Source organism: Lissotriton helveticus, chromosome 5_1 (assembly GCF_964261635.1).
Source record: "Lissotriton helveticus chromosome 5_1, aLisHel1.1, whole genome shotgun sequence".
Classification (NCBI taxonomy): domain Eukaryota; kingdom Metazoa; phylum Chordata; class Amphibia; order Caudata; family Salamandridae; genus Lissotriton; species Lissotriton helveticus.
In genome coordinates this window covers 1984630219-1985717656 of record NC_136065.1, presented here as the reverse complement: position 1 = coordinate 1985717656, position 1087438 = coordinate 1984630219, and the positions used below count along the sequence as shown (strand labels likewise).

The 1087438-nt window shown below is 46.6% G+C and overlaps 5 protein-coding genes across 14 annotated transcripts in view; 1 reads left to right on the top strand and 4 right to left on the bottom strand.

Annotated features, from left to right (window-relative positions):
• Positions 1 to 21553, bottom strand: part of CASC3 (CASC3 exon junction complex subunit) — a 458504-nt gene extending 436951 nt beyond the window's left edge. For 3 of the 4 annotated variants that reach the window (XM_078645688.1, XM_078645689.1, XM_078645690.1), the window contains exon 1: positions 21331 to 21553. In XM_078645688.1, coding sequence (XP_078501814.1) covers positions 21331 to 21516 — 186 coding nt within the window. In that variant the 5' untranslated portion in view covers positions 21517 to 21553. The remainder of the gene's footprint in view (positions 1 to 21330) is intronic. The other variant, XM_078645691.1, reaches the window with a different exon arrangement.
• Positions 21554 to 115477: 93924 nt separating this feature from the next.
• MSL1 (MSL complex subunit 1) lies at positions 115478 to 711073 on the bottom strand. 4 transcript variants are annotated; one of them, XM_078645683.1, is made up of 10 exons: positions 710908 to 711073; positions 707954 to 708031; positions 386175 to 386336; positions 199497 to 199708; positions 193374 to 193750; positions 172747 to 172811; positions 168797 to 168864; positions 155529 to 155653; positions 132757 to 132829; positions 115478 to 117346 (listed from the first exon to the last, which is right to left on the bottom strand). In XM_078645683.1, the coding sequence occupies exons 4-10, from the start codon at positions 199685 to 199687 to the stop codon at positions 117256 to 117258; spliced, it is 990 nt and encodes a 329-aa protein (XP_078501809.1). In that variant the 5' UTR covers positions 199688 to 199708; positions 386175 to 386336; positions 707954 to 708031; positions 710908 to 711073; the 3' UTR covers positions 115478 to 117255. The 4 variants fall into 4 exon arrangements, 3 of the variants coding, with proteins under 3 accessions (XP_078501809.1, XP_078501808.1, XP_078501807.1); XM_078645682.1 differs by lacking the exons at positions 386175 to 386336; positions 707954 to 708031; positions 710908 to 711073 and adding exons at positions 202402 to 203330; positions 203390 to 203973; XR_013595080.1 differs by lacking the exons at positions 386175 to 386336; positions 707954 to 708031; positions 710908 to 711073 and adding an exon at positions 202402 to 204228 and having other exon boundaries at positions 192232 to 193750.
• On the bottom strand, positions 125978 to 129766 carry LOC144752346 (uncharacterized). The gene is made up of 2 exons (XM_078640288.1): positions 129712 to 129766; positions 125978 to 126915 (listed from the first exon to the last, which is right to left on the bottom strand). The coding sequence occupies exons 1-2, from the start codon at positions 129764 to 129766 to the stop codon at positions 125978 to 125980; spliced, it is 993 nt and encodes a 330-aa protein (XP_078496414.1).
• NR1D1 (nuclear receptor subfamily 1 group D member 1) lies at positions 707739 to 734022 on the top strand. 2 transcript variants are annotated; one of them, XM_078645679.1, is made up of 8 exons: positions 707739 to 708515; positions 722762 to 723079; positions 726536 to 726624; positions 727491 to 727635; positions 727790 to 728430; positions 729500 to 729685; positions 731690 to 731900; positions 733573 to 734022. In XM_078645679.1, the coding sequence occupies exons 1-8, from the start codon at positions 708488 to 708490 to the stop codon at positions 733770 to 733772; spliced, it is 1818 nt and encodes a 605-aa protein (XP_078501805.1). In that variant the 5' UTR covers positions 707739 to 708487; the 3' UTR covers positions 733773 to 734022. The 2 variants fall into 2 exon arrangements, with proteins under 2 accessions (XP_078501805.1, XP_078501806.1); XM_078645680.1 differs by lacking the exon at positions 707739 to 708515 and adding an exon at positions 711544 to 711694.
• Positions 734023 to 873739: 139717 nt separating this feature from the next.
• THRA (thyroid hormone receptor alpha) overlaps positions 873740 to 1087438 on the bottom strand; it is an 869330-nt gene continuing 655631 nt past the window's right edge. For 2 of the 3 annotated variants that reach the window (XM_078645685.1, XM_078645686.1), the window contains exons 5-11: positions 1034772 to 1034833; positions 976777 to 976877; positions 963699 to 963846; positions 904661 to 904866; positions 892076 to 892219; positions 886951 to 887209; positions 873740 to 885746 (exon numbers count right to left, since the gene is read on the bottom strand). In XM_078645685.1, coding sequence (XP_078501811.1) covers positions 885496 to 885746; positions 886951 to 887209; positions 892076 to 892219; positions 904661 to 904866; positions 963699 to 963846; positions 976777 to 976877; positions 1034772 to 1034833 — 1171 coding nt within the window. In that variant the 3' untranslated portion in view covers positions 873740 to 885495. Of the gene's footprint in view, positions 885747 to 886950; positions 887210 to 892075; positions 892220 to 904660; positions 904867 to 963698; positions 963847 to 964126; positions 966288 to 976776; positions 976878 to 1034771; positions 1034834 to 1087438 lie in introns of those variants that run through there. The other variant, XM_078645687.1, reaches the window with a different exon arrangement.

Genomic DNA, 1087438 nt, shown 5'->3' with positions numbered 1-1087438 from the left:
CACACACACACAACCACACACACACAACCACACACACAACCACACACACACACACAACCACACACACACACACAACCACACACACACACACAACCACACACACACACAACCACACACACACACACAACCACACACACACACAACCACACACACACACAACCACACACACACACACAACCACACACACACAACCCCACACACACACACACAACCACACACACACACACAACCCCACACACACAACCACACACACAACCACACACACAACCACACACACAACCACACACACAACCACACACACAACCACACACACAACCACACACACACAACCACACACACACAACCACACACACACAACCACACACAACCACACACACACACACACAACCACACACACAACCACACACACAACCACACACAACCACACACAACCACACACAACCACACACAACCACACACAACCACACACAACCACACACAACCACACACACAACCACACACACAACCACACACACAACCACACACACACACACAACCACACACACACACACAACCACACACACACACAACCACACACACACACAACCACACACACACACAACCACACACACACACACAACCACACACACACACACAACCACACACACACACAACCACACACACACAACCACACACACACACACAACCACACACACACAACCACACACCCCCAACCACACACACACACAACCACACACACACACAACCACACACACACACAACCACACACACACACACAACCACACACACACACAACCACACACACACACAAACACACACAACCACACACACAACCACACACACAACCACACACACAACCACACACACACACACACAACCACACACACACACACACACACACACAACCACACACACACACAACCACACACACACACAACCACACACACACACAACCACACAACCACACACACACACACACACACACACACACAACCACACACACACACACACACAACCACACACACACACAACCACACACACACACAACCACACACACACACAACCACACACACACACAACCACACACACACACAACCACACACACACACAACCACACACACACACAACCACACACACACACAACCACACACACACAACCACACACACACACAACCACACACACACAACCACACACACACAACCACACACACACACACAACCACACACAACCACACACACAACCACACACACAACCACACACACACACACACAACCACACACACAACCACACACACAACCACACACACACACACAACCACACACACACAACCACACACACACAACCACACACACACACAACCACACACACACACAACCACACACACACACAACCACACACACACACACAACCACACACACACAACCACACACACACAACCACACACACACAACCACACACACACAACCACACACACACAACCACACACACACAACCACACACACACAACCACACACACACACAACCACACACACACACAACCACACACACACAACCACAACCACACACAACCACAACCACACACAACCACAACCACACACAACCACAACCACACACAACCACAACCACACACACACACACACAACCACACACACACACACAACCACACACACACACAACCACACACACTCCCGGCACTTGCAAAAGTGTGTGAAAAGGTCGTTTTCAGGCAACTTAATAATTTTATTGAGTCCTCCTATGTCCTGCGCCCGGCACAATCGGGGTTCAGGGCTACTTTTAGCACTGAGACGGCCCTGGTGGAGGTTTCAGAGGCCATTAGGGAGTGTCTGGATGGAGGCTGCAGAGCGGTCCTGGTTTTGCTGGACCTATCTGCCGCCTTCGATACGGTGCCCCATACTCAGCTGCTGGCGAGGCTGGCAGAGGTGGGCCTATCGGGTACGGTCCTCGCCTGGGTGTCATCGTTTCTGTCGGATCGGAGGCAGCAAGTATGGATGCCACCACACGCCTCGCTACCCAAGAAGCTCTCCACTGGGGTGCCGCAGGGCTCGACTTTAAGTCCCCTGCTGTTCAACGTCTATATGACCCCGTTGATCTATTTGGCTGAGCAGTGGGGAGCAAAAATAATGGCGTATGCTGATGACACGCAGCTGCTGTTCACTTGGCCAAAGGACTGTCTGGATGCCCGAGTGGTCTGTACTTGTCTATCCCACGTCTTTCGGTGGCTTGCCTCAGCTCAGCTTAAATGTAACTAGGACAAGTCAGAGATGTTATTTTATGGTAATTTTCCGGCCAATTTCAGGGATCTCATTTGGCCGACTGATTTTCCATGTCCTAGCTCCTGCGGAGGCCCGGCCAAAAACTTGGGGGTATGGTTCGGACAGGACTTCAAGTTCGAAGTCCATTTAAAAAAACTTACTGCGACTTGCTTCGCGACCCTCAAGTCACTTAAGAGGTTTTTTCCGCTTCTCCATAGGGAGGCGAAAGAGACTGTTCTGCGAGCTTTGATCCTGACAAGGCTTGACTATGCCAATGCATTGTTTATTGGCCTCCCCACATACCTTATAAAAAGATTGCAGATCATTCAGAATGCGGCAGTGCGACTTCTGTTCCATCTTCCGAGAAGAACCAGTGTACAGGCTTATCTTAGAAAGCTTCACTGGCTCCCAGTGGCCCACCGCATTTTGTTTAAATCGTTGGTCCTTGCTTACCGTGCCCTGCACCAACTTGGGCCACAGTACCTGCACAAAAGGTTTACTCTGTATACCCCTCGCCGTGCTCTCCGTTCGGCCAATCTGCATCTGATGACTATGCCTAAAGTCAGATATGCTAGACTGGGCGGTCAGTCCATCTCTGTTCAAACAGCTCGCTCATGGAATTCCCTGCCGCTTTCTCCGAGAACAGCATCCACACTGGTGGGATTCAAAAAAGGCCTAAAAACCCATCTATTTAATCTCAGTACTTAATTTTCCCTTAGATTGGTTTTGGTTAATCTTACATATCGCGCCAGGATACTTTGCAGTAGCAGAGCGCGTTACAAAATATTTTATAACATAACATAACACAACCACACACACACACACACAACCACACAACCTCAAACACACACACAACCACACAACCTCAAACACACACACACAACCCCACACACCCAACCACACACACACACAACCACACACACAACCACACCCACAACCACACAAACACAACCACACAAACACAACCACACACCCACAACCACACACCCACACAACCACACACCCACACAACCACACACACACACACAACCACACACACAACCACACACACAACCACACACACACAACCACACACACACACAACCACACACACACAACCACACACACACAACCACACACACACAACCACACACACACAACCACACACACACAACCACACACACACAACCACACACAACCACACACACAACCACACACACAACCACACACACACACACAACCACACACACACACACACACAACCACACACACACACACAACCACACACACACACACACAACCACACACACACACACAACCACACACACACAACCACACACACACACAACCACACACACACACAACCACACACACACAACCACACACACACAACCACACACACACACACAACCACACACACACACACAACCACACACACACACACAACCACACACACAACCACACACACACACACAACCACACACACACAACCACACCCACACAACCACACACACACAACCACACCCACACACACAACCACACACACACACAACCACACACACACACAACCACACACACACACAACCACACACACACACAACCACACACACACACAACCACACACACACACACAACCACACACACACACAACCACACACACACAACCACACACACACAACCACACACACACAACCACACACACACAACCACACACACACAACCACACACACACAACCACACACACACAACCACACACACACAACCACACACACACAACCACACACACACAACCACACACACAACCACACACACACACACAACCACACACACACACAACCACACACACACACAACCACACACACACACAACCACACACACACACAACCACACACACACACAACCACACACACAACCACACACACACACAACCACACACACACACAACCACACACACAACCACACACACAACCACACACACACACACACACAACCACACACACACACAACCACACACACACACAACCACACACACACACACACAACCACACACACACACACACAACCACACACACACACACACAACCACACACACACACACACAACCACACACACACACAACCACACACACACACACACACACACAACCACACACACACACAACCACACACACACACACAACCACACACACACACAACCACACACACACACACACAACCACACACAACCACACACACAACCACACACACACACACACAACCACACACACACACACAACCACACACACACACACACAACCACACACACACACACACAACCACACACACACACCCACACAACCACACACAACCACACACAACCACACACACAACCACACACAACCACACACAACCACACACAACCACACACAACCACAACCACACAACCACACACACACACCCACCCACACCCACCCACACCCACCCACACCCACCCACACCCACCCACACCCACCCACACCCACCCACACCCACCCACACCCACCCACACCCACCCACACCCACACCCACACCCACCCACACCCACACACAACCACACCCACACACAACCACACCCACACACAACCACACCCACAACCACACAACCACACACACACACAACCACACACACACACACACAACCACACACACACAACCACACACACACACACACAACCACACACACACAACCACACACACACACACACAACCACACACACACAACCACACACACACAACCACACACACACACAACCACACACACAACCACACACACAACCACACACACAACCACACACACAACCCCACACACAACCCCACACACAACCCCACACACACACACACAACCCCACACACACACAACCACACACACACAACCACACACAACCACACACACACAACCACACACACACACAACCACACACACACACACACACAACCACACACACACACAACCACACACACACACAACCACACACACACACACAACCACACACACACACACAACCACACACACAACCACACACACAACCACACACACAACCACACACACAACCACACACACAACCACACACACAACCACACACACAACCACACACACAACCACACACACAACCACACACACAACCACACACACAACCACACACACAACCACACACACAACCACACACACAACCACACACACAACCACACACACAACCACACACACAACCACACCATCAGTGTACGCTTTCACCAGGCACAAACACCACCAGCTGTCAGTGCACGCTTTCACCGGGCACAAACACCACCAGCCGTCAGTGCACGCTTCCACCAGGCACACACCACCAGCCGTCAGAGCACGCTTCCACCAGGCACACACACACCACCAGCCGTCAGTGTAAGCATTCACCAGGCACACACACACCACCAGCCGTCAGTGCACGCTTTCACCAGGCACACACACCACCGGCCAGCAGTGCACACCTCCACCAGGCACATACACCACCAGCCATCATTGCACAATTTCTACAGGCACACACACCACCAGCCATCAGTGCACACATCAATTGTTAACGCATCCACAATTAACTATTGTAGCAATCGCAGTATGGCGCACTTTACTTTTAAACATATTCATCTAAAGCGCAGCATGCCACCATTGCTACAAATATAAATAAAACTATTTTTGGCCTACAATTTGGAATTTTGTTGCAATTGGTGTTGCAATATTTGGCAAATCAAATAGCTCAAACTTAATTAATGCGAGACCTACTGTATTGCAAATGCTTGTTATTCAAGGGTGGAGCGGGGTAGAGGTTGAGCAATTCTCTACATTCTCACATGGCTGGGAGTGACAAATTCTACTCGAGTCACCGGGGCAACCAGAGTCTTTCACCCAGAGTAGTGTTAATTTACAGACAGCTTTTTAAAGACCTGTCGTCACAGAGCACAAGAGAGCATCAAAAATAATTGTATGTTCTGTCGCTGGAACATCTTAAACATGAGGAGAAATTGTAGAAATGGTTTCTTTGTTTTTTTGTGATTGGCAAGGCCAAACATCATGGAAAAACAAACGTAAGGCTCCGTGGCCTAATAAGTGCTGTTAGTTAATAGGATAAACAGAAAAATAGGTACAGAGGAATCAAGATCTTATTTTTATTTAATCATAGGGAACATTTAATTATCCTATCTGTAGTAACAAATTCAATAGTGTTGGACCCGGCCTCGTGGCGTGGTCCCACTCCTCCCGCATGGCGGGCCCGGGACGACATCGGCCTCCGTCGACCCGCCGTCGACCCCCCTGGACACGAACCATCGACGAGAGCAGCCTCCCTGGCAACCCACGGCTCGCCCCCCCTGGGACCCCAGCGGACCCTGCTCGCCAACACTGCCGGTCTGGGGACCATGCCAGGCCACCCTTTCCGGCCCGACTCCATCTTGGGCCCATCAAGTCCCGAGCACGTGGCCGCAGCCATCCCTGGCCCCAGCCCCAGCGAAGCCCCGACATCGAGGCACCAAGATCCTCCCAGGTGGTAGAGTGGCCACTTGGCGGATGCCGGAGGAGGGGAGTTTCGATGGGCCTTCAGCCATCCCCGGACGCCTGGTGTCGATCGCCCTCCAGCCTCCCTGGGCCCTGGCTCCACCCCCCTGCTGGGTGTCTGGACACCTTCATCCCGGCCCCTCGGACCCCCAGGCGCGAGGACTCCAGTCCTATATCTGGGCCAGCCCTGGATTAGGACTCCAGTTGTATCTTGGAGTCGAAGCCCTGCTGACCTTGTCGCGGCTGATCCTGATCCGAACTCGTGCACCTGAACCATCTTCGAGGCCCTGCTGACGCTGTCGCGGCCTGACCGAGCGGAACCATCTTCGAGGCCCTGCTGACGCTGTCGCGGCCTGACCAAGCTGAACCACCTTCGAGGCCCTGCTGACGCTGTCGCGGCCTGACCGAGCGGAACCATCTTCGAGGCCCTGCTGACGCTGTCGCGGCCTGACCAAGCTGAACCACCTTCGAGGCCCTGCTGACGCTGTCGCGGCCTGACCAAGCTGAACCACCTTCGAGGCCCTGCTGACGCTGTCGCGGCCTGACCCCTTGAACTATCCACACACTAGTTGGTGCCAAGACTGTCCCGCTACCCCATTATTCCCGAAACCACGACTTTAGTGATCCCCCGATCCCTACCTGCTAACCTGCTAAGAAGGTGCCTTCATTTCTTATATAAAGATACTTGTGAATACTCCGTAGTGTGGTGTCCGTCTGTAGTAGTGTGATTGCTCAGCGGGTACGATTGTAGGAGAAGAGCCTCGCCAAGGAGGCCTCCCTACGGCGCTCGGCCTATTCCATAGAGAGGGGTGAATCTCGGGGCGGGCAGTCAGACATCTTCTGTCTCCCCTGGGGTCGCCTTTCCAACATTGGTGGCAAGCGACGGGATCCGAGCCCGCGCAAATCGTACAGCGAGTAATTCGCCACTACTAACAGAGACCCACAACCACGATGACTACTAAGGAAACCGGAACGACCACAGAATTCCAGAAGGAACGATTAGAGGAGTACACCCATAAAGAACTCAAACAATTCTGCAAAGCCCTGGGTATCGCTACCACCGGACTAAGCACAAAAGACGATTTCAAAGACGCGCTGCAAACGTGGGTGGAGACCGGAGCGACCCCACCCCAGGCTAACGATGACATTATCCTAGAAGTACCCCTGAGTACGGTCATAGCCCCAGTGGAAGAGAGAACCGCCAACAGAGAACCGGGCCTCTCCCACGAAGACGCCCGGGAGCTAGAGAGGAGTCGGCTCCGTGAACTAGAGCTCGCCCGACTCCGGCTGGATGGAGAACTTCAATTAGCAGAAAAGAAAATGGCCATTGAGCAACTACGATTAGAAGGAGATCTGGAAGAGAGGCGGAGGCAAAGGGAATTGAAAGAAAAAAAGCTCACGTACGAACACGAGCGTGGCCTCAAAGAACTAGAGATCAAGTCCAAGACCGAAGAGGCTGGCGCCGCGATAACCCGGGACCCTCCACCTCCGGCCGACCCGAAGGTCCACATTCCCAAAGATATCGTCAAGGAATACTACAAGAATGACGATATCCAGCAATGGTTCAAGTCGTATGAAGTTGCCATGACCGCGCACCGCATCCCGCGAAAAGATTGGGGTGCCGGCTTATGGGGGAGATTTGTCAGCGAACGGAGGGACACCCTGCTCGAGCTGGCCGAGGAAGTGATGTCCTCCTGACCACATGAAGGACGCCCTGCTCACCCGGTATGGCCTCACCCCCGAGATGTACCGACAGAGGTTCAGAGACTGCAAAAAGATCCCCGGTACCACGTGGGTGGAATACGTAAACTTTTATAGCCGGGCCCTGGAAGGATGGATAAAGGGCAGCAAAGTGTCCACCTACGAGCAGCTGTTCGACCTCATCGTTTGGGAGCACCTCTCCAACAACTGCTTTGTCGAGCTCAGACAGCATCTCCTCGACAGCAAGCTGACCGAGCCCCGAAAACTCGCCGTCGAGGCTGATCGATGGGTGAGCACCCGGGTTCCCCGGACCCAGATAGGAGAAATGGGACGGAACGGCCAGGGGCACCCCCGCCAGCGTGGCGGCGGAGGAGGCCAGAACAGGAGCCGAGACTTCCCGGCGGCCCCGGGCCGGAGCCCGCCGCGGGGGTCCCCACCAGAATAAACATTCACCAACCCTGACCAGAAGAGGACCCCCTCCAGCACGGCCGGGGCCCCGCCCGAACATTACTTGCCACAGATGCCAGCGGCCCGGTCATTATGCCAGTGACCCCCTCTGCCCCATGAACCAGCGCCCCGGCACCACCGGGCCTCCGACCCGCCAGTTCGCTGCTGCAGCCCTGGGGGAAGGGGAAGAAGGCGAAGAGGTCTACAATGAAGATTAGAACGAGTATGAACCGGCCGCCATGGCCCTAGCCTGCCTGGGCGAAAGAGGCATGGTCCCCCAAGCCCCTCTACCGAGCAACACTCAAAAATACCGTCAGTGGGTCCACATCAATGGACGACGGACCAAAGCCCTCCGAGACACGGGAGCCAGTGTGACGGCCGTCCGCTGCCACTTGGTGACCCCTGAACAGATCATACCCAACGTGCGATGCCCCGTGAGGGCCGCTGACAACTCCGAGACTCTGTGTCAGATGGCCCGAATCCCCTTCGAGTGGGGGGATGGGGGGGTGTCGGGCACCCTCAAGGTGACCGTCCGGGACGACGCCCCCGTGGACTGCCTCCTCGGAAACGACCTCGAGAGCTCTCCCTGGGCCCAAGTCGAGCGGAGAGAACATCTAAGAATGATGGGACTACCAGAGTGGGTCTGCGCTACGACCCGATCTATGACTGCCCGGGCCCCGGCGGCAACCGAGGCCACCCCGACTGAAGAGCCGGAGTGGCCCGCGCCACCACCGCCCGCAGTCAATGAAGAATCCGAGCCCGAGCCATCAGAGCATGACCGAGAAGGCAGCGCCGAACTCAGCGACATACCCGAACTAGCCCAATGGCGCCAGGAGGGGGGTCCCACCCGAGAACAATTCCGGCAGGAACAGAAGGCCTGCCCCTCCCTCGAGGGGACCCGGCAGCAAGCCACAGCCCAAGCTGTCGGGGACACCTCGGGGTCACACTGGATATACTGGGACAACGGCCTCCTATACAGTGAACAGAAAATTGCCGAGCTGGGGGCCAGCCGAGTGTTGGTGGTCCCCCTACGATTCAGAGACTTTCTCTTGAACCTGGCACACGATGTGCCCCTCGCCGGGCACCTGGGGCAGGACAAAACTTACAGCCGCCTGGTGACCCATTTCTACTGGCCGAAAATGCGCAACGATCTGCATAACCACTGCCGCACCTGCCCGACATGCCAAGCCAGCGGAAAGAGCGGGGGGAAGATGAAGGCCCCGCTCCAACCCTTTCCAGTGGTGACCACTCCCTTCGAGCGAGTGGGGATCGACATCGTGGGGCCCCTGGACCCCCGAACCTCTCAAGGGCATCGCTTCATCCTCGTCCTGGTGGACCATGCCACCCGCTATCCCGAAGCCATCCCCCTACGAACCATAACGGCTCCCGTGGTGGGCCGAGCACTGATGGGGATCTTCTCCAGAGTAGGGTTCCCCCGAGAAGTCGTGAGCGATCGGGGCACAAACTTTATATCGAAGTATATGCGGTCCCTGTGGCAACAGTGCGGGGTCACATATAAGTTCACCACCCCGTATCACCCCCAAGGGAATGGACTTGTGGAGCGGTTTAACCGAACACTCAAGGGGATGATCCAGGGCCTAGAAGAACCCCTCCGCCGCAAATGGGACGTCCTGCTGCCCTGCCTCCTGTTCGCCTATCGGGAGGTACCACAGAAATCCCTGGGGTTCAGCCCCTTCGAACTCTTGTACGGGCACCCTGTCCGAGGTCCCCTCAGCCTGGTCAAAGAAGGCTGGGAAACTACAGTCCAAGACGCCCCGCCGGATGTCTACCGGTACCTCCTGACCCTACAAAGCCAGACTCGGAAGTTCCAGGCCCTTGCCGAGGCCAACCTTGAGGCCAGTCAGGAAGACATGAAACGCTGGTATGACCAGAACACTTCATCCATCGAGTTCGAGCCCGGCCTGCAGGTCTGGGTCATGACCCCGGTCGAACCTTGTGCCCTCCAGGACAAATGGTCGGGCCCCTTCAAAGTGATCGAGCGCAAGAGCCCCGTCACCTATCTCGTGGACATGGAGTCACCCCGAAACCCCCTCCGGGTTCTGCACGCCAACCGGCTCAAACCTCATTTTGCCCGCACAGAACTGAGCCTGCTGCTAGCTACCGATGATGGGGCCGAAGACGACTCCGAGCCCCTGCCCGACCTCCTAAGGTGCGCTGAGAAAGACGGCTCCGTCAAAGGAATCTCTCTCTCCTCCGACCTGACCCCTGCACAGCGCCGAGACTGCCAAGAGCTGTTGGAGCAGTTTACGGACCTGTTCTCCCTCACCCCCGGGGTTACCCAGTGGTGTGTCCACGATGTCGACACCGAGGACAGCCAGCCAGTGCGACACCGGGCCTACCGAGTTCCCGACCGAGTTCGGGCCTGCATCCAGACAGAAGTTACCAAAATGCTGGCCCTGGGGGTGGTCGAACCCTCCGACAGTCCCTGGGCCAGCCCAGTTGTCCTGGTCCCCAAAGCCGCCGCACCTGGCACCCCTCCAGAACTCAGGTTTTGTGTCGACTACCGGGGACTAAATGCCGTTACCAGAACCAACGCACATCCCATCCCCCGGGCAGATGAACTAATCGACCGCCTGGGAGCCGCCAAGTACCATAGTACTTTCGACCTCACAGCAGGGTACTGGCAGATCGGCCTCACCCCTGGCGCCCAGGAGCGATCGGCCTTCTCCACACCCGATGGCCACTTCCAATTCAAGGTGATGCCCTTCGGCATGAAAAACGCCCCAGCCACTTTCCAGAGACTGGTGAACAAAGTGCTGGCGGGGCTAGAAGAATTCAGCGCCCCCTATCTAGACGACATTGCAGTGTACAGCCTCCACTGGGCCAAGCACCTGAAGCACCTCTGGGAGGTCCTGACGGCCCTCCGACGGGCCGGACTAACAATAAAGGCCAGCAAGGGCCAAATAGGTCAAGGGTCCGTGACCAACCTGGGACACCAAGTGGGGAGCGGCCACGTGGCTCCCCTTCAACCCAAGATTGACGCCATCATGGCCTGGGAGCCCCCGGTCAGCCAGACAGCCGTCCGAGCCTTCCTGGGGCTCACTGGATATTATCGGCGCTTCATAAAGAACTATGGGAGCATTGTGGGTCCCCTCACTGAACTGACCTCAAAGAACCGGCCCCAGAAAGTACCATGGACACCCGCGTGTCAGGTGGCCTTCGAGACTTTGAAAACAGCCATGTGCACCGCCCCTGTGCTCCAAGCCCCTGACTACAGCCGGGAGTTCGTAGTCCAGACCGACGCCTCGGAGCACGGCATTGGGGCGGTCCTATCTCAGATTGACCCCGAGGGGATTGACCATCCTGTGGCCTTCATCAGCCGGCGGCTGCTGGCCAGGGAACAGCTACGGAGCACCATTGAGAGAGAGGCCTTCGCCGTCGTGTGGGCCCTCAAGAAACTCAGGCCCTACCTCTTCGGCACCCACTTCCGGGTACAGACTGACCACCGGCCCCTGCGGTGGCTGATGCAGATGCGTGGCGAAAACCCAAAGCTGCTGCGATGGTCCATCTCCCTTGGTGGACTTCACTGTGGAGCATCGCCCTGGCAACGACCACGCCAACGCTGACGGCCTGTCCCGCTTCTTCCGCCTCGACGAGGAGAATACCCAGGAAGATGGGTGACTCTCCCCGCCTTCAGCTGGAGGGGACGTGTGTCTCGTGGCGTGGTGCCACCCCTCCCGCATGGCGGGCCCGGGACGACATCGGCCTCCGTCGACCCGCTGTCGACCCCCCTGGACACGAACCATCGACGAGAGCAGCCCCCCTGACAACCCACAGCTCGCCCCCCCTGGGACCCTGCTTGCCAACACTGCTGGTCTGGTGACCATGCCAGGCCACCCTTTCCGGCCCGACTCCATCTTGGGCCCATCACGTCCCGAGCACGTGGCCGCAGCCATCCCTGGCCCCGGCCCCAGCGAAGCCCCGACATCGAGGCACCAAGATCCTCCCAGGTGGTAGAGTGGCCACTTGGCGGATCCCGGAGGAGGGGAGTTTCGATGGGCCTCCAGCCATCCCCGGACGCCTGGTGTCGATCGCCCTCCAGCCTCCCTGGGCCCTGGCTCCACCCCCCTGCTGGGTGTCTGGACACCTTCATCCCGGCCCCTCGGACCCCCAGGCGCGAGGGTCCGGACATCAAAGGACTCCAGTCCTATATCTGGGCCAGCCCTGGATTAGGACTCCAGTTGTATCTTGGAGTCGAAGCCCTGCTGACCTTGTCGCGGCTGATCCTGATCCGAACTCGTGCACCTGAACCATCTTCGAGGCCCTGCTGACGCTGTTGCGGCCTGACCAAGCTGAACCACCTTCGAGGCCCTGCTGACGCTGTCGCGGCCTGACCAAGCTGAACCACCTTCGAGGCCCTGCTGACGCTGTCGCGGCCTGACCGAGCGGAACCATCTTCGAGGCCCTGCTGACGCTGTCGCGGCCTGACCAAGCTGAACCACCTTCGAGGCCCTGCTGACGCTGTCGCGGCCTGACCAAGCTGAACCACCTTCGAGGCCCTGCTGACGCTGTCGCGGCCTGACCGAGCGGAACCACCTTCGAGGCCCTGCTGACGCTGTCGCGGCCTGACCGAGCGGAACCACCTTCGAGGCCCTGCTGTCGCGGCCTGACCAAGCTGAACCACCTTCGAGGCCCTGCTGACGCTGTCGCGGCCTGACCAAGCTGAACCACCTTCGAGGCCCTGCTGACGCTGTCGCGGCCTGACCCCTTGAACTATCCACGCACTAGTTGGTGCCAAGACTGTCCCGCTACCCCATTATTCCCGAAACCACGACTTTAGGGATCCCCCGATCCCTACCTGCTAACCTGCTAAGAACGTGCCTTCATTTCTTATATAAAGATACTTGTGAATACTCCGTAGTGTGCTGTCCGTCTGTATTAGTGTGATTGCTCAGCGGGTACGATTGTAGGAGAAGAGCCTCGCCAAGGAGGCCTCCCTACGGCGCTCTGCCTATTCCATAGAGAGAGGTGAATCTCGGGGCGGGCAGTCAGACATCTTCTGTCTCCCCTGGGGTCGCCTTTCCAACAAATAGGAATATAGAAAAAAAACAATTCAAAACATACATGCAATGGGGCCGATATTTGAAAATTAATCATTATTTTGGTGACACGTCATGAGGAGGATCGATGGAATTAGTTTGGCAACAGGAAACCTTGTAGTAAGCGAAAGTGTCCGGACGAGGCATACGAGGGCCGGTTGGGATCAGATATCCTCTACAAGTGAGAGAGGTGATTGTACCTCGGGTTGAGGCTCAACTCGATTAAGGGAGTGTCCTTTTATGGAATATGGTTGCGTAAACTACTATCAACATACGACATTTGACACGCTGGTTCCATTGCTCTTGTCCAGAGGAGGCCAAAAAGAAATTAAAGGCTGAAACGTGTCCGCGTCGACAGTTTCTTATAAGAGGAGTCTTTATAAAAACGAAAATCGTAACTTAGTTAAGGCACACTAGAGCAATGGGTATAGAGGGGTTATACCTCATGTGCTTAGAAGACTACCTCAGAGTGTATCACTCAGTTTAAGTGCGTGAACACTTACCATTTGCAAAAATGTGGGTATTGGCAAGGTAGATTTGTTATAGTTAGATTCCAGTTTACAATTGTTAGTGCTGTATATGTGTGTATATATATATATATATATATATATATATATATATATATATATATACACACACTTTTGTTTGTTTTCTTTTTGGGTTTACAATTTTCATAATGATTTATTTTCAAAGATTGGTCCCATGGCACGTGTGTTTTGAATTGATTTTTTCAATGTATTCCTATAGAATTTTGCACTACAGATAGGGTAATTGAATGTTCCCTATGATTAAATAAAGATAAGACATTGAATCTTCCGTACCTATTTTTCTTTTTATGATGTTGTTCTATACCCAGATATAGGAGGGTAATTTGGGTAAGCCCCTTGATTTTGCTATATATGTCAAAGCTAATAGGTCAGGCTTTTCAAAAGCGGAAGTTCTTCTTCATTGATTGGCCAGTTTGGCATAGGTGAATACGTGGATGCCAGATTAAGTCAATTGTTTGTAGAGTGGATGAATCAATGCACGGAGTAGGGACATCTTAAGGATTTTGGGGTATCTGGGCCAAAACTTATTTGCGGAATATTACTTTCATACACTCTTTGGCCAGGTCACTGACGATGTAAATTCTACATGTGTTTACATCTAACATACAGGTGTACTGATGTATGTTTTCAGTATTGTACGTTAGGCACTCCTTTCGCGAAAATATTTTTAGTGGGAGAGCTTAAGCTTGCAAAGAACTGATTTTCTTTTCATTCAGAAAACGAACGAGTAATCAAGATGTATTTATTTTATTTTGAAAGTTTTATAGAGGGCAAACAAGACCCTTGCGGGTATCAGAGCGCTTTACAATCAGTGAAGAAAATTATACACAAAATAGAAACAGGCAGATCATGTATACATAACATATTGTGCAAAGTAAAGCAAAACGGTGCAAAACAGAAAAGTCAAGCTCGGACATGGGAGTGGCAACTGTGGTGCCTAGATTTTCTGGTTGGAACTGTGTCATAAAAGTAATACTGGAGGAGGTACTGGTGAAAACATAGTTTCTTTAGATATCAATCACGTGAATCTTTCCATGAGTATCGCATTTACTTCATTTTTTTAAAATGCCGTAGAGGTGATACGTCTGGTTTCTGGGGGTAGAGCGTTCCAAATCCTGGGTGCCATCCCTGAGAAGGAACGTTTATAAGTTTTCATCTTGTTGAATCGGTGTGGTTTCAATAGTAGGTTTTCAGCACTTCTTGTGGATCTAATACCGCCAGAGATAGTCAATTTCTGAGTGCGATAGCGGAGTGCATTGTGGTGTATAGCCTTATGAGTCATGCAGGCAATTTTCAGGTGAATTCTGGCTTCAAATGGTAGCCAATTAAAGGATCTTAAGTCAGAGGAGATGTGGGACCTTCTTTTCGAGCCCGTGATGAGTCTCGCTGCAGCATTGATGGAGGCTCTAAGTGGTGCTGTTGTCGCTTTGGGGAGGCCACACAGAGTGACATTTCCATAATCCACCCTAGGGCTAACTAGCACTTGAACTGCCGTCTTGAAATCATTGATCGGTAAGAAGGGTTTCAGCTTCCTCAATGTATTTATCTGGAAGTTTGCCCCCTTTGTTGCGTTGCTAATGTGTTAATGCATGTTGAGGTTGCAGTCTAGGGTTATACCCAATGATTTAGCTGAGTCCACAATGGTTGGTTGAACGCTGAATGCCGTAAGATGTTTGAACCAGTCATGTAAGAGGGGTATTTTGGCGGAGGAGCTATTAGGAGGAATTCAGTTTTTAGTGTGTTTAGTTTGAGATGGTTCTCAGCTAGCCATGACTGGCTGTTCAAAAGTGTTGTGTTAAGCAATTTGATGTCTTCTGGTGTGTGAATCTTAGGGTATAGTTGTGTATCATCTGCATACATATGAAATTGCACGTTGGATGCTTGCAGCAGAACAGTAAGTTGTTCCATGAATAAATTAAACAATGTCGGGGATAGTGTGGACCCTTGTGGGACTCCCAAAGTTACTGGCAAGGATTTGGACAGGGAGTTGTAGACCTTGAATTTTTGAGTCTGGTTTTGAAGAAACGGGTTAACCAGTTAATCACTGACCCTGATAGTCCCACCCTGTGATTGAGCAGATCTATCAGGTTCTCGTATTTGACCATATCAAAGGCTGAGGAGAGGTCTAATAGGATGAGTAGGCAAGAACCATTCTGATCAAGTATTTGTAAAGCATCGTCAATTGTATGTGTCATAGCTGATTCCATGCTATGCCCTGCTCTGAAGCCTGATTGGTGTTTGTCAAGAAGGTCAAAGTGATCAATGTGTTTTGTCAATTGGTGGAGTACACATTTTTCCAAAAGCTTGGCCAGGGTAGGGCTATTGGAGATAGGGCGATAGTTGTTTAGGTATGTGAGATCAGCTGTGGGTTTCTTTAGGATGGGTGAAACCTGTCCTACTTTGAGGGTGTCCGGGACACAACCTTGATGGAGTGAGCAGATGATGATTTTGATCCAGAGTGGCAAAATCAGTGGGGTTAAGTCTTTAACAGCGTTAGCGGGGAGAGGATCGGTGGTGTGTTTGGCCGACTTCAGGGTTCTGAGAATCTTGCCTATTGCTTCTTCCGTGTAGGTATCAAAGGAAGACCAAGCAGCTTTGTTTTTTAGTTCATGTTTTGAAGTGGTTTGTAGTGACGATATTTGGAAGAGTAGGGGGTGTTTTGGTGTGAGCACTTGAATGTAAGATTAGGTCATTGAGGAGATCTTTCTTGATGTTATCCGACTTTAGAATAAAGAAGGTAGAGAATTCTTCACAAGTGGGTTGTGTGTGAACGATATCTTGTAGTCCATCCTTAGATTGGGGTTTGATTAATTCAAAAGTTTTTAGGGACTTTTTTTGCTTGGTCTAGTTGGTGGCTGAAAAAGTCTGCTTTAGTGCGCTTGATCTTTCTATAGTAAATTCTGTTTTCCCTCAACTGTTACCTAGTCTGGAGAAAGGTATCGACTGCTGTCATTCCCTCTACTCTTCAGGACCTCCAGAGGCAGGGAGTACCTAAGCAGCACCAGTCCCATTCATTTGAGGAGGCCAGTCCAAGATCTCAGTGAACCTGCAAAATCTACAACTACTTAGGCCATGCTGGAGACACATGAATTTAACAAAGTAGAATCCACTCAAAGTGGTGGTGATCCCAACAGGTGGGGAACACACAGTGTTGTATAAATGCCCCTCACACACCAACAGGCCCCTTGGTGTCATGCTTCATCATCGGGGCCTTCGCACCCCTCTACGGGATGCGGCGTGCTACGACTCGCGAATACGCAGGAGCACTTGAAAGTGAACTATGTGAGGGGGTGTGTGTGTCTACAGAAGTGTGAGTGAGGTGAGGTGAAAAAATGGTTAAAAAATACCTGGCACGTGGGTAAAACAAATTTATTAAATCCCCGGCTGGTATTATTAAAAAAGTGCAAAGCGTGGTTGAAGAAATACAAATTAAGGTATTACAACCACTGTGAAAGGTGTCAACATGTTTCGGAACTCAGAGGTTCCTTCTTCAGGACAAGGATAGCACTTACCCTCCCCTTACTCACATGGAGCCGCGTTGAGGGAAGGCAGACAACTAGTCATTGCAGTAACCGTCTTTTTCTGAACAGAAAGGAAGGATCCCCCAATAACACGCACAGGCTCATGAGGTCTTTATTTTGAAAACTTTAAGTTTTCATCGCCAATTGGGCGCAACAACATCAACCAACATATATAACATTGTTAGGTATATTACACATTGATGTAATCTATTTTACACTTTTACATTTACATGTGAGTAAGGGGAGGGTAAGTGCTATCCTTGTCCTGAAGAAGGAACCTCTGAGTTCCGAAACATGTTGACACCTTTCACAGTGGTTGTAATACCTTAATTTGTATTTCTTCAACCACGCTTTGCACTTTTTTAATAATACCAGCCGGGGATTTAATAAATTTGTTTTACCCACGTGCCAGGTATTTTTTAACCATTTTTTCACCTCACCTCACTCACACTTCTGTAGACACACACACCCCCTCACATAGTTCACTTTCAAGTGCTCCTGCGTATTCGCGAGTCGTAGCACGCCGCATCCCGTAGAGGGGTGCGAAGGCCCCGATGATGAAGCATGACACCAAGGGGCCTGTTGGTGTGTGAGGGGCATTTATACAACACTGTGTGTTCCCCACCTGTTGGGATCACCACCACTTTGAGTGGATTCTACTTTGTTTATTCATGTAACTAGGGAGGCCGAATCCACTGACTCTCTCTCTCCCCCCTCTTGTTAAATTTGTGACACATGAATTTAAGCCACAACCTGAAGGAAATCTATGTCTTATACCAGCTGTTGTGTAAAATTACAGGAGTTGTTTGCTGGACTTGAATGCTTTAAATCAAAGTCAGTAAACCCACACATCAACAAACCCATAAAACAGGTCACACTCTTGGTGGTTGTGATGAAGCTCATACAACTTGACAACATGTGCCTCTGCTCAGGAGTTTGACAAATGTGGCTATAAAACGAGAAAGTGGCATATCACTCCAACAACAAACATAGTGGCTGACACAAATTATGCAAAAAGGTTTTCTAAATTGCATCTGAATACTGGATACCAACAAATACTGCTCGGCGATGACTTGAGATACATCACCACACTTGCAACACAAGTGGGACTCAAAAAGTACAAATGATTAAACTTTGGAATACTGTTGGGGTAGATGTATAGTAAAATGCTGTAAGATACGCGGTCAGGACTCATTGACATCATCAAGCTGGTGATAAACTACTCATAAATGCTCAAAATTTGCAATATACTCCCCTCTACACCTTCCGAATGAATAAGCGGCCCTTGCCTAAAGACGGCGAGTAGTTTGGTTATGGATGAGGTATTCTGATCATCCAAAGAAGATAATTGCCTACAATTTACAAATGCCACACAAAGCAATGACCAGCGGGATACATTCTTGGCAGGCCACCAAGAAAGGGGCGACGACAACATGGGGATTCCCTTCAAACTGTGGTAAGGGAGACATGAGGTGAGCCTCCCAGAAACATCAGTTCTGAAAGGTGACAAGTTGGTGATCCCCAAGATCCTTCACTAGAGAGAGATTCAGTTCACCTATCAAGGGCATCAAGGCATGGCCACGACTAAAGCACAAATCAAAGAATCAATCTGCTTTCTAAGCACACACTCCATACAAAGCACATCATACTATTCAGTAATGTGTGCCAAGTAGACATAAACGTCCAACCTGTACCCATCACAACTTAAGAAGCTTGCATGAGACTTTGGTCCAGGGTGAGGAAAGGGATATACATCCTGTCAGACAATACATTGATTCTGGTCCTTATGAATGCATGCTCGAAATATCCAGTGGTAAAAAGTGCAGCTTCCACATCATTTAAACAGGTCAAACGCAAACTGCAGAAAATAATCTTGCCCTATTCAAGCTTCTCTGACAGCCGTAAAACTTTCTACAGGCACCCACCCCTCCCCCTTCAATGGTAGTAAGTTTCAAGAATACCACAATTTCCTCCAAATCCATCCTCACACTGTAACACCACTCTGTCCCAAAGCCAAAGGGGGAAGTAGTGCGGTTCACAAGCACTCCCAATAAAACAATACTCAGGAGTGGATCAAAACTAAGCTATTGGGTACACAGTAAAAGATTCAATCCATGCATACAGAATACACTTCACTGCATAACTCAATGTTATACTGCAGCGATCATGTTTCCTGTGCTTCACGAGACACAATTGCTAATACTTCCGGGTGGATACTATGCAAGGGCAGCGGGAAGAGTGAACACTTACAAAGTCAGCAAAAAGAGAGGAGCCAAAGACCCAGACATAAGAGTTGATGACAGTTTTAGTCAAAGACCACCACCCAGGAAGCAAATTTGAGATGTCAAACTAGTTGGACTCCTTGACTGCAACACAAATTAAAACTGTGGCTTCCGCAACAATTAACTGACAACGGGTCAACAGAGCCAAGACTTGAACAGCTCTACAGAAGCCAAATTCCCTGTAAGAGACAACTAGAGACACTGAACACTACGACATGTTGAGGGTAATATTAAGAAGGGGGGATGGCATCACACATGTGAACAAAAGAAAAAGGGGTTTCCTGGAGCTGCTAAGAGAAGTACTGTGTCATCCATCAGTATGTACATGCATGGAGATAACGGACGTGTGCGTTATCACTGTTGTGACTGACTGGCACACACGAGCGCATCCTGGGTTACTATCATATCAATAGCCTCAGTATTCACTCACCGTTAACCTTCGCCGGCCCAAAAAATAACACTAGGCTGGTGACCACACACCAAGTCCAGAAGATACCAAGGCACAGCAACAGCCAACATGCCACCCAGATGGTTCAATGTAGTGTATCGACAACCATTACATTTACATCAGCACCACTACGTTCCAGTGTCACCACTTGCCAGAGACCCCACACCCTAGATAACTGTCCCAAATCACATAGGCCACTTCACGTCAGATCCCGTGCCCTCAAGTGCCTCATTTATCCACCCCGCGTATTGTGCCCTAGAGACCACGGATTCCCTCTCGTTAAAAACCTAGACTACTCATCTGCCAGCATCACGACCCTCCAGAGCGCAATGACTCCACAACTACCACTGCACACACCATAGTGTTCTGCACAAACTAGTAACCCCAAGCACCTTGCCACCATCAGTGATTCAGACAACCTTTAGTGCAAAGTACCACGCCCCCCAAGTACCCCCGGTTTCCCATATTCACTGTCAAGTACCACACCGGCATAGCCCCGCCCCTAGCCCAACATCATATGCCCCTACTACTCACACACTCAGACTCTCCCTCTCCTGGTGGGATGCTACAAGGGATGGTCTCCGGTACTACGGGGACGCTGGCAGCAGCCGGTCGAGATTTTCCCGCTTCCCTTTCGGGCCCGGAGCCAGTGCTGTCAGAACCGGACTCTTCCTCGCTATCCTGGGAAGCGCGCGTCCGTCTCCTACGCCTGTCCGCCATCTTGGAAACACCTCACATCGGCGACACGCGGTCGCGCGCCTAGACGAGAGTCAAAGGGGGCGGGGCTTGGAGAAGTGAAAAAGAGGGCGAGGCTTGCAGAGGAGGCAGAGCTGGAGGGGCGGGGCCTGGAAGAGCACGAGCAAGTGTACGCGGTTAGGCGTAGCGGCTGAAGGATTAATACATGAGAGTCCTGGCTTTGGGGAGAGACGTAGATGGAGGTGAGGGGAAATTCCAGTGGTTTTGATGTGTTTTTTTTTATTTATGCATATTTATATACCGCGCACTTTATCAAAAGGTGCTAGCTAGAGCGCTTTACAGGAGAAATATTTTTTTACACGGAAGATACAGAACAAAATAGCTATAAATAATTAGAAAGGCTGAAAATACAACCTAGTAGATCATTGCATAAAACAGAATGTTTGAATGTATGGAGGTATAATGCAATGTAATGTAATGTAACTTTATAGTTTAGTTAATTACAATTGGTAAGATCTGCAGTGCATAAAACAGTTATCTTTTATGTGTACTGTACCTTACTATGCTCTTGTACTGATGTAACTTTTAAAACAACGATCCTAAATGTAAAGCACTCTAATACTCTCTTTGATCAAGTTCGCGCTATATAAAACTTTATAAATAAATAATAAATTAAAGAGTTATTTATTTATAGCGTTTTATATAGCGCGGACTAGACCCGATTAGAGTATCAGAGCGCTTTGCAAAAGTTACATCAAAAGAAAAGTTGAGCGCTAGTCACATAGAAATGAGTAGCTAACATGAGATCATATATGCTGTAGGTTCTCATTGAAGGCAGGCCCGGCTCCAGGAATATTTATTTGGGTGGGCCAAAGGTTCATTCGGGTGGGCCACTGCTGGCCCGATTTATTGCTTATATATCTAGCCTGGCCTCCTTCTGGGCACTCCTTTCTCTCCTTAGTCTTACAAGGCCCAGTAAAACGTACCATTTTCCAAGACTCTTTCTAAATGTTATTACTCTTAAAAAGTGCGTTTCTTCCATCTAATGTCCCTTTGATGAGAAGAGGAGGTTTCTAAGGTGGGAGTATCAAGCAAGTGACACTACTCGGGCTCGCTCTGTGTGCGCCTTCAGGGAGAAACCCTCTTCATTACTACCTCCACCTGACCCCTGACTCTGCAGCTCACTCCCTTGATTATCCACTTTTCTACCACCCCTCTCCATTACACCTTATCTCACAGCTGACCTTGGGCCCCAGCCCCATATCAGCCACCATTCAGTTCCACTTTCATTATTCCCAGTAAAAAACAATAGTAAAATCACCTTGAAACATTGAATATAGCAGTAAATGTAATTAGCATGCATGTTAAAGTATGCTCCACAGTTCTCCTAATCGGCCTGCTTTAGTGCTGGCGCAAAAGTCTTTTTGACCTCTTTTTTTTTTTACCTCTTTCTCAGTAGGTAACTCAACTATCACCCTCCAACAGTGCCCTTCATCTCTCTGTAGCCACTCCCCCTCATGGCCTCCTCCTCAGACTCCCTAACTACCACCCTCCACCAGTGCCCCTCATCGCTCCAAAGCTCCCTCACACCCCATGACCTCCTCCTCCTCAGATTCCCTCACTACCACCCTCCACCAGTGCTCCTCATCTCTCCGTAGCTCCCCCACACCCCATGACCACCTCCTCGGATTTCCTCACTGCCACCCTCTACCAGTGCCCCTCATCTCTCTGTAGTTCCCTCCCACCCCGTGACCTCCTCCTCGGATTCCCTCACTGCCAACCTCCAACAGTGCACCTCATTTCTCCATATCCCCCCACCCCATAACCTCCTCCTCAGATTCCTTAACTGCCACCCTCCACCAGTGCCCCTCATCTCTCTGTAGTTCCCTCCCACCCCATGACCTCCTCCTCGGATACCCTCACTGCCACCCTCCACCAGTGCCCCTGATCTCTCTGTAGTTCCCTCCCACCCCATGACCTCCTCCTCGGATTCCGTCACTGCCAACCTCCAACAGTGCCCCTCACTTCTCCATAGCCCCCCACCCCATAACCTCCTCCTCAGATTCCCTAACTGCCACCCTCCACCTGTTGCCCCTCTCTCATATCCATTCCATTTGTTGTACAGTGCTACTCATATGAGTGTAGGGTGTCACAGTACTTTACATAACAGCACACATTTTACAGAGACAATAAATCAGTCTACGGGGAATGTCACGTAAGCCAATGAGGATTACAAGGTGTAGAAATCACATCATCCACACTGGTGGGCAGTATATTTTATGAAGGTTTGGTCTGGAGAAGCACAAACTGAGGAGTTAAAGAGCACTCCAGTGGTTGGGGGATGACTTTACTGATAGAAAGGTATAACTGCCCAAACAAACTCTTTTTTAGTAACATTAAAATGTTGAAAGAATGGAGAAGTTCTAACTATATCACAACACAAAAAAGCGAAGTTTGTATGTAGCTCTTTGTTGGCAGTTCATAGGTCACTGTCCTATGTTAGGATAGTAACTTCTGAACTGCAAGTAACACAAGGATATCTGTGACAGGGGTAGTAACCCACTGAGCTATTGCCATAAAATTCAGTTTATCTGCATTTAAACACTACCAACAGACAAATTGTTGCTCTGCAGCAGGATCGTAAATCACCAGTTGTCTTAACAGTTTTTATTGTTGTTGTACATCAGTAGCAGATTTCCTGCGAGGGCCAAGACTCATGTTTGGGTGGGCCAGGCTCCTATTTGGGTGGGCCGGGCCCACCCGGCCCACCCGCTAGAACCGGGCCTGATTGAAGGTCAGAAGTGTGTTAGTCATTCTCGGTTAGAGTTCATCATACATCCTGGTAGGTGAGCAGCTTCTGGTTGGTATCAACTCGCAACAGTGCTGGAATCAGGAGAGAGATTTATTCATTAGAAGAAGTTGTACTTCTTTTTTGAAGGAGGTGGTGTATAAAATGCATGTGGAGTTAGAATATACAGAATACATTTGCTAGCTTGTAAAACTGAGACTCGGTGCATTACCGGGCAAATAGATCAATAGATTAGTAATTCAAGAGTTTTGTACAAAAAGCACAGCCCTGTCAAGTACCATGTATCAGGCGTTAGGCTAACGCATTTTAGTGTAGTGCTCCGCCTCACCGCACTAAAATGTAAAGTTAAGCATTTATAGCGCCTCCTGAAGCTGTCAAGCCGGAACGCTATAATTAGCACTGAGCAAAGAAGTGTGTGCTGTTGGCGCTGTTCTGGCAGAAGGAGAGTGTGACTGACAGTGACTCCGACTGCTGCCGGGCTATGGGCTGGCTCAGCTACACTCACAGCTTCCATTCGGCATTATGTGTCCTCATGGCATTATAGAGACTGCAACAATGTGTTCCATGTTTACCCAATGCCGAGACATAGCTTATTATATAGGGCTGGCTGCCTGCGACGCAAGTGGCCGGCAATTATCAGAGAGTTTCTTAAAACTTGGCTGGAGTGAAGCAGGCTGCTCACACCATTGGCCAGTATGGTGCCTGCAGTCTTTCATCATGGTGCTACTCGAGTCCTGACAAGAGTTGGACCTAGGCCGCTGTGGTGCCAGAGAGAGGGCCTGCAGCCTCTCATCATGATGCTTTGCGAGTCCAGACAACGACCGCCGAAGTCAAGTTTGGTACCTGCAGCCTCTCATGACGCTGGGCAGCAGTACCGTATGTTGCTCTGCCAGACTGCAACTATCTAGTCTCAGGTAATGTAAATCCTTATTATATTTAATGTAACAGCGTCATGATCATCACTACTGGGAGCTCAGTTCTGCTCACTGCTTGGCTTTCTCTTTTATTGGATGCACCTGACTAGTCCCCACCCCACTGTGTACAGTAATGCAGTTATTTACCCATTCTTCACTGACTTATGTAGTGATCTATGGGAGCAGAGTTTGAACCACCAAGACCGACTCATCCTTCCACAGGCCTCGAAAAATCTACAAGCCCACTCGCAATTGCGAGTAAAATTTTATCAGGTCGAGCTATTTTCTGGTGTTCTGTTCATTCAAAAAGTGAATGAGCTGTAAAGATGCCATTACATCTTGTTTTTATCTTGACACATTTGCTGTCTGTTCAAGGAGAGAGGCCAAATGTCGGGTTGTCTTTTAACTAATTGCTGCTTGGAACATGAGGTTTTTTTTTGCTCTCTCTTACTAGAGTTAAGGTTTTTATCAAGTGAGCTGTCTGGAGATGTCCGTTATTTTAATCTAACAGATAACATTTAAATAAATAGCCTGTAAATTAATATTATAATTATTTCAAAATATAACCGGAATTACAAAAGCAAATTTTTTGTAATTGAGACGTGTGATGCAAACAGAGTTAAATAGGAGCAAAACAAACCAGAACACTGGGAAATTATGTGGCCATTTCAATGTAAAATCTGATGATTACAAATGACAGTGTGCTACCAACCTAGACTTTAGTTATGTATTTAATAAAAGTGATAGCTTTTAAACCTGATTTGAGAAACAATCCTGCCCCCGCACTGATGAAAATGCTTTTAATGAACTGAGAGGCAACTCAGGGTCATGTGCATCGTATATGTGGCTAGATTTGTATTATATATAGAAAGGAAGTTTATTAAATTAAATCAAACAAAAGAGTTTCTTTGTACAGCGGACATTATGAGCTCACACATTTGAAGTTGCTCTCATGTGTGATAATGAAGAAAATGGCTGCTCAATGAATTATATTATTTGGCCTCTGTTAGACTTGGTACCATTGGCATGAGTGTCCCTTCCATTTTTTCGCTGTTGTCTCCTCTGTTTTTAATATGTTTTGCTGGTTAGATGCTTTGGGCACTGTGCCACTGCTATTCAGTGCCACAGTGCAAGTGCTCCCTACTGTAAATTATTGTAATGGATTAGTGACTCCATGATTGGCTTATTTGATTTACTTGTCAGATCCTAGTACAGTGCACCATGTGTGCCCAGGGCCTGTAGATCAAATGCTGCTAGTGGGCTTGCAGTAGTGATTGTGCCACCAACAAAAGCAGCTTGTAAAGTGTATCTCAGGCCTGTCATTGCAGAGCATGTGTGCCTAGTACTGCCATGTGGACTTGGTAAGTGCACCCACTTACCAGTCTCTAAACCTTCCCTTTTCTACATGTTAGCCACCCCTAAGGTAGGCCCTATAGCAGGGTGCATTGTATGTGACAGGTAAGACATACACTGAAGTGTGTAGCAATGATGCCTGCTTATTATTATTATTATTATTTTTATGCATCTAGGATGGTATCGCCCTCATTTTCCTTGGTGTGCGATTTAAGCACATATTCAGAGACGTGTTATAACCAACAGTATATAAGCACCGCAGGGCACTAATATATTTGACTTGAGCCCTAGCACGTGTGTTCACATCCCTGACTAGATTTTAACTGTTCTTCCTTTTGGTGGGGCACATTATTTGTGATTGTGTTAATATTTATTCACTGCACCTAGGACACTGCACTTTGCCTTTCACATATCTTTTATTGACTCTGTTTCAGGTTCCTCATGGAGAGCAAGGGGCTCTACCACTTTTTAACCTGAGCAGTTACTCAGAAAGGTGGCTTACCCTTACACCTGGATCATAAGGAGGTAGGGTCAGCACTCCAGGGATCATCTTTTTGTTGTGAGTCCTGATAAAAGCTGTGGTATTGTTTTGTGCCGGCTGAAACATATCGACGGTTCTACAGAGTGGAGGGGTTGGTGCCTCATTATAAGCTCCTCATACCACCATCCACTGGTCCTCACGTGACCATTCTTTTACTGTTGGTCAGGGTACCCAATATTAAATTTATGATAGGGACTTCCTGATACTAATTTTAATCACTGTTTCTGCACTTGTTCACACATGTGATCCCATAGTATTGTCATTTATGTCGTATTGTCTTCCCCCTCTCTATTGCTCCACCTCCTGCGTTGGTCTGCACGGAGGTGTGTTAGCAGCCCTATGATGAAGCATGACACAGCTTGCTGTGTGTGAAGGCAGTTTTAACACTTGTGTGCTCCCTCCGACTTCATTATCGTATATTTTGTCAAAGTCCTGCTTCTATTTTGTGTTTGTGAAAGGCAAGACATGCCCTGATGTGTGTAGCATGTCCCGATAGTGAATTACAGCCAATTTCGTTTTTCACTATTGCAAGGCTACCTGTCCCCGTAGGCCAGAATGGGCAGGGAACATGGTAGAAAAACAAATTTAGTATGCCTGAACTCCGAATGATAAAATACATCTTTTAGTTAAGTTGATTTTAACATTCTGTGTTTGATAATACCACTTTTAGAAAGTAGGTATTTTCTTGCCTAAACCATCCAGCCTGCCTCTGCTAGGTTGTGTATTGCATGTCTGGTTTGTGAGTGTCAGGGGCTGAGGGGGCTCCAGAAGGCAGGGTGAGACAGCACTAGGCTGAATAGACCTATCTGCATTGGGAGTGGTGGGAGGAGTAGCACCTGGGCCTGAATAGGCCTATGCCTGCCTTCCACAACGCTGGCTCCACCTCCTGTGGTGCGTCTGATGACCCGGGGCCACACTGACAAAGGAAGAAGTTGTACACTGGCAGAATGCACCTAGAACTGTTTTGGACTAGGTACAGACACTCACTGCCTTCAGAGACAAAGGATTTGTGTGTATAAAAAGGGGGACCCAGACCCCAGAACTTTAGATCACTTCTGGACATCAAGACAGACCCTTTGCCAAGGAGGAGAACCAGAGAACCTGCAGTACTTTTTGACTTCCCCTGAGCCAGTGTGTTGCTTTGTGGGGTTGGCCTGCAGTGGTTTCTTTATTGACAAGGAAAGTAGAAAGACTTTCATTTGCAATGTTCATCATCTTGAAGAAGAATCTCCAAGGGCTTGAACTGTGCTTGCCTCCTGCTGAAATCTCAGGGATACAAGACTTCACCACCAGCTCCCCCCTGAATTTCCATGCTGGGAATTTTGTCTGCAGAAGCCTGCGTGTTGTTGGAAGCTGGAAGTGTGACTCAACGAGAAGAAGCATGTCGCATCCGAAGCTGTCGCATCATTGGAGAAGCGTGGTGCCACCACAAGTGTCGCCGTCACATCACCGGAGAAGCGTGTCTCCGTCGCAGCTGTGTGTCGTCGCATCATCGGAGAAGCGCGTCACAACCGCAAGGGTGCTGTCGCATCACCGGAGAATCGTGTCGCAGGGCCCCTCCCGGCTCCAACGTTACTGAGTCGCCGCACTGCAGCCGGCGTGCACGCATCGTCTTCACATCATCGCACCGGATCGGCGCATCGCATTGAGGCGACATCTTGCCGCATCACAACTGGGACGCACCACGAGATCGTCGCATCAAATCCTCTCTGGTAAGGAACAGACGCATAGCCTACTTTGCGCAAGCACTGCGGGACAGACGCATCGCCTCCCCCGAAGCAAGGAACCGACGCCTTGTTCGCCCTGCGAACCTTTTGTTTATCTTGTGTGACGCATCCAAAGGTACTTTGTGAGAAACGTGTCGCAAATACCATCTAAAGTGAGCAGAGTTATTTCTACCATCTTAAAGTCATTTTCTTACTACTGTATTGTGGATTTTTGTCATTTGGGTCTCGTGTTAAGTCTATATAAAGAATACTTATTTTTATACAATACTGTGCTGTGTCCATCTGTAGTGTTTTCACTGTATTACTGTATGTGTTCACAAATGCTTTCCATACTGCCTCTGAGATAAGCCTTCCTGCTCGTGCAGAGCTACCACAGTGTTGAGTAGGGGTTATTTTAGGCATGTAGCCCCCTTACTCTGACTAGAAGTACCTAGGACTACCTTCCAAAAGGCAGTGCTGTCCCTAAATTTCGCTGGCTTCTCCAACTCCTCCCAAGCTTTTTTCTCAGCTCAGATTTCCTGGTTTCAAGAGTTTCTTTGTACGCCCTTCTAGCACATATTGGGGCATATTTTCAAGAACATGTGATAACCATTGCAAAAGTAACTTAACGCAACTCTCAACATCGCAGTGTATCGCAGGAAAATTACGCCCTGTTAGCTAAGTATTCACAACACGGCGGTACCATGCGATAGTTTCCAGATAACGCGTCAAATGACCGCGTTAAAATCAACGCCACGCCGCAAAAATGAGAAACACGAATGCAAAAAAGTTGCAATGAGGTCAATCGCGATACAAAAAGCAGCGAAAACCAGCGGCAGGCCTGCAAATCCCACATGTCTGGCGGGAAAATGCACTATAAAAGCTACAAAAACAACACACCAGAAACAATCCAAAGTGGATAGCAACATGGATGTACTCTGACCGAGCGCAGAGGCCAGCACAAACCCCACAAGCCCGACAGACCACCAGCAAGGAACAACGGGGTCGGGGAAGGCCAAGGAGAAGAGGGAGAGGAAGACTGAGTGCAGTCCTCAGCAAAACCAGATCAGCGTCACGGAGGTGACAGAACACTACCATCAACTGACCCACAATTAGATTACCGTGAATGCAGTCGGAGTGTCAAGGAGGGCAATGGAGAAGGCCAAGAGGTGCTGGCGGATGTACGTTGTTACAACGCATGCTTTTGACACGCATGCTGTAACAACGCAAGTTTTAAAACGCATTCCATTACAACACATTACACTGTGGGGTGCTAGATAGTGAATAGTTTAATTTACTATTCCAACACCAGTCCCCGTGGACACTAGGGAAGGTGTTGGATAGTAAATTAAAACTATTCCCTATCCTAGAGCGCCCCCCAGTGTAATGCGTTGTAATGGTTTTCATTTTAAAGTCTGCGTTGTAATAGCACTGCGTGCTAAAAGTTGCGTAGTAAAGGTTGTTCCCCGGCGCTGGCATGATGTGAAAATCTAAACCAGGCACAAAGCCGATGCCAACAGGAAGGAAGCAATGACGACAGGAGGTGGGAGTCCTGCGCCACAGGAGGGGGCTGTAGGAAACGGCCGCTGTCAACAGGAAGGCAGCGACAGGAGGTGGGAGTCCTGCACCACAAGAGGAGCTGGAGGAAACGGAGGCCACAGTCATCAGTGTGGAGATGGTGCAAGGAGTCAGGAGTCCGGACACAGCTCGGGAGGAACGGACACAACATCAACAGGGTGTGTAATGACCAGGGACTGGGGAGACGGGGGAGATGGGCACAATGCCACACATGCACAACGATGTGTAGCACATTGCACATCCGCAATGACCCTGGATCATGTCCCTGATCCTGTGGCACACTCCAGCACACACACATAGCAAGAACAGCACATCCACATTGACAACAATGTGGTACAATGCGCAACCCCTTCACTGCAGAACAGAGGACACCACTCGCTCTGCACACGTGCAGAAACAGACCTACTACATCTGACAGAGCTGGAAACTGTGAAATGTAAATGTACGCGTACAACCTCACATCCATCATGTAGTCCAAATGTCCACTGTCCCTCATCTAAATCCAGCACCTCCAAAACAGTCACAATATACATTGTCATACAGTCTGCATGTAAACAAGAACAATGCGCCAACATACATGTCAACACATTATCAACAGGCATCTCCCCTTCACATTGCAGAGGGACACAAAAACACCTCCAGCAGAGTAGAGAAGGCCACTCATCAGTAATGTCGGAGAGGACCACCACACCTTCGAAACAGACGCCCTACATCAGCCCATGGACATCCCACGCAACACACCACCAGGGCCAGGGCAGCCAAGCTACATAGAGGAGAACACAGCCCCTGCAACAGACCACACAGTAGGAAGCGCCCGCAAGCACGGCTGGCTCCAAACACTTCACTGACCCACACATGGCACCCCAATGCCAGGTGTCAGAACTCCAAAAGGAGGTGGCCGAACAGGTGCGGGTGGGGTCTGAACCCAAGGAAGGCAAACTAGATCACATACGTGGGTGTCTAATACCCTTCAGGGACCACCTACACTCCAAAAAGGAGACCCACACTGCCTCAGAGGCATATGCAGATGCACATTCCCAGTTCAGAACCACGCCCAGGGGCACGGAAATATCAGTCACACACCCACGTTGGCTCTGCGTACGACGGCCCAGTCCACTCCTCTTATGTATTTGTCATGTATTCCTATAGGTTCTGAATCGATCCCCCTATTCCTGGCCCTATTCTGGTTAAACTAACTATCAAGTTAACTAACAGTCAGCCCATGAGGCAAGAAAAGCCCCCATGATGCAGATACCGTTATCTGACGCAGTCACACTACGGCACAGGAACGTGTTATCTGATTAGGTCATAACGCTTGAGATCTAATTAGACAAGCGACATTCCTCCAGCCCCTGATAAGGCATACGACGTTCTCATAACAAATCAAACCTATGACAACCTGGAAAACCCGTGCGGCCATTGTTTTGATTTCACAGAGAACTTCAGTAAAAGAATGTGCTAACGAGCAAGTCGTATGACATCTTTATTGACGTATCTATGTCCATCCTTACGTCAATCTCGGCACCTTTAAGGTATAAATATTGCCGATCTTGCCCTATGCAAACACACGCGTGGTGACGAGACGGAGCAGCCATACTTGCCGAAGCCAAGAGCAGAGCAGACCCCGCTGGCAGCAGCCCCGCCTTCCTGACGCGCTGAGAGACGCGCTGCTATCTCCTGCCGAGAGACCCAGCACCGGCGCTTTCGGGCAGCCCTCGCAGGCGGCCTGGAATATCGAGAGCAGAGAAAGAGATACCATTCCTCATTTCATCCTAACTTCCAGGTACAGAACTGAATAACCCCTCACAGAGAATTCTTTAGTTATTCACTTGGCAAAAACAAACTTAACTTAAACTGTAACTTTCTATTCCCGCCCACGCATTAGACTTAGGTCAGGTACACGGGGTAGGCGTATTTAGAAACACCAGTTGAGTACGTTTAGTCAAATGTATATGTGTATGTAATATATTTTAATCATTTTAAACATCATATGGCTCAGAAACCATATCAATGTTTTTACAGTATTATTTTATACTATTGCTTTTAATGTATGTACTTTACTTAACTATAAGTATTGCAATAATATCGATCCATTTCTCTTGTACGAGAAAAGAGACTGATCAATAAATAACACCTTTTTATTGAACACGCCCGTCTCTTCCTTTTCTCTACAATCTGATGAGACTAAGAATGCACGTACTGACTGAGTAAAATAATTGCCTTGTGCTCACACGACTCTGGAGATACACTCTTGATTAGGGGAGAGCAAAGTTGTCATGTTCTATGGTTGTCAGAAACTAAATCCCTTCTTGTCTAATCAGGGGAGTTAATTCTTTCCTGAACATTCGAGAAAGTTTCTAGCGAACTCTGAGCTACGCTGGCAAACCCAAAACTTAAGTCTAGTATCGACAGTAGTAGACCTAGTTAACGTCTGGCCTAGGCCTTTACTGCTGTAGGTATTATTCCAATGCGCAGAGCCTATTGGGAAGATAGGAACTACACTACATGGCGCCCAACGCGTTTGGAAAGGGCGATAAAACTAACGTAAGACATTTAGAGTAACTCAGTCGTGCTTTCTCACTCAGACCCCTTTTCCCAAATTCTCCAAAGACGTCTGGAGTGGGTGAAAGGTAATATCCTCCAAAACCTCGCAGGAGGGAACTCCTATGTATGGTTCTTGGTACAGTCAACGTTGAAGGATACACTGTTCCGAAATATTGTGCATCTAATCTTTGTTCCATTAGAAACCTGATCTGCAAACAAACATAATACCATCCTGTCGGTAAAATGGGAGACAGTGATGAAGAAAGAGAGGCAGTTAGATTAGCAGCTGAAATAGCAGCAGCAGATACTGCACTAAAGGATGCAGATGCGGATATAATACTCATTCCGGTCAGCAAAAGGAAATCTATAACCTTAAAACTTATAGAAAATGGACTGACACCTAGAGGTGGCACAGTCATATTCGTAATTGAGGCACACGAATATCGACAGACAGAGGTATACTATACATGGATACATTTTCCAGCAGCAAATGCTGTAACAAAGTACTTCCACTATTACAAAATAGAGGTACCACCTGACATTTACACTCCTTTCGAGGAGGTGGAAGTACCACTCAAATTCCAAGAGCATTTGCTCTTATTTGATGGCGCCCTAATACATAACAATCACATTACAAGGCTCGGTCCTTTAGGTAGACCAGGAGCAACGTGGCCGGTCTTAGCCGGATACACACCACACCCAGACATCGAAGGGATGTCTACTGGAGAGCTGTTAATACAGCTAAAACAATTACTAAAAATTCATAGACAATTAGTCCAGTATGTAATGCGGACTTCAACAATTCAGCCAGCGATTAAACTTCCACAGCTGACCCCTCACCAGGGGAACACAAATAAAATTACACCACAGAACATCCCATCCTGCCTAGGTAAAGTTCCGGCTAAACGGGAACAGATACCATTCTGGTTGGCACAGAAAATCACCCAAATAGAGGCGGTGTTTCCTGACACCACCCCGCTAGAAAAACACAGGATTCTGACTATATGTCTCCCAATGGGAATCGCACCACACATAGAGGACTGTGACACTTGGGGTACAGTCTTTGCTTCAATCTACACAAAAACGCACGGTGTTCCATCCATTTCGGTAATACCAGATGTGCTAAAACAAATTCAAGATGAATACGGTCCAGAACCAGCTTTAACTCTTGGTATGAAATTACTGAAAGACTTCAAGCAGGTCTCGGCTATATTATTAGCCAATATAAAAGGTGAAGCAGCAAACGTGGCGATCCGCCAAAGGTTAAAAGAGACAGATATAGCAGACCAACCAGCTGAAATTGCCAGAATCATAGAAAAATCCTATGAGGAACTAGGTAGAGATAGTTTAGGTGGAATACCAGTAAAACCGCAACTGACTGAAAGTCCAGAAAAAATATTTTTTAATAATAATTCACCAAAAAAGACCTGGGATGGAAACAAACAATCCAATTCAAAAGAAAAGAAATTCCAGTCCCGAGGAAGGTCTCCTAGGCGAAGGGAGAAATCTCCGAACCAGAGACACAGGTCACCCCAGAGTGACCCCTCTGGGAAAAGATATAACCTTAGAAATAGGGATAATATTAAAAAACCTGATAGATATCAAGACATTGATACACGTCCCTCTCAATCTTTTCAGAATTCCTCGCAGAAATCGGAAAGAAGAGGACGATCAGAACAAAGAGAAGAGCACGCCAAGTCCAAAGACAAGGAACCTGCTCAGCTAAAAAAGAAATTACAATTTCCAAAAAAGAAGGTAGCCAGTATCAAGGTAGTTAACAATGCCGAGAATACTGAGGACACAACTGAAAAACGGAGAGTGGGCTCAGACAATGCTAGACAGCGCAGCAGAAGTGAGCATAGCTCGCAAAGTCCTTATGAATCATCTGGAGACAGTGGACACGAATGAATATCTTCAAGTGGAAACTGCAGACACCAGAGTTAGCAAACCCCACAAGATATACGAGATAACATTACGTATAGAGGGAGATCAGACTAGGAAAATAAGGGGACTATTTTGGGATAATCTCTCCAAGGGCTATGATATCCTTCTAGCTGAAAAAGACTGGCCACCAGAGTTTGTCAGGGAGTGCCCGCATGGCGAAGAAGTAATTATGCCTGCCTTCTCAAATCAAATTCCAATTCATAAAAAATACACACTTGCTAGAAAGTGGGCAGTGGCTCTAGCTCCTGCTTTATATAAAAATCACATGCTAATTAAAACAAAATTAGAAACACGTGATAACACACGCAATCTTGTGATTCGAGTCATCCCAGGGAGATGCGGATTCACATACCTGACCTCTAATGAGGGAGAAAAGGTACCAATTGCATTCAAATCACACTTATACACAGAAGCTGAACAGAAATTCAGTAATACAGGAAAAATCATTCGTGCAGTTCAAACCGCAATAGCTAGAGAAAAAGACATAGCTGACGGTAGACATATCACAGTCAGAACAGCAGAATCAGCCTTTGAGGCACTAACAACACCGTGTAATTTACCAACAACAACATTGAATCCGGAATGGATACAATGGGTGAATTCAATCACAACGGACAAAGTATACTACTACTTTGATCCAGAACTAGAGGAAGTAAAAAATCTAAAGTATGAAAAGACGTATCCTCTGCCAATCGACATTCTGCCTCTACGACATTACGCCTGTGTAATCTATACAGACGGACATGCTCAACCCCCCGTTTGGGGAGAACAAGCATACAACCCCACATGTGAGATTACAAAAGAAGTGTGGCGCGGAGGTAAACTAAAACCTCTATTAACAAAATCACACTCAGTAGAAACTAATTCAGAACAACAAACTGAAATAATAGCATTGAAAATGGCGCTAGATAATGCGGATCGCGAATTCCCGACACTTATAGTGTCAGATTCATATTACTGCGTCAAATCATATAATAGCGATTTGCAGGCATGGATTCAAAACGGTTACAAAGATGACACAGATGCACCAATAAAGCAGAAACTGCTCTGGGAACAAGTAGCTCTTTTACAAAAAGAACTACCAAAGACTCACGTGACACACTCACTGAGTCATCAGCGTGATGGCGTTCACGTTGTAGGGAATTCATTGGCTGAAGCAGCCGCAGCGGCAGCCACTAAATCGGCTCCCGTAGTTCGAAAAAAGCGTACATTAAAATACATTGACGGTGAAACAGTGCTGGCGGTGAAAACGTCATCAAAAGGCGACTGCTCAGCGTTACCGATCAACTATCCACTCAATTATACATACATAATCGATGCAAACTCCGTCCCTTTTGCTCGAATCCCTGGAGTGGGGGATAGAGTGATTCCAAACATGGACAGGAGAAACTTGTTAATCGCAGACGCACATATGGGCGAGGGTCTTAGACACCTTAAATTAAAAGATTCTCTGGAAGATTTACAATCACGGTACTGGTGGCCAGGCATGAGCCTGCATCACACCATGTTTGTAAAAAACTGCCCAAACTGCAACAGAGATCGCAGTGGGGAGAGAAACAGTTTAATACCTCGTCGTATCAAGGCAGATAATATCACCAGTAAAAAGCAGGGCTTGCGATTAACATATACAGGCTAGTTTCCACTTATAATGTCGATCCTCAGCACTCGGCTGACGTCCGGACTGTTATACAAAGATTTGCAAGTCTAAATGGCATATACGCTAAGAGCATGTTACGTTTGACCATTGTCTTCACTCTAGCCCTCCGGCCGGGGGGGAAACATGGCCAAATGAGCACAGCCCAGCGGGAATCTTCTCACTTCCTTCCTGAGGGTACGGGATGGTGTAAAGAAAAAACCAAGGCAGAAAGCAATCTATAATGGAAAGGATATTAGGTTCGGGAGCTGGGTGGGTCAAACATCTAATAAGTGTCCAACGTAGTCTAAATAACTTGCCAAGAAATTCTCTGAAGGGATTCAGTCCGTACGAATTATTATTTGGAACTAGAATGATTATCTCTGACCTCGACAGTCAGACTTCAGTGGTTAAAGAAAAAAGCTTTGATGTCAAAGACCGTTTGGCTATTTTGCAGGACTTAAACAAAACAAGAAAAGACCTGAGCAACATACAGTTGAAACAACAGCCAAGAACCACTGAAGAATCACCACCTGTCCCAGCAAGACCTGTCTGGATTCCAAAAGTCGGGGATCTAGTCAGGGAGAAGATCGCGGTAAAGAAGGAATTTGGGCCTTCTTACAGAAAAGCAGTTCCTGTCTTGTCTGTCAACGGGACAAGATCAGTTGTACTACCGCCACTTGCTGGTAAAAAGGAGAACCGAGTTGTATCCATCGACCTGGTAAAACCATAACATGTGGCCGATAACAAACAGTAGGCCAAGTGGACTCCCAATAAGTAGCAGAACACCAAGGTTTGCTACCAGTACAGAGGTCCTAACGAAGAGGCTCATCACATTCGAAACGCCTACAGAAGAACAACAAGGACTATGCAAGAATGCAATAGAACTAAGACCTCTGAAAACCCAAATAAAAACATTTAGCAGAGACACACCAATCTATAATGAAGTACCAAGTGAAAATGCAAGAAACAAAAATCCTGAAGCAATTGGAACAATTGACAGAACTGCATCCGGCTACTTCATAAACTTCGATGATTCCTCTGAAAGCCTCAGTGAATCAAAGACACAGCCATCATCAAAAACCTTTAAAGAAAAAGCTAATGAACTTTTGAACCAACTGAAAGAAACATATCTGATTTCTCCATGGATTGAATTTTGGGTGGGTTTTGGTGCATTTATCCTCATACTTTGGCTCATCATGGTATTAACTTTGGGACGCTTCATTGAGGGAAAATATGCTAAAATGGACACAGCAAGTCAGAACATCAACTTGATCCTCAAACCACACACATCTTCACACGTCGAGAAAAGAGAACTTTCTTCAGCCAACTTCACAGCCAATCCGATACCTGGTGGGGTAGCCTGGGACAACACTGACTATGAAATTTATGGTCCGGTCGAAATCCTGAAATATCCACACCAAATTAAGATCTCCTTGAGTGACTTTGTAAAACCAAACTCATTTGCTGATGATTGGGACTTCGAAAGCATTAATAACATGATGTCTGATTTAGTAATGTCTGCTAAATTTACCAAACATGATTATTTGCAGGGTTCTACAAATTATGACAGTATGTATTGCTATAACCACTATGGTAATCACTTTTTACATAGATCTGCACAACCTAGAAATGTGTTAAATTATAATCAATGGGAACATTGTGCAACACCTCCAAAAGGGAGCTCAAGAACCGTTTACGACAAATATTCTTATTTTTCAGGTTTTAACACAAGTAATGCTGAAACATTTTATTTTAAATGATCAAACAAGACAGGGATGAAAACCATGATAACCAACACAAAATTGTTATATTCAGACTCATTTTTTGAACAAATGAATACTTTTGGATTTGATTATTGGGACAAAAATGTTGATTTGAAAAGTGTTTGGGGGTACAAAAGAATGGCAAGTACAGGGTTTAGAAGCTTTGTTTAGAGCTTGCATGATCCCAGAACAAATGATATTTTTAAATGACACTGTTCAACAAACCACCTGTCTTGGCCTAGCCAAAATCAAAGATTTAAATAAACCGTCTATTCCAAAGCCAACAATGTTTAGCAATGGCTCTGATACGGATGAAGAGATAGACGTAAACCATATATTAAACCAAAACAGAACACATCCTGATTGGAAACAATGGTTGATCTGGCCCACAGATACAAATAACTGTCAAGACAGATTCCTGAATAAAACACAGGGGTTCAAAATGACCAGGCCAGACCCTAGATATCCCCAAAGACATCACCCAGGGATAATAACAACCTACAGTGTGGGCAAATTATGCCTTCAATGGCTACAAACTTCCACACTGCCTGAAATTAAGCAACACCTAAATTTACTTACTGATGGTGCTGACTTGCGTGATTTCATTTTGGGACCACGCAAACAGCGTCAGAAGCGTTTCATAGCAGCCTCTGTATATGCAGCATACAATGAGGCCTGGAAGGTTAATCAAATTGAAACAGCAGAGAGAATACGGGAAATTGACCGTATTAATTTGGAAAAATCACTTTCTGTAGTGGACAATGGGTGAATGACTCTGTCCTCCAGATTTTTTTCATTGGACAGCATTGTGTCTTCAGCAATCGATATATTATCGCAAGACTTACTGTTATTACAACATGGTCAATCACAATTGCGTTCTATTGTACAGCTTGGCTGGACGTTACAAAATCTTCGTTCAGGCTATGTGCCTTGGCGTTTAATCAACACAACGTCACTATTCCAAATCTTTAACCTTACTGATAGACAAATCGGTATGGCGCAAAAGGGTGCTGATTATACAATCTTGAGCATTGAAAAACTAGAAAGATTACCAATGACAATGTCAGAACGACCTGTCAGTGAATGGATAATACACGGAATCATAAATATTCCAATCTCAACCTTCAGGTTTCAATACTGCCAAAAATATATACAGGCTGGCATGTACGAGAGATTGGGAAAGGGGTACCTTAAAACAACTTGGAACCTGCCCTATTCACATGCATGTGTCAGTAATAAAGGACAGAAAGTGTTTCTTAGTGGCAACAATTGTGCTATGTCACTAAGCGGCACGCTTCTGTGTAACGGAATTAGTTTGCATGGAGCCTGTGAAGGGAATTCATACAACCTTTCATGTCACCAGCAAGGCGCACCTGCAACTGAAATAGAACCATTCTTTCAAAGACTCTATAATGGGAGTTACATTCTTATTGTAGACCGCAGATGTTGTAGTCTTACGCCCGTGACTCCTTATCTAGTAACTACGACTGCGAAGGTCAAGTGCTGTGGACGTTCTTTGTTCCCCAGCTCCTTTCCAGACAGGGAGGCAAGGGCATGGCCCAATTTGAAAATTACTTCTATTCGAATAGATACTTTAAGCAGAATGAAAACAGTGCTTCTTCAGACGCCTACAAGGCTCACGTCATCAAAAGAAACGTATGATCTACAAGTCGCAAGGACGACTGCAGAGATACATACATTATTATCAACTAATTCACCCGTACATTTCGCGGAAATCCTGAGCGAAATCTTAAATATTTCTGATACCACTGGGGTCTCAAAGGTATTTAAGACAGTATTTTCGATGGCATTAACACCATTCAAAGCCATACTGGGTATTTTTCCAGATTTCATCCATTCGATTTTTGGCGGACTTCCCCTGATCCTGGGACTAATTGCAGGAATCCTATTTTTAGTCCTTATTTTTCGTTATGGCAACCCATGTCACAGATCAAACTCTCGCGACAATGGAAGATACAATCCTAGCCATTGGATACCGGGACCGGATATCAAAAATCCTGGGACTCTCCCGGCTTAGAGACCTGAACATGACTTGGTTTCTATCATTTCGACCAATGTGGCAAAGGTGTGTTTTACCTGTATTAAGGTGTCTGCTATGCGGAGAAGAATGCGTGTTAGACACCTGTCTGACGCTACAATCGGATGCGCCAGTGGATGCAGATACATTGTTGGTTCCTACCAAGGTTCACGCTTTGTGCTGCCCTCAAAGGCTGCCAATCCTGATGACGGCATTCGTGGAATCTTCACCACTACGATTGAAGAGTAGTGAAGTTCAAGATGAAAGCAGCATCGATCAGGTACGACCTTCTGTCAGCAATGCGAATCAGAATGTCAATGGAGGCAATCATGCGCACGAATGCATGGTTACACCTATTTCCGACTTAGTGGAACTTTCCTATGAAGCTGTTGACAGTTTTTTCGAAAGCCTTAATGATATGATGTTCTCTCCAGAACAGAAATAGAGACTTTTGAGCAAGCTCGCACACGGCGTTCCCTGAATTCGGCCTTCAACTTTGAAAATAAAGTCACATGAACAATTTTTCCCACCAGTTCACGGACAGCAAATTTTTTAGCAGCCCCAAATTAATTTTTACAAAAAATTTCGGGACACTTATCTTCTGCTTAAAGTAAGAAACTATTCCTAGAGAACTAAGATTTCTATTTTTAGATACTTTATAAACTTTAGTTGCCCGCTGGTATGTTCACAAATATTTTATTATGTGATGAAATGGTCTCGAACTTTCTTTCTGTATAGCCGTATTAAGAGCCATTTCATGTGTATTTCTCATATACCATATACCGTATAAGCAATAATGTATACAAATGCGTGTTTACTTTGGCATTTAATTCATAGCTTAAGTGCATACGATACATATGACTGCAATTTTTCAGTATATTTGAACGTTTCAAAATGCATTTCTGTATTTTGGGGTGGTAAAGTATACACTATACTCTATAGTATGTTGTACTATGTTATACTATGCATAGATTAGTAAATATGACCATAGTTAGCGTGGAGTGGGTGTCATGTATTCCTATAGGTTCTGAATCGATCCCCCTATTCCTGGCCCTATTCTGGTTAAACTAACTATCAAGTTAACTAACAGTCAGCCCATGAGGCAAGAAAAGCCCCCATGATGCAGATACCGTTATCTGACGCAGTCACACTACGGCACAGGAACGTGTTATCTGATTAGGTCATAACGCTTGAGATCTAATTAGACAAGCGACATTCCTCCAGCCCCTGATAAGGCATACGACGTTCTCATAACAAATCAAACCTATGACAACCTGGAAAATCCGTGGGGCCATTGTTTTGATTTCACAGAGAACTTCAGTAAAAGAATGTGCTAACGAGCAAGTCGTATGACATCTTTATTGACGTATCTATGTCCATCCTTACGTCAATCTCGGCACCTTTAAGGTATAAATATTGCCGATCTTGCCCTATGCAAACACACGCGTGGTGACGAGACGGAGCAGCCATACTTGCCGAAGCCAAGAGCAGAGCAGACCCCGCTGGCAGCAGCCCCGCCTTCCTGACGCGCTGAGAGACGCGCTGCTATCCCCTGCCGAGAGACCCAGCACCGGCGCTTTCGGGCAGCCCTCGCAGGCGGCCTGGAATATCGAGAGCAGAGAAAGAGATACCATTCCTCATTTCATCCTAACTTCCAGGTACAGAACTGAATAACCCCTCACAGAGAATTCTTTAGTTATTCACTTGGCAAAAACAAACTTAACTTAAACTGTAACTTTCTATTCCCACCCACGCATTAGACTTAGGTCAGGTACACGGGGTAGGCGTATTTAGAAACACCAGTTGAGTACGTTTAGTCAAATGTATATGTGTATGTAATATATTTTAATCATTTTAAACATCATATGGCTCAGAAACCATATCAATGTTTTTACAGTATTATTTTATACTATTGCTTTTAATGTATGTACTTTACTTAACTATAAGTATTGCAATAATATCGATCCATTTCTCTTGTACGAGAAAAGAGACTGATCAATAAATAACACCTTTTTATTGAACACGCCCGTCTCTTCCTTTTCTCTACAATCTGATGAGACTAAGAATGCACGTACTGACTGAGTAAAATAATTGCCTTGTGCTCACACGACTCTGGAGATACACTCTTGATTAGGGGAGAGCAAAGTTGTCATGTTCTATGGTTGTCAGAAACTAAATCCCTTCTTGTCTAATCAGGGGAGTTAATTCTTTCCTGAACATTCGAGAAAGTTTCTGGCGAACTCTGAGCTACGCTGGCAAACCCAAAACTTAAGTCTAGTATCGACAGTAGTAGACCTAGTTAACGTCTGGCCTAGGCCTTTACTGCTGTAGGTATTATTCCAATGCGCAGAGCCTATTGGGAAGATAGGAACTACACTACATATTAAGTGGGTGATGACAAAGCTACATGTCCAAGCTCTAACCCGTGGCCTGCGGTGACACGTCTGCGTCCGCTGTACACCGCACAATGTAATGTCGTAGGGCCCAGAGCCCTCATGCATACAACAAGACCACAGGGACACACGCAGATATCAAGTTGAACTGGCTACGGGCTACGGGCACGTGCACCCAAACCCTTAATTGTCAGGGACACATGAACAGTGATGCCTGTGCTGGATGTGTGTGGGGTGAGTGTAAGCCAGCCCGCACAAAGTGGCTGGTGCTGGCAACAACTTGAACAGTGGACACCATTGAAACAGAAACATAAAACACCAGCATTACAGAGGCAACTGCTGAGCAACATGGAGGGAGCCGGAGCAAGTACAGAGGTCACCCAATATTAAAAATGAAGTGCCCGTAAGTTGCAGTGCACTGAGGTTGGGGCACTAGAGCTGAGCGCGCTCAAGTGAAGGAAATGTCTAAGATTGTGTCCCTTCAGAATATTCCTGATGCAGAAACAGTGGGGTGTGTTAGACCTGCATCGTCTTCCTCATCAACGTCCCAGGTCTCCCACACTGCCTGAGGTGACATTTCTCCCCAACCTCTCCTCACCATAAAACTCAATCAGTAACAGTCCATGGGTTGCGGTGCACTGAGTCAGTGGCACCTGGAGTGCTGAGCAGGGTATCAGGCAGAAGATGGCATCTATGACAGGTGTGAACAACTCCGTCAGTCTGCCAGTACCGCTGTTTCGACTCTGGCAGATGGCGGTTGGAGGTGGTCCTGGCGATGGTGGCGTGTGCCTCCTGCGGTGATGCCACATCTGGGCCGGTCAGGACTCGATTGCATGTGTGAGCCCTGGTGGACAGCAGTTGAGGCCGGATGCAGCGGTCAGCGCAGGGCCACAGACACATGGCGTTGATGACCCCCAAGGCCATCGTCTCAGAGGCCATAAAAATATTGAATCAAACAGGGTCCCTGACTTGAGCTGCACAGAGTTAGTGGCCCCGGATGCACAACAGCCGGCACAGGCACACCACCACGGGACGATAACTTGCCGTCCACTGAGGTAGGGCCACGCAGACTGAGAGGGTCCTCAACCCACTACGCCGGACACACACTCGACCCCGTGTTCTCATCCAGCAAGGACATCGCCTTCAGCCACGCCTCCGGACTCCACTGGACGGACCACAGCTGCGTCCACTTCAGCTTCAGAAGGACCACGATCCACCACCACCAGCAACAGGTCGCACGCAAGAAGCTGGAACAAGATCACAGCCGACCAGCTCGCAACTTCCCTGAGCATGAACCCTCCCACCAGCGTAACGAACCCAAGCCAGGCGGCCTCCAACCTCGCGAAGTGGATCAGCAACTGCGCAGATGACCTCGCCCCTCTGAAGACCCCGCCTAGCAGACCCGGCAGCAAGAAAGCCCCATGGTTCACCGACGAACTCAAGAGCTCCAAGAAGAACTGCCGAGCCCTCGAGAAAGCCTGGCGCAGAGACCCAACACCGAACAACATGACTGCCCTCAAGCTCGCCACCCGAAAACACCACCAACTGATCCACGCCACCAAGAAAACTGCATTCAAGGAACGACTGGACAACAACGCCCACAACAGCAAGGAACTCTTCAACATCGTTAAAGAGCTCTCCAACCCCAACGCCGGCAACAACGACATCACCCCTTCACAAGACCTCTGCAACTCCCTCGCCTCCTACTTCCACAACAAGATCGCGGACATACACAACAGCTTCAGCACTCAACCGACGCACGCCACGACTGAACCACCGCCCCCCACCACCACCCTCCGCGCCTGGACCCCGATCAGCACCGAAGACACCATCCGCACGATGAACTCCATCCACTCCGGATCTCCGACCGACCCCTGCCCTCACCACATCTTCAACAAGGCCGACGCTGTCATCGCACCCCACCTGCGGGACATCATCAACACCTCCTTCAACACCGCGACCTTCCCGGAGAGCTGGAAGCACGCCGAACTCAGCGCTCTACTAAAGAAGCCATCAGCCGACCCCACCGACCTCAAGAACTACCACCCCATCTCGCTGCTCCCGTTTCCTGCAAAAGTCATCGAGAAGACCGTCAACAAGCAGCTGGCCGCCTTCCTCGAGACGAACGGATCCCTCGACCTCTCACAGTCTGGCTTCCGGGCCAACCACGGCACCGAGACCGCCCTGATCGCAGCCACCGATGACATCCGAGCCCTGCTCGACAACGGAGAAACAGCGGCCCTCGTCCTCCTAGACCTCTCCGCGGCCTTCGACACTGTCTGCCACCGTACCCTAGTGCAGCGCCTCAGCAGCATCGGAATCCAGGAGAAGGCACTGGAATGGATCATCTCGTTCCTCGCCGGAAGGACACAGAGGGTCCGCCTCCCCCCGTTCAGATCAGAAGCCACCAAAGTCATCTGCGGCGTTCCTCAAGGCTCCTCGCTCAGCCCAACCCTCTTCAACGTCTACATGAGCCCCCTCGCAGCCATCGCACGCCAACACAAACTCAACATCATCTCCTACGCCGACGACACCCAGCTGATCCTCTCCCTCACCAACGACCCCGCCACCGCCAGAGCCAATCTACACGAAGGGATGATAGACGTAGCCAAGTGGATGATGAACAGCCGCCTGAAACTGAACTCGGACAAGACGGAAGTCCTCATCCTGGGATCTTCACCCTTCGCCTGGGACGACTCCTGGTGGCCCCCCGCCCTGGGCAGCGCACCCAAACCAACAGACCACTCACGCAACCTGGGCTTCATCCTGGACTCTTCCCTCTCTATGACCAGACAAGTCAACGCCGTCTCCTCGTCGTGCTTCAACATCCTGCGCATGCTACGTAAGATCTTCCGGTGGATCCCCACCGAGACCAGGAAGACGGTCACCCAGGCCCTCGTCACCAGCCGTCTGGACTACGGCAACTCCCTCTACGCCGGAACCACCGCCAAACTCCAGAAGAGACTCCAGCGGATTCAGAACACCTCAGCACGACTCATCCTGGACATCCCCCGTCGCAGCCACATCTCCGGACACCTGAGAGATCTGCACTGGCTCCCGGTCAACAAGAGAATCACCTTCCGTCTCCTCACCCACGAACACAAAGCCCTACACAACCCATGCCCAGGATACCTCAACAGCCGCCTCAACTTCTACGCTCCCACACGCCAACTGCGATCGACCGGCCACGCCCTCGCCGCCGTCCCCCGCATCCGAAGAGCCACCACAGGAGGAAGGTCCTTCTCCTACCTGGCCGCCAAGACTTGGAACTCCCTCCCGACCCACCACCGCCTGACCCAGGACCACCTTGCCTTCAGGAAGCAGCTCAAGACCTGGCTGTTCGAGCAGTAGCGGACCCCCCCCCCCCACCAGCGCCTTGAGACCCTCCGGGTGAGTAGTGCGCTATATAAATGCTCTGATTGATTGATTGATTGATTGATTGATTGATTGATGATCAAGGGGACTGAGGCGAAGTGTCACAGGGGACAGTGGAAGGTGTCCTCCAGGGCATGATGCAGAGGGCAGTAGCGGGCCAGAAGCAGCAAATGCTACAACCCTCTGCTACAGCCTCGTTGCCACCACCTATTCGGTATCAGCTACATGAGGATGAAAACTACCCCCTAGTCCTTAGACTCAGACACTTCCAAAGTTCGACCAGAGAGTGTCCATGAATGTCCGGGAACAGACTTAGTGGCACCGGGGCTGAGCAGTACACTGATATGAACTCCACCATTGCTAAATCAAGACTCTGTTACCTACTGGACCTCAGTGTAGGTCAGAGCAGCGGTCAGCAGTGGCGCACAGCACGTGTCGTAGGCTCACGATGCACAGACTTAGTGACACCAGGGCAGTTGTCGGTAGTGTTCGATCACCTCCGTAACGATGATCCTTTTTCCCTCCAGCCTGCAACGCGTCATCCTCTTACTCCTCTCCTTGCGTGCAATGATATGTACTCTGCCTTTGAAAAATCGATGCTCAGTTCCAATTGTGTGACCTACTCAAGCGCAGCGTAGGTCGAGGGCAGTAGTCTGCGTGGGCCCACATTCATGTGTGGTTGTGATGCTTTGCACAGACTTGGTGTCACAACATTGAAGGGAGTATAGTGACATAAACTCAGCCATAATTAATGTTCTCTGCCATGGTGTAATAAAGACTCAGTTCCAAATGTATGACCTACTTGTCCGCTGAATACATCAACGAGTAAGGAGTACTGCGGGCCTGTGTTGCGTAGGCCGTGATGGTCTGAGGAGACTGCAAATTTCACGGCCCTTCGGCTTGGAGCTTGCACCGGCACGTGGTGAGCCCTCTTCGACACACGCCGGTGTTGGCAGGTGGGCATTGAGGCCTGGGTGTGCAGGGGCGGGCAGGACTGGTTCAGGGACCAGCGTCCCGGGGTGCAGCAGGAGCACAGGATTGCAGGCAACCCCGCTCACGGCGACGGCCTCGTGGCGGGGTGAGACACGCCACCCTGGCAGAGACATTGGGCATGCTGGAAGAGGGCCACACCCAGAGTTACGTGCCTTTTATTCACATCCCTACGCTGGCCTGGCTTACGCCGGGCTAGCCCACTCTGCTCACGCTTACAGGGGGGACATAACAGACTACATTTCAGCGTTCTTCACCACTGGCTGGGGTGACATGGTTGCGTCCACTCTCCACTACACTCCAAACACCAGCGGTGAGTGTCGACATGGATAAGTGTGTGGTCTGCATACTGCAGTCTGGCCCTCACATCCACGCCACACTTGGCATTGTGTACATTCTCATTCATGGGTCACTTGCCTCCTTTGCACATGCCTGGTTCCCACCTCTCCCCACAATCTGCTTTAGTGTACTGAGGTGCCATGCCGTTGATGACTGATGTACATGGCTGGCCCAGGTTCCCACAGTTAGTTGTGCTGTTGTGTCTGTTGGCTGTGCATGTTGTTCGGCATGTTGTACGTGAGCTTGTGACATGTGCATTTCCAGTGTTGTGAGTTGCATGATTGTGGAGTTGAGGTGTGTGGTGTGTTCATTTGGAATTTTCCAACGTGCAGTGCATTTCCGTAGGTGCCATCCTGGTAGCGCAGGTTGCTGATGGACTGTCGGTAGATGTAGGAATCATGCACACTGCCTGGGTGGTCGACGACTACGTTGGTGGAGATTCCCCTGTGGTCCAATATTGTTTGCACATTGGTGGGATATGTGCACTTTCTGTTGCGGTTATTGTGTGCAGTGTTGCCAGGGGGCACAAGTAGGACATGTCTGCAGTCAACTGCCCCCTGACACATGCGGGAAGCCAGCTGTGGCGTAGGCATCTTGCTTGGTCCCCGGATGTTCCTGCGCAGTATGTGGGAAGTATAGATAGTGTGGTACCAATCTGATGGGGTAATCCATGACCGTTGTGAGGGACTTGGATTGGAGTGGCTGTGTGACTCCTCTGTGGACAATGGTGGTCAGGATGCAGCGGATGGTTGTCCCTTTGGGCCTGTGGTAGGCAATGACATTCTCTGGTGTTGGGTCTGTGAGGTTGGTGCATTTTCTGAGGGTCGCTGTCTTTGTTAGCGCTGCCTTGGTGTTGGTCCTGGGGGGAGGGGTGATGGCCTGGGTATGGTGGCGGTTGGTGTTGTGGCCCTGTGGGGGCTCCGAACTGCATGGTCTGTTGCCCTTTAGGTGTGGCTCTGGGCTGGGCTCCCTTTTGTGGTGCAGGCTGTCGTCCGACTTTACACCTGGTCAGAGCAGGTGTTAGATTCCTGCTGCTAACGTGCCTTATCGCCTGTTTTGGGTTATTATCGGCGATCTGGCTGGTCGTTGAGAATGTTGCGGAGTGGTGTTGTCACGGCTTTTGGCACGGGAACGCCTACTCTGCATCTCATTAGCGGTAGTTGCGGGGGTCATCTGTGGTGATGTTTTTTGCGGCTGCTATCGCAGGTAAACTGTTAACACCAGCTTGTGAATGGGGCGATACATTTATCACCACTTTGGCTGTGATAAACTGCAGTTAACTCGGCGATGAGTCCTTGAGAAGATGCCCCATTATGTCTACTTTTAAACATGGTTGTTTTGATAGAGCAAACGTTAATCTCTTGTATGCGTGCACCTGTGCAGACATCAAACCAACCTTGTGGGGAATTATTTTTGGCGGATTTGCTTACGATCATCCCCTTAGATATAGAAATACATAGGGTATTAAAGGCCTCTAGTTTGGTCTCTGGGATTCATTAATGGAAGTCAGTGTTGTAAATGCATGAGTGTTATCCTTAATGAGCCTATGTGAACATTTTTCTTTATCTACTCTTTCCCAATTAAGTCTAAAACTTTTATTACTTGTGTGTGATAACAGATTTTCCTCAATCCAGGGAGTTTGTCTTTCCATAAGCACTTCTGTTGTTAGATCATTGGACCAACCAGTATATAATTTTAGCCAATGAATTGTCTTATTTTTTAAAGCGCAGTAGTCCTTATTCACTGTTGATGATAATATAGGTACCTCTTTTAATACTACTATGTACAGGATGCACTCTGGCGGTAGCCGAGGATGGGCATTTTTCCTATTTAAAGGAGCTCCAAGGCCTCCACATTTAATTGGGGTTTCATCACTATTACTTGTTAACCTCATCCTCGCTGAAAAATATTTGGTTTCAAGGCCAGAGTTAGGGGGTATGTCCTCTCAAATCACAGTTTTCCGAACAGGATAATAAGATTGACTTCCTTGTGATTTGTAATATCATTGGGCGGGTGCCTTAAGTTAATCAAGTTTGAAATTTAGCTCATTAAAGCGTACAACCACCTCTGAACAGAAATTCCTCAATCACAGACTCCACCTGTCCAAAGGGTCGGAAAGTGTGGAAGTTATGCGTTTTTCCAAGGCAGACATATCCTCATCAGATGTCGTCCTCACATTATTGGATTGCTTGTTTTAGGTGCCCCTAGACTCCACCTTTTTCATTCCTGATCCCAGAGTAGGAGCAACCTCAGACCCTCTTGAGAGCACTCAAACCCATTTCTTCCTCTTCAGAAGGGGGAGGAGGAGAAATAAAATGTGACGCCTCCAATGGGTCATTCCCCTGGATTGTATATCCAACCAAGCTTGCATGGAGAGCTGGGGATCAATTTACCATGTTTACCTTTTCTACACTATGTGATCTTTTGGAAGAACTCTTAGTCTCTGTGCCCCTTATAGTTGTGTGATTTTTATGGGCCATAGACACTGCCGTAATTCTTCCCTCTACAGAGCTGATTTCAGAATCATTGGCCCCCATAGCCGTTGTTAAATAATTTGTAGTGGACTTGATCACTGAGCCTTCTAACAGGCAGTATACTTCCCCTTGCTCATGATGCTAGAGATATGCAGTATTTGTATTTGTAGAGCGCAGCATTCATCCCAAAAGACATGGAAAAAAGACAGGTTTCCGCTAGGATAAGCGGAAACCTGTATAGGGAGGTTTGTGACAAATGACATGGAGCATTAGATCTAGAGCAATAATCCATGGGCATTAATACTAGAGTCCTGAGAAAAACCATGTCTTCAGCTTCTTTCTGAATCTCACATGATCCTCAGTGAGATGAAGCTCCAGTGGGAGTTTGTTCGTAAGAAAAGGAGCGACCCCCGCTCTACTTTTTTTAAGTGTATGGTGTATGGTTTTGGCTATAGTGTGGTTGCCTGACCTAAGGTCACGCGAGGGGACTTAAAATTCCAATTTATCCTGCTGAATTCTGGGACAAAGTGTATGTAACTCTCTTTGCATGTAGCATAGTAGTTTAAACTTGGCTCTTTGTCTCATAGGCAGCCAATGAAGTTCTTTCAAACAGGCCGAAGCTGAGCTATACTTGGTCTTGTTATGAACCAGTTTGGCTGCAGCATTCTGAATAACCTGTAGATGGGAAAAAATGTAGTCAGCCATGCTAACATGAAGCGCATTTCCATAGTCCAGGTCAGCAGGGCCCGAGTAATAGTTTTCCTCTGATTTAGGGGGATCCACATAAAGAGTCTCCTGAGTAGTTTTAGCATGGCAAAACATTTGCCACACAGAGCTCGGACTTGATTTTGCATATTTAGAGAATTGTCTACCAGGAATCCTAGATTTTGTACAACCCGTTTAGGCACAGAAGCAGTGCCAAATGGCTGGGGCCACCATGTTGTGTCCCAGACTGAATGTGTGTTACCGAAGAGCAGTATCTCTGATTTGTCAGCATCTAACTTCAAACAATGGGCTGACATCCATTCAGGAGTTTCTGAGAGGCAGTCGCTCAGGTTACATTTGTTGGTCTCATAATTCTCCTCAAACGCAATCAACAGCTGTGTATCGTCAGCATATGACCAGATGTTGAAGCCCCATTTCCTCGCAATCGTGGCCAGGGGCGAAACATAAGCGTTAAATAGGGTTGGGCTGAGGGAGCTCCTTAGGGTTGGAGGAAAAAGAGCCCATTTGCACTGTTTGGGTTCTGTTCAGCAAGAAAGAGTTAAACCATTGAAGAATTTTGGAGTAGAGCCCTTTTTCATGTAAAGTTCTCAGCAAGAGGTCATGTGAAACAGTATTGAATGCTGGCGACAGGTTCAGAAGGATCAGAGCGGAAGCTTTATCCTGGTCTAGCAAAAGTCTGATATTGTCTAGTATGGCTAGCAGAGTGGCCTTGGTGCTGTTGGAGGCCCTAAAGCCAGTCTGAGAGGGGTCCAAAAGCTCATTCATTTCAAAGTAATCAGTTAGTTGTCGATATATAAATCTCTCCAGAACTTTGTTCAGATAGGGAAGTTGGGAGATTGGTCTGTAGTGTTTTTAGATTGGTGAGCTCCATGCCGGCTTTTTTGCCAGAGGCGGATACAATTGCTTGTTTCCAGGACTCAGGCAACACAGCTGTATCTAGTGAGTGATTGAACATTTGTGTGACATAAGATCAGATAACTGATGTAAGACGGGAAAATATAACATGTGGACAGGGGTCAAGCAAAGATCCCGATTCGACCTCTAACAGTGCTTTGGCGACTTGTTCATCAGAGAACGGGATGAAATTACCTACATGTGATTGGGCACCAGGATGGGGTTCCAGGGTTTCCCAATCGGTCTCCTCTAGAGTGGGCTGTTTATTAAATGTAGAATAGATTTGATTTATTTTGTCAGAGAAAAAGTTACTAACTTTCTCGCAGTTATCTACTGACAGGGTCAGCGTTTGTGACAAGCCCGCCGGTCGGCACAGTTCCTTCACTATTTTAAATAATTCTTTGTTTGCATTATTGTTTGCTTCGACTCGTTTTAGGAAATAAGTCTTCTTAACATGTTTAAGGGCTGTATGATAATTTTTTTGTTCTGCTCTATAAGATAACTTGTCATTCATATCTTTAGTTATTCTCCATTTGTGTTCTAAAGATTTACATTTTCTTTTTTGGAGTCTGAGGTTGGACGAGCACCACCTTTCAGAAGGTTATTTCCTTGTAGATGTATTTACTATCCTACGAGCAAATAAGTGCAGTGTAAAAGTTATCGCAGAGTTTAAGGTGTCAACCATGAATATGCCTCTGTTTTCCACAGCCCGTCACCCCGCATGTTCTAACAACGCATACCATTACCCCGAAAGTCGTAACAACGACTTGTGGAGGGAGGCGCTGGATGTTCAAATAGTAAAATGTACTATTCCAACTCCAGTCTGTGCGGATAGTAGGGAAAGTGTTGGATTTTAAATCCAACACCTTCTCCTCCCTCCGCAAGTCGTTGTTACGACTTGCGCGAAAATGGTATGCATAGACGGGATCTTTTCTAATGATCATCGGAATAGGGTGGGAGAGCCCCTCCCATGAGCCTGGTCAGACCACTCTGCGATTCCATTTAAATTAAGGGTATCAGCAGCTGGGAACACTCATCCTGAAAATATGAAAGTGGCTGATAAACGAAATTGTAATCTGATTAGTAATGAGACCGTTGCCAATCTTCTTACAGATTTCCAGCTTCCAGAATGTCTAAGTGCTAACTCAGCCGCAGACAAGCTTTCAAAAAAGTTATTAGCAGTTATGGACACTCTAGCTCCCAAAAAATGTCACTATTCGTCTAGAAAAAGGCCTTCCCCACCTTGGTTCTCAGATAGACTGCGGAAGCTGAGACAGTAGTGTAGAAGGAAGGAGAGACTTTGGCGCAGGGATCTCGCACCTCCGGGTAGAGAATTGCATAAACAATGTTTGAAAGCATATAAAGCAGCTATTATGGAGGAAAAAGGAAAGTACTATTTAAAAATCTCCGAGTCCCTCAAAACGTCTAAGGAGCTTTTCAACATCGTTAATTCTCTTGTCTCACCTACGGCCACTGATCCAGTGGAGCCGTCACAGGAGCTCTGCGATAGACTCTCTACCTTTTTTTGCTCTAAGATATCTGATATATATGTTCAGTTGGAAACTTTAAATCAGAACAAGACATTTGATGCCCTGCAGGAAACTCATCTAATGGATAGTTTCAGTAAGGTGGCGCCTCCCAGATTACTTGCCTTTCCAAATTTACCACCAGAAACTGTAGAGCACCTATTAGAAGGAGTTAAGTCGGGATCATCCAGATCCTTGTCCCTTGAAGGTTCTTAAAAGTGCCAAAGCTGCGATTATTCCGCACCTTACCATGGTCCTAAATTTAGCTATTTCGGAGGGACAATATCGATTGGCTTGGAAGGCGGCAGTGGTTAGGCCACTTTAAAAAAAAAAACCTCATTGGACCCGACGGAACTTAAACATTTTCGTCCTATCTCCCTCTTGCCGGTTCCAGCGAAGATTTTAGAATCTCACCTGAACTCTCACTTAAGTGCCTATTTGAAGGACCACCAAATTCTGGATGGCTCTCAACATGGGTTCAGAAGCTGTCACAGCACAGAAACTGCTCTCACTGCGGTATTTGACAATATTAGGACACAGGTGGATGCAGGGCATACCACCTTACAAATTTTACTTGATCTTACCGCAGCGTTTGATACCCGGTCTCCCCTGAGACTTGAGGAGCGTCTCAGGGAGACAGGTGTTAGGGGCTCAGCCTTGGATCTTCTCACCTCCTTTCTTAGGGAGCGGTCTCAAACAGTAAAATTGGGAAGTTTCTATTCAGATTCTGCCTCCCTTGTTTGCGGAGTGCCTCAGGCCTCTTCCCTGAGCCCTACCTTGTTTAATATCTATGTGGCCCCGCTTGCAAGGGTGGTGAAATCGTTTGGGCTGGATGTGTTGTCTTATGCGGACGAGACTCAAATAATGGTGTCTATCACTCACAATGTCAGTGACACCGCTCGAAACTTCAAAAACTGCATGCAAACAGTCTCGTCATGGATAGTACAAAACTATCTAAAACTGAATGGCGAGAAGACAGATGTGCTGATCTTTGGGGACAAGCCAGATACCTGGTCAGGGGAGTGTTGGCCCAATTCCCTGGGCACTTGCCCAACTCCTGTTTCCCATGGTAAAAACTTGGGAGTTGTGGTTGACAATTCCCTTTCTTTGAATTTGCAGGTCTTCTGGACAGTAGCTACCTGTTTTGGGCTAATTAGGCTCATAAGAAAAATCTCACAGTTCCTCTCTTTTGCTGCACGCAAACAAGTTGTAGTTGCACTAATACTGTCCAGATTGGACTATTGTAATGCCCTTTATCTGGGCATTAACAAAGGACAGCTGCGTCGCCTGCAGCTGGTGCAGAACGCCGCTGCAATGCTGGTGATGGATCTGCCTAAACACCACTCAGTCTCAGCTTCCCTTCTTTCGCTGCATTGGTCGACCGCAACGCAACATCCATATGGAAAATAAGGCACTGGACGACGGACGACGCGATGTAATACACGCGGTCGACCTGAGGATTTCTTATCGCCAGTGATACTTTCTCAACTTATTTATTAAAGTTACCATCACCCGTGCATCTCAAAACGCGACGTACACGATATCTGTAATTACAGGTCGTCGCATTGGACTACATTGGATACACATGCTCTGGAACCAGGGCCTGGTGATACATCATTGCTCAGCCTACTCACAGTCTTCTTGAGTTTCTGGACAGAATTGGATATTACATGTTTCCAGGTGCACACGAAGACTGCAGACCGTATTAACTTTGCCCAGTCTACTATCAAAGTAACTACATCGTCGTATTGACTAACAGACTTGGGAACTGTGAATGTACCGACTGTTATCTATTTCGCCCTGAGGAAGCTCCCAATGTGGGAGCAAAACGCGTTGGCTGTTATCGTGATTTGAATGGTCTTAAAAGTAAAATATATGTCGCAATATCAGGGCGTTGGGAGGGATATGCTCTTTCCCTTGTGTCGATTTATGTCCCCCCGGGTCTACAAAACACGACCTATGCAGAGCTGGGTAAGCTTGTTCTGGATCTCCCAAGAGGGTTGCTGATTCTGGGTGGAGATTTCAATGCTGTAGTCTCTGGCACCATGGACAGATCCCCGCCCCGAGATACAGGACGGACACGTAGATGGCTTCCTGATTTTCTTGAGGCTTTGGGCTTAATAGATAGCTGGAGATTGTTCCATCTTACTCAGCAACAGTATACCTTCCACTCCGGCGCCCATGGGAGTCTCTCGCGCATTGATTATAGTTTAGTACCGGCTGCCCAGGCATCGTATATTGTTGAGGTGAAACATCTGACTAGAGGAATTTCGGATCACTCACCGCTTTGGATTAGATTTGAAATGACACCGGGTACTGGTGGTAGGATCGCCCCTATAAATCCCTGGTACTTGCGTAATCCTAAGGTTCGCAAGGAACTTTTGAAAGCGTTGGAAAATTATTTTTAGGACAATGAGGGTTCGGTCTCTTAGTCGGTCTCATTGTGGGAAGCCTTCAAAACAGTGATTCGAGGTCAAGCCCTGTCCCTGATCTCGGGGGTTAAAAAACAGACGGAGGAAGAGGTGGTTGGGATTGAATCAGACATAGCCAATATTGAATTGGAACTGGAGCAGGGGACTACCCGTGTGAAACTACATGCCTTGCAACTTAAACAGCTTGAATACAGGACGTTGGTTACTGATAGTGTGAAGGCTATGAGTCGAGAACAACAGGGGCGCTTGTATGATGTAGGTGATAAAGCGGGTAAATTGATTGCTTGGCTGGACAGGAGGAATGGTGCAGATCGGGTAGTTCCGGAGATTGAGAATGAGGAGGGTGACCGTATAACCGATCCACAAGGGATAGTTGATGGTTTTGCGGATTATTTCCGTAAGGTGTATACCTCTGTCTCGGATAGGCCGGAGGCAGACTCGTGCCACCTACTTAGGGATATCCAACTTCCCTGTTTGACTGAGGTGGACCGCGATTTTCTGGACAGTAAACTTACGGTGGATGAGATTGCTTTAGCGGTGCGCTCCCTGAATTCTGGGAAGGCAATGGGTCCCAATGGTCTGCCGAATGAGTTATATAAGCTTCGACCGGACAGGATTGCCCTGTATCTGAGAGATATGTTTTTGGAGGCTCTAGAACATGGGGTCCTACCCCACGATCAGAGAGTGGCCTCGATAGTAGTTATATCTAAGGATGGGAAGCCCAAATCTTGTTGTGCCTCGTATAGGCTGATATCGTTGCTGAATTCGGAACCTAAGATATTGGCTAAAGTGTTGTCCAATAGGTTGATTAAGGTTATTGGTGAGCTGGTACATCCCGATCAGTCTGGATTTATTCCCCATAGGAACACGTCATTGAATCTGCGCAGATTGCACGGAGTCCTTGCTAGGGCGCATACTTTAAGAGAACCGGCCGTATTGGCGTCACTTGATGCTACAATGGCTTTCGACACGTTGGAGTGGCCATATTTGTGGGCTGTCTTGGCTAAGTTTGGTTTTGGTACTGGGTTTGTTGGCTGGGTTCGACTCCTGTATACCGAGCCTTTGGCTCAAGTTGTTGTGAACAATCGGGCATCGGAGCCATTTTGTCTTGGGCGTGGCACTAGACAGGGATGTCTGCTCTCCCCCCTTCTGTTCTCGCTGGCTCTGGAGCCCCTGGCGGCTTGGATCCATTGGGAGCCCTCGATAAAGGGTATCTGTTGGTCCCCGCAGTTCGAAGATCGAATTTCTTTATATGCCGACGACATATTGCTTGATCTGACCTCGCCCAAGAAATCCCTTAATGTAGTGTCCACCTCCTTCATCAATTACCCCAGAAGTATGGGCATTTGAAGAGGTGGAACTCAACCCTAAGGGGAATACTTTCTATAATTTGACCAGGATGGAGAATGGCGCTCTGGAGATCCTGAGCAAGAAGAATCACTCAATAAATAAACTGGCAGACAAGGGGGGTGCCATCGTCCTACAAGGAAGATCAGCATATAGAGAGGCATACCAGAACCTCCTACGAGATGAGAGACACTATGTTCGATTACAAATAGATCACTCCGGACTTGCAAGACACCATAAAGAAACTAGTGGATGAAGCTGTAGAAAAGAAGTGGATCTCCAAGAAAGAGCAGGAGTTCCTAATCACTATGGAACCAAAGACTCTACACGATCCCTAAAATTCACAAAGGGAGATTGTCCACTCCAGGAAGACCAATCGTATCAATCATTGGATTAGTACTTAAACTGCTATCACAATATACGGACTAGTTCCACTGACCTCTTGTCACTGGCATCAAGTCTACATCAAAGACACCAAGCATCTGTTGAACCTTTTGAAAGAAATGGAATACAACCCCTCCACGGAAACACTGGTGTGCCTCAATATAGAAGCACTGTATACCAGCATTCCGCAGGAAGAGAGCCTGCCTGTGAGTACCAACCTACTGCTAAACGAAGAATGGCCTTGGGCCACTCCGGTAGATGGCTAAAGGAATTAGCGAGGCTGGTCCTGACAGAAAATGCCCTCATTTTTTAAGGCCAAATCTACTTACAATGCCATGGTACTTCAATAGGGAGTACTTTTGTTCCAAGCATAGCTTGTCTCTACATGAGCTGGTTCAAGGAGGAGAACATCTGAAACAACAATCCTTTCCAATACCAAATATAACTAAGGGGATGATACATAGATTATTTTCTGGTCATCTGGCATAGGGACAAGAGCACTACATAACCCTTCAGAATATGGCTGAACAAAAGGAATCCCTGCGGGACGCATTTGCCACCAGCTCTTCAGCCTACCTGTTGTTCCTGGCACCGCCGTGAGGGGAACGGCTCTGGGATTCATCTGGCCGTTACTGCCGCCACTGCCCGGTCTTTTGTCTCGGTCCCTGTACTCCCGCGCCCGCAGCCCCCGCAACTACATCTCCCAGGGGGCTGCGTGAGGCGCGCACTGCTGATGTCATCAGGAGGGCGCCGGAGGCCTTGAAATTTTGACGCATTTGCCACCAGCTCTTCAGCCTACCTGTTGTTCCTGGCACCGCCGTGAGGGGAATGGCTCTGGGATTCATCTGGCCATTACTGCCGCCACTGCCCGGACTTTTGTCTCGGTCCCTGTACTCCCGCGCCCGCAGCCCCCGCAACTACATGTCCCAGGGGGCTGCGTGAGTCGCGCGCTGATGATGTCATCAGGAGGGCGCCGGAGGCCTTGAAATTCGGTCCGGCCCTCCTGCAGCGCGGGACGTGCGCAGGCGTGCCCGGGCCAAGGGCAAGACCGGAAGAGGCAGGGCAGGGCCACCCCCCTGACATGTGGGTTGTATGGTCCTCAGCCTAAGGACAATAGGAACTAAAAGGTACTGTGGGGCAAAGAGGGGGGTTTCTGTAAATTAACAAAAGCCGTGTTATTGTGCCAACCTGTTTTGCAGAGACTTCCCCAACGCATAAACTCGATCGAGAGTGTCCATCACAATCCGGTTGGCTGTACAATGGCCAAAAGAAAGTCTATGGAGGGGGGAGCCCAATTGTCACAACCAAAAAAGGGGAAAAAGGCAAAAAAGGCTTTGTATGCAGGCTCCAACTGTACCCTGACAAGAATTGAAACCATTGTCAGTGAATGTGAGGAGGTTTTGGCAGGGAATTCACGTAACCATCGGGTGGAAAATCCTGATCCCCTTTCTGAAGTGTTAAAACAGCAGCGAGAGAAAGTGATCCCTGCAATTTTCAATAAAAAAAACATATATTGCCCCAATATGTGAAGTTCACAATCCATTAGAAGGCTCCTCTATGGTAGACCCAATAGAGGCTCCTAATTCTCCAAGTAATATATCTGAAATTACAGCCCATGGGATGACACAGGTGAATGCATGTGAGATAGGCATTAACTGTTCTAATAGATTCTCGGTATTAGAAGGGGAATCAGGGGACTTAATGGATGTAATAGCACAAGTTACCACCAGGGGCACTAGGGCTCCGGAGTTATCCAGAGAAGCTCATGGGGGTTGTTCGAATTGTTCATCTTTTAATAGGGCCCTCCTCAAGAAATTGCAGAACTTGGAGGGGGAAATGACCTCCATAAGAAAAATGCTGGAGGAGTTAGCCCAGAAAGGAAACATCTATAGGGCAATAACTCCCCAAGCCTTAACACCTGCCATAGCAGTGACACCATCCAACCCGATAGAACCTTTATCTCCTAGCTTACCGATAGAAGTGGGTTAAAAAGGAAAGGATCCTTGGATCAAAGATCACAGGGCAGGGACTTCCCCGTTGGTCAGCAGAGTACTAGGTCTTATGCAGAAATCACGAGAACACGGGGAACTGTATCTGGGGAAAAAGATTGCCCATTCGAGTAAACCATCTCTTAATGACATTTTAGAGGGCAAAAATGGAAAGTCCAATGTCGATCCAAATATCTTACCAAAAGGCATTGTTCCAAGAAACTCTACTGCAATAGTTTATATGACCGGGGTCCCGAAACCAAATATGAACTCCGGGCATGAAACTAGTGAATCCTTCCACAACAAAGCAATCCACTGGCTCCGCCATTTGAGGAGATGCAGATCCATCATCAGGAAGGATATGATTAGTGTTAGGAGATTGTCCCTGTATAGCTCCCAAACAGATTGCATTGAAATTCAACTCTGCAACGAAGCACTGGCAGAGAATTTAGTGGCTCTGGAGTTACGGACATGCCCTCCCAAACACTCCAATATCCAGATTAGACACCTGCCCCTTTGGTCCGTAGGGGGAGTTCATGATTACTCAGACCTAAATAGAATAGATTGACTATCTAAACATAATTGCAGCACTTACCCGGTAGCCACTTCCAATATGGGTGTCACAGGGAGCACGCTTTGTGTAACTAGTGTAACCTCTAGCCCCTCTGGTAGGGAATTGCTGGATCCGGAAAGAAGGGACCCATACAAGGGGGGGAAGGAAATCTAGGGGCGATCCGGTTTCTCTCCTGGAATATTGCAGGCCTCAAAAAGAAACTGGACATTCCAGAATGGAACGATTTTATCGATAACTACGAGGTGTGCATGTTCCAGGAGACCTGGAGCACGACTCCCCTGCATAAGGCAGGGTACTCTACCTTCTCTATCCCTGCGATAAGTCAAGGAAAGGGTCGCCCATCGGGGGGGCTCCACATATGGGTTAAGGTGGCCTTGAACTGGGATATTACTGTTCACAATCTAGGTTCAGAGGATATTTTACACCTATCTTTTAAAGGTCCTCTGAACGGTAATAGAGTAGAGATGTTCAATGTATATGCTAGAGGAACACCAGGTGCTCAAAACTCGGCCACAATATCTCTATTAGAAAAAGCCCTAGCAGGTATCCCCCCTCGATCTAATGTAATTGTGGGAGGAGACCTGAATTGTACGTATGAACCCTTAAGTGAGGAAGACCTCTTGGGGCATAATGAAGAAAACATGAGACAGTCCATTCCTGCCTGAGTCTGATACAGATACAGATTAACGCCTTAACGTTGGAATATAACCTAAATGGTAGGACGATTTCTGACCCGAATGGGGCCATGACTTTTAATAGAATTCATGGCCCCTCACGTATTGATTACATTCTCCTGGATACACGACTATGGGGGTTAAACAGATGCCGGATAGTGACCATAACCCCCTCTGTATGGAAATTAGATGGGAACATAACAGGAGGACACCAAGTGTGCCATTATTAATAACAAAAGAAGTAGCTCCATCTAATTCCAACCGCAGATTAAAATGGCATAAGGTGGCATGTCAAGAGAATGTCCTAACTAGCATAGGAGACTTGGTAGAATGAAAGAGTGCAGAACTCTCTATGTTCAATATTGACCGGGTTAAAGGGAATGGATTTGAACTTAGTGAATTTTATAGGAATTTTATAGTAAACCTGGGCTTTCATTTTATGGTTAAGGATGTTAGAGGGCATAAAAATAAATTGGTTAAAAGTGGCAATCTATGGTATACAGCTGAATGCAAAAAAAGAGAAAGGCCATCTCATTAGCTCTCCGCAAAAAAGACCCTGAAGCCGTAAGGATGGCCAGAAAAGAGTATAAGAAAACCGTAGTATTAGCAAAGTGGGATTGGGAGGAAGACCACTGCCAGGAACTCAAAAAGGCAGCCTTTTTAAAAGATTCAACCTTATTTTGGGATTTAATAAATAAACTTAATAGAAGGGGAGTAGAGCCCGTCCCGAATCATATAACTGAACAGCAATGGCACTCCCACTTTTCAAATCTATATTGCTGTGAGGTTGATTCGGAACAATCACAAGGTGCCCATTTAGAATTAGAATCAGATCGTGTGAATGTTGAACCAGTAGATTCCTTCACATTCCTAGAGGTTCAATTGGCTATTAAAAACATAGCCCCTGGAAGGGCTGCAGGTCCGGATGGCCTGCCAGGTGATCTACTACTACATGATCCCACGCTATGGGCTAATTTTATTGTCCTCCTGATGAACCTTCTGGCCCAGGGCCACTCAGTCCCTGAATCGTGGAAGGGAGCAGAAGTGGTGACAATATACAAGAAAGGCGCTAGAGAGGACCCTGCCATTTACAGGCCGATAAGTTTAATCGATGTGATACAGAAGGTAGTTGGCAGGGTCATCATTTCTAGAATAGGGTCCTGGCTGGAGGAGGGAAACATCCTGACGTACTTACAAGCGGGATTCAGGCAGAAGGTGGGCACGATGGACCAGGTTTTCAGATTCTCTGCGGCATACTGGAAAACTGTGTCCATCGCGAAAGGTTGTCTGTATCTAGCCTTCATAGACTTGAAAACTGGCTTCGACCTTGTGCCTCGCGCCAAACTCTGGCAGGTGCTTCAGGATATGGGTTTCCCACGATATCTCCTCGAGTTGGTAAAAAGATTACACGAGGGGACCTATGCAAGAATTAGATGGGGGAGTCAGGGCCAACTGACTAAGTGGATACCAGTGAACAGGGGGGTCCGCCAGGGCTGTGTGATGGCCCCGACTCTGTTCTCTCTCTTTGTAAATGGGGTGGCAGAGCATTTGAGAGAGGACCCAATAAATCTACTACCGATTTATCCAATCTACGACCAATTTCTCTCCTTCCAGTGCTGGGCAAAATAACTGAACAGATGGGTTACCAAGAGCTAAAAAATTATGTTGAAACATACAATATCCTTCATCCTCAGCAATCGGGTTTCCGCTCAAGGCACTCGACGGAAACATGGAGCTTACCGATTCTATAAAATTCTTACAGGATGAAGGTAAAAGCGCCGTTTTGATCCTGCTAGACTTAACAGCGGCGTTCGACACCATCTCCCACAAAACACTGATTAATAGGCTGAGAGATATTGACATCACAGATGTGGCCCTGGCTTGGATAATCTCTTTCTTGTCAGACAGATCTCAAACCACCGCCCTTGGCCCTTTCCTTTCCAAGGACAAAAAAGTTTCATCTGGGGTCCCGCAAGGCTCTATTCTGAGTCCTTTATTATTTAATGTTTATATGATCCCCCTCATCGCCTTAATTGAGTCATACGGCATACTTGTAACATCTTATGCCGATGATACTCAATTGATTGTACCCCTCCACAAAAACTCCACTGACGCCGAAAAGAACTTAAAGAACTGCCTGACGGATGTTTTTCAGTGGATGGAAAACAACCATTTAAAATGTAATGCTAATAAGACGGAGAGTTTGCCTATGGGGAAAAATGTCAACTTCTACCCTGATAAATGGTGGCCAGAGGACTCCCCCTCTCCGCCCCACTCAGTGGAAGCAGCTAGAAACTTAGGGGTCTTATTTGACTCTGCACTCTCCTTCGATCAGCACGTGAGGAATGTGGCAGGAAGCTGTTTCGGCATTATCAAATCTTTAAAGAAATGTTTTGATTTCTTTCCCACTGACTCAAGAAAGGCCGTGGTAGTGGCCCTTATACTTTCCCGTTTAGACTATTGTAACGGCCTGCTGGCCAGAGCAAAAAAGGCCACTTTAAGAAAATTGCAGAGCGTGCAACATGCAGCCGCCAGATTGGTATTGAAATTACCTAGGAAATCATCCGCTTCGGCTGCCCTAAAACAGCTGCACTGGCTACCTCTGCATAAGAGGATTTTGTTTAAGATCCTGCTAACCACTTTTCGAGCACTTAACAACATCGGACCGAGTTATCTATCTAAGCGATATACCCGCTATAATCCTTCCAGAAAGTTGAGATCATCTACTACCAACCACCAGGTGGGAAGAGGCTGAGCGTAGTAGTCAAGACGGGGTGTACCAGGAAAAGAGGTCCCGCAAAGGGGGCGGACCCTGCCCATGTAGGGCCCTGAACACCAGGCATAATGCTTTAAAGTCAATCCTCTGGGAGACTGGCAACCAGTGGAGGTCCCTAAGTGCCTTGGTAGAGGAGTCCAGGCGGCGGCGTGAAAGGGCCAGTTTTGCGGCAAAATTCTGCACCCGTTGTAATTTTCCGACTAAATTAGCCGGAGCTCCCAGGAGCAGTGCGTTGCAGTAGTCAATGCGACTTAGGATTATGCTCCGCACTACCTCTGGTCTTACCTGTGGCGGGAGCAGGGGCAGAATCTTACGCAGCGAGCAGAGCAGTGCCATACAGGTGGCCACTGTTCGATTCACTGATGCATCAAGCTGCAGGTTAGTGCTAAACACTACCCCCAAATTACGGACCGACTCTACGGGCGAGCTAGCGCCCTGAAAATCAGGAGGCCAGAAATCTGGCGGAAGTGGTCTGGGGATGCGGTCCAGGGAGCAGTGCAGCACCTCAGTTTTTGCACTGTTGAACTGCAGGGAGTTATTGGCCAGCCATTCAGCCGTGGTGTTCATATAGCGATGAAAGGCCTCCTGGGACACCCCATCCTTACCCTCAAGGGAAAAGATGAGCTGGGTGTCGTCAGCGTAATTGGTGACCGTGATGCCAAAAGATTTAATCAACATGATCAGGGGGCGGAGGTAGAGATTAAAAAGAATGGGGCTGATGGCTGACCCTTGAGGTACGCCCTGACCAACCCTTCTGATGTTTGATTTGAAGGGTGGGATTGCCACTTGCTGGTGTCTATGATCGAGGTATGACATCAGCCATTCAAGGGCCAGCCCAGATACTCCCGCCTCCGCCAATCTCCTGATCAATGTTGTATGGCTGACCGTGTCGAACGCGGCCGACATGTCGAGCAGCACTAAAAAGGCTGCCCGACCTTGGTCGGCCCGCGTTCGCAGGTCGTCAAGAACGGTCACCAAGGCCGCCTCAGTCCCATGCGCTGGTCTGAAGCCAAACTGGGCCACATCCAAGCAGTTGTTAACCTCAAGAAAGTTGGAAAGATGTTTTGTGGCCCATTTCTCAAGAATCTTAATAGGAAATGGCAGCAGAGAGATGGGTCTGTAGTTGGCTGGGCAGGCGGGGTCCAAATTTTCCTTCTTGAGTAATGGAAAGACAACCGCCAATTTCCAGCTGTCTGGGACCCGCACCGAGCTGAGGGACTGGCAGCAGATGGAATAAAGAGGTGGAAAAAGTTCTTCCCGGCACAGCTTCCAGAATTTTGGTGGAAGCGGGTCAGATGGTGAGCCCGACGATATGCCATCGGCCAATGCACAGAAATCTTCATACGATGGTAAGGGCAAGAAGTTCATTTCCGCTAGCTTAGCGCCCTCCTCCACCATCTTGGCACAGTTTGAATGATGCACAGTCTGACCAGATGGCATAGCAAGATTATTTAAGATGGTGACAATCTTATCCTCGAAGGCCTGTGCCAACGAGTCACAGAGAGCTTGGGAGGCGGGTATATTGTTTTTTGTACAAGCTGGATGGGCCAGATCTTTTACGACCATAAATAGGGTCTGAGACTTATTTGCCGCGTACCTTTGCCCTCTAATCCAACTCATCAGTTCCTTTGGTATCTCGGTATTTAATTATGCCGATGATACCCAACTGATTTTATCGCTGGAAGGTGGAGAGGCTATTTCTTTAGAGACCTTCCACCGCTGTATGTCAGCTACAGCGGACTGGCTGTGTTCCAACTCACTCCAGTTTAATAGGTCTAAAACGGAGGTGTTGTACTGCTCCAATGATCGTGTTCCACGCTCCTTGCCAGAGGAATTCTGGCCTTCTTCTTTTTCGGGGGCAGTGACAGCAGCAGACTCTGTTCGCAACTTGGGAGTTATGTTTGGTCCTAACCTCCAACTGGATGTTTTTGCCAACAAGACCATTGCTACTTGCATGGTATTGCTCCGTATGCTACGCAAAGTCCTTCCTATGCTCCCAGCTCCGGCTAGATCTGAAGCTGTGCGGGGGATTATACTAAGCAGGTTGGACTATTGCAACGCATTGCTTTTGGGTGCACCTAAGAACTTGGTTGGTAAGCTCCAACGGATACAAAACATGGCAGCCAAGTTGGCCTTGTCTCGCCCGCGCATTGCCTCATCCACCGCAGCGCTGCGTGATCTCCACTGGCTACCTGTCCAGCAACGGATTCTTTTCAAGGCCTCGTGTTTGGTCTTTAAGGCGCTGCATGGACAGGGGCCTGTTCTGTTGCAGAATCTTTTTTCCTGGTACACTGTTTCGCGAGCCTTGCGCTCTTCCTCGGCATGCCTGGTAACGGTTCCCAGGTTTCAGAGGTCAAGAATGGGTGGTCGATCTTTCAGCTTTGCCGCCGCCAGTCTTTGGAATTCTCTTCCGCTCCAATTGAGGAGCCAAAGTGAATTTCCTTCCTTTAAGAGAAATCTAAAAACGTATCTCTTTCCTAGAGTAGCGTGATCTTTGTGACCGTGTGCTAGTTTGTCTTTCAAAGCGCCAGGATACCCTTTGGGTGGCAGTGTTTTGCGCTACATAAGACTGGAATACATACAAATACATACATACATACATATAAGGCCTGGAATGCCATGCCCATAGACCTTAGACTCCTGGGACAGGAAAACTTCTCCAGTAAGCAATTAAAGACCTGGATCTTTAATTTACCAGATGCCTTTGTAATGGCGGCTATTTAGTTTCCGTAATTGTACTGTACACTTTCTCAGCGCCAGGATGCTTCTTCTGGAGCGACAGATGCGCTTTACAAATACCCAATAAATACATACATACATACATACATACATACATACCCAGCCGATGCCCCCGCCCTGGCGGGTGAGAAGACACCGACCCTCCTCTTCGCAGATGATACCCTCCTGATGTCCAAAACCCCCTCTGGTCTGCAGAAACTCCTAGATAGATTTAGCCTGTTCTGTGAAGAACGAGGTCTAATCATCAATACTACTAAAACCAAACTGATGGTATTGTCTCAGAGGAAAAAATCTAGGAAGTTTAATGTTGCCCTTAATGGGTCCTTGTTAGAGGAGGTGGATGCTTTCGATTACTTGGGAGTCAGGGTCAACCGTAAATTGAAATGGGACTCCCATGTGGCCAAAATGCTTTTAAACCACAAAAGAGTGTCGGGAGCCATTTTAAGAGACCACCGTGCCTCTATTAGTAGACCTATAGTTCCTGCTTTAGCTGTTTATGATGGGAAGGCACTGGCTGCCGCTGTCTATGGGTCAGAGTTATGGGGATTTGACAACACCAAGGAGCTAGTCAAAGCTGAGAATACGTTTTTGAGAGATCTAGTCGGACTCCCAATCTCAACCCCTATAAAACCTCTTCTTCATGACATGGGTCGATGCTCAATCAAAGACATAGTACGCCTCTGTCCATTACTATTTTGGGTGCGCCTGAGAAGGACACCAGAGCTGGCAAACTATGCAGCAGCGTTTGGCGAACTCATCAGTTTGAACAGCTCAAAGAAGATCGTATGGCTGAACAAATTGAGGCAGTTGGTCAACAATCTGGGATTGATTGAAATGTGGTTATCCCAGCCCCCCTCCCCCCCGAAACAAACGGTTAAGAAAATCTATTGGTAGTGGGTGCAGGCTGAGGAACTAAAAGACACTAAGTGGGGCATTTTAACTGACCAATTTTTAGAGCACAAACCGATCAGGAAGCTGGAACCTTTTTTAGATTTTATTAAAATACCCAGAGATAGAACTCTCTTTTTAAAACTGAGGCATGGGACACTTCCATTGAATGAATTTACCAAGTGCTGGAAACATTCTTTGTCCCATCAAGCCACCTGTTCGGGATGTGCAAGCCCCACCGAGTCCTTAGGACATTTCCTGTTTGCCTGTAGTGCTTACAGGGGGGCCAGGAAAAGGTGGCTAAAACCAGTATGCAGGGAACTGGGAGTTAGACAGTATATGATGGCCCTACGCATTCTGAGAACGGATACAACATCTATGGTGACTGTTTGCGGAGTTGCAAAGTATCTGGGGAAAGCCTGGCAGATACGTTCAAAGCTGATACAGTCAAGAATGAAGTAGAAAATTGCAGATTAATGAGATTGGCCGTATAAGATATGAATGCCACAGCACTTTATGCCCTATGGTCTTTTAATTGTATATTTGGTCATGTATCGTAATGTGTTTCTTTTTATCTGTCTCCTTGTATTATGATATATGAACTATATGAATTTTATTCTTCTTATGATGGGATTGTATCTACTTTTATGATAAATTGTTTATCGAATAAAGTATTACAACAACGAATCCCTGTATTTTACCATGACTACAAATAGGAACAATGTTTCTTTCCTTGATATTAACATCGCAGCAAGAGAAGGAAAACTAGTGAGCTCCTTATATACCAAAACAACAGACCGCAACAGTCTCCTTCCCTTTAACAGTGCCCATCCATGGGCCCGCAGAGAGAATTTACCTGTATGACAGTTCCTGAGAATCAGACGCAACTGTTCAGTCCTTTGTGATTTCAAGAAGGAGTCAGTCCGCCTCACAAAAAAACTCAAAGAAAAGAATACCTAGATAAAATCTCAAAAAAGGGCACCCAATATCCCTCAATAGGCTCTTCTGGAAACAAACTCAAAACAAGTTGCTATTCCCCTTGTCTGTGTTAGCACATACAATTCATCTTCTAATGAACTCAAAATAATATTAAATAAACATTGGCGCATCCTTACGTCCAATCGTCTGACATTTGGCAAACCGCTCTTTTTGTTCAAACAAAACAGGAGCATAAGGGACGGATTAGTGCACAGCAACACATGGCAACGTCCGACAGAAGGACAGACTACCCTTCGGGACCTCCCCCCAGAATTAAGGCACTTCCCTTGCGGTAAATGTGTAGTCTGCCCTCTTACCACACACACGAAGCAGATAGACCTGGGCCTCCCAACACCATGGAAACAGGTACAATGCTAATTGCAGTAGCAGTAATGTGGTATAAGTCATTACCCGCCTTTTGGTCTTTGCTATATCGGGATGACAACGGGAAAGAATAGGATCCGAATAAGCGAACACAGGAGTACAGTCAGGTGCGCAAAAGCATCAACAAAACTCACAGCACATACTGACAATAACATAATATGGTCCATTATTGAAAGACTTAACCCCCCCAAACTGGAATATCTATCAGACTGCTAAGAAAGGAACAAATATGGGTGTACAAATTGAAAACGAACAAGAAAGGGCTCAATTATGGCTTGCCGAGGAACCAGCTTAGCTTCCGGTAGTCCATTCCAGCTACACTGAATCTACTGTGTAGCACATTCAATAACACTGAAATCGCTATACTACACTCTTCCTTGTTCTCATAACTAGAGATGGTAAATGCTGTGCTATCATGAGTGGGGCAGAAAGATGCTAGGGTTAATGACTGTACCTACCCTGATGCCTTGGTATAACAAAAAGTATAAGACAACCCCATCTAAAAGGAACCTTGCTGTCATTTTGATATTGATATCACCCCATGTGAAGGTTTTTTTTTTAAAGAACGAAGGGTTTAAAATTGTTCTTATATGCGATATGGGATGCACCATTATGGCATCAATTATGGGACATCTGCAGTTGTGTGCATGAAATTGACACCGTCATGTTACACAATAGTTACTTGACAGCACACGTGCATGAAAACTGTGCATGTCACACTGAGAATTGTGCATGTCACACTATGAACAGCCATACAGTTGCTCACATTAATGGCAAGGCACTATGGGCCAGATGTACAACTGTTTTTTGGGGTCACAGAGGGGTTCCAGACCCCTTTGCGACCGCAAAAAATGAGTTGGCCATGTACTATTCCCATTTTGCGAGTCACAAATTATTTACGACTCGCAAAATAGGAATAGTAAGTCGCTATTAGGAAGGGGGCGTTCCAAAGGCGTCCCTTCCTAATAGCGAGTCCTCCAGGTATGCATCATTTTTCTGCGACCGCATTTGTGGTCGCAAAACAGTTGCAGTTTACCCCCTTCTCAGAAGGATGGTAAAGCACTCGCAAACGGCAAGGGGTTCCCAGGGGACCCCTTCCCCGTTGGAAATGCAGGGGAAAATATTTTTAAGGGCAGGCAATTGTCCCAGGGACCGCTCCCTGCCCTTGAAAAATGAAACAAAAACATTTCATTATTTCTTTTTTAAATGCAGCCCGTTCCTTATAGGAAAACGGGCTGCATTTTTTAAAAAACACTGCTTTATTGAAAAGCAGTCACAGACATGGTGGTCTGCTGACCCCAGCAGGCCACCATCCCTGTGAGGCTGGCCATTCCCAATGGGGTCGCAAATTGCAAGTGGCTCATGAATATTAATGAGCCTTGCATTTTTCGACCCCATTGGGAATCGCTAACAGTGTATCTGACACTGCTGTACATTGGATTTAGCACCTCGCTATTTGCGCCTGACAATTTTTCGCAAATTGCGTGGAGCTAAATTCAATGGTCGTACATCTGGCCCTATATGCGCAACCATTAAACAATATACGACCTAAAGTTACATTTTACAGTACACTTCGGACCAGAAGTGGCAAGTGTTACACTGCCAGGACATGCTGTGAGAAAATTGCATGCTACACAAAATAAATAAATCACACAAATAGCCACATCACTGGGGGAGTGATGCACAGATAATCCAACCCTGATGAAAGCCCTGGACATTTTAGGCCTGAGAGTAGTGCTGAAACATGTTGGTTGAGCAAGGGTCATAGGACCATAAAAATCCTGCAATCCCATTAAAATCCTGCAATCCCTTTTCATAGTTGAGATTTTATCGTTCCCATCCACTCCACAAATAAAGGGATACCTTTGAGTGAATGAGGGATTTTTATCTTTCAGTTATGCCCCCTAGTCTGTTGTCTTCTAAGAGCGTCCAGGAACACAGTCGACCCCACCCTGACCTTTGGGAGTCGGGGTCAACCCGATGATGAAGCATAACACTTATAGACTGTGTGTGAGTTACATTTAAAACAAGCATTTGCAATGCAATGCAATAGGTCTCGCATTAGGAAAGTTTGAGCTATTGGTCTTGTAAATGACATTTTTTTTAATTTATGTGTTGGTTTTGAAAATAGCTAAATTAATAGCTTTGTCATTTACAATGCCAATAGTTATAACTTTCGCAAATGTGACACCTATAGCATTTGTAATGCAACATGTTTTGTATTTACGTGACTTAGATGTATTGATATTACAAATTACAATGGCTTTTAATTTTTTTAAATAATTAATACTTAAATAAAAGTGATTGTAATTTATAATGGCAATAGCTTAAACTTTTGTGAAGATTATGTTCAGTGTATTTTATTGTGACGAAAATCCAGGAACAGAAGTGAAATATTAACATCTTTTTGTGACATTTGTAATAAAGCTTGAAACATTGAGAGAACATATTTGAACCAGTTGTTGAATGGTTGCGCAGATTGATGCTGGGGTGGCGCTGAGTGGTGCTGTGGTGGTGCTCTGGTGGTGCTGAGTGGTGCTGTGGTGATGCTGAATGGTGCTGAGTGATACTGGGGTGGTGCTGAGTGATACCTGGGTGGTGCTGAGTGATACCTGGGTGGTGCTGAGTGATACCTGGGTGGTGGTGAGTGATGCTGGGGTGGTGGTGAGTGATGCTGGGGTGGCGCTGAGTGGTGCTGTGGTGGTGCTTTGGTGGTGCTGAGTGATGCTGTGGTAGTGCTGAGTGATGCTGTGGTGCTGTGGTGGTGCTGAGTGGTGCTGGGGTGGTGCTGAGTGATGCTGTGGTGGTGCTGAGTGGTGCTGAGTGATAATGTGGTGGTGCTGAGTGATGCTGTGGTGGTGCTGAGTGATGCTGTGGTGGTGCTGAGTGATGCTGTGGTGGCGCTGAGTGGTGCTGTGGTGGTGCTGAGTGGTGCTGTGGTGGTGCTGAGTGGTTCTGTGGTGGTGCTGTGGTGGTGCTGAGTGGTGCTGAGTGGTGCTGAGTGATGCTGTGGTGGCGCTGAGTGGTGCAGAGTGATAATGTAGTGGTGCTGAGTGATACTGGGGTGGTACTGAGTGATGCTGTGGTGGTGCTGAGTGATGCTGAGTGATGCTGTGGTGGTGCTGAGTGATGCTGTGGTGGTGCTGAGTGATGCTGTGGTGGTGCTGAGTGATGCTGTGGTGGTGCTGAGTGATGCTGTGGTGGTGCTGAGTGATGCTGTGGTGGTGCTGAGTGATGCTGTGGTGCTGCTGAGTGGTGCTGCTGAGTGGTGCTGAGTGGTGCTGAGTGATGCTGTGGTGGTGCTGAGTGGTGCTGTGGTAGTGCTGAGTGGTGCTGTGGTGGTGCTGTGGTGGTGCTGTGGTGGTGCTGTGGTGGTGCCGAGTGATGCTGTGGTGGTGCCGAGTGATGCTGTGGTGGTGCCGAGTGATGCTGTGGTGGTGCCGAGTGATGCTGTGGTGGCGCTGAGTGGTGCTGAGTGATAATGTGGTGGTGCTGAGTGATGCTGGGGTGGTGCTGAGTGATGCTGGGGTGGTGCTGAGTGATGCTGGGGTGGTGCTGAGTGATGCTGTGGTGGTGCTGTGGTGGTGCTGAGTGGTGCTGTTGTGGTGCTGAGTGATGCTGTGGTGGTGCTGAGTGATGCTGTGGTGGTGCTGAGTGATGCTGTGGTGGTGCTGAGTGATGCTGTGGTGGTGCTGAGTGGTGCTGTTGTGGTGCTGAGTGATGCTGTGGTGGTGCTGAGTGATGCTGTGGTGGTGCTGAGTGATGCTGTGGTGGTGCTGAGTGATGCTGTGGTGGTGCCGAGTGATGCTGTGGTGGTGCTGAGTGATGCTGTGGTGGCGCTGAGTGGTGCTGAGTGATAATGTGGTGGTGCTGAGTGATACTGGGGTGGTGCTGAGTGATACTGGGGTGGTGCTGAGTGGTGCTGTGGTGGTGCTGAGTGGTGCTGTGGTGGTGCTGAGTGGTGCTGTGGTGGTGCTGTGGTGGTGCTGAGTGGTGCTGTGGTGGTGCTGAGTGATGCTGTGGTGGTGCCGAGTGATGCTGTGGTGGTGCCGAGTGATGCTGTGGTGGCGCTGAGTGGTGCTGAGTGATAATGTGGTGGTGCTGAGTGATAATGTGGTGGTGCTGAGTGATAATGTGGTGGTGCTGAGTGATACTGGGGTGGTGCTGAGTGATGCTGGGGTGGTGCTGAGTGATGCTGGGGTGGTGCTGAGTGATGCTGTGGTGGTGCTGAGTGATGCTGTGGTGGTGCTGTGGTGGTGCTGAGTGGTGCTGTTGTGGTGCTGAGTGATGCTGTGGTGGTGCTGAGTGATAATGTGGTGGTGCTGAGTGATAATGTGGTGGTGCTGAGTGATAATGTGGTGGTGCTGAGTGATGCTGTGGTGGTGCCGACTGATGCTGTGGTGGTGCTGAGTGATGCTGTGGTGGCGCTGAGTGGTGCTGAGTGATAATGTGGTGGTGCTGAGTGATACTGGGGTGGTGCTGAGTGATACTGGGGTGGTGCTGAGTGGTGCTGTGGTGGTGCTGAGTGATGCTGTGGTGGTGCTGAGTGATGCTGTGGTGGTGCTGAGTGATGCTGTGGTGGTGCTGAGTGGTGCTGTGGTGGTGCTGAGTGGTGCTGTGGTGGTGCTGAGTGATGCTGTGGTGGCGCTGAGTGGTGCTGTGGTGGTGCTGAGTGGTGCTGCTGAGTGGTGGTGTTGTGGTGGTGCTGAGTGATGCTGTGGTGGTGCTGAGTGGTGCTGAGTGATGCTGTGGTGGCGCTGAGTGGTGCAGAGTGATAATGTGGTGGTGCTGAGTGATGCTGTGGTGGTGCTGAGTGATAATGTGGTGGTGCTGAGTGATGCTGTGGTGGTGCTGAGTGGTGCTGTGGTGGTGCTGAGTGGTGCTGTGGTGGTGCTGAGTGGTGCTGTGGTGGTGCTGTGGTGGTGCTGTGGTGGTGCTGTGGTGGTGCTGAGTGATGCTGTGGTGGTGCTGAGTGATGCTGTGGTGGTGCTGAGTGGTGCTGAGTGATGCTGTGGTGGCGCTGAGTGGTGCAGAGTGATAATGTGGTGGTGCTGAGTGATCCTGGGGTGGTACTGAGTGATGCTGTGGTGGTGCTGAGTGATGCTGTGGTGGTGCTGAGTGATCCTGGGGTGGTACTGAGTGATGCTGTGGTGGTGCTGAGTGATGCTGTGGTGGTGCTGAGTGATGCTGTGGTGGTGCCGAGTGATGCTGTGGTGGTGCTGAGTGATGCTGTGGTGGCGCTGAGTGGTGCTGAGTGATGCTGTGGTGGCGCTGAGTGGTGCTGAGTGATGCTGTGGTGGTGCTGAGTGATGCTGTGGTGGTGCCGAGTGATGCTGTGGTGGTGCTGAGTGATGCTGTGGTGGCGCTGAGTGATGCTGTGGTGGCGCTGAGTGGTGCTGAGTGATAATGTGGTGGTGCTGAGTGATACTGGGGTGGTGCTGAGTGATACTGGGGTGGTGCTGAGTGATGCTGTGGTGGTGCTGAGTGGTGCTGTGGTGGTGCTGAGTGATAATGTGGTGGTGCTGAGTGATGCTGTGGTGGTGCTGAGTGATGCTGTGGTGGTGCTGAGTGGTGCTGTGGTGGTGCTGAGTGGTGCTGTGGTGGTGCTGAGTGGTGCTGTGGTGGTGCTGAGTGATGCTGTGGTGGTGCTGAGTGATGCTGTGGTGGCGCTGAGTGGTGCTGTGGTGGCGCTAAGTGGTGCTGTGGTGGTGCTGAGTGGTGCTGTGGTGGTGCTGAGTGATGCTGTGGTGGTGCTGAGTGATGCTGTGGTGGTGCTGAGTGGTGCTGAGGGATGCTGTGGTGGCGCTGAGTGGTGCAGAGTGATAATGTGGTGGTGCTGAGTGATCCTGGGGTGGTACTGAGTGATGCTGTGGTGGTGCTGAGTGGTGCTGAGTGATGCTGTGGTGGTGCTGAGTGATGCTGTGGTGGTGCTGAGTGGTGCTGCTGAGTGATGCTGTGGTGGTGCTGAGTGATGCTGTGGTGGTGCTGAGTGGTGCTGTGGTGGTGCTGAGTGGTGCTGTGGTGGTGCTGAGTGGTGCTGTGGTGGTGCTGAGTGGTGCTGTGGTGGTGCTGAGTGGTGCTGTGGTGGTGCTGAGTGGTGCTGTGGTGGTGCTGAGTGATGCTGTGGTGGTTCCGAGTGATGCTGTGGTGGTGCCGAGTGATGCTGTGGTGGTGCCGAGTGATGCTGTGGTGGCGCTGAGTGGTGCTGAGTGATAATGTGGTGGTGCTGAGTGATAATGTGGTGGTGCTGAGTGATAATGTGGTGGTGCTGAGTGATGCTGGGGTGGTGCTGAGTGATGCTGGGGTGGTGCTGAGTGATGCTGGGGTGGTGCTGAGTGGTGCTGTGGTGGTGCTCAGTGGTGCTGTGGTGGTGCTAAGTGATAATATGGTGGTGCTGAGTGATGCTGTGGTGGTGCTGAGTGATGCTGTGGTGGTGCCGAGTGATGCTGTGGTGGTGCCGAGTGATGCTGTGGTGGCGCTGAGTGGTGCTGAGTGATAATGTGGTGGTGCTGAGTGATACTGGGGTGGTGCTGAGTGATACTGGGGTGGTGCTGAGTGATGCTGTGGTGGTGCTGAGTGATGCTGTGGTGGTGCTGAGTGATGCTGTGGTGGTGCTGAGTGGTGCTGTGGTGGTGCTGAGTGGTGCTGTGGTGGTGCTGAGTGGTGCTGTGGTGGTGCTGAGTGATGCTGTGGTGGTGCCGAGTGATGCTGTGGTGATGCTGAATGGTGCTGAGTGATACTGGGGTGGTGCTGAGTGATACCTGGGTGGTGCTGAGTGATACCTGGGTGGTGGTGAGTGATAATGTGGTGGTGGTGAGTGATAATGTGGTGGTGCTGAGTGATACTGGGGTGGTGCTGAGTGATACTGGGGTGGTGCTGAGTGATGCTGGGGTGGTGCTGAGTGATGCTGTGGTGGTGCTGAGTGATGCTGTGGTGATGCTGTGGTGGTTCCGAGTGATGCTGTGGTGGTTCCGAGTGATGCTGTGGTGGTGCCGAGTGATGCTGTGGTGGTGCCGAGTGATGCTGTGGTGATGCTGTGGTGGCGCTGAGTGGTGCTGAGTGATAATGTGGTGGTGCTGAGTGATAATGTGGTGGTGCTGAGTGATACTGGGGTGGTGCTGAGTGATGCTGGGGTGGTGCTGAGTGATGCTGTGGTGGTGCTGAGTGATGCTGTGGTGCTGCTGAGTGATGCTGTGGTGCTGCTGAGTGGTGCTGTTGTGGTGCTGAGTGATGCTGTGGTGGTGCTAAGTGATAATGTGGTGGTGCTGAGTGATAATGTGGTGGTGCTGAGTGATGCTGGGGTAGCGCTGAGTGATGATGTGGTGATGCAGAGGGCAGAAAGGCACAAAAAGCGAGTCTAACAGAGAGCAGAAAAACAAGGGAAAAACGAGTCTAACAGAGGGCAGAAGGGCACAAAAAAGGAGTCTAACAGGGGGCAGAAAGACACCAAAAACGAGTCTAACAGAGGGCAGAAAGGCACAAAAACCGAGTCTAACAGAGGGCAGAAACGCACCAAAAAAAGCGACGTGCTAGACCTTGGAAAAGGTCGAGGGGAACTCACTGGAGCGGCCTCCATAAGTAGCCTTGGGAGGTTGGAGGGGCTGGGCCAGAGGGCGGGAAATGGCGCGGGAAAAACTGCGATAAAAACAAAATAGAAACACAACAGAATTGCAAAGTGGTGCCGAATACATTGGTAAAAAGAGTAGAAACATTGCGTATAAATGCAAGCACAGTAATGGCAGACAGCAATAACAGGGGATGCCCGAGACTGAAATACAGTATTACAACGGGAAACACAAAACTTGCAAATACAGGCATAATAATGGCAGACAACAAGTACAGGGGAGATCTGGGACCAAACAGCGGTTCGAGGCGAGCTCGAGGCTCTGGTGGTGCCGCTGTGGTTTGAGGAGCTGCAGCGAGGGTGTGGCATGCTAGACTTTGGAAAAGGTTGAGGACTATTCCATTACCATTAGATCAAAGTAACATTGTATCACAGAATAATCTCTTTATAACAGAAATCAGACTTGGAACATATCAGCCAACTGAAGGTCAAGTGGCAAATAAGCCGTAATTGCTCATAAGCAGCGTCCGCATTTTAAGATTAAACAAAAATGGCTAATGTCGCCAGCCCCGAAAAGTTAAAGAAACTAGGTGGTAAAGTAAGTTGGCCGTAAACAAATGTTGCCCACAGCAACAAATGAGCTGACAAGTCAGCTAATGTGTATGTAGTGCCCTCATCGTAAAGTTAAACGAAGTGGTGAGAAAAGCTGTGATCAAATGTAATAACAAGCATTTACAATGCAATAGGTTTCGCAGCATTAAAGTTTGAGTTATTGGCATTGTGTATGACAATGCGTTGCATACATTTTTTAGCAAACTTTGAATTGGTGAGCAGTGAGAGTGTGTGCAAGAGTATGCTGTTGCTCACAGCTGTTATTATTCACACAGCTCTGATGATGCAACTCACGCACGGGGCTGACGCAGTTATTATTCACACAGCTCTGATGATGCACCTCAGACACGGGCTCACAGCTGTTATTATTCACACAGCTCTGATGACGCACCTGAGCACAGGGCTGACGCAGTTATTATTCACACAGCTTTGATGATGCACCTGAGCACGGGGCTGACACAGTTATTGTTCACACAGCTCCGATGATGCACCTCAGCACTGGGCTGACGCAGTTATTATTCACACAGCTCTGATGATGCACCTCAGCACGGGGCCGCCGGCAGTTATTATTCACACAGCTCTGATGATGCATCTCAGGCACGAGGCTCACAGCTGTTATTATTCACACAGCTCTTATGATGCACCTCAGGCACGGGGCTGACGCAGTTATTATTCACACAGCTCTGATGATGCACCTCAGCACGGGGCTCACAGCTGTTATTATTCACACAGCTCTGATGATGCACCTTAGGCACGGGGCTGACAGTTATTATTCACACAGCTCTGACTATGCACCTCACGCACGGGTCTGACGCAGTTATTATTCACACATCTCTGATGATGCACCTCAGGCACGGGCTCACAGCTGTTAGGCCGACGAGTGCATGCGAGGTGGGCGAGTAGTACCACGGGTCTCGCACTATAGGAGGCACGGTTAGAGGGTAAAGAGGCTGGAAAAGACCGTGGCGTGGAATGAAAGTGGGAGGGCTCGGTAGGTGCGAAGAGAGGCTGTGGCTTGAGGGAGATGCGTTGTTGAAGTATGCGCACTGTGCACAAGGAGGCTGGCATAATGTGTGAGAGAGATGGGCTGTCGGTGCCAGTTATATTCGGGGGGTGGTGAATGGCTTGCGATGCATTTGCGGAGGGTGGAGCTCGTAGTGTGGGTGGAATAGCAGAGGGGCGGGCTATGCTGTGGCTTGGGGGCAGGCATTTTTAGGAATATGTGAAGCGCTGTGGTTAGAGGGGGGGCGGTTTGGTTTGTTGATGTGTGAGCGCTAAGGAGATGGGTGTCTTGTGTAAGGAGGTGAACAACGCAGAAAGCTTGCAGCTTCCGTGTGAGAATGCCTGTCACGCCATGGAAAGGGAGAGAGGGCGGGAAAAGACAAGGAGTGATGGAGTACTAGTAAGACGCCCCTAGAGGAGTCCTCTGGGAAGCTGTGAGAGTTTTGAGAAGGTAAACAGCCACTCCCCTTACAGTCCCATCGAAGCGTGCAGCCAGTGCCTGCTGGCGTTGTACATTTCCACTGTCCATCCTATGCAGCACCCGTACCGCGCCCCCTGGATCACCAACCATATTACCGGCGCAGCTGTAGCAGTGCACCCTTAACGCGAACGTATACGTTATGCCTGATTCACGTAACATAATTCTATCGAGAGGGGTAGTTCCCCGGTGTAGTGCTTTACTTTAACAAAAGTAACGTTTGGGGCGAGATGCGGAGGTATACCGGCATTAACCCCTCAGCAACACTTGCTAAAAAGTCCACTTTTAAAACCCAAGCATGGCGCATGCAGGCAGGAATGCTATTTTTTACGGGAAGGAGGAAACAAAGTGGCGACTATTATATAATATATCATTACTTTTTCAATAGCGCGGCGAACTCTTCATCCACTACCTTTCCGACAACTAGAGTCCCAAAGTGTCCAAGGATATTCTCAAAAAGCTAGGATAAATCGAAGTGCGCTCTCTGTCATCTTGCACAGGCACGCCCCTCTCCAGCGTTATGCTGCTCGGCATGGTTTTCTCTTTTGGGGAGGGGGCGTGAACCACTGCCCCGCCCCCCTCCCAAACACAGAGTCCCCCATGACACCCTGCATACTTTCAAAGTGCATGAACGGGCGACCACTAGCCTGAATGCCGCAATCATTAATGATGTCCCCCCAGCATACCTTGAATAAGTTGTTTACCTCCCCTGTCCCATCCCGCTGCAGCTGCCCCGGCCAACATACGCCATCCCTCAGCCTGCACGCCGCACTCTCCCCATTCACCAACACCCTGTGGGAACAATCCAAAGAGACGTAGACCCCCCCGAGCTCACGGCGGGGTTATTTGTGCCTTACCGTGCCGCCCTCACTAAAGGCTCGAGGAGCGACGATGTCCCAGAGTTCAATCAAAATGCCAGGGACACGATGCAACGGAAATGCAAAAACAATAAAACAAGTGCCGGTTGGCGGTAATACAGCCAATAGCAAGGTTAGGGCGCGAAACCGAAACCACGGTTGTAGCGCAGGAGACGCCGTCGTCGTGCGTGTGCACGTCGGCTGTCCCTGCGCAAGCTGCGATGAGAAGACACGCCGAGACTAGGTAAGGGATGTGTGTGTGTGTAAGCGCCGGGCTGTTCTGTATGTATGTGTGTGTGTGTGCATGCGTGTGTGTATGCGCGGCTGCGGGGGGGTTCTCTATGTGTGAGTGTGTATGCGTGGCGGCGGGGGGGTTCTCTATGTGTGTGTATGCGCGGCAGCGGGGGGGTCTGTATGTGTGTGTGCGTGCGTTTCTGCTTCCAAGGAGCCATGGGAGACAGGAAGCGCGTGTGACATGATCCGTTTACGCGCGCGTGCACTCTCCTGTTTTCTATTAAAGGGAGCGTCTTTGAAGAAGAAAAGTCGCCTCCAAGGTGGAGAAGAAAGTTGCCTCAACTAAAGAACAATCCAAGATGGAGAACCAGAATCAGACTCCAACTTGGTGTTTTTTTCCAGTAGTCTTGTAAAACAGATGAAGGTTTGCAAATATAACTCCCAGCAGTCTGAGTTTTGTGTAACTGTCACCTTTAGGCTGGTCTAGATTGTATTAGGGTCCTTTGAGGCACATTTCCATTTATCATTTATTATATCTAATATCATTACGTGGAAGTATCTGTTTTTTTCTACTCACTGTGAAATGTCAATAAAAGTGTCAAACAGGAGATACTAGAATGTTGCACCTAAGTTTACCAAGCACATAGAAATGTCAGAGATAAGGAAATTAGCAACTACTCCATTACCTGAAATTATCTCTGCATCCATTGTCATGTGTAGTTTTCAACGGTTTTTCAAGTAAATAAAGCATAAAAAACGTTTAAGATTATTTTTTTTTAAAAGTGATTCGTAGGTAGTACATACAATAACAATTTCTCACACACTATCAGCCTATCCCACCTCTACCGGCATTCTCCGGAAAAGGGTATCGAAAGAGAAAAGGGGCAAACATATCACTGTCGAGAACAGTTAAACGTAGTGGTCATGTTTGCATGATGATACCAATACCTGTTTACTTGAAGTCAAAGAGGGTAGGGAACTTAGTGGAATGAATTAAGTACTTTTGTTTTTAACCTTTTGATATTCATGCAATTTATTCCGGTTCAAACAAAAACCTAAATACCTGTAAAGTAAACTGTGGTCTTATAAGACAGTGTACTTGGCATAAATAAACGAAAAGAAGCAGATATTTACCCTGTCAGTTATCATTATTTACTTTTGTTTATATTAAAAGTAACATGCCTATGCCTAACTTATCACAGTATAGGGTACTCTTCACAATAGAAACATTGCATCAAAAGGAGATGAATGTTTGATAGTCAAGTCCATATTTTAAGAAGTTCTTAGACTATCTCTATTCTGCAACTAGACCGCTGTTTGTCCACTACAAATCGGGCGGACATCTTGCACATTTTGCCACTCTTGCTTAAACATATTGGAGAAGTGGCGTCTCAAAGTTGCGAGCTAATACATAGTAGTCACACACTTGATTACTTTTATCGAGATAACACCTGGTCTATGGAATTTATCGGTACCATGTGAAACAAAGACTGCAGAGATCTTGGTTGCAAAAATATAAGACATTCAAAATATATAGACTGCCAAAATCCCAAACTTTCAGAAGTATTTCTCTACCGAAGTTAGATTATGTATAGTGGATTACGTTTATGCTTATTCAAGATGGTGTTGCCTATAGTTTAGTTTTGGAAAATTCCACAAAAAGATTCGGTTTTAGCATGCATTGGTACCGGGTTAGTTAACCATTCTCCGTCCAGTCTTGTGTGGTTGTGGGACGTGCTTGATTATAGTTTATAGTATAAATGGATTATTTTCCAGGGAGATATTTATGCAAGGCTGAGAATTTGACAGTCTAAATCGGAGTCTGTTTATGCAAAAGAGATTCTTGCAGTCTAATTTTGCTTGCTAGGAATTAATCCTGGCCCTGAGAGTTTTGACAAAATCTCTTCGAGCATAGTTTATCTTTTTAAAAGGTTATTGAACACTCAGACTGGAAAAAATTGTATCGCTTCCATAGAGACAAAACATCTAATTTCCCTTCCTTTCTCATAGATTGTTATTTTCCATCCTCCTCCGTCCTTTCGTTAAACTCTTGGGGATGGTTCTGAGTGCGAGTCATTCAAGGGGAAAGCATTTCTTTAGCTACTTTAATGAGTATTTGTGCTTTAAATGTTTGCCAGATGTTTCTAGGGGGACTCTTTGTGATGGCGAAGTTCCTTCAAGGCTAAGACTTTACGCCAAAGGTGCAAAGCATTTTACCCTCATCGATTAGGTTCTTTGCTACAGTGTCCCTTTGCCTGGAATCAACATTGAGGAAAGGGTGGTGTTTAAATTGTTTGTAGAGTTATCCGATGCTTAATTTGTGCAGGTGGTTGCAGGTTGTGGGTAGGCTGGCACTTTGTTTTTTGAGGACCAGAAGTCATTCTTCATCATCAAACACTCACCCAAAGCAAGATGGAGAAAGGCTGACATTGGAGATAGAACGAGAAAGCAAGAACTATGATAAGTGACGGAGAGGGAAAGCGGGGACACAAAGGAACCAGCAAGCGGGAGATAAGGATGCAAAGTGTAGAGGGTGGGAGGTGTGCGATGAAATCAAGACTAGGCAAGCTCGGTATTGGGCAAAGCTGCTAGTGGACTCCGAAGAAAACTTTGGGCCCCACAATTACTTTTTGTTTTTATGTACCAGTTCAGCATTGGAAGTGGTTTCTCTGCTATTGGAAAAAGGCAAAACTAATAAACATTGTTTGGGTGTTGGTCATAAAATTATTGGTAAGTCAATGGCCATTCTAAGACTATCCAGATCGATTTTCTGTGGATTGTTCTTTATTGTGCTTTGGCTTAATCGATTCTGTCAGATTGACACATGAAATCTTTACAGTTACACCATGGTGAACATTTTGCATTTTCAGTATTTGAAACTGTGCAAGGACGTGGATGGCCGAACCGATCAGGAATGCCCTCTTCAAATTTGCATTACTCTAAAAATTCTAGGTTTAACAGATGCATCATGTAAGGTTAAGGGCTAAATATGTTCTTGGGCTTTTATGTATTCGTGTTATATTTGTCATCCATGTTGAGCACGTCGCACTGCTGTGGCTACTAAATATGCTGGAAACCAGGTGCAACAGAAAGCGGGGAGCCAACAATTACAGGTAAGTCGTTCTTCCTTTTTCACTGTTGTTTACACGCATGCTCTTGCAGTTGTTGCCAATGTGTCTCCATCTCACAGCATATAAAAAGAAAACATAACCGAGAATGGTAATTAAGGTATTGTTTTTAACAATCATATTTTTATTTGCATCACTGAAAATGGGTACCTCCGGTATTATAGCAACTCTTCATAGCTGCCAAGGTTTCAGATTGCCATGTGTGACATTTCCATAATTTCAATGTAATTATGAGTGACATTACTATGAGTGACACTTTATCACAAGCAAAAGCAAGCAATGAAGGTGAGAGAAACATATAAATTACACACATTTGAGCAACTATAAACCCAACGATTTTAAAACTGCCTCAAAGCAAGCGCCGGAAATGAAACGGCACAACCTGCACTTGTGTGTCGAGGGCAGGAAGTTGAACACAGGTGTCGACCTTCCTGGAATTTAACACAGCCAGCACTGGACGGCAGCAGAAATTCATCGAGACAATTCTGTCGATAAAGGTACCAGAAAGTTAAAAGCAACTATTTGCCATATATATTAATGGGGAACAGGTACCAGTGCTGGCACTGCACGCTAGTGCTACTGAGGGCCCTAATACACGGATCTTCTCTGCTGACTTAATTGATGACAGCTGCCTAAATATCACTAATTAATTCCTTGTAGGTTGTTTTTAATACAGATTAGATCATAAATGAGAGAGTCAGTAGTCGGAGGACTCGCAAGCCGCCGCAGACAACAAGGGCATTAGCAAGCCTCGGGAGAGTGAGTATGGCGCACTAGTGCAATCAGGACGCTGTAACTTTCTGAATACAGTTGCCTTCAGCAATGCACTGCTCAAGCCGAATACAAATCATTAGCGAGCCGTGAGTGGTGTCCGCCATGGTCAGCGCACCGCAACCTGCCCTGCCCAGCCCCAGATTACATTAACAGACTGTCACAAAGAAAATTAATACTTAACTGCGACGGTGGCCGCGCTGACAGTAATGTGTTGGATGGCACCAGTATTGTGATCCTGCGCTAGCGCCATTCAGTGAAAGCACATGTGTAGGCCAAGCAGAGTGAGAGAGAGACACTCCAGGCTGCATTCACTTTGTTTTGAGGCGAGCGGCAATTATTTGCACAGGCTGCCTCATCATGGCCTAAACACTCCGCAATGATTCTGAGGCTGAGCAGCTTCGTGAAGAGGCTGGTGTCCTCCTTTGTGCTCAGCAACTTCACAACACATGACTACACGTACGGCATTGGCAGCTGCCTGGCCATTTATTACTTACTTCTATCTCTGTGTCACAGTCACACTGCCGGCGGTGAGCCACACGGGGTCTCCAGACTCTCCCGCAACCATCTCTGGAGGATCACGATGCCTGAGGCGCGGCCCATTGCTGAGACTGTAGTGACAGCAGTCACCTGTGAGGGTCGCGCCCGGGTCTTCCCTCTGTATTGTCAGTGAAAGGAACTTTATGTAAATGACTCATTTAGCTAGTTCGGATGAATAACATCGTCAGAATTAGTCATTTTGGGCTTGGAACACCCCTGCACAGCTGGGATGCGGAAGATAGCAGGGCTCGTGACTGGAGAGGGCGTGTGGGAGGGATCATCACGAGCTGGTGCTCGCGCCACCTGCTATCCTCGGCCCAGTTTCGATCTTCAGACGCAAGAATCTATTAACGTCTACGAAACTATAAATTAATATTAGCCAAAAGCGTTATTGTGATCAGTCTTCAACAAACGACACAGAATCCTCCAGTAAGGAAGCCGTACATTGAAATAACACTTATTGTTTCAACTTTCGAATGCATATAATGGTACCAGATATTATGTAACGTCACCTAGCCAGCTTGTCTCGAGTTTGTCACATTTCTAGGTGAATCGGCTCCCGCACGCCGGTTACAACACGAGAGGTTTTAGGCGTCAGGTAAGTCCTAGCTCTACGTGCGTAAGCGCAGAACTTCCCTTTTCCCTGGACTACAGTTCCCATGGTGCCTGTGTCTGAGAAAGTGAAAATAAACGTTCCTGTTTGTGTTTCCCTGATCAGCGCGTGTCTCCTCCCAACCTCCGGCCTCACCTCGTTCTAGGCAGCTGCGGGCAGTGTCTGCGCTTCTGTGGGTTCATAAATCCCGGTTCCTGATGGTATTTCAGGATATGAGGCAAGGAGTGGCTCAGGACTGGGCGGCCTCGTTACCACCGGGGCACTCATGCAACTAATCACAGTGCGCAGACGGTGCGAGGCGGGGAGAACGGTGGACCATGGGAGGCTATATGCAGGTCTAATAGTGCGCGCGCCTCCGTCCGTCCATGCCAGCGGCAGTCTGTGAAACCGAGGGCGCAGATGGAGGTGACCGGCGGGTCTAGCCAGATCACTGGAGGGGGAAAGGAGCAGCTGACAGGGGAGGCAGTAAGTGCCGGGGTGTTCTGTATGTATGTGTGTGCATGCGTGTGTGTATGCGCGGCGGAGGGGGGGGAGGGCGTTCTCGTGTGTGTGTGTGCGTGCGCGGCGGGTGGGGGGGTTGGGGGGGTTCTCTATGTGTGTGTATGCGCGGCGGGGGGAGGGAGGGGTCTGTATGTGTGTGTGCATGCGTTTCTGCTTCCAAGGAGCCATGGGAGACAGGAAGCGCGCGCGACCTGATCCCAGTTCCAAGGTTGCGCGTGCACATCACTTGTCTCCTGTCTCCCTTCACTCCTTGAAAGCAGAAACGATTGCAAAAGGTTTCGCTGCGACGATCGCTTCGCGATCAGTTCGCAGGTGCGAAACCTAAAAAGGGCCCGCAGCGTGAGATTAGACAAAGCAGTACACTGGGAGGGGGGAGGATGTTGAAAGAGACACGGCCTGGCGGCTTTGAAAGTGAAAGTACGGCCGTGGGCAGCAACAGCAGGGGTGAATAATTAGGGGGGAGGAGAAATGCCTAAGGCCGAGCGCACGCTGGGGGAAGCTTCAGATGCCTCTGGGAGGGAGGCTGATGGCTTTGATGTGGACGCGCTTTCCGCACGAGTACACCACACAAACTGTCCGAAATCCGCGATGGTTTAAGACCTTGGTTTGCCCACTATACTCTCGTCTATTTATCCCTTGCGGGATATAATAGTCTCGACATAAAAAGGAATATTTTCCTTTCGCACCCCTATTGGGGTTGTGTCTAGGTGTGGCAGGCACATCTTGTCATCATAATAAGTGTTGTGCGATCAGGAGGGATACTCTTTTGGTAGTGGTAATTAATCTGGTAATGTCAGTTTTGCAAATAGCTTGTTCTTTGTGTCGATTAGCAAATGAGACAAATCGCTGACCTGATTAGCAGAACGGCTTGGTCCTCTCTATGTAGTGTATAATGCCCAGTCTGCCATTTAATCAGGCTGTGGGAAGGAGACCGTTCAATAGTTTGGTTGAGGTGGAAAGGTACTACTACCTTAGGAAGGAATTTAGAGTTTGTCCCGAAAAACTACCTAAGCTTTGTGGATCAGGGTAAAATCTTAAGGGAAGCACAAAAAACCCTGTCGGAGGGATGTGCGGAAACCAAATCTAGGAGGCCATATGTGGTGCTCAATTTTGATTGGTTTATTGCTTTTATGGCAGAGTCAAATAGAATTTCTCAATAAGTTATTTTCTTTGTCTTCTCTGGTTTCTCTATCTTCATGGCGTCTCTGGATTGTTCTGTTTCCTTTGGTGTCTTGACATAAACTTGGCCTTGGCGTTCACGTATTGGTTTTTCTTGTCTCTCTTTTTTTCTTTCCTAGGTTCTCATGCGTGAGAGGAACGTACCCCAGGAGGCTCGGAAGAAAGGAGAGAAGACGGTGAGTAACCAAATGTAATTTTGACCCTTTTAAGATAGGCCTCCACCACACTGAGTACGTGCACAAAAAAATCAAAAAGGAACCCTTTTTTGAGAGTGGAGGGGAAGGGAGAGGTTAGGGAGGTGACAAAGTGAAAGTGGACAAAAATAAACGTTGTGCACACTGTTGGCTCTCTTTATTTTTCTTCTCTTTTCTTTCATAGATGACAGCTATCTTCCATCTAGGGTCTGACTTGGCAACCGCTCTTCCCCACTAAAACAATATGATGGTAGAACTAATGCTAAAGGCCGGTTTGCATTAATAGAGGATCTACTTCCCCTTTTTTTTCTTCTCTTGCCCCCCCCCCCCTTTTTAGGGCTCGGCCTACGCCCCCCCAGCGTCAGCAGGGGGCGGAGCTCCGAGCTCCTTTTGTTAAGGGCTTTTGAATCTTGCAGGAAAAATTCCTCAGTGCGCAAGCTTTTTCAGTCCTTTTTTTTGCCATCTGCATAGTGATTCGTCTTCGCTGTGCTGTCTTTTTAGTAGCCTTCACGCAATAGGCCATGTGTAAATCATTTAGGGCACTTCCGCCATATTCTGTGTGGTTACACGCGCAGGGGAGTGTTATAAATTTCAATTAGGAGCTGTCAGGGTGCCGCCGTAATAGAATCCAGATGGTCGGGGCGCGTTCACCAGTCTGCAGTGAGTGGCGCGCGTTTGTGCTTGTTCTGTGTCTAGCGTTTCCTCTTTTCATGCAGATCTGGTTTTCTTTACTGACTACAGCTGTGTTTATATAGACGGTGGCTTCAGTTGTGCAGCAGGTGCAGTGGCACCAGTGTGGTGTAGCTATCATTAGTGGAGCAGGGGGCAGTGGCACCAGTGTGGTGTAGCTATTGTGAGTGCAGCAGGTGCAGTGGTACCAGTGTGTGGTAGCTACCATTGTGCAGCAGGTTCAGTGGCACCAGTGTGGTGTAGCTATCATTAGTGCAGCAGGTGCAGTGGTACCAGTGTGTGGTAGCTACCATAGGTGGAGCAGTTGCAGTGGTAGTGTTGCTTAGCTCAGGTGCAGTGGCACCAGTGTGTGGTAGATGGCGTTGTGTAGCTGGTGCAGTGGTAGTGTTGCTTAGCTATGATTGTGCAGCAGGTGCAGTGGCACCAGTGTGTGGCATAGTTATCATTCGTGGAGCAGGTGAGGTGTTATCAGTGTTACTTAGCTATGATTGCGCAGCAGGTGTAGTACCACCAGTGTGGCGTATCTACCATTGTGCAGTAGGTGCAGTGGCACCAGTGTGGCATAGCACCATAGGTGGAGCAGTTGCAGTGGTGGTGTTGCTTAGCTATGATTGTGCAGCAGGTGCAGTGGCACCAGTGTGTGGTAGATGGCGTTGTGTAGCAGCCTAGTGTTATCAGTGTTACTTAGCTATGATTGTGCAGCAGGTGCAGTGGCACCAGTGTGGCGTAGCTATCATTGGTGCAGCATGTGCAGTGGTACCGGTGAGTGGTAGCTACCATAGGTGGAGCAGGTGCAGTGGTATTGTTGCTTAGCTATGAATGTGCAGCAGGTGCAGTGGCACCAGTGTGTGGCGTAGTTACCATTCGTGGAGCAGGTGAGGTGTTATCGGTGTTACTTAGCTATTATTGCGCAGCAGGTGTAGTACCACCAGTGTGGCCTAGCTACCATTGTGCAGTAGGTGCAGTGGCACCAGTGTGGCATAACACCATAGGTGGAGCAGTTGCAGTGGTAGTGTTGCTTAGCTATGATTGTGCAGCAGGTGCAGTGGCACCAGTGTGTGGTAGATGGCGTTGTGTAGCAGGTGTAGTGTTATCAGTGTTACTTAGCTATGATTGTGCAGCTGGTGCAGTGGCACCAGTGTGGCATAGCTATCATTGGTGCTGCATGTGCAGTGGTACCGGTGAGTGGTAGCTACCATTGGTGGAGCAGGTGCAGTGGTAGTGTTGCTTAGCTATGATTGTGCAGCAGGTGCAGTGGCACCAGTGTGTGGTAGCTACCATAGGTGGAGCAGGTGCAGTGGTATTGTTGCTTAGCTATGAATGTGCAGCAGGTGCAGTGGCACCAGTGTGTGGCGTAGTTACCATTCGTGGAGCAGGTGAGGTGTTATCAGTGTTACTTAGCTATTATTGCGCAGCAGGTGTAGTACCACCAGTGTGGCCTAGCTACCATTGTGCAGTAGGTGCAGTGGCACCAGTGTGGCATAGCACCATAGGTGGAGCAGTTGCAGTGGTAGTGTTGCTTAGCTATGATTTTGCAGCAGGTGCAGTGGCACCAGTGTGTGGTAGATGGCGTTGTGTAGCAGGTGTAGTGTTATCAGTGTTACTTAGCTATGATTGTGCAGCTGGTGCAGTGGCACCAGTGTGGCATAGCTATCATTGGTGCTGCATGTGCAGTGGTACCGGTGAGTGGTAGCTACCATTGGTGGAGCAGGTGCAGTGGTAGTGTTGCTTAGCTATGATTGTGCAGCAGGTGCAGTGGCACCAGTGTGTGGTAGCTACCATAGGAGGAGCAGGTGCAGTGGTATTGTTGCTTAACTATGATTGTGCAGCAGGTGCAGTGGCACCAGTGTGTGGCGTAGTTACCATTCGTGGAGCAGGTGAGGTATTATCAGTGTTACTTAGCTATTATTGCGCAGCAGGTGTAGTACCACCAGTGTGGCCTAGCTACCATTGTGCAGTAGGTGCAGTGGCACCAGTGTGGCATAGCACCATAGGTGGAGCAGTTGCAGTGGTAGTGTTGCTTAGCTATGATTGTGCAGCAGGTGCAGTGGCACCAGTGTGTGGTAGATGGCGTTGTGTAGCAGGTGTAGTGTTATCAGTGTTACTTAGCTATGATTGTGCAGCAGGTGCAGTGGCACCAGTGTGGCATAGCTATCATTGGTGCTGCATGTGCAGTGGTACCGGTGAGTGGTAGCTACCATTGGTGGAGCAGGTGCAGTGGTAGTGTTGCTTAGCTATGATTGTGCAGCAGGTGCAGTGGCACCAGTGTAGCGTAGCTATCATTGGAGCAGCATGTGCAGTGGTACCGGTGAGTGGTAGCTACCATTGGTGGAGCAGGTGCAGTGGTAGTGTTGCTTAGCTAGGATTGTGCAGCAGGTGCAGTGGCACCAGTGTGTGGTAGATGGCGTTGTGTAGCAGGTGCAGTGTTATCAGTGTTACTTAGCTATGATTGTGCAGCAGGTGCAGTGGCACCAGTGTGGCGTAGCTATCATTGGTGCAGCATGTGCAGTGGTACCGGTGTGGTGTAAGTATATTTGGTGGAGCAGGTGCAGTGTTACCAGTGTGGCGTAGGCGTAGCTACCATTGGTGGAGCAGGCGCTGTGGTACCAGTTTAGTGCAGCAGGTGCAGTGGTACCAGTTTAGTGCAGCAGGTGCAGTGGTACCAGTGTGTGGTAGCTACCATAGGTGGAGCAGTTGCAGTGGTAGTGTTGCTTAGCTATTATTGTGCAGCAGGTGCAGTGGCACCAGTGTGTGGTAGATGGCGTTGTGTAGCAGGTGTAGTGTTATCAGTGTTACTTAGCTATGATTGTGCAGCAGGTGCAGTGGCACCAGTGTGGCATAGCTATCATTGGTGCAGCATGTGCAGTGGTACCGGTGAGTGGTAGCTACCATTGGTGGAGCAGGTGCAGTGGTAGTGTTGCTTAGCTATGATTGTGCAGCAGGTGCAGTGGCACCAGTGTGTGGCGTAGTTACCATTGTGCAGCAGGTGCAGTGGCACCAGTGTGTGGCGTAGTTACCATTGTGCAGCAGGTGCAGTGGCACCAGTGTGGTATAGCTACAATTGTGCAGCAGGTGCTGTGGCACCCGTGTGGTGTAAGTATATTTGGTGTAGCAGTTGCAGTGGTAGTGTTGCTTAGCTAGGCACCAGTGTGTGGTAGATGGCATTGTGTAGCAGGTGCAGTGTTATCAGTGTTACTTAGCTATGATTGTGCAGCAGGTGCAGTGGCACCAGTGTGGCGTAGCTATCATTGGTGCAGCATGTGCAGTGGTACCGGTGTGGTGTAAGTATATTTGGTGGAGCAGGTGCAGTGGTACCAGTGTGGCGTAGGCGTAGCTACCATTGGTGGAGCAGGTGCAGTGGCACCAGTGCGCCACATTGGTGTAACACACTCACTACCACACACTCACCCCACAGACTCACCCCCACAGACTCACCACTACACACACAACCACACACACAACAACACACCACCAGCCGTCAGTGCACGCTTTCACCAGGGCCAAACACCACCAGCCATCAATGCACGCTTTCACAAACCACAAACACCACCAGGCATACAACACCAGCCGTCAGTGCATTCTTTTACAAGGCGCACTCACCAGCAACCATCATGCACGCTTTCACCAAACACACACACCATCAGCCATCTGTGCACGCTTTTACCAACCACACACCCACCAGCCGTCAGTGCACCCTTCCACCAGGCACACACACCTCCAGGCGGCAGTGCAGTCTTTTACCAAGCACACACACCACCAGCCATCAGTGCACAATTCCTACAGGCAGTCACAAACACACCACCAGCCATCAGTGCATGCATCTATTGTTATTGCATCCACAATTAACTATTGTAGCAATGTCAGTATGGTACACTTTACTTTTAAACATATTCATGTAAAGCACAGCATGCCACCATTGCTACAATTCCAATCTAACTCGCATAATTCCACTACACACCACATGCACACACTCCATAACACATGGCGAAAACACATTGCCATTTACAATGCCATTAGCTCAAACTCAAATAAATCCGAGCCCGATTGCATTTCCAATGCTTGTTCCTTTTCCAATGTCGTTCTGAGGTAGAAGAAAAAACCATAAAAAGGAATGTACAAACAATGAAAGGCACCTACAAATCCTCTGTTATTGTTTGGTGCTTGTTTCTGATAACCTGTATCTCGTTGGGCACTCGGGGTAGGATAATGTCGGATAGCGGCGCACCCTCCTCCCTTCCATGGTCACTCACTGCATTAGACATAACTCTCCTGAGTTGCAGCGGTGCTGTATCGTCCCTCCTGAGGGGTCCACTACTTCTCTGACCAGCACTTCGTCGTCTTGTCTTCGGCGTCTTCTCCCGCCTGGACTTGATGTAGGGTCTCTGCTTCTTCCACGGTTCCCGGTGTCTTGCTCTCGTCTTGGCGTTTCTCTTCGACCTTCTGCCCGACTTCCTCCTTCCGCTAGGACCGCCCACCTTCTTCCTGGTGAAGACAACACTCCTCACCTGGGCCTCCCTCTTCTAGGCAGTCCAGGGTGACCGATTGATCCTCCGGAGGGGCCCACTGGAAGTCAACCTGTGCAGGGAAGGCCAAAGGGTTAATCCTTTGAACGCTTTCCCTGTTCCTTCCACACCAGCACTCTGCTGTACCGTCGGAGAAATTGCCATCGGGTAAGTCTTCCCACTCAGGTGGTATTTCTCTCCCACAAACCCTTAGTAGAGAAAATGTACATCTTGATTTATGTAGAAAGTTACTGTTTTGTAATGAGGTTTAGTCTGGCCGTCTTATTCATTCACTTTATCCCGTATTGCCCAATTTCTTCCAAACCTGTTCCTTTTGTTTCTTTCTAGGATCTTCCTTTCATGGGACCAGATGTCTTGGGCAATAGTACACGGAAACTAGAGGTAGTTGACTGGTGAACTTTGAAAGTGGTGGGGCGTAAATGCCTGCCTCTAATTGAAGAGAGTAAGCAAACCCTACTTCTAGGGTGTGACAGGTAACCCTACCCTCCTGAAGACTGCTTGCTTGTGGTTAACCATCACTAAGAACACTTTCAAGAAATGGTGGCAAAGCAATGTGTTTTTGCACAGTTTCTTCATGCATTATATTTTTTAAGCTTAGCAGTGTTAGAAATATTCATGCCATCTTTCTCCCCACTGATGATGCCAGTACGGAAGAGAGAGTGAACGAGCAAAGAGGAAAGTCAGTTGTCATGTGCATCTTAAATGTGCTTAAGTTGTTATTATACATGGGAGTAATTTTAAAGTTTATTAAAGACAAAAAAGGTTTTTACCGCACACATCCTGATCTCATGTTTGAAAAGGAAGAGGAGTTGGCCTACGGCTAGGGCGCTCGACCTCGGACCTGGGGATCTGGGTTCGAGTCTCGGTAACAACGCCAAAACCTCCTGTGATTCTGGGCAAATCACTTAATCTCCCCGTGCCTAAAATGAAAGTGTAAATGTAACGTAACTGGAAAATATGTAACGTAACTGGAAAATATGTAAAGCGCTCTGATACCTGATTCGGTTCGGGTCTAGTTCGCGCTACATAAAACTCTGCCAAAAAAAAAAAAAATGTTCTCCTTTGTGATAATGAAGAGAAAGGAGGCATGGCGAAATAAAATAACTGCTTTGGTGAAGCATGAGGCCAGGATTGATAATGGTTTTTGAGTTTTGACACTGCCATTCAGGCACTAGATTGTTATCTCGTTCTCTCCCTTATTACATTAAAGGTTCATGCTCTATCTTTAATTTTAGACATAGGGTGAGAGCGTAGGTGACATACCGCCCGCCATCATGATCTGGCGGGCGGTAATTGGCTGCACAATGGCTCTAAACCTGCTACCGGCAGGCTGCCAGTGGTGGGTTCACCGCCATCATAATCACCCCCATAGTTTTTGAATTATTGTTATGTATTTTAGTAAATATTTTAAATGTACATCATGTTCAGGTTTTGTATAATTATTGTTTGTATTTAAAGTATTTGTAACTTTCTTAGTAATTATTCAATTTTATTTAATACATATTTCTGATTTTAGTGCCGTAGCAGGTTGTTGTTTTATTGGGGTGTAGGGTGGGAAGTAATTTAAATATAATACATTAATGTTTATTTTTTATTTATTATTATTTATTTAGTTATGTTAATACCGCTATGAATCTATTTTAATGTAAAAATCTATGTGCGGGTTGTGGGGTTTATAGGGATAAAGGGTGGGAAGTAATTTATTTTTAATTAATTACTAATTAGTTGTTCATTAATAATTTTTTTGATAATTAAGGTAATTGTGTTTTTTTGTTGTGGGGTTAATAGGGTGGGAAGTAATTTATTTTGAATTAATAATTAGTTGTTAATTAATATTAATTAATGGATAATTATGTAAACTGTGTAAAAAAAATCGTTGTGGGGTTTATAGAGTTAAAGAGTGGGGAGTAAATTAATTAATAATTAGTTGTTAAATACTATTAATTATTTAATTGACAATTTATTTAATTGTATCATTTGTTTATTTAAAGTTTCAATTTAGGTGTGGGTTGTGGGGTTTACAGGGGTAAAGGGTGGGTAGTTAATTGTAATGAATTAATATTTAGTTTTTAATTAACAATATTTAATTGAGTGTTGTTAATTCAGCAATTACATTTCTTTTAAAAGATTTAAGTTGTGGGTTTTGGGGTGTAGTAAATTATTAGTAATACATTTGTAAGTTATTAATTATACATTGATGATTATGTTTAATTATTTTAATTGTGTAAATAATATTCTGTTAAATTTTATCTGAGTGTGGTGTGTGTTTTGTGGGGGTATATTCTAGGAAGTAAATTAATTATAGTTAATATTTAATGATAATTAGTTTGTGGATAAATATTTATATTAATAGTGTAAATTGTTTGCTTTTTAAAGTTAAGTTTTAGGTGCAGGTTGTGAGTTTTGTGGGGTTATAGGGAGGGAAGTAACTAAACTAAATTTATGTAATACATTTGTTTGTTCATAAATAATTTCTAAGTAAAAAGACTTATTTGTATGGAAATTATTTTGTATTTTATTTACAGTAATATTTGTAGTTATTTGTGATATTGTAATATGTTTCTATTTTTTTACATTTTTAAAATTAAATATATTTGTAGTTTTTTGTACATATTTTTCTTTTTCTTTATTTACTTTCTTTTTATCTGTCCATCTGTTTCCCCCGGACCTCCCCTTGAAAATTACATATGTCCAACCAATATTGCATGATTTTGGGGCATTCCAGAAATATATGCAGATGATCTGCTTCTCCATGCTTACCTTCGACAACTTCCACGGGGACCAATAAACTCTGTGAACAGTAAATAAGTGATTGCGCTTTAATGAGGCAGGTTTTACAACTACTCATAGCATATCGAAAGAGTCTGTCCACAGAGTCTTGGCTTCCTCCTCCCTAAGTTCTTCGCTCCATAGATTTCTAATATGAGTACCAAATGTGTCCTCTGCTTCTACGAAGGACCATTACCAAAAGGAAATTTCCTTCTTTCAATCATCTGTTCTTTTGAGCTGATCTAACTTCGGATCTTCCTCCTCCTGCATCCATTCTTGAGTTGCCCACCAAGAGCCTAATTGATAGTATTTATACCTTGTCAGTTTCCCCCTGGTCAAGTTGCTGAGTGTTTCTTAACTCACAAATCTGTTATCCTTCATAGGATTTGCCCAATAAAATATGCCCCCTGCTTTTAATGGTTGGCTTAATTGATCTTTCAAGCATTCGGGGATGCCCGGAGATTCCCAGATCGGTGCCCGTGCAGAATAGTATGTAAATCGCAGTTGTTTCCAGACATACATCCATGTTCTTAATGCGGTGCTTAAAACCTTCAATCTGACCTTTTTAAAAAACTTCGAGTCTCCATACTTAAAAAGAAAATAGTGTTGGCCTTGACTAACATCCCCAAGCATTGCAGAAAACAATGAGCCCAAAGATGACCTATGGGGCTTATTTGCTAACATACAGACGTTTTTTAAATGAAAGGCATAGCAATAAGCAAGCATGTCCGGTAATGCCAACCCCCTTGCCCCTAGTTTCTTCCTCAACTTCCACCATGCTAGCCTGGGGCCCTTTGACGCCCATATAAAACTCCCAATTTTTCCCTGTATCTTGGCTATATCTTCCTTCCTAAAAGTTAGAGGGATAGAATTAAAAAGGCTTAACCATTTTTATGAGATTTACCCTGCCATAGATGTTTATTGGTAAATCAGCCCATTTTAACAACAGACTCGATATCTCCTGGCTCACTTTCTTCCAATTCTTTTGTCCCTCCCACTCATACCAACACACTAGAATTGGAGATCAGTTTTTTTAAATTCATGAGAAAACTACGATTGAGGCATTTTTTTGACAATGTGATACCAAGACAAGATACACAAGAAGACGATGAACTAATGGGATTAAGACCGAAAAGTACGTACCAAGCTCCTATAAGTCACAAAACACTAGACTTATTTGAAAAGCAGGATTTGCATAAAATGAATTGCAACAAGAAATGCAAGAAAAATATCATAGAGAAAGACCGAGGAATTCTAAAAAAATTGGGAAACAATGATCAAATAACCTGCGTCAAAGCAGACAAAGAAGGTGGACTAGTTATCATGAACTCAAGCATGTACGAAGCCAAGGTGGAGGCACATATATCTGACCTCACGACCTACCTCAAACTTGATAAAAATCCTACCAATGATTACATGAAAATTCTCGAAAAGATTGTTCAGACAGCCTACGAGAATGGTGTCATAAAAGATAAGACAAACAGTTTCTGATAAAAAATCACCCCAAAAGTCTGAATTTCTACATGACACCTAAAGTGCATAAAAACTTGAGAGATCCACCGCTTAGACCCATTGTTTTAACAAAAGGGAGTCTACACGAACCTATAGGCCAATTTTTAGATAAATACATGCAACCAACGGGTAAGGAAACGTATACCTACATCAAGGATACAACAGACTTCCTCAACAAACTTCAAACTAGAACGGTGAACCCAGATGAACATCTAGTGTTGTGCACGGCTGATGTGACGTCGTTATACACATCAATTCCTCATGCCTCTGGCATTGAAGCAATGGAACAAGCTATACTTGCGACTAACTTGAACTGTCTGATGTAAATATTCTTGATGGAACTTATGATATTTACATTATATCAAAGCTACTTCAAGTACAAACAAGACTGGTACCAACAGCTCGTCGGGACCTCCATGGGCAATTAGTTAGCACCCATATATGCTAATATCTTTATGAAGGCATACGAGGAGGAGAACATTTTGAATAAACCCATCTGGCAACTAAATACTAAAATGATAGTGAGATACATTGACGACATTTTCATTATCTGGAGCAACACCAAAGAAAAACTAGAAGAAGAATTAATGGATTTGAACAGAATAGATGAACGTATCCAACTTACATGGGAGACTTCTGACCAAAAGATTAATTTCCTTGATGTGGAAATTACACGAACAGAGAAGGGTCTAGAGACTGATATATACAGGAAAAACACTGACAAAAATAATACACTGCATTACAACAGCTTTCATCAGCTAGCCCTCAAACAACATTTGCCAACATCTCAAATGATGCGAGTAAAGAGAATTACTTCAAACCCTGAGAAAGCAATATCAAGAATAGAAGAAATGGCAAAAAGGTTTGCTGAAAGAGAATATCCCCAAACTATAACAAATAAGGCAAAAGAACGAGTAAATCAGATGAAAAGAACAGATCTCTTGAACAAATCGAAGAAAAATGATGACACCAGGATGGTGGGACACCAGGATGGTTCGAGTATCTAAATTCTCTACCTCAAGTGCACAGTTCAAAAAGATTATACAAAGACATTGGTCGATCTTGAAACTTGAGTCAGATTTCAGAACATCATTTTATAGACCACCATTGTTTGCCTATACTAGAGGAAAAAATTTGGGTGAAATATTGAAAGCGAAGTCACATGAACTCATAACATACAAGGGCACTCGTCCTTGTATGCATTGTGGAAACTGTAACAATATCATAAAGGGTACCACAATAACACACCCAATGAAAGGACAGAACATTAAGCTGAGAGTAAATGCCACATGTGACTCTACCCATGTTATATATCTATTGAAATGCCCGTGTGGTAAAGTATATATTGGTAAAACTGAGAGGAAAATCAAAATACGACTGAATGAACATAAATCCAATATACGGACCCACAATCAGAAATCTACGGTGGCAGTACATTTCGCAGAAGAACACCATAATGTTTCACAATTGAAATTCACAATATTGGAAACTGCGACTAACAGAGAGGGTACTGACATGAACAAATACCGGCTCCAAAGAGAGAACTTTTGGATATTCAAAATGAACTCTATGAAGCCTCATGGTCTTAACGACCGGATTGAATTTGTGTGCTATCTGTAATTTGGTATTTGTATATATGTATAAACTTGATTGAAATATGAACACTTTGTTTTAACCCATTGATTCGGTAGAAAATGAGGTTAATCTACCTCTTCTTTAGATTGTAGATATTTACACTACATTACCACTTGTGCCCGAACATTTACATACATTTTTCACGCATAATATAATTTTTTTGGGGCGATTTTTATTTATTTCTTTTCCCTCCGTGAGCCCGTTTTTTTATATCTGTCGCCACTTTCCATACTCAGCCATATTAGATGCTACTACCGATCATCAGGTCAATACATAGTGTGTTTTGTAGTCCGTTTTTTAGCTTTAGCATCACGTGATCGGAGATAGACGTCCTATCAGGACCGTTCTTACACTAGTATACGGAAGCTACACACAGATCGGTGTAGACGCGGCAAACTTGAGAGCTACTAAGATTCTGAAAGCTGAAGAATTAAGAGACTCTCGTGTCTCGTATGTAAGTACTTATAGTTGACGAGATAAGACCTATGCCAGTACTTTATGTAGTTTGTAGTATTCATAACCGCCAATCTGAATATGCTGACTATTTTTTTCATTCCATAACCTCGTTTTTTGAATGCCTAGAACCACGAGTCTACCATGTTTGTTAACACCCTGATATTTATATTTTTGAGTTCGCGCTGGCACAAGCATGCATTACACTTCACTATTCACAATTTTGGGCACTAGGTTAATACTATACACAAAGTGAGTTTGTTGTGAATAATTACCACGAGTGTACCATAACGTTATGCACAAATAGAGTGAAGTTAGAGAATATAGATTTATTGTTATGTTATACATATATATTTTTCTTTAGTGATGCTCCCTGAAGAAGGGCTCTATGCCCGAAATGCATAGGAGGAGTTGAAGCCAGATGCATTCTAAACGTTGCAACTATGTGAAAACAACAAAATGATAGAAGTTTATTTTGACAAATGAAGAAAAGATTGAAGTAATACAACTTTATTTGAAAATTCATTTAAAGTCACCTGTACCAGCTGCAGCAGTCTGAAAAAGAGTTTTAAGGACAACCTGGCCTACAGCAGCTTGCTGCTTTGTTTGCACGTCTACACAATAGTGTTTAGTGAAAGTGTGTATGGTAGACCATGTAGCTGTCCTACATATGTCTTCAAGAGGAATATTCCCTAGGAAAGCCATGGATGCCCCCATTTTACGCGTAGTGTGTGCTTTTGGGGGAACTGTTAGAGTGCGTTTTAGTTTTTGATAGCATATTTGAATGCATTTAACGATCTATCTGGCTATTCCTGATTTTGAGATGGGATTACATTTATGTTGTGGGGGAAAAAGCAACAAACAGTTGCTTTGTTTTCCTAAATGATGTAGTCCTGTCAACATAATATAGCAGAGCTCTCCTTACATCTAGTGTGTGTAGGGCTCTTTCAGCAACTGACTGTGGGTTTTGAAAGAAAACTGGCAATTCTATGGATTGATTGATATGGAAAGTGGATATGCCTTTTGGCATGAACTTAGGGTTAGTCCGAAGTACTACTTATTTGCATGTATTTGCATGAAAGGTTCTTGAATGGTTATTTTATTTATTTATTTTATTTATTCAAAGTTTTATATAGCGCGAACAAGATCCTTACAGATATCAGAGCGCTTCACAGAGACAGGGGTTGGGGCAACAGGAATGAACAAGATAATGGGAGCAGTATAGTAATCAATAACATACTAGGATAACAATAATATACAGAAACATATCAATTTACAAACAGGTAAACAAGTAATATAAGACGGCACAAGTCATTGATCCCACTACAGAAGGGTTCAGGTAAAACCTTGGATGTGTGGATGGCTTATACCAATTTCTTAGGATAAGATAGCACTGGGTGGGGGCAACGGGAGGGTGATTCAATGAACCAGAGTGTATCATATATTGGGTAGTGTACCATCAAGTAGAAGTATAGTGCCAAAGAGCAAGGTGATCAGTGATACAAAGCGATGCAGAATCTCAGATCCAGTACCTATAAAGTTCAGGAGATCTTGGCCAGAAGGATTGTTTTCACCTCTTTCTTGAAGAGTGCAGTAGAGGAGATAAGCCTGATTTCCGGAGGGAGCGCATTCCAGATCCTGGGTGCCATTCCTGAGAAGGAGCGCTTGTATGTTTTCTCTTTCCGGAATCTACGAGGTTTCAGGAGTAGGTTTTTTGTACTTCTATTGGATCTCGACCCTCCTGATATAGTCAACTTTTGAGCGATGTAGTTGGGTGCATTGTGGTGCACGGCCGAGTGTGTCATAACTGCAATTTTTAGCTGTATTCTGGCTTCAAAAGGCAGCCATTTTAGAGATTTTAAGTCTGGGGATATATGCAAATGTTTTCTTGAGCCAGTAATGAGTCTCGCGGCAGCGTTCAGGGAGGCCCTTAGGGGTGCTGTTGTGGATAGCGGGAGTCCGCTGAGGGCCACAATTCCGTAGTCTATGCGAGGGATGACTAAAGCTTGTACAGCAGTTTGGAAGTCTTTGGCAGGGAGGAAGGGCTTAAGTTTCCTCAGTGTGTTGATTTGGAAATTAGCTCCTTTTGTGGCTTTGCTAATGTGCTGTTGCATGTTGAGCTTGGCGTCGAGTGTGATGCCTAGGGATTTCGCCGAGTCCACGATGGTAGGTTGGACATTGAATGCTGTTAGGTTATTGAGCCAAGTTTGGGTGGTGGAAATTTTCGCCGGGGGTGAGATGAGTAGGAACTCAGTTTTCAGCGCATTTAGTTTGAGGTGATTATCAGCCAACCAAGATTGAGTGTTACTAAGTGTGGAATTCAGAAGTTTGATGTCTTCCGGGGATTGTAGCTTTAGGTAAAGTTGTGTGTCATCGGCGTACATATGGAATTGAACATTGGATGCTTGGAGCAAGGTGGCGAGCGGTTCCATGACGAGGTTGAACAGTGTGGGGGAGAGGGAGGATCCTTGTGGAACACCAAGATCTGCAGGCACCGATGTAGATAGCACATTGTCGATCTTGAACTTCTGAGACCGGTTATGGAGGTTAGTGCCTGTAGCTCACTCTCTCGCCTGAGGGAGGTAATGGCAATCAAAAATGCCACCTTCCATGTTAGAAAATGTAATTTACATGAATGAAGTGGTTCGAAAGGAGGTCCCATAAGTCTGGTAAGTACTATATTTAAGTTCCAGACTGGTGAAGGTGGGTGCTTTGGAGGGATTATCCTTATAAGACCTTCCATAAAAGCTTTGATTGGGGGTACTCTAAACAGGGACAGGTGTTGTCTGTTCTGGAGATATGCTGCTATAGCAGCACGATGTAGCATTATGGAGGAGTATGCTAGATTGCATCTTTGGAGATGCAAGAGGTAACAGATAATGTTTTGGATGGAAGCATCTAATGGTTATTATTGCAATAAATTACAAATCTTATCCATTTAGCTGCATAGCATGCTCTAGTAGTTGGCCGTCTTGCCTCCTTGATAATGTTCATGCAATCAGGAGGCAAGTTAAGGTATCCGAACTCTAAGACTTCAGGAGCCAGATCACCAGGTTCATCTGATTGGGATCTGGGTGCCTGATTTCTCCATGGTTCGGAGTTAAACGATGGGGCGAGAGGCGCAGTCTTTGGTGGGGAACTACTGAAAGTTCTAGGAACGTTGTGTACCATGGCTGTCTTGCCCATGCGGGAGCAACCAGGATCATTGTGAGTGACTGCTGGCGTAGTTTGCGTACCACCAGCGGAATTAGTGGGGCTGGTGGAAAAGCGTACGCAAACCTGCCTGACCAGTTTATCCATATCGCATTGCCCTGTGACAACGGATGTGGGAACCTGGCGGCAAAGTACTGGCATTTTGAGTTTTCGTTTGTGGCAAACAGATCTATCTCTGAATGCCCCCATTATTGGAAGAATGGTTGGAGAACTTGAGGGTGAATCTCCCATTCGTGTAGCTGTTGGCTGTGTCTGCTTAACAGATCTGCTATTTGATTGCCTTTCCCTGGCAGGTGTTCTGCTAGGAGAAAAATGTTTTTTGGGAATTGCCCACCTCCATATGCTCTGTGCTAGGTGAGACAGCTGTGGAGAGTGTGTCCCTTCTTGTTTCTGGATGTAATACATGGCTGTCATGTTGTCCGTCCGGATCAACACGGCCTTGTTGTACAAGTATTTCTGGAATGCTTTCAGTGCCAGAAATATTGCTAGCAACTCCAAGTGGCTGATATGCAGTGTCTTTTGTTTGATTGTCCAGAGCCCTTGGACTGTGTATTGAAGTAAGTGGGCTCCCCAACCTGCCAGTGATGCGGCCGCTGTTAGTACTACTTGTGGAACCGGCTCTTGGAACAGTCGCCCCTTGGAACGGTTTTGTGGGTTCCAACACTGCAGAGAGTTGTAAGCGCGACTGTCTACCAACACTAGGTCTTTTAGTTGTCCTTGAGCTTGGTTCCACTGCCGTGCTAGGCATTCTTGCAATGGACGCATTTGAAGTCGGGAATGAGGGACAATGAATATGCAGGAGGCCATCATGCCTATGAGCTGCATGAACACTCGAGCTGGCAAAGAGTGTTGTGGCTGAAACTTTTGAATGAGAGTCTGCATGTTGGCTATCCTGGCTGGATTTGGATATGCCTTTGCTACTGAGGTATCTATTGTAGCTCCCAGATATTGCTGTATGCGGAAGGGCTGTAGATGTGATTTTGGATAATTTATGGAAAAACCCAGACTGTGCAGCAGCTGGAGTGTCTTAGACGTATGGCTTGCACACTGCGCGTACGTGTTGGCCTTTATGAGCCAATCGTCGAGGTATGGAAACACGTGGATGTGTTGCCTTCTGAAGTGTGCTGCTACTACCGCTAGACATTTTGTGAAAACCCTTGTGGCTGTAGTCACCCCAAAGGAGAGAACTTTGAATTGATAATGTTGACCTTCTATTGTGAACCTGAGGTATTTCCTGTGAGATGGATGTATAGGTTTGTGAAAATATGCATCTTTTGAGGTCTAATGTAGCAAGGAAGTCGCCTTGCTGGAGTAACGGGAGTACTTGTTGTAGAGTAATCATATGGAAATGCTCTGAGAGTATGTATTGATTTAGCGGTCTGAGGTCTGGTATGGGTCTGAGGAATCCATCCTTTTTGGGAATTAGGAAGTATAGAGAGTATACCCCTGTTCCCTGGTGTTGAAAAGGGACTGGTTCTATTGCTCCCTTTTGTAGCATGGACAAGACCTCTTGTTGTAAAAGTGCCACCACCCGCCTGCCTCGCTGACCCTGCCGCCTGACCGCGCCCCCTGCCACCGAGCAGCGTGGTCTCCTGCGGTCTAGTGCTGTGTTCACTGTTGTTGCCTTTAGGCTCCTGTGCCCCGTTTTCCTTGCTGTGTGCCCCTTTGTGCCCCTCTGTGCTGTGTTCACTGTTGTTGACTTTTAGGATCCTGTGCCCCGTTTTTCCTTGCTGTGTGCCCCTTGCTGTAACTGTGATTGTCTTTGTTAGGATTGTATTTTTCATCGCCTGCCCCCCTGTACTCGCTCCCCCGGTTCCTCCCGCCCCGCTCCCCGCCTCCGTTGTTAGCCACGCCCCCTTTCTTTCTGTGCCCTCCCCGCTCCCGCCTCCCAGCTGCTCCGCCCTCCCTCGCACTTGGCCATATATGGCGACCGTGCGACGCAGGTGAGTGTGACCTAGCTTAGGACACCCCCGCGCCGCACGGCCACCAGCTGCTGCGTGTGCCTGCCACCACCCGCCTGCCTCGCTGACCCTGCCGCCGCCGCCTGACCGCGCCCCCTGCCACCGAGCGGCGTGGTCTCCTGCGGTCTAGTGCTGTGTTCACTGTTGTTGCCTTTAGGCTCCTGTGCCCCGTTTTTTCCTTGCTGTGTCCCCCTTTGTGCCCCTCTGTGCTGAATCCTCTGTGCTGTGTTCACTGTTGTTGACTTTTAGGATCCTGTGCCCCGTTTTTCCTTGCTGTGTGCCCCTTGCTGTAACTGTGATTGTCTTTGTTAGGATTGAATTTTTCATCGCCTGCCCCCCTGTACTCGCTCCCCCGGTTCCTCCCGCCCCGCCTCCGTTGTTAGCCACGCCCCCTTTCTTTCTGTGCCCTCCCCGCTCCCGCCTCCCAGCTGCTCCGCCCTCCCTCGCACTTCGCCATATATGGCGACCGTGCGAACGCGCAGCGGTTACGTGCAGCGGGAGCGCCGATTGCGCGCCGAAGGCGCGCCAAAGGTAAGCCCATCTGCGCCCGTCCGCGCCTGGCCCGCGCCCAGTGCCAGGACCCCTGGCTCCCGCCGTCACCAGCCCTCCCGCCAGACCTACGCCGCCACCGACCTCTATGCACTCAACACCGGCCGAATCCCGGGATGCTACCGAGCCACCCCGAGACGCACCCACGGACCCTTCAGCTGCCACGCCTGCAAGTTCACCTGCATCCGGACCTACACCGCACCAGCACCCACCAAGCCGAACACCAGCAGCAACCACCTCAAGTGCATCCTGCTCAACACCCGCTCCGTCCACAGACACGCCATCGAACTCTGGAACCTCCTCGACACCACAGCCCCTGACGTTGCCTTCCTCACGGAAACCTGGATGAACGACTCCTCAGCGCCCGACATCGCCATCGCCATCCCAGAGGGCTACAAGATCACCCGGAAAGACCGCAACAACCAGACTGGAGGAGGCATCGCCATCATCCACAGGGACACCATCCGCATCACGACCAACAGCGACGACACCCTGACAATCGCCAAACACCTGCACTTCCAGATCCACACCGACCCCAAGACCACCCTCAGAGGCACCCTAATCTACCGACCCCCGGGACCACGCACACAATTCAGCGAAGACAGCGCCGACTTCATCAGCCCGCACGCCCTCCCCTCCGCCGACTACATCCTCCTGGGGGACATCAACTTCCACCTGGAGAACGACAACGACCGCAACACCACCACCCTGCTTGACAACCTCGCCACCCTCGGACTCAAGCAGCTGGTGACCACCCCCACCCACCTCGCCGGACACACACTCGACGCCGTCTTCTCATCCAGCAAAGACATCGCCTTCAGCCATGCCACCGGACTCCACTGGACGGACCACAGCTGCATCCACCTCACCTTCAGAAGAACCACGATCCACCACCACCAGCAACAGGTTGCACGAAGAAGCTGGAACAAGATCACAGCCGACCAGCTCGCCGCTTCCCTGAGCCAGCACCCTCCCGCCAGCTCAGCGAACCCAAGCCAGGCCGCCGACAACCTCACAAAGTGGATCAGCAACTGCGCGGACGAACTCGCCCCACTGAAGACCCCGCCCAGCAGACCCGGCAGCAAGAAGGCCCCATGGTTCACAGACGAACTCAAGAGCTCCAAGAAGAACTGCCGAGCCCTCGAGAAAGCCTGGAGAAGGGAGCCAACACCCGACAACATGACCACCCTCCAGATCGCCACCCGAAAGCACCATCAACTGATCCACGCCACCAAGAAAACAGCATTCAAGGACCGGCTGGACAACAACGCACACAACTGCAAGGAACTCTTCAACATCGTGAAAGAGCTCTCCAACCCCAACGCTGGATCCAACGACATCACCCCATCGCAAGACCTCTGCAACTCCCTCGCCTCCTACTTCCACAACAAGATCGCCGACATACACAACAGCTTCAGCACACAACCAACGCTCCCCACGACCGCACCAACGCCCCCCACCACCTCCCTCAGCGCCTGGACCTCGATCAACACAGAAGACACCATCCACACGATGAACTCTATCCACTCCGGATCTCCGATCGACCCCTGCCCTCACCACGTCTTCAACAAGGCCGACGCCGTCATCGCACCCCACCTGCGGGACATCATCAACATCTCCTTCAACACCGCCACCTTCCCTGAGAGCTGGAAGCACGCCGAACTCAGCGCTCTACTAAAGAAACCAACAGCGGACCCCACCGAACTCAAGAACTACCGCCCCATCTCGCTCCTCCCGTTTCCAGCCAAAGTCATCGAGAAGACCGTCAACAAGCAGCTGGCCGCCTTCCTCGAGACGAATGGATCCCTCGACCCCTCTCAGTCTGGCTTCCGAGCCAACCACAGCACCGAGACCGCCCTCATCGCCGCCACCGATGACATCCGAACCCTGCTGGACAACGGAGAAACAGCGGCCCTCATCCTCCTAGACCTCTCCGCAGCATTCGACACAGTCTGTCACCGCACCCTAGTGCAGCGCCTCAGCAACGTCGGAATCCAGGAGAAGGCACTGGAATGGATCATCTCCTTCCTCGACGGAAGGACACACAGAGTCCGCCTACCACCGTACAAGTCAGAGGCCACCAAAGTCATCTGCGGCGTCCCTCAAGGGTCCTCGCTCAGCCCCACCCTCTTCAACGTCTACATGAGCCCCCTTGCGGCCATCGCACGCCAACACAACCTCAACATCATCTCCTACGCCGACGACACCCAGCTGATCCTCTCCCTGACCAACGACCCCGACGCCGCCAGAACCAACCTACACGAAGGATGAAAGACGTAGCCGAGTGGATGACGACCAGCCGCCTGAAACTGAACTCAGACAAGACGGAAGTCCTCATCCTGGGCTCCTCGCCCTCCGCCTGGGACGACTCCTGGTGGCCCCCCGCCTTGGGTACCGCACCCAAACCCACAGACCACGCACACAACCTGGGCTTCATCTTGGACTCCTCCCTCTCCATGACCAGACAAGTCAACGCCGTCTCCTCGTCATGCTTCAACATCCTGCGCATGCTACGGAAGATCTTCCGGTGGATCCCCATCGAGACCAGGAAGACGGTCACCCAGGCCCTCGTCACCAGCCGACTGGACTACGGCAACGCCCTCTACGCCGGAACCACCGCCAAGCTCCAGAAGAGACTCCAGCGGAACCAGAACGCCTCAGCCAGACTCGTCCTCGACATCCCCCGACGCAGCCACATCTCCGGACACCTTAGAGACCTGCACTGGCTCCCCGTCAACAAGAGAATCACCTTCCGTCTCCTCACCCACGCGCACAAAGCCCTACACGACCAAGGCCCGAGTTACCTCAACAACCGCCTCAACTTCTACGCTCCCAAACGCCATCTCCGATCTACCAGTCACGCCCTCGCCGCCGTCCCCCGCATCCGAAGAGCGACAACAGGAGGAAGGTCCTTCTCCTACCTGGCCGCCAAGACCTGGCACTCCCTCCCGACCGCCCTGCGCCTGACCCAAGACCACCTCTCCTTCAGGAAGAAGCTCAAGACCTGGCTGTTCGAGCAGTAGCGGACCCCCTCTCCCCAAGCGCCTTGAGACCCTCCGGGTGAGTAGTGCGCTTTATAAATGTCTTTGATTGATTGATGTTAGGAGGAGTAGTAGTGAGTTCCAGGCAATAACCATACTGGATAATTTGTCTCACCCACTGGTCTGTGGTAATGGAGTTCCAGACTGGTAGGAATTGTTTGATTCTGCCTCCGACTGCTGTTGGATGGTCTGGAGGGAGTGTGATGAAGTCACTGTTTGGCGGCAGTGGAGGCTCTGGTGTTATTAACATAAGAATGGGACCCCCTCTATGTTTACTACAATGGTCAGGGAAAGAGAGGAGAAGCAAAAAAACACTAAGAAATATTCCCCCTCGACCTCTACAGTTCTAACGATACACCTCCAACACTTTTACTTTTATACTTTAGTACATAGTGGCAACATCAACATTTTTTTGATTTATAGTTTTATTATTTTTTTATAGTTATATTTTATAGTACAAAATTTATCATTTATCAATTTGTCATCTCAATTTATACATTTCCAAAAACACATTATATAAAACACATAGTACTACAATGAAGTCAGTAAAAAACCATTCCATGCAGAGAAAACAAGGTAAAAAAAGAAAACATTCTTACAATTACATACACCCTACTCTCATCATACATACTACATTCACTCCTAATTCTGCGTCTGAGGGATCGCAGGTTGAAGTGCGAATTTATACGCAAGGTCGACGCATTTCGGCGGTGTAAAACCACCTTCCTCAGGACCTTTCTTGCAGAATACTCAGATATTCAAAACGATATTTTATAACCCCTGCATGGTCGGGTATCTTCGGTTTGTCAATGGACTCGAACCCTGCTTCGATCGCAAATTCAGAGCTTTTTGAGATTATACTTTTAGGAGTTCCAGTTATGTCAGGCAGCGATCCTTCAGATAGTTACTGATACGAGAGTTTGTTGTCTTCCTTTAATTAAAAACGGTGTTTATCTTATTTTTGGGTTCTTTAAAGCCCTCCAGGAAAAGGACTTCTACCGTCGGATGTTTTACACGAAATGAATCGCAACCGCTTCCTTCAATATTTTAATTCAGAGAGATTTGATGTGATTTATCATAGGTTTTGCATCTTCACCGTAGTTTCGGTACAAATCCTGTCAGTGTATCTTCGTAACGCTCCGGTAGCCTGGTGTTATTGCCGCCACGCCCCCTGCCCTTGTTATTGTTGCCCCTATAACCTCCTCTGTTGGAGCCTTTATTAAAGGAACTTTGGGTGTTGCTTTTTTATGTAGAGGAAGTTTGTGATGTGTTGCCTCTTGCGGAGCCACTGTAGGAGGAGCGACGAAAGGAACCTCTATGTTGTTGAAACTGAAATGCGCACATAGACTTAGCAGTTTCGGTATCTTTTTTCATTTGGTCTAAGATGGTATCTACTGCAGGGCCAAACAGGAAGTCTTGGTTAACTGGTTGGTTTAGGATGGTGGATTGCACCTAGTTTTAAAAACCAGAGATGCGTAGCCACGCGTGTCTGCGTAGTAATACGCTAGTATTAATGGACCTGGCTGATGTGTCAGCTGCGTCAAGCACACATTTAATGGAAGTATTGGTTACAAATTTGCCTTCCTGTAGGAGGTAGTTAGCCTGAGATTTAAAAGGTTCTGGCAGGTGTTGCAGTAAACCTTCAAGTTGATCGTAATGTGCTCTATCATAGCGTGCTAGTAGAGCTTGTGTGTTCGCAATGCTCCATGAATTAGCAGGCCTGTGAGGCTACTCTTTTGCCTGAGGCTTCTAATATATAGCGTTTGCTACTACTAGTGAGTCTACAGGCAACTGGGATTTAATATAAGAAGGGTCTGTATGGGCCGCTTTATATTTCTTCTCAATCCTGGGATTGAGTACACGTGCTCTGGCTGGATCTTTGAATATGTCTGGTGCGTGTTTTAGTACCCCTTTTAACATAGGAAGTGTCCTGACATTTTTCTCAGCAGTAGGAAAAGTGTCAAATAGAAAATCTTCTTCTATTGGGTCAGTGTGCATGTCGACATTGAGGTATTTTACTGCCCTATCCAGCAGTTGGTTTAAAACAATGGTGTTGTCAGTAGGCTACAGCTTTGTAGGGTATGGGGAGGTGTCTGGGATGGGTTGTGGGTCATATGGATCATTCTGGTCATCCCAGGTGTCATCCTGTGCATCAGGATCCTCTGGTTCATTAAAATTATCCTGAGGATCTACCCCCATGTTATCTTCATCATTATAATCTGAATCTGTAGGATAGTAGGGCACAAAAGGCATTTTAGGAAAGAAAGGAGGAGGAGTAAAAGGCCTTGAGGGAGATGCCCCGAGTCTTTTTTTCTTTGGAGGAACAGGGGAAGGAGTTTTCGTGTCCAATGGTCTCTTTTTCCGGGTGTAAACTGTAACGTGTCCTGTTTCAGGGTCTATATACAATTTAGGTTGTTCCTCACTCACTGGATCAAGATGGAAGAGTTCTTCCTTAACTGTCCGTGGCTTTGGCGCCGATGTTTTTGGCTTAGTAACTTGTTTGTGAGTCTTTGGCTCGAGGGCCTTTGATTGTGGAGCTTTTTTCGGCTCGGCTGTTGCTTTCGGGTCAGTAACCTTTTTTGGCTCGACGACCTGTTTCGGATCGACCGGAGCTTTTGGTTCGATACATTTTTTATGCTAGACGGCCTTTTTCGGCTCAATGTTTTTAGTCGAGTCAATGGCTTTTTTCGGCTCGACTGGCTTTGTAGTGTGATCCTGTTTTTGTTGATCGACACTCTTTTTAGGATCGACGGCCTTCTTTGGGCAGGGCTCGAAAAATTCACTCGACCGCTCCCATTTGCGAGTCAGATTGATTAAGTTGAAGCCAGATGCATTCTAAACGTTGCAACTATGTGAAAACAACAAAATGATAGAAGTTTATTTTGACAAATGAAGAAAAGATTGAAGTAATACAACTTTATTTGAAAATTCATTGAAAGTCACCTGTACCAGCTGCAGCAGTATGAAAAAGAGTTTTAAGGACAGCCTGGCCTACAGCAGCTTGCTGCTTTGTTTGCACGTCTACACAATAGTGTTTAGTGAAAGTGTGTATGGTAGACCATGTAGCTGCCCTAAATATGTCTTCAAGAGGAATATTCCCTAGGAAAGCCATGGATGCCCCCATTTTACGCGTAGTGTGTGCTTTTGGGGGAACTGTTAGAGTGCGTTTAGCTTTTTGATAGCATATTTGAATGCATTTAACTATCTATCTGGCTATTCCTGATTTTGAGATGGGATTACATTTATGTTGTGGGGAAAAAGCAACAACCAGTTGCTTTGTTTTCCTAAATGATGTAGTCCTGTCAACATAATATAGCAGAGCTCTCCTTACATCTAGTGTGTGTAGGGCTCTTTCAGCAACTGACTGTGGGTTTTGAAAGAAAACTGGCAATTCTATAGATATATTGATATGGAAAGTGGATATGACTTTTGGCATGAACTTCGGGTTAGTCCGAAGTACTACTTATTTGCATGAAAGGTTCTTGAATGGTTAGTGCCTATAGCTCACTCTCTCACCTGAGGGAGGTAATGGCAATCAAAAATGCCACCTTCCATGTTAGAAAATGTAATTCACACGAATGAAGTGGTTCGAAAGGAGGTCCCATAAGTCTGGTAAGTACTATATTTAAGTTCCAGACTGGTGAAGGTGGGTGCTTTGGAGGGATTATCCTTATAAGACCTTCCATAAAAGCTTTGATTGGGGGTACTCTAAACAGGGACAGGTGTTGTCTGTTCTGGAGATATGCTGCTATAGCAGCAAGATGTAGCCTTATGGAGGAGTATGCTAGATTGCATCTTTGGAGATGCAAGAGGTAACAGATGTTTTGGATGGAAGCATCTAATGGTTATTATTGCAATAAAATTACAAATCTTATCCATTTAGCTGCATAGCATGCTCTAGTAGTTGGCCGTCTTGCCTCCTTGATAATGTTCATGCAATCAGGAGGCAAGTTAAGGTATCCAAACTCTAAGACTTCAGGAGCCAGATCACCAGGTTCATCTGATTGGGATCTGGGTGCCTGATTTCTCCATGGTTTGGAGTTAAACGATGGGGCGAGAGGCGCAGTCTTTGGTGAGGAATTACTGAAAGTTCTAGGAACGTTGTGTACCATGGCTGTCTTGCCCATGTGGGAGCAACCAGGATCATTGTGAGTGACTGCTGGCGTAGTTTGCGTGCCACCAGCGGAATTAGTGGGGCTGGTGGAAAAGCGTACGCAAACCTGCCTGACCAGTTCATCCATATCGCATTGCCCTGTGACAACGGATGTGGGAACCTGGCGGCAAAGTACTGGCATTTTGAGTTTTCGTTTGTGGCAAACAGATCTATCTCTGAATGCCCCCATTATTGGAAGAATGGTTGGAGAACTTGAGGGTGAATCTCCCATTCGTGTAGCTGCTGGCTGTGTCTGCTTAACAGATCTGCTATTTGATTGCCTTTCCCTGGCAGGTGTTCTGCTACGAGAAAAATGTTTTTTTGGAATTGCCCACCTCCATATGCTCTGTGCTAGGTGAGACAGCTGTGGAGAGTGTGTCCCTCCTTGTTTCTGGATGTAATACATGGCTGTCATGTTGTCCGTCCGGATCAACACAGCCTTGTTGTACAAGTATTTCTGGAATGCTTTCAGTGCCAGAAATATTGCTAGCAACTCCAAGTGGTTGATATGCAGTGTCTTTTGTTTGATTGTCCAGAGCCCTTGGACTGTGTATTGAAGTAAGTGGGCTCCCCAACCTGTCAGTGATGCGGCCGCTGTTAGTACTACTTGTGGAACCGGCTCTTGGAACAGTCGCCCCTTGGAACGGTTTTGTGGGTTCCACCACTGCAGAGAGTTGTAAGCGCGACTGTCTACCAACACTAGGTCTTTTAGTTGTCCTTGAGCTTGGTTCCACTGCCGTGCTAGGCATTCTTGCAATGGACGCATTTGAAGTCTGGAATGAGGGACAATGAATATGCAGGAGGCCATCATGCCTATGAGCTGCATGAACACTCGAGCTGGCAAAGAGTGTTGTGGCTGAAACTTTTGAATGAGAGTCTGCATGTTGGCTATCCTGGCTGGATTTGGATATGCCTTTGCTACTGAGGTATCTATTGTAGCTCCCAGATATTGCTGTATGCGGAAGGACTGTAGATGTGCTTTTGGATAATTTATGGAAAAACCCAGACTGTGCAGCAGCTGGAGTGTCTTAGACGTATGGCTTGCACACTGCGCGTACGAGTTGGCCTTTATGAGACAATCGTCGAGGTATGGAAACACGTGGATGTGTTGCCTTCTGAAGTGTGCTGCTACTACCGCTAGACATTTTGTGAAAACCCTTGTGGCTGTAGTCACCCCAAAGGAGAGAACTTTGAATTGATAATGTTGACCTTCTATTGTGAACCGGAGGTATTTCCTGTGAGATGGATGTATAGGTTTGTGAAAATATGCATCTTTTGAGGTCTAATGTAGCAAGGAAGTCGCCTTGCTGGAGTAACGGGAGTACTTGTTGTAGAGTAATCATATGGAAATGCTCTTAGAGTATGTATTGATTTAGCGGTCTGAGGTCTAGTATGGGTCTGAGGAATCCATCCTTTTTGGGAATTAGGAAGTATAGAGAGTATACCCCTGTTCCCTGGTGTTGAAAAGGGACTGGTTCTATTGCTCCCTTTTGTACCATGGACGAGACCTCTTGTTGTAAAAGTGTGATGTGTTCTTTGGACATAGGACGGTGTTTCGGTGGTATGTTAGGAGGAGTAGTCGTGAGTTCCAGGCAATAACCATACTGGATAATTTGTCTCACCCACCGGTCTGTGGTAATGTAGTTCCAGACTGGTAGGAATTGTTTAATTCTGCCTCCGACTGGTGTTGGATGGTCTGGAGGGAGTGTGATGAAGTCACTGTTTGGCGGCAGTGGAGGCTCTGGTGTTATTGCCGCCACGCCCCCTGCCCTTGTTATTGTTGCCCCTATAACCTCCTCTGTTGGAGCCTTTATTAAAGGAACTTTGGGTGTTGCTTTTTTATGTAGAGGAAGTTTGTGATGTGTTGCCTCTTGCAGAGCCACTGTAGGAGGAGCGACGAAAGGAACCTCTATGTTGTTGAAACTGAAATGCGCCCATAGACTTAGCAGTTTCGGTATCTTTTTTCATTTTGTCTAAGATGGAATCTACTGCAGGGCCAAACAGGAAGTCTTGGTTAACTGGTTGGTTGAGGATGGTGGATTGCACCTAGTTTTAAAAACCAGAGATGCGTAGCCACGCGTGTCTGCGTAGTAATACGCTAGTATTAATGGACCTGGCTGATGTGTCAGCTGCGTCAAGCGCACATTTAATGGAAGCATTGGTTACAAATTTGCCTTCCTGTAGGAGGTAGTTAGCCTGAGATTTAAAAGGTTCTGGCAAGTGTTGCAGTAAACCTTCAAGTTGATCGTAATGTGCTCTATCATAGCGTGCTAGTAGAGCTTGTGTGTTCGCAATGCTCCATGAATTAGTAGCCTGTGAGGCTACTCTTTTGCCTGAGGCTTCTAATATCTAGCGTTTGCTACTACTAGTGAGTCTAAAGGCAACTGGGATTTAATATAAGAAGGGTCTGTATGGGCCGCTTTATATTTCTTCTCAATCCTGGGATTGAGTACACGTGCTCTGGCTGGATCTTTGAATATGTCTGGCGCGTGTTTTAGTACCCCTTTTAACATAGGAAGTGTCCTGACATTTTCTCAGAAGTAGGAAAAGTGTCAAATAGAAAATCTTCTATTGGGTCAGTGTGCATGTCGACATTGAGGCATTTTGCTGCCCTATTCAGCAGTTGGTTTAAAACAATGGTGTTGTCAGTAGGCTACAGCTTTGTAGGGTATGGGGAGGTGTCTGGGATGGGTTGTGGGTCATATGGATCATTCTGGTCATCCCATGTGTCATCCTGTGCATCAGGATCCTCTGGTTCATTAAAATTATCCTGAGGATCTACCCCATGTTATCTTCATCATTATAATCTGAATCTGTAGGATAGTAGGGCACAAAAGGCATTTTAGGAAAGAAAGGAGGAGGAGTAAAAGGCCTTGAGGGAGATGTCCCGAGTCTTTTTTTCTTTGGAGGAACAGGGGAAGGAGTTTTCGTGTCCAATGGTCTCTTTTTCCGGGTGTAAACTGTAACGTGTCCTGTTTCAGGGTCTATATACAATTTAGGTTGTTCCTCACTCACTGGATCAGGATGGAAGAGTTCTTCCTTAACTGTCCGTGGCTTTGGCGCCGATGTTTTTGGCTTAGTAACTTGTTTGTGAGTCTTTGGCTCGAGGGCCTTTGATTGTGGAGCTTTTTTCGGCTCGGCTGTTGCTTTCGGGTCGGTAACCTTTTTTGGCTCGACGACCTGTTTCGGATCGACCGGAGCTTTTGGTTCGATACATTGTTTATGCTAGACGGCCTTTTTCGGCTCAATGTTTTTGGTCGAGTCAATGGCTTTTTTCGGCTCGACGGGCTTTGTAGTGTGATCCTGTTTTTGTTGATCAAGACTCTTTTTAGGATCGACGGCCTTCTTTGGGCAGGGCTCGAAAAATTCACTCGACCGCTCCCATTTGCGAGTCAGATTGATTAAGGTCGGTCTATTTTTAGGTCCTACTCGCCCTTTCTGGCGAGTAGGAATACAAACTGACTCTTGACCTCTGCCTCTGAAAGCAGAAGAAATGTGACAAGACAGCAAGATTTAAAGGCATCTTTATTGCTCACAAAGTAAATGAGCAATAAAAATGCTTTTAAATCTTGTTATCTTGTCACATTTGCTCAGTTTTCAGAGTTTGAGGTCAAGTACCTTTCAGGTAGGTCGAGGAGATTTTGTAATTTACTAGACCTGCAGGTCTTGTGCATTTTTAATGATTTTTCGAGCACTGTTGGTTCGGGTGTTCTTTTTGGATCGACGACCCGTTTTGGTTCGAGGCTCTTCTTTGGGCTCGATAGCTTTCGGCTCGAGAACCTTTTTGGGTTGGACGACTTTCTTTGGTTCGACCACCTTTGGTTCGACCACCTTCCTCGGTTCGACAACCTTCCTCGGTTCGACAACCTTTGGTTCGACGACCTTCTTCGGTTCGACAACCCTCTTGGGGTCGACAACCTTCTTGGGAGAGTGGTACTCGGTCCTGGGTTATCAGTAGGCCTGGTTTTGGGCTTCGGAGCTGAGCCGGAAGGCAGGGCTTCTGAAGGAACTTGTCGATCTCGGCTAAGGACTTTAGGCGATGCTTCGACCTGAGCCTTATTTTTTGTGATAAGCGGTGTTGGGGGCTGGGTAGTCACTTTTTGCCCCGGCTTGATCTGGTCATCGGAGTCCGACTGGTCCTCAACGGTGACGATTTCTAGATCAGAGTCCGCTGCTTCTGGGAGGTCGTGTTTATCATCGAAGATGTTCTCCGGTTCCGGTGCCGGCCGCTGCATCTCCTGCCTAGCGGCCCGTCGATTCCGGATGGTCTTCTTCGAATGGAATTGGGCACACGCTGGGCAATTTTCTTCGTTGTGCTCCGGTGATAAGCATGCGGGAATTTGGAGTGGCATTTTGGGCACCTTTTGAACGGGCTCCTTTTCATCGACAGCAGGCCCACGTGGCGTCGAAAGGCCCTACGACCCGCGTCGACGACCGGATCGAGAAGGAAAGTTTGGTAGAGTCAAGTACCACCGAACAAGAACAATACCGTCGAAGTAGAAGGCCTTAGAAAGTAGTTTAGTTTCGGTTCCGAAGTTGGAGTAGAGGAACAACATCCGAACCCAATGGCGGAAAAAAACAATCTAAGGATGGAGAAGATGCCCATGCGCACTGTAGTCCAGGGGAGGAGTCGCCTATTTCGTGATACTTCGAAGACTCTTCCAGGACAACAAGGTGCAATCATCAGGACCCAACACTAGGCGGAGATCTATGCTAAGATATGAAGTCAGCAGCCCACATGCCTCGAACAGTATTATTTACTTTAGCCTCTGCTATACCTCTGGTGATTCACTGGACTCTGTGGACACTATACCTCACTTTGGTATAGTTTATACAGAACCAGCTTCCTACATAGAGGAGATCTGAAAATTGCATTCCGATAGCTATTTGTGGGAAATAAATAAAAAAGAGCAGTTTTTAAACAGGCTGTAGGGTCCAACAGATAGATACATGCACCGTTTAAGAATACCACGGACACATACATTACGTAGCCACACACAAAACAGTCTCTGGCCAAAACCATCCTCCTGAAATAATGTGGTCTCATTGGTTTGATCATCAAATAGCTTGTTCAATACCATCATTAAGAGACAAACCACCAGGAAATTAGAACAAAAGTAACAGACAATATTTTATTTACAGTCAATTTACCTTTTTTTAGTGAATATTTACAGAACAACCAATTTTACACATTAGAAATGGTATCAAAATTATGTGTTATTAACACAACCATGTCTAAACGGCTTTAGTTTTCTTGTTCGGATTTATGGGGAAAACAAAGCACTGTTTTATAGCAAGATACTAAGAGGGCTAGTTGCATTAGGTGTAGATGAGAAGGGAGGTACACAGTGTTGCTGTGATCCTTGTGAGGGAGTCCCATAACTAATTTAGGCTGACTGAACTGGTTTACTTCACATCTTCAACTTGAGTGGGTACATCCTTTTGCATGGTTGCACAACCCCCACTAAACAAAACCCCAATTATAAACTGCTGCCTATAGGTTCAAGAAGTTAACAGCAAGCCAGGACAGGATGTTCACTTCGGAACAGTGATTTCTAGAAGACATACAAACTAAGGAACGTGCAGAATTGCCCTAGCACGTTGAAAGGAAAAGATAAAATGTCCGATGTATCCGAACTTATGAAACTGTACTATGTGGAAAGAAGATACCATATTGACTTAATGAAAATATGTGCCTACTCTCAAATATTAAAAGGAATTTTGTTCTAGTGTTTGTAGCAACAGCACGCGCTCGCTCAGGATACCGCACCTGCATGCATCACCATTGCATACCAAGTGCAGTAACACCTAGGAATGGGTCGATTACCTTAGCTACCCCATTACACTACGTGTTTAGTTCTTGGGGCTGATGTAGATAAACTGGTGGTTTACATGAGAAGACAGATATATGCAAGCGAACCATTTAGGTCATAAGAATTACATTTTTATGAACACTGAAAAGCAAGATTTTAAAAACGTTAAGAGAATAAGTTATTTTATTTATTTTTGTACTCGAACATACAGCTTCTCCAAAATAAAGGGCTGTGTAAGTACTGCAAGTGCAAAGTGTTTACACTGCCAAAGATCCTATGGAGACAGACAAAGCTCTGGTGCTCACATTCTACTGGAGCAAAAACCATTCATGGTAAACAGAGAATAAAAGTTCACCACAATATTCAGTCACTCTCACAGGAAGACTGCCTTGACAACATCACAGAATGTTATTCATGTCTCGCAGGAGGGTTGCTTGCCAATATTCAAGGTATCAGAACCACTTTGGTGGTTCTTCCTTTCTGAAATACAAGAGCATGCAAGGCAACAGTGTTAATCAAGAAGTGTTTTCCCCTTCCACAGTGCCCCAACGGATTCTTCATTTGGACAGCATTTAAATGTTCCCAAGACTATTCCTAGAATTTTAAAAAAGGTGAAATTCAGAGAACAGAGAAGGGTTTCTGTGGGAATGTCAGACGATATGCATGTCAATCTACAGATTCGTATGCAAACACCAAGGATATACTGCCTGTTTTTGTTGAACCTTACTCCATAGCACGCACAATAACAAAAGCAACACCCTTTACGATATCTCCTGGTGTGATATTATAAATGATGCATCTATGACATACTGAGTGGGGATGCTCCTTGCCATCCCTCATCCCACCATAAGCTTCAAGCCCTGCTTTCAGATGATAACTTCTCGGACACTGCAATGAACAATCTCTTGACAATGAAGAGATTGTTCTGCCAAAGGACATCAAAGGTGACACAGACGCAATGAAGCTGAGCTACGTATCAAATTCGATACAAAGGTACAGGATTCACGGACGATGTCCACAACAGTCCTTGTGAATGACATGCTACACCCATGTAAAAGAACACCCTGCCCACTACTTTCTGCAGGTCCGATGAGGTGTTTGTTTCTTCTGCATCTCTAGCCTACAACGACTTCGTTCATCCAGCCATGGCAGCTCAAAGTTCCTGCAGGAAATAACAACACTCAGTAAACAGACCTCCAAGTAACAGGGTATGTATCAGTTCCTTCACATATATCAGTATAATTCTGGTTATATTGCAACAAACACTTCACAGTGTTTACTGTCCATTAGAATGACATCAGACCACGTGAGCAGGCACAATCAATGCTAATGATCATCAATGGAGATTCCCTGAGAGTGAAAGGTAGATGCACCTAATGCCAAGCTCACACCTGCAGTCCAGACAAGCACAGCCCCAGAAAAACAAGTTACTTGCCTGCAAATTGTAGTTCTCCAGTATGGATCAGACATAAAATGTACATGCTTGAATCGTCTCATTCATTGAGGTGGGAGTCCCCCAGTAATAATAGTAAGCAGAATAAATGAAAATCCTAGCTTTAAAAAAGCTCAACATTAATGAACATTTCCCATCATTTGAGAAGAACTAAATTCCAACCAATCAGTAAATCAGCTCAGTGACCACTCTTCCCCCTCAGAACCAAACATACCACAGATTTCTCAGCACAAGTGTGAAGGTAAGATACTTGAGATATTTAAGCAGAGAGATACAATGGGGGAGGAGGGTTTGTCTTATGTGAATTAAATACATCGATACTGGAAAACTACTGTGTACAAGATAGGTTTTTTTCTCCACTATTGAATGTTTCATAGATTCACATCGCAACTGGAATAGCAAGCAGTACTCCTGAAATAAGAAAATTACATTTAAAGCAGCATAATGGCAGAACTTTTTTTTTTTTTTTTTTTTTTTTTTAAAGAACTGAGCTCACCTCAGCTGCAGAACTACCGGAGCCCACTATTACAACATTTCTTACTGTCAAATCCAGACAGAAATGTTGGGTAATTATGCAACCATTTAGCTGCTCTGCAAGCGTTTGCCATGGTTAACCCAGCAAACAGACCATATCTCTTGTGGAATGTGCTCTAACCTTGCCGTGCAGAAGATGTCCAGCTTTTTGATCGCAAAATACTATGGACGCAGAGACCCAGCGTACAACACTGTGCCTTGATAGGTAATGGTCCACTTAGGAAGGGTCACGCACTGTCAGATTGTGGTTGGTTTTTCTGAATGTTCAAGTTCTATCAATATAAAACTTGAAGCATTGTTTCAGTAGGATTCTGAAAAAAAGTCTCTATATCCATCTGTTCATTATGATGAGAGTCTGATGGTACCTTAGGAATAAACTAAGGATTCGTTCTTAGCATTACTGTCATCTCGGAATAGCATATAAAGTGTCTTAAAAGTTCAAGCTTAGATTTCAACAACATTTCTGGCAGATGTTAAGGCGAATAGTAAAGCAGTCTTCTAAGACAGGTATTTGAGGTTCGCTGTATGTATGGATTAGAATTGGCTCTCCGCCAGTTGAGGAATTATAGTGTTTAATTGCCATGACTTATCACCCTTTAAGGGTATCCAGGCGCTGGGGGGCCATCGAGGAGAATAAGTGAGCTATTGCCCAGAGTCACATGATGCTGAGCTGAACTGCCGCCTGGAATCGAACCATGAGCCCTGAGCTCCGGAGTCAGCAACTCTGGCCACTATGCCACACCTCTCCTTTATTGGTGTCATCTTCACTATGCCTTTGAGGAATTCTGTAACCAGTCTACAATACCAGAGTGACAACTGATCTGAAGATCTTCTAAAGCGTGAAATTGCAGCCAGGTGAAATTTGATAGAGCATGAGAAAGACCTTATAGTGCTAAGTGTAACAAGTTCAGAAGAACTAGCTCACGCAAAGAAGAAAGTTGAGTTGATGTTGGTTTCCAGAACACCACATGCAAAAACAAGTCCAATTAGCTTTGTAGGTTGTGTTACTTGTTTCAGCTCGGGCTTTGGCTAAAATCACTCTGTAGTCTTTTGAAATACTTAAGAGTTGGAACTGATTGTATTCAGGAGCCAAACCAATAAATTGAGAGTTTTCGGGTTGGGATGAAGAACCTGGCCGGTGGGTTATCGGTGAGCGTGGAATATGGTAATGTTCTGATAGGAGAAGTAGCCTTGTATTAAAAATGTCTGGGCCATTGTAGGAGAGTAGGGTCTGCAATCCTATGATCACCCAGATTTTTTTGCTTTTTGCTGCACTGGTTTACGACTTTCCCTGGCTGTGGGCCTGCTAATCAGACCCACAGCCTAGCTGTTCTCTCTATCCAAATTGTACTCAGGTACTGAATTGGCACTGGGCCCTCTCCAAGTCCCTGTACCCAGGGCTGAGGTGTACCCAGAAGTCTCCCAGGGGCTGAAGCATGTATTATGCCACCCCTGGGCTGACTAACTAAACTGACACAACTGGCTGCACGACAGCTGGGGCAAGGTGGTGTACTCACCCTTTGCTTTAGATATAGTATACCTATATCTAACCATAAAATGGACACACAGATCTCCTATCAGTCACTCCTATGGCAGGCCTTAACAATCCTGAAGGCAGAGTGCTTGGAATCGTGTGAGATGGTGCTCTGGCATGAGCTGAGCCTGTCTGCGGCTTTCGGGATCCATCCCTTAGCCGTTTCCATGATATCGCATACCATATACTGTTAAGTGCATTATAATCCTCGCGGTTATATGCCAACTCTGGTATCGCTTTATCAAAACATGTCGAGTAAGGTGTCATACGAATTGGAATACTAACCCCTCGCCAATTCTGGCGACGGGGTTAGCATTCCACCCTTCTAGAGGGACACGACATGCATGTAACCCCTAACCCCGGTTAAAGTCAAACAGAGCCTCAGCTCCACAAAATGGATGCTGCCACCGAGACACAAGTCTGCCCTCCTGCTGCTGGGAGTCCTCCCAGAGCAGGAGATAAGGACAAAGGGTTTCCTGCCAGGGGCGGTGCCAGCACCGTCCCAGACAGGGTTTTGTGTATTGTAGGTAGGCAGGGCTTTAGAGGAAGGTGACTGCACGTGGCACCCCGGTGCTCACTGTGCATAGGCTGGCTGGAACCAGTTCCAGGGTCACTCCAGACCCTGTGCTGGGGAAAAGCCCGCCAAGGAAGTGGGTGTAACCACCCCCCTCCTAGTCCCACCCCTAGGGCAGGACTTAGTCGCGTGCCAGCCCCTTTTTACAGGATAAAGGTAGGAACTGGCCCCCTTCCAAATCAGATCATCTTTGAATCCTGAAACTACTTTCCACGAAAGGAACTCAAGACTTCTTCCTAAGATTTCTCCCTTGTGACTAAGGAGTAGTCACCCTGCATCCGCAGGCACCATCTTAAGAACACTGCGGTCTGCTGCAAGTCTCTCCTCCGGATCAAGACTGCCCAGCTCGACGAGAACCGGCTTCCCTGGCACCTCTGACCTCTACCTGCATCATCAGTCACGCTGAGATTCGTGGGTGTGACGAGACCTCGAGGGACCGGCCATCTTCAAGACTGCACGACTTCTTTCCAGCAAGCCCGCAGAGTAATTTCCTGGTGAGTGCTTTGGGGTCCGAGAAGCCCCGACCCTGAGCAGCTCCAGCTCCGAAGTGCAGCCTCCCAGCATCTCCACGATCTGCGTGGGGCCCTTCTGCTTTTTGCTGCTCACCGCGTTGTTTGGCTACTAGCCCGCTGGCTTGTGGCCTTCTGAACGACGCCCGACGACATTTCTGCTGCTGGTCTGGTTGCTCCAGGCTGGCCCTTGCTCCCTTCCAAAAGAGGAGCACCCCGGACCCTCCTGGTCCACTCAAGACGCCATTTTGAGTCCACCGCGTGGGCTTGAATTAGCCAAGGCTTGTTGCCCAATCCTGGGTAACTTCGACGCCGACAGCTTCATCCATCGTGGGACAGCTCGCCTCTCCATCCTGGTCGCCGACAACGCCTCCTGGTCCGTGAGATCTGCAGAGCCAGCGTCGCCCACTCACCTAGTCGAGGTGACTTCGCCCGGTGCCATCCTGGTGCCCCCTTAATCACTGGCTAGTGATTCAAGAACTTGGTCCCCTCTGCTTTCAGGTTTCTTCTTCCTCGATCCAGGCTTGGATCCAACGAACTTTCCTTCACTGGTCGCCTGCCAGCAACTTCCTTCTTCCAGGCTCCTGGTCCGGCAACGAGATCCCCGACGTCTTTTCAGACCTATGCAGCTGCAGCCCCTGGGCTAGGTAACTTCGGCACTTCGGTGTCCCAGCATAGCCTCACTATCCTAGGGTCAGGATCCACTGTAGTTTTCTTCCTACCAGGTCGGGTTCGCCCGTGAACACTAACTTTGCCTTTACTAGCTCCCATAGACTTTGTCCCGCATCCCGCGTGAGAGTGCACACTCTGCACCCGAGTCCCCTAGGTCTCCTAGAAGTAATCTAACAATTCCCTAGTCAAGTCCTAGCGATTCCAAAGCCTATTAGTACTGTACTTACCTGCTAGTAATTTCGCATTCCACTTTTAAAGTATATGGTTTTTCGTGCCCCTCGGGCATTTGTGTATAACGTGCTAACTTAAGTATTTTCGTAAGAGTTTTGTTGTGTGCCTAGCACCCTGTCCTCATAAAGAGTACAGGGTTGTTGTGATTCTAATAAATACACTGTTTATTTTCATAACACTTGTGTGGTGTCCTTTCACTGGGTGTTCAAGGGGTAATGTGATGGTAAAACAGCTGGCTTAACACGCCCTCTAGAGTCTTAGCCTTAGACTGCTCGTATCCATGCTACTAGGATAGCTGGTCTATAAGGTTGACTTACAACCAATCATCAATAAGGGTTGTTTGGACTGATATATAGTGATCACTAGAATAGTGAACACTGCACATCAGGCCAACTTCTCACAGCCATAATGGGGATATAGGCTTGAGGCGATATGCCCTCCTTTTCATTTTGTTTTCCACTTCAAGGGAAGTGGAGGGAAAGCGCAAGTGAAGATTTCGGTCCATGCTATTTAAAAGACATTTTCTCACGACCCCTGGCAAGGGCAACTGCTGGCATAAAAGTGAAATTTGTGACTTATTTGTGGTGTAAAAAAATATATTTGGCTTCCTCCAACTTTGAAAGATGGATGTCATTCATCACTGGTCCAGTTCCCAGTTGTGACACTCCACTGATTAAGCCTTCAGTGTAATCGGATGACAAACAATCCATTACCAAATCTTTTGTGCTTCCTTTGGGAGCAGGGGGGTTATCTTGTTCCTCCTTGTTTGTTCAAATAGTACATGGTTGTTAGGTTGTCTGTAGGCAGCAGTATAGAAGAATCTTATTATGGGAAAACAAGATTGGAACTCTAAAGCCAATTTGAGTTTTTTTTGGGTAAGACCATCTCAGTCTTCCACATCCCGGAGGTGTGCTCTCCATCCTTCTAGAGATTCAAATGAGGTAATCACAAATTGGGGTGCTGTATTCATGAACGTAGACCCATCAATATATTATTTTCCAGCATTCACCAGGTTATTGCTGCCATCATCTTGGGGGCGATTTATAATGTGGAAGGATCCCTTGGCTGTGTGTCTATTGGTTGGCTAGTTCCTCCTTGAAAGGTTTATTGTGAAGGCAAAAATGAGTGAACAAGAAAAATGCATTAAAAAAATGCAAAACATTATCCCCAGATACGATTTGAAGAGACCTACTGAAACAAACTCTTTTTTGAAGCTTTCTGGCTAGGTTGAATGATTTCAGAGTTCTCTCCTTTGTTGGGAAGGTTTTGCATTTGTATCCATTGTATCTCCCGATGATGGTCTTCTGCTTAGTTTCAGACAAGATTTTCCCTAGTTCTATGTCAAACCTTGGTTGGTGAACTATTTCAGACAAGCCATAGTGCACTGCCCCAAGACTGTGGGTATCTGGAGGTGAAACGTATCTGTTCTCAATAGTGGCTAATAGATGCACTGTAGGAAAGTGCCCCTTTTTGCATGGCTGCCCCACACTTTTTGCTTGATGTTGATGCTCTTTGACTAAATGTGCCCTGGGTTCCTGCCAAACAGAAATCCAGGGCCTATGATCTTTCCCTAAATCTGTATTGTTGTACACCCAAATTGGCAACTCTCAGGCCACATGTAAGTCCCTTGTAAAAGGTACCAACGGTATCAAGGGCACTGTGACCAGGAAGTACTCTAAGAGTTCCCATACGTTCGAGGCATGTGGGCTGCTGAATTCATATCTATAGCATAGATCGCCGCCTAGTGTTGGGTCCGGATGATTGCACATTGTTGTCATGGAAGAGTCTTCGAAGTATCACGAGATAGGTGGCTCCTCCCCTGGACTACAGTGCGCATGGGCATCGACTCCATCCCAAGATTGTTTTTTTCCGCCATTGGGTTCGGATGCATATTTGATCACTCAAGTTCGGATTCGATAAAAACTTTCTTTTCGGCCCAAAGGCCTTTCCTATATAGTCGGTATTGTCTTGCGTTCGGTGCCCAGCTCTGTTCCGGCTCAGTTCCCGAGTCAGACATCCAGAGGAGTCGCGTGGCTCTTCGGTGCTCGAGGCCCAGTCAACGCAACAAGCCTTATTCGACGACACATCATGGAATGGAGCCCGTTCAAGAGGTGCCCCGTGTGTAACTCCAAGTATCCCCACATCGACGTCCACCCGGTGTGCAACAAGTGCCTGTCGCCGAAACACGATGAAGCAAACTGTATGGCTTGTTCTCGTTTTCGCTCCAAGAAGACGATTCGACTTCGGCGCGTGGCGCGCCAGGAGGCCCAGCAGACGGCACCGGAGAACATTTTCGATACTGAGGGAGAAGAAGCAGACGAGCAGGAAGTTCGAGAGCCGATTTCCATTCCAGCGGCAGAGATCGACTCCAACTACGACGCAGACGTAGAAATGCTCGATACAGAAGACGTCGTCGACGAGGTAGGCGACGACGATGAGGCCTATGGGGCCACGGAAGATAGCTCAGGCGAAGAGCTATGCCCCGTTCGGACATTAACTAAGGCTCAGGTCGAGGGATACCCATATGGCCTTACCCAAGATCTTACACCTAGATCCACGGTCTCGCCTCCGGGCCCGGCTACGGACACTTCTGCGGAGCCGCCATTAGTCAAATCGAAACCGAAAGAGAAAGCTGTGGTCTCGAAAGACGCTTCTACGGAGCCGCCATTGGTCAAATCGAAGCCAAAAGTACAAGCTTCGGTCTCGACAAAACCAAAAGTGATAGAGGCGCCGTCGAAACAGAAAACGCCTGTCGCCTTGGTCGGCTCCACGTCTTCGGACCTGTCGATGCAGACGAAGCTAAAGAAGGTTGTCGAACAGGTGAAGTCGCTCAAGGGCGTCGAGCCGAAGGCTGGGGCACCGAAAGCGCTTGTCAAGGCCGCCGACCCGAAGCAGTCGACGCCGAAGGCCGTGGACACTGTCAAAGGACTCGGAGCTCCAAAAGCTGTCGATCCTGCACGTCGGCCCGACAAGGCCAAGAGTACTGCTACCCTCGAGTCCGCACATGGTAGTGGCTCGAGAGCACCTGTTGAATCGACGAAACCGTCCGCATCCTTCACGAAGCAGGTGTCGGACTCGTTGCAGCGCATTAAGGACAAGGCTTCCGCGGTCGATCCGAAGGATACTTCCACCCCGAAGCCGGCCGCCAAACCGCAAAAGTCAATGGCACCGATTCAGTTCACGCTGCCGCCAAAAGTGGCGCCGAAGGCGTTCGCGCCCAGGAAGGTCGTCGAGGCGTCCATGACGGTATCCACGGGGCCGAAGCCTACCCCTGCAGTTGTAGGCACAAAACATCGACAACCCCTGCTGGAGGAGCAGTCGGAACAATTTATCGACGCAGACACCGGTAAACTTTCCATCTACAAGTGAAAGATCACACCGGCACAGCCTATGGAGTCATACACAATTCCTTTGAAGAAGAAAAGGGATTCCACAGATTCCCCAGTTCTTGTTGAACTGATTCATCCACGTGCTCAGGACACTGCTCCACTCTCGCCCATTTACTCGGATGTGGAGGCTGGGGAAGGTGCCTATGATGAATACTACCCTGCCGACACTGATCCTGAAGATCAGCATGACACATGGGCAGATGCTGCGCACCTAGGGGATCCACAAACTGCCCCGGACACTCAAGTGTATACTGTCAAAACCTCCCCTACGGAGGATTCTGCGGCATTTACTGCGCTTATTGGGAGGGCAGCCAAGAATCATAACGTCCAGCTTCATGCTGACCCTATTGAAGTAGACTTTCTGTTTGACAACTTTTCCACCTCTGAAAAGACCGTTAAGACTCTGCCAATGCTGAAGGGTGTCTTGAAACATGCTGCAGACATTTTTAAAGAACCCACACATGCCAGGGTTATAAACCCCAGAATTGAAAAAAAATACAAGCCGGCACCTGGCGACCCTACCTACATCAAGGGCCAGTTGCCGTTGGACTCGCTAGTTGTTTCTAATGCCCGGAAGAGGGCAAATTCACAAACTACTGGTGATGCTCCTCCCCCTGACAAGGAATCTAAGGTGCTAGAAGCATCGGGGAAGAGGGTGGCGGCTCAAGCGGCCAATATCTGGCGCATTTCTAACACGCAGGCACTCTTGGCCAGATATGACAGGGCACATTATGATACATTTGAAACTCTGTTACAACACTTGCCAGACGAATATAAGGAGGCAGCAGAGATGCTCATTCGGGAAGGGAAACTTATCTCAAATGCTTCTATTAAGTGTGCACTGGACGCTGCGGACACCGTGGCCAGGGCTATTAACACCAGTGTAATGTTGCGGCGTCAGGCCTGTGTTTGCTGGGACATCTGGCCTCTGGAAACACCTCTATTGCCTGAGCGACGAAAAGTACTGCCCTGAAACTGCTGGGACTGTAGAGCCCCCATGGACTTCGCAGTCTCGGTATCCTTTTTGATTTTCTCTAAGGTGGTATCCACCTCTGGACCAAATAACCTATCTGGGTTTACTGGCTGATTGAGGATGGTGGTTTGTATCTCCGGCTTGAAACCGGAGATCCGGAGCCAGGCCTGACATCTCAACCTGACACTGGTGTTAATGGCTCTGGCCGCGGTGTCTGCCACGTCCAGGGCACATTTAATAGAAGCGTTGGAGATAAGCTTCCCTTCCTGAATAAGCATCTCAGCTGCCTCCTTATACTGGTCTGGAAGATGTTGTAACAGGGTCTCTAGCGTGTCATAGTGCGCCCTGTCATATCTGGCTAGGAGTGCTTGAGTGTTAGAAATACGCCAGATATTGGCTGCTTGAGCCGCCACCCTCTTCCCTAATGCCTCCAGCACTTTAGATTCCTTGTCGGGGGGAGGAGCATCACCAGTGGTCTGGGAGTTCGCCCTCTTCCGGGCATTGGAAACTACCAGAGAGTCCAATGGCAACTGGCCCTTGATGTAGGTAGGGTCGCCAGGTGCCGGCTTATATTTTTTCTCAATCCTAGGGTTGATCACCCTGGCCCGTGTGGGTTCCTTAAAAATGTCTGCAGCATGTTTCAGAACCCCTTTCAGCATGGGGAGAGTTTTGACAGTCTTCTCTGCTGTTGAAAAGGTATCAAATAGGAAGTCCACTTCGATAGGGTCAGCGTGGAGCTCCACGTCGTGGTTCTTAGCCGCCCTCTCAATTAGAGCATTAAATGCAGCTGAATCCTCAGTAGGAGAGGGCTTGACATTGTAGACCTGAGGGTCTTGTGCAGTATGCTGATCCACTGGGTCACCTGCATCTGCCCATGAGTCTTGTTGATCCTCAGGATCAGTGTTGGCAGGAAAGTTATACTCCTCGTCCTCACCATCTCCACCCTCTACATCTGAATAGGTGGGTGAGGGTGTAGCCACTCGTGGAGTCCGTGGAGCAAGAGGCTCCACCAGAACAGGGGAGTCCACAGCAGGCCTTTTGCGCTTTAAAGGAATCGTGTAGGACGCCAAAGGCTGAGTTGCCGTGATCTTCCTTTTGTAGAGGGTTAGCTTCCCGGTGTCGGCGTCGATAAAATGTTCCGACTGCTCCTCTACCGAGGGTTGTCGAGGTTTTGAGCTCCCAAGCGGCTGAGAAGGCTTCGACGACGTAGACACGTGGACGGGCGCTTCGGTGACCGACCGTGGTGCGAAGGCCTTTGGTGCTACCTTCGGCGGCAACGTAAACAGGAGTGGCGTCGAAGACTTTGGCGTTGCAGCAGCCGGCTTCGGTGTGGAATCCTTTGGTGCGGCCGCGAAAGCCTTGCTCCTGATGCGCTGTAGAGAGTCCGACACCTGCCTCGTAAAGGAAGCGGACGGTTTCATCGACCCGACAGACGTCTTCGGTCCACCAGCGAGTGAAGACTCGAGCGTCGATGCCTTGTTCGTATCCGGCCGAGGCACAGGATCAGCCCTCTGCGGCACACTGCGCCCTCCCTCCGCGCCGACGGCCTTCGGCGCCGACGTTGACTTGAGAACCGGGTGCGGGGCCCCAGCCTTCGGATCGACGCTTTTGGCCGATTTTGGCTCGACGCTCTTGACCGACTTAGACTCGGCACCCTTGCCCGAATTTGGCTCGGCACCCTTGGTCGACTTCCCCGGGTCGACGGCCTTCTTCGGTTTCGGCTGCCCCGACGTGTCTGAAGACGAGGAGGCGACCGGAGGGACAGACGTCTTCTGTTTCTACGGCGTCTATTGGTTTCGATTTCGTCGACACCGAAGGTTTCGGTTTCAGTTTCGTTTTTACCAAGGTAGGCTCCGTAGAAGTATCCGTAGCTGGGCCCGTAGGCGAGGCCGTGGATTGGGGTGGAAGGTCTTGGGTAAGGCCGTGTGGCGATCCCTTGACCTGAGCCTTAGAAATTGTTTGTTCGGGGCTTAGCTCTTCACATTAACTATCTTCTGTGGCCCCGTAGGCCTCATTGTCGTCTCCTACCTAGTCGACGACTTCTTCTTCGACCACTTCGACGTCCGCGTCGTATTCGTAGTCGATCTCCTCCGCCGGAGGGGAAATCTGCATATGAACTTCCTGTTCGTCTGTTTCTTCTCTGTCGAAGATGTCCACTGGTGCCGGGGCCGACTGCCGGGCCTCCTGGCGCGCCACGCGCCGAAGTCGAATCGTCTTCTTCGATCGAAACCGGGAAGAAGCCATACAGTTGGCTTCGTCGTGGTCCGGCAACAGGCACTTGTTGCACACGGGGTGGACGTCGATGTGTGGGTACTTAGATCCGCACACGGGACATTTCTTGAACGGACTCTGTTCCATGATGTGTCGTCGAAAGTCTTGCTGCGTCGACCGGGCCTTGAGAACCGAAGAGTCACGCGACTCCTCTGGACGTCCGACTCGGGAACTGAGCCGGAACAGAGCTGGGCACCAAGCGCAAAACAATACCGACGCTATAGGAAAGGCCTCCGGGCCTTAGGAAAAGTCTATTTCGATTCCGAACTGGAGATGTCGAATATACATCCGAACCCAATCGCGGGAAAAAACAATCTGGGGATGGAGTCGATGCCCATGCGCACTGTAGTCCAGGGGAGGAGCCACCTATCTCGTGATACTTCGAAGACTCTTCCAGGACAACAATGTGCAATCATCCGGACCCAACACTAGGCGGCGATCTATGCTATAGATATGAATTCAGCAGCCCACATGCCTCGAACCTAAAAAACGGTTTACAAAAACTGACTTACTTACCTTTTATTTAGGAAATGTCCCAGGGTGATATCTAGGCATATTACACGGAGTAGAAAAATTAATCTCAAAAGTAATTTAAAAAGTAATCACAACGTAATTGCAAAGAAACTGAAAAGTAATTTCAACTGTTTCTGAACATTTGATCTACCTGTATCTACATTCAACTGTGTAGGAAGCTGGCTCCGTCTATACTATACCAAAATGAGGTATAATGTGCACAGAGTCCAGGGGAACCCCAAAGGTAGCAGAGATAAAAGTCGACTGCACCTTACTCTCTATTGTGGTAATGTGGCGAGCAGTAAGGCTTTATCAGAGGGTAGTGTTAAGCATGTGTTGTACACACACACACACTCAAAGACTGAACTCAGACCAATTTTGTTTCAATAAAAATATTGTTAAATTGTTTTATATCTAGAACGAAGCCAAGCCTGGCACAGGTAAGTGAAATAAATGCTTTGCAAAATATTATGCAGTGTTTCCAAGTGAATGCAAGTTCAAATGCAGTTGTTTGAAATACAGGTAAGTCAAGGTATTGAAATTACTGCACAGATAACTTTAGTTACTTTTTACCTTACTTTTTCTACTCCGTGTAATATGCCTAGATATCACACTGGGACATTTCCTAGAGAAAAGGTTAGTAAAATCAGTTTTGCACAATGGTTATTTTCAGGTTTCCATACAAATCAAATCCACACTTGGGGAAAAAAAGTCAATGGTTTCCTGTGGAGAGAAATGAAGTTCACGGTTACCAGGTAAGTACTCGGTCTTTGGGATTGAGTTACCAGACTAGCAGTGAGGAGTACACATGTAGGTGCAGACGTGGAGGACGCACCACGGATCACGTTCGACCAAAGGGGTCTTCTGCTCCCACCCTCATATGGGGAAACTTGTCCCAACTCTAGTGCTAAAGATACGAGCCGCGTCATAGTGGAGTGTGATCTTGATCACCCCACAGAGTGGAACCCTCTCACCACAGTCTGGTAACAGTGGATCCCACCATTATTTCTCAAGGTCCTGATGAATGCCACGGACCCTACTGGGCCAACTGGCAGAAACATGTCGACCACCCTAACCCTGGTGGGGGGAGAATAGAATCCCCAACACACTGATCTGTTATTTTAATTACCATATAGATGCCAGCCACATTAAAATTAATTTGACATCTATAATGGCCTTTTAACTCACTTTTCGTCTGCAAGGTCCCCCGTTAAGGGCATACACCTGTCGTCAGGTGTAAGCCCACATGCTACCGAACCAAGTTTCTAGAGAGCAAGGATTGGTCAATGATGAAGCATGACACCAGGTGGTGTGAGACCAGTCCTTCACTTTTTGTGAGATGCCTGTACTCACGAAATAAAAAACGGTAGCACCTAAGACAGTTAACTGGGAGCGGCCCTATTTGTGCTGAACATTTTATGTTGGAGGCTGCCGGCTCCCAGTACCCTGTGCCTCTGGTTCCCTCACCCCAGATCTCCTCTGGGCTTGTGGTTACACACAAAGATATGTGCCATGCCCACTCTTGACTTTGTTTTGCACCAAAACAAGCAGCCTGCAATGGCAGTATGTGTGTAAAGGTCTTTACGGCCTTTAAGGGTGGCACAATGAGTGCTGCATCCCTTAGCGACGTTCCCTGGCCACAGTGCTCTTGGTACCCATGGAACCTGTTACAAGGGACTGACATTTGGATAGAGAGGTGCCAATTGGGGGGACATGGTACAGTTTTGACATGGGATGGAACACAGGCCCTGGAAACATGATTGGCAGGGACCCAGGGCAAATCAAGTCAAAGTGCATCAGCAGTCTAGCAAAAAGTGTGTGTGTGGGGGTGGGGGGTGTTACCGCCACAGAAACCCAGCTTCCAACAAACTGTATTATCAGAAAAGTACTATTTTTAGTTATCTGCACCAAGTCTGGCTTGGTTCTAAAAATAAAATACGACAAAGAAGGAAAATGCTACTTAACAGTATGCATCTGTTCTTGGCATGTAGAGCTGCAGAGTTACACACTGTGCATAGATGGCCACCTAGTGTTGGCCCGGATGTTTGCAGTTTGTTTTTGTTGTAGAAAAGTCTTTGGAAGTCACAGGACAGGTGACTCCTCCTTTGGATCATACTGCGCATGGGCATCGAAGGTGTTATCTACTTTTACCTCTGTAAGCCTTTGGGGATCCACCAGACTGTGCACACTATACCTTACTTTGGTATGGTAGATACAGAGCCAGCTTATTACACTTATTTAAATATCAGCTGTAAATATGTTTTGGAAACTCAAACTTTATTTTCTCGGTTCTGAAAATACACATTTTCATCTTAAATACACACTTTTCAATTTTGGTATACATATATTAATTCAATCGAGAAAAATCTTCTAATTTAGAAGGCTGGGCTGGGCACTGGAGAGCTACTTACTGGTAGTTGGAGACTTACCAGTAGCTCACGAGATACTTGTTGAAGAATCCTATGGACTTAGCCCAGGCAAGGCTCTAATCGTCGCTGAACTTTGGCGAAACCCCTCAGGCTCCGTGTTGGCCTCTGGAATGAGAATGGGGATTTAGGAGTCGAGCATGAAAATGGGGAATGGTAGCACAGGGAGGGCCAGGGAAACTGGAGGTGGTGCAACTGGTACATCCGTGGATCAAAAGGGCCTAAACACAGCGCCGAGGGTGAACCCGGTAAAAATACAGCGCTGAGGGTGGACCCTCTGGGGAACTAGTAGGGGCCCCTACCGAATCAGTGGGGCACAAAGGCGCACCAACGGCAACTGGTTGCTCAAATATGAGGTACCTGGCCTCATAAAATGAACGAAGTTGGATTGGCGAGGGTAGGGCACTCGGGCTCCCAGAAACTCGGGGAAGTACAGACCCGGCCCAGGCTCAACTGCAGAGCCAAGCTTTGAATGACGACACTCCCTCATCTCACTGGAAGACTTCAACGGACAGGTTAAGTCGAAGCCCTCTTCGGCTTCTTACTTTTTTACTTCTTGAGCGACTTATCCGGACGTCTTCGACGAAGATTGATGACTCTGACTAATCCTGGGACATTCCTCTCGACCAGGATCGAAACAGTCGCTGCGTCGAGAGGCCACGGCCTTGAAGGGGCGCTTCCTCAAAGCCTTGGGGTGCATGGCACAGCAGTCGACTCGGGTCTTCTCGTTTTTGGTCAAGGCACCAAAGGGAAACAGGATGAGGGTCTGTCACTGACACTAGATGACAAGCCCTGCCGAGCTTGAAGCCAGCTTACCTAGTGGACATCTCTGCCACACCAGGAGAAAGATATCTAAAAAAACCTCTACAAAAAGGTCAGTCAAAAAATGACTGGGTGTAGCTCTCTCTAGATCTGCACTGACTGGCATGAAAAGAACTGACATCAGCGCGCTGGGGTGGCGCCTATACAGACTATGCACTACTCACTTCTGGCGCGGTAGAAGCTACATGGAGTCCAATGATACCACCTACCGGCACGTAGAGGTACTGTTCATGAAAAAAATACCGGATTCATTCTTATGTCTGGGGATAATTCTATGGTAATTAATTTGCAACTAGAAGTCTCTATCAGATTCAGTCCTGGAGCGATTCCTATAGTTTTATTAACAGTAAATATTTTTTTATTAGTGCATACCTTATGTCATAACCTTTCGCCACATACATCCCACTGATATCTGTGGGGTACAGATGAAGACTACCTATTAAATTTAACATAGATTCTCAATGATAGCCAAGACCTGCTTATAATCATTTCTAAAGGACATCGCTTGAACGCGAGGGGCTCCTGAGCAGCAAGCATAGAATGCAGAGGACCAGGAAGAGGACTTCAGCTCTGGAGCCCCTCCTTTTTCCTGAGGAAAGAATGAGTGCACCACAATCAACATCTCCTCCCCATCTACTTTCTATGAGACAAAAGAATAGGTTATAACTTACTGTGGAGTTAATTTTGGCAACGGCCGTCCAAATGCTACAACAGGCAGGAATGGGGTAATTATTAAAGATTCAACTGTAAGAGAAAAAGAGGGTGAACAAGTTTTAAAATACAGGAAATGGTTTCGGTTATAGAGCAACAACCATTGGTAATGCACTAACAGTGTATTACAACTTGCAGGATTCAAACTTACCGTTTCAACCCATGCTTGACCAACAGAGCAGCCTTCTTATTTCAACGACTGGTTTTATATACTATTTTTATTAGCATTTTCAAATAAAACAAAATAGGTCATGTATTTGTTTCTTAGACCTAAGAGAGCACAATGAATATGCTACTTACCAGTATGCATCTGTTCTTGGCATGTAGGGCTGCTAACATTCATATCTTAGCATTAGATCGCCGCCTAGTGTTGGGTCCGGATGATCGCACATTGTCCTGGAAGAGTCTTCGAAGTATCCTGAGATAGGTGGCTCCTCCCCTGGACTACAGTGCGCATGGGCATCGGCTCCATCCCCAGATTGTTTTTCGCCATTGTGGCAGAAGATGGAGTGAAAAGTGTAAAGGATGTCCATGCTAATGACTGAATACAATAGTATATCTGCAGCTGCGACAGGCACCGGGGAGGAGGGTGGGCGATATGAATGTTAGCAGCCCTACATGCCAAGAACAGATGCATACTGGTAAGTAGCATATTCAGTTCGAGGCATGTGGGCTGCTAAATTCATATCTTAGCATAGAATACATAGCAGTCCCTCCATCAGCGGCGGTTGCCCGTGCCAGCTGCAGAAACCTGAAAGAGTGTCTTGAGAACAGCCTGTCCTACAGCAGCTTGCTGCTTGGAATGTACATCAACACAGTAGTGTTTGGTAAAGGTATGTGGTGTAACCCACGTGGCTGCTCTGCAAATGTCCTCTAAAGGAATGTTCCCTAGGAAAGCCATGGATGCCCCCAATTTGCGTGTAGAGTGCGCCCTTGGGGGTATGGTTAGAGTGCGCTTGGCCTTTTGATAACATATTTGGATGCACTTAACAATCCACCTGGCTATTCCTGCTTTTGAAATGGGGTTGCCTTTGTGTTGTGGTGCGAAGGCAACAAAAAGTTGTTTTGTCTTTCTAAAGGGTTGTGTCCTGTCTATGTAGTACATCAACGCCCTCCGTACATCTAATGTATGGAGCATTCTTTCCGCTACCGTTTGTGGGTTTTGGAAGAATGCCGGCAAGTCAATAGTTTGGTTGAGATGAAACTGTGACACCACCTTCGGAAGGAATTTGGGGTTAGTGCGTAGCACTACCCTATTTGGATGAATCTGAATGAAAGGCTCTTGGATTGTGAGCGCTTGTAGCTCACTAACACGCCTTAGTGACGTAATAGCTATTAGGAAAGCTACTTTCCACGTTAGGAACTGGAGTTCACACGAGTGCAGTGGCTCAAAAGGTGGTCCCATCAGTCTGGTGAGGACCACATTGAGGTTCCACACCGGAGCTGGTGGTGTTCTTGGGGGAATGACTCGTTTCAGACCTTCAAGGAAAGCTTTAATGGCAGGCACTCTGAAGACAGAGAGATGCTGCCTGTTTTGAAGATAAGCCGCTATGGCGGATAGATGTATCCGAATGGAAGTGTACGCTAGATTGCACTTGTAAAGATGCAACAGATAACAAATGATGTTGGGGATAGATGCGTCTAGCGGGTTGATGTCATTAGCAGTACAGTAAATGACAAAACGCTTCCATTTTGCAGCATAGCATGCTCTGGTAGTTGGCTTTCTTGCCTCCTTGATGATGTTCATGCATTCTGGAGGCAGGTTAAGGTATCCGAACTCTAGGACTTCAGGAGCCAGATCGCCAGGTTGAGCTGTTGCGGATCTGGATGCTGAATTTCTCCATGGTTCTGCGTCAAAAGTCTGGGCGTGAGGCGCAGTCTTTGATGCGGCACCACTGAGAGTTCGAGGAACGTGGTGTACCATGCTTGGCGCGCCCACGTTGGAGCAACCAGGATGAGAGTCATCGCGTGCTGCCTTAGCTTTCTTGCCACCAGCGGTATCAGAGGGGCTGGCGGAAAAGCGTACGCAAATTTGCCTGACCAGTTCATCCATATCGCATTCCCCTGCGACTGTGGGTGAGGGAACCTGGCGGCAAAGTATTGGCATTTTGCGTTTTCTTTTGTTGCAAACAGGTCTATCTCCGGATGACCCCACTGCTGGAAGTACGGGTGGAGTACAGATGGGTGTAACTCCCACTCGTGCATTTGATGGCTGTATCTGCTGAGCAGATCCGCCATCTGATTGTCCGTGCCCGGGAGGTGTTCTGCCATGAGGAAAATGTTCCTTTGAATGGCCCACTTCCACATGCTCTGAGCCAGATGAGACAGCTGTGGCGAGTAGGTGCCTCCCTGCTTTTGAATGTAGTACATCGCGGTCATGTTGTCCGTCCGGACTAACACTACCTTGTTGCACAGATGTACAATGAAGGACTTGATCGCCATGAAGATTGCCATCAGTTCCAGATAGTTGATGTGCATCTTCTGTTGCTGCGTCGTCCATAGTCCCTGCACTGTGTAAGTGAGCAGATGAGCTCCCCAACCCTGGAGAGATGCGTCCGTCGTCAGGATAATCTGTGGCACTGGCTCCTGGAACAGTCGGCCCTTGCAAAGGTTGTGTGGAGTCCACCAATGCAGAGAGTCGTATGCCCGACTGGTAACCAACACTAGGTCTGTTAAATTTCCCTAAGCCTGTGTCCACTGATTTGCTAAGCACTCCTGGAGCGGGCGCATATGTAACCGTGCGTGAGGGACTATGAAGATGCAGGAGGCCATCATGCCTATCAACTGCATGAACACTCTCGCTGGAAGCGAGTGTTGTGGTCTGAACTTCTGGATTAGAGACTGCATGCTGTCTATCCTGACTTGGTTTGGTTGAGCCATGGCCGTCAGGGTATTGATCGTCGCACCTAGAAACTGCCGGACATGTGCCGGCTGAAGATGCGACTTTGGGTAGTTCAACGAGAAACCTAGATTGTGAAGGAGGTGAATGGTAGTCGACATATCCGCGGCGCACTGTAGTTCCGACTTGGCTTGAACGAGCCAGTCGTCCAGGTAGGGGTAGACATGGATGTTCTGCCTCCTGAGGTGCGCTGCTACTGTCGCCAGACACTTGGTAAACACCCTCGGGGCTGTGGTGACTCCGAAGGGTAGGACCTTGAACTGGTAATGCTTGCCTTGGATAGTGAACCTGAGGTATTTCCTGTGGGACGGGTGTAGTGGAATGTGGAAATAAGCATCCTTGAGATCTAAGGTTGCTAAGAAGTCCCCTTGGTTTAACAAGGGAAGAGCCTGTTGCAGTGTAAGCATATGGAAATGTTCCGACAGTATGTACAGGTTGAGGGGACGTAGATCTAGAATGGGCCTGAGAGATCCGTCCTTCTTTGGAATAAGGAAGTACAGGGAATATACCCCTGTTCCTTCCTCTCCCACTGGCACGAGCTCGATTGCGCCTTTTTGCAGCATCGCCACTACTTCCTGCTGCAATAAGTGCAAATGCTCTGCGGACATAGGCCGTTGCCTTGGTGGAATGTTGGGTGGAGTGGACTTTAACTCTAGACAATAACCGTACTGGACAAGTTGTAGCACCCACCTGTCTGTGGTGATGTTTCTCCAGACGGGCAGGAACTGCTGCAGTCTCCCCCCGACAGGTGTTAAGTGGTCGGGGGGTAGTGACAGAGAGTCACTGTTTGCTTGGGGTAGAGGAGCGGGAGTTGTTGTTTGCTCTGCCGCGACCTCTGTTGCTGTTATTTCTGTAACCTCCCTTGTTCTGTTTTGTGAACGAGGATTGGGCTCCACCTCTTGAGAATTGCGATTGCTGACCCATTTGTCCTCTGGTGACTCCACGTGCACCTGAGCGACGAAAATTATTGCCACGAAACTGTTGTGATTGTAGGGCCCCCATAGATTTAGCAGTTTCCGTGTCCTTCTTTATCTTTTCGAGGGTGGTGTCAACATCTGGACCAAACAGTCTATCAGGATTGACTGGCTGATTAAGAATGGTTGTCTGAATATCCGGTTTAAACCCTGATATGCGGAGCCAAGCTTGTCGTCTCAGCATGACGCTAGTGTTGATCGCCCTAGCTGCTGTGTCTGCGGCGTCAAGTGCACACTTGATGGCTGCGTTGGAGATCAGTTTCCCTTACTCAATAAGCAGTTTGGTGCCTTCTTGAAACTGTGGAGGCAGGTGTTGTACAATTTGCTCTAGGGTGTCGTAATGCGCCCTATCGTAACGTGCTAAGAGTGCTTGTGTATTTGCAATACGCCAAAAGTTGGCAGCTTGTGCCGCCACTCTTTTGCCCCCTGCCTCTAGCACTTTGGACTCCTTGTCTGGGGGAGGAGCTTCGCCCGTTGTCTGGGAGTTGGCCCGTTTCCTGGCATTTGCGACCACAAGAGAGTCTAGTGGCAACTGTCCCCGAATGTATGCAGGGTCTGCAGGTGCTGGTCTGTACTTTCTCGATACGTGGATTGACCACTCTCGCTCTGGTAGGTTCTTTAAAGATGTCAGCTGCATGCTTGAGGACTCCCTTGAGCATAGGCAGCGTTTTCACAGTTCTTTCAGAGACTGAAAAAGTGTCAAAAAGAAAATCCTCTTCTACTGGGTCAGCATGCATGTCCACATCATGATTAGCAGCTGCCCTCTCAATGAGTGCATGAAAACCTGCAGAATCCTCTGTTGGGGATGCACGTGCACTGAAAGGCTGTGGGTCTTGCCCCACACTTTGGGTGCCTTGGTCACCAATGTCATCATATGCATCTGGATGTGCATCTGGTTCATTGATGGGGAAGGTGTATTGGTCCTCCTCATGATATCCCTCACCCTCAGAGTGTTCTGGTGAGGGAGTAGGGCTTCTTCTTGGAGGAGGCTGGATAGGTTCTATGAGGCCAGAAGCGTCTAGAGGAACCCTTTTTTTCTTTAGTGGGATGACATATGAGTCCAGAGGCTCAGAAGTAATCCTCCTTTTGTATAGGGTTAATTTGCCAGTGTTGGCGTCGATGAAATGCTCAGAATCGTCCTCTGATTCGGGTTCTCGACCTGAAGGTACCCCCGCCGTAGAAGAATCCGACTTCTTTGGCGTCGATTTCGTCGAAAAGGCCTTCGGAGCCTCTTTCGGCGGCAGAAGGAAGAGAAGCTTACTCTTAGGCTTTGCCGGCGTGTCCTTTGGCGTCTGAGGCGACGGTAACGGAGCCGACGTAGCAGCGGCCTTGTCCCTGATTCTCTGCAGCGAAGCGGCGATGGGGGACACTTCACTCACAGTGGCTTTTGGCGCTGACGAGGATGTCTTGACCTTCCCCTCGGATCCGACGTCATGGTGGCTTTTCGGAGTCTTGGACGCCGATGCAGTTGACCCAGAGTCCTTGGATCGATGCGCAGATGTGCCAACCTCCGACTCCACTACGCGTCCGACGGACGGAGTCCCAGTCGGAACCGGAGCCGTGCCGCTGGCCTTGGCGTGCTTAGACGGTGTCGCAGCGGTTGATCCGTGCCGACCACCCTTCTTAGAGGATCCCTCCTCTGGCGCCGATTTTGACCCTGTGGAATCGACCGACTTCTTCGACTTCTGCGGGCCGGAGGTCGACGGAGCCGATGCGGCGGCGGGTGCAGTAGCTTTCTGTTGGCCGGCCGCCATTTTAGGGACGCTCGAGTCCTTAAGTTTCAGTTTCGTTTTCGGGTCGGCCATTTTAGGTGTAGTCGATACCGTCGGTTTAGGTTTCGGTTTCGATCCGGCCTGCCCAGCAAGTATGTCCGTGGCCGGGCCTGAAGGCGGGGCCGTGGCTTGCGGTACGGGGTCTTGGGTAAGGCCAACTGGCGATCCCGTGACCCGATCGTGATCTTCGAAACCTTCGGGGCATAGCTCGTCCCCTGAGCTATCTGCCGCGGCCCCATAAATCTCTTCGACGTCCCCTACCTCGTCGACGTATTCAAGGCCTTGATCCACGACTCCGTCGTCGTCTTCCGGATCCGCCTCGACCTCCGTTTCGGGTGGGGATATTTGGAGATGATGACCCTGTTCATCTTCTTCTTGGTCGCCGAAGATGTTTTCTGGATCCGGGGCCGCTTGTCTGGCCTCCAGGCGCACCGCGCGCCGAAGCTTGAGAGTCTTTTTCGACCTGAATTGAGCGCAAGCCTTACACTTGCCGTCGTCATGGTCCGGTGAAAGGCATTTGTTACAGACCGGGTGCAGGTCTATATGTGGGTACTTGGACCCACAGAGCGGACAGTACTTAAACGGACTCCGCTCCATGCTGGAAATTCGTGGTCGTGTCGCGATGAGAAGGCCTCGATGTCCGAAGAGTGAAAAAACTCCGCTGAATCAGACTTCAAGAGTTGGAAGAACTCGAGACCGTGCGCAAACAATACCGACGCTATAAATACAAGGCCTTTTGGCCTTAAAAAGTTAGTTTTACTCGGTTCCGACAGAGAGAAGTCGAGACCGCATCCGAACCCAATGGCGGAAAAAAACAATCTGGGGATGGAGCCGATCCCCATGCGCACTGTAGTCCAGGGGAGGAGCCACCTATCTCAGGATACTTCGAAGACTCTTCCAGGACAACAATGTGCGATCATCCGGACCCAACACTAGGCGGCGATCTAATGCTAAGATATGAATTTAGCAGCCCACATGCCTCGAACATGTAATTATGACAAATTATACTACTAGTTCTAATAGTTCCTGATCGTGGATATCATCCAAGACTAATGGAAGAACCATCTTTGCAGCATTTCAGAGAATACCAATATTCTGAGAAAACAATGCATCAGGCATAGGTCTTTTTTTTTGGTCTACCTTAGATCTGAGGACTCCATGCCATCTAAACCGATGTACAACAATATCTATTTAAAAGATTATTCATCTACTCAACAAAATACAAAGAGGATAATAAATAAATAAAAATGTATTTCTCTTTTTTAAAGTGCTCTGGGATACCATTTAGTGGTGTGATGGGCATTGAAGTTCACCAGAAGGTGAAACTGGTCATCTCAGAGTACTCCAAAGTGTTTATGTCTTACTAATAGAAACTTTTATCCTTCCAAAAAAAAAAGGGATGTTAAAATACGCTTCCTCTGTGAGTAGCCCAACAGTCTGGAACTCCATTCCCCCAGAACCCTAAATCAGGAATATACCATGCAATGAAGCATTCAAAAGAAAATTGAAATACTTACTGTTCAAATGCTAGTTCAACATCTGATACATTTGTTCTTAACTGGTCAAAGCACTGGGATTCGCTTGGTGGACCCCTCCTTATGACTTAAGAAGGAATACACTTCTGTCCAGCGCGTATATTGGTGCACTAGGCCAATGTGGACATTTTGGTTATGAGCACCTGCACCTCCTTGAGCAGTTGAAGATGATCTGGACTGAGGACTTAGGGGAAGGCAGAATGTTTGGGGTAGTAGTTAGCACTCTAGCTATTATCCTAGCTGTACTACAGAGGGTACCCATCTGTCAGAGGCAATCCTATCGGAATGGGTGACAAAAACATTAGTCTTCCCCTGCCACCTCTATGATTTGGGAAATGGAAAGAGTCACTGCTTTGAGGCTATGGGGCACTTGTCTCAGCCGCCTTGCACTCTTGCCTCATCCTTTCCCTTTATTACTACCTTATGAGAAGGCTTTGGAAGTCCGTATATCCTAAAAAGACTGCTGCTAATTGGGTAGATTGTATTGTATTGTAATTGCATTTATATAGTGCTTACTACCCCATATGAGGCGTCAAAGCACTTTTTTTAGCGAGTAGCACGCTGCTCCGGGAAAGATTAATGTTGAATTAGTATAGTGAAACATGCAAGTAAATTTTAAGTGGTGGATAGGTTAGTTACTTGGATTCGGAAAGATAGCAGAAGGATAGAAGAGGAAAAAAAAGGTTTTTATTTATATAGCGCTTGTTACCCCTGATGGGGTGTTGAAGCACGCTACTCCGGAAACCCATAAAGGATTAGTGCTGAAATATGAAAGTAATTTGAGTGGTGGATATTAGTCAGTTATATAAGTATATATAGATTAAAGATATTGATAGAGGTACAGGATGAGAAATAGGGTAGTGCATTGGATATGCCTTTTCAGGATAAAGGTACAGACACACAGATCCAAGTACATGGAAGGTACATAGATGCACAATGGAAGTAAGTACATGTAGAACAAAGATAATTTAGCCCTCCCCTGAATAGATGTCCTGATGTCCTCGGGGGGACACGACTGGAACAGCTGTAGCCTAGTAGTAGCCTGGAGTATATATACTTCTCTAAACCTCTGTCCAGCTCCCAAAAACACGGTACCAAACAAAACAAGAGGTCTCACAGACCGAAGGGGGTAATGGGATTAGCAAGTCTTTTCAACCCAAACTGTCAAATACCGGGGGCGTCTCTCTCGGTCACTAAAGGCGTTAAATAAGGACACAGGTGGTCTGTGAAAGGTGATTCTTATAGTGGAGAATTGAAGTCCTCTCACTCGGCTATGCCAGTGAACTTTTTGATGATTTCTAGCATCTCCTCAACAAGAACTGAAGCTATGCTCCAAGAAAGGCACAGTAAAAAGGTGCTGTTGCAAAGTGTAGAAAACTCGAAGACTGAAGCAAAGTGGAGCACCGTAGGAGGATGTGGATCTTAATGTCTATAGAGGCAGTGTCTGCAGCATCCATGGTGTTTTCAGTGCTTGCACTAGATATGATCTTCCCATTCCCAACTAGCTACTCTCTTCTTTTCCTGTGTACCATTAGGAGGGTGTCTGATGAGGCCTTCCATTTCCTCCTAGTGGTGGGGGAGGGTGCCTACAAATTTGCAATGTGCCTAGGTTTGGCAGCCCCTATTGCTACATGCTTGCCAGCAGCGTCAATCAGTTTATTTTCTTTGTAGGCCGGGAGTATAGCTCAAGCAGCTTTAAACTCCTCCGCCCTGGAGGTGACTATTTGAGCCTTCGCTAGCTCCTTTAAATGATCAGTTTCTGATTTCAATACACCCTTGCACATGGAGAGGTACCCATCTCTCGGATTTAGCAGTCTCTCTATAAAGAAATCATCCCCAGCTTGGACACCAATCACCTTCACCTTGTGATGGCAGGCAGCCATCTTGATTAGCGTAAGGTAAGAGGCAGTGTAATCAGGTGGGGAGGGGTTAGTAGGTTAAGGGTCTACATGCAGGTCAGTAAGTGGCATCCACAGTGAAGTTCTTTAATGGATCGTCCTCTTCCTTGCAAATGTATGGCTCCTTAGGTTGGTATGGACTACCAGTGTATGAATCTGTGTAAGGAGACTCCAGAGGGGATCGTAGAGAGTGAGGCTGTGGGTTATAGAGATGAAGGGGACGCCTAGGAGCAGGGAGAAGCAGTGGTGGGCTTGTAGGACTGTACCCAATCCTTTTGTGCTTCGAAGTTGTTGGAGCCTCAAGAGGTGACTCCTCCTCAAAGGCTAACCTCCATTTCTTGGAAATGTCTAAGAGTGTATGTGTAGGCTCAGAGGCAGAAGGCCTGGTGAGGATCTTTCACACAAAGGGGTCAATGTATATCTTCTTTTGTCTCCTGCTGAGGACCTCTGGCAGATGTAGCTGGACTGATCGTTTGGTGGTGTTGGAGCTTGGCATCAAGGGTTCTGTTGCCTTGAAGCTTGACTAGGTGGAAATTTAGATTTTAGTCCGAGGTGGGTGTTCAAAGCCTTAGTGCTAAACTGATGTTGTTGGAGACTTGCTCTGCATCAATGAAGGCTCTTTAAGGGAGAGCACGGTCTTCTGGCAGAGACGGACCCTTAGGTTAGTGCCTTTTTAGACGGGACTCCGGCTTGATTTCCAATTCCCTCATAGTGGTGTTCCCCTCAGCTTAAAGGAGCTTTAGATGTTGAGATAACTGTACTGTATCTGCAGCAGGAATGGTGCCCTAAGAGTGGACCTGATCTTTGATCCAAGGGCTCGCAGGCTAGAGCTCCTGATGGCTAATAGATGCTTTCTAGAACACCACCTCTGAGCTCTCACCCACTTGGAGGGAAGGGTGTTTGAAACCTGGACAGGCCTGGTATTTCACCTTACTACAAACAGATTTTCAGGGCCGAAGATGTTCGGGGTTCCAGGGGAATCTTGACATTGTTTCTGTAATGCACCCATTGCCTTTCTCTCCGGTGTTAGAGGCTTTCTTGTGGCAGAAGGCCTGTCAGGTGTCTCGAATCTAGCAAAAGAATGTCCGAAGAGTACAGCAGAAGAAAACAATCTGAGGTAGATACTATGTCCTGGTGCACTGAGGACTAGGGAAAAAGTCACCACAGGTCTTGTCGCACAAAATCACTCCCAAGAAAAGCAAGTTGCACACATCCATGCCCAACACTAGATAGCAGGAGTAGGTGCAGCATCTTTATCTATAGCCACACATGCTACACACATTGGATTTTTAAGTCAGTTGGGTAACAACTTTCTACACAGCATGGAGATAAACAATGGCTGCTTTCTTTCAGTTTCCATTTGTGCAATGAAACAATGAGTGAAAAGCTGGGTGTCCAGTATCGGCAGCAATGCTAAGCTAGACATTCAGACAAAGAATATCGAAAAAATGAGAAAAGAAAAAAAAAAAGGAGAATGTGACTCTAGGCAGAAACATTCATAAGACCCCATGGAAGGGGGGTTGGAAGTTATTTATTTGCTGGTGTGGAGGTGCCCTTGTTGGGGATACCTCTACAGTGGCCCATATTCTTTTATCCTCCTCGATAGTATTCACAACCTTGCTGGTGATATTGTGTTGCGTGGTATTTTCTGGGGTAGATGCTTTTGCTGCCCCTCGCCCCAATAACAAATTTGACTGTGTCGGTGTCCTTTATTAGGTCTCGCCTAGGAAGCCCTTGCGCGGTCTCTTCAAGACAGGTTGTATCTAGAATATGGGCTTGAAAAAACACCCATCTTTTTAATTGGTTCCTGTCCTTTAGAAATGCTGGCTTTTCATTGGTGAATTAAAGTAGAGAAAAATATTGAGACAATGTTTCATAGAAGCATTTTTCTTCACTTCAATTTCTCCCATTTAAAGAAAATCATTATTTTTCAGCTATAAAAATGGCACTCTGTCTTTCAGCCACTGGGAGCAAGATGCCTGCTGTTTGTAAATGCAACACTTTAAAAGGAAGAAAATTAATCATCGAGTTAATTTTTCATTTTAATTTTCTCAAATGTATTAGCATTCAGAAACATTATTTTGTTCTCATGCTCCAATATTGAGATGAGACCAACTTTTATTCAAGAGTTTATAAACCTAAGTGCTTCAGTTCTGAACCTCTCTGACTCCCCTGGGCCACAATCTCATTGAAGCACTGCTCATTATCAGTCTCTGCTATCTGCAGCCTGATAAAAACGTAAGGTAAACCCAGCCTTTCCTTAACTGCAATGGAAAATGCAACACCTATTTATTGCAGTTCTTAGTTAAACATGAAGGCTCGGAGCTACTCTGAAGGTTTCTGTGAGCTACTGGCAGCTCGCGATGGACTAGTTGAAGACAGCTGTTCTAAATGCTTTACACTTGTGCTTTTGATTAAGCATGACTGGTCTGTGCCACAGCTAACCGGGATTGACTATGGGTTATTATTAAAAGAAACCTAACCAGACCCGATGAAAGATTTTGACATTATTATAAGGTGGGGTCTCCAAACCACACCACATGATAATTCACTTTCCCACAAGATCTAATTAGGGTCCCACCCTCGGCTTCACAAATGGTTTGGGAGGAAACGTGTGCGAGACCTTTAAGAAAACGTACTAAAACAAGCAAGTTAAGCAAGGATAAACGCAGAAGGGCCAAATACAGAAAAGGATTCCCGCTACAAAAGATAATAGTGCCTCCAGCAAGGCCTTGTTGGGTCAAAGGCAAAATATCTGACAGTCTGGCATGCAAAGTGTCTATCTTGCGAAAATTGAGCGGTGTTGAAACCTACAGCACTACATGATAAGAACAGATACTTACAGGATAAGTGACATTTTCAATTGATAGCATGTGTTGCTGTAGATATGCGAGCTCTGCATAAACTAAGCAGTAAACTGCTATTAGCGGTTGCTAGCATGTGTGAATGATGAAGATATCTGGAATAAGGTCATCCGGTACGTCTGGACAACCATAGCGTGTCGTATCGGTGGACCATCTGCACAATAGTGTTTAGTAAATGTGTGTGGGGTTAACCATGGACCTGCCGTATATATGTCAGCGAACGGAATTTTGCCTTAGAGGCCATGGACGAAACCTTCTTATGGGGAGAAGGAATCCTAGGTGTAACAGGACAGAGGGTTAAACAGCACCTTGCAACCCCAGCATTGGTATTGTCTCTTGTGGGGCTTTGCAGAGGCCATGAGCAGTTATTCTACCTTGCTGATCGGTTTGGTTCGGTCTGTGTAGTACACAAGCGCACACTTTAGGTGTCACGTATGCAGTACGCTCTCTGCAACGGAGGCTGGTTGTGGGAGAAAGAAAGGAAGCTCTATAGTTTGGTTATGGTGGAATGGGAACCCACCTTAGGGTGGAAGGAGTAGTTTCTGTCCTGTAACTCCAGTTCTGTAGTAGGGGTATCTCTGTTATAGTCATAATCTAGTGAATAGTCCCGCCCATGTGCGTGGACCCCGGAGCAATCAAAAATAATCTCTTACAGTGTCAAAAAATGCAGAAAATGCATAGACACTTAAGAGAGAATTTAAAGACAGATAATGCAGCCAAAGGCTACACTGTCCAGTACTTCAACTAGAAATTTCCACCATAAAATCCACAAAACAGCAAAGCCTGTACAGATTTCCCTTGCTTAACAGCAAAATCCCTCAGGAATGATAGAGAGAAGAACCTGGACAGACAAGCCCCATAGGCTGCCATTATGTGGCTTAATTAGGATACTGTGCCTTTAAGAGAACCTTCCAGAACCTTCTCTCAGTATCCCAGAATGCATAGCAGGTCCAACTTAGCCTCAGTTCTTTTCGAGGGCGTAGGAAACGCCAGACCTGTAGCATTATGATCATGAACAACACTCCACCGGGGAGGCGGGAGGGCGCTTATGACTATAACAGAGATACCCCTACTACAGAACTGGAGTTACAGGACAGAAACTACTCCTTCTGTAGTAGGGGATCTCTGTGTATAGTCATAATCTAGTGAATAGAATGGCAAGCCCATCCCCACACCAAGCGGCGGTGGAGAATAAAATAACGCCACTACTGTGCGAACAGATTCCGCAGCGAAGCCTGCCCAACCTGAGCGTCTGCCCTGGCATCAGTGTCCAGGCAGTAATGCTTAGCAAAGGTATGGACCGACTTCCAAGTGGCCGCCTTGCAGATCTCTGCAATGGGAACATTACGGAGCATAGCTGTCGTAGCAGCTTTGCCCCTGGTGGAATGAGCCTTAGGCTTACCTCCTAAGGTCTTATTAGCTTTGTAGTAACACAACTGTATGCAGGACACAATCCACCTCGAGATGGACTGTTTAGAGGTAGCAAGACCTGTCCTGACTGAGCCATAATTGACGAACAATTGGTCTGACCTACGAATATCTTTAGTCTTATCAAGATAAAACTTCAGCACCCTCCGCACATCCAGGGAATGTAAAGACCTTTCCGCCGGAGATGAAGGATTCTGAAAGAACGTAGGCAAAGTGATAGTCTGATTGATATGAAAATCAGAAACAACCTTGGGAAGAAACTTAGGGTGAGTACGCATAACAACTTTAGCATTATGAAATACAGTATAAGGTTCTTGGCAACACAATGCCTGAATCTCACTCACCCTGCGGGCCGATGTAATGGCCACGAGGAACGCCGCCTTCCAGGACAGGTGCTGCAACGAAGCCTTATGAATGGGTTCAAAAGGCTCCTTCATCAATCTGGACAGCACCACATTCAAGTCCCATGAAGGCGAAGGAAGCCTGACAGGAGGGAACACTTTCTTCAAGCCTTCCAAAAAATCTTTGATCACAGGGATCTGGAAAAAGGAAGTCTGTGAAGGGCCTTTCCTGTAGGCAGTCAAAGCAGCCAGATGAACCTTAATGGAATGGACATTAAGGCCCGACTGCGCCAGATGAAGCAGATATGGAAGGATGACATCTTCCTTGCATGACGTAGGGTCATAGTTCTTAGACTTGCACCAGATGCAAAACCTCTTCCACTTGTAAGCATAGGAAGTCCTAGTGGAAGGTCGCTTAGCCTCCTTCAGTATGCCCATACAATCCTCTGGGAGATTCAGATGGCCATATTGCACTATTTCAGGAGCCATGCCGCCAAACTCAAAGACGAGAGGTTGGGGTGCACCATCCGCCCCCCGAACTTCGTGAGAAGGTCCGGCCTGCACGGCAGCTTCATGTGAGGAAGGAGAGATCGGTGAAGCAGGTCCGTGAACCACCACTGTCTGGGCCATTCCGGGGCAATCAGAATCATTCTCGCCCTGGATTGAGACAGCTTGATGAGAACCGCCGGAATCAGGGGAATTGGTGGAAAAGCGTACAGAAAGCTGTTCGACCAGTTGATCCATAACGCGTTCCCCAGCGTCCCTGGCTGGTAGTACCTGGAGGCGAAGCCTCGGCATTTGCTGTTTTCGGCGGTGGCAAACAGATCTACGTCTGGAGTTCCCCACCTTGCGAAGACTTCTCCTAGTACTTCGTCGTTTATGACCCATTCGTGGTTTTCCTGCACGATGCTGCTCAGCTCGTCTGCCTGAACATTCTGCACACCTGGCAGATGGGTGGCCGTTATCGACAGTCCTCGAGCCAGAAGCCAGTGCCAGATCGCCTGCGCCTCCTGCGACAGAGTGCGCGATCTCGAGCCCCCCTGCTTGTTGAGGTAATACATCGTAGTCGTGTTGTCCGTCTGAACAAGCAGAGAGTTGGTCTGAAAGGACGGATGAAAGGCCTTCAGTGCCAAGTGAACAGCTCTCAGTTCCAGGAAATTGATGTGGTACGTGGACTCCGTCGGGGACCACGTCCCTTGAATTTGCAGATCTCCGGAATGCGCCCCCCAACCTAGGAGAGACGCATCCGTCACGATGGTCTGTGTGGGAATGTCCTTGTGGAAGGGAACGCCTCTGAGGAGATTCTCCTTCGAGCACCACCACTTCAGAGACTGAAGAGCATGTAGAGACAGTCGTATCCTGTCGTCCCAAGAACCTCTCCTCTGGTCCCACTGATCCTCCAAGCACTCCTGCAGAGGACGCATCTGTAGCCGTGCGTGAGGAGTGAGAAAAATGCAAGAGGCCATCGATCCCAGTAGAGAAGACACGGTCCTCACCGTCGTAGACGGAGTTTTGATGAGAGCCTGAGCCTTCCGAACGAGTGATAAACGTCGCTCTTCCGAAGGAGACACGCTTGCTGACAGCGTATTGATGGAGGCCCCCAAGTACTGGATGCACTGCACCGGAATCGGGACCGACTTGGACATGTTGATGTGCAACCCCAGCCTGTTCAAGAGAACGCACGTCTTCTGGAAGTGTGCTCGAGCTTCCGAGAAGGAGGAGGCTTTGATCAACCAATCGTCCAGGTACGGGTAGACAAACACCTTGTTCTTCCTCAGGTGTGCCGCTACCACTGCCATACATTTTGAGAATGTCCTGGGTGCCGACTTCAGTCCGAAGGGTAGCACCGTGTACTGATAGTGATTGGTGCCGACTTGAAAGCGCAGAAATTTTCTGTGTTTGCATGCAATGGGCACGTGGAAGTATGCGTCCTGTAGATCTATGGCACACATCCAGTCTCCCCGTTGCAGCTGAGGGTAGATCTGATGCAACGACAGCATGCGAAACTTTTCTCTGCGAATCCACTTGTTTGCCTGCCGCAAATCCAGAATGGGCCTGAACTCGTTTTTGTCCTTCTTGCGGACAAGAAAGAACCGAGAGTACAGACCTCTTCCTCTTTGAGACAGAGGTACGTCTTCGATCGCCCTTTTCCTTAGCAGAACGTCCGCCTCCGTCTGAAGCTCGCGCAGTTGATACTGCGAGCTGACGGGAGGAATCGATGGAGGAGGGCTGGTGAAACGTAGACTGTATCCATTGCAAACAATATTCAGCACCCACTTGTCCTGAGTAATTTTTCTCCACTCTGCCAGAAAAAATTGAACGCTTCCCCCCACCGGAGCGGGTAACGGACGAGGGGGAAGTAACAGCTCAGGGACGGGACCCGGCCGGGCCCTTGGTCGCGGTAGAGGACTGTTGACGACCTCTACCACCCTGTCGCTTCTGGAAGGGCTGCCTGTACTGCTGCTGCTGCTGCCGCTGTTGATGTTGACCAGCAGACTGCCCCCTTCCACGACCCTGCGCCCCAAACCGACGCTGGTACTGTCGGAAGGGTTTCTTTTCCTTGGGCTTTTCCAGGCCCACTGCCGTCAGGGTCTCCGCTTCGGCCTTCATCCTGGCCATCTCATCATCCGCGTGCTTCCCGAAGAGGGTATCTCCGGAAAACGGGAGATTCGCCACGCGTTGCTGTGCCTCCGGTTTCAACGATGTCAACCTGAGCCAAGCATGGCGTCTCTGGTGAATCCCGTGGCAATATCCGTGCGCGGACAGCAACGATATGTCTGCTGCAGCGCCGATGGCCTGATTAGAGACCAACATCCCCTCCTTGACGATCTCCACAAAGTCCTCCTTGCGGTCTCGAGGGACGAGGTCTGCGAACTGCTCCATCGAGTCCCAAAGGGACCGGTCGTAACGTCCCAGCAAAGCCGAGTCACTGGCTGCCTTCATGGACGAGGCGGATGTCCCACACGCCTTGCGACCAGCAGAATCGATCCACCGGCTCTCCTTGTCCGGAGGCACCGTGGACGCAGGGGAGGTGGAATGAAGCTTCCGAGCAGCAGTCACGATGACTGAATCCGGTACCGGGTCTTTCCTCAAGAAGGCTGGGTCTGAGTCCGGAGCCCTGTACTTTTTCAGTATCCTGGAAGGGACAGATCTCACCGTCGCCGGCGTCAGGAATAGCTGTTCGGCGGGCTCAAGGAGCCCCGGCACCAGAGGTAACAGGGGGCGAGACAAGTGCCTCTTGTGTAAAGTCTCAAAGATTACCGAGGTAGAAGCCGTAGGCGCTTCAACCTCAATGCCCAACTTCGCCGCACCACGCAGGAGAACCTCCTGAAATGTGCTAATATCGTCTATCGGAGACACCCTAGTCTCCGGCGAATCGGACAGCGTGGGCGAGTAGGAACGGGCCCCAGAAGGAGAACGTGACCTGGACCGACGTCTCTTGTGATGATGCCTGGATCGTGATGAAGATCCGCGGCCACTCCTCGATCTGTCCCGTCTCCCCGAGCGAGACCTCGACCTCTTGGGCCTCGGACGCTCCTTCGGCCTCCCAGGGTCAGGAGCTCCAGGCTTCTTAGGAGTCTTCTTCGGAGGCGTCGGGAACTTAGGCATCGACACCTCCCTCGGTGGGATCGGGGGTGGAGGGGCAACCGGACGCGGGTCCCGCGGAGCCGGCTTCGGAGGCGGGGTAGGGGCCTTCGGAGGAGGACCCTTCGGCACAGCAGGCCGCGGAGGAGGCGTAGACGGCTTCATCGGAGTATCCACCCCGGAATGCGCCGGTCCCGGCGAGCCATCACCTCTACCAGAGAGTGGGGAGCCCCCCACAGTCCTGGGCCTGTCCTTAGGACCTACAGACGCTGAAGACCGGTGTCCAGACGACGACCGATGTCCCCTCGACGTCGAGCGGTCCTTCGGCGTCGACCAGATCGACGAGCCACGAAACCTCGACGACGGGCGATGGTGCCTCGACGGCGACCTCGACCTCTTCGCCGGTCTCGACGTCGACTTCCTGGATCGCTTCGACGGCGACCCTTTGGATCTCCTCGACGTCGACCTCTCCGACCTTCTCGACGTCGATCTTCTCGACCGTCTCGACGTCGGCCTTTTGGAATGCTTCGACGTCGACCTCTTCGGCGCCGGAGATGCCTTTTGTCTCGACGGCGACCTTGACGACGAGGATCCCCTCGACGACGATGTCCTCGACGGCGAACGGCGGTGTCGCCTCGACGGCGAGCGCCGACGCCGGGCCCTCCGATGTCGATCACTCGACGCCGACAGCGACGACGAGGATATCGACACCGGCTTCGACGGCGGCCGGAACACGTTCCTCGACGTCGACGGGCGACGTTTTCTCGACCCAGAGCCCTGGGGAGACCTGGAACTGGCCGTTGACCGTCCCCTCGACGTCGTGGTCAGCGCAACTGACCCAGACGGAGACCTTGGGCGCGGGCTGGTCTTCCTGCCCCTGGGGAGCCCCCCAGAGGCCTCAGCATGGGTAGAAGGAGCCCCTCCTGACCCACCTCGTGCCTTCAGCTTCCTCTCCTCAAGCCCCTGAAGCCTGATCTTCTTCCTCTCCTTCAGGGTCCTTCCAGAGAAGCTTCTGCAGATCCTACACTCCTCAGGGATGTGGGAAGAGGGAAGGCAGAGAATACAGACCTCATGGGAGTCTGTCTTGGCCTTCTTTCTTGAGCACTCAGGGCACTTGTCGAATAATGCAGGCATTATTGGACAAAAAAGAGTGCAGAAACACAGAAAGAAAGTCACCAGAGTACTTTAAAAGTACCAAAAATCGAAATCAGTGTAAAACACCAACAAAAACCCTTGAAAGGGAGAGCTCAATGCTCCAGGGTCCTGCTTGCAGGAGCCGGAAAAAAGAACTGAGGCTAAGTTGGACCTGCTATGCATTCTGGGATACTGAGAGAAGGTTCTGGAAGGTTCTCTTAAAGGCACAGTATCCTAATTAAGCCACATAATGGCAGCCTATGGGGCTTGTCTGTCCAGGTTCTTCTCTCTATCATTCCTGAGGGATTTTGCTGTTAAGCAAGGGAAATCTGTACAGGCTTTGCTGTTTTGTGGATTTTATGGTGGAAATTTCTAGTTGAAGTACTGGACAGTGTAGCCTTTGGCTGCATTATCTGTCTTTAAATTCTCTCTTAAGTGTCTATGCATTTTCTGCATTTTTTGACACTGTAAGAGATTATTTTTGATTGCTCCGGGGTCCACGCACATGGGCGGGACTATTCACTAGATTATGACTATACACAGAGATCCCCTACTACAGAACTTAGGGTTTCTCTTAAGCACTTCAGTGTTCTCATGTACTTGTATGAAGGGTTCCTGTAGTCCGATGGTCTCCACCTCACTAATGTAGAGTATGTATTCTCCAAATCTTTTTCGTGGTTTTCGTGTCTTTTTCCTCTGGAACCTCACTGTGACGATCCAGACCCAACGGTGGAAAAAAGAATCTGAACATGGCGCCCAAAGGTGGAAAAAAGACTATGATTCCGGACCCAACCACTAGACCGCTGAATAATGCACGGCATAGTGAATCCAGAAAGATTCACGCTGCAAAACTTAGGGTTTGTCTTAAGCACTTCAGTGTTCTCATGAACTTGTATGAAGGGTTCCTGTAGTCCGATGGCCTCCACCTAACTAATGCCGAGTTAAGAGGTTATCGCAATGAGTGTTTAAGAACCTAAGGGTTCAAATGGGGAACTCGTGAGTCTGGTAAAAGTATGATGTTATGGTTCGGCAATGGCACTGGTGGAATCCTGGGAGCAATGACTCTCGAGGCCTTACATGAACGCCTCAACTAAAGGGACGTGGAAAAGGGAGAAGTGTTCTCTGTTTCGAATGTATACAGCCACAGCTGCTACGTGAATGCATATAGAAGACCTGCTGTCCATCTTGTTAACAATGCAGTAGAGGACAAATTGTTTCCACTTTGAGGCACACCATGCTTGTGTGGTAGGTCTATGGGACTCATGCAGGATGTCCTGTGGGTGGCCCCAGGTAACCAAGTTCTAAGACCTAATATGCTAGATGGAGTGATTTGCAATCTGGGTGCCTGATCGGACCTTGGTACCTGGTGAGAAAGAATAGCCAATTAAGAAGCCTCCTGTGAGGACCAATGGACGTCGCTATTAAGGCTGAGTACCAGGGCTGCCTGGCTCAGGTGGTGACTACCAGGATGAGAAGATGCAATGTTTGCCACATCTTCCGCACCACCAGTAGAAACAGCAGGAAAGGTGGAAAATAGTAGGCAAATGTACCTGACTAAGTGATCCATAGTGCATCGCCCATGGATCAGGGTGTGGGTACCTCGAGACGACGTTTGGGCATATAGCATGGTCTGCGGTTACGAATATGTCGAATTTGGAAGTGCTCCAATGCTGGAAGTACTGGTGTAGGACCTGTGGGTGGTGTTCCCGTTCATGAACTCATTGATGCATCCTGCTTAACAGATACTCCAGGTCATTATTCCCCTGTGGGAAATATTCCGCATTAATTGAATGCAGTGGTGAATGCCCAAAAACAAATATTCTGAGTTATCTGGCAAAGGGAGAGCAAGTGAGTCCCCCATGCTTCTGAAGATAGTACGTGGTGGTCATGATGTCTGTTCTGACCAGAACTACCTTGCCTCGATAACAGTAGAGACGCTCAGACTACAAGGTGTTCCAGGTAATTGATGTGGTAGAGGTGAGCTCCCCACCTGGCTTGGGAAGTGTCCATTGTAGTGGGGAACTTGCGGAATGGGATCTAGGAAAGGCCTGCCCACAACATGCCTCCCACTTACCACGAACCGAAGGCAGCGCTAGTGGGGGGGGATTGATGAGGATGTGGAGGTAGGCATTCTTGAGGTCTAATACCACAATGTAGTTGCCATGCTGCAGAGTGGTATGACGTCCTACAACATGTGAAAATGGTATCCATTGTGCGGTTTGAGGTCCAGAATGGCCCTGAGAGAGGTCCTTTTTGCAGAAAAGGAAATAAAGTGAATAAACACCTGAGCCCCATTTATGGGCAGGCACTGTTTGGCAGCAGTGGCCCTTTTCCCAGAGCCTCCCTTGCCCCACCTCTGCTATTATTCTTGTACTCTCCTCTCTAGCAACCAATACACTGCACGTAACTGCAATGCATGGTAGTATCTTTCTAGGTTAGGAATCGCAAAACCCCTCTTCATATGGTAGCAAGAGTCTCCCAGTTGAACCTAGCGTCCCCCCTCCAACCCTCACCCTTTGGTCAGCCAGGATCTATCCTAATTTGCCAAAGAAATGTTTGCTATGGGGGAATGGGAAATTGTTAAACAGGTTTAACAATCTAGGCAACACCATATTTTTCTGAGGGCAACCTCTGCCCACCATTGACTGCGGTAGGGATAGCCATCTCTATCCACCCTATTAGTTTTCCCAACACCGGGCTATCAATATACCAGAGAACCAATTGTTTATCCCCATTTGCAAACGTGCCCAGATAGGACTCATTCCTCACACTAGTGGTCTGGGTACACAAATAACTGCCTGTTTGTCACATATCTTTGGAGGAACATTTCAGATTTCCCCCAGTTGACCTGTATGCTTGATAGGCCACAATGGCTTGTAACTGCTCTAATAATTGCTGGCAAATTGGCTTCCGGGTTCTTCGCAAAAAGCATGCATCATCTGCATATAATGATAGCAATCCTTCTTTAGTCGGAAATGTGATGCACTTTGAAGGCAACTCTCCCTCAACCAGGTTAGGTTGCCAACACCTCAATTGAAATAGACTTAAGGAGTACAGTCGTCAGTGGCGTAGCTACTAGGGAGGGAGGCGCAGAGGTGAGCAAGTCGTGTCTGCCGACTAACACCCCCCTCCCCCCTCCGAACAAGTCATCCGTTGTCTGCCATCCCCCCCTCTCCCTTACCAGCACCGAGCGGCAAACTTATGGTCTGCCCCCAGTGGCAGTAGGTTAAGCTACGCCACTGCCTGTCGTGAACTTGTATAGATTAGTAATGAACGGGAAGCGTACCCATTGACATGCACTTGAGCCACCTGCTCCCAGTTGAGCAGCTTAATTAATCCTACGATGTTAGGGTTAGTGCGCAACTCAAATTAAAAGGACCACTCCAAGCAAGTCAAAAGCTCTCTTTGAATCTAGAAACAGAGTGACTGCATTAATATCAAGTCAAATGCGGTTCATGAGGATGAATACGGTCCTTAGACGGTTTGAGGTTTGTTTGTGCAGGATAAAAACCAACTGCTCCAGGAAGACCAGATACTTTATCCACAACTTCAGCCAGTTAACAATGACTTGAGCAAGGATCCTATTGCCCAAGTCCGTTAAAGATAATGATGTATAGGATTTACATGGTTTTTCATCCTTCCCAGGCCTCTCAGGCTATATGATGAAGTTTTCAAATGTCTAGAGCTTCCTTGTATAAGGCAGTCAGGTGTGAGGCTACTATTGCTTTGTACTCCTTAGAAGATTCTGTGGGGAGCCCATTAGAGCCAGGGGGGTTTCTTCCCAGTATCCCCTCTATACCATTCACGGTTTCCTTCACAGAAATTGGCTGTTGCAGGTTGGCTCTAGTGTTGCCAAAGCTACCCCATCCAGGTTTTCCTCTATGTGGGAGATTTCTACTTTTTTTTTTGTGGGCAGATAGGTTTTTAAGTGTAAGTCTTAAACTCTTCTAATAGATAAATTCCCTCTAAAACATCTCTGGATGCCAACTTCAAGGAGTGTTCTGCATTTTACTGGTGCGCCGTCCACAACAGCCATGCGAGAGTTTTACTGTCTCTTGCCTTCATCAGATTCACATACCTGAGAGTTTTTCCTCTAGTATTTGCATCCTCTGCCTGCCATTTCCATAAATAAAAGAAAGGTCTTGTTTATCTTCAAGCATGTTGCGACTGGATTGGGGGAGTTGTGCAGCGTTTTAAAGACACAAATAACTCATGTACTATGTTCTACCAAACTATTAATTAGAACACAAGCCCACTTGAGAACAGAAAAAGGTGCTGAACTCCGCTGTTAAAGAAACTTACCATCATCCGGCTCAGGGAAAAATGAGGTAAGCTCCGGCTCAGATTCTTGAATCCCTTTCTTCTTGTACATTCGAAGCTGCAGTCTCTGCAAGATCCTCTGTTCCCGAATCCTTTGAATATCCCACCTGCAAAATTCACAGCATCCATATCGTAAGAAGCAAAGTAAAAACAAAACGGGTTCATTGCATAGTCAACCCTGCAGTTCCAGCCTGAATTCCTGACACCTATTCTACTTTTAGGGGTAGGATATGTTCCTACACACTTCTAAAATCAAAATTTGACAGCAGTATGCAGCACCGTAAGACTTTTTTCAGATCTTGTACTGTTAATACTACACAATTTCATAACAGAGGTTTTGCATTTTACGTTACGTAATAAGCAATCATCATTGCTTTCGAAATTACAAGTCGACTCCGTCAATAAGCCCTCTAAAACAGTAAAATACTCGTTTTAAAAAAAACTCTCCCATAAGTGTATACGCCACACTCAGAAAGTACATGCAGCTGGCGACTAGAAACGTGCAAGATTTACGTTACCATGATGAAGTTGTGCAAAACGGACAATTTCAATAAACTACATTTTTTTAAAGTGTAAAATTGTCAATTCGTTAAGCTGTGAACTTTGTCAACTCCCAAAAACTTCGTATGCAGAGGTAAGATCATCAAAAAGTAGGGTGGTTTTATTTATTTATTTATTCAAAGTTTTATATAGCGCGAACAAGATCTTTACAGATATCAGAGCGCTTCACAATGACAGGGTAGGGGCAGTAGGAATGAACAGAGGTAGTGGGAGCAATGTAGTAGTCACTAACATGAAAGGATAATAATAACATACATAAAACATATCAATATACAGTCAGGTAAACAAGTAATATGAGACGGCACAAGTCATTGATCCCACTACAGAGGTGTTCAGGTACACCTTGGGTGTGTGGAAGGCTTATACCAGTGTTTTAGTATAGTCATCAAGTAGAGGTATAGTGCCAAAGGACAAGGTGAGCATTGACACAAGGCAATGCAGAGTCTCTGATCCAGCACCTATAAGGTTCAGGAGATCTTGGCCAGAAGGATGGTTTTCACCTCTTTCTTGAAGAGGGCAGTGGAGGAGATACGCCTTGTTTCAGGAGGGAGCGCATTCCAGATCCTGGGTGCCATTCCTGAGAAGGAGCGCTTGTAGGTTTTCTCTTTCCGGAATCTACAGGGTTTCAGGAGTAGATTTTTTGAGCTTCTATTGGATCTCGAACCTCCTGATAATGACAATTTTTGAGCGAGGTAGTTGGGTGCATTGTGGTGCACGGCCGCGTGTGTCATAACTGCAATTTTTAGTTGTATTCTGGCTTCAAAAGGCAGCCATTTTAGGGACTTTAAGTCTGGGGAAATATGCGAATGTTTTCTTGAGCCAGTAATGAGTCTTGCGGCAGCGTTCAGGGAGGCTCTTAAGGGTGCTGTTGTGGATAGAGGGAGTCCACTGAGGGCCACAATTCCGTAGTCTATTCGAGGGATGACTAACGCTTGTACAGCAGTTTGGAAGTCTTCAGCAGGGAGGAAGGGTTTGATTTTCCTCAGTGTGTGTTGATTTGGAAATTAGCTGCTTTTGTGGCTTTGCTAACGTGCTGCTGCATGTTGAGCTTGGCGTCCAGTGTGATGCCCAGGGATTTCGCTGAGTCCACGATGGTGGTTGAAGGACAATGTTTCAAAGGTCAATCACTAGAAGCCGAATTTCTCTAATACAACAAATTTCAATATGTTTGTGACCCGCTTTTTTCATTTCGCCAAACTCTGAAACCCTTGCATCATAAACGCTGTGAATTAATTTAAATGATCAAATTACAAGTACTACCATTTCACAACACGAGGTATACCACTGCCAATCCTTTCAAAAAAGAAAAATCCAAAGGCACACTGTTTCATAAGAGTCAGTATAAACTTCTATGATAGGTCACAGGGGAACTAGACCTCGCAAGAGATCCTGCTAGTGACCAACCAATATCCTAAACTATCAACTCCTTGCTCTACGTTATCGAGTGACCCCTGCCAGAAAGCGCAGGTCCCGAACTGGAGTACCACTTCTCACCCAAACGCCCCCTCCAGACTCACCAGTTCCAAGAACCACCTATCTGAACAGGACATTCTCTCCCTCCGCCAAGCCTACAACTCCTCTCAATCCGTCAACCCTGTCTCTCCTGGAACCACACAAACTTCCCCACTAAACCCTCTTGGAGCTACAAGCAAGTTACATCGGAGACTATGCAAACCATTCCACCAAACCCGCATAGAACTCCCAGACACAACTCTAATGCCTTAAACATTGTTAACCTTATGCAAGTTCCCATTACACAGACTACAAATCACACCTGAAATGCATGTTGCATAACTGTACCTCAGCTGTGAAACATGCCACGGACCTCGCTGATCTCATCTTAGATCAGGAACTCGACCTCCTAATCCTCACTGAAACTTGGCTTAATGACGCCTCAGGTTCTATCCATTACATTTTAGTCCCTCCTAGCCACAACATTATCAGACTTGATCGAGTTAAGAGAATTGGAAGAGACATAACCTGTATTTACCGTAACAGTCTCTCAGCAATGCAGTCCTCCTCTGCAACTCTCTCAACCTGTAAATATATGTACATAGACATCACCAGCAAGCATAGACCCTTGTGCAACCTGCACACATCTTTTACCATCCTCCTGGAGACAACCTCCCTCTAATCGAACAAACTATGGAAACCATCTCATCCAACTTGGGTCTCCATTGCCCCCAGATCTTTCTTGGTGACTTTACTGGAATGACCCGAATGATCAGGCAGTGAACAGTCTCAAAAACTTCCTAGCTGACCTCAGCCTGACTCAATTATGTGACAGCCCAACACACAACTTAGGCTCAACCCTCGATCTAATCATCTCCAATCCAAACTCAACTGGAATCTATTGCCCCTTGTGACTGGTCGGATCAACACCTTCCGAATCCTAGAAAGTTGGAACACCAAAAGATTCCAACCATCAAAACAAAAACATTGGAAAAGAACGTTGCAAAATGTAAATGAGATCATATCTCGTTGCAATCTGTCCCTACCTCTTCCGGCGTGCAAGTCCAACGTACACAAACTCACTGAACACTACAACAACTCCATGTTGACAGCCCTGAATGCAATTGCTCCCTACAACGAAAAAGAAAGTCCAACAAAGACTCCAAACCATGGTTCAATGACAGCTTAAACTCAGACAGACGAAACCTGAGACTAGCAGAACGCTCTTGGAAGTCCTCTCCATCTATTGATTTCCTTAAGATTTTAAGACTGAGGAGTATGTTCAACAAACACATCAGATCGGCAACAGTGCCTTTCTTTGGAACCCAACTGGACAAAGCCAAAAATCACCCCAAAAGGCTGTTTGAGCTGACTAAGCTACAATTCAATAACTCTCCTATCCAATCACCTATCATCTCGTGCCCTCAACCAAACTGCAAGGACTTTGCCAACTTCTTCCTTGAAAAGGCGAGCAAGATTGAATCTGAACTAAGGTCTGCCCTGATCGATCTCTCTCTCTCTCTCTCCGGACTCCTCCTTACCATCACATCCTCTTATTGTGCTCGGTCTCTCCCCTAAAAACAATGCCCCTTGGAGTCAATTTGAACCCTTCAACAACACATCCATCATCAACATTCTTTCGACCCTGAAACCTTCAAATTACTTCAATGATTTCCTCCCCCCCCCCACCCCGCCCCCCCCAATTTCTTTAAAGAAATTATATGGTCACTAGTCCCACTCTGAACCAAGATTATCAATGCTTCTCTTCTTCAAGGTGAGATCCCTGACTGCCTCCTTTAGTCAGACTGGCTCCGCCTATTCTCAAAAAACCTACGGCTGACCCAGAAAATCTGAATAATCTTCGACCAATCACAAACATCCCTACTCTGGAAAAACTCCTTGAGAATTGCATTCATGTACAACTGTGTAACCACATTGAAGAATTCCAACTTCTTGATCAATTCCAATTGGGTTTCTGTCACGGACACAGCACAGAAATAGCCATCACTCACGTAGTCAAGACGCTCTCACAATGCTTGACCAGAACGAATCTTGCCTACTAATCCTACTCGACCTCATCTGCTTTTGACACCGTCAAACATGACAATCTTTTGACCTTCTGGAACGTAGGATGGGGCTCTCAAGCGCTGTACTAAAATGGTTTACCTCTTTTCTCAATAACAGAACTCTCAGTCAAATCCAATCAAACTCCATCCAATTCCAGTCCCTGCACTCTGGGGGTGCCCCAACGGTCCTCTCTCCCCCACGCTTTTCAACCTATTCATTGAGCCCTAAATCCTCAAAGCATCTAACATCCAGTATCACATGTATGCGGATGACACCCAATTGTACATGAACATTTCTTCCCCGGACGACATCACACCACTCAACGGAACCCTGCACTAAACCCAAAATTGGTTAACCTCCAACCACATCAAACTGAACGCCCTCAAAATGGAATTCCTCCTTATCTCACCGACCAAGCAAACCCCCATCGTGGAAAAATATTTGAAAAACCTCTCCGCTTTCAACTGCACATCACAGACTCTACGAAGTCGCTGGGAATAGTGCGGGATAAGAACATAAACATACAGTATCACATCAGCGCATCTCCCAAAGGAGCGAATTTCCAACTGAGCATCCCAAGGAAACTAAAACCCTTTCTCCCCCGGGATGACTTCAAATCTGCTGTGCAAGCGTTAGTCATCTCACAGTCGGAATACGGTAGTGCTACCCTCTGTGGCCTACCAAGATACAGATTAGCCCCCTCAGGGCATCTCTGAATGCAGCAGCTAGGCTCACCACTGGCTCCAAGAAAACCAACCCCATTTCTCTGAACCTGAAATCTCTTAACTGGCTTCCGTTTGAGGCAAGAATTCAATTAAAACTTGCATGTATGACACATAAACCTGCATTTCAACACCCCTCTTTACCTGGCAAATAAGCTTGAACTGTCGGGAGGTGCCCGTTCCTCAAGGAGCTACAGCACTCTGCAGCTCAAACCGAAGAAATTTACAACTATGAAAACGTACAATCGTACATTCTCAGGTAATGCCCAGAGAATCTGCAACTCCCGACCTGTGGAAATTAAATTGATTCCTTCAACATTTTCCTTCAAAAAGGAAGTGAAAGCATTACTGATGAGCACGTCGCTGAGTTAGAAGCTTTTGTCTTTTTAGGTTTTGCCTCGCCAAAAGATGCGCTCTGCGCATCTTTTTCGCGCAGGCGAAAACCTGATGAGAATTGTAGTGTGCTTTGGGTCGGCCCTCCTCATTCATTGGCTGGCTCCGTAAATGGAGCCTTGCCATTGGACGAGGGGCCTGTCCGTCAATGCCGGACCAGACACGGGGGCGTTCCCGACATTCTTTGGCTTTTGCCGACGTCACGCGACGTCAGCCGGGAACGCCCCTGAATCTGGTCCGGCATTGCCGGGACCTGCCTTGCCATTGCCTGCCTTGCCGGTCTCCCGTGTTGTGAGGGAGACCGGAGATGCTGCCCGCAGCGAGAAGCCGGCCTGAAGGAAGCAGCCGTGTGCCTCCAGCCAGGGCCGCGCTGGGATTGGCCCAGCCGGCCGAGCCTCCGCCACGTCCTCCGGAGGAGGAAGCAGCCTGCGTCTCCTCCTTCGCTCGTAGTTAGTTGATTGGTTGTAACTTAATGAACAGTGAAAATAGTGTTTTTGGAAACAGAAAAAACAACTGAAATAGGTGCTTGAGATAGTAAACGGGGAAACACATACAGGATAATAAATTGTATACTTATTTACAAGTGAATGGTCTGGTTAAACGGTTACACATTACCCACTGCGCAGCAGATTACATTTCAATATCGTTTTAAAATCCAGCTAAAAGTGGCACTGGCATGCGTGAAAGAGGCTTGGAGGCCAGGACTGGGGTATTCGCTATACCAGGACAACATGGAGCCCTGGATTAAATATTTTAGAGGGGCGAGTCAAAGTGGAGATACTAAGTGGGGGGCTTGAAAATAGGGCAGAGGTCACCCTGGGGTCACCGGGATGTCACCACTGGAAAGCCATGTCATGTCCATTGTGTGTAATGGGAGGTGACAGGAACGAGCTTGCCTAAGCCTTCCTGAGAGGCGGCAGAAACAAAACCCACCAGGAAGATGCGCAAACTTGGGAGGTTGTTTTGTCAGGGTGTTTCTGCCAAATAAACACCATTCAGCCAACCAGGTGAAGCGTGAAGGATTCTGGGGAGGTTGTTGTGTTCACGAAACTGCTGAAATCAAAGAAAACGTACTTTTTAAAAAGTTGTCTTGTTTGCACGAAGTGTTTTCAAAAAGTTGACTTCTTTGCTTAACGTTTGTATGATGCAATGTTAGGGGCCATAATCGACAAAAATATATTTTTCTATTTTTTATATATACGGAGTTGTGCCCCTAAAACGTGAGCGAGGCAGAATTTGTCAGATGTCAAGCGATAGTGGGTTTCTCTCAGATCGACGCCTCCTTTCGCAAGGCCGATCCAATCAGGGCAGAAATTGAATGATTCTCGGACAAACAGGTGTCTGACATGTCATGTGACTGACTTCCGCTGGGCCCCAGCTTGTCGACTAATGTCCCGATTTCCCAGGATATCAGTTCCTCTCAGACGCAGTCTCCCGCAGTGGGGGATACTTTCTTATAATCGTAATGTGTTATGTTCGTATTTATAAAGCGCTTCGCCCCCTGAAGAGTTACCGAAGCACATTTTGCAGACAGGTAGCACGCGACCCTGAGTCCTAGGATGGGAGTGAGTGTTTTTGCTGCGGCCTGTGGAAGTGCCTCGATGTAGCGCGTATATTTAATTGCACACAGCAGCATGGGGGAGAATTGTTACTTAAACGCGCGAAACGGGCGTAAACGTGGTACATGAGGAGCTGATGGTCGGCTGTGAGACAATGCCATCGGGCTGCATTGTCCTCTCACCGAGCCCTGCAGTCTGCCCACTCCAATCACACTAGTGAGAAATCAAAACCCGTCCCCTGTCCAGTCAGAGGGCCGCGCACAAAGGCGAGCAATTAGTCCGCGCGGCACCTCGTGGAGCAGTCGACGTGATGGATAATAGTTAATGACGTCCTCGGGCCCGGCCTCCTCCTCCCCGGGGATGGGGATGTTTGGCAGCAGTGACCCCGACAGGGCCGTCCCAGGGAAGGGCTGCTTGGGTGACAGGAGGACCGGCCTTCATTAGCCACAACAAGCCTTGCCCTGACACGGGAACCTCTAGAGATAAGTCATGACAGGAACAAGGACTTTTGAGAGTAGAAATATATTGTAACACAATGACAGCAGACAACCCCCACTACACTTGCATCCTGCACGGTCTTCTTCTTGCCATCCATCCAGTGCTTTGTTTTTGCTGGTGGTTTACTGGTGGTGGGCAATGGCGCTCACTTCTGGGCACCACAACTTGTTTTTTCATCATCAGACTTCAACCTACAGCAAGAGAGAAGCAGGCAGAACACGCATCTGCAATGCAATTGGTCTCGCATTTGTGAGAGTTAGAGCTGTTGGCGTTGTAAATGACGGTGTCTTTTACCCATGTGTGTTGGTTGGAGTGGATGTGTGTGGAGTGGAATTATGTGTGTTGGATTTTACTTTGTTAGCTGTGGAATTGTGTGGTGTGTAGTGTTTTTATATAGTGGCGTAGTGTTTTTATATAGTGGCATTATGTGGCATTGTAAATAGATAGGGGTGAGAGCTGCACAGAATAGTTTGAAAGTAAGATAGAGAGAGATAGCTAGTTTGTGCATGAAGTGGTGAATTAACTCCAGATAGAGGAGCAGAAAGAGTGGGTTAGAAAGAAAGAAAGAAGGGGAGAGCATAAGCGGTGTCAACACACGCCCTTCCTGAATCCGTCTGTTTCTGTGTTTTTATTATCTCCTGCGTGTGCGGTGTGACTAGGCCCCGGTGGCTGTGTGTACTTCAGGCTACCTGCGCCCTGGCACATCTGAGGTGCGCAAGTACAAGGTCTTGATTGAATTTAGGGCAACCCTTCATGAGCTTCACACCAATGACGGATCCATCAAAAAGAGCAGACAATGTTCTCGCAGTTGCGTGTATTCTGTTTTTCGGTTGGTCATCGTTTCTGCGTTTGTTAGGGGTTCACAATGCGTATTGTGTGCCAGCTGCAGTGCCGAGATGACACTTACAGCACGTGTGCAACCTCTTCTCTGTAAAGCGCAAATTGCAAACTCACACGGCTTTCTGGTGCAAAGGCGAAATGAAGTGAATTGTAAGAGTGTGTGTGTGTGTGTGTGTGTGGGGGGGGGGGGGGTTCATTCTTCAGATGGGTATGTAAAATGCCAAGGAAGGGAAGACTTTGGGCTCTGTACCCAGCCAATCAGCAGCAGCCAGGTCGGGGCGCATCGAGAAGGTCAGTGGCAGGGGCGCGCGATCCAGCAGCGATCCCAGCGAGGGGTGAAGTTTATTGCTGGAGGGCACAGCATCTTCCAGAGGAGACCGCCGACACTGCTTGTCAATTTTAAAAATCGTGGTCCAGCAAAGATCCCTGGTAACCTATTCATTGTCACCTATCACCGAACCGGCGTATTGAAGATTTGGAACAATGCTGTTGGGCTTTCCTGGGGGTACCCCCAGGCGCTTCTTTCCACCAAGTCTCATGCCAATCTGCTTATTCCTCCATCCACAGAGTATTCTTGCGCACTTAAAAATAAAGTGCAGCAGCCGTACCTGTAGCAGCAGCCCAGGACATACACCGTCTGCTCCTCGCCGTTCGGATCCACCTGCTCCAGGGACATCCCTGATTCAAGCCCCACTAGAATCCGGTCAGGGAAAGTCCCCCACCACCCTACACCAAGAATCAAGTCCTGCGGATTTTGCCTTCGGTTGCCATAGTGGGGAAATTGGACTGGTGCATGACCATGCTCGAACTCCGCATGAGTTTTCCGGAGATATCTCATGCCCGATCGTCAGCGAGGTTATGGGTTCCAAAATAAGATAGACGATACCTGTCTGCCAGTAATATATCCGGTCGCCATTTTGTCTTGGGATCTTTTGGCTCGCTGTCTCCGTGGTGCAAGGACTTTCAGGTAAGTGATTTTCGTGTCGGGTCTCCTTCACTGTCCCTTTGAATGCTCGGAATTTTGGACTTCATTTATTTCTCTTTCGTTGCAGGTATTTGACGGCAGGGTGGGGTAACTATTTCCGGTCACCATTTTGTCTTGGCATCTTTGGCACCCTTTCATCCATCCACCCATCATTCATCCCACCACCTTTTCACACATCCATACATCATTCATCCATGCAACCTTTTATCCATCCATACATCCACCTTTTCTTCCATCCGTCCTTCATCCGTCCACCCTTTCATCCTTCCACGCATCCTTTCATCCATTCATCCACACTTTCAACAATCCATCCTGCATCCATCCACCCTTTCATCCTTCCATCCATACATCCATCCTTTAGCCATCCACCTTTCTATCCATCCACCCATCATTCATCCACCCACCTTTTCACACATCCATCATTCATCCATGCAACCTTTTATACATCAATCTTCAGATTCTTCAGAAGTTATGGGGTTTTTCAATCTAGTAAAGTCACTGTGCAAGATTGTGCCTATGCATGGTTCTGTGTGTCATCCTCATGTGCCTTATTGATGTTTTACAACAATACGTGCACTCGCATTCTAGGACCTTGACCTCACTGTGTATGTTGTTTATGCCAGACAAGGGGAGGGCTCTCTGTGTGTGGGCGGGGGGCTCAGTGTGTGGGGGGGGGGGGCTTTCAGTGTGTGGGGGAGGGGCTTTCAGTGTGTGGGGGAGGCTCTCGGTGTGTGCGGGCTCTCTGTGTGGGGGGTGGCTCGCAGTGTGTGGGGGAGGCTCGCAGTGTGTGGAGGGAGCTCACAGTGTGTGTGGGGGGGCTCGCAGTGTGTGGGGGGGCTCTGTGTGGGGGTGTGTTGGGGGCTCTCTGTAGGTGTTTGTGGGTGTCATTTGCGAAAGATAAAGCTAGTGGCATTGCAAATAACAATGACATTTATTTATGTTAAAAAAAAAAATTGTCAAGAGCATTGCCAATAGCTCAAACTTTAACAAAGGCAAAACCATTGCATTGTAAATGCTTGTTCTCTTCTAGCATGTACCGCTCCTTACTTTGTTACTTGGCAATTGTATGGTCTCAATACCTGCCTACATTATGTAATTATGTTCTTGTTGTTATTTCTATAGATTGTTGCTTTTCTCCCACACTTGTCTACCTATGTGTTCTGCAACTTGTTTTTAAAGCGCTCTGATACCCTCTAGGATCATGTTTGCGGTATATTAAACTTTAAAAATAAAATAAACTCAAGGCAATCAACATGGGGTGCTCCTTCTCTGAATATGCTGGACAATCTGTAGTGGTGATTCTCTCTGAAAACACAAGGAAGTCTTGGATAGTGATTTCCTCATGCATCAAGGCTACTAGTGAAGTTATCAGACATCTGACGCCATCTGTATTTGGATTGTCCAAGCGGAAATGGATGCTGGACATTTACCTCCTTATAATGCTACTAGTGGAATCCTGAGACATTTGAAGTCCTCTCTATATTTGGCATTTTTTGTAAAGACAGAGCGCAATTTATGCTGCCAAATTACTTGATATAAATAAGTGACCATTTTATATTTGGCATGATCCTGCTGAAAAAGGTAGGCCATCTCCACTAGGTATACCAGGAGAACTCTGGTGCTCATCTCTGTTAAGCATTTTCTATGACACATGTAGCAGTTGATGCTCGGCACTCCTCTAAAAGGAGAGGCAATTTCTGAAACCATGCCTGTTGCGGCTTTTTTCCATAAAAACACCCGATGGAAAATGATCTTGGCACTCCTTCCGAAAATATATGGCAGCTAGTGCTAACTGTTCTCTATGTGAAGACACGGTCGTGCATATCTTCAAAGAATACAAGCAATAATCTTTTTCTCTCTGAACCCTTCTGAAACCAGGCTGATCTCCTCCACTGCACTCTTCAAGAAAGAGGTGAAAACCATCCTTCTGGCCAAGATCTCCTGATCGCTACAGATGTTGGTTCAGAGACTCTGCATTGCTTTGTACCACTGCTCACCCTATCCCCTGGCACTATACTCTACTTGTTGGGGGCACTACTATGATACTCTCTTACTACCGACCAAGATATGATACACGTTGGGTTACTGATCCACCTGTACACCGTTGTAGTGGGATCAATGACTTATGCTGGTCTATATTACTTCCTTACCTGTTTGTATATGGATTGGTTTTATGTATGTTTTTATTATCCATGTTATTACCATGTTATTGACTATTATACTGTTCCCATTATCTCTGTTTACTCCTACTGCCCCTTCCCTGTCTTTGTGAAGCGCTCTGATATCTGTAAGGATCATGTTCGCGCTATATAAAACTTTGAATAAATAAATAAATAAACCACTTGAGTAAAAAATGTTAACACTGTGATGGCTTCAGTGACACAAAGAGTATTGTACGACAAATGTGGCTATAGAGATGGTGCCACACACAGGTCTGAAACCTTAAAACCCAATATAGGACATTTCTTGATGTATTTAGTTCTTCTCCAGACACCTAACCCATACTAAACAGAGTGATAGCTACTGAGTTGTTTGGCTTAACAGCAGGTGGAAATAAAGGCAAAAGATGTAGGATAAATTAATGAAGGCAGAGTACAATGAAATAATGGCTCGCAACTAGTACACTTTGCTTCCCCATAAGGAAACCACATTTACTTCATTTGGAGCATCTACGATCCCTATGCTTTCTCAGATGATAGTAAAACAATGCTGCTACAGGCATTGGAATAAGCTACTGAAATAAATGCTCAGTAGAGAAAAGGGGCAGAAGGACTGTGGTAGTCGGCAGGTAAACATTATGACTTTAAATGAGCCAGAAATACTGTAGGACTCGTAAGAGAAACCGTAGTAGGCGCTTTTTGTAGAATAGTGGCAATTGCATCAGGAGAAGCTTTGGTGCTCACTACAGTGTGACATGAGCGTGGCACTCACCAGTGGAACATTATTTTTCACTTGAGGCCCTAAAAAGAAATAGTGTGCCACTATCTAGGGAAATAGGACACAGATTCTGGAACGAAAATGGGCCAATGGGGCGGCAGCAGCACAGAACATAACAGAAACAACCTGTCACTCACTAGGAAAACATAACATGCAGACTGTGATATTAATAGTGAACTTGAATTATTTTCCTTAGGTAAATTCAAGGTTAGTACATGTTCAATGAAACATCGGTACTACCTGTATTTAGTTTGTCTTGCAGCCTACACCATACCACAAAAAGACGTATGACCAAATGTTGACTTTGGTCTGCACGCTCATAAATAAAGAGATTCATCTAGGCAAGTTTTTCATTTTCGGTTACTTCAACAAGCCCCACAAACTGCACTAATATATTTTTGAAACGCCTTCACCCATACAGACAGCACAGTGTAATTTTGATAGCACTTATAAAGATCAACAAAATGGTGAAAGAACATGTTGCCCAAAGACAGTAAATGAGTCAGAAATCATTCAAAATAAAATGTGCAAGGAACGGGATGACAGGGGTCTAGATCAGCCGTCTTCAAACTTGAATACCCGCAACCCCCCTCCTTCGACCAAGTGGTGGTTTGGGGGGGAAGAGGGGTGGGAATCATCAGAATTTTCAAAATTATTTCTATTAAATTGCCAATGTTTAAATGTGTTTAGACTTATTTAAACATTGCAGTTAAGTTCTGTTACTGGTTTAAAAATACAATCACAAACGTGATTGCCAAACATACTATTCTGGTCAGGCAGGCCTCACTAACATGTAAATGTATCCACCATGTGATTAGAAATGGGGGTGGGGGGTTTTGAAGAATATTTGGAATCTCTTCCCTGTTGACACACACTCCCAGCTAGGATATAAATGACAAAAGATGTTCGTGAGGGCTTATTACAGAGCGGCTTAAGTTTCTGCTTAAAACAAAGCACTATTATAAGCATAAGGGTTCTTTTGGCCAAAGCCAGGCATCCCTATGGGGTAACTCGAGGCCCCCCCCTAGGAGGCACACCCACCCAGTTTGAAGACCCCTAGTCTAGATTATGTATTGCTTCATCCATATTAAAATCCCACCTATCGCATCAGAGATTATCACAGAAGCCTACTGGGACTGGTCATGAAAGGAGGAAAGGGTTAATGGCACTGTCAGATCACACAGCCTTCTAATTGGTCAGTAAACCCTATAACTATTAATACAAAGTTAAACTCACCTTTTGCGCCTCTTTTCATCCAGTTCCAGCTTTGCATGACGTTTGAAAAACACACTGTCATCTAAATTCTGAAAACATAGGAAAATGAATAAGGATGGTTTAAAAAAAGTTTTAAACTTACTGAAAAAAAAGTCTTTTTTTTATTCCTGCTGTATTATTTTTGGACCAAGGCTAAACCAAACATACGAGGGAGTCCTCAAGTTTTAATGGGGAGCAGTTTTTCTATGTATAACTGCCAGCAGCCACAAATGTTTACCCAAGAGTAAGCCTAACTTCTTGGTGTAACTTGGTCAGGAATATGGGGGGGGAGAGGGGTGGGGAGGAGGGTGTCTGCTGATTTTCCGATATTATTTCAAAATACATACGTAAGGTGTGAGGGACTTATGGAGCAGTGAAAAGGAAGTGGAATGCAGATTGGTAGGAGTACTAAGTGAGGGAAACACATCATTTTTGGGACTTTCAAAACAGAGATGACAGACAATGTATGTGTTTGCATGCAACAATCCCAGGTGAAATATGACGGACACCTCGCCATACTCGACTGAAAGCACCTGTACACAACTATTCAGAGAATACAATTATATGGGGTGGAGGTGTGGGGGCGGGGGGGAATAGCATAATACCCCCAAAACCCCTTGAAGCTATGCCACTGAATATACTCTTTTTCAAATAGTATCACATGCCCACAGAAAGTGTTAACAACTAGCACACCACTCATAGCATGGTTTTCCCCAAATCGCAAGCATGAACTCTAAAAGAACGGCCTGGTGGCCATTAATGAGCAAATATTAAAAATAAGTTAAACAGTATTCTAGTAAAGCTGTAGTGAAAATAAATGAGAAGTAAAAACACCTTTTTAAGAACACTGGAAACACATCATGATACACTTGCTTACAAAATAACCGCAACCGCCTGCCTCTCTTCTAACACGTAACATTTTGAACTTCTTTCGGGGTGCGAACATCTGTTCAAGATAAGATAATTCTGAAAGGTTTAACACCCTCATTTATCTACAATCGCACGAGAGAGTGCTGTTACAGTCTCTGGCTCTCCTCTCTTGTCACTTTTCAACCATGTTTTATGACGTTCTAAAACACAAGTTCGTCTTGCAATGCACTTAACAGGAAACAAGCATTGAAAATGCAATAGGTCTCGCAATAGAAGAGTTTTAGATTTTTCGTTTTGCAAATGGACGAGTGGCGTTGCGTGGATGAGTGGCGTTGCGTGGATGAGTGGCGTTGCGTGGATGAGTGGCGTTGCGTGTGTGAGTGGCGTTGCTGAGTGGCGTTGCGTGGCTGAGTGGCGTTGCGTGGCTGAGTGGCGTTGCGTGGCTGAGTGGCGTTGCGTGGGTGAGTGGCGTTGCGTGGGTGAGTGGCGTTGCGTGGGTGAGTGGCGTTGCGTGGGTGAGTGGCGTTGCGTGGGTGAGTGGCGTTGCGTGGGTGAGTGGCGTTGCGTGGGTGAGTGGCGTTGCGTGGGTGAGTGGCGTTGCGTGTGTGAGTGGCGTTGCGTGGTTGAGTGGCGTTGCGTGGTTGAGTGGCGTTGCGTGGTTGAGTGGCGTTGCGTGGTTGAGTGGCGTTGCGTGGTTGAGTGGCGTTGCGTGGTTGAGTGGCGTTGCGTGGTTGAGTGGCGTTGCGTGGTTGAGTGGTGTTGCGTGGTTGAGTGGCGTTGCGTTGTCAGAAATATCCATCAGATGCTATAAGTATAGGAATCCAAAGACAAACAATCATGGATACATATATGCTTGTAACTGACACATGGCAACTTGAGATCTATGCCCTAAGCAGATCTGAGTCATTTAAAATGGAAAAAAAGCCCTTGCACACAATTCAATCACGATTAGGCAGTGAGTACAAGTCACACTCCCAGAAATGAGCTCCTCATTTACAAACAGCTAACTTCTGATATTTTCCTTGAAGGATTGTGAAAAAAGACTGCAACTCCCAGAATACATTAGTTGTAGAAACTGACATCTGGTAAGCCAGATTTAAAATGTGAAATCACATATTGCAGAGATAACCTCTGCATTAGACGACCGATTCTATTTGTGTTGTACTTAGTCCCTACTGCGCTTAAAAAGACACAGAAACTGTCATGCGGAGCTAGAATGTAAGTATGGCCATACATGCGGCCACTGAAAAGTAACAAAAAACGGGTAAAAAACAACTACGAAAAAATGAACAATGATAGGTCGGAGGCTTAATGGTACCTTAACAGGAATACATGTTTTCCAAGTGAACTGGGAGCTGAATCCCACAGAGCAGCAAAGGGCAGCTGAGCAGTTTTCAATTAGTGGTGGCGGGAGATTTGCAGGGCGGGGCTCTGGATAAATGCCCCCTCTCGCAATTGCTTCAGAACGGTGGACAAACCTGGTGTCACAAAGGGATCTTTGACCTCTTACAGGACCTGTTGGTATTTCCAATTTCCTCATATAACAAGGCCCTAATGTTGCAAAGGAAGTCGGCAGATACTGCCGAATCAGAGGGAATAAAAACCACTAGACTCATAACCTCCCGAGGTCAAGAGGTTACAGCTCCAGGGCCTCAACATGTAAGGTGGAGCACTAAGAGGATGGTTTCAGGTGGCCTTAAATTACCAAAATGTGGCTAGTCGCTGGCAAGAGGAAAGGAAGATAGGATCAGCCTCAGAGTCGGATATAACATACATGAATGCAGCACGCAAATCACAGGAACACAGTCAAATTAAGCTGTCCCTTGCAGTCCATTGTTCAAAAATCCTTGCAACGAGTCGTGCGTGCCTCATCAAAAACACATGCTAAAACATATATGCTTTTGGCTTTTTCAGTGTGGTGGGGATAAAAAAAAATCCTGCACCAAACAATTGGTACTCTGCTACTTGAAAAAAAGATAAAAGTTATTTTACTTTAGCGTCGTGTAGATTTTTAGTCTTCAGGACGGCGGGGAGTTATGCCCGACAAATCTAGCCCCATTTATTAGACCAATAAAAAATACAAACGTTTAGGACACCCCTGTAAAATCTGCCAGCACTCGTACCTTCTTGATTGGATAAAGGCAGTGACGCCGTTGTATTTTTGAAGCTCCGTTAACTGGACATGCACTAACAAGTGAAAGCGGGATGTAATTAGGGGGGAGGAGAAGTCTGGGCAGGCAGGATGACTCAGGGGAGGGGGCGGAGCGGGGAGAGCGGCATGTGGATTGTACAACAGACGGAGGGCATTGCTGTGGGGAGGGGGTGTAGGAGAAATGCACAAGGCGGGCAGGGGAGGGGGCGGAGCGGGGAGAGCGAGAGCGGCATGTGGGTGTGAAGAAGCCGGGCCTTTGAAGTGAAGCTAAGCTTCACTTCAAAGGTGTCGGAGGAATGCGGGCGGCTGTGCACGCGCTTTTAAGCTCAATGCACATGCGCATTGAGCTTAAAAGTCACGGGCACTGCAAGGAATCGCCACGATTCCTTGCTTGTTAGTTAAAGCGTGGTTAGGCCGCAATAGGCTCGCAAGCTCGATGCGCATGCGCATCGACAGGCGAAACCTAAAAAGTAAGCTAGCAAAATGATCATGCGTGAGTTAAAAAAAAATCCATCTCAAGTCTGCATTTAAATAAGCAAGAACAAAACGAAGCTAAAGCAGGTATGTGAAGAACTTAACAGAATTTGGGATACTTCAGTAAGGATACGTGAAGCTCATAAAATATGTATTGTAGTTACTGTGATATCCATTTTCAACACTAATCAAAAGAACAGAATGAACATTAGTTGGCGGGTGGATGCGAATAAATGGGGAGGGGGCGAAGTTTCCTCTGAGGAACAATTATTGTTATGTTGTAGTGCTCGGGAAGAAAGTTACAGGGGGTTGGTTAGTGGTAAAGGGGTCACATTCTAGTAGTTGGAAAGCACTGGAAGAGGAAGGGCAAGTACGAAATGGGTTGGATATCTTCTTCTAAGGCTCAAAATTAACAGTTCCTCTCAGGTTTACATACCTCTGGTATCTCTGAAGGGCATACGTCTATCAGGGGTTCCACCGGATGTTCCCTCCAAGAAGGAACTGCAGAAAACAAAAGATTTACAGTTTATAAACAAGACAGGCACAACTCCTCAACGACAAAGAACTAGGAAGAGAGAACAACGTGAACAAACTACAAGCCAGATGCGTGAAAACAAAGTTAAGTAAATAGTAGTCTCCACAAGGAACCTGGCCTGTAGTTCATTTGCTCAGCAGGTTTCCCAAGAAACTAGCACCAATGTTTTTTCAATAAGAATCTATGCAAAGGGCAGTTTCCAAAATCCAATCTCCCAGCGAAGAAAGAAACCAGTCCATTTTCTCTGTAGTCTCAACGAACCACCTTCATCTGCAACTCATTTTCTCCAAAACCCACCTTCTCCTGTGTTTCTCTTCAGAATAATACTAAACCACAGGATCAACAATTCACCAAATTTTAAAGTCCAGCATGCCAGCTTATTCCCTCACGTACAAACAGTCCCCACTGATGTAAATTTCCACAGGAGAATCACCTAAGTAATGTTCTCAAGGGACCACCTATCTCAAAAGTAGTCAAACATGAAAACAAAGCTTAGCAAAGTACGGTGCTTGCATCACTGAAGGGCATTGATGTATCATTCCCATTCGTAAACCACAAATGTGCAATTTGCAAACTGACTGGTTTGTGAATTGGAATGAAATCTTCAATACTAGGAAAGATGTCCTCTTTGAAATCAGTTATTACCCGGATTTGGAGGTCGGAAACTCAATGGTTTGCGACCACAGTTGCAAACTATTGATACTCTCCTTTCCAAATTTTAAATAGGAAGGGGTCTTCCACCTCGCCGCCAAGACATGGAACATCCTCCCACTGAGCCTACGACAGACCTGCTGACCTTCAGGAGGATACTCAAGACCTGGCTGTTTGATCAGTAGCGCCCCCACTCCCCCCCGGCACCGTGAGACCCTCACGGGTATGTAGTGCACTTTACAAATGATTGATTGACTCCCCTTTCATGCTCCCCATTTAAGATTGAGAAAGAACGCAAAAGTGCGTTCAACAGCCTGAAAGAATTTTCTGACACGCAAAATGGATTTTGTACCTTAAAAAGGCCCTATCGCTGTCACAAATCCCTCTTTGTGACTCGACTGAAAACTTACAAGTAAAAAGCAGCTTCTAGAAGCAGGACAATCCTTTCTGGAGGAGAAATGTCCTTCTCCACTATGCTACGAGACTCTGCTTACTGGGTTCTCCTTGAACAAGGAAACACTTTGCTTATTTGACTGACAGATCTGGTGTGAACTTAGTGGTCCCCCAGATCACCAACTGACATAACCAAATTCGCTTATAATCTAAGAAAGGATTCTAGACTTTCTTCTACTAAGTGAGTGGTCACTACCACCATGACTGTCTTGTTGGTATCGTACTGGTGAGGGGGCAATCTTCAGCTATAACCTAAAGGACTGAAGACAAAATTCCTAAACCAGTGGTAAAATGTAAAAAGGAATTTTGTACGTTTGTGGAACAGAGGCTAAACTGGAGTGTGGTACCCTACTGTGAACTGCAAGCTGATGACTATTCGTCAGCCTCTTTTCTTTTCCAAGAACAGGAACACATTCCAAGCACAGCTCTGCAGCTGGGATAGGCCACACAGCACTAGGTGCTAAGATTTTCTTGACGTTGTGGAAACTGTCTGCAAGCGTGAGGTGGGGTTGGTAGGAGCATAAGGAGTTATAATCCCCACAGGTTTAAATGCAGAGGCTTTTTTGGGAATCTCCTGTAGGAGAAATAAAAAAATATTTTCTTACAATTAACCCAAGCAGTGTGTATGCTGTAGAGGACCAATATCGTCCATAAGAAGTAGCCATGACACTAGTCAACAAAATCTAGTTTGTCGCGAACAGGAAACTGGTATCAAAAACCATCAATCTAAAACCTGTTTGAACCAGAGCCAATCTTCAGCACGTATAGTTGTATTGTGACTGAAAATAATTAGTTTTATCTACACTCTTAAAATAGGGTGCAAGCAGGTCCACTGACTTTCACACTCCAAGACAGTGGTCTCCCATAGTATTAAGATCAAATATATTCAGTCTCTTCCAATTTTCCACAAACGATATGATGCAGTGCGAAAATCAATGGTTCTTTTAATGACGTTTGGGCCTACATTCTTTAGGAAAAGATCCAAATTCCTGCACTGTATACAGGTTCAACTCAAAGCCCGAGCACGCATATGCCAGTAAACATCAGTGATATACAGTATAGATGCACATAACAGTATTAGCATTCTTGTGCTTTTATTTTCTTCTTTACTGGTCCAGCCAACATGTGTTTCGTCGGTCGGGTGATGTACACCCACCACTTCCTCAGGGCTGGAAAAACAACTGAATGACAAGACACTTGCATTGTGTAGATAAAAGGATACATCATAGATGTACAGTATTGTGGTGACCCAAATTTCCATGTCTATGTCAACCAAAGTCTGTTTCAGTTCATGCTGCTACATCTCATGCCTAATGCAATCACAGGAGTTAATATACAGCGGGAATCTCCAAACGTAATGATGACTTGAAAAATGGGACGTGGTGCACATATCCATATCTTTGAAAGTGCAGAACTGTACACAAAGTGAAATGTATATAGGGGCAGTGGTAAATCAGTGCACCTATCGATAATCTCTCACTTTGAGACTGCGTGATTCACACAGTAGTCTTAACTTGGTAGGCGTAAAGATAAGCCTACCTGTCTTTAGGCAATGAGTCCCTTTGTAACCTGTGAAGCGAAATCGGTGAGTAATAGTAATATACAACCTATAAAAACGGTTGTGGAGAATGCCAGCCCAGTCAATGATAAGTAGGCCCAAGTGCAAAGCACCTACCTCCACGCCGGTTGTACTTCCGTCCCGGCCAGAAGGTAGTAGTAGTTAATTTCTAATCAGGTGACTTCTTGTAGGTAGTCACGTGGGGAGTGATGTACAAAATGTATGATCTACAGAAAACATGGAATGGAGGGGAAGGCTTTAAAACGGCAATTGTAACTCTAAAAGCAATGTCTCACATGTATACGGCAAATATCATCACTGAAAGTGCTGGTAGATAACTTCGGTTGAGAAATATCCATACCACACATATGCTTGTCCACATGGGATGGAGTGTGTAAGTCTGCAGATAATGCTTGACATAATTCCAGTCAAGTTCCATTTCAATATACATTAGCTATTAAATGTTATATCTAAATTGGTAGACTATTCAACAGCAATAGTTGCAGTGTTCATATCCCGGACTCCCCATTCAATGCAACACACCCTCTCATGCAGGCCCGGACGCAAGTACAACCGGCATGGAGGTAGGTGCTTTGCTCTTGGGCCTTCTTATTATTGACTAGGTCACGCAGTCTCACAGTGAGAGATTATCGATAAGTGCACCCTTTTCCCACTGCCCGATATACATTTCACTTTGTGCACATTTCTGCACTGATACTACAAGATATGTAGACCACGTCCCATATTTTCAGGTAATCTTTACATTTGGAGTTTCCCGCTGTATACTAACTCATGTATACAGCACCATAATAAAGAGGTAACAGTACCGTCAAGAGTGAGCGCCAACTTTATTTGGTACCATATCACCCAGCTTGTATTTCCTTCATATACAAGTTCAATTCAACATGAATGGCATATATTCGCTTTGCAGACAGAAAGTACAACTTCCCAGCTGAGATTCTTTACAATTGGCTCGATACCTTTTCTTTCCGGGGAGAGGCAGATACCATTGGGTCTTTGCCATTTGCAGGTCATTGCAACAGTCCATGAACCACCGCACCGCAATGGTATAATTGGCTACCTGATTGTCTAATGTCAAATAATACCATATTTTTCCTGATTGTGATCCTTTTTATCCTTCTTGGTTGTCATAATTCTATTATGATCAGTCGATCCTATTATGCTACTCACTAACCACCTATTATTAAACTATTCTCGTTAGTTTGCTGAAACTCGATGTCCCTACCCCTTATTCTTTGTAACTTTTAGATATTGTCATAAGCCATCCCTTTAGCCTAAGCTCTCCTGATTTCTATTGTAGTTGGATCAAAGACTCAGTATCGTCTTATATTACCGTTTACCTGATTGTTTATTGATATTTTATCAGCACATGACTGCTATCTGACCATGATATTGAACTTTATATTGCACCCAATATTATGTTGCGTCACCCTCCTGCTATCCTCACCCTTGTTCCTGTAAAGCGCTCTGATATCTGTAAAGATCTTGTGCGCGCTATATAAAACTCTGAATAAATAAACCAGATAGTAGAGAATTTCTCTCATTTTACATAATGCATAATTGGTTCAAGCTTTGCTAGAGTGTGGTCTACTCACGGTAAACAAACTACTGAACATGTACAACAAAAACTGAACATTACTTTTCGCACATCAATGCAGCTGGTAAAAGAGCAGAAGCTATGCAGCCTTCTGAAGGTCATGTTTTACTAACCACTCACTGCCAGGGAGAGGTTAGTTTCAAACAGGACAGCACCCGAATCTATTACACTCTTAAAAGCACGTCATTCACTGTTAGGTGAGCCTTAGTCTTGTGAATTCGTTTCATACAGGTAAACAGGTACCTTGAGCATGACCCGATGAAACTAGAATTGTTCTGGTAAATAATGCTTTGGCCTGCATAGGTATGAATACGCTCATGAACATTCCTAAGGCATCCTCAGACATTTCCACTAACCGTTTGGGACAGAGAAATACATTTAAGGAATTAAAATGTACGTTTAGCAAGGATGTCACAGTCTGGGGAATATGTTCAATTTCACAAAGCCAGATTTTTAAGTTGCTCACCTAGATTGATGGAGAATGCAATGAGTGAGATCACTACATCAGCGAATCTGTTGGGCCTCAATACATCTACTTACCCACTTTGTATGGCGAGTCAGATTTTATCTGGGTGTTCTATTTTTAGGGGCTACTGGCCCGGTCTGGGGCGAGAACTCGATCTGGCAAAGAAGAGATTGTGTTCACTTAGAAAGTGAGTGAGCAGTAAAGATGCCTTCAAATATCGTTTTTATTATTTTGTCACATTTGCTGTATGTTCAAATGGCAGCTTATGTGTTCTAATGAATTGCTGTTGATTTTATCCTGGCAATTGTGGTTCACTTTTCTTTATCGGACTGCAAAGGTAGAGGATTTTGTAAGGTGGACTGCCTGAGAATTGTGCTGGGAACTACTTGCCATTCTAAAGTGAAATGGAAATAAAGATTTTATTAGGATCAAAATAAATCAGAAAACTTTACTTGGTGATGTGCAAGTGATAAACATTTGCTGAAGCCAGAATTTCACCATTATTGCTTGCCATACAGTTGTCAGCACAACTGCATGAAACGTTTGTGGCTATTTCGATGGAAGATGTCTGTTTGTAAATAACAATGTGCTACCACATCAACCTTTAGTAATAGATTTATTAGCAGTAAGAGTTTTTAAATATGAACTAAAACAGTCCTGTCCCGCCCTGAAGACAATGATATTAGTTAACTAAGAGCAAAATCCGGCATCATGTGTCTCCTATATGCGGGCTAGGTTTTTATTATACATGGAGCAAAACTTTAGTCTATTAAATCAAACAAGGTTTTTTTTGGTTTTTTTTTTTACAACACAAATGCTGAACTCATATTTTAAAGTGCTCTTGTATGGGATAATGAAGAAAAAGAGGACTGTGAAATACAATACTTGCCTTGGATCACACAATATGAGACCAGTTTATGGGTCAAGAGCATTAGATCAGGCCGTTGGAAGCACGAATATTTGAACCCCTATATCGTCAACGTCCTTTTGATAAAAGGGGGAGGAGGCAAGGAGCATAATTAAAAAAAACACATTGGACAGAGCATCACAGCCAGCATTACGTAGGGATATTAACGGAGGTGTAATTTATTTAAATGGTGAAGGTTGTTGATGAGGAATGGCAATAAAAAACACGGAACAGGGCTCGAAAAATCAAAAGAATTGTTACTAGACCTGCAGGTCTAGTGACTTAAATAATCTACTCCACCCAATTATAATGCTCTGAACCCATAAACTGGTTTCAAATTATGTGATCCTGGGCAAATATTTTAATTCACTGAGACGCCATTTTCTTCTTTATCACATATGAGAGCGCCTTGAAATACGCAAGTTTAGCACGTCTGCTGTACAGAAAACGCTTTTGTCTGATTTAATAGACTACACATTAGCTCCATATAGAATGCAAATACACATACAAGATACCCTTGACTGCAGAATTGCCTCTAAAGTTCATTAAATGACTTGTCATCAGGGCTTAGCGAAGAATGTCTCTCACATCATGTTTAAAAACTATCACTGTTAATAAATACATAACTAAAGCATAAAGTATCCACCCACTGTTTTTTGCATTCAGCAGATTTTACATTGAAATGGCCACAGAATTTGTCACGGACATGTGGTTTTAAAACTATATAGTGTACAATGTTTGGAAATAACGTTTTTGCAAATATTTGCCATTAGCACATCACCAAGTAAAGTGTTCTGATTTGTTTTTCTCCAATTTCAATCTTTGTTTGCAGCACACTTCTGAATTACAAAAAAAGTTATTTCATAATTTCTGATCTACCTGTACTACTCATTTACAAGCTGCTCAAATGTTTTTGAGAAAAAGTACATTTTACTGCATTTTGTTTCACAATTGTCAAACAGCTCACTTGACAAAAAGCATTAACTGTAAAAGAGAAAGAAAAACCCCCACAATTTTCCAGGAACACATGAGCGGCAATTAGTAAAAAGACGAACTGACATTTGACCTCTGTCCTTCAACAGTTAGCAAATGTGTCAAGATAAAATGCGATTTAAAGTCGTTTTAATTGCTCATTTTCTTTCTGAAGGAACAGAACACCTGTTTCTTCCAGCTTAACTTTACCCACCAGCAGGGTCGAGTAAATGCTAAAAGTAGCTCGACCTGCTAAAAATTCACTCGCGATTGCCAGTAGATTTTGAGGCCTGAATATAGGTTTACATTACAGTACAAATGCTTTCTGGAATAAGAAACCAGTAGTCAGGGATAGGTAGACATCATCCCTCTGGACATTCATCTGGCTAGCTCCTGTAGATCGAAGAGGTCAAAGGGAAGAACTGTGGGCAGTAGTTTAGTAGGAAAAGTGGCCTAGTGATAATCACCCTAAAGTAGTGAACAGGAAGGAATTGAGTTTGATTTTAAGAACTGAAAGGAAGAGAGGTTTCAAGTGCTGCTTTACTGATCGGCACAAGGACTGTTTAGCTAACAGCCAGCTGAAAACGGGCAGGGTACCACTAGATCGAGCACCTAATAAGGCATAACCACCACTCAAGCGCTATACTGCTGATGCCGGAGGAAGAAATAGTCGTTGCATGGTGGAATTTAATATTGTCCAATGTTTCAGAAACTTTAAGCAAAGAAGAGGACAAAGAAAAGACGCTTACCATGGACTGATGTGATAAAGTTGGACGTCTACCAAGGGGAGTTTCACTTTGTTGAAGCTGAAAGAAATCTTATATAAACCATGTGTGTTTTGACAAATAAAATGTTAGGCATGCCAGTGTTTTAAAACACTCCACAAAGCTGATCACCATCCGGGTATTCTCCATGGTTAGGTAGGCCTCAAGGGCACCTTTTGAGTCTGGCTTTGCAATGCTGTAACAATATTTGTGTCTGCGCTGGTAGACTGTACAACATAATGTATCACCATCAAATTAAAAGAAGTCCTTTTTAGTCTGAAGAGCATTCTCAAAGGACTGAGCCTGAGGGGAAAAGATGCCAAACCAGCAAAATAAGCATCCCCAGATGATATCGTAGATGCCAAGCAAAGGTATTTCAAACAACGAGAAACACGGTTACCTTGCAAAGAGCAGTGACTTCATGCCGCCCATCTTTGGCTATGCTATATATATATTTTTTTTGTAGATTTTTATATAGCGCGAACTAGACCCGAACCGAATCGGGTATCAGAGCGCTTTACATAGCACGAGTTACGGTGTTTTTTTTACATGAGGACACTCACTTTTTTAGGCACGGGGAGATTAAGTGATTTGCCCAGAATCACAGGAGGTTTTGGCGTCGTTACCGAGACTCGAACCCAGATCCACAGGTCCGAGGTCGAGCGCCTTAGTCGTTAGGCCAACTCCTCTCCCAATTGCTGTGGTGTTGTCTGTACCCAGCAGGACTACCTTCCCTTTTCAAAATACATGTTGCCCAAAGTTGCTGCCACGTATTATGGAACCTGTGGTCTTCTTACTTAGATATTAACTGATTGATGAAGTTGACATATGTTCTAATTCACAAGTACAGAATTTTATGGGCAATTTAAATTGTTGTAAAAGGATTATGAAAGAGGTCCATTTTGTTCACAGACTGCTCAAAGTCCCGATCTACTGGTAACTTCTGGGCTCAAATAATTACTTAGATGAAGGTTCTCTACTTTTTTTCACTCAGTGTGATGTACTCTGGGTCTTGAAAAGGGTACCACTAGGCAATGTTCTGTTCACAATTATGCATTTTGTAACACAACACAAGCCAGTCTATGTAGACATTTCAACTGAAACCTTAAATTTCCCCTTTTTATTTTAAGAAAAACACCACACCCAGAGATAGGTGTTGAGTCCCTTTTGAGAGCTAAGTGACCACTACCATTACCTTGTTCAACATTCCTGAAAGACAAAATAAGCCTACCCGTAGCAGAGCACCTTAAAGTCACGATGGTGTTGAGCCTCAAAAAACTCCTGAGATCCTGTCCAAGTATATCCTGAAAATAAGTTCTCAAATGGCAGAAGAATGAAACGTAGCCTTTACAAAAGCCAATAATTACATAATTGTTGAATTTAGGATGCTAGGATTAAGCCATGGCTCAGTGAAGGAAGCTGCATAAAAATAAATCTGATTGGCGAGACATTGATCTCGTCTTCCCAATAAGCAGTTACAGGCCCCAATTAAAAGTGGGTTGGTGTTTTCGGACCTCTGCGTAAGCCCGTTTGTCAAGGGTAGGAAGTACAAGTTGGCTGGCTTTTAACACATTCAGTAATTATCGGGTGCAATAAAAATCTCACCGATCATTACATTTTTAGTAGGTGAAATTTGCTGAATTTAACGAAGGAAACATGTACATATTTACTGTAACATGCCAATTTTGATATGGTAAGCATTAAAAACCATATGTTGGCCCCAGAAACCCTTAATAGGTGCTAATTATCACACCCGATAAATGATATACCCCAGGTTATTGTTATTTATATTGAGTGATAAAAAGCACCTGGATTCTGACAAACTCTGAATCCGCTTCCATAACCTGTCAGCAATCTCCATTAAGTGTTGGCTAAACCAAGAACACTTGGCATTAACTACAACGGGCTTGGAAAACAAAAAACTGTAACTGCCTCCCACGCTCCTGTATTTAGCATGCCATCCAGGAAGTGGCCAAATGATTATGTCAAAAGACAGCTTTCTTTTTGTTGAGGAGGTAGGCATGTACCGTCGACAGTTGTAATGGTGTACGTATGTGCTGCATGAAAGGGTATCCCACCTACCCATAGCTCTCTTGTTATGGCCAGTTCTAACTTCACTGTCACGAGACCTTTCTGTACATTTGATTTCCAATATGCCTACCTGTGGGATGAGAGTCACCTGCAAGCACACGCTTCTCTCCCGACTACACTTTCTGTGGTTTACAATTACATCATCTCCTGGCAGTGAGATTCTTATGGCAGATGCACTATTAAAACTACTGGCAAAACTAACAACTAAAATAAATGCGAAAATTATTTAAGGTGACTGAAATGATTAGGTCGACTGCTTTGACAGACTTGGCAGCCAAAACTATTGTGCAACATTTTGTTAAAATGCATATTAAACATCTGATAGTAGGAGCAACTCAAACTAAAGGCAGACTTTGTAAGTTATATATGCAAACGAGATAAATAGTAAACTAGCCAGACCAATATTAAATAGTGTTTTGTTTTCTCAATACCAGTAATTTACCACATGGTCCATTCACTCCAAATCTGGAGCAGGGTGGCAGCCTTCAGCCTCTTTAACCGTGGTTAATTAACTTCAGCTTTAAATGAGGTAAAGTGATTTAGAGGCAAGGCAACGCATACCTTATTTGCAATTTATTATGCCACTGCAGTGCTTTCTGTAGAAAAAGGCTAGCTTACTAAAGGGTTTTAAGGCTTCCATCACAGACCAACCAGATTCAGTCCCCAAATATGCAATTTACTGGGCACTAGAACCCCCAATAGACCATTTTCCAGTGTCTGGTGAGCACTCATCTGACGGGAATGATAAGACATTGAAGTAACCTGGTGCAGCCCAATAATGGTGTCAGTCACATCCACAACTCAGAACGAGCCCTGCTTAAGAGGCACACTCCACCCCCTGCCTCCCCATAGCGAAAACACATAATTAGACAGATAAAACTGACATATGCTAGTGCTAATATTTAGACAAATACACTGAAAATAGTACTTTTTGTTGGACATTGAGTATTCAGAAAGCACAGCTCGCTTCAGAGGGCTGTCTGAGGGAAAGTGTGGTAACTGGGTTCAAGATGTAGGACTATCAGCTAAAGTGATAACGTTAGTAGCCGTAGGTCATTGTAGCAGGAACAGTAAGCTGTGCTGCAGCCTAAAAGCCCATTTGCGTAGGTCGTTTTTAAACTTCTTCCTGAACCTAAAAACTATCTTCATTGCAAATTGCAAAGAAGAAATCCCACAGGGAGGAGCTGAGAGCTAAAAGCAGAATTATGGAGGGTTTCTTTGTGAAGCATCTGTGCGTCTTACTCAAGGTTTGCGACTGGTGTAAATGGCGTTAGTGCAGGTCTCCTCCCCGGCAGTCCTCCATTTTTTACCAAAATCCTTCATAAAAATAAAGTGGCGACACAATCAATTTCACCACATTGGTTTACCTTCACTTGGCAATCCATGGCTTCGACCTCTAAATTCTGAGAAAGTCGGAAAATCACGTGTAATAGCACGAAACACGGGTCAGCTGTTTTAATCTTGTATGATACTACAGGATCAAATAAAACCAACCAATCAATTGAGGTGAAAGCAGATACAAGCCTACACCCATTTCATTTTATGACCCTTAAGAATGACGTTTTCTGCCCATGTGCAGTGGGAAACGGGTTCTAATGCTTTTTATGTACAATATAACAGTTACTTCTGGTGGCAAACATCCAAAAACGTGCATATTAAGTCAGGGCCGTAACAGAAGACAAAAATCGACCTTGGCAAAAAGATTAAAGCAGACCCACACTGCCAGAGGCAATGTGTTCGAATGGACTACTAGGGGCGTGGATGAGTCATGGAAGCCCATTCTGTTCTGAAAGCAATCCACTATTTAACTAAGGGGGAAAGGTCAGAGTGGCAAAAAGCGACAATCTGGCCCTGTGGAAAGAATATGGGATATTTTATATTTCACTTTATTTGGCTAAAAATGTTACACTGATGAAAAATTCCTTTTGACTCCCTGAAATGTGCTTCTCCCAATTCTCCTTCAAGAGCTGTAGACCAACTCTATTCCAAAGAATGGAACTTTCCAGGTGACAGGTGCTTCCATACAGTTGCTAGGTCTATTACGATCCACCACAAGAACTTATAGAATGCCAGTAAGTCCTCCTATATTGAGAGTGAGGAGAGGTTGTGTTTTCAAACAGATGGATCATAAAGCCCTACTGTTGCCAACGTATCAAGCAAGACATAAGCAGGAGTAGGGGGGTTGTGGCTCCAATATTCCCGTGTAACCGGAACCCAGAATAATACAATGAGTGGCATCGGAATTACACAATTCTGCAGCAAGTCAGTTTTTGTATGATAATGGATTTGGTGCATACGCATAATTCGATTTTACCAAAAAGGCATTTCTAGCTCAACCATATAGAAGTTTACTATAGAAAAAGAACAGGTGGTTCTGCATATTGGCGGACCCTTTAAAACGGTTGTATGGTCAACTTTTTGTTTTAGACTGCTATTAATATGCTACTAACAAGTTAAAACTTTGTCCGGAGTATTAATAGTTGTTAAAATGTGTATATAATTCTGTTAACAAAATTATGCCATTTTCTTTGATCTTTTCTTGATGCACAATTTTGTCATCCGGGACGCATAACTTGGTCTTGCCACCGCCACGTGATTTCAGTGCCCAGGTTATAAAACCCAGCTTCTTATCTAAAGACATCGCCCGATTGCGGGGTAGGTTGAAGGGGCGGGCAAAATCTATTTCCCTGTACATCAATACCCTTCTCTGGTGAATGTGATGGTGCTCGATAAAAAGATATGTACCAATACAAAGGGCAATGTAAAATACAGGAGATGTATAGAATAATATCGAATAATTGCCTATTTTTGCTTTCTTACCTAAAAAAAGTGAAAGAAATAGGGTGGGGGGGGAGGGAGGGTGGGGGGTATCCTGGGCCTCTTGACACTCCATAGGGACCGAGAACACGTCTTGGAGGAAATAGGGCAATGGGTAAGGTAAGAATTTTTTTTTTCTGAGCTCGAATACAGAGAAGCAGTCAACGGGAGTGTGACATTAAGTGGTTACTCACAGAGGGTAAACATTAGTATCAGGTCTTGTAAGACTGAATGCTTTTTGAGAAGTATTCCCTAGACAGGCCAATATGGCTGAGCTGTTTAGAGTGAAAATTGTTACAAGTGTATGCCCATCCCAACTATATTCACTTGGACCCTTAACGTAGGTTATCACCAGCGGAGTTATGGGGGGGGGGGGGGGAATCTAGAGTGTAAAACTAGTGTATTGATTTCCCGATGGCATGATAAATCAACACCAAAGCACAGATGCTCTTTTGATGCATCAAAGATGTGTGTGTGGGAAGGGGGGGCGTCTGCAGACAGCGGAGTATATAAGTTCTGGTCAATAAAATGTCCGCTTCAGATGGCAGAAACATTGCAGCATGGGATCTTAACGAGCAGCCATACATCTTGGACTCAGAATCCTTACCTTATAACCCTTTCTTCTTATTTCATGCTCTGCAGACGACAGAAAACAAAGTGGAAGTTTGTAATCCCTAGTTCAGCTGCTTTTTAGTCAGTTCCTACACCCGCTCGTGTGGGACATCTCTAAATTCAAGAGAAATTTGCTATGCTGGTACCTGTACGAGAATTTTCAGGCAGTGACATTTTCGAGGAGCTATTCTGCTGCAACCTTTGTATACACCTACAGAAACAGCGGTACATAAGTAGGGGAAGAAAGCCAGCCAAACCTTTAAAGTTGAAGGAAGCTCTGCAAAGTTGAACAAGTAGTACTTCTTGTCAGAGGTGAAGTCTTCCACTTTCAGAAAGTCTAGAAAAAACATGCCATTGCCAGGGAACGTAAATGAGTAAAACAAAAACAACATTAACTGGAGTTCACTTGGGGGGCGGCGATGAAACATTTTGCTAAAGTGCAATAACAATTAAGTATGGATCCCACCGAGTTTCTGCCAGGTTAAAATGAGGCATTATTAGCTCGTTTTGAATGCCTTTTAGCATTTGGCCCTCTGTCTTACTGCCTTGGAGTCGGTGGTAAAACCAACACTTAACATTTGGGTTCAATTCAAAAACTGTCCTCAATCTAATAACTGCCACAAAAATCAACTGCACATATTTTGAGGTAAAAACAATCCAACTGCTGTAGTACAATTCTACCAAAAAGAAGAAGGAAAAAAAAGGTGCCACACAGACGGTTTAAGTGGCCACATTGACTGCATAATGCAACAAGCATTAATACAATAGGTCTCGCATCACTGAAATTTAAAGCTGCTGGCGTTGCTAATATTAATGCAACACCAACAGCTCAAATTTTCAGTAATGCAAGAGCTATCGCATTGCAAATGGATCGTGGCACTCGTGCTTTAGCTTTACACATCTTATGCTAATGCTCGGGTGCTGTGATTGGTTCAAAAGTAAAGAAATAGAAAAAAACATTGTCTTTTTTTCTATTTCTTTACTTTTGATCCAATTGCGGCACTTGCGCTTTAGCTTAAGATGTTAAAAGCTAAAGCAAAAGTTAATAAGTAGACAAAATAAAAAACAATGCGGACACGTTTGGAAAAGTTAAATAGAAAAAAAACCTTTTTTACCTACCCTTCCCACTTATTATGTTTAATTTCACTCTCTTGTTGGTATTACCGGCTTTTTAAAGCGCTCTGATATCTGCAAAGATCTTGTTCGCGCTATATAAAACTTTCAAAATAAATAAATAAAAAATAAATAAAATTTAGCTGAGGAGTGCAGCGCTGCTGGTTACACGAACAAAAAAAAAGGCGTTGCAGGAGAGCGTGTCCTGTCTAGCAAGGAGAAAGACATTTAACAAAATAGTGCTCCTACACTGTAATTAAACCTTACTGATGTCCTCATGGGAGGTTACAAGAAGAGAAAAGGCGGTACCAAGGAGGGTCTACTAAGCATATTGACCAATGAAAAGCCTCTATTTACAAAGGACAGTGACAGAAACCTATTAAAAAGATGGGTGGAAAGTGTGTGTGTGTGTGTGTGGGGGGGGGGGGGGGGGGGGGGGAGTTTCAAGTACATACCTGAATACGGCATGTCTCAAAGACACAGCGCAAGTCCTGCCTAGGCAAGACCTAAAAATAATGCAAAAAAAACTGTGGTACAGTAATTGTGTGTTCCTTGTCATGGTTTGTTTTACTGTACTTTTCTGTTGAATGCGTTCTTACAAGCTCAAATGATTTTTGTTGTCATTGTAACACTAGTTTTGTACTGTTTGAGCCCCAAATTACAAAAAACCCTAAGCAAGTTCAATATGCACTATTTCCAAACAGCAGCAAGCACACAAAATAGATGCATAAATGGTGACCCCCGTTAGAATCTGGTCTTTCTCAAAGTGAATACCGTTTAAAACAAAGCAATTTAAACAGAGAGTGCTCTGCCAGAGGATACAGTAATGGCCAAATATTTAACCAGAGCAGAACTTAGTCTAATATTGATAAAATACCTATTTTTTTTTCTAAACTGTTATGGTCTATGGAAATATACAGACATTCAGTAGAGATGCTGTGCTTTTTCCTGAGTTGAAGGCTTTTATTCTTGCTTGGACTTCAATAGGATCAAAGGTTACCATCAGGGGAGCAAAGCTCACCAGGAGCAAGCGTACCATTCGCAGCCAAGAAAATAAATGGAGATGGGCCAAAGCCCTGGGTGATCTCAAACCAAACACTCTTTCCACAATATCCTCCTGGATAAATCCACAAACAGAAGAAAAGCCATCTTCATGCAAGTCAGGCACTGCACCAAGTACCTGCCAATTCCTGTAGTCACATTCAAATCAACACGTGTAGTACCAAGAATTACTTCTTCACCAAGATATCAGCCTGCACCAATGACACCAGCCAGACATCTGCCTTATCACCAACACCTCTCATCGACTGAAAATATCTTACAATCTCCCCATATATATCCTCTACAGACTCTCAAGGACACCACCACCTACCAAGAAAACATTAGCCCATGTGACATCCCTGTGACATGCTGGACCCCAGATTAACTGCCAGTGAATTAGTCAAATACAGCCACTTCACAAAACTCACCTGGACCGACCACTCCATCTTCTCTAGCCCACGTGCCACAACCACCACCACCCCCACCGTAGCTGGAACAAAGTTACACAGACCAAGTGGATCAACACCCTCAGCACATCCAACCTAGACACCACCACAAACCTGAACCAGAGTGTCAAAAATGTCAACACCTGGATAACTAACAGTGTCGCTTCATCAAGACCAACACACATCAGGTCCACCAAGCAAGCAAGATGTACACTGAAGAACTGAGAACGAGACTTAAAGTGACTAGAGACAAGATGGCGTGCAAGCAAGAACACCTCCGACAGAACCACCATCAAACCCTCTCTCACCAACTACCAAAAAATACTATGAGAGGAAAAGTGCCCTAGTCGGTCAGAAAAACTCCAGCTCTAACCACAGCAAAAAACTCTTCAAGTTCTACATGAAGTTCTCCAATCCCACTGCCCCAGTAAACAGCATAACCCCCTCTCAAGAAGTCAGCGACAACTTCATAAACTTCTTCCATGACCAGATCAACACCATTCTACAGAAACTTTGAACCCCAGCCCACGCAGACAGACTCCCTACACTCTCCCCCCCACCACCACCAGTTCCGACTAACTGCAGATCACATGGAACCCACTCAGCCCCCAGGACACCACCATCATGAGCACCGTCCATTCAGGAACTCACCCGGATTCTTGTACACACCACATTTTCAATATTGGAAGTCACAGGATCAGCCACAAACTCACCACTTAGTTCAACACCTCTTTAAGCACAGCCACTTTGCCCGAAGACTGGAAACAAGCAGTGGCCAAACCACTACTCAAAAAGTCATCAGCCAGCCGCAGCAAACTCAAACATGACCGATCCATCTCCATACTCCCCATCCCACCCAGGTCCCGGAGAAAGCCATCAACAGGCAACTCATGAAACCTATGGAACCAACTCCTCAACACCTCTAAGTCTGTATTCCGCAGCAAACACAGTACAGAGACTGCTCTGATAGCCATAAAAGATGACATCCGAGCCCTTCTCAACCAGAGAAATGGCCGTTCTGATCCTCCTCAACCTCTCGGCAGTCTTCAACACCATATCCCACCACATACTCCTTAAAAGACTACACTACATCGGAATTCAAGGAGACACACTCAAATGGATCACCTCCTTACTCACCAAAAGAATTTTAAAGAGGTCGACCTACCACCATTTCCCTCCAAACCCAATGACATCATTTGCAGCCCCCCCCCCCACAGATCGACCCTCAGCCCCACCCTCTTCCACATCTACATGACACCTCACCCTCCGGCAGACATCGTCCGATCCCACAGACTTATCATATCCTGTGCAGATGACACCAAACATCCTATTCCTCTCTGAAAACCCACCCCCCACTACCACCAGAACCAACAGGTACATGATGAGCATTGCAACATTTATGAACGACAACTGCATGAATCTGTACTCTAATAAGACGGAAGAACTCCTCTTCGGCAACGACGCCGAACTCATCTTCGGCAACGACGCCTGTTGGCCCCCAGTTTTAGGACCATCACCCACTTGTGCAGAACACACGAGAAACCTCAGCATCATCCTGGACAGCAAACTGACAATGAAGTCCCAGATTAGCGCAGTCTCAACCGCTTGCTTCCTCACTCTACGCATGTTAAGGAGAATCTGCTAGTGGCTCGCCAGGAAACCAGACACACTATCACACCTTATCACCAGCCGACTGGACTATGGCAATGCTCTCTACGCTGGGATCTCCATCCACCTCCTACAGAGACTTCAGACCATACAGAACACAGCAGCCAGACAAATCCTCAACCTCCCTCGTCGAACCCCATCACCTCCCACCTCAAAAAACTCCACTGGCTCCCCGTACAGAAAAGATGCCAATTCAAACTTCTGATCTTTCCATACAAGGTACTACTCAACCATGAATATGCCTATATTGCCAACTCGTTAGCTTTCACCATCTTTTCGGAGAGCTATGCTCCATGTCCCTTTCCCTCCCTCATCCACTGCAGCAGAAGTGGAGGATTCTCTTCCTCCTGCCTCACGTCATGAAAAACCTCTCCCTGCAGTTACGAACCTCCTACTTTCCTGGAATTCCAAGGGGTACTTAAGACCTGGCCATTTGACTGATCCCCATGTGCCCCCAGCACCACGGATTCCTGTGCTATATTTATATCCATTGACTGATTGAACCCTCCATAGAGATGCCAATACACAGCTCCTTGACACACCTCCTTCAAAGACAGATTTTGCCTTCCTTTAGCCTCTGAAAAAAACCACCTTTGTCCTTGCTAATTTCACCAACCTTCCCTTCACTCGCCTTCCACTGATCTAAAAAAAATTACAGAGCAACAGAGTCTATATACTTAAACGGGTTTCAGAGATTACCAATTTGGTCGTACCAGAATGCAGCACAAAGACTCCTACTATTCACTTACCGACAAGAATGATCCTGGTCTTCTTACCGTACTCGACCAGTCTGCAGATTTTTACACAGTTGACTAAGCAGTAATGATCCACAAACTATAAACAGTGATGGACTTTCATGACATGGTCCACCTACATCGCCAATAATTTATCCTTGAACTACTCTTTATCCTGCAGAGTATCGCAGGGCTCAAACCCTCCTAAAATGTTTACGGTCTAAATGGAACCCACTGGAACTCTAACGGCAGCATTGATGTGCGTGTGACAATTCTATTTGAAAATCATCACTGCTCACCACATTCAACAACTCAAACCGGCCTCAATCTCACTCAGAACCAGATTGCCAGTGCTTACCTACAACTCAACCCAACCAAAACTGAATTCCTCTTCTTCAAAAACCAAATCCTCCTACAAATTCAAGTTGGTCTCTGAAATAAACCTGGACAGTATCACCTCACAACTGGTATTCAATGCAGACACTCGGATTAAAAAACACAATCTTACACTGGAGTCGATGCCCATGCGCACTATCACCGAAAGGAGGAGTCACTTACCTCCTGACTGGAAAAGACTTCTTCAAAGAAAAACAAAGTGCAAACATCCGGACCCAACACTAGATGGCAGACTTATGCAAAGCATGTGATCTACAGCTGACATGCCTCAAACCTGCAGTTACTGCACATATCAGAATTGTGTCAAAAAGCCGTTCCAAGGTATCTGAAAATTGTAGATCTCAAAATGATAGGAACCATGCCCCAGTAAGACTTTACCACACATGGACATTTGAAGTGAGCACGAATCACACACATAGCTGGTGTTGTATAGAACTCTGCAGCGCTCTAGCCTCACAACTGTGCGTACATAAAAAGCAGATACCAATGAACAGGCAAATACCGAACAGCTTGTCCCTAGAACCGAGGGAGCAGTGCATACCTGGTATGTTTACCTTGTGAGCTGCTTTAGCAAAGAAATCATCGAATAGATTTCTGAAATGCAAATTTAAGCTTCAAATGTTACTGCTCCTCTAAAAGTCCTGCCCACGAAAGTGAACAAACTGCAGCAAACTTCCCGAACATATTTCACACATCTATCATCACAAACATATAAGGCGATTCCTACCACATAGTGGTGAAAAAGAATGGAGGTGGACTTGTGTTTTCTGCTGTAAGCACGAGTACTTTTTGGGGCGATTGGGGGGTTGGGGGGTCAGTGACTGCTCTTTTGGCAGCGTTTAATCAATTCAGATTTCCAGGATTCCTACATCAACACTTTTTAGTCATTCAAGCCAGGTGCTAACTCAGAGTTGGCATCTTCAAGGGGCTGACCTCAGACTCTGCTTGCTTTAGAGGTATTTAAAATTCTGGCCCATGAGATACTGGGAAGAATCAGCACCTGGTGTTGCCTCACATGCCCTGCGTGCCTGGCAGCAGCAAATCACTAACATATCACAATGCAGCAGATTCCTCATTACCTTTCACCGGCAGCAGACCTCGTTGATATGATCTAATTCAGCAGCTCGTTTCGTAGCCAGGGCCTGCTCAGGGCTATTGAAGCAGTCTTGCTTTTTCTCCAGGCTCGGGTTTCGTCTCACTCGCTCTCTGAGGCAGGGTGGCCACCCACCACAGTGGGCAGACTGCAGGCTCCCCTGGGGGGCTAACTCCCGCAGGTGATGCAGTTAGTGTGGTATCCAGCCGCTCTGTCCCCAGGTGACTTCGAGTTCCTTGCATTGCAGTGCTCGCAGCCGCAGATGGCATAGAGTGAAACCCCAAACAGACCTGAAATCACATTACCTGCAGGTTAGTGCACACTGCTACCACTGGGTGGGATGGCCAGCCCGGAGACAGACTGCCTAGCATACTGCAGGCCTTACACGATCAACGGAAAAGGGCTTCCAGCACGAATATGAACCAAAAAGCTGTTAGGTGCCCCCTAATCACACAGTAAGCAACGTTTCCTTTAAGACGGAATAAAGACTTGGTGCTTTCGAGAATGAAAAATCCTCAAATAGGATCTTCTTTTGAACCAGAATACTCTGATCAGGAACAAACCCTCGTTTGGCAACACTTTGGAGCCAAATAAAATAAAGCTCCTCAGATCCGGGTATGGTAAGGCTGCCCGCTTGTATGGTTTCTATGATATGAAACGGGTCTCATGCATTGAAGCATAACAAACAGCGATAGCACCCAGGATGTGAAGATGTTGAATGTGGCTACATGAACTCTACACTGCTGCTGGGCGAACACTAATGCTGCAGACAACCATGGAGGGAATAAAAGAAAAATCGCACCAGCATTCCTGTGAACTCAGGAAAATGGGAATAGTCAACATGAAATTGGTGCTCCAGGGAAGAAAGTGGCAAAAAAAATCCATAATTTGATCCGGCAGGACGATAAAGAAGGGTGTGTGAAAGAACAGCCAGCCACAAGCCCAGGGACATAGCAACTCGTGCAAGGGCCAGTATCAGATAATGGGCGGGTGGGCACACCCTGAAAGCATAACCTTGCACTGCACAGGAGAGCTCATTTACTGGGAGAAAGCTAGAAACCCCGCTCTTCCTACAAGTGTGGAGGTGTGGTAGATGTATGCCACAACTGCGAGCAGTTTCTCTCTTACTTGCGACACTCTCCTCCTTCTTTGGCGATGGCTCCCGTAAGGGGGACGGGGGAGGTTCATGCCACCGGCACAAGTACATTTCTGTGGTAGCGAGGTACGGCAGCTCTTCGCTGTCCCGGAGGAGGCCTCTGTCCACGAGCGGAGCATTGTGTCCCTTGCCAGAAGGGCACGTTTTCAGAGGGCTCTCGATCACGGGCTGCACTCTCTCGGGAGTCTCTTTGCTTCGCAGCTTTCGCTCAGCACAGGTTTCAGACAAAGAGTCGGACAGCTCGTCTTTCACTGGAGAGTTCTTCGGGGTTTTGGTTTTGAGTTTTGAAAATTCAGCTGCCAGCTTTTTCACAGGAGTTTTTCGTTCAGCATTTCCAAACATAGACTTCCTGTTGTAATAAGAAAAAGAACAAGATTTAGTATACTTGTTTTAGAACAAAGCGTGTATTTGAAGAAAGAAATTGCTCTTTAGTCTACATGCAGATAAATTGAAACATTGAAACTACATTATGCAACAACATCTGTCAGCTAGATCTCGGCCCAGACATAACCCAAATTGTCTTCACCATGAGACGAACGAGGAATCTATGTTGCCTGCCACTGGGCTGTAGAGCAGGCAACATAGATTCCTCGTTCGTCTCATGGTGAAGACAATTTGGGTTATGACTGGGCCGAGATCGAGCAGACAATAATGAAGGCTGGGTGTTTTGGAGAGGGCTGACAGGATATTCGGAGTGAGGCAAAAGGTTCAGCATTAGGACTCTCTTCTCCCAGGCCGTTATCCATGGCACTACCTACCAGGTCTTCTTGTGGTGGGTGCCACACATGCCATAGATTTCTGCCTCCACCCAGAAGGGGAATCCCTGCCTTATTTTTAGCCTACAGGATGACAAAGCAAGGCTAAAAATAAGGCAGGGATTCCCCTTCTGGGTGGAGGCAGAAAACTATGGCATGTGTGGCACCCACCACAAGAAGACATGGTGCGCCCTGTGCCATTTGGCAAAATACAGCATGCCAGGCAAGAACTCACCAGTAATTCTTGCCATAGATGGGACAGTCTGCTCATAAGTTTCCAGAAAACAAAAGGACGGCCACCTGCTCTATGGATGAATCCATTCTAATTGCAAAATTTTATAGGGAAATAAAGATATTAAACTTGGTGTCTATACAGTATGTAATGTGCAGGGTTTAGTATACACAGCAATCTGCATTTGCTCCCAAGAACAGTTTTCTCATCACAATAAATGAAACTTAAAAAGCAAGTTAAAGGCAGAATTAAAAAATAAAACGAAAGCCTACTTATCCTGAAACTCATTAGCGCCATATCGCCCTTGGGGCAGCCAGAAAAAGACAACTTCTCTGGAAATCGCAACACTGCTACCAGAAATTCCCACAACCTATCTCAAATAAAAACATACTCCCTGCTGCAACCACTGACTAAACCTCACTACTTAATGCCTAGTATGTCCCTTTCTCGAGACTGTATTGTCAGTATTTGGACAGCAGACGTCTAACGTCTGGTCTCGTAGCACTAGGGTCATCCAGAGTGCATGGCTGTTTTTTCAAGTCTGCCCGAGAGTGTATTGCTGCACTTCTGGCTGAAAAGATAAAAAGCATTTGCAATGCAATAGGTCTCGCATTACTGAAAGTTTGAGCTATTGGCATTGCTAAAAATAATGCAACGCCAACAGCTCAAACTTTCTGTAATGCGAGAGCTATTGCTTTTTTCTTTTATTTATTTTTTAAGCAATAGCGCCTGTAGCGCTTTAGTTTTAGAAGATTGTAAGAAAAGTAAATACATTAAAAACAAGGCGTGCAGCCACATAATTTTTCTATTCACTCTTGTTACAATGGCGGCACCCACGCTTTAAACATCTTAAACTAAAGCACGAGTGCAGCGATTGCTTCAAAAGTCGATAAATAGAAAAAAAATGCAGCTCCAAATAACAAAAGAAAGGCATGGCATGCAGCGTAGGCGTGCCAGACTGGTTAAGTTAAAAAAAGCATGGGGCGGGGGTGTGTCCTGCCAGGAACGGCAGGCAGAAGAAAGTGATTTAACAAAATAGTGCTCAGAGGCTGTGGTTAAAACATCTGGAGTAACAACACATATAACAGGAGCAGTCCTCACAGGAGGTGACAAAAAAAGGAAAGGCGGTACTAAGGAGGGACTACTAAGCCTTTCACCAATGAAAAGCCACCATTTACAAAGGACAGTAACAGAAGCCAATTAAAAAGATGAGCAGAAAGTGGGTTGGACTTCATGCCCATATCCTGAATACAGCATGTCTGGAGGAGCCAGCACAAACGCTGCCTAGGCGAGACCTAAAAATGTCACTGTGCCAAACCATGCAGCTACTGTTATATATACACACACCCCATCCTCCCTGCCTATCCAATTCAGTAAGATGCTGACATTAAGCTGGTTTACTCTGATGAAAGGGTATCCCTTTCTCACACACACTCAAACAGGGATGGCAATGAAAATTGAAGACACATGCAGAAAACTGAAAACATGAGAGTTGCTAACAAACGCTCTCATTTTCAGACTATGTGACATAGGGGTAGTAAAAACAGCAGTCTAACCTACAAACAAAACATGGTCTTGTGACATCAGCAGTTGACATGGAATTAATTTGGGGTACATACCAACAATACACCAATCGCTGAAGGGCTCCAATGGAGCCCACCTTGAACACTGGCATCCGTCCTTCTGTGGTGAGGAGCACCCTAACAAATGTGTGCAGGGATAGGTCGCCCGTTTAACTCAATAGTAGTAGCTCCCTGATTTAGCAGTCTACTTTTACTTGACGTTCCTGCCCACTGTGACAGGGATTCCTGCTGAACAGCCTACGATAAAAATCAGTTGGCGTAGATGCATGCAAGTGAGCACATACTATAGTCACTAGAGGTTATTAGAGGTTTGGAGAGTGTGGATTCTTGAGCATGGTTTAAAGTAATGCAATCTCAACGAGGGCTGAGGCTTTCGGAGTAGGTTTATTACAATTTAAAGACTGACGCTCATGACATCTGTATGGTCCTTGGCACTAAGCTGGTTGCATAAAAGTGTGGTGTAGTGAGATATGTTTTATTGCCAACAGAGATATTAGCTTGCTTGATTCAAATGTCTTAGATTTGGTAAGTTCGGTTATTGCTCTACCATATATTCAAGCATGGGCTCCTCGAGTGCATGAACAGATTAAACTTTAGACCACAAGTGCATTACAGTAGGAAGTGCTTTTAGTTAACTATCTTCCTCACTTAGGTAATCTTTTAATTGTTCCAGTGTATGGAGCAACTAGGTAGATAGAAGCTGTACAACAGTACAGGACTCCGTTCCACAGCACCTGCAAAGTGCTCACAGCAGCAAGTACCTTATACGATTTAACAAATAGAACCAGTCCCTTTACAGAATGTATGTACACTGCCTGTAACTTTAAACAGGTGCAATCTGGAACTGCCTATGAAGTTTACAATTCACAACTGCATACCTGCCAACCTGAACAAAAGTCTCACAGTGTGAGGAGGGGGGTGGGCCTTGAAGGGGGCAGCGCCCCGTGCGGAGAAGTACCTAGGAGGCCCTTTCCAACCCTACTCCGCTCCCAACCCCCATCCCCAATAAGCTTGCTGAGGCCAGTGCTTATGTCATGGAGTGTTTTCACACCCCTTAATGGATGTCGGCAGTTCAAAGCCTCGTGGTTTTCAGCTATTTTTCTCTGCCATTTGTAATTTTTTTTATTAAAGGTGGCTATTTTCGAGGGGATCCTCATCAAGTCCTAAGCACTAAATAGCCCTACCAACTCACGGGGATCCCTTAAGCACGTCTAAAAATATATATGTACATATTTCTAACTTTGTACAAAAGTACACTATGTTGCAACCTAAAGTAAAGTCAAAAATTGTCACATCTATTTAACTTTCATTTTTTTTTTAAAGATGTCAATTACACAAAAATGAGTCACTGATGAGGTTAGCCAATACGCTGCAAGGCAAAGTATATGAGAGAGAGAAAAAAGGCACTCTGCCTATACGAACTTCACAACACACCCTGCATCCCATCATGCCACACAGGTAATAGTTAGGGCAGGTCATTTTTATGGAATATCAGAGGATCCTTGGTGAAAGCTGTAATACTTCTTGTCCGGGGAGGTGGGAGGGTTGCTTATGAATGAGAATTTCCCTGGAAGCAGTGAATAATTTTAGCTGCGATATTTACTGAATGCAAGAGAGGGAAAAACACAGGTAGGAAAGACGGAGGAAGAGAAAGGTGATAAAACTGTCACAAGGAGAGAAAACAGGAAGCAGCAAGACTGAGATAAAGAGGTTAATTTAAGACTACAAGCCTTGGTATTTGGTGCACCAATGTTTAATTGCTCCGCCGCAGGCTTCTGAGCAGAGCTTCAAGCACTGGCACTCATTCTTTTAAAAATTAAGCATTGCCTGAAAGAGAACTAGGATTATAGGGAATTACGTTTCCCTTCTCGTCCAGGAGATTCTCATCATCAGTCATAAGCACTGAATAGAATAGCATGGATATTTTTATCCGAATAAAGATTGCTTGATTGAATAGCAAACCCATCCCATAAATAAGCTGACATGGAATTTAAAAAAAGTTCTAGCAATCACCAGAAAAGGTTCCTCAAGGATATCTACCTTGCTTGAGTTTCTGCTCTGGAGTCTGTCCAGACACCATAGTCTGGTGACCATATGAACAGATCTCCAAATATCAGCCTTACAAATTTCTGAAATGGGTACATTTCCAAGAAGGGCAATAGGGGCAGCTTTTCCTCGCATGAAATGTGCTTTCCGTCTACCAGAGGGGCTTCTCAGCTAGCTGGTATGAAAGAATTGTATAGGAAACTATTCATCAAGTAATAGACAGCTTTGATGAAGATAAGCCTGTTTGCAATGTACCGTAATTTATGAACAGATGATCTCATAGTCTTATATATTTAAGTTTTGTCTAGGTAGAATTTAAACACTTTTTACATCTGCTGGAGTTCACTGGTTAGGAAAAAACATAGGCAAGGAAATGGTTTTGTTAATTTGAAAACCTGAAACTACCTTAGGAAGAAAACTAGGGTGGGTCCTCATTACCACGTTATTACTATTGAATACTGTGTATGGTACAGTACCACATAAAGCTTGAATTTCATGTACTCTGCAAGCAGAAGTGAAACCAAATTTAAAAAAAAGCTGCATTTGATATTTTTTTCTTAAAATGTCATTAAATGAGGCACTTTTTAGCCTTTCTTTGGGCTGCAAACATATAGGTAGTGTACTTTTGTACAAAGTTAGACATACATACATGTATAATTTTAAAAGCACTCCAGGATCCCAGCGTGTGGGCGGGACGATTCAGTGCTTATGACTTTGATCGGGATTCCCCTGGAAGAGAATTAATGTGGTTATTGGCAACACTTGTACTCTGCAGTGCCGAGCAGCGGTAAATCGGTGACATTCAAAGTGGTGTAAAATGTTGTTTCAAAAAAATGGCAACTGTTAGAATGGACAGGGTGCAAACTAGAGGCAATTTCAACCACAAGGTTCTCACTAAATACACCAGGTAAATAATTATACAACTTTATCTAATGGGGTCGGTTACCACATACTTTGCAATGATCTGGTCTCGGAAAAAAAAAACACTGGTTTTCCTGTGTTTCTTCTTTCAGGTCACTGAAACACCATGTAAATTTGCATTTCACCTACGAAATTGTGATAGGAAAACTCACTAGTGCCAGAAAACAGATATTGGGTGCCAACAGGATCTGTGTTCGTTCACCCCCACCGCTCAGAATGAGAGCACATGTGTTTACGAATCATAAACCATATTAGGTGGAGACTCAAGTTACAGGTTATCCCTCTGAAAAGCCTTTGAGATGACGTGTCAATGCTAGAAAACTTTGTACTGAAAACTAATAAAGGCAGACTGCTCAGTCTCACAGGCCTTGAGGTCTTCACAAATTCCACATTTTTTAAGCAAAGATGCATCTATGTAACTAAACAGGAAATATACATTGTAAAGGCGGCGCGCATAGGTATCAGCATTTCAATGGTGCATGTTCATATTTATTTGCACTACTTAAATCTGTGAATTAGGGTAGCTGGCCGAATTCTGACCAGCTGTGAAGAGCTGACCTTTTGTGGCCCTTGGTGCCGCGGCCCAGGGAGAAAGGCTTGTGGGGCAGTGCCTGCAGAACGTGAATGGCCTCTGGCTGGAGCTCGCTGGGGACGACTGGAGCAGCCTCTCCCTTCACCTCCGTCTCATGAAACAACCGCTGCTTTTCCTTCTCACTGTCTTTCTTGACGAGCTGCATCCTTCTCTCCATGCGCTCAATTCGGGCGAGCAACTAATAAGAAAACAAGGCCAAGTGCCAAAAAACAATAGTCAATTACATTTCATTTAAAAGTGCATAAGCCCCTGGCTTAATGGGTCTCTATAATATGCTAGCAATCAAACTTATTTGTTATTGTAAATCTTTTGGACGTCCATCATGGTCCACGATTGTGGCACTTTTTCACAATAGCCACTAACGATGCCTACGAATGCCAGAGATGTTAAGCATGCAGTGTGTTGCGTGTGACTATCTTGTATGTATGCGATTTTTCTATGGCGCAAACTTAATCAGAAGGCTATGGCCGCTATAATCTTTCATTATTCTAGCAATCAGTTGCACTTAGAAGCATGGTTTAATGTACTACTAAGCTGTACCGGTGGCACAATTCCTTCAGAAACCGAATACTGGTAGAAATTGTTCACAACGAAGTTCTAAATTATAATCCTTCTTAAAGAAACTAAAAGACCCCAAACATCTGAAAAAATTGCTACAGATTCCACAGGAAAAACGCATTCCGGGACAAATAGAAAGCTGCCTTACAGCCCACACAAAATCATCTGCTTTAAACAAGCAATAGCAAAGCAAATTCATTCTGGGGTGGCTTAGTAGACACAGGGTGGCACCATGGTTTCATGCATGAGATATTCTGATGCCTTAAAAGATTCTAAGCATGATGATGTCACGTGACAATATTTTCAATAGCATAACGTATGGCATAACGTAAACATTATGGTATATTACTTTGTATATTCGCTTCTTTACTTTGTATTTTTACTTTGTATATTCTACTTTGTATTTTTTACTTGTAAAGCGCTCTGATATCTGCAAAGATCTTGTTCGCGCTGTATAAAACTCTCAAAATAAACTCTATGCCACCAACAACCACTGCAGTCTGTAGCCAGCCGCAAAAAAAAAAAAAAAGAAAGTTTCACAATCTACTTTGGGCATTAAAAGTCAATCATTAATTACCAGGAATGAAAATATACATATATATAATTGCGACAGGTAGAACCTTTTGGAATTTCAAGGGAGAGGCCCAGTAATTTCTAGTAGTCGTGGATTTAGAGTGGGTAGCAACAAAATTCGCATGTTAATCCGCAAGAAGTCGGAATAGGCGGAAAAACGCACCCTTCTCTCCCCCCCCCATTATATCGTGTGTGGCGAATATATATTCCAACACACATTTTGTTAAGTGAAGGGCCGGGCGCAGCAACCATTATGGGGCATGACTGCCATCTAGAGGAATTAGCAAATATTGCTTGGAGTGCAACATTTCCCGATATTTCGGGCCGTGACTTGCAGAAAATAAATTTCCTTTTTTATGCGTTATGCGGGTTTGCATCGTGATTATTCGAGAATTGCGAGGTGTCAGGTTTCTGGCGCAAAGCTTTCTAGAAGATTTGGATTTTCACACAACTGCGAAATGTTCAGCTCTATAGATAGACCCCAACAGGGCAGCTGGCGGACAAGCGAATTACTTCACCAGTAAATTGTGCAGTTTATAAAGAGGGACAGATCCACGTAACACCAGTAGATATGTTTGTAACTTTAGGCGTTTTTATGACTCTCCAACAAATGGTATTCTGGTGTTTCATAACTGTTTCAGTGTACTGAAGGTGAACGATATGCGTATTTTACTGTAGAATGTGATGCTTGCGAAACTGAATTGTCAACATATTTTGCAATCAGTTGGTTCCCAATTTTTTTTACGATTACTCAGCCATGTATATATATATACACACATTTGCATATTTATGTGGTGTGCAATTAAAGTCATAGCTGCATTTGGGAGTGAAAGCCCTTCGTCGGATATCTCACATAATTATGAACATCTCGCGTTTTAGGCACTGGGAGTAAAACTGGATCTAAACACTCAGTCCAGCGCACACTACCTTTGAGGAGGCTTTAACAGGTGGTTATATAACACATGGTCTGATGTTAAAACTGTGATTAAAAAGGAGGTGTTGACAAATGCCATGACGTGAGTAGTACAGCTCCGTATGTTTATTGTACGACCTGTACAGTTTACATTTATTCATGAGTAGTCCCCGGGTTGGGGGGGGTGCACCGCCTCACTACGGAGATGCACCGTGCTGTAACTATTTGAAATAAATGGGCGTGCTGGTAGCACCGTTTTGAATTTCAGGGACAGCCATAACTGGTTGGACTGCTTGCGTGTCTGGGCGAGCTCTGCACAACAAAGCCCGGTTCACAGCACAGTACCCAAGATGGTGGCGGGGAGAAAGATTACTTCTAAGCACTGTAAAGCCGGGAACGCGTGATTGGCGGTTACTCAACACCGCCCACCGCAATGAGCCACGCCTGCAGGCCACCCCAAGCACAGATGAGTAAAAGGAGGAGCAAATCAGGCGCTCGGATCCAATCCCGCCCCGTTACTGATAAAAGGCTGCTTAAGTCCCACCCACAGGATTTCGAGCACTTATCCTTTCTTGATTAGGGTCAGCTCTCTGGAACGATTTCCCTGGACTAGTGTACCAGTATCTCGCCACCCCGCCCACCCCAAAGAGTGTAAAGTTTTAAGCCCCTACACTGTTATGTATGTATATGATACTACAAGGCCCGCATGCTCACCCACCGGCACTCCCACCCACCAATACCTCTCAGGTGCAGTAGACACCGGCCCTCTAAACATGTACCCCCTCCCCAGTTTCAGCACACGTTACCGCAGTGGCCCCGGGTCTCACCGTGTCCCGCTCGCTCCGGAGCTGCCCGATCTCCCGCTCCCGGGCCTGCAGCTGTCGCTGCTGCTGTTCGATGAGGTCGAGCTGGAGCAGGAGGATCTGCTTGAGGCAGGCGGCCTGTGTGGGACCCCCGGCGGCGGCCGCCGGCCCGGGGCTACGGCGGGCTGGGCTCTTCCACAGGCGCTCCCCGCCCGGCTCCTCGCAGACCATGGCTGCCAGCCCCTCGGGGCTGCCCCCGGCCCTCAGACTCATGTCCAAGCCGGCGAGCTCAGTGGGCCGCTCGCATACCGGGTGAGCCCGGGCCCCCGTGTGCGTCAGAGTGGGGCCTGCAGGGAGTGCCTCGGGCGTCTCTCGTAGGGCCTCGGCTGGTCCGGGCTTCGTGGTCGCCTCTGTTTCCGCCTCTTCCGTGGGCTTCGGTCCCCAGTCGTCGACCTGCCTCAGCTCGCTCTTTTGTCTCGGCCTCCACAGTGAGCTCCGCTTCCTCCAGGCCGCCCTAGGGTTACTGAGGCCCGGTACAGGCCTCGCCTCCTTCCCTTGCTCGGCTCATCAACGCCTTCTCCCGCCTCGACTCTCCCCGGACTCTCCTGCCGCCTCTTTTCCTTTCTACCCTGGCCTTCGCCGGTTCGCCTCTCCTCCGCCCCTCAGTCTTCCCTCCAGAGACCCTCCTTTCCCTTCACATCAGGGTTGCTCCTTATGCCCCTTACCAGCCTGTGCCCCCCTGGCTTGACTTCCCCCTTAGACCTCTCCTGTTCAGCGTCTCTTCCCTCAGCTCCGCGGGACTGGCCCCTCCGTGTGCCCCTCTCTCCTCTCAGTTCCTAGGGCTCGGATGCCGCCTGTTCCCCCCCAGTCTGCCCGTGCTCCCTTTAGCCCCTCTTCCTGTCAGTCCCTCGGGCTTGGCTCCCCTCAGTTATCTTCTCTCCCAGGGCGGGACTCTCTCCCCTCGGTTCTCCCAGGGCCGGACTCTCTCCTCTCGGATCTCCCAGGGCGGGACTCTCTCCCCTCGGTTCTCCCAGGGCGGGACTCTCTCCCCTCGGTTCTCCCAGGGCCGGACTCTCTCCCCTCGGTGCTCCCAGGGCCGGCCTGTCGCCCCTCCGAGACTCTTCGTGTGCCCGGTGTTCTACTTTCTGTCCTTTTCCTCAGCTGCCTCCTCCTGGCGTCTTTCTGGGTCTCGCTTGGCCTCTCAGTGGCTTCTTCCCTTCAGCCCCTCTCCCTCCGGCTCTCCTCCGCACCCTCGGCCTGTTCTCTCAGCCTCTCCTGGCCCGGCACCGGTCCCCTTCCTGCGCTCTCCTCAGCTCCCTTCTGCCTATCCCGCCGCCGCCACCATCTTGTCTGCAGCCTTCGGCTAGGATGGTGCGCTGCGCACCGAGCGAGGACGGGCCGTTGGCGGGCTCAGTCCCTGGCTACCCCCGCGCTACAGCCACCCGTGCGGCCGCTGTTTATTAATAATAATATTTGTTTGCCCTCGGCCGACGCCGCGAGGCCTCCTCTCCCTCGAACCGGAGCTGCGCATGCGCACCAGGCTGCAGGAGGCGGGTGCTGGGCTATTGTCAGCGAACGCCGCCATGACAGGGAGGGGAGAGCAGGGGGCTGGGAGTGGGGGAGGAAGGGAGAGAGCGGGGGTGGGGTACAGGGCAAGGGGACTCGAGGGGTGCTCAAACATCACAGGGGAAGAAAGGGGTTGCCTAGCGAACCTGGAAGTCCCAGGAAATAAATGGCAACTCTTCATTTGCCAAAGAGATTAACATCATTCGTTTTCCTTTTCTCCCTCTTTAAAGCAGCCATCAACGCAACACATATATTTCTCCTTGCAGCAACATTTCCCTTTAAGGTGTTGTCCAGTGTATGTCGATGTATGGGAGTAGATACACTAGGCTTGACTGGGGGGATGGGCCAGGGCTTTAGACAGAAGAGAAGGGTCCTGGCATAATTTAAAAGGTGCCCTGGGAAGGAGGGGGTGCGTCGTTGTGGCAGAAGGGGAGAGGAGCCTGGGAGGGACATGAGAGGCGCAGAGCCTGGGAAAGGAGGAGGAAGAGGGAGTCTTGGAGAGGAATATGTCTGCAGATGTATGACGTAATTGAAGCAGCATACTCTCAGAACATATGCGCAGTCCAAGTAAACAATATTAAATGGACCCGGGGGACGGAAGAGCGTGTTGCCTGCCGCCTTCTCCTTAATGTGCACATAAATGAGCTGCGAGTTGTGTACGAACTGTCTTGGGTCCCAGATTTAATATATATATATATTGCATATTATTCGTCCGCATTTTCCACTGGAAACACATTTTTTCTTATGCATATAACGGTTTATCCCAGCCCCTCGAACATCTTTTCTAAGCCATGTCATTGCTCTACTACAGAAAGGCAAAGGGATAGATGGCAGGCAGCTAATGTGCTCCATCGCTTCTCTTTCTTCAAGAGAGAAGTACCCCATAAATAAACATATTTAACAAGCGAGAGAAAGTGGGTGCTAATTCATTTAGGGTACTCTACCCACCGCATCGTTCCAAAGCTTTGACAAACATTTTAAAACACAGAACCCTAGAAGGGCTGGCTCCCTGACAAGCTATCACGGTGGTCATTTGGATTACCTCACCACTGACCTCATATTCTTCTAGAACACTTCATCATGGCCTTTACAAGTATTGGCAAATACAATCTGTCTCGAATATGTGAGCCAGACCTCCTGGGATAGAGAGGAGGGAAATATATTAAAAAGCCTATTCGTACTGCCTAAATCTTCTATGGTACAGGCAGCAAGACTTGAGTTGGGAATTACCTCGTGGGCGATAACCCCCTGTATGGCCCTTGTACGATTCTGGCAGCGATTGGGAGCAGAGGAGCTCCTCAAAATCTCCCAGTGGGCCAAAGAGGAAATTGCCACGAGCGAGCTATCCTGGGCAAAAGAGACTAGAGCATCAATAAGGAATGCATATAGGGTGCTCGAACTGAAGGTTTGCCCGCTACAAGACCACATAATAATAGGTAAGAAAGAACTAAGGCTTCAAGGAACTGATATGTCCCGTACTTATGACCGGGAGTACCTCTCACAAAAAAGCTCGGTAGCCCACATGACATCGGCCTGGGAGTGTTGAAAATAAGGGGGGCAACTACCAACCAGAATATAAGATCCTTAAGTATTGCCCGGCGGTGTCGCCTCTTGAACCCACAAAGAAGTTAAACTATTGAAGAGGCAGGCGCTGGAGACTGGAAGGCAGGAAACAAGGTTTTTATTCTCTCCGGAGGAGAACACAACGAAACGGACAGAAGGTATCGTTCTGAGGTGCTCTCACTGCATCCCTGAGGCCTGGCCTCTTATACACAAGTTTATCTCTTTATTGCATGTAACACATTCTCGTCGATACTTTGATGTACGGAAAGACATCCTCAGAATCCCCCTTCCCAGCCCGTTCCCACGCAAGGTTACAGTGGAAGTCCCTGCCCCGTTCACAACAGGTGATGATCATCGCGCAGCTGGATATTCCGCCGATTCACGGAGTGTGTGGGGTTCGATCGGATCTCGTAGGGCGGGGGGCTTTGATCAACCCGGGGATCCCTTGCTGGGGGGAAACTTTCTATTGTACGGGGAGGGGCAAGGATTGGTATCGGCAGAGCTGGGTGTCGGCCTGGGAACGGGGAAGACAAACGGGCACACGGGGAAAAGGGGTTTGCATCAAAGGGCCGGGGATCATAAATGGGAAGAAGGGAGGTGTTGCGCTGGGAACAGGACGAGGGCCTGGGGCAGAGCAGCGCCGAAGAGGGGTTTTATGATTCGCGGCAGGTGCAGGCAGGGGGGTTGTCAGCGAAGCTAGGAGGGAGAGAGAGGCGCGCTGGCTCTCGGCGAGAGCAGGGAAGCCATGGTGCCCAAAATGGCGGCTGTTTTACGCGCACAAAAGGTTTAAGGAGAGCAAGAGGGCGCCGATAATGTTGACGGTTTCAGCCCAACTTTCAACAGTCCCCCCTTTTCAACATATCTAGCCACCTTGCTTTACTCAATGTCAATTTTCATCAAATTCCTAACTTCGGTATCATACAATGCTCTCATATGTTCGCTTCCAATGTCCACAGTTTTGGGAAAAATACAACTCGCACATAAAGAACACATAGGTGGCAGACATTGAATTCCTAAGCATAGGCCACATATTACAACTACGGGAATCAGGATAATGGTGAGCAGTCTCCAGCCCCAGCTTTTGACGGTGTCCCAGAACCAACCACCAAGCGACCATTCTTCTTGCTCTTGGTGAACTTCCGAAGAGAGTCTGTGAAGATGTTCGATGGCTTTGTACACTGAGGGTGAGTTGTCCGGTATGTATGTACAACAGCTGGACCCAATAATGCGGCATGCTCCTCCACGGTCCGCCAGAACCACATCTAGAACGAGGCGGTTCTGAAGAGCCACCAAACGGACCGCTTGGAGCTCGGCAGTGTTGTTGGCAAAGATGCCCGCTGTGATGTTCATGGTTGTCTCGACTGCCTGAGTCAAATGTCGGATGGCACGGCTGTTTGCCATCGGGCCCCAGAGGGGGACGAGTCCTTTCATAGCATCGAGGAACTGCGCCCCTGTTGAGTCGGCTTGCTCAACGTCTTTGGCTCGTTTTTGCCTGTGGTGATTCGCTGGGGCCACATAAGTTGGAGGAAGGACGAAGGAGATGTAGCAAGTGCCCCCCCAGCCTTTGGGGAGCCAGGTGTAGGCCTTCGTGCCGCAGATGAAATACATGTTTGGGGATGACACAAAGGAAGGTGGATCCGTGGAATCCAGAGTGCTGGTAAAGCGGCAAGCGCTGCGACCCACCAGCTGTGTCCCAAGTCCTTCTACACACATGTGGCCTGTGACGTTGATGACCGACAGGGCCACAGTCAGAGTGGCAGCCGTTCGTTTCCGCAGATAGGAGAAGGTGGGTCTGGTTGGATTGTTGAACACCTGCATTTCGATTCGTTCTTTAGCCGGGATGTCCATTTGGATCGAGTCGCTGGGGGTCAGCGGGCAGAAGTGTGTCTTTGTCTTGTTTCGCCCGGCCCCATGAGAAGAATGTGCTGCAGTTCTGCTGGAGGTGGCATTGCCCGTATAGCTCTCTTGCAGGAGGATCAGCCAGGCAAGGCAGGAGCCATGGACAGAGAAGGGTGAAGGGATGAATGGTATTGAATGTCCAGTGGCATGGGGTAGCAACCCACAGATCCAGCAGTTGGTGGTGTTGGTGGCAAGATTGTGCTGGTGAAGTAGCTGCACGAAAGAGTTGTTCCAAAACTCCTTTCGCCTCTCTCTTAGTTGAGGAGAGAGCGAAATTAGATAATGTTCCTTCATGGTGGTAGGCTGAGCAGTGGTTAGGAATGTTTCGTGAGCAGGTACGTGTTCTTCCATAATCCAGAGCGTAGTCATGAGGAGAAAACAGAGGAGGATTACGATGAAGAGTGCAATTGTCTTTGAGCTATGGAGTCTGTCTGTTCTCGGATTTCTGTAGTGGGTATTTCCTGCTGTCTCCGTCGGCTTCTTATTTGGCGCTTCCATCATCTTCTTATCTGGCGCTTCCATCATCTTCGTCTTCAAGGTGCTCGGTAGTGGGCAGGACCACAGACTTAGTTTTAGCTTCTCTCCAGGTAACCCTTGGTAGTTTGGGTCACCGTTCTGAGATCCTTTAACCTAGTCAGTGGCCTACTTAGCCGAAGCTCCCTCCTTTCGACGCAGGAAATACCCTTCTCGAGATGGCACAGTGGGGTCAGGATGTTTTGAAAGTTCAAGTGTCTCAGTATCAGGGTAGCAGTTCAACGATGGTCGGTCCTGGTTCAGGAGCTCTTCTTGGGTGTTGACGGTGTCTGTCGTGGCCAGGGCTGGAGAGACCTTTTTGCAGTGATGAGCGTGCAGCCAGTGTTTCTTCCCCTCCACTCGAAGTGCGGTCCGAGTGGTGATCAGCACTTGCCAGGGGCCCGTCCACCGGGGTTCAAAACTCTTTGATCGTTGAAAATTTCGGATCAGCACGAAGTCCCCCGGCTGGATGGCGTGACCCGGACCCCTGGAAGCATCGGGGATGGCCTGCTGCACCTGCTGATGAAGGACAGACAAAGTTTCAGTCAATTTGTACAGATAATCAGACATTAGGACGTCCGGAACGTCATGAATGGAAGTTGGTTTCGGGGCAGACCAGACGCTCATGGGTCGACCGAAGACAACTTCATAAGGGGTTAAGTGATGTCGGGTGGGGGTAGAGCGCATCGATAGCAATGCCAATGGGAGGGCGTCTGGCCATTTCAGGCCCGTCGTAGCCACTATTTTGGCCAGTTTAAGCTTTAGTGTGGCATTGTGTCGTTCGACAAGCCCAGCAGATTGAGGGTGGAAGACTGCGTGGAATTTCTGTTTAATACCCAGCCCATTTAGGATGAGCTGGATAACTTTGGCTACAAAGTGGGGGCCATTATCACTCCATAAAACACGACAGAGGCCATAACGGGGGAAAAACTCCTTTAACAGAACCTTTGCAGTGGCCATAGCGGTGTTGTCACGGGTTGGATATGCTTCCACCCACTTGCTAAATGCGCACACCACGACGAGTACATATTTCAGGCCTTGGCATCTGTCTAGCTGGATGTAGTCCATCTGCAGGACTTCAAATGGGTGGTTTGGGACCCCAAATCCCCCCCCGGGGTACTACAGTTCCTTTCCCGGGGTTGTGTTGCAGGCATATTAAGCATTGTTGGACCAGGCGTTTGGCGGAATCTGGGATCTTGTCATTGTGCCAAACCCTGGAGACAAGTTCGATCATGGGGGCTGATCCTATGTGGGCAGGGGAGTGTGCCATGGTTAATATGGGAATCAAGTACGAATCAGGTAGCAACCATCTGTTCGTGTCTTTTGTCCGCCAGCAGCCTTCATCGTCTTTCAATCCCACCCGTGTCCATTCAGTCAATTCGTGTTGTGTGCTAGCCGTTTGTATGTCTCTAATTGTGTCCTTGGCGTCAGTCCAGTTTTCTGCTTGTGACCTGGTCACGTACATATGTGTTGTCGTTCTATTTTCAGCTGTCGTTCGGGCGGTGATGTCGGCTAGTGCATTTCCCTGTCCAATAATGTCTGTCACTTTCTTGTGTGCCTGGCATTTGATAACGGCAAGTTTGTTGGGGAGGAGGACAGCTTCGATTAAGGCGGAGACTAAATCCCCGTGCAAAATGGGTGTGCCGTGTGAGGTCAAGTATCCTCTCTCCCTCCAGAGGAGCCCAAAATGGTGAACCACCCCGAAGGCATACTGGCTGTCGGTGTAAATGTTCGCTGTGGTTCCTGTTGCCAGGATGCAGGCTCGCGTCAAAGCAATCAGTTCCGCTGCCTGGGCAGATCGCTGGGTGATGCGGGCTGTTTCTACTACAGTTCGAGCCGTGGTGACTGCATAGGCAGCGGAAGTGGTACCATCGGAGAGTTTGATGCAAGAACCGTCCACCCACAACTCCCCGTCGGGGTCAGGGAAAGCTGTGTCTCTGAGATCGACCCTACTCCTGGTCTGTTCGTCCGTAAGAGTCACGCAGTCATGTACGGGGTGCACATTGGGATCGTTCTCTGGCAAGGGTAACAGAGTTGCTGGGTTCAGTGTGGTGCATCTTTTCAGGGTGATATGGGGGGCAAGCAAGGTCAGTTCGTATCCAGTCAGTCGTGCACTCGTCAGATGTTGCGTCTTGGTTTGGTTCAGGAGGGTGTCGACTGCATGGGGTACCAGTACCGTGAGGGAATTCGAGAGTACAATCCCCTCACTCTGTCGGATAGAGACTGCAGCAGCAGCTACAGCTCGAAGGCAGGCAGGCAAGGCTCTGGCGACAGGGTCAAGAGTGGCAGAGAAGTAAGCGCACGGTCGTTGCTTAGGGCCGATGGCCTGGGTCAGGACAGATAAAGCGCACCCCTCCCTTTCGTGAGTGTAAAGGGAGAAGGGCTTTTTGTAATCAGGGGTACCCAGGACAGGGGCTGAGCAAAGGGCATCTCGCAGTTCTGTGAAGGAAGTTTGACACTCAGGAGTCCAAGGGAGTGGGAAAGGGACGTCTTTGTTTAGCAGAGAAAGCAGTGGTTTTACAACGAGGCTGAAGTTTGGTAACCATTGTCGGCAGAAGGAGGTGAGGCCTAATAGGGAGCGAACCTGCTTCTGGGTCTTAGGGACAGGGGTATCTAGAATGGTTTGGATTCGATCAGGGGTGAGTTTTCTTCCATCTTTGGACAAAAGGTGGCCTAGGTAAGTGACCTGGGGTAGGCAGAATTGCAACTTCTTCTTGGAGACCTTGTGGCCATTTTCCGCAAGGAAGTGCAAGAGTTGAATGGTGGCGGTAACCGCTAGAGGGGTGGTGTCGGCTGCCAAAAGGATGTCATCGACATATTGTACCAACACCACTCCGTCGGGTAACTGGACTTGGTCTAGTTGTCTTTTGAGGGCCTGGCTGTAGATGCTAGGGCTTTCCGTGTAGCCTTGAGGCGCTCGGCAAAACCTATATGAGCGGGCTTTTAGGGTAAAGCCGAAGAGATATCGGCTGTCTGGGTGGATGGGGATGGAGAAGAATGCGTTCTTGAGGTCGATGACGGAAAAGGTGGTGGCAGTGGATGGAATCAAGGTCAGGATGGTGGTGATGTCTGAGACCACAGGGTACTGGGGTACCACCACTTTGTTGATCTCTCGGAGGTCGATGATGAAACGGTATGCTTTCTCATCTCCCTCTCCCTGCTTCTTGATAATGGGCAAGATAGGGCTGTTGCAAACGTTGCTAACCACTTCCTCTACCACTCCTGCGTCTATCAGTGACTGGATAATCATTACCAATGCCTTCTCGCCCTCTGGCGATATCCGATATTGTGGGAGTTTTGGGAGTGTTGCGTCTGGTCGGACAGTAATGTGCACTGGGTCAATTAACATACGCCCTACGTCCGAATCCGCTTTGGCCCACAGATACGGAGGTAGAGTGTCAAGCAGGGACGCGTCAACGTCGGTGATGGAAAACATGTGTCGGGGGGAGCAATGTCTAAGCAGAACGGGGTTGTCGTAAAGAAACACTCGAACTCCATCTTGAGAACACCTGATCGTCGCTCGGAAGTGTTTCAGTAAGTCAAGTCCCATAATGGCGTCAGGGCTATTGGAGGAAAGCAAGAACGTGGTGTCGGTGGTGTTGTTTTCTACGTCAAAGAGAATCGGGGCAGACAAAGGGTTGGTGGAGGGCGTTCCATCGAAACCTGTCGATGTTATGAGTGAGCCAGACAAGGGTGCCCTTGGAATCAGTCGTTTAGATAACGCACTACGTGTTGCGCCAGTGTCTACCAGAAATGGAGACTTGGTACCCAGGACCTTAGCAGTGACATAAGGGCCCTGCTGGTCAACATAGAGCTCGACTGGATCCCTCCCTCGCCCTTGGCTGTCCTATGCGAAGGTGTGAGTGTCGTCATAGTCAGATTGTTGATATTGGTTCTGCCTGGGTCGATCGAACGTATTTGGTCTGCTTGATCTGTCATTAGTCGCGTCATTTGGGGGCCCTCGTTGTTGTCCCTTAGGTCTCGGTCCGTTTGCTACATCCCTGGGGTCTTTGTTTCTGATTATTTCCAGAAGAACTGGGCACTGGGATTTCCAATGGCCAGTCCCTTTGCAGAAAGCGCACTGGTCTTCTCTAAGGTCTGTGCGTCCACTGTAGGAAGTCAGAGTGCGGTCCTGGGGAAATGTAGTCTTAGGGACGTTTGTCTGGTAGTTTCCCCGGTATTGGTCTCGTCCTATAGTCACCCCTTGCAGTTTGGCAATCATCACCCTCTCTTTTAAGTCCTTCTTCTTTTTCTCTGTCGCCCTATCGTTTTCATTTTTCTGATGCTCATAATATTGGGCCATTTGGAGAATCGCTGTAGGTTTGGAGGCTGCCCAACTACTCTCGCTGGCCTGTAGTTTCTGGGAGATTTCCGATGATAGGCCCTTAACATAATTCTGGACAAACAGATGGTGTCCGGTTGCAGTGGTCATGTCCTGGCCGCTGTAATCGGAGAACACCGTTTCAAACCGGGAGAAGTATTCCGATACATCCTCCTGGGGTTTTTGGCGACAGGCTGTTACTATCGACCAGTCCACTTTCTTTTCTGGGATTAGGGTTTTTAATTTCTCTACGATTTTATCTGGGAGGTCTAGAATGGATTTCAACGGCTTTTGTCCTGGTCCCCGTTGTTTGTCCAGGTCATCGAGTTGTGACCAGGTATGTCCAAACAGCTCAAGGTGGTCGACTTTCCGGATTTGCTTCCACACATCAGCTGGTAGACATAACCCGAAGAACAAGTCGATGTCAGCCAGGGTCATAATCGTTGAGCCCAGGGCTGTACCCAATTCAGTATAGAAGGCAGTGGGGTTTTTACGTAGGTCGGGTAGAGATTTCCGGAATGTCAGTATCTCTTGCCGGTCCCATGGCTGGTAGACCCAGTTGTACACTACCCTTCCCTTCGCATCTTGGTTGTTTGCATCATCGTGAGTCCCTGTACCCCGAGGAGGAACCCAGTAAGGGGCAGCCTCACGTATCGGCATCATGGTGTTAGATTGCTCGGTTGGTGGTTCGATCACTACGGAGGCTGCGGATTTAGCTCCCGGCTTTCGTTCAGTGAGGTGGCGGAAAACCTCAAGCGTACGCGTAAGGAGGTCCGACACATCACACTCGCCCTCATCCCCGATATCGACCTTCCGGTACAGAGTCCTTAGGCTCTCGGGACCTTTGTCTCGATATCGGTCCTCGTATGCATTCAAGACATGATAACACAGTCGTACGGTAAAGTGTCGTCTGTGACTCCCTGTATACGAGCTGAACATATCTGTGATGTACTCTTCATCATCCTTTCTTTCTACCAGTGTCCTTGCTATTTTGTCGATCCCCGCTCGCTCATCTTTGTCTAGTCTGTTTGTTCTTGCAGGGCCAGCCCCTCGAGTCTCATGGTCGTCTAACGTTGTTGTTGATGCGGGTTTTAATACCAGGGGTTCGGCTGGCACAGAGGCCATTGGGGCCGACGCTGTGGCGGTACCTTCGTTTGTACCTGGGGGTGGCGCGTGCTGCGCCAAGGGTTGAGAAGGGGCATATGGAGGGGGCATGTAGATGATAGGAGGACCTAACAGCAGGTCCTCATTGGCTCGTTGTTTCGAGGGTAAATCAGGGTAGAGCATGGAGGGGGTTCTAACCGGACACTGGCTTGGCGTTTCCATTTCTAGTTTCTGTTTAGCTTTCTCTCTTTCCCTTATCTCTTTTTCTAGTTTCTGAGCAGCTAGGTGGGCTGCTTTTCGCAGCTCTTTTTCCAACCTACTCTCAGTTTTCTTTTCGCCACATGCCGAAGCTGTCAAGCATAGTAGGTGTTGTCTTGTTTTTACCCAGGGCAGTTTCTAGCGTTTTTATTTTATCATCATCGAAGGATCCTATCAGGGGCCATTGACTTTCTTGACCCTTTTTTGTATATTTATGCCATAGTTTACTATAGGCTATAGCGGTCAATCCATGCTTCATGAACATGTCCTTATTAGGGGTGCCTTCCAGTGGGGCTGAATGGTCCATCTCTAATAGGCGGTCCGGGCTAAACAGGCTACTAATCAGTGGGGAGAAGACAGACATGACGGCTCGTAACGAGGGACTAAAAAGTCAGCACTGCCTATCTTATCACTAGGTGCAAAGACTGGACAGAATATTTCTATTCTACGTTGTTTGCAGGCAGTGAATACCTCATGGATCAAAATAACAAAAGACCAATAAATAACAATGGGGAGAATGAGTAGGTCCGCAAAGATCTGCGTTACCTACCCTTTTCACTGTCTGCAAAAAGGGTGGTCTCTTCCCTGTTTGCAGACAGGGAATCTCCAGGAAACAATAGTTTTGCGAACAACAGTTCAGTTTCAAGTGATTATTGAGTGGGGGAGAAAAAATAAGCACGGCTGCTGCCCTACCTATCCTCCACTGCTTGCAAAAGAGAGAGCCCGTTGTTTCTCCGTTTGCAGACAGTGAATCTCCAAATAAATAAAAGAGAGCAATACTAGTATTTTTAAACAAACAAGCAATCAAGCAATCATTTCGCAACTTGTCGTGATTACACGACCTTACCCGGACCGCATGGACAGTTTCTTGTCTTCCGAATCCAGCGCCCGATCGTCCTCTCTTCTCCGTTATCCTCGCGGCACTCCTGATGGTTCCCAGTCAGGACCGTAGATCACTCGAGAGAGGTCTGTTCGGAACCAGTGAAGTTCGGATGATCGGCTGTCAGACGAGGGTCTATCGGACAGACGCGTTCCCGATCGTTGCAGTCGTTCACTTTGTCGTCAGGACCTCTCCCACTGGATCCATGGGTCGCTGATGGGCCCCACGTTGGGCGCCAATTGTTGAAAATAAGGGGGGCAACTACCAACCAGAATATAAGATCCTTAAGTATTGCCCGGCGGTGTCGCCTCTTGAACCCACAAAGAAGTTAAACTATTGAAGAGGCAGGCGCTGGAGACTGGAAGGCAGGAAACAAGGTTTTTATTCTCTCCGGAGGAGAACACAACGAAACGGACAGAAGGTATCGTTCTGAGGTGCTCTCACTGCATCCCTGAGGCCTGGCCTCTTATACACAAGTTTATCTCTTTATTGCATGTAACACATTCTCGTCGATACTTTGATGTACGGAAAGACATCCTCAGAATCCCCCTTCCCAGCCCGTTCCCACGCAAGGTTACAGTGGAAGTCCCTGCCCCGTTCACAACAGGTGATGATCATCGCGCAGCTGGATATTCCGCCGATTCACGGAGTGTGTGGGGTTCGATCGGATCTCGTAGGGCGGGGGGCTTTGATCAACCCGGGGATCCCTTGCTGGGGGGAAACTTTCTATTGTACGGGGAGGGGCAAGGATTGGTATCGGCAGAGCTGGGTGTCGGCCTGGGAACGGGGAAGACAAACGGGCACACGGGGAAAAGGGGTTTGCATCAAAGGGCCGGGGATCATAAATGGGAAGAAGGGAGGTGTTGCGCTGGGAACAGGACGAGGGCCTGGGGCAGAGCAGCGCCGAAGAGGGGTTTTATGATTCGCGGCAGGTGCAGGCAGGGGGGTTGTCAGCGAAGCTAGGAGGGAGAGAGAGGCGCGCTGGCTCTCGGCGAGAGCAGGGAAGCCATGGTGCCCAAAATGGCGGCTGTTTTACGCGCACAAAAGGTTTAAGGAGAGCAAGAGGGCGCCGATAATGTTGACGGTTTCAGCCCAACTTTCAACAGGAGCTTGACCAACATTTTCCCTATGTGGACCGGCTACCAAGTCATATCTTAAGGCGGGAAGTCCTAAAAATGAGAATTGGAATAAACCCATGTTACACTAATAATGGAGCTCGAAATCAAATGATAGGATGTAATGGGAACTGCACTTGCATTTTAGGCACTACCTGCAATATTATACATATTTTACTAGATTGTATGTGGTTTTTAGATATACGAAAGGAGATTTTATGTCCGATTTTTCAAAATTATAATATTACGAACAGGATGCAAGCCGCTAATCTGTTAATGGAAATGGGGAACTTAGATATAGCCTGTGCCCTGGGGAAATACATGAATAAAGTTAAGGTGTTCCTCAACTGCACATAGTAAGATCTAATGATATAAGCCCCCAACATTAAATAAGGGTGAAACAATTAGTGCTTAATGCAGTAAGTGATGCATGATTAGGGAGGTGTTGTATAGGTATGAATTAAGTGATTTTATTAATTTAATTGTTATAATACTCCGATTTTAAAAATAATAGTCAAATTATATGTATATCAAGAAGTAATATGTTTATTGATACCGCCGTGCTATGTATTTGTTGTTGTTTTTATTTTTTCCTTTTTTAGTAGGATAAGAGGTAAATTGTACTTTTATGGTTGTAACAAACCAAATAAAGTTTGTTTTGACTGACTGACTGACAATATGTGAGCCATTTCTGTTATCAATGTTTTTAGCTGTGCTGCACAGCAGCATGACCGAAAGCAAAAAAAAAAAACTTTATGCTGCCAGTGATGGCCGTTCCATAGAATTTTTGTAAAAGTTGCTGGCAGGAGGGCAAGAGGCTTTAGATGACTCCCGACCTGCCCCCCTGCCAGCAATAAAAATAAATAAAAACACCATGACATGGCAAACCATTGAGTTGGGTAACAATATACATCTGTTATTCAGCGCCTTGCGACCCTTGGGTGATACGTGCGCTCGCTTTACAAATACACGTTAGTATGTTATGTAGCCATGTCGTGGTGCTTTGTATTGAAATGTTATTGTAAACTTTAAGTCATGCTGCACAGCAGCTCCGTTGCAGCCCGGGACAGGAACAGGAGGGTGGGAGGGGGCCGCAGCAGAGAGGCAAACAAAACAATGTAGGACGAGAGGGAGGAGACAAGTGCAACACAGCGGAAAGGTGGGAGGAGGAAGCAACACGGTACAAGAGGGTGGGAAAGGGCAAGCAATGCTGGATGGGGCAAGCAACAACACAGAGTGGGAGGGGGCAAGCAAAACAATGCAGGAAATGATGGGCCATGCAATGGGACGGGAGGGAGGGAGAATCAACACAGGCAAGCAGCAACACAGGATGGGGCAAACAACAATGCAGTTCAGAAAGGGACAAGCAATGTGGCAAATAAAATGCGGAATGGGGGCCTGTAAACACATTCACTCTTATGAAGTCCTGCAACTGAAAGAAAAAAGTAGCTCAGAAAGTGCGAGCAGTGGAGGGACCCTGAGCAAGGAACCAGAACTTCGGCCATGTTCTAGGTGAGGGGCAAACGCACAAAGAGGAAATAAAGCAGGCATGTACTGACCAAAGAGAAGCAAGGATATTCATTTTGATGAAGACAACCAATTGTAAACAATGGGAGGGCTATAAATAGCTCCGACCATGTATTTTGCTTGGGTCAAACACTATTTCCACATACGATAATGTGAGGATTATTATTCAATCCACTGATATTACTCCCACTATTGGACTGTATGTTTGCAACTCTTTAGTGTAGTGAAATGGATTCTCTCCACTAAACCTTCACATGTGCCGCAAGCCTCCATCACACATACCTCCATAATTAATTGCCCCTTTATTCTATATCTACCACTTACACATTGCAATAGATTCTTCAGCTAGCCTCCTGTGGCAAATCCAGAGCCTATGCAAACTTCTGAACAAGGATACATGCTCAAGACCATTTCCTAGCCTTTACTCTATATACTGACCTCCCTTTTCCTCACCAAATGGTCACCCGGAGACTGAGAGTTCTAGCACCAATGAGATGCCCCTCTTCAATTTGCCAGTCCACCTGCTAACTACCTTGGAGAGCTACGTCCCCCTCAGCCTACCTCGTACTGTCTCAGAACAAACCAAACATTCAACTAGCTTTCAATGGACTATCTTTGTCAACTCACAGCCACCATCTCCACTGTCTGATGACACTGAGTATCCTCTTTCAAGCGAGCAGCTCGACTCTGTGGCTCCCCCCCAAACCTTCGTCCCTACCCCTTTCATAATCACTGTGAGAAGTTGGCCTGGTATATGATGATCACTATTCTAGTGATCACCTTGCACCAGTCCAAACAACCCTTATGGTGATGGTTGTAAGTCAACCTTATAGACCAGCTATCCTAGTGGTAGCGTGGACAGAACAGTCTTAGGCTAAAAGACTCTTGAGGGCGTGTAAAGCCAGCTGTTTTACAATATGTAACCCCTTGAATATCAAATGAAAGGACACCACACAGGATATATGTATTTAATTACTAACACACTCCTCTGAACTCTTTATGAGATCAGAGGCCAAAGCACATAACAAGATACTTAGTCAGAATACGTTAAGCTGCAAAATTTACGGTTAGGCCCTAGGGGCGAAGCAAACCATATATTAAGAAAGTGGTATAAGTACCACGTCACAAGAAAAGGAAAGGCCTAGGGCCTAGGGAATCGCTGGGGCTACACCGTCTGAACAATAGTTTAAGAGTAGGAGGCCCACAGGCGGCGCGTGCAGTGTCTTTACACACACGCGTGAGTCAATGCAAAGTCAATGGGAACTTAGAAGTTAGATTTAGAAGGATTTAGGACACTTCCAGTTTATCTAGGAGGAAAGAACTAAAGACTTAGACACTTGGATAGTCAATACCCATGGGAACATCGAAGTACTCGCGTTACCTCACCCACGGACGGCGGGTGCATAGGTGTGAAGATGTGTCGGGTTTCGTCGTTGAATCTTATGGAGCCTTGAAGAAAGATGCTGCAGGCGACCAGGAGGAAGATGTCCGGGTGGATCCAAGGGTGGAGCGAGGATGAGGAGGACCTGAAAGCAGAGGGGACAGAGTCTGGGTCACTAGCTAGTGACCGGGTGGAACCAGGAAGGAACCAGACGACGTCGAGGAGCAATCAGGTGCTGTCTTGAAGCTTGTCTTGGCAGCCACGTGGACCAGGAGGCGTCGCTGAAAACCAGGTGCTGGAGACGGGTTGTCCTACGAAGGATCTCGCAGATGGAGGGGTCGACTTCCGGATTGGAGTCGACAAGCCTTGGCAAAGGCAACCCACGCAAGATACAACAAAGGCTTCTGGTGCAGACCAGCAAGGTCTGGGGTGCCTCACCTTTGCAGGCAAGCAAGGGCCAGTCTGGAGCAACCAGACCAGCGAGGTGATTCAAAGGGATTGTCATCACAGAGGCCACTAGCCAACGGGCCAGCAACCGGACAACGCGTCGAGCAGAACACAAGCAGAAGGGCCCCACGCAGAACTCGTGGAGTGTGGAGGGCTGATCTTCGGTGCAGGTCGAGCTTGGGTTCGTGGTTTCTCAATCCCCAGTGCACAGCTTCGAGGATGCCTCAGGAGCTGCACAGTTAGCAAGTTGCAGGCTTACCAAGATGTCCGGTCCCACGTGTCTCGTCGCCTCCACGGATCTCAGCTATGCTGCAGTCGTGAAGAGAGGGTCAGAGAGGTCTGGAAGTCTGTGCTCTGGTTCCGTCGGGAACGTCGACAAAGCAAGCCGTTGATTTGCTGGATGGTGCCTGGTTACCCAGGGTGGTCACTCCTTGGCCACAAGGGAGATTCTTCAGTCTTCAGCAGAATGTCGAAGGTCCAGAGTTTGGTTTCAAGTTTACAGTTCAGGATTAATCTGAAGTTTCAGGACTCAGCTCCTACCTTTATACAACTAAAAGGGGCTGGATTACTTTCTAGGTCCCTCCTATGGGTGGGACCAGGAAGGGGGGTGGTTACACCCCCATTCATTTGTCCAGTTTCGCGTCAGAGCTGGGGCTGGAGTGCCCCAGCAACCGGTTTGAACCAGGGTATGCATGGAGCACCTAGGGTGCTCCAGGCAGTGTCTCATTCTATTCAGCCCTCCCTGTCCCAATACACAAAGTCCTGTCTGGGGTGGTGCTCGCATCTCCACAGGCAGGAAACCTATTGTCCAAACCTCCGTGACTGGAAGGACTCCCAGCAGCAGGAGGTCAGACTTGTGTCCGTGGCAGCAGCGTCCATTTTGTGACGCTGGGGCTCTGGTTAACTTTAACCGGGATAGTCGGCAACAACATGTCTTCTCTCTCTAGAAGGGTGGAATGTTACCCCCGTCGCCAGAACTGACGAGGGGGTAGTATTCCAAAGCGTATGACACCTTACACAACATGTTTTGATAAAGCCAAACCAGAGTTAGCATTTAACCGCGAGGATTATAATGCACTTAAGCGTAAATGGTATGGCTATATCCTAGAACAGCTATAAGGAAATGGTTCTGATAGCTGCAGACAGGCTCAGCTCATGCTAGAGCCTCATCTCACATACAACCAAGCACTCTGCCTTCAGGATTGTTAAGACCTGCCATAGGAGTGACTTATAGGTGTATATGTCTCTAGATATAAGGTTAGATATAGGGATACTATATCTAAGCAAGGGGTGATTACACAACCTTGCCCCAGCTGAGTGATCAGCCAGTTGTGTCAGTTTGGATGGCCAGCCAGGGGTGGCATACCACATGCTGCAGCCCCTGGTAGGCCTTGGGTGCACCTATGCCCTGGGTATCTATGGTACACTATACAGGGACTCACAAGGGTGACCCAATATCCAATTGGAGATGTATCTAGAGTACATGGAGTCCATTTTACAGTGAGAGCAGATAGCCTGGGGCCCTGATTAGCAGGATCCCAGGCCAACTAAGTCGAAAACCAGCTAAACACAAGGCAAATAAATCTGGGGTAACCATAGTCAGGTATCCACCTTCCTACACAACCCCCCCAAACAAAAGGAGATAAGGCTATCCTTGACCAGGTAAGCCTATATTGCCCAAGTGGCCATATAAAGAAGTACCTGCACTAGCATGGTTACCCCCTGTCTCATGGTCCACTAAGCAATCCCTCACCCTAGGGGTATCAGAGGGCCTCCACCATAGGGAATCTCTACCTGTGGTGTGTTTTGGCAAAGTAAAAGGCTGGTGTTGAGATGGAGTACTGAAGTGAGGCTCCACTAATGTAGGGCTCAGCTTCCTCCAATCACTATCCAACATGTGTGCCTTTCTTTCCATGACTGAGTTGCACTGTGCTCTCAGGGTCAACCTCTGGCTGCCTACAGCTGGAGGCTGGGTCCCTTTTGTTTGATTACTGGAGGGACAAGTCAGGTCTGGGGCCATCAGGTCCCATGTTTGGCTGTGCCCAACAGAGTTCATCTGGGGGAGGTTCCTAACTAAGTGTAAGGGAGATCCCTCAGGAGTTTTTGAAATTTTCACCTTGCTAGGGCTGCTAGCTTTGGTGCCCCTAATCTGCTGATGGGGGTGTTCTAGTGGACAGGGGGCACTTTGGGGTCCACTGGCCTCCTTGACCTCTACAGCCCTGGGCTGACTGAGGCAGGGTAGAGAGGGGCTGGTTACCTGCTCCAGACTGGGTCCCACCTTGGAAGGGTCCACTGACATCAGGGGCTTCCCCAAAACTCTCTGTCTGAGTGGAGTGATCCATAGTTTCAGGCTTCACAACACTAATATCTGTTTGAGTTTGGGCTGTGACCATCACAGCCCTACCAACCTTTTCAGGAAGGAACTCTGTTTGGGTGTGGGCTGTGACCATCACAGCCCTGCCAACCTTTTCAGGGAAGTCTGCTTGAGCCTGGGCGGTGATCATCACAGCCCTTCCAACCTCTTTAGGAAGGAATTCTGCTGGGGCTGTAGCCATCACAGCCCCACTAACCTTTTCTGGAAGGCCTACCATTTTGGAATGGGTTTCTTGTTCTACCCCAGCCCAGGCTGAGATCTCTAGATCATTTCCCAGTAGACAATCTACAGGCAAGTTTGTAGACACTGCCACTCTCTTTGGGCCAGTGACACCTCCCCAGCTGAGATTTACTTCTGCCATGGGATGATCTTTCTGCACTCCATCAATGTTAGTCACCTGATAGGTGAACCCAGCTAAAAGTTGTCCTGAGGGGACTAGACTGTCAGTCACCATAGTGATGCTAGCCCCTGTCTCTGTAGGCTTCAACTTTCTGGCCATTGATGTAGGGCTCCTGTCTGTACTTGCCCAAAGTGTTGGGACAAGCAGTGAAGTTGGCAAACCCCATGCCATTTTCAAAGACAAGAGTAGCTGTTTTAGGGGACCCGGTTAGGCCAGAGTCCACATGAGTTCCCAAAGTAAACCCAGCCAAATTCTTGGTGGCACTCCCACCACCTAGGGGATTACTACTAACAGTAACAGGAGGTCTGGGAGTATTACTTGGGGGAATGTTTTCCTTATTGTTGGCCCTTGGGCAACTGCTGTCAGTCTTCCAGTGGCCAGGCTGTTTACAGACATGGCAATAAGGTTTCTTTTGGTTAGAGGAAGTGTTTTGGGACCCACCCCCACCATTGGAGTTTTGCGGCCCTGTGGAGGACTTGTCTTTTGATTTATCCCCACCTTTCTCTTGAGGCTTGGTAGAATCTTTCTTCTGGTCACCACCCTGATTTTTAGGCCTAATCCCGGTTCTGACCCATTTGTCTGCCCTCTTACCCAATTCTTGTGGAGAGGTCAGATCTGAGTCCACCAGGTGCTGGTGTAGAAGCTGGTTTTGACAATTACTAAGGATCTGCTCCCTCATAATCAAATAATACAATCCTGTAAAATCCTGTACTTTGCTGCCCAATAACCAGCCCTCCAGAGCCTTAGTAGCACAATCTACAAAATCAGTCCAGTCCTGAGTCTGTGTCTTCTGGGTATCCCTGAACATCAACCTATACTGTTCAGTGGTTAAGCCAAACCCATCAATCAGAGCACTCTTCAGGACAGTGTAATTGTTAGCATCCTCATAACTAACTGTGAGGAGCTTATCTCTACCTTTTTCTGAAAAGGAGAGCCATAAGATTGCTGCCCACTGACTTTGGGGTACCTGCTGTACTTTGCAGGCCCTCTCCAAAGCAGTTATTCATTTGTGGATGTCATCCCCTTCTTTGTAGGGGGGCACAATCTTGCTTAGGTTTCTATTATCATAGGACCTATCTTTATCCTTAGGGATATTGCTGCCACCAGTGGGTTCTAACCCACTCTCTTTGTGCTCTCTAGCACGAGCAAGCTTCTCTTTGGCCAAGGCAACTTCAAGTTCTTGCCTCTCAATCCTCAGAGCAGCTTCTCTCATTCTGGCCTCATGTTCTCTTTTCTGAGGAGAGGTCATCTCTCTCCGAGCAGGGCCATGAGAGCCATTTGAAGCTTGAGATTAGAGAGATTCCCTTGAGTGGGATCTTCCTCTCCTCTGCCTCTGGTTAAACCCACTTGGGGGTCTGCATGGGGGCTGCCCATACTGATTCCCATGTATGCTTAGGTTAGCCTGGATAAGTCTTCTGACTGGGACCTGGCTGTTTACCTCACCCTCAGAATCTTCCTCCACTACCCCCTCTCTTTCCTCTGGATCAATAGTATCAGGAGCATCATCTGTGGAGGGAAGGACTTCATCTGCACTACCTGAAGCACCTGCGTTAGGTGTCTGTTGAGCATCATACTCTTCTAAGAGCTCAACCAGGAATCTGAGGGTAGGGTTTGAACCCTGTTTTAGCCTTCTAGAACTCAATTCTTGGAAAGCTAAGGCTTCATATCTCGAAGCAGTCCTCAAGGGATCTGCCTCTGCAGGCAGGGAACCACTGGGGTTCACTGTCTGAGACATGGTTTCTAGTGAGGTGTGGTGTTGCACCTACCTACACTATTTGTTTTCCTACAGAACCTTTCTAGGAGTTGTAGTCAGGGTGTGCTAGGCCCTTTGCTCTACAACAGCTAAGTTCAGTAGAACTTAAGTATACTAAGGCTTGTTTTTATATGTACCTATAGGTACCTATGTGATCTTTCAAATGATATCTCAAGATTACAAGTGGTAAAACAGCAGCAAGCTCTAATCCCACCGCTGCCACCAATGTGAGAAGTTGGCCTGGTATATGATGATCACTATTCTTTTGATCACCTTGCACCAGTCCAAACAACCCTTATGGGGATGGTTGTAACTCAACCTTATAGACCAGCTATCTTAGTGGTAGCGTGGACAGAACAGTCTTAGGCTAAAAGACTCTTGAGGGCGTGTAAAGCCAGCTGTTTTACCATATGTAACCCCTTGAATATCCTATAAAAGGACACCACACAGGATATATATAAAATATATATGTATTTATTTACTAACACACTACTCTGAACTCTTTATGAGATCAGAGGCCAAAGCACATAACAAGATACTTAGTCAGAATATGTTAAGTTGCACAATTTACGGTTCGACCCTAGGGGCGAAGCAAACCATATATTAAGAAAGTGGTATAAGTACCACGTCACGAGAAAAGGAAAGGCCTAGGGCCTAAGGAATCGCTGGGGCTATACTATCTGAACAATAGTTTAGGAGTAGGAGGCCCACAGGCGGCACGTGCAGTGTCTTTACACACACGCGCGAGTCAATGCAAAGTCAATGGGAACTTAGAAGTTAGATTTAGAAGGATTTACGACACTTCCGGTTTAGATAGGAGGAAACAACTAAAGACTTAGACACTTGGATAGTCAATACCCTTGGGAGCATTGAAGTACTCGCGTTACCTTACCCACGGACGGCGGGTGCATAGGTGTGAAGATGTGTCAGGTTTCGTTGTTGAATCCTAAGGAGCCTTGAAGAAAGATGCTGCAGGCGACCAGGAGGAAGATGTCCGGGTGGATCCAAGGGTGGATCGAGGATGAGGAGGACCTGAAAGCAGAGGGGACAGAGTCTGGGTCACTATCCAGTGACCGGGTGGAACCAGGAAGGAACCAGACGACGTCGAGGAGCAATCAGGTGCTGTCTTGAAGGTTGTCTTGGCAGCCACGAGGACCAGGAGGCGTCGACGATGACCAGGTGCTGGAGACGGGCTGTCCCACGAAGGATCTCGCAGATGGAGGGGTCGACTTCCGTATTGGAGTCGACAAGCCTTGGCAAAGGCAACCCACGCAGGATACAACAAAGGCTTCTGGTGCAGACCAGCAAGGTCTGGGGTGCCTCACCTTTGCAGGGAAGAAAGGGCCAGTCTTGAGCAACCAGACCAGCGAGGTGATTCAAAAGGATTGTCGTCACAGAGGCTACTAGCCAAAGGGCCAGCAACCGGACAACGCGTCGAGCAGAACACAAGCTGAAGGGCCCCACGCAGAACTCTTGGAGTGTGGAGGGCTGATCTTCAGTGCAGGTGGAGCTCGGGTTCGGGGTTCTCAATCCCCAGTGCACAGCTTCGAGGATGCCTCAGGAGCTGCACAGTTAGCAAGTTGCAGGCTTTCCAAGATGTCCGGTCCCACGTGTCTCGTCGCCTCCACGGATCTCAGCTATGCTGCAGTCGTGAAGAGAGGGTCAGAGAGGTCTGGAAGTCTGTGCTCGGGTTCCGTCGGGAACGTCGACAAAGCAAGCCGTTGATTTGCTGGATGGTGCCTGGTTACCCAGGGTGGTCACTCCTTGGCCACAAGGGAGATTCTTCAGTCTTCAGCTTCAGCAGAATGTCGAAGGTCCAGAGTTTGGTTTCAAGTTTACAGTTCAGGATTAATCTGAAGTTTCAGGACTCAGCTCCTACCTTTATACAACTAAAAGGGGCTGGATTACTTTCTAGGTCCCTCCTATGGGTGGGACCAGGAAGGGGGGTGGTTACACCCCCATTCATTTGTACAGTTTCGCGCCAGAGCTGGGGCTGGAGTGCCCCAGCAACCGGTTTGAACGGGGGTATGCATGGAGCACCTAGGGTGCTCCAGGCAGTGTCTCATTCTATTCAGCCCTCCCTGTCCCAATACACAAAGTCCTGTCTGGGGTGGTGCTCGCATCTCCACAGGCAGGAAACCTATTGTCCAAACCTCCGTGACTGGAAGGACTCCCAGCAGCAGGAGGTCAGACTTGTGTCCGTGGCAGCAGCGTCCATTTTGTGACGCTGGGGCTCTGGTTAACTTTAACCGGGATAGTCGGCAACAACATGTCTTCTCCCTCTAGAAGGGTGGAATGTTACCCCCGTCGCCAGAACTGGCGAGGGGGTAGTATTCCAAAGCGTATGACACCTTACACAACATGTTTTGATAAAGCCAAACCAGAGTTAGCATTTAACCGCGAGGATTATAATGCACTTAAGCGTAAATGGTATGGCTATATCCTAGAACAGCTATAAGGAAATGGTTCCGATAGCTGCAGAAAGGCTCAGCTCATGCTAGAGCCTCATCTCACATACAACCAAGCACTCTGCCGTCAGGATTGTTAAGGCCTGCCATAGGAGTGACTTATAGGTGTATATGTCTCTAGATATAAGGTTAGATATAGGGATACTATATCTAAGCAAGGGGTGATTACACAACCTTGCCCCAGCTGAGTGATCAGCCAGTTGTGTCAGTTTGGATGGCCAGCCAGGGGTGGCATACCACATGCTGCAGCCCCTGGTAGGCCTTGGGTGCACCTATTCCCTGGCTATCTATGGTACACTATACAGGGACTCACAAGGGTGACCCAATATCCAATTGGAGATGTACCTAGAGTACATGGAGTCCATTTTACAGTGAGAGCAGATAGCCTGGGGCCCTGATTAGCAGGATCCCAGGCCAACTAAGTCGAAAACCAGCTAAACACAAGGCAAATAAATCTGGGGTATCCACCTTCCTACACAACCCCCCCAAACGAAAGGAGATAAGGCTATCCTTGACCAGGTAAGCCTATATTGCCCAAGTGGCCATATAAAGAAGTACCTGCACTAGCATGGTTACCCCCTGTCTCATGGTCCACTAAGCAATCCCTCACCCTAGGGGTATCAGAGGGTCTCCACCATAGGGAATCTCTACCTGTGGTGTGTTTTGGCAAAGTAAAAGGCTGGTGTTGAGATGGAGTACTGAAGTGAGGCTCCACTAATGTAGGGCTCAGCTTCCTCCAATCACTATCCAACATGTGTGCCTTTCTTTCCATGACTGAGTTGCACTGTGCTCTCAGGGTCAACCTCTGGCTGCCTACAGCTGGAGGCTGGGTCCCTTTTGTTTGATTACTGGAGGGACAAGTCAGGTCTGGGGCCATCAGGTCCCATGTTTGGCTGTGCCCAACAGAGTCCATCTGGGGGAGGTTCCTAACTAAGTGTAAGGGAGATCCCTCAGGAGTTTTTGAAATTTTCACCTTGCTAGGGCTGCTAGATTTGGTGACCCTAATCTGCTGATGGGGGTGTTCTAGTGGACAGGGGGCACTTTGGGGTCCACTGGCCTCCTTGACCTCTACAGCCCTGGGCTGACTGAGGCAGGGTAGAGAGGGGCTGGTTACCTGCTCCAGACTGGGTCCCACCTTGGAAGGGTCCACTGACATCAGGGGCTTCCCCAAAACTCTCTGTCTGAGTGGAGTGATCCATAGTTTCAGGCTTCACAACACTAATATCTGTTTGAGTTGTTTGGGCTGTGACCATCACAGCCCTACCAACCTTTTCAGGAAGGAACTCTGTTTGGGTGTGGGCTGTGACCATCACAGCCGTGCCAACCTTTTCAGGGAAGTCTGCTTGAGCCTGGGCGGTGATCATCACAGCCCTTCCAACCTCTTTAGGAAGGAATTCTGCTGGGGTTGTAGCCATCACAGCCCCACTAACCTTTTCTGGAAGGCCTACCATTTTGGAATGGGTTTCTTGTTCTACCCCAGCCCAGGCTGAGATCTCTAGATCATTTCCCAGTAGACAATCTACAGGCAAGTTTGTAGACACTGCCACTCTCTTTGGGCCAGTGACACCTCCCCAGCTGAGATTTACTTCTGCCATGGGATGATCTTTCTGCACTCCATCAATGTTAGTCACCTGATAGCTGAACCCAGCTAAAAGTTGTCCTGAGGGGACTAGACTGTCAGTCACCATAGTGATGCTAGCCCCTGTCTCTGTAGGCTTCAACTTTCTGGCCATTGATGTAGGGCTCCTGTCTGTACTTGCCCAAAGTGTTGGGACAAGCAGTGAAGTTGGCAAACCCCATGCCATTTTCAAAGACAAGAGTAGCTGTTTTAGGGGACCCGGTTAGGCCAGAGTCCACATGAGTTCCCAAAGTAAACCCAGCCAAATTCTTGGGGGCACTCCCACCACCTAGGGGATTACTACTAACAGTAACAGGAGGTCTGGGAGTATTACTTGGGGGAATGTTTTCCTTATTGTTGGCCCTTGGGCAACTGCTGTCAGTCTTCCAGTGGCCAGGCTGTTTACAGACATGGCAATAAGGTTTCTTTTGGTTAGAGGAAGTGTTTTGGGACCCACCCCCACCATTGGAGTTTTGCGGCCCTGTGGAGGACTTGTCTTTTGATTTATCCCCACCTTTCTCTTGAGGCTTGGTAGAATCTTTCTTCTGGTCACCACCCTGATTTTTAGGCCTAATCCCGGTTCTGACCCATTTGTCTGCCCTCTTACCCAATTCTTGTGGAGAGGTCAGATCTGAGTCCACCAGGTGCTGGTGTAGAAGCTGGTTTTGACAATTACTAAGGATCTGCTCCCTCATAATCAAATAATACAATCCTGTAAAATCCTGTACTTTGCTGCCCAATAACCAGCCCTCCAGAGCCTTAGTAGCACAATCTACAAAATCAGTCCAGTCCTGAGTCTGTGTCTTCTGGGTATCCCTGAACATCAACCTATACTGTTCAGTGGTTAAGCCAAACCCATCAATCAGAGCACTCTTCAGGACAGTGTAATTGTTAGCATCCTCATAACTAACTGTGAGGAGCTTATCTCTACCTTTTTCTGAAAAGGAGAGCCATAAGATTGCTGCCCACTGACTTTGGGGTACCTGCTGTACTTTGCAGGCCCTCTCCAAAGCAGTTATTCATTTGTGGATGTCATCCCCTTCTTTGTAGGGGGGCACAATCTTGCTTAGGTTTCTATTATCATAGGACCTATCTTTATCCTTAGGGATATTGCTGCCACCAGTGGGTTCTAACCCACTCTCTTTGTGCTCTCTAGCACGAGCAAGCTTCTCTTTGGCCAAGGCAACTTCAAGTTCTTGCCTCTCAATCCTCAGAGCAGCTTCTCTCATTCTGGCCTCATGTTCTCTTTTCTGAGGAGAGGTCATCTCTCTCCGAGCAGGGCCATGAGAGCCATTTGAAGCTTGAGATTAGAGAGATTCCCTTGAGTGGGATCTTCCTCTCCTCTGCCTCTGGTTAAACCCACTTGGGGGTCTGCATGGGGGCTGCCCATACTGATTCCCATGTATGCTTAGGTTAGCCTGGATAAGTCTTCTGACTGGGACCTGGCTGTTTACCTCACCCTCAGAATCTTCCTCCACTACCCCCTCTCTTTCCTCTGGATCAATAGTATCAGGAGCATCATCTGTGGAGGGAAGGACTTCATCTGCACTACCTGAAGCACCTGCGTTAGGTGTCTGTTGAGCATCATACTCTTCTAAGAGCTCAACCAGGAATCTGAGGGTAGGGTTTGAACCCTGTTTTAGCCTTCTAGAACTCAATTCTTGGAAAGCTAAGGCTTCATATCTCGAAGCAGTCCTCAAGGGATCTGCCTCTGCAGGCAGGGAACCACTGGGGTTCACTGTCTGAGACATGGTTTCTAGTGAGGTGTGGTGTTGCACCTACCTACACTATTTGTTTTCCTACAGAACCTTTCTAGGAGTTGTAGTCAGGGTGTGCTAGGCCCTTTGCTCTACAACAGCTAAGTTCAGTAGAACTTAAGTATACTAAGGCTTGTTTTTATATGTACCTATAGGTACCTATGTGATCTTTCAAATGATATCTCAAGATTACAAGTGGTAAAACAGCAGCAAGCTCTAATCCCACCGCTGCCACCAATGTGAGAAGTTGGCCTGGTATATGATGATCACTATTCTTTTGATCACCTTGCACCAGTCCAAACAACCCTTATGGGGATGGTTGTAACTCAACCTTATAGACCAGCTATCTTAGTGGTAGCGTGGACAGAACAGTCTTAGGCTAAAAGACTCTTGAGGGCGTGTAAAGCCAGCTGTTTTACCATATGTAACCCCTTGAATATCCTATAAAAGGACACCACACAGGATATATATAAAATATATATGTATTTATTTACTAACACACTACTCTGAACTCTTTATGAGATCAGAGGCCAAAGCACATAACAAGATACTTAGTCAGAATATGTTAAGTTGCACAATTTACGGTTCGGCCCTAGGGGCGAAGCAAACCATATATTAAGAAAGTGGTATAAGTACCACGTCACGAGAAAAGGAAAGGCCTAGGGCCTAAGGAATCGCTGGGGCTATACTATCTGAACAATAGTTTAGGAGTAGGAGGCCCACAGGCGGCACGTGCAGTGTCTTTACACACACGCGCGAGTCAATGCAAAGTCAATGGGAACTTAGAAGTTAGATTTAGAAGGATTTACGACACTTCCGGTTTAGATAGGAGGAAACAACTAAAGACTTAGACACTTGGATAGTCAATACCCTTGGGAGCATTGAAGTACTCGCGTTACCTTACCCACGGACGGCGGGTGCATAGGTGTGAAGATGTGTCAGGTTTCGTTGTTGAATCCTAAGGAGCCTTGAAGAAAGATGCTGCAGGCGACCAGGAGGAAGATGTCCGGGTGGATCCAAGGGTGGATCGAGGATGAGGAGGACCTGAAAGCAGAGGGGACAGAGTCTGGGTCACTATCCAGTGACCGGGTGGAACCAGGAAGGAACCAGACGACGTCGAGGAGCAATCAGGTGCTGTCTTGAAGGTTGTCTTGGCAGCCACGAGGACCAGGAGGCGTCGACGATGACCAGGTGCTGGAGACGGGCTGTCCCACGAAGGATCTCGCAGATGGAGGGGTCGACTTCCGTATTGGAGTCGACAAGCCTTGGCAAAGGCAACCCACGCAGGATACAACAAAGGCTTCTGGTGCAGACCAGCAAGGTCTGGGGTGCCTCACCTTTGCAGGGAAGAAAGGGCCAGTCTTGAGCAACCAGACCAGCGAGGTGATTCAAAAGGATTGTCGTCACAGAGGCTACTAGCCAAAGGGCCAGCAACCGGACAACGCGTCGAGCAGAACACAAGCTGAAGGGCCCCACGCAGAACTCTTGGAGTGTGGAGGGCTGATCTTCAGTGCAGGTGGAGCTCGGGTTCGGGGTTCTCAATCCCCAGTGCACAGCTTCGAGGATGCCTCAGGAGCTGCACAGTTAGCAAGTTGCAGGCTTTCCAAGATGTCCGGTCCCACGTGTCTTGTCGCCTCCACGGATCTCAGCTATGCTGCAGTCGTGAAGAGAGGGTCAGAGAGGTCTGGAAGTCTGTGCTCGGGTTCCGTCGGGAACGTCGACAAAGCAAGCCGTTGATTTGCTGGATGGTGCCTGGTTACCCAGGGTGGTCACTCCTTGGCCACAAGGGAGATTCTTCAGTCTTCAGCTTCAGCAGAATGTCGAAGGTCCAGAGTTTGGTTTCAAGTTTACAGTTCAGGATTAATCTGAAGTTTCAGGACTCAGCTCCTACCTTTATACAACTAAAAGGGGCTGGATTACTTTCTAGGTCCCTCCTATGGGTGGGACCAGGAAGGGGGGGTGGTTACACCCCCATTCATTTGTACAGTTTCGCGCCAGAGCTGGGGCTGGAGTGCCCCAGCAACCGGTTTGAACGGGGGTATGCATGGAGCACCTAGGGTGCTCCAGGCAGTGTCTCATTCTATTCAGCCCTCCCTGTCCCAATACACAAAGTCCTGTCTGGGGTGGTGCTCGCATCTCCACAGGCAGGAAACCTATTGTCCAAACCTCCGTGACTGGAAGGACTCCCAGCAGCAGGAGGTCAGACTTGTGTCCGTGGCAGCAGCGTCCATTTTGTGACGCTGGGGCTCTGGTTAACTTTAACCGGGATAGTCGGCAACAACATGTCTTCTCCCTCTAGAAGGGTGGAATGTTACCCCCGTCGCCAGAACTGGCGAGGGGGTAGTATTCCAAAGCGTATGACACCTTACACAACATGTTTTGATAAAGCCAAACCAGAGTTAGCATTTAACCGCGAGGATTATAATGCACTTAAGCGTAAATGGTATGGCTATATCCTAGAACAGCTATAAGGAAATGGTTCCGATAGCTGCAGACAGGCTCAGCTCATGCTAGAGCCTCATCTCACATACAACCAAGCACTCTGCCGTCAGGATTGTTAAGGCCTGCCATAGGAGTGACTTATAGGTGTATATGTCTCTAGATATAAGGTTAGATATAGGGATACTATATCTAAGCAAGGGGTGATTACACAACCTTGCCCCAGCTGAGTGATCAGCCAGTTGTGTCAGTTTGGATGGCCAGCCAGGGGTGGCATACCACATGCTGCAGCCCCTGGTAGGCCTTGGGTGCACCTATTCCCTGGCTATCTATGGTACACTATACAGGGACTCACAAGGGTGACCCAATATCCAATTGGAGATGTACCTAGAGTACATGGAGTCCATTTTACAGTGAGAGCAGATAGCCTGGGGCCCTGATTAGCAGGATCCCAGGCCAACTAAGTCGAAAACCAGCTAAACACAAGGCAAATAAATCTGGGGTATCCACCTTCCTACACAACCCCCCCAAACGAAAGGAGATAAGGCTATCCTTGACCAGGTAAGCCTATATTGCCCAAGTGGCCATATAAAGAAGTACCTGCACTAGCATGGTTACCCCCTGTCTCATGGTCCACTAAGCAATCCCTCACCCTAGGGGTATCAGAGGGTCTCCACCATAGGGAATCTCTACCTGTGGTGTGTTTTGGCAAAGTAAAAGGCTGGTGTTGAGATGGAGTACTGAAGTGAGGCTCCACTAATGTAGGGCTCAGCTTCCTCCAATCACTATCCAACATGTGTGCCTTTCTTTCCATGACTGAGTTGCACTGTGCTCTCAGGGTCAACCTCTGGCTGCCTACAGCTGGAGGCTGGGTCCCTTTTGTTTGATTACTGGAGGGACAAGTCAGGTCTGGGGCCATCAGGTCCCATGTTTGGCTGTGCCCAACAGAGTCCATCTGGGGGAGGTTCCTAACTAAGTGTAAGGGAGATCCCTCAGGAGTTTTTGAAATTTTCACCTTGCTAGGGCTGCTAGATTTGGTGACCCTAATCTGCTGATGGGGGTGTTCTAGTGGACAGGGGGCACTTTGGGGTCCACTGGCCTCCTTGACCTCTACAGCCCTGGGCTGACTGAGGCAGGGTAGAGAGGGGCTGGTTACCTGCTCCAGACTGGGTCCCACCTTGGAAGGGTCCACTGACATCAGGGGCTTCCCCAAAACTCTCTGTCTGAGTGGAGTGATCCATAGTTTCAGGCTTCACAACACTAATATCTGTTTGAGTTGTTTGGGCTGTGACCATCACAGCCCTACCAACCTTTTCAGGAAGGAACTCTGTTTGGGTGTGGGCTGTGACCATCACAGCCGTGCCAACCTTTTCAGGGAAGTCTGCTTGAGCCTGGGCGGTGATCATCACAGCCCTTCCAACCTCTTTAGGAAGGAATTCTGCTGGGGTTGTAGCCATCACAGCCCCACTAACCTTTTCTGGAAGGCCTACCATTTTGGAATGGGTTTCTTGTTCTACCCCAGCCCAGGCTGAGATCTCTAGATCATTTCCCAGTAGACAATCTACAGGCAAGTTTGTAGACACTGCCACTCTCTTTGGGCCAGTGACACCTCCCCAGCTGAGATTTACTTCTGCCATGGGATGATCTTTCTGCACTCCATCAATGTTAGTCACCTGATAGCTGAACCCAGCTAAAAGTTGTCCTGAGGGGACTAGACTGTCAGTCACCATAGTGATGCTAGCCCCTGTCTCTGTAGGCTTCAACTTTCTGGCCATTGATGTAGGGCTCCTGTCTGTACTTGCCCAAAGTGTTGGGACAAGCAGTGAAGTTGGCAAACCCCATGCCATTTTCAAAGACAAGAGTAGCTGTTTTAGGGGACCCGGTTAGGCCAGAGTCCACATGAGTTCCCAAAGTAAACCCAGCCAAATTCTTGGGGGCACTCCCACCACCTAGGGGATTACTACTAACAGTAACAGGAGGTCTGGGAGTATTACTTGGGGGAATGTTTTCCTTATTGTTGGCCCTTGGGCAACTGCTGTCAGTCTTCCAGTGGCCAGGCTGTTTACAGACATGGCAATAAGGTTTCTTTTGGTTAGAGGAAGTGTTTTGGGACCCACCCCCACCATTGGAGTTTTGCGGCCCTGTGGAGGACTTGTCTTTTGATTTATCCCCACCTTTCTCTTGAGGCTTGGTAGAATCTTTCTTCTGGTCACCACCCTGATTTTTAGGCCTAATCCCGGTTCTGACCCATTTGTCTGCCCTCTTACCCAATTCTTGTGGAGAGGTCAGATCTGAGTCCACCAGGTGCTGGTGTAGAAGCTGGTTTTGACAATTACTAAGGATCTGCTCCCTCATAATCAAATAATACAATCCTGTAAAATCCTGTACTTTGCTGCCCAATAACCAGCCCTCCAGAGCCTTAGTAGCACAATCTACAAAATCAGTCCAGTCCTGAGGTTGTGTCTTCTGGGTATCCCTGAACATCAACCTATACTGTTCAGTGGTTAAGCCAAACCCATCAATCAGAGCACTCTTCAGGACAGTGTAATTGTTAGCATCCTCATAACTAACTGTGAGGAGCTTATCTCTACCTTTTTCTGAAAAGGAGAGCCATAAGATTGCTGCCCACTGACTTTGGGGTACCTGCTGTACTTTGCAGGCCCTCTCCAAAGCAGTTATTCATTTGTGGATGTCATCCCCTTCTTTGTAGGGGGGCACAATCTTGCTTAGGTTTCTATTATCATAGGACCTATCTTTATCCTTAGGGATATTGCTGCCACCAGTGGGTTCTAACCCACTCTCTTTGTGCTCTCTAGCACGAGCAAGCTTCTCTTTGGCCAAGGCAACTTCAAGTTCTTGCCTCTCAATCCTCAGAGCAGCTTCTCTCATTCTGGCCTCATGTTCTCTTTTCTGAGGAGAGGTCATCTCTCTCTGAGCAGGGCCATGAGAGCCATTTGAAGCTTGAGATTAGAGAGATTCCCTTGAGTGGGATCTTCCTCTCCTCTGCCTCTGGTTAAACCCACTTGGGGGTCTGCATGGGGGCTGCCCATACTGATTCCCATGTATGCTTAGGTTAGCCTGGATAAGTCTTCTGACTGGGACCGGCTGTTTACCTCACCCTCAGAATCTTCCTCCACTACCCCCTCTCCTTCCTCTGGATCAATAGTATCAGGAGCATCATCTGTGGAGGGAAGGACTTCATCTGCACTACCTGAAGCACCTGCGTTAGGTGTCTGTTGAGCATCATACTCTTCTAAGAGCTCAACCAGGAATCTGAGGGTAGGGTTTGAACCCTGTTTTAGCCTTCTAGAAGTACACAGTTGTCTCAATTCTTGGAAAGCTAAGGCTTCATATCTCGAAGCAGTCCTCAAGGGATCTGCCTCTGCAGGCGGGGAACCACTGGGGTTCACTGTCTGAGACTTGGTTTCTAGTGAGGTGTGGTGTTGCACCTACCTACACTATTTGTTTTCCTACAGAACCTTTCTAGGAGTTGTAGTCAGGGTGTGCTAGGCCCTTTGCTCTACAACAGCTAAGTTCAGTAGAACTTAAGTATACTAAGACTTGTTTTTATATGTACCTATTAGGTACCTATGTGATCTTTCAAATGATATCTCAAGATTACAAGTGGTAAAACAGCAGCAAGCTCTAATCCCACCGCTGCCACCAATGTGAGAAGTTGGCCTGTTATATGATGATCACTATTCTAGTGATCACCTTGCACCAGTCCAAACAACCCTTATGGTGATGGTTGTAACTCAACCTTATAGACCAGCTATCCTAGTGGTAGCGTGGACAAAACAGTCTTAGGCTAAAAGACTCTTGAGGGCGTGTAAAGCCAGCTGTTTTACCATATGTAACCCCTTGAATATCCTATAAAAGGACACCACACAGGATATATATAAAATATATATGTATTTATTTACTAACACACTACTCTGAACTCTTTATGAGATCAGAGGCCAAAGCACATAACAAGATACTTAGTCAGAATACGTTAAGTTGCACAATTTACGGTTCGGCCCTAGGGGCGAAGCAAACCATATATTAAGAAAGTGGTATATGTACCACGTCACGAGAAAAGGAAAGGCCTAGGGCCTAAGGAATCGCTGGGGCTACACTATCTGAACAATAGTTTAGGAGTAGGAGGCCCACAGGCGGCGCGTGCAGTGTCTTTACACACACGCGTGAGTCAATGCAAAGTCAATGGGAACTTAGAAGTTAGATTTAGAAGGATTTACGACACTTCCGGTTTAGATAGGAGGAAACAACTAAAGACTTAGAAGGGTATTGGATAGTCAATACCCTTGGGAGCATTGAAGTACTCGCGTTACCTTACCCACGGACGGCGGGTGCATAGGTGTGAAGATGTGTCAGGTTTCGTTGTTGAATCCTAAGGAGCCTTGAAGAAAGATGCTGCAGGCGACCAGGAGGAAGATGTCCGGGTGGATCCAAGAGTGGATCGAGGATGAGGAGGACCTGAAAGCAGAGGGGACAGAGTCTGGGTCACTATCCAGTGACCGGGTGGAACCAGGAAGGAACCAGACGACGTCGAGGAGCAATCAGGTGCTGTCTTGAAGGTTGTCTTGGCAGCCACGAGGACCAGGAGGCGTCGACGATGACCAGGTGCTGGAGACGGGCTGTCCCACGAAGGATCTTGCAGATGGAGGGGTCGACTTCCGTATTGGAGTCGACAAGCCTTGGCAAAGGCAACCCACGCAGGATACAACAAAGGCTTCTGGTGCAGACCAGCAAGGTCTGGGGTGCCTCACCTTTGCAGGGAAGCAAGGGTCAGTCTGGAGCAACCAGACCAGCGAGGTGATTCAAAAGGATTGTCGTCACAGAGGCTACTAGCCAAAGGGCCAGCAACCGGACAACGCGTCGAGCAGAACACAAGCAGAAGGGCCCCACGCAGAACTCTTGGAGTGTGGAGGGCTGATCTTCAGTGCAGGTGGAGCTCGGGTTCTGGGTTTCTCAATCCCCAGTGCACAGCTTCGAGGATGCCTCAGGAGCTGCACAGTTAGCAAGTTGCAGGCTTTCCAAGATGTCTGGTCCCACGTGTCTCGTCGCCTCCACGGATCTCAGCTATGCTGCAGTCGTGAAGAGAGGGTCAGAGAGGTCTGGAAGTCTGTGCTCGGGTTCCGTCGGGAACGTCGACAAAGCAAGCCGTTGATTTGCTGGATGGTACCTGGTTACCCAGGGTGGTCACTCCTTGGCCACAAGGGAGATTCTTCAGTCTTCAGCTTCAGCAGAATGTCGAAGGTCCAGAGTTTGGTTTCAAGTTTACAGTTCAGGATTAATCTGAAGTCTCAGGACTCAGCTCTTACCTTAATACAACTAAAAGGGGCTGGATTACTTTCTAGGTTCCTCCTATGGGTGGGACCACGAAGGGGGGTGGTTACACCCCCTTTCCTTCGTCCAGTTTCGTGCCAGAGCTGGGGCTGGAGTGCCCCAGCAACCGGTTTGAACCGGGGTATGCATGGAGCACCAAGGGTGCTCCAGGCAGTGTCTCATTCTATTCAGCCCTCCCTGTCCCAATACACAAAGTCCTGTCTGGGGTGGTGCTCGCATCTCCACAGGCAGGAAACCTATTGTCCAAACCTCCGTGACTGGAAGGACTCCCAGCAGCAGGAGGTCAGACTTGTGTCCGTGGCAGCAGCGTCCATTTTGTGACGCTGGGGCTCTGGTTAACTTTAACCGGGATAGTCGGCAACAACATGTCTTCTCCCTCTAGAAGGGTGGAATGTTACCCCCGTCGCCAGAACTGGCGAGGGGGTAGTATTCCAAAGCGTATGACACCTTACACAACATGTTTTGATAAAGCCAAACCAGAGTTAGCATTTAACCGCGAGGATTATAATGCACTTAAGCGTAAATGGTATGGCTATATCCTAGAACAGCTATAAGGAAATGGTTCCGATAGCTGCAGACAGGCTCAGCTCATGCTAGAGCCTCATCTCACATACAACCAAGCACTCTGCCTTCAGGATTGTTAAGGCCTGCCATAGGAGTGACTTATAGGTGTATATGTCTCTAGATATAAGGTTAGATATAGGGATACTATATCTAAGCAAGGGGTGATTACACAACCTTGCCCCAGCTGAGTGATCAGCCAGTTGTGTCAGTTTGGATGGCCAGCCAGGGGTGGCATACCACATGCTGCAGCCCCTGGTAGGCCTTGGGTGCACCTATGCCCTGGGTATCTATGGTACACTATACAGGGACTCACAAGGGTGACACAATATCCAATTGGAGATGTACCTAGAGTACATGGAGTCCATTTTACAGTGAGAGCAGATAGCCTGGGGCCCTGATTAGCAGGATCCCAGGCCAACTAAGTCGAAAACCAGCTAAACACAAGGCAAATAAATCTGGGGTAACCATAGTCAGGTATCCACCTTCCTACACAACCCCCCCAAACGAAAGGAGATAAGGCTATCCTTGACCAGGTAAGCCTATATTGCCCAAGTGGCCATATAAAGAAGTACCTGCACTAGCATGGTTACCCCCTGTCTCATGGTCCACTAAGCAATCCCTCACCCTAGGGGTATCAGAGGGTCTCCACCATAGGGAATCTCTACCTGTGGTGTGTTTTGGCAAAGTAAAAGGCTAGTGTTGAGATGGAGTACTGAAGTGAGGCTCCACTAATGTAGGGCTCAGCTTCCTCCAATCACTATCCAACATGTGTGCCTTTCTTTCCATGACTGAGTTGCACTGTGCTCTCAGGGTCAACCTCTGGCTGCCTACAGCTGGAGGCTGGGTCCCTTTTGTTGGATTACTGGAGGGACAAGTCAGGTCTGGGGCCATCAGGTCCCATGTTTGGCTGTGCCCAACATAGTCCATCTGGGGGAGGTTCCTAACTAAGTGTAAGGGAGATCCCTCAGGAGTTTTTGAAATGTTCACCTTGCTAGGGCTGCTAGCTTTGGTGCCCCTAATCTGCTGATGGGGGTGTTCTAGTGGACAGGGGGCACTTTGGGGTCCACTGGCCTCCTTGACCTCTACAGCCCTGGGCTGACTGAGGCAGGGTAGAGAGGGGCTGGTTACCTGCTCCAGACTGGGTCCCACCTTGGAAGGGTCCACTGACATCAGGGGCTTCCCCAAAACTCTCTGTCTGAGTGGAGTGATCCATAGTTTCAGGCTTCACAACACTAATATCTGTTTGAGTTTGGGCTGTGACCATCACAGCCCTACCAACCTTTTCAGGAAGGAACTCTGTTTGGGTGTGGCCTGCCAACCTTTTCAGGGAAGTCTGCTTGAGCCTGGGCGGTGATCATCACAGCCCTTCCAACCTCTTTAGGAAGGAATTCTGCTGGGGCTGTAGCCATCACAGCCCCACTAACCTTTTCTGGAAGGCCTACCATTTTGGAATGGGTTTCTTGTTCTACCCCAGCCCAGGCTGAGATCTCTAGATCATTTCCCAGTAGACAATCTACAGGCAAGTTTGTAGACACTGCCACTCTCTTTGGGCCAGTGACACCTCCCCAGCTGAGATTTACTTCTGCCATGGGATGATCTTTCTGCACTCCATCAATGTTAGTCACCTGATAGCTGAACCCAGCTAAAAGTTGTCCTGAGGGGACTAGACTGTCAGTCACCATAGTGATGCTAGCCCCTGTCTCTGTAGGCTTCAACTTTCTGGCCATTGATGTAGGGCTCCTGTCTGTACTTGCCCAAAGTGTTGGGACAAGCAGTGAAGTTGGCAAACCCCATGCCATTTTCAAAGACAAGAGTAGCTGTTTTAGGGGACCCGGTTAGGCCAGAGTCCACATGAGTTCCCAAAGTAAACCCAGCCAAATTCTTGGGGGCACTCCCACCACCTAGAGGATTACTACTAACAGTAACAGGAGGTCTGGGAGTATCACTTGGGGGAATGTTTTCCTTATTGTTGGCCCTTGGGCAACTGCTGTCAGTCTTCCAGTGGCCAGGCTGTTTACAGACATGGCAATAAGGTTTCTTTTGGTTAGAGGAAGTGTTTTGGGACCCACCCCCACCATTGGAGTTTTGCGGCCCTGTGGAGGACTTGTCTTTTGATTTATCCCCACCTTTCTCTTGAGGCTTGGTAGAATCTTTCTTCTGGTCACCACCCTGATTTTTAGGCCTAATCCCGGTTCTGACCCATTTGTCTGCCCTCTTACCGAATTCTTGTGGAGAGGTCAGATCTGAGTCCACCAGGTGCTGGTGTAGAAGCTGGTTTTGACAATTACTAAGGATCTGCTCCCTCATAATCAAATAATACAATCCTGTAAAATCCTGTACTTTGCTGCCCAATAACCAGCCCTCCAGAGCCTTAGTAGCACAATCTACAAAATCAGTCCAGTCCTGAGTCTGTGTCTTCTGGGTATCCCTGAACATCAACCTATACTGTTCAGTGGTTAAGCCAAACCCATCAATCAGAGCACTCTTCAGGACAGTGTAATTGTTAGCATCCTCATAACTAACTGTGAGGAGCTTATCTCTACCTTTTTCTGAAAAGGAGAGCCATAAGATTGCTGCCCACTGACTTTGGGGTACCTGCTGTACTTTGCAGGCCCTCTCCAAAGCAGTTATTCATTTGTGGATGTCATCCCCTTCTTTGTAGGGGGGCATAATCTTGCTTAGGTTTCTATTATCATAGGACCTATCTTTATCCTTAGGGATATTGCTGCCACCAGTGGGTTCTAGCCCACTCTCTTTGTGCTCTCTAGCACGAGCAAAATTCTCTTTGGCCAAGGCAACTTCAAGTTCTTGCCTCTCAATCCTCAGAGCAGCTTCTCTCATTCTGGCCTCATGTTCTCTTTTCTGAGGAGAGGTCATCTCTCTCTGAGCAGGGCCATGAGAGACATTTGAAGCTTGAGATTAGAGAGATTCCCTTGAGTGGGATCTTCCTCTCCTCTGCCTCTGGTTAAGCCCACTTGGGGGTCTGCATGGGGGCTGCCCATACTGATTCCCATGTATGCTTAGGTTAGCCTGGATACGTCTTCTGACTGGGACCTGGCTGTTTACCTCACCCTCAGAATCTTCCTCCACTACCCCCTCTCCTTCCTCTGGATCAATAGTATCAGGAGCATCATCTGTGGAGGGAAGGACTTCATCTGCACTACCTGAAGCACCTGCGTTAGGTGTCTGTTGAGCATCATACTCTTCTAAGAGCTCAACCAGGAATCTGAGGGTAGGGGTTGAACCCTGTTTTAGCCTTCTAGAAGTACACAGTTGTCTCAATTATTGGAAAGCTAAGGCTTCATATCTCGAAGCAGTCCTCAAGGGATCTGCCTCTGCAGGCAGGGAACCACTGGGGTTCACTGTCTGAGACATTGTTTCTAGTGAGGTGTGGTGTTGCACCTACCTACACTATTTGTTTTCCTACAGAACCTTTCTAGGAGTTGTAGTCAGGGTGTGCTAGGCCCTTTGCTCTACAACAGCTAAGTTCAGTAGAACTTAAGTATACTAAGACTTGTTTCTATATGTACCTATAGGTACCTATGTGATCTTTCAAATGATATCTCAAGATTACAAGTGGTAAAACAGCAGCAAGCTCTAATCCCACCGCTGCCACCAATGTGAGAAGTTGGCCTGGTATATGATGATCACTATTCTAGTGATCACCTTGCACCAGTCCAAACAACCCTTATGGTGATGGTTGTAACTCAACCTTATAGACCAGCTATCCTAGTGGTAGCGTGGACAGAACAGTCTTAGGCTAAAAGACTCTTGAGGGCATGTAAAGCCAGCTGTTTTACCATATGTAACCCCTTGAATATCCTATAAAAGGACACCACACAGGATATATATAAAATATATATGTATTTATTTACTAACACACTACTCTGAACTCTTTATGAGATCAGAGGCCAAAGCACATAACAAGATACTTAGTCAGAATACGTTAAGTTGCACAATTTACGGTTCGGCCCTAGGGGCGAAGCAAACCATATATTAAGAAAGTGGTATAAGTACCACGTCACGAGAAAAGGAAAGGCCTAGGGCCTAAGGAATCGCTGGGGCTACACTATCTGAACAATAGTTTAGGAGTAGGAGGCCCACAGGCGGCACGTGCAGTGTCTTTACACACACGCGTGAGTCAATGCAAAGTCAATGGGAACTTAGAAGTTAGATTTAAAAGGATTTACGACACTTCCGGTTTAGATAGGAGGAAACAACTAAAGACTTAGACACTTGGATAGTCAATACCCTTGGGAGCATTGAAGTACTTGCGTTACCTTACCCACGGACGGTGGGTGCATAGGTGTGAAGATGTGTCAGGTTTCGTTGTTGAATCCTAAGGAGCCTTGAAGAAAGATGCTGCAGGCGACCAGGAGGAAGATGTCCGGGTGGATCCAAGGGTGGATCGAGGATGAGGAGGACCTGAAAGCAGAGGGGACAGAGTCTGGGTCACTATCCAGTGACCGGGTGGAACCAGGAAGGAACCAGACGACGTCGAGGAGCAATCAGGTGCTGTCTTGAAGGTTGTCTTGGCAGCCACGAGGACCAGGAGGCGTCGACGATGACCAGGTGCTGGAAACGGGCTGTCCCACGAAGGATCTCGCAGATGGAGGGGTCGACTTCCGTATTGGAGTCGACAAGCCTTGGCAAAGGCAACCCACGCAGGATACAACAAAGGCTTCTGGTGCAGACCAGCAGACCAGCAAGGTCTGGGGTGCCTCACCTTTGCAGGGAAGCATGGGCCAGTCTGGAGCAACCAGACCAGCGAGGTGATTCAAAAGGATTGTCGTCACAGAGGGTACTAGCCAAAGGGCCAGCAACCGGACAACGCGCCGAGCAGAACACAAGCAGAAGGTCCCCACGCAGAACTCTTGGAGTGTGGAGGGCTGATCTTCAGTTCAGGTGGAGCTCTGGTTCGGGGTTTTTCAATCCCCAGTGCACAGCTTCGAGGATGCCTCAGGAGCTGCACAGTTAGCAAGTTGCAGGCTTTCCAAGATGTCCGGTCCCACGTGTCTCGTCGCCTCCACGGATCTCAGCTATGCTGCAGTCGTGAAGAGAGGGTCAGAGACGTCTGGAAGTCTGGGTCTTGTCAGGCTCTGTGCTCGGGTTCCGGCGGGAATGTCGACAAAGCAAGCCATTGATTTGCTGGATGGTGCCTGGTTACCCAGGGTGGTTACTCCTTGGCCACAAGGGAGATTCTTCAGTCTTCAGCTTCAGCAGAATGTCGAAGGTCCAGAGTTTTGTTTCAAGTTTACAGTTCAGGATTAATCTGAAGTCTCAGGACTCAGCTCTTACCTTAATACAACTAAAAGGGGCTGGATTACTTTCTAGGTTCCTCCTATGGGTGGGACCACGAAGGGGGGTGGTTACACCCCCTTTCCTTCGTCCAGTTTCGTGCCAGAGCTGGGGCTGGAGTGCCCCAGCAACCGGTTTGAACCGGGGTATGCATGGAGCACCAAGGGTGCTCCAGGCAGTGTCTCATTCTATTCAGCCCTCCCTGTCCCAATACACAAAGTCCTGTCTGGGGTGGTGCTCGCACCTCCCCAAGCAGGAAACCTATTGTCCAAACCTCCGTGACTGGAAGAACTCCCAGCAGCAGGAGGTCAGACTTGTGTCGGTGGCAGCAGCGTCCATTTTGTGACGCTGGGGCTCTGGTTAACTTTAACCGGGATAGTCAGCAACAACATGTCTTCTCCCTCTAGAAGGGTGGAATGCTACCGCCGTCGCCAGAACTGGCGAGGGGGTAGTATTCCAAAGCGTATGACACCTTACTCGACTTGTTTTGATAAAGCCAAACCAGAGTTAGCATTTAACTGCAAGGATTATAATGCACTTAAGAGTATATGGTATGGCTATATCCTAGAACAGCTATAAGGACATGGTTCCCAAAGCTACAGACAGGCTCAGCTCATGCTAGAGCCTCATCTCACATACAACCAAGCACTCCGCCTTCAGGATTGTTAAGGCCTGCCATAGGAGTGACTTATTGGTGTATATGTGTCTAGATATAAGGTTAGATATAGGGATACTATATCTAAGCAAGGGGTGATTACACGACCTTGCCCCAGCATAGTGATCAGCCAGTTGTGTCAGTTTGGATGGCCAGCCAGGGGTGGCATAACACATGCTGCAGCCCCTGGTAGGCCATGGGTGCACCTATGCCCTGGGTACCTATGGTACACTATACAGGGACTCACAAGGGTGACCCAATATCCAATTGGAGATGTACCTAGAGTACATGGAGTCCATTTTACAGTGAGAGCAGATAGCCTGGGGCCCTGATTAGCAGGATCCCAGGCCAACTAAGTCGAAAACCAGCTAAACACAAGGCAAAACAATCTGGGGTAACCATAGTCAGGTATCCACCTTCCTACAATCACAAGAGTATTATCTCACGCTATCAAAGTCACGCTTAGAAAACTTTGCTCTTCCTGCACCCAAAATGTCCCTACACAGTGAACACCCTCCAAAATACCTGATGACTCACAGTTCACACAATCCCAACCACTCTGTCAATCAGTCATACCTCATTCACACATTTGAGACACAATCTCCAGCTTATGTTTTCCACAAGCCACCCAGTCTCACTCCTTTCCCTTTACCACTTCTCAGCCACAATGATCCTCAATGAGCCACACTCCTACTTTCTCTTCCCCACATTACCGCTTGATAATCCCAACATTTTGCAGGTCCACCCACCGATTACACTCAACCTATGTCACCTTCACCAACTTCATCTTTTCTTGACTTTTACACCAACAAGTGGCTGAGACACAACTCTTATCAACCCCCTGAGCCAAGTCCAGAATGAAGACTGAGTTAATCAGTCATAAACTGTGAACATCAATAGGGCCTCTGGCAGTGTTTTTTTTCCTCCATAGGGCTTGTCAACTCTGGTCTCGCCTGACATTGACAATCCTCACCTAGACATAATAACAAAGTCGTAAAATTGATATCAGCATTGCTCCAATTCACAGGCGAGAATGACCTTAAGCATAATCCCGATCTCCTCAATTCTAAGTTACCCCTGCTAGACACCAGAATGTCCCACATAAACTGTTTACTACTATTATAAAATCTCCACCCCCAACCTAATTAGTGAATTTACCATGTGCCCCCACCAAGGAGCAACCTTTTACTATGTCCAGATAAACTACAAGCCTGTCCCTCACAAGTAGACATTTTTATTCTGCTGGCAGAATATAGCAGTCATCTCCCTTTCCTGCCAGCGTCCTCAAAAGGACAGATCCCAGAGGCTAAAAACGGATTAATAATTTGATATGCAGTGGATTCTTGCTTCTCAAAACCAGCTGCTCTAACACAAGGGATACCTCAGGTATCTATCCTGGCCATGATGCTATATATCTGATACATTAAACAACTTTTGAGTTACACTTAAGAACTCTGGGGCCCTCTATCATGAACATGAGGATGATGTTCCACTATATCTAAAGGCCTTTTCTTCTAATGACATTTCCCACCCAGTGAAACACTGTTCAAGACTGACTGACTGCCCATTATTGAAAAATGAATCCATTTAAAACAGAGTTCCTCTTCATCTTCTATTTCAATTCTCCTCTGCCATTTAATTCATAGATGGGCTCAATCAATATCGTCAAGTACAAACCTATCTTTGTCAATTCCATGGGATTCATCTTTGACAAAGACATTTTGCAATAAAAATTAATAAAATGGCCAAAAATGCACACTTTCAAAAGCGTTTGTACTGGGAAATTCCTTCATTCATCCCAGAGCTGCCAAGATTCCAATATTGCAATTCTCTCATGCTGGATCTTCCCAAATTTCATCTTATTCCATTGAAAGCAGTTTCTACATACAGCTGCACGCACCATCTCTAAAAGGAATGACAACATCCAACCTGCACTTTTAACAATATGCTGGCTTCCCATTGAACAGAGCTATATACAAACTGGTCTGCATTTTCACACACAAAGCCCTTCACACTGCCTCTCTACGATAACCAGCAGTCAAACTAAAGGCATCTAGTGGGAATTGACCATCCGGGAATGTTAAAATTCTTCTAGAACCCATAATCTTTAAAAAGGAACAGATTATGGCACAACCCTCTCCAGGGAGTCCTGCAAGATACTGGAACGCCTTACCTCTGGGCTTATACACCACTACATTAAGGACAGTCTTTAAATATGAACTGACATCCCTCCTATTTGAAATGCATTTCAGTTGATTTCTCATCTGCCTCCAACCCTCTCTGACTTGACTTTGCACTGAGCTCTACCTTGCGCAACACCCCTCTACCTAAATACTCTACAATAATTTCCTCTGTTTCGTACCTACTCACACTTTGTACTCAATATTTGACTGATGCAACTTTGGTTTTCTATGTAATGTCTAATACTTTTGTAAAGCACTCTAACACATCTAGGTAATGACTATGCTGTATAAAAATGCATGAATTAATAAATAAATCTGGCAGTTACCTACATAGTAAACCACGGTCTAGCATGTTAATTTTCGTTCAGATCCATGAAGCAGAAGAAAGTTAACGGGACTGTGGATAAAGATGTGTTTTTACATTTTGGCATTTATAGGGTATTTTGCTTGTTCCTACAGCCAACACTGCTGAGCAGATCTTCACCAAACTTGGCCGAAAGTAGTACTTTATTCAGAAAGTGTGCTTTTGTTGGTTTAGTGTAAACACATTTAGTAGATTTGAGATATTAGCATTTTACAAAAGTTCCCAAGTGGGCTTTAAAGGGCTAGCAGATTTGTATATCTCTTCTGTTTTAAACCGAGAGGCATGGCTTGATTCTGGCAATCACATTTCGAATTTTTTAAAGAAATGTGACTGTCTAGATGAGCGCTCTGAATTTTTTTCCAGGGCCATTTTGAAACTCTTGAGTATACGCTCTGCAGTCCACCTCCCCTTCAGTCGTGCACAACGGGGGTTGTCTTCTGCAGCAGTTGAAGCAAAGTCCTTTGCCCACAATAAGGGATAGAAATTAAGTATATAAAAAACGTTGAAATTCACTGAAAAAACTCAGAAATGTATTTATTGCTGTGGCTCAAATGCTCAAAAACCACTGAAATTCCCCTGTTATGCTTAGAAACGCACACAACGCATGCCATAACTAATGCCACCAGCCATGAGAATACACTAATTTGCCAATGGCACAGAGACAAAAAACAGACTATCTAGAGAAAAACATGGTGGTATTATTTATAGTATGCATTTTGAGTGTTGCTGACCCTAAATGGTGAATCCCAGTGGTTTTACACAATTGATTCAGAAACATAACTCAGCCCAGGCACCTTTTTGGACACTCTGATACTGGTCATGTTCCTTCCCAAGCTCTCTGCGCACAGTGAGCGTGTAGTCTATCAGGTGCTGGTGCGAAGCAATTGTTCAAGATTTTCTCCTTCATAAACAAATTGTACCGTTCATCATAATCCTTTACTTTACTGCCCTTAATCCAACCATACCGTGCCTGACTAGTGAGTCTACAAAATCGATCCAAGACTGGCTATCCCTTAACTTTAGGTGATATTCCTCTGAGGTTTACATCAGCTAGGAACTACATAGCTCCCTCCATGTCTTTTAATAGGTCAGTCACTACTTCCATGTACAATAATGAGAGGATTATTATTTAATCCACTGATGTGCCTGCTATTATTTGACTGTATGTTTGCAACTCTCCTCAATGCTGAGAAATGGCTTTGCTCCACTATACCTTCATGTGCAATACGCCTCCGCAATTTAAGCCCCTTCACTCCTCCATCTTCCGACTACAACATACACATTGGAACACATTCTCCAGCTAACCTCACTACTGCAAACCTAGAACCCATGCAAACGTCTGACCCAGGCCACCCTATGTGCAATGCAATCCTGCAGAAGACCATTTCCCAGCCCATACCCTCTTCTCTGACTTCCTACAGCTGCTCCTACATTTTCTTCAACAAATACTCACTCCGAAACTGAAAGTTCTAGTACTAATAAGATGCCGCTCTTCAACTCGCCAACCAATCTGCTAACTACCATGGGGAGGTACCTCCCCCTCAGTCCACCTCATACTTATTCAGAGAACCCAATACTCAACTAGACCTCAATGGACCATTTTGACAACTCCCAAGCCACATTCTCACCTTCTGATGTCACTGAGTATCCTCTTTCAAATGAGCTGTTGGCCTCTGTCTTCCTCTACATCTCCCTCCCTCCCCGTTCACAATCACAAAAGAATTCTCCCTAGCTTTCAAAGCCACACTTGGATAATTCAGCTCTCCCTGCACCCAATATCTCCTTCCGCACACTCAACACCCTCCAATATACTTGATGACACACAGTTCCCAAAATGCTAATTTCTCTGTCAATCAGTCCTACCTTATTCCCACATGTCCAGCTATGTTTTCCCACATGCTTCCCAGTCTCACTCCCCCTTTTACACCTGTCACCCACACTGATCCTTGCTGAGCCCACTCCCTCTCCCCCAAATTCCCTCCTGGTAATCCCAACATTTCTCAGCCCCACCCTGATGATCCCAACATTTCTCAGGCTCACTCCCCAATTACACTAAATCCATGCCACCTTCACACCCCTGACCGTGCCTGACTTTTACGCCAACAGTGAAGCTGACACATTACTCTTTTCAAACCTCAGAGCCAAATTCAAGACAAAGACCAGTCCTAAACTGTGAACATCGACATAGCTTCTGATAGTGTGTTTTCTTTCCTGGCAGTTCTCAACTCTTGCCTCTTATTAAAGATAATCCTCACGTAGACTGAACAACGAAGGCACAAAATCAAACTGGTTCAACTCTACAGGTGAGAATGCCCCATTGCATTAGATTGATCTCCTCAATTCAAAGTTATCCCAGCTAGACACTACAATGTAGGGGACGGATTCTGAATAAGCAGTCAAGAACAGAGGATTATCACATTCCCTTCAGAGCCTAGGAGGAAGTCACTCTGCTACTGTGCACCTCAGAGGAGACTAAGGATGAGGTTGATGGGGGAAATGAGGAGGACCCTGAGGAAGCCACAGTACCAGGGGAGTGTACTCTCCAAGAAGCAGCATCACCTGCATTTTCCATGGCAGAGAGCAGTTTGTCGTCTCACAGCTTATTCCAACCAGAGGTGAAAAAACAGACAGTTGGAGAAAGCCTTAACATTGCAGCTGGCTGCCTATGCCCTTGGGGAGATGAACTTGGCTGCTGATGAGAAGGCCGCCATGGTTGCCGAAGAGAAAAAGGCAGCAGCAATCTTTGCACTTCAGATGAAAAAGTTGGTCATGGCCTTAGAGGAAAAGAAGGCCCTGCTGGCCTATGAGAGGAGCCAGTGCAGAACAGCTTTGAGGACCAAAAAGGGATCTGAGTCCAGTGATGATGGTGGCAGCGTTTCAGCGGTGCCTATGAGAGGTAAACAAAGACTCCTCATCCCAAAAGACCTTCTGCCTAGTTATGTGGTAGGGAATGACATAGATAAATGGTTTGCAGCATATTAGATTACCCTGTGTATGTATAGAGTCCCAGAGGAGGACTGGGTGGTTAGCCTGCAGAAATACATGCCCACCGTAGAGAGGGATACACTATTGGGACAAAAAGCATCTAACAAGGTTAGGTATGCCCCCATTAAAGAGGCCCTCATCAGTAAACTTGGTTTAACCCCAGAGAAATATTACCGGAAGTTCAGGGATAGCCAGGAAGAGTCACACCAGTCTTGGGTGGATTTTGTAGACTCATCTAATCAGGCATGGTAAGGTTGGGTTAAGAGCAGTAAGGTAAAGAATTATGATGGAAACTGATGTGGGAGCACACTGCTTCACCTCCCAGCAGAGTCGCCCCTAGGCATCATGGCAGATGCAGTTCAGTTCGACAAGCGAGTACACTTGGAAAGTCTTCAGCGTTTCACCAGGTGGGTGCAGATTAGTGCTGCCCATCTCTGACATGTGTTTCTGGATTATTATCCGTCATCAGCAGAGATTAGGCAAAATTATTTGGGGTTGCTGAGCAGGCTGCCGTATTCTTGGAACGCAGTATCTCTCCGGGTGCGCAGGTGCCTCTCCACGAGCTTGTCAGCTCAAAGCGGCTCAAGGGAGCCTTTAAGTAAGAAACTGGTGTGGGAGCACACTGCTTCACCTCCCAGCAGAGTCGCCCCTAGGCATCATGGTAGATGCAGTTCAGTTCGACAAGCGAGTACACTTGGAAAGTCTTGAGTGTTTCACCAGGTGGGTGCAGATTAGTGCTGGCCATCTCTGACACTTGTTTCTGGATTATTATCCGTCATCAGCAGAGATTAGGCAAAATTATTTGGGGTTGCTGAGCAGGGGACGTATTCATGGAACGCAGTATTTCTCCGGGCGCACAGGTGCCTCTCCACGAGCTCGTCAGCTCAAAGCGACTCGAGGGAGCAATTTCAAGGACATGCTAGCCGGCCCGCCACAGCGCATGGTAGTGAAGACCAACAGGTCTTGCAGAGTTCCACCACAGCCCCTGACACCGAAGAAAATGCGCATCTCACATGCTCCTTTATTGAAATCACTTTTCTCCTCTCTACAGGGGGATCTGCAAGCCCTCAAACAAGATCTATCCTGTGATATTCAAGAAGGGCACCTAGAAATGCAGGTAATAAGGGACATAGTATCTATGATAGACAACGCCACAGTCCAGAGTGAGGAACTGGCATATTTCCAGGAAGAGGCCCTCCACCTACGAGAGCAACAAACCATCCGTCAGGCCTGCACCGAAGAGCTCAAGAATCGTTCCTGTAAAAATAATATTTGCATAAGGGGGCACCCATTGGGGTGGAAGACGTGAATATAGCATGATACATACACTCACTCTTTCGCCACATCCTGGGTGCGGGCAAGAAGACAACCATACAACTGGACTACACCCGTGAATATTCTATATTGCATCCACAACTTCCAGCTCAAGGAGAACATGAAGCACGCTCCAAGAAACGATCATCTGTTGCTTTTCGTAGGACATAAACTGAGACTCTACTAGACCTCTCAGCAATGAAACTTCAGAAACGCAGAGGGTTCTGCCAGATCACAAAGTTCTTCAGGAACAGGGTGGTGACATAAAGCTTGGGCCACTCATTTTACATAATCTTTCATTGAGAGGATAAGCTTTACCAGATCAGGTCAATAGAGGATGCACTCCACCACCTGCATATTCCAGACGACAACCCAGAAATACGTCTAAGTAGTCCACAGGAACAGCGAACAGGAACACATACAGATGGCCCTGGGCACAGAGCGTCCAACTGGATATGCACCCGAATCCCACAACCAGGCCAAAGGGCTCCCATCCTTTGTTGCATCTCACACAGGGACGTCAGCCGTGGGGGGGAGGCTGGACTCTCCACCCACAATATTGACTATCTATGCCCCTAATGATAATGTGGAATGGTTCCTGAAATAAGAGACCCTAGACACATTGTAGACACCTGACGAAGCAGCCCCTCTATTACTTGCAAGATCTCAGGTAGGCAGATGGCCTAGAATAACTTCAAGGTGGGTACACATGGTTGAATACCTTGCAAGCTGAGGCATCCAATAAACCTGTCCGCATAGACAAAGTTATATCTGCCATTGCTCCCCTGAAGTCGTTAAAATGTTCCGGTCTGGACAGCTTCACCTCCTTATTTTATAAATCTTTCCACCAAGCTTTGGCACCAATACTCACCAGGCTGTTCAATTCCCTTGCTGACTCAGGGACTCTACTGCGGTCCATGCGAAGCACCTATAATGGTCCTCCCGGAACCGAGCAAGGATAATCAACTATGTACTGCCTCATTTCCTTGATAAACAAGAATCATAGCCACACACCTTAATCCCCTTATGTTCTCCCTAACAGACCCAGAACAAGCTAGTTTTATTTTCCACAAGCAATGTGAGGATAAGACTAAGAGGTGTAGGAAAGTGGGTTTCTGTTGCATTAACCCCGCCCACTTTTTGCCAGACTACTGATGCACTTTTGCTTGGTGTGCCCTGGGTCCTTGCCAATCAGGTACCCAGGGCCTGTGTTCTTTCCCAAAACTAAACCCAATTGGCATCTCTGGCCACAAGTCAACCCCTGTAAATGGTGTGAGATGTTAGCCTGGCATATGATGTCCACTAGTTCTAGTGGGCACCCTGTACCAGTCTAATCGACCCTTATTGATGGTGGTTGTAAAGTCAACCTTATAGTAAGCTATCCTAGTGGTAGCATGAACCAGCAGTCTTCAGGCTAAGACTTCAGTAGGCGAGTTAAGCAAGTTGTTTTACCACATATAATCCCTTGAATACCAAATGAAAGGACACCACACAAGGTATATATCAAATATATATGTATTTAATCTAAACACAACCCCTCTGCACTCTTTATGAGGCCAGAGGTCAAAATACAATACAAGTCACACAGTTAATATACGATAAGTTGCACAGTATACGTTATGCCCTAGGGGCCTCACAAACCATATACTAAGAAAGTGGTATAAGTACCACGTGAGAGTTAGAAAGCAGACCTATGGCTGTTGAATCGCTGGGGCTACACTAAACAACCAAAGGTTAGGAAGTAGGAGGCCCACGGGAGACGTGTGCAGTTTCTAAACACAGACGCGGGTAACCATTGACTTTCTATGGAAAACGAAGAAGTTACAAATATGCAATTTAAGGACACTTCCGGATGGACTAGGATGGAACCCTTTTAAACTAGGACACTTCGAGAGTCAAGACCCATGGGAGCACCGGAGTAATCGTGTTACCTCACCCAGGGAAGCCGGGTGCATAGGTGTCTTGTCGGGTTTCGTCGTCGTTTTCTATGGAGAGCTGCAAAGAAGTGCTGCAGGCGACCAGAGGAAAAGTGTCCGGGTGGATTCAAGGGTAGATCGGTGATGTGAAGAACCTGAAAGCAGAGGGGACAGAGTCTGGGTCACTAGCCAGTGACCAGGAAGGTACCAAGAAGGAACCAGGCGATGTCGGGTGCTTGAAGATGAAGAAGGTGAGTTTGTCTCTTCAGCCACGAGGTCCAGGAGGCATCGACGATGACCAGGCGCTGGATTCGAGCTCTCCCACAATGGATCTAGATGACTGCAGTGTCGGTATCCGGATTGGACCCAACAAACCTTGGCAACCGCAACCCATGCAGGATGTCAAGATTGGCTCTGTTGCAGACCAGCAAGGTCTGTGGCGCTTTTCCTTTTCAGGGAAGCTGGAGCAAGGCTTGAGCAACCAGGAAAGCAAAGTAAATTCAAGATGGCGTATTCAGTGGGCTCACTAGCCAACGGGCAAGGAACAGGGAAGACGCGTCGAGCTCAAATGCAAAGGCGGAGGCCCACGGGACACTCGCGGAGCAAATGGTGCTCGGGGCTGGGACTTCTCGTACCCCAATACACAACTTACTGAGGCTTCAGGAAAAGAGTGCAGGTAGCAAAATGCAGGATGTCCAAGATGTCCGGTCCCACGTTTCTCGTGTCCACCACGGGTCTCAGCTTTGCTGTGGATGTGGATCGGTGTCAGAGAAATCTGGAAGTCCAGTTCTTGAGTCGCAGAGTCTTTGGGTTCCGACGGGAGCCTTGAAACTGCAGACCGGCGAAGACCTGACTATTGAGAAGGGGGTGGTTACACCCCTTTCTCTTTGTCCAGTTTCGCACCAGAACTGGGGCTGGAGTGCCCCAGCAACTGGTTTGAACCGGGCTAAGCATGGAGCACCTTGTGTGCCCCAGGCAGTGTCTAGATGCATTCACTGAATGCAGCCCTCCCTGCTCCAATACACAAAACCCCTGTCTGAGGAGGTGCTGGCACCTCCCTGGATAGGAAACCTATTGTCCAGCCTCCCCTGCCAGAGTTTCCCCCAGCAACACGAGGTCAGACTCGTGTCTATGGCAGCAGCATCCATTTTGTGATGCTGGGGCTCTGTTTAACTTTAACCGGGTAAAGCAGTAACTTACATGTTTTTTCCTCTAGAAGGGTGGAATGCCTCCCCAGCCACCAGAATTGGCGGGGGAGGTAGTATTCCAAAGTGGTTGACACCTTACACGACATGTTTTGATAAAGCCAAAAGAAAGTTAGCATTAACCGCGAGGATTATAATGCACTTAAGAGTATATGGTATGGCTATATCATAGAACAGCTATAAGGAGATGGTTCCGAAAGCTGCAGAGGGGCTCAGCTCATGCTAGGGCACCCTCTCACATAAAACCAAGCACTCTGCCTCCAGGATTGTCGAGGCCTACCATAGGAGTGACTTATAGGTGTATATGTGTCTATATATAAAGGTAGATATAGGTATACTATATCTAAGTAAGGGGTGATTACACCACTTTACCCACGCTGTGTGAACAGACCTGTGGTGTCAGTTTGGAAGGCAAACCAGGGGTGGCACAATACATGCTGCAGCCCCTGGTAGGCCTAGGGTGCACCTATGCCCTCGGTACCTATGGTACACTATACAGGGGCTCACAAGGGTGACCCAGTAACCAGTCTGGTATGTACCTAAAGTACATGGAGTCCATTTTATAGAGAAAGCAGATAGACTGGGGCCCTGAATAGCAGGGTCCTAGGTCAACTAAGTTAAAAACCAGCAAAACACCAGGAAAAAAGTGGGGGTAACCATATAGTCAGATTCCACCTTCCTACAAATGGTACCACAGGTACTCAGGGCACTTTGACCAGAGAAGGCCTTTCAGGGCTGCAGCACTTATTGTGCCACCCTTAGAGGTCCTGTACCACTACATTCACACACAGCCTTTGCAGGCTGCGTGTTTTGGTGCAGAACAAAGTGAAGAGTTGACAGGGCACACATCCCTGTGTGCCATGCCTACCAACCACTGCCATGGCATAGATCAGTCGCCCTCTAGTTGGGTGCACTATACCAGTGGTGAGGGTACAGGTGTATGAGCCCTGTACGCCTAAAGCGTCTAAGTCCATTCTTAGACATTGTAAGTGCAGTGCTGCCATTAAGAGTATATGATGCTGGGAGTATGTCATTATGAACCCCACAGCACCATAATGGCTACACTGAAAACAGACAAGTTTGGTAGTTTGGTATCAAACTTCTCAGCACATTAAATCCACACTGATGCCAGTGAGGGATTTAATGAAAAATGCACACAGAGGGCATCTCAGAGATGCCCTCTGAAAACTAACCCTCATCTAGTGTCCCGACTGAGTGGCTGCTTAGGCTGCCATCTACAGACATGTTTCTGGACCCCTGGGTCGAGAGCCTGCTGCTCTCAGGGGCCTGAAACAATGCACATCCTGGGACGAGGTGCCAAGTCTCCTCCCCCAGGACGGGCAGGGTTCACAAAGGGGAAGCTTCAAAGGCATGCCGCCTTTGTGAGCTTCCCCAGGCTACTTGCTGCTTTCAGCAACTGGTCCCCACTGGTTCTACCCCCTACTTTGGGTGGGAGAACCAGCGGGAAACACAAGTGAGGGAGAGAGGTGTGCCCACATCTGCCAACTACACCCCTCAGGTAGGGGAGGCGAGGTGAAGCACAACTCCGAGTCCCCGCCATCTTGAGGATGGGGGACCCAACCAACCAGGGATAGGCTCCTGCCCCACTCCCACTGGAGGGTGGCACAATAGGGGGTGTACCCACCCCAGGGAAGGGACCCATTGGTCCATGCCTTCTACCTACCTGTAACGCCCCTAAATCTAGTTTTTATGGGGCACCCTGATCCTTGCTTCCTCAGATCCAGCTTGACAACAAGAAGAAAAGAAGAAGAAGGACCAAACAGAAATGTAGCCAGCTAACAAGAGGAAGACGCCCACTGACTTGGCCCCAGCCCTACCGGCCTGCATCCCCTCGAACCTGCTCCTGTGAAATCCATGTGTGCCCTGCAACCTCAGAAACCCCCGAGGACCTGCCTGCTTTCACTTTCAAATACTGCTTCTCCTGTGAACACAGGATTTGTTCAATTGCAACCTCTGGCAGCCTAAATCAAGAAGGCCCTACTTTTTAAGTTCAGAAAAGGTTTTATTGAAAAGAATAATATGATCATAAAAAAACAATACTTCGTATGTGCAGTTATTTGTTAATACTTGAATACATGAAGGTACAATAAATAATAATAATGATATATAATATCCACTAAAATGGTGAAAGGATAATATATAAGAGGATATGAGCACAGTCAAAGGTTCACAGAAATAGTAAATAACAATATAATACAAAAATACACAACTTTGAAGAAAAATATATATATATTATAGAGAATGATAAATCAAGCATAATTATAGACAAACAATAGGAGGTCAAGGAGGCTTGATAACTTCTTGTTGTGAGTCATCGGGTAAAGAAGTTTTCTTCACGTCATTGTCTAGAAATTGTGTGAGTGGGCATCAAAGGTGAAAGCGTTTAGTAGCAAGAGAGATAGGATGAACGAGTGCTGTATCGAGGCGATGATTGTGACATACAGCATACCACCAAGCTAAATAGGACAATTTAGAGGAATCCTTCCAGTTTTTTAATATTTGCTGAAAAGCTACAGCTATTAACAAATCAATAAGTGGTAGCTGGGATTTACTCGTTTTCCAGTCCGGTGCTAAACTACCAAGAAAAATGTGTGTAGGGGAGAGGGGAATTGTGGAGTGAAATATAGAGTTGATTTGGTGCCAGACCCGTTTCCAAAATATAAGAACATGTGAACAGCATATGATAGAGATCAGCATCAACCTGGGAACATGTCCAGCAAGTGTTGGGATTTGTGTTGTGTATTTTATGTAAGTATTTGGGGGTAAGAAACAATCTATTGTAAATAAAGAAGAGTGTTTGTGTTGTGCTGGCCGCTCTGGATGATTTCCTCAGTTTCGTCTAAATTCTGTTCCAGAAAGAGATAGGCCAATTCATTCCCAGATCGGATTCCCATAGGAGTTCCACTTTGGTTTTGTCTCGGGAGGTATCATTAACCCCTCCCATGCTGGTGACGGAACCGCTCCGTCACCAGCCTCGGTCACGCTGTGCTGGTGACGGAGCGGTTCCGTCACAGCCCGCTCGGCGCGCCTGCGCAGTGCTGATTTCGCGCCTGCGCGGCGCGTTCTATTGAGCGGACGGGGCCGTGACGGAACCGCTCCGTCACATGCACAGCGCACCCGAGGCTCGTGACGGAGCGGTTCCGTCACGAGCATGGGAGCGCCGCACGGCCCCCACTCCCCCCTAGCGCTGCGGCGGAATTACCGCCGCAGCGAAGGGGTTAAACGGGAGTAAATGGTGGACGCTTTGGGATTTATGTGCAAAAGGTTATGCTTATGCCATGGGAAAAGGGGATGGGAGGATGAGGAAGGTGAAGATTTGAGCTTAGTATAAATATCAAGTATTGCGTTCTGCAAGGTCAAAAATTTAGGTTTAAAGGAAGAACAAAAGGCCCTCCTAACCACGACCAGGAGCTGGTAAGAGGATCTGACCCCAAAAGGCACCCCTGCACCTGATGCCCCACGGCCTTGTGTGCCCAAACCGACGGTGCCTAACCAACCCTTAACTTCCCAACATACCTCTCCAAGTGGTGGTCGCACCAAGAAGTCCTTTGTCTCCATGCCTGCAGTGCTTTTGCAAACCGGATGTTCTCCATAGAAAATGACAAGGGGCCCGTCGTCGAAACAGCACTCTGCACCCGGCCGCCCCAGTGCCGCTGAGGGTGCATCTTTTGTGCTACTTAGTTTGCCCTGACCTTAACCCTAGGAGCTTTGCTCCCACAACCCAGTAGCCTGCTTGCCAGCAGCCACCAACCGGGGGCCACCTATCCCCCAGTGGATAACATTGGGCCTCAACACTCTGCACCCGGCCGCCCTAGTGCAGCTGAGGGTGTAACAAGAGTGCATCACTGACCCTGGGGGACCCCTGAATCTAACCCCAGAACCTTAACTCCCACAGTCGATTACTTACCTGTGAACCGCTAACCTGTTTTTCCTCCACAGGATAACATTGACAATTTTCTTCCAAAAAGTTTCTAAGTGTGGAGTTTTGAAATCTAAAAATATTCTTTAAAAAGCACACAAATAACCAAAACATATTTACTTACCTGTTTGCAGGAAATGTCCCCGTGCTGAATGTAGGTAACCAGCACTGAGTTAGAAAAATAACGTAAAAAGTAACTTACCTTTAAGTTACTGAAAAAGCCTATTCATTTCAATGTACTGTATTTGCTAAGTGTTGCAACCTACTGCATCCCCTGTAAATCAAACAAAGTACCATTTCTAATGCCTTTTCAAACTGTTCTACATTCAGCAACCTATTACAGAAAAGTATTTAATGCTTACCGGTGCCAGGCTTGCTTGGTTCTGAAAATAAAAAAGCAGTATATTTTTTATTCAAAAACAATTGGCCTAGAGTTCAGTTCTTGAGTGTGTGAATTCATTTGTTGAATGAGTGTGTACATCAACTGCTTAACACTGTCCTTGTATACTGCCTTACTGCTAGACCACTCTACCACAAATAGAGAGTAAGGTTCTATCTAACCTCTGCCTACCTCTGGGGTCACCTAGACACATTATACCTCATTTTGGTGTAGTATATATAGAGCCAGTTTCCTACAAGAGGGCACTGCACATCCTCAACAAAGCCAAATCCTCCAGGCAGAAGATAATGCTCTTGGTGGTCAATGCAGAGAAAGTCTTCGACCGGGTGCATTAGCCTTGTCTCCTCGCCACCCTATGACACTTTAGTTTTGGGTGATTTATACAAGAGGAACCAGGATCTATATTTCAACAGGTCCTGTACACGTGCTGCAGTGCAATACTATGAATGAAACAAGCCTGTGCAGAGAGCTGAATAACATGTACATTATTATAGGCAACCGTGAAATGCAAGCTCACACACTCATGCAAGTGACACATTCATTGTGGCAAGTTTTTCTACAGTGCAGGTGAGAATTGCTATACAAAAGCACTCTTACAAGGAACCAACACATCCATGCGGAGCGTGGTTGGTAATCAGGGCACGGGCGAAGGTGACTAGACGGGGGGGGTCGGTTGCCTATAACAATGTACATGTTATTCAACTCTCTGAGAAAGCTTGTTTCGTTCATAGTCTGATGCATGGAACATGAATATTTAATGATACCATGCTTCTTCACACGCCGGGAATGTAATTGGCCCACAATCCTCATAGATCCGTCCACGTTAACCTGGAATCATCACCTTCAGCACTGTACCACAGCATCTAAGGGTGGTTATTAGCTAATTTGTAATTCCAAGCTTCCATAGTATGATTAACCGTTCACTGTAACGCTATTTTAACATAACCTTGGTTCTCTTTCCCTATTGTATTTTTCCCATCACCTCGGGATCGACCAACACGTGGCTGCTCACTGTTTCTGGTTACTAGTCGCTAATACCACTGAACAAGACAAGCGGTGGTGCCAGTATCACCTAATTTATAATTTTCCTTGTTCCTGATGAAGTGCCACCATACCAGGGCCTACAGAGGCATGAAACATGTCGTCCCATCACACAACACTAGCCCTTTAGGAACATTACATCCAACTATGGCAGATCATTTTTAGGTCTCGTGACCTATCAATGCGCATGCGCATTGAGAGAAGCGAGACTATAGGGATTTAAACAAAGTTTAACTAACTGTGGCGATTTGGTGCTGTGCCCGTGCGCTTTTAGGTCAATGCGCAAGCGCATTGACCTAAAATGCGCGTGCACATCACCAAATCGCCATCTGTTCCCAAAGCCACACTCCTCCCACACCTTTGAAGTGAAGCCTAGCTTCACTTCAAAGGCCCCGGCTGCTTCACACCCTCATGCCGCTCTCCCCGCTCCGCCCCCTCCCCTGCCCGCCGTGTGTCTCCCCTTCGGTGTCTTAAGTTTTTGTGTGCAATCTCAACAATGACCTGGACCTATTGTCTGTTTTAGTTATGTTTTTGTGGGTAACAAAGTTGCTGTTTCATAGATGAGTCTGTAAACATATAGTCTGTTCATTAGACCAGTTTTCATTCTTGTGAGAATCAGTACCGCTTCATATGCATCTCCAGTCTGGCTGCAAAGAGCACTGCCAGGAACCAATCATAGCAGCGTTATTGTGATTTTAGTGCATCAAACTACTATATCACTTTATTGCGTAAAAATGTTTATTTCTAAAGGTTTTTTTTGTTAACAGTTTTACATCCTAATATTGCACGTCATCTAATAACCCTCTTCACATTCTATTATGAATCCAGAGCAGGAGAGTCTGGCCTGGATTCCCTCTTGCCTTAACTTCTTTCCCTGCATGCCTCCTCTCTCTGGCTATAGCCTACTCTGTTTAACGTAATCATTTAATGTATTTATCCAAATTGCCAACGCGTAATTTCATGAGCCTCATCCTTGCCGCCTTTGAACCCCTATCCGTATGATCATTATTCTTGTTTGTCGCCCTGCCCTTTGCTTAGTCACTATACCTGTCTTCTGTTTCATGCTCCCCCTCTGCCCTTTCTGTCCTGAGAGCAGTTTACTTGGCAGTGGAAGACGGTACTTGAAGGTAATCAGCAGAAGTCCTTCCCAAGCTGCCCTCGTGTCCTTGTCATTCCTCTCTCTACCTGTACTGGAGCTCGAAGCCATCTCCTCTGCGTTCGGCTCCGTTCTGATTACCTCTGAGTCCTCCACATCACCTGTTCTTTCACTTTCGCTTTCTCGTTATATGCCCATATACATCTCCCCTCACACTCACCCTCACTCACCCTCACCCTCACTCACCCTCACCCTCGCTCACCCTCACCTTCACTCACCCTCACCCTCACCCTCACTCACCCTCAACCCCTCACCCTCACTCACCCTCACCCTCACTCACCCTCAACCCCTCACCCTCACTCACCCTCACTCACCCTCACCCTCACTCACCCTCACCCTCACTCACCCTCAACCCCTCACCCTCACCCTCACTCACCCTCATTCACCCTCACCCTCACTCACCCTCACTCACCCTCACCCTCACTCACCCTCAACCCCTCACCCTCACTCACCCTCAACCCCTCACCCTCACTCACCCTCACTCACCCTCACCCTCACTCACCCTCACCCTCACCCTCACTCACCCTCACCCTCACTCACCCTCACTCACCCTCACCCTCACTCACCCTCACTCACCCTCAACCCCTCACCCTCACTCACCCTCAACCCCTCACCCTCACTCACCCTCACCCACCCTCACCCTCACTCACCCTCAACCCCTCACCCTCACTCACCCTCACCCTCACCCTCACTCACCCTCACCCCCTCACCCTCAACCCCTCACTCACCCTCACTCTCACTCACCCTCACTCACCCTCAACCCCTCACCCTCACCCTCACTCACCCTCAACCCCTCACCCTCACTCACCCTCACCCTCACCCTCACTCACCCTCAACCCCTCACCCTCACCCTCACTCACCCTCACCCTCACCCTCACTCACCCTCAACCCCTCACCCTCACTCACCCTCAACCCCTCACCCTCACTCACCCTCACCCTCACCCTCACTCACCCTCAACCCCTCACCCTCAACCCCTCACCCTCACTCACCCTCACCCTCACCCTCACTCACCCTCAACCCCTCACCCTCACTCACCCTCAACCCCTCACCCTCACTCACCCTCACCCTCACTCACCCTCAACCCCTCACCCTCACTCACCCTCACTCACCCTCACCCTCACCCTCACCCTCACTCACCCTCACCCTCATTCACCCTCACCCTCACTCACCCTCACACACCCTCACTCACCCTCACCCTCACTCACCCTCACCCTCACTCACCCTCACCCTCACCCTCAACCCCTCACCCTCACTCACCCTCAACCCCTCACCCTCACTCACCCTCACCCTCACTCACCCTCAACCCCTCACCCTCACTCACCCTCACCCTCACTCACCCTCACTCACCCTCACCCTCACCCTCACTCACCCTCAACCCCTCACCCTCACTCACCCTCACTCACCCTCAACCCCTCACCCTCACTCACCCTCACCCACCCTCACCCTCACTCACCCTCAACCCCTCACCCTCACTCACCCTCAACCCCTCACCCTCACTCACCCTCAACCCCTCACCCTCAACCCCTCACTCACCCTCACTCTCACTCACCCTCACTCACCCTCAACCCCTCACCCTCACCCTCACTCACCCTCACTCACCCTCACCCTCACTCACCCTCAACCCCTCACCCTCACTCACCCTCACCCTCACCCTCACTCACCCTCAACCCCTCACCCTCACTCACCCTCACCCTCACCCTCACTCACCCTCAACCCCTCACCCTCAACCCCTCACCCTCACCCTCACTCACCCTCAACCCCTCACCCTCACTCACCCTCACCCTCACCCTCACTCACCCTCAACTCCTCACCCTCACTCACCCTCAACCCCTCACCCTCACCCTCACTCACCCTCAACCCCTCACCCTCACTCACCCTCACTCACCCTCACCCTCACTCACCCTCACCCTCACCCTCACTCACCCTCACCCTCACTCACCCTCACCCTCATTCACCCTCACCCTCACTCACCCTCAACCCCTCACCCTCACTCACCCTCAACCCCTCACCCTCACTCACCCTCACCTTCAACCCCTCACCCTCACCCTCACTCACCCTCACCCTCACTCACCTTCACCCTCCCTCACCCTCACTCACCCTCACCCTCACCCTCACTCACCCTCACTCACCCTCACTCACCTTCACCCTCACTCACCCTCAACCCCTCACCCTCACTCACCCTCACCCTCACCCTCACTCACCCTCACCCTCACTCACCCTCAACCCCTCACCCTCACTCACCCTCAACTCCTCACCCTCACCCTCACTCACCCTCAACCCCTCACCCTCAACCCCTCACTCACCCTCACTCTCACTCACCCTCACTCACCCTCAACCCCTCACCCTCACCCTCACTCACCCTCACCCTCACTCACCCTCACCCTCACTCACCCTCAACCCCTCACCCTCACCCTCACTCACCCTCAACCCCTCACCCTCACTCACCCTCACCCTCACTCACCCTCAACCCCTCACCCTCACTCACCCTCAACCCCTCACCCTCACCCTCACTCACCCTCACCCTCACTCACCCTCAACCCCTCACCCTCAACCCCTCACCCTCAACCCCTCACCCTCACTCACCCTCACCCTCACTCACCCTCAACCCCTCACCCTCACTCACCCTCAACCCCTCACCCTCACTCACCCTCAACCCCTCACCCTCAACCCCTCACCCTCACTCACCCTCACAACACATATTGTGTTACAATAGGTGTCACATTTGCGAAAGATAAAACTATTGGCATTGTAAATAACAAAGCTATTAATTTCGCTATTTTCAAAACAAGCACATAAATAAAAAATGTGTCCTTTACAATACCAATAGCTCAAACTTTCCTAATGCGAGACCTATTGCATTGCTGTGCTTCTCTCCCCTGCTGCACTCTCCTGCTCTCTAGAGATGTGGCCTAACGACCAGAGCTGCCATCTAAGTCACGTAAATACAAAACATGTTGCATTCCAAATGCTATAGGTGTCACATTCGCAAAAGTTATAACTATTGGCATTGTAAATGACAAAGCCATCAATTTAGCAATTTTAAAAACCAACAAATAAATAAAATATGTCATTTACAAGACCAATAACTCCAACTTTTCTAATGCGAGACCTATTGCATTTCCAATGCTTGTTTAACTAGGCTAGTGCCCCTTGAGAGTAAAACATATTGACGGCCCTAGACCTGTTTTAGACTCACCCACTCATTCACTGTACTACCATAATTCACACACCCGCACTCACCCTACGGCTTCATCCCAAAGATCTCCGCCAAAGAGCCCCTTCGTGGGTGCCCGTTGGGCATTGCAGCGCCGGCCCGAGGAGGACCAAGGTTCAATGATGAAGCATGACATCCTACGGGGTGTGTGAGAGCACTTTTTAGATAAGACCTCCCTTTCCCTAGGAACTGTACACTCCTAGTATTCCATACTTTAGTTTTGGGAACAGACTGTGTAGCCGGATCTAAAGTGGCCATAGTGCACCACAGGCGTCGTGAGGGCCAACGGCGTTGCATTGGACCTCTTGATTATTCGCAGGGGGGGCATGTCAGGGGTGCCCACTGTTCCCACCATAGTTTGCATTGTACACTGAATAAGTAGAACAGAGAGTCTGCGATAACCCACAGATCAAGGGAGTTCCCCTTGGTACAGACACACACACTGATGATGTCTTGATCGCATTGTTCGACCCCACACACTCCATGCCGGCTTTCAAGAAATAACTGCAGCTCTTTGTGAGAGCGGCAGGTTTAAAATGGACCTCCAGAAAATGCAGGCACTCAACCTCTTGGTCCCACCAGCATTCTAATAGCAATTGGCTACCCAATACCCATTGGCTTGGTCTTAATCCTCCATATTTTATCTAGGCATGCAACTAGCCCCCTAAATTGCCAACACAGTCACGCTTAACTGCAGCACGCTACTCCACCAGGTCAAATCAGACCTATATCATTGGAAACATATCAACCTCTTGTGGCTAGGCTGCATCGCTTCCCTGAAGATGACAGCGTTCCGTAGGGCCCTTTAGCTAATCCAAGGGCACCTGCAAAACCATACAGGCAGAGAGAGCTCTTGAGCTTTGTATGGAATGGCCAGTGTCCTCACATGGACAGGTCCCTAGTTTCTCATCCCATAACGGTGGGTGGACTAGGAATCCCCAACCTGATTCAATACTATAAGGCCTTACAGTTCTGCTTTCTCATAGAATGGCACTGGAGCGAGACGGAGAAACAATAGTGTTTCATGTACCGTGCGATTACTAGGATACATATTTGGAAGACCCCCTGGTTGCCACTCAGACACAGGGCAGGGGGACTCTACTCCTCCCTAGTCACAAGGGCCACGTTTGAACGGGAGACTCCGTGATGACAAGGAGCAGAAAGACTACTTTTCCATCTCTAGGGACTCCCCTTTTGGACATTCCTGACTTCACCCCAGGCCTACACCTGACCGCCTTTGCTGTCTGCCAGCAAACTGGGTGCAAATCGATAGGACATCTCTTTTGCGAAGGCAGGATCCTTCCATGTGATGGCCTCAAAGGCAGGCTATGGTCTCCCAGAGTCTGAACGCCTTCATTACCGCCAGGTCCAACATTGGATTACACAGCCATCCGCGAGGAGTGGTGCGCAGAGGACACTCACCCCTTTTGAGAAATAGCTTGTGCTGAAAAAGGACGATAAATGCCTATTAATAGAACTCTACACCCTCGTCCAGAGAGCCCCCATGACTAAGAAGTACCCAGCCCAGCTGTGCCAAATGCAAAATCGGACCTCCCCTCACACATAAAGAATGATAGGAAACAAATGACTGAGTGCAACACACAACACACAGCATTGCGAGCACTGAAAAAGCCACCAAAAAGTCTCATATTGGTACCTCACCCCACGGGGCTCCATAAGATGAACCATGTTCACCTGTTGGCGGGGCTGTGGCACACTGGGCACACTACTACATCTGCTGTGGTCGTGTCCCAAACTAACCCAGTATTGGGAAGACTTTCTAGCGGACATAGACACATATATGGGCACACAACTAACCCAGTTTCAGTATACACAATCCTGGGGCTATCCAAACCCCTGACATACCCACTAAGATTCAAGAGGGGGCACAAGATAGGGTTAGCACTTAGAGCAACACTGCAGGCCCTTCTTGCATTTTGGGGCACCCTTACAATCCCCACATTTACTGCATGACTACATAGACTGTAGTGGACCTTAGACATGGAAAAACTCACCTTGACCGCGGCACACTACTCTGAGGCTTTTTAGGAACAGTTGAGGCCATTTATGTCACTGCTCTCCAAACAGTTTAAAAAAGTTACCTGTCCTAAATACCTGTGGGTTCTACTTCTTATTCCTGGCAAGCAGGCCCACAATCTGGAATAACCACCCCCGGGCATATGATAGCTGGATTAGAGGGATCACTGCTATACTTACTAGCATACCAGTGCATGGTCTAGGGCACACAACTTTTCTCCATAAGTGACATGTGAGTGTGAGAGGGAGGGGGGATGGAGGGGATGGTTTAGTGTTCCATGTTTTTTTTCTTATATCTTTTGCTAAATGTACTGCCGTGTAATACAGCTCGGGCTCTGCTGGCCCAAATATGACCTGAGCGGTTGGTATGTTTGTTTTGTGCTATTTTGTACCATAAATATTGAAACAGATTTGAACCACAAAAAGGTACTGGGGACTGACCACAAAGAGGGTGGGTCAGGTTACAGAGGGATGGGGAAGACCAGGATACTATAGAGCAGTTCCTCAAAGGGGAACATTTTTTAGTGGTGGGATTCCCAGAACACTTCTGAGCAAAAGGGGAGTTGTAGTGGGGAAAAGCCTCTAGTGCCATCCATACCACCAGGGCCAGTGTGATGAATTTCCATAGGAAGGGCACAAGAGGGGGGACACTATACACGGAAGCCACCCACATGTGGAAGCTGTACAGGAACAACAAGTGTAGCCCTAGGGATAGATTAATACTAAGAGGAGAAGGTAGAGCATGCCCTAGTATTCCCAACTGGGAGATGGGCCAAGAAGGTAAGCTGGAGATCTTTGATGGTGGTAGACATCACTTCTAGGAGGTCACAATGAATGTGGCCCTTGTCACTGCTCTGTGAGATACGTGTGCCAGGCAGGCCATGCTGGTAGCAAGGCTGCTTCCCCAGAACAGTATATGCCAGGACAGGTCTGAAGGGTAACACAGACCCATAGGCAGGGATATACCTGCTTTATGGCCATGGTATTCTTAGAATGGGTTGGGGTACTTGCCATGAGAAGGGTCAGCCATTGCCCAGATGTCTATTAACTGCATCCTTGGTGATGAGGTCCAACAAATGGGAAAATAGCAGAGAGGTGCAGCCACCCTTAGTGCCACAAAAACACAGATTTCTGGGGGTACTATTCCTAAGTGAAGGGCACAGAGGCCGAGATGAAGAGTAAGGGGTAGTAGGCGGATGCCATCCACAATGGGAGGACCTGAGGGTCAGGTGTTTCCTGTTTTAAGAGGAGACAACCCCAATACTGACCCATGTGAGGCCACATTTGACCTAGATTTGCTGCCTGTGCTGTCACACAGACTGAAGACAGGAACCTGGGCCAAGCAGACCCCCTGCATGACACAGACATAGTGTGTCACCCTTGAGGGAGAGTGTGTGCCCACCTAGAAGTTCCTGGACTGCAAGGCTACTGTTCAGTATCAATGTACAGATCCATCCTGAACTGAGAGGCCAGTCTCAGGATGTCCCCCTAAGATGGTGGAAGAAAGACTGTAAGGGGGCTGTCTATCATCTATGGGTACATCCCTCCCCACTCTGAGAAACCTAGTAGACCAAAGAGACCCCAGGAGCACGTGGCCACGTGAGGTCTATCGAAGGTCCCAGATTGGAATCTCAACCTGGCAGTGAGTGACTAGTAGCAGAGATAGACAAAGGGGCAGAGGTAGGTTCAGAGGGAAATATACCAGAAAATTGCCACTGCAGAAGCAGAAAATCATCCACATTCTATTGCATGAGCAGGAAAATCTTAGTTGGGAGTGACGTGTGTAGGGAAATCAACCATTTCTGCATGGTCATCCCAGATTTTTCAACTTTGTGGGACCCTATTTTTGCTTGCTGGCTTCAGAACTATGTGCACTTTAACCCTGCTAACCAATAGTAAAATGCATTTGCTCCCCATTAAACATGGTTGAATTGGCCTATTCCTACCTGTAGGTCACTGGAGTACATGGTGTAATAAGTGCACCCACAATCCAGAAGTTAAATGTGTCCTGTGAACTGTAGCACTTATTGTCCCACCCGTTAGTGTGACAATGAAAACATGGCTTCAACAGTGAAGTCGGATTTTAAGTAAATATTAAGGAAAAATTACTTTTTTTAAAAGGTATATTTTATTGGCAAGGTTTTGAACAATGCAGATTAGAACACAGCACACATTTGAGAAGTCATGTGACAAACATACATTGATTCAACATCATTATTACATTTTCATGTAATTCTCACTTGTGGCTATCGTCGTGCAAACCGCCAACCCAGGGTGTGCATATCTCTCAATTAGGCAGGGCAAAACTGAACAAATCTCCAGTCCTTTTGTCAAGGTCAGGCCTTTGCCCGAGCCCCACCCAATCTTCCTTATCTTGGTTGAGTGCAGCTGTAGGGAACACCCATTCATCAACCACCTCTGACTACAGTGGGGCAATGGCCTGACGACGGACCCCAAGGGCCTCCTCCCACAGCAGCGCCCACTCTTCAGCACAGGCCCACAATGTTACATCTTTAACCCAAGTTTCCACTTTGGGCCCTACAGCAGACTTCCAGGCCATGGCTATGTGTCTCTTGGCTAGGATCACTGCCAGGTCAATGAACCTGTTCCCAACCTTCTTGGATGTGGGTCTAGGGAAGGCATCCAAGAAGCATGTTTCGGGTGTAGTCTCAAGTGCCCGATCTAGGGTCACATTAATGTTCAACAGGACCTCTTCCCAAAAGCCCATGACAGCCCACGCCTGATGGCCGAAGTAAGTGTTCAATGATGCACAATAAGAGCACACCCTAGGGTTGTCTCTATAGATGGTCCTAATCTTATGTGGCGTCAGGTATGTCCTGGGTGTATAATTCAGGAAAATAACTTTTAGAAAATTACCCTTTACCTGCCTGAACTGTCGGAAGGCTAATTACCAGTAGTCTCTGTCAGCTCAGCCTTGAGTAGGTGTGAAAAAGTTGTGAAATGCCTCCTGGAGGCAAACAATAGCCTGACCTAAATGGGGGAGATAATTCCTCTGAACTCTACAGAATAGACAAAGTTGAGGTTGTGGCATCCTTTTTGACACTACAGTATCAAATCCTGCTTGACAGGTCTGTTGAGCGAGAACAGGTTGCCAAAACAATTCTTGTGGATCCCCTGTCTGGTTACTGATGGACCCTAGTTTTGTCCACCCAGATTTCTGTCTCTGGGATTTTTGTGGTTACAGTGCCTAACTCAAACTGTATTAGTGTTAGACACGAGTGGACATTTGTATTACCATAATATGTCCCTCTAACATCCAGCCGTCAGAGTCCAAGTTGAGTGTGGCAGAAGACTGTTTTGATCTTGGAGTTGGTTTGTGGTTTTTCGGCACTATTTCTACTTAGAAACATAAAACATCTTGGGCCAGATGTAGGTGGCCCAATACCGGTCGGTAACGGACGAAATTACAGAATTTCGGCAGTTACTGACCGGTATTGGGCATTTGGGATGTAGGTGGCCTAAATTGCAAATTCTGTAATTTACCGATTCGGTATTTTAAGGAATCGATAAATTACCGATTCCTTAAAATACCGAATCGGTAAATTACCGAATCTGCAATGTAGGGAGCACTCAAATGAGTGCTTTTCCCATTTTATGATTCGTTATTTACCACCAACTATAAGTTGGTGGTAAATAAGAAATACAGTTAAAAATGCAAATCAGTGCATTTTCAACTGTGGCATGTGTGCCACATCTGCACACAAGCACGATCCAGGGGTGCAACAGGGTGTCAAAGTGACACCCTGGCACCCTTGAATGTGTCCCCCATTTTACCGAATCAGTATTTACCGATTCGGTAATTGCCATTCATTCCTATGGGCCTCCAGGCCCATAGGAATGAATGGCAATTACCGAATCAGAATACCGAATCTTACCGATTCGGTAATTTTTACCGAATTTTTTGCTACATAGCATTTACCGATTCTAAAATACCGAATCGGTAAAATTCGGTATTTTATACTCGGTAAATACTATTTACCTACATCTGGCCCCTTCTCTGCAGTTCCCCATATTGATTTTTTGTCCTTTTGTTTATTACATTTCACTATATTTTCTAATTTGTTTTGGGGGATTTATATTGTTTTGCATTTTGATGTTATTAGTGGGTTGTATTGGACACATATTTTACTCAGAGTTAAGCTTGTCTGCTCTGTGCAATAGCTAACAGCGGGCAGAGTTCAGGTTAACTGAGTGACTTTGCGTGATGACTCTGATAAGGATTGTGATTATTGCTTGATGTGGGTATTCACCAACCCAAAATAATAATCCAGTTTCTTACAGTAAGCATGTGAGTGAGCGATACCCAGTGCAGGTATGTTAGGTTTCACGAAGATTGAATATGGAGGGTGGCAAAGTTAAATTAGTGGGGTGGGGGAGGTCCAAAATATTTTTAATGTCCTAATAACTTTGGAACCGTTTAATTGATCTGCATAAGATTCGGCAGGGACTTAGGATGCTTAACCTTCTTTTAGTATTTTTAAGTTTGTGCTGATCTACCACAGGCGCTGGGGGCAAGCTAAATTGGGGTGGGGGAAAGGTGTACATTTGCTAATAATACTGTATGAGGAATCTGCACAAATGCTAACAGAAGCTTGGAAGCTTTGGATTTTGATTAATATGTCACATTTTGCACTAATCCATCAATAAAAGGGCAACGTTAGAAGAGGGGGCGATAAAATGTTCAGTTGCTTATAACCTATGCAGTATATGATTAATCTGCTTCAAATGTGGCCGGCAGTGTGCAAATTACACCTAGGGTTTTCAGGTGTTATGTGGATCCAGTCAAAGGGGGGCGGGGTCAACATTTTTTTCATTTACTAATACCCATAGTGCTATCTGATGGAGCTGCTCAAAATTTGGCAGAGATCTAGGATGTTTAACCAACTCTTGTTTTTCTTAATTTCATGCAGGCCCAAAAACAGGGTGTGGGGGGAATGGGAAGTTCAAGAGTGTGGGATAGTGTGCATCTGCCAATAAATTTGGCACTGTGGGAAGGATCTCAGTGCTCTGCGAGGCTGGTTCTAGTAGAGCGGGACTGCCATCTTGGGGGTAGTGTGGGTTGGTGGGCTAGTCTTTTACCCCTGACACTACTTATCCACGCCAAAACGTGACTGCGCAGCCAAAGGCAAGCCCGTCAGCGACTGTCCGCTCCCGACTGAGCCCAGAGACCAGGAACACCGGTTCATTTGAGGAAATCAACCCTAAATCCACTCGTTTATCATACTTCCCTGACTTCCTTCGTATGATCATGGCCCGGGAAGATACAAAGCCTTCCTCTCAGGGAATGTGTTTTCATAACTTTCCTAACTCATTAGAAGGTCCGGTAGCCTGTAGAACCTGCCACTTCCAACATGACCTCTCATACCCTCAGAACTAGGAAGTAGCCAGAGCTTCAAAACACATGGTTTAAGCTGTATACTTTGCAATGTTAGATCCCTTGCAAAGCACCCTGTCGAAATATGGGATATGATCGCCGCACACTACCCTGATATCCGTTTTTTTTACAGAATCTTGGTTGTATCCTGCCAACCTCCCCTCGATTAATATAGCTATCCCGGACAGCTATAAAGTTATCCATCTTAACAGGGAAGGCAAAATGGGCGGTGGTATTGCAATAGCTTTTAAGAACTCCCTCAATGTGAACTACGTCTCGACCATAAGTAGCACCAGTATGGAAGTAGGGATTTTCAGAATAGATATATCCACGACAGACATCTGGAACGGAGCTCTGGTCTATCGCCCCCCCAGGACCAACTTTTGTGATCAACTGATAGAGAAAATAAGCCTGCATGTATTAGCATCAAATACATTTCTCTTGCTCAGTGATTTGAACTTCCATGGGGAAGAGCACTCTAACCCAGAAGTTAATAATCTTTTACTTAACCTTGAATCACTAGGACTTATCCAAGAAGTCAAAGGCCCTACGCAAGTGGCAGGCCACAAGCTGGACTTAATTTTTTCTAATACTGACCTTTTGGTCTGTAAATCACCCATCCCTTTAACGTGGACAGACCATTTCATGATCATGTTTACCATCCAGCTCACGTGTCCTATGGGCCTGGTAAGGAACAAAGGTAAACGACTAGAAGTACGTAGACCATGGCATAAACTCACTCTTGAGTCCTTTAGGGAGGTTTTTATCCCCAACCCCCATATGGTAACTCTGACATATCTAAGATGCTGGAAGGCTTTAACTATTAGACCCACTGAGCAAGATAAAGCGTCCCATAGTAACCTGAATTGTTTTCAGACAGTCACGTTAGAGGAGGTACTCAATTCGTTGGTCACGGCTAAATCCGGCTCTCCTCGGGATCTCTGCCCCCCTCAGACGATGACCTCTCTAGCCACTTGCTGTGCCCCCATGATTCAAGATATTTTTAACTGCTCTATACGTACTGGAGTTATTCTCTTGGCATGGAAGGAAGCATACGTTTGACCTATTCTGAAAAAAGCTACATCTGACTCACAAGTATTCGGTAACTACTGCCCAATGTCTCTACTACCTCTAGTAGGCAAGCTACTTGAAAATCTAATAATTAGGCAGTTGGGGTTGTATCTTGAAACTAATAAAATATTAGATCCTTCACAATCAGGGTTCCGATCTGGTTTTAAGCACAGAGACTGCGCTCCTGGCATTGACTGACTCGCTTAGACAAGTGATGGACGCAGGAGGTGAGATTGTATTAATACTATTTGACCTGTCTGAAGCCTTTGATACCATCTCACATACAAAGCTGTTGGAAAGATTGCAGACTTATGGTATCCAGGACACTGCTTTAAAGTGGCTGCATCATTTTCTAACAGACAGGCAACAGACGATTATACTGGGGCCTTACTGCTCAGACAAAATGCAGTTGGACAAGGGTGTACCCCAGGGGTCCTGTTTAAGTCCGACGCTCTTCAATATATATATGGTGCCAGTAGCAAAGATCGCTGAGCAGTTTGGCTTTGAGATAATTTCATACGCTGATGACACTCAGCTTATGTTCACTGTTGGCCCCAATCTAGAACTAGAGAAAATGCGCTACGCGGCAGGAATGGTGGCAATATCAAATCGGATGACTGAGAATTGCCTCCAGTTAAACCCGGGAAAGACGGAGATCATGCTAATGGGGAAAGCCCCTACCCTTTGGTCGGAGGAATGGAGGCCCCATCAAGTTGGTACAGCTCCTGTGCCCAAACAAAGTGTCAGAAACTTGGAGATAAAACTGGATAAGACCCTAACCATGAAAGATCATATTGCCGCCACTACCAGTTCATGCTACTATAATCTTCACCTTCTACGCAGAATATTTCCCTTTCTGCCCACGAATTCTCGCAGGACCCTTGTGCAGGCCATGGTGATTAGTAGACTGGACTACAGGAATGCCCTGCTATCTGAAGTGGGTGAGACATTGATCTCCAAGTTATAGGTGGTTCAGAACACCGCAGCCAGACTCACTCTGAACCGTCCCGCAGGTACTCCCTCTGCCCCATTGTTGAAGGAACTGCACTGGCTATCGGTGAAGAAACGGTCCTTTTTCAAAATCTGTTGCCTCTCATATAATGCACTGAGAGGCAAAGGTCCACTCGACCTTAAAAAAACGTACAGTTTACAGACCATCCCGAAATCTCAGATCCAACTCGCAAGCTCTTCTGTGTGTGCCTTGTATACGCCAAATACGCACTGGAGGCAAGGCTTTCTCCTGCCTGGCCCCAGGATACTGGAATAAAGTGAGATCCCTAACGGTAATATTTTTAGGAAACAACTGAAAGCTTATTTGTATTAATTACTTTGGTGATCCTCCTGCTCAGATATTCCTCTACAGCGCCGAGATGCCTCCGGGTGATTTGTGCGCTATAAAAGTAACAATAACATAACATAACATAACAGGAATCCACAAAAAACTGGCAGTTTGCTTAGTTTACAGTTTGTATGTAACATTTTGAGCTGATCTGTAGGTGGGGAGAGGGCAAAGGTGAACGGGAGGTCATTTTGAGATACATTCACAAATAACTTTTGGACTGTTAATTAATCTGCATGAAATTTGGCAACTACAAAGTAAGCCCGATACAAGGCCAAGCTTATATCTTTTGACCGGAGGATAGATTTGCAAGGGACTAGTCAATCAATCAACTCAAGCAGCTATGTTTTGGCATGCAAACTTTCATGGAGATCCATGAATGGAGAAGAAAGTTAAGGGGGTGGGAGGTCGGGATTAAAAAGTGTAATATTTTCGATTTTAGCTCCCATAGGAAAATTCGCCAAAAAACAGAGCAAAAAAACGCTGAACGGATTTTCATGAAACTTGGCATGAATGTAGATTGTAGAACTATACTCAGAAAGCATGCTTCATCCTAAACCAAGCCACACAACTGAAGAGCAAGCTAGTTTTACTGTTTTTTGGGGGAGGACATGTCTTTATTTAGGGAAAAGCATTTTCCCTTATTTTTCTTTGAAGATGTTTTTCTCCCCAGCTCGTCTCTTAAGTCAAGATGCCTACTGTGTTTGAGAGATGTCCATCCTGTGATGGAAAGACTGTCTAATAGGAACAGCCAGAACTTGTGAAGATTCTCACACACCATCAGTGGATGTGACATTTGTCAAGAGATGTCATACAGAAGGCTAAGGTACAGGGACACCTCAGAGCTGCTTGGCTGAGTTGAAAAAGAGACATTTCCTGTTTCTACAGGTCCCAGTTCTTCAGAAGTGCAATGAAGACACATTCATTCTCCTCTGCCTCAGTAGGGCCAGATCTCCCACCATCTGGGGTCACCTCTACAACACTGCTGCTCCCTCTGGCTGTTGAGGCATTCAACTCAGGTGCATACCCTTGTGAACAAGGCGTGTCAGACCTCTATAATCAGACGTGCCAGTTCTACAGCACTCCAAAGACTGCCTTCTTTGGGATTATGTGGCACAGTTCATCACATTTCTCTCCCTAGTGCTTTGGCGTTGGAAAATAGGGGTGCGGACGGTGCTGCAGCACCCCCTCGATTCTACTACACATTTGAAGTTTGTAGGTTAAATATAATAATTGTTTAAACAAGTCCCCCGTTCACATTCTTTTCAGATGCTTATTTTAAATTGATACTGAAAAAGTCTGGCACCGTGTTCCTCCTATGCAACAGAGCTAGGTTTGCTCCAATCTAATGAGGACAACAGTGGACGTTTGTCCATATTTTGAAATCCTGGGACAACCATGAAATGATACTTGAATAGAATGTTGTGTAAAATCTTGTAAACTGTTTTTAGCTGTCAAGTTTGCTTCTGTAGTCACTTATGATTGCTGTAACCATCTCCTAATTACTATTACAGTGATTGCTTTTTTGTATTCTATGCTTTAAGGTTAAATTTTAAATAGAAAAATACTCGCCTTTGCTGACTTTCTCATTATTTGAGTGGCCTTAATTTAGAAATAATGTCCATATTGCTAAAATATCAGCCAGGTGACGGAAGAGCGGCCTAGCTTGGCCTGCCCCTCCCTCTCATTGCCTCCCAGTAACTTGCTGCTTTCTTTCTCCACTCTTGCTCAGGGAGAGCCTAGGTGAAAAACCCACACAGCACAGTGGGGTTAGGGGTGGAAAGGTACAGAAAATGTACTTTAAAAGGTGTTACCATTACTACCCTTCACTTAATACAAGTTGTGCTTACAACACATTTTTTAAATCGCAAAATATTTGGATCGCATGCAGTTCAATGCTTTTTTGTCACTTTTTAAAAATGTTTTATGATCATTATTTTTAGTGTTTAAACATTCTTTTCGAAATGTTATGATTATAATAATGAGATTTTAATTTAGCTGCGGGTATTGTAAGTTATTCACATTATTCCTAATTAAAACGTTACTTATTTGCATTGTATTAAATAACGCTTTAAAATACAATTGTATCCTTTCACAGGAGATGGCAGTGTTGTGTTAGAATTTCGTACCCACAACGCAAGCATTTTATGTAATGTATTCTTAAAATGACGATCGTAATGTTTTATTTCAATAAAAAGGAACTATAAAACTAGTTATAGTAATGGTATCAATTTTTATTTGCATAGTTAATTAAAACCGTTGCAAAGCGGTAACATATTTGATGGAAATGGCCCTTCTTGCAGGGTCATCCCTAAACCTTTTGCCTGCCTCTTGTATTTTTAGGTCTCGTCCTTTACCATTCCGAAGGAATGGGAAATGGCGAGAATTCAAGTGCTCGAACTGATTGTCAAACCACCACATTTTTTCGTGGCGTTTTCTTCGAGTGCACGTGGCCACAGGCACGCGCTTTTGGCCCATACACTTTCATGGCCATCTGTTCCTCAATGTCCCTCCCACCCTTCGTTTGATCTTGCCCCGAGTTCAGGCTAATGGCCCTCCCCCCACCCCCAGCACAGAGCCCGCATCGCGGCCGCACAGCACATCAAAGGGCTTCTCCCAGCGTGTGCTGTGCGGCTTCTCCTCCCCTAATTATGTGGCCGGCCGTACTTGTGTTTCCCGGCCGCTTCCCGGCCGCTCTTGTATTTAATTAGCAGCAGCAGCATTTCTCCTGCGCCAGGCCACATCAAAGGCTCTGTGGCACTTTCACCCACACAGCAACACTTACAGACACGCAACGCCACTCACACCTATGCAAGCCCACTATCATCCACGCAACACCACACTCACCCACGCAACGCCACTCACCCAAGCAACACCACTCACCCAAGTAACACCACTCACACACGCAACGCAACTCATCCACGCAACCCCACTCATCCACGCAACCCCACTCATCCACGCAACGCCACTCACACACGCAACGCCACTCACACACGCAACGCCACTCACACACGCAACACCACTCACACACGCAACGCCACTCACACACGCAACACCACTCACACATGCAACGCCACTCACACACGCAACGCCACTCACACACGCAACGCCACTCACACACGCAACACCACTCACACACGCAACGCCACTCACTCACACACGCAACGCCACTCACTCACACACGCAACGCCACTCACTCACACACGCAACGCCACTCACACATTGTGGGTGCAGATTGTGGGTGCAGATTGTGGGTGCAGATTGTGGGTGCAGATTGTGGGTGCAGATTCAGATTGCAGATTGTGGGTGCAGATTCAGATTGCAGATTGTGGGTGCAGATTCAGATTGCAGATTGTGGGTGCAGATTCAGATTGCAGATTGTGGGTGCAGATTCAGATTGCAGATTCAGATTGCAGATTCAGATTGCAGATTGTGGGTGCAGATTGTGGGTGCAGATTGTGGGTGCAGATTGTGGGTGCAGATTCAGAGTGCAGATTGTGGGTGCTGATTCAGAGTGCAGATTGTGGGTGCAGATTGTGGGTGCAGATTCAGAGTGCAGATTGTGGGTGCAGATTCAGAGTGCAGATTGTGGGTGCAGATTGTGGGTGCAGATTCAGAGTGCAGATTCAGATTGCAGATTCAGAGAAAACTCAGCAGCACCTCCACCATTGCAATGCAATAGGTCTCGTTTTAACGCAAATTTAAGCTATAGGCCTTGTAAATGACAAAGCCTTTTATTTATGTTCCAAAAACCAGAACGCAAAAAAAAAGGGCATTATCATCTACAATGCTAATAGTTCAGACTCGCGTTATTGCGAGACCTATTGCATTTCCAATGCTTGTTTCTGACCTGTTGTTGTTGGTTTTATGACTCTGGGCACTTTACCACTGCTGATTAGTGCTAAAGTGCATATGCTCTCCCTTGGTAAATATGACTGTGAATTGGTATATCCCTGATTGGCCTATTTGGTTTACCTGTTAGTCCCTAGTAGTGTGGCCTGTGTGTGCCCAGGGTTGGTAACCCAAATGCTGCTGGTGGGCCTGCAGCGCTGGTTTGCGCCACCCACAGTAGCAGCTTGTAAAGTGTACCTCAGACCTGCCACTGCAGTGTCTGTGTACAGTCCAGAACTGCCATCTGGGCTGGGCATCATATCAGTCACCCCTATGGTAGGGTGCATTTTGTGTGTAAGGTAGGACATGGCTTGATATGTGTAGCATGCCCTGGTAGTGAATTACACCCCATTTAATTTTTCACTACTGCAAGGCTACCGGTTCTCCATAGGCTAGAATGGGCAGTTTGATTATTATTACATCTTATAACCCTAACTGACCCAAGGAACATGGTAGAAAAACGAATTTAGTATGCCTGAGCGCAGAATATTAAAATACATCTTTTAGTAAAGTTTATTTTTCTATTCTGTGTTTGAAAATACCATTTTTTAGAAAGTATGTATTTTCTTGCCTAAGCCTTCCAGTGTGCTCTGTTGTTATGTATTTCTGTGCACTTGCATCACATGTTACATATGTTACATATAGTAAAGCTTATTGCGACGGCATAGAGGTTAGATCGAGATACACGCCTTGATTCTCACAGTGTAACTTAGAATTTACCTCTTAACTTTTTCTGTTTCTCTGGTACTTGCATTTGTCGCAAATAAGCGTTACTATATGTAATATTTGATGCAAGTGCACAGAAATACGCTGCTTGTACTGTGCTTGTGAGGGCGCAATCTTAGAGACATGTTGATGCATGGTGACATCACAGAACCCTGCAACTCAGGCACACACAAGCTCAAAGGTTTTTATCCTTGCGCATGGCAAGGCATGCCCATATAGCCACAACGGTGAGAGAATTCAGTATACCAGACTGTGAGAAAAAGAGAACCATAACATAGTTCCTTACATGTAGTACCACGCATGTTGTCTATGGTCTAGAGTGCCAATGTACGAAAAGATATGTAGGAAGCACGACCTTGATGGCCAAAAAGAGGGTTCAAGAACATCTCAGGGCAATTACCATCGAAGATCCTTATTACCCCGTGGCATGACATTTTGCAGACTTCCATCTGTCCAACAGTTCACTCCTACACTACTCTGCCATAGAACAGGTACTGATGGGTTCTAGGGGTGGCAATAGAGAACTCAAACTGAGAAAAAGAGAATCCATGTGGATTCTGGATCTCGAGACCAGGCATCCTATGGGACACAACCAGGACGAAGAGCTAGCAAAACACTTAATTGAAGAATAGATTGTTGTTTTCTACACACATGAACTTTACCTGCTAGGCCCTCTTACTCTATGATGTTTAGAATCATTTTTGTAATAACTTATATTTTAATATGTATCATACATTGACTGATGCATCTGCAATTTTAAGCCTATGTTCTTTTGTTCTTTTTTCACAGTAGGAAATGAAGGTGCCCACCGGATATCCATGGTCACTTCACAGGCCACCTACCGTTTTCTTCCCCTCTCCAGGGAGTGCACCATCAAATTGATAGATACAAATTTTTCATTTTTTCACTTAATTTACTGTTACACATTATAGTTTTTATTGGTACTTGTGACCTCAACATTTCTTACGCCACTTGGCACTTGTATGGATTTGTGCACAACTTTATAACAATGCCACTTTGCTTAGAGACGTGCTAGTTATCTCCGTAGCATCACGAGTTGGCATATATGTATAAGTGGTAGGTCATCTTATACAGTAGCATCTGGCAGGTTATCCGCTTGCTAGAATTCATCGCCTCAAAAGCACAGTACTAGCAGCTTATTTCTGTGCACTTGCATCACATGTTATATATAGTAACGCTTATTTGTGTTTGGCCGGCATAGCGGTTAGATCGAGATACACGCCTTGACGCTCGCTGTGTAACTAAGAATTCTATGTCAGGACGGAGGCGAGGATTATGCAGTCCTTTCTTCTCTTTATTACAATAGCAAATTTAAAGTGGACCAATAAGAAAACTTTTCAGAAACTTCAACTCCCATGAGCACATGGGCTACAGTGTCCTTAACAACCGCCATCCAATCACAAGGGCTTCCACTGTATAACTGGTCCTGACGTCCCTTCCTCTTCCTCTTTCTTCTCTGCTTGTCAGATAAGTCAATTTCATTTTTCTCTGACGATTGACGATTTGTGCTTTGTGTTCTTTACTTGCCTGTGCATTATAACTGCTTCTGTTGTGGTCGCGCCCTAGAGCGCCATACTCGTAGTGTGCATTGGCACCTACGCGGCAGCCGACGAGCGACAGGCGCTGCTTGCGCCGTCTCTGCCGCGGTATCGCGGAACGGGTGGAGCGCGCTTGGCGCTTCCCATCTCTGTGGGGCGTCCGCCTCGGGCGGAGGGCTGCGCTCGCGGCTCTCGTCCTGTTAGTCGGAGGCGTTGTGGCAGGAGTGTTCTCCTGCCAACCCTCGCACTAGACACCGGCGGTGATTTCACTCGCGCTTGTGCGCAGCGCCACCTAGTGGCCGAAAACAGGCACCGCACCCGTTTTTTGGCGGATTTCGGCCTGAGCACCGGCGAGGGGGCTACCTCAATAAAATTCTCGAGGTGTACGGTGCTCACACCCTCCAATAATGCAATCCAGCCAGCCTAACACCTCCAGTCAGGAGACAGAAGAGATCTGTGTCTCTCAGCCCTTGCCACCGGCGGTTGGTCGCGCGCTCTCGCAGGCCCTGGACTCTGTCCTTGCGCCGTTGAGGGAGAGAGTGGACGCACTCGCCCAGAGCATCCCCGGGGTGTTTGGGGGCTCAGCGCCTGTTAACCGTGGCCCCAAAGGTGGGCAGGGCGGTGGCAAAGTCTCTGGCAAACGTCACGCGGGGCATCTGGAGGAGTTCGATCGGCTGAGAGACTCCTTCCGTAAGCGTGCGTGGACGTTGAAACACGTAACCTGACGGGAGGGTTTTTACGCCGGAGATGATGGCGACAAGGTCGCCCCGGAATCGGGCCAAGAGGATGGTTTCCCCATGGAGGGAGAGGGTGTTTCCGATGACGAGGCCTCCTCGGGGGAAGAGGATGAGTACACGGGTCGTCCTTGGCGCCCGGAATCTCACTCCTCAGAATCCCAGGAGGGAGAGGACAAACTCTCGGATATGTTTGACCCGACAAAGATTTACCACCCCAGGTCATCAGAATGGATCCCTGATCCCAAGGTGGCAAAGTACGTTGCTAGCAAGGTACACAAACCTCTCGAGAAGGAGGTACGGACCCGCATGCGGGGTGAATGCCCTCGCCCGAAACTGGAAGGCAGGGTGGCGGTCACTCCAGATATAGACAAAAAGCTTTGTGCATTCTTCTCGAAATTCATGAGGGATCCTAAGAAGGGCATCGACCGCTCCTGGGATAAGCTCCTGGACGCAGTGGGGCCCGTGACTCAAATCATTTAGTTGGCCGAGAGGGCCAAGGAGTCCGGGACCGCGATGTCCACGGAGATCGTGGCTGGTTGGGCCCAGCGTGCGCTGTGCTTCTTAGGCAATGCGAAGTCACGACTTTTTCGACCCTGGACAAGGCTCAAACATCGATTAAAAAGATTTTTCCCAGACGGGTTTTTGCTGGGGCCGGAAGAGGTAGGGGTCGCTCCTCCGGCCGGCAGTTCCAGCAGGGTCCCAACAACAAAAATCAGCAGCGCCGTAACAACGGCTGGAACGACGGACGACAGGGATCTTTCTATCCCGCTAGAGGCGCCGGGAAGGGGCGCGGCAGAGGCTACCGTGGCGGAGCCAACGCACCAGGAGGCCCTTCCGGTGAGTGTTACCCTTTTTTCCCCGTCCGTACTTGGGGGGAGGTTGCAATACCACCTTCACAACTGGGTCAAGATCACTTCAGACCCTTGGGTTTCTACAGACGGTACGGGGTTTCCGGATAGAATTCTACGGTACTCCCAGTCAGAGAACTCACCCTCGCCCCCTCGTTTTCTCCTCGGAAGACAGCCTCCTGATCGACAACGAGGTGGCGGATCTCCTCAAGAAGGGAGCGATCGGCAGGGCACATCTACACCCTGCGGGGTTCTTGAGCAACATCTTTCTGGTCCAGAAAAAGGACAAAGGTTTCCGCCCAGTGATAAACCTGCGGGAATTCAACGAGTGGTTGGTATACCGCCACTTCAAGATGGAGGGGATCCATCTGCTCCGCGATCTTCTTCTCCAGGGGGACTGGATGGTGCACCTGGACTTGAAGGACGCCTACCTCACGGTACCGATCTTCCCTCCGCACCGGAGGTTCCTTCAGTTTCTATGGCACGAAACTGTCTTCGAGTTTCTAGCCCTACCCTTCGGCCTCTCATCGGCCCCATGGTGCTTTACGAAACTCCTGCGCCCGGTGGTGGAGACCCTACGCGAGAGGGGGGTTCGCATGATCATATATCTCAACGATATATTGATTATGAATCAGTCGAAGGAACGACTTCGTCTGGATTTGAACATGACTATTGCGCTCCTTCAGGACTTGGGCTTTGTGATCAACGCCCAGAAGTCCGATCTCCGACCGTCGACTCAGATCACGTTTCTGGGATTCCTGATCGACTCGGTAACGGCCTCACTCAGTCTACCCCCTCAGAAGGTAACCAAAATCCGCAAGGAACTCTCCCATGTCCTCCGGAAGGACAGGATATCGCTTCGGCAGCTGGCTCGAATCGTAGGTCTTCTCTCCTCATCGATTCAAGCGATATTCCCGGGCCCACTGCATTACAGGGCCCTGCAGCGACTGAAGGCGCAACACCTCAGAAAGGGGCTCACATACTCCGAGCTCATCTCCCTCACGGAGGAGACGAGAACGGAACTGCGTTGGTGGATCGAGCACATGAGTGCGTGGAATGGGAGAGCGATATACGGTTCCAGCCCGGACCTCATCATCGAATCGGATGCCAGCAGGTCGGGCTGGGGTGCACGCTGCGGTGACATCACGATGGGAGGTCGATGGTCGGAGGAGGAGCTCCAGCTTCATATCAATTGTTTGGAGCTCCTGGCAGGCTCTTTCGCGGTGAGATCCCTGACGCAGGATCGGGTGTCCTGCTGCATTCTGCTGCGCATGGACAATGTGTCAGCGGTGCAGTATGTCAGTCGCCTGGGCGGCCCTCGGTCTCGGGCCTTGGCGAACCTGGCGAAGGACTTTTGGCACTAATGCCTAGAGAAACAGATTTCTGTATCGGCGGAGTATCTTCCCGGCAAGCAGAACTCGATTGCGGACTGGCACTCCAGGCATTTCCAGGACTTCAGCGACTGGCGACTGGACCTTTCGGTATTCCAGTCCCTAATGGCCAGGTGGGGTCCATGCTCGATAGACCTGTTTGCGTCTCGACTCAACCGTCAACTCCCGAGGTTCGTGAGTTGGAGACCGGACCCGGAGGCCTTGGCAGTCGACGCGTTCCTACAGGACTGGACTCGGGAACAAGCTTACGCATTTCCCCCGTTTCTCATGATTCCACGAGTAGCGGCTCAGGTTCGCCGGCAACGAGCTTCCAAAGTCCTGGTGACCCCCTTCTGGAGGGCCCAGGCGTGGTTTCCCTCTCTGTTGGAGCTGTCATGGGACTGTCCGATTCGACTGCCGTTGTTCCATTCGTTGCTGTCGGGCCCCCAGGGAGAACCTCACCCGTTGGTGGTTCAGGAAACCTTGTACCTCATGGCATGGAGGATTTCAGGGGACGCTGGCAGGACGGATGCCTTTCGGCAGACGCTGAGGACCTCATCCGCAGGGCCTGGGCTCCGGGTACTGTCAAGAGGTACCGCTTGGCTTGGCAGCGGTGGCGTCGTTGGTGTCTGGGAAGACACGCCGATCCCGTGGGGGCGGACGTTACCCACGTCTTGAATTTTCTGGCTGAATTGGCCCATTCAGGTTTGGCTTACCGGTCTATCAACTCTTTCAGATCTGCCATTTCGGCAGGGCATGCCCACGTGGATGGGAAGCCCGTGGGGGAGCACCCGTGGGTCTGCAAACTGATGAAAGGGGCTAGACTGTCTAGGCCCCAGGAACCCAGATATGACTGTCTCTGGGATGTCAACATCGTTCTCCGCCTACTCCGCTCCTGGGGGGATAATCAGTCCCTCACTAGGAAGGAGTTGTCCGCCAAGTTGGCGATCTTATTATGTCTGGTCTCGTGCAAACGCGTCTCGGACGTGAGAGCCCTGGACATCTCCGCTCGAGCGTACACCCCGGATGGCGTCACTTTTACGGTGGCTAGGAGAACCAAGACTAACATCAGGTCGGTATCGTACCCTACCTTTCCGGATCAACCCAAACTCTGTGTTGTGAGGTGTCTTAAGGCGTACGAGGACATGACGCTCGAATATCGCCCTCCGGGGGAACGTCAGCTCCTCATCGCTTTACAGAAACCGTTCAAAGCGGTTTCCTCTCCAACCATCGCCAGGTGGGTCCGTTGGATCATGACTGAGGCGGGGGTGGATGTGACCAGATTCGGAGCCCATTCCACGAGGGGAGCAATGGCTTCTAAAGCTATTCAGGTCGGCGGCAGGCTAGAGGATATTATGGCCGCGGCGGACTGGTCCTCCGAATCCACATTTAAGAAATGTTATTTCAAACCCATTTATGGTGCCGCAGAATTGGTGGTTGAAAGGCTTTAAACCTGCATAATCCTCGCCTCCGTCCTGACATAGAATGAAAAATTTCCTAGCTAACGTAACGGAAAGTTTAAATTCTATTCAGGACAAGGAGGCGAGGATTATCCCCCCCGAGACGCGGTGGTCTCTCCCTACCCAAATTTTCCGTAATTCCGGTAAGTAAATGTTTCAAGGGGGTTTGAATGTTTAAACGGCTATCTCTGTTTGGCAGTATTCGTGCTACTTATTGGGTTCAGGTCATGCCTGCTTGCTCATGTTTTGCCGTTGAAATGTCTATAATACTGTTATTCGAATGTTATCTCTCAATAAGTTATCAGGTATTGCGTTCCATGCTTCCGTACACGGATAGGGGAACACGATAACGGTTTGTCTTGTGTTGGTTTAGGACAAGACCAGAAGGAGTGATGAACGTCCTCGAGATCTTTCCTCGCTGAGAAGAAGAGGAAGAGGAAGGGACGTCAGGACCAGTTATACAGTGGAAGCCCTCGTGATTGGATGGCGGTTGTTATGGACACTGTAGCCCATGTGCTCATGGGAGTTGAAGTTTCTGAAAAGTTTTCTTATTGGTCCACTTTAAATTTGCTATTGTAATAAAGAGAAGAAAGGACTGCATAATCCTCGCCTCCTTGTCCTTAATAGAATTGAAACTTTCCGTTACGTTAGCTAGGAAATTTTTCATTTATGTCTTAACTTTTTCTGTTTCTCTGGTACTTGCATTTGCAAAGAATTATTGCATTATGTTATATAACATGGTTTCAATATATGCCTTATTTGTATATGTACGGTTGCACCATTAGACTATGTATATACAGACCTATTCCAAAATGGCCGCCCCGTTGCTGTGCAATGTAATGTGACTTACATCCTAAGTCCGTTCTTTATGTTCTGGCCCCAGTACAATGTAATGCACCACGTCACTTTTGCACAGTATGTGATCAAGAAAGTTTACCTTTCGAAACGTGTAACATTCTGAGAGAATAAACACTTTATTCTTCCAAACCTCTTCTGAGAGCGCGCTTTACTAGTTTGAAGTGTGGAGTACTATTGCCGGTTTTTGCTCCACCGGCTCAGCGTGCCACCAAATTACGGGCAGACTTCCCAGGAGGAGCTTCCAGTTCTGTGTGTATAAATATATATATATTCTCTCCTAGTTGCACCAGTAATTGAAGCCGCACTCACAGGTAGGTTAAAGAAACCTTCTTTATTTAGATTAGGCAGGCAATTTATCATCCCGTCTTGAGTCCTCCTGGCCGACGCGTTTCGGAGAATTCTCTCTCCTTCTTCCTGGGCCAAATGCGAGCATACGATAAGCTGCTTGCTGAACAGAAGACCCTTTGCGCTGTTTTAATTATTTCATTGGCCTCCGGTGTGCCGTTTTTTTTGTTTCCTTTACTTGCAAAGCACACTGGTCTCCGTAGTTCAAGTTTGTGCATATAATTATAACCCTCCAGTGGGCTCGAGTGTTCGTAAAAGTTCTGAGGACAGTTTATAACCCTCCAGTGGGTTTCCGGATGGTACCTTGCCTGTCTCTATTAAATCGCCCACCACGCCAAGTCCGATGTGATTTTCCATAGGAGAGGCCCCCTGTTCGCTCTGGGGCGGTGCGTAGCTTCTGCAGCCTGGGACACGCCGCAAACACATTCTCTCCTAGTTGTACCAGTAATTGAAGCCGCACTCACAAGTAGGTTAAAGAAACCTTCTTTATTTAGATTAGGCAGGCAATTTATCATCCCGTCTTGAGTCCTCCTGGCCGACGCGTTTCGGAGAATTCTCTCTCCTTCTTCCTGGGCCAAATGCGAGCATATGATAAGCTGCTTGCTGAACAGAAGACCCTTTGCGCTGTTTTAATTATTTCATTGGCCTCCGGTGTGCCGTTTTTTTTGTTTCCTTTACTTGCAAAGCACACTGGTCTCCGTAGTTCAAGTTTGTGCATATAATTATAACCCTCCAGTGGGCTCGAGTGTTCGTAAAAGTTCTGAGGACAGTTTATAACCCTCCAGTGGGTTTCCGGATGGTACCTTGCCTGTCTCTATTAAATCGCCCACCACGCCAAGTCCGATGTGATTTTCCATAGGAGAGGCCCCCTGTTCGCTCTGGGGCGGTGCGTAGCTTCTGCAGCCTGGGACACGCCGCAAACACATTCTCTCCTAGTTGTACCAGTAATTGAAGCCGCACTCACAGGTAGGTTAAAGAAACCTTCTTTATTTAGATTAGGCAGGCAATTTATCATCCCGTCTTGAGTCCTCCTGGCCGACGCGTTTCGGAGAATTCTCTCTCCTTCTTCCTGGGCCAAATGCGAGCATACGATAGGCTGCTTGCTGAACAGAAGACCCTTTGCGCTGTTTTAATTATTTCATTGGCCTCCGGTGTGCCGTTTTTTTTGTTTCCTTTACTTGCAAAGCACACTGGTCTCCGTAGTTCAAGTTTGTGCATATAATTATAACCCTCCAGTGGGCTCGAGTGTTCGTAAAAGTTCTGAGGACAGTTTATAACCCTCCAGTGGGTTTCCGGATGGTACCTTGCCTGTCTCTATTAAATCGCCCACCACGCTAAGTCCGATGTGATTTTCCATAGGAGAGGCCCACTGTTCGCTCTGGGGCGGTGCGTAGCTTCTGCAGCCTGGGACACGCCGCAAACACATTCTCTCCTAGTTGTACCAGTAATTGAAGCCGCACTCACAGGTAGGTTAAAGAAACCTTCTTTATTTAGATTAGGCAGGCAATTTATCATCCCGTCTTGAGTCCTCCTGGCCGACGCGTTTCGGAGAATTCTCTCTCCTTCTTCCTGGGCCAAATGCGAGCATACGATAAGCTGCTTGCTGAACAGAACACCCTTTGCGCTGTTTTAATTATTTCATTGGCCTCCGGTGTGCCGTTTTTTTTGTTTCCTTTACTTGCAAAGCACACTGGTCTCCGTAGTTCAAGTTTGTGCATATAATTATAACCCTCCAGTGGGCTCGAGTGTTCGTAAAAGTTCTGAGGACAGTTTATAACCCTCCAGTGGGTTTCCGGATGGTACCTTGCCTGTCTCTATTAAATCGCCCACCACGCCAAGTCCGATGTGATTTTCCATAGGAGAGGCCCCCTGTTCGCTCTGGGGCGGTGCGTAGCTTCTGCAGCCTGGGACACGCCGCAAACACATTCTCTCCTGCCTAATCTAAATAAAGAAGGTTTCTTTAACCTACCTGTGAGTGCGGCTTCAATTACTGGTACAACTAGGAGAGAATGTGTTTGCGGCGTGTCCCAGGCTGCAGAAGCTACGCACCGCCCCAGAGCGAACAGGGGGCCTCTCCTATGGAAAATCACATCGGACTTGGCGTGGTGGGCGATTTAATAGAGACAGGCAAGGTACCATCCGGAAACCCACTGGAGGGTTATAAACTGTCCTCAGAACTTTTACGAACACTCGAGCCCACTGGAGGGTTATAATTATATGCACAAACTTGAACTACGGAGACCAGTGTGCTTTGCAAGTAAAGGAAACAAAAAAAACGGCACACCGGAGGCCAATGAAATAATTAAAACAACGCAAAGGGTCTTCTGTTCAGCAAGCAGCTTATCGTATGCTCGCATTTGGCCCAGGAAGAAGGAGAGAGAATTCTCCGAAACGCGTCGGCCAGGAGGACTCAAGACGGGATGATAAATTGCCTGCCTAATCTAAATAAAGAAGGTTTCTTTAACCTACCTGTGAGTGCAGCTTCAATTACTGGTACAACTAGGAGAGAAAATATATATATATATATGTATATATATATTCCCGCTCCACAGTCAAAATAAATTGACAAACCAGCACTCGCAGTAGGTTAAACCTAGTTAGGTTTATTGCACAAAAAAGAATGAAACAAACGCGTTTCAGCACTTGCCTTCATCAGTGTCAGCTGGCGACGGCGAGGCGGAAGTTAATAAAGGCAAATGTACTCGAAATAAAAAACGGACTGGTGTCCAAATCATAAGCGCCATCTTGTAATGGTAAAACCAAATCATAATTACATCAATTCAATTGAAGCAATTCGGATTGTTGTTGGAAATAATGTATATGATGTTAGATATTACAGTACACAAACTAAAGTCCTCAGCCCTAAATGGGCAATCATTTTGAAACAATTAATTCAGTGTCATTTGAATCAATAATAAATCAAATTCCAGCATTCTCCAAAGTGCACCCGAATTCATTGTATCCTGTGGTACTGGGTTTGGGGAGAGTCTAAATATATTAAAACCCGTAACAACAATAAGGCCCTGAATGGGCAAACAGTGAAAATTAAGTTGTTCATAATTCATTCCAGATTCACTGTATCTTCTAAATAGAAGTATGCGTTATGAAGTCTATCAGATAATCCCCTGACTCCTTACCACCCTGGATTCTTTAATTCGTTGTAGAAATACTCTGGCATTGACACAGCTCATACTGACTTTCTTAAATCATTAATTACAGATGTGATATCAATTCTACCCCTGCATTAAGACCTCCAGGTGACTTTGTTTGGAGTTCAATGATGTACCTCGACTCCAATCGTCTTAGTTTCTGCTTGTAATCTCCACCTCTCAAATCTTGTGGGATACAGTCTAAGCTAAAAAAGCTAAGCAGAGTTCTATCGCTATTGTGGTGCATGGCAAAATGACGAGCCATCGGGTAGTTCTCATCCTTATTAGTGATGGCCCGCTGATGTTCTAATATCCTTAGTTTCACTGCTTTTGTAGTGCTCCCTACGTAACGATGTCCGCAGGGACATTTCAGGCAGTACACTACATATGTGGTGGAACATATTATGAATTTGGGGATTCTGATCTTGGTTTCCTTATGGGGTACCTGATATGAAAGCACCCTCTGACTCGTACTGCAGGCCTTGCATTTCCCACATGGGTATGACCCATGCATGGCGTGCATTTCCCCTTTAGATCTTTCTTTGGACAGGTGGCTTTGTACCAACTTGTCCTTCAGGGACCTAGTTTTTCTGAACGTTATCATTGGGTGATCTGGTAAATCCTTGCAGATAACGTCATCGGATTTAAGGATACCCCAATTCCTTGACATGATGGCTCTCACCCTATTCGCTGCCACCGAGTAGTTAGTGATTAATCTTATTATGCCATTACCTCCCTTTGTTACTCTGCTCTGTCTTTCAATCAAGAGTGTCCGCCTGTCAATAGCTGATGCTTTGCCTTTAGCTTGTTGGAGTACCGTCTGAGAATAGCCACGTGATTTGAAGCGTTTTATGCTTTTCTCAGCCGCCTCCTCAAAGTCCTTATCCAGGGAACTGTTGCGTTTTATTCTCAACAATTCCCCGTAGAGGATACTTTTTACAAGGGTTGCCGGGTGGCTACTCCCTCCGTGTAGAACAGTGTTCCCCGCTGTCTCTTTTCTGTAAAGCGCAGTCTGGATTGCGCCTGAGTCAACTAAGACCCTTAGATCCAGAAAACTGACCTCTTTCTTGCTCATATAATGGGTGAAGTGCAGATTAAGATCATTGATGTTTAGGGCTGCTATGTATTTTTCTGCTGAGGATTCCGATCCCCTCCAAATAAGGAACAGATCGTCGATGTATCTTATCCAGCAGATCACCCTGTCCACCCATTCTGCCTTGTCGTCCGCCCAGGCCACCTGCTTCTCCCACCAGCCCACGAATAAATTCGCATAACTGGGGGCGAAGCTGGTGCCCATAGCAGTCCCCCTGATCTGCCTGTATCGTTGGTCCTGGAAAATAAAAATGTTGTTATTTAAGCAGAATGATATAAAGTCCATGATAATCCTGCTGTGTTCCAGGTATCTGGCAGATCTCAGGTCCAGGAAAGTCTTCACCGCTTTCATCCCATCAGTGTGCCTGATACTTGTGTATAGGCTAGAAATGTCTAGAGTTATCATCACCAAGTCGCTTTCCCATTCCACATCCTGTATTTGTCTGAGGAAGTCCTTGGTATCTTTAGTGTATGAACTCAATTGAGTTACCCATGGGGTCAAAAACGAGTCAATGAACTTAGACATATTTTCCGTCAGTCCTCCAACGGATGATACGATAGGTCTCCCTCGTGGTTTAGTGGAGTCCTTATGCACTTTAGGTAAATGATAAAAACTAGGTAGTCTTTGTTGTCTATTCTGCAGGAATAGGTACTCTTAATATATATATATATATATATTAAAATCCAAAACACTCCTTTCGAGAAGCCTGGACCCGTGGGAGGTGGCGTGTAACGCTAGCGAAGAAACCAGCAATCAATCCCGGCCACGCAACAGTATACATGCACTCAGGACTCCTGCGTGCACGTATACTGTTGCGTTGTCAGGATATATATATATATATTTTTTTTTACGCTCAAACTCCACCTCCTACGAAGCACTCATGGGCGGGTGCGATATGCGGCTGTAGAGTCTGCAAATTATTATCGCTCTTGCTCCTTCGAATCCAGAAAGAATATCGCACTCTCTTTTATTCCATAGGCAGTAACAAACGCATTTCGGCCATAAGTATTCTTCTGTGTTAGTGAACACAACGGAAGAGGCCATTTTTAAGAGGCATACTGGTAGTGCATTGTAACCAAAAAGGGACTACAGTCCACACATCAAATTGTGCACCATCTTATTTGTTTTCTAGTCTGTTACAAGGTGTCCTACTATGTGTTCTATTTACATATGCAGCAAAGCAATACAATTCATTTCACAACGCACGAGGTTCAATATTTACATATTTACGTATATTACATTTCCTTCAAACCTTTTTTAAGCCGTATATCGGCACATGTTGATATGCAAGCAATATGTCATGCCATCACTTTGCACTCTATCAATTATTTGACCATACATTATTACATCTTTTGACATCTCTTTAAAATTTGTATATACAAATTATTTTGAGATCCTAACCATGTATTTATTTAGAGAGATGTACATAGCAATGATCCCTATGTTCCCTATGTTGTGGATCGTGTTGCTGCATCTCGCCGTGAATCAGCTTATTCGCTGAGCGCCATCTTTTAATGTCCTTTCTCAAGCTTGCATCAACATATACATCCTCGTACATCTGCGTGCTGTGTATCAACACTGGTTCTCCTTGCACACATTATTAAATACAGACACAATATTTGGCATTCCTTTCAGTATTGTACCTTACAATGACTAGTTTCCTATCTTGCCGTGGGTCAGCAAAAGTTCCTTTCAGGTGTTATTGCACTCTACTCATTCTAATTTGTTTACCATACTTAATTCTCATGGGGTATGAGTAATACACGTTTTGCATGGAAGGTCACAAACACTGATTCATTTAAAGACTATGATCCCATAATGTAGGTTTCTTGCTACAGATTTCAAGTTTATACTATGATTATAACTGACCTATTCTGGGTCAACCAGCATTTTACATTTTGCAGTTATTTTCAGGTTATGAAGGGTCTACGATCACTTGTTCATTTAAATCTTATACACTTATAGATATACACCATAATGATGATCCCATAAGGTATTTCTCATTTTCCCAATTAGGACCCAATATGTGACACCAATTTCTCTCCACTATTTAAACCCCTAGGGGATTTAGTGAGTAGATCTATAATATAGCGTGACTCGAGTCTTCTTAGTTTCCGTAACCTGTCCCACCTCGGACATTTCCTGGAATATAATCTAGGCCAAAGTATTGATTTCTATCACTTGCATGTTTCTCAAAGAAAGGACGTGCCACAGGATAGGCTGTGTCATTTTTATCTATGGCTCTTAGATGTTCTAATACTCTGATTTTTAATTGGTGTATTGTACTGCCAATATAGCGTAGCCCACATGGGCACGTTAGGCAGTATACTGCGTATGTTGTACAGCAGGTTAGGAATTTGGTTATTCGTTTGGTCACCCCTATCTCTGGTATCTCGTAAGAGAGGACTCTTTTACTATTCACACAGGCTTTACACCTACTGCATGGATAGAATCCTTTCATATCCAACAGAGTGCCAGCCTTTTGCGGCATCTTCTCCAAGTGACTTTTGACCAGCATATCCCGAAAAGATCTTGCCTTTTTAAAAGTAAAAAGGGGGTACGCTGGAATATCCTCAGGGATAATATTGTCTGTTTTTAAAATATACCAATTCTTCTTCAGCATTCGCTTTAGATAATTGGCTTCTGCTGAATAAGGGGTCACCATCCGGAATTTTCCCTCATTAACTTTTTGTTTTTTTTTTCTTTTTTTTTTAAAACAGTTTTTATTGGCTTTTTAGCATTGTAACAGTACATGTACAGGTTATTTCTTCTTTCAAGGAATACATTCAGTAAAGTTCGCTTTCCATTAGTGTTATTACTTTGTACAGTGATTCTTGCTCAGAACATACAATATAGCATATGTGTCCGTCTGAGATAGGAGGGCCATCGAACGCTCGTATATCTACGGTTAACCTTCTATGTACAACGTAGCCAAAAACAGTTCTTCAAAAACAGTTCCTCAATTAACAGTTACATCAATAAAGGACAGCCCTCTATACTTGTGTGGTTCCCCTCCCGCTCATCATATAGTGTTAGCATATATACAGTGCAACATGTGTCCCACCCTATGGGCTCGTTTCAGGTTCAGACAGTTCTTGCGGGGGTTCACAAATGTTTCCTCGGTACACATTCCATTTCTCCCATATTTTGGACCATTTTTTCGGGCATCCCCTATGTACATATACAGCCCTTTCTGCTACCATCGCCGCATCCATATCATTCCCCCATTGTGTTCTTGAAGGTATGAGGTTGGATCCCCATTTTCTAGCGATATTTCGTTTTGCAAGAGCCATGCCCAGTGTTGCCCATGTCTGTAGCCCTCGGTTGAAGTCTGTGGGTGACCAAATATTTAGTATGCAGCACTTAGGTTCCAGTTGTAGCTCTACCCCGCTTGCTTCTGAAATGTCCGACATAACATATGTCCAAAATGTTTGTATTTTAGGGCAGCCCCATAGTGTATGGTAGTACGTTCCCTGGAGTCCACAGCCTCTCAGGCATTCAGGCTCTGGCACATGTCCCAGTTTGGGCAATAGGGTGCGTGAATAGTATATTCTATGTAGTATTTTTAGTTGTACGAGTTTCAGCCGAGATGGTATGGAGGCGTCTGTTGCCGAAGCCAGTGCATACAACCAGTCTTCGTCATCTATGTCCCCTAGTTCTACCTCCCACTTGCTTCGAAGTACTACCATGGGATCTGGGAGATTATTTACTAGTTTACGGTATGTGAGCGAGATTGCTTTCTTTTCAAGATGTTCAGTGAGGAGTCTATCCTCCAGTGGGGAGGAGTCGGCCAGTGTGGTCCCTAGTGGGATGGCACCCTGTAAAGCATGTCTAATTTGCATATAGCGGTATAACTCGGTATCCGCCATTCCGTACTTTTCTTGGAGGGCTTCAAAGGTAATGATCGCTCCCCGGCTCCACAGGTCTCCTATCTTTGAAATACCGATTAGGTCCCATTGCCTAAATCCCTTAGTGTTAGCCAGGGTACCAAGACGTCGTGCGTCCCAGAGTGGGGTGGCAAGTGTGAATACTCCCTCCCATCCCAGGGCTCTTTGAGCTGTGTGCCAAATCCTGATAGTATGGGCCGTCGGACCCGTGAGCGTGTGCCGTCGTTTGTTTGTGTAAAGGGCTTTCATCAGTTTGTCAGTGGGGAGGACAGTTCTGTCCAGGCTATAGGCTGGATCATGCTGTGGGGCATGTAACCATTGGTTAATGACCGTTAGTTGTGCGGCCCAATAGTATAGTTTGACACTCGTCAGTGCAATCCCTCCATCGTACCAGCTACGGATAAGTTTGGAATGTGCTATACGAGCCGGTTTTCCGTCCCATAACAGTGAGGAGATTTCTGCGTCTATTGCTTTAAAGTAGGTGAGAGGGATCGGAAACGGGGTATTTTGTAGTGCGTAGAGGAATCCATTAACATTTTCTTGATTTTTTCGTTCAGCAGATTAATCCTGGGTATCCCTCTCACTTTTTGTAGGGTGTTTTCTAAGTTCTTCATACCATACCCTCTCTGTGTGAACTTTGTTATACATTCTTTTGCAGCTATCTCAAAATCCTCATCTCTGGTACTGTTCCTTTTCAGCCTAAGAAGTTCCCCGTATGGGATACTATGGACCATTTTTGATAGATGGCTGTTGATGGCAGAGAGTGTGGGATTCCCTGCTGTGGATTTACGATACAGGGATGTAAGTTCCTTGCCATTGTCCACAAACACCTTCAAGTCCAAGTAGTCCACTGCCACTGGACTAACTGTTCCTCAAAAGTGTAAATTAAAATGATTGGCATTTATTTAAAAATGTTTTATATAGTGCTGGCTAGACCCGGAGGTATCAGAGCGCTTTACATGGGTATCAGACAATAAATTGCAGGTTACAGCTTTACAAAGGTTTCACAATTATTAGAGCATGGCAATTTTAGTTACAAGTAAGGTTGAGACAAACAAAAAGGAACATATAGGTAGGGGAAAAAGCTGGCTAGGGGAGATATTCTGAAGAGTGGGGGGGTAAGAGCAGGGGAAATAGACAGAGAGTGGAGGAGGGAAAGAGGAGGGGAGGGTTAGAGACACAGCATGGCAAGAGGAGAGGGAGGGTGACAGGGACACAAACCGGTAGGCAAGTCAAAGCTGCGCCCAAAGTCCAGAAGCTGTGAACATAGGGGGAGTGGTATCATTTCCCCATCTCTGTTGCGAGAGGCTCCCTAAACGCAGTGGACTCTCTCAGAGGGGTCTCTGAGACTCCAAGGCCTACTTTACTGGATCCTTCCCCAAAAAGGGGAGAGGGAGTGCTTTGGCAAGGGGTGCCATACAATACTTCAATTGTGAGTGGCTCCCTTGGCGCTGTGGACTCTCTCAGTGGGTATGCTGAGACTCTGACATATATATCTTGGATCTTTCCCCAAAAAGGGGCAAAGGAGTGCTTAGTCAAAGGGCACAAAAGGACAGGGGGCTAGATGGTGAAGCGGGCAAGGGTAAAGATTCAGGTGAGAGGGGATAGGAGCAAGGAAGTAGACAAAAAATGAAAGAATGCTGAGTAGGAACAGATAGATAGGAGACAAGGATAAGCAGAGTCACAGAAATCTGATGGGGGGGTTGGGCAAGACAGGGAGATGGGGGCAAAACTGTGCCCAAAGTCCGGCTGAGTAGGTGACGGTCAGGGGATGAACCAAGGCCGATCTCCTCAATGGCTGAACAGAGCAGCTCCACCGGGCGTCTTACATAGTGCTCGGACTCCGCTGTCAGGATGGGAATCAGGAGTATGCTCAGAGATTGTCATTGTGTGTTGATTAGGTAGTGGTCACTACCACCCCTCGTTCACAATAGCTCAAGTGCTGCCTCATTTTACTCTTGTATTCATAGGCCAAGCCGAAGGGCAACGACCAGCGATAGCAGATGTATTCATCTCTTAGCTTGGCGGTGATGGGCCTCATGAGTTGTCGCCGTGTGAGGGTGGCAGGCGCCAAATCATTGGAATATGGAGCACTTGAAGTTCTGGAAGGAGATGTCCGCCTTCTTCCTTGCTGCACTCAGAATGGCCTCTTTCGTCTTGAAGGCATGCAGCTTGACCAGGATGGAGACCAAATATCCAGTTCTAAAAATTAGCAGGCACAAAATTACTTCTTCGCAGCACTGAAGAATATGCTGTGCTGCTTGAAGAATGGCCTCTTTCTCCTTAAAAAGTGTACCCTAGTCAATATATCAGGGACAAGCCTCGAGCGTCCAGAGGGAGTGGCAGCGCGATGTGCCCTATCGAGCGCTGGGGGGAGGCATTGTCATCTCCTCTAATCTCTAGGAGGAGCTCTGAAATGAAGGTCATTATCTCAGTACCCTCCGCCCCCGTGGCAAACCTCGGAGGCGAAGATTGTTACGCCTCTCCTGTTTTCCAAATCCTCCTGCCTCAGTGGCAGGTCGATATGCTGGTCTTTAAGATGGGCTGGGCACTGCCAGAGCTGTTCCTGGTCTTCGGTACGGGTGTCCACTGTTTTGTCAAGGTCATCTGCCCTCTCCTCAATGTCTATTACCTCCTTTCTGATTTCCCTAATAAAAGTCTGGCCGTCAGTTGTTTATTGTATGGCAAATTCAGTTGTTCCCTGCCATACAGTAAACAAATCGTCAATATGACGATACCACTTGATCACTCTTCCACTCAGATTTTCATTTTCATAGGACCTGGGCACCTGCTCCTCTCACCAGCCAACAAACAGGTTTGCAAAACTGGGTGTCGAAGCAGGTGCCCATGGCTGTACCAGAGATTTGTCTATAAAAACTGTCCCCAAACAGAAAAATATTATTGGTAAGACAGAACTCCATAAACTGTAATAATATTTGACTATGTTCACAAAACCGTAGCTGACATTTGTTCAAAAAGAATTGTATGGCCTTCATACCATCATTATGGTCTATACAAGTATACAGACTCGTTATGTCCAATACCATTAACTTGTATGTAGGGTCCCATATCAAATCCGTGATTTTATTCAAAACGTCTTTGGTGTCCTTTATGTAAGATTCCAGCTGTGCCAAAAAAGTAAACAGATAATGATCAATGAACATGGAAAGCTTTTCCGTCAAGCTATTCTGAGAGGAGACGATAGGCCATCCAGGCGGATGAACACTGTCTTTGTGCAATTTAGGAATATAATAAAAAGTTGGAACCACTGGGTTTTCACTACATACAAACAGATGTTCCTCATTTCCTAACATAGATTTTTTGTACTCTGTCCTGATTAAATCATCATAGTTTTTTATACTGCATTGATATGCTTCACTTGTAGTGCTTTCATAATACCTGTTGTCCATTAATTGCTGCAGTGCCTCCTTACAGTAGTCTTCTCTTGATTGACCCTTGTCGGAGGGTTTTATTATGATCGATGCATCCTGCATGAAGTTCTAATTGCCATTTTCTCATCCAATGTCACATTACTCCTCATAGAGCCTTTCGTTCCCTTACATCTGAATTTTAGCAAATCATTTGCCATTGCTTCTGAGAAAATGTCTATTGCATCTAACGGCATTTGGGGTTTAAAAAAGGATTTGGGTTTGAAGGTACTCTCTTCTCTTTCTTGTTCTATTTCAATGTTTCTTGTTCTTTCTGCCATGTTTTTATTGGTTGACGCATATTCGTCTGTTTTTAGTCGAAGACTCTCCAAAAGTTCAATGGCTGGTAGGTCTTTCCCTATGAGCACATCCGTAGCTGTGAGTCGCTGTGCTCCCAATTTTGCATCTTTAATGTCATCCGTAATTTACAATATTTATGTGATTTCAATTTCCTAACGAAGTTGAACAGGTCAATTCTTGTTTGAGTATACTCGAGATGACTACTTGGGCAGAATGTCAAACCCAGACTTAGTACTTTCGTTCCAATTTTCTTCAATGGTCTAGTTGTTAAGTTGACCACTGTCAAATCCGCACTCGTGGTTATCGTTTGTTAATTCTCTTGCTGCGATTCATCCAGATTGATTTATTTCCTCTTCCTGCCCCCTCCTGATCTTCGGGTCTTTCTGTGCCTTCTTTCGGGGGTTTGTTCTTCCCTCCTTAACCATGACTGGCGGATAATTTGAAATTCGTTGTGAAAAGGAGTTGTAAGCTTTCTCCTTTCCCCTGATCTGCTCAGTTGTTCATCTCCTGACTAATTTTCCGTGAAGTCTGACTCTGATGTTTCCACTCTTTGAGATGTTCCTTGAGTTGATCTTTGATTCAATTCCTTGCTGGGACAATCACATTTACGGGCAAAGATCAGTATTCTTCCTTGGGAGTAATCGTTTTCATCCCGGTTGAATTTCTCTTGTTTGTGTGTTTTGATTTTCTGTTCATACTTCAATAGCCTCATTTTCATTTGTCCTTTGAGGTCTTCGTTTTTTTCTTTTTCTTCCTTTTCCACTTCTTTATCCAATTCTACCTCCAAATCCTTTATTTCCTTAAGTGCTTTGTCGCGGTCGCTCCAGGCATATTTTACCAAAATTCCCAGAGTCCCTCAACAGTACTGTGCAGTATGTTCCACCCAATCGGTCAGTAATTGGGGATCCGGGTTCTCGTATGATGGTACAGTGTACACCCGCAATCCTCTTGGTACCATATTTTCATCGATATAGTTCTGAAGGCTTGTTGCCTCCCACCACTTGCGTGTCTCTCGTTAGATTTCATTTAGCTTGCTTGGTGGCTTTCTTCCAGCTGGTTCATTTGAGCGTGCTCTTCCCCCATGTTTTTTAAACAAATCCTTCTTTTTTTCTGAAAAAAGCAAAGGTAAACATTTTCGCAGTGGCGCGAATTCTGTCGTGGCGTGGGTGGGGCTAAGGGGTGGGCGTGACGCTCCCATACTTATGACGGCTCCACGCCGTCATGAGTCACGGGGGCGGCGTGTGCTCATGACGGCATGGAGCCGTCTTGACCCCGCCCATTCACTAATTCGCCTGCACAGGCGGGGAATTAGTGCAGCGTGGGTGGAGCGGCCGTTGCAGGACAGCTCCACGCCGTCATGAGCACACGCCGCCCGTGACTCATGAAGACGTCATGAGCATGAAAAGGGTTAATGTGCTATTGTAGTTAGATATAGTAATAAGATTTTACCATACATTAAAGAAGCCTTGAAAACCACTGAAAACACAAAGGTTAAAGTGACGATGCAGTTAGCTATAGTAATAAGACTTTAGCTTACATTTTTTTTTAAAACTGGAAACTCACTGAAAAAATAAAGGGTAAAGTAACATTATAGTTTGCTGTTGAAACAACACAAAAACAAATGTTTAAGAACCAAATAAACACTGAAACTCTCCTGTTATAGTTTACAGAGCTAACTGTAACGTGTCACCACCGTGCATTGCTTATGACCTCACATATTATATCACTCATGACATGTTAAACGACATCATTGATGACATTACTGATGACATCTCTAATGACACTCTAAAAAGAAAAACATTTAAAGGCTTATAACAGATTTTAGTCACAATATAAATCATTTGTCGGTACTATCATGCTAATTTTAGGAATTGTGGCATGTTCCAGGGCGATTTTCCAATTCTGATCCTCTGCTGCGATTTGAGAGACAACTGCTTTCTCTCTTCATTTTCTCATAGAGGTTTTGGAAAATGCAAAAGCAGATAAATTGTGATCACATTTCCTATAAATTCACACTGTCTTCCTTGGTCATTTGGGAAAAATGACTGACATCCTGAGTAACAGTGTTAGTCGATTCCAGTTGGGGACTCAACTGGCAGTAGCCTGTTATTTGATTCCCCTGAGTCTCTTATTTATGACAAAAGTGTGGCATACTTGAAGGTAACTTAATGGATTCAAATGTTGAAAATTCAAAGCATTTCCTTTAGACATGAACAAACTGAGGTGGTCGTTTTGATATAGAAGGAAGGGATAGTGCGGTAGCTTGCGGAAATCAAGCCACATTTTCTGAGTTGTCAAATGTATTTATCAACCAGTCAATAAATCATTATGATATGCAGACTGAAATGTACTTTCAACACCTGGAGCAGTCTAACAGTTAACTACTGCAGCTTCCAACAGTGCTCCAATAAACGATTAAAGTGGTAACATTTGCATTTATGTGACAAAACAATTGGTAGTGGTGGTCCCTGAAAGGGAGTAACCACACATTCAAATATATACAAGTGTCGAGAAACCTATTAGTAAGGGCACAAAATTATCACAATTACTGTGAGTACAGTCGGAGTGCTAGGAAGACCACCGTCGCTCACTACCTAGGGTGACTGGAGCAAATCAAAATGACAAGCCGATACAGAAATTTGAAAGGGTCAGTTCAGCACTATCCTGATTACAATATTCGTTTACAATCTTTATTTCGATCTATTTGGATCATAAAAGATTACAACAATTTAAAATAGTTGAAAATAGTGTCAAATATAGAAGTGTTAAAAAAACAATACAGGTAAACAAAGGCTAGGGACAATACAGAAAACATGTTTAAAAATCAGTTGCAATGCATTACATTTAGAAATCATCAAGCAATGCATTTGTCAATATTTAACTTAATGCAGCGGTTACGAATGTACCACATTGCTGTTATAAATGTTGCCACTGCAAACACAATTGGGGGAATAAATCTGTCTTTAATATTCTGTAGGTTGTGAGGTAGAGCCTAAAGCCAAGGTTTTTTAGGAGGAGGACAAGCCAGTATTTCCTGGGTCTTTGGTAAGCTTTACAAAAAAATATAATGTGCAGATCATTTTCTTGGGGGTATAGGCAAACTGGGCACTGATTGGAGGGTTGGGACTTAGCCCAACGATCCGTAAATGCCCTAAGAGGAAGAGTGCCGTATCGCCACTGCATGAATAGTTTTCTTGTCAGGACGGGACTAATTCCATCAAGGACAAGCTCTAGGAGGTATGAGTCTTTGGACTTGATAAACAGATTTGTTAGAGACCCCTCGCGTGTACTCTCAATCGAGACAAGTAACTTTTGCTCGTAAAACTCTCTCAAAAGAAGTTTGCGTGGGGTCCTGCAACAAGCATTTCCCGGATCAAGCCATAGTTCCGGCCTTCCTAGAGTCTCGCATGTTTGTTTAACATATCTCAGCCATGGGATTAGATTGGCATTTGGTAAGCGTAGGATCTCTTCGAGCTCAGCCCTATAGTTCGTTAATTATGGGGTGCTCCAGATTCTGCACCAAAAAGTTATAGGTTTTAGTCCCAACTCTTCAGTAATGGGTCTAAGACCCAGATCTAATCTCAGCGGGAGGAGGGGGGTACTAGGTGGTAGGGCTGCCAGCTGCCTTATAAAGTTGTTCTCACTAATCTGCAGGTTCTGGGCGATTGTGTGACCCCACAGTTCTCCGCCATAGGTAACAGCCCCTCTTGCCTGCATTTTATAGATATGAAGAAGGGGGCCAAAAGGCTTGTAGGTCGACCTACTTGCCCTCCTACAAATGCCACCCGTTAGCTGAACCAGTTTCATATTGGCCTTGGTGCAATGTGAGTCCCATGTCATGTTCTGGTTGATGGTTAGCCCCAGGTATTCGAAGGTGAAGACCCTCTCTAGTCTCAACGACCCTATGGTAGGATTTGGGCGAGTTAAGGAGGGAGGGTTAAAGATCATACATTTTGTTTTCAGGGCATTGATCTCTAGTCCACGCTCCACGCAAAAAGTCGAAAACCCGTCCAAAACCCGTTGTATACCCATGGGGGACTTAGATAGCAGCAGGGTGTCGTCCGCAAACATGATAGCGGGCACCCTGCTGCCATTGAGCTTGGGAGCGTCAATATCAACCAACCTATTCAAGTGGTCGATCACCCCGTTGACAAAGAGGCAAAACAGGGTCGGTGCTAGCACACAGCCCTGTCTTACCCCTCTGCCATCAGGGAAACTGCCCGAGAGTGCACCACTTCTGCCACACCTAACCCGAGCGAAGTTCCCCTGGTGTAATCTTATCAAGATTGACAAAATGTCCACCGGGATCCCTAGCTCCGCCAGGACGATCCATAGTATATCTCTTGGCACTAAGTCGAAGGCTGCTCGCAAGTCCACGAATACCGTGTACAAGCTGCCGCCCTCGATTGCCACAGTCTTCCAAAACAAAAGATTCAGACGGAAGATCTGGTCCGTGGTTGAGACCCCCCTTCTGAACTCAGCCTGGTAGGGACTCAAGATAGCAAGTTCCTCAATCCAATTTTGGAGGCGGTCAAGTATCAGCCTACCGAAAATTTTCTGAGTTACATCAATAAGGCTGATAGGCCTGTAGTTGGCTGGGAGCAGAGGCGACCCCTTCTTGTATATAGGGACAATCTCTGCGCCCAGCCAAGTACCAGGCACCTCCATACCCCTCAAAACAGCGTTGAATAGCGTCATCAGGTAAGGTGCCCATACATCGGGGTCCTGTTTGAATAGGTCTCCCGGTAGACCATCCAAACCAGGCGCCTTACCTGATATCAACCCTGCGATGGCTACTCGCACCTCCTTTTCGGTGAGGAGGTCCCCCTCTGGTACAATGCTGATGGTCGGTAAAGGATTATTAAGGGCGCCATCGTCAACCCCGTAGAGGGACTGGAAGTGATCTTGCCAGGCCTTGGCTGAGATGTTAGGTTCAATTGCCGAGCTAACTCCTCAGACCCCGTATTAACAATGCGCCAGAATTTGCGTGAATCCCTACATGATAGTGAAATGGTGAGGTTTTCCAATTTCTCCTGTTCCCATTCGCTTTTAGCATGGGAAATCAGGGACTTGTAGACCCTTCTCCTGGCCCTAATCACAGATCTGTCTCTGCCTTCCTTAATCGAAGTCAACAGGTCTGATTTAGCCTTACGGCATGCAACATTATACCAGGTGGGTCGGGTGTAACGACCACCACCACTCTTTCCTGTCGAGAAGAGAACTTCAGCCACAGACTTAATCAGGACCTCGTGCATCAACCGCAGCTGCTCGTTAGTACCCTGCGTGCTTGGTTGCTCCGTTATTGCACAAACCTTTTCAAGTGTGGGAATGACCCGGGCATAAAGCCCTGAGACCTCTGAATTTGAGGCAAGCTTCTCCCACCTAACTCTCCGTCTGTTATTCGTCAGTACTAGCCCATGAGCAGGGGGGCCTGCCACTACCCCTCTGTCGTCTAGGCCAGGAAGGGCATATTCCAATTCCAGTGCGTTGTGGTCGCTATCCTCCCTAGGTATCACCCGGAAGTCGCTAATGTAAGACCACAAGGAAAGTGGGACCAGAATGTAATCTAGTCTCGACTCCCTACCTACTCTATTGTAAGTACATTTAGGAGGGATATCAGAATTTGTGCGTCCATTGCAGGCCCACACACCATGTTTCAGGGTCATGGCAGTAATTTGGATGGCCAGAGGAGTCCAGGCTCTGGGTGCAGGCGCTGCCGTTGGGGGTACGGACCATATTGCGTCCTCCTCCTGGGAAAGTCCATCCACTAAACCTGAGAGGGGCTCAAAGTGGCAATTCAAATCCCCTCCAATCAGGAGGGAGGTGCCCTGAGAAATGTCACTAAGGGCGACCGAGAGTTCATCGATGGTGCGTGACTCTCGTGTGGTGCCAACCGGCCTAGAGTAGACATTTATCACCACAAGTCTGCTCGAATTCAGCCACTCCAACAAAAGGCCAAGAATATCCTCTGTGGCTAGGGGAAGTACGGTGACCGTACATCCCAAGTCAGCCGCCACCCAGGTCGCGAGACCACCTGAGGGGCGCCCCCTACCCCCCCACTTTGCAGGGATGGAATATGCTGCAAAACCTGTGCGAGGGACTTCCTCTCTTGCCCAGGTTTCTTGGAACAAACATATATCCCTACCCTCAATGAATGAGCTCCAATCCGGGGAGTTTAGTTTGTTCCCCAGGCCAGCCACATTCCAAGATAGTATGTTTAGGAGGGGCAGTCTGGGGTTCAGGGTCAGAAGGGGAGGGGTGCCTATGTTAGGTGGAGTCATTAATGGTGTGTTACTATAGGGTCTTTCCCCTTGTTCGATTATGGTTTCACTCAGACTGGGCAGGGGCCCGGCTATATTTGTATGAGCCTCTCTGATGGAATATTGCTCCTCGCGACGAGTTGACCCCCAAGAGTTGTCAAAGCAAAGTGTGGGGGGAGTGGCTTTACTTTCCTTAAAGCCCCTAGGTCACTCAACGGCCTCCCCCCTCTTGATCCCACTCTGTCAGTCGACTATATCCAAGGTGCTATACCTGTTAAAGGTTGGAAAGTAAACTGGATGGTGGGGTCCGGGACAAAGTGTGGCTCCTCTCTCTCTGTCGCCCCAGCTTCCCTCCCTCCTATGGATAGTCTCCCATCCCTCCTCATCTCGCACATGGGTCAATGGTGGATAAAAAAAAGATAGAGGTAGGGGCTGGATAGATGTCCCATAGTCAGGATAAGACCATCTGCAAATATGTGCGATGGTCGAGGGGTCCCTAAAATTAATTAGGACACAATCCCCATTAATCGATTTTCTTGTGTTGCCTAACCATGGGACTCTCCTCACCATGAGGACATCACTCGATATTCCTTGGGGGAGGGGCCTGTTGATAGAAAGCCAATTGACCACCTTGTTTTTGAGAGCAACAACAGGTTCTTTGGAGGATGATTTTAACTCTGGAACCCCCGCTAAGATAACTATGTATGGGCTCGCCTCCGGCGGTAAATTTACTACCCTATGTTTTTTGTTAGTGCCCTGGACTCCCTGTGTGGTTGCAGCTGTCCTTTCAAGGGGACGGGAAGTTATAACGCAATCAGTCAGCTGAGGGGAAAGGGTGTGAGGTGCGGGCTGTTGGGATTGTGAAGGATTAGAGGCCAGGGCCGCCTCCTTCGCTAGTGGCGTGGGTGTAGGCTTCTTGTTCCTATGTCCCCCCCACCTCTGGCAACGTTATTATCTTTTTTAGAGGTGTCTGCTAATTGTATTGTATTGTATTGTAAGGGGAACTTGTAAAGCGCGCTGACACCATGGGTTTCCTGGCGCTGGCTGAATACTGAGGGACCAGAAGGATTTAGCCGGATTGAGGGAAGAGCCATGTTTTTAAGGATTTACGGAAAAGGAAGAGAGAGTTAGAGGTTTTGAGAGAAAGGGGAAAGGAGTTCCAGAGTTTAGGGGCCCGGAATGCGAATCTCCGGCCGCCAGATCTGCAGAGTTTAACGGGGGGATGAGTAGGAGGTGAAGGTGGGAGGATCTCAGATTCCGTGAGGGACAGTAGGTCCTGATGAGGGATTTCAAAAAGACGGGACAGGAGCCAGATAAAGATTTGAAGGTGAGGCAGCCGATCTTAAAGGCTGCCCTCGAGATGACAGGGAGCCAGTGCAGTTTGGAAAGAAGGGGTTTGGCGGATTGCCATTTCGGAATCCTGTGATGTATTCCTATAGGTTCTGTATCGATCCCCCTATTCCAGACCCTATTCTGGTTAACAAATTAACTAGCAGCCATCCCACGATGCAGAAACCGTTATCTGATTAAGCCAGACCATGGCACAGGAGCGCGTTATCTGATTAGGTCATAACGCTTGCCATCTAATTAGGCAAGCAATATTCCTCCAGCCCCTGATAAGGCATACGGAGTTCTCAAAACAAATCAAACCTATGACAACCTGGGAAAATCCCTGCGGCCATTGTTTTGATTTCTCAAAGAACTTCAGTAAAAGAATGTGCTAACGACCAGCTCGTATGACATCCTTATTGACGTATCTATGTCCATCCTTACGTCAATCTCGGCACCTTACAGGTATAAATATTACCGACATTGCCTTAAGCAAACACACGCGGTGGTGACGAGATCGGAGCAGCGAGACTTGCCGAAGCCCAGCAGAGAGCGAAGCCCACTGGCGCTGCCCCGCCTTCCTGACGCGCTGAGAACGAGACGCTGCCTTTCTCCTGCCGAGAAATCCAGCTCCGGTGCTTCCGAGCAGCCCTTGCAGGCAGCTTGGAATATCGAGACCACAGACGAGAGATACCATCCCTCAACCATCCTAGATCTCAGGTACAGAACTGAATAACCCCTTGCAGAGAATTCTTGAGTCAGTCACTTGGCAAAACAAACTTAACTCAAACTGCTACTTTCTACTCCAGCCCACGTATTAGGCTTAGGTCAGGTACACCGGGGTAGGCGTGGTTAGAAGCACCAGTTGAGTACGATTAGTCGAATGTATATGTGTATGTATATATTTTATCCATTTTAAATAGCATATGGCTTAGAAACCATATCAATGCTTTTACAGTATTATTTCATAATTCTGCTTTTATTGTATGCACTTTACTTAACCATAAGTATTGCGATAATATCGATTCATTTCTCTTGTACGAGAAAAGAGACTGATCAATAAATAACATCTTTTATTAAACACGCCCGTCTCTTCCTTTTCTCTACAAACTGGTGAAACTAAGAATGCACGTACTGACTGAGTAAAATAAGTTGTCTTTTGTTTTCACACGACTCTAGAGATACACTCTTGATTAGGGGAGAGCAAAGTTGTCATGTTCTATGGTTGTCAGAAACTAAATCCCTTCTTGTCTATCCAGGGAGGTTCAACTCCTCCTTGCCTATTCGAGAAAGTTTCTAGTGAACTCTGAGCTAGCTGGCAAACCCAAAACTTTAAGTCTAATATCGACAGTAGAAGACCTAGTTAACGTCTGGTCTAGGTCTATACTATTGGAGGTATTATTCCAATGCGCAGAGCCTATTGGGATAATAGGAACTACACTACATGGCGCCCAACGTTTGGAAAGGCGATAAAACTAACGCAAGACTTTAGAGTAACTCAGTCGTGCTCTTTCACTCAGACCCTTTTTTCCCATAATACTCCAAAGACGTCTGGAGTGGGTGAGAGGTAAAATCCGCCAAACCTCGCAGGAGGGAACTCCTATGTATGGTTCTTGGTTCAATCAACGTTGAAGGATACACTGTTCCAAAATATTGTGCATCTAATCTTTGTTTCCATAAGAAACCTGATCTGCAAACAAACAGAATAACCTTCCTGACAGTAAAATGTCAGAAAGTGATGATGAAAGAGAGAGAGTTAGATTAGCAGCTGAACTAATAGAAGCTGATAATACTCTGCAGGAAAATGACCCGGATATAAAACTCATCCCGGTCAACATAAGAAGATCTATAACGCTAAAACTTATAGAAAATGGACTGACACCAAGAGGTGGTACAGTCATATTCGTAATAGAGGCACACGAATATCGGCAGACAGAGGTATTCTATTCATGGATAAACTTTCCAGCAGCAAATGCTGTAACAAAGGACTTCCACTATTATAAAATAGAGGAACCTCCTAATGAGTACACTCCTTTCGAGGAGGTGGAAGTACCACTAAAATTTCAAGAGCACCTGCTCTTGTTTAATGGCGCCCTAAAACACAACAAACACATCACCAGGCTCGGTCCACTAGGTAGACCAGGAGCAACGTGGCCGGTCCTAGCCGGATACACACCACATCCAGACATTGAAGAAATGCCTGCACCAGAACTTTTAGTACAACTAAAACAATTAATCAAAATATATAGACAATTAGTCCAATATGTAATGCGGACTTCAACAATCCAACCAGCAATTAAAATTCCACAGCTGACCCCTCATCAGGGGAACACAAATAAAATTACACCACAGAACATACAGTCCTGCCTAGGTAAAGTACCAGCTAAACGGGAACAAATACCATTCTGGTTAGCACAAAAAATCACCCAAATAGAGGCGGTATTTCCAGATACCACCCCGGTAGAAAAACACAGGATTCTGACTATCTGTCTTCCAATGGGAATCGCACCACACGTGGAGGACTGTGACACTTGGGGTACAGTCTTTGCTTCCATTTACACAAAAACACATGGAGTTCCATCCATGTCATTAATACCAGATGTGCTAAAAACAAATTCAAGACGAATACGGTCCAGAACCCGCTTTAACTCTCGGTATGAAATTACTAAAAGACTTCAAGCAGGTCTCGGCAATATTACTAGCCAACATAAAAGGAGAAGCAGCGAATGTGGCGATCCGCCAGAGGTTAAAAGAGACAGATATAGCAGACCAACCAGCTGAAATTGCCAGAATTATAGAAAAATCCTATGAAGAACTAGGTAGAGATAGTTTGGGTGGAATACCAGTGAAGCCCCAACTAATTGAAAGTCCTGAAAAAATATTTATTAAAAATAATCTAAACAGTCAAAAGAAGAACTGGGATGGAAACAAACAATCCAATCCAAAAGAAAAAAGATTCCAGTCCAGAGGAAGGTCTCCTCTGCGGAGAGAAAGATCTCCGGACCAAGGACCCAAGTCTCCCCAAAGGGAGCCCTCTGTGAAAAGATACAACCTTAGAAATAGGGATAACATAAAGAAATCTGATAGATATCAAGATTTTGATACACGTCCCTCTCAATCTTTTCAGACTTCCTCGCAGAAATCGGAAAGAAGAGGACGATCGGAACCCAGGGAAGGGCACGTCAAGTCCAAAGACAAGGAACCTGCTCATCCAAATAAAAAATTACAGTTTCCAAAGAAGAAGGTAGCCATTATTAAAGTATTCAACAATGCCGAGAATACTGAGGACACAGCTGAAAAACGGAGAGTGGGCTCAGACAATGCTAGACAGCGCAGCAGAAGTGAGCATAGCACGCAAAGTCCTTATGAATCATCTGGAGACAGTGGACACGAATGAATACATTCAAGTGGAAACTGCAGACACCAGAGTTAGCAAACCTCACAAAATATATGAAATAACTTTACGTATAGAAGGGGATAAGACTAGAAAAATAAGGGGCCTTTTTTGGGATAATCTCTCCAAGGGCTATGACATCCTTCTAGATGAAAAAGATTGGCCACCAGAGTTTGTCAGGGAGTGCCCACATGGCGAAGAAATAATTATGCCTGCCTTCTCAAATCATATTCCAATTCATAAAAAATATACACTTGCAAGAAAGTGGGCAGTAGCTCAAGCTCCTGCTTTATATAAAAATCATGTGGGATGGGATGAGGAATCTCCTCCACACAAAATCCAGTTAAAATCACAACCTACTGCACAAAGGCAGTATCCGATCAAGCAAGAAGCTAAAAAACAGGTAAAAGAAATTCTAGATCAACTAGAATACCAGGGGGTGATTGAAACTTGCACCTCACAAATGAACAACCCTTTGTTTCCTGTCTCCAAACCAGACAATTCATATCGTCTAGTTTTGGATTACAGACACCTTAACTCATGTTGCAAAACTTTTGCAGTGCAAAACTCGCATAGTGCTGCACTAATGAATAACATAGTGCGCAAAAAATATAAAACAACATTAGACATCTCTAATGGATTCTTTTGTCAAAATATAGCACCAGAGAGCAGATACTTGTCAGCGTTCTCAATAAATGGCGCTCAAAAGGAATTCTGTCGGTTACCCCAGGGGTACAAGAACAGCCCAGGATTATTCTCAGCGAGAGTAACAGAGTTACTACAAACATATGATGACGAAGCATTATCTTATGTCGATGACATATACCTAACAGATGATGACTTGGATACTCACTTGAAGAGAGTGAACACCATAATACTTGGGTTCGCAGCAGAGGGTTACAAATTCAACTTTAAAAAATCTAGAATTGCCCATCAAACAGTCCTGTTCTTAGGATATGAATTATCAAGTGAAGGCAAAAGCCTGGCTGACAATTTCCTAGAGAAATGTGCCGTACTCCAAGCACCTAAAACACTAAAAAACCTACAGTCAATTCTAGGCTTCCTAAATTTCGGAAGAACATACATTGCAAATTACGCAGAAAGGGTCAAACCCCTTTATGATCTAATAAAACCAGATTTTAAAAAAACCAATTGGACTCAAATACACACAGAAATTCTGAGATCCTTACAAACAGATATGTTAATTAAAACAAAATTAGAAACACGTGATAACACACGCAACCTTGTGTTTCGAGTCATCCCAGGAAGATGCGGATTCACTTACCTGACCTCTAACGAGGGAGAAAAGGTACCAATTGCATTCAAATCACACTTGTACACAGAAGCTGAAAAGAAATTCAGCATTAAAGAAAACAATGTTCATGCAGTTCAAACCACAATAGCTAGAGAAAAAGATAAAGCTGACGGTAGACACATCATAGTCAGAACAGCAGAATCAGCCTTTGAGGCATTAACAACCCCGTGTAATTTACCAACAACAGCATTGAATCCGGAATGGATACAATGGGTGAATTCCATTACAATGGACAAAGTAAAATACTACTTTGATCCGGAACTAAAGGAACTAAAATATCTAGAATATGAAAGAACATTCCCTCTGCCAATCGACATTCTGCCATTACGACAGTACGCTTGTGTAATCTATACAGACGGACATGCTCAACCCTCCGTTTGGGGAGAACAAGCATACAACCCCACATGTGAGATTACAAAAGAAATGTGGCGCGGAGGTATACTAAGACCTCTATTAACAAAGGCACACTCAGTAGAAACTAATTCAGAACAACAGACTGAAATAATAGCATTGAAAATGGCGCTAGATAATGCAGATCGCGAATTCCCGACACTTATAGTGTCCGATTCATATTACTGCGTCAAATCATATAACAGCGATTTGCAGAAATGGATTCAAAACGGTTACAAAGATGACACAGGTGCAACAATAAAGCAAAAACTGCTTTGGGAACAAATAGTTCTGTTAAAAAGAGAACTACCAAAGACTCACGTGATACACTCACTGAGTCATCAGCGTGATGGCGTTCACGTTGCAGGGAATTCATTGGCTGAGAAAGCCACAACGGTAGCAACTGAATCGGCTTCCGTAGCTAGAAAAAAGCGTGCAGTAAAATACATTGACGGTGAAACAATGCTGGCGGTGAAAACGTCATCAAAAGGCGACTGCTCAGCGTTACCGATCAGTTACCCACTCAAATATACATACATAATCGATGCAAACTCCGTTCCTTTTGCTCGAATCCCTGGAGTGGGGGATAGAGTAATTCCAAACATGGACAGGAGAGGCTTGTTAATAGCAGACGCACATATGGGCGAGGGTCTCAGACACCTCAAATTAAAAGATTCTCTGGAAGAATTACAATCAGTGTACTGGTGGCCAGGCATGGGCCTGCACCATACCATTTTTTGTAAAAAACTGCCCAAACTGTAACAGAAATCGCAGTGGTGAAAGAAACGGTATATTACCTTGGCGTTTCACACCAGAAAGGATCAACAATAAAAAATAATCCCAATATGAAAAATGCGTCGTATTAACATACAGAGACTAGTTTTCACTTATAATGTAGACACCAACTTTCGGCTGACGCGAGAACTGTTATATCAAGATTTGCAAGTCTATAATGGCATATACGCTAGAAGCATGCTACGTACTGACCAATATCTTTCCATTGCCTCTCGGGTTTGTGGGGAGTGCTTGGCCAGAATGAGCATTGCATTTGCGGGAATCTTCTCACTTCCTTCCTGAGGGATACGGGATGGTGTAAAGAAAAAACCAAAGGCAGAGAGCGATCTATAACAGCAAAGGTATTAGGTTCGGGAGCTGGGTGGGTCAAACATCTAATAAGTGTCCAACGTAGTCTAAACAACCTGCCAAGAAATTCTCTGAAGGGATTCAGTCCGTACGAATTATTGTTTGGGACTAGGATGTTAGTCTTAGATCTTGACAGTCAGACTTCAGTGGTGAAAGAAAAAAGCTTTGATATCAAAGATCGTTTGGCTATTTTGCAGGACTTAATCGAAACAAGAAAAGACCTGAGTAACATAAAGTTGAAACAACAGCCAACAACCACTGAAGAAACACCACCTGTCCCAGCAAGACCTGTCTGGATTCCAAAAATCGGGGATCTAGTCAGAGAAAAGATCGCGGTAAAGAAGGAATTTGGGCCTTCTTACAGAAAAGCAGTTCCTGTCTTGTCCATCAACGGGACAAGATCAGTTGTACTACCGCCGCTTGCTGGTAAAAAGGAGAACCGAGTTGTATCCATCGACCTGGTAAAACCACAATCATGTGGCCGATAACAAACAGTAGGCCAAGTGGACTCCCGATAAGTAGTAGAACACCGAGGTTTGCTACAAGTACAGAGGTGCTAACTAAAAGGCTAATCACATTCGAAACGCCTACAGAACAACAACAAGGACTATGCAACAATGCAATGGAACTCACACCTCTGAAAACCCAAATAAAAACGTTTAGTAGAGAAACACCAACCTACAATGAAGTAACAAATGAATATGCAAGAAACAGTAATCCTGAAACAATTGGAACAATTGATAGAACAGCATCCGGCTACTTCATAAACTTCAATGATTCCTCTGAAGACCTCAGTGAATTAAAGACACAGCCATCAACAAAAACCCTTAAAGACAAAGCTATGGAAATTTTGAAACAACTGAAAGAAACCTATCTGATTTCTCCATGGATTGAATTTTGGGTGTCCTTTGGTGTATTTATCCTCATACTTTGGCTCATCATGGTACTATGCTTGGGACGCTTCATTGAGGGAAAATATGCAAAAATGGACACAGCAAGCCAGAAAATCAACTTGATCCTCAAGCCACACACGTCTTCACACGTCGAGAAAAGAGAACTTTCTTCAGTCAACTTCACAGCCAATCCTATACCGGGTGGGGTAGCATGGGACAATACTGACTATGAAATTTATGGTCCGGTTGAAATCCTCAAATATCCACACCAAATCAAGATCTCGTTGAGTGACTTTGTAAAACCAAACTCATTTGCTGATGATTGGGACTTTGAAAGTATTAATGACATGATGTCTGACCTAGTGATGTCTGCTAAATTTACCGAACATGATTATTTGCAGGGTTCGTCTAATTATGATAATATGTACTGCTACAACCACTATGGTAACCATTTTCTACATAAATCTGCACAACCTAGAAATGTTTTAAATTATAATCAATGGGAACATTGTGCAACCCCTCCAAAAGGAAGCTCAAGAACCTTTTATGACAAATATTCATATTTTTCAGGGTTCAATACAAGTAAAGCTGAAACATTTTATTTTAAATTGTCAAATAAGACAGGAACAAAAACCATGCTTACAAACACAAAATTGATATATTCGGACTCATTTTTTGAACAAATGAATACATTTGGTTTTGATTATTGGGACAAAAATGTGGAAGTGAAAAGTGTTTGGGGTACAAGAGAATGGCAAGTTCAGGGTGTAGATGCATTGTTTAGAGCCTGCATGATCCCAGAACAAATTATATTCTTGAATGACACTATTCAACAAACTACCTGTCTTGGATTAGCCAAAATCAAAGACTTAAATAAACCGTCTATTCCAAAACCAACAATGAACAGCAATAGCTCTGCAGATGAAGAGATAGACGTAAACTATGTATTAAACCAAAACAGAACAAATCCTGTGGAAACAATGGTTAATCTGGCCCACAGATACTAATAACTGTCAAGACAGATTCCTGAACAAAACACAGGGGTTCACATTGACCAGGCCAGACCCTAGATATTCCCAAAGACAACACCCAGGGATAATCACCACCTACAGTGTGGGCAAACTCTGCCTTCAATGGCTACAAACTTCCACACTGACAGAAATTAAGCAACAACTAACTTCACTTACTGATGGTGCTGACTTGCGTGATTTCATTATGGGACCGCGCAAACAGCGTCAAAAACGCTTCATAGCAGCCTCTATATATGCAGCTTACAACGAGGCCTGGAAGATAACTCAAATTGAGACAGCAGAAAGTATACGGGAAATTGACCGTATTAATTTGGAAAAATCGCTTTCTGTAGTGGACAATGGGTTAATGACTCTGTCCTCCAGAATTTTTTCATTGGACAGCATTGTGTCTTCAGCAATCGACATAATATCGCAAGACTTACTGTTGTTACAACACGGCCAGTCGCAATTGCGTTCTATTGTACAGCTTGGATGGACGTTACAAAATCTGCGTTCAGGCTATGTGCCTTGGCGTTTAATCAACACAACGTCACTATTCAATATCTTTAACCTTACTGATAAACAAATCAGTATGGCACAAAAGGGTGCTGATTATACAATCCTGAGCATTGAGAAACTCGAGAGATTACCATTGACAATGTCAGAACGACCTGTCATTGAATGGATAATACATGGGATAATTAATATTCCGATATCTGCTTTCAGGTTTCAATACTGCCAAAAATATATACAGGCTGGCATGTACGAAAAATTAGGAAAAGGGTACATTAAGTCAACATGGAACTTGCCCTATTCACATGCATGTGTCAGTAATAAAGGACAGAAAGTGTTTCTTAGTGGCAATAATTGTGCAATGTCACTAAGCGGTACACTTCTGTGTAATGGAATTAGTTTGCATGGAGCCTGTGAAGGGAACTCAAATAACCTTTCATGTCACCAGCTAGGCACACCTGCATCACAGATAGAACCATTCTTTAAAAGACTCTATAACGGGAGTTACATCCTAATTGTGGATCGCAGATGTTGTAGTCTACAGCCCGGGGTTCCTTATCTCATAAGTACGACTGCGAAGGTCATGTGCTGTGGACGCTTATTGTTCCCCAGCTCCTTTCCAGACAGGGAGGCAAAGACATGGCCTAACTTGAAAATTACTTCTATTCGAGTAGATACTTTAAGCAGAATGAAAACAGTGCTTCTTCAGACGCCGACCAGGCTCACGTCATCAAAAGAAACATATGATCTCCTAGTCGCAAGGACGACTGCAGAGATTCACTCATTGTTATCAACTAATTCCCCCATACATTTCGCAGAAATCCTGATTGAAATCTTAAATATTTCTGATACCAGTGGAGTCTCAAATGTATTTAAGACATTGTTTTCAGGGGCATTAACACCATTCAAAGCCATACTGGGTATTTTTCCAGACCTCGTCCATTCGATTTTTGGAGGAGTTCCCCTCATTTTGGGACTAATTGCAGGAATCCTATTCTTGGTCCTTATATTTCGTTATGGCAAACCATGTCACAGACAAAACACCTGCGACAAGGGAAAAAAACAATCCGAGTCATTGGATACCGGGACAGGATATCAAAAATCCTGGGACTAACCCGGCTTAGAGACCTGAACATGACTTGGTTTCTTTCATTTCGACCGATATGGCAAAGATGTGTTTTACCTGTATTAAGGTGCATGCTGTGCGGAGAAGAATGCGTGTTGGACACCTGTCTGACGCTACAATCGGATGCGCCAATGGATGCAGAAACATTGTTGGGTCCGGTAACGGCTCATGCATTGTGCTGCCCTCAACGGCTGCCAATCCTGATGACGGCATTCGTGGAAACTTCACCACTACGATTAAGGGGTAGTGAAGTTCAAGATGAAAGCAGCATCGATCAGGTACGACCTTCTGTCAGCAATACTAATCAAAACGTCAATGGAGACAATCATGCACATGAATGCATGGTTACATCTTATTCCGAGTTAGTGGAACTCTCACAGGAAGCTGTTGACAGCTTTTTCAGCAGTCTCAATGATATGATGTTCTCACCAGAGCAGAAATAACGACTCTTGAGCAAGCTAGCACACGGCGTTCCCGACACCTTGAATTTGGCCTTCAACTTTAATAATAAAGTAGCAAGAACAATTTTTCCTCCAGTTCACGGACAGCAATTTTTTAGCAGCCCCAAAATATTTTTATAAATTTTTCGGGACACTTATCTTCTGCTTAAAGTAAGAACTATTCTTAGAGAACTAATTTCTATTTTTAGAAACTTCATAGACATTAGCTGCCCGCTGGTATGTTCATAAATATTTTTGAACTGTGATGAAGTGGTCTCGAACTTTTCTTCTGTATTAAGAGCCATTTCATGTGTAATTCTCATATTCAATTACTAATAATGTATACATATGCGTGATTATTTTTAGCATTATTCTACTGCTTGAGTGCATATAGTACATGTGACTATTTTTTTCCCGTATGTTACATAATTTCAAAATGCATTATGTGTATTTTGGGGTGGTAAGGTATACACGATACTCTACAGTATGTTTTACTATGCCTAGATTCGTAAATATGGCCATAGTTAGCGTGGAGTGGGTGTGATGTATTCCTATAGGTTCTGTATCGATCCCCCTATTCCTGACCCTATTCTGGTTAACAAATTAACTAGCAGCCATCCCATGATGCAGAAACCGTTATCTGATTAAGCCAGACCACGGCACAAGAGCGCGTTATCTGATTAGGTCATAACGCTTGCCATCTAATTAGGCAAGCAATATTCCTCCAGCCCCTGATAAGGCATACGGAGTTCTCAAAACAAATCAAACCTATGACAACCAGGGAAAATCCCTGCGGCCATTGTTTTGATTTCTCAAAGAACTTCAGTAAAAGAATGTGCTAACGACCAGCTCGTATGACATCCTTATTGACGTATCTATGTCCATCCTTACGTCAATCTCGGCACCTTACAGGTATAAATATTACCGACATTGCCTTAAGCAAACACACGCGGTGGTGACGAGATCGGAGCAGCGAGACTTGCCGAAGCCCAGCAGAGAGCGAAGCCCACTGGCGCTGCCCCGCCTTCCTGACGCGCTGAGAACGAGACGCTGCCTTTCTCCTGCCGAGAAATCCAGCTCCGGCGCTTCCGAGCAGCCCTTGCAGGCAGCTTGGAATATCGAGACCACAGACGAGAGATACCATCCCTCAACCATCCTAGATCTCAGGTACAGAACTGAATAATCCCTTGCAGAGAATTCTTGAGTCAGTCACTTGGCAAAACAAACTTAACTCAAACTGCTACTTTCTACTCCAGCCCACGTATTAGGCTTAGGTCAGGTACACCGGGGTAGGCGTGGTTAGAAGCACCAGTTGAGTACGATTAGTCGAATGTATATGTGTATGTATATATTTTATCCATTTTAAATAGCATATGGCTTAGAAACCATATCAATGCTTTTACAGTATTATTTCATAATTCTGCTTTTATTGTATGCACTTTACTTAACCATAAGTATTGCGATAATATCGATTCATTTCTCTTGTACGAGAAAAGAGACTGATCAATAAATAACATCTTTTATTGAACACGCCCGTCTCTTCCTTTTCTCTACAAACTGGTGAAACTAAGAATGCACGTACTGACTGAGTAAAATAAGTTGTCTTTTGTTTTCACACGACTCTAGAGATACACTCTTGATTAGGGGAGAGCAAAGTTGTCATGTTCTATGGTTGTCAGAAACTAAATCCCTTCTTGTCTATCCAGGGAGGTTAAACTCCTCCTTGCCTATTCGAGAAAGTTTCTAGTGAACTCTGAGCTAGCTGGCAAACCCAAAACTTTAAGTCTAATATCGACAGTAGAAGACCTAGTTAACGTCTGGTCTAGGTCTATACTATTGGAGGTATTATTCCAATGCGCAGACCCTATTGGGATAATAGGAACTACACTACAATCCCAAGAGCCAGTCTCGCCGCTTGATTTTGAACCGATTGTAGTCTGGAAAGAGATGTTTTAGGCAGACCGTGGTAAATAGCGTTCGAAAAATCTAAGCGGGAGAGGACAAGGGCCATGATTACTTGCAGCAGAGCTTCAGGAGTAAGGAGATAGGCCACCTTTCTAATCCTGCGCAGTTGGAACATGCAGGAGGAGACAACTGTCCCCACTTGGGGCCTGAGGGAGAGGCCGGAGTCGATAGTGACCCCGAGACTTTTTACCGAGGCCACAGGGGTGGGGGGAGGGCCAAGTTCTGCCGGCCAAAAGTGCGGGCCCCAGTAGGTGGAGCTCCTGCCAGGAAGAAGGAGCTCCGTCCTTCCGGGATTCAATTTGAGCTGGTTTTGACACATCCACTGTTGTAGTGTAGTTCCTATCATCCCAATAGGCTCTGCGCATTGGAATAATACCTACAGCAGTAAAGGCCTAGACCAGACGTTAACTAGGTCTACTACTGTCGATACTAGACTTAAAGTTTTGGGTTTGCCAGCTTAGCTCAGAGTTCACTAGAAACTTTCTCGAATGTTCAAGGAGGACTTAACTTCCCTGATTAGACAAGAAGGGATTTAGTTTCTGACAACCATAGAACATGACAACTTTGCTCTCCCCTAATCAAGAGTATATCTCGAGAGTCGTGTGAACAAAAGGCAATTTATTTTACTCAGTCAGTACGTGCATTCTTAGTCTCATCAGATTGTAGAGAAAAGGAAGAGACGGGCGTGTTCAATAAAAAGGTGTTATTTATTGATCAGTCTCTTTTCTCGTACAAGAGAAATGGATCGATATTATCGCAATACTTATAGTTAAGTAAAGTGCATACATTAAAAGCAATAGTATAAAATAATACTGTAAAAACATTGATATGGTTTCTAAGCCATAAGATGTTTAAAATGAATAAAATATATTACATACACATATACATTTGACTAAACGTACTCAACTGGTGTTTCTAAATACGCCTACCCCGTGTACCTGACCTAAGTCTAATATGTGGGCGGGAATAGAAAGTTACAGTTTAAGTTAAGTTTGTTTTTGCCAAGTGAATAACTAAAGAATTCTCTGTGAGGGGTTATTCAGTTCTGTACCTGGAATCTAGGTTGAATGAGGGATGGTATCTCTCGTCTCTGGTCTCGATATTCCAGGCTGCCTGCGAGGGCTACCCAGAAACGCCGGTGCTGGATTTCTCGGCAGGAGAAAGCAGCTTCTCTCAGCGCGTCAGAAAGGCGGGGCTGCGCCAGCGGGGTCTGCTCTGCTCTTCGCTTCGGCAAGTATGGCTGCTCCGTCTCGTCACCACGCGTGTGTTTGCATAGGGCAATATCGGTAATATTTATACCTTTAAGGTGCCGAGATTGACGTAAGGATGGACATAGATACGTCAATAAGGATGTCATACGACTTGCTCGTTAGCACATTCTTTTACTGAAGTTCTCGGTGAAATCAAAACAATGGCCGCAGGGTTTTGCCCAGGTTGTCATAGGTTTGATTTGTTATGAGAACTCCGTATGCCTTATCAGGGGCTGGAGGAATATCGCTTGTCTAATTAGATCGCAAGCGTTATGACCTAATCAGATAACACGTTCCTGTGCCGTAGTGTGACTGCGTCAGATAACGGTATCTGCATCATGGGGGTTTTCTGCCTCATGGGCTGACTACTTAGTTAACTTGTTAGTTTGTTAACCAGAATAGGGTCAGGAATAGGGGGATCGATTCAGAACCTATAGGAATACATCACACCCACTCCACGCTAACTATGGTCATATTTACTAATCTATGCATAGTATAACATAGTACAACATACTATAGAGTATAGTGTATACCTTACCACCCCAAAATACATAAAATGCATTTTGAAATTTTTCAAATATACGGAAAAATTGCAGTCATATGTATTGTATGCACTCAAGCTGTAGAATAATGCCAAAGTAATCGCATTTGTATACATTATTGCTATTTTGTATATGAGAATTACACATGAAATGGCTCTTAATACAGAAGAAAAGTTCGAGACCATTTCATCACAGAATATAATAACAAAGAACATACCAGCGGGCAGCTAATGTCTATAAGCTATCTAAAATTTAGAAACCTTAGTTCTCTAAGAATAGTTCTTACTTTAAGCAGAAGATAGTGTCCCGAAAAATATGCAAAAATATTCTGGGGCTGCTGAAAAATTGCTGTCCGTGAACTGGAGGGAAAATTGTTCATGTGACTTTATTTTTAAAGTTGAAGGCCGAATTCAGGGAACGCCGTGTGCGAGCTTGTTCAAAAGTCTCTATTTCTGTTCTGGCGAGAACATCATATCATTTAGGCTTTCGAAAAAACTGTCAACAGCTTCCTGGGAAAGTTCCACTAACTCGGATATAGGTGTAATCATGCATTCGTGCGCATGATTGTCTCCATTGACATTCTGATTCGCATTGCTGACAGAAGGTCGTACCTGATCGATGCTGCTTTCATCTTGAACTTCACTACCCATCAATCGTAGTGGTGAAGCTTCCACGAATGCCGTCATCAGGATTGGTAGCCTTTGAGGGCAGCACAAAGCATGAACCTTGATCGGGCTCAACAATGTTTCTGCATCCATTGGCGCATCCGATTGTAGCGTCAGACAGGTGTCTAACACGCATTCTTCTCCGCATAGCAGACACCTTAATACAGGTAAAACACATCTTTGCCACATTGGTCGAAATGATAGAAACCAAGTCATGTTCAGGTCTCTAAGCCGGGAGAGTCCCAGGATTTTTGATATCCGGTCCCGGTATCCAATGGCTAGGATTGTTTCTTCCCTTGTCGCAAGAGTTTTGTCTGTGACATGGGTTGCCATAACGAAAAATAAGGACTAAGAATAGGATTCCTGCAATTAGTCCCAAGATCAGGGGAAGTCCGCCAAAAATCGAATGGACGAAATCTGGAAAAATACCCAGTATGGCTTTGAATGGTGTTAATGCCATCGAAAATACTGTCTTAAATACTTTTGAGACCCCATTGGTATCAGAAATATTTAAGATTTCGTTTAGAATTTCTGCGAAATGTATGGGGGAATTAGTTGATAACAATGAATGTATCTCTGCAGTCGACTTGTAGATCATACGTTTCTTTTGATGACGTGAGCCTAGTAGGCGTCTGAAGCAGCACTGTTTTCATTCTGCTTAAAGTATCTATTCGAATAGAAGTAATTTTCAAATTGGGCCATGACCTTGCCTCCCTGTCTGGAAAGGAGCTGGGGAACAATGAGCGTCCACAGCACTTGACCTTCGCAGTCGTAGTTACTAGATAAGGAGTCCCGGGCATAAGACTACAACATCTGCGGTCTACAATTAGAATGTAACTCCCATTATAGAGTCTTTGAAAGAATGGTTCTATTTCTGTTGCAGGCGCGCCTTGCTGGTGACATGAAAGGTTGTATGAATTCCCTTCACAGGCTCCATGCAAACTAATTCCGTTACACAGAAGTGTGCCACTTAGTGACATCGCACAATTGTTGCCACTAAGAAACACTTTCTGTCCTTTATTACTGACACATGCATGTGAATAGGGCAGGTTCCATGTTGTTTTAAGGTACCCCTTTCCCAATTTCTCGTACATGCCAGCCTGTATATATTTTTGGCAGTATTGAAACCTGAAGGTTGAGATTGGAATATTTATTATCCCATGTATTATCCATTCACTGACAGGTCGTTCTGACATTGTCACTGGTAATCTTTCGAGTTTCTCAATGCTCAGGATTGTATAATCAGCACCCTTTTGTGCCATACTGATTTGTCTATCAGTAAGGTTAAAGATTTGGAATAGTGACGTTGTGTTGATTAAACGCCAAGGCACATAGCCTGAACGCAGATTTTGTAACGTCCAGCCAAGCTGTACAATAGAGCGCAATTGTGACTGACCGTGTTGTAATAACAGTAAGTCTTGCGACAATATGTCGATTGCTGAAGACACAATGCTGTCCAAAGAAAAAATTCTGGAGGACAGAGTCATTAACCCATTGTCCCCTACAGAAAGTGATTTTTCCAAATTAATACGGTCAATTTCCCGTATTCTCTCTGCTGTTTCAATTTGAGTAACCTTCCAGGCCCCATTGTATGCTGCATATACAGAGGCTGCTATGAAACGTTTTTGACGCTGTTTGCGTGGTCCCATTATGAAATCACGCAAGTCAGCACCATCAGTAAGTAAAGTTAGGTGTTGCTTAATTTCTGCCAGTGTGGAAGTTTGTAGCCATTGAAGGCATAATTTGCCCACACTGTAGGTGGTTATTATCCCTGGGTGATGTCTTTGGGGATATCTAGGGTCTGGCCTGGTCATTTTGAACCCCTGTGTTTTGTTCAGGAATCTGTCTTGACAGTTATTAGTATCTGTGGGCCAGATCAACCACTGTTTCCAATCAGGATGTGTTCTGTTTTGGTTTAATACATAATTTACGTCTATCTCTTCATCTGTAGAGCTATTGCTGAACATTGTTGGCTTTGGAATAGACGGTTTATTTAAGTCTTTGATTTTGGCTAGGCCAAGACAGGTAGTTTGTTGAACAGTGTCATTTAAAAATATCATTTGTTCTGGGATCATGCAGGCTCTAAACAAAGATTCTATACCCTGCACTTGCCACTCTTTTGTACCCCAAACACTTTTTAATTCAACATTTTTGTCCCAATAATCAAAACCAAAAGTATTCATTTGTTCAAAAAATGAGTCTGAATATATCAATTTTGTGTTGGTTATCATGGTCTTTGTCCCTGTCTTGTTTGACAATTTAAAATAGAATGCTTCAGCATTACTTGTGTTAAAACCTGAAAAGTATGAATATTTGTCATAGAAGGTCCTTGAGCTTCCTTTTGGAGGGGTTGCACAATGTTCCCATTGATTATAATTTAAAACATTTCTAGGTTGTGCAGATCTATGTAGAAAATGGTTACCATAGTGGTTATAACAGTACATACTATCATAATTTGTAGAACCCTGCAAATAATCATGTTTGGTAAATTTAGCAGACATTACTAAGTCAGACATCATATTATTAATGCTTTCGAAGTCCCAATCATCAGCAAATGAGCTTGGTTTTACAAAGTCACTCAATGAGATCTTAATTTGGTGTGGATATTTCAGGATTTCGACCGGACCATAAATTTCATAGTCAGTGTTGTCCCAGGCTACCCCACCCGGTATCGGATTGGCTGTGAAGTTGACTGAAGAAAGTTCTCTTTTCTCGATGTGTGAAGATGTATGTGGTTTGAGGATCAAGTTGATTTTCTGACTTGCTGTGTCCATATTTGCATATTTTCCCTCAATGAAGCGTCCCAAAGTTAGTATCATGAAGAGCCAAAGTATGAGGATAAATGCACCAAAACCCACCCAAAATTCAATCCATGGGGAAATCAGATATGTTTCTTTCAGTTGTTTCAAAAGTTTTTTAGCTTTATCTTTAAAGGTTTTTGATGATGGCTGTGTCTTTGATTCACTGAAGCCTTCAGAGGAATCATCGAAGTTTATGAAGTAGCCGGATGCTGTTCTGTCAATTGTTCCAATTGGTTCAGGACTTCTGTTTCTTGCATTTTCACTTGGTACTTCATTATAGATTGGTGTGTCTCTGCTAAATGTTTTTATTTGGGTTTTCAGAGGTCTGAGTTCTATTGCATTGTTGCATAGTCCTTGTTGTTCTTCTGTAGGCGTTTCGAATGTGATGAGCCTCTTCGTTAGGACCTCTGTACTGGTAGCAAACCTTGGTGTTCTGCTACTTATTGGGAGTCCACTTGGCCTACTGTTTGTTATCGGCCACATGTTGTGGTTTTACCAGGTCGATGGATACAACTCGGTTCTCCTTTTTTCCAGCAAGTGGCGGTAGTACAACTGATCTTGTCCCGTTGACAGACAAGACAGGAACTGCTTTTCTGTAAGAAGGCCCAAATTCCTTCTTTACCGCGATCTTTTCCCTGACTAGATCCCCGACTTTTGGAATCCAGACAGGTCTTGCTGGGACAGGTGGTGGTTCTTCAGTGGTTGTTGGCTGTTGTTTCAACTTTATGTTGCTCAGGTCTTTTCTTGTTTTGTTTAAGTCCTGCAAAATAGCCAAACGGTCTTTGATATCAAAGCTTTTTTCTTCTACCACTGAAGTCTGACTATCAATGTCAGAGATCAACATCCTAGTTCCAAATAATAATTCGTACGCACTGAATCCCTTCAGAGAATTTCTTGGCAAGTTATTTAGACTACGTTGGACACTTATTAGATGTTTGACCCACCCAGCTCCCGAACCTAATATCCTTTCCGCTATAGATTGCTTTATGCCTTGGTTTTTTCTTTACACCATCCCATACCCTCAGGAAGGAAGTGAGAAGATTCCCGCTGGGCTATGCTCATTTGGTCATGTTTCCCCTCAGGCTGTTGGGCTAGAGTGAAGACAATGGTCAAACGTAGCATGCTCTTAGCGTATATGCCATTTAGACTCGCAAATCTTTGTATAACAGTCCAGACGTCAGCCGAGTGCTGGTGATCTACATTATAAGTGGAACTAGCCTGTATATGTTAATCGCAACCCTTCCTTTTTACTCCTGATTTTTCCTGGAGTAAACCGACAAGGTATTAAACTGTTTCTCTCCCCACTGCGATCTCTGTTGCAGTTTGGGCAGTTTTTTACAAACATGGTGTGACGCAGGCTCATGCCTGGCCACCAGTACCGTGATTGTAATTCTTCCAGAGAATCTTTTATTTTTAGGTGTCTGAGACCCTCGCCCATATGTGCGTCTGCGATTAACAAGTTTCTCCTGTCCATGTTTGGAATCACCCTATCCCCCACTCCAGGGATTCGAGCAAAAGGGACGGAGTTTGCATCGATTATGTATGTATAATTGAGTGGATAGTTGATTGGTAACGCTGAGCAGTCGCCTTTTGATGACGTTTTCACTGCCAGCACTGTTTCACCGTCAATGTATTTTAATATACGCTTTTTTCGAACTACGGGAGCCGATTTAGTGGCTGCCGCTGTGGCTGTTTCAGCCAATGAATTCCCTGCAACGTGAACGCCATCACGCTGATGACTCAGTGAGTGTGTCACGTGAGTCTTTGGTAGTTCTTTTTGTAAAAGAGCTATTTGTTCCCAGAGCAGTTTCTGCTTTATTGGTGCATCTGTGTCATCTTTGTAACCGTTTCGAATCCATGTCTGCAAATCCTTGTTATATGATTTGACGCAGTAATATGAATCTGACACTATAAGTGTCGGGAATTCGCGATCCGCATTATCTAGCGCCATTTTCAAAGCTAATATTTCAGTTTGTTGTTCTGAATTAGTTTCTACTGAGTGTGTTTTTGTTAATAGAGGTTTTAGTTTACCTCTGCGCCACACTTCTTTTGTAATCCCACATGTGGGGTTGTATGCCTGTTCGCCCCAAACGGGGGGTTGAGCATGTCCGTCTGTATAAATTACACAGGCGTAATGTCGTAAAGGCAGAATATCGATTGGCAGAGGATATGTTTTTTCATATTCTAGATTTTTTAATTCTTCTAGTTCTAGAAGATTGTAAGCCAGGCTACACTTGATAATTCATATCCTACGAACAGGACTGTCAGATGGGCAATTCTGGATTTTTTAAAGTTGAATTTGTAACCCTCTGCAGCGAACCCAAGTATTATGGTGTTCACTCTTTTCAAGTGAGTCTCCAAGTCATCATCTGTTAAGTAAATGTCATCGACATAAGATAATGCTTCATCATCATATAGTTGTAGTAATTCTGTTACTCTCGCTGAGAATACTCCCGGGCTGTTCTTGTACCCCTGGGCTAACCGACAGAATTGTTTATGAGTGCCATTTATTGAGAATGCAGTTAAATATCTGCTCTCTGGTGCTATGTTTTGACAAAAGAATCCATTAGAGATGTCTAATGTTGTTTTGTATTTTTTGCGCACTATGTTATTCATTAGTGCAGCACTATGTGAATTTTGCACTGCAAAAGTTTTGCAACATGTGTTAAGGTGTCGGTAATCCAAAACTAGACGGTATGAATTGTCTGGTTTGGAGACCGGAAACAAAGGGTTGTTCATTTGTGAGGTGCAAGTTTCAATCACCCCCTGGTATTCTAGCTGATCTAGTATTTCATTTACCTGTTTTTTAGCTTCTTGCTTAATTGGGTACTGCCTTTGTGCAGTAGGTTGTGATTTTAACTGGATTTTGTGAGGAGGAGAGTCCTCATCCCATCCCACGTGATTTTTATATTAAGCAGGAGCTAGAGCCACTGCCCACTTTCTAGCAAGTGTGTATTTTTTATGAATAGGAATTTGATTTGAGATGGCAGGCATAATTACTTCTTCGCCATGAGGGCACTCCCTGACAAACTCTGGTGGCCAGTCTTTTTCAGCTAGAAGGATATCATAGCCCTTGGAGAGATTATCCCAAAATAGTCCCCTTATTTTCCTAGTCTTATCTCCCTCTATACGCAATGTTATTTCGTATATTTTGTGAGGTTTGCTAACTCTGGTGTCCGCAGTTTCCACTTGAAGATATTCATTCGTGTCCACTGTCTCCAGATGATTCATAAGGACTTTGCGAGCTATGCTCACTTCTGCTGCGCTGTCTAGCATTGTCTGAGCCCATTCTCCGTTTTTCAGTTGTGTCCTCAGTATTCTCGGCATTGTTAACTACCTTGATACTGGCTACCTTCTTTTTTGGAAATTGTAATTTCTTTTTTAGCTGAGCAGGTTCCTTGTCTTTGGACTTGGTGTGCTCTTCTCTTTGTTCTGATCGTCCTCTTCTTTCCGATTTCTGCGAGGAAGTCTGAAAAGATTGAGAGGGACGTGTATCAATGTCTTGATATCTATCAGGCTTTTTTATATTATCCCTATTTCTAAGGTTATATCTTTTCCCAGAGGGGTCACTCTGGGGTGACCTGTGTCTTTGGTTCGGAGATTTTTCTCTTCGCCTAGGAGACCTTCCTCGGGACTGGAATTTCTTTTCTTTAGGATTGGATTGTTTGTTTCCATCCCAGTTCTTTTTTGGTGATGTAGAATTATTATTAAAAAATATTTTTTCAGGACTTTCAATTAGTTGCGTTTTTACTGGTATTCCACCTAAACTATCTCTACCTAGTTCCTCATAGGATTTTTCTATGATTCTGGCAATTTCAGCTGGTTGGTCTGCTATATCTGTCTCTTTTAACCTCTGGCGGATCGCCACGTTTGCTGCTTCTCCTTTTATGTTGGCTAATAGTATAGCCGAGACCTGCTTGAAGTCTTTTAGTAATTTCATACCAAGAGTTAAAGCGGGTTCAGGACCATATTCATCTTGAATTTGTTTTAGCACATCTGGTATTACCGAAATGGATGGAACACCGTGCGTTTTTGTGTAGATGGAAGCAAAGACTGTACCCCAAGTGTCACAGTCCTCAATGTGTGGTGCGATTCCCATTGGAAGACAGATAGTCAGAATCCTGTGCTTTTCTAGCGGGGTGGTGTCTGGAAACACCGCCTCTATTTGGGTGATTTTCTGCGCTAGCCAGAATGGTATTTGTTCCCGTTTAGCCGGTACTTTACCTAGGCAGGACTGGATGTTCTGTGGTGTAATTTTATTTGTGTTCCCCTGGTGAGGGGTCAGCTGTGGGAGTTTAATCGCTGGCTGAATTGTTGAAGTCCGCATCACATATTGGACTAATTGTCTGTGTATTTTTATTAGCTGTTTTAGCTGTGTTAAAAGGTTTGGTGCAGACATCCCATCGATGTCTGGATGTGGTGTGTATCCGGCTAGGACCGGCCACGTTGCTCCTGGTCTACCTAAAGGACCGAGCCTGGTGATGTGATTATTGTGTTTTAGGGCGCCATCAAATAAGAGCAAATGCTCTTGAAATTTGAGTGGTACTTCCACCTCCTCGAAAGGAGTGTACGTTTCAGGAGGTTCCTCTATTTTGTAATAGTGGAAGTACTTTGTTACAGGATTTGCTGCTGGAAAATTTATCCATGAATAGTATACCTCTGTCTGCCGATATTCGTGTGCCTCAATTACGAATATGACTGTACCACCTCTAGGTGTCAGTCCATTTTCTATAAGTTTTATGGTTATAGATTTCCTTTTAATGACCGGGATGAGTATTATATCCTCGTCTGCTGCCTGCATGGTAGCATCAGCTGCTGCGAGTTCAGTTGCTAATCTAACTGCCTCTCTTTCATCCTCATTGTCTGACATTTTACTGTCCAAAAGGTTTTTTCTTTTGTTTGCAGATCAGGTTTCTTATGGAAACAAAGATTAGATGCACAATATTTTGGAACCGTGTATCCTTCAACGTTGACTTGTACCAAGAACCATACATAGGAGTTCCCTCCTGCGAGGTCTGGAGGATATAACCTTTCACCCACTCCAGACGTCTTTGGAGTATTTGGGAAAAGGGGTCTGAGTGAGAAAGCACGACTGAGTTACTCTAAATGTCTTACGTTAGTTTTATCGCCCTTTCCAAACGCGTTGGGCGCCATGTAGTGTAGTTCCTATCATCCCAATAGGCTCTGCGCATTGGAATAATACCTACAGCAGTAAAGGCCTAGACCAGACGTTAACTAGGTCTACTACTGTCGATACTAGACTTAAAGTTTTGGGTTTGCCAGCTTAGCTCAGAGTTCACTAGAAACTTTCTCGAATGTTCAAGGAGGACTTAACTTCCCTGATTAGACAAGAAGGGATTTAGTTTCTGACAACCATAGAACATGACAACTTTGCTCTCCCCTAATCAAGAGTATATCTCGAGAGTCGTGTGAACAAAAGGCAATTTATTTTACTCAGTCAGTACGTGCATTCTTAGTCTCATCAGATTGTAGAGAAAAGGAAGAGACGGGCGTGTTCAATAAAAAGGTGTTATTTATTGATCAGTCTCTTTTCTCGTACAAGAGAAATGGATCGATATTATCGCAATACTTATAGTTAAGTAAAGTGCATACATTAAAAGCAATAGTATAAAATAATACTGTAAAAACATTGATATGGTTTCTAAGCCATAAGATGTTTAAAATGAATAAAATATATTACATACACATATACATTTGACTAAACGTACTCAACTGGTGTTTCTAAATACGCCTACCCCGTGTACCTGACCTGAGTCTAATATGTGGGCGGGAATAGAAAGTTACAGTTTAAGTTAAGTTTGTTTTTGCCAAGTGAATAACTAAAGAATTCTCTGTGAGGGGTTATTCAGTTCTGTACCTGGAATCTACGTTGAATGAGGGATGGTATCTCTCGTCTCTGGTCTCGATATTCCAGGCTGCCTGCGAGGGCTACCCAGAAACGCCGGTGCTGGATTTCTCGGCAGGAGAAAGCAGCTTCTCTCAGCGCGTCAGAAAGGCGGGGCTGCGCCAGCGGGGTCTGCTCTGCTCTTCGCTTCGGCAAGTATGGCTGCTCCGTCTCGTCACCACGCGTGTGTTTGCATAGGGCAATATCGGTAATATTTATACCTTTAAGGTGCCGAGATTGACGTAAGGATGGACATAGATACGTCAATAAGGATGTCATACGACTTGCTCGTTAGCACATTCTTTTACTGAAGTTCTCGGTGAAATCAAAACAATGGCCGCAGGGTTTTGCCCAGGTTGTCATAGGTTTGATTTGTTATGAGAACTCCATATGCCTTATCAGGGGCTGGAGGAATATCGCTTGTCTAATTAGATCGCAAGCGTTATGACCTAATCAGATAACACGTTCCTGTGCCGTAGTGTGACTGCGTCAGATAACGGTATCTGCATCATGGGGGTTTTCTGCCTCATGGGCTGACTACTTAGTTAACTTGTTAGTTTGTTAACCAGAATAGGGTCAGGAATAGGGGGATCGATTCAGAACCTATAGGAATACATCACACTGTAGGATGTGGGACATGGCTGCCTGGAAGTTAGGAATAGCAGAGGGGGAGTCAAGGGGAAAGATGAGTTGCAGGTCGTCCGCGTAATTAAAAACGGTGACGTCCCACTGCCTCAAAGAAAGAAGAAGGGGTCGAAGATAGAGGTTGAAGAGAAGGGGTGATAGGGAGGAGCCCTGAGGGACCCCACAGGGCAAGTGTTCCCTAGGAGCTCTAAAAGTGCCCAGGCTGAGGGTCTGAGACCTCCCGGTCAGGAAGGATTTGACCCATGCCAGCGCCAGGCCCTGGATGCCAGCTTGCTCGACACGGTGGAGAAGGATGTTGTGGTCCACCGTGTCGAAGGCGGCCGACAGATCTAATAAAACCAAGGCCTGGGGGGTACCCTTGTCAGCGCCGTCTCTCAAGGCATCCAACACAGCCAAGATCACAATCTCCGTGGAGTGGCCGGGTCTGAAGCCGGCCTGATTGGCCTCAAGAAAGTTGGAGCTCTCGATGAACTGTGAGAGACAGGCGGTGGCTTGGGCTTCCAAGATTTTAGAGAAGAAAGGCAAGAGAGAGATGGGGCGGTAGTTCGCCGGGACGGCGGGATCAGCCCCGGGCTTCTTCAGTAGAGGCACCAGCACGGCCTCCTTGAAGGAGCAGGGTACCGTACCGGACGAGAGTGAAGAATTCAACAGGGGAAGGATACAGTTGGGTAAAGAATGGCAGATGTCTCGTAGTATGGTGGGGGGACAATAGTCGTCTGGGGATCCAGACTTAACGCGGGTGGCCAATGTGTCCAAGGCAGTGGGATCTAAGGGAGGAAACTGCGTAAAAGAAAAAGCATTGTGGGGGGGAGAGGCAGATTGGACCGTAGCTTTTTCGATGGTCACTAATCTGGCTTCGATCTTTGTTAGGCGAGCTTCTAAAGGGTTTAGTAGTGACTTCAAAAGAGCACCGATGTCAGAGAGGGTGATATCTTCGTCACCTGGGGTTACACTAGGACGAAGTGGTATCTGAACTGGTGTTTGTGAAGGGGGGTTCGACGGGGGTAATGGCATATTTTTCCTCGGGGATGTGTGTCCCTTACTACTTAATCCCAGTTTGGTTCCCTCTGCTACGGGATTGTGATTTACTACCTAAGCCTTGCGTCCCCCAGGGTTTTGTGCCCCTCTTTTCCTTTTTGGGATGGCTCCTTCCCTTTCCCCCTGAGTAGGACAGCTAACTATATTGGTGGTGTCATCCGTGTTAGCCAAGCTGGCGATGACAGTAAATGGGGGAGGAGGGGGCTGAGGTAGGGGTAATAGGCTTAACTCTACAGGGGCGCTAGTATCGATATCGTTGTTTAAAAAGGTAGAATTGGTTAGGTCAGGTGTGTCTAACGTACCACTAACCCCATTCTCCCCATTATCCGACACTATACGATCCGGTCTCTTTTCCGGGGCCCTAGCCTGCGCTATTGGACCCATAGAGGATCTCTTTACCCAATCTATTTCTTGAGATATTCGCCTTTCCAAAATCGTGATTTCATCCATGCGGAGAGACCCCGCTTTTCCAAAATAGGTGTCCAAAGTACCTTTTGCTGTCCCAGCAGCTAGCGTCCTCTTACTCCTTGTCTCTCTCGTGGCCATAGTTCAAAGGTTTGGAGAGAAGAAAGGGTGATAATAGGTACAGTCAAAAGTGCAAGAGGGGTGGCCCGGTCCCGGTCTCTGCCGTTCTCGAACATCCTCAGACGGCCCGCCCTTTGCACGGGCTTAGCCCGGCACCCGCCCACACGCGTCCCGCGTGCGCAGAGGAGGGCGTGAATATATGAGGCAGCTGGGGGTGGGAAGAGACACCAGGTGCGCTGTGTTGGTAAAGCGCTATGCACCCTGGGTCTCACAGTCCCGGCTCCGGCAGCGGCGGTGGATGCCCCAAAATGTTCTAGTCCTCCCAATCAGGCTCCGTGGCAGATATGGGCAATCCGGCAAGGCAGTGAAGGTGAGAGCCCAGTGTTCGCTGTCCAACGGCAACGGCTGCGAGCGGCTCCCGCGGACCGGGGGCCGCGAGCCGTTAAGAGCCGCGAGGGAGCTGGGTGCGGGAAGAGACACCAGGTGTGCTGTGTTGGTAAAGCGCTATGCACCCTGGGTCTCGGATTCCCGGCCCCGGCAGCGGCGGTGGATGCCCCAAAATGTTCTAGTCCTCCCAATCAGGCTCCGTGGCAGATATGGGCAATCCGGCAAGGCAGTGAAGGTGAGAGCCCAGTGTTCGCTTTCCAACGGCAACGGCTGCGAGCGGCTCCCGCGGAGCGGGGGGCCGCGAGCCGTTAAGAGCCGCGAGGGAGCTGGGGGCGGGAAGAGACACCAGGTGCGCTGTGTTGGTAAAGCGCTATGCACCCTGGGTCTCACAGTCCCGGCCCCGGCAGCGGCGGTGGATGCCCCAAAATGTTCTAGTCCTCCCAATCAGGCTCCGTGGCAGATATGGGCAATCCGGCAAGGCAGTGAAGGTGAGACTTATTGGTCTCAAAATACTTTCAACAATACAGTCATAATATATACGTAATACATCAAAACAATCTTCTTAGGACAGGCTGCTTTTGACGTTTGAATTCAAATATACGAATAAAAAGAAAAATCACATGCACAAAGTCTTCGATTTGATCATCTTGTCCTAAGAAGAACATTTGCATTTATGTCAAAGTGCAGCACACCTGAAGTCATCTTGATAATGGACATGGACATGGAGGATGGGGTAGAGACAGCAAGCTGACCATTCAGGACAGGCCATTCTGGGCAGGGGCAGCACAATGGCGCACAGAGGGAGAGCAAGGGAGGCAGGGGCACTCAAAAAAAGAATGGAGGGAGGGTGGAGAGGATAGAGACAGCAAGCTGAGCATGGAGGGCTGACCGGACGGAATAGGCAGGGGAAGCACAGAGTAGGGGGGGCACAGGCACATGGGGCAGGTAGAGGGCATGGTGATAGGCAGCAAACAGTCCACAGAGAGCAGGCTGCCAGAGGACGCACAACAGACCAAGGAGGGCAGAAGGTGGGGGCAATGACAGGGATATGCAGACTGAGAATGGAAGCAGGTGGCAGGGGTACAGAGGTTGGGCAGCAAGCTGAATACTCAGGGAAGGCAGGCATGGGCAGGGGCAACAATTTGACCACACAGGGCAGGAGGGAGGTGACAGGAGCATACAGACAGAGAACAGAGGGCAGGCAGGAAGAGGGCAGTGACAGCAAGGTGTCTTTGGAGGGCAGCCTGCTGTGGGTTAAACACCCACAAGGGTTTGCCTGGTCAACCACCCACTGCACATGGCCGAAGGCTGTGCGTAGTTGGAGTGTCAGCTGAATATGTTAAAAAAAACACCAAGTCACTTAAAAAGCAAATGTTAAAGAGACATTATAGTTAGGTATGGCAATATAATAGTCACTTTATTTAAACAAACAGAAACAGATACTCACTGACAAAACAAAGGTTAAAGTGAAGTTAGGTATTGAAATGGGTTAACAACTAATACTTGTAAATGCCCCCCAAAAAACACTGACATTTTGCCAGTTATAGTCCAGGGAACTAACTTTAACTTGTGCCCTTGCTATTCACTTCTTTCGTTCTCACACATTACATCACTCATGCAATGTTAAATAACATAACTGATGACATCACTTATGACATTTCAAAAGTGAACAATAATGGCATCACTGATGACATCATCCAATGAATGTGACAGTTTGCTATGCATTTTCATACTGTGTAGTGAAAGAGCCACTCTTGCGGTTGGGCACCCTATGATGACCTTCGACTATCACCATTTTAACTGACTTTAGTGTGTTATTTTACCCTAGCCTTAATGTAGGATGGTCCTGCATATGCCTGCTTCTCTTCTTTCTTGTAAACTTGTTGTCTTTCAGTGGGAGCTGTCACGGAGAAGAACAGTAGATTTATATTATGAGTTCTTAATTTTAGCTTTGACATGGCCTCATGTCATCTTATTTTCTGACTTGGCCTTGCTTCAAGCTTTTCTGCTTGCAAGTCGTTTGGGTTATGAAAATTCTAAGTGCTTACTATTGGCTTTGACATGGCCTCATGTCATCCATTTTCCCTTTCTTTGCCATTTTCTGTGTTCACACGTAGCTGCAAAGTGGGGAGGGCATGTTTCTGCTCCTCACTTGTTTTTCGCACCTCACCGACCAGAGTGAACTGGAATATGTTATGTGGGAAGCATACTCTGGAATGTACAGCTCTGTCTCAGAGTCAAAACATGAGAGCTTAGTCAGCCTCTGTCTTGGCCTTGATGCAGACCGTTAGAGCCAGCTTGTTTTTTTTCTAGTGATACGGGGCGAGGTTTTCTAGAAGCTTCGCCTCACACTGAGTAAAAGCTGTGAGCCTTCGGGGCAAGGCTTTGTTTTCTTACCTCGCCTGAAGAACAGGGAAAGAAGAGTATACTTTTAAACTCAGATGCTGGACAAATACAGATGCTTTTATGTTATTGGGCATTGAAAGACACTGAACAGAGGGCAATAGAACACAATGTAATTTATCCATGGAAGGAAGCTACTGTTATAAAGTCGCTTATACAGACAGAAACTGCAGTTTTGCATGAATAGTTTGTGCAGGTCCCAATAGAAAGTTCAGGGGTGGAGTTTGAGACACAGGATTCCCCAGTGAAGTGGCAGATTGTACTGCAAAGCACAGCTACTGTGCATGACAGAACATTTAATTCCTTTGCAGATGAGAAGGCTAAAATCTTGGAGACAGAGGTGGTGACACACGATTCAGATTTGGTGTGCATAACTAAATACGAGCACCTAGGAGATAAGGACCATACAAGCAGGTGGGCAGAAAATGAAGGAATGAAGATCCCCTAGATTTACTCAGAACTATGATTTCTATGTGTCAGGATGCACAAGTCAGACCAGTCCTACAGACGGTGAAGGGTGAAGAAAGGAAAATTACCAGTGCTGACAGAGCAGATGGATTGCCTTGGGCTTCTGCCAATTGATAAAGGGTGCACATAATGAGCAGGGAGTGGAAATATAGTCAGGAAGGAGACTGCCCCAGCCCTTTTTACTGTGCAGGGAAAAAGAGAGTTTCACTCTAATACCAAGAATTCAGAGGCTAAAGTGTGGGTAGAATTCTCAGACAATTCCCCAGAGCCAGCAGTGAACTGTGCAGACAAGAATGATAATATTGTACGTTCAGACTCAAAACAGGGACAGGAAAATGTGCGTTTTTTTGCAAGAAAGAGTGATGCTTGTTTCTTTTCCACATCATCATACTGCGACGTGTTGGTGTGCTTGATGCCCGTTTCCCCGTATGGATGGGACCCCCCTCTCCTCCCCACCCCTCCCGTCACCCCCCCCCCCCCCCCCCACCCCCCCCAGCCTGGAGTGAACACCGGACAGTGCAAGCTGATATCCTGTGGCTGAAAGGACCAGACGGACCTACTTTGCCAAGACCGATGAACTGATTTAGTGGAGATGAAGTTACATACAAGAAGGCTGTGTGTATTTCACACAGAAGGACTGTTTGTTTAAAAAGAAGGAGAACAACAGAAATGTTTTTTAAGTCTAAGATAAAAAAGAGAAACTGTTAATGTTGCTTTTATTTTTTAGCACTAAATATATAAGTTTGGCTGCTTCAGCAGTAGAAGTTCCAGTATTAGCCATTGGAGACATTAGGAGCATTACCAAGTTCAAAAGCTTGATGCATTTATTTTGGGTATCCATCAACCATTTATTCTTGCTGCGTATCCAGATACACACGAGCTATTTTTACATGCTTTGAAATGATTATTACATGCTTTTATGATTTCATAGTTTTATATTTGTGCTTTCAGTTGAGAAATGCAGTGCTTCAATCATTTGTTTTTGTCAAATCTGTTTTTATTGTTTTAAAGTTACACTTTACAGCACAAGCATCACTTATAAAAGCTCACAGTCATAGACAGGTCATTCGTCAATGCATTAGTGCATGGTCAAATTACGTTACATGCATTTGAGCGTTGCAATGAATAGAACAATAGATGCTCGCCCAGGGTTAACTTAACTACATTTCGCCAGTCCTGATGCAGACTCTAAGGCTACCCATGAGAACCGGTGTGCTAACCTCTCAATGGTCTGTGCGGTCCAGGGCTGACCCTCCATCTTGGGCATGCAAACAGATAGTGCGTGTATGAAACAAGAAACAATAACTATGGCAGCAGAAACCTCATGCGTATTCAACTCCCTCTTCCCCCCTCGACCCTCCGCCCCCCCCCCCCGACTACTGCGCACGCTCCTCATCTGTGGCCGCGCTGGCATGGTTGTCTTTATGCTCTAGTGGAGCAGGAGTAAAGCACACCAGATTATCCCGGCAGGAGAACAACCTGTGGCATGCACCCACCCGCATGTGCACTTCCCACACTCTCTGTGTGAATCGTGCGCCCCTCCCTGTCTGTCTGTTGTAATGCACCAAGCAACCGCTCCCAATGTGCCGCTATGGGTTCCTTTCGGAGTCCTAGTGTTTCCTCCCTGCGAATGGCGGTCCACTCTGCCCTGGCCCATGCCTGAAATGAGGAACTCCATGCCCGGGTACATGGCGGGTCTTGCGCCTTCCACCTCCTTGAAAGGAGACGTTTTGCTACCACTAGCCCCAGGTCCAGAAAACGGGATGACACCTTATCCTTGGGGGATCTCTTGAAATGGTGCAGGATGTACTAGGGCCAGTCAAAGGGTATGGTTCGACCTGTGCAGCTCCACAGCAGCTCGCTAATTGCGCGCCAGTAAGTGCCCAGCCCAGGACAGCTCCACAGCATATGCAGGAACACCGCCTCCTCATTACACCTGGGGCAGAGCGCATCGTCACAACAGAAATACTTATTAATCAACTCGGGTGTGAGGTAAGCCCTGTGGACAATAAAAAGCTGAATTTGGCGAAATCGCATGTTTCTAGGGATGCGCACCTTGCTTTTAAGTACCCTTTCCCATTCTTTGTCTGCTAGTGGTCGCCCCAAGTCCAGCTCCCATTTGCATCTAAGGGGGCCTAAACTAACTGCCACGTGTTTCCGTAATGATGCCGCAAACCAGCGAACCAGGTGCCAGCCCCTCCCCATAACGTGAAGATACTGCATGGTTAAATGCTGTCTGGGCTCCGTGGTTACGTCTCCCCACCTGGCGGTCAGCTTTGCTATCAATGAGCGGTGCATTAAGAACCTCCCGGGTGGAAGCCCCATCTCTGTTACCAGAGTCTTATAGGTCGTGAGCTCACCATCCCTGTATAGGTCTCCGAGTGTATGGATGTCGGCCTCCCGCCACTCCGTGAGCATACAAGCCGTGAGCACCCCTCCACCACCAGGCGTGCTCTCCAGGAGTATAGCTGGCGCATAAGGAACCGTATTGCGGGTGAGGTATAAAGCCCTCCGGTAGCACTTGTATGCCACTGCCAGGAGGAGCGGCGTTGGGCCCTCAATCACAGCTATGGGGTGAAAAAGTCTGGTTATACGCTCTAGTGAGTAAGGCGGCATTGCTGTGACTGTATCATCTCTGCCTCTATCCGCCAACCAGCGAGCGACCCACTATAGCTGCGCGGCTAGATAGTAGTGTTCAAAGCAAGGAGCAGCTAGGCCTCCCCGGTCCGTCGGCAGGTATAGCTTCGCTAGCGCCAGTCTATGCCTAGAAGTGCCCCAGATAAAGTCCTGCAGCACCTTATTGAGCATAGTAAAAAAGGAGGCCGGGATAAATAACGGTAAATTGACAAAGTAGTACAGGAGGCGGGGAAGCATGCCCATTTTAGCAAGCGCCACTCTGCCCGTAGTCGTCAGTGGGAGTGTGTTCCAGAAGCGTATCTGCGGCCTAAGCGCTGCAACCTCCCAAGATTTCCATCGAACAGGTCAGCTGGGCGGCAATATATCTGCATCCCCAGGTATCTGAAGGTATCCTCTTTCCACTAGACTCGTGTACCCCCGAGGTGATATCCCGGGTCCGCAGTCCCTTCACTGAAAGCGTAAAGGCAGGATTTACCAGCATTCACTCGAAGCCCCAAAATGGCAGCAAAGATATGCAGCAGCTGGACCAGCTGCTCGGGTATGTGTCCCACGTCCCTCACAAACACCAGCAGGTCATCAGCATAGAGTGATACCTGATGGACTGCATCTCCCATCGGAATACCATCACCGAGAGTCGCCCGTATAGCTACGGCCAGGGGCTCAATTGCTAGCGCAAACAGCAACGGGGACAGAGAGCACCCCTGTCGGGTGCCTCGGCCCATGGCCACCGCCTCCGAGATGTAGGAGCCCAGCCGCACCCGGACTATGGGGTCCTTGTATAATAGGTCAACCAGGCGGAGGAACCCGTAGCGTACCAACACTGCCGACATATAGCCTCATTCTAGGCAATCAAATGCCTTCTCCAGATCCAGGATCAGGCATCCCGCCCTGGGCCACTCCCGCGTGGCCTCAGCTGCCACCCTGAAGTACCTCCTGAGGTTCAATGATGTAGATCTCGGAGGGACAAAGCTGTTCTGGTCAGTGTGGATTAAGTGGGGGACCACCGGCGCCAACCTTTCTTCCAGAACCTTTGCAAAGATCTTATAATCCACGTTAAGCATCGCCAGAGGCCTGTTTGAGCCCAGAGCCATAGGGTCCCTGTACGGTTTAGGCAGGGAGACCAAGAACGCCTCCAGCATGAAAGGGGGCAGTGATCCTTCCTCCACTGCTACAGTATATACCTTATGAAGTAGTGGCACCAGGATTTCCCGATATGCTTTATAGTATTCAGCGGGCAAGCCGTCCAGCCCTGGGGTCTTTCCGGACGCCATTGACTGAATCGCCTCCCCAATTTCCTCCAACAAGAGAGGCGCATTAAGCGTCTCCTTCTGCTCCTCGGAGGTCGTGGGCAGTTGGATAGAGTCGAAGAACTCCTCTAAAATGTGCTTGGGGCCAATGCTCTGGGCCCTGTATAGCTGTGTATAGTGATCTGTTAGGGCACAGTGGATTTCACGTTGTGTGTACATCATCCCTCCACCCGCTGTACGGAGAGCTCCTATCGGGGCACCGCGCCCATCTTGCCTTATCAACCAGGCCAGTAGACGGCCCGCTCTATCTGCTTTGGCGTGCGTTCTGGCCGTGTGTGCCACGTAGTTGTGGCATCTCAACCGCTCCAAAAGCTCTGCATGCCGGGTAGAAGGTCCCCCAGCCTGTGTGAGTGCCTGCCCCCTCTCTCTCCTTCCCGCTCATAACGCAATAGCTCAGCCTCTAGGCGCGCAAGGGAGGGTGAGAGCATCCCACGTATGTTCCACATGCCCCCAAGCAATGCCCCCGGACGGCCACTTTGTCGGCGTCCCATTCTACCATGACGTTGCTCGCCGTCCCCTCGTTGATATAAAAATATGCGAGGATAGCCCTGCCCAGGGACGAGCGAAACTCTGTATCCTCTAGCGCACTGGGCTATAGCCACCACGTGCCTCCCAGCTGATCTGAAACCACAGGGGATTATGATCGGAGAGTATCCTCCCCAGGTACTCCGATTGTGCAATAAACGGTAGCAGAGACTGGGAACCCACTATCCTGTCCAACCAGACATGCAAACCATGGACTGCTGAATAGCAAGAATACATTCTGTCATCTGGGTGTAGTAGTCGCAGGTCCTGTAACGCCCAGTGTGAAAGCCAGTCCCAGGGGGAGGAAAAGACCTGTCCAACTGGACATCTAGTACCATATTAAAATCCCCGCCAAGTAGCCAAGGGAGCCCGACATAGGGGTGGAGGACCCTGGTCAGCTGCGCTAGGAAGGATGGTTGATCTACTTTCGGGGCATACAATGATCCTAATAATACGTCCTGACCATTCAATTTCCCCCGCACCAGTGTATACCGGCCCTCTCGATCTACCTTTGCTTCTTCACAGATAAAGGGAATGCCCGCCCTTACCCAAATCAGTGTTCCTCGCGCATGCCCCGAGAAGACCGTTCCATAAATTTGCCCCCTCCAACGCTTGTGAAGTTTGTCAAGTTCTGTCTGGGTCATGTGAGTTTCCTGTAGGAGGGCAACCCTCACAGAGTTTCGCTGCAGGTAGGAAAAGATGGAATAACGCTTCGACGGTGTGTGCATACCACGTATGTTCCAAGTCACAATGTTAGTGTGCGTCATGTATCCGGGTAAGTCATCGCGGCGCAAGACAAAGGGGCCACATCGGGGGGTCTGGGTCGTGATCCGAGGGGAGCGCATCGGTGTGCTGCAACTCAAACAAAATAACAACTGCAAACAACTCAACTAATGTGGCGAATCCCCGAAGGGCATACGTCAAAACCTCATAGGAAAACACAAGAAATGGTGAGCTGATACAGTGCAATGGCTGGTGGGGTGTGTGTGATGTCAGTAACTAATCTGCACTATTCCCCTTTCTCATGCCTCCTGTGCTTGCAAGAGGTCTGCAATGAGTAGTAAGCTCAACTTCATGGTAATTTGCAAAAACTTTGAAAAATGCACTTTTGTGCATTTTTCAAAGTTTCATGTTGCGCACACACATGCCCTAAGGGCATGTGTGTGCGCAACATATGTGCACAGATCAATTTCAGGGGTGCAACAGGGTGTCCTTTGGACACCCCTGCACCCTTGAAATTGCATTCTCAATTTGCGATTCACTAATTGCGAATCGCAAATTGAGAATGTCTTCCCATTCATTCCTATGGGCCTCTAGGCCCATACGAATGACTGGGGAGGTATTCCTTAATTGCGACTCGCAATTTGCGAGTCGCAATTAAGGAATATTTAGAAATCGTAATTTTTTTTAGTGATTTCTTCCTGCATAGCCTTTTGCTATTCCTTATTAGCGAATCCTTATTTTTCGCTAATAAGGAAACGCACATGGCATTGTTGATGCATGCGGCCCTTTGTGATATGTCCAGGACAGTGACTGAACTCAGTTGGCTCCTTTTTGAGAGGATTAAGGTCATTGGAAGCGTGTCTGAGGAGGAAAATCTGACATACAAATCCATGGGTTGAAGCCAACCCAATACTTACAGACGTTATCGACAAGCAAAAAGGCAGCCACCGTTGCATTTGAGAAGTTAATCCATTACATAGTGCTTGGTTGGACTGAGGAGATGAGATGGATGAGCAAAGAATGACATGCCCCCAAATCAGTAAATGATAACAGAGCGACTCAGGCAGTACATGTCCGACTTTATTGAAAATGACCCACAGACGCTTCTTGTGCTAGCTGACAAGTGGTTGGCTAACAGGGAGTAAAAAGGGCTGAAAGAGCACAGTTCCAGGCCAAAAAGAGAGAAGACCTCCCAGCAGAATGGTTTCAGTCTAGGGGGAAGGGCCTGAATGGTTCCCAAGGGACCAAGACAGACAGGACAGAAGCTCTAAGGAGAGCTAAATTCTTAGACGGAGAAGAGAGTGAAGGAGACCCCCTCCACACCCAAGAAAGTAAAGAGTAGATATTACATGTCCAATTATGGATCCTATGCCATCAGCTCCTCTAAGAATGCAGTATGTTGTCAGAAGGGATGGGTACCAGTGAAGGTCCAATGCAACTCAAATGATTCACAATGGACTTCTGGGAAAGGGATCCAGATGCTCTTAAGACTATTCATTCAAATACCTTGGGGTGTCAGAGATGTAGCAGGGGTGTGGAATTCTTATAGCCCGATGTCCAGGACATATTGCTTGGGGTCAAGGACAACACGTTTCAATGTGTATTTTGTCCTTAGTACAAGTAGGCCCAAACCTGGCAGCACAAACCCTTTGGCTGCCATTTTACAGTACCACATTATGGATCAGGGAAGGGCACTGTCTGCAGGAAAGGTACTTTTTGTGTACATATGTTAATGCTGTTCAAACTTGTATTTATGGTTAATTAAAACAAAGCCTTTGTTATTAGGGAGAGCGTTCTGAGGAAATGTTGTAAGCTCGGACTGCACTACTGATAGCGGTTCCAGTATAAATATGTGCTCACAAGTTTGCAAAATTAAGCAGTATGAGGCTATGCATAATTCTCCCAGAATGCTCTTTCATTAGATGCAAATATTTGCAGAAGATAAATGATTCTTTGCTTTAAAAATAAAATGTTTACAAAAAAATGCAATTCAGAATAAAACATTTAGCTAAACTACTGTAAAACTTTGGGTACCATTTCTTTGCAGCATTTATAAAATGTGTTGGTCCTTGCTAGTATTTCCCAAAAATATTCCTAATGGAAAAATCGGTGAAACCAGTTTCAACAAGATTATGAGAAACATACAAATAAACAAACATTGGCAAAGTCAGGAGGTCTGAAATTGGTGGTCAGCCTTTTGGTTTTGTCAATGCGTGTCTTGCTTTGGCATAGTTTTTGTAAAACCTTATTGGGATGGGAGCTGCTGAACCCTCACCGATAAAACAAGAATTGGCAAAAAGCAAAACACATTTTTGGTCTAAAAAATTACACATTGCCACATTAGTTTCTGACACTGAACAAAACTACATTGTGTGCCAATATGCTCCTTGTGAAAGAACAGAATCCTGTCACTCATAGTGAAGCCAGCCGATAGATAGACAAAGAGAGAGATAGAATTCTAATAAACACAAACGGTCTTGCTTAACGCTAGACCTAATTAGCGGCCCAATTATTAAAGAAATCTCAAAAGTGCACCTATTGTATATGTCCTTGCATTAGTGCAGATTTACGGCTTTCATGAATTCACAAGAATTTACTTAAGTAGGTCAAGAAATCGTAGTCCTAGAAAATGTTTGCGAAATGCATTTTAGCACGAGCAAACATGCATGTGTAGATTTGCTGATGTGAAAATCTGTTGAGCATTTGCAAGTTCACTTTCCCTCCAACCAATTTTCCCCCAACCCTGGAAGAAGTTTTATGTCTGCAATTGTCAGTAGTACATTTCCAACCTATCTCAGTATGGGAAAAGATTAGAGAAGAGCTGGTGAAAATCCTTAAAACATGCAAGTTATTAGGTTTGCACAGATTCCAATCCTGGAACTATTGCTACCACTACCTTCAGCCCCAGTATGTAGATCTGCTAGTATTCAAACCCTACTATGGTATGAGCCCCAGCATAATCAGAGAGGCTATATCAGAGCTCTTATATAATGAGAATGCTGCCATAATTTGTCACTACACTACATGGCACAAAAGGGGCAAATGGTTTTTGGTACAGGGCAAGTAGATGTATGAAGCAACCTGCCATATGGACAAGTAGATATTGTACTAAATTCCACATCCCTGGGTAGGTGTCAATGGAATTGACGTAAAGCCCCTAATGCCTGACTATATCTTTATGTAGGCCCAACTCCATCCTGGCTAGTAGAGGTCACCATCTTCTCACTCTTAAACAATGGAAATCGACATCTTTCCTGATTTATGCAGAATCATTGTCATCTGCCATTAGACTCAGATGTCTTCTGGCCATATCTTTCTAAGAACTGTGAAAGCATCAAGCCAGGGATGATGTAAAGCACCTACGGTCTGGCTCCATCTTATTTAGGTCCGACTCCATCTTGGCTAGTGAAAGCTGCCATCTTCTCACTCCTAAACACTGGAAATTTCTATCTTTCCCAATTTATGCAGAATCATTGTCATGTCTTGTATAAGACGCAGAAGTTGCCTGACCTTATCTTTCTAAGAAATGTGAATGTGTCAAGCCATCCGATTGATGATGCATATACATCTCATGAGGTGACATTCGTCTGGGTCAAATGTCTACTTTCCACCATGTCAAGGTTAAATAACAACACATACAGACATAATCAAAATAGTGTAGTCTGAATTGACGTTCTTTTACCTTATATCTTCATAAGGAAACGTCTGGGACATACACCTTGATGTTCATAATCTATGTCAGACATTCCTAACCTCATGTCAGAAATCACAATTTCTGACAAGATTTAGTATACAAGGACTACCACTGGACCACTTGTCAGGAGAGACCCGTGGCCCAGATTATCGCCCGAGATTCTGTCAGACACAGTCTCAGCTACTGCTAGCACACTAAGCACTTCGCAGATGCTACATCTTGCCTGAAGCTGATGAAAGCCGAGTCACAGAGGAAGCCTGCAGCGCATGTTTGCCCTTCACGTGGAACAGTGTCTTCACGCCTCCGCTGATAAAGACAACATTTGCTGTCAACAAGGTATGCAGTGCATCTCTTCTCCCTAAGAAACTCTGGACTGCAAGTTGCTATGCCTTTCATGCTCTTTTAGTGTTGAGCATAGACGTAGGCATTAGAGTGTTTTAGATGACATTTTAAAACATGCTTGAAATGTTCATTTTATTCTCTCAATTGATAGTGTGTCTTCTTGCTGTTTTTATAATATTTTATGTAGTTGTTTTAGAAGTACTAAGAAACAGATTGTTTTACTTAAAAGTGTTCATTTCTCTTGGCATACTATGTGTTTGATACTATCAATAAAGAAATAAGGTTTATTGTTTCCACTGTGCTCCTGATCCCTTTATGGGATTGTTAGTAACCCAAAAGCAATGCCTGTATCTCTATTACACATTGAATAGTGTTTTGTAGAGCTACAATAACCTGTCATTCACATTCATCACTGGTGCACTGAACCAGGTTCACTAGTGTCATCCCTGTGTTGGAAAGCACACCTTGTAGAGTTACGCCCAAGTCACAACTTACGCAACAGGATGAAGATTCCTGCCCTAGGGGATACTAGTGCCTACAATCTGTTTAAGAGAACGTATTTCAAACAAGAGGAGATTCTTCTTGATCCCATTGGCAACGGCCTGGTAGCCAGTGAAGATGACATAGTACATGCTTGTCAGGATTTAGATAAAGGTTAGGGGCAAGATGGCCAAGGTTGTACTAGGGGATGAGAGAGATTGGTTGTGCCCAGGCTAGCCTTGAGAATGTCAACTGTGCTAACCATGGCACAGGCTGCACATCAGTCTCAGTGGGAGCCTGTGGTCACTCCTAGAGTGGAAGGACCAAGAGAGAGTAAGGTTGTGCAGACAGAGAAGGCTCTAAGAAGACACCTGAGTGTGGTGACCATTGCCCCAGCTCCAGACAAGAAGATAAGGCAGAGAGGTGTTTTTTCATCGGAATCTGGGTCCCTGCCAGAGCTGCAGGAGTTACTAACTGCATGAGGAAAGTCGATGCTCAGAAAGAGTGTCCTACTCTGGTGCGCCTACACAAGGTGGCCCAGGAACAAGCTACCACCAGAATGGTTGGCAAATACATTATGGTCTGAGAGCAAAGGCTGCTTTATAGTGAGCCAATGGATCCAGAACTGGGAACAAACAAAAACACAGGAATTTTCTTAAGTCACTATCCCAAAAGGTACTATTGGCATAACACCTAGGCATCAAATGGAGCAAGGAAAGGTTAGAACCTTTGTTCTGCTGGCCAGGTACGGGACAAGATGTACAAAGTTGTGAATAACCTAGCCAACATATCAAGTGAGGATTAAGTCTGGAGGCCAAACCAAGGCCCCATTAGAATCTTTACTCATGGTTGGTGTGCCATTTGAAAGGACGGGTACAGACATAGTTGATCCATTGGATCCTCCCTCTACTTCCAGCAACAAATATATTTTGGTTGCAGTGCAGCCATTATTAACCTTTTGACATGTGTGGACCCCACTCAATCACTATTTAAAACCGGGTACTCCAGCCTAACTAATTTCTATTTATTTAACCTCAATAAAATATTACTTTTCCAGAAACAAGCATTAAACTGTTGCCCTAATTATGCAATATTTTATTTACTTTACAAACATAAATATATAGAAAAATCGAAATTTTGATGGGAAGATTGGAGTTTTTCAAAATTTTGATTTGTTTCTAAAAACAAGACGCTAGCATATCACTTTGTCTTTTTGTTCCTAATGCATGTTTTCTTTTTGGCAGCACATTAACAGTGCTGCAATTGAGGCCACCAGTTGTCTGTACTACAGTTTGCTGTACTTGCTCTGTTCCAGAATATCGAGCTAAAAATAGAAACTATGGGGCATATTTACAATATTTTGGCATAGGGCAGTGCCACAAGCCTTCTGGCTGCGCTGCCCTATGTCAAAAGAAAAGAGAAGGAATGTGCTGTATCTACAAGATACCTGCCTGTCCTTTCTGTCAGCACTTGTGCACAAACTGAAGCTCAGCACCAATGCAGGCACCCTTGCACCATAGTGCAAGGGTGTCTGTGTTGTTGGCTTGATTGTTTTTGTGCAGAAAGGAGGAAACACCGGGACACTTTCAGCAGTGCCTGCATGTTGTCTGCTTTCCATCTACAAAAAGCAACAGCGTGCAGGCAGGCGGGGACGGGGCTTTCTTATTTAAGACTCCTGCTGGGCCCATAACAAAGGCCGAATTTGAGTGGTCATCAAGCCTCCTTTTATGAGTCTCAAGCCTGGGAGCAGTCAAGAGCCTCACATCCAGATGCAACTGAAGCTGAGGGGAAACAAAGGTTAGCGCTTCACACATACTTCAGAAAGGCAGATTTTCACTTTGTTTTCACTTTGTTCAGTCCCTGTTTAGGAGATATGCATGCACTGTAAGAATGTCAGATGTGTTGGTCTTTCCCAGTATTTACACACAGCTAATTGCATTTATAGAGAGCTTACTACACCTGAGGAGGCGTTGAAATAATTTAAGTACCACTATTTTTTCTTGTATAGGCCTACTCATCCCAATGCAGGGTGTCAGAGCGCTTTACATCCACACGCGCATATTACATGTACAATAAATTATAATAAAAGTAACAGCAGCAGAGGTGCCCCGGCTTTACGCTGGCTTCTATAGCGTGGGGACACACCAGTATGGTGTAACCAGGTGCTTTATAAATTCAATTTATTATTATATACGTTTGTAAATGAATGTTGAGGATGTGTTATATAAAGCTGGGGGATTGCAAGGTGTAGAAGTCACATATCTTCTTCCATAGGTCACTGTGCTACTATCCTCACAATGCACTCAAACGTACACATGATAGACCTGCTAAACATATATGTGAAGGCTTTAGATCTGATGTCCCTTCTTGTGATTCCACTTCCTGTAAAGTCGTGGCTTGTGATGCCACTTTTTATGATGTCAATTTCTGTGATTTTGAGATGAGTACAAACAACTGTGTTTGTTTAGTCAATATGTACATTGAAAATGAATAATACCAGCCCCTCGCGCCATTGTTATATCTTTGTGTGTCCTGAAGTAGTCTGAATTGTCACCCTTGTACGAGCGCGATGGTTAGGTGATATGTTTGTACTGTTTGGAGGCGCTGGCAGGGGGCAAGAGGGGGTGCAGGCTGCAGTCGCCTTACAAGAAGGGCCCTGTTACTTAATTTTTCACCAATTAGGTACTGGGAGAGAGGGAAAGAGTCAGTCTTGTACCTTCAGATCGATCGGGAGGTCTTTGTTACAATGTCCTGGCTGCTATCGTTTGCCTAACACGCAAAATACAATGAATTCTTGTCGAGCACCATAACGAAAGTAGCTTCCCTGGTAAAGGTATTTACCTGATATTCGCCCACGAGTGTCAAGCCAGGAGGAGACCCCACTTGTCTCTGTGATTCACACACAACGGAATGAACTCTGATCACGAGGCTGCGCTGGCGCTTTTAGACAGATGCTACGTGAAGTGACCTCATAATGGTCTTTGTTCTTTTTGAAGGATTAATAGCACATTCATGTTAACATTCAAATAGAAAACCTAGGTCGTCATTCGAAGCACAACTTACGTTTTCTGTGTCTGTCAACTAACTTAAATGTTAATAACACTATCAAACCACAATTATTTCTCTGGTATTATTGTTTGAAACATTCTGTTGTCACAGGGGGCCAGATGCATGGCCATTCTGTTTTATGGGTCGCAAATTGCGTTTTTTTTGCGATTCACAAAACGGAATGTACTAATGTGTCTTAGACACATTTAGCGATTCCCAATGGGGGTTGCAAATGACTGTCTCATCAATATTTATGAGGCAGGCCGCAATTTGCGACCCATTGGGAATGGGCTACAATCACAGGGATGGTGGCCTGCTGGGGACAGCAGACCACCATGTCTGTATTTGCTTTTTAAATAAAGCAACGTATTTTCCCAAATGCAGCCCATTTTGCTTACAGGAAAGCAAGATATGTTTAAAAGAAAAACATGAAAAGTTTTTGTTTCATTTTTTAATGACAGGCAGTGATCCGTGGGACCACTGCCTGCTCTTAAAAAATATTTTTGCATACATTCACAGAGGGGAAGTGGTCCCCTAGGGACCCATTCTCGTTTGTGGCTGGCTTTACCACCTACTTAAATTAGGAGGTAACTGCAATTGTTTTCGTACATACTAGTGTGACTCGCTATTAGGAAGGGACGCCCTTGGCACGCCCCTTCCTAATAGCGACTCGCAAACCCTATTTTGCGAGTAGGTAATAAGTTACTAACTTGCAAAATAGGGTATGTACATGCTACAACCCTTTTTAGCAGCAGCAAACGGCCCGTTTTTCCGTTTGCGACTGCTACTAATGGTCGTACATCTGGCCCAGTGTTTGTAATTCTCTGATCTTTATTTCCTTTAGGAATTCCAAGCAATATGACTAATCCCAGGCAAGTCTCTAAAAACAAGACTAGTTTACTGAAATAATTCTCAGGTACGCTCACTAAATTAGTTCTATTTGTTGAAGTTCTTAAAATCATACCTTTTCTAAGTCTTGTTGCTAAGCTTTGGATTCTTGTTAATGTGGTGTTCTCTACGTCCCAGGAGAGATGCTTGAAAAAGATTAGACTGGTGTCCTATTTCCCTTTCTACACGTTGCAACGACATAACAGAGTCAAGACAAGAGACTGGACTGTGGTTCACAGGTAAGTACTGAGTGGCAGGTCCTCTCACCTCACTGATCTCCCAAGCACTGTATCCGGGTTTCCATGGGATCCCAGGAACTCCTGAGGGAATGTCAATTTTTATAGGAGCTCCCCAGGTTTAGTATGGACACTTCACTGCTGCCACCACCGCCTCCGAAGCCTGCTCAAAAAGTGTCCCCAGGTGATGGTCTGGGGGTACGTCTGATGTTCAGAGAACAGATTGGGGTGCAGGACACTGGGTCCAGCGGCCTACAGATTCACTAGACCTGGCAGCAATTGGGAGGCATGGAGAATCAAGACACATTCTTTGTAATTAGTCAGATTTTCAAGTGTTATGCAAATGTGGGCACAGTTGTAGCCACAGAGTTTTTCCCTGCCCTTTTTTGGCCCACTGGTGTCTGGTGGTTAAGTGAGGCATCCATCCTTTCCTTTGTGCCCTTGTGGTTTTCTCCTGAAAGGAGACCCCCAGCTCCACCCTCTGTCACACCTTGAAACAAAGTCTGTGGCTGGACCAGTTTGAGTGGAGTAAGCAAAATACAGAAGTGCCTAGAAAAAGTCAAGCAGCTAATTGGGGGACTATTCAACTACTGACTACAACTTTATTATAAAGTAGAGGCTTAAACTTTTAGCCAGAGTGCCAAGATTTCTCTACTAGAAGTTTTGGGTCCCGCACAAGTAGCGACAGACCGTCGGCATCTCAACTAAGACATTGAGAGGCATATTAATCAAAGGTTTGCGTCGCCCTTGCGCCATGCAAGGTAGTGCAAGAGCGATGCAAAACCTAGAATGATATTTACCACGCCACATAAGGCTACTTTGCAAGGCCCTGTGTGGCCTGGTAAACCTGGAGAAATGCAAGGCAGCCCAAGTCGCTGCCTTACATTACTCTGCCCCAGAGAGGTGTTTCATGGGTGGAGCGTGGTTGTTCCCATGCATCCACACATTGATTTTAGCGCATTACCAGATTTACCAAGTGTGGGAAACCTGGAACAGTGTAAAAATGGTACGCCTTGCTAAGGGAGGTGTGACGAGGAGAAATACCCTTATTTCTGCTAATTTGTTCCTCTTTCTACATGTGCTGCATTGTGCAGCAGGTGTAGTAAATGGAAAAAGCCTCAGAGGATTGTTTCTGTGCACGAAGGTGGTCCTTCCTGCATAAAAACAAACCTGTCTGCAACACAGGCAGCCTTGCCCCATGGTACAAGGGTGCCTGTGTTGGCACTAGATACCGTTTTTGCACCAGCACAGATAGAGAGCAGGAATGTGCCATATTTTCATAGATATGGTGCATTCCCGTCCTCTCCTTTTCATGCAGCATAGTCCAGCTAGGAGTCATGCAGCACAGTGTAGCAAATAGTGATAAATATGGCACCTATTGATAAATGATGGAAGAAGATTGTCTTAATAGCTGGTAGACTTGAGGGAGTTTGAGATGTTGGTGGGTCGACTTGATGGTGCAGACGAGGGATGTGAGGGTTTGTGGGTGTCTGTTTCATGTTGCGGGTGTACAATCTGAATGTGTTTACCTTCTCTTTGAAGAAGTGATTGACGGCATGATATATCTCAACTAATGGTGGAGTTGAAGTGTCTGGGAGTGGTCTGACAGTGTTTGACAGCATTTAAGAGAGTTTGGCTTCTGTTAATTGTTTTTTTATAGCGTTCTTGTAGATGGCTTTAGTTGTGATGATAAGAATTCTTCATGCAGAGCAGACTACCTTGAGTTGGGTGAGGTTATCTAGGAGATTTGTCCATCTTTTCCAATCCACAAATAGCACATTTCTTCGGCACCAGGTCGTAGGTGTACCATGGTGCGGAACGTTTAGGCATGGGGGATCTTGATCTCAGTCAAGCATTGACTTTTGAACCACTGACATTGTCATAGCTTTTCAGAGTCGCACTGTACACATCGAGGATTTGTGAGGAGATCCTTTCATTATCTTCTTCCTGGAGTTATCAGGCAGGTTGAAGTCTCAGAGGGATTTAAGGAATGTAGGGTGGATGTGTTCAATGGAGGAAGAGGTGATGAGATTATAGATTTCTTTTAAAGAGCTCTTGTTGGGCATTTGGGGACTGCAGACTATTTTGAAAAAGGCTGTCCGGGCTGTTGAGAGGCGGACGTCCCCCTCCTGCCTTGTGTATGTTATAAATGCATTGGATACTGTAGCCTGAATGGATAAGGGCATGAATGAATGATCAGAATGAACAGAATCTTATAGAGCGCAACTTAGCCCAAGGGCATCAAGGCGCTAAAGCAGGTCATCCAACACAGTCAGAGAGATCGGCTTTACAAGTACGCTTCAGAGAAAAGCCAGGTTTTTAAGGCCTTCCGGAACAGAGAAAGAGAGGGTTGCCCTATAAGCTCAGGGGGGAGAGAGTTCCACAATCTGGGCGCAACAGAGGAAAACGCTCTACCTCCCCATTTTGCTCTTACAAACCTGGGGACCTCAAGAAAGTTTTTATTAGAGGAGCGAAGGGATCTACTGGGGGTATAGAGATGTACAAGTGACTTGTTCCCCTCTTGACCAGTACCATAAAAAGCTCCATGAAATAGACACAGAATTTTAAAGTGATCCTACAGTGTATGGGAAGCCAGTGTAAATTCTCCCGAGCTGCCGAGGCTGAGGCCAGTCTAGGGAGGTTCAGAACCATATTCGCCGCAGCATTCCGGACCATTTGAAGACGATGGATAAGGCTCTTGTTAATGCTCAAATAAAGGGCATTACAATAGTCCAGTCTGGAGGAGACTAATGCCACCATAGCCTGTTTCCGAGCATCAGGGGAAAGATAATGGGCGATCTTTCTAAGAACCCTAATACTGCCACAACAGGTGGAGACAGTCCTATTGACCTGACGGTCAAAGGAAAGGGCAGTGTCCATTAGCACCCCTAAGTTCTTGCCATACTGGCGTGGGAGAGGGCAATCCCCAAGTGAGGGCGGCCACCAGTCCCTTGACCAGATATTTTCTCCCCGTTCAGTTTCAGGAAATTCTGCATTCTGCAACATCCACTGAGAGACAGCCTCCATACAGCTCCTGAAATTCTGAGCAGAATCCTTCACTGAATGAGTGAGAGAGACCATTATTTGGGTGTCGTCAGCGTAAGACAGCACCTCCAGCCCAAAAGATCTAACCGCCCTGGCAAGGGGGGCCACATAGATGTTAAACAATGTGGGGCTCAACGAAGAGCCCTGAGGGACCCCACAGTGCACAGGCTTTGGGGCAGACAGAAACTGGCCCAGTTTCACTCTCTGTTCCCTTTTGTTATGAAGGGAAGCAAGAAGACTCAGGGCAGTGCCACCGACCCCTATCTCCCTAAGACGTGACGCCAATATAGATGGCCCTTGTCAACCTGAGAGCGAATGTTATTAACAACAGCAGTGAGAGCAGTTTCAGTGCTGTGAGATCTCCTGAAACCGTGTTGGGAGACATCCAAAAGGGCAAAATCCCTAAGATAGGTACTAAGATGGAGATTAAGATGGGACTCCAACAACTTTGCGGGGGCGGGAAGTAGAGAAATGGGACGAAAAATTTTCAAGACCCCTGGGTCTAAAGCAGGCTTCTTCAAAAGAGGTTTTACAACCGCCGTCTTCCATAGGGAGGGAAAAACTCCCTCCCTATGGAAGGATGCTTGTGGAAGAGGGTGTGAGTTCTCTTTCTGTGATGAAGAGTACATCAGGTATCTGTTCATTGATTTCTCCCATGCCGTTAGCACAGATGACTGCCAAGCGTGCATTGATGAGCATGGACTGGAGAGATTGTGCAGGTGGTGGTGTAAACAAGCCAGTGTGTGGCATATGTTTGAAATTGCTAGTGTTTGATGCGTGGGGACAGCGTTTATATTTTCATGGTCTGGGAGGAGTTTGGGTGTAAGGTATCCTGAAATGTGTGTGTGGCACATGGTGATTATGGCTTACCTGAAGGGAAGGAATTCTGATCCTTGGACATTCCTGACCCAAAAACTTCTAAACTGGTGGTGCGGTTGTCTTCAGCTGAGCTTAACTGGGCGCACCCATTCAATGGAATGCTTTGGGTGCAGTTGGAAGAAAAGCCTGTGGTCTCCTGATCGGCTTGGGGCAAGGCTGGTCACATGTTTGGTATTGCCGTAGGGTGGTCTAGATTGAGTCTGAGTCCTGTTGACTTTGAAGTCGCTTTGTTTACTGGCCCAAACATATTAAACATAAATACACATTTGAGTGAATAGATATTTTTTTTACAACATGTATCATTCTAATTAAAGAAAAAAAGAGAAACTCCCACTCCCTTAATGCACACTTTATTTTAAAAACACATTCTCCAGGTTATAGGCAGCCAGACCCTAAAAACACTTAGCAATAGTCCCCCCATGGTACCTAAACCCTGTCTCGTCTGTCTAAAATTATGTTGATACCTGGTTCCCATAGTATAATGTCTTGTTTTCTTCATCGTTATACCCCAAAAGGGATGCACAATGAATTAAAAGAAAGGGTCCTTATTGGAGTAAGTCATGCAGTTCATAACTGCATAAGGTTACATTGTCATGATATAACTTTACTTTGAGTTGGAGGCCTTGAAATTTAAACCAAGAGAGTTTCGAAGCTGGCTTAGCTGATGGGCCAATGTTTATTTTGTTAGGATCAATACTAGCACCAAAGAAGACTTCTGCTGCATGCCCCTTGCAAATTTACAAAGCTCACAAGAACAAAAGCAGACAGGTGGGGACATAGGATTTAATGGTTGCAAACCCTCTGGAGTCATTTCCTTTTGGAATACTTTATTTTATATACTTTTTCCGGTTGTTGAAGCAGTACTTTCAAACAGGTCATATACACTTCCAGATTCGGTACATCTGAGGGTTTTTGAAAATACCTTTTCAAATATTTTAAACCTGATTAACGATTCGGAAAAGGTCTTCCGACTCATTACATGGGTTCTAGAAACAATTAGGAATTAGTATTTGGAAGGAGACTGTTTATGGCATCCCTTCCAAATACAGATTTCCTCTCAGATGTATTAATGCTTAGCAACCACAGCGGTTGAAATACATTAATATTTTATCACCAACTCAAAGGAGGTGGTAACCCATTCGCAAACCAGACAGTCTTCAAGGGACCCCTTCCTCTTTGTGAATGTTTACAAAAAAACGTTTTAAGACTAGGAAGTGGTCCGTGGAACTACTGCTTACTCCTAAAAAAGGTTTATGTAACTTTTCAAAAAACCGGTTGCATTAAAAAAAGATTGCTTTATTTAAAACAAACACAGACTTTATGGTCTACTGAACCCAGCAGGACACCAGCCCTGTGACTGTGGCAGTTCGAAGTGGGTCGTAATTTGCTACTTACCGTATGACCATTGTAAATGTAAATTGATACTTGTATAGCGCACTACTCACCCGCAAGGGTCTCAAGGCGCTTGTACGAATACCGCTGTGGAACACATCATGGCTTTCCCTGTGAGGTGTCCACTCCTGGGCACCCCCAAGGTGGAGGCCAGGCATCCTTAGCGTTGTGGGGATTAAGCAAGCTATTGCCCAGAGTTGCAGAGTGGGACTCCATGATTGGAATAGGCACCGAGGCGAGAATTATCAAGTCAGTGGAATTTTGAGCCCAAGACCCGCCGAGGCGGGGAATTAACCCTGGTCCCGGGCTAGACCTCTGCATCAGGGTCTGCCGCTCTAACCATTGAGCCACACTTCTCCACCCATTGAGCCACACTTCTCCACCATTGATGAGATAGTTTGAATTGTGACTCACAAGCCACAAGATAGATTGATGCCTGCATATGGAATGAGGATTCAGACACTACAAACTTATGACCCGGTTTGCGTTGCTCTTGCACCACATGGTGCAAGAGCGATGCAAACTATAAGTCAGATTTTTGCAGCCAAGCAAAGCCACTTTGGGACCGCTCTTCACCAGGAATAAAATCACGAAACACATTCAACAAAGGAACCTCCGCTCTAACGGGGCATCTCGCCTCAAAATCCCAAGGTACAAGAAAAAAACCATGGGTGGCACATCCTTCTCTCTTCAAGCAGACAAACTATGGAACTCTTTACCCCCCAACATAAGATTCACCGACAACCACCTTATCGTCAGAAAACTACTCAAGAATTGGCTCTTCCCCACATACACAAACACAAATTTACTGCATATCTCTCTGTATATAAGCATTTATTTTCATTATAGATATGTACCTATCTTTGTGTGTTGCTTTATATAAACATGTAGAATAATTATGTTGTTAAAAAATAATAATAAATAAATAAATAAATATTTCTTGTTTTGTAAAAATTCATCTTTGGTCTACATGTACTTGCTTCCATTGTGCATCTATGTATCTCCATCTGGATCTGTGTGTCTGTTACTTTTCTCCTGAAAAAGCATATCCAATGCGCTACCCTATTTCTTATCCTGTTCCTCTATCAATATCTTTAATCTACATATACTTACCTCCTTTAGGCATCTATATACTTTCAATGTACTTATGGATTTATAATTATAATTTCTTCTAATTTAGCATTTTCAATGCACTACCCTATCTCTCACCCTATACATCTATCAATATATCCTCGACATCCACTCTCTCATTTATCCCAAACCCCATACCACTACTATGATCCCCAAAATAACCCTTTCTAGACTCTCTCCTACTCTACCTCTCCTTGCATCATCTGATACCTCTTTTACTATACCGATCCCCCAAAACAAACCTTTCTAAACTCTTCCCCTTCAAAAACCTGCTTACTCATCCAAAAGCCTCCTCCTACTGCTATGACCTAAAAAAAGAAATAAAATAAAAATAAAAACAAATCCTTCGCTCTTCCCTCCACTATCCTTTTCAATTCAAATAACAGACTAACATATTCACTTCTCAAATTCCATACTCCACTACACTAATTCACCACTAATCCTTTATGGGTTCCAGAGTAGCGTGCTACTCGCCAGTAAAGAGTTTCAACACCCCATCAGGGTTACAAGCGCTATATAAATGCAAACTTTTTTCCCTTTTCTACCCCTCCCCAACCCTTCTCAATCCAAATAACTGACTAACATTTCCACCACTCAAATATTTTGATGTTCACCATACTAATTCAACACTAACCCTTATGGGTTCCAGAGTAGTGTGCTACTCGCCCAAAAAGTGCTTCAAAACCCCATCAGGGGTAGCAAGCGCTATATAAATACAATCCTATTTCCCTCTTCTATCCCGCCACCTACGCTGCTCTATCCAAATAACTGAATAACATATCCACCACTCAAATTACTTCATATTTCACTATACTAATTTTCAACACTAATCCTTTATGGGTTCCGTAGTAGCGTGCTACTCACCAGAGAAGCGCTTCAACACCCATCAGGGGTAATAGGTGCTATATGAATGCAAACCTTTCTTCCCCTTCTATCCCTCCGCTATCCTTTTCACTCGAAATAACTGACTAATAACCACCACTCAAATTACTTTCATATTTCACCATACTAATTCACCACTAATCCTTTATGGGTTTCCGGAATAGCGTGTATCAACACCCCATCAGGGGTAACAAGTGCTATATAAATACAAACCTTTTTTCTTCTTCTATCCTTCTGCTATCCTTCCGAATCCAAACAACTGACTAACCTATCCACCACTTTAAATTTACTTGCATGTTTCACTATACTAATTCAACACTAATCCTGTATGTGCCCCAGAGTAGCGTGCTACTCGCCGAAAAACCGCTTCAACGCCTCATCAGGGGTAGTAAGTGTTATACAAATGCAATTACAATACAATACTTTGTGTGGCTCTGAGTGCCTCCAAAGATCTGAAGTAACGCAACATAAAGGAAATCACTGCATTGCATTACTTTCCCCTGGGAAGGCGCTCCATGGGGGTTGTGTGGGTGTTTCCACACTCCCAGGGTTTTTCACGCATTCCTATATTTACCAGACCTACTAAGCCTGGGAATGTGCCAAAAAGACATGCCTCCCAGGTGAGGCATAACAAGGGGAAATATGTTTATTTCTCCTCGTTACTTCCTCTTTCTATGTGTGCTGAATTTACCATCATACCTAGAAGGAGAAATTTGCCTCTCAGGATTGTTTTTGTGCAGGAAGGGGTCCTTCGAGTACAAAAATAATTGTCTGCTGCGCAGGCCCCCTTGCATCAAGGTGCAAGAGTGCCTGTGTTGGTGCTAGGCTGCCAAAATGTTGCCAGTGCAGGGACAAGGACAGGAATATGTTATATTGTTTTAAATACGGTGCATTCCTGCCCTTTATTCAGTATTGGGGTATCTTTTATAGATTCACATGCCTGAATCATTCCCCGTCGCCGAGGCGGGAGTCCCACGGTAAATAAAATAGCAGTGCCAAAGGTAAATAACAGTAGTAGGCCCTAAGGAAAAGGCCTGAGGCCCAAATCCTAGTAGCCTATCTACATCATTATTCTAAAAAGACCAAAGTCTTTGTCCCAACCAATCAGCTAGCAGCACCGTCTGGAACCCTCTCTGCAGGGCCAGTTCTCCTCAGATTTTCACCGCACGTAGTGTGGAAGGGAGTCTCCCTGAGTGCTACTCAGTTTTTTCCTTCATGATGTCTGACAAGAAGGCCTTATTCAAACCTTGCAGGACATGCGACAAAAAGAGAGTCCATGTTGATGATCAACAAAAGGACTGTATCTATTGCCTCTACCCCAAGCATGAGGCTAAAGATTGTAAGATATGCCGAACCTTCCCTTCAAAAACTCTTAGGGATAGGGAGGCTAGAGTCCTGCTGTGGCTCAAGTCTTCTTCAACTGAAGAGGATGATAGAGCTTCTACCTCCAGCAAGAGAGCAAGATCTCAGGACAGTTCGTCAAGTGAGGGGAGGAAACATCTTAAATCCTCACACTCCACTTCTGGTCCTTCTCAGGAAGCTTCAGCTCTCAAGGACTCTAAGAAACAATCTATCAAAACTGTGAGTAAAAGCTGTTCGGTCTCTTCAGCTTTACCTTTGTCGTCTATCTCTGTCACATCTTCAGCTCCATCGTCGACGGCGACAATTTTTACCACTTCTAATACATCTCCTATCCTGTTGATGAGGATTTCCATAGTCTCTAGGAAAACCGTCGTCGATGATCCATCGACAAAAGCCTCATCGATTAAGCTGTCTAAGCACTCTTTGACGAAGTTACTGTCGACGAAGTTTCCGTCGTCGACGAAGACATCCACTGTGCCGTCTACGAGTGTCCCGTCGACGAAGAGGTCAAGTCTGTCGACGAGTGCCCCGCCGACGTCGAGCCCTTCTACGATGGTCCCGTCGAAGTCGAGCCCGTCGACAATGGTCGCGTTGACGTCGAGTCCGTCGACGATGGTCCCGTCGACGTTGACTCTGTCGACAATAGCCGCGTCGACGTCAAGTCCGTCCACGATGCATCCGTCGACGTCTGCCTCGTCGACGATGATCCCGTTGACGACGACTAAGATGAAGAGTCCATCGACGGTGAATGTATTTTCCTTACCCTCATCATCGACCATAGCATCTACAGGAGTAGAACCCGTTTCTGCTAAGTCTTTAGTGCCGGTGCACACTTTCTCAACGCCTATCTCTTCGAAAGATTTCCAACTTAAATCTTTCCAGAGACAAGACTGTTCGTATATCTCACCACTTACTCCATCTCACCTCCTCGACACATATGTCCAAGAGGAGGATGATGACTATGAGGACGATGACGATGAAGGACCTTTTGGAATAGCTCGTCATCCTTCAGAGCTGAACATTAAATGTCAAGAAGATGAGGAAGATGACGACTACACGGAACACTACTACCAGTAGGATATTGTTGTTCCTCACCGCACAGGATACCAGAGGCATTCTAGGTCTTCACTCAGAGACCCGCCATCTGCCTACTACCCTCATTCAGGACTTACGGGCCATGCTAGCTGATTATATATGAGTATATCTCGCAAATTAAAAATGGTCCGTCACTGTTGGGCTCAACAGTGACAGCACCTGTCGTAAATTAAGCACATGCATTGCTTGATGAATTGGAGCAATGTCGAAAGAAACATGTTCAAACGACATTACATGCTCTTATGATGACAGAATACCTTAAAAAAGACGTAATACCAGTGGGGTTGCAAGTTACAAATGTCCCTGTGATATTCACCAATGACCTGAAGTTTCGGAGAGGATTTAGCCATATCGGTGTTACAAGCTCTCGCCATTGACTTGTGCATGGCATCGATACGGCATTGGAGCACAGTAAAATAGAACTAGAAATCATAGCTGACCTTGAAAAACGATTATCTGAGGGTAATGTGGTTGCTGATGCCAAGGCAGCTCTGGCTAAGGTGACCAAAACAATTGCGGAATTCGAATTCATTGAGCGTAATAAAAAAACCAAATAAAATCCAGAAGGATATAGCTAACTTTGATCAGGTGCGCTTTCATCCATATTTGCAGGATGAATTTTTCTCTCAGCCCAGACAGCAGTATTCTGACAACTATCCAACTTGGGGGCGCTGTAAAAGAAACATTGGAGTGACTTTTTCTGACTCCTCGGCTAGTTCAGCCAACGAATCTGATCCTAGCACTAGTACTCGATTTGGTACTTCTAATGGGAATTATGCCCCTCCTCCTTTTTTAGAACAACGGGGAAGGGGGAGAGGGAAAACAAAAACTCAACCACCACATACCAACCTTCCACCACAACACTGGAACTTCCAAGCGGGAGAGAGACAGACCCGCAGGAAATTTTACCAGTGGGGACACCCCCAGTAGCTGAATTGAACTTTCATGCTACTGATATTATTCCCATCTTTAATTTATCTGAACATATGCTGTCTTCGGCTTAGATTTCGCTTTTAACAAAAGGACTGAATTTTGTACCCACTGAAAAAACTTGTTTATTCGAAACTCAGTTGGAACTTTTGCAATTCTTCCACAAATTGTGTTTGAAAGCCTTTTTCTTGGATGAAAACACAACAATGGTCAATAGCCATTCTGGTTTGCGACCCCCCTATGTTTTTAATCCCCCTACCAACAAAATGCCTATTGAATTGTTGGCTTTTGAGTCCATGGCCCTAAAAGAAGTCTCTGCTTTAAATAAAAACTTTGAATATATTCCTTATAACATCACTTTGACTGAACGACAGGCATTGGTTAAGCTGAAACAAAATCAGGAAGTTATAATTAAGCCTGCAGATAAGGGCGATTGTGCAATCCATGGCCAAGTACAAAGCGGAAGTAAAACGACAGCTCAATAATGACAACCATTATCAGATTTTAAGAACCAATCCTCTAACAGATATTAAAAATATGATCACTAGGATAACTACTATGGCTAAAACAGAGGGGTACTTGAGTGATAAGGAATTTACATTCCTGAATTCTAAAACTCCACGGACACCTGTCCTATATACCCTCCCAAAAGTGCATAAGAGTTTGCAGGATCCTCCAGGCCGACCCATAGTGTCCGGCTGTGGGTCGGTTCTGGAGCCTCTATGCAAGTAAATAGATGTGTTTATTAAGGACTTCGCCACTGCCACCCGCAGTTATGTGCGTGACAGTGGTGACATCATTTCACAGTTAGAGGTGATGGACTTCTGCCCTGAAACGGAGTTGTTGGTGTGTTTGGACCTTGAGTCCTTATACACCAACATTCCTCAACTCGAAGGCATAGACGTGATTAACCCCTTCGCTGCGGGGGTAATTACACCGTTGTGCTGAGGTGCAGGGGGGCGCGCACAGCTCCCGCATGCTCATGACGAGCTCAGCTCGTCATGAGGCACAGCGCTCCTGTGCTCATGACGAGCTGAGCTCGTCACAGGTGCACCGTTTCCCGTTGAACGCGCAGCACAGCAGGGGAATTCTCCCCGCACCTGAGCGTTCTACGGCTCATGACGAGCTGAGCTCGTCATGAGCACCGGAGCACCATGCCTGTTTCAGCTCGTCATGAGCATGGTAAAGGTTAAAAAGGTTTTGGACTCCCGGACAGCCCCTGTGTCAGTTCCTACAGATTTTATTGTTGAGTTGCTGAGGATATCACTGACACGCAATTATTTTGAGTTTGACGGACAATTTTATTTACAGATCAAGGGTACTTCAATGGGGGCTTCTTTTGCCCCCAATTTTGCCATTTTGTTCGTGGACGATTTTGAACAACGATTTATTTTTGACTGTATTAATAATCCTTATTTTGACAGCGTTCGCCAATGGCGACGCTATATTGATGACATTTTTTTCATTTGGACTGGAACTCATGACAATTTGGACTTATTTCTCAACCGGCTTAATTCTTGTTCTCCGGAGCTGAAGTTTACTGGCAATTCTTTTAAAGACCAGATTGATTTTCTCGATCTTACAATCTTCCCGAATGATGGAAAACTATCAACTAAATTGTTCACCAAGCCCACAGCACATAACACCTTATTGGAATATTCTAGTTATCATCCTAGAGGGCTCAGAGATGGCTTGCCTTTTAGACAGTTTCTACGGATACGTAGAAACTGTTTCTTCAAAGAGGATTATTTTTGTGAAGCAGAGATTTTGGCTAAAAAGCTTCAACAACGTGGTTATCCACGGATATTGATAAAAAGATCTATGAAACGAACGTGGTATAACCATCGCGAATTCCTGCTCACCCCTAAGACCAAGAAACAGACTACTCGTATACCTTGTGTAACCACATTTGGGACACGGAGTAACCAAATCTCCGGTAAGAAAACATTGGCCTTTGGTTGTCTTGACTGGTATCACGCAAGAACAGACTCTATTTTCTTATAAAAGGGGAAAGAATTTACACAATCACTTGGTTCGAGCAGCTCTACTTCGGACAGAGAGCCCCAACTTAAAATCTTTGTGGGGCCTTAATAAATTGACAGGACATTATAAATGTGGCGGATGCCTTATGTGTGGTACAAGTATGAACACAAAGCAGTTCATCAATAAAAACATTAAACATGATTTTCGTGATTTCTCGAATTGCAACACAACAAATGTTGTGTAAGCGATTTGGTGCCCATGTGATCTGATCTATATAGGTCAGACCACGCAAAAGATAAAGACAAGGCTCGGGCAACATAAGAGCCGAATTCGATGTCAAACTGAGAATGCTCCCCTGGTGGCTCACTATTTAGAGCTTAATCATGCACCAAATGACATGCGCTGGCAGGTGATTGAAGTGATACACATTTCGGCAAGGGGCGGAAGTATTGTAAATATTCTCAATAAAAGTGAATGCCGTTGGATATTGAGATGTGACTGTGTAAATACTGGGCTTAACTCGATGGAAGAGTGTCACTCTGTTATAACCAGCTAATATGTCATAACTTCTGGGTATCTGGTTTATATCTGATAGATACAAGGCCTTATACTTGTCAAAATACTGCCAATATTTTCAATTGACACGTGAAAATGCTCTGAAATTACTAATGCTGCTATTCCAACAAATGTTACTAACTCCAAGTTCTTGGTTTATGTACAACTGATATATGCAATAAGGCTTTACATCTATTCCATTTTGTGTTCAATTGAGAGGTGAAAATGTTGCATAACTGATAATGCTGTTAATTTCAGTAAGGTCTTCTGTGGTATGCCTTTTGATTCTTTGTAACTAGGCCTCTTCGATGGTAAATGCATTTTTCTATATGCAGCTCTCTCTTTGCTCTTCCCCCCCAAACAATTTCCAAAGAGAAAAAAAAAAAATTTGAAAGAAAAAAATGTGAAAGAATTTTTTTTTTAAAAGGGATTTTTTAAAAAGATTTTTTTTAAAATAGATGTAATTTTTTTTTTTTAAAGGTTTTTATTTTTATTTCTTTTGGGAGCGGACATATTATTTTGCCACTGTATGTTATCATACAGATGACGGATTAGGTCCCATTGAACGCGATGATATGTCAAGTTTTCAATGTTACCTTTTTGGGAATACCATAGATCTTTTTATGTATACCCTAATTTGCCCTTGTCAATTTGGCTTTGTGTTGAGATGGCGCTTTTCACACTTGTACTTGTTGTTGAACGTTTCATTTTGGTTACATTGGTGGGTATAATTATCTTCCCACATGATAATGGTCTATGCAAACAACAGTGAAAAAAATCTTTTCCTGCTGGTGAAGGTTTTTGACCGTAGCTGAATTTTTCTTTGTTTTAATGCAGAGTTTCTACTTTCTAGGCAAAGCATATAGCTTATTGATAAACCTTTGCCCATTCTAAGATGGCGCTTCATTGTGCCTTGCTCACCACAGTGTAATAGTCTCTTGTCGCTGTTGATGACTCGCGACACAACTTAATCCCGGCAACATGGCCGGCGGGAACGTAGCGGGTTGAATCTTTGCCCGCACGACTTTTGGCGGATATCTCAAACATGCAGTTCAGCCGTACTCTGCTTGATTATCAACCTGACTGGTTGTCCGCGTGTGAATATAGTTTAGCCGCACTCGGTTGGATTACAAACCCGACCGGCTGCTTGCATGTGCATGCACTGGTTTGCGTGTAAGATCAGCGTTGGCTCTCTTGATTTTTGTTATGTACAAAGTCTGTTACCGTCCGTATTTATACGTGACACATCTGGCTTGTGTGCCAGTGTCGATGGTTTATGATGGCCTGCCCCTACTTCTAGTGTGTATAGTTGTATGGTTTTTGCCGGTATTGGGCCCCTGATTAATTGATTTTATTTGGTCCAAGGTGTGTGGACATGTTTTTTTGTTCACACGTAGAAAGATACAAACATATATGGAAGACTGTATCTTTTGGAATATACAATAAGATAATCTGTGAGTGGGAGCCCCTAGTAGATTGTGCAGAGTCAGTGTAGATAGATATATGTACATTACCACTATGATGGAGGCCACAATTAGTCAAACTACAGTGGGTGCTTCACGGTTTTAGATAAATCGAATCGTGAAACATATGGTTTCTTCGTCTTTTTTTTCTAGCCGATTAAATGGGTGCAAAATATGGTAAACTGATCACACCACGGAGAATATACCACTATAACTCTAGGACACAGTGTGTCCCTTATCCGTCCTTGTGAGTAAGTTTTTATGCTCTTGACGGTTTGTAAATCAGTTTTCCACCTGACGCTTTGATGGCATTATACAAATGTTTTTCTTTTCTTTCAGTAAATTTTTTAGAACTTCAGGCTATGACGATCAATGAATGATCGGTCCTAACGCTTTTATGCAGGGGATTTTTACTTAGTAATTTTGCATTTAGGTGGTGGATTTGTATTTTATCTTTTTTAGTTTTACTTGGTTTGGTGATGGCTTACTTTATTTTTTCTTTGACTGAATTACCACGTGGTGCTTAGTTTCTTTTCTGGCTCTGAAGCCTTGTCTCTGAAGCCTTTTCCTTCGAAGAAGTCTACGCTAATATATGTATAAATATTAAATGAAATTCATTTTTTACTGTACAGCTATATAACGCTCAAGCAAAAATTTTGAGTCCTGAAGATGACCGCGCAATAATATAGTGGTCGAAACGCCGTCGACGCCTTTCTGTGGCCAAATTAAATAAGGACACATTATTTATGTTTATGTTGTTCCCTTATTGTGACATGTAATGTTTTTGTTTGCCACTTGTCTGGTTCGTGATATGTTTGTTTGTATACCAGCACTGTTTCTTGAGCGTAACTGTTTTTAGAAATAATTTTCTGCAATGTGTATAATAAATAATAACTTTTTTGATTCAAAAATATTGTTTTTCAATTTGAAGGGCTTCTCTATTTTTTTTCTCTCTGTCTTTAATGATTTATTGTTGTTGATTTTTTATTATTTGTAAACCCAAAATGAATGCACTGGATTGCATAATTTTAGGTAACCCTTCCCCTGAACCTCTTGTTAGGTGTATTAGCTGATTATAGGCAGTGCTTCCCACCACAGCAAGTCATTCCACCACCCGAGACTGTGGTAGTGCCAGATCCTATACCTCAATCGGAGGCCCCGACACCGATGTCTCCAGGTGCAGAACCTCCTCAACGGCCTCACCCTGTCCAGCCTGCTCGATCTCCGGACACTTCTTCAGATGAAGTTGAAGAGGGTGAGCTGCCGGAGAACGCTCACTTGGATTCGTGGGATTCTTATGTTATTCCCATGCCGTCTCCACCAACTCCACAACCATCGGAGTCACCTCCAGAAGATATAGGTAGATTTCATAACCTCATGCAGCGAGCTGCCAGTGACTGTGGAACAAACTGCTTGTTTCCTGCACGATTTCAAAGAGGAAGCCAGGAAAGTTACCAGGGTGGCAATTCCAATAATAGATTACATCTGGACTGAGGGCATCAAAATTATGAAGAATCCTGCTTCCGTGCCTGCAGTGCTGCCACAAATTGATAAAAAGTATCGTGCTCTGATTGACAGCCCATCCTGCCTCATTGGTCACCCCAGGCTGGATTCGGTCATCTCACAGGCCGCCCCAACAAAGGTCTAAAAATCTGGCCACACCTATCACTACACCGCCGGACAAAGAGGGACGTCGTCATGACCTCATTGGTAAAAAGTTCTCAACCATGGCTGCCGCCTCCATCAGGGCAGCGATTCCGTTGGCGATCATAGGACGTTATAATCGCCAAATGTGGTCGGACATGGCTGGTCTGATTGACCTTATCCCAGAGGACAAGCGGCAGGAGGCTAGAAAGATCTTGATGGAGGGAGCGCGCGCAGCCTCAGTAACCATCGACTGCGCTCTGGATATAGTCAATACAAATTTCAGGCAATTGGCTGGTGCTGCGGTTCTCAGGCGCCAAGGTTGGTTAAAGGCTACCACCTTCAGACCAGAAGTCCAAACCAAGATATTAGACATGGCCTACGACGGAGAATCTTTGTTTAACAAATATATTGATGAAGCCCTCCAAGCAATCAAGACAGATACTGATACTGCAAGATCTTTGGGTTCCTTACAGTATAAACGGGGAACATTCAGAGGTGCTAGAGGGCATGGATATTCCTCTAGAGGAGCTTACCATCAGCAAAACAGTCAATATCAGCCCCAATATCGGCAAAAGTAGTGGCTGGCGCCCATTATCAGTTCAAAGTGCTCCTGTTTGGGCTCAAATCGGCTCCAAGAATATTCACAAAGTGCCTTGCTCCAGTAGCGGCAACGTTGCGTTCTTGGGGAATCCAGGTCTTCCCGTACTTGGACGATTTTTCACATTGGGCTTTGAAGGTCCTTCAAAGCCCAATGTGAAGAATGCAATTTCAACATGTCGCAGAGTCTTTGCATCTCTGGGACTAACTGTGAACATAAGCAAATCCAAGTTACATCCAAAGCAGATCCTGCCGTTCCTGGGAGCACGTCCAGACACAATACAATGCAAGGCATTCTTGTCTCAAGAAAGACAGCTTTGCCTCCAGAAATTGGCAAGTCAGGTTTCAAGAAGAAAGTCACCTTCTGTTCGCCTGTTCGATTTGCTCCTGGGAATGTGTTCTTCGGCCATAAATCTCATCCTCTTGGCACGCCTGAAAATGAAACCTTTACAGGAGGAACTGCATCTTCAGTGGAAACAAGCGACAGGTTGTTTCGACGACGTCATCAAAGTCACTCCACGAATGGTGGATGCTCTTCAATGGTGGTCTCTGTTATCCAATATGACACTATGACTCATGTTCATACAGAAACCACCAGACTTCGTTCTGACAACAGATGCGTCAATGGAGGGATGGGGAGGTCATCTCCAAGATTTACAAGTCCAAGTCAAATGGTCTCAGAAGTACAAACAACGACACATCAACAGTCTGGAACTGCGGGCAATCTTCCTATCATTGCAAGCGTTCCTTCCAAGAATTGCAGGATCTTCGGTATTAGTTCGAACCGACACTACCACCAGCATGTTCTACGTGAACAAACAAGGAGGGGCAAGGTCAGCGACATTGTCAAAGGAAGCTCAGGAGTTATGGGAATGGCGAACACTTCACAACATAACTCTCAAAGCAGAACATGTCATAGGCCTCCACAACACAATAGTGGACAAACTCATCAGGTCCCTATCAGACTGCCACGAGTGGGAGTTAGAGCATGTTCAGGTGAACAGAGTTTACCAGGCTTGGGGCAAGCCGGCTTTGGATTTGTTCGCAACAAAGCAAAACAAGAAATGCCGGTATTACGCCAGCAGATACCCTCAACAGGGGTCACGAGGGAATGCCCTGTCCAAGCGATGGTCAGGGATCTGTGCTTACGCTTTTCCCCCGATCCCGTTGATTCCAAGGGTGCTGCGCAAGATGAAATTGGAGGGCTGCCGTCTCATGCTGATAGCTCCCCGGTGGCCGCGCCAGTACTGGTTCCAAGATCTTCTGTTGCTATCACCCAGACCCTCAATCTCTAAAATTGCACGCATAGCTCCTGATTTCTTAGAATTTCAAGACCTTCATATTCCTCAGGATTGCTGTGACACCTTGCAAAAATCAAGAGCACAAATGGAAGAGGTTTTGCTTTTGGTGTGACTCTAACGGTATACACCCGATAGAAGCTCCTTCAGAGAAAATTCTTCCTTATCTACTGCATCTGGCTCGCTCTGGTCTCTCTTTTTCATCCATAAAAGTCCATCTAGCGGCTCTATCCAGGTTCAGGAAAGTGGCCAACATTCCCTCACTATGTTCGTCCTCTCCGATCAAACAGTTCATGAGAGGTCTTTTCCGAGCTTATCCTACGGTTAGGCCTCCTCCACCGGAATGGGAACTCAATACGGTTCTCTCACAACTGATGAAACATCCATTCGAACCCATTCATAAAGCCGACATCAAGTATCTCACATAGAAGGTCGCCCTACTTCTAGCCTTAACGTCTGCCAGAAGAGTTAGTGAAATTCAGGCATTCACTATTAAAGAACCTTTCCTACATTTCTCTAAAGACTATGTCACTCTTCGAAGTAATCCAACATTCATACCTAAAGTACCATCACAGTTCCATTTAAATGAACCAGTGAAGTTGAGAACTTTCTTTCCAAATCCTACTACACCGGCGGAAAGAACACTGCATTCTTTGGACAAAAACCTTCAGGAAATCTGATCAATTATTTGTGGCCTACGGTCAAACCACACTTGGTGCAGCAATCAAAAAAGCCACAATTTCCAGGTGGATAGCTTCCGCAATCCATTTCTGCCATATCAAATCGAACAGACCACTACTGAGAAAGGTCAAGGCTCACTCCACAAGAGCTGTGGCAGCGTCTACAACATTGTTTGCAGGAGTGACACTAGAAAATATCTGCCGTACTGCGACATGGAAAAATGTCCACACGTGCACGAGACATTACTGCCTGCAATCAACAAGCCAAGAGGATGCAGCAGTTGGTCAGGCTGTCTTACGACACCTATTTATTTAAGAACGAATCCAAGTACCCTGTGTTCTTTAATTTGGTATTTATACAGAGGTTTCTATATATATATCTATATATATATATATTGATATACAGATATAATGTATTTTAAGGTATATATATATATATATATCAGCTCCAACGATCCCTCCCCGTCAATTTCAGGGAATCAGGTATCAGCACTCAGGGGTAAATACACGGTTAAGTTTTTATTCGTTCACAACGCGCTTCCGGCACTCGGCCTTCGTCAGTGTTCAAAACAACAAAGTGTCGCAAAGCCTCAATGCATTTTAAATCATCACGTGGTAATAGTGCATGACACAAAGATAGGACCATTGGAAGTAAACGCGGTCGCCATCTTTGAAAAGGTAGAGAATATTAAAAGTTGCAATCCGCTCTATAGATCAAGCAGTATACAACTGCGCATGCACAAATGAATTAATGGCAATACACATTATGGATCAAAATCGATCAGTCAAAAATTGGCCATTACCATAATGCCCACATATGGGCTATGTACATTTGATGCTTACTAATATTCTCGTTCACATACCACAATATCACGCCCTGAATGGGCCAAAGCAGATTCTAATGCAGATTGAATTACGTGATGATAAACATTACAAAAGGCAATACATTACAAAAAAGAAGAAAGAAAAACTAATTGAAGCAATTTCAAACAGAATAAGCAATATATACAATATTTACAACTGATCAATCAAGCCCTATTTGAATTTCATCAGATCAAATGGACTGCCAAGTCCTCATGTACATTTAATCCTCCTGGCATCTTGCTTTGTAGGTCAATTATATAACGCGACTCCAGTCGCCTAAGTTTGTGTAACCTGTCTCCTCCTCTTACATGGGCAGGGACGGAATCCAGACAAAAGTACGTTAACAGATCCCTGTTACGCTTGTGTTCCTTATCGAAATGTCTGGCTACAGGGTAGTTCACGTCTGCATTTTGAATTGCCCTTTGATGCTCCAAAATCCTTAGTTTGACAGGATTCGTTGTGCTGCCAACATACCTTCTGCCACAAGGACATGTTAGACAGTATACAACGTAAGGTGTGGAGCATGTGAGGAACTTCACTATTTTTTTAGGTTGTTTCACCCCAGGTACATTGTACTGTGTTATACGCCTACTGCCTTTGCAAGCCTTGCATTTCCCGCAAGGATAAAAACCTTTCAGAGGTTCGGACTTGGATCTAGATGTGGTACCATCATGATGACTATGCACTAAATAGTCTTTAAGTGCCCGTGCCTTCCTAAAGGTTACTAGAGGGTAAGATGGTAAGTCTTGCTTAATGACAGTGTCAGTAAGCAAGATGTTCCAATGCTTACGCATGATGCGTTTCAATTCAGAAGCATTGCGGGAAAACGTTGTAATCATTCTAAACGTCCCTCCGACAGACTTTTTGTTATCAGCATTCTCTGTTTTTTCTTTTTTGAGTAGTTCACTCCTATCCAAGTCGCAAACTTTCTTCATTGCCTGTTTAAGTACTCCCTCTTTGTAACCTCTAGTTTTGAATCTCTGGATGCTACTATTGGCTGCCTTTCGGAAATCCTGTTCCTTTGTGTTGTTCCTCTTTATCCTTAATAGTTCCCCATAGGGTATACTATTCACTAGGCTTGTAGGGTGACTACTGGTCGCAAATAAAGTCGAGTTACCAGCAGTCTCCTTACGAAACAGCTTAGTGTGTAACCTGCCATCATCTACAAAGACTGTCAAGTCTAAATAGTTGACCTCAATTTGGCTGAATGTCCCTGAGAACTGCAAGTTGTTACTATTCTCATTGAGTACCGCAACATATTCCTTAGCTAGATCAACTGACCCCTCTATAATAATAAAGAGGTCGTCGATGTAGCGGTACCAACATTTAACAAGTTCATTCCACTTTTTATTCGCTGGGGACCAGGCCACCTGCTCCTCCCACCACCCCACGAATAAATTCGCGAACCTGGGGGCGGAGCAGGTACCCATCGCCACGCCTGTGAGTTGTTTATATAGATCTTGGCCAAATAGGAAGATGTTATTATTCAGACAGAATCCTAGGAAGTCGAGCAACATTTTGTTGTGTTCAAAATATTTTACCGGTCTTGTTTCCAGAAACCAGGAAATAGCCAAAAGTCCCTCCTCATGCCCAATGCACGTATACAAACTGGTGATGTCTATCACCAGCATAGTGTAACCATCACTCCAAACCACATCTTCAATTACATTTAAGAAATGCTTAGTGTCCTTCAGATAGGATTTCAAACCAGTAACATGTGGGGAAAGAAAAGAGTCAACGTACATTGATAAATGTTCTGTGAGACTGCCCTGTGAGGCCACGATCGGCCTACCAGGAGGGTTCAATAGGTCCTTGTGTATTTTAGGTAAATGGTAAAATGTGGGGGTAACTGGATTTGGACATCTCAAAAATAGGTTCTCATCACAGCTCAACATATCACTGTTATACCACCTCAAGATCATATCATGATATTCTTTAATACTGGTGTTATATACAGATGTATTAACTTTAGTGTATGTGCTGGAATCATTCAACTGGCGTAAAGCCTCCTGTTCATATTGTGTCTTGGTGAGCAGAACGATGTTACCCCCCTTGTCTGAGGGTTTGCACACCAAAGACGAGTCCTCACACAACTTTTTGAGTGCCAAATGTTGTTTATTTGTAAAGTTTTGTTGTTCATATTTGAATTTCATATTGCCCCTTAATTTACGTAGATCCTGTAGCACAGCCTCAGAAAAAGTGTCTATGGCATCTGACCCCATCACGGGCATGAAGGTGGAAGTCGGTTTGAAAATAGTCGCACCCCCTTTCTGCTGTACTCCCATGTCCGTAATCAACGGAGTATTTCCCAGATTAGCAATTTCATCATTGTCCAAAGATTCAATCCTAAGTTCTTCTAGAACCCGACCACAATATCAGCTCCAACGATCCCTCCCCGTCAATTTCAGGGAATCAGGTAGCAGCACTCAGGGGTAAATACACGGTTAAGTTTTTATTCGTTCACAACGCGCTTCCGGCACTCGGCCTTCGTCAGTGTTCAAAACAACAAAGTGTCGCAAAGCCTCAATGCATTTTAAATCATCACGTGTTCAAGTTTACCCGTAAATTGAAACTTCACAAGTACTTCAAAACCAAACCGTCTAGAATTAAACCGACGGCTGTCGGCGACACGGAGGGTAATATTCTTTCCTGTAGAGATCTGGCTGGTATCAGGTCTCTAGAAGAACTTAGGATTGAATCTTTGGACAATGATGAAATTGCTAATCTGGGAAATACTCAGTTGATTACGGACATGGGAGTACAGCAGAAAGGGGTGCGACTATTTTCAAACCGACTTCCACCTTCATGCCCGTGATGGGGTCAGATGCCATAGACACTTTTTCTGAGGCTGTGCTACAGGATCTACGTAAATTGAGGGGCAATATGAAATTCAAATATGAACAACAAAACTTTACAAATAAACAACATTTGGCACTCAAAAAGTTGTGTGAGGACTCGTCTTTGGTGTGCAAACCCTCAGACAAGGGGGGTAACATCGTTCTGCTCACCAAGACACAATATGAACAGGAGGCTTTACGCCAGTTGAATGATTCCAGCACATACACTAAAGTTAATACATCTGGAGAAGTGTGGCTCACTGGTTAGAGGAGGCAGACCTGGAAGCAGAGGTCAGCCCGGGACCAGGGTTCAATTCCTGGCTCGGCGGGGTCTTGAGTCCTAAAATGTCCATGGACTCGACAATTCTCGCTCCAGTGCCTACTCGATTCACGGGTTCACACTCTGCGACTCTGGGCAATAGCTTGCTTAATCTCCACAACGGCCCCTCGCGGCGGGATGCCTGGCTTTCACCTTGCGGATACCCTGCCGGGGTTATCTCACAGGGGAATACCAGGACGGGTTCCCTAAGCAAGCGCTTAGAAACCGCTTGGTGATTTGCGCTATATAAATTCCTATACATTTACATTTACATCTGTATATAACACCAGTATTAAAGAATATCATGATATGATCTTGAGGTGGTATAACAGTGATATGTTGAGCTGTGATGAGAACCTATTTTTGAGATGTCCAAATCCAGTTACCCCCACATTTTACCATTTACCTAAAATACACAAGGACCTATTGAACCCTCCTGGTAGGCCGATCGTGGCCTCACAGGGCAGTCTCACAGAACATTTATCAATGTACGTTGACTCTTTTCTTTCCCCACATGTTACTGGTTTGAAATCCTATCTGAAGGACACTAAGCATTTCTTAAATGTAATTGAAGATGTGGTTTGGAGTGATGGTTACACTATGCTGGTGATAGACATCACCAGTTTGTATACGTGCATTGGGCATGAGGAGGGACTTTTGGCTATTTCCTGGTTTCTGGAAACAAGACCGGTAAAATATTTTGAACACAACAAAATGTTGCTCGACTTCCTAGGATTCTGTCTGAATAATAACATCTTCCTATTTGGCCAAGATCTATATAAACAACTCACAGGCGTGGCGATGGGTACCTGCTCCGCCCCCAGCTTCGCGAATTTATTCGTGGGGTGGTGGGAGGAGCAGGTGGCCTGGTCCCCAGCGAATAAAAAGTGGAATGAACTTGTTAAATGTTGGTACCGCTACATCGACTACCTCTTTATTATTATAGAGGGGTCAGTTGATCTAGCTAAGGAATATGTTGCGGTACTCAATGAGAATAGTAACAACTTGCAGTTCTCAGGGACATTCAGCCAAATTGAGGTCAACTATTTAGACTTGACAGTCTTTGTAGATGATGGCAGGTTACACACTAAGCTGTTTCGTAAGGAGACTGCTGGTAACTCGACTTTATTTGCGACCTGTAGTCACCCTACAAGTCTAGTGAATAGTATACCCTATGGGGAACTATTAAGGATAAAGAGGAACAACACAAAGGAACAGGATTTCCGAAAGGCAGCCAATAGTAGCATCCAGAGATTCAAAACTAGAGGTTACAAAGAGGGAGTACTTAAACAGGCAATGAAGAAAGTTTGCGACTTGGATAGGAGTGAACTACTCAAAAAAGAAAAAACAGAGAATGCTGATAACAAAAAGTCTGTCGGAGGGACGTTTAGAATGATTACAACGTTTTCCCGCAATGCTTCTGAATTGAAACGCATCATGCGTAAGCATTGGAACATCTTGCTTACTGACACTGTCATTAAGCAAGACTTACCATCTTACCCTCTAGTAACCTTTAGGAAGGCACGGGCACTTAAAGACTATTTAGTGCATAGTCATCATGATGGTACCACATCTAGATCCAAGTCCGAACCTCTGAAAGGTTTTTATCCTTGCGGGAAATGCAAGGCTTGCAAAGGCAGTAGGCGTATAACACAGTACAATGTACCTGGGGTGAAACAACCTAAAAAAATAGTGAAGTTCCTCACATGCTCCACACCTTACGTTGTATACTGTCTAACATGTCCTTGTGGCAGAAGGTATGTTGGCAGCACAACGAATCCTGTCAAACTAAGGATTTTGGAGCATCAAAGGGCAATTCAAAATGCAGACGTGAACTACCCTGTAGCCAGACATTTCGATAAGGAACACAAGCGTAACAGGGATCTGTTAACGTACTTTTGTCTGGATTCCGTCCCTGCCCATGTAAGAGGAGGAGACAGGTTACACAAACTTAGGCGACTGGAGTCGCGTTATATAATTGACCTACAAAGCAAGATGCCAGGAGGATTAAATGTACATGAGGACTTGGCAGTCCATTTGATCTGATGAAATTCAAATAGGGCTTGATTGATCAGTTGTAAATATTGTATATATTGCTTATTCTGTTTGAAATTGCTTCAATTAGTTTTTCTTTCTTCTTTTTTGTAATGTATTGCCTTTTGTAATGTTTATCATCACGTAATTCAATCTGCATTAGAATCTGCTTTGGCCCATTCAGGGCGTGATATTGTGGTATGTGAACGAGAATATTAGTAAGCATCAAATGTACATAGCCCATATGTGGGCATTATGGTAATGGCCAATTTTTGACTGATCGATTTTGATCCATAATGTGTATTGCCATTAATTCATTTGTGCATGCGCAGTTGTATACTGCTTGATCTATAGAGCGGATTGCAACTTTTAATATTCTCTACCTTTTCAAAGATGGCGACCGCGTTTACTTCCAATGGCCCTATCTTTGTGTCATGCACTATTACCACGTGATGATTTAAAATGCATTGAGGCTTTGCGACACTTTGTTGTTTTGAACACTGACGAAGGCCGAGTGCCGGAAGCGCGTTGTGAACGAATAAAAACTTAACCGTGTATTTACCCCTGAGTGCTGCTACCTGATTCCCTGAAATTGACGGGAAGGGATCGTTGGAGCTGATATTGTGGTCGGGTGCACCCCCGGCGAGCAGGCATCAGCCAAGGAGTGCGACAGTCAGGTGCAAGTGGAGCGTCTATATATATATATATATATACATTTGCAAGTTTCGATTTTAACATATGGATGTACGTGATGTTAGATATCCATGTTTTTTGCTACTCTATGAATGTTCTTTTAAATTTCTGATCATGTTTTAATCCTGTGAAGTTCAGTTGCCTTACTCTAGTTGGTTGTTAATAATACTGTATCTGGGAGTTTATCAGTACAAGTCTCCCACCATCCGCAACCGACTCCTACCTGGCATACTGCTCACTATTCTGATTCAGGCATGTGAATCGATGAAAGATACCCCAATACTGGATAAGAAAACAAGGGCCAGATGTAGGAAGGCTATTATCGGCCAGTAACGGCCAAAATCGGCCGTTACCGACCAGTAATAGGCTTTTGTTATGTAGGGGGCCAATTTACAGATTCGGTAAATACCAAATCGGTATTTACCGATTCGGTATTTACCGAATCATCATTTACCGTTTCGGTATTTACCGAATCGGTAAATGACATGTAGGAAGCACTTTAAACAGTGCTCATGTGCTTTAAGGATTCGTTATTTACCACCAACTAGTTGTAAATAAGGGATACCTTAGAAAAAGAAAATCAATGCATTTTCAACTGTGCCATGTGGCAGACATACATGCCCTTAGGGCATGTATGTGTGCCACATGTGCACACAAGCACTAATCAGGGGTGCAACAGGGCGTCAAAGTGACACCCTGCCACCCTTGACTCTTTCCCTATTTTACCGAATCGGTATTTACCGATTCAGTAATTGACATTCATTCCTATGGGCCTCCAGGCCCATAGGAATGAATGGCAATTACCGAATCGGTAATTACGAATCTTAACGATTCAGTAATTTTTACCGAATTTTTATCTACATAGCAATTACCGATTCGAAAATACCGAATCGGTAAAATTCGGTATTTTCGAATCGGTAATTTAGAAGTTCAGAATTTTTTTATTGATAACATAAATGAAAATTGTACAAAGTAAGGATAAACTAGCAAATAGAAAAACATACAATGAGATAAATGGAATAATCATTCAAAAGAAAAACTTGAAAACGATCTGCAAGCATAACCAGTATCATTAAAATACATGACATTTAAATATATATGATAGACAGAAGGATAAGAGAGCGTATGTTAACAAGAATAAATACATCAGCTAAGGGAACCTATGGAGGTTTGGCAACTTCCTGTTGGATAGGGGCTAGAGACAAAGAACGACCAGCACACATATCAAAAAATGATGTGACTGGGTCCCACAGTTGTTTCCTCTTTGGAGCCAGAGTAAGTGGATATACAAACGCTGTGTCTAGCCTATGGTTATAACATATGGCATACCACCACGCCTGATAGGAGAGTTTGGTAAGATCCATCCATGCCTTGGTGATTTGTTGAAAAGCTACTGCTAGAAGTAGGTCTGGAAGAAAAAATAGTATTAATTTGAGACCATACCTTGACCCAGAACGTGTGAACCGGGGCACATTCGAAGAGCAGGTGCATCAGGTCTGCATGAGGTGCGGAGCAGGTCCAACATATATCTGAAGTGTCAGAGTATCTTTTGCTAAGGGCAAGTGGTGTGAATAAGAGTCAATTATAAATAAAAAACAAAGTCTGAGTCGTGTTTGCAGCCCTGGAAGACTTCCGTAATTTTAGCCATATCTTGTCCCATAACATAGTAGGCCATGAAAGACCTAAATCTACTTCCCATGCTTCTTCAACCTTGGTTTGTGTACGTGACGGTGTTGGTGCATGGAGAAGAGCATAGATCTTGGATGCCTTGGTGCCCCTACGTAGTAAAGTGCGTAATTGAGATAAGATAGGAGGTTCTTGAGGTAACGTGGAAGGAGAAATAAAGTGAGAGTCGTGCGCTGATTGAAGTGCTTGTGTTAATACGAGATACTTAGCACGAAAAAAGGGAGGAAAATGAAAAGACGTAGCAGCAGCTGAAAAGGAAATAATGCGAGATTGATGAAATAATTGATGTACCCATATGAGGCCGCGACGTCTCCAGGATTTCCCAAAAATTGGTTTATTGTGTATTAAAATGGAAATATTATGCCATATAGGTTGTTCAAAAAAAGAGGAGATTAAAGGAGATGGTAGGATCTTTGAGGTGTATTTGAGAATAGGGGTAGATATAGACTGCGGTGGACGGGAGAACGAAAGGTACTCTTGGAAAGAGAAAGGAGAGATATATGCCAGTTCCAGGGTCAACCATAGAGGAGAAAGTGAGGAAGATTCCGCAATCCAACGCGATGCTTGGTTTAATAAAAAAGATTTGTGATAAAGAGAAAAGTTCGAAAAGTTCACCCCACCTTCCGCCTTTGGACAAGTTAATTTAGAAATAGACATGCAGGCTTTTTTATGCCCCCATAAGAAAGAAGATAAGATAGAATTAATTTTCTTGAAATGATATAGAGGGATAGAGAAAGGAATATTAGACATTGTGAATAAAACTAACGGGGAAAGCATAATTTTAATGGGTTCCATCCTGCCCCACCAAGATAAATATAGAGGGTGCCACTGTGTGGTAAGGGCCGTTAGTTTTTGTAAGCAATCATCCATACAGCGCGTTACTGTGTCTGAAAGAGTAGGAGTAAAGTGAAGACCCAGGTATTTAATGCATTTAGGATTCCACGTGAACCCCGAAGTGGCAAAATCAGACTTAAAAGTAGATTTAGTCAAGGGCAGAATTTCGCACTTATCCTTATTCAATTTATAACCAGAGACTGACGCAAAGGAGTCAACCTCATCCAAAAAGGCAGGTAAAGACGTTGTGGGTTTAGATAAGAATAGTAAAACATCATCGGCATAAGCCGACATTTTAATTGTGGTCTGTTGGAAGGTAAAACCATGTATGGCATTATTCTGGCGAATCCGCAATAAGAATGGTTCTAAGGCGAGATTGAACAAAAAAGGCGAAAGAGGACAGCCCTGACTAACCCCTCTTCCAAGGGAAAAATAAGAGGAAATACCGCCATTTGCTGCAATAGCTGCCCTTGGATGAGAATACTAGAGAGATTAGGGTAGAAATTTTTGGGCCAAAACCGAACCACTTCAAAGTATGGAAAAGATACGACCACTCGACTCTATCAAAGGCTTTTTCGGCGTCTAAAGCTATAGCAGCAAGAGAATGAGAAGAGTGTGAAGTCTTAGATAGAATATCAAAGAACAATCTGGTGTTATCTGAAAGCAATCTTCCCTTGACGAAACCAGACTGTTCCTTACCTAGTAGATCCGGTAAAAAGTGTTCTAATCGTGAAGCTAAATCCTTAGAATTTTTTTTATAGTCGATATTAACCAAGGAAATGGGTCTATAATTTTTACAATACTGTGGGTCTTTGGCTGGTTTGGGAAGAATACAGATGTGAGCATCGCAGAAGGAGCCAGAGGAAGAGCCTGATTCTAGAAAAGTGGAAAGAAGAGCGTGTAATTTGGGGATAAGTAACGTCGAAAAATGAAGAAAATATTCAACTGTAAAGCCATCAGGGCCTGGAGCCTTGTCTTTTTTGAGAGATTGCAGAGCACAAAGAAGTTCCTTCGGAGTTAGATCTTATTCTAATGAAGAGAGATCAAGAGGGGTATCGGAAGGAGATTCAATGCCAGAAAAGAATTGGCAAACGTCCTGAGCTGAGGAAGTCGTTTCGGATGAATATAGTGTTTTATAAAATTGAAGAAACTCCTGCAAAATTTCATCATCTTTGTGTCTCAATACACAATCTTGACCGTAAATAGTTTTATATTAGTCTTTGCTTAACTTTCAAATAATTTGCCAATAGTTTCCCAGCTTTATTTTGACCCCCGTAAAATGTAGCACTTGAACGCAGTAAAAAATTAGAGGCATTATTTGTGGTATCTTTGTAAAATTGTAATTTAGTAGCTATGAGTTCATGTAAACAATCTTTAGATTTAGAAGTAAAATAAGAATGCTCCAACTTCTTTATTTTAGAGAAAAGGTCTTTGTTAATTTGTTGTGTTTTCTTTCGTTTACGGGAAACATAACCAATGATAAAATCCCTAGCAGATGCCTTAAAAGCATCCCAGACAATATGAAAGGGCATATCAGTAGATTCATTTCGCATAAAGTAATCATGAAAAAAGGAGTTGAAGGAGAAAACATAGTCGGAATCAAGAAGAAGGGAATTATTGAAACGCCATTTCCTGGTGAGGGATGGCTTTTGCAAAATATCCAAATGTATAGAGACTGGTGCGTGGTCGGATATCAAAATAGAACCGATATCAGAAGCAATCAAGGATTGTGAAAGATGGTGCGAAATAAAAAAATAATCTAACATAGATTGGGTCTGATGGGGTGGTGAGAAGAAAGAGTATTCTCTTAGAGTGGGGTTACAAAGTCTCCAGGCATCAATGAGGTTAAATTGATGAATGAGTTGTGTGAAAGATTTATGCGACTTATGAGGAGTGTATGTGCTAGTAGAATGCCTATCTAAAAAAGGGTCAAAAACTTCGTTGCAGTCACCTGCCAGAATAAAATTGTCTTCATAATATTAGGTGATATGTGGAGATAAAGAGGACCAAAAAGAAACATCCCCTGAAGTTGGGGCATAGACGTTCAAAAGGGAAACTGGAGTATTATCGATAAGAAATTTGACCAAAACCCATCTACCTAGTGAATCTGAAAGGGATTTTCGAAATAAAATGAGAACTCCATTACGCTTGCCATCGCCCGGTTAAAAGAAAACTTCCCCAACCCAGCCCCTTTTTAGTTTAACAGATTCTTCAGGTGAGAGGTGTGATTCTTGTATGCAAGCAATATCCGCATTTAGCTTGGCTAGGTGTGTTAAGACTCTCTGCCTCTTTATGGGGGAGCGCAAACCTCTGACGTTCCAGGATATAATTTTTAAAGGCATACAAAAAGATAATAAAAGTATATAAAAAAACTGATTAAAGCAAATCATCAATAAATAAGAATCAAGAGTGTATATAAGATAATCAACACAATGTAATAACAGTGAATGACAAAAAATCCTTAAAGTGAATATATACCTAAAATACTTAAGAAAACATAATTTAGCAAGAAAAAAACTAGAGATAAACAAGAAATGGCAGTCGTAACAGTGGCTGATAAAATGAAAACTACAATCAATAACAAGCAAACTGTATGTCAAAACGAATAATTGATAATAAGGGAAAAAGCAGAAAACGAGGGGAAAAGAGAAAAAACAGGAAGGTGTCCAGTGAGAGATATGAAAAATAGGAAGACCAGAGAAAAAAGTAAGACCAAAAGGACGATGAAAGAGGATAAGCAAGAAAAGAAAGAGGCATAGAAAGAAAATACAAAAGGGGAAACATAACTTACGTAACATCCATGACATGTACAGGGAGGGAGGATGGAAGCCACATAGAACAATGACAGGTCCGAAACTCGTGGGGGAAGGCGGGAAGGAGAAGCGACTCAGCAGACTCCAAGGATGGAATAAGGGGAAATAGCACGAGGGATGAAAATCTATATAAATGGAAACAAGAACAACGAATGAAAAACAGTAAAAACCAGGAAATAAAATTGGTTATCATCATGAAACAATTGCTAGAGACTAACACTCAAAAACAGTAAATACAGGCTTAACATGACCATGTAACATCAATAATAAAAATCAAGTAGAGTGAGATGCTGAAGAAACATCCATCGCAGTTGTAGTATGAGAGTACAGAAAGCTCTTCAGCTTCAGTGGATCATCATAAGTGGTGGTTTTGTTGTTGAGAGTCACCTTGAAAAGGCAGGGATGGAATAAACCAAACCGTGCTCCCAGCGAACGAAGTTGAGGACGAAGGGATAAAAATTCCTTGCGTCGGTCAGCGGTAGATTTGGCATAATCCTGTGAAAAAAAGAGGATTGCCCGACCATGTAATTCGCTTCATGTCTCTAGCAGCTGATAAAACTTTAAGCAGATCAGTATATTCAAGGAAATAGATGATAACGCCTCTTGGTTTCCTAGCAGCAGAGGTGGACATCGCAGCAGGAGGAGGACCTAGTCGATGTGCCCTCTGTATGTTAAAAATGGTGCTGTCCGGCAATTGAAGACCTTTTGGAAGGAAAGATTTGAAAAATACAAGGGGGTCGGAGCCCTCTGTTCCTTCCGGAAGACCATAAACTCGAAGGTTATTTCTTCTATTCCTGTTTTCTAAATTTTCGATTTGTTTTTGCAGATCTGAGACCTTTGCACATAGTGGGTCAACCTTGGAGACAGAAGAGCTCAGAGAAGAAACATCTTGTTCCAATTGAGTGGCACGCCCATCTACGTTCAACAATTTCTCAGAGATCGATTGAAATGTGGATCTAGTCTCTTCAATAAAAGGGCGCTATGCCCTTATTTCTTCCAATAAGATATCCATGGTAACCGTGTTGGGCTGCTTAGGAGGAGAAGGAGGATCTTTTTTTAACCTTTTGGCGGTAGCTTTAGTAGCAGAAGACACTGATGGAACCGATGGTGTTGGTGAACTTTTAGGCAATGACTCAAGTGAATCCTCCATTGCAAGACACTGATATCTTGAGCTCGTATGGATTGGAAATTTGCGTGAGGAAGGCGAAGGTTTATGTAAGTCCTTAGATAACCTGCCCATCAATGAAGTAAACAATTCAAAGAAGTAGAAGTGAAAAGCACTAGAAAAACAGAGCACCACAGCACAAATGACAATATAAATAGGTAAAAGCTTAAGGAATTAAATATAGCTAAAAAAATATCCGAAACATACATGTGTGAAATATGGCAGTCAAGGCAATAAGTCTGAACTAAGTTACAAATGTCACTAGTGTAGAGATAGTGAATTCAAAAGCCTAATATGCTCATACTGTTAGTACAATTATACCACGGCAAGTTTCAGAAAAGAGACAAATTGCGAATGACCAATGCTTAAGCTAACACTTTAGGAGGAAAAAGGAAAAACCTGCGCATATTTGACTAAAAGACTTTATACATAACGCCCCAATTAAAGAAAATAATGCAGTGCGTTGCCTATGACAGAAATATAAGTAGTCAGCTTAATTGAAGGCCATTAAAGCAGGTAGTAATGATAAATCGCCATCCTTAATGAAGAAAATGCATGAAATGTCAGAGGTCGAAGGAAAAAAGTTAAGGATAAGCATCAAACGTAGACTGTTGGTAGGTAATACAGTAGAGTCAGGATTGAACTGTATATAACCAGCATAACACCTGCATAAGCCTGAGGCAACGCTTAGAAAATGAGGAAATGGTAATCAATCAATATCGTCAGAGTCATGTGAGGAGCCATGCTGTAAAACAAGCTGGTATGCTGACAATATGGAAAGTGGCGGCAACTGCCCACTGGAAAAGTTACATCATGAGGCGTTTTATTTGTAGCAGGTACATAGCAAGAATATACACCAAGTTGGAGCGCAGGAGGCAAGGAGAAGTGGCAATGTTGAAGCGCTCAGCACATAATAGTGAGATGCTGGAATACCGCTAGGAGCCGAGCTCCGTCAGTGGGTCCCAGAAAATGGCGGGCGCATCTCCTCAAAGTAAACCGTAGCGTGTGGCGCTTATAGACTACATGCATAAAAATAAGAGCAGTCAGCAAATTGAGGCACAGGAGCAAGGGGGAAGCGGCAATGGAGAAATTTCAGGCAGCGCGCTTGAAGTTACCGGACTACCGCTAGGAGCGGAGCTCCGTCAGCGGGATCCGAAAAATGGCGGCCGCGTCCTCACCAGGCTCCGCGCCACACTCGGGTCGAAGAGGCAATCAACCGCGGCTCCAGAGGTCTCTGCAAAGGAGTCTCGTCGTTTCTTTATGGCTTCCAACAGCCTTTTCCATCTACCAGCATCGTTGACAGAGGGAAGGAGTCTCGCCAAGCCCTCTGCCTCCGCCGCCTCCCGGGAGAGTCACGGGAACACCGCCATCTTCTGCGGGCACTAGCCACACCCATCGAATCGGTAATTTACAATTACCTACATCTAGCCCCAAGTTACTTACCTGTAACTTCAGTTATCCAGTATTAGTATCTTTCATGGATTTACATGCACCCACCCTCCTCCCCGGAGAGTCAGTTCTCTATTTGGGATACTCATTTCCCACTTGTGCTAAAGAAAATCTGAGGAGAACTGGCTCTGCAGAGAGGGTTCTAGAAGGTGCTGCTAGCTGATTGGTTGGGACAAAGACTTTGGTCTTTTTAGCATAATGATGTAGATAGGCTACTCGGATTTGGGCCTCAGGCCTTTTCCTTAGGGCCTACTACTGTTATTTACCTTTGGCACTGCTATTTTATTTACCGTGGGACTCCCGCCTCGGCGATGGGGAATGATTCAGGCATGTGAATCTATGAAAGATACCAATACTGGATAACTGAAGTTACAGGTAAGTAACTTGTTTTCTTTTATGTGGCGCAGTTCTGAAAGGGGACTTGCTGCGCTGCGCTGTGTTATTTTGCCATAAAAATGCCCTCAGAGACCCTTAGCTAGGCTGAGAACTTTAAAGTCACAACACAAATGCTTTGATAGTAACAACAACCGTGGAGTAAATCCTTCTAGACATACCCTGCCACACTGAGAAGGTTTTATGAATGACATCACTTTTACCACGTGTCATGGGCATGAGTCTGAGGATGTTCAAGTTCAAGTTCAAGTTCGGGCATTTATATAGCGCACTACTCACCCAGAGGGTCTCAAGGCGCTAGCGGGAGGGGTTCACTGTTTGTCGAATAGCCAGGTTTTCAGTTCTTTTCTGAAGGAGATGTGGTTCTGAGTAAGGCAGAGGTGGGTGGGGAGTGAGTTCCAGGTCTTGGCAGCCAGGAAGGAGAAGGATCTGCCACCCATGGTGGATTTTCGGATGCGCGGGACTGCGGCGAGGGCTTGGTTGGATGATCTTAGTTGGCGGGTGGGATTGTAGAAGGACAGTCGGGTGTTGAGGCACTCGGGTCCTAGATTATAAAGGGCCTTGTGTGCGTGGGTAAGAAGGCGGAAAGTAATTCTTTTGTTGACGGGAAGCCAGTGGAGGTTTTTTAGGTGTCCGGTGATGTGCTCTTGGCGCGGGATGTCTAATATGAGTCTCGCTGACGCGTTTTGGATGCGCTGGAGCTTTTTCTGTAATTTTGTTGTAATTCCGGCATAAAGTGTGTTGCCATAATCCAGTCGACTCGTGACCAGTGCATGGGTGACAGTCTTTCTTGTCTCGAGGGGGATCCAGCGGAAGATCTTTTTGAGAATGCGAAGGACGTTGAAGCAGGAGGACGAGATGGCATTGACTTGTCTGGACATTGAGAGAGAGGAGTCTAGAATGAAGCCAAGGTTACGTGCATGGTCTGTGGGTGTGGGTGCTGAGCCCAAAGCGGAAGGCCACCAAGAGTCGTCCCAAGCTGAGGGGGAGGATCCTAGGATGAGCACCTCCATTTTGTCTGAGTTGAGTTTTAGGCGGCTCTGTTTCATCCATTCGGCTACTTCTTTCATACCTTCGTGAAGATTGGTTTTGGCGGTGTTGGGGTCTTTGGTGAGGGAAAGGATTAGCTGGGTGTCGTCGGCGTAGGAGATGATGTTGAGGTTTTGTTGACGTGCGATGGAGGCGAGAGGACTCATGTAGACGTTGAAGAGGGTGGGACTGAGTGAGGAACCTTGAGGTACGCCGCAGATGACTTCGGTGGCCTCTGAGTAGAATGGGGGGAGTCGGACTCTCTGGGTTCTCCCAGCTAGGAACGAGATGATCCAATCCAAGGCTTTTCCTTGTATGCCGATGTTGTTGAGGCGTTGTATGAGGGTGCTGTGACAAACAGTGTCGAAGGCGGCGGAGAGGTCGAGTAGAATGAGGGCCACTGTTTCTCCGTTGTCCAGGAGTGCTCGGATGTCGTCGGTCGCCGCAATGAGGGCGGTTTCGGTGCTGTGTTTGGCTCGAAAGCCGTTCTGTGAGGGATCCAGGGAGTTGTTGGATTCAAGGAAGGCGGCGAGTTGGCTGTTGACGGCTTTCTCGATGACTTTGGCCGGGAAAGGGAGGAGGGATATGGGTCGGTAGTTTTTCAGTTCTGAGGGGTCTGCTGTGGGTTTTTTCAGAAGGGCGCTGAGTTCGGCGTGTTTCCAGATTTCTGGAAAGGTGGCAGAGTTGAAAGAGCAGTTGATGACATCGCGGAGTTGGGGTGCGATGATGGAGTCAGCTTTGTTGAAGATGTGGTGGGGACAGGGGTCGGAAGGCGAGCCACAGTGGATTGAGTTCATGAGGCGAATGGTGTCTTCAGTGGTGATTGGGTTCCAGGCGCTGAGGTTGTTAGTTGGAGGGGTGGGATCTGAAGGGGGTGGGGCGAGTTGATCACTGGGAGTATTCTTGAAGCTGTTGTGGATGTCGGCAATTTTGTTGTAGAAGAAGGAGGATAGCGCATCGCAGAGGTCTTGGGAGGGAGTGATGTCGTTGGATGCTGCGGTAGGGTTGGTGAATTCTTTGACGATATTGAAGAGTTCTTTGCTGTTATGAGAATTGTTGTTGAGACGGTCCTTGAATGCTGATTTCTTGGCGGATCGAATCAGCTGGTGGTGTTTGCGGGTGGCTGTCTTGAGGGAGGCCATGTTGTCTGAGGTTGGTTCTTTTCTCCAATTCTTCTCCAGGGTGCGGCATGTCTTCTTGGATTTTTTAAGGTCATCATTGAACCAGGGAGCCTTTTTGCTGGATGATTTCAACTGGTGTTTTTTCAGGGGTGCTAGTTCGTCCGCACTGTGGGTAATCCATTGCCTGAGGTTGGTGGCCGCTTGGTCTGGGTCCATTGCTAGGGTGGGAGGGTTTTGGTTGAGTGATGTGAGGAGTTGGTCGGTGGTGATTTTGTTCCATTTTCTCCGGGGAATGGGTTGTGGATGGTTGTGGGACAGGGTGGTTTTGTAGCTGAAGTGAACACAGCTGTGATCCGTCCAGTGGAGAGCTGTAGTGCGATCGAAGGAGATGTGCTTGCTGGAGGTGAAGATAGGGTCGAGCGTGTGTCCGGCTGTGTGAGTGGGGGTGTCAACAAGTTGTTTGAGTCCGAGATTGGACAGGTTGTCCAGAAGGGTGGTGGTGTTGTTGTCGAGTATGTTTTCAAGGTGGTAGTTGAGGTCTCCTAGAAGAATGTAGTTCTCGGAGGCGAGGGCGTGCAGGCTGACGAAGTCTGTGATGTCGTCGCTGAATTGAGTTCGGGTGCCTGGAGGCCTGTAGATGAGGGTGCCTCTAAGGGTGGTCCTGGGGTCGGTGTGGATCTGGAAGTGGAGGTGTTCGGCGGATGAGAGGTTGTCGTCGGAGCTGGTTGTGATTTTGATGGTGTTTCTGTGGACGATGGCGATGCCTCCACCAGTTTGATTGGTGGGGTCTTTTCGGATAATCTTGTAAGCATTCGGTATGGCTATGGCGATGTCAGGGGCAGAAGATGCGTTCATCCATGTTTCGGTAAGGAAGGCGATGTCAGGTGACGCAGTATCGATCAGGTCCCAAAGTTCCGTTGCATGTCTGTGGACCGAGCGGGTGTTCAGTAGGATGCATTTCAGATGGTTGGGTTCGGAGATGTGTGTGGGGGAAGTGGGTTTGTCGAGGGTCCTGAGGCAGTTGAATTTGCAGGAGAGGGAGGCGAATGGGCCGTGGGTACGTCCTGGGGTAGCATCGCAGCATAGTGCAGTGCGTCCGGTGTTGAGAGCGAGGAGAGTTGCGGCATCATATGTGAGTCTAGTGGGTTGGGGGCGGCCGGGACCAGGGGGTCTGGCGCTGGGCGCGGTCCAGGCGTAGACGGGCTTACCTTTGGCGCACCTTCGGCGCGACCGCTGCGCGTGGCCGCTGCCCGTAAAGCCATCTGACATATATAGATAGTGGAGGGAGAGGGGCGAGGGAGGAGCAGCTGGGAGGCGGGAGGCGAAGGGAGATCCGGGGAGGGAATGCAAAACAACAACAAGCAAAACAAGATGGCAGTCGGCCAAATTCAATGCAGGGTTGGGGCACAAACTGTGTAAATACGCTATGATACTTCTAGTGGGACCGGCACAGGACACAATTATTCAAAAACTTAAATGCAGCCAGCACAAACAGAGTAGAGCGTTGCAGCGCGCTATGGAAGGCTAGCGCTATGCTAATCAGCACAAATGGGACTAGCGCTACGCTCCTATGTTAATCTGCACAGAATGTAGATAATGAAGCGCTATGTGGCGATCTGGCTCACGGAGGAAATTAATTCAGCAAATCAAGCGCAGTTAAATGCAGGCAGGGTCTGGTGGTCACGATACCGGAATGAAGGTCGGGGAAGCATGTGAAGTGTGACACTGCCCAGATAACTTCCAATGCCACTTATCTAAAGTTAGGTTCATTCTTGAGGTTTGGTGCTGAGTCGATACCACCCTTTATTCATGAATGATACATCACCATATACTAAATGGGTCGGTAATAGGCAGGAGGTCACACCCTGGGGGACTGCCGGTTGATACAACAGTACTGGGCTTGGACCACATCAATAATGGCACAGGTCGAGGAGGTGGAGGGCCTGGTAGAACCTGGTTGGTTATTATTAGAAACAAAAGGGGACTGTGACTGGTCTAAGTCCAAAGAAATCTGGCTGAGACTGCCAGCAGGGGTTGCAAAGCAGAATGTTGCAAGGGCATGGGGAGCGGGGTCCGCCCCATCAATTAAGGATTGGGAGGCTGATTTAGATTGGTGCCAGAGAGCAGAACACATGATCTATACAGCCAGAGGATGCCCTAAGAAATGGGAGAGAATATGGGTGTTTGGAAAAATGACAGGAGTCAGTGGGGAGGGAGATGATCTGGGGCACGGTAGAAGGGTGGGGTACGCTGAGCGGGTCAAACGAGATGGCCGTAAAAGCACCTGAACAGTACATTTGGTTTGTGCACAATAAAGGGGCCCAGAGCAACAACAACAAAAAGTAATAGGCAGGGGCTGAACGTGCACCAGCAGGAGATGCAGTGGCAAGAAGGAGCTGTAAGATGAGGGGCCGTTAAGAGTTGATGTAACAGGTAGAAAGCGAGGAAGCAATTACAGGAGGTGAAACATGCAGAAGATAAAGTAGCAGTGGTGTGCAGAAGCTAAGGTAGCACAAGTAGGCAGCAACGAGTGATGAAGTAGCAATAACAGGAGCTGTAAAAGCAGTAGTAAGCATAGCAATAGCGGGCATCAGTTGTAGTAGGAACAGTAGGCAGAAGGTTTAATAGCAATGGCAGGCATCCGAAGGAGTAGTTATCTCTGCAAGGTGCTGAAAGCGACCCAATGCGACAAGCGCAGTTGATTTCGAGGCAACTCAACAGTGAAAAAATGTGTGATGGAGCAGCAACAAACATCGACAAAAGCAGCATTGCAGCAAGAGATTTAACAAAGCAGAATACACAGAGGTATCTGAAGCATGTGAAGCAGAAGCTAAAAAAACAGTGCCTGGAAGAACAATGATGAATGTTTTTACCTGGAGAGATATGTGCTCGTTAACATCTTCACCCACATGCAGGGACCATGTCTTTTGTTAAATCAGATCTTGCTGTTTACCTTGGGCCGCTTTCACAGAGATAAAATGAATCAAATGAGTGTAGAAATGACCAAAAGAACATCACCGGAACCTCAACACCACCTGTAACTCAAGCGGAAAAACAGGAGAAACCATCACTGGTGGATCATACAATTCAAAACAGAGGAAAAAAGAATCTGTGGAACTGAATAGTGTCATGATTTATAGAACACGCTGGATGGGCTTGACATTGGCCATTACTGGACCCAGGAAAAATGTAGCATGAAGCCAAGAAGGCATAAACAAACAGTGAAAGCAAAGAGGCTGAGTTAGGAGGTGAAACTGTCAGCGGGGGCATATACTGGCTACGGATATCACTTCTGACTGGCTCAGGTTAGTCATCACATGCCATCGCTGGCACACAACCTTTGCGGCTCGTCTTTGGATGGTACTCTTTCAGCCATGCTTTTAAGGATATATTGTCTGGAACCTTACAGGGTGGTTTGAACTAATTCAACCACTTCCTTTTCAAGGTAGGAGAGCCTATGAAACTCCATCACCTTGCCATACCCCAAATACGCCAAGCTTTGGTTTGGGCATATATCATGGGCGTGTGAGCAGCGGACATGTATCTGGAAAATTCCACCACCGTCCTCTTGTTTAAAGCAGCACTTGGCTGGCACTTCTCATCGCCATAGCAGAGATCTCGCTCAACAAGCCTTAATTCTCACTACTTAAAATTACACCATAGTATACACTATGACAGGGTTTTGGACAGGGGATCCCATCCAGGTATACAATTCGCCGTAGTGAATATTATATTTTAGTATTTAAGTTGCAGTGTAGGAACAGATTTGGGCTTATTGCATTAGCATCTGGGAAACCAGGTGTTGTATGGCCCTGCCCTGTGTCAATGTTCACTCTCTCATTACTCACCTGGGCTTCCTCCACTGCAGTTCCTTGTGGGCTACCTCAAGATAAAGCACTACATTAGGGCACGCAGCAAGGAAGACGGATGAGTGGTTCATATAAAGGAGAGGCAAGATGGCCAACTGTACATTGAAAATGAGTTGCAATCAGAACTCATTTAGAGTGTTGTGCTCATTCCATGTCTGCTCTTGTGGGACATCTCTATTGAAGTGGAAACATTACACAAGGACAGTTTTGGCATGAGGGCCACACCTTTCTAATTTAAACTCTTAATGAGTCACTCATCCATATGTTTTGGGAGGAAACAATCACAAAATTGGAAGCTAATGTTGCCCATTCCTGTAAAACACTGACTGTAGAAACATGATAGGATTCTAGAAGGTAATGTGATCTTTTAGATCTTACTATGTATTTTGAAAGCGATTGTAGCAACATGTCTTCCTTCTAGGAAGCCGCTTGGCCACAGTGCGCTTTAGCAAGTTTCTTTTTTCATTTCAATTCATTTCATTTCATTTCATTTCTATTTTTCAATTTTATTAAATATATTTCCCTCTGTCTTTGCCGTGTATGTTTCTGCATGTGCTGTAATTTCTTAGGCCTTAAATTAAGTCTTAAATAGACTCAGCATCTGGCAGAGAGACTTTGACGACCTTAGTTGGGTAGGTTTCCTCACTGACCATTTATCGAGCACACTTGTCATCCAGTGCCATAAGCAAACGCATTTTTATTGCTATTTTCTTACTTCAGTTCCTAGCTACCATTTTGATGATAAAGAATACTCCTCATTGATGGGACGAAATGGTGGCTAAAGCAGGCAGGGTATGTGTGCGGCAGGACTGTCTGCGCTGCTCACCTCAAGGAGAGGACCCTCTACCTCGGGTGCCACTTCAATGGCTGAGCAGGCACAGTAGCTACGAGTCAAGTCAAAATTAGCTTTATTCGATTGTTATTACATACAATCATAAAAGCATATAAAAAATCCCAAACAATTATAAAATACATTGCGAAGTTCAGGATAAAAATTTAGAATGATAATAACGATCCAGTGCTACTTTAAAATTCACTACTTAGATCACCATAGATTTCCTTTGCCAAAGATCCTTCTTTAAATACATTGAGATCCTCCATACATTATGTACATTGTCCAGAAACTGCAGATTGATGAACGCCGGACGGCACTGCCGAATCCCCATGGATTTTAAAATTGGAATTATCCAAATTGTCCTTAGTTCCATGTAAAATTTACAGAATAAAACTACGTGTATCGTATATTGTTCAGAGAGGTTATCGCAGGAGTGTACTTGTAATTCCCCGGCCCAATCATTCATTTTAGGGACACTAACAAGTCTATGAAAAATCCTCAGCCTGAATCTAGACAAGAAAAACCTATTGTATCCCCCCGGTACAAATTTTAAATACGGTTGGTCACTGAAGGTAGTTAAGATTAGCTGGTTATGCTGGACAGACGGTTTGACAATCTCGGCCGAAAATATCAGTGTGTCCAGCAACATAAGAGCTTCTTTTTTCAACTGTTTTCTCGAGATCGACTGGTTGCTGCTCGGGTCAGTAAAATACTCTAAGTGGCCCAAATCACGCATAAAATCTCTGACATATTTAATTCAAGGAATCTTTCAGGTCCCCTCCTGGTTCATACTGTACAATAGAATGTCCCTGTTTAACGTTGTCTCATCTTTGGACCAGATTCAATGCCACAATAGAATAGGCTCTAGGAAAACTAGGAGTTTGCCCCAAAGCTGATTCCCACTGGCTACCTGCGGCAACAGAGAGTTAGTGGTAGGAGCATGATTTGAGAGGTAAATGATCTGTAGGGGCTTAGGTTGGTTAGTATAATTGGGGGGGGGGGGAGCTTCAGATTTTCTGACAATCTGGCTGGCATATCATGTTTAAATACATTATATGACAAGCAGGGCGCACAAAAGGGTCATAAGGAGCAGTGGAAATGGAGAGGAATGCAGATAGGTAGCAGTACTAAGAGAGACAATGCAATATTTTTTATGATAACCAATATTTTTTAGCACTATCTTTAGAGAGAGGGACCTGGAGTGTGTGTGTTTTTGTCTCTGTGTATGTAAAAGTTCCTGGTGAAATCTGACAGACATCTCACCATTCCCGCCTCAAAGCACCTGTGCCCGACTATTTATCAGAAAATACATTTATTAGAGGGGTGTAACACCCCAAACACCACACCAGAAGCTACGCCCCTGATGATCTAACATTGAGAAGAGTAATTGTACTGTCATGGATCTTAAAGTGGTGATGTGGAAGGAGATCTGTATTGGTTCCTGCTCTTCCTTATTACTCCAGTGTGCGGCCCAGTGAGCAGCTGTGCCTGTTGTGTTTGTTGCACTTTAAGATGGGTGAGGTAGAGGGGGGGAAGAATGGTTTTTGTATTATGTCAGAGCCTACTAGCGAGAACCTACACAAGACGTTTTTCCAGAGTGGTTCTTGTGGTGAATAGCTATTGCTTATACACATAAGGCAGAGTATTTATATTAAAGTAATTTTTTTCATAGGTCTGGCTTGACAAAGCAGTTATCATTGACCTTATGTGATCAACAGAAAAAGAGCTTAAGAAACACTCAAGCGACAGGCTTTTGCTCTGCCCACATGCTGATCTTCCTTCTGTGAAATACAAATATTGTATTAAAGTAACCATAACTTGCTTCAGCAATGTTTCTTGCATACACCAAGGTAGGTCACAGGAGCTGTCCGTCTCTCACGTTGAGCTGTGCCATCTTTTGGCTCACAAGACGATAAAATTAATCCTAGCTTACATTTGAAGTTGTTTTCACTTGTTCTCATGATCCTAGCCTATGCACCTGCTTGTATTTTTTATGAAACGCATAAGCCTATGGTAGAGCGCCATGTTGTTTGAAAAATTGTAGGGGTGCATCATAATTGTTCATAGTCAGCACCGGCATATTTAGAGGACCCTATTAGTGTTTGGTTTTAGAAATGTAGGACTAATCGAAAGTGTTGTCACATATAGAATGATGCTCATATCATTTACTGATTAATGTAGTGCTTAATTTGGTGAATAATGTCTTAAGTAACTTATGATTAATTGTTCTGTGTATGAAATGTGCTTCGAGATTAGACGTGCCATATTAAGGTTGCACGTGTAGGCTGCTAAATGAGAAATGTGATGCTTTAACATAAAAATAATGTCTAATAACATAGAGTGTAATGTTAGGATTTATTTCTTTTTAAAAAAAACTTTTTATTGAAAAACATAAAACCAACAACAGGCCCCTTACATCACGAATCCAACAGCAATATACAATCATTATAACCGGATAGACGGTTGACCCCCGAGGAGACAAAGGCCACTATGTGTGCCGGCAAGCAATTCAAGAATGTACAGAAGATTACAGACAGTTCAACTGACACCTTCGTTAATCCCACCACCCACAAAAACAGGATATTAGGAAACAGGGCAATATCGAGTGGCAAGAGAGCGTAACATTATAGAGCAGTGAACTATCGACCATTATAACCAATACCCATTACAAAACCGGCAATTTAGGAAGATCAATATAAGCAATGCCACCCCCGGGCCCCGCCCACCCGACTCATAGGACTGTCCATCAAGAAGTCACCCAATAACAGAGGAGGAACAGGATAATGAACATGAAAACAAAAAAGAAAGACAATACGACAAACCCCAACCCCCCACCCTGCACCCCTGCAGCTTCCGCCCAACTAGCAGTGTGCCTGTCGCCCCAACGAACTGTGTACTAAAAGTAGAAAAGAAAAGTGGGGGAGGAAATCGACATACAGGCTCCCGGTTCCCCCCTCCCCCCGCCAGAGAAAAACGACCCCTGAACTATAACCAAAAACAATCAGGATATTTAATCAGAACAAACAGGGGAGGTTATAAGCACCGCCCAACCCTCCGCAAGAATAGTGGTAGCAAACCCATGTCCATTGAAGCCACGATACAAGCCCCTTTCAGTCAATCTCATCCTTGGCCCTTACTGTCTGCAATGCGCACTCCCACCAGTGGAACCACTCCCTCAACAGGAGAATCGAGATGGGAAAAGAGGGCAAGAAAGTTCAGTCCAGAGAAAGTCAATAGTGGTAGGCCATCAAAAACTCCAGTCGCACATAAGCATCGGCTCTCCGACAATAAGTCCCAATACTGTTTCCTCCGAGAACATGACGAAACTGCCAGGGGGGGGAGAAAATATTGTTACAGTTCGAAAGTTATTGAGAAGAGACTCCGGGAACGGAGAGCCGAATGGTTCCACCTTCATCGGGCATAATATGAGTTGTGGCAATGCACTCACGATTCCAAGGTTACAATCAGATATACTCTCACCAACCAAGGGCTCCAATACTGCATTCAGCACGAGGCCATCATCCACCGACAAGGCATGCACCGTGGGAGGCCCAGCTCGTATGAGATCTTGCAATGGAGCAGAGTCCGGTCTCAGGCGCTCAGTCCCAACTGCACAAGCGGACATCTTGTGGATCAAAACCTCCACATGCGAATGTAGAGCCCCGAGTCAAGACGGTCCTCAGCGACGGTTCGCACTCCGTCCGACCCATCTCCGTTCGTTTAATTGCAAGCAAGGTCTATGTCCCCAGAGCCACCGGCTATCCGAGGGAACAGGCAAGAACGGAGCGGACAGCCACGGAGGCCGGCTGATCGTGTACCGCACGGCAGTCTATCCTCCGCTACCGCGAGCGAGGACCCCAACCCTTCGAACTCGGGGAAATGGCGCACCCGGTCTCCGGGACAGGGGACTCCCGCCCACGGCCACAGTAGCGTCGCGGCACCACTTCTCCGGTGTTAACCAGACCGAGCGACCGCCATCAGAATCGGGCAAAATGACCTCCACAGCGAGAGACCGGACCCAACCTGGGTCCCACGGCAGATGTTGTTCAACTGTAACCCGGCCGGGCCAGTACTCGCGGCCCCGGCTCACCAGCCGGGCTAGGCCGAGAATATCAACACGGTGTAACTTCGTCAATCAAGTCCGTAAAATGATCGGGGTTGCACCACCGGGCTCAGCAACTATTCATCCACACGGAGGTCGGGCGTAAAATCAGGATATATGACAGGATCATCCGGCAGGAGACGGAGGTCGGCGGAGCCGGGAGCTTAAGCGGCCATCTTGTTTGCAAGCGTAGCTCCTCCCCCAATGTAAGGATTTAATAATGAAATGCGTATGTTGCCGTATTAGAAATGCATTTAAAAGAGTAAAGGCCTGAGAGAAGAGACGTTAGCAGAGGCCTACTTGTGGGTTTTTTAGCATGACTAGAGAAGCTGGGTTGGAAAATGAGCATTAGGGAAGAAGCTCGTGGTTGCAGTTGAATTTCGAGATGAAACTTAAAGCGTACAAGGGAGTCGTTCTCATGCATTTCTTTTGGAGGTGCAAGGCCACGGAACTCGTTAGGTAGAATGAGCCATTGTTTAGAGTAGGAGTGCGGACGAGAGGAGTCTACAGGAAAGTGTACTCGCAACATTAGGTGGAGAAGGTGCCTGGGATCCAAGGACATAGCAACGGTTTTTAGAAGAAGGTTCGACACTGGAAAAGTACTAGGGGATGTACCTGCTGAAGGGGGAGTGCCATAGGCGTACTCCTTGTTTTTGGGATTTTGTATTAGGGAAAGTGCCCCGAGGGTGGAGAGTCAGTTGCTATTGAAGCTGGGGTTAGGCCCAGTTGGGGTTTAGACTGAATCCTGTCTAAGGCAGTCCAGTTGGATGAGCAGTTAGACATGGGTCTTAGTTGGAACTAGGCAGGAGAAATTAAGAAGCATCTTAGAACGAGCTCGGTAGTTAGGGTTACTTATCTGGAAAAGTGAATGTGCTTCTTAGGGAGCCTTTATAGCTGACACCTTCTTCTCGTGCCTGGGAGGTATGTTAAGTAGGGATGCAACTTTAGAATTAGTGCAGGGACAGACTAATCTTTTTCCTTCCCATTGGAACCGATGCAGTCAAGTTTACCAGTGGGGACAGTGATCGCATGTCTAATGCTTCTTGAATTAACTCTGCTTTTTATTCTGAGTCGTCTGAGACTCTTGCGTAGGATTATGTTTGTATTAGTGCCAGTTTATTTTTTGGACCTCTTGCTGAGGTGCTTGTATGTTCAGTTATTTTTGGCTTGGTAATACATTTTCAAAATTTTCCTCGGAGTCAGTGGTCCTTTAGATTAAATGTATTCATTTTGATAATCTGTCAAGGTATATTGAATTTAAAGAACTTCCTTCACACTTCCAAGCAGACCAAAGCGACCCGTCGACCTGCAGATTCCTCGGAGTAGTAAGGTGAAAATCGAAGTGGGAATCCCAGCGTCACTAGTTGGTAGCCAGAGGATGATTGGTCTGGAAGTAAGGGGGTCCTAGATTAGGATAAATATTTCCCCAAGGCCCATAGAAGTTAGGTGATGACCGTTCAGTGGATTACCGGTGAAAGACGGCGTTTCATGGACACTGACTATGCGGCGGAAAGCAGCAGTTCGTAGGAGAGTGAGTATGAATAGGGTTTTGTGTTGTTAAATCGCAGTTTTGTTGTGATGTTTGTGGTGTTTGTGTTGTGATGTCTTGTGGAGTTGGAATGTCTGTTGTATGAAAGTAGATCAGGCTGTGAGCGCGCGCAGCCCGGGAAAAAATCTTAGGCTCAAGGAGTAGCTTAAGTGGGTTGGGTGTACCTTACACCTAAACATAATTGTCAACCATTGTTAAGGGAATCATGAGGTACCATCGATCTCCCGCTGGACCGAGATAGGGGGAATTAATGTGTGAGTGTGTGAGTAACTAACACGCTGATCGTGCGTTGCTGAGTGTCTGTAACCTATTCAGTTGAGGTGATTGTCTGGTCGCTTCGTGGACAGACAGTTGCCACTTCGGTAGACAATTGCACAACTGTGGACGTACAGTCAGACTGTGGACGTACAGTCAGCAAAGTGATTGCTTGGTCGTAAGTGGTCATTTCAGTGTATGCATGGGATGTATGCGTGAGTGAGAGGCGAAGTGAAAAGGAGGGGAACTGCTGCGAGCGGGGGAAAAGGTGACATCAAAAGGTGCCGCTCGCGCTGTGATAGGGCGGTTAGTGTGAAGCCGCGCTGTGATAGGGCGGTTGGTGTGGAGTCGCGCTATGATTGGTGAATTGTCGTTAAGAAGTAAACAAGTGTTGTAAACAGAGAAACACTGGTTTCATCATGAAATGCTTTAAAGTGTTGCGGGATTTGTTCAAAAAAGGAGAAAAGAAATTAGAGCCCCGGGCGGGGGGGGGGGGAGGCTCCGCCCGAGGACACCCCAGCTCATTACATGGCTACGAACGTGGGGTTGCATACCATATTGTGGCTCGAGAACTGGGTCAAAATGACTGCTGGAAATGAGGAATTGACCTTTCCCAGATATGGAACCTTCAGATTAGAGGTGCTGTATCAACTGAAATTGATTATGGCTGCTTCGTGACCTTTGCCTAGACCAACACAGTTTTGAGGCACTGAATGAGTGGATTAGGGTGGCACACGAGAGAAACAGGGACAGGAGACAGGAGCGAGTGAAGAGGTCAGTCAGGGAGTTTTAAGATGCGAGATGGGATGGATTGGAAAAGAGATGGATAGTTCAGACGATTGAGGGGGATAAGTTGTATCCATTGTTGGTAAAGACAGGGGATGCGCAGAAAAAGCAGGTCGAGGATGAAGACAGTGATACTGATGACAGCTTGTTAGAAAGGAAGTTGTCTGAGAGACCAACTCCGTATAATCCGGAGTCAGAGGGAGTTAGATCAGCTCCGTTGGAAGGAACTAGGGAACCACAAGCTCCACCAAGTTCTGAAGTAGTGGGATAACTCTTGATGGGGGAAATGCAGAATACAGAAAGTGTCACTTCTCACAGGTTACCGGATGCTCTTAGGGTGCCGGTTACTATTGGCTCCATAGTATCAGTGTACAACCCAGAGCAGGTGAGGAATGGAAGTACATCACAGATAGGGATGGAAGGAAGTGCTGGGTTTGGAGGGAACAGTGTAGTGAATGAGCTGGTTCCATCACCGAGGCCTGTAGAGTCGAGCATACCGTTGCCGGCTACAGCCGATTCATCAAAAGGGCCGATGGACCTGAGGGGACCAAGACCAAAATCCCTGGGAGAGCTGAGGTCGGACCTGAGAACATGGGAGTCAATAGAAGGGACTCAGGGTGATCGGTCAAGAGAGGACTGGGATCATGGGAGTGCCGAGCAAAGAATGGCTTTAAGGGACACCTTTGAAGTGAACAGGTGCACAGAGCAGGACAGTGACTGCAGAGAGTCGAGTGGTGCATCTAATTGAGGCATCCTTAGAACAGCAATAAGGGCAAAGAGGTTAGATGTGATGCAATTGAAGGCAGAAGTGGATGAGATTGTTGAAGGGAATTTGCCGATAGAGATAGTGGAACTCTATGAGCCAGATGAGCTGTTGTTTGTAGCAAAGGATGTGACTCGTAAAGGAAGGTTGGCACATTAGAAACTAACGGAATTAGCAAACAAATACAATGTGGATCTGTCTAAAATGAAAATGTTGCAGGGTGGTCACCGGTTACAGTATACTGATCAGGATCTAGATGAAAAGAGGGTGATTGGACTGAAGTCCCACATCAGAGAACTGATCATAGGGATACGAGCATGGAGTGGGCTTGACAAGTGGGAAGAAAGATGGTCCAAGAAAAAGAGCGTTAAGAGAAATGCAGCAGAACCGCCTCCTCCGGGAGGAGGAATATCAGGAATTGGGAACTACCCTTTGCGAGAGGTAGTGAGTGGGGGGTATGTGCATGTGCCTTGGAGTAGAGGATATTTGGCAGCATTCACAAACGAATTCCCAAAATTGAGAGAGATTCCAGTTGAATGGTATAAGCAAGTTGAGAGATTTGTTAAGATTTCGAAGGTGTTGTGGTTCGATTTGAATACACTGTTTGACATTGTAGTTCCGAGTGACTTGTGGGTAGCTCGTAAGGTTGCAGTTGAATGGTCCACATCTGAACCGGAGAGGGAGGCTTTCACGAATGGCCCATCACCTCTTGTTATGAAAAAATACTAGCAGGTGATCATGTGGTTGAAAGCTAAGGTACCGCAACAGGAAATTGATTGGGTGAAGATAGATCGAGCAGTTCAGGAGCCAAAGGAGACCGTGCATGAATATTATGAAAGATTGTTGCAAGTTTTCGAACAGTACAGTGGGTTGGATGTAATGGATCCTAGGGATATGGGACAGTTTGTGTCGAAGTTTGTTCTGGGATTGAGACCTGAGATTTGCCTCATGATCCAGCAGCATTTAATTTGTTGGCAGAACAAACCACTGGACGTAATATTGAGATATGCTAGATACTGTAGTGATGAGATTGATTCGAAGCATAAGAAACTCAAGAATAAACTGATGCTGGTCCAAATTCAAGCTGCTGATAAGGGAGGCCAAGTCCAGTCGGGGGGAGGCACCCTAGGAAGGAGACAGAACGGCCAGAATAAGCCAAAGGGAAGCATTAATGATTCAAAGCCAAAGGTGGATTTGGCAACTCTGAAAAAGACCACTGAGTGCCATCAGATTGGACACTGGAGATGCGAGTGTCCCTTCAATCCTGCGAATCAGATACAGCAGGAGGAGGAAGTAGTGCAGGTACCTGAGCCTGAAGTGACAAAACCAGTGTCAAGGCCAAAATTGACCAAAGGGAGGACTTCGGCTCCGCGAGCACAGGTCCCCCTGCCTCCGAACTCGGACATACCAGCAGATGCCTCTTTTAGCTGACAGTGACGACTGTTACCTATACCCATTGGCATGATGGTGCCTGAGTGGGGAGGAAAACTGCACACTTGGGGCAGTCTTGGAGGTAGACCAGAGGGGACCATTTGTGGAAGCGGATGTTGATGGTCACCCTATCACCTTGCTGCTTGATACTGGTGCTACCCGTTCTACTGTAAGATCTGCAGTAGTCCCCACCTACCGCTCTCTGGACAGAGTACCCAAGTTGTAGGCATTGCAAATAGGAGAATAACAAGCCCTTTGACGGAACCAATACCTGTGAAAATAGGAAAGTTTCGAGACTGACACCAGTTTGTGGGGTGCGACTCGAGCCCTGTGTGTTTACTAGGGAGGGATCTCCTATGTAAGTTCAATTGCACCATCTATTGTACCCCTAGAGGAGTGGAATTGCAAACTAATGATGATGATGCTGCTTTTAAGGTCACAAAACAGCAATTGTGTATTGAAATGTATCCTGTTGTGACAGTGCAAGATCTTCCACTAGATTTGAGAGACTCGGTCTCACAGGAAGTGTGGGACTTCACTGGTGAGGACATAGGTTTGATCAAAGGAGTTGAACCGGTCAAGATTCAGGTGAAGCAGAACGTTGACTTTCCGAGAACACCCCAGTGCAATCTGACCCCAGAGACAATTGCAGGGATAAAACCTGTGATAGAGTCTATGATAAAGCAGGGGATCTTGAAGGAGATAATGGGCAGTCCATGTAACTCGCCTATTATGGGATTGCAGAAACAGAGTGGGAAGTTCAGGATTGTGCAGGACCTGCGCCGGGTGAACAACATAGTTGTTCCCTGTTTTCCAGTGGTACCAAATCCATCTGTAATATTGTTTCAGATTCCGTGTCAAGCAGAATGGTTTACTGTGATTGATCTTTGTCAGGCTTTCTTCTCGATTCCATTGCATGAGGAGAGCCAATTTCTTTCCTCATTTAAGCTGGAAAAACGTGTTTTAACATGGTTTCGTATCCCACAGGGGTATACAGAGAGTCCATCGATCTTTAATCAGTTCTTGAAAAAGAACCTCGAGAGTCTTTTACTGCCGCAGAACTCTGTTCTCGTCCAGTACATAGACGACCTCCTTGTGGCGTCAGAGACTGAGGATGCATGTAGGATTGACACCATCGCTTTATTGAATCATTTGGCAGAGAATGGACACATGGTGTCACCAACACAATTGCAATACTGCTTGAATGAGGTGCAGTATTTGGGTCACCGGATGGAAAAAGGTGTCACCAGACAGAATAATGTAATGTAAATGTAAATGTATTGGACTTGTAAAGCGCACGGCTGCCCGTAAGCGTCCCGGCGCTTGCTTAGGGAACCCGTCCTGGTATTCCCCTGTGAGAAACCCCCGGCAGGGTGTCCACAAGGTGAAAGCCAGGCATCCCACCGCGAGGGGCCGTAGTGGAGATTAAGCAAGCTATTGCCCAGAGTTGCAGAGTGTGACCCCATGAGTTGAGTAGGCACCAGAGCGAGAATTGTCGAGTCCGTGGAATTTTTGAGCCCGAGACCTGCCGAGGCGGGGAATAGAGGCAATCATGAGAATGATGGTGCCTTCTACTGAGAGAGAAGTCAGGATGTTGTTGGGGATGGTGGGCTACTGTCGCCAGTGGATTGCCAACTTTTCATTGAAAGCAAAGCCCTTGCAGAAACTGACACACAAGGATGTAAGTGATACGGTACCATGGATTGATGACTGTATGAAGTCATTCTTAGAGTTGCGAGAGGACCTTTGTCGTGGTCCGGCATTGGGAATGCCTGATTACAACAAGCCCTTTTCACTATTTTGTTGTGAGCGAGAAGGATGTGCATTGGCAGTCTTAGTCCAGGATCATGGAGGTGTCCGTAGACCAGTTGCCTACTTTTCAGCAACTTTAGATGCAGAAGCTTCAGCGTTGCCCGGGTGTCTCAAATCCGTTGCTGCAACAGGTGTCAGCATTGAAAGGGGTGAGAGTATTGTCATGGGTCATCCTTTGATTGTACATGTTCCGCATTCAGTTGAATTGCTAATGACCAGGACCAAGGCGCAACACCTGACCAATTATAGGCTCACACGCTATGAGCAGGTTATACTTGCTGCAGAGAATGTGACCCTCAAGAGGTGTTCTGTTTTGAATCCTGCTACCTTCATTCCGTTGCCAAACACCCTTGATGAAGATTGTGCGGACCATGACTGTCTTGATGTGACTAAGCTTTGCACCAAACCGAGACCTGACATTGTTGATGAACCATTGCTTGACCCTGATGAGATTTTCTTTGTCGATGGTTCATGTTTAAGAGACAGTGTTGGTCGTTTGAGAGCAGCCTTTGCTGTATGTACCATTACAGGAGTAGTTGAAGCTGCATGACTGGAAGGAGTATACTCTGCTGAGGTGGCCGAGATCATTGCTTTGATTCGTGCTTCCATAGCAGTAGACCAAATTTGGATTACCATTTACACTGACAGCCAACACAGGTTTGGTGTGGTTCACGACTTCGGACAGCTCTGGTCCCAGAGAGGTTACATGACATCATCTGGATCGCCCATCCGAAATGGGGAGTTTGTGAGGTTGCTTCTAGAGGCCTTGCAGCTTCCCAGAGAAATTGCAGTTGTAAAGTGCACGGCTCATGGAAAGGGAGCAGACTTCGTGCCACTGGGAAACCGCTACACGGACGAAGTTGCACGATTCTGTGCCAAACAAGGTTGTTCATTCACTGAGAAACATGTAGATGGGAGTCAAGAAAGAACCGAGTTCAACACGATGTTGGCCATGGCAGATACTTGGGATGAGTTCAAGTGCCTGCAGGAACAGGTTTCTGATCAGGAAAAGAATTTGTGGATCAATGCAGGCTGCGTGAAAGGAGATGTGGAAATTTGGGTTTCAAGTGATGGAAGGGCAGTGTTGCCGGATGAGTTGCTGAGCTCAATGGCAAGACAGATTCATGGTGCAGTACACCTGGGAAGAGATGCTATGGTGCGAGTGTTCAGACAAACGTGGTACAATCCACGATTTTGTGCTGTGGCAGAGGCAGTTTGTCAGAGATGTGTTACTTGTCAAATGAATGCTGGAAAGAAAACTGTGGTCACAATGAGTCACATTGGGGGGTCTGGGGGACCTTTCAACAGGATGCAGTTGGATTTCATTGAGATGCCTAAGTGTAACGGACTGAGGTACATCCTGGTTGTGGTGTGTGTCTTCTCAAGGTGGGTGGAGGCGTACCCTACACGTAGATGTGATACACTCACTGTAGCAAAGCTGTTGTTGAGGGAACTTGTGCCTAGGTTTGGGATTCCGACCTCTTTGGAATTGGACAGAGGAACTCATTTTCATAGTGAAATTATGAAGATGCTTTGTGTCGCATTGCAAGTTGAGCAAAGACTCCATTGTAGCTATCGTCCAGAGGCTTCTGGGATAGTGGAGCAAGTCAATGGGACTCTGAAAGCTCGAATGAGAAAAGTGTGTTCATCAACATCTCTGAAGTGGCCTGATGCTTTGCCGTTGGTGTTGATGAGTATGCGCAGTAGACAGGAGAACAGTAGACAGGAGAACAGGTCTTTCCCCTCATGAGATACTGATGGGGAGGGCTATGAGGTTACCAGCGGTTCCATCGACAGCCTTGCTTAGCATCACCGATGATCTGATCCTTGATTATTGCAAGGGACTAGCTGATGTCATCCGTTCTGTGTCCCATCAGGTGCAGGCTGCTGTAATCCCGGCTGCAAAGAGAGCTCTGCCACGACCTGAGTCTTGGGGATTGGGTGCTGGTTCGGAAGCATGTAACAAAGAGCTGCAGGAGAGGCCCCTATCAAGTCATTTTGGTGACGAACACTGCAGTGAAGTGTGGTGGTCTGCCTAACTGGGTGCATGCTTCGCACACACGCCGAGTTTCAGCACCCTTAGAAGAAATAGCTCTCCTCCTTGATGAAAATCAAGCTGAAGTGGCCGAGCCGCAGGGGAGGACAAGCCAAACTCTGAGGGTATCTGAAGAAGCTGGTTGCTCACTCAACCAAGCTGAGGAGGGTTACAACAACAGCGACACTGAAACTGCCTCTGGAAGGGGAAGTTGCTGTGAAAGTGGTCCAGAGTCAGACTCAGCAGAGAGAAATTGGGAGCAAAGTGAGCAGAGAGAAAGCCAGACAACAAACAGAGCTGAGGAAGTGGCCAGAAAGGCAGAGGCGCTTGAACTTGAGACTGGTCTCCGAAAGGGATCTTGCCCCAGTGTCTGAATAGTCAGTCAGACGAAGGAGAGGAAGAGCAAGCCTGTGGAGGTCTAAGGAGATCAGGAAGGAAGAGCGTGCCTTGTCAAAAGTACGCAGCTCCAGACTGGACCTACAGTGTGACTGATGCCAGGATTGTTGAGATCGGGGAGGATAAGGGGAGTGACAGTAGTTGCTAACTGCCCTAATGTGAAGTTGGATGTGGTATTGTTAGTACCAGGAATGGAAATTGAAGGGGTACTGACTATCACCGTTCCGAATCCCCCGTATCTGAGCAAGATTCGCAATTTGATCTTGAATAGACTGATATTTCCTAGGTTCGGAGTCGAAATTTCATCTCATGAGTCAATTGTTCTTCGTCTTGAACTTTTGCAACATGTTCTAGAAGCTGTTGGAGGAAATTGTATCTTGGATTAAAAAGACTTTTGTAAATATATGCAATTAACCTAGGTCCGAGTGGAAGAAGAAGAAATTTAGGGACTTTCCACAGAGGACCGAGAAGGGTTAAGGTTGTCTTTTGCTTGCTGTAAATAAGGAACTGAAACAAAAAGGGGACTTGCAGCTTTCTGAGGTGTGGTTCGAGTTGATTTACAAGTGCCTGAAGAAGAGAGAGACTTTTGAGCGTTTCTGGTTAAACAAATAAGCTGAAAATATTTCTGAGACCATGGAGGCTGGAAACCTAAACAGTAGAGATAGTTGTATAATAGGCACACTTGTAGGAGGAGTGATACTCTTCATAATTTTGGTAGTTGTAGTCTCATATTTAGCACCACAGGAGAAGGCAGTCGAGTAGAAGGAACCCCTACACCTACTACTCCTAGCAAAGAAGAGGTCAAGGTAGGAAACAACAGAGTTTTGCTGCTAGAAGAGAGTCGTAGGTTACATGCAGATCTGTCCAAAGGTGATTTCAAGCTTAATGCATATGCCAAGTTGCTGTATGAGTATATTGATGCAATGGATGCGAAAGACTGTTATGTGTGTATGCAGTTGCCAGCTTCAGTGAATGAGGGCATTAGATACCGTCATCTTCCTTTGACATATGGTATTTCATGTAGTTTGCTGCTTAGCATTTTTTATGGACGTAATCACTTTGAGTATTTCTTTTCAAATTATGATGCTGTTCTTACTGAAGTACCAGCTTAGAAGCATTTAAACAAGTATGACTACTATGAGTCCGAAGTTCGACTTCGGACATATTTCATTCCGACCCAGGAGTTGGACACAGCTTATGCTCATCACCATAATCTGACGTGTTTGTTGTCAGATACAGAGAAGAAATTTGTAGACCAGGTAGAAGACAGATACAGGAAACAAAAGCAGTTGCGAGATTCAGGGCAAGGAAAGGTAGATTGGACAGATGAGGAGAAGTTACACAAGTCGAAAGGGAGTTATGGCCCGATAGCTTTGGATGAGGTGCAAAAGAGGAAGTTGTGTATAAGTCATCCACAGACATACTATGAGAATGTGTATGTGGGGCAGAACACATGTGAGCATACCTTTACGATGGAGTATTACTCAAAGGACTTTTTGCAAGGTGTAGTGCTAGTGATTCCAACTGTGTATTTTGTGTGTGAAAAGAATGCCTATGTGTGATAGCCTGATAATTGGTATGGTACGTACTATTTAGCTATAATCTTTCCTAAGATTTATCATACGGAAGATTTTGAGATCTTAGAAGGAGGACATCATACAAGAGAGAAACGAGGTGCAGCAGCTGTGGTTGGAGATGATTTTGGAGCAATGATACCAACTATGGGAGTGATTTTGAATGATGTGAAGATCAGAAGGTTGGTGCCTGTTGTAGATGAGCTGTCAATGAATATAGCTAAGTCATTGGTGTTGGTGGAAGGAGAGATGCTATAGCTAAGGACGATGGTTTTGCAAAATCGTCTTGCTTTAGACGTCCTTCTAGCAAAAGAGGGAGGAGTCTGTAAACTTTTGAAGGTCCAAGAGTGTTGTACTTATATACCAGACAATAGTAAGGATTTGGAGAAATATATAAGTAACATCACTGCCATTCATTATGAGGTTGAGGATTTGACTGAGGAAACTGTGTGGGAGAAGGTTGGAAAAGGATTTGGTAAAGTGGGGAGTTGGCTTGCAAACATTGGAAAGGGATTTTTTGTTTATGTGTTGAAGCCTCTTATCATAGTAGGGGCATGTGTGATTTAGTTGTGGGGTTTGATAAGAGATTTCAAGTGGTATAAGTCTGGAAGATTGGAAAGATCATTGAGAGCGCAAGAGAGACAAATGGAGAGTCTGCAGGACAGTCAATACCAGAATCTAAAAAACATGGAGTTGCTAAGGAGAGGTAGAATGGCAACAAGTTCTGTTTAAATCGGTTCTTTCCCTGAGGATGGTGTATTATGTGATGACACAGGTCATCAAAGGGGGAGACTGATAGAGCGCCATGTTGTTTGACAAATTGTAGGGGTGCATCATAATCGTTCATAGTCAGCACCCGCATATTTAGAGGACCCTATTAATGTTTGGTTTTAGAAATTTAGGACTAATCGAAAGTGTTGTCACATATAGAATGATGCTCATATCATTTACTGATTAATGTAGTGCTTAATTAGGTGAATAATGTCTTAAATAACTTAGGATTAATTGTTCTGTGTATGTAATGTGCTTTGAGATTAGACGTGTCATATTAAGGTTGTACGTGTAGGCTGCTAAATGAGAAATGTGATGCTTTAACATAAGAATAATGTTCAATAACGTAGAGTGTAATGTTGGGATTTGTTAATGAAATGCGTAAAGGCCTGAGAAAAGAAACGTTAGCAGACGCCCACTTGTAGGTTTCTTAGCATGACTAGAGATGCTGGGTTGGGAAATGTGCGTTGGGGAAGAAGCTCGTGGTTGCAGTTGAATTTCGAGATGAAACTTAAAGCGTACAAGGGAGTCGTTCTCATGCATTTCTTTTGCAGGTTCAAGGACACGGTACTCGTTAGGTAGAATGAGCCATTGTTTAGAGTAGGAGTGTGGACAAGAGGAGTCTACAGGAATATGTACTCGCAACATTAGGCGGAGAAGGTGCTTGGGATCCAAGGACACAGCAACGGTTTTTGGAAGAAGAAGGTTCGACACTGGAAAAGTACAAGGGGCTGTACAAGGGGAGTGCCATGTGCGTACCCCTTGTTTTGGGGATTTTGTATTAGGGAAAGTGCCCCGAGGGTGGAGAGTCAGTTGCTATTGAAGCTAGGGTTAGGGCCAGTTTGGGGTTTTAGACTGAATCCTGTCTATGGCAGTCCAGTTGGATGCCTTAGACAGGATCTTAGTTGGAACTAGGCAGGAGAAATTACGGAGCATCTTCGAACGAGCTCGGTAGTTAGGGTTACTTATCTGGAAAAGTGAATGTTCTTCTTAGGGAGCCTTCACAGCTGACACCTTTTTGTCGTGCCTGGGAGGTATGTTAAGTAGGGATGCCACTTTAGAATTAGTGTAGGGACAGACTAATCTTTTTCTTTCCCATTGGAACCGATGTAGTCAAGTTTACCAGTGGGGACAGTGATCGCATGTCTAATGCTTCTTGAATAACTCTGCTTTTTATTCTGAGTCGTCTGAGACTCTTGTGTAGGATTATATTTGTATTAGTGCCAGTTTATTTTTTGAACCTCTTGCTGAGGTACTTGTATGTTCAGTTATTTTTGGCTTGGTAATACATTTTCAAAATTTTCCTCGAAGTCAGTGGTCCTTTAGATTAAATGTATTGATTTTGATAATCTGTCAAGGTATATTGAATTTAAAGAACTTCCTTCACACTTCCAAGCAGACCAAAGAGACCCGTCGACCTGGGGATTCCTCGGAGTGGTAAGGTGAAAATCTAAGTGGGAATCCCAGCTTCACTACCTATTCAAAATTTATCAGTACTAATGTTTAAATATATACTTTGCCCTCACTCAATGAGCTCACTCCATTCATGTTCGTTGGATGAAATTCTGGCCACTGATTTTGTGAGTCACACACTATTTGTTTTTTTCTTATTCATAAACCCTTTCAGACTTCTATTAACATGTGAGAAGATTTTCCGTGACAGAACCTGGTGCGATGGTCAGGAACACAAGCATTTGGCTGAATGTGGTGAAAGCTTATGCTCTATACCACGGGTACTCATAGTACGGCCTGCGGGCCGCCTTCCCTGGCGGCCTGCGGACCTTGCAGACATGTACCCGTGTTTTAATTAAAAAAATGTTTTACAGTGTCAGCAAACACCCCTGCAGCAGCGCGACTCAGACTCTGCTGCTCTGTGGGGGCCAGGCGATTCCCGCCAAAGTCAGAGTGGAGCTGCAGGGGCGCTAAGAGGTGAACAAAGCCTCATTAACATGCAAATGGTCTTTTAAAGACCTGTGAAGTGCTCGGAAACGTCCCCGATAGTTGCAAGTCTATGTGTGATGATGAAGAGTGTGGTTAAGAATTATTTTGATAAGCGTTTTGATTTCGGGTTTTTTCCACTTTATTTTCGCTTATATAGGGTAGAAAGAGGAGTTGTGTATGTAAGTTAAGTTTTATATATTGATCATGTGATTAAAATAGGTTGTGAGACCGCTGCCTGACTCGGTTTACTGTTCTACATTAGAATGTTAACACCAGGATGGTTAAGCTTGTGGCAGTTGAACGATGCTGGCCGATCTATTGGGAGCGTTCTGTTTACCTCCTGCGTTCATGTAGCAATAAACTAAAAGTTACTCAACCTTTTAGTTTGTATTTACTCCACACATGGGTTGAAACCGAGGGTTGTACAGCTAAATATTCGATAGCAGCCCCCTCCTTTCTGGATCAACTCTCTTTGGAGTAGAGAAACGTCAGGCAGAATAAACGAGCAACTGCAGTCCTTCCCGCACTCCTGACCGCGGAGTGAAGGAGACCCTCTGTTCAAAGTACTTATACAAAGTAAAGGGAGTTGTCACAGTACAGGTTCTGCAGCTCTCCTCATGATAATGTTGATCTACTCAAGGAGGAAAAAGACAAATGCGTGAATATGTTGGAGAGGAGAGGACCTTAACCTGGGGAAAGGACTGCTAAATTCTTACTGCGTCGCTTAAACAACTGATGTCACTGACTTAGTACACGTGAGCTCTTTTCCACTCAACTTCATTAATTTTGCCATATTGAGAACGCTCTCTTCCGTCATCCCTAAAAACTAGAATATAATAATCCTAAAAAACGTAAATGATTGTGAGATGCCCCAGAAGACTACGAAGGTCGTCAGTATTAAAGATAAGATGGTGAGAGCAATGCAGGACTAATCTGTAACAATGGAACATCTGATGTGAATGGAGATGTTATGTTGTTATGTTATGTTATTTGTTTTATTAAGCGCGTCTGTTACCCTTGGGTGTCCTGGCGCTATCTGCTAACTGAGAAGGGGAAAGATTAAAACTATGAATCTAAAACAGCCAAGTTTTCAGCATTCTCCTAAATGGTAAGAAATCTGTGCAGTTCCTCAGGTAAAGCGGAAGCTGATTCCATAACTTTGCAGCGCCTACCACAAAGCTTTTCCCACCCCAGCGAGCTTTTTTCACTGGTGGGACTCTCACCAATTTCTGAGCTGATGAGCGTAAGGGCCTAGCTGGTTGGTACCATTGTAGTTGATCCTGTAAGTAGCGTGGTCCCTAATTCTGGAGTGACTTAAAGACGAGACACAGAGACTTAAAATATACTCGCTGCCTCACTGGCAGCCAATAAAGTCTGTAGATTTCACTGGAGGTGGGAGAAAATGTTGGTATGCCAGATATCAGTCTGGCAGCAGTGTTCTGCAGCATCTGGAGTCTATGCAACAGTCTCTCTTGAATGTTTAGATAGAGGCTGTTGCAATAGTCCAGTCGTGACATAATCAATGCCGTAACCACCGTCTGCCGACTCTCCTTAGGCAGGAAATGAAGGATTTTCTTAGTGGTCCTGAGGGTGAACATAGTTGATGACAAAATGGCATTGACCTGCCTTTTCATATCCAATCTATCATCCAGGTACACTCCCAGATTTTTCACTTGTGTAGAGGGTGAGGGCAGGGATCCCAGGGCATCAGGCCAACATTCAGGTGTCCACAGGTTAACATCATTCCCAAATAAAATGACCTCAGTCTTGCCTGAGTTCAATTTAAGAAGCAGTGTTTTTATTCACACAGCAACTAGTTCAACCTTTTTATGGTTATATCATTCATAAGAGAGTTTGTACTTCATCACAATACTTTGTGCCCACATAGCAAAAAAGGGGGGGGGGGAAGTGACGTGAGGAATTCAGTGAACAAGGAGTGAAATTTGAAAAAAGTAAGCATTTATATACACCATTGGTCAGTAATCACATACATATCCATAAATTGATCTCCCTAATACGGAGCCACATGAAATGCACTAGTCACTGTATAGTTACACAAAACCAAAAGTACTCCTAAATGGCTATGCAAATCCTGATTGATATTAGGAGTTGGTAAACGTAATGGAAAACAGTCAACGTTTCGACCCTGAGCAAATGTAGGGTGGTTTATCCCTTACGAGGCGGGTCTTCATCAGGACAGAGGGGCGGTGGGCATGCCTCCTAGGGTAAAGAAAATGTATAATAAATCAAAAAAGGTCTAAAAATCCCAAAATGTTGCCATAGCACAATTAAATGCTCGGCAAACTCATTTAAAAACCTACACTGAGCGAAGGCTACCATAGTTATTAGGCGCATTTACCTTAGTGGAGAAAAAGTGCTTGAACTGACATCAAGTCCATCAGGCATACATCATGTTGTTTCTGAATGAGTGGGAAAAAGGGGGCCCGATTAGGGTCAGACAAATACCAGTATCATCTATAAAAGATAACGCGGTAAGAGAGTATAGATTTACCTTGCTCCCAAAGATCTATGTCGAATTCGATTTTAACGTATCTAGAAGAAAAGGAGACGAAGGACTCATAATTATGGGATCCACTCCGTCGTGTTAAATTCATAGGCATAGGTTCATTGTTGAGATTAGCGGGGGAGCCTCGAACCAACCGAAAAGGCTTACCTTCCAATGACTTGGGTCTGCTATTGTTTGTGAAGACAGGCAAAGTACCGAGGCAAAGAGTGCCAGTGACTTGTGTACCAAAGAAGTCAGAGCGAGGGGTAAAAACGATCTATGTCAAATCCGATTTGGTCGTATCTAGGAGAAAGGGAGACGAAGGACGCATAATTATGTGAATCACTTCGTCGTGTTGAAATCATGTGCACAGGGTCATTTAATTGGAATAGCAGCGCCTGGAACAACCCAAAAAAAGGCTTACCTTCCAATAACTTGGGTCTACAAATATTTCCGAAGGCAGGCAAGGAGGCGAGACAGTGAATGCCAGCGACTCGAGTAACCAGGAAGTAGGAGCAAGGGGGAGTGGTTACGTCTCTTATGAGCGTGTAGACAACACTATAGACGGACTTCTAGACCAGTTGCAGGGTTGCCAAGGACTCACCCGGTGACGTCATGTAACCAGGGAAACGATTTTTGATTATTCCATACCCTGAGGGTGACCGGAGTACTATATCGTATGAAAGTTCACTTCCCTCAGGAGGAACATGGGGAGAGGTCAACCCGCCGAAAGAACTACAGGTGGTGAAAACATCTAAGATCCCTGTGATCAATATCTCTTCATACACTTTGAAGGATGAGGAGGTGAGAGACCTTAGCCGTGGTTTATCATTTGTACCGACTGCTCTACCGAATGTCTTCACAACGGTTGCGGAGTTGCACAATTTTTTCAGAAAAATAAGACTCCGTTACTTTTTCAAAGACAAACCCCCACTAACTGCTCTATCCACAACAGGCCTGCGAATACCATCGACCTTTGTCCCTCCAACTTATGCGATGACAAGTAGGATTTTGGCCTACGAGAGCCTAGTCTTACGGGATGTGAAGGAGATTCTACGTGAAAAGAAATACGTTAAGTACAACACCAGTAAAGCCGAGAAACTAGCCCTATCTTCTCTCAAGGCTAACAGGAGTGTCATAGTTAAGCCTGCTGATAAAGGTGGCGCGATCATTGTCCAGGATGTGACGAACTAAAAGGACGAGATCATGAGACAGTTAGGTGATGGTATCAGTTATAAAAAACTACCCGGCGATCCATCAAAAGAGCTTGCAGCTAAGATCCTGGGAGTCACTAAAGATGGTTTAGAACAAGGTTTCCTCTCTGAGCAAGAATACCAATACTTGAACCAAAAACATCCCGCATCCCTACCGGTGCACAGACATAATATCGACTCCAAAATATCGTTTGGACAGAATATCGAGTTTGAAATATCGTTTGGACAAAATATCGACAGGACAGAATATAGACAGCCAAAATATCGTTTTTAAGGTAAGTGAAGTAATATCGACTGTAAATAATATAGAAAGTGAAAATATCCAAGTATATAATCTAGATAGTACAAAATATCGTTTTTTAAATAATATTTAATTATTTATAGTGTTTTTTATGTTATAATATGTGTGAAAAGTGTCATTTTATGTTATAATTATTTTTAATTAATGATTTTTTTTTAATTATTGTGTAATTTTATTCTGTAGCGGGTTGTGGGTTTATAGGGGAATAGGGTGGGAAGTAATTTAATTATAATTAATTAAATATGTAAATGTATTAATTGGTAGTAATATTTAATTAATTGGTAATTAAATAATATTTGTTAATTATTTAAAATGTAATTGGTAATTAATTTAATTTAATTGATCAATTGCTAATTGTGTAAATTTAAATAATTTATTTCCTGTAGCGGGTTGTGGGTTTATAGGGGAATAGGGTGGGAAGTAATTTAATTATAATTAATTAAATATGTAAATTTAATAATTGGTAGTAATATTTAATTAATTGTTAATTAAAAAATATTTGTTAATTAATTAAAATGTAATTGGTAATTAATTTAATTTAATTGATTAATTGCTAATTATGTTAAATTAAAGGGGTATTTTTAGGGTTCAGGGTCAGTTTTTGGTTTTTGGGTAAAGGGGTATTTTTAGGGTTCAGGGTCAGTTTTTAGTTTTTGGGTAAAGGGGTATTTTTAGGGTTCAGGGTCAGTTTTTAGTTTATGGGTAAAGGGGTATTTTTAGGGTTCAGGGTCAGTTTTTAGTTTTTGGGTAAAGGGGTATTTTTAGGGTTCAGGGTCAGTTTTTAGTTTTTGGGTAAAGGGGTATTTTTAGGGTTCAGGGTCAGTTTTTAGTTTTTGGGTAAAGGGGTATTTTTAGGGTTCAGGGTCAGTTTTTAGTTTTTGGGTAAAGGGGTATTTTTAGGGCTCAGGGTCAGTTTTGGGTTTTTGGATAAAGCGTTTTTTTTAGGGTTCAGGGTCAGTTTTGGGTTTTTGGGGTACAGGGGTACAGTGTAAAAATAAAGTAAAATTAAATTTACATTAAATTAATTTAATGAAATTAAATTAAATTATATTAAATTAATTTTAAATAATTTAAATTAAAAAAATGATTATATACTTACCAATACTTACGTTGTAATAGTAGTGCGTTGTAAAAGTTGCGTTGTAACGTCATATACCCACTGTTGCACTCTTTGGAGTGGGAATAGTAATTTTAACCCCTACGCTATCCAACGCTTTCCCTACTGTTGCACCCACTGGAGTGGGAATAGTAATTTTTACTCTTTTGTATTTGTACGTTAATAATATTGGCTATTATTTAATTAGATTTTGTTACTATATATATATATATATGTTTTAAGAAATATGATTAAAAAAATATTATTTTTTTACTTTCATTAATTATTTAATTATTAAAAGTTATTTTAAGTATTGTTAAGTATATTTTAGTAATTAATTTTTTATATTAATGTAATTAAACATTGTTTTTATTAAAGTCGATATTTTTTACAACTATATTTTTGTAAACGATATTTTTAACTCGATATTTTTGTACTTACCTGTTTGTAGATAGAAACTCGATATTTTGTCTCTCGATATTTTGTCAACGATATTTTTGTTGGTCGATATTCTGTCCCTCGATATTATTTCAGTGATCCATCCCTACCATATATACGTTGCCCAAAGTACATAAAAACCTACAAAATCCACCTGGGCGACCCATTGTATCAGGGTGTGGCTCTATTTTGGAACCGCTGTGCCGGTATATTGATTTCTTTCTGAAGCCGTTAGCGGAACAAACCGAAACATACTTACGGGATACTACACATACAATTAATATAATGGACGGACGTCCTTTCAATTCCAACAACGAGCTTTTGGCTACCTGTGACATTGTGTCGCTCTATACCAGTATCCCACAGGAAGAGGCGCTGGTGGTAGCTACCATGGCACTGGACAGACGTGTGGCACCTGTGCGAGTTCCAACTGCATTCATCATCCGGTTGCTCAAAATCGCAATGATGAGAAATTTTTTCATCTTCCAGAACTGTTTCTACCTGCAAACGAAGGGAGTGGCAATGGGGGCAGCCTACGCGCCTGATTTAGCTATAATCTTCATGTCCACGTTTGAAAAAACGTTCATTCTCAATGATTCTAATCCATTCAGGTCCAATATTCAGCTATGGATGCGCTACATTGATGATATCCTTCTGGTCTGGGCTGGTACCGAGATGGAAATTACTAATTTCTTCACTTGGCTAAACAAAAAATCCCAGGATATCCAATTTACCATCCATTTTGACAAAACAAAAATAGACTTTCTGGATCTCTCTATAATCGCCGAAGATGAAACCATACACACAACCCTTTTTAGAAAACCAGCAGAACGCAACTCCTTACTCCAGTATTCAAGCCACCACCCTAGGGGTCTTAGGGACAATTTGCCCTTTGGACAATTTCTAAGGATCCGGCGTAATTGCAGCAAGAAGGAGGATTACATGGAACAGTCGGAGAACCTGATGGATCGCCTGATTGAATGTGGATATCCTAAACGCTTGACAAAAAGAGCCCGCAAGAGAGCATGGTTTAACCCAAGGGAGATATTGCTGCAACCTAATGAACGTATTAAAGATATGGACCAACGCCTGATATGTGTAACAACTTTCTCAACCAAGAGTAATGAAATTAAAAGAGCTATAAACAAACACTGGACAATAATTTCGGAGGATCTTGGGGACAACAGCTTACCCTTGCATTCTTTCAAGAAGGCTAAAAACATCCGTGACCATGTGGTCTGCTCATTTTTGGATTGCTCACCCCCAACAACCATCACTTCGCTGTGGAACCTTCCAGCTATCGTGGGCCCTTTCAAGTGTGGAAAGTGTAAGGCATGTCCTTCCACCATTCAGACAAAAGAATTTTCTTTTAAACACCATTGCATACAATTAAAAACCCACACTAATTGCAACACCTCAGACGTGATTTACTGTATAGTCTGCCCCTGTGACCTAATCTATGTAGGTCAGACACAACAACGTGTTAAAATGCGATTCCTACAACATTGCAGCCGTGTCAGGTGCAAAGTGACTGGAGCACCGCTAGTGGAACATTGCATAAAAGAAAACCATTTACCAGAGACTCTCAAGTGGATTGTACTAGAACAAGTCAAACTTGGCCCGAGAGGAGGCAACATTGCTCCCATCCTCAATGTCAGGGAATTGAAATGGATAGAATTTTTTGACTCTGTACACAATGGTCTCAACGAGACCGAGAGTAGCTTTATACAACTGGCTGCTCTATGAACTCTGGCCAATCCACTCTCTTGATGTTATGGGTATTTTTACTATCCTTTGACTTCTTTTCTAATGTCAATATATGACAGTAAAGTATTTGTGCCTTTTTACCACCTTGTAAGGTAGGTACAGGCGCATTATGAACGTTTTATCCCTGAACAGTATCCATGTTTTGATAATGATAACACTGACATGTTTGCGAGGTACGCTCCTGTGATATGTGTCTTTTTATTAATATTGAGCGATCTCATCTATGAAATATGATGCAGGTATAACAGGCGCGTCTTTCATACGATATAGTACTCCGGTCACCCTCAGGGTATGGAATAATCAAAAATCGTTTCCCTGGTTACATGACGTCACCGGGTGAGTCCTTGGCAACCCTGCAACTGGTCTAGAAGTCCGTCTATAGTGTTGTCTACACGCTCATAATAGACGTAACCACGCCCCCTTGCTCCTACTTCCTGGTTACTCGAGTCGCTGGCATTCACTGTCTCGCCTCCTTGCCTGCCTTCGGAAATATTTGTAGACCCAAGTTATTGGAAGGTAAGCCCTTTTTTGGGTTGTTCCAGGCGCTGCTATTCCAATTAAATGACCCTGTGCACATGATTTCAACACGACGAAGTGGATCACATAATTATGCGTCCTTCGTCTCCCTTTCTCCTAGATACGACCAAATCGGATTTGACATAGATCGTTTTTACCCCTCGCTCTGACTTCTTTGGTACACAAGTCACTGGCGCTCTTTGCCTCGGTACTTTGCCTGTCTTCACAAACAATAGCAGACCCAAGTCATTGGAAGGTAAGCCTTTTCGGTTGGTTCGAGGCTCCCCCGCTAATCTCAACAATGAACCTATGCCTATGAATTTAACACGACGGAGTGGATCCCATAATTATGAGTCCTTCGTCTCCTTTTCTTCTAGATACGTTAAAATCGGATTCGACATAGATCTTTGGGAGCAAGGTAAATCTATACTCTCTTACCGCGTTATCTTTTATAGATGATACTGGTATTTGTCTGACCCTAATCGGGCCCCCTTTTTCTCACTCATTCAGAAACAACATGATGTATGCCTGATGGACTTGATGTCAGTTCAAGCACTTTTTCTCCACTAAGGTAAATGCGCCTAATAACTATGGTAGCCTTCGCTCAGTGTAGGTTTTTAAATGAGTTTGCCGAGCATTTAATTGTGCTATGGCAACATTTTGGGATTTTTAGACCTTTTTTGATTTATTATACATTTTCTTTACCCTAGGAGGCATGCCCACCGCCCCTCTGTCCTGATGAAGACCCGCCTCGTAAGGGATAAACCACCCTACATTTGCTCAGGGTCGAAACGTTGACTGTTTTCCATTACGTTTACCAACTCCTAATATCAATCAGGATTTGCATAGCCATTTAGGAGTACTTTTGATTTTGTGTAACTATACAGTGACTAGTGCATTTCATGTGGCTCCGTATTAGGGAGATCAATTTATGGATATGTATATGATTACTGACCAATGGTGTATATAAATGCTTACTTTTTTCGAATTTCACTCCTTGTTCACTGAATTCCTCACGTCACTTTCCCCCCCCCCTTTTTTTGCTATGTGGGCACAAAGTATTGTGATGAAGTACAAACTCTCTTATGAATGATATAACCATAAAAAGGTTGAACTAGTTGCTGTGTGAATAAAAACACTGCTTCTTCAGTTGTTTTTCTTTTCTCATTTTCTCTAAATCCTTTTTCACTTTATTTAAATTGTTCCTTATTGTCCGGGACCCCTTTCTGTCCATAATAACTGTATACCCAGGTCCCTGTGACTTATTTTGGGTTTAACCCTGTTCTTTACAATATGAGTTCAATTTAAGGCAATTATTGGACATCCAGGATCCAACCGCTTCCATACAATCATGTAGCCTGCGGCTCACTGTCCCTTCAGATGCTGTTTTATATTCAAAACTATGTAACATATGCTATATATCAATCACAGAATGCAATGGCATCAATGGCAGAATCAAGATAAGCTGACTAGATGGGTTTCCAACCTCCATCAAATTAAAGCAGTTTCAGTGAATTCTAGTCTGGACGACGGTCCCGTGTAGCTATTCTTCAAGCAAGATAATCTAACAGAGTGTCCTCTATAGATGAATAACACTACTGATATATGGCTTTGTATCGAAGTGCCTGGCAGCTGCTAATAGGCAGCTCTGCAGCAAGGGCAACAAAGTGTTTAAGAACAATTGATGGAATAGTCATCCAGCTTTAGCATACAAAAGGTGTAGCAAACCCAAAGCAACCAGTTCTGTGGTTGCATAAGGTGTATGTCCATCTGGTAAGATAAAACAGCTTTCACCAACAGTTTGTGCATGCTTCATTATCGGCCCGTCTTCATCCCATCAATGATCATTTTGGGTTGAGCTCGATCAAGACGATATGGGAGCTCTTGATACTATATGTAGGAATCAGTGTGCCCGGAAGCTGTCTTAGCCCGGGCACACACAGGCAGGGTGAGATGACAGAGGGAGGGAGTGAAAGGGAGGGAGAGAAAGGGAGGGTGACAAAGACAGAGGGAGGGAGGGAGGGAAAGGTAGGGAGACAGATGGAGACGGAGGGAGGGAGAGGGAGGGAGGGAAAGGGAGACTGAGGGAGACAGAGGGAGGGAAAGGGAGGGAGAGGGAGGGAGGGAGAGGAAGAAAAGGAGACAGAGAAAGGGAGAGGGAGGGAGACAGAGTGAGGGAGACCTCAGAATGAGAGCGAGGGAAGGAGAGAGAGGGAGAACTCAGAGAGAGGGAGAGGGAAGGAGAGAGAGGGAGACCTCAGAGTGATCAAGACCTCAGAGTGAGGGAGAGGGAGGAGGGAGACCTCAGAGTGAGGGAGAGGGAAGGAGAGAGAGGGAGACCTCAAAGAGAGGGAGACCTCAGAGTAAGGGAGAGGGAGGAGGGAGACCTCAGAGTGAGGGAGACCTCGGAGTGAGGGAGAGGGAGGAGGGAGACCTCAGAGTGAGGGAGGGAGAGGAGGGAGACCTCAGAGTGAGGGAGAGGGAAGGAGAGAGAGGGAGACCTCAGAGTGAGGGAGACCTCGGAGTGAGGGAGACCTCAGTCCGGCTTCATCCAAAACTGCAGCACTGAAACTGCCCTGCTGCAAGTGATCGATGACGCGCTCCGAATACTAGACTCGGGGGGGTCTTGTCTTCTAATTCTCCTCGACCTTTCGGCAGCCTTTGACACTGTCAATCACAACACCCTCCTCAACACTCTTCAACGGAGAATGGGCATGGAGGGCACTGTGCTGAAATGGTTTGCTTCTTTCCTCTCTGATAGATCCCAAATGATCAAAATAGCGGCCAGTCTTTCATCTCCCTCGGCGGTGGGCCAAGGTGTTCCCCAAGGCTCTATTCTTGCACCCACATTGTTCAATCTCTACTTGGAACCTCTGGGAAATCTCCTAAGTAAATCTGGGGTCAACTATCATCTCTACGCAGACGACACTCAAATCTACCTCAAGGTTGCCTCCACTCACGATCTCTCCATCCTTAGCTCTACCCTCGACTCCATTCAAAACTGGATGTCAACACATCAACTGATTCTGAATCCCTCCAAAACTGAATTCCTCCTCCTCTCCTCCTCACTTTCTCCTCCCCCGGTTCAATCATGGATGGACCAGATGAATCTGCTGAACAATAAACCCATCATTGTGGACAGCGCAAAATCCCTTGGTGTCATACTCGACTCAAAACTCAATCTATTATCCCATTTTAATTCAATTGCAAAGTCTGCCCGATACCAACTGCGCCTTCTTTGGGGGATTCGTCGCTTCTTCCCGGAGCATGACCTTAAAACCCTGGTCCAATCGCTGGTCCTCTCCAGACTGGACTACTGCAATTCTCTTCTGACTGGCCTCCCCAAATCCCACCTGTCCCCCCTTAAGTCTGTTCTCCATTCAGCAGCTCGTTTCATTTTTGGGGCCAAAAGAAGCGACCACATCACTCCCATGCTATCCACCCTCCGCTGGCTTCCCATCGAGGCTAGAGCTATCTACAAGACTGCCTGCATCACCCACAAAGCCTTGCACTTCTCCTCCCCGCGCTACCTGGCGAATAAGCTGAAACTCTCTGGAGGCTCTAGACCATCACGAAATGCGGAAAATCTACTGCTTGAACCTCCCACTTTCAAGAAGGAAAGATCGATGGCCCAATCCTTTTCCGGCAGCGCAGTGAGAATCTGGAACTCACTTCCGCCTCAGCTCCGGACCACCACCTCCTCCCAGGCCTTCAAATCTGACCTCAAAGTTCTCCTCCTTCAAAGACACTTCCAAATGTAATCCTTGCCCTCTCTATTATCTGAAGAATACCCCTCCATTTAGTTAATCTACTAACTTGACTATGGAAGTGTGCTCCCAGTGTGTTCATGTGGTCTGAGAGTTCGCCATTTTTTGCAGTATTATCCTTCTACCCATGTTTTGTACTCGTGTGTAACATGCACCCGTCACTTTCTCTTGTAACACACTGTTTTCTACCTCTTACATTTTGTTGTTTTCGATACCTGCACAAGTGCCACCAGTGCCTACGTAACGTTTGTTCTTGTGCTTGAGTGTCCTCCTTATATTGCAGTATTATACCTTTATGTTTATCTTGTACGCTTTTGTAACCGGCACACGTCACTTTTTCCTCCTGTAATGCACCGTTTGCTACCTCTTGTATTTTGTTGGCTCACGATTGTCACTATTGTAATGCACCGTTTGCTACCTCGTGTATTTTTTTGGCTCACGATTGTCATTTACCTCTTGTATTTTGCTGGCTCACAATTGTCAATTTTGCTTCATTTAATGTAACGCTTGCTTTTGTATTTTGTTCACATGGAATTTTCTCATGTATCAGTTCTGTTTCTATTGTAAAGCGCTCTGACACCTTCGGGTAAAGTCCGTGCTATATAAAAATGCATAAATAAAATAAAATAAATAAATAAATAAAAAGGGAGACAGAGGTAAGGAGCGAGAGGGAGACCTCAGAGTGAGGGAGAGGGAAGGAGAGAGAAGGAGACCTCAGAATGAGGGAGACAATGGGAAGGAGAGTGAGAGAGACCTCAGAGTGAGGGAGACAGAGGGAAGGAGAGTGAGGGAGACCTCAGAGTGAGGGAGACCTCAGAGTGAGGGAGAGGGAAGGAGAGTGAGGGAGACCTCAGAGTGAGGGAGACGAAGGGAGACCTCACAGTGAGGGAGACAGAGGGAAGGAGATTGAGGGAGACCTCAGAGTGAGGGAGACAGAGGGGGACCTCAGAGTGAGGGAGACAGAGGGAAGGAGAGAGAGGGAGGCCGAGGGAAGGAGAGAGAGGGAGACAGAGGGAAGGAGAGAGAGGGAGACAGAGGGAAGGTGAGAGAGGGAGACAGAGGGTAGGAGACAGAGGGAGGGAGACCGAGGGAGGGAGACAGAGGGAGGGAGAAAGAGGGAGGGAGAAAGAGGGAGGGAGAAAGAGGGAGGGAGACAGAGGGAGGGAGACCTCAGAGTGAGGGAGAGGGAAGGAAAGAGAGGGAGGGAGAGGGAAGGAGGGAGAGGGAAGGAGAGAGAGAAGGAAACAGAGTGAGGGAGAGGGAAACAGAGTGAGGGAGAGGGAAACAGAGAGGGAGAGGGAAACAGAGGAGACAGAGAGAGAGAGAGTGAGACAGACAGAGGGAGGGAGTGAGACAGAGGGAGAGAGGGAGTGAGACAGTCAGGGTGAGCGAGACAGAGGGAAAGAGGGAGTGAGACAGTCAGTGTGAGTGAGAAAGATGGAGACAGAGAGAGAGAGGGAGGGAGAGGGAGGATGAGAGGGGGGGAGACAGAGAGAGAGAGAGAGAGAGAGAGAGAGAGAAAGAATGAGAGAGAGAGAGATGTGTGTATGCCAGGTCTGGTGGCTCAGTGGACGAAGGCGTTCGCTGAAGGGACCTATGATCAACCTCATGGTCACAGTTTTTTTTCTGTTGCTCTAGCCCCGCCCCTCCTCCACTGACCCCGCCCCCACCGGCGCAGCCCTCGGACACAAACCACACTGTAAATTTGGCCCCCCGAGAGAAAGTTTGTGAGTACCCATGCTTTATACACTAAATCTTAATTGGTTATGACGACAAGTAAGTTATGCCAAATGTCTAGTGTTAAAGGACTGATAGGTTTAATATAAAAAGTCACAACAAAGGCAGTAGCCTACCCTATTTATTAAGACAAAAAACATTTGTTAAACTCAATTACCCTTTTCATTTGATTGTAACTACATTTTGTTAAGGCCTCTAGGCAGCTATTTTGTCACTCAATACAGTAGTCCTGAGTCAGGTATGTTGACAAGCTAGTGATAGTCAACAGGCCAGATTTGTTTACTAAGAAACATTATGTTTTACACCATTGTTCTCAGCTGTTTACTATAAACGTTATGATAGCTGCATTAGGCTTGACTTATTTATAGGACTTTTGGGGAGGGGCTGTCCATGGTTTGCCATCTATAATTTGTATATATTTCACATTTTCTAGCAGTATGCCTGATGGCTATCTTGTGGGAAACCTTTTGCTCAATACAGTAGGCTTGAATTGGTTATGGTAACAATCCAAACATCAAGGATAGAGGCGCAATTGGTGCACTGAGAAATGTTATGTCAGATGTCACAGATTTGATCAATTTAGTACAAACATTTTCACCAAAGCCAGTGGAGCTGACTTACTTTTTATGAAAACCATGTTAAAGCAAATAGACTGTAAGGGAGGATTGTTTATACATTGTGCTATAGCCAATAGATAGGCATGTTATTAGTAACCCTGGGTGGAGTATGCGGTGCTCCGCATAGTTCCATGGAGTTAAAAAAAATTCAGTGGAACTCCGCTCCACCCCAGGCCCACAAAAAAATAAAAAAATAAGCACATACCATCTCTTCTACCTTTTGCAGGCCGCCTTCCTCCTCGCCGCGGTGTCGCCTTCTTGCCATCCTCCTCCTCGCGTCTCCCTATGTATTTTGTCTTGCATGAACTGTGAATTTTATTGTTTTGAAGGGGATGACTCGGGTTGAGGGGCGTACTCCGCTCCGCCACGGAGTCGGAGTTTTGCTGCAAATTCGCGTTCTCAGTGGAGCGTGGAGTTGGTAAAACTCGGCACACTCCACTGGTGGAGCGGAGTACTCGGCCCGGGCTTAGTTATTAGATCAACTGTCACAGATCACCATAGACGTCTTGGTACAGGTTACACCTCCCAGCCCTACAAACCATGGTGGTAAAAGATATGCACAGCGCTAACTCTTGCTAGACAGTTTTAGGAGGAGGTGTTTATTGTTTTATCAACTATAGTTTGTAACATATTGGTTAATTTATCAACCAGAAACCTTAAATGGGCATTTACCTCTATGTAGACGCCCCAACTGGAACAATGAAGTTTCTCCTTTACCCTTCTGGCACACACCAGAACCACCTGGATATCACAGTTACCCTGATTGTGTGCATTGGGGCAAAGGAGTTAGGGCTAGAGAGTGACAATCTGCTTGTTCACGTTATTCCGAAGTCAGTCAAATTGTTTTCTTCCATACTTCTTTTGACTCTCTAGCGGCACTTCCAAGTCTCGAGAACAGTAAGGAAAACAGAAGTATAATTTGCTTGCTGTATTATATACACTCTTAATAAGCACTAGAATTCAAGGTACTTATTTTAGATCTTGTCACGTTAATAAACTCCTTCAACTGATTAATCTTTTGTCTCTTCTTTTTGTATAGTTCCAATGTCTTAGTTCTGCTTTAAAATCGTATTTACTACACTAAACCGTTGTCTTAGCTCAATTAAATTCCAAGAATTAATTCTGCTCATTAAGGGGTGTTCTTATCAACCTTCCTCGCTCTGTGTTGCAACTGCAACGTCCAAGAACCACAATACCTCTGTTACATTATTGATATGTTTTCCCGTTTCTTTAATTCCCCTGTTCTTTTAAATTGCTATGTATATTTTCAAATGTGCACATGCCATGCTGTTAGTTGTGACTTCACAGGGAATCATTCTTAACCTCATTCTGCTTTGGATTTCTGAGCAAGCAGTACTGTGTCCAGTTTATCAAACTGCTTATTTTTTACTCTGGATTTATTGGATTCTTTTATGAGAGAATTTTACATTGGCGACGAGGGACCCTGTACCATCTACTACGGAGGGACACAGGAGCGGTACAATTACTTTGGGATTTTATTGAATTTCACCTGTAATTTACTATGAATCATCTTGCTGTGTGATTTGTGGAAGGCACTGTTTATACTCCATCATCTACTTTTTGCAAACTTTTTGTCACTTTCCTACATCAAGAAAACTAATTTGGGGTTTTTGTTTACGGACTCGCATTCTTTGAATCTTACCGTTATCTTCCTGTCCGTGCTCTTGCTGTGATGACGGAGTTGTAACTCGTGCTACAGTGCATGCTCTCTGCTGACCAGCGCTGCTACGTGGATTCCGTTGCGGATTCTGTTGTCGTGGAAACTGCATTTCTCGACGTGTATTCCCAGCGGATGTTGGAGTCAAGTGACGATGACACATTTTGACCTCAACGTATCATCATGTGCAACCTGACCTTTACGGGGCCACGTCACACATTTTGCCGCCATCTTGTGTTTGCCTGTTCTGCCTTCAATTCGTCAATGTGCACGACTGCGCATGTTTTTCACCATCGTTTATTATATTAATAACTAATCCACTTAGCATGCAGCTAAGTGGAAGCGAGTTGGAAAAAATGTTGGTAAGATTGGTGCATATTACTTGATTTTGCACATTATATGATATTCTTCAAGAAGAATTACTTACATTTGCAAGACTATATTTCTATGTTGAACAACACTACAAAGAAGCTATACTCGAGTGGAACTATTTTTTTTATTTTTTTTATTTTATGTCTTTTTCATACTTGATAGTTGTTATTATATATTATTGTGCAGGACTCTCATATTTTAGAAACAGGAAAATTGTGATTCTGTGGTTCCAGTATTGTTATACTAATATTTTACCATGCAATTTGAACCTCCTGCAAAATTTTTAAAATCCAAAGGTGATCCTCCTATCACTTGGTCTAGGTGGCAGGAGGAATTATTGAATGCATGAAAGCTATAGATGGGCAATGAGAGAAAGAAAAACATACTACTTCATTGTTTCGGGTTCGAGGGTCAAGCTGTTTTCAGGACTCTACCTGTAGTACCTGGGGAATTGGGTATTTCTGATGAAGCCTTGTTGCGTATGGAGACACGTTTCAAACCCACCACTAGTATAGCATTGAACAGATACAACTTTTACACTAGATCTCAAAGAGATTCTGAATTGTTTGATGATTTTTTAACTGCGCTTAGAACTCTTGTTGTTTCTTGTAATTTCGGTGTCATGGGTGATGAGATGATAAGAGTTCAAATAATTGAGAATGTTAAAAGTAAAAAAAAAACAGGAACAATTGTGGATTTTAGGGAATCCCAATTTATATGACACTATAGTCACTACTAAAGCATTTGATCAATCCGAGAAATGGATGAAAACTATTGAAGATGTTAATGCCAAAGGAGGTAGGACCAATAAGTCTGTTGATGAAGTTAGTGCTGTGAATAATTTTCCTAAGAATACTTATCAAGGTACCAAGAATGACAAGTCGATTTTGTGTTTTAGGTGTGGTAGTACCAACCATGTGCGTCATTTAAATGTTGTCCTGCCATAGGTAAGGAGTGCATTAAGTGTGACATTTTGCCAGGGCTTGCATGGATGACCACAAAAGGACAATTAATAGAAGGAAAAGTGTTTCCAATAGTTCCGGTGGGATATCCTCTATAAGAGATGTTCAGTCAATAGAAGATGTTTCTGTGAATGAAAGAGGAATTGTTGTTTCAGTAGCAGATGTTTGATCTCTCAGAGAAACTTTAAGTTCACCTAAATGTGTGGTTAACTTTCTTAATGTGGATTTGGAGTTGATGGCAGACTCTGGGTCTCCTTGGTCCATTATTACGGAAGAATACTTTTGTGAAAAGTTTTCTAACATTGTATCCGTGAAGGATCTATCTCCTACAGATATTATAGCTCAAAGTTTTGATGGTTCCGTCATTGAGATGTTAGGATACATTACGTCTGATGTTCAATTCAAAGGAAGGTCTGCATTTATCAAGGTGTATGTAGCAAAAAACGGTGTTAATGTTTTAGGTTGGAGGGACCAGTGGAGGTTAGAGATCATACTTAATCCGCATTGTAAGGAACCAGTGATGGTAGTGGAAGATGTTCAAAGTTGTAGCATTGAAAGAGAGTTCCCTGAGGTGTTTTCAGGTAACTTAGGAAAGCTTAAGGGATTTACACATGCTATTAAACTTAAACAAGGGGTGGTTCCTGTCAGACAGAAACTTAGAAATGTGCCGATCAATGTAAGAGAAGAACTGAAAGAAGTTTTAAAGGGAATGTTGAATGAGGGAGTAATTGAGGTAGTAGAGTCGTCTGAATGGGTATCTCCGGTTGTGTTGGCACGGAAACCTGACAAGTCTTTGAGGTTGTACATTGATCTTAGGGCTCTCAATGCTAATATTTTAATTGATTGCAATTCTTTGCCTAATATAAATGAAGTTGTGAGCATGTTAGGTGGTGCCACCACTGTTTTCTCCACCTTGGAACTTAGGTCGGCGTATCACCAGATTGAGTTAGCTGAAGAGTCACGTCACATGACTGCATTTATCACACCACAAGGTTTATTCCAATTCAAAAGGATGCCTTTTGGATTGGCTGCGGCAGCCTCTGTTTTACAGAGATCTATGTGCCATATGTTCGAGGACATACAGTTGTGTGTAAAATGTTTTCAGGATGATATCCTTATTTACTCTCCTGACTAAGGTAGTCATGCCAAACATTTAAGGGACCTTTGTTCCATACTAAAGGAGTATGGACTAAGTCTTAAGAAAAACAAGTGTAAACTCTTTCAAGATTCAGTTGATTATCTAGGACATACTCTTACCAAAGAGGGAGTTGTTCCCAAAAAATCCTTGGTTAATTCTATTCTAAAAGCTCCTGCTCCCGATTCTAAGGAAAAGTTAGTCATTCTCAGGTCTCTATGAATACTATAGCAAACTCATTGTGAATTTTGCTTCGAAGATGGAACCACCGTTGAGAGAGATGATGAGGAAAAGTGTTGAATTTGTCTGGGGTATAAAACAACAAGAAGCGTTTGATATAATCAAATCGGAGATGTTGGCAGCTCTGACTTTAAAACCAATTGGTATAGGAAAAACTTGTGTGCTCACAGTGGATGCCAGTCTATATGGTCTGGGATGTGTGTTGTCTCAGTATGCAGGAAAAGACGAATGGAATGTTGCGTTTGCCTCCCTACACTTAATTTAGCTGAAAGACTGTATGCTGTAATAGAGAGAGAGTTATTGGCATGAGTGTGGGGGGTGGAACATTTTAGAAACTATATAGGGGGAGCGAGATTTGTTTTAGGAATGGATCATTAGCCTTTAGTCTCAATATTATCTCCTGGAGGTGGTTTCAATGCCACTGCACGTATTGCTAGATAAATGTCACGTTTGCAAGAATATTCTTCCCTGGGACATACTGTTGAGTATGTCCCAGGGAAGTCCAATGTTACAGCAGACTGTCTGTCCAGACTTCCATGTGAAGCTGATGTGGTATGCGATGATGTGGAAGAATTTGTTGCTGACATTTCTGAAGTTATGTCAGAGAAGTTTAGTTCCATTTCTCAAGAAAAGTGGAAAAAAGATCCTTTTTAACTCAAGTTGTTAATTATACAAAAATTGGTTGGCCCTCTAAAAATGATATCTCTGCGGAACTATTTCCTTTTTGGAAAATTTCAAATGAACTAGTTATAGAAGGTGATTTTATATTCAGGAATGGTAAATATATTCCACCTTCATTAGTTCACAATCAAAGTTTGTCCATGAGTCATGAAAGCCAATTGGGAATGTCTTCCATGAAGAGACTCATAAGATCAACATTTTGGTGGCCGGGTTTAGATAAGTTTGTTGACAGAATAGTCAGAGAATGCCCTGAGTGTGTGAGTAGTGAGAAAATGCTCAGGTGTGATCCTGCCCCACTTATTCCTGTCAAATGGTCAGATTTTCCATGGCAGAAGGAGGGCCTAGACATTGCAGGGCCCTTTAATTTGTTACCTCAAGATTGCAGGTTTGCTACAGTAATGGTAGATTATCATTCTAAATGGCCTGAGGAAATGTGTTTTTTAATGACAATCCCTTTTTACTGGACTCCACCGATTTTTGCCTTGCCATCTTGTGGCAAAAACTTCCACAGGACCCACTTGGTTGTTTCCCCTTGAAACACGAAAGAAATCCCACCACCACGATAAAAACTCATTTTTGCAGGCCTGCATTTCTGCCCAGAGACTGTCGCCCACTCAACCCCCGTTCTCTGCAGCACGTCAAAGAGCAACATGGCCTTCACACCGAGTAAATGATCCATTCTTCCTGCTCCTGCTCCCAGCCTGACAAACATCCCTGACACCATGGTCGGGTTGTCTGGACAATGGTCTGATTGCCGCATTCTCATCCAGGACAATCGGAGAATGGCTCGTAAAGCCGGGGCTTTTGATCAAGGCGACTGGGCAATGAGACCTGAGGAAACCAAGCCCCGATCAAAGCAGAACCAACATTTGACTGTGTGCTTTACCTTGATCAGGTCACTAGCTGCAAACACTACCTGGATCCAGTTAATCAATAATAAACACTGCTATGATTTAACAATGGTCTTGCAGCCAAAAGGCTGGAGTATGAAATGTATAAAAGGCTTGTTAGCTACGGATTTAAGTAGCAGCCTCCTCTGTCGTGTCTTTGACTGGCTTTGGACTCTGTCCCATAGCCCGGGCTATTGAAATAAATCTGGGTTCCTCCTGCAGACGAAGGCTCCTGTGTCTCCTTTTACTACGTATGAAGGGTATCGGAGATTTGAGCGGTTCCCCCGTTGCCGAGACCCTGTAAGTGGGTTAATCCGGTTCTTCAAATGGCGCCCGAATAGGCACTCCACGAGTACGGAGGTCAGGCCGGGTTGATGTGAGGAGGTGCACGGAGAGACTTTGACGGAGGCGCCCTACCCAAGGATTCTCGTTATATTCCGGTAGACCCGACGACTCACCCGGTGTTCCTCCCCACCAGGTCTGGGCCACTTGACCGCCTTCTCGCTGGAGTCCCCTAGCAAATAATTTCTGGAACAGGACACAGCCCTACGTCTGCAGAAGAGAACTACCCCTGTAAGGTAAGGGTGGACTGATCATCCACCAAGTCTGTCTGTTATTGACTTTGGCAAAAGCCAATTTGTTATTGACTTTGCCAAAGCCAAGCAAGCGAGGTAAAGCTTTTAAAAACCCGCTGGTGTCCGTTCTGTATGAAAACTGTATGAATAATTGACTTTGCCAAAGCCAAGCAAGCGAGGTACATTTTTCAAAACCCGCTGGTGTCTGTTCTGTATGAAAACTGTATGAATAATTGTCCTTTGCAAAAGACAAGCAAGCGAGGTGAGTTCTAGGAACCCGCTGGTGTCTGATATCTGTTTTTAAGCATGCCGGTCAGTAGTAAGTTCAAGAGGTTCTGTTGTTGTATGTGTACCCAGGACTCCCAGCTGGAAGAAGCCTGCTCGCTTCCTCCAGAAGGAACTCCTGGCCATGCTATGTATATTAAATATGGCCCTGCTGCCATAATGTTTTCCTCGTTGTGGGTGAAATACACCAAGAAAAGTAGCGCGGAGTTACAGTGGCCATTTTTTTGGCTCTTTTGATTCCCAAGTCCTTGCAAACTTAGAGGAACAATTAATTATAAGAAAAACACGCCCGTCCATGTTTGAGTCTGTTCGATTTTGGAGAAAAGAGGTAGAGCAGAGAACTAGGAAACAAAAGGCGCAAGAAAGAAAACAAGAACGAATGTCTATGGCCGACCACGCCAGAGAAAATTTGCAAAATAGAATGACCAAATCGGCAGAAATAGCCGATAGGGAGCATGGGGCCCGGGTACAGAAATGTTATCCAGTCCGTGAGGAGAAAGTAAAGGTCCATGTAGAGGGGAGAGAAGAAAGCGATTCTTTGCTTGATACCATGCTAGAAAGCCCTCCCGCATATGCCCCAATGTATCCTTCCCTGACACCTCACACCCCGCATGTCCCCCTACAACCACCCGCTCAAGCCCCCACTGCCCCTCCTACCGTTTCCCCTGTCACACCAGCCCTCCCGAGTTTTCCCATGACTTCGACCACACCCATTAACTCTATCCTCGCCGAAGGAATGACAACCAGTCACCACCAGTCCAGACTTAGAGGCTTTACCCCTACCCATCCTTCTCCTGCTTCCCCGTGGCCTACAGTCAAGCAAGACTTATGTAAATTATTTAATTCCCCCCGATTAGCCTCCTTACGCTCAGCAATCAGCTTTTCGAGACCTACAGAGGCAACAATGTGAATGTTGGATGAATAACAAAAATATTTATTCCTTTAAAGAGATATGGTCCACCTTTTCACAATGGACAATTATGGAACAAACAACCTGGGCTGAATATATGTGTGTTTTGATAATGCAAAAATTTGAAAATGTGTCTGTTCAGATACCTACCGGATTGATGGACCTTAGGTCACAAGTTAAAAGGGGTGATGTTCAGGGAGAGGGGCTGTTTAGTGCTATATCTGTTGAAGTAGCTTACCGTGACATGACTACCTTTTCAAATGCCCCTTTAGAAACAGCTATGCCCATGAGAGAGGCAGCCCCTGTCTTTGTTAATGCACTTACCAACGCCCAAAATAATGGCAGAGGGGCTGTCGAAGCACACTGGCGCAGGCTTTGGGTTTATGTCCCTTGGAAGAGGTCAGAAGTAATGCAATTAAAAGGTCAGTTACCAGATCCCCGGAAGAATCCAGCTGCCTTTTACCGAGAGTTAGGCCAGATTAAATCCGCAGGTACTCTTGTTCTGGAGGATATAGACTTACTTTTTGGTACGGTTGTACCCACTGAAATTTGGGATAAGATTCGGCATACCGATCATGAAGTGGCATTGGGAGTTAAATGGGCCGACCTAGAGGCTATGGAAGAAGCAAGGATAGGAGGGGCTAAACCAGAAGCTGTCATCTTGACTCTGCCCGGTAAAATAATGACGTTTATTAACTGGGATAAAATTAACAGCTGTAGACAGCGAAAAGATGAAAATGTGGCTGACTTCTTTACCCGTTTTGAGACTGAATACAAGGGACATAGTGGTCTGGACCCCCTGACTCCAGGTTCTGGCCCAGTGTTTGTCGACCAATTTGTCAGTAACTTACTTCGCGAGATCTCTGCCAGGCTTAAGAAGGTTGAGAGTACGTGGTCTGCCCAAACTATGACCGGTATCTTGGCTATGGCTCAATATCATGAGAATAGGGAGAACGAAGATAAAGATAAGGAAAGTAAGAAGGTTAGGGATCTTAAGACTAAGGCACTTTTACAGCAAGCTTATCCTCCCCGAGGTCCCGATGCCCGCGGAAATTTTAGACCACAATCCCAACCCCCTCCAAGGGTTCGCCAGTCCACCCCCTCCAGTCCTCAAGGTACGGGAGCCCTCCAAACCGATCAGTGTGCTTATTGTAAAGGGTACGGCCATTGGATAGATGAGTGTCCTATATTAGCAGAAAACATTAGAACAGGGAGGACTCGGCCTCGCGCTCCCAGGGAAGCGAGGCCGACTCGGGATCATGGCCCATCCCACCCACAGGATAAAGAACATAGGCCCAGGGATGACGCCCCCATCCGGCAACGCCCGACCAACAGGTTTGATGGGAACGAAGCAACACGCACTTATTATAATGATGATTATGATGAAATTGATGAAACAGGATCCTACCAAGCATAGGACAGCCAGGAAAGGGGTATTACCAGAGTGCAAATTCCAGTGGATCAAAGGGGCCCGTATGTTAAAATGTCAGTTGTGGGGAATGATAAGACTTTTCTTTTGGATACTGGGGCCACCAGGTCTTCTATTGCACGTCTGTCAGTCCCCGAGGCACCCCTTTCGTGGCAATATGAAAATCTCCGTGGGTCAAAATATCTTTAGCCATGTTTTTGTGATTATAACATTCACCTTTGTATATATATTATCTTTTGTATTCACCCAAATTTATTTATGAAATGTATATTTACACTGAAATGTACTGTGATGCATAATAAGCATTAAATGCACACCATGATAATCAATGCTGGATCAGCAATGAATGTTTAAAACCAGATCCCTAATAAATATATTTTTGAATAAAATATCTTTTCGATTATATGTTCCTCTGCTTTGTCTATCCATAGTCAGTAACCCCTGTTGTCAGTTACATTTGTTGTCAGTCCATATCTATTTAAAACCCTTGTTCCTAAATAACGTCTTTCCAAACATTTAGTGATCCCAATTTAGGAACTCTAGTTGGGGATACCTACTATTCTTACACCCATTGTCTCCGTGGGTTTTGCAGGGACGCCCGTGACCAGTCCTGTCTCTGAACCCCTCCCTGTCGACATTGGCCCTGCACATGTTGACGCTCCCTTGGTCCTTACTACAGGTTGCAGTGAGAACTTGCTAGGTTTGAATTTACTAAAAGCCCTGTATGCGACCATATCATGTAGTCCCCAAGGTGTATCCCTAACAATCTCCCCAACTGCAGCTTCCTACATGTATCTGTCCGGTCCTCTCCCACCTGAGTTGCAGTCTTTACCTTCCTCCCTCTGGGCATCATCAGACACTCATGTGGTATGCATCCAGCCAGGCGCACTTCTCCCCCGCCTTCGGCAGTATTGACTGCCCGCGGAAGGAGAAATGGCCCTGTTGACAATAATATTCAAATTGATGGACAAAGGCGTAGTGGAAGAGACACGTGGCAATATCTGTAACAGTCCCATTATTCCCATTCTTAAAAAGACTAATGGGGATGCTCTCTCCCCTAAAATAGACAGATTTGTGATTGACCTAAGAGCCCTTAACAAAATAACAATATCCCAATATTCTGTAGTCCCCGACATCACTGCCCTCTTAGTCTTGACGATGGTTCCCTCTGACGCCACACACTTCTCTGTCATTGACCTGAAGAATGCCTTCTTCAGTATACTCATACATCCTGACAGCAGAACATTTTTTGGTTTCTCCCTTGGTGGGCGGAGTTTCAGATTCTGCCGCGACCCCAAGGATTTACCGAGAGCCCTAGTATCTACAGTCAAGCCCTAAACAGTCAACTAGATTCCTTGGAACTTCCTGAGAATTCTACACTATTGCAGTATGTAGACAACCTCCTCATTGTTGCAAACTCTCCCCCAACATGTAAAGAAGCCACTCTCTGTCTGTTACGCCACTTTGCCCTCCACAACCACAAAGTCTCTTTAAAAAAGTTTCAGTTTTGTCAAGAGAAGGTGACCTATTTAGGTCATCTCCTCTCGAAGGAGGGAAAGCAGCTCACCGCTGACCGTGTAGCCATTATCAATGCTATGACGGCCCCACAAACACAAAAGCAGGTACAAGCTTTCATAGGCCTAACCTCATACTGCAGACAATGGATTTCAAATCTTTCGGCCATGGTCAAACCCCTTCTTGCCCTCACCACCAAGGAAGTATCAGACAGTTCTTTCCCATGGACTACAGTGCATGCGCAGGCCTTTGAAGATTTGAAGAAGGCCCTGTGTACTGCTCCAGTCCTCGGTACCCCTGACTATGGCAAACATTTTTTTCTTTTTGGACATGAGACCGATGGCTGTGCATGCGCAGTCCTGACCCAGATGTTTGGAGGTCACCAACGGCCATGTGCCTAGTTTTCAGCCACCTTAGATCCTGTTGCGAGGGCTCTCCCAGGATGCTTACGGGCGACAGCTGCGGCCGCCCTCATGGTCCGTCAGAGTGCGGGAATTGTCATGAACTCCCCTCTGACCCTGATGGTCCCCCATTCTGTAGACACCCTCCTTAACAACACCAAGACACAGTACCTCACTAGCGCACGACTTACAGGGTATGAACTAACACTCTTTGCCAGCCACATTAACATCAAAAGATGCACTGTACTAAACCCCACCACATTACTTCCACTAGACACTCCAGATGCCCGCTCAGACCCACATGACTGCATTTTAAGGACAGAGGACGAGACAAAGGGACGGGTTGACTTACAGAATACCCCGATAGAGGACCCAGAAGGTACACTATATGTAGACGGATCATGTCTCAGGAGGCCAGATGTTAACACTTCAGCTGCCTATGCACTCACAACATTAGAAAAGGTAGTCGAAACAGCTCAAATCCCGCAGTGTTCTGCCCAGGCCGCAGAACTAGTGGCCCTCACCAGGGCCTGTAAGTTAAGCAAGGGTATAACGGTGAATATCTACACCGACAGCCAGTATGCCTTCGGGGTGGCCCACAACTTCGGGAGGTTATGGAAAGAAAGGAATTTCCTTACTTCCCATGGGACCAAGATCCAACATGGCCTCCTAATACACCGACTGTTAGACTCTCTGTCACTCCCCAAAAAGGTGGCCATTATGAAATGTCAAGCCCATAAGAAGGTGACAGACGATGTTGGGAAAGGCAATGCTCTGGCTGATCAGACGGCCAGACAAACAGCGCTGAGGAAGAGGGAAGGAATGTATGTAGGATGTCCCGCTAGGTGGGTGACAGAAGCGGGCATGGTTGAAAATACAGTGCAAAGTGTGCTTGACATTCAGTCCCATACTACTCCTGAAGAACTCGGAGTGTGGGAAGATCACTTAGCAAAGGAGGAAAATGATGGTTGCTGGGTCCGTACAACCACGGAGAGACAATGGATGTTGCCTGACAGTCACGTGCTGGCCGTAGTTACAATGGCCCATGGTCCCGCCCACATTAGCGCAAAAGGAATTTGTTAGCTATTGGAACCTACATGGTACAACTCCAAAATACCAGCATATGCTGAAAAGCTGGTTAAAACCTGTATGGTTTGCCTAATGTACAACCCCGGAAAAGGCACCGTTACTCCTAAGGGAGGATTCTCTCCTCCTACCTTCCCGTTTGAAGTCCTCCAAATGGACTATATCCAGATGGACAGGTGCGTGAACTTAAAATATGTCTTGGTAGTGGTCTGTGCATTCAGTTGATGGGTGGAAGCCTACCCCTTCAAAGACTGCACTGCTATCACTACCGCCAAAGTACTACTCAAGGAGTACTTCCCACCCTTTGGTTTGCCCCGCTTGGTCTGGAGCGACAACGGGACACACTTTACAGCTCAAATCATGGATCATGTCTGTACAGCACTGGGCATACAACAAAAATTTCCCGACGCTACCACCCCCAGTCAGCAGGTCTAGTGGAAGTAAACAATGGCATCCTAAAAACTAAAATGGCCAAAATAGTAGCTGATACAGGTGTCACTTGGGTTGATGCTCTGCCCTTGGCCCTACTGTCCACTAGAACAACGGCCCACACCAGGATAGGATTATCACCACATGAGATTGTATTCGGGGGGCCTGCCAATGTCTGGGGTGTCCCTCGACCTAAGAAACTGTCAGATGTTGAATACCCTGTATTGACCGATTACCTGTACAATCTAACTCACAACTTTCGTACTCTTTACCACCAGGTGCACGAAGCCATACCGGACAAAAGCGAGGGCCCAGGACACGTCATCCAACCTGGGGACTGGGTCCTGATCAGGAACTTTCAGCGGACCAAGAGCCTCGAGCCCCGCTGGACACAGCCACGCCAAGTCCTGCTGGCCACCCGCACCGCTGTGAAAGTGGCTGGTCGTAAGAACTGGGTACACTCTACCCACTGCCGGCGTGTCCCTCTGCCTCTCCCCTATGATCAGTGGGTGAGGGAAGGATTGGGAGACACAGAAACAGAGACAGTGCCAACCTTTATCCCGTTCAGCGACGCCAGGCTACATTCCACATCCACTGAAGCAGAAAGTGACAATATTCTAAGAGGAAGGGTGGAACCCTCCCTTAAAACTGCTCAAGAACTACTGTTTCCTGACCACACTATCCCTGCCTCCAACAGATACAATTTATATTCCAGAGGGAAGGCTTGCCCTTGACTTCGCCAGGTGCCAAAGGCTGTAGGGCTGTGATCCTCCCAGGCTGAGAGTAGTGCTGTTTGTAAGACTGAGGTAAACCACAAGGGCCCTCAGCCCTCTGCATTCAGGTGAAACAACCACCAATCACAGACAGCCACTAGGGGTCCCTGGCTTAGCACAATGGCCGCCTTCCCAAACACCCGTATCCAGAAACGAGATGCCAGTCTCCGGCATAGCAGATGCTTCCTGATCACCGTGGTGACACTGTTTGTCTCCCTCCTCCTATCTTTTCTTGGTTGGCTCTTACTGATCTCGCATCCTGCTACATCACCAACTCCTATCCCGACTCCTGCAGAGCATCAGTACTATTCTTTGCCAGCCCATGAATTACCCCGCCGTGCAGAATTTTTGAATAACACCTTCATCCAAATGCTACATCACCACCAACTCATCATGAATACTTCCAACTGCTGGGTGTGCGGACTGATACCACATTCCATGCTACATCCTGTCCCTTTCTTTCCTTATCCATTTTCCATCTGTGGGTCTTGCCTTGCCTGGTGGATGTTGATGCAGGAGGCCGTCACTATCAATGGCACTGCCCATCCTGTCCTTGGAACATTCCGTGACGACTTCTGGCAGAACAGATCTGGCAACACCAGTGCTCCTTTTTGCCCGACCAGCTCTTCCACCTTGCTACTACCACCAGATGAACTCGGTGAGATGGTAGTATTCAATTCCACCACTCGACAAACATTTTCAAAATTCCGCACAAGAAAGATACTGCCCAATGAAAGAGACACTTTGAACGTTATAAATGCACAAGGCCGTGCCTGCATCCATGGCCTAGGGACTAAGACAGTTGGCACCAGTATATGTGACATCACTAAGACACTAAACTTCACATCTCCTCCGAAGTTGGTGGCATCCCCCAACACCTACTTTATCTGTGGAACTGCCGCCTACACTTGGCTCCCTCGTAACTGGTCTGGTACCTGCTATCTGGCCTTCCTCCTTCCACCAACATATTCCACCCATGGAGATTACCATCTGACAATGAAGGGCACCCTGCGACGCTCACGTAGGGGTGTCATATCAGCCAAATATACAGCAGGCCAGGAAGCTGGGGATTTCTTCAAAGGTATACTTCCATTCTGGGGCCCCTTGGCAAACAGTCGAGCTATCCGAGGACTGACCAGGGTCCTTGAGGCCACCATCACAGTAACAGCTGGTGCCCTCTCCAACATCACTGCGGAGCTGCAGGCGGACCGCCTCATAATGCTCCAAAACCGCATGGTCCTGGACGTCATCCTGGCTGATCGTGGTGGCGTATGTAAATTGATTGGCTCCAGCTGCTGCGTGTACATCCCGGACAACGCACCTACAGTGTACGATGCCATCAAACGTCTACATCGTCTCTCTTCCGAGGTATATCTGGATGAAGGCAACTAACTGGTCCCTCACCGGCTGGATCTGGGGTCTTCTTTCCCAGTGGGGTTGGAAGGTCCTCATCTTCCTTGCATTGGGAGTAGCTGACCTTGTCTCCTGCTGTCTGTGTTTCGGATGTATGACATTACAACGCATGCTTTTAGATCGCATGCTTTTACAACGCGGTATTTACAACGAATACCTTTACAACGCATAGTGCTTTGGGGCGCTGGATAGTGAATAGTTTAATTTACTATTCCAACTCCAGTGCCCGTGGATAGTAGGGAAGGTGTTGGATAGTAAATTAAATCTATTCCCTATCCTAGAGCACCCCCCAGCGCAATGCGTTGTAATGGTTTGCGTTGTAAATACCGCATTGTAAAGGCACTACGTTGTAAAAGTTGCGTTGTAAGTGTTGTTCACCCTGTGTTTCCAATGCCTGCCAGTGCTCTGTGCTATGTGTGCCCAGACCATCAAGCCTCCACCATCAAGCATCCACAACACCAATATGATGGTAATGGTCCAGCAAGAAACAGATGGGCTTATGAACATTGACATTTCATAAAAGTATTTGCCACTCTATGGCAAAAGGAGGGTCTGATGAAATGTGTTTTTAATGACAATCCCTTTTTACTGGACTCCACCGATTTTTGCCTTGCCATCTTGTGGCAAAAACTTCCACAGGACACACTTGGTTGTTTCCCCTTGAAACAGGAAATAAATCCCACCACCACGATAAAAACTCATTTTTGCAGGCCTCCATTTCTGCCCAGAGACTGTCGCCCACTCAACCCCCGTTCTCTGCAGCATGTCAAAGAGCAACATAGCCTTCTCACCGAGTAAATGATCCATTCTTCCTGCTCCTGCTCCCAGCCTGACAAACATCCCTGACACCATGGTCGGGTTGTCTGGACAAAGGTCTGATTGCCGCATTCTCATCCAGGACAATCGGAGAATGGCTCGTAAAGCCGGGGCTTTTGATCAAGGCGACTGGGCAATGAGACCTGAGGAAACCAAGCCCCGATCAAAGCAGAACCAACATTTGACTGTGTGCTTTACCTTGATCAGGTCACTAGCTGCAAACACCACCTGGATCCAGTTAATCAATAATAAACACTGCTATGATTGAACAATGGTCTTGCAGCCAAAAGGCAGGAGTATGAAATGTATAAAAGGCGTGTTAGCTACGGTTTTAAGTGGCAGCCTCCTTTGTCGTGTCTTTGACTGGCTTTGGACTCTGTCCCATAGCCCGGGCTATTGAAATAAATCTGGGTTCCTCCTGCAGACGAAGGCTCCTGTGTCTCCTTTTACTCCGTATGAAGGGTATGGGAGATTTGAGCGGTTCACCCCGCTGCCGAGACCCTGTTAATCCGGTTCTTCAGGCCTGAGGTGAAATTGGTTCCACACGCCACCACCAAAAGTGTGATAACATTTTTAAAGGAAGTTTTTGCCAGAGAGGGATTCCCAGAAGTACTAATTTCGGATAATGGGGTACAATTGAAATCTCAGGAAATTACTGATTTTCTTAAGTTGTTTAATATTAAGCATGTAACCACAGCATTATATGAACTCCAAGGAAATGGTCAAGTTGAAAGGGCTCGGAATTTTGGTTCAACTTAAGAAGGATAAATTGAGAGAGAAATTATATTATGACTTACGCATGAAAGTAAGAGTACCTCAGTTTGAAGTTGGAGAGTGGGTGAGGATTAGGAGACCGGGTTTGCTCTCTAAAGGTGAGATGAAATTTGGAAAATCAATAAGGATTGTTAAGATAAATCACACCAGTGTGGTTACCCAAGATGGAAAAGTATGGAATGTAAAACAAGTTTCTAAATGTATTAATTTATCTAGGTACATTTTTCCATTCCAAAGGGAAGGATGTGTTACATTATTGATATGTTTTCCCCTGCTCTTTTAAATTGCTATATATATTTTCAAATGTGCACATGCCATGCTGTTAGTTGTGACTTCACATGGAATCATTCTTAACCTCATTCTGCTTTGGATTCCTGATCCAGTTTATTAGACTGCTTATTTTTTAATCTGGATTTATTGGATTCTTTTATGAGAGAATTTTACAACCTCCACGTCTCAGGAACTGATGCCTGCAGCTGCAGGCTGTGAGTTTCACTCACCTGGGACTGCCTTCTCTCCTGCGTTTCGGTGGTCGCTGCTGCTCCTTGCTTCTCCAGCTTCAAAATGGCAATCACCTACCTGAGGGTTTGCAGCTGCCTTTTCAAGCTGCTTTGTAGCTAGCGTGTTTCAGGTATTTGTTCCCGTTTCTGTTCCTTTTCCATCATGGCTGTTTCTTCTTTAATTTGATTATGGATTATCCAATACACAGTGGTCCCTGTCGTGTGATGTTTGATGTCATTTCCTTTTCCTATTTAAATGCCTCAGTCTGGTTGGAGGGGGTATCGCACAAAAGCTGTGTTGCTTCACTTGTTTTGTCGCTTCCTACACATACTGATCCTGCCTCCTTGATCCTTAAGAATTTCTCTATCAGATTCCAGACTCCTGGTTTTCTTGAACCCTCAGAAGTCTTCATCCAGCAAGAACGTTTTATTTGCATTTGGCTTTATCCTCCTGAGAAGGTAGCAGCTATTTGAGGGCACCCACCACCTATTCATGTGTGTGGGGGGACATTTTAGCCTTTGGAAACAGTTCCCCAGAACACTCTAGTTATTTTCCTCACAAAGTTGGTTCTTTACTCATTTAAATTCTAAGAGCCATGCACTCACAATATCAATTAGTCTTTCATATATCATCCACTCAAATATACTAGGATCTATGGTCAATCAAAACTTTATTGCACAATAGGTGAGTGTTGAATTTGTAACTAATTGCTAAGGTTACTTTTCACAATAACTTGTGCCTTGATTCCAAAATGGAGACTTCCGGCTGAATTCAGACCTCAAAGTGGCGCTATTAAGTTTGTGTGTTGGCCTCTCTATTCTTGATTGTTCTAGAAAGGCGTGGCTGATTTGTTAAAGGTATTTATAACTTTGCCATCCAAGATGGCGACAGAGATTTCCAAATCTTGCACAAACATCCTCCTACTTGGGTAATCGATCAGCCCACTTCAGCCTTCGGTTCAGTGTGATAGATGTTCGCTTGATCCCATGTACATATCCACCTGAAATTTAGCATGCCACATTACCATGGCTGGTGGGCCTGCTCTTTAGTTTTCAATTTTCTCCCTTTAATGGTCCAATCTAAATTATTCGATTCCTTTCTTCTAGGTTGTCTGGCAGCTCCCCAGAGAGTGCTACCAGGCCTCTCTCTTTCCTTTAATTTATTCTTAAGTACAACACATCCCATGTGGACATTACTTCTAAACTAGGCTGTCTTGGAATGGTATTGAAGACCATGTAAGTGTGGCTTCTCTCTCGCATAAGTCTTGGTGACTTATTTTTAATTGTGCCTAGTGGTGACTTTTCAAAATTATCTCTGTGTGGATTTCCTTTCGGGAGGCATAAGTCTAAGAGCTGCTATCTTTTGTTTAGTCTAGCAGCCACCTCACATCTTGGCGATCTTTTTACTTGCCTGTTGGTAACTGGTTTTCCTTCCGGCGTCTCGGCTCCTAGTCCCGGTTTTCTCATCTTCACCCCCCCAATCTGACGCAGGCTTGCCTGATTGAGCGGAGGGCGTGTGAGGAGGCTGAGGAACCATCTGATCCTGGGGGGCGGAGTGTCCGGCAACACTTTCTTCTCGCCTGCCTACATAGCCCACATGCCTTACATAGCACGCAGTGGACACGCGCAGCGGACGCGCCGCTGGCGCGCCGAAGGTAAGCCAAAGGTAAGCCCGTCTGCGCCCGTCCGCGACTGGCCGGGACAAGGGGCAAGACACCCTGCTCAATTTCACATGTTCTCTTCTCAAGAACTTTTTGATCTGCAGGGCAATTGGGCGATCCTGGACCATACCCTTTTAAGAATTCAAGAACTAGGTATTTCAAATCCCAATTTTTCTGTACCCTCGGTCCCATTGTTAGGTTCTTCATTATTTTCTTTGCCCCTTGCTGGACACTCTCTTCCTTTATCACTTTTTTTAAAGCAGCCTGCTTCGAAGACCCTGTCAGCCTATCTTCTCAACACTCGACCCCTGGTGAAGCATCAGCTTGAGCTTTTTTCTTTTTTGGACCTAGTTAGGCCTGACTTGCTGTTTTTACCCGAAACATGGCTGTCTCTTGATTCCTCTTCTGACATCCTCTCGGCCGTTCCAGACCCTTACTACGTTCTGCGCTCTGACCGGCCAGCAGGGAAATCTGGAGGTGGTGTTGCGATTATTATTCATTCGAAATACCATTTCCTGCCTATTCCTTCTTTAATTATTCCATCAGTAGATCAACTTCTACTACGGCTCCTTTAATTTGTGCCCTTTTTTACCGTCCCCCGCATACTATGCCCCTTTTCACCCATGCAGTTGGAGAACTGCTTGCTACTGTAGTTGTGAACAACTCTCGTCTCCTAGTGCTAGGTGACTTCAACTTCTGGCCTTCTGATCCCCGGGAGGATTCTTATTCTAAAGAGATTACTGACCTCCTTTGTAATTTGAATTTTGACCAGCATATACATTTTCCTACCCATATCCATGGCCATATCTTAGACCAGGTCTTGTCGGCCAACTTAGATATTTCTATTCCAACTATTAGTCCTTGCCTTTGGTCCGACCATAATCTCATCTCCTTTACTCTTGACCTTAAGGAGATGGGTAAATCCTTGCTTCCCCTCAACACCTGGATTCGTAACTGTGGACGTGTGGACAAGTCCCTTCTTGGTTCTTCTTTGTTGTCCTCTTGTCCTGATTTTGCTGGGCTTTCTCTCCATGACCAGGCCACGGCAGTTAACCATTGGCTTTTCTTGCCTGTGACCAGCTGGCGCCTCTTAAGTTGTTGAAAACTCAACGCCCTCATGAGTCTAACAGATGGTTCTCACCTGAGTTAAAACTAAAAAAACTGGCTCTTGGACGCGCGGAACGCCATTGGAGGCTGGAGGCTAAAGTATTGTCCTACTTTAAAACCTATTTATTGCACCTTGCTTAATGATTATAAAAAAATCTATCCTTTCTGCTAAATCGGACTATTTCACATCCAAAATTCTCTTTTCCTCTAATAAATCTAAGGATATTTTTTCCATTGTTCATGACCTTGCCACATCCACAAGGGCTACCCCTAAACCTTTCCCTTCACAAGCCCTTTGTAATTCTCTCAATGAGTATTTCATTGAGAAAATCATCACTATTAAAGCAAACATTCCCCTTCCCTCTCCCAAATTATGTTGTCCTGTTCCTCAGCCCAACACCCAATCTTTGGATCAGTTTCCTCTTATTTCCAGGGAAAAAATTTCTATTCTGCTTTCCAAAGTCAAATCGGGCTCCCCTACTGATAGTTGTCCAGCCTATTTACTGAAGGAGGCCTTCTCAGTCTGCCCTGACTCTCCCCTTTCTTTGCTTAATAACTCTCTGACTTTGGGGGTGGTCCCTGACCTTTTCAAATCTGCAAAAGTTATACCTATATTGAAGAAGACAGGGGCCGATCCCTTCCTTCCTACTAGTTTTCGTACTATTTCTCTACTCCCCTTTTTGGGGAAGCTTTTAGAGAGCCATGTCACCTCCTGTCTAAGCCAGTTCGTTGAGGCCTCTAATTTTTTGGATTCCGTCATTCTTACGGTTCTTGATGAACTTAGACGTGGCTCCGATATGAATTCTTTCTAGGCCTTGGTTCTCCTGGATCTCTTGGCCGCATTTGACACGGTCGACCATACTATCTTGGTCGACCGTGTCAAGTGCGCTAGCCTACGGGGACCCGCCTTGGCTTGGATTTCCTCTTTTCTGGAGAACCGTTATCAGGCGGTTCAGCTAGCTGACTTTTCAGCCATAGCCTGCCCTGTCACTTCTGGGGTTCCCCAGGGCTCTTCTCTTTCTCCTCTTCTTTTCAATCTCTATATTCTTCCCCTTATCTTGGCCCTTCACAAACTGGACATCACCGTCTTCAACTACGCTGACGATCTCCAGCTTATTTTTAATATCTCATCATCTTCTTCCGCTATTCTTAACTTTCAATCTGTTATGACCTTTATCAGCAACTGGATGAGGATGAACCATCTCAAGCTCAATCCAGATAAGACCAAGCTGGTCCTTACTGGTGGTGCCCCTAGTCCCTGGTCTTCTAGTTTCTGACCCCCTTCCGTTGGCTCTCCCCCTTCCCCTTCTCACACTGTTAAAAGTTTAGGCATCAAAGTCAGCAGTGATCTTTCTATGCATCACCAAGTCAGCGCGGTGGTGTCCTCATGTTTTCTTAATTTACGTATTATACGCAAGATATCTCGTTTTTTTCTATTGAGGCGCTTAAATTGATCTTGCTAGCTATGGTTATCTCGCGTCTTGATTATGCGAATGCTCTGTATATCGGTATACCCACCTACGACCTTCGCCGTCTTCAACTCATTCAAAATCAAGCCGCACGGCTAGTCTTTAAGCTTCCTAAATCCCATCACACCACTCCCCTTCTTAAATCCCTTCACTGGTTACCCCTCACTGAACGCTCTTTGTTTAAGCTTGGCTGTTTGACCTTTAAGGCATTAGCTGGATACGCCCCATCATTTGTGTCCACCAAACTTAAGCCTTACATTCCCACCCGTGATCTTCGCTCCTCCACTAAAAAACTACTACATGTCCCCCACTTCAAAAGGAAGAACATGGCGGTCGATGCTTTTCCTACCTGGCCTCTGCGTTTTGGAACTCCTTACCGCTTACTATTAGAACCACAGTTTATTACATGGAGTTCCGCAAACTGTTGAAAACCTGGCTGTTTTCACAAGCATTTGCTGAGTGAGTAGTTCTTCCCTTACATTTGTCCTTAGCGCCAAGAAACCGCTTGGTCATCGAGCGCTCAATAAATTCCTTTCAACTTCAACTTCAACTTCAACTTCAAGATAGTATATCATTGTTTTACCATTCTAAGAAGGAATTAACCTGTTGCTCATATTGGATCAGTAGTACAATGAGACACTGTGAGTTGGTGTATGACTGCAAAAATAAGTCAGTAGCAGAATAATGAATGCATGACTGCAAGGATGAGTGATAGCGCCTATGAGTTATTGAGTGCTTAGGCTCATTAGCAACTAAAGATTTCAGTTGCAAACCAAACGTATTAGAATTGTCAATGATTGTTAGAGTCTGTGGTTATTCAAAGCACTGGTTTTTGAACACCTTTGGAAGATATGATGCTATATATTGGGGTGGGTTGTCGATGAGCTATTGCTACCAGATTGTGTGGTAAAGTCAGTTGCAGCATAAGGTCAAACACAGTGGTTACTAGGGTTTATACTTACTCGGTATAGCTCAAATACTCTTGCTTTCTGCGTTGGGAGAATCCAAGCAAATCAATAAAGGGCTCTGGCCCTTAATCAGTAAGGCTGGACCAAACTATAAATGATACAACAGAAACATTGCCAGTACTGATAAATATTCACCGTCTAATTCCAAACAATCACACGTGGCACTCATAGGGATTGAAAATATTAATAAATATTCTATGTATTTATTTATTTTTCTTTAGTTAAACATTATGCATTCTGTCCATCAATTGTTCTTTTTGCATTTGTCACCCCGAGTGGGACGGGTATGCCCAGACGTGGATCCCGTGTTCTCCATGCCGCTGGAGTCAAGCTATCCTGGCTGATGAGGGCTGAAAGCCCGAAAACAGTCCTAAGATGCTTGTTTCCAGTCCAGGGAGGACATGGCCTGGCAGTTCAGGCTGGACCGTTCCCATTGGGCACAGGGTCACGACTGATTTGCATATGGCTAGGTCCAAACTGGAACGGCATGGTGAGCAAAAAAACGATGGATTTAGGCCCAGATCTCTGTACTGGGGTGAATGTATGACATTATTCTGCATTCTGTCCATTAATTGTTCTTTTTGCATTTGTCACCCCGAGTGGGAAGTGTATGCCCAGACGTGGGTCCGGTGCTCTCCATGCCGTTGGGAGTCAAGCTATCCTGGCTGATGAGGGTTGAAAGCCCGAAACCGGTCCTAGGATGCTTGTTTCCAGTCCAGGGAGGACCTGGCCTGGCAGTTCGGGCTGGACTGTTCCCATTGGGCACAGGGTTAAGACTGATTTGCATATGGCTGGGTCCAAACTGGAACGGCATTGAGAGCAAAAAACTATGAATTTAGGCCCAGATCTCTGTACTGGGGTGAATGTATGACATTCTTCTGCATTCTGTCCATCAATTGTTCTTTTTGCATACTTCTCTTTGTAAACAATTTATCCTAAAGGAATTATGCTTATGTTCATCAAAAGTGCCTGTCAGCGGCCACTGCAACTTGGCATTGTCCCTCGCATATTTGTGCCGTAATGTACTAAACATAATAGGGCCAAGGTTGTGCTTCACATACATCTCAAAGTTCGGCGTGCCTTCTGGAGGCGCAGGCTGACTCTTTTCCATTTGAGCATCAGCAGAACAACATACAAATGAAGAGTCAGTTAGACAGTAAAGAATACAAACCAAACTTATTTATTAGTCATACACTCGAGCGGAGTCCAATCTGACTAGCCTCCTAAGAATGCTGTGGAGGGACTGACCCCCGTCAACATGGTAACACAAGATATGCATTTCCAACACCCCTAAAGACCCGCCCAGACAGGAAATTTCCAGTCTGGGCGCTGATGAACAAAGGAGGTACAGAAAGACAAGCTACCATCCTGAGACCGGGTAAATGCTATCTTAGTTTCAAGGTTACACTGCCCGTGCCCGTCTCTCTGAGAGTGGAAGCAGATCTACCTACTGGGAAAGGCATGCAAAGATAGCATGATCTGTTAATTAGTGCAGTGAAGCTCAACCTTGAATAATAAAGAGAAACAATCAAGACTGCTTTCTGCTGAGGCAGACAGTAAGGGACAGAAGCTTACTTTCGATCATAGTACAAAATGGCGGCTGAATATAAAATGGTGTCGCAAATGCTAACTTAACTGGCACAATGCTAGGAGTCGGCCAGACGCATTCTAAGTCCAACAACTCTGGCCAAAATCAAGATCGCTTAATGTCAACACTGTTGCTCAATCGATGTAATGAGGCAGTCAGTCACGCTCGACCAACATGAATCAAGGCCATGACTTGTGTTAACTTGTGTGGGCTTCCCTTCATCTTCTTGTGTTTGTCCTTCCCCTGGAGCACAGGCTTACTGCGTGTGTCCTTCCACTGTTTACTTCTCAGGTACTACTTTTTATTTTTGGTTAAGCACTCCATGAAAGTGCATTTGATTTCGAGCTGCCTCCCTCATGTACTTCTCTTAGACACCCTTCACCACAATAAGTGCTGGTCTCTCAGTATGCTTCTCACTACCCCCCCATGTTGCTTCTCCACCCTAAGTAGCTTTCTTACTCATGTGCTTCACTGAGGTGTGGCGCCGCGGCCAGGGCGACTGACGCAGGAATCTGGGGATCAGGGTTCGATCCCCGGCTCCGGCGGCAGGTTAGCCCAGCACCATGTGACTCTGGGCAATAGCTTGCTTAATCTTCCCGACGGCCCCCAGCGCCTAGAGACCCTTACGGGTGATTGTGCGCTTTACAAATGTGGATTATTATTATTATTATCTCAAGTACTGTTTCACCCTTGAGTGCGGCTGATCTTGCCAATTCTGTACAGCATAGTTAAAAGGGATTGGTAAACTCAATAGGTTCCAAAGGAGAGACCTACTGGCCTTGCCAATGCTTGTCCTTTGTGCCACTCTTTTCCCGCCTGATCTTTCTGTGGAAGAGTGGTGCTCCTTTTTTCAATTCCTTGTCAGTAAAGTGGAAGGGATACGAAATGATCAGTTTCTGTGACACACATCCTTTGCCATTTTTCAATTATTATTTACAGCTTGAAAAGGGGCTGCTCCCAATCCCTTGCCTTTCTTTTTTTTTTACTGTGGGTAACGCTCCTTGCCTAACACTCTTCTCAGTGCAATGTCGTTGCCTATACCTGCTACACTGTACATTTCCATGGTGCAGTGTGGCTGGTGCAGTAGCTGGCACTGTGGGCGTATACAAAAAGAAGGCTGCATATCTTATGGGTTCTCCTTTAGCCATGCCAATAGCTATCCATGGGAAAGGTGATGTGCCAGACAATGCTGGGTTATATTAAGGAAGTAGGTCCCGATTCTGATGAAAGATTTCAGGGATACTACAGGCAATTTGCATGATTTGATAACTGGTATTGGAGTTCAAGAGGACACCCAGCTCTGTAAAAGGAGTGCATTTATGAGGAACATTAGCTTCAACAGTGTTGTAGTGGAGTGGATAGACTTACTGATGGAAAGGTAATCTGCAGCACTCCAAGGTATACCATTGGTACTTAAAACATGACATGGCTTGGTTTAAACTTACAAGAATGGTTTCTCAGATCCATTACCACAGGATCTGATAAAGATCAGTTACTTTATGGAGTGTGTGTTTACTAAGACGTTTATTGTATAGCTGAACATTGAGGCTCCAAAGATTTAACTTAGTGGCACTCATCTTTCTTCAGTGGCCCTCATCTTTCATCAGTGGCACTCATCCCTCATCAGTGGAACTCCTCTTTCATCGTGGCACTCATCTTTCATCAGTGGCCCTCATCTTTCATCAGTGGCCCTCATCTTTCATTAGTGGCCCTCATCTTTCATTCGTGCCATTCATTAGTGGTACTCATATTTCATTTGTGACACGAATCTTTCATAAGTGGTACTTATCTTTCACTAGTGGAACTCATCTTTCATTAGTGGCTGTGAGTGTGGGGACAGAAGGTTCTCAAAACCGTATCGACCTCCAGTAGAAACATTCTACTCACAAACATCTAGCTCCATCTTGGACTACACATTCGTCAGTCTGGCACTTTCCCCCCACATCTTGGAATTTAGAATGGGGGATAAAGGCGATGCGACCACCGCCCCCAAGAATGCTATCTGACAACACAGTCGCCTATTGCAATCAGGCCAGACAAAACGTTAGGGGCGATCTATTCCATCAATCAAAAAAGGATCAAATGCACGCCAACCAACCTAACAACTTTGGCTGATATTGCCCTCCAACGATATAACACACAAAAAACAAATGCAGCTGGGCATATTCCCCACTTGGAGCAATATACAGGATCTTTGCTAAAAGAACTGGCAACTAAGATCCCCCAAAAAACTAAGAAAACGAGTTACTTACCTGTAACTACGGTTATCCAGTATTGGTATCTTTCATAGATTCACATGCCTGAATCATTCCCCGTCGTCGAGGCGGGAGTCCCACGGTAAATAAAATATATAATAGCAGTGCCTAAAATTTCTTGTAGTAGGCTGGAAAAGCCTAAAGGCCTAACTAGGCCTCAAAACTTAGCAGCCTATCTACATCATTATGTAAAAAGACCTGAAATATTAGCCTCAGCCAATCAGCTGTCCTCACCCTCTAGAACCTTCCCTGCTCAGGCAGTTCTCCTCAGATTTTCCCAGCACAAGTGAGAAGTAGTATCCATAGCCAGAACTGCCCTACCGGGGAGGAGGGTGGGTGCATGTGAATCTATGAAAGATACCAATACTGGATAACCGTAGTTACAGGTAAGTAACTCGTTTTCTTATCCAGTATTAGGGTATCTTTCATAGATTCACATGCCTGAATCAGAATAGCAAGCAGTAACATCATGTCTGTCGATAGAGGAAGGTGGGAGACAAAGAAAATATAAATCAATCCCCACACAACCAGGAAGGTAATAGAGTACAAAACATGTCAACATAACATATGCATCAAAACCTTCGAATATAACAGATAGGACAGCATTATAAATATGTAAAGTTTAAAATATATAATCTTTCCAACCTTAGTGAAGAAGATGCTGCAGCACTGCATCACCAACAGCTGTGTCATCTTGAACTGCCGACTGCAGACAGTAATGTTCGGTAAAAGTGTGCACACTTTTCCAAGTAGCAGCTCGGCAAATGTTCTCTAGAGTCACTCCAGCGAAAAGGGCCGTAGAGGTCGACACTGTTCTCGTGGAATGAGCTTTGACCTTCCTTGATAAAGGTCTATTGGCCTTGTCGTGACAGAAGGTAATAGTGGAGGACAACCACCTGGCAATAGTTGCTTTTGTGACAGCTTGACCGAAGGTGGGTCTTCCATAGGCAACAAACAGTTGTGTAGATTTACGCATGTCTTTTGTCTTTTGCAGATAGAATTTAAGACATCTTTTGACATCTAGAGAATGTAAAACCCTTTCTGCAGGAGTTTTCGGATCCGGGAAAAAGGTTCTAAGTTTGACCGGTTGATTAATGTGGAATTGAGTTGGCACTTTAGGAATGAATTTAGGGTTGGTCCTAAGTGTAACAAAGTCCTTAGAGAACTGCAGAAAAGGGGGAGTAATAGTGAACGCCTGTATTTCACTAACTCTGCGAGCAGAAGTAAGAGCCAACAGAATTGCAACTTTCCAAGTCAGAAATTTCAGTTCCGCTTTATGGATTGGTTCAAAGGGCCTTTTAAGAAGTTGGGAAAGGACTACATTAAGCTCCCATTCCGGAGGAGGAGGACGAACTGGAGGAAAAACTCTGAAGAGACCTTTCAGGAATTGTTTGATCAAGGAGGAAGAACATAAGGATGGTTTGTTGGAGTGCTTCCTGAATCTGGAGATTGCTGCCAGATGTACTTTAATGGAAGAAAAAGCTAGACCTGATTTAGCCAGAGAAAGCAGGTATGGAAGTATGGCTTCAGGAGGAGCCTGCAGCGGATGAACATCATTATCTCCACACCATGAACAAAACCTCTTCCACTTGAAACGGCATGTTTTGATGGTACTTTGTGCACGTGCTTGCGACAAGATTTTCCTGCATTCCGAGGGAATGTTTAGGTCTTTGAACTCTAGGAAATCAGGAGCCAAGCGTGCAAGTGCAGCGATTGAGGATCTGGATGTTGAATCTGACCGTCCTCTCTTGTCAGCATCGATATAGTCTGTTTGAGCCGAAACGGAGGCTGTTGAGACAGCAGGAGAAGCTCTTGAAACCAATATTGTCTCGGCCAACGTGGAGCAATGAGAATGAGAGTGCAGTGTTCCCTCTTCATCTTTTGCAGAACTTTCGGAATGAGCGGAATCGGAGGATAAGCGTACGCAAACATTCCGGTCCATCTCATGAGGAGGGCGTTTCCTCTTGACCCCCGTCCTGGGAACCTGCTGGCATAAAACAGGCACTTGCTGTTTTGCTGCGTGGCAAACAAATCCAGCGTTGGTCTCCCCCAAAGGCGAAAGACTGTGTCTACTTGATGTTGTTCGAGTTCCCATTCGTGACAGTCCACAAAAGTTCTGCTGAGACTGTCTGCTAGAGAGTTCCGAATCCCTTGAACATGCTCTGCTTTGAGGGATATGTTGTGCTGTAAGGCCCATTCCCACATTTCCTGAGCTTGCAGTGACAGGGTAAGAGATTTCGTTCCTCCCTGTTTGTTTATGTAGAACATGCTGGTGGTATTGTCCGTGCGCACCAGGACGGACGAATTCACGATCCTTGGTAGGAAAGCTTGCAGGGAAAGAAAAATGGCCCTGAGTTCCAATATGTTGATGTGCATCTGTTGGTACTGATGAGACCATCTTCCCTGGATTTGAAGGTCCTGAAGGTGACCTCCCCAACCTTCCATGGACGCATCCGTAGTCAGAGTGTAGTCCGGAATCTCTTGGAGGAAGGTGAGGCCCTGCGACAAGTTGTGTGTCTTCGACCACCAGAGAAGAGCCTGTTTCATTTTGACAGTGACTTTGATGCGGTCGTCGAATGATCCTTCGACCTGCTTCCACTGACGAAGCAACTCTTCCTGCAACGGTCTCATTCTGAGTCTTGCCATAGGAATGAGATTGATCGCAGCTGAACACATCCCCAGAAGGGAAGCATACATCCGAACTGAAAGTGACTTTTTTGCGGATATTTGTTTTGCCAGTTTGACGAGCTTGTTTTGACGCTCCTGTGTCAAGTATGCCTTGCACTGGCATGTGTCCAAGACTGCACCCAGAAAAGTCAGTCGTTGATGAGGGTGGAGCTGAGATTTTTGAGAATTGAGGGTCAATCCTAGGTTCGAGAACAGTGAAAGTGTTTTGTTGACTGCCTCCATGGTCGAATGACTGGTGGGACCCTTTAACAGCCAGTCGTCGAGGTATGGGAACACCTGGAGTCCCAGGGACCTCAACATTGCAGCCACTGGAGCTAGGCATTTCGTGAAGATTCTGGGGGCCGATTTGAGGCCGAATGGGAGGACTTTGAATTGGAAATGGACGCCGGCCACTTGAAATCTTAGGAATTTGCGGTGGTTGGGGTGAATAGGGATGTGAAAATATGCGTCTTGCATATCCAGAGAAGCCAGAAAGTCTCCTTCGTTTAGACAATTCAGAATGTCCTTCAACGTTACCATGCGGAAACTCTGTTTCTTTAGATATTTGTTGAGTTTGCGCAGGTCCAATATTGGACGCCACTCTTCTGAATTTTTCTCCACAAGGAAGAAACGTGAATAAAAGCCCAGCCCTTTCTGAGAAGGATGGACTAGTTCTATTGCGTTCTTGTGTAGCATCTTTAAGGCTTCTTTGAAGAGTAAGCGCAGGCGAGGGGGAGGGGGACCCCTGGGCGGCGTTGTTGGAGGCTTCTGCAAAAACTCCAAAGTGTGTCCCTTGCTGACCAAATCCAGGACCCACTGATCTGAAGTTATCTTCCTCCATTGATGGTAAAAGGCGGAAATCTTGGCGCCCACGGGAAAGGAAAGAGGAGTGGCCGACATCCGGCAAAGCTCATTGGCGCTTGTTAGAATCTCTCCTTTGATTGCCTGAGCGCCGTTGTCCTCCTTGCCGAGAGAAAGAACCAGAAGCAGGCTGCCGGCTAGAAGATTGGTAGTATGGTTTGTTGTAGGAAGATTGATACTGTCGATTTTGTTGGTTTGAATAATTTCCTCTGGAGGAGTAACCACGACCTCTTGCACCTCTAAAGGACCCCCTCTTGTATTGCAGGGTTCCCAGAGATTTCGCTGTATCGGTATCGGTTTTAATAGCCAATAAAGCGTCATCAATGTGCTTTCCAAACAAGGACTCACCATCGAAAGACATGTCCAAGATCTTGGTTTGGACCTCAGGTCTAAAGGTGGTAGCCTTGAGCCAACCCTGACGTCTAAGGACAATTGCTCCAGCCAGTTGTCGAAAGTTGGTATTAGAAATGTCTAGGGCGCAATCAATAATTTCTGAGGCCGCCCTTTCACCTTCCTGCACAATTCTGCGTACATCCATCTGTTGATCCTCCGGGATCAGCTCAAGATATTCCGAGAGCTCAGACCACATTTGCCTGTCATATCGAGCCAAGATAGCTAAGGAATTAGCTGCTTTAATGGATGCTGCTGCGTTTGCAGAAAATTTCTTCCCAATGGCGTCAAGCCTTCTTCCCTCCTTGTCAGGTGGCGTTGAGATGGGAGCAGAAGGATTCTTGGACTTTTGCTGCGCCGCCTGAGAAATGACCGAATCCGGTCGAGGATGGCCGATCAAACAAGCAGGTGTATCGGATGGTGCTCGATACTTTTTATCAATCCTTTGTAAAACTGCTGGAATGGAGGCTGGTGTTTTCATTATATTGAGGCCTTCCTTCCATATATAGTCAATAATAGGTATGGCTCTGATCACTCTCCGATACCCTTCCTTAAAGTCATGTAAAAAGCAGTCCGACTGCTCAACTGTGACAACCAATTGAAATCTATTAGCAGCTCTCTGCATAATATTGTGAAAACCCCCAATATCTTCAGGCGGAGAGTCTGAAGGACGGGGAGGAGGCGGAGAAGGTGTAGGGATGACATAATCCTCCCAAGGGTCCACTGGAGTGTTATCCGGTAATTCTCCCTCCTCTCTACTTTCGTCACCATCAGAGGACGAACTGTCCACAACCTGAGGAATTGGTGAAGTACGTGGCTGTGGAGACAAAGGAGCTCTTGGCGACGGAGGTCGTGGCACAGTAGCCGGAGCAGATGACCCAGCGGGCGCACCCTCAGTGGGTGGAAATCTCTGTCGATAATCTGCCAACATAGCTTGTAAGTCCTGTATTAAGGAAGTAGGCAAATGTGTTGTGTCCTCAGACCGAGGAAGTCTAGAACGAGGTGACTGATATGGAGTGGAGTAGACGTCATGCGTATATTGCTCCTGAAACTCCTCTTCATCATCCTCTTGAAGTTTAATATGCAATTGAGAAGGGTGACAGGCAATCCCAAAGGGGTCATCATCCTCTTCTCCTTCTTCTGACTCTCCTTGCAGGTATGTCTCCAAAATGTGCGATGGCAAGAGCGGAGATATATGTGAATAATCCTGCCTTTTGTAAGTTTTCATTTGGAAATGAGTGAATTGTATCTTCGCTGGCGGGGAACCGTGCAGCCGATGAGCAGAAGCCCCAGTAAACGGATTCTCCGTCGACGGCGCTGTCAACGCTAAAGATTTTGCCGTCGACGAGGCCGTCAAAGGTATTGTCATAGACGAGTCCTTCGATGTTGAGAGTGTCGATAACGCCGTCATCGACGAGGCCGTCATCGGCGGGTCCCTCGTCGTTGAGACCGTCGCCGGCGTCTTCGTCGACGGGTCCCTCGTCGACGGGGCCGTCGATGGTATCTTCGTAGACGGGTCCCTCGTCGACGGGACCGTCGATGGTATCTTTGTCGACGGGTCCCTCGTCGACGGGGCCGTCGATGGTATCTTCGTCAACGAGTCCCTCGTCGACGGGCCCGTCGATGGTGTCTTCGTCGACGAGTCCCTCGTCGACGGGGCCGTCGATGGTGTCTTCGTCGACGATCCCTTCGTCGTCGGGGTCGTCGATGGTGCTCTCGTCGACGACGCCGTCGTCGTCGACGTGTCCGATGTTGGCGTCTTCGTCGAAGAGATCTTCGTCGACGAGGTCGTCGATGACGTCTTTGACGACGAATCTTTTGGAGACAATGTTTTCGTCGACGACGGCCGTGCGGTCGTCGACGGAGCAGACGTTTTAGACGATGGAGCCTTCGTAGAGAAGGATTTCAAAGACTGTGACTTGGTTTTCGATATCAAAGGTGTAACAGACATCAAAGGTGAAGTGATAGCTGAAGTGGTAACCACAGAAGTAGAAGAGGAGGTAGAAGTCCAAGTAGTGGTAGGTACAGACACCAGAGTTAAAGTTTTGGTCTGGGTAGTACTCACATGTGAAGAAGCCGATGCACTCTTAGAGGGTTCTGAAGCTTTCTGAGAGGATTTCAACATTTTCTTTCTCTCAGGAGAAGCATTGTCCGTGGATCTAGCTCTCTTGCTAGAAGTTGAGGCTTTGTCCTCCTCATCAGTGGATGAAGACTTCAGCCACAAAAGAACCCTTGCCTCCCTATCCCTGATGGTTTTCTGAGGGAAGGTACGGCAAATTCTACATTCCTTCACCACATGTGAAGGGTGTAGACAATAAATACAATCCGAGTGCTTGTCATCCACATGGACTCTCTTCTTGAAGCAGGTTCCACAGGGTTTGAAAAGAGCTTTCCTTTCAGACATTTTAAGCTTGAAAATCCAAAAAACTGAGTAGGCACTCAGGGAGACTCCCTTACACACGAAGTGCGGTGAAAATCTGAGGAGAACTGCCTGAGCAGGGAAGGTTCTAGAGGGTGAGGACAGCTGATTGGCTGAGGCTAATATTTCAGGTCTTTTTACATAATGATGTAGATAGGCTGCTAAGTTTTGAGGCCTAGTTAGGCCTTTAGGCTTTTCCAGCCTACTACAAGAAATTTTAGGCACTGCTATTATATATTTTATTTACCGTGGGACTCCCGCCTCGACGACGGGGAATGATTCAGGCATGTGAATCTATGAAAGATACCCTAATACTGGATAACTTGCATAAAGAAATGAGTGAAACCAACTTAAAACAAGCATTTACAATGCAATGGTTTCGCCTTTTGAAAAGTTTGAGCTATTGGCATTGTAAATGACAAAATTTTTATTTATGTGTTGGTTTTGAAAACAGATAAATAAATGGCTTTGTCATTTACAATGCCAATAGTTTAATCTCTGGCAAATGCCACACAAAAACACACAGACCCACACACACACACAGACCCACACACACCCACCCAAAGCAAGCACAGCAAAGGGGCAGGGAAGCAAGCACAGCCAGGGGGCAGGGAAGCAAGCACAGCCAGGGGGCAGGGAAGCAAGCACAGCCAGGGGGCAGGGAAGCAAGCACAGCCAGGGGGCAGGGAAGCAAGCACAGCCAGGGGGCAGGGAAGCAAGCACAGCCAGGAGGCAGGGAATCATGCACAGCCAGGGGGCAGGGAAGCATGCACAGCCAGGGGGCAGGGAAGCAAGCACAGCCAGGGAAGCAAGCACAGCCATGTTTTCAGTGCTTGGCTATTCTGAACAAACCATTGGTATCCGGCCTGCCACTCAAACGAAAACAACTCCCAGAATACCTTCTCTGAGCATTGGTACCCAGGAACCTGAACTAGCCTAACTGACAGGGTGGGTGTGTCTCAACGCTGTGGGGTTAGGGTTAGGTAAGACGTGTAGAGTAGGCCCTTTTTAAAGCACCCACCCCTCAGACAATATCCACAAATGTGTGAGATAATCAGTGTCTACCTGGTCATTCACAAATGCACTTTCTGGAGCTAAATTCAGCAAATACTGTTCCTATGAGTCAGCACTCAGAATGTACCCTCGCAAATAGTGTTTGAGCCCACAAATGTTAAACTTCGGTGTGAGATATGGTTTGTGAATGAAGCCATAGAACTCCCCCGCCCTACAAGTGACTAGTCTCCAACAAACAGAATCCTAGAAATAGCAGAGAGGCACAACTCATAGGCACAGCAATAAAACTCTTTAAAACATGGGTGGGAAACGGAATGGCAGGAAATGTGGCACAAAACTGCAGACCTATCATTTCACTTTTAGTCCTGACCCATTATTAGCAGGTGAGGTGTGTCTGCAGTAAGGAAACAACTTGCCAGCTCTGTAATACAGATAAACCCTAAACAGAAAGCAAAGATAACAGCACCATTGGGGAGGGTGCAAAGCCAAAACACACACAACAAAGAGAACGTCAAGACACAGCAACAACCAGTACAAGAAACACCAACATGTAAAGCAAAACCAACACAACTGTAAAAGCAGTAATATTAAAAACACGCTGGAAGCAAGACAAACAACAGACACGAAAAAGGCAATATAAAGAGTACACGCCAACTGCATATAAAATAAGATAGAATAAAAGGCAAAATAATTTCAACAAAAGAACAAGACCTGCATTAAAGAGACAACACATAAAATATGACACGCAAACGAAGTAAAGCGCCAACCACCTGTAAAATGAGGCTGCTCTTACAATGAGTGCCCACCTGAAGTGATGGGAGGTCGATAAAAGAGCCATCTCCTCACACTACATACACTCTATTGAACAGCCTTACTGTGAGGACCTCGAGTGGGAATAAAATAAGTACAATAGGGTTTGTCCACGTATGTAATAGCACCGTTCCCACTCAAGTAACGCAATGACCAGCATGAAGCAGTGTGACATCACCACGGCAGATCAAAGAGCACCAAAACCTTCTCGGTACAAACATGTCACTGGGTCACACTGTTGTAGCGGTTCCTCCTGCGAAGGTGAGGGGTGACCCACCGGGTCAGACACAGAGGACGTGGCAAGCCGGCTAGCCGGACAAATGTCCTGCACTGTGCAGCGAACAGAAGAAAAACGAAAGAAGCGACCTTTGAGAACTTGTGAAAGAGGCAGGGTTTCTGAAGAAAGCATTACTCACGTCTGTACCTGACTCCACCATCCGCTGGTGACTCAAGGGATGGCAAATATCTTCTAGGAACAACCTGAGAGGCTGCAAGAATGCGGATCTCTGGGGCCTATGCTGGGCGCTCCTACGCCAGGCCTTTAGAGACAGCTGGCACAGCCTCAAAAACAACTGCACCCGCCGTGTACTGCAGGAAGGACGCTGAAGAGGGGGCATATGGGGGGCTGCCCACAGGAAGGGGGTCTGCCCACAGGAAGCGGGGCTGCTGTGCCTTTTGCAGAAAAGAGAGGTTTAACCTCGACAACCACCAACTATTTCTGCCATTGCATTGTCTAAAAATCCATACCCCATACCCCAAAAATCCATAATCTCAAAATCCTTACCAAGAAAACCATGGGCTAGATGTTACCGATACCGGTCAGAATTTAGGCAGGCCAGGCATCACCAAGTGTTATCGTCAGCAGCTGCCCCGAGCTGGGTATCGAAGGAAAGAGCCCCTTGTGCACTGCGGGAGTTCTAACAGCTGGCATAGGAGCACCTGCCCGCTGCATGCAGTGGAGTGTGGTAAGGCGGGCAGCACACACCAGGCCACACTGACTTGTGAACAAGCCTTGTACCAAGGGCGGACAACATCTCTTTCAAAACTTGCAAGCCTCCTGCACACCGACTGAGGCTTGAAACGGGCACCAGTGCTACTCAGGAGTGGGTCAGTCTAAACCACCCACCTCTGGCCAGGCATCAGGCTGTCAGTTCGGTCTCCTCTAGCAGGACTGGGCCGAGCCGCCATCCTTTCAGGGTCGGCACCGTAGCGTGATCGGTGCTTGCAAAGTCAGAAAGGTGTATTCTTTGGGCCAGTTTAAAGCCAGACATACAACTTATGAAGGAGTAAGTTTACAAAGAAAGTTCCCCTCTTCCCCCCTCCAGTATGGGTGTAGGACTCAAAAGAATCGAGTCATTTTTAATACTGAAAGTAGATCGCATGAAATAAATACGTACAAATAATACATTTTGTATGCAGAGGTGCACTCTGTGTAAAAGATACAGAAAGTTTTATTTTGAATATTTTGTCCATCCATTATTAAACTAATGTATAAAATCGTTCTGTTAAAAATATATACTGCTGTCGTTTCTGAAGTGGCCAAGGTGTAACAGACACAACTCACTTCTTAAGAAGCAGAGGAGCAACACGCCTCCATGAACAGAAGGGGCAGGAAAGGCACGGACAGTGGGAGGGGGAGGGGGGGCGGGAAAGGCACGGACAGTGGGAGGGGGAGGGGGGCGGGAAAGGCACGGACAGTGGGAGGGGGAGGGGGGGCGGGAAAGGCACGGACAGCCGGGGGGGGCTCGTAAAAGCTCAAAGCGCACACCACCTCCTCCTGCGGTGCGGGCCCAGCTATTCGTGCACACCACCTCACAAGCCTAGCTCATCATTCACAGGCTCACCTCACACTCCTCACCGCCTGCATGGAGGCGAGGCCTAGGTCTTTGTGTACCGTTAACCTCAAACTTACTTGTGAACAAGCCTTGTGCCAAGGGCGGACAACATCTCTTTCAAAACTTGCAAGCCCCCTGCACGCCGACTGAGGCTTGAAACGGGCACCAGTGCTACACAGGAGTGGGTCAGTCTAAACCACGCACCTCTGGCCAGGCATCAGGCTGTCAGTTCGGTCTCCTCTAGCAGGACTGGGCCGAGCCGCCATCCTTTCAGGGTCGGCACCGCAGCGTGATCGGTGCTTGCAAAGTCAGAAAGGTGTATTCTTTGGGCCGGTTTAAAGCCAGACATACAACTTATGAAGGAGTAAGTTTACAAAGAAAGTTCCCCTCTTCCCCCCTCCAGTATGGGTGTAACGGACAGTGGGGGGGGGGGGGGGCGGGAAAGGCACGGACAGCGGGAGGGGGGGGCAGGAACGGGCACTCACCTTGACCTCTTCCGGCGGCGGTCGGCCGCGGAATGGGAAGAAAACAAACGGACGCCAAAAAAAAATAAACCCCGCCCACGGCCGCGATGACGACATCGCAGAGGCGGAGAGGGAAAAAATCTCGGGAACGCCCACGAATCTGGTCCGGCCATGACGGACAGATCTCTGTTCCAATGGCTAGCCTCCATTTATGGAGCTAGCCAATGGAAGCATAGGCGGGACTAAGCCCCACACTGTAGGAACATAAGATTTCTCCTGGTCAGAGCTAGGAGCTCCGGCCCCAGGCGAAACCTAAAAAGGACCAAAAGCAGAATTAAGGCAGCACAAAAGATTAGTAAATTCGACGCTACGACAGCTAAGATCAGCCCCCGATAACGTACAGCTTCGGACAGTGCTGAAGAAACAAAGAACTGAGCTCAAATGCATAAAATGGAACATAAAAAAAGATGCTGAAAATGAGACATGGGCAGAATTATTACATGACATTAAAAGTAGTAATAGCTCACGCTTCTGGCAATCAGTAAATAGGATCCTACGACCACAGCATAAAGATCTAGGCTTGCATATTGTGGAAGAGTTATGGATTAATTACCTCTCTACCCACTTCAACGACTTACCAGAATATGCAGGAGTGCAAATAATGAACAACACAGAGCCCAACTCCATAATGCTTACGCTGAAGACCTTGACCAAGAGAGAGCAAGGCCTACCCAAAAACATACCGGATATAACAGCCGGTCAGCAAATAGCATTAATAAAAAATCAGATTCGCAAGGGCAGGAAGGAAGGTGCTCCGGGACCGAATGGCATTCCGCCAGCCCTATTCATTGAAAAGATCACAGAATGGGCTATCAACATGCAACCGCTATTTTCGGAAGTCAGACTCTTAAATAAAATCCCAGAATCCTGGAGAGGGTCAACGATTGTCCCTATATTTAAAAAAGGTGACAAAATGGACCCTAACAACTACCGACTAGTAGCCCTCCTCGACAATGATACAAAATACTTTGCGGGAACCCTCTTAGAGGAGACCCTAACAACTACCGACTAGTAGCCCTCCTCGACAATGATGCAAAATACTTTGCGGGAACCCTCTTAGAGGAGATCGTGCTTTGGGCGGATTCAAATCAGATCATACCAAAAATAAAAAAACTGCCGCTGCACATGTGCTACATCGATTTTAGTGCAGCGTTTGATAACATTGAGAGAGGCAGACTTTGGGGGAAACTGGCTCAATGGGGATTACCGCAGCCGATTCTAAGCATGCTGAAGCTTCTACACTCTGATACCTGGGTGCAGGTGAAGCTAGGAGGCGGCACACATCTGTCATCTAAAATCCGCACCACCAAAGGCCTCAAGCAAGGGTGTGTGCTTGCCCCGATATTGTTCAATCTGTTTATGGCGGATCTATCAGGTTTACTCAACACATGCAACTCGCATTCCCCGAGGTTGGGAGGGAAAATCTTGAGCAACCTGTTGTATGCGGATGACGTCGTGTTACTCAGCCACACTTACATCGGCCTCCAGCATCTTCTGACCCAAATGAACAGCTACGCTATGGAAAATAAACTTAAAATAAATTTGAGCAAGACACGCACCATGTCGATCAACACCAAGAAGAAGATTCAGAAATCATGGGCCCTAGGAGGCCAAAAAATAGAGTCTGCACTCGTTTACAAATACCTGGGAGTCCTCTTTGACAGAGATGGCACTTTTGCACAGCAAAAGCAGGAAGCGAAAAGGAGAGGGGCGTGCATTGCAGTCACACTAAAAACATAGCCAATCAATTGATGGGGCCAATTCTAACCCCTTATCTGAGAGCTATTCAGGCTAAGCTACTCCCTTCTATCTGCTATGGCAGCGAGGCGCTTCGTGGGAGAGACTCCAAGAACCTGGACATAATCCAGACAAAAGCTTATAGAATAATGTTTTCGCACCCGCCCTATACATCGCCTGCCCAACTCAGGCTGGAATTTGGTTTGCAAAAGCAAGTTGCTGCCAGACAGGGAGCATACATCATCTGCTGCCACAAACTTCGCTCGGTACCACCAACACTCTAAACTCGCTGCTATGGCAAGATAGTCAAAACAGGGACACATCTCAGGCAAGATCCTACTTGCAGGAAGCCCTGGGGGCAACCAATCTAACTGCGATCTGGGACATGCAACTTGGGCATAACCAATTCAAAAAACTAGTCTGGAAAACGGTCAAAACTCTATCCTTACTAGAGGATAAGGCCACATTCGCCAAAAGAAAACACGCTTGGATGACATTAAATTCGTATAAATCGTTGTCATCAGAACCATACTTCAGTCAGGGTTATCCTAAGACCACGAAACTGAAGTTCTTGAAATACAGACTAGGGGTCTTACAAAGCAGCGAGCATCTACCACCATGGCTCAGGAGCAATGGCCACGAGGTTTGTTCGCTATGTAACATAGACAAGGGCGACATACTCCATCTGACCTGTCTTTGTGAAGAGTTACAGCCAGCCCGTCAACAGCTTTTAAAGGGCCAGTTCAAGCAACTAGCGATTCGCACGAGAAGGCAAGCAGTGCTAGCCTGCCTGAACCCTTTGAACACGAAACTGAATTGTAGATATGTTAAGTTCCTTGCAATGATCGAGCAAAAACCACCAAAAACAAAAACTTTCGATCATTGATATAGGCAACAAACAGGCGGCCTACAGGATGTAAGGGAACATGCTGCCCCACCATAAGATAAATAATTTGCTCAATCAGACTGGGTTTTTTAGTCGAAGCTCATTATTTAAGGGAACATACTGCCCCCCCATAAGACAAATACTTTCGGTCATTCAGACTGGGTTTAGTGCAAGCTCATTATTGATGATTACAATGTACAAATTTTATGATATTTTAAAGTCTTTTCCTACTGTTTTGTATAATGTTTTTGCACTGGTTTTAATTAACTATGCATAATAATAATAAACGAACGAGTATAGTGGTAAAGCGGGTTTTATTAAACAAAAGCATCTCCTCCTGATAGAAGCCAGTGATAAGGCTTGTGACAATACTCCTTGTCCAGGTCTTCTTCTCTTTGGCTCTCTTCGGTCCGTCTGGTCAGAATTTTGATCCGACGCCACTCGGTACATGCAAAAAGGAGGAGAAAGGCATCAGCGTCCTGCCTTGACATTTGTCTGGGGGAAAGGGGAGTGAAGGGATCACCCGTACGTGCTCGGTGCTATACAGATCAAGTGCTCAAGGAAATTGGGAAACGGAGTAGGAGGTCAGAGTGAGGCGAAACACCCTCTACAGGTTGGACCTCTCCCGTGTCCCGACTCACCCCGCATCCCTGCCCCGTACCTTGGAAAGCCACGCTGCTCCTGAAGCGTGGCGCTGCGCTGCATGGGGACGGTGGCCTCCTGGCTGCTTTGGCTCCCTTTTGCTCTGCGGGGGTCGTAGAGCCTGTCCTGCTAGCTTCAGCGTCAACCTCCGGTCTTCACCTCTCGCGTCGGTCTTCTCCTCTTCCTGGTTCACTCAAGAAGACTTCTCTCCAGTCTCGCCATCCTCTCCTTTTGTTGGCCAATGGGTGCTGACGTAGGTCTGAGAGGTGGTCTGTTCATAGCCTGGGGTTGATTTAAAGGGCCCCCACTCCCATTCACAAGTATCTGCTTTCTGCGTGGAAAACAAGTCTGCAGTCCACTCCTTCTGCTGAGGAATAAAAGGCATAGTGACAGGGGGAGCCGACCACCATTCTATATCGGGGTCTAGGGGTTCCTAGGGCACCCTGTGACACTTCTCCCCCCTAGGATTCTCCGTTCAGGGATCAGGAACACCCGGGAGAGGAAGTTTGCACTATCATTAGCAGAGCCTTTCTGGTGATTAACGGTAAACGAAACAAGCATTTGCAATGCAATAGGTCTCGCGTTAAGAAAGTTTGAGCTATTGGTATTTTAAATGTCAATTTTTTTATTTATGTGTTGGTTTTCAAAATTGCGAAATTAATAGCTTTGTCATTTACATTGGCACTAGTTATTACTTTTGCAAATGTGACACTTATAGCAGTTGTAATGTAATGTGTTGTATTTTCGTGACTTACATGTATTGATATAACAATTAACATTGGCTTTTATTTTTTTAAATAATTAATACTTAAATAACATTTATTGTAATTTATAATGGCAATAGCTTAAACTTTTGTAAATAACTTATGAAGATTATGTTCAGTGTATTTTATTGTGACGAAAATCCAAGAACAGAAGTGAAATATTAACCTCTTTTTGCGACATTTGTAATAAAGCTTGAAACATTGAGAGAACATATTTGAACCAGTTGTTGTTGAATGGTTGCACAGATTGATGCTGTGGTGGCGCAGAGTGATGTTGTAGTGGCGACGAGTGATGCTGTAGCGTTCAGTGATGCTGTGGTAGCGCATAGTGATGCTGTGGTGGTGACGAGTGATGCTGTGGCGTTCAGTGATGCTGTGATGGTGAATTTGTGCCCCGCTTGAGGGGCATATTATAATTGTAGTATGAGTTGTGCAGATTTATGCTGTATTAGTAATGCCTAATGCAGTGCTGGTGATCAAAGATGGTGTAGTGGTGGTGAATGATGCTGTGTTGATGCTGTTTAATGATTTGGTGTGCTGAGTGATGCTCTAGTGGTGTTGACTAATGCCGAAATGGTATAAATGATGCTGTGTTAGTGCTCATTGACAATTGTGTGTACCTTGAGGAGAGATGGGAGAGGGGAGGGGAGAGAAGAGAGAGTGAGGAAAGAGGGGAGAAAGAGGAGAGAGGGTAGAGGAGAGAGGAGAGAAGGGAGAGTGTGGAGAGAGATGGGAGATGGTAGAGGGGAGGGGAGAGTGAGGAGAGGGGGAGAGAGAGAGGAGAGAGAGAGGAGACAGGAGAGAGGAGAGTGGTGAGAGGGGAGAGTGGTGAGAGGAGAGAGAGTGGTGAGAGGGTGGAGAGTGGTGAGAGGGAGGAGAGTGGTGAGAGGGAGGGTAGAGTGGTGATAGAGGGGGAGGGGAAAGTGATGGGAGAGTGAGAAGAGAGGGGGAAAGAGAGGGGAGGGGAGAGTGATGGGGAGAGTGGTGAGAGTGCATACTGGTGAGGTGGGATGAGAGAAGACAGTTGTTATAGGGGAGAGTGGTGAGGGGAGAGGGGGGAGTTGTGAGAGGAGAGAGTGGTGAAAGGGTAGAGTGGTGAGAGGGGTGAGAGGGCAGAGTGGTGAGAGGGCTGAGTGGTGAGAGGGCAGAGTGGTGAGGAGAGGGGAGAGTGGAGAGGGGAGAGCGGTGGTGAGAGGGGAGTGTGGTGGTGAGAGGGGAGAGTGGTGAGGAGAGGGGAGAGTGGTGAGGAGAGTGGTGTTGAGAGGGGAGAGTGGTGGTGAGAGGGGAGAGTGGTGAGAGGGGAGGAGAGAGTCAGGCCTGGAGAGAGTGAGGAGATGGGTGAGTGAGGAGAGGGGAGAGAGGTGAGAGAGGGGTGAGTGAGGAGAGAGAGAGGGATTGGAGAGGGAGTGTAGTGGTGAGTGGTGAGAGGGGAGATGGGGAGAGGGGTGGGTGAGGAGAGAGGTGAGTGAGGAGAGGGGAGAGACGAGTTAGTGAGGAGAGAGTGGGATTTGAGAGAGGGAAGGGAGAGTGGTGAGAGGGGAGAGGGGAGAGGCGAGGGGAGAAAGAGGAGAGAATGAGGGGTGAGTGAGAAGAGAGGGGGGAGGGGCGGTTGAGGAGTTAGGGAAGAAAGGAGGAGGGAGAGTTATTTTTCACTTTTCAAAAAGCCTTATAAAAAAATCTCTCAACCTTTTTTATTTGCACCTTTCTAACCAGTCCTTGGTTCGAGGGCAGCTAAGGTATGCACTTCTTGGAGACAAGCATATGATTTATGAGGTATTTGTGCTGGACTTGATAGCCATGTTATTGCGTCTTTTATCAGTTGCTGGAAACTTCCCTGTTATGGAGCCCCCATGTTTGTCCGGCATGAAAGTGAGTTTTACCATCTTCCCAGCCCCTTGCCAAAGCCTTCCCGGTGTAAGCTCCACATAGGCAGCGTTGAATTTTCTTTGTGCCTACATATTTAATGCCCGTGAAACAAAAAACTTGCGCTGCAGACAGACTTATACCTACATGTTTGATGCCTGGGGGAAATACACCCCCACTGGGCTGAATATTGTTAAAGAGATCCCTAAAACTCTTATTAGCCAAAAAAACATCACAAGCATATTCTCTAGTCAATGTTAAAGATTGTGAAGGCTAGCGTGCATATTTAGACAAAGCCTTTAGTGATGTTTGAAAACTAAACAAGAAGAACTGTACAGCATGTATCTAGAACTCGCACATATCAAAATGGCAGCATTACCGTTGCTTCTTTCTGTTTCCGCCGCCTCCTCCGGTCCCTGCAGCAGCCGTGCAGCACAAAATAAGTAATAATTACAGCCACAGCGGCCTGGAAAAGCTGCCCCCTTCAGCCAGGGTCACAAAGCTCTCTGGCCACTTTCCGCGGAAAGCTGAATATGGCGCTCATAGCTGTGGAGCAAGTCCCGGCGTTAACCTTGCTAAAGAAAGACGAAAGCGGGCGCCGTGCAAATAAAATATATAGCGTGGTGCCATTGCCTAATAAAGTTATGCACATGGCAGCCCTTGAAGGGCCTTGCTGATAAAGAAAAAAATCTTAAGCAAGGAAATAAAAAACACAAGATGACTGAAGCTGTCGCCGTGCTACAACATATAGCGCGGCGCCCGTGGTTCTTAAAGTTATGCTCATGGCAGGTCAGGAAAGGGCACCATGCTGATAAAAAAACACAATAATGGACAAAACCGGGCTTGCTAAAACATACAGCGCGACGCCCGTGTCAAGGCAGGAAGCATCAATTAGAAAAAAAAAAAAAGGAGGAGTGGCGGGTGGCGGTGTGCGATACTGATGGTGGGTGGCAGTAGGGGTGATGAAGGTGGGGGCATGACACAGACGTGCATCAATATTCAGCGTAACATTAAAACCTAGTTAATTATACACAAGAAGAACTGTACAGCATGTATCTCGAACTCGCACATATCACGTGGAAGGAGGGAACAGGGAAAACAGGGGAATGAAGAGGATCTTACATAATGGCTGGAGTGGGAGACTGATGCGGGGAAACCGGGTTCGAGCCAGCACTGATACCTTTGGAGTGCGGGTACAAAAGTAAAAAAATTCAAAGTTAAAACAAGCAGTGCATGAATCAAGAAAGGAGCAGGCAATTACTGAAAACTACAAAACAAGATCTTGGCATTGCTGTGGGGTGGGGGAAGGAGAAAGGCGCGACATGGCCTGGCGGCCGTGAAAAGTGTGAAGCAGGGGAGGGGGGAAGGAGAAATGTGAGACACGGCCTGGCGGCCGTGAAGTGTGAAGCAGTGGGCGGGGAGCGGATCCCTTTGAAGTGAAGCTCTCGGAGGCAGGCGGCTGGGGGAGCAAATGGTAAAAAGCACGTGCATGTGCACATGCACTCGACGAAATCCGCAATGGTTTCAAAGCTTTTTTGGCCTCCTATACTCTCGTCCTATTATCGCTTGCGCGATTAATAGGACGAGACCTAAAAAGTTGTAAGGACAAAAACCACCGAAGCACTCTGGGGTTCTGGCCGATGTTGCGCGCCATCCACTGGAGTGGAGCATGGTCTGTGAATAGGGTAAAAGGGTGCCCCTCCAGGTAGTAACGTAGTTTATCAATTGCCCATTTGATGGCAAAGCACTCCTTTTCCACCGTAGAATACTTGGTCTCTCGAGGGAACAGCTTACGGCTAATGGGGAGGACGGGGAGCTCGGTACCGTCCGACCCCTCCTGTGATAAGACAGCCCCTATGCCTTGGTCTAAGGCATCAGTATGCAAGGTGAAAGGCTTGGAAAAGTCAGGGAAATGAGTACCGGGCTGGTGGTGATGACCCTTTTCAGTTCACGAAAGGCTTCGATAACCGTCTGGGAGGGATGGTGAAGTGCCGTATTCTTGTGTTCCTTACGTAGCAAGTTGGTCAGGGGCGTCGCAATTTCAGAATAATGTGGGATAAACCGCCGGTAATAACCCGAGAGCCCCAAAAAGGCCCTTAGGTCTCTTTTGGTTGTGGGAAAGGGAGTTTCTGAAATGGCTCTTACTTTCTCTGATTGTGGGGCGATCACGCCATGTCCCAAGACAAAGCCCAAATATTTGACCCTTTGAAAGGCTACCCGGGATTTCTTTGAGTTTATGTGAAGGCCCGCATCTTGTAAAGATGTCAGTATGGCCTGGAGGTGTTCCATATGGGTTTCCCAAGTTGGGCTAAACACCACAATATCGTCCAGATATGCTGATGCGAAAGAATGGTGTTTGTTCAGCACCAGGTTCATGAGGCGCTGGAAGGTAGCAGGTGCCCCGTGGAGTCCGAATGGGAGAAACGTAAACTTAAAAAGGCCATCTGGAGTGACAAAATCACTTTTCTTTCTATCGGATTCTCTGAGAGGCACCTGCCGATACCCCTTAGTGAGATCGAATGTGGTTATGTAGGAAACATTGCCTAGTTTCTCTATTAATTTGTCTATTCGTGGTATGGGGTGGGCATCAAAGGTTGAGATGGAATTCAGGGCCCTAAAGTCCATACAAAAACGTGTGGAGCCATCAGGTTTTGGCATCATGATTATGGGCGACGACCACTCACCTTTGGATGGGCTGATGACCCCTAATTCCAGCATTTGATTCACCTCTCTTTGTACTGCTTCTCTTTTTGCTCCTGCTATTCGGTAGGGCTTTTGTTTCACTACTTTCACAGGAACGGTCTCTATTGTGTGTTCTGTCAAAGGCATTTTCCCTGATCTGTCTGAAATTATTGGGGAGAAGGGTTTTAACACCTTTTCAAGGGTACGCCTTTGCCCCTCCGTTAAGTCAGTGTTTACCACTAGTTCCTCTAGTGTTTGTTGTGGCTGTTGTAAGGAATGCATGGTGAAGTGAGCTGCTGTAGGTAGGAGCCCCATTCACTTTTTCAATAGATTAATGTGGAAAGTTTGGATTATAGGGGGCTTTAGTTGGACTCTATAACTTGTTTTGCCAATCGTACCAACAATTCTATAGGGAACCAGCCATTCGGACCTGAACTTACAGGTCGATGAGGGCAACAGGATAAGGACCCAATCATTGATTTGCAATTTCTCCATTTTTTTCCTTTATCGTACTCGGGCCTTCTGCTTCCCAGTTTCTTTTCTAGCTGGGAATATGCCAAGTCTTGTAGCTTCCCTATCTTATTTTCCAGGTTTTGTGTATATTTGAGAAACCCCCGAGTTTCCTCTGCCTTTTCCTTTTCCCAGGCCTCCTTGGTGATCTCCAATAGTGACTTGGGTTGCCTCCCGTATAACATATCAAACGAGGACCATCCCAGTGAGCTTTGTATTTGGCTCCTGATCACATACAGAGCGAGTGGGATCAGTTGGTCCCACTGTTTCCCATTGTTCTGGAGCATCTTCCGTAGGACCGATTTTAGGGCCCTGTTGTACCTTTCCACTAGTCCATCTGTTTGTGGATGGTACAAGGAAGTTCTTAGGTGTCGGAAGATAAGGGTTTTTCATACCTCTTTCATGAGGTGTGACACAAAGGGGGTCCCCTGATCCATCAGAATCTCCTTAGGAAACCCAACTCTTGAGAACAGTTCTACAAGGCGCTCTGCTATGCTGGAAGACGTCTGTGCTTTCAGTGGAAAGGCTTCGGGATATCTTGTCGCATAGTTGACTATGACAAGTGCATATTGACTCTTTGTCCTTGGGAGGGGGCCGATAAGGTCCATGCCAACTCTTTCAAATGGAGATCTGATGATTAGGACTGGCTGCAAGGGACCAGGGGGAGGGCAGTGGGTGTTCTTTTTTTGGCAGATATCACACTCCTTGCAATATCTTTTTACCTCCCCATAAACCCCAGGCCAAAAAAAATACCTGAGCACATTCTGTGATGTCTTTTCTGCTCCGATATGCCCTGCAGTGAGGTGGGTGTGTGAAAAGAAAAGGATCTGATCCCTGAATGCCATAGGGACCAGGAGTTGTGGTTTATCGCCCTGGGAACCTATCCTGTATAACAGATCTTTGATAACGGTGAAGTGTGTAATGATTCCAGGCAGGTTCTGCAGGAGCGTCAGGAATCCGATGATAATTCCACAGCCTTCCCCTACGGCCTTCCGACTCTATCAAACACTAGAGTATCGAGAGGCTCGCCAGGGGAAAACAGGGAGACAAAACAAGGAAAGGTTGGTAAGAAACAAAAGAAAGCTTGACTGTATTCTTCTGTGTGATCGGGTAACACACTGTAAGGAATTCTGGTGGACGTAGGGCTGAAAGAAATATATATGTTATCCAACAACAGCTTCTATTACATAAATGTCTCTATGTTTCTCTATATCGACATTTCATACCACCAATGTTTTGTCTGAGCCTCAGGACAGGTGTATAGGAGGTGTGGGAATTCGTCTTGAGCTATACCTAGAGTGATGGAACAAAAATTAATGACAACTCTCCTATGACTATAAACATGTACTATAGCTTCTAAGCACAAAACTCTCACTTGGTTTGATGCACAAGCCTGTCCGAAGAATGTGGTACTCAACAATACCCTTGACAATACTCCAATGCCAACACCAATACTTTGCAATGGAAATCTATAAAACAAAACACATGTATGAGAAACCTATTTTGTCAAATGCTTTAAATAATCAAATAGGCAGCGCACAGCGCTGTTACCGTGATTCTTAGATGTGTAGGTTGAATCTTGCACCCCAACCAGAGTCCACGCAAGTGTTCCCAAATACAGATGGGTGCTGGCCCAGGAAATGGATGTTGAAGGGGCCAGCCGTAAGACAGTCAAGTAATGAAAGGAAGGGACAAACACTGGGACTAGCCGGATGGCGGAGATCAAGCCCAGCCTACAGGCGGTACACAATACAAAAACCTAAATACCTAAATAAGGGGAGACACACACACCACCCGGCCGGACGGCGGAGACTAAGCCCGGCCGTCGGGCGGAGCAGCTGACAAGAGGTGGAGGAGTACAAGGATGTACAGCCCGGCCGGACGGCGGAGTCCAAGCCCGGCCGTCGGGCGGAGCAGTATGGGAAGCGGAAGAGTGCAGGGAAGTACTTGCTCGGCCGGACGGCGGAGACCAAGCCCGGCCGTCGGGCGGAGCAGGAAACGGGAGTGGGTGCAGAGAAACAGTGCCCGGCCGGCCGTCGGAGACTAAGCCCAGCCGACGGGCGGAGCAGCAGAAGGGAGACGAGATACCGAGCTCCGGCAGAGAGTCTGCGAAAGAGCCGAGTATAACACGTCCAGAACACCAAGAACAGAGGACTTCCTTCCACGAACCCAGGCGGGATTCAAACAGGAAGTCAGGCACTAGGAACAAGACGGAACTGAACAGCGGAGCTAAACGCAAGAACGTAAAGCGTCGCTCCCAGGGCTCACTACAGATTAATAGGGGTTTGTCTTAAAGGGACAGTACGTTGAGAATCCCGGGGCATGACAAAGTGAGGGTATGTCTGTGGTGTAGTGGGGTTTTTATTCTGGGTGCTCTGCCACGCATTTTGCAAACTTGGGTCGTTTGGCTGAGTGAAGCAAAAGCTCCTATCCATGACCCAAGGGTCAGGAGATACCAAGGCAGATTTCGTTTCCCCCTCACCCGATGGGTTTTGCACAGATTTGAGAAACATGTCTAAAAACCCGGGATTATCTGTGCCTATTATAATATCTTCAGGTAAGGCCTCTAAAACCCCAACTCTTACAGTGTAGGGCTCTCTTCCCTCGGGGTGGTGGCGGATGTCAGGTACGGGGTATTGTTTGACGTCCCTATGTACGCACCTACTGTGTACTGTTGCATCCTGAAGGAACTGTGTAGGTCTCACTAGGGTCTCCTGAATCACCGACTGCCTACACCCCGAATCCAAAAGGGCTTTTACGGTTCTCCCATTCACCATCACGCTTACGTAAAAGTGCTTCCCAACTGGGCACTGTAGAGGACTGTCCTGGGGATGTATCCCACTTCCATCGGTTCCTCTGCTGTTTTTTTACGGGGGCATACACAAGCAATGTGGCCCCACTCTCCACATTCAAAACATGGTGGACCTTTGAAGGGGGGTCCTTCGGGTTTTGTGGGTTTAGGTCTGAAGACTTCTGGAGGAGGGTGGTATGCTTTCTTTTTAGGTTTCTGCAGAGAGGCCTTATGGGTTTTGTCGTATTCCCAACCCGCTGGTCGTGGTTGAGCACTTGCATAGGTAGTGGCCATTTCAATGGCTTGTGCCGTTATCAGTTTAGTGTGTTGTCGCAGCTACTTCTTGGTATTAAATGGCAAGGCTTCCAAGTATTGTTCCAAGTATATTCTGTCCTTTATCTCCTCTTTGGAGCTTTCGTTCGGCTTTAGCCATTTGTCTGCTGCCGCTTTCAACCGGAAAAAGAGAGTTTGGGGATTTTCGCTGGGTCCGCCTCTCTCCCTCCTAAACCGTAGCCCAAACGCCTACTCATCCAACCCTAAATGATCTAGGATGATTTCTTTAATGGCCGGGTATGCTGTATTCCCATCGGCATTGGCCACCTGGTAGGCGGCCTGAGCCTCAACGGTCAGTAGGGAAGAAGCGCCACTTGTCAACTGGCCATCCACAGGCCTGTGCTGCTCTCTTGAAGTTTAAGAGAAAAGCATCCGGGTCTTCCCCGGGCTGGAACATTTGCAGTGAAACCCCCGAAGGCCTATGGGGCTACCCCAGGGCCTGGGGATGTACAACATGGTCAGCCATCATCTTTTGTAGATTGTCCATCTGTGAAGACATCGAGTCCGAAAAGACCGTGCAGTCTGCTTGTGCTGACGACATCTGTCTCTCAACAGCCCATCCTAACTTCTCCTGGGCCTGGATAAGTTGCTGGATTAAATTTTCCATTAGTGGGGTACTACTGGCAGTTGTGCCCGCATTCTCCACCAGTTGTGGGCAAGGGAACAGAAGGTTCTCAAGACTGTGTTGTGGTAAAACAGGTTTTATTAAACAAAAGCGTCTCCTCCTCAGAGAAGCCAGTGTTAAGGCTTGTGACAATACTCCTTGTCCGGGTCTTCTTCTCTTTGGCTCTCTTCGGTACGTCTCGGGTCTGGTCAGTATTTTGATCCAACGCCACTCGGGTGCATGCGAAAAGGAGAAGAGAGGAATCATTGTCCTGTCTGGACGTTTGTCTAGGGGAAGAGGGAGTGAATTGATCACCCATACATGCTCGGTGCTACACAGATCAAGTGCAAGTGCTCAAGGGAATCGGGAAACGGAGTAGGAGGTCAGAGTGAGGAGAAACACCCTCCACGGGTCGGACCTCTCCCGTGTCCCAACCCACCCCGCAACCCTGCTCCGTACCTTGGAAAGCCATGCTTCTCCTGAAGCGTGGCACAGCTCTGCGTGGGGACGGTGGCCTCCTGGCTGCTTCGGCTCCCTTTCGCTCTCCGGGGGTCGTAGAACCGGTCTGCTAGCTCCAGCATCAACCTCCGGTCTTCACCTCTCGCGTCGGTCTTCTCCTCTTCCTGGTTCACTCCAGAAGCGTGCTTCTCTCGGTCTCGCTGTCCTCTCCTCTTGTTGGCCAATGGTTGCTGACGTAGGTCTGAGAGGCGGTCTGTCCATAGCCTGGGGTTGATTTAAATGGCCCGCACTCCCATTTACAAGAATCCGCTTTCTGCGTGGAAAATACGTCTGCAGTCCACTCCTTCTTCTGAGGAATAAAAGTCATAGTGACAGGGGGAGCCGACCACCATTCTGTATCGGGGTCTAGGGGTTCATAGGGCACCCTGAGACAGTGGCACTCATCTTTCATTAGTGGCATTCATTAGTGGCACTCATCTTTCATTAGTGGCACTCATTTTTCATAAGTGGCCATAATTTTTCATTAGTGGCACTCATATTTCATTTGTGATACTCATCTTTCATAAGTGGTACTCATCTTTCACTAGTGGCACTCATCTTTCATTAGTGGCACTCATCTTTCGTTAGTGGCATTCATTAGTGGCACTCATCTTTCATTAGTGGCACTCATCTTTCATAAGTGGAACTCATCTTTCACTAGTGGCACTCATCTTTCATTAGTGACAATCATTAGTGGCACTTATCTTTCCTCAGTGGCACTCATCTTTCATCAGTGGCACTCATCTTTCATCAGCGGTACTCATCTTCCATCAGTGGCACTCATTCATTAGTGGCACTAATCGTTCATTGTGGTACTCATCTTTCATTAGTGGCACTCATCTTTCATCAGTGGCACTCATCATTCATAAATGGTACTCATCTTTCATTAGTGGCACTCATCTTTCATAAGTGGTACTCATCTTTCATCAGTGGAACTCATCTTTCATCAGTGGCACTCATATTTTATAAGTCCTGCTCATCTTTCATTAGTGGCACTCATGTTTCATAATTGGGGCTAATCTTTCATTACTGGCATTCATTAGTGGCACTCATCTTTCATAAGTGGTACTCATCTTTCACTAGTGGCACTCATCTTTCATTAGTGGCACTCATCTTTCATCATTGGGGCTCATCTTTCAATACTGGCATTCATTAGTGGCACTCATATTTCATTAGTGGCACTCATATCTCATTAGTGGCACTCATCTTTCATAGGTGGTACTCATCTTTCATTAGTGACAATCATTAGTGGCACTTATCTTTCATCAGTGGCACTCATCTTTCATCAGTGGCACTCATTTCATTAGTGGCACTCATCTTTCATAAGTGGCACTCCTCTTTCATTAGTGACAATCATTAGTGGCACTTATCTTTCATCAGTGGCACTCATCTTTCATCAGTGGCACTCATCTTTCATTAGTGGCACTCATCATTTCATCAGTGGCGCTCATCTTTCATTAGTGGTACTCATCTTTCATCAGTGGCATTCATCAGTGGCACTCATCTTTCATCAGTGGCACTCATCTTTCATCAGTGGCACTCATCTCTCATTAGTGGCTGTTAGAACTGGGCAATTCCACTGCGGTAGCTTGGCGCGAGCAGGAAGGCACCCGAAGGCTAGGTGTAAAGTAGAAGTGCAGCACATACTCACATTGAGACAGGGAGGCACATGCAATAAAATGACACCACACCAGATAGTTGTTTGAAACAAGACTCTTTTTTCTAGACTTCTTCAAGGCAGGTAAGTAACTCACTGTCAGATACTAGGTATTACTTTGGGTATTGAACATTTCTCAAGCATCCGGCAAATAGCTCTGTAAATACCACACTATTATTTAGGGCAGGCTAGGTAATACAATTTCTCCTAAGCAGGCTCATGAAAAACAACATTCCATAGGACTAGTTTCATTATAAAACATTTATTTGGCATGTGGATCATTAAGATGTATAAACCTCTGCTTAAATGGCATAACAGAACAGGAACACAGTTCCCTGCTACAGGGCAGGTTGCAAAGGACACTCACCCAGCCAGGGGTTAATTTTAGGCATAAGTAAGTAAGTAAGTAAATTCTTTATTGCATGATTAATAAAAATCTTTGCAATTGACCTAAAAGTACATAGTTGAGCACTTTTGCAAAGCACGTAGAAAAAACAAATCATTTCATTATAATAACATTGGTGTGAAAGCCTTTACAAAATTTGCAATATTGTTATATATGAATATATAAATATATACATACAATTATTGAACATCTTATAATACTGCTTAGATAAACATTTAAAAACCCAGAATATCCTATAAGACAAACGTCCATTTGAACTTTTTATGCATATAGTACCGTGAAAGTTCACTAAAAAATTTGACTAGAGGAAGTCCTTTATAGGTAAAGAATGTTAGCCCGGTGTCTGATTTTTTCATAAAACGTACCAGTCTGCAGGCTAATTGAATGTCTCCCCCCATAAAGCATGCCAACAATGCCTGTCGGCGAGTTCGCTGACGTCTTTGGTTCCAAAGCTGTGTTAGTTGTAGCCTTCGTTCGTTCTCTAGGGCTTTACAACTACATAGTAAGTGCAAAACATCCTCTTTTGGGTCACCACAGAGTCTGCAGTTTGTATTGAATTCCGAACGTGTCCATGGGGGGAGATGTATTACATATATCACAACAAGGAGAGAGATAGGGTAGTGGGATACTCTCGCACCCCAGTGTCAATCTCATAAACAAAACAAGAGTATTCCAAGGAAAAATAGGAGACCATCAATATGGAGCAAGGAACGACTTCACTTAAGGCGTTTTTTTTGAAAGAAAGCCCTCACTCACCACCTAGGGATGACATGCTTCATCATCGGGCCCCACAGAGGGGATCTAGCATCCCCTCTGTGTGCTGCAACGCCAGATCTACTGCGGAGCGGGTAGTGGGTAAGGACAGTGATGTGCAAAGAATATTAAGTGAGTGATGTGAGGTTTAAAAAAGTCTGTAGTGTATCAAAACAATTTTATTAGGATCACTAAGGACTTATCGATAAAATGATGTGTCGGAAATGCGTCCACAATTATTCAAGTGGTAGTTTCCTTAAGTCAGTCGACATGTTTCAGCCACGAAACGGTGTGAGTTTACCTGGCATTCTTCAGGACTTAGTGTGAATAAACCCTGGCGGTATGGACTCGCTAAGGTCCACCCTTACCTAGGGACGTGAAAGTGAAAATTAAATAATGAAAAAGTGCAAAAAATTAGAAAGAAAACTGTCTTTCTAATAACTCCTGGTTTAGGAGGCTTCCGATTTTACGGTTTCTGCACCTATTAGGGAAAGAAAGGACAGAGACAAACAAAAAAACAGAACATACAATCAGTTGTCTTGTTGATTGCCTATTTACAGTCCATTGTGCTCCAGTTGGTGGTATCAGAGACATCATGTGGTCGAATAACAGTATAGTTAACACCACCTTGGTCCCCAGAGTATAGAGTATTATGGGTAGGTAGTGCTTAGTGCTATACGTGCTATGTACAACGCGTGATATTTACAAGGGTTGTGGGTTAAAAACGCTATCAACCTAAAATTGGGCGCGATCAGGAATCGTGCCGAGAAGTTAAAATCAGGGTAATTTCTCACTTTGATAGTGTGATAATTTCACACCATGGGTCACAGGAGGGGGGTGGAGGCGTAATCGGCACACCCTGTGGTCATCAGAGATAAAAAGAAATAAGGTAAGGCAGGTGCAACACTCAGATCGGTACTTAGCTCAGTAGGAGGTAGAGGATTTGTGGCTCGTCTGTACTCACGCCCTCAACGCTCGGCACCCTCGGTATACCTAAGACGACCCTCTGCTGGACCCCGAAGATGTCCGCTCGAGGTAGCGAGGACGCTTAAGTAAACACTCCGTTTCACCGCTTCCGGGTGGGCGCGGTCAGCCTGCGTCAGTGCGTGCACAGCGGGCCAATCAATGCGCTCTGGCGCCGGGAGTCTTCAGCCAATGGTTGCCGTAGCGTCGTTGTTAGTGGCAACCAATGTTATGCACCTACCCGAATTAATGCGGATCGGTTCCGCTGTTACTTAGTACACGGCAGTGGCGATTTTAAGAAAACGCGACGTCAGGGCATCAAATTAAAATACACCGGACGTTGACATGAGATGACTGGGTTTTGTTTTCTTAAAAAACGAAAGAATGCGGGGACATCTTAACCATTGATAAGATGAGTATTACTTGATTTCAAGAACCAAATGTCACAGGTACAGATCTAGTCCATATTGAGGGGAGGGAAAGGAAAGGAAATCCCTCAGGATCAGTTAAGGACAGAATTCCAAGGGATGTCATCGTTCATCCCCTGGAGGTGGGTCCCAAGTCTATAGACCCACCTTTGCTCTTTTTCAAACAGACGGCGATTAATGTTGTTACCAGTACCAATGTGTTCTATTATTGTCCACTTCAGATCGTTGGTAGTATGGTTGCGTTCCAGGAAATGTCTGCTCATTTTTGTCGTGGATTTTTTGCATCTAATGTTTGAGCGATGCTCGCAAATTCTCTGTTTCACTTTCCTCCCAGTCATACCCACGTATCGCAAGTTACAAGGACAAGTGATGAGATAGACCACATTATCAGTGTTACAATTTGTGTGAGCTCGTTGGGTCCAGGTTTTGCCTGTTTCCAATTCCAAGGTTTTAGTATGTGTGGTCAAATGGCAAACGCTACAATTGGAGCAAGGATAATGACCCACCACTTGGGGGAGACCCCAGGCATCAGTTATTGTCCTTGGTGTGTCAGTGATCGTTGGTAAAGGTCTAGTGTGGACCAAAGCGTCTTTGACGCTTCTACATTTCTTAAAGGAGAACAATGGTTTTTCCCAGGTTTTTTTGGTACTCGTTAGAATTCGCCAGTTCCTATTGATGGATTTTTTCATTAGGTTGGATAAGGTACTGTACGTTGTTACACACGTCAGGGGGATGTCTCTATCTACATGTGTCTTATCCTCCAAGAGTGCCTCCCTTGGCTGATTGCGAGCTCTCTTGTAGCCTTTGTTAAGGATTGCTGTTGGGTATCCTCTGGCCTTCAATTTGGTTGAGAGTTCAGTGGATTGTTCCTTGAAGTCATGTAACTCGGAACAATTGCGTCTCAGACGTAGGAATTGCCCGTAAGGTAGGTTTTCTTTTAACGGGCGGGGATGAAAGCTGGTGTATTCCAAGAGGTTATTTTTTGCAGTCGGTTTATGGTAGGTTTTGGTTGTCAGTTTGGTTCCTGCGATCTGAATAGTGACATCCAGGAATGTTGCCTCAGTCTTGCTGATTGTATGAGTAAATCTCAAATTGGGGTCAAGGTTATTGATCCAGAGTAGAAAGGTCTGGAGGTTTTCTTCGTCGCCTGTCCACAGGATCAAGACATCATCGATGTAACGGCGCCATATTTGAATTGACTGGGAGAAGGGGCTAGTCGGGGGTAGGATGTATTTAGCCTCGAAGTCTGCCACATAAAGTCCTGCCACGCTCGGGGCAAAGGTACTACCCATCGAGGTCCCGGTACATTGAAGGTACAGATTACCTTGATATGAGAAGAAATTTTCTTTGAGTGCCAGAGTCGCACACTGTAGAATGAAATTTTTTGAGGCTCGGTGGGTCCAGTTGGTAGAGTCTAGAGCTGCTCCCAGGACCTTGATTGTGTCGTCCTGGGGAATACTGGTGTACAGGCTCTCGATGTCGAGTGTTACAAGGGTAACAGTATTTTCGGCAAAGCTTAGACTCTCCAGTAGTTGGAGGAGACTCTTGGTGTCTTTGAGATAGGTCGGCGTACTCTGTACTAATGGTTTAAGATAGAAATCGCAAAAGCGAGAGAGAGGTTCGAGTAGGGAGCCAATTCCGGAGACGATTGGGCGTCCGGGCGGTGGCATCCGATTTTTATGAGTTTTAGGGAGGGTATAGAAATAAGGGACAGTACTCTCAGTGGTATTAAGGAAGTCTGCCTCATTCTTTGAGATAAGTCCATCATCCTCCGCTTGCCTTACTAGCGTTGTTATCCGTGACCTTAGATCTCCAGGTCACGGAGAGCACCTGGAGAGCACTGTCCCTTATTTCTATACCCTCCCTAAAACTCATAAAAATCGGATGCCACCGCCCGGACGCCCAATCGTCTCCGGAATTGGCTCCCTACTCGAACCTCTCTCTCGCTTTTGCGATTTCTATCTTAAACCATTAGTACAGAGTACGCCGACCTATCTCAAAGACACCAAGAGTCTCCTCCAACTACTGGAGAGTCTAAGCTTTGCCGAAAATACTGTTACCCTTGTAACACTCGACATCGAGAGCCTGTACACCAGTATTCCCCAGGACGACACAATCAAGGTCCTGGGAGCAGCTCTAGACTCTACCAACTGGACCCACCGAGCCTCAAAAAATTTCATTCTACAGTGTGCGACTCTGGCACTCAAAGAAAATTTCTTCTCATATCAAGGTAATCTGTACCTTCAATGTACCGGGACCTCGATGGGTAGTACCTTTGCCCCGAGCGTGGCAGGACTTTATGTGGCAGACTTCGAGGCTAAATACATCCTACCCCCGACTAGCCCCTTCTCCCAGTCAATTCAAATATGGCGCCGTTACATCGATGATGTCTTGATCCTGTGGACAGGCGACGAAGAAAACCTCCAGACCTTTCTACTCTGGATCAATAACCTTGACCCCAATTTGAGATTTACTCATACAATCAGCAAGACTGAGGCAACATTCCTGGATGTCACTATTCAGATCGCAGGAACCAAACTGACAACCAAAACCTACCATAAACCGACTGCAAAAAATAACCTCTTGGAATACACCAGCTTTCATCCCCGCCCGTTAAAAGAAAACCTACCTTACGGGCAATTCCTACGTCTGAGACGCAATTGTTCCGAGTTACATGACTTCAAGGAACAATCCACTGAACTCTCAACCAAATTGAAGGCCAGAGGATACCCAACAGCAATCCTTAACAAAGGCTACAAGAGAGCTCGCAATCAGCCAAGGGAGGCACTCTTGGAGGATAAGACACATGTAGATAGAGACATCCCCCTGACGTGTGTAACAACGTACAGTACCTTATCCAACCTAATGAAAAAATCCATCAATAGGAACTGGCGAATTCTAACGAGTACCAAAAAAACCTGGGAAAAACCATTGTTCTCCTTTAAGAAATGTAGAAGCGTCAAAGACGCTTTGGTCCACACTAGACCTTTACCAACGATCACTGACACACCAAGGACAATAACTGATGCCTGGGGTCTCCCCCAAGTGGTGGGTCATTATCCTTGCTCCAATTGTAGCGTTTGCCATTTGACCACACATACTAAAACCTTGGAATTGGAAACAGGCAAAACCTGGACCCAACGAGCTCACACAAATTGTAACACTGATAATGTGGTCTATCTCATCACTTGTCCTTGTAACTTGCGATACGTGGGTATGACTGGGAGGAAAGTGAAACAGAGAATTTGCGAGCATCGCTCAAACATTAGATGCAAAAAATCCACGACAAAAATGAGCAGACATTTCCTGGAACGCAACCATACTACCAACGATCTGAAGTGGACAATAATAGAACACATTGGTACTGGTAACAACATTAATCGCCGTCTGTTTGAAAAAGAGCAAAGGTGGGTCTATAGACTTGGGACCCACCTCCAGGGGATGAACGATGACATCCCTTGGAATTCTGTCCTTAACTGATCCTGAGGGATTTCCTTTCCTTTCCCTCCCCTCAATATGGACTAGATCTGTACCTGTGACATTTGGTTCTTGAAATCAAGTAATACTCATCTTATCAATGGTTAAGATGTCCCCGCATTCTTTCGTTTTTTAAGAAAACAAAACCCAGTCATCTCATGTCAACGTCCGGTGTATTTTAATTTGATGCCCTGACATCGCGTTTTCTTAAAATCGCCACTGCCGTGTACTAAGTAACAGCGGAACCGATCCGCATTAATTCGGGTAGGTGCATAACATTGGTTGCCACTAACAACGACGCTACGGCAACCATTGGCTGAAGACTCCCGGCGCCAGAGCGCATTGATTGGCCCGCTGTGCACGCACTGACGCAGGCTGACCGCGCCCACCCGGAAGCGGTGAAACGGAGTGTTTACTTAAGCGTCCTCGCTACCTCGAGCGGACATCTTCGGGGTCCAGCAGAGGGTCGTCTTAGGTATACCGAGGGTGCCGAGCGTTGAGGGCGTGAGTACAGACGAGCCACAAATCCTCTACCTCCTACTGAGCTAAGTACCGATCTGAGTGTTGCACCTGCCTTACCTTATTTCTTTTTATCTCTGATGACCACAGGGTGTGCCGATTACGCCTCCACCCCCCTCCTGTGACCCATGGTGTGAAATTATCACACTATCAAAGTGAGAAATTACCCTGATTTTAACTTCTCGGCACGATTCCTGATCGCGCCCAATTTTAGGTTGATAGCGTTTTTAACCCACAACCCTTGTAAATATCACGCGTTGTACATAGCACGTATAGCACTAAGCACTACCTACCCATAATACTCTATACTCTGGGGACCAAGGTGGTGTTAACTATACTGTTATTCGACCACATGATGTCTCTGATACCACCAACTGGAGCACAATGGACTGTAAATAGGCAATCAACAAGACAACTGATTGTATGTTCTGTTTTTTTGTTTGTCTCTGTCCTTTCTTTCCCTAATAGGTGCAGAAACCGTAAAATCGGAAGCCTCCTAAACCAGGAGTTATTAGAAAGACAGTTTTCTTTCTAATTTTTTGCACTTTTTCATTATTTAATTTTCACTTTCACGTCCCTAGGTAAGGGTGGACCTTAGCGAGTCCATACCGCCAGGGTTTATTCACACTAAGTCCTGAAGAATGCCAGGTAAACTCACACCGTTTCGTGGCTGAAACATGTCGACTGACTTAAGGAAACTACCACTTGAATAATTGTGGACGCATTTCCGACACATCATTTTATCGATAAGTCCTTAGTGATCCTAATAAAATTGTTTTGATACACTACAGACTTTTTTAAACCTCACATCACTCACTTAATATTCTTTGCACATCACTGTCCTTACCCACTACCCGCTCCGCAGTAGATCTGGCGTTGCAGCACACAGAGGGGATGCTAGATCCCCTCTGTGGGGCCCGATGATGAAGCATGTCATCACTAGGTGGTGAGTGAGGGCTTTCTTTCAAAAAAAACGCCTTAAGTGAAGTCGTTCCTTGCTCCATATTGATGGTCTCCTATTTTTCCTTGGAATACTCTTGTTTTGTTTATGAGGGAGATGTATTACCCCCATCCTCAACTGCAAAAAGGATTCCTTTGCTGCCTTTGAGAATTCTGTGCCTAAGTATGCCTGTGGTAGGGACCTGGTATAGCTCTGGATCACGAACCACCCATGGGCCTTCCTGGTAAGTGCAGATTTATCTTCTTCCAGGGATAGTATCTTCACTGTTTTATTTGCGAGCCGCTTGAAGCATTTGTGAGTCCCATTCGCTTCCCAGAGATCTTTTAGCACAAGAGAGTTTATTGCTGCTTGGAGATAGACCATTGCAGGGCTGTCCTTGTTCCTTTCCAGCTCTTTCCATAGGTATGGGTTCAAGGTACCTATCTCAGCTCTCTTTATTTTATGCCAGCATTTGGCGTAAGCACCCTTGCGTGCTATTTGTTGTTTCTGGAGGTCGAACTCAAGCCTTAATTGCGCTGGCGCAGTGTGCGATGGGAGGCTGAAAAGTATTCGCATTGCTTTGGACACTACTTTATCTAAGATGGACTCATCTCTCCCTCTCATGCTTTCGCTGCCGTAAGTTATCAATGGCAGTAGTCTTGATTGTAGCACATCTAGCAGAGGGATTAGGTTTGGGCCTCTTATTTTGTTCTTAATGCTCTTTAATGCAACGGCCAATGATATCCCTCTGTTTCTGATCGCCGTGTTTTGTTGTTCGAATGTCCCTTTCCATATCGAAGATTATGCCCAAGTATTTGTATTCTTTGACTATCTCCATCTTCTGGTCGCGTAGAAACCACTGTGGCTTTTGTTTTTTGAATTTTTGATTTCATATCATCACCTTCGATTTTTCTAGATTCATGCTTAGCCCGTTCCTTTCTGAGAAGTTACTCATTGTATTTATAAGGTGTTGGAGGCCAACAGGAGTTGGGCTTATTAATATTAAATTGTCCGCATACAGAAGGTTAGACAGAGTGTAGCCCCCTAAGATTGGGGCATGATAATTACAGTTATGAAGGTCTGCGGCGAGGTCGGACATAAAGAGATTGAACAGGGTCGGTGCGAGGACGCACCCCTGCTTCAGTCCTTTTGTAGTTGGTATTTCTCGTGATAAGCAATTGCCTGACTCGACTTTTATTTGAATCCAGGTTTCTGTGTGAAGTAAAATCAATAGATTCAAAAGTTTAGGGTTTCTACATCCCAGCCTGAGAGCTTGGCCCAAAGTTTTCCTATTTAGGCATAAGAGAAAAACAGCCAACAATTATTGCTAACACCCAGTTCAGGGGGCCTTAGTCCCTTTTCCCCTTGTTCCAGGCCGTTATCTGGTTAATTAGGGCCAACTGGGCCCAACTACAGACTCCTACGAGGGAGGGGCAGTCACAGGGCTGCCACTCCGATATGGCCAGGCTCCTTGGCAGCCCCGCTACTCCTGGATGGCTTTGCCCTACCCCGGGGGGTGTATCTTCAATCTGGGCCTCTGTGAGGCCTTCACTGCTCCCTCCGGGGCTGGTGCTGGCTGGGGGGGGCTCTCGCACTCCGGGGAGCCCCGCGCTGATGATGGACCGGTCCCGGGCCTCCCGATAACTCCTCTGGTCCTGGAACCGATCAGTGAGCCGAGGGGCAGAGGCGTGCCCGCAGCTGCCAATCGTAGTGCGGCGGGGATGCGGCCACCTTCACCAATGGCTGCTCGGCTGGCGGGGGCGCGGCCTATGACGCGGCCGGCGCCCCAGTCACGTGACGGTGGTTCTGGCCTCACAGGCCCAGCGCGGCCTCCAGGAATCCCGCATGCCCTCCCCAGGCTTCGGGGGCCGCAGCGGTAAACAGCAAGTCCGTTGCCTGGGCCGCGGCGGTGTTTTACGGGCCCCAGAGTACTTCCCAGCAGCGCCCCAGAACAGCGCAGGTAACTCCGGCTGCGGCGGTGATCGGAAACAGCGCTTTCAACAGCACAGCGCTTGGAAGGGCACAGCGCTTGGACCCAAAGGCAGTCTCTTAACAGCACAGAGCTTGGAAGGGCACAGATCTCTGAAGGCACAGCGTTTTCAAGGGCAGGAAAGCGCTTGGGAATGATAGCGCTTAGGAGTTCACAGCGCTATGGGGAGACAGCAATTCTGGCAGGATAGCGCCTCGAGTTCACAACGCTTTAGGGGCAGAGCCAGGTGTAGCCTGGAGGCATTCAACAGCAGCCCAGGAGCACAGGGAAGTGCTTAGATGGGGCAGCGCTTTTACCTGGTTGATCCCCCAGCAGTCCTCCCGGAAGGTAGGTGATTTCTTACAGCGCCTGATGGCTCCAGCGCCCTTCTTGTGTAGTATTTTTTGGGGGGAGGGAAGAAGGTGGTTGAGTTGGTGGCTTCAGAGGCAGGATGGTTCCCCTTGGCACACTGGAGGTGGTTCCCTGGGTTCCCCAACGCTGGGCCAGATCAGCAGGCTGGCAGAGTCCCTCACCTAACTTAGAAAAGCAGTGCCTAGGCCCAGTCAGTCCCAGTGGTAGGCCCAGTCAGTCCCAGTGGTGTAGGTTCCTCCCCTAGGCCCAACCACCTAAACTCCTGCTGAGGTTCCTCCAGGTCCAGTGGTGCCCTAACTGACAGGCAGGTTCCCCTCCTTTCCCCTTATACCCCTAGGCCAGGTGACCCTCCTCTAAAGGCGGCAAAGTGTGAACCCCTCCTATAGTCAGGAAGGTTCCAGGAGCTTCTACATTCTAGGCTATGGACTAAAAAGGGGGGGTGGCAGTGATACTGTATCCTGATGTCCCAGCCTGCTCCTGACTACTAGTGCGTGTCTACAAAGACAACTCCGCAGTAGCAGGGGCCTGTGGCAGCCATGTTGTTGGGAGAGAACACCTGCACCTCAGCACTGTTTGGCAGTGGTAAGGTGCCAGGAGACCTAGGTCCAACAAAAAGATGGTGGAAAAAACAAGGCAAAGGGCAAAAAACACGGGGTAAGACCACCCTAGGGCTGACAGGTCTAACAGTGGCACTCATCTTTCATCAGTGGAACTCATCTTTCATCAGTGGAACTCATCTTTCATCAGTGGAACTCATCTTTTATCAGTGGCACTCATCTTTTATCAGTGGCGCTCATCTTTCATCAGTGGCACTCATCGTTCATCAATGGTCTCATCTTTCATTAGTGGCACTCATCTTTCAATAGTGGCAAAGTAGACTGGTAAATCATTCCATATGTAAAAAGTTATTTCCTCAGAGTCAAAAATCTCTGAACATGGGTACGGTTCTCTCCTTTCTCTCTTGCCACCGCACACCAATAGCAGCTCTCCCATGCACTCTAAAAAGCCACTGAGATCTGGCAAACCCTAGTAAGAGCTTGTCAAAGCCAGATGGGGGCCACATTCAGCAGCCAGTCCGCCCATCTTCTTTAGATGGAATGAGGTCGAATATTCACCTGTGGCAGTCTTGAAGGTCCGGGTGTTTCCATAGTAGGTGTAGTCTGCAGGTCCGGCGATCGGCAGTCCTGGAGGGTGTCAGTCCTGACTAGACCGAATGTAGATGTCCCCATTTTTCCCAGCAAAAGGCAGTAGCAGCCCCCTCATCAAAGCCTATAGTGTTTGGCAGACGCAGCCCCAACTGGGCAGTGCTTAATTTGAGCCGGTGGCTTCCGGTGCTCAGCACCAGCACTTAAATTGTCACCACAGCACTTATGACAGCTGCCACATGGCGGTCCTGTTTGTGTAATTTAGGGATGAGTAGAACAGCAGCTGTTTATTAATTCAATATACATTAGAACCAACAAACATCTACCAGTAAAAAGTCATTTGAAGGTTTCACCTTCTTCACCAGGCCAGATCTCGCGCACGCTACAGTCAAAAGAAGGTGGAAACTAAAGCAGTTCATCGATCCCCTACAGAAGTTGGGGGCTATTGTGTACCTGCAGAGTCCAGCCAGACTGAAGGTCATCTTTAATGGGACCACTCGTAGCTTTGTCTCTGAGATACAAGCTAGGGCATATCTTGATGAAATTTCAGCTCAGGAAAATGGTTAATACTATTGTGTTCTAATAGGGGATTAAGGCAAATGAATTAGAATCTTTTATTCGCCTCTCCTTTTTTTCCTTCCTCTATCCTTCTTAGGTGCAGGGTCTTTGTCTCGGTTATAGGTATTCTGAAAGAAAATTGTTAATCTATATGTTCTTAAAAAAAACAACAACAAAAAACACATTTTTTTCTCTCATGTCCTGCTCTTAACTTACTCTATTCTCTTCTTAACTTTAGTAGAAATGGTATTAGGTTGTTCAAGCCATTAAACTAGAATTTGTTAATATGATTCATAGGATTATAGATTACTAGAACGGGCACAGCCTGGGGTTTATGTTTTGTCCTTAATTATTATTTTTGTTAATCTTCCACTCATGCGGGGAGGGCTCAGAGGAGGCATGGTGGGGCTTCCGGACGGACGCTACACCCCTGGTGACGCAGCCAGGTAACCTCCAAGGTTGGTGGGGGGTGGGGGCCGGGGGGGTGGGTGTTGTGGGGGGGGGAGAATGGGAGAATGGGAATGACGGACAGGCTATTAAAATCCATGTCAAAAAAGAGTAGGAAAACGCACGTAGGGTTCAGAGGAAATTTGAAAGAAGGGGTCAACAGCTTTGGCACTCTTACATCGGCAGTATGGCCAGGATAAAAATAATATCTTTAAATATATGTGGTCTAAACGATCTTAAAAAGAGACAAACAGTGGCAATTGGCCTACAAAACTGGGGAGCAAATATTGTATGCATGCAAGAGACTCATATCGAAGGAAAACAGAGCCATATTTTGAATACACTAGGGTATACATTGGTGTGTGCTACCTCACAAGGGGCTAAGACACGGGGGGTCGCCATCTTGGCTAAAGGGAGTGGGTATGCTTTTAGCAAATCCAAAACTGACAAATTTGGCCGCTGGGCTATCACCGAATGCAACTATCAAACAGGCCAAAAAATGACCATCTGTGCTATTTATGGGAGTAACTTAGATGATCCTGTGGTCATTGATGAGGTCTCCAACGAACTTTCACACTGGTCTCTTCCGCTCCTGGTTTGTGGGGATCTCAACATAAATCTCCCGTCCAACTGGTCTCTGAAGGACGATTGGGTTTATAAAGGGCGAAAACCAAAGGTTTTTCGTGCTATCAAGAATCTATGTTTAGCACATAGGCTTGTGGACAGTTGGCAGACTTCCAACACTAATAGTAGTGATTTAGGCTACACTTATTACTCTAATCCACACCATACACACGCCAGATTAGACTATATGTTTATATCAAACTCGCTTAGTCAGGACTGTCAAATTGTGAAATTGCCCCGCGTACTATCAGATCATAATCCCCTTTTTTTTACTTTAAATACTAGTTTGGCTAAATTAGAACAAACACCTTGGACATTTGAAAAAGCCCTATTGAATGACTCCCAATATTGTCTCCATATGAAAGATTGGATCCCCAAATTTCTAGCAGAGAATATTAACAGCACCTCAATAGAAATTGTATGGGACGCTCTAAAAGCCGGGATCCGGGGCGAGACCATGCTATTCTCACTCAGATCAAACAAGCAGGAGAAGGAGGAGATACGGAGGTTACAGGATAAGCTCATGATAGCAGAAGTAGATCTTGTTAGAGCCACCAGCGATAGTGATCCAACTGGGGATATCTCGCGTAGCTTAGCCCAAGTAGCAGTTGCTAAAGCAGCAATCACTAATATTTTTACAGACAAAGCAATTCGGAAAGCCACTGCACGAAAGGAACTAGTATATGAAGTAAATGAACAAGTGGGTCATCAATTGGCGGTTTGAATGCGGCAACAAACTACTGTTAACTTAATTAGGGAGATCAAAGACCCAGTGGCAGGACAACTAAAAGACCCAGAATTAATCAGGGATGCCTTTTATCGGTTTTTATACAGAATTATACTCTGAAAATAGCAGTGGGGACATAGCCGAAATAAAAAGGTACCTACAGAACTGTGAAAGCGGCAGCCTTGAGGAAAACACACAGCAGGCTCTAGAGGAAACTCCTAGTATAGAGGAGATGTTAACGGCTGTCAAGAGTCTCCCGAAAGGGAAGGCAACAGGACTTGACAGTATCCCCTCAGAGTTCTATGGTACATTTATAGATCAAATCAAGCATATATTGATTGACTTGATTATTCATATCTTCTCTGGGGGTCAACCACCTAGATCCTGGTCCAGGGCTAAAATTGTGATCTTTGCCAAAAAAGGGAAGCCCCCTGAACTCCTGGGGTCATATCGCCCCATAACTCTTATAAACGCCGACTCCAAAATATACTCAAAAATCTTGGCAAACCAGGTAGCAACAATTATACAAAAAGTAGTTGCCAGTAGCCAACATGGTTTTGTTCCCGGGAGGTCGACAATAAATCATATCCAGAGGGTTATCACGCTTTTTGATGGAACAGGAACTGCAGGAGACCCTATGGCCCTAATCCTTCTGGATGCAGAGAAGGCCTTTGATAGGGTCTCCTGGCAGGTTCTCTGGAAAGCAATGGCAAAGATGGGATTTCGAACTGGGTTTATCCAGGCTACACAAAAAATGTACGTTAATCCAAAGGCTGTAGTATCCGTTAATGGAAACTTAACTAAGGAACTCCTTATATCCAGAGGCACTCGCCAGGGCTGCCCTTGCTCACCATTGCTCTTTGCAATATACATAGACTCTTTTATTCGCTACCTGGAAAAAAATGACAGCATTGCACCTATCATATCACAGGGACACGCTACAAAAACGTTAGCATATGCTGACGATATTGCTATAGTCACCCCAGATCCTATAGGTGCAATGCTGAATATCGAGGCCGAGGCGGTGAAATTTGGACTTGTCTCCGGTTATGCACTCAATCAGGGGAAGACACAAATTGTTTTAAATCAAAAAACTGTGATGGACAACCCTAGAGTAGTAAAGGGAGCAACTTACCTGGGGGTTATCATCTCCTCAAACCTGGAGGAAGTTGTGGATATTAATGTCAAGCCAATGCTGAACTCAATGCATAAGGATTTACGACACCTAGATAACTTTCATCTTTCTATAATTGGGAGAGCAAACGCAATCAAAATGGTGTTTTTTCCAAAAATATTATATTTATTTAGGGAAATTTGCTTAGAATTCTCTAACCAGTGGCTTACCTCAATTGAACGTACATTCTCAAGATTTATATGGGCGTATGCACAACCCAGACGAGCATATAAATATCTCACTCTTCCTAAAGATAGAGGCGGGCTAGCCCTTCCTAATCTGAGAAGATACTATTGGTCATGTGTATTACTTTATAGTAAAGAACTACTACAAGAGGGGGATAACACAGAAGACCATACAGTATCGATCTTCCAACTGCTAGTTGGAAATTGTAGTAATGGCTATCTATGGAGGCATATTCATGACAGCTATCATAAAAAGGTCAAATTTAAGACTCTCTATAGCTGTTTTAAAGTATGGAAGGCCGTAAGAGAAGCATTTGGAATAGGACAAATCTCACACTACACACCAATATGGAATAACCCAATTCTTCCACCAATGGTTTTCAAGGACAATTGTGTAAGCAAATGGCATAGAATAGGAATTACACAATTAGGGGACATGTTTACAACACAGGGGATTAAATCTTTTGAAGCTTTGAAAAAAGAATACAGCTTAGACTGGCGGGATTTCTTTAAATACCTCCAAATTAGGGATTTTTTAACTCGCAAACCTGGAGCCAGGACATTGGGGGAAGAATCTACTCTAGTAGAGATGATCATACACTCTAACAAGCATTAGAAATGCAATCGGGCTCGGATTTATTTGAGTTTGAGCTAATGGCATTGTAAATGCCAATGTCTTTTTGCCATGTGTTATGGAGTGTGTGCATGTGGTGTCTAGTGGAAGTATGTTGGTTGAATTGTAATTTTACCAATGGTGGCATGCTGTGCTTTATATGAATATGTTTAAAAGTAAAGTGTACCATACTGCAATTGCTTGGTGGAAAAGTGCACTGCCGGCTGGAGGTGTGTGTGCCTGGTGGAAGGGTGCACTGACGGCTGGTGGGTGTGTGCTTGGTAAAAGCGTGCACAGATGGATGATGGTTGTTGGTGTTTGTGCATGGTGAAAGCATTCATTGACGGCTGGGGGTGTGTTGTTGTGTGTGTTGTTTTCTGTGTACTGGTGAGTGTGTGGTGGTGAGTCTGTGGGGGTGAGCCTGGGGAGTGAGTGTGGTGGTGAGTGTGTTGTGTTGAGTGGTGACAAGTGTGTGGTGTTGAGAGACTGAGGTGTGTGGTTTGTGTGTGCGTTATGTGTGTGTGGTGTATGTGTGTGTCTGCACCGCCAATCTGCACCGCCACTCTGCACCGCCAATCTGCACCGCCACTCTGCACCGCCGCACTGCCACTCTGCACCGCCACTCTGCACCGCCGCACTGCCACTCTGCACCGCCACTCTGCGCCGCCGCACTGCCACTCTGCACATCCTCTGGCAAACTAAAAAGGTGAATTGGAGCCTTCGGGTACGGGGGGGGGGCAAGTAATAGGACCTCGGTGGATTTTTGCAGTCATTCGTGGAGTAAACTGGCATTACCCCTTTTCCGGATATCTTAAATACCATGGAAATTGTAGGGTGGAACTCCCCCCCAAAAACGAAGGAACGATGGTCCACGTAAACAGGGTGGGAAACAAGGAAAAAAAACAGCAAAATGTAGATGATGGTGTGTACTTCAAGTGCTTCTCTGGAAGTAAGGAAAACAAGCTCGCTCTCGCCCCTGCAGACCAAGGCAAAGGCCAGACCCCTTCACCTTAGCAACTGAGCAGCATACACTTGAACTTGTTCATGGGGAGGAGCATAGACACCCCTACGGGGACGTGGGTAAAAAGATGGGTAGCTGTGCTGTCTGGGCCCGTGTCCAATCGCCACAGGCGAAGAGCACAACCCCTCGTGGTTTAGGGGCTTACTGTCAAACCAGCTGGCTCAAATGCAATCCCGAGGTGCCTACCTTGGGCACAAGGCTGTTCAAATCACTAGGCCCATGTGCCGCCATTCCTCGGGCAGACATGTGCAATGCTTTGAAACTGGCAACATGGCAATGCGAGTCACTACAATCAGCAGCAGTATTCTCAGGCTTGGTGCTAGATCGGGCACATTCTGCTGGGCTTCCACTCAGCTGAAGAGAAATCACGCTGACGCTTGCAGGGTCGGAGAATCGTCATAATCACGATAAGACTGTTCAAAACACTTCCATCAAATTTGACAGTTTATCATATTCAAAAATAGTGGTGAGGGGCGGGGTGAACGACACTAGTCACACTACCATACATTTGATGAGTTACTTATGCAGCTGTTTTTAGGCCCTCCTTCCCAATACATTGTCTAAGTAATGAACTGCCATATTGTAACCCACGCACCCCCCATCCACCCCAAGAGTCCTTATGGCACGTTGGTGTGTGGATATACCAATAATAAAGGCAAAGGCAAAGACACTTGAGGGAATATTTGAGAGTCCGATACACAAGCCGATCGGGTTGAACGGACATGAACTTCCATTGTATAGCAGCGTGCTCAGGCAGGTTGTACCTCGCTTCACAGTGCTTTGCTAAATAAAAGGCTTACACATTTAGTTGGACAGGCACTTATTACAATATAAGGGGGCATTTCAAAAATGGTTTCTACGGGGAAGCCGCGTGGGCAAATAGCCTAATGTTAATGGGTTGTGCACCCGCTAATCTAACTTTTGAAACAGGACGGATAAAGGAGCAGCATCAGATCTCCCGAGCGGCAGGATCCCCTCTGTACCCGGGATGGTTAGGGCTTCCCACGCAGACAATGTTTTAAGAAGCCCTGGAGGAGCCTCGAAGAGGAGGAGGGGGGGGGGGGCAGACCTCGAGGCTCATATCCCTCTATGGAGAGAGGGTCAGTGAAGTGCAAAGGTTCCTCATGAATACTTGCCGTGCATAAAAATAGACAAATCCATCTGCTAGAGGGTGGAGACCGCAACAGCCAATAAGCATAGGGGGAGGTTGCCAGGTGACCGACATTTTTTTTTTATCTCGCCGATTCAAGGTGATTTTACCAAGGATCCCAATCCCGTGGGCACAGAAGGGGGTTGTACTGGAACAATAGGGACGGGTATATTAATCCCCGAAACTCATTAGGGGGGCCGTGTCGAGAAGCGAAAGGTATCACTGGAGATTATGAAACATCGCCACTCATCATTTTACGAAGGGCAATTCACACCCCCTGCCAAAAATATTGACAAGTAAATATGCAGAGTTCGAATACAAAAATTACACAGGTTTCTCAACACTTGCAATACGGGACCGAGGGTGCAATGCGAACATGGACAAAACGTCGAGAAGCCGAGATTAGAACCCAGAGCAGACACTCGCCGGCGGTCCGACACCCACACAGACTTATTCCGTGAATAGGTGGTACAGCTTAACTGGCAGCACCCATGCGGCGACGGGCCTTTGAAGTCCAACCCGGATACAAGCGGACATTGCAAACTTGACGGAACTGACAAGATCTGTGTATGGCCTGACAAAAATAACGCAAAAAGTAACCTGGATTGTCGGATGTGAAATAAAAAAAATAAAAAGCATTCGGGCACTTCGATTAAATGAACGCAAGTCTCCAAGCACTCAAATATCACACCTTGGCTGCCGCATCCCTAGCTACCAACTGTGCGAAACCTTCCTTTGCACGTCACGGTGTGTTTACCATATTGTCACCAGGGTCTCCTCGGAAAATAAATAGCGTTCTACTTTGAGACACGTCCTTTCTGTTGCGGTGAGTGTACACGCGTACTTTGAGGATTTCATCGAATACTACATTCAACCGCAAATGCATGCGGGTTTATGCAAGCCGCTCCGAATGAATGGCAACCAAATCTGTAGGCTGGCGTACCTACGAGACACTCTTGTTCTTTAACTAATGAACCCCTTTCCCGGCCTGGCATGGAGCAGCTGCGCGCTGAGCGCTGCTGAATGGTGAACGCGCCCGGCCATCTGGATTCACTTAAGGAGGCACCCTGACAGCTCCTAATTATAATTAATGTACTTCTTTGCGCGAGCACGAACGAAATATGCCCAAAATGGCGGAACAAAACTACATTTACCCTATCACTTCAAGCCTATTAAAACGAAAACACAAGGAAGACGAATCACTGGCCAGATGACAGAAAACGCTAAGGAATGTGTGGAATTCCTCTCTCCAAGGCCCTAAGGATACTTCTTCTTTTTTTTCTTATAACATTAGGATCTCGAAACTCCTCCCCCACTTACAGTGGGGAGGAGTCCGAGCCCTAAAAATCATACTATAGGTGGAGTTTATGCGCTGCTGTTGACCATACTCCCGGACAATTTAGAGAAAACATCATTGAAGTGGCAAGGCAAACTTGAGATTTCAAACAAAGGCTTTCTACACACCTATCAGCTAGCTCAAACTATTCTGATCTCCACCAAACTTCAGGCACAATTCTACAAAACCTGCTTTTTTCTTTATTATACACCTGACAAGATTGCAAAATGGGGAACCGGCAAAGGGACCTGTTGCCCGAGATGCAACTTACCTATAGCCGATTCCATACATATTTTTGCTTCTTGCCCCGGATTAATCCCTTTAAAGCAAGACATAGAGAGGTTCTTATCTGCCGTTCTTCATAGAGAGGTGACTTTGTCAAACGAGGCAATGGTACTTGGGGCAGATGAACCAGATCGCATTGAAAGTGACCAAGAGTTCATATTTGTAGCGATGGCTGTCCTACGGTTATGCCTAGCCTCCGCTTGGCTCGACCCGTTAGCACCCTCTTTCCAGCAGTGGCTAGCTAGGCTACTGGCGGTACATAATATTGAGACAGCCATTTATCAACGGAAAGGTAATCAGCGGCGCAAAAGGGGTATGAAAATCTGGACCCCTCTTACACAATGGCGGGATTCACAAACATAATTTAATCTAATGTACCTACAAGGCTGTAATGTATATAGGATTTTGTTTTTTTTTAAAGCTTGGTTTATGTATTGATGGGTTAAACAAAAAGGAAAAAACAATGTAATGCTCATGATGCTAATGTGCGTATACTTACTGTCCGTCATACGGTGGATCGGGGGGGGGGGGGAATAAATGTAAAACCATGAATAAAAACATTTTTTTAAAAAAAGAAAAAAAAGAACCAACAAACATCTGCCGCCTAAGCCATTCTTATTGCTTTGGAGGCCTCAAATAGTCTGAATTGTCACACTCGTAGCAGTGTAATGTTAGTAGTTTTGTAGGTACTGTCACTTGCAGTGCTGGCACAGGCAATGAGTAGTGCAAAATGCAGTGGCCTCCAGACAAGTGCTCTGGCACATTTTTTTTTTTTTTACAAAGTAAGCCCTGCAAGTGGGCCTTCTGCAGGCCATTAATTTGGCCCCAATGCTCAAGGCTTCTCCCTCTTCATTTTGCTCTGTCTCTCTGGCTCTTTATTGCTTTTGCCCATTTTCACCACCTTGGCTCATTCTATACCTGCTTTTGCCTTTCTCTCACCTCTTTCTAAGTGTCATTCCATTTTCAATCATTTTTTCCTGGCTTTTGTCTGCTGCTACATCCTTGTTGTAAACTTTCTCTATTTCTGTGTCAGTGTTATGCTTTCCATTTCAACCATTCTTCTCTGCCTGATGTATGTTATTGTACTCTTGTTTTTTGCCTTTCACTCATTTCCTACCAGTGTTGTTTCTTGCCATTTCACTAGTTTTTTACTGCTTGCGCCTGCTGTTGCACCCTTGCTATAGCCTTTCTCCCTTTTGGCGTCAACGTCTTTGTTGTATTTCACCCTTTTTTCACTGCCTCTTGCCTGTTATTTTGACCTCGTTTTAGCCTTTCTCTCATCTTTGTGCATTTGTTTTTGTTGCATTCCACCCATGTTTCTCTATCTTTTGTACTCTTATTGTTCCCTTGTCTTTTGCCTCGCATTGCGCCTCTACTCACGCTCGTTCTGCAACCCCCTTCCTCCATCCCCAATTGCTCCACAGCTGCACCTTGCACCTTCCTCCTGTGTGCCTCTCAGCCCCCTCCAACCAAACATCCCCCTATGACTGACCTAATGGTGGCTATGCACAGTGGATATTTAGCTGGTACGCCAAAGGCAAGCCAGTCTGCACCGCTCCAGGCCTGGACTGCGCTCAGCACCAGAAACCCTGATCCTCCCCTGACCCACCGCTATTCTTCTGTGATCCTCCATCTCCTCAACCATGGCCGCCATTCGCTGCACTGCTGCTGCACTGCATCACTCAATACTGAGGGAGCCTTCACCTGCACCTGCACCTCCAAACTCACTGCAACCACTCCTCACTTTAATGTATGATCCACAACACTCAATCACTATGCAACCACACAATGGAGATATGGGTCCTACTGGATGACCCACTCCCTGGGTCTCCTTTTCCTACTGAAACATGGCTTTTACCTGCAGCATTAACACCAGACAACACCACAGCGATCCCGCCGGTTATGAGATCGCCAGCCAGGAACGCCAACACAGACCTGGAGGAGGAATCACCATTATCAAGGGCACCATCAGCTGCAACACCAATTCGAAACTCGAACCAACTATATGGAGCATCTCAACTTAAAACTATAAGTTGCAGAAAACTTCACCCTAAGCAGAGCTCTGATCTACCGACCCCCAGGACCCCGAGCAATTGCAGGGATTCTGCACATACACAGAACTATGTGCAGGAAACCAGGACCTCGGTGTGCAGTGGTGTACCAGAAAACCCTCCTTAGTGCCCAGAACCCCAATCTGACCAGCTATAGTGCCTCATTCGTTCTCCGTATTACAGCGATGCTACCAATGATTAGACATCCTAGAACACGTTACTTCGTCCCTCTCAGGAATGGCAAGAAGAAGAACACTCTTTTGTTTAAACACTCATACTTGTCCATAACGTGAGTAATCAGTGACACGATATAGTTTAAAATGTTTATTTTAACTAACATGCTCTACAATGCCGTATACTAGCCAACACAAGCAGTAAAATGCATAAGAACAAAATAGTTAGCATGGTTACAATTCCATAAAGCCCAAAAGGGGAAATAATATTATAATGACAGTGGAAACAGGACTACTGTGCCTTACCACCCTCCCTGTGCTATAATCAATTAATCAATCATTGACACTTATAAAGCGCGCTACCTACCCGTAGGGTCTCAAGGCGCTGGGGGGGGGGGGGGGGTGCCGCTACTGCTCGAACAGCCAGGTCTTCAGCTTCTTCCTGAAGGAGAGGTGGTCTTGGGTCAGGCGCAGGTCGGTCGGGAGGGAGTTCCAGGTCTTGGCGGCCAGGTAGGAGAAGGACCTTCCTCCTGTAGTCGCTCTTCGGATGCGGGGGACGGCGGCGAGGGCGTGGTTGGCTGATCGGAGGTGGCGTTTGGGAGCGTAGAAGTTGACTCGGCTGTTGAGGTAGCTCGGGCCTTGGTCGTGTAGGGCTTTGTGTGCGTGGGTGAGGAGGCGGAAGGTGATTCTTTTGTTGACGGGGAGCCAGTGAAGGTCTCTCAGGTGTCCGGAGATGTGGCTGGTACGTGGGACGTCGAGGATGAGTCTGGCCGAGGCGTTCTGGATCCGCTGGAGTCTCTTCTGGAGCTTGGCGGTGGTACCGGCGTAGAGGGCGTTGCCGTAGTCCAGTCGGCTGGTGACGAGGGCCTGGGTGACGGTCTTCCTGGTCTCGGTGGGGATCCACCAGAAGATCTTCCGTAGCATGCGTAGGATGTTGAAGCACGCCGAGGAGACGCTGTTGACTTGCCTGGTCATGGAGAGGGAGGCGTCCAGGATGAAGCCCAGGTTGCGTGCATGGTCTGTTGGTTTGGGTGCGGTGCCCAGGGCGGGGGGCCACCAGGAGTTGTCCCAGGCGGAGGGCGAGGAGCCCAGGATGAGGACCTCCGTCTTGTCTGAGTTCAGTTTCAGGCGGCTGGTCGTCATCCACTCGGCTACCTCTTTCATCCCTTCGTGCAGGTTGGTTCTGGCGGCGGTGGGGTCGTTGGTCAGGGAGAGGATCAGCTGGGTATCGTCGGCGTAGGAGATTATGCTGAGGTTGTGTTTGCGTACGATGGCCGCGAGGGGGCTCATGTAGACGTTGAAGAGGGTGGGGCTCAGAGATGATCCTTGGGGGACGCCGCAGATGACTTCGGAGGCCTCTGACTTGTACGGTGGTAGGCGAACTCTCTGTGTTCTTCCGTCGAGGAAGGAGATGATCCATTCCAGTGCCTTCCCCTGGATTCCGGCGTTGTTGAGACGCTGTACTAGGGTGCGGTGGCAGACCGTGTCGAAAGCCGCGGAGAGGTCTAGGAGGATGAGGGCCGCTGTTTCTCCCTTGTCCATCAGGGCTCGGATGTCATCGGTGGCGGCGATGAGGGCGGTCTCGGTGCTGTGATTGGCACGGAAGCCTGACTGTGAGGGGTCGAGGGATCCGTTCGTCTCGAGGAAGGCGGCCATCTGCTTGTTGACGGTCTTCTCGATGACCTTGGCTGGAAACGGGAGGAGCGAGATGGGTCGGTAATTCTTGAGGTCGGTGGGGTCCGCTGTTGGTTTCTTGAGTAGAGCGCTGAGTTCGGCGTGTTTCCAGCTCTCCGGGAAGATGGTGGTGTCGAAGGATGTGTTGATGATGTCTCGCAGGTGGGGTGCGATGACAGCGTCGGCCTTGTTGAAGACGTGGTGAGGGCAGGGGTCGGTCGGTGATCCGGAGTGGATGGAGTTCATCGTGCGGATGGTGTCTTCGGTGCTGATCGGGGTCCAGGCGTGGAGGGTGGTGGTGGGGGGTGGTTGTTCGGTCCTGGTGTGCGCAGGTTGGTTGTTGAAGCTGTTGTGTATGTCCGCGATCTTGTTGTGGAAGTATGAAGCGAGGGAGTTGCAGAGGTCTTGCGATGGGGTGATGTCGTTGTTACCTGCGCTGGGGTTGGAAAGCTCTTTCACGATGTTGAAGAGTTCCTTGCAGTTGTGTGCGTTGTTGTCCAACCGGTCCTTGAATGCTGTTTTCTTGGCGGCGCGGATCAGCTGGTGGTGTTTCCGGGTGGCAAGTTTGAAGGAGGTCCTGTTGTCTGGTGTCGGTTCCCTTCTCCAGACTTTCTCGAGGGCTCGGCAGTTCTTCTTGGAGCTCTTGAGTTCGTCGGTGAACCATGGGGCCTTCTTGCTGCCGGGTCTGCTAGGCGGGGTCCTCAGTGGGGCGAGTTCGTCGGCGCAGTTGCTGATCCACTTCGTGAGGTTGTCGGCGGCCTGGCTGGGGTTCGCTGAGCTGGCAGGAGGGTGCTGGCCCAGGGAGGTGGCGAGCTGGTCTGCCGTGATCTTGTTCCAGCTTCTGCGGGCGGCCTGTTGCTGGTGTTGGTGGGTCGTTGTTCTTTTGAAGGTGAAGTGGACGCAGCTGTGGTCCGTCCATTGAAGCTCTGTGGTGTGGCTGAAGGTGACGTCTTTGCTGGATGAGAAGACGGCGTCGAGTGTGTGTCCGGCGAGGTGGGTGGGGGTGGATACCAGCTGCTTGAGTCCAAGATTGGCGAGGTTGTCGAGCAGGGTGCTGGTGTTGCGGTCGTTGTTGTTCTCCAGATGGAAGTTGAGGTCTCCCAGGAGGATGTAGTCATCGGAGGGGAGGGCGTGCGGGCTGACGAAGTCGGCGATGTCCTCGCTGAATTGCGTGCGTGGTCCAGGGGGTCGGTAGATCAGGGTGCCTCTGAGGGTGGTGTTCGGGTTGGTGTGGATCTGGAAATGCAGGTGTTCGGCGCTGGTCGGAGTGTTGTCGGTGCTGGTCGTGAGCCGGATGGTGCTCCTGTGGATGATGGCGATGCCTCCTCCCATCTGGTTGGCGTTGCGGTCCCTCCGGACGATCTTGTAGCCCTCCGGGATGGCGATGGCGATGTCGGGGGCTGAGGAGGCGTTCATCCAGGTCTCCGTGAGGAAGGCAACGTCAGGGGCTGTGGCGTCTAGGAGGCTCCAGAGTTCGATGGCGTGTCTGTGGACGGAGCGGGTGTTGAGCAGGATGCACTTGAGGTGGGTGCTGCTGGTGTTCGACTTGGCGGGTGCTGGTGCGAGGCAGGTCCGGATGCAGGTGAACTTGCAGGCGTGGCAGCTGAAAGGTCCGTGGGTACGTCGTGGAGTGGCCTGGTGGCAGTCGGGAAGTCGGCCGGTGTTGAGTGCGATGAGGGTAGCGGCGGAGTACGTCAGGCGGGTCGGTCGCGGTCGGGCTCTTCGGGGGCCAGGGGTCCTGGCACTGGGCGCGGTCCAGGCGCAGACGGGCGCAGACGGGCTTACCTTTGGCGCGCCTTCGGCGCACAATCGGCGCACCCGCTGCGCGTGACCGCTGCGCGTTCGCACGGTCGCCATTTAAGGCGAAGTGCGCGGGTGGGCGGAGCAGCTGGGAGGCGGGAGCGGGGAGGGTTACAGAAGGCAGAAAGGGGCGGGGCCAAGCGGCGGTGGCGGGAAAGGGAGGGCGGGGGGCGTCGAGGTAGGCGGTAGGCGGGCAACAAGGAAGGAGGGCGACACGGAGGAAGTACAATGCAATAGAAATACAGGCACAAATGAACGCAACAGTGGGAAAAAAAAAAACAAGGTTAACACAGACAAGCACAAATATCCGTCAAAACAGGCACAGATGAACGCAACAGTAGGAAAAAACAAGGTTAACACAGACAAGCACAAATATCCGTCAAAACAATACAAAAACCACTCGCAGCGGCGGGAGCCGGCAACGAGGCAGCAGCGAGGCAGAGGGCGGCAGGGGGCACACGCAGGAGCTGGTGGCCGTGCGGCGCGGGGGTGTCCCACAAGTGGGTCACACTCACCTGTGTCGCACGGTCGCCATTTAAGGCCAAGTGCGCGGGTGGGCGGAGCAGCTGGGAGGCGGGAGCGGGGAGGGTTACAGAAGGCAGAAAGGGGCGGGGCCAAGCGGCGGTGGCGGGAAAGGGAGGCGTCGAGGTAGGCGGTAGGCGGGCAACAAGGAAGGAGGGCGACACGGAGGAAGTACAATGCAATAGAAATACATGCACAAATGAACGCAACAGTGGGAAAAAAAACAAGGTTAACACAGACAAGCACAAATATCCGTCAAAACAGGCACAGATGAACGCAACAGTAGGAAAAAACAAGGTTAACACAGACAAGCACAAATATCCGTCAAAACAATACAAAAACCACTCGCAGCGGCGGGAGCCGGCAACGAGGCAGCAGCGAGGCAGAGGGCGGCAGGGGGCACACGCAGGAGCTGGTGGCCGTGCGGCGCGGGGGTGTCCCACTATAAGCTAGTTTATTATAAGTATAGACGACCTCTAGGCTTTGTCAGGGGGACCCCCATACCTCCACGTTTAGATGCAAGGAATTACATCTCAGGACAAGCACAGCTCCTTTTCGTTAGAATGAATCTCTCCAAGTGCCTTTTCATGCATGCAATGCCATATTAAAAGCACTCGACTCTCAGTAGTGCAGCTGTGTTCGATGTTCTGTCTATGGGCGTGAGGCTGACCAAAGTGAATCAACAGCATACATTGTTTTTCGACGTTGAACACGCTGTGCAGACGAGGAGCACAGCGTACAGCTCAATGTGTGAAAGGCAGACATATCTCATGTGAAAATGCACCAGCAGCCTAGCCACGAGAATAAAGCCATGTAGTAACGTGCGCAAAAGCGGCAAGATGGCTGCCAAGCATATGCTAACTAATGCTAACATAGCAATGTCTGCAGTTAATTCTATGACCTCACTACAGAGCCAACCTCACCACAAACATATCAGACTCACTGAAGCCATTGAATCCATCCTTTTAGGAGACCTAAACTTTCACCTAGAAGACCTGTCTAACCCCAACTCAACCACACTCCTTGTAAGTCTCAGAAACCTTAACCTCACCAAACATGTGTGAGCCCCCACCCATGCCACCGGACACGGCCTGCACCCAGTATTCACCTCATTCAACAGCATCATGATCACCCTCTCCAGTCACCTTGACTGACACGCTATCTTCAGCTTCGCAATCAATATTCCCCACTACAGAAGACCCACCATGACTGGCCCTGATCACTGACACTGAAACAAGCTATCTGAGGTGGATTGAGCTTCCACCCTCCACAAAAGCAAACCAGAACTCACAGGCTACCTATCAAGCAACATTACTAACTTTAAGAACAGGATTACTGCCTCTGCCGACACATAATGTTCAAGCGGCCTACTATGCCAATGAAATTAAGCTTAGCCCTAACCCGGTCAAATGCATTTTCAAGATCGTTAAAGACCTTAGGGCTATGAAAAATTCGGCATCCGCTATTTCATCTGAACAGCAGTGTGAGGATCTGGCCACTTTCTTTGTTGATAAAGTTCGTACCATCTATCGGTCCTTCCTACAAGTGTCCTCTTCTCCTCCTACTGCTCTTCCTAGATTCTCGCCACTGCCTTTTCTAATAGCTATCCCAGTATTTCACAGGATGAGTTTATTCGGCTGAGCAGGAAAGTTAAATCCGGCTCTCCGGCCGACCCTTTAAAGCCTGTTCAGTTTAGGGAGTCACTCTCTCTTTTTCTGGCTCCGCTATGCCAGAAAGTCAACTCCTCCTTTTCCACAGCAACTGTCCCGGTGCCGTGGAAACAGGCATGGGTATCCCCCATTCTCAAAAAACCATTGCTTGACCCGGCTAAACTCGCATATTTCCGGCCTATATCTCTCCTCCCGTGGGTGGCTAAGATAGCAGAGGCGCATGTTAATAACACACTAACGAATTTCTTGAGTACCAACAACATTTTGGATTCATCTCAAAATGGTTTCCGCCCGGGCCACAGCACGGAGACTGCACTCCTGGCCATGACTGAACAACTGCGGACCATTCTTGATTCCGGTCAGATGGCGGCACTGATCTTGCTTGATCTTGATGCCGCCTTTGATACGGTGTCGCATGGCATTCTGCTACAGCGGATGGAGGCGGCGGGTGTGGCCGGCCTGGCTCTGGAATGGTTCGGATAATTTCTGACCGAAAGATCTTTCCGAGTGTCAGCCCCCCGTTTCTTTCTCAGGCTCATTCCATCGACCAGGGGGTGCCCCAGGGCTCGGCGCTAAGTCCCTCACTGTTTAAACCACTTGGATGCTAATGACAAGGGTAACTCGTCATGGAGTGCCCATTCATTTCAATGGAAATTAGAGTAAAAGCCTAAGAGTGCCTTAGCATCCAAGTTTAACCAATAAGATCTAAAAACTCTAAAACAATTGATTGGGCTCTCAGGGATCAGCTGCTGCTGTTCCCTCCTGACCAGCCTCTAAAATGCATTTCATCCATCGGCCAGTGGCATACGTATATGCCACCAATTCTGTTAATGGTCAGTCGGCTTCCCATTGAAGTCACAGCTATATACAAACTGGCACACATCACTCACAAGGACCTTCACGCCTCCACTATCCCTGGCTGCCAAGCTAAAGAAAGTTGGTGGCAGTAGACCATCATGGAATGCTGAAGCACTGCTTCTAGAACCCCAAACCTTTAAAAGGAATGACTTGTGGCTTTTCAGGAAGGGCCGCCATAATATAGAACTGTTATCTCTGCGTTGGAGCACCACTACCTCTCTATCTTTAACAATTAACTGAAAGCCCTTCTATTTCAACGACATTTCAGTTAACCTCTCTTCTTAGCGACCTATGTCGTACTCAGATTTCATACGGGGTCTTCTTGCTTTAAGCCTTACCCTTCTACCTCGATATTTTATTATACTTTATTTATGCTCTTAATTGTTTACATTGTTACTCCGTACTTAAAGTTCTACTTCTATGGTAAAGCTCGCTAACACCCCTTGGGTAATTCCGCGCTACATAAAAATGCTTCCACGGGCCCTGCTCAGCTGGGAGGGGCCTGGCGAATATATGATTTTTCCACGAAGACAAGTTCCACGCATGGCATTACCACGCGAACTTTAGTTCGCATGTGTCTTCACCACGCAGCATTTGACAACGCATGTTTTTACTCCGCAAAATGAACGTTACGAAACATCTCACGTCTCATTTAAATTTACATAACGATGCTGATAGGCTACATGCAGTACGAAGGAAAAGATGGATGTTTTAAACAATTAAAAACAACAGATTCCCTTACATTTTATTTTTATTTTTTTCATAATGCGCTTAAATAATACCTTAATTAATAAAGTTTAGATTCTTATCTGACCCCTGTACGTCTTTCCCCATCAGCCCTTTCTTCCACCGACCACGGAAACAAGCGTCAAAACACGTCTATCAAAACTGTGAAAGGACTTCAATTATGACGTACACGTCTCCTTGTTGGTGAGGCTATTTCCTTGTTCGTTTTTTAAGTTTTCTTATTTATTTATTGTTATCCGCTTGTTTTTTTTTGGGGGGGGAGACCCCCCCAACCCCCCCTAGCCCCCCCCCCCAACTCCCCCTAGCCCCCCCAGCCCCCCCCCCCCCCAAGCCCACGCAGATCGTACAGGCAGAACGACACGAAGGAATACCACTCGCGTGGTAAAGACGGACGTTGAAAGCATACGCGTGGAAAAGACCTTTTCGTGGTGAGTGACGCGTGGTAAACGTTATGCGGGGTAATTCCTTCGTAGTAAATGATGTTTCCCCAGAGCGCCTCGGGGCTCTCTGTACCTCCCCCTTGCACAGCAGCACCAGTGGTGCAAGAACAGGAAATACTATTTATAGGACAGAGGGAGAGGTACGCTGAGGACAGATGAGTCCAAGAACAGGAACCATAGCATTACAGACGACAGGCAGTTTTCAGGAGACAGACAGGGATGAGAGCCTGGCAGTGTACAAGAGACTGCTGTTCAAGGGAGGGCAGGACTCAATGAGGAGCGCCTGGCGGTGTAAAAGAGAGCAGCTACTAAGGGGAGCAGGCGGCTACCCGGCAATCTAGGAGGCAGGCAGAGACCAGAGCCTGGCGGTATAAAAGAGACTGCCTGTATTTATGTGGAATGGCAGTGTAGAAGAGACCGTCTGTGAACCGGAGACTGTTAATATACAGGCTCCTTCCACAATAGAGCACAATGAAGACACTGTCGGCCTATACGAGACTGTCGCCGGAGAGTAGGAAGGCAGGCTGTACAGTAGACAGACAACCTATGCAAGAGACAGCCAGTATCGGTGTACCAAAGACAGGCGGAGTACTGAAGACAGAGTCTAGGAGGCACGGGGTGTACTGAAGACAATGTGCAAACAGGCAGGCTGTGTACAAGAGACAGGAGGTGTACTGAAAACAGGGGCTAGATGCAGGGTTGTACTGAAGACAGGATATAAATAGGCAGGCAATGTACTGGAGACAGGCGGTGTAATGAAGGCAAAGTATAGATGGCTGAAGACAAGGTCTGGATGAAGGGTCGTACTGAAGACGGAATAGACAGGCAGCGTTTAGGAGAAATGCAGTGTACTGAAGACAGGGACTAGCAGGCATGTGGTGTGCTGAAGAAAGGGTTTATACATGCAGTGTACAGGAGACAGGCTGTGTACTGACGACGGGATCTATGAGGCTTGGGTGTACTGAAGTCAAGCTATAAAGAGACAGACAGTGTACAGGAGATAGACGGTACACTGAAGATGCAGGCGCTGCACTGAAGGCAGAGTATAAATAGACAGGCAGTGTACAGGAGACAGGCGATGTACTGAAGACAAGGTATAAATAGACAGGCAATGTACAGGAGACAGGTGGTGTACTGAAGACAGGGTCTAGGGTGCAGGGGGTGTACTAAAGATAAAGTATAAATAGGCAGGCAGTGTACAGGAGACAGGTGGTGTACTGAAGCAAAGTATAGAAGGCATTCAGTGTACTGAAGACAGGGTATAGAGAGGTAGTTTACAGGAGACAAGCAGTGTAGCGAAGACAGGGGCTAGGAGGCCCGTTGTGCACTGAAGACAGGGTACAAAAGACCAGCGGTGTACTGAAGAGAGGGTCAGGGAGGCAGGTGGTGTACTGAAGACAGGGACGAGGAGGCAAGCAGTACATTTAAGACAGGGTATAAATAGGCAGACGACAAGTGGTGTACTGAAGAGAGGGTCAAGGACGCAGGAAGTGTACTGAAGTCAGGGTCTAGGAGGCATTGAGTGTACTGAAGACAGGGTATAAATAGACAAAAGACAGGTGGTGTGCTGAAGACAGGGTATAAATAGGCATGCGATGTGCTAAAGACAGAGTTTAGGAGGCACGCAGTGCACTGAAGGGCACAAACCAGCAGTGTACTGGAGAGAGGGTCAGTTGGCAGGCGTGTACTGAAGACAGGGGTTAGGAGGCAGGTGCAGTAACGAAGACACAGTATAAGTAGACAAGTGGTGTACTGAAGACAGGGTCTATGAGGCATGTGGAGCACTGAAGATCAGGTACAATTAGACAGGCGATGTACTAAAGACAGAGTCTAGAAGGCATGTGGTGCACTGAAGACAGGGCACGAACCAGCAGTGTACTGAAGAGAGGGTCAAGGAGGCAGGGGGTGTACTGAAGACAGGGTGTAGGGGGCATGTGGAGCACTGAAGACAGGAAATAGACAGAAAACAGGTGGTGTACTGAAGACAAGGTCTTGGGGGCAGGAGGTGTACTGAAGACAGGGTATAAATAGGTGGTGGACTGAAGGCAGGGTGTAGGAGGTACGTAGTGTACTGAAGATAGAGTATAAATAGGCAGTATACAGGAGAAAGGAGAAGTACTGAAGACAGGGTCTAAGAGGCGCTTTGGAACTCCTGCACACTACGAGTGGGATTATACCTGAGAAAATAGACAGCATTTCCAGCAACCCATAAATATTCTCTTCTGAAAAGGGAGGAATCCCGAAACACTGGTGTCTAGAGATACAATTTCGAAACATGGCGTTAGCTGAAAATAATATGAACTTTGAGTGGAAAACTAAACTGCAACTACCAAGACGCTATGGGGTAATGGCGCTGTTACATGCAAGCAGTGCGTTCCCTACCCACCTTCACTAATAAAAGGCTCTTGTGAGCTGCCCCAAGCTGTCGAACTTTGGAACGCCTGCACGCTCCGAGTGGGATTATAAATGAGAAAATTGGCAGCATGTCTAGCAACCAGTAAATATTCTCTACTGATGAGGGAGGAATCCCGAAACGCTGGTGTCTAGAGATAGAATTTCGAAAGACGGCATTAGCGGAAAATAATGTGAACTTTGGGTGAAAAACCGAACTACAACTACCAAGACGCTATGGGGTAATGGCGCTGTTACATGCAAGCAGTGCATTCCTAACCACTTTCACTAATAAAAGGCTCTTGTGAGCCACCCCACGCTGATGAGCTTTGGAATGCCAGCACGCTAAAGTGGGATTATATATGAGAACATTTACAGCATGTCCAGCAACCCGTAAATATTCTCTACTGATGAGGGAGGAATCCCGAAACACTGGTGTCTAGAGATATGATTTCGAAAGACGGCATTAGCTGAAAATAATGTGAACTTTGTGTGAAAAACTGAACCACAACTAGCAGGACGCTATGGGGTAATGGCGCTGTTGCATGCAAGCAGTGCATTCCTACCCACTTTCACAGGGTCTAAGAGGCCACAGTGTACTGAAGACAGGGTATAAATAAGCAGTGTACAGGATACATGTGGTGTACCGAAGACAGGGTCTAGGAGGCAGGCAGTGTACAGGAGGCAGAAGAGGCAGTTTGCAAGAGCCTCCCGCTGTAGAGGAGACTGCTAGAGTTCAAGAGACCGCTGGTGTGGAAGAGAATGTCTACGTAGAGGAGAGTGGCAGTATGCAGCAGACATTCTGGGGCAGATTTATCAATCTTTCACGCAGTGCAACACAGCAAGCCACCTTGCTGCACTGCGTGAAAGGGCAGGAATGCGCCCTATTTAATATTATACAGCTCATTCCTGTCCTTTCCTAGCGCAGGCGCACTTTTGGCTGCCTAGAGCCAACGCAAGCACACCTGTGTCATGTTGCAAGGATGTCTGTGTTGTAGGCAGCATTGTTTTTGTGCACAAAGGGACACCTTCTTCCACAAAAACAAACCTGAGAGGCATTTGATGAAAATTTAGGGGAAATAAAGATATTTCTTCTCTTTACTCCTCACCTGGGTAGGCGTAGCATTTTGACACATTCCCAGGTCTACTACTAATGGTAAAACACAAATGCGCCAAAATCCATGGGTGGACGCGTAGGAACACCTACGCTCCACCCACGGAATGCCTCCCTGGGGCAGAGAAATGCATGCAGCAATTTTCCCTGCCTTGCGCTACTCTATAGGTTTATCAAGCCATGCAAGGTGGCCTTAAGTGGCTTGATAAATCTCCCTTAGGTTTTGTGTCACCCTTGCGCCCCCTTGTGTGGTCCAAGGGCAAAGCAAAACTTTGATAAATATGTGTCTATATGTGGAAGAGACATGCAGCAGTTAGGAGGGGGGCAATGAGTATTCTGCATCATTCAGAAACTCTGTCCATCACCACCCCCCTTTTCCAAAATCGGTTTTATCCACACTATGTGTGGGAGGGTATACTCAGACGTGAGTCCCTTGCTCATTGCACCATCAGGATTCAAGCAAGCCGGGCCGAAGAAGGCTGTGATGCCAGAAACCGGTCCCCGGAAGCTTGTTTCCTTCCCAGTATAAGAATTGGCTTGGTAGTTTGGTTTGCCCTGTTCCCATCATGCACTGGGACAGGAACAGACTAATTTGCATATAGCCAGGTTCTGAGCTGGGATGGTGCAGTGAGCTAAAAAACGGTGATGGATTAAAACCATGATCTATTGACTTGGTAAGAGTATTCTGCGTCATTCAGAAACTCTGTCCATCACCACCCCCCTTTTCCAAAATAGGAGGGGGGCAATGTACAGGATGTAGACAATCTCTATGAAACTGCCAGACAGGACGGAGAGACGCATTTGTGCTCAGGAGGAGGCCGGAGACGCGTTGACGCTCAGGAGGAGGCAGAGCGAGGCCATGCAAGACGGCGATCGGTGGACCAGAGAGTGAAGAGTCGTGCAAGGGGGCTTGCAGTCTCCTGTGGTTCCCCCCCCTCCACGGAGACACCCCCACTGTCGCCCACATCAGCTGCAGGCATCTTGGAGAGAAACCACTGCGGCTGCCGATTTCTAGTGAGCGGCATCGTTGCAGAACGGGAAGGGCCGACGTGACCCCGGAGCCATCAAAAGGAGGGTTAGTTAAGGTGATCATGGAGTCTGCGATGCTCCAGGTGCAGTGCGCAGTGCACTCCGTCTCACCTCCCACATCCCTACAAGGACTCTCTTCAACTCTTAAAGCCTGTGTTGGTGGTGGAGGTGTGGGGGCGTGGTAGGTGCTACAGCTCTGGTAGCATGTGGTGCAGAGGCGGCCTCTCTAGAGAGCAGGTGCGGCTTGTGCTGGTGGGACACTGTATTCCCTCCTCCCAGCTACTTTGGTTTTACTACCCCAGTGATTGCTGGGTCTAGCATTCTTGCTGTTATCTACCAGTGCTGTTTCCCCGAATGATTTCACTTCTACCAGGGCTGTATCAGCATATTGACTGGAGGTGCTACAATCTAAGGCAACAGTAAAGTAACAGCAAAGTAACTTTTGCAAGTTGGAACCATTGGAATTATTGGAATTGTCAGAAAAACAGTGAGTGTGGAAAGATGTTGACCCTGGCAGAATCTGTAGTTTGTGATTTTTGACCATTATTGTGACTATGGCAGAGCGCATACTGAGACCAAGAGGAAAGGAAAATGGAAATGAGGCTGATTGCTCTGGTCAGCATGGAGGGGATAAGTGGTTTGTCAGTGAGCGCCCAGGAACTGTCAGAGTGGTGTCAGGACCAACTGAGCTGGTCCACCTTACCCCAGACATCTCCGCGACCCACACCATTATTCAAGAGCAAGGAGGGAGCGTCATTTCAAATCCAAGTTCTCAAACCTCCTTCACCGGTAGTGGAGGGGGGTTATCTATAAGAACCATTACAAGTCAGCAAGAGGGGGAGGTGGAGTGCCATGAGGGTACAGGTGGGTACCCAAGGGAGGCCTAGCGATAGTTCTCTGCCTACATCAGGTAGAGGCCACCCATAGAGTTAACCAATACCGGGGATGGACCTGGAGTTGCAAATGGCCTTAGATCGGCCAGTAAGTAATCATTTGCCTGAGCCTGCTATGTCTCTTAATATCTCTGGTACTTCCCTCACAGAAGCAAAGAAGACCTAGGCTTTGAGTTGAAGGCAGAAGGCAGTCAGGACAGTTGCGGGTTTACCCTGTCCCAATGCAAGATTTTTTTGGAAAACATTTGAAAGTTAGAAGCTCAAGTTCAAGACCTGGCCCAAATGAAACTGTGGAGGCAATCATCTTTGTCAGAAGTCAAAGTGAAATGGATGTTGAAAATAAAACTGGAATTATTACAGCAAAAAGAATAGAAGAACCTTACTCCATAGGAGGGAAAGAAGGTGGTGTCAGGGGGAGTGGTTCCCCCTTTTCTGAATCTCCACTCCTACGTGTTTCAAAGAAAAATCCATTGGTGGGAGATGTTTATCCATTTGATGAACTCGATGTTGCCACGCCATGAAGGAATAAGGTGATAGATGAGGATTATATAACTTCTCGATCTGAAGGTTTTGGCCAAGATTTAGAGGGGACTGACTTGACAAGAATGTCAAAGCTGAAGGAGACTCAAAGGGGGGTTTCTGGGGCAAGACCCCCTATATGTTCATCATTCCCATTACCGACAAGGGGAGTTGGGGTGGGTGCAATGTTGATTGAAGTAGTAGGCAATCTACAGAGTGAATGTCTCTCTGTTGCTGAAAGCGAAGAGTTTGAAGAATCCACAGTTGGTCATATGAAGGGGACTGATACAAACAAACAAGCCAACCATGAACATGAGCATGAGGTTAACAACCTTAGAAATGTTTTTAACTTTGCCCAAGATTTATCAATTTTTAATCTTCTGTCCCCAATGCAAGTAGCTTTCCAGGGTATGCTAAAAGCTTTAGTCTTAAAGAACACTCAGAATGTTAAGATTATAATTCTGCTTGAAGCTATTGGCAAATCATTAAAGGAAGAAGTTCAAGAGGTTCCTGTAGGAGAATGGATAAAGGGGGCTATTTTGAAAGCCGGAGTCTTGTCCATTCCCCAAGATGAGGTATGCCCCCATAAGGAGGTCATAAGTGGTGGGATTTTTGTCTCAGACGCCCCCTACTTAACTTTGAGAAGGGGGGTGTTTTTTGAAAAAACAATTGTTTTATCTAGGTATAGTATCATTTTTTGTGGCCAGGGGGAGGAAGAGATACCAGGAAAGTAGGGGGTGGTAGAAATCGTACAAATTGGCTGAAGATATGTGGTATAGCCCCACTTAGCCAACCTTTTAGTGAGCCAGCCAACTCCCCAAGCCTAGGGGTTCCCCACAATAGGGAAAACACAGAATAATTTGAAGAAAATCCATTTCTAAGGGGCAATTGAGTAAGAAAGATGTAGAGCCCAAAGTAAAGTGTATGAGAAAGAGAGAAGGAAGGAACCCATAATAGTGAAAAACAAGCATTTGCAATGCAATAGGTCTCGCATTAGGAAAGTTTGAGCTATTGGTATTGTAAATGACAATTTTTGTACTTATGTGTTGGTTTTGAAAATAGCTAAATTAATAGCTTTGTCATTTACAATGCCAATAGTTGTAACTTTTGCAAATCTGACATCTATAGCATTTGTAATGCAATATGTCTTGTATTTACGTGACTTAGATGTATTGATATTACAAATAACAATGGCTTTTTTTAAAATAATTGATACTTAAATAAAAGTTATTGTAATTTATAATGGCAATAGCTTAAACTTTTGTAAATAACTTTTGTTAAGATTATGTTCAGTGTATTTTATTGTGGCGAAAATCCAAGAACAGAAGTGAAATATTAACATCTTTTTGACTTTTGTAATAAAGCTTGAAACATTGAGAGAACATATTTGAACCAGTTGTTGTTGAATGATTGCACAGATTGATGCTGTGGTGGCGCTGAGTGATGTGGTGGCGATAAGTGATGCTGTGGCGTTCAGTGATGATGTGGTAGCGCATCGTGATGTTGTGGTGCCCCTGAGTGATGCTGTGGTGGTGCTGAGTGATGCTATGGTGGTGCTGAGTGATGCTATGGTGGTGCTGAGTGATGCTGTGGTGGTGCTGAGTGATGCTGTGGTGGTGCTGAGTGATGCTGTGATGCAGCTGAGTGATGCTGTGGTGCCGCTGCAATAGAGGGAGTGCGATAGATAGAGGGAGGGCGATAGATAGAGGGAGGGCGTGGGATAGAGGGAGGGCGTGGGATAGAGGGAGGGCGTGGGATAGAGGGAGTGCGTGGGATAGAGGGAGGGTGAGAGATAGGAGAGAGGGGTGTAGAGAGAGAGGGGTGTAGAGAGAGAGGTGTGTAGAGAGAGAGAGGGGGGTAGGTTTTTAAGTCTCGCGTTATCTCAGCGAGACCTAAAAACCACTGAGGAGGAATCTGAGCCACTAAAGATAAGTCACGGAGAACTGTCCTAGCTCAAAGCAAGAACATGCACGCTGAGGCTCAACAAAAACCATCGTCCTGTGGAGACTACACAACTAACATGGGTCATCCTGTGACGGGAGGACGCAAGTCCCTGAATGATTTAACAAGCAAAGCCAACCAATAGGTCTCAACTTGTGCTTGGCCGGTCCTTTTTGTGGACGATATAAGTCCCATAATACTACGGCGCCCCAGTGTAAACACGGTGTACATATTGGTACTGTCCACATTAGGTCTGTGGGCAAGACCTAAAAACGCATTAGGAGGTAACTACATGGGATAGAACTGGTTTTGTGGACTTCGATGTTGAGCCCGTCAGAGAAGAGACATCCAAAATATATACACAAAATAAAAAGCAAGCACTGGCAGAGGGGAAGCTGGTGCCATGTCAATTTTTTTTTATTGCAAGCATACACTACCAGAAACAAAAATGTGAACTATATGCTTGCAATAAACATGTTAATTTAAAAATAAAGCAAGCTCTGCATAGGAGTTTAGCATAACACCACGGGTGCTTCCTAGCAGACACGGTACTCGGAAAAGATAACCCCTTTCTAGTTTTAATTTGCAGAGGAAAATATGATACTTATTGGCACGGATAAAAAAGGTACTTATTGTAACCCGAAGAGATTGTTTAAATACCCCAAAAATATTTAAAAATTGAAGAAACGATATTGTCCCTGCAGTACTGGAAGTGAAGCACACTTGAGGCAGATGACTGAGGAGACAAAATGCTATCAGACAATAAGAGCCGATTTGCTCAAGTACGGTGACTCATTGCCACATTTTGTATGATGTGGTGAGATTGACAGGGGAGCGAGGAGCGGATCAGCGGACTCCTGCGGGCGGACTTGCCCCTGAAGCCCTGTCCTTTGGAGCTTGTCCTGTCCTGTCCCGCCAGCGCCTTGCAGCACCCGCTTCGCGGGTGCCGCTTCGTGGGACCGGGACATCCCTGGTGGCGTTTGGGGCGGAAAAACAAACTCAGCAAGTGCAGCAGGGGTGGAGCGCCGCAGGGACTCGCTAGTCCAGGAGTCCCTGCGAGGCCTGTCTGACCCGGCCTGCGCACCCTGCTAGCCACGCCCCTGCCTGGAAAACCTGCAGAAAACATCACCTCACCTGCATTTCATCGGGAGCGAGGAGCGGATCACGAGCGGACTCCTGCGGGCGGACTTGCCCCTGAAGCCCTGTCCTTTGGAGCTTATCCTGTCCTGTCCCGCCAGCGCCTTGCAGCACCCGCTTCGCGGGTGCCGCTTCGTGGGACCGGGACATCCCAGGTGGCGTTTGGGGCGGAAAAACAAACTCAGCAAGTGCAGCAGAGGTGGAGCGCCGCAGGGACTCGCTAGTCCAGAAGTCCCTGCGAGGCCTGTCTGACCCGGCCTGCGCACCCTGCTAGCCACGCCCCTGCCCGTCACACGGTTTATAAATTTGGATTTTCTGCCCGCTGCGCGGGAGCGCGCCGGGTGAAGGCCGGGTCAAGGGCGGGACAGTCTACGACAGTCCACGACTGGACGAGGCTGGGCTGGGCCCCAACCCCTGTCCCTTCGCCCCCAGCATCTTAGACTCTGCCTTTTGCCTGAATATTGGACTATTCCCGGTAATAAACAACATCTCTAAACCTAGTACCCATTCTAGGGGTCAGATATTGGTTTTATCGTTTATTTTATAACTGTGTTTTTATGTAATTTCATATTAAGTGCTATCCGGATTTATCACCTATCTTATTTCCATTCGGTAATATCTGTGCTGGTTATTTTGTACCTTTCTCCAAGGCAATATGCCCAAGTCAGTCGGCGGGAATTCCTGCCCCATTGTCTCTACACTTGACAACTACTTAGTTAAAGTAGTAGACAAGATTAATAAGGAACGAAGACTGTCCCTGGGTTTAGGAAGTGTCCCAGACCCCACGATCCCACTGGTCTCTGCTGAGACCCCTGTCCCTTTGCCCACCCCCTTGTTGATCCCCACCATTGATGACAGTTGTGTAACGGGCTCTCCGGATTGTCCAACTAGGGAGGGTATCAACGAAATAGAGCCATCACAGGATATCCTTGACGTTGAGGACTCTCACAAGGAACCCGATGCTAAGGAATCCGATGCAAACGAGTCCCATAATGACTCTGACACCCCGGGTTCCGTGGCCCCCAAAACTCATAGAGTGTTGAGGTCAGGGAGACATCTAAATAGACCTGTACTGTCTAAAAAGGGGGGGAGGTCGTAAAAGTAAAAAGAACACTGTCTCTGTATCAAATGGGGGCCCCATTGAGCTAAACTGTCTTCATAATGACATTAATTCCACCCACCTGAAACTAGCTCCGGATCAGCTTGAGCTGCTTATTGGTATGATTGATGCCAAGTTAGACAAAAATGTTCTTCCACTCTTGGATAAACTCGAGGCCGTTTCTAGGGAAGTGATTAGATTGGGTGTGTTGGTGCAATCCGGATTGAAGCAAAATAACAGTCCGCAACCAGCTGCTGTGGCTGCTGTGGCCGGGGGCAGGACTAGCAAGCCCGTGCAATCCAACAAAGGCCCATCCAGTGTTGGAGTGGCCTGTGCAGGTTCTAGCATTCCTGCACAGCCAAACAGAAGTCCCTTAACAGTTATCGAGCAGCAGGGCGTAACTGGCAAACCAAAACTACCGTCTACAGGGGACACTATTATTGTCACTGCAGTAACACCTATATGCTCTAACGATGTCCCTCTGAACCCCCCCACTACCCGTGCCCCGGGGAATCAGTTGAAGATTACCGAAAGGGGGAAGTCTAACAATTGCGGCCTCTCTCATCCAAACCTCCCACCGGACTGCGCACCCTACGTAGCAGTCCTGACAAATGTTACACCAATCAGGGTGGATGGGCTTCATCGCTCTATGGAATCACATGAATCCCTCAAATACAAAACTGTGGCATGGCTCAATCAGGAGTGTGGCTTTCCAGTGGCTCTGGCTGACCAAATCTTGACCACCACCAGAACCAACTGGATTGGTACGTCCCCGAAGAACATCTCTGGGGATTGTGTTATTATTAATTTCAGTAACCCACACCTTGCTACAACAGCTCTGATTAGAGCCACTTCCCGCCCCTGTAACGAGCTGGGCATTTCACTCCGTCCTTTGGGCTTTTTCTATAGACAACACACTAGCCATTTATTTATTTATTTACTTATTAAGCGCTGCTGCCACCCCAAGGGTATCCTGGCGCTGAGACTGCGTCTATCCTGCTGGCAAACTATCACTACCTAGGTTTAGGAAACAGAAAAGTTTTAAGATTCTTTTTTAATGGAATAAAATCTTGTGTGCACCTCAGCGCCAGCGGGAGGGTGTTCCAGAGTGTGGCAGCCGCGAAGCTAAACGAACGGCCACCCATCCTCACTCTATTGACCTTAGGAACTGTGACTAGGAACGCAGAGGAGGATCTTAGGGGTCTGGCAGCACAATACCAAGAGAAGAGGTTTTGAAGCGAAGTCGGCCCCTGTTCATGCAAAGCCTTAAAGACAAGACAGAGAGCCTTAAAACAAATTCTCTCTTGGATGGGCAGCCAGTGAAGGTCTGCTAGAGCACCCGAAGAAGAGGCAGAGCGAGTGCGAGATAAGGCCAATTTAGCCGCCATATTTTGGATATTCTGCAGCTTTAGGATCAGTGTTTTTGGGGCTCCCAAAAGTAGTGCGTTGCAGTAATCTAATCGACTAAGAATAGAACTGCGCACTACTTCTGCCCTTGCCTCCTCAGGAAGAAGTGGCAAGATCTTACGTAGGGCACGAAGTAAGCCCATACAGCCCGCTATAGTTCTATTCACCAAGGCATCAAGTTGCAGATTGGGTTCAAATAGAACTCCCAAATTGCGGGCCGATTTGGCTGCCTCCACCGTACCTGGAATAGATGTCGGCCAGAAATCGTCCGGAAGCGGACGGGGAGTTCGGTCTAGGGAGCAATGAAGGACCTCCGTTTTGGAACCGTTAAATTGGAGCGAGTTGGCTCGTAGCCATTCCGCAGTAGCCGACATGCACCGGTGGAAAGTGTCTCTCGATATTGCCCTGGTACCCTCAAATGAAAAAATCAATTGGGTGTCATCGGCATAATTGATGACGGATATGCCGAATGACTTTACCAGGGCAACCAGGGGGCGCAAATACAGATTAAACAAGATCGGACTGATCGCCGACCCCTGGGGGACACCCTGAACCACTTGCTGCACGGCGGAGCGGAAAGGTGGTAATGCCACTGCCTGCTGTCTGTCACTGAGATAAGATGTTATCCATCTCAAGGCCAAACCGGTAACTCCTACGCTCCTGAGGCGATCCAGTAGTACTGCATGGTTTACCGTGTCGAATGCTGCCGACATGTCAAGCAGCACTAAAAATGCTGACTTTCCCATGTCGACCCGCGTTCGAAAATCGTCCAACACGGTAACCAACGCAGTCTCCGTGCCGTGAGCCGGCCTAAAGCCGAACTGTGATGTATCCAGGCCGGAGTAGCTTTCAAGAAAGTTGGACAGTATTTTTGTGACCCACTTCTCTACCACCTTTATTATAAAAGGAAGGAGCGAAATAGGCCTATAATTGGCCGGGCTTAAAGGGTCCAGGGAGGCCTTTTTAAGCAGTGGTGTAACAATTGCCGTCTTCCAACTATCTGGCACTGTTGCTGTGTTCAGTGACTGGCAGCAAATGGCGTGGAGCGGAGGAAACAGCTCAGTTTGAAATGCCTTCCAGATCTTATGAGGCATAGGATCAAGTGGCGATCCTGAGGACACACCATTTGCCAGGACACAGAATTCCTCCAAGGAAGGACTAGAAAAGCAGGACAGCTGAGTCTCCATAAGAGGGGGTTCTGCAGAAGGTGGCAAAGTAGATGCAGGCTGGCCAACAGTCTGCAGTCCACTCAAGATTTTCTTAATCTTGTCCTCAAACGCAGAGGCCACAGCATCACACAATTCCTGGGAGACAGGAATAGCCGGCGCAGTACAAGGCGGGTTAGCTAGATTATCAACCGCCTTGAACAGGGCCTGCAATTTGTTAGGGGCCTTGGCCAGCATGTCTACCAGAAATTGAGCCTTGGCCTTCTTCAGCTGGGTCTTATATTCCTGCAGGGCAGCTTTATAAGTTACCTTATAAGCCTCCCTATAGTCTCTTCTCCAGAGGCGTTCCGCCCGTTTACAACGGAGCTTATGCTGTCCAAGCTCATCAGTGAACCAGGCATTGGTTCTTCTAGGTCTATCCCTCACTTTCCTGAAGGGGGCCAAGACGTTCAGAGATGTCTCAATCTGCTGGCGAAGAACCTGATAGCTTTTTTCCACACTATCTCTCACCATGAATGGTCCGGGCAGCAAATTCGGTCTAATCGGATGTTTCAGTAGACGAGTCCATTGCCTACTAAGCTTAGTGGCACCTGGATCACATGTCCTTAGTGAACCGGGCAGGGAGATAGAGAGTGGGACCAATGTATGATCCGTCCAACATTGATTCATGACCTCCCCTACTGCAACCAGGTCTTTATCGGCAAATACAAGATCTAAAGTGTGCCCTTTGTTGTGCGTAGGTGCTAAAACCAGCTGTGCAAGTTGTATATTGCTACATGCTTGGCAAAGTTCTCTATATGCCAGGTTTTGAGGGCCGGAAGGCCAGAGATTAAAATCACCTAACACTAATAACCTAGTATGGGAGTTTGAGAGGTCATAAATAAGATCAATCAGTGGCTGAATGGCCGTGGTGGTTGGGGCGGGTGGCCTATAACACAGAAGTCCAGTTATCAAAGTACCACTCTGGGCTGTGATGGAAAAGCCCATGATCTCAAACCCTGGTACATCCTTTACCTCCAGCTGAAAGAAGGAGATTGAATCCCTGATATATAGCCTATACCGCCCCCCCCTCCCCGTTGTTCGAGGGGAGTGTTTTATGAGATAACCCGAAGTACAAGCCCACCCGAGTTCCACTGGTCCACGTTTCTGTAACGAAAAGGACATCTAGCTGTAAAGACTCAATCAGAAGAACAATTTCCGCATGATGTTTAACAAGCGACCGGACATTCAACAGGCCACAAGATAGTACTGACAGAGGAGAAGGAGTCCTAAAACAGCCACCCCCTGCGCTAGTATCAGTTTGAGAATCCTGTGAGTCTACAGAGGAGATAGGCAACCGAAGATTGGCCGAGGTAAACACACCGGACGCGCCCGGGACGCGAACGGGCGCAAACGGGCTTACTTCTGGCGCACCTCCGGCGCGCACCCACTGCGCGTCATCGCTGCGCTCTGATCGTCTGCCCATTATTTATAACCCTACACGTGGGAGGAGTGTGAGGGGAGGAACTATTCCCCTATCAAAGATGGCGCCCCTAACTCGGCTGCCACGAATGCCCTCTCAAAAATGGCGGCCGCAAAGGCACCCAATGTCGGTCCCTAGCTGCCCTGATTCCTGCAAATGCAGGGTGAACCACTCATTTAACGTGCGTGTCAGAACTAACGCAGCGCTAGGAGTCCAGGGTACACAGCGCGAAAATAGGTAGGTAAACAGGCGACGCAACTAAAATATCCAAAAACGGCGAGATAATAAGTTTTTTTTAAAAAGTAACAGCAGCCAGCGCGCTACAGCAGCAAATCTACCTGTGCGTGGATCTTCTGGCGGTTAAATACGCTCCTGCGCGCTCTTCAGGACGTGGGAGGAGTGTGAGGGGAGGAACTATTCCCCTATCAAAAATGGCGCCCCTAACTCGGCTGCCACGAATGCCCTCTCAAAAATGGCGGCCGCAAAGGCACCCAATGTCGGTCCCTAGCTGCCCTGATTCCTGCAAATGCAGCCATCATCCTAGTAACCACGGGGGGGGGGGAGAACGAGGGGAGAAGCTTCGCATAGCTTTCCAAATAGTTTCCAGGTGAACACCGTTAATCGTTTCCAATGCTTTAGTGGGCTGGATCAAAACGATTGACTGGAGTTGTGTACGGTACTCCCAGAAACCTTGGAGAGACAGGCTCTGTCTGGTATGGGACAAAGTGTTTGTATATCAGGGCCTAGGGTTAACATTTCTGGGACAACTGTAGATTGTACGCCTATGGGCAAGGAGGATGATCCAGTAGGTTGCCCGGAGTCATTACGGGAGCTGTGTACGGTACCCCCAGAAATTTTGGAGAGACAGGTCTCGTCAGGTATGGGACAAAGTGTTTGTATTTCAGGGCCTATGGTTAACATTTCTGGGACAATTGTAGATTGTACGCCTATGGGCAAGGAGGGTGATCCAGTAGGTTGCCGGAGTTATTACTGGATACTACTAACATCGCTATTTTCCAGCAGGGTAGTAACTGTTCTCTTTTGGGGTCAGGGGTCTCCGGTTTTTCCAGCTGCTATATTGCCAGTTGGAATATTGCGGGTATCAGGTCCAAATCGGATTGTCTGGGTTGGACTGAATTTTTAGCTCTCTTTGATATTATCTGTTTACAGGAAACCTGGTGTAGGGACTTTAAAGGATATAATGGTTTTGTCTCTTACCAGTTACCTGCTACCGGTTCCCTATCTGGTAGAGCTAAGGGGGGCCTTTTGATTTTGATTTCTGTCCAAACTCCTCTGCTGGTCAAAAAATACGTACAAGTTGGGGTTCACTCCCAGATTTTATGGCTGCACAAAACAGGAGGTAGGAATATTCTCTTAATAAATTTTTATAACAACGTTTTTGATGATACTAGGGATCAGGTGGTTAGAGCACTATCTAGTGCATTGGATGACATCCTCAAGGATTCCAATGTAGTTTTTGATCTGTTCATGGCAGGGGACTTTAACGCCACTACCTGCCCATTCTCAGATGGCAATGTATGTGGGGCGGTGGACTGTCATGGAGATGGAGTCCCCCATTTTCAACATAACTATTATGGAGATGCCTTAAACAGTCTCCTTGACTCACATAATATGTATATTATGGTTAACGAGATAAATGAACAGGAGGAGATTTGCCCCACTTTCACAGGCCGGGGAGCGAATTCTGTTATTGATTTTATTTGTATCTCCTCAAGCCTTGAGGCCTGGACTATGGCACCTAAAGTTATAGACATCCAGCTTAGTGACCACAATTGCCTGATAGTAGAGGCCATGCTATGGGAAAACAAAGGGACCCCCATTCCGGGGTGTATTATTAACAACATTGAGGCCGTGCGACCTAATGGCACTAGACTCAGATGGAAGGGGGATAAGGCTGAAATCATGTCCGATTCGATCATTACTAGTTGCCTGGCAGGAATTACAGGGATTTTAGAAGACAATCAAGGTACCACCGGCTCTATTGAGTATTTTATTGGTATTAATGCGGTCATCGACTCTAAGCTTACTAGTACACTCAAGCACAAGGAGGAACGCCTGCGGGGGTGGTTCAATCCAGCTTGTACCCTGGCCCTAAAGGAACTAAAGTCAGCTTTATCAGTTACGCCTAGATATAAGGGTTTGGTTGTAGATCTTAGAGCCAGATACAAAGAAACCCTAAAACGGAGGAAATTGGAACTCCAACAGGAGGCATGGGACAACTTGACCCTGGCTGCTGAATTGAATAATTGTACCCTGTTCTGGAAAACAGTTAATTCCCCATTCCTCAAAGATGATAAGATCCCTGAATTAACTTCCAAAGTTATGAAGGAAGAGTGGGTTTCCCATTTTTCTAAAATCTTTGATTCGTACAGTGCATCCAGGGATATAGGGGATGGGTGGCCGCATACGCCACTCAATATCACCGTTCAAGAGGTTTTAGATAGCATAAGGGTCAGCAAAGGAGGAAAAGCACAGGGTCCAGACGGGGTACCAATCGATGTTTATAAATTGGTCCCTGAAGTATGGGGGCTTCTGTTAACTAATATCTTCAACGCAGCAGTCCGTAATGAGGTACCCCCTACCTGGGAAGAATCCATCCTAATCCCAATACTTAAGAAAGGAAATCGAGGGGACGTTAGGAACTCTCGTCCAATCTCCTTGTTGGATTCTTTCGTAAAAGTAATGAGTAGAGTGCTTCTAGTAAGGTTGGAAGAATGGGTGGAGGACAATGGCATTCTAGCAGAGAGCCAGTTTGGGTTCGGGAAGGGTCGTGGTACGATTGAGCAGTGTCTAAATTTAGACCTGCTCATCGGTAAATATACCTTGGCAAAGACCGGCACTATTTATCTCTGCTTTGCGGATTTAAGTAGTGCCTTCGACCTGGTGGACCATGGCATTCTCTGGGCAAAGCTAATTGAAATTGGGGCACCCGAGGGCATTGTGTTCTTCCTAGCACGTCTTTATGCCAAACTACGTGCTTGTGTCCGTTACGGTTCTAACGGGGAATGTACTACTAAGTTTAAAATCGGGCGTGGAATCAGACAGGGATGTGTGTTGGCCCCACTGCTTTTTACCGTTTTCATCAATGATATTGATTCTTTTCTCAAATCTCTGGCAGTGGATGCTCCCAAAATTAATGAGGACAACGTCCCTGTGTTACTTTACGCGGATGACGCGGTCCTAATCTCACGCACCCCCATCGGCCTTCAACGGCTGATGGACAGCTTTTCGCAATTTATGAAAAGCAGAAAGTTAGTGTTAAATAAATCTAAAACTTATGTTATGGAATGCGGGCGAAGGAATAGAAAGAAACAGTTTTCATTTTTTATAGAGGGACAGAAGGTCCAGGCTGTTGACAATTTTCGTACTTGGGGGTCACCTTCTCAAACAATAACATTTGGGCTAATGAACATAAGAATGTCCGGGCTAAGATGGCGAGGAGTGCTCATGGAATATTCACAATGGCTAAGAAACTGGGAGACAGGCGGGTCCATGATATGCTTAAAATTTTTCAGTCCAATTGTGTCTCGATTGCCTTGTACGGAGCGGGCATTTGGGGCCACGCCCCGGCAGGGTCTCTTCAGGTTGAGGAGAATGCATTCTTGAAGAGACTTTTGTGCCTGCCAAGCTCTGTCTCTAATGCTTTAGTGCACAATGAACTGGGTATTCACCATCTTGCCGACTTTATCCTCCTTAGGCCACTGATGCTATGGCGTTCCATTTGGATAAAAGAAGAGACCTCATTGTGCAGAGCCATTATTTCTGATTGTCTCTCTTTGGACCATCATTTAAAGATCCCATGGTTAAAGTATATTGTGGATAATTTTCGTGAGATCTTTAACATTAACAACATTGCGGATCGATGTGGGGCTACTGAGCTGTCCAAAATTGAACTTAAGTACTGTTTTTTACAACAGCTTTATTTATTTATTTATTTATTTATAAAGTCTTATATAGCGCGAACGTGACCCACGAGGGTATCAGAGCGCTTTACAACAGAAGAATAAGCCATGGAAAAGGTAGTCAATACAAACAACATGTCAAATTGTCATAGTAGAGCAATAGCATCTGCAGAACAAATTACATTAGACATTGTGCTATCAGCCGCATCAAAATAGCTCTGAACTCTCATCCTGTGTTCTTTATCATGATTTAAATGAATTTGTGGGTTTCCAACCGTATTTGTCACAAGTGACCTGGAAGGCACATCGGTTTGTGTTGACTAGACTGAGAACCGGAGTAGTCCACAACCTTGTTGCTTTCCCCTCTCAGCATTCGCATCCTGCTGGCCCTTGTCCGTGTGACAATACCACCCCTCAAAGCACTGTGCACTTTCTTTTGTTCTGTCAGTTGTACAAATACCTGCGGATCACTTATTTGAAACCCCTGTTTGCTAAGTTTGGAGTCAGGACAATACGAGACTGCATGAGCCTGCTTTTTAACCTACATCACCCCGACGTGTGTTTTTATACGGCTACCTTTCTCCTTAAATCAATTAATGCAAGGAAAAGTATGCTTTTTTAACCTTTTTAAATTGCTGTATCTCCTGTTTTTGACTGTTGCTTTATACCGTTGTCTTTTTATGCTGTGCTTTTATGGACTTGTCTTTTGCTCCGAATAAAGCCTTATGAAATGGATGATAGTTAAAAGGATCAATGGACGACAATTACTGACTCAGAGCCCCTCTAAGTATGCGCACAGGCATGCATTATTTTGATTACAAGCGAAGATGAGGAATGATTGCTTTAAGTGGCCGCTGCCAGCCACAACAACTAATCTTAAAGCAGAAAGCTATACACGACCCCCTCCCCCTCCTAGCCACGTAAGAATCTTGCCTTTAACGTCCCCACTAAATCACACTCGGCATCTGAAGAGACCAAACCCCCATCATACAATAGACTTCAATATCGGATCAGTGACCCTAACACCAACCACGCTCCCCCTAAATACATCCAGTTTAGGGCAGGTAAAATAAGTAGCACCCGTTTTAAAAGTAAAAAAAAAACATGTACTTCGGGGATAGCGACTAATAACCACATACAAGTTGTCTCATGTAAGAAAACAGCTGTCTTACTTATAATAAAAAATCCATAACATCAAGTTGAAGGAGAAAGAGCCTTAGCAACTGCAGAGAGGGCAACCTCCCCTCTCTGTGCTTACCCCCTCCCATAACAGCCCTGCTTTCTCCCATATAAGTCATATCAAATAAATACATTTAACAAATGGCCGGATTTCCATCTTTTGCGCTCAACCCTATGCAGCGCCCATCACCTGGGAATGATCATCTTCAGATTGTCCAAAAAACACCTTAGCATTTGATTTTAAATTATATTATACAGTAAGGAGGGCGCATGCGAGGGGCTTAAGGAACTGCGGAAAGGGAAAGGAATGTAGATCGGTAGGGTTACTAAGTAAGAGAAAGCCAACATTTTAATCAAGTTAAGTATTGAAAAAAACTCACCGCCACAGCCCGGCTTGAACAGGAAGCCAGGCAACCTGTGTTGGGACAGGGGCGGGGCCGCAAAAATACAGGAGGCAGACGGGAGCCTACCCCGCGCTCCTGTGCCTGTGAAGCCACATATGATAGGTCGGAGTACAAAAAGAGGATCTGTTACAAGAAAATCTTTAGCAGATCCTAGTAGTGTTGATGCAGTTCAGGCTGGAAAAGACTGTGAGCAGACGAGACCTCCAGTGTTATTCCTAAAGGTGCAACCTAAAAAGACTAGGAGACAGGCAGCTAAACAGCCCCTAAATGGGTCAGAACTGTTAAAAGTATTTGCAAATATTAAAAGATTGAGGATTGTCTCTACAAAGGATTTGCACTGACTGGCCTTAGGGAGGTTGCAGGAGAAGAGATATCCAGAGTTATGCTCACCTAAATGAAATGAAGAATTTAGTGGAAACATCTAGATCAGTCCTGGTGTCAACTGGCATCTGTCTTTGTGAAGAAAATGATGAAACGCAGTTAGTCCCTTTTCTAAGCGAACATGGTGGGCTAACACAGTACCAGGTTTATCTTGCCAGGTCTACTGAGCAGCAGCAGAGACCAGGGGCTGGGGGAGGTGGTGGGGATATGATGGCTCTCAAGAATGGATAGTCACTAAATATAGAGCGCAGGATTTGAGGAGTCAGAATAGGTTCCGCTGCAGGTAGATCGATGAGCGACAGAGGGAAAATGATTATAGTACTTGGGGTTTGGTCCCATCGAGGAGAGAGAGAGCTGTTCTTTCAAAAATGCTCAGGAGGGCTACTTTCCTCCATGGATAAGTGGAGGGGTAGACAAGATTGATTGGTATCCCCAGCCAGTTCAAGTCCTCATTTGGAACATTCATGGATTTAAAACATTTATAGATATGGAAAATTGTAGAGAGATTTTGAACAACCACTTTATCTTGTTCCTTCAGGAAACCTGGCTGTTGGAGTGTGCTGTAGTGGAGTTGTTTGTTGCCATAGTCTAAAATGCAAAGGACTCTTCAAGAGGAAGATCACTGGGTGGATTACTCTTCTTGGTTTCAGTTTGCTGTGGGAGAACAGCAACAAAACTCCAAACCGCTTGCTCATGGGTTCTTGCTTGATTAATTGACCCGTATATCAATATGGAGGGGTTAAAGCAAACGACATGTTTAAATGTGTATGTGCCACCAATTCGCCCTCTCTCTGAGTGTAAGCGGCTAAATCTGGTTAATGAAGTAAAGACATTGTTTGGGGATTTTCCTGATGACCTGTTAGTGGTAGATGTGATTTTAACAAAAAAATCAGCTTTTAAAGATCTTGATGAGGTTACGTAAAAATTGTGTTTAAGCGTTAAATATTCCGGTGTGTATTTTTTCTTTAAGCCCCAGGAAAGGAGACGCAACGGTTTTGCATTCTTTAGTGTAACTGATTTTGGTCAATGGAAATCATTTAAGTATGGTAATAGTAAACTATTTTGTTTGAGGCTCAAATAAGTGAAGAAGAATGCTTCACATTTATCTCTTCTTTATATACGGGTGGAAACACGTAGTATAGATAACTGATTCAGGCTAGCTCTGAAGTCGATATCGAAATGATAGCTAATGCACAGATGGCAGTAATTCTGTCAGAGATAATCTGTATTATGAAAGCCTCTAAGGCAGAAGGTCCAGATGACATTTAAAAAAGATCCAAGGAAGTGGGGATCCATCCTGAGCTGATTTTTCCAATAGGTAACGTTGACAGGCTCTCTTCTGGAGTCTTGGAAGTGTGCAATAGTGAAGCCCATTCAGCCAGCTAACTACCGTCTGAGCCTGTTCAAATGATATGTCCAAACTTTGTTAAAGTACTTAGTGGCCTGGGCTTTTGATACTGATTTGATTCCAATTGAACAAGGAGCTTTAGGCTGAAGCATTCTACAATGGATCACTGTTTCAGGAAGTTAATGGAGTCGGTAGGTGGCCTTTGTTGCTGCTCCGTTGACTTCCAAGGGACTTTCGACAAGGTGGATAGGCATACGCTTTGACCCAAATTACAGCAGTCGAAGATATCTGGGGCCTATAGTGGAAATGAGGTTCAGATTGATTTTGATCGGCTTAGGAATCTGACAAGGAAAATCCCAGTGGAGAGCGGCTTGTGACAGGGGTGCTTTTTAGCACCCCTGCTATGTAGTGTTTATTGCAGACCTTCCCCAGATAATACCTGCTACACAGTTTTTCACCAAAGGTTGGAGGCAGGCACATTAGTTGCCTCATTTACACAAACAATCTGGTGGTGATGTATCTTACACCCATCGGGCTGCAACTGAAACTAAATGCCCTAAATGCATACGCCTTGAATATAAACTTACAATAAATGTTGATGAGAGAAAAACAATGTTTTCGCTAGGAGGAAAAGGAAATGTGTGTGGTTCCTTGGTTATGTAAGATTAGGGCAGGTTAGAGAGTATAAAAATCTCGGGCTAAATTTTTCAGATGATCTCAGGTGGTATAAATAAATGGCTTCTTGGAGGCTTGTCCTGTCTGCAGTACTGAATGGGGTGAAAAGGTTTGATTGTAAATTTGGCAGTTACACCCTGGAGCCACTAAGCGAAGTTATTCAGGGTAAGCTTATTCTGCAGGCCTTATATGGAGCAGAGGTGTTGGCTTTGGACAGGCAAGTCATATGGGAAGGGACAGATGGCTATTCCCTAAAATTGCTTCTTGATCTCCCTAAAAATGCTATGATCCAGGCTGTTAGGAGGGAATTGAGAACTTTAGCCTGGAGTGTGCTTGCTGATGCCAGAGCATTGTGCTTTTATTTATCTCTTAAAGATGGGCCCCTATGCGCCAAATTGACGGGGCAAATCGCACTGGAGATAATGACAACCTTCTACGGGAAAAAAAACCAGTGACAATACTGAAAACGTGCTTGAATGTTCTAGAGAGGTGTATAGAAGGAGGCGAATTGGTTTCAATTAACGAGACAAAGAGTACACTCAGGCAAAGTGCCATAAAAACTAGTTGGGCAGAGGATTTGTATTATCTCAAAATTAAGAGCTCAGCCATTCCTTTCTAAATTTCACAGGAGAGCATGGACTTCTTTCCTTGCCTATATAATATTCAAGACAAGTGCTCGCAGAATGAGGCCTTGAGCTTGAGGGTGGGAATTGACCCTGGGTGGTGTATCAAGGGATTAAAAACAGAGGTTGTTAAGAACAATAGCCAAGGTGACAGAGGTTGGAAATATTGGATGTATGATGTTACCATGCGATCATTTTGAAAGCGGTACATTACATCGCTGTTTTTACATCGCTGTTTTTACAACGCAAGTCGTTGCAACCACTTGCGCTGTAGGGTGCTGGACTTAGGAATAGTATGATTTACTATTCCAACTCCAGCCTACGTAGAGTAGGGAAGGTGTTGGAATAATAAATCACACTATTCCTTAGTCTAGAGCGCCCTCCAGTGCAAGTCATAGTAACGACTTGCGTTGTGAAAACAGCAATGTGAATGTATTGCAGTGTTTTGACCGTGTTGTTAAGGTCGTTTCCCGAAATATTCAGTGAGCCATTTATAGTTGGATTGTGTATTCTTCACTGAGGCAAGCAAAAGGTACTTTGGCCTGAGTTTAAAAAATATGGGATTCAAACTGTAGAAATAGTTTATAGTCTTAGATTCCGAGATGTAGAGATCGCCGTTGGTCAATGTTTGTGTAAAATTACAAAGACTAAGCTGGCATTCTCTTACCAAGAGGGTTTAAGATCCAGGTCTGTATGGGTGTAATTATATTCAGTAAGGTGCCATCAAGTAAAATAGTGGATCCCCTAATAGGGAGGTTGTGGAAAGCTGCTATGCATATTGCACTTTAGAATCCTGATTGGGGTAAAATGTACTGTTTGCTATTAGTTAAACGCACATTGCACTGTAAAATGCTATTAGGGTTTAATGAATTGTTCTTATATTGATACATTTTCTACTATTTTTAGTGAAAGGTTTTAAATATATGTGAGACTTTGGGCTGTAGAATGGATTGGATCCGGATAGGGTACATTTTAATGTATGTATAGTTGAAATGATATAATATACAAGTAGTCGTAGTGAAAGGATATAATCGTGCATTGTTGTTTTAGGCTACTAAAATTGTCTGTTCTTATTTTCACTCTTTCTTTTATTAACTAGAAATGTGTGTAATATTTCAATAGGAATATATTTCTTGGAAATATAGTACTTTCAAACTACAAAAATGCCAGTGACAAGACACAGGAAAAAGACAGGGTATGTGAACTTGGCGTTGTACTGGTGACAGGCAGTGTACCATTGTACGTGAAGCTTCTGTGTTCCCATCAGAGGGCAGTCTGTGGAGATAAGTGGTACATAAAGAACAGTGCACAGAAAGCAATGAAGCGGAGAGTGCCTGTACGTGTGCAGGAGGCAGGAAAGATGTATGACAGGCAAGAGACAGGGCAGTGCAGTCAGGCAGTGTAACAGTTGCCTGTGTGTGCATGAAAAAGGTAAAGGCATGGATTATGGAAGAGGTAAATGTGTTTGTGTGTTTTTTCTAAACACTCTGCATGTTCTGGGGACAAGTAGGAACTGAAGAATAGCAATGAAAGTGATCCCTGTGTGGGTACGCAAAAGACACTGTGTAAAAGAGTTAGTTATAGGTATTGGAGTGCACTCCTATATGAACAGTTTTATCCTTCAGCAGTTGGAATTTGAGGAAGACCAGAGTTTCATCTGAAGTACCATCGATGTTACTGCTTTGTATACATCCATAGCTCATCACGCTGGTTTGGAAGCAGTTGAGTGGGCGCTACTGCAGAGGGAGGACATTGGTATGAATAAGATGTTTCTACTACAACTGTTACAATTCAGTCTCCACCACAGTTACTTCTTGTGACAAGATAAATTCTACGCTCAATTGACAGGGACTTCGATGGGATTTTCTAGAGCCCCAGCATACACTAATACCTTTATGGCACAATTTGAACATCAACACATCATGTCAAAAGCATCCTGGTGGATACACATTGAAATATACTGCATGTTTATTGACGATATTTTTATCATTTGGACAGATTCCAAACAGTCTCTAGAAGAGATGTTGCAAGAATCGAACACGTTTAACCCACGCATTCAATTTACCTATACAGTTGGAACAGACAGCATTCACTACCTGGATGTACTTGTCACTAATTCACCCGGAGGTAGGGGACTTGAAACTCAAATCTATTCCAAACCTACAGATCGGAACAACATGAAGGCATTTTCCAGCTTTCATCCTAGGAGTTTAATTCACAACCTACCATATTCTCAAATTACGCGCATAAAACACATTTGTTCTGATTCTCAAACATGCTCAGCAAAAATGTAGATATACAAACAGCGATACAAGGATAGAGGATATCCAGAAGCAATTTTGCAGGACTGTATAGACAGGATAAACCAAAAAGACAGAAGACAGTTACTCCTTCCACAAGGCAAATAAAGTCAGGACAGAATGGTTTTTGTGTCCAAGTACACAACAAGTTCACAGTCCTTCAAGAAGCTCATCAATAAGAGATGGGAACTATTGAGTAATAAACCTGACTGTAACGGGATATTTCAGCAGTCACCGCTACATGCCTACACCAGGGGAAGAAATCTACGTTTACTATTATCACCAACCAAAATGGATGTGAATCTCGAATATCAGGGCACCAAACCCTGTCACAATTGTATACATTGTCACAAGGTGTTTAAAGGGAATGAATTCACACACCCCTGTACAGGATGCAAAATAGCACTGAAACACACCTGTCACTGCAACACCAGTAATGTAATTTATTTAATCAAATGTCCATGCAGAAAGGCTTATGTTGGATAAACGCAACACAAACTCAAGATCAGAATAACAGATTACAAAAGTAAAATACGAACTAACAACATCACTTCGAGCCTGGCTAAACATTGGAATTAAACTAGACATACTATGTCTCAATTGAGATTTTTGATAATTGAAAGGGTGGCTACCAGACAAGGATGCAACAACAATAGTTGATTTACTGGATAAAAAAATTCGAAACCATGATTTCCAAAGGGCTCAATGACCGTCTGGACATGAGTTGTTTCCTATAAACTTTCTACAGTACGTTCAACACGATTACAGTCGTCAGTAAATGATAGGTTCCATCATTTTATGTTTGATCCGTTCATCTATATTTACACTTTTTTCGTGGAGGGTTTTCATGGATTTACTAGGGGTTGGGATCACTACTTCGGTAGGAATGCATGAGCTTCATCACCTTTTCAGTTCAGCATCTTTCAAGTTTTACCTCATGCGTTTTCAATGACAGACAGCACTGGGTACATCCCAAAGTAGAATCAACTTACTTATGAGGTACAACATTCTCCGAGTGTGGAGACACATATATTGGAGCTCACACCGGCTTTAGCGCATTGATGAGCATCTCTAGGAGCAGTAGGATGTATTTGGAATTCAGTTCCACGTTAGAACAGTGGTTATCGTGGCCGCTTACAGCAACATGCAGCATTAGCACCACGACATCAGTGATACACCAAGCTTGATTGCGTACATTCAAGGAGTTATGCTCGTATAGTAATTAGGTGGCACTTTCCAGTTTCACATATGCGGTTCAGCATTTAACTGAATGGAGTGTTGAGTCTGGCTTCCGGATTCGTCATTCGGTAGGAATAGTGTAATACCGTGTCGCATGCGGGGATTTGCATCACTATACGATCTACTACCAGGGAGTTAATGTGTGGCTAACCACCTTTTTTGGTGTAATTTGTAATTTTGGAGGAAGGCTTCCCCCTTTTAAGATAGCGGCTAAGTATACATCCTTTCCCCGAGTTGTTTTTGTTTAAGTACGTTTTCCATGTTTGGAATGAATAGTATTTAGAAAGTCAGATGGGCACGGAGATACGACATGGCGTCCTACGAGGAGGAGAAGAGTGATTTCTGAGACAGCGATAGGTAAGTTGAGGGATTAGCGGCTTAAACCTCGAAGCGTTACGTTTTTGTAAACGAGGGTAATCCTGTTTTAACAGATTACATGGTTGCCTCATATATTTTTGGAAACATTGCTTACCAGTTATTGATTTTGGAGAAGCCCAAGACTGTGAAGTTCACCGGCATCTCCTGGGTGAGCATCGCTATATTAAGTTGATCAGGTCATTTGTGTTTTTATCGTTGCAGTAGGGTTACATTGGTCTTTTGTATGTTGTTATTTTTTCCATAATTTTTTACCAGATTTTCAAGCTGTGCAGGATTTCAGGACTCACACGAGGTACCATGCGTTTGCCGCGATATGCGGGATACACAAATTTTTTACACTGGGTGAGGTGGAGGTCGCTCATGCCTGTGCTTGGAACTATCATACAGAGTGTCTAATTTAACAATTTGGGATGCTGGTTTTACATGTATTACCAACAGTTATTGAACTTTCAGAGAGGATTCCGCACACTGACATATATATATATATATTTCTCTTATTGTTTTAGATTTGCCCCTGACGAAGAGACTGGCAAAGTCCTGAAATGCATTGGGCCCCATCATTAACATATTGTTGAAATTTTGAACATTTGTTAACTTTTACGTATTGAATATCAAGATGTATTGCGTTATATATATATATTTGTGAAAAAAAGTAATTGTTTCTGTACATCTTGAAAAAAAAATGGTATGTATAGATGCTTATCTTAATGTTCTTTACTGAAAAAGCAAATTGAAAACTATAATTTACAATTCTATAAAGAGTGTTTAAAACAAGGAAGATTGTCTCCAGTGAATTGTGCGGAGCGTACCTTGGTACTAGTACTTGGTTTAACTCACTGTGTAAAAGAGGCCACATACCCACAGAAGGCAGTTTGTGTACAGAAGGTGTTACCAAAGGTAAGTAACTTGTCTAAACAGCAGAGGATGGGAGCACACTGCCTCGAATCACAGCACAGTTGTCCTCTTAGCATTATGGTAAATGAAGTACAATGTTTGTGTTTACTTGAATATTAGTTGTAGTTTATCACCAGAGTTGGTACAGATAGTGCTGTCCATCTGATAGAGACATCTAGCCACAGATTCCTTATCTTAGAATCAGATATCCAAGCAATACCATCCTTGGAGGAGGGCTGCGAACTGACCTCACCAAAGATGCCGAAAGATCCCCAAAGAGGAGAAGCCGGTCCAAAAGATAGAAAGGGATCAGACTATTCAAAAAGGATAGGTGAAGCAAGATGCTCACCGAGAGGACTGATCTTCAAGAAGGACTATAAGAAGCCCATAGGGAGTAGAAAGATATAAGATCACAAGAGCACAATATAGAATCAGTGAAGAGCCAGCCCCTAAGGGAATGCAAACTAAGATCGGGGAATGAGAAGGGACCAGGGACAATAGTCTATAGAGTCCAGGCTCAAAACCAAAAGAAAGGAGCATACATAGCGTGCTCAGCAGTAGCAACACATACAATGAATAAAAAGCACCCACCGATCGTCAAGGAAACTATCCTGAAAAAAGGATTACAAAAAATAAATAAACCTCCAATGATAGAATGATGGAGATAAGAGAAACATGAATGCTGAAGAGAGTCACTAGGAAGCAACACGAATGGTAAAGATACCTTGAAGTTATAGAAAGCATCCTCCAAAATAATGCAATGAAGACGCTCACTGAAGAGAAGGAAGGAAACAGAGAAGTACTGTGGAAAAGTAAATTTTGCCATGTTCTGTGTCCCTACGCCTCATCCATCATATGTTATGTGTGCATGACCAATATGCATATGTTATTCCCCATGTCCGATTAAAGACGCAATTACAGTTGTGTCCACCTCTGGTATGTCATTTTCCAGTCCTCGTGAATACTACGAATATCAGGCCTATGTAAAGTAATGTTGCCACGTTTCCCAGTGTGCACGTTATTCCATTGTAAAGTCCCCGTTTCCAGGCCTCAAAAGGGCCCGGACCACAGATTCAGCTCCTGTCTCCTGAAAGCCTCGCTGAGGAGCGATACAGCCCCCACCTGTATCCTCGACCCTTCACTTACTTCCTGCCTTGCAGTGCCCGGTGCAGCTTGGCTCTGCCTCTGAGTCTGCCAAAAGTATGTTATAGTTCCAGTTATCAGTTCAGTCCTCCTCTTCTGCATTCCTAAGCTACTGAACTGTATCAATAGTTTCCGTCATTGTCTAGCCTTCTCGTCTCCATGTTAGAGAAATACTGTATTTAATGGTCATTTAGTATTCTTCATCACGCACTACATGTAGAATAATGCATGGTCCAGTCTTAGAGTCAAGTTAGCCTCTCCCCTCATGACTTCTAGTTCATATCAACATGTTCCCTAAACATTAGATACCAGATAGGGTTTAGGTACATGTCGCTCCGACCCTCCAGACTCTAGTCTCTGCTCCTAACACAGAGTTCATAGCCCCCAGCTTCTCCTAGTAACACGTCATTGCTAGTTTTCGCGCACCATTAGGTTAGAGGTCCCGGCTCCTTAGGTAGCCCCCTCCTATGTTTCCGCCCATTCATGACATATTCTGTTACGTTTGCACCACATGTCTACGTATACGCCCAGTTACACCTCTTTTTACTGTTATCTTTCGCGACTGCTACGCGTCACGCCTTCTGCTCCACCCACTGCTACGCCTACTGCAATGTAATGCTATGTGTTCGCGCTATGTATATATGCCTGTGTTTTGTTATTGAATGTTAGCGCGCTCATCCCAGACCCGGCCCCAGCAGCTGCTGGGTCATCCTATGCAGGTTGTCCTGATCCTGTCCTTATGCTGTAATAAACCTGCAGAAACTCCTACTACCTCGAATCTTGACTCTTATTTTATTGAGCTATCTGTTATTCATTCATTCATCCAAAAATAGATCCGGTATTATTTATTTATATACCACATAATGGCGCCCGAATAGGGACTTGCCCTTTCCCCACGCGTCGGTGAAGCCACGCCGACCCCCTGACCCTCTGCAGTCGTGACGGAACTCTTCTGCGCAGTGGCAGATATTTCTGCTCAAGTATCCCTCAGGCCCACGGAGGAGACGGAGGAGGCGGTCCAGCATCCGAACGAGACGGTGGAAGAACGCGGCGAGTCCCGACCAGAGCCCAAGCCGAGAGTCCAAGGTCCGAGGTATCCGGAGGCCCACCTGTAACTGAAGTCCGAAGTCCGAAGTTCGTCGTCCGTCGTCCAGTCCAGTCCGAGGCCTTCCGTTCCGTGCTGCCCGGTGAGTACCATTGCTGGGGTAGTATCTAGACAGGACCAATCTAAATTGACTCCTGGTCCGTGGGTTGGTGGTGCCCAGACTCACAAACGAAGTGTTCACCTAGGTGGATACGGGTCCTGATGTGTCCCTTTATGGGACCGGTATGTTCCGTACTGTTACAGCAGTGCATCCAGTAACTCTAGTCTGTTCCGTTCTCGAGAAAATCTGTTCTATTTCTGTTCTCAGTATTCCAGGTAAAATTCTGTTCGAACTGTTATTTATAATGTTCTTCATGTATTTTACTGTTGTGGTATGAGTGCGATGTGATTTCGTGTTTTTATTGTGTATTGTATTGTGTCCAGATTACAGTTCAGTCATGCCTATATTTTCCAAGTTACGTCAGTTAAAAACTAGAAAGGGTCTGTTAGAGGAAGCAGTTCCTGTCCCGCCTAGGGACAGTCCAGGTCATTTTATGTATCAGAAACATGGCATAAGCGCCATAATGTATCTAGATTTATGGGTAGAGTATACCAAACAGTTAGAAGAAAAGTATAGATGGCCCGTATCGGGTACATGGGATGCTGAATGTATCATGCGAGTAGAAGAAGCATTATGGAAAAAGAAAGCCAGACAGTCACAGAAAGATGCCATCGAGTTATGGCGTAAGGAAGCGCATAGAAGAACGGAAAAGGAAGTCAGAAAGTCAGAATTAAGTAGAGAATCCCAGGAACGAGCCCAAGAAAGAGAATTAATCGAGATAGGTGAACAAGTCAAAGCCGAACAGTCAGACAGACAGAGGCATGCCCTTATTAAGGGTATGTATCCTCTTCTTGCCGAAGGTGTACCAAAAGCGACCCCAGAGGCATCCAGTAATTTCCCGCCACCATTAGTTCCGACCAAGCTACGTCACAAACCGACCGCAGCTGATATTTTTATTTCGTCCTATTTGGACGACACAGTCCCCGAATATGCCAATCCTGTTCGCGCTCCGCCAGTCCCTGTAAACCAGGTAATTCATGCTCCTCCGGACACCGGAGTACCTGTTACGGTACCCCCGGTCCAGCCTACAGTTCCATTTCCCACTCTGCCAGGACGTAGAGCCTCAGTAGACGACTCCAGTTTAGGGGCCGCAGGAGGAGCTACTCCTCAAACCCCGCCGCCACACAAGCGTTTATCGGCACTCGAATTACATGCTCAAGCATCACAGCGTACTCCTAAAAGTAATAAGTCTGTCACAGAAGTCAGGCAAGCCCTTAACGAATGTGTCTATGATCCAGTTCCAGGCGAATATACTATGGTTTTATATTCCTTACGTGTAAGGAGAGTGACCGAGTATCTAGTCACCTTGCCGAATATGAAAGAAGATCTAGACAGAATATATCGTTTCATCCGTACAGGGGATGATCCAGAAAGTATTGGCGAGATTATGTCTCAAAGGAAAGCCGAGATTCAGCTCATGATATTAAAGTTCCTGATCAATTGTCTAATAAGAGAACAAGATTACCCGTCTAAAGATCCCGCCGAAATGAGAATCCTGACAAGGTGGAGTGATAATATAGCCGAGGGTAAGCACAAGACCGTCAGTGCCATGGAGAGTATGTACAAGAAAATTCGTAAAGAAATAATAAGGTTACACGACCAGCGTAAAGCAGCACAAGTAAGTGAGAAAGAAAGTATCTCTGATCCTGAAGAGGAAGACGAGAATCCCGCCAGAATAGCGTATGTAGGAAAATCTAGATTTCCAGATCGCCATTTACGCCTAGAACCCAAGTCTGTTTTTCATCATCCAGCACCAGAACAAGGTTCTCTAGAACAAGTATTTCAAGCTACCGATCACATTCTGAAATCACGAGTCGGTTATAGTGAGTTAAGTACCATGCATGAACAAGAACTAGCCCGATCAGCAGTCCGATGGATTACTGATTCTACCACTTTTCCAGACGAAATAGTGGCACAAATGTTTCTGAAACTGCCCCCAGCCGAGCAACGACTGGTGGGAATGTATATGATCCAGCACCTCATTACTCTGTATGAGGGTCAACATTCTGATCCAGGTCCGTTGCATGATATTCTGAACGAGTTACTCCAGTATAGATGGAGAGGTTTAGGTACTGATTTAATTAGTGTCATTCTAGAACAGCGCCACAAGTATAGAACGTTCCTGAACCCGCATTTTGTTCATGTCTCACCTCCAGAAAGTAAATCGTTTTACATAGACAGACAGAATCCGTTACGAGAAGTCCACCCAGTCCAAGGGGCGGGTGGCGTAATGCAACGAGTGTTTGTATACACTCCGATTTCAAAGATGGAACTTCTTGAAATGAAGAAATTAATTCCCTGTCATGACAAAGATCCAGCAGGGTTCCATAGAGAATTAAAAGACATGCTCCGTATGGGAGAATACACTTACCCAGACATCATTAAAATGTTGAAGGTCCTGTTACCCGCAGGGGTGTATGAAAAGTTAAAGGAAAAAGAATGGGAGGTGGGAGAGAAAAAGATCGATTGGGCCGCTCTAGAAGCTGAAGACAAGGCACGAGTACCAGGTACCGGTCTTGGAGATAAATGTACAGAATTACCAGAATTATTGATTCAAGTTTTACCCAGATTATTGACAACTAGGAAAGAAGACTGGGATGCAATCTCAGCCTGTAAACAGAAACAAGATGAAGATATTAGTGATTTTTATTCTAGATTTGAGAAATGTTTTAGTATTAATAGTGGTCTCAAGACAAGTAGTGAGTCATACCCTCATCTTTTTGTTACCAAATTAGTCGAGAATTCAAGTCCGCAAATTAAAAATCGAGTTTTGAAAGTCGAAAGCACCTGGCAAGCGAATACCCCGTCCCAGATGCTCCAGATGCTTCAGTACCACCAGAATAGAATCAGAGAAGAGCAAGAACACGAGAGAAAACGTATGAAAGACACGAAAATGAAAGTGCTAGTTGCACAATCTGTTCCTCAAGACAGTCAGAAGAGGGGTCTGAATCAAGCCAGTCATCCTGCAGCTCCCGTTAAAGGGAACTGCAATTATTGTAAACAGCCAGGTCATTTTATAAACGAGTGTGCAGTTCTGAAACACAACATAGCTACTGGTAAGACTAAAGAAAGACCACGTCCGCCTAGACAAGAACAAGTTTCACAGATTCCTCAGCCACAGAATGCACAACAGACAGTTACAGTACCACAGCCTATTGCTGCAACACAGTATGTTACATCGCAGATGTACCAGTATGCGCAGTCTGAGTATCCAGAGTACCAGCCATATTCATGAAACAGCCTAGAGAGGGAGGTAGGCTTGCCTCTCATCGAGATACCTGTAGATCAAGAAGGTCCCTATGTTCACAGTCAAGTATTAGGGAAAGACAGAAAGTTTTTGATCGATACAGGGGCAAGTAGGACCACAATTAGTCACGCCGAAGTTCCAGGGGCTCCGCTCTCAGGCTCAAGAAATGTTTCCCTTGGATTTTCAGGAAAACCAATAGTTAACGAGATATCAAAGCCAGTCACTCTAGAGGTAGGTCCATTGTCCCGTACTACTGACCTGTTACTTACTAAGTCATGTCCAGAAAATCTATTAGGCATTAAGACACTGAAAGAATTAGGTGCAGTTATTTGCTGTTCCCCAGAGGGAATACGTCTGTTCCTACGTGACTTTAAGGGTCACTATGTATTACGAGATTTTGATTCAAGATTGTCTAAAGTACCGCAGCATTTATGGGCGCAAGGTCCAACTGATGTAGGTTATATGCAAATCACACCCCATCGTGTGACTCTTAAACCAGGTGTAGTGTTACCCCGAATCAGACAGTACAGATTGCCACCTGAGGCTGTAGCAGCCTTATCCAAAATTATTGACGAGCTCATGGCTCAAGGAGTAGTTGTAGAAACTGACTCCAATGTATGTAATTCTCCGATTATTCCAGTCATGAAACGTACTGATCCAAATGCACCCCCAGTATATCGATTAGTGATTGATTTACGAGAGCTTAATAAATGTATTATTCCTCAGTACCCAGTTGTCCCAGATATTTCTTCCCTGTTAACAGCCATTGATTCCGAAGCCATGTTTTTCACTGTCATAGACCTCAAGAATGCATTTTTTAGTGTTCCAATTCATCCAGACAGCCAGTTTCTTTTCGGATTTTGTTTAAATGGAAGGAGCTATATGTTTACACGCGCTCCTCAAGGTTTCACAGAAAGCCCTAGTATTTACAGTCAAGCACTCAAGAGACAGCTAGACAACATTCACATGCCAACTGACACTGCCCTGCTCCAGTATGTCGATGATCTACTGATCACAGCCCGTTCTGAACGTGACTGCGAGCGAGCATCCCTTACAGTTCTGTATTTCCTTGCCGAGATGGGGCACAAGGTGTCACCTTCGAAGCTTCAATTCTGTGTCCAGCAAGTGGTATACTTAGGACACTTGCTGTCCAAGAGGGGTAGGCAGTTGACACCAGACCGTATCCAGTTAATAGCGAGTCTTCCCCAGCCCAGAACCCAGAAGGAGGTACGTGCCTTTATCGGCCTTACTTCTTATTGTAGACAATGGATTCCCCAGTATGCATTTCTAGCCAAGCCACTGATACAGTTAACGACACAGGAGGCAGCCGTATCGACTGTCCTCCCTTGGACATCTGAACATACACTTAGTTTCAATGAGTTAAAGAAAGCCCTATGTCAAGCTCCAGTTCTAGCCACACCGAACTATAGTAAGCCTTTTACACTTTTTGTTACTGAACGCGAAGGTACAGCATTGTCTGTTCTCACACAAGATCAAGCAGGACAATACAAGCCCTGTGCTTATTTTTCGAGCACATTAGATCCAGTCGCCCAGGCGTTGCCTGCGTGCCTCAAGTCAGTTGCAGCCACAGCACTAGCTATCAGACAAAGTGATTCCATAGTTTTAGGACATTCCCTGACCGTACAAGTTCCACATTCAGTAGAAGTTCTTTTAAACCGAACACAAACTCAGCACTTGACAATTGCACGTTTAACAGGTTATGAATTGACACTGTTTCAGCCACACATAGAAATTAGACGCTGCAACGTTCTGAATCCTGCTACACTGTTACCATCAGTTAATTCAAATCCAGACCCACATGATTGTGTGGAAGTAGTTAACATTACGACAAAGCCAAGACAAGACCTGACAGACATTCCGTTACCAGATCCTGACCTGACACTTTATGTGGATGGTTCATGTATGAGAACTAGTACAGGAGAACTAGTCGCCGCGTATGCAGTGACTACTGACACTGAAGTTATTGAAACACACCGTATTGACACCCTGTCCGCTCAAGCAGCAGAGCTAGTCGCTCTGACACAAGCCTGTATACATGCCAAGAACCTGAAGGTTAATGTTTACACAGATTCACGTTACGCATTCGGAGTTGTACACGACTTCGGAGTGCTCTGGCAGGAGAGAGGTTTCATGACTTCTCATGGAACCAAGATTCAGCATGGTCTCCTTATTCAAGCCCTGTTAGATGCCATACATTTACCGACATCTATTGCTATCATGAAGTGTAAAGCACATACGAAAGTTACTGACATTATTTCCCAAGGTAATGATTTAGCAGACCGCACAGCCAAGCTTACAGCACAGACTCCAGACATTCCAGTTAACATGATACATACTCCAGATCCGATTACATGCATGACAGTTAAGGACCCTACACAAGATGTCATAGATATACAGTTACATGCTACTCCCGATGAAATCAAGAAATGGTCTGAACAAGGAGGGGTCCAGACAGATCAAGGATGGTTAACGAAGGGTAGAGCCACATGGTTTCTCCCCGATTCTATGGTTCAAGTCATTATCAATACCGCACATAGTCCAGCACATTTAGGAGAAAAAGCTATGTTAGATAGTATCCAGAACATTTGGTTCAACAAGCATTTACGAGCTGCAGCCAAGCAGAAAGTCCGTACCTGTATGATATGTTGTCAGTTTAATCCAGGTAAAAGTGTCCCGGTGGAACAAGGTGGTTTCCAGCCCCCTGACCACCCTTTTGAGGTCCTCCAGATGGATTATATTCAGATGGAGCGATGTCGAGGTTTCAAGTATGTCCTTGTAGTAGTATGCGCTTTGTCCAGGTGGACAGAAGCATATCCAGTCCCAGATTACACAGCCGCGACCACTGCCAAGCAGTTGGTTCGTGAATTTTTCCCTAGATACGGACTCCCTAGAGTCGTATATTCTGATAACGGTCAGCCATTCTCCTCAGAGTTAATGAAGCACGTTTCCCTTTTGTTAGGGTACCAGTGGAAGTTCCATTGTGTACGCCATCCTGAAGCAGCCGGTCTCGTAGAGAGACATAATCAGACTCTGAAAATCCGCATTGCAAAAGTCTGTAAGGACAAAGGTGTGGACTGGTTAGTAGCTCTGCCAGTCGCTTTGTTTTATATGCGCATGGTCGCACATTCCAGATCAGGTCTGTCCCCGTACGAGGTCGTATTCGGCCGCCCCCCTAACATGTGGGGCACTCCTAGACCCCGAAGTATTACCGATGTTTCATGTAATATGCTGACAGATTACCTAGCTTCCTTGATGTCTGCCCTCAACTCATGTCGTTCACAGGTTGCCGCCGCATTTCCAGACAATACCGAGGTGGCACCGCACGAGATCGTTCCAGGCTCCCTTGTGATGGTCCGAAATTTTGACAGATCAAGTCCGCTGGAACCACGTTGGAAGGAGCCACGTCAGGTCCTCTTGACCACCCGAACTGCCGTCAAGTTGGAAGGCAGGAAGGGGTGGGTCCACCTCTCTCATGTAAAACTTTTCAATGGATTGAAATCAGTCTCCAAGAACATTTCCAAGGATTTCCAGGATTCGAAAGACTGCCAGAACATTGTTTTAAAGGACTGTCCCGCACAAGACATTATTACAACCCCTCCCTTGTTAGAGAAAACTCCGCAACAGGAGTATAAGCTCAAATTAAGGTCTAGTAAAATAAGTCAGTCAGTTTGATTGTATAAGTCCTCCCCTAGGTGAAACGGTTAGATTGTTTCTGACATGTATAAAATAGACCCCCATAGTGAGAGAGTCAGTCGAAGTTCACTTCAATGTATCGTTTTTCTAAGTTTCATATTGTTTCTCAGCATAATGATTTCCTGCACCAGCTATGCATTTTTCCTGTATTTACCAGTTCCTCATGTAAATATGTCTACTAATGCTACAGTAGAGCACACGTTTAGTGATCTGCCTCCTCACGAATATTCTTACCGCCTCGCTATGCGTAACAACACATTCATCCGTATGTTACATTATTCACACCAGACCAGCAATGCCACTAATTGTTGGGTGTGTGGTCGACTCCCCCCTTTTCAGACACCGAAGGGAGTTCTGCCACTTTTCCCTTATCCATTCTCACATAATGGTTCGTGTGGAGCATGGTCCACGTTAACGTCATCCTCAACAGATATGTCTTTCCTTAACAGTACATGTTTTTCAGACAAGCAAGGTTTCCCCCACAGAACAGGTTTAGATCTAGAAAATGAAGTATATAATTTAGGTAATTATTCGTCGAATTTCATGGTCCTGAATGTTCAGTCTGATACTACTCCAGACTTACCTGCTATTTCAGTACTACCTGTCAAAGGCGAATTATGTGTCCGTAGTTATGGTTCCGTACATATAGGTCATAGTGAATGTACTACTGTTATCCAGTATAGTGACAGTGGGAAATCTATTTTCAAAGCTTCACGTCATTCTTATTTTATTTGTGGTCAAACTGCATATGTCCGTCTGCCCCTCGATTGGGAGGGAACCTGTTACATTGCTTTCCTACTGCCACCTGTTTTTCTAGCCCCATCTGATTATCACAGAAACACACATCTAGTACACATTAGACATAGAAGGGAGTCCCCAATTGTCGATTATACTGAAACTACTCTAGAACAGTATACAGATTTCAATAAAGGTTTCTTCTTCTTTGTAGGACCTGTCCAGAATAGTAAACTGATCCGTAGGTTAACAAGAACCCTTGAAGCTGTAGTAAATGAGACTGCCTCTGCTCTAGGTAACCTAACCGAAGAACAATCTGCTATGAGATTTGTTGTTTTGCAAAATCGTCTCGTCCTTGACGTCATACTGGCCGATAGGGGCGGGGCCTGTAGAGTCATCGGATCTAGTTGCTGCATTTTCATTCCAAATAACGCGCCGTCCGTTTATTCAGCTATAACCAGACTCCATAAAATTGCCCATCTGTTACATCAAGATCCAGGCACCTGGACATGGTCTGGTTGGTTCTGGAATATGATTTCCGCATGGGGATGGAAAGTCCTGTCCTTTCTAGGTATAGCAGTAGCGATCATATTTAGCTGCTGCCTCTGTATACAATGTGGCCCTGCGATTTGCAGCATGTGTGCTACCTCTTGTATTCCTAGTCCCAAGCCCCGTTCTAAATCCCGTTCCAAGACAATTCGAGACGAGCAAATGGTACTGTATGAAATGATAGATGGTATCATGAAAATTGATGTTTCCTGATGGAAACGTAGTGACAAGGAGGGAATGTGGAAAAGTAAATTTTGCCATGTTCTGTGTCCCTACGCCTCATCCATCATATGTTATGTGTGCATGACCAATATGCATATGTTATTCCCCATGTCCGATTAAAGACGCAATTACAGTTGTGTCCACCTCTGGTATGTCATTTTCCAGTCCTCGTGAATACTACGAATATCAGGCCTATGTAAAGTAATGTTGCCACGTTTCCCAGTGTGCACGTTATTCCATTGTAAAGTCCCCGTTTCCAGGCCTCAAAAGGGCCCGGACCACAGATTCAGCTCCTGTCTCCTGAAAGCCTCGCTGAGGAGCGATACAGCCCCCACCTGTATCCTCGACCCTTCACTTACTTCCTGCCTTGCAGTGCCCGGTGCAGCTTGGCTCTGCCTCTGAGTCTGCCAAAAGTATGTTATAGTTCCAGTTATCAGTTCAGTCCTCCTCTTCTGCATTCCTAAGCTACTGAACTGTATCAATAGTTTCCGTCATTGTCTAGCCTTCTCGTCTCCATGTTAGAGAAATACTGTATTTAATGGTCATTTAGTATTCTTCATCACGCACTACATGTAGAATAATGCATGGTCCAGTCTTAGAGTCAAGTTAGCCTCTCCCCTCATGACTTCTAGTTCATATCAACATGTTCCCTAAACATTAGATACCAGATAGGGTTTAGGTACATGTCGCTCCGACCCTCCAGACTCTAGTCTCTGCTCCTAACACAGAGTTCATAGCCCCCAGCTTCTCCTAGTAACACGTCATTGCTAGTTTTCGCGCACCATTAGGTTAGAGGTCCCGGCTCCTTAGGTAGCCCCCTCCTATGTTTCCGCCCATTCATGACATATTCTGTTACGTTTGCACCACATGTCTACGTATACGCCCAGTTACACCTCTTTTTACTGTTATCTTTCGCGACTGCTACGCGTCACGCCTTCTGCTCCACCCACTGCTACGCCTACTGCAATGTAATGCTATGTGTTCGCGCTATGTATATATGCCTGTGTTTTGTTATTGAATGTTAGCGCGCTCATCCCAGACCCGGCCCCAGCAGCTGCTGGGTCATCCTATGCAGGTTGTCCTGATCCTGTCCTTATGCTGTAATAAACCTGCAGAAACTCCTACTACCTCGAATCTTGACTCTTATTTTATTGAGCTATCTGTTATTCATTCATTCATCCAAAAATAGATCCGGTATTATTTATTTATATACCACAGTACAACCAGGTCACCAAGAAGGGTGCAGGTAAAATGCAGCATCGTACAACGTATAGAAGGCCCGACGACCATATGTGCACAACTCACAGATATATATACCAGAAGTAAAAGACATCTACAAGAGATCCATTCAAGAGATAGGTATATACACACAGAGACATATACATCTAAATATAAAAGTATATGAGGATAAATATGCATAGAAAAAAACTCCCATAGACACACACCTATCGTACAGGGTGAGCAAAAGTATATCCACTCCACCGAAGGTAACCCACATCCTCCACCAGTGAGCGGCAGGATGAGGAATGGAGTAATGAAGGGTACTACAAGAAAACAGGTAATCAAGGGAGAACAGAGATAATACATCCTACCGTCTTAAAGAAGAAGTTACAACAATAACTCAAGTGAAGACAGAAAGACACGGCTCAAAAACAGCAACACAATGCCACCTAAGAGTAGGAAGTGAAGGGTATTTCCCACTACAGGAAAACAAGGGCAACACTCCAAGAACAAATGGCACCGACTAAGGAAGGGTGTCAGCAGGTGGTAACAGCTGAAACAAAAAATAAACAGCAGGTGGGAGTCCACCATAAAGAAGAAGAAGACCGCCAGGGTGAACCAAAAGGGCTGATGTAGACTAAGGGCAACACACAGTTGATGTAGACAATCACACATTGTCCAACCCATCGAGGCTTGAGAAATAGGTGAGAAACTTGGCCAACGCTCCATGGAAACCAGATCCTGGAACAATGCTGCTTTTTACTTTTCTTGTAATGCACTAGTGTGCAGTTGTGGGAGGTGCCTGGCTCCCAAACACCATATAGCAATGGTGGATTGTTCATGTTTTAAAATTGCTTTTATGTGTTTCTTAGTGTTTCTCACCTTTCATTTTGAATTACTTTACTCTACCAGTAGCTGACTCTCCTCAGGGGAACCTGAGCAGGGCAGCAGAGGTTGTTGGACCCTCGTTAATTTTTTTATGGGCCTCATCTGTTTCTTTGCTACTCGGTCACGCTGAGCAGCGCTTCTTGGACATGCCCCTAACACACCCGTGGATGGAAGGAGACAAATCCGGATCTACAGTGCATCCGCGCAGATCCTGGTAGGGAGTTTCCTCCTCATGCTGCTTTTTACTTTCCTTGTAATGCACAAGCGTTCAGTTGTGGGAGGTGACTGGCTCCCGAGCACCACACAGAAATGGTGCATTACTCAAGGTTTTTTTGGAATAATCAATTTTATTGACATTTTCAAAACCTAGGACATATGAAGACAGCCATGGAATATACATAGGCTTTCCTGTTTTCAGTTTCTATTTTTGGTAAATTCTGGTGGTGTTTTTTCAGTGTTTTCCAGTGATTTCCACACCTAAAAAACAGTGCTTTTCAGTGTTTACTCATTTTCACGCCATAAAAAACAACTGAAACAGTGTTTTGCCGGTGTTTATGGAACGATTTGCTTTTATGATTGCTTTTTCAATTTTTCCTCAGAAACTGTATACTGCTCTACATTTCAGAAGCTTAATAAAGTCATGAAATACTTTCCATTGTCCTTTGATTCTGCAGCTCAGATTTAACAAGCATTTGCAATGCAATAGGTCTTGCATTTATGTGAGTTTAAGCTATTGGCATTGTAAATGACAAAGCCTTTTATGTTTTAAAAACGAAAACAAAAAAAGGCATTATTTTCAATGTGAATAGCTCAAACTTGTGTAAATGCAAGACCTATTACATTGTAAATGTTTGTTTAAAATGAAAGCGTGCATTGGTCACTCAACAAGTGTTTGTCAAATATACGTAGAGAACTTTTTTAAATGCTATTATGAAATTGCAATGTGGCCGAAGGGGCACATGCAAGTAAAAAAAATGGGGTTAAGAAAAAGACTTCCTCTAGCAAAAAAAAATAATAAGTATTTGGAGCTTTGTTGTTGCACTTGATTTTTTTTTGTCCAACAGTGATGGTAGCTTTTGCTCTTTTGACTGCTCTCCAAAAGGATTGTGTAGCAACTGCTGAAATGGAACAAGGTACTGTTAGGTGCACCATGTGCTGGGCTGCGTGCGTTGTGGACTCCAGGAACATGTGGGCGGCTTGGGAAGGGATCAGTATGCTGGGGAGGAAGAGGCAGTGTATTACCATATTTGTTTACAGTTAATGCAGAGTTGCCATCACGCACACTTCGCTCCACCACCTAGGCTAAATTCATAGTGCCCAGGACTAGGCTGTCCCGTATGGGTGGTTGCTCCTTTGCTTACCTGGGCCCCCCTCTGTGGAATGCTCTTCCACTACCACTCCGGAATGAAACCAGTTATACGCACTTTCGTAAGTTACTCAAAACCTGGTTGTTTAATCAGTAATTCCTTTCCTGCTCCTTCTCTGGCTTGCCTTTTTGGGTAGCTGTTGTGCCCGATATAAATTTAAATAACATAACATACTGCACCATACTTTAGTAATATAATTGCGACAGTGTGCCCAAAAAATGCATCACCACCAGTTACATACTACGCCCTTACCCCCCTCCTGAACAATTGTAACTCATTTGTGACACAGGTGCTTTGTGCTACCTTTTGATTTTTGTGCTACCTTTTGATTTTTTATATTCCTTATGATTTTAGTTATGCAACATTGATGGCAGCACCCGCACCCTGACAATTGTTCCAGCACACTACGTACGGCGTGTAAATATGGCACAGTAATCATGTCTTGTGCGTGCGCTGATTAGAGTCCTGTCAACAATCGGGTTGATTCCAGCTAATACCAGACTTCTGTGAACTGAAACAATATAGACAGACTAGCAAACAGGCCACTAGCATCAAACCCGCTCAACACTCACCTCTCACAGGGTAATTCTAGAACTTTCTAGAGTTGTCTGGAAGTTGGCACAGGAGCAGAAAGAGCATGGCATCGCTCTAATCTCCACTGGAATAAGCGTGTAACTATTCCTTGCACTGATGGGTACAGGGACAACGATGCCAACCATTTGGAGTATGTGTAAATGATCTTTCCCGGCCAAATGAAATATTCAAAGCTTGCAGCAGACCAGGAGTAGCAGCCAGTGAGGCCCTCGGAATGCCAGGTAATTACCTCCAGATATGTTCGTGGAAGCAACCACATTAAGGAGGAAAACCGGCAAGGGGAAGAGATGGGGAAAAGAGAGCGGAGTGCGCGCCTCACTGAGTACAGATGGAAAGTCTCCGGAACTCTTCTGTAGAAAAGGAGGAAGAAAGGAAAGCGAGGTGGTGGTGGAGGAGGAAATTAGGTGATACTGGGAGAGGAAAGGGGGGAGGAAATAAGGAGAATGCAAAAATAACTACGCAAAAGAGAAGAAGAAGGGAAGGAAAGACGCAAAGGGGTCGTTAGAAATGAACTAGATTAAAAATGATCAATAGCAAGGAAAGTGACGAGGGATGGAAAGAAGAAAGAGTAGACTATGAAGCAGATTAGAGTGGCTCTGAAGCCAAAGGAAATTAAAGAATTAAACAAAGTTGTAAAAAGTAGATGAAAATTAATGATTCAGGGGAGGTGGCAAGCAGCCCGAGGTGACAGAATGGAATGAAAAATATTCATACTTTGTGTTGGCGTAGTTCTTCGTGTAGTAATAATAGAAGATAATAATGTGCAAGCCTGTAATGTTTTACTGGTCCTGCTCAGATGGATGAAGGCCTGAGCCCGTCTTGTCAGATTTGAGCCCGAAGTGACTGAAGAGGGTACAAGGGTCTCTCACACAGCGCCGAGCGGTTAACTCGCTGAGCTATTTTACTGACTGAATGAATGTAAATAGGGAGTAAAGATAGAAGGGGGAGGAAAGCATGGCGGCTGGTGAAAGAACGCAGCAAACCCAGGAAGAGTAACGAGACGTGCATCCCAGTGAAGGGTCCTGCAGGCCTTAGTTCGCTCTGCACGACACCCCCTCAGCTTTGACTGGTGTCAGGTCTGTATGCTGCAGGCTCCAGCCGAGACCCTGTGGTGGTTTCGTAGTAATAGTCGGGCCATCTATTGCGGGGAAACAGAGAGCAAGAGCAGAACCCTGTAAATTGCCCTCATCACTTCCTGTTCAAGGGGAGTGAAAACTCTGTCACACAGCATCTCCCGTGGTGAGGCCCCACTGTCATACCCTAAGGCCAGGGCGGGAGCTCCCACCACATGCTGTGACTGCTGGGGTTGGCCCATTGTCATTCTATTTGTGGCAATGGGCCGCGATATTCTGTGCTGGGCTGCGTAGAGGCTGCAGCAGCCTCTTGAATTCAGATCAGGAGAGCCAGTCTGAACACCGATGGGGGGAAATAACGGCTCACATCAAGCCTCGGGCACTGGGCCTCAGGTTCCGGCCGAATGCCTACCTTGCCAATACGACGACCAAGGCTCATGTTTCACCCGCTAGAACCGGGCCTGCCCTTGATACCAATGTGCGGTGCCCGACCCCACCCCCACCCCCCCACACCCCCACCCCGTCGCCCACTCCTCTATTAACAGAGTGGTTAATTAAATGGTCTTTTGAAAGACCTGTGAAGTAGTGACGCTGCATTAAAACAGCAGACCACAACAGCTCCTCTTCCCCCACGTGAGCCAGGCAGGCGGCCTGGTGTTACTCTGGCCCTTGGGCCATTCACACCTCGGCTTTCCATTTGCAAAGGCAGTGTTTTTTACCCTGACGCCTCCGTGCCAGACGCCCCAGGCAGGCCAATGGTTTGTATTACTGTGGCTCCATCAAGTGGACAAGAGACGCAACAACAATGAAAATCAGTCAGACTTGGTTTAAACCGGGTCAGCTGATTTTTATTCGGTAGTGTATTGTCCAGCATAGTCGGTTTAAACCGAATTCCGGACAGCCTACGATCATCACCATCAGACAATAGGAGGCGTAAGCCAAGGAAAACGTACATAAGCACAATGTGTCCTGTAGAGGGAAAAGGCAGTCATGTAAAGGAGAAGCTGACACAAATTTCAAAACAGTAAATTTAACCACTTGCCCCATATCTTCTCCAACTTTTCACAGCATCCCCTGGTATCAAAGAGGGGTTTCTCCTGGGCTGCGCACCAGTCTACCCCTCTGCGCCATTTACGAACAGTAGGAGGCTTAGCTTGGGACCAAGCATCGGCGATAGGTCGCTTGGCGACCGCCACCGCCGTACGCAAGAAACGCTTGTAAGCTCAAGAGCCCTCCAAGCCATCAAAGACTCCAAGGAGGAGGCGCAGGGGGTCGTGGGGGACCTGCCAACCCAGTGTTTGTGAAAGTTCAGATTGTATACCTGCCCAGAAGGAGGCAAGACCAGGACATTGCCAGACAATATGATAAAAATCGGCTGGGACATTGCCACAACGGGTACAGTCAGGTAGGGGACGCAAGCTCACCTTATGTAGACGTACCGGCGTCAAATATGCTGTGTGGAGGTAGTAGAGTTGAATAAGGCGCAGTTTGGAGGAGGTAGATAGAGTTTTGGGTGCCATTAGGGCGTCTCGCCAATCTGCTTCCTCTAGGGGGCCCACCCATCCCTCCTAGCAGGTTCACAGCACATCCAAGGTGGTTGGGCCGTTGTTCACCAGCGAACGATAGATCCGTGACACTCCCTCTTTTCCCAAGTCGCCCATAATGACCTGCGCTTCAATCGGGCTAAATTCGGGGAGTGAGGTTCCGGGGGGAACGTGTGCAATGAGGGTGTGGCGAAGTTGCAGATATTTATAAAACTGTGTCTGGTAGAGGGAGTGATGTTGCTGCAAATCTGAGAAGGCCCGGATGCGGTCACCAACCCAGATATCCCCAAGAAGTGTAATCCCAATCCAGTGGTAGCTGGTGACATTTGAAAGAGGCGTAAAGTTATCGTGGTACTGGACTAAGGCGAGCGAGCCTAGCGAGCGAGCCGGAACAACCTATGGGGGTTCAGGGGGTTCTCCCCCGAGAAAATTTTGAAAATAGGGTGGATAAATGGAGCATTTTCAAGCAAATTTGAGAAAGCAGGAAGGTTGATAAAGCACTTGCAAAAGTGTTATGACAGGATCTGTAACAACATCCTCATATCCAACAACTTCACCTCAACACTTCTTCGAAGAATAGTAAATCACAATGCAGTAACAAATCACTGGAGGAGCCACCGATTCATGATGCAAGTAACAGAGGAGAAAATGTGTCAGAATGATAGAACACATTTTAATAGACTGAACAAAGTGAATTTACTTAATCAGCAAAAGATGCTAAGCTACAAAAGCTTATTTCTAATGCAGTCTGTTACACCAGCCTTGGCACCAAAGCACTTTATGCTCCTTCTACAGATATTAAACAGAAGAGAGGCGCCCTCTGCGGAACTTGATCGAAACAGGCTGTGCTCAGGTGCAAACCGATTTATTACATTTTAGGCAAGATACTCTTTGCAGTCCAAGGAGACTCGACTGTGGCATGTACTCAAGTTGACCGTGTGTACTGAGACAGAAATAAAATCTCAAAGTGCATCTTTTGTGACATCTTTGTGCACCTACCCCAAGACAGACATAACTTAAGTCAACCCAGTTTTCAAGATTTTACTAGACAACTCTTCATACACAAGCATCACACTTGCATGCTCTTTAGAATGGCCATACCACTGAACCACGCTTTTTCACTTTTAGAGCCCAGTCAAGGCAGAGATATTTTGCCAGATCACAGTTATTACATGGTGGATGAAATACTTTCCACAGGTGGCTAGAGTAGACAAAGAAGCCCATGCTATGCACCCACAGTCCCAAAAATAGCAGGCATTTTGTTTTATTCTTGAGACAGGGGGCAAAAACCACAGCAATGTGCAAAAAATTGATTGCCAAATGACTGTCGATGTTCTTGCTTTATTCCTGGTACCGAGTTAGCTAGCCCTGTTAGCTAGCCCCCATCATAATGTTCTTGCTGCACTGAGCTAGTGACTCGGGACTAGTCACTGTGTAATGTGTGTTGCATAGGAGTAGACATGAGTTATTGTTGCTAGTACCAGTATTTCCATACATGTTTTCCCAAAGCACACTGTTTTCCACTAATCTCCCTCTTAAATTGCACCCGAGAGATCTGGGAATGGAATTACAAGTATTTGCAACAGAACAAGGCCTTTAAACACCCAAAGATGAATCATTAATGTCGGAAGTGTATTTAAAATTCCACAGTGCATATAATATTTATCTGCTGCATGTAAAATTCATGACTGTAACTTTATTGAGTCTATTGGTGCTCAGCATAACATTCAATGGCATAATTAGATGCAAGAAATTCCTTCATTCTCGAGCTTACATCCCCATACAATTGGCACACATGCGCTTTGAAACCCCTGAACCTCAAAGGGAGTAAAAACTATTGGTTGTTTCAAAACAACAACCAAAAACACTTCTCCAGAGTTGCTGGTATCCAATGGGCAACAGACCCTGATGTAATCGGGAAATCACACAAAGGTTAAAACCAGCCATAGTCACACTAAGCAAAGCTAAACACTTCAGGCATTAACATTAGTATTCAATATTCACATAATGGCAATCGTCTGTGCAACAGCCAAATCAATTCTGGACAACACCAAACTGCTCCTTTTTGGAAATTGTACGAAACTGATCACCTAACAAAAAATCCTGATACATCACAGAAACCAAGTCAGAGAGCCCATGTGACCCCAGAGCTGAGATGTATTCGCTATGTATGGCTTTACCAATTTCTTTTAAACACCTGCTAATGTAACACCTCAAAAGTTCTTAAAACTCTGGCAATTAGGAAGGCTGGAGAGAAAATGTAAAAATTGTGAGAGGTCAGAAAAGGAAAAACATGAGAGCATTGAGAGATGTACAAAAGCTGAAGAGATGGCTCAGCGAATTACTGCTTGACACAGACATATGCTGCGAGCTGCAGGCCATGAATATGAATCCTGGCAAAGTCAGTTTACAGTACAGCATTAAACTGGGTAATATTAAAAGTGTTTTTTGGCAGTGCTAAGGAAAAGCAGATATGAAAAATACTGAGCAAGCAGCACCTGCACCATGGCAGGCCCTCCTCCCCATTTGATGGTAAAGAACGTGGGGAGGAGTGTACAGCAGGAAATCTGTGGAAGCGTGGTTGGTTAAGCCATCGTCTGCCCTATACCTAGAGGTTTGTGGAAACTCAAAATAACACAGGCAACCCATGGTCAGGCTCATCCTTAGTAAACCGTGCATATACATATAATGCTGTAACATGACTCAAGAACATCAGAGCGTTTAACACAGTGAAGCTTTTGCAACTTAGAAAGTGAGAGTGCAGCATGCATATTGAACAACACCACATGTGCCCAGTCCGCAAAGGCTTTGCAGTGCATACTGGAGCAATAAGGCCTGGTCTGCAGCGCTCTGCATGCAAAAAATACGCCGCCACCTCGCAAATGGCTGTTTGTTGTGCAGGGGCTCAGGATGAAGGATCTTCCACCAGCAGAGCGAGGGGGTAGCCTGTAAAGCTATGTGAGGTTAGTACCCTTTATCCTTCCAGAGCTGTTTTTTGCTTCCAAAGCTGGATACGTCCTTGAGGAGAAGGGGAAGCTTAGCACGCAGCCTCTTTCAGAAAACACAGAGATCTGTGTGTGACATTATGTGAAACTGTGCATTCATCTAAACAAACACAGCAGTGGCGGCGGCCAGCAACAAACGGTGGAGGGAGCTTGGGGGGAGAGTGAGTGCGGGGGAGGGGATTAATAATAATTTTAAAACGTACCTCGACGATAGCAATACTCACAGGGGGTCGCGCGGGAATGTGGGCCAGGGGGTTTAAAAATAAAGTAAAAAAAACAAACTTAAACTTACCTGACCGGGCGGGTCCACGCCGCCTATGCTGTCTGCTCCTGGGCCGGGGTCCGGTGCGTTGGCGCCTTCAACATCTTCTGGGTGAGTAGCTAGCAAGCAACCCTTCTCAGCCAATCCAGAGAGATTGGCTGAGGGCAGGGATACTCCCTCCCCATTAGGGGACCAGGGGCTGCGCATGAAGCAACCCTCGGTCTTTTAAGGGGAAGACTATTGAGCATATTTGGGCTGATCATAAAAATGATCAGCACAAAAACGAACATGCGCACTTTTGCGCGCCGTTGTCACTCAACCCTGAGAGTGCTGCTGCAGCCCCACCCCCTTCAGCGTCCGTGGGGTGTTCTACTTCTGACGCTAATTCCAATCAGGAGTCCTGATTGCTGCAATTAGCATCAGAAGTAGAACTTTTAAATTCTAAATGGGACCGGGGCATTAGTGGGACAATGCCCCGACGCCCCCAATCGACGCACTGCCAATCCGGTCCCACTGGCGAAACCCACTGAGGGCCGTTACCTCCGGCAGCCACATCCCGTGCCACATGGGAGTATGTTGGGTGAGTTTATTGTCTCAATGTGTGTAGCGCAGGGCCGAGCGCCATGCCGTTAGGACCGCCCTAGTGAGGTGTGGAATGGTCTGAGGGATAGGGAATCCGTACAGGTAGGCCTGCAGCTGAGGGAAGTCCACGGTCCCTAGCTCGGTCAGGTAAGCCGGGTCAGACCAGCCCCCCGCAAACCAATCGTGAATGACAATAAGCCGGGTAGCGAGTTAGTAGAGATGGTGGTTGGCCATTTCCATACCTCCATCAAAGGGAGGTATCCGACAGCGGGATAGGGCCATACGTGGTCTGCCATTCCCCCACAGGAACTTGGTAATGACCCATTAAACTCACAAAACCAACTACCTGGGAGATGAAAAGTAATGTGCTGTAAAATATATAAGAAGTGGGGAAGGATCATCATTTTAAAAAGTGCTCCTCTACCAAGAGGGTTAAGCGGGAGGGACTGCCAACGTTTGAGATCGGATTTAGCTTTTGTGACCAGGGGGCTAAGATTGAGAGTCCATTCCAGTTCGGGGAGCAGGGTTATCCTAATCCCCAAGTATTTTAAATGACTGCCTCCGCAGAGGGATTGTAGACTGCCAGTCAAATCAGGATCGCAAGGGGTGAAGGGGGACCAAAGTGGACTTCGCACGGTTGAGTCACAGGCCCGAGACTTCTGCGAAGGACCGGAGCACCTCCAGACAGCACAGGCTGGAATTCTCCAGATCGGCCAAGAAAAGCAGAACGTCATCTGCGTACAGGGCAATTTTGTCGGTCTTTTGGGACACTCAAGACCACCCTCGAATCCGGGGATCAGAGAATATGAGGCATGCCAACGGCTCCATCGCCAGTGCAAATAAAAGTGGTGAAAGAGGGCAGCCTTGGCGAGTGCCCCTTTGGATTGTGAACGCCTCAGAAAAGGCACCATTAGTCAGGACCCTTGCATGAGGGTTGGAGTACAAGACCTGAATGAAGCTCAGAAAGTGGGGGACGAAGCCCATCTCTGTCAGAACACCTCCTAAGTAGGACCAGTCGACAGTATCGAAGGCTTTTTCAAAGTCTATTAGAAGCAGGGGTAAGTATGGGGTGAATCGGTGGCGATGGACTAGGGCCAAATGAAAGCCGGGAATGCAGTGTCGGGAGCCACGTGCAGGCATAAAGCTGCATTGATCCAGATGGATCAAGTCGTGTAGCAAGGGCCGGAGATGTTGGGCTAGGGCTGTAGCAAAAATGTTCATTTCAGTGTTAATAAGGGAGATTGGGCGGTTATCCGTACAAGAAAGGGAGGGTGGCTGAGTCTTTGGAATAACCATGATGGTGGCCACATCAGTCTCTGGAGGGAAGGACCCCGCCTTGACCATGTGTTGGAAGAGATCAGTGAGGTGAGAAACCAGTAGATCCTGATACGCCACAAAGTATTCCTTTGGGAAATCATCAGGCCCCGGCGTCTTCCCAGAGTGTAACAAGGAAATGGACCCTGGATCTCCTCTGGAGTAAAGGGGCGGTCAAGGTCTGCCGAGTCAGACTGGGAAAGGCAGGGGGGTCGGACTTCCACACGGTCCAGTACCTCGGCCAAAGATGTCGTGGGGGGTTGAGCAGAGTAAAGCTGGGCGTAATACCCCCGAACGTTTGGGCTATGGCTGCAGAGGTACAATGGTCGGTCATTCGGCAGCCCGGAACTCTAGGACGATTCGGTTAGCTCTAGGGAAGGAAACCAGGTTATGAAGCAGTTTACAGTTTTTGTCTCCCCAACCATAGACACGGGCCACAGAAGAGCGCCACAACGTCTAGGCAGGGTCGAGGAAGATTTGGCGGATGTCCTCACGAAGAGTTGCCTGTTAGAGTGGGCATCCTCCGCAGCGCCAGAGGCAGCCTCCAGTCAGGCGGCCTGCGCCTCGAGCTGAGTCAAGAGGGAGGTCCGCTCCGCCCATTTCGAATGGAATTGACCTCTGGCCACCCCGTTTATGGTGGCTTTGTTAGCCTCCCACAGCGTGCCGACTGATGAAAAGCAGCGAGTCTCCCAAGACTTTCGATGCCGCTTGGTGCAAACCACCTCTAATTCACCTTAAGATTTAGCGATCAAATAATGAGGCAGGCGCTGAAAATTGGAAGGCGAAGAACAGGTTTATTTCTCTAGAGGAGAACACATCGCTTCGGACACCGGAGCTATCATCAGGAGGTGCTCTAACTGCATCTCTGAGGCCCGGCTTTTTATATGTTTCCTACGTTATTTTATTGCATGGTCATACATTCCTGGCATCAGTTTATTACTTGAAACATCCTTGGAATCCCCACCTTAAGCTAGTTCCCACACATATCCAGCAGCATATGTCCCCCCCCCACCCGGATCTTACAGATTATTGATATCTCGCAGCTGGACATTCCGACAGGACCTAAAACACGTGGGATCGGTCAGATCAAAGGGGTTGGGTCACTGATTAAATTCCGGCCCCTTTGTTGGTGAAGCAAGTTCGGTCGCTACGTGGGCAATAAACTAGGTCCGCAGGGGTTGGTTAGCGCCTGGGACCGGATTGAGTAGCCAGGTGCAGTGGAGGAGGTTATCAGAGGGGCCTGATCGCGCGCAGAGGATGAAGGGACAGTCAGTCAGTTTACGTCAATGTCCATAATGTCCTGTACCTCTCGGTCATACATTGTTTTCATGTTTTTGCATCGAGTGTCCAAAGTCTTAGAGCGCAGAGAATGCAAACAAAGAGAACACAGGGCCGGTATACAATGTATCCCCAGACAACAGCCACATATTACTAAGATCGGAACCAAGAGGACCATCAATAACTTCCAACCCCATTCTTTTAATGTGCCCCAAAACAAGGTTCCCAGTGTCCAAGTCTCTGGTTCTTGGTGGATCTCTGATGCCAGCCTGTGGAGATGTTCAATTGCTTTGTAGACTGTCAGGGATGAAAGTGCAGCAGCAGGCCCCGATGATGCGGCATGCTCCTCCATGGTCTGCTAGTACCACGTCTAGAACAAGACGGTTCTGCAAAGCTACCAAGCGGACCGCCTGAAGCTCAGCTATGTTGTTGGTGAGGATGCCAGCTGTGACGTTCAAGGTTATTTCTACTGCTAGTGATAGATGTCGGATGGCTCGGCTGTATACCATCGGGCCCCAGAGTGGGACGAGTCCTTTTGCTGCATCAAGGAACTGTGATGCGGCAGAGTCTGCTTGTTCTGTGTCTTTAACCGCCTTTCTCTGTGATGGATTGCAGATGCTGTGTAGGTTGGCAGCAGAACAAAGGCAATGTAGCAAGTTCCCCCCCAGCCTTTTGGGAGCCAGGTGTAGGCTTTGGTACCACAGATAAAGTACATGTTGGGTGATGCAACAAATGAAGGGGGGTCGCCAGTGTTCAGAGTCTTCGTTATCTGGCAAGAGCTGTGAACTACGATCTTAGTCCCGTGGCCTTGGTTGCAGACAAGGCCTGAGACGTTCACCACAGATAGGGTCACTGTCAGTGTTGTGGCAGTTCGTTTCTTCAGATAGGAAAAGGTAGGTCTGGCTGGGTTATGGTACACCTGCATTTCAATTCTTTCTTTGGCGGGAATGTTCATAGGAAAGGTTGCTTTCAAAGTCAGAGGGCAGAAGGGAGCAGAGGTTCTCCCTGTTTTATTCAACCAGAACTCATTGTAAAACTGTTTGATGGTCCCATCGGACATGGCATTGTCTTTGTAGCTCTCTTGCAGGAGCATTAACCAGGCAAGGCAGGATCCATGAACAGAGAAGGGTGAAGGGATGAAAGGAATAGAATGTTCAATGGCATGAGGTAGCAACCCACAGATCCAACAGTTCGTGGCATTTGTGGCAAGATTGTGCTGGTGCAATAATTGTACAAAGGAATTGTTCCAGAATTCTTTACGCCGTTCTCGGATGCGCGGCGACAGTGACACCAGATAGTGTTCTTTCTTGGTGGTGGGTTGCATGGTGGGTGACATTGTCCTGTAAGTGGGAGAAATTTCTTCAAGGCACCAGATGGCAACGATCAGCAAGAGGCAGGTGAGAGATGCTGCCACATGAGTTATTGTCTTTGCACTGTGCAGTTTGGCAAGTTTGGAGTTGTCGCGGTGGTTCTTCGGTCGTCTAAAATCTTCCATCACCTTCAAGAGACTCGACGACTGGCAAGACCACAGGTCCCAGTAGCCTTGTAGTGTTAGCTACCGATCTGAGACTTTTGACTCAGTTAGTAGTCTGCTTGTCGGAGCACTCTCCTTTCGTCGAGCTCAAATTGTACCCCTCCTTGGATGGTACAGTGGGGTCAGGAGACTCTGCCAATTCAAGTGTCTTTGTTTGTGGATAGTGTAGGAGAGTAGGGTCTGCAATCCTATGATCACCCAGATTTTTGCTTTTTGCTTCACTGGTTTCCGACTTTCCCTGGCTGTGGGCCTGCTAATCAGACCCACAGCCTAGCTGTTCTCTCTACTCCAAATTGTACCCAGGTACTGAATTGGCACTGGGCCCTCTCTTGTGTCCCTGTAACCAGGGCAGAGGTGTACCCAGAAGTCTCCCAGGGGCTGCAGCATGTATTATGCCACCCCTGGGTTGACTAACTAAACCAGACACAACTGGCTGCTTGACAGCTGGGGCAAGGTGGTGTAATCACCCTTTGCTTTAGATATAGTATTCCTATATCTAAACCTAAAATGGACACATATATTCCTATCAGTCACTCCTATGGCAGGCCTTAACAATCCTGAAGGCAGAGTGCGTGGAATAATGTGAAATGGTGCTCTGGCATGAGCTGAGCCCGCTTGCAGCTTGCGGAACCATGTCCTAATAGCTGTTTCATGATAACGCTATACCATATACTCTTAAGTGCATTATGTATCTCGCGGTCATATGCTAACTTTGGTATAACATTATCAAAACATGTCGAGTAAGGTGTCATACGAATTGGAATACTAACCCCTCGCCAATTCTGGCGACGGGGTTAGCATTCCACCCTTATAGAGGGACACGACATGTTGGTAACCTGTAACCCCGGTTAAAGTCAGACATAGCCTCAGCTCCACAAGATGGATGCTGCCACCGAGACACAAGTCTGCCCTCCTGCTGCTGGGAGTCCTCCCAGCGCGGGAGGCAAGAACAAAGGGTTTCCTGCCAGGGGCGGTGCCAGCACCGTCCCAGACAGGATTTTGTGTATCCTAGGTAGGCAGGGCTTTAGAGGAAGGTGACTGCAAGTGGCACCCTGGTGCTCACTGTGCATAGGCCGGCTTGAACTAGTTCCAGGGGCACTCCAGCCCCTGATCTGGGGAAAAGCCCGGCAAAGGAGAGGGGTGTAACCACCCCCCTCCTAGTCCCACCCATAGGGCAGGACTTAGTTGCGTGCCAGCCCCCTTTTGCAGGATAAAGGTAGGAGCAGTCCCCCTTCCAAATTAGATCATCTTTGAATCCTGAACCGACTTTCCACAAAAGGAACTGAAGACTCTTCTCAAGATTTCTCCCTTGTGACTAAGGAGTAGTCACCCTGCAGCAGCAGGCAGCATCCAAGCATCACGGTCTGCTGTAAGTCTCTCCTCCGGATCAAGACTGCCCAGCTCGACGAGAACCGGCTTCCCTGGCACCTCTGACCTCTACCTGCATCTTCAGCCCAGCTGAGACCCGTGGGTGTGACGAGACCTCGAGGGACCGGCCATCTTCAAGACTGCATGACGCTTGCCCAGCACGACTCCCGAGTGACCCTCGACCGAGTGCTTTGGGGTAAGAGAAGCCCCAACCCTGAGCAGCTCCAGCACCGAAGTTCAGCCCCCTTGCATCCACGAGATCTGCGTGGGGCCCTTCTGCTCTTTGCTGCTCACCGCGTTGTCCAGGTCGCTTGCCCGTTGGCTAGTGGCCCTCTGACGACGAACTTCGACGACAAACACCGCTGGTCTGGTTGCTCCAGACTGGCCCTTGCTCCCCTCCAACAGAGGAGCACCCCGGACCCTCCTGGTCCACTCCAGATGCCATTTTAAGTCCACCGCGTGGGCTTGCATTTGCCAAGACTTGTTGCCCCAATCCTGGGTCCAGCGACGTCGACAGCAGATATCTTCGTGGGACAGCTCGCACCTCCATCCTGGTCGCCGACAACGCCTCCTGGTCCGAGAGACTGCAGAGCCCAGCAGCGCCCACTCACCTGGTCGAGGTGACTTCGTCCGGTGCCACTCTGGTGCCCACCTAAATCACTGGCTAGTGATTCAGAACTTGGTCCCCTCTGCTTACAGGTCTTCCTCTTCCCCGATCCAGGCTTGGATCCCCACGAACTTCTTCACTGGTCGCCTGCCAGCAACTTCTTCCTTCAGGCTCCTGGTTCATCAACGAAGAAACCCGACGACATTTGAACCCTATGCAGCCGCAGCCCCTGGGCTAGGTAAACCGAGTACTCCGGTGCTCCAGCGTAGACCAACTCTCTAAGTGTCTAGATCCACTTTCGTTTTTGACCTACCTAGTCGGGTTCGCCCGAAAACACTAACTTTGCTTTTACTAGCCTCCATAGACTTTTTCCCGCCTTACGCGTGAGAGTTCCCACTCTGCACACGACGTCCTTAGGCCTCCTGCTTGTAATCTAAAGGTTCAGTAGTCCAGTCCTAGCGATCCTAAAGCCTATGAGAATAGTTACTTACCTGCTAGTATTTCGCATTCCACTTGTATAGTATATGGTTTTTCGTGCCCCTCGGGCATTTGTGTAAATTGTGCGACTTTAAGTATTTCTTTAAGAGTTTTGTTGTGTGCTTAGCTCCCTGTCTCATAAAGAGCCAGGGTAGTCTTGTTATAAATAAATATACTTTATTTTTCATAACAACTTGTGTGGTGTCCTTTCACTTGGTGTTCAAGGGGTAAATGTGATGGTAAAACAGCTGGCTTAACACGCCCTCTAGAGTTTAGCCTAAAGACTGCACGTGTCCATGCTACTAGGATAGCTGGTCTATCAGGTTGACTTACAACCAAACATCAATAAGGGTTGTTTGGACTGATACAAAGTGTTCACTAGAATAGTGAACATTATATATCAGGCCAACTTCTCACATTGGTGAGCAGTGGTTGGGATTTGAGCTTGCTGTTGTTTTACCACACGTATCCTAAGAATATCATTTGAAAGATCACATAAGTACTAAGGTACATATAACTTAGCTTAGAATACTCTGAGTTCTACTGAACCAGCTGTTGTAGCTCCTAGGGCTTAGCACACCCTAAACTACAACTCTTAGCAAGGGATCAGTAGGCAAACAAATAGTGTAGGTAAGTGCACCACTTACACCTCACTAGAAAAGCATGTCTACCCATGGAGAGTCTTCAGAGACTCCCCTAGTGGCTAGTGACCCTCCACAGGTCAACTCAAGATATGCAGCTCTCAATTTCCAGGAGTTGAGACACTTGTGTACCTCCAGGAAATTGAAACAGGGGTCTAACCCCACCACTCCCTTTCTGTTAGGTCTCTTAGAGACATATGATGCTAGGAAAGCCTCTCATACAGATGGGAGTATGCCAGCCTTAGAGGGTGCCCTTGGTGATCCAGACCTCCTTGACACTGAAATTGCAGTAGAGGAGGCGGAAGAAGAGGACCTCTCTGGGGATGAGGCAGACAAGAGGTCTGAGTTAGTCAGCAGACTTACTAGGGCCAACTTAGACCTATTTAGGGAAGGAGCTGGGGGACCCCCAGTGCTGACCCTAATGAGGCCTAACCTTGGAGTTAGAAGAGATAGATCTCATTCTAGGGACTCCAATAGATCTCTGCACTCTAATGCCTCTTCTCAGAGGAGAAGGAATTCTCCCCAGAGGAGATTGACTTCCCCTCAGAGAAGAGAGCATGAAGCAAGGATGAAACAGGCTAATCTGAGGATTGAAAGGGAAGAACTTGCCCTGGCCAAAGAGAAGCTTGCCTTTGCTAGAGAGCAGCAGATGAGTGGGGTAGTCCCCACTGGTGGCAGCAATCTCCCAAGAGATAAAGAAAGGGGTTTAGATACTAAGCACCTGAGTAAGATAGTGCCCCCCTTTAAACAAGGGGATGACATCCACAAGTGGATGGCTGCTTTGGAGAGGGCCTGCACTGTCCAGTGCATACCCCAAAGTCAGTGGGCAGCTATACTGTGGCTCTCCTTTGAAGGCAAAGGTAGAGATAAGCTCCTCACTACTAGAGTTGAGGATGCTAACAATTACCAAGTCCTGAAAAATACACTGGTTGATGGGTTTGGCTTAACCAATGAGCAGTACAGGTTGCTGTTCAGGGATACCCAGAAAATTCAGTCTCAGGATTGGTCTGACTTTGTGGATTGTGCCACTAAGGCTTTGGAAGGCTGGTTGCTGGGCAGTAAGGTTACTGATTATACAGGGTTGTACAATCTGATCATGAGAGAGCAGATTTTAAATAACTGTCAGAACCAGTTGTTGCATCAGCACCTTGTGGACTCAGATCTGACCTCTCCCCAAGAATTGGGAAAGAAGGCAGACAGATGGGTCAGAACAAGGGTCAAGCAGAACCAGACTCAGAACCAGGGTGGTCAGAAGAAAGCAGACCAAAAGGGTAGTAACAAGAGTGAACAAAATGACCAGAAGTCTTCAACAGGTCCCCAACAAACCAAAGAGGGTGGGGGTCAGGCTTCACAGCAGAAAAAGAAGACTCAAGAAGGCCAGTCAAAAAGGTGGTGCCAGTACTGTAAAAGTAAGTCTCACTGGTTTAGTGAGTGCACCAAAAGAGGAGGGCAAACTCCTACCACTACAGCCCCTAAGGCAACTGCACCCCCTAGTACAGTCAGTAGTGGTAGTGCACCTCCTAAGGGAATAGTTGGGTTAACCTTGGGAACTGAGGGGTCTGACAACTTAGTTGGCACACTCACTCAGGCTGTCCTTGTCTGTACAGGGGATATGGATATGTCCCCTGATGTCAGTCCCAATACTTTGGGCAAATACAGGCAGACACCTTTAATAAATGGCAAGATGGCTCAGGCCTATAGGGACACTTGTGCCAGTGTCACCATGGTGACACCTAAATTTGTGGACCCTGGACAGATCATGCCAGGTACAGATTTCCTGGTGACCAATGCCAGCAACGTCACTACCAGTCATAGTATGGCGATTGTTGCTTTCTCCTGGGGAGGGGTAAGTGGCCAAAAGAAAGTTGTGGTTAGTTCAGACCTCCCAGTGGATTGTTTGTTGGGCAATGATTTGGAGTCATCACTATGGTCAGAAGTGGAGCAGAGGACTCACATGGAAATGTTAGGCTTGCCAGCACATGTGCTTGCTGTGACTAGGTCACAGGCCAGAAGATGCCCCACTGAACAGGTGCTGGATCCTGGAACAATGGACCAGACACCTTCCAAGAAGAAGAGCAGTAGGGTTAAGGCATTGCCTTCCCCCTTTCCCCAGGTTGAGGATCAAGTCTCTGAGGAGGCTGACCTGAAAGAGCTGAGGGAAACTGAGCCTAAAGAGCTTGAACTTGATCAAGTTGAGTTTCTGGGCTCAGGGGGACCCTCCAGAGAAGACCTGGGGAAGGCACAGTTAGACTGCCCTTCCCTTGAACCTCTCAGACAGCAGGCTGCTGCTGAGGCTGCAGGGAACGCCACAGGTGCCCACAAGGTATACTGGGAAGATGGACTCCAATACTCTGAGTCAAGAGACCCCAAGCCTGGTGCAACCAGGAGGCTGGTCATCCCCTTGTCTCAGAGGGGTTTCCTTCTCACCTTGGCCCATGAGATTCCCCTTGCAGGTCACTTAGGCCAGACAAAGACTTGGGACAGACTTGTCTCACACTTTCACTGGCCTCACATGAATGAGAATACCAAGGAGTTTTGTCGCTCCTGCGTCACTTGCCAAGCCAGTGGTAAGTCAGGTGGCACAACAAAGGCCCCCCTCATACCACTACCTGTGGTGGGGGTTCCCTTTGAAAGAGTGGGGATTGACATTGTTGGTCCAATGGAACCCCAGACAGCATCAGGGCACAAGTTTATACTGGTGGTGGTGGACCATGCCACCAGGTATCCTGAAGCTATTCCACTTAGGACCAGTACAGCACCTGTAGTGGCAAGAGCCCTAGTTGGAGTGTTCTCCAGAGTGGGCTTCCCTAAGGAGGTTGTTTCTGACAGAGGTGCAAACTTCATGTCAGGATATCTGACTGCAATGTGGAAGGAATGTGGTGTCAACTACAAGTTCACCACACCCTATCATCCACAGTGCAATGGGCTTGTTGAAAGATTCAACAGGACCCTCAAAGGGATGATTCATGGACTACCTGAAAAGCTCAGGCGTAGATGGGATGTCCTGATACCCTGCCTCTTGTTTGCTTACAGAGAGGTCCCACAGAAGGGGGTTGGCTACAGCCCTTTTGAACTTCTGTATGGGCATCCTGTAAGAGGACCCCTGTGTTTGGTGAAGGAAGGATGGGAGAGACCTCTCAAAAAGCCTGCTACCAACATAGTGGACTATGTACTTGGTCTCCGCTCCAGGATGGCTGAATACATGGAGAAGGCATCTAAAAACCTTGAGGCCAGCCAAGAACTCCAAAAAGCTTGGCATGACCAGAAGGCTGTCCTGACTGTGTACAAGCCTGGACAGAAAGTGTGGGTGCTGGAGCCAGTGCCCCCAGCAGCACTCAAAGACAAATGGTCTGGGCCCCACACCATCATTGAGCAAAAGGGAGAGGTCACCTACCTGGTGGACCTTGGAACTCCCAGGAGCCCCCTCAGGGTGCTCCATGTGAACAGGCTCAAGGCATATGTCGACAGGAAGGACATGAGCTTGCTCATGGCCACAGATGAGGGACAGGAGGAAGAGAGTGACCCTCTCCCAGACCTGCTCACTCAGAATCCTGATGATGGATCAGTAGATGGTCTTGTCTTTTGTGGCAGCCTCTCTGAACCTCAGCAACAGGAATGTAGACACGTTCTGCAATCCTTTAGACATATGTTCTCTCTGACACCCAGCCAAACTGATTGGTGTACCCATGAAGTTGACACTGGAGACAGTCTGCCTGTTAAGAGTAAAATCTACAGACAGCCTGATCATGTCAGAGACTGCATCAAGACAGGAGTGCAGAAAATGTTGGAGCTGGGAGTCATTGATCCCTCAGATAGCCCTTGGGCTAGCCCAGTAGTTCTAGTGTCAAAGCCTCACACCCAGGGTGGTAAGAAAGAGATGAGGTTTTGCGTAGACTACAGAGGCCTCAATGCAGTCACTAAGACTGATGCCCACCCAATACCAAGAGCAGATGAACTTATAGATAGATTGGCTTCTGCCAACTACTTAAGTACATTTGACCTGAGAGCTGGGTATTGGCAAATCAGGTTAGCTGAGGAGGCCAAGCCCAAGACAGCATTTTCTACCCCTGGTGGGCATTATCAATTTGTGGTAATGCCCTTTGGTTTGAAAAATGCACCTGCCACCTTCCAAAGGCTGGTGAATCAAGTCCTCACTGGGTTGGATAACTTCTGTGCAGCATATCTTGATGATATAGCTGTCTTTAGTTCCACCTGGGAGGATCACCTGGTCCACCTGAGGAAAGTGTTAGAGGCACTGCAAAAGGCAGGTCTCACTATCAAGGCCACTAAGTGCCAGATAGGGCAGCACAGGTTGTATACCTGGGCCACCTTGTAGGTGGAGGCCAGGTTCAACCCTTGGAGAGCAAGATACAGGCCATCAAGGACTGGGCTCCTCCAACCACCCAGACTCAGGTTTGAGCTTTCTTGGGCCTGACTGATTACTATAGGAAATTTGTCAAGAATTATGGGTCCATTGTGACTCCACTTAATGACCTGACAAGTAAAAAAATGCCAAAGAAAGTTCAGTGGACAGCAAGCTGTCAGAAAGCATTTGATGACCTAAAGCAGGCCATGTGCACAGCACCTATCCTAAAGAGTCCAGACTACTCCAAGACCTTCATTGTCCAAAAAGATGCTTCTGAGTTGGGTGTGGGAGCTGTTCTATCTCAGCTGAATTTTGATGGTAACGACCAGCCCATTGCTTTTATTAGCAGAAGGCTGACCCCCAGAGAGAAAAATTGGTCAGCTATTGAGAGGGAGGCCTTTGCTGTGGTGTGGGCCCTGAAAAAGTTGAGGTCATACTTGTTTGGCACTCCCTTTAAAATTCAGACCGACCATAAGCCCCTCTTATGGCTAAATCAGATGAAGGGTGAAAACCCCAAACTACTTAGGTGGTCCATTTCCCTACAGGGGATGGATTTTACAGTGGAGCATAGACCTGGTACTGATCATGGCAATGCTGATGGGCTCTCCAGGTATTTCCACTTAGAGCAAGAAGACTCACCTGGTCAAGGTTAGCTTATTGTCCCAAAGTTTGGGGGGGGTCATGTAGGAGAGTAGGGTCTGCAATCCTATGATCACCCAGATTTTTGCTTTTTGCTTCACTGGTTTCCGACTTTCCCTGGCTGTGGGCCTGCTAATCAGACCCACAGCCTAGCTGTTCTCTCTACTCCAAATTGTACCCAGGTACTGAATTGGCACTGGGCCCTCTCTTGTGTCCCTGTAACCAGGGCAGAGGTGTACCCAGAAGTCTCCCAGGGGCTTCAGCATGTATTATGCCACCCCTGGGTTGACTAACTAAATCAGTCACTCCTATGGCAGGCCTTAACAATCCTGAAGGCAGAGTGCGTGGAATAATGTGAAATGGTGCTCTGGCATGAGCTGAGCCCGTTTGCAGCTTGCGGAACCATGTCCTAATAGCTGTTTCATGATAACGCTATACCATATACTCTTAAGTGCATTATGTACCTCGCGGTCATATGCTAACTTTGGTATAACATTATCAAAACATGTCGAGGAAGGTGTCATACGAATTGGAATACTAACCCCTCGCCAATTCTGGTGACGGGGTTAGCATTCCACCCTTCTAGAGGGACACGACATGTTGGTAACCTGTAACCCCGGTTAAAGTCAGACATAGCCTCAGCTCCACAAGATGGATGCTGCCACCGAGACACAAGTGTGCCCTCCTGCTGCTGGGAGTCCTCCCAGCGCGGGAGGCAAGGACAAAGGGTTTCCTGCCAGGGGCGGTGCCAGCACCGTCCCAGACAGAATTTTGTGTATCCTAGGTAGGCAGGGCTTTAGAGGAAGGTGACTGCAAGTGGCACCCCGGTGCTCACTGTGCATAGGCCGGCTTGAACCAGTTCCAGGGGCACTCCAGCCCCTGATCTGGGGAAAAGCCCGGCAAAGGAGAGGGGTGTAACCACCCCCCTCCTAGTCCCACCCATAGGGCAGGACTTAGTCGCGTGCCAGCCCCCTTTTGCAGGATAAAGGTAGGAGCAGGCCCCCTTCCAAATTAGATCATCTTTGAATCCTGAACCGACTTTCCACGAAAGGAACTCAAGACTCTTCTCAAGATTTCTCCCTTGTGACTAAGGAGTAGTCACCCTGCAGCAGCAGGCACCATCCAAGCATCACGGTCTGCTGTAAGTCTCTCCTCCGGATCAAGACTGCCCAGCTCGACGAGAACCGGCTTCCCTGGCACCTCTGACCTCTACCTGCATCTTCAGCCCAGCTGAGACCCGTGGGTGTGACGAGACCTCGAGGGACCGGCCATCTTCAAGACTGCACGACGCTTGCCCAGCACGACTCCCGAGTGACCCTCGACCGAGTGCTTTGGGGTAAGAGAAGCCCCAACCCTGAGCAGCTCCAGCACCGAAGTTCAGCCCCTTTGCATCCACGAGATCTGCGTGGGGCCCTTCTGCTCTTTGCTGCTCACCGCGTTGTCCAGGTCGCTTGCCCGTTGGCTAGTGGCCCTCTGACGATGAACTTTGACGACAAACACCGCTGGTCTGGTTGCTCCAGACTGGCCCTTGCTCCCCTCCAACAGAGGAGCACCCCGGACCCTCCTGGTCCACTCCAGACGCCATTTTAAGTCCACCGCGTGGGCTTGCATTTGCCAAGACTTGTTGCCCCAATCCTGGGTCCAGCGACGTCGACAGCAGATATCTTCGTGGGACAGCTCGCACCTCCATCCTGGTCGCCGACAACGCCTCCTGGTCCGAGAGACTGCAGAGCCCAGCAGCGCCCACTCACCTGGTCGAGGTGACTTCGTCCGGTGCCACTCTGGTGCCCACCTAAATCACTGGCTAGTGATTAAGAACTTGGTCCCCTCTGCTTACAGGTCTTCCTCTTCCCCGATCCAGGCTTGGATCCCCACGAACTTCTTCACTGGTCGCCTGCCAGCAACTTCTTCCTTCAGGCTCCTGGTTCATCAACGAAGAAACCCGACGACATTTGAACCCTATGCAGCCGCAGCCCCTGGGCTAGGTAAACCGAGTACTCCGGTGCTCCAGCGTAGACCAACTCTCTAAGTGTCTAGATCCACTTTCGTTTTTGACCTACCTAGTCGGGTTCGCCCGAAAACACTAACTTTGCTTTTACTAGCCTCCATAGACTTTTTCCCGCCTTACGCGTGAGAGTTCCCACTCTGCACATGACGTCCTTAGGCCTCCTGCTTGTAATCTAAAGGTTCAGTAGTCCAGTCCTAGCAATCCTAAAGCCTATGAGAATAGTTACTTACCTGCTAGTATTTCGCATTCCACTTGTATAGTATATGGTTTTTCGTGCCCCTCGGGCATTTGTGTAAATTGTGCGACTTTAAGTATTTCTTTAAGAGTTTTGTTGTGTGCTTAGCTCCCTGTCTCATAAAGAGCCAGGGTAGTCTTGTTATAAATAAATATACTTTATTTTTCATAACAACTTGTGTGGTGTCCTTTCACTTGGTGTTCAAGGGGTAAATGTGATGGTAAAACAGCTGGCTTAACACGCCCTCTAGAGTTTAGCCTAAAGACTGCACGTGTCCATGCTACTAGGATAGCTGGTCTATCAGGTTGACTTACAACCAAACATCAATAAGGGTTGTTTGGACTGATACAAAGTGTTCACTAGAATAGTGAACATTATATATCAGGCCAACTTCTCACAGATAGCAACTCAGGGCTGGTCGGTCTTTGGTCAGGAGCTCCTCTTGGCTGTTCACTTCTCTGGGGGCCGTCAGTGTTGGAGGTATCTTCTTGCAGTGGTGCGCATGCACCCAGTTCTTCTTTCCTTCCACTCGAAGGGCAGTTCGGGTGGTAATTAGGACCTGCCAGGGGCCCGTTCACCTGGGTTCTAGACTCTTCGACCACTGGAAGTTTCGAATCAGCACGAAGTCCCCAGGCTGGATATCATGTCCTGGGCCCCTGGATACGTCTGGAATGGCATGCAGCACCTGTTGGTGGATAAGAATTAGTTCGCTCGTTAACTTGTACAGGTAATCAGACATTAGTATGTCCGGGACATCGTGGATGGAAGTTGGCTTTGGTGCCGCCCAAATGTTCATGGGTCTGCCAAAGACCACTTCATAGGGGTTCAGTCGGTGTTTTTGTTGGGGTGGAGCGCATTGATAGTAATGCCAGTGGGAGAGCGTCTGGCCATTTCAACCCAGTCGTGGCGACTATTTTTGCTAGCTTCAGTTTTAGTGTAGCTTTGTGTCTCTCTACCAGGCCCGCTGATTGGGGGTGGAAAAAGGAGTGGAACTTTTGCTTCATCCCCAACCCCTTCAATAAGTTTTGTATAACTTCTGCTACGAAGTGGGGGCCATTGTCCCTCCATAAAATTCTACAAAGGCCATATCGAGGGAAGAATTATTTTAGTAACACCTTTGCTGTGGCTAAGGCGGTGTTGTCGCTGGTGGGGTAAGCCTCCACCCATTTACTAAAAGCGCACAAGATCACCAGTACGTATTTAAGACCGCAGCACCTTTCTTGCTGGATGTAGTCCATTTGGAGGACTTCAAAGGGATGGTCGGGGACTCCAAACCCTCCCTGTGGCACTACGGTCCCTTTCCCTGGGTTGTGTTGCAGGCAAACTATGCATTGCTGTACTAGTCGTTTTGCTGAATCTGCTATCTTACTGTTATGCCATACTCTGGTGATCAGTTCGGTCATGGGGGCAGATCCTATGTGTGCGGGTAAATGTGCCAAGGTCAATATAGGGATCAGATATGCATTTGGTAGCAGCCATTTGTCCCCGTCTTTTGTCCACCAGCAGCCTTCCTCGTCATTTAGTCCCACCCGAGCCCATTCAGTCAGTTCGTCCTGTGTGCCTGTCGTTTGTATGTCCCTTACAGTCGTTCTAGCATCAGTCCATTGTTCTGCTTGTGACCTAGTCACGTGCATCCGTGTCGTGGTTCTGTCCTGGGCTGTGGTTTGGGCAGTAATGTCAGCTAGTGCGTTTCCCTGGCCAATGAGATCGGTCACTTTCTTGTGAGCCTAGCACTTAATTACTGCCAACTGCTTGGGGAGGAAGACTGCTTCTGATAATGCTGAGACTAGATCTCCATGTAGGATGGGCGTGCCATGTGAGGTCAGGAACCCTCTTTCCCTCCAAAGGAGCCCAAAATGATGAATCACCCCAAAGGCATACTGGCTATCAGTGTATATGTTGACTGTCGTGCCAGCTGCTAAAATACACGCTTGTGTAAGGGCAATGAGCTCTGCTGCTTGTGCGGATCGTTGAGCAATGCGAGCTGTCTCTAGGATGGTTCGGGCTGTGGTTACGGCATATGCTGCTGAGGTGGTGCCATCGGGAAGTTTGAGGCACGAGCCGTCTACCCATAGTTCCCCATCTGGCTCTGGAAAGGCAGTGTCTCGGAGGATCTACTCTACTCTTTGTCTGTTCGTCAGTGAGGGTCACGCAATCGTGCAGTGGAGTCACACCAGGGTCATTTTAAGGTAGAGGTAACAATGTGGCTGGATTGAGAGTGGTACATCACTTCAGGGTGATGTATGGTGCTAGCAGGGTCAACTCGTAACTTGTCAGTCGTGCGCTAGTCAGATGTTGGGTCTTGGGCTGGTTCAGTAGTGTGTCGACTGCATGGGGTACTAACACAGTGATTGGGTTGGAGAGCACTATTCCTTCGCTCTGGCATATGGATACTGCTGCAGCTGCCACAGCGCGCAAGCATGCTGGCAACGCTCTAGCTACTGGGTCGAGGGTGGCAGAGGGTGCACAGACATAATATCGACTACAGAATATCGAATGGAGAAAATATCGAGGAAAAAATATCGACAATATAAAAATATTGACAAAAAAAATATCGTCATTAAAAATATCGTCAAAAATAATGATAAAAAATATCGAGTACAAAAATATCGACTCAAATAAATCGACTTGACAAAATATCGATATATAGTGGAAGTTAAAAATATCGAAAATATGTAGAAAAAAAGTTTAAATAACTAATTTTAATTAATAGTAATATAAATTGTAGTTTATGTTTAGGAGCGGGATGTTGGGTTAATAGGGGATAAGGGTGGGGAGTAATTTAAAATAATTAATAAATTAATATATGTGTGTAAATTATTTATATAATTAATTAATTGCTAATTAGTTATCAATTATTATTTGAATAATGTTTAATAAAAAAATTAATAGGAAATAATTAGTAATTAATTAATATTAATTAGTTAATTAATTAAGTAATTAGTTATTATTAATTAATAAATGCAATTCTAGTTTATGTTTAGGAGCGGGAAGTTGGGTTAATAGGGGATAAGGGTGGGGAGTAATTGAAAATAATTAATTAATTCATATATGTTTGTACATTTATTATATTATTAATTAATTGGTGAACAATTAACATTAATTATTTAATTAATTAACTTATTAATTAGTTAATTAATTATTACAATGTGTAATATTTTTTAATTAGTAATTAATTGTTAATTTATTAATGTCTATTAGTTAATTAATTAAGTAAATAGTTATTATTAGTTTGTTAATTAAATTGTAATTTATGTTTAGGAGCGGGATGTTGGTTTAATAGGGGATAAGTGTGGTGAGTAATTACAAATAATTATGTAATTAATATATGTTTGTCATTTTTGATTTACATAAATTAGTAAATAATAATATACATTATTTAATTAATTAATAATAATTAATTTAATTATTAATTAGTAATTAATACGTAATTAATTATTATAAAAATTGTAAATATATTAATGAGATTTTTTTGGCCTATTATTTCGAAGTTATTGTTAATTAATTATTTAGGGACTATAATTATTAATCATAACAATTTTTTTATTACAGCTATTTTTATTTAATATTATAATTTTTTTATTATTAAATAATTAGTTATACAATATTAATACTTTTATTTTTGGTAAAGGAGTATTTGTAGGGTTCAGGGTCAGTTTAGGCTTTGTGGGTAAAGGAGTTATTATTTTTTGAGGGTAATTGATCAGTTCTGGGGTAATTGTTTTTTTTTATTGTGGGACAGTTTTCATGTGTTGTATAAAGGGATATGATTTGGCTTTAGTGTCAGTTGTGGTTTATTGGGGGAAGGATTATTTTCTGTGTTGTGGGTTAGTTTTTAGTCTTTAGATACAGGTTTTTGTAAAGGCTTCAGGGTTAGTTTTCTGTTCTTGGGTAAAGGGGTATTTTTAGGGTTCAGGGTCAGTTTTCTGTTCTTGCGTAAAGGGATATGTTTAGGCTTCTGGGTCAGTTTTCAGTTCTTGGGTTAAGGGTATTTTTTGGGTTCAGGGTCAGTTTTCAGTTTTTGGGTGAAGGGGTTTTTTTTGTGTTCAGGGTCAGTTTTGAGTTCTTTGGTAAAGGGATATTTTTGGGGTTCAGGGTTAGTTTTCAGTTTTTGGATAAAGGGTATTATTTTGAGTTCAGGGTCAGTTTTCAGTTTTTGGATAAAGGGCTTTTTTTAGGGTTTAGGGTCAGTTTTCAGTTTTTCCGTAAAGCGTTTTTTTTAGGGTTCAGGGTCAGTTTTCAGTTCTTCGGTAAAGGGATTTTTTTTGGGTTCAGGGTCAGTTTTCAGTTTTTGGAAAAAGGTTTTTTTTAAGGGTTCTGGGTCAGTTTTCAGTTTTTGGATAAAGGGGTTTGTTTAGGGTTCAGGGTCAGTTTTCAGTTCTAGGGTAAAGGAATATTTTTGGGGTTCAGGGTCAGTTTTCAGTTTTTGGGTGAAGGAGTTTTTTTTGTGTTCAGGGTCAGTTTTGAGTGCTTCGTTAAAGGGATATTTTTGGTGTTCAGGGTCAGTTTTCAGTTTTTGGATAAAGGGTATTATTTTGAGTTCAGGGTCAGTTTTCAGTTTTTGGATAAAGGGCTTTTTTTAGGGTTCAGGGTCAGTTTTCAGTTTTTCCGTAAAGGGTTTTTTTTAGGGTTCAGGGTCAGTTTTCAGTTCTTCGGTAAAGGGATTTTTTTTGGGTTCAGGGTCAGTTTTCAGTTTTTGGAAAAAGGTTTTTTTTAAGGGTTCTGGGTCAGTTTTCAGTTTTTGGATAAAGGGGTTTGTTTAGGGTTCAGGGTCAGTTTTCAGTTCTAGGGTAAAGGAATATTTTAGGGGTTCAGGGTCAGTTTTCAGTTTTTGGAGAAAGGGTATTTTTTTGAGTTCAGGGTCAGTTTTCAGTTTTTGGATAAAGGGCTTTTTTTTGGGTTCAGGGTCAGTTTTCAGTTTTTGTGTAAAGGGTTTTTTTTAGGGTTCAGGGTCAGTTTTTCAGTTCTTCGGTAAAGGGATATTTTTTCGGTTCAGGGTCAGTTTTCAGTTTTTGGAAATTGGGTTTTTTAAAGGGTTCTGGGTCAGTTTTCAGTTTTTGGATAAAGGTTTTTTTTTAGGGTTCTGGGTCAGTTTTCAGTTCTAGGGTAAAGGAATATATTTTTGGGTTCAGGGTCAGTTTTCAGTATTTGAGTAAAGGGGTATTTTTAGGGTTCTGGGTCAGTTTTGGGTTTTTGGATAAAGGGGTCTTTTTAAAGGGTTCAGGGACAGTTTTCAGTTCTTGGGTTAAGGATTTATTTTTGGGTTCAGGGTCAGTTTTCAGTTTTTGGGTAAAGGGGTATTTTTTGGGTTAAGGGTTCCTTTGGTGTATATAAAGTGTGCTACAAAAATATTATACTAATAATTAGTAGGAAAAAGTTACACATTTTTGTTCTATTTATATATTTTTGGACTACTCAGCTACAAATATTATCCAAATATATGTAAATAACATTATTTAACTATTGTACCTTTTTAATAAATTTACAATTAACTGTAACATTATACTAAAGTAGCAATTCACATTTATACATGGTCAGTGTCCAGCAGATTACCTGATATTAGCTACACTGGAGTTGAATTGAAAGTAATCATTGGTCACTATCCAGCACCTTCCCTGATATTAGCTTGACTGGAGTAGGATTTGTAATTCATTATTGGTTAATGTCTAACACTATACATTATATTAGCTTGACTACAGTATCAATAGTAAATATTAATTGATCAGTGTACAGCACATTTCCATATAATTGTAAATTATCATGTTATTATATTACAAAAAAATGCACAATGGGTGTTTTCACAAAACTTTATTACCATTTTAATATTTTTTTATGTGAACTATAATACAATCACAATCAAAAAGAAAATAACTGTTTTTGGAAATGTAGTATTTGCAGATTAACACATTAATATTTATGTACATGTTCTAATTTTTCACATACATTTCTTTAACAACATTTTTTATGAACTTAAATATTTTTATCAACATTAACATTGAGTAACAAGTTTTTATATAAAAATAAATAAAGAATTAGTGTTCATTCTGCTTATTCATGTTATATTTAATAATGTTAATATTATATATTAATATTATTAAATATTTTTCTTTACACTTATATTTTTATAAAGTAACATGACAATTATTATATTTGCTGAAGATATGGAAAAACAATTTATGACATTTTTGCCTACATATTTCAGACAATGTTTGTATATCACACATAAAAATATATAATGTTGTTCAGTTTGTCACTGTAAAGGGGAATAATATGTTTATTAATAATTTCTGGTATTGGAAAAATATTAATTATGCAAGTATATACTTTTATAATACTTAGAAATTATTATTAACATTTTTAAATAATTAATAAAAAAAATGTATATTATTATTATTATTTATTAATAAACTTAAACATTTATTTTTTCTTTTCAGAAATATATATATTCAGAGAAATACATATATATTATTTCAGGGTATTATTTTTATTATAAATGGTTACAAATGTTTTATTAATAACAATAAATAAGTTATATTATTTATTATTATTAATTATTCACATTAACAATTATAATGTTTAGTTATAAACAAACACAACATTATTCCTATAAATTTACACAATTACAAATTAGTTAGATATATCATTTCAAGTGTTACATTATTTTTTAATATTATTAATATATAATAATTATTATATATTATTTAATATTAAAAATATGTTTTATTTTTTTACTGTTTAATTTTTAATGAGTCTAGTTTATTAATTTGTTAAAATAACAATGTTTATGTATTACTTTTTTATACTATAACATTGTATTTTCTATAATACCTTTTCCAAAATGGTTTAAGGGGACTACTTTTTTACCGCGTAACGTTATTGTGCTTCATTCCGGACTGGAGAAGCTCGCGGTTGGGAGTTGCTTCGTGTGGAGGGAGGTAAGGTTGATTTTACATACAATTTATAACAGAGTGGTAATGTTTGATGGTATATTCTAACTGTGGAGGGTTTGTGTGTGTATGTATGAATTGTTTAGGTAGCGTTTAGGTTAAATGTCGTAGTTAGACATGCGTCGTGTATGTTTTAGTTCTAATGTTATTTTAAGTGTTAGGAAAGGTCTTCTTACATGGTTAATGTTAATTGTGAATGTATTTACTAATGTTATGGGCTATTTGTGGGTGGGTTTCGTTATGTATGTTTTTTGTAGAGGTTCCGGTTCCTCGCATGAAAACTACATGGAAGGAAGCGTGTTTTTTTGATGAGATACTAATGTATGACTTTTCTAGTTATATTTTGACGTGTATCTCCTATATTTCGTGTTTGCCAGGAGCGGTTTTTTATATTTTATAACAGTTTTTCGTGTTTTTGGAGGGTTTCGTATTGAATTGATACATTGATATGTGTGACCGTTTTTTTTAGAAGTTGTGTGTATATCACTTTAAATGCTAAAGTGTCCACACTACTGTTTTCGGATTTTCATGGAGCGTTTATTTCATTTTAACATTATTTTCGGGTTTTTGATGGTTTCTTATACTGGAATTATTATACATTGCAATGGACTGTATTTTGCTTCATTACGTTTTTTTCATCAACAGAAATTGTAAGTATTTTAAGTAATTATTTTGTTGGGTGGGAAATGTTGAACTTAATGTAATGTGTATGTGTGATGTAATTATAAATATTGCATATTTGTTCACAAATATGGTACGAACTTTTGATCCGTTTCTTAAACAAATATGTATTATTTATAATTTTAACAGACATTTTTCTATTGTTATATGTATAATTATTGTAATAAGAGATTAGTATCTATTGTAGACATTTTTATAGTAGGCTTTTTGCAATTATTGACAGGTATTCTAATCCTCTAGTTGTCGGATATAGTGTGACTTGACTTTGCAGTAGTCGGAACATTTGTTTAGTTTGTTTCGTTAGTTTTGGACCAATTTGGGTCACAGATTGTTCCATTCTTAGCTCTTGATAGCTTTGTTCTTTTTTCAAAGCTTCTACTAGGTTATGGAATGTGGGTCTGGCTCTGCTTGTGGTAGCTTGGAAAGCATTATGCCACCCTTCTACACTGTTGTTTGTTTTAGCCTCTTGGTTTAAAGTGCTAAGATAGACATTCCACCAAGGGATATGGAATTTGGGTTGGCGTCGATGTCCAGATCTGTGCAACCTTCCCACCCAAGTATCTTCGAAATAGTCCAGTAATGGGGTTAGTTTATCTTCATTCCTCTTGTAATATGTGCTGTCAATTAATAAATTGTAGTGTTCTGCTACATCGGTAACAGGAACGTAGGCCAGTGCAATCAATTTTTTTATTTGATAGGCAAATGTGCTATCTGTTGAGTATAGAATACTTAAAGTGGATTTCTGGAGATGTCTCCATATGCTCTGGTTGAAATGATAGTAGCAACCCTGGATTGCTGTGTGGGGAAATGTTCTCAAAATGCTATTAATCATAGCTAATTCGAAATCAATAATTATTTTTTCTGGAAAATAATTATTGATTTCATTTTTGAGAACATTTAATATTTCTGCATAAGTGTTTTGCTGTTTGTTTGGTAGCAAACAGTAAATGAAAGGGATGTTATAGTTATGGTATAAACCGTGGATGGAATATAGTTGATAAAAAGGTTTTGGGCATGGTTTAAATGTTCCATCCATCATCCATTGGGGACACTGTTGGATTTTTCGTAAATTACTTGCAGTTGCAAACATTATGATTCTGTTTGTACTGCTTTCATTGTCAAAAAGGATAAATTTGTCTTTATTGTGTGTGATGGACATTTCTGGTGAAATAATAATTTCCTCAAAAGTAGTAGGGTTGGGTGGGGTTGTGCAAGTGCGTCTTTTAGTGTATGCAATTGTGCGTTTTAGGGATTCAATAGAGGGTAGTTGACCGGAAGCATGGGCTGGGACTTTTAACAGTTCTTCCTTAAGGATTTGTGTTGTTGGTTTATCACTTTGTGTGCTAGCAGTTTTTATACTTTCTAAAGCATCTCTTATTTCAATTTCTGTGACATTGGGGGGATGATTGTGTTCCCTGGTAAATAACACACTAGTTTCCTCAGTTGTAGCCCTTCCATAACATTTGTTAGAGTAATATTTTGTACATTTCCAGAAAACTTTTCTACCACTTTGTCTTTCCTGATTATAAACATAACCCATATAACATAACAGTAATTTATTTTTCTGTGACATCACAAATTCTGCACCTTCTGTCATTTAGCTTAACTTGTTCTAGGAAAGAGTAGAAAGAAACAAAATTATAAAAAATATCTTTCACTTTGTGGTGCTAACATAATTAATTATGTATTTATACTTACAGTTACTAACAGTAGTAATCAGAAATCCAGAACTGTATTTTGAAGGGTTTTCTTGTATGTATTTCTTGATTTACTGTTGGTATGAGAATATAGAAATGCTAAGTTAATGTTTACACATAACAAACGATTTTTCTAGGAAAAAGCAGTTTTTATTTTAGTTTACTACTACATTTGATGTGAACGTTACATATACTTACTTGATAAAATAGTTGAATTGTAGAATTGGGTGCAGTAGATCAAGGTTATAAAGTTCTGATCTGTAGAGAAGATAGAATAAATAATTGTACAATATTATTAACAATTTTTGGAACTGTTGGTAAATGGCAAATATTTAAAAGTATACTCACTTGAAAAAAAGTAGTTTTGTTTGCTGTAGGTAGAATAGATGTATGATGTATTCAGAATATCTATTGAGAAAATATAAAAAACATAACATGGTGTTAAGAACATATATTTTGTTTGATTTCTGAGGTTTTAGGCCAATTACAATTATACTTACATTTTTTACAAGGGTCGTTTTGTCTTTTGGTATAGTTGATGTTGGATGTTATAATTGGATCTGTAGGGAAGATGTAATATGCAAGATATGTTGTTTAGAAAATATGATTTATTATATTGGGGGTTTACTAACAAAAACATATATACTTACATGTTTAATGAGTCTAGTTTTATACATTTGTAGTATAGAGATAGGAAATTCTCTGATTATCTGTGAATAAAATGTTTAAAATAGAGAATGAATCTGGTGAAATAGTGTTTAAAAAAAGCAGTTGGTGTATAACACAACATTAATGTATACTTACTATCTGATTTTCCAGGTGAAGAAATAGGAACATGTATTATGTATTTATTTGTAGTACTTTCTATCAGAAATGTAGAAGGAGATAAAAAGTAAATAAGTGCAAGAGTTAGGAGATATAAGTACATTATCACACTACTAATTTAGATTTCTACATAATGCACTGTTACTTACTTGAATAATTAGCTAGTGAGCTGGATCTTTAAAGATGTTTGGTCAGGAAGAAATCTTCAGAGTTTTGGCATCTTCTTTCTAAGAGTTAGCAGCACCAAATGGTAGAATGTATGTATCCCTTTTATAGTATGTGTATTTTGTGTGCTTTCATTTAATTGGTTGCAGGGTGAAAGGAAGGATTGTATAGGCTAGTTTGAATTTTTTTGGGTTAATTGGTATGTTTGTCGATGTGAGAATGGTGGTATGTGGTGATTTCTGCATTAAAGCCAGTTAGTTGTTAAATAAAATAGATATGTAAGTGGTTAAAAATAATGAAAATGTTAGTTAAATGTGCAGAATATTTTCCAAAAGATAGAACGCATTTTATAGAATGTATAGGAAATGTAGTTAAATAGGAAGGTGATAAAAGTAACAGGTATTATATGTAAAATGTTTTTTCTATAGAGCACTGACTTTTATAGACGATTAATATGGTATTTTAGACATGAAATGTAGAGAAAGCAACTCGATATTTTTTTTTTTCGATATTTTTGTAGTCTATATTTTAGTAGTCGATATTTTTGTAGTGTTTGTGGTAATTTCATGAACAACGATATATTTGTAGTCGATATTTACTAAGGCGATATTTATGTATTCGAGATTGTTAATACTCGATATTTTGTAGTCGATATTTTAGTAGTTTGTGTAATAAGTATAGAAAGTCGATATTTTAGTACTCGATAAATTTGCTACGATATTTTAGTAAGTCGATAATGTGACCGTCGATAATATTTCAGTGATCCGTGGCAGAGAAGTATGCACAAGGCGATGTTTGTGACCAATTGATTGCGCTAAGACACACAATGCGCATCCCTCCCTTTCATGTGTGTAGAGGAAGAATGGTTTGGAGTAGTCCGGGGTTCCTAGAACAGGTGCTGAACAAAGGGCATCTCGCAATTCTTTGAATGCTGACTGGCATTCGGGTGTCCAGGGGAAAGGTGAGGGAGTGTCTTTGGCTAGAAGGGAGAGAAGGGGTTTGACAATGAGGCTAAAGTTTGGTAACCACTGTCGGCAGAAGGAGGTGAGGCCTATCAGAGAGCGGACTTGCTTCTGATTCTTGGGAACGGGAGTGTCTAGAATTGCCTGAATCCTGTCGGGTGTGAGCTTCCTCCCTTCTTTCGATAAGAGGTGACCTAAATATATTACCTGTGGTTTGCAGAACTGCAATTTCTTTCGAGAAACTTTGTGGCCATTTTCTGCAAGGAAGCGTAGGAGTTGGATGGTGGCTGTGACGGCTAGTGGAGTGGTATCTGCTGCTAGGAGGATATTGTCTACATACTGTATCAATGCCACTCTGTCTGGTAATTGAACGGCATCTAACTGTCTCTTGAGCGCCTGGCTATAGATGCTCGGGCTCTCTGTGTACCCCTGGGGTGCTCGACAAAATCTATATGAGCGGGATCTTATAGTGAATCCGAAAAGATACCGACTGTCTGGGTGAATGGGTATGGAGAAGAAGGCATTTTTGAGATCAATAATGGTGAAAGTGGTAGCAGTTGACGGAATCAGGGTCAGGATGGTGGTGATGTCAGAAACTACTGGGTACTGAGGTACAACTATTTTGTTTATCTCCCGCAGGTCGATGATGAAAAGGTAGGCTTTTCCATCTCCCTCTCCCTGTCTCTTTATGATCGGTAAAATAGGACTATTACAAACATTGCTCACTACCTCTTCTACCACTCCTGCCTCTACTAGTGACTGTATGATTTCGGTCAAGGCTTTCTCGCCCTCTGGCGATATCTTATACTGGGGTATTTTCGGTACGGTTGCGTCTGGTCGTATTGTCACATGTACTGGGTCAATCATCATTCGTCCTACGTCAGAATCAGCCCTAGCCCACAGATGTGAGGGTAAAGTGTCTGTAGGGATGTCTGCCTCAGAAATGGGATACATGTGTTGGGATGGATTATCTCTCGGGTGTTGGTGATTGTCATATAAGATGACTCGTACTCCGTCTGGCGAACATCTGATAGTCGCACGGAAATGTTTCAGTAAATCGAGACCCATAATGGCGTATGGAGTGTTGGAGGACAGAAGGAACGTCGTGTTGATAACATCGTTCTCAAGTTTGAAGGGGATCGGTCTGGACAAAGGGTTGGTGGAGGGCGCACCGTCAAATCCTATTGAGGTTATGTGTGAGCCAGACAAGGGTGCCCTTGGAATCAGTCGTTTGGATAGCGCACTACGTGTTGCTCCTGATTCTACCAAAAATGGCGACTCTGTGCCTGGACCTTTGCGGTGACATAAGGGCCTTGCTGGTCAACATAGAGCTCGACTGGATCCCTCCCTTGCCCCTGGCAAGGTCATACATATTGTCGTAATCTGTCTGTTGGTACTGGTTCTGTCTAGGTCGGTCAAACGTGTTCACTCTGCCTGGCCTTCCTTCGCTAGCTTCGTTCGCATACCCTCTTCCACGTCCTCTTCCTCCCTGTTCATGTGGTATTTCTCTCATCCCTCTGCCTCTACTAGCCCCTAATAAGGCTGGGCACTGAGATTTCCAGTGTCCGTATTCCTTGCAGAATACACATTGGTCTTGTCCTAAGTCCTGGCGTCGTACATATGGTGTCACTGAGTCATTTCTAGGCAGTTGTACTCTAGGGACATTCTGTTGGTATCCTCCTTTGTATGGTTCCCGTCCTGTATTCACCCCTTGGAGTTGGGCTATCATTACTCTTTCCTTCAAGTCTTTCTTTTTCTTTTCTGTGTCTCTGTCATTCTCGTTCTTCTGATGCTCATAATACTGGGCCATTTGGAGAATAGCCGCTGACTTAGAGGCTGCCCAAATACTTTCGCTAGTCAGTAATTTCTGTGATACCTCCGGTAGTAATCCTTTAACGTAATTCTGCACGAATAAGTGGTGTCCAGTCGCAGTGGACCTGTCCGGTCCACTGTAGTCGGGGAACACTGTTTCGAATCTCGAGAAATACTCTGAAACATCCTCTTGTGGTTTCTGGCGGCACGCTGTCACTATGGACCAGTCTATCTTTTTCTCTGGTATCAATGTTTTTACTTTCTGCACTATTTTATCGGGGAGGTCCAATATAGCTTTAACTGGTTTTTGGCCAGGATTCCGCTGCTTGTCTAATGTGTCGAGTTGTTCCCAGGTATGACCGAACAATTCTGTGTGGCTTATCTTTCTGATCTGCTTCCACACATCGGCCAGCAAACATAACCCGAAGAACAAGTAAATGTCGGCAAGTGTCATTATCGCGGACCCCAAAGCGGTACTTAGTTCAGTGCAAAAGGCAGTGGGATTCTTCCGTAAATCTGGAAGAGATTTACGGAATATCAGGATGTCCTGCCTGTCCCAAGGCTGATACACCCAATTGTACACCACCCTCCCTTTAGCGTCCTGGTGATTTAGGTTGTCATGAGTCCCTTGTCCTCTAGGGGGGACCCAATACGGGGCAGCCTCCTTTATCAGCAAAATGTTATCTGGCTTCTCTATTGGGGGAGTTACTGGCTTCGATGCTCTGTCTGCATCTATCCGCCCTTGTTCTACGAGGTGGCGGAATACTTCTAACGTGGACAAGAAGAGTTCTTCTACCTCGCTGTCTTTCTCGTCTCCTATGTCCACTTTTCTATAAAGAGCCATTAGCCTCCTTGGTCCTACATCCTGGTATTTCTCTTCATAGGCAGTAAGTGCGTAGTAGCAGAAGCGCACAATGAAGAATCGCTTGTGGCTCGCGTCATAAGAATTGCATATGTCTGTCACATACTCTTCTGTTTCTCTCCTATTCACAAAGGTTTTGACTATCTTGTCAATGTTTGCCCGCTCATGCGTACTTAATCGTGGAACCCTGGGTAACCCTTTTTCTATTGGTCCTATTACCACTAATGTGTTCGTTGATGAGGCACTTGGTGCAAGTGGCTCGATTGGAGCGGAAACGATCGTAGCGTCTCCGCTGGTACCTTGCGGTTCTTGTTTCTGTACTACGGAATGAATAGGGGCATAAGGAGGTGGCATGTAGATAATCGGGGGACCCAATAGGAGGTCATCGTTTATTCTTTGCTTAGCACTGGCCCGATATTTTCGCTTCTTGTTCTCTTTTATCATTCTCTCTTTCTTTCATATCATCTTCTATCTTTTTACAGTTCTGGTAAGCAGACTTTCGTGTTTCCTTATCCTGTCTGGCTTCATCTCTTTTCTTTCTTTGTATTGCTTCTTTTTGCCAGAGGCCGAAGTTGTCGAGCATGGCTGGCATAGTTTTTAAAGAGCGCTATTTCTAATATTTCTATTTTAGCGAGATCGAAAGATCCCGTCAGTGGCCACTGATTTACCCGGTCCTTTCTAGTATATTTGTGCCATAGTTTGCTGTAAGCAATGATGGCTACTCCATATTTGACATACATGTCCTTGTTAGGGGTGCCTTCCGGCGGTGCTGGATGACTGACCTCTAACAAACGGTCCAGTCCAAAACAATCAAACAATTTTGAGAAGACAGGCATGACGTACAAGCGGTCAAAATAAATATCTCAATAGGTCGTGGACAAAGGTCCGCACTACCTGTCCTTCGCTGCCTGCAAAGAGGGAATATTCCTATTCTACGCTTGTTTGCAAGCAGGGAATACCTCAATTACTACCAATAACTTCAAAGAACGGCATAGTAGTATTCGAGCAAACAATTTCAATACAATCAGACAATCAGTTTTGTCGTATATCACGACCTTACCCGGACCGTTATGGACAGTTTCTTCGTCGTCCCCTTCCAGCGCCCGTTTGTACTCTCACTCCAAAAATGCAGTGTTCCTGAAAGGTCCCAGTCAGGACCGCAGGTCACTCGAGAAAGGTCCGTACGGAACCGGTGAAGTTCGGATGATCGGCCGCCAGATGAGGGTCTCTTTCAGGCAGGTGCACTTTCCCGATTGTTGCAGATGTTCACTCCGTCGTTAAGACCTCTCTCACCGGACCCACGTGTCGCTGATGGGCCCCACCGTTGGTGCGCCAATTGATGAAAAGGAGCGAGACTCCCAAGACTTTCGATGCCGGTTGGTGCAAGCCACCTCTAATTCACCTTAAGATTTAGCGATCAAATAACGAGGCAGGCGCTGAAAATTGGAAGGCGAAGAACAGGTTTATTTCTCTAGAGGAGAACACATCGCTTCGGACACCGGGGCTATCGCCAAGAGGTGCTCTAACTGCATCTCTGAGGCCCGGCCTTTTATATGTTTCTTACGTTATTTTATTGCATGGTCATACATTCCTGGCATCAGTTTATTACTTGAAACATCCTTGGAATCCCCGCTTTAAGCTAGTTCCCACACATATCCAGGAGCATATGTTTCCCCCCACCCGGATCTTACAGATGATCGATATCTCGCAGCTGGACATTCCTACAGGACCTAAAACACGTGGGATCGGTCAGATCAAAGGGGTTGGGTCACTGATTAAATTCCGGCTCCTTTGTTGGTGAAGCAAGTTCTGTCGCAACGTGGGCAATAAACTAGGTCCGCAGGGGTTGGTTAGTGCCTGGGACCGGATTGAGTAGCCAGGTGCAGTGGAGGAGGTTATCAGAGAGGCCTGATCGCGCGCAGAGGATGAAAGGACAAGTGGGTTTGGTGCGGGAAGTGGCTCGAGGGTATTGTCATGCGGACATGGTTTTACGACCCGGTATGTGTGCTCGGGTTCAGTCAGAGCGCGGGGGGATGAGGGCGGCCGGGGTGATGCGCAGGTGGCCAGCAATGTGGGAATGGCTGCAGAGACTAAAATGGTTGCCGCTTATGTGCTCAAAGGGGCCTTCGTTACACAAGATGGCACCGGAAATTTTCATATTTATCGTTTTATATTCAACACGATGGAGGGGACAGAGCCTGTGTTAGCCAAGAAGTAGTGTCTCAACTCTAGCTCGAGCACATCCCTTTACTCTGTGTCCTGCAGAAACCAAGCATTAAACCGCCAGACAGAGCATATCTCCACGGAAGAGGTACCAAAGTGGAGAGAAATAGCGGAGTGGTCTGAAATTCCACATGGAAGGATAGAAACTCCGGAGATTAGTTGGCAGTCGGTGGCGGGGAGAAGAAGCAAATCAATACGAGAGGGGGTGTGGTGGGCTGCAGAGGTATGAGTGTACTGTGTCTCCCGAGGGTGCCATAGCCTCCTGGCGTCTCAAAGTGCGAGTGCAGATGACCAGTCCGAGAGTCGTTTTGAACAGTTGTGGCCTGAGGAGGAGGGGGTCCCTGTGGCATTAAGGGTTGGCTGCAGGACCGCGTTAAAGTCCCCGCCGATTATGGTGTGGCCGAGGGGCAGGGCGGTGATCACCTCCGTTAGACAGTGGAGGGAGGAGGAAAGCGTGGCAGGGGAAATGTATACTGAGAGGAAATTAAAGACCTTTACCTCGAGCCTGTCGGAGAGGGATACGTAGCGTCCCTGTGTGTCAGTCGAGACATGGAGATGTGTGAAGGGGAGCCCGCGCTGGATCAATATAGTCACCCCAAGGGAGACCCGCGCGAAGCCCGAGTGCCAGACCCTGTCAAACCCATATCGGGCAAGGAAGGAGCACTGGGTTCCCAGAAGGTGTGTCTCTTGCAGGAGGAGGACGTCGGAGGACTGACGCTGAGTGCTCCTAAGGACGGCAGTACGCTTAATGTGGTCTAACAAACCATTGACGTTCCAGGACTGGACCTCTAGGGACCTACCTTGCAAGTGCATCTGGGGAGTGGCTGGTGAGAAGTGAAGGGGGGAGGGGATCTAGGCCTGTCATGAAAGATAAAAAACAACAACAGATGTAAAACTGCATACAGTGACTCAAATGGAGTCAAATTAAACAAAAGATGGAGGGCAATGAACCCCTCCTGAAAACCCCCAACACCCCCACACTATACTTCCAAACCGGAACCATCTGTCGCCCCAAACTAAAACAAGAAGCCATCCTAAAACGGCTAGCAGTGTAAGTTGTGGCGATGGCGGTGGACCCCTCCATTTAGTCGAATAATTCACTGTCAACATTTAAATAACACTGCCACAAGCCCCATGAGTTTCAAGTCAATGTTGTTGCCATGGGACCTCCCGGTCAGAGCCCAGCATCATCTCTCCGGATTCCTGGAGCGCAGGGCTTCGAGATAGATCAGAGTCAAAGAGAGCTGGGCGCAGCATCGAAGTGGGATCTTGGGTTAGGCTCAGCAGAGAACTGCTCTCCACGGAGGCCTGAGAGGTGCCAATCACCTGGAGGATGGTTGAGAGGTCACTCCCCACCAGGGGGTGGGGGGGGGGCACCAGACACTCCCCTTGCCGGGCTTCGGTCAGCAGTAGTGTATTGGTCCATCTTAGTTTGAGTTTGTGGCGCCAGTGTTGCATTACTCAAGTTTTAAAATTGCTTTTAGGTGTTTCTTAGCGTTTTTCACATTTCATTGTATTACTTTACTCTACTAGTAGCTGACTCTGCCGAGGGGAACCTGAGCAGGGCAGCAGTGGCTGCTGGACCCTGTTAATTGGTTTTTTGGTCTCACCTGTTTTTTTGCTCCTCTGTCGCTCTGAGCAGCGCTTCTTGTACATGCCCCTAACACACCCCTGGATAGAAGGAGACACAACTGGATCTACAGCGGTCTACACAGTGGGTGCATCGCTGGTGTGCCGAAGGCATGCCTAAGGCAAGCCCGTCTGCACTCGGACCATGCTGATTGCCAGTCTCCCTGCCAGTTTTGCCTCCCATTAACGAGCATCCATTAAATACTTACAAGATCAACTGCTCGCCCTTAAATCCTTAGGTAAGTTTAGGAAGGGCCCCAAGCAGCTTCACATGTCCCCTCAGAGACCATATGCTCACAATGCAATCTCTGTCTGATGAACATTAGGAGCATTATCACTTTTCCCTTAGCTCCAAGTCTACAACAACCAAGCTAATCACCGCCTTGGTAATAAAAGCCAGATCATTGGTTAACATCACCTCTGCCATGGCTATTTTTCTGGACACACATGCGCTAGACTTTCCGTTTATTTCCAAGACTTGGTCAGATGTCTCTTCTGATCCTGATCTTATTGCTGCTAAACCACCCCTTCCCACCCCGATCCCTAGATTCATGATATCTAGACTTGATCATCTAAAGGTTCGTTGAGAGCCACTAACAGCAGCACAGGATTTCGAAGCTCTATCTTTTAAAATTGGTCTTGACAACCACTATTTGTTTAATGGGCTTCTCATATATAGACCTCCTGGTCCACTTTCCTTAGCAAGAAAATGCTGCTCTGGGACTTGAAAGCCCCGGATTTTACAATTGTAGGCAATTTTAATTTGGAAAATTTAGTAGACAAAGATACTAGTGACCTTGACTTTTTGACGCCCCTTGGGCTCTCTCAACTAGTGGAGAACCCAACTCACTTTGGCAGCCACAGGTTGGATAGGACTTTTTTAGATAACCCATATCTTCAAGTTACGAAAATTCTACCACTCCTCTGGTCCGACCATAGTGCAGTGATGTTCCAGATACTACTAGAGGCCAATCTAGCCAAAATCCTTCCTCAGTCTATTAAGGTAACGAAATGCTCATGGTGGGTGATAACCCCGGAGCTTCTTTCTACCCACTTTGCTGAGTCGAGGCCTCTTTTTGTTCCTGATGTAGAGGAAGCAACTGAATCCTATCAGCAGTGGCTTAGCTCCAGTATTAACTAACTGGCCCACTGAGACCTCATAATGTCAATCAGCTTTTCCCTTTAGAGCCCTGGTTCAATGAGGATCTGAGAATTCATAAACAAACCTGTAGAAGACTTGAAAGAAAATTGCGCTCCAAATATGATCTTGGTAACAAAGCTGTGTATTATAAGGCGATTAAATCATATAAGGAATTGTTACCTAAAGTCAAATCCAGCTATTACATTAATAAACTGTAATAAGCGCTTAAAACCCCCAAGGAGCTTTTTGCCAAGGTGTCCTACCTGAGTAAGCTGCCAGAACATAAAAATACTCTGGCTGATGAATCCTTTTGCGACAAGCAAGCTACTTTTTTTCAAAACAAAGTCGAGGTTATTTATAACACGTTTCTTAGCAATAACTGCTATGATTACTCTTCTAACTCCAGGGTTGATACTGGGGATTTAGCAAAGGTCACAGCGACCTGCTCGGATATCGTCAAGACACCTTATAATTTTGGTGTATCCACTCCTTCTAGGCAGAAGGCAGGATCGCTAGCTGCCAATATCCCTCTCTCGTTGTTTTCTCTTCTCTGGTTACATATGGCTCAAGCCTTGTTTAGCCAAGTCCACTCAGGCTCCCCAGTGGACCTTTGCTCCCCCAAAATTCTTCACACGGCTGCCAACATTATCCTTACTCACCTAAGACTTATTGTTAACATGATCTTCTCCACAGGCCACTATCCCAAACAATGGAAGATAACCTCCATTCTGCTTCTCTTGAAAAAAACAAATCTGGACAACACTAATCCCAATAACTATAGACCTATTTCTCGTATGCCTTTCCCTGCTGAATTGGTGGAGAAAGCTGTCAACACAGATTTGACACACTTTATTCAGAAGAACATGCTCTTGGATGACACTCAGTTTGGCTTCAGGAGACACCATAGCACAAAACTGGCCCTGATAACTGCCTCAGAAGAGATAAGGCATAGGTTAGACCTATCTGCAGCGTTTGACACGGTGACCTACCGCCTACTCATTGACCGCCTTCACGCCCTGGGAATTAAGGGTTTGGCCCTCAAGCTCCTTCAGTCGTTTCTTGCTGACAGAGTTCAGTTTGTAGAACTAAATGGGCACAAATACTCTTCTTCCTACCTCCACTGTGGAGTCCCTCAGGGCTCTGACCTGAGTCCGACCCTCCATACCCTATATGTCACTCCTTTGGTCAAAATTATCAAATACTTTAGATTACGATTAGGCTGTCTGAATTTGGTTAAAACCGAATGTACCCGATAGTACCCTACCAGATGAGAATCAGCTGACTCGGGTTAAATCAAGTGTCGCTGATTTTCAGAGTTATTGCATCACTTGGCCACTTGATGGAGCCAAAACATTACAAGAAAACAGCAATTTTGGCCCGCGAAGAAAGCAGCTCGGAAGGTGAGTCACCCCATTAGGTGTGAATGGCCCAAGGGCCAGGGCAACACCAGTCACCCTGCCTGGCTCACGTGGGGGGAAGAGGAGTTGTTGTGGTCTGCGGGCTGTCTTCCCTCGGCCGCCGCACCCACGTACTTCACAGGTCTTTAAAAGGACCATTTGCTTAACGAGTCTTTGTTGTTCTTTTGGCCCTTCTTAGAGCCCCTGCAGCTACACTGTCTCCGGCTTTGCCCATGACTGTGTCCTGCTCCTAGCCGCTGTAGTGTCATTTGCAGATGACACACAGATTGTGGTTTCAATTGTAAGGAACCTGGACAATGTGACCACGCGGGTTTAAGACTGTTTGCAAGAAGTCAGTAGATAGATGGCCAAGAACTCTCTGAAATTAAACTGAGGTTCTTCTGTTTGCAAACAACATTTCTTTTTGGTTCCCAAAGTGGCGGCCTCAGGAATTAAGATTCATGCCAACACTGGCCAAGAAAGCTAAAAATCCCATGTCCTTCCAACACTTCACGGGCTCCCGGTGAAGAAAGGTATCGAGTTTAAGTCTTTATCCATCGCCTTCAAGGCACTGTACTGCGACAGCCCGGACTCACTAAAGAAATATCTTGCTGTCCCAAAAGTTAGTATAGCCATATGGGAATGAAGAAGCTTCATTGTTATTACGGCAAGACTCTGGAACACCTTGCCACTAGAGTTCAAGAAAAAACCCTATCTGATAGCCTTCCGGAAGGCACTAAAACGTGGCTGTTTAACAAATCGTTTTTTGAGTACTGAATGCTTCATAGAGGTTCTCTCTTTTTTCTCCTATCGAAATCTCTAGTGCCTAGATACCCTTGGGTAGTAGTGCGCTGTATAAATCTCAAATTCATTTAATTTCAACCTTGAGAAACAGGTAATAAACCAACCCAGAGCTCTATTAAAAAACGGAGAGTACAGCGTATATGGGAGGGGAAAAAGCACCTAACATTGGAGGACAGTGCATAAGCAGCAGAAATATGTACTTGGACAGAATATAGGATATGCCCAAAGAAAAATTTATGAAATACATTCACCAAAAAAAGGGGAAGGGGGGCAATGGAACCTCTCCCAAGGGAGGATGAAAAAGGGGAGTGGTCCGCCACATAGAACAATTATGTCACGAAACACTTGAGTGACATACAGATCTGTGAGGAAGAGAAGAGTATTTCCACCTACGAGGAGGAAGAAAGATATGGGAAAGAAAAGGAAACCCAGCCTCCTGTGAAAGAAGGATACCAAGAACCAAAGGGTCTGGGTCTCAGGGGAACAGAACTGAAAAGAACAGCAGACACAACAGCCACACCAGGGGTGCGATGGCAGATATGTATAAAACACCCCCCGCAGGAAGTACCAGAAGTGTCTATGACCCAATTAGGCTGGGAAGAACATCTACATGGTAAAAACAGACACAAAGAACACCAAAGTGCTGAAAATTAACAGTAGCAGGGTCACAATAAAGTAGAAAAGGGACTTACGCAAGAAAACAGTACGCAGGTCGAGTTTGCCTGTCTGCTGTACAATTATCACCCATAGGGACATGAGAAGAAGAGAAAATAGAAAGTTGAAGTCCCTATAAGGGATAGTAAGTGTATAAGTAGGTCACAAGATGCCCCCAAAATAAGGTCCCCAAAAACAGGGAACAAGGCTATAGTGCATCCGCACAACGTAACAGAATACCAGACATAGATAAAGTACTCAGATAGAAAAAATCATGCAGCAAAAGGAAGCTGCAAGGACAGGCCCCACAAGGCCACAAAATAAGATATGTTCTAGGGGGCTGGAAACTAAATCTGTCACTGACAGAATAACTAGAAGATAAGCACCTGCAGCAAGCAGGAACACCACACCACGTGTAATCCTAGAAGCAAGAGAAGCACTGCACCTTATGAAGGCTGATAAGAGCTGAAACAAGGGGAAAAAAATCGGCCTGACAAACACAGTCCACCAACAGAGTTAAGACTCTGCACCACCATGACTATCTCTGAACCGGTGTAAAGCTGAGCTGGCATGCGTACCAAAAAGGGAGGTGCCATCAAAAGGCATGTCACTCAAAGTAGTTTGCACAGCCTCCAAAATCCTGGAAGTACGCAATCATGCACACCAAAGTAGGACTATGGAAGAGGCCGTAGCCCAGCCAACAGAACCGGTGATATCCATACCACAGCGGATGCTAAGTGTGGCAGCTTGTTGCCTATCTCGAACCAATGGAACAAGTGCATTCCAGGCTTCCTCTGGAACAGAGGGCATGAGGCGTCCCACTGAGTCCCATAGGCTTGGGAGAAGCGGGCAAGGACACAAGACGTGTTCAGAGATCGCAAGGCAGAACTAGAAGAGAAAATGCGCCTACCACAAGCGTAACATTTCCTGACTTTTCATTCAGGAGTGAAAGAAGGGAGAACATTTATATTTTTGGGTAACTAAAGGAGCCAGAACCACCAGGCCCTTATTAGAGGGATGTTGAAGGAGACAGGAGGTATTACCAGGGCCGGGCAATGCCTGCGATAAATAGGGCGAACCACAGGGAGACCTGATTCTGGTTTAGCCCAAGCACGCAACAGGATATCGAAAAGACAGTCCTATAAGGAAGTAAAGGCTCAACATTAGACTGAAAAAAAAAAAAGAGTATTTCTTCTTCATTTGTTTCTGGGCACCCTGTAGAATTTCATTGTGGTGTCTTTTTAATTATTTGTAACAGTGTGTTGTTTGTCATTGTGTACATTTTATATATGAATTTTACTATGTTTATTAAAAATATGTCTGCCTTTTACGTATGATTATGTACTTTTTGCACGCCAGGTCCTAGTTATAAGTGGGTATCATAGCTTGTTGTCTATCACTAAGACTGCCTAGGATTTTTTGCACATATTTGATTATCCCTGCCCTAGGAGTTTTCCATAACTATTACCCAGGGGGTCCTTGTTTTTCTCACATCAACATTAGACTGGCCAGAACTTAGAATTTCAATTAAAGGGTTCGTTGACAATTCCAAAAAAAGGAAGTGGCAAATCCAGGATGATCGAAGCTCGATTGAGCGTGTCTGCCAGAGCGGAACTCTCCTCCGTAGCCAAACCAGGAGGAGGATGGAGGCGGGAGATGATTCTAAACCACTGGCGTCACCCACGACAAACAAACAGCTAGACTGCAGAGGGTGTGGAACCATCACACCATCTGTAGTACTTCCACAACCATAGTCCTCCGAAGGAAAAACCAGAGGAAGGGAATCTGAGACAGTCAGCTCCATCGGCGCCAATTCCGATGCCGTAACCGAAACTGGTCGACGCCGAGAAGGTGGCTCCTTGAGGTCGGAAGGAGGGTCAATCGACATCGACTGCACCACTAAGGGAGCTGGCAGACAAGAACCTGATGCCGACATTGGAGTCGGCAGACCAGAAGCAGAAGCCGAAGGTGGGAGCCTTGATGACTGTGCTCCAGCGTCGCTAAGGCGTCAGACACCAGAGGCAAACTTGAAGCCAGGGGGAGAACCTGCCGACGGGGTCACAGGCATGACCTCATGCACCGCTATGGGACCCAAAGGCATTCCAGAGGGAGTTGGCGACCCAAGAATAGAATGAAGAGATTGAGAATATTGTCTCTGGGTCAAAGATGCCCCGGCCCAAGGATGGTGGAAGACGTGGGACGGATTTGTGCCCAGACACTTCAACACAAGAGTGGGGACCAGCGGTAGGCGATAAAGGCAGCCGGCACTGCGACTTTGACCACCCATGCAGACACTTACCTCCCGACGTCGAGGGATATTGACGCCTGTGTGAGCGGCCGCTAGAGCAGATGCGCGGACGGCCTTTGGAGCGTGCAGGGGACCAAATACGATGAGAAGACTTCGATGCCTTTGACAATCAACGTTTTGTGCGTGCTTTTGGTCGGAGCTGGCGACTGGAGTCACACTCTTCGGAGTCATGGTGCTCACCCAGGCCCCACAAGCAAACCGAGTGAGGTCTGTGGCAGACATTTGTAGTCCAGAGCCTCACAAGGCTTGAACCCTGAGGGCATTGAAGGAGGGTAGAAAAAGGCACATTGCTCCATCGACAAAAAAACTTCAAATATGCCGGAAAACGTGAATTCCTGTCCCACAGCGCTGGCACCGTTTTGACAGCTTAGCACCAATGCAGACACCCTTACACCATGGTGCAAGGGTGCTTGTATTGTCTGCAGGATTGTTTTTGTGGAGGAAGGGGCACATTCCTGAACAAAAACAATCCTGAGAGGCGTTCTCCTCCTTCTATGTGTGCTGAAGCATTCAGCACACATGGAAAGAGGAATAAAGAGTAAGAAATAAAGTCATTTATCCTTGTTACGCCTCACCTCAGAAGGCGTAAGGTTTTGACCCACTCCCAGGTTTACATGGTGTTGTAAATCTGGGGTAGCGTCGAAATCCATAGGTGTTGCGTAGGAACACCCACCGCAACGCGCACGGAATGCCTCCTGAACACAGAATAAGGCAATGCAGCGATTTGCGCTGCCATGCCTAACTCCACATCTATGAGACCATTCAAAGCCATGCAAAGTGGCTTTGCGTGGCCTTATAGATATGATTTCAAGGTGTGTGACGCTGGAGCATCACAAAAATAGAGACGCTCTGGCAGGGCAAGAAGCTCATAAATATGACCCCACGGTGTATTGGAATTGTCCGTGCACAACACAGACTTTGTTTGAGCTACCAAATGACTATATCTCACCAATGCTCAAGCCTCTTTTTTTTTTTTACAAATGGTAGTGCCTCATTTGTGAGTTTTTGGCGCAGTACAGCACTGCTCCACTGCCCTGTGTCAAAAGGAAAGGGCACAAATGTGCCGTATTTAAGATACATGATGTATTACTGTCCTTTCGGCTGGCATTGGCGCACAATTTGTTATCTAGCACCAAAGCAGGCACCCTTGCACCATCTGCGTTGTTGGCAAGATTGTTTTTGTGCCGGAAGGGCCACCTCCTGCACAAAAAGAATCCATGGAGGCTTTTTCCTCATTGCAGCACACATGGAAAGAGGAATGAGGAGAAATGAAAACATTTCTCCTTGTTACGCCTCCTCCGGGGAGGCGTAAGGTTTTGGAGATGCCCCAAATTTACAAAATTTTATAAATCTGGGGCAACATCAAAATCCATAGGTGTTGCATGTGAACACCCAATGCAACGCCGCCTTGACGCAGAGTAAGGCTACGCAGTGCTTTGCGCTGCCTTGCCTTAATCCATATCTACGAGGCCATGAAAAGCCATAGATATCTCGTCATAGATAGGATTGAAAGACCTGCCCCACCAGCCCTACAGGACTCTTGTAAATATGCTTTTGTTTATAGGAACTGAACAAGGACTAAATCCCAGAAGGGTTTAAATTGTTAAACGAAAAAACCATGCATAGACACCGTCTCCATGGTAATACGACATCACCTTGCTGCCTTAATTGCAGAGGCGATGCGCCCTGCTTGAACGCGTCCGCCTCTCCCTCCACCTGTACCCAGCTCAGAATTCCGTTCGGAGGCTGCATGGTGGCGGGTTACCGGAAGCTTGGCGGCAGCAAGCACTGCCTGAACCCCCACAGAAGCCCCGTCTGCCCAGAGTTGCCTGCACACGTGTCCCGCCCGCGCACATGCCGTGCCGCAGCCTGACTCCCCCCGCACTTGTTTTCCAGCAAGTGAATGAACAGCGGCTGAGGCTCACATGTCAGGACCATGTGACGTGCCGAGCCGCGCGCTCCAGGCAGTGCGCACCGGCTGCACGTGTCCGCCTCTGCGAGGCCCGGACCCCCAGACTCTGACACGTGCTGCCAAACCGCCCCCAAAAAGCAGAACACGTGCCAAGAAACAGAAATGTTTTATTAGAAACCGCACAAACTGTCCTCGCTTCCGCGGGCAAGATTGTGTGCTTAAAATGAAACGCGCGCGGCTCCAATACCAGACTGGCAGGTGTCATGGTTTTTAATAAGGAACGCATAGCCCCGCGCTCCCTTCTTTTCATGGCCCTGTATTATAGCATGTGTTACAATTAATCAGTTCCAGGGTAATCCATCTGTCATTGTAGTCTCGCAAGGATGAAAGGCAGAATCAGCCTGATTCCTTTAGTACTATGGCCTACGAGCTACATACAGGGCACCGCAAAAGTGTTTCTAGGCACTTAGATAGTCTTCAACATCCAGATAGGGGATTCGAAGCACCGCAGACACACGGTAATATGCAGTATACCAAAATATGGGTCCAGACTGATAAGCCAATAGTTATTAGAGGTAGGCAAGCCAACAAATTAATCGGCAGAGCCGAGCCAAAGATCTGGCTCGGATCTTAAGAGACTGTACCCGAGCCGAGCCCTGAACATATTTCCTAAGTAAATCATTCAACAAACCAGGTAAATATCGTGAAATCTCTTCAAAGTTACATAAAATGTGTATTTCTTTTCATTTGGACGCTGACATTAATAGGGTTACATTAAAACAGTACACTGAGAAGTACTAATAAATACTAATTACAAGTGATAGTTTGGACAACCGGTAGCCTGAAATCGCATATTTGAGACTGCTCTATAAGCGAAAATGAAGAGAAAATAAAATATTTGCCTAAGATCACACAATTTAAAGAGGAAAGCCAGTAAATGGATATCTTTTTTTCTTCCCTTGTATTAACGATTTGTTTTTACATATAAGTGCATTATTCTGCTGTTTTCGAAATGTAGAGCAAACGTGACCTGGAGCGCTTTACATGAGCACTAGTTACATTACACAAGATCACGTGCATTGTTTATAGGCATGAGGCGATTAAGTGATTTGTCCACAATCGCAGGATGTTGAGACTCTAACCTGGGTCTCCAGTCTGCTGTCTGCAGCTCTGGCCCTAATGCCACATTCGGCCTAGTGGGAGGAAGGCAGGCAGAAGCCACATGAAAGCTCGGCTTGTTATGGGAGGTTTCAACGGGACCTGGAGCTCAGTCAAAGCCAGCCTTCAGTTCAGACTCGAGCCTGGCTCGAGCTTTCAGTGGCTCGCCCATCTCTAATAGTTATGTAGAGTTCAGGGCTTGTGGTTCCCTAGCTGACAAACACTAGCTGCATCTCCTCAGAATTGAAGACAGGGTATAAGCTGCCTGGTCTTGTGGTCTCTTCTCCATTGTGATAGCACCATGACACCTTCAAGTATTTGTTTGCACTGTGCAAATTAAATAACATAACATAACAGGTAGGGGATGTAATGGCCCAGACATTAATGGTATAGCATGGATGGACTCTTCGGACTGTGTCCTTTAACCACATTGCTATATAAGAAGAAAAAAGTTTCTTACCTGTAAATTAAGTTCTCCAGTATTGGTATCTTTATAGACTCACATGCTTGAGTCATTCCCACCCGCAAGCTTAGAGTCCTTTAGTACCCTTAGGTCCTATTATGAGTCTGGCAGTCCGAGGACCACCAGACTCGTGGCGGCGCAGCGGGGGCAGATTTTGCCACCACTGCACCGGCGGTCTGACGGCCCGATTACGACTTAAACAGTCGTACTGCCCAGGGACTACTGGCTCCGCTAGGAAACTGCCGTTCTCTGGCTCTGGAGCAGCAGTCAGAGGCCGCAATATGTTTGGCAGGTTCGCCATGGTCCCGCCAAGCATATTACGAGTTTCCTCTCCTCCAGGATTAAGATGGAGATTCTTCTTCTAAGTACAACTTGGAGAAGAGGAAATGAAGGGGGCCCTACAGGTCCCCCCTGTGCCTCAACCGCATGTGCATGCACACAGTGGGGAATAACGTGCCCCCCTGTGTGCATGCACATAAGTTCCTGCATGGCATGGACTTTCGAGTCCATGCTGTGCAGGAACCTTGTAGTGGAATCCCATTGCGATGTCTGTTTAAATGGCACCGCCACCTTTAAAAGATGCACCGCCATGAGACCGCAACGCCGCCTGCCTTCCAGACTACTTGTAAATCGTAATCTGGCAGACGGGCGGGCAATGCGTTCTTCCGTGGAGCGGTGGCACGGCGGTTTGCACTGCCGCAACACCGCTCTGCCGCAAAGTCATAATTGGCCCCTTAGTGAGCAGTACAATGTTAAACATACACAGAATAGCATTAACACAGTCACAATTGTATCTTTTTCACACCATTATAAAAGACCTGACATTAAGCCAATCAGGGCAAAGCACAGCATTCACCTCTCCTCACCCAGGCCACCACAGTTCAGATTTTGTTGCACAAACGTTGAAGTATTCTTTGTATACAAAGTGTGCCTTAGTTGGCAAAAAGGGTGGGTCGCATTTTAATCTAGGAAAGATGCCAATACTGGAGAGTATCATTCACAGGTAAATAACTTTTTTCAGTATTGGATATTTCATAGAGTGACATGCTAGAATCAGAAAAGCAAACAGCATATACCAATCAAGTATAATCCAGCAGAAGGAGAATAATGAAAGCTAAACAACCTTACTTTACTGGAATATATGATGCAGAACCACTAGTCCTACTATTGGTTCTCTTTGTACCTCTGAATCTTGGCAGTAGTGTTGCGAAAATGTGTGTCTATTTTTCCATGTTGCTAACCTCCATAAATTTAATGTGCCTGCTGCAAAGCACACCGTTTAACATGCAGGTCACTAATTTGTATTATATGTAGACAGCTCAGTGGGTTTCTGCTTTTGTTACAGAGGTCCTTGTGTTGCCTGCTTATCATTAAGTTACAATCCTTGTAATATAACAGTTAGTTATGAACTAAAATCAGGAAGTTGCATGCAAACTGTAATGCATAGGTTTAGAACTTAGGTTTTTTTGTAAGGCATTCTTCCTTACCATGTCCTTCTGTGGCGACTGTCCTAGAGTCGGGGGATATCTACAACGTCACCCACCCTCCCCCTTCAGAGGGGTCCACTGTTATTTTTTTATCACTGCGTCTTTTCCACAACTCTACATTCCTTCCTGGGTGCGCAGATTGGCGCATCTTGGCTGATGTGCGCACAATGGATTCCGGTGCACGTTGGTTTTCCTTGCATGTAGTGACTCTGTATCACTGTATGCATAGGGAATCTATTTAATTAGAGCTGCAGTGTCTCTCTAATATTGTAGGTCTACGGTTATACTATTATTTTTGTAAACATTACTTGAAGACAATTTAGGTTATTTTTATTCATGATGGCCCCATATTTTCCTTTTTTTCTCTTTGCCGAATAGAATAGATTCCCAAACCAAAATGGAGGTGAATCACTTCCTGTTTTTTTCTTGGTTAGAACGTGCTCCATTTTTATTTAAAGTATCTGGTTTGAGTGCAGCTTGTGTCACAATTGTTCTTGTTGCCTGTTTGCTCAGTTGTCGGACTCATTTGGAATTGTTTGACTTCCTGTGTTTCTGCTTTTCCAAAGCCCTGCTTGTCATCTTGTTGATTGGCTTGGCTGGTAGGAAGGTTTTTCTGGACTCCATTTTTAGGGTTCGCCTGGCGATCCGCTGCGCAGCAGCGTTCGCGCAGGCGAAATCTTTTGAGAACAGTATGTGGTTTTGTCCCGCCTCTCTTTTCCATTGGCTAGCTCCATAAATGGAGGCTAGCCATTGGAAGAGAGAGGCGTCCGTCATTGTCCGAAGCGATTTGTGGGCGTTCCGGCGATTTTTTCCCTCTCCGCCCCTTTGTGAACGTCATTGCGGCGGTGGGCGGTTGCTTTTTTTTTTTCAGCAAAGTTGTGTTTTTGTCATTCCGCTGAAGATGGCGGCCGGGCAGTAGCTTACTTGCGAAGCTCCGTCTTGAAACTTTTGAGTTCGTATATGTAATGTACCTTTTGACCTCGTGTATTTTGTTTGCTCACAATTGTCACTTTTACCTCATGTAACTTAATGTCTGCTTTTGTAATTTGTTCACTCAGTAATCACAGTGACTCGTGATTTCCGAGACTCTAGTTCTGTGGGGCTTCCACTCATTGAGGCCCAGATCCCGCCTCGGCCATGGGAGCCTCACCTCTCCGGGACGCGGCTCTCGTCTCCCTTGCTGTATCTCCCGCTGTTATTGGTCTTTTTGGCGATCACATTGGCCTCCGCGGTATCAGGGCACAGAGGTAAGCATAGAGTGACTTGGGATGGGCAGGGGGCATAGAGACGTTATGGGCTGCATGGCAATGTTCTGTACCATTACCTCACCGGGACCGGTGCAGTGTAAGGAGTTGTTCGGGCAGGGCCCGTCTCTCCCCGCTGCACCCTTTCGTCTCGGCATCACGCCGTGTCTTTCCTTCATGCTGACGCCCTTGTCTTCCAAGAGAAACCTTTGAAGACGCACGTGTTCTCGGCAGTCAGGGGAATTATCTCCAAGAAGTGACAGCGCCTTCCTGGCTGGCTTCGGCGGTTCCTGGGCGAGCAGAGCACGAGAAGGTAAGAGGGAGGAACCAACAAGCATTGGTAAAGCGTGAGGGGTGTGTGTAGAGATGGCTGGTCTTCACTCGGGCCCAGCAGTGTGATGGGGGAGGTTGTGTTTATATGTGTGGGATGCCTGATTCCGTGCGCGCGCTCTGGTAAGCGTCTGTTTTATTTCTGCTTAAGCGCTGTAATTTGGCACCGGATGTTTCAGCAGAGAGCTCTCTGCCACTCTGGGTCTCAGGGCGCCAGTGTTGCATATCGAGATTTCCTGAATTCAGAAAGTCATGCAGTTCTACAGAGGGGTTAACATATTCACATAACTACGCATTTAAGCGCTTTACAAAATAAATCAAGCGCTGCCATATGGACCTATCTTTTCTTGGACTCCGGATATTCTTTAATCGCCCCTGTGCACTATTTGGTGGCTGGTCGAGGCTCTCGGGTGAAGTTATGCTGACGCTTCGGGAAGCTATATACCAAACATGCAGCGTTGTTTTAGCCCGAGAGTGTTAAGGGTAACAGCCCTTAACTTTAGGTAGAATGGACTACCCAAAGAGGCACAGACAGGGTGGACACATTGGTCCATTTGGTTTGGGCTCCGCGTTCTGAGCCCTTACAAGTAATTTGACAACTTCAGTCTTGTGGGAGTTGAGCTCATCATAGTCTAAGTCTATTAGATTTCAACACCTGATCACTTGTTTCCAGAAAAGCCCAGACCTAAAAACATGTATTTTGGTGACATGAGCAGAGATGGCGACCTTGTGTTTGGTAACCAACATTTCCTCTCTGTTCCTTTATTAGCTCCTATTATCACTCGTTGAGATGGGCCCATTTCTCGAGACCGGTGCCGTGTTGCCACCTTAAAGTGACTGAAATGCTAATTGCTCAGCTAAATTCTCGATTTTCATAGCACACAAAATATGTGAAGGTTAAAAAAAAGTCAGACAAGATATAGGCAGCAAGATACAGGCAGGCCACATTGCGTTCTGCAGGCGTAATTGCTTGTACACTATGGCAGTCTCTGGGTGTGTGTGGCTCTGGGTGTGTGTGGCTCTGGGTGTGTATGTGGTTCTGGGTGTGTGTGTGGCTCTGGGTGTGTGTGTGTGTGTGTGTGTGGCTCTGGGTGTGTGTGTGTGTGTGTGGCTCTGGGTGTGTGTGGCTGGCTCTGGGTGTGTGTGGCTGGCTCTGGGTGTGAGTGTGTGGCTCTGGGTGTGTGTGTGTCGTAGTAATTGCTGTCTGCTGAGCTCGTCCGTAGGGTACAATAGGTCTCACATTTGCGAGAGATTAAGCTAATGGCAATGTAAATGACAATGCCATTTATTTATGTTTTCAAAACCAACACATAAATACAAATTTTGTCATTTACAATGCCAATAGCTCGAACTTTTCCAAAGGCGAAACCATTGCATTGTAAATGCTTGTTTTGTTCCTGCTATAAACTATTTCAAGAGTAATCTCTATCTAGTGTAATCATGCAGTCTGGTGTTGCTGCTGGAGATAAGAGGCCTTATCTGCGGACAAAGAAGGTCCTTCAATCGTTGCTAAGAAGACCTACTTTTGACAGGTTGCGACTCTGCCAAACTTAGGAGATTAACCAAATTCAGCACCTACTAACAGTAGTTAACAACAATACACTCCAACTTCAGAATTTGACTAGGGAAAAAACACACCTCACACCAATCTCAAGCAGACCTACAACAAGCTTTAACTCGTCTCTTGGCCTGATTTGCAGAAAAAAATTGATAGGAACTATTGAAAATTAAAAGAATTTTGGGATATATGCCAAATTCACTTTACTTTTAAACCCCAGATATATGCCGTTGATACATCAAAGTGGGGTTTATAGCAAGTAATACTGTCTGGAGTGCCCTAGTGTGAGTTACACCATTGTATTCTGAAGCTAGTCCTCCTCTCAATTATTTCCCAGCCTTGCTCGCCAAGTTGAAGAAGATGTTCAATCGACAAGATAAGTAATATTCAGCTCAGGAGAATGTTTTAGAAATGAATCAAGGTTCATGGGATCTCCGCATTAATGTTTCCAAATTTAAGGCTCTAGCTAGGGAAGTCAGCTGGCTTGAATTCTGCCTTTTTCACTCGAAGGGTTGAAAGATGAGTTAAAGGACTAATTATCTAGAGTTGCCTATAATAATAATTAAAGCTCCCTGTTTTCCGTTTTGACTGATTTTTACAGATAAATACAGACAGAAAACCATTAATTTTATTGTCTATATTCAAGTTTCAAAGCTTTATTCGATTATTAAAACCAATCATAAAAGCGTACAATACATATACATTCAATTTATAAAACTCGAATGGGGATACCCCATAAAAATGATTCATAGGATAAATCATTAGGAATTAAAAAGACAGATTTGGTACAACACAGTGATACAATAAAACAGAATAATTAAAAAACCATACTATTCCTTGCGGCCAAAGATTTCAGAATAAACATGGCTGTGGGAAAACGAATATCGGGATCATCTAAGGAAAACAATAACCTCATTGCCAAATTTACCGTTGTAGTTGCCCGTTTTTATAAATAATGGTTTTAGATAGGCAATGCGAAGATGTTTATAAAGGTCACACAAAAACAGAAAATGCACAGTACTCTGTTTGGTGACCCCGTTGCATGGACATGGTATAGAGGGATACTTTTTCATGACTGGGAACGCGACCAAGTGGTGGACAATTCCAAGTCTTAATCTGATAAGGACAAAACGATGAGATGGTCTGGTGACGAACTTTAAATATTTAGAAAAGCCAGATGAGTCCGTATTGGAGTAGTAATACCGAGAAATAGTTAACAACTTAGTAGAGTCTCTACGCACTTGAGCTTTCTTATGCAAATAAGAAGACTTAAGCTCTTTCTTTGAGATATCAGAGAAGCTCTCCTGATCATCCAGGAGATTGAGATTAAATAAATCCCTTGCAGTTGTCACAACATAATTTATCCATGGGATCAGTGAGCTTTTATCTGGGCGGAGACAATCGGCAATAATACTCCTCGTAAAGCCAGTTTCTTTCTTATGCCAGATTGCTCTCCACACCAACAGTGGTCTTAGACAGATTAAATCTGATAAATACTCCAGTCCCAATTCCTGGTGTATTATCCCAGTGCAGGCGGACTTGGGCAGGCATAACAATCTTTTTAAAAAACTGTTTTCTTCTATTTGCAAGTCCCCGTGGTGACAATGCCCCCAAACACCGGATCCGTAGAGCGCAATTGCAAAACTTCTACAGCGATATATGTGTAACATGTCATGTATATGGCGGTCGCCAAGCTTGTTTGCAAATTTAAAAACCCCATGGGCGCTTTTAGACATCTTGGCTTTTACATTGGATATCTCCTGTGACCACATTCCATTACTGCTAAAAGTTATGCCCAAATAACAAAACTTTTTTACAATTTCTATTTTTTGTCCCTCTATGTGGAAAGATTTCAACTTCCTCATTTTCTTTCCACATGGCATAATGAAGGTTTTGTTATTATTAATTTGTAAATTTTTTTCCTTGATAAAATCTGCAAACTTGTCCATCAATTTCTGTAAACCACGGGGGGTTCTGGATAGGAGCACAGAGTCATCGGCATAAAGCAAGATGGGAACAGCCTGACCATCTATTAACGGGGCATCAGAATTAACTTGCTTAAGCTCAATGTCTATTGCGTTGATAAAAAGGGAAAACAGAAGGGGCGCAAGGACACAACCTTGTCTGATACCTAACTTCACACTGATACAATCAGTGCATTCCCCCCCTTGACCATATCTAATGCGGGCAGAGAGTTTAGAATATAATCTAGCCAGGAAATAAATGATCTCTGCTGGAGCACCTTGTTCTAAAAGGGTTGACCATAGCAGCGCGTGATCAACAAGATCAAACGCGCTGCTTAGGTCAGCAAAGCACAGAAAAAGCGATCCCTGCTTGGCACGGGTGTATTTCCCTATTAGAAGGTCTAAATTTATGCATTGCTCCACGGTACCCAAACCCTTTCGGAATCCGAATTGGGACCGCGCAAGGATACCACTACCCTCGGCCCACTCTTCTAACCTTGCCAACAGCACCCGACTCATGGTTTTAAGTGATGAGTCTAAAAGGGAGATAGGGCGGTAGTTTTTGGCATCCGACCTATCCCCCTTTTTATATATCGGAATGATTACTGAATCACCCCAGGTAGGCGGTGTGCCTTCCATGACTGCTGCGTTAAAAACCTTAGTCAAGACGGGTCCCACAGTAATGTATCTGCCTTATACAGGTCTATGGGCACCCCGTCAGGACCAGGGGCCTTCGCTCCCTTGCTAATCCTAATGGCAAGATCTACCTCCGGTACTGTAATACTTAGGGGGACAATTGGCCATGGATCGGCCTCTGCCACAGGTGGATCCACCGCCCTCTGTGGGTCAAAAATACTAGCAAAGTGAGTAATCCAGCAATCCCCACTAACTTGAGCAGTGAGGGCTGGTGTGTCATCACTCTTGAGGAAGGGACAATTAACCGTATCCCAAAATAGTTTGCTGTCCGATAATTCAACAGCCTTGGTCAAATTATCCCATGCTTCCTCCTGCAGTTCCAGCTTTCATCGTTTTAAGTGCCCCTTATAAGCTGCCCTTAGATTTAAAATACTCGACCTATCTCTGGGCCTACTAGATAGAGCCTTCTTGAACTTCTGCAGCGACTCAGTGCACAGGGAATCAAACTAACCTATCCTAGGTTTACAATTGGTGTGCTTGGTAGAGGTCAAGGTGTTTTCAACTATATTATTAATCCTGTTAAAGCTGATTAATATACCACGAGAATCTGTACTTTCATCCAAGCAGAGATACAAATCGGGCAAACATGCGGCAACGATTTTAACAAATAACTTTTCGGATTTATCACCCTTCCATTTTATCCGATGGCCATTTGGTCTACAGCGACGATATCAGTGACAACAGTTTGGGGTGCTGGTACTTTGTTGTCCCAAACAAGCAATGTTACTGTGACACAATTATGGTCGCTGATCGCAAGATCCAGTACGACCAGAGTGTCACAATGCTTGCAAATATCTTCTGAGACCAACAAGTGATCAATAATTGTGGCTGTATTCCTCCCTGTGAAAGTAGGGACATGATTACCATCACCATCTCCTGCAGGTTGTAATACAACTAGGTCGGATTTTGCGAGGACGGAATTCAAGGACTCTCCGTAGGTACTATGCTTAAAATGAATATATCCTTCTCCTCTGTCATCATGTATCCCGCACACCCTAGTTGATGAAAAGGGGCACAGTGGAATATTAAAATCCCCACCCCAGATGAATACAAAATGAACATGATTAGCCTGAACAATCCCATCCAGGACCTTATCGACCTCGCTAATCGCGGTCGATAGCATGGAATCGGACAAATTATTATAAAAGTTAATCAGTAGAACATTGCGACCATTCTTATGTCTCAACCACAACAGTTGGGAGTGACTTCCGATCATGACATATCTTATGACCTGTACAGGGAAATTAACAGAAAGCAAGATGAGTAAACCCCCTTTAGCTCTGTCCATGTTCGAACCCTGCGCTGGAAGGTTATAAGCAACATAACCGTCATAACTAATATCATCTACACTCCAAGTCTCTTGAAGGCATAAAATGTCGTACGATTCCACAATTTCTCTCCAGCCCAAAACACCCAGTTTGCTATTCCAGCCCGCAATGTTCCAACTTGCTAGATTGTACCCTAGTCTTTCTTTTACTTTCCCTGTCTCAGGGGTAACACCCCTACCCCGATGTGTAGCATCCATGAACTCTATATTTGCTAGGTTGGGAATCAGGTTACAACATCCTTGCTTATGGGGTGAACATATGCTATTTGCATTTCCGTGGTCTGCATACTCGCACAACACTGGATCTTTATCTCCTGTAGGTTCACAATCCTCAATAAGGTTGGTTTGTACACAGTCTGCCGGCTTTAAAGTGTCTGGGGACCTTTCTTCTGCTGCCTCCTTAACCTTGGGGTTTCCTAGTTCAAGGATAGGGGAATACAGTCAATCTACTGCCTCGAGACAGCTAAAACAATTATAGTTAAGGGAATGATCCGGGATGTGCATAGGGATCGATCTACGCCATATCCCCCTGTTCCCACCCCGCCTTTCCACTCTCGTCCATTCGTTAGTCCCCCCCTTTGCTTCCCCTACCTTAAATGGCGGATAAAATAGGTTAAAGGTAATGACTGGATAGTAACGTCCAATACTTGGTTAGGCCAGGCGCATATATGGGACACGATACCAGGGTCTCTAAAGGTGACCACTATGCAATCCCTATCAATATTTTTAATCGTTCTGCCTATCCAGGGGACTCTCCTTACCATTACAATCTCGCTCAAACTTTGAGGTGGCAGGGGTCTATATAAATTAAGCCAGTTGGTTACCTTATTTTTCAAGGCAGCATAGGATTCCTTCACATGCTCCTTCAAGACTGGGACACCTGCTAATATAACCACTAAGGGATTAGCTTCTGGGGGCAGATCCGGTGCCAACAATCTACCCTTCATGTTGTTATCCGTTTGCGCCTTTACCTTAAATGGCACACCGGGCTTCGTGGGATTAACCTGGACTGCCGATGGGGGCCCAGCAACTGTATCCCCACAGGTCTGGGGTACAACTACGGCAGGTTTGTTATTTATAGCAGGTAAAGCTACGGGTACTTCTCTATGAGTCCTCTGAGGCTGACTGGCAGTTACTGGTACCTCAGTAAGCTTCCTAGTCGTCACCAGCCTATCCAGAGTACTGGAGTTGGCTTTTACCAGAACTTCCAGCTGATCTAATTTGCTGTTTATCATTCTGGTTCGTTCTAGTAGAGGGAGCATTAAGGATTTCAGCAAGATTTCCATTTTACCCAGAAATACATCATTCATACTAAAATCTAAAGTAGGGTTAGAATTTAAGGGGGGCCCCATGGGTAGGCTGGCAAACTGAGAACTTGGATCCAGCACTGGGGAAGTGATTTTAGAAATTTTAGCCACATTCCCCTTCTGGGAAATACCCTCTCTTTTCCTTTTGCCATTGTTATTAATTACTTTAGGCCTAGAATTGCTATTATATTTTTCCACCAAATTAGGGTTTTTCTCCAGGGGACTGGGTGTAGCAGGAATGGGAGAGGAGGTATTAAGGAGGGAAGGCGACACATAAAGTCCACTGATCGTGGTGGAATTTAAGGAGGCCTCTACTATATCTACTGAGCCCGGTACTACCGGTATGGGGCCTATACCAGGGCGCTGGGCAGATGTTAGATCTGTACAAACTGGGTTAGGAGAGACAACAGCCCCTATAGCGCCCAATGACGAGCGCTTTCCTGTTACTAAATCTAGGGAGAATCGTTTTTCAGTCAGGGCTATCTCCTTGTCTAGTAAAGCTGTAGCACGTGTTAAGAATTGATCAATCGTTCTCGTGACTATCCCATCGGTGGTCGTGGCTGTCACCTTTCTACCCTTTCCGGAGCGGAGGACCATAGTGCCAAACAATATACAGTACAACAGTACAACAATATCCTAATAACTATAAAACGCAAGCCAAATACAGGATTTGAAAGGGACAGAGCCCGGCCCGGCCTCTGCCGACCTCGCCTGGCCTCAGACGGCCCGCCCTTCGCCCGGGCTTAGCCCGGCGCCTGCCCGCGCGTGTCCCGCGACACGGGAGGGGAGGACTAAAGTTAAGCCTCCCAGTTGGGGGGCGTGTCCACTGAGGGAAGAGGCTGCAGGTGTGGCTCGCTAGGCCTGCTGGGACTCGCAGTCCCTCAGTGGTGTGTCCACGTCCTTGACAGCGGCGCCCGTGCAGCGGGGGCCGTGGAAAGCAGCAAAGTCCGTAACTCCAAACCCAGCAGAAGTCCTTTTGGTTGGGTGCTAGACCGGGGAAAAGTTCATCCGTGAGTGGCACCCGCTTAGCGGGTGCCGCGAAAAGTTATACGGCAACCAGGTGGGGGCCGTGTCCACTGAGGGAAGAGGCTGCAGTTGTGGCTTGCTAGGCCTGCTGAGCCTCGCAGTCCCTCAGTGGTGTGTCCGCGTCCTTGACAGCGGCGCCCGTGCAACGGGGGCCGTGGAAAGCAGCAAAGTCCGTAACTCCAAACCCAGCAGAAGTCCTTTTGGTTGGGTGCTAGACCAGGGAAAAGTTCATCCGTGAGTGGCACCCGCATAGCGGGTGCCGCGAAAAGTTATACGGCAACCAGGTGGGGGGCGTGTCCACTGAGGGAAGAGGCTGCAGGTGTGGCTCGCTAGGCCTGCTAGGCCTCGCAGTCCCTCAGTGGTGTGTCCGCGTCCTTGACAGCGGCGCCCGTGCAGCGGGGGCCGTGGAAAGCAGCAAAGTCCGTAACTCCAAGCCCAGCAGAAGTCCTTTTGGTTGGGTGCTAGACCGGGGAAAAGTTCATCCGTGAGTGTCTATATGTATTTTTAAATGTGGATAAACCAGAAATTATGGGCTTTTTGAGTGATACTAAATACACTTTGCCATGACTGCCAGGCCAATAGCTGAGTGGATTAATAGGTAAGGGGGTTAAAATAGAAAAATAGAAAGGAATTTTAGTAAAGAGGCTTAAACAGGAGTAGATATGCTCAAGGCTGATACTGAAACGTGCACATTAGTATAAGTGCATTGATTTATCTTTTGCAGGTGTTCATATCACTGAAACCTGGCAGGCATTCAAGCATGACTGCATATTTATAGGTTGAATAAATGTGGAAATATATCAGTTTCAGCTTTATTTTTTCACAAAACCCATAATAAATATGGATAAATACAGAGTAAGTTGATAAAAAAAAAATATGGATAAATACAGACGGAAACAAAACAAAAAACATAAAACAGGAAGCCCTAATAATAATAATTCCTAGACCAAAGTCCTTAAAAGATCTCATCCAACTCACCATTCAAACTGACAGTCAAATCCAGGAAAGAAGAACGGAGCTTCAGGAACAGTTGCAGGGCAGTATCTTTTACATGACGGTATTTAAGGCTACTGGAAAAACTCCTGAGCCATTGCAAGTTGGATTCACAAGAAGCCCATCACCGAGGAGGAAAAGTAGAAATGACGGCAGATGGGCCTGCATACTAAAGCCAAAAAGGACATCTTCAAAGTTTCTGTCCTATTTGACCTTCTCGCCCACATGAGGACTCAGAAAACTAAGAGGATGATCCCTGGTGAAGGGAATAGAGAGGAGTATAAAAGGTATGACCCTGCTCCAGTCTTCAAACTCTTCTGGTTTCATTCTTAAAGGAGAAGTATAGACCCGGTATCATAGTTATTTGGTACCAGTTCTTGTGGATTCCTGAGCTTTGAATGTTTACATGGACATTTAATGGTCTTCTGATCATCATATTCAATTAAAAAGCAAAGGTTTCAGTAGTAGTTTAAGCGGCAGGTGGAACCTTAGTTCTCTCTAGGTTAGTACCTGCAGAGACAGTAGTCATGATATGTCTTATTACAGCTCACTATGAAAATATTGTTTTTAGTCTAATTTCTTCTTCATTTCATCTGGGATTCAGTTGGTTGGCAAAACATATCCTATATATCAACTGGTCCACAAGCACCTTATTTCTTGTATCAGAATATTATGTTAATCATTGTTCTTCTAACCAACCTTCAACTGTTAAGATTTCTGAAAGATTGCAGGAACATTCTGTAGATTCAGTTGCCCAACGTACCTCTATTCCAGAGGCTCACCAAGAGCACATTGATGTCTTGCTAGACTCTACTAATAAGGAGTTACTCCCTTGGAAAGAAGAGCCTTTAGGGAATACCTAGCTGCTAGTTTAGAGATCCACTTAATTGTTCCACTTTATTTCGGTTCAGAGAACCATAAAAAGTATCACCGATTCAAAAAAAGAAAATAATAAAAAACAAATCATACAAAATTCACAATAAAAATTTAAAAACACTTTATAAAGCTGCAGGAATATAATTTTAAGCTTTTGCAGAAGGTCAGGTTGAGGAACAAACTGTTACCCCAACAATCTTTGTACAGATTTTCTCATAGTGCTTTCAAAACGCAATAGAGCCTCTTATGTAATTAGCTACTGCAATGCAATTTCAGCAGTAGCAAATGACTGTAAAACGTTAAAACCCTCAAGGACGAAAATTCCTTAGTAGAGGCAGCAGGAATCTAGTTCTCTCTGATTTATACAATTGGCAAAATAGCACAGTGCATAGTGCTTTGGCTGGAGGAGTTATCACAAGGACAGGGCGTGAGCCTGGCTGACCACCCTCCTTGGCGTGGAAAAGCCAGCAAAAAGTGCACAATGCACAAACGGAACCTATTTAGATAAAATCGAAACTGCGACAGAGAGAGTTAAATAAAATTGTGGTGGGGCACGAAACCAGTGGGGCTCTCCCATATTGCCATGTTGGTGAAACATATGCTTATTACCCCTGATATGATGTGTCTCTTTGATAATAAATTTGGCATTTGGGGGAATTCTTTCAGGGTTTTCAAAAAAATGTTCAAGACTATCTCATGAACATTTTTTTAAAAACGCTGAAGTCATTTAAGTAGCAAGAACTTTTACCAGGTTGAATTCAAGAGCAGCATGCCATTTAATTTGGATCAAGGGCGTTGATGAATTCAAGACTGCCTTTAGAACACCCTTTGAGTATTATGAATACTGAGTAATGTGTTCCGCCTTTGCAATTGCCCAGCAACATGAACACTATTTTTTCTGATCTGATAATTCATACTAAAGGGGTCTATTTAGTTGATATTCATGTTTGTTTTCTAATGATCCTAATGACCATCGGTTACATGTGAAAGAGTTTTACAATGACTCAAGGAAACGAGATATTAGCAAAGCCCAAAATGTGTCTATTTGTAAAAAATATTGCATAGAATATTTGGCCTATGTCTGTCCTCTGAAGGAATTGGAATGGATTCCCACAAACTTAATTACAAAATCACGGGCCTCTGTTTAAATAATGAGGAGCAGGACAGGGGAAAACAGAAACCAAAAAGCAAACACACAACCCGCCTCCTACACAGCTCAAAAAGTCACTAAATCATTTATCAAAAAAGGCTACGTATATATCTAAATACATTTTCCTTTATTAGTATACATCATCATCTTTAAAAGTACAGTTTGTAGTAACACCTCAGTTAATTGTTTAGAAGATCAACTTTGTCACAGGCTCATTGTATTATACATTGCCATTTCCCCTCAAAACTGTATTCACGCATACTACATACACACCACTTACATCCTCACAAAAAACAATTCTTCAAACGCATTGTAAATCAACAGTGCTCAACAGATAACATATGTTATTTTCCTGTTTGGAGCATCATAAACATGTCATTATTGATAATCCCCTTCCTTGTATAGATGTTATATATGGATATATATGGCTATTGTATCTGAGTGCATATGGTAGCATTTTATTTCTCATTGATCACCAACAAGATCTTATTTTTTTAATATCTGAAAAATTCTGGATTCATATCCTTATCCTAGAGCTGTTGTGACTTCAAGTTGATGTCCTCTCTTCAGTTACTATTTCTCTTGGCACTTTCTACCACATTACTTACGCACTAGTGCTTATTTCGTGCCGACATGCGCTTGGATGTTTAACGGACAACACTGTACACCTTCTTCAGGGCACAAAATAAGTGTAAAATCCAGAGGCAGGGGTGAAATGCCTTATATCTAGATCCTTCACCATATAAACAGAACTGGCTTCAACTCACTAAGGCCTCCCAAACTTGCGCTGGGTTTGTCCTGAGTGCATTGATACTTGTTCCATAGTGGTACACAGTAGTGAAGAAAATTACATATTTATATGTATTTGTGCCCCACGCGCTACCCTCTCACCATCTGCCATGTTGAATAAAAAAAAACCTGCATTACTTCACATTCAGAGGCCTTATTTCTCTGTCACCAGGCCCCTCCATGCCAGACCCTGAAAAAGGCACACGTTACATTTGTCTGCAGCACATTAGATATTTTGCTGAGCAGTCACGGAGAAGAGCCCAGGGTGTCTTAACAGTGTCAAACAAGGGTCGACCTGATAAAGCTGCATTCCGGCCCTGAGCAGGAGGCGAGCAGAAGCCCCTCTGCAGAGATAAGGCCCAGTTTTGCTGTCGGCTCTCAGAGATAAGTGGGGCCCATGTCAAGGGAAACCTCCAAGACAGTTACACAAGGGGTGGACAGGAAGGGCCAAACCAACTTGCTAGTATGAAGCAGCAACACTTCTACAGATGAGAGCAATCTGCATGCTGCCCCGAGCTAGAGATAAGACCAGACATGCTAGTCACTCTGACACCCAGGGCCCTCCCTGACCAACAGAAAGGAAACAGCCCTCGTATAAAAGTCTGATAAAGTTACGCAAACAGGCAGTGCGAGTTTTTGCTGACCTTGCTGCCCCCTCTATGCACCCACCCACCTATGACTCATTACAGTGAACGCCTACATGCTCATATCTTTTTCTTTCCTTCTGCTTGGAGGGCTCCTCCCTATGTATGCAAAGAATGTATAAATATTGTACTCTATGAATAAAGCTCAGAACTCTCCTGAACCTGCTTGGTGAAAGGAGCTCTCCCTTAACTCGAGTTAATGCAATAAAGCCCATTGACTCTAACACCACGGACTCTGCTCCTCATTTATATTTGATCCTTTTTGCATCTATAGAAATTATGATAGTGTAAATAATTTATTTACCACATTTTCTGGCGCCCGAACAGGAACGCATCCCCCTCCCCACGCGCCGGCGATGTAGGTCCGGCCCCTGCCCCCTTCTACAGCCTAGACGGACTTCAAGTGTACACGCCAGCGGGACTTCCCGCCAACTCCCTCAGGCCCACGGAGGAGGCGGACTGCGACCAGACATCCACACGAGGCGGTGAGGAAGATTGCGGAGCGTCCTGACCCAGAGCCCAACCCGTGAGAGAGCCGAGTCCAAGGTCTTCAGAGGTCCGCCATTCCTGCGCAAGCGTCAAGCGTCCGATGACCAGGTCTTCAAGTTCTGCTTCCCGGTGAGTACCACTGAGAACGCATAAAGACGGGTTCATTTAATGAACACGGTAAAGACGTGTCTCCTTCACGAGACCGGTATGGTTGTACTGTATTTCAGTACATAAGTATATGTTGTATATGTTTGAGTTTGAAATTGTTTTAGTTAGGTTCCAGCATGCCGTTGTTTTCAAAATTACGTAAAATAGGCACTAAAAAGGGAATATTAGAAGAGGCAGTTAATGTCCCGCCAAGAGATACCCCCGGCCATTTTATGTATAACAAACATGGCATAGGCGCCGTTTTATACCTTGATCTCTGGGTAGATTATACAAAGGATTTAGAGGCAATGTATAGATGGCCTGTTACGGGAACATGGGATGCAGAATGTATCATGAGAGTAGAAGAGGAACTATGGAAAAGGAAATCAAGGCCTTCTCAAAAAGAAGCCATTGACTTATGGCGCAAAGAAGCGAATAGGAGAGCCCAGAAAGAACTCAACAAAGCTGAGAAAGGTAGACAGATGTCAGAACAGGCTAAAGAAAAGAAGTTACAAGATGAAGGTGAACAGGTCAGATCAGAACAGATGGATAGGGAGAGAAACGCTCTTGTTACTGGTATCTACCCTGTACTCTCAGAGGAGATCAAGGAGGAAGTTCCCCAAGATGTACCCCTTAAAATTAAACCAACGGCACCAGAGGCGTTCCTTTCCGCCTAACTAGCAGAGCTACCCCCAGCCTACATAGATGCACCATTTCCCCCGCTCCCACCAGAGGCCGTGCCCCAGCCAGTCCAGGACCAACAACAGGCTTCCGGGGGTGCGGAAGGGGGGGGGATAAGGAAATAAAGGATGACGTCGAACTCCCTAGATGTATATATGATTTGCAGCCAGGTATTACTGGTCCAATGCGCGCCATATCAATACGAGTAAGGCAAGCCATCGCAGAGCTAGACGGACTGCCTGATATGAATACACATTTAAATGCCTTGTATGAGTTCATCAGAACAGGACGGAACCATGAATGCGTAGCTCAAGCTATGGAAAATAGAAAAGTAAAAGCTAAGAACAACATCCTCCGTTTTATTATCAACTGTCTCATCAGGGAACTTGATGGGGGTGATGGGGACGTGGAGGCTAGTTTAATAGAGTGGAGCGACAACATCAATGACGGTAAACATGATAAGGCAGCGCAGACAGAAGCAATGACGAACAAGATTAAAAAGAAAATACTAGCAGTACGCAACGTCGAGAAGGAAGGCAGGGATAGTGTGTCAGAGGAAAGGGATAACAACGAGCCGGCAGACAAAATGAATTTTCTGGGCATAGCACGGCACTGTAATGGCACCAAACACCATCGACCTCAGAAAACAAGGGTTAACCAGGAAACACACATCTCTCCTGAGGATTTGTTTCAAACAACTGAAAAGGCCCTAGACCATTGGATGGACGACGAGCCACCCCTCACGCCACATGAGAGGGAGTTGGCTCGGTCGGCCACCCAGTGGGTGTCCCAACATCATGTATATAATCCCGACATAGTGGCCCAGATGTTCCTGAGCCTCCCACCACTCGAACAACGCCTGGCCAGCATCTATATGGTCCAACACTTGATCACGTTGTATGAGAGCCAATATCACCACCCTGGCAAATTATATAAAATACTGGAAAAGGTAATACTAGATAGATGGATGAAACAGGGCCCAGAACTGATTAACACCATTTTAGACTTGCGTCTCCAATATGAACAATTCCTGTCCGCCTCAATGACACCAGATCCTCGCCCCAGAGGACAGTACCCTCTGCGAGAGGTCCACCCCATAACAAAACAAGATGGCTCTGTCCAGCGGGTATATGTCTATACCCCTCTCACCAAGCTAGAAATACTGGAAATGAAGAGGTTGTTACCTTCCCATGATAAAGACCCGGGGGGGTTTCACAGAGAAATAAAAGATATACTCCGTATAGGAGACTATACTTACCCTGATATCCTAAGGTTACTAAAGGTCTTGTTACCCGCAGGCATTTACGAGAAACTTAAAGAGAAAGACTGGGATGTGGGAGATAAAACTTTGAAATGGGCAGAGTTGCAAGCTGAAGATGCAGGTAGGGCCCCGGGGGATGGCCTTGGTGAAAAAATTAAGGAGCTGCCCGAACTCCTTATACAAATTTTACCAAGACTATTGACGACCAAAAAGGAAGACTGGGATGCAATTTCAGCATGTAAACAGAAAGCAGAGGAAGACACAAGCGATTACTACACTAGGTTGGAGAAATGTTTCGCTGTCAACAGTGGTTTAAAACACAGTAGTGAGGCCTATCCCCACCTTTTTGTGACCAAACTGGTAGATAACGCCCTTCCTCAGATTAGGAATAGGGTGCTGAAGGTTGAGAGTACTTGGCAAGCAAATAGCCCCTCACAAATGTTACAGATGTTGCAATACCACCAAAATAGAATAAGGGAAGAACAAGAATAAGAAAAGAAGCGCATGAAGGATACAAAAATGAAGGTGCTAGTTGCCCAAACAGTACCTGCAAACACGAACAAGAATGGTACTGCACCCACTAAAGGGACCTGCAATTATTGTAAACAACAGGGTCACTTTGTAAGGGAATGCCCCGTCCTAAAGCACAATATAGCCACAGGTAAAACAAAGGAACGGCCCTATACACCGAGACAGTACAACACTCAGCAGACACAAGCCCCCTCCCCGCAGCAGGTCCAGACGCCCGCTGCCGCTGCACCTCAAATGTATCAGTACACGCAGTCAGACTACCCAGAATACCAATCTTTTTCATGAAACAGCCTCGAGATGGAAGATCGCTTGCCCCTTATCCCAGTTCCTGTGGACCAAGAGGGTCCTTATGTACATGCTTGTTTGCTGGGGCAAGATAGAAATTTTCTGATTGACACAGGGGCAAGCAGGACTACCATCAGTCATGACGAGGTCCCAGGGGCACCTCTCTCGGGCTCACAGAATATATCCCTGGGATTTTCTGGAAAGCTAATTGTCAACAAAGTATCAGAACCAGTCTCTTTAGGGGTGGGTCCACTGACACGCACCACAGACCTACTACTTACTAAAACATGTCCAGAAAATTTACTAGGTATAAAGACCCTAAAAGAACTGGGAGCAGTTATCTGTTGCTCACCAGTAGGAGTAAGACTGTTTTTGCGTGATTTCAAAGGGCATTTCACGGTTAGAGATTTTGATCCCAGACTTCAGGATGTCTCACAGTATCTATGGGCACAAGGTTCGACTGACGTAGGTTACGTGGATATAACATCACACAAGGTCACTCTTAAGGAAGGAGTAGTCCTACCCCGAATACGACAGTACAGGATTCCACCTGAGGCTGAAACAGCCTTATTAAAAATAATTCAAGAACTCATTGAACAGGGGGTGGTGGTGGAGACAGACTCGAATGTGTGTAACTTCCCCGTCCTCCCTGTTCTTAAACGCACAGATCCTCAAGCACCCCCAGTTTACAGACTAGTAGTTGACCTTCGAGAACTGAACAAATGTGTGGTCCCACAATACCCAGTGGTCCCAGACATTTCCTCATTATTTACTGCCATTGATTCTGAGGCAACATTTTTCACGGTCATTGACCTGAAGAATGCATTCTTCAGCATTCCAATACACCCTGACAGTCAATATCTTTTCGGATTCAGTTTAAAAGGACGCAGCTTCAAATTTACAAGAGCTCCCCAAGGTTTTACAGAAAGCCCCAGTGTTTACAGTCAGGCATTAAAGAGACAACTTGACAGTATTAGTATGCCTACCAACACAGCATTAATACAGTATGTGGATGACATTCTCATCACAGCAAGATCAGAAACTGACTGTGAAAAGGCATCCCTCACGGTCCTTAATTTTCTGGCGGACAGGGGCACAAGGTGTCCCCTTCAAAGTTACAGTTCTGTGAACAGCAGGTGGCTTACTTAGGGCACTTGCTGTCCAAGGAGGGTAGGCAGCTGACACAAGAACGAATTAAATTGATTTCCAACATTTCACAACCCAAAACACAGAAAGAAGTATGTGCATTCATTGGCCTTACTTCCTATTGCAGACAATGGATTCCCAAGTATGCCCACATAGTCAAGCCACTCATACAATTGACTACATTGGAGGCGGCCACCTCTAACATCCTCCCTTGGACATCAGAGCACACCCTAGCATTTGAGGAACTAAAACGGGCGTTATGTCAAGCGCCAGTTTTTGCCACTCCTAATTACAAGAAACACTTCACCCTGTTCGTGACAGAGCGGGATGGAACAGCACTATCTGTTCTCACACAAGACCAAGCAGGGAAACACAAGCCATGTGCTTATTTTTCTAGTACACTGGACCCTGTAGCACAGGCTCTGCCAGCATGCTTGAAATCTGTTGCGGCCACAGCTTTGGCCATAAGACAAAGTGACTCGATAGTGCTGGGACACTCCCTGACAGTACAAGTACCACACACAGTGGAAGTTCTCCTGAATAGGACACAGACACAACACCTGACTGTAGCAAGATTGACAGGATACGAGCTAACACTATTTCAACCCCACATAGAGATTAGAAGATGTAGCATACTCAACCCTGCCACTCTTTTACCCTCAAGCACAGATGACACCACACCCCATGACTGTGTGGAAGTAATAAATGTAGTGACGAAGCCAAGACAAGACTTGACAGATGTTGCACTCCCAGACCCTGACATAATGTTTTATGTAGATGGATCATGCATGAGAACAGGGGCAGGAGAATTAGTGGCAGCATACGCCGTAACTACTGACCATGAGATCATAGAGACACAAAGAATAGATATTCTGTCAGCACAAGCAGCAGAGCTCAATGCTTTGACGCAAGCCTGTAAACGAGCAAAACAATTAACATCTACACTGATTCACAATATGCGTTTGGGGTAGTTCATGACTTTGGGGTACTATGGAGGGAGAGAGGTTTTCTGACCTCACACGGGGCCAAGATACAGCATGGCCCTCTCATACAGGCCTTGTTAGAAGCAATACACCTACCTACAGCCATAGCGATCCTGAAATGCAAAGCACACACCAAGGCCACAGATGTCATTTCCCAAGGTAATGACCTGGCAGACCGAACTGCTAAACAGACAGCTCAGACTCCAATTGACATAACAAACTCACAGGTATTACCACTGACAAGGACTATGACAGTCAGGGATCCCTCCAAAGATGTACAAGATATACAGACCCATGCCACTCCAGATGAAATAAAGAAATGGACTGAACAAGGAGGGGTCCAGACTGACCAGGGTTGGATGACTAAAAACAAAAAGACATTGTTCCTCCCAGATTCTATGGTACAGGTGATAATAGAGACAGCACATAGCCCGGCACACTTGGGAGAGAAGGGAATGTTGGATGGCCTGCGGAATATCTGGTTTAACAAACACTTGCGAGCGGCAGCAAAACAGAAAGTGAAGACTTGCATGATTTGTTGCCAATTCAACCCTGGAAAAGGCATCTCAGTGGAACAGGGTGGATTTCATCCCCCTGATCACCCTTTTGAGGTTCTCCAAATGGATTATATCCAAATGGACAGATGTAGAGGTTACAAGTATGTCCTGGTAATAGTGTGTGCCCTAACCAGATGGACAGAAGCTTACCCAGTCCCAGATTATACTGCAGTTACAACAGCCAAACAGTTGGTGAGGGAGTTCTTCCCGAGATACGGGTTGCCACGTGTCATTTACTCAGACAATGGCCAGCCCTTCTCCTCTGAGCTCATGAAACAGGTGTCCCTTCTGTTGGGATATACCTGAAAGTTCCATTGTGTAAGGCATCCCCAAGCAGCAGGTCTAGTAGAGAGACATAACCAGACCCTCAAAACAAAATTAGCTAAAGTCTGTGCAGAAAAGGGCGTGGATTGGATGGCAGCCTTACCGGTTGCCCTCTTTTACATGCGCATGGTAGCTCATTCTAGAACCGGCCTATCCCCACATGAGGTGGTCTTTGGAAGACCGCCGAATATGTGGGGTACACCAATGCCTAAAAGAATAACTGATGTTGACAGTACTATGCTCACAGATTACCTGGCTTCCTTGATGTCTGCACTACTCTCTTGCCGTTCGCAGGTTGCCGCTGCCTTCCCTGACAACACCCAGGTCGAGGACCATGCTATAGCCCCAGGGGACTGGGTGCTAGTGAGGAACTTCGACCGGACGAGCCCTCTGGACCCCAGGTGGAAGGCACCAAAATTAGTCCTGCTGACGACTAGGACGGCCATCAAAGTCGAGGGAAGAAAGGGGTGGCTGCATGCCAGTCACTGTAAAAAATACTTTGGGACTACCGGAACATTTGCTAAAAACAAAGACAGTACAGACTTTGAGCCCCCCTTTTTGGAAAAGACTCCCCAGCAAGAGTACACTTCCAAACTGAGATCTAGAAGGTCAGTCGACGTTTGATTGTCTAAGTCCACTCGGTGGTGAAGCGGTTGAACATGATGTCTGACTTGAATAAACTAGTGAACAGTAAAGAAACAAGCATTTGCAATGCAATAGGTCTCGCATTTGCGAGAGTTTAAGCTATTGACATTGTAAATGACAATGCCTTTCATTTATGTTTTAAAGACCAACACGTAAATAAAAGGCATTGCCAGTTACAATGGCAATAGCTCAAACTCTCACAACTGCGAGACCTATTGCATTGCAAATGCTTGTTTCCTGTCTGAGTTCAGCCGAGAACCAAGGGGCAGAGGGGGTGGTTCTGGCAGAAATAAATGACCTCAGTGGAGCCACCGTGTCAAGAGCAGACGTCAACCAGGTGTTAAAACATGTGGCGTGTCTGTTGGGGTTGCCTAATAATTGTGGCATTGTTTCTTCAAGGACTGGGCCCAAGGAATTAGTGGTGACCCTGCTCCAGTTCCTCTTTACTTCTGTAATTTTAATGTTTGCCAAACTTTTAGTCCCAAAACGAAACCTGAACGGGACCAAAAAATGGTCCATTCAAACCATACACAGCGACTCCTCAACCCTCAGATCCTGCATATTAGAGCGGATGAGATCTAACACATGGCCTGCTTTGTGGGTGGTTGGTTGAGACCAACTGTATCAAGTTACAGCCATTAAGTGCTGATACAAAGTGTGCATCCTGAAGGCAGCTAGAATCATCAACATGTAGATTAAGGTCTCCCAACACTGTAAAATTAGCATAGTGTAGGGACATCTGGGGGATAATATCAGCTCGCGTTGGCATCTGGCTGTGTGGGCAATCTGGCAGCCTAGAGAGCAAAAGCCCCACAAAGGAGAAGGATGCAGCTATTTTGATGCAAAAAATTAGGCCTTCGATGTTACAGACGTGGCCCAATTTGAAGTTAGAAATCTCCAAGGTGTTCTTAAAAATTGTGGCCATCCCTCCCCCTAACCTGTCCCCTCTCTCCCCCGTTGGCACACACAATTCGAAAGACTGGGGGGATCACGAGGGCCAAACTGGGGTTAGGTCCTTTCCTAAGCCAGGTCTCTGTTAGAAACATAATATCCCACACATTGTCTATAACATTGTCTACAGTGTAATGTGGGGAAAACGGAGGTTATGTGTTTTGGGCAAGCGGCAACACACTGGGCATCTGACTGGTGGCCCCTAGAGCTGGGCCCTGTCCCCATTCCCAAGAGCACAGTTAAGAACTTGGGAGTGCTCTTTGATCAGCAACTTACATTCAAAGGCCATGTAAATCAAGTTGCTGGTACCTGCTTTCGGGCTATTGGGATGTTAAGACGAGTCTTCCCCTACATACCGGACCATCACAGAAAAACGCTTGTACAGGCTCTTGTCATCAGCAGGGTGGATTACTGCAACGGTTTGCTCCTCGGAGCTAACGAGGAGCAGCTTAGCAAACTACAGGTAATCCAAAATACAGCAGCAAGGGTTGTCCTAAATGCTCCATCAAGGACTCCCTCCTGTCCCCTGCTGATGAGACTCCACTGGCTTCCAGTGAGGAAACGAGTCCAGTTTAAAACTCTATGTACAATCCACAAGAGTATGATAGGGGAGGGCCCAAAATACATGACCGAAATCTTCCAGCCTTACACCCCCGGGCGCCCTTTGCGCTCCAATCACCAGCAGCTATTGCAGATACCCAGAGTAAAAAAGACCAGACAAGGTGGCCGTGCATTAGCTTATGCCGGACCAGCACTCTGGAATTCTCTGCCCCCAGAACTAAGATCTCTCTCCAGCCATCTGACTTTTCGGAAAATCTTAAAAACATATCTGTATCCTGGTAAATAATGCCTCTCTTGCCTACATTTCCTTCTCTGGACACACAATCAGAATCAGAACACTCTTTTGTTACAGCAATAGCGCGGAGATACCCCTTCGGGGGTCTAGTCTGGCGCTTTATAAGAATATAAAATAAATAAATAAATAAATATAAGGGATTGGCAGATATCATCTGCATGCTTTGGTAAAGAACTGCAGTTGATAAGACAAGCTTTAATGTCAAAATGTCTTGAGTTCTGGTGCATGGAGTGAGCTTCTGTTTCTACATTTATCTCTGGTCGCACCTTAGGAGTAAAACTGCAGGCTGAGCAGCAGTAGTCCATGCATCCTGCCCCAATGCAGTGCAAGGCATACCTGAGCACGGCTCTCCTTTCAAAGTCATGAGACTATTGCGCCCATGTAATAACTTTGCCTCTATCCATTTGGGCAGCGTGGCTGACGTTGGCCGCGATCCGGACGCCAGTCGCGTGTCTGCGATGCAGTGTGCCTTAAATAGCTGCCGGGAGGGAAGCAGGCACCTAGACTACTAACCCACTCCAAATGGCGTCCAGATAGTGCCCCAGCGGACAGAAGGAATAATGGAGCCCCGCCGACGCTACAAAGAGTACAAGCCCCATGACAAGGCTCGTCATGATCTGAACTCCTGAAGGCTTTGCCACATGACTATATCACTTTGGAGGTGTTGTGAGAGTGCAACCCCCACCTCAGGCTTCCCCATCAGGCTCTCTCGCACTCATTCAATCTTTGGCATTGCTGCAGCGTGCATCACTTCTCATATCTATCACCGTTTTCATCTCAGGGATGAACTTTCTCTTGGTGTCCGGGAATCACTAGCAGACCCGTGACCTCTTTCACGTTTCTACAATTCTAGCCCTCTCAACCGATGCCCGATGTCTATGATCAACTTCACACTTTTGAACCGCCATCACGTTATCCATCATTTCCACATCTTTTTTTCTCATCCTGGGTATCGTTTTCGATTCTGAAGAGGCAAGAACACCCCTCCTGCCTTTCTCCAGTCCTTGTATTTTAGAATGGAGGTCGTCTCTGGTAGGCCCCACCTCTTCCCACACACTGTGTGCTGCCCAATGTAAACGAGATTTAGTTCTAAAACAGGGAGGTACATACGACCTGAGCACACAGACTGCACGCATAACGTCAAGACAGAGATTAATGCCTACTGTCGTGACACTGTGAGCAGTCTGTGTGGCGCGTCTTCCTCTGCGTGCTGATAAAACCCTTGCCCGCTGCTCCAACATTTCTGCTTCGTGTCCACTGAGCCTTTGCCAAAATGTCACATTCCCAGCTGAGCTCGATTCGTTTCAGCCTTCCCACTGTTTCCTCATTTCAGCTGCCAGGCAGACATACTTTCCAAGAACGTCCCTACAAGAGAACGATTGTTCTGCCCACACACTTCAGGATCTCGGAGCCCCTTGCAGCATTCTGCCTTGCCAAAATGCGCACACGGCACGCGGAAGGGCTACGTGCGCAAAGACGACACGGGTCGAACTGAAGATGAAATATGGGAGGGTTCTGAGGAGATAGTTGGACCATGTTTACATTTTGGCACATTCTCAATGTTAGAAGCCTGTGTGTCCGTACTTTGATGAGAACCAAAGACTGACTGACAAGCCCAGCAAATTTTCATTACAAGACTCGTCCACTCTACACCAGTGCTTAATTTGAGCCGGTGGTTTCCGGTTGTTTGAACTGGCACTTCCTTGTCAGCAGGGGCGCTTATCACAGTCTGCCACATGGCGGCACTGTCTGTCTAATTTAGAGATGAACAGTTATTAATTGGGTATACATTAAAAATGAAGATTACCTGCCCACAAGCCATTCTTATAGCTTGGGCTTGGAATAGTCTGACTGTCACTCTAGTAGGAATGTGATGGTAAGTAGTGGTGTTGGTGCTGTCATTGGCAGCGCTAGCAGGGGCAATGGACAGAGCAAGCTGCAGTGGTCTCCTGAGTAAGGCCCTGGCACTTATTTTGTTACAAATTAAGCGCTGCGTGTGAAAAGAGTCTCTTACGAAATTTTGTCCAGGTTAGCTCAGCCTAGCTCAGCCAGCTGTGACTTAATTCCCCAACAGGTAGAGCCCTGGGGGAAATGTTATTCCTTTGGAACCTCTCCCTGAGTCGCTGGAAGTGTTGACTAAAGATCAACCATTAGTGAGCAGAAGAGAATAGCTTTATTTGATTGGCTGGATCAACACTTATTTTGCTCAAAGGATATGCATATTCCGAATTTCATGCAAATACTTTATAGGACATTTGAAAAAGCAGTATCCTTATAGGCACTTTATTGGAAAGATAGAGCTAAAAAAAGGACATCTGATAAGGAGTGTGCACCATTACAGCAAATACCACTATATGAGCAGACGCAGTAGAATATGCTTCAGGGCATAATTTCAAAAAGCTGGGTGTATAATGAATACTGACCCCAGAATATTGTGGTATAAGAATTTTGTGGACAGGATATTTTAAGGGACAAAATATCGAAAGGTAAGTGCATATAGAGAAGTATACATTTTCCTAACTCCCATCTACGTACCTTGAAGACATATGTACCGAGTGAGTACATATGTGTGGAGAAAGGTATAGAAAATCTAGATTTACACCCCTGTCAATAATTGTTTTCAATTTGTTACCCTTGATATTCGGTCCTAACGATATTCTGGGGCGCACATCCAAAAACATCATTTTCTTTCTAGTGCTCCAGAACTAGTAGATAAACAGATCAACAATGCTTGATTTGTTGCTGCACCTACTACTTACAAATGTTGTTTTATGTGTCTCCCACTCCCAGTTCAAAACCAGCCTTGTACTGTGATGTGACCGAGGTCAGTTTCCCTCCATATGAATAACCTTCACTCTTCCTCATCATCAGAGACAAGTGTGTAAAAAGTGTCGGTGGCTCACTGAGACCTCACTGCTAGCAGCGATAGTGCACAGCACTCTTCAGTAGCAGGACCCGGAATTGAATGAAAGGTCACTCACTACCGCCAATCATAAATAGGTGACATATCTTGTACTAGGGAACAGACATCGGGTCCCATCCGGTTACCACTAGTCCGCTGACCCGTCCCTCGGGTGCTCGCACCCTATATCGATGCTTTGAAATATGTCGCCTATTCTTAATTCAAGCCTGAATGAGAACACTTGTTGATTCGGTTTTATCGAAAGAAAAGCATGTTTTAAGGACTCCATCTGGACTCGTGAAATCAGATCCTGTGGCCACCCTTCACGTTATGCTGTTGCTAGGCAACCGAACAGCAATAACAGTGGCTTTGCTAGCGCGAGGGTGACCTCAAGGATTCCTCATAAATCTGCTTTACCGTTTTTTTAAAGTATGTTTTACGTACTTAGTCTAAAGCACTATCTGCTTGCATTCTTACATTACAAACATCTACAAACATCATAAATTTAAAGATGTCCCTTGCACATACTTTTTTTCCGAACACAAGGCTGCGCATGTTTAAAACACTGGTTTAAATAGCTGTTATTTGAAGTGTGCCATAAATATTACCTACACTTTGAGCAAAAAAGTGATGTGCACTAATAGTGGCGGCTCCTCCGCGAACGCTGGCCGGCATCTTAGGGAAGTCCCCTGCTGAATTGTTCTCCACAAGACAGTCATGTTCTGGGGTATGTAGAATTGGCCCACCACTGAGTGATATGGGTAACGGTGGGGATAGGATTGCTGGGACGCAGCAGAATACTTACGTTAATAGAGGAGGGGGCTCTTCTCAATTGCTCCTGTGTTGGGGAAGCGGCGGGCACAAATTAAAAAAACCAATCACCGCCGCAGCCCGGAGGAAAACACCGGAAGCAGATGTCCGGCCCGCCGCCTGGTTGTGGGCGGGGCCGGGAAGAGGTGGGTCCGCTCCGACTGCCTTGCGGAAGCTTTGCCTGTTGTCCGACTCGGGAGACCGGAGATGCCGTGCCAGCCATGGGGGGGGCGGGCCGTGCCAGCCATGGCGGGGGGGGGGCCGTGCACAAGAGGGAGCCCCCGCTGGAGAAGGAGAGACCGGCCCGCCGCCGAGCGCCAGCCGACCCAGTGAGTCCCGAATAGAGAGGAGGGTCGTGAGGCCTCATGTATGCGGCGGCGGGGGGGGGGCGCGGTGCGCGCGCGTGTCTGTGTGTGTGTGTGTGTGTGTGTGTGTGTGGGCCTTCCTGCCTGCGTGTGCATGTGTGTGTCTGTGGCAGGGGACGTGCACGGCGCCGGGCTGGGCGTGCGCGCTCACGAGGTCAAATCTCCGGCAGGAGAAGCTCGTGACAGTCTGCTGTCCACATTCCCCTAAAAGTGATTACATTAGTTGTCTCGCATAGACAGCAAAAGCTTCGCTTTTGCTTACGTCTAGCGAGACCTAAAAAGGACTAATATGAGAGAGAAATACTGCAAGCTATTACACAGCAGATGTATAGTGTCTCTGATTACTGTAATTTTTATGAGCATTGTGGTAATAAGTATTGGCTGGTTCTTACATGTTCTCTATCCACCTGCTGTCTCACAGAACGCCACCACAGTACACTCACATGTTGAGCTCCCAGTACACTTAGAGAACAGAAGAAATGAATTTAAGAACAATACTTTCATCACCCTTTTACAACAACATCAACTGGCCATAAACACATCCAACTGCTGGGTGTGCGGTCTTCTTCCCCACACAGTTGCCAAAGGCATGCCTTTCATCACTCTCCCTTTTTCTTATGAAGGCTCTTGTACTGGTTGGTGGGAAACAAACAAAGATTCCTATATGGCCAACACGGACACAAAAGAGCAGTCTCAGCTCCGATATCACCTATACATTTTATGTTGGCGAGGTGAAAAGAACAGGGCATGTGGTACCCCACTAGAGCAGGAAGCCTATGCTGACCACGGTAACAGATCTAATAAGTTATATTATCAGTATATGGACAGGAGAAAAAGATCAGTTTCACCTGTTTTTGTGGCATCAACGAAAGCCCCTTTTTGTGTCCAAAGTAAAGGAAAGATACGTATGGGTGATAGCCTCTGCAATCACACAGTAAATTTGAATGGAACAAACAATACACGGCTTATAGCCGCACAGGGCACCTACTTCATATGTGGGGATAAAGGTTATACATGGCTCCCACAGGGCTGGTCCGGCACTTGTTACATTGCTTTTCTCCTTCCCCCCACCTACACTGCCCCTGCGGACTATCATGAAATTGAGCCTCTGACTGTCTATAACAGACGGCGAAGGGGGGTCATAAATACAGAAGATACAGCAGGGCAGGAGGCGGGAGACTTCTTTGCCGGAGTAATTCCATTTTGGGGTCCAATGGTAAACAGCAGGAACATCCGCCACCTCACACGAGTGGTGCAAAATACGATAGATGCAACGGCAGGTGCCCTCTCTAATCTCACAGCCGAGGTGGTCGCGGATAGACTCATGACCCTACAAAATCGCATTGTTTTAGACATCGTTCTGGCTGACCGTGGTGGTGTATGCAGATTGATCTCCACGAGTTGTTGTGTGTTTATTCCAAATAACGCACCTACGGTATACCAGGCCATTGCCAAGCTACACAAGATGTCAAGTCAGCTAGACATGGATAAAGGAGAATGGTCCTTAAGCAGCTGGTTGTGGGGATTAGTATCAACATGGGGATGGAAAGTGTTGACTGTAGTAGGATCAATACTGTTTATCATCTTCAGTTGTTGCCTCTGCATCCAATGCGGCCCGGCCATCTGCGGTCTGTGCGCCACTGCCTGCATTCCCCGTCCACATGTGCAGAGCAGAAAAAATGAAAAGATCATGTTGCAAGAACATATTAACGGCCTGATGAAAATAGAGGTGTATTAGAGGGGTGCGCTTGGGGACAAGGAGGGAATGAAGAAAATTACATATTTATATGTATTTGTGCCCCACGCGCTACCCTCTCACCATCTGCCATGTTGAATAAAAAAATAACCTGCATTACTTCACATTCAGAGGTCTTATTTCTCTGTCACCAGGCCCCTCCATGCCAGACCCTGAAAAAGGCACACGTTACATTTCTCTGCAGCACATTAGATATTTTGCTGAGCAGTCACGGAGAAGAGCCCAGGGTGTCTTAACAGTGTCAAACAAGGGTCGACCTGATAAAGCTGCATTCCTGCCCTGAGCAGGAGGCGAGCAGAAGCCCCTCTGCAGAGATAAGGCCCAGTTTTGCTGTCGGCTCTCAGAGATAAGTGGGGCCCATGTCAAGGGAAACCTCCAAGACAGTTACACAAGGGGTGGACAGGAAGGGCCAAACCAACTTGCTGGTATGAAGCAGCAACACTTCTACAGATGAGAGCAATCTGCATGCTGCCCCGAGCTAGAGATAAGACCAGACATGCTAGTCACTCTGACACCCAGGGCCCTCCCTGACCAACAGAAAGGAAACAGCCCTCGTGTAAAAGTCTGATAAAGTTACGCAAACAGGCAGTGCGAGTTTTTGCTGACCTTGCTGCCCCCTCTATGCACCCACCCACCTATGACTCATTACAGTGAACGCCTACATGCTCATATCTTTTTCTTTCCTTCTGCTTGGAGGGCTCCTCCCTATGTATGCAAAGAATGTATAAATATTGTACTCTGTGAATAAAGCTCAGAACTCTCCTGAACCTGCTTGGTGAAAGGAGCTCTCCCTTAACTCAAGTTAATGCAATAAAGCCCATTGACTCTAACACCACGGACTCTGCTCCTCATTTATATTTGATCCTTTTTGCATCTATAGAAATTATGATAGTGTAAATAATGTATTTACCACAGTAGGATGAACGGCTTGTTCACCGTGTCTCTTAAAACTATCTCAAATGCTATTAACAATCTCCAGAAGTACCATTGATGGGCAGCTACATATCTGTTAAACCTGTGGGTGTCCTTCCCTTTAAGTCCCACTCATAAAAAGAAGCTAAGATCCAGTGCTTCCTATGGTCCTCTCTCGCAGCTGAATGCTGACGGAAAGGCTGTAAAACGTTAAAACCCTCAAGGAGTTCTGGATGATCCAATTCTGTCCGCCGCATTTCCGCCCCAGTCGACTTGCGACCGGGCGGAAAAGGCTGCAGTATGGTGGCAGTGTCTGTTTGACCCCGCCAGCCATATTACAATGTGCATTTAGGTATGCCTTTCCATGGCGGCACCACGGAAAGGCAATGCGGAGGCATGCGGAGTCTGCTAGGGGGGCCCGTTGCGGGCCCCCAAGGACTCCAGGGTGTTGGAGGGTGCATATGGGGGGTACCTATGGTACCCCCCTGCAGTTCCATGCACAACATGGCAGGCACCGCGAGGTGCCTGCCAAGTTGTGCATGGAAGTGCACAACATGCCTCCCTAACATTGTGGCGGACGGTGCTGAGTGCACCGCCTGCCACAATGTTAGGGATGCAGGTAGCGCCCGCCACTGTGGCGGCGCATCCTAATAGACCCACGGGACCCCCGCCCTTATGGCGGGCGGTCCATTTTCATGACGGGATCCTCCTAATTGGGCCCTAAGTGTTAAAAATATAATTCCACGTCAACCTTATATATCCACTTTCATAACTTGATTAGCTAAATCCCAAAAAACTGAATGGGGTTCATCATTACCACCTTAAATCTGGGTTGCACAATTACAGTTTCAGACTGTTAATCTTCTTTCAAGGCAAATTGTATATTCTATCACAGAAACTCCAAGAAATGGGTTTCACCTATGCCATGGATATTTGATTTCAGGACATAAGGGCAGAAGAGTTGTTAAGAAGAAAGTTCTGGTGGTTATCACTTCGTCAAGATGTGGCAAATTCTGTCAGATCTTGCGAATTTGTTTTCCGGAACGAATCCGAAACTCAAAAGAAATCATGCCTATTGTGGACACGTGAGGTACCTAAAACACTTTGGAAAATAATTTCCACTGATTTTAAATTAGACCTACATTTGTCTGAAGGATGCACAATAATTATGGTGACTGCAGACTAAGATGGTATATATGTATGTGTTGCCTAAAATTCCAACAGCATCAGAAATGGCCAGAGTATTTTACTCTAACATTTTCAGACTCCATGGGTTGCCATGGAAGATTATTACCCAAAGGGCCTTAACTTACGGTTTGCACTCTCAAAGAAATGGACTGAATCGAATTCTTGAGGAGTTTTGAAGATGTCACATTTCAGTCTCTTAAGATAATTGGAAGGCACTATTGCCTGCGGCTCAGTTTGCTTACAAAAACTCAATTTGCACCTCCACTGGATTTTCTTCATTCACTATCCTGACTAGCTTCCATACTCGATGTATTCCAGAAACTTTGAAAAGTGAATATTCTGTACCTGTGGTTTCTGGAAAGATTGATACAAATTGAAGCAACTCTAATCCAAAATTTACAGTCCTCTAAATTAAAACAGAGTATACAGATCAATCGACATAAGCAACTGGTTCCCTCCTATAAAGTAGGAGACAATATATAGTTATCTGCGGCTAAATTACCTTGCTAACCTTGCTTAATTCATTAATCAGAATTTTGTCCCAGATTTTATGGTCCATTTGTAAACTGTAAGATTATTAATGCAGTAACTGTGTGGCTAACGCTTTATTCTTCCTGGGAGGTTAATTCCTCTTTCCAAGTTTCCCTTTTGAAAAATTATAATTTTCAAAAAGAAATTCCCACCAATATTTGTGGATGGTCAACCAGAATACAAAGTCCAAGAAATGTGTGATTACTGGGATTCCAAGTTAAAGCTACAGTTCCTGATTGATTTGAAGGGATATCATCCGTGTTACCATTCTTGGCAACCATCGGAATCAGTTCATGTTCTTTTTTTGATCAAGGGTTTCTTTTCTAAATTTCCCCATAAATCTAAAGCTCCTAAAGAAAGGCAGAGATTAAGGAATTCTTCCTTACCTTGTTCCATCTGTGGCCGCCGTCCTAGAGTGGTAGGATATTTCAAGTGATATTAGCCTCCCTTTTAGGGGGCTCTCTTGTTATTTTTCTTTACCACCTCTTCCCTGAACTGTGGTGTTCCTTCTTGGCTGTGTGACTTAGTGTCTTGGTATATATTCCCATAATGAATTCTTGGGCAGGTAGGTTTTCCTTGCATACGGTGTCTCTGTAGCAATACATTCACCTGGAATCCAGTTTATTAGGCCTGTGGCTTATCGGTAACACTGTAGGTCTATGGTTATACAAATGTGCTTGTTGACTGCTTGTTTGCTTAGTGGAATCATTTGAAATTCTTTAATAAACGTGTGCTCTAACTTTTCAAAAACCCTGCTTTTCGCCTCGTCAATGTGCCTGGCCAGGAAGTAGGATCATTTTTTTCTGGATTCCATTTTCTCCCTCCCTGCTGCGGACTATTTCAAGTGTAATATCAAAGTATCCATCCAGACTAGAATTCTGATTCCTGGAGTCTGGCGTTGTTGCTGGCGATAAGAGGCCTTATCTGTGGAAAAAGACGGTCCTTCAACCGTTTTCAAAAAGGGTTGTTTTGGGTAGTAATAAAGACTTACTAGTACAGACCATCCCAGCGGCTACATTTTGAAGACCCCACACAGGTTTTCAATCCTGAGTTTGTGTTCTTCACAACTAAACACTCTTAAAATATAATGCCTAACACTATGAGTGATATGTGAGTTGCACACCTTATAATTAGCATTGTCTTATGTAACATTTCCTGTATGTTGATTTACACCTTGTATGATTCATTGCCTCTGAATAATATCTATGTGATGTAAAGTGCTCTGACACCCTACATTGGGATGAGTGGATCTGTAATAGAATTAAATAAGGAAAAATAAATTAGCAACCGATAATAATGGCTATTAGAGTAATTACTCACACAGTCAGATAGACCTGACATTCTTAAAGGACATTCACATTTCTTACACACAGAAGCTGGAAAAGTAAACAATCCTTATTTTCCTCCATGGCAGTGGTATCCTGTACAAAATCAGTGCCCATGACCATTTAAGTGAGGCATTTGTATTTGACCTAGCTGGAAGTGGAAATGGTTGCAAAGCAGACAAGTGTGAGCACCCCTGAACGTGTCCTTTGTCTGTACATTACACAGGAACAAAACATATTTCACTGGCGCCGTCCTGGCTCCTTTAACCCACTCAGTAATAACTTACGGATCCACATGGATTCCCATAATTTCCTCCATTGTCTTGTCAGGTCCCTGACCGCCTGTGTAGCTGTGACATTTCCATAATTTTGTACCTTTGCCCCTATAATTCCCTCGTCTTTCTGCTTTTGGCAACAGTTTGTAGGAGGATGCACTGATCCTGTAGGACCTTTAAACATTCATATTGAAGCCCTAACCTAAAACAGAAGAGAATCCTAACATAAATAAATACAGGTGACAGCTTGTCAAGCTGGGAATAGAAAGGATGTCAGGAAAGGGAAGGTCAAAGAGTATATCAAGGTAGAAGTAACCAAGATGCAGGACTTAGAAGTCATTGGCGCCTTGCGAAGCCCATGGGTGAGCCCATTGGTGAATCAGGGGTTGGCAGACTTCTACTTTAGTGTGGACTACACAGGGCTCATTTTTGTCAGCAAAGACTGAGGAGTGCTTACTTCTGGAGAGCATAAGCTCATCAGCCAATGGATATGTTAGCGGTTGTTCAATTTCTGACCACCTTTGACTTGACTAGTAGCTATTAGCAGTAATGCCAAGGTGAAGACAGCATTCTCTACCCCAGAGGACGGCTCCTGTTCAGGGTCATGTGCTTGGGTAAAAAAGGCATCTACCATGGTGAATCATTTTCACGCAGAAGAGATTTGAATGCATTTTGTATTGCCTATCTACACAACATGGCTGTGGTAAGTAACATCTTACCAGGTCACCTGGTTAATCTCAAGAAGATTTTGCAGGCACTGAAGAGACCTAATCTCATTGTGAAAGCAACCACGTGCTAGATTGGTGAAAGTCCTGTGATCTACCCTGATCACCAATTAAATACCAAACAAGTGGAGACTCTCATGACCAAGGGGCCGATTCCGATCTCATTAGGAAAGGCTCCAAACGGGATCCAGATTAAGCGAATCCGATTTGAAGCCTATGTTTCTGACCGAATCGTCCACCTTTCCGGACAACCGAGTACGATGCGAAGAAGCTGTCCGGGCTGACGGAATCTGTTCCGAACCCGGTTCAGGCAGTCTGACTTGTTCTGAGCCGATTCGTGCAGCGCAATGGGGACGGTTTCCGAACGAGGCAGTACGATGACCAATTCTGACAGCAGTACCGTCTCGGTTTGCCGAGAAGAAACAGCTGTGGGAATCAGACTTAGGTGGCCCATAGCAGGTCCCCCTTTACCCGGGGCCCTCCGAATCGGTCACTGGAGGGTAGCCATGGGTCCCCCCTTTCCATGCATGCACAGTGTGCACGGTTTTCCCCACCCACCCCTTTTTCCAATGGGAGCCTGTGTTCTCGTTGGGTACACAGGCTCTCATTGAATTCAATGGGAGTCAGACAGAACCGAGTTTGTAAACATATGGACACATCGTAATCGGTCGGTAGGACTCCCGGAGCGAGATTCGTACGGAAAGCTTTCCAGAACTAACTCGTCCGGAAGGCTTTCCTAAAAAGATCGTAATCGGCGCCTAAGATTAAGGCCACCGTGGTTTGGGCAAACCCAATCCCCCAAACTCATGCGCTGGTATTCCTGGGACTCAAAAGGTATAAACAGAATTTTGTGAGGAACTTCAGCTCCATTGTTGCACTGTTAACGGTGCTGATGGCCCAAAAATCCCTTAACTGCAAACTGTCAGCAGGCATTCCACCAGCTGGGAAAAAGGTTTTGTCTGGTTTTGATGACACTGGCCTTCTACTAACCCTTTATTATGTAGAAATTGACCTAGATCAATGCATTGACACAGGTTTCTTCCCACCTAGTAAGAAGGGATGAGAAAATGCAGTGGGTTGTATTAGACAGTGGTTGCTACACTGGGAGAAGAGCTGTACAGAAATTGAGAAGGAATGTTTCAAAACGTGGGCATTGAAGAGGTTCCATCCCTTTTTTTAGGCAAACATTTATTTCTCAAACTGATCATAAGCCACTCCAATGGCTCATGGCCATCCCCTGGCGTCAGTAGGTAATCATCTCTTTGTAGGGACTGGACTTCATCAATGGGCACTAGTCTGGAAAATTGAATCGGAAAACAGATGAACTTTTGAGGCAGTTCAACGAACTAGATGAACGAGACTCTTCTGCTAACAAATAATTCCTCTATTTAGTCTAATTTGAGAGGGACAAGTTGTAAGGACAAAAGCTCCTGACCACTCATGGAGTTGTGCCATCTCCATAGTTTATTCTTCTGTCTGTGCAAGCTGCATATATTTTTGCCTTTGGCAACACGTTGTGGAGCCCCCAATCATGAAACACTCTGTAAACTGCGCATCAGTGCTTCTAAAAAAACAAATCCCTTGGTGGTCCCTGTAATTGAGAGACCATCATATGTTCTCTCAGACCTGTATTTTGAAAGTGGTAACTCCTGTGACCTACCTTCTGCACACGTCATGGATAGTGACAGAAAATATAGGCTTTTGGAGTGGAGAAGATAAACCCAAGAGTGACATTACTTTAGCTGGCCGAAGAAGCGTTTTTCAATCCCCTTGCTTAAATCATTGAATTTTAAACAACTTAGGCCTGCCCTGATGTATCTTCAGATACTTCCCTCCGAACTGGTGGTGATTTTTTTTGTTTTTTCTTTTTTACAAACTGTCTGGGTGTCCAAGAAGTCGAGACCAGATTAACTGTATGAATTGTTTTAATGTCATTGTTTTTAAGAGCAATTTTATTGTCTATTTTTATGTATGAAATGTTTATTACTGACATTTGGCTTTGAATCTTTTATGGTGATTTTGTTTATCGAAAAAAGATGTATTGAATTGAATTGAACCCAAGAGTAATATATACAGGCCTCATGTGCAATGAATAAAGTTTGTGAACACTGGAGGGTGTGTGAATGGAAGATACTTTAAGATCATTCGCATTGCACCTGTTGTTAGAATTGACCATAGGTGATAGTGAACATCTGTATTTTTCCAATCTTGGCAGGTGCACAGTGAAGGATGAATACTGCTCAGAGAGCAAAAAGGATAGTTCCATCCTGCACTTTTCCTCTCCTGCTACCCTGCTACTACTACACCTGTAGGTGAGCTAGGTGATGACTTTGCCTGGCAAGCTAACTTCCTCTCTTCCTGTCACCTTTTATTGTTTTGCTCAATATATTAACTAGGATTTTTATAGAGGTCCAGAGTCAGTTTGTCCTGCGTGTGAGCCAGATTTAGAAGGGCCTACATGGCTCAGTGTGAACCATTTGTGCATGTGCTTCCACACCTCTGCCTGGATGTTATCACACTGTGGTCTGCGCCCCCTCCCTCTCATTATCAAGGATGGTCCCTAATCAGTGACAAATAGATGACCCAGAGTTTGAAGGCACCCATGTCATCAGATATCTCGCCCTGAGGGACCTTCACCACCAAACCTTACACCGGGAGGCAGGCCTATGTTCTCTGAAGCAATCTTTCCCGAACTTCAAGATACTTCTGATTTCACCTGTAGACTACTGCTGTGCTTTATTTCAATTGCCACTGTGGTTCTCTTTGTTTCAGGTTAATTTTAGAGTTTGCGATCAGTAGAATCATTATCAGTTATGGTATGGAACTGTAATAAAGTAATTTTTGCAGGAAGATTGTAAGTTACCAAATGTTGCGCACCGTTTGGGTAGAAATCACTGAGGTTACAACATTTAAATGATTCCATAATTCCAGTTACTGCACTGGTTGGTGTGGTGGTATTGTAATCATGTAGCCCTTGAGACAGCATTAAGTGTTTATAATTAGTAGTGCTGTTTTTTCACTGTACTGTGATGCATTACAGTTTTATGTGTGTTGAGTGCGTTTTTACCATTGACCCCCATATCTCCTGAAACATTATTTGAATATGTTTGTTTAGTATTACACTTCTGTGGATTTTTAAATGGCTACAACCCTGACTGAACATTATTGTCTTTGTCGCAACTGTGATAATTGTGTGATGCTGCTCAACCATATACTTCCTCCTTTGAGCTAGGCCTTGGCTATGTTCTGCATTTACCAGGTCAAGGCAGCTTAAGAGGCTAACTCTCCTTTGCAGACCAAATACCCAGTGTCGCGATTAATGGGGAATACTAACGTTCATGGCCAGACATCAGACTGCACTAAAAAATATATACTTTAACTTGGTGAAGTCTAGGAACTTTGCCTGCCTTCACATATGGCAAATTCCTCAAACTTCACAGGCAAAACGCTAGCACTGGGACACTCCTAGGAGCAACTGCGCGTTCTACAAATCCCACTCATTATCAAAGTCAAAAGCCTTGCACCCTCATAGTTATAAAACATAAACACAGGTGCAGACATAGCCCCACAAATATATCTGTATACAGAAGAAACAAGAGAAATGAACAGCCACTCCCTCGATGGCAGCCATACATGGACTTATACACACCAAGAAGTAATCACTAGATATTTGTGAGCTCGCATGGGGGGACGTTCCTTGCAGGCAAGCTGCGAAACTGTGGAATAAGATGCCGTTGGAACTAAGGATGATGCCGGACCTCTTGGCATTTAGGAAATCACTGAAAACGTGGTTGTTTCAGCCTTAACGTCCTGATCAGCGGTCACAGAGGCTTAGCGTTATCAGTCATCAGGCCTAGCACCGGGACACTCAATTGAGTAGCTGTGTGCTTAATAAAACCCATTTAACAGAACATAACAAACCACTAGTGAATAAATACACGTATACTCACATACCGCTATGGATGAAGAGTGACAGTGCAAGCTCCCCACAGAATCACATATTCATACTAACCACATAGGTCTACTCAAGCATATACTCAGACTCCCATCCATACTGCTGGGGGGACATCCAAACCAACTCTATCATCGACCTACATTGAGGGTTTGGCAAATGAAACTATATGTCCACGCATAGGTCTGGCCAGCTTTCACACGCCCTGGTTGACTTTGAGTATTGTCCAGAGTTCTCTGCTCTTTCAGGAACCTGATGATTGTGGTGGTAGCTGGAAGGAATCCATAGCCTACTGCATTTCTTTAAACATATAGCGAGACTCAGCTAAGCTTGTCCAATGCTCCTCAGTGAGCTACTAGAGTACACCAAAAATTTAGCTTTCTGTTGGTCATAGTGGGGATGTAAGACAATATGGTGGTTGGGAAGCCTCAAGGACCCAGAAGAGTAGCTCACCTCTACATCTAGCTGTGCTCATGCATAATAGGCTTAGGGTTGCTGCAGGTGATCACAATGTTATGTATTAGTATATCTTAAGGTAGTGTTTTTAATGTAGAAGTGTGCAGAACACCTACTGTGCTGCAACTTTATCTTCCTAGTAAGTGAGGAGTCCCCTCACATGCTGGGTTATTCTGCCGGGCTCATTTCTAGTTCGCTGGTAAAGAGTGATGACACGAACCAGGTGGTGAGGAGTAGCGTCTTCACAATAGTGTGAGATATAGCTATAAGACACCTCACCTGTTGGTGGGCAAATTAATCTTATTTAGGTGATTTTTAGGTTTCATTCGTTTTTTAGGTCGAGCTGACGTTAGCATTCATGCGAAGCATGAATGCTGTCAGCTCGACAACTAATGTGATCCGTTTTCAGGAGAGTGGACACCAAAGTGTTACGAGCGTTTTCAGGGTCGGATTTGACCTCGGGAGCGAGCGTCTGGTATCTGCGCATGCGCAAAGCCGCTGCGCATGCGCAAAGCCCTTGCTCACACACAGGCAGCCCCCACCTCTCTGCATGCACGCACGCACACACACACACAGGCGCGCGCATGCACACGCAGGCATACAGCACCCATACAGGCACACATACAGGCACACTATCCGCTACCTCGCATTCTCTCTCAATCACACACAGTCACGCATGTGCACACACGTTCCCTCGCGCACACACGCACACACTCCCCCCCCCACGCATACAAACAGGCACGCACGCACTTTACATCAGCCCTGGGCCCCACTCACCAACTGCGCTCTTCCGGCGGGGCTCCTCACGGCGCGTCTCCATCTAAATCGGGGCTCCCTCAGGTCAGAGGAGCCCCGCAACAGGCGCCACACGCCTCCTTCTCCCCGGCCCCCTCCTGGGGACCCGGGCTACACCGGACGGCAGGGCGCTCCATGCGCCGGCAGCTCGCGGACCTGGGGAGGCGGGACTTCCGGTCGGCCGCGAGCGGATTGGCCGGCCGGCCAAGAGCTTCCAAGAGCTTCCGGGTCGCCGCGGGCAGCGTGGCGGCACTCTCCCGATCACTGGTTTCAGATGGCTGCCGCTAAAATGAACACAACATGCGTGCAGGCTCGGACGGAGCCAGCCAGGGAACTGGAACCGGCCTTCAATGTGCTACAGATGCCCTGTCAACTCTGGGCCTCCAGGTAGATATTATCCGGCACGAGGATGCAGCTGAATGCGGATGTCCGGCTTTTATTTATTTATTTTTAAACACAAAATATATATAGTGCTAAGTATTGTGGGCTAGTCAGTTTCCAAGTGCTGCCTAACTTTGCATTTAAGAAAATAGAGGCACATAGAAACATAGCGATTTGCCCAGGATCACACAGCTTGGACACGGGAAAAAGCTGGTATTTTCGGATTTCTGGCTCTCAGTCAGGCGTTATAGACACTATGCAATTTTAAGGCCTTGATTTAATTTAATTTCGCGGCTGCCAATGCTTGTTTCTCTGTTTCTACGAAGATGCCGAAGGGTTTAGAGGGGGTGGGGCACTGGAATTACGCAATTATGCAGCGGGGGCCTTTCTTGATATACGATTCACTCTGCTGCATAACTTGTATTTTTAACAACAAACAAAAGTACTATAAAGGGCGGGTGCAAGGCAGAACCAGACACACTGCAGTATTTAACTAGTCACATTTTAGTTGGTGATTTTTGTCATCCAACGCTGAAATACGTGACCGTTTTGCCTAGATAGTGTTTACATTTCCCCTATGAACACGGAAAGGTCTATTTTTTGCATCAGGAAGCAAAACCCTCGAATACTTAAAGAAACTGGAATAGGCGGGAAAACGAGTCCTCCTTTGACATGAAAATGGTTTGTTTTAGTTTCACAGAAACACTGGTGAAAGCAGAAACTATTTCAGACTTTCTTCTCAAAGCTGCACTTATTTCAAGAGGGCACACGAAGAATCCCAAACATGTTGCGTCTCTTGGGTTTGTTTTAAATACAGAAACGCCACCTGGTAAGACACTTGAACGTTATATAGATGAACAGTAACATACTCCTTAGAGTTACTTGGAAAGACCCACTGTGTGAACACAGAAACCCCACCAAAACTGAAATAAAGGTTTACAAAAGAAACGGTATATTGATAGCTAGGCTGCCTCCGTGTTGGTGCTTCTGTTTACAAAGAGATGGCTGCTTTAACTTCATCTTTGACCACCATCAGCCTTACTAATAAACTACCGGGCATGTATCCCAGCTTGAATTATTTTCGTGCCACTTCCCTTCTCTCTGTAGTCCGTCTTCAGCCTCTATTACTCTAGTTGAGCCCTCCCTGGCTATCGACTTTTGGCCTGTGACCTCATCCCAGGCAACTATTGGTTCTTAGGTCCTCCCATATGTGTTAGTTGGGAGCTTTGCCCCATCCCCCATCTGTCGCTCTAGCCACCCTTCTATTCCGTCATTCCTGTTTAGCTTTTCCGACAGTCCTTCATTTTGGCTTGAGCTTTTCCCATTGTTTGGGTTGCTGCTGTTAAGCTTCTCCCACTGTTGATTAATTGTGGTGGACTGTTGCCTTATTTGTTTTTTTTTGGGAGGGGGGCTCAGCTGCACAACCATTCAACAACAACTGGTTCAAATATGTTCTCTCAATGTTTCAAGCTTTATTACAAACTAGCTGCCCGTCCCGACGTTGTCCGGGTATTAAAAAGATTTACCTGAAGGACGGCAAACTTTACCGAACGCTACCCCACCGCTTTCCAATGCAGCAGGCGTCTTAGAATGCACACGCCCACAAACAACAACGCTGAAGGGCACGCACACCTCACAACGTGCACAAACGCTAATCTCATCACAGTGAGATTAGCGTTCGTGCACGCCGTGAGGTGTCCGTGCTGTTCAGCATTGTTGAGTGTGGGCGTGTGCATTCTGAGACGTCTGCGTTTATCCCCGGTTGAGATCGGTAATGCTTATGCCCACAAAGGTTGCTTCTCAACATATGTTATTAACGCCACCTGAATGGCAATGTGCGTGAATGCGGCGCACCTTGTGTCTTCTATACGGATGTGTGAGAAGTGATTATAACTCGTGAATGGAAAGGCGCTCTACTGCATGACGCGGCCATTTTTTTGTTATAAAATTTGTGGCACGCCCCTCTGAGAACGCTGTTGTAGTACGCCCCTCTCACAAAGTATAATGGGTGTACTTTGACACGGCTATGACCACGCCCCCGACACGCCCACGGCCCTCTGAGTGTGTAGTTTGACACGCCCACGCCCCTCTGACAACGGTTACGGCCACAAAGCAAAATGTGTGTAGTTTGACAGGCCCTTGAACACGCCCCTGACATGCCCACGCCAACGCTCACGCCCACAAGGGACTACTTTACCCCTAAGGTTCTTTGACGTTGCTAATGTATATGGTGGCCACCTGTAATGCCTATGTCCATCTGCTGCAACTCCCCTTTCCAATGCTGTATTGGGTGTTGTGATTGGTGCTGTACTTCTTGAGTGTACCCGCCTCAAAGGTTTCAGCTCTCTCTTTATAATAGTAGTATGGATGTCACAAAAAGATGTTAATATTTCACTTCTGTTCTTGGATTTTCGTCACAATAAAATACACTGAACATAATCTTCACAAAATGTATTTACAGAAGTTTAAGGTATTGCCATTAAAAATTACAATAACTTTTATTTAAGTATTTAATTATAAAAAAAAGGCATTGTTATTTGTAATATCAATACATCTAGTCACGTAAATACAAAACATGTTGCATTACAAATGCTATAGGTGTAACATTTGCAAAAGTTATAACTATTGGCATTGTAAATGACGAAGCTATTAATTTTGCTATTTTCAAAACCAACACATAAATAAAAAAATTGTCATTTACAATACCAATAGCTCAAACTTTCCTAATGCGAGACCTATTGCATTGCAAATGCTTGTTACTGAATGTTGTTGAAAAAACAGATGCAACATTTTATAGGAGGGCGTACTATCAACCCAATACCCTTCCCCCATCCCCAACATGATTGACCTTATATCTCCTCTCCCTACGACATGAAGCAGCCTAATCTACTTTAGCACCAGGATGCTCCATTGCGAGTGGCAGTGTGCTTTACAGGTTTTTAATTCATTCATTCAATCATAACTTTATAAATGTCCATCCATGAAGGATTCATGTTGTGTGTTAGTATCTATTTCACTCTATGGCAAGTCTAACCTGGCACGTAGTATTTAATCATTCAAGAGACATAATGCTCTCAGCCTTGCAGGCCAAGTAAGTCCTTTACAATACCAATTGAGGTAATCTAGTACTGGGCTCCACAGTTCACTAAAGAGTTGCTTGAGGCCTAGGGTTTTATATCATAATTTCTCAATGCCGGGTGCTCAAAAGTCTCCAGGAGCTCTCTCCAGGTCTCTTGAATGGGATACTTCTGGCATTCCCTGCTGCCTTCAAGTTTCAGCGCCACCTGTTCGCTATTTTTTCCCCTAGTTGAGTGCTACAGGTTTAGGGACTAGGCATGTCAACCTAGGAGCACTACCTCTGGGCATTGTCTAGTTCGATTCCCATAGCCTACCACACCCTTTCCATAAAGTCAGCCCAATATGTCTCTAGTTTTAGGCAGCTCCAAAGGATGTGTGAGAGGGTGTCCTTTGCACCACATCGCCTCCAGCATTCTCCGATTTTCAAATCAAATTCCTTGTCAGTATCTAGAGTGAGGGAAATGTGTCCTTCCTATCTTTCTTGCGACATCTATAAGCTGGAGTGTCTTCTTATTACGATTGCTAGGGCTGCGTCCTGACATGAATCCCGTTTGATCCACATGGATCCAGACCGGAAGTAGTCTTTCCACTCTGTCCTCTAGGCCTTTCATAAAATTATTCAGGTCTATATTAAGGAGCAAAACTGGGAAGTTTGACCCGCACTGTATGGGGTACTTATCTGGCTTTAATATTACTGAGTTATTTACCTTTGCCATGGATGTAGTTACTCTAGCAATAGCACTAGAACTATTACAAAGGGTTACCAGATGTGGACTAGCTGAGGGGGTAATTGAGAGGCTGGCTGTAGATCTTTAGCTAGTTTCAAGGTGCCCATCGCTCTTAATATTTCCTCAATGGTTAAAGGGGGATTTAGTCTCTCCTTCCTACCTTGCTTAGTTCAGGCAGGATGACCAAATCCATGTAGGAGTGACAGTGTGTTGCTTGGGATGCTTCAATTGCATTTAAGAAGTGGTAAAACTCTTCAAAGGCCAATAGTTTTCCTTTCTGTGCATCACCCGATCCTTACCATTAATATCAGAGCTAAGGCTATGATTCCTTCGTGTTCATAACTTCCTGGCCAAGAGTTGGTTCAGTGACAGAATCTAGAAACCATAAATATTGTTCTACCAAATTACTGTGTCAAAAATATCGATCCCAAAAATATCGTTTTTCTATACATATAACGGTAAATACAAAAATATCACAAAAATGATATGTTAACTTGTAACATTACTATGATATTAATGAAACATGTTTAAATAATATTTAAATATATATATATATAAATATACGTATTTAAACACACACACATATTTATATGTAAGGTGATGTACACATATATCAATGAAAACTAAAATTAAAAATATTAATTATAATGTATATTATAACTTTCCTTTTTTGTACCAATATAACAAAAATATATATAGATAGAAATATAGATACATATGTGGAAGTATAGATATATATATATATATCTATATATATATATATATATATATCTGGGTCTGGTGGCTTAGTGGACTAATGCGTCCACTGTAGGGGCCCGTGTTCGACCTCATTGTCCCAGGTCCACTCAGCCTTTGATCCATCCGAGGTCGATAAAATGAGGACCATTGAGTTGGGTAACAATAAACATCTGTTATTTAGCGCCTTGATATGTGCGCTTTACAAATTCATATATTATGTTTTTATTTATTTCCAACAACAACGCTCCAATAGGAACTTGTCAAAAGAGGCATCCGATCTGAAAAGTGGTCATCAGAGTGGCATTTGGTGAAAACAATCAAAAAATATATATATTGTTTTTCAAACCTCCAAACAGGAACACCATGGACTCTCGGGTTTTCAATGACTCTCTTTTCCCCAGTCAGTAACAGAAAAATTACTGACAAACACGTTTCGCCTCATTTGACTTTATAAATGTCAGTTTGTCTCAGGTTGTGATTTCACCTTATGAAATAATTGAATTTGATTGGGCAGTTTACACAGCATAGAAATCAAAAATGGACTACGCTTTTTACATACATCGATTTCATTTGTGAATTTGTCGGCAATATTTGACTTTCCAACCTATTTCACGGTTGTCACAATATTAAAGCCAAGACTATTTAATCTTAAATCAATATACAATATCAACATGATTCAATTACTTTTCACTTGTTTACACATATTAGCAGCAGCACTGTCAATCTCCAGATCCAAAGAAATCCAAAGTTTTGACACAATTAATCCAATTTCATTGGTATCAATAATGTTAGTTGATCATCTGATCATGTTATCAAGCCCTAGATGGGCCACCCATTCCTTCCTGAATTAATTACATATTTCCATTTCTGGTTCATTATCAAAGGAAACTTATAATTGATGAATTCTGGAAATCGAGTTAATGTATATTATACCCTCAATTGATTTATTTCACTCTTTTCTTCTTTTCTCTCTTCTCTTTCTCTTATTCTCTCTTTCTTTTTTTCTCTACTTGTCCCTTAGTCCCGCAGATGTGTCCACAATTCTTCCTCACTATTTAAACCCCTAGGGGCTTGGGTTCTTAACTCCACTATGTATCTAGATTCTAGGTGCCGCAGTTGTTGGACTCTGGCCCCACCTCTTTCCCCACTTGGTATTTGATGATTGCAGAAGTAACTCAATAGGTCACTTCTGCTTTGATGAATTTCTGCAAAATGTCGGTGACTGGTGAATAAAGAATCATTGAAAGCCTGGAAAGTGCATGCCGTTCCTGTTAGGAGATTTGAAAAATTGATGCACGAGTTTCCGGCCTCGTGAGCTATCGCACTCACTACGTTGAGAGAGGCGGCTTTCACAGCAAACTGGAGTAAACAAATATATACAAAAAATATATACAAATAAAAATTAAAAGCTATTACAAATAAAGTAGAAAACACTATAAAAATGTTACAATTTAATTATACATAAATAGTAATCAATAGGAACAAATACATTTAACTAAAAATGTCTTCAAAATAACATACATTTCTTAAAATAAAAAAATATAAAATTAAAATCACAAACAAATAATAATACATAATTAAACAATACTAACAAAACTATTTAATTTTAAAATTATAAATATACCATTCACACTCCAGTCAATGCAACAGTAGAGAAAGCGTTGGACACGGCAAAGGTAAAACTTTCTATCCTCACTCCTGTCGGTACAACAGTAGGGAAAGAGTTAGACTAAGGAGGGGTAACATTTACTATTCCCACTCCAGTCTATGCAGCAGTAGGGAAAGTACTTCACTTCAAACACATATCATATTTTAAAACATGCATTTACTGAACCAAAATAAAAAAGAATAATATAAAAAATAATATATATGTATATGCATTTTAAAAACAATTAAAACAATATACATCATTATAATTTGTTTAATGAATAAATATCAAATAAAAAAATTCCATTAATTGATTACTTAATTAAATTCTCACACTATACTCCCACATATCTACCAGCCCAAATTTAAAATATAATTAAAATGCAAAACTAGAACACAATTAACATATTTAGTCATAAAAAACATTGGTAATAAATAAACAATGAATAGTTAATTATTACTTAAATATCTCCTCACCCTATCTCTCTAAAAACACAACATAGACCTAATATATAACATATAAAATATTTTTAATAAATAATTTACGTTTTTATAAATAAATTACACATTTTAATTAAAATTTGTAATTCATTCAAATGTAGTTTACTTAATTAACTTCCCACTTTATACCCCTACAAACACAACAACCCACACATAAAATATAATTTAAAAAATATAATAATTACACAATTAACCTGATTAATTGTCAATTAAATAATTAATAATGCATTATTAATTTATACATTATTACGTAATTAACTTTCCATCCTATACCACTACAAACACAACAGCCTGCACCTAAAATATAACCTTAGAAAATAATATTTTTACAATTTACATAATTAACTATCAATTAAATAATTAGTAATAATTAAAATAACTATGAATTAATTATATTTAATTTGCTTCCCACCCCTATAGCCCTCACATCTAGCTATGACACTATAAATTACTATAAAAAATTAAATTACAATTATAAATTACAAACTATATTAAAAACATTAACAATCATACAAACAATATATAACATATACAATTACAATATTATTTAAAACACATACAAATCATTATAAAACAATATTTTTTACAATAATATTATTGCAAACGAAATTAACAATGACAATATTTTTGAAAACGATATTACTTACCTTAAAAATCGATATTTTTGTCAGTGATATTCCTGAATCACGACATTTCTGTGACACGATATTAAAAACTTGATATTAGTGTCACTCGATATTTAGGACTATATTTTGTCACAATACCCCAAGGGTCTATTTGGTTTGTTCACTTGCTCATCCAAAATAGCATTTACCTTTGCTAGGATTCAGCTGGCTATGTCATATTCATTGGTACAGTTCTATTCTCTTATACTCACAAAATGGTGCCATAGCACTTTAGACGGGGTGGTCTTATATTTCTCTTCTGCCAATATTAGTTCACTATGTAGAAAAGTTCTTCCATCACGTTTAGTCAAGCGCTCTCTTGAATCAGAGTGCTGCATATTACCACTTTTAAGACATCCCATACCACTTTGCCCTCTACCTCTCTTGTATTGTTGAATGCTCTATATTTTTCAGCTTGTTTTTGCAGTGTCAATCATTACCAGATCCTGGAAGACAGAATCATTTAATCTCCTTGAACCCTGGTACTGCAGGATCCCTCTAGATGCCTGGGATAAAGTCCCTATTACGAGGCCATGGCCGTTATTATGAGGCAGCCCTGGTTGACTATTTCGACCCTTTCTAATAATCACTTATCAATATGTGTGTAGTCTATTCTGTGTGCTGCCGAAAAATTAGAGCAGTGGGTCCTAAGAGCATCAGCCATAGACCAGTGCCTGATCCTCTAGTTTCCGTTTCCACGCAGTTGGAAGTTCAAGTCCTTGTTGGGAATGATTTTCTCTCATGTGCATCACTAAATTAGGGTTCCCACCAACTACAAGAGGTCCTGTAGCTTCCCTTTATGTTCTTCCTAAGCCCCTTGAACAAAGGCCTTTAGGTCTTTTATTAGTATTGTCATTCTGCTTATTTTCTTGGTACTGAGGGGTAGTACTGTACAGGGATGAGAGTTGATCTCATTCACCGTTGATCTTCTCTGCATTCCGGTGGTAAGTTAATTGTGGCAGGAATGATGTTGTTAGTGTGGCGCCTGGGAGCTGACAAGCTCTTGTTGTTATGAATGCGGTCACCTGTCTCCCTTTGTCCCCCGACAACTTTCTGACCAGTTGTTATATTTGGGGCGGTGGTTGCTAACGTATTCATTCCACTTGTGGTTGGTGCCGAGTTCACTACCGTGGAGGGCCCACTAGGAACTCTAGTTGCCATGCTTGGTATATTTTTGCTCAGTCTCCCAGTCAGTGCATTAGTTGTGGGAGACTTGACTTGTGTGCCCAGATGTTCTAAAATATCTAAATTAGCTATGCCCAGTTTTTCTAGGTTCTCTACCTTTTTACTTAGGCATTCTAGGATTTCAGTTACTGGTGCAATGTAGGATTTTATCATTTCCTCTAAATATTGCGCCAGTCTCTCGGTACTGGTTGGGGATAGTTTTTCCTTTGAGTGTGTATTTCCACTATTTTGGTGTACCTCACCCTCCCTCTCATGGTCTATTGAAATTTGGGCTACTCTCTTCCTTTTGCGTCTATATCTCTTACCCTGCTTACTGACTACCAACATTTTCCTTCTGAGAGTGGATTTCTTTTTGTGCCGGATGGACCCGTGGTCAATTACACTACTTGACAGACTAGTGTTGGTTGAGTCTGCAATAGGGATAACACCATTGATGTCACAGCCATCCAGCTCCCCTATGTCATTCAATGTTATGGGTTGCGGTATGACACTTGTTGTCAAATTAGGCGTTAATGATAGTCTACTCTCCCTAGCAGAGAACACAGTAGGTTCCAAAGGTTGTGGTACAACAATCTGATTTTGGTCATTCCCTGGCAAACCTGCGAAAGATTGTAATAAAAGGGAGTCATGTGATAACGTTGTATCATTTGTAATATTTGCAGGTGTATTGGCTACTTTTGGCGATTGGGTTATTAAACACATGCTAGGTGGTAATGATAGTCTTCTTTCAGTATTTTCAATCACATTAACAACAGCCCCAATTGTTTGCTGCAGCATTCTGTCGATAGCGGTTAAGGTAGGTAGTGGAGTTGGCGCCAATGTTAGTTTTCTGGTAGCAGAACGTGTATACATAGGTGTCTTTTTAACTACAGCTCTTCTTTTACTTTTACCTTCCATCAGAGCTGGTACAAACCACTACTATTTATACTTTTGACACTCAGACGTGAAAGGGTATTACCTTTGTTGGAATACTAATGAAGCCAAAAGGGGGGTGGCCCAGCCCAGTCTCTTTCAGTCTCTGAGGGCCTCAGAGGGCCCGCCCTCTGCCCGGGCTTAGCCCGGCGCGTCCCGCGAGCGTCCTCGCGGGACGAGGAAGTGGGCGTAGCTTTATGCGCCTCCTGGCGCTGCAAGATGATGATGGGGGAGGCGTCCTGGCGTGAAGGCTGCTGGGGGCTGTAGTGCGCTCGTTCTCCCGACCGGCGGAGCCAAGCCCGGCCGGTCGGAAGTGCAGGGAGATGGACTGCGGTGGAGCAATGCCCGGCCGCCCCACAGCCATGAAGAACAGACAGCACGCCTCAGCGGAGCAAGAGGTAGGCTCAGCCGGCGTGGTAACCCTCCCAGAAACTGCCACCCGGTCCTCGGCAGTGGGCGTAGCTTTATGCGCCTCCTGGCGCTGCAAAATGATGATGGGGGAGGCGTCCTGGCGTGAAGGCTGCTGGGGGCTGTAGTGCGCTCGTTCTCCCGACCGGCGGAGCCAAGCCCGGCCAGTCGGAAGTGCAGGGAGATGGACTGCGGCTGAGCAATGCCCGGCCGCCCCAACGCCACGAAGAACAGACAGCACGCCTCAGCGGAGCCTCAGCGGAGCAAGAGGTAGGCTCAGCCGGCGTGGTAACCCTCCCAGAAACTGCCACTCGGTCCTCGGCAGTGGGCGTAGCTTTATGCGCCTCTTGGCGCTGCAAGATGATGATGGGGGAGGCGTCCTGGCGTGAAGGCTGCTGGGGGCTGTAGTGCACTCGTTCTCCCGACCGGCGGAGCCAAGCCCAGCCAGTCGGAAGTGCAGGGAGATGGACTGCGGCGGAGCAATGCCCGGCCGCCCCACAGCCACGAAGAACAGACAGCACGCCTCAGCGGAGCAAGAGGTAGGCTCAGCCGGCGTGGTAACCCTCCCAGAAACTGCCACCCGGTCCTCGGCAGTGGGCGTAGCTTTATGCGCCTCCTGGCGCTGCAAGATAATGATGGGGGAGGCGTCCTGGCGTGAAGGCTGCTGGGGGCTGTAGTGCGCTCGTTCTCCCGACCGGCGGAGCCAAGCCCGGTCAGTCGGAAGTGCAGGGAGATGGACTGCGGCGGAGCAATGCCCGGCCGCCCCACAGCCACGAAGAACAGACAGCACGCCTCAGCGGAGCAAGAGGTAGGCTCAGCCGGCATGGTAACCCTCCCAGAAACTGCCACCCGGTCCTCGGCAGTGGGCGTAGCTTTATGCGCCTCCTGGCGCTGCAAGATGATGATGGGGGAGGCATCCTGGCGTGAAGGCTGCTGGGGGCTGTAGTGCGCTCGTTCTCCCGACCGGCGGAGCCAAGCCCGGCCAGTCGGAAGTGCAGGGAGATGGACTGCGGCGGAGCAATGCCCGGCCGCCCACAGCCACGAAGAACAGACAGCACGCCTCAGCGGAGCCTCAGCGGAGCAAGAGGTAGGCTCAGCCGGCGTGGTAACCCTCCCAGAAACTGCCACCTGATCTTCTCTGACTAGGTGCCTCTCCTGGAGGTAACAGACATGTACCCCAAAGCCTGGAACCCCTTTTAAGACAGACGCTAAACAAGTTTGTTGGGACCTCAAATTTTATACGAGACAAACTGTCATTAATTCTTATACTCTGTTCTCCAATACCCCACCTCACCCCATCCAAATGTAAGCACATATTAGTTCATATAACACTCTAGAACTAAAAATAAACTCAATATTAATATATAATCACACAAACCCCATTCTATTAGTTAACAGCATATGATAGCTAATCACAGTTCTCTGTTTCTTTTCTAGTTTGCCACAGGAGTTGCAGTATTCGGTACTTACGTGCACTGAATGGGTCTTTTGGTGGGGTCCGGGTGGTTTCTATTTGTATGTGGAGAGAAACTCTGTGGCAACTCGTTCTTACCGATTGTGTGCCCCTCTCCAAGTGATGGATAGCATTAGGATCCTCCTCTGGCTCTATTCCTGATCCTCCCTTTGCAAGAGCAGCTTCAAGGAGTGCCCCATCTGTCTTAACACCTATGGATCACAAGAATTCAGTGATTGTTTGAATGATTTCAATGTATCAGTCACCGATGAGAGGTCCTGGACGAGTGGCAGATAAGCTCCATTATATGAGAACAGTACCTCATCTATTGTCATTACCTATCACTAGTTCTCTGTCAGAGAAAAAGTGGACCTGCACCGATATCTCTTGTACTGGTTCATCGAAGTAACTCTATGAGCTCTGTCAACGGGGATTGGTTCTTCACCCACACGCTTCAGGAGTGAGTTAAAGCAGTCGGATATATATTTGCCGGTGGTATAAACTCCTATTGTATGGGGGATATCTAGAAAACGGATGCTGGTTTGTCTGGAACGATTTTTCAGGTCTACAAACTTGCTTCGAAGGAAAACATGTTGTCCTTGAGGAGAAGCATGCAGGCTTGCAAACACTGGTCATCATCCACTTGCTCATCCAAGTCTGCTTTCAGTGAGTTGACCAAGTCCCCTAGCTCAGGCCCATCCTCCTGTATCTCCTTCAGGTCGCTGAACGGCTCCGTTTTTATCGTAATTACTTTGCCTTTTACTTCTTTAGAGTATGAATGACCTAGCGACCTCTTCTTTGGAGCCCCCTAACTGGTCAGGCCCATTTTTAATGGTGGCATTTCTTTCACCCGTATTTCTATGATTACCACTTTACTGTTATAGATCCTTGTGGGGTTTCAGCTTGCCTGTCGGTGTGTTTGTCGAATAAATCAAGAGAGACCGGGGTTTTGGGAAGAGCAGGTTTTATTCCGGTGTACAGTCTCCTTTTAACAGCAGGTATTCGGTAAAACGGTAGAGGGTTTGCTGCTTCCTCCGCCGCCTCTCGCACTCCGCTCCGCCTCCTCGTCTCCCGGTGCCTGCTGGGCGTTGTAGTCCGAGCTTCCGCCGTGGTCAGGATGATGTCGGGTGGGGCTCCGCCCGACGTGCAGCAAAGGAAAGGAAATCAGCGTTACTCAGTTGTCCCAGCACAATCAGTGTGAGGAAGGGGATGTGAGGGAAACACACGTGCAGTTATCTACCCCTCGGTAAGTGCCGGACGGTGAGGGAACAAAGAAACAGTCCAGAGGGGGATAGATGTTAACGCTGTCCCCTAGGGTCACGGAGGTTTGCCCAGAGTCCGTCCAGCCCAACCCAGGAAGCGGGACCGTACCTGTCCTAGCCACACTTCCCGGGAAGCGTGGCTGGGCGATGCGCCTTCTCGGTGGCCTCCTGGCGTGTCGCTGCAGTCTAGCTCCTCAGTAGGGCGGTCTCCTCCGTTCCTCGCTCTGGGTCCGTCCGGATCTCGCCTCGTCCCGCTTGGGTCGGTGTTTCTTCCTTTCTCAGCCCCGTCCTCGGTTCTCTTCCACTCTCCTCCGTCCAGGCTCGACTTTCTCCCGTCTCCTTCGTCGATCCGCCACCACTCCTCTCCGTCTTCACTCCTTCGCCACTCCACTCCGTCCTCGCTCTCCAGTCTCCACTCTCCGCCTCCAGGTGTAACACACACCTGTCCAGGGGCCGGGCCGGTATTTAAGGAGCGGCCTTGGACAGATTCCTGCTCTGCTGCCGCCCATTTAAAGGTACAGGGCTCCTCGCATTCCATCACCGGCAGACAGCTGACCACATCCGCGGTTTTCCAGGCGTCGGTATGCTGAAACAACAGAGGAGACACATGAAAAGGTAGGCCAGGGGGGCCCGCGTCCGGGTCCCCCGCGTCACAATCCTTTAGTTTTAGTTTTTTAGGGCTCGCCTGCTGATGCGCTTGCGCATAGCTGGCGAAGCTCTATAGTGGCTTATCCAGAGTTTAACCACTGGCGATTCTATGCAGTGCATGTGCGCTTTTTAGGTCATTGCGCAAGCGCAAGCCCTAAAAAGCGCGTGCACAATGCCACCAGCCGCCTGCCTGCCTGCCTCGCACTACCACATCAAAGGCAGCCCAGCCTCCCTCCCACAAGCTTCTGAGCGTGCGCTCTGCATTTCTCCTCCCAGCGCATTTCTCATCCCCTAATTATTCACGGCCGGCCGGCCGTACTTTCAGTTTCACGGCCGCCAGGCCGTGTCTCCTTTTATGCTCTCTGATGCTTGTTTTAAACTGTTTTGCTCGTGGTGCTCGTGTTTCCAGTCTCTACTAGAGAAAAATACCCGCATTTCTTCTTTCAGCTTCCACCTACCACTTCTCCGTGTTGCTGCCCGCCGTTGCTTCTATGCTGCTTGCACTGTGATTTATATCCACTTAACTGACCATTCAACTGATTAACACAACGGAAGATCGCTCAGAGCGCGCTGCGCTTATAATTGCTGCTTAAACGCTGTTTTCACGCGTAATCGCGTTTTTTAAAAAACATGTTACTATTTAATTTATATTGTGTTGTTTACCCCTGTTTTTAATCGACGCCCACTTACCTGCACAATAATTGTATAGAACCGCGTTTTGCGGGCCCTTGTCCTGATAGCTAATATCGGCGGCCATCTTGGGTGAGTAGGACGCCTGATGGCGCCACTTTTCTTGACGGTCTAGACGTCACAAGGACGCTAGACCTCTACATAAGGGGGATAAACTAGGCGCTCGGTCACTTAACTGACCATTCAACTGATTAACACCACGGAAGATCGCTCAGAGCGCGCTGCGCTTATAATTGCTGCTTAAACGCTGTTTTCACGCGTAATCGCGTTTTTAAAAAAACCTGTTACTATTTAATTTATATTGTGTTTTTTACCCCTGTTTTTAATCGACGCCCACTTACCTGCACAATAATTGTATAGCACCGCGTTTTGCGGGCCCTTGTCCTGATAGCTAATATCGGCGGCCATCTTGGGTGAGTAGGACGCCTGACGGCGCCACTTTGCTTGACGGTCTAGACGTCACAAGGACGCTAGACCTCTACATAAAGAGGTCACGCTAACGTGCAGCGGTTTTCGCGCAGCGGGATCGGCGTATTTTCGCCGGAGTTGCGCCAGAGTTCAGCCCGTCCGCGCCAGACCAGGCCCAGGGGCCATGCCTCCTATTACAAGTTTTTGCGGTAGCCACTCTTATACTGGTGAGGTCCTAGAATCCCTACGCCCTACTACACATGCTACCTGTACCGTCTGCTCCCTCCCAACCCATAATTTCGAATGTGCCGGCTGTAGTTTTCGCACTGGTACAATGTCCAACTGTAAGGCAATGCGCCGGGCTCGCCTTCGTGGTAGACGGAGGAGAATTAAAACTCATCATAACCGCTCTACACTCCAGTTCTGGATTATTAATTGCAGATCCCTCCCGAAACACAAATATCATATCCGCGACTTTCTTGTCGAAGAGCAGCCTGACGCGTTGTTTCTTACCGAAACTTGGCTTCAGGATAGCTCTGGCCCTGATATCGCCATTGCTGTTCCTAACAACTATGTAATGGTGAGATTAGACAGAGACTCCGGAAAAGGAGGGGGTATTGCCATAATCTTCAAGTCTACTTATATTTGTAAGCTGGAAGCCTTTCCCCTGTCCAGAAGCGAAACCGCTTTTTTTAAACTAGTAATTAACCCCCAATTTACTTTATCGGGCCTCTTGGTCTATCGCCCTCCTGGCAATGCTTTCACTTGGATATCTTCACTCGCCGAGACCATAGCCCCTCTACTACTTAGGGCAGCAAATTTTACCATCCTTGGTGATCTTAATTTGCATCTAGATGATCCACTATGTACCGCCAGCAAGCGTTTTTTATCTGATCTAGAGGCTCTTAACCTTTCGCTGCTTAACTCTGGACCCACCCACTCTGCTGGACATCAACTGGACCCCATCCTTTCTAATCTTTCTTTTAATTGTTCTCAGAGTGTCCGCCCTTTGGAGTGGTCCGACCATTTCGCAGTTCACTTTTCTTTACCTTACACTAAGAATCTGGTAAACAGTGGCTGCGACAAGGGTGAACCAATACACCGGTGGGGTAAGTTTGATATTGCTAAGTTGAACCTGCACCTTTTAAATACCCGCCCTGAGGACCGTGAGGCTTCAGTTATGGAACTGAATACCGCTGTCTCACATTGGCTTACCAATGCCATAGCCACCGTCCTTCCGCCCACTGCGAAACATTTTAGGTCCCATCGTCTCCCGGCACCGTGGTTCTCTGTTGACCTGAAGGCCCTACGAACCAAATGCAAGGCCCTAGAAAGGAAATGGAGGCACTCGTACTCACAGAAGACTGTCTATAAAGAGGCTCTAAAGGAGTACCACTTACAATGCAAAATCGCGAGAGCTGCTTACACTGTGAGTACAGTGACGCAAGCTCAGCACTGCCCACGTACTCTTTTCTCCGTTGTCAAAAAATTGACAGGAGCGGACACTATCCCGACACCTCCAGCTTTAGCGGAAGCTCAGTGTAACTCTATTGCGAGATTTTTTATTGCCAAGGTCGAGCGCATATACGATTCTATGAGCGCTCCCCCGACTGTAAAGGAGCATCAATCGGGACAGGTTGCAGGGATTGAACTGCCACTTCTAACGACGAAGGTTACATACTGGCAATTGTTCGATGATGCCTCATTTTTCTCTTGCCTAAGCAGTGTAAGATCTGGCTCACCACGTGACCCTGTACCTGCGAAATTTCTCAAACTATTGGATCTTGAACCTCGGCGGGTGCTTATGAGACTTCTAAACGCTTCATTAAGAGAATCTCACGTGCTACAGGATTGGAAGCACGCAATGGTTGTTCCTCTCCTAAAAAAAGTAGGAGCCGATGTATCTAATCTCGCCAATTTCAGACCGATATCCTTGTTGCCTGTTCTCTCTAAAGTGCTGGAAAGGCATGTTAACATTCAATTAAACCATCTTGTGGAAAGTTCGGGATTTTTACACCCTTCCCAGTCTGGCTTTCGCGCGCATTATTCCACAGAGACCGCACTACTCGGGGTGACGTAGAGTTTACGACACGGTATCGACCGCGGGGAAACATCTGCACTCATCCTCTTGGATCTGAGTGCGGCATTCGATACCGTGTCCCATTCCATCCTTTTGAATTCTCTTCGATCCCTAGGAGTGGACGGTCCGGCCTTGGCCTGGATTGCCTCCTTTTTAAGTGAGCGCACTTTCCAGGTCTTTTCCGCGAAAGCCACATCTGCCACATGTCCATCGGCGCATGTCGTTCCGCAGGGGTCTATACTCAGCCCTCTGTTGTTTAACATCTATGTGAGACCCCTGGCCACCATCGCGGAGGACGCTGGGCTGACCATTTTTTCATACGCCGACGACACTCAAATTGTTTTCTCCCTTTCCAGCAGCGAGTGCAACAGTGTATCAATTCTGAAAACCGGATTGTCACGTATAGCTGAGTGGATGCAGAGGCATCTCCTCAAACTAAACGGTGACAAAACCGAGATTCTTATCTCAGGGAAACATAAAGATCTATGGGGCTCCGAACACTGGCCCAGTGATATGGGACCCCTTCCTCAGCCAACTTCTGTGGTTCGTAACCTCGGATTTCTCATAGACGACAAACTCTCCATGAGACAGCAGGCCACAAAGGTGGCTGCCATCTGCTTCGCCATCTTGCGATGGCTCCAGAAAATTGTATGGATGCTGCCTCATGCCACCAGGAGAACCGTTGTCCAGGTGTTAGTAACATCTCGCCTGGACTATGGAAATGTCCTCTATCTCGGTGCCGACGTGGCTACCATTAACAAACTCCAGGTTGACCAAACTTCGTCGGCCCGACTTCTTTGTAACATCCCGAGGAGAACATCGGCCTTTCAGGCCCTGCACGATCTACACTGGCTTAGGATCCCCAGCCATATTAAATTCAAAGCCCTATGTTATCTTTTTAAAATCCAGCAGGGTTCGGCCCCAAGATACTTGCAGAATTTGGTCCAACCCTACAAGCCTAGTCGCACATTAAGATCCTCTGCCAACTGCGACTTTGTTGTCCCAAGATTCAAGCTTGTAAGGATGGGGGGTCGGGCCTTTTCCCATCTAAGCCCCAAATACTGGAATGCGCTACCCAACTCCTTGAAATCAGAAACCAACCTTTATTACTTTAGGAAAAAACTGAAAACCATACTTTTCCAATGATCTTCATGTCGTTTTATCTGATTTAGGGTGCTGTTGAGAGGTCTGTTTTTCTTCTTCAGTCTATCCCTTGCGCCGGGAAACCCACTGCGGGTAGCTGTCGCGCATTACAAGTTCAAATAAATAAATAAAATGTAGGATTTCTTTAATTTATTTTACATGTTTTGCTCGAGCGGCTTCCTTTCTGCTCCCACCCAGCACTTCTTTACCTTGCTGCCCCACCCCACACCCCTCCCTACTGTCTCCGCTTGTTTAAAGAATAGGCTCCTTTCAGCATTTTATTTATTTAAAATGTTTTGCTTGTATGTTTGATACCTAAATATTGTGTTTCACAAACCATTGTCACCACATCTTGCCGGTAACGTATGCCTTTATTTCACCTAACACTTCTCCGAGTTGCTGCCCGCCGTCACTTCTCTGCTGCTCGCACATTGATTTAGGATTTCTTTTCATTAATTTAAAATGTTTTGCTCCAGATGCTTCCTCTATGCTCTCACCCAGCACTTCTGTGTCTTGCTGCCCTGCCCCACACCCCTCCCCACCGTCTCTGCTTGTTTAAAGATTAGGCTCTTTCCCGCGTTTTATTTATTTAAACAGTTTTGCTCGTATGTTTGATACCCAAGTATTGTTTTTCCCAATCCATTGTCACCACATCTTGCCGGGAACGTATGCATTCATTTTATCTGCCTGAGGTAATGAGACATAAATTATGCATATGTTTAATTCAAACATTTGATATACATTTTACTGTGTAATTTCATTGTTTGGTTAGCAGTAGCTCTCAAAGAAAGCAACTCCACAAACGTATGCCCTCTATTTTATGCACAAACCAGGTGAAGTGCAGGAGATGCAGGGCAAATTCCTATGCACTGCTTGAATATGTGCCTTTTTCATGCTATTTTCTGTAGTTTTTATTACACTTTCAACTGCTGCCACCCAGCACATTCCTAAAAATACACAGCTCTTAAACCATCCTCAGAGCACTCACTTCGCTCCATTTCATTCCTCATGGTCAATATCTGTAATTTTTATGTAAGAAATAGTGGTGCTGACATTTTTTGTTTTTACAAATGCTGTATGTGAAATTGGTATTTTCATGGAATTTTCCTAACCTTTTGAATGGACGTTTCCACCGATGCACCCACCACACAGCTCCACCGATGCACCCACCACACAGCTCCACCGATGCACCCACCACACAGCTCCACCGATGCAGCCACCACACAGCTCCACCGACACAGCTCCACCGATGCACCCACCACACAGCTCCACAGACACAGCTCCACCGATGCACCCAACACCCAGCTCCACCGATGCAACCACCACACAGCTCCACCGACACAGCTCCACCAATGCACCCACCACACAGCTCCACTGATGCACCCACCACAGAGCTCCACTGATGCACCCACCACAGAGCTCCACCGATGCACCCACCACAGAGCTCCACCTATGCCCCCACCACAGAGCTCCACCGATGCACCCACAACAGAGCTCCACAGATGCCCCCACCACACAGCTCCACCGGTGCACCCACCACACAGCTCCACCGATGCACCCACCACACAGCTCCACCGATGCACCCACCACACAGCTCCACTGAGGCACCCACCACACAGCTCCACCGATGCACCCACCACACAGCTCCACCGACACAGTTCCACTGATGCACCCACCACCCAGCTCCACTGATGCAACCACCACACAGCTCCACTGACACAGCTCCACTGATGCACCCACCACACAGCTCCACTGATGCACCCACCACAGAGCTCCACCGATGCACCCACCACAGAGCTCCACCAATGCCCCCACCACAGAGCTCCACCGATGCCCCCACCACGGAGCTCCACCGATGCACCCACCACACAGCTCCACCGAGGCACCCACCACACAGCTCCACCGAGGCACCTACCACACAGCTCCACCGATGAACCCACCACACAGCTCCACCGACACAGTTCCACCGATGCACCCACCACACAGCTCCACTGATGCACCCACCACACAGCTCCACCGATGCACCCACCACACAGCTCCACCGATGCTCCAACTAAGCTCCACCAATGCACCCACCACACAGCTCCACCGAAGCACCCACCACACAGCTCCACCGATGCACCCACCACGCAGCTTTACCGATGCACCCACCACACAGCTCCGCCGAGGCACCCACCACACAGCTCTACCGATGCACCCACCACACAGCTCTACTGATGCACCCACCACACAGCTCCACCGATGCACCAACTAAGCTCCACCGATGCAACCACCACACAGCTCCACCAAAGCACCCACTAAGCTCAACCGATGCACCCACCACACAGCTCCACCGATGCACCCACCACACAGCTCCACCGATGCACCCACTACCCAGCTCCACCGATGCACCCACCACACAGCTCCACCGATGCACCCAGCTCCACCGATGCACCCACCACACAGCTCCACCGATGCACCCACCACACAGCTCCACCGATGCACCCACCACACAGCTCCACCGATGCTCCAACTAAGCTCCACCCATGCACTCACCACACAGCTCCACCAATGCACCCACTAAGTTCCACCTATGCACCCACCACACAGCTTCACCGAGGCACTCACCACAGAGCTCCACCGAGGCACCCACCACACAGCTCCACCGATGCACCCACCACACAGCTCCACCAATGCACCCACCACACAGCTCCACCGATGCACCCACCACACAGCTCCACCTACACAGCTCCACCGATGCACCCACCACACAGCTCTACTGATGCACCCACCACACAGCTCCACTGATGCACCCACCACACAGCTTCACCGAGGCACCCACCACACAGCTCCACCGATGCACCCACCACACAGCTCCACCGATGCAGCCACCACACAGCTCCACCGATGCACCCACCAGACAGCTCCACCGATGCACCCACCACACAGCTCCACCGATGCAGCCACCACACAGCTCCACCGACACAGCTCCACCGATGCACCCACCACCCAGCTCCACCGATGCACCCACCACAGAGCTCCACCGACACAGCTCCACCGATGCACCCATCACACAGCTCCACCGATGCACCCACCACACAGCTCCACCGAGGCACCCACCATACAGCTCCACCAAGCCACCCACCACACAGCTCCACCGATGCACCCACCACACAGCTCCACCGAGGCACCCACCACACAGTCCACAGATGCACCCACCACACAGCTCCACAGATGCACCCACCACACAGCTCCACAGATGCACCCACCACACAGCTCCACCGAAGCACCCACCACACAGTTCCACCGATGCACCCACCACACAGCTCTGCCGATGCACCCACCACACAGCTCCGCCGAGGCACCCACCACACAGCTCCACCGATGCACCCACCACACAGCTCCACCGATGCTCCAACTAAGCTCCACCAATGCACCCACCACACAGCTCCACCAATGCACCCACTAAGCTCCACCGATGCAAACACCACTCAGCGCAACCACAGCATCACTCAGCGCAACCACAGCATCACTCTGCACCACCACAGCATCACTCAGCGCAACCACAGCATCACTGGTTCAAATATGTTCTTTCAATGTTTCAAGCTGTTTTCAAGCTTTCACGCTTTATTACAAATCACAAAAAGATGTTAATATTTCACTTCTGTTCTTGGATTTTCATCACAATAAAAAACACTGAACATAATCTTCACAAAAGTTATTTACAAAAGTTTAAGCTATTGCCATTACAAATTAAATAAATTAATTATTTAAAAAAATTAAAAGCCATTGTTATTTGTAATATCAATACATCTAAGTACCGTAAATACAAAACACGTTGCATTACAAATGCTATAGGTGTCACATTTGCGAAAGTTATAACTATTGGCATTGTAAATGACAAAGCTATTAATTTAACTATTTAAAAAAATAACACATAAATAAAAAAAAATCATTTATAAGACCAATAGCTCAAACTTTCCTAATGCGAGCCCTATTGCATTTCCAATGCTTGTTATCGTATACCCTCATTTCATTATGACAATGGGGAAAGCCGAGGGGGGGTGGTTGTGGGTCCTCTGTAGTCATAAAATATCTTCCTAGACCTGAGGATACCAAGGATCTTTTGCTCCCTCAGGGTCAGCCAACCCCAAGCTCGTGAAAGTTCCAGGGCCCACACCGATGTGCCATTCTGTTTTCTAACCTTGATATATTGAGGATGATGTTTATAAGAGTCTTATTCAGAGGGTCATTAACCCCGGGGGCCCCTTGGTTCTCTATGCAGTTTATTTAAGGGTTTTGGTCCTCGCCCACCCTTCAGCGGTCACTGCAAGCTCCAATCCGCAGAGGCTTGGGTGACTGCAAGACCTCACAGTCCAAAGTGGGTGACCCACTGCCAGCCAACAATCCTCCTCAATAGGGGGTTTATTACAAAAGTGCCGGGGGGTGCAACAGGCGTTTGTGCCCGCTTTGCGGATCCCCAGGGCACTTTGGTATTACAGAAAGGGCCACAGATGCTTGTGTGGCCCCTACTGTAATACAGATAGCACTGGCACACATTTAGCGCCTGTAACAAACAACAATGTCTCTAAAGGGTGTTATTTGGAGGTCAAATACATGTAGCACAAATAATTAAATCAAAAAGGGAGAAAACCAGGGAGACATTTATTTTGTGATATAAATTGTATTTGAGTGAATATACATATTAGACATATAAAGCTTCATATGTACAAGCATATGGACTTGTAGCACTGCGTTACATTGAGTGGCATGTAACATGTCAGATGCTGTGCACAAGTGCTCGTGAAGGATGGTGATGGTGCAGGTGACACGTGAGAAAGTATGTACAGCGATAGTGACGGCGCAACATGAAACAAGTGGAGTAGAAATTACATTTTTTTTTTGGGGGGTTCAAATCTGCTTTATTGTATAAGGTGAATCGTAATACACAGCTTTTTGTGCCAACAACCCGGAGGCCGGCAGCAGAGTGAAGTAACCATTACACAGTCTTGTGACCGGCATCCCGGAGGCCCGGCGGCACTGCATAAATGTGGATAAAGATGGTAAACACAGCCGGTGTTGCAGGGCAGTTGAGGATGAGCAGCAGTAGAACAATGTTTTTTGCAAAAAAAATTGTTATTTTTTTATTTTATGTGCATAACAGCTAACGAAACATCCCAACGATGCAGTAACTAAGAGGCAATTCATGTCTGCGCAACAGGATAATTGGTAGTGATCCGGTGTGACAGTCCAGGCGAGCAGGGGCGGGCGCAATACCGCAGCCGCAACGCAACTGTCCCAACATTAGAACCACTAATAGCAGGAAGCAATGACGTGTATGGAGTCCCGGAGTGTTGTCTAACAGATGGTGTATTAGCAGATGGTGGATATGGTATAGGGTGTCCATGTACAAGAAAGGAGGAATGATAGGCTACCTGAGGGGGAAGATCTACGATGTCCAGCACCGCGTGGGGCCCGGGGATAGGGTAAAATCACCACAGCCAGAGGACAGGGGGTCCCTGCAAGGGCCAAGCAAAAAAGAAGTGTATGTACATAAGTAGGGTCCATGGGAAGGTCCAGAATATAAGCCAGGGCGCTAATCCGCGACAGGGTGTTCTCCCGTCGGGTCTACGTCATCTGACCGTGCGAGCAGATAGCGCACCAGGGGATCCCAGATGTCGCTGGGCCTGCTCGAGACGGGCAATAATTCCGCAAATGTTGTATGTTGGTCTTGGCAGTAGGTCAAGTCCGCCAGCCAGTCCTTAAATTTAGGCGCTCTGCCTCTGCCCCATCGGCACGCCACATGCCTCTTGGCCAAGAGCAATGCGGTATCAATGAATTTCCGGCAAGCCCTAGGGAGTTGAAGCGTGTAACCAAGAAGGGTTACCAATGGATCCATGGGTATCATCTCTCCCGCCATCTCCGCGAGAGCGTCTGTCACCTGCTGCCAGTAGCACGCCACCTGGGGACACTCCCATGCCAAATGAAGAAAGTCAGCATGTTCGGCGCGGCAGCGCTCGCAGCGGTCATCATCCGCCAGGCCAAATCTTCGTTTCCTCACCGGCGTGTAGTACAGCCGCTGTAGGAATTTATAGTGGATGATTTTCAATCTGCTACTGGCAGAGATGTGGGAGGTGAGGGCACAGCAATGGTGCCATTGCTCGTCTGAGATGTCCGTGGCAAGCTCAGTAGACCATCGCATCCGAGCACTGGAGTCCGGCATCGGAGCAGCCCCTCTGAGCTGGCGGTAAAGGCCGGAGACCAAATGGGCCCCGTCCTGCGAGCACAATAGGAAATGTAGTGGAGGCAGGACCTCAGGCTCGTCGGGAAATTCAGGTAAGATGTCTCTCATCCCTGCACGCAGCCGTATATAGTAAAAGAGCTCGAGAGGAGTGCGGTCATGCGTCGCAAAGAAACGGTCCGCCGATTTAAAACGACCGTCGGAGAACAAATCCCCCCAACAGGTGATATGGACCTTAGCGCAGAGGTTACGGAAACCCGGTTCCCGCAAGAGGGTGAGACTAGGGTGATAAGTAAGCGGCAACTTGGGCGAATAAAATAGTTGACAAGACAGGCTCTTGGTTATACGGCGCCATGCATCCAAAGTACATGAAACCGAAGTATTCGGCGTGGTGATGGATGATTCAGGGCAGTGTAGCAGCCCATTGAGTGGGAGAGGATGCACTATCCAGTCCTCCACCGCTATGTGTGGCATGAAAGGGGTAGGAGCCATCCAGTGGTAGGCGAAGTGTGCCTGCGCACACTGGTAGTATGCCTCAAAATCAGGGACATCAAAACCTCCCCTGTCATAGGGGAGGATTAGCGTGGACCACTTGAGCCGAGGGCTCTTGCCTCCCCAGAAGAGCCTGCGCAACTCCATCCTTAGGGTCCTGAAAAAGAAAGCACCAGGGAAGTAAGGTATATTGAGAAAAAGATAGAGAAAGCGGGGAAGTAACACCATTTTTATGAGTGATGCCCTTCCGGCCATGGAAAGCGGCAGAGTGATCCAGCGATCTACGGAAGCGGTCAACTGCCACTCCGTAATTGGACCGCAATGTCTCGTCCTTGTCGCGGGAGATGCGAATCCCCAGGTGTCGGAGGTCAGACTGACACCACTCCAGTGGATAGTCAAGAGGAAAGTCAATTACCGCCTCTGTCAAGGGGAAGAATTGTGATTTGGACCAGTTGATGTGAACACCTGACATCCCGCCAAACACAACAAATTCTCTGAGTAGGGGATTGAGGTGCGTCTCAGGGTGCAAACCACTTGGATGCTATGGCATGTCCAACTATTTCATGTAATTTCCATTGAAATGAATGGGCACTCCATGACGAGTTACCCTTGTCATTAGCATCCAAGTGGTTACAGTGTGATGTCATCCGCATATAGGGACACATCAATTTGACGCTGTAGGCACTGTACCGCTCCATCTCGGTGTAGTTGACGTAGGCGACACGCAAGGGGTTCAACCGCGATAGCAAACAACAGGGGGGAGAGTGGACATCCCTGCCGCGTGCCTCTGGTGATTGCGATCGGCTGCGATAGACGACCATTAATCAGCACCCTCGCCGTGGGACGGGTGTAGAGTAGGCGGACCCAGGACATAAACAATTTAGGGAACCCCATGCTTGCTAGAACCGAGAACAGGTAGGGCCACTCGACAGAGTCGAAAGCCTTAGTTGCATCGAGGAATATGGCCGCTACAGGTGTATCAGGGTGAACCGTACGAAGCAAGGAGAACAGGGTGCGAAGGTTATGGGAAGTGGATCTGCCCGCCACAAAGGCAGATTGATCAGGTAGCACAAGTCTGGTCATCAGTAGCGACAGTCGGGTGGCCAGCACTTTAGCAAGTATTTTAATATCACAATTTAAGAGGGAGAGTGGGCGATAAGAATTGCAGGATTTGGGGTCTTTATCAGGCTTTAGGAGTGAGGTGATCACTACCTCGCGCATAGAACAGGGAAGCACCCCATCACACAGGGATTCCGAAAATACCTCGCGAAGCACAGGGGCCATGATGTCAATGTAGGCTTTGTAAAACTCGGCAGGTATGCCATCTAGTCCCGGGGCCTTGCCATTCCTGAGGGACATGATGGCCTCGCGGATCTCATCCAGCTCGAAGGGAGCCGCCAAAAATTCCCTGTCTCCATCGCTGAGCCAGCACAGCGCCACGTCATTGAGGTATTCAGCATAGGACGCGTCGGGCCCCGCGGTGGACGTGTAAAGCGAGCAGTAGTGCGCCTCAAATGTATTAAGTATCTCATCCGAGTCCCTGACGATAGTGCTGGAAGTGTCGGAGAGTTCCAGTATGATAGTATGCGCTCGTGGGGTGTGTGTGAGCGTGGCGAGCACCTTCCCGGGCCTATCTCCCTCACAGTATTTACGGGCCTGCCGATGTTTACCACGGAATTTTGCTTCCCTGGCGGCCTCCTCCTCGTACCTTGATAGTATCTCCCTGAAGGCTGCATGTGATTCGGGGCCAGGCTCAGACACCATGCGGAGTTCAAGAGCCCGCAGCTCCTTCTCCAGCGTGCTGATCGAATGAAGGATATCACGTAACACACCATGGCTCTTGTAAATACAATAACCCCTAATAGTGACCTTAAACGCCTCCCATAAGTGTTCAATCGAGTCTACTGAACCCTTATTTCTAGCAAAGAAGTCCGCTATCTCCTCTCCCAGTTCAGTGCGAAACAGGTTGTCAAGAAGGGTGTCAGGGCGGAGTCTCCACTGCGGTCGCGGGCTATCCCACCCAGGTGTACGGAAGTGTAGCAAGACAGGACTGTGATCAGAGTACGTTCTCGGTAGGTGAATCACCCCCACCAGCTCCGCAGCTATGCCTCTGGTGACCAAAAAGTAATCTAAGCGTGCCCATGTTCCGGTGTGCGAAGTGAAGTGTGTTCCTTCCTTCCCATGAGGGTGCAAGTGTCTCCAGGCATCCAATAGTCCACCCTCCACGACAACTCCCTCTAACGCCTCTCGTGCCCTAGGCTTATAGGAGCAGACTCCATCTGCCCTATCTAACTGAGGTACCAGCGCCAAGTTGAAATCCCCACCCCAAACAATGTGTCGTGACCCAACAGACATAATTTTGCCCCATAGGGTAGTGAAAAATGCAGGTGTGTCAACATTAGGTGCCTACGTGGGCACAAATGTGTACGTGTCGCGGCCCAGCCTGCCCCACAACAATGCAAAACGGCCCTCCCTATCGACCAACTCTCCAAGCCTCTGAAATGGCACATTGCGGGCAACGAGAATGGCAACCCCCCTCACATAAGTGGAGTATGAGGGGAAAGTGCGGTTCCCAGCCCATCTGCTCGCGAAAGCAGTACCACCCTGAGAGGACAGATGGGTTTCTTGCAACATGGCAACTTGTACAGGATGTCTATCAAGATAGGCAATGACATTGCGACATTTTTTGGCATTGTTTAAACCACGAACATTCCAGGACAAGCAGGTCAATTGTGCGTTCGCATTTAGAGCAGCCATAGATAAAGCAACAAGAAGCACAGCAGTGCAAACAACAGCAGCGAAACAGGGCCACCCCGCCCCACCAGTACCGGTGCACACACCAGAATAGAGTCCACGCACAAAGTCCAGTCGATGAATGCCTCTTGTAACACCCTCCCCCCCACCCACCCCAGCATCCCAATCATGCCAGCAGCCAAGCATCCCCACCCAGCAGTCCCCCCCAACTTTAGCAACAACATCAACGGAAACATCAGCAAGTCAAAGGGGATCACCCAGTAGGGGTAAGACATAGAGTACGCACAGTCACTTCCCAGTCCACAGCCCCATTATTGTACCGCCCTCGGTGGAGACTAGGGCCAGGAAAGTGGTCGTTGGTTTACATTACCACAGGGGTGTAGAGTCCGTGCAGGTCCATCTTCCGCAATTCTCCCAATGTCTGCGCTCCGATCAGTGGAGAGAGCACAAACCAGTGCAGATAAAGCGCACAGTGCAGCGAATATTGGCAATTAGTCGTCGTGTAGCGCCGGAGATAGGTCTGCATCCTCTCGTTCTTCCGCGGCCTCGTGGTCCTCCCTGCGTGCCCTCCGGAGTGATTTTAGGAAGTCCTCCACTTTCTGCGGGTTAGTGAAGAATCTCTGCTTACCCTGGTGGGTAACTCGCAGCTTCGCAGGGTATAGGAGCGCATAGTCTATCTGGGCCTCCCGCAGCTTTTTCTTTACCCGGAGAAATTTGCGTCGTTCCTCCTGAACCATTGGTGTGAAGTCCGGGTAAATGGAGAAAGTGACGCCATTGTACTGTAGCGGCCGTTGTGACCGGGCCGCCCTGAGTGCAGTGTCTCGGTCCCGGTAGTTCAATAGCCGAGCAATAATGGGCCGTGGCGGGAGACCAGGTTTGGGCACAGGCACCAGGGAGCGGTGGGCCCTCTCCACGATGAACTGAGGTGAGAAGGCGTCCTCCCCAATTGAGCCCTTGAGTAGTTTCTCAACATACAATTCCATCCTACCCGTATCTGTGGATTCTGGTACATTGGTGACTCGTATGTTGTTTCGGCGGCTGCGAGCTTCCAAGTCCTCATTCTTAGCCGCTATGACCCTGAGCAAATTGTCCATCCTGGTCAGTTGCGTCGTGTGAGTGGAGGCGACATCCGAGTTGTCAGATATGCGTTGCTCCACAGACGTGATCCGCTCCTCGTGGCGGTCGACCTTGTGCACCAGTGCGTCCAGCCAAGCAGTGACTCCATCAACCTTCTCGACAACGGTGGCCAATCCTTGTCTCATCTCCTGAATCAGGTTGGTCAGGTCAACGTCTTTAGCAGGAGACATGGTAGCCTTAGGGGACGGCACGCCGGTTCCACCTGCGTCGATTTTGCGCCCTTTTTTGCGCCATCAAAACTGAGCTTAGTTTGGCGGTTCTCAGGCCGCACCATGGTGGCGAATGGACTCAGCACCCTAGTACCGTAGAGCGTAGCAGTACTTCGGACTATCACAGGGGGAGGCAATTGTATAGTCCCTGCAGGATAGTAGTGTCACAACAACCGCCAGACAGGGTAAAGCACCAGCAGGTCAGCTAGAGCCCAACCAGGGGGGACACAGGTTCCTGGCAAGTCCGCGCGCCCCTCAGGCGCTCTGCGGGCGAGGGGGTGACAATGTCCAGATAGGAGTGGCACCAGAGCTTCCCCACTCGGTTCCGGCAGGCCACAGGTGCAGCCGCGCTATTCAGCGGCGATGCAAAAGGCCCAGGGGAGGAGGCTTAAGGGGTGGCAGATTTCCGCTCAAATAGGGCGTCGCGAGGGGATCCCGCCCCACGTAGGCACAATCCAGGGTCCCCTCTCACAGCATAGTGATAGAGGAAAGGGCCAGGCTATGGCAGTCCGGGGGGGGGGGCACAGGACGCCGTTCGTGAATCCTGGTAGGGCAGCGGCAAGCAATTGCACCCTCGGCTCCAAGCGTAAAACAGGAGCGTATCAGCGATGAAAGTCAAACGTAGCGGTTCCGCCAGCCGCGGGTGCCCAGACACGGACCCCGACTTCACTCCGGGCAGCCCGCAGATCCGCGCTGCCCCGCCGAGAGCGCCAGATGGACGGGGGCTCCTCTGATCGCCCGGGGGCCGGTCCGCCCCTCGGTGTTCACTAATGCGCAGTAGGCAGCTCGCCTGTAATCCCAGCGACGAGGGTCAGCAGCAGCAGGGGGGGGGAGGGGGCTCCGCCCGATAGATAGCGGTAGCCGCCCACCTATGCTCCGATCCCCCACGCGATGTCCGGTCGAGATCCTGTCGGTCGCACTGATCCGCGGCCTATGTCCTCGTGGTCATCCCCAGTGTCCCGTAGACAGCTGCAGCCGCCCGTCCTCGCTCACCAGCTCCAGAGCGATCACCGGTCAATTTTCAAGAGCTCGTATCTCCGGTACTGAGCCTCACAGCACCACCAGACTTGGGTCGAGTGCAGTCGACAATGTCCTGCGACAGATTAGGGGAAAATCAATCGATTTAGTACCCCGTGGCAGAGGATATATAAAGGATAATCTACCAAGGAGCGGGAGCTACGCGCCTAGGCAGCCATTCCGCTTGTGCGCCCTCGTAGAAATTACATATTTAGGATACCCTAACAATAAATGGTAGTGGATACAAAAATAATCAGATGGAGTACCCTTGAAGGGGGCGCCAAGGATTCAGCTGTAGAAGCAGTGGCGTAACGAAACTTGAGGGGGCCCCCCTGCAAAGCACAAGGAGGGGGCCCCCCACATCCCTTCGGTGGTCCGGCCCACCACCTACCACTTTCACTTTTCACAGGAATGTCATCAGTAAGAAGACATATTACAGCTGGATAATGCTTTTAATCTGATTAATTGTGGAGATATATATATATACATATATATATATACATATATATATATGTATATATATATATATATATATATATATAGTTCTTCTATTGTTGTACAGCCATTGCCAAGTGCTTACAGAGATTGTCAGTAGCCAAGGCATTTAAAGAGCACTGAACTCACTACACCATGTGACAAGTTTCAGGTGACGTGAAAAAGCAATAGGCTGAAATGATGGAGCTAATTATTAACATATACCTGGAAGGAGGTGGAACCCAATGCAAAATTGAAAAAAAAATGGTCTCCTCCTTGGCAGCATAAGGCTTCATTGGATTGGCATAGCATGAACGAATTAAACATTTAACATATGTTCTATGAGAGCTTATGGCTTTAGAGCGAATTTGTGAAAATGTGGCTGCAAAATGTACTATTAGTCCGCATCTTTTTAAAACATATTCTCCAGAGGAGAACCACAAACCCACCTAGAAAAAGGAAAACTTGCTGGAATTTGGGGCAACACTTTCAAAGGTCTCCGGCTGTGGAGAATGTGCAGTGTGTTTGTTAATGGTAGGGAATTAAATACCCGAACAGGCATAACACACCCACAAGGATTGACGCTGATACATCTAAACTCTCAGAATTAACCCCGATCAGTCTTAGTGGTTGAGTGTAGACATGCGTAATGAATGTAAAAAGCCAATGCTAATTCATATTGAACTACTCTTGTTGACCTACATTCCTTAATTATTTCTGCTTTTCGATCTTCCTTCTAGCCTGTAAGGCTTCCTGTCAGCAGTCTAGGAAGTTGGATATTTTTTTGACAAACAAAATATTTTAAGTGAGTGTAACATGCATTCGCCGTTGTCCCCAGGCTTTGTCCACCAGCGCCAAATAACTCATTCCTTAACAGAACGGTTTTAAGGCATAGCAAAAGTAGTCAATTGCTTAAGGTCCCCACTTTCGAAGGGGGCCCCAGGGCACACACTTGGTTTCAGCCCACCTGCACCCTCGAGGCTGCAGCCATGCCCAGCAGCCCAGGGGAGACTGAACTTCAGGCTCAGTAAGCAGGAAGCTGATTGTGCGTTGCCGCTTAGACGAAAAATAAATTGTTCACATGATGTTTGCAGGAGTGGCTGTTGTTTGACAAGACCATTTCTTTAGAGGGATATCCTGTAAGGAATGTGCTTTTATAAAGAAGAGTACTGTACATAATCCTGGGGGGAAATGTTATTATGCAACAGTGATCTCACACATTTTCAGAGTAATTCATATATTATCTTTTTCTTTTAAGTGTTTATGATTTTTTGCATAATTTTTATCCTTTGGGAAGACTGTTTCAAGTGGAAAATACCTCATAGGAGCCGAGTACTTGATGTAAGCCCTGGCGTCGAGCCATTTCCTGCTTGAAGTTTTGTAGGAAAGATAACCTCTCAGTCAGTTGTTACCGGAGACCAGACATCTGCCTTTCACACAAAACGCTTAGGGGTCGATTCCGATTCGTGAAAAAACACTCCGAATAGCCGTTCGGAGCGTTTTTCCCATACGAATCGTACCCTGCAACGTCCCCCGTACGTACGACGAAGTACGATTCATACCAGGAGCCGTACTCCATACGAGTCGTACAAGACACCGTACGACTCTAATCTCCGTACGATTCTCCCTCGGAACCCGCTGTACGCGACATCTGTACAGTTCGCAGCTGTTTTTTACGATCCAGCAAGTACGATACGTGTCGGGTACGCACCGTACAACCCTTTTTCTATGGCAGCTGAAAACAGCCGTAAAAGCAGAGTTCGCGCCTAAACAGGTACGGAACGACCCCCCCCGGGTACGGTGCGTACCCCCCATGATCGCAGGGGTACGCACCGTACCCCTGCGATCATGGGGTGTACGAGCCGTACCCCCATTGTACGATCAGTGTACGATCCGTACCCCATGTACGATCGGTGTACGAGCCGTACCCCCATTTTACGATCGGTGTACGAGCCGTACCCCCATTATACGATCGGTGTACGAGCCGTACCCCCATTGTACGATCGGTGTACGAGCCGTACCCCATGTACGATGGGGGTACGGCTCGTACACTGATCGTACAATGGGGGTACGGCTCGTACACCCCATGATCGCAGGGGTACGGTGCGTACCCCTGCAATCATGGGGTGTTCGGACCATACGGTGTGTATGTGTTTATGTGCTTTTCCGTACGACTCGCCCTTACCTGGCGTGGACCGTACGAATCGCATCCTCATACCCCGGTCCGGATCGTACTCGCCGGGTCGTACGGCATGTGTACGAGTCGTACGGTATGTGTACGAGTCGTACGTTTCACGGTTTCAGCCTTGCAATACGTACGGATCGCGACGATTCGGACTGATTCACGGAATACGGATCGTACTTCGCGACTCGGACGGGCGGGTACGATTCGTACGGAGAGGGCTCCGGATACAAATCGTACAGACATTTTTTTTCCCGAATCGGAATCGACCCCCTAATGTTCGCAAACAATATGCCTATTTCATAATTTTGCTCAACCCTAAGTAAAGTGTTTCTTTTTTAGTCTGTTAGTTAACATTCGATGGCAACATAATCTACTGCCATTAGAGGTACTGTAAGGTCAGCACTCCTGTAGCAGAAAACCGTTTGTGAAGATAAAATTCCTGTAGAAGAACTCTCTGCTTTGAGTAAGGAGGGTGTTAATATTTATAGAGCGAATGCAAGGACAGTGCTTGTATAGTGGGAACTATATCCTATAGAAAGTGCTCCGGTAAAAGGTGCTGTTATGAAGGGTACTCATATTCCAATATAAATGTTCTGATGGGGCGGCAGTGCTGCCCTCCGGAGTGATGTAATGGCTCCGCTTTTCATCATCTGTTCATTGGTGACACTGTGTGTGTTTTAAGTGTGGTCTCACTTACACGCTTACATCATATTTTTGTCCCGCTCTATTTCGGGCTCATTAGCCCCTTACTTCAGCTTGCCAGGCCGCGAGCTATGGCAAATGCAATGGGGTAACTGCCGCGGGGCGGGCTGACCGGGCCCGTCGCCCGCTGATTCCAGTGCTGGCCTGCAGCAATAGGTCACTCCCTCTGCAATTCGCCGGGGTGGGGGTGCAGTTTGTGAGAGTGAGGATGGTGGTTGAGGCTCGCTGCGAACCATCGAGTGGCTGAAATAAATCAAAAAAGTTAATAATGATGATTGTCGCCGTTGTCACGGTGACAATCACCTGTCACAATTACATTTTTGATTTATTGAAGCCACGAGGCGGTGCGCAAGCCACTACCACCCACCTAGCTCTCACAAACTGGGGCAAATAATCGTCACGGTCTGGACTCCACTGCGCAGAACCGGCACAGGGCCTGTATTACTTCTACTTATACCGCCCGCCCCATGGCTGCAATAAATCCAACATTTTAATCATGATGATTGTCACGGTGACAATCATCATGATTACAATCTTGGATTTTGCAGCCAGCCATGGTGATGGCATGCGACGGTGCTCAAACCGCAACCATCAGCCACCTCGCTGCGCTCTCAAAAACTGGAGCAACCTTCACGGTCTCCGCACTCCGCTGCGCAGAACCGGGCCCCAGCCCTATACTATAGCTTTTTGTTTTCTATCCCGGCCCGGGCCCATTATGCATTTCATTCCATCCATCCTGACTGGACAGACAGAGTCTCAGACTCACCTGCGGGCTAGAAATAATGAAATTATGGCCGGCTGCCGCAGGGTGCCAAACAGTCGCCCCTGGGATGCCTCCTCGCCTTTCCAGCAGTCACGCGCACTTTCAGTTGCGCGAGCGGAGATGCGCATGAGAATTGGGCATTAGCCCCACCCTAAGGATGAAGAGTAAGACCACGCAGACGCGGAGACATCTGCGCGGCCATTACCATGATTAACCATTTAATTTACGAACTCTTAAACTAGAGCGAGCTCAGTTTATGCATATTGTCAACGTAACGTAAACTAGGTAACCTTACTACTGACGTTCACGGATGTCTACTAGTGGTTGCTGGCTCCTCGCTGAGGGGGGCCCTGGAGCACGGGCCCCCCCCCCCCGCAACGCGGGGGCTGTGGGGGCCTGTGTTACGCCCCTGTGTAGAAGTAGACGGCGCTTCGGCCTGTTGAGGTTTTAGGCCATCATCAGGACCAGGTTACAGTTACTTATATGGTAGTGGCGAGAGGGCGCACTTCCGGAGTTCCGTGGGGGCAGGGTCCAAAATTAATGGACCTGGATGGGACGTTACTTGGGTCCCAAGAATTTCAGCGAGGGATACAGGGCATCGCTTCAGTCACAAATGCTCAGGTGCTACTGGTAGGATTACTTGTCAGCTTGTGGAGGGGAGGCGCATCAACGGGCCAGCATTAGTCATTGGGGGCATTTCCTCGTTTGCATGTGGGTGTGGCCCCATGCAAATGAGGGAATCTCTTTACCTTTTATGCCTGCGCAATATTACTGACGTGGGTGCAGAGACAAACATTCCTGTAGAAGGTGCATTGAAAGAGCGCCAAAGGATGCCTTCTAAATGCAACACTCTAAAGGGATGAAAAGGTGTCCAGTGGATCCCCCGGACATCCCATTGCAGGCAGTTGCATTCATTCACTGCACCCAGCTACAAGGGATCTCTAATTCCTTTTAAAAGTGCAGACTAGTTGCCGCCTGCACAGAGAAACATGAAGCCACTTTAAAACAGCTGCTCCGTAATTCTCTTGAATGCGCTGCCCAAGGACAAGAAATGAAGGTAGTGTCCCCCACGTGACACTATGTTCTCTTACACAACAAACATTCCTTTCTTCACAACTCACCCATTCTACCTGAATGACTGAACCCAATTATATGTAATAATATAACATTTATTATTATCGTAGTATAAAAAAAATTAAAACAGTGCTTATTGTAAAATCCTGACACATTTAATATTTAATCACAAAATTATCTCTTAATATACCAATAGGCAAAATATACACATCAATGTACATGAATAAAAAACACATTAAATCACCCATTTCTCCTTAAAAAAAGCACACACATATCTGGCATATGTACCTATAAAATAACTAAAACCATAGAGTTGTCGATGCACCATTTCGGTGGATGAAACTCGATAGGACCACCTTCCTCAGGACTTTAACTATATGACAACAGTAATCTGTTTGTTGTTATTCACGGAATCTCTAATTATTCATTGATTCCGAGCCATGTTAAAATCTTTACTGGGTGGCAAAACTTGCATTCCCAGGATAGTTCAAATGTTCTTAAACATCAAATGTGCGCTTCTAAACTGATATCTGGTTAGCTACTGGTTAGCTACTGGTACTAATTCGCTTCTGTTTAGTACTCTCCAACTCTCTTTCATTATATGGAGACAAATACTATTATCGGTCTTTTGTTCCACACTTCTCCCCATGTTTTCTTCACATATACTTATGGAGCCCACGTAAACGAGTTGTTTCATTTAATTTCGAGTTCCCGTCACTCAGATTGGGCGTCTTTGTTTCTTGTCCGAGGACAGCACATTCTTCCTGATAGGGCAGATTTTCTATGTTTGCACCCGGTGCTTTAACCTGACACAACCACCAGAAGGGCCATCCAGTGGGGTGGCCCATCTCACCTTATGGGGGGCTGCTTACTAAACTGAGGGACCTGACAAAAGCAGCACCACACTGGTGTGTCTGGATTGGCAGACTTAAAAACTACTTTAAAGCCATGAAAGAAACAGACAATGAAGTAATGAGGCTGTCATTTCTACATTACACTGAGGAAGAAATATTCTGCCTTCTCCACAGTCTTCCAGACACCTGAGCACACAATGAGTATGATAAAGCAGTAGCAGTGCTTTACAACCACTTCGACCTGCAAATGAACCCTGACTTCGAGTAATTTATTCAACGGGAGGGCAAATCCATCAACGCTTTCGATGCACAGCTATGCAAGCTCGTTAGCACATAACCTGATGATGACCCTCAGAAAGAGGTGAGGGCCCAACTAATCTAAGGGTGCAGATCCAGTCCACTGAAGAGCAACATTCTCAGACAACCTGGCATCAAACTTGTGGACATCCTCACGTTAGTGCGCTCTCACAAACTATCCAATGAAAGGGCAGAAATGATGGAGATGGCACTCACCGTAATCCCATCTAAGATGGAGTAAAGGAACCCCCATGGCCATCAAAATAGAGGCGTTAATTGCGCTAGGAGGATAACAGGCACCTTGCACCTAATTCGTACAGAGGTTAAACACGGCACCAATTAAGAGACACTGAGAACTGTGCCTATTCGATGCATGCACTGCAGGACTGTCTTGCAAGGAGCAAGACGTGCAGCAATTAGCATCGCCTCAATCACTTTGCTCATGTTTGCAGAGGAGGCCATGGCGCCCAGGCACAGCTCTGGGTTTGCACTGTGTCATCCATGCTTGCTCCTGAATCGGCTAAATGGGATTACCTAGATCACCCTCACACACGCCTTCAGAGTACTACATGACGCGGGATCTGTGTACCGTAACCACCGCCTTGAATTCCACGCACCCACCAGAGACCTCCGCTCTGTCCAACCGGCCATGGCTACCGTCCCACATATCTGCAAGACCACAGCCGGAGGAAGATCCTTCTCCTACCTTGCAGAAAAGACCTGGAACACCCTCCCCCTCCAAGACCTGGCTCTTCGACTGAACCAAAGCGCCTTCGACAGACTAGAAGTCCCTTCCCGCCCCCCCAGTGCCTTGAGACCCTTTTGGTGAGTAGTCGTGCTTTATCAAGCAACCTGATTGATTGATTGCTTGATTGATAGACCCCGAAGGTCCAAATCTGGACGAGGTTTTATTTGTCTTATCCATGATATGGAGCCAGGACCTACACTGGTGAACAAGACCAACAAGCTGGTTCACAGTAGATGACACTGAACTTTTACTTCCCTAATCGACACAAGAGCATCTGTCAACATTATGAGCAAGAAACAATTCAACGAGCTGCAGCCACGGACCCGCCTGTGCCCAACTAAAGCCAAGATATCAGCACATGGGGTGAATTGCCCATTCCACTAGAGGGGACATTTGATTTCTCCATCTCCCACTCCAACAACTCAAGCAACACAAAGTTCTTTGTTGCCTCCAGCGGCATTGAGATGCTGCTTAATTGCTCCACCGCAGAAATCTTAGACTTATTCCCTTTGCCACAGCAATTCATGCCAGGTATATCGATGGCATGCTGGTGCAGTTTTCACAACTGTTCAAAGTTTTAGGAAAGCTTCAAGTACCACCCGTATTTCTACACCCCGACAATTCCATTCACCCTGTTGCACTCAAACACCAAAGAATACCATTCACCTCCGTCTGGTGGTGGAAGCTGGGCTACAGAAATTAGAAGACCTTGGAGTCATTAGGATGGTCACAGGCCCCACACAGTGGGTCTCGCCAATGGTGTTAGCTCAGAAGCCCAAACAACCTGACTACATCTGCCTTGGCATAAGACTGCCAAACAAGGCTATTCGGCGGGAAAGACTGTCTACAATTGATGAACTAATTCACGATCTCATTGGTGCCTGCTGGTTCTCGGCCCTCGAACTGAACGTCGGCTATCACCAACAGGGGAACAGTGAAGACTATTGCTACATCATGACATTCTCAAGGCATATGGGTCTCATTGATATTGTTGTCTCAACTTCAAAATGTCATCATCGGAAATATTCTAGAACGTGGTGCGGGAGATGTTGTGAGGCCTTGATGGAGTCTTAGATGTCAGCTATCACATTCTGGCCCATGCATCCTCCATCAAAGAACATCAAGGTCGATTCACTGCCACACTCCTTTGGATCATAGACATGCGATTAACACTCAACAACACTCAACAAGCCACATTTAATTTCTAACAGCAACAGGCAAGTGCTACACTTGCATATTTTCATGGGATGGTATCTGAGCTGACCATGATAAAGTGATTGACATCAGAGAAGCTGACCCCCCCACGACATTATCACCTACTGTGGGGGAATTATCCCAAAACTGGCCACCCTCCGTGGCCCGCTAAGGGAACTCACTAAGACGCCAGGATCTTGGCAATGGAGAGAAAAAGTAGAGCAGGTATTCCGCAGCATAAAGGAGGCTACTCAGCATATTTTTACCCAGCCGAAGAAAGTGAATTGATTGTTGACACCAGCCCTATTAGAATGAGTGATGTGCTAATACAGCACACTGGGTGGAATGACTTGCAACCAGCGGAGCACTCACGAACATGGAGAAACCCTATGCTCACATTGAAAAAGGAGCTCTCTGCATAAAACTGAGATGCACACACTTTCACCTTTTTCTGTATGGGCACGTTTTCAAGGTACACAAAACAAAAAGGGAGAATACCCTGAGAACGCCAACGGGACAGTGTCACAGAGACAGACCAACAATAGAACTCCCCTGAGCAGAAAGTAAGGACTAAATAAAGTGCATACTGTGCAAGAATATATAAAACACACAAATATGCAAATATATAACAATGATCACATGTAATTCATAAGACATTCAGGACAAAACCCTATGATATATAAACTAAAATTCCATAAAAGTACATATATATTTTTCTCAACACTTTCCATCACACATCAGATCTTGAATTCATACACATTTTTTAAAATGTCAAAAATCAAATGTGGCAAGAAATACGCAAATTATACTTGTCTACATGTTTCGATGGATATACTCCATAAAAACCTCCTTCTTCAGGACAATTAAAATTATATATTCATCTTTCGGTCCTGTGTTTTGTAGGTTTTGACACAAAAAAATGATTTCCCTGGGATCTCTCAGGCCTACTAGAACATATTTGAACAATAAGGGAACGGTGTGCGGACAATATTTTAACGGGGTCCAGTGTACACGTCCAGACGACTAGTAGCACAAGAGGGGTACAAAGTTCCCCGGTGAGAGTGTAAGAGACCCAGAGTGCGTGCAGTGTAGAGGAAGGAAGGGGAAAAGGGCATTTTCCTCTTTGGAACTAAAACCCTCACACACCTAGCAAGCTAGATGTCATGCTTCATCATATGGGTTCTGCTCCTCGTCAGACTGGCGCTGCAATGTCTGACGGGCACCCGTGAAGGGGCTCTTTATCGGAGATCTTTTGTTCCGGCCATATGGTGCATGTGGGTGAGGGGGCAAGTGAAGGTGTAGTCGTGAAGTGGTGATGAATAAAAAAGGTGGGTCAGTCCACAAGGAATTTTATTGGCGTGGCTGACGCCCTTGGATAAAAAGAGTGGGAGGGTAGATATGTGCTGAGGAGGTACTCAGCAGGACATCTGCGACCCTCTAGTCAGGTCAACATGTTTCTTGCTCCAATGGCAATTCGTCAGGACCTAAGTGTTCAGTACTACACAGTGAAAAAAGTGATTTACAACCTTATTCCAGGAGGTTCAATAGGAAGGCAGGCCGACAGGTCCTGCTATTGAAAGACGACCTAAGGAAAATATATAAATATGGACAAGGATCAATACAATGTTCCATTCATTCCTAGGTCACATCTACATTGCTGAAAGTAGCACTCGAGTGGGAAAAAAACACGTTCACTAATTAAAACCATTACATGAATGGGAACAACAGATCCTACACATGTGGGTAAGTCTGATCTAAAAGCAGGGGTCAAATGTGCTCACACAGCTAAATAGTGGGGCGACGATAATGGAGACAGAAGCTTACCCTGGGTATTTCCCTAAGGCGCCTCGTAGTCTGCTCTCGTGGGACCTGTGCCAATGGTCAGATACCTGCAGGGAAAAATTATATAAACAGCGGAAGCGCTGTTTTAGGTTTGGCTCGTAAGGAGGTGTAGTAGTGAGTCAATAACATCAGCCCTCATTTGTGATGCTGACCGTGTGACCGATAACTACATCATGAGCGGCGAGATTCCTTTGCCAAGTGGTCAGGGAGAAGGGGTCAAGGGGTTGTACAACAAGAGCCGGTTCTCGCCGTCAATCAATGTGTTAGCGATCTCAAGGCGGAACACACAGCGCTCCCCGCCCGGTAACATCCCAGACGGAAACCGGGTTCAAAATCAATCGTAAGGCACTTACCGGATACGTGCGCGGTCACAGCATCACAACCTACCCCCACGCGCCTGGTCAGGGCATTAGAGCGACTAGTGGTTTCCATCTTGCTGGATCGCCGCATTAGTAATCACCGCGTTTCCGCCTCGACAGGCTCGCGGTGGGCGGGGCTGTAGAAGGAAGCGTCCGCACATGCGTTAGGCACCTGCCAGAGGGAAAAGAGAGAGAAAACCCGACCGGATCTGGTTACAGTGACCTGCGGCAGGCTGTGGCGGCCATGTTGGTTGTGGGGCCCCAGTGAGCCGGTCAAGGTGATTTATAACAAATAGATTGATGAAGTTGTCAAAAGGCCAATTGGCGAGGTGGAAAAAACTTATGACCATAGTGGGGCAATGGGAGGTCTGATGTTGCATATGTCTGGGAAGCGCTACAAATAAGCTAAATATCAGTAACCCAACAATTAGTGTCGCGCTTAGTATAATCTCCACCAGACTGTAACAAAGGGCAGTTTGTGAAGGCTATGGGGTTGGTAAGGGCTTAATGGACCACTAGAGTTGATGGATATTCAGGTGTCAGAAATAGTCAGCTGTTTTTCTATATCGGCCTAGCAACCAGGAATAGCGGTGCTGCAGTGGATGGTTGAAGGGAGCCATATGTATACATGCAAGATGTGTGTTAATCAGATCGACTCAGATTCATGGCTAGTGTGCCAATGAAACCCATGGTACCGAGTCATTCAGGCCTAGTGTGTCCAGTTTTAGCCGGTGCACCCATCTTTCTTCCATTCGGAAGAGGGCCTGTTGTGTGATAGCGGGATGAGATTCCAACACAATCCAGCGGACACTGTCTGCATGATGGCCCTGTAGTGTATAGTGTTCATAGAGCCTGGTATGTGTTTTAGAACATCTAATGTTGCTCTTACGCTACATTATTCTTAGTTTCACCTGTCTCATAGTCATCCCGATATAATACTTGTTGCAGGGGCAAGACAGCAAATATATGCATTTAGTACTATTGCAATTAGTATGCGTCTTGAAATGCCACGTGAATGTCTCAGTGAGCATAATCTCTTTGCATGGATGAGTTTGTGGACAGACAGCGCACCCACCACAGGGGAAATGACCCTTCACAGGGGGTAGGTCCCATAATGTGCCCTGGTTGCTAGTGTGTTGTTTCTTAGGCCGAGTGTGAATAAGGGCATCTTTCAGATTGGGTGTCCGTTTGAATGCAAAGCGAGGGTGAGGAATATCCAGACCTCCTGCATTAATGATACTCCAATGTTTTTTGATGCAACGTTTGATGTAAGTCGAGTTTTTCGTGAAACTGGTGACACAGGTTATCATTTCTGATTGTTCTTTAGGGCGTGTTTCCAATAGTGCTTCTCTGGGGTAGTTTAAAGCTCGTTTGTACGAGTTGTGAATAAGCCTAGTGGGGTACCCTCTGTCCTGCAACTTATGTTGTAAAAGGCTCGCTTCTTGCTTGAAGTCAACTTTGTTGGTGCAGTTTCTGCGAACCCTGAGGAACTGTCCGAAAGGGAGATTGTCCCTCAGGGCATTAGGATGATGGCTCCCACTCTTTTTATCCAAGGGCGTCAGCCACGCCAATAAAATTCCTTGTGGACTGACCCACCTTTTATATTCATCACCACTTCACGACTGTATTAATAGTATTTCCAAATGAGGTCGCACACCGCTCGTCCCATCAGCGTGTGACCCCGGAGCATGATGGTCGATGTAGTAGGTATCAGCGGGTGCGCTTTTACCCGAGTCTTGAATCTTGAGGGTATTTACTGATGTGCTTGCCATCCCTGGACACGTGTTTCGCGTTCATTAATGCTCGTCAGCAGGGATTAGGCGTGTGCACGGGGATGTATGACGATACGACGCGTACCGTCACAACGCGTGCTGTTACAACGCGTTTTTTACAACGCAAGTCGTGACAACGACTTGCGTTGGGGGGGGACGCGGATCGAGAATAGTTTAATTTACTATTCTAACACCAGTCCCCATGGACACTAGGGAAGGTGTTGGAATAGTAAATAAACTATTCTTAATCCTGTAGCGCCCTCCAGCGCAAGTCGTGGTTACGACTTGCGTTGTAAAGGACGCGTCGTAACAGCACCGCGTTGAAACATCCGCTGTGTAAAGGATGTTTTTCCCGTGCACGGGGACGAGCGGTGTGCGACCTCATTCGGAAATACTATTTATACAGGCTCCCTTGAGCCGGTGAAGGTGGCGACCTTGAGATTCCGCACCTGCGCGCCATAAGAGGTATCTGGACCTACGAATATTTTCGGCAGCCCATGCAGCAACCCCGTGCACACGCCTAATCCCTGCTGACGAGCATTAATGAACGCGAAACACGTGTCCAGGGATGGCAAGCACATCAGAGAATACCTTCAAGATTCAAGACTCGGGTAAAAGCGCACCCGCTGATACCTACTACATCGACCATCATGCTCTGGGGTCACACGCTGATGGGACGAGCGGTGTGCGACCTCATTTGGAAATACTATTTATACAGGCTCCCTTGAGGCCGGTGAAGGTGACGACCTTGAGATTCCGCACCTGCGCGCCATAAGAAGTATCTGGACCTACGAATATTTTCGGCAGCCCATGCAGCAACCCCGTGCACACGCCTAATCCCTGCTGACGAGCGTTAATGAACGTGAAACACGTGTCCAGGGATGGCAAGCACATCAGTGAATACCCTCAAGATTCAAAACTCGGGTAAAAGCGCACCCGCTGATACCTACTACATCGACCATCATGCTCACGGGTCACACGCTGATGGGACGAGCGGTGTGCGACCTCATTTGGAAATACTATTTATACAGGCTCCCTTGAGCCGGTGAAGGTGACGACCTTGAGATTCCGCACCTGCGCGCCATAAGAGGTATCTGGACCTACGAATATTTTCGGCAGCCCATGCAGCAACCCCGTGCACACGCCTAATCCCTGCTGACGAGCGTTAATGAACACGAAACACGTGTCCAGGGGTGGCAAGCACATCAGTGAATACCCTCCAGATTCAAGTCTCGGGTAAAAGCGCACCCGCTGATACCTACTACATCGACCATCATGCTCCGGGGTCACACGCTGATGGGACGAGCGGTGTGCGACCTCATTTGGAAATGCTTCTGTGGAAGGGTTCAGACCATCACCACCACTCTCTACGCCTAAACTGTTGCTCCTGTGGGCAGCCGGCATGGGCATTCTACTACTGGCATTTTAACAGCAAGCTGCAGCTAGGAGGCTTTTAGAACTGGAGGGACTCATGACCCACCCATGTAGGTGTCCATGGCACGGTTCTATTTATGTCCTCCTGAGGTGTGTGCGGGCTGGTTTGAACATTCTTGCTATGGCTCATTTTGGTTTCTAGTGCAAGCCTACACTATACACGAGCAGCTGCCCTTATGGAGGTGTTAAGAACCCCACTGGGCCCTGAGTGGGGGTCGGGGGGGTCGAAGATCAGATCTACACCAGCTCTATGCCTGAGAACATGCTGCTCCTGTGTTTGGGGAGGAGGGGGAGGAGGAGAAGGAGCATAAGACCTCCACCCTGTCATGTGCCTCAGCTGCTGCTCCTATGGAGAGGGTCAGCCCGATCAGGAGTCTAGTCACACCACTGGCTCTACATAGTTTGGTATTGAAGCGTTCCCCACCACCCCTCTAACCTCTGCTAAAAACCTTGTGTCTGTTCTTTCACCCACTCCCTTGGTCTGAGGTGGTAGAGGCGGATGTTTTTTCAGCCAACAAGTTTAGCTTACTGCACCTGTGAAGGGTCCAAAACCCCATCCATCACTCTCTCCTGTGTAGCGAAAGCTATACAGGGTCAAAGGCAAAGGTACATTCAGTCTGTGATTGGAGGAGAAGCTGGGTCCTAAGAGTGGGAGTGGGCTGGGACTGCTTCGCCTGGTGACTGGATTCCTCTGGGCATGCATGCCACAATATTGTCTACAAAAGTAATCAATTTGCACAAATATCGACTCCACAGTATCGACAAACAGTGCATCAAGTCGGTATTTTGAGTCCACACTGTTGCAGGTGTATATTAAGACATTGATATTGTGAGTCCCGACCTCCAGTGCTCTGTGCCCTGGTGCACAAAGCCACTGACACCCCTGCTTTATCCCTCTACCCTGGTATTTTGAGCTCGGTGACTGAGCCGTCTATCGTCGCAGTCTGTTGCACAGAGAGAGCCTAGTGAGTGGCGATTGTCCCTCAGCACAACGCCAGGTGACTGGCCTCCATTCTCCTTCAGCATTAGTAGACAACGCTGAGTGAAAACGTCCTCTGCCCTGGGGCTCGGAGGCAGGGGAGTGGGAAAATTCTGTCCTTCCACCCCGGTTGCCCACTGACTGGCCCATCCGTGTTCTGCCCTCGTGCCTTTAGCCGAGTGTCATTGTGCCTCCACTGTCTCTCCATCCTGGCACCCAAAGCCTCTTGACGGAGCCTCCTCTGTCTGTCTTCCCTGGAACACAGAGCCTGGGGAGCCAGTGACTAGCCGCATCCGTCCTCTGCCCCAGTGCAATTAGCCCAGTGACTGGCCTCTTCTGTCCCTCTGTTCTGGTGCCAAAAGCCCAGTGACTGGCCCATCAGTGAATCTCCGCCCTGGTGCACAGATCAGTGTATGGCCACTTTTAAAAAATGTCTGTGCTGGTTTTATGTTCTGGTGGCCTGGTTTTTACTGTTGATTCCTCTGATATTACTAACATTGCCTGCTGCAAACACAAATCTCTATAGTCTCGCATGCCTGGCAAATAACCTAAACGTTACAAGGTTAAAACTGCTCTGATTTGCAAATGTGGGTCACTTCTTTAGCATCTGATTCGCGAATTAACCGGCCACTTTGAACTTGGTGCCCGGGCTTCTGTCTGACTCTGCCCCAGTCGCCACCCATTTACCCAAAGCCTCGTGACTGAGCCTCAACCCTGGTGCACAGAGCCAGGACAGCCAATGTCTGGCCTCCTCCGTCCTCTGCCCTGGTGTAATTAGCCCGGTGGCTCAGACTGGCCTCCTCTGTCACTCTTCTCTGGTGCCCAGGGACCGGTGACTGGCCCCTCTGTGCACCTCCGCCCGGGCGCACAGCCCCGGTGTCTGGCCCGAAGGCGCAGAGCTGGTTCTGCCGAAAAGTTGTAGGCGCCCTGCCAAGCCAGGACTATTTTGGGAAGGCCACGGAAATAGGTCAGACGGATTGCGGCGCTGAGCCTGCAGGCACGTTTTATGCATTTATATATTTATTTTATGTGCCGCCCCCGCTCCTGAGCGCGTGCTGTATTCTTCGCGCCTCGTGGGGCGCGGGGCGCGGGGCGGGGCGCGGGGCCTGCACGTGGCAGCAGGTGATAGGCGGTCTGCTCTCCCCGACGCCATCACGGCTGCACATGGCCTGAAGCCCCTTGATGCCGCCTGAGTCCGAGACAAGTCGGAGCGTTTATGGAAAGAGTCGACCCTGGTTGTGGCTTCGTTTTAAGAGCCTAAAACAAGAGCCAATCGTACTAAAGATATATAGCACTGTGAGAGGATGGAGGGGGCTTGGTGGGGCTGGGAGGGTGACTTGACTGGCTCTTACTTAGATTAATACGGCCATGCTGGTACCCTGACAGGCAAGTAGGGAAGGCTATCACAGCCAGTAAATTCACACTAAAGACTGCCCCAATCCCAACTGCATTTTCACGCCAGCCTGTCACAGTCTCACTCGTCCTTCTCCTATCCTCTCCCATTTCTCCCCTCTTTCCAGTCCGAACACTCCTCTTTTCTTGCTCACGTGTCCCGGCCTCAGACCGCTGACACCAGCATCCACTCTGCCCTATCTCCAATTAACCACTGTCCATCTGCCACTGCCCTGTCTCCCTCCCTCGCCTGTCTCTCCCTCTCCAATATTTCTCTCCTCTCACTCACACCATGAGGGGTAAATGAGGAGCATGGTCTCAGAAGGGGGACATCTGGAAGCAGCCACAGCACGGGCCGAGCATGGACAGATTAGAGGGGTCTGCCCGGCTTGGTTTTGACTCAAGAGTCGCAGAGGTCCTCATGCCAAGCCACAGCCAGACAACCTTTAGTGGCTCGCCCATCTCTATTCAAAAGTAGAGGAACACTGGACCAAGGGTGAGGGAGCCATTAGGCGGAATACCTATACTAAATTGGCCTCCTGAATGAGTGTTTTGCATATACTAGCCCCTGAGTGTACCAATGTCCCATGGCAGTCTCCATCGCTTGTGGACAGCACTGGATCTAAAGGTGTAACACAGGCCCCCGTGGCTCGAATCAGTTTATTCTGATGGCATTTGTATAGCACTTACTAGCCCCATTGAGGCAATGAACAGTTTTCTGGATGAGCTGCACGCTACTAATGGGTAATGACTGTTGGTTGTTGGTCACATATGAGATAGGCTCAGTCATGTTATTCCAGTTACGATATAAACAGGTTTCTCAGGCAAGGTTGTGCAATTAACGTCATTCATATCCGGTAGTTCATTATGTGAGCAGACAGTTTAATCCCAGCATTTGTAACACTGTCATGGATGCCCTTTCCAGATGAGTAGCACACTAGCTATTATACACACAAAGAGATAGGGATTGCTTTGACCAGGAAACACACAAAGTAAAAACAAGAAAGAAAAAAAATACTAATAAATGAGGAGCAACACCCACTCATTTATCATTCACGGATCCTGGCAAGAAGCAAGGGCTATTTTTATATGCTGGTTGTGCTAATAGAAGGGACAGGGGCACCAGCAAGCACTTTTAAATGTTCTGAAGGGTCGCTGGGAGCACTGCGGTCCCTAGGAACATAAACAAACACAGTAAGTCTCCTGGGTCATTGAATCCATGACCCCAGGAGAGACTACCATTATTTATTTAAAGCACTTCAGCTGGAGTTCAGGGGCCCCTTGTGGTTGGTTCTATGGCTGCTCTTTGTGGCCTGAAAAATGTTTTTAAAAGACTCTAAGACATGTTAAGTGTTTTTTTTAACAAAAAATACTATATTGAAAATGTTTAGTCACAATCACTATTATTAAATATTGTTATGTGTAAATTTATAAAATATACATTTGATTATAGAAATTGGTGACTTTTTGACAAAGCCTATGGGTCTGTTTTATATATGTTGATGTGCAGACCTCTTGACAAAATCAGCAGAGCCGCTACTTTTGATTTTTTGGGTATTCTGACCCTTTGATATAGCCAGTAGGCTGCCCTACTTAAAATGAGACCCTTTATATTGATACATGACATATTCAGCTCAGCGCGCCCGCAAGGGGTTGACTTGTGCCTAGAGTAACTGTAACCCTCACCCTTGTCATGCACTGCTTATCACCTCATATATTACATCACTTATGCCATGTTCAATAACAACACTGATAACATCACTGCAACATTTGAAATTACATCATTGATTAGAACACTACATGGTGGGGGTGCAAGTAATGGTTATTTTAGGGCATGAGTTATAGTTACTTGAGATAAATATAACTGGTGAATTTCAGTGGTTGTGTTAGTTCAAAACTGTATGATTCAATTGAAGTTTTTACCCAACTATAACGTTCCTTTAACCTTTGTTTTTTTCAGTGAATTTCTAAGTTTTTAAAAATGTATAGTAAGCTATTATTAATATGTTTACCACTCTTTGTGGGAAAACATTACTCTTAATTCATATGTAATTATCTGTAACGTCTCTGTGCACTCTTCAATAAGGGATACAGTTTCAAGGTAAATCAATCTATAGCTGAGAGTGGTGTCTGCATAAGATTGTTCCCGGATGAGCAGTTTTATACCGGAGCCAGATCACTGCAAGTGTTAAATGCGCAGTTTCTCTCAGGAGTGCACACAGGGACAGCACGGCTTGGTACTGTCCCGGTTTGGAACCGGCCATGCAATCTTTTTACTGCCAGTTGCTGGGAAGGAGGGATGAGGTGGCAGTCTTTGTTTGGAGAAGTCACATAGCAGTGCCTATGGCACAAGTGCCCTCATGCAATGGGAGCTGAACGTTAAAGTTCTTGCAAGGGCAGTACCAGGGGTAGACTGTGGCCTCACATGGACAATGGCACCTCTGAAAAAAGGTGCATGCATGAAAAGGTGGGAGTGCAAGTACATGGGCTTAAGGCTAAAGAATGCATGTCTAAAGGAGGGGTCGCTCACTACAGTGCAATTCTGTAGGCACATATCCCTCATGCTGAACTTGACCTTGCTTAAAATTGAGGGAGGTGAAACACATAGGCCTCACATTGGCATCACTAAATAAAGGGGTGACATACTACAGTACAAGAATGCATGCACCAAGGCTTCAAGCTGATATTGTCACTGAAGAAAAAAAACCAAAGGAGCAACGAAGTGGCGCAGGCATAAGGGCTCTCACTCTGACATTGGGGTCACTATCAAAGCAAAAACGCTAGTCAGGCTGTAATGCTGTTGCATTCTTCTGATCTTGGTAGGTTGGATCCTTCTGACCTCATTAGGGCAACACTCTGGGTTGCTCAAATTGGGTGCTGCGGTTGAAAAGACAGTTTCTCCAAAAGTATGGCAGTCTACCCCCTCCTGTGCTTGAGATCCAGCAGCAGCATTTCTCCCTTGAACCTTGGACGTATAGCTCTTACCCCTTAAAGGGAGACATACGTAAACTCCGCCATTGGCCCAGCCTTTTGTGCAGAACTCAAAGAAGCATAAGGTGTGTAATAGACAAAACAATAAAATCAGCTTATACCCAGACCACTGGCAGTTGGATTCTTATAAACTGGCCATTTGCAGAACTTTCTTCCATTACTTTTGCCACTATAATGCATAAATGTACCATACCTCAATGTCAACCACGTGGAAGTGAAAGGAAGAGCATTCCCATTTATTTAATGGTTGTACAGTTTGAAACAAGAGATGACAGGTGGCAAAACTATCTAATATAACACTATCTTCACATGCAAATAATGTTGTTACTTTCTACAGTCTTGCATCTACAAATTGCATGCTATCTCAAAATCATCCCCTTTATCTCTAATATCTCGAGTGAGGACTGACTATTACTCAACATTCCTGTGTTTTGCCTTTCCCTTAAAATGTGCCCTCTACTTCCCTTACCTCATTTCCATGCCTCCTCACTATAAGCACAACCTTTACCGAGTCATGAGTCAAGGCAAGTTTGTCATAATCTTTATTTATTTATTTTTTTAAAATCTTTTTATTGACAAAATAAATTAAATTAGGTGGTCATCACGTACAGGGATTACAGTTTTCGTAGAGTCAACATTTCAAAACACATTACATGTATATCATATCTGGTACAGCCTTTCACAGGATGTCATCTGTGCCAAATTTGTTTACATTGTCCTTAGGTCATCAATGGGTGTAGTAAAGGGGGGTTCACACAAGTTGCCACGATAGTCATTCCAGTTGGACCATACAGCTACCCACTTCCGGGGGCAGCCCCGGGCCACATAGGCTGTCTTTTCTTGGATCATGCACTAGTAAAATGTAAATTGATACCTGTGTAGCGTACTACTCACCCGCAAGGGTCTCAAGGCGCTTGTACGAATACTGCTGTGGAACCCATCCTGGCTTTCCCTGTGAGGTGTCCACTCCTGGGCACCCCCAAGGTGGAGGCCAGGCATCCTTAGCGTTGTGGGGGCCGTTGTGGAGATTAAGCAAGCTATTGCCCAGAGTTGCAGAGTGGGACTCCATGATTGGAATAGGCACCGAGGCAAGAATTATCAGGTCCGTGGAATTTTGAGCCCAAGACCCGCCGAGGCGGGGAATTGAACCCTGGTCCCGGGCTAGACCTCTGCATCAGGGTCTGCCGCTCTAACCATTGAGCCACACTTCTCCACTAGTCCATATCCTTCTTCCAGGAGCTGAGCGTTGGAGATGCTACTGCTCCCCACAGTCGTGCTATATTCCTTTTAGTGATTGCCAGTCCTAGCGTTACCCAAAGTCTGCCTTTTGCTGGTAGATCTGTGGGCTCCCATATGTTCAAAAGGCACCTCTTTACCTCTGGACGTAGTTCCACTCCCCAGACCTCCCACATACAGTTGTGGACCCGCTTCCAATAAGTCTGCAGCACTGGGCATTCCCATAGTATGTGAAAGAAAGTTCCTGTCTCCCCACATCCCCTCCTGCAGAGCCCATCTTCACTGTGGCCCATCAACATCAGCCTAGTGCCAGTAATATATACACGGTGGAGTATTTTCAACGGAATCAATCTCAATTTGGCAGATATCGCTATTTCTTTAGGGGAGGCGAGTGCTTCTCTCCATTCCTCGTCATCAATTTCAAGTCTGTCTGCCTCCCATTTCCCCCTAAGAGCCAGTAAGGGGTCTGGAGTGTGATTTATGAGCTTTTTGTATATGAGGGAAATAGCCTTTTCTGGGAGGTGGCCATCCAGCAGCCTGTCCTCAAGGGGGGAGGATTCCGGGAGCTGTGTCCCCGGTGGGATGTTTGCCTGGACAGAGTGCCTAACCTGCAGATATCGAAAGTATTCTGTGTGTGTGTAACGGTAGCGGTAGGAAAGGGCAAGAGACGTGTCTTTGTTATAGGTGATTTTATTTTAGACAAGAGGTAGTCTGTGCAAGTTATGCGAGAGGACACTCTCCGTGGGGAACGACTTCGGTCTGTACGCCTTCTCCTCCTCAAGACATCTTCGGCCTTTGCTGTTCTGACGGGGCTTCTCTGATATCTCGTCTCTTTCGGCTCCGTGATGCCAGGTCACGCTCGAGGCGAGGAGAAAAGGAGAGGACAAGTATCAGTCCAAGTGCCCCGACCTCTATGTGCAGGGGAAGGGAGTGAGGGAAACACCAACCGTGCAACAGCTCGTCTACGCGTGAGAGGAGAGGGTAGGTCAGTGCAGGTACAGGAACACCGGTAAAACAACCGAGGGTAGTGGTCACGTTACGGACCCGCCCTTGCGTCCCACCCAACCCGCTATACGACCCCGTACCTCGCGGAGCCACACACCTCCTCCTGGCGTGCGGCTGGGCGGCTCGTGTTGCCGTTGGCCTCCTGGCTCTCGTAGCGCTGATGGCTCCTCTCTCTCTGTCTGGATTCCCGTAGGTGTTCGTTCGGTCGGCTCCTCTGCTCTCGCTTCTCCTCCCAATGATCCTTCTTCCTCCTGCAACACCTCACTCGCCTCTTCTCCTCGATTCCAACGTCCTCCGGTGAACAAGCACACCTGATCCGGCCTCACCTCGACTTTTGACGTGACGTCTGACTCCGCCCACTCTCCCTCCTTCGTCCAGTTAAAGGAGCCGCACTCTTCTTCATCTTCGGATGCCTGCCACGGCACGTCGGTCTGCCACCATTCCCGTAGCTGATCGGGCGGCTGTAGAGACAAGAGGGGTGGGTCACGGGATGAGTCCCCGATCAGGGTTCTAGGGGACCTTACCCGTTGGGGCAACTGGCTCCCTTGGTTACAGTGTGCCAGGTCATAAGTATGTTGGAGCGAGGCGAATGTCACTACCCCGTCAGGACTCCACAAATCTTTAATGTGAGATTCCTATCAAGTCCCAATTGCGAAAACCTTTGGTACGACTCAGTGTGCCCAACCTCTCCGAAGCCCATAACGGGGTAGAGAGTGTAAGTTTACCAGCCCATCCCAGTTTTCTGTTAACAATGTGCCAGAGTTGGACACAATGTTTTGTCGGTCCCGTGAGGGGGTATCTGTTGGGCCTGGAATAGAGTGCAGCCTCGAGCCATCTGTCCATCCCATAGCCAGGGTCATTTCCGTCACAGTAAGTGCCCTGATTCATGGCAGAAAGATGGGCAGCCCAGTAATATTTCCGGATATCCAGGAGTTCTATACCCCCATCATACCATCCTACTGTGGGTTTCTGTAGGGATATTCGGGGCATTCTGGTCCACAGAAGATCTCTTTGGGTGGTCTCGATGGCAGCAAAATATTTCTGAGGAACTAAGTCTGGGTAGTTCTGGAGGGCGTAAAGAAACCGTGGCAGTGCCATCATTTTGAAGAGCGCTGCCCGACCTAGTAGGGACAGCGGGAGTGTCTTCCAGGAACCGTTGCAGAGGCGGCAATAGATTTTTCTCGTATCTAATGGCCCTTTCCTTGGAGATAAAGACTCCCAGGTACGTGAACCCATCTGTGGCCACCTTAATTGGGCAGTTGCGCTGGATTGAGGGGGGGCTCCATGAAGGACATAGAGGAGTGACTTACCCTAGTTAATACTATATCCTGAGTTCTTCCCGAAGCTGGTAAAGATGTCTAAGGCCACTATAAGGGACTTACGAGGGTTCGCGAGGTACAAAAGGATGTCGTCCGCATATAGCGAAATCCTGTCCTCCCACCCGTCAACCCATCGGAGCCCCTTTAGGGAGAGATCCTGTCATATCCAGGCAGCCAATGGCTCCAGGGAAAGGGCAAAGAGCAAGGGTGAGAGGGGACACCCCTGTCGCGTCCCTCTTCCTAGGGTAAAAACTTCTGAAATTTTATTGTTCACTGTCACCTGGGCTAGAGGCTTGGTATAGAGGAGGCCCACCCAGCCAATAAAGTTTGGACCAAAACCCAGTTTATGAAGGACTGCCATCATATATGGCCACTCGAGCGTGTCGAATGCCATTGCGGCGTCCAATGATACCACCACCGCATCCTCTTGAATCCTCTTGGCTCTGTTGCTGGACAAAAGAAAAAGATAACACAACTTCTTTCGGCAATATAGTATAAAGTTTAATAATGTGTGCAGAAGGTCACACAGCTCAGTGGAACTGGAATCTAAGCTTCAACTTACAATGGGTGGCCAGTTTCTTTTATACACTTGTGAGTGTAAATAATGTCATATATTTGCATAATCAATCAGAAACTACTCAAACACAACATTATATCAAAGAGTAATTCTTCCTGCAAAAAAAAGCTAATCATGTGTTTATGAAATGCGATACGTATGCACAAGTTTTTTGATTATTCTTCTACACCACTGCTTGTGCTACTGTTTGTCCTTAGCTAGTTTCTTTGAAGCCTAGCAATGCTCTACTCAATACATGTCTACTGCTCTACAAGGCCTAATCTCCCACCTATCCTGTGCTTCTGTGCTGCCACATCTACATATTTTCTCAGAGACGTGTTCACAGAATTTGAGCCATTTTTGCTATGTATAATTATATTTCTCTACTCTACTGAAGCCTGTCTCTACTTCCCATCCCCTGGGATCTGACTCCTTTCTATTCTACTATTGATAGCTTAGACCTGTATTTCTCTTTTAATACGTACATCTGCACACAACGTTCTGCTGATGCTTGCATTGACATGAGTGGGCCTTCTTTATTTTCTTCATTTATCATAACAGCTCAACAGAACAAGGGAGAATGTAGTCATCATGAGAGCCAGGTCAAAAGAGTAGAACATGTCAAGGAATACTTTAAGCTGACTTTAGAGGTCAATGGATTAATCTTCAAAGCTTCCTATACCCTATCTATTCACCCCACCAAGCATTTGCATAAACAAACGTACCCCTCAACTGCTGATGTGCATTCACATCTAACATCCCATTGGTAACTTTATCTACCCCGTCTAATGACCCAGCAATCATTTGCACAAACTAAGATACCCTGACCTTGCTCCCTGCTAAAGGCATCTAACTTCCTCTGATTCCACCATAAACAAACTGGGCAAATGCATGTAAGGATTTCATCAATGAACACAAAACGAATATCCTTTACCAAATACTACTAAATTAACCACTAATCATGGGTCCCAGGTAGCATTCTATTTACCATAAAGCAATACAATCCCTCATCATGGATAGTAAGCTCTATATAAATGCAATTACAATACAATAGTTGAGTTTGTTTGGGCTTAAACATTAGAAGAGGGAATCTGGGCTTTATTATTACTCCAAGTAAGTCAGCTCTAAGTGCAAAAGTTGAGTTAGTCTGGGCAATAACAGAAGCTAAATGTCTTTTATTTATCAAAACCTGACTGCGTCTGGGCTCTAAAAAAAGCTGTGTGAATCTGAGTGTTATCAAGGGCAAATGTTTCAGTCTGCCCTTTATGTGGAACTATGGGGCTCTTGGTACAGTGATACAGTCAGCCTGAATTTTACACATGTCTGGGTTATAGCAAGAACAGAGAAGATATGGCATCAGTGGCTTAACACATGCCCCCACATCCCATGTGGTGCAGGTGGCCCGAGTGCAGGGGGCCCCCTCAGCACAGTCCTGAGGCGTGAGAGCACCAGATTAAATCCTGAGCGGGGCCACTCCATGTACCTTGCAGGGGTGCTCCCTCAACTTTCGTTAAGCCAGTATATGGCATTACAAGGGACCAGGTGTGCTTTGACTTCATTAAGTGCTGAGTTTATCCAGAAACAGGTAAGTCGGAAATGTATTATAAATAAGGCTCCATGTTTTCAGTTTTTACTGATTTCTACAAATAAATACAGATAGAAAACATTTATTTCCTTTTCTGTATTTATTTTTAAATATGGACAAAAAGGGAAACTAGGTTACTTTTTGAGTAATTTTAAATACTGTCTGCCATGACTGCCAGGCCAATAGCTGTGTAGATTGATAGACGAGGGGGGTAAAAAAGAAAGGAATTTTAGTAAAGAGGCTTTAACTGCAGTAGATATGCACAAGGTTGATACTGAAATTTGCATATTTTCTTATAAGCCCATTGATCTATCTTCTGTGGGTGTTTACAGCATTAAAACCTGATAGGCATTCAAGTACTAATTTCAGCTTCATTTTTCCATAAAACCCAAAATAAATATGGCTAAATACTGTTAAAATTTGCAAAAAATAAATATGGATAAATACAGACGGAAATGTAAAAAAAAAGCCATAAAACCTGGAGCCATAATTATAAACTGGGTGAATCTGGCATTTTAATTATTGTCAGACTCACACAGGATGTGTATTATCAAGGTTTGAGTAATTCTGATTTTTATTAAGAGCTGAATAATTCAACTTTATTACTAACTGAATGAGTATAGATTTTCTATTGAGCAGAATAAGTATGCACTTTATTAACAACTGAACAGGTCTTGGTTTTATTAAGAGCTGAGTTACTTCTTGTTGTTTTTGTAAGCTTTATCAAAACATTAATGAGCCTTGCTATCACAAGGGCTGGGTGAATCTGTGTTTTAGTAAAAGAGTTTTTCTATTTTTAAGCGATAGATGAGTGTGGGCTTTCTCAAAAAGTTAATTTTGAACATTTCAAGTGCGAGATAAGTCTGTACTCTATTAAGGGCTGACTGGGCTTGGAATTTAACAAATGGCAAATTGAGTGCATCTGTGCATTATTTGGAGCACTGTGAGCCTAGGTGTATCAGGAATAAGATGACCCTTGGGTGTGACAAAAGTAGAGTGTGTCTAGGCTTTGTCCAGAGCTGAGTAAGACAGGGATAGACAGACAACTGTGGAGTGTGTATCTCATCACTAGCGTGCATTTCTGGGTAATATTAAGAACTGAATGTACCTCGAAAGATAGGCTGACTGACCCTGGGCATTATGCTAAGTAGGAATAATGTTGTATGTGCTTGAATAATGTTCACTCGTCTCTATGTAATTTCCAATTCTGACAGCCATACTCTGTTATATCATTTTGGTGACACTAAGAGAGTCAGATATTGTATGCTGTCATTTCCCTTTATGTTACCAAGAGCAGAGGTTCTGTGATATAATTTCCTGTGATGAAACCAAGCAGGCCAATTAGCATTTTTGGAGCCTGACAAACCCAATCTCTTTTATGACATGGAATGTTGGTGAGTAAACCCAGGGTGTGGTGGATGCACACCGCCATGTGCATGGCTTTAAGAAAACAAACTACATCCTGAAACCTATCTGTTGTTACCTTAGTCATGCTCCTCATAAACACACAGTTGTGCTAAGGAACAAGGGCAGTGTTTGACTTAATCAGGGTTATACAACATGTTGCACTTTTGAAGGCAGAAGTGGTAACATTTTGCTTAAACAAGATCTATTTCAGTTATATTTTATGCAGTATACCTTAGAAATAGCTACACTTGCGGACAGTGGCATAGGACCACGGAAGCGACGGACTTTCATTAATTGATTTACAGTTACCCTGTTGCTGCCTTCAGGTCCAAGCTGTGCCATTGTAGGGAGGCTGGCTCATCTGCCTGAGGCCATGCCTAGTGGCAATGTTACTGCCATCTTAGCTCAGGATTCAAAGCTTAATTGTAGCTCACACCTCCTTTCAGTATTACCAGGTAGAAATTAAATTAATTGTTGTCAAATGTTCAACTATTGTAAGAACACTATGTTTTCAATTCTTAGCTCTGATTTAACATTTAAATATTTTTCACATTTCAGTGTAAATGAGGGAATTATTTGAATGTGGTGTTGTTATGTATATTCAAAAGATTAATATGAACAGATACCACCTAATTGGGATACAGAACATATTATATTATGATACTGAGTTTTGTTTCATTATGTGGTTGTATTAAATTGTTTTGTTTTTCCGAATTATGTTTTACTATAATTGTATTTCTTATTCTTTTTTTAATTCAAATCTTTTTTATTGAAGAAAAGAACATAAGAAGAACAGAAGGATAAAAAGACAAAAAGCATAATACAGAAATTACATACAATACGTACTGGTGTGGCTGGCACTGAAGTAGCTTGACAAATGATGTATAAATAGTATTGTAAAGATGTACTTATGGCATTATACCTGTATTGCACAGCCACGGAGTTGTTCCACAAACTGAACCAAATATACACAAAGTAAATAAAGTATAGAATACACAAATACTTAAAAAGCAATTTTCAAAAAGCACATAGCACATACATTGATACTTTACATTAAGAGATCAAATCATTGTATTTCTTATTCTGATTGATGATAACTGTCTATTTTGTATTGCTCACGGATTGTATTGGGACTATTTGCTTTCTTGTTCTTTGAATATATATGTTTAATATTTTTAATATACCTTTTGAACTATATAGATAATTAAAATGCCCCGAGAAAGCGACAAATCTACCGTTTTAGTCACGAAATGTATTGGCTTGCTATGTCCTGTTTTTAGATTTTAGATTCAAATTATTGATAGAATAAAGAAAAAGATTTACTTAATCTAATATGACACTTTCAAAACAAAAAAAACAATAGAGAACATTTTGAAATACAGAATTAATTTAATTTTGGACCACATTATCTTCTTCTTTAGCTACTTTTTTCACATCTCACATTGAGAGATATGGTTTGATAATAACATAGTCCATTCCAGCAGATCTGGCCACAATTTCTCTCGCCAATCATGCCTGCTCAGAACCTCAAACATGTAAACAAATACTTCAGAATAGACAACCCAGTACAATAACCAGCTACGTAGACTAGTATAATAAGAAATATCATAAAGGGACCTGCAGAGCTCCTCAAAGCTGTCAGCTTACCAAAAACCATAAACTTTGTCTATCTCTCACACTTCTTCATTCACCACAGCGCTAAGCGCTGGCTCCCATAACATGGTAATCGCACCTCAGTGGTCATCATGCATGACATGGAAACAATTCCCACATAACATAAAAAATAAAGACATCACCGATCCATCCAACTACACAGCTGCATGCCAGCGCAAGCTGACTATACGGGCAAGTGCTTCATTGTCCCACATAGGGATAAAAAGTGATTTGTAATTGTTGCAATACAATACAGTTATGTACCATCCCTGGAACACTGTAGGGACCCTGAGTGGGACTGAAATGCATCTGAGACATGCATTGAGCATCAGGCTTACTAAAGACACTGCAGAGTCGCTCACTGATCCACTGTATGGAGAAGACTTGTGCAAAGGCACTGGAGGCATACTGAAATAGATGCTGCAGGTGGTAGCCATCCAGAAACACAATCAGGCATCAAGACATTGAGACACAGCACTCAGGACTGGCTTTAGGGCGGTGTGACCAGTGCGGCTGAACTGAATGCTGACCTGAAAGAGGGTACTAACCTAAGTGTGGGGAACAGGCGCTGTGTTTGTCAAAAACACATGATTTAAAAGAACCTGCTGCAGAGTTCCTTGTGTGTCCAGCTTTCAGTTAGCAATAAAAATGTCAAGATAACTCTTGTGATTAATGTTCCTGATAAGAGAGTTCTGAGTTTTGTATAGTGAAAGTTTTGACTCGCCATAGAGTAGCATAGAGGGTATGCCTGCTTCAAAGACCATCTGTATTTCATGTGGATAGCTGAGTGGATTAGTAAATTCAGCCTTTACCAGCACTTTAAAATAAATGAAATGTTTGTGAGAGAGGTGCTATGGAGAGATGACGGGCACATTTGCCAGGTGGTATTGAGGGAATACGAGGAGGAGGTCATGGGGCAAGGGAGTGCCAAAAAAGATTGTCGCACCGGGTGCCACGAGCGCCAAAGTCGGCCTGACTGCACTTATAATTGTACTGAATAGTTGGTCCACTATAGTCACTGAGCTGTCTTTTAAATTATTGTAAACAAAGACAAAATACACACTTCACTTTAATGCTGTGATGTTTGCACTACTACTCCACTTCCTGCATAGCAAGCAGACAGGTTTATATAAAAATACGTGATAACTGGGTCTCACCTAGCCCAGCAAGCCTCCTAAGAGTAGTGTTAGATTTGGGGGTCTCTAGTTGGCAGAGGTAGGTATCTTTGACCAAATAGGGACCCTTGCGTCTACTCAGGGTACGGGGCTACACTCCTAAAATAACCCCTGCTCACCCCCTTGGTAGCTTGGCATGAGAGGCAGGCTCATCTCAGAGGCAGTGTGTAAAGCATTTGTGAACCCATACAGTAATACAGTGACAACACTACAGATGGACACCACACAGGTTGTATTATAAAAATAAGTATTTTTATAGAGACTTAACTAAAGACCTAATGACAAAAATCCACAATACTGTACTCAAAAATAGACTCTAAAATGGTAGAAAATAGCTCAGTTCTCTCAAGTTGTAAATGCGACACTTTACTCTCAATGTACCTTGAATGCGTAACGCAAAGAAAACAAAAGGGTCAGAGGGAAGGTGATGTGTCGGTTCCTTACACTCAGGGGAGTGGATGCGTAGGTTCCTTACTGGGTGGGGAGGTGATGCGTCGGTTTCTTACTGCTCTGCGGTATGAGGCGACAAGATGGCACCTCGATGCAATACTCTTCTCCGGTGCGATGCGACAAAATGGCGTCTTGGTTACGGTGTGACAACGTTGATGCGATGCGTGCACGCCCGAAGTCCGTGCAGCGACTCGATGATCTTTGGAGCTGCGACAGGCCCTGCGACTCGCTTCTCCGGTGATGCAACGGTGACCTCTGTGGCACACTTCTCCGGTGATGCGCCGCGCTTCGGTGATGCGATGATGACAGCGGTGGATCGCTTCTTTGGCAATGCGATGAGAGCTGCTGCAGAGGCAACATGTTTCTCGTTGTTGCGTTGCGCTTCCAGCTCCCAGCGACATGCAGTCTCTCAGAAGGCCCAGCACAACAGCAGGCACTTCAATTCCCAGCAAGGGAATTCAGGGGGGGAGCTTGTTGGTGAAGTCTTGTATCCCTGAGACTTCAGGCAGGAGGCAGGCTTAAGTTCAAGCCCTTGGAGATTCTTCTTCAAGTTGATGAAAAGCACACTCAGTCCTCTTCTCCTTTCTTTGGCAATGAAGCAACCACTGCAAGCCAACCCCCTAACACACAGCACAAGGGTAGTCTCCTCCTTCAGCTTCTTGGTTCTTCTTCTCAGCAAATGTTTGTCTTGATTCCCAGAAGTGATCTAAAGTTCTGGGTCCCCCCTTTTACACACCAAACTCCTTTGTCTCTGAAGGCAGAGAGTGTCTGTACCTAATCCAAACCAGTTCTGGTCAGTCCTGGAGCACTTTGATTACAAGACTCCTTCTCTTCCTTTGAAAGTGTGGGCCAGGGTCATCAGGCACACCACAAGAGGTGGAGCCAGCATTGTGGCAGGCAGGCAGTCGGTTGGGTTCTGGATTTGGATATCACCAAGATAGCTATGTTGGGATCGGACATGTTAAAGTGTGATTTAGGGTGGTCATCTGGGCTTGGGACCAGAGTTTGTGTTTGTTTTTGTGTTTGTTTTTTGGTTCAACAGAAAACGGCCTGTCTAATGGCAAATAGCCAGCTGCACTTGGATTACAAAAAAAGTAAGTAAGCTGTGGAGATAGTTTTTGTGTACAGCCACGACCAAAGAATTCTTTTGTTTCCCTGTGGTATACAACTATGTTTTAATGTGGGCATTGAGTTAGTGATGTGCGACTCAATCCAAGCGTGAACCATGGCCCAAGAACTCAACCTTCATAGCATCTTTATTTTGGGTGCCGGTAGTTCTGCTGGCCTCTGGTTTGTATTTCATTAATACTACAGCTTATGATTAAATGCATCCCATACGTGGTTACACCCCTCCCTATATCGTTGTTCTCTTAGTTTCCTTTTCCTGAGTGGACACTTTTTTTGCAACGTTTTCGATGCAGTAGGTAAGTCATTTTTCGGGGGAAATTATTTAGAGATATTTGTTTGTTTAGTTTGGTTTTATAATTGAGTGTTTGAATCACAAATAGGTGTAATTATTGTCTAAGGGGCATTTTATTCAGTTTGTGTGGCAGGAACACCCGCTGCTCATACAAAATTGCCTTGTGTCCCAGCATCAACATCTGAAAGTCTTTGTAATGTCACATTTTCATTGTTCTGAGCATGTTTGCAGTAGCCCAAATTCTGTCTAATATTTGTTGGGGGTTTGTTATTGCAGTCATTTGTTTGTATCAATGGTAGCTGCCTAACTGTAGACCTATTTCTGTAGCTTGTTCTGTTTTGTTCATTTTTAGAAAGATATCTGGTCACCTACTAGGCAAAGTTTGCATATTAGATTTAATGTATAGTCAAACATATTTTATTGCAGGGTCAGATGCTTCAATGATTCTAACGGCTATCAAAAGGACTTAATACTTCATTATCTCACATGCAAATAATGTAGTTTTTTTCCTATTATTTACATCCACCTATGGCATTCTATCTCAAAAAAACTCCTCCCACTATATTCCTAAAACTCTACAGGATAAAATTGTCCTTACCTTCTATCCTTCACATGCATCCTCTTTCTGAGTATAGATTACCTCAAGTTGCATGCCTGTCTGGTTTTATTATGTGTGTCTGTGTTACTGCATCTCTGCACATTGCCCACCCCTCATTTCATAGATTACAAGCTCTCCTTCAATGTAACCACATACATACCTGCAATCTAACAATTCCTAATCCTGTCTAGCCTATCTCATTAGTGTAAGTGGGTTAAGCATGGTGAAGGTCTCCAAAAAGACATGGCCCGAAAAGCATAAATACGAATCCTTTACAAAAGGTAGGGTTGATTTAATTAAGTCATGGCTTAAAACATGTAAATTAAAATGTTGTGCCTTACACAGTAGGTGACCTAATCAGTATTCAGGTGTGTCTCGGTGGGTTTTCTGTTACTGCATCCAAATACAACAAACACAAACAACTCAAACAAGCCAGTTCTAAAGGCTTTGCCAGGGTTTGTTAGCTGTAGAAGTTAAACGAGTAAGAAAAATTATGTAAGTAGACAGAATTTAAAATGCTTTAGTTCTGAAAATATAAGGCTGTGAATTAAACATTTATGAGGTTTGTGGAAGGGGTACTGAAATTCAGAGTATCTCAGGCACTCCCATTCGCATTAATTTCCTCTGCAGTCTTGCACTTTGTTATACACTTACACCCTTTTTCTCCCCCCATCTTTTTGATAGCCCCCACCTGCATATCACACATGTCATTCATTTCATCTTCAGGGCCATAGTTTCACTTTCTCATTCTGATGTACATCATCCAGCTCCTCCACTTCGCCATCCTCTTCCCCACATATCACAACCACACACCGGTAAGTGCTGCTTTTCCTTTTCCTTTGGCATTGCCCATATTTGGACAGCTATGTACCTCCTTAAATACTTTTCAGAATTGGTTACTATGAAACCATTGCTATCTGTGCTCTGCAGAGAGGGCAAGGCTTGGATGTGCATGTAGTCTGAAGATTTTTACGACCCACTAACAGGTACTGTTAGATACTCATTGTAGCGAAATGGGTCCTGTCTATTTGACCAGCCCGGATTGTAAGCTTTTTGATCACCTGAGGTGGCGGCTGGAGCATTGCCAAGCCAGGTGACCAAACAGGTAGGTCATATGGGTTTAGGCAACAGGACAGTTGGACAGGAAACCACGTCTGTTAGGGATTGGGTTCAGAACTGGCAGAAGGAGAGGATGCAGAGGGTCAGCCTTAGCGGACTCCTGCCCGGTGCACTTTAGGTGTACCAGCCTTGGAGTGTATCGCTGGGTCCATTGAAGAAGTATGGTATGGTACAGAAAGTGGGTGCCAGGTTGGGCCTATCTTGACTGACGGGACCCTGTGTTTCAGTCTGGGTTGGTGTAGACACTTCTGTCTAGGACTGTTGCTTTTAACTATCAAGAAAGACAGACTGTGAAGGACTTTGCCAAGTAAACATATAAGGGTGTACCAAGGATAGGGCAGATACACTAGGATGGAAGGCAACAGCATGTGCCTACAGCGTGACAAGTCACATTCCAAGGAAGGGTTTTCTATAGTCTTGAGTTGACATCCAGCTTCACTGCTGGGAGGCTGATGAGTTCCCTGAAGAGAATGGGTGCTGGGTGTGACCGGGCTGAGGCCCATAGCCTCTCCTTAGTAACCCTCAGGGATTCTGCAAATTCCAAGGCAAGAGGGGACATGGACCCTTTTCTCTCGAGGAGGATGGGGAATGTAGTTCAGTCCATATAGGCGTTTAGTGTCCAAGATGCATCCAAACTATTTATTTTCTTTATTTATTTGCGGGTTTGTATCGCGCTGGATTCGACTCCCGGAGGAGTATCTCTGCGCCTTTGGCAGCCACAGCAAAAGGGGAGGGAGAACCAGGTGGAATATAAGTTAAGATTGGAACAAAAACGTTTTGAGTAGTTTCCTAAATGATAGATGTTCTGAGCACTGTCTGAGAGATCTAGGGATGCTGTTCCATAAAGAGGGCCCAGCCACAGACAGAGCCCTGCCACCGTGTCTAACTTTCTTTGCCCGGGGAACACATAATAGGCCTTGGTCACTAGACCTGAGAGAGCGTGTGGGAATGTAGGGAATGAATTTGTTTACCAGATATGCAGGGCCAAGTCCATTAAGGCATTTATGAATTATGCAGCATGCCTTAAATTTGGTCCTCTGTTTGACAGGCAGCCAATGAAGTTTTGCCAGGAGTGGTTTGGAAGGAGTTCGGGGAGGGGCGTTTAGGACCAGTTGAGCTGCAGTGTTCTGAACTACTTGGAGCTTTGCCAGAACTCCTTCGTTAGCAGACAGAAACAGGCCATTGCAATAGTCTATACGACTTAAGACAAGAGCCTGCACCAATGTTTTCCTGACTGAGTCGGGGAGTAGCGGAACCAGGAGGGTTCTTAGTGCAGTCTGGGTTCCCTGTGGGGCGAGGTGGCCACCTGTTTGGTTTAGGTGGGTGGTCTTGGTGCCAGGCGGCCAGCACAAGATATCTAGGGTAGCGAAAACAAATGGTGAGTGGTGTGTCTGATCAGAACCCATTGCCACATTTTACCGCTGACTTGGCAAGAATACTCACGAGTGACAGCTAATTCTTCCTGGGAGTTTCAGCTGGTGGTGGCGCTGATTTGAACCATCTGGGTTTTTCTCTTTTAGATCAACTGGTTTTGGACTTTTCACTGAGCGTGAGTCTCACTACTTGTGTCGTACCCACGGCAATCACATGGTAAATGGAATGCATAGGTCTACGCCCAGTGCCTGCCTTTTAAGGTAAGGGAACAGTGAGATTGCTTGGGTAAGGGGCACTTGGCTGTTACACATGAATTTGTGTGCATGTGAGCTTTTCCATGAGTTTTCCACCTTACACCCTGCAGGACTGCAGCAGGCCCCTCCCCTTCTAAAAAATAATTTTAAAAGTCGACGTTTGCAGGGTCAAGGAAATTATGACCACCCCCCCTAACCCCTCCCGCCAGGCTCTCAGTCTACGCTTCAAGCACTCCCAAGGCTAGAGCTTTTGTTCTACAGCCTGGAAGTGCAAAGGCCTCTAGTAGTTGGTCCTAAGGCTGTGTGTTTGTGGCCTACGGTAGTTAAAGAAAGACGCATGTAATGTTGTTTCACAATGCTTTTCTCTTAAACAGCATTGATTTTTTATTGATGACTTTTTATAAAAGGTTTCAATATGTAAGTAAGTAGAGCTTTATTGTTCGATTAATAAAAATCATTACTATAGTAAATATTTATCAGTGATTTAAATAAACGTATATCGATATTACTTAAGTATTTACACAAAGTGCAAGACATTCATTTTGTCTCGGAGCTGTGTCTTAGCTTTAAAACGTTTATTTAGTTTTTTTGTTTTTTTCTCTGGGAATCCTCCTGAGGGTGTCCGTTTAGTCCATTCGTATCATCACAGTGGGTTAAAAAGTAAGATTCATCCATAAATAATTAAAACGACCTGGCCATCTATCTTTGTTAGTGAAATGTTAACTTCGTCTGATCAGTGCAACTTGATAACGGGCAATCAAAAACAGTTGGGGACCATGGTTGGCCCTTCTGATTTAACATCTGCTAAGGTCACATGGCAAGACCCTAGTCGTTGAGAATGAGTGGTTGATACCGCTGGTAGCGCGGGTCCATTAATGTGGTGAAGTCCCTACGTATGATGGTTTAAATGTTCTTCAGGCGCACGGGGGCAAGAGATGATCCATGTGAAAAAAGACCGTTGTCAGCTGATATTTAGTGTGGCAGAGGGCTTAAACCGCCCTTTTACAATTGACTATTATTTACTTGCTGGCTCTCTCTGATTATAAATATTCTTACTGATCTTGTCATAAACTTGGTGAACCGGATATTGAGCAGTGAATTGTCCGGATTCATTGAAGCAGTGATAGCTCGTCGGCACGTGCGAATGCCAAGTTTATTCCATTCGCTCTTTAACAACATTTTTCGGTCGTCAAGTAGTGTGCGGCAGAGACATGCCACATGCTCAATTGTTTCCTTGCTACTCCTGCACCCCCTACACATTACATTAGTTTACGCGTTGCCAGCTCGGCAGGTGGTACAGGAAAGGCCATTCACCCATTCTGAGGGCCACAAATCTTTTTTTTCATAGCACAGAATATGTACATGACAGATATGGGGCCAAAATCCCTGGCTGAAACCGTGATACAATTGTCCAGGCATGCTTACGTTGGGCCAATTGGGCTCTGTCTGAATGGAAGGACCAAAGGCTTTTGTGGATTTTGTGTGCCTGCTGCGGTGGATTCGAGCTCCAGATTTCTTCTGAGTCCAGGAGTTTTAGGGAGTTCTGTAGATAACGCCAATATGATCTACCAAGTTGTCCGGCTGAGATTTCCTGCCACAAAAGAGCCTCCTGGCTTCCTTCTATGGAGGTATGCAATTTGTTACACAGCCTGACGAAGGCTCCGGCCCCTACTGCTTGATGGTCTTGTAGGCCAAACTCGAGACGTATTTGAGCAGGAGATGAAGATTTTGGAAGGCTCAACACTTGTTTGAATATTCTTGTTATTTTATTCACGAGGGTGTTGTCCTTCCCTTGCATGATCTCTTGGATGTAAGTGAGGAAATTGATGATTTTTGCCTTCATAACTGTTATGAGTGGGGTCAGGCTCGGCCCAGACAGTTGCCTGGCAAGGGTCTTAAATGCCACCTGGATTGTCAAAGCTTTGGCTTCTACCTCGCCTCTATGTTTGGAGACTGAGCCCCTTCTATCCATGTGTACCCCCAGGTACTTATATGAGATGGCTTTTTCGACACTTTTGCCATTATACACCCAGCCTCCTCCTCGATATTTCCTTGACCCAAAGGTGATTGCTCTTGTCTTTGTTAGGTTCCATTCCAGTTTGTTCCCGGTGGTGTAAAGGGACAATTGATACAGGAGTCTCTGCAGGCCTACCCTGGTGTGGCTCAGCAGCACTAAGTCGTCTGCGTACAATAGATTGCTGACTCTTACCCCGGCGAGTTTTGGAGGATGAGAATTAACTTTGTCGAGTGACTCTGACAAGTCGGAGATGAAGAGATTGAAAAGAAGGGGCGCTAATACACATCCTTGTTTTACTCCGCGTGATGTTGGGATTTTCCTTGAGGTATATGATCCGTCCCCAAGTTTTATGCGGATCCATGTGTTGGTGTGTAGCGCAATTATTGCTTGTAGAAGCATTGGTGGAATCCCCCATTTCTGCAATTTAAGCCATAATAGACTACGGGGTACGCGGTCAAAGGCAGCCTTAAAATCCACGAAGCAGCCATGCATTAACATTCCTGAGGAAGCCGATTTGTCCAACAAGACGGATATTGCAAGCAAATTTGTTATGGTGCCTGATTTTTGCACAAATCCTGTCTGGTTAAAAGGTATTAGATTATTTTTTGTTGCCCAAGAACCCAGATCTTGAAGGAGCAGTTTGGCATAGTATTTTGATTCTACGTCCAGTAGGGTGATCATCCTATAATTTTTTGGGTCTGACCTCTTGCCTCCTTTATAGATTGGATGTATGATGGCGCCACGCCATGATTCTGGTAATACCGAATTGGTCCAGCAGTTGGAAAAAAGGGGTGCCAGTTGATGGGCCCAGAATACTGTGTCATTTTTAAACAACACCTGTGGTAGCCCATTTGGCCCTGGGGCTCCATCTGCGCGACCCTCAGTTATGATTCGAACAGTTTTATCCATGATGGTTCCAAAATTTGTAAGAACATGTTGGAATGGTTCTGGGGGCTGGAGGGAGGTTTTAATATTAGTTGCAGGTGGCGTCCTTATGTTTGATTCAGCTTTTTTCTTTAGTGAATCTGTATCCATTGTGCCTAATGGTTGGCAGCAGTTGCGTAGTTTGGCCAATACCGGGGACTTGACCGGTGGCCAGCTTCTTTTTCTTGTTCCTCAAAATGGGTTGTTAAATAGAATACCCATTTGGATTCGGAGATGTTGGCACTACTTTGTCCTCCCTGCTTGTGTGTTTTGGAATTGACGAATGACCAGAAAGCTTTTGGGTTATGGCTTCTACTTGCATGTGTCAGTTTTAGCCAAAACTGTTCGGAACGTTAGTTTTTTTCAAGGAATATTGCTTGTCGAAGTGCATTCTGGGCTACCTTATATTTATTGAATATCCGATCTTCTCCTGAGTGCCTACAAGCTTGTCTTAGCATACTGTTACGTATTGATTTTAATTCTTAATTTCATCTGTTGTTATTGCTAGGTTACATTTTTTGGTTTTTCTTGAAGTACGAGAAAAGTTTTTGAGCAGTTTCCGGGAGAAGGTGTCCCATGCTGTGATTGGCGATAGTTCATTGGTGCTCCTTAGGTCTTGCAGGACTCTACATTTAACCATTATTGCTGGTATATTTGAATCTCACCATTTCAGCCTTTTGAAATTTTCGGTGTAATCCCATCCTGAGGTTTGGCTTGTTGTGGCGTGATGTGCTAAATGAAATGACATAGTGATCACTTGAGGACGGTGATCACTGTTACCTCGAGCGACTATGGCGTAATTCTCGATCAGGGGGAGGATGTCCTTGTTACAGATGGTGTAGTCTAGGAAGGAGTTAATATGTCCATTTGATCTTATCCAATTCTGTGGATTGTCCTTAGGGACACGTCCATTTAGGATTGTGTAGCCCAACGTACTGAGTTGTAGCACCAAGTTTGCTATATTTGGTGCCGGTGGGTTTTGTTTGTTCTAGAATGTCTGGCCATGGTGCGACATATTCTTCGGGAAGTTCTTGAAAGAGGTTTGTATTATAATCACCGGATATACTAGGCAGGCTGGTCTTTTGTACTCACTTTCTAGGTTACACAGGGTCTGGATTAAATGGTTGAACTTCGTTTTTTTCTCCCTAATACTTGGTGAAATATAAACGTTGATCGAGATCAGTTGGTCGGTCTGTTTGGGGTTAGCTATCATTATACCAGAGATCCAGTCTTCCTTAAATGTAAATTGGGCAATATTAACATTTAGCTTAACTGAGATGTAGATTGAAAGCCCGCCGCTGGGTGGGCCAGGTTTATGTGACCTCTGAGCGGGTACTCTATATTCCAGGTATCCTTCTATTGGAAGACTACCAGGGACCATGTTTCCTGGAGTAGTATGACCTTGTGGTTTTTAGGTCTCGCCTGTCGATGCGCATGCGCATCGAGCTTGCGAGCCTATTGCGGCTTAAACAACCTTTAACTAAGAAGCAAGGAATCGTGGCGATTCCTTGCAGTGCCCGTGACTTTTAAGCTCAATGCGCATGTGCATTGAGCTTAAAAGCGCGTGCACATCAGTTCCCTCAGCCGCAATCGCCGTCTGTTCCCTCAGCCGCATTCCTCCCGACACCTTTTGAAGTGAAGCTTAGCTTCACTTCAAAGGCCCCGGCTTCTTCACACCCACATGCCGCTCTCCCCGCTCCGCCCCCTCCCCTGCCCGCCGTGTGCATTTCTCCTCCACCCCCTCCCCACAGCAATGCCCTCCGTCTTGTTTGTTAATTTCCTCCAACTGCCCATCTCCTTTCAATACGTTTCCATTTAATCGCCTACCTCTCGATGTCCCTCATCCTCATCTCAACTCATCTATCACTCCAGCTATCTCCTCTTACACGTTATACGAATATCTCTCTCTTCACCTCCGTCCCACGATCTCTCATCTCTCTTCCTTTCACCCTCTAATCACGATCGTCTATTCTGTTGCTCTCCCCTCGCTAGCCCTCTCCCCCACCTATTAATCTTTTCTGTTTTCTACGCATTTTCACCCTCTTACGTCTTCCTTTTCTCCCTCGTGCTTCCTTCATCTTTCCTTCTCTAACCATTTTCCTCGTCCGCCTCCCGCCATCTCTATACACCTCTCCCCTTCTGTGACCGTCACTCTCCTTCCCTGCATCTCCGTCGCTCTAAGCACCCCTATATCTCAGCCCTCTTACCCCCGTCGCACCTATTTAATCTCTAACTTCTGTCATGTCTCCCCAGTACCCATCTACTCCTGTTGGGTCACCTCGTGCTCTTCTCCTCTGTCCCACATGTCCTTTCATTTTCCCTCTCGCAATCCCATTTTACAGCTGCTCTTCTGATGTGTTCTCTCCATTGCTGCATGTTTCCTCTTTCTACTTTTTCCTATTGTCTGTTTCCCTACCCTCGCTCTCCCCAGCCCCCGCCTCCATTTGTCTCCGCTCACTCTCTATCCATTTCTCTGCACATTTCCATCTCCCGGTTAAATAATATTTTATTGGCAAGACAAATCAGCTAGACATTCACGGAAGAGAACAGGACGAGCTGCCAGCCCTCCAGCCCTCGACCCTGTTCAATATGCCCTGTTCAGTGACGAGGGAAGGCACATGCTGAGGTGCCATTTCTGACAGGGTGGAAATAAGCCGTTCTGCAGGCCTGTGCGCGTTTCCCTCAGGGGAAAGAGTCCGAGTTTTTGTGCCGCGCTATGTTGCCGTTTGTGGGAGACGTTCGCTTGCTGTGGAGCACGATGCCATGGTGTAAATCTACATGATGTCACCCCGTCCTTCCGAATCCCCCCCCCCTCACCAGTTTCTCACAACTCAGGGATAGTCGTAGAAATTGAGTTCAAGGGGTACCCCAGCCTGTCCCAGCCTCCCCCTGCAGGAGCCTGCGCTACGCCCCTGGCTCCATACGATTTTTTTGCTACTCGCAATCACTCACCCTCACTCACCCTCACCCTCACTCACCCTCACTCACCCTCACTCACCCTCACTCACCCTCACCCTCACCCTCACTCACCCTCAACGCCTCAACCTCACTCACTCTCAACCCCTCACCCTCACTCACCCTCAACACCTCACCCTCACCCTCACTCACCCTCAACCGTTCACCCTCAACCCCTCACTCACCCTCACTCTCACTCACCCTCACTTACCCTCAACCCCTCTGCCTCACCCTCACTCACCCTCACTTACCCTCAAACCCTCAGCCTCACCCTCACTCACCCTCACCCTCACTCACCCTCAACCCCTCACCCTCACTCACCCTCACCCTCACTCACCCTCAACCCCTCACACTCACTCACCCTCAACTCCTCACTCACCCTCAACACCTCACCCTCACTCACCCTCACCCTCCCTCAACCCCTCACCCTCACTCACCCTCATCCCCTCAGCCTCACCCTCACTCACTCTCCCTCGCCCTCACTCACCCTCACTCACCCTCACCCTCACTCACCCTCACTCACCCTCACTCACCCTCACTCACCCCCACCCTCACTCACACTCACTCACCCTCACTCACCCTCACCCTCACTCACCCTCACCCACACTCACCCTCACCCTCACTCACCCTCAACACCTCACCCTCACTCACCCTCAACCCCTCACCCTCACCCTCACTCAGCCTCAACCCCTTACCCTCAATCACCCTCACCCTCACTCAGCCTCAACCCCTCACCCTCACTCACCCTCAACCCCTCATCCTCACTCACCCTCAACCCCTCACCCTCACTCACCCTCAACCCCTCACCCTCACTCACCCTCACTCACCCTCACCCTCACCCTCACTCCCCCTCACTCACCCTCACTCACCCTCACTCACCCTCACCCACACTCACCCTCACTCACCCTCAACGCCTCACCCTCACTCACTCTCAACCCCTCACCCTCACTCACCCTCAACACCTCACCCCCACCCTCACTCACCCTCAACCGTTCACCCTCAACCCCTCACTCACCCTCACTCTCACTCACCCTCACTTACCCTCAACCCCTCAGCCTCACCTTCACTCACCCTCACTTACCCTCAACCCCTCAGCCTCACCCTCACTCACCCTCACCCTCACTCACCCTCAACCCCTCACCCTCACTCATCCTCACCCTCACTCACCCACAACCCCTCACACTCACTCACCCTCACCCTCACTCACCCTCAACTCCTCACCCTCACTCACCCTCAACACCTCAGCCTCACCCTCACTCACCCTCAACGCCTCACCCTCAACACCTCACCCTCACTCACCCTCACTCACCCTCAACCCCTCACCCTCAACACCTCACCCTCATCCCCTCACCCTCACTCACCCTCACAACACATATTGTGTTACAATAGGTGTCACATTTGCGGAAGATAAAACTATCTAGAGATGTAGCATAACGACCAGAGCTGCCATATAAGTCACGTAAATACTAAACATGTTGCATTCCAAATGCTATAGGTGTCACATTTGCAAAAGTTATAACTATTGGCATTGTAAATGACAAAGCCATCAATATAGCAATTTTAACATCGCAAAAAAAAAAAATTATGTCATTTACAAGACCAATAACTACAACTTTTCTAATGCGATACTTATTGCATTCCAACACCACTCATCCACGCAACGCCACTCACACACGCAACGCCACTCACACACGCAACGCCACTCACACACGCTACGCCACTCACATACGCAACGCCACTCACACACGCAACGCCACTCACACACGCAACGCCACTCACACACGCCACTCATCCACGCAACGCCACTCATCCACGCAACGCTACTCATCCACGCAACGCCACTCTTCCATTTGCAAAAAGAAAAATGTCTAACTATTCTATTGCGAGACCTATTGCATTTCCAATGCTTGTTTAAGAATGTTATCACATCGGTAGATTGAAGTTTCGTAGTAAGGCCATTAATATTCCAAGAGCATACTGAAAGACCGGGTTGAATGCCGATTCAATTTTGGTTTCCCCCGTCCAGGGCCGCTGGCAGCCAAGCCCAGTCAGATGCCGTGATTTTGACCTCCTCTGTTTCGGGGCATATGGCCCTTCCTGGGGATCGGCCTTTGGCGGATCTTAATACTGAAAGAGATGAAGGTCCTGGTTGATCAAGTAAAGCCGGGGATTTTGCGAGAACCGATGGATATCGTGGTTCCGCTTGTTGAACTGCTTTAATTCCCCATGTATTAAGTAAATCAGACATTGTTAGAACCTGCTCCTTGATTACTGCGGTTGAAAAGGTGATTAACGTTGGTTCGGTGAGTTGATTACATCCAATGGGTTTGAATTCAATCGAAGTTATATCATTGGATTCAATATGGCACAGTGCAGGGATGTTTTTAAAAAGTTTCAGAATGTTTCCTCTGTTCAGGATGTCATGTGGTCCTTGGGTGTGATATTCAGGGATAAATAACAATTTAGTTTTTGGATTTGTTGTTGTCGAGATCTGGCCGGGGGTCTTATGATTCTTTTTATCTATTGGCTGGGGTAAATTGATTCTCCTTTGGGTATGATGTAATTGTTGCTTATGTCCCACTTGTTCTTCTTGAGGTTGGTGGTCCTCAATCTTGGGGGAATGTTTGCCCGTTTGTATTATGTCCCGGTTCTTGAATAGTGTTATTTGAAAATTCTCTTTGCGTCTTAACCTATATTCGTCCTCATACTGGTCTATCTTTTCCCGGTTTTTGTTATCCCTTGATGAATTTACCATATTTGTTGAAGCTATCGGGTCTTCAAGTCTGATCTTAACCATATGGGGCAATGTTTCCGACTTGATGGCTCCTCCTGACTCATCAGGGTCAATTGGTATGGGGACTTTACTAAGACCTCGGCCCTGGCCACGGATGTATCCTTTTGATTTTTACTGTTGGCGGGAGATGATAGCATCCTACTAGTTGACTCTGTGAGTACTTGCGGAGATGAATTTTGTGATAGTAAAAAGATACTATCAGAACTCGCGGAATTGGTTGAGCCACGTCGTGTGTTGTCCTTTTCGGCGTAGGGGGGACATTAGTCGTGTTTTCGGTCACTGTGCTGCCTTTATTGCATTTTTTTCCTTAGTCTCTTCCTTTCCCTTTTGCTTAAATGTTGGTTTTGAAGGGGTTTATTCGTTGGTCTTGACCTCGAGTCTACGTCTCAGGTGTCAATATCTTGCCTTGTCTCAGTCATAAGCAGTGTTTCTGTTTTTAACGTGATGTTATTTGTATTACTTAATTTGGCGGTTTGAAAGATACTGAACTCCTTGAGAGCCACTTGATTATCTGAAAACGGTACTGGTGCTGTAACGTTGGTCAGTTGAATATCAGTTTTAGTTGGTAAAACCTTGTTGCTGTCACTGATTTTATTAGGGTTTATGCTTTGATCGTTAACTTTCTGGATAGTTACGTTATTTGTGAGCAGGCATGAGTGATATGGTGTATCTTGCAAACCTGATGGTAATTTTCTAATTTCTGTCAAGACCAGGGTAAGGAATTGAGAAAGCGTTGACAGGCTAGCAATGATTGGTGAGCAGCAGCATATCGCTTGGGTCAGGTTGACTTTGGATTGTGCTTTTGTAATTAAGGTGTTCAAGCCTTCCAATTTATTGTCAATCCCTGCCGTGTATACTGCTAGTGTGTTTAAAAGGTCAACTTGTTGATCGCGTTTATCTGAGTGGTAATTTAAAGCCGATACTGTTGAATGTAGAGTTTGTAAAAGGTGGGGCCGGACGGCGGTGAATTCAAATGCTATGGGGTCATGACCTTCAGACTCATATTTTGTTTTATTTGATTCTGTTTTGAAAAAGGGGAGTGATCATTGGGTTCCCCTTGGTTTGCTTCAGGAGTTTCCTCGTGGACCAAGACGGGTGACGTTGTTGGCGTAAATAGTTTAATGATACCCGGAGTAGTCCTGGTCCACTGCGCTGCATGGGGGGTAGAATTTATTTTGTTTCCAGGGGAGACTGAGTTATCTATGTGAGGGTTGGTTTCATGCTGCAGGGGTAATCTAGTGTTGAGAGGGGAGTCGTCGTCGCTTGGAATTGATATTGGGGATGAACATTGATCCTTGTTTAGTTGAAGCGCTTGTTGTAAAGTAGGAGACATGTCTCCAGACTGGATGACTGATCTTGGCCCCTTTTTTTCTGACGTACGGAGTACGTCCCTTGTGGAACAACTGTCTGGAGATGTGACATCGACCTGATTGTGGAGCTGTTCGTGCTTCAGGGCCTGCACTTTAATCTGAACTAGGTCGGTGTTAGGAAGAATTTGGGGGGGCTGAATTAATAAAGACGGTATTTCATTGGGGTTGGTTAGAGTTTGGGCTTTTGATCTATTTTTTTTTAATAATCTCTGAGGGTCCTCTTTTTTGTATCATTACTTATTTCATCCTGCATATTATGGTGTTGGGTGAGGGGCGCTGGAGAGGTTATTATTTCCGCCGTGGTTGTTTGGACCGAGGTGCTAGGTTTATAATCGTGATGCTGTAGAGGGGGCGGTAATGGTGCCTGGGGAGGGGATTTCACCAACTCTGATTCCCCAGGTGATTATGTAAGTTCTTTGTTCAGCTTCTTGCAGGTTTTTGTTGTTTCTTTCTATTGCCTTCCAGACCGCATTGTGATGTAACTGTAGCTTAATTTGGCTGGGTTTCCTTCTTTAAAGTTTTTCGCTTCCTTATGGAGTAAAGGAACTCCTGTGGCTCTAATAAATTGAGAGATTTGGCCTCAGTGGGCTACAGCCAGCCTCCGCTCTGTTTTTGGTTGCCGGTTGATGAGTGTGGGGTACCAAGAGCGGGGGAGCAGGAGTGCACTAACCTGTGCTGGACCCTACTCAACCCTGCTACACAACCCCTCGGCTCTTCCAACTCGGCCTCCAATCACCGGTTTTGCACTGTGCCCAATGGGTGACGGACTACTAACTGCAAAGGGGTCCTTCCCCTCCTTTGCAAGTGTGCACGGCCAGGTCAAGGATACTCAAGGTTATTCTCTCTCTTTCTCCAGGTGAAACTCAGGATGACTCTCCACACTTTCGTTATTGTATAAGACAGTTGTGTGGTTTAAAAGGGCTAAACTACTCCACTCGTCCAGCCTACATGTCTCATTGGCGAGTGCAGGTTTAAGAGGGGGGTTGAATGGGAAGACTGAGTTGGAGGCTGAAGAGAGATAACAGGGCGATCAGGAGCAGGGCACACTGGAGTACGCAGCCGCACCCAACCTAGTTGAGTCGCTTTCTGCGGCGCACCCGGGCACAACACTCTGCAGCCTCTGATAGCAGAGGCCGCGCTCGCCCCCCTGCTCTCGCCCCGCCCAGGTGTTGACGCAGGCTGCTCGCTCCTTACCGCAGGCTGCCAATGTTGTGACAGGGGCAGAGGCAGCAGTCAGCAGTTCGCGGACCTCAGGGTGCAGGCCGTGTAAAAACCGGGTCTCGACCGCTATTCGCCGATTATCCGCGGTCCTAGATCCACGGGGCCCCCCAGGCGTCCTCCGGCAGTGGAAGTGACAGCTCGCCTGCTCCTCGATCGCTGCTCTCTCATCGCGATCCTGCACTGCCACCAGGCCTGGACTGGCCGTTGCGGGCACCGGGCAATCCCCCGGTGCGCCGCAAGGGTGGGGGACGGTTTTGGGCCCTGGGGGCGTTTTTGTTACAGGGCAGCATAGCTGCAAAATCGGCCCTGTAACAAAATTGGCCGAAAACCGGCCCCGGCAAAGAGCTCGTCGCACCCCCAGGGGGCCGGCCGAGCATTTTGCCAGGGCCGGTTATGGCTCTCAGTCCGGCCCTGACTGCCACCTAGCGTTCCGTGGCGGTGCAAACACACACAAGCCAGATCAGTGAGGTCAGTAACACAGAAGTGGATTATAACATGTAGTATTCGATCTTTAAATGTGGTAACCTTGACAAAGCCAATAGAATTGCATAATTTATATTGACACTGTCCTACAGAATGATGTGCGACATGGTTAATATGAAACCATTGATTTTTTTTAGGTCAGGACCCTTTAGAGGTCAAATGTGATTTCAGAGTGTCAGCAAGGTATTTCTACCTACCGTATGTGTATATTTGTAAATTACTGCATAGCTGCATAGTATTAAGTATTGTGTGTAATATACGCACTTTTCCTTTTCTAAAGAAAAAGCACAGACCGGGCAATCCTTTATTGGGTGTTATTATTGTGTCTCTAACAAAAGAGAGGGACCCCAACAACCAAAAGGGTAGGGTACCAAACGACAAATTGTCAAATAAGAATTCCCTTTTGGGTACAGCTTTTTATACTACACACATTATCTGATCATACAACCCGTTCATACAAGAGCAAAAAGGAAGAATAATTAAAAAAAGACAATTTATTGAATCACAAATAAAAGATGCTTATCTTCTCTTGACATCAAATACATTAAAATATTGAACACATTATTTCATCAACAATGATTAATACATATTAAAAATCCTAACAGTACACAAGTGGGAAACAATGGCCAAAGGAATTGATGAATCCAATTCGTTATCTGCAAAGAACTGAATGCAAAATATGAACCCACTCTAACAGTGGGATACGATTACTCCTACAACGTTAGATTGCTTTCGGAAAAATATATATTTTCCAAAATAGCACAGAAATTTCGCCAGTGCTGTTTTGGTCCCTCATTTCTATCTAGCGCTCTAGTGATGTGATGTTGCGCTCGATACCGCGCGTGCGCACTGCGACAAACTCCTCGTGAGGCTTGCGGCGCTCCCGGAATCTGTGTCACTGGGGCACGAGGCTCGCCCAGGGAAATCACATGGGGCTGCCGCGTGCCGGCGAACTGCGCATGCGCACCGATGTGCGGCTGGTAAAAAAAAAGCACAACAAGGACTGGCAGACGAGAAGACTGCAGAGGAGCTAGATCACCAGAGGCGAGGAAGGACGTGCCCGGCTCCTTCTGACAGGTGTGCCCAGACCAGGGAACAGAATACAGGATTTGGATTGGCATAGGGGGATTTGCATGCAAGACCGGGATCTATGCACAGCACTTTAACGTACACGGGAGATACACGTAAAAAGGATATACTGCACAGCAGTCTACTCACAGTACGGGGTCTGCCTTTAACACAGGAGCTTCCACAAGCAGAAACATCAGTAAGGAATCTTCTCGCCGTCCAAAAGACCTGCACATAAATGCACATAGTTGAGGGTCTTGCCCAAAACAACTGCACAAAAAGTAATCGCATGCAGCGGGTACATACAAAAAACATCGTGGTTTGCACGCAGTACGTGAGTCTGCCCCCGGTACTGGAATTTCCATCAGGTAAAGAGGGATGTGCAAGTGATTGCCAGTGAGACGACCTTGCAGGGGGACCAGGGCACAGATAGTGATTTTGCATTACAGATTTACACACATCTTAAGGGTTCTGCACACAATCACGTCATCCTTGCCCAACACATGGTACCTGCCACGAAGATCTAGGCATAATCAAGGGGTTTGTACACAGTCCCAATATTTAACCGGTGCACAGGGTCAGAACAGGTCAATTTGAAAGGTACGTGCAGTGTTCATATATTTGACGGGTCTGCATGCAAACGCGGAAAGAAGCAGCGAAGAACCACCCTGACGCTACGCAGCCATGACCAGCCTGGATTCCAACAACACAGGTATGTCCTATAACATCATAAATAATCAACGGTTTTTTAATGCTGGAAATGTTGTTTGCTCAAGGGGATGTACCACCACTCCTCTACCAGGGCTGGTGATCTGAAATATGCCCTAGGGGAGTGTGACCTGACATTGGGCTGTTGATGGCACTTGAATCACAGGCTTGTACTATGAAACTTGCAGTGTGGGCTTGTGATCCGACACTGATACCAGGGGTTGGTATTCGGGATAAAGCACACGGGACTTTGTGATCTGACCCTTAAACACTAGGGGTTTGTAATGACAGTTGAAGCATGGCCTTGTGAGTTGACACTTGCAATAGGCGGACTTGAGATTTGAAAAATATTATAACCTTGTGATCTGATACTTGCATTAGAAACTTGTGATTTGACTGCAATAAAAGGAACTTGTCATCTGATACTTGAACCAAGGGTTATAACAATGACACTTGAAACAGGGTCTCATAATATGACAACTGCAGTAGGACTTGTGATCTGAAACCTGCACTAGAATCTTATGATCGAAAACGTTCACTGAAAGCTTACGATCTGACTGCAGCACAGGGGACTTGTGGCCCGAAACATGCACTAGATTACTAGAAGCGTTTGACCTGACTGCACCACAAGGGACTTGCGACCCAAACATGCACTAGAAGCTTGTGAACTGACTGCACCACAAGGGGCCTGTGATTTGACGCGTCCACTAAGCTTGCGATCTGACTGCAGCAAAATAGACTTGTGATCTGACACGTATGTTTTTTTAAAAGTGAAATAGGAACTAGAATCTTGTTTTTGGCAATTGTACCAGGACCTTCTATTTTTGTAATTGCGGCAGGGGCTTGTGTTCTTGGTACTTGTTTCTGGAACTTGCGTTCAGACACTGGTACCAGAGGCTTCTGACTGGCACCATAAGGTTGGCATGTTGGCTGCTGGTAAAGTCACTGCATCCAGTCCTGAAGCTGACACAAAGTAGTAAAAGATAAGGGAGGAAATACGTAAAAACGCTTCTACAACACCGGCTACCATTGCAATAGTGTGTGTTCGGCTGCCAACTTTAAGGGTAGGCTTAGCTGGACATATGATCTGGGAATGTGACCAGAGGTTAGCGAGAACGACTTGATGTGGTGTCCGTACATTGTGATCAGGCAACCTGCTCCATGGGTGTGTTTAGGAAGGGGGGGGGTCTTACTGAGATCCGACACTTGCCTTAGGGCATTTGTTCAGTCACTGATAACGTGGACTTGCGAAGAGACTTGGGCCATCGGCTTGTGCTGTGACACTCAATGAGGGCATGTTAGATGTGGGCGGGCCACTGAAAGGTTGAGCCAGAAGTCTGGCTGTAGTGGAGGTCCTCTTGGTACCACGAGCCCATAACATGCCGAAATTTCACAGGAGGCGATGGGACCCAGTGGTAACAAGTGCCCACCGTGTAACAAGGGGGACCAAGTTTGAGTCCTCGGCTCAGGAGCCTGTGAATCTTGGCTTATCTCCCTGAGCTGGAAAAAATGTAACTTGTGAAGCGCTCTTAGTTTCGTATGCACGGTTTGCCCAGTGTAAAAATGCCAAAAAGGTGGTTTCTTTTTGTCACTCAGGCCCCAATCTCATCCTCCAGGAACTCAAGACAAAGAAGAAAGCTTTAATGTCATAAAGAGATAGTAATCGAGCGGTTGATTGCATGGCATGAAGCTGGAATATCGGAGTTGAATCTTACCGTCGCTGCTTGACCAAATTGTGTTATCCTAGGCTTACAATACGCTGTAAGAATCTAGGCCAGGTGTGTGGGGGAAGTACACTCGGCAACTGACTTCCCACTTAGTTCACTATTGGCAGTGCCACTGTGTTGAGGGCAGGAATGTTTCTGAGTGCATGTTTAAAAACTCTCACTTATAATAATAACCTTAATTTGCTGGCTCGCCCATCTCTACGGAATGTACGATGAAATGTAGCAACGGTTCGCGATCTGACACAGATTTTAGTGTCTCGTGTATTTTACTGCACGATGTAATTGTGATCTGAAATTAAGGGCTTGTGTACCACGTTTTTGTAATCGTGTGCCCTCCTGTCACTGGCTTGCTCCATGGGGTTATGAGATATCTGAAGGTAGGGAGTTGTGAATTTACGAAGGTTATTGGCGCTTGTAATTATGTACCAAATAAGGGCGTATAATTCCTATACGCAGTGGAGGGTTTGTAATTTGATAAGAAAACACATCTTTCTGTTTTTTTTTTACTCATGACATGTAATCTTTTAAGGGGATCCAGCTTTCGTGATCTGGCCCCTGTGTCAGTGTCTAAAGGGTTTGAATTGTAGTTTCACTTTGTAACTACGTCGGTCACTTAATAATAACTATGTTGGTATTTTAGACATACGAGATAAAAGCCATATCACTTACGAATACGTTTACATATGGGCCTCTTCGCCTCTCTATGACGCCTCATGTCTTTTTTTCTCACCACACGAGTGGTATTCAAGTTAGTTTAACCAGATGGCGCGCTTAAACTTTCTTCTGTTTTGCTTGGATGTAGTTTGTGGTAATAGCAGCTGGAGTCTTTCTTGTATGTCTATTCCCTTGCTTCCCCTCACGTGGAACTCTTGGCTTGGGCACGTGCGCTTTGTTTTTCTACGCCGCAATGGCCGTGTCTTCTTATTGGTCTAGGGCTGTACTGACCTAGCTCATTACATAATGAGAGCCGTTTATACCCCGCCCTGGCGCGAGACGCCTGTGACGTTATTGATAAAAAGAGTCAGCTGCTACCAAGGCGCTTCCTTCGGCCGCAGCAACACGTTTTCATGAAGGCCGTCGTTAGCCCCGCCCAAGGGCTCGCCTATTCCTGCCGCAGCGTCGGGTAGCGGGGCGGAGATTAACCTTTTGGGCGGAGCCAGAGGAATTTCTTGTTCCACGTGCTCGTGCTGCACGTGTAGTGGTTACAGCTGGTTGCGCGTGCATACGAACTACCTGCTAAAAAAATAACGAATACGCACTTTCACCACCTCAAAATTATGTAACCGTCATGAAAATGTAAATTTCTAATCTACGTCGTAACGCACTGTAACTACAGCCAGCTGCATCCCAAAAATATGTATTACTTTGGTGTTTCGGAGCACTTGAGCTTAGCCAACATGCAGGCCTTGACTTTGCTTCCTCAAATACACCATGACCCACTGGTTTAAACGAGCAGGTACATTTAATGTGAAAGGGAGAGTACCTGCATTTCTCAGCATTGCTGCAAAACATTAAATGGGAAGGTACCATCTCTATTTAGGAACAAGCAAGTACTCTAAATAGTGACTATCTACGATTTTATATTTTCATTTAAAGCTTTGCCTTGACCCCACATAATACGCATGCGCACCCTCGAGAATACATTGTGTGTGTGTGTATATGTGTATATATATAATAATAATAATAATCCACATTTGTATAGCGCACAATCACCCGTTAGGGTCTCTAGGCGCTGGGGGCCGTCGGGAAGATTAAGCGAGCTATTGCCCAGAGTCGCATGGTGCTGGGCTAACCTGCCGCCGGAGCCGGGGATCGAACCCTGATCCCCAGATTCCAGCGTCAGTCGCCCTGGCCGCGGCGCCACACCTCTCCCAATATATATATATATATATATATATATATATATATATATATATATATATATATATATATATATATATATATATATATATATATATATATATATATATATATATATATATATATATATATATATATATATATATATATATATATATATATATATATATATATATATATATATATATATATATATATTCGCCTCTCCCCTACTTATGACTGGGATGTTCTTTCGCTGGACTTACTATATTTGGTTAGTGAAAATAAGTATGTTCAGTATCTTATTTATTCATGGTTAGTATTGTGTTACAAAGTAAGAATCTTCAGGAAGTCAGGTTGAAGGTTCCAAGTATGTCTTAATTTGTAGTTCAGTTCAGGAAGTTTAGATAGTGCTAAAATGGTAAATAAGCTATAATGTACGCCCCACCAGGAGCAGTATATCCTTACTTCTCAGCCTGCTGTCATCAACTGCCTAACCCCCTGCACCCAACATTCTATGCAGTCATCACATTCTATAGGCAACTAGGCTGAACAGGAGGAATGAGCAAAGGAGGAAGAAGAGCGTGAAATAACCTCACAACATATTGGTTTAGTCAAAAAAGTATGACGTGATCTAGAAAAGCTGATATGTGGTTTATTTTGTGTATGTGGGCGAAAGCTGCAGAATATGTGTTTACTTTATCCCATAAGTGACTGGTTGCTCATTTCCCAGCATGGCGTAGCAGGGAATTTGGGAGGCATTGTTCAACATATCTTTGAGTTATGTTTCAGAACTGCAAGTGGGGTACAGTTAAACTTGTGTTTTGTAAGGTATATCTGTGAGAAAAGAATAGTGTGCTTTTGAGGCGACGACAAATGGGATGCTGTGTCTTTATCATGTTATTATGCCTGTGAACGTTTTATGTTTTTAACTAAAATGGTCTTTTGGCCCTGCAACTAATGGGAGTGTGAAGATAGGGCTTTGCTGTTGTAGAAGGACGTTGCCAACTACATGGTGATCTGTCATTTATGTGCAAGAATGCTGGAATTTCTTTCTAATGTGTTCTGTTACAGTGTTTTGCATGAGGAAATTTCTGTCTGTCCTTAAGTGCTGGATGATGTATTATATATATGCCATGGGAAGAAAGCCTAACAAGAACAAACCTTGAAAACCTTTGGCCTGATCTACAAAAGTGTTTTGCAGTAGCAAAGGCTATACGTTGCAGATCTCAGTTTTAAGCAAACGCAAAGCATGTTTGTATTATTTACAATAGACCTTTTACAAGTCTTCTGGATTCTTAAAAGTTTTATATGCACCCTATCTGAATCGCAAGTAAAATGAGACATGAAAGGGACGTTCCTCTCCAATCTTTGATTCTGAGAGGACTTTCTACAATATTTGCAACCGCATTTGAGGTTGTCAATCATTGTTCAAATTTCCACATCTCAATGGGGCTTATATATGATTTGCAACGGGGAAGCTGCCCTACTGGGATATCTACGCTTTTGGTAATTATGATGGCCGCCTGTGGTCCTTGATGTCTTCCAAAACAGGAACCGTTTTTTTTTTATAAAGCAAGACTGGGCCCCTTATTGGATACAAGATGCTTTCAAAAAATGTTTTCCTTTTGGGAATACATATGCAGGTCTGCGTTTCTTTCACACTTCCATTCCTGCATTTATAGACTATCAAAGGTGGTTGCAAACTGCTTAATACGTTTATGTATTGCTCCTCAACGCAGTTTGCATCCTCAAACTGAATATCAAAAGAAGCACTTGGCTATCATTTTAAACCAAGCTAGTTATCTAAAATCTCAGTGGTTAACATTGAAAGCTAATATGCTTGTGTGAGGTTTTCCAACCTGAAAGTTTGTCGGTGCATCTGGTCTGAGCCAGGAAAGGTATGCTACAGGCCCTTGACATTGCATATATATGTAGAGGTTCATGCTTGCTGTTTTGAGTAGCCCAGCAAAGTCCATTAAGTCAGGTTTCATTTTCTGCTACCAGGTGTTTTCTTGTAAAGTACCTGGACTGTGTGGATTGTAGGTGACAGTCTCCGAGATCGCTATCCAAGGATTGTTTTTGCATGTCGATGAGTAATACAGCACACTGATTATAGTTATAGTTTACTTCGTTTCTCTGATGGCAAGTAGGTGTATGATGGGAATGTGGAGTAATAATGCCTGTTCCACATCACCGCTTTGGGAGCTACTGATGTTCCTTGCAGACGGCTGCGATTGTAAAGCGTGTTATTTTATGAAAGATCGGATTGCAAACTATTTTTGTCAATCACCTATAAATAAAATATTTCTGAAAAACATGTACTCCTTTAGCCAAGAGGGAACATTTCCATCAAATCTACCTGTGTACGATAGTCCCCTTGCATCTCGTCAGTGATTATTTTCTGTGTCTCCTTTTATTATTTATTCAGTGATTCATGGCAGTCAGCAGCTCATGGTGCTCAGGAGCATCAGGTGTTGAGTACTGCTTGTCGTTTGCGTCAATCTTGGTATCAAGAAGTCCTTGGGGTTAAGTATCATGTGGCTTTCTCTAACATATGGCGTTCATTTATTCCTTGCTTTGATTGACGCCTAGTGTCCAGTGACACTCATTGTTAAGTGACATTCAGTTTTCAGTGGAATTCTGCTTTCCAGCAACACTCTGCATTCAGTGACAGTCTGTGTTTAGTGACACTTGGCGTTCAATGACACTCTGTTTAGTGGCGTTTAGTTGAACCCTTCATTCAGTAGCTCTGCTTTTCAGTAACTCTACATTCAGTGACAGACTGTGTTCAGGGACACTTAGCGTTCTTTGATGCCCTGTTTAGTGACAATCAGCGTTCAGTGGAACTCTTCATTCAGTAGCAGTCTGCATTCAGCAGAAGTTGCCATTAAATAACAATCTGTGTTACTGTTCAGTACTGCTTGGTTGTCAGCCGTTAATGGTGCTCAGTGACACTGGGAGTTTTATAGCACTTGTCATTTATTCAAACTTGGTGTCAAGATAACCTGGGTGTTAAGTAGAACGAAGCATTGTAAATGTAAATGTAGTGTACTTGTATAGCGCACGAATCGACCCCAGCTGGGGTATCTCGGCGCTTGTACGAATACCGCTGTGGAAACCTTCCTGGATTTTCCCTGTGAAGTGCCCACTCCTGGGCACCCCCAAGGTGAAGCCAGGCATCCTAGCATTGTGGGGGCCGTTGTGGAGATTAAGCAAGCTATTGCCCAGAGTTGCAGAGTGGGACCCATGATTAGAATAGGCACCGAGGCGAGAATTATCAGGTCCGAGGAAATTGAGCCCAAGACCCGCCGAGGCGGGAATTGAACCCTGGCCCCGGGCTAGACCTCTGCATCAGGGTCTGCCGCTCTAACTATTGAGCCACACTTCATTCTCTAACAAGTGGTGTAGAGTATCACTCTGATTATTAGCATGCTGTGTTCACTGATACCTTGCTCAGTAGCACTCCGTGTTAAGTAATACTCTGCCTTCAGTAGCACTTGGCATTCAGTAGAACTCTGAGTTCGTTATCACTCTGATTTCAAAATAACTCCCTTGTCCAGTAGCACTTAGTGGTCAGTGGGAATCTTTTCAGAAGCACCATGCATTCAGTAGCACTTTGTTTTCTAAAGTAATTCTTGTTCATTCAGTAGCACTCTGTGTTCAGTAGCACTGAGTGTTTACATACATGTAGTATTTCTACAGCGCAAACCTAGCCAAGGCAGTGGTCTGCTGTTTGGGTCAAAGGCAAGGATGCAGTGAACAAGTGATTTGAAAGGTAGCTGGTTTCTAGACTTATACTGCACAATGGTGTAGTGTTCTTTTAAGAAGTGTGTTTTTAGTCCCTTCTTGAATTGGCCCTGGATTAGAGAGGTTCTGATGTATGCAAGGAAGTTATTCCAGATCCTGGGTGCATTGATGGAGAAGCCAATGTCCCTTATTTTTTCTCCATTACACTTCATCTCCTGTTTGATGCTGTCCTGCCTACAGGTGTGCCGAGAGGCACCATGGATGGTGATCAGAAAGGCAGGGGTGCAGGATGTGATGGTGTTGTAAATCACACAGCTGGTTTTGAAGATAATGCTGTCTAGCAAAGGGAAACCCTGCAGTTCAATCAAGTTGGGGGTGATGCAATCATATATATTCAAGCCCTGGATGAGGTGTGCTGTGTTACATAGGATGGCATTAAACGGGGGAGGGCAGTGTGGCGTTTGAAAGACCATGGAGCATGGCCTTTCCACCATCCAAATATGAGAGTACTTGGTTAGAAACAGCAGTTAAGTTGCTTTTTGTGAGAAGCAGTATTACTTTTTTAAATACCGCAAGCTTGTATTAAGTTATCTTTATTTTCTTGCCAATGTGTTCTTTGAAGTTGAGTTAGTGTCCAGAGTGAATCCAATGGACTTGGGTGAAAGTTGGGGTTTGACACTTTTAAAGTTCATGTCATTGAGCCCAGGTTTATACTATTTCTTGGGTGTTAGTCTTGCCAAATAACAGGAATTCTATCTTAGAGGCGCTGATCTTGAGGTAGGTACTGTACATCCAAATCTGGATGAGTTTCAGGCAGAGTTGAAAGTGTTGCATAACTGGAGCTGAGTACAGTTGTTTATCATCAGCATATTGGTAAATTGTGATGCTGCTATCTGTGATGATGATGGGGTGGGGACATTATGGACTGGGGGGGGGGGGGACTCCTCAGTTGATGGGGATCTTCTGGGTCCTGGAGGTGCCCATGCAGACAAAATGGTATTGGTTGAAAAGGTAGGAGAAGGATTTTGCCAGTGAGTCCCATTCAAGACAAAATGGCGTGAATGCAGGTGGGATAGTCAGAGGTGTTAACGGCAGCTGAGACCTCTGTCAATGTCAGGAGGCAGGGGTCATCTTCAACAGTGGTCAGGAGTGCATCGTCTACGAAATGTAGGCTAATTGTTACCATGCTGCAGCATGATTTGAAACCAAGAATGGTAGTTGTGCAGGAGATGGATAACATTTATACGATCTTGGAGTGAGCATAGCCTTCTTAATCAATGATCTTGCTGATGAAGGGCATGTGAGTGATGGGCCAGTAGTTACTGCAGTCATCGGGTTTAGTGTCAGTTTCTGCAGCAGTGTGGATCTGGCCTATCTGGATGGTTTCTGGAAAGCTGTCTTGAGGGAGGCGTTGACAATGGTGAGTAAGGGTAGGAGAGCTTCTTCAGTGAGAGCTTATGAGAAAGGACTAATGTACATCATCTTCTTAGGAAGGGTTTTGAGTATGTCAGTAAGATATGAAAGAGGTAGATATTTGATGGATAACTATTGTAGGATGCTACAAAAATGTTTGGGGGTTAAAAGGAAAAGCACGTTTTGTTTTGTTGATGTGCTGTTGGATCCTCTGATGAAAGAGGAGTGGTGGATGGGATATGTCTGTAGAGCGTGGGATAGGAGGGTCAAGCAAGAGGTTGATATAGCACTTGCTTGTCTTGTAGAGCGCTCTGCTTTAGTAGCACATTGTATTCAGAAGTGCCCAGTGTTCAGTAGAACTGAGTTCACTAGGGCTCCATGTAGAACAGTCATTGGTGTTTATTCAGTTCAATAGGACCCTGTGCCAAAGCTCTACGCTCAGTAGCACTATGCCTTCACAGTCACTGCTTAGTAGTGCTCGGTTTTCTGTGGCACTTTGTGCTCTGTAGCACTCCGTGTTCAGTCACACTGTATTCAATTGCATTCTCTGTATGTTATTGGCACTATGTCTTTGGTAGCGCTCTGCATTAAGTAGAATTCCACATTCCACCCTAATTTCTGTTAATTTAGTAGCATTTTGGCTCTGCATTTGGTAGCACTGTGCATTGTGTAGCACTTTGTGTTCACCAGTCGTGTATGCACTTTGTTTCTGTGGCACTCTGCATTTGGTAGCACTCTACGTCCCATTCCACTGTCAGTGTTCAGTGGCACCCTGCGTTCAGCAGTTACTCATGATCTTTCAGTAGCCCATTGTGATCAGCAGTATTCACTGATGACCAGTACGCTATATACTGTAGTACGATACGGTGCATAGCTCTGTGCTCAGTGGCACCCTGCATTTTTAGCACTCTGCATTCAGTAAGTAATCTGTGTTCACCAGTCATACCTGCCCGTTCAGTAGCACCTGCCCTTCCTGTGACACTCTGCCTTTAGTAGCAGTGTGTGCTCTATAGCACTCTGATTTTAGTAACATTCTGTATGCTATACCACTCTTAGTGTTTGATAGTGCTCAGTTCAGTAGTGCCCTGCGTTCGGTGACACTTAGCGTACATTGGCACTCTGATCCGTAGAAGCTGGAGTTCCATGCCATTCCCATTTAGCTCTCTGCTGTGTGGCACTCTGCATTCAAATTCGGTAACACTATTTAGAACACTGTGTTCAACAGGCAGCATGTTTATTCAGCAGCACTCTGTTCAATAGCGTCTTGCATAAAAAATTACTCAGAGTTGAGCAGCACTCTTAGTTCAGTTGGACTCTAGGGGGCAGATGTAATAAGGTAAGTGTTTGCAATTACTAAATAGCAAATTTTCTAATCCGCTGTTTGGTAATCTCAAACAGCAATGTACAAATGTGTGTTTAACGATTCCCAGTGGGTCGGAAATAGACCTACCCTCACTAATATTCATGAGGTAGGTCTTGGTTTGTGATCTAGTGAGAATCGCAAAATTCACGAGTATGTCTGTGATTGCTTTTCAATAAAGAGTTTTTTTTAATCCAGACCATTTTCCTTAAAGGGAAACGGGACGCATTTTCAAAAAGAACAATTTGAATTTTTCTTTTCATTTTTTAAGAGAAGGCAGTGGTCCATTTGAGCACTGCCTGCTCTTAAAAAATGTTTTTCTAAACAGTTACAAAGGCTTCCCCTTTGTGAATGAGTTACCACGTACTTGAATTAGGTGGTAAAATGCAGATGTTTTGCGACCTAATTTTGGTTTCAAAACATTCTCACATATCACTGCGATTCGGTATTAGGAGGGGATGCCCCTTCCTAATACCGAATCGCAAACCCAATATGCAATTTGGTAATAGATTACAGAATCACAAATTGGGCCGTTGTACCTTAAAAAATGCTTTTTTTTGCAGTCACAAATGGCCCTATTCTGTGTAGTATACCGTTTGCAACCTCAAAAAAGCTTTGTACATCTGGCCATATGTGCAACTATACGCTGTCTTTATTAGCGTCTTGTGTTAAGGAGTCATGGGGGTTCAGTAGCACTCTGTTCAGTTGCACAATGTTCCGTGGTACACGGCGTTACATATCAAACTGCATTCAGTAGCACTCTGTATTTAGCAGCGCCTTACATGAAAAAGTTCTAAGAGTTCAGTAGTATTCTGTGTTTTGCTACACCGTTCAGCAGCACTGTGCATTAAAAAGTCCTCGGACTTCAGTAGCTCTTCCTGTTCAGGGGCGCGCTACGTTCCGTGACTCTGTTCAATAGCACTCTATATTTAGTAGTGCCTTGAATTAAGACCCCATGGGTGCGTACCATGGCACTCCGCGTTCAGTGGTTCCTTGCATTGAGTGCTTGTAGTTTAATAGTACACTCTGTTCAGTAGCAGTCTGTGTTCCATGGTACTCTGTGCAGTTGTGCCTTGCGTTAAGAAGTCCTTGACCTTTAGAAGCACTTTCTGTGCTGTAGTACACTGCGTTCCATGGCCCTCTGCGTTCAGTTCCACTCTGTGTTTAGAAGCGCCTTGCATTAAGAAGTCCCCGGAGTTCAGACGTACTCTGCATCACGCAGTTCCGGAATAGGCAAAGTAGGCACCGGCCTATGGGCCCCACTCGTTTTGGGGCCCCGCGATAACGGAGCAAAATACAACATAAAGTACATAAACCAGAGTCATCAGATTCACCCAACAGTTAGCCTCTTGAAATCTCATCTTCTGGCACCTGTTAGTGTGTAAAAACAATCGGATGCATTGGGTATTAGGGGGTGATTTGCGAGTGGAGCCCTGGTATTATATCATTCACCATCACCTGCGTTCTGCAGCACATGGAGTCAAGAAGCTCCTAGCCGGCACATGGCTTGCCATCGAGCAGTACATGTTGTTCAGGACCACTTGCCCTTCAGAGTCCAGCAGCACATGGCGCTCGGAGTCCCCAGCTGGCGAGTAGCAGCAGCACATGGCTCGCAGCCATGTGCTCACATGGGTCCTGCGGCGTAAGAGCAGATTACACGTGTCTCCCTCTGAGTCATGCTGACCTCCCCGCTCCACGTGGAGTTGGTAATACGCCCGCCAGGCCCACAGCCAATCGGATTCTCAGCCTCAGCCCCGTCTCCGGTGACCTTTTCAGAGTGCGAGGAGATGGTATCTGAGCCGGCGGACGCCGCGTGTACCTGCGCGTCAGCACGGCAGTCACTGATACGCCTGTTACGTGAAACACTTTTAGCTGCAAAATCCCCATTCTACATTTAATCAGAGAGACAACGAACCCCCAACTTCTGCTAAGAACTTGAATTTCAGACAGGGGATTTGCGCCCAATTACATCACCACTTTCACGTGTGCTGGGCACATGCTTTGCCTGGGCCTCTTGAGACAGGGCAGACTCCACAGCTTGCCTTCCATCTACCGTTCCAAGTGGGCCTGACTCATTTTGAACGGCAAGGGCAAGTTGTCAAGTTTTATTTTATTTTCACCAAGTGCGCATATAAATCTGTGCTTCGTTACTCGTTTTGAGGGCTTGCTGAAGTTATATTTCCCCGCATGCCTAATGTGAAGGGGATTAAAACGTGTTAACTGAAGTTTTCAGTTCAGGTTTTTTTTCAATACAACGATCTCCATGTTATGAACAATTCTGACCCACAAATGCGAACTTGTGAACTAAAAAATTCAGGTTGCTGCTACCTGCTTGTTGAGTTCAGGGTGTTAACCTAACAATTCCTGACCTACAAAGGAATGCTGGCAATCGCTAGGAATGCGCCCTGGGCTTGTTGGAACAGAAAGGGCTTGTCTCTGGGAAGGGATTTCACAGAGGGCGATGTCACTTGGTAGTAGTAAGTAGCTCCACCCTAGACTCTGTCCTGAAACCTTGCATACTTACAGTGAGTGTCCCGTCCCTTGGCCTGGTGTGTTCATGGAGTCCGCAGAATAAGAACGTGGCAATGTAATCCATTTTGGTAATTTATATGGGTAACGCTGGACATGCTGTCCCTTTTTAGCTTTTCAGGAACTGAACTTGAAGAGCAGTGATGTGGCCGCAATTGCACAGGGTATTGCCTGGTGCCTGCATCTCGAATGAATCTTGCTTTTGGGACCGGTGTCACCAGATAGAATTATTCTACATAGCCACCAAGGACGCGGTACCACTCTGATTCAAGGGAGAGTATCTGCTGCCATGGGGATGTGGGCAGAACAGAACTTCCATCTGTCTGAAGTAGGGTCTCATTGGATGGCAGCTAGGTCAGCTAAAAAGCAAAACAGTAGAGTCAAGTAGATGCCACGTTTCAGTGTGGTGTGGGCATGCAGATAAGCCCAAGCCCACTCTGCTCCTCACACACCAAGGAAAGAGCATTGTGTGGCATACAAGCAACTTTGCTGTTTTGGTTAACCACCCGCTTCTTTCTCTTCCTCTTGTATGGTACAACAAACAATCTCAGTGTTCAGGCGAGGGAAAGCATGGTTAGGGTGCCCACCTCCTTCCCGATCATTATGTACTCAGTAAGTTTTCAGTTCTGGAAGTTTGCCTAATGCCACATTCTTGTTGCATTCTTGTTTTGCTTCCACTGAACTAATTGACCCAAGACACCTGAAAATGTAGGTGACAATTCAGGACTAGAGACAGTGCCCCTATTGACCTGAAGCAAGGTGGTCGCCCTAAGCATGGTCAAAAATAGTTTAATGTGTATAGCTAAAAATACTTCATAAAAGCGTGCACCTAGCCCTTTCGTGAGGGATTTTGCGCCAGAATTTGTGAATGAGCACGAGCTGTGGAACAAAAAGATGAAGGTAAAGAAATTCATAAACAGCATTGCTTTATACACCAATTTGTCAGAAAAACCTCTGCAAGCTGTTCGGCTATCAAAGACCTGATTTACACTGTTCGTTAGAATGATGTAGTTGAGTTGCATCAAGGATTACCATGGAAGTTGGAATGACTTCAGTTGATTCTTGAGGTTTTTTTTTTTTGGGACCTTTCAGACCCAGAGATTTCGGCAGCTTTTTGCTAGTTAAATATCTGGTGTGGACAGGCGAAGCAGGTAATCAGAAGTTCTCTATTCCCACATCTCCTGTTATTCCCAAATTGGGTAGATAAAAACATAAACAGACCAACCTGGAATTACATAGAAATTGTAATGGGGATGCTGGATTTTTGTAAAGTGCACTGCCACCATTTTGTGCAATGTAAAACGATTAAATGAAAGAAAAAAAATATTGTACATATAGGAGAGGCTGTCGCCTTCAACTTCATAATCTTAAGAGAGTGGGTATCGACCTAAAGTGAAATAGAAACAATACCTTGTTTATGACTTCTTCTCCGCAACATATTGTGCAAATTATTTCATCCAAGATTCAGGGCTTAAGCTGTGGTATGCACATTTTAGATGGAGGAAATGGTTTTACAATATGCTAAGCTATGTGTTAAAGAGGCACCCTCAAAGTAAATGAACTTGATGATGTAGTGTTCATCGATGTGTACAGGCTCCCTAACCAAGTCCTGCTTCTTCTCGCCCCCTTCAGGTGGAGTCATCACCTACATCGGCTCCAGTGGGTCGTCCCCCAGCCGGACCAGCCCAGTCTCTCTGTACAGTGAGAACTCCAACAGCAGCTTCCAGTCCGCCTCGCAGACCTACCAGCCTTACTTTCCACCCTCGCCCACCGGTTCACTCACCCACGAATCCCGCACTGCTTACGGACATGGTTCTGGCTCTGGCGAAGAGGGCTCCCCGCAATCCTCCAGTTCTTCGTACAGCTTTGGAGGGTCTCCGGGAGTTCTGCACGTTGCAGTGGATGACGGGAGCAGGGTGTCCCCCAGCAAGACGTCTAGCAGCATCACAAGTGAGTATCTGATGAGTCGGCTAGGCAAAAGTTTGTATGGTTAAAAGAAAATGGGTGAAAACATTACACCCAAACAAACAAAAAATAATTTATCGGATATCATCTACACCTGACCCCACACAACACCAGCAAGGGTGGATGAGGGGCAAAGAAGCACGGTACAGGTGGGAACCATTGTTCTAACACGACTGAAGGAACCTGGATGAAAACATTCACTGTAATGTGCTGTATAAGGTTTTCTAGTATAACACGTGTCCACCTGCCTCACTTTAAAGTGCTGCAGGTGGAGGGCATCTAAAGCCACGTGCGATGTTTTTCTAGTTTGCAGCACAATGAGGTGCCTAACCTATTCCTTATTATTATTTAAGAGTTCTGTATAGTGTACCTGCGCCTCCAATGTATGAGGATATTTAACATAGAGCTAATTTGAGAACTATTAAAACTCTTGATCTCTCCAGATGGGACTTTGGTAATGCCATTCTAGCAGGTGCCCATCAATTGTCGTTTGCTTCGCTCCTCAGTCAGTCTGGTTACTGCCACATAAACTTGATTACATCACTGCATAGGCTACAATTAATGGCCTAGCTTGTGTGAGTGTGTTTTCGAGTGGTATGCCATATATATAGCTGTAGTATATGAGAGGGTAGTCCATATTTTACAGGAAAGGTTTTCTAAATAGCATAGTCTGGAAAGGTGATTAGGGCCTCCACTCTGTAGGTAGTAATCAAGACATGTCTTCCTCTCCCGTGTTACCTACCTTTCTCTCGCGGAACTGTCTCAGATTCCTGACCTATGACCCCACCCCACCCGCTATTGTGCTCCTTTGCTTTTGCACCTTATACCCTCTTCTATAAACTTGTCCTCCTTGCCATCTTCCCATTGTTCCCATCTTGTGCTCTTTTTTTTTCGTTTTTACTTGTGCTCTCAATCGTCAGGAACCCGCTTTACACTATTCCCATCCGTAGCAGTGATCCTCTCTTAAGCCTTTATTTCTCTCTTTTGACCCCACTTCTCTTCCTATGTACCCCGTCCCTCCAGTTTCTAAAATTAGTTCATTGTCCCCCTTTCAGATAAATGTAATTTCTAGGCCCTTGTTCAGAGATCTCTCTCTCTTGTCCTTTGGCCCTTTCTTGTACCCCTCCTTCGTCCTTGCGGCTCTTGTTAAGCTAAGGTTTCCACCATCCCTATTGTTCACCTCTCTCTCTCTCTCTCTCTCTCTCTCTCTCTCTCTCTCTCTCTCTCTCTCTCTCTCTCTGTCTGTCTGTCTGTCTGTCTGTCTGTCTGTCTCTCTCTGCCCACTTCTTATCCCTCCATGTGCTGCTCTGGTGTCTCTGTTTGCCCCTGGCCATCCATGTCTTTAGTTCCCTCTGACTTCGTGTCCTCTGCCCACTTGTCGCGCCATACTGTACTACCCCTTGTGCCCCCACCTCTGGTGTTGACTTTCTTACACTTTCCTTTTTTCATTTCTACTTCAGTTCTCATCGCCGCTGCAGGCACTTGAGGTCTTAGCTGGGTTGAACATGTTGAACCGGGTAAATAAAAAATGTTTGTAAAACAAAGTGTGCATTTTTAGGGACTGACAATTATAAACGTAAAAAAAGAAAGCAATTAGGAAAAAAAGAATAGGACCACATCTAGGAACTTGTGTTGTCGATGTTGGAGCGTCATAACCCCCAGCCCAATGGATTTGCAGAGAAAGGAGGTGAGGTGCCGGTGAAGCCTCATGCAGGGCTTGTATGTGGCTTTTACTTAGATTTGTACTGTCGGCTGAGAAGGCGTGGCAGGAGACAGGTTGGCAGGCGTTTCACATAGTCATAGAACAAGCATAGTATACGAGCCGGATAGGAGACGCATAGGGTGTAGTGGTGGGGAGCATACTCCAAAACATTTCCCATTGCCACCTGGCTTAAGATATTTGCAGACACTAAGGTGGGTGATTCCAACTGTGGTAGTCATAGGATGTACCAAGACAGGCGGCAATGGCCTACACATGGGCCTTCAGACCCAGAAGGCTTCTTCTGCCTGTGTAGATTCAGGCCACAAGCCCTTGTTTTCCTTATAGCAATCTGAGAAATAAAGTTTATTTCAGTGTTCGGCTTCCCCATTCACATGCTGATAAGCAAGACTGACAAAGCTCCGTTACCTGTGGAAACCAGAAACAGGCTTTCCCCGCTCCCTTATTCAACAGCCATGTCACAGCTGCTGCTAATCTGCCTGTGAATATTTAGGTTCGCCTGTGATGCAGGAGATAAAACACAGCCAGAGCCCAGCTCCGAGGGACTCGTTTTACACAATAAAACCCTGTATCGTTCCTAGCCCTTCTGTGAGTGGTTTACACTCCAAACTGACAGTAATTAAAAAGTAATAATGTATGTGTGCAGAGATGTCACAAGTATTTTAACCAACGTAGCATGTGTGTGAGGCCCGAACTGAAAGTGTAGCTCTTGTTATTGGGAAAGCCTGGTTTGGAAGCATGACCTTTGTGTTTAAAAAGTGTTGTGGGAATTGATTGCCTCTGCTTCTGGGTCTGGTCCTAGAGATGGATTTTTGCGTAGGAAGTTGGGCTGGAAGTGTGATGCTTCTGTGTAGGTAGACCTGCCTGGTAGTGTGACCCTTATGTGTGGAAGGTTTGAGCTTGGAGCCTGTTCCTTGTGTGTAGGAAAATAGATCTGGAATGGAAGTATTCCCTTTTGTATGGTAGACCAGTCTTGGTTGTGTGGTTATTTTGTGTACACGACTTGGAGTATGTTCTTTGTGTGTAGGAGTCCGTGTGCAGGAAGCATGTTTCTTGTGTGGAGATAGACTCGGGCTTGGTAGTGTGACCGTTTTGTGTGTGGAAAGACCTGGATTGGAAGCATGTCCCATATGTGTCGATAGAACTGGATCTGAACCATGTCCCATATATGTGGGCAGACCTAGGCTGGAATTTATTTATTTTTATTTTTGACATTTGTATAGCGCGCTGCAACCCCACGGGCATCCTGGCGCTGGCCATGACCCATATGTGTGGGTAGATCTGGATTTGAAGCATGCCCCATACATATGTGTGGCTAGACCTGTGGAGGAAGCATGTCTCATATGTATGGACAGACCTGCATTGGAAGCAAGTTCCTTGCATGTAAGAAGAGGAAGAGTGGAGGCATGCCCCTTGTATTAAGGTAGACCCAGGCTGATATTGTGACCCTTGCATGTAGTAGACTTAGATTTGGAGTCTTGTACTTATTTGTGTGTGTGGAAGACCTAGATTGGAAGTGCGTCCCGTAGAGAGACCCTGGCTGGATGACGTGGTCTTTGAGTGAAGGAATGCAAAAGCTGTAAGTCTGTGTGTCTTAGAATGTCAGATTAGTGAATGTGGCTACTGCGAGTAGAGAGTCTGAGCTTCAGATGTGTTCATGTTGAGATGCTTTTCCTACTTGCTATTCAAGTCCTTTAATCTCTCTTTCTTCTTTTCCCCAGAGCTGAATGGGATGGTGCTCCTCTGCAAGGTTTGCGGTGATGTGGCCTCTGGGTTTCATTATGGCGTCCATGCCTGTGAAGGGTGTAAGGTAAGTTTGTGCTGTTGTGTTACAGTACTACTGTCATAGTCGCAGACCAGTCCTGAGAGTCCTGTTCACTTTAATTATCCCATTGTCCCAGGCACCATCGTTCACTTTCTCCCATGCTTGTTCCATGTGTTGTCCCATGTACTGTTTCAGACACTCTCCCTTGGACTTGACCAATGGCCTTCCCGCATGGACAGCATCCCTTGAGTTTTGTGAACTCTCGCATGCACCAAAATCCTTGGCTTGTGCAGTATACTGTTCCCCTTTGGTATAATCAGGTACCATACACCTCCCCTCATAACAGAGCTGGTTCCTCACAATAGAGGCCGGCCTCTCCTCAGTACAGAGATGGCTACTTCAAGTAGAGGCCTGCCTCCCCTCAATACAGAGCTGGTTCATCCCAATAGAGGCCTTCCTTCCGGCCGTACAGAGCTGGCTTCTTCCAGTAGAGGCTTGCCTCCCCTCAGTGCAAATTTGGTTCCTTCCAGTAGAGGTCTTCCTCCCCTCAGTACAGAGCTGGTCACAGAGCTGGTCCCTCCTAATTGAGGCCTGCCTCCCCTCAGTGCAGAGCTAGTTCATTCCAATTGAGGCCTGCCTCTCCACAGTACATAGCTGGTTCATTCTAATTGAGCCCTGGCTCCCCAGTACAGAAATGGTTCCTTCCAATAGATGCCTGCCTCCCCTCAGTACAGAGTTGGTTCCTTCCAATCGGTGCTTGGCTCCCACAGTACAGAGCTGGTTCCTTCCAATTGAGGCCAGCCTTCCACGTGTACTGAGTTGGTTCCTTGGAGTGGATGCCTGCCATCCCCTTAGTACAGATATAGCTCCTTCCAGCCATACCCACTTTCCTTTTCTCTCTCTCTGTTCAGGGTTTCTTCAGGCGAAGTATCCAACAGAACATCCAATACAAAAAGTGCCTGAAAAATGAAAACTGTTCGATCATCCGGATCAACCGGAACCGCTGCCAGCAGTGCCGCTTCAAGAAGTGTCTCTCCGTGGGCATGTCCCGGGACGGTGAGTTCCACCTTCATGTGACTTGGCTTTTCAAACCCCGACCTCTGCCTTACCCACTTCTCTATGACTGTCTTGGTGTCGGTCTGTATTATGTGACTTGCTTGTCCACACGATGTCCCCATCCTTACTAATGTGTATATATGTGTGTTTTCAGCTGTGCGTTTCGGGCGCATCCCCAAGCGTGAGAAGCAGCGCATGTTGGCAGAGATGCAAAGCGCCATGAACATGGCCAACAAGCAGATGAACGGGCACTACCAGGGCGAGGTCCCCACACCAGTTCATCAGCAGCAGCCCCCCACCTTGAGCCTGGCTCCGTGTCCCCAGCCGCCACCGCCGCCATCCCTCCAGCCCAGCCCTTCCGGCTCCTTCCAGGAGTGCTTCTCGCAGTTCCCCCAGCAACTGACCCCGCCGCGCTCTCCCAGCCCCGAAGGGAAGGTGGAAGATGTTATTGGTCAGGTGGCCAGAGCGCACAAGGAGATCTTCATATATGCCCACGACAAGCTGAACCAGCCGGGGCTCCCCCTGAACTGCAACAACAACATGCTTAGCTGGGAGAACAATCACAGCGCCACGGGCTACCATGTCAACGGGGTCAACACCGCCTACCATCGGGACAACAATGCCACCAGCGGCCTGAAGAACGGATTCCACGCTGCCCACTACCCGAGCTGGCACGTCAACGGCTGCCACCAAAACAACACCAGTGGTCATCGCATGTGCCCCACCAATATGCATGACAGCGGAACGTCTGGCCCACAGGGCTGCCACGGGCGCAGGACCAAAGACGAACTTCTGGTAAGTGAGTGGAGATAGGAGCTTGTGACTGATGGCCAACACGCTGGAGGTCAGAGGGCACCTCTAGTACTTGTGTTGTTTATAAACCCAAAGGTAACAGGTGATCCCTGCTGCTTGCCAACTCGAGCTCTCACCCTTGTATGAGCAAATTGCCCAAGTTCCACACTGTAGAAATGATTGTCCTCTTCAGGCCTATTACTCCACTTCTATGGAACATTCTCCCCAGCAGGTGACTGCCCATCAGTGTGGTGGAAGGTGGAGAGGTGTTCAGTTTCTTATGGCAGTGACTGTTGTACTCCGTGTTTCTAGTCTCCCATGGCTTCATACTCTTTTGAAGACCCATCCGCCATCAGTCAATATATTTGCCATTGGTATGCAGGAGGTGGGAAGGTGACAGGGTATTGAATCTCTAGGTTTTTTTCTGCATTATGGTCTTCTGAGGCCACGTCAAGGCCTCTGTGCCTATATCACTGGCAGGGTTAATTGGAATTCTCCCTCATGCTAGTGTGAAGGTGTTGGTGGCACCTCTGAAGGCCACATGGCGCCTTACGGTGGTAGGTATCTAGTAAAGCCCCATAGTTGGCTTTCTGCCTTATTGCTCAGGCCCCTAGGCCCTTGCTGGGGTGTCCTGAGCAGTGTTCTTGCAGAACCAACATTGAACTGGTATGCTACTGGGCAGAACAGCCTCGTGGCTTTGGACTGTGCTGTAAGTTGAGCTTAGGTGAGATCTCCTTCCCTCTGGCTCAGGAGCCTGAGCTCTACAGTACTTCCCTGGCAGGATCTTGCAGCCAGAAGGGGGCCTACAAGCTTCAGTGTAATGTGCTTGGTGCAGTAGTTGGGGCAGATTAACTGGTTCTGACTGGGTTTAGGGATCTGCAGTGATAGTCAAAGCTGGTCTAAATGTTCATTTTATGTATATGTTATCCAGCTGTAGATGGAGCATCTTGTTTGAAAGATGGTAGAAATATTTGACTCTGTTGTACCTCCCAACTCCAGGTTTGATGTGTTGTGTTCAGTGGTTCTCTTGTTCTCCCAGTTTGACATTGTCCACAATACTTTTTCTCTGCAGGCGTGCCCCATGAACATGCACCCCCATGGCAGGAGTGGACGCAGTGTGCAGGAGATCTGGGAGGACTTCTCGCTCAGCTTCACGCCAGCGGTGCGTGAGGTGGTGGAGTTTGCAAAGCACATCCCAGGCTTCCGGGACCTGTCGCAGCATGACCAGGTCACTCTGTTGAAAGCGGGCACCTTTGAGGTAGGTGTCATGCCATATCATTTAGTGACCCCTCCTTTATATGCATATTTCACTTTCAGGACATCTGCTGCCATGCATAGTCAATATTCGCAAAGATTATTTTAGGAATATCTCCGCATTCTACTCTCAAAGTAAATAATAATCTAAAATGTTGTGACTGACCTCCTAAGCTCATTCAAGTAGTTTTAAGTGTGCTCGAACCACTTGATATTTTTTCCTCTTTGCCATCCCCACAGTAGTTCTTTTTTAGGGGATCCATAAGTTTTTGCAGACAACTATTGCCACGTGATGCAGATATAAGATACCAGTTTGTTTTATTAGAGGTCTTTTTGAACTAAGGTAAAACATGTTCTCCGCTAGACAATTCCACAGCTTTTAATGTCTTGATTTCCAAACAAATGCACCTCTTGGGGAGGAACACGTTTCACCCACAGTGCATCACACACTTGGAATGTCCTACCTATTCATTTAAAAACTAGGGCAAATCTCTTGGCTTTTAGGACAGCCTTAAAAAACTTGGCTTTTTAACTCTATATAACGTATACCTTTGATGCTGACATGGTTAGTTAGATAGGTTTGTTAGGAGCTAGCACCAAGACAACTTCAGATAATGTGTTGCGCTTTACAAATAAATTAACATATCGTGACAATTATAAGTAAGTTAAAGAATTGCACTCAGAATTTATTTGCCTGGCATCTCAATGGGAATGTAAATTCAGTTTCTTAAGCTTTATAATGCAATGGCTTAAAACAGCATTGGATTATAACATAGCTGTTAAGTGGAAATAAATAGTGATTGGCAGAAACTACTAAACAAAGGGTGAGATGAGTAGTAAGTAAAAGAGAAAATGTTTGTTAACCATAGAATGTTTTTAACCCGTTGACCGCGGCACGAATTCCACTGCGGTGCGGGTGAAATAATGGGAGGGCGTGGTTCGGACAGCCCCCGGCCATCCTCCACACACGCCCACCGTGACGTCGGATGGCGGGGGCCGTCTGACGCACCGAAAGGGTTAAAATAAAAGGCTAATATATATTTTACTCATTTGCAACTTTTAGGGATGTTTGCAAGTAACTAAAAATACAATATTTAAAATTGCTAGTAGCTCATAGTACAAATGAAGGTAGATCATCCGACATAGAAACCAAAGACTGAAATATTAAGAAAACAAAAATGGTAGGTATTGACTAACTCAAAGGTAGGAGTAGGGGTGGAGCCCAAAACTAGCAGCAGGAGTGCACTCTTTTGTATATCAGAAATTTGGAAAAAGGAGCATAGAAAATCACTATCTGAAAGCAAATCCCAGTATAAGCAAGACATGCTACCATATTGAAGACTAAACAGAACCTATATAAGCTGCCTTAATAGTATAAGAGAACCACTAACAACTAACTGGGCAACCACTAAAAAGCTTGCATAGCAATTACCAACGAGATGGAACCATACAGGGTGAATTTAGCAAAGAGTCAGCTAGTGTGCATCAGTGACAGTTGAGTACATCTGGCAACCCTCCTGTGTAGGAAGTCATGAAGTATGAGTTCAAGCAAACACTTCCCTAGTCTGGCATATGCAGCAGCAGCAAAGCACTTTGACAGCCACGCCAGAAAATGCACAGTACAACTATCTCTGGCACACACCACTTCTTGCATGAGCCACTGAGACCGCCTCTTGTGGCTCAGACAAGTTAAGCCTGTCCCTCTTGTCATATGCACCACATTCTGTGGATCGCACACACTTCTGCTTTTGAGTCTTGCTGTAATTCATTGAGTATATGATTTATATACAAAAAGGTTCCCAGGCGAATTTTAAAACAAAAAATATGTCATAAAGTGCAGTTTCATGCACTGGAGGGCGGGATTGCTTCAATTCCTTGGTATTTGTGGTTTGTTACCGGATATTTATGTGCTGTAGACATGAATTGGAGCACTGTTTTAACAGGTGTGTTATGGTGCTTTCCTGTGTGCGGGTGATAATATGTGACCAACTTCCATCCTTTCTCTCAGGTGCTGATGGTGCGGTTTGCATCCCTGTTCAATGTGAAGGAGCAGACGGTGACATTCATGAGTGGAGCCACTTACAGCCTGGAGGAGCTGCGGGGGATGGGCATGGGCGAGCTCCTTAATTCCATGTTCGAGTTTAGTGAGAAGTTGGGTTCCCTGATCCTGACCGAGGAGGAGCTGGGTCTCTTCACGGCGGTGGTGCTAGTCTCTGCAGGTAGGTTCAACAGGAGGGTTCTGGTAGACTGTCAGTAACTGTAATATAGTCTGCCTTCCTGAATAGATGTTCTAATGTCTTCTTGACTATCTAGTGGCATTGTAAGATTGCATTTCTCTTCAGGAATACAGGCATTTGGGATACATATTTAACTGGATGCTAGAACTGTAGCAATATTGATGTTGTAAATCGTGATGTAGCGTAATGCACTGGGGGCCTATTTCCAGCAGTGTGGTTTAGGAGTTGTAGTTCCATCCGACTGAAAGATGGGGGGAAAAAAGGGAGTTCCCTGTCTTAAATTAGCTAAGCAGAATTATAGCAATCAACTTTTGAAGAAGATAGTGATTTGGTCATGGGGGTGCAGAGCGTTCCAGGGAGTGAAGTTTTTGGTTGAATTTCCATGCCTACATACCTAGCCGGTTGCGTTGGTGGTATAGTGGTGAGCATAGCTGCCTTCCACCTATCAGAATGTACTGGGATTTCAAGACCTCTTGCTCCATTAACTTCCACACATCCTGAACAATCAGCTTTAAAATCAAACAATTGGTTAAAATGTGTGCACAATTTCCATGATAAACTTTAAAACCAAAGGAAATTTCTAGATGCACAGGCCTACAATTATGACGCCAAGAGAGAGCCTAACACCAAACTCTTTGACTTGAAGGCAGAGTAGAATTAGGGGCTAGACCTAATAATGAACATATGCATAATCAGCATTTTGGCGGTTAGGAAACCCGTTTTTTAGGATCCTGGCCAAACAATTGGAATGTGGGAGAAAACTTTTTCATTGGCAAAATTCTTGAGGGATACGTAGTAAGTTGCAAACGTAGTGAAAAAGAGAGCTCTTAATCTATCAGAAGGATATCTTGCAGACCTTGCTGCTAGAGAGGCTGTCTTTGGCTCTACCTTTTCTTTGCTAAGAATTGCCATGGCCTGAGGCGTAGAGTGGGGGCTGCGTGTTCCTCACAATGGATCCTTTCTAGCTGGGCAGAAAAGAGACTCTGGTGCTGCAGAATCAGATCAGTGACAGCCCATTTCTCAAAAACAGCTGAAATCAAGTGAGGGATGCAGTACCCAAATTTTAATGCTCATTATGGCTTCACCATCTAACAATGGCCAGATGCCCTCATGGCTCCACTAATGCCGCTTGTCTTTCCTTTGTACCTTGAGACAGATAGAGTTAGATCCTAGACAAAAGATGAGACACACAGTCAGAATTGTGGCGACCATAGAGTGATCCCTTTTAGATTCAAAAAAATCAACTCATCTGGACTCCATATAGTGAGACCCCTCTTGTATACAAATGTTTAAAGCTCTATAATCCCATGTGTCTCCACAGTGTTATTCCACATAGATCCCTCAGAGTAATCTCATGTGGATCCCATTGTATGGTCTTAAGTGGAGTGATTTACTTTTGATACTGTGTTGCGGTTGAATAACTTGTATCTTTCGATGCTTTGATTGGTGAATCATGGTGTTGAGTAAGTTGTCTGTATGTTTCTAGCTGTAGAGTTGTTGTCTGCATTGTTAGGCAGAGTGACTTGATGCACGTTTTGTCCATGTGTGGCCCTATTTACAGTGCATTCATGAAGGTGGGGGGTTGTTATTTTAATTTTAAAAAGGTGTCATTTTTGCCCGTGAGCTTCAGTAACATTCCTTTTTTTGGTTCCAGATCGCTCAGGGATGGAGAACACAGCGTCGGTGGAGCAGCTGCAGGAGACGCTCATCCGCGCCTTGCGGGCCCTGATCCTCAAAAACCAGCCCTGCGAAACGTCGCGCTTCACCAAGCTGCTCCTGAAGCTGCCCGACCTGCGCACCCTGAACAACATGCACTCCGAGAAGCTGCTCTCCTTCCGGGTGGACGCGCTGTGACTCAACCCACCACGGCGCCAAACCTTGACGCAAAAACTAACTTTGTGGAGCCCCGCGGGGACACAGCTGCTGACTGCACGAGAACTGTTGATTTGTATCACCTTGAAAAAAAAAACTAAACCTCAAAGACTAACTATTTATACTGTGATAACATATTTCGAGGACAAACACTGCAAAACCATTGCTGTAAATATAACTGTACATATGGAGTTGCGTTTAAATACAATATTTTCTGAGAACATTCTAAAAATTGGTGGATCCGTGCTTTGTAAGACGTGTACCGCGGAAGGGGCCTGAAATGCAAAATGTCCTGGTGACTTTAAGATTTATTTTGGTGATGCACGTGCTGTGTTGTGTATAAGGTTTCCTGGAGCCGTGAAGACTGATAGTGGTGCCATGGACTTCAAAGCCTTACATTTGGTCAGTCCGCAGAGTGTCGATGGCCACAGGTGTGTGCTGACATTTTGTTTATTTGGCGCTTCCTTGTTTAGAAAGAGTAGAGAAAACTTGTGTCCGAATATCTACAAATACCCTTTTGCGTTCAGCAAAATCCTGGCAGAATTCTCTGAGATCCCCATTCCCCACACAGCAAAAGGAACATTTTTATCAGAAAATGACAATATGTTCCAAAGTCGTGTCTTGAAATCATTTCAAGTTTTTTGTTTTTGTTGGAAGTGGATGTGTGCACACAGTGACTAACACAGGCATGGAACCCCCTGGACCATGCTTGACAATGCATGTGCCTTTGCCAGAGGCCTACAATATGCCTGTCTGAAGCAGTCAAACATGTGTTCAAAGTTACTAAGGGCCCTTCCGCTTTAACTGCACCCCCGTCCCACATCAGAAGGAGAGTGGGCTGGCCACACTTTCCTGAATATAGATTGTACCTAGTGGCCCATGCACATAATTTGCTCTGCACACCCCTCTGGAGAAAAGGAAAGGGGCACTGAACAAGGGCAGTTGTGAGCTTTGGTGAGAGTGAACAGGAGATAGGGTTTGCGCCATTAATTGTAAACGACATTGTGAGAATGGCAAAGCATCAAAGTATTGTTAAACGTGGCAGGTTGGTCTTGTAGCGAGGTCGCCTATTTCCTCATGATTAAGGATGCTCATCAGTATCTTTAAAACTGCTATGCGGCTGATCCAAAACAATAGCAAAAAACAAAGGGGCATATTTACATGGAGTTAACACCACCAGAACATCACCTTTTCTGACGTTCTGGTGGTGTTAACTCCTTCGCATTATTTACAAGGCGGAGTTAAGCCACTTAATGTGGTTTACTCCGCCTTGTAAATAATGCCCCTCTTCATGCAGCACTTAGCGTAAAAGGGGCGGGCAATGGGTATTGCAGTGGGTGTTTCGTTGTAGCACCTATCACCTATTGCTTTTTGACGCTGCCCTGTATTTGCACAGTATGGGGCAGCGCCAAAAATGCTGCCAGGGAATACCTGGTCTTAAGCAATCGATAGGAGGCAACATTTTTTATTTCTCTTCGTATTTTGCTCTTTCCACATGTGCTGCAATTTACAGCACCCATAGAGCAAATAGTCTATAATGATTGTTTATGTTCAGGAAGGTGTCCCTTCTTGCTCATATTAAACAATTGCCCCTACAGTGTAGGCACCCTACCAAATGGCACTAGGGTGCCTGCGCTGGGACAATGCAGCTTTTGTAGCGCTAGGGGTAACGCAGGGGCCACTTTCTTGTGAATAAGACACATCACTATTTTGAAATTGTCAGAGCGCGGCGTTACCAATTTTGGTGTAACACAGCGCTCCACCAGTTTCTTGTACATATACCCCAGAGGAGTGTTGCTGCTTTGGCAGGTTTCAATGCAAGAGAGGCATTTGCTAGTTACATTGTTACTTTACTTGGCTGCATTGACTTGAGTGCGTCACAAAAAGTATCATCCAGTGAGAATATCAAGGAGGGAGAAAGATGGTGCAACAAAGTGTTAACTTTCAGCTGTTAAAGTTGGAATAATGAGCTACATTTACATTGGGGTAAATGAAATGACGGTGATTTTCAGAGTTTAAATTGTAGACCATTGAATGTTCTTAAAAGGGTTTGGGTGGAGTTTTCCATTAAGGACATTGAAATGCTGCCCTTTGCTGCAGTAAGATGCTGTTCAAAGCTGACAGCAGCCTATGAAGACAAGCATTGGAAATGCAATAGGTCTCGCAGCATTAGAGTTAGTGCTTTTAGGATTGTTTATGGGTTTTTTTGTAAATCTTTAGCATTTTTGTTTCCTGTAGCCAATGCTAAAGAATAAAAAAAAAAAGCCATAAACATTTCTAAAAGCTCTAACTCAAATGCTCCGAGACCTATTGCACTGTGTGAGGGTGAGGGGTTGAGGGTGAGTGAGGGTGAGTGAGGGTGAGGGTGAGTGTGAGTTAGGGTGAGGGGTTGAGGGTGGGTGAGGGTGAGGGGTTGAGGGTGAGTGAGGGTGAGTGAGGGTGAGGGGTTGAGGGTGAGTGAGGGTGGGTGAGGGTGAGTGAGGGTGAGGGGTTGAGGGTGAGGTGTTGAGGGTGAGTGAGGGTGAGGGCGAGTGAGGTGTTGAGGGTGAGTGAGGGTGAGGGTGAGGGGTTGAGGGTGAGGGTAGGTGAGGGGTTGAGGGTGAGTGAGGGTGAGGGTGAGTGAGGGTGATGCTGAGGGGTTGAGGGTGAGTGAGGGTGAGTGAGAGTGAGGGTGAGTGAGGGGTTGAGGGTGAAGGGTTGAGGGTAAGTGAGGGTGAGTGAGGGTGAGTGAGGGTGAGGGGTTGAGGGTGAGTGAGGGGTTGAGGGTGAGTGAGGGTGAGGCGTTGAGGGTGAGTGAGTGTGGGTGAGGGTGAGTGAGGGTGAGGGGTTGAGGGTGAGTGAGGGTGAGTGAGGGTGAGTGTGGGTGAGCGGATCTAAATAACCAATTACACCACATCAAATTAGACAGATGCAAAAACGCTGAGCAAATCCCCCCACCGGCCAGAGCTGGGAGCGTTTATCGTGCCTATAAATTAAATTATTGATACCAGATTGCAGACGATGCGATTGGACGGAGGGAGGCGGCGAGTCTATCTGGTCCCTGCCCCTCCTCCCGCCACGCTCCGGGGCAGCTGTGGGGGATAATCTCCTTCGAGCCGAAGGCGGGCAAGATGCGCGGTGCTGTCAGGGAAGAATGCGAGCAGCGGGACACGGCGCTGCTGTTTTCGGGGGGTCTAGGGTGAGTGCCACAAACTAGTGATGCTGGGACGCGTCCGACAGTTAGGGTAGTGACGGGACTGTATGTGTGTGTGCTTCGGTACTGGGACATAAGGGGGCGCTGCAGGTCAGGTTGCAAGGCTGGACAACTGCTTGGTGTCCTGGTAATGAAAAAGTAGGGAGTTGTGCAAGTAGGGATTAAGAAGATGCACTGCTTGATCTCAGTGTGAGTACGAGTACAGCGGCAGTACGGCTGCTGCAAGTCTGGATTGGGCTGCACTGGGTGCTTGCACTGTGAGTACAGGTACAGGACAGTAGGGCTGCTGCAAATGGGGGGGGTGGGGGTTAAGTGCAGCGAAAGCGATTACCTGCGGGGATAAAGAATAGGAAAACCTAACATCAGAATGTCTCAGGTAGCTCATAATGCAGTTGGTCGGCCATATGTGCCACTCGTTGAAAACAATAAACATGCAGAATAAGCGTCATTATAGTAGGCGCGGGCGGAGTTCTTTTTACCTAGCGTGATTCAGGAAGTGTCTAAAGAGAGGACCAACGGTAATTGTTATCCTCATAAACATTGGGTGCAATCAGTTAAACAAACCGTGAGCTGTTAATACGGGTCTTTCGTGGACTTGTGCCGGTAAGGTGTCTTGTTTAAAATGGTGATTTCTGCCGTCTAGCGAGAGCAAAAGTGGGGCAGACTTACTTTCGAGCAGAGCTGCAAGGGTCTATCTCCTTCTTGATGTGGCTGGTGATGCGTGAAGTGCCGCGTGTGAGGTCCTGTTTAAATACTGCGTGGCGTGGCCAACGTGCTAGCATGCACGTTCTAACCTGTGTATGGCGCTGAGTTTAAAACCTGGAACTGGAGGTTTTCTCGAGCATACCTGTTGAAATTAACTTGTAGTCCAGAGAATTGCGTGTTATAGCTTAGGGATTAACTAATTTGTCAGCAGGATGTGTTTTGCGCAATACAGTACATGTTATGTACATTGTCAATTGCAAGCAGGAGAACAGTTTGTGAACTTTAACATCCTAAAGAATCGATGACCACATACAAAGTTAACATGAACTAATGTCGGATCTGTGTGAGACAGCAACAGGGAGCGTTGCGAGTGGCATACAAGACGGAGGGAAGAGAGGGGAGGGGGGAGGAGAAATGCGACACGGCGGGAAGGGGAGGGGGCGGAGCGGGTACAATAAACAAGACGGAGGGAAGAGAGGGGAGGGGGGAGGAGAAGTGCGACAGGGGAAATGCGAGACGGCGGGAAGGGGAGGGGGCGGAGCGGGTAAAAACTTGTAGTCCAGAGAATTGCGTGTTATAGCTTAGGGATTAACTAATTTGTCAGCAGGATGTGTTTTGCGCAATACAGTACATGTTATGTACATTGTCAATTGCAAGCAGGAGAACAGTTTGTGAACTTTAACATCCTAAAGAATCGATGACCACATACAAAGTTAACATGAACTAATGTCGGATCTGTGTGAGACAGGGAGCGTTGCGAGTGGCATACAAGACGGAGGGAAGAGAGGGGAGGGGGGAAGAGAAATGCGACACGGCGGGAAGGGGAGGGGGCGGAGCGGGTACAATAAACAAGACGGAGGGAAGAGAGGGGAGGGGGGAGGAGAAGTGCGACAGGGGAAATGCGAGACGGCGGGAAGGGGAGGGGGCGGAGCGGGTAAACAAAGACGGACGTGCACGCGCTTTTAAGCTCAATGCGCATGCGCATTGAGCTTAAAAGTCACGGGCACTGCAAGGAATCGCCACGATTCCTTGCAGTGTGGATAAAGAGCGGATAAGTCCCAATACTCTCGCCTTGCTCGATGCGCATGCGCATCGACAGGCGAGACCTAAAAAACTGCCTTCAAACCTGGGAAAGAAAAGAAAACAAAGAATGGGAAAATGGCATACATGTAGGACCTACCTGGCATTGTTGAAATCAGAAAGAAGTGCTGCAAGATAACCTGATGAGTGATAGTGAACTGTGGTACAGAGCAGCGAACACGTCAAAGAACCCCAGAGAAACCAAAGTAGGGGGTGTGCAAAGTTTTGCAACATTTACAGTTTGTAAAGCTTCCTGGGCGAAGTTCTACTGTGGGCACTTTTTTGTGCGATGTAAGATTATTTACACCTCATTGCCTGAAGATTTTCACTCCATGCAAACTCGTGCACAATAGGAACTGTTTGCTGACCATTTCCCTTCAAATTTCCATTAAGCAGCATACAGTGTTGCAAAAGACAGATTGGAGTGTAAAATGGTGAACCTGTTGATATGGAGTCACCTAGTGACTTTGTGTAGGATGTAGTTCACATGCTGTGGAGTTACTGAAGGGCAAGATTCTAGCTTGGGTTTATAGCAGCCAGACAACGACCTGAATTCTCTTTTGTGATCTGGATGTTTATATTTTATAAGTAATGGAACAGTTTTTAAATCAGAACTGGTTTCTGTTTTGGAATGGTTCGGTCGATCTGCAGATTCAACAACATGTGATTACAACAAAAGTGCATCCTAATAGCTCAGGCCTTTGTTCAAGGGTGCATCATTTCATTGCAGTCCATCACTAACCAATACACCACTGCAGTGGTTCTTAACCTTTTGTCTTCTTTGGACCCCACTTAATCATTACTGAAATCCGGGGACCCCCACTGAATCATTATTTGAATTCAGGGACCCCCACTGGGTCATTGTTGGAATCTGGGTACCCTGGCCTAAGCAATTTCAATATTTTGACCTGCTAAACAATTCATAACAATACGGAAACAAGCATTCAGCAAACAAATATACAAATGATGACATATTTAATTCACAAATAAAAAAAAAATCGATTGACGCCCTCCGTTGCCCATACTACATTCAGTTTCATGCACTTGCACTGCTCCCACAAATCAATCTGAAGATACCAACTAATGTTATAGCCTCCAATTTCAAATTCCTTCAGTATTACATTTTGTTTCTTTATTTGTATACAGTGTACTTATCTGTTAAAATTATTTAATTTTCTAAGCAGTCGTGGACCCCCTCTGTTGGCATTACAGTCCCCATTGGGTCCCTGGACCACAGGTTAATAACCGATGCACTAGTGTATCATAAAATGGCCCCCATCCAGTAAGATTGGCTGCTGCAAAGCCAAGCATCAGCCGACCACTTTGACTATGGGCCATGGAAATCCCAGAACCGTAAAGCGCACCTTGGTTTTGAAAGCGCTGTGTGAACACACAAATGGTAGAAATGTGTGGTAATAATGTTCTTAATAAAACATCATTTCAGCTTGTTGCAAGTCCTAATCATAGTATGGAAGTGCTCCAGGGGGCAAAAGGTGTTTGAGGAGCAGTGGCAGATGTTTGTGTGCTTGAGTCTGAAATAAAAATAGCATGGTCGCATATTTTATGCACACAAGATCTGAAGGGAATGGTGCTACCGCATTTGAATGGAGGCATGTCCTTTGCAAAAGAGGACGTATATTTGTTCCTATACTAAACGGGCCAGATTTACGAGGCACTTACGATGCATTTGCGATGCCACTGAGTCACTTCAGTGATGCAGCGACAGTGTAAAGCAAGCGCCATGCTGCGACGGATTTACAACATGACGCATCTAGGGAGATGTGTCAAGCTGTAAACCCCTACGCCACAGTATACCTGCGTCGGGTATAATGTGGGCGTACCGTCGCAGTGTGGGCGGTCCGTCGCAGGAAAGCCTCGGAAAAGTGCCTGAGTGAAATCTACAAGATTTCACCGAGTCATTTTTCCGACGCCGCTGCATCAAAACCTTGCACCTGCTTGAAGCAGGCGTAAGGCGGGACGCAGCATGTTGGAGATAGGCCGGGTTGGAACAGTGCTGGAGTTGCGTCGCGCCCGCGATACGACTCCAGCACTGCGCCAACCTTACGCCGGCAGCTACGACACGCATCTGCCTATCCGTGCGTCACGGCGCACCGCATTGTAAATGTGGCGCATCAGTAGTGACGCACTGGTAGGTTTCCATGTCGCAAGTTTTCGGGGGTATCCCTGATGATTTGCAGAGATGCACCAGATCTTGTAAATCTGCCCCAACATGTGCAATGGAAATACTCCTTGTAGGCGCATAGACTGCCAAGAAGAAAGCGGCAAAATCAGTTCACCTCACGAAAACATCTTCTGTAAGCGGGCTCAGTAGTCCCATGGACCAGGCATCTTCCCTTTTCTAGGCAGTGCACAGCCCTGTCGCCCTGCTCAAAATCAGCCAGTTAACTACCTGTAGTGACTGACGACCTGCACTTTTAAACTCCTGTCCGTATATCACAGCGGCACTGCCCCCATCTTAGGCAGTTTATAACCGGGCACACTATCCTAGTCTGTGCTGAGAACATGCAATGAGGGAGCTTGGTGGACAAGCAGCGTGTGCTCGATGAGTGATGCTGGCGCTGAAGTTCGGCGTTATAAGTCGTTTGTTCCATGAAAAATAAAATGGCTGAATTTAGTCACACATTGAATGGTGTGTGCTTGTACCTCCAACCTTGCTCGTTTTGTGCACTTTTTATTCTGTTTTGTTGTAATTTCATATGTGAGCATGCTTATGTAAAAAGACTAAGGGCCTGATTTAAAGGTTGGCGGAGAGGGTGCATAAACTGCACTGGCTGCCTATTGAACAGCGGGTGCATTTTAAGAGCCTGTGTATAGCCCATAAGGCCCTATATGGAGATGCGCCAAAATATATAAAAGACAGAGTACAAAAGTACGTGCCGGGTCGGGCTCTTCGTTCCTCAGAGACCTGCAGACTAGCCTCCTCCAGATACAACCTTAAGACCAAAGGGGACAGAGCGTTCTCAGTTCTCCTGCCTCGGATCTGGAATGATCTACCAGAGTCCTTGCGCAGGGAATCAGCCCTGCTCCCCTTTAGAAAGCTGCAAAAGACCCACCTATTTAGAGAAACACTGATATCTGTGTAATCCTCCGCCCTGCATTCACGCAGTGCCCTGCTCTTTCTTTTTAAGCGCTTTGAGACCAGTGGTAATTTGCGCTATATAAAAATAACATAACATAACAGGGTACTCTGTTGCAAAAGTGACGGAATACCCTCTCCTCTAAACTGAAGTTCTGCGCTCCTTATAATCGGGTGAAACTTTAATATGTCAGCCATGGAGATATCTCAGCTTCCGCAACTGACATACTCCTCCAGTGGCCCGTCACAGTAAGTGCAGTTGGAGATTTTCCCATTTGTCTGCCCATCCTATTTAGAGTAGCTGTTTTTACTTTCACACACCATCCAAAAAATGGCAATAAGTCAAAGTAAACATTTTGTAAGGACCTCCCACAGCATGGGCGAAAGCTCCCCTGGCAAGAGGGTGGTGCGCTTTTTAGATTTTTCATAAAGAAAATCCCGCTTTGGAATTTTGGGGCATATCAGCAAGGGCGTGCGATAATTATTGATCAGCTCTCTTAGCGCGAGGATAATTATCGCAGGCTAACGCTGGATTCTATCGCGGAGATAGCATGCTATCATCAACGCTTATCTCCCAAGCGATAGAAATCCATGCGTTAGCCACAAAATAGTGCGATTATCGCTGGAAATCCAGCGATAATCGCACTGTGACAGGCGATACCTTGCTGAAGGGTCAGGGTGGACTTAGCCATGTAATCCACCTCCCATTGGATTACATGGCTAAGTCAGATCTGCGGCAGGCGTAAAGAAACCTGCGTTATGCACGGTTAGCGCTTCTTTTTCCAATCGCTAAGCAGGTTAGCGATTCCCTTGATAATTGGAGAAATGTCTGTTAGCGACATTTCTCCAGTTATTTTGGGATGGAAAGCCCAAGGTGAACGTTACGGGAAAGGGCACTAAGGCAAGGATTCACGCGATAGCGTAACCTTGCTGATAAGGCGATAAAATTATTGCTGCTTTTTGTCTGAAAACGGACGCAAAAGCGGTGATAATTTTATAGTGCCGCCTTGCTGATATGCCCCTTTGTTTTTAAAAATAATACAATATATTGAAAGTGTGCCCTTTGGCAAAGTCATGCTGACTGACCACACAGCACACTTATAATGCATTGTCAGGAACCACCGTCACGTCTGTTCCTCCCAATGTAGGAGATGTCCGCTGGAGCAGGGGATATCTCTAAATTCGGAGTGCTGGTACTCTGAACTTTAAATTGGCCCCTGAGTAAGCACAGCTGTTGTGTGACACCTTCAGCCAGTCCTTGCACTTAGGCAAATATAATGTTGCATTCTGGGACTTGGTCAAGTTTTACCTTTTCAAGTTTGAGCTGTTGGCGAAAATCCAGGCAGACTACTGGTGACAGAAAGGGTTTGACTGCAGGGTAGCTGTGAAGGCAAGACATGCAGAGACCCCATGTGCGGGGAACACACATTTACAGTGGCAGATGCCAATCAAAACCTGGCTCTCAGCGCACTAGGCTAGCTAGGGACTTTTTTTTTTAACCCCTTCGACGCTCATGACGAGCTGGGCTCGTCATGAGGTAGCCTCCTCGCACGCTCATGACGAGCCCAGCTCGTCATGAATAAAGGGAATATACAATTCTCAGCACAGGAGGGGAATACCATAAGCATTCATGTGGTTAAGCTGTCTGTTTTTGAGGGTTCACGGTACAGTCTTGTCTTTTCACTGTTTAGCGCTTTGATGCCTTTTGGTCTAATGCGCTTTAAAAATACCACAAATACAAATACCACAGCTGCTGAGACTGCAGTCCTTTGGGGCAGATATTCAAGAAGGAGGGTGGTTTAGGGTGGAAGCAGATTGGGGGGATTTAGAGGCATATTTATGAGCTGTGGTGCAAGAGTGATGGAACTCAAAAATGAGATTTATGAATGCATACAAGGCCACCTTGTGTGGCTTCGTAAATTGTAAGTGAAGCAATGCAGTGCAAATCGCTGCGTTGCCATACTCTACACCAGGGAGGCGCTGCATTGGGTGTTCCCACACAACATCCATGGATTTTGACACGTTCCCAGATTCATCAGAAGTGGTAGACCTGGAATGCGCCAAAAACATACGTCTCCCCAGGTGCGACGTAACGAGGAGAAAAATCCTTATTTCACCTACTTTTTTCCTGTTTGTTGCATTCTGCAGCACACATGCAAAGAGGAATATGCCTCAGGGGATTGTTTTTGTGCAGGAAGGTGTGCCTTCCTGCACATAAACAATCCACCTTACTACGCAGGCACCTTGGTACGAGGGTGCCTGCGTTGGTGCTAGGCAGCCAAAACTGCATCAGTGCAGGGGAAAATACAGAAATGCCCTGTATTCTTTTAAATACCACACATTCCTGCTCTTTCCCGGTCATGCATTGCTGCACTGTACTGTGTGACAATCTCATAAATATGGCCCTTAGTGTGTACATGCCGGGGCGGTGCTCATAGAGAGCGCTCTTCTTTGTGAGTGCCATTCTGATAAGATGTCCATCTTCAGAGGGTGTCTTTCTGACGTGTGAGGCTCTCTCTTTGTGGAGCTGGCAAGTACTGGCGCTAAAGGAGGTAGGAATGTAATAGAAATAGCTTATTTCCAGTTTCCATGGTAACCTACCGGAATAAGCACTGGGCTCACTCTCAATTACATCCATTCTGCCACTGGTCCTGGTTTAGAGTTGAGCATCACTGAGGCATCTCCCAATATGGAGGAAGTACTGTAATCCGGATAACAAGCCACACCTCTGTAACATAGCATAAACATAATCAGTCCACACCCCACATCCCTTCTCACCGAACCCCTGCCGCCACTACACACCCCATCTCAACACAAGAATGACATCACATGCTCACACGCCAAAAACAGCAAGGACATGAAACTGAAACTTAGGAGCTTAGCCATTACAATTAATACCCCAGGACCTGCACTCACCACTCACATCTTCATGCCCTCACTGAACAGCATGCATCACCCACACTGTGCCAACCTGAGCACTGCTTGAGCACAGTGCAGCGTAGCATCTGACACTACAGCACACAACACATCACGCTACTGGCAAACCATCATCCACACTGCTTCAACTCCCAGCTTGGCAGGCCAATCAAAAGCCAAACACCCAGGTATGCTTCCAGCAGATACACAACACACACCTGCCTACATGAGTAGCACCACTATACCTCCAACGCCACTCTTACACTGGTATGGGAGGGATTTTCACCCTACTTTGTAGCTTGATGGTAGGTGGGTCAAAAAAGGGGCGTATTAACAATAAAGTGGTGAAGCATGTCGTTAAGCCAAGAAGGCTAACAACAGGCTTCGACACTTTAGAAACGCAGGGCTGCACCATATTTTCTAGAACATGGCGCAGCCCTTCATTCCCCCTGCCCTGGCGCTAACTTTAGCTGCCTAGCTCCCACGCAGGCACCCTTGCACCAAAGTGCAAGGGTGCCTGGATTGAGGGGAAGATATAAACAATCTTTAAATTGCGTTTTGTAACTTCTATGTGTGCTGCTTAATGCAGCACACATAGAAGTTGCAAAACTGCATTTTTTTTAAATGATTGGTTATGTGCAGGAAGGGGCACCTTCCTGCAAATAAAGTATCATTCGTTTTTTGCTGTTTCTATATGTGCTGCACAACGCAGCACACATCGAAACAGCAAAAATTAGGAGAAATAAACCATTTCTACTCGTTTTCCTGGTGTAAGACCAGGTTTTCCCTGGTCATAATTTTGGCGCTGCCTCCTATTTACACTGCTCTTGTAAATAGGGGGTAGTGTCAAAATCAATGGGTGTTGCGGTGGAACGCCCACCACAACACCCATTGCCCACCTCTTTCACGCTAAGTGTAGCGTGAAAGGGGGCCTTATTTACAAGGCAGCCTTAAGCCACGTTAAGTGGCTTAACGCTGCTTTGTAAATAAGGTGAAGCTCCTATCGCCACCACAACGTCACTAAAAGTGATGTTGTGGTGGTGATAGGGGCTTGTAAAAATGCCCCACAGACCCCTTTATGAACATTGATCCCCCTGCCATACAGCAGGCTTCTATGGCCTTGACCGCGCTGCCCCAGATTCGGGCAGATCTATAAATATGGGTACCTAAACAAAAGGGATTCCCACGGCTTCCAGGTCGTGACCCACAGCCAGAACAGGAGTGAAAGAAAGATGGATGACTTCACAGAAAAGGTACAGGGGAACTAAAAAACCAAGACTGGCAACCAACAAAAGGAGAGATTATCAGTAAGGAGAGAAAGGGTATTCGCCTAAGAAGGCAGGAGAGGGACTCCCTGTCCCCTTAGATATATCAGTAAACAACAATAAGGGAGTTACACCTTGGGGATACACCCAACCTCAGTAGAGGCGAGTCTGTGTGTTAGCCACAATCCAAAGAAAGGACGTCCTTTGTCCTTAAGAAGACCCCTCACTCACCAACCTAGTTGGTGACATGCTTCATCATCGGGGTCCCACCCGGACAGCCGAATGCCATCCAGGTGTGCTGCGACACCTGATTACAGTGGAGCTGGTTTTATTTCTTTTATGTGTGTAAGGGAAGTGTTATTTAAAATATCCGGAACTTCCCACTTACGTGGTTTATTCTGGGGTGTAACGGATATAGTTAAAAGAAGGAGGCACCTGTTGCCCAATTAGGAGAGCTGTCGGTGAAAAAAACTATATGGCGTTTGGGATTATCCCTTTCTTAAGGACAAAGGACGTCCTTTCTTTGGATTGTGGCTAACACACAGACTCGCCTCTACTGAGGTTGGGTGTATCCCCCAGGTGTAACTCCCTTATTGTTGTTTACTAACCAACAAAAGGAAACACAGGTAGAGGGACGCAGGAGAGAGCTGACTGACCAATAACAAACAGGTAAGGAGCTATGAGGTTTGGACGAGCTGGACAGGGCATGTCATTGCCATACTGAAGAAACACAATATGCTGCCTGGTTAGCATCCTTCTCTCTAGGCCAAGGTCAGAACATCTGCAGCGGCGCTCCACGCTGCACCACCACTGCACGTTCACTTCAGTGCTTGGAAGGCCAGGAGGCAGGCCTGAGAAGATCTCAAACAATAGACGACACCATCCCAGGAGACGGGGGGTTGTAAGACCAATCCACCCAGTACAACACTGAGCACAGACCATCCAAGGAGCCGGTGTGTTTTAAGACCAATCCACCCAGTACAACACTGAGCACAGGCCATCCAAGGAGCCGGTGTGTTTTAAGACCAATCCATCCACTACAACACTGAGCACAGACCATCCCAGAAGCTGGTGTGTTGTAAGACCAAGCCACCCACTGCAACACTGAGTACAGACCGTCCCAGGAGACTTCGGGCTGTAAGACCAATCCACCCACTGCAACACGGAGTACAGACAATCTGAACCATACATCACCGCTGTGGCTGTCGGGTTGCAAGACCCTACCCTTTTACAGAACACAACCATAGAGAAAACCCAACACCCCCCACTGCAGTCAACCAGGTTAGTAGGCATCAAGGGTCTTCACCCTCTGCAGACCTTTCATGGGCAACCCACCAACTATAACCCTACATAGTGATAAAGAGGCCTAGCCCTTGGCCAATGTGCTCTGAAAATGATGTGGCGTATGGTGGTGGAGGAAACTCCACATGTGGACTTCATACCCTCATCAGAGGAGCTCCCTTTACTTCCAAGCTCCAAGTACCCTAGTGATGCCTTTGCCTGACCTGTAAAAACACAAACTTGCGAATGGGCAGCTGGGTATGAGAATCCCCTGGTAATTGTAATGTAAATGTGTTGGATTTGTAAAGCGCACGGCTGCCCGTAAGCGTCCCGGCGCTGGAGACTGCTGGGGAACCCGTCCTGGCTTTCCCTGTGAGATGGTCCCTTCTGGGTATCTCCAAGGTGAAACCAGGCATCCCCGGCGTCTGTGGGGGGCCGTTGTAGAGATGAGGCAAGCTTAATGCCCAGAGTTGCCGAGTGTGATCCCTGGTTAGAGTAGGCGCCGAGGCGAGAATTGTCGAGGCCGCTGACCCTGGTCCACGACCCTGCCGCGTCGAGAATTGAACCCTGGTTCCGGGCCGTTCTCTGCTTCCGGGTCTGCCGCCTCTAACCAGTGAGCCACACCACTCCACACCAGGTCCAACTCAACCATTCATTGAAGGAAGTACTCCTTCTTCACAGTAACATTGGGTATCATGAGTATGGACCATACGTGAGGCTCTCTTGAGAGTCCTGTATGAAGGGCGCTCCACGCCGGCCCAACCCGAAACAAGACTCTGCTGGGGAGGGCCATGGACTAGAATTCCGGGGGACAGTGCCGGGGCACTCTGATGCCCTCTCATTTCTGCCCTGTCCGCTTCCTCTTACTGCCCACTAACAGACCACAAGTAGCCCTGCGGGGTATATAGAGGTGTCAGGGAACGAAGGCAGCTGCTGGGAGGGGAAGAAAGTGTGGAGGAAGGGCAGGCGAGATGGAGTAAGGGAACAAGGAAGGAAAGCAGGAGTGAGACAGGTGGGTGAGGAAAGAATGTATGGAGAAGAGCGATGTGATGTGCAGGAGAAATGTGGATGGGATAATGGTTACAAGAGAGACATAGGGCGAGTAGTAAAAAGTGAGTGAGAATAGTGCTATGGAAACAGCGATGAGAAAGAGTCAGGGAAGAAAACATTGCTAAGTTTCCTTTTAAAAAAACATGCAACCAAGAGCACACTGGCTGCCCTCTCAGCGAAGAGGCCCTGGATTGTATGATCATGGAGACTAAGCTGTCCCAACAGTCTCTAGAGCAGATTGGATGGACAGTGTGAGGAATAGGCACTAACGGGCAGTGTCATGATCCGTTGTGGATCCGTCACTGACCCTAGTGTTAGATTGCACTGATGCACAACTGCGACGAGTTGGCACCGGTGAGCTGTATGAGGATTCAGCACTGTTGGGCAGTGTGAAGATCCGGTATTGGGGTGAGGAGTGCAGACCTGGCACTGGTGGGCAGTATGATTATCTGACACTGGTGAGCTGTAGGAGAGTCAGTCTCTGGAGTAACTCTGGTAGGCAGAGTAAGGTACTTCCAAGCAGTGTAAGGAACAGGCACTGGTGGGCCATGTGAAGAGCTCGGATTTGAAGGCGGTGCGAGGAGCCTGCATTAGTACGCATTGAGGGAGCTCATGTTGCTCGAATATGAATTTACCTTGAAGAAAAAAAGACAAGAGGTGATTGGCAAAACAGGAACAGTTGGTTTATATAATAAACACATTGGTCGGGAGTAAAAGCCACAGAAATGGGTCTGAAGACTGTCTCAAAGCACAATCAGTTCGTGCTGGCTCATATATGGATTTTGGGTACCATAAAAGTACATCCAGCGATCCTTGTTTGGTGAAGAAATGTGGGCTTTGTATGTGGGCTACTAAAAAAGGATCTTTGATAACAAATACCTGTGGGCCAACCTTGCGTGGACACAATGTGAGCCACTGGGTAGTGTGTTCAAACGTGTGGCTAGAGGGGCATGTGTTCGTAGTGTGTGCTGTGTCCTGATTGGCTGTGTGTTCCTAACTCCATGTGGCCTCTAAGTATATGGTGTTTGGGAATGCGTGCACCCCTCTGGCAATGTGGGCTATATTGGGGCAAGTTTCCTTGGACCATTGCGTCACTGCGCTTATCTGGGGGATGGACCCTAGTTTCCTGTTCGCGCATTTACCTGCCGGCTACGTGCCACCACACCTGTGAACTGTCAATCTTATACTGCGGGCCTGGGATGCAGAGTCTGCTTGATCACGTATTTTTGAGTCGGGGTTGATGGAGAGTTCGTGACGTGCGAATTTGACAATCGTGGTGCAATTTTGTTTGTATAAGCAAGTGTACCATCATAAGCATTGGCATTATTTTGATCATTATCACACTGGTGTGCCCTGAGGAGCTGACACTTGCAGGCAGTGCGAGGGCCTGCACTCGTAGACAGAGCTAGGAACCTGCATCAATGGGCACTGGAAGAAGCTTGGATTGATTGGCACTGAGGATCAGGCACTGGTGGGCAGATCAGACGCTTACATTCATTATCAGAGTGAAGAGGTAGCTTGAGTGGGCAGTGCGAAATGAACATAAGTCCAGAGGTGGTGCAGCGCCCTAGGGCTCTGGAATGCAAAGGGTAAAAAAAAACACCCATGCATTGAAGCAGTGGGACCGGTCTCCGGCACGGCAGTATTTATATTAAATTACTGAGATAGTATACTAGTGGAAGGTGGCTACCTACAGGCAACCGGACGGCTTACTCTCATGACAGCAGAGTGAGATTGCAAGAGCTACTGCACAGGCCCACTGCAGAACACTGTGACCTCTGGAGCTCTGTACAGCAGCATATGTGGAGCCCCTGTAGAGCACCTCTACAGAGCACTCACTCCTACCACTCTGTGCCCATAGACGTCCTGTACTCCACTTCCAGACAATGCTCTCTCCCATACCACTGTGAACATCTCTAGCACCTGTACAGCACCTTATTTCTTTTTTTAAACTTCTTTTTATTGAACATTTTGTAAACAGTGCCCGCATCTCAACGGTGCATGACACGTTACAACAGCAGTGTTGATGCAGCAATACAGAGGATGGATACTTTTCATAATAAAGGGCGAACAGGAGCAGTGCAAACAAGTGCATACGCAGAAGTATATTAAGAAGGTGGGTTGGGGGAAAACCACAAGCGCACACAGCCAATACACAAGGGTGCCTGGGCCATCACCACATATACATGGGCATCTGTCGTCACTGAAGGAGATAACCAGACAAATTGAGCACCAGTACTGCAGGTGAGTGCCAGAACCAGGGGAGAAAGAAGAGAAGGGAGAGGAGAGAGGAGATGAAGGACCATGCCTGCAGCGGCAGGCGCTTAAGCGAAGTATTAGGTGGAACATCTGTGGCAGACACCAAGTCAAGGGCGCTTGTCTAAGAAGCAAGGAGAGGGTCATAGATGTCTGCCCCAGATTGGAAGGCTTTGAGTAGGGCGCATTGAACACACTAAAACTGGTATTTAGCCAAGGATGGGAACTAGAGGCACAGGGCCTAGGGGCTAGCCAGCCTCCAACACAAAATATAAACACAAACGGGGCTGCTCCTAGCTGGGATTTTTACAGGTGTTTTTAGAGATGCGTGTGAAGTGGGGGCAGCTCACAAAAAATGTAGGACTGGCCTCACACACCAGCTGGTGTCATGCTTCATCATAGGCCGTCCTCGCCCTCTAAAAACTCGGTTTGATAGAGGGTGGGCATACGCTTCACAACAGGGATGCACTTCTAAACTAAGTGGGGGCCAGTGAATAGTGAAAGTGATTTAAAAACCATTACAGTTGTCATAAAGACTAGTTTTTAATTAATTGGGCAACTGCAGGGTATTAAAAGAAGTGAGCGGTGACTTGGGAACTGATTATCCCTTCACCGTGATGGTTGTGGTCAACATGTTTCTACTAGATGTCCTCGAAGGGTACGAAGCATTTGTCAGGACCATGTATCTATGGGGCTCTGTCTTTAAATATAAAAGTGAGTAAATAAAGTCCAACCACTGTATGGGGTGTGTATTGTCACTATCCCCGCCGGTATGGTACTCCAAATTATGCCCTACGTAATTACCCTACTTTCTCCATGGGAGGTCGAGTGGGGAAAGCCCCTACACTGACATTTGACTTAGGTGCGCCTTCCGCCGTGTATCCTACAGGTGTCTGCTTTGCCTTCCCGTCCATTTGAGTAGGGCGCCCCACTGATGTGAAATGAAGTACTTCCAGAGACCGCATAGTTCTCCAACTGCATTGGCCCTAATTTGAATGGCCATCATCCGAGGACCAGAGTGTGGTGTCTCTTCCCAAGAGTAACTCCTCCCGCCTCCTACTTGTCTGAGTGGGGCTTTCAGGCAGTTTAATTTCAGCCAGATGGTGACTTCTGATATACCATAAATGACTTAGCTTGGGTGCTGTGAGGACCTTTGGAGAGGGAGTAGATGAGCTGTGTGTCATCTTCTTAAGAGATGATGTTGAGGCCATGTGTTCTGAGAATTTTGGTGAGCTTGGTCCTGTAGATTTTGATGGTTATTAGGCTGACAGAAGATACCTGGGGCATGCCACAGATTAGGTTGGACGGTTCGGATGTGAAAGGAGGTAGGCTGATTGTAGTAGGGTGAATGTTCCTGTTCTTTCTGTTCTCTCTCTTTCCCCTTGCTGTTCAGCCTAAGTATGTGTGGAATGTTGGTTAGGTCATGGAATGTTGAATGTTAGATGTGAGTCAGTTGGAGTCAGCTGTATGTATGCCCCACCAGGACGTACATACAGGCCAACTTACCATCTCGGCTAAACTTAAAGCTTCTATAACCTGTACCTGAATAAAGTTACTACTTGGAACTACAACCTGGTCTCCTGTGGACTTCATACTACCACACTGATCTTTGGCATGCGGCTCATGAGGAAAGAGCTTAACCATTTAGGAGTTGTTCCATAACTGCCTGACTCATGGAGGCGTTGGCTGAGGATCAGGTGGGAGATGGTGTAGAACACCGCAGAGAAATTGAGGAGGATGAGGGGGATGTCTTCAGTGGGGGTGATGAGGGCAGGTTCGGTGCAGTGGTTAGGTCTGAATCCTGACTGGGATGGTTCCTGGAGGTTGTTGTTGTTGATGGGTTCTGCCATTCTTTTGTTAATGAGTTTCTCCAAGACTTTTGCTGGGTAGTGTAGCAGGGTTATGGGTCTGTAGTTTGCTGGTGTAGTGAGGTCGGCTGTAGATTTTTTTCAGTAGCAGCAAGATGGTCGCATTTCCAGGTGTCCAGGAAGGTAGCTTGGTGAAGGAGTCATTGATTTTCAGGGCAGGACAGTGCAGATTGGTTCGAATCTTTTGGAGAAGGTGAAGTGTGGACTAGGTTTTGAGGGGGCTCCCAAGAAATTGGAGCGCATGGTGAATGCAGTTTTCTTAGGGAGGATAGTGGTTCAGCAGGTCAGGCCGGTTTCTGGTGTGTTCTCTACTTTGTGATGGATAGCTGCTAGAGAATAAAGGTCCTTTTAGGGTAGGCCTGGGTGGAGTTTGCGGAGTTCTGCCCCGCATAACTCTGCGAAGTGCCAGAGAAACTCTGCTGCGCTCTGCAGAGTTCTGTCAGCGGCGTAGTCTGTTAAGTCATGCTGCTCACACTGATTTTTAGCGCCAGCAGTTTGTCCCACACTGTAAAATCAGTGCAAACTGCACTATGCATCGTACCAGAGGGCACTGCTGCTTTGTGTCGCTCGAGTAGACATTCTACTCGACCTTGCCCTACAGTCAGTTTTTAAGGTTGAAGAGAAACTGCAGCCAAAACAGTGACTACCGAAAACAAGCACAGGAACTGAGTCAAAAACTACAAAGTCGGGACTACAAACAATCCACAATCTCAAGATGCCAAAAGAGGGCTAAAAACCAACCAAGAGCATCTTTACTGGAAACAATTGCTAAGGAACCTGTCCAAGATTTGGTGACATGTGTCACTACATACTGCCCTGCCACATACAATGTACAGAAACTAGTGAACAAAACTGGCGGATTTTGTCAACTGGGAAGTTCCACTGGCCAAAACCAAGATTTGCCAATCGACGAACGCGGAACCTAAAGGATATTCTTGTCCACACACGTCCAAAGAAACATCAGATGAGTAGACAGATAATGGACATTGGAATGGCCCCAATAACGGGACACTACCCTTGTGGGACCGGTCTCGTATGCAAGTTAACAAAAGTGACCAAGACTTTACAGCTGACAGACTCAATGACTTGGACTCAAATGCAGCATACGAACTGCAACTCAACACATGTTGTCTATATGATAACATGTCCCTGCGGAAAACAATATATAGGAATGACTTGCAGGAAAGTCAAACTAAGAATTGGGGAACACAAAAGTAATATAAACCTAAATAAAAATACCACCAAATTATGTACCCATTTCGTAGAGACCGGCCATAAAGCAGAAGAATTAAAGTGGACTGTAATTGAAATGCTGAAAGACAAATCTATGAATGCAGAAAGAATCCTGTATGAAAAGGAACAAAGATGGGTGGACAGATTAAAAACCCACCAATTTGGCCTTAACGACAATGTCCCATGGCATCAGTTTGCATAAACTAGATTCAACTGCTGTGAGCAAACACATTTAATAGCCTCTCAGAATTAAACTTGACTATCTGTACTGGTGATTAGCCACTGAAGACGATTTTAGTCCTATTTCTAGGCCAACATGGTGATGCTTGAGAGATTATATCTAACGAACGTGAAAAAGTGTACAAATGACCCTTAGAACAACAGATTGGATAATTTTTCCGTCTCTCACACATTTCCCTATGACGCTTTGAATTATCGATGTAAATCATCCAAAAGATACCACACAGTAATAACTGATAAAAACAACTGAGAACGCAGCTAATATATATAAAGAAGCTAATCACAGTAAAATGAGACCCACAGGCATTTAATTTACAAATATGTCCGTGATTTTAACATGTAAATGTGGTATTGTGGATCTAGTCCCTTTTCTCTCTCCATGCAGTGAACCGGTTGAAATGCAGGGTGATGACGGCGATTCCGCGTCCAGGGGCAGAGCCAGCACTAGACGCGGAATTCGCCATACACTGCGGGTAAGAAGCGCGTGGTGATGAATGTGTCAGCAAGGTGGCATCTTTACAGCAAGACCGAAGGTAATCCATTATGTTCCCCCACAGCCTGGGACTTTCAAGTCCGGTTCCCCTGAGGATGATCGATTGAATAACTAAAAAGGTAAATATGAGACGTAAGTGAGATTTGCGAGTACTTTTGATACAGAGAGTGTCTAAGAAGCATTGTACCTATTTTGTCTAAAATGAACGCGTCCACGCTTAGCGCCGTAAGAGAAACATGCCAAAACCGCTGACCTTGAACGCTATTGTAAACAGCAGTAAGGAAGCTGAATAACTGCATAGCATGTGTGAATCTCTGAATGCGGGTACAAATTAGAAAATTGTAAGCAGACATATTATCGTCTATGGTATGTAAATCGAGGGAGTACAACACGAAGGTACAATTTATTGTACACACAAGCACGCTGATACTTAAAGCTTAAAATTGAATATGCTATATCAGTATATCGCATTATAAGATCTTGCGAGTGAATAATGAGTTTGAATATGGAAACAAGAGGTCAATACCATCGCCTGTCTGTATATTACTAGAAGTCACTACTCCTTTGTCAATTAACCTAAGCAATACTGGGCACTCAGTGTTGATACACAGGGATACTAACAGACTCACAGTTTCCTTACTTACATCTAAGGAAATTCAGGCCTCGCACATCACTTTCTGTTATATCGATAAGTGAGGTGAGAAAATGTAAACTTTAGCACACCATTAACAATGATTATTAGGAAGTCTAATATGTGGATTTCACTTTAAAATCCTGCCACTGTTACTCGCCATAAGAGTCCCCATATAGTTCAAAATTGTGAGAGTAATGCATAAATTAATGCAAGAATTAAACAAATGAATATGTGCTTTTGTGCTTTGATATATCCCTAATGTTTGAAGAAAGGTCTTACATTTGATTCTCATTACAGGTAAATTGAACCTTTATGAACCTAAGTGGGCAACAAAAAAAGACCACTAAATACTGCACAAATGGTGTGAGTAGAATTTTAATCTGTTGTATTTGTCCTGACGAATGCTCCATAGACCCGGCTGGGCAACAAGGAGCAGAAACATGTTGACGTTTTGTTGCAAGTGATATGCGAGGATCCATTTACTAAATCCAAGGGCATACCCATTAAAAATTTTTAATAACAGACCACATCCTCTCATAATGAAAATAGTTTTTGGGATGTAGATTTGTTTTTTAAGGATAACCTTCTCTGTGGGGGTATCTGCAGACATCTCTGGACACTACTACGCCATACCAGAGGTTGCCTCATGGTCTGAGGCTGGCATGCAGCACGTAAGATGACCCGATGATAAATGCCACAACGCATATGTGGGGCGGAAAATCGACATAAACCGCAATCTACCATAGCGTTTATGAGGGTTATCTAACAAACCGGTTGTAACGTAGTTACAAGTGTCCTAGTCTAATTTTGATTTACGCATTCTACTCGACCGGCAGCTTCCTCAACACGAGTGGCAGATTTCTCAACACGAGCGGTCGCGACCTGCCGCAACTGCCCACGTTGAGAAATCTCCCGAGGAGGAGGTTTAACATGCTTTTTAGGTCTCGCCTGTCGATGCGCATGCGCATCGAGCTTGCGAGACTATTGCGGCTTAACCACTCTTTAACTAACAAGCAAGGAATCGTGGCGATTCCTTGCAGTGCCCGTGACTTTTAAGCTCAATGCGCATGTGCATTGAGCTTAAAAGCGCGTGCACATCAGTTCCCTCAGCCGCAATCGCCGTCTGTTCCCTCAGCCGCATTCCTCCGACACCTTTTGAAGTGAAGCTTAGCTTCACTTCAAAGGCCCCGGCTTCTTCACACCCACATGCCGCTCTCCCTGCTCCGCCCCCTCCCCTGCCCGCCGTGTGCATTTCTCCTACACCCCCTCCCCACAGCAATGCCCTCCGTCTGTTTTACAATTTGAAGAGGTAATCGGAGTCTCAAAGAGATAAGAGGGATATTTGGATCCATGTCTAGTGGTGAGGAAAAAAAGAGAATTGATGTCAGCGCATGCCAGTGGCGCCGCTATAGGTTCCCTCGTCTCCTGTTTCCCTCTCCTCCTCCAATCTTGCAATGATTTCTCTCTCTTAAGCTTCTCCCTTGTGTGTAGAGTTCATCTCCCTTCGAGTTCTCTCTCTCCTCTCGACCATCTGTTTCTCTCTCTCCTTTTCTCTCTCCTTTCCGCTTCTCGTTGGTCAACGATTCACTACAACCCGCTCCTCTCACACACAGGATCGCCTGTAGCTTTAGCTGCGTTCCTTTGTTTCTCACACTTGTGTGACCCCTCCTGCACTCTCGGGCCCTGCCATTCACTTCCCTCCCCCGCCTGTGTTTTCCCATAACTTCTCACCAGCAATGCTTTTCACCCCTTTTCCTCTCTGCTCCTGTTCTCACGCTCCCTTCTCCGCTATCCCATGGATCTGACACCCCCCCCCTCACCCTTACTCCATACTTCAGCCTCCCCCTGCACACACACAGCTATGCAGTTTCAACTTTGCACCCGCGAGATTCCCCGCCCCCAACCCCGATATCCCCAGAACACCCTTCTACCCTAGCCCCTTCAGGGGTTCACACATCTCACGTGCTTTTTAACCTCACCCCTCGCCCCCCCCCCAATGCTCTACCTATCTCCACTCTCATTCTGCCCGCTGTCTCGTTCTCTCTCTGTCTCCACTCACAGACGCGTCTCTGCAGCCCCCCCCCGTGTTCCCTAACACTCTCCCCACCCTATCTGGGAGTTGTTCTTGGCAGCGGCGGCTGCAGCTGAATTGCAGGAATACTTTCCTTTATTTAGGAGCAGCCAGGGGTTGGGAGCGCAGCTTCTCACATCTGGAACTCATTGGCACCCATTTGGACACAATGTGTTGCCCATATATATATATTTTGATTTTTTTTTTAACTCTTTATCGGCCGCGGGCTACGAACGTGAAGCCAAGAGCCACGTGTCCGGGAGGGCGCGGGTCAGAGGTCAGGCCGTCTGACTGTCCTGTGATATCACTGAAAGACGCTGTTTGTATATTTCTTTGTGTTATTTTTGTCAACTTCCTCGTAATATAGTGGTACAATTTTGAATTTAGTGAACCAGGTCTCCCTTGGAGCAACAGGGAAGTGGGGAGTTTTAAACTCGTCACCCCTGCAGAACCGAACAAGGGGCCCTCATCCGCCATCTTAAAACCTGGTCATGGGTCAGTGCCATCTTAACTCAATGTGGCCCGCTACCAGCATCCCGTCATGTCCTATTATTCTCACTAGTACATCAGTCTGGTTTCATTGTGCACTCAGGTGCGTGGCGTTCACTAGTACATCACTATGGTTTTTTTGTATAACAATCAGGATGCCTCACCCTCAACCCCTCACCCTCACTCACCCTCAACCCCTCACCCTCACTCACCCTCAACCCCTCACCCTCACTCACCCTCACCCTCACTCACCCTCACTCACCCTCAACCCCTCACCCTCACTCACCCTCACCCTCACTCACCCTCACCCTCACTCACCCTCACCCTCACTCACCCTCAACCCCTCACCCTCACCCACCCTCAACCCCTCACCCTCACTCACCCTCACCCTCACTTACCCTCAACCCCTCACCCTCACTCACCCTCAACCCCTCACCCTCAACCCCTCACCCTCACTCACCCTCACTCACCCTCAACCCCTCACCCTCACTCACCCTCACCCTCACTCACCCTCAACCCCTCACCCTCACTCACCCTCACTCCCCCTCACTCACCCTACTCCACTCACCCTCACCCACCCTCACTCACCCTCACCCTCACTCACCCTCACTCACCCTCACCCTCACTCACCCTCACCCTCACTCACCCTCACTCACCCTCACTCACCCTCACCCTCACTCACCCTCACCCACACTCACCCTCACCCTCACTCACCCTCACTCACCCTCACTCACCCTCACTCACCCTCACTCACCCTCACCCTCACTCACCCTCACCCACTCTCACCCTCACTCACCCTCACCCACCCTCACCCTCCCTCACCCTCACTCACCCTCACCCTCACTCACCCTCACCCTCACCCTCATTCACCCTCACCCTCACTCACCCTCACCCTCACTCACCCTCACCCTCACTCACCCTCACCCTCACTCACCCTCAACCCCTCACTCACCCTCAACCCCTCACTCACCCTCACTCACCCTCAACCCCTCACTCACCCTGACTCACCCTCACCCTCACTCACCCTCAACCCCTCACCCTCACTCACCCTCACCCTCACTCACCCTCAACCCCTCACCCTCACTCACCCTCACTCACCCTCACTCACCCTCAACCCCTCACCCTCAACCCCTCACCCTCAACCCCTCACACTCACTCACCCTCACCCTCACCCACCCTCACCCCACTCACCTCACTCACCTCACTCACCCTAACTCACCCTCACTTACCCTCACTCACCCTCACTCACCCTCACTTTACCCTCACTCACCCTCACTCACCCTCACTCACCCTCAACCCCTCACCCTCACTCACCCTCAACCCCTCACCCTCACTCACCCTCACTCACCCTCACTCACCCTCACTCACCCTCACTCACCCTCAACCCCTCACCCTCACTCACCCTCACTCACCCTCACTCACCCTCACTCACCCTCACTCACCCTCACTCACCCTCAACCCCTCACCCTCAACCCCTCACCCTCACCCTCACTCACCCTCAACCCCTCACCCTCACTCACCCTCACTCACCCTCACTCACCCTCACTCACCCTCACCCTCACTCACCCTCACTCACCCTCACCCACCCTCACCCTCACTCACCCTCACCGACCCTCACTCACCCTCACCCTCACTCACCCTCACCCTCACTCACACTCACCCTCACTCACCCTCACCCTCACTCACCCTCACCCTCACTCACCCTCAACCCCTCACTCACCCTCAACCCCTCACTCACCCTCAACCCCTCACTCACCCTCACTCACCCTCAACCCCTCACTCACCCTGACTCACCCTCACTCACCCTCAACCCCTCACCCTCACTCACCCTCACCCTCACTCACCCTCAACCCCTCACCCTCACTCACCCTCACCCTCACTCACCCTCAACCCCTCACCCTCACTCACCCTCACTCACCCTCACTCACCCTCACCCTCACTCACCCTCACCCACCCTCACCCTCACTCACCCTCACCCACCCTCACCCTCACTCACCCTCACCCACCCTCACTCACCCTCACCCTCACTCACCCTCACTCACACTCACCCTCACTCACCCTCACCCTCACTCACCCTCACCCTAACCCTCACTCACCCTCAACCCCTCACTCACCCTCAACCCCTCACTCACCCTCACTCACCCTCAACCCCTCACTCACCCTGACTCACCCTCACCCTCACTCACCCTCAACCCCTCACCCTCACTCACCCTCACTCACCCTCACTCACCCTCAACCCCTCACCCTCAACCCCTCACCCTCAACCCCTCACCCTCAACCCCTCACCCTCACTCACCCTCACTCACCCTCACTCACCCTCACTCACCCTCACTTACCCTCACTCACCCTCAACCCCTCACCCTCACTCACCCTCAACCCCTCACCCTCACTCACCCTCACTCACCCTCACTCACCCTCAACCCCTCACCCTCACTCACCCTCACTCACCCTCACTCACCCACCCTCACCCTCACCCACCCTCACTCACCCTCACCCTCACTCACCCTCACCCTCACCCTCACTCACCCTCACCCTCACTCACCCTCAACCCCTCACTCACCCTCAACCCCTCACTCACCCTCACTCACCCTCAACCCCTCACTCACCCTGACTCACCCTGACTCACCCTCACCCTCACTCACCCTCAACCCCTCACCCTCACTCACCCTCACCCTCACTCACCCTCAACCCCTCACCCTCACTCACCCTCACTCACCCTCACTCACCCTCACTCACCCTCAACCCCTCACCCTCAACCCCTCACCCTCACCCTCACTCACCCTCACTCACCCTCACTCACTCTCACTCACCCTCACTCACCCTCACTCACCCTCACTTACCCTCACTCACCCTCACTCACCCTCAACCCCTCACCCTCACTCACCCTCAACCCCTCACGCTCACTCACCCTCACTCACCCTCACTCACCCTCACTCCCTCACCCTCACTCACCCTCACTCACCCTCACTCACCCTCACTCACCCTCACTCACCCTCAACCCCTCACCCTCAACCCCTCACCCTCAACCCCTCACCCTCAACCCCTCACCCTCACTCACCCTCAACCCCTCACCCTCACTCACCCTCACCCTCACTCACCCTCACTTACCCTCAACCCCTCACCCTCACTCACCCTCACTCACCCTCAACCCCTCACCCTCACTCACCCTCACCCTCAACCCCTCACCCTCACTCACCCTCAACCCCTCACCCTCAACCCCTCACCCTCACTCACCCTCACCCTCACTCACCCTCAACCCCTCACCCTCACTCACCCTCACTCACCCTCACTCACCCTCACCCACCCTCACTCACCCTCACCCACCCTCACTCACCCTCACTCACCCTCACTCACCCTCACTCACCCTCACCCACCCTTACTCACCCTCATCCTCACTCACCCTCACTCACCCTCACCCTCACTCACCCTCACTCACCCTCACTCACCCTCACTCACCCTCAACCCCTCACCCTCACTCACCCTCACTCACCCTCACCCTCACTCACCCTCAACCCCTCACCCTCAACCCCTCACCCTCACTCACCCTCACCCTCACTCACCCTCACTCACCCTCACCCACCCTCACCTCACTCACCCTCACCCACCCTCACCCACACTCACCCTCACCCACCCTCACCCTCACCCACACTCACCCTCACCCACCCTCAACGCCTCACCCTCCCTCACCCTCAACCCCTCAACCCCTCACCCTCACTCACCCTCAACCCCTCACCCTCACCCACCCTCAACCCTTCACCCTCAACCTCTCACTCACCCTCACTCTCACCCACCCTCACTCACCCTCAACCCCTCAGCCTCACCCTCACCCTCACTCACCCTCAACCCCTCACCCTCACTCACCCTCACCCTCACTCACCCTCAACCCCTCACACTCACTCACCCTCACCCTCACTCACCCTCAACCCCTCACCCTCACTCACCCTCAACACCTCACCCTCACTCACCCTCACCCACACTCACCCTCAACCCCTCACCCTCACTCACCCTCAACCCCTCACCCTCACCCACCCTCAACCCTTCACCCTCAACCCCTCACTCACCCTCACTCTCACTCACCCTCACTCACCCTCAACCCCTCAGCCTCACCCTCACCCTCACTCACCCTCAACCCCTCACCCTCACTCACCCTCACCCTCACTCACCCTCAACCCCTCACACTCACTCACCCTCACCCTCACTCACCCTCAACCCCTCACCCTCACTCACCCTCAACACCTCACCCTCACTCACCCTCAACACCTCACCCTCAACCCCTCAGCCTCACTCACCCTCACCCTCACTCACCCTCAACCCCTCACCCTCAACCCCTCACCCTCAACCCCTCACCCTCACTCACCCTCACAACACATATTGTGTTACAATAGGTGTCACATTTGCGAAAGATAAAACTATCTAGAGATGTAGCATAACGACCAGAGCTGCCATATAAGTCACGTAAATACAAAACATGTTGCATTCCAAATGCTATAGGTGTCACTCATCCATTTGCAAAACGAAAAATGTCAAACTCTTCTATTGCGAGACCTATTGCATTTTCAATGCTTGTTTTCCTCATGAGCCCTTTCCAACCTAACGTTGGTGAGCTGCTTGAGAGAAAAAATCTGCTCCGCAACACTTAGCAAAGCTTTGCGTAACTACGCGCTCTGCGCGGAGTGGGCAAAACACCACAAACTCCGCCGGCGGAGCAAAATTCTTCACCCACCTCTACTTTTGGGGTGCAAAGTTTCATTGATTTTTCTTATCTTGTTAAGGAAGCAAAGTGTGAACTGGAAGCAGCGCTCTGAGAGGGGGTGGCGGTCACGGAGCTGGCAGCGGGGGCGTGAATTCTTTCACTGTAGAGATTCCCTTTGCCTTGTCTGTGCTGTTGTCGACCCTTTCAGTTGAAGCTGCACGCTTGGTGGCTCTGAGTTGCTGGTAGTAGTGTTGGAGGGCGGATTTTGAAGTCTGTCATTGTGGCCAAGTCTCCAAAGGCACTGTATTTCTGGGGTATAGTCCTGGTTTTATAATGGGATAACCATGACTGCAAGTCACAGTATGAAAAACAAATCCTGGACTGGATCAGCGACACACTCAGGGACCTGGGAAACCGGAGAGCTCTGCGTTGGCTCTGGTGGTAGCGCTGTTCTACGCCAGCAGCATTACAACAGACCCTCCAGCTTATCGCGATTTCGCGATTCACGAAAAAATCGCGAAATCGCGGGACTAGCGCGATTGCCGCGATATTTACATTTGTGGCCGCGATATTGTAAAAGTTTCTACTGGGAGACAGCAAAACACATAAATCTTCATTTACTGGCTGTGCGCGCACACACGTCATTCCGTGCTGCCGTCGAGTATCTGCTTCCTCGTGGCCAAGCTGTGAAAGGCGATCAAGCAGAACAATGCGTGTACAGCTCTCACAGTCTCTTTTTTTTTCTCAGAAAGAGCCTGTTGAAAATCGGAGCCTTGATCAGCAGCAATTGAGCAAAAAAAGAACCACACGTTAGGTTCCCGGATATTTTCTTCAGGCGTCCACAGCCTCTTGTGATGTTTTGGAAGTTGCAGCAGTTTGAATTCTAAGCTGCCCTACAAAACCATCTGCCTACACAGGGTTTTGAATCATTTGGTTGTTTTACCTGCCTTGTTGTAACGGCACGTGCTGTTTTGCCAACATATCTTCCACAAAGATATTTCGAGGCATGAGCTGCTGCGCAACTGTTGTGTTAAGAGAGGTATTTTATTTTGAAAGCTTCAATGCTGTCTATTAAATTAGAATTAATGTGCACACACATACAGACAAAAATAGATCTATTTCAAAAAGAAAGAAACATTTCGGCTGCCATGTTCCCAAGCTTATCCAGGCACCGTTTGGATATAATAGAAATGCAGTGGAGACTGGGCGGATGCATGAATGAATGATGTATGGATGCAGGATGGGTGGGTGGATGGATGGGTGGGTGAATGAATGAATGATGTATGGATGCTGGGTGGGTGGATGGATGGATGGATGGGTGGATGCATGAATGAATGATGTATGGATGCAGGATGGGTGGGTGGATGGATGGGTGGATGCATGAATGATGTATGGATGGATGCATGCATGATGGGTGGATGCATGATGGATGGATGGGTGGATGCATGAATGAATGATGTATGGATGCAGGATGGGTGGGTGGATGGATGGGTGGATGCATGAATGATGTATGGATGGATGCAAGGTGGTTCGGGCTCGCTCGCTGTGGTGCAATATGCAAATTAGTTTACGCCACATCACTTTCAAATGTCACCAGCCGCCCCTGCGTGTTGGTTCTATAAAGTAACACTGGAAAATGTTTTTTCTACCAAATAGAGCAGTTTTCCGCAGTAAAGAACGCAATGCCTTTCTGAAACAATAATGCCTAGAAAGTAAGGAGGGGCAACATCGAGACCACGTGCCACCTGTCGCCTATTCTAACTTCGATCAGCTGGAGACTGCTGTCCCGCAGACTTGCACCTCCCTCAGGGACTGCACTTCTGGGCATCGTGGGAGACGGGTGGGGACTGAGGGGGGAGGGATTGATCCACACGTGACGGCCAGACACACACGTAGCCTCTCGTTTCGTGAATGGCGAGCTATCTTTAGCCTCCGACCCGAGTGATGTCATTTAATGCTCATGGAAACGCTAGCGGCAGCCAGACATGAAACCTACCGTAGCTGTGAGCCTTCACCCACCGCACCACATTGTAAATAAACCAAATAAACATAGCTTCATGTTGTTAAATAACTAAAAAAACTAAGATATCTGTGTTTGTTCTAGGAAAAATGGCCACATAAAATGCCGCAAAATTGCCGCTAAATTTCCATATTTGTGCCGCTAAATTTCCATTTTTGTGCCGCTAATTTTGCTAATCCATGCCGCTATATCCTGGGGGGTCTGATTACAAGCTTCAACCTGCAGCAGCCCCCTCCATGACCCAAATCTGTCAACAGGCTGAAACACGTTTGTTCTTTTACTAAAGCGCCATGGGGATTTAGGGCATACATAGGCTGTGCAATTTTCTGAATTACAACATACACATTTGAAAGGCTGATGGGGCGGCGTCGCCTTTAAGAAGAGCACCGCACTGGCCCCCGAAGACCTCTCTCGGTGCCACTTAACTCTCTTATGTACGAGCCATTGTTTTGTGACCCAAAGATAGTAAGTTTTTCTAGGTCTAAAAATGTGTAACTTTTTTTATTAATAACAATACACTAAATCTCATCATAACACCTTTAACTGATAATACCATCCCATGAAATGACATCACATGGCGGGTCGTGCCATTGAGATCGGATGGTATGGGACGACCATCTGCCTTTAATCCAGAGGACATCTTGAAGAACGACAAACATTTAAGTAAACCTAGTTTATGTTAGTGAGGCAGCCTCAACCCCACAAACAATACGGTCAGAGGACTGGAACCCTGGCTCAGGTCACGGGGTATGTAGGCTGGGTGTTGCTGCTGATCCAGCTCCTGATAAACCAGACCTCTCAAGTCTACGGGTGGCTAGCTCATCAGTCACTGGTGTTGCTTTGCATGCTGGAACTTGTGGTCCTCATGTATACGGGCCTACAAGTCCCACAGTGAAACACAAAAACCGGGACTAGATGGACTATTTACGCATGATCCTGTTAAATATGAGAGTTCTGAGAAGCCAAGATGGAAGGTGGTGTGCCCAAGAGAACAATCTGTGTCAAGTGACTGCGCTAGGATTTGGACTCATTTGCCTGATTTCAAACCAGATGTACCGAATGATGACGGATGGAGAAGCAATGTGAATCGAGCTGTTGGCACTGCTTGAGAGGTGTTACGAGTGCTGGGGGGTCAAGCCAGGGTAACGGGCTCCTCTTTTGGAGAGTGCCTACATGCTCATAAACATCAGCATAATGCTGGGATTGTGCTGCAGCTCTGTGCAGAGACTGCCCAGGTGATTTGTGCAAGGACTCTGTGCAGGGTCTCTTTACAGTGCACTTGTGCAGGGGCTTTTTGCAGGGTCTCTATGCAAGGGGCTGTGTCTAAGGATTGTGTGCAGGGGCTGTGTCTAGGGGTTCGGTGCAGGGGCTTGCTCAATGGACTCTGCGTAGGGGCTCTAAACAGGGCATTGTACAGGGGCTCTTTGCAGGGTCTCTGTGCAGGGCTGTGTCTAGGGGTTCTGTGCAGGGACTTTGTGCAATGACTCTGTGCAGGGGCTCTTTACAGGGCATTTGTGCAGGGGCTTTCTCCAGGATTTCTGTGCAGTGGCGGTGGCTAGGGGCTCGGTGCAAGGGCTCTCTCCACGGGCTGTGCCCAGGGGCTGTGTCTGGGGGTTCTGTCCAGGGACTCTGTCCAGAGCGTCTGTCTAGGGACTCTGTGCAAGGCCTCTATGCAGGGGGGCTTTGTGCACGGGCTGTGTGTAGGGTTTCTGTGCAGGGTGTCTCTGCAGGGGCTGTGTCTAGGGTCTCTGTGCAGGGGCTGTGTCTAGGGGTTCTGTGCAGGGTCTCTGTGCAGGGGCTGTGTCTAGGGTCTCTGTGCAGGGGCTGTGTCTAGGGGTTCTGTGCAGGGTCTCTGTGCAGGGGCTGTGTCTAGGGGTTCTGTGCATGGCCTCTGTGCAGGGGCTGGGTCTAGGGGTTCTGTGCAGGGGCTGTGTCTAGGGGTTCTATGCAGGGTCTCTGTGCAGGGGCTGTGTCTAGGGGTTCTGTGCAGGGCCTCTGTGCAGGGGCTGTGTCTAGGGGTTCTGTGCAGGGGCTGTGTCTAGGGGTTCTATGCAGGGTCTCTGTGCAGGGGCTGTGTCTAGGGGTTCTGTGCATGGCCTCTGTGCAGGGGCTGTGTCTAGGGGTTCTGTGCAGGGTCTCTGTGCAGGGGCTGTGTCTAGGGGTTCTGTGCAGGGTCTCTGTGCAGGGGCTGTGTCTAGGGGTTCTGTGCATGGCCTCTGTGCAGGGGCTGGGTCTAGGGGTTCTGTGCAGGGTCTCTGTGCAGGGGCTGTGTCTAGGGGTTCTGTGCATGGCCTCTGTGCAGGGGCTGGGTCTAGGGGTTCTGTGCAGGGTCTCTGTGCAGGGGCTGTGTCTAGGGGTTCTATGCAGGGTCTCTGTGCAGGGGCTGTGTCTAGGGGTTCTGTGCAGGGGCTGTGTCTAGGGGTTCTGTGCAGGGGCTGTGTCTAGGGGTTCTGTGCAGGGGCTGTGTCTAGGGGTTCTGTGCAGGGTCTCTGTGCAGGGGCTGTGTCTAGGGGTTCTGTGCAGGGGCTGGGTCTAGGGGCTCTTTGCAGGGTCTCTGTGCAGGGGCTGTGTCTAGGGGTTCTGTGCAGGGGCTGTGTGCAGGGTCTCTGTGCAGGGGCTGTGTCTAGGGGTTCTGTGCAGGGGCTGTGTGCAGGGTCTCTGTGCAGAGGCTGTGTCTAGGGGCTCCTTGCAGGGTCTCTGTGCAGGGGCTGTGTCTAGGGGTTCTGTGCAGGGGCTGTGTCTAGGGGTTCTGTGCAGGGGCTGTGTCTAGGGGTTCTGTGCAGGGGCTGTGTCTAGGGTCTCTGTGCAAGGGCTGTGTGCAGGGTCTCTGTGCAGGGGCTGTGTCTAGGGGTTCTGTGCAGGGGCTGTGTCTAGGGGTTCTGTGCAGGGTCTCTGTGCAAGGGCTGTGTGCAGGGTCTCTGTGCAGGTGCTGTGTCTAGGGGTTCTGTGCAGGGGCTGTGTCTAGGGGTTCTGTGCAGGGTCTCTGTGCAGGGGCTGTGTCTAGGGGCTCTTTGCAGGGTCTCTGTGCAGGGGCTGTGTCTAGGGGTTCTGTGCAGGGGCTGTGTCTAGGGTCTCTGTGCAGGGGCTGTGTGCAGGGTCTCTGTGCAGGGGCTGTGTCTAGGGGTTCTGTGCAGGGGCTGTGTCTAGGGGTTCTGTGCAGGGTCTCTGTGCAGGGGCTGTGTCTAGGGGTTCTGTGCAGGGGCTGGGTCTAAGGGTTCTGTGCAGGGGCTGTGTCTAGGGGTTCTGTGCATGGCCTCTGTGCAGGGGCTGTGTCTAGGGGTTCTGTGCATGGCCTCTGTGCAGGGGCTGTGTCTAGGGGTTCTGTGCAGGGTCTCTGTGAAGGGGCTGTGTCTAGGGGTTCTGTGCATGGCCTCTGTGCAGGGGCTGTGCCTAGGGGTTCTGTGCAGGGTCTCTGTGCAGGGGCTGTGTCTAGGGGTTCTGTGCAGGGTCTCTGTGAAGGGGCTGTGTCTAGGGGTTCTGTGCATGGCCTCTGTGCAGGGGCTGTGCCTAGGGGTTCTGTGCAGGGTCTCTGTGAAGGGGCTGTGTCCAGGGGTTCTGTGCAGGGTCTCTGTGCAGGGGCTGTGTCTAGGGGTTCTGTGCAGGGTCTCTGTGCAGGGGCTATGCCTAGGGGTTCTGTGCAGGGTCTCTGTGCAGGGGCTGTGTCTAGGGGTTCTGTGCATGGTCTCTGTGCAGGGGCTGTGTCTAGGGGTTCTGTGCATGGTCTCTGTGCAGGGGCTGTGTCTAGGGGTTCTGTGCAGGGGCTGTGTCTAGGGGTAATGTGCAAGGGCTGTGTCTAGGGGCTCTTTGCAGGGTCTCTGTGAAGGGGCTGTGTCTAGGGGTTCTGTGCAGCGTCTCTGTGCAGGGTCTGCGTCTAGGGGCTCTTTGCAGGGTCTCTGTGCAGGGGCTGTGTCTAGGGGTTCTGTGCATGATCTCTGTGCAGGGGCTGTGTCTAGGGGCTCTTTGCAGGGGCTCTGTGCAGGGGCTGTGTATAGGGGCTATTTGCAGGGTCTCTGTGCAGGGGCTGTGTCTAGGGGTTCTGTGCAGGGGCTTTGTGTAGGGGCTCAGTCCAGGGGCTCTCTCCAGGATTTCTGTACAGGGGCTGTGGCTTGTGGTTGTGTGCCAGGGCTCTGTGCAAAGACTCTCTCCGTGGGCTTTGTGTAGGGGCTGTGCCCAGGGGCTCTGTCTAGGGACTCGGTCCAGAGGCTTTGTTCAGGGGCCTTGTCCAAGGGATCTGTGCAAAGACTGTGTAGAAGCTTTGGGCAAAGATTTGGTGCAGGGGATTTTTGCAGGGGCCGTTTTCAGGGCCCCTGTGCAGGACCTCTATGCAGGGTTGTGTTTGTAGGGCCTCTGTGCAGGGCCTCTTTCCAGTGGCTCTGTGCAGGGGCTCTATGCAAGGCCTTTGTACAGGAGATGTATGCAGGGACTCTGCCCAGAGCCTCTGTCCAGTGCCTCTATGGAAGGCCTTTGTGCAGGAGCTCTACGCAGGGGCTCTGGTTATGGGGCTCTTTGCAGGGCTATGTGCAGGGGCTCTATGCAGGGGTTCTTTCCAGTGGCTGTGTGTAGGGGCTCTATGCAGGGCTGTGTGTGGGGCCTCTGTGCAGGGGATCTATGCAGGGCAGGGACTCTGCCCAGAGTGTGAGAAAGTGGCTCTATATATACTGGACTAGAATGAAGTACAGTGTGTATAGAGTCCACCAACCCCAGAGGTATAACAGAGGCTAAAGTCAGAACTGACCTTACTCTCCAAAGTGGTAGCTTGGTCGAGCAGTAAGGCAGTACCAGAGGTCAGTGTAAAGCATTTGTTGTACACACTCAATCAGCAAAAGGTTTCACACACTCAAGGACTGAACTCCAGGCCAATTGTTTTTTATCTCTACAGATATAGTTGTTTTATTTTTAGAACCAACAGTTATAAAAATATACTTTTCTCGTTATGAGTACTCCCATGTAATTACTTTGCAAAGGAGCAATAAAGTTTGTACACATAGTAAATACAGTATTGGTAGTAAGCAACACAACCCTAAAACACACCATAGCATTGAGCTCAATGGGTTTTCTACATTTAAGTACAGTTAATTAATATGCAGATTACTTTGGTAGTTCCAGGACTAGATCATAGATTCAGTTCCTGGGGTCTAAGCTGAAACCAGATTAGCAAAAATGTTTTAGTAACTGTGGTCAATTTTCGTGAATATAAAGCTGTTTTAAAAGTTCACACTTTTCAATGAAAATCTGACAATGTTATTCAATGGGAGAAAATTCAGAATGCAGGTAAAGTACGATCATGGTACTTTTGTAATCCAGCACTGGTCCCCTAGGGCCAGCACTGGGGTCTTAACTTAGAACAGGTTGGTAATTGCGTTTCAGTATTTCGTAGGATTTTTAAAGAATATCTCAAGTTTTCAAAAGTAGACAGAAGAAATTTCATTAAAAAAACAGACAATGGGTTCCTATGGAGAAAACACAGATTACTAGTAAACCGGGTTGTGATTACTTTTGCGGTTCATTACTGGGCTGATAGGTACAGTACTGGCTTCTCCCCTGATCACAGGTGAGTACTTCGGAATTCGGACTTTGGCTGATTTTATATGAATATTTTCAGTTTTCAAAACTTAACACTTCGAAAATTTTCGAGTCAAAATTGGTCAATGTTATCCAATGGCAGGTAAGTGAGTTACCGGTTTTCAGGTAAGTACTTGGTTGGTGAAGTTAAGGTTCTGGGCATAGACTCAGGGGTCCCCCAGGGTCAGGTAAGTACAGTTAGTTCAATCCCAGCGGCAGAGGGGCAGCCGGGTGCAGAGATAGGTAGGCCCAATGATATCCAATGAGGGAAAGGGGGCCTTCGGTTAGTGGCTGCTGGCTAGCAGGCCACGCGGCTGTGGGAGCTGGGCTCCTGGGCACTTGCTCAGGGCAAGGGGGAAGTAGGATAGGACAAAGGTGGCACAGCCAGTGGCACTCGGGCGGCTGGGTGCAGGGTGCTCTTGAGCCGTCGGGCGCTCAATGTTATCCAATGGGAAAGGTCAAAAAGAAACAAAGGCTGCAGGTTTGGGGACGGAGACTCTCCAGGGGCGACCAGCACTTCGAGAGGTAAGTTGGGATCTTGGGGCACAGGTAGGTACCCCAAAGGGAGGCACAGGGGGCTGTAGGGCGCCGGGTGCAGGGGTGATTTTGGGTGTCGGAAAAGCTTACCCACGGCTGGTCGCGGTTGGGGTGGCCCCTGGTTCTGAGTCTGCAGGCGTCAGCTGGCTCGTCAAGGAGGGTCTTTGGGCACTGGGCTTCGGGTCCAAGTCGCCGGGGGACGTCCTCGTGGTCTTGGTTCGGTTGGGCCCGGCCCGGTCTCGGCGGGTGCAGAGTGGGCTGGTCCGGAGCTTCCTGGTTGGCACCAGGTGTGTTGTTGCAGCAGAGCCTCTGCTGAGGGGAGTCCCAGTCTTCAAGAGGCTCAAGGCAGGCAGGTCGTCCGCGTGTCCCAAGGTTGCTGTCTGCAGGAGTCGCTGGGATTAAGCAGGAGCAGGTTCCAGGATCGACAGGCCGGTAGGGCTGGGGCCAAGTCAGCTGTTTTCGTCCTGTTGTTAGCTGTTGCACGGTGGGGCTTCTTCTTCTTGATCTTCTTTCTTCTTTTTATATCGGGATCTCAGGAAGGAAGGTTCAGGGAGCCCCTAAATACTGAATTTAGGGGTGTTACAGGTAGGGTAAGGACAGGGACCAATGGGTCCCTGTCCTGGGGTGAGTTCACCCCCTAGTCTGGTCCTCTCCTGTGGGAGGGGGGCAGGAGCCTAGCTGGGATTGGGCAGGACTCCCCATCTACAAGATGGCCGGAGCCCGGGGTCGTACCTCACCACGTCTCCCCCACCTGAGGGGTGGGGTTGGCACAGGCTGGCACCCCCCCTTCCTGACGTAGTTTTTCCCACCAGTCTTCCCGCCAGAGTGGGGGTTAGAACTGGTGGGGGCCAGTTGCTGGGTACAGCAAATGGTCTGGAGAAGCTCAAAGAGGCGGCATGCCTTTGAAGCTTCCCCCTGCCCATCCTGGGGGAGGAGACCTAGCACCTCGCCCAGGATGTGTATTGTTGCAGGCCCAGGAGAGCGGGGCGCTCTGCGCCCAGGGTCCAGCAACATGTCTGCTGTGTGGCAGCCTCCGCAGCCACTCAGCCCAGACATGGATTGTAGGTTAGGATTTCAGAGGGCATCTCTAATATGCCCTCTGGTGCATTTTACATTAAATCCCACACTGGCATCAGTGCGGGTTTAATGTGCTGAGAAGTTTGGTACCAAACTTGTCAGTCGTCAGTGTAGCTATTATGGTGCTGTGGAGTTCGTAATGACAACCTCCCAGCACCATATACTCTTAATGGCATCACTGCACTTACAGTGCCCAGGAATGGCCCTGGGTACTGTAGGGGCACAGGGCTCATGCACTTGTGCCCACAACTCTGGCATAGGGCACCCAGCTAGCAGGGTGACTGAAGTATGCTAAGGCAGTGGGTTCTGTGGGCATGGCACACAGGGATGTGTGCCATGTCGACTCTTGGTTTAGTTCTGTACTTAGGCACTCAGCCTACAAAGGCAGTGTGTGGGTGCCAGGGTACAGGGCCCCTGAGGGTGGCTCAATAAGGGCTGCAGCCCTCAGGGGTCTTCTCTGGTCACCATGCCCTGGGTACCTAGGGTATCATTTACTAGGGGCTGACAGGTGGCCAGAGATGCCAATTGGGTTTTTAGTTTCAGCACAGTTTTAGGGAAGGAACACAGGCCCTTGTTACCTGGTTGACAGGAACCCAGGGCACATACAGTCAAAGCACATTAGCAGTTTAGAAAAAAGTGGGGGCATACCAAGGCAAGAAAGATGGCTCTTTCTCACACAGGGGCTCTATTCAAGGCCTTTGTGTAGGAGCTCTATGCAGGAGCACTGTGTAGTGGCTCTTTGCAGGCTGTGTGGAGAAGAGAGGTAGAATCCACAACCACTATTGCAGAGCTTTGTTTTCATGTGTAACCCCTCTCTTTCCTTTTTTCGAGGGAAGGACTAAACGCACATTTATGGCCTGTCCTGCCCGCACTCCTCATAAAGAGAGCTGTGACCTCACTTCTGACAAGGGCTCTACCCACAACTCTCCAGACACAGAGCGGGTGTGTAAACGCTGTACACGCTTGTGGAATACCAGGTATTACTCAACAGCGGTGAGTCACTGCCAGACCTGTTCTTCGGGGCTTATGTAACTGAAGGGCAGTGAGGAAATATTTGTGGCAACTGTGGAAATGTAGGAAGTAGGTGCTACTCTGAGGTCACGGAATTCCCAAGCGCCTCCTCTTGAGGCTTTTACTTCCAAGCGGTAGCGATGTTGGCCGGTCCAGTCTTAGTCTTGGAGGGTGGTGAGGCGTTAAACGTCTTCTCAGGGAGATGCTCCCAATGTCAGGACCTGCACGTGCCTTGGCAAGAATGAAGATGCCAGCGACAGCTTGCCACCTTGGGTGCCCCATAACACACTCACACTCTTCCATACTCCCTATCTCCGTCACTCATTCTCCCTCACACCCTCACCCCTACTCCCTGTCTCATTCAATCTCATTCTCCCTCACACTCCCTCACCCCTACCCCCTGTCTCCTTCACTTTCACTCTCCCTCACATTCTCACTCCTACTTCTTGTCTCATTCACTCTCACTCTCCCTCACACTCCCTCCCTCGTACTCCCGATCTCATTCACTCTCGCTCTCCCTCACACTCTCTCACTCCTTCTCCTTCTCTCATTCACTCTCGCTCTCCCTCACACTCACTCCTACTCCCTAATTCACTCTCACTTTCCCTCACATTCTGTCACTCCTGCTTCCTATCTCATTCACTCTCACTTTCCCTTACACTCTCTCACTCCTGCTCCCAATCTCATTCACTCTCACTTTCCCTCACATTCTCTCACTCCTGCTCCCTATCTCATTCGCTCCCATACTCCCTCACTCTAACTCACTCAACCTCTCTCACTTACAATTAACACATCACACACGGAGAGCTATTCGTTTGCAAAAAGATGTGACTTTTAGTTTCATTAAGGTAATATGCTCAGTAACTTTAAGAAATGGATGACAGTGATTATTTTTCAGAATTTTTTATTTTTTATTTTTTTATTTTGAAAGTTTTATATAGCGCGAACAAGATCTTTGCAGATAACAGAGCGCTTTACAAGGGGAGGTGGAAGGGTGGGGAAACAGGGGAGCATAGTAGGAAGGCAGGTCAACAAGTTAATGTAAACAGTAGAACTATTACATATATTACAGGTATGAGGTAGCATGGCATAATTGGAACGTAGGTCATCAACAATGTTGATAATACAAAAATAGAAAATAATACAGATATGAGAGAGCAAGAGCCTAAACACTTTAGTCTAATACAAATAAAAACACATGTGCATAAGAATCGGACCGGTAATACTGATCGCATTGTAACTCAAACGTAGTTGTTCAAGTGTATTTAGCCATAAGGATATTTTTGACTTCTTTCTTAAAAAGAAGAGTGGAGGAGATGAGTCTGGTTTCAGGAGGGAGTGCGTTCCAGATCCTAGGCGCCTTTCCTGAGAAAGAGCGTTTGTAGGTTTTTTCCTTCCGGAATCTTCGAGGTTTCAGCAGAAGATTGTTTGTACTTCTGGTGGTTCTGGAACCGCCGGAAATTGTCAGCTTATGAGTGAGGTAGCCGGGTGATTTCAGGTGTATAGCCTTGTGCGTCATGCAGGCAATTTTCAGGTGTATTCTGGCTTCAAGAGGCAGCCAGTTCAAGGATTTAAAGTCAGGGGAGATATGCGAATGTTTTTTAGATCCAGTGATGAGTCTTGCTGCTGCGTTTAGTGACGCTCTGAGGGGTGCAGTTGTAGTTAGGGGGAGGCCGCAGAGGGCCACGCTGCCGTAGTCTATGCGAGGGATGACTAGTGCTTGTACTGCGGTTTGGAAGTCTTTTGCTGGGAGGAAGGGTTTAAGTTTCCTCAAGGTATTTATTTGGAAGTTCGCCCCCTTAGTTGCCTTGCTGATATGCTGCTGCATGTTGAGGTTGGTGTCAAGTGTTATGCCTAAAGATTTTGCTGAGTCCACGATGGTCGGTTGGACATTGAGTGCTGTTAGGTGCTTAAGCCATGTTTGTGCGGAAGATATTTTCGTGGGGGGTGAGATTAGGAGGAACTCGGTTTTCATAGCATTGAGTTTGAGGTGGTTATCGGCCAGCCAAGATTGGGTGCTTCTGATCGTTGAGTTCAGACGCAAGATGTCTTTGGGGGATTGTATCTTGAGATATAGTTGAGTGTCATCGGCGTACATGTGAAAGTGTACATTGGATGCTTGTAGCAGGGTGGTGAGAGGTTCCATAACTAGGTTGAACAAAGTAGGGGATAGGCAGGATCCCTGTGGGACACCTAGCGATACCGGTACTGGGGAGGACATCAAGTTTTTGCTCTTGAATTTTTGAGACCGGTTGTGTAGAAAGGAAGTGAACCAACGAAGAACAGTCCCAGAGAGGCCCATTCTTGTGTTTAAGAGTTCGAGTAAGTTCTCCTGTTTCACTGTGTCGAAAGCTGAAGAGAGATCGAGGAGGATGAGGAGGCAGGTATCATTTTGATCTAAAATTTGGAGGGCGTCGTCAATTATGTGAGTCATAGCTGTTTCAGTGCTGTGCCCTACTCGGAAGCCTGATTGTTGAGGGTTGAGGAGATCAAACTGTTCTATGTGCTTTGTCAGTTGTAGTTGTACGCATTTTTCTAAGAGTTTGGCGAGAGTGGGAATGTTGGTAATCGGACGGTAGTTGTTTAGATCAGTGGGGTCGGCTGTTGGTTTCTTCAGTAAAGGTGTGACTTGACCAACTTTGAGGGAGTCAGGGATGGTTCCTTGTTGAAGTGAGCTATTGATAATTTTAGTCCACAGTGGGAGGAGCAAAGGGATGAAGTCTTTTACGGCGTTAGCAGGAAGAGGGTCAGCGAGGTGATTGGATGGTTTTAGGGTGCTAAGTATTCTGTCAATTTCTTCTTCAGAGTAGGTGTCAAAGGATGACCATGTCGCATTGTTTTTTAGTTTATTGGGTGTTATGCAGTTGGGTATTGAGTAAAGGCTTGCGTCATTGAGGAGGTCGCTCCTTATATTGTCAGTTTTTTTGTTAAAGAAAGCTGCGAAATCTTCACAGGAAGGAGTAGTGCTCGTAATGTCGACAGCTGGGGGTTGTTCCTTAGATTGAGATCGGATTAGCTCGAACAGTTTACTTGGACGGTTTTTGCTTGGTCTAGCTGGAGTCTGAAGAACTCTGACTTTGAGCGTTTTATTTTCTTGAAGTATGCGTTTCTCTTTTTCCTCAGAGTTTTTAGGTGCAGTGTCGAGGGCGCTGATCTCCAGGTGCGCTCTGCCGTTCGCATAGCCCGTCTGTCATCATTGAGACTCCCGTTGTACCATGGGTTGGATATCTTGGTGGATACTCTTTTCAGTTGCATTGGAGCGGCCTCATTGATTATTGAGGCCATTGAGTTGAGATAGTGGTCAGTTAGGCACAGAACATCAGTAACGTCGGTAGGGGGGAGTAGGAGATTGCAGCTGTTAGGGGGTAGAGAGTTTGGATTGAGTTTCCTCAAGTCTCTTTTCCAAACTTTGGGCATGGAGTATTGCACCGGGATGCGTTTAACTTTTTCCTTGATGAGGAATGTGATAATATGGTGGTCTGACCAGTCACAAGGTTGGATAGAGTCAAGTTGAATGGTGCCTTCTTTGGAGATGACAAGGTCGAGGATAGAGCCTTTGTCATGTGTCGGGCTGTTGCATATTTGAGTGAGGTCAGAAGCGTTAAGGAAATTTTTGAGGCTATGTAGTCGCCAAGGTAGATTTGTGTGTTTTGCCGTCCTGAGTTGATTGACATTGTGTCCATGAGTTGTTGGGAGAAGACGAGGTTGTCCCCCGGAGGGTGGTACATGATGTGAAGTGAACATACAGGTTTGTTCTCACTGATGACATCCAGGCAGAAGTATTCACATGAGGTAAGAGACGGGGCGGTGACTTTATTAATTGAGAGGTTACTCTTGTAAATGCATGCGATTCCACCACCTGTCTTTTTGGACCTGTCAAGTCTAGTGATGCAGTAGCTGGGGGGGACTAGGATATCCATGATAGGGTTTGAGGATTCAGTTAACCATGTTTCAGTTAGTATGGCCAGGTCAAGGTTCATAGACATGATGAGGTCAGCGACCTCCGACGAGTGTTTGTGGGCCGATCTACAGTTGAGAAGTGTGCATTTGAGTCTGGGTGTGCAAGGGGAGGTGGAGGGGTCTATAGTGAGAGGAACTTTAGTGAGGTTGTTGGGAACGGAGCCTCTGTTGCTATGCTCGGGGTGCCTGATAGGGTTGGAGACAATTGTAGGAATGGACAGGTGTGTGGTGGCTAAGACGTTTTGGGTTGCCGGGACATATGTGCTGAGTAGGGTATGTATGTCGCGGTCCGAGAGAGTCTTGATAGCGCGCTGGGGGCGGTTGGAGGTATTGCGAAAGGGGATAGAGGGCCAAAGTAGGGGGTGAGTAGGATGTGTCTTGATAGTGCGCTGTGGCCGGATGGAGGTACTGCGAGAGGGGATAGAGGTCACATGTAAGGGGTGAATAGGATGTGCGGGGGAGTTGTTCATTCGTTGAGAAGTGGTGGTGAGAGGGGGGTGCTTAGGGTACGTGAGGAGTAACTCTTTGAGCGTGTGAAGTTCTTCTTTCACTTGGAGGAGGGTGGTCATGATTGTGTCCAGCGTGCAGTTGGGTATGGGGTTGGTATTATTGGAAGGGTGGTCAAAGACAGGAGGGGTGAGGCAATTGCGAGACGTGTGGAGACTGGTCGTTGCGGGGGTGCAAGTGTAGTGAAAGTGAAAGGGAGTGAGAGTGGGGGGGAGATGTTGAGGGAGGAGTGGGGGCCAGGAGCCGGGAGTGCAAAGAGTGGGGGGGGGAACGATTGAGAGAAGAGTGAAGGCTAGGAGAGGCGGGAGTGCAGGGAGTGCAGGAGTGAAGGCTAGGAGTGGCGGGAGTGCAGGGAGTGAATGGATATCTTTTACTCTGTGGCTACTGGGTCAACCCTACACACACATATCAGGGAATACAGTAGTAGGGCCAATCCCAACTCTGTAGCCAAGAGCGGTGTCAGCGTTTCGAGCTTCCTTCTTGGCACTGTTCTGAGGATGATTCAGTTTCTTTAATTGTCTTGACCCGACTGAGCAGGAGTTGTGCAGCGGGGCTGGAGGCCTGACTCCACCCTGACCTTCAGTGACCCTTCTGTCCGAGACCGCCGGCTGCAGAGTAAGAAGCAGCAGCCTCAGTGTGAAGCGAGATGTCTGTGGGTTGCAGTGGTAGGTGGAGGTGCACAGACCATGGTGTTTGGAGAGGACCTTCAAGAGGAAAGGGGCTACAATGGGAATGCATAAGGTGTGCATGTAGGCCCAACAAAGGCTGCAACGTCACTTGAAGTAGAAGGTGTAGGGCAATGGAGGGCACAGCATATGGGCCTCAGACAGACACCAGTATAACTTGAAGCAAGGGGGCACACAGATGCAGGTGCATAGACCTTACAGGCACATCACCGCCAGTGCTTAATTTGAGCTGGTTGTTTCCAGTGCTCGGCACATCACTTTATTGTCTACTCCAGCGCTTGTGACAGTCTGCCACGAGGTGACGCTGGATGACTAATTTAGAGATAAGCATAACATCAGGTAATTATTAATTCAATGTACATAAAAAAATGACTGAGCAATAGCGGCTCCCTGAACTTTGTTGGATTGATATAGTCTGTGGTTCGGGTGGGGCCGGGGTGAGGACTATGCGCTGAAAAGTGTCAATGTCCAGCAGTGCGGGACACGCCCGGATGAAGACCGGGCCAAGACGGGCCCGTCTTCTCCCAAAGAGATTGGGTTGGGCCACCTTACTTGGCTCTTTGCTAGCAAAAGCATCTTTTCCTTGGTGAGTCTATAGTTTATTTACCGTCTATTACCTGGAACTCATTTTTTAAACATGGGCAAACGTAAACTTGTAACAAGATAGGTCAGCGCCTCCACCAACCCCAATTCACATTCTGGTACCACAGTGGATGCTTTTCTAGTTTGAGCTGTAAGTGTACTTTCAATGAAAGTAGAACTGGCAAAAAGGCGGCTGTCACGTGTTATGGTCGAAGGGTTTAGTTTTGTTACCACACGAATGAGCCCATTTCGATCAATCAATTCACAAGTCTTGTGTAGCGCATCCTGTCACCCACGGGGGTCTCCAGTTGCTGGGGTTCTGTGAGCCTCGGTTGGGTGGCCCTGTCAGTTGAAGAGCCAAATCTTGAGTTTCTTCCTGAAGACTTCCAGAGAAGGGGAGATGCAGGGGAGAAGGTCGTTCCAGTGGTGAGGTCGGCGAAGGAACGACCTCCGCAGTGGCTTCGACAGATGCAGGGGATGTGGGCCAGAGTGAGGTTGAAGGAGCGAAGTTCCCTGGTTGTTTGGGGGAATGTGAGGTGGCTGTTGATGTATGCAGGTCTGGCTTTGTGGAGGCCTTTGTAGGCATTGGTGAGGAGTTTGAAGAGGCATTTTTCCTGAACGGGGAACCAGTGAAGGGCTCGAGGTGAGGAGCAGTGCTCATTCTTCTTGGGAGGTTGAGTACAAGTTTTGCTGCTGAGTTTTGGATAGTCTGGGGTGGTTGAGAAGTTGTTTGGTGGTTCCAAAATAGAGGGCATTGCCGTAGTCCAGTCAGCTAGAAATGAGGGCCCTGGCACTGTCCTTCTGGTCGAGATAGGGCTGCAATGGAAAATCTTGCGGAGTATGCGGGGGTCTGGAAGCAGGAAGAGGAGACGGCATTGATCTGATTCTTCATGGATAGTTGGCTGTCTAGGATGATTTTGAGGATGCTTACATTGTTGGTGGGGTTGGGTTTGGGGCCGAGTTTGGTGGGCCACCATATGTAATTCCAGGGGGAGGATTTGTTTCAGAAAATGAGGACTTCCGTTTTGTCCAAGTTGAATTTGAGGCAGTTGGCCTTCATCCAGATCGCAATGTCAGACATGGTGTTCTGGAAGTTGGATCTGTTGGTGTCTGTGTCTTCAGTGAGGGAGAGGACGCACTGTTTGTGGTCAGTGTAGGAGATTACATTGAGTCTGTGGGTAATGGCGATGTCTGCGAGCATCGTCATGTAGGAGTTGAAGAGGGTGGGGTTGAGGGAGGACCCCTGGGCCTGGTGGATGATGTCTTTGGGTGCAGAGGAGAAGGAGGTAGATGGATTCTCTGTGTTCTGCTGGAGAGGATGAGGAGATGCTGCTGAGTGCATTGCCTTGGATACAGATGTGGTGGAGTTTGGTGAGGAGGATGAGATGGGATACAGCAGTGTTGAACACTGCTGAGAGATCGAGCAGGTTGAGGGCAGCTGTTTCACCTAGGTCGAGGAGGCATATGATACCGTCCGTCGCTAAGATCAGTGTGGTCTCAGTGCTGTAGTTGGGTGAGAAGCCTAATTGGAAGGGGTCGAGCAGGTAGTTGACCTCAAAGTAGTCCGTGAGCTTGCGGTTGATGGCTTTTTCCAGTTCCTTTGCGGGGAGGGGGAGAAGCGAAATGTGGTAGTACTTGGGTTCATTGGGATTGGTGGAGGGTTTCTTCAAGAGGGGCTTGACTTGGAGAAGTGTGGCTCACTGCTTAGAGCGGCAGTCCCTGGTGTAGAGGCCTGGCCCGGGACCAGGGTTCAAATCCCGCCTCGGCTGATCTCGGTGAACTCGGCGGTTCTTGGGCTCATAATTTCTTGGACCTGATTTCTCGCCTCGGTGCCTACTCTGAGCACGAGTCCCACGCTGCAACTCTGGGCAATAGCTTGCTTAGTCTCCACAACGGCCCCCTACAGCGCTGGGGATGCCTGGTTGCACCCCGGGGATGCCCAGGAGTGGACATTTCACGGGGAAAAGCCTGGACGGGTTCCCTAGCGGTATGAGTACAGCGCCAGGACACTCCTGAGTATCAGTGCGCTCTATAAATACGCCTACATTTACATTTACATTTACATTACTTCTGCATGCTTCCAAGCGTCAGGAACGGTGTCTGTGGAGATGGAGATTGAGGATTTCTGAGGTTGTAGATGTGATGTGGACAGGGGTCACAGGGAGCTCTGGAGTAGATGGAGTTCATGATGGAGATGGCGTCTTCGGTTGCAAGATGTTTGCAGTCGGTGATCCGGTGCGAGTGGGTAGCATCGGTTTGGATGTAGTGGTGGTTGGCGCTTTGGGTGTCGAAGTTGCTGTAGATGTCTGTGATTTTGTGTTGGAAGTCATCTCCCAGAGAGTCGCAGAGGGCTTGGGAGGAGTGGATCATGTTCTTGGTGGTGGAAGAGCAGAAGAATTCTCTGATGATGCTGAAGACCTCTTTGGTGGTTTGTGCTTGCTTTGAAGCAGTTGGTGAGGGCTTCTTTCTTGGCATGCCTGAGACAGTGGTGGTAGTTTTGAGGGTGGATCTTAAAGTGTAGCGGTTGGTGGTAGTTTTGTTGGAGTGCCACACTCTTTCTAGTTTCTTTCAGTGGCGTTAGAGGGACAGTAGTTCCTGGATGAACCAATTAGCGTGATTGGCGTGTTTGTTGATGGTGGTGTTCCTCAAGGGGATGATGGTGTCTGTGGCTGTGGAGATCCAGAAGGAGCAGTTCTAGACATCGAGTTCGAAGGTGGCTGATTGGGCGGATCTGGATTCTTTGAGGGCGGTGTTCAAGATGTGTGCCATGATTTTGCTCTAGTTCTGGCGTGGATTGTGGGAGGTCTCGTCAGGTCTTCTAGCAGGCAGTCCGTGGTGAAGTGGATGATGCTGTGGTCTGTCCATGTCAGCTCGGTTGTGTGGGAGAACTTTTCCTACTTTCACTGGTGGAGAAAGTGCAGTCGAGGGTGTGCCCTGCGCTGTGCGTGGGGGTCGTGACCAGCTGTGAGAGGCCAATGTTGTTCATGTTCTCTAGGAGAGAAGATGCGCTGCTATTGTTGGGGTCTTTTAGGTGGAAGTTCAGGTCTCACAGGAAGATGTAGTGGTTGATGTAGATAGCGAGGGGGCGATGAAGTCTGGAATGGAGGTGCAGAAGCTGGGGTGGAGGCCCGGGGGTCTGTAGGTGAGGATTCCTCTGAAGGAGATTTTGGCATGTACTTAGTTCTGGAAGTTGAGGTGTTTCATTGTCTGTGTTGTGTCATTGTATGATGCGGTGCATAGGAAGGAGGTCTTGTGGATGATGGTGATGCCTCCGCCTCGTCTTCCTGGGGAATTCATGGTGGATCATCTTGTATCCGTGGGGGGTTGTGATGGTGATGTCGGGTGCCAAGGAGGGGGTGAGCCATGTTTCTGTGATGAACATCATGTCGGGGGCGAGCGTGATTATGGTGTCCCATGTTTCTGTGGCATTTTTGCAGAGGGACCAGGGATTGAGCAGCATGCAGTTGAGCTTTGGTCTCTGGACAGGGGACTGCTAACTTGTGGTTGGGAAGGTGCTTGCGTCGCATGTGATGCATCAGTGGTTGCAGGTGAATGGTCCTTCCGTATGTTATGGTGAGGTGATACAGTAGTTGGTGCCCCTGGTCCTGCAGTCAAGAGTTTGGATTTTGTTGGAGGAGTATCAGAGGTGGACAGTCGGTCCAAGGGGTCTGGCTCTGGGCACAGTCCAGGCGTGGAAAGGTGCAGACCAGCTTACCTTTGGTGTGATGGAGCAGCCGCACAGCAGCATCCATTTAGTAGCCCTGGGAGGTGGACGAGGCGAGAGGGCTGGGAGCACGGCGCGAAGGAAGATGTGGTAACCGGAGCGATCTGGTCAGGGCAGTGAGGGATAAAAAGATTTAAGGACAATGGAAAAAAAACCAGTAAAACAAGATTATGGGAAAACCAAAAAACAAATAAAGAGTAAGGCACAATCACTTATGGGGGGGGGAAACCAAATCCAGATTAAGCAGGCACAAACACTTATGGGTGGAAAAACAAGTCCAATATGAGAGCATGGAAAAAGCAGAGATAAGTGGGCTTACGAGTAGAACCAATTCAACAATTGGAGAGTTATCAATAATTGTATTAGCAATACAATTACAGAATGACCAATAACCGAGAGTTACCAATAGAACTAAGCAGGGACGTGGCGAGTCACAGGGAGATCTGGGCTCGGACAGCAGTGCCTCTCTCTCTGTCAATCGGGACTGCATAGTGAGGAGTGGCGACCAGACCATCAGGTTGCGGGCTACTACCACACCGCTTGGTGCCCGCAGAGGAGGTTACAGACAGTGGTACAAATCTAACACAGCCAGCGGATAGAGGTTGTCTCGCTGAAAGGTCTGCAGGGAGGGTGGGGGAGCCAGACTTGGAAATGGGAGTAGATATGCCTGACCTCTCAATAACCAGAAGAGGGTGTGATCCATCGGCAAGAAAAAGGAGGAAAACTAAAATAGGAGCCATTCCTGGAAAAATCTCAATTCCCAACTGTAGCTCCTACACAGCCCTGGGTCCAAGTCACTCCCAACAATGGTCAGAGTTCCAAGGGGGAAAACTGTATTCCTTTCTGTCCGTGTAGGAGAGAACATGGAAAGTAGCTCTGCTGCTGTATCTGGGGAAAGGCATGTGGTGAAAGTACATAAGCCCGAAGGTAGCTTTGGACCCAAAATGCCTTCTGGACCCAGTAGTATTTGCATTTCGCCCACCCCTTCTAACCTCGCAAAAGCTCAACAGATTCTAAATTTGCCACCTGATTGTAGCCCATATGTGGCGGTCTTGGTTGGGGTTCCTCCTGGCCCAACTCATTGAGAGGGGATACACTCCGAATTGAAAAATAAAGTCTTCCACTGGCTATCTCGAAATACCACCTTTGCAATTTGGGAGTACGATGACATTTGAGGAGAGTTGGATGGGTTGGCCCTTTCCAAAAATCATAAGCGGAAGACTGCATAGTGATAAATTGCAAGAATTTAGACCTGCGCACCGCTTGTAAACAACTGGCAATAGGCCTGGCAAGAGTGGGGGGAGGCAGTAACCATAGGTGACCCATTGGGGTACTTTTATCGCACCCGTTCTCTTAGATTTCAGGGCCAGGAGGCAAGGAGCACCCGTTTCCAACCTAAAATAAATTTCTCCCACTCTCTGGATTGAACACCAATGATTGACGTACCCACCCGTAGATCAATAGAGGAAGTTTGGTTTATCAAGAAAACAGAAGGAGGGAGCGTTCTCAATGGCACCACTGCGAGTCCAAGCCAGCGCGCATTTACACATATAGTTAGACGACCTCAACATTCACAAGGGAAGCCGGGTTCAACCCTCAGTTTGTGATGCCCGAGGCCTTTTGGAAATGGGTGCCCCGTGCCCAGATTTGAAGCAAGCATCATCGATAATATCTGAATTATATAATAAACAGGCCTGGTCAAACCCAATGGTATGAACTGGCTCCCTGTTGAGTGGCCACAAGACTCCCCAGGCTTGGAAGCGATACCAGCCCATGGTTATAGATCAAGCTGTTCCAAACCTGCCCAGGAGAACTTGACACCTGGAATAAAAATCCATCTGCAAATCATTTAAGTTCCTTTCTTTAAACATGCCAGGAATAAGCTCCAAATAAAATAATAAGGACTTGTTGTCTTTCATTGAAAAGTTTGACGTCATCTGCTGTCCGGAGACTTGGGTTTTGATTGAGTTGCTATTGGTAACTCGTATCAGATTGTTAAATTGTTTCAACCTAGAGTATGTAACATTATCTTAATCTACTTTTATAATATTTTTTTTTTCTACGCAACCTGTGGGGATTATCGAGGACCTGGGAACGTACCATCTTTGATTTAACATGTAGAGATTCGTCCAGTGTTTCTCTGATCTAGGCAGGGGATTTTAATATTGCTAAATGTACACATAGTGGGTATCTGGTCTGTGGAATTATAGATGGTCGGGAAGAGCATGTTGGCCACTGTCAGCACTTGGCATATGATGACTCTCTGACAAGTTTAATTTTAATCAATAATGTGTCATTCACGTCGGAGCTAAGTAGCGATTACCGTATGGAGGTACCAACTTTTGTCGGGAGAGGGAAAGGCAGCATGAGTGACCACATTCTTTTGTTTGACGACCTGGCCCCCTGCTGAAAACACATATCATCCTATATTTGTTAGCCTCGAAATTCCATCATTAGCCTCTCTATTTTATAGGGCTAATCCCCCTTTAACCCATGCGCCCAATAGGATGTTACGAAGAAGATGGAAACATGTTAACCCCAATAGAGTGTTCAGAGACCTTAATATTAATGACCAGGCAGAGATCTTATTTTGTCTCTCAGATATTGCTGATCCAGCTGGTATACGTAAAAGTTTTATTAAGATATGTAAATTGGTTTCGGAAACAGTAATCTCAGATAGGCCTGGGTGGTAAATTCCGTTCCGCTTGCAGAATTTCCGGAATTTGGGTAATTTGGCGATCCGCGGAGAACGCGAAATTGCCCAAAATTGTGCGTTCCGTGAATACGCGAAATTTTTTGCTTGTTCGAGTTCTCAAAATGCGTGTTTGTGAGATATTTCCCCCCGAGCACGCAAACAGCGATTGCGTACAGGAAAAAAGCATCGCGAACAAGCAATTCCGCGTGTTTGCCGAATTTCTGTGTGTTCGCAGAGATTTTTTACCGTTTCGTGGAGATTTGCGTAACGCAATTATGCAAATTCTGCCCACCCCTAATCTCAGACAAGCCCCTGAAAGACGCCATGTGCAATCCTGGTTTAATTCCGAATGTCCTAAAGCTTAATAAACATTTTTTAATTTACATTTTTTTAATTGAGATTTGTTTTCCAAAGAACAAAATACTGCATGTGATCTTATATACTCAAAGGTTACCATACAATCGAATAAAATAGTCAGATTTATAACCGCATATTAACTGTAGTAGTATGATTATATATATATATCTTGAGTTCTAAAACATTAAAAAGAATTACTAAGGCAATACCATTGGACCTGGTTGAGGTCAGAATAGCAAGATGGGAGTATAACTAAGCTATTGAGAAAAGAAAAACAGAGATTACAATAAAAGTTTGGGTGGACCTGGAATGTGCGGCTTATTTAAAAGATATTAGTGCGTTTTGAGAAAATGTAAATCGACCATTATTTTCTGAAAAAACAATCTACAGAATAGAATGCCACCTATTGGAACGAGAATGGGTCGAGCATTTTCCACATATTTTTAACCCAATTAATGGCGATATTAAGTCCCCAGCGTTAGCTGATTCTCCTGTCTTGCCCCCAGATCTTCTAGAATTTAGTGAGACCATGACAGTTGGTGAAGTACGTAAAGCGATCCTAGGCTCTGCTACAGGAAACGCGCTGGGTTGGATGGGGTCCGAGCTGAGCTTTTTAAACACAACCTTGTTTTTTGTGCTACCTCAATAACTAATGTCTATAAAGCGGTAGTTAAGGAGGGACCTATAGAGACATGGAGGCAATCTATAACTGCTTCGGGACACCGGAGCAGGACGATAGGTCGCAGGAGCACGCTGATCGGCAATTCCGGTCTTCTCTCCCTGCCAGGTGACCCAGGAGGCTGTAACATTAAATTGCAAGTTACGGCAGAGGGAATCCCCCTCTAAACACGTATAGCACCTTAGCGAGTGTGACTCTTTTTTACGATACACCAGCCACTTAATATAGTTTTCTTTTTTCACCCACACATACTCATTGGTCCTGAGGAAAGCCAGTTTTAACAAAAGGCCTGGCTGAAACATGTAGACCGCACAGGACGTAGGAGCTCATAATTCACTCCATAACGTCCGCAAGCCTTTTATTTGCTAGCAGGGGCCCAGGCATTAAAATTATCCTTATACCCTCGGGAACTGGGACCACCTGCATAGCTTTTAAACATCACGTTCACACCCACATATCACAGCACACTCAGTAAGTATACCAGCTCCTCAGTAATCTGGAGTCGCAGCACACCCGGGACACATTCGGTGTCACTGTGGTGGGCCCGATGATGAAGCATGCCACCAACTAGGTTGGTGGGTGAGGGCTTCATGACCAAACCTAATGGTTTGCCCACAGACGTACCTTCTGAGTCTCACCTTCTGAGTCTCGCCAAAAACGCAACTTAGCTAGTCCTTTTTTGATATTACTTCAATCTATAACAGTCCCCATTTTTATAACAAGCATTTGCAATGCAATAGGTCTTGCATTTACACGAGGTTAAGCTATTGGCATTGTAAATGACAATGCCTTTTATTTATGTTTTACAAACTAAAACAAAAATAAAAGGCTTTGTTATTTGCAATGTCAATAGCTCAAACTCACGTAAATGTGAGACCTATTACATTGCAAATGCTTGTTGTTTTGAGAATCTGGTCATCCTATGTATTATATATCTGGGTGCAATGACAGAAGCAGCAGATTACCAGGTGTCAGCACACTATGCTAAGCACAGATTTGTAGCTTACTTTTTAAGGCATGCCCTAATTACATCAGCCACGCCACTTTGAGAGACACCACGTTTTTTTCATTTCACTTAAAGCCCTGTCTAGCACCCTTACTTCGCCAATAGTTGCGCTTGGCTCCCCACCCATGGTTCTTTTGCATTATTACAAAGAAATTACGCCTGTATGTGAGCACAACAGCAACGGCTCCAGTTCTAACAATAAATGCACACTCTGTGTACAGTGGCAAAGGGGCGGGTTGGTTACACCTGCCAATAAACTGTGAGGTTGAAGGAAAATGATCGTGAATTTTAACCAAAACGCCAGTGTCTGCAGCGTGCATCAACCTCCATCAGGGTTGGCTTGAGATACAGAGCGGCCCTCTCTGACATCACTCGTCGCACTCTGCATTCCTGTCCTCACTATGCCTTTTTTTTGGCTTTCTCTGATTGAAGTCGCATCACTCCTTCACAGGGCGAGAGCATAACCTGGGCTTCTGTGGGGAGATAAAGGGACTTTCAGCAGGAGAAGCTGTGCAGCATTTCAGGCACACCTCCTTAACCCCCTCCAGAGTAGTACGGTTTGGGAAGGGGGTGTCTCCCCTCGCAGCTGCCTCCAGCTATCTTCCAGCCAGCTGATTCTGGCAGTGCGGCTGAATGTCCCCATGGCGTGAGAAAGGGGCGCAACCTCGGGCAGTCTGGGCATGTAGTGCCCTGGGAGTGAGGAAGAGATGCTGACTGCTGCGGTTGCCAGTGCCGGGGCGTACGTTTGGGACAAAAGGGGCTGAATGCGGCAGTCCCATGTGTGTCGCTTTTGGGGAATGAGGGAGGTGACTGATGTTGGAGTTATGTGGAGAGGGTGCTGCGGGGAAGATGCGCTGATTGAGCCAGTCACCGTGGTGCTGGAGGATTGCTTGCTGTAGAAATAGCCCCGTGTTGAGGTGCAGTTTTGAGGGAATGAGGGGGGCCCGGGGGTGAGAAACTTGGCGCTTAATCTGACAGTATTCTGTGGAGCTGCAATCACGTGGGGTGAGAAATTGGTGCAGATTTGAGTAGTAACCAGTGTGGTTGCTGTTGCGTGTGGGAAATTGGTGCCGATTGTGTAAGTTCATTCCACCCTATATTACATAGGTGGGGGGCTGCTGATTGTGGTAGTCACCTATGAGAGTGAGACAAGCTGACTGAGTCAACTCCATAGCGAGGGTGGGGATGACTGTGCGAGGGAGCTGAATGTTCCAGCCTCCTGGGGGAGGGGGCGGCCGGCGGTAGTCACTTGTGGGAGTGAGGCAGGCTGAATGTAGCAGTCTTCGGGAGAGGTGCAGCCGTACGCTGCACTCCGCCTCGCACAGCGCTGCCTTCACTGTCCCTACACATTATGTGCGCGCGAGACGCTCTAGAAGACCGTGCAGGAGATGGCATGGCAGCCATTATTTTGACATAATGGCTGCCGAGAGTCCAGATAAAAATATTGAGGACAGAGGGACTCGTGCTAAGTGGATTGGTTAGCAGAACTAAGCAGGTCTGAGAACTGCTTTTTAAATCGATAAGTCAGACAGCAGCATTCGTTTTTGCTTCAGCTCTTGGGTAAGGGTTACAAAGTATTGCCTGGTATGGCCTCCGGGTATCATTTGGCACTCATGTTATTCAGTGCCAGGCTAAGTGCGAGCGCCCTTGCGAAAGCAGTGCGCAGAACAGAGGACTCCTCTGCAGTGCGTTGCCATTGTTGTAATACATTAAAAAAGTGCTTGGCGGCAAATTAAGAGACGCCATGTCATGCTGCGAGCAAACGATCCAGTCCGGGTGGGCAAGCTGAAAAGGAGACAGGGAGGGAACAAACAAGCCTCACTTCAAATAGAAAGTGAGCTTTACCATAAAGGATGACGCGCGCCAATGAAAAGCATGGGCGGAGCTTCCACTCCACTTCCAAAATCTCCTCTATTACAAGAGGTCTTGCAGAGCGTTCAGCGCATGGGCTGCAACACTAGGCGAGACCTAAAAAGGAGAAAGCAATTCTCCCTCAAACTACCGGCCTATTTCGTTGTTAGACGCCTCAGTAGGGTAATCTTGGCAAAATTAGAAGATTGGGTGACAGAAAAATCCTTCTTTTCAGAAGTTCAATATGAGTTTTGCATGGGCGTGGGCACTACAGGGCAAGCCTTAAATCTGTCTCTGATCTTAGGTAAATATGTCAAGGCCAGGAGAGGGATCTTACACATGGCTTTTATGGACCTCTCCTGTGCCTTTGCCTTTGCCTTAGTGGACAGAGGCATACTCTGGGACATCATGGGTCGGGCAGGGGTTGATCCCCCTTTATTGCATATTTTAAATAGCCTACACTGAGATAACCTTATGAGAGTTCATTGTACTCAATATGGAGATCAAACACTCCCTATTCAAGTCAGTGCAGGTGTTAGACAAAGCTGTATTTTGTCCCTGTGTTATTTTTAGCACATGTGATGTTCCTAAAATTGGTTCACGCTTTGAATTGTTACACTTGTAGAAGTGTGATGGTTAGTAGTTGTGTTGTTACTATCATTGGCAGCACGGCAGGGGCAATGTGTGGTGCAAGCTGCAGTGGCCTCCTGACGAGAGCCCTGATACTTATATTTTTACAAATTTGTCACTGAATTCACCACCACTTGAAGAAAGGATCCATAGCAATGGAACATTGGCTTAATAAAACACGAAGAGGCCCTCCCTGCAGAATGTGGCTAGAGTCAGTCTCTCCGATCTCCTTCTGACAATATTCCACATGCTGATCGTGGGCTCTCACCTGAGTAAGATAGGTCGTCTACTTGCAGGCTGTCCAACTCCTTGTCCCGTGTAGGAACAAAAAAGCCTATTCTCCAGCCATGGGGGTTTAGACCTTATCCTTTAAACAAAAACAGCCAATAAACCTGCCACTAGTTCTCGTTTTCTGCGAAGAGGAAGGCAGTGTTACTTAAAGTAAACAATGGACACTGGATTCGCCAATTTGTTGAGCTTATATCCAGAACTGGCACAGTTGGTGCACAGGTACATGCCTACTTAGATCCAAGGTTAGCTCAAAACATTAGGTGGCAACCAATCCTGATAAAGTGCATTTCTTTTCAGATGAGTCATACTTCCATGGCAATGAGCCACAGGAAAGGGGGCATTTTGAGTTCGCGTGTTGGCTGTCTGGTTAATCAGGTGCTGTTACTGGGGTCTTCTCTCTACATTGAAACAGAACAAAGAATGTTGGGGTTGGGCAGATAGGCCATCTTATTCAGGTCTCGTCTGTGATGGCGCTTGCACTGTTGCTTGCAGGCGATATTGGGGTATATTCTCAAGAACGTGTGATAACCATCGCAAAAGTAACTTAACACAACCTTCAACATTGCAGTCAATTGCGGTAAAATTACGCCGTGTTAACCAAGTATTCACAACACTGTGCTACCATGTGATAGTCTCCAGATAACGCCTCAAATGACCGCGGTAAACTCAATGCCGTGCCGCAAAATGGCAAAACACAAACGCAAAAAAAAAAGCTGCGATGAGGCCAATCGCGATAGAAAAATCTGCGAAAACCAGCGACTGGCCTGCAATTCACATGTATCACCATAAAAGTAGAAACAAAACAGACAAACAAATGCCAAACAACAGCGAAGCACAGAGGAGAACCAGAACCCCACAAGCCCCCCCCCGAGGACCAGCCTGGGACCTCTGGGTCAGGGAAGGCCAAGGAGAATAAAAGTAGGAAGAAGCGGTTCAGTCCGCAGGAAAATAGATACTGATAACGGAGGTGGTAGAATAGCATCAACAACTGTTTGTCACCTCCACCGTGTCATTGACAACCAAAAATGGACTATGGCAGTCCATCGTGGACAAGGTGAATGCAGTGGGAGTGCTGAAGAGGACAATGGAAGAGGTCAAGAGGCGCTGGAATGATGTCAAACGCAAAACCAAGCGGAAACCCGCCAACAACCGGGAAGCAGCAATGCAGACTGGAGGTGGGAGTCCTGCGCCTCAAGAGGAGCTGGACGAGATGGAGGAAATGGTGTCCACAGTCATCAGGGGGGAGATGGTGGCAGGAGTTGGGGGACCGGACACTGCTCAACATGACCAGACACAATAGCACCAGGGTGAGTAACGACCAGGGACTGGGGGGACGGGGGAGATGGGCACGATGGCACACAAGCACAATTAAGTAGAGCACATCTGCGGACAAACCATGCCCCAGACCCCCAACTCCCCCCAAGAGACCAATGTACCCAAGTATGCAACATCTCATGACTGTACAAGCACAGAAGTCAAAGGCACACCACATGAAAGGGAGAAGGGGCAGCAAAATCAGAGCTGCATGGGCGACTCCCCCAAAATGCTGCACACACACATAACATGCAGAGCACATCTACACTGATAACAATGTGGTACAAACCGCAACACGTCCACAGCAGAACACAGGACACAACTGGTGCCGCTTAGGTGTTGACACTGGCCAATCACATTTGGCATTGCAGGGAAATGTGAGTTGATGATGTACAAGTACACACACACGTCTGTTGTCGAAATGTCCACCGTCCCCCATCAAATAGGCACCCCCTCCCAAACAGACACAATGTACACAGTCATGCAGTCTGTATGAAAACATGTACAATGCAACAACATACATGTGGACACATTGTTAAACTGCATCTCCTCTTCACATTGCAGAGGGAGAATCAATACCTCCTGCGGAGCAGCCCGACCCTCTCTTCTCTGATGACGAAGAGGACCACCACACATTCGACTCTAACACCCTCCAACAGCTCGTGGAGAGCATATGCAGCCCATTTCCAGGAGCTGGGCAGCCCAGCAGCTACGAGGAGACCCCCGCCCCCTGCACAGACCACACAGCAGGCATCACCCACCAACACGGCTGCCTCCCAGGACCCCCACGAAGAACACATGGCCTTCCAATGCCGTGTGTTGGGGCACCAGGAGCAGCTGGCTGAACAGGTGTATGTGGGCATCGACCCAGATGCCATACATGGGTCCCATCAAGGACCACTCAAAGTCCATAACAGATACCCAAGGTCCGCTCCATGCTCTCCAATGGACCGTGGATGACATCGCTGGAGCCCTGACTCAGAGAATCGAATAACTGTCCAGTCAGGGTGGCTCCAGCGATGTCACATGGGAGTTGGGAAACATGTGGAGGTGAATGGAGACCATGGAGCAGGCGAATGCGGAAAGAGCAGCTGCCACAGCTGCACACCAATGAGTGGTAGCTGGGTTGCTCAATGACCTCAAAACCTTCCTCATGGCATTGCTGGCACAAGGGCTGGTGCTGATGCATGCTGCTGCTACCACTACATCCACATCTCCGCCCCCTGAAGTGTCAGTGCCACACAGTGTAGCAGGCATTCCACCTCCGTCCCCTGAGGTGTCACTGCCACACAGTGCAGGAGACACATGCCATAGCCACTCTCTCACGGCTGGTATACACCCACACCACACCCATCCAGCACACGCGACACAGGACATGTGACCCAGCCAATAAAAAGGCCTAGGCGCACGTGTTTGACTCCATTTCCACTCTCCATCTGGGTGTATCCGTGTGGTTTACATGTGAGCCTGAGGGCCTAGGGCCCTGCAACATCACATTCCCCCGGCCAGGAGGTGACATGATGGCGTCCGCACCACGATACCCAATCAAACAGGATCCATGACTTGCGGGGCACAGACTTGGTGGCACCGGATATACTGCGTCCGACACAGGCACACCGCCACAGGATGGTGACTTTCGGTGCACTGAGGTAGGGGCCCCTTAAGTGCTGAGCGGGTGTGCAGCCTGCGATGATGCTCCAGACTGCTCAGGATTTGTGTGCCCTGCTGGGCCGCAGTGTAGGCCAGAGCCAGCGGGCAGCCCGGGCCAGCCGCCACGTGGTGTCGCCTCCTGAATCACAGAGTTAGTGGCACCGCAAGGGCTGAGCGGGTGTGCAGCCTGCGATGATGCCCGGTACACTGATATGTCCTCTGCCATGGCAAAATCAAGACCCAAAATCAAATGTGATAAATGGTGGCCCGCGGAGTGGGGCTGCATGATGTGGAGGGTGTCATGTCTGCGGGCCCCGGGCTTGGGTTTGCACCGGCACGTGGTGGGCCCTCATTGCGACACGCCGGTGGCAGAGGGTGAACAGTAATGCCTGGGTGCGCTGGGGCGGGCATGCACCGATGGGTGACGCGAGGGGCTGGCGTGCAACTGCCTGGTTGCGCAGGGCCGACAGGCGATGATGTCATTTGCAATTGTATGTACTTTGCCATTCATGTATCTGGGGTCTGCTTCAGATGCGGGACCTGGTGAACAGCACTACATACCGGCACGTGGTTGGAGACATACCGGTGTCAGAAGGTGAGCAGTGAGGCCTGGGTCCGCAGCGTGGGCACTCTCTCTCCCCATCCATCTCTTCTGTTATCTTTGTCTCCCTCCCCCTCTCTGCCCATCTTTCTCTCGCTCCCCCTGGGGAGAGGGGCTCCTGGGGGTGGTGGCAGTAAATGTTGTGGCTCCCAGCTGCATGATTGTTGAATCCATGGCATCTGTTGCCCTTCAGGTGTGGCTCTGGGCTGGACTCCCTTGTGTGATGCAGGCTGTCATCCGACTTTACATCAGGTCAGAGCAGGTGCAGTAGCGGCCCGTATAGGGCGTGCTGCCGAGTGCTGATGTGGGGTGGGGGAGGGGCAGAGTGGGGGGTAGTAAATTGTGGAATACGGCTTTTTTCAGGTAAGTAAAAAAAAACGGATTTCGTTGTGCGTGCTGCAGCACATTTGGCGATGCAGTGTACACAACAACATTTTTTTCATATATTTGTTTGTTTACTTACCTGAAATCATCCATATTCCACATTTTACTACGCCCCATCCTGCCCCTCCCACGCCCCACGTCAGCGCCCGGCAGCACGCCCTATACGGGCCGCTACTGAGCATGTGTTAGTTTCCTGCTGCTAATGCGGCTTAGCGCATGTTTTAGGTCCTTATCGCTGAACTGGCTGGTTGCTGAGAATGCTGCAGAGTGGTGTTGTCGCTGCTTTTAGCACGGGAATGCCTATTCAACATCTCATTAGCAACAGTTGCCAGGGTCATCTGTGGCGATGTTTTTTGCGGATGCTATCGCAGGTAAACTGGTGATATGGGCTGTGAACACCAGCTTGTGAATGGTGCGATAAAGTACTGTTAAAACTCGGCAATAAGTCCTTGAGAATATGCCCCATTGTGTACAGCAAGAGGTTTGGTGCCCACTCATTGCTTCCCATTCGTTGGCTTCATTGGCACTCTTATTTGCTACTTCCTAATTGGCAAGTGCGTACTGGCTTCACTTCTTCTTTCGTTTGGTGCATGAACCAAGTACTAATTGATTTGTGTTGATTAATGTCCTTCCACTGCTCATGCTGTGATTGGGGTACTGTTTTCTTTCTTCCTCCCAGCATATTCCTTCTCTTGTGTCTTATTCCGATTTGTATTTTCTTTTTTATTTGACCGTTTGTCTCTCTTGGTTTTTCTTTTTTTCATTTGACATTTTGTCTCACCTTTTTGCCCCCAAGTGTGCTTTTCCCACTCGTGTTTATTTCGGTGGTTCTTAGCTATTCTTCTCTGGTGCGTTTTTCTTATGTGCATTTACTAAGTTCTCCTGCTGTGTTTCCTATCTACGGGTTCACATGCTCGTGTAAGCGATTTGGGACAGAGTCTGTGTTTGGGCGGAGGCACCAGCGATCATGTAAGTGATGCAGGGTATTTTGCTCTATCTGAAGAGACAGTGACAGCAGTTTTGAGTCTCTCTCTCTTTTTTAGGTCGAGGACCGTAGGCTGCGCTTGTGCAGTTTCCGGGGGAGATTTAATGATTTGGAGTATGGGGGCTTGAACCCGCCTCTCTCCTCCATTCTCCTCCATTGGCTGGCTTGCTAAACGGAGGCCAGCCATTGGAGGAGAAGGGAGTCACTCCAACAAAGCCCCGTCTCTTTCGGATTCAGGGGCGTGTTTTTTTGCGTTCTTTCGACTGTGACGTCATCCGTCACTCAGAATGCCAAAACACACCCCCGATTCCGAAAATTTTCGGAGCTTTGGCAGTCATTTTGTTTATTTTGTTTATTTTTGGTTTGCATAGTCCCAGGCTGGCCGCGCACCCCGTTGGGCTGCCCTGTATTTTTATAGCCGTGGACAGACCCCTCACGAACCCCCACCCATGGCTAACCCGAAGAAAACCCTAGCAGTGTTCCCGGCTTATTCGGGCTGACTCTTTGTCAGTCAGCGCCACCCCCCCAGCAGCCCGCCATGCTGCCCCCTCCCCGGAGGATGAGGACGCGGGAGCCGGTGTGGAGCGGAGTGTACAGGTGAGTTGGCTTGTTTTTCTATGCCTTTGCACTGTTCTTTTGCCAAACGATGGTAGTGGAGCCATCGGACTACACTTCCCAGAGCGCCACGAGCGGGCTTGCGCAAGCGCGGAGAGCCCTGTTTGTGTGTGGGCAGTGACGGTGGCAGAAGGGACTGTCGGCGGCCCAGAGTTCTGCCGGGGCCCAAGAGGAACACCCAGCCCCCCTGAGACCACAACAAGACATCTGCGAGCCCCAGCCTCTCCGAGCGCCGCCACCGGGACACGTAAGAGCTGCGCCAGGCGGGGTGAGCACAAGCGGCCTAGACCGGAAGAAGGAGGGATAGCCGGGGAGGGTGTGGGCCCTTTATCTTATAAATGACCCTTGCCCTAGCCTTCAGCCCCATTGACTTTTCTACTACTCCCAGGTATTGAGTTCCTCGCCGGTAGTGTTCAACTCTCAATTTATCCGAATACATGCCTTTCCGTCACTTCCCTCGTAGGCCTTAACTTGGTGTTCCGCTTTCTTCACCCTTGCTAAGTTGTTAGGTAGTCCGCCTGGTATTCCATAAATAGTTGATGACCTCCCCAGATACATTATATTTCCTTACAGTCTTTACCGTTCTCATGCTGGTCTTTATGTCATCCTTACAGGCACCCATTCTTGCTGATTATCCCTACTCGAAACGTTTCACCTGCTAAACTGGACCGGAGTTCCTTTCCACCAACCCAGTTTACGGCATCTCCAGCTGTGAATCTGGCAGCCCCCACTGTTGCACGAACAAAATAGTGAAAGCTCTTGTGTGAGTTATTTTTACATATAGCGCGATCTCGACCCGAAAGTATTGGGGTGCTTTACGTTAACACCAGTTATGTTACTTATGACACATTCGTGTTTGGACGGCAGGAGGGAGATGAAAGTGATTTGCCCGGAATCAAAGGGTGTTGAGCCGACGCCGAGACTCGAACCCGGTTCCCCGGCGCCAAAGCGGGCAGCTCTGGCCGCTACGCCGCATCCTCTCCACCTCACAGAGCTCCTCAGTCGTGCAATGACACTGGGACTTCGGCTATTCCTCTCCAGCCCTGCGGGGGGTGCAGGAGGTGCAACAGGGACTGCAGCTGCTCCTATGGTCCTTTGGGTGACAATGCTGAATGATGCGAAAGAGTCAACCTCTCAGGCATCCTAGATTGGCACCCCACGTCATGAAGCACTTGCCAAGTAACGTCACATCCGCGGCGGCGTACATGGGGAAAGCCTAGCTACGGGTAAACCCGGACGATGCTGGCCAGATAAGCCGCGGGCCGCAGTCACTTCTTCCAGCCCTGCAGGGCCATGCAAGGAACGCAGAGCTCTCTCCGGCGGGAACTTTCCACAGCCCTCTCTATCGCTTGACTCCGATGCCACTGGCAGACTCCGAGGAAAGGAGGCTGCTAGACGCTCTTCCTGTGTTTGTGCCGCAGTCTCAGGCCTCCTGTCAGGCTCGTCTCTCTTCTGTTCCCATAACTCTCTTCCCTTGTTGTGCTCTCATAAGCACGTCCTTCTCCTCCCGTTGCCTTTCGTGCTCTTCCTTCCTGCAATGCCCTCGGTCTCCGCAGTGAGCAGCTCTTGCGTGTCCTGCTCCCGCTCACCAGGAGGTCATGATTCTCTTTTTCCACCCCTCTCAAACTTCAATGCCTTCTTTTCCCATTTGCCAGTCTCTAAACTTGAATTTTTCGCCCTGCCCTCGGGAGAGGCTGCTGGGGACACTGCCTCCCTGCTGGACGTGGCCTGGCAGACCTGAACCAGCACAGCCCCGGTCTGGCGGGGGGAGGAGAGCCCGGCGGACAGATGCGACCTCCCCGTGACCGGCGCAGGGCACCCAGAAGGACTCAACACCAAGCATAGGAGGGACCGTAGCGACCCGGAGATGCCCCAGAAGAAGCACAAGTGCCCCAACCCAGGCTGTGGCAAGGTGTACAGCAAATCCTCACACCTGAAGGCTCATCTGAGGACGCACACAGGTCAGTCCCTGCCCCCTCGCTGTGCTTGCTTCCCTGCCCCCTCGCTGTGCTTGCTTCCCTGCCCCCTCGCTGTGCTTGCTTCACTGCCCCCTCGCTGTGCTTGCTCTCCTGTGTGTGTATGTGGCTCTGGGGGTGTGTGGGGGGCTCTGGGTGTGTGTGTGTGTGGCTCTGGGGTGTGTGTGGGGCTCTGGGTGTGTGTGTGGGGCTCTGGGGGTGTGTGTGGGGCTCTGGGTGTGTGTGTGTGGGGCTCTGGGGTGTGTGTGGGTCTCTCTGTGTGTGTGTGGGGCTCTGGGTGTGTGTGGGGGGCTCTGGGTGTGTGTGGGGGGCTCTGGGTGTGTGTGGGGCTCTGGGTGGGTGTGTGGGGCTCTGGGTGCGTGTGTGGCTCTGTGTGGATAGCTTTTTTTATAGGTGGCTCTATGTGTGGATAGCTATTTTTGTAGGTGGCTCTATGTGTGGGTGGCTCTGTCTGTGTGAGGGTGGCTCTGTGTAGGTGGCTCTGTGTGAATGACTGTGTGGGTGGCTCTGTGTGTGTGGGTGGCTTTGTGTGGGTGGCTCTGTGTGGTAGTAAATGCAATATGTCATGCATTTGCAAGCGATTAAGCTATTGGCATTGTAAATGACAATGCCATTTATTTAACGATTAAGCTAATGACAATGCCATTTATTTATGATTTTAAAAAAAAAAAGTCATGAACAATGTCAATAGCTCTACCTTTAATAATGCCGAGACCATTGCATTGTAAATGCTTGTTGACCTTTTCGCTTGGTTTATTCCTTTTCTTTCTCTCCCGTGTGTGCCTTTTCACTTGTGTTTATGTCAAACTTGCTTATCTAGCCTTCTTTGGTGTGTGTTTGTGTGGGATTATACTGCCATCTGGTGCTTTTATCTGGAATCGTTTCTGAAAGTTTTGAAAAACAATCTCCAGGAGGGCTGCGCAATGGGAGCATGTCTGTAATCAGATTTTCCCTGGTTTTACAGATTATGGCAGTGGCATCAAAGAATCTGCCACTTGTGACTAGGATTATAGATGCCAATTTTTTAGATTGAATATCTGTTAAATTTTCTTGGTTTCCTTGTACTTATGAGTGACATTCAACAACCTAATGTGTAACACTTAGAGTAACAATTTCAGGTAAACCGACACAATGAAGTCCATGGAAAGAGATAACTATCCGAATATGAGCAATGAATGGAAGGTGTGATGTGTGATGTGATGTGATTGGATACTTTTATAGCGCACTACCACTCCAAGGAGCATCTTGGCGCTGTGACTCCCTATGTCAAGCAGATGTCAATAGCTGGACAGTCCTGGATGTAGAAAAGGATCAAATTAAAGTTTTGCATCCTGTGTCAGACAGTGAGTAGATCCTTGTTTTCAACATTTTTCTGAAACTTTGCCCCCTAGTGGCTTCACGAAGGTGTTGAGGTAATTTATTCCATGCTTTTGCGCCGATTGCAGCTAGGGATTTACCTCCCTTAGTCGCCAACCTAAATTTGGGGACGATAAGCAGGGGACGCTCCTGTAATGCCCCTTTCAAGGATAATCACACTGTAAAACAGTTGTGGCCCCATGATATTTAACAATAAGAGGCCTATTTACGAGAGCAACCAACATGCAGTGCACAGGGAAAGGGCAGGAATGCACCATATTTAAGGCAATAGGTGCAATCCTGCAGTTTCTCGTGCACTGGTGGACTTTTGGCAGCTTAGCGACAATGCAAGCACCCTTGCACTATGGTGCAAGAGTGCCTGTGTTACATGAATGATTGCTTTTGTGCAGGAAGGGACACGTTCCTGCACAAAATAATTCTGAGCTATTCCTCTTTCTATGAGTAATGCAAAATGCAGTACTCATAGAAAGAGGAAGTAACAAGAAGAAATAAAGATATTTCTCCTCGTTACATCTCACCTGAGAAGGTGCATCTTTTTGGCGCATTCACAGGTCTACCAGTTCTGGTGAATATGTGAATGTGTAAAAAACCATGGGAGTTGCATGGGAACACCCACACACTACCCATAGAATGCCTTCCGAGGACAGTGATTTGTGCTGCGTTGCCTTACTCCAGATTTATGGAGCCACTCAGGGCCACGCAAAGTGGCCTTGCATGGCTTCCTAAATCACAAGTAAAGTTTGCTTCACTCTTGCACCATGTTGCATGGTGCAAGAGCAATGCAAACTTGCTCATAAATCGACCTGCAAGTTTTTGAAGGCAGTACAACTACATTACTCCATGTATGCAGCGTTAGTTTATATGCAGTTACCTGAAGGTGAAAGGCCAACATCTTTAGCCACATCTTTGCCTCATCCCACACAGGATATTCTTTATGACCAAGTGTTCATATAATATTTGTTTTTAAAAACAAAAATATATCTATTTACAGATGCGCATGGTTAATCGTTTGACATTACGTGTATTAGCGTACTCCATACTCATCAAAAAGGGTAAGACTATATAAAATGTGGTTTCACCAACCTGATCCTATAATAGAACCAATAAATTATCACAGAAATAATTTTGGCTAACTACATATAAAAGGCATCGTCATATTTCGTTCCCTTTATACATTCTTTTCTTTATTCCACAGAACCCCTGACGAAGGAACATTTGTTCCGAAATGCATTGGGTCATGATGTGATTGTATTTTTGCTCTGTAAATGTTTTGCACATTATGTTGGAAATTTGAAGTAATATAATGAAAAAAATGTAAATGTGAAAAAATGCAAACGTATAACTGATTTAAAGATTAATGTTTAAAAATTCCTTGTATACATGATTAAAATGTTTTAAAAGGAACACCACTAATAGTAGCTGCAGGTCACAGTCCTAGCTGCCCTTTGGAACTAGGCCACTTACATTTGTATCCAACGCTAGCAGGCGTTAATCTGGCATAGCACACATATCGATTCAGCTGTTCAAATTTTTGAAAAACGAATGCGATCCCCACACACGGATGTATGATGGTACAACACGTACCGTCACAACGCGTGCTGTTACAACGCGTCCCTTACAACGCAAGTCGTTACCACGACTTGCGTTGGGGGCGCGGATGTCGAATAGTATAATTTACTATTCTAACACCAGTCCCCGTGGACACTAGGGAAGGTGTTGGAATAGTAAATTTACTATTTTTAATCTTCTAGCGCCCTCCAGCGCAAGTCGTGGTAACGACTTGCGTTGTTACGGACGCGTCGTAACAGCACCGCGGGGAAACATCCGCGTTGTAACGGATGTTTCCCCCACACACATACATTCATCCCACACTCTGACACTGCCCCAGCCCACTAAGGGGCATATTATCAAGACAGGCGATAAAATTATCGCCGCTTTAGCAGCAGAAAACTGTCGCTAAAACGGCGATAATGGGCTTGATAATATGCTGTATGGTATTCCAATTGAAGCTCAGGTTAGATGTCCTGCACATCTAACATGGGCTCCAATTGGAATGCCGTAGAGCATATTATCAAGCCCATTACCGCCGTTTTAGCGGCAGTTTTCTGTCACTAAAGCAGCGATAATTTTATTGCGTGTCTTGATAATATGCCCCCTAGTTCCCAGTGATCTGCTGGACTCCTCTGTTCAAAGAAGTGTCTGCCAGGCTGAGCCAGCAGAGGGTGTCTTTAAAGTGGGACCATGCTGGAGGCCACAGACTGTGTGCTAGGTGGGTTCAAGGCTGAGGCGTCGGCCGACAGGACTGGTCTAGGCTTGGAAGGTCCTCCTCTGAATGCAGCGCTGCAGGCTGTTTTGAGCACCACTGCTGTACTCCGAGAAGCCGGTTGCAGAAACTCCTTCTGTGGTTCTTGATGTTGGGCAGGACTGCTGAAGGCATAGTTCCTATATATTAACAGGGTAAGACAAAGTGGCCCCTGGAGTCAGTCACTATTGAATTCTAGTTCTCACACAGCTCATAAATGGGAAATCACACAAATCTGATATGTTATTTTAAAGTGAAATATGGTTAATTAACCACCAGCCCCACACATTTCTACGTCATTCTCTGATGGCGGTAAGATTGTAACCAGAAATAGACTCCATACCTAAGGACAGTATCAACTGCATGTTGGCATCGGGCGAGCAGCTGCAAACATGGAATTTCTAGTTGGGCGCTGCCAGATAGAGGCTGACTTTTCCCTCAGTTGCTTTCTGCTCTACGACAGTCTGGGGAAATGGTGCATTATTGGGCTATCTCATAAATCACAGGACAGATTCAACAGTGACATTGCCCCAGTCACAGTGCCCTCAGCCGGTGGCAGATGACTAAATGCAGGCCGGCTGGCGGTGCTGCTGTTAACAGTGCACTCTGCTGGACTGGACTGTGGCACCTTCGCATCATTCAGATGAACAGACATCATGTTGACCTTATTATCAAGCAGCCTAGGCTGTATGCCCAGGAGGCTGGGGTGTGGACGACCAGAGGGAGGGGAAACCATGCACCATATATGCTGCCTACAGCATTGTGGAATTGGAGCAGACTAGATCTTCCTTACATGCTGCTGTTAGATGTGGATCTGCTGTTGTGTGAAAGTGTGACAGCACTGAGTGATCAGGCATTGACAAGGCCGGTGCCCCTCGTGTGCACTGGCAGCGACGGGCACAGAAAGGAAACAAAAGGCGCCTGCCACCACCTCAGTGACTGCTTGAAGCCTCCAATAAACCAATTGAACACTGCTCGCAAGCAGAGGGTACAGGAGCCCTGATGACGGTGCAGGGTGAGGGAGCACTCAACCCCACCCCACCCCCTGTTCAGCTTCAGAACTGAGTGTCCAATCGCAGGATATCACTCTGAAACTGGTGGGAGATAGAGTGGAAGTAGGGTGCCCAACAGCCAGGGCCATTGCCTCCCACTCTGAGAAACCTCATAGGTCAGAGAACCCTCAGGAGTCCATCAGAAACTCCTTGCTAGTCCCAAGGCTGGCAGAGAGGTCTACCCCATGTCCCTGCTTGGAGCTTCCACCTGTCAGTCCATGGCTCGGGCCTGGCTCTTGACCCCGAAAGCTGTCAATGGCCTCTGTTGGTTGCTGTCCTTATGGGCAGAGTTTTCTTTGGGTTGAGGACAGATGTCTGATCCAAGGTGTGAAATGGGCCACATCACTTTGTTGGCCATGGTGGTCCCACTCCTATAAAGTTCTGAGGCTGTGTGCATAACCTATCCTTGGTCTACATCATGTTAATGTGTAGAGCTGTGCAGTGTGCGTGTATTTGCGTAAGTGTGCTGTGATGTATGTGTACCTACATTTGGTACTGTACATAGAGGCCTTTGGGTTCCATATTGGAAACCCAGGACCTTGGAAAGGCATGTTAAGGTGAAAGAGCTATCTCAGACATATTTATAGATTGACACATTCCTGAGAGCTGGAGAAGACACCCACACACTGCATGAAGATAGAGACAGGCTCTCTTGTGCACTTCAAAAGGGTTCTTTGATTCCGAAAGGGTCACTGGTCAGCGAGGACTAGGCACATCATGAGGATGAGGATTGGGGTTATAAGAGAAAAACTGCAGAGACAGGGAATGGTAAAGAGCAGAGTTGGGGCATTTGTAACCTTTAGATAGGCATAACTCAGTGAGCTTGACAATCTGCCGTGATCCTCAAGTAGGCCCAGGGCCTATGTTGTGTGTTATTGCGATTAAAGTGTCTTAAATGTATTGTTTTTATGTTTTTTAAAAGGAATGTTTGATGTGTTAATGTGCCTATCGTTTTTTGGCACATATAGGGTTATCTGTGTACAGATAACCCTATTTGGATTAATCCACAAACATAAGGTCAGAGACCTCTTCCTTTCTCTCTCCTATTTTTTCTGTGCAGAGATCTCCCCTCATATGTAGGACTATGTGGTGCTCAATTTGTAAAAATAATAATAAATAAATAAATACCTTCTCAGATAGCTGGAAATACACAGAATAGCTGGAAATACACAGAATTTACCCCTCCTGAAAACGTCAATACTCTGCAACTACCAACCCCTCTTGCTGCTCCCCTTCCCAGCCAAAGTCATCGAGACCATCAACAGAAAAACTCTCTGACCACCTAGAATGCCACAGACTATTAGATAACTTGTAATCAGGATTCCGAACAACCACAGTACTGAAACAGCTCTCATTGCTGCCACAGACAACATACGCAGCATCCTGGTTGATTCCCAGGTTTTGGACCAATCCAAGTCTGAAATTGGTAGCGAGGAGTGAGATTCCCAGAACTGTATAAGATCTTTATTGAGATTGGATTGTTGTGGCCATAGGAGTTTGTAAAGCTTGGAGACCTGGTGGCCCAGCTTGTTGTGACTAGCTAGATAGCTCGGGAGTGTGGAAGGCTTTGTGGATAATTTTGCTTTGGAGAGCGCTGTTTTAATGTTCAAAAAGTTCCAAAAGTTGTAAAACTCCATCGAGTCTACGCCACATTTGGCTTGGAGTTCTTTAAAGGAGAGGGGGTAAGAATCTCTGAACAGTTGATGCGGGAAGAATATACCCTTATTGATCCATAGCTCAATGTGGGGGGTTTTAAGGTGTTTTTTGAATTTAGTGAAGGAAGGGATAGTTCTGATATCTGCTGGGATGGAGTTCCAGATTTTTGGGGCAGTTCCAGCAAATGACCTTGCAGCAGTTTTGGGTTTGCTTGTTCTCAAGGGGATGAGAGAGAGGGAGTTCGAGCTCCTGAGGTTTCTTGTCTGACCGGCCCTCTTGAGTTTGGCGGCCAGATAGTCTGGTTTTCCAGTGTGGAGGGCTTTGTGCGTGAGGCATGCCATTCTGAAATTAGCTCGCTGTTCAACAGGGAGCCATTTTAGTTCTCTTAGTGCTGGTGAAATGTGGTCATATTTCCTGATTCCAGTGACCATAATCGAGCCTGGATAGCACCAGCAATTGGGTGGCTTGTTTGAGATCTTTAGTAGGGATGAATGGTTTGATTTTGTATAGAAGCTTTAGGTTGAGAAAGGCTGTCTTTGCAGAGTTTTTGATGTGGTTGGTCATGTCCGGTTTGGAGTCTAGGGTGGTTCCTAAGGATTTTACGGATTTAGCCAGGGTGAGATTACCGTTTAGAGCGTCCAAAGCTTTAAGCCATTCTGTGATTTGAGGGTTCTCTTCTTTGTTGGAGATGAGGAGGATCTCTGTTTTTTCCTCATTGAGTTGAAGGTGATTTTGGGGTAGCCAGCGTTGAATTTCATTTAGAGTGTTGTTAAGTCTGAGGATGTCGTTTGGGGAGGAGGTTTCTAGATAGATCTGGGTGTCATCGGCGTAAAGGTGGAAGGGGATATTCGCCTTTTTAAGTATGGTGCTGAGGGGTTCCATGTATATGTTAAACAGTTGTGGTGAGAGAACTGATCCTTGGGGTACTACACCTCTACAGACGGGGTGAAGGTCAGAGGTAAAGTTTTTGATTTTTATCTTTTGCAAGCGGTTCTGGAGGAAAGAGGTGAACCAGTGGAGGACTTTTTCATCTGCGCCAACCCTTTCTTGTATGGCCTTGATGAGAAGTTGGTGATCTACAGTGTCGAAGGCTGATGATAGGTCAAGGAGAATGAGAAGGCAGCATTGACCGGAGTCTAGTGACTGGTAGATGTCATCTGTGATATTGAGGATCGCCGTCTCAGTGCTGAAACCTTTTCTGAATCCCGATTGGTGGGGGTCAAGAAGGTTGATGTTGTCCATTTGTTGAGTCAGTTGTGAGAGGACGCATTTCTCAAGGATTTTGGATAGGAGGGGGAGGTTGGAGACTGGTATCGAGTTGTTTAGGTCCATGCAGTCAAGGCCTGTTTTCGTTAGTAGTGGCGTGACTTGGCCAACTTTGAGGCAGTCAGGTATAGTGCCGGATCGCAGGGAGCTGTTGATGATTCTGCACCAGAAAGGGGCTATGGAGAGTTTGAGATTTTTGGTCAGTTGAGTTGGTATAGGGTCCAGGAGGTGAGAGGCGGGTTTGGAAGTAGGGATTAGCTTGATAATCTCGGCTTCCATGATGGGAGCGAAGGACTTCCAAGTAGTTGTGCAGTGTAGGCATGTGCTTTCTATAGTGGCTGGAGGCAGGCTAGTGCTGGCGGGATCTTTGCTGGTGTCTAGCGAGAGTTCAATCTTGGTGATTTTTTCTTCGAAGAAAATGGCAACGTTTTTGCAGAGTTCCTTGGAGGCCTGGGTGAGGGGTGCGGGGGGCTTAGTTGTTTGTTGCTTGATGATTTTAAATAGTTCGTTGGGCCTGTTTTTTGCATTGTCCAGGGCGGAGCAGAAGAAGTTGTTTTTTCATTATGGATGTGTTTTTTGTAATTTCTCCGAGCCACTTTGAGTTGTTTGAGAAGGCCGGCGGAGGGGTTGTTTCTCCAGAGTCTTTCTGTGGCTCTAAGTTGTCTCCTTTCATTATTAATGTCCGTATTGAACCAGGATCTGGATGGGATGTTCCTGGTTTTTTTTTAGTTTCAGAGGGGCCACCTGATCAAGAATGGATGACAGGGATGTGTTGTAGTGATCAGTGAGTTCTGTTGTGGATAGATCATCCGAGGAGGAAGCGAGAAGAGTGGTGACTTTTTCTTCCAGGTCAGTCATGTTGATCTGAGTGAGATTTCCGGTCCATTTGGGTTGTTCCTGGGTGGGGGGTTGAATAGAGACTGGCTGAGTGAGGTGGAAGAGGATTAGGTGGTGGTCAGACCAGTCTACGGGCAGGTTGAGGTTTATCTTCACTGTGTCTTGATTGGCTATGACGGCATCTAGGGTTGCTCCTTTGTTGTAAGTTGTTTCTAGTGTTGCATGAGGTTGGTATTGCATAGTAACTCGATCAGGTTTTGGATTAGCGGATTATTATCATCATTCCAGTGTAGGTTGAGGTCGCTCAGAATAAGGTTGTTTGCATCTCGTAGGGAGCAGTTGGCAATTAGGTCGGACAGGTGTTCAGTGAAAGCAGTGGAGTTGCCTGGGGGGTGATAGATAAGGTGGCATGTTAGAGGTTTTTTGTTGCCGGTGTTGATGTTGACAGTTAGGCTCTCAAAGGTGTTGTAGTTGGATGATTCTGTTTCCATCACAGACATATTGTCTTTATGGATGATTACTAAGCCTCCACCTCTATGATCTTTTCTGACTTTGTTGGTGATAGTAAAGCCGGTGGGGACGAGAGTGTCTAGGAGTGGAAGGGAGGAGTCGTTAAGCCAGGTTTCGGTGATGAATGCTATGTCAATGTCATGGCTGCGGATGGATTCTGCTAGTTCTGTGGCATGTTTGGTGGCCGATCTGCAGTTTATGAGCATGCAGTTCGTGGGGGTAATTTCTGTTTTGGTTTTCTTCGTAAGGGGGGCCGTAGGGATGTTAGAGCGGGTGGTTGGTGTTCTCGGTCAGTTAGGGGGTGCTTGGTCTCTTCCTAGTCCGGTGATCATCTGGATTTTAAATCGGGGGGTGACAGCACTATGGTTGTCGTACGAAGAGGCGATATCCACACATCTTTCTCAGACATAGCGTCTCTGGTTCTTTTCGGTCTCTGTGATAGATTGGGGAGGGGGTTAGCTACTCATCTCTTGGGGAGGATAGTGGGTGGTCTTTGTTGTGTCTGAGTGAGGGAAGAGGGAGGTTGATGCGGTTGTTGGGGTGCTGCGAGGTTGGCTAGGATTTCACTAAGGCCCCTGATTATAGTTGTTATCTGGGTTTCAAGTGATGAGGTTCCGTGGTTTTCGGGACCATACTCCATTTTGTTTGCGTTGTTCATAATGCCATTTTGTGTTGCCCTCACGTAGGCCGTTGGAGGTAACCGAACAAACAAAGTTGCATGGGCCTCATTGTTCATGTATGCATTAAACAGGCCTTTTTCTGACTTGTGAGTGAACTGCAGGACGCTGACCTCTTCACCTGAAACTGACCCTTCACGAAGACAATTTCTCTGGCTGATCGTTGTCTGAGATTGCCAAGCAATGTTCAGGATCTCGTTAACCTTTAGTTTCCTTGCACATATCTTATCCTAATCAGCATCTGAATTGTTTCTTTCCTTACGGCTTTTCATTACATGGGTAGTGCTTTTCAATTATAAATTTGTCCGGCTTGCAAAGATTGAATTTGGGACAGTCCTAATAATTAACTTTTGGGTTGGGTTACTGTAAATTGGGTTTTTGTTAATGTGATACTCAGTTAGAAAATGTGTCCTATTGGTCAGAATTTTGCGCAGTGGGTGTACATTTATAATGAGAATATTGTGTATAAAAGGTGATGTCTTGCTCTATGAAAATTGAACAGTTTCTTGAGTTGTACACCGTGTTGTATTGCTGTTATTACTGTTACTAGCTGCAGCTAATAAATGTGATCTCTGACGCCACCTAGAAGTATTCCGTGTCTCTGTTTGCCAAGGCAGGAGAACCCGAAGACTTTGGGCGTGTCCCTGGCGCCGCTGAGTTCTAAAACCCGGTTCTTCAGTTGGCGCCCAACGTGGGGCGACTTCAGCGGTACCGGTCCAAGCCCGAGGATCGTGAGGAGCCACGTGAGGAAATTCTAGAGGAAGGCCGCCACTTCATTGACCCCTGCATGTCGACGTGGACCGAAGGTCTTTTCTGCGAGGCTTCCCGCTTTCCAACGGCTACGAAGGACTGCTGCCCTGACTGTCGCCCTGTCTTGGACCCTTGATTGATCCTTTGTAAAGCAAGACGATAGACGGTCTTCTGGTGGCGTGACAGATATTTGGTTAAGTATAAGTGGGTCGCTCCCACGACTTTGTTTTGGTTCTTGGTTTTGATTTGATTTTTGCAAAAATCGAAGCCGAGGGGCTCTTATATTTACGAGTGTATCGATAGTTGATAACCCCTTGAAGTTTGAAGCTAGATTAGTGAGCTATAAGATGCCTGGTCTTAGCAAAATTAGGAAATGGTTTAGTTGTGGTTGCAACAGGGATTCCCGATTGGAGGATTCGTGTCTGAGTCCTCCGGTTGGAACTCCGACTTATGAGCTCTATTCAAAGCACGGAGTGGGTCCCATTGCTTATAATGAAGTATGGGTCCGCTATACAAAAAAAGATGGTGTTTTATGATGGCCCCAACATGGTAGTTTCGAATTAAATATTTTAGATAATCTGGAAGTTGTGCTATTTAAGAAGAAAGCCCGGCTGGCAATGTTTGACTCTTTCTGCCTTTGGCGAAAGGAAGCCAAACCGCGAGAAATTAAGCAAGCAAAGATAGATAGGAAAGATAAGAATATGTCAGCACTACAAGCTGCTAGGCAGTTTAAGTCAGATGAGGAAGATCGAGTGTGTGAAGTTTTAGATAGACAGCGTTGCATGCCCATAGATAAATGTTATCCGGCCTTGCCGTCTTCTCCTCCGAAAGTGACTGAAGACCTTGAAAAAGATCCTTTGATGTCTCATTTACTGAGATTGCCACCCCCTTATGTGCAGGGTGCTACTGCGCCTCCATTACCCCCGGTTGTTCTACCCTTTGTTGTTCAACCTCCTGCTGTTGTTCAGCCACCCGGTGCTCCACAGATGGTTTTGCCTCCTACTGCGCAACCCACTCTAGGGTCGCAAGCTTTGCTTCCAGCTTTGCCTCAAACTCCTTTGCCTTCTGCTTCTGCATCTCAGACTCCTACTGCTCTTGTTCCTACTTTGTCTCAAGATTTTAACTTTCCTGTTTTTACGCCTACTTCTTCTCCTTCTGCTCGAAAACGAATGACAGAAACTGTTGCTAATCTGTTGTCTCCATTGTTTGGGCCACTAAGTATGACCCCTGTATCGGAACGTAAGCAGAGTCGTAGTCAGTTTCCTAGTTCCGAAGAGCGGGCGGTGTTGGATCTGTTGGCTCGTAGATGGATTTTAAATGCTTCCAGGTATAATTTGCCAGCAGTTATGGATGTTTTCTTTCAGTGGGAGCCGCCTAAGCAAAGGTATGTTTTTGATGTGATGTGTGCTTTTCTGCGGCAGGAATGGGAAGATAATGAGTTGGGTCCGATTCTGCAGGAAGTGCTTGATGTTCAGTCAGAGTTTGCTTAAGGGACGATAGTGGAATCTGATGTTACAGATGCTGTGGAGACGATACTTGTTTTTAGGTCTAGATTACCGCCTCAGACATTGTATGAACCTGATTCCTCTGTTAGGAGGAAAGTGAAGCAGTATCCTATGAGAGAGGTCCCCACTGTATGGAGAGAGGAAGTTGTTGCTAATGTATTCAGGGTGTACCGGCACATTTTCAGCGAGTATGGGTACATGTTCCATGGAAGAGAGCAGAGGTCTTGGCTCTTAAGCAGACCTTACCTGACCCCCATAAGAATCCTGCCAGTTATTACAAGGAGTTGTCTCAGACAGTTGAAGCGTGTATTATGAATTTAGCTGACATAGACATGTTAATGAGTAATGTAGTTCCTCAACCTTTGTGGGCGAAGATTCGTCATGAGACTCATGCAGCAGAATTAGGAGATACGTGGGCTAATATTGTTGCTGCAGATGGTCGACAGGTTGGAGGTGCCAAACCTGAGCCTTTAGTTGCGGAATTACCTGGTAAAAATATTAATCTAATGAAAACTATGATGCCTGCTTTGTGAGTGAATTGGGACAAGTTAGCAGCATGCAAGCAAAAGAAAGACGAGAGTGTGTCTGATTTCTTCACTAGGTTTGAAGAAACGTTTATTGATCATAGTGGTCAAGACATGAGTACGGAAGGTGGTCAAAGGTTGTTCGTGGACACATTTGTCTTTAATTTGCTTCCAGAACTTTCTAATAAGTTAAAGAACTCTGAGAGTTCATGGGCTGTTTCTTCGTCGGCCCAGATATTGGCTACTGCACAATATTATGAGAATAGGGATAAAGATGAGAAGGATAAAGCAGAGGAGAAAACTAAAGATTTAAAGACGAAGGTTCTTTTGCAGCAAGCTTATGCGCCTCGTCAGAATCTGCCTCAGTTTGAGCAACCTCCACAGTTTCAGAGATTTTTACAGAAACCTGAGCCTTATGCTCCGCGATTCATTCCTGGTCCTAATCAGTATGCTTATTGCTGAGAGGAAGGTCATTTTAAGAATAGTTGCCCGGCTTTGTTACAGCGTGCGAATGGCGTATCTGGTCAGAGAGGTCATGGTGGTTTCCAGCAAGCTCCTAGGGGTAGGAGACGTGGTGTGTCACCCCAGAATGAGCGTTCCTCTTCCCTTCAGAATTCTGCGAATTATTTTGACAGACAGAATGTTCCGAGTGGTCAGTCTGCACAGTACTATGTTGATGATTATTATGTCAAGAGTGAGAGTGCTGGTTATAATGATAGTTAGGACAGCCATGGGCAAAGAGAGGGAGTAGTGTTCCAGTAGACCAGAGTGGACCTTATGTTGAAGTGACTACATCAGGTGTGACAGAACCTTTTCTTTTGGATACTGGTGCGACAAAGAGTTCTATTATGCACTCTAAACTTCCTGGCACACCTTTGTCTGGCTTGACCAATGTTTCCGTAGGATTTTCAGAAGCCCCAGTTTGAAACCCGATTTCTAATCCTTTGCCCCTTTCTATTGGCCCTTGTGAATTGGAAGCTCCTCTTATTTTGACGACTGGTTGTAATGAGAATCTGTTGGGTTTGGACTTGCTGAAAAGATTGTATGCGACATTACATTGTTCTCCTTCGGGAGTACATCTTACCCTAGGTAAGAAAGTGATTTCTCCGACGTATGTGTCTAAAGATTGTCTTCCACTGGAATTGCGTTCTCTTCCTGATACACTTTGGGCTACAGGTCCAAATGATGTTGGTCTTTTGCAGATTCCACCGTATGTTGTTACCCTCAAATCGAATGCTAGGCTACCTCGTATCCCACAGTATTAAATATCTAGTGATGGCGAGAGAGCTCTATTAGCGATTGTCTATGATCTTGTTGAGAAGGGTGTAGTTGAGGAAACAAGAGGTAATGTGTGTAATAGTCCTGTTTTGCCTGTCCTTAAGCGTACTGATGCTTCTCAGCCACCTGTGTATCGGTTTGTGATTGACCTTCGAGAGGTGAATAAGATTGTGGTGCCACAGTTTCCTGTTGTCCCTGATATCACTGCTTTGTTGACTCTGTTTCCTGTTTAGGCAGCCTGGTTTTCTGTTATTGATCTGAAGAATGCTTTCTTTAGCATTCCGATTGCTGAGGAGAGTAGGGATATTTGTGGCTTCTCTTTAGGAGGACGAAGCTTCTGGTTTAAGAGAGCTCCCCAAGGTTATTGTGAAAGTCCCTCCATCTATAGTCAGGCGTTGAAAACTCAGCTTGATAGCTTTGTGTTGCCTACTGGTGCTACTCTTATTCAGTACGTTGATGATCTGTTGGTTGCCGCTGATGACGAAGAGATTTGTAAAGAGGCTACTCTTTCTTTGTTACGACATTTGTCTGACCTTCATCATAAATTGTCACCTTCCAAGTTACACTAATGCCGACAAGAAGTAACCTACTTAGGTCATCTCTTGTCAAAGGAGGGAAGAAGGTTGACCCCAGAACGAATTCAAGCAATTGCGCAAATGAGTTTACCATCCACACAGAGAGAAGTGCGTGCTTTCTTAGGTATCACCTCGTATTGTAGACAATGGATCCCTAATTTTTCCCTGCTGGCGAAAACTCTGTTGGCGCTGACTCTAAAGATACTCCGCATCCTCTCCCTTGGTCTGATGAGTGTCAGAAAAGTTTTTTCTGAATGACGTGATGTATTGTGTTCGGCTCCGGTATTGGGTACTCCGGACTACAGTAAACCTTTCACGTTGTTTGTTCACGAGAGAGAAGGTTGTGCATTATCAGTGTTGACTCAACAGTTTGGAGATAAGCAACGCCCATGTGCGTATTTTTCAGCGACGTTAGATCCGGTAGCTAAAGCGTTGCCGAGCTGTTTGAGAGCTACAGCGGCAGCGGCTGTTTCTATCCGACAGTCTGCTGGTTTGGTATTGGATAATACGTTGATTGTGATGGTCCCACATACAGTGGATACCTTATTGAACAGGACCAAGACACAGCACCTTACTAGTGCACGTCTGTCAGGTTATGAGTTGACTCTTTTGGCTAGCCATGTTCACATTAAAAGATGTAATGTATTGAATCCAGCTACGTTGTTGCCGATTTCTGTAGAGTCAGATGCTCAAGAACAGCATGATTGTTTTCTTCATACAGAGGAAGAAACAAAAGCTAGAGTTAACCTAAAAGATACTCCTCTTGAGAATGTTGATGGTACTTTATGGGTAGATGGTTCGTGTTTTAAGCTTCCGAATGGTGAAACGACTGCAGCATATGCCGTCACAACTTTACATACAGTTGTTGAGACAGCACGCATAGCACAGAATTCTGTGCAAGCAGCAGAGTTGATTGAATTGACACGAGCGTGTGTATTGTCAGAGGGAAAGCGAGTGAATGGTTATACCGATAGCCAGTATGCGTTTGGTGTTGCCCATAGTTTTGGACGTTTGTGGAGAGAAAGAGGATTCCTTACTTCCCATGGCACAAAAATTCAGCATGGGCAGTTAGTTAATGAACTTTTGGAATCTCTTGCTCTCCCAAAGCAGATTGCACTTGTTAAGTGTAGTGCGCATAAGAAAGTTGTGGACGATGTAGGTCGAGGGAATGCGTTTGTGGATGAAGTTGCGAAGGAAATGGCGAGAGACATGATGAGCCGTATGTATGTGGCAGGTCCTGCAAGATGGGTTGTGGAAAGTGGAATGTGTGAAGACACAATAGAAAGTGTGAAGATGATTCAGGCTGAAGCTACGGAAAAAGAAGTGAGTACGTGGAGAGAAAGTACGGGTATGTTGGATTCAACGGGTTGTTGGGTTGAGTTGTCAGAACACCAGCGATGGTTGTTGCCTGATGCGTATGTGCTCCCAGTGGTTACTATGGCGCATGGAATGGCTCACATCAGTTCGAAAGGGATATGTAAGTTGTTGGCTCCAGTATGGCAGAATGCTGGAATTCCAAAATGTGCTGAGAATGTTGTGAAGCATTGTATGATTTGTCTGAAGTATAATCCTGGCAAGGGAACTCCAACTCCAGCTGGTCATTTTGCTCCTCCGACGTATCCGTTTGAAGTGATACAGCTAGATTACATTCACATGGAGAGATGCAACAATCTGAAGTATGTCCTTGTGGTTGTTTGCGCCTTTTCCAGATGGATAGAGGCCTACCCCATAAAGGATAATACTGCCTTGTCTACAGCTAAGGTTTTGCTCAAAGAGTATTTCCCTAGATTTGGTTTGCCGAGAATTGTATGGTCGGACAATGGGAGTGAATTTGTGGGTCGAGTCATGAAGAAAGTGTGTATTGGATTAGGGATAAATCAGAAGTTCCACGCTGCAAATCACCCCGTAGGCTTTCTTCTATTGCCCTCGCGGTCACGTGGTGCGGAAGTATCTGTATCGCAATCCCTGCCTAACTTGTACGCCACTCTTTCAAATGTTATGGGAGTTGCAGGATGCCGGGAACGAAGTAGCCTGACCCGCTCCTTTAGGTAAGCGATGCCCCTTTGTCAGTCCAATTCAGCCCACGAGTATGAGCCTTACCCGACGCGGTCTGACAAGCCCCTCCGTTTCTTTACAGCGACCGAGTCGGGAATGGACTAGTACCCGTGCAATGATCGGTTCGCTAAATATACAGGTAATGGCTTTAACTCTGTTTCCTGTAAATTGTTAACATCGTAGTGGTCAGACCTATAATTAAATATATCCCACGCCTCTCTAGATTGCCTACCCATGAGGAGCCCCGGTCATAGGATTAACCCTATAAACCAATCCACACCAAGAAGCTAGCAACTGTATATATTCTGCCTCTCTATCAGGTAATTGTACGAATAAGGTGTTTTCAGTCTCTGGAATTATCCTAAAGATCCGACCCTAGTTATTGCATCTGTCTATTCATTTCTCCAGGAATGACCTTGTCAATCAAGTAATTCATCTAATGACTGACCGGTTAATGATCTGAACATACGGTAATTCCACGACTTTTGTGTATATATTAACAACTGATGGTTGGAGGTCTCCCACTTTAATGCCGTGACCCTTACTACTTTAATTAGTTATGTCACCTAAGACTCTTCCTAGCCCCATGTCTTATCTTTGAATAAATCCCAGACGTGATAATAATTGCACTAACTCCATGTGTGCATTATCCTGTACGGACAAAATTAGCCTGCTACTTCATCCTATGATCCTTCTGGACAGACTATTGGATCTACTAATGTATGTCGTAATTTTATGTACCTCTGTGTAAATAGTCCTCATTTAATGATCACTAAGTAATCCCTTGTAAATACCTTCTCCTTTAGGAATTGCCCACCCCGTCAACCCCCCTTCTCACTGTCCTGAAGAAGACCCGCCATGTAAGGGGTAGTATCCCTACAATGAGGGTCGAAACGTCGACACCCATCAGCCGCAGCAGTTGATCGGAGTGTGAATTTTGTACACCTGTTATTCATGATGCTATACTAATGTTATATAAGATTTTTTGATTAATTCTGGTTAGGCTCCCCTGGGAAGCCATTTTCAATTGTTGGAAGCAATTTACAATTGGATTGTCACTTGAACCTACCCACACTTTCCCAACACTGCACCCCCTCCTTCCTTACAGTGGGCACTGTTAAGATGTGTATTAATTAATTATTTATATGTATATACACCCTAAAAATGAAAAAATACAGTGAAAAATGTATTTACACTATCTGAATAAACAATAGTGTTTTCACAAGTAATTTGGTTTAAGAATTTTCCTGAATCGAAATTAATTCCAATAGGTCTGGGACCACTCTTTTAATAACACAATCACCCCCAGTCAGCAGGTCTTGTCGAATGCTATAACGGCACATTAAAGCTGAAACTAGCTAAGATTCAAGCGAGCACTGGTCTTACATGGCCAGATGCCTTGCCGTTGGCTCTTTTGTCAACAAGGACAACAGTGCATTCTCGTGTGGGACTTAGCCCATACGAAATAGTTTTTGGTCGTCCAGCGAATGTTTGGGGTGTGCCTCGTCCTAAGAAGTACAGCGAAATTGAGTACCTTATGTTGGTGGATTACATACATGACTTAACTTCTAAATTACGTGTTCTCCACCAACAGGTCTATGACAGTTTGCCGACAGCTACTGCAGATCCAGGGCACACGATCCAACCTGGTGATTTTATCTTGACGAAGAATTTTCAGCGATCCAAGAATCTGGAACCGAGATGGACTGGACCTTTTTTGGTATTGCTGGTCACTAGAACTGCTGTTAGAGTAGCTGGTAAAAAGAACTGGGTGCATGCCACCCATACGAAAAACGTTCCGTTGCCCTTACCGTATGATAAGTGGGTGAGGGATGGAATAGCTGACTCAGAGTGCGAGAGGGTTCCTAGATTCGTACCTTTTAGTGATGCACATTTGACATGGACTCAGTCGGAACGCGAGGATGATGATGTTCTGCAAGCTGCTGTGCCTCCGTCTCTGAGACTCGACACGACGAATCCGGAACTCCTCTTTAAGGATCAGACTGTGCCTGGCAAAGAGTGCTACAATCTGAGATTGAAAAAGGACGTTTGAAATGGACAAATAAATCTGAATTTTTTTATGTAGTGAGTTCCACCTTGTCAGATCAAGAGACTTTTTTTACTTTTTCTTTTTTGAGTCACCATCCGGACTCAGCTGCAGGGTCACGGTATAAGTTCTTAAGGGGTGAGCCGCGTATTGACACAAGGTCTGTGGTTTAGGGTCGTTAGTACGATCTTGACGCACACTTAAGTGAAGAAGGAAAATTGCCGTGAGCAGCACATTAGAGGATGGAGTCTTTTGAGTCCGACAAGGGTGATAAAAGAGTTGATTTCAGAGTGCAAACATGTATATTGGTTCGTAGCAAATGTTTTTTATTAATGTGTTTTCTTATGCTTTTGAACATTACGTTGGTTTGTGTGGGTTGGATTTTCTATGCATCACAACCGACACTTGCATCTACCTCCCAACCTACTCTTCCTTTTTCTACTGTTTCCCCACATGAGTTTCATACGTTGCCTGAACATGAACAGACACGAAGATTAGAATTTGTGAGCAATTAGTTTATACAGATGTTACATCAGCATCAGCTAGTTGTAAATGCCACGAATTGTTGGGTGTGTGGTCTTATGCCGCATACGACTGATAAGGGAATGCTATATTTGGTTTTGCCTTTTTCGCCTAAGGGGTCAGTATGGGCACTCCAGTCAATGTTTATCTATGCGAATGAAGCATCTCCTGTATGTTCTGTCAAAGATAATGTGAATAATAATGCCTTGATACAGGGAATAGTAGATATGGTCAGAGATATTGATGCACATAATGATATCCCTGAAGATGAGGTACGAGCATATGTTGGTTGGAACAAGACGAGATATAGCATTAGTCTGACCGAGAAAGAGAGACAGAAAAGGTCTCCTCCTATTTGGATTTTACCCCACCGAGGTCATTTTTGTCTGCAAGGTAATGGTCAGAATCTGAGATTTCAGCTTGGTAAGAGTGTGTGTGTTCACACCTATGTTTATACATCCCAGAAATCTCCACCGTTCGTGCCAGTCAAAGGCACGTATTTGGTTTGTCACGACAGAGCATATACATGGTTGCCTTATGATTTTTCAGGCACATGTTATGTGGCATTTTTGCTTCCCCCTACGTATACAGCTGCTTTCAACTACCCTAAGACCAGATGTTATCGATGTGAAAGACACTGCCGCACAAGAAGTTGGGGACTTCTTTAAGGGTTTCCTGCCCTTTTGGGGTCCTATGGCTAATAGTAGGACTATTCGTCAGCTTACGAGAGTGGTCGAGGCCACTTTAAATGAGACCGCAGGTGCCCTTAGCAATATTACAGCTGAGCTTCAAGCGGATCGCCTTATGACATTACAGAACCGCTTTGCTTTAGATATTATACTTGCAGATAGAGGTGGAGTATGTAAATTGATCGGGTCTAGTTGCTGCGTTTTCATACCAGATAACGCCCCGACAGTGTACCAAGCCATCTTGAGGTTACATAAGTCAGCTGAGTCTATACATGTAGACGAAGGGAATTGGTTGTTGATGGGATGGTTTTGGGAACTGCTGTCCAAATGGGGATGGAAGATTCTGATGTTCCTTGGTATGGTTTTAGCGATCCTTTTCTCGTGTTGCTTATGCATCCAGTGTGGTCCCGCCATTTGTAGTCTTTGTGCTACAATCTGTGTGAGAAGACCAGTCCCGAGAGAAGCGAAGGATAATAAGATGATGTTACAGCAACACCTTGATGACCTGATGAGAATAGATATAGACCTGGATTCAGATTGACGTGAGTTTAGGTCATTGCCTACGTAATGGCAAAAGGAGGGTCTGAGGTTCCGTGGTTTTCGGGACCGGACTCCATTTTGTTTGCGTTGCTCATAACGCCATTTTGTGTTGCCCTCACGTAGGCCGTGGAGGTAACCGAACAAACAAAGTTGCATGGGTTTCATTGTTCATGTATGCATTAAACAGGCCTTTTTCTGACTTGTGAGTGAACTGCAGGACGCTGACCTCTTCACCTGAAACTGACCCTTCAAGAAGCCAATTTCTCTGGCTGATCGTTGTCTGAGATTGCCAATCAATGTTCAGGACCTCGTTAACCTTTAGTTTCCTTGCACATATCTTATCCTAATCAGCATCTGAATTGTTTTTTTCCTTACGGCTTTTCATTACATGGGTAGTGTTTTTCAATTATAAATTTGTCCAGCTTACAAAGATTGAATTTGGGACAGTCCTAATAATTAACTTTTGGGTTGGGTTACTGTAAATTGGGTTTTTGTTAATGTGATACTCAGTTAGAAAATGTGTCCTATTGGTCAGAATTTTGCGCAGTGGGTGTACATTTATAATGAGAATATTGTGTATAAAAGGTGATGTCTTGCTCTATGAAAATTGAACAGTTTCTTGAGTTGTACACCGTGTTGTATTGCTGAGATTACTGTTACTAGCTGCAGCTAATACATTTGATCTCTGACGCCACCTAGAAGTATTCCGTGTCTCTGTTTGCCAAGACAGGAGAACCCGAAGACTTTGGGCGTGTCCCTGGCGCCGCTGGGTTCTAAAACCCGGTTCTTCAGTGAGGAAATTCGCTGTTCAGTCACTAATTCGTTGAGGTAGCGGGATTGGACCTGTGCAAGTGTGTTGTGCTTGGGGGAGAGTCTCGGGGTGTTTGGTAGCTTGGTGGGGGCTACTTTGTCTGTGTGGGGTCTGGGCAGGGCCGTGAGTGCGGGGTGGTGGGGGTCTTGTTGGGGTGAGGGTGCTATATAGCTTGTGTGTTCAGGTGGATGGGTGTTCGGGTTGTTTGGCATGGGGGAGAAGAGTGGGGGACAGGTTGTGGGAGGGGGTGAGAGCCGGTGAGAGCTGGCAAAAGGCTGGTGTGAGTGAGAGCCAGGGTGGGAAGTAGGGGGGGCCTCTTCTTTATAGGGGCGGTGGGGGGAATGTCGTGTGGAGTGGGGCGTGTGGGGTTGCTAGGTAGAATAGGGGTGGTAAGTGGTTGGTGGCAGGTGGCGGTGAGAGCTGATGGGGGAGGAGATGGATCCTGTTGTCCCTGCGGGAGGAGCATGGGGTGTTGCGAGGAGGTGGGCGTGGGGGGTGGCTAGGGGGACTCGGAGATGTGGGTGACAGGTGTGGGTGAGAATCAGACAGGGGAAGTGTAGGGGACATGCTCACCTTGGGGGTTGTGGGGGGGAAGCCCCGTGCTGAGGGGTGAGTGCTGTTGTTAGTGAGTTCCGACGCGGTGGGTGGATTCAGATGGCCAGTCCAGTTCCTCCAGGGGGGAGTAGGGGTGGGAGAGGAGGAGTTTGAGAGGGTGTATTCCAGAGAGAGGGAAAGAGGGAGCCGAAGGACTCTAGATTGTCGCTGTTGGCTTGTATCAGGACTGTGCCATTGGAGTAGATGGTCACTGTGGTATTTCCAGTATGCCTTGAGCGGTGGGGGAGTGATATTGTTAGTTTGCAGCTATGTGGGGTGTTGGTGGTTTTTGAAATACTACGGTGTGTTCTGAGGATGGATTTCCATGCTTCGCGTCTCTCAGTGTGGAAGATAAGGTCAGTTTTTACCTGTCCTTTGGAAGGGCAGTGGTAGGTGTTTGCAAAAAGTAACTCAGGATGCTGTTGGATCAGTTTCTGTTTAAAGTTCTTCTTCGCTTTGGGTGAGAGGTTAGGTGATAGCAGATCGGGAGGGAGTTCAGGCCGTGCGGAGTGAGTTACGAGATTCATAGAAGGGGAGCTGGTGTGGTCTGTCGTGTCGGGAGGCATAGTGAGCATTTGGTTTTCTCGGGTGGTTAGGGCAGCACAGGTTAGCCATTGCTTCCATAGTTTCCCAGCTCTGTTTGCTGCCATTGAAGGGTTCTTGCTCTAACTTCACACAACCAAGTCATCCTGGCATTTCTATTTTTGTAGGCGGACCTTCATATTCGGTTCCTGGTCTTTATCTGGGTCATCTGGGGCTAGTTACGACCGCTCTGCTTCATACTCTGGCAAGTATTGATTCCATTGATGCACCCAACACATTGTTGCCTGTTGTTCACAAACGTATTTCTATTAGTGGAACCCTTTCTTAAAGTATTATCGGGGTTACAAGCCAGTTCATTGAGAACCGAGGATTCTAGCCCCATGCCTTCCACCAGTCCATGCTGCTTCTGAAGGTCAGAGGGCGTATATGCTTACATAGTGTTTGTTCTATCTCTGCCTCCCTTTACCTTTTGCCCTTGTACAGCCACTTCAGTTTCTGGAATTCGTTACAGTTCTTATTTGACTGAAAGAGGAAAGAGTTGGTATATCATAGAGTCAGTCCCAAAATTGAATTCCAGTGTAGTCCTACAAAGAGGAACTATTCTAATTCCAATCTGACCCCATCCCAGGAGCTAGTTCATCAACGCTTATCATTCTTTTATAAGAAGTTTTGTTCAATACTAGATCTTCTTCTCCAAATAAGCATTTTATTGAGCCCGTCACTTTTACAAATCTTCCTACCTCACTAGCTGAAACTGATTATCCTGTTGGGCCAACCTTGTCACTTCTCCTCCTGCTACCATGCAGATTTCCTAAAACTTATTGCTACTAATAAACCATTTTAATCCCCTTTGGACATGTGTCCTGCTCCTCATCGTATGGCCATTGGAGCTTATATTACTGGTGATATTAGCCAAATTATCAATACCTCCTTCAATGAGCGCAAATTCCTGGATGAGTTCCAAAAATAATCTCTTTTCTGTCCTAGTTTTAAAAAAGGCCAAACTAAATCCTAATTAACACACTAGTTTTAATCCAAGATACTTACTGCCTTGACTCTCAAAATTGGTTTTAGAAAGTAGCGACCAAACCGCATCAGTATTATACATACAAAAAAACAATCTCCTTGAATGTACCCAGGCTTGTTATGGAGTCTGTGTTTATCTCAGCCATGGAGGATCTTAGATATATCATCAATATCAGTGGACGGGGAGTAGTAATACTCCTTCATCTCTTCACCGCCTTTGACACGATAGATCACTCCCTTCTTCAGCGGCCCTCGGAATGTGTAATTTTCAATCAAGTTCCTTCCTGGTGAGAGTCTACTTTGCAGAAGGACACAACCACGTCAGTGGGGCTATTTCCTTTTGGCTGCTACTTCACTACAGCTAGGAGACCCACAAGGTTCCTTCATGTCCCCTTTACTATTTAATATATATATGTCCAATCTCTGTATAAACTACTAAACAACCTAACCATCATAAACATCACAACTTACTTTACACTGCTTACACACAGACCCCCCCCCCCCCATCTCAGTGCGGAAGGAGTAACTTCAATCACTGCTCTTCCTTCCACTCTTACTGTTACCTCTGGATGATGGAAAGCATTTTTTTTTAATCAATCCCACTAAATCAGAAATTCTCCCAGTTATCAATCATATAAACGAATGTGGCAATAGCTTATGGCCTCCGCAGATAGCAGGGTGTCCCCACCATGGCGCGTCGGACTCGGCACATACCCTTGCTTTCCGGGTTAGACATGGACCTTTATTAAACATAGATCTTCAAATTTCCAAGGTCATCCAGTACTGTCTCTATCAAATTTATCTCTTAAGGTGGGTTTTTCCCTTCCTTCTCTCATTAAGTCCAAATGCCTTTGTTCAGTCCCGCCTTGACTACACCAACTGTGTTTATTTGGGATTACCTCTTAAAGCAATCAATAAATTGCAAAAAATCAAAATTTCCCCAGCCAGGTCCATCTATCAGTGGCTACCCACCTTAAGCAACTTCATTGGCTGCCTATAAGGAAGTGTATCATCTTTAAAAACCTCCTGCATCATGTACTAGATCACGGGTACTCATAGTACGGCCCGCGGGCCGCTAGCGGCCCGGCAAGCCTTCCCTGGAGGCCCGCGGACCTTGCAGTACCTGTGTTTTATAGAAACATTTCTAAAGAGTGTCTGCAACCGGAGCGAGACTCCGAGAGACTGCTGCTCTGTGGGGGCCGAGTGATTCATTTCCATAGTCCGAGTGGAGCTGCAGGGGCCTACGAAGAGGTGAAATACTACAAAGCCCCATTAACATGCAAATGTTCTTTTAAAGACCCGTGAAGTGGACGGGTGCGGCTGGGTGTGTGCCCTGAAGCTGTCTCAGCCCGGACACACACAGGCAGGGTGAGATGACAGGGCAGAATGCTCTAAATTAAATACAGAGAAACAGAAAGGCAATAATTTGAATGTTGGCGCAGATGGCCGATAGAAATACTTATCGACCCTCTACTACTTCATTGTCTTCAGTGAATCATTAATTGTTCCAATGTTTGTACTGAAATCAGCACAGAGAATAGATTTCAAATATTGATTCAGCCAATCAAAGCTTTGAAATCTTCTATTAACTACTTTGGCATAGTTTCCATGTGTAGTGTGAAGCTGAGGCATGATGCACAAGATAGGGTCAGTGGACAAGATTGTTCTCTGATGAGGGCGAGTTCAAAATAACAGGTGCGAATAGCTTAACTGAGCACAGCTTGGCAGGTGCTACGTGGCGCGAATTGCCCTTCCCCTCGTTAGGGGCCTTCAGTTCAGGGTAACTTCAGGCAGGCAATTAACAGTAGTTCATGCCCTCACCAGAATGCAATAACGTGACGAAGGGTAAAAGATTTAATTGTCGGTGCCAGGGTGAGCAGACTTGATATAACCTCACCCAAGGAGGGAGGGAGACAGAGGAAGAGGGAGGGAAAGGGAGGGAGAGTGCGACCAAGAAATGGAGACCGAGAAAGAGAGACAGACAGAAGGAGGGAGACAGACAGAGGGAGGGAGGGCGACGGAGGGAGACAAAGGGAGGGTGGCGGAGTGAGGGAGGCGGAGTGAGGGAGGCGGGGGAGGGAAGCGGAAGTGAGGGAGTGAGGGAAGAGGAGTATGGGAGTGAGGGAAGGGAGTGAGGGAGGCAGAGGGAGGGAGGCAGAAGTGAGGGAGTGAGGGAAGGGGAGTGAGGGAAGGGGAGTAAGGGAGTGAGAGAAGCGGAAGTGAGGGAGTAAGGGAAGGGGAGTGAGTGAGTGAGGGAAGGGGAGTAGGGGAGTGAGAGGGAGGGAGGGAGTGAGGGAGGCAGGGAGGGAAGCGGCAGTGAGGGAGTGAGGGAAGGGGAGTGAGGGAATGAGGGAAGGGGAGTGAGGGAATGAGGGAAGGGGAGTGAGGGAGGCAGAGGGAGGGAGGTGGGAGTGAGGGAAGGGGAGTGAGGGAAGCGGAAGTGAGGGAGTAAGGGAAGGGGAGTGAGGAAAGGGGAGTAGGGGAGGAGTGAGGGAGTGAGTGAGGCAGGGAGGAAAGCAGCAGTGAGGGAGTGAGGGAAGGGGAGTGAGGGAAGTGGAGGTGAGGGAGTGAGGGAGTAAGGGAAGGGGAGTGGGGGAGTGAGGGAGGCGGAGGGAGGGAGTGAGGGAGGCAGGAAGGGAAGCGGCAGTGAGGGAAGGGGAGTGAGGGAATGGGAGTGAGGGAAGCGGAAGTGAGGGAGTAAGGGAAGGGGAGTGAGGGAGGCAGAGGGAGGGAGGGAGTGAGGGAGGAGGGGAGGGAAGCGGCAGTGAGGGAGTGAGGGAAGTGGAGGTGAGGGAGTGAGGGAGTAAGGGAAGGGGAGTGGGGGAGTGAGGGAGGCGGAGGGAGGGAGTGAGGGAGGCAGGAAGGGAAGCGGCAGTGAGGGAAGGGGAGTGAGGGAATGGGAGTGAGGGAAGCGGAAGTGAGGGAGTAAGGGAAGGGGAGTGAGGGAGGCAGAGGGAGGGAGTGAGGGAGGAGGGGAGGGAAGCGGCAGTGAGGGAGTGAGGGAAGGGGAGTGAGGGAAGGGGAGTGAGGGAAGCAGAAGTGAGGGAGTAAGGAAAGGGGAGTGAGGGTGAGGGAAGGGGAGTGGGGGAAGGGGAGTGAGGGAGGGAGAGGGAGGGAGTGAGGGAAGGGGAGTGAGGGAAGGAGTGAGGGAATGGGAGGGAGGGAGTGAGGGAAGGGGAGTGAGGGAAGGGGAGGGAGGGAGTGAGGGAAGGGGAGTGAGGGAAGGGGAGTGAGGGAAGGAGAGTGAGGGAAGGGGAGTAAGGGTAGTGAGGGAAGGGTAGTGAGGGAAGGGGAGTGAGGGAAGGAGAGTGAGAAGGAAGTGAGAAGGAAGTGAGGGAAGGGGAGTGAGGGAAGGGGAGTGAAGGAAGGGGAGTGAGGGAAGGGGAGTCAACGAAGGGGAGTGGGAGTGAGGGAAGGGGATAGGGGAGGGAGAAAGGGAAGGGGGTGAGGGGGAAGGGGAGTGAGGGTGAGGGAAGGGGAGTGAGGGAGAGGGTAAGGGAGTGAGGGAGAGGAGAGGAGAGAGGGAAGGAGAGAAGGAAGGAGAGGGAGGGTGAGGGAAGGAGAGGGAGGGAGAGGGAAGGAGAGGGAGGGAGAGGGAAGGAGAGGGAGGGAGAGGGAAGGAGAGAGAGGGAGTGAGACAGTCAGAGAGGGAGAGGGAGGCAGAGTGAGTAAGACTAAGGGGGAGGGATGGAGGGAGGGAGACAGAGAGAGATTGAGGGAGGGAGACAGTGAGAGGGAAGGAGACAGAGAGAGAGAGGGGGAGGGAGACAGAGAGAGATAGATAGATAGAGAGAGGGATGGAGGGAGGGAGGGAGACAGAGACAGAGAAAGAGAGAGAGAGATATGTCTATGTGGGTCTTGTGGCTCAGTGGACGAAGACGTCCGCTGCAGGGACCTGTGTTCAACCTCATAGTCACAGTTTTTTTGTTACACTAGGCCCGCCCCCACCCCCACTGACCCCGCCCCCACCGGTGCGGCCCTCGGACACAAACCACACTGTGAATTTGGCCACCAAGGGAAAGTTTGTGAGTACCCGTGTACTAGATTTATAATAAAAGAGCTCTTTCCCCCTCCACCCAAAAATGCCTATCTGCCAAATATTAAGATCTGCTTCTAAACCAAACTTCTCTACTCTCCGTTTTAAATACAAGAATTGGGGCGGTTGCTTCGTGTGGGTTCTGCGAGCCATCACTGGGAGTTTTATTCCCGCTCAAAATATATCCACTCTCTTCCTTCGCTGTTTTAGGAAGATCTAGACGAGGCTCCTCCCAGAGTGTAAGTGCGCTCAAAGAACGGTATTATTTTGCTGTGTTGAATTAAAGGAGGTAGCAGCGCCCTCTGCTGGTTAGATTCGACAATTGTGATAACGAGCAGAGTTCAAGAACCTTGTAACAATTCTATTACAGGACCGGAGGCTTCAGATTATGCTTCTCAATCTTTACTGCATAAAACACAGCAGCCAATGAAAATGTATATTTTCACAAAACATTAACAGAAAACTTCATTACCCATGAACACACATGAGCATAGGCACGCCCCCACAGTCCATAAGAACCCCTTGCGTGCTCCCATCATCCTCTTTCTTTGCTGCTCACAAGCCAGAGTTAAGTGCACCTTCCCTGTCCCCTCACTCTGCTTGTTGGTTTGGGGGTGCTTTGGGAGATTGGTTTTGTGATTGTGTTGGTTTTAATGCGGGTCATTCCGCTACATATTTGAGGACATTGGTGCTATATCTAGTGTGTGTTTACTTGTAATTGTATTTGTGGATTGCTCGCGAGTAGCGCTCTCACCTCGCGCCGCACTCGTGGTTGGGCTGTCTTCTTTCTGGGGCAGCTTCCGCTGAGGAGCGCGCGCGTTTCAACGCGATTGAGACGGTCTTTGACCGGCGAGGGGCCGCCGCACGCATCAGATGGGCCCCGTTACCGGCAGCCTAAGGGCGCGCAGGAGCTCCCTGATACGCCCTGCGTAGAGGCCGGGTGGCTCACGGCCGACGCGCGCGCCCAAAAACGCTGACCATTTGGGCTTGTTTTAGTAGGTTTTGGTAGCGTTTTGGGCGGCGCGCCTCGGCACGTTCCCAAGGCATACAGGAACGCGCGTTTTGCACGTTCCACACACCGGCTTGCCTCTCGTGTCACCGCCAGTTCTGTGGTTGTAATAATTACAAGGTCCAGAGTGAGCACACGCTCTATATATTTTAAGGGCCTGGGTCTCTGGCCCTGTAGACTACAGCTTTGCTGAGGGGGTTTGGGTACCGTTGTGCGTTTATTATATACTTGTGTGCAGTGGGCTGACCCCCCCCCCACCACTCACAGGATCTGCCAGGGTTTAATCCCTTGTGTTAACTTTGTTCTTTAAGCACCATGGAGAATTGGGCTAAGTACCCTGAGGAGGAGGAGGCAGATGGGGAGGATACAAATGAAGGGCAGCAGGAGGCTGTCCTAGAGGATAATATTGTCGAAGCATTGGATGCCTCGGTCCAGGCTTCAGTTAATCGAGCCATGGAGACGAAGGTCCCCCAGACTGTGCAACAGGCACTCGCAGTGGCCCTGCGCCCCATAAGAAAGCAATTGGAAGGCTTTGCTAAGCGCCACGGATATGATAAGCACAAGAAGCAAAAGCGAGCTAATCCCTCTACCTCTACAGCAGTTTCGGACGAACGCCAACTGTGGCCGCATGCGCAGTCCATGGCTTCATTGCCGGATCGAGACGCCCTAGCTCAGCCACGTCCTGGCGGTAAGGCGAAGAGTAAGCGCCATATTGTAGTGGACACGGATACCACCACCACTAATACTGATACCAATATGGACACTGATACCTCGGAGGAACAGCCTCCGCCTCCTAAGAAGGCCAAGCCGGCTCCCAAGACGGCTGAAGACAAGACCCCCAGGGCCTTCCATTTTGATCCTTCCGACATAATTCACCCTCGGTCTTCGGACTGGGTCCCGCCAGCGGAGGTCTCGGACTACATTCACGATCACCTCCGGAAGAGTTTCACACGGGAAGTACGCAACCGGCTGCGGTCGGAGTGCCCGCGTCCAGATATTCCGGACAATGTCGCTGACACGCCGGAAATTGACGCTAGTATGCTCACATTTTTGAAGAAATTTTCAAAAGACCCTAAGAGAGGGCTGGACAGGGCCTGGCGGGGCTGTCAGGACAAAATGCTTGATGTTATTGGCCCCCTGGCAAAGATCTTAGAGATGGCCCTGGCGGCCAAGGAAGGGGCGACACCTGTGGACCAAGACATCTTGGCTGAGTGGACTCAGCGCGCGATTTGCTTTCTAGGCAACGCAAATTGCGCCGTCTCTTCTGAGAGGCGCAAGTCCTTGTTGCTACGAATGGACGGCAATTTGACGGAACTTGCGGAAGCAGAGCCGGGTCCCCTGGCTGGTGGTTGTCTCTTTGGAGACCGTTTCGTTAAAGATGTCACCAAATATGTAGGTACTTTCACCGCATTGGATAAGGCCCAGAGCGGTATCAAGCGCGCACTCACGCAGGGTGTTTTCAACAGGGCCGGGCGAGGCGGGGGTCGCTCGTCAGGCCGAGGGTTCCAGAGAGGCTCCCAGAGAGGTGATTTTGGCCGCGGCCGGGGTGAGTGGGACTCTACCCGCGGTGGCACCTTCTATCCGTCTCGACGAGGCTTCAACAAAGGACGTTTCCAGTTGGGAAACAACAGGGCGAGTTTCAAGGCTCATCAAAGTTCCGGTGAGTGTCACAGATGTGTCTCTTCTTCCATTGGGGGGTCGCACGAAGCATTGTCTTCTGCAATGGCAGGCGTTAACTCAGGATGCTTGGGTCTTACAGACCATTCAGGGGTTCAACCTAGAATTCTATTCTCCTCCAGCGCAAGCGTTCCCCCCGCCACCTCTCCATTTTTCCCAACTAGATCACAGTTTCATAGAAGCAGAGGTGGCAGACTTGCTGAGGAAGGGCGCGATCGCTCCATGTCAGAGAAGCCCTCGCGGCTTCTCCAGCAATGTCTTTATAGTTCAAAAGAAAGGAGGTGGCAACAGACTAGTGCTCAACCTCAAAGAATTCAACCAGTATCTGATGTACAACCATTTCAAAATGGAGGGTATTCACATGTTAGCGGATTTGTTACAAGAAGGAGATTGGATGGTAAGGCTGGATCTGAAAGATGCGTATCTTTCTATTCCGATTTTTCCTCCACATCGCAGATTCCTACAGTTTCTTTGGAACGGCCGTTGGTACGAGTATTTGGCTCTTCCTTTCGGTCTCTCCTCAGCTCCCTGGTGTTTCACCAAAGTAATGAAACCAGTGGTAGCCTATCTCAGGGAGCGAGGAGTGCGAAAGATCATTTACCTCGACGATATCCTGATCATGGCGCAGGATCGGTCTGCTTTACAGCAACAGCTGACCATGACTACTTCACTGTTGCAACGCCTAGGATTTGTGATAAATCTGAAGAAGTCCGTGGTGACCCCTTCTCAAGTGATAGATTTTCTGGGGTTCACGATCAACTCCCTCACGGCGCAACTGTGTCTTCCACAGGCGAAGTTGAGGGAGTTGAAGAAAGAAATCACGAAGTTACTGGACAGTCAATTGGTCACGCTCAGGACGCTGGCCAGGATTGTAGGGGTCCTAGCGTCATCAATCCAGGCGATCTTTCCAGGTCCTTTAAACTACAGAGCCCTCCAACGCCTGAAGATCAGGCATCTTCAAAAGGGTCTCTCGTATACGGACTCGGTCCCGCTTACGGACGAGGTTCGGAACGAACTCCAATGGTGGTTAGGCCACGTGGATGCCTGGAACGGCAGGGCGATCTTCGGGTCGCGGCCGGACGTAGTAATCGAGTCGGACGCCAGCAGATGGGGCTGGGGCGCGCGCTGTGGAGAGGTTTCCACAGGCGGCAGGTGGTCCTCACAGGATCTAGAACTTCACATCAATTGTTTGGAACTTCTGGCGGGATCGTTCGCGGTCCGCACGTTATCCCCGAAGCAGACGTCATGTTGTATCCTTCTGCGTCTGGACAATGTGTCCGCAGGGCGGCACGAGGTCGTCTCTTCTTGTCCAAATAGCCAAGGATTTCTGGCATTACTGCCTTCAGGACCAGATATCGGTCGTAGCGGAGTACATCCCGGGACAGGCCAACCAAGTGGCGGATTGGCACTCCAGACATTTACGGGATTACAGCGACTGGAAGCTGCTTCACCAGGTCTTCCTCTGGTTGCAGGCGCTTTGGGGTCCATTTCAGACGGACCTGTTCGCCTCCAGGTTGACGTACCAACTTCCCCGGTTTTTCAGTTGGAGACCGGATCCGATGGCAACAGCGACGGATGCATTTCTGCAAGATTGGTCGCAAGGGACCCAGTATGCCTTTCCTCCCTTTCTGTTGATCCCCAGAGTGATGACTCAAGTGATACGGCAAGGGGCGGAAATTGTCATGGTGACTCCGTGGTGGACATCACAAGCGTGGTTTCCAAAATTGTTGCAGTGGAGCTGCGACCGCCCCCGGCTATTGCCGGATTTGAAGTGGCTGTTGCAGGGCCCTCGTCAGGAACAGCACCCGTTGCTGTTGGAGGGCAGGTTAACCCTGATGGCATGGAGGCTTTCCGGGAACAGTGGCAGCAGCCAGGCATTTCGGGCCAGACTGCTGACTTTATCAAACAGGCTTGGGCACCTTCCACCAGGAAGCGATACTCCGCTGCCTGGAAGAACTGGGTGGATTGGTGCGTGGGACGACACCTGGATCCCGTGGGGGCAGAGTTATCCCAAATTTTGAACTTTCTAGCCGAAAAAGCGGCCGATGGCCTAGCATATCGTTCTGTCAACAACTTTCGTTCGGCCATCTCGGCGGGGCATGCCCGGGTGGACGGTAGGCCAGTGGGCATGCATCCGGTTGTTTGTAAGTTGTTAAAGGGCATCAGGGTAGCCAACCCTCCCAAACCAAAATATACGGGTTTGTGGGATGTCTCAGTGGTAATTTCATTGCTCAACAGATGGCCGGTTAATTCTCTCCTGTCCAGGAAGCAATTATCGGCTAAACTGGCTATGTTGCTTTGCTTATCATCTTGCAGAAGATCTTCGGATGTCAGAGCGCTCGACGTAACAGGTAGAGTGTTTACCCCGGAGGGGGTTTCTTTTCATATTACAGGTCGTACTAAAACATTGTCTCGACATATATCTTATAATGCTTTTCCTGAAAATGAAAAACTATGTGTGGTCCAATGTTTAAAGACTTACGAGGCATGTACGAAGGCCTTGCGGCCGCAGGGCTGTTCCCAATTATTGATTGCTATTCAAAAGCCCTTTAGACCAGTGGTGGCTGCCACTATTGCTAGATGGCTTCGATTCATTATGAAGGAAGCGGGTGTTGATACAAGCATTTTTGGTGCTCATTCAGTAAGAGGCGCAATGGCGTCAAAGTCATATGGTTTAGGATCAAGTATCCAGGATATCATGCGTTGTGCAGATTGGTCCTCTGATTCAACGTTTAAAACGTTTTATTATAAGCCGGTGGGAGATATTACTTCAGTGGTATTTAATCAGCGTTAAACTAGCATAATCTGAAGCCTCCGGTCCTGTAATAGAATCAAAAATTTGCTAGCATTCGCGACAAGAATTTTCAATTCTATTAAGGACACGGAGGCGAGGATTATCCCACCCGGCTTAATGTACTGTATGTGTTAAGCTTACCCACCCTTTTATGCAAGGATTACGGTGGTGTTATTTCCTTTATTTAAGGATCTGATAAGAAGTCGGATTGATCGACTCCGGATGTCAGGATGTTACACCTGAAGCTGTTCTTCCACGTTGGAGGATTGTGACTGTTCAAGTTTTGTTGGACTTGTTTCGCCTCAAAGAAAGAGGATGATGGGAGCACGCAAGGGGTTCTTATGGACTGTGGGGGCGTGCCTATGCTCATGTGTGTTCATGGGTAATGAAGTTTTCTGTTAATGTTTTGTGAAAATATACATTTTCATTGGCTGCTGTGTTTTATGCAGTAAAGATTGAGAAGCATAATCCTCGCCTCCGTGTCCTTAATAGAATTGAAAATTCTTGTCGCGAATGCTAGCAAATTTTTGATTGTGCTGCTCCTTCGGATTTCCGCCGGGTCCATTTCAGAATTGTGCAGTTTACCCCCCGCCCCATCCCCCAGTATTAACACATAAGCAACTCTCACACATACAGCCCTTTGAGCAGTAACAGCCTTTTACTAAAAGAGGGGCTTGTCGGTGGCTAAGAGGGAGGGGCTACTGTAGCCCTGGAAGGGCCACAGTTTGACCACAGCTTCAGCAGCATGGGCCTCTGTTGAGATGGTAACACCCAGGGATGGCTCACCTTGAATGCAAATTAGAGAATGTTGAACAATCGCAGGGCGCAACACAGACCCAAAAGCCTCCGCGGTAGGGGGGCGGGGCAAGCTCCAGGGGGCCCCCTCAGCACAATACTCTTGCTGGCGAGCTCCTGATTGAGTCCGAAGACGGCTCCTCTACGTAGCTTGCAGGCTTAAGTTTCGTTAACCCAGGGCTCGACCCTGCTTTCCCATTTCCAAGTTGGCAGCTCAGGCGACGCTGCTCTGCCATAGCGGAGCCGCTGCTGTCACAAACTTTTGTAGCAGTAGGTTTGGAAACTGTGCAATTCCCAGGTTTCTAGGCATATTAGTGGAAACCAGACAACTAAAAGTGATGAGACTAACCACTGGCGAATGCTTGGGGTAGTATTCCTACTATGTCTGGGCTTATTATATCACAGTCATTTTGGGAATATCGCGTTACTCGTTACGTGAAATTTCCAAAGTTACAATATTATGCCACTTCACATAATTATGTGGCATTCCTGGTAAAAATATACAGTGAATGGTTCAATTTGCAGTAAGAATTTACAGCGAATAGTGCAATTCGCAGTAAAAATCTACCTGAAACGAACGGGAGCAGCAGAACACGAGTGGCTGTTGGTCTCAATGCTGATGTTTAGATGCACCCTCGCACCAAAAATTGACGTGAGGATGCATTTCATGCTAAAATAAAGAGCAAAACGATAGATTTGCGTTTCACCCAATTACACACATTTTCACTGAAATTTCACATAATCACACAAAAGCAAGTTACTAAAATTTCGCACACTCCTAATTTCAACCCATTGTTTTTCACCCATCATGCCACTTTGAGATTCACTCCCCCCCCCCTCTCCCTAGAATCTCACGCCCCTGTCCATCAGGTGAGTCTACAGGAAGGGAATGTGCGGTGGTCCATGGGCGTAGGAACTGTGGGGGATGCGGGGGACATATCCCCCCCAGATTTTGGAGTGGGGGGGACGCAGGGGACAAACACATTTCCCTTCTCTCTCCTGAGAGGGAGATTAGCAGGCCTTTAGCGCGCGAAAAAAAAGTGCGGAGCGGAGCTGCATGACCTAATGACCCTGCACTTGACCTGGCGCCTCCCCAGTTACCTGTCTGTGAGCCGCCAATGATCCGATAGTCACAGCATAAGGTGACGTCAGAGGCCACTCGCCCCCCTGCCTCTGCCCTTTTCAACTCTTTGTGTAGCGCAGCACCCTGAGACTCCGGGAATTATTTATTTCTCACCTCAGCTGCCTGTAGCCAGTGCACTGATTGATTTGCTGACCTCGGACTCCTCGCCCCCGTGCCTGTTGCCGGCTTGAAGACGGAAGGGCTGCAGCAGCACGCTCCCACTAAATGTGAGGTCCCTCCTGCGTGAGTACCTATCCCATTGAAGTGACTGACTTTTGGTCAGTGCTTAATTTGTAAAATAATAAGTGCCGGGGCTCATAGGTTTTCTCAAAAACTTACAGGCAGGCTGCCTGTGCAGTATTAAGTTGTGGTGCATGTGCAATAAAGATAACCGCATCAGGATGCCCTTCCCATGCAAAGTAAAGAGTTGTAGGGAGCCTTTTCAAGCAGATTAAACACACTATTTGCACAGAATACACATATGAACCTTGGTTTGCCATTCAGACTTTTTGAGGTGTGCTTTGCCAAGCAAAATATCTGGCTCTCGCATGCTTTGGTGTCCTGAAAAGCTGGAGAATGCTAAAATAATTATCCTCACCTTTCATTCTACAGGTCTCAGCACACTGCACTCCTACAATCGTGCATATTCACAAGCCACATGTTTACTGACTAATCTACTTGGGATCGCCAGGCTTATTTGGAGCCCTCCCTTTTTCATAATGATAGCGTTTTTAATTTTTCCTGCACGGCCCAAAGCATTTAACTCCAGCTGCCCCACCTTGGTGACAATCGTCAAGTAATATACGTTTATTTCCTACAGTAGCTTCAAAAGAACGTACCTTTAGATGCATGCATTGTTTCGATGCCTAATCGCTCCAAATCTGGTTCCCATTTAAAACTGGGACGTTGAGTAGGCTGTAGATGTGAAGCACGTGTATTTGTATAATTTTCCTCCGTCTGCATCTGATGAGGTACAAATCGAGCAAACACAAACAGCCCCCTAGACCTTCAGAAACCAATAGGGAGATGCTGAAGGCCCACGTGACAGGTAACAGACACGAAGATTCCATGGTACTTCCGATCTTTACTCCCTGAAGAGGCTCTCTAACTTGCTTGTAAGGAGAAGGATTTTAACCGCGGAAATATAGTCGGCTCATGGAGAGCCTGTTTGCTTTCTTTACTTTTTAAAAAGCTTTAAAATGAAAGTCAGTCAGCAATGTGCCAGCCAGCATTGACAGATGACGTAGGAAGAGCCTTATGCATATATTTTTGAAAACATTACATTCACCACCACTGCCGCATAAAAGAAATTTATAGCCCCGGCCCTGTCAAAAAAGTGCCGGTGCTAAGCACCGGAAAGCACCGGCACAAATTAAGCACTGCTTTTGGTTCAGTTAACTTGTAAGTAAAGCCAAGAGCTGTTACACTGCATTCATCTGTCGGTCTGTTGTGCTCGTTTTTCACCCTCCCTCATTCTTGCTTTCTCGTTGCGCCTCTCCCTCTCTTCTGTTCTGTGACTCCACTTTTAGTTTGCTATTTGCTGAACTTTGATTTTACCTGACATGTGATCAGCCAGGTGTGACATGACAGTGAAAATGTTGTGCGTCCCAGTTTTAGAATTCCAGTGGCTCTGCCTAAAACCCATATCCTCCTCTTGTGTAACACAGCCTCCGCTCCAGTGCGCTGACCAGCAATGACATTCCACAGCATAACACAATGATGCGATGCAACCAGTGCGCTGCTGAAAGGAGGAGCCGTGTCGGCTCAGATGTTCTCATCATGTCACAATCTGAGTGCCGTTTAACTGGGTGCGCACTCATGTTTTATGGGCTTAAAATAAACGACAAAAGACTTACTGCTGCCATTTAAGTTATACATGTGCTGATGTACATATCACTGCTGACTCAGCCTTTCATCCTTCGGAGGGCGCTATACTGAACACCAGGCGCTGGGTGTTGTACAATAAAATGCGATTTATAGGTTCTGGTGCCATTTACATATGATTTGGTCTATTGGTTTAAGAGATGAATAGACTCTGAGTGGCATTGGATCCACACACGGACACGCACGCGCGTTACCCCTCCCCCCTCCCTCCAATTCCACAAGTTACAAAATTTACAGTTGCACGAGGGCCAGGTAGGGGGGTGTAAATATTACCGGAACCCCAAGGCCGCATCATGGGAGAATAACACAAGATATCCAATAGGCGACTTTCTATGTTTTGGAGCAAGCTGCACACAAAAAATGTTTCCCCTGAAGAAAAGCGTTTTTTAAAACAATTTGTTAAATATAAGAAGAGCGTCTAAGCATTTAAAGACATTCCCAGGATACTTTTCAGCACAGTCAGCTGCCTCACAAGAGCACAACGTATTTAAGATCTGCGGAGGTCTGCACGGGTCAAACATGTGTACTTAACCTTTAGGGCCGCCATGTCCTCAGCTTGTGTCCAGCTAGGTTATGAAGTGCATGTTAACATGATTGGGAATGGGGCCGGTGATAACTTGATCTCCATCTCTCAGACAGGCACTGCCACGACACATCAATGCAGAGCAAAGCAGGGCCTGCTGCAAGCCTGGCTTCATCTGCAAAGCCTGTCTCTGAAAGAGGGATTCAATGCTCTCAGACCACCCTGGACTGCCATTAAAACATTAGCTAGGTCAGAAAATATTTTGGTCATTCAAACCTTTGCACTCTTCTTGCCCTTATATTTTAATCCAATATTTATTTACAGAGGGTAACATTACAATTAGATTGTCTGTGGCTTGAAATCTGGGCTTGCTATTTAATGTTCAAGATGTTTGCAGTATTTGAAAAGACACGCAGTTTGGTGGTTTAAAATGAAATGTGTAATTCTCCCCTTCAAGAGGTGAGCTTTCGGTGGGGGCGTTCTCCTTTGCTGAGCACAATCTAACAGTGGGAGTAATATGTCAGTGAATCTGCCCCTAGGTGTAGCTAACAAAGGGCCCTGATTCCACCCAGCATGTTAAAGTGTTGTTTACTTTCCACGAAGAGAGCCCTGGTTCATTAAGCTATGGGTAAAGGTGAAGCCCAGCCATGTGGGTTGGTGCTGCCGAAATCTAAATGCATTGGCATGCAGCTTAGACAACAGTGAAACTAGCCATTCCGCACTTAATGGGACTTAGTCCACATGTATGACATGCCGGTGAAATCGTCCGGGAAGGGGGGGATGAATTACTACTAGTGAAACAGCAATAAAATCAGCTGACATGAAAAAATAGTATGATCCAGAAAACCAAGATGCTGTTGTGATTGGATATGTTATGTGCCACACATTACAAGTTTTTTTACAATACATGTGAAAAACACATGACTTTAGTTTTGGTTAAAATTCTTAATTTAGGGGAATAATTATTAATTTAAGGAATAAGTTACTTCAAGTGAATTTTGACATTTTTTCACATACCTACAGTCTCTGCAAATATTTTGCCTAGTTAGTACCAGTATAATATACAAATGCAGCAATGACAAAGGTGACCAGTCAACCTTTGCAAAGGGCCCTCCACTTTGCAGCAACATAAGTCACATTTAATCATTAATTTTTGATCCCTGTGAGCTACAAACCACTTTTTAGTTAAAATTGTCAGATTATTCAGCAGACGATGAATTATGTGGCAAATATGGTACAACTATAATTATGATCAAAACATTTGCAAACTAGGATATTTTGCTATTCATATTTGAACTGCGGAAAAGAGAAAAGTACTGATGACAGAAACTGCTTGGCTCAGAGACAAATGGCCTGTGATTCCACTTTTAAGCGTATTTGGGACATTCTGTGATTGGAAACATATCCCACTTTGTGAATGTATTTTAATGTCAATAACTCATATTAAACCTTAAATAAGCATGTGCGGCTATTGGTTGAATTAGATAGCGTAGTAGTTTGTAACTGGTCAGTGAAATGCTGAACAAATACTAAATATAGGGAAGATTTGCTCTTTCTGGTCACACCTCTGACTCCACCCATAAATCTAATCCTCAGGTTATTCTGGGCCTCTGATTCTCTGCCCACAGTTCTCCTACTTTTTTCCCCCACTCTGACCACTGCTTTCAGCTTATTATGTTTTCAATGTCGAACCCCCAGAAACTGGAGTATTATCAGAGTAGGGGTTAAGCGCGACAGTCGCAGATCACAGTTGGCTCAGGTGGGAACTGGGGTTTGAAATTAGGAATCACGGGCTGCATAGGGGCAAGGGCACTTTCCCTGTGCCTTGCCATTTTACTAATGAAGCCCAATAAAGGTACCGGATGACACTATCAGGAAAAACGCTATTTTGTAGTCCCTGACTTTCCTTAAGCACACTAATGCATCTTGGGATGTGTAGTCTTGCATTACATCAGCTTAACCAAGTGGACTAATATACCTGAGAGCAATTTCAGGAAAAGGGAAAACCCATGGCTTGACCACTGTGTATCTAATGATATTATAGAGTATGCTGATAACATTAATGGTAAGCTACATTTATTCAGGGAGAACCACTCTGAACCCGGAGAGAAATATGAGGGCCCTTTTTGCAGGTGTGGCAAATGTAAACTGAGTTGCCCCATTATCAAGTCTTTTACCATTAATGGCCTGACAGTGTTCTCAAATTAAAAATTGATTTTCCCACTTAAGCCTCTTGTGCTTGTGTTTGTGATTCACAAAAAGTGCAAGAGATTTACTCACAGTCTTGAACCAGCATTTGAAATGCGAGTAGCCCTTATGACCTTACTGTACCAGTCGGCGCCTGTCCACCTTTAGAAGTATCAGGCCTGCTAGGGCATCTTCTTGATAAAACGTGTGCCAAGTGCCACATGCCCTCCGAGCTTTCTGTTTGTGTTTGTTTGTGACAGCTGTGGATCATCTTGAATTAGGGACACTCAAGTGGGATTTCAGGAAAAATTATGCTTTTGAAGACTGTATAAATTAGATTTTCAGCTGAGTGACTTTTAAATTTTAAAGCTCCAAGTTGACAAGAATTATAGATGAGGTCATCAGCCACTTGTGGCTCTTTAGCCAGCAGCCCTTTGCATTCTGGTACTTGTAGTTTTATGTTTTCTACTATAGGCATGTACTTTGAAACCTAGCCTTACATAGTGCAGCTGAAAGTCAACCAGTGGTGTTAGAGTTAGCTGGTTTCTTGGCTATTAATGCTTTGTGAAGTAGTATTGTTTAAACCGGTGTTTGTTCAATGTGTAAAATTTCCACCTGCAGGGGGTCACACCTATCATACAAACAATGAACATAGTATTTGCACTATTTTTTATTTGATTTTGAAGTCTGGGAATTGGCAATTTGGTACTCACTCCCTTACATATTTTGGGTGCAAGGGCAGGCTATGGCAGAGTACCGGTGGACTATAGCTAGAATTTACCTGCACCATGTTTGAGCCTTCGTGCATCTCACACACACTCTCTCCTAGTTCTGTGTTTCACAATTCTCTATTGCTCTTAAAACTATGTGGAGTTTTACACCTGATGGTATCTGGGCTCAGGATACTGCTAGTGAAGATTTTGTCTCAAGTCCCTCAGTTTCATTTCTTTGTACTTGTCACCATTTAACAACTGAGCAGGATCATCTTAGTACCGCATTTGAGTAGCCAGTACATCTTCCAAGTCCACTACTTGCCTGCCTTTCTTAATATTTCTCTTCATAACTATGCGATTGTATACATTTAACGCGCGTACGGTCTCACACAGTGGGCGATTTGAATAGGGTCACTCGAAAGTCCGCAAGGTTGTCCCTGTCCCCCCCAGAAATTTAGTATCTCCTACACCCATGCGGTGGTCTACTGTGAGTGACTTCGCCTGTCAGCGTTTGAGTGAGTGAGTGCCTGCAGGGTTCTGGCTGTGTGTGACTGGAGATAGAATATTCGAGAGTGCTCTGAGAGTTGTGTGGGCGGCATAAGCTGAGCTGCCAGAGTGTGACGCTTGGGTGCTAGCCCTTGGCCTGTCAATCCCTGAGGTACAGAGTCCCTCACTTTGTTTCCTAATTCTTGGGTCGGAGGTTTTGCCCTTCTTAGATGACTTGCTTGGGTATTGCTGTGTTCTCTTCAAGGTCAGCATGCATCAGCACCCATTGGGGGCAGGGCTTTAAGTGGGATAAAAAAACTGGGGGGTCTCTCAAAGGTTTGTGGCCAATGTAATTAGGGGCTTTAAAACACGCTAAAAATCTGTGTTTAGCATAGTGTGCCGCCTGACTTGTATTTTGGTGTTTCTGTCATTGCATCCAGATATGTGATACAACAGTCAAGTAACATCATACCTACAACAAGTAAGGTCTATTGGCTTTGTCAAGGGTTGTTAGTTGCATAAGATAAATAAGCTGCAACTATGGCTTGTTACATATAATATAGAAAATGGTTCCAATTAAAGCCGTGGTGACACCACAATGTTGCTGCTCCTGCGTTTCAAAAAGAGAAGGGGAATCCAGAAGCAAAATGACTCTTTAAGGGATTTCCCTTCCCCACAACGCTCACCTGGCATGATATCATGCTGTAACTTCTTCATCAGTGAGAAGTGAGCAGTGGGAGCACGTGCACATCACATCCATGTGGTTGTGGTCTCGAAACCGGTGTCTATTGGGCTGTTTTGCGCCCTGCCACTTTTTTTCCGCTGGCAGCAAACTGCTGTCACTGCAGTCTGAAAAAAAACGGACCGCCTGTGCTAGGGCTCAAAACAGAGCCCGATAGAGACCCATTTCGAGGCCCCCTTTAAAAAACTGCCGGTGCTCAGACCCCGTGAGACCCGGCCCACTGAAAGCCCTGATTGGGGGTTTTGGTGTCCTTGAGGAGCTGTCAAGATTGTGTCATTCAGGGGTCTCCCAAACATCAGAGTAGAATGAGCATATAGGGTGCACAACTTTAACATCTTGACAAAAAATATTGTGATTACAAGAATATTATGGCGCAGAATATTGCAGGTAAAGTTAGTGCAAGTGTTTAACTTTTGAAAGAAAATATATAGTTTTATATATAATTGATTTTGTAATGTTTTATGGTGTTGTGTGTTTTATGTTATTTATTGTTAGTAGTCTGAAATTCTTTTAGTAGTTTCATTGTCTTATTAATATTTTATAGTGTTGGTTTTTAGTTTATTTTAACATTTCTTATGATTGGCGGGATGTTGGGTTTGTCGGGGAGTACGTTGGGAGATATATTCATATATTATGTGCTTTTTTAATTTCAAATTTGTTTTATTGGTTTTAAGGGTAAGAATGACAAGCAATGCAAGGTAGCAGGTAAGTAGTAGGCATATATAGCGAGCGAGACAGACAGGCACGTCTTTATTATGTGCTTTTTTATCCGATTTTTACACTGTGTTACATATAATTGCATAATTAGATTGTTAATTACGTGAAATATTTGTTTCATTATTATATATATTTTTTAAATTAGTCAATATTTTCAACTAATTAGATTATTAGTTATGTAAGATAGTTACATGTTTATTTTTTATAATTAATTTGTTTTTGATTGAATAATTTTTATTATGCAAATTATTTAATTGATTACATTTTCTTTATTTTAATGTATTTTTTTAAGTGTTACTATTTTTTTATAGCTCTTTATTGCATTAATTTTGAATATGGACACGTTAATTTGATTGTTCTTTACCTCATTATGTGATATAAAAACAGAGTCATCACACATAGCAAGAATAGACCACTCTTGTAATCTGCACCATTTAATTTTTTTGTGGTCCTGTGATCCTATATAGGAGACAAGTCACCATACTTAGCTCTAGGTTCCTTTCTGACACTTCTCGTTTAATATCAATCAAGGACGAGCAGTATCATCGTAAGGAAAACATCTGCATCAGCGGTTGACTATATGCGCTTGACGATCAAGGGCACGTTGATACCCTTTGGGTATATTTTAGTTATGCGTGCTGGGTGGGAGGATCGTTTGGTGAAGGTAATTGAGCTGGGTGTATATAAAACGTGGGTTCCTGTTAACAGATTAAGTATACTCCACCACCCGTGTTAATTCATTATCTGAGATATATTCCCACGGTTGATGTTCCAATTTCACCTTAAGTGCTGTTGTGGGTTGGGCCCAGTGCTCTATGCATGCATGTGACCAATGACCTGTGTGTAAGTAATGAACCCAGTACTTCAGAGGCTCAGTCACCCTTGTGCCATGTTGCCTTACTTGCTGCAGTAACGGCGGTATATGATAGGGATTGGCAGACTCAAATTCCATGACCGTCCATAAATGTCTGAAACTAAACAAGGATGCCCTCTTCATATATGTCCCTACACTCAACATTAGTCTTCTGTGTCCAGTCTTGGGTGGAGTGCCTCCCGGCCACCAGTGTCACATTGAGCACAGCCCTCAATAGGAAGTCCAGGGCGTATGGGACAGTCTGTCCCAATCTACTTTCATATTTTTGCTAGCATGGCGTACATCATAAAGTGCACATACCAGGTCAGAATATCCAGTAATGTTTACCAAATCTATGTGTTCAGGATCTGTCCTTATGGCCATCCATCCTGCCCTCAACACTATCTGTGCAGCCATGTAGTATATTGCCAAATTGGACACCCTCTTGCCCAGATACCAGGCCCGGACTGGCCGTTGCGGGCACCGGGCAATCCCCCGGTGCGCCGCAAGGGTGGGGGCCAGTTTTGGGCCCTGGGGGCCGTTTTTGTTACAGGGACGTTTTTGCAGCATAGCTGCAAAAGCGGCCCTGTAACAAAATCGGCCGAAAACCGGCCCCGGCAAAGACCTCTGCCGCTCCCCCAGGGGGCCGGCTGAGCACTTTGCCAGGGCCGGTTTTGGTTCTCAGTCCGGCCCTGCCAGATACAATGCCTTTCCCATGAAAATTTGCAATCTTTGTAATGCCAATACCACCTCAGATAAAAGATCCTTGAGGTCACAGAAAAACGACTCCTGTAAGGTCAGTAGGAGCACCATAAAAAAATTGTTTGTCTTATTGAGTTTTTTAGCATCATATAACTTTATTGTTGATGGTTGTTAAGACTGTGGAGGAGTAGGAAGGGGCGTGTTTCTACTACTATTGTAGGTGGGTTTTTAATTGGTAAATAATGTTTATATTGGCAATTTTGTTTTATTCATACTTTTTTGATGTCATTTGTTTAAGTATATTTTAAGCGTACTTGGTTGTTTATAGAAACTGGCATACTTTTTAAAATATGTTTATGAATATTTTCTTTTGATAATCATTTTTTATGTTGTGATTTTTTTAAATACAAAGTTATATAATTATTATATAGTGTATCTATCACTTTCCCTACTGTTGCTTAGATTGGAGTGGGAATAGTAAAGCTGACTCCTCCAAAGTCCAACGATTTTCCTACTGGTGCTTATTGGAGTGAGAATGTAAATTTGACCCCTCCAACTTTTTTTGTTACGTTTTTTATTTTAATTAAGTTTGTTTGTTTGATATTCCATATATGTATGTTTATTACTTTGAATGTAAAATTGAACACACATATATAAATATAAATAAATATATATATATATACCCAACAAAGATCACTTCTACAGGGCAACCATTTATTCACAGTGCTCGGCATGATGCTTTTCGGTGTAAGCCTTCTTCTGATGCCACTTGTACTGGTTCACACTCGCTCCCTCCTTTTGAATATTCCACAGCCCTCCCATTTGTGGGAGTACAACTGGCTCCACCTCTGATTGCTTTCAGCTGCAGCCTGTCATTGGAAAACTACAGATCACAGCATACATTTCAACGGTGAGTGTCGATCACAGAGACAGTGCGTGCTTCAGTGAGCATTGTTGTGCCTTGCAAAGGGGGGAGGGGACTTTGTAAAAGCTGAATATATATATGTTTTCGCTTTATGGTGGTTATTATATCCTCTGCAATTGCCTGCTTATATTTATACAATCATGTACTGCAGTCGATTAATGTTATATGAAATGCGCTGAATATCTCTGCATAATTCCGAGCATGGGAATGCGTGTATATATATTTTTTGCACGGCACGCGTCTGTAAAGGGACATATGCCGATCCATGGCTTTATAATATGTATTTGTATATTTTATTGTTTAAATGCCCATCTTTCTTGTGAGAATACCGATTCACGGTAGTATTTCACATTGGTTCCCAATTTAGGAACCCGTTCAAAGATGGCACCCATGTTGGTGTTTGTTGGGCTGGTCCCTTTTTGATGTCTACCCTTGCAACAAAACTTTATTTAACTGGAATTGTGTGTTGTTGGTCAGAAACACTGACGAAGGCTAAAGCCGAAACGTTTGTTTGTTGCTGAAATAAACCGCTGCTGTCTGCCGCCACTGGAGTGCTGTTTTCCTTTCCTGATGTGGGTGGATTTTGAGCGTTATATATATATGTTCATTTATTATTATAAACGTATATATGTAAATACTTTGAAATATGTATACTATGTATAGGTGCGTATAGGAATACCTATGTATTCTCACTACTTAGAACCACAATTCGTAAACAATATTTTTGTAGTTTACACTGTTTGCATATAAAATTGATATTTAAGACAATTATATTTTTGCTGCCATATTTTCTATTGTGATATTTTTACATTGATATTATGTCATAGAAACACACACTGCTGCGTACAATTGTGAGTGCCAATATATTTTCTTAAGAAATTGTGAAAAGAACATTCTAAACCTTTGTTTTGCTGTATTTCAATCTGTGGTGTCTTCTGGAGTGTCCACATTAATCCTTCAGCTTCCCCTTTGGCCTGGGGCCACCCTGATGTGATTTTGCAATGTCCTTTTCTCCAGGCGTTGTATATAATTTTGAAACTCATTCCATTGAAAGGACGACTCATTGTTTGGTTCATTTTCGTGCGGTATCCCATGTGTGAGGATCATCTTTTCCAGCTTGAGTTTTCACATGTTTGAGAACTGTTGGCGCCATGATTTCCGCCGCTTCATTGTGATGAGACTTCAGGTGATCGGGTAGGTCGGTCAGCCCCACAATGGAGCTGGTCTTGGGTAGACTAGGCTTGGAATTGGTGGTACTCTCCTTCATATTTTTTCAACCGTTTCTTCAGTAATCTGTGGGGCCATTTCTGGGTTCGGTTTTATTGATACCTTTCACAGAATTATTTCCATTTGCTCCGCCCAGTTATTTGAGAGTTTACGGGACATCGTTAATATGAGCGTGGCATCTAATTTAATCTCGGGTTGTCATAGAATTATCTTCCATAGCACGGAGGCTCTACATCCTTGTTTTATTAATATTTGTAATGCTAGTTATGTTTTTAATGTAATTTTTTTCATAATTTTATTTTACAATTTTTTTATTTACAACACATTTTTTTATGAGTTTTATACTTTTATTTTATAGTTTTTTTAGCAATGTTTTTTTCTAATGTTTATTTAATGCAATTGAATCTATTGAATATATTCCGTAGCACTGAGGCTCTACACCCTTGTTCTCAGATGTTTACTGGGTCATCGTTGATACTGGTGCTAGCTAACTCATGCAGCTGCGCACAAAAGCAGGCAGTTGTTTAACCTACACAGTGTCGTGCTTGTTGGAGCTTGAACCTCTCTTAGTCTGGGTTTAGTTATAGGAACTGAGGGTTGCTACAGAGGTAAAGCAGTAATGATCGCTTCATAGTGCCATCGGTTTTATGGGCAGCTTGGAAGTAATTGCTAGGACCACCTAAACATGTCTTCTATGTGGGTGCCTCTGTGACTGAGTCTGTCAGTTCACAGAAGGGTGGAAGAGCAGTCATTGATGAATCTGTTGACCTGCCCCCTTGATGGGGTTACCTGTGTTATTTTCTCTTTCTTATTGGTCATCTATTGATCTGTATATTGCTAGTCCTTTTCATTTTGCATGAAATTATGTCCAAGTTTCTTTATTCTGTCTTTTGTGGCTTTCTTCTGTCTCTCTCTTCAATTTTCTTTTATTGGGGTGGTGTTTCTCCATCAGTTCTTACTTGTTTAATGATCTCTGTAGTATGCGCTCTAGTCTATGAGCGTGAACGCGATGACGCGTCACGCGATAGACGAGAGCGTGAGGCGCGCGCAGGCGCAGAAGCGAGCTTGGTGAAGGCGCGAAGGGAGAAAACGGCAGTTGGCGACCGGAGCGATTGTTGGTTAGACGCTCGGCGCCCTAATGCTCGATTTGCTTGATAACTAATGCAAATAAAGAAGTTATCATTTACAGAGTCTCAGTGTGTAGTGTGGGGGCAAAGGAGCAACATTACAGTGGCGACGAGGCTGGGACCACGAACACCAGGGAGCACAGTGGTCAGGAGCAGGGACTCTACAACAGCCCCACACCAACCAGAGGGACAAATAGCAACAAGGACGAGCAGAGGGCGTGGCAGTAGCGAAACAGCACTAATATAAGTTACAATACAGCTCCAACAACCAGGTCAGTGCTGGGATAAGGAACGAAGAGTACAGCTAGCACCCTGGCAGCCAAAGGCATCACCCCCAAGACAGAGGAGGGGGCACAAACTGACAACCCCACGCAGGCCATAAGGGACAACACCCCAGGTAGTCCCGGAGGGCAAGGTGACACGGCAGGGAGTGCAGGAGCATCCGGTGTACCCATTCAACAAGGTGCCCAGGTGGTAGACCCCAGAGGTGAGGCCAGGATGGCGAATCAAGCGTCGGCCCTGATGGCCCCCGTCCCATTCCTGCCTAGACCGGGAGAACCACAGTTAAAATGGGAAGATTGGAAGGAATACTTTCAAAATTACATTGAGGCACTTGAAGATGAAAATGAGGGGGCATTCACCCCGGAAAGGAAGAAGAGACTGTTACTCCACAACCTGGGCCCGGAAGGGGTGAGAGTGTTCAAGAACCTGGTGCCCAAGGAGAGGGGAGCGACTGAAACAGATGTCTTTAAAAACGCACTAGATGACTTGGACAGCCATTACCGTCCAGCAGTTTGTGTCTCCATAGACAGGTATAATTTCCAACAGAGGAGGCAGGAGACTGGTGAATCGATTGATGATTATGTGGCAGCACTCCGGCGCCTGGCCATCACGTGCCAGTACGGTGCTCTTCAAGAGGAGTATATCAAAGACCAGATTGTCATGCATACCACCTGCAGGGCTGTCCAGGACAAGCTTTGGGCGCAGAGCGAGACATCACTTAAAGAAGTTGTTGCTATGGTCAAAAAGGCTGAAATGTCAAAACGCGGCGCTGATGCAGCCAAACGAGAGGGCGCACCGAGACAGATGATTAACAAGATAGACGAGGCGCCCCAGCCCAGCAAACCTAGAGGGATGTATGGAGACCAGAGGAAGGATTCGAGATGGACAGGGAAACAGACGGTCCGCCCCGGCTCAGACAACAAGTTTGCATGTTACAGATGTGGCAGCACGGCACATTCGGCACAGGATAAACGCTGTCCCGCGTTCCGCGCCAGATGCTCGTTTTGTGGCCTGGTCGGCCACTTTGAAAAGGTATGCCGCAAGAAGGGGAAGAAGTCCACGGTCAAGTGCGTCGATGCGGCCACAGCAGACGTCAGCGAGGAGGACGACCTGGAAGATGGAGATTTGGTGCTATGCATCGAGGACCAGGTGCTAGAAGTGGCGGGGAAGCGAAGAGATAAGCCTCGCACGGACATGCTGATAGGGGGAGTGAAGGTACATGTGGCCGTCGATTCAGGATCCCCTTGGACTATCGTGCAAAGATCCATTTGGGAAGAAGACTTCGTGCCAGTAGTGGGGCCAGACCTATGGCCGCCGGACATCAAACCAATCTCGTATACCGAGAATGCCATTCCACTTGTGGGGTGCCGAGACTTTGCATTTGAATTCAGAGGGAGGTCAGCCACGTGCACCCTGTATGTGGCAGAGAGAGGTCCTTCAGTGCTGGGGTGGAGAGACGCAGGAGATCTAGGAATCATACTCAACCCAGGTGGAAAAGAGCAGATTCTCTTGACGGACGAGTGGCCCCTCACGAGAGATGAAGACTGGAAATCTGCATACCCCAAAGTTTTCGATGGTTCAGTCGGAAAACTGGACAAGTTCGTCCACAGAATGGTCCTCAAGGAGGGTGCAGTACCAGTGGTGCACAAAGTCAGAAACATACCCATATCCACTAGCGGAGCGGTACAACAAGAACTTCGGAGGCTGGAAGAGCAAGGCATCATAGAACCGGTGGACAGTGCGGAGTGGCTATCCCCCTTGGTGGTGGTCAAGAAACCCAATGGACAGGTTCGTCTCTGCGTTGACCTCCGCGAGCTCAACAAAAATCTCATAGTAGAGAGATTTCCTCTGCCCAGGATCGAGGAGATGCTCGCCAAGACGAAAGGTGTAACCCACTTCTCCACCATAGATCTTACATCTGCATACTATCAGATTGAGCTGCATCCGTCGAGTAGGAAGTACACAGCCTTCATTACACCCTTTGGGTGCTACCAGTTCCGGAGGATGCCCTTTGGCCTGGCATCCGCAGCGGCTGTATTCCAGAAGCTGATGCATCGGCTGTTCAAGGACATTTCGGGGGTACAGTACTTTCAGGATGACATCCTGGTGATGGGCTCTTCTAAAGGAGATCACGACAGCAAGCTGCATAGAGTCCTGGGAGTACTGCAAAACAGGGGGCTAACAGCAGAATGGAGCAAATGCAAGATTGGGACCCACACAGTGACATACTTGGGTCATGAGATTGGCACGCTTGGAATTTCACCCAAGGAACAGAATGTGAAGGCCATAAGAGATGCCAAGGCTCCCAGCACCAAGGAGGAAGTGCGGTCATTCCTTGGAATGGCCGAGTATTATAGCAAGTTTGTGAGGCACTTCGCCACCAGGACATATAGAATGAGGCAACTCATCAGAGACAAGACAAAGTTTGAGTGGGACTCAGAAGCGCAATTGGAATTTGATACGATAAAAGACTGCATCAGCCATGCTGTTCCACTGCAAGGGTATGTCCCCATGGGCAAGACCGTGGTGACTACAGATGCCAGTGATAAGGGCTTAGGAGCGGTGTTGGCGCAAGTGAGAGAGGATGGAGCTACTGAAACAATCAGCTTTGCTTCACGAGCGTTGTCCCCGACGGAGCAAAGGTACAGCGTCATTGAAAAAGAGATGCTGGCAGTCACCTGGGCCTTAGGCAAGTTCCGGCAGTTTGTTTGGGGCACAAGATTCAAGCTTCAAACCGATCATAAACCCTTGATCAAAGTCTTGACGTCCTCGGGTCATGAGACAGCGACCCCGAGAATAGCAACGATGACTCTGAAGCTGCTCGATTACACCTATGATGTGGAGTACCTACCAGGAACGCAGAACAGGGTCGCGGATTATCTCAGCAGAGCTGCGGCGATGGAAGTGGCGCCGGTGGATGCCCTGGATAAGGAAGAGATGGTGGCCAGCATGGAGGACCATGAGAAGTCGATAAGTATCCAGGAATGGGCGGCAGCCTATGATCAGGACGTGGAAAAGGTAGAGATAAAGAGACATCTGACGTCGGGCTGGCCTGACAAAAGGAGGCTCACCGATGGAGTACGGAGGTTCTATGAAATGAGAGAGGAGCTGTCCCTGAGTGACTCGGGAGTGTTCATCTACAGAGGTGAGAGGGTCGTGCCTCCAGATTCACTAATACCCAGATAATTAACTCTACTTCACGAGGGGCACCTGGGTATCGTGAAGACCAAGGCACGTGTCAAGCAAATGTATTGGTGGCCAGGCATGGATGTCCACATAGAAAGGCAAGTAAGAGAATGCGGCCAGTGCCAAGGAGCGGACAAAGTACTGAGACCACTCCGACCCGCCTTAGGGAAGTTTGACACGCCACAGGGCCCCTGGGAGAACGTGGCCATCGACATATTAGGACCTGTACTGGACAGCAAAGGTGTGAACAAGTATTTATGTGTGGTAATAGACAAGTATTCTAAATGGCCTGAAGTGGACATTCAAGAATCCATGGATACGGACACGATTCTGAAATTCCTGACGATGGTGTTCTTAAGAGAAGGTATTCCCAAAAAACATCCTCAGTGACAATGGCCCGCAGTTTGTCTCGGACAAATGGATCAGGTTCATGAAGAGGAATGGGATTGAGTCTAAACACACGGCAGTATATCATCCAGCATGCAATGGTCAAGTGGAGCGGTTCAACCGCGTGATAATGGGCTCCATACAGGCGGCCATCACGCAGGGAAAGGACTGGGAGACCGAAGTGATGAGTATGCTGTGGGCCTACAGGATCACCCCCACGGCTGTGGGGTACAGTCCATTTCAAGTGCTGAGAGGACGGCATCCGTTCAACCGGGACAATGTAGTGTGGAGGGAGAAGACCATCACTAGCAAATGGTCCCCAGCGGTGGTTCAGCACAACTTGGAAAAGGCCCAAAAGATCTATGCTGCACACTATGACAGACGTCGCAATGTGAAAGAGGTAGAGCTGGAAGAAGGAGAGTGGGTCAGGGTTAAACTCCCTACCCTACAAAAGAAAGGTGAAAGCAAGTATAGCCAGCCGTTACAGGTCAAGGAGGTGCGAGGCAGGGCAGCACTCCTCAGCGACGGCAGGGTGTGGTCACAAGACCGCATGGCCAGAGTAAACAAGATAGTTGTGTGGCCCAAAATGGAGGAGATAGAGACACAAGTGGATTCCCGTGAAACCAGGCCTCGACCAGAGCAAAGTGATGAAGTCCTGCCCGATGGAACAGGAGAGGACAGTGAGACGGAAAACCCAATCACAGGGTTTACAGCCAGAGATGGTGCACTGACCGAGGTAACACTGAGCGGAGATGAGAGAGACGGTGCAAGATCAGGAGGAGAAAGAGAAGTGGAAGAGAACATGCCGGTAAGACACACCCGTAGTGGCAGGGCGGTCACTGTGCCCTCTCGATATAGAGACTTTGAAATGAGTGGACACTAGTCATAGACATCCAGACATGAGTGCCCTCCAGAGACCATTGGGGACCATGGACACTCAGTGAGAGTTGGGAAAAAGGTTATTTTGTTTATTGTTGAAAAGGGGAGATATGTAGTATGCGCTCTAGTCTATGAGCGTGAACGCGATGACGTGTCACGCGATAGACGAGAGCGTGAGGCGCGCGCAGGCGCAGAAGCGAGCTTGGTGAAGGCGCGAAGGGAGAAAACGGCAGTTGGCGACCGGAGCGATTGTTGGTTAGACGCTCGGCGCCCTAATGCTCGATTTGCTTGATAACTAATGCAAATAAAGAAGTTATCATTTACAGAGTCTCAGTGTGTAGTGTGGGGGCAAAGGAGCAACATTACAATCTCTATTCGTTTTCTTTGCTTTTGGTTTCTTCGCCACAAGGCTTCACCCTTTACGTGGTCGTGCTTAGTGGAATTTGAACCTCTCATAGTCGGGCCTCAGGTGTGAGTCAAAATAAGGTTTGAAGATGGTTTTACAAGCGTCGCAACTAAACTCGAATCCTGTGTTGGGAAAGTTTTGAGCAGTTGTCCACTTCCTCTCCTGCAAAGTGAAGCAATAATGGTCACTTCACAATGATTGCAAAGTGGTAGATGTTCCATGTAGTGGCTGGGAGGATCACCACAACCACCACATTCAGCTCAGCAGTACAGTGCTGTTTTAAAATAGCTCATCAGGCTATCCCTCTGACATACAGCTCATTAGGACACTGCTGCTCACTCACACAGCTCACAAGAGCAGTCTACATGAGCCAGCAACAGTATCTAATTAGGGTCCCGTTGCTCCCATACACAGCTTATCACAGTGTATTCACACAGCTCATCACACTCTCTCACACGCAGCTCAATCGATCAATCAGAGGTTTGTAAAGCACGGCTACTCTCCGGTAAGTGTCTCAAGGTGCTGAGGGGGGCTGTCGATCCATCTGGGTGTCGAAGAGCCAGGTCTTGACGTCCTTCCTGAACTGTGTCAATGATGCGAAGTGCCCGAGGTGGAAAGCAGGATGTTCCAGGGGGAAACATCCTTTACAACGCAACTTTTACCACGCAGTGCCTTTACGACGCAACTTTTACAACGCAAACCATTGCAACGCATTGCGCTGGGGGGGCGCTCTAGGATAGGGAATAAGTTTAATTTACTATCCAACACCTTCCCTAGTGTCCACGGGAACTGGAGTTGGAATAGTAAATTAAACTATTCACTATCCAGCACCCCAAAGCGCTATGCGTTGTAAAGGTTTGCGTTGTAAAAACCACATTGTAAAGGCATGCGATGTAAAAGCATGCGTTGTAATGTCATACATCCATTCCAGGTCTTGGCAGCGAGGTAGGAGAAGGGTTTTCCTCCAGTTCTGCTCTTGTGGATCAGTGGGACGGAAGCAAGGGTGAATTGGGCAGAGCGGAGTTGTCTGGCAGGGGTGTACACAGTGTACTTTCAAACAGCGTATCAAACTATCGCTTCCACTTACAGCTCACAAGGATAGTGCTGCATTCACAGAGCTTGTCAAGCTCTCTTTCCTACACACAGCTCACAGAACAGAGCTGCTTTCATGCAGCTCATGAGGTTATCTCTCCTGAACAGAGCTGGCCAGAGCAGTACTGCATTCGCACAGCTCTCCCCAATCCAGAGTTCGCCAGGACCGTGTTGCTTCATGAGGCTATCACTCACTCACAAACAGCTCGTCAGGACACTGTTGCATGCATGTAAATCCTTAAGACATAGCAGCTCCCACACAGCTCCTGTGGGACTTGCTTCCTCCTACAGTCCATCAGCAGATTGCTGCTAGTGACCTACAGCTCATTATGCCACTTGTACCCCCACACAGCCTGCTATGATACAGTAGGTCTCACACAGTTCATCAGAGCACCCAGGTAGTCACAACACTACTTTCTGACAAACAGCTCATTAAACTGCTCCCACATCTCATCCTGACACTGCTCTTCCTTCACACAGCTCAGTACTCGTCTCCTGCTCCCACACGCAGCTTGCGTGGCATCCATCATGCCATCTGCTTGTTTTATTTATGAATAATTTTGAAACCTGGTTCAGTTTTGAAACCTGTCAAGAGCGAGTCTGCTAAAGACGAGAAGCAGTCTTGTTCTTTGTGTTGGTTTTTAGGGTGAGACCTACCTGGAAACTGGTGATAACTATCCCTCAGAGGTTTCTTTTAAATTTGGACAGTTACATAGCTCGCCTGCTTCCGCTGGTGGTTAGCATTACTTGGAGAGGCTTAATATTGTTGGATTTGATGGTGGAGTGGTATGGTATGTTTATGAAAGCATAATTGTATCTACCTATATGGTAGGATATTTAAAATTATACTTTAAATAACGTTTTTAAATTACATATATTTCATTTATTAAATTATTTATTAAACACTTAATTTGATGAGTTAATGTGCTTTAACATTTTATTTTTTAGTTCTAGGTTAATGGAAAGTTATTTGACATTTGTATTTTACATTAAAAAATTGTATTGTTTTTATAATTACTAAAATGTATTATTTGTTCCTATACTTTACATAGGGAGAACTCTGCCCCAGCTGCAGAGACCTCCGTCTACTTTGAGGTATGTAGGATCCACGATTAGGTATTTAAAGGAAAGAGGCAAGGAGCCATTAAACTCCATATGAAACAAAGATCTAAGACCATAGACTTAGATGTAAGGCGAGGTGGTGGATAGACGCTTGAGAACTGTTAAACATGGTTTACATACGAACGAGTTTCATACTCTTTTCTATTAGGAATCATGTGCAAATTCGGACCAAGACTTATGAACAAAATGACAAAGAAAGAGTAAATATGGCTGTGAGCTAGTTTCAAGATCAGTTGCTGAATAGTTTTTTATTGGCATAAGAAAGGAGACAGTGATCGAATGCTGTTATTTATTGGTTTAGGCCGAGACTGGACAGCGCATGCGCTGCTCTGCGAGCCATGGTGTATTGAGTTAGGGATTTGATGCCCCGCCCAATCTCCGCCCATATTTTTCATTGGCTTGTGTCGTTGTCCTTTGTAAATGCTGGCTTCTGATTCCTTAATCGCCTTGTTAGACCTGCCTTGTCTTCATTTGAAACCTTCCATGGCGACTGCCCCTTTTACTTCTGTTGTGACACCGTATGTTTTTAATTCATCTGTAAACACTATTTTCTTTTTATTGCAGGCACAACGTGCTTTTCTTACATTCGGGGCTCACTGAATGCGGAAGACATTCCTTGCCTGATCTTGGACTGGCGATACACCACAGATTCATTCCGGACCTTGATTAACCCAGGTCCGGCTCCCTTAGACGATTTATTTGACCTGACATCTGAGACGCCTTCTATCTGACGCTTCAATTTCCTACACTCGCACCAGACCCTCGGAGGAAACGCTCCATCTGCAGTAGATCGGATCCTTCGGACCGATACACTTTTCCCTATCAGCACCATAATTGAGGCAACCATGTCCTGATGATGGTCCCGATTGATAGAGGACCGAAACGTCGTCGACCCCGCAGCGCAACTACAGGCGCATCTTCCATTGTGGCTCTGTCTAAATTGTGATTATAAGTGTAAAGTCACTCCAACGTTGTCACTCACTGAGTCACTCACAGTATAAAACTTTCACCTTGTTCACTTTGCGCCGTTCACGCTGTTCACTATATCACTTGTGTCGCCACTGACCACTTGTACATATTTGAGCACCAAGTTTATATCTGGTTGTCATATGAATTTTCCCATACTGTGCTGCCCCAATTGTATGAATATGACTCTGCCCTTTATCTCTTTTGAAATATAAGAATAATTTCAATAATTATATTGTTTGAACAATTGTCTCCTTTATTCATGCTCGTGTAATGCTTCGTGCATACAAAAATATTTGCCTTACAAATATTACCTGTTGGGATATTGTACTTTATTATACCTTTCTAACATTCAGCGCAACATATGTGCTTCCACTTTCCAAGCAGCCGGGACAATGGCGGCCGCTACTTTGCAGTGCCATAGGGCTTGCATTTACAAGAGTTTGAGATATTCGCATTGTAAATGCCAATAGTTTAAACACTTGCAAATGCAAGACCTATGGCATTGCAAATATTTTTTGAATTGTCAAAGCCCCCATGCTGCACTTTCACGTGCATGAAGGTCGCGCTCCTTTCTCTAGAAAGGGCGTGTCTAAGGAAAGGTGCATGGCTGCTATTAAAGTGAAACTGTGGCATGAGGGCTTTTAATAAAAAAAAATTGATGAACAAATGCTTTTTTGGGGGGGTAAAAGCCCCCATGCCGCGGTTTCACTTTAATAGCAGACGCTCACCTTTTGTTAGACATAGTTTAAAGAAAGGGGCGTGGCCTTCATGCACGAGAAAGTGTGGCATGGGGGCTTTAACAACAACAACAAAATACTTGTAATTCTATAGGTCTCGCATTTGCGAGAGTTTAAGCTGTTGCCATTTACAATGCCAATAACTCAAACTCTCGTAAATGCGAGACCTTTTGCATTGCAAAAGCTTGTTTTAATTGTGGTTGCAAGTTGCTGAACAGCTCACTTAATGTAAGTTCTGTTTTGGTAACAATATATACATGAAGATGTAAGCAATCTCTGGAGTTTTGCCACCACTACACCAGTCTACGATGCCTTATATCAGTGGGATTGTAGCAGTCATTGCATTGAATCTGTGATCATAGACTAAGGGACAGGACCACGGTTTGAGACCTGACCTTTCCACAGGTGAGGTTTTCAAATATGCCAGTATTTATATTTGTAATGCTTTGTTATTTTTACTTTTGAGTACGAGGCAATTGGATTTTAGTGGTTGCCATTTTCAGTTATTTTAGGTTTCCGTTATATTACTGACTGTGAAGACAACTAATGTAGCACTATGGCCGCTGTGAAACAGATTCATGAATGTGGAGCTAGCTGATAAGGAGGCCATACCGTAAAGGACGGACCACGGATCGATACAGGGAGTTTTCTTTTTGTGAGCACGAATTGAAGATTTGATATTGTTAGTATTTCTGATGAATAACTATTTTATTTTTACTGTTTCCTTTCACTAGTGTTAACATCACGTTCAATGGGGAAATTGGGTGTAATTTGTTGGTACTATTCCCTGAATCAAGATTGGACTCTTGCTTTTTATTGGCTCGGCAATCAGTTCATAGCAAGGACGTACCAATAAGAATGCGGAATGGATGATTTTGAATAACCCGTAAGGTAATGGTCAGGAAGTGATGTCAGGCACCTACTGAGGGACATTGCAAAATAAGATGTTGGGGTTTCGAGTCGGGTTCTGAATCCTCTGCTTTGCGACGCTTTCTTGCTATAGAAATTCAAATAAATGGTTGATTATTAAAACAAGCCCTACACGTATGAGGCAAAATATAATGTCTCTATGTATTCTTCTTCTTCTACCCTCTATTGTTTTAGGAATCATGGATGATTATTCTTGAAGAACCTATAATCATGACTGAGGTCATTAGAAATTGGAGTGAATGTGAACCCACTTGTAGCGACATGGTGTTGAGTGCCTATATGTGGATATGATTAGGTAAGAAGGTACTTTAGGAGACTGTTCTCAGGATTACATATTTCTTTTGTTACATATATATTTTCTGACTTAACTGAGAGCCTGATGATCATGGACCTCTTATGTTGTTTGATCTATAGATTTCACAATACTTGCGTGTGGTAAACTGTTGCTGGTGATGTGCAGACATCATCAGAGATCATACGTGGGGTAACACAGTTGACCTTCTAATCGCTTTCAATTAATGTTGAACAATTGCGCTAACAAAGATAATTGTAGAGGCAAGTTTTCTTATTACTTTTGACTTTTCCTCTTTTTGAGGAATAAAGTCCTACATGTTCTAATAATTTTAAATGGTCATACAATGTTTGTGTATAATATTGCAGTTTATATACATGGTTGATCTTGAAAATTAGTGGATTCCATCATATAGTATGAAGTTAAATGTGACTTGGAATAAGTGCTTTACAATGATGAGCAATTATGTTATGTAATTGAAGTTGTTCATTTATTGTCTTACAGCCCTGAAGAAGCGGTGCTCCTGACACGAAACGTGTCGGCTGTTCATGTGCTGTTATAGTGTAAGGCACTGCAGCACGCAGCATTGAGTGCCTCTGTGTTAGTCAGAAGTGTGCCAGCATACAGCCTCTTTTCCTGAACGGGATGAACATTACTGATTAACCCCTTCCGTGCGGTCGCGATTCCCCCCGTGTGCTGCCGCCGACCGAACAGGGCGGGGCCATGACGAACCCCAGCCGTCATCAGCACACGAGCACCGTGGAGCGTGACGGCTGGGGTTCGTCACCAGCATGGAAGGGGTTAATTACATAAGGTATGCCAATTGTAAAGGCTAATTATGTTAACCGACATTTGATTAGTGCTGATGTTAAGAAAACAGTGTGATTTCAAAGATAGAAGTGACTAGAGGGCTGGAAGAGACAGGGGCACTTTCACTTGCTGTCTCTTGTGCATGCTTCAGAACTCACAAGTGCAATGCACCCATCTACCAGAAGGGAGGCTTTCACATAGTGGCCTCCGGATTTAGTGAGTAGAACTGTGAAGGTGTGGTATTTTTGTGTGTGAAATGCTCCTTTCTACTCTTTATACAGGCACTAAAGTCTTTCAATCCATCAAACAGGACTTGTAAAGCGCGGCTAATCAACCGTGAGGGTATCAAGGCACCGAGAACCCTGCAGCTAGGGAGGGATCAGTTGAATTGCCAGGCCTTGAGCCCTTTCTTGAATTCCAACAGAGAGGCGAGATCCAGAGGTGAAGGGGGAAGTCTTTTCATGCCTTTGCAGCCTATTACTCCTCCCCCCTAGTGTAACCCTCATGAAGGCACCACACTAAATCACTTACTCACTAACCAGCTCACATTTACCCATTAATGCTTTATAATGTTCTGGTCCCTCCTCCTATGGGGATGCCTGGCATGCGGTTAGGCCCCATTGACTGTACACCGCACCTCACTCTGCACTGCACTCACATCTAACCCTCAACTAACCCAACCTTTACCTAATCTACCCTAACCAAACCCTCAACTAATCTATCCCTTGCATCACCTCTCATCTAACTTAACCATTACATAATCTACCCTAACCGAACCCTCACCTAATCTAACCTAACATTTACCTAATCTACTCTAATGTAACCCTCAATAATCTATCCCCAGCGGCAGCAGGTACAGAACGCGGGTGGCGGAACAAAGAATGGAGGATGTGAAAATAAAAAAATAAAAATTCCACGTACCTGCTCTGCAGTGCTGCTGTTTCTCCTTCAGTGTCCTCTCTCCTCAGGAAGCACCCAGGCTCCCCTAAGCAAACCATGATGCTGCTGTCATCATGACAGCAGAGATGTGATTGGTCTGAGCACTGTAGTTCGAAGCTCAGATAAGGACTGGGAGGCTGGGCATGTTCTCCACCCAGGCTGTGCATTACAGCCTGGTGGAGAACATGGTAAGTGTGAATGACTGTTTGGCCGGCCCAAAACAGACGGCCAAACCGTCATGCGCACTTAAGTGCATGAACCACTCCTCTCCTTGCTGAGACAGCCCAGCCCCGCCCGCCCCCAAAACTACCTCAGTAAGGAAAAATAAAATGATAATAATGACGTGTTATCATTTTATTTTTCCTTTTTTCCACTCCTGAATAGCAGTGGGGAGACGCGCCTCTGCCCCCGCGGAGAAGCTGCCACTGCCTGTCCCTCACCTAACCTAACTCTCTCCGAGCAGCCCAAGACCCTGAAACGCTAGCGCCAAACAGACAGGGGTTTGTGCCCTCTTATCCCTCACATACCCACACATGAGATAAATTCCTGGTGGGCCGAGGAATATAGGGGCTCCACTATACCAGCCACATGGGCAACCTACGGTGAGGCCCTACACTCAGGTAGCCTAACATAGGGCGCCCCATGCGTGGTGAGTGCCAAGGCATATGGGTGAACATCGCGAGGAGTACTTATCACCTCTACTCTCGCAGTAGTCAGATCACCCAGGGAATTGAAGGGGGTGCATTATTATTTAGTGGGCCTCACAGATAAATGTTTCAATCCGGGAGAGGAAGCTGGCACACACAAACACACATGCACGTCGACCCACCTTTCTGTTTCCAGCATACACATTGTGAAAAGGATTTTCAGTTTAAGAGTATACTCATTGTCTTACTAATGGCTGAATATGCTATACACATGCGAATAACATAACTTGCAACTGTAGGTTGGTCCTACATATGAGGTCTGCGTACCATCAATACACCATGGTCTAAATCCGAACAACTAATGCTTTAATACTCACTTAATATAGCCTTATAGCCCGCTGCTGAGGTCTATACTGTTTTCTAAAGTCCCTGAACCCGAGTTATAAGCCCAAGCCACAGAGAAGGGACTATAACTAGGGAGAGGGACTTTAAAAACTGTTATATCCCAAGGCAGAAGGGCTGTAACGCTATTAGAACATTCCACCCACTTAGGGTAGAATGTTCTAAATTAAAAAGGGAGAAACATGAAGACAATCGTTGGAATGTTGGAGCTCTGCACTTTAACCAGACATTATGAGCCCGGAGCTACTCCATAGTTTTAAATAGAGCGCTCAACATTCCAATGTTCTAATATTTATTCATATCAAGCTTAAACACATGACTGCTCTAGAACTTCATGTGTGCCGCAGAAGACTGCTTTGTCCCTTCTAATTCTTTTCTTCCACAGGACAACCAAGGCTGACTACTCACATGGGAAGCACCACCCAACACTATGCTAGTGTATAAAAGCAACTTTAGCATTAGGGAATAACTATTTTTTCGCTGACTGCTCCCACCGTCCAAACCCTAAACCAATGAACAACCCCTCAAGCAATAAGTTACACACCTCTACTAACTCATATTTAGGATTTCACGGGACATCCAACATCACTGTATGCCCAACAATGCCACCATACTCCATCATTCCATTTTCCCCTACAAACAGCCATATTCTGAGAGCGCACACTAGACAGTACTCCTTCGCCATCATGTGCACAACAGGGCACCAAAGCTTGGTAGCTGACAAAATGTTGCCAAATCAACTGCGCTAACACCACACAACCATAGAGGCCTGCAGATAAAATGAACAGAAACATAATACACCTTTTCGAGAACAACATGAGAAACTAACCTGGGTTCTGATTCTGGTATAAAAACACTATACTGTGGCCTATCAATGGGTGATTACTCCCTTTTAAAAGATAGGCAGAAACTCCTTTGGCACACTCACTCACTCACCCAACACATACAACACCACAAAGAAGTTCCTTGATAATACTCACTTTACTTTCACACTGACTCGTGCCAAGCACTTCAGATCTTAACACTGTACGAACTCTTCCTGAAAGGGTGTCCGGCTAGAAAGTGTGCTATGATGTTATAACAACGGTAAGACTGGGCGGAGTTCGCATAACTGCGAAGTGCAAAGAAACCTTTGCCGTGCTACATGGAGCTCCGCAAGTGGCGGAGTGCATTAGAAAAATGCCACTCGTGGTATTTTTCAGTGCCAGGTGTTTTGCCAGCACTGTGAAATTAGTGCAAACGGCACCATGCACAGCGCAAGTGGGCGCTGCTTAATTTCTGTCGGTCAAGTAGATTTTCTACTCGAGCAGCAGCTTTCTCAACGTGAACGGACGGTTTCTCAATGTGAGCGGTCTTGAGCATAAGCGGCCACTTATATTGAGAAATCTGACAGTCCGTGTTGACAAATCTCGCGGGAGGTTGATTTCCCTTGCTCGCCAACTTGATGTTGATGAGTGAGTGAGGAAAATTCCCGCCGGGAGGTGGATTTTCCTTGCTTGCACTTGCCAACTTGATGTTGACAAGCGTGAGCGAGGAAAAAACCTCTGCTCTGTTATGCGAAGCAGAGTTTTTCGAACTCAGAGTAAAGTGGAGTGCGGAAAACTCCGTGAGCGGAGCAGAGTTCACCGCCCAGGCTTAGGTCATTGGCGCTATACAAACGTGAATAAAACAAGAGCTTTTCTTTTTATATTTTTACAGCCTGGCCCCTTTCCGGTTGACCTTTGCAGTTCCTCGTTTGTCTCTAGACCCGGAAGACTACACAGTGCCACTGCCAGCCTCCACGTATCTGTATGTCGCTTTCTAATCCATTGTTTGTTTATTACTTGTTTTAATGATTAATTACAGACAGATGCAGCTGTTTGCTGCAGCACCAATTACGTCAGTTTAGGAAGGACAACGGGACCATGGAACACCGCGGAATGTTACACTTGCAACTTACTTCGCAATATGCTGTCGGTAAATGGGGCCTAAAATGTAATATGCACAAAGTAATGGCGCCACCGTGTGGCTACTTTTATGCACAAGTATACATTACACTGGCTTTTCCAATACTTGTCTAGCTTGTACGTTCTCTGCCTCTCTTTTTGTGCTCAGTACAGATGGCATAAAGTAAACTGCCACCCTCCACCTTGGCGGCATGCCGATTGTGCCACTTAATTTACCTGTTGCGAGATGCCGGGAGGATTTCACCAGTGGGGAAAAAAGACAGAAACTTACTTATTGCCTAATGCAAGTTTGTACTTCGCAAAGCTGAAATTACACTTTCTTTTTAACTATTTCTATCAAAACAAACACGAATCAAACAGGAAGAAGACATCAGCTTTATTCATTTCATCATATATTTATTACATAAATATATAGTAAAATAGACCAGCAACAATTACCATAAAAATATCTTTCTTTAAAATCCTGACCCAAAACACAAAGTTTTTTTTTATATATACAATCGCACATTGCATCCATATCGTGATTGTCAAGGATGTGGGGGGCTTCCCTCAGACAAACTGGTGCCAGTTCCGATGCCATGCATACGGTAGGCGCAAAGATGGCTTTTCGGCAGTTTGCCACGGCAACCTTGCAAGCTCGGCTTGCTGAATGCCCACCCCCATCTTGGTCTATGGCATAAATCCCATCAGAAATACCACGTGATGTCAGTCGCTGCGCGACGGCAATGTGCCTGCCCATATTCCAATCCATGGCCGTCCATTCTGAATACGCTGCCCAACCGACCACCAGATGGCTCTAATATGGCACAATGCCCATTCCATACCCTTGACTTTCTCTCGTTGGCCACAGACTAGTCCTTCCCACTGCGTACCGCGGTAAACTATGTGACGCGGACCTCTCCTAACCAATGGACAACAAAGGGTCTACCGAGAAACTTTTATGACACTCTTCCAACCTATAGCCTACTATCCTATGGCAAGACAGCGTGCACTGACCAAGGGCTTGCTGGCTCCTCTTGATCCATGGCCAACTGTCCTATGGTGAGATGGCCCCTCTTGACTCAAGGTCTTCAGACCTGTGTAAGATGGCCGTTCCTGAACTATAGACTGCTTTCCTATAGCAAACCAACCTCTATTATCTCAGTGGCTTCTGTCCAGAGGCAAAATGGCTGCTATTGACCTCTGGTCTAAAATCCTATGGCAATACGTCGTAAAGAAATCCTATGGTAAGGCAGCCACTCCTGACCCTTGGTAATAGCCCTCCCCCTCCCATGGTAGGAAAACTCTTGACCAATGGTTGCTATTCTCTGTAGGACAACAACTCGAGGCTCACCACTTGCTATCCCAGGGTAAGACAGCCCTGCCTGAGCTATGGCCTGTTGTCCTGTTGCAAGACAGTCTTTACTGACCATGACCCCATGTCATGGCAAGATAGCTTCTGTTCAGCCCTGGGCTGCCACTGGTAGCAAAAAGGCCACTGTAACTCTTATGCCAAGATTTTCTCTTCTGGTTTTATCCTAGCCTCCTTACAGTAAGGCATTCGTAACCATGAACCCAACATACTACCCCCTAACCCTCCCAATATGGCCCTGCCTTCCCTAGGTTTGTCAGGCTGTAGCAATGTCTCTAAATCTCTGCAGGTCTCTTGTATGCGTCAAAGACAACCTTTGGATGTGTGTATAAGAGGGAAGGTGCACCAGAACAAAGTCAGTGAACTCCATGTGTATCCAAAATACACTTGGAGTTCACTGACTTTGTTCTGGTGCACCTTCCCTCTTATACAAATTGGCTTATCTGGTTTCCAGTTGAGTGGAAGTGCATCAAACTCTGGAAGCAGTTGCACTGACTTTCTAATTGTTTATCCTTACTTAGGAATTGAGGTGCTGAACCGTGGTTAGCCGCATTGTCTTTTTAATATAACCTTTGGATGTGTGTCCTTCTGCCCTAGAACATGCCGCCACTATGGACATTCAACCATCACTGCGCACCCAGTACTGGGTGTCTTGAATGTATGGGCTGAAGACACATACAGAGTCCTGCAGAAGGCCCCAGCCCAGTCAATTCCGTCTCTCCAGCTCAAAACTGTGATGCTTCATTGAGAAAGGGATTTGTGTCCCACCCTAGGAGGAAAGTGCCTGATTCATAGGGGAACACTTGAGAACAGGGCTGGCCTTGAGCGTGGACGAGCAGGGCCCACACCCAGGGTGCCAACCCTCAGAGGGGCACAAGAGCTGCCTGCAGCAGTTTCCCTCTGGCCTGGCTGCCCAGAAAAAAAGTGTGTTAAACACTGGAACCCATGTCCAGTGGTTACTGGTGCCATGGTCCGCTTTTCTCTTATCCCCCTCCCCCTCATTTTTACAACACACTGATGACAGATGGGAGGGGGCGCTAAATATGGTTTCATTCTTGGCGCTATCGGTCCACAGGCCTCATTGGAGAGAGCAAGATAAACAGAGCCATGGCTGATGGCGAGTTCTGTAGATTTAATTCAGTAACTCTAGTACGAAACTAAGAACCTTACGTAGACACTGAAGGCTATAAGCACTACCTCCTGGGAATCTCAATGGAGATCACATAGTCCATCCCACCTGCTTGCAAAGGTTCTGAGGCATACAAAGTCCCTTGTTCTTGGGCTTTGCCATGATCCCACGATTGATTTAATAGACAGATTTGCAGATAAAGAGAATAAAGATCCAACGGCGGACAAACACCGCTTTCCCGGCTTGTCACTTGAGAATATTACTTTTTTGCTTATATAGATTATTTGAGCAATGTTTACCTGATGGCATTCGCTGCTGTGGTGAAATTATCTGACATTCCAAACTTTATTCTATGGTAATTTTTGCATTCCCCTGTTGCCTTATCGTGAAACTAATGTGTACTGAAGTAAACTGAATATGTATCCTTTTTACTCGTAGCTATCCTTTTAGAAACAGTTTTTGTGACCTTTTTTGTCATGCTTATCTGCTGTATAAATGTTGTCTAGTATTTGCTTTAACGATTTTTGGGGAACATTTTACAGGGAAGGTGTGCATCTAACACTGAAATAGTATAACATAGAAAGAACAGTTCCTGGACATCCGAGTCTAGATAGACCAGGAATTATCACTGGATAGACCCAGAGTGTATATCCACTAGCCGTGGGCAGTCATCCCTCAAAATATTAGGAGCTCACACTCCCCAACAGTGGAGATTCACCATATGACATACCAGATAAAAACTGCCAGCCAGACCATTCTCCACCTAACATACCAGGTCAACCTCACTAGCCCTGTGGATTCACCACCTGACATACCAGGTCAAAGCCACCAGCCCTGGACAATCATCACCTCATGTAGAAGGAGCTCACATCCACCAGCGCTGGACAATCACCACCTCATGTACCGGGATCTCACATCCACCAGCCCTGGACAATCACCACCTCATGTACTAGGAGCTCACATCCACCAGCCCTGGACAATCACCACCTCATGTACAAGGAGCTCACATCCACCAGCCCTGGAGAATCACCACATCATGTACCAGGAGCTCAGATCCACCAGCCCTGGACAATCACCACCTCATGTACAAGGAGCTCACATCCACCAGCCCTGGAGAATCACCACATCATGTACCAGGAGCTCAGATCCACCAGCCCTGGACAATCACCACCTCATGTGCCAGGAGCTAACATCCACCAGCCCTGGACCATCACCACCTCATGTACCAGGAGCTCAGATCCACCACTTTTGGCAGTCAACACTTGAGGTATCAGAACTCCGGCACAGCAGCTCTGGGCATTTGCCACCTGAGATACCAGAATCTCATAGCCAACAGCCCTGCCATTCACCACACGTGATACCAGGAGCTCACTCCATTCAGCTCTGGACATTCACTTCTTGAGAGACAGGAGCTCACATACTCCAGCGCTGGGAATGCATCATCTGAGGTACCAGGAGCTCATACCCACCAGACTTTGGCATTCATCATCTCCGAGACCAGAAGTCACACATGCCAGCCCTGATCCTTCACCACCTGAGGTACCCGGGCGTCACACCCACCATCTCTAAGCATTCATCATCTGAGACACTGGGTGATCCTTTCCTGTCAGCTCTGGGCATTCACCACCTGAGATGCCAGGAGGTCACCTGCCTGCCCTAGACATTCTCCACCTGAGACCTGCCAGGCCTTGGGATGCATTCCCTGAGGGAGAAGACACCCATCTCCCTACCACTGCCTCACTTTCAGGTAAACACCATGGGTCGCATTAGAATAAGGGCCCAGGAACACAACTGGCAGGTGCACCCGCTTTGTGTGCCCTTGGGGCACTTCGGTACTCAAGAGGGGGCTGCAGACACTTGTGGAGGCCCTTCTATAATACGGATAGCTCTGGTGTACATGTAGTGGTAGCGCCATCATTAGAGGGCATTCCCTCACTTCCATGGAAATGACAGAATCTTTTTACCTCTGTGCCAGCGGCGTTTTATGGATGAGGGCACAAAGGCAAAGAAGCTGTCAGGAGGCACCCCTCTGGAGGGTAGAAGGGGAACCCATGGACCCCCCAGCCATCCCCTTGCAGGCATGTGCAGTCACTCCCTGCACCCACCTTCAAAGGGATCTCTCTCCCCTCTTGAAAGTGCAGATGCGTGCCGCCTGCACCTTGAAACACGGCGTGGCTATAAAGCAGCTGCTCCGTATTTCTTGAATGCGCTGCTCTAAGGCCAGCACAAGTTTGCGGCTGCCCGGGGGTAGCTCATTCAGTGAAATGGGACGCACTTTCCCAGTTTGTGTAAGGCGCACCTATTTAAAGTCGCACAGTGCTGCAAACAGGAAAGTGAGTCCTATGTGCAATAGGTCCACAGGACTACTCTGCTCAGAATGCAACGTTTTGTGACGAGTGGCCATGACCGGCTTGACTAATTGTTGGAATTTTGGTAGAAAATATTTGAATACATTTAGTGATTTTAGATGCTGGTTGTGGAGCATTGAGCTGGAGAGAGGAAGGCGGGCTGGTCCAGGCGTTTTCAGAAACGAAATGGCTTGTAGTGACTGCAACATTAAGTGCTTATTCTTTGCGTTCTGGCCGGTCAGGCAAAAGCACCTCTCCGGCCACTTACCTGCTCTGAAAACATAAAGGATATGCCAGAGTGAACTTCTAACCAAAAGTCAGCACAGACTGAGTTTTCTAAATAACTTTCCATGCTATACCTTATGTCGCAGAAAATAACATCACCTGCCAGCCCTATGTAGGGCAGCCTAACTTCAGCCTTATGTGTCAGTGACTAAGCCCTGTGTGAGGCCGTGGAAGCCTTATGGAGCACCACCTAAACAAGAATGCTCTTTCCTTAAGGGGCAACAACTAACCTCTGCACCTTTTTCATGCAGTGCAGTCTAGCCTTATATCGTTAAGCAGGATAGACAGATGTCCTAACATTCCATACTAGGCCTGCCACACTTGGTTGAACATAGAGGTCTATAGGAAAAGTGCTCCACTGGATTACACATAGGGTTCAATGGGGCAGGTGTGATGTACACGCCCTTATAGAAAGGGGATTCCTACCATTTGATCACATATTAACACTTAGAGGGTAGGTGAGCAGATGGGTCGGACCACACATAGCCCCTATAGGGTAAGTCTTCACTCTCAGAGGCCACTACAGGCGAGGAATCCACTCTCTCAGCGAACCGCATTTAGGCACCTATACGTCTCATCAAATCACATACAGGTGTCTAGTGGACAGGTACTCCCTCTCACTAGACTATCTACAGCCCCTTACAGAGCAGTGTCTCCAGCCATAGGCTCAAGTCGAAGCCCTCCCATTCTCCCATCAAAAATAGAGATAACATTATGGCCAGTGAGGGACACCCACCCAGGGAGACAGCTGCTGAGTGAGACAACCACTGAGAGATGTGGGCTTCAAGGGAGAACCAATGAGTGGGACAATGGCTACTAAGGGAGATGACCATTAAGGGAAAAGGTCCCGGAGTGTAGCAGTCACTGAGGTCGCTGGTCATGGAAGAGAAGCCAATGAGAACACCTGGATGAGGAGCCAATCAGAACACCTGGATGAGGAGCCAATCAGAACACCTGGATGAGGAGCCAATGAGAACAAGTGTTACTAGGAGTGAAGGTGGTGGAGAGATCACAACACTGAAGGAGGTGGACTCTGGGAGACAGCTGGGGTCTGGTGAAATGGTCCCTAATGGAGGCCGTCCCTGAGAGCAGTAGATGGTAGCAGACACACTGGAGGAGTGAGATGACAATGAATGGACCGATAGTAAGGGAGACAGTCATTGAGGGAGGCAATCACTTTAAGATGGATGCTTAGGGAGAACATCACTGAGAGAGGGAAGTGGGAGTGGTGGTTACTGAAGGAAGCGCTCACTAGAGGAGTCACACTTTTGAGTGAGATACCAATAATGGCCATGGCCCCTGAGGGAGACGTCTCTGAAGGTGCCAGCGAAGGTGGAAAATGGTAAAGCAGAAGACCGTCACTGGGGGAATTCGTCACTAAGGTAGACAGTCTATGAGGAATATGGTAAATGAGGTAGATGGTCCCTGAGGGAGCCAGTCTGTCAGGAATCTCGACTGCAGACACCAGGCGGCTCCAACTGGAGCTTACGGGAACTATGGAATCAAAGGACTAATGCCTACCTTCCTACAGACCCCTACCAGTGCCAGCATGCCAGAAGCATGGCATCCTTATTCCTAATATTTGGGCACAACTACTCTAACAAGCACAATCCCTCAGTGGGCAGGGGCAATATGTCTAAGCACCATCCCAGGACTCAACGAATAGTAGCAGCGGTTTCTCATTTGTTAAATACGAGGGCCCGCTCATTTCTTCCTAGCTCCTGCCCTGATCACAGGTCTCTGTTCTTACAAGTGCGTTGATGTTGGTCCAGCGTGCAGCAGTGTCATATTCTGCTTTCCCTGTAATTCCACACAGTTGGTAGTTCCCTGTTCTCAACTTCCCCCTGGGCGAGCACTTCCAGGGTTCCTGTGTCAGCTGGTACTTCCTGTCCCTACACATTTCCGGTGCTAGCTGCTTATTCTCGGTGCTAACTGGTCGTTCACGATTAGAGCCTGTTTCAGACCCTGACACGGGGAGCCAGCTGTACACAACCTATTTTGCATATTTCCTGTGCCAGATGAGTATTCCCTACTTCTACCAGTTCTTTAGACTAATTGGGTGCTCTCCATGTGCACCCTATCCAGTCCATTGGTTGTGCCAACTGGGCACTGCCTGCTTTCTGTACTTGTGAAATGCCCACAACCAGTTTTTGGTCATCTACGTGTTTTCATACCTATAAGTGATGTCTTCACCTGGCCACAACACCTGTGTCTCTGTGTGTTCTCTGGACTGTGTCTGGTGATCTGTGTGATGTGTTCCCAAATTGTGTCCTAGAAGAGCGGTTCTTGAAAGCTAAACTTTAAGTTGGCATCATGATCTTGATTTGTGAGAGAAGCACCAGTACAGCAGACGGGATCTCGTATAGCTTCGTCGCGCCAACTCAAGAAGCCCTGGTATGGACTAACAAAAAAGGCTGCACTGGGAGAAAAAAGACATATGCTAGAGTTGAGCGTTTTTTAGAAATAAAACTACATTTTGAAAAGCTTCAACTTTTCCATTAAAATTTTGATTTGTTCATATTTCTGTTTAGAAATTGAATAAAACAGTTCATAATTTGTGTCTTTGTTTGAAGTATACTGCTTTCTGTATTTCTGTGTATTGTTTTGAGGTTCAAATTAAACAAATTGTTTACGTGGGGGTCCTCAGCCTTCAGTAATGATGCAGCGGCGTCCACAAAAGTCAAAAGGTTAAGAACCACTGTCCTAGGGTGCAATGTCTGGGTTGTCACCAGGGTCACTCCATGAAACGTTAGCTTGGGGTGTTGCTTTCATCCTTGGCTGCCATTTGCTCCTTTGATTAAGAATAGTACCTTTTTTGTGCATATGTAAACTATCTCTGTGCCTCACCAGAAGTGTATATGCAACACCTGCTAGCACAGAAGAACTCAGGGCGCTTTACTTTCTAAGCAAAATTTTGATTCACATACTAGTGGGCTGTACACCATCTAGAATGGGCTTGGTGTTTCCCTTTTCATGTAGTGCACCTCAGCCTGTGACACGCCTGCACCAGTCTGTGCCTGCAATGCTGCGATAGGCAAGTCCTGCTCTGTCCCGCCAACAGCCAACAGTTTCCAGCTCCCTCTGTATGCCTGCTATTACTCCTGCATGCCCCTGCCCTGACGTACCCGTATATAACCAGCAGTGAGCTGGTAGGCCCTACTAGGTTTCACTGTCTGATTCAGTGGCAGTTCTGTTGTTCAGGGGGTTAGTCACTAAGAGACTTTTATTATGGGAAACAGTCATCGAAGCATGATCACTGAGGTGCCAGTCGCAGGGGAAGGAGGCTAATGAGACTCAAAGACCATGGGGCACGACACATTCGGTGTACGGTAACAGGCCACAAAAACACAACAAGAGGGCGCAAACTTGCAAGAGAGGGCTTAAGCAGTCACAGGCAACCAGACAACAACCACTGCACAGGAATAAAAGCGCCGTCAGTGCATGCAAAGAGCAGCCACGACACACGGTCACAGAGCAGCCACGACACAGCCACAGAGCGAAAGCAGTCACAGGTTCAGGCCAAGCTTCAAAGCACACAGAACTCTAGGAGGGGCTGGGAGTTTCCAGTGTCTTCCCCTGCTCCAGCGCTGGGCAAATGGTGGGTCACCGGCGGAGCCTCATAGCAACCACAAGTTGTGTAGAGGAGCTGGAAGTAGGGGTGCAGTGTGGGCCACCTACAGGCAGGTGAAGGCACCGATCGGAAGGTACTGGAATAGGTTACAGACTCCACTATATACAACACTATTTCTATCCCAAGTGTCTAGAAGCTCACTCTTGACTGGCCATCACTCATGTCTTTAGGGTCCTTACTTCACCTGTCAAGATTACTCATCTTGTGAAGTGCAAACTGCACAATCCTGCTATCTGGCGTAAACTGTAGATCGCAATTGAAAATCCATGTAAGGACAAGTTAGCCTTCTATCTTTCAGAGGTCGATAAAATGAGTACCATTGAATGAATAATTGTGACAAATGAGATACTGCTTGAAATCATCAATACTGATATACTAAGTGCTATATAAAAATGCATCAATTACTATTTATGGTAGCCCTGACTTGCCCTGTGGTAGTCTGAGGCCAGACTGGTGGTTCTTGGGCTAGTAAGCCACTCTGGTGTCTCCTGGTCTGGTAAGACGGCTCCTCCTCCGGTTGGCCCTTTTCAATAACATAGGCACAGTCTGAATACAGATGGATTGCAGATTTACTGGAGTGTTACTGGCTGGCTGGCATGTCCATCAGCGATGCAGGAAGGGAACGTGTAGTGGTGCTGTCACTATGACCAACAGACTTGATATTTCTGCCATCTACATTGAATCAAAGCATCAGTTGAGCTTTCTGAGACTCCATACTGAAGGAAAGAGATCCTCGTGATAGACGACTGAACCAGCATGCATATATAGTATGATGTGAACTATGTGTTGGAATGCTTACATATACTTTCGGAAGATTTGAGAATTTACTCGACACAGGGTGCTGAGCGCATAAATGGTTACTTACAACCTGTTGATGTATATGCGGTCCTGAATCAAGAGTGAAAGACTGTACTTGCAAGTAGAGTATACTTTTTACTAGGGTTTTATATCCCATTTCCTTTTATATGCTCCCCATATTACAAACATATTTTAATGCAGGCATGAGTAACTGCACCATAAATCTGTTCAAAGACTAGATACCCCATATATTCTTTTTACCTATGAACATGGTAGCAGCCACATATGTTGATATTCTGGATTTGCTAAATCCAATTTAGAATTGGGTAGAAAGGCAGATGTACACATCACAATTTATGCCTCACATGGTTTTCATGGAGTAAAAGCTTTGGCCACAAGAATGCTTCAACATGGTATTAAATTCCCAGTTTGAATCCACTCTTTATGTGTGATTGATATACTCTTGCTTCTTGCGTGGAGGTTAGTGTTCTTTTGCGTAATGTATATCTAAGTAGAAATGTTTTACATTTTGCTGGTTATTCAGAGACCATTTTCATGCTCATCATAACCAGAGCAGTACCTCATCCCTTAAGGTTAGCGCTGACTGACCTATAACTCAGAGGGAAGCGCGGTACGATAACTAATGGCTGTAATCTGTGTTAAAAGTCAGTTTCTATGGTTTTGAATGCTACCAAAGGGAATGACAAAGTGACTGAAGTTGGAGTAAGGCCTGAAGGTCAGAGAGAGAGAGAGGAAGAAGCAAGTGGGAACATTCACAACAAGAAAATATAAAATAAATACAAATAGTCCAGTTTTAAAAAAGGCAGGCATCATCTGCGAAGGCTTAGGAGGAGAAGTGGGATTACTTCTGGGTGGAGGGAAAAATTATCTTGAATATGTGATTTACAAGTTGTCCATAGATCTGTGATAGCAAAGTCATTATCCCACAGGTACATCTGCCAGAGGACTTTGTCATTTGTGAGATCTTCAGTCAGTCCTGTCTTTTTGGGCAAAAGTATTTTGAATTTCCTATTTTAAGTATAAATTATATAATCCCAGTGCTGTTGGGTAAAAAGTCAAGTTAGGCTGAAATGATCATCCATGACATGGAGACACTGAGCTTCCCTGTACAATACACGACACAAAGATGCTGTGGAATCTCATATAATAAGATGTCAAACTCCTTTCGTCTTTGTAAGGATGGTATGCAGGCAGACCCCTGTCGGGTCAGACATACCTACTCGATGGAGAGTCAGATTCACGCACAATGTAAGCAAAACTGAGGCGTTTGATACAATGTTCTCTAATAATATTGAAGTGTGAATATTGACCTGCATTTACATTGGCCCCACAAAATTGAGTGTGGACGTATTATCAAGGTAAGTAGATCTGAAGGTAAGAATATAAATCTATACTTCTCTATGAATATTTACTTTGATGGCATTAATTATTGATATTCCGGAGTTGATATATGTGCAGGTTGCTTTTTAGATATTGGTACTGTGACATAACCAGTAGAAATTGGTAGGACACAAACTGTGAATGCTTCCCTTTAAGCAGTATGAAGGAAGGGCTACACATTTTGTATACAAAAAACCGGGGAGCCAACCGGGACTGGATCCAGTCGCGGAGCATGGGGAAGAAAAAGGAAATTATGTCAGAGTAACGCCTATTCATGACATCATTTCCTCAGAGAAAGCAGAGTAGATCTATTCTTAATGCCTCCTATCTACCAGACCCATGAATTAATGTGGTACTGAGACACTTGGAAGTAGGAGAGCAGGGCCAATGGGCTGAAGCCATTTGAGTGGTATCTGCATTACCTCTCCTGAGTGAAGTCTCTCCTTTATAGGAAATCAGAGACTGAGGTACACCTGTTCTGCTTCTTAGTGGGGCAACCTGAGGCGCATTACTATTTGTGGATAACGTGAACCTTGGGAGGAGTGACAATAGTACCAAAAAGCTGGACTTCCATGACATTTTTAGCACTGGGGTAGAAAAGCAAGTATGAGCGGTTTTATACAGAGGAAGCCATTCTGGCATGTGCCCGGGGGATTATATGTACATATACATGGTCACTGTACCCACGACCCTACCATGGGTAAAAATTTACTCCTACCTTCCTCTGCATTCATGCAGGGCCAGAAAATCACGCAATGCACTGCCATGGGAATTTTAAACCCACAACTGAACCACTAGGGCACGTGGGACTTAGCTCTCAAATCTGAAATGGAACAACGGTGATGCGATATGACACAGCTCGCTCCAGACTGAACTTAGGATGCACTTTGATAAAAGATGGATCTATCACACAACTTGATGGTACTCATTTTATCTACCTTGTGATTGGTGGCCGTTCCATGATTGCAACCTGTGGCATACAAGTACCTAATCCCTGCAGTGGACATGTGACCCCGTCAGAGAGGGAAGCAGCAGCCACATAATACCAACGTGTTACAACCTGATGTGCAGTCTGAGGGAGCAGTGAGGCTTCGGAACACAGAGTTCGAGTGCTGTGTGCACCAGGTGCTTGCTGGCAGCTGAGAACAGGTTGCGCCGTGGGTGGGGCATGTGTTTCCTACCTCAACCTGGAACTCAGGTAAACATTGACACTTGCTCATCTGCATGGGTCTCAATTCTTCACAGAATGCAGGTCAAGGGAAGTCTGGCCTGTGTCACGAGAAGATATGAAGAGCCACACACAACTCAAAATAAGCAATTACCCTGTATACCAATTTGCTTCATGAGCCCAGGCCAGGCACAACCACCCTAATAAGCTGACAATCCACTCCCCTGGTACCACTATTAGGGCAACTGCTGGTACATTAAAAACTATCTTCCCGTTATCTCACCTAAAACTTTAATCTGGGACCCAACACAAATAGAGCCCATCCCCCAGCATCCCTCACAACACGAATGCTGCACAGCTGATGGACATGTTTGAGCAGGTCACAGGCACTACCACTAGCACAGACAATTATTTATGGTGCAATGGGTGTCAAAGCGATTGTGAAGAGGGCCAATAGTGCCGTTGCCTCGTTCCTGACCCGCAGAAAATGCACTTTTCCAAACTGGGCAAAGAAGCAACTGTGTTGCAAGAAACCTTACACATTCAGGACCTTACTAAGCATTAGCAGAATATCCTGATTTGGCTGGCAATGGGAGTTACTGGCTGAACCAGGATTACAAGTTGTGAGGGAACACATTCATTTTTGTTTTTTCACAGGGTAGACGTCCTCAGGTTGAAGCAGGCAGACTTATATGGTGAAAATCTGCATAACGAGGGAAAACATGGACATCGATGCACAAACACCAATTTTCAGTTATTCCCCATTCTTCAGGGTGGAACTTGAAATGGTTCAGTAATCTGGAACTCGATAATTACTGTACCCCAAATTATTGGTAATTGCGAGAGCGGCATTACCGTCGCCGTTTTCCAACTACGCACACCTGAACCGCTTATTTCCTTTGCATCCATCACACATCACTGGGTCACTGCTTCATTTCTCTCAACCTTTCTTCTATTTCTACAAGTTTATCTAATAAAAGGTGTGACCTCTTTATTCTGCCCACACCTCATTTGTGACCTCCTCCTTCTTTGAGGTCTCTTCAAGTTTTAATGCTAAGCCTTAATTCTGAAGCATCAGCACCGTGCAATATAAGTTTCCTGTAAAGAGGAGGTGGCACGTTTCCTAGCTCAGTGACTGTGGCGGGGGCGAAGGAACACATACTGTTTGCAAATGTAAACTATATTTCAACTTGGTAGCAAGACTGAAGTTTGGGAAAAGATGCGAGCCATTACTTCACTCTAGACTAAATCTACAGCTTGTTACTTTCTTGTGGTCCCACTGCTTCTTACAATACAGAGGGCGAATGACCGTGCTTACATGATGCAACTTGAAGAGGGGCAGGGGGTCATAAAAAAAAAACAACGCCGTCCATTGTACGTGGTTGGTCCACAGTTGTGCCACGTTTTCAGGATTGCCACTGACTAAGGAAATGTTTTTGCATGAGGTTGGTTGATCTGGAATGGAGCCGGCGCCTGTGAATCAATGTTGGACATAGTGCACCCCGGGCACTTAGAATTCACTACATGGATATACAATTCAACAGAAGGCACTGCATTAAGGCATAACCATTCTGAGAAATACTGGGAAGTAGAGGGTGTCAGTTTACAATTAGGCTTAGGAGCAGTGCAAGGTGTATGGTTAAGTTTAAGGGAAGTAGTGGAACTAACCTTAGGCTAAGACGCGTTGTTAAGGTAAGGTGTAAGGAAAGATTTAAGATAAATCCTAGAATTAGCTTTGGACTAGCATTAAGGTAAGGTTTAGGCATAGTGTAAATGCTAAATTAAAGTTATGGTTAGGAATGGTTAACAATTAGGATTACGGATATATTAAGGTTTAGGGTATGGTGTATGTTTATGGTTAAATTCAGAGTAAAGTTAAAAGTTAGGGTTAGATTAAGGCTTAGGGTATGGTGTAGTTTTATAGTTAAGTTCCAGATAAGGTTAAGCATTAGGGCTAGGTTTACACTAAGGATTAAGATGTGGATTAGGGTACTACAAAAGTGTTAAACTTAAAAGTTAGACTTAGGGCTAAGCTTTAGCATAGGCTTAGAGTTATGGTTTGGGTGACATATTGGATTAGGGCTATTGGAACATTGGAATGTTGGGTGCTCAATTGAAGACAATGAAATGGCTTAGGGCTAATAATGGCTGGTATAAGCCCGGAGCCCCAGCATTTCAAGGTCTGCCTTTCTGTTTCTCTCTTTTTAATTTAGAACATTCTACCCTCAGTGGCTGTAATGTTCTCATAGCTTTACGGTTCTTCGGTCTCTGTACTGGTAGTTAAAGGCCATCTCCCTGGTTATAAGCCCGAGCCGCAACTTGGGTTCATGGCCTTTAACAACCAATACAGCCCTCAATAGCGGGCTATAAGGCAATAGTCCTAGGGTTAGCATAACAATCAGGGTAAATTGTGATGTTATAATTAGGTTAAGAGATTTGATCGATATAAATGTACGCTTTATGTAACTGTGTCGATATGGTGGATAATCACATTATTTGAACTCGTGGTTGGTTTAGTGGCAACTCGATTTAGTGGGTCCTATGCAGTGGTACCTCGATACAGTTTTATTCTATGCAGTAAAAGCAGCGTTGGACAGCTCTGCTCTAAACATATGCGATAATAATTTCTTACCACCGACTTAATATAGTTCACATTGTTTTTCTCATAAGCAGCTCTTCCTTATTTGACAAACTTAGACATCTACTCCAGATTCACTAAATTTCTCTTTTTGACAAAGGTGATGCGACAGAAGAGGATTTGTTAGGTGAAATGTAGGACAAAGTCGATTCTGAGGGAAAAGAACGAAAACACAGCAAATGGGCACAAGCAATATGGAAAGTGGACACTAGGTGGCGACAAGGCACCAGGCACGCTGAACTTGAGAACAGAAATCACAGGTGTGTGCAAGCCCAGCACTGAACAGAACTTTAATTAGCACGGAGCTAACACTGGAGTGCCGGAAATACACATAAACAGCTTTCAGTATGTGCATGGCAGGCGAAAGTGCGACCACAGTCATCATGGCTTTCGTAAAACACACAAGTGTGCAAGTATAAAAACAAATCAAATTGCCTTGGACACAAAACAATCAAAAACGTAGGACGAGGCATAGACCGGGAGGAAGCAGAAGGGGCCATGCAGCGCTTCAAGTAACACGTTTTGGAGGTTTTAAGAACAGAAAATGTGAAAACAGCAAATGGACAGAAAGAAGTTTGGAAGCCAAACATTGACTTCTTGGGCCTCCTGCTGACAGGGTCCATTCGGAAAGGGAATACTGCACTAGTTGAATAAAGATACCTCAATGCTTAATTTGAGAAAAAACAAGTGCCGAAGCTCTCGTCAAGAAGCCACTGCAACTTGCACCACCCATTGCCCTGCAAGTGCTGCGAGGGACAGTAGGTACACACCTACTAACCATCACTATCCTACTAGCGTGACAATTCAGACTATTCCAGCCCCCCAAAGCTATAGGTTTGGCTTGGGCTGCAGGTATTAGTTGTTTTTAATGTATTTTGAATTAATAAACAATTGTTGTTGTGCTCATCCCCACATTAGAAAAACAGTGCCACTATGTGGCAGACTATTATAAGTGCAGGTGTCGACAATTAAGTGCTTGGCGGAGCACCGGAAAGCAACTCAAATTAAGCACTGCCACAGATGCTTTATTTACAAAGGGTGGGGGTATTGACTCCCCATGCAGGGGTCCACAGCTCTAAATAGAGAATAACCGGTTGGTACTCCATGTTTTATCCAGTTCCAAGGTGCAAAATCCAATCATTGGAGTACTTCTCGGCCCAGAGTTATACAGGTTTTACCATGTCACACAATTGTGCTGGTAAAAAAAGGTGAAGTGTGTACCCTAGCTATAACCCAAACTAGTACGCTCTCTGCTGATTTTGCCTGCATCAGAATGACAGTGAGACTCAGGAAGAGGACCATTGTGTTTAAATAGTGACTTCCATAGTTAAGAGTATTCTTGAACTGGCAGATGTCGTATTTTTTTTAATTGTTTTACAGAGTTTCATATAGCGCAAACTAGACCCGAATCGGGTATCAGAGCGCTTTACATAGCACAAGTTGCATTACATGAGGACACATTAATTTTATTGTTAGGCACGGGGGCATTAAGTGATTTTCCCAGAATCACAGGATGTTCAGTGTCATTGCTGAGACTCGAACCCAGTTCCCCAGATTTGAGGTCAACCACCCTAACCGTCAGGCCAACTCCTCTCCACGAGTAAAAGACACCCACAAGTGGGTCCTTCAAGGCCTCCCTCAATCCAGGGCACAACTTTTATTAGTGCATCAGGTGCAGCGGCACCATTGCTGGTGGATCTGAAGGACCCACCTGTGGGTGTCTTTTACTCTCCCACTGGGGGTGGAGAGAATGGAGCCAATTCTGAGTGCTTGCATTAGGGTACACAACACTTTTCTACACCACCTTATGTGTCTCAGCCGACAACTTCTCTGGACATACTGTGACTTTGATAAATCCATCCAGTTTCTCCGCTTTCTTTTCTATTCTCATAATTGATTAAACCAAATAAATAAGGGATATTCTGGCAGACACTTCATCAAGCAATGACTTCGTTTTTTTCCGTAGGGGACCATAAATTATTTAGTAGTTATAATACCTGTTATTTATAGTACCTAGAAACAGCAGAAGTGAGATGTGAAGCTCTAAGTCAAAAACAAGTTGCTTTAATTATTATAGGATTATTATGTATTTCCACCATTTTAATCATGGGCTGGTTTTCACACTTGCAAACGTGGAACGACCTCTAAACATTTAGGCCTCGAATTTTATGAGTTTCACCCCCAAAAAAGTTAACTGAAGCGCTGGGGTCTGGCACCAGGAAGGAAATCACGTGTACGTGCAATAAAGAGGAAAAGAGAGAAACAGAGGAGAACCACAGTTAGAACCTCCCCTTCTCTGGAAGAGGACTGCTGGGACCTTACACAGGGCCAGGGACAGAGACTGGAACTAGAATAAATGAGAAAATGACCAACTGAGGCAGGGAGAGAGACTTGCGTGGACAAAACCAGGACAACAGCAACAGGGATAGAGAACTAGAAACTACAGCAGGAGAGGCAGAAATAAAGACTGGAAACAGGAGAGTTAGGATTAATAGCAACAGAGGTAGGAACAGAGACCGAAAACTAGACAACTGGGAAAAAGCGCATCCCAGACGAGGATAAAGATTGGAAAAATGTGACATACGAATAAAAACAGAAGAAGGCATCAATGCCTGAAAGAGAAGAGGGTTGTAAAAAAAAGCAAGAAAAGTGCAAATAAAGACATGGAAGAAAAGAATAAGATTTCATTAGAGGCTGAGGAAGGAGCAGGAATACGAGCAGCAGAACAGGGAACATAGATTAAATTAGAGACGAGAGCAACAAGCACAGAAAGGCAGGAAACAAAGAACAAGAAGAAAGGAAACAAACTGCAAAATTCACCATTAGAAACATAGAGCAAATCACAGACAAGAAACAGGCACAATGGTATTTTGAGGAACATTGGTAGTGCTGTGACTTTAAAGTGACTGTCTCCCTCCCTCAACATCCCACCCCCTCGCCCTGTTGATCCCCTCGTACTGCACACACAGACCAACATCGGTCTTATCCAGCAAAGCTAGTTCTGGTGCATATATATCCCAGAATACCTCATCCCAAAACATTTCTCCTACTAAATTTGTGACAGGATATTCTCAATTGTGCCATTGCATACTTGACCCTGTCCACCTTGTGCCAGGACATTAGCAACATAGTACACGTTGTATTAGGGCATTCTCCACCCAACTGAAAACCGTGGGAGGATACTACCCGCGTAGAACACATTGTGCCTGGGTTTCCACATCCCAACACAAACAGTGCCCAGGAATTCACATCCAAGCACGAATACTGCCAAGGCATTACCATTCCAACCCAAAATGTGCCTGGGCATTCACCTCCAAGCACAGACAGTGCCTGGGCATTCACTTTCAAGCACAATAAGTGCCTGGGAATTCACCTTCAAGCACAAAAAGTGCTGGTCAATTTCCATCCCAACACAAACAGAGCTGGGGCATTTCATCCCAACATACAGTCAGGGCCTTCTCATTCCATCACACATCATGGCAGGTCATGTTGTTCTGCATACATCGTAATGGGGCATTCTGACCCGATCACGCCTGTACTAGAACATTTTCGACCCAGAATAAAATCGCTACAGACCACACTTCGTGTCAGGACAAACCCACATTTGCTGACAATAAACAAAAAGTATACATTTTAGTAACCCGTAAAAGTTTCTTTTGTTTGTTTTTAAAAAAATACACAGAAAATAAAACAAAATAATAAAAGCATAGCTTAGTCAGAGATGTATCCCATTCCAATAGCAGGTGCATATGTATGTTGAGGTGGGGAGGAGCAGAGGGGTGGGGTGTCTAGGACGAGCAATACATTCAAAAACATCCTCTTCCAATAACAGCAAAGGATAGTGCCCCTCCCAACCACCACCCGCCCCCTCCCCTTGCATCCTACTGAGGTAAGCGTTAGTTCACTCCCATGTTACCCCACCCACCCCCTCCTGAAAAAAATACGTTTGGAAAAGAAAATTGAAGAACAAAAAACCTAGAACATGTTTGCTGCGGACACAACAGGCATGCGCCCTGCGTTGGTCCTGCAGCGACGGTGGGCCCAAGGCCACGCCCTGAGCACATCTTGCAGTGATGGGAGGGTCCAAAGCCACATCTTGAGCGCATGCTGCAGCAATGGTGCCCTAAGACCACAGCCCGAACAGAATCTGAAGCGCTGGATAGAAGCTGCACTATGAACTCATGCTGCACTGAGAGTTTCAAGCTGCAAGCCCGAGGCAAATCTTGCAGCAGCTGGCACAGGATGCACCCTGGGAAGTTCTGAACCAATGCACACAGGCCACATGTCCAGGTTGGATTCTTCAGCAGCCAATACAGTTTGTGTGCCCTAAGTGGATCTTGCACCAGCTATACACGATGTGCCCTGGGTATATTCTGCAGCTGTGGATGCAGACCACATGCCCAGATGGGATACTGCCTCAACCAATACAGACCTCGCAGCTTGAGCAAATCTTGCAATAGTAGATACAGGATGCACCCTTGGTAGACCCTACAGTGACAGCTCAAAAATACATGACTCGGCTACATACTGCAGCAGCTGAGACAGGCTGCACGCTCTGGGTGAATTCTGCAGCAGTAGATATACGATGCGCCCTTGGTAGATCCAACAGCTGCAGCTGATGGATGGCCGCCTTCGGAGGCTGATACAGGCTGCATACTCTTGATGGATCCTGGAACTAGAGATGCAGGATCCACCCTTGGTGGATCTTACAGCTGCAGCTGAAAGATGCATGTCTTCAGCAGCTGATACAGGCTGCTTGCTCTGGGTGGACCTGCAACACAGATGCAGGGAGCCCTCGTGATGGATCTCACAGCTGCAACTGAAAGATGCGGGTCTTGGGCAAGATCTACAGCTGCTGACATAGGCAAAATGGTCTTGGTGGATCCTGCAACAGCCTTGGTGGATCCTACAGCTGCAACTGAGAGGTTTATGCCTTGGTTAGAACCTGCAGCTGCTGACAGAGGAAGCACACTCTTGAGTGGACCCCGCCACAGCAAATACAGGAAGAACACTTGGCGGATCCTACAGTTGCAACTGAAAGATGCATGCCTGGGCCAGATCCTGCAGCTGCTCATATAGGCTAAATGCTTTTGGTGGATCCTACAATAGCAGATACAGGCTGCATCCTTGGTGGATCCTACAGCTGCAACTGAAAGATTTGTGCCATGGGTAGATCCTGCAGCTGCTGTTATAGGAGGCACGCTCTGGGTGGATCCTGTCACAGCAGACATAGGACGAACACTTGGTGACGAACAGCTGCAGATGGAGGACATGATCCCTGGGCAGATCCTGCAGCTGCTGATACAAGCCGCGAACTCTTAGTGGATCCTGCAACAACAGGTACAGGGGACATGCAAGGGTGCCTGCAGCAGCTGATCGACGCAACGCACCAATGGCTGTTATTGGAATAGACCATGCAGGCTCTGCCCTGGGGAAATACTGCAGCAGAGGATGTAGGCTGTCCTGGGTCAATCCTTCAGTGGTTGGTAGAGGCTGTGCCATTGAGATCCTTGCAGTGGTGGTGAAAGACGCAAAGTCAGTCTGTGCCCTGGGCAAGTCCGGCAGCGATGGGCATAAGGCCGCATCCTCTGCGAAGTGCTTCAATGCATAATAAAGTGAAGGAGCTGGATTTGTTCATACAGTTTATTGGCAGATGAAACATGAGCGTCCTCAGCGTCTCTGCTGTATTTGAGGTTTTCCATCGCTTTCTTCTTTTAAACTCTTTTTTCATAGTTTTCATTTGCTTTTTTTTTCTTCCCAATTTCCTGTTTTTGTTCCCCGCGGGGGAAATAGAAATAGTTATGGGGTAGAGATTTCAAAGAGGGATAGCGCCCCACCCCGCACATTGGGCCTGAGAGTTGCAGCTTATCACTACTCATTAGACCAGAGAGAGGAGCCAGACATCTACAAAACATGCTTTTCTGATACCTGCTATCGCTTTCTGTTGGTGGATTCAGCGTGGGCAAGGGGCCTTTGAAATGCTGCATGCAATGGCGTCCTCTCCCGGGTGAAAATGAGAAAGTCGGAGATTTTGATGATCAGGAGTGGAGGTACCGCCCCACAAAGGGTCACAGTCAATTTGGCCCCCATTGCTGATGGTGGGGAAGTTACCCCCTGGTCCCTGATCTGTCCCTGTAGAAACGGAAGGGTCATTGTAGTCCCACAATAATTCCTTGAGTGGAAGGTGACCTGAAATTCAGATCGCCAGGCGGTCGTGGAAAAAGTTGTTGCAGATACCCAGGGCCCACTGAAAAATCTGGCTGATGCTTGGAGAAAGAGCGTGGGTGTGGCTCTGGAGGGAAGAGGACTCCATACAAAAACAATCCTCTAAGGAATATGTACATCGAGCTCCAGGAAAGACTGTAGTACCCCCAGTCTAGGATCAAGGGGGTCAAAGGGTGCAAGTTTAACCAAGTGGGAGGAGACAGTTGTTGAGGAACACTTCATGAGGTCATGGAGGGAACGAAGTTCTGTGTGTAGTTAGAAGGGGCTAGTGGGCAGAGGTATTCAGGCACATTGAGAGGCTGTGGAGGGACAATGGTCAAAGTGTTTACTGAGAGGTCATGAGGGGGCAGAGGTCATGGCGAATAAGGAGAGCTGGAGGTGGGCAGGGAGAGCTGGAGGTGCAGGGGTCAAGTATGGTGAACAAAGGGAAGCCCTATGTATGGTTTAGGTGTCAGTGATGCACGGAGGTCAGGAGGTAAAAGTAAAATGCCCCAGAGAGGGGGCAGAGGTCATGGACAGAGAGGTCAGAGGTTTAAAAAAGGCAGTGGTTGAGGAGGGACAGAGGCCAGGGAAAGCAGAGAAGCCATAGGGGCGTTGCAGGCAGAAATCGGGTGAATGGCGTGCCAGGGTGTGCACTGGCAGTGCAGCGTGCAAAGAAAGCGTGCATTAGAATCAGCAGAGGGCAGGGCATTTACTGCATGCTCGAAAGAGGGGCAGAGACCAGGGGTGCACTGAAAGACCATGTTAAAGAGAGAGGGTTATGAAGTGCGCTGAGAGGAGAGCGGTAGAGCGGAAGGGGTGCATGGAGAGTTTGAAAGAGGCGCGTGCAGGTCAAAGGTGCATTGCAAGCTACAGGAGAAGGGGTAAAGGTCACAGGAAGTGCAGAGAGTTTGTAAGGGGGCAAAGGTTAATTGAAAGCCAGGGGGAGGGGCAGAGGTCATGAGAGAGGGGAGGTTATGGCTGCATAAGTGGATCGCTGGGGGAGGGGTTGTTAAATTGGACTAGATGTCCCCTAGCAACAGGAGTTCAAGGTTTAGTTTTAAAAAAAACACGACTCCAGAATCAAAACATGCTCTGGAGCTCAACAATGGCTTGGGTTTCGTTCATAAGACACAGTGCAGCCTGTAGAAGAGGGCTGTCTGGGAGCAAAGGAAGCCACCACCCCCTTTCCACCCTACGCTTCGGGTTACTGCTGTTTACTTTCTAAACTCAAACTACTTTTCTACGCTTTGCTTTATAAAAAAAACGCTGGCATAATATTCTCCCACACACATGAGGCACATGGTAATGGTGGCTGAGATAATGCTCTACTGTGGTCTGAGACCAGTTGAGAAGGGTGATGGGGGGGGGGGGAAGCAAGGAGAGGCGCAAGTGGTACATTCCTGTCCCAGAGCTGGCATTCGGAGTCCTGGCTTCTTTGAGAAGTTTGGGACTCCTGATCCCAGAATGCAATTGGCTGTGGCCATTAGGAAAGTTAGAGTGTGGAGTGGGCTGTCCCTGCTGGTCACTTTGAGTGGTCACCAGAGATCAGCTGCTGGGCTGGTAGTGGTACTCAGCCCTGATGGGTAGCTAAGAGGGAGACACCTTATGAAAGGCTGGGGGAGGAAATAGCCCCCACCACGGTGTCGGATATAGTCTCAGTTGGCAAGGATTTTTGGGTGCCCGAGATGGACAGCGAAATGTAGGAAGGATTTGTGCTGTGGCTATAAAGCCATTAAATCTGGCCTATGATCTAGAAAGAAAACGATGCACGAACAAGTCAACTTCTCAGGGCCGGGAGCCCTGCCAGCCTCTCAAAGTAAAACTGAAGGTGTCTACTGTGCCTCATCACCGAAGTGAGCTCTGTGAGAATGTATTAAACAGGGGGATACCAGGTCACAGATCCCTGGGATCCGTGGTACCAACCCGAAAGTAAACCAGGCTAGGGGCTATACCAGGTCAAATCTAAGTAGTTTCTTCAACACAACCCAGATCAGATCTTGAGAGAATCCCACTGTACAAGGGGAGCCGAGCTCAGATCTAGGAGGTGTAGTGAAGGCAGGGACCTGGGTGAGATGCATGCGGTACACTCATGCAACACCCTAGACAAGATCTCACACATGCACCCAGGAAGGCATCAGGTCATAAAGTAACAACAGTCTGTGAATCACGCTCCTCTTCCTCTCAGCGGATACCTGGTGCAAAATGTCATGTACACTCAGAATGTCCAGCCCAAGATGCCGCATGGCCGGGGTGGGGAATATTTGGTGCCATCTGCAACAAGGACAAACATTCAATATGCTTTTGCAAGGAAAGGTGCAGCCACATCGAGGGTGGAGCCGGAGGAGGAAATATTTGGTGATCGCTGAAGCAAAGTGCTAAAGGGGTTTGGTTTTTTCTTTTCTTTTAGCCAGGATACTGGGTTGGTCGCCCAGCCTTTTTAAAAAAGCTTCCTGGGATCTTTAACGTCCACGTGCACGGACGGGGCGTGGTTTAACGTCTCCTCCGAAGGACTTACCTCCTATGGCTCACACTTCTCCAGTGTGGACCCCCAGTTATTGCACAGCTAGAGGCTTGGGAGCGCCCTGGCATTTGCTTATGGGATCCCATCATGCATTGCAGACTTTATTTGGATGGAGAGGGAGATAAGGTGCCTGCGGATATCGACTGTAAAATGTGTGTCTGCAAAGGTTGTGCTAAGCAGCACCACACTCGTGACCTCAGACAAGTGAGTTGTGTCCACTGACTGTGAGAAGGTGGAATACATTCTGCTAAATCAATACAATTCTAGCTTTGAGAATCAGATGCGTCACAGACCCAAGACCTCCAGGACAGGGTGAACAAGGTCCTACATTCATAACCTGCGGCTAAGGTCACTGAAATGATGCGATTCTGCAGCTGCATTTTTCATACGATTATGGATGTGCAGCACTTTGCCCAAAAATCTGTCATCTTCTGCCTGATTTATAGATTTTAACAAAATATTGTTTCTAGTTTAATCACATCAAAAGTCCCTTACAATGCTATCACTCTTGTCGCGCAGTGGCTGGTCTTTTGTTGCATGGAGGGAGGTCATCCATCAGTTGCTGATTGCTAAATGTAGGTGTTACACCAATTATTAGTTGAAACCTTTGCCCATGCAGTGTAACATGTAAAAATTGCAAACTAATACAGCTTTCAAATGTGCTGCACTATACCGCACAATTTGCCTCTATTTGCTGCTTAATTTAGCCAACTTACTGAATCATTTGGTCTTCCCCTGCCGCATAATTCCAGTGGTCCTGCCCATGGCAAACTGCCCATTGCATTAAGGGAGCAGAAAGTGACATCCAGTGGACACTTATAATATAAAATCCCCTTAAATGTAGGAGGAACTAGACTGATCCCAGTCAAGTGACCAATGAAGAGTATGACATTTGCGTAGGCTCTAGAAAAACCATGCAAAATATGGCTAAGGGCCTGGAGTAGCAGTGACTTTCAGTAGTTAGAGGTCTGACTATGGTACTGGCAGATACTGTGGGGAGAGCAAACAGACACTGGTGCAAAGATCCGGTTGTTACTCACGAATATGGCATTAGGTGACCACCCAGACAGCATCTGCTTCACAGATTCAGCCGTCAAATTTGCAAAAAAGTGCTCTATGTGCACTAAAAGTTTACATTTTCATTCAATAGGGGTCAAAGTCCTGAAATAGTGCAAATTTTGTGTAAGAGGGCCAAGACTAATTTGCATGTGGTTGGTCCCCATCTGTAGTGGCACAGATGAGCTAACAACAGTTGATTGGAATGCAGCTCAGAGTGATTACAAGGTGCTGAGATTCATTCAATAATTCCATCCTTCATATTTTGTGCTGAATATTGTTCTTTTAAAAGGCCATTAAGGGTCTTTAGATCTTCCATTTTCTTATATCCCTCAGATCCACCATTTCCCATCGGTCTGGATCTGAGTAAGAACTGCAGAGGCCACTTGAAACTATGCATCATTCTCTAAAGAGCCCTCTACTGAAATGAGCGCTGTAGGGTACTCTAACTCCAGAAGCATAGGCTGTCGCTCTTGCGACGGAACATTAACTAAGCCTGCTTGTCTTCGTGATGGAACAACCAGAGCCACAAAGGAACCTGCTGGTGCCAAAATCGCCTGCGTGGCCAACAATGGACGCTTTCCTAAAAAAGATGTCGGAGCCTAAGCAAATAAGGGGCCTGCCTGTACCACAAGGGGTGCTGACTGTCCTACGATGGACCCTGGCTCTTTCATAATGGTGACTGTCTTTCTCACAAAGGCACTTGCCAGTCCCATGATAAAGCCTACCTGTACCTCAAAGGATTCTGCATTTCCCCCGATGGAGGCGGACCATCTCACAGTGGAGCCTGTTGGTCTCACAAAGGTGCTTCCTAGTTCCACGATGGAGCCCGCTCGTCCACATTACAATGGAGCGAGCCGGTCGCGCAAAGGTGCTTGCTTGTCTGATGATGGACAGTTGCTGATCCATGAAGGAGCCTGACCATATCACAATGGAGAGGGTCTGTTTTGGGGAGCTCCCTGCCTGTTCCATGAGGGAACCTGCTCCGCTCAATGAATAAACAGGGCTGGAGAAGGAAAATGGCCTCAGATCCAGGAACACGTTTGACGCTCCCCTGGTCATGCATTCTACTTCCATGTACGATTCTATGGCTGTGCCGGGACAAAGGAAGTGTGTCAAAGGTGCTTAATTAGTGGCTATACCAAAGTGCTTTTAAATTTAAATCCTCCTCTTTTGGGGTGCATCACACAGCGAAAATGAAAATCCAATTGATTGTCTCGGTGCATAGAATTTCATGGCGGACATATACAGAATTCTGGGGTTCGGTGTGATGAGGAAGGTTGGGGGATTCTATTTCCTATGAACGTTTTTGGTCTTTTTTGCCATGAGAAGCTTTGCTTCAGAGAGACCAGGCTAAATGACTCTAGGAGCCGTCTGGGACAGGAAGTCAATCCTATTTTATGTTGTTGTTTTTTGGGTTTTTCATTTTTTATAGAGTAAAAATAAAATATGGGCGGGGCTTGGCTTAACTTTGTTTCCCAAATTAAAAAACACAAGACTACAAAAATAGTTAATAAGACGTGGAAAAAACTCATTTTGGTGATGTTAGCCGACTTAGTGCCCACTGTGCTCGAAGGCTTGTCACATAGGCATGGAAAGGAACTGCTAAAAAAAATAAAACAAAGATCAGAATAGTAGAGGATTTTGACAGCCACCTTCCATTTGGGGTATTTCCCATTACTGAAATGGAGGCACTGGTGTTATTACTGTAGTTTCTATATTACTTAGGTAAGAAAGTGTGATGCTTTATCATTCACCAAGAGATTAATTATCATAAAGATAAAACATTAGTTTCTTTTGATATTAACCCGGTGTTCTTACCCAAAAATATGGAAACTGCAAATCACAGGCCAGGCTGCCATTGTAGCAAATGGGAGTGCCCGTATTTACAAGATGGCTGCCATGCAGCACAGGGTGTCAATGTCAGGAAGGTGTACACTGTAGCCCCCATGTTTCTATAGTATAAGTGGCCTCTCCTAGCCTCCTTCTCGAATTAAGTAAGCAGCTATTTTTAATGCTTAGCTCTCTTTCTCCTGATGCCTTGTGCAGGACTTGGGGTACCGGGAAACATGGGGAGGGTGTAGTGGGCTTCATCAGCAACTCTGTAGAAAGTCTTTTAAGTCTTCAAGAGTCTTATTTTTGTCTTTAAATAAAAACAAAAAGGAACCCTTCCAGAAAATAAAAATCCAAGAAGGGGGGGCAACCCGGGTGTTTCCACTGGGATCCTCAGACTTCCTGATCTTCGAACACCTCAAGGAACAGAGGTGGAAAGAGCTCGGTGGGGCACTCCACCTTCATGTGCAGGAAGCGGCTGGCGTGGCAGGCCCCGATCATGCGCAGGTCCGTCACCTTCATCAGGAGCTTGGGCCAGAAGTGTGGAATGTGGTGCTTCCGGTAGTTGATGTAGTGTTCGAAGGCGAGGAGGTAGGTCTCTTGGCATTTCTCCACCTTGTCGACGCAGGTCAAGCCGGAGCGATCTGAAGTGAGAAAGACAACCAGCGTCAGTAGGTACCCAAGAGCAAGTAAAAAATACAACAGGCAATAACAGGCATGGACTAGACTGCTGTCTGACTCTGCACTCTTATAACGAATAAAAGCTTAAAGAGAATGATTTTGTAATTTGAGTACTGACTGCTCTCTTTATCTTATTCTCAGGTTGGTGGGCCCCTGGGACCCCTATATCTTACTTTGGATCAAGTCCTACAGGAGACCTTAATTTGCTAGAGCTTCACACGTTTTCATTCATACAATTTCCTCGTAGTAGGGAAACATTATTTTTATACTTCTTAAAGTCACTCATTTTTCTTGACAGAACCCGCAATCCTGTTCTTTGACATGTTTCTTTGTCCTGGTGATGACCCCATAATAGCTGCCGAGTTGAAACGTTGTTGGCTTACAAGACAATAACACTAGGAATCATATGTATAGATAAGACATCTAGAAGAATCCTTATTATACCACCCCAGTTACGATTGTACCCCTGGGTCTGAGGTCATTCTTACTTTGTACCTATTTCCACATTCAGTACATAACATTGCATTTGGAATCACCTGAAGAAGTAAGTTATGAGATTTATGGTTTCAAGTTGCATTTTTTATCTTGACTTCCACCTTAATTGATTTATTGCTGTGATATACTGACTGCTGCTCTATGTTTATGAAACCACAATAAACCATTGTGTTATGACAAAGTCTTCGATTATAGCACAGGGTTTAACTTTACTGCACATGTTCAGCTTTCAGCCTGAACAGTACTCCATGACTAAGTTCTGTGCCTTACTATTACTATACCAATACACCAATATCTTTACTACATATTTACAGCTAGATGCCATGACACTGACACACACATAAACCCATGTGCTTTAATCTCATCTTCCAGCTCTGCTTCTTGATTTATCTGTACACTTACAGCCATGGTCCTTCCCATACCCTGTACCCTTACAGCCACGGTCCTTCGCATAGCTACATACACTTACATCACTGCGCCTCGTCTTAACTATACACTTATAGATCTAGTGCTTACCTTAAATGCGCATTTACAGCTTTGCAACTCAAATTCACTAACCCTTCAGATATTCAGGACACTGCCTACTTGGCCAAGCTCTTTACTCTGCAGGCTTAGCACAGGGTGACATATCCACCTGCCAGGCTGATAGGGGAGGGGGAGTATGAGACTTACCTGAGGACATGAGCAGCACAGCCTGCAGCAGGGCCACCTCTGTGTCATCCAGATTGAAGGCTGAGAGTGACTTCCCGAGGTCAAAGATGGCATCTGACACCACTCCTAGACCACCGTTCTTCAGCTGCTCCCGCTTTACTGCCATCTCCCCACTTAGTGTTAGCGTCTCACTGTCAGGGTCGTAGCGCACCGCGGCCCGCAGGGACATGATCTCCATGCAGCACCCCTTTAGGAGGATAATCTGATCTTCACAAGGCAGCTGGGTGAGAAGGAAACAGGACAAGACGGTGAGAGTGGTCGAGATGTTGACCAAGGCTAGACAGCGATTAGGCAAAACTGAAAGTTGGAAGGCAGTAGCAGGAAGAGTGAGGGTGAGTGACATGGAAAGGGAGGTTCAGACAAGTAAGATTGCTTGGGGCTTGAGAGATGGAGGATGAGAGTGGGTGTGAGGATGACAGCGGGCAAGATTGAGGTGGAGGAGACTGTGTGAGCAGGTGAAAAAGTCTGGTGGAGCAGCGAACATGCGGAGAAGATGCCACAGGATCAGGACGACAAAGTCAGGGTTAGAGTGAGAAACAGGGTGAGGTGAGTGAGAAACAGTAAGATAGTAAAAGGGGTAGGTGTGTTGGAGATCATGGATATTAAATTAGTCAAACAGAGTTGAAAGCATACATATGGGTGAGAGTGGACACCGAAGGCGCGCCTAAGGCAAGCCCGTCTGTGCCCGTCCGCGCCTGGACCGCGCCCAGTGCCAGAATCCCTGGCCCCCACGCCAGTGACGACACGAGACTCCGCTACGACGCCAACTCCCTCACCGTGCTAAACAACGGACGAACGCCCAACTGCCACATAGCTGCACCCAAACGCACCCACGGCCCCTTCACCTGCCGAAACTGCACCTTCACCTGCACCAACGACGCCAAGACTCCGACAGCAACAGGACCCAACCGACTGAGATGCATCCTGCTCAACACCCGCTCCGCACGCAAACACGCTGTCGAGATCTGGGACCTACTCACCACCACATCTCCAGACATTGCCTTCCTGACCGAGACCTGGCTGAACGAAACCTCCGCCCCAGACATCGCAGTGGCTATCCCCGCCGGATACAAGATCTCCCGCAGAGACCGCGCCAACGGAGTCGGAGGAGGAATCGCCATCATCCACAAGAACACCATCAAGATCTCCACAAACACCGACGACACCCTCACCACCGCCGAACACCTACACTTCAAGATCCACTCGGACCCCAATACCACCCTCAGAGGCACCCTCATCTACAGACCACCCGGCCCTCGCCCCCAATTCTGCAACTCCATCGCCGACCTCATCAGCACGCACGCACTGACCTCCGCCAACTACATCCTGCTCGGCGACCTGAACTTCCACCTGGAAAACAACGACAGCAACTCCTCCACCCTGATCGACAGCCTCGCCACCCTAGGGCTGAAACAGCTCATCACAACCCCGAAGCACAGCGCCGGCCACACCCTCGATGCCATCTTCTCCTCCAGCCCACACGTCGCCTACAGCCACACGTCCGACATTAAAGACCGTCAACACCCAGCTCACCCGCTACCTAGAAGACAACAACATCCTGGACCCCTCCCAATCTGGCTTCCGCAGCAACCACAGCACCGAGACCGCCCTCATCGCCGCCACAGATGACATCCGAATCCTACTGGACAATGGCGAGACAGCAGCCCTCATCCTCCTGGACCTCTCCGCTGCCTTCGACACCGTCTGCCACCACACTCTCCGCACACGCCTCTACGACGCAGGGATCCGAGATAAGGCCCTGGACTGGACCACCTCCTTCCTCACCAACAGAACCCAGAGAGTCCTCCTCCCCCCGTTCCATTCGGGAACCACCAAAAACATCTGTGGCGTCCCGCAGGAATCCTCCCTCAGCCCAACGCTGTTCAACGTCTACATGGCGCCACTGGCACGCATCGCCAGACTTCACGACCTCAACATCATCTCCTACGCCGACGACACCCAGCTGATCCTCTCCCTCACCAAAGACCCCCCTCACCGCCAAAACCAACCTTCACCTGGGGATGAAAGCTGTCGCAGACTGGATGGAGGCAAGCCACCTCAAGCTGAACACGGACAAAACTGAGATCCTCATCCTCGGACCCAACCCCTCTGCATGGGACGACTCGTGGTGGCCTCCTTCTCTGGGAACCCCCCCCGGCACCGACCGACCACGCTCGCAACCTAGGGATCATCCTCGACTCCAAGCTCAGCATGACCGACCAAGCCAACGCAGTCTCCTCCTCCTGCTTCCACACCCTCCGCATGCTCCGCAAGATATACAGATGGATCCATACTGACACACGGAAGACAGTCACCCACGCCCTCATCAGCAGCCGTCTCGACTACGGAAACGCCCTCTACGCCGGAGCCCCTTCCAAACTCATCAGCATACTCCAAAGAATCCAGAACGCTTCTGCACGTCTGATCCTGGACGTCCCACGCAGAGACCACATCACCCCGCACCGAGAGACCTGCACTGGCTCCCCGTCGACAAAAGAATCACTTTCAAACTCATGATCCACGCATACAAAGCCCTCCACAAGACCGGCCCAGAATACCTCAACAGCAGACTCTCCTTCTACGTACCCAACAGGACACTCTGCTCCGCTGACCTCTCCCTGGCTACCGTCCCACGCATCCACAGAACCACTTCCGGAGGCAGATCCTTCTCCCACCGCGCCGCCAAAACCTGGAACGCCCTCCCCCTCCACCTGCGACAGACTACAGACCTTCCGGCCTTCAGAAGACTACTCAAGACCTGGCTCTTCGACCACTAGCTGCAACTCCCCTCCCCTCCCCCCCACCCACAGCACCTTGAGACCCTAGCGGGTAAGCAGCGCGCTTTACAAATTCCTTGATTGATTAATTGATTGAGAGTGTGTGGCAAGTAATAGGAAGAAAAACAGAGAGAGTGGGCGAGAGGTTCAAGAAAATGAGAAGCTGAGAGGCTGATAGCATGTGAGCGCAGCAAGAGTGGGAGGCAAGAAAGAGACAAAAAGGATGGGAGAGTGTGAGGGGGGAAAAGAGTAAGGCAGGTAAGAGGCTGAACGACAGCAGGTGAGTGTGCGCGACACAGGGTGAAAATGGGCAGGGGATCAGAGAATAGGCAACAGTGGGTGACAGACAGGTGCAGGCATGAGTTGGTAGAGGGTCTGGTTGTGTATGTGAGCGAGAAAGCATCCACGATGGCGGAGTGTGATAGTAGACAAGAGATTCAGGTAGGGAAATGTGGGCACTATGGTGACAGGGCAGGGTTATTTGAGCAGGTATAACAACATTAGCATCAGGTGAAAGGTGCTGAGTGAACGTGGTGGGGATGACGTGTTCAACAGACATCATTGGGGTGGATGTGGTTGAGCAGATACACTTGGGTGAAGTGGGTTGAGCAGACTCACCGATACCCCTGCACTCAGCAGACACACGGTATCGGCGAAGAGGTTTGAGTAAATGAGAAGAGGGATGAGCACTCAGCAGGCATACTGGGGTAAGGTTGGTTAAGCTGTGTCTCACCTGCTTTGAAGGAGACACATGGGTGGGGTTGATCAGACTAAGACATGTTGGTGGTGAGCCTGTGTGAGCAAACACGTCATTGCGCAGACACAGGAGTATTGGTGTGAAGTAAGGTGTAGTGAGTAGACCCATTGTGGTGAGATGAGCAGACATATTGGGTGGAGGGGAGCTGAGCAGTCAGACTGGGGTGTGGTGGGTGTGTTGGCATACTGTGGTGAGGTGGGACGAGTAGACCTGCTGAAGGCGATCTGGGCTTAGCAGACACACTGAGGGTAGAGGTGGGTTCAGCAGACTTGGCGGGCTTTGTGCAGGAAGAGGAGGTTTAAGGGAGGATGAATTCAGTTCATCAGGCACAATGAGGGCAGATCAACTGGTGCTGATGCGACGGCGACAAGGTGGCTGGGTGGGACACGCACAGAAATGCGGTAAGAACGAAGTGGCCAAATAACATCAGTGCCAAATTTGCACCAAGCTTGAACCCTACTCATAAGGCTTAAAATGTTGGCCAATAAGAAAAGGTAGAGTCACAAGTGAGCTTCCCTTTCAAATACAATGTGCGCCGATTTAAAGTAACACATGTTCTTTCTGATGAGCCGTATGACCCACACAAATAAAGTTGATCTCAGTGCAAATCGATGGGGATTTCAAGACATATTTCGGTTTCAGCTCATCAGTATTCAGGAACAGACCACAAGCCAGGTACACTAATATTTGTATTGCCAATAAAGAGTACTTTAAGAGTTCAAATGTGCGTGATAAGGTAGAGTAACATTCTTATTAAGAATCATGGCTGATAGCCAGTGTTCTAAATCCCCAATATCAACCGGTTCCTATTAGTCGTGACTCCCATTATCAGACTGTTTTCACTGACTACTGAGAAATAAGAACATAATACATGTCAGTGGAAGTGTGCCTTTTGAGGCACACTAATTTTACCCAAATGAATGCTTGTATCAGTATTTACAAAGTGGAACCTACCAGTCGTACCCTTCCACGCTGCTTAGTACGTGTGGTGCAGACTCTGGGGCCACACGTTTGTCTGCTCTTCTACATCCGATACAAGTTGCCATAGGTGTGCGCCTCCGCAAGCACATCTGGTAGTGAATGGCTGCACCATGGTGCCATATATGAAGGTTAGCCAGCATTTTACAGCACCAAAGGTGCCACAGACGCTTATTGAGGGGGGCTTTTTTGCCAGGAAAAAGCTGTGATCTGTATTTAAGACAACACAGTTTTTGATGGACATTGGCTTTAATTCTCATTGCCTTTTTAGTAGGTGAACTGCACGTGTCCCAAGATACATTTTTATTTTTCTAAATTTGAAACCAACACAAACTCTGGATTTTAAACACGAAATTCATTCCAATCGTATAAAAGGAATTCTCAGCAAAGTGTTATAAAAGATGAATGTTTGAAAGTGCAGGGCCCTTAAATTAAACTCAATCAGAATGGAAAAGATGCACTGCTTTGGACTTTCCCAAGCATCTTCAAAAGAGTCATAGAAGCTTGTTTAGCCAACTGGAAGTTTTGCATGGCCCCTCTGTTGTATTTTCTGCAAGCCTCTGGCACAACTTACCTCAGAAAACATAGGTAATTTTTTGGCAAAGTCCACCACCCTGGTGATGGCCGGGGTGATAATTTTTGTAAACTCGCTGAACGCCTCCAGGTCCACCTTGTCCCCATCTGGCACAGACATGGTGCACTGTCCAATGGCATCAGGCTGCGGAGAGAAGAGGGCAATAAGAAATTGGGTTTTGGGGGAGGGGAGGAACAATGTTCATCAATTACTACTGAAGATCTTCCTCAATAGAAGATCAATCACACCTCCGTTATAACTAGGTACTTACCTGCCAAATGTGTTCAACTCAATGCACAACTGTTGAGGCTGGTGTAAAGCAACAGCGATGGAAATTGGTGAAAAATACACCGCAGGCTTATGTGGCAGGGACCTGGACAGTAACATGTGGCAGTCCAGGACAGAATGCTTCACATGCGTTCCGAAAGGCAATTTCTTGGGCTTTCACAATAATCTGGAGCCACGACTAGTCGGCACTGCAAGCTTGCTGCCTTACCGTGCTGTATTGAAATGCTAGCCATGCTTACACAAAAGGCCAACACATGGAAGAACCAGCTAGTATTGATGTAAAGCACAGGAAATGGTCATTAATAAAAAAAAGTACTACCTGTAGTATGTGGAGCCTGGTGGGCACCAAGATGGCCAAGATTCTTGGAGCTCTGCAGCAGCTCTTAGTGATTTTAAGATAACTACATTTATCTAAATAGGGATACACTATAAATCTGGCATGGATCTGTCCCTCCAGGAGCGACTTGGGAGAACACTGGTCCAGGGAAAATCAAAGGAGTCCAGAGCGTCAGAAAGGCAAGCCACTCAGTTGCTGGAGGAAAACACAACAGGTACACTAAAAGGAAATGCGAGGTACTAGAGAGAGGGCGCGCCATGTTCCCCGCTGTGGTATTGACGACCGGACCCAGTCCCCTGGCCACGAGTAGTTGCACCTGACCCAAGGACATGCCACCCAAAGATACCAAATAGAGGGCAGGTAAGAATAAAGAGGTCCCAGACAATATAGAGCATCCAAGATGAGGATGCTGAACATTTTGGAAGCTCGGGAGTCACCTTTATAGAGAGTGAGACGTGAATTACAGCCACTTTTAAAGTTCCATAGACGGCTACATTAGAAAATCCACTTTTTTGCATGGTTCCAGTCCCCTTTTCTCTGCATGATACGTTGTATTTTGATTTTGATTCTGCATATTGTCAAACTTAAAAGTGTTTTTTCAGCGCAAATGCATTCTTTATATTGTAGAAGCTGTTTGTAAACAGTTTCTCGGCAGCAGGCACACCACCTGCTCGTTCTTTGAGGAGATGGCTGACTCCCTCTGTAAGAAGAGGGAGAAAACTCCCTAGGTGGCTGTGAGAGGAGATAAGACAGGTATGTGTGGCAGTGCTACCCAGTCCCACAGTGAACATCTCAGGTTTATAAAGCTGCACAGCCTGTTTTCCACTGGAGCCTAAAACCAGATCGGGGCCACTAAATCAGTTCAAGTGTGACCACCCTTTGTGTCCAGTGTGAGAAAATGTGTAAATGGGCTACATAATGGCAGCCCCCTTTTAGAATGTCACTAGTGCAACCTTTCGAAAGCTTCAAACTGACCACTCAGAGTTTCCACAATAAGTCAGAAACTGTCAATAACTGGCAGCTGATGAATTAGAATAAGGGTGCCGCCCCGCACCCTATATCTAGGGTAGTTAGTTGAAATGTTGATTGGATTTGAGACAGGCATACTGCTGCTGCCTGTTGTCTGTAAATCTGCCAGGCACTGAGTCCCGACCCTCGAGCTACCAGTTGTAGGTAGAAAAAGATTGCAAACTGTGGCTGGGAGTGTGACCTACAGGGATCCTTACATGTGGGCGCTAATTGGTTAGATGAGGGAGTAACAGAGTGCATCGGAGGCAAGAAGGAGCCAAGTCTTTAGACATTTCTTCAATTTTTCTTCAGTTCCAATTAAATAGAGAGAGCTAGGGAGTTGATTCCAGGCTTTGGAGCCCAGCACCATGAAGGACATGTGGAATGGAACTGTCACATTAAAACCTATAACTTTCTAGTAACTGATTCAATGTGTGTCATTTTAGCCTTATTTCAATTTTTAAATACTCGTTGACTTTATCAAATGGGTCTCAGAGCTGTACGAAGTAGTTTCTTGGTCCAAGTGTTCTGCTGGTACTGTTTAGCCTTACCACGCAATCTCTGAAGATGCCTTTTTTCTCTATCCCAGGCTACAAGTCTGAGAAACAGTGTTTACAAAACGAGGAGCTGGTTTGGTGGGAGAATCTGCCCTACTGGGCACATTACGCCGCATAGATACGAGAATATCTTATGTAGAAGAAACTAAGTAGGAAATGGACAGCTATATTATGGATACACAGCGATATTTGGAGCCTTTAAGCAAGCGCATGGATTCAGTTGAAATGTAGGAGCTTAAAGAGATGAAACGGTGACATTATTTCCATTGTGAACTTGAGTCCAAAGAGGAGTTTTTGCAGAAAAATGTCAGGTCTAGTAGGACTTATTTTGGGTGTGCAGTCACAAATGAGAGAGTGGACTTGGAGGTGGACATACAACTATTCATGAAGAGCAACCTTCTTGAAGCTAACGAAGTGGGCAAAGGGAAGTGTTGAAAGCTGCCTGATTGCCAACTGGAACTTGGCTGGCAAGATAGTAGTCACGGCATTAGTACAATCCCAGCTGGCTGATTCTGCTGCAAAAAAGGCTAAGACGATGGTGAACTGGTCCTCAGCCCTATAAACCTGAGATGCACGTGCAACAGAGTCAAATTCCTGATTTTTTTTTTTTTTGTCAAACAATTTTTATTGCAGGGTATCATATACACACATCAAGGTTACTAACAGTGTGAGAAGGTACAGGATTACCGGGTTCCAATCAGTAGAGGAAATGTGGGAAAACACAGCCATTTCAGCCCTCATCCCGGAGGCAGGGCGGCGTGAGTGTTCAGAGAAATTTACCACGTACAGTATCGTGAACATCTCCAACAACGATCAGTGTTCTTAGTTGCCTGCTTTCATTATGTTGACATCCTCTGCGAGTAAAGTAGCCCTGTCGAACTAGTGTAGCGATAGGTAGTGATGTGTAATTGTAACCTCCCACTAATCTACAGCTCCCAATCCCCCCCACCCTCTGCGGTGCCAGCGCCTGCGTGTGGTGCAACTATAAGCATTCTCGATTTGGGAATCCGGATCAGTCATGGTTAACTGCGTGTGTGAAACCCCTGGTAGTGACGTAGGCTCTTTCATTGTGGTTGGGGCCGAACCATGCCCTCCCCCTCCACCTCCTCCTCCTCTACAGTGCTATCCCTGAGGGCCTGTACTAGTGTTTCCCAGGCCATCGCCGCATCCCGCGCCTTATCATCTGAGTGACGGCGGGCCAATTGGTAACGGATTGTGCTCTCCGCAGCGGCCCACTTCAAGAATTCATGCAGCCATCTCCTGTGAGTCGGCCCCACCCTTGATTTCCAGCCTTTTGTCAATTCCCTTTTGGCGAGGAGTAGACCCATGTCTATGAACTTGCTGGACAACTTGTTTTTTTTGGTGTGGGGGAACCAGTGTAGTATAGTGACAGCATTGTCATAGAGTAGCTCCCTGTCTGTGATCGCGTTCAGGGTCTCCCCAATGGTGGTCCAGTAGTCTTGGAGCGCGGGACATCCCCTCAGCATGTGGACTAAGTCAGCACCTATGTGATTGCATCTGGGGCAAGCCGCGTCAGCTACATGAAAGTATGTAGTGATTTTTTGCGGGGTGAGGTAGGCCCTGTGAATGATGTACAGGTGTATGAGCTGAAAGCGCGCATTCCTAGTGCTCTTGCGAGCTCTACCCACTAGCTGCGCCCATGTCGTGTCCGGGATGTCTAATTGCAGGTCCTCCTCCCATTTAGTCTTAAGTGACCTAAGAGGCAGCAGTGTCTCAGAAAGCATTCTGCGGTAAAGGCACGTAACAGCTTTAAACGTACCCGCCGCCATCATCGTGTACTGGCATGCTAGTGACGTCGTGGGTTCCGACAGACCTCCTCCCCAGTGCCTCTGCATGGCTCCCACCACTGCGGCGTGTAAGAGATAGTCACCCCTGGGGAGGTCGTACCGCTCTTGTAGAGTCTGGTATGAGGAAAGCACTCCGTCCTCGTATAAGTCGCCCAGCATCTGGAGCCCTGCTTCTTCCCAAAGGCGTAATCCTGACCAGTCACCGCCATGCGGTAGGGCCGTCACCATGCCCAATGGGATTTCAGGGGCATACGGGCGACCAGGTCCGATCCGCCTCTGGGCACGATTCCAGCATTGTCGGAATGTTCGCTCCTCCTGAGAGAGTCCCCTCAAGAACAACTTCTGTTGTAGAGTGATGTACGCCAGTATATGGCGAGGGGTGCCCCTGTCCCTGTCCTGCTCTGGTCCCCGATAGACTCTCGCCACCTCCTGCGTAAAGCACTGCAGCTGTCCCGCCAAGTAGTACAACTCAAAGTCCGGGACTGCTAGTCCCCCCTCGTCCCTAGGGCGGGTCAGCGTCGCCAGCGCGATCCTACGTCTACCCGTGCCCCACAGGAAGGACACTAATATAGTCTTCAGGTGTTTGAAGGTCGACCCTGGTATCCACACGGGGAGGGTTCGGAAGTAGTAGAGCAGTCTCGGCAGGACAATCATTTTCAGGAGTGCCACTCGGCCGGCCATCGAGAGGGGCAAGGTGGCCCAGAAGGATATACAACCCTTCAGAGCACGGATACATCGGCCAATATTACCGTCTAGGAGGTCAACCGAGTCATGATAAATGTGGACCCCCAGGTAGTTCAGACAGCGGGGTTCCCACCGCAGGCGTGAGCGGAGTGCAGGGCACTCCGCCCCTTTCCGGAGCGGGAAAAGACATGTCTTCGTCCAATTAACCCTCAGGCCCGATATATCGCCAAAGCATTCTAAGAGTTTCTCAGCGCCCGTTAACGCCCCATCTGGGTTGTCCAGGAAGAGGAGTAGGTCATCAGCATATAAGGAGATATGATGGAGGTCTCCTCTGAAGGTCAGGCCCGTAAAGTAATCCCCGCTCCTGGCCGCAGCCGCGAGGGGCTCCATCGCCATCGCGAACCGGAGCGGGGACAACGCGCATCCCTGTCGGGTCCCCCGCATCACCTCGAATTGGTCCGAGACCAGCGGACCAATCCTCACCCTGGCTCTCGCAGTGGAATAGAGCACTCTAGTCCATTGTATGTAACCCTCGCCCAGGCCAAAGCGGCGCATCACTTCGTATAAATAGTTCCATTCCAGGCTATCAAAGGCCTTTTCTATGTCTACAGCCAGTATGAGGGGGGAACCCGCCTCCAGTGGTGGGGCATCTACCAACCGCAGTAGTCGACGAATGTTATGCGAGGTGTTCCTCGTGGGAATGAAACCCGACTGGTCCCTGTGGATCAGTTCTTGCATATGGGACAACAGTCTGGTGGCCAGCACCGTACTGAGAATTTTGTAATCTGTCGTTAGCATAGCTAGCGGTCTGTAAGAAGCAGGATCAGTGCTTTCTCTCCGGGGCTTCAGAAGAGGGACCATTATGGCCTCGCTCATCGACTGGGGGAGACGGCCTGCTTCCTTCGCCTCATTATAGACCAGTAGTAGTCTCGGGGCCAAGAGATCCAAGTATTTCCCATAAAACTCGATGGGCAGTCCATCCATCCCCGGCGTCTTGTTACGCGCCATACGTTTCACAGCACTGCGTATATCGGCCAGTGTAATGGGGCCCCCCAGCGCTTCAGCCTGCTCCTGTTCTAGGTGTGGCAGCGGCAGGTCGGCCAAGAAGGCGTCCAGCATGTCGGAGCGGTCGCCCGACCCAGACTTGTATAACCTCTCGTAGTACGATCTGAAGCAGTCCGCTATTGCGGGTTGCGTGGCAGAGACGTGACCTTCAGGTCCCCGCAAGGCCAGAATCGGTTGGCTGTGTCTACCGGGATTTGCCAGCCAGGCCAGGAGGGAGCCCGTCTTGTCACCCTCCGCAAAAGTTTTCGTGAGGTACGTCCTGTAATCAAAGCTGCGGAGGCGCTCCACCTCCACAGCCACCGCCTCACGTGCCTTACACACCGTCTCCTGCAGTTCCGGGCGATTGGGGCGGGAGAGCTCCGCTTCCCGCAGTGCATTCTCAGATCTCTCCAGGTCCTCTATCAGTGACCTACGTGCCCCCGCAAATTTCCCTATACAGTGGCCCCGCACCACTACCTTAAAAGCATCCCACTCCGTTGCACGGGAGGAGGCTGTGCCCTCGTTTTCCCCAAAGTATTGCCCGATACGCTCCTCCAGTTCAGCACGGAAGGGCGGGTCAGAGTCAAATTCCTGATGTATGGAAGCAAACTCATGGTTCTGGTTGCAGCCTTGAGTCAGAGACAATGATAAGGTCTTTGTGTGATTCCGTAAGCTGTACTAGAATCTTAGAAGTCAAAAGAGGGCCGTGCGCCTCACTTAAAGTAAAAGTAGTGGCTCGGTTGAGTGTTGCCTGCTTTGTGTTGTACGGAACCGGGGCTGGGTGAAGGAGCTGCTCACTTCAGGGGCAAAGTGGAGAGAATCCGGAGTGTCTCTCGCGAAAGTTACTTTGCTCTCCTCTCTCCCTCCCATACACTAGCTAATTCCCCGGATTAAAGGCAATATGCTGAGTTGCTTAAAAAAAGAGTGAACATGTAAAAGGCCACCCTCTTTTCTGACATCCTTGGTATTGTGAATAACATTTGCTTTTATTCTGATATTATCGACAAATTTGGAAAAGTCACTTCTCTAGTTGCTCTTCGTGAAATGTACCAAAATGACTGTAGAATGCGGTGCAGAGGGATGAGTGTGAGGAACTGTAGCTTCAGTGGCAGAGCTATAAAGAAGGCAATGGGTGGCAAGGACTGATTGCAGCCTTTACTGTAGGACGATATCGAATGCACTAGGGTCCCTATTTAGAGTTAGATGGACCAGGACTCCGTCACAAACATGGCGGCTATCCTGTCTACGGCATTAAAAGGACCACTGACTAGAATACGCTTGTATATGGCAAACAGGACATGGGCCATGTTTCTGTGATGGAGCACCCTATCCACCAAACTCTAAGTAAGACCCAAGGTAACAAGGGCTCCTCTACAGCTCATTCTGTAGGACGATACAGAAGGGTCAAGGTAACAAGGATCGACTGCAGCTTATACTGTAAGACAATACAGAAGGCTCAACGTAATAAGGGCCGACTGCAGCTCATACTGTAGGATGATGTAGAAGGCGCTAGGTAACAAGATCTGACTGCAGCTTATACTGTAGGATATTACAGAAGGGTCAGGGTAACAAGGGCTGACTGCAGCTTATACTGTAGGATGATACAGAAGGCTCAAAGTAATAAGGGGCGACTGCAGCTCATTCTGTAAGATGATATAGAAAGCGCTAGGTAACAAGGTTTGACTGCAGCTTATACTATGGGATGATACAGAAGGGTCAGGGTAACAAGCTCTGACTGCAGCTTATATTGAAGGGTGATACAGAAGGGTCAGGGTAACAAGGACTGACTGCAGCTTATTTTGAAGGGTGATACAGAAGGGTCAGGGTAACAAGGACTGACTGCAGCTTATATTGAAGAGTGATACAGAAGGGTCAGGGTAACAAGGACTGACTGCAGCTCATACTGTAGGACGATACAGAAGGGTCAAGTTATCAAGGATTGACTGCAGCTCGTAGTTTAGTACTATATAGAAGGTGCTAGGTAACAAGGACTGACAGCAACTTATACTGTAGGACGATACAGAAGGCTCTAGGTAACAAGGACTGACTGCAGCTTATACTGTAGGATGATACAGAAGGGTCAAGGTAACAAGGACTGACTGCAGCTTATACTGTAGGATGATACATTAGATGCTAGGTAACAAGGACTGACTGCAGCTCGTACTATGGGATGATACTCAAGGGGCTACGTAACATGGGCTGACTGCAGCTTATACTGTAGCAGGATACAGAAGGCGCTAGGTACAGAAGACGCTGGGTGAGAAGGGTTGACAGCAGCTTATACTGTAGGACAATACAGAAAGCTCTATGTAACAAGGGATGACGGTAGCTTACACTGTGGGATGATATAGAAGGCGCTACTTAACAAAGACTGACTGTAGCTTAAATTGGCGGAAAATATGGAAGACTCTAGGTAACAAGGACTGACTGCAGCTCGAACATCAGTACAATACAGAAGGATTAAGGTAAAAAAGACCGATTACAGATTATACTGTAGGATGATACAGAAGGCTCTAGGTAGCAAGGACTGCCTACAACTTATATTTTAAGACGATACAGAAGTCACTAGGTAACAAGGGATGACTGCAGCTTAGACTGTGGGACGATACAGAAGGATCAACGTAACAAGGGCCGACTGCAGCTTATACTGTAAGATGATATAGAAGGCGCTAGGTACATAAGGCGCTGGGTGAGAAGGGCAGACGGCAGCTTATACTGTAGGATAATGCAGAAGGCTCTAGGTAACAAGGGTTGACTGCAGCTTATACTGTAGGATGATACAGAAGGGTCAAGTTAACAAGGACTGACACCAGCTCGTACTTTAGTACAATATAGAAGGCTATAGGTAACAAGGACTGACTGCAGCTCGTACTTTAGTAAAATATAGAAGGCTATAGGTAACAAGGACTGACTGCAGCTCGTACTTTAGTACACTATAGAAGGCTATAGGTAACAAGGACTGACTGCAGCTCGTACTTTAGTACAATATAGAAGGCTATAGGTAACAAGGACTGACTGCAGCTTATACTGTGAGGCGATACAGAGGACGCTAGGTACAGAAGGCGCTGGGTGAGAAGGGCTGACTGCAGCTTATACTGTAGGATAATACAGAAGGCGCTGGGCAACACGGGCTGATTACACTATCTGTGGGCTCTAGTTTAGGGAGATAGATACGATAATAGGTAACTTGGACTTACTGCGGTGCAGAGCAATGCACATGGGCATGGTGATATGGACTAACTGGAGGCTTTAGCGTAGAGCAACATAAATGGGACAGGTAACAGACTGACAGCAGGCTCTAGTGTACATCAATGTACATGGGAAGAGGTCATGTGACTGACTGCAGGCTCTATTGTAGAGCAATGTATATGGGAATGAATACCATGAAATAACTGCAGTCTCTAGTGCAGAGCAATGTACATGGGAACATGTAACATTGACTAACTGCTGTTTTTATCTAAGGAGATAGAGAAGGAAGTCTGTATCAAAATCTAAGCACAGCGTCTGCAGTGGGACCATAGAGAAGGCAAGAGCCAAAAAGAACTAACTGCGTCTGTCAGCGTAGGGTGATAGAGAAGGCAAGAGCTAAGAACTACTAACTGCGACTGGCAGTGTAGAGCGATGGAGAGGGAAAGAGCTAAGAACAACTGGGGCTGGCAACGTAGGGTGATGAAGCGGGCAAGAGCTAAGAACTAACTGCAGCTGTCAGCGCAGGGCGAAGGCGAGGGCAAGAGCTAAGAAGAACTGGGGCTGGAAGCATAGGGCGATGAAGCGGGCAAGAGCAAAGAAGAACTAACTGCGACTGTCAGTGTAATGCGATGGAGCGGGCAAGAGCTAAGAAGGACTAACTGCGGCTGGTAGCGTAGGGCGATGGAGAAGGCAAGAGCTAAGAACTACTAATTGCGGCTGGTAGCGTAGGGCGATGAAGAAGGCAAGAGCTAAGAAGAACTGGGGCTGGCAGTGTAGGGCGATGGAGAAGGCAAGAGCTAAGAACTATCACGCGACTTGCAGCGTAGGGCGATGGAGAAGGCAAGAGCTACGAAGAACTAACTGCAGTTGGAAGCGTAGGGCGATGAAGAAGGCAAGAGCAACAAATAACTAACTGGGGCTAGCAGCGTAGGACGATGGAGAGGGCAAGAGCAAAGAAGAACTAACTGCAGCTGGCAGCGTAGGGCGCTGGAGACAGCAACAGCCTATTAGAACTAACTGCGGCTGGCAGTGTCAGACGACAAAGAAGGGCACAAAAACAAACAACTGCAGCTTCTGCTGCACCCAGACACAAAACGGAAAAATAAGAAACTCCAAGTGCATCTGAAGGGATTTCATCTTTTCGTGTGTAGAGTGTAAGAAGCTAAGGTAACAAAAAAACAACTACAGATGTTTGTGTTGTATGTTAAATAACAGTAGTGGTCTAAATAGAATGCAGCTTCTTTTATAACGTTAGTGAGAAGAAACTTTGTAAAAGTCTGTGCAGCTTCTAGTGGGGGCACTAGGGAAGAGATCAGATTCTCGTGCAAATCGTTCGAGATGGAACCAGGACATCTGGTCCAGGGAAGGAGGCTTTCTATGATGGATGATGTAGAGAGCGCAGGACTAATGAGGGCACATTTGTCAGGGGCTCAGCCGGCCACATTTCAGGCTTGGCCCAGAGGAGAGGCTTGCTTATCTCACTTTCAGAAAGTAGAAGCTGTTCCCCTCTTGCACGGGCCAAGGCCCGTTTTTCTTGGAAGTGTGTGGAACCTGGCAGTCATTGCAAGGGAGGGACCTTCTCGGCTTGGACGGGGCCCAGGACAGATTCCGGCATCGCCAGGAGGATGCGCTGGGGAGAGTGATCCAAGCAAATTGAATGCTTCCCTCCAGCCTTTGAAAGAGGGAAGGAACATGTCTGTATATTGAAGAAATACAATCTACATTCTATTGGTATATAATCTTCAGACTCCTGACCGCCTATCACAAGCCTCAGTGAAGAGATGTAGGTGACAAAGAGACTTCCGGGGCCTTGTGGAGCATACCACTGGAAACATTTGAGGCTCTTGCACTCTCAGTTTTTAATGTTTGAGTTTATTTCAAATGATTTGCAAAACGAGGCCTTGTGGCGAGGTGGAATCACTGCATCCATTATGCAGCAGCATAATCAATGTATATAGCTCACAGGTGCTCCAAAGGGCAAAGAGACGAAAACTCTGCAGTGAGCAGAACTCTGCTGAATATGTGAAACAAGGAACACTCTACCTTGGTAGCCCCTCCTCCAATATAAGAGATAATAGATGTGGCAAAACGGAGCCCATTGGGGTGGTCGTGAACATTACCCCAATGGACTTTCCTTACTCCACACAACATATACATCATGTACTCCAACACATCCATCCCAGTTCGCAGAGCACATGATAAGGTGTCCAGTGCAGCATCGAATCTAGCCTTATACAGTGAAGCATGCAGATGGGGAAGCAACAAACCAAGATTTTAAGGTACCATAGCACCTCCTTCAATATTCTGGGACTTTGGGGCTGGAGTCGAGCACACACATTTCTATGCATGCTGCGCACATGTGCCGACACGCATGAGGACACCTCTCTTACACTCTATAAAGACTTGTGAAGACTAAAACTACCCTCAGTACAATGGGTTTGCAATTGGGGGACAAGGGAATGCAACCCACTTTCCAAGGATAGCATTCTGCCACTGAGCCAGTGCAATGAGCCAACTCTAGAACAATTGAATTCAAGCTTTTTATGCTGCGCATATGCAAATAAATATTGCACCTATTTCCCAGAATCATATTTTTGGCAATTATTCTATACAATTGCCACCTCTAAAGATATTTAATCATTCAAACTGTGCAGTTATATTCAGTTATCCATTTTAAAAATGCAATTAATAAAGACAGCCTAGTCTCCCTAAACTGTAAAAGAAATGGCGGGTGGGAGGGGTTTCAAGAGTTACTTATATAGCGCCCCTTCCCCTCTGACACCTACTTCCAAGCCAGAGCATCAGTTGATGCTACTGAAGGCCTATTACAGAGTGGCTCACTGCCTCTCTGCTTTCACTAAAAACACAACACTGATTCTAGCATGATGCTCCACTGGGCCACTGCCTGGCGCTCTCTGACATCAATTCATCCTCCCGCCCCCTCTTTGCCCAGTTGGATCTGCCCGCCAGTGTTTAAAACCTCAGCTCTAGAAGGATTTCACAACATTTGATGTCACCAATCACAAAGATTGCGTAACTCGCACCACAGCTCTCTTTAATGATGTCAGATGGAATGTGACTGCTATGTTGAGTTGCTGCAGCGGTGTTCCCCGTTAAAGGGGCGAGGCTTATTTCTGTACTACACAATACGACAACAAATGTATTGTTATTTCATTATCATTATTGGGACATTATACTAAATAGAGCTGTCCCATTACGGTATTAGATGAACAATTTGATTCAAAACATTCTCTTGCCTGTTTATACCGGTGGCCACAAGAGTACTCGCGTGACCACACGAGAGACGGTCGGGGCACTACATACGTTTGAGAGGTGGGCATGATTCGCACAGTGCTCTGTGGCTGCTAAGGGCAATCCCAGCTCCAACCCCACCCCTCTTCCTTCCGGCACTTCCCACGGGGCACTTTTCCACCCAGTTACCAAGAGAGGTGTGGCGCAGTGGCCAGAGCGACAGACTTTGGAGTAGGGGGCTCAAGGTTCTATCCCTGGCCCCAGTGGCGGCACAGCTCAGCATCATGTGACTCTGGGCAATAGCTCACTTAATCTCCCCCGATGGCCCCCAGCACCTTGAGACCCTTAGTGGTGATTAGTTAGCGCTTTACAAAGAGGAATTATTAAATAGGAATTATAATCTAGCGCCTGCACTCACCAGGAACTTGCGCTTCTGCTTCCAGTGGCTGCCCTGAGCATTGGTGCTGCAGTGGGCATCAGTGACCACACGGATCAGGTCCCACTCTTCGCTGGTGGGTTCCGGCCGGTGCTGCATGGACTTCAGCATTTCTTCCTTCCGCCGACGTTCCCTGTTCTCCTCGATCAACTTCCGCTTGGCTACCCTTTTGGAATCGTCCAGAACCACTGTAAGGAGATGCAAAAAGGGTAAGCATGGCGCCTGATGGGAGTCAATAGAGTACAGGATCAGGAGGACATAGGAGAAAAGGCTGAGCATGGAGCCTGATGGGAGTCAATAGAGTACAGGATTAGGAGGACAGAGGAGAAAAGGCTGAGCATGGAGACTGATGGGAGTCAATAGAGTACAGGATCAGGAGGGCAGAGAAGAAAAGGCTGAGCATGGAGCCTGATGGGAGTCAATAGAGTACAGGATTAGGAGGACAGAGGAGAAAAGGCTGAGCATGGAGACTGATGGGAGTCAATAGAGTACAGGATCAGGAGGGCAGAGGAGAAAAGGCTGAGCAAGGAGCCTGATGGAAGTCAATAGAGTACAGGATTAGGAGGACAGAGGAGAAAAGGCTGAGCATGAAGACTGATGGGAGTCAATAGAGTACAGGATCAGGAGGGCGGAGGAGAAAAGGCTGAGCAAGGAGCCTGATGGGAGTCAATAGAGTACAGGATTAGGAGGACAGAGGAGAAAAGGCTGAGCATGGAGACTGATGGGAGTCAATAGAGTACAGGATCAGGAGGGCAGAGGAGAAAAGGCTAAGCAAGGAGCCTGATGGGAGTCAATAGAGTACAGGATCAGGAGGAGAAAGGGCTGAGCATGGAATCTGAGGGTAGCCAGTACAGAATCAGGAGGATAGAGAAGAAAAGCTTGCACGTGGAGTCTGAGGGTAGCCAATAGAGTACAGGATCAGGAGGATAGAGGAGAAAAGGCTGTGCACTGAGTCTGAGGGTAGCCAATAGAGTACAGGATCAGGAGGATAGAGGAGAAAAGGCTGAGCAAGGAGCCTGATGGGAGTCAATAGAGTACAGGATCAGGAGGGCAGAGGAGTAAAGGCTGAGCAAGGAGCCTGATGGGAGTCAATATAGTACAGGAACAGGAGGATAGAGGAGAAAAGGCTGTGCACGGAGTCTGAGGGTAACCAATAGAGTACAGGATCAGGAGGGCAGAGGAGAAAAGGCTGAGCAAGGAGCCTGATGGGAGTCAATAGAGTACAGGATCAGGAGGGCAGAGGAGTAAAGGCTGAACAAGGAGCCTGATGGGAGTCAATAGAGTACAGGATCAGGAGGATAGAGGAGAAAAGGCTGAGCATGGAGTCTGAGGGTAGCCAATAGAGTACAGGAACAGAAGGATAGGGAAGAAAACGCCGAGCAAGGAGTCTGAGGGGAGCTAATAGAGTACAGGATCAGGTGGCGAGAAGAGAAAAGGCTGAGCATGGAGTATGAAAGAAAGTGATAGAGATATGTACCAACAAAGGTGCAGAGATGAGAAAGGGATGCGCTGGTGTTGCATTTGCACTTTCAGTGTTTGTTATAGTTCTCTGTTCTCTCTCAGTAATGCAAAAACAACAGTTACTGAATTATATCATGTGTATTCTAATTCTGTTTGCTGACCAGCTGTGTCCGGTTGCTGTGCTGCTTTTACCAAAATAAATCTTTACAAATTATCTGGATCGATTTAATTTTAACAGCTGGGTCTTCGGGTGGTAGGTCCAACTATGGGCTAGCTAAGCCACTGAGGAGAAAAAGCTATGTGGGGCCAGAGGGAAGTTGATACAACTACGACAGACCGGCCACCTTGAAAATATATTTCACTGTGTCAGGAGAGTAGGGGCCTCATGAAAAGTACTGTCAAAGACTTTGACCACCAATAATTCCTGAGCCCCATCAACAACAAAAAAGGTCGCTGAGGCGGTTACTGATGTTTTCATACAACCTTCATGGACATTGGCTGTTTAAATTCTCGACAGACAAGGTGGAAATGCACTTTTTGCAGTGATTTCCAGCTCATCTTCTCTGCCACTGTGTGATATTGGCTCCTCCTCGGCTGACCTATGTAGGAAGCCGATATGAGTTAGAACACAGTGGTGGGTGCTGATATGAGTTAGAACACAGTGGTGGGTGCTGATATGAGTTAGAACACAGTGGTGGGTGCTGATATGAGTTAGAACACAGTGGTGGGTGCTGATATGAGTTAGAACACAGTGGTAGGATGGCAGGTCTGATACCGGTCAGTTAAGGAGCAGAAAGGAAAAAAAGAGGCGCGGGCACCAAGGGGATTTGATAAAACTATTTATTTATTTATGCATTTCTATATTGCAGGTACAGTATCCAAAAGTACTAGAGCACTTTACAATAAACATATCGCTAAAATCGCAGATTACATAAGGCACATATTACAACCGTCTGAAGAGGTAGGTAGCATAAGATACAGTGGTGAACAGCATGATAAGTGGCACCAAGTTCCGGAAAGAGCCTAATGCAATGGAGGCAGTGAAGTAAAAACTCAGGGCCATGGTCAAAGGCTGAGCCAAAAAGGTGGTATAACATGTTTCCCAGGAGAGGAAGCTTAAGGTAAACCGAGGTGCAAGAGAGGGGAAAAAGGCTGTGCGGGGGCCAGAAGTGAGTTAATATAGCTAGGATCATTGAAAAGGAGAAAAGGCTGTGTGTGGGGGTGAGGGGTCTGGAGAATGGTGGCACAACTTTGGGCCAACCAAGGTGCAGATAGGAGAAAAGGCTATGGTATGAAGGATGGTGATGCAGTTATGGGTTCCTAAATGGGCAGTGAGGAGAAAATGCTGTACAGTTCTGGGTCAGTAATGATACCAGTGGTCGAAGTGGGCGAAAAAAGTATGGGAACTGTGGGCGGAGAATCAGAGGGCGGGACTTGCCCGAGGATTGGTTCAGTGGGAGGAGCCAGAGGTGTGGCCAGAATGTGCAAACATACCAATTTTTAGTATTTGTTTGGCATTTCACTGCCCAGTTTAATCAACCAATAGATACACATGATTATTTAAGGTTATAATGAGTTATTGACATTAAAATACATTCACAAAGTGGGATATGATTCTAATCACAGAATGTCCCAAACTGCAATTGAGTGGGCTTGCGCGGAGAAATGAAGTCTAAAGGCCACAAAGTTAATTTCAATTAAGTGTCTTTATTTCATATTCAACATCCAAGGAACGCTTTATTTTCCAGCCAACGCGTTTCGTTCTCCTTCAGAGAACTTCATCAGGGCTTATTATACCATATGGCACCGTTCTGTACAAAGCCTAGAATTGTCAATATCCTCTTGCTAATTCAAAAGCGCATATGATCGGTCCAGAGTTGAAAATCTATATCCATTAGTAAAAGCTGGACTATTGAAGTTATACCACAATAGTAGGGGTACACCCGTAACTGTATTCTTATAACGATAAAAGTCCTAATTATCACAATGTGGGACCGACAGCAAAGAAAGGTTAGCGGTCCTTATATATGACCGCAAACTTGTAGAGGGAAAGTTCCCCTAGCTTCTTGTGGTGTTCACGACTTGATCATTACTTAGCCAAGTACATCCTTGCAGTCATCACGCCCAGGAGGACAAATACTCATGTCCTAACGCTGAACACGAACAGACAAAGGGCTGCATTGGAATGTAATTTATGGTCCCATGAGATCAACATCACCATTTCTATCGTTATAAGAATACAGTTACGGGCGTATCCCTACTGTCGTGGTATAACTTCAATAGTCCACCTTTTACTAATGAATATAGATTTTCAAATCGGGACCGATCATATGCGCTTTTATATTAGCAAGAGGATATTGACAATTTTAGGCTTCGTACAGAACAGTGCCATACTGATAATAAGCCCTGATGAAGTTCTCTGAAGGAGAACGAAACGCGTTGGCTGGAAAGTAAAGCGTTCCTTGGATGTTGAATATGAAATAAAGAAACTTAATTAAAATTACTTGGTGGCCTTTGGACTTCATTTCTTCGCGCACGCTCACTCAATTGCAGTTTAAAGGATCTGGAATCTGGAATCTTTTCCTTACCTGCCGTGAGGGGAACGGCTGCTGTTGTTGTTTCCTCTGCCCTTGCCTCGCCTTCATCTTCCTGCGCGGCGAGAGTGAGACGCCGTGAGGGGAACGGCCGACGCGCTTGCACCGCCATTGCACCTACAGCCACCGGGGGTCAAAGACTACACCTCCCAGGTGCCCCGGCGGCTGAGTCGCGTCCCTGACGCCACCTCTGCGCCCGGAGGCGCCTGAAAAGAGAGGAGCGCCGAGCGCTCAGTGGGACGCTGGAATCTTTTCCTTACCTGCCGTGAGGGGAACGGCTGCTGTTGTTGTTTCCTCTGCCCTTGCCTCGCCTTCATCTTCCTGCGCGGCGAGAGTGAGACGCCGTGAGGGGAACGGCCGACGCGCTTGCACCGCCATTGCACCTACAGCCACCGGGGGTCAAAGACTACACCTCCCAGGTGCCCCGGCGGCTGAGTCGCGTCCCTGACGCCACCTCTGCGCCCGGAGGCGCCTGAAAAGAGAGGAACGCCTCTCGCCCCGCGAGTCGCGCGCGGGAGCGCCCAGGCGAAGCCCGGGCAAAGGGCGGGCCGTCTGAGGCCGTCCGAGGTCGGACAAGGTTGGGTTGGGCCTGGTCTCTTGGCTCGCTGCCCTGGAGCTGCCGTTGCTGAGCTGCGAAATTGTCGACCAATCTGTTGCGTAAGTTACATTGACTTTGGTTGCTCATACAGTTCATTATGCCCCCTAAAAAGTTAACCACGTCTACTAACACTATGGAAAATTATTTGGTGCAGGTAGTGGAAAAAATCAACCTTGATAGAAGAGCGTCTTTGGGAATAGACTCATCTGCTCAATCTCCATTTATTGATATCGAGGCTGATGACCCTTTTGGCCTTTTAATAAATAACAGTACTAATAGTGTCACTCCTGATTTGTTCCCAGATTCTATTACTATACAGCCAAGTGGTACTGTTGCTGGAGTTGAAGATCTGAGTGTAAACGAGGTACTGGTTGACATTGCTATTAATCAGGATCAATCTATTTCTCCTCCAGCACCGGTTCTGGGTAAACGGGAATGCCTAAGGTCAGCAAAGAACAGAGTAGCAAACCCCCCGAGGAAACACTCTGAGGAAGAGGAGCATGATTTGACTAGTGAAGCGTATATTACACTTTCGAACGCCCAATTTAATAAATTGTTAACTTTAATGGACTCAAAAATCAAAGGTGCAATGAAGCCCTTGGTTAGCAAAATAGACAAGCTAACTTCTGAGGTCAACCGTTTGGAAGGTCTACTACAAAAATCAATAGACGAGACTGGGAAACTTCCGGAAAGTGTTTCTGCAAAGATAGAGGAATCTGTCAACAAATCAGTAATTGCAGCCGTAGGTGGTCTCATCCCAGTCACTGCCCCGGTATTGGATACCCTAACGGCAAGGAATAGCACTCTCCCAGGTGATTCTCATACTGCCTCGATCCCTGCTCCTGCTGTTGAAGACCCGTTTATTGAGAACGGGACTTTTGAACTTGTGGTTGAAGCCTCCCCATTGGTACTTGTCCTTGCCAATGTTCCAGCTCTGGCTCAAGGTGAGAGGGAAACAGCATCTTCTCTACGAAACAAATCTTTATCATGGTTAACCACTAACATGGTAATTACTCCTTGGGGAAAGCAGCAACTTTCTGAAGAGCTTGTTAAAGCACGAAGGGTTCAGTGGATCGGGGATAGGGTAAAAAAGTTTAAAGGGGAGTGTGTTGTTCTCCACTTCTCTGACCCTGGGGTCCTGCCCAACATCCTACCAAATATTTTACCACCTCAACGGAGAACGACTTCAATTGTTCCTTTGACTTTGGACTTCTTCTACCCAAGAAAGGGAAGCGGACCAAATTCAAGCATTTTAAGAACTAAGTGGAACATTGTGACTAAGAGGGGGAGAAAGGATGTTGCCTCAGTTGACTGGGGTCTGGGGCTAGAAAATCGATTTTCTTCATTATCCAATTTAAGTGATTGTGATTGACAACCACCTATTTGTAATGCTGTGTCTGCACCTGCTTATGCCATAAGTTTATCAGGTTTGGCTTGTTACCCCATAACAACTAGCCCGTCGGGGCTTTTGACCGCTGATTTACCTGGGGCACCGAATGTTACGATTGTAGACCAGGGCATAGGGGGTAAGGTGTTAAACATGCATTCTACAACCAATGGTATTCCTACGACACCAATTTCAGGGAATATCCTATCATGGAATGTAGCTGGTATATCCTCTAAAATGGAAAGCGCAGACTGGTTAGAATTTATAAATAGGTATGACCTCTGTATTTTCCAAGAGACTTGGGCGTGTGAGCCTACCTTTGCTTTAGGGTATCTAAACTTTCATGTTCCTGCCATTAAGGGTCCCAAAGGACGGCCTATGGGGGGCCTTACCATATGGATCAGGCAGTCTTTAAAGATTGCTGTACAAAGTGTGGAACTTGACCAAAAAGATATCCAGCTGATACGATTGACCAGTGATCTACCCCTCTCCATGGATGTATATAATATCTATGCCAGAGGTGGTAGTAAAGGTAGATCCGAGGTTCTTATGAGCCTTTCTACTATTCTTGAGACCGAATCTGCAGGAAAAAACATCTTAATTGCAGGTGATCTGAATCGGACATTTGAACCTCTAATCACTGGTGATTCTCCTCTGGGATTAGAGGAAGACAAACTTTGGGACATTCCCACACTTGAGTCCCCCCCGATAGCCAGATGGACAGCTGACATCTTAGGTCTAAATGCCATGTGCTTGGAGCATGGGTTACGCGCCCTGAATGGCCGAACCCAATCAGACCGTGTACCCGCCATGACATTTAATAATGGGCGAAGTAAAAGTCGTATTGACTACGTTATTTGTAGTACATCGCTATGGCCATCCCTTATTGACATGGTAGTTACTGCTAGAATAGAAAGTGACCATGACCCGCTATGTGTCTCGCATAATTGGTGGACATCTAATGTAAACCCCTCAACTAATTGTCATTCATTTGTGCCGCCAACGATTACGCAATCCAATAATATGCGTAGGCTAAGATGGTCTGGTGTTAAGACGGACCAGCAGGCCCTAGAAAAGATAGGTGCAGCTGCAGACAAGGCCATTCTGGCACTGGAAAATATCACTGATCTAGCAAATGGACAAGATGAGGTTAAAAATGTTCATACGTCTCTTTTTGACGAAGTTAAAAAAATCTTTTTAAAACCCGCACGAAATATCAAGGCTTGTCCATTTAAAACAGCCAAGTGGTATAACCAAGATTGCAGGAAAGCAAGATCGAAATTAGGAGCTGCAATTAAAAATAATAATCTGACTGAGACTCGGTCTGCTAGAAAGCACTATAAAAATTGTATCGCCAGGGCAAAAAAAGAATGGGACGAAGATCATTGGCAGAAATTGAGATGTGCTAGCGAAAGTAAAAATTCTAGACAATTCTGGCACATCGTCAAATGGGGTCATGATAGACCTCCAGAGCCTCCTAATAATAATGTCCCTCACGATGCCTGGGTTACGTTTTTTAAAGAGCAGTACTCCTCTAGGGGTCAGCCTACGAGCAATATTAACCCTACTTATCTGTTCGCAGACGAAGATGTTTTTATGCTAGGCGAAATCCTGTCTGCTTTGAAATCCGTCCATAGGGGCAGAGCCCCAGGTAATGATGGTGTTCCGGCGGATGTCTTCTTAGATGACACCGACAGGTGGAGTAAGTACATCTGCCTTTTACTAAACCATTTAGCCAGAGGTGCTGAAATTCCGGTTTCTTGGAGGGGTGCCGTCATTATACCTGTATATAAAAAGGGGGATCGTGCACAACCCTGTAACTATCGCCCAATCAGCCTAATAGACACGGTCCAAAAGGTGGTAGGACGTGTTATTATCAACAATTTGCTTGATTGGGCTGAGGAGCAGAACATTTTATCCCCTTTTCAGGCGGGCTTTCGCAAAGCAACAAGTACTGTAGACCAGGTTTTTCGTTTTCAACTTATACAATGGCGGACAGTGGTACTGGGTGGATGCAGCCTGTATGCAGCCTTTGTTGACTTGCGGGCTGCATTCGACCTGGTGCCGAGGGCAAAATTGTGGGAAGTTCTGGCTGCCCTAGGGGTCCCGATGATTACCCTAACTTTGATTATGAGACTCCATGAGGGCACCTATGCAAAGATTCAATGGGGTGGCTATGGTAACGACACTATTGACTTCCCTGTCGAGCGGGGGGTTAGGCAGGGCTGTTCAATGGCTCCAACACTGTTTACTCTTTTTATAAACGGAATTGTTCCCCTTATGCAAATTGAGCCTGTAGATGCTCCCTCTCTTGCTGGTGCAAAAGTTCCAATTTTAATGTTCGCAGACGACACCCTAATTTTATCAAAATCCCCGAGTGGTCTGCAAAAGGCATTGATAATCTTTGACAAATTTTGTTGTGATCATGGTCTGGAGGTAAATGCAGCGAAAACAAAACTCATGGTTTTCAATCCCAGTAGGAAATTCAAACCTAAAATTACCATGAGCGGGCGCTGCCTTGAAGTCGTGAACTCCTTTACTTATTTGGGGATACATATCTCAAATAATAACAGATGGAACCACCACCTAGATTTAGCTATATTAAGGCATAAACAGCTTGCTGGTACCATCATTAAGGAGCACGCGAAATCCTTAACCAAGCCAATTAATCCGCCATTGATCATATATGAGGCTAAAGCAATAGGGTCTGCACTATACGGGGCAGAACTGTGGGGGCAAGAGAACCTCCAGGAGTTACAGAGGTCAGAGAATAGTTTCCTCCGTAAACTTACTGGCACCCCACAGAGTACTCCCCTTTTGCCACTCAGATATGATCTCGGTAGAAAGGAAATTTCGGCAATGTGTAAACTTCGACCGATATTATATTGGCGCAGAATCTGGACCACCCCTGAGTTGTCACAATATGCAGAAGGATTTGCTGATGTAATCAAGGCAGATCGATTTCATGAAATTAAATGGTTTAGATCTCTGAGAACTGCATTAAGTGAACTAGGGTTGAGTGAATTGTGGTCGGATCCAACCGGGTCACCTTTTCCACCAAAGTTGTTTATAAAAAACCTTTACTGGGAACATGTTGCAAACAAGAGCCTTCTAAGTAATAGTAATGGGTCTATGACGACTGCCTTCCTCGAAGCTAAACTGTTTCCAATGTTTGAGATATACTGGGATATTATATCTAAATCCCTGGATAGGAAACTGTTTTTCCAATTGAGGGCTGGCTCTCTACCTCTTGGTAACTTAACATCTAAATGGAGAAACAGAGGTCCAGCAACTTGTTTAGCTTGTGGGGAAGGGAAAGAGACTCTGGGGCACTTTTTGTTTGTTTGTCAAGCATATTCTGTTCCGAGACGTGTCTGGTTGGCCCCCATGTGCAGAAATTTGGGTACTAAAAGCTCCATGGTAGCCTTACGCATTATTAAAACTACCCCCTTAAACTGGATTATCATAGCGACTGCAAAGTATTTGGGGTGGGCGTGGGTAATTAGGCAGAGATTGCTAGTAGGGTGACTACTCTCTGCCTAGTTGTTCAGAGACTGCTAGTTTATCTATTCTCTGTTCCCTTGCCTGGAGTCTATCTGACGAAAACTTATTTAAATTAACTTTTAATCATGTATGTTTTTATAATATGAACTTTGCACCTTGATGGTTATAACTTGATGAAATTTGTTTTAAAAATAGGAAAAATCTCCTTTTTAACGTGTCTGTGCTTAAAGTCATGCTGGCTTTGTAATTTAATTGTATTTTATTATATGTTTGTTTGTCTGCTTTTATGAGTAATTACTCGAATAAAGCACTTTTGAATTGAATTGGATCTGGAACACAGTGGCACCAATAGACGGTTGATGCCAGGGTTGTTTGCGTGGGATAACTGGATATCAGAACTGGCATGAGGTGCAGAACTGTATAGTCAACTGTCTTTCCTGTTTGTTAATATAGAATGTCCCAAATACGATAAAATGTGAAAGCACAAGCCATTTGTCTCCGAGCCATAGAGTTTCTGTTATCAGCACTTCTCAATTTTTCCACAACAACAGTTCGAACATGAATGGCAAAATATCCTAGTTTGCAAATGTTTTCTATATAATTATGGCTCTGCAATATTTGCCTCATATTGCAAGATCTGCTGCATGATCTGACCATTTAAACTAATAAATTGTTTGTAGCTCAAACGTATCAAAAGTTAATAAAAATGTGACTTGTGTTGCTGCGGAGTGGATGGCTTATTGCAAAAGTTGACTGGTCACCTTTCCCACTGCTGCATTTGTACGCTACACTGGTACTAATAAGGCAAAATATTTAAAGAGACTTAGCATGTGTACACATGTTAAAATAATAAAATATCAGAATATATACTGCATTACGATGCAGCCTTTTTTTTAATGCATAATTTAGTCAACACTGTGGCATAATTTTGTCCTCCTTTGCTGCATAATTATTTCCATTAGCCCCACAGCAGGCAGCACATGTTAAAATTGCTTGTGCATGAAGCAGACAGACTATGAAGTTTGCGAACTTAGTTTGGTGTGCGTGCAAATCCTGCATTGCCAATCCCTGTTGAGATGCAGCTACTACTGCTGAAACAAGGCAATGGAGGTACCTATGGATGAGGCAGACTGGCCTCAAGGGCAGGGCCGGCCTTAGCACTGATGGTGCCCTGTGCATTAATGTTTGTTAGTGCCCCCCAATGACTACCTCTGCCATGGATTCCCTCACTACCACCCTTTAACAGTTCCCTCAAGTCTCCATAACCACACTCTCTCTCAGATGCATTTAATTTGATTTACAGCACCACTCATACCATTGTAGGGTGTCAGAGCCTACTGACCTATTTACATTATGTGCACTTTGTGATCTGCATGGTACATGTTTTTTGAAGCAGGCACATTTACCCTCTGAGCTACCTTTCCATGAGTCAAAACTTCCACTAGACAAAATTCCTATCTCTCTCTAGAAAGAATATTAATCACCAGTCATCATGACATTTTTATTGTTGCTGAAAATTGCTGGGAGCCAGGAAGGAGGCAGCAAGCGCTTTTAAAACCATAATATACTTGCAAACATAATGCCTCCACCCAAAGTTAGCACCCGGTGCGGTCACACTAGTTACACCGCCCTAGAGCTGGCCCTTCTCAAGGGTCATGTAACCTCAGTGACAGAGTCACTGTGGTGTGCTGCTTCATAGGCCTGTCCGCAAGACTGGAGGTGAACTTCAGTATGGATTGTGGTGGACATGCCTTGAAGGTTAACCTACACTTGTCATGCTAGTTTCCACCTGCTGGTGCTAAGACAGGTCTTGCGTAGCCTTCTAAGGTCTAGCATGGGATTGTGCTCTCTCAGGAGAGTGGTCTGATGGACTGGTTATTAGGCTGAACCTGGGTCCCTAGTTCCAAATCCAGCAGCTCTGGCCATAGTGCCACATCCTCTCCCCCACTGAACACCATACTGCCCCACTGAGAAAAACTCACACTGCCTTCAACTACAACCCAATTGTTGCCGGCTATAAACAGCTGGCTCAATTTAAATTATACACTAGGCAAGAGCAATATACGGCCCAAAAAAAATCCTGGAAAAAGCAAACACACATAGGGAATGCAAAATTTAGCAAACCATGTGAAATGTAAGCAGGAACAAAATGGTTACCGTAACGCTTTTACACCCACTATTCAGAAATCAGTGAGTGCGTGTGACTGAAAAGTTAAGGACATGACTACAGGGCCCTGAATGTTTCACTGTCCATTGCTTGTATCCTTAAAAAACAAACAGTATGGTAAAAAGACCACATCCCTGGACGCAGAGCCGCAGTACACATTTTGTTTTCCAATCCACATATTGCAGTACCTCCAGGATTGGTGCACTTGTTGCAAGCCCAGGGAAAACAAAGACAAGAAAACAAAAATAGCGCTTCACTGGCAAACTCTGTAAAAATGGCGCTAATGTGTTTGTGTGTGAATAAAATCAATCTGGCCAGTTTTCTACCACTCTGTCTTACTTTCAAAATATTTTTATTGTTTTTTTTTTTTACATACATATAATGTCACACGTTTCGTCGTTACAGGGTGGCAGTCCACAACTGGCTGTGTTTTCCTAGGAATATAGTTACATAGTATGTGTAGATGTCTGCCCCCGTTATTTTTTATATTTTAACCTTTTATTCCCGATGCTGCACTTTGGAATTAAAATGTCAGAAAAATAAGACATTTCCAGCAGAATTGTTTTTCTTTTTTGGATCCATTTCACAGGGGAGCAAATAAACGCAAGGAGAGGAAAACGAGTGAGAGCCGCTTCTTGAAGTCACGGTTTTCAGTAAGAGGAAAACTGCTAGACAGAAAGAGAGGGAAGAAGGAAAGAGTGGGGGGCCTGAAGCGACAGACCAGAAGTGGACACTGTCTTTTTCTTCTCTGGGCAAGAAGGAAAAGACAGAGTCCTGTTACTTCTCTGACGCCCCGCCCCTCACGAACGCCGAGCTTTATTTATAGGTGAAGGCGAATTCTTGCGTCCTGGGACGCATTTTCAAAATGAAAAAGTAGGGGAACGGAATCCTTGAAATAAAAGAAGTAGGGGTACGGCATGCCCTGCCAATCCTGAACACTTCGACCACTAAATGATAAAGAGAGGTAGAGAGGCTTTTACAGTGGGTCTGCTGGGTGGCAATACAACCATGGGTCGATGGGTGGTAACAGAGCAGTGGACACTGCTCAGGAAAACAGGAGTCTGAGCCGCGTCTGAGTGGAAGTGGTTCAGTAATTGGTCAGGGAGGATAACAGTCTGCGCAGGAGTATGATGGGTGGTAACACAATAAGAGAGGGAAAAACTAAGAAGGGGTGAAGCTGTGAGCCACTAGAAACTGTGCTGGATAGAACAAAGGCATTATATAAATGTAAGTGGAGGGTCACATCCCTACCTGTGACAAACATTGTCTCTCGACTGCGGATAGAAAAATCAGTGATTTAGTTGCAAAAGCTACGTCAGGTGTGAAGCAAAAAGACATATTCGATATGGCTCCAGCCCTCTCCTTTAGCAGAGCAGATGTCTTGTACTAGGCAGACGCAGACCTGTGAGCCTCCCCTGGCATTACGGTCTCCAGAGTCTCCACATTATTACAAAATTCAATACTGTTCAAGTGAAAGGCGGGAGCGTGGTCACACAGCCATTGGGTGATCCTTCAAAAGGGGGCATGCTTGGAGCAAGAGATAACATTGCAGCTAAATGTCAGGCCTATTAAATTGACCCTACGTCCTTCAATGGATATCAAAGCAGTATGACTCAACGGAATGTTTAGAACAAAGTGGACTCAAAGCACTCAATAAGGATTATGGAATACTGCTTTGCTTAACCTAGCATCACAGCTAGCTTTCACAAAAAGTAATGGCTAACGAAAATAGGCACAGACACCCAGATGGTAGTTCTGCATAACTCTCAGGAAGCAATATAGTGATATATCGCATTGCTGTGTGCTATCCCAGTTGTGAGCGAAAGGTATAGGTCCGAGCCACAGGCAAGGCTCTTTAACAACTTGTAAAACCTGTGGCAGAAGTGCTATAAGGCTATTAGATCATTCCATCCACAGAAGGTAGAATGCTGTAAATTAAACATGGAGAAAAAGAAAAACAAGAGTTGGCATGTTGGTGCGAAAGTTCTATACCAGGCCATTATAGACCCTATGCGACATCATAGCCTTCAATAGACATCTGAACATTCCAATACTCTAACATGCCATAATTAATCTTGAAAGCGGCTTTGACCTGGGTGAGGTAAATCCAAAGTGTTTTCAAACAGGCTTGAGGGAATGACGGGAAAAAGCATAATGTGGTCAGCTAATGATCTGGAATTCAAAAATGCAGAAATGTGCTTCCTGATACCGTTTTGTGCAAGTGCCAAAGAAGAAAACTCTGAAGACTTCCTTGGCATCCTAAACCTTTCAAAGAAGAATATGAAAGTTGATCTGACATCAAGATAATGCACCCCCTCCCTAATGGAAACAAGAGGCCATTAGCAAAACACATAAAGTGACACTGATTGATTAAGATGAAAGTATGATACGGCTAGGGGAATAAATGAAGTTCCAATGTGGAGTCAGCAGAGAAAGCTTGGATTACACTGACCCTAATAGCTTGCAAAAGTGCAGAAAAGCAGCTTCAAGAGACACGTCAATGGTTTTGAAAAGGTGGGTTTTCCAATGCATATGACATCAGTTTAAGTCTGCAAGGAGGATAAAGAGTCTGGAAAAACAAGCGTGTCAAACCGTCCATGAAATTTGTAACTACAGATAAAGAAGTTGAGAAACCGTGCCAAGTCCCTCGGCGAAAAAACAAGACTGCAACGCTGCCAGAGAGTATTTTGTTAATTGTAACCAGAGCATAATTCGAAGAAAACCACAGCAACACGCCTACAGGCCTCCAGAGCAGCTCCACTGATCTGACCAGATAAAGCTCTTCATAAAACTTCCCGGGGTACGTGTGGGATGGGACTAAATGACTTGTGGTGGCTTCAATCAGCTAAATCTCTCAGATACTGGGGAAGGGTGGATGGTTTCTCTCTGGCTGTTGTGATGCACTGACCGAGTCTCTTGGACCCATTGTTTGAAGAGAAACCATTCCTAGTTCAGATGATGGGTGAGAAAATACATGTATAGAAGAACGTTTGTCGGCATAACATAGTAACTATAAAGGATATTTAAAGATCCAAATTGAAATAGAAAAATAACATTTGAATATCAAAATAAGAAACCAGCATCATTAAATTATTAATCTATTTTTTCAAAATCAGCATGGAGTTTCTTCGATTACTGGTCTTTTACATGCCAGAGAGACCTGAGAACTCTCCCAGGACATAATCTGTTATAACCCGAGAACTCTCCCAGCTACATAATCTCATATAATCTAAGAACTATCCAAGTGACATTCTCATTTAACCTGAGAACTTTCCCAGGGACATAATCTCATAACGCCTGAGAAAGTCCCAATGACAGTGACATTATCTTCTATAACGTCACAACATTCCCAATAACATAACATCTTGTAACCTAAGAACTCTTTCCAACGACAATCTCATGTAGTCTGAAAACTCTTCAGGTGACAATCTCATATAATCGGATAATTCTCCCAGTGACAATAACATAAAACCTGAGAACTTGCCCAGACCAGAGGTATAGGCCTGAGCTGCAGGAGAAGGCTATAACGGAAAGGACCTTTAACAACCAATAAAGCCCACGGCAGAAGGGCTATAAGGTATTAGAAAATTCCATCCACTTGGGGTACAAAGTTCTAAATTCAAAAGAGAGAAATAGAAAGACAAACATTGAAAATAAGACAAAATAAGATAGCAGGCTTTATCCATCTATGTAGCCAGGATCTGGAACAACATCCCTGAATCCACAGGACCACCACAAAGCTGCTCCAATGCAAGAAAGAGTTGAAGACTCATCTCTGAAGAACACTACATCAATAGTATCAATATGCATTATTAGACCACAAACCAGCTACTTCTCCTGTCATTCATTGACGTTATACTCTTCTTCGAACCTGTGTAGCTCTTCGCTGCCTTTTGCCTAGGATACTATGTACAAAACAATGCTATGCTGGAGCACAAGGTTTATGCAAGTCATTATTCGCCCTGAGCCACTCCACTGTCTTCAAGGGAGCTCGTATCATTACAATGTTTTAATGTAACCTACAAAGTCTCCCGATGACAATTTCATGTAACCTGAGAACTCCCCTAAACCACATATTCTCATATAACTAGAGAACTCTTCTGGAGACAAAATATCACACAATTTAAAAAGTCTACCCGAAACATAATCTCATATATCCTGAGAACTCTCCCAATAGCATTCTCATATAACCTGAGATCTCTCAGTGAAATGGTTATCACACAGTCTGATAACTCTTCTGGGGACATATCTCAAATGACCTGAAATCTCTCCCAACAACATAATTTCATATAATCTGAGAATTTTCCAAGGGGATAATCTCATATAGCTAAAAAAACTCTCACAGACACTGTATAGCACCGTGTGAAAACTTTCAAGGGGAAATAATCTTATATGATTTGATAAATCGCGAAGCAACATGATCTCATACAATGATAGATCTCTCCTAGGGTCACATACAATTTGGGTACTCTGCAAGTGAATCGAGTTTATACGACTTGAAAACTCTTCCTGGGCCATATTCTTGTACATACTGAGAGCTCTCCCAATGACATAATCGTACACAACATGAAAACTCCTGCAGGGAACTACTCAGAGTATGTGAACTTACCAAGAAAGTATCACCAAAGAATCCAAGCACTCTCCCATAAACATCCTCCGATGGACTGAGAACTGTTTGAGCAGCATACTCTTTATGGAGAGGCTTCAGAGGGCCTTACTGTACCAGCAAATTACAGTGCCTGATTTGGAAAATGGATGGGGCATAATCCTATAGGGTATGAGAAGTGCGGACAGGATGTATTCCCGCAGGTTGAACATTCTTCCATAGACATGTTATTATGGAGTTTGAGAACTTCTGTAAAGTTTACAAACTCTCCTAGCAACATTATCAGAATATGAGAATGCTTCCAGATACACAGAAAAGTCTCAGGACTCTTCCAGGCATTGTCATAAAGTCTAAAAACTCCTATAGACTGAGAAGTGTTTTTTATATTAAAAATGAAACAACAACGACCGGACTTCTGGAAATGCAGTTAACTTGACCCTAACACATCATTCCCTTCTAGTTGTCAAGACCAGAGAGACTATCTCCTTGGGCTGCTATCTACCAATATCCACATGTATGTATGTATGAGAGGTACATGTGTAGTGTGATCCTACCTGCAACGTAATGGACTGGGGTACGGAAGAGTGGTGGTCAGGCGAAAGTTAAATACTCCAATAGTTTATGGACTCCAACAGACAATAAGGCAGCAGGGCGCAGGATTCGGAGGGGGTGGGAGGTCGACGAGAAGGTGTTCACGGATGCGGAGGGAGGGGATGCATGTGGGGCGCAGAGCGAGTATAGATTTAAACAGATGGGGCGGACTTCTTAAGGTGGAACCTGGTTAGCAGGAAGGAGGCGGAAGTATGGAACATTGATAAAGGACCCCCACATTGATAACATGCTATTCCATTATCCACCCCCAAAAAGCTATAAGCATTTTGTGCACTAAAACATACAGTAATGAATAGGATAGCTGCAGAACAAATCTTCTGCTCTTTGCACACTCCTCCAAACTGTTCATAAGCTGTCCTTGTGGAAGACTTCAAAGTTAATTACTAGAGCTGGTGCCTCCTGAACTCTTGAGTCCTTTGAGTATAAGGCACTGTATGAATGTAGAAATAGTTTATTTTAGTAGTTGTAGGTGGTGTATCCCTCCTCTTTGGAATTAACCATCTTCAACGACAAACACTTATCACGTAAGATACAGAAAAGATGCCTACAGGACCGCCTACACCACTGGTGTGTGGAGAAGTAACAGATCCCATCCACTCTAGAGTGTGACCAGGATTCCAGGGTGCAGACTTTTTTACGAGAACCAGAAATTTGGAAATGTTGAAAGTACAAATGCAATTTGTGGGAACATCGTTCAACTTGCCCTTTGCCCAGAATCACGGAGAATGAGGTAAAGGTAAAACCAGAGGGTAAATCAGAGAATGTTTATTTTCATGCGATGTCAAGGCCAATATGCTTCCACTCCCAGGCAACTCTTCACTACCCAGATGTCCGGGCATCTGTCGTCTACAGTGAGGGATGCAATCGGACGGATGCCAAAGTCTCAACTGCTGCCAATGGTCCAGGAGGTTAAGTTCCTCCTTAAAATATGACCTCAGCTGGTCCAGTTGGGGAACCTCCATCTCCATAGTAACTGATTCTTTGCAGTATCTTTCTTGGATCTCAGCTGCCCGGTACGCACCCGCTACTTCATTCATAAGGTGGCCTACTCGAGATGTCATGTTTTGGACTCCATCATCACTCGCTCTGATCTCTGATGTTAGGAAGTATTTCAGAGAAGCATCTCGAAAACAGCGTTGATGATCAGCTTTTTGTCGCAAGCAACATGCAGTGTTAGGCACTTATACCACATTATGAAGACAGACTCCCCGGGGTGCGATCAGGGATTAAACTAAGTATTGATAAACAAGTAAAATTTGTAATTAAACTTTCTCTCAGCTAAACGAGCATCTAAAGTTCATTAATTCCATGGGCACTGTAAACAAGTTCCTGCTGCTTTTTTATGTCTATTTTAGATTAGATCAATCTCTTGCTTTGGGGTCGCCTATCAAACTGCATTTTTATAGACTAATGGCACTGACTTAAAGAGACTGAACAGTGCCGTATAGAAAGTGAACACTGGAATGTAGATACTGAACACTACAGCGCACACACATCACTGTGGCTTAAACACTAAATGCTGGTCTCACTGAATTCTGGACTCTGAGCAGTTTAGACACCCAAATTTCTGTTTAGACACAGACCACTACTGTCTAGACATTCACAACTGTTGACTAGAGACCCATCAAAGCAATCAAGGTACACATTTTGTGGTTAGAGCCCCGACGATGCTGCACAGAGAGCAACACTGCTTTCTAAACACTTAACAGTGCTGTCTAGACACCCGACACTGTTTTCTAGGCACCGATATTGCTGTCTAGACACCCATCACTGTTGCCTAGACATCCGACAATGTTGCCTAGACACTTAGCACTGTTGTCTAGACACCGGAAACTGCTGTTTATACACCCATCAATGCAATCAAGGCACAAATGCTGTGGTTAGAGCCCCGACGCTGCTGCCTAGAGAGCAAACACTATCCAACATTGCTGTTCAAATATTAAACATTGCTGTCTAGACACCTGACACTGCGGTTTAAACACCCAACAGTGCTGTTTAAACACCCAACAGTGGTGACTAGACACCGACAGTCCGGTCTAAACATTCAACAGAGCTGACTAGACACCCGACAGTGCTGACTAGACACCAGACAGTGCTGACTAGAAACCCGACAGTGCTGACTAGACACCAGAAAGTGCAGGCTAAACACCAGACAGTGCAGGCTAAACACCCGGCAGTGCAGGCTAAACACCCGGCAGTGCAGGCTAAACACCCGGCAGTGCAGGCTAAACACCCGGCAGTGCAGGCTAAACACCCGGCAGTGCAGGCTAAACACCCGACAGTGCAGGCTAAACACCAGACAGTGCTGTCCAGACACCCGTCACTGCTGTCCAGACACCCAACACTGCTGTCCAGACACCCAACACTGCTGTCCAGACACCCAACACTGCTGTCCAGACACCCGACACTGCTGTCCAGACACCCGACACTGCCACACGGCACTGCTGTCCAGACACACGGCACTGCTGTCCAGACACACGGCACTGCTGTCCAGACACACGGCACTGCTGACAAGACACACAGCACTGCTGTCCAGACACACAACACTGCTGTCCAGACACACAACACTGCTGTCCAGACACACAACACTGCTGTCCAGACACACAACACTGCTGTCTAGAGACCTGAGTGTCTAGACACCAGACACTGTTGTCTAGACACCCGACACTGTTGTCTAGACACTCCACACTGCTGTCTAGGTGCACTGCAATGCTGTCTAGTCACTGAACACTTGTGCACCCTCACCACTGTGGTCTGGTTGCTGAGCACTGCAGCATAGATTCTCAAATTTGCGGTCTACACATGCCACCCTACTGTCTAGTCATTCAAATATGCGGTCTAGACATCTAGCAAAGCTATTGCAACACCCATATATTCAGCAACACTGTCAAAGCACTCAAAACTGCAGTATGTTATGCGTATAAAAGTTTTATTAAGCGCTCAGCTACTCGGACCGAGTGTCCCGGCGCAGTAGACACCAAACACTGCTGTTTAGACACCTAGAGGGGCTCTGTAGACCCTCTGCTCTGATTTCTAGACACTCCATGCTGCTAGTTAGACACCCAACCCTCGGTCTAGACACCCATCACTATTTCTAGACATACAGTACTGCTATTTAGACACTCAGTGCTTTTTTCTGGTAACCAAAGGCTGCTGCAGAGGAATCCCACACTGCTGTGTAGACAACAATCGTTTGTGTACAGATAATCAAGACTTCAGACGGACACAAAATGCTGCTGTCTAGACACCAAATGCTCTCCGATAAAGTCTTCACGCTACAGTCTTAACATCCAGCAGGGTTTGCGCAGCACATTAAACTACTGCTGAAACACGCAGCAGTGCTGCCTAAAACTCAACACTGCTATCCTAAAATCTCAAAGCTGCCATCCAATACATGACACTCCCAGCCACAGTCCGTGCAAGTAACAGCGATGGGGCGGTGTGTGTGTGTGTGTGTGTGTGTGTGTGTGTGTGTGTGTGTGTGTGTGTGTGTGTGTGTGTGGGGGGGGGGGGGGTCAAGGGGGAATAGAGGGTGGATTTCGAGGGACGATGCTGAGGGAAAATGAATGATTTATTTTTCCGTCTGCATCGTCCCTCGAAATCCTCCCCCACCGCAGTTACCTGCACGGACCGCGGCTGGACACTGCTGCCCAGCCATCCAGCACTCTGTTCAGACATCCAGCACTAATGTTCAGACATCCAGCACTCCTGTTAGAACATCAAGTAATTCTGTTCGCACATTTATTTATTTAGTGTACTTATAGAGCGCAGTCCTGTCACCCAAAGGGCATCCTGGCGCTTTCAACTTCAGCAATTGCACTATTCGCTTACTCAACAATTTTAGGAAACAGGTGCGTCTTTAGCGCTTTCCTGAACAGAAGGTAGTCCCTGTGGCTTCTCAGAGAGAGAGGCAGGGAGTTCCAGAGTTTGGCCGCTGCAACACTGAATGAGCGACCACCCATCCTGACTCTCTGAAACCTCGGGACTACCAGCAAATGCGCCGAAGAGGAGCGAAGAAGTCGCGGGGCGGAGTACCAGGTGAACATCTTCTGCAGAGGTATCGGGCCCAGTTGATGTACTGCCTTAAACACCAAACACGCGGCTTTGTACAGCACTCTCAGATGTACAGGGAGCCAGTGTAGCTCTCTCAAAGCTAGAGTAGAAGAGCTAGATCTAGAACGTGAGAGAGCCAACTTGGCGGCCATATTCTGCACCCGTTGTAACTTCCCCAACAGATTTTTTGGGGCCTCTAGAAGTAACGCATTGCCATAGTCTAAACGACTTAATATGGTACCGCGAACTACTTCCGGCCTAGCTTGGGCGGGGAGAAGGGGCAGAACTTTGCGCAACATGCGCAACAGCATCATGCACGTAGAAGAGGTTTTATTGACGTGCATATCCAGCTGTAGATTTGGGCCTAAGATCACCCCCAAGTTGCGAGCAGACTCTGCCGCCGACACTGGCTCGAGAAAGGAGGCAGGCCAGAAATTCCCAGGAAGTACCCGCGGGATCCGATCTGTGGAACAGTAGAGCACCTCCGTCTTTGCGCTGTTGAATTGTAAGGAGTTGGCCCGTAGCCAGTCTGCTGTGGCTGCCATGCAGCTGTGAAATGTCTCCAGCGAGACCGCATTATTGCCCTCCAAGGAAAAGACCAGCTGGGTGTCATCGGCGTAATTGAAAGCCGAGACACCAAAAGATTTTATAAGCTGGACCAAGGGGCGGAGGTACAAATTAAAAAGTATTGGGCTGATGGCCGAGCCCTGTGGGACCCCCTGCCCTACTTTCCTTGGCTCAGAGCGAAATGGAGGGAGCGAGACCAACTGTTGCAGACTGCCCAGATAAGATGTAAGCCAGTCTCTTGCATCCTCTGTGACCCCACACTCCTCCAGTCTCCTGATGAGGGTCCGGTGGCACACCGTATCGAACGCGGCCGACATGTCGAGCAGCACTAAAAAGGCTGCCCGACCACTGTCGACACGCGAACGAAGGTTGTCCAACACGGTTACCAGCACGGACTCCGTCCCGTGCCCGGGGCGGAAGCCGAACTGTGCCTAATCGAACCATCCGATGTTCTCCAGGAAACCTGAGAGCGAGCGGGTCACCCATTTTTCCATGATTATAATAGGAAAAGGGAGCAAGGAAATTGGCCTAAAGTTGGAGAGACAAGTCGGGTCCAGCGTTGGTTTCTTACTGCTAGTTTCCAACACTCAGGGACAGATGCCAACTCCAGAGACTGGAGGCAGATGGAGTACAAAGGTTGAAAAAGTTCCACCTGAAAAACCTTCCAAAATTTGGGAGGCAGTGGATCAAGCGGCGAGCCGGAAGACACCGTATTTGCCAGACTACAGAATTCCTCAAAGGAAGGACGGGGGAAAAGTTTTAGTTGGGGTCGACTAGGATGAATGTCCGGAGCTCCCAGGCTGGAAACTGGGATACTCGGCTGGGGTCAACTGGGTGAACTGTCCGGAGCTCCCAGATCAGGGCCGGAGGCACCTGTCAGGGGTCGACTGGGCAGGCCACCCGGAGCTCCCAGTTCAAGGGCTTTTGTTGGGAGAGCAGATTCGGTCGGCTGGGGTCGACTGGATAACCCGTTCGGAGCTCCCAGGCCAGGGTTACAACCAACTGGCCGGGGTCGACTGAGCGGGCTAACCGGAGCTCCCAAGCCGAGAGCAGCGGGCACTTTAGGCCCTCTAGGATCTTAGCAGTCTTCTCTTCAAAAGCACCAGCCAGGGAATCGCACAGGGCCTGCGACGCAGGGACCGAGTTAACCACACATATAGGGTGGGACATGTCCCTGACAATTCTAAACAGGGCTTGAGATTTATTAGGCGCCTGATTCAAGGAAAATTCCAAAAAAGCGGCCTTGGCCAACTTAATCTGCGCCTTATAGCTCTGCAGTGCGAGCCTGAACAAGGCCTTTGCTGGTGGTGAATACTGCTTCCTCCATGCTCTCTCTGCACGTTTGCAGCTCAACTTCAACTGTCGAAGCTCTTCCGTGTACCAGGGAGAGGCCCGGTTCACTCTCCCGCGAGACTTACGAAGGGGAGCAACTTTATCTAGCGTGTCGGTGATAGACCGGCACAGAGTCAAGTAGCTTTCCTCCACTGAATTACTCAGACAAAAATTGTCCGGTAGTAAGGAAGGCACATCCAGCTACATCACTCTGTACCGCAAGGAGTGCTCCTCATTTGCTTTCGGAGTATAAGCATTTACGGAAAAGGACATTTGTGGAGTAAGGACATGTGGGGATAATGGCGAAATGCGAAAAAAGTCTCTAAAAAAAATTCGGAATGTAATCTCAGATACAAAATGTAACTTCAGATTCTCAAATTCAGCTTTGCTATGAAAGCGTCAGAACTTTGGATCTGGGGTAGATAGTTCCAGGCAACATTCAAGCTGCCTCTGTTCTAATATGGAATCCATAAAACTAGTCACTAATGTAGGCAGGACCAGTGGGCGTGCAGTGGGGAGGGAGTGAAGTAAGGTGCTCTTGAGGCATGTGAGACAACCATCAAAGCTGTACAAACGCCCAAGCGGTGAATGAAGAGACTTTTCAAACACTGAGGCTGGGAATACAAGGAAAAGGAAGACAATCAGAGGACTCCAGAGATAGGGAGGGAGGATTCAAGGGCTATGGCGAGAGTGCAGGGGATGAGGGACAGGGAAAGAATCAGAGGGATGTTGGACAAGGAGTGGATCCAGCAGCCAGGGATAGGATGATGCAAGAGTCAAACAAGTTTCAAATAGAAAGGAGATGGGCAGCAGGTTCCACGGAGAGAGTCCATGAGATGAGGGTAAAGAGAGAATGTGAACAACAGGAAAATAATCAGACGGAATCAGAGAGAGTGGGTAGGTACAGCATTCAATGGGTGAGGGAAAGGGCAATGATCAGACTACCAAGATATGAAAACTGAGGGAAAGGGAAACGAGCTAGGAGACGAGGGGCATGAGGGACAAGCAGCAGATGATGGAAGAGAGGGACCCAAGGGATGAGGGTCAGAGAAAGGATCTAAGGTTTCTGATGAAGATAGTCTGCTAACAAACAAGGGACAAGTAGAATATCTGAAGAACGGGAAAAGGGGATAGTATCCACATGGGCAGGAGTCTCTGAGGAATAAAAGAAAGGGGGCTTTGACAGAAAAAGGAAGTGGATCCTTGTGATGAGGGACAGGACGAGGATTTAAGCAGTGAGTGACAGGAAGAGGATCTAAGGTATGAGTGACAAGAAGAGGATCCAATTGAGTGACAAGAAGAGGATCCAAGCAACAAGTGACAGACAGAGGATCCAAGCAACGAGTGACGGACAGAGGATCCAAGCAACGAGTGCCGAGAAGAGGATCCACGCAACGAGTGATGGGAAGAGGATCTAAGCAACGAGTGACAGGAAGAGGATCTAAGCAACAAGTGACAGGAAGAGGATCCATGGTATGAGTGACAGGAAGAAGATCCAAGATATGAGAGACAGGAAGAAGATCCAAGATATGAGAGACAGGAAGAGTATCCAAGGTGAGAGACAGGCTCAGTATCCAAAGCATGGGAGACAGGCTGAGTATCCAAGGCATGAGAGACAGGACAGGATCGAAGCATTGAGTGACAGGAAGAGGATCCAAGGCATGAGACTTAAACAGGATCTAAGGGTTGAGTAATAGTAAGAGTATCCAAGGCATGAGAGACAGGATGAGGATTGTAGCATTGACAGGAAGAGGATCCAAGGTATAAGTGACAGGAAGAAGATTCATGGCATGAGAGTCAGGAAGAGGATCTAAGCGTTGATTGACATGAATAAGTGACAGGAACATTATCCAAGGAATGCGATACAGGAAGGCGGATCCATGGGATGAGAAACAAAAAGAGGATCCAATGGATGACAGTGGGAGGAGGATTTGCTGGATAAGGAAGAGGGTCTAAGTGACGACTGACGGGAAGAGGCTTTAAGGGAACACTGATATGGACAGCTTAAAAGGGACTCAGAGGATCAGGTCAGGGAAAGAATCAAAGAGAGGGGTGATAGGGATCGGATCCAATGGGCAGTGAGCCGATCCAAGGGAAGTGACACAAGAACAGCATGTGAAAGACTGAAAGAGGACCTGAAAGATGTGGAAGGCACCCAAGGGCTGATGGATATGGAGAAGATCTGAAGCATGTGGGCAAGATATAACAAACAAATATTAGAGAGAAATTCTACGGATGAGGAATTTAGAGACAATAAACACCACTCGGGGTGAGAAGAAAATACGTGCCACAAGGACAACACTGTGAGATTTGAGCTTCTATGCAGATTGAGCAAATAGGTGCTCCAAGGGATTTGGATAAGAGATTCCGGGACCCTACGGAAAGTATGGTGTGAGGATCTGTGCTGCTCAAACCGTAGCCCTACAGATAGTATTGGAAGTGAATCTGTGTTCACTGATTTAAGGCATGGATACAGGCTACTATAGATAGAGTAGTGAATGATGGGAATGTCTAGGCACAGAATGGTGAACATATAGGTGTTGCTAGGGATGGAGTGGCAGGAGAGCCGTAAGGATACACCAGCTTTGCTGCTGAGAGACTCCCATTTTTTTGTTCTGTTTTCTTTTCCAAAGAGTCAGAAGGGAACGAAGACAGAAGCCGCTCCAACATCACACAACACACAGACTGTTTATAGGAAGGAAGTGCTCTATTGTTTTACGAAAACATTCTGCGTGTTCCTTCTGGCTTCAAGGAGGTGGCAGAGTGCCAGAGGAAGGAAAGGAGAGCGATGTGATGAAAACTGAGAGATTAAAGCACGAGAAGGAGCAACAAAGGAAAGAGTAAGACCTAGCCTATCAACAGGTCGGCGCTTGTATTATGAGGGGAGAAGGGGCAGAATGCAAGATGGGCTTGGAATTTTTCTAGAATTACTAATAAAAGGTATTAATGCGGAAGGTGGAAGAATACATCTTTTTGTTGCTCAGCCTATGTGTGCGCACCACTCAACCTTATTTTATTACTATGGGCGGAAGATGTTTGTCATGCTCAGACATAAGGTCTCTTCTGTGGTTTACAAGCTTTAGTCTGAAAAAAAGAAGTCTCATGCCTGGAACATTCGTTGTGCAGTTTGGGATGGGTTATAGATTCCTATTCCTTATGTATTCATAAAAGCTTTTTTCTGGAGTCAAAATAATATTTAACTGCTTAACCGTGGCGGCAATTCCGCCTTGGTGCGGCTGCTTAGCGCAGTGGGTGGGGCTCCGTCAGCCAACGGAGGTGCGCAGTACTATGAAGGTAGTGCTCGCGACTGCCGTTGGCCGACTGAAGCATGGAAGGGATTAAAAAGTTAAACAACCGCAACCAGCATTCACAAGCAAGAGTATAGTCTTCAACCAGACTCTGATACAGTTGTCAAGAACCTAGAGCGCTCGTCAGGTTGGTGTCACCATCAGAATACTTTAATTGAGCCATTAGGTCTACACAGTAGTTATGATTTATCTTCTGTTTTGGTTGGGTGGCATGCACATGAATATATAGCAAATAACGACATGCAAAACCACTGTTACAGGTAAGTAACTTTTGCAGGATTGATATGTTACTGATTCACAAGCTTCGCACTGAGTAGCAAATTGTACAACACAAAAAATTAGGAACAAAGGTTAAGGGACCATTCTGCAAAGTTTTCAAAAAGGTTCCTGGTTCCATTTAAGTAATATTTCCTTGTAAAGTTAAGTAAAAAGACACTTGTTGTTGCATCATTTCATGTTATAGACAGTAGATTGAGGCCATTCCTTCCTTCTCCTGTGTGAAAACTGCGACAGTAAATCCCCATTGGCTAATTACTTGTCCACCGTTTCACTCTAACAAATATACTTGATTTAATAACAAATAAATAAAAAAACACACATATTCGTACGTGTGCATGGTCCAAAGTATAAAAACAATTGCTGAGTCTAACAACATCGTATATTAAGGCATTTACGGCTTTCAGTGTGTGCAGCGTATGTGCAGCTCTTTGGTTGCCATAGGCATACGAAGTCAAGAAGAGCAACGGACTGATTAATGTGGAAATATGAATGCCATTAGTAGAAAGACCAAACAGGGCTTAGGAGTGATTGTCTAAAACACAAGAAAATGACAGGAATTCACTGGCATCCATGCAGTGAATGCAGTGAAAGTAATTTTACAAGTTAGAACCAAAATATCACAACCAAACAAGGGCTTGAAAAGCAGCAGATCCAATGTTTTACGATATACAACAAAGCTGGCAGAGGCTGTTTAACTGTTGGGAACTTTCCTTTCCAGTTCAGTGGGAAAACAACTGGTAAACGGAGTATTGCGCCAGAATTTCTACAGCTAGCAGAAGTGTGTAAATAAGGCAGGACTTTAGAAACATACTCGGTAAAGGTGAAAGGCGATGTGCTTGGCAACAGTTGTACGAGTGTTTCTATATAAAAGCATTACTTTTTCTTTGATAAAGTCCTTCTAGTCAACGTAAGAATTTGCTGAAAATTTGAGGAAAAATCGAAATTGCCTAATTATTTAATGCCTGGATTCATGCTCTAAGTTGCCCAGATGCAGAAGTCGTTTTTCCTGGGAGGCAGATGTGATATTGATGTGAATGTTTTCATTGCCATAATGTGATCTGCATTAGGTTGAAGACCCTGACCACAAAGATCATCTCCATTTGCGAGACATTATTTCCCGCATGACTGAGAAAGTGATGAGAAAGGGTGACAAGAAACAGAGTTCCTCAGAGTCTCATTCTCTGACAACCTATGTGAAGAGTTTCCACTATGTGGCTTGATTGAGAGAAAAGACATATTAATTGGGCATGCATACTTTGTGAATGGTATATATATATATATATATATATATATATATATATATATATATATATATATATATATATATATATATATATATATATATATATGTATGTATGTATGTATCTGGCAAGCTCTTATTCAAGGGGTTCCTCTAGGTGGTGGCTTGATATGTCCACAAGGTAATTTCAATCTGTTTGGAGGGATTCTCCCTGCAGCTGTAGCCAATCCTCGAGCGCTCAATACCAGATTTACAGGTTTTATCTGAGAAGATGCCTTAGTGCGCCCCACCTCTGCCAATGAAGGACCCTTCTGTGGTGTTGTCAGTCTTAGCCAACACAATCTTGCTTTTCATATGTGGACCGAATAAAAAAAGAGCTAAAAGGATGCTCCGAGTTCCAATTGGCAGATGGACTGAGGTCTTTCGGAAGCTGTCCACTTACCAGGCGCTTACATGTCACTCACTCATGATCTTCACAATGCAAGACAGACAGCTGTCTCTATTGCTAAGTCCATGGTGGCTTGAAGGCTTGTCATAAACCATGGTCTGTTGATTCCAGCCCAGAAAGATGGGGTTACCTACTGAGACATAACTACTTGTTCTTCTCAGGAGCCTATCAGCTGGCGCACTATGCTTTGGGGCATAACTGCAATGCCTGCATCCTTAACCTCAGATTGGCCCCGAGGAACTTACAAAAATATTACCTTTAGCAGAAACTTCGAGGCTTTCGCTGTTAAAACCTCTGCAGCCCACATGTAGGGAACCATCTGGCTGTCAGTCAATAGACTACCTGGCAATTGATACTCCAGGTCCTTGTTTGTGTGTATGAAAGCCCATATACTTTTGCTTTTATAAGAGGGAGTCAAATTGGGCTTTCAGCACTGACCATGAAGTTGAGTGTGGGTGGATGAGCAATTGTCCTTTCTGTCGCCATAATAAATGCAAGTGTGGGTAGGCGAGCAATTATCCTTTTTATAGCCGATATAAATTCCCTAGAAGAGGGTCTTCATGACTCAGGTGAGTAAATCATACCTTGCACAGGAAAAATTGTATGATTTTCGTAAAGAATATTGGTTAGTAGATGATGACCTCAAATTTATTGCAACTTTCCATTATTCTTGGAAATGGAGATCCAGAACCATAGGTCGATTGTCTCAAAGAGGTGGAGCGTTAGAGGATGCAGCATCATTTTACGGTTGACCTACAGAGGTCTTGGAAATGAACAAGCCCCTTCTTCTGGGCTGGTATGGTTAGAAACCATAAGCAAAATCGGTTGTGGAAGGCGTTGAGACCTCAGACCTCCCAAAACAGTGCCCAGGAGCCTTGTCTAGGATGTTGCTGTCCATTATGCTGTGGTAATAACTAAGTGTGAATGTTGGCACAGGTGGTAGAAGGCATCTGACTGTAGCATGATTTCCTGTCTGTTATTGCTGGGCCATACACAGGGCTGGCCTTTGCGCTGCTATCGCCCAAGGAGAAACCCACTCTGATGCCGCCGCTAACAGCCTTTCACCTAAAAATGTTTCTCCCACCTTCAGCTTGCTTTGAGAATGAGACTATCACACAAGTTCCTTCCACCAGAGGCATCAGTACATAGATGCAGGATGAATATGGGCTAGAAGTCCATAGAAACAGCCGGAAGGAAGAATGCTGCATGACATGTATGCAGACAGCTCCATGAGCACCTTTGCATGTCAGCGCCCTGGGCACAGCTAGCCCATGCTAAAGGCCGGCCTTGGTCCTGCAACAAATTCTCTACTGCTGCAAGATGGTCTTTGAGTAAGCAGCGTCACATTCAGTTTAAATTTTCAGCAAGGTTTCACCCAATAAACCACTGATAAACCACAGTCACATTAAAGGATGTGAGCCTTTCGCCAGACACTCATCACCATGTATGACGCGTAATGTGACAACTCTCGCCAGCTCTCTGGTGAGTGGTGCCTCACATCCAGAGCCACTCAGATGTTCTGCTCTTGAGTGTTCTTCTTTGGGAAGCACTGAACTCCAGAAGACCTCTTCCCATACACCCTGACATGAGACAGGGGGTACTGGCAGCTGCCACAGTGAGGGACTCTTCAAATGCGCTGGGCTTGGAGCGGAACGTAATATCGCCGACAAGGAGAGGAGTTGAGAGAGGCTAGGGCGTTCAACCTCGAATCCGGGGAACTGGGTTCGAGTCTCGGCAATGACGCTGAACATCCTGTGATTCTGGGCAAATCACTTAATCTCCCCATGCCTAACACAAAAAAAAAATGAATGTGTGTCCTTGTGTTACGTGACTTGTGCTATGTAAAGTGCTCTGATACCAGATTCGGGGCAAGTTCGCGCTATATCAAACTGCAAAAAAAAAAAAAGAAAGTGTTGTCGGCTTTGCTCCATAGGGAAGATCACTGCTATGATTCCACTCTGAGTTTATAGTATGAATAGGAGGTAAAGTTCTCTGATGCATGCTTCCTCATCGGAGGAGACCAGGCCTGTCCTTTCTCTCTAGTGCTCTAACCATCTTTGCCAATGTAAGGGATGCATGGACTCTGGGGTATGGGTGGGATGTCCTCACAGACTTATCAATCATTTACCTGGTGGCTAGAAGTGAAAACTGCAGGACATCATAGCTGGCTGGTGGGCCGGTTTAAAGTATGACACCTTCAGCCAGTCCTAACTTTTAAGCCGGCATCAGTTTGCATTCTGGGGCATATGGTTTAGCTTTGGGTACTATAATTAGCTTGGGCGTAGTTCACGGAACTCCGTTAAGTTACAAAAAAACTCTGCGGATTTCCGCAAATGGCGGAGTGTAGTGCGAACTGCTGTTTGCGCTGGTCTTCCTGCCGCTCAGGTACAAATTCTACCCGAGCGGCAGCTCGCACCTTACTGTTCACGAGCGGGGAAAGACCTCCGCTGCATTACGTGAAGCAGAGTTGTCTGCACTCTGCGATCTCCACGGAGTGCAGAAAACTCAGCAAACTCCGCGAACTGAGTGAAGTTCCCCACCCAGGCCTAATTATAATCCTAATATGCAGAGTGCTATTGGACAAAATGTTGAATAACCTCAAAAAGAGTTAACTTGGCAGATCTGCAACAGTGTGGCCTTTAGTAACAAGCTCCCTCCTGGTGCTTATTTCATGCAGCCTCATTTTAACTTTTATTTAGATTTTTTGATAATGAAGACATAGTGCAAGCTGATGTTAGGGTGACGATCATAAATGTATATACTTGCATAAGACATTTACAATTAAAATGTTGCGGAGACAATGAAAGGGAGACGTGTATAATACATTTTCACAAAGATGAAGCAGATTAAGGTTGGAGGGCAAAAAAAAAAGTTCAATGTGCAAATTAGAGCTCCGATGTCCATAAAGCTAGCCGATAGATTGAGGCACCAGCAGTATATGGCCCTGATGTGCAGCTGTGGTTTGTATTAAAGGAGTTCACAGCAGCTTATTAGGATGTGTTCAGAGGTTTAACAGGTATGTGATATTTATGGTGCTTCTAAGGGAATGCTGGAGAATGAACGTACAACAAAAAAGGAATTCTGATATGCTTGACAAATCATATAAAGCAAGAAAAAAAGAAAAAGCCGAAGATGAATCAAACACAAGTAGGCATCACTTCAACAACCCTTTAGGACAGGGGTCTTCAAACTGGGAGGCGGGCCCCCCGAGGGGGGCCTCAAGTGATCACGGGGACACCAGGCTCTGGCTAAAAGAGGCATTATGCTTCTTTAAACTCCCCAACCCCATTTCTAATAATCACACTGGTGCTTCCAGGCGGATCTACACTGCGCCAAGGAGTGCTAGAGACTGCTGTTTCTCCCTGACGACCTCTCCTACTTCGCCCTTCACCTTTCGCGACACCCGCTGCGCGGGTGCCGCTCAGCTGTTTGACGGGCCGGTCCCCCGCTGGTGTGAGCGGCTCTGCAGTCGGCAGAGAGCACACGCGCTCCCAGCAAAGGACAGGCCGGGTGAGCGACCACAACTCCCAGCAACGCGTTGAGCCTACCGGGGGACTGCGAGGTCCAGCAGCCTCTGCTGTCCACAGCTGGTGCCTCTTCCCCCGGCGGACACGCCCACAGCCTCCAGTTAATTAAATCACTGTTGAACCGGCTTTGCTGGGTGCTTCCAGGCGGATCTACACTGCGCCAAGGAGTGCTAGAGACTGCTGTTTCTCCCTGACGACCTCTCCTACTTCGCCCTTCACCTTTCGCGACACCCGCTGCGCGGGTGCCGCTCAGCTGTTTGACGGGCCGGTCCCCCGCTGGTGTGAGCGGCTCTGCAGTCGGCAGAGAGCACACGCGCTCCCAGCAAAGGACAGGCCGGGTGAGCGACCACAACTCCCAGCAACGCGTTGAGCCTACCGGGGGACTGCGAGGTCCAGCAGCCTCTGCTGTCCACAGCTGGTGCCTCTTCCCCCGGCGGACACGCCCACAGCCTCCTCGTATTTCCTGTCTCGGGCACTCCCGCGGGACGCAGGCCGGGGCGAAGACCGGGCTAAGAGCGGGCCGTTTGAGGCCGTTCGAGAACGGGAGAGTCCGGTCCGGGCCCCCTCTCTTTGCCTGTCACACCAAGACTACTGTTACCTTGAGCAATGTGCACACGGGAAACAAGAAGCAAAACATCTTCCCTTGCTGCAGCCGGAGCGGTCATAGGCCCTATTGACACCTACTTTGCCAAGGCTGGCTCACTCCTGATTGAAGAGATCCAAGTCCTGGAGCGAAGAATTTCACAAGAAATTGACTGGGTAAGGAGATCATCTATGGGGCCTATGGCACTAGCTAGAACGCCTGAAAATAGTTTGGGCAGGACTATTAGGCATAGCTCTGAACAGGTACTATGCCACCCCACGGACACTTCATTCACCAATCCAGAATCCACTATAGATGTTCCAAGCGACCTAGAGGACATGAGCCTGATGGTTCTACCCAACACCCAAAACACCCAGCCTATACCACCACAGAACACAGAGGTAGCTCCAACCATAGAATCTATTAGCGACAACAACAAGGGAGCCAGAGAGGGGGCCATCCCCAAAAAGAAGCAAGGGCCTCAAATCCAAGAAGAACTTAGGCACAAAACCCCTAAATCAAAACAAACTAGAGGCAAGGGGAGGAAACTTACCGCCCTTGCTCCAACAGGGGTAAGATCAGTAACACCAATCACTTCCAGACCACCCAAATTAACCCCACCCTCACAATCTACTGCCAATGCTCAACTAGATACCTCCTCAGATGACATCACCTTGGAGGATATAGGATCACTGCTCAGGACCCTATTAAGTCCACTGGAGGCGAGAATGATTAAGATAGAAGCAAGGTTAGTGAGTATCGAAAAGGCAACTGTACAACTAGCTGATGCTAGGAAAACTGATAGCAATATGATCAAGATATCAAAGGAGAGTACAGGCTCTAAACCTTCTAATGGTAACAATTTGCAGGCTGTATTGAATAACAAATCATTAGACCCAAAACCTAAACTCATACAACCTGCAAAAAACAATGCATCACAATCCACAGTTGCACACAAAGCCCCGACACCCTCACAGAAACCAAATACTGCTACTCCCAAACCTGCCTCTTCATCAAAACCAAATCCTACGCCATTGACTAAAACTAAGCATGATCCCCCACTCGAGGGAGAGAAGCCACATACCAAACGAAAATTACAGTTTGTAAATCTCCCACCAGAAGCCGCCCCCTACACCGTAGTTCTGGCTGGGGTCCCGGAACTTGACCCCCCCACATTCGAAACACACACCTCTCTTAAGAACAAAGTAATAAACTGGCTCTCGGTAAATAGACCTCTCCCGAGAGGTACAGCGAGTGACATTTCCACAACTAAGAGAGTAGCATGGGTGGGGCATACTAGGAAATCCATTAGAGGAGATTGCATTTTGGTCTCCTTTAGAGACCCCAATACAGCCGCATATATCTGCTCCTGTGCTACTGATGAGGACTTCGGTAACATCATCCAAACACTCCCCCTCTCATTTTTCTACCCCTCCAATCTATACAACTCTGAGGATCACAGGTGGGGACACCACCAAGAGCTTTTGGAGGGATGGGAAAATTGTCACAGAGAGACCAACAATTACCCTTCATACAGGGGGAGGCCAATTGAGCACTTCTCTGGTTACGGAGATGAGGCTGGGTGGGAAACTGTCACTAGGAGGAGGAGGGGGGGTGTTGATTATAGGAGGGGAATTCCCGGACCATACAGAACTCACTATCCTGCCTATCTACCAATACAAAATCGATACAGTAATCTAGATATGGTAGATTGACAGGTGGCTGGAGAGGGGAACGTTGCCTCCGCAACCTCCCCAACCATCACCAATTCACTGACAGTTTCCACACCCGATACGAATATATATACACTGAAGGATACATTGACAACAAGCTTAGATGAACCGATCCAGACGTCAGCCATGACAAATCCTTCCCCACCAACTGCAACTAGCCCATCGGGCTTCACACATCCCTCTCCAACTTATAAGGCCCATCAGGAGCCCAACGATATGGCTGTGAGCCCGCCACGCGCTCAAGTACCACTCATAACTGTAATTTCGTGGAATGTGGCTGGGCTCTCTAGTAAATTAGATTGCCCAGAGTGGGGCTCCTATCTTAGTTCCAAAAACGTAATACTTTTACAAGAAACCTGGGCGCGAGAAGCAATAGACCTACCTGGCTTTGCTTCTTTCTCCAAAACAGCCAAGTGGGGGGGAAAGGGGAGACCATCTGGGGGATTAATGACAGGGATAGCAACGGATCTAGGCTGCCAAGCCTCCGATTTGGAGACCGCTTCCGACGATCTGTTGGCCGTCTTACTAGAATGGCCTGACGCATCGAAGCTCCTAGTTATTAACATCTACTCTAGGCCGACCAAAATGCACAATGAGTCACCCACTATAGACGAGTTAGCTAGGTTTTTAGAGGGCATCCCGTGTGATCTCCCTTGTCTAGTTGGGGGCGATTTTAACTCCCACTATGAACCTCTGTCCGGATTACGCGATGGTCCCTCCCTAGATGAAGACTCTAGCTGGCTCATACCTGAGTCGGCGGCACCACCTCCAAGGGCTTGGACTCCCCTAGCCCTACAAATAAACGCCCTTACTCTCAATCTTGGTCTCAGGGCATGCAATGGGCGTTGTAATTCGGATATACCAAGTAACCCGACTTACAACAAACCCGGCAGTGAATCCCGACTAGATTATATTATGGTTAAAACTTTCATGTGGCCAGCAGTAATCGACTTTATAGTGTGCCCAAGAACGGACAGTGACCATAACTCACTGGAACTGACTTATTCCCTCCCTAGGAACCAGGACCTATTACAGGGATCTGGCAGTGTCAGGTCTGGCCTCCTACTTGAAAATAATCGTAGGAAAGTCAAGTGGGAGAAGCTGACTAGCAGTATAGACAAAATACCCTGCCTCTATGAAAGGCTAATCCCATTACTAGAGTGTGCCTTCGACCTAGGCATTAAAGACCTAGATGAAGTCACCAGAGGAGAACTAGCAGCAATACATAAAAACATTTCAGACTCCCTCGAACAAGACTTGTTCACATCCTCTACGAAAAGGAAGGGTTATAAGCCAAAGACCTCTTGGTATAATGCCACATGTAGGAAGGCTAAGGCCCATTTGCTATCTGCCATCAAGGGACGCCTTAGCAGGGAAGAAATCCGTGACAGGAGAAACAAGTACAAGTCCCTCCTAGCGAATGCTAAGGCGGAATGGGACCATGATTATTGGGAGAATCTTGTGAAAGCACTATCAACCAGAGACTCACGCAAATTTTGGCGGGTAGTAGCGAATGGCACGATTGAGTTATCTCCAGCATTAGAGCCCAACATAGCCCCCTCAGTATGGCAGGCCCATTTTGAAGCGCTGTATGCAGAGGGGGGTGGGGATCCTAGTAGCGAGAGACTTTCGATTACACCTACCCCTTCGGGGGCCTTATTCACCGAAAAAGAGGTGAGGGTGGCCATCAAAGGTCTAGCTGCTGGAAAAGCCCCAGGATTGGATGGGGTCCCGGGGGACCTGTTCAAACAGGAACCAGGGATTTGGGGACCGTACCTCACAATCATATTTAATGCTATCCAGGGGGGAATGACTGTGCCCGATACTTGGATGGGAGCAGAGGTAGTCCCAATTTATAAAAAGGGATCCCCTCTGCTCCCATCCAACTATCGTCCTATCAGTCTGATAGATATATCCCAAAAGCTTTTTGGCAAACTGATCTTAAATCGTTTGCAAGCGTGGATCCAAGAAATGGATATCCTGTCCCCATACCAGGCAGGATTCCGGGAGGGTGTATCCACCACAGACCAAATATTCAGGCTACAACTGCTCTACTGGAGAACAGCGGTAATCGAGGGCGGCAGTCTCTATACCATCTTTGTAGACCTACGCGCCGCCTTTGATTTGGTGCCTAGAGCAAGGCTGTGGAGCGTCATGAAAGAGCTGAAAGTCCCAGAGGATATTTTGGCAATTCTGATGAGACTCCATTCTAACAACTATGCCCGCGTTAGGTGTGGCAAAGGTGGCAAACTAACCGAAAGGTTCCCCGTTCGCAGAGGTGTAAGACAGGGTTGTGTGCTTGCACCTACCCTGTTTTGTATCTTTGTGAACGGGGTAGTTGCCCACCTCAACAGGATTGCTAACTCTGATGCCCCAAAGTTGACTGGCAACAGGGTGCCTGCAATTATGTTTGCGGACGACACCCTGTTGCTGTCTAAATCCCCGATGGGGATCCAACGCATTTTGGATGGCTTCCTAGACTTCTGCTCTGAGCGGGGACTGGAAGTTAATCCCCAAAAAACAAAATTCATGATTTTAAATCCTAACTCCCGAAATAGAGCCCCTCCAAAGCTAGGCATGGTCCAACTAGAACGGGTCCACAATATCGAATACTTGGGCATTACCATAAATGAACATTTAACCTGGTCGTCGCACCAGGCCAAAGCGACCATCAAACTGGCACAGTTGGCGGGTGGCACTTTGCGCCTGGCAAACAAATCAAGCTATCGACCACTTACCCCAATTATTCATATATACAAAACACAAGCTAGGGCAGGGGTTACTTACGGGGGTGAGTTGTGGGGCTACACCCAACATCCGAAGTTACAGTCCACGGAGAACAAATTTCTGAGACAGGTAGCTGCCCTTCCCCAGAGTACCCCATTACTACCACTCAGATTAGACCTGGGTATTAAATCCATAACAGAGGAGTTGGGACTCAAACCCCTAAAATTTTGGAGGCGTTTGTGGTCCAGTCCAGATCTTGCAACTTATAGAGAGGAACTCCAGGAATTCCTGGAACTACGGAACATAAAGAGGATTCCTTGGTTGACCTACGTCAAGGGAAGGTTCGAGGAAATAGGGTTCCCGGAATTATGGACAGATCCTATTAATTCATGCACGAAGATCTCAAAAAAGGTACTCGCGAGTGCCTACTATGCCATGATGCTCACCAGAGCCTCCAACGACACTCGAGAGGGGTCCCTGACAAATTTATTCCTGAAAATGAAAGACACCTATTCCCTCGAAAAAACTTTGGACAATATTTCCCCTGCATTAACAAGGAAACTGTTCTTACAATGGCGCTATGGATGCCTTCCTCTAGCTTCGTTCACAGCGTCCTGGACAGCGTGCTCCACTGTACCATCTTGCCCAATGTGTGCTCACCCGAAGGAGGACGACATGCACGCGGTCTTCTTCTGTAAGGGTTATGAGCGAAGCAGAAAATATTGGCTAGTTCCGATGCTCAGGAACCTGGGATTCAGATCTTTCCAAACTGCTTATAGAGTTCTAAAGTCTGATCTCTCCCCTCAAGTAGTTTTTGCACTTTCAAAATTTTTAACTGCATTGTGGTTTACCCGAACCCGAATGATGAAAAGACTGGTATAATGGACTCCACCAGCGGTTTTTCCCACTGTTTTATCCAACATTTAAATCAATTTTATCATATTGGATCACACTACGTTTAATAAGTTTTTTAATTGTATGTTCTTGTTTTGTATCTTTTATGATCTGTGATCGAAATAAAGATTTTTTGAAATGAAATGAAAATAATCACACTGTGGATACTTTTACAGGTTAGTAATGCCGGCGTGACCAGAATAGTATGTTTGGCAATCATGTTTTTTTATTGCATTTTTAAAAGAGTGCAGAACTTAACTCCAATGTTTAGATAAGTCTAGAAATATTTAATCATTAGCAATCTAATAGATTAATTGTGAAAAATGTTGAGGGAGGGGCCCAATTATATTGTTTTCACATGGGGGCGCAGCATTGAAACGTTTGAAGACCACTGCAGTCTAGGAGAGAGACAGGTTGTTTTGAAACAGTCCACCAGGTGGCAGGAGTGCTCTATAACAGACTCATGCCGCGCACACCCTTTCACATTCTTATAGTCTCTCGCTATGGACGTCAACTAGTTCACCACAATTAAAGCATATCCTCTGATCCCCTCCTCCTATGACATCACAGGGTTGATCCCTTATATCACCCTTAGACACACACACTAGCCTTCAATGTTCTAGCAAAGGGTTAGAGGGCTAACAAGAAATGTCAGCTACAGAAAGCAAAGGTGGCTCTTACAGCCTGTTAACTTTCAGTTCTTGACGATGTCTTCATGACCTCTTGGACCAGGGTACCTGGGAGGAGCTAGGAAATAGAAATTTCCACAGCTAGAGAATGGCGGGGCAATGGAACTTTCCACAGCTAGAGAATGGCGGGGATATGGGACTTTCCACAGCTAGAGAATGGCGGGGATATGGGACTTTCCACAGCTAGAGAATGGCAGGACAATGGAATCTTCCGCAGCTAGAGAATGGCGGGGCAATGGAATCTTCCACAGCTAGAGAATTATGAGAAGCAATGAAGTGTGTTTAATATTAAATAATGGAAATTAAAGTAATAGCTCCTTCCACCGAGAATAGTGAGGATAATGACAGCCCCATTGGGGGCAATGGGCATTGCACACTACAGGAGACCAAGGGAACCAAAAGACCTTTCCACTGCTCGGGGAGGATATATACTACTCCATATCTACAAGCAAATGATGGCAGTGGATTTACAGTAATGGCCAGCACCACTGGAAGTTAGAAACCATGATAATGAGAACCGGTATGGAAACCAGCTGAAAACCTGGTTCTACCACCACTGATCATTCCCTCCAAATGTACCCCTGCAAGCGTAGGTGCACGCTTTGACTCTTCCAGCACTGGGAAGCCTTCGGGTAGCTACATGCTTTAGAAATCCGCATAACATAGCATAAGTGACCCCTCTGGCGCCGTCATGGGCCCCAAATAATGAGTTCTTGCTACACATGAACTCTTTCCTGGGATGAAACTCTGACATTACACAAAACAAGCAAACTGCCCTCAATGTATTTATAAAAATACACTATTATTTACTTAGCACATTCCAAATATTCCCCGGTCTAAGTACGAAACAAAAGGCAGCCAGGAAATTAACCGCACAAATAAGCCAGAAAATGAACTGTCAAATGTTGCTAGTGAGTGCACCACTTCAAATCGAGTGGGCGGATAATCAACAGTGATCGATTCTCTGGCCACCAGGACATACGTGCTATAGAAATGGCCACTTCATTGGCACACTCCGGGCACCCAGTTGAAAAAAAAGTGACATCTTTGCTTCTACACCAAGAACGTAAGAACCAGAGCTGTGTAAGGGCCATTGCCCTGAATACTAACTAATGGGGAAATATTGTACACCACACACTCACAAAGTTACGCAGAGCCACTGGCATTATGCAACAGGGAAGGACCAAAGTATATGACAGGGTTGACTAAATTATGTGGCAAAAAGCAAATTATGTGGCAGAATGTGGAACCTTTTTTGAGACATTACATCAGCTTTTGCCATTTTACACGTTAACAGTATCTAGGAAAATGTTTCACCTCATTAGTACCAGTTTGATACCCAAATACACCAATACGCAATACAAAGGTGATCAGTCAATATTAGTGAAAGGCCATTCACTGTGTGGCAACATGCGTCACTGCGTTTTTACTAACCTTTGATCCGTTCGAACTAAAAACATGTTTTTTTTGGTTAAAATCTGCAGATTATGCAGCAGATGATAAATTATGGGGTAAATGCGAAATGCGGTGAATCCATATTTATGTGGAAAACGCTGCAGCTTCAAAATCACATATTTCCCTTGGCCCTGGTCTTAAGGTGCTGTGTGACCCTAGGCTGCAGAGTGGATTTTTCACAACTCATAGACCCCCAGCTAGAAAGTGGGAAGAAAAGGTGTAAAAATCTAGGACACACTTACAAAAGGACAGGAGATTGTCAGCCACTGTACAGCTTTATTGTGAGCTAGCAAAAAAAGTCAATATATGTGGCACTTACTTAGCCCATAGTCGGAAGGCAGCAGAGCACTGGAGGTGAAGCCACGCCTTGCACCGTTTCACAGTCCCAGCCCATACACTTCAGTGGAAGCATGCTGGTACACCTCTTACTGTTATATAGTCCAAGCCCACCCCACCATTTTGTACTGCTTTGCAATCCCGGTACGTGTTCTACCAGTAGGTTATGATGTCACGCCTTGTAGTGTTTAATCGGACCAGCCCATACTTCCCTGGTGATGTCGTGCCGCATACTGCTTCCCGAACCCAGTCCACACTCGAACAGTGCATTAATGATATTACACCAGTACTGTTTTATAGTCTCAACTCAACCTCTACCAAGTGCACGCATGATGTCACGCCTCATGTTGTTTCACTGTCGCTGCCCATAGTCCCCGCCTTTTACTGGTTCATAGTCCCAGCCTGTGCACTACCAATGGATGCATATCACACCTCGCACTGTTTCAAAGTCCCGACCCATGCTCTACCTGTGGACAATTGATATCAAGCCTCGTATTGTTTTATAGTCTGAGCACACGCCTAACTAGGGACATATTGTGTAAGGCATTATAAGGTGTTTAAGTGGGATGAAAAAGGTGGGGGTCCCTGTAAGAGGGGGCAGGGGGCGGGCCTATGTAACTAAGGGCGCAGGTTAAACATACAAATAGAACAGAATGCCACCCTCCTCACACATCTGCATAGAGTTGCAACTGGCACGCATGACCATTGCTTTGTGAGCTTTGCAGAGAGGCCAAGGATTGGATTACCTCAACACCTTTTTACCCCTGCCTGCACTGAGAGAAACTAGCAATTTTTTCAATCACAACTCAATTGTGGCCTGTTTTAAACACATAGATGTTACTCAATCCAGATTATGCACTAGACGAGTAATATGCTGTTTAAAATAAACGTGGGACAACTTCGTGGAAAAAGCAAACTCACATAGGGGATGCAATATTAAGTAAAGCATGGGAAAAATAAGCAGCAACGACAGGGATTACCTCAACTTCTTTTACAAGCATTACTCAAAAATCGGGCAGCGTTTTTGCAAGAAATGTTAAGGGGACGAACACAGGGCCCGCTTTCAATTACTATCGGGTCTGAGACCCGGAGGGACCCGGCCCACGTAAACCCCTGCGTATCACACTCTTTTATGATCTCAGTCTAAAGTCGATCAGTTAACGCAGGGTGTCACGCCTCGTATTGTTTCGGAGTCCCAGTCGGTGCTCTGGACGTATGACGTCAGCTTCGTACTGTTCTATGGTCCTCCAACACGTGGACGCATGATGTCACGCCAAGAATTGCTACGCAGTCGCTGTCCCTGCTCCCAGGGTGATGCCACGCCTCTGAGTACTCGAAAGAGGCAGCTGTCGCAGAATCACACATTGACTCCGGCGACGCCGGATCCACGTGTTTCGCCAACAAGATTATATTGACAGAAGATAAAGGAAACGCCAGGATGACGACTCTGGCTGTCCAGGGCAACAATGTGTGTCCCTGGCAGGGACAACACAATGCGCGTCGCAGGGCGCGGTGCCCAACCCCATTACTGGCAGACTGACCGCTGGCAGCGGGAACCACCAGGGCAGGAGGGCACAGTGCCCAACCTCATCATTGGCAGATAGACCGCTGGCAGCGGGCACCAGAACTCAGCAAATTCACTCAAGCCGACGATGTGAAACTTTTAGGAAATGGCTGCGAAGAGAGATGCCTGATAACTCGCCCACACCTCCGGCTCAGCCGCCGTCGGACCCGGACCCACCATGTGCCAAGCTCTAGTCTCGCTTGCACGAGGGAGCCCTACCGAGGCCTGCGGTCGAAAGAGGTTTATGCTTCGTCCTTCTGTCACACCCTTCATCGAAAAGACTCCTCCGAGCTACTCCCTGCCTAGGTTCTCTGCATGCCAGGAGCGGCAGTGCTTTAAATGGGCAGGTACTGTCCGGTATTGAGTATCTGCACCGCTTTCATGTGAAAGGGAGAGTACCTGCACTTCTCAGTACTGCTGCAATACATTTAATGGTAGACTAGCTGCACTTCTTAGCAATGCTGCAATACATTTAATGGGAGACTACCTGCACTTCTCAGCAATGCTGCAATACATTTAATGGGAGAGTACCAGCACTTCTCAGGAATGCTGCAATACATTTAACAGGAGACTACCTGCACTTCTTAGCAATGCTGCAATACATTTAACGGGAGACTACCTGCACCTCTTAGCAATGCTGCAATCAGGGGCGTAACACAGGCCCCTGCAGCCCCCAGGGGACCCCGTCAGCACCGCACTTCTGCTGGGGAGCTCTAGATTGAGTCCGGAGGGGGCCCCTTCACATACCCTGCAGGGGGCCCCCTCAAGGTTCGTTACGCCCCTGGCTGCAATACATTTAATGGGAGAGTACCAGCACTTCTCAGCAATGCTGCAATACATTTAATTGGAGACTACCTGCACTTCTTAGCAATGCTGAAAACATTTAATGTGAGAGTACTGGCACTTCTCAGCAATACTGCAATACATTTAATGGGAGAGTACCGGCACCTCTCAGCACTGCTGCAATACATTTATTGGGAGAGTACCTGCATTTCTCAGCAATACTGCAATACATTTAATGGGAGAGTACCGGCACCTCTCAGCACTGCTGCAATACATTTAATGGGAGACTACCTGCACTTCTCAGCAATGCTGCAATACATTTAATGGGAGAGTACCAGCACTTCTCAGGAAAGCTGCAATACATTTAACAGGAGACTACCTGCACTTCTTAGCAATGCTGCAATACATTTAACGGGAGACTACCTGCACCTCTTAGCAATGCTGCAATCAGGGGCGTAACACAGGCCCCTGCAGCCCCCAGGGGGCCCGTCAGCACCGCACTTCTGCTGGGGAGCTCTAGATTGAGTCCGGAGGGGGCCCCTTCACATACCCTGCAGAGGGGCCCCCTCAAGGTTCGTTACGCCACTGGCTGCAATACATTTAATGGGAGAGTACCAGCACTTCTCAGCAATGCTGCAATACATTTAATTGGAGACTATCTGCACTTCTTAGCAATGCTGAAAACATTTAATGTGAGAGTACTGGCACTTCTCAGAAATACTGCAATACATTTAATGGGAGAGTACCGGCACCTCTCAGCACTGCTGCAATACATTTATTGGGAGAGTACCTGCATTTCTCAGCAATACTGCAATACATTTAATGGGAGACTACCTGCACTTCTCAGTACTGCTGCAACACATTTAATGGTAGACTACCTGCACTTCTTAGCAATGCTGCAATACATTTAATGGGAGAGTACCGGCACCTCAGCACTGCTGCAATACATTTAATGGGAGAGTACCAGCACTTCTCAGCAATGCTGCAATACATTTAATGGGAGACTACCTGCACTTCTTAGCAATGCTGCAATACATTTAATGGGAGAGTACCGGCACCTCTCAGCACTGCTGCAATACATTTATTGGGAGAGTACCTGCATTTCTCAGCAATGCTGCAATACATTTAATGGGATAGTACCTGCATTTCTCAGCAATGCTGCAATACATTTAATGGGAGAGTATCTGCACTTCTCAGCAATACATTTAATGGGATAGTACCTGCATTTCTCAGCACTGCTGCAAAACATTTAATGGAAGCGTACCAGCATTTCTCAGCAATGCATTTAATGGGAGAGTACAGGTACTTCTTAGGAGCAATCTGGTACTCTAAAGAGCGAGTCTCTGCACTTCTATATTTTCATTTACCATTTAAAGCACCGAGGAGTGCCATGACTGGCACTGAGTCCACCTGGCATAGATGGAGCAGACCATGACCCGACAACAACATCAATGCCAGTGTCAAGACCCCTGTCTACAGGCACTTTCATTCTGGTACTGTGTACGGATTAGAACAGGGGAGTCCAACATAGATCCATGAGAACCAGGATTAGTACAGGTTCAGGACATCATTCGGTACATTTTAATGTAGTTACTTTAAATTAAACATATTTACATAGCCAGTGATGAGGGGAAAATTCTGGCGTGGGGGTGGCCATCTTGGACCCACGTTGGACATATCTGACTACACGAAGAGTCTGAACCAGGGATTAGAAGAGTTTGAACTGATGACCAGAGACTTGCATAAGAGCTGGCTGGAAGGAGTCTGAACCAGATCACCAGCTATAAAGAAATAAACCAACCAGCAGCTAACCCCAGAATAATCTGAACCAGCAGCCACCGAAAAGCTGAGTGCAACCTACCCATCAGCAGCCAGAGTTTGAACCAACCACCATAGCTTAGAAGAGGAGTTTGGACCAATAGCTCGTAACAAAGAATCGAAACCATTCACCAGAAAGAGGGAGGGTCTGACGTATCACTCACAACAAAAGAGTTGCAATCACGCAGCAGCAAGCAGAATAGGAACCAGCCACCTCCAAGAACCACAATCAATCACGTCTGTCCAAGCCACCTATCAGTAAAAAGATGAATCTAGTCAACCACGAGTGATTACAAAACAAAAGAGTTCTAAGCAGCTACAAGAAACAGGAAGAGTTCAAACCAGCCACTGCAGGCATGAATAGTCCAAACTAACCACCACCAATGAAAAGTGTGAACCAGAACAACGTGAATGCCAAGCGCGACATTAAAGGAGCGCACTTCTAGGGCCCGCCCCCCCCCCGGTTCACGCCCCTTTCCTCCTGTGGTCTAGGGGCGGGCGGATCGCTGCGAGGTCTCCGCCCGCCCATTCACTTCCGGGTCAGTTGGTGACGCACTTCCGGTGAGGGGAGAGGGGGGAGGAGACTGGGGCCTATTTAGGGGCTCGGGTCAGTGACCCCGGTCTCTTTGTCCCCCTCTTCCTCACCGGACCGGCTGCACTCGCCCGCGACATGTGCCTCCTTCCTTATCCCTAGTTTTATTTAACTTAAGTTTCCCCCGTGTCGTGAGGAGGTCGGGCGGTCAGCGGGCTCGAGGCGGCTGTGGCGAGGGAGCGTGGAGGCAGAGGAATACTGCGGCGTCCTTTCAGCGGCGACCCGGCACATCAGGTAAGGGGGTGTGTGCGGCTGGGGGGGCCCGGGCGTAGCTGTGGGGAGCGGGAGCAGCGACGAAACACGGCGCTTCGGCTCTGGGCTCCGGATTCCTTGCGGTTGCGGGCGGGGGCCTCCGGTGTCACTGTTCCCCTTCCAGGTGTGTTGGGAGCTGGGGAAAGGACTGCGGGAGGGGCGCGAACATCGCGCACCAGGCGGGCGGGAAGTTAGGTATTGCGGGTGGTTCCAGTTGAGGTGAAGGGGGCCCGGGCGCCAACTAAAGATTGGGGAAACTGCCGGGAAGTGGTGTGTGAGTAACGAAGCCTAAACACAGAATAGATCGGGCAGTTGGGGGCATAGATACGCAACGAGCAATCACTGGTCAACTCGCTCATACTTAGTCACAGTCTCACAGACAACTAGGGGGTCGGTAGGAAGATGCCTGGAAGGAAGGGTAGCCATAAGCGAAAGGATACCGAGCCAGAAATTGACCAGCTGCTAAAAATGGCATTAGCCAAGCTGGGCAACAACAATCGCGATGAGAGTAGCGATGAGGAGCTAGCGGTTCATGAGGAACCAGCACCTGTGAATATAGGAGAGCGCCCACGTAGGGAAGGAGTACCTCCCAGGGCAGCTTTCCCCCCTTTGGTTAAGATACCCAAAGTGCAGGGCAAGCTGAAAGGGGGGGGGCAAGCGAAGAAAAGGCAGGGCTCAGGCCACGAATGAGCCAGCAAGCGGGGGCGAGAGTCCAGTAGGTCCCGCCCTCCCGTCTCCTCAAGGAGTAGCGCTCTCCCCTTCTCCCACGCCAAGCAAGGATCCGATGGATTAAGGCGCGAGCGCGCTGGCTGACCCGGTAGGGGCAGCCTTGGCAGAGATTAGGGAGGCCCTAAAGGTATTGGCACCAGCACAGGCGCCGGCGGAGCCACCTAAAATATCGGCAGCCCCCTCCCCAGCACCTCAGCAACAAATAAGTGGGCCGGCGGGGGTGACAAGATCCCACAGCAGGAATCCTAGCGACAGTGGCCAACCTTTTGAGCCAATTGGCAGCGCCCTCAGCCAGCCCCGGGTCTAGTAATACAGCAGTGGCTCCCTGGGTGCCCCCGGGATCTGCAGAGCAGGATGCGCTGAGTAATATACAAAAACAATTAGCCCTCCTGGTTGAAGCCCGTGGCAAGGCCCCCATGGCACCTGGACTTAATTCCCCTTCGGCGGCAGGTCCGTCAACACCCTTGGGAGGTAAGACAGGGGACGAGCCAAGCAAGGCCGCTGAGGGACTGGTACTGGTTGGGGGGGGGGGCAGAGTAATGTGTTATCTCAACCAGGGACGCTAGCCACCCATGTTTCCAGTGAGATGAGAGAGAAAATCTAGAAAGGGGAATATGTTGACATATTCGCGCTGACTAGACCAAAGAGGCGGGAGGTGGATTACAAAGAGAGAGAAGGGAAGGAAGGGTCCTTCAGGGACAGAAAGCCTAGAGTGGAGGAGTCATTTGCGAATTGGTTGGAGGGCTTTCATGTATTTAATACTGTGATGTTGGAGAAGAAGCCAGAGTTGGCAATTTCGTTGGTGTTTTATACGAATAAGATCTTGAAGGCCCATGCGTCCCTGGGTGGGACAGCCTGGTTAGACTATGATAGGGACTTCAGGTGGGCGAAGGCGGCCAAGCCGAACATAGGGTGGGACCAAGTGGAGGTTAATGTGTGGCTAGAGAGTGTCAACAGTAGGGAACATCATACCAAACAGCCCTTTCGGACATCTAAGGGAGGCCCAGGGGAAAAGAAAGGTACATGTTGGGCATTCAACAAGAAGATGTGCACTTGGCCCACAGGTCAGTGCAAGTTTAGACATGCCTGTTTTTAGGTCTCGCCTGTCGATGCGCATGCGCATCGAGCAAGGCGAGAGTATTGGCACTTATCCGCTCTTTATCCACACTGCAAGGAATCGTGGCGATTCCTTGCAGTGCACGAGAAATTTAAGCTCAATGCGCATGCGCATTGAGCTTAAATGCGCGTGCACATGCCCCCAGCCGCCTACTCTCTCTCACAGCCTCCCCCAGCTCCGCCCCTCACTACTTGATTGCACGGCCGCTAGGCCGTGCCTCCCCTACTCTCCTCCCCCCTCCTCCTTTCCTCCCCTGCCTGCCTGCCGCTAGGCCGTGCCTCCCCTCCTCTCCTCCCCCCTCCTCCTCCTACTCTCCTCCCCTGCCTGCCTGCCGTGTCGCACCTCTCCCCTCTCCGCCCCCTCCCCTGCCCGCCCCCTCCCCTGCCCGCCGTGTTACGGTGAAAGGCTTGTTTCCGTTTGTCTCTCTCCTTTCAGGTATTCCCTTCCTGTATTCTTTTTCCTCGAGCTTTACAATATTTCTCCCAAGTGCCCCCACCTTCTACCTTTGTCCCTCAATTTAAACATTTTCCTTCGGCCTCCTTTTCAATTATGCTCCTCAATTTTCTGCCTTGAGGTTCAGTCGCCCCCTTCAATGGCCTTCCTCTCCTCGTCCTTCCTTCCTCTTGCCTCTCTCCTCTGTTCCCGGTTCCCACGCTGCCTGTCCCTGCTTCCTGCCTGTCTTTGGGGTCTCCGTCTTCTTTGGTTGTCCCTCCCCTTCCCGCTGTGTCGCATTTCTCCTCCCCCCTCCACTGGTCCCCGCAGCCTCCTCGAGTGAAGCCCCTGCCTGCGCCAGCCCTGCCTGTGAGTACCGCGTGCCTGCAGCAGCTCTCCGAATTCGACTGCCTCCTGCAGGCGACCCCTCCCTTACATGTTACTGCTCCATGTCTGTGACCGCATCGTTTCTCTCCGCCTGTGACTGCTCCTGCCTGCGATTGTTCGTTGACTGTAACTGGTCTCCAGTTCTGTGTGTGCGCTCTGTAACTGCTGCACACATGAGCCTGCTCCTGCGATTGCTTCCTGTCCGACTGTTTCTTGTGTTTGTTTAACAGTTTATTCTGACCAATTGATTTACAGTTCACATTCGGGATTTCACACGGTTTGCGAAGTTACCTGGAAACTAAGTATATGCTGGGGCTTTGTCAGGTACATGCAAACGAGAGCAAACTTACTCAAACACAACTCCAGACCTTCCTGAAGTAAAATCCTTGTCTGACTGGCGCAGAGTTAAAAGAGGCGAACGCGCTGTCGTCGTTTGCGTTCCAACTTAAATATATCGCGCCAAAAGATTAAAAGCAAAGAAGAGCTCACTCACGCGCACACACGCAAATAGTTGTAACTTTTACAGCCTCTTGAATTTACGTAGCAAATCTCGCGTCATTGTTGATAAAAAAACACGTGCTCAATTATACTATATCCAATCCTGGCTGCCCCGCTACAGTATTTGCACTGAATTATTGCTCGCCCATGTCAGGCTTCGTTTAGCGCTTGCAAACGGATGTAGATTTAATATAATGTTACCCGTCTTCAGCCATGGTTCTTTCCTTCGCGTTTTGCCTCGTTGACTCTGCGAGAACCCCTTTAACTTCCACGGCTCAGAACCGGAACGCAGCAGCCAGTCGGATACCAAAAGCAAACGAAGCCATAATCGTTGTCGCCCCACCGTCGCTCTCTTCCACAGGTTTCCCATCTCTTCGGACATCCGCTTCCAGGAACATACAGTTTCCTCTTTTGGTCACCATATAGCAGTGGGAGTCTAATGCTAAGCCTGCCGCTGCGTTTGGGTTTGAAGTCGAGCAGGCTGTGATGTCCTCGCTTCCAGGCACTGTATCTGACCCTCGGGCGCTCTCTGCTAATAGCCAGTCTAGCCCCAGCACTGTCTGCTCTTATTTTTTTCTCACTCACCCTCACTCACCCTCACCCCCTCCCTCACCCTCCCTCACCCTCCCTCACCCACCCTCACTCACCCTCACTCACTCACCCTCAACCCCTCACCCTCAACCCCTCACCCTCACTCACTCACCCTCAACCCCTCACCCTCACTCACCCTCACTCACCCTCAATCCCTCACTCACCCTCAACCCCTCACCCTCACTCACCCTCAATCCCTCACCCTCACTCACCCTCACTCACCCTCAATCCCTCACTCACCCTCAACCCCTCACCCTCACTCACCCTCAATCCCTCACCCACACTCACCCTCAATCCCTCACCCTCACTCACCCTCAATCCCTCACCCTCAATCCCTCACCCTCACTCACCCTCAACCCCTCACCCTCACTCACCCTCACTCTCACTCACCCTCCACCCTCACTCACCCTCACCCACCCTCACCATCACTCACCCTCACTCATCCTCACCCTCACTCACCCTCACCCTCAACCCCTCACCCTCACTCACCCTCACTCACCCTCACCATCACTCACCCTCACTCATCCTCACCCTCACTCATCCTCACCCTCACTCACCCTCACCCTCACTCACCCTCACCCTCACTCACCCTCAACCCCTCACCCTCACTCACTCACCCTCACTCACTCACCCTCAACCCCTCACCCTCACTCACCCTCAACCCCTCACCCTCACTCACCCTCACTCACTCACCCTCAACCCCTCACCCTCACTCACCCTCAACCCCTCACCCTCACTCACCCTCACTCACTCACTCACCCTCAACCCCTCACCCTCACTCACCCTCAACCCCTCACCCTCACTCACCCTCAACCCCTCACCCTCACTCATCCTCAATCCCTCACTCACCCTCAACCCCTCACCCTCACTCACCCTCAATCCCTCACCCACCCTCAACCCCTCACCCTCACCCTCAACCCCTCAGCATCACCCTCACTCACCCTCAACCCCTCACCTACCCTCACCCTCAACCCCTCACCCTCACCCTCACTCACCCTCAACACCTCACTCGCCCTCACCCTCAACCCCTCACCCTCACTCACCCTCACTCACCCTCACCCACCCTCACTCACCCTCACTCTCACTCACCCTCAACCCCTCACCCTCACTCACCCTCAACCCCTCACCCTCACCCACCCTCAACCCCTCACCCTAACTCACACTCACCCTCACTCACCCTCAACCCCTCACCCTCACACAGTGCAATAGGTCTCGGAGCATTTGAGTTAGAGCTTTTAGAAATGTTTATGGCTTTTTTTTTTAATTCTTTAGCATTGGCTACAGGAAACAAAAATGCTAAAGATTTACAAAAAACCCATAAACAATTCTAAAAGCACTAACTCTAATGCTGCGAGACCTATTGCATTTCCAATGCTTGTTTCTATGGTCACCCCTCACACCCGAAGTTTAAATGCATCAAGAAATCAAAAGAGCGGGGGGGGGGGAGGAGGCAGGGTCGATAAACCCCCACAGCCTTAAGCTGCCCACTCCGGTAGACATTGGGAGACTGATCATTTGGCTCAATCAGTATCCGGATAGGTCAGCAGCCAAAATTCTCTATTTAGGATTCTCAGAAGGCTTTCGCATCCCGGCCCAAGATGTAGCTCCAGTCAGTCTATGTAACAATTTGCTGTCGGCACGCAGGCACCCCTCAGTAGTGGCCCAGAAAGTTGAAAAGGAGCGCACCTTGGGGCGGGTTGCGGGCCCCTTCCCTTCCCCCCCTTTGGCGGGATTTGTTTGTTCCCCACTAGGGGTGGTGCCCAAAAGGGAGCAGGGACAGTTCAGGATGATCCATAATCTTTCAGCTCCTCGTGGGGCGTCGGTCAATGACGCCATCGACCCATCCCTGTGCACAGTGACTTACTCCTCCTTTGATGCTGCCTTGCAAAAGGTGAGGGCCTTGGGGCCTGAGGCTATCATGGGCAAGACAGATATTGAATCAGCCTTTCGCCTATTGCCAGTACACCCTGATGATTATCATCTATTGGGGTTCCAGCTGAACAACCAATTCTACTATGACAGGTGTATGCCAATGGGGTGTGCGGTTTCCTGCAAGTACTTTGAGACCTTCAGCTTCATGCTGCAGTGGGTTTTTACTCTCAGGACTGGCTATGAGGAGGTGGTACATTACTTGGACGACTTCATGGTCATGGGGCCGGCCGCCTCGGAGGATTGTGCTAGAGCCCTGGAGCAGTTAGTAGCTTTGTTTCAAGAGTTTAAGGTCCCCCCTTGGCGCCGGGGAAGACAGTGGGCCCAGAGACATGTATGACCTTTTTGGGCATTGAGATTGACACAGTGGCAGGGGAGTGTAGGTTGCCCCTGGACAAGGTACAGGCCTTCTCTCAGGCCATTGACGCTGCTCTGGTGGGACCTAAGGTGACTTTACATCAGTTACAGGTACTAGTGGGCCAGCACAATTTTGCTCTGAGGATAATTCCCATGGGGCGCCCGTTCTCTAGGTCAATTGCCAGGGAAATGGGGGGTTTGTATCACAAGCACCACCGAGTACGCCTGAGGGCCAAGGTCAAGGAGGATTTGTTGGTTTGGCGCAATTTTCTGAAAGACTTCAATGGTAAGGTGGTGTGGCCGGCCCCTCAGGTGTCTAGCACTGATCTGGGCCTGTTTACTGACTCTGCAGGCAGCTGTGGCTTTGGAGCCATTCTGGGCGAGTCCTGGTGTGGGGCCCAGTGGCCATCAGAGTGGCATGAGGTGGGATTAACTAAGAATATAGCCTTCCTGGAACTCTTCCCAATTGTTGTAGCAGTAGCCATATAGGCTGACCGATTCAGGAACAAGTCAGAGGTCTTTTGGTCTGACAACATGGCAGTGGTTGAAGCCATCAACAGGCAAGGGGCCTCGTGTAGACATGTTTTGAGGTTGTTGAAACACCTGGTGTTGGAATGTCTAAAACTAAATTTAACATTTAAGGCGGCACACATACCGGGGGTTGACAATCACGCTGCTGATGCTCTGTCTCGTTCCAAGTTACAGGACTTCCGGAGATTCCACCCGCAGGCGGAAGAGCGGATGACAGGGTTCCCTTCATCACTGTGGACGAATGGAGCCTCACGTTAGCGGGGCTGGTAGGTGCCTCACTGAGCGACAGTACTAGGAGAGCATATCAGCAGCATTTCAATTCCTACAGGTTGTTTGTTCAAGGGGCCGGTATCCCGGCACTGTTTTCCCATGAAGCAATATATGGCTTCTTTCAAGTCTTAAGGGACCAGGGCAGGGCGGTGTCATATGCTAGGGTGCACGTGTCAGCGATAGGTTTCTTCGCCAGACTAGCGGGGGAGAAGGACCCTAGCTCATTCTTTGTGGTAAAAAAGGCCCTCGCAGGGTGGGCCAGACTAGAGGGTCCCAGGCGGGATTGCCGGAAGCCTCTGGATATTGCAACTCTAGCGGGAATCCTGGGAGCCCTTCCCAAGGTGTGTTGTTCTCACTTTGAGTGCGCCTTATTTGGCTCAGCCTTCACATTGGCCTTTTATAGGGCCTTCAGAGTAAGCAAACTGGTGGGTGCATCTAGGACAGATCATGGGAGGGGCCTGCAGTTCAGGGACACCTCAGTAGCGCCGGAAGGCTTGGTAGTGGTCCTGAGAAGGTCCAAAACTGATCAGGGTGAGAAGGGGTCTACCATTCAGTTGAGTTCGATCCCCGGTGTGATCACCTGTCCAGTTACCCAGTTGCAGGGATATTTGGCCTTGCGCCCTACCAAGGGGGGGGCCAGCCCTGTATATACACGAACAAGGCCATTGTCTTTCCCAATACCAATTTAAGGCAGTCCTGGGCCTGGCGTTAGCGGAGTTGGGACTGGGGGCCTCGGGCTACTCCTCGCACTCCTTCAGGATTGGGGCCGACACTTTGGCGGCGGGGGCAGGCTTACCAACCAACACGGTGAAAAGGGTAGGGCGCTGGTCGTCCAATTGCTTCAGGAGATACATCAGACCCGAGTTGTTGTGACTACATGTTGATAACTTGCCAAAACTTGTGTTGACTTTTCCTTTTGTATCCTATGCAGTAAGATGCCCGCAAAGGTGGTGTGGGTATTGGGCACTCGTTCGTGCGGCGCGCCACGGTGCGATTGCAGCAGCGGCGAGTGGAGAAGCCGGTGGGGTTACGCGGAATGGAATTCCTGTGGCGAGGCGTTGGGGGCTTGCGTATTCGGCACCTACGGCGGCTCGTGGAGGAGATAAGAGACCAGGAAGGACAGAGGACCCCCGACTTGATCATCCTTCACTTGGGAGGGAACGATATGGTTGACAGAGGTCGGCTGGCGGTCAAGGAAGCACTGCTGACAGAATTCGCATGGTTGGGGCGAGTCTTTCCTAGCATAGCTTGGTCTTGCATGATCCCGCGTAGGACCTGGGGCCCCGGAGTGAGGGCGAGGTCCCTGAACGTGTCTGTTCGGCGGCTCAACGGGGAGTTGGCCAAGTTGTGCTCAGAGAAGGGCCGCTTGTGTCCGATTCCACACAGGATGATTTCTGGTGAAGCAATGTACCACCAAGATGGAATGCATTTGTCGGACTTGGGCACAGATGCTTGGATAAAAGGACTATGGTCATTTGTACAGAACGCAGGTGGGGAGGGTGACAGACCTAAGGCCCTTGGTCACCCTTGTGGCGGTAAAGAGACCTGCGAACATTGAAGGAGCGCGCTTCTAGGGCCGGCCCCCCCCCCGGTTCACGCCCCTTTCCTCCTGTGGTCTAGGGGCGGGCGGATCGCCGCGAGGCCTCCGCCCGCCCATTCACTTCCGGGTCAGTTGGTGACGCACTTCCAGTGAGGGGTGAGGGGGGAGGAGACTGGGGCCTATTTAGGGGCTCGGGTCAGTGACCCCGGTCTCTTTGTCCCCCTCTTCCTCACTGGACCGGCTGCACTCGCCCGCGACCTGTGCCTCTTTCCTTATCCCTAGTTTTATTTAACTCCCACCCGCCCGTCCCTGTGATAAGTAGTTTGGGGGGGCGAGTTGCGGTAAAGAGACCTGCAAACATTGACATTTACTCACAGAATGGAAGGGAGTCCGCCCTGCGTACTCCCTAGGCCAGCACTGAGGGGGGGAGATGGTAAGTTCTCCACTGGGAAAAGGTGACCACCGGCTGGGGAGGCTAGGGCGACAGGTTTCGAGCCTCCTGGGTTCCTGGGCAGCCTGGTGGTCGGGGGGTGGGCCCCGGAATGGCGGACAAGGATCAGAGGGGAGGGCCCACCACTCCTGGGCGCAGGTGGGTTGCACCTTGCGCAGTACCTCCCCCCCCTTAGGGCTGGGGGTTTTTACAATCTTGGAATGTCAATGATTATTAAAAGTGTGTGTTTGCTAATTATGCAATTTTAACTTCTTTGTCATGTTTATGTGGTAATGTGTATTAAACATGGCCGTTTTAACCCACGCAAATCTCTGTCTTGATATACGTGTGGGTTTAGGGTATGTTGGGCGGGGACCTGCTGGGGGGATCCGGGCCCTATAGGCTAAACAAATAGCCAGCAACAAGAGGAGTGAAAAACAAAAAGCAGATATAACAAATAAGAGGCCGAACCAAATCACCATTGTTTAGATGAGGCCTAAGCCAACCAATCACCAACCAATTGAACAAGAGTATGAACCAGATGCCAAACACACATATAGGAATAGTCTCAATAAGCCCCTCTCAAGAGAAGGATTCTAAATTAATAAACAGTGACTGAAAGAGGAAGCCAAACCATTTACACAACCACGAGTAACGAAGGGAACTTAGACCCAACCACCACCCACACATGGCTGGCATTCATGTTCTCTCGATTCCCTATATGGATTAGTCGGAAACACCGGAAGTGTGTACAATTATAAAAGTGTATATCCAGTTGTGTAAATACTTACTCAATTAAGTGGCCCTGGGGTCAACTAAGGAGAGGTAGCAGATTCCACCCCAGGTCTGCCCTGTGTTACCCCAGGCACTTTTTTGCTGTCCTTAGATGAGGTAAAAACGGGTTTGCATGTCCTTTTACTGCCTGTAGCTTCAACTCTGATTTTACCTTTGGACATTTGAAGCAAATACAAGCCTATTTTGGAGCGAAGGGGGAGACCTAGAAGGAACCCTATATTCTCACTGGAGTCAGGGTGGGTGATGTCACCTGGCATACAGGTGAAAAGACATCCATGAGTTCAGCAGGCGGTTTTATCAACCTCCGTTTCTCAACTATGCAAGATATTGAGGCAATGTTCTTCCTAGAAGAGCCCTGAGTGACTCGGGCACAGCCAACCTCAAACATCTGCTATTACAATTGCTTTTCTCTCTAAATGGACCTTTTTTAATTTCTTCCTCCAGCCAGTTGGTGTGGCCTTTGTGTCTTAGTTACATGAATTGTAACTACGCTGAGTGGTTCCCAATAACCCCTTCCGTGAAGGTCCAAGCACTGGCACAGTCATTAGTTACAGAATGCACCCACCACAGCGCAAGCTATAACCAGCTATTATACACGCCAGACTGCAACCTCTGTATAAAAGACTGCCTCTAATTTCCTTATTACAGTATTATGACAACTCTAGCCGCCAGTAATAAAGAAATGATTTAGCTGCTCAACTCTAATATGTTATTACACTTGAGTTATGACATAACAATGACTCCTCTCACAGAATATAATTAAAGTACCAATGAAAGCAAGGAAAACAGGAACTCGTTTGATTCTTCTGCTATGTTCAGAAAAAAAGTGATCAAAAGAAATGAAGAAAGGAAATATTTACAGCAACATGTTTCATTTTACTATATTATAAGTCATTTGAGAGAGGAAAATCTACACACTTTTGTACACAATCTGAGCAAAATAATTTTTTAACCTGACTTACATTAAACGGATTCCAATATACTTTTCCAAAAAATATCAACTACTTTTTTAGTGTGTTTAATTTAGCAGGACAGGTTCTGCTTTTATTCTACTTGTCTGCAATGGCCACGAATGAGCACAGAGTCTGCTTTTATTCTACTTGTCTGCAATGACTATGAAAGTATACATCAAGCATTTAATTAGCTTGTGGGAAGGGTGATGGAGTGACCATGTATTGCAAGGAATAACATACCCTCTGCTGTACAGTTTAAGGAAATTGTAGATCACCTCGGAGCTCTATGATCTTATAAAGGAACTAGGTCTTTGGTCCTATTCCTCTATGTGGCCATGGAACACCTGAGTGACTTACAATATCCTTACAGTATACCGCACGGGGTACTTTATCCCTTACATATTAACCTTTAACATAACGTCTTAAATCCTTCTCCATCTTGGGAGTGGAAGACTTGTCAATGACTGTTCCCACCTTAGCGGTTTTATCACAATAACACTGTATGGCTCGTCCTTGGCTGCAGCTCTCCAGTCACTGGTGCATCCCTCTGATTTGATAAATATTCTAGTATAGTATTAAATGGCTGGGGCCTTTTCTCAAGAACTAACTTTTCAGAATCTGAGACTTGGTAGAGAGAGGCCAGCAGTGGTGCAGCTATACCCATCTCACTATATTATACAGTCCTCCCAGTGTAGGATACAGCCTAGGGGCTGTTGTCCAGGTGGGTGAACAGAACTGGTGCTGCATTACTTGACTCTCTATTCAGCTCACCTCTGTGTCAGCACTGCAGGTGCCATTTAATCATCATGCCCAGTGACCGACCTTGCCAATTGAGCAGAATATCTGTGACGGGATGTGGGTGGCTCTTTTTCAGCATGAAACAGGTATAAAATCCACTTGTAAGCATAGATTGGCTGCCACTTATGTGGCTTTACCAGCTTGTGGTATCAATGGACAGCTGAGGGTGTTGTCCCTTAGTGGCATTCGAAGTTGGTACAAGAAAAGATGGACGGCTCACATCACATCACATGTTGTCCCTTAGTGGCATTCGAAGTTGGTACAAGAAAAGATGGATGGCTCACATCACATCACATGCAAGCAGCCGGTGAAGGTATAAGGGGGTGAGATACAAGGACCATTAACCTAAAGTCTTGCACCCCCCCCTCCCATTTCAGGAAGCGGGGGTATGCTTTATCTACAACTAACCTTTAATGACAGTAATACTGGCATGGTTGGTTGGTCCTTGGCAGCACTCATCCACGTCTTATTATCAACCACTGGTCAATGCTTCTGTTTGATTACTAATCTACGATAATTTTAAACACATGCAGCCTTATAACCTTACAAAAGAATTGTATCTTTGTTAAGGATATCCCTCTAAATCCAATAACCAGAAACAGCATTTCGGAGGGTGGCAGGACAGATGGGGGCATGTGGTACGGTGTCTCATTGTCTCATTGTGTCCCAGCACCAGTGGTGCAACTACAGTCAAATTTCGGGAGTGGGGGGCTCAGAAAAAATTGGGGGGGGGGGAGGGGTCTGATTCTTCATGCACAAGGCAGAGTGGAGCTGCAGGGGCTCTAAGCAGGGGGGGGGATATCAAAGCCTCATTAACAAGCAAAAGGTCTTTAAAAGACCTTTGAAGTGCTCGGGTGCAGCTGTGTGTGTGCCCGGGAAGCTGTCTCATCCCGGGCTGACACGCACAACGGGGGACTGAAGCCCTTTGAGTCCAATGGGCGTTGCGCGCCTGCCCAGCACAAATTACTTATAACATAATATGTATTTGCAAAACGCACGTTCACTCGCAGGCCTCTAGGCACTTAATAACAGATGTTTATTGTTACCCAACTCAATGGTACTCATTTTATCGACCTCAGATGGATGAAAGGCTGAGTGGACCGGTCAGGATTTGAACCTGTGACCATGAGGTCGAACACAGGCCCATGCAGTGGATGAATTAGTCCACTGAGCCACCAGACTCAGAAACATTTTTCTACAAGAGCCAGAAGAGGAAAATCTGTGCTTCTAAAATTAGCAAGACACTCTGGCAAAGCCATTACTCTCACCTTCTGAATGCCATACAGACTTACTGGAATTGATATTGCCTTTTGCAGAGGCTGTTCTGCTTAAAATGGAGGAACAGGGGGTTAAAAAGAAACAAGTAAAAATCGTATAGGTAAAGAAATGTAATAGCTGTGTGGGGAGCAGCATGGAGAGAAGAAGGATTTGAGAGGGGGAAAGCAGAAAACGAGGGAAAGAGAAAGAAAACACGTGCACTCCCATTGAGTGCTAGAAGAAAGAAAAAAAAGAGTCCACCTGAACGAAAGCACTGGAAACAGAACTCATTCTTTCAGAAGGGTAAAGAAGAAATGCTCCAGTGGCAGGACAAACAAAAAATAGCCATTGAATAAGAAGCAGGGAAATGAGATAGACAGTAAACCTCCAATCAAAGTACAAGCACCTGACCCAAAGCCCACTCTATGTATATAATGTAATGCATTATAGACAATAGGTCTTCAACAACACACAGCTAAAGTTTTCCGAATACAAGCCCTAAAAACAGCTGTGTTAAGAAATGAGCAAAGCATGAACAACTCACAACATGCTGGGTTAGATAACTGGCCATTAAAATCAGAACATTTCAAAGGATTTCAAGATGTTCGGACAACATGGCAGAGCGTTAAAATCCAAAACACATGCTATGTCAGCAAAGATCCAGTGCCAACTGCAACACCTACATATGTACTTTGAGAGTATAGATACTCATTTTATTCAAAGTGACTTCTACATGCACACCCGTTTCAATAATGAAGCGCACATATGCACTCCCTACCCACTGTGATATCCAAAGCAAGGCAGACGTGTTAAGCACATGACACATCAAAAGCATACGTACACATCACGGTGACACTCGTACATGTAAACTCTGGACACATAATAATGCCCACAATATACCAACAGCAATGATTACATTTGGACCCCACGCTCTCAACGATTCCCACATGTATATCCCATGTTTGCAGTGATGCCAATTTGCAGACCCCATACCAACGTGAACACCCATGTCAACATCAATGCCTACATGCACAAAATGGCAACTGAAAAACCCTTTACCCACAGCAAGTCTTTTTTATCAATAGGCACACCCAAAGCCCCCAGTGATGTCAACATGCACACCTCAAGAAGATACTCACCCCCTTAGCGATACCTACATTCAGACGTCCTGTACATGCATACCCACAAGTCAAACTTTTAGTCCACTGTGATGACAACAGCACTGTTAACACACATACCCACGCCGACAGTGATACCCGCAATTGAGCCCAGAGGCACTCCCACTGCTAAGACTTACAATCCATGGCCATGCCCACAGCGATGCATTTCTTGAAGCGGCACAGCTGGCACTGGTTCCTGGTGATCTTATCGATAATGCAGCAGCCGTCATACTTGCAGGAGTAGGATGGGTGTAGGTTCTTCTGGATTGTCCGTCGAAAGAAGCCCTGCGGCAGACAGGAAAGGAAGCAGATTGTAACATTAGCACTTCCAGGCCAGCAGTGGTGAAAAGGTTGAGGTAAGAAAGTTTGGAGGCTCTAGCGCATACTCATAGAGAACAATGAGGATCGCTAATGCAGCCTTCAAAGGAGCCCACTAGCATTCAGTAAGAAACGTTTCGGCATATTGAATTGCAGTGCATTAAGATGATCAGGGCAACAGTCCAATGCACATACATATATGCACAGAATCCATAGCAGCAACGTGCATCTCATCACAGTGACTTACCATAAGTGTCTCTATAGATACAGGTTTCTTCATTGTGTTCACTCCATGGTCCTGGTTGGGGGCCTACTGCATGAATGTGCACATCAGTCAGTCCTACAGTGCTTACAGGACTTTGGTGCGATTGGAAATTAATGTTTGTGCTGGCATTGAATAAATGTGCTGTGAGTATTCTGTTACATTAGGTGCTATGCTATTCTGTGCACCCATAGTAGACTCTTGGCACTGTCCGTACCCATGCCTGAAGCTAGCAATGCACCTCTCTCGTTGCCAAGTAACTAAATCCTCATGAGGAACCATCCTTGCAGGGGCTGCACTGCTCTTTTGGGGGTTGGGGAGGAGAACAGCTCTATGGAGGAGCAAAACTGCTCCCCTATAGCGACTCTCTACCTGCTTCTGGGTAAAAACATCCACCCACTTCCAGTCTTCCATTTCTTTATACTTCACTCTTTCAGGGATGGGGATATGTGGTCACCAGGAGCCAGTGGTCTTTTACAAAAGCAGTGGTGACGCAGCCAAAGGGAGCCAATGAAGCTCTTTTAGGGCCAGAGAGATGCGATAAATGGTAGTCAATAAAGCCCTCTTAGGACTAGGGAGAAGAGGTCACGAAAGCCAGTGGCGCTCTCAGCACTGGAGTGAACTGCTTACTGGTAACCAAGGAGATCAGTGAGAGCTGTTGAGATTATGGCTTCACTGGAAATCAGTGGAACTCTTTCAGGCCTAGAGGCTTGTGGTCACTAGGAGTCAACGAAGCTTTCAGGGTCAAGAAATGTGGTCACTGGGAGACAACATATCCCTCTGGGGGCTGTGTTGATGTGGTAACCAGAAGCCAACGGATCTCTCACAGGGCTAGTGTTCCGTGGTCAATCTAAGCCAGGGATATTGGTGAAGGTTAAAGTGATGTGGACATTGGGAGTCAAAAGAGTTCCTTCAGGCCCAGGAAGTTGTCACTGGAAGTAAGTGGAGATTTTTCGGGGTTAGGGTGATGTGATTTGTCTTTTTAGCATTGGGCAGACTTTCCAACTTTATTCTGGTTCTTATGGACTACTTTCTTAAGAGCCCCAGAATAGACTAAACTGTGTGCATGCTAAGTTTTATGTGCTGAAGAACCCTGATGGACTTATAGAGGCATGTTTGGTGGAAGCCCTGGTAGGAGCCAGACTCATCCTTTGCCATCTGTCGGACAGAAAGAATAAAAACCGCAGTATGGCAGAGGCTGAAATTCAGACTCAAGTTTCCAAGTGCCCTACGAGCGTTTAATGACGGGCGGCCACAGCGAGGTATAAGCCCATGAAATGATTGGACACACCCTTTGCTACATTTTCCCTCTCAGGGGGTAGCTGGTGTTGTTAAAAAAATGTGGTATTCACAGACTGAGTACTCAAACCATTAATCTATTGAAAGGCATACCAAGCCACTACAGGATGGTTGTATGAAATGCTGTACCTGAAGATTTTCATTTCTGTATCGAAAGCTTTCCAGTATTGCCACACTGGTGACACACACACCATCCAACACCAGTGGCCTTAAGAGCCCATTGATTCTAGGCTAGCCGGTTCTGAACTGTAGGCCACATGCGCAGCTACAAGCTAATTTTTAATTGTTACACCTCTCTTCATGGTGGCAAAATTCACACCTCTGGAACAATCTCCCAAACCAGTCTTCAGAGCATAACCAACCCACCTGTTCATTAAAAAAAAAATCTGAAAATTACACTGTTTATACACGCCTTTCGAAACAGGCGTCGCTCAGTGAGTTTAGCAACTGCTGCTGACATCTGTAGTTATCTGCATATGAATTTGAACCTCAACAAGGACTACTGAACCATCCATTTTTCTGAGGTTGGTACTCGGACTACCATTCTATTGGGCAATATTGCACTTATAATTTACAGTGCCTATAAATTAAGTACCACATGAAGCACTTTAAAAGAAACAAGTCATTATTCAACAGCATATGATAAGTAATAGACTTAATTCTTCAAGCTGTTGGCTCAGATGTTCCTACCTGACCTCATGGCTGGGCTTCACCCATGCTGATACTGTGTCTACACATATGCTACCCTATCCTTATCCAAGTGCACCCGCAAACAGCCTTTTGACACACCTCTACAGCATCACCCAATTGCATTTTTTTTAAAAATCACATTGTTATAAAGTATCTCCAAGGCGAAATAACCAGACACGGCTATACTCAGCACAGCAGGTGCAGTGGTACCTGGGCTCGAGGGTGTTAGGGCTCAGTTAATTATGGTTCTTTTTCGACCCAGCCAGGGGAAAGGGAGGCATTTTCTTGCTTACAATAAACCACGAGCACCCCTTGGCTCGCCAAGGGATTGATTTTGAGTTATATAAAACAAACAAGCTCGGACTGCCTGGGGACTGAGTGCGGGGCCTGTCCAAAGGAGTTCGGTTGCTCTCTCGGCGCCAAAGAGGAAAGTCAGCCCCGCTCCAGGGTCCGTGACCCGTCGCCGGGCCTGGACGGCTTCCCACGAGCTCTGATATAATTATTTCCCTAATGAGCGGCTCTAATGTGCTCCTATTTTCTTTTCTGTCGAGCTATTTTCTCGGCCATCCCGGAACATCCATCAGGGTTGGACGTGTTGTGCTCCCCGCCGCGGCCGTTAGCGCGCGGTACAGCACGGCCCCTCCGTATTAATGACCTGCGGCGAGGCCACTTCCGGCCCGGTAATCACCGGCTGAAAGAGCCGACCTCAGCACCTTCCACGCCGTTCATTAATGGGCCGGAAATGCCTCGCGGGCACAAACATGGCGCTCACGCACCCTGGCTGGCTTGCGCGAGGTTGTGACCTTTGGCGACCAATCAAAGAGCTAGATTCTCAGCTCTAAAGCTGCGCGCGCGCAGGCTATTCCAGACCTGAACAGAGGGCGCAGTGTTTCTTATTGCCAGTACAAGGGTCTACATTTGGGACAAGGGGCTCTTGGGCTGTTAGTGGCTTAACAAAACATTTTGGGGGCTCCTGCAGAATACGACGAGGGACCCTCTTATAGGACATATATATCAGTAGGCTGCTTTATAGTAAAGGTGCCCCCACTCAAGTCGCAGGGTCAGCAGGGGTATACCTCTCTGGGCAACTGGGCTTGTATAAGTGAGGAGGGAGTTATGGATACACAGTTCTCACCATAAGACTCTTTATATACTTCTGCTTTAAATGGGCAGGTACCAGTGGCGTAACTAACCTTGAGGGAGCCCCCTGCAGGGTACGTGAAGGGGCCCCCTCCGGGACTTCTTAAATTTGAAATGTAGCATACCAGTACTTCTCAGAAGGTCCTTCGGGGTGTTGAGTACATACACTTTTATACTTCCATTTTAGCCACTGTTAAACACCTACATAAATAATCCCGTTGACCAGTTCCTAATGGTTTCTTCTGAATCTTGCTCATCTATCCGTTGGACCTAGAATGCCCTCAGGGAACCCAAAGCACGCCTGGCAAATTTTGTCAGACCTGCTCCCATAGGGTGCATAGCGAGTGAGCTAGACCACTACAAATGGGTTCTCCTATAAGAAAATTTTGGGGGGAAATTGCAAAAATTGTGCATTCTACAACACATTTTTCATTATATATTTAATTGTTTTCGTTTTTAAGGCACAGTAAATGATGACTTATCAGTGCACTAGGATACGGCAATCTCTATTGGGGGTTCTTCAATAATTCCCTCACTATCACCGTCCAATCGTGCCTCTCATCACTCCTTAGCCCCTCTTTCACATGTATTTCATTTGTTTTATAGCACCTCTCATACCAGTGTAGGGTGTCGGAGCATTTTACATCACACAAACATACAGAGACAATGGATCAGATGTGTGTAAATCAGTGTATTGAAAATGTTACATATGGCACAAGGGACTGCATGGTGCAGGATTCATATGCCATCCACAATGGCAGGCATTTTTAAAAGTCCTTGGTCTGGGGAAGCACAAACTCAGGATTCAGAGCATAACACAGTGGTTAGGGTTGACTTAATAAGAATTTATTTCTACGCAAACAAACCATTTAAAGCAAAATTAGGATAATTAAAGACTGGGGAAAAAAACCCATAATTTTCTAACCGAGATTATAATTGTAACTTTGAACTGCATAGTAACAAATGGATTTCTATGCACTGTTCTGTGATCTGCATAACACACGCTATTTGCAGTTGGCATATTAACTCTCTGTTCTACCTCAGATGAGTCAAAACTCCCAGTAGACAAATCTCCGATCAGCAGGTACATTAATCACCAGTTATCTTTGGCACTTTTATTGTTTTCTGAAAACTGTTGGATATACAAGGAGCTCTGCAGTGCTTTTAAAATTGCTGCACTGCTATAAAACCGGCCTCCAGTAAAAGCGGCCTTCCGGCAAAGACTCGATGCCTGGTACGGCCAGTCTGGCCTTGGAATCCCTGCCCTGAAGCAAGTTACAGATAATGCCAGTTGGATCTTCAAACCGGCCACTGGTGTCTATGGCTTGTTTTACGGATTCAGTTGGTAGTCTCTCATTCAGCAAAACCGCTTCTGCACTGCCTTACACAGAGTCCAATATCCCAAAAAAACATATCCAGTAACATTACCCAGTAGAAACCATTTTCAAACTGTTAATTGGAATTCCCACTTAGGAGATAGGTGTATTATGGCAGATGCACGGTTCCCACTTTCTCTGTTTGCGAGCTCTACATCTCAAAGCGCTGTCGCTCAACACTCACTTCAGACGTAAATCCTGTGCCAGAGCTTTAAGGCAGACTGAGTCTTAAGGGGATAACGTGTGAGCCACACAGGTCAGAACTCATTAAGCAGCAAGTCTGGGAAAGGGCCGCTCTCAGACAGTCTATTCCTGGTGCAGGGAGCGGGCAGCAGAAGACTGTACATAGAAATGCCTGCAGACATGGGAGAGGGGAGGTATACTTGCCACTTTTCTCGTGGCCCTGCAGCCTCACCGATGCCCACGTTCACGGGCTGGAAATGTCCACTCCCCATATGCCCTGTCCTGAGCTACAGTCACCGTCATTGCTCTTCTCTCAGGGGTCTGCAAAGACCACAGTATCGTCCTCTTGAGGGGCTGTCAAGACCAGTATCATCTCATGGTCCCAGGGTGCCTCTGGTGCTACCCTGCCACGGACCTGCAAAGCCCATCAGTAACCTGCTCTCATGGTCCTGCAGTGCCCGTCAGCACCCTCTTCTCATGGGCCTGTAAAGCCTCTGGTACAGACTCCTCAGGGGTTAGTGGTACCCACCAGTATGTTCTTCTCATGGGCCTGCAGTCCCTCTGGTGTAAATCCCCCATAGGCCTGCAATGCCCATCAGTACCTTCCTCTTATGGGACTGACTGCAAGTATTTCATGGGCCAGACGTTTCACCCATACACTCCTTTTCCTGGACCTGCAGAGCCTCTTTATGAACCCCTTGTGGGCGTGCATTTCCCACTAGCAGCATCTTCTCAAAGGCCTGCAGTGGGGCTCCAGTACTTCCCTATCATGGGGATGGGGTGACCACTACACCCTTCTTTTCATGGACCTTCCGTGCCTCTGGTGTTACCCCATCAGGAACTGCAGTGCCAAAAAGCACCCTCCTTTCATGGGCCTGCGATGCTATCCATCAACAGACGCACATGTCCACAACTCCCAATAACACCTCACAACTTCCGTTTACTAATCCCGTTTACTAATCCAATTCAATCAGTTTACTCCTTTAAAAAAAACAAAAAAAACACAGTAAATGCACAAGACCTCAAGAGCACAAAGGTAATACACTTACAACAACTAACACACAAGGAAATAAAAAAAAAAAAAAAAACTTTTACCAATCTACTACCGTTTACCTCTAACCTTGGATTCCGGAGTAGTGTTCCACTCCCAGAAAAGCGCCTAAACACTTCATCAGGGGTAGTAAGCACTGTATAAATACAATTTACGCTTAGAACTATGGGCCTGCAGTGGCAACTCCTCACATGGGGCTGCAATGCTCCCCATCATGGGCCTGCAGTGCCAGCTAGTACCCTTCTCTTATGGGCCTGCAAGGCTACCCATCATGGGTATGCAATGTCAGCCAGGACCTTCCTTTCATGTGCTTGCAGCCCCCTACTGCATCCATCTCTCTTGGATCTTCAGTGTCTTTAGCTTGCATTGCCATTCGCTGGCGTACAGCACTAGCCAGTACCCTCTCTCACACGACTGTGGAACCTCACATACACCAGCAATGCCACGTCTTCTCCGCTAGTTCTGACATGTGACCTCTCATTGGCAATGCCTTCATCTCAGACCTGTAGTGCACTTTGTACCAACCTTTGAAATATAATTTGACTCTGTGCCCTCCTATCAAGGGCCTGCGTTGCCCCAGCTCTATTTCTTTCAGATATAATGTGCCCTGACTCCCTCCCTTCACATATGCAGGACTCTCCAGTCCTCTCCTATTCCCAGGACAGTAGGCATGTACACTGGCACAGTGTTACGAGTGTTACCCTAGTGGGCAACAGAGGTGGGCAAGATAGTAAGTCTACAGCGACCACCATGACAGGTTGAAGCTAAAGATCTGGCTTGTGTCTAAGAGTCCAATCATAAGCTGAACCATTGAAAGATGCACTACGTAAGTCACTAAATAGATAACATAACATATGTAAACATGCTTCATAATTCACAAATAGTTATTATTTTTTGGTGTGAATTGATAATACATCTGTCTGTAAATACTACTGTTTCAAATTCTTTAAAATAAAAATAAAGAGGGCTTTAGCTTTGCCATGGGGAGGATTGCTCTCTCACCTGATGTTATTGGCTGCTTGGAGTATCATTTTGTCTCCTGTGGAATACCTGCATCGCAAAGTACGAGGGACTATCTTACAGCTCAAAGATGCTCAGAATTATCACGTGCAAAACTCTATAAAGGCATTACAATCATAATGCAATTCTTTTTTGTATGGATTCTCCACTGCAGCAAGCTTTAAAAAATTTGTTTTAGCAGACCTATTGATTTTGCCAGTACTTCTTTTGCATTTCTGTTTTACTGCAATACTTTAGATTGCTGCATTGCACAGGATGCGGGAATATAATGCATTATTTCTAAACATAAACTTTGAAAGATTTAAAAAATAGATAACCCTTCTGATACTGGCACGAGCGAGAGGAAGATGTATTCACATTATAAGAGTGCACTTTACACATTTGGTATATACTATTTCACACACTCAGAGATTAATCACGTCTAGGTGCTTCAACACTTGCAGCTAAGGAAAACAAGTTGTAGCAAGGTAAATGATTTACCTGTGATCACACAAATTAGACTAGTGGGCAAGCTGGGATTTGAGCCAGTTTTTCCTCAATACACAACTTTCGGTCCTGCCAGGGTACATCATCTCCCAATATCTCTAGTCTGACAGAAAAGGACAATGGTTTGTGCGCGTGTGTTTTTCAAGTGCTAAATTAGTAGCGGCGTTCGATAAAGTTGACGTGATAAATGAGTGGGTCTTACGGTGTATAGGAAATATTTCTAGAAGCAAGCCAGGCGTGAGACAATAATAAAAGACACAGCAGCATAAAGGGGAATACATTTTTTCAAAATGAATATGGCTTTGTTCACTAGACATTTAAAAGTAAGTAAGGTGGCTGTTTATATGCTGACATCACTGGGCTTCAATGAAATAACCAACTTATTTCCAAAGAAACTCCAAAGCTCAATGCGGATAATACAATAAATTAGCAAGCGGGCCACAGAGAGTCCCAACAAACTTCCTTTCAAGTTACAGACTCTTAGTTGAATAAAACTCTAAATTGTATTTTTTTACTACTTGTTCTGCATTTATTTTAATCTGCAGTTGCAGAACAATCAGAAACAAGCTTTGACAAAGCTAATAGGTCTGCCATTGGTGGTCATTATTTTGGGTTTGTTAATGCTTGTTTTGAATGTTTTTTTATAAAACATAATTGCTGGGAACGCTACTGAGCTCTCCCCAAACTATAAAAAAAATTGGCTAAAAGCCAAAAAATGTGGTCTCACGAAGCACACATTGACATAGTTACCCCGGGCGCTTAAGGGAACTAGTTTTTCTGCTGATGTGCTCCTTATGAAAGACAGAATACTGTCACTTACAGTGGAGTGAGCTAATGGCTGAAGTGAGCTGACCCACTGCCCCTTGCTCTGCGCTGTAGTGGGTGAAACTAAAATGTGAATGACAAAGTAACAGACCAATGGATGAAGAGAGCTGGCTGAAAGCATATAGTTTTTGTAAATTCAGAAGGTCTTGGCTTATACCAGAGCCAAAAACCCACATTATAACTCAATACTTTAACGGAATGCTTTGAGTGCTTTTTTCTTGGTCAAACTCCATTATAATATGAGTGCGCGGGCAGCATCTTGGCTTGAATCGGGCTCATCATTCAAAGGGGGCACAGAGCTGAGCCAGACGTCTGGCATCAGCAATCTTGCCCACCCGCCTCCATCTCTCAGCCTCTTGGCGAGGCTCTGCAAGTCTTTGGCCTCACCCTGCCTTTTCAGAACGGCTCACCACTCTACACGGTTAACACTCTTCACAAGCAAGGAAAAAGGGGACCTAGCACACCTTATCTACCAATGCCCAACTCTCAAAACCTACTGGGAGAAAATCTTTGTTTTTATCAACAGGGTACTTGGCTGTACACTAACAACTGAATTTTCCTCCCTCGCCACTGCATTTATGACAGCAGAACTAAGATCAGAGCACGATAAAGACCTTCTAGACCTGCGACTAACTGCAGCGGTGAAAATGGTCCTAGCCAATTGGAAAGACACAAGTAAGACCTCATACAAAGGCTGGTTCAACTGGGTTACGTACCTCAGTGTTGCGGACAACATTGCACTACTAAACTCACTCTGGAAACCAGCAACCAGAGGGATGTGGAAATCACTCGACACATACCTAGACTTCCATGAACCCACATGAAACATATTCGTCCCAGCGACACACCCACCTTACCCCTTTAAGTGCGGTAAAAAGAATGAAACGGAGAGCAATCACTATGGCCCTACAGATCGGTTGGACTGACGAGTATCCCTATCTTATAATAAGCAAGCTAGTGATGTGGCAGCTTGGTCAGGCGTTTATAAGTCTCACAATTACAGAGCCTTTCTTGTGTCCTTCGTTCACCCCTTTCTTGCCTGCTTTTTTCTAGCATCTTTTTTCTTGTTCTCACTAAACCACGTCAGGTGGGGTTAGCTAAGCATATGCTTCGAAGTGACTCTTAACACTGTTGTATAAACTACAAATTGGCTAACCTTGTAACAGAAATGCTAATTGTCTTGTCCATAAAAATTAATACAATACTTTGAAATTAAAAAAAAACTCTTCACAAGAGAAGAATATATTGGTAGCATTTGCAGTCACCAAGAGTTTTTACTGTACACAACATATCCTCGAAATCAGTGCACAAAGCAGATGTTTTTTCTTACTTTAAATATAACTTATTTACAAAAGCAATTGACCCCTTGACTGCTGCATTTCCTTATAGCGAGGCCTGGGCAAAATTCTAATTACACCGAAAAAAATCACACATTTCCTGTTATGTGGCTTGAGGGAAATTTCCCAGAACACTATTTTATGTAACTTTTTTAATTGAATGTATTTATTTATTTAACAGATTTGTACCACAAGCAGCTACCCCATGAGGCTTCTGGGCACAAGGAGGCAGAGACGGAGAAGTTATGGTTTCATCAGTCTAGAAAAGCCAGGTCTTCAAGCCCTTGTGGAAAGCAAGTAATGACATACAGGCCCCTTAGGTGCTCTGGAAGGGAATTCCATACGTTCGGACCAAGATAGGAAACGCAGCGCCCTTTCATACGGGACAAGCAAAATCAAGGCACGGCAAACAGAGCACGATTCGAAGAGCTCAAAGTGCGAGAGGGCTGATTCGGCACCACCAGATTTTGGATGTAACGGGTTCCTCAACCAGCCTGAGCCTTAAACATGTAGCACATGGCTTTAAAAACGAATACGTTTCGGAATTGTAAGCCAGAGCAAGTCATGAAAAAGATGGGAAACTGAGGCACATTTTGGTAGGTGATAAGGAAGCCTAGCAGCCGCATTCTGTACCATCTGCTAATGACGTGGGGCTTGTGTGCACCTCATGCAAAAAGTCCTATAAATTACTAAGAGATGACTGGCTCTCACAGCAAATACCGCGCCACATTTCATTCCGAAAGAACAATTTCATGTACGTTTTTAATATTTTAAGAGACTTTTGTGAAATTTCACCATAGCAATTGTGCAGTGTGTACACTCTTACATATACACCTGTTCACTGGCTCGTTAGATCCCAGGATTGAAATGAGATCACAAAAGGACCCACAAAAGTCCATTAAGTAGTTTGGAAAAATGGGGCCATTTTACTTATCCAGAATGTTGCTGTGCTGGCTTCCTGTGGCCAGATGGAACCATTTCAAGATGGCCTCTTTCTTTTCCCAGTGTCTACAAATGGGAGCAACGTATGGGTTGAGCTGGTTTCAACAATGCAACCAGGAGTGCAATTTGTACAATATAGATAAGACTCAACTTGTCGTAGCATCCTTAAAGTTTGCGTCATAGGGTGGTAGAGATTTCCACCAGCAAGTATCATCCACCCGCATGTCTCTTACAGCCATACTGTGCCACATTGCATCAGTAGCTACCTTCAAACAAACTCTGAAGGACCTCCATTTTGAAATTAACTGCAGTGCAGCACCGAAATACTACTGCAGCATAGAGTGTGTTTAATAAATGCAGTTTTTCTGTCAATTCCTCCAAAGTCTCTAGTTGAGGTTTCTCATGCAGTTCAAGATCTGCCTGCTACACTCTCCTTTGCTTCTGGCTTGAGGGCTCTTCCACTTTCCCCCGCCGTCAAAGGTTCTTTAAACATCTCCTTTCATCTAAAAGGCTTCACACATGGCTGCTTGGCCATCTCTTTAAACTGAAGAAACTCTAAATGTACCCTGTTTAACGCAAGAATGCAGCATGTAGTGGTGTCCCAAGCCAAGGATATTCAAGAAATGTCCACAATCTGAGATGGACTCTGAACTTATTCACCGCATTCTCAACAAACCAATCTAATGTTGCTTATGGAATTTCAGTCAGTGAGCTGCCAGTGGGGTGACTAGCTGCCTATACTTTCAATCAAGATGCTTGTCTCTCTCCTGAGGACAAAACTCCACTAGAAACACTTTTCTACTCCACCCCAAATCACAACTCTAACAAGGAAGAAAAGTCTTGGCCGACCTCAGTTTCTGTACAGCCAATGACTCTCACATCTGACGACAGTGAGTACTGGACGGTCCATCCATCTGTCTACTATAGGCAGGAGTTCTCCATCAGTGGGCCTGCATCCTTACAGCCTCACCTCACACCACACTCAAAGCATGGAACTTAGGATTCATCTTTGATTCAGAGATGTTCTTTGTTCCCAGGGTCAATGCAGTAATCAAGCAAATGAATCTAGAGCCCCTCACCCCAGAATACATTCTCATCCCTCAGCACCAATCACTGGACAGGGGTGATGGCACGCCTGCTTCCATTGCTGCAACTTCATCTAAACCGTACTGCCCAAGACACTCCTTGATAGGCTGCAGAGGATCCAAGATCAGGCGGCCAGAACATGCCTGAATCTGTGAACATATGAGCACAGCAAATCCCAATTTAAAGAACTACCCAGGATCCTGTGAAAGCAAGGTTCCAGCTCAAAGGCCTCTGGACTGACCACAATACATACAGGGGAAAAGGGCCAGGATAATAGGTACAAACTGGCAACTCACCATGGCACCAACAGAAACCTGTTATGGGCAGAGGTAATCTTCATTGTCCAGTAATCGGTCAAAGGTCACACGGGGCACGTTTGCTGGGGGTCCAGGCCCTTGGGCTGAGGAATGATCTCAACCCAAGCCTGAGAGTAGAACCACAATATAAGCAGTTCAGAAAATAGACCTCTTCTGGACCACCGATAACTCAACTCTTGTAAATGAGGTTAGCGATTTAAGAAAATTGGACTGCGGCTTTTATGGCGCTAAAGGAACTATAACTTTTTCATTGCCCACATTCTCACCCATCTGCGAATGCTCTGAAGTATCATGAGACAGCATGCAGTGCTACAGAAACCTCTAAAATACATAAAGTGTTAACTTTATCATATTCTGTCCTGGATTCCTTGCTTGAGACATATCAACACGATGTTTTGGGTACATCATCAAATATCACTTTCACCCCAAGTGCTGATGTGGGGGACATAGCATTTTACTGTAGCAAGACTGTATGCGGGAGTGAACGCTGCACTATACATAGGGCGTACAAAGAACAGGGATATAATGCCATACTAAATAGGGCTGTGATTATTGCCCTGACAAGGGGTACGAATGGCACCCTTTATGTAGAGACGAGAAGGTGCAGGTCTTGGCTAAAGAGGGTGGAATGTGTAAATTTGATCCTCACATGTTATACCTCTTCTCCTCTGGCAGTTTAAGGTTGAGTCTTCCATGGTGACGCCATTGTGATAGTACTGCATGCAGACACCATGTGGTGCCATTGTGATAATGCTGCATATCAGCACTGTCACATAATTTACACTTCCAAACCCTTGCAGCTCCAACAGGCGATGCAGTGGTCATGGTAGCATCCATCCACCACCGCAGCATATACATACCCCATCCCCAGGCCTGTGCTTACCTTGCAGCCTTCGCAGGTGATACAGCGGTAGTGGTACCCTGTGGCCTTGTCACTGCACACAACACACGGTTCATCTTTATCCAGATAGCTAGGGATGTACCCTGCAAAAGATAAAATGCACATCAGTTTAAGGCCCAAGAAATTCTGATTCTGCCACCTACAGGGTCTTGCATAGGACACATGCGTGATGGAAGAAAGGGTAAGAGGTGCTGTAGCACCACCAAAATAACCATGCTGTAGTTCAGAAGGTGAGTCAGCAATAAAGATGCCTTTAAAATGTATTTATATTTTGTCACGTTTACAATGCCTTGAAAAACAGGGGTGAAATTCCAGGCTGTCTTATGACACATTTCTGCTTATACTTTTAACATGAAGATTAGGGTTTACATTTCTTTCTCCGACTGTAAAGAGAGAGGACATTGTAAAGTGATCTATGCAACAATCGTACTGGGGTACAGGCGGTGTGAAAGGAAAGGTTGTAGGATGGCATTTTTTCTAATGCACAACAAAACGTACATATCTGTAAATTAATTGAATAAATATTTCAAAATGTATCTAGAGCAAGGAAAGCACAAATGAGACATTTTTGTAATTCTACGTGTGATGGAAACAAAGATTTTAATAGGATTCAAACACATCAAACTAATAAAGGCACTTTACTTTTGCCACATAATATAATTTATGCACTATATAGTTATATCAGTAAAACTGAATATCTCTGCAAATTTAGTGGCCATTTCAATGGAAAATGCACTGTCTGTAAATGACAGTGCTATGCCGCACCACGCCTTAGTGATTTTAGTGATATATTTGTGACAGTGTGCTCCAAAATGCACCACCGGACACATGCTACGCCCTTACCACTCTCCTGCCGAATGGACGTGGCTGATTGCTACACTTGTTCTTTGTGTGGCACTTTGATCTATCACAACCCATATGACTTCAGTGATCTAACATTGACGGCAGCACCCTCACTCTGAAAATGGTTCAAGGTCCATTGGTAGGCCATGAGCAGTCAGCAAGACATTCTCTTATGCATTAAAGGCACAAAAACATCAGAAGATCCCCCAAGGGACCCAAAGCACCTTCCTCATTTTCATGGTTTAGGGTGACAGGTGCTCTAAGCTGGCTCTTAAGGGTCCCCCTTTATTGGGACTCTTAGTATTACGTTGGCTTACGTTATGGACTGTGCTCGTTTGTGTCCCCCACTAACACTGTGCAACTTTTCTACACAAAGGTGGGCACTTAGTAACACTACTGCACCCTACACCAAAGCAGCCACTGCCTACATCGATGGGATCTATTTCCACCTGTTTTTCATTTGAGAGATGCACCTGGAGGGGTCGCTGAGCATTAGGCATTCTGTACATTTCAAAGATGGCGGCCTCTCAGGGAGTCATGTGACAGTAAGCCTCTGAGGCATGTGCACCCGACCATCGTCTCGTCAAACCGATGAGGACAACTGTGGAGATCAAATGAGATCATCTGCGACCTGGATCGGAACCACAGCAATGTGGTTGTTGACCCAGATGGTACCATGAGAAAAACAAGAATTTGCAATGCAATAGGTCTCGCATTCAGAACTGTTGGCGTTGAAAATGACCATGTTTTTTACTTTTGTTTTTTTATTTGCAAGTGGAGTAAATATATTTGTATAGCGCTATTGCCATTGGTATAACAAAGCAAAAGTAAAAAAACATGGTCATTTTCAAGGCCAACAGCTCTAACTTCAACAAATGTGACACCTATTCTGAGGTTGACACAATGGGGTCCGCTTGGTAGCAATGAACCCATAAAATGCAAAATAAGCAGTTTGTATTATGTGCTGTTACTTGATAACGGATGTGTTTACACAATGAAGGCTTATGCTGGATTTCAACACAGTATGAATAGATATACTCATTTTACAGAGACCCAAAGTCTTGAAAGCTAAAAACTCTTTAACATCTCTGTTTATGTCTGAAGCAACACTTGGTGTTACACTGCAGAGTGTTTTTGTTTTTCCTGATCGGTTGGAAGGTGTGTGTGTCAAGTTAAATGTTTGGACCAGACTCCTTTGTGACTGCAGTCAGAATACCAATTGTACATGATTGTCAGTAAAGTGAGGCATTATGCAGCAGGTTGTGGCGAAAAGGAAATTAAGAGCCCTCTGAACTGCACCAGCCTACGGGGAAGTACCCTGAAGGTGCAGGCACTGCTACCTGCACCCAGGCCTTGGACACACTGCACGGGGACACAAGCACGACAGTTCGCTGGTGATGACACAGACCCCATTTCTTTCTCCAGCATAGCTACGGAAATCCGATTCCTGCTGCTGTCTACTCTAGTCCATCACTGGATGTTACAATAAAAAGTGCTTCAAGGGCCCTGGGGGATATTTATGCGGAACAAATTTACGATTTACGTAAGTTGATTATTTTCACATCATCTTCTTAATTGGGTGTGTTGTATCTGATAAAAGTGCTGCTGGACAAAAAGCTTAGTATCTACTTGTTGAAGCCATCTGTTTAATCTTCTCTCAGAGCACTAGAATTGTATTTAAAGTTGTCACACCAATAAAGTCAGCAATGGCGGCCGCTGCCCGGTCATGACTGCATGCCCATTTTAATGTAAAAGCACAGAACCCAGAGGCGTGAGGGGGCTGTTGGCTGCAGGCACCATTGTTGACTTTGTGCCTGTGTAGTTAATTTATATTTTTTCAAAACAATATTTTAGTGTGGCCCGGTCATGAATGCATGCTCATGTTATGCTCAAACGCTCCGTCCATCATCCCCTTTTGTATCGCTTTGTTCGCCCTAAGTGTGGCAGGGTATGCTCAGACGTGAGTCCCTTGCTCACTTTGCCACTGGATTCAAGATAGCCTGGCTGATGAGGATTATGAATCCGAAACCGGTCCCAGAATGCTTGTTTCCGGTCCATGGAAGACATGGCTTGGCAGTTCGGGCTGGACTGTTCCCACGAGGCACAGGGTCAGACTGATTTGCATATAGCCATGTCTGAAATGGGGTGGCTGAGTGGACTAAAGAATGGTGATGGATTAAACCCAGATCAGTTGACTGGGGGTGAGTGTTTGATTTGCTCAATTGCTCCGTCCATCATCCCCTTTTGTATCGCCATGTTAATGTAAAAGCGGGCGCCGCGCTGAAAGTTAAAGTGCAGCGCCCGGAGGTGGTAGGGGGATGCGGGCACCATTCTTGACTTTGCGCCTGTGAAGTTAATTTATATTTTAAAAAAGAAAGTTTTGGTACGAAGTGCAGAACAAACGAAAGGCAAGAGGGTGCAAAATTAAAGATGAAGCATGTTGTGAAACAAAAAGAAACAAGTAGCCCCAATGAACACACAACACTTAAGAGTGTAAGTAAACTGTAATTTACAAATGCTCCTTGTGTGAAACCGGAAATGATGTATCAGTGCAGGAACAAATAAGGAGTCAGGAAACAAAAGCGACGCTGAAGTACACTAATTGCAAGAGTAGGCGGGATTACACAGTATGAGCGATTACAGCAGGTCTTGCAGACAGTACATGTGCACTGATGCTCGACCTAATAATGTCAAAACATAATGGGGGATTTCGTACGCTGTGGTCCGTGACCTCGTTCTTCAGCTCCAAGGCTGTTCTCCTCCTCCCAGTGCCCCTGTGCCTTTTCTCCCTTCTATTGCTTCTAAGCTCAATTACACCTGCCCTCTACCAAGTACCCCTGCTGGTCTGTCAGGCGGCTGAGCTACTTTCCCCACTGGTAGCATACGTGGTGGTCGCTCCCGGGATTGCGGTTAGAGGTGGACACGCGGTTAGGGCACAGCACCAGGATGTGACTGCATGCTACCTGGTCAGTCTGTGGGAGCTGAACCTGCACCCACTGCGGGGCTGGTGGTGGGGCTAGCAGCCTGGGCGTGGACATCAATACAAGATTCCAGTCTGGGTGGAGCAACCAGGAATAGTGGCCGCGGAAATGTGTTAGCACCACGAGTGAGGAGCTGGTAAATACCAGGACAGGGGTGCGAGTGAGAGGACCGAGAGAGAGAAGGCAGTGGAAGAGTAGTTGAGAATGAGTTGAGTGTTTGACAATGAGTTATGAGTGAGAAGCGTGTGCGAGGGATGTTGCAAAAGGATAGAGTATGACACAGGGATCAGAGAGGCAGAGAGTGAGTGTTGGGAGTAAGAGGACTGAGTGGGAGTTAAAGGAGTGAAATGATCTGTGAGAGAAAACCCTTGTCTCGAGAGGAGCATGAGTGAGCTCCTGACCCCGGATGAACACCGTGCGGACCTGGAATCCAAGTCAACTACTCTGTCCTTGCAGGCACATCATGATGGACCCTGGACTATGAGCCTCCCAGGAAACCTATATCTGCAACGAAGGACAAAATCTTTAAAGCAGAGGCAAGAGGGCTTGGAAACTCCTGCCTGGCAGGTTGGCCCAGCATGGCAGATTTTCTTGTCCCATGCACTTCTCAGTGAAAGGGAGACAAACACTGCATGGTATTTGCTGATTCAATATTTTTTAATGTGTTGAGACAAGTCAGATGGCTGCAGTCTGATCTCCAGATGTGCTTCTCCCATGAGCAGCTCAGCTTCCAGTGGAGCTCAGAATAGAGGGCATCTGCTGCATGCCAACAGTACTATATGTCATTTCTAAATCGTGTTCTAATTATACATTGTCTAAGCTCATCCACTCCGGTAGTATTGACTCTGAAATGTCACTGCACCGCTCTGCATCTCTGCAGTGCTAACCGTGCTCTTGCCTACAGGTCTGACCACTCACCCTTCACTACACCAACCCCAACCAGCACCCCTCGACTCAGCATCCCTTAAACCAATGAATCGTCCATCATTCTACCGAGCAGCAACATATGGTGAGCATCGAGAACGGACGATTTAAAGACCTCACTGAGGAATACGAAGGGGACTAGAAACACCAAGAGGACTATTGAAATATACAAGGCGAAGATACCTCATGACAAAGCAAATCAGAAAAAACACTGCACAGGAGGCCTGGGATTACGAGACCCAGGCATGCACAAGCACAGAGGGCATGGATGGAGGTACAGAGAATCAATGGAACCGGGCACGCAGGCTCAGGTGGAACATTCAATCAACTAAACAACTCGGATTTGTAGAGTGCAGCTCATCACCCGCAATGATATCCAGGCACTAGGTTCTTGCTGGGATAATTGGAAGAGCCAGGTCTCGAGTTTCTTTCTGCTTTCTGGTGGGAAGATGATGAATGGAGGTGAATGGGAAGGTCAGTCCAGGACTTGGCGGCGTGGTAGGAGAAGGATCGTCCTCCACTGTGGCTTTAGCGGATACGGGAAATGTGAGCAAGGGAGGCAGATCGCAGGTGTCTGGAAGCTTGCTAGAAGTTCATTCGATGGATGATGTATGCAAGTCCTTGGTCATGGAAGACCTTGTAGGCTACCGCTTGAGTGACTGTTTTCCTGGTACTGATGGGGAGCCATCTGAATATCTTCCAGAGCATGCAGAGAGTTTTGAAGCAGGCGGAGAAGACTGCGTTGATCTGGCTTTTCATGGTGAGATTTCTGTCCAGGATGATGCCAAGGTTGCGGGCGTGGTCTCTGGGAGTGGGTCTGAGTTCAGAGGTGTTGCTCCACGGTGGAGTGTAGTTCCCAAACATCATCACTTCCGTCTTGTCCATGTTGAGCTTCAGGCAGTTGGTCTTTATCCATTCGGCCACACGTCCACATGCAGCTGTGGAAGTTGGTCCTTGTGGTGGAGGTCTCTTCGGAGAGTGAGAGGTTCAGCTGGGTGTCCGCTTAGGAAATTATGTTGTTGCCAAGGGTTCTGACTATGTTGGCTGAACACTGTTTGGACAGGGGAAGGATCAGAGCACCTTCCCTACTACCATCTCTAAATAGAAGTTTAGACCACTCAACCAATGTGCCAGCTCTAACCTCACCCAAAGAACAACTAAACAAGTTGCCAATTTAAGCTACCACTCTGTCACCAGAACAGTCCTCCAACAGCACACACCGGGTCGGAGGAGACAACAAGCGGCATGGTCCAGAAGGGATGCACCCTCACTGCCAAACACCCTGCAGAGCCAACCAAAACATACATCTCAACATGGGATTGAATAGCAAGACTCCATGGCAACCCCCTCACTGGACATCATCCACGGGGGCACTTCTACACACGCAACACCACGTTTCCTTACAGGGCCAGGGTATGCCCAGCGGAAGCCCACTACAGTGCCCCTCCCCTACAGGCTAGTCTACACCACAGAAAAACTCTGCAACGCAGCACAGAGATCAGGCGACTGTTGAGCATGCACACTCTACAATAAGCACATCACAATAGAGATGGCTCTTCATATAGAGAATATTTATATTTCATTTAGCTCTTTGATGTTGCACAGACGTAGCAAGCAAAGATTGTTACAGTAAACTTTTTAGGTCCGTGTGTGCACTACTCCCATGATGTGGTCGAAGGACAACAGTATTGTGCGTGTCCGATCTTACTGGAAACATGTAACATATCCTAGTATGTGATGGGTAATGGAGGAGGAGGTATACACACTTGGAACAGTACAACAAAGAACACTGTAGTTCTGTTTTTGGTGGGGTGTTTGTACACACAAGCTACACTACACATTTACAATTTGAATTGAACAGAAAACAGGTGAATGCAGAGGGTGGCCTAGTGCAAACCCCAAAATAAGGTGACAGAACTCGAGGATCAGGAACCAACAATGTCTGTTTAGCACTGGTTTATTTGTTAAAAAATAAGTGCCAGGGCTCTCGTCAGGAGGCAGTTTGCATCAGTCTCCTGTAAGCGCCGCCTAAAACAGAACTAGCCGTCTAAAACAGAACTAACTACTAACCATGAAAGTGTGGAGAGGATGTGGCGTAATTTCCAGAGCTTCTGACTTCGGAGCTGGGGAACGAGGTTTGAATCTCGACGTCTACTCAACATCCTGTGATTCTGGGCAAATCACTTAATCTCAGCGTGCCTACCCTAAATTAATGTATCCTTATCTAGTGCTCATGAAAAGCGCCGGTATTGATGATTAAGTGCCAGTGCTGAGCACAGGAAACCACCGGCTCAAATTAAGCACTGCCGTTTACAGATCACATTTTTGTTATTTTAGAGAGTTTTAATATAGCGCAAACTTGACCCGAATTGGGTATCAGAGCGCTTTACATAGCACCAGTCGCATTACATGAGGACACATTCATTTTTGTTAGGCACGAGAATAAGTAATTTGCCCAGAATAACAGGATGTTCAGCGTCATTACCGAGACTCAAACCCAGTTCCCCAGATTCGAGGATGACCGCCCTAGCCGTTAGGCCAACGTGTCTAAATGGAGTGTAAGTAAAAGTTACTTTACTGTTATTTTTTTTTTGTAGCTTGGTAGGATTTATAGTTTGCCACACATTATTCTAACATCTTGTGCAGGTTCTAGAACAGTCCTTTGTTTATAATCGACAAAATCTATTAGGATACTGTGCAAGGGTCAAAGGTGAACCAAGTGACACAGGCAAGTGACTTGCCCTTTTGTAACATGAATTTTTGATAAACCTGCATGCTTTGATTGGAGTGGAAAGCAGTATTTATTTTTACTTAAAGGGATGTTAGCTAAACTCACTCTCCCATGCCTGTTGGGCATTAGCAGCATCTGTGAAGGCATCAACATGCATACAATGGCTTCTTGTGAATGTGTGTACTGCAGGCAACAAATGTATGTTCAGAGAGCCACGTCGCTGCTTTGAAGATTGCAGACAACTGAATATCTGCCAAGATCGGAGCGGTAGTTTCCCTCCCTCAGGCAAATTCCTGTTTGGCAAATGGTAAGATTTAATATATGCAATAATCTTCCTGGAAAATCCAGATTTTCACACAGCCGTTTTATACATTCCTGGCCTGAAAAGCAGCAAAGAGCCGATCAACAAGGCCTCTGTCTTTTATGCATTACAAAAACCACCGCAAAATAAGGCACGGAAGAGTCTGCAATGAACGCCTTGTTGCAATGTTCGGATATAGAGAGAAAACAGGCAGAGAAATTGCCAGAGTTTAATGGAAATCAGATATAACTTTATGTAATATATGCGAATGTGGTTAGGGGCAACTTTGTGCTCCTGAAAAGTTGGGAAAGGTCTGTCCATTAAGAATGCAGTTCATGAACACTACATTAACAGCAACAATCAAACAACTTTTTAAATGAAATATTACACTAACACATAAGAAAAGAAGACTGACCCATATGTTATGTTATGAGGATTTGTAGAGCGCACTATCACCCGGGAGGGTATCCTGGTGCTGACCATAGTAACCCATAGGTTAAACTAAGACAATATTAAGATGCCAAGAAGGAGACTTTTATAGAACTTCTAGAAAGTGCTCAACAAGCTTCAAGGTGGGTAACGAAGAAACACTGAGTTTCTAAGACAGGTTGTTAAAGTCAGAAAAAAGATTCAACAGAAAGGATCAAATACACAAAATCCAAAACACACACAGCACAATAAGGGTAAACCGTGTTTAGTTTAAAACAACATTCAAAAGCAAGGCATTTAAATGCCTTCAGTTTTATGACAAAGGTCTTGTTGTCTGTTTACGATTATCAATATAATAACGAGCAATATGGGATCATTTCAAAACTAAGACACGCATTTTAATGGCACTGGCCTACATCCTAGAGAAGAGTGGATAGCGAGTTTTTCAGCCTAATTTAAAGTTTTTCAAGAAAAGTATGTCTTAAAGACTAAAAATGTTTTAGAGTCCATTTTCTGTGAGTCATCATTATCATGCGTAGAAGCTTGCACTCTCCTTGTGGACGGGCACCCATGGTTTTCTTACTATAGGAAAGTCCTGCGATTATTTTCTTTTTACAGGCATAATCAGAATACACCAGTAATACGAAACTTAAATCACTACCCGCTTGTAATAACGTATTACAAATGAGTAATGTTGTCACACCACTGGTGCATCTTTCTCTGTGTTGCTGTAGTTTCAAGAGCTTCTCTGCTCCCTCTTGCACAAACGCAGCTCAGGGAGGAAGAGGACACCATGTACCTTCAGCTTCAACAGAGGATGGCCAACGTACATGGCAATATCTACCCCGCGTGCTGCCCTCTGCCACTCTGGTGACAGGATAATTTGCCCATCCTACCACACTCTAGCTCAGGTGACAAAGGCGAGCTGTACATGCAAGAGCCTGACCCTCCTGCCTCCCTCTGAACCTCAAAGTGAGAGGAAAGACTGTGGGCAGGGAGAGGCATCCAGAAAATGAAGCCGCTACGCCACCACCTTTGCTTCCAGATGCAGGTTGGGTGATGCTCCAAGGTATAACGCAGACAGCAATCGAATGCATCTCTATGGCCATGGAACTCCCTCAAAACTCAGGATTTTTAGGGAGAGACAGTGGTAGAAGATATTCTGGAGAATTGACAACTCTTGTCAGGGGAAAGGAGCTGAAGGTCTGGGACAGACGTGATTTGCCGGGGGACCGGTTCCACATCTATCATCAAATGTTGCTGCTGAAACACAATCAAATGTGGGAGCTCAGCCGCATTCAAGTGGCGAGGCCAAGTCCCTGCTTGACAAACTCTTTCCGTATTTTCCACCTCTCCCTGATCCTTGTCCACTCTCCTTCCCACAAGAGAGTCTATTTATCGGTGTAAGTGCTTCTAGCGCTCGCCTGGGGTCCTTCTCAATGTGCTGTTGCGTTGTACATGTCGTTTCCCACATTGTTCTGATGCCCCTACTTTTTATTCTTGAGAACACAGAGGTGATGAATGCAATGACATCTTGAAGCTTGCCCAGTGACCGTACTGGAGTGGAGAGTGTTAGTCCTACTTGGGGTCCTGATCTCACCACTTCTGCAGCCTTTAAAAACTCCACTTAAACTGAGAGGCACGCGTGTGTCCAGCTGGCCAAGGGCCAGGTAAAGAACTGAAGGCCAACGCTTCTCACACCGGCCCTACTACAAAGATACAGTCCCAATCATGCACACAAGCCTGGCCGCGGGGAAACAGGGCCAGAGCTGCACTGTGCTTCGGTGCCAATGCCAATGCCAAATAAACCACAACCAGCTAGGAGAAACCATGTCTGCATGCCAGTGGGCACTCCCTCCAGCTATGGCCATCACACAGTTGCAGTTTCGCGTTCCATAAGAACATAATACTTTTTTGTTCTGAGCAGTGGTTGAAGTGGGTGGGATCTTTGGGGAACAACGTTCCCAATTATTTCCAATTTTACAGTAACAGTTCCCATACTTTTGTTAAAAAAACTGTTAATGCACACCTGCTGCCCTGCACCCCTGTGCAAAGTTCACATACTTTTTTAAGGGCTGTCTTGTGAACACTGTTGACTGGGGCATAGCATGGAAGAGAGTGACAAGCAGTGCTTAATTTGAGCCAGTGGTTTCTGGTGCTCGGCACCAGCACTTAATTGTCAGCACCGGTGCTTGTGACAGCCTACCACATGGTGGCACTGTCTGGCCAATTTAGAGATGACCACAACAACAGTTAATTATTCATTTAGTATACATCAAAAATGAATATTGTCTGCCACCCAAGTCATTCGCTCTGGGGGGCTGAAACTGTCCAAATTGTCACACTTGTAGGAGTGTGATGGTTAGTAGTTGTGTTGTTACCATCACTGGAAGCGCTGGCAGGGGCAATATGTAGTGGAAGCTGCAGTAGCCTCCTGACGAGAGTCCTGTCACTTAATTTTTTGCAAATAAAGCACTGGTGACAAACACCTCAAAGTCACGGTGTCAAATGGCAGAGAGCTAACAGGCGGGCAGAATACACAGACACAACATTGACTCGTTGTAGGCTCATTATATCCACCTAGAGGCCACCACAGCTCTGGTCCCCTGCAGGGTACTCACAGACCCACTTCTCAGACCACAGAGCAGCTGTCATCAGTGAACTTGACTAAAACCATGCTGTGCGGCCTTCATTGAAGGCGGATAATTCAATTCCAAACCCTCTTTGAAAAGGGATGTTGACTGCCAATGGTCTTCAGGAGAGGGTATGGTGGAGAGCATGAAGTAGAAAGTTGCAGCGCCCCCTATAATGTCTAGGTGGATAATGTGGGTGATAGATCCACCATGGCTTTCATTGTCTTACTGGCCACATCTCTCCGAGTCATTACGGACAATCTTTCCTGACTTTCGTGTAAGAACATAATGCATTCTGGGTGTTGTAGTCCTGTTTTGCTTCCACTGAACTAATCTGACTAACACACCTGAAAACAACGTTTTGCAGAAGAAAAGTGCACGGCTGGAGACCATGTCCATAATGACCCGGAGTAACAACCTCCCTTGGGCCAGGGGGATTTTGTCTCGAATTCTCACCAAGTAGCTCACCTATTTGCTTTAAGGTTACAAAATGGACGCACACACTTTTGTCGTGCTTGACAGAACCCACTTAAACTTCTTTCGGCTCTAGGGCCACGAAAGAGAACAATTACAAGTCAAAAAGTTTTATTTTTTTTAAATCATTAGGACCAACGATCGCCAGTACACTCTTTCAGCTTTTGATGTACCGCATTAAGATCAGAGGCACAGGCTGCGCTTTACTACATGGTGCAATAATCCGGTGTACATTGTCTGCAGGCTTTAATCCACTTCTGGCACCGAGCAGCTCCCCTGTGCACTCTGGGAAACGTGACCTGACGTCCGACTGCGGGGCCGACGCTTTGGCAGGAAATTCTGATACGGGCGTCAACGCCAGTCGCTTCCGGTCTCCTGGTGGACCTTACCTACTCCAAGTCCTACAATATTTGAGGAATGTACAACTTTTCTATTTTAGAAGCAAGCCTATTTTAACTTTAGTCATGAAATATTTTAGGAAAAGTTAAACAATCCTTTGTTAGTTCATAAAAAAAACCGATACGTTGTAATTTTACATGCAAAGAAGTGCTGCTTTGGCAAAAAAACGTCTCTGTAAGGACGAATAAAAACCCAGAAATATCTTCAAACTATAGTAGGCATTCCCTGTTCAAGGCTTACAGTTTATTTTCCAACGTTGGAAATGATTATTCCAAAACTAGCCGCACGGTGGCAGCAGCATGCAAGTGTAAGCATATATGATACTGCAAAAACTGGGATGACCTCTGTAAGATACAGCAAGCTCACCACTATACCGTGTACATACTTCACCACACCACTGGGAGGCTGTACAGAGCTCACGGCTGGAGAGGCACACTGCTTACATCCGAGAGGGTGTGTGGTGATCACCACACGAATGACATACACAGTTTACCGCTCTAGGTCATCACTCGATTAATACACAGAGCTTGCTTCTGGGAAGACAAAGAGCTCCAATGGGAAGACATAAAGAGCTCCAATGTAAAGACGTTCACCTCTGTCAGGCGGTATACTACTCACCCCTGTCAGTATACGCAGAGTACACCACTCTGAGGTGGATGTGCAGAGCCCACCAATGGCAGGCTATAGCGAACAGCAGACAGAGAAAATTAAAATATCCTCCACTACGAACTAAAGCTCTGATGGAACCAAGAAAGCGAAGCAGTGAGTGCAACCTCCCTAAAAGAGCTCCCCTGTTTCTTCAATCAACACATCTATCCATGAATCCTTTCAACCACCCACTGAACTACACAATTTCAACTTTACATCCTGTCATCCATTCATTCTTTCATCCACCAGTCAGTCTTTCACCATTCCATCCATCCATCTACTCATCCATCCTTTCATCCATTCACCCACCCACACAACCTTTAATCCACCCACACATCTTTCCACCACCTTTTTACACATCCTTTCATCTATGCATCCTTTCAACCATTCACCTACCCACGTATCATTTCATCCACAAATGCATCCTTTCACCCATCCTTTCACCCATCTATCCTTTCATCCATTCACCAACCCACACAACCTTTAATCCACCCACACTTTTCCACCACCTATTCACTCATCCTTTCATCTATGCATTCTTTCAACCATTCACCTGCCCACAAATCATTTCATCCACAAATGCATCCTTTCACCCATACTCTCTTTCATCCACCATACATCCCATACATACTTTCACCCATCCACTCTTTTCACATGCCCACGTCACCCATCCTTTCATGCATCTGCCCTATCAACCATCCTTTCATTTAGCTATGCATCCTTTGACTCACCTATGCATCCTTTCACCCATCCACACATGCATCCTTTCACCCTTTCTTTCTTCCTCCCATCTTTTACCCCACCAAGAATCCTTTGACCTATCCACCCTTTCGCCATCCTTTCTCATACCCACAAATCCTTTCACCCACCCACCCTTTCACCCATCATTTCACCCACCCATGCAGCCTTTCACTCACCCTTCCTTTTAACCTTCCATCCCTTTCCCATCAACCCATCTTTCTTTGGTTAATTAGGAGCTTTTGTCTGTGGATTTGCAGACCGAAGAGGCCCATAAAAACCCTGCCCCGCTATAGCTGGTAAAGCGGGGGGGGGGGGGGGTATGCGACTCCCTTGCAAACACACACACACGCACATATGTGTGTGAGTGTATGTATATACATACACACACATAAATATATATATATATATATATATATATATATATATATATATATATATACACACACATATATATACACACACACACAAACTGCTTTTCAACTTTTACATATAGATAGTGTTGTACTTATATACATATATACATATATATAGCACGTATTACCCATGAAGGAGTGTTGAAGGTCTTACTGCAGGTCAGCACGCTGCTCCAGAGCACAGGGTTGGGGGTCAATCAAAGTGGTTGTTATTACTGAGATTTGTCTTGTGGTCTCAAAGAAAACATAAAATATATATTAATCCGAAAGGCGTTGGATCCATATCCCAATAAAATTGCACAGATATAACACCAGCAACGAGTCTCAGATGCTCTTCTGACCGAGAAGTGTGGAGTGATTACATTTATGATAGATTACCTGCACTAGCACATCCGAGCCTTCACATGAGGGCCTGCAATTTACAGCTTCAGGATTTATAGGATATATATATACTGCTCAAATCCTGCAGCCGTACATTGCCTGACCTGATGAGAGGATCAGGTGTATGGGTGTGGGTAACCCGTCATAAATGTAATCACCCCACCCAATATCTATCTATCTATCTATCTATCTATCTATCTATCTATCTATCTATCTTCTGTGATGATATGTTGCACTCTTTGTAACAGATTCCTTTGATATGTACTTGACACCTGCCTAACCTTGACTATCCGTAATTGTAAAGCACTCTGATATCCCTCTGGATCATGTTCGCGCTATATAAAACTTTATAAATAAATTCATAAATAAATAAATATCTATCTATCCATCCATCTATAATACATGGGAATCTGTAACACATATATAATGCACATCTCTAATTTCTTTATAAAAACTCTCGGTCGCTGTCAAGTCTAATAAGTTATTGCAATCAAGTTCTGACGTCACAATGCTTGCTGCCAAAGCCAACAGATAGGGTGAAAGGCAGGTCAGGTCATGGAGCAGCTGTTTAAAGCAACAAAAATTAAGTAAAAATGAAATGAAAGGGTGCTTTTCTTTCTTCTGGTGTATTTTCTAGCTTACAGTAACTAGGAGAAAGAATATGATTATTTTTGCATTCCTTAGATAATTATAGAAAAGTTAGAATCTTTCTTCATGTTTCTACAAATTCTGAGTTACTGTAGGTTTTGTTTTTAACTGACTTTTATTGAACTGTTTCTAATATCATTCGACAACAAATATCTAACAGATTTTGATGTGTTTAATTTTGCACTAGAGTTTCTATTATAATTCTTCATGTTTGCAAACATGCTCTCTCTTTCTGAAAGAGCTACACACCAAGGTTTTAAGTGGTTTGAGGGAAAAGTGATTGTGTGACCATGTATTATATGGGATTAAGCGCCCTCTGCCATACATGATAAGGATATTGCAAGTCACATCAGAGATCCATAACCTTCGGCTTCATTCCTCTATGTAGTGATGGAACTCCAGTGACTTGCAATATCCTTTTAATGTACGGCAGGGGGGTATTTTATCCCTTGTATATTTCTATATATCTATACCTACACACACCCTACAGTGATTTCCGCTAGAAAGAACTTGCCATTAAAGGATGCACAAAGCTCATCACTGGTAAGATGTAGAGACAGCGCAGTGGGAGTACGACCACAGCTCACCACTGGAGGATGTACAGATAGCAACACTGGAGGGAGGACAGAGCTCAGCACTGAGGGATGCACAGTTGTATCCCTCAGTGCAGTTGTACATAGATTTCACTACTGAAGGTTGCACTGAGATTAACAGTGGGAGGATATAAAAATCTCCTTAGGAAAGTGATTTTTCAGTCCTTTTCACCTCTATTTTTCTATCTTAGCTTCTCCTCTTATCTGCCTGCCTCTTCCTCAGAGGCTGTCTCTACCTACCTCGTGTCATTTTAAGGAACTTCAGGCCAAGACAATTTGGGTTATTTTGTGTGACCCCCCTTTCTGATCATTTAAATACAATTCAATATTGTTTGGTATCCTGCAGGCTTGAATTAAAAGATAATGAGTAATACAATTCAAAGTTGTTCCGAAGAGGGAGCCCCAAAACTTTCCCGGGCCCTAAAAAACTATGAAACTGATGCAAGTTCACCAATAGAGTATATCCAGAGCTCACAGCTTGAAGGATATACAGAGCTCACCACTGATGGATGCAAAGGGCTTACTACTGCAATGCAAGACATAACACCACAGAAGGTAGCACAGAGATTAACAGTGAGAAGATACAAGCTCACCACTGGAGGTATAAACAAAGCTCACCGCTGAAAGGATATGCTGAGCTCACCAATGGAGGTTAACATGAGCTCACCACTGGAGGCATTTACAGAGCTCCCCACTGAAAGGATATGCTGAGCTCACCAATGGAGGTTAACATGAGCTCACCACTGGAGGCATTTACAGAGCTCCCCACTGAAAGGATATGCTAATATCACCAATGGAGGTTTACATCAGCTCACCACTAGAGGTATATACAAGGCTCACCACTGAAAGGGCATGCTGAGCTAACCACGGGAGGTATATACAGAGCTCACCACTGAAAGGATATGCTGAGCTCACCAATGGAGGTTAACATGAGCTCACCACTGGAGGCATATACAGAGCTCACCACTGAAAGGATATGCTGAGCTAACCAATGGAGGTTAACATGAGCTCACCACTGGAGGTATATACAAGGCTCACCACTGAAAGGGCATGCCGAGCTAACCACGGGAGGTATATGCAGAGCTTACCACTGAAAGGATATGCTGAGCTCACCAATGGAGGTTAACATGAGCTCACCACTGGAGGCATATACAGAGCTCACCACTGAAAGGATATACTGAGCTCACCAATGGAGGTTAACATGAGCTCACCACTGGAGGCATATACAGAGCTCACCACTGAAAGGATATACTGAGCTCACCAATGGAGGTTAACATGAGCTCACCACTGGAGGCATTTACAGAGCTCACCACTGAAAGGATATGCTAATATCACCAATGGAGGTTTACATCAGCTCACCACTAGAGGTATATACAAGGCTCACCACTGAAAGGCCATGCTGAGCTAACCACGGGAGGTATATACAGAGCTCACCACTGAAAGGACGTGCTGAGCTAACCAATGGAGGTTAACATGAGCTGACCACTGGAGGCATATACAGAGCTCACCACTGAAAGGATATACTGAGCTCACCAATGGAGGTTAACATGAGCTCACCACTGGCGGTATATACAAGGCTCACCACTGAAAGGGCATGCTGAGCTAACCACGGAAGGTATATGCAGAGCTCACCACTGAAAGGATATGCTGAGCTCACCAATGGAGGTTAACATGAGCTCACCACTGGAGGCATATACAGAGCTCACCACTGAAAGGATATGCTGAGCTCACCAATGGAGGTTAACATGAGCTCACCACTGGAGGCATATACAGAGCTCACCACTGAAAGGATATGCTGAGCTCACCAATGGTGGTTAACATGAGCTCACCACTGGAGGCATATACAGAGCTCACCACTGAAAGGATATGCTGAGCTAACCAATGGAGGTTAACATGAGCTCACCAGTGGAGGTATATACAAAGCTCACCAATGGGAGAATCTGAATGATACAGAGGGCTCACTAGTGGAAGACATGCAAGGCTCTTTAACGGGAGGATATGGAGAGCTCGCCACCCAGAAGATGTATAGAACGCTTCACCAACAGCACAGAGCACACCACAGAGAGGATCTAGCAAGCTCAATGACGAAGGATACAGAAGGGCTCACGAGTGGAGGAGAATTGCAAGGCTCTCTAATGAGAGAATATAGAGAGCTCGCCACTGGGAAGAAATATAGAACTCTTCACCAGTCCACAGCACACACAGCGAGATGAATCCAGCAAGCTCAATGATGAAGGACACACGGGGCTCACCAGTGTGGGAGGGTGTGGGGGGACACAGGGCAGTTCTGTGGAGTGCAGTAGACAGGAAAAGCAGCAGTTGCTCAGTGGCAGAAATCCATATTAATCTGTTTATTTGTCCAGCTGTTGTCCGGGACTTCCATAGGCGAACATGAGGTCAGAGAGGATGGGGGAAAGTAGAGAGTCCATGGAGACAAGTAAAGGGGTATTACATTAGAGAACATCAAAACATAAAGAGAGTGAGGACACGAGAGGAGGGGAAGAGGATGTGAGAAGATAGAGGGATAAGTAAGCATTGTCAAAGCCAATAGGTCTCGCGTATGACGGCTATAGGCAATGTTCTGTAGCCATACTGTGCAGCAGCATGGCTGCTATGCAGCATTGCTAAAACTAATTTTAACAAGCATTGAAAGTTAAAATCCATTTACTTTGCTATACAATACCATTAGCAAAGCAAATGGCTTTAACTTAATAAAAGGCGAGACCTTTTGCATTTTCAATGCTAGTTTTCCAATGAGATATTTAAACAGCAAAGGTGTGGTCAGCAGATTAAAGTTTCTATCAAACTTTGAGCAAGCAAACAATTGTGCACGTTCAAGGAGCGGGGACCAGATTTAACGCTGGAAGACCCGGCGAAGATTGCAGGAGTGGAGCAGGTGTCCTATTGTTTATGTGGCAGTAATGTGGCAGCAGCCTGGGGCCGGATAGATAGATCAAGTGTCTGTCTGTCTCTGCCCTTTCGTGTCAATGCACCATATTCTGTAGGAGTGATTCGTGATAGACACATTCTAGGAGTTTTTTTGTTTTTTTTAACAGTACAGTTTGTTGTATATGTGTTTCTGATTTCTAGCCGGGGGCATTGATATTATGTGGATTTGCTTCATAAATTCAATCGCCATTGTTGCAAGAAAAGGCACATTATATAGTATAAGGCGGCACATTGTGTCACTATAATCTTGCGTTGTTGTCTTCGTAACAACCAGTAGTATTGTCTGGGCAGACGTTTCAGCTCATTGCTATACATTCGTCTCATAATTTTGCCAATAGGCTACTAAAAGGTGACCAGTTAACCTTTGAAGTGGCATCTCGAGTTTCAGTAACTATTGAATCGATTGAGCTAGAAAAGAAACTATGTCTGTCGAAAATGAGAATTGTACGACAGAATGTGGCAAATCCATAATTATGCAGAAAATGCCGCATTTTCATTACCGCATAATTACTACAACCCTGATAATTGCTGCTAGTAGCAAATGGAGTCGGTTTCACTATGCAGCAAAGTTGAGCCTGTTTTCCTAAACGGTTAAATGCCCCCTCCCCCGTCTCCTTTTAGTAAATGTGCAATTAAGGTGTAGCGCCCAATGTCGGCATTTTGCAATATATAAGCGCTAACAATTTTGACAGATATAGGAACTAGGTGAAAAAAATAAAGGGATTTGCCCAGGATCATATAATATATTCTGTGTGTGTGTGTGCGTGGGGGGGGGGGGTGATTATGATGGTGCTCTTTCAGTCCCATCTAATATGTTAATATTATTTGTATTTATATTTTTTTTAAGTGCAACTTTACCTGTCCAGGTTTCGGGATGCCGATTCTGTGAAGCGCTCAATTGCTTCGCCGCTTCAAAGCACTGTGGTTAACAGGTGTTATTACTATCCAGTGTCTTAGTATGCAGTTTGTCGACTTTTGAAGGCTGAAAGGGTTAGTTGGCCCTTGCAGGGTTTGACCCCGAGCGCTGTAACACCAGCTGTCACCAGTTATCCCTTAAGGGGCGGTAACAGATGGGAAGCTTCACTGCAAAGGGCATCCACTTTTAAGTAATTTAGCCATCAGATCACAGGCCTGGGGAACTAGCAGTCCTTTGGTTCGCGGCACTTGTACTTTCTTTTGGTCTCTTGGGGCACTGCGCGTCAATCTAATGTGAACCTATGAAAGGCTGAAAAAAAGACCTGAAACGGTGACGCACTGTATTTGAGCGTACCTTTTTGTTGCACTTCACAGCGGCCGGGGCTAGTGAATGGACAAATGGCAGATGTATGAGGAGACAGGGGAGATGGGGAGACCGTGGGGATGGGGAGCAGCGGGGGGCGAGGGCAGTTTGTGGTACTAGGCCCGGAGAAAGAACAAGGAGAGTAGCCTAACGAGATGGTGAGGGCATGGCCCCAACGAAGCTCTGAAGTAGATACATATTTAAGGGACAGAGGAGGCACATTTTTCGTGTTCCCCCAAATCGATTCTGCAGGCCACCCATGTCAGTCAGCATCTTGCATATTTTCCTCCGCACTCTGACGCCACATCAGTACTAATTAAACAAATTTAATAATTAAACAGGATCCAAAGGGAGATAAAATCTCGCTGTACAAGCGTTCCGTTAAAATAGTCCTGTCAACGGGAAAGGACTACGAAGGATCCTTTTCAATCGTGAACCTGCGTTTTGCATGCAGGATGACGCCCGCGAATGAGGAAGATGGGCAGGGCTTCAACTCCGCCTCCGAGAGCTTTGGAATCTGTATTGATTCCAAGAAGCTCTCTTATGATGAGAGCAATGCATGCGCGCTGCTTTCGCCAGCCGAGACCTAAAAAGTGCTATGATGCGGCTTGCGCTACTGTGTTTGTTTGTTTTTTAAAGCATATTGCAGCTGGTGGCTTCATAGCACCGTAAAAATAAATATTTTTAACCATGTGATCCCGAGGGGACATGGAGGGAGGGAAGACAGCAAGTGGGAGGAAGTGGACAGACGTGAGGGGATGCAAACAGTTGAAGGTGCATGGGTGGGTGGGTATTGTGGAAAGCAGACAAATACCGGCAGGTGGGATGAAGGGGCTGGGTGAAGCACAGCCACACTGTGGGGTTAGGAGGTAGGAGAAGCACACGGACAATGGAGGGTGGTTGTGCATTACGGACTGGTGGAAGAACACGTATGGAGCTGACGTACAAGGGAGACTTCTGAAAAACACATGCACTCTCCTGGAGTGCCTAAATGAGAAGAAAAGATTAGGGCCTGGAAAAGCAAGCAGTGGAAGGATGCAGTAATGTGCCCATGCTTCAGGGGAGGGACAAACACACTAGGATCAAGGAAGGAAGGCTGCAGAAGCAGGTGAATACAAAAGAAGCAAATGAGTGACAACAAAGCCAACCAATAGTCGGCAGAGGGTGGTCTGCAATCCCTTATAAGGTAACAAAATGTTTTGCAGGAGACAGAACAAGTGCTGTCTAAGGCAAGACCTAAAAAAGAGAGTGTGGAAAGGTGACAGGCCTATACTCCTCCATGTTATCAAGACAATAGCTTGTAGCCGGTGTCTGACTGGGACAGAAAATAGGGCCAGGCAAAAGAATTAATGAGAATCCCTTTTATGAAGTGGTAAGTAAAAAACCGGTCCTATATTTATAAATTGAGTAACTCTGAAGTTTCTAAGACCTGCTGTCTAGGTGGGCTTCCAAAGGTGGAGAACCATAGGAATTTGTGCTAAATACAGTGAATGTGTATGTAAATGTTACGGAAATGCATACGTGATTCACTGTCTTCCTTCCCATCAAAAGATCAAACCATTCACATATCCTTGCTGTACCACCCTCAGAGTGCTATTGGTCCATCGACGTTGCCTTCAATGAGGTTACAGCGCCTGTCACATGTCAGGAGCAGGAGTGGAAATTAAGGGGGGGGCTTAATTTCCTCTCCTGCTTTTTCACCTCTACTTTAGGAGACTGCATCATCTTATTCTGGATTTAAAAATGTGACTGACAGGCTAAGGCAGCGTTTTGCATTGCAGCAGATCGCGTAACACTCCATGATGTTTTATGATTATTCAAACTCAATAGCAGTAGACACTGGTCCACATATAGGAACAAACCAGGCCCACCACACCACACCACAAAACAAACCAATAAATAACAACAAAACTGGCCAACACATTGACCCATCAGACCGGCCCATCTGGCACTGCAAGATTGTTCTAAAGGTCAGTCCTACCCTGCTTCTACCAATCACTGTTAGCAGACAATAAAGTGGCATGTGAAGGGAACACAGACTACAACTCCCAGAATGCACTGGAAAGTAAATGAACGCTAAAGACCGGAAAGAGGATGTCCTGCAGACACGGGGTAATAGAGTGGTGGGGGAAAGGAGAAACTTGAATTGAACTGAATAGAATGTGAATTTATTAAGTGCAAACGTATGCTACAAGGCTCACAGTTATCCTAACCCACACTATCCATCAGAAAAACCATGCGTTTTATAGCCTTGCTAAAAATAAAAAATAAAAAGAACTGGTCTGAGGTGGAAGAAACATTGGGAGCCCATCCCACAAGCGTGCTGCTAAAGCCTCTTCTGCGAGCCTGGAGTAATTCACTCAGGGTACATGTAATTGGATTGTTTTATCAGACGATAAATTCTGCCACTTTGGTTTTTCCTTTAACATGCTTTTGTGTCGTAAAAGGGTAATTACCATGTACAGCCTGTAACACAGACACAGGGTTTTGAACACAAAGCGTCGCTCTACTGGAGGGATCTTCGCAGCACTAACTCGTTTACGTGTGTTAAAAATGGTCCTAAGTGCAACATTTTACACTCTATGGAGCTCAGCAAATGTCTCTTACTGGTGGCCACAAATAACACACGTTGGCATAATCTGAACGAGAATGGATTGCTGTGTTAGGTACAACCGCTCTTCTGTTACTGGGAATAAATGAAAAACAAAATCATACACAACAGCCACAAAGCTAGAAAAAATGAGGCGGCCACATGAATTATTTGTGGAAGACAGCTAAGATTTTTATCCCAACTCTTTTAGAGGGATTAAATCTGAGAAGGTCGCTGTCCATCCATCGTATTACTGCCAGAAAACATTTGGCCGTGCAGTGCTTTAGGCCTTCATATGACTTATTACTGGAAAGAAACACCTAAGACTACTGTTTGTGGATGTCTTTAAACCCACATTTGTTCGCTTCATCTGCAAACTGTCTAGTAAATATTAAAGAAAATAGAGAAGGTAAAGATTCTTGCAGAAACCCAAAGTCTACTGCTGTGCTCTGTCAGCAAAAGCGTCCTTTAGGGAGGGATTCCTGGATCCATTGGCCGCTCTTAATATGAAGGTGGGTTAAGTGACTGTTCTGGGAGATTACAATATTCATGTTGATTCAAAAAATGCCAAAGTTGCCACTCACATTTAACAGGCAATGGAAAATGTAGGTTTAGAGCTGTTTGCTGTGGGACCTACCCATTAAACAGGACAAACCCTCACAAATTTACTGGCATAATTACATCATCTTGCATTACGCTCGCATATTAAGCAAAATCCCCTACATTACACTATTATGCCACACTGTGGAATTATGCGCAATCGTGAGAAATATTTACTACAACTACACCATTCACAGTAAAATTTCACCAAACGCACATTAATAATATAATCAAAAGAGCGCGAAAGGCTGTTGTTTGCAATGAATTTGTTTCTTTGCAGTATTTTTAGCACAAAATGTATCCTTGTGTCAAAATTGGATGAAATGATGCATTTTGCTCCAAAATCCAGAGTCAGATGTCAGTTTTGTGTTTCATGTCATCACGTGCTACTTTGCTGAAATGTTGCCTAATTACGCGAAAGCAAATGATGTGAATTTCCAACACCCCTACTCTTATGTGTGTCCTCCAACAATTCTGACTGAGTCCTCTCTAGGCTTGGTCCTTGCCACCATGACTATATGGATTACCTCATCTTCAAAGACAGTGGCGGCTCCTCAGCTAAGGCGAGGAAGTGTCGCCCCCCCCAGGAAAAATAAAATGAGAATAATAGCATGTTATAATTTGTGGTCCTGGTTCACTTCAACGGATTCACTAGAGCCCTAAAAAAATCAGAAAATAATGATTTGTAAAAGAAAAGCCCAGGACGGGGGCACAGCTTTCTTGGTTACATGCTGTCATATGGCGCCCTCCTTTGTGAGTGAATGCGGCCTGCGTCAGGGAACCCTGACCTGTTTACTTGGCCTTGAGCATGAGTGCTGTGAACAGCTTCTTGGCACTAACCTTAGAGAGTTCACTAGGGCAGCACATCTGTGGTAGAGCTGCCCAGAGTCCCATCCCTCTCAAACATTTAGCTTTTTCTGATTTCTCGTTTGACAGCTCCTCACCGCTTCTGGAAAAAATGTTGATATTTTTGGCAGATAATTCATGGTGAGAAAAGTTCAAGACTGATTCATGTAGAGATAAAAATGGAATCTCTCCTCCCTGGAGAGTAATCTCTCCAAGCTGAAGCCTTCACCGCTGGCCGTGGTCTATTGACTATATATATGCTGAGTAAAATGCTTCCTTCTGTAACTCCTAGAATTCCTCTTGTCGAAAGGCTCCACGTGCAATAAACCCAAGAGCTACTTAACACATCTCTAAGATTACTAGGTGACTGACAATGACTGTGGCGATCAGTGACACTAAGTTCCAACTGTGGGCATACTTGTAAAATCATTCATTTCAAACGTGTTAGTCCAATTAGCTCAGGTCAAACAAGCCAAAACTACAACTCCCAGAGTGCACTAAGTTGTTCAAGGGATGTTCAGAACTGTAAATGGTATGCACAGTGAGATGGCCGCATTTAGAGCAGCAGATTTACAAATATGTTACAACAATGCTCCTTCTGTCCCGAGGAAGGCTTTGGTTGAATCAAATATGGAAGCCGAAACAGCGTCCGCAGTTGTTGTTTTATCAATCTTACAACTGCCACAACATTGCTGTATTCTGTAACTGTTCAACATAGATGATATTTTTTGTGGTGATATTGTAAGGTATGAGTCAGGGTGCAAATGTAGGTATGTGCCTTTGTTATCTATCCGTTGAAAAAAATGGGACTGGGCCCAGTACAATTAAAATGTTTATAAGAATTTTATTAGATTTCACCATGAGTCTTTAGCATGTGTTATGAATGTTGCTAAAAAACAAAAAAAGGATTAATCAATAACACTTTATGTTTATATATATTATTTGAGTGCAATAAATCGATGTATTCCTGTGTAGAAAAATACACTGCACATCCACTACAGTAAAATATAAAGCAGGGCCTTTAAGACACTAAATTGTTTAGCCTGGTGGGCTTCTGTTTCTATAATTTTGTTAGATCCATGTTTTCAGTAATTAGGCCACCCTTTGTTGGTCATTGGATTTAAAGCACAGTTCTTAAGTTCAGAAAATATTTTTGTGTGGAATTCATTTTGATGGGTTCTGATGGGTTCTGTGTTCCACGAGTACAATAGCTATTGTCAGCAAATGGCCATCAGGTTGCTAGGATTGAGTTGTTCTTGGCTTTTCTTGCAATAAGATGCCGACTTGAAAATCTTATGCACTGGGACAAGGCCAAACTCCGCATTCAGCTCAGTTTCCGTAAGACGGACATGCGCACTGCACACCCTAAAAACCTCAGGAAGGGAGGACTACCAATCATGGTGTAGTTCAGCACCTGGAGAAAACATTGGCAAACGTCCAAATGGGAGTAGAGTTGTCCCTGAAAATACCCTAAGATGAACTTAGCACTAACTGGAACCAATCTTCACCGCCCCATGACGCAGGCCTGCCCAGGCTCATCAGTCCATCTACATAGGCTCATAGTACAACTAGACAGCAGCTGGTCCAAGGCAGAGTTCCCCTTGGATGAGGGATTCTCGGGAACATTGAGAAAATAGCTAAAAAATAGCTCGAGAGGCTGTAAATTGGCTCCCAGGCATCTAAATGGGGCTTGTCTGGAGATGGGCCCTTGTCCTGAAGGACACATTAACTTCTTGATGTGAAGGTGAATGCGTACTTTAGCGGGCGTTAGAACTGGGCTGATCCTGCTGCTGCATGCATCAAGGGCCTCTAAGGAACCATCCAGGAACTTCCTAGCTGGACCAAACTATTGGGAAAGAGCAAAGAGAGGGGAGGACACGGAATATTAAACTAAAGGTGTCTCCCAATAACTCAGGTGGTAGTTTCCAAATGTGTTTCCACCTCTGGTCTAATAGATAGAAACCATCTGGAACTAGAGGTTCAAGGTTTGGGTTGCCCTTCCAGCTGACCAATGGAGGATCTCCTAGCTCCTATACTCATTCAAGGAGCCCACCTTCCTCCATTGAACTGCACTTGAACTATGACAACAGCTCAGATATATCCAAGAACAGTTGAGAACTCTCCGTTCCTCCCCAGGAAAGCGCTTCTTCAACTTCTTCCTCCCTCCTCCTCCCCAAACGACCCATGGGCAGGGCTTGTTCTCATTGGGAGCCGGGCTCTTGTCAAGGGCTACCACCATCTTGGCCCTCACCTACTTTCACCGTTCACCATCCTATCAGCGAGTCTCCCCTTATATCACTGCTGGGCTTCACCTCCGACATCTTGGTCCAACCTAACCTTCATAACAGGCATTTCGCTCTTTACTCTGTACCTACTCTGACCTCTCCTCCCTCTGCCCAACTTGCCCCACAAACTCCTCCTAGCCCTCCTAATGCATCAAGATTCTCTTTAATAACTAGCAACCATACCTGTATCACAAACCTACCAACTTATCTTCTATTTCACCTCTCAACAATCCCTAGTGACACTGGCCCTATTAACTCTCTGCTCTGTCTTTTGGATCGATCACCTGAGTCAGAGACAGCACCATGCAGACTCTGGTTCCAAACCGGCCAGAGCAAGTACTGGTACAGTCAATTTACATGGCCTATCATTACCTTACCAGCCAGGAACCACATATCCCAGGCCTCTCGCTCTCTGCAACCTCTCAAACAAGAGACCCGGGCAATCTTGGAAGGACCACCTGGGACACCTCCTCTTCTGCCATTCCAACAGAAGCAACCCTCAGGGACATCACGGCAAAAAGTCAAATATTGCTGGCTTCATCCAATAGATCTTCAAATAAACCCACCTGCCAATGGTCAGCTGAACCATGGATACCCAACATATCGAACCATTGGACTCAAGTAGCCACATATTCCTCTCCAAGTGAGCCCATCCAACAAGACCACACAACAATACTACAACATCCAGTTGGGATTCATGGCCTTCTGTTGCCGTCACCACACGATCACCTATTTGGCAGCTGTATGGAAGAACGGAATGCTCACATATGACATTCTAGCTGATTCCAGGCCAGACCACCTCTTTATGACAGAAGCTTGGACGGGAGATGATGCTACAGTCATAGTACATGAATCCTTCGCTAACCGCTACCTAAGCGTCAACAGAAGCTGGTTAAATAGGAAGGGTAGTAGGAGACTGGCAGCAGTGTACAAAAACACCTTAGGGACCACAGCCATCAAAGGAAATTCAACTGGAGTGCAAGCCATACTTCATTTGCTGTTCACCACTCCAAGCTTTCTCTGCCTCATTCCTTCTCTTCTACCAACCACCGCCACACAGCTGGTCTTCACCCAGACCCTCTCGGACTCTGTATTGGACATCACAACTGTCTCAAACCTATGGTGGATTTCAACACATAGATGACACACCCAATCTGCACCACACTTCAGGTCTGCTCAATAACTTTCAATCTTCACCATGCATCACATGTCCTCACTAAGCTGAGCTCCATCAGACCTTCGGTCCATTCACGAATCTAAAAGTGCTTATTTACCACCATGTAATCAGTGGATCAGCATATGGTGCGGGCCATAAGCCAACATTATATTTGCTGCATAAGGGCTTATCTAAGTCAAAGAAACCAATCCCTTCAAGTGGAGTGATCAAACAGTGGAAGGAATCACAAACAGAGAAAGAAAACCAGCCACGGTGACGACACAGAATCACAAAAGCAAGCATCAAAAAAGCTTAGAGATCTCAGTACAAAACACACCTTTAATGCTCAGTAAACCCTCCTTAAGAACTCTTCAAAATCATCTCAGATTTCCTAAACAAGACAGGACATAAGAATACATCAATCACATTTAATTCCATAGGCGCTGAAAGTAGTGGTGGGGGGCGATGCAAGTGCCCCTAAATAACCATGCTAGAGTTCAAAAAGCGGATTGATCAATAAATAAAGAAAAATATAGACATAAACAGCCAGATTCATCAAGGGAAATTGCGCTCGCAAAGGGCTAGATTCTGAGAATCTGGCCCTTTGCGAGTGCAATTTTTGCATTTGGGATTCATCATCCCAAATGCAAAATTCGCTATTACAGAATTCGCATTTTAGCGAGGAATAGCATTTAAGGAATCTCTATTTAAGATTCCTTAAATGCAATTCATGAAACTTTTAAAATTTGCGAATTCGCCATTTCCGGCCGCTATTTACCACGAAGTCTGACTTCGTGGTAAATAGCGAAAACTTAGAAAAATGCACTTTAGTGCATTTTTCTAAGTGGTATGTTACACACACACATGTCCTTTGGACATGTGTGTGCACAACATCAGGCTACATTTCCATTTCAGGAGTGCTAAAGGGTGTCCTTTGGACACCTCTGGCACCCTTGAAATCGCATCCTGATTAGCGATTAGCAAATTGCTAATCGCAAATAAGGAATTACTCCCCATTCATTCCTATGGGCCTTTAGGCCCATAGGAATGAATGGGGAGTAATTCCTTATTTGCGATTAGCAATTTGCTAATCGCAAATAAGGAAGCTGTAGGAATCGCAATTTATTTTGCGATTTCTACATGAATCTCGTTTTGCAAGTCATTAATAGCGATTCCTTAATAATCGCTATTAAGGACTCGCTAAACGGGACAATGATGAATCTGGCTGATTGTTTTTAGATTGTCTAATTTGCTGTGTGGTCAATCATAGAAGGGTAGAGATGCCTTCAAGGGAATTTGTTTACAGCAACTTAAGTTATTTCAACCAAACTTGGAGGGATAAGTAAATAAACCCTGTATGGATTAAATCTTTGTATGAATACTACAACTCACATAACATTAAACAAATCAAAAACCACATCAAAACACAAGGACTGACAAGGTGTATAGAAAAAAGGTATTTATCACAAAATAATTGAATCAATATATACAGTAAAACAAAGGTCTGAGGGTCTATAGATAATAAAAAAATATGTAACACAACAGAACCTAAGAACACCTATCCAATACAGTACATTTATTGTATTGTATTGGATAGGTGTTCTTAGGTTCTGTTGTGTTACATATTTTTTTATTATCTATAGACCCTCAGACCTTTGTTTTACTGTATATATTGATTCAATTATTTTGTGATAAATACCTTTTTTCTATACACCTTGTCAGTCCTTGTGTTTTGATGTGGTTTTTGATTTGTTTAATGTTATGTGAGTTGTAGTATTCATACAAAGATTTAATCCATACAGGGTTTATTTACTTATCCCTCCAAGTTTGGTTGAAATAACTTAAGTTGCTGTAAACAAATTCCCTTGAAGGCATCTCTACCCTTCTATCATTATCTCCCAAGCCCTCAAGGGTATTCTGGGTCGCTCACTGTGTGTAATCCTGTGTGGTCAATCAATCAATCAATCAGTGACACTTATAAAGCGCGCTACCTACCCGTAGGGTCTCAAGGCGCTGGGGGGGGGCCGCTACTGCTCGAACAGCCAGGTCTTCAGCTTCTTCCTGAAGGAGAGGTGGTCTTGGGTCAGGCGCAGGTCGGTTGGGAGGGAGTTCCAGGTCTTGGCGGCCAAGTAGGAGAAGGACCTTCCTCCTGTAGTCGCTCTTCGGATGCGGGGGACGGCGGCGAGGGCGTGGTTGGCTGATCGGAGGTGGCGTTTGGGAGCGTGGAAGTTGACTCGGCTGTTGAGGTAGCTCGGGCCTTGGTCGTGTAGGGCTTTGTGTGCGTGGGTGAGGAGGCGGAAGGTGATTCTTTTGTTGACGGGGAGCCAGTGAAGGTCTCTCAGATGTCCGGAGATGTGGCTGGTTCGTGGGATGTCGAGGATGAGTCTGGCTGAGGCGTTCTGGATCCGCTGGAGTCTCTTCTGGAGCTTGGCGGTGGTACCGGCGTAGAGGGCGTTGCCGTAGTCCAGTCGGCTGGTGACGAGGGCCTGGGTGACGGTCTTCCTGGTCTCGGTGGGGATCCACCAGAAGATCTTCCGTAGCATGCGTAGGATGTTGAAGCACGCCGAGGAGACGTTGTTGACTTGCCTGGTCATGGAGAGGGAGGAGTCCAGGATGAAGCCCAGGTTGCGTGCATGGTCTGTCGGTTTGGGTGCGGTGCCCAGGGCGGGAGGCCACCAGGAGTCGTCCCAGGCGGAGGGTGAGGAGCCCAGGATGAGGACCTCCGTCTTGTCCGAGTTCAGTTTCAGGCGGCTGGTCGTCATCCACTCGGCTACCTCTTTCATCCCTTCGTGCAGGTTGGCTCTGGCGGCGGCGGGGTCGTTGGTCAGGGAGAGGATCAGCTGGGTGTCGTCGGCGTAGGAGATTATGCTGAGGTTGTGTTTGCGTACGATGGCCGCGAGGGGGCTCATGTAGACGTTGAAGAGGGTGGGGCTCAGAGATGATCCTTGGGGGACGCCGCAGATGACTTCGGAGGCCTCTGACTTGTACGGTGGTAGGCGGACTCTCTGTGTTCTTCCGTCGAGGAAGGAGATGATCCATTCCAGCGCCTTGTCCTGGATTCCGATGTTGCTGAGGCGCCGTACTAGGGTGCGGTGGCAGACCGTGTCGAATGCCGCGGAGAGGTCTAGGAGGATGAGGGCCGCTGTTTCTCCCTTGTCCATCAGGGCTCGGATGTCATCGGTGGCGGCGATGAGGGCGGTCTCGGTGCTGTGGTTGGCTCGGAATCCGGACTGTGAGGAGTCGAGGGATCCGTTCGTCTCGAGGAAGGCGGCCATCTGCTTGTTGACGGTCTTCTCGATGACTTTGGCTGGAAACGGGAGGAGCGAGATGGGGCGGTAATTCTTGAGGTCGGTGGGGTCCGCTGTTGGTTTCTTGAGTAGAGCGCTGAGTTCGGCGTGTTTCCAGCTCTCAGGGAAGATGGTGGTGTCGAATGATGTGTTGATGATGTCGCGCAGGTGGGGTGCGATGACAGCGTCGGCCTTGTTGAAGATGTGGTGAGGGCAGGGGTCGGTCGGTGATCCGGAGTGGATGGAGTTCATCGTGCGGATGGTGTCTTCGGTGCTGATCGGGGTCCAGGCGTGGAGGGTGGTGGTGGGGGGTGGTTGTTCGGTCATGGTGTGCGTTGGTTGGTTGTCGAAGCTGCTGTGTATGTCCGTGATCTTGTTGTGGAAGTATGAAGCGAGGGAGTTGCAGAGGTCTTGCGATGGGGTGATGTCGTTGTTTCCTGCGCTGGGGTTGGAGAGCTCTTTCACGATGTTGAAGAGTTCCTTGCTGTTGTGTGCGTTGTTGTCCAACCGGTCCTTGAATGCTGTTTTCTTGGCGGCGCGGATCAGCTGGTGGTGTTTCCGGGTGGCAAGTTTGAAGGTGGTCCTGTTGTCCGGTGTCGGTTCCCTTCTCCAGACTTTCTCGAGGGCTCGGCAGTTCTTCTTGGAGCTCTTGAGTTCGTCGGTGAACCATGGGGCCTTCTTGCTGCCGGGTCTGCTAGGCGGGGTCCTCAGTGGGGCGAGTTCGTCCGCGCAGTTGCTGATCCACTTTGTGAAGTTGTCGGCGGCCTGGCTGGGGTTCGCTGAGCTGGCAGGAGGGTGCTGGCTCAAAAACAGAGGTCAAATGTCAGGCTAAGTCTTCTGAGAAACTCCTGCTTATTCTTTTAACATGGAGATTGGTGTTTACTTTCCATTTTATAACTGCAGAGTAAAAGGATTATGTAAAGAGAACTGTGTGACAACCTTGCTGAGGTGAGAAGGAAAAAGCTGTCGAATGTAATTATTTCCAACACATAAATATTCAAATGTTTGCATATGAACTGTACAAATACCTCAAAATATATCAGCAGTTTGAAAAGCACAAATGAAGCACTTTTTTTGTAATTATAAAGTCTGAGGGAAGCAAAGATTTCAATGGGAACAAAACAAATCAAGAAAATATATTTAGTGATGTGGAAATGAATTTGCTGAAACCAAATTTCCACACATTATAGTTAGTGTCCAATATAGTTTTTGCTCAGTAAAACTGCATGTCTCTCCAAAAGTAGTGACTATTTCAATGCAAAATGGGCTGTCCGTAAATGACAGTGAGCTACCACACCATGCTTTAGTGATATTATGGAGACAGCGTGCTCCAAAATGCACCACCGCCTATATAATACACTCATACCACTCTCCAACTGAACGGTCTTGCTTTATTTGCTACACTTGTTCTTTGTTTGATGCTTGAATTTTTTTTTATCCCCATGACTTTGGTGATGTAACACTGCTCACAGCACCCCCACTTTGAAAATTGTTCCAGCACCACTGAAGAATTCTGCGACTCTGTGACAGAACACCATACTAATTAGGCTAATGATCTCGAGACACGCTTTCTGACAAAGGGAGACCACAACCACATCACACTTCTAATAGATGCGAATTCTGTTAATGTTAATACAAAAACACATCTCTGCTCTCTCAAGCTTATTTCCACAAACGAGACCAATCTTCTAATCCCAATTATCAGCATTGCTCCAACACCTGCTGAACCCGCCTCCCAAATATATCCAAGAATATCCTCCTAGCATCCTCGGCAGCTGTATCACGATCAAAAGCACATCCTTACCGCCAGAGAATTTCACAGTGAATTAAAATATCCTACCCTAAGCCCCACCTGAAGAAGCAAGAATTCGACTATGTGGATCCAACAAATTACAAGCCCATATGAACTATATTATTTCTGAGTACGCGGAAAGCAGTTGCCACTCAAATCTCAAATTTCCCCAGTAAAACAAACTTCTCTCGGACAGACAGGTTTACAACTTGGATGTGGAACTGACAATCCATCCACTACTACTCTAAATACTAAAGGACATAGGATATCAAGTCACAGACAGACAGAAACAAATTTTTGACTCTGCTGCCTTTCTTGTGAGTACAATTCTTGCACCAGGTAGGTGTCCCTAAAAGCTCAGCAATCACCCCTCTTGACTGGGTGGCGTACCGGGGAATTAGGGAGTAACTAGGTTTGGGTGTAGATGGCATCTGCAAAGTATATCACAGTTTGTGCGGTGCGAAGTCTATCACATATATGTTCATGTCATGTGTGGTGCTATGTGACTTTATATGGCATGATATGCGATTATCAATAAAACTGTTTTGTTAAAAACTCTTCATCGCCCTCATTTCTTTTACGCTTTCTTTGTTACAACTATTGTGACATGTAGAGAATTCTAAACTGGAAAACCCTTAGATTTAGACACAACTGCACTCTGCTCCTAGGTCATAGATGCCCTGATGGTGCAAAGTCACTTGAAATTCAAGCCCTCAAAAACAAGATCCTCACCTGTAGGTCATGGAAGGCATGATCCCACAACAGGGGCTGGTCAAAGGAGATTGAGTCTTCTCCACCCAGCTCAAGGTAAGTGAAGAATTTGGGAACTATTAGAGACTTCAAACTCTCACTCTGACTCCAATGTCAGCTTAACTATGTGACAAAATGTAGTTTCAAAACCTATGAGAAAATTATGATGTATCTTTCTTTTCCTAGGTTTCTTCTACATCATCCAGGCCGCAACAATCTCTACCGCTGTCATGTCTTGTCTATCCCAATGCCCACTTTCTTACTGGTGATCTTCATTACTCTGAGTTCAGGTCTTCCCATTCCATTCCCACTCTCCTGGGGTTTTGTTTATGGTGATTGTATTCTTTCTTAAGAGTTTCTGTTGTGCTCCCAGGCTGTCTTGGTGATCTGCTTCCTGCTTTATGCATGGTGAGTAGGCAGCGCCATATTGATTTAAGTATTTTGACTTCAGCTAGGTGATAGGTTCTGTTGAGGAGGTGAACTGCTCCTGTGTAAGGGATGGGACGGGAACATGGACGAACAGGGAATGTGCAGTAGACCAGGCTCACGAAGCTTAAACTTCAACAAATCCAGAATGCTGCTATCAGACAGGTTCTTAGCCTGACCTAACACAACCATATCACCTTTACACTTGTACACTGCGCTGGCTGCCTTTCGCGAGTAAAATCTGTTTCACAGCTCTCTGCAGCGTCCATTAAGACATACATAATACACGCCCCGTTTTTCTACACTCCAAATGTGAACTCTAGAATAAATGCCGGAACCCTGGATCAATAATGTCACAGTTGAACAATCCTTTTGTGTGCAAACTTGCCCACTGTAGTGCACCCTACTCAAGAAAATAACTGTAAACAGCAATCACACAGAATTCAACAATTCAATAAAATGTGGTTCTTCTCTAAAATACGGCCTAAAATACGGCTCAAACAATTCTGTCTGTAAGTTCTCAGGTTTGCCTAGGGGGGTGCTTTCAACAGTGAGGGGTGGGTCGCTGCAGCCTCTCCGATGCCCACCAGAAATAATTCACTTCAACCACTGACTCCCCCGGGTGCATTTTCTTTAGTGTTTTCCATAGTGTGGGATTATTTCCTTGACGAAGTGTAAGCATCAACGTGGTTCCTAGAGACAGTAAGCCAATGGCCGGGTTCTAGAGAAAAGAGACATTGGTGCAGCAGTGACACCAACTGGTCAGTCGCAGTACGGCAGTGGTGGCGGTCCTGAAGGCAGACACCAACCGTACGGCAGTAGCGACATCCTGCGGCCATTCGTGGTATGGCACTGGCCAAGGTCTTCGAGGAAGATTTCACGATCGCCCGAACCTTTCCCATCGATGCATTATCGGAGGGGACGGCGCCCCCTTCAGCTTCTGATGTGGCATGTCTTCAGCTACTTTAACTCAGGCAATGGCCGATGCAATAATGAGACGAGGCCTATGTTAATCGATCGGCACCCTGCGGATTGGTTTCGTGAACCCTTAGACCCCCCTCTGCGCCATCGCGGATCGATCCCGCCCTCTCAAGCCCGCCTCGCGCCCCACGCCTTCCTCTGACGCTGCTTGAAGCACCTGGTGGGCTCGGAGGCGCATCGCCGCTGAGAGGTTACCATGCCACCTGCGCGCGGGCTCGGGCCCACGTCCGCGCGATTGACGCACGCAGTTATCTTTCGCTCACACGAACTCACCGACCTGCACGCAGCAAGTTCTACGATAGCAGACTCCTACGAACTGCTGCTGCACGTGCGGGCGGGCGCCGCGGCCACAGGTGCAGAAGAGACTGAGAGGGGGCTCTGCATGCACCGCTACAGCTGCAGCAGGGGACATCCTGGGTGCAGACTGCAAGTGTGACTGCAGAAGAGAGAGGCCAAGGCATACACCACAGCTACAGCTGCAGCATAGGACAGCCTGTGTGCAGACTGCAACTGTGACTGCAGCAGAGAGAGGCTTAGGCACACACCGCAGCTACAGTGTAGCTGGAGCAGGAGACAGCCTGAGTGCAGCCTGCAGCTGTAATTGCAGCAGAGACATACTTAGGCATACACTGCAGCCACAGCTGCAGCAGGGAACAGCCTCGGTGCAGACTGTAGCTTTAATAGCAACAGCGAGAGGCCTAGGCACACGATGCAGCTGTAGCAGCAGGAGAGAACAGCCTGGGTCCAGACTGCAGCAGAGAGCAGGGTGGCAATTCGCCGCAGCTATAGCTGCAGCAGAGGAAGGCAGTGGCGGCTGGTTAAATTTGAGAGTGGGGAGGCTAAGTGGTGCGTGGGGGTGAAGCATTGGGGTTCACTTTAAAAAGACACAGCATTTTTGGGAGGCCGGTCACCATTTCCCATGCAGATCTTTAACAAACAATGGGGTAAAATGATGCATTTTCCAGTGTAATTTAAAATAAAAACTACAAAAAGCAATAGCTTTCATAGGCTTTTGTACAAGCACTTTAAAAGTACCTTGGAAATTTCCTAGCTTTGTAGGTACGCCAGACTTCCTTCTTAAGGAATGTGTGCAGATAGCGAGAAGTTTTGTGATTGGTTACCCAGTGAGAGACACTGCAAACTTGGATGCCAGTTATCACACCGATTTCAAGGAACTGATTTACCAATGGCAAGGAATCAATGATTCATGGTGAGGGATGTACATATTAGGCTGTCCATATTATTGAACTAAACAGCAAAACGTGGCCCAGGAGTCACCCCCTCCAGAGTAATTGCATTCTTGGGGTGATGCTGCAACAATCCCAGCATCCTTTTTTTTGTCAAACTTCTGGACCCAGCCTTGCCCCCACAGAGCTGAAAAGAAATACGTTGTGCAGAATTCGAAGCAAGTCACTGCTAAGGCAGAGTCCGGGCTCTGGTTTATGTGCATGGCAACATGCTTTTATGGATACCAAAACTGTCCACACAAAGGCCACACTTCACTTGTTGCGCACGTTTGTCTGTTCATACACTAACATGATCATCAGGGTCCAAACCTAAATACACAAACATTGATGTTGGCAAGATTATATAAACACCACACACTTCTCACAGTCATTCAGTGGATTGGGAGATTTAACCAAAAAAGCTGCTGTTAAGCAAGTTTCCCAAAACAAACAGATACTCTAACCCCTTAGGTGCTCCCGTCGGTCAATGGCCGTCGCGAGCACTACCTCCGTAGTGCTGCGCACATCCGTTGTCCGACGAGGCCCCGTCCACTGATTAAAACCGTTGCATTCTGGCGGAATTCGCGCCGCAGTTAAGGAGTTAATTTTCATGAAAAAACAGAATACGGCCTTGAGGCAATGCTGTCAAATCACACAAAGTAATAACATCTCTCAAAGGTGTTCTATCCATTGATGGACAAAGATTTTAAAACAAAAAAGCAGTCTTCAGTGCATGGTTTAGAGATCTTTTTAAAACATCATGCAGGCTTCGACTGAGCTCGAAGAACTTCAAAAAAGTACAACATAAAAATGTAAGAGCAGGAACAAGGTAAAAGTAAAATCTAATCGACTACTGCTGAGGCAGGGACTGCAGAATGGCACAAATAATCACTGCTGCTGATTTATGGGCAGTGGTATCTTACCACCTGACACCACCTACCCCCCCCCCACCACCAAGCAGAGGGGTGCACACCTCACATCACAAGCTCATTTTCTTTCACAGAGCTGAAAAGAAATCATGCAGCAAGTTAAATGTAACTCACTGCAGAGGCAGAGTCCAGACACTGGTTTATGTGCATAGCAGCAACATGCTTCCAGTTAGGATGTATGACGTTACAACGCATACTTTTACAACGCCTACCTTTACATCGCAGTTTTTACAATGCATGCTGTTACAACGCATAGCTCTAAGGGGTGCTGGATAGTGAATAGTTTAATTTACTATTCCAACTCCAGTCCCCGTGGATAGTAGGGAAGGTGTTGGATAGTAAATTAAATCTATTCCCTATCCTAGAGCGCCCCCCAGCGCAATGCGTTGTAATGACATGCGTTGTAATAGTTGCGTCGTAAAGGCACTGCGTGGTAAAAGTTGCGTTGTAAAGGATGTTCCCCTTCCAGTTACACCAACACCCTCCAGAGTCCACACAAAGGCCACACTGCACTTGTGCCCTTCTGTCTGTCTAGTTACTAACATGATCAACAGTGACTGTGTCCAAACACATAAATAGATGAAAATCGATGTCGCCCAGTTAACAAACACCACACGCTCCTCATAAAGTAGTCATTCATTGGATTGGATGTTTTCACCAGAAAAGCTGCTGTTGCTTAGCTAGTTTTCCAAAACGAACTGAGACTTCAATTCTTTTCAAAGACTAATGAATCATGCTTTACACATTAATGGAGACGCTTTGAACTCGACCAAAAAGAAGTTTTGTATTATAAAAGAAAGGCTGCGCAGCAGCAATCAATGGAGCACAAGTATGTGGCCACATGAGCATTAACTCTCTCCAGAAAGCTGACCATTTGCTTTATTTAATGGCTAGTACTGCTGTGGGGGAGACAGCAGCCTGGCACCCGTGATCACTGCTGCTGATTTATGGCCAGTGACAAACTGTGATGTCTTCCTTCTGACACCCCTGGCCTACCCTTCTTCTCAGGGGAGATGAGTTAGGACTTCTGAGTTCCAGTTTATTTCCTCCAAGAGAGCTGAAAACTTTGAAAAGAAGTACTTTGTTCTCGTCCAGCAAGCACACCTTAGCATTACCAATTAAACTCCTCGCTGCTGGCACTGCTGAGGAAGAGTCTGGACTTCGGTTTAACAATACAGATTCACTGTCAGAGCAACATGCTTTGCCACTGACAGTGATTCTGTATTGCTTTGCAGATGCATGGACCACTTACCTTTTTTTACTCACCCACCTTCGCTTTGTGCCTGGTCCACTCACAGAGTTGGGGCTGCAGGGAACCTTTGGGATCAGGCTGCTTCTAGGTAATTCACACCTGCAGTGCCCAAAACCTTGCATGCTGCAGCTGCTTACTTAATCTCCCCGACGGCCCCCAGTGCCTTGAGACCCTTACGGATGAGTAGTTTGCGCTTTACAAATAACGGGTTATTATTGATGATGCCAATCAAACACTGCCGCTGGAGCTGCAAGTGGCATCCACACGGCCTGCAATTAGCAGAAACCTGGTAAGCAGACACCTGGAGTCTGCAAAGAGTGTTTTCAGAAATTCTGATGACAAACTTTTCAGACTCTATATCTCTGCTTCCCACCTACCTGCAGGCGCTACCCCACCCTTTCCCAACTCGTCACAGGGAGGGACCCCAACGCCCTTGACGAGTTGAGAAAGGGTGGGGTGACCATCCTCTCCATTCCATGACTGACGTGAGTCCCCTGGTGCTACAGGGGCAAACTTTACTTCCACCTCACCAGGAAGAGGTGTGGCGCCGCGGCTAGGGCGACTGACTCCGGAATCTGGGGATCACGGTTCGATCCTCGGCACCGGCGGCAGATTAGCCCAGCACCATGTGACTCTGGGCAATAGCTGGCGCCGCGGCTAGGGCGGCTGACTCCGGAATCTGGGGATCACGGTTCGATCCCCGGCACCGGCGGCAGATTAGCCCAGCACCATGTGACTCTGGGCAATAGCTTGCTTAATCTTCCCGACGGCCCCCAGTGCCTAAAGACCCTTAAGGGTGATTGTGCGCTTTACAAAAATGTGGATTATGTGGAGACTGGTCCTCGTGGCTATGTCTTTGCCGATCTGATGACCTCATAGACCTCAAGGCTGTGAGCTCGTCAGCCGGCAAATACTGTAGACTCAGCAGGGCCCGCCCACCAGCAGCTTTAGTGAATGGAAATGATCAGTGTTGCTTGCAGTGACACGAGACTCATCAGAAATCACAGTCCACAGCGACAAAAGCAAGAGGTGTGTCTCGTGTACAAGTACATTAAAAAAAACCTGATAAAGATATTTTCTTTTTTACACTCTTCCAATGGCCGACCCAGGGGGTGACTAATGGGGGCGGAGCCCCAATGCCATCACGCAAGAAACACCCCTGGAGGAAAGCCTTGGAGCACACTGCAGCTTTAACTGCAGCAAAGAAAGGCCTAGGCATATACCACAACTAAAACTGCAGGAGAGGACAGCCTGGGTCCAAACAGTATACAACCTTTACAATGAATTTTTTACCACGCACTACCATTACAACGCGGTCATTACAACGCATACCATTACAACGCATTGCGCTGGGGGGCGCTCTAGGATAGGGAATAGGTTAATTTACTATCCAATAACCTTCCCTAGTGTCCACGGGGACTGGAGTTGGAATAGTAAATTAAACTATTCACTATCCAGCACCCCAAAGCGCTATGCGTTGTAATGGTATGCGTGGTAAAAACCGCGTTGTAATGGTATGCGTGGTAAAAGTATGCGTTGTAACGTCATACATCCGGTCCAAACTGAGCTTTAACTGCAGCAGCGATAAGCCTAGGAATATACTTTGACTACTGCTGCAGCAGAGGACAGCATGGGTCCAGACTGCAGCAGAGAGCAGGTTCACCTCAGCTATAGCTGCAGCAAAGGAACGCTTGGGAGCACATTGCAGTTGTAAACTGCAGCAGAGAGAGGCCTAGACACACACCACAGCTGTTGCTGCAGCAGAGGACAGCCTAAGTGCAGGCTGCAGCCTTTACATGCAAACACAACAATGATGGACAGAATGTGGATCAATGTCACACATTCACCCCAGTCCAAAGATCTGGGCCCAAATCCATCGTTTTTCCACTCCACACCACCCTGGGTTAGACAATGGCGATATGCAAATCAGCGCTGACCCTGTGCCCCATGGGAACAGTCCAGTCCGAACTACAAAAGCCATGTCCTTCCCAGAACGGAAACAAGCATCCGAGGACCGGCCCGGTTTCGAGGTAACACCTCTCATCAGCCCGGCTAGCTTGATTCCAGTGGTGTGGAGTGCCTGGGACTCACGTCTGAGCATCCCCAGTACACTTAGAGCGGTAACTGCAAACACAACAATGATGGACAGAATGTGGATCAATGTCACACATTCAACCCAGTCCAAAGATCTGGGCCCAAATCCATCGTTTTTCCACTCCACACCACCCTGGGTTAGACAATGGCGATATGCAAATCAGCGCTGACCCTGTGCCCCATGGGAACAGTCCAGTCCGAACTACAAAAGCCATGTCCTTCCCAGAACGGAAACAAGCATCCGAGGACCGGCCCGGTTTCGAGGTAACACCTCTCATCAGCCCGGCTAGCTTGATTCCAGTGGTGTGGAGTGCCTGGGACTCACGTCTGAGCATCCCCAGTACACTTAGAGCGGTAACTGCAAACACAACAATGATGGACAGAATGTGGATCAATGTCACACATTCACCCCAGTCCAAAGATCTGGGCCCAAATCCATCGTTTTTCCACTCCACACCACCCTGGGTTAGACAATGGCGATATGCAAATCAGCGCTGACCCTGTGCCCCATGGGAACAGTCCAGTCCGAACTACAAAAGCCATGTCCTTCCCAGAACGGAAACAAGCATCCGAGGACCGGCCCGGTTTCGAGGTAACACCTCTCATCAGCCCGGCTAGCTTGATTCCAGTGGTGTGGAGTGCCTGGGACTCACGTCTGAGCATCCCCAGTACACTTAGAGCGGTAACTGCAAACACAACAATGATGGACAGAATGTGGATCAATGTCACACATTCACCCCAGTCCAAAGATCTGGGCCCAAATCCATCGTTTTTCCACTCCACACCACCCTGGGTTAGACAATGGCGATATGCAAATCAGCGCTGACCCTGTGCCCCATGGGAACAGTCCAGTCCGAACTACAAAAGCCATGTCCTTCCCAGAACGGAAACAAGCATCCGAGGACCGGCCCGGTTTCGAGGTAACACCTCTCATCAGCCCGGCTAGCTTGATTCCAGTGGTGTGGAGTGCCTGGGACTCACGTCTGAGCATCCCCAGTACACTTAGAGCGGTAACTGCAAACACAACAATGATGGACAGAATGTGGGGTGAATGTGTGACATGGATCCACATTCTGTTCATCACTGTTGTGTTTGCAGTTACCGCTCTAAGTGTACTGGGGATGCTCAGACGTGAGTCCCAGGCACTCCACACCACTGGAATCAAGCTAGCCGGGCTGATGAGAGGTGTTACCTCGAAACCGGGCCGGTCCTCGGATGCTGGTTTCCTTTCTGGGAAGGACATGGCTTTTGTAGTTCGGACTGGACTGTTCCCATGGGGCACAGGGTCAGCGCTGATTTGCATATCGCCATTGTCTAACCCAGGGTGGTGTGGAGTGGAAAAACGATGGATTTGGGCCCAGATCTTTGGACTGGGGTGAATGTGTGACATTGATCCACATTCTGTCCATCACTGTTGTGTTTGCAATTACCGCTCTAAGTGTACTGGGGATGCTCAGACGTGAGTCCCAGGCACTCCACACCACTGGAGTCAAGCTAGCCGGGCTGATGAGAGGTGTTACCTCGAAACCGGGCCGGTCCTCGGATGCTTGATTCCGTTCTGGGAAGGACATGGCTTTTGTAGTTCGGACTGGACTGTTCCCATGGGGCACAGGGTCAGCGCTGATTTGCATATCGCCATTGTCTAACCCAGGGTGGTGTGGAGTGGAAAAACGATGGATTTGGGCCCAGATCTTTGGACTGGGGTGAATGTGTGACATTGATCCACATTCTGTCCATCACTGTTGTGTTTGCAATTACCGCTCTAAGTGTACTGGGGATGCTCAGACGTGAGTCCCAGGCACTCCACACCACTGGAGTCAAGCTAGCCGGGCTGATGAGAGGTGTTACCTCGAAACCGGGCCGGTCCTCGGATGCTTGATTCCGTTCTGGGAAGGACATGGCTTTTGTAGTTCGGACTGGACTGTTCCCATGGGGCACAGGGTCAGCACTGATTTGCATATCGCCATTGTCTAACCCAGGGTGGTGTGGAGTGGAAAAACGATGGATTTGGGCCCAGATCTTTGGACTGGGGTGAATGTGTGACATTGATCCACATTCTGTCCATCACTGTTGTGTTTGCAATTACCGCTCTAAGTGTACTGGGGATGCTCAGACGTGAGTCCCAGGCACTCCACACCACTGGAGTCAAGCTAGCCGGGCTGATGAGAGGTGTTACCTCGAAACCGGGCCGGTCCTCGGATGCTTGATTCCGTTCTGGGAAGGACATGGCTTTTGTAGTTCGGACTGGACTGTTCCCATGGGGCACAGGGTCAGCGCTGATTTGCATATCGCCATTGTCTAACCCAGGGTGGTGTGGAGTGGAAAAACGATGGATTTGGGCCCAGATCTTTGGACTGGGGTGAATGTGTGACATTGATCCACATTCTGTCCATCACTGTTGTGTTTGCAATTACCGCTCTAAGTGTACTGGGGATGCTCAGACGTGAGTCCCAGGCACTCCACACCACTGGAGTCAATCTAGCCGGGCTGATGAGAGGGGTTACCTCGAAACCGGGCCGGTCCTCGGATGCTTGATTCCGTTCTGGGAAGGACATGGCTTTTGTAGTTCGGACTGGACTGTTCCCATGGGGCACAGGGTGTGCGCTGATTTGCATATCGCCATTGTCTAACCCAGGGTGGTGTGGAGTGGAAAAACAATGGATTTGGGCCCAGATCTTTGGACTGGGGTGAATGTGTGACATTGATCCACATTCTGTCCATCACTGTTGTGTTTGCAATTACCGATCTAAGTGTACTGGGGATGCTCAGACGTGAGTCCCAGGCACTCCACACCACTGGAGTCAAGCTAGCCGGGCTGATGAGAGGTGTTACCTCGAAACCGGGCCGGTCCTCGGATGCTTGATTCCGTTCTGGGAAGGACATGGCTTTTGTAGTTCGGACTGGACTGTTCCCATGGGGCACAGGGTCAGCGCTGATTTGCATATCGCCATTGTCTAACCCAGGGTGGTGTGGAGTGGAAAAACAATGGATTTGGGCCCAGATCTTTGGACTGGGGTGAATGTGTGACATTGATCCACATTCTGTCCATCACTGTTGTGTTTGCAATTACCGCTCTAAGTGTACTGGGGATGCTCAGACGTGAGTCCCAGGCACTCCACACCACTGGAGTCAAGCTAGCCGGGCTGATGAGAGGTGTTACCTCGAAACCGGGCCGGTCCTCGGATGCTTGATTCCGTTCTGGGAAGGACATGGCTTTTGTAGTTCGGACTGGACTGTTCCCATGGGGCACAGGGTCAGCGCTGATTTGCATATCGCCATTGTCTAACCCAGGGTGGTGTGGAGTGGAAAAACAATGGATTTGGGCCCAGATCTTTGGACTGGGGTGAATGTGTGACATTGATCCACATTCTGTCCATCACTGTTGTGTTTGCAATTACCGCTCTAAGTGTACTGGGGATGCTCAGACGTGAGTCCGAGGCACTCCACACCACTGGAGTCAAGCTAGCCGGGCTGATGAGAGGTGTTACCTCGAAACCGGGCCGGTCCTCGGATGCTTGATTCCGTTCTGGGAAGGACTTGGCTTTTGTAGTTCGGACTGGACTGTTCCCATGGGGCACAGGGTCAGCGCTGATTTGCATATCGCCATTGTCTAACCCAGGGTGGTGTGGAGTGGAAAAACGATGGATTTGGGCCCAGATCTTTGGACTGGGGTGAATGTGTGACATTGATCCACATTCTGTCCATCACTGTTGTGTTTGCAAGCAGCAGCCTTTACATGCAGCACAGAGAAGCCTAGGCAAATACCAAAGCTGTTGCTGCAGCATGAGGCAGCCTGGGTAGAGACTGCAGCTTTAACTGCAGCAGAGAGACTCCTAAGCACACTGCAGCAGGGGACAGACTGGGTGCAGTGAGAGACCTTGGCATACACAGCAGCGATAGCTGCAGCAGATAGATGCCTGGTCATACACTGCAGCTGCAGCAGAGGTTATCCTGGGAGCACACCACAGCAATAAGTGCAGCAGATAGATGCCTTTCCAAACACCACAGCGATAGCTGCAGCAGAGGTCAACCTGGGTGCGTTAGCTGTAACTGCAGGAGAGGGAGTCCTAGGCATACACTGCTGCTGTAGATGGATAAGAGGCCAGCATGGGTGCAGACTACAGAAGTAACTGCAGCAAAGAGAGACCTAGGGATGTACCACAGCTGTTGCTGCAATAGGGTACAGCCTGGTGTAGACTACAGCTACAAATGCAACAGAGAGGCCTATACATACACCGCAGCTGTTGCTGCAGCAAGCGAGAGGCCTCGGGCAGACCGCAGCGTTAACTGCAGCAGTGAGAGGCCTAAGCATGCACTGCAGCTGTTGCTGCAGCACAGAGCAGGTTATGCACACACTGCTGGAGAGCAGGAGCACCACACACTACAGCAAAGAGCAGGATCGACACACTGCAGCAGAGAGCAGGCAGGGGACATATTGCAGCAGAGAGCAGGCAGGGGACACATTGCAGCAGAGAGCAGGCAGGGGACATATTGCAGCAGAGAGCATGATCGCCCCGCATGGCAACACAGAACATGCTAGGCACAGATGAAAACGGTGGCTGAAGCAAAGAGAGGCATATATTGCAACTGTAACAGCAGCAGAATGCGGTGCAAACCATAAATGCAGCAGAGAGGGCCATGAACACACTGCAGCCAGAACTGCATCAGAAACGAATTGGGAGGAGAATGTTGTAACTGGAGCAGACGCAACCCTGGCACAAACTGCCGATGTAAATGAAGGAGAGACTGATCCGTACACAGAATGCAGCATAGCTGCAACTGCAGTGGAATGTGGCACCTCCTGTAACTGCAACAGAGAGTGGCATGGAAACACAAAGCAGTTATAACAGCAGCAGAACGCAAGCTATGCGAGGTTTGCGGTTGTAACTGCAGAAGAGATTGGAAAATACCGCAACTGCAAGAGTGTGGCACGGATAGACACAGCAGCAGTAACTGCAGGAGCGAGCTGCATACCTTGCAGCTCTAGCAGGAGCAGAGCGCAACACGGGCATAGATTGTGGCACAGAGTGGCCCAATCACAGTCTGCAACGGTGAGCCGCCTACGCCCAGTTTGCATCAGAGAGCCATGAGGTCTCAGACTGCAGCAGAGAGCCGTGAGGGCACAGACTGCAGCAGAGAGCCGTGAGGGCACAGACTGCAGCAGAGAGCCGTGAGGGCACAGACTGCATCAGACAGCGTGCTGGGCACAAACTGCATCAGAGAGCCGTGAGGGCTCAGACTGCAGCACAGAGCCGTGAGGACACAGACTGCAGCAGAGAGCCATGAGGGCACAGACTGCAGCAGAGAGCCACGAGGGCACAAACTGCAGCAGAGAGCCATGAGGGCACAGACTGCAGCAGAGAGCCGTGAGGGCTCAGACTGCAGCAGAGAGCCATGAGGGCTCAGACTGCAGCAGAGAGCCGTGAGGGCTCAGACTGCAGCAGAGAGCCATGAGGGCTCAGACTGCAGCAGAGAGCGGGCTGGGCACAGACTGCAGCAGAGAGCGGGCTGGGCACAGACTGCAGCAGAGAGCCGTGAGGGCACAGACTGCAGCAGAGAGCGTGCTGGGCACAGACTGCAGCAGAGAGCCATGAGGGCACAGACTGCAGCAGAGAGCCGCGAGGGCTCAGACTGCAGCACAGAGCCGTGAGGACACAGACTGCAGCAGAGAGCCATGAGGGCACAGACTGCAGCAGAGAGCCATGAGGGCACAAACTGCAGCAGAGAGCCATGAGGGCACAGACTGCAGCAGAGAGCCGTGAGGGCTCAGACTGCAGCAGAGAGCGGGCTGGGCACAGACTGCAGCAGAGAGCCATGAGGGCACAGACTGCAGCAGAGAGCGTGCTGGGCACAGACTGCAGCAGAGAGCCATGAGGGCACAGACTGCAGCAGAGAGCCGTGAGGACACAGACTGCAGCAGAGAGCCGTGAGGGCTCAGACTGCAGCAGAGAGCGGGCTGGGCACAGACTGCAGCAGAGAGCCATGAGGGCACAGACTGCAGCAGAGAGCGTGCTGGGCACAGACTGCAGCAGAGAGCCATGAGGGCACAGACTGCAGCAGAGAGCAGTGAGGGCACAGACTGCAGCAGAGAGCGTGCTGGGCACAAACTGCATCAGAGAGCCATGAGGGCTCAGACTGCAGCAGAGAGCGGGCTGGGCACAGACTGCAGCAGAGAGCTGGCTGGGCACAGACTGCAGCAGAGAGCGTGCTGGGCACAAACTGCAGCAGAGAGCCATGAGGGCACAGACTGCAGCAGAGAGCGGGCTGGGCACAGACTGCAGCAGAGAGCCATGAGGGCTCAGACTGCAGCAGAGAGCTGGCTGGGCACAGACTGCAGCAGAGAGCCGTGAGGGCTCAGACTGCAGCAGAGAGCCATGAGGGCTCAGACTGCAGCAGAGAGCCGTGAGGGCACAGACTGCAGCAGAGAGCGGGCTGGGCACAGACTGCAGCAGAGAGCCGTGAAGGCTCAGACTGCAGCAGAGAGCGGGCTGGGCACAGACTGCAGCAGAGAGCCGTGAGGGCTCAGACTGCAGCAGAGAGCCATGAGGGCTCAGACTGCAGCAGAGAGCCATGAGGGCTCAGACTGCAGCAGAGAGCCGTGAGGGCTCAGACTGCAGCAGAGAGCCATGAGGGCACAGACTGCAGCAGAGAGCCATGAGGGCTCAGACTGCAGCAGAGAGCCATGAGGGCACAGACTGCAGCAGAGAGCCGTGAGGGCACAGACTGCAGGAGGAAGCTGTGAGGGCATAGACTGCAGCAGAGAGCTGTGAGGGCTCAGACTGCAGCAGAGAGCCATGAGGGCTCAGACTGCAGCAGAGAGCCATGAGGGCTCAGACTGCAGCAGAGAGCCGTGAGGGCACAGACTGCAGCAGAGAGCGGGCTGGGCACAGACTGCAGCAGAGAGCGGGCTGGGCACAGACTGCAGCAGAGAGCCGTGAGGGCTCAGACTGCAGCAGAGAGCTGTGAGGGCTCAGACTGCAGCAGAGAGCCATGAGGGCTCAGACTGCAGCAGAGAGCCATGAGGGCTCAGACTGCAGCAGAGAGCAGTGAGGGCTCAGACTGCAGCAGAGAGCCGTGAGGGCACAGACTGCAGCAGAGAGCTGTGAGGGCTCAGACTGCAGCAGAGAGCTGTGAGGGCTCAGACTGCAGCAGAGAGCTGTGAGGGCTCAGACTGCAGCAGAGAGCCATGAGGGCACAGACTGCAGGAGGAAGCTGTGAGGGCATAGACTGCAGCAGAGAGCTGTGAGGGCTCAGACTGCAGCAGAGAGCTGTGAGGGCTCAGACTGCAGCAGAGAGCTGTGAGGGCTCAGACTGCAGCAGAGAGCCGTGAGGGCTCAGACTGCAGCAGAGAGCCGTGAGGACACAGACTGCAGCAGAGAGCCGTGAGGACACAGACTGCAGCAGAGAGCCGTGAGGGCTCAGGCTGCAGCAGAGAGCTGTGAGGGCTCAGACTGCAGCAGAGAGCCGTGAGGGCTCAGACTGCAGCAGAGAGCCGTGAGGGCTCAGACTGCAGCAGAGAGCCGTGAGGGCTCAGACTGCAGCAGAGAGCTGTGAAGGCAAAGCTTGCTGCAGAGAGCAGCCTGGACACAGACTGCAGCAGAGAGCAATGAGGACACAGACTGCAGCAGAGAGCCGTGAGGGCACAGACTGCAGGAGGAAGCTGTGAGGGCATAGACTGCAGCAGAGAGCTGTGAGGGCTCAGACTGCAGCAGAGAGCTGTGAGGGCTCAGACTGCAGCAGAGAGCCGTGGGGGCTCAGACTGCAGCAGAGAGCTGTGAGGACACAGACTGCAGCAGAGAGCCGTGAGGGCTCAGACTGCAGCAGAGAGCCGTGAGGGCTCAGACTGCAGCAGAGAGCCGTGAGGGCTCAGACTGCAGCAGAGAGCCGTGAGGGCTCAGACTGCAGCAGAGAGCCCTGAGGGCTCAGACTGCAGCAGAGAGCCGTGAGGGCTCAGACTGCAGCAGAGAGCCGTGAGGGCTCAGACTGCAGCAGAGAGCCGTGAGGGCTCAGACTGCAGCAGAGAGCTGTGAGGGCTCAGACTGCAGCAGAGAGCCGTGAGGGCTCAGACTGCAGCAGAGAGCCGTGAGGACACAGACTGCAACAGAGAGCCGTGAGGACACAGACTGCAGCAGAGAGCGGTCTGGACATAGACTGCAGCAGAGAGTCATGAAGGCACAGACTACAGGAGGGAGCCGTAAGGGCAAAGACTACACAAAAGAGTGCACTAAGTGACTAGAGACCGCAGTAGAGAGCCTCCTCGGAGTGCAAGGCCCTGGATCGTACGAGGCCTGAAGCATAATGCCCCTTCTACTCCCCAGCCCTGCTAAGTACCACGCATCTGGCATTAAAGTAGCGCATTTCAGTGTGGTGATCTGCATCACCGCACTGAAATGCAAAGTCATGCCTAACAGGGATCGCACCGGCTCATCTACTAGTGCTGCTAATCCTGCGCCAATGCTGGTGTAGTTTCATTTCCATGTGGCCGCTGTCTGTTTCCTGGTGCTTCCCCTGTCTCTCCTAAGCACGATGCGGTAACCCTTGTTATGCAGTACAGCTTCCCTGTGAGGTAGTAAAGTTGTGAATGTCCCTTTTCCAGCCCTACATTTTGCCGTATTTCCCATAAAGTAAGGCCTCGCGAGGATTCGTTGCAGACACACGCGCCATGCACCGGCAGTCCTAGGATGTCAGCCATTTTGAGTGTGACAGGACTGAATCCAATGTGGGTGAGGACCTGGGGGGAGAATGACGGGAGCTTGGGGTTTGGGGAGGGTGGCGGCACTCTGGAGTGGGTGATAATGACCAGTCATAACCTCCACCTCCGTGCGGGGAGCAATGAGCAAGCATGGACGCTCTGCATGGATTCCAGTGATGACACAACAGTGCTAAAGTGCTCGTTTTCAATGCTGTTTTTTTTTTTGCATCAAGGTGTTTTTTGTTCATGCAGTAGTGGCTTATTTAGACAATTGCACAGACTAACTCAAGTTGGCTCTGCTGCTTGGCCCTTACAGTCTGTCCCGGGCTGCTCCCATGGAGGCTCAGGGGCCTTCAGCAGCCGCCAATGCAAAGCCAGTTTCAGACCCTGTTGTCAGTTGAAGGTGAGTTATTTCTTCAGCCTCCCTCAAAAAAGGTGGCCTCACCAGTCTGGCTGTTTTGAAAAAATGGACTACGGCTCACCCCTCACCTTCTATAGCCCAAGCAGCTGTTATTCCACTCAGGATTACTGTGACGGGCACCGGTGACAAGCTGCTTCACTAGGTGGGGGGAGGCAATCAGAGTAGTGCAGATGGGCACGTGGCTTCTCCATTTCCCTGCAACTGCCCCCTCTCTCACTTCCTCCCTCTCTCCTGCCTAAATGGATGAAACACTTCAGTCTAGACCACATATTCCTAAAACATGTTAGACCCCAGTTGCACCATCCCTCAGACAGAATATCACTGAAGAGATACTAGTGGGTAGATCATTGGGTCTTACTGTGATTTAAGTATCCTAGAAACGGTCTCATTACTCACCGAAGAAAGCAGCTGTTTTGGAAAGTTTAATCTGACCACAGATTAGAAACGTTGCAGCATTTCTACACAGAGTAACCAGACATTATGGGAGGTCTGCTTGGACCTTTAACAAACGGACATCTCTAAAATGCTGGAGTAAGCGTAACCTGGCACAGGTAAACATCTGATTTTTGCAGAGAACATCCTATGTATTTATTTTGTAGAGTTACATTAACATGCAGCTGATGGAAAGCTGCTTGGCACTTGCGAGTTTGCAAAGACACCTGGCAGGCTGGTCAGCATGATGGTGCAGAGGAATACACCTCAATTAAAGCACATTTCTACACTGATTCACCATAGCTGCCAAGGTTTCCGATTGCAAAGTGTTACTTTTTCATAATTTCACTGTAATTTGGGCTAATATTCACGCAGTCTGACTCTGCTCAGTTTTCAGTAACCTGCTGTTAGCACACTTTTAGTTCAGTGACTTCCTTAGAGTTTCTCGTTGCTAAAACGGGTGTAATTTCTGATATATATATATATATATATATATATATATAGTCGAGCAAAATGCCTGAGCATTTAAGGGGCACTCTGCAGGCTCTGCCCTCCGGGCTGTTCGTTTCCTACACACGTCCTCACACTGTCATAATTCTAGGATGCCCGACGCGTTTCTGGGGGAACTTCCCCCCCCTCTTCAGGGGCTGCTTCCTGAAACGCACATTCAGCCTACTAAAGGTACAAATCGTAAGCTAAATGAATCCCAGACCCTCGACTTTACTTAAAAGTCTATGAACTTCTATGCATCACTACAGTGACTCCAAGTCTCATAATGCTGGTTTTGACGGTGGGTGAAAACACACGCCTACCTGAGGGGCTTGTATCTACAAAAGGTCACGTAATCACGTGGTACAGCATCGAGGGTCCAAAGGAAGCAGCCCCTGAAGAGGGGGGGAAGTTCCCCCAGAAATGCGTCGGGCATTCTAGAATTATGACAGTGTGAGGACGTGTGCAGGAAACGAACAGCCCGGAGGGCAGAGCCCTGCAGAGTGCCCCTTTAATGCTCAGGCATTTTGCTCGACTATATTCTACACGGCTGCCTGGCCGTGGAGGGAGCACCATCGCCTGCTAATTGAAAGAGCCAAGCAGCAGGAAGAAGCTCGAGTTTCCAAACGGCTTTGGAAGCAACAAGAGTGCAGGACTCATCATCCAAATGACAGCGCACTGAAACGCACATTCAGCCTACTAAAGGTACAAATCGTATGCTAAATGAATCCCAGACCCTCGACTTTACTTAAAAGTCTATGAACTTCTATGCATCACTACAGTGACTCCAAGTCCCATAATGCTGGTTTTGACGGTGGATGAAAACACACGCCTACCTGAGGGGCTTGTATCTACAAAAGGTCACGTAATCACGTGGTACAGCATCGAGGGTCCAAAGGAAGCAGCCCCTGAAGAGGGGGGGAAGTTCCCCCAGAAACGCGTCGGGCATCCTAGAATTATGACAGTGTGAGGACGTGTGCAGGAAACGAACAGCCCGGAGGGCAGAGCCCTGCGGAGTGCCCCTTAAATGCTCAGGCATTTTGCTCGAATATATATATATATATATATATATATATATGTTTTCCTCGTCTTCATTGTTTGATTTTGCTTGAGAGAAAGTGTCACTCAGTCATTTAAATGTCACTCATAATTACACTAAAATTATGAAAATGTCACACATAGTAATCTGAAACCTTGGCAGCGATGACTCCCCAGCTGACACGGTCCTGATTCCACCATAAACTATTTTCAGTCTGATTCCGTGGAGCATCCCCAGGAGACAGAACCCAAGAAGGAACGAGGGCACACCTCACAGGGGCGGAAGCATTTATAAATAATAGATAACTTTGCACAACGTAAGGACTGCGGATTTCATGTCAGGTGTCTGCAGAAAGCGGGAAGCACGCGATAACAACTGGATGATGCGCAAGAACTTCACACGAAACCCATGGACAAAGACAAGGCACTTCACACGCTCTCTGCTGGTGCACGCAATTACGTTCGGGCCCCGCATGGAAAAATGGACACAAAACCAAGAAAAAGTGAAAATCCATTGCCAACAACTCCGATTAACCCCTTGGCCGCGGAGGTGGTTCCGTCACGGCCCCGCCCGATCAATAGAACGCTCAGTGCAGGCGCGGAATTGATGCTGCGCAGGCGCGGCGGCCGGGCCGTGACGGAACCACTCCGTCATTAGCATAGCGCGTCCATGGCTGGTGACGCAGTATTTCCATCACCAGCACGCAAAGGGTTAAAGGACATTAGTTTGAGATCAATTTAAATGTAAAAGCCGCTACAATTGGACAGTTATTGTATCAGTACTACCGGAAACATAAAAGTCCGCCTTGAACTCAGGTGACACTGTCCTTAGATTTGGGGAGATTAGCGAGAAGAGGCGCCCATAACCGCAAGTGGCACACTTTATATGTTGTAGACTGTTGGCTGAATTTAGCAGCTATACAGAGAAGTGTGACTCAATGGTTAGAGCGGCAGACCCTGATGCAGAGGTCTAGCCCGGGACCAGGGTTCAATTCCCCGCCTCGGCGTGTCTTGGGCTCAAAATTCCACGGACCTGATCATTCTCGCCTCGGTGCCTATTCCAATCATGGAGTCCCACTCTGCAACTCTGGGCAATAGCTTGCTTAATCTCCACAACGACCCCCACAACGCTAAGGATGGCTGGCCTCCACCTTGGGGGCGCCCAGGAGTGGACACCTCACAGGGAAAGCCAGGATGGGTTCCACAGCGGTATTCGTACAAGCGCCTTGAGACCGTTGCGGGTGAGTAGTGTGCTATACAAGTATCAATTTACAATTTTTACATGTTAATGTTTATCCCTCCCCAGGGTTGGATTGGGATTAAAAATCGGCCCGGGCACGCATAAAAAACTCGGCCCACGTTTGCATAATACCTTTCCCCAAATCACTGCTTTCAGCGTAATTTTACATAAAGGGGGGGTACAAAAAATGCACGCATCGGTTTACACTAGTGAAACACACCTGAAAACAAGTGAAGCCACTTCTGCTGAGTCCACTTCTGCTCAGGCCCCCTGCCCCGCTCAGTATGCCTACATTAATTGGAGGCCCAGCGAGGGAAAAGGGGTGACACCTGTACCTGTTGCTGCTTTACGGGAGATAATGAGTGCCCATCTCCCTCCAGAAAGGCCACTCAGACACCCACTGGGCCGCTGGCGGTATAGTCGAACAACAGAGACACCGCCCAAATCGGCCCCCATGCTGCTCAAAAGCAGCCCTCAGCTGGAACTCAGACCCCGGCCCCTCGGGCATTGCCCGAATGGCCCCGTTACCAATCCGACGCTGTCCCTCCCTATCAAGAAGTTGGAAACTAGGGGCAAGCTTCTCGACTTCAGAGAGGGCAAAGCAGGGGATTAAACATATGGACGTCTTGTACAAATACCCCATTATTTATGAGATAATTAAAAATGAAATTAATTTCCAGTGAGAAAAAGAAGATTACAGCAGACTCTCCCCACACACCCCGCTGTGTGTGTTGTATTTAAAGTTCCCCGTTCTCTATTTTTACTGAATTCATATGGATATACAGGCAGAAAACAGCCGGTTTCCCCGTTCGTAATTATGTATTAAAACTGATAACTGCAGAAGTTATGTCTCAATTTGAAAGTCGCTCCAAGCTGTCAGCCCTGTCTGTCAGGTCACTGGTTCTGCTCACTGGCAGAATTGATAGTCATTAATATTGATGAGAATCCCTAATGAGCCTCAGCCATTTGCATACGCGCCTGCACTTCACTGCTGACATTTTCAGTGTGTGACTCTGTGTTTGACTTCTTACGCTACTGAAATCCTACAGTGATCGAGGGCACATTTACTCTTAGAAATACATTTTGAGGTGTACAGAAATACCACCAACCAAAAAATACAAAAAGCCTTGTTTGTACAGCCTCTCCATGTAAGGAGGCAGTGATGAAAATGAGGAGTTTGAATGGTGGCTGGGTGTGGGCACTGTAAGTGACGTGATGTCATGTAAGGATGCAGTGATGAAAATGCTTAACTCCTGCGGGTGTGCCGTGTCCTATAGGGAGGCAGTGCTAAATATGTGTGACTCCTACAGGTATGCCGTGTCCTGTAAGGAGGGCAGTGTTGAATATGCACAGGGAGAAGAGTAGCTGGGTGTGGGCACTATGGTTGGCGTGGTGTCCTGTAAGGAGGCTGTGCTGAATATGCGTGACTCTTACAGGTGTGCGGCGTCCTATAAGGAGGCAGTGCTGAATATGCGTGACTCTTACAGGTGTGCGGCGTCCTTTATGGAGGCTGTGCTGAATATGCGTGACTCATACGGGTGTGCCGCGTCCTATAAGGAGGCAGTGCTGAATATGCGTGACTCCTACGGGTGTGCCGCGTCCTATAAGGAGGCAGTGCTGAATATGCGTGACTCCTACGGGTGTGCCGCGTCCTATAAGGAGGCTGTGCTGAATATGCGTGACTCATACGGGTGTGCCGCGTCCTATAAGGAGGCAGTGCTGAATATGCGTGACTCCTACGGGTGTGCCGCGTCCTATAAGGAGGCAGTGCTGAATATGCGTGACTCCTACGGGTGTGCCGCGTCCTATAAGGAGGCAGTGCTGAATATGCGTGACTCCTACGGGTGTGCCGCGTCCTATAAGGAGGCAGTGCTGAATATGCGTGACTCCTACGGGTGTGCCGCGTCCTATAAGGAGGCAGTGCTGAATATGCGTGACTCCTACGGGTGTGCCGCGTCCTATAAGGAGGCAGTGCTGAATATACGGGACTCCTACGGGTGTGCCGCGTCCTATAAGGAGGCAGTGCTGAATATGCGTGACTCCTACGGGTGTGCCGCGTCCTATAAGGAGGCAGTGCTGAATATGCGTGACTTCTACGGGAGTGCCGCATCCTGTACGGAGGCAGTGCTGAATATGCGTGACTACTATGGGTAGGCCGTGTTCTGCAAGGAGGACAGTGCTGAATATGCGCAGGGAGAAGCGTGGCTGGGTGTGGGAACTATGGTTGGCGTGGTGTCCTGTAAGGAGGCCGTGCTGAATATACGGGACTCCTACGGGTGTGCCGTGTCCTATAAGGAGGCCGTGCTGAATATGCGTGACTCCTACGGGTGTGCCGCGTCCTGTAAGGAGGCAGTGCTGAATATGCGTGACTCATACGGGTGTGCCGCGTCCTATAAGGAGGCAGTGCTGAATATGCGTGACTCCTACGGGTGTGCCGCGTCCTATAAGGAGGCAGTGCTGAATATGCGTGACTCCTACGGGTGTGCCGCGTCCTATAAGGAGGCTGTGCTGAATATGCGTGACTCATACGGGTGTGCCGCGTCCTATAAGGAGGCAGTGCTGAATATGCGTGACTCCTACGGGTGTGCCGCGTCCTATAAGGAGGCAGTGCTGAATATGCGTGACTCCTACGGGTGTGCCGCGTCCTATAAGGAGGCAGTGCTGAATATGCGTGACTCCTACGGGTGTGCCGCGTCCTATAAGGAGGCAGTGCTGAATATGCGTGACTCCTACGGGTGTGCCGCGTCCTATAAGGAGGCAGTGCTGAATATACGGGACTCCTACGGGTGTGCCGCGTCCTATAAGGAGGCAGTGCTGAATATGCGTGACTCCTACGGGTGTGCCGCGTCCTATAAGGAGGCAGTGCTGAATATGCGTGACTTCTACGGGAGTGCCGCATCCTGTACGGAGGCAGTGCTGAATATGCGTGACTACTATGGGTAGGCCGTGTTCTGCAAGGAGGACAGTGCTGAATATGCGCAGGGAGAAGCGTGGCTGGGTGTGGGAACTATGGTTGGCGTGGTGTCCTGTAAGGAGGCCGTGCTGAATATACGGGACTCCTACGGGTGTGCCGCGTCCTGTAAGGAGGCCGTGCTGAATATACGGGACTCCTACGGGTGTGCCGCGTCCTATAAGGAGGCAGTGCTGAATATGCGTGACTGCTACGGGTGTGCCGCGTCCTATAAGGAGGCAGTGCTGAATATGCGTGACTCCTACGGGTGTGCCGCGTCCTGTAAGGAGGCAGTGCTGAATATACGTGACTCCTACGGGTGCGCCGCGTCCTATAAGGAGGCAGTGCTGAATATGCGTGACTCCTACGGGTGTGCCGCGTCCTATAAGGAGGCAGTGCTGAATATGCGTGACTCCTACGGGTGTGCCGCGTCCTGTAAGGAGGCAGTGCTGAATATACGTGACTCCTATGGGTGCGCCGCGTCCTATAAGGAGGCAGTGTTGAATATGCGTGACTCCTAAGGGTGTGCCGCATCCTGTACGGAGGCAGTGCTGAATATGCGTGACTCCTACGGGTGTGCCGCGTCCTATAAGGAGGCAGTGCTGAATATACGTGACTCCTACGGGTGCGCCGCGTCCTATAAGGAGGCAGTGCTGAATATGCGTGACTCCTACGGGTGTGCCGCGTCCTATAAGGAGGCAGTGCTGAATATGCGTGACTCCTACGGGTGTGCCGCGTCCTATAAGGAGGCAGTGCTGAATATGCGTGACTCCTACGGGTGTGCCGCGTCCTATAAGGAGGCAGTGCTGAATATGCGTGACTCCTACGGGTGTGCCGCGTCCTATAAGGAGGCAGTGCTGAATATGCGTGACTCCTACGGGTGTGCCGCGTCCTGTAAGGAGGCAGTGCTGAATATACGTGACTCCTATGGGTGCGCCGCGTCCTATAAGGAGGCAGTGTTGAATATGCGTGACTCCTAAGGGTGTGCCGCGTCCTATAAGGAGGCAGTGCTGAATATGCGTGACTCCTACGGGTGTGCCGCGTCCTATAAGGAGGCAGTGCTGAATATACGGGACTCCTACGGGTGTGCCGCGTCCTATAAGGAGGCAGTGCTCAATATGCGTGACTGCTACGGGTGTGCCGCGTCCTATAAGGAGGCAGTGCTGAATATGCGTGACTCCTACGGGTGTGCCGCGTCCTATAAGGAGGCAGTGCTGAATATGCGTGACTCCTACGGGTGTGCCGCGTCCTGTAAGGAGGCAGTGCTGAATATGCGTGACTACTATGGGTGCGCTGCGTCCTATAAGGAGGCAGTGCTGAATATACGTGACTCCTACGGGTGCGCTGCGTCCTATAAGGAGGCAGTGCTGAATATGCGTGACTCCTAAGGGTGTGCTGTGTCCTGTAATGAGGCAGTGCTGAATATGCGTGACTCTTACAGGTGTGCCGCGTCCTGTAAGGAGGCAGTGCTGAATATGCGTGACTCCTACGGGTGTGCCGCGTCCTTTATGGAGGCAGTGCTAATATGCGTGACTCTTACGGGTATGCCGCGTCCTATAAGGAGGCAGTGCTGAATATACGGGACTCCTACGGGTGTGCCGCGTCCTATAAGGAGGCAGTGCTGAATATGCGTGACTGCTACGGGTGTGCCGCGTCCTATAAGGAGGCAGTGCTGAATATGCGTGACTCCTACGGGTGTGCCGCGTCCTATAAGGAGGCAGTGCTGAATATGCGTGACTCCTACGGGTGTGCCGCGTCCTGTAAGGAGGCAGTGCTGAATATGCGTGACTACTATGGGTGCGCTGCGTCCTATAAGGAGGCAGTGCTGAATATACGTGACTCCTACGGGTGCGCTGCGTCCTATAAGGAGGCAGTGCTGAATATGCGTGACTCCTAAGGGTGTGCTGTGTCCTGTAATGAGGCAGTGCTGAATATGCGTGACTCTTACAGGTGTGCCGCGTCCTGTAAGGAGGCAGTGCTGAATATGCGTGACTCCTACGGGTGTGCCGCGTCCTTTATGGAGGCAGTGCTAATATGCGTGACTCTTACGGGTATGCCGCGTCCTATAAGGAGGCAGTGCTGAATATACGGGACTCCTACGGGTGTGCCGCGTCCTATAAGGAGGCAGTGCTGAATATGCGTGACTCCTACGGGTGTGCCGCGTCCTATAAGGAGGCAGTGCTGAATATGCGTGACTTCTACGGGAGTGCCGCATCCTGTACGGAGGCAGTGCTGAATATGCGTGACTACTATGGGTAGGCCGTGTTCTGCAAGGAGGACAGTGCTGAATATGCGCAGGGAGAAGCGTGGCTGGGTGTGGGAACTATGGTTGGCGTGGTGTCCTGTAAGGAGGCCGTGCTGAATATACGGGACTCCTACGGGTGTGCCGCGTCCTATAAGGAGGCAGTGCTGAATATGCGTGACTGCTACGGGTGTGCCGCGTCCTATAAGGAGGCAGTGCTGAATATGCGTGACTCCTACGGGTGTGCCGCGTCCTATAAGGAGGCAGTGCTGAATATGTGTGACTCCTACGGGTGTGCCGCGTCCTGTAAGGAGGCAGTGCTGAATATACGTGACTCCTACGGGTGCGCTGCGTCCTATAAGGAGGCAGTGCTGAATATGCGTGACTCCTAAGGGTGTGCTGTGTCCTGTAATGAGGCAGTGCTGAATATGCGTGACTCTTACAGGTGTGCCGCGTCCTGTAAGGAGGCAGTGCTGAATATGCGTGACTCCTACGGGTGTGCCGCGTCCTTTATGGAGGCAGTGCTAATATGCGTGACTCTTACGGGTATGCCGCGTCCTGTACGCAGGCAGTGCTGAATATGCATGACTCTTACAGGTGTGCCGTGTCCTGTAATGAGGCAGTGCTGAATATGCGTGACTCCTACGGGTGTACTGCGTCCTTTATAGAGGCAGTGCTGCTGAATATGCGTGACTACTACGGTTGTGGCGTGTCCTGTATGGAGGCAGTGCTGAATATGCGTGACTCCTACGGGTGTGCCGCGTCCTGTAATGAACCAGTGCTGAATATGCATGCTCTCCACAAGTGCGCCGCGTCCTGTAAAGAGGACGGACCCACTATGGCGAGGGACTAAGGCGAATGAGGCTCTGCTGTAAATACAGGGGTATTTTACCTGACATGCTGTTCTTCAGCAAACATTGGCTGTTCTTTCGCTTTCGCTTTCCATCAGGCCACCTGCGGGGGACATAAAACACAGCGTCAGTACCGGTGCCCACTGTATGGCAAGAAAAGAAAACCTAGGAATACGTGTGATCTGCAGCAAAATACATAATCTAAAAGGGCGTGAGCTGAAGGGGGCACAAAAGAAAGAGGGGGCACACGTATCAACTTCGGAGACAGAAAATCAACAGAAAGAGTTCAGGCTTCAGCGACACGAAATAAATCAGAAAAGGTGGAGCTGCAGGGGGCAGAGATGACACGTCAGATCAGGCAGAAGCTGAAGAGGGTGTTAAAATACGAATCAGAATCGATATTGACACTTCAAAGCATGTTTTTGCAGATAAAAAAAAAGCACCATACAAAGAGCGTACAAGGTAACATGCTGAAAGTGCTGCAGCCTGGCACTTCTGTAAGTGCCTGGCACTGCCTTGCTCAGGTGCCGGTGTTCTGTAATCCACCAGCACTGGAGCAAGGCAGTGCCAGGCGCTTGCAGAAGGCAGGACACAGATCTGGACTCTGCACAGTGATAAGCCCGTATGACTCCCGCTGTCTCCACACAGAGCCCAAAGTGCCCGGATGTTCTTCCTCTTATGTACCTACCTGTCTTAGTTCACCTTTTAGCACTGAGCATTGCCTCTTGATTCTTTTTCTTCTGTTTTTTTAAAACTTATTTTCTAATTTAATTCCTCCTTTTCCTCACATATCTAGTATCAATCTCAGGCTTCCTTTACCTCGCCCTTCCCTTTACACCCTTTTATTACTTCCCGCTTTATATTTCACCAACACTATTTCTCCCTCCTATTCTGCCACCATGTTTCTATCTTCTTTTCTCTTTACTTAGGCAGTAAGTCCTTGTGGGTGTAGTAAACTGACCATGCAGACATGGGACTGGTGGCGAAGAGGCAGGAAGGGTCTTTTTTGTGACATTTAAAAAGTGGGCTGGTCAACATCCCATTTGCAAATGGACATCTGGTCTTGGAAGCCAGGTGTGGAGTGGGTGTGGGGATATGAAGAGGGGTGGTCCATGTGATCATTGTATTGTATTGTAATTGCATTTATATAGCGCTTACTACCCCAGACGAGGCGTCGAAGCGCTTTTTCGGCGGGAGGCATGCTATTCGGGGACCCACAGAGGATTAGTGTTTAATTAGTATAGTGAAACATGCAAGTACATTTTGAGTGGTGGATAGGTTAATCAGTTATTTGGATTTGGAATGATAGCTGAAGGATAGAGTAGGACAAAGGTTTATATTTATTTATCGCTCGCTTGTTGACGCACGTTATTCAGGGAGCCTATAGAGGATTAGTGGTGAATTAATATGGTGAAATATGAGGTATTTTCAGTGGTGGACATTAGTCTGTTACTTGGAGTGAGAAGGATAGCGGATGGATAAAAGGGGAAGAAAGATTTGCATTCATATAGCACTTGTTACCCCTGATGGGCGTTGAAGCGCTTTTCTGGCGAGTAGCACTCCACTCCGGAACCCATAAAGGATTAGTGTTGAAAATTAGTATAGTATAAATATGAAGTAATTTGAGTAGTAGATATGTTATTCAGTTATTTGGGCAGTATATTAGTATAGTTGAATATGGAATATGGCTCATAGTGTTCCATTTGGTACAATCTTCCACCTCTCGTGCAGCACACCAATTACATGTGTTGAGAGTGCCCATGGTGAGTGTTGCGTAATGTCCCACTCTTATACTTGTTTCGCCAATCACTTGTTCTGTGATGTACCGCAGCCACCGCTGTGCCAGGGAAACCCTTGTTTCTGCTTCTTGGAAGCCCAGATATGCCCTCGGAGAGGGGTCAGCACGCTTGGATAGCTCTTTGAAACGGATACTGAATGTTATTTTTAGTGTTTTTAAAAACAGCACTTTAAAAACTCTAAGGGATAATATTTAGATGATCCATGATAGCATATTTCATGCATTTATTCCAGGATGTAATGTTCACAAAAAAAAGCCTGGAGATTACCTGCCCAAGATAAGACTTTCAACAAATTTGTTTATCAAAGGTTACTCTGCTAACAACTAGCATTGAAGACGTGCAGCGTTAAAGATGGCCATCTTCATCATTGACGATTTACCACAAGCAATCAATCCCACTGCGACACTAACGAGACACCGAGGCACTCTATTAAAAGAAATCAAAGATTTAGCAATGTGTCGGGGTGTTAAATGTGAATGACTCCTTCGTAGTTTTACATTAGGACTTTTTCAATTTAGATTTGAACTTGTGAATCAAACCTTTTAACTTGATACCCAAAAATAAATTCCAGTGGTTTATGCCTAGAGATAGTTAATGTAAATAGATGTACAGATTAAAATAGATTTACAGTATGTTAGAAAACAACTACCATCTTTCATTTTAGCCTCTAAAAATGGAGATGTTGGGTTGCTTTGGACCTTAGCCTAACCCTACATAAAACCACTATGGGATACTTCTCAAACATTAAATTCCTTTCTATTCGTAAACATGACTGGGCTCACGCCCCCTAAGATCACCCACTCTCCTCTCTTTTATGATGTTAATAAGAGGAGAAGCCCTCTGCTGCAGCTGGAAAGCATGCACAGGTAGGAAGCTGTAGCCAAGGCTTGGAATCCTCTAGGATTCTATGTTTTCAGTTTCAAGATATATGCCATAGGAAATACGATTGTGGCAAAAGTTATTACAATTCTATAACACTGAATAAGGAGTTAGAAGCTAACAGGAAATTCATGCATTGACTTTTAAAGTTTAAGATGATTAGCACCACACATTTCAAGTACTTAGTTTTGAATTTGCACAAAATAAATGGTTACTTTTATTATTATTATGATTAATAATAATATTAAGAAAGCCATTGTAAAAGATTCACTATGCACTTGAAAATATTAATTGTTAGAATGTTGAATATATAAACAGACAGTGGCAGGATGATTCAGTGGATATAATTTTGTTTTTGAATTGTCGCAATGGAGGTGTAATTTAAATACGCCGTTGATATAACTACAGTCTTTGGTGTGAGTCTGCGTGATTGTGTGCATACGACTGTCTTAAAAGGACTCTCGATGGTACACCGAATTGCTCTTTACACACTATTGACGTAATACAAAATGATGGGGCCCTCCTGAACAATGCGATGAGGGACCCTGGCCCCTCTCAGATTGCAGATATTCATTGGTCTTGGGTTCAATGGGGCCCCTGAATGGTTATTTCTGTGTCCTAGCAGTTGCACGCATTCTGTAAGGTATGCAATGCCATGGCTTAGAAGGTGAGAGGGCCCTCTCCAAAACAAGGAACCTTGGGGCCTCCCCACACTGTGGGACCAGCAGGGGCCTTTATTACATACTCATGTCCCTGATATGCTTACTGATTTTACTACAGCGACACAGAACAAAACCTTTGAGATGCACCATAAACCCTGGTAAAAACTCCTTTTTTAGGGCTCGGGCCCACGTCACCACGAAGTGGGGCGGGGCTTCCGAGCTCTTATGTTATAAAAAAAAAAAATTCAGAAAGGGGTCCGGGCTGCCACATTCCAGAAAGCGCGCGGTTTTTGCGTGTGGTATTCTGCCATGTGCATGGCAATTGGTCCAGGCAAGGCTGTGTTTAAGTAAGGCAGCACGCCATAGGGCTTTGGAATTTTTTCAATGTCCACTTCCTGCATAAAGTGTTCGGACACGCGCAGAAGAATACATAAATCCTCAATTACCAGCTGTCCGAGGTGCCGGTAATTGAAGGCAGATGGTGCTGGGAGCGTGTGCACTGCTGTGTTTTTTTTCCCTTGAGCTCTGTGTGCGCGCCGGCCAGCAATGTAGAGAATCACATGCATCAGATCTTGTTTTTTTAAACAATTGCGATCACGAAAGTGATCTCTTTCTGTGCTGCTTGTTTAAACAATTGCGATCGCAAAAGTGATGCTTTCTGTGCTGCTTGTTTAAACAATTGCGATTGCGAAAGTGATGCTTTCTGTGCTGCTTGTTTTTCGTATGTAATCTTGTTCTGCTACGAACTCGATGGTAGCGGAGTATCCCATCCTCACCCTCTAGGTCACTTCATTAATTTTCCACGAGTCCGCCGTGTCTGGTGGCGAGTGCAGAGTGGTACTGCAGAGTGCAGAGTGGTAGTGCAGAGTGGTAGTGCAGAGTGGTAGTGCAGATTGGAGTGCAGAGTGGTAGTGCAGAGTGGTAGTGCAGAGTGGTAGTGCAGAGTGGTAGTGCAGTTTGGTAGTGCAGTTTGGTAGTGCAGAGTGCAGAGTGGTAGTGCAGAGCGGTAGTGCAGAGTGGTAGTGCAGAGTGGTAGTGCAGAGTGGTAGTGCAGAGTGGTAGTGCAGAGTGCAGAGTGGTAGTGCAGATTGGTAGTGCAGAGTGCAGAGTGGTAGTGCAGAGTGGTAGTGCAGAGTGCAGAGTGGTAGTGCAGAGTGGTAGTGCAGAGTGCAGAGTGGTAGTGCAGAGTGGTAGTGCAGAGTGCAGAGTGGTAGTGCAGAGTGCAGAGTGAGAGTGCAGAGTGCAGTTTGGTAGTGCAGAGTGCAGATTGGTATTGCAGAGTGGTATTGCAGAGTGCAGAGTGGTATTGCAGAGTGCAGAGTGGTAGTGCAGAGTGGTAGTGCAGAGTGGTAGTGCAGAGGGGTAGTGCAGAGTGCAGAGGGGTAGTGCAGAGTGCAGAGTGGTAGTGCAGAGTGGTAGTGCAGAGTGGTAGTGCAGAGTGCAGTTTGAGAGTGCAGAGTGCAGAGTGGTAGTGCAGAGTGGTAGTGCAGAGTGGTAGTGCAGAGTGCAGAGTGGTAGTGCAGAGTGCAGAGTGGTAGTGCAGAGTGGTAGTGCAGAGTGGTAGTGCAGAGTGGTAGTGCAGAGTGCATAGTGGTAGTGCAGAGTGGCAGTGCAGAGTGGTAGTGCAGAGTGGTAGTGCAGAGGGCAGAGTGGTAGTGCAGAGTGGTAGTGCAGAGGGCAGAGTGGAGGTGCAGAGTGGTAGTGCAGAGTGCAGAGTGTTAGTGCAGAGTGGTAGTGCAGAGTGGTAGTGCAGAGTGGCAGTGCAGAGTGGTAGTGCAGAGTGCAGAGTGGTAGTGCAGAGTGCAGAGTGGTAGTGCAGAGTGCAGAGTGGTAGTGCAGAGTGGTAGTGCAGAGTGCAGAGTGGTAGTGCAGAGTGGTAGTGCAGAGTGGTAGTGCAGAGTGGCAGTGCAGAGTGCAGAGTGGTAGTGCAGAGTGCAGAGTGAGAGTGCAGAGTGCAGAGTGCAGAGTGAGAGTGCAGAGTGGTAGTGCAGAGTGCAGAGTGGTAGTGCAGAGTGCAGAGTGGTAGTGCAGAGTGGTAGTGCAGAGTGCAGAGTGGTAGTGCAGAGTGCAGAGTGAGAGTGCAGTTTGAGAGTGCGAGTGGTAGTGCAGAGTGCAGAGTGGTAGTGCAGAGTGCAGAGTGGTAGTGCAGAGTGGTAGTGCAGAGTGGTAGTGCAGAGTGGTAGTGCAGAGTGGTAGTGCAGAGTGGTAGTGCAAAGTGCAGAGTGGTAGTGCAGAGTGCAGAGTGGTATTGCAGAGTGCAGAGTGGTAGTGCAGAGTGGTAGTGCAGAGTGGTAGTGCAGAGTGGTAGTGCAGAGTGGTAGTGCAGAGTGGTAGTGCAGAGTGGTAGTGCAGAGTGGTAGTGCAGATAGGTAGTGCAGAGTGGTAGTGCAGAGTGGTAGTGCAGAGTGCAGTTTGAGAGTGCAGAGTGCAGAGTGGTAGTGCAGAGTGGTAGTGCAGAGTGGTAGTGCAGAGTGCAGAGTGGTAGTGCAGAGTGGTAGTGCAGAGTGGTAGTGCAGAGTGCAGAGTGGTAGTGCAGAGTGCAGAGTGGTAGTGCAGAGTGGTAGTGCAGAGTGCAGAGGGAGAGTGCAGAGTGCAGAGTGAGAGTGCAGAGTGGTAGTGCAGAGTGGTAGTGCAGAGTGGTAGTGCAGAGTGGTAGTGCAGAGTGGTAGTGCAGAGTGGTAGTGCAGAGTGGTAGTGCAGAGTGCAGAGTGGTAGTGCAGAGTGGTAGTGCAGAGTGGTAGTGCAGAGTGCAGAGTGGTAGTGCAGAGTGCAGAGTGGTAGTGCAGAGTGGTAGTGCAGAGTGCAGAGTGGTAGTGCAGAGTGAGAGTGCAGAGTGCAGAGTGAGAGTGCAGAGTGGTAGTGCAGAGTGGTAGTGCAGAGTGGTAGTGCAGAGTGGTAGTGCAGAGTGCAGTTTGAGAGTGCGAGTGAGAGTGCGAGTGGTAGTGCAGAGTGCAGAGTGGTAGTGCAGAGTGCAGAGTGGTAGTGCAGAGTGGTAGTGCAGAGTGGTAGCGCAGAGTGGTAGCGCAGAGTGGTAGTGCAGAGTGGTAGTGCAGAGTGGTAGTGCAGAGTGGTAGTGCAGAGTGGTAGTGCAGAGTGGTAGTGCAGAGTGGTAGTGCAGAGTGGTAGTGGAGAGTGGTAGTGCAGAGTGGTAGTGCAGAGTGGTAGTGCAGAGTGGTAGTGCAGAGTGGTAGTGCAGAGTGGTAGTGCAGAGTGCAGAGTGGTAGTGCAGAGTGGTAGTGCAGAGTGGCAGTGCAGAGTGGCAGTGCAGAGTGGCAGTGCAGAGTGGCAGTGCAGAGTGGCAGTGCAGAGTGGCAGTGCAGAGGGCAGAGTGGTAGTGCAGAGTGGTAGTGCAGAGTGCAGAGTGGTAGTGCAGAGTGGTAGTGCAGAGTGCAGAGTGGTAGTGCAGAGTGCAGAGTGGTAGTGCAGAGTGCAGAGTGGTAGTGCAGAGTGCAGAGTGGTAGTGCAGAGTGCAGAGTGGTAGTGCAGAGTGGTAGTGCAGAGTGAGAGTGCAGAGTGGTAGTGCAGAGTGCAGAGTGGTAGTGCAGAGTGCAGAGTGGTAGTGCAGAGTGCAGTTTGAGAGTGCGAGTGGTAGTGCAGAGTGCAGAGTGGTAGTGCAGAGTGGTAGTGCAGAGTGGTAGTGCAGAGTGGTAGTGCAGAGTGCAGAGTGGTAGTGCAGAGTGCAGAGTGGTAGTGCAGAGTACAGAGGTGTAGTGCAGAGTGTTAGTGCAGAGTGCAGAGTGGTAGTGCAGAGTGGTAGTGCAGAGTGCAGAGTGGTAGTGCAGAGTGGTAGTGCAGAGTGCAGAGTGGTAGTGCAGAGTGGTAGTGCAAAGTGCAGAGTGGTAGTGCAGAGTGCAGAGGTGTAGTGCAGTGTGTTAGTGCAGAGTGCAGAGTGGTAGTGCAGCGTGGTAGTGCAGAGTGGTAGTGCAGAGTGCAGAGTGGTAGTGCAGAGTGGTAGTGCAGAGTGGTAGTGCAGAGTGCAGAGTGGTAGTGCAGAGTGGTAGTGCAGAGTGGTAGTGCAGAGTGGTAGTGCAGAGTGCTAGTGCAGAGTGCTAGTGCAGAGTGGTAGTGCAGAGTGGTAGTGCAGAGTGGTAGTGCAGAGTGCAGAGTGGTAGTGCAGAGTGCAGAGTGGTAGTGCAGAGTGCAGAGTGGTAGTGCAGAGTGCAGAGTGGTAGTGCAGAGTGCAGAGTGGTAGCGCAGAGTGCAGAGTGGTAGCGCAGAGTGCAGAGTGGTAGTGCAGAGTGCAGAGTGGTAGTGCAGAGTGCAGAGTGGTAGTGCAGAGTGCAGAGTGGTAGTGCAGAGTGGTAGTGCAGAGTGCAGAGTGGTAGTGCAGAGTGCAGAGTGGTAGTGCAGAGTGGTAGTGCAGAGTGCAGAGTGGTAGTGCAGAGTGCAGAGTGGTAGTGCAGAGTGGTAGTGCAGAGTGCAGAGTGGTAGTGCAGAGTGCAGAGTGGTAGTGCAGAGTGGTAGTGCGGTAGTGCAGAGTGCAGAGTGGTAGTGCGGAGTGCAGATTGGTAGTGCAGAGTGCAGATTGGTAGTGCAGAGTGCAGATTGGTAGTGCAGAGTGCAGATTGGTAGTGCAGAGTGCAGATTGGTAGTGCAGAGTGGTAGTGCAAAGTGCAGAGTGGTAGTGCAGAGTGGTAGTGCAAAGTGCACAGTGGTAGTACAGAGTGCAGAGTGGTAGTACAGAGTGCAGAGTGGTAGTACAGAGTGCAGAGTGGTAGTACAGAGTGCAGAGTGGTAGTACACAGTGCAGAGTGGTAGTGCAGAGTGCAGAGTGCAGAGTGGTAGTGCAGAGTGCAGAGTGGTAGTGCAGAGTGCAGAGTGGTAGTGCAGAGTGCAGAGTGGTAGTGCAGAGTGCAGAGTGGTAGTGCAGAGTGCAGAGTGGTAGTGCAGAATGCAGAGTGGTAGTGCAGAGTGGTAGTGCAGAGTGCAGTTTGAGAGTGCGAGTGGTAGTGCAGAGTGCAGAGTGGTAGTGCAGAGTGGTAGTGCAGAGTGCAGAGTGGTAGTGCAGAGTGGTAGTGCAGAGTGCAGAGTGGTAGTGCAGAGTGCAGAGGTGTAGTGCAGAGTGCTAGTGCAGAGTGCAGAGTGGTAGTGCACAGTGCAGAGTGGTAGTGCAGAGTGCAGAGTGGTAGTGCAGAGTGCAGAGTGGTAGTGCAGAGTTGTAGTGCAGAGTGTTAGTGCAGAGTGGTAGTGCAGAGTGGTAGTGCAGAGTGGTAGTGAAGAGTGCAGAGTGGTAGTGCAGAGTGGTAGTGCAGAGTGCAGAGTGGTAATGCAGAGTGGTAGTGCAGAGTGCAGAGTGGTAGTGCAGAGTGGTAGTGCAGAGTGGTAGTGCAGTGGTAGTGCAGAGTGGTAGTGCAGAGTGCAGAGTGGTAGTGCAGAGTGGTAGTGCAGAGTGCAGAGTGGTAGTGCAGAGTGGTAGTGCAGAGTGCAGAGTGGTAGTGCAGAGTGGTAGTGCAGAGTGGTAGTGCAGAGTGGTAGTGCAGAGTGGTAGTGCAGAGTGGTAGTGCAGAGTGGTAGTGCAGAGTGCAGAGTGGTAGTGCAGAGTGCAGAGTGGTAGTGCAGAGTGGTAGTGCAGAGTGCAGAGTGGTAGTGCAGAGTGCAGAGTGGTAGTGCAGAGTGGTAGTGCGGTAGTGCAGAGTGCAGAGTGGTAGTGCGGAGTGCAGATTGGTAGTGCAGAGTGCAGATTGGTAGTGCAGAGTGCAGATTGGTAGTGCAGAGTGCAGATTGGTAGTGCAGAGTGGTAGTGCAGAGTGGTAGTGCAGAGTGCAGAGTGGTAGTGCAGAGTGGTAGTGCAAAGTGCAGAGTGGTAGTACAGAGTGCAGAGTGGTAGTACAGAGTGCAGAGTGGTAGTACAGAGTGCAGAGTGGTAGTACACAGTGCAGAGTGGTAGTGCAGAGTGCAGAGTGGTAGTGCAGAGTGCAGAGTGGTAGTGCAGAGTGATAGTGCAGAGTGGTAGTGCAGAGTGGTAGTGCAGAGTGGTAGTGCAGAGTGGTAGTGCAGAGTGCAGAGTGGTAGTGCAGAGTGCAGATTGGTAGTGCAGAGTGGTAGTGCAGAGTGGTAGTGCAGAGTGCTGATTGGTAGTGCAGAGTGGTAGTGCAGAATGCAGATTGAGAGTGCAGAGTGCAGAGTGCAGAGTGGTAGTGCAGAGTGGTAGTGCAGAGTGGTAGTGCAGAGTGCAGATTGGTAGTGCAGAGTGGTAGTGCAGAGTGCAGATTGAGAGTGCAGAGTGCAGAGTGGTAGTGCAGAGTGCAGAGTGGTAGTGCAGAGTGCAGAGTGGTAGTGCAGAGTGCAGAGTGGTAGTGCAGAGTGCAGAGTGGTAGTGCAGAGTGCAGAGTGGTAGTGCAGAGTGCAGAGTGGTAGTGCAGAATGCAGAGTGGTAGTGCAGAGTGCAGTTTGAGAGTGCGAGTGGTAGTGCAGAGTGCAGAGTGGTAGTGCAGAGTGGTAGTGCAGAGTGCAGAGTGGTAGTGCAGAGTGGTAGTGCAGAGTGCAGAGTGGTAGTGCAGAGTGCAGAGTGCTAGTGCAGAGTGGTAGTGCAGAGTGCAGAGTGGTAGTGCAGAGTGCAGAGTGGTAGTGCAGAGTGGTAGTGCAGAGTGCAGAGTGGTAGTGCAGAGTGGTAGTGCAGAGTGCAGATTGGTAGTGCAGAGTGGTAGTGCAGAGTGCAGAGTGGTAGTGCAGAGTGCAGAGTGGTAGTGCAGAGTGCAGATTGAGAGTGCAGAGTGCAGATTGGTAGTGCAGAGTGCAGAGTGGTAGTGCAGAGTGCCTAAAACACATTGCCATTTACAATGCCATTATCTCTAACTTAAAACAAACCCGAGCCCTAATGCATTCCTAATGCTTGTTTATTTTTGTTGCCACCAGATTTGGGCCTTAACTTCCAATGGGGTCCCTACTATTGTAGGGCCAATGTAAGGTCAGAATGGGGGTGAACCAGATTATCAGAGTTAAAATATCGATCATAATATCTACTCCCAAAATAGCATCACAGTGGAGTTAATAACAGAAAATCTACACTCACTTTCATGGTATTTCAGGAGTCAATATGGTGGCACCAACATTGGGCCGCTTTTGCCACTATGACAGTGTGACACCAACCAATCAGTGCACTCGCTTGGCACTGAAAGGTTTACTTGCATCCATAACAGACATATTGTGAATTAATGGTTCATATTTTAAGTATTTTTGACAAAGCCTACACTCAACACACTGGTTTCTTAGTCCTGGGTGAGGCAAATCCTGCTCTTTGTTTACTCCTGTAAGCGACAGATAACTGGGTCAGGTTTTCATCAATTATCTGAACACTGAAAGAGAATTAATGGGCAGAACAGATAATGAAAGAGAGTTGCACAATCTGGGGACCAGAAAAGCTACTGCACCAATGCGGGCTCTTCTAAATTTTAGAATTACAAGTCGAATGGTTTTTGGAAGACTGAATCAATCAGCAGGGATACTGTTTCCAGTTACAGCTATGCCCTGTTATGTGACGAGGAAGAACAATGTGCTATTTGTTACTTGTGAATGTTGGTTTGTGATTATATAAATGACCCAGGTAAGCTGTCTGTAATAACACTGATTTCTATCTCCAAATTAAACCCCAAACCTATATTTTTAATCATAGCAGGCACTGGGCGCCAAAACGCCTGAAGGGAAGCTGGCAGCAACATCAGTTCAAGGATGGCTTGGAACAAGAAGGAATACCAGGTAAATGGCTGTGAAGGGTCCCTGGTGTGCGCTTCCTTCTAGGAATGGACCTGCCTGTAACTGCCGGGTACAAGAAACCGCAGAGGCTGGCGTGCTCGTCTGAGCTCATTTGAGGAGTCTCTTTGCTCTTTCTGGAAGAAAACCTTCAGTATCTAGAGAGAAGTTTTGTTTGAGGAAGACGCTTTGTCAGTTTAGGAAACGCCCCAGCACATTCATTTCTTCAGGAATCCTCTGGGGTATATAGATTGCTGGAAAACACACCACAGAGAACTTTGTTAACATCATAGCTGGGTGCAAGGGTTATGTTTTGGGCACGAAATTGTTTCAGCATTGGCTAATTTTCATGACCCGATGGCACAGGAGGATTTTCCCTAGATCTTCATCACCTGGGGATTATACATTGTTTTCAGTGAGAGCCTTCCAGATGTGGTTTCTTTAAGTCAATGTCCCTTGAAACTCAAGAAGCGCCTCTCTGACGGGGCTAAGCACCCCCCGAAACAAGTCGGGGTGCTTGGGATCTCATTCACAGAGGATGTGGCCCTGGAGTGTGAGCTAGGCTGCCCCTTTGGGGCACAATCAAGACTGACTTGCATATGGTGGTAGAGTGATACAAAAAATGAGGGAATGGAATACAGAATTACTGTCAGTCACTGGGATGAGATTACTTCTAGTGGTTGTGAAAATGTATTCAAGGTACATGAGGCAAAGTTTAGGACTTTTTGCCAAGAAATGGAGGGGGTAGTGGAAGAGGCGGAGTGCGATGTTCCAGAAATTACTGGGGGCATACTCGGTAGGTTTTCTAACCCTAAAGGAAACTGTCACGTTTTAGCAGTAAAAAAAGAAAAAGTGGATGGGGTCTCTCGCCTCTCCCACTGGGTTATGCTCATGTGGGTGGGCTACTAGCAGTCAGTGGGTTGGTCCCACGTCTCTGTCTGCACTGATGAGTTTCTCCAAGACCCTCTGGTGCCTGAGCTGCGCTCTCTCCCCTGCGGACCTGGTTCTGGGCTTGCGATTTGTTGAGTCTCCTTTGCTGGTCTTGTAAATTCTCATCCAAATATGTGTGCTCCATTAGCAGCTCCAGAAAGTACTGACCATTACCTGGGTCCAGGGTTGCCACCTGGCCAGTGTTCTACCAGCATCACTGGTATTTTAATGTCTCTGCCGGTACAAAAATAAGCGAAATCACAGAAAGCTGGTATTTTTAGCCCTTATCTGTACATACGTCAAACAGCAAATATACATATAAATACTGTTAAGTGTGTTCTAGAGCTGCATTAATGATCCATGACTAATAATGAAAGTAAACAAAGACAGAAAAGTCATGTTACCAATCAATACAACCTCGTATCCGCGGGTGAAAATGTGAAGCCCTCTACAACTACCACAATCAGAAGATATACACTAGTATCAGTGCTTTATAATAAACCAATATTTATTATGAGCTACTCTCATAAAAATAATAAGAGAAGGAAACTGAGCAGAAAAAAAAGCAGACAAAAAGGGTGAATTCTAAAAACACCCCAAATAATATTTCATCACACATTTTTAACCAATTAACCTAAACCCTACCTATCTTATATAATGATCTGCTTTTCGGCGTGGTTTATTTAGGATATCTATGCGGAGTCCAGTAAAGCTCCTGTGTACCTTTATGCCATTAGGTCTAAATTTGGAGAGCCATCTCCCAGGTACCTGGTCAACCCCTCACCCCCCTCCGTGGTATCTTTTATTCCTTTATTTATGTATTTATTTATTTTAACACAGGATGGTCCGTGGAGCAAGGAGGGGTCTGTCCCACTCAGCTCCTCCATCTGCTACAGAGGATATTAAGCAATGCCCGTGTTCAGCTTTTATGCACTATCTAACTCCGAGAGGCACAACCCATGGATTCATGGATGCTTCAGGGTGCCACGTCACGTGGCGCCCCACCTGCATTCTAGTGGCAATGTCTCCTGAGCACAATGTGCCTGAGAGCAGCCGCACTCCATGGAGCGCTATAAGAGAGTGGAGGGGGAGACCCAGACTATGTGGTCACGATGAGCCAGTGGAAGGCTCAATTCTGCCGGGATTGGCGGAGGGGGGGTGTCTTTTTCGTGCAACAGTAAAACAGCAATAAATCTAAGGGGTCTTTGGCGCACACTCAAGCACAGAAGCAGAGACAGTCTGTTTTTCTTTACTGTAAATAAAACATTTGTTTTATTAGGTGAATTGGAAGCAAAAGAAGGCAGACAAATTGGTTGAAAGCTTTGTGGGAACAGACAATTTAGTTAGGAAGAAGTTGCTGGCACTGGTACCCACTACTCATGGCCACCTTCGGGGTGCGGAATGGCTTAACAATGTGCAAGGGTTGAGTCCGATGCCAAGTGCCCCGTAGCTGTTTCCTAGTTTACTAATTAGATGCACATATTTCCCTCCGCAAGATACAAGTCCTTGGGCAGCTGACAGTGCTTCTTTTTTGAAAAAATAAGTGCCTACATCATTCTCGGGAGGCCACTGCAGCTTGATCTAGCTATTTCTCCTGCTTGTACTGCCAGAGCCAGTACTAACACAACTACTAATCATCACAGTACTCCAAGTGTGCCAATTCCGATTTTATCAGCTCTCCAAAGCTATTAGAATGGCTTTGGAGGACGGTATTAGTCATTTTAAGATATATTGAATTAACAAACAACTGTTGTTGTACTCATCTATAATTTAGACAAACAGCGCCACCATGTGGGAGACTATCATAAGTGCCGTGTTGGCAATTAAGTGCTGGTGCTGAGCACCAGAAACCACTGGCTCATATTAAGCACTGGCAGCTGACCAGTTCATGCTCAAGGTTCCTCTCTGTGGAATTCCCTCCGAACGAAGACAAGTTCTTCAAATTCAGGAAATCTCAAGGCAGCCACCGCTACTCACCATCACCACCACTGCTGCCGCAGTAGCTATTGCATCACAACCACTACCGCTCTTTCACTCCTGCACCTCACAATCTGTCGCAACCCCCAGGGCCAGGTACAAATGAACATGCCAGACCCAACCTTCTGTATATATGAAAGTACATTTATGAGGATACCCTGGGCTTCTCCTGAGCTCTCTCAGATCTTCAATATGTGGTGGATCCATTTACTGGCTGCTCATTCATAGTGTCTTGGGGATGGAAACTACTGCTGCTAACTTAGGTACTACTTAAGTGGGCTGGTCTCACGTCTCTGTCTGCACTGATGAGTTTCTCCAAGGCCCTCTGGTGCCTGAGCTGCGCTCCGCTCCCCTGTGGACCTGGTTCTATGCTTGCGATTTGTTGAGTCTCCTTTGCTGGTCTCATTCTCATCCAAATTTTTGTGCTTCATTAGCAGCTCCAGAAAGTACTGACCATTAGCTGGGCCTAGGGTTGCTACCTGGCCAGTGTTGTACCAGCAACACTGTTATTTTAATGTTTCTGCCGGTACAAAAATAAGAGACATCACATAAAGCCGGTATTTTTTAGCCCTTATCTGTACATGCATCAAACATCAAATATAAAATGAAATACTGTTTAATATATTCTAAAGCTGCGTTAATGATCCATGACTAATTATTAAAGTACACAAAGACAGAAAAGTAATGTTACAAATCAATACAATTGATTTAATTTCTAATCTTACTTAGTATCATGTCCGGGCCTTTGCACTCTCAAACCTACAACATATGTCTGGTATTTTTCTTTTGGACAGATGGCAACCCTACCCCAGCTCGGTGCTTTAGGTTTACTCTGCCAACTGAGCACTATATGTTCTCCCTGTCAGGCAATTCCTGTTATTGTGTGGCCGGGTGCCAGATGGCCACTGTTGGTTTCTAGTTGTAGGTTTGTGCTGAGTAGACAAAAAACTTCCTATGAGCTCCTATGCTGCCCCTTGAGGTGCTTTCAAAGTTTGCTTCTCGTTTTTGATGATTTAATTGTAGGCCTGTGCATAGTTTGCGGAATTTTGATATGCGGAACTCCGCAAAGTTACAAAAAAACTCTGCGACGTTCAGTGAGTGGCGGAGTGCAGTGCGAACTGCAGTTTGTGCTGGTTTTCCTGCGGCAGCTCACGCTCGCGACCTTATTGTTTGCGATCGTGAACTTACCGTTCGCGATAGCGAGTGGGGAAGAAACTCCACTGGACATCGCGAAGCAGAGTTTTCTGCACTCTGCGGAGTGCAGAAAACTCCGCGAACGGAGCGAAATTCACCGCCCAGGCCTATTTAATTGGTTCCTAGCACAGTGCTAGTAATCTCACTTTCCTGCCTCTTCTTTTCTTCTCCTTTGTGTTTTCTCCCGACTGTGCCAATGAATCTAAAACCATATATTTTTTTTTTTTATTGATTTTTATTGGAACTTACACATATAAGTAATACATTTCGATTTCAACAGTTATGCAGTACAAAAAGAGTGCGGACGAATAAAGCACTAATGTCACGTTCCACAGCAATCATGGGCAAGCCATCAGTAACAATGCAGTCAAGATCCACCACGGCCCAGACAGATGGCAGACTAGAAATATTAGTGTCCTATTACATTGCATCTGGGTAGACCTAGGGTGTGTGATACAAAATCATAAGGACTTTAATCTGGGTAGGTGGCTCCAATCCTCATCGAGGCTTCTGCAATGTCAGGTGATTCTGTGTTTCTCTGCCGGAGAAAAGCACAGAAGAGGTGTGGCGCCGCGGCTAGGTTGACTGACTCCGGAATCTGGGGATCACGGTTCGATCCCCAGCACGGCGGGAGATTAGCCCAGCACCATGTGACTCTGGGCAATAGCTTGCTTAATCTTCCCGTCGGCCCCCAGCGCCTAGAGACCCTTACGGGTGATTGTGCGCTTTACAAATGTGGATTATTATTATTATGAAGGGTTCCCAAATATCTTTAGGACGAGAACGTATTGGCATGAGTTCCAGTTGTTCGTGACCATAAGTCACATCTTTAACCCCTTCCATGCTGATGACGAGCTCAGCTCGTCATCAGCATTACCTACCCTGTGCGGATGACAAGGTGAGCTCGTCACGTAAAATGGTATTTATGAAAATGCCGCACACAGCGGGAAAAACGGCCGCACGCAACAGGTTAAAGCCAGGCTTGGGCCGTTGGGGCCTGCCTCCTGCCCCAGTGCATTGCGACCCTGCGTTTGGCTAAAAAAAAAAAAATAGCATGGCTGTAAAGTAGCATGGTCGTGAGTCTGGGATGGATATACCATCCTGGTTATTTCTCTCAGAATTCCAAGTATGGCGAAGAGGCATTCTTGAACCTATTAGTTAGGCCCTGCTGTTTCTTTGGGTTGCATTTTTATATCTAGCTTGATAGTGCACTTGTCTGCAAGACAGACATTTACCAATTCTAAAAAAATGCATAGAGTGGGCGTTGGCTCCGCTCAGAGGAAGATCAACCTATCACCTTATGCCATTGGCTATTTGGTGTATCATTCACCTATTAGGAATTGCTCATATTGGAATGTAAGACACTGTTTTTCTCCTGAAAAGTTCACTCGATCATCAGACTTTTGTCAAAACTAATATATAATAATTCTATAAAGAAAGCAACCATTTTTTACAACTTTTTCCCCAGCACTCACAAAGCCAATATGGCCGCATTAGTCTGACAAGAAGCATTGGCAGTGCCAATAGGTTTCCCATATCATAAGCGATTGCTGAGATCTTGGATTTGCCAACGCTTGACTGTAAAGTATTGTTTAAAAAGGAAAGAGAAAAACAATTTCAAAATAGTGGACGAAAAGCAAACACATATTTTATGGTATCTCAAGACTGTACATTAAATTTAATGTTTTCAATCTTTATAAATGGCATGGTTTAGGTTTTTAAATACTTTTCACACAGTAAACTCTGAAGTGAATGTAAAAAGAATAAAGTAGTGTTTGACTGTAAAAGGAAATACTTGGCAAGGCCTAATTTACTTTCCACAGGATTCTGTCATTTGGTCTTTAGCAGTAGCTGAGGGAGCAGATTTATGGGCCCCCAGAAGCTAGAGGCCATCTGAGTGAGTGCAGCAGATGGCACGTCCCCCAGCCCATCAAAGCCTTTGTGTGCTTTCATGCAATGCATGGAATGCAGGAGAAAAAGCAAAAACAAACCTTCATTTCTGCTCTTCAGCCATACCCCAGCAAAATAACCCCATTGCTGTGCTTTTACCTGCAAGCTGTAAGGTGTTGGGAGATTTGAGGAGCAGCACAAGAGGGAATTAGCTAGAAAACACACACACTTAGAAATGGAAATGCGCAGGCAGGAAAGGTTGGTGAGAGATATACCCTGAAAGATACTGACTGATGGTGACTTGTAACTTTCTGATGCTATTCTGCAATGTGTCGTTCAATCATGTACTGTATTAATGTGATTTTCTTAATAACCAATTTTAAAAAAAGCAAACAAAAAGCACACACACACTCTCATGGAGTCCTGATTGAAAAAGAAAAAAGTAGTTCCCTAAATGTGAGCAGCTGAGGAATACAAGCCAGCCAATCAAAAGGATGGCAAAGAGGTTATGCTCCAAGTCAGAGACAAATACAAGAGATGAAGGCAAACCATCAAATAAGAAACATACCTACTAATAATATGCAATCAATGGGATTGTAGAAGATTTCTCCGGTATTTGTTGATTAAAGAGGGGACACGGACACTACCAGCGGCCATTAGTTATCTATTGAACAATGCTCAACCACAGGGGATTACCAACCGTATAACATTCTTGGACATTTCAGGCATATCATTAAGGAAAAATCCAGCGTTTTAAAGGCGACAGCGTCCCAGGACGTGCTTTTAGAGATACAGTCACAAATTTTGTAGCCAAGAAGTCAGTCATAGATACTCTGCTCTGTTCCGACTACAGGTTTTATTAACCGCACTGCTAATACAAAAATATGCAGAGAAAATAGAAATAATTGTCTCTTTTATATGGTTCGATCTCTAAAGATTTTATTCTTTATTGATGATGTGCTTAAATTATATGGCTGCAATTAGAGAAGCGCATTGACTATCATGATATGTTTACCTCAAGTTGAGCTCAATTGTATCACTAAGAGTGAAAACTATCTGTCCCACAGGATATTGTTCATTTTATACAGTACACGTTTCTTATGAAAATGCTCTCTAAAACATAAGTTCTACACTAATTGACTGAACTTGTATGATTGAGAAACTGGTTTTCATTGATTCAATTCAAAATAGTCTTTATTTCGATATTTTTCAATCATAAAAGACATCATTGATAGTCATTTTCATTTTTAACATAATATGGCTAAAATGAAGTAATGATTATTTTTTTATCTTTTTGTGGCACTTGGCACTTTCATGGATTTGACTGTAAAAAAAAGTATTTTTGATTTGAATTTGTATGCAGTGGGAGGGTTGTGAGCCCATCGTAAGTTCACAATACGTCTTTCACAACCAGGTAGCTTGTGTGGACTGGTAGGCATGACTTAAAAAGCACTTATACAGAGAACAAATGTATACAGCATTGGTGAATGTCTGTGTTTACATATGCTGGCTTAGACCTATTGACTTTGCCAGTGCTTGTTTATTCTAGTGTTGGTTAGATGCTAACAAAAAATAGTTGTGTTAAAGCTGCTCCATACTGCTTATGCCAGACATTTTTGAAATATTGAGGCCAATGGTTAACGGACTTATTTTGGCAATCTCATGTGGTGTTTTCACTCTTCCTACTTTAGTTCTTCGCTCTAGCAAACCTCTGAATGTCAGCCTGCGCTTAAAAAATAAATAAAAATAACGATACAACATCTGCTATGGTAGTCAGACTATCATTACTTTGCAGCAATATATATTCTTAAGTGCCCATCATATAAAGTTATGTGCCTGGCACCGAAGTGGATGCATAACAGTCAGAGGTTTGTGCCACAGATGAAGGAGTGCTCCCAGCCTCAGCAGAAAGAAGTTCTGTGCCAGGAGAAATAACACCAGTTTTAAAAAATGTGCTTGGCTATATAATGCCCATTCATTATTTTGGTGCCAGTGAATGTCCCATCAGAAATTATGTGCCCAAAAAATGTACAGTGCAAGGTGTGTTTGGTGTCTACGCTCACCCCTGCTAGGCAGTAAATCAATCAAGTGAAGAGGCAGGTGCTACAAATCCTGAAAGCGGAATATTAAGAGTAAAGAGTAAATGCCAATGCAATAAGATGAACACCACCCCTATTACCAACAAGCAATATATGTGTGTTACTTAAATCGAGGCCTGTCCGTATATGCTGGGACGCTACTCCGTATGTCGCAATGATGCTCAAATATGCCAATGTGCAATAGTAGCTACACGTCTTGTGGTTTCTTCAAGCATGTTATACCCGCCTGCCAAACTCCTATAGACCTTTTGGTTCAATTACCAATGATTGAATAGAAATTTGACAATTTTATGTTCAATACCATACTGACCGAGAACACAATTCAATTACCTGTGTTTCTTCATTTCCCAAAAATGCCTAAAAAAATCGAGATACAAAGCAATATCGGAATTAGCTTGTTGAGTCCAAACAATTTTTAAAACATATAACATTCCTAGTTATCATTTATATTCTAAAATTGCTGAATGTCCGGCTGTTGGTCTACAGCTTTCAAGGGGGGCTCTCCAATTATGGAAAGAGGTGGGTTTCGAATATTTGAGGGATTTCTTTAACATCTCAAATTTGATTACCCACAAGAGGCTTTCCCAACAGCTGGGTGCCAAGATCTCAGCTCTTTCACTCAGCTTTAATCAAATTTCTAGCTTTTTAAAAACAAATTATGTAATGACCAATAATCTAACTTCTCGGATTTTAAACCAATTATATGTTCAGGGCCTAAGTGGCGTTAGCAATTGGTATTCTTGGTTAGCACAACTCGGTGAACAGAAAGTGATTGATAACTTTTTAGATAAACTTTTAAGAAAACCCGGGTGCAATGTTAGCAAAAAGGAATGGCAGGTCATATGCGTAGCAGGCCATAGAGCACTATGAGCAGCCAACTATAAAAGAATGGCCTTCTTGTCAAGATGGCCAACTTATTACACACGGAAAAGACTGTGTGAGTTATTTCTGACTTTCTTTCAGTATTGCTTAAAATGCGAGGATCTAGAGATAGGGTCTTGGAACCACATCTTTTATAAGTGTCGTAAACTACACCAATTTTGGTCGGACATATTCGAAAGGATCAATCAATCATTAGCACCGGAAGTTTGTATTATTCACTCTCTTAAATTAGTTATTTTTGCGTGCGCTTAAGAGGTTTAGCACTTGTCAAAACTCTAGCAATATTTTTGCTCTATTGCTGTTGCAGTGGCCAGAGCCCTGATCCTTCAGAATTGGAGATCTAATAAGATACCCTCGATTCAGCATTGGCAAGAAAAGATGGTTAAGGCTTATGTTTGGAAAGAAGCATAGGCTAAATGCATAGGGTCCCTTCGTAGATTTATAGCGACTTGGTCAGGGTTCTCTAATAATTCATTTTAGAAATCCGATTAGACTGCAATGGGAGTTAAGTTCTTATGTTAATGGTATGTCAGTGCTGGATATAAAGATGATGTAAATTAATTTGCTGCTATCGATATAGTCAATGTTATTGGTTGTTTTTATTGAGATTTGCGATATTTGCACTATATTTGGCACTCCGTTATCAGTACTGTTCTTGTATTTTTGTATATCAACTGTATTTTAGTGCTGGATCTAAAATTGATGTAAATTATTTGCTGCTATTAAGGTAATCAATCTCGGCTGCTGCTCTTCTCGATTTTGGCTATATTTCTACTTTTTTTAGATTTCGTAATCAATACTGCATTTTCATTGCAATGGCACTTTCTTTGTCCTATATATTTATGAATTAATTGCGATATTGGACAAGAGTGGTTTTATGTAATTGTGTAAGAGGTTATTTTTATTTTGTATTAATTGTAAGGCTGGAAATCCACTCAATAAAAAAATCAAAATCATTTGCTGATCAGTGTGGCATGGATTTCTAATGTACTTCGACCAGAGGCTCCACTGTGGGCAAGTTTGAAGAGTCCCTTTTCGTCTGAATCACACACAGATTGGTTCAATTCTCGGCCTCGGGCCCTGGACTCCCAAGAATCTGCCTTAATGTTTGAGCCGACTGAAGGCCTGTTTAACGAAGAGGTGTGCGTCGATGAGCAAAGGTTTCCAGTTGGTGAGGAGAGGCGAGTAATGGATGGAGCTATTCTGGGCCAAGGTGCTCGATTAGTGCTTCTACCAGGAACAAATGAAGCACCGGTGTGATGTGGCCTTGTTTGCAGAGATTCAGGTTGCGTAATTAGTCTTTATTTATTTTGCAGTTCTATATATGGTGTGGATGGGTGGCAGAGAGCTTTACATAAGAACAGATACAATACATAAGCACTTCAGATTCATACAAATTCCATTCTGCTGAAGGTTAAGCCTATAAGCAGGCAACAAAGGCAGTTCTTAATTAAAGATTCTTCAGTCATATGAAAGCAAGACAATGTCAGAATGCAAGCTTCCAGACATATAAGTCTGGTCTTTCTCTAAGCAGGAAATTCCCTTCACCTTGGAGCCACTGGCTGTCATGCCTTGTCTGCTAGCTGCTCATGCTATCAGGTTCGAGCAAACCCATGCAGGGGTCTAGCAGAGTTGAATCCCAGCATTTTAAGTGTTCCAGGATGGCTCCTGCCATACATTAGTTGACTATTCCAGCCTTCCTCTTATGGATTCCAAGGGATTATAAAGGGAAATTATGAGGTTGATGTCTGAGGGGGCACTTGATGATCTGGGGTGATGAGGTGCATTAACTGAGGGAAGACATTCACTTCAATAGACAGATACTGCGGATCGGCAGACATTTTTACTTTCAGTATGGCTGCTACTATCGGACTCCTGATTCTCATGACAGGAGAAGTAAAACGTAAGTTAGTAGTCTAGCTGCTAGAGAACATCTAAAGTGAAATATGGTGGTCTGCATCCAATAAACGCACCTCCAACCGGACCCACCAGGAGGCAACAGAGATTCTTTAGATATGGTCTCTCCTCAAGCTCAGAGCAGAGTCCCCTGGGCCATGGCATCCCTCCATCTCTTCCCACCTGCCCCTGGGCGGATGTACAGCAGGCCCGACTAAGGCCAACATCTCCAGCCCTCACGATTGCCCACCGTTTTGAGAGAGATAGTGCGAAACACAGCAGTGGAGATTCAAAGGAGTTATTCATCAAAAGAGAGCACTATTCTGGGGTGCAAAAACGTGCAGCTGAGGCATGCCAGAAAGTGCACAGAACTGGAGAGGTCATGCAGTACATCCCCGAACCTCACCATGCTGTGACATATTTCTATCCAGTGCATCACTTCATGCTCATCAGATGTAATCGGTGGTGGAGGGTGACATGGGCCCTGAGCTCTATAGAGGAGCTGCTAACTCGGCGGCCATCTTGGGTTTCTTAGGCAGGCCTCAGTAGATGACTTTACAGCAGCCACGGTTTACCACTACCTATGGTGAGTGGATTGAAGGATATTGAGAATGTATCAGCAGAAATAGGGTATTATGTTAACCTCTGTAACAACTGTAAAAATTGCGGGGGTCAAAGAAGAGCTCTGCATTCAAGATAACCCACAAGTTTAAACTATCGACAAAGTTGATGGGGGAGGTCCAAGATTTTGGGACTACATGAAAGGCAAACTATTCAATTTGCACCTTCCAACAGGTCTCGAAATGTTTACAAAACTATTGCCAGACCTGTTAGTCTGCCACCTTGTATAATGGAGCCAGAATATGAGCATGCGCTGGACCTATGAGAGGAACAATTCTATTTTTGTCTCCGCTCTCTCTAATCTTTTTCTCTAACTCAAGAACAACTTGCCAGCTGCCAATGTCTTCATTCTCATAATAGCTAACATGCCAGAATTCAAATTGGACCCAATCAACAGATTCACTCAATTATGCTTTCCACTCCTTCAGCTCCCAGCAAATGAGATGGTTATTGTGTGTTTGTAAACAAATTTCCAAATGATGCTGACGTCCCCCCTCTTCGTGTCTGGCAAGCAGCGGCAGCGCGAGGCTGAGGTAGAGCGGATCCGTCAGGGCACAGGCGGTCACTGCGCAAACTGGCGGGTCTATGGTAGATTGGCCAATAAGCAGCCCCCTAGCAACAGAAGGAGCAGGCTGTGTTTACATCTCTCAGGCCCACCTTCCTAATTCATGGTGCAGGTTGAGTAGCAGACTGCTTATGAGTGAAGCAGTGAAGGTGCAACACTTCAACAGAAGAGCACGGGCTGAGTGTCGACGGCTCGCATCCGATACCTACGCAGCAGTCAAGACAAGGAGTCCCTGTTGCACTCTTGTCATAAAAACACCTGGCTCACCATTCCAAGAGTGAGAGTACAATGTTCAAGCTATGTTTCTATCACTAGGTCTTCGGATTCATCTGCATTGATGCAGAAGAAGCTCTACTTCAGCAAAAGATGTGATCCCGGCATATGTTTGCCTGGTCTTCTGTGTTGTTCTCGAGCTTAGAATGAATTTGGGTGTCATCGGCATACATTTGGAAGCTCATGCGGTCAAGGTGTTGCGCCAGTCGGGCAAGAACTAGGAGGAGAGGGGTAGTTCTCGTGCAGTCGGTATGGAGCGATTAGTTACATCCCAAGGTAGTTCCAGATACACTTGACCAGGAAGATTTTGTGGCCATAGGTAGTAACCCCTCCATTAAAAGAACTATAATTGGTGCTTTACATGTGGCCCCCGGTCAACGGCAGCACTGGCTTGCTATGTGCTTGACTCAGCAATAATATAAAAAAATATGTTAAATAAACTTACAAGCATTAATTTAAAAGTTAGTTGTAGTTAAGGAAAGGAAGTAGTAACTAGGGAGTACAGCACTGCTTAATATTAGGAACAGCTTCATTTTTAAAGACCGCTTGCAGCAAGCAGGTACAAATATGATAGAGTCTCTTCTAAATTCTAAACATTTATTATTTATTTATTGATAATGTTTTATAAAGCGCAAACATGACCATGTGGATATCAGAACGCTGTACAAAAAGATCGTTGATGAGAATTATCATACAATAGGAACACACTACAGGGCTAAACATCTGTCTCCAATGAATCTTCTTATGATCCGCTGTACATTGAAGTCGAAAAGAAGGGTATAAAACAATACAATAGGATTCAATATAACACAGGGCAAATGTCAATTTCCAAAGGAGTTCTCTTATGGCGCATGCTTTTCTAGTAAAATGGCTTTGACTTCCTTCTTGGAAAGCCTGATTGAGTATTTGATGTGGTTGGGAGTGGTAAGGAGTTCCATATTTTTGGAGCAGATCTGGCGAAAGTGCGGCAGTGTGTTTTCCTTTATTGCATATGGATGGTTCTAGTACGAGAGATTAAGCACTTCTTGTATCCCTTCCACCTCCTGATAGCTTCATTCTGTTGCCATGCAGAACTGTTTCGCCTTAGTACATCAGATTATATCAGCGCATTGAGAAGCATTTTTTTTTAATGATAGTTTTCAAACTTACATGTAAAAACATTCATGCCTCCCTCCCACCCTGACAACAATCTAAGCAGCAAGTCAGCTGTTATGTGCACCCTTTGGGTGGCCTGGGCTGCTATTATACACAAACAACATTATCATTTATTAAATCAAAGATAGGAGGAGGTTTTGTACAGCGCACATCCTGATATTTCGAGGTCCTCATATACGTGATAACGAAGAAAAAGGAGCGAAAGTGAAATAAAACAATTGCCTATTCACACAGTTTGGTGAAGTGGGGAAGCTGGCATTGATCCCAGGTTTTGTGGTTTTAAGTTGTGCAATTCAGCCCCACCCATCACCCCCAACCACCACCCTGCGGGCATCAATGCGACCCTCAGACACACCACGGGCCAAACGTTCTGGGGGATGAATGCATGATTCTACACTCCACTGATGTCTTCCTAAATGAAAAACGTTTAAAAGAGCCAACCAGGAATTCTACTTAGGAAAACTTAAGAGAAGGCAGGGCCGGACAGGAGAACAAAAAAAATGCTCAAACCAGCCATGCTCCCTTCATCTGCTTTTCTACCCATCCATTCTCTCCTCCCGCTCCGATCACGTTACCTCTACCTTCCCCCTCCCCCCTCTCTTTTTATGTCTCTTTGAGCCGCCTGTGGGTGCCACAATTAACTTTGGGAGCTGGGGATAGGGACAGAGGCACCAGGAGTGGCCCTGGACTTTCAAAACCAGTCTTCAAAGACTCCATACCACTGGGGAAATGCCCGGTGGAATAAAAGGCCTGTCCGGCCCTGGGGCAGAGTGGGCTGGACGCAGAGGCAACCTGCCCTGCACACAACAGATTCAGAACTATGATGGTGCACAGAGACTCACAGCAGATTTACAAAGGCAAGATTGCTAGAAAGAGGCTGCAAGGCTTGAGTGTGGGCGACAGATGGAAGGAGGCAGATCCAAATCCTAGAATTTGGGTGTCTGATTGGAACAAAGCACACAAAGCTCTTGGCGCGGAGGGAAGACACAACAAAGTAGAGTGCAGATCATGCGATGGAATTAAAGATTTTATTTCAGGTATTTGATATAGCACAGGCATAGCTCCAAGGAGCAGCTGAGCACTTGAGAGAGCATTCCTCCTGCAGCCGGAGCTTCTCAAGCATGAAAAGCTGCACATACAGCAGTAGGGTGTGAGCTCCGGCTGAGGCCAGATTACAGAGAGCAGCCTGCGATGGAAGCTCACTGTCTATCTGGGGGACTGGGATCTGACGCGATTTGCCCAGGATCAAGTGATTTTATGGTCAAGTGCCAAAGCCGGGATTAGAACCCAGTCTCTAGGTTCAAAGGTCATGAATTTAGCCACTAGACCACATCTGCTCCAGCACATTGCAGAACCGTTTAAACAAGGACTTGAGCCAACTGTGAAAGACAGCCTGCAACAGGGGGAGCTCGTGTGAACGAGGCAGGACTGGAGTGGAAGTTTGGAAGGTGAAACAGTAAGAAGAGGAGGTTGTGTGATGCTATTATCCATTCTACAACTTTCGATCCTTTACTTCTGATTTGTTTTCCGGGGGGGGGGATAACCTTGATTTAAAACTAATATAGTTATATGTCTTAATTATGGTTTAACACACAAGATGATGGACGGAATGTTGCACAATGGCAAAACATTCACCCCCAGTCACAGATCTGGGTTTAAGCCATCGTTATTTTGCTCACCACGCCACCCCAGTTCAAACATGGCCATATGTAAATCAGTATTGACCCTGTGCCTCATGGGAGCAGTCCAGACCGAACTGCCAAGCCATGTCTTCCCTGGACCGAATCAAGCATCCTAGGTCCGGTTTCTGGCTATCAGCCGTCATCAGCCAGGATAGCTTGACTCCAGTGGCGTAGTGAGCACGGGACCCACGTCTGGGCATACCCTTCCCACATAGGGCGAACAGCTAAACACAAAAGATGATGGCAAAACATTCACCCCCAGTCACAGATCTGGGTTTAATCCATTGTTATTTTGCTCACCATGCCTCCCCAGTTCAGACATGGCCATATGCAAATCAGTCTTGACCCTGTGCCTCATGGGAACAGTCCAGCCTGAACTGGGGTGGCGTGGTAAGCAAAATAACGATGTATTAAACCCAGATCTGTGACTGGGGGTGAATGTTTTTTCAATGTTTTGTCAATGTGCAACATTCCTTCCATCATCTTGTGTGTTTTGCTCTTAATTATGGTTACCATTATTTCGTTTTAAAAATGTTTTATCAATATATTTAAGTCCTTAATGTTTTTAATGTATAAATATTTAAGTGTATACCCCACCAAAGCCATATCATTCCTTAACCCTTTCAGCGCGGCGCGAATTTTCGCGCTGTGCTGAAGGTTCTAATGAGCCTATGGGCTCATGACGGAACGGTTCCGTCATGAGCACAGCTCAACCGACGCTTATGACGGAACCGTTCCGTCATGAGCATGGAAGGGGTTAATCCTTTTCCTGAACCCTAAAAACACCAATTATAGTTCCTCTAATGGAGAGGAAAACCTTTTTTAAACTATGAAACACACTCCTGAACCCAACAAAATCCTTTTATGTAGTACACAAACATCCCCGTATACCTTAAAACCCTATTCCATATATTCCAAACACACCACTAAACCATAATAATTCTTGCCAACCTAGCACATTCAAAGTAGGCCTTGGCGTAATATTTCGGTCCGCTCGTGGAGTTTTTCCCACTCCGCGTAGAGCACGGAGTCCAGAAGAACTTTGCATAGCGGAGCGGAGCGCAGTTTTTCCTCTCCCGCGGCTCGCCAACATTAAGTTAGCGAGCACAAGCGAGGAAAATCATACTCCAGAATAACCTCCCGGTAAAATTTCTCAATGCGGGCGGTCGCGGCTAGTCACGATCGCTCGAGTTGAGAAACCTGCTCATGTTGAGGAAGCTGCCGCTCGAGTAGAACATCTACTTGGGCAGCAGAAATAAGCAGAACCCTCTTACACTGTGTGTGGTGTAGTTTGCGATGATTTTACAGTGCTGGACAAAGACTGTGATCTACTAAATCAGTGCGAGCAGCGCGACGTATCGCACTCCGCCGCTTGCGCAACTTCACGTAGTGTGGCAGAGTTTTTGGGTCACTCCTCGAACTCCGCCAAGGCCTAATTCAAATCCCAAGCTTCCCATAGAAGAATACACAAACACATATGCTACCCCTGAAAACAGAACCAACATATATTTCCAAAGCTATTAAAAAAAAATATACACACGTGTGTATTATCTGAGAAAAGCACAGTTAAAGTCGAGTTATACATGAGGAAGTTAGTAAGATTTTAACACTTCAAAAAACTTTAGAAATTCACTAAAAAAGCACTACCATTTAAAGACCAAAAAACATAGAAATTTGCCAGGTAAATGTATCTGGCATAAGTATTATTTGCCCCGCCATAGACTGTGGATGTCATCAGTGATGTAACATGTGAAGTTGCTCATAAGCAGTGCACCACAGCAGTGCAAGTCACACTTATATCAGCTCTTTGTTTTTTTGGTGCATTGCATTTCTTTATTAATTTACATCTTGTACTCCAGGTATTATTCCAACATCCATTTCAGTATTCAGACCATGTTGCCGCAAGGGTGTAACCAGCGACACTAAACCGGTCATAAAACATAGAAATGTAAACTCATTCAAGAGTCATAAGAAATTCCTGAGACAGAACTGAAAAGAAAAGGAAATGATAGGCGAATTAAAGGAAGAGAAAGGAAGAAAGGGAAAAGAACACACTACAACTAAGGATGATATAGAGCCCGTCTCTGATCCTGCTCACCCAAACAGTCATGGCACCTGGATTACCTGGGGGCTTCATCAAATCCATGCAGCCCCATAAGCCAGTCATCAGAGAATAGGGCACAAAGGCGGAGTCAGTGCATTATGCCAAGGTAAATATGCTCAGATAGGTTTCACAAGACTGAATCTTGGCTCCAGGAGCACCAAGGGTGAAATAAATTAAATGGCAAAAACGCTCCTCTTAGAGAATGGCGAAGTGGTATCCTCTTTTATGTTGCATTTCTTTATTAATTTACAATTAGTAATCAAGGTATACCACAAGTAATGTCCTCAATGTCGGAGAAAGAACAAAAAACGTATCGTAAAATACCGGACTATGATACTTTTATGACCAACACCCGCTCTCCACCACTTGTGGACAGAACTGGTACAAAAACTCCCTTGGGCACCCAAACCCTTGGCACGGGCTTTGCCCAGGCGCAGTGGGGTGTTGGCCGCAGGGCCTGGCTTGAGACCGGCCAGTGCCCAGCCCTCAACCTATGGCAGCCAATAGCCCGCCATGCGCGCTCTAATCTGGCCTGCAACCTGGCCTGGCGACCAATCCCTCCCCCAGCCAGCCACAGACCCTCCCACCCCACATTATTATTATTATTTTTTTTTACATTTTATTTTTGCATCCCACAGATTCTCCCTGGTAGCTCGGGGTCCACACAAGGGAGGAATTCCTCAAGACCACAACAAAGCCTCCAATTGTATTTATCTTTTTGGCCCGAGGGCGGTAGAGATACACTTACTTTTCCAATTTAAAATCCGAATACAAAAATCTAAAATAAAGGCAAAACCGAAAATATAAATCCAAATGTATGGGTATGAATGTGTGGAAAAAACAAATTTGGGATCCAAGACAAGACGCCTACCCAAAAGCCCGCTAAAAGATACTATAAACCAGGACTTTACAGGAAGTAAAGGCGACTGTAAATTCATATGGGATGAATTACACCCATCAATTGGTTATTGCAAGCTAAGGGATTGGTCAGACCAAATGCCAAGATTGGAGCGGGGAATCCAAGGGCACGTGCTATGCACGGCCTGCAGGATTCCCAAACTAAAGGGCCCCATAGATGAGACCCAGGAATGGACAGGCCAGCTCACACCCCTGAAACATGCATGGATTATTCGATTATTAATTCTGTATAGCGCCAACCATCCAAGGTAAGGCACACCAGGAGCTCTACGGAGAAGCTAGATAGCAAGGCACAAGACCGAAAAAATAGGGATAGTTGAGCTTTTAAATCCCTCAGAGTGTCAATAATTTTTAAAAGCCTAGATAAGCTTGGTCATTTAAAGCAGATAGCAAGTCGTTTTCAAAGAGTGCTTTAAACATTTTTAGTGCATCTAAACAGATGATGCTGATGCTCAGACAAGAGTAAAAGAAGGCTTTTTATTGCAGCCGCTTAGGTGCCATCTGCAGACCTCAAAGCTTCCATCTCCCTTTCATCAGAGCATGCGCCAGATATAGGTGCCAGAAGCAAAACATGCCATCCCGACGCCAGGCGGATTTTCTTCTTTCCATATTCGAAGCACGGGGGTGAATGTGGGAGGGACAATGGCTGCATTGGTGGGAGCATGGCTGTGTGGGAGGGAGTATGACGAGGGGCTATGGCTGTGTGGGAGGGAGTGTGGCTATGGGAGTAACTGTGGGAGTGAGTGTGGCTGTGCGGGAGGGAGTGTGGTGGTGTGGAAGGGAGTGTGCCAGTGCAGGGGGCGGAGAGTGTGGCGGTGCGGGAGGGAGTGCGGCGGTGCGGGAGGGAGTGCGGCGGTACGGGAGGGAGTGCGGCGGTACGGGAGGGAGTGCGGCGGTGCGGAGGGAGTGCGGCGGTGCGGGAGGGAGTGCGGCGGTGCGGGAGGGAGTATGGCGAGGGACTATGACTTTATCGGAGGGAGTGTGGTGTGTGGGAGGGAGTGTGGTGTGTGGGAGGGAGTGTGGTGGTGTGTGGTGTGGGAGGGAGTGTGGGAGGCAGTATGAGGAGAGACTATGACTGTATCTGAGGGAGTGTGCCGGTGCGGGGGGGGGGATGGGGGGGGGAGTGCGGCAGGGAGTGCGGCGGTGCGGGAGGGAGTGCGGCGGTGCGGGAGGGAGTATGGCGAGGGACTATGACTTTATCGGAGGGAGTGTGGTGTGTGGGAGGGAGTGTGGTGGTGTGTGGAGTGGGAGGGAGTGTGGCGGTGCGGGAGGGATTGTGGCGGTGCGGTAGGGAGTATGGCGAGGGACTATGACTTTATCAGAGGGAGTGTGGGCTGTGGGAGGGAGTGTGGTGGTGTGTGGTGTGGGAGGGAGTGTGGGAGGCAGTATGAGGAGACACTATGACTGTATCTGAGGGAATGTGGCGGTGCGGGAGGGAGTGTGGCGGTGTGGGAGGGAGTGTGGCGCTGCGGGAGGGAGTGTGGCGCTGCGGGAGGGAGTGTGGCGGTGCGGGAGAGAGTGTGGCGGTGCGGGAGAGAGTGTGGCGGTGTGGTAGGGAGTGAGGCGGTGTGGTAGGGAGTGAGGCGGTGTGGTAGGGAGTGAGGCGGTGTGGTAGGGAGTGTGGCGGTGTGGTTGGGAGTGAGGCGGTGTGGTAGGGAGTGAGGCGGTGTGGTAGGGAGTGTGGCGGTGTGGTTGGGAGTGTGGCGGTGTGGTAGGGAGTAGGACGAGGGACTATGACTATCGGAGGGAGTGTGGTGTGTGGGAGGTTGTGTGGTGGTGTGTGGTGTGGGAGGGAGTGTGGGAGGCAGTATAAGGAAAGACTATGACTGTATCTGAGGGAATGTGGTGGTGTGGGAGGGAGTGTGGCGGTGCGGGAGGGAGTGTGGTGGTGTGGGAGGGAGTGTGGCGGTGTGGGAGGGAGTGTGGCGGTGCGGGAGGGAGTGTGGTGGTGTGGGAGGGAGTGTGGCGGTGTGGGAGGGAGTGTGGCGGTGCGGGAGGGAGTGTGGTGGTGTGGGAGGGAGTGTGGCGGTGCGGGAGGGAGTGTGGTGGTGTGGGAGGGAGTGTGGCGGTGTGGTAGGGAATGAGGCGGTGTGGTAGGGAGTGAGGCGGTGTGGTAGGGAGTGTGGTGGTGTGGGAGGGAGTGTGGCGGTGTGGTAGGGAATGAGGCGTTGTGGTAGGGAGTGAGGCGGTGTGGTAGGGAATGAGGCGGTGTGGTAGGGAGTGAGGCGGTGTGGTAGGGAATGAGGCGGTGTGGTAGGGAGTGAGGCGGTGTGGTAGGGAGTGAGGTGGTGTGGGAGGGAGTGTGGCGGTGCGGGAGGGATTGTGGCGGTGCGGTAGGGAGTATGGCGAGGGACTATGACTTTATCAGAGGGAGTGTGGGCTGTGGGAGGGAGTGTGGTGGTGTGTGGTGTGGGAGGGAGTGTGGGAGGCAGTATGAGGAGACACTATGACTGTATCTGAGGGAATGTGGCGGTGTGGTAGGGAGTGAGGCGGTGTGGTAGGGAGTGAGGTGGTGTGGTAGGGAGTGTTTGCGGTGTGGTAGGGAGTGTTTGCGGTGTGGTAGGGAGTGAGGCGGTGTGGTAGGGAGTGAGGCGGTGTGGTAGGGAGTGAGGCGGTGTGGTAGGGAGTGTGGCGGTGTGGTAGGGAGTGTGGCGGTGTGGTAGGGAGTGTGGCGGTGTGGTAGGGAGTGCGGCGGTGTGGTAGGGAGTAGGATGAGGGACTATGACTTTATCGGAGGGTGTGTGGTGTGTGGGAGGGAGTGTGGTGGTGTGTGGTGTGGGAGGGAGAGTGGTGGTGTGGGAGGGAGTGCGGGGTGTAGGAGGGAGTGTGGGAGGGAGAGTGGCAGTGTGGGAGAGAGTGTGGCAGATTGCTAATATGCTCTTCACTATATTTTAGAATAGAAATTACTAGGAAAGATCTGTTTGCCCTTTTACATGGTATCCATTGATAGGCAAATAATTTGACAAATTGTTTTCAACTAGAAAATTGTAAAGCTAGACAAGGAGACATGTGGCAGCTTGAATAATGAGTTACTAACATTTGCATATGAAAAATCGGGATGGAATAACTGGAGCAGATGATGCTGGAATGGCCCAGTTACAAGCTCTTAAGATCTGAATTGAGAAAACATTTTTTTCTAGCTGATTACAGTGTTCATTGTTTGGTAAAATGTTGTTTTAATAGCCTTTAAGTGGCAATTACCGTGCTTTGTCAATAGTGTTTAAACTGTATGAGTCATAGAAATGAATTGATAAATAGCACAGGGTAAAAACTATTAAATAATACCTAAAATGTGTGATGTGTGTCTTAGAGAGCCATTACTTTTTACTCTTTGTTTATATTGGTAAACATGATATAAGTTTGCATCTGTATACAACAAAATACAATAAAAGAAACTTAAACACTTGAACATTCGTAAGAAATTGGTATGTTATTCTCGAGCAGGAAAAGACTTTACTAAAAACATTTTCTAAAAGGTGTAAGGCATTTACGCCCAGCAGCGTCTTGCATTACCCCTACAGCCCCATGAACTGCATACATGCCGTTACTACGTGGTGTTGCCCGGCCTCGATGTACTGGGTCCATGATGTAATACTTCTCTGACTGAAAGGGTTTGTTTGCTTTGTTATGAAGAATATCCAACATGTCAGTGTTCTATGTAGAAATCCACCTGAAAGGTACATCTGTCCACTTTAATGCAATAATTGAAAGTGGGACGGATCTACAGGACAATATAACACGTAGAATTTGAAGTGGGTGAAATTTTAATTTCGTCTAAACCTTCTCCTGCTGCACATGAGTTTTTGGTGTTTACACAAAATTCTACACTCTCATATTAAACTTTACTTTGCGACCTTCGTGAAATTTTGGAACTTGACAAACTTTTGATGAAAAGTTCACAAAGATTATGAAGGGAATTATTTGCATCTTCGCACACCCATATACACTGAATGTACAAGTTGCAAAATTATTCAATTTTACATAATGGACTTTTCCAACATAATTTGTGGTAAATGCTGTGGTATATTATGCACTGTGTGTTATAATTAAGCTACATTTTTAAAGTATAATTTATACTATTGTTTGTTCTATAGTTTATGAATAAACTATTATTTATAAAAAAATATATAAACTAGTGCAGGGAATTCGGAGTTGATGAATCACCTTTGATAAAGTTAACTTCCCTTCTCTATTTCCACGAAGCAAGTATGACTTATGATGACACAATCTTTATTTATCATGGATGAAATGGTACAAGGCCGATTGTCATCTCAGTGTGTGTCAAGTAAGAGCAATGGTTACCAGCAATCCACTCAAAGACACTAGCAACTCATGTACACAAAACCATCCAACAGGGTTTGACAATGCATAATGGTATTCGACAATTCAGCCAAAGAGAGCAGTTGTCACCCTTTTGTTGGTGACATTTAAATTCTCGCCACTGCTCACTCACAACACATCTCAGGTGTACCTTAGCAACACTAATGCTTAATAGCCATCATCCTTACGTGTACTGAAAGGTGCCAACCCGCATTTGGGGGTTAGGTGGTCCCACAGAAGCAACACTTGTACCTTGGTACTACAGACAACTTGTGGTCTGTGGTTCTTTATGATCACATTAAACAATGTTTCATAAATACTTGGGGGAGGGAGGGGTGCAAAGGTGACCTGTATATCCTACCACTGCATTATTTATTTTGTTGTCTTGATGATGTTGGGTTGAAAGCTTACTTTAAAGTGGCACGACACTGAAACGCTGTCTACATTTATGTGGAAGCACTTAGGTTGGTTTTCTAGAACACCTGGCATCAATGTGGCAATGTGAATTAGAAATCCAGCTGCACTGAAACTATTCCACAGTCCACTGAGCAATATTTGAGAAATATATATATATATATGTATATATATATGTATATATATATATACATACACACACATATATATTTATATATTTATTTTTTTCTTCAGGTAACGAACAATCCCAGGAGATATTATAAGAATATGTAGTGGAAACGCAAACCCTATTTCATTACAGAATGTACATATTCGAGAACACCAGAACACAAGGGATACATATTAAATATGTATTTAAAATCAGAACCCTAGTCTAGTGCACACAATATGAAACGTAAACTCAAAAAAGGAAAATAAAATGGCAGTAGAAACATTTACTAAAAGCATAAATAGGAGGAACCACTAACATGAATGTGGTGATAAATCTATAGCATTCCTATCTTCATTCTGCTCCTTCTAAGTGATAATCTAATTCTATCTAATTCTACCACAGCATAAAATAAAACCTTTTTCAAGTTTCAGAGATGGTCTACACCCACACACTTGTTTGGACAAAAGATCTTATATTCAATGCAGTCACAAGCTCTGCTATTCCTGTCCCACGATGCCAGCTGCACTGATAAGTCAGCAAGCGAAGGCTAAATGCCACCCATCCTGATAGACTACAATTGGGACCAGAGATAGGATTGTGTATGGCCCGGCCCTTTGTCTACTGGGGTAAAAATTCCCCTATACCCTTCACTCTCTGTGCTTGACTTTCATAATATAATCTCTTTTTTTGTTAGAATCATTTAGCTAAAACAAATAATAGAAAGTAGCTGATGCTCTTTCAATCATTAAATTATTTTCCTTCTTTTTGAACCAAGACATGTAGTTGTCAACCTTCTAGAAAACCTCAGAAATCAAAAACAAGTTAATATAAAATGAAGCAGTCAGCGTGCAAAGTAAATACTGCAAATATTTTCATGCAAGCATGAATACTACATTGTAGAAGATAATAAACTATATGCATGCCATATTAATCACAAGCCTTCAGCATTTTACTATTCCTATGTATACACTTTTTAATTGACTGACTGAACCATGTAACTCAATGAGGAAAATACACAGAACAGAAAAGACACAGGGGGCCGATTACGATGTCATTCGGTAAGCCTTCGACCACTCGTCGGAGGTATTCCGACCGACATGGTAGGTTTACAGTCCGACTGCGCAATTATAATGTAGGAGTGTAAATCGGCCGGTCTTTCAGACTGGCTTCAAACGGGCTTAGGGACCCCGTCAGCCAGCTGGAAACCTTTCATTATCCCATATAGACGTTGTTTCCGCTGTCTGGATTATGATGTCGGTTTCCACCAGGCTTTTCATGTCGGCTTTCTGATATGAAAAGCCTGTCAGAAAGTGACTTTGGAGACCTCTAGCAGGGCCCCCATCTCTCAGTGGCCTCTGGTTGAGGGCTCGCGGAGCCCCCCTATGGTGCCCTCATTAGTCCCTGCACCGTGTGGCTACCACGCGCTTCAGGGGTTAACAGAAGCTCCCATTTCTCCATGGGAGCCTATGCTGCAGCTCTTTCCGAAAGAAGCACAAGCTCACAGAGAAATGGGAGCTTGCGACTTCACCATGTGCAGTCACATTGAAATTACGGTGTCAGGACCACAGACTCGAGGTTGGTCAGTCCCAAGACCACAACGGTGTCAGACAGAGGTGAGTCTGCCCAACAGCATAATGATGCCCATAATATTCATACCAAAACTACCCTGCCTGTTCATCCCTTTATGATTTAAGTCATGCATCTTCCAGTATGTGATCTCAAAAGGTCCTGGGGCGTTGCAGGTTGCAGTGATCAGCCTTTGTCTTCTGCTGCACATTGCTTCATTGTTTTGTAGCCGGGGTCAAGCTTCAGTGAGTTACAAGGCAGTGGTGTTGTGGGAGAGGTGTTCCTCTATGAAACTATCTTTCTCTTTTTAATAAGGGGTTGGGTAGTGAGTTTTCATTAAAAAAAACTAGCAATATGCATTACAGGGATCTCTGTTTATGCTTTATTTGATCATACTGCTTGCAGGGACAGAGGAGGCGGGATCAGTTGATGCTTGCAAAGTATATTGTTTTCATTCCCCCCTCTTGTTGATGGGACAGAGTGACCTCCAGGTTGCATTGTCCAGATGTTGTGTTTGCGCAGCTGCTGCAGGTGAAGTCTCTGACGCTGTGCATGTCATGAGCACCTGCACACCCATCAGAGCAGGAGCTGTGATGTCAGTGCACAGGTGCCATGATGGGGACTAGTCACAAACATGAGTCATTGTCTGTGCCAGCAGGAGGGTGTGCTTTGCTTCTTGCATCAGTTCTCCTCTAGAATACATGAAAGGCTTCCTGCAGCTGAGGGTTGCTGCTGGAGGTAGAGTTCACTGCGCCACGGCAGCTTTTGTCTTCAAAGACATGAAGGTGGTTCTTTGAGGCTCAGCGACCCGCTCTCTTGTCTGGGCACAATGGAAATGGCTGTGTGTGATTCTGAGTTTAAGGTTAATGACCATGGTGTGCTGGCTGGGCATGTTGGAAACTGAAGATTATGAGCTAACTGTGTCCAATAGGGTGTCTTGCAAGTTGTTCATGATGCCTGATCTGGCATCTTGCATTGACTGGGCATGATGAGACTCATCAAAGATGCTGTACCTGGATAAGACACGAATTGAGTATCATGCCCTAAGTGGGCACATTGGAAATTGCAAAAGATGTTACATGGGCTTAGTAGAGATGAGTGAAGATGGGTGGGATGCGAACTGCTAACGCTGTACTCACTGGTCAAGGAACAAACTTGGCATAATGGTAACTATACCTCGTCTGATAACTTGGCATAATAGTAACCAACTGTAATATATACTAAGACCAATCAACAGTGTTGGTAAATGGACAAACTATAAATTGGCAATGCTTTTATTTTTTTATCTGGACATAATGGAAAATGACCATGGTGTGCTACGTGGTAAGATGACATCTAGACAATATGCGTTTGCAGGTCATAAATAACCATAACATCATGTACTTACCGAGTAATGAGCAGACATAATGTGTTTTTGTCATGAAAACTGACCTGAGTGTGTTAACAAAGTTGGCTGTTTTGAAATTGCAGATCTCTACTTTTTGGAGGCATGTTGAGAACTCAGCCACGCGGGGCATGTGGTTTGTGGCTTTAAGAAGCCTCTTTGCCCAACGTTTCAGTCAAATCAAATGTTTCCTAAATTGACAGATGTGGAGTAGTGGACTTGAGAGGCTCTCGAAAATGTAGTTTACTTTAAGAAGAGCAGAAGTCCTCACAAGTGTGGTAAGAGGGTCAGACCATCACCACTGCGAATAAAAACCCCACAGGCGGACAGGTCTCCACAACTCCTGCTTGTTCAGTGTAAACCCCTGTCCTACAGATGGGAGCAATGGGGGAGCGAGCTCTCTGGCACCATTAAAGCCTAGGTAGAACAGCTAATGTAAAGACATGGGCTTCAGAGCCAGACAGAAATTTTTCGGGCACCACAGAACTTGTTGAAGGCGAGACCGCTTTCTAGATCAGTGTTCAGACCTGGCTTATAGTTGAGGGGTGAGGCTGAGGACAGGTTTCAGCTGCTTGGATCCAGTTCCTTCAGTGTAATGACCTGTCCCAGCAGGATGACAAACTTCTGCAACACAATAATAAAAGTAACCATCCATAGATAATCCGACAAGACCAGCCCCCATGGCCGGATTGGCCCTAAGGGGTGCAGGGGAAATCCCCGGTGGGCTCGCGTCATAAGACATGCTTGCAGGGCTGGATGAACTGAGGGAGCCTTTGATATCAAGCCATGAAAGGAGCTCTGTGGCAGCACCACATCATTTTATTATAGGCACATAAACCATTTCCTGCTGCAGAAATAACGCTGCGGATGAAGAATTGGAATATTGGAATATTTCACGAGTCTCCCTTCGGACCTGCTGGAACGCTATGGATTTTTAAACATGTAGTATAATGAACTCTTTGTCGCCATGTTTTACAACATTTCCTTGGGAAACAGCCCTCACCGTGCCTCCCTGAAGAGGGTCTGCTCAGCTTGCATGTCCGGTGATACATTTTCCAGAGATATTTTCAGAGTGGAGTCCAGTACCTCAGCGGGGACTTGGACCCAGCACGCGAGGGCATGCACCAACCACATCACTCCGAGACCACCACGACCCTTCAGCCTACCGCCTATGCCAGGCACAAGGCTCCTATAGTCTTGTGCACTCTGTCTCCACCCCTCATTTCTAGTTGATATATATGTATATCTGTGTGGTCTGGGCAGCGTTAAACTTTTGGGTGCCTTCGCTTCTGCTAGTGCCTAGCTAGGCACTGCTAGGCACTAGGAACTCCTTCTGCGATCTTACAGTTTCTATTTGCACAGTTTGCAACTTTTGCTCCCCCACTTATTATGTCGAAGTATTTTATTACCTTTTTGAACGAGTTAAAGTAATATTACCTCATTACCCCATAATTGATACTGTGGGTAAGAAAATTACCTCATTTACATAAATCCAAATGTGCATTGTTTACAGAATCCCGTCTTCCCTAGTTTCCAGGTTTGAATGTATGTACTTGTCGCTATTTCTAGCATGCCTTCATAACTACCTGTAATAGCTCATTGCATGTCTGTTATACTTTTTGAGGTCTGGCTACAAATAACTGCAGCTGTTTGCCAGAGCTGACATAGTCACAAAAAGAGTTACAAATGAGTACAGAAAGAGGGGGTGTGGCTCTCCCCCTTGATAGACCTTCCACCTAATGAGCACTCGATTGTACAGCTTTTGTGTTAATCTGTTTCAATAATTGGTTCAATTGCAGTGCAAGGGCGGTAAAGTGTCTGTGTACTGTAATGAACTGCATTATTTTATTCAAAGTACATTTCCAGCTCACTGCATTTATTTGACAGAAGTGCCAGTGCATTGCTGAAACAGCAACGCATGCTGCACGAGCTAACAATATCACGGCTATCGCGATGCAGTCGGATCTGCTGGTGATTCTCTTCAGTAAAGATGGCCACCATGTTCAAAGTTAATGACGTGATGGCAGCAGCAGAGCTGGAGCGATGCAACATGACCCAATGGAGTTTTTCTTCACCAAAGATGGCCGCTGTGTTCAAACATAATGATGTGGTGGTGCTAACAAATTTGTTTTCAATCCAGAAGTTGGCTAAGCATCAACTGGTTGCTCAGGCAACAAAGGAAGCCACACAATAGGACAGACCGGCAGCTTAGAATGAAGGAGAAAAGACGAAGCGATTAGTGTGGAGCTGCGAACTGGATTTGGCGTTTCCATTTATTGCGTGCTTCCTGGACAGTTATATTGCTATTGTGGTGTACAGAGCAGCTTGCTGTACGCTTCCTCAATTTTCTGCCAACTCCAAAACTCAATGGCAAGCGGCCACAAGGATTCCCCTGACCTACTGTTTCCTGCATCCGGCCACACTTCCAGTTGGTGTAGTGAGCTTGGCAGCAGTGCAAGGCGATACAGATGGGCAGGTCCCTGGGGATCCCCGCCTCCAGCTTGATGGGCAAACTGTAGGTGTTTAAAAAAATAAATATCATATTTGCAAAATGCAAGTTAACTCTTTTCATATACACAGGGCCACTGGAATTATGCTATTCTGTGGTTGCGGCGTTTCCTGCATAACTATGGATTAGCCCCATTTGCCACGTTTTCCATCATCTGATGCACAATCTGCAGATTTTGATTTAAAAAGATGTTTGTAGCTGAAACGGATTAAAGGTTACTGAAATTGCGGCTGCATTTCCATACAGTGGAAGTCTCTATTTACAGGTTGACTGCTCATCTTTCAGTTGGTTATTAGTGTATTTGGTTGTTAAACTGGTACTAATGAGGTGAAACCTTTGCCCCTACAGTGTTACCATGAGAAGTAATGAGAACTTTATGAAGTAGTGCCATCACAAAATGTGCCGCATTAGGCCGCATAATTTGCCTTTTCTTGCTGCATAATTTAGTCAACCCTGCTGCATAGTTCGGTCCTCCCCTGTCACATAATTCCAGAGCCCCTGCAGATACAACCCAAATTTATGGTCGAACCTTTGGCAGTGCATATACTAACTTTGCAGCATGAATGTGTGACCTTCTACAAGCTTACATTTCCATTTATTAACACAAGGAACCCTGTGCTATTGGCTTTGCCAAAGCTTGTTTTTCCTTATTCAGTGACCCTGCATGTCCCTCTTCAATGATTACTGACGTTTCCACTTGCGCTGTTGATTTGTTTTTCCCAGTACGCTATATATAGCTGTTCAGCTGCTTTACCGAAGGTTCCCCACCCACTCCCCACCTCCTGAACGCCGAGTAAAGTATATACTGCCTGGAAGCCCCCCCCCCCCCCCCCTTCTGCCCCCTCCATGCTCAGAGCGCGCCATAAGCCCCTCTCTGTGCCTCCCTCGCTGCTCTATGGGTTCAGAGCTCTCGCTGCAGGACCGGTGCCCCTCCGAGCTCCCCATCGCCGCAGCGTGACTCAGAGTACAGTATATAGTGCCCTGACGGCACCCCTCCCAGCCCCCTCCCGCGGGCCGCGTGAGTACAGTACGTGATGTACAGACAGGGTCTGGGCAGGCTGCCAGGGGCTGAGGTCCTCTCAGTTCATGGCGCGCGGCCAAGCGCGGGGGCCCCACACACCTGAATTCAAACCATTCCCTCCAGCCCGGGGTGGACGTGCTGCGTTCAGCCGAGAGGCCCGAAGGGCGGGGAGCAGGTCACGGCCAGGCTAGGGTAAACAGGCAGGGCGGCAGGCACGGCTCTTCGGGCCTAGCCCAACCCAGGGGGAAGCAGGCACAGTTTCAGGCCCCACAGGCAAATATTAAGGCCTCCGCAAGTACTTAGTTTGTGAAGAAATATGTGCCAGGGCTCTTGTCAGGAGACCACAGCAGCCTGCACCACCCACTGCGCTACTAATGGCAATTAAGACATTAAACATGACTAATAGTTACCACCCAAGTTATTTTTCTAGCTTTGGGTGACAGGTATAGTCAATTTTAATGCAAATAGAATTATTAAACAACTGTTTCGTTCAACACAAAATTGGACAAACAGCGCCACAGTGTGGCTGGCTGTCATCAGTCCCGTTGTTGACAATTAAGTGCAGGTGGCGAACACAAGAAACCACTGGCTCAAATTAAGCAATGGGCCCCAGCCACCCTAGGCACAGCTCTCCGGGCCCGACTCTTCAGGCTCAGGTCAACTTATGGAAAGCAGGCACAGCTTCAAGCATCGGCCACCCTAGGCACAGCTCGTCAGGCCCGCCCACCATAGGCACAGCTCATCAGGCCCTGGCCACCCTAGGCACAGCTCGCCAGGCCCCACCCTAGGCACAGCTCATCAGGCCCTGGCCACCCTAGGCACAGCTCCTCAGGCCCGGTCACCCTAAGGTAAACAGGTACAACCTCAGGCCCAGAGAGACCCTTGGGTGAGGAAAGACCCGGCAGGCCACCCAAATGAAGTGCAGATTAGGCCACCTTAGAGGACATGCCACTTACGACAGGGTCAGGCCGGCCAGGCTAGAGTAAACTGGCACAGCCAGAGGGCCCAAGCAGGCTAGTAAGGCACATCAGCGGGCCCTGGAGAGGCCCATGGGTGGGGTGTGGCTCAGCCATGGTGCTGTTAGTGCAGCTGTAGGCGCACCCAGGGTACGGCGTGGAGTGTGGACTAGCGGAGACAGTTTATACTTCGAGAAGGGTAGCAGATGCAGGTTCAAGGCTTAGCAGGGTGGGATGTGTAGGGTCCAGGTTCAGTAGGACAGGGGTGCAGATTCAAGTATCTGGGAGAATAGGGGGGTGCGAAGGCTTCAGTCTAAGTGTGCAGGCATGACAGAGGGCAGTATTCATCCTCAGCAGGGCACTGGGTGCGGGTTCCACTCTTAGCAGGTCAATGGTGCAGTTTCAAATGTAGAGTTGTCAGGTGGAGGCAGGTTCCAGTCTAAGAAGGTCAGGAGTGCAGGTTTCGCCTGAGGTGGTCAGGACAGGATCTGGTCTAACTAAGGTGGTCAGGTGTGAAGCTTTCAGTCTAACTGTGGAGGGTGATGCTGGATCCGGGCTAAGGTGGAGTGTAGATTCCAGTCAAGCTGGTCAGGAGTGCAAAAACCAGTCTAAGGTGGTCTGGTGATACAGCATTGAGTCCAAGGAGGTCGCATGATACAGGTTTCAGTCTAAGTTGGTCAGGGGATGCAGATTCAAGTCTCAGGTGGTCAGGAGTGCAGATTCCAGTCTACGGTGGTCAGGTGATGCAGGTTCCAGTCTAAGGCACTCAGGGGTTGCAGGTTCCAGTCTAAGGCGATCAGGTGATGCAGGTTCCAGTCTAAGGCACTCAGTGGTTGCAGATTCCAGTCTAAGGCAGCCAGAGGTTGCAGGTTCCAGTCTATGTTGGTGAGGTGCTGCAGTATCAAGTCTAAGGTGGTCAGGATTTTCAGGTTCTAGTCTAAGGCACTTAGAGGTTGCAGGTTCCCGTCTTAGGTGGTTGGGAGTTGAAGGTTCCAGTCTAAGGCGGTCAGGGTTGCAGGTTCAAGCCTAATGAGGTCAGGGGATGCAGGTTCCAGCCTAAGGTGGTCAGGGGTTGCAGGTTCCAGTCTAAGGCGGTCAGGGGTTGCAGGTTCCAGTCTAAGGTGGAGCAGGTTCGAGTCTAAGGTGGTCAGGGGTTGCAGGTTCCAGTCTAATGTGGTCAGGGGTTTGCAGGTTCCAGTCTAAGGTGGTCAGGTGGAGCACGATCAAGTCTAAGGGGGTCAGGAGTTTCAGGTTCTTGTCTAAGGTACTCAGGGGTTGCAGGTGCCAGTCTTAGGCAGTCAGGGGTTGCAGGTTCCAGTCTAAGGCGGTCAGGGGTTGCAGGTCCCCGTTTAAGATGGTCAGGTGGAGCAGGATCAGGTCTAAGGCGGTCAGGAGTTTCAGGTTCTAGTCTAAGGCACTCGGGGTTGCAGGTTCCAGTCTTCAGTGGTCGGGGATTGTAGGTTCCAGTCTAAGGTGGAGCAGGAGCAGGTCTAAGGTGGTCAGGGGTTGCAGGTTAAAGCCTAATGAGGCCAGGGGGTGCAGGTTCGAGCCTAATGAGGTCAGGGGGTGCAGATTCCAGTCTAAGGTCATCAGACCAGCGCAGGTTTCAGTCTACGCAGTCCTAGGGTCAAGTACATGTCTAAGGGGTGCAATAGCTGTGGGTGCCAGTCTCAGCAGAGCAGGTGTGCACATTTTTTTGGGGGTGGTGCAGGGTCAGGAGCAAAGTCAATTCGTAGGGTGCCCATTCTATTCCCAACAGGGTAAGCGGACCAGAGTTAATGCTTTGAAGTTTTTTTCCTTCTTTAGAAGCTTGCGTAGTGCATGGCCGGGAGCTGGTAAATAGTACGCACCCCAGGTGGCCCTACCCACGCCATCTCTCTCCCTGCCATCATCACTGTAGATGTTCGACTAACAAAACCTTATCAACAGCACAACACTGTGATAATGTACATAACAAGGAAATGCAATATAGAGTGAAATAAATATTAACTTTGCATGTACTTAGGTACAACCTCAAATAATCAATCAGTGGACTATAAGCGTGCTACTTACCTGTGAGGGTCTCAAGGAGCTGGTGGGGCGGGGGGTGAGGGTTGGGGGGATTCGTAGAGATGGTTAGCCGAAGAGTCAGGTCTTGAGGGTTTTCCTGAAGGTGCTCAGGGAAGGGGGCGCGTCTGATATCTGCCGGGAGCTCGTTCCAGGTCTTGGCCGCAATGTGAGAGAAGGATCATCCGCCTGCCCTGGCTCTGAGGATGAGAGGGGTTTCGGCTAGTTGCGAGGGTCAGAGGTTTCTTGAGATTGCATATAATCAAGGCAATATGAAATAACATGTTTTGCTTAAGTCCAGTTTGAAGCAGTAATCTCTTGTTTCAATATGTTGGTTTAAATGCAACAGCATCCTAATCAAAATGTAACAAGGCCCAGCTGAAATTTAAATTACGCTCTTGTAATAATTCATGTAATTTTGGGAATTTCGTGTTATGCTTGTCATGTGAAATTCTCAAAATTATGACATTATGCCACGTTATGTAATTATGCCTTCGTTTGTGGCAAAATTATAGCGCGTGGTCGCAGGAATCATGTGAACAACCAGAACACAAGCAGATAAGTGTTCGCAGCATACACTATTTTTTTACGCGAAATACATCCATGCATCAAAATTTGACATGTTTGTATTATGCACTAAAATATAGCACTAAATGACAAATTTGTATTTCGCATAATTTTCCTAAAATTTTGCATAATTCCCTGAAGGCACGTTATGTGAATTTCACACCACCCTAGCTCTAGTAACAAATACCATCCAACGTTTGTTGTTCCAAAAAGATTCAGAAACTGGATCCCATGTTCGATGGCGTCTTCCTGCTGGCTCTGTCTGCAGGGACACCAGATCGGGCTTTCCAGACTCCATTGCTTTCTGGGAGTTGAATTTCAGTTAACGACGGTGCGACACGAGCTGTTTAAGGATCCGAGAACTGATTGTCCCTTAGAACATGGAGCCACCCAGGGCACAAGTCCTAAAAAAAAAGAAGTGGGGGGACGCTGACGTCACGACAGGAAGTGACGTCACGAAAGGTGGCTTGCACCATCAGACTCCTTGCTTCGCCTCGCTCACCCCTTAGATGCAATTGCCTCAGAGAAGCCAGTGCGGGAGCAGCGTTCTGAAAGAGCTCTGATTTCGCCCCAGAGAGGCCTAAAAGTGAATGTGTGGCTCCATTTGCTCCAGTTATCAAGCTCCCGGTAAAATAAGTGGGGGGACGCCGTCCACCCACCTGGTACCCCGACTCGAGCCCTGGAGCCACCTATCAATCAATCAATCAATCATATCATTTGTAAAGCGCACTACTCACACGTGAGGGTCTCAAGGCGCTGGGGTGGGGAATGCTGCTACTGCTCGAAAAGCCAGGTCTTGAGTTTTCTGAAGGTCAGCAGGTCTTGGGTCTGCCGTAGGTGGATGGAGAGGGTGTTCCAGGTCTTGGCAGCAAGGTGGGAGAACGATCTGCCACCTGAGGTCGCTCTTCGGATGCGGAGGACTGTAGCGAGGGCGAGATCGGCGGAGCAGAGGTGGCGGGTGGGGGTGTAGAAGCTAAGTCGTCTGCTGAGGTACGTTGGTCCGGTGTTGTGGAGTGCCTTGTGTGCGTGGGTAAGGAGCTTGAAGGTTATCCTCTTGTTGACCGGGAGCCAGTGCAGGTCTCTCAGGTGGGGTGTGATGTGGCTACGGCGAGGGATGTCGAGGATCAGGCGTGCAGAGGCGTTCTGGATGAGTTGGAGCCGTCTCAGGAGTTTGGCGGAGGCTCCTGCGTGGAGGGCGTTTCCATAGTCCAACCTGCTGCTGACAAGGGCCTGGGTGACTGTTCTTCTCGTTTCAGTGGGGATCTACTTGTAGATCCTACGGAGCATGCGGAGGGTGTTGAAGCAGGAGGAGGAGACAGCGTTGACCTGTTTAGTCATGGAGAGGGTGGAGTCGAGGATGACCCCTAGGTTGGTGCGTGGTCGGTGGGTGTTGGAGCGGTTCCCAGTGCGGTCGGCCACCAGGAGTCGTCCCAGGCCGAAGGGTTGGATCCGAGGATGAGGACTTCCGTCTTGTCCGAGTTCAGCTTCAGTCGGCTGTTCCTCATCCATTCAGCAATGGCCTTCATTCCTTCGTGAAGGTTGGTTTTGGCGGTGTGGGGGTCCTTGGTGAGGGAGAGTATCAGCTGGGTGTCATCGGCGTAGGAGAGGATGTTGAGGTCATGCCGAAGGGCGACTTGGGCGAGCGGGGCCATGTAGATGTTAAACAGAGTTGGGCTGAGGGATGAGCCCTGGGGTACGCCGCAGATGATCTCGGTGGCTTCGGAGCAGAAGGCGGACGCTCTGTGTTTTGCCGGAGAGGAACGAGGTGGTCCAGTCCAGGGCCTTCTCTTGGATACCAGCGTTGTGGAGGCGTGTTCGTAGTGTGTGGTGACAGATCGTGTCGAAGGCGGCTGACAGGTCCAGGAGGATGAGGGCTGCTGTTTCTCCGTTGTCCAGCAGGGACTTGATGTCATCGGTGACGGCGATGAGGGCAGTCTCGGTGCTGTGGTTGCTGCGGAACCCGGACTGGGAAGGGTCCAGGATGTTGGTCTCCTCGAGGTAGCGGGTTAGTTGTTAGTTTACGGTCTTCTCGATGACCTTTGCCGGGAACGGGAGCAGGGAGATGGGCCGGAAGTTCAAGGGTCTGCCTTGGGTTTCTTGAGTAAGGCGTTGATCTCGGCGTGCTGCCAGCTCTCCGGGAAGGATGCTGTCTCGAAGGAGGTGTTGATGACTTTCCGGAGATGGGGTGAGATGTATGTGCTGCCTTTGTTGGAGATGTAGTGTGGGCATGGATCTGACGGAGATCCGGAGTGGATGGTGTTCATGATCTTGATGGTGTCATCGTCGATGTTGGTCCAGTAGAGCAGGCGGTTGGTGGTCGTGGAGGTCTCAGTGGTTGTCGGGGCGGTCTTGGCGTTGAAACTGTCGTGGATGTCTGTGATCGTGCGGTGGCACAGATCTTGCGAGGGTGGGACATCGTTGGTGTTGGTGTTGGAGCTGGGGTTGGAGAGTTCCTTTACGATGTTGAAGAGCTCTTTGCTGTTGTGCGCGTTGTTGTCTAGGCGGTCTTTGAAGGAGGCCCTTTTGGCGGATCTGATGAGGTGATGGTGTCCGCGGGTGGCATTCTTGTGGGCGGAGTGGCTGTCCGGTGTTTGTTCACGGAGCCAGATCTCCTCCAGCTTTCGGAAGGTTTGCTTGGAGGCCCTGAGGTCTTCAGTGAACCAGCTGGCTTTCTTGTTGGTATGATTGTTGGAGGGTTTCTTGATTGGGGCGAGGGTGTTGGCGCAGCCGTTGAGCCACTGTCTGAGGTGGCGGGTGGCGGTGTCGGGGTCGGTATGGCCCGCAGGTGGGCTCTGGGCGAGGGTGGTGGTTAGCTGGTCTTCCGTGACTTTGCTCCAGCAGCGGTGAAGCATCTGTTGGGTGCGGTGGTGCGTGGTAGGTTTCTTGAAGGTGAAGTGGATGCAGCGGTGGTCGGTGCAGCGGTGGTCGGTCCAGTGGAGTTCGGTGGTATGGTTGAACGAGACGTGGGGGCTTGCGGAGAAAATGGGGTCAAGCGCGTGACCGGCGGGATGGGTGGGTGTTGTGACGAGTTGTCTGAGTCCGAGGTTGGCTAGGTTGTCGATCAGGGTGGTGGAGTTGGTATCGTCATTGTTCTCGAGGTGGAAGTTCAGGTCCCCGAGGAGGATGTAGTCCGTGGAGGCAAGGGCGTGTGTGCTGACGGAGTCGGGGATGGAGTCGCTGAACTGTGGTCGGGGTCCGGGCGGTCTGTAGATGAGGGTTCCTCTGAGGGTGGTGTTGGGGTCGGTGTGGATCTGGAAGTGCAGGTGTTCGGCGGTGCTGAGGGTGTTGTCGGTGTTGGTCGAGACTCTGAGAGTGTTCCTGTGGACGATGGCGATTCCTCCTCCCGCTCTGTTGGTGCGGTCCTTGCAGGTGATCTTGTAGCCTTCTGGGACGGCTATGGATATGTCGGGTGCCGAGGCAGGGTTCAGCCAGGTCTCCGTCAGGAAGGCGATGTCTGGGGAGGTTGAGTCGAGTAGGTCCCAGAGTTCAATGGCATGTTTTCGGGCGGAGCGGGTGTTGAGAAGGATGCATCTGAGGTGGTTGGGTTCTTTCCTGGTTGGCAGCATGGTGGGGCGGATGCTTGTGAAGCTGCAGTTCCGGCAGGTGAAAGCCCCGTGGGTGCGCTTCGGGGCGGCCAGGAAGCAGGTGTGTGATCGTCCGGTGTTGAGTGCGTGGAGGGTTCTGGCATCGTAGTGGTGTCGGGCGTCGTGGCGTTCGTAGTGTCCAGGGCTCCTGGCGCAGGGCGCGGTCCAGGCACAGACTGGCTTGCCTTAGGTGCGCCAGCGGTGTGCCCGATGAGCGCGGCCGCGTAGCGGCTTCCATATGAGGGGATGTGGGAGGGAGGAGCAGCTGAGAGGTGGGAGTGGGGCGGCGAATGGGATTGCAGGTGGGCGGGGCCGCAGGGACGCAGCGGCGGGAAAAACGGGCAGGGGCCGAGGGAGAACTGAGCACAGGAAGGAAAAACAAGTTTAGGCAAGCAAACAAGTACAGGCACAGAGGAATAAAAACAAGTCTGGGCAAAAAAGCAAGTTAGGCACAGGGGAATAAAAACAAGTCTGGGCAAGAAAGCAAGTACAGGCACAGGGGAATAAAAACAAGACTGGGCAAGAAAGCAAGTAAGGCACAGGGGAAAAATACAAGATTAGGCAAAAACAATGCAGGCAGAGCCGTGCAGCAGCGTGGGGAGCGACCTGCCTGCGAGCAGGATCATAGGTCGCTCCTTTCACCACTGTGCGGCTTCCATATGAGGGGATGTGGGAGGGAGGAGCAGCTGGGAGGCGGGAGCGGGGCGGCGAATGGGATTGCAGGTGGGCGGGGCCGCAGGGACGCAGCGGCGGGAATAACGGGCGGGGGACGCGGGAGAACTAGCAATTAACATTTCCAGGTGGGGCAACCTCCTGCCTTGTCTCACCTGGATATTAAGTGGGGTCATCAGGACGACACCCCAAGGTCTCAGACCGGCCCTAACAATCCCTACTTCGGCCAGTAAAGATCCCATAGGAACGGACGCGATGCTTTCAAACCCCTTACTTCACCTATACATTGAAGAAAAGCGCACAGACTAAATAAGAAGCATGGGCAAGGAGCTCACGGACCCCTCCTACACATGTATGTTTGTATGTTAAATGCTTCTAAAGGAGTGGCCTGGGAATTATTCACGATTGATTTAAACAACACATATAAATACATATATTAACTTTATACGACATTCTCAGCCATTTCTCCGCACAGCAGTTGCGTGTCAGGTTCGCTTGGCCCTGTGCCTCAGTGAGACGAGATATGGGGACCCCCTGCTCCCCAGGATAGTCCCACAGGCTTTCAGTTCCCCCCGACCCCCTCCCTGCGTGCACTCAGCAGTGGGCCTGCACACTCACGGGGGTTTAAAGAAGGATTAGGGGAAACAGCTGCTCCTCTAAGGAGAGACCCTCACAGCTGTTCCTTCTGAGTGGCTGACAGCCCTGCTGAGTGCCAGACACTGTCCAGAGCACACTTGAGTGCACCCTGCCCATGTGGTCCAACTGAGGAGCGCAGAGGTGGCCACTCAAGCCCCCGGCAGACTAGGGATGCTGTGGGAGGTCCACCACAGCCCACCTGGGGACAGGTACTCCAGCCCAAATATTATATCACTCAGGAGGAGACAACCACTCCAGCCCTTGGCCAAAGATCATATCTCTCCGGAGAAGACAACCACCCCATTCGTCGCTCATCAACTAATATTATCACGCACAGAGGAGGCGGCTACTTCAGCCCCTGCTGGTATTAGGAGATTATATCACTCAGGAGGCGACAACTAACCCTGGGCGTAGTGGGCGTAGTGGGGCTTCGTGGAGCTACGTGAAGTGGGCGAGAAACTACGCCCACCTCCGCACTCCGCGTAGCCCCACTACGCACCGCAGGCCTCCCTCCCGCCCTCCCTAAATACTTTAAATTAAAAGTGTAAAAGAATTAAAAGGCACTTACCTTGCCCGCCGCGTCCCCGGGGCTCGCTATCTTCATGGCTTCCGTCTTGTGTATCTAATGCGCATGCGCGGGCGACCGCGCATGCGCATTTCTCGTGAGAAATGCGCATGCGCGGCCGCTCGCGCATGCACATTAGATACACAAGACGGAAGCCATGAAGATAGCGAGCCCCGGGGACGCGGCGGGCAAGGTAAGTGCCTTTTAATTCTTTTACACTTTTAATTTAAAGTATTTAGGGAGGGCGGGAGGGAGGCGGGTGGCGGCCAGCTACGCTCCGTCTGCGGAGCGTGCATAGTGCCGGATTCTACGCCTGCTACGCAAAATGCGTATAAGCCGGCACTACGCACACTCCGTGCACGGAACGTAGCCGCCCGCCCAGGGTTAGCGACAACCACTCCAGCCCCTGACCAAAGATCATGTCTCTCTGGAGAAGACAACCACTGCAGCCCCTTGCTCATCGATTGGTATCTTCCCACACAGAGACGAAAACTACTCCAGCCCATGCTCGTATTAGAAGATCATAACCCTCTGGAGAAGACAACCACTCTGGCCCTTGCTTTTAGTCGGATATCATGTCACACAGAGCAGATGTATATCCAAGCCGCTGTGCTTAGCTTCAGATAGGAGTATATGAGTTATGTTACTCATAGACATGGCCAATTTGATTATGCAGCAAGGTTGACTAAATTATGCTACAAGAAAAGGCAAATTATGCAGCCTATTGCAACATATTTTGTGATAGTATTACTTAATTGTTGTCATTTTACACATAATAACACTGTCTGGGCAAGTATTTCATGTAATTAGTACAAGTTTAACACCCAAATAGAGTAATAGGCAACTGAAAGAACACCAGGCAACCTTTTCAAAGGGCCTTCCACTGATCACATATCACTGCATTTTGAGTAACTTCTGATCTGTTTGAGCTAGAGAAAAAAAAACATTTGGTTCAAATTTGTAGATTATGCAGCTGTCGATGGATTATGTGGCAAAACTATAATCATGCGGAAAATGCAGTGGCCTCAGAATTGCATAATTCCACTGGCCCTGCTCATAGATAAACATACATTCTTGTCGGATAGATAACTACAGCCTTGGCTCGTAAATACCATTTGGCTTGGAGGGGACCACCTCAGCCTTGACTTGCAGAAAACCCTCACTGGAAGCTGTGTATCTTATCATGTGGGGGACACAATTTCTCCCGCCATGTTGTACCAAGCAGAAGAGGTGACTACTCCAGCCCTCACTCATGCAGAGAGATGGCTACCCCAAACCTCACTCATATCTGAATATCCTATCAGACTGAAGAGACACCTTAGTACTCACCTGGAGCAGGACTTCAGATCACGGAATCAAAAGGAGGAAACAACTACTCAAACCTGTACTTATTATGAACATGATAGAGGCGTAAATGGCACATCAGAGACAAAAGAGCCCAGAATGGCGCATTATCCATTAGGGATAAAGAAATGGTGGCTTGATGATAAGAGACCCAAGAACAGTGAATTACGAATAGACAGCCAAGAATTCAACATCAGTGACTAAAGATTTTTTTAAAGTGCATCGACTAAGAAAGACGTATCAGCTATTACATAACCAAGAACGGCAAATTAATGTTTAGACCATGAAGAATTGTGTATCTGCAGCTTGAAACACCTAAGAATGGTGACACAGTGATGATAGAGCTAAGAGCAGCAAATCAGGCAATAGGGCTCCAAGAACTGATAATCAGCTATTAGAGGGCAAAGAATGATGTTTCGGTATCAAGACTTGCACTTCTGCAACAAGAGATACAAGAATGGTGATTCAGCTAATACACACCCAAGAGTGTTGAATTAGCAACTACAGATTTAAAAATGGTAAATCAGCAACACGAGATCCAAAAATGGTGAATCAGCAACTAGATACTGAAAATGGTGAATCAGCGACTAGACACCCATGATTGCCGAATCATTGGTTAGCGGTCCAACAATGACGATAAAGCAGCTACAGATCGAGGAATGGTGATTCAGCAACTAGAGACCCAAAAATGGTGCATCAGTGAATAACGATCCAAGAATGGTGAACCATTGACCAGAGATCCAAGAACAATGAAACAGTGGCTACAGAGACTATCGTGTGGAACCCATCACTAAGCAACTGAGAATGGTTTAATCAGCGGCAAGAGATCCCAGATTGGTGAATCAGTGACTAGATATTCAAGAATGGTGACTCAGCGACTAGACAATCAGCGACTAGACATCCAAGAACGATAAATCCCTTGTAAACACAAACGGTACTGGCTTAAGGGTCTTAATGCCTATGGAAGACATCAGCTATTGAGGTGGTTTTTGTGTTTCGAAATCGTTAAAAGAAAACCACATTCTAAGTCTGAATTGGAAAACTACATTGATAGTTAATTGAAAATTATTTCCATATTCACACATGGCGAATTGTCGGTGTCTACGGAGATGAGTAGCAATTTATTATGAAGCTACTGTGGGCCAAAATTTGCCGAATTCAGGACAGACCTAATGATACGATGACCAAACAAGACTGCATGACTAGACCTGTTTCTGAGGAGACAATCAACCCAGGTGATGAAGAAGCAGATTTTCCCAGATATCCTCAAGCACTGCTTGGCGTTAGTCGCCTCTAATTCAATCGGTAGTTATCAAATAAAGAACAGGGCGTCGTTTCGAGGTGCTCTAACTGCATCTCTGTGGCCTGGCCTTTTATACACAGTTGTATCTCTTTATTGCAGTGTAACACATTCCTGACATTACTTTGATGCATTATAAACCATCTTTGGAATTCCCGCTTCAGGCCCGTTCCCACACATATCAACAGTACTGTACCCCACCCCGGTTTCAATAGGTGATTGCTATCGCGCAGCTGGGCATTCCGGCAGGAGCTGAAACACGCGCAATCGGTCGGATCTCATGGGGTTGTGGCATTGATTAATTCCGGCTCCTTTGATGGGAGGCGGAATCCTACTGTACGGGGGCAATAAACTGTATCCGCAGGGGTTGGTTATGGCCTGGGATCGGATCGAACGGCCAGGTGCAGGAGAGGGGACTATCGAAGGGTCTGTTCGTGCGCAAGGGATGAAAGGGCATG

What these genes read in the sequence shown, in the direction of transcription:
- MSL1 (XM_078645681.1), bottom strand. Translation starts at nt 202,650, where the DNA reads ATGAGTCTGAGGGCCGGGGGCAGCCCCGAGGGGCTGGCAGCCATGGTC. An exon ending in TTTCCCTGAGCCGGATGATG is followed by an intron (nt 132,830 to 155,528) that starts GTAAGTTTCTTT and finishes TTTCTCTTACAG; the next exon opens with TTGAATCTTTAATAATTACC. An exon ending in TTGCCAAAATTAACTCCACA is followed by an intron (nt 117,347 to 132,756) that starts GTAAGTTATAAC and finishes TATTTCCTGCAG; the next exon opens with GAACTTTGAGCTGCCATGGC.
- NR1D1 (XM_078645679.1), top strand. Translation starts at nt 708,488, where the DNA reads ATGACCAGCCTGGATTCCAACAACACAG. An exon ending in GACGTCTAGCAGCATCACAA is followed by an intron (nt 723,080 to 726,535) that starts GTGAGTATCTGA and finishes TCTTTTCCCCAG; the next exon opens with AGCTGAATGGGATGGTGCTC. An exon ending in GGTGGTGCTAGTCTCTGCAG is followed by an intron (nt 731,901 to 733,572) that starts GTAGGTTCAACA and finishes TTTTGGTTCCAG; the next exon opens with ATCGCTCAGGGATGGAGAAC.
- LOC144752346 (XM_078640288.1), bottom strand. Translation starts at nt 129,766, where the DNA reads ATGACGCGGCTCGTATCTTTAGCACTAGAGTTGGGACAAGTTTCCCCA. An exon ending in ACAAGTTTCCCCATATGAGG is followed by an intron (nt 126,916 to 129,711) that starts GTGGGAGCAGAA and finishes GGGCAGATGCAG; the next exon opens with GTGACCCAGTGGATCAGCAT.